At 40.7% G+C, this 1,153,433-nt stretch overlaps 21 protein-coding genes, 1 long non-coding RNA gene and 2 pseudogenes across 30 annotated transcripts; 17 read left to right on the top strand and 7 right to left on the bottom strand.

Annotated features, from left to right (window-relative positions):
• The first annotated feature begins 168,520 nt into the window (after positions 1-168,520).
• On the top strand, positions 168,521-192,620 carry LOC125897439 (uncharacterized). Its single transcript, XR_007450430.1, has 3 exons — positions 168,521-168,569; positions 178,595-178,764; positions 192,549-192,620. It is a non-coding gene; the product is annotated as an uncharacterized LOC125897439 (long non-coding RNA).
• Positions 192,621-315,970: 123,350 nt separating this feature from the next.
• On the top strand, positions 315,971-558,911 carry lrfn2b (leucine rich repeat and fibronectin type III domain containing 2b). The gene is made up of 6 exons (XM_049590668.1): positions 315,971-316,483; positions 395,253-395,313; positions 448,390-448,490; positions 473,657-473,756; positions 541,546-542,942; positions 557,681-558,911. The coding sequence occupies exons 5-6, from the start codon at positions 541,552-541,554 to the stop codon at positions 558,645-558,647; spliced, it is 2,358 nt and encodes a 785-aa protein (XP_049446625.1). The 5' UTR covers positions 315,971-316,483; positions 395,253-395,313; positions 448,390-448,490; positions 473,657-473,756; positions 541,546-541,551; the 3' UTR covers positions 558,648-558,911.
• LOC125897389 (xaa-Arg dipeptidase-like) lies at positions 373,110-1,022,680 on the bottom strand. 3 transcript variants are annotated; one of them, XR_007450417.1, is made up of 8 exons: positions 1,022,219-1,022,680; positions 1,019,327-1,019,475; positions 1,018,233-1,018,375; positions 1,017,998-1,018,152; positions 1,017,777-1,017,912; positions 1,017,501-1,017,608; positions 1,016,166-1,016,367; positions 373,110-373,192 (listed from the first exon to the last, which is right to left on the bottom strand). XR_007450417.1 is itself a non-coding variant. In XM_049590698.1 (7 exons), exons 1-7 carry the CDS (start codon positions 1,022,627-1,022,629, stop codon positions 1,016,228-1,016,230), a joined length of 1,242 nt encoding a protein of 413 aa, XP_049446655.1. In that variant the 5' UTR covers positions 1,022,630-1,022,680; the 3' UTR covers positions 1,014,454-1,016,227. The 3 variants fall into 3 exon arrangements, 1 of the variants encoding a protein (XP_049446655.1); XR_007450416.1 differs by lacking the exon at positions 373,110-373,192 and adding an exon at positions 502,635-503,182; XM_049590698.1 differs by lacking the exon at positions 373,110-373,192 and having other exon boundaries at positions 1,014,454-1,016,367.
• On the top strand, positions 593,772-598,879 carry zgc:112001 (uncharacterized protein LOC550384 homolog). Of its 2 annotated transcripts, none has more exons than XM_049590735.1 (2): positions 593,772-593,793; positions 597,361-598,879. In XM_049590735.1, exon 2 carries the CDS (start codon positions 597,448-597,450, stop codon positions 598,330-598,332), a length of 885 nt encoding a protein of 294 aa, XP_049446692.1. In that variant the 5' UTR covers positions 593,772-593,793; positions 597,361-597,447; the 3' UTR covers positions 598,333-598,879. The 2 variants fall into 2 exon arrangements, with proteins under 2 accessions (XP_049446692.1, XP_049446690.1); XM_049590733.1 differs by lacking the exon at positions 593,772-593,793 and adding an exon at positions 597,171-597,248.
• Positions 611,555-629,442, top strand: LOC125897358 (G-protein coupled receptor family C group 6 member A). Its single transcript, XM_049590658.1, has 6 exons — positions 611,555-611,782; positions 616,513-616,804; positions 619,908-620,750; positions 620,956-621,171; positions 624,090-624,207; positions 625,776-629,442. The coding sequence occupies exons 1-6, from the start codon at positions 611,595-611,597 to the stop codon at positions 626,906-626,908; spliced, it is 2,790 nt and encodes a 929-aa protein (XP_049446615.1). The 5' UTR covers positions 611,555-611,594; the 3' UTR covers positions 626,909-629,442.
• On the top strand, positions 638,132-644,200 carry pcare2 (photoreceptor cilium actin regulator 2). Its single transcript, XM_049591000.1, has 2 exons — positions 638,132-640,860; positions 644,131-644,200. Exons 1-2 carry the CDS (start codon positions 638,132-638,134, stop codon positions 644,198-644,200), a joined length of 2,799 nt encoding a protein of 932 aa, XP_049446957.1.
• LOC125897604 (proline-rich protein 2-like) lies at positions 692,365-693,117 on the top strand. The gene has a single exon (XM_049590999.1). It carries the CDS (start codon positions 692,365-692,367, stop codon positions 693,115-693,117), a length of 753 nt encoding a protein of 250 aa, XP_049446956.1.
• LOC125897603 (putative nuclease HARBI1) lies at positions 708,374-731,487 on the top strand (annotated as a pseudogene).
• Positions 749,988-802,842, top strand: LOC125897394 (5-hydroxytryptamine receptor 1E). The gene is made up of 2 exons (XM_049590704.1): positions 749,988-750,202; positions 801,408-802,842. The coding sequence occupies exon 2, from the start codon at positions 801,490-801,492 to the stop codon at positions 802,630-802,632; it is 1,143 nt and encodes a 380-aa protein (XP_049446661.1). The 5' UTR covers positions 749,988-750,202; positions 801,408-801,489; the 3' UTR covers positions 802,633-802,842.
• LOC125897414 (uncharacterized) lies at positions 788,843-791,664 on the top strand. Its single transcript, XM_049590747.1, has 8 exons — positions 788,843-788,888; positions 788,974-789,739; positions 789,827-790,323; positions 790,408-790,526; positions 790,600-790,707; positions 790,798-790,860; positions 790,949-791,037; positions 791,273-791,664. The coding sequence occupies exons 3-8, from the start codon at positions 790,029-790,031 to the stop codon at positions 791,388-791,390; spliced, it is 792 nt and encodes a 263-aa protein (XP_049446704.1). The 5' UTR covers positions 788,843-788,888; positions 788,974-789,739; positions 789,827-790,028; the 3' UTR covers positions 791,391-791,664.
• znf292b (zinc finger protein 292b) lies at positions 806,812-828,268 on the top strand. Its single transcript, XM_049590599.1, has 8 exons — positions 806,812-806,989; positions 811,622-811,776; positions 811,981-812,059; positions 812,484-812,619; positions 815,816-816,018; positions 817,149-817,285; positions 817,767-817,908; positions 821,035-828,268. The coding sequence occupies exons 1-8, from the start codon at positions 806,825-806,827 to the stop codon at positions 827,818-827,820; spliced, it is 7,803 nt and encodes a 2,600-aa protein (XP_049446556.1). The 5' UTR covers positions 806,812-806,824; the 3' UTR covers positions 827,821-828,268.
• gjb7 (gap junction protein beta 7) lies at positions 829,908-836,792 on the bottom strand. The gene is made up of 2 exons (XM_049590744.1): positions 836,556-836,792; positions 829,908-833,470 (listed from the first exon to the last, which is right to left on the bottom strand). Exon 2 carries the CDS (start codon positions 833,453-833,455, stop codon positions 832,661-832,663), a length of 795 nt encoding a protein of 264 aa, XP_049446701.1. The 5' UTR covers positions 833,456-833,470; positions 836,556-836,792; the 3' UTR covers positions 829,908-832,660.
• smim8 (small integral membrane protein 8) lies at positions 838,408-840,607 on the top strand. Its single transcript, XM_049590763.1, has 2 exons — positions 838,408-838,671; positions 840,361-840,607. Exons 1-2 carry the CDS (start codon positions 838,543-838,545, stop codon positions 840,517-840,519), a joined length of 288 nt encoding a protein of 95 aa, XP_049446720.1. The 5' UTR covers positions 838,408-838,542; the 3' UTR covers positions 840,520-840,607.
• ddx51 (DEAD (Asp-Glu-Ala-Asp) box polypeptide 51) lies at positions 840,923-852,738 on the bottom strand. Of its 2 annotated transcripts, none has more exons than XM_049590675.1 (16): positions 852,505-852,738; positions 851,792-852,132; positions 850,883-851,064; positions 849,359-849,509; positions 848,856-849,001; positions 848,655-848,726; positions 847,420-847,526; positions 846,670-846,778; positions 846,388-846,533; positions 845,209-845,407; positions 844,966-845,081; positions 844,743-844,859; positions 843,640-843,741; positions 843,454-843,517; positions 843,210-843,344; positions 840,923-841,235 (listed from the first exon to the last, which is right to left on the bottom strand). In XM_049590675.1, the coding sequence occupies exons 1-16, from the start codon at positions 852,525-852,527 to the stop codon at positions 841,218-841,220; spliced, it is 2,028 nt and encodes a 675-aa protein (XP_049446632.1). In that variant the 5' UTR covers positions 852,528-852,738; the 3' UTR covers positions 840,923-841,217. The 2 variants fall into 2 exon arrangements, with proteins under 2 accessions (XP_049446632.1, XP_049446633.1); XM_049590676.1 differs by having other exon boundaries at positions 850,883-851,019.
• cenpe (centromere protein E) lies at positions 853,002-884,668 on the top strand. 5 transcript variants are annotated; one of them, XM_049590594.1, is made up of 60 exons: positions 853,002-853,175; positions 855,632-855,744; positions 855,864-855,953; positions 856,050-856,168; positions 856,256-856,375; positions 856,925-857,006; positions 857,091-857,158; positions 857,241-857,315; positions 857,441-857,492; positions 857,607-857,694; positions 858,359-858,488; positions 859,167-859,286; positions 859,390-859,542; positions 859,624-859,774; positions 859,903-860,002; positions 860,234-860,429; positions 860,579-860,635; positions 861,155-861,322; positions 862,706-862,927; positions 863,044-863,136; positions 863,761-863,844; positions 863,992-864,108; positions 864,207-864,323; positions 864,417-864,638; positions 865,477-865,557; positions 865,842-865,922; positions 866,350-866,454; positions 866,709-866,930; positions 867,046-867,138; positions 867,776-867,859; positions 868,459-868,575; positions 868,685-868,801; positions 869,050-869,133; positions 869,350-869,466; positions 869,568-869,789; positions 870,352-870,432; positions 870,576-870,659; positions 871,111-871,272; positions 871,492-871,725; positions 871,889-872,122; positions 872,272-872,355; positions 872,580-872,696; positions 872,798-873,031; positions 873,656-873,739; positions 873,947-874,063; positions 874,165-874,386; positions 874,503-874,598; positions 875,545-875,625; positions 876,171-876,296; positions 876,397-876,582; positions 876,674-876,883; positions 877,156-877,368; positions 877,598-877,801; positions 879,093-879,269; positions 879,381-879,481; positions 879,850-879,947; positions 881,329-881,464; positions 881,565-881,953; positions 882,038-882,076; positions 884,508-884,668. In XM_049590594.1, exons 1-60 carry the CDS (start codon positions 853,120-853,122, stop codon positions 884,582-884,584), a joined length of 7,902 nt encoding a protein of 2,633 aa, XP_049446551.1. In that variant the 5' UTR covers positions 853,002-853,119; the 3' UTR covers positions 884,585-884,668. The 5 variants fall into 5 exon arrangements, with proteins under 5 accessions (XP_049446551.1, XP_049446552.1, XP_049446553.1 ...); XM_049590595.1 differs by lacking the exon at positions 871,889-872,122; XM_049590596.1 differs by lacking the exons at positions 872,272-872,355; positions 872,580-872,696; positions 872,798-873,031.
• rad51 (RAD51 recombinase) lies at positions 886,240-893,005 on the top strand. The gene is made up of 10 exons (XM_049590721.1): positions 886,240-886,298; positions 886,981-887,067; positions 887,802-887,939; positions 889,194-889,311; positions 889,450-889,541; positions 889,731-889,825; positions 890,056-890,169; positions 890,528-890,657; positions 891,700-891,821; positions 891,972-893,005. The coding sequence occupies exons 2-10, from the start codon at positions 886,984-886,986 to the stop codon at positions 892,093-892,095; spliced, it is 1,017 nt and encodes a 338-aa protein (XP_049446678.1). The 5' UTR covers positions 886,240-886,298; positions 886,981-886,983; the 3' UTR covers positions 892,096-893,005.
• Positions 893,144-910,263, bottom strand: rmdn3 (regulator of microtubule dynamics 3). Its single transcript, XM_049590691.1, has 12 exons — positions 909,591-910,263; positions 906,663-906,852; positions 904,401-904,544; positions 903,433-903,772; positions 902,892-902,994; positions 901,032-901,092; positions 900,851-900,926; positions 900,477-900,554; positions 899,378-899,476; positions 897,806-897,859; positions 896,803-896,883; positions 893,144-894,869 (listed from the first exon to the last, which is right to left on the bottom strand). The coding sequence occupies exons 1-12, from the start codon at positions 909,790-909,792 to the stop codon at positions 894,813-894,815; spliced, it is 1,485 nt and encodes a 494-aa protein (XP_049446648.1). The 5' UTR covers positions 909,793-910,263; the 3' UTR covers positions 893,144-894,812.
• On the top strand, positions 915,726-954,273 carry LOC125897350 (uncharacterized). The gene is made up of 23 exons (XM_049590634.1): positions 915,726-916,135; positions 916,414-916,500; positions 918,013-918,136; positions 918,223-918,325; positions 923,304-923,417; positions 923,502-923,618; positions 927,952-928,112; positions 928,513-928,659; positions 929,155-929,257; positions 929,802-929,930; positions 930,268-930,450; positions 931,338-931,591; positions 933,642-934,601; positions 937,593-937,689; positions 937,860-937,967; positions 940,536-942,566; positions 944,467-944,589; positions 944,703-944,831; positions 948,419-948,611; positions 948,863-948,987; positions 949,318-949,508; positions 951,735-951,868; positions 952,046-954,273. The coding sequence occupies exons 1-23, from the start codon at positions 916,117-916,119 to the stop codon at positions 952,276-952,278; spliced, it is 5,865 nt and encodes a 1,954-aa protein (XP_049446591.1). The 5' UTR covers positions 915,726-916,116; the 3' UTR covers positions 952,279-954,273.
• cfap206 (cilia and flagella associated protein 206) lies at positions 955,964-964,300 on the top strand. Its single transcript, XM_049590681.1, has 12 exons — positions 955,964-956,141; positions 956,397-956,480; positions 956,799-956,889; positions 957,802-957,990; positions 958,307-958,474; positions 958,680-958,894; positions 959,246-959,365; positions 959,469-959,667; positions 959,833-959,973; positions 961,785-961,978; positions 962,305-962,448; positions 962,630-964,300. The coding sequence occupies exons 1-12, from the start codon at positions 956,034-956,036 to the stop codon at positions 962,852-962,854; spliced, it is 1,878 nt and encodes a 625-aa protein (XP_049446638.1). The 5' UTR covers positions 955,964-956,033; the 3' UTR covers positions 962,855-964,300.
• LOC125897387 (peptidase M20 domain-containing protein 2-like) lies at positions 964,492-974,388 on the top strand. The gene is made up of 7 exons (XM_049590697.1): positions 964,492-965,100; positions 970,952-971,100; positions 972,113-972,255; positions 972,336-972,490; positions 972,695-972,830; positions 973,421-973,528; positions 973,712-974,388. The coding sequence occupies exons 1-7, from the start codon at positions 964,690-964,692 to the stop codon at positions 973,852-973,854; spliced, it is 1,245 nt and encodes a 414-aa protein (XP_049446654.1). The 5' UTR covers positions 964,492-964,689; the 3' UTR covers positions 973,855-974,388.
• Positions 980,326-994,257, bottom strand: LOC125897385 (peptidase M20 domain-containing protein 2-like). The gene is made up of 7 exons (XM_049590695.1): positions 993,681-994,257; positions 991,316-991,464; positions 986,151-986,293; positions 985,916-986,070; positions 985,576-985,711; positions 981,108-981,215; positions 980,326-981,012 (listed from the first exon to the last, which is right to left on the bottom strand). Exons 1-7 carry the CDS (start codon positions 994,125-994,127, stop codon positions 980,870-980,872), a joined length of 1,281 nt encoding a protein of 426 aa, XP_049446652.1. The 5' UTR covers positions 994,128-994,257; the 3' UTR covers positions 980,326-980,869.
• Positions 1,006,402-1,007,661, bottom strand: LOC125897602 (histone H2A-beta, sperm-like). Its single transcript, XM_049590997.1, has 2 exons — positions 1,007,602-1,007,661; positions 1,006,402-1,006,805 (listed from the first exon to the last, which is right to left on the bottom strand). The coding sequence occupies exons 1-2, from the start codon at positions 1,007,659-1,007,661 to the stop codon at positions 1,006,440-1,006,442; spliced, it is 426 nt and encodes a 141-aa protein (XP_049446954.1). The 3' UTR covers positions 1,006,402-1,006,439.
• A 5,599-nt stretch (positions 1,022,681-1,028,279) lies between the features above and the next one.
• Positions 1,028,280-1,051,432, bottom strand: LOC125897013 (gamma-aminobutyric acid receptor subunit rho-1-like; annotated as a pseudogene).
• A 25,065-nt stretch (positions 1,051,433-1,076,497) lies between these two features.
• Positions 1,076,498-1,151,607, top strand: ube2j1 (ubiquitin-conjugating enzyme E2, J1). Its single transcript, XM_049589582.1, has 8 exons — positions 1,076,498-1,076,842; positions 1,110,584-1,110,657; positions 1,113,770-1,113,901; positions 1,114,463-1,114,547; positions 1,120,239-1,120,344; positions 1,135,239-1,135,368; positions 1,137,811-1,137,939; positions 1,150,919-1,151,607. Exons 1-8 carry the CDS (start codon positions 1,076,812-1,076,814, stop codon positions 1,151,210-1,151,212), a joined length of 981 nt encoding a protein of 326 aa, XP_049445539.1. The 5' UTR covers positions 1,076,498-1,076,811; the 3' UTR covers positions 1,151,213-1,151,607.
• The last annotated feature ends 1,826 nt before the right edge of the window (positions 1,151,608-1,153,433 follow it).

Genomic DNA, 1,153,433 nt, shown 5'->3' with positions numbered 1-1,153,433 from the left:
TATAAATAAGAAGAGTGATATCAGTGCATGATGACCATACATGAACTATGTAATGTTACATTAAGACAAGAGGCGTCACATAGTTAAGTTGTGTAACGTTACAAGAACATTTACTTTTGAGACATAGACCATGAAATTGCAGTCTGCTAGGTTAAAGTCATATTTTGTTTTGGGTGACCCATCCATCTCCGCTCCCCTCTGCCCTGTATAGAGTTAGCTCTTTATACTGTACCAGTTGCTCTCAGCGTCAGTTATTGCTAACAGGTGCCTTTGGCATCAATATCAAGTGCTAAGGGGCCTGACAAAGTGCCAGTACTTGACAACCTCGGAATGGGAACAGTCTGGATATTCATAGCGCATACATTACTTAATACTGGCAGAGGAATGAGTCTAATGCCTATGTCTAATGCCTGACGTGCACCTCCCCAGAGACTGTAACTGCACATTGCAGCGTCGCAGCCCTCCTGTCTATTTTTGTAAGCTGAAAACCATTTCCCTCAGTGGAAACAACTTGTGCTAATAACACTGGCATGTTGTATTTGTTTGGAAAACATGTTTCGTATAAGACAGTTGTTTTGTTGATGAACCTTGTGAGCTATAATGGAGCCGAATTTTGTAAGGTTACCTTTGTTAAATGTTGCTGTTGTTCCTGGCTTCATATGAGTAGAGGAAATATCTGCTAGCAGCAAAGTTAATCTCTACAATGTAAAATGCCGTGGCTTGTGCTAGTAACATTAGCATGTTGTAGTGAAGAAAATGTGTCCAGCACAAGACAAGTGCTTTTGTCGGTGAATCCTACGAGTTATAATAAAGCTAATTTGTGTACTTGTGTTTGAATCAACTCAACTTTACAGCACTTCACAGAAACCCCATTGTACGAGTATAAATGCTCACAAGGGCGAAGGCCACGTACATAGGCTACAGTGTAGGCTCTGCATAGTGCTAGTGCACAAGTATAAATCAGCCCTAACAGGTCCTGGGTAAAACAGTCATTACCTTCACCACTTGATACATAGGCTATATCAAGAACAGAGAAACAGCAATGCTATCGTCTTGCACATTGGACTATAATAAGAAAAAAATGTCATCCTAACATGGCTGTGTGTGGATGGTTACTCTAGAAAATGCAACACAAGGGCAAGATTTATGCATAATATTTCCAGTTATTACATTTCACAAGACAAAAGGGTTAGAGAACAATGACTTACCAATGCTTGGCAACCACTTGGGGTTGCTGGAGTGAAAAGCCAAAAGCAGAACAGAGGTGCATTTGTTTATCTGAACTCTGTAGCACTCTGGGCTAGCTTCCACACAGTTTGTTTCATCCTGAGTGGTCCCTTTTCTAATGTAACTAACAAAATTACTTAATGACATACTCCTGAATAGTAAGGTAATTAGGCAGTCATGCTAATGTTCCCTAAATTAGAAAACATAAACACTCTTTTATTCATTATTGACAATTTTGCCATTGTATTAAAGTATTGCAAAAGGTAAAATGGGACATAACCCTCAACCCCTTCTATTGCTCTTACTACAGGTCCATGCACACAGCTTCAACTTGTCCAAAGAACAAAGTTTCACTGAGCTGCTGTGCTGAAAAACAGTTGCCAAGCTATGATTTCCCCCAGGCAATCGCTGTTCAGGGGAGGAAATTTAGCAAATGGTCAATGAAGCCTCACATGATCAGTGACTCCGACACCACTAAAACTTGTTATAAAAAAACTGCAAGGATTTGTGTTAATGCAGCTACAATCTTCCAGGAAACTACTGTCTTCCTTCTGCTGAAAAAAGATCCTTGATCTCACCTGGACTCATGTCTTAGCTTAAATTTGAGTAATAACTCTGAAAATGACCTCTCTTGACAGCATTAAGCTGAACCATGGAACTCTACTGCATTCAATCAGAGGTATAGTGCTTAGGTGGGCTAAAGCGCTTACATGTGATGTACAAATTTGTGCTTAAAGACCATGAAATTGGACAATTTTCTTTGTTAGAGGTCACACAGTTTTGCACAGCAGTAGAGGTGACATCGACTTACGTACTCATAACAATCCTCAGCAACATGTGCTGGGCAGAATCCTAAACTTAAAGTAATCAGAGAGCTTGCACTGTGTATGCTGCTCAGAGGATGTCTAGACATACAGTTAACAAAGCTGTAGAAAGTTAAAAGCATACTACAGGGAGAGAATCTGTGGACAACAACTCGCTTTGTGCTCCCATACAGTTTATATCACTGAACTGAAATCACAATGGATGGATTTTTAAAACAACCTAAATGTCAGTATCATCAGTAAATATATTTAATGTGATTAGGCATACAATAAATGTCGAATCAGTGTTTCTCTAATGCATTTTTTGCTAAAAAAAAAAAAAAAACCCTGCACAGTCACAAACATTCCTATGTGTATTTCTTCAGGCTGTTTATGTAAGTATGTAACTTTATGTTAAATTGGTGAGGTGACAATGCCCAGCCATGTTAATTTGTCTACACCTAACCCCCGTAACTTAAGTTGCCTAAACCTAACCTACATCACTTTACATAAGAGTATTACTTCACATAAGTATGTAACTTCATATTAAATAGGTAATGTGTCAATAACCCATCATGTTTATTTCCTTAAACCTGACCCATGTAACTTATATAACTTTACATTACATGAAAAACGGGACAATGGGACAATGCCCCATCATTTATTTTCCAAAACCTAACCTCCGTAAATTGCCTAATCCAAAACTATGTCACTTTACATAAGAGTGTTTTACTTGTAACTTCATGTTAAATAGGTAATGCATCAATAACCCATCATGTTTATTTTCCTCAACCTAACCTACATAACTTTATGTAAGTATGCAACTTACCATTAAATAGGTAACCTGAAAATGCCCAGCCATGTTTATTTTCCTACACCTAACCTATGTAATTTAAGGTGCCTAAACCCAACCCAACCCATCCTAGTCTAAGGTTTGACAATATCATTATAATAGAGTTCTGAGACTCCTTCAATCTGCCACTAAAACTGAACATCAGACACCTCAATAAGGCATGGAAAGTGGAAACGCCCACACTGCAGAATAACTTACTTTAAATGAGAATGTTACTTCACGCAAGTGCGTAATAGGTAATGTGTCAATGACCAACCATGTTTATTTTCCTACACCTAACCTACGTAACTTGTGTACGTATGTAACAGTATGTAACTTTGTGTTAAATAGGTAACTTGACAATGACAATTATTTATTTCCTAAACCCAACCTATGTGGCTTTACATTAAGTACATAAATGTGTGTTTGGTAACGTGACGCCATCTGTGGGGCTGCTAATTTGTTAGCATATCATACAGTGTTTGTACATTTTCATATTATATAAACTGTTGTATGACATGTTGATTTATTCACAAAGGTAATGTCTATTACTGTGTAAAGCACTTTTGAATTTTTATAACTTGACATTTAATGTAGAAACAAGAGCAGGGACTGATAAAATATTTACAGCCGACCAGTAAAATCCTGCAAAAAAACAAACAAAAAAAACGTTGCACTTATAAAAATACAGTACTTGAATAGGATTCACTTTTATTATGAACTGAAATGCCACTGTTACTGTGCCAAATCATTGCCAATGCTATAGTTACTTTAGAAGAAAGGGCTTTTCTAACCAACCACACACAGACACATGCTCACACAGTCTTACTGAGCTTATTTCTTTGTGCTTGCTTTTTTGGCTCTGAGGATATCACTCACTGCTCTCTTGATATTTTTCACAATTATTTCTTGCTTGACAACCAAGAAGGAAAGACAAAATGAGCTGTAGTAACACGAGAACAGGTACAAGGAGTGCGAAAGGATGAGTCATAAACTTGGATATGTCTGTTGAGAGGACTGGGAAACCAGATTTAAGACACTGAGGGGAGACTGCAGGAACAGACGATCCTGAGGGAGTTATTAGCAGAGAGATAAGTTTTATTTGATCTACAGTTTTTCATGGAACTGTATGAACTGTTTTCAATGAGTTTTTCTTTGCACACCTGTTGATATGCAATAGAAACAGCTGAATTATGAACCAAAACAAGAAGTCTAATGTGCAAATAAGCACAGAAGTTTATGATGTTACTTTACAACAATCTGGTGCTTGTTGAACAAAATAGTGCATCTGTTGTGTGTAGTCTCGCTCTGGGCCGACTCTCACTTTAAGATTGGAGAAAAATAAGGGCAACTAGCTGCCATGACAAGAATCACTCATAAACTGGCTGGAAATGGTGCTGTAATCTGAATGAATTTTTCTGTGTAATCCCATCAGGTGATTAAAAAACACAGAATAAAAAGAACAAACAAAGACAAACAAAACATGACCAAATGGGTTTCAATCAATCAATCAATCAATCAATCAATCAATCAATCAATCAATCAATCAATTAACTTTATTTGCAGTAAAAAAAACATACAACATAATAAAATAAACAAAACAAAACAAAAACAATACATCACAGACCCCAATAAAATTACAAAAGATTACAAAAGACAGTCAAACCAGTGTTTCCACAGATTAGACCTATATCTAATGTCACTTAGTCTAGGGTTTGACAATATCATTATAATAGAGTTCTGAGAGTCCTTCAATCTGCCACTAAAACTGAACGTCGCCTCAATAAGGCATGAATAGACAGAATAAGTCACTAGCACTGCACCACTAGCACTGCACCAACCTGGAGCTTACTGATACTAACCCTCTTATACTTAACTCACAAGGGGCAGTGTAGAGGGGTTTACCTTAACATCATTTGTGGAATTTTCTCCACAGCATGTTGGCTTGCGCATACAATATTTTGCGCTGCCTATACAGATCATCATCATCAGTCATTTGGTCATTAATACAATGTCCCAGATATTTAGTCTTACTACAGACCGTGAGCTGTTGACCTGCCAGGAAGAACAAAGGAAAGGCCAGATCCTTATCCCCTCTTGTTCTACAGATCATAACAACACTCTTCTTAGCGTGTCAAATGCTACACCATACTCAGAGCATACTGTATATGCAGTTGTTGAAAGCCAGCACTGCTAGGAGAGAGTATAGTCAGGTCATCTGCATACATAAGATGATTTACTAAGGTGTCACCAATCATACAGCCAGTTTTACAGGAGCTTAGCTGTACAGATAAGTCATTCATATATAAATTAAACAGGGCTGGTGAAAGTATCCCTCCCTGTCGGACCCCATTTCCAACAGTAAATGGAGTAGAGATTCTATTTCCCCACCTGACCTGCATTCTCTGGTTAGCATACCAGTATGTCAGGGTTTTTATAATGCTGTCAGGCACAACCCTTTCTCTAGGTTTTAAAAGTAACTTCCGATGACTGACTCGGTCATATGCCTTTGAAGCATCAATAAAACCTACTAAAACCGAAAAGTTCTGACTTCTATATCTACCACTTCTTTCAAGGCAAGGTTTGTGTGATTTCAGAGATGTTTATATGGGTGTACCTCCACCAAATAAAATGACCACTATATTATGCATGCTGCAATTGAGGACAAACTAGAGAGGCTGGTGCAGGGTCAGACTCTCACTGCCACCTTTCAGAACTGAAAATATTCAGATGCTGCCAGGAAATGTTCATAAATTTGCCACCTCACTATGTACAAAGGGTCATATCAGAGGCACTTGCTGGTAGAGGAGGCTGCTAGTGCCATCTCCTGCAAGTATTAGAAGCTCGACAGGTGGCACTGCAGCATTTGCAAGATACTCTAACGTCAGAAAGTGATGATGGGGTGATTGAGGTATAGCAAACCCCTTTGTCCTGCTATTCTTGTATAAGGCACACACTGACAGCCATGGTAGTAGAAATGCTGTGCAGATTTCATATGTAAAGTTCAAATAGTGAAGTCCTTCTATTATCTCTTAGGAAGACTGGTTTAGCACAGCCCCCACATACAGTTAAGGTAATTTAAAGTACAATAGGTGGGTTGCTGTTTTATGACGCCATCTGTCATTTTGTTGAAATGTCATAACAACAACTATTGGTATATTTAGGGAAGCTGAAGATTAAATATATACCCATCATGCAACCTCTTGAACCACTGACTCTGAATTATTTTAATTGTGCTGCATACCAGCATTTCAACAACATAGTAATGAGAGTGCTAATGTTAGCTTGTAGCTAACGTTAGCGTTTGCTGACGATATAACGGAACAGAGGGAGAAGAGGAACACTCTTAGAAGAGATGTGTTAAAAAATGACACAAAAATGTGTTGCTACTTGTGTAACATATATTGTGTGGATTTCAACACAAGTTGTGTACAAAATGCACAGAAAGCTTAACACATTTAATGTGCTGGACAGTTTAACACAATGTGTGTGTTACTTTAATTGGCGGCAACCATTTTAACACAATGTGTGTGTTACTTTAAGAGGCGGGAAGGGGTTGCCCTTTACGCGTGCTTTACTCTGAGACAGACAAAGGGGAGGAAGATGGAGGCTGCAGTTTAATTTAAACTATCTCATCGAACTGTTTATCAGTCAGTTAAAAGTGACATGTGTAGAAACCACCAGCTAAATCATAACGTTATCTCTAAGAAAATCCAGATACAGTAAGCTTCCCATTTTGTTCAGCAGGGCTGTCAAACAGTTAGCTAACATTAACGTTAGCTGCTAATGTTAGCTTAAGTTCTACTGCGCTTGTTACCAAAATTACACCAAGTAAAATGCAGTTTAGGACAGTATAGCAAAACAGTCGCTCATTCCATAAAGTCCGCAGAAACCTCATCTAGTTTACTTTAACAGTTAACTGGGTTTGAAGTCAATGCCACAGTAATTCATTCATTTAGCAATTCAACACCACCATTTTGCTGGTTTCACTGCAGAGTTGGGGGGAGGGGGGCAACCGTTGAGACTTACGGTAACGTTAACTTAATTCATGTTTTCATTTGTATTTTTTCTTAAATTACATTTATTTAGTACATTCATTTAATGATACATGAATCGGGACCTGCAAGTAACGTCATTTGGGCATCTGCCAGTTGTGTTTTATGAGACATGTCTGCTTGTTATTTGAGTATTATCCGAGTAAAATAAAGGTGTATTCGGGCTGGAAACCTCTCGTTTAGTGCTGACACACTAGAGACGAAGATAAGCATTGTGTTCCACTCAGGATAGATTGTGCTTAGATTATTTCCACCAGACATTTTGACCATATAATATATATTTTTTTTAAATTTCAAAATATTGGACTTAGACAGATTTTACAAGCCAAAGACTTGTTAGTTTATTACAATATTAATGACACAATTATTAATGTGTGTTATGTAGTAAATGAGATAAAGAAATAATTACCTTAAATAAAACAGGAATGATTAATATTTAAGGCTTTTGACCATGTGCCTTTATTATTTTAACAGTGATGATTATATATAGAATAAAAACACATGCAGGTCCATAATATTACTCATTATTTTCTGCAATTACATGTCAAAATGGGAACTGCAAAAAGTGCCTATGCCCTGTATGCTCCAAATAAAATTATTTTGTAGATATCATTTGTAGAAAATTGAAGTTTGTCCTTAAATTTTGTATTGAAACGTTTCTTTTTCTTATGCAGCAGCTAAAATGGAACTCTCTGGAAATGACCCTGGACCACCACCATAGGTGTCATTTAGGTATGGCGAGGTATGGCAGCTGCTATACCTTGTAATCGGGAGAAAAAAAATGAGAGGTTCTGTAGTCATCTTACTTGTGAGTGTCCTTCATTGTTGCAAGTGATCAGATGTGATATGTTAGATAGTCCGAGGCGCACTGGCTGGTTGTTTTCATTGTATTGCACTTAAATAGGTCAATAATATGCTCATCAGTGAATACGAGTGTTAGTGAATCAAATTGTTCACCACTTTGCTCCACTATGAGTTATGTGAGTTATCTGTGTGTTGTAAAAGCATTTTGCTCTGCTGCTGTAGACAGCCTGTCTAAATGATGTCTTGAAGTCTGTCTGATTGTATGTGGGGTTTTTTTCTTCATGTCGGCATGTTAAGCTTGTATTTTCGGTCTCTGGAGACACTCCAATAAATTCGCCTATACAGTATTGTACCAAATTGGCCTTTGTTTTATTGTGTTTCATACACCGGACCCCTTGGTTATCTTCTAGAAATGAGCTTGTAATTAATTTATTTTCTTTATTTTCTGTGAAGTTAAAATGAAAATGAAATGAACTGTTGACCAAATGTCTTAATGCTAGGTAAAAGGTTTTTAAAGAAACTTTGAAGATTCATGAGTGAAACAAGACATGTTGACTAAACGTTTTAAAATGTTTAAAAAATATTTCTTGAAATAAATAATTTTTCAAAATGATTCCAAGTGGCATTTTCCTTTTTTATTCATTGTATTCTGCCATTTGTTTAGAGTAACACAAGCTTGTGTAATTTTGAATAACACATGAATGTGTTAATATAAGTTTTATGTATCAACACATGAATGCGTTAGTATTTACACATTATACACATCTCTGTGTTAATCTATGTGACACAGTCAGCTGATATATTAACACACTGAATGTGTCAAAATTAACACAACACGTGTTGTCCCAAATTCAAGTCATTGATGTGTAGAAATTCAACACATGTTGTGTTAATATTGACACATTCTTGTTAAGAGTGCAGTTAAAAAAAGCTGTTGTCGCTGCTGGTAAATGCAAAATGGCAGCACATGATTTGAGACAACACTACCCAGTGGAAATCAGTGCACCTTGCAAGAAGTAAAGTGAAAGTATGAGATTTGAGGCTCTTAGGCATAGCTCACTGTCCTGCAGCAGAAGTCTAATAAAAAACACAGAGAGACGGGCCAGGAGGTGCTGAGCGAATCAGTCTGCTGCTTGCAGCTCTAAAATCAAATGAGATTTTACAATTTTAAATACTCAAATTTGCAGTGAATTTGTGTTAATTGTTGTAATCACAACAACACAACATCCTGGAGGGACTGACTGCATATCACATATCAACATGTCCGTCTTAGATGTAACTCCACCTGAGTTATTTATTTTAGGAAAACAGTTTTTAATCATTGTTGCTTGTTACACAATTTCTATTATCCCATGCTTGACTGAGATGTGTGTACTCTGGGACTAAATTGGTGTTCTTTGAGATGAAGATGACCGGTGGGGATTGAAACAAGTGTTTTGCAATGCTGAGAGTCCTAGTGATAGCTTCTCCAGGGAGTAGTTACTCTGTCAGCACCTGTTTACTGCTTCTGTGCTTATTTTCAATCTGATCCTACCATGATTTAATGCTCACACGTGTTATTGTAAATAACAAGATAAAAAATGCAAACAGCCGTTAGAAGAAACATTAAATATAACCACATTTAAAATTCTGCAGTATTTTATGCCTAAATACAATAATACATTTGGCAATTCATGGTTGTGTTGTTTATTGAAATTGTCTTAAATTAAATTTGTTGAAATCATATTCATATACCTAAGGTGTACAGTAGCTCTTTAAAGTGAGATTAAATTGTGGCTATAAAGGCTGATGAGTTTGGTCTACTCTTTAATTTGCAATATCCGTTATTTCCCACAAATCCCTTTGGTAATTTACCAGGGACAAGCCTAGATTCTCTGAATCTGAGTGAAGAGAGCCATAGCAATAAAAACAGCAGAGAAAGTGTTCCAGTTGGGGGAAAAAAAACAGTGTCCTTAAGACTTCCACTAAACGTGGAAGTTAATTGTTTTTACATTCAGTGCTACTCACCAAAATGCACTTAATGCTGCTAGAAAACTTCACCAGCTTCAGAGTTAAAATATATGGTTTAGGTCCCTCTGCTGCATCATTGCTCTGTTGGAACAGTTGTCTACCAAGAGCCTGGTCTTTCAATGACGGGTGTGTCTTCAAAAAGTGGATATTGGGCTTACTTGACCTCAGCCAATCACATTCCACATTTTTGGGACATTGGCTCACCACCCCCTGGTATATGTGGAACCTGGATGCAACGTTGCCAGGTGTACGATAATTATCGTATTTGTATGATAATTTGGCCCTCTGTACGATGTACAATCAATAATCCCAAAAAAGGCCAAATGTACGATAATTTGACCATTTCCTGATTGTGTGGTTGTAATCAGTATACCAGAGTTTTGTTGTGAGCCCTGAAGGCATCTGTTCCCATGTGAGATGTTTCCAGCCAATCGCACTTGGTCAGCTGTACCTGCCCCATGAGGCACTTGGACCCGTCAGGAAGTGACATGACATGACAGCTGTCAGCGGCAGAATTACATTAGACTTTTAATAAATCGCAGTCGTTGTATTACCTTTTGAGTTATGTATTTCATAGTTTACAATTATAACTGTGAGCACTTGACTCTGCTCCACCATATCTGCTGTGATGTGCACCTAGGTGCCGCTGCTGAGAGTCTAGTAACGATAGCAAGCCCTCATTTCTCATCATGCCTGTGTTACAGGTACCGGTTGGCACCATATAAACAGTTTAATTCTTTCTGTAAACAGGAGAAATAAATCAGACAGGGCAACTTCACGTCTGTTCATTAGCCTCACTCAGCGGAAAGAGAAGAGAGGATTTATTAAACAAATACAATATAAACCCTCTTTACATGGTCAATACTTTCACCTGTACATCATCACTGTATATTCCATATGACAAAAACACAAACTGTGTTGGTTCAGTTACCCAAAATAAAATAGCCTAACATTTTCACCTCCAGTCTGTTTACTGAGTGATAAGTTGTGCTGATTCAATAAATAAAAACAAAGTAACCACTGTTACACTTGTGGGTTGTCTCCTAATCTTAAAATAAAATATAGCTTCTGCTACATATTTGCATATGGCTCTCAGTAGCTTTCTCCTTTAGCTTGTCTTTTGCTCTTTCGAAATGCCTGAGCTGACAGATTTGAACTAGTTTTCAACCCTTAGAAAGTATATGAAATGACAGTATTTAACTCTAGCTTTAAAGATTTTTATAGTACATGAAATTACAGTTTTTAACCTTGTTTTTAACTGTCTGCAAGGCTTCTACATTGACATTTTTATCTCATCTGAAACAATCTTACACATTTTAACAAGATTATAAACTATTCAGAAATGTTAGTGGAGCCAAAACTAAAACTCAGACTGACATGACTTTGAAAGCAACAGAGTGGCACCGTCACTCAAGATACACCAGCTAATCCTGCTACTATGTCAGCCTAACAAATACATCCATGTATCATTACAACAATGTCTTTTCTGGATACTCAGACATCCAGCAACGTTAAAATAGTGAACCTCAGTAAGTTATCTTAGATTACTGTTTCACCAACCTGTAAATAGAAGAAATACATCAGACAGGGCAACTCACATCTGTTCATTAGCCTCGCTCAGCAGAAAGAGGGAGACTGCGAAGCGACCTGTACTGTCGTGAAGACGGTCTTGGAGCCAAGTAAAGCACCACACTGCCCCCTGCTGAATGCAAACACATTACAGTTTTTCTCAATTGTTTACACACAAATACTGGTACTTGAGACACAATGACCACAACATGTAACTCATGCACCAGCCCCCTAAACCAATTCTGCTAAACTACAAGCACAATTCCTGCTTTACACTCAAATTGCAGTTCTAAAACACACTTTTTTCAAAACACTACACACAATCCTCTGCATTTGGCACAATTTTCATGAAGAAAATCTCTTGTTTTCACAAGGAACACACTGTCATTCAAAATTCTAAAGTTAATTGCCCTACTATGCACACTGACTCATCACATGGGCAAACACCTGTCACACAGTTTTACAATTAGCAATCAGAGCTTTAGCATAAAAGGGCAACAGGTGAGCTCTTCTGTTTTGGAGCAGTGGATGCCAACATTGGAAACAGAGCCAGAGCCAGAGCCAGAGGAGTGAGAGTAAGAGGAGGAGGATGGGGAGGACGAGGACGAGGAAGGCCAAGGACCGTAATCTCTGATGAGATCCGAGCCACTTTTTCTGCCTGGAGATGGAAAGTGTATGACCGAAATCCACAAACGCGTATACCCCTTCTCCAAGCTATGGAAGAGGCATGTGGAGATATAGCACTTGATGCTTTTCATGGCTGGATTCGCCATGCTAGGCGATATTTCCCCCGCTGCTTGGCCAGGGAAAACATTGCTTGTGATGTGGATGAGGTGCTGTGGCCAGACCGAAACAGAAGAGAGGATGCAGCATAGTTTTTTGTTTTTTTTACTGTAACTGTATACAGTAAATTCTTCTGTTGTTTTGTATGTAGACCACTGTATGTGCAACTTTGTGTTGGTTGGGATATACACTGTGTACATTGTTTTTGTGGGAAAAATAAAACATATTTGTTACCGTGTATTTGTGTGTTCTGAGTGTAAAAACAATATTCTAAAATATTTTACAACACACTTATGTATGTACTGTCTGTAGTGTAACACTGAACAAAAAAAGGCCTAAGTCATTATGATGAATGGAGAAGAAGTGTTTTCCATTCATCATAGTGTTTTACATTGAGCACATCAGTGTTCAACTGGTTCTTATAAATGTCTATTCATATGATGGTTTGTGTGTGTCATTTGAAAACAAAATACCATTTTGAGAAGAAATAACGTTTTGAATGTAAAGTTTCATTTTGCGGGAGAATTGAGGGGTTTTGCCCATTGTGTGTGTGTTTTTTGATTTGTGTGTAGAGTTCTGAGAGTATGAGGCATGCTTTCAGAAAATGTGTGTAAACAATCAAGAAAAACTGTAATTACTCCTGATGTGTAAACTACAATATTATTGTGTAGATATAGTGGAAACAGGTTGGTTACACATGGAAATAAAATTAAAACATGAAATATCAAATTCAAAAAGACCATCACAAATGTGATGACACTTTAGTGGGCATCACACCTGTCTAGTGCTGATCTAGTGTTTATGTATAAAGTTTTCTGTCAGGCTTATATGCTCCAGAATGCATATGTGACCTTGTATTAATACAAAGTCATGGTCCACATGATCCACAACATGAAAGGTATGTTAAAGGTACATTGTGTAGCATTTTCAGTTGTTCATTAGCAAAAATCGATGTCTGCATTCATGAATATGTCATTACCTCCACCAATAATCTGACTTATTCTCGTAAAAGGAGAATTTCGGATTTGTTTGTACATTGGGCAGGTAAGTTGTTTGGGGGGGTTCCATAACGTTTCGCCATCTTGAAAATACATCCGCCAGCAAGGGACATATAGCACTACCAGGGAATAGCCCCGCCTTCTGCGTTTTCGTTGAGAGGAGCAAGAGGCGCTTCGCTACTACCCAGGCAAATTTGTAAGCCTGCACTATTGCAGCATAACAAAGTCCCACTCTTTGAGCATAATGCAGGATCATGCATAGGCTACGCAGCATCACGGGAGACGGAATCCTCGTTGCCAAGAAAGCACAAAAGGGAGTCAAAAAGGCAGCGTGACCGGCGAATTCAAAAAACGAGGGTCAACATCAGGGTAGCCTTTCCCAGGATTTTTTCGTTCCATGCGTTGTGAAATCTCACAATATAAGACAAAATGAAAAGACACATTTCCTCCCTTGGTTCTCTCCAATGGAGTTATCAATCAATCAATTTTATTTATAAAGCCCAATATCACAAATCACAATTTGCCTCACAGGGCTTTACAGCATACGACATCCCTCTGTCCTTATGACCCTCGCAGCGGATAAGGAAAAACTCCCCAAAAAAAACCCTTTAACGGGGAAAAAAAAACGGTAGAAACCTCAGGAAGAGCAACTGAGGAGGGATCCCTCTTCCAGGACGGACAGACGTGCAATAGATGTCGTACAGAACAGATCAGCATAACAAATTAACAGTAATCCACATGACACAATGAGACAGAAAGAGAGAGAGAGAGAGAGAGAGAGAGAGAGAGAGAGAGAGAGAGAGATGCAGGTAATGACAGTAGCTTACAACAACATTAATGAAAGTAATAATATTATAGTTATAGTTCTGGTTACTGCGGTACAATATGTTGAAAGTATGTATTAATACCTGGCAGTATACAGTACATGTGTGATAATAGTCGTGTATAATAACAGTAGAAGTATGACTAATGACTAATGATGGCAGCAGCAGCAGGAGGCATCTGGCAGGACCACGGCAGCACTGTCCAGGCACCGCTGCGATATGAGTTAATCTGAGAGACAGTGGAGCACAAAGGCTCCGGAGAAGAAGCCGAGTTAGTGACATCCAGAATGGCCGAGTTAGCAAGATGCAGTAATAGAATACGAGAGAGAGAGAGAGAGAGAGAGAGAGAGAGAGAGAGAGAGAGAGAGAGAGAGAGAAGAAGAAGAAGAAGAAGAGAAGGTGCCCGGTGTATTATAGAGGGGTCCTCCGGCAGACTAGGCCTAAGTCAGCCTAACTAGGGGCTGGTACAGGGCAAGCCTGAGCCAGTCCTAACTATAAGCTTTATCAAAGAGGAAAGTCTTAAGTCTAGTCTTAAATGTGGAGACGGTGTCTGCCTCCCGGACCGTAACAGGAAGATGATTCCACAGGAGAGGAGCCTGATAGCTAAAGGCTCTGGCTCCTGATCTACTTTGGGAGACTTTAGGGACCACGAGTAACCCTGCGTTCTCAGAGCGCAGTGTTCTGGTGGGATAATATGGCACTATGAGCTCTCTAAGATATGACGGAGCTTGACCATTTAGAGCTTTATAAGTTAACAGTAGGATTTTAAATTCAATTCTGGATTTTACATGGAGCCAGTGCAGAGAAGCTAAAACAGGAGAAATATGATCTCGTTTCTTAGTTCCTGTTAGTACACGTGCTGCTGCATTCTGAATTAGCTGGAGAGTTTTTAAGGACTTACTAGAGCTACCAGATAACAGAGAGTTACAGTAATCCAGCCTAGAGGTAACAAAAGCGTGGACCAATTTTTCTGCATCTTTTCGGGTCAGGATAGGCCTAATTTTCGCAATATTACGCAGATGAAAAAATGCAGTCCGTGAGGTTTGTTTTAAATGAGAATTAAAAGACAAATCTTGATCAAATATTACTCCGAGGTTTCTTACGGTAGTGCTAGAGGCCAGAGCAATGCCATCAAGAGAAACTATGTCATCAGATAAAGAGTCTCTGAGTTGTTTGGGGCCAAGAACAATAACTTCAGTTTTGTCTGAATTTAACATCAGGAAATTGGTGCTCATCCAAGTTTTTATGTCCTTAAGGCAATTATGGAGTTTAGTTAATTGATTACTTTCTTCTGGCTTCATCGATAAATACAACTGAGTATCATCCGCATAACAATGGAAATTTATAGAGTGATTTCTAATGATGTTACCTAAAGGAAGCATATATAGAGTAAATAGGATTGGTCCGAGCACAGAACTTTGGTACGTAATGACGATTCATTATGAACGTGAACAAACTGAAAACGATCAGATAAATAAGATTTAAACCAGCTTAGTGCAGAACCTTTTAGGCCAATTAAGTGATCCAGTCTCTGCAGTAGAATTTGATGGTCAATTGTGTCAAACGCCGCACTAAGATCTAATAAAACAAGTACAGAGACAAGTCCTTTGTCTGAAGCAATCAGAAGGTCATTTGTAATTTTAACTAGTGCTGTCTCAGTGCTATGATGCACTCTAAATCCTGACTGAAATTCCTCAAATAAATTATTATCCTGGAGAAAATCACACAGCTGGTCTGCGACTCCTTTCTCAAGGATCTTTGACCTAAAGGGAAGATTAGATATTGGTCTATAATTGGCTAACACCTCTGGATCCAGGGTGGGCTTTTTTAGTAGAGGTTTAATTACAGCTACCTTAAAAGACTGTGGTACATAGCCTGTTAATAAGGATATATTGATCATATCTAATATATGAGTGTTAACTAAAGGAAAGACCTCCTTAAGTAGCCTAGTTGGGATGGGGTCTAAGAGACACGTTGATGATTTGGATGAAGAAATCACTACAGTCAATTCTTGAAGAGAAATTGGGGAGAAGCAATCTAAATATATATTAGGTTTTACAGCTGTGTTTGAGGTTAGATAGGTACTATCTGAGGACAGGAGGTCATGAATTTTGCCTCTAATAGTTAGAATTATCTCTCCCTATGTTTCATTTGGAGCCACAGCTGCATTATGGGTTGGAGCTGCCAGTGTCCCCTGTCTCTGTCTCCACACTGTCTCTGTCTGTGTGCGGTCCACATCCTCCTCGTCATCATCATCTACCTGAATATTACTGTCTGACCCACTGAACGTGTGCTATTATGAAAGGATACTGTGCCGCCCTTTTCTCTGTTCTGTCAAGGATGTGTCACGCTGTTACATGTTCTTTACTGATTCTTGGTCAATCAGCTCTCTGAAATGCATAAAAATGAAACCTGTTCCAAAAACTTAATTAACAGATGAATGTTTCGGAATCAGTGTGCAGATGTGATTGACACAATGTGAGGTCTTATTCATTTTTTGACATGCGACAATTTTGGACAAAAAAACGGACTTTGTGTGCAAAGGCCTCTGGGTTGTCTCTTAATGTATTTTTATATTAATGTATTCTGTTATATTTTTTGTTCCAGAGTCCGGGAGCCTACATCTCTGTGTGTTTTGTGTCTGCCTGGCTATGAGACAAATTTACCCTGGGAGACAAAACAGTTACTGGAAGTTATTGGCAATCGGTTGTTATTCACTTCTTCTGCAGTTGCACACAGGCAGACACACATCACAAATTTTTTTCCTTTGCAGATAAGCCACTCTGTAAGCTCTTTGGAGTTGGTCACATAATTTGAGAAGCTGGCCGAGGTTGTGCTGGCCATCAGTGTTACCCTTGTAACACCCCTGTGCCCCATCTTGCAAGATAACGTAACAACTCCAGGATCTTGAGCAGTGCAGTTTTGGCTTTTACACGTTCTTTGAGTACTTTATTTGGATTTTATGCAGCACAGTGGAGGACAAGTAAATGCTGAATTTCAACTCTGCCTCCCTGTGAGCATATCACTTCTCATGGGTTTTGAATTTCATGCTTGCCTAACTCCAGTAACCAAAACCTTAGGAAGTGAAGGCCTTTTCTCTTCATTTTGAAAATAAAAATAAGTTTAGTTCAGCCATTCTGCAGTTATGGCAGAAGGTTTTAACTTCTGAGTCTCACTCAAGCCATGGGTGGTTTTCATAAATATTAGAAGGACTGCGGATATGATCCAAGGGCTGACTTTGGGATCTGAATGTTGGGTTGATTTGGTGTTTACAGGAAATCAACATCTGACCACTCCTAAATGATAAACCAAATGAAAAACAAAACTCAGTTGGGAGTGAAGCTTTATCTTTCCAACTGGCCTTGAGTACATACATTGCAGACAGTTTTACTGTCTCTCCCTGTCTGTTTCTCTTTTTCTTCTTTGCTGTCTATCTCCAAGTTGCTTCTCTGTTTTAAGTCCAGGCACGGTTGATGCCACCTTTGCCTCAATAACTGATCTTTGGGTTTCAATGCAATATAATAGCCTGCAGTCTGGTCTACATATTTCACTCGCATTTGCAACTAAAAATCGGTGTGTGCGAACTGTGAAAAATATTTAGGGGCACATGTGCGCATAAAAAAAATCAGCCGAAGCAGCCTATATTTTTGTCAATAAAAAACATATGATAACCTAACCGCAAATGTTGAAGGAACTCCAGCCGCCTTCCCTCCTCCCCGTGTGACACGGTTATTGGTGGCTTTCCAAGCCACTGTCGACACAATGAATATAAGTCCCACTGTCGGCAGCGTGGAAATAAGTCAAAGTGTGGAGGAGACGGACCGGGTTAAGCGGCGGACCTCCGGGGAAGCCTGCTACGTTCTCCCCACAGTTAGGGACCGTTCTTCACGGCCAGGCTGTCAGCTGGGTGGGAATAAGTCAAACTGTGGTGGAGAAGAGGGACCGGGCAAAGCGATGGACCTCCAGGGAAGCCTGCTCCGTTCTCCCCGCAGTTAGGGACCGTTTGCCACGGTACCGCTGCTGGGCAGGGTGGAAATAAGTCCTGCAGAGTTTCAGAGGACCTGGAGAATGTTTTAGGATAGTAATAACATTATATAAGATAATCAAATTGCAAAGATAATATAAGATAATAACGTTAAAGACAAAATTAAATTGCAATACTTTTTCAAAACTTGATGATTTTACCTTTCTGTACATTTTGTATACAAATTCATTACATAATTTTGCTTCTAAATGTCTATTTGCATCACGTTTATTACGGAAAACACATTATTTGATCAATTTACATTGTGCCCCTAAAGTTCTTTGTGTGCTCCTTACTTTTTCAACTTAGGAGCACATGTGCTCCTTGGGAAAAAAAGTCAGCGTCAAGCCCTGGTTAAAGTTGTTGAAGGTGGGGATATTCTCAGTTCTTGCTCAAAGTTAGACATTTTTAAAATGTTTCAAATTTTTAAAAAAGTTTGCTGCTTTGTTGAGTTCTATACGAACTCTGAGTATTCATGGCATGAAAGACGAAAATGTGAAACTACACCAGGTAAAGGTTTAGATGATATTTTGGGGATACACTGACAACTGATGCTTCCCCAAGAATTGATGCCATAGGTTCATCAAAGAGAGAGAAGTCTGGTGTCCCTGAGCAGTGGCACTTTTTGGCATTGAATTTGAAGCTGGGCCATTTCTTCTTCACCTCCGGTATGATTTGGCTCTCAGAGCTGGTAGACTTTACAGTTACATGTGTCCACCTAATAAATTTCCTTTTGTTTGGAATGACAGAGTTATGGCCAACATACACAAAATGTGTTTTGTCTGGCCTCAATCTCCCCCAAAAGCATCTCAATCACACAGTCTGAGAAACTTCATTTTTTAGCATTGTGTGCTTAAATTACCTTTTCTGCACAAATATAGTTGGATTATCAAGGACATTTATATGTGTATCAATATGAGTCAAGGGCAGTTCTCCAACCATTCATAGTAGTGGGGCGGCATAGCTCAATATTTTTCTAGAATTCTTCAATTTTGTGATAAAAGCACCAACTTTGGCAGATGTGTTGACAAATATATTTAGAATCTGGATATTGGGGCATCAGAAACTCGCCCCCTGGTGGCCAGAGCAGGCAATCCTACCTGCCCGTGGACACACCCCCTGAGTTGGATCAACACCAAAATTTAATGTATTGTAAGTTGGCATGTGTTACATCCCTTCACTGAATTTTGTGAACATCAATCAGGCACTTTTTGTATAATTCTGCTAACAAACTAATAAATTGGGCGGCATAGCTAAAAAAAAAATGAATTTTTGTGATAAAAGTGCCAAATTTGGTACATTTATAGCTTAATCTACTGGAATAGAACACTTTGGTCACCCACTTTGGAGTGTAAATGCATGGTGGCAGTGATATAGAATATGTTCTTCAAGTAAACTTTGTGGACTTTTGGTCACTACCCAAAGTGCTGCCATTAAACAGCATCCTCTTCATTGAAATAAGACCTGTAGGCCTCTTACCCTGAGAGCCTCCCTGGTGGTGTGGCTGTTTGTGGTCCTACAAATATCATAAAGACCTTGATCCTGCGCTCCCAGGTGTTGTGTACCTGCACCTTGGTTGTTCCTCATAGTTATCACTCACAAAAGAAATTCTAAGACATGGGTGGCCTTCACAAAATTCTCCAGCTTTCCAGGGCTCACCATAATGACCCTTCTGTACATCCTCCTCCTCCTCCTCCTGAGAGGGGAGAATCCTGAAGCTGCCTGACATGGCTGAGGCGGTAGTTTAAAATGTGATCCTGCTTTTTTTGCTGGATAGTATCAGCATTCTGTGTTAAAGTACTTGTGACAGAAACAGCAGTTTGTAAAATATATGGATGTGCAAATGAAATGCACAAAAATAACACCTGAGGTGTGTAAACGCGTTAACAGTCAGGGTGCAGCTGCTACACTTGCGCCATTGCTCAGGTGCCTATGTTTACCTTCTGCCTCTATTGTTGTGAAAATCATTAAGTATAATCATGTACTTCAGAAGATAAGCTCTCTCCATTTCGGACTCTGCATGTCCATAGTAGACATGGTTAAGTACTTGTCTCAAAGGAGATTATAGCAGGCCGGCTCTCACCACTGTTTTGCACAAAACTGTATGTTTGGCTTATTTCCTTTAAGTAGAAATACATTATAACTGCTATGAAATGAATACATACAAGAGCCCAGGCTGATCCCACAGAGGACAGCACAGTACCATCAGTGGCAAAAGGCCAAGTGTGAGCAGATGAGAGGGGCTGAGAGCCCTTATGGCCAATTCATTCTAAACAGAGAAAGTGGAAACTTTAACAGATGCTGATAATGTATGTCTGGCAAGCTGGGCTGCACAGATGCTGAGCAAAATCAGAGGACCAAGAGCACTTTGAATCAATTTGATTTTAAGATGAATGTCCTACTGGCTCTGACCTCATATGCATGAAAGCTTCTTAGCAAGTGAGAAAGTGATTACAGGAATACTGTTTTATCACTTGCAAGAAGTGGAGTTATGAAATGAAATCAGCATTAGTGAATATGATAGTGACTTACATGAATATTAGCAGTTGTGGTCTACATTAGCAGTAACTGAGGACATAAACATGCAATAATCTGTTTAAGTTATTATAACTTGGTGATATTTACCCCAAAGGCAAATGGTAATTCATACCTCCGTCTATTTTTGAAGTGTTTAGGGGCATTTTTGACACCTGTTAATCACAGTCTCATGGAGCAGTTTCACTTCCACTTCTTCTGCTGTATGTTGATGTGGGTAAGGACTGAGGCTGAAATTTCAGATGAATTCCAACTCGCCAAAGGTTTGCAAGGCTGGGGTAGAGATGCATGCCCAAAAGAAAAGCTCACATTGCTAGTCGAAGGAGAACCACACCTACTTTTAAACATTATTAAATACGTTTATCAACCAGTTTTTGAGTATGCACAAGTATTACAACTCCAACCGTATGCGACTTTGAGAAGTGCTATTTTGATGCAAAGAAGCAAAAAGACTAGCATCTCCAGCTGTTTCATATTCTGATGTCATAAATGACGTTAGGGCACAATAATCAGAGTATGCACAGCTGCATGTAAACAGGAATATTACAGTGAAATATTCATTTTCATTAGACATGTAAAGCTAAGTAGGAATATTGTCTTTTTCAAAATGAGGGCAAAAACCTAAATATTTTGTGATAGAGACAACTGAAACCTTTTACCAAAGCATGAATAAAAACATCACGCTGCTGTCAAACTTCTGTCAAGCAGCACTCTTCAAAAGTGTTGCACCCCAATCTTAAATCGGGCTTAAGGCAGTCAATGACCAGCAGAGAGGAGGTGAGCCAGCAACACTCACCACTGTCTCAAAAACCTTTTGTCCCTTTTACTGAGACAATGAACTGCAGTTATTGCAGTGGAACCTGCTCAGTGGTTAATGCAGAAGTGTGGCGGTTGCACTAAAAAAGGACTTTTGCTCTGTCAGCATACGTAGGGCTACATAAATGCACAAAGGCAAAAAGTCCTGCTTCTGCAAACCATAGACTCAATATGTTTGCAATATTTTTAAAACATTTTGTGTGTATGTATGTGTGTATGTATGTATGTATGTATGTATGTATGCCTCATGCATATGGAGTTGTGCATCTGTGCGTTAATGTTTACTGCATATGGAGGAGCGGCTCTTTGTAATTTCTTCTTGTATTCTGCTGCATTGTTTAATCTGTGTTTGCATGCATGGTGTGTGTGTGTGTGTGTGTGTGTGTGTGTGTGTGTGTGTGTGTGTGTGTGTGTGTGATCACTTGTTGAAGAACTCAGGAGTGGCTCACTCTCCTGTGTGGTAGTGTTCTCCAAGGATGAACAACAATACAGGCAGCTGCTCCATGTGCATGGAAATGGATTGGCAGCCTTTCCTTGTCCATGCCTTCACATTGTACACTGCTCCATAGCATCCTTGTGTCACATGAAACCCCATGTGCAGTTCTCCCATTATTCTGTCCTACTCAGCGTTGCCAGGTGGGAAATGTAGGATGATCGTACCAGAGACTCAAAATTATGGTATTTTGAGGGACATTATCGTACATCTGTCTTAACCAAAATAACAATCCTACTGATGCGCTACAGGCAAATATAGTCACTCTAGTGTTTACTTTTTTGTTTTACTTTTTTTCCATTTTCTTTGCTTCTGTTTTTCCTCTTCTTCTTGCATTTTGAATCTCATTCTCACTCGACTTCCTGACGGGTCCTAGCGCCTCGTGGGGCGGGTACAGCTGACCATTCAGCCAATCATGCTCATTGTTCAGAGACAAACGTCACCTGTTTTTCACGCTAAGCAAAGTGCAATTGGCTGGAAACATGTCACATGGGAACAGATGCCTTCAGGGCTCACAAAAAAAAAACTCCGGCATACTGATTACAATCATGAAATGGTCAAATTATTGTACATTTGGCTTTTTTTGGGATTATTGATTGTACATCGTACAGACGGCCAAATTATCGTACAAATACGATAATTATCGTACACCTGGCAACGCTGGTCCTACTGTACATATGTTAAGCTCCTCCTCTCCTCTGCTGGGAGAAATGGTGTGAGAGATTAGAGTGAAAGGTCTTGAAGCAGTGGCTTCACAGTAACAATATTTTATGTTTTTTCATTAACTTTCATGCAATTTTGGACAACATCAATGTGTTTTCAGTTGTAATTTAAAATCTAAAAAACAAATGTTCAGGTTTTCTCTGCTGCAGCGCATTTGGCAGACATTGTGATCAGATTACAATTACCATACCATGGTGACGGCGGTATGCAGATGTGGCAGCCAATATCTCTCACAAGCTTTTTTTTTTATTTGTCTTTTTGCCTTTATTACTACGGCACATATGGTTTTTGATATGAGACACACTCATCAACTCCGGAAAAGGAAGAACCTATTCTGCCCGTGGTAACTTGCTGCCTCCTCTCAATCCCCACACACTTTACCTTACAAAGCCACAAAGCCTGTTATGCTAAAGTGCTAAAAGTGAACTTGTGTTATCCTCCAAAGCTGAGGAAGTGTCGACCAAAAAAAGTAAGATGACATCATATGGAATTATTATCTCAAAAGCAACAAAGCATGGACTAAGACTGTCTGCAAAGTATGCTGTCAGTCAGTGCCATCCAAGACTTTAAACACATATTTTCCATTACCTGAAAAGCCACAATCCCCAAAACCACATCATTATTTCAAGGCAAGCTGACTTGTGTTGTTTTATTAATACAGATAAAACATGTTTGCAAAGTGAAATGTTTACATTAAGGCAATTTAATATATTCCTTATCAGAAAATATATTCTAAACACTGTTAAATGTTGTTCTATTTTATATAATAATATTAAGTTTAACAATAACTCTTTTATTTAGGTGTCAATCATTATCTGGATACGCTTCAAACTAGCAGCATTAGCATAATACTGTACTGTGATAAAAATAGTATATCATGATCATACTTTTTTGACAAGATTGAGACTTTGTGTAATTATACGATTGGGGAGGCTGTATCATATATTATATATTATACTCTCTAAAAACTCTTACTAAAAGAATAGGTTATAGTTATTATTGTGTGCTTAATAACCTAATAACGTCACCAATACAACCCTTACCCTAACAGGGTCCGACGTTAAGGTTTTTTCCTACTTGCACTGCCGGGCAAGTACTTCTCAAATCTACTTGCCCCATCTAAATTCTTACTTGCCCTGCCTAAGAGGTTCTTTTTCTGGCTGTGTGGTGCATATTTTTGCTCATAACTTATATCTTACGTCAGCAGAGATGCTCAGCCAATGGAGGCAGCAGCACATAAAAAAGCAGCACACTGCAACTGGCCCCTCCGAGGACAGAAACAGGAGAGGAAATACACGATTACAGGCCTGGAGTTAAGATATTTTTAGGGCAAGGCCACTTTGGCCTTTGATAAATACAAATTTATTGGGGCATCACGGCCAAAATGTGGGTCCCCAAGGCCAAAACCAATGGCGCAATAACAATATGTGCTAACTACACTGAATGAAGACAAAACAATATATGTGTTGAAAAACAGCACTGAGTTTATTAAAACTGGGTGTGCATGACTGGGGATATATCTCGTTTCTTGTTGTTTTGATTCATGACCCTTATTTTTTAAGTCTTTGAAATCTCTTTATTCTTTTGTTATCTCCTAGTTATTAAGAAATTATTATTAGAAGAAGATTCTTTATTGTCCTTTCTCAGCACATTACCTACATTGAAACGAAATTTGACCTCTGCATTTGACCCATCCTACTGTATACACTGGGAGCAGTGGGCAGCCGCAGTGCAGCATCCGGGGACCAACTCCAGTTCTTTTGCCAATGCCAGTGGTCAGGGTCACTAACAGGAGTATTCACCTAACATAGCCTACATGTCTTTAATTATATAATTATTTATATGTCTCTATATATATTTTTACATATATCCCCAATATTTAATTTGTCCTTCCTTCATTTAATTTGACAATGTTTGTTGTATTGTATTATATGTATTAATTCTCTACAGAATCTTGTATGTTCTTTAATGTGTGTTCAATTTATTAAAAGAAAAAAAGAAAAAAAGAAAAAAACAAAAAAACGTTTTGGTGAACCCTGCAGCAAAGTGAACCCTCTTCCTCAGAGAGGATCTTTGCCTCCCAGTTTGTTCCTGGCGGCAGAGCAGAGTGAATCGTCTTTCTTCTCAGAGGATCTTTGTCCCATGAGAGCAGGCAGCGTGCTCTCCGTGTCCGCATTTTAAACAACTTTCGCTGGCGATTTGACAGTCACTAGAAACACATTATGAGCCTTTGTAAAAGTTTCTGTGTGGTACCTGTGTTGTACATGAGCTAACGTTAGTGGCTAAGGACTGAGAGGCTGTCCGATATGTGTGTGTGTGTGTGTCTGAGTGGTTGCTGCTTGCCCGATCGGGCATGTCTGCGCAGGGTCTGCTGGCCCGCCAGCTATTTTTACTTGCTCCGGGCATTCGAGCAACCGTTAATGTCGGACCCTGGCCTAAGCCCTAAGTAACATTAGTCTGTATCCTATGCTAATACTGTGTGATACCAGATAAATGAGTGATGATAATACAGTGTATATTTTGAATGTATACATAGCTATGCAGTGTTCCAAGCAGACAGGATGTCATGCAGCAGATGATAGCTCATTACATCTGTGAAAGACCTAAAGCCTGACTTGGACCTGCCTCTAATAGACATGAGATTTGACTTGGACTTAAAAAAAAAAAAAAAAAAAGACAAAAAAAATGAGAATCTCTGGAGTATGGATGTCCTCAACGTATCCTCATACAACAGTTCATATGATATCCTATGACTTAGCGTCACAGTGTGCAAGTGCTGGAGGTTCCTGTTTAATTCTATAGCAATTGCAAGATCAGCAGGTGGTTAAGGATAAAGGGAAGTCCGTCATTATATATGTAAGAGGAAACGAGAGAAACAGGGGGTCAGAGACAGGTCGGGGACAGTGTCATCCGGAGTACAGTGAGACAAGACGTCACACAAACTGACAACCATTGTTATCTATGAAGTGTGTACTTGATAGATTAGGGGAACTGAAACCCCCAAACTCCAATGCCTAATTGTACTGTATAAAAGCCTGTAGTAGATGCTCCTCAGGGAGCCTTTTCTCTGTAACCTCATCTTGTGTGTTGCATTGTGAAACGCTCCTCTTGTACAAGATAATAAATTCTGTTAAACTTTGATATTTCGGTTCTGGTCTCTATTTGCTTTAAAGGTCATTACAAACAAATTCTTATGACACATCCTTAATGTAAAGTTATGATTATCATAACTTAACATTAAGGATGTAATTACAGAGTGACCGAGGTTAGGTCTAGGCAAGTAAAGTAACTGCAATACGTTTTAGGAAAAGGTGAGGATGGACCTTAAAATGGCTCAAAGTTCACATGGTTCTGAACAATGGTGCCCCAGGGAAAGTCCTGTGTTCCAACCCACTTTACATCCTCACAGGCACTGCTCGAGACCTCTTCCTTCTTACTCCCATCTGCACGTTGTTCATGTGATAGCAGCCTTCCCAGATATGTGGGGTATGCATTGTTATTATTATTATATATTTATTTATATAAAACGGACCATGTACAGCAAAAAAAAACCCAACATAAATGTTAGCATTTGATGCACTGTAGCATAATGTAGCTTAGAGCCAATTTGCATTTGCACTCGCTCAGCAGGTCAGAGCAAAGACCCACCCAATTACATACTTACTGGCTCATGATTTTGTAGGATATGTATGAGTTTTCATGCATTATATATATATATATATATATATATATACAGTATATATATATTATAACCCTAACCCTTTTCATAAGGAAATGTTTGAACAGTGCATGAGAACAGCCTAAAATGCACACACAACATTTCGTATGATATCCTACAAATTAGCACCCCACGAATGACGTTCTGTCATTAACGTAATTAAGTTATAATTATGGAGGTTAGGTTTAGGCAAGTAAAATTACTATGCTTACGGTTTGGAAAAGAAACATGGTAAGGACACATCTTAAAATGACCCATTTGTGACCCATCCACTACCCCAACCTGCCTTATTCTCAAAAGTGCATTGGTCATGTGACCACAGCCCTCTAAAATATGTTGGTGATGCAGAAATTACTGGCTTATGACTACCTGGTATATGTACGAGTATGGGTGCATTACTGTTAGTAGGAAAACATACTAACACTTTATGAGAACAGCGTGCAGCCTGGTGTACTTTTTCACTTCTAGCACCTTTACTCCACCATGCTAAAGAATCTATTCAGCAGCACTGTATCTGTCATTAGTACCCCAGACCACGCAGAGATGTCATACTCCATGTTTTCTAACAACAAAACCCTTGACCTTGGAGAAAGTTTGAATTCCAGACAGGGAATAATCCAGCATTCCCTGCAACCGGGATGATGAGAGATGGATGAAAGTGGAGTGGAGAAAGGAGGGATATCATCGCTTGTCTGTAATTACAGCAGGCTGGCTTTACACGGGGCTTTGCTTTCCTGACCTCCGCTGATGAGCACATTTAATAGTCTGTGATCCTGCTGGTGACAGACAGCCGTCCCAAGTGCAACCTTTTTGTTAGCAATGCCCCTTCCTCCCCCCTACCCACAATGCTTCAGGGGAGGCTACAGGTATTACAACTGATTGTTTTAATCAGCCAGGGGGTCTTTTTTTAAACTTATTATGCAAATCCTTGTTTGACTTTGCATAATTTCATTTTGAGCGGGGAGACTGAAGCTGCTCTCTCCTGTGCTTGAGCAGGAAGACTTTGTTTGGAAACCTTGCAGGGGTCTGGGGAAATGGGCTGAAAGTCCAGTCATCCATCAAAACATGGCATGATGAATATGACCTCATTTAGTGGATAATCAGAAATGAAAACAGTTATTAAATCTGTTTGTCATCTCTCTGCCTCGCATACTGAGGTGAGAAGGCAACTATTTCTCCTACAGAGGATCCCTTTGCAGTTTGCTGTAATGGGGTTTCTGTGTTTACTTTGGGTCTGACTCAGTAAAACATATCCACATATCTTATGAAAATGCATGTGCAGCAGTTTGTGTAATATCTAATGAATTAGCATCTCACGAATACCGTTATGTACTTTAGTGTAAAATTAAGGACTTGGCGTAAAGTTATGAAGGTTAGGTTTAGGAAAAGAAACAACTTGTTCTCATACAAGTACATATGATATTCTACAAAAATGCACACACAGAGATCTGATATCCTGAATTTGCACCCCAAAAATGACATTACCTTCTTAACATAAAGTTACATAGGTTAGGTTTAGGCAAGTAAAGTTATTGTGGTAAGGTTTAGGAAAAGAAACATGGTGACAATGTACCTTAGAACAACTCAAAGCTCACTCAGTGTTTAAACAGTGGTCTCCTGGGGAAAGTCCAGAGAGAAGGTCCTATGTTTTGGGACCACCCCAACCTGCCACCATATGGGATGGCTTCCTTCTTTACTTAACGTCAGTGTCTCATGGTCACTTCGTTTCACATAGTTCCGAACACTGGTCACCTGGTGGAGTGTCCTGTGGTGTTTCCCAACCTGTGTCCTAACATGGACTTTAAGTTTTTACACTACCTTATTTACACCTGTCAGCATGTTGGTCCAGTAATCACAGCCTTCCTGATTACATGGGGTATACACAAATTAATGACTCATGATTATATGGGTTATACACTAATTGTGGTGCATTAGTTTTCGTAAGGAAACGTACGAACAGTGCATGACAACAGATTACTCTCTCGGCCCACAGAGTCATAGCGGCCACATTTATTGGAAATATGACAGGCTGAAATACGCCAGAATCCTTCTTCAGGTAAAAGCAAAATTACAGATTTTTGAAAATACTAAAGTACATAGAGACATACACACACACATAAAAAGCAATTTTGTTACAGTACCTTTAGATGAGAGTAAATGTAATTTGTTATTTCCATCCCCATGTACTGGCCCGTGTTGGAAAATTATATTCTTATAACATATGAATTAGTTTATTTCTGGACCTTTTTTTTTTTTTTAGATTAGTCCTCTCTTCCCCTAAAGATTTAACTGTAAGATTTTCTCTGTGGTTGAATGTGTTTTGTAAAGTTATACAGACATTTAAAAAATATTATAATACATTAACAGGATCCAATCTAAGGTATGTATCGCTTTTACTGTACAACATACCCTCAAACAACAGTTTGTTTGATGTGATCCATTGAACGATGTCACATTCTTAATGTAAAGTAATGTTATTAACATAAAGTAATGGAGGTTAGATGTAAGAAAAGAAACATGGTGAGGATGTGACCTAACACTCAGGGGAAAGTCCCTGGGTAAAGTCCTCCATAGTGACCCATACACCACCCCAACCTGCCTCCTTACTAAACCGCTCAGGACTGCTTCCTTCTTAACCTCCATCAGTACATTGCTGACATGATTGCAGCTTTCCAAAATACATGGGTTATGCACAAATTACTGGCTGATGATTACGTGAGATATGTTCAAAATACCAGTACCTTTACAGGTTTCGACCATTCCAGGGTTTCTGGCAACCAGCATGTTCCATAGGAAATTGGCAGACAGGTCAGGGATTTCACAACCCTTTTTGAGTCTCGTAAAGCCATCTGTGTGCAATGGAATAATTAGAATGACCCAGCAATACATGAATAAACAGGCCAACATCAAAGTTCAATTTGCAGTGACGTCCGCTTTCCCAAATGTAATCAGCGCAGTCGATACACTCATATTGCAATAAGGGCACCACACGAGAATTTGCTTTTTTGAATAAAAGACATTTTCATTCCATCAATTTTTAAGAAAATGCACACACAGCAGTTCTTCTTATATGTCCTTTAAATTGGTGGCCCATGAATTACATTATAGTTATGTATTTAATAAAGCTATGGAAATTAAAGGGGAACTAATGTTTTTTTCAACCTGGGCCCTATTTTCCGATCTACTTTTGTCTAAATGAGTGATAGGATGTTCAATATTTGACATTTCTCCAGTACGAAGCTAGGGCTGACCTGCCTGCAGCTCGCTTAAATAATAGGGAACTCAGATAGCCTCAAACAACGTCACAATACATCAACTAAAAGTGGATTTTTTTCCACACAGATAGGCTTGGATTGTTAGTATAATTATCTGACAACATAACGGAAAGGAGAAATGAACGTCTGTGTTTACCTTTAGCTGGATTCGGACATGTTCCTCTGCCTGTTGCAATTTTAGTGTATGTGCTAAATAGCTTTTGTGTTTCCACTGTGTTGCATCACTGTGTTTCTAACAGGCCCAGATAGCAGGAATATTTCAAACCTGTCATGGAATTAAAAGCCAGAATAAGAATGTTCCATTACAGAGCCTTTATGAGTGTCAGCTTTGAAGAGGAAATGGAACCTCCCCTCATACCCCAACATTAATCAAATACCTAGGCTATTAAAACAAATAGATAAATAAAATACGTGTTTGAGGGCGAGCTGTGAAAAAGCCCTATCACAGATCTAAAAAGTATGTACCTGTGAAGCTTTTAGCAGGTCACTGGTGTTTGAATCCAGTGTTATTTTCTGAATACTGTCATTTTCAACTTGGGTTATTACAAATAATATTGTTAAATAGTTTTAGTGATATAGTGAAATAAAGGAAGTCAATTAAGTATGACATGATTTTTGTAATAAATGACAGTCAAAAAGTGATTGAACTTTGACATTTTTACATTAACTACGATGTCTGAGTTACAAGTAACCACTATAATGGATTGTTTTTTGTTTGTTTGTTTTTCAGTGCAGTAAAAACAATCATTTCGCTGCAGCGATATATTTTCTTTCTACAATGTCGCGGGGTCACGGGGGGGCTGGAGCCTATCCCAGCTACATCAGGTGAGAGGCAGGGTACACCCTGGACAGGTCTTTCTACAATGTATAATGTCAAAAAGGAATCATTTTATTAAGGTCCTAACTTCCTGCTTAGCACTCAGCTAACTTAAATAGGGATAAAAATAATTTAATCATAAGGCTCGACTTTCAAAATGTTTGGACAGAATGGATCAAATACTAGAAGTGAAAGGAGTCATTTCACAGGGGATGTAATTCTCAAAAAAGGAATCCACTGTTTTACAGATGGCTCCTTTACAATGTAAGTTTATGGGAAAAAAATTGGGGGGGCCACACTGCATCATTTGACGAACCTGGAAGTTGTAATTCCATGTTTGGCCACTATCTCTGCATGGCTTCAAAGCCTGGTGCTGATCCTGGGGAGCTTTTAAGTTCCTATGGTAGTAGCTTGCAGTGTTGGTACAGGCGGTGTAAGGAGGAGAAGGGTCTGAAAAGGTCTGTTGTTGACCTTTAAATTGGATCAGTTTTTTTTTTGTTTTTTTTTTTTCAGATAAATGCATGCCATTTTACAATTAAAGCACATTTTAATGTGCCATCTGATACTGAAACATGACTACCTCTGCTTTCCAAAGTAAGAAAACAAGGTCTTAACAGTAGATAAAAGTACAAGTAGATATAAAATACATCTGGAAATATGATTAATAATTGGAGCCCTTCCTTGTAGAGTTTGCATGTTCTCCCCTGGTCAGAGTGAGTTTTCTCCGGATTCTCCGGCTTCCTCCCACAGTCAAAAGACATGCAGGTCAAGTTAATTGGTGACTCTAAATTGCCCGCAGGTGTGATTGTGAACGTGAATGGTTGTCTGTCTCTATGGGCTCTAGTTTCACAGACCAGGCGTGGCGGAGGCGCAGCGCACCTGTGCTTCGCCAGCTGGGTGTGGCCAGGCGGATTTTGTAAGTTTGGCACACCGCTCGCGCTGGCGCAGCTACTCCTCTATCCCACCTCTGTCCCTCCTACGGGCGCAAGTCGGAAAGAGGGAGGAGAGAAGGCGTGGAGTGGGTTTTACACACATCACACCAATCAAATGAGCCCCTCTCCTCGCCCTTAAATGCACCGCGCAAAGGCGTAATGAGAGTTTACTCAATTCACCATGGCAGAAGAGTGCTTTTTTGGGTATTTATTGCATTGTTAATGTGCCTGATATTCTGGAAACCTGCCTGTGAGGTTTTGGTGACGTGTGCGCACTGTCCACAGGTCAGCCAAACTTCGGCTTACACCAGCTGTGCTCCTCCTGTGCTGACAGTAGACCTGGTTTCAGCTGGCGAGCTTTTAGCGCACCTTCGGCGAAGCCTTTTGGCACGAAACTGTCACTGCGACAAGCTGGATCTCTTGACACCTCCCCCTGCTGCGCCGCCACACCCATCTCAGCGCACCTCAGTCTGCCAAACTAACAAACTCAGCACGCCTCGGGTTCGCCACGCTGCGCCACCTGCGCTGCGCCGGGAAACTAGAGCCCTAAGTGTTAATCCTGCAATAGTCTGGCTACCTGTCCAGGGTGTACCCCGCCTCTCGCCAGTGTCATTTAAGATAGGCTCCAGCCCCCACACAACTCCTAACCCCTGCCCACGTGTTGGGTGTAGATGAAGGGCCCACTTTTGAAAATACCCGTATTTCCTGGGAATGTAACCTGAAATGCAGGTCAGAGTGCTTTACATTAAACACCAAGTTTAAACAAATGGCTGTTTATTCAACAATTAAAATTTAAGGCAGAAGTAAGAGAACTTCAGCTAAGATGTGCTTTTTTTATGTCAGCATGTCCTGTATCTGCAACCAAATGGGAGTATAGCAAAATAAGGGTTGAGGGGTGTCCAGGGGTCATGTGCTATGGTAAGTGCCATGTGAGTGATGGCTTTGTTAGTGAGATCAGAGAGGTTGGTGGTTGGTAGGCCAATGATTTTGGAAGCAGTGTGTGTAATATGGGACAGCTTGTTCTTGTTGGAGACAGATAGCATGGTGAGAAAACGGGGGGAGCGGTAGAGTATTTTGGATTGAATCTTGTAAAGCAGTCACAGAAGGTGGGCGCAACAAAGGGTGCTTTGAGTTTGTGAATGGCAGAGAGTCTTTGCTGGCAGCATTTGTGGATGTCAGCAGTGTGCCGGCCAAAACTAAGTTTATTTTTCAAGTGTGATGACTTGAAACTATCAACCTGCTCGACTGTTGTACCATTGATTGAAATGGAATTCAGTGAAGTGTGTGTGGGGGTGCAGATAACCAGTTCCTTTGTCTTAGCTCAGCTGTGGATAGTTACTGTTTCACACTGAACGAAATGAGAGATGTGTTTTGGTAAGGTATCACAGAGTTATAGTCATTGAGATGCAATGTTGGGCAAGTTATGGCTAGTTACCCTCATTTGAAATGACCAAAATGAACTCAGAAGAACTAATGTTCATTATAAATGGATGAGGCTCATGTTGTTTCACAGCAGGTAATCACAGCACAGAAGCTCCAGGTTGTTACAGTTCATTTCAAATCCAGTGCTGTGCAGGTCTGACCCATTCATGCATTCACAAACAGTGGTTACCAGTTTGGATTATGCTTATATTAATAATAGCATGATGATATAGTGATACTATGTTCTACATAGTCATTTCACTTGTTTTTATATATTTTATTTGTTGTGTTATTTGTAATTTGCTTATGTGTTTTTATGTACAGCCCATTGAGACATTTTTTGTGATTTTGGGCTATAATAAATTTTGACTTGACTTGACTTGATTTGAACAATTAAATAGCCAAGACTTTTTTTTTTAATAAATAAATATCCTTAGACTCAGGGAGGGTCAGGCAGAGGATCAAAGTCTGCCTGACCCTCCCTGAGTCAGGCAGAGGATCAAAGTCTGATAATTATGAGATATGGATCAATATCTGTGGGCCTATGATATGAAACACAATAAACAAATAGTAAGGTTAGCATAACAAACAGGAATGCTGTGCGAGTCAGTCACTATGACAAGTGCTGGAGGACCCACCCGCCAGTTCCCAGTGTGACAGTCAGCTACAACAGCCCCAGAGAGAGAGTTATGCATAAGAATGGGACTGTGTGCCGGCGTTGCTCTGCAGTTGTAGGGGATGTGAATGTAAACACATCCAACATACACTAACTTCACTCAGGCCAGATGTACTGATCACTGGGACAAGGAAAAAACAAACTGGAGGCCAGCTCCTTATCCCCGCTGCTTTCAGGCATTCTTAGGACACAAAAGCAGAACAGGATACATTGTAGATGTTGCAGGTGTATTAATGAAAACACACTGAGCATGGTAATGCACAGTGAAGTATGACCCAGATGTGTTGATCACCGGCATTCTTCTATAATGTGGTGTGTAATGACATGACAACACACAACAACCTTCAGGGGATATTTTTTCTGGTGGCACACTGGCAGAAGTGGAGCGGTGTGGATCAGTGTGGATGAATGAAAAATTAAAATAACAGTTTTCAAGTTTGGGTGGTAACACGTTACATGACATTGTAAATGTTATAATATTACCCGAAATCTGTTATATTACCTTATATTACTTTGTTACTGCTTAAATGTAATGTATTGTGTGGTATCCATATTTCCCAGTCACAAGTATTTTTGCTAAAACCTTACAATTTAAAACAAAAGGCCCTGCAAAAGAGTCTCGTGCATGGAAAAGTGGCGTGCCTGGGCAAGTGTGTGCGTTTTTCGCTTGTGCATTTCAGTAGATCCCTTTTACTCAAATTCAAGTTTTTTCTCTGTTTTTTTTTTTTAATTCTTTGTTCACCTTGGAAACATGCAAGAAAAGATTGTTTTCATGAATTCAGTGTCACACACAATGAGTAATTGAAAAACAAATGTTAACTTTGTGGGTGAAGTATTCTTTTAATTAATGTGGAGATGGGCTAGTGCAGTCATTTGTGCATAGGGTGTAGAGCAGGGATACCCAAGGGCCACTTAACAAATAACAAAAAAAGGAGGCCAGGGGCCAGTCACAGCAGCCCTGAGAGGAACATTTTGCTGCTCAGCACAGTCTTTTCTTTGTCTTAACAGACATAAATCATCTTCTCATTTGGAGATTACTAAATTCTGGTCTGTTTCTCCAAAATCCCCCCTTAGGAGAAATAAGAACCAAAATACTAAATCATCAGGAGTTCTTTTGTTGTCTGAGCAGCTAAATTTTCCTCTGGGGAGACAAGAGGAAGGCTATTTCGCAGGAGCTGAATTTAAGAAGTATGAGAAAATGGTCAAGATCACCTATAGCCCTTTTCAACAGTCATGGGCTGGCTTGGCTTGGTTTGGTTTGGGCAATTAGCTCAGCGCAGCAGGGATTTGCATTTACATTACAGCAGGGCTACCTTTTTGAAGATGTGTCTTAAACTGATGACAGCTTGTCTTGAGTGATGATGTTTAAAGGCAGCAGGCTGATCAACGGCTAAAGTCCCCTGTAATTTTTTTGGAATGTGTTTTTCCTTAGCAGGGCAGGTAAAGGTAAAGATGTTTACCTGTTGGAGGTGAGCTGTCTGCAGAGGTGCAGGTCTACATCAACATCTCACTGTGGCTGTTGCTGCTTTTACGCTTCCTGTATTATTAAACCTGTCTTTATGGAAGAAAAGCAGCTAACAAAGTTCAGGTAAATCAGCCATAAACACATTTCATTTCCTACAGATTTTTCACAATAAAAGCCCCCCTTTTTTGTTATGTATAAACTTTTATTGTGAAGCAGCTAAATAAGTAAATGCTGAGTTTTCAACCAGCAACTTCACACAATTTCTAATACGGCTGATAGCGAACATGGAACACTAAAATAAAGCAGATATCTAAAGTAAAATCAACACACAGGAGAGAAACTAAACTCCAAACCACAGAGATTCAGTTAGAAACTACAGACATACTGAGAGCTGAACACACAGAGACTTTTTAAAAAGCCTTTCTCTCTGGTCTCCTGCAGACAGAGGTGAGTAGAGTCTGACAACACACGGCTTTTGGACCTACTCTGGAGAAGGTCCATTTATCTCTGGCACAGCGTGGCATGGCGCATCCAAACTGGTAATAGAAATGCACATCAGCATGGCATGGCTTGACTCGTCGTGGTCAAAAGTGACCGCAGAGACCCAAAATTGATCTTAAATTTAGCTCAGTTACATCAAGGAGACATACGCTGGACAAAGACCAGATCTTATTTTGAATTTTCATTTCCTCTGGGGTGAATCAGTTTATTTTCATTATGAATTAGAAAGTAGCAGGGGGGCCACCCAGCACCCTATCTGGCCCAGGGGCCACAAGTTGAGTATCACTGGCGCAAAGAAGGGGGCTAAGGACACACAGACTGAGGCTTTGGTGTTGGTGGTGATGGATGGAGATGTTGCAATGCCAACGCCTACAGTCTGTGTTCTATCACTGAGGAAATTGTGTGTCAGTGGTTGAAAAGTGGACTCATGTTGAGGTGCTGTACTGTCTATATCATCATCAGCACTTTTTCCAAGCCATTTGAGATTATAGAATACCATAAAATCTGTAAATTATTCAGGAAAAACATGATAGGTACCAAGGAAAGAAATCATCCTGTATAGCCTACATTCTGTTTTGTATCTAACTGTTCCTCAACTGTCTTCATCATTCTGAAACCATAAAACTGCAAACATCAAGGATGATTTTAATCCCTGCCATCTGAAGACAGACAGAAAATTGTCTGATGTTACCATTTTTAAGTTTGTGATAAACCCTCCCTCTTTGGTGGTTGCTCCTATGTTATCTTTTTTTTCTGCTCCTCTGCAGCAGGCGAGCCAGCATGCAGAGGTGTGAGCCACACCTGAATCCAGTTTTATGAATTAGCCACTGAGTCTATATAGGACTGGATGCCTCAGTTCCAGTCTCTCTCTGCTCCTGGCAAACAGGGTTTGTGGGTTGTTTTGTTATGTTAGTTTGATTTGCTGTCCCTCACACTCACCTACACCACACATTCATTCCACCCAAGCACTCCCTACATTACTGATAATACTGATTTACACTTTTCAACTTATTTTCCGTAATGTTTAATATTGGTTAAATAAATTTATTTTACTTTAACCAGAATTACTTGTGTGGTCTCCCTTGTTTGTCTGAACACTGAGCCAGTTCATGACAAAATGGGGGCTCATCCAAACAGACCAGTGCAGTGGCGATTGGCCTAGTTTGTAATGCTGGCACTTGTTTGTCTTTCCTGGTAAGTAACCCTTTGGAAAGTTTTGTTTTGTGCCACATGTGACTGTGAAATTTCACTGGTGTAAATTATTCTGGGAAATGCACACAGGTATTTGGTTTTAAAATGAATACTATTATTATGCCATGTGTATTAGCAAAGTACATGTATAAACCGCTTCAAATAAACACACTCTAGACTAACCTATAGTTGCAATATATAAAGAAACAAAATGAGAAAGCACATATGAAAACAGGTTGATTAATAAATCCAACTATATTTTAACTCCAAAAATATAATAGGGGGCTCCTTATAGGAACCCACTTTAACTCCGCCACAAGATGGCAGTATGGCTCCATGTCAGATGAGGGATTAAAATCTTATTTTCTTAATTCCCTTAATTTTTGCCTTATGGAAACAAGAAAAACAACAACAACAGCAACATTGTAACATGGATAAAATGTATAATTTCACTTTCAACAGACATTTCAATTTTGTCGCACAGAAACATTTGGTAAGAGAATGGAGGGCGTGATTTCCCTGGGGCAATGCAAATGGACAGGATGTGGTTGAGAAAAAAAGCATTGTCTCACGACAACTAGTGGGTCTTTTGGCCGATCGTTTACATGTTAGCGGCGTTTTGGGTGCCTGAAAATGTAACGATTCGAAAACGGGTGCAACTTTTTGGAAACAGCAGCGTCTCCGTTGTCATGTAAACTTGCAATATGCAGTTCCTCTGAAAACGGAGACTTTTCGCACACGTGCATTACGGTTCCAGTCACTAGGCAAGCCGACCATCACGACAACAATGCCAAGCTCTGTTTGTGCTGCTCACCCTGTTGATTTGAAGTGAAGTGTAGATCTGTTACTGTAGCAACTCCACCTCGTCATCCATCCAGACAAAGTTATCTGTGCAATGCTTTTGCCATTGTGTCTTCTTTGTTTTGGTTTGTAATCACCGTGTTGTAAAGGAAGACGCTTCAGCGCAGGCGCATGGCGTCATGCCGTGGTGTTGCTTTGCAAATTTACACTGCCACCCATTGGCCTGGCATGCATACTACAGCGTTTTGCGACGTTGTCATATAAACGCGCAAGTTTTTTAAAACGCAAAGGACAGACTTTTCCGTTTTTAGAGAAACCGTTGTCGTCTAAACAGGGCCTAAGATGGCATCTGAAACTTGAGGGATCTCAAGTGACTTTACCTCCTTTTGGCCTAAGGATGGCTGAAAGAAGTGGTTGTCCCATCTGGGGTAACACAAGGGTCGAGTCCTAAACATTTGACCCCCAGTGGTCTCGTGAGTCTTTTGGTCATTGATAATACTGGTTCAAGGGAAGTCCAGAGAGGCTGTTCCTCTACAGCCAAATAAGATATTATTTTATTGGCATATACTATACACAAACAAACCACATTAACAATATGGTGGTTTCTATTTCATTATGTGAATGACTAGATGCTCATAGCTTCTTTTTTAAGGATAAATGTTCACTAACCCACGGCATTAATTTTCAAATTCTGGACATCCTGTACTTCTTGCAGGAATGTCTCCATGTCTGTTTCGTGTTTGAAAACAAATTGGAATGGATCCAGATACTCCCCTCTTGCCTGTGTAGACATGGTTCTGTTATTTCATGAAGTTTTCAAAAGCCTGTCTTCTGTCAGCTGGGGAGAATCCAAGCACAGATGGTGACAGGACCTTTACCTGAAACAGCCGCTTGTTGTGATTGACCCATTCTACAGCTTTACTTCAGTCACTAATAATTTTTTGCAAACATGTATAAACATACACACACATAGCAATTAGTCCTGATATAAAGTTATTTGACTATTTGAAATTACTTGTATTCTTGAATTCATTTAACCAGTTATGTGATTGCTGCTAAATAGATGATGTAGATGTTGATGTAGCTGTTACTGCCATCACTAAAAATCATTCTGCCACTGTTGAGTCAAACCCTGTCAATAATGAACACACAAATGTTATATAAGCTTTGTGCATGCAGTCTCCATCCACATTAACTTCAGTAGATAAAACACAATTAGTCAGCTGTAAACTGTAGCATTAACAGTATGTATGTAAACTGAGTGTACATATTTTGGTTAAATGTTTAACATGATTCTTACCATAATACTCTTGGGTGTCTGCCTCATGCAGATGTGATTCAGATATTTTCTGAAATACAAGATGCGTGATATTATCGGCATGTCATCGGTATCAAAATCAAAATCAGCCAACATGCTGTTTCTTGTTTTGCACAATGAATGAATATAACATACATTTAAAAGTATTGTATTTCGTGTCTCCATCTTCTGGTGGGCCATGACGATAAGAGTATGCATGCATGCATAATATGATAATTTCACTACAGAAGAGACTTGATCATCGCTAAAATTAGGTAGAGAAAAAAGTGGATATATCAATACTGATTATCACTCAAATGAGTTGTTACATATTGTCATATCGGATATCAGCAAAAATCCAATATCTTGCATTCCTATCTGAAATGTATAAAAGGTCAACTTAGTAAATAATTGGTTAATTGTATTAACAAAGGGGCTAAACATTTTTATCTGGTAACTGCAGAATAGACTTTTATATGCATGCAATTGAAAACAAAGTTGTTATATCATAGATTAAACAGAGCCTTTTGTCTTTAGTCTTAAGTTATTTTTTTCTTTGTTATGGGACTGCAGAACACCAGATATATTTAAGTAAAAAAATTGCTGATGCATTAAGAGAAAGTTTTTGATAAGCTGAAAAGTTATTTGAATGAAATCAGCTGGCTTTTCTGACCATTGTGCACGGTCTCCAGAGCTCAGATGCTGCAATCTATTGCAAGTCCGAAATTGATAATTCTGTGTCTGTATACCCGACTTAATGCATCTCAGAGCATCTGCTCAGATAAACATGGTCATCTGCAGCAAACTGATGTTTGTATGACAAGTCTCTGAGCTTCATAACCATCTTCAGAGGAGTCTTCATCACTTGCCCCAGTGGAATTAGCAAAAAGAAACAGCTTATTAAGTATTATTCAGATTAGAGCAACTATCAGAAATAAAAGAGGAGATTGTGTTTTCTTTAAAACAACCCCAGCCAACTGGTCTTTGCTGAACATCATCTGTAGCCTTCTGTTTTTGTACATAATCCTGTTTCCTACATGCGAGCAGGTGCCTTGGTAACTCTATTTCTATAAACAGATATCTGCATATGTATGCAGAATCTTTGGGTAACGGGACAACATTTTGGTATAAGAGGTGTTCTTTGTTTCCATTTGTAGATCGTTTGTGGTCTAAGTAGAATTGGCCAATCACGTTTGAGTGGCAGGTAAATGGTCCTTGTGGAGAGGTGGAACACACTGACTGAAATTCAGTCCTTATATTAGCTTTAGCTTTGTTAGCTTTATTCATTCATTTTTCTAATCATTTGCATCTATATGCAGATATCTGATTTTAGAGATCAGCCAAATTGACTAGCGCACAGAAGAGGAAGCCTTGGCGCAGATATCCAGGGAAATATAGGTTATCGCACAAATTGGAAATGGAAGAAGACATTACCAGAAAAGCTTCAAATTGAGCGAAACAGGTATATACATTTATATATATGTTTACATACACTTACAGATTGTCTTCCTCCACTGGCACCACTCCCCACATCTTTTCTAGGTCCTCTTTCAGCTGTTGGTATTTTTCAAGCTTCTCGTGTTCTTCCTTCCTGATGTTGCTGTCGCTTGGGATTGCTACATCTATCACCACTGCCGCCTTCTGTTGTTTGTCAATCAACATGATGTCCGGTTGGTTAGCCACCACCAGTTTGTGGTTTCTGGAGCTGGAAGTCCCACAGGATCATAGCTCGGCCATTCTCAACCACTTAAGCAGATGTCTTCCATTCTGACCTTGGGACTCCCAGCCCATAGTCAGTGCAAATGTTCCTGTACACTATGTCAGCCACTTGTTTATGGCGCCCATGTACGCTGTTCCTGCCTGCATCTGACACCCTGCTATTATGCGCTGAACTGTCTCAGGAGCATCTTTGCTCAACCTGCACCTGGGGTCCTGTTTGATGTGGCAGAGCCCTGTTTCTATTGATATTGTATACTTGCTTATACACACACACACACACACACACACACACATATATATATATATATATATACACACACACACACACACACACACATATGTGTGTGTGTGTGTGTGTGTGTGTGTGTGTGTGTGTGTGTGTCTGTGTGTGCATAAGCAACAAAAGTCACTCCCACTGACCTCAGTTTCTATAATAACCTTATCTGAAAACCATGTTTTCCATGTAAACTCCAAATTTATTTTCAGTGTAGACTGAACTCTTGTGTGTTGTGTGAGTTTATTCAAAGCTTTACTGATTAGTCAACCTCTCCGCATAGAAAGGTTTGTCTGATGTCCTACGAAAATGCATACGCAACTGTTCATACAATATCCTACAAATTAGCACCCCATGAATGACTTTGCGTCCTTAAAGTAAAGTTATGTAATTAATGTAAAGTTATGAATCCGTGTGCATGACTTTTCAGAAGGAAAACATATGAATGGCTTATAAGAACAGCCTGGATTAGTACATGGCATATGGCTGCCTGCCTAGAAACCTCCACCACCATCCCCATCCCCAAATAACCAATATCATTGTAAATGCCTTGATATTTATTTATGATGTCAAAGCATGCATGCGTTCTGTGATGGGAAATTCAGAAATTGTCATGTCCTCCACCTCTGTATAACCTACAGTGGCTACGGTTACATGATGGCTTCTCATTCGGAATGAAATGAATCTGAATGAAATCATTCAGAATTAAAGTGTTTCCAGGTAGTTTGCATGGGAAATATTCATTCCGAATGAGGGTTTACACGGGAGATCAGTTCAATCGCCTTTATTCAGGTCTGCGCAAGGTTTGGGGCAGGGAAGGTTTCTGATTGGATAGGGGGCGGGGCGGATGTTACGTGTTTACGTTTACCGGAAGAAAACACTGTAGTCCTCGCTCCGGATAACAAGATGCTTGACGGCGCTGTTATTAGTGCCTTTTTCGGGCGTGTTTTGCTTATATTCTTAAAGCAGCAGTAAGACAACAACCTTGTTCTGCTAATCCTTCATCTGTTGAGCAGGAGAAGGGAGGCAGAAGACCGTGCTGTGGCGAATGGAAACCGGTGAGTGCAACGAGTCCGACTCATGCCCGTTGCTATGCAGCTCGTTGCTATGCGTGCTATATACGTCATCGCACCAGAAGGGCAAGGAAACGAGCATGCGCAGAAAGACCGGAATGAACTTAAAGAGGAATGAGTGTATAGATGCACACAAAATTCTTTCATTCGGAATGACAAACGAATAAACCACCCCCTTTAATCGGATTTAATTTTCAATCGGAATGACCATTTTTCAATCGGAATGACCGTTTACATGACCACATGGCCACATGGCCGTTCATTCCGATTAAAAGTGGAATTAAACTGTCCATGTAAACGTACTGAGTGTTTCTCTTTCTCTGTGTTTCTGTCTGTGATTGCCTAAATGGAAGCAGGTGTCCCAGAGCCATAGCTTCACCAGCTGCATCCCATCCTGCAATCAAGACTCCTACGAAGACCCTTCCACATCAACCTTGCCAGATTGTAGGTACCCACTTAGTCGGTCTGTATTTCAGCCTTTCTTGCTACGCATTAGCTTGTCGACTGTTGGCCCAGCCTAATTCTGCTCCTCCTCTCACTGCCGTTCTGTCTGCTCTGCTTCCCTCCCTGTTTCCATCCTGTCGGTCTTGCCTTCCTGCCCTGGATCCCCACTCGGTTCAGCTACTCTCTTGATTCCCTTTTGGACCAGCAGGCTCAGTATCCCCCTTCTCTGGACACCCTGCTCAGCTCAGCAGCGGCTACCCTCTGCTCAGCAAGATTCCTGGCTCATATCCATTCCCTTATTCCCTTAAATAAACAACCTTCACTTACTCAAACTCCAGTCTCCTGCCTCTCTGTGGCTCTCACTTGGGTACACTGGCTCAGCCCTAGCAGAAATAATAAGGTCAATACTGAATAACAGACTTTAACTTGTGGTAAATCCATCTGGGCACCATTCTTTTCACAGGGTAAGTTGATAGCCAATTAATTAATTAATTTTTAATTTTGAAGGTTACTATTGAGTTCTTGACTTGTGTACAGTCACTATAATACTTCAAACAAAACACAATCAGTTTCTTTATAAGTTAAATATTTATTAGCTATTATGGAATCTACACACTCAAAGTAAATAAGCAGTTAATGGAATTCCTATAAATCATTCCCATACAAATTCTGATGGAATACTGTGCTTCAGTAATCAAGAAGTCTGCTTGGATCTTTTCAACCATGATAACATGGAAACACAGTAATTACGGTAATCCTGATCTCTATGCTACAAAATGCTATACAATAATATACAGCTTACCATTCATTCTAGCAACACTGGCTGCCTTTTCTATCTTGCATCATTTAGACGTACCAAAATCATTGGTTCACTCTGAAGGCAATGCAGAATAACAGCTTTCCAAATGAATTCATGATAAAGTGGTGAAACACACCTAATTGCCATTCCTTGTGCTTTTCTCTGTAAACAAAAAGCACCATCTAGTGGGCTCAGAAAATTAAATTATTCATTCGGCTCAATTTGGCCATCACAACTAAAATCCTGCAATAATATTAAATAAACATGATTGATTTTGTTGAAACATAAAGAAGAGAAAAAAGACTGACTTAAGACAGGATTTTTTGACCACCTTATACCAAACAATCAAAATCACAGATCACAACCCTAGCAATATAATAATAAACTTTATTTATATAGCACTTTTCTTAACAGTGTTACAAAGTGCTTAACATGAAGAGATAAAACCAAATAAGGTAGTTAAAAAAAACCCAAAAACCATCAGTATCCTCCCATCGACTTTCTTTCTATCTAACTACATCCGTTGCTCTAAATGTCTAATAATGACCCAGATGGGTTTACATTGGAGTTGGTTAAAAGCTTGGTAAATGCAGATGCTAAAGGGTGCATTGTGAGTTGGAATCTGATGCCATGGGCTACTAACCAGGGTGCTTTTTTTTGATGCCTTTGGAGTGAGACCACGCTGTAATGGACGCTGTAGTGAAAGTGTTTTGTCATCCACATGGATTTTTAGCCACCCTGTGCGTGCATCCAGTGACTAAGGATTTGGATGTGAACTAAATGCCCAACTGTTTGACTGTTTGTATGATATTACTTTTCAGTTTTTTAATATAGTTTATTCCTTGTGAGCCAAAGTGGACTATATTTGTATTTGGTCGATAAATCTTTAATTCAGAGTATTGAAAACAGTGAGGTCATTGTTTTGAGTCTGGTAAATGATACTTTTGTCCCACAGGTGAAGGTTGTAGAATTGGATTGAGGATAGATAATCCCATAATTCTCAGAACAGAGTCTGAGATTATCTGACTACAACCAAACCAGATGAAATGATTTGGGCAGAAGATACAGTGAAGGAGTTTGTGGAACACACTGAGCATGCTGGATTTCGTTTTTTTGGAAGGTACAGGATTTCAGAGCCCATAACGCCAATGTGCAATTTAGAATTTTGTCCTTCATATCCATGTAAGATACACACGCATGTGATGGACTGAGGGATGTTCAAGGACACTCTATGGACAGTGTGTGTTGCTGCAGACATGAACTCTGTGACCTCCCAGTTGTGATAAATCAACTCTACCAAAACATCCTGTAGAGTCTCTGGCTGCTGGATTACTTTGAATATGTAACATATCCTGAGAGGCACAGAGAGAGATTACACTCAGTTATGTATGAGGATCCATTGGCAGGAAAACATAGCAGAGAACTGTATGTGCTGTAAATTCTGTATTAGGTTGAACCAACAGACCTGTATGCTGCCATAACATCCTCACAGCTGTTTTGTTTATAGGACTTGAGTTACATAACTGGAAAACTTTGCTCAGGACTGTCTCTAAGAGTATAAATATTATGTAAGTTAAAAGTAAAAATCCTTCTTATAAAGCATTTAACTGATTTTGTTTACATGGACTTCAAAAGGGACTCCTCCACTATACCCAATGCCCCGAAGGATGAATTCACTCAGCAAATTTTTGCTTGTCAGCTACAGTGGTAAACCAAGATAGCAACATGAGAGGAAGATCAAGCCTGATATTGGATAGTTTAGAGAGATTCATGAATTCATTAATTGTGGGAGGGCTCATCTAGAAGATTGTGACTGAAATACTTATTCTGTCAGCCATGGACCAATCAAGGGTTATTGTCATTTCCTAGTGGGTGTTGGGCTCTGCCGGGTTGTCCCTTGTCACAGATTCCATCTGGAGGGGATCTCCAAGTGTTCCAAGTGTGGCCAAGGGGAAAAGAGTGTTCAATTTGTGGGCCTCAGAATAGCCTCTTTGCAGATGATGTGGTTCCAAATGGCCCCATCTGACAGTGATTCTCAGCATGCACTACTGTGAAGCAAACTTTGTTTGCCCAAAGTGAACAGAGAATTCATAAAGGGTGAACGTTCTTCATAAATTGAAGTAAAGAGGGACTGAGTTTTACAACAGCAAAACACCTGTTTACCAACTCTCACACCACTTGTGCAGAATAATCCAATTCTGGTTTATCCAGTTGTATGCTTAGTACTTCCCGAACCCATGCATTTTTGCTAAAACCCAACAATATAAAACACCTCCGCCTATCAGTATTGTGCCCTGATCATGCCTGAACATGCACTTGCATATTAGGTCAGCCTCAGCAGAGTTCAAATTCTTATGCATGCCCAGAATGCTACTCTGCCATGCATGAAACATGTTTGTACTGACATTTTTTAAATTGTAATGTTTTAGCCAAAATGCTTGTCTTTAGAAAGTACTGCGCGTAGACTGGGTAAATGAGACTTGGATTAAAGCTCTGACATACTTTTCACACTGAACGTCCGTGGACACACGGACATGCATGTGGTTCTATTCATAGTAGAATTGATGGACTGTGTCAGCCCCCTTGCAGTAAACAGGAGGGCTGCAGGGTGATCTAACCATCCCCCTGATGTCGACATTGTGTGAAACTGAAACCAGAAAGCTGCTACTGGGTCTAGAGTGAATATCTGTGAACTATCCAAATTAAAACGAACTTCATCGCAGTGCAGTAGCTGCTGCTGGCTTGACAGCAGTGTTTTGGATTGTACTGAAGTGTGCAACAAGAGACTGGAGCCGTCGGTGCACTTGCTATTATTACAGTTGGCACAGTCACAAAAAATGCGCATGGACTTTCACATAGGGCCCATGTGAACCTTGCAGACATAGGTGGATGACGACATTTACATCCCACATACCAAAATGGACACTCGCAGACAAGCAAACTATGAATTGGTCTTTAGGGTACGGTCACACATGAGCAAAATTAACATTAGAAAATATTCATCTCCCTTTTACGTCTACTCATTGTGAGCAGAGCGGCAAATTAAAAGTTTGCTTCTGGTGGCAAAGCTAATACATATTTTAACATCTTGTAGAGTTCAAATTGTTGAACTTTGACCAGCAACATTGCAGCCCCAACTAATAGAAAAGTAGTATGTGTGAAGGAGACATTGACTGTTACTGTAACTAACCAGCTGCTAATGTATGATACTGTATGATATCAAGGCAACTCAGTTCACCCGTTCACCTGCCAGCATATATACTCCAACCCTCAGACTGGTTTCTTGTTGCTGACCTTGCTGACCTCTTGACTCTCCTGCTCTACCGGCCTCCTGGTAAACTCTTCAGCCTTCTGTCCCCAACCACAAGCTTTGGTTCTGCATTCTTGGTGTCTGGTTGCCTGTTCCCCTCGGCTGTGTGGACATTTTTCCTGTCAACTCTAAAAGTAGTTTTACCTGCTCAGCTACCTGTGTTTTCCTGTGCTGTGAATTTCCTTGCTGTGTAGCTGCATACTCCACCCTTGTGTATGCACTACGGGAATTGTTTGGTGTGAATGTGCGTCCAGCGGATGCCAGTGATTATCCTGCTCTCTGTTTTGAGTTCTGTAACCTGAGCCTTGGAAGGCCTCAGGCCGAAAAGTTGCATTTTTTCTGTTTCACCTGCCTGCTCATTTTGTGTTCTGCAAAGCGATGTATTGAAGTTTATCAAAAACTGTCCTTTTTGTCAGTGGTGCTGTTTTTCGGTCCTTACCGCAGCCGTTACAGTTAACGTGCTCCCCTATGACTTCAACAGAAAAACGTTGAAGAATGAAACCTTTTTTTTGGATCATTGGTTCACTGTGAAGGCAATGCAGAATAACAGCTTTCCAAATGAATTCATGATAAAACAGTGAATAATTGATATAGGCCTAAAAATGGTCATTATGCAGGTTCCTTTAAGTGTGTGAAGTACTCAGGATGAGAGTCAGCACCTCCAAGTCTAAAGCCATGGTTTCTCTGCCAGAAAACCATGTATTGTTCTCTCTGGGTTGGCGCTGCCCCAAGCTGGCCAACAAAGCTATATAGTATGAAATTAACTGCAAGAAATTCTGTTTTCTCTCCTAATGGGGGCCACCCCAGCCATGCAGCCAGACTGACTGAATAAGAAGAGGAAGGCATACTTTATCAATCCCTCTAGGGGACATTCGGTTTTCCACTTTGTTGTTCTACATACACACACACACACACACACACAGGCCTGAAATACACATGCAAAACAGGACCTGCATGCATTGTTGTACAGGGAGATGTCAGAGCGAGGGGGGCTGAATCACAAGATGATGCCCTGAGCAGCTGGGGGTTTGTTGCTCAATGGGCATCTCTATTGTGGCCAGGAGGGACCTGTCTGGCTGCCAGTCCACCCTCTTTACTTGATCCAGCCCTCAGGTTCCCAAGCCACCTCCTTCTTCCTGATTCTGCAGCAATCTACAGAATGAAGTCAGTGGATGTAGGATGGGAACAGAGGACAGCATCCTAAAAGCAATAAAACTATGGGTGCATGAGTGGCTTGATGCGTAGCCAATCAAATGCCCACTTAAAGCCCCTACAAGGAACTTTAATTTTGAGTTGATTTTGGCGACCCTATGGACAAAAGCGGGATTGTTTTGCCAGAATGAAGCCAACATTTCCTATGAGCTCTAGCGCGTATTGTCGTAAAGACGCTTACCTGGCTCATGTATGTGTTTGTTTTGGGGATGAATGAAACAACAAGACGGGAAAACTTTGCCCCCGCTCCTATCGGGGATCCCAGCTCACCTCTGCTGCACCCCAGTTCCACCTCTCTGGCGTAAGCGCCACCGCTGCCGGGGTAAACGCAGCGATCGGCTGGTAAGGCTGAAGGCCTGTTTGGCAAGCAACTTCCACGGCTTCTTGGACTGAGTATGGAGCGGTGCCTCGCCTTTTTATTTCTCGGCACTCGCTGGACCCTGTCGACACCTGGCTGGTACCTGTTGTCGGCCCGGATGAGGTGTTCCAGCCTCTCCTCGTCCCCGCTGGTGCGGGGTGAATCTGCGCAACCTGCGGCCTCTGTATGTGGCTCCTCCTGCCAGGATTGGGCTGGTAAATGCTAGATCGCTAGCGAACGAAACGTTTATCCTGAAGGATTTCCTGACTGAGTGCCGTAAATTGTTTCGTCCTGGAAGCGACCTGGGGTGGACCTGGTTACAGTTTCCTAAAGGTATGGATATACACTATATAGAAATAGCTTATCTTCACACCGATGGTCTCATTTGCTGTTGTAGGTCACACACAGACATCAGCAGAAATGAGAGACTTTTGCATATCCAGTTAAAAGTTCCTTGTAGCAGCTTTAAGGGAGGTTGTCCCTCTATTCCTTGTGTTATTAGTCATTGTAGACAACGTTAGAGAAGCAGGAATTTTAGCCATTCTACTCAATTCTTTTAAGAAATAAATTATTAAATAGGTCTAATTTCTACATTATCAAAGCAAGGGGGACACACTGCGGTACTTTAAGTTCTGCCTTAACTTCTTCCTGTTTGCATCTAGCCATACTACAGTCACCCTAGGGCACATCTTGAGGTGAAAGATAAATCAACAGAAATCAACAAAAACAATGTTTAGGGTTAAGATTAAGTTACTTTTTAAATAAAATAAAAATACTGAAGGCGGGCACATAAAAAATATTGCACACTTTAAGGATTTAAAAAAAAATGTCAAAGAAACAACCAAGAACTATGCTAACTCTACATTTACGTATTGTGATGTAAGCATGGGCGTTTCCAGCCACCTCTCTGTCAGCTCTGCTAAATTTGTTGTAAAGCTCTTATGTCCACTTTGCAAGTGCAAGTGATGCTTTTTGTGGTTGACTTTGGATGATGGTGGCTTGGGGCTATGAATCATTCCGCTGGATGAGGAAATCAACTCACCAGTCTATGGGCTCTCCTTCTGCCAACTTCTAGCTAAGTTAGGTAACTAGCCAGGTCAAGGTTTGCAAATGTACACATCAGTAAACCTTGAGGAAAAGATGGAGAAGATGGCACCAGCTGAACTAGCATCCTGCTACCCATTTTACCGGCTTTAAAAAAATAAACTGGACGATGTTTCACCCAAACTTGGCTAAATTCTGGACAGCATCATTCAACCAGGAGGCTATTTTTCTAAAAGCCAATCCGACAGAGCAGACGACTCTGGCGAGAGAGGAGAGGAGACTGGTGGGATGCTGGAAATGTGAAGTGCTGTCCTGTTCCTGCTGTGGATCACTGCATCATTTCAGAGGGGGATGTAGAGTCACTGCCCTTGTTAAGGAGGGGTGACCATACAGCCGTCTTGTTGGGGTCAGGATGTGTTGTCAATTAAATCATTCCACAACCAGAAACCATGGATTACTGGGACCATCCAGAAACATGAACAATTATAAAGCAGCAGCTAACAATGACGCAAAAGGGGTTGTACATTGTATAACTCCATGTGACAAATAAAATAAATGATTGATTGATGTTACCATGCCTACCATATCCACCATCTTGCTTAAGCGTGTTAGCATGCTAACATTTGTTAATCAGAACTAAACACAAAATACAGTTTTGGCTGCTAGGATAACTTAAAACAATTTTTTAAAAAAGGGTTAGATGAAAGAGGAAGATTTACTTTGCATTTACATAACACTCTTCAATAATAAACTGTAGGATGTGTCATTTATTAAGGAATCAAAAAAACTGAGAAAGCATTATTGAAAAAAGTCTGCTAAAAAAGTAAAATAGCTGTCAGATAGCACAGCCCTATTTAAAGGTGAGGAGTGTGTGCGTGTTATTGCAGTCGATAGTGAACAGCAGGGGAGGAAAGGCCTGTTAGTGGAAAAGGGGCAAAGATCAGTAAAAATCTATAAACTGATATGTCTACACATTCCAAGAGGTCAAAGTCTAATAGCACATTTGGCCTTGTCATAGTATTTGTGCGATGCAGGAAAATCAAAAGAAAATTGCCAACAACTCTGATATAGCTGAGATCTTGGAACACACTGACATCACTAAAAAGAAGGGAGACAGGTCAAAAACATGAGCATTCAGACAGACAGATCGTAAACAAACAGGTGAGATAAACTTATTAGATCGAGAAAACAGAGGCTTTGACACACTGTTTGCCTGTGCAGGAATGAAAATTGAAACAAGACTTCTGACTTTGACCCACCAGGGCAAAATTACCTATAGAGTCCATGTCACACACAGATATTTGATTTCATAAGTCCGCTATTATAATATGTAGAACAATGCATGAAATAGAAACCCCTGTACAATGTCATATAACTATAAAATAAACTGAACAAAAACTTTACAGCAAAACCTTTGTTTTAGCTCCCATTTTTCACAGGTAGGTTTAAGAGCTAAGACTTTTTATGCACACAGATATATTTCAAAATTTTGGTCGCAAATTTGTTAAAATCCATGTTAGTGAGCACTTGGCCTTTTCCAAGATAATCCATCCACCCAACAGGTGTGGCATATCAAGATGCTGATTAAACAGCATCTTTACCACACAGGTGTGCCTTGGGAGGGTCACAATAAAAGGCCACAATGTGCAGGTTGATCACACATAGCAATGCCACAGCTGTCACAAGTTTTGAGGAAGCTTGCCATTGGTATGCTGACTGCAGAAATGTCCACCAGTAGCTGTTGCTCATGAACTGTCATAACTGTTCATTTCACTACCATAAGCTGTCTCCAGTGTTGTTTCCATTCATTTTTTAGCACATCCAACTGGCGTATCAGTAAATGTTGGTTACAATGACAAACCACTGTAAGGTCAAGACCCTGGTGAGGGCAATAAGCATTCAGATGAGCTTTCTTTAGACGGTTTCTGCACAAATTCTTTGGTTGTGAAAACCTATTGCATCAGATGTTTGGTGGCTGGTCTTAGCCGATCCAGCAGGTGAACACACTGGATGTAGGGGTCCTGAGCTGGTGTGGTTTTAAGGTAGGTTGGATGTACTGCCAAATTCAGGGAAGAAATGGTAGTGAAACGTTCCGCTCCCTCAAAACTTAAGGCATCTGTGTCAGTGTTGTGTGATCAAACTGCACCTTTTAGAGTATCCTTTTATTGTGACTCCCCCCCAAGGCAGTAATGATGCTGTTTAATCCACATCTTGATATGCCACACCTGTCAGGTGGATGGATTATCTTGGAGAAGGAGCCGTGCTTACAAACACGGATTTTAACTAATTTGTGACTATGAGTCTATTGAGTACATAAAAAAATAACTTAAACCTGTGAAAAATGGGGGCATAACTGTATTGGTGAAGTTTTGAGATGGAGTGGATATCAGAAACTGTAACACAATCCCCAAACTACCATCATCATCCAAGGTAGTCTCAAGACACCTGATTAATAAAGGTAATTGGTTTGCTGCATTCTGATTTATTGTACCAGTATTTGTATTTTTCCTTTTAACTTTAATTTTCTCTATACAAGTGTAAGTTAACAGTACAGTAGAGCAATAAATACAGCAGCAATAAAATTAAGCTAATTCTAATAGCTTTTCTACATACACAGAATTCTTCTGTAATGAAGTTGTAAAGGTCTCAGCTAATCAAACAGAAACAATGCTTTGAATACTGATGAGTTAGCAAATTAGAATTTCTGATGACACCAGAGCAGAAAAAATAATACCCTGCAAACTGAAACCAGATTTTAAGCCTTTGGTCTTCTGCAGGACATTGATTGGTGTTTTCACTGGACTCAGTGGTCCTAAAACTGCTCCACCTCTCTGGCTCCACATGCAGAATTGAATGTATGGATACCTTGATCTGATCTCAAAGATCTGTACCAGGGCTAATCGGGGCATTTTTTGACTGATTGGGATCAGATTTATTGAGCTTATAGAGACAGATCTGATCCTTTGTTTTATGTCAGCTGTCACATAGGTGTTCACTTGAGAAGATTTCATGTACAGCAGTGCAGCAATGAGTGCAGTGTCTTCAGCTCTCCATCCAGTCCTCACCTCCTCACCTGCCTGCGAAACACCACACAGCCATAACTGACAGCTTACTTACCTGCTTGGCTTGCTTATGGTGTCTCACCACAGTCGCAGGAGAGACAGACATTAATGGAGAGCAGGACAACCACGCTCACTCACTACAAGTGCAACAAAAGCCCTGTGAGCAAAAAAATAAGGGTAATCAGTTATTAGGAGGACAAAAATGAGCACTCAGTGGAACACAGTTAATTCAGGTCACTCAGGAAGAGACTATACCAAAGCAACAAACACTGGAGAGTAAAGGGACAGAAATTCCCTCGAGACAATGATAAGGCCAAAAAGATTAAGAGGGTTCTTTATTTCACATTGTTATTTTGTAAAAAAAAAAAAAAAAAAAAAAAAAAAAAGGAACACCTTGGATGGAGTCTTGATACAAAATCTAAAACCACAAAATGTTAAGTCCTACACTGAGGAGTGCCCAGGGGTGCCACCACCTATTCATTCACTTCAGGTGCAACACAGCAATACTCACTGCAAAATGGTGCAATCTACTGGTGTCACAGTGCTCTTATTCATAAAGTGTAGGAACCTCACCATAGGTGCCTAGCCTTCCAACAAGATGGCACTCTGCTACACTGAAAGAAAGAACCTATACAAAAAAATTACAAACAAATAAACAACGCAATTGGTTTAATGATAACAGCAAAAGGTACAATTTCAGCAAATCAACTATAAGGCTCATTAAAACAAAGTCAGGTAAGGGCAATAAATAAAAATAAAACAGCACAAAACAGAACCAAACAGCAAAACAGCAGCAGATTAACCTACAAAAGGGAAAACAAAATTAACAGGGTTCACCATGCTCAATGTAAAATGCTGGTGTTGGAAGCCCACTCATCATCTCTGATAAGGGGCATTAACACAAGATCACTCATGGGCATGACAACAGGATTTCGCGTATTGTGCTCAGATAACTGACAAGATCAAAGCAAAAAGCAAGCAACTGAGTGTACACGGTTAAAAGAGCTGACTTGTCCATGGGAAGGTTAACTAGATATCTGTTACAAACCACCAGCCACCAAGGGCCTTATCTGGCACCAATCAGGGGTGCGGTTGGAGGAGAATGCAGGCCTGGGGCTGCATTCACTAGCACTATGCCTACACTGCATTGAAGAGCACCCCATCACAGATACATAATAGGCTCATTCGAGATGAGCACAATGCATGCCAGTTAGTTTTGTGTGCGACTTCATCCTGACTTGCTCTGACATTATACAAAAGTGGACAGCCTTAATTTTGTGAGAGTGAGGCGGCCACAGATTTTAGAACCAGGTGCTGCAGTTGCTCTTTTTTGTTTGTCTGATCTGAAAGCTTAACCTGCTTACAGAATAGATGTTGTGTTAATGATGGTGAACTTTATTAGTCAGAGACTAAATACATTCATCATAAAATATATAGTGTATTGTATATTAACACTGAACATTTTAATTATTGAAGTATTTAGCATTACAGAGATTTGTGTTCAGCGAGATGTGAGGATTATTAAAATAACAGCTGTACAAATAAGAAGAAATATTAACCAAATAGTCAGACACAATTTATTTAGCCTATGTAGCCTATGCAGTTCATCTAGAACAAGGCTAATATAAAATGACTCAGCTGAGATTGGAGCAAAACCCTTGATTGGGACATCCCTAACTGAACGTATTCATTTTGAAGCATGTGAATGCTTTTTTTCCCCTGCATGGTTATTCATTTAAACCATTCTGACTCTCAGCTTGTGTTTTTTGACCTGTTGGGGCAGCAGTAGCTTAGTCCATAGAGACTTGGGTTGGGAACCAGAGGGTTGCTTGCTCAAGTCCCTGTCTGAACCAAATATTGAGCATGGACTGGTAGCTGGAGAGGTGCCAGTTCACCTCCTGCACACTGCAGAGGTTCCACCTGAGCAAGGCACCAAATCCCCAACTGCTCGGGGCACTTGTCTATGGGCAGCCCCTTTCCTCTGACATGTCTCCATTTAATGCATATATGGGTCCTGTTTGTACACGTGTGTGTATTTTGGGCTTGTGTGTATATGACAACAGAATGAAAAAAATTTAATTTCCCTCAGGGATTAATAAAGTATATCCTCTTCTTAATCTTCTTCTGATAGAACTATTAAAAGTAATGTAGCATTCTCAGACCTTAGAAATGATCCATCTGAAGTTGTAGTTTTCTTTCAATGCCACAAAATACACAACCACAGAAATGCATATTGGGGTCAGCTTAGTGGAGAAAATGTATGCCCTAATGTTACTTCTATTGTCATCCACAACAGCTGTAGGAAACACTCTTAGGCATACAGTGCTGTACTGCATATTGCACACAGTGGTGTAATACACACGAGCTGGAAAAAAAAAAGGTGGAATTGTAGCAGCTAAATCTGGAAACAAATGATACAACTTTTCCTGACAGTATCAGTGCTATTCTGAAAGCATTGCCACTAAGAGTGCCAAATATGTAAAGTTCCCCTCAGGGTAACTCTACAGAAACGCTCCCTGAATTACCAAACTGAAAGGGAGAGCATTATCACACTATGAAATGTCACTGCACTGCAGCAACCCTATTATAGTATGAAATATTTTGTGTGCAGAGGAAAATAGTGGTGTCAAGGTGGTGAGGAAAGTTCCACAGTAAACTTCATGTCAGTCCAGCCATGAATTATCTTATGTACAAAGCATGATTTGACGTCGGGTTTGGTGTGAGAAGGCTCATGTAGTGTCTGTGGTGAGCAACATGGAAGCCATTTCTGTTCTCCTTCTACACCTCAGACTTCAGATACAAATCTAAGTTCTGACACCTGTAGAAGCTCTCCGACAACTCTGCCATGATGGGCCTCATCAGCAAAAGGAAGAAGGCTGAGTATAGGGGTGTAGGGCTGTGTGATGTGAGCTGATGTACTACTTACAGCTTTACACTGGCAAAACGAAGGAGTTGATGGTGGACTTCAGCAGGTGGAAAGCACCCCCCCAAACCATTTTCCAACCAGGGAGTGGATGTGGACACTGCGCAGGATTTCAAGTATGCCTACTTGAGTGCACCTGCAGCCTGTTTAGACCTGGTATTAACAAGCATTTTGCTGATCTGAACACAAGTGGACAGAGCAAGACATATTGCTGTTCACACCTATGCCTATCATGCATCTCCAGCTGACCACTTGTGCTTTGATTACGTCACTGCCCCGCAACACAGTTATTATATCCAGAATTTTGAAAGCTGCTCTGTGGCATACTTGCTACTCTTGATATTAGTTGTGTCAGTAAAGCTGGAGATATCGCTGTTAGCAAAACTCAACACATCACCTTCCACAGGGCAAAACAATGAACAACTATGACACAACTTTTACAATACATCCCAGACTAGATCTCTGTTCATCCAACAGACGTTTTCTCTTGTCCCCGGAACAGTGGACGCCATTACTCTTAAGCCCTGCTTTTTAACCTGCACAAAATTAGTATGACACAATAGTATAACATCTTCCACTGCTATTGCTGAATGTCATCTTATTTGCTGATAGGCCGATAGCAATGAACAGGGCAAACATTGGCCGATACCACTGTGAGGCCGATAAATTGCTGCATCCCTAGTCAGTGTTCACCAAAATCTTTTTTAGTCACACACTGCCTATACCAAATTCCAGCAGTTATGAAAGAACACTCTTTTCCTCATACTTCATTAGTCTGAGTCTCTTTCTCCTGGTTTGTTCTGGGTCCCTTGGTTTCAATAACAAGGTATCTAACTGTACAGTTACAGCCTAGAGTGATATTTCTAGATTCCCCTTCCTGTTTCAACAGGACAGTGCATCTGTGTGCAAAACCAGCTCCATGAAAATAATGTTTTCCCCAGTTTTTTCCCCAGATCTTGATTGCCTTGCACAGAGCCCTGACCTGACCCATCTGACAGACTGAAACCATGTGATTGGAGGCTGTTATAGCAGCAGATTAATACACATATGAGTGTATTGTTTGGGTGTCCAATGTAATTTTGACCATATAATGTATCTCACTCTGTCTGTTTAAGACAGAAAGCAGGATTTTACAGTATGATAACTTAATTGATACAGGTTTTCATAAAAGCCAGATGCATTAAGATGTGAACAAACATTTTTGTGCTTATTAAAGATGCTAATCAGGTAGGATGAGTCTCCATCTGTATTCTAACCATGACAACCAACCAGAAAAGAATCAGACTGGAAAACAGATGGAGTATTGTAGTTAGTATTTTCAGCTCCAGATGAGAGTGGTATGCTTTAAACACACAGTGCTTACACACGCTCTCCTCATGGTACAGTTCCTTCCATTGAGACAGTAGAATGGCCTTGGTGAAGTGTGGCTACACTGTGCAGACATGTGGAAACAGCGGCTCCACAGACACTGTACCCAGCAGCACACACACACACACACACACACACACACACACACACACATTCTTAAATGGCTGCCAGCTGATATAAATATCCTGCTGAAATATGTATGTGACCATTCTGAATAACATAAGCCTAATGTATTGTTAGTCCTAGTGTGCTGCTAAAAGTTTCATATAAAAAGGACCAAAGACGGATGAAGTGGCATCTGTCAAGGCAGCTTAAATCTTTCTGTGTTCCTGAGTGTGAACACAGCAGTTTACTGTGGTGATATGACACACGTTCTGTGTCAGGGCTTTTAAAAATGTGTTAACTCCTAAATTGCAAAGTGTTTACTGACCATTGTGTCTCTGTGTTCTGTGTGCAGAGAAAGACAGTTAAGACAAGAATATGACATTTCTTATCTCATTTTTTTAAAAACCAAATGCAGACGTGTTCTGGAAGCCTAGTGGTTCAGTAAGATGCACACCATATACGCCAAAGTCTCTTTCTTTTTCACCACATCTGCACCCCATCAAATATGTTGTAATGTGTTTTGTTAATGTTGAGGAAGTCACACTTACCTTAGTCTCGCTCACCAGACCTTTCTCAAGAAAAGAAAGGTCTGGCTGGGCCGACTCTCACTTTAAGATTGGAGAAAAAAACGCCCCGGCTGCTTGTACTTCTTTCAACCAATCACAATCGTTCTTGGTGGTGCCACAGCATAAGATCTAATGTTCATGTAAGGTAATTAAGTGACAACCTCTGGGGGTGGGAAATGAAGTCAGTTTGGCCATGCCAAAAACAGCAGCTCCTCTAATGGCCACTTGGGGCTGGCTCATGAAGCAAGTCAATCCTCATCAGTGTTTGGCAGTAACGCGCTACAGTAACAATTACTTTTTCCAGTAATAAGTAGTGCAACTAATTACTATTAAAATTCCTGTAGTAATTTAAAAAAAAAAAAAAACTCATTACAACATTACTTTTGTTATCACATCACTACTGACTTGAAATAGCCTACATCATCACATCAGCTGACTTATTTTAGTAATCGTTGCAGTTTGGAAGATGTTAAGTGGCTGGAAATATTCCAATTGCTTTGATTTTGTCGGGAGGAAAGATGACAAGAACACTGTTTCTGCAGATAGAGGTCCTAAAACTCTTTCAAATGTGAATAACATGTGCTCAAACCTTCAGTCTGAAACACCTACTATGACAGACAGCACAACAACGTGAAGCTGAAGGAAATACACCCCACCAAAAGTGAGCCCTCCTCTGCTGCAGAGGTTGGCTTTAGCTAGTGATGGCCTTGTGAAGCCTTATGAAGCCTCATGAAGCATTTTCTTTATTTCTGAACCCACTAGATGGCGCTTTATATATGTTCATTGTTTTACAGTGATAATGTTTTGGGTACTTGCGGATTGTCAGTCAGTTTGGTGACAGAAACTGTTTGAAATGTCCTGAGCTATAATTTTATTAGGCATCTGCTTCAAAATAAAAAATATTTTCTATCACCATGGTAGAACTGCTATTATCAGATGTCAGTAGGAGGATGGGAGCTGATTTAAATTCACTTACACTGACTAAAATGCTCCAGTGTACAGGCTCTGGCTGCTCTCTGAAGACTAAGGGCAGTCAATATCACCTATTCAAAGCACAGCACAAAAATAAGAGACAGGAAGTGGACCCTGTAAGGAGGACACTAATGTATTCTCTGCTGTCTCTCTCTTAAGTGTGTTTGTTAAAAGTCTGTATGAAGAGTGCAGTGTGAAGAGGAACAGAAAAATCTCTCAATTGGAGCAGTAAATGAAGTATGACCAGCGTGAAGATGGCTGTGTCGTTATCCTCAACATAAGGTCACAGCAGTCTCTCCGTCTTTCTTTGTGTGAGGAGTGTTGGTGTTCATTGAATAAACCCTGGAAGCAGAGCTGGCTCTTCAGCAGCTCAGGGTTAGACCAATGTTCAGCGGCATGTAACGAAATTCATTAGCTTTCTGCCATCCTTCAAATTAGGTCCATCACCTAGAGCTCACATATGGAGGTGTGTATAATACATGGCATATACACAGTATGTGCTGAGCATGCCAGAAGAGAGACTGGCGGCACTCTTCTGCAAATTCTATAACCCTGTTTCACTTAACATGATCTCACTGCTAACTCGTCAAATATGGCAGCCTTGTCAGTGGCCCTATACTTCAAACTACTAAACTCTTAGGTACCCCTCTAGCCCATGGGAACACATTGGTGCTGCATACTAAGTATGTGCATGAGCTTAGATGAGACGGCTGCCAACTGCAGACCACTGCAGACCCCTGTTTGAGACAAAGAAATGACAAAACTGGTTTTATTTTTTATGAGCACATCTGCAAAAAAACAGCTATCTTTTCCCAGCCATAACCAAGTGCTTTTTGTGCTTGAACATTACATCACATTAACCACAGCATTGCTGAAACTTAAAGAACATATCCACTACATAATAAGGTACAAATGTTATATCTGTGGTTTGCATTAACACAGGGCCGGCTTAAGGCATAGGCGATATAGGTGGTTGCCTAGGGTGCCACATTGTCTGGTGGGCGATGGGGAAAAAAAATGAAAATAAAATAAAAAATAATAATAATAAAAATTCGCCAGTGGGTGCCCATCCTATTTTTTTCCGGAGGTAACAAATAAACAGATACAGAAAAAAAAGATAGAAAGAGAGAAAGCAAGCAAGCAAGAAAGAAATACACTTTGCACCCCTGTTCCTCAAAATTTTTCATCTGACCTGCCCCTGCACCTGTACTGTGCGCACTGAGAGTGGGGTCTGTGTCAAAATCTGGTCAAGATGGGCAGATATTTACATTTTACCTGCATTTCATAATAATGAAAAGGTCCAAGCCTTCAGGTGTGGGAGAGGAGGAAAAGAAAGTCCAATATAGAGGTATGTCGTCTGTCTTATCTTATCTTTAACCCTATGGGCCCCAGCGACGCATAGTGCGTCCAAATTCACACCTGTTCTTCTCTATAGATTTTCTCCGTGACCGTGAGGGGAACCGTAGCTTTCCGACAAGACCAAGCACTTGTCGGTAGTCCAGTGTTTTCACAACGAAAAAAAGATAAAGTTACACTAAAATGATATATAACAGAGCTTTCATACAGCTTTGCACACACATTACTCTTGGATGGATTATTCGCGATTGCAGGCTCGCACAGAAATGCCACGCAAAGTGCAGGAGCAGAGCTTTCCAGTGATGCCACACACATTGTGCTGTCATCCCATCACGCTATAAATACAGATCAAATGTTTACAAAATCAAAACCTGACGAATTTCTTTACAATCCATTATACAGATCTTGTTATCAGTCACTTCATATAGTGAGGAATATCGTATCTTACCACATCTTAGGCTTGCGTGTGTTTCTCCCTGTCTATCCACATTTGTAGTCCGGCTTTCAAGATGCAAACATCTCCATATTGTCCAGTTGACACTCCATCAGACTTTGTATGACAAGACAAGTGCACTTCACCTTTTCGCACACAGACAACTGCAGCCTAATTATGCATGCTGACAGGGCAGTAGTCACCATATACATTGAGGGGGACATGTCCCCCCCCCCCAATTTTTTTTTTACTGCAAACAAAGTGGCAAATATTATCTTCATTGCACTTGGTTGACTATTTTTCTATTATCTTAGATGGAATTTCTTGCAATAATGAAAAAATACTGGCAATCATGTCCATCTGGCACAAACCACATGTGTTGGACAGCTGTGAAGTGACAGAATGTCCCAGCATCATGGTTCTTATATTGCCAGATTCTAGAGAGTCTCCCCTCTTCATATATGGCAGAATATGTCAACTTCCAACTTGCTATGGTGAGATACATGTAAAAATGTAAGAATTTAGTAACACAGATTTGTTTTTTTCATTAATATAAAAATTAATATAAAATACAGGCACATAGAAGGACATGTAATGATGGCAAATCTGGATTGTCCAGATTGTCCTGGAAAAAAACAAGATATAGCATGTGTATGTAGCCTTTATAATGACTGTAATATGAGCTTAAAAGTAAAGGCAGTACCCCAAATACCCCAAAAAAGGCCTAGGGCCCATAGGATTAAAATGCCATTCTGTGTGTAACGTCATTAGATGTTTCATTTGTTGCAGCTAGCTAAGTAGCAATAAAGCTAATGCTACATAATAATGCTACAATAGCTGGTTGTTACAGATTGAAGGATATGAGACTGAAATACAAGCCAATAGCTAGCTATCTGGATAACTGCTCCTTCTTGTGCTGAAATTTCGCTGACAAATATCAGTGATAATGGCTAACACGAACGTATCCACAAAAACAGATTTCTGCACTGGCTTGCACCAGAGATGTGAGCGCCACTTGGCATCGTAGCACATTGTAGTAAGCTCGATTGATATTGAAATATATCAGTGAATTAGGTCTACACTGGATTACTGGGTTGCAAATTGGCTAATAGCCTATTAGCAATTAGGCTAAATAAAAAATTCTGTTTTACTACTATTAGTGAGTTCTGTGACATTTTATGATTTACACCTACCCCAGCAGCACTTTTTGTCTTGAAACCATTGTGGTCCCTGATCTTTGTGTCCCCAGAACCGGTGGGGTAACGTGGTTCGGGGGGGGGGCACCAAATCTCAATCTCACCTAGGACACCAAAATGGCTAGGGCCAGCCCTGCATTAACATACAATTTCAACACTTATTCTGCCATTTTACCTGAGGAGCTACAGGAAAATTTCTCAGGCATACTCTGGACTCCGTTTGTCCAAAGAAAGTGCACACAGGTACAATTTCTGTCTGTACTGCATTTCTTAAAATTTCTTCCTTCAGGGTGGTGCTGGACATCCATTCAGAGGGGCGGCAGTTGCTCAGTCTATAGGGACTTGGTTTGAGAACCAAAGGGTTGCTGGTTAAAGTCCCCATCTGGACCAAATATGGAGCATGGAGTGGTAGCTGGTGAGGTGTCAGGTCACCTCCTGGGCACTGCTGAGGTGCCCTTGACCAAGGCACTGAACCACCAACTGCTCGGGGCACTCATCCGAAGCAGCCCAGTCACTCTGACATCTCTTCATTTAATGCATGTATGGGTCCTGTTTGTGCATGTGCATATATTTGCCATCAGAGTGAAAAATTTTAATTTTCCCTCAAGAATTAATAAAGCACATCTTCTTCTTAGTTATAGTAACATAGACAACTATTTACAGATTGTTTGTCCACCCTTTGTCAATAGAGGGTGCTGCAGCATCCTCAGCACCCACCGTCCTTATACTCTGACACATGAGCAAAGTGTTTTTCCAATCAAGTTTCACATCTGACATGATTGAGAACAACTGGTAATCAGGCCGTTGCATTTAAGGCCAGTGTTTTTCAGGTGAACAAAGCGTGCTAAATGATGCAATGTGTGTTTAGAGTTTTGCAAAAATGTGATTTAGAAAAATATTTGGGTGGGAACAATTGAATTGTGCTTGGAGTTTAGAAGTTTGGAGTCACGTTGTTGATACAAGCTTCAAGTTTTTAAAATTGTGTGCATAGTTTCAACTGTGTATGCAATGGAGAAAAACTGTCACCTATCGGGGTGCCTCCACATCCAGTGTGAACATAGCGTTAACTCTCACTGCTTTTGCAGTGCCTCTCTCTACTGTGTTGGCATCCATTGCTCCTTACAGTTTTTCACGATTGGTTAAACACATTTCCTGATTGACTACCTCACTTTCTCAAAACCCTAAACACAAATCACAAAACTCACACACAAAATGCAAAATCCTACACTTCTCTTGCAAAAACACACTTTGCCCTCAAAACAGTATTACTCTTCACTAAATGGCATTTTCTTTTCAAATGACAAACACATACAGCATATGAGTAGACATGTCTAAGCACCCATTGAACACTGATGTGCAGAATGGAAAACACTATAGTATGAATGGAAAACACTATATGGATGCTTTATCAGTAGAATCATGCCTTTGCATGTTCAGTGCTACATTCACCTGTTGGATGTAAAATACTGTATTATCATATCATGTTTTTGCGTATATTCAAATAGAAGACAACACAATTCTTGTATAACAAATAATATTTTATTTGTACTCAAAATGTTCAGTCTACTGTAAATCACAACAAATTGTGGATGAAAACTGGCTGAAATGAAAGAGGTAACAGATAACAAATAACAGAAAGAGATAACATAAAACAACTAGGCTGCATCCTGCCTACGGTCCCTGGCTGGCCACAGGACCTCATCTTCGTCGCAGGCAATGTCCTCCCTGGCCAAACAGCGGGGGAAGAATCGCCTACAATGGCACATGAAGCCTTGACAGGCCTCAGCAGTCACATCGCCACATGCGTCCTCCATGGCTTGCAGCAGTGGGATCCGTGTCTGTGGGTTCCTCTCATACACCTTCCATCTCCAGGCAGAGAAGAACTCCTCAATAGGATTGAGGAAGGGAGAGTATGGAGGAAGCAATTTGGAAATCCATCAGTAAAAAAAAAGAAAGAAAAAAATTTTTTTTTTCTTCCTTTACCTCTGGAGGCACAGCCCGGAGTTTTTCGATTAACGGAAATGCAGGGGCCTCGGCGATCGCTCACACCCTTCACTTCCGGCGGTGCCCCCAGGGAATCGCTGTGTTGTTTATAAATACTTTGGGTAGAAAACCAGCAGAGTTTAGCTATATATCACATTTTTCACGTCACTATATCACTTAACAAACATCAGACTAATCTGATGTTTGTTAAGTCTATAAACACAATGATTGAACAAACGTTACTATTTCTGTGTGCACGTTTTGTAATTCATAACATGGTTATCGTAGATTTGCTGGGCTAACCGTTAGCTGTTAACATTAGCCGTTAGCAGTGTCTGTAATAACCATAGACTGTATAAAAATAAGGTAATAACTCAATAAACTGTCCGTGAATAAAATATTTTTTCCAGCGGATATCTTAGATACATGATTGAGCTAGCAAAGCAGTTTTGTGTTGCTATGTGTGGTATTTATTCAGCTATGGGAAATCACGATGTCTAGAAAGCAGCAGTGGCTGCAGCTGACAGGGACAGTTAGCAAAGCTAACATCAGGACGTCATCTGATAAAAGCCTCCTGTTGAAACTACTCCAGTTAGCTCAATCATGTTGTAATTAAGACATCCGCTGGGAAAAAAAAAAAAATTCACATTGACGAGACAGCGTTTTGGGTGGAGCAGAGCTTGCTGTTTCTGTAGGTACACATTTCCTGGGGACACCTGACCGTCTCGGCCACGCCCCCTCCATTGTGATTGGCTTAAGCGCAGCATCGTTCAAACTCAAAGCCCTGCCCCCCCCCCTGTAGTCGTCTTTCACACAGAGCTGCCGACAGATTCTACAATGTAAATTGCAGAATCTGTCTTGAGAGATTATGGAGGAAGATGCAGGACAGAAACTTCAGGATGGCCCCTGAACCAGTCACGGACCAGAGCAACCCGGTGAAAACTGACATTGTCCCAGACAACAACAAACCTGATTACCTCTTGTAGAGTGTGTCCAGAAATGCTATGAGATGGGCAGTGTTGTACGGGCCAAGGGTGGCATGGTGATGGAGGACGCCGTGATGGTTGATGGCAGCACACATTGTTACGTTCCCTCCACGCTGGCCAGGGACCTCAATGACAGCATGCTGGCCGATTACATTTCTGCCCCGGCACCTTCTCTTTGCAAGATTGAACTCTGCTTCATCAATGAATATAAATTCATGCAGGTCTGCTGCTGCATCTAGGTCAAGATATCTCTGAAACAGACAACAGGACAATATTACAGTATATACCGTACACCAAGAGTGTTCAATAGAGTATAGGCTATTGTGAAACATTGTAAAAAAAAAAAAAAAAAAAAGGACATCATTGGAGTACAATACAGTAGTGTGTCAGTGCTGATAGGACACAGTTGTGGAATGTATAGGACTTACTTGCACATAGTCATAGCGAATCTCCTTGATTCTGGCAGTGTTCCTCTCAAAAGGAACCCTGTATACCTGCTTCATCCTCATGGAGTTGCGCTGGAGAACACGGTCCACTGTGGATAAACTCACTGTTGCTATATTTTGGAATATGTGTTGGTCTGCAATGACTGCATCTCGGATTTGTCGGAGGGTTATGACATTGTTTGCCAGCACCATGTTGACTACTGCAGTCTCCTGCTCATCTGTGAGGAGTCTTCCTCTCCCACCACGATATGGTAATCTTGCAGTTCTGCAAAATATACAAATAGATACAAATACAGCAAGGTCCTTGCAACACCCATTGAATACTGTATTAATATGCAGTACTACAGCAAGGCGAGTAGGTTTCTTACCTATGCTCCTTTCTGAAAGTCCGAATTATTGAGGCAACCGAGAAGCGACTCAAGTTGGGTTGGACTCTCTGGCCAGCCTCCCTCATGGGCAAACCATGGGTGACCACATGATCAATGATAGTGGCCCTAATCTCATCAGAGATTATGGTTCTCCTTTCTCCTCCTCGTCCTCTTCCTCCTTGTCGTCGTCCTCCTCCTCCACCTCCTCCTCCTTGTCCTCTTCCTCCACCTCCTCCTCCTCCTTGTCCTCTCCTGCCTCCTCTTACTCTCACTCCTCCTCGTCCTCTTCCTCCACCTCCTCCTCCTCTCACTCCTCCTCGTCCTCTTCCTCCACCTCCTCCTCCTTGTCCTCCTCCTCCTCCTCCACCTCCTCTTACTCTCACTCCTCCTTGTCCTCTTCTTCCACCTCCTCCTCCTCCTCCACCTCCTCTTACTCTCACTCCTCTGCCTTGCTGCTCACCTCTCTCTTCAATGTTGCCACCATCCATTGTTCTCCAAACAAACCAGGAGCCCATCTGTGACCCTTTTATAACAAATTGCTGATTGCTAATTGCACAACAGCCTTTGGAGTTTAGAAGTGTGATTGGCAGTGTGTTATGTGTGAACAGCAAGAGAGGGAATTCAGGAAGAGTGTGCAAGATATAGGGAATTGTGTGTAGTGTTGTGAAAAATGTGTGGTATGGAATGGGAACGTGTGTCTCAAGCAGAGATTGTGCTTGGAGTTCAGCAGGATTGTTTTGGGAGTTGGTACATGAGTTTCAGATTGTGCACATTGTGTCTGATGTTCCAATTAATGTGTTTAAGCAATCATGAAAAACTGTAAGAGAAGAGCTGACCTGTGGCCCTTGTAGTGCTAATTTCTGATTCCTATTCGAACAGTTGTGCAACATGTGTTTGCACATGGGAGGAGTCAGAGTGAAAAGTAGGAAATCTAAGTTTAGCATTTTGAATGGCTGGATGGTTCCAAGTGAACACAAAATATTTTATTCATGATGATTGTGCCAAATGTAGAGGACAGTGTGTAGTGTTTTGAAAAAATCTAGGTCAGGTTGTGTCAAGTATAAGGTGTTAGTGTGTACATAACTGAGAAACACTGTCATAAGATTGATAAATCCATTTTTAGCAGAAAAGGTCGCTCATCATTTTGGTCTCAGTGCTCATCTTATTTCCTGGATCAGGGATTTTCTAACATGTAGAAGACAGCAAGTGAAATTAGGCTGGGAATTGCTAGATCATTTGGTTCCAGGTCTGCTCAGGACTTCTTTTTACACCAAACGGTATCAGTCAGTATTCAAACAGATTTTTGATAAAGAATGCTGATGATGGTGCATTGACTAATTGAAGAATAAGCAGAACACACTCCTTTACTGCAAAAGGTTGTACTGTGGTGCAATGACACTGCTGATGTGGTAATGCACCTGTTGCCCAGAAATACTTGCAAACATCTAATAACTGCCAATAAAATAATAGGGACCAAGCAATTTATAGCACCCAATAATGTCATGATTTCCTGAAAATGTAATAAGGAAACGAGAACAAGAATTTGAAATTTAAAACAGACGTAGTGATGTTGTTATCAGGCAAAGATGCTAAAATACCTATCAATGGGAAATGAACCCACCTATATTTGTGCTGATTGGCCATGCAAGAATTGTCCATTAGACTAGATTGGATTTTAGATGAGACACCATCAAAAAATGACAAAAGCTGCAGATGATGATGAACGTTACACAAGTAACCAATAATGGCAGTCAGTTCAATCTCTATGAAATGTTCTTTTTCATCTGACAAAAGGTTGTTTTTTTGTTGTTTGTTTGATTTGTTGTTGTTGTTTTTTTTTTAATGAAGTGTTTCTTTTGCCTTGCCTGATCTTAAAAAATATCTGCATTAGCAGAGGGGAGTTTACAAATATATACACCCAAATATAAACCTAACACCAATAAATATCTCACACAAATTAAAACATTCAAATTGAACAACTAAGGTCCCGTTTATACGACAACAATTTCAACTGAAAACCTTAAACTGTAGTTGCGTTTTGGCCAATCGTTTACACGACAGCGGCTTTTTGTGTGCCTGAAAAAGCAATGCTTTGAAAATACGTTCCAGAGTGCAGTTTTTTGGTCTCCATTGTCATGCAAACTTGCAATATGCAGTCCCTCTGAAAACAGAGACTTTTCGCACATGCGCATTACGCTTCCAGTCACTAGGCATGCACGAGAAAGTCGACCATCACAACAACAATGGCGGACTCCCGAGCTCTGCTTGTGCTGCTCACCCTATTGAATTTATCAACGCTTCCCCATCACAGTGTAGATTTACTGCAGCAACTCCACCTCGTCATCCGTCCAGACAAACGTTTGCGCGGTTGCCATTTTGTTTGTTCTCTGTAGAAGGAAGCGTAAGCGTCACACCGCCAACTACTGGCCTGGCATGTATACTGCAGCGTTTTTGTTCATTTTTGCGGATCCGTGTGCACAGCGATTGTTATCAAAATGTTGTTGTCTAAACGCAGAACTTTTTTCAAAACGAAAATGAGAGACAATTCTGTTTTCAGTGGATCGTTTTCATGTAAACGTGGCCTAAACTTCCTCCCAAGAAACCCCAGTCTGCTCTGACTGGTCCATATCTCGACATCTCTACACCGTCATTGCAGCCGGGGAATGGCTGAAACTGAGAATAGTGACACTTCCTGTTGTGAAAAGTCATCAATAAAAGCTTCTAAACTAAAATATTCACAACACGACATGTTCCAGCAGGAATCTGGTACGAAACTGGGGAGAAATTACCAAAATCAGCATCCAAGATTAAATGTTTCCCTGACATTAGCATGTAGCCACATCTAGCAGTGTATGTATGAGCAGATGCCCATAGAAATCTGTCACAAGCTGACATCAGCTTGTCTTAAAGGTAGGAAAAAAATGTTGGAAAGAAAGTGTTCACAACATTCTGAAGGCTGAGGTTTCTGCTCACAGGAGCAGCTTCTACATACATTTACCTGATTATTCAAAATTTTAGCCATGTTTATTGTGAACATCCGACATCGTAGCATAATATATACAACAGGAAATACAGAACATGGCCTTTTGCCAGTTGTCATTGTGTAATATTTTACAGTGTAATATAATACTGTTGTTCTTTCTAATGTTCAGGAAAAGTGTTATGTCTATAGGACGGTAACATATCTATGTTTCCAGGGTTCTATGTTCCCCACTTAACCCTGCAAAAAAGGTTCTATGTTCCCCGCTTACACAAAAAAGGTTCTATGTTTCCCGCTTACACAAAAAAGGTTCTATGTTTCCCGGGTTCTGTGTTGCCCGCTCAACCAAGCGGGAAACATAGAACCCTTTTTGTGTAAGCGGGGAACATAGAAGCTTTTTTGCAGGGTAAGTGGGGAACATAGAACCCGGGAAACATAGGGATGACCCCTGTAGGACAATGTCAGATTTTTTTCTTCAAATGTAGCCAAGCCATCAGAATTGCTCAGAGGTCATTTGGTGTCCACTGACCAAGATTCCTAGCACCAAACAGCAGCTGTTCCTCTCCTTCCACAGTGGTCACAGCACTGTGACCTGTCAGTGTGTGGCAGAGACCGGGTTGTGATAGCCCCTGACAAGTGCTAAAGAGGATAAATGCTGGCTGGCCTCACTGCTGTCATCATGAGTCACGGCATGCAGTCAGTGATGACGCTGCTGCAGTGCCACCTCACTCTGCTCAGGCGTCAGCGCTCATCCCACTGCTCTGCCTCACTTTTCAAATGAGATAAAGAAAAGAGTCTATTCAGCCATCTTAATCACGCCAGGTCTTTTTTGTTTCCTCCACACAGCAATGATCCCAGGCAGACAAAGGATCTACAGTTCTGCTTCACGGCCTGAGAGGATAGATAGAAGGGGTGTCGGCTGTTCTAATGAGAATATGCTTTGAGATCAGTTAAATACTGAGCTTTTCTATGCCAGCGGAAGCAGATAATCCATTCTTTTCAGAGCTAATTAATTTGCACTTTGCCTGACCATATCACACACCTACTATGTTTTTTCTCTCACACTGAAAGGCTCGACACAAGGGAGAGAAAAGGATGAAAACTTTCAAATTACCTCAACTTTTAAGCCATTGGACAAAAGCTGAAGAACTACTTCAGGATGAAACACAAAACAAGCTTGATCAGCTCTTGTAAATCATAACTATCATACTCATACAACAATATGTTACCTTTACATTTAACACAAGATGTTCCAAATACTTTATTAGCTGTGAACAGCAGCTCTGTGGCTCGTTCTGTTGGTCTGTCAGTTGGTCCGAAAAAATTTGTCTACCCTTTGGTGGCCACAGTTTTTGCCTCTTGAGGCTGAAATTTGGCATGGAGGTCAAGTGCGTATGAGTGAAGGTTTGTGTTTGTGTTCATGCTAATTGGCTGAAAGGGGGTGTGACAATGAGGGTGGCATATTGCAAAAAGATGCATAACTCCCAAATTAATTTACAGGTTTCCCAAAGATTTTGTGGAAAGATCCTAACTGGCATCGGACATCATTTTGACAGACATTGGATTCTTAACATTGGACAGATGTTAAATTATGGTTGGAATGAAAATTAGTTGATGATATCAAAATGTCTAACATTAGAATTTCAAGTTGTGTGGATGCCGAATGAAGGGTCATGAAGCTTCATGAAGCATTTCCTTTATTTTCTGAGCCCACTAGATGGGACGGTTTGTATGGGGTGCCGTTTGTAAAGTTGCTCACGCTGAAAATAACATCAACATTTTGCCACATTTAGCTTCAAACAATGTTTAAAAAAAGTGTTGTGAACTTTATAATGTCACCTTTTACCACATTTACAGCAATATTTGTTAATTTAGAAATATATTAAATAGTTAAATCTAAATATTAAATGTGGCACCTAAATGTTAAATGTTAATTCTAAATCTAAATCTAAATCTAAATATTAAATCTAAATCTAAATGTTAAATGTTAAATCTAAATGTTAAATCTAAATGCTAAATCTAAATCTAAATGTTAAATCTAAATGCTAAATCTAAATCTAAATATTAAATCTAAATGCTAAATCTAAATCTAAATCTAAATGTTAAATCTAAATATTCTGGGTGAAACTAAATATTTAGCTAATATGCAAATTCACACTGCCGGTCACCCGAAGTACCAAAATAAAAGCTCGAGATGGTCAGACTGTGTTTGTAGAATCAAATAACGAATTAAAACCAACTTATCGGGGAACATACATTAGCGTGATAATAACTACCTAAAATAACAAGAAACATGTTTGGAGAAATTTTATTTGATGTGTACTTTGAGTTGTTAGTGTCCGTTCAGAGGGAATCGCCTTGTTGTTAACAAATACTTCCGGGTAGAAAACCAGCAGACTTTAGCTATATATATATATATATATATATATATGAATATCTCACATTTTTCACATCACTATATCACCGTTTAGACTAATCTGATGTTTATAAAGTCTATAAACACAATGATTGAACAAACATTACTATTTATGTGTGCACATTTTGTAAATAATAATATGGTTATCGTAGATTAGTGCGGCTAACCGTTAGCTGTTAGCCCCTCAAAGTACACGTCAAATAAAATTTCTCCGAACATGTTTTTTGTTATTTGAGGTAGTTATTATCACGCTAATGTATGTTCAAGTGTCTATTTCCCCCGATAAGTTGGTTTTAATTCATTATTTGATTCTATAAATAGAGCTCGAGCTTTTATTTTGGTACTTCCAGTGACCGGCAGTGTGAATATTGCATATTAGCTAAATATTTCATTTCACCCAGAACATTTAGATTTAACATTTAACATTTAGATTTAGCATTTAGATTTAGATTTAGATTTAGATTTAATATTTAGATTTAACATTTAGATTTAGATTTAACATTTAGATTTAGATTTAGATTTAGCATTTAGATTTAGATTTAGATTTAGATTTAGATTTAGCATTTAGATTTAGATTTAATATTTAGATTTAGACTTAACATTTAGATTTAGAGTTAATGTTTAGATTTAACATTTAGATTTAGATTTAATATTTAATATAAATGTTGATGTTATTTTCAGCATGAGCCACTTTACAAACAGCACCCCATAGTTTTGTTCAACAAATGGTTGAAAGCACACTGAATTGCTATTCTTTGAGCCTCTCTGTTTAAACCAAGAGCGCCATCTAGTGGGCTCTGAAAATAAAGAAAATGCTTCATGACGCTTCATGAGGCTTCATTCAGCCATCACTAGTGGACGTTAAAACTCTGTCATTTTGCTGATGTTCGTCTTTGGTTTCCATATCTTACAACAGAATGTTGTTGATATTGTTATTCTACATCAAGATGACTAATGATGCTGACAGGCTGTCCTATTTGTATTCGTTTTCTTACAAAAAATAATGCACCCAAATTTGTGCATATCCCACGTAATCATGAGCCAGTAATTTGTGCATAACCCACGTATTTGGAAAGGCTGCAATCACGTGACCAATTCGCTGATGGGAGTAAAGAAGTCAGCAGCCATGACAGGTTGGAGTGGTGGACGGGTCACAAAACACAGGACTTTCCACTGGGACTTTCCCTTGGACACCAGTGTTTGGAATCCTGTGAACATTGAGTAATTTTAAGGTACGTCCTCACCATGTTTCATTTCCCTTAACCTAACCACAGTAACTTTGTTTGCCTAACGTCCATAACTTTACCTTAATGTAATGTAACTGATGTGATGTCATTTTTGGGGTGCTAATTTGTAGGATATCATATAAACCACTGTATGAGGACATCTTAATGTTGATGGCCAGCTGGGATTGGTCATTAGCCAAAGGACAGCTGATTAATTGTTCATGGCAACTGAGAAAAAGGGGCAGCTATTGTGAATTGATTCTAGTCTGTGCAGGCATGCATAAATTATAAGTTCTCATTATTTTTCATTACATCAGTTTATTTTGAAAGGACCTTTTTGTTCATTCAGTGAGAGGAACTACATTAGCATTGTAGAGCTCCTTACGTTCAGCCTTTTCAGGGAAGCAAGTCTCCAGTTCAATAGACACACTTAAGATAATGCATGTAAGCAGCCTGGTCCTTCAACACATTAATTGCTTGTTTTTATGAGACGGTGAAAAGATGTAAATGATCTAATGGTGATTCAGTATTGATATGCATTAATATGCATGCTTGAGGTGCAAAACGAATTTGGTCTTTCATTCTGTTTTTCCAGTTACCAGACAGCCATGAGTGAGTATGTATGGTCCAGAGGATGATTCCTAATGAGTATATCATTAAGTGGTACCAAATTTTTACTTGAGTCTTACAGCCAGAAAACATGGGTGGCAATATTTCAGTCAGCAGAGTCAGAGTCAGTATTTGGTGTCCAAGCTGTAACCTCACCAATCCTTACAAGAAATACCGAGCTGACACCAGCAGGGAGTGTGGAGTGAGGGTCATAACTTTCCCCTAGCAGTGGCAGCAACTATCAGCATAGCTTTCAGGTGAGCAGTGTGGCAGAAGGCTTGGCAGCAAAAGAGTGAGCAAAGCACTGGCAGCTGAAGCACACCACCATAATGCCAAAGGTGCATTTGATACCACAGTGGCAGCTCAAGTTGGTTGCCTAAACTAGGTCTCAGGCTTCAAAATTTATTTTGGACTTTAGTAACAGAGGTTGACAAAACTACTATACTATACATATATATATATGTGTGTGTGCGTGTGTATGATATTGGCATACTTTGTCCCAAACACTCAGAGAGTGTCATTTGACTCTGCTCTAATAGCTTCAGAATGACTGTGTTTATGTCTATTACCAGTTCTGTTCTGGGATGTTTACTTCACAATGTCTGGGAAAGATCTCAGTTGATTGAAACATTGCTCTGTTCAATTTTTGGTTGCTCAGTGTTCTATATTTAAACCTGTGCGCACCAATTGTATTGGCAACCTGTGCTATAGCCACAGTACTAGACGGATGGACACACTTCTGTTTGCCAAGAAATGGTTCCAACATGGAACTACCCCCAAAACTACAAAGAGTTTTTTACACTTTGCTTTTTACCAACTTTCTGATTTGAGATCAAACACAAAAGTTGCAGTATGTTAATCAGTGAACCATAGAGGTGTATGTCTTAACTTTCATTCTCCTATGAAAAGTAATCCAACCAAATTGGGCAGCCCTCTCTTGGCAGGTTTGTTGTGGCACCGTGTATTTCCCATTTTGTAATAATGGATTCAGTGGGGCTCATCAGGATGTTCAGAGCTTCAGATATTTGTTTAAAACCCCACCCTAATCTGTACTTCTCTAGGACTTTGTGCCTGACCTGTCTAGAGAGATCCCTGGTTTTCATGGTGCCACTTTCTTGGTGGTAAACCTTGCTGAGTAGTGCTGAGTAGAGTTTTTTTTCTCTTCTACTACTGGTTCTTCTTCTTCTAGTACTAGTTCTTTTCCATCTATTGTAGTTGTACTAGTTCTTCTTCTTCGTCTCTTCTATTAGCTAGTTGTAGTGCTAGTTGTCTCTCTAGTTGTGCTAGTTCTTTTTTCCTCTTTTTCTATAGGAAGTAGTGCTAGTACTTTTTCTTTTAGTAATGCTAGTTTTTCATCTTCTAGTAGCATGTCATAAGACTGTTATAGTACTAGTTATTCTTCTAGTAGTACTAGTTCTTCCTCTTCATTTTCTATTAGTAGTACTAGTTCTTCTTCTAGTACTAGTTATTTTCCTTATAGTTTTACTAGTTCTTCTTTCTTAGTAGCAGTACTAGTTCTAAGAAAAACATGGTGGTCCACCATGTAAGGTGTTGTTAGGAGGTCATGTCGTGTAAAGATAAGCAGGCATATTTTGTTTTCAGAATGTCAGACATTGTTTTTGATTGTAAATCTGTCAAATTTTATTGAATCAAAGTTAAAAAAAAAAAAAAAAAAAAAAAAAAGTTTCAGAAAAACAATAAAAAAATGCAAAAATGCAAAAAAAGTAGACAGCATTTTTAACTTTTGAACTGCAGATATTTATTGTATGGATTAATGTGATGACAATTAAAAATGTGCACCTCCTTCCACTTGGCCAGGAAAGTGGAATCAAGTAATAAAAAAAGATTATCTGCTCTTGGCAGTGGAGTTGAATGGCTGTATTCATATTTGACACTGTGAGTAGTCCCAGACAATAACAAGTTTTCTCAGAGGAAAACTCCACAAACTGTCTCCCAAAATTTTGACCTATTCCTTTAAAGACTTGATTCTGTAGACAGTGTCTCTGTGGAGAAGAGATCAAACTGAGGCTTAGCACAGAAGAGACAGTGTTCTCAGGCGTCAGACAGCACAAAGCTAATAGTTGTGACGCTGGATGTCCTCACTGTCATGTAGAGCGTGTTCACCACACCAGCATCCATATCTGTGTACTCTGAATAAACATACCAACACTGGTGCTACTGTTTTCAGCTTCAGCTGGCTGTAGTTCACTGCAGATTTCAAAGTGTTCCTTTTCAAATAGCAGTGTGAGGGCAAGCACATTAAGTCACTCTCTAATAATTCAATTACTGGCTCTAGTTTGCTTCTTAATGGAATAAAGACACACCACTGCTTATGTGAGATTGGCACAGGATAATGTTTTCCAGTGTCATGCCACCATGTAACCTCTGACAGTATAACCACTTGTCACATTTTCACACAGAGTACGACAGGCTAACCCTGATATAATAAGTGCAGGGATATTGATACATAAACATTTAAATTAGTAACTGTCTGGTACTGTAAAAAAAGAGTAAGGACAGTTAACATCACAGTAGTCAGGCTGAAGATGAAACTTCACTCACAGTGATGGAAGCAGTATCATTGAATGAATATCTGGCTTTATGTAGCTGATGAGAGTCTAGTTAAAAAGAACTAGATTTGCCTTTGACGTTAATACAAGACTGTATTTTCTTCCTGAGTCAATGGGTTTACCCACAACGAGTTTGTGCATGTGGCGGAGGACAGTCCTCTGAGACTGAGATTCTCTCAGAATAGCAAAGAGGAACCAAAAAAAGCATGTCTATTTAAAGTGCTGCTCTCTAATTTAGTTTACTACCAAACCTGCATGAAATATTGAAGTTGTAAACTATAGTTAGACACGAAAACATTTCTTAGGACAAGGTTTTGATCCCTTGATGCATCAGGACTTGTACAAAGAAGTCTATTTTAGTTTGAAAATAAACTAATCAGTTCAGCTGGGCTAGGACACAATCTAACTAATAGGCTGTAGTTTCAGTGTACAGTGTACACTTATTTATTATTATAAATAATTATTATTTTTGAACAGCACACAAATGTTGCTGTTAAATGTATCTCAATAGAACAACAACACATATAACCCTGAACTGTCTTATCCACTTCCCGGGAGACATTTCCAGATGTTAACACAGCAGCATTTATGGAAACAGGTCTTTATTGTGGGTGATAAAATGAAATCAACATACTGTATATTTGCCAAACTCAGTGCTTGACATTTATTCTTGAAGAAAGGTTAACTGTATTGTCTGGACCAAAAAACAAAAACCATATCATGCTTACATTTGCAAACATCTACAGCTTATTAAAATACTGTATCTAATTTGTTGAGTTAGCCTGTTTGTTTCAGAGAGAAATTGAAAGTGGAACTATCTGAGGTTCCAAGGTTTGGTAAATTTGTGCCAAAACCTCTGTTCATTAACCATATTTTGGGACCAAGATGCTGCACAGAAATAAAAGGCAGTGGCAGCGGCTGTATCCCAGAAATTTTGGCTTCATTATTGTACAACCAAGGGAAGTGGAGACTTGTCGTCCATCTATACAGTATATAGTCACTGGCTGATATTGTGAACTTGTGAGCAAACAGTTACTTATTTACACGTCCCATAGTTAAGGAGCAACATTATCATTTACTTGGAGACATGTTCCAAGGCGAGGTATGTTGAGTCTAACACTACTTTTCTATCTCACAGAGGTGGCTCTCCTTTAACCTGGCTAACTCGCCATGATAACTTATACTGCACGGCTCACCTGGTCAGGACTAGTTTTTGTTTTGGCTTGAATTTGAGATTAAAAGTGCTTTTCACTCCTTTAGAAAATACAGCCAGAGATGGGACCAAGTCACACATGTGCAAGTCTCAAGTCTCAAGTCTTAACCTTCAAGTCTCAAGTAAGTCCCAAGTCATTTTTTCTTGGGCAAGTCAAGTCAAGTCAAGTCACAGGTTATGTCAAGTCAAGTCCTGTAATAGGTCAAGTCAAGTCCAAGTCAAGTCACCTTATTATTGTAATTTTACCTGCAGAATCTGATCTTAATAAAGTGAAAAGACAAGATATAAGTAACTGTCAGTAAACATTGACTTCATCGCTGCAATGTTTACTTTGCAGGGACGACCCCCATGCATGCGCGCGCACACACGCACACACACACACACACACACACACACACACACTAACCAAGGCAGCGGCCAAAATCACCCATTTAGCTCATTTAACCCTGTGTTGCTCGTTCATAAAACGTACAGCCGGTCTTGTGATGAACCGGTCGGAATTATCGCTCACGTTTTCTGGGGTTAATGTTAGCAAATAAATTAAAAAACAAGTTCCACCAAACCGACCCCACCCCCATATCGTATCAAGCTAACATTAGCTAACTACCGACTAACCAGATAATATTAGCTAATTGACAAGCACTTACTGGGCAGAATGGCTCTTCAAATGACGAACAAAGTTTGAAGTTGTCGCCTGGCTGTCCGAGATGTTTATGCTGCATGTCTTGCACTGTGCTGTTCCTCTTTTGTTGTAATAATGGTAATTCCGATAGCCGAAAACGATGACTCTCGGTACCCCTCCCACTTACATGTTGATGCTTATCTGATATAAGAGGGCCTATTTCTCCAATAAACACGTAAGGTACGTAGAGAGGGCATGACTGATTGACAGGGTAGTGATCCAATCATGACAATGCCATTCTCAGCCTGCGCTCCAACCGGGTAATCAACATTATTTTTTAAATAAATTTATTAATTTTATATTCTAACTGAAAACATGATGTGAATAACACTCAAGTCATTCAAGTCATCATGTCTCAAGTCAAGTCAAGTCTTTAACTTTAAAGACTTTAACTTCCAAGTCCGAGTCAAGTCTTAAGTCTTTTATTTTTTGTCAAGTCAAGTCACAAGTCATCAAAACAATGACTCAAATCGACTCGAGTCCAAGTCACAATGACTCGAGTCCCCATCTCTGAATGCAGCCACTGTGTATTCAATACTCAGTCTATGCGTGATACAGGTTCTCAGCTGAGGGAATACGTTATAAATGCAAATGTGTCGAGCTGTAACTCTGCATTAGTAATACCATCAAACAAAGCAGTGCAATTACAGTACAACAAACTATGCATCACGTTACTATGAGACCCCACATGCATTCAATTGGTGATGCAGAAAATCTGAAGAATACTGTTTATTTTATTGGCAAGGTCATTCTTGCTCTTATTGAACTACTGAGTATGTGTGCAGTGTAAAAGATGTCTTCTACAATTTTGTAAGTAACATTAACATGTCACTGTATTATTAATCAGTATGACCTGACCTTAATCTCTTACACCTGGAGGCACACTTAGGTCCCGCGTCAAGTGGTGATAATCTTGGAAGGAAGGAGAATTACCACTAATTCCACCAGAGATCCTTACAACCAATCTCAGGCCAGACCTGATCTTGTGGTCTACCTTGTAGAAGTACCTGTACATTGTTGGTGTTCCACCAGTCAGCGTTCTTCAGTACACAGCCCTGCCCCCCAAGAATTCCGGGTAATCTGAATCCTACCCCCCTACTAGGTACTTTTTTCAGGGAAAGTTTGGGGTTGAGGGAAAGTTTTTTACCTGGATAATTTCTGTGGAAATGCTCAGAGGTTTTTCAAAATCCCGGGTAGTTCCTGTGGTGGAAAAGGGGCTATTATCACGTACATGCATCTTGTGGTCACACTTGCAATGATACAAACCAACCAATCAAATCACTCAGCAAGCGGCAAAGGTCAAAGGGTTGTTACTACGTAAATAAAACATTATTTCATAGTCTAGTTTTGTTACATATGCAAGTCAGTCTGATGTCTTCATATGGGCACCCCTAGCCCCTCCCACCAGATCACACATTATCATCCACCTGAATATTACTACATAATCTGTTGAAAGTATGCTATCAGAGTAATGAAATGATACTGTGCACCCCACTCCTCTTACATTTTGTGGAAGTCCCACGGAGGTTGGGTCACATTTTTTTCACTGTTTCTTGGTCAGACAACTCTCTGAAGGCTTTAACGGATGTGAAAAAAAAATCAAAAAATCAAAGCTGTTCCAAAAACGTTGAAACTCTAAGAAATTCAATACAGACTTGGTGTGCAAAGGCCTTATTTTGTAGAATGTCAGATATCCCCCTTGCTGTCGACCTTCCATGTATCCAGTGGAATATGTTCAGTTGTTTTTCGGTTGAGCTCCATGACAGAGGCTTACACTCACACCTACCCAAAATTTTGCATACCTTAAACACAGATGGCACAGTGTGGATACCTTCATAAATTATTTAAATCTTCCAATGAGGACGCCTTGATTTAATGATAGCTGACCTTGTGCACATTGCTAAACACTGATGAGCAAATCTGCAAACCCCGTTTTGCATTTGTTTGTTTAAAAATTTAAGGGCAATTTCATGTTTATTTTTGAACGTTTTATAAATGTTTTAACTATGCAGAGAAGAACCATTAATTGTTTGATCAACCATAACCAGGTGTAGCGAAATTTCAGCAGCTGCTGCATACACCTGAGCAGTCTGCTCATTCTGCTGCTGACAGCATATTTGGGACAATGAATATTAATAACTGGAGTGCAACTTCTTCTAGTTAACCATGACACCATTTGAAGGCATTATATATCTATGTGGATCTGTCTGTGTCAAAAACTAACAGTTTTGATTCAGTCTTGTAGATACGTCAACAAGAGGTGGGGGGAAAAAATCGATACAGCATAGCATCTCGATATTGTATATTACAAGTATTGATCTTTTATTACACACATTATTAATATTTGCAAATACACATTTTAATACAACTTTCGGTACTAGAATAATAAAATCTATTGCTTTTTGGGTCCACTTGATGGTGCTGATGTTTTGGGTTTTTTTCTGGTCAGGTCAATGAGGTCTCAGTCAGTAGTGATGGCCAAATGAAGCTGAACAAAGCCTCATGAAGCATTTTCTTTATTTTCTGAGCCCACTAGATGGCACTCTTGGTTTTAAGAGAGAGGCTCTAAAAGAATAGCAATGCAGTGTGCTTTCAACCTTTTGTTGAACAAAAAGCGCCATTTAGTGGGCTCAGAAAATGCATAATGAGGCTTCATGAGGCTTCATTCTGCCATCACTATCAGTCAGCAGCATGTGGCAGGAAGTCCATCAGAAAGATGGAGGCCATGGAGAACAAAATCAGAAATGTGCCGTCTGTGTTTAAATCAATTGTCTGGACTTGTTTTGGATTTTTTAACACAGAAGGAAAGGAAGACTTGGATTTGAAACATGATTTGCAAGCAGTGTCATATGAGACTAAAATACTGGAATACTACGAACATGAGGGCTCACCTCACACGCCGCCATCCAGAGATAGCATTAACTGTTGACTGCCAAGCTAACACTAAACCTGCTCTGCTGAAAAATTCAACCAACACTGGACAGCTAAGAAATTAACACAGTCCATCACCTACTTCATGTGCAAAGATCTGCATCCATACAGCACTGTTACTAAAGAAAACTGGGAACCCAGGTTTGTGACTTCATCCCAACATTTTTTCACCGACACAGCCATACCCAAGCTCTACAGAGAAGTGAAGCATAAAGTTGAGGAATCTTTGAGTACAGGCAGCAGGAAGGGTGGCATTAACTTCTGACGCCCATGGACTTCAAGGTCAGTGGATTTATATGTGACTATAACAGCACATTATCTTACAGAGTACTAAAGCAGAAGACGAAAGTCACCACGGAGGGAACATTGCAGACCTCCTGCAAAATACAGCACAAGGATGGGGGTTTGTGGTTTTAACAGACAACACTTCTAACATGGGTGTTTTGCTCAGAGGCTTAATCTGGCCTAGCAGAGGGTGTTAAATCTGCCGTCAGTTCAGTTTGTCAGGTGCATGCAGAATTTCTGACAGGTTTTATGATGGTGTTGGTCAGTCTGTCTGCTCTGCATCAGCTTTTGCTGTAATAAAAAGGAATCAAAGTCAGATGAACAGACTGAAAACTTATCTTATGAGGTGTTGACAAAGTTTCCCTTTGGGGAAATAATTAGCAGTTGGAAAAAAAAGGTAATAAATAGCAATATATCGCAATATATTGTATCACAACACTCAGCATATCACAATATTGCAAAAATATCATATAGTGATCTGTATTGTGACAGTACTGTATCATGGTGATTCCTATCTCTAATGTCAAGTCACATGTTTACTACTGTCTTTCAGACACCCAAAAGAGCTCATTTGTGCTCAATGTTAAATACAGAGGCAGAAGGAGCCTTTTGTCTGTATGTTCAGTTCATCCACATTTGTGCATGTGTCCTGAAAGCTTGTGGATATGGATGACACAAAGCCATACCACCGGAGATAGTGGCAGCAGCGTAGCATAGTATTTGCGAGATGCGACCATAGGAGACAATGAAGATAATTAAATAATGGTGGAATAGAACGAAACAGTAATATTTTGAAAGAATGTTAATGTTTGAAAGTTATGTTACAACACCACACTGTCCACCACCTTCTACAACGCTGCCTCTGTTTAAAGTACAATATTACGACCATCTCCACTGCCGCCTTGTTTGTTGTTGTGCGAAACCTTGATTCTCCTTTTTGTTGTGATGTATTGGCTTATGCAAACATAAAGTACACGTGGAAGTATGAGGACACTGACATATGGACGTACCTATTTTCTTACGTTAAAGGGAGTATAAATGAGCCTTAAGAGACAAATCATCGTAAGAGTTAAAAAAGAAGCTCTGGAACCCAAAGTCTGGTTCAACACAATTACCATGTTGAGAAGGTTCATAGATAAAAACAGCAACATGCAAACATCTGCACCATAATGAAAAAAAAGAAAGAAATATAATAAAATCTCCTGTGACACTTGAATATGTGATCAGACCTTTGAAAATTGCCATGTGTGTCCAGTGGCTAGGGAATGCAATTCTCCACTTGACAGCATTTGCAAATGTCACATTGACACTTTTCAATTATGGACCTATTTGGACTTTAGACAGCGTGTGTTATCATCCTCAATAAATGGGTTTAATGTGAGTGTTTCTGTCGCAGGCTAAATCTGTGGCAATGTGGAGATGGTGGGAACGCTCCTCTTCTGACACTGGAGAAAATCAGTAAATATTCCACTGGTTCAACAATTCTTATGAAAAATTTCTTCAAGAAGTTGCTGCTGTCAAAAACAGTTTTCATCTGCTGTTCATGAATCTGCTGAACTGTCAGTAGGAAAATGAAACATTTGGATGGAAAAACACAGAACACAGAGGATAAAAGAGTTGAGGACAGAGATGTATTTAATCTGCTGTTTTCCGGATGTAGCTTTCATTCATCCATTCAACTTATTGTGGACACATTTTGAAATTTATTAATGAATGTGCTTTGTTTGTATTGAGATCCTTCACTAAAAATTCAATATTTTCCTTATCGTCAATCAATCCCATGAAACAATCAAAAATCCTACAACAATCCGTACACTATGAAAAGTCTGTGTATCCAAAAACTGATAATATATCTTCTTCCTCTGTGCCACAGAGTTCCATTTTGTCTAAAACTATTAAGATGAACCAAAGCACACCAAGTCTAACCATTCTTCCTGTAGGAGCTTCACACTGGATGAGTGGTTTGTAGGCCTGTTGATGCATTGTGTTAGCAGATAATCAAGCTGCTTATTGGTAGCTTCTTTTTGTTGGAGATTAAATAGGCCCATAGAGTTTACATTTTGATGGTGACACTTGTTTTTTGGGCTGGGGATGCTGCAATACCATGAGTGGCCACAGATAAAACTCAGAAGCAAGGCTGAGTGGTGCTCCTGGGGGCCTGGGTTCAATAAGTATGACCCAAATATAAAACTTGCACATAAAATCAACAATCGGTCAGTAAAAATGAGCATGTCTGCGTTCTTCATAGCTGATGTCAACAGCTATGAATAACACCCTGTCAGATGGGGTGTAGGGCCCCTGAACATACAAATAGGTTTGAGCGAGATCTGACAACAGGGGCAGTGCGTATCTCTCTTCTGCCACCACCAGAGAGCAGGGTCAGCAGATAGAGATATGGGATACAGGCCTCTTCTTGCTCCACTCTCTTACTGATGGACCTAGATGGTCTGCTGGATCGTCTGCCGCAGTCTGCGGTCCTTTATTGCTAACAGTTCCACTAAGTTCCCTTCCAGTTCCCTTCACCATGTCCTGCAACCCAGTCCACGTTGAATAGAACACTACCTGAGGATGCTTCTGTTTAAACTGAAAAGTCATGTTTGTCAGGAATGCCTGGTCTTGGGAATTCAAAACAACAGCTTGGTCACTTCCCATTGGAGACAATTCCTGCAAGCTTTTCCCCACTTCTCTGTTTCTTGTTACAGGAAGCAATGTCAAGCATCCTTAATCCAGCCAGGCAGGCAGCGTGAACACTGTGTCTTTGTTGCAGAACCTCCAGAGGAAGACCAGTTTGTCAGGGAACAAAACTGAATGCTGATGTTGATTTTCTGCTTTCAATTGCACAACTGTTTGCTTTCTGCTGACGCCAGGGTGGTGATATCCCTCTCTGAAATCTTCATTCGTCAGTTGAGCACACCATTCCCTCTCCATTGGCTGTCCAGGTGTTGATCCAAGCTGGCTGCCTAAAAAGCAGCATATTGTAGAAGAAGCTCTCAAGTTCTCACATAAAGATGTTGAGACAGATCTATAACACAAAGAGAAACACACATAGACCTAAAACAGATAATACAAAGGAATACAATTATTATTATTATTATTATTATTATTATTATTATTATCTTTAAAACATGTTAGATTTAACAGTTTTATTACAAAACCGTTAAAACGGATCATGTCTTTTTTCCACCATGTGAACAGAGAGTGGCTCAGAATGTTGTGTTTGCATTGTTGTGTTGTTGCCAAGCGGTAATCTCTGGGGCTGGAAAAAAAGAAGGCAACAAAACTCACTTTAAGTTTACATCATAAAATCTGTCATACTGTAGCGAGAAAGTAACTTATAAAAGGAACATTTAATTGAAGCCATTTTTCAACCACACTCATGCCATAGAACCACAGCAAAACACACCTCAAAGATTTTCAGATGGGTTTAAACACCTGAACTGTGTCTTCACCACCAGAACTGATTTTCTCTCAAAATGAGTTTCCCTGAAAGGAGCAGCACCTTAACACTGACACAGGTAACAAACAGTGCTATATAGCAACATTCTCTAAACAATCTCAAATATTATTGAAACACACATTACAAACTCAATAATGCGATGTTTATGTCTTTATTTACAATGTGTGTTGTGTGTGTACTGTACAAATGGTGAAAATGAGCTATAATGGCTTATGGAAATAAGGAACTCCGGACAGCACTCTGTCAGAAGACTCCACTCGCAAATATCCGGACGGGACTGAGCTCGAAATGCGAAGCGCTGTCAATCATAAAGGGGCCTTTTAGACAATTCCTCCAATCACCATGCATACAACAAGCGTCCTCTCCCGCCTACCACTCCATTAGGTCCCAGAGAAGCTGAGCCTCCCTGGAAGTGACAATTTTGTCACATTTATCCAATGACCATCTCGTTTTGCTGCATGAAAAAACCTGCTCAGCGCTGTGTCATAGGAATGCTTGGAGGCTCCGCATCCACCTGACATGAGAATGTATGACAGGGAGGTTGCGTTTGAAAACTGGTGATAAACAGCTAACGTTTGAACATCATAGTCATGATGTGAAATGCATCCTAGTGCATGTTTAATGCAATGTAAATTCTTATTTTAATGTAAATTCAATAGTGCATATTTGACCATTTCTTCTATAAAATTTTAGGGGAAGTTCAGCCTCCCTTGTTGTCTCAGAGTAATCGCCCCTGCACGTCTGCAGTCTTTCTGTCATCCAACAACAGTTTCTGCTGCAGTCAGGGGAGGCCCAAATGTTGCCAAATGGCCAAAACAAAGAGGATAAGGAGTAGTAGTAATAGACTAAACCACTGACCTGCCATTCATTGAATATGGTATACTGTATATACCAGTTATATATTTTTTTTCCCTAAACTCAGTCACAGTCTTACTGTGTCATTTCTGTGAGACACACTATTTTAACATTGCATTTATTAAGCTGGCACTTTTATAGACCCTTTTAGGGCCAACGTCACCATGATGTCTTTAGCTAAAGGCAAAACATGACTCGTAAGCTACATCGGAGTCTAACTCGTTGAGTTATTGGGAGCCAGAATAGAAGGAGTCCTGGCTCAAAACTTGAATTTTATCATATACCAGCCACCACTGCCTGTTAACAAAAACAAAGACAACTATGGTTAAATGTAAGAGGACAAAAGGACTGGATGGAGGCGATCATCAAAACTCTTCGCTTGTGCGGCGCACATTTCTTATCAGGTTGGCGAAAAGTATTAACGGTTGCAGGGATATAACGTGATGTGTATTAAGGGTTATCATGACCACCTAATCAGAAATTGGGGAGGTATTAAGAGGAATATTAGATTTCTCTGCAATGCTAACTTCTTAGCTTATTAACTGACGTTTGCTTCGATAGCAGAACAAACTGGAGGAAACCGATCAAGTGTTGTCCTCCTTTGTAAGAGTGGCGTAGTAATCAACCACAAAGCCGGCCATCCCAACTTCAGGAATTGTATCAAATCAACCATCCACTGAGTGAGAGCATACGGGTTGGCCAATGTGGTCCCGTTGGTGAGTGTTTAATTTGTTAAGTGGCACTTGCGGTCCCGGAGAATGAGTGACCTAACATGGTGTGTTCGTAAATTCAGTCTGATGCTCTACACTAAAATGCCACCACAACCCTGTTGGTCGCAGAGACAGAGCGTTATATTTCTATATAAATTAATGAACAGTTAAGTTAATCACACATTCACTCTGCTCTGCACTCCAAGAGTGTGGTGCGCTGGATAATCTAAATGCTGGACATTCAGCTGTTCAATGATTCAACAAAGACTTTGTTTAAATCAAACTAAGGCCATAAGTTTTTCCACAAGATTTTCCTTATCAAACACCCCCACATCGCTGCTACAATATATCACCCTGCTGCTGCCCACATCTTCAGCTGGATGAATAAAACTAAATTGGCCCAATGTTGCTGCACAATATGCACCACCAAGCTTATAACACAATTGTTTTGCACTCCAACTCAATAGAGATCTCAATAAAAGTAAAAGCTTCCCCTTACTTTTGTTGAACAGCTCCAACTATTATTTGATCTCCACAACACACATGAAAATGACAATAAAGGAGCCAATAAAGGTTCAATATGGCAGACTGGTATGGCTCATAACATCCCCACCAATCACGCCAGTCAACTGAGCCTTATCTTCCCAGATGGAGCGAAGGTGGACAGCAGTGAGGAGGTTTACAATGCTCTGACTTCGTTACTATCCTCAGTGGCCTTATCACTCCACCTGCTTGCAACCGCCAAGTAGTGTTTATGAGTCGACTGGGGTCTTATCAGTGTCTTCGCAGCATTGACATACGAGATCTGAATCAATAAATAGAGATGGTGCTAAGAGTTGAGGCGGCCATCAGCTTCCACTTGTTATGGTAGTGCATGAAAAGAATTGACAGGAAGAAAAGAGAAACAATTGATCCATTTTGAATGGCCGGGGTCATGGCTGATAAGGGCCATGCATCCATGATGGAGTGCGATTGGGATGGTGGATTACATGCATTAGCTTGTCAGGAAGCTTAGATTGGAAACTGATTGCCTGTGAGGATCATGTGCTGCACATGAATGGCTGTGCAGCAACTACATTGGTGTTGGCATCGTGTTTACACCTGACTGTACTTTGAGATAAGAAAGTTATTGTGAAGTGGGAATGGAAATCAGCGAGTAGGAATAACATTTTTCTGAACAGAAATGGAAAATGAGGACAGCAGAGCAAAGCCCATCAGTGTTTCCAAGGAGTGTGGGTCAGTACTGCTGGCAGGGTGAAAGTATCTGTTCCAAATGACATCCACTTTGTTTCCAAACAGAACTTACATGCAAAGCAGTTTCTCAAATATAATGTCTCTGCATTAATGGTGTGAAATGAGCACAGACTAATTCTAGATGTTCTCCCAGACTGGTATTCCCAGTGACTGATACATCCCATCACATGGGTAGGAACTCAGACAAAGTGTGGCTGCACAGTCAAAGCACTGACTCTGACATCTTCTGTCAGCAATGACTGAGAGTTCCATTTTGCTTGTGTCTGTCTCTTTTGTCTCACTCTATATTTCTGTGCCCTTAAAGTTGACTTTTATACTTATTTGAAAAGATGGAGTGTTACCTTCAGGGTATCCGTGAGTGTTGGGTTAAGGCAGTGTGCAAGTTCAGTTTAAGTAGCACAAAAATTTCTTGGATGCATTGGAGCAGGGACAAAATGAGCTTGTTCCCAATAGAAAAACCACAGCAACAGACCAATGGTAGCAATCCAGTCGTCTTCCTAACCACAGCTGTGGCAGATCAGTAAGGGGTCATGTGATCATAGACATAGCCACATTAACGTCACCCATTAATTTGTGGAATCCTGTTTTGACACCTCAAGTATCATTTTGGCCGATGCCATCTCAGGTTTGTGGAGCCAGAAGTGACCCAAGGTGACAAAATTTGGATGAGAGAGTGGAGCTAGGGGGGGGTTAAGAGGTGGATTTGACTCATAGCTCCTATCAGCCAGCCTATCACTCAAAGTGCACACTCCCTTGCATAACTTTAAGCGTTAATTAAATCAAACATTCTTATGGATGAGGATCCATCGATAATCAGTCTTTAATTCCATTGCTGCCTTCTGAATTGTTTTCAGATAGAATGGAATTGTGTGGTGCCTGGAGATTCCTTCCCCTACCAAAACCGTGTGTGGTCCGGGCTGTAAACATGTTTATTTCTGCTGTAAAACTGTGCATTTTAACATGGGGGTCTATGGGGATTGACTTGCTTTTGGAACCAGCCTTAAGTGGTCATTAGAGAAAGTGCAGTTTTATGCACTTCTGTGTTGGCTTCATTTTTCAGCCCCGAAGGGCGCTGCTTACCTCTGATCCATCCTTGTAATTTTATTGCATTTTATTCAGCAGTTAAAGTCCAGATAAAACAAAATTGGTGATGTCTTTTGAAACACATTTTATATATTAGAAAACATTCATTAAAAAAACGTGAAAAGACCAGTAATTTTGTAGTACTGAGTTGTAGAGACCATCCGTTGGTCTGTTAGTTTTGGAGAGGAAAAGACTTTAACAGATAATTTGGCTCCAGGTTAAAACCTCTTGAGCCTTTGAATCATAAGTTATCAGGGGAAAAAAAGGTGAGCACACATTAGCGTGTGGTGGGCGAGTCGCCCCTCTCCAACATGCCAAACAGCATCAGAGATACACTTATTTGTAACATGAAACTGCTTTATCCAGTGTTTTTACTGGTTTAATCACCAGTCTGTTTGTGGAAAGGAGCTCTGCGGATAATTCAGCCCCTGGTAAAAACTTCCTGGAAATCTGGATCAGAAAAAAGGTGAGCACACAATAGCTTGTGGTGGTTGAGCCACTCATTTTCGACATGCCACACAGGTTAGGAAATACACTGATTTGTAACTTAAACCTGCTTTATTCAGTGTTTTTATCAGTTAATCACCTGGTTTGTTTGTGTTGGAGAGGAAGAGACTCTCGCGTGTGAATATGACACACTAGGTACTCTGTAGCATCTGTTGTCGACTGTCTGTTCAGGCCAGTGTGTCAATATAAACTTGTTACATGCATTGTGTCTTTTTAAAATACACTTTTCACAGAAAATGTACAGTTTATGCTTATGAGATGCACACAGTCTTTTTCAAAATAAACCAATGTCGGTAAACTACCTTGTTTTTGTCAGAGTCTGCTTGTCTCCCTCACCTGCTCCTGGTAAATTTCCACTCACCTGCATTCTGACTGCCAGCCACACCCATCTCATCAAGGCAACTCTGCTCACCTGCTCACTCAGCCTGCCACCGAATCAGCCCAACTCCACTCACCTGCTTTCAATCACTGACTGGCTCAGTATAAAGACTCCTGCTCTCCATACGCTCTCTGTCAGATTGTTCTTCGCTTCTTCGCATGCAAGACTCTCCAGCACTACCCAGACTGATTTCCTGTTGCCAGCCTTGCCTGCCTTTGACCAGCCAACCCTGCCTGAACCCCGGTAATTACCTCAGCCTTCCGTTTCCTGCCTGCCCCATTCCTGGTTCCCGTCCGCTCGACTCTGTGGCTGCATGGTGCAACACCAGTCCTGCATCCCTTGCTCAGTTCTCAGCAATAAAAGTCATTACCAGCTGTCTGCCTGCCTCTCTGAGTGCTGCATTTGGGTACTATCACACCCCGTGACAGTACAGTCTGGCCAGAAATGTACCCAGTGCACTCTCCCTCATCATGGAGTCGCCGCAGAGGGATTCCATCATTCATGGACCCAGCCAGAGACCTTCATGAACTGACATTTAATCTTATGTGTTTAAAAAATGACTGGAGATATGCCACAGCTAACTATGACAGAGAGGCAGCCTTATCATCAGCATGCCAGGAGGTTTCACTGAGGCCTGGGCTTAAGAATTTGCTACCCAGTTGGATCAAGGACTTTGTGAGCACCCCTGATTCTCAGCCTGCACATGAGTCAGCTAGACTGGGGGTTGTTAGCATGCAGCCTTCACAACCTAAGAAGACCCCAGCTGTCAACCCTTTCTTGGGAACCGGCCTGTCCCTGGGAGGTCCTTGGAGCCTCAACCAGACTACCAGATGTGGGAAGAAATCCCGAGCCCGTCCTGCCAGCAACCAGGCCAAGCCTCAGTCCCAGTTACCCAGCATCCAGCAAGTCCCTCAATCTGTTGTCCTGGCTGACGCCACTCCTGTTCTGGCGTCAGGGGTCCCGGCAGATGTCACTCCTATTCAGGCGCTGGGGGTCCCGGCAGACGTCACTACTGTTCCGGCGTCAGGGGGTCCTGGCAGACGCAAATCCTGTTTCAGCTTTGGCAGGCTGGCCGCCACCTGCTCCTCGAGCCTACTAGGCGGTCCGGCCGACCCCTGCACCCAGAGTCCACTCGGCGGTCCAGAAGAAAACAATGGTAGAGGTTATTTTGAAATGCACTGACAAGTGACTCATTTTGTTGTTTAGCTTGGAGGACTTTTTGGCCGCCAAAGTGGCAGGCATAAGGAGAGGAAAAGACTTTAACAGATAGTTTGGCTCCAGGTTAAAACCTCTTGAGCCTTTGAATCATAAGTTATCAGGGAAAAAAAGGTGAGCACACATTAGCATGTGGTGGGCGAGTCGCCCCTCTCCAACATGCCAAACAGCATCAGAGATACACTTATTTGTAACATGAAACTGCTTTATCCAGTGTTTTTACTGGTTTAATCACCAGTCTGTTTGGACATATAGATCTAATATTCATAACTGCTGAGGAAGCTTTTTGTTGTGTAATGTTGTGTTCATACCAGGCACAAATAAAACAGTTTGCACAAATGCATTACGTGTAAAGTCAATGTAAAGACGCAATTAGATGCAAATTACCGCCGGGCAGAGCAATGGATGTGAATGATGCAAAATACACAACATAAGTGGCGCGAATGAAGCGAGTAGCGTGATTTTGTGTCATACGCTTATCCCTGAGTTTGAAAAATCTAAACTTCATTGACCAATTTGCACTGCAATAGCCAGTCAGCAGTTAGATCCTCCAGACATGTATGATGCCAAGGATGTACCAGCGGAAGTTCATCCAACGATTCTGTGATTTCTCGCGTGTATGACGCAAGTCTATTCTAGTGTTTAAATTAGTGCAAGTAATGCCACATGAAAATTTGCATTGCCTTTGGTGAGAACACAATACTTGTATTATGTGATACAACACATAATACTTGTATTGCATTTGTGTGCCTAAAAAAGGAATTATAGAAATGATTGATTTTAAAAAGAACAAACTTTAAGATTTATGACAATTTCCCTCTTCTTATTGAGGTATAGGCTTTATGTGTACTACACAAGTTTTTGTGGTGGGAAAGGGGATTTACTTGTATTTACATGTAGCTCTGTAAAATTCTCTGGTTTACAAGTGGATACACTGCAGACTAGAGTGTCTGTTAACAGAGTGACAGCTGTAAATGTGCATCAGTAGCACACTTGTCTCCTGTATGAAATGGTAGTAGTCTCAATATGCTGCATTTTTAGAAACTACAATAAACTGGTCATGAGTCACACACCCCCACCCCATGTATAGATGCCATCTCACCCCATCTTCCTGTCCTTGCAGTTTGAATCTAGTGGCTCACTGTTTCTGCCTGTGTAGCTGCTGTGGCTGCTTTGGCATACAGTGTGTTTGTGTTCAGGTTTGTAGTCTGTTGTACTGTTAAATGTTTTATAATTGTGAATTGACAGGGAGTCATGTTGTGACAAACATCACACGTGCCTCAGGAGTTGTGTGGCTCAATATGTTTGTAAAAATTGAAGCAGATCTGTTCCATTAGGATACAAGTGACAGACATCTGAAACGCTCTAGAAAAATTTGTGGTGGCTTGCCCTTTACCATGTTTGTGTTGTGTCTGTGATGGCAGCTATTTGCTGCTCTGTAGTTTTTATTTTACCCAGCAGCTGTGAAGGAATGAAAACAACCCTCTCAGTGGGTGGCAGGTTGATTTGGAATGACTCAGCAGAAAATAGAGACGACAATGTTCCTGTCATTTGCAGTGTTGAAAAGGTTACATTTGATCACCTCACATTTCTTTGGCGTTATGAAGCTTCCTCTTGTCAGGCCAGCTGTGATTGCCTCTTTATCTTCACAGTCGGAGGGTGAGAGTTTGGAGAATTGGGCTGTTAAAAGTTTGTTCAATTGACAGTGAACCCAGGTGAAACCAGCTGCCAGGCTGCAGAGCTCTGATAGTAAAGGTGCTGATTTCCAGAATAATACAAGGAATTCTATCAGCTGTCAAAGCCTAAACAAGGACATGGAGGGTTTACGCTATGCTTTAAAGTCAAGGTATGAGGGGAATTTCTGGTCTCTACATTTACAGGCCTAATATTTTCCAAAATGGATGCAGTCAGTGGACAAACACACACATGGAAATCTACACTGCATTGACTTTCTGATTACACATATTTGCAGGTGTGGACAGTCTACACATGGCACTCACAGACATGGGCACATCATGCAACATATCCTCAAAACAGTTCATAGGAAATCCTACAAAAATGCGGGTCCATGTCATTGGTCCGAGAGCCCATTGGTCCGGCATCCCATTAGTCCAACGGTCCGCGGTGCTGAATGGCTCCTGGCGGGCATATTTCTGCCTTGATGGTGCGCTGCGACCGGCTCTGGGTCAGCTAGGAAAGGCCTGAGGCGAAGCAGGCTCACGGCTTATGTGTTTGTCACTTTCTTTTTCATTTTAACCCACACCATGATCTTCTCCTGACCCTAACCAAGTGGTTTTTGTGCCTAAACCTAACCAGACCTTAACCACAGGGCATCATGATGGCCTGGTCGGAATATGGTCGGAACAATGGGATGTTGGAACAATGGGCTGTCGGACCAATGCGCAGTTCCCCAAAAATGCACACTCAACATTTCCTATGTTATCTGACAAATTAGCACCCCATGCATGACATTAACACACTTAACTTTAAGTTATGTACTTAAGGTGAAGTTACATAGGATAGGCTTAGACAAGTACAGTTACTTTCGTTAGGCTTAAGAAAAAAAATGGGTAAGCGTCTCTAGTTTTAGGAAAAAGTGAAATTAGGTATGTCAGGTTCATAAACATAATGATGACGTACCTTAAAATGACTGAATGTTTACTTGTTTTCACATGAACAGTCCAAGTCCTGTGTTTTGTTACATACTTCATGTAATGTTACCCAGGTTAAGTTTAGGCAAGTATGGTTACGCAATATGCATATAGTGGACACCGTGCAAAGGTTTTTTTTAGCAGTTATGTCTAATAACTGTAATCGTATGATCTGAAAAATATTTTCTTGCTCCCCTCTACAGTACTTTAAGTGATTTGGTGAAATAAAAAGTTGGTTCAGGCGGGAATATTGGTGAAATTAAAAAACTGATTGGCCAGAATAAAATAAATGATTGACAGTTACTCCGCCCTCTCAAAGACTCTGGTCTGCAGAACTCGTGAATATCGCCACTGCAGGCAATGGTCATTCGCATGCATTCACTCATATGTGACCGTGCCCTAACTGTTTTTCCTTTTCGTCCTTTGTTATATTTTCAGCAGACTCTAGGTGACAGTAGTGTCTGAGTTCAAAATAAAGGTATTTCAAAAGTAAAACTGCAGGATGTTTATTTAACATTGAACAATTAAAAACAAAATAAACTTCTCTCCATTTATAAAGTATACATAAAAGTATAGGAGAGGATAGGACAGGTTAGGATAAGGTTAGGTTTCATACCATGTGCATAACTTTCTTATGATAGGATAGAAACTGTTGTGTGCGCATCCATTTCCAGAGTAATTCTTGCCACTGCTGCAAGCAGTGTAAATTGGCATAAAATGAAAATACTCAATTAAAGTACAAGTACCACTAAATTGTGCTAAATGTATTCACTTTCTTTCCACTATTGTTTATAAGGCCATTACCATAAAATCAGTTAGTTATCCTGCTCAACTTACCAGAAAATTACATAGTATTGAGTCTTGCGATTTTACTAATTACTATCTGTGTATGTATGTATCTATCTATCTGTGGGGCAAATAGTGCATTACTGCTAATACTAATTCAGCAGCAGAGTATGTGAGTTTCAGGGAAGCTTGTAAACTGTTGGAGATTTTCCAATATTTCCAAGATTAGATTCAACATAGAAAATGAAATATAGTTTTATGGTCAAACTGCAGAACCAGTCATTCTCTGCTTCACTCTTTCCCAAACATGCATAATGCGGGATAATATTGCTGTGTGCTGACATCAGTCAAACAGATCAGGAGATACAGGTTATTGGCTTTTGCAGGTTGAGATACAGCAGGAGCAGAAAAAGCAGCTGACCTACGGAGTTTTTGGTAATTGAAAAGACTTTTTATTATCCTGTAAAGTTTTGTGAGTGCTTTGTAAAAATCTTACTTGTGGCCTTTGTCTTAGTTCAAGTTTCAGATGAGCCATGGATTATCTGTATTTCTCCTTTTTTTTTTTTTTTTTTTTTTTTTTTTAATTTGAGAAGATTAACTCTTTTTGCCATCTCCTTGATGCGTAGTCTAAAATCAAGGATGGAAACAATGTCAGTACATTGGCAGTGTGGTTTTAAATTACCATACAAATTAACTTGCATGCAGTAATATTGTGTATGCATTTTTTTTATGTTGTTTTGTTTTTCATGTGTTAATATGCAGCATAATGCTACAAATGCCAGTTGAATTCAGACTTTTAAGATTACTAATAAGCTTTCAATTGAAGGTAATAAATATAATTTGAGCTTTTTTTCTGTTGGGGAAAATTTCACAGCATCCATTTGTGCAGAAAATGGTTCTATAAAATGCCACAGAGGAGCAGAATTAACGCTAAGATATTTCACTCCTAAGATTCAAAACAGCCGTCGGTTGAAGGCAGTGTTGTAGCCTTTCTATTGTTACCACACTGGTGTAAAGCCATCATTACTGTGAGTGTTAGCATTTTCTTGTTACACCTTTGAAATTATTGCAGAATAATGACATGAGATTCATTTCATCTGACAATGACGTGGCACTGGGAAAAGTGTTTACTGAGTTCGTATAGAGTGTCATAATAGCCATCATTATATTATCTATAGAGTGCTGCAAAAGGTGAGACTGTGTGGCAGATCAGGTAGCAACTATTGTATTGAAAATAGAGAAGCAGCATGAATTTGATTTCATCATGTTGTTTAAGGGAAAGGTAAGGTGAAAAAAGAATGGCAAATTAAAGAGCTCCTAGACTCATCTTGTATGGAGAAATGGTAGATAGACTAATCCTGGGATCAGATAAAGGACAAAGCCACCCTCATATAGGTAGAAATGACTAACCCACTTAAAATGAATTACTCCTCAAACATCCAAACACTTCAAATACAAAATGATTAAATTAATGCAACTTAAAAACATTGTTAGGGTTAAGAAGAGTTTGTAATTTTTTGTATTATGCAGGATTTAAAAATAAATTAACAATGTATGGACTCATAAAAAAGTAATCCCTCTCAATCGTTTACGCCTTATTTCCACACAGTTTCATTTTGTGTCTTTATAGAAAGCTTCAGGAATGAGTCCTAAAACCTGATAATGAGTTAGCATTTTAGCACTTCCCTCTTCTTGGAGATAAGAGGTTTTTTAAATGTTTTTTGGTTAGATGCCTGAAATAATTTATGGTCAGTGTTTTTAACAAGCTTCAGAAACTTTCACATTTTGTTCTATGACATAAAATACATAATTTCATACCCCATTCATAATCTTGAAGCTTTTATGTGTCTTGTAAAGGCTGATTGCTAACAAGTGGCTAAATTAGACTAAAGAATGCCATCATGCCAAACATGGCTTTACAGTGGCATTGTAGTAGGGATGTTAAGTCATGCAACCATGGTGTAGTTTGTTTATAGGCAAAGGGTTACCTTTTAACTTCTGGCAATTGCATTTGCATTTAAAAAAAATCATAAAAGGGGTGCTCATTATGAAGATTATCTTGCTGAACTAAATGTGTAAGTATCTTTACATTAGTTTGCCATATAGCTTATGTTCTGTAACAATCCAGAATCCAATTAAATAATAGCAAAGCTAATTTACACGTCGGCTTACAGAATGTAATGTAATGTTATCCCTGGAGCACTGTATTTCTGTATAGTATACGGTAGTGAAGGCCAAATGAAGATTTATGAACCATTATCTTAATTTTCTAAGCTCACCAGATGGCAGTCTAGGTTTACAGAAAAATGTCCAAGGAATGGCAATTCACTTTACTTTCAACGCATTGTTGGACAGAGAGGCCATCTAGTGGGCTCACAAAATAAAGAGAATGCTTCACGAGGCTTCATTTGGTGATCACTAGTAAAGAGAGTATGCCCCTAGTGTTCAAAACAAGGAAATGTATCTCTTTATGGATGAAAAGTTCATGTTGAGTGTTTTTTGCCATCCTATCTTGTGGAATATATCAAATGCTTAGTTGAAAGTTATGATCCACAGCTAGTATGCTACTAATGTTAGCTAGCTAAACCTGCCATTGAACTTTTCACAAAGAAAAAAAATTCTAAATATTACATTCATCAGTCTGTTATCCAGTTTGTCTTGATGCCAATTTCTTGTAGCACAGTGCAGTCTCTCCAAAATCTGTCTCAAAGGTTTAATTTTTTCAAAGTACTCAAGGCAAATTCCAGACCGAAAAAAAAAAGGAATGAGGAGTTTTGTGCAAACACATCTGAGATTATGGAGGTTCTCATTCGGATGAATGGACTTCTGATTAACTCACATATATATATACACAGAGCTATATGAAAACGAGGCGTGATGACCTGCTAGAAGTGTGTAGTGGTGTGTTTATCTGCAGTGACCCTGCCCTAAGTCTGGGGTTTTTTTTATTCCTCTTGTTATACTGTGTTCAGGACATTGCTGGGCTGTAACCTTTGGGCACGGGTGTGTAGCCCCAAAGCCGATAACAGTGAATAGGTGAGGTTGTGACTTTATAGAAAGGTAGCAACCAGGTAGTAGTAGCAGCATGTATCCAAGAGGAAGCTACAAAAATCTTGGACACAGCACAGAAAAAAATAATAATAATAATAATGAGATGAAACACCATGCGGACAAAGCTTGTTTCAGAATTAGTGAATTTGTTTAAACTGGATTCATCCAGTGAAAAAAAAAGGTAGGCCAGTGATACAAACACAAAATAAGTTCACTTTAGATTAGACAATTAAAAAAAACATCCATGACCACAAATGAACTAAATGAACCATAATGGCCATCTAAAAAATAGATACACATACACAGGGTACATATATTCAGTCAAAGACAAGTTTCCTACGATACTGTAAAATGCGTAGTCATCACTGAGTAGAGGCCAGCATAGAGAAGTAGTGACCTGATGGTTGTTCATCACCAGATATCCCAAACTCTCCCAGCATGGAGCTAAGAGTATTCTTTCATATACAGTAAGTGTAGTTTCTTTAACCATCAGCATGTAGGCTGCAGTATTTCCATACAGTGGCGTCACTTGGAATTCTACATAACATTAAGCCTAATCGCTGTCCATGTGGTCTAGCTGATTGTACGTTGGCCAGACATCTAGGCCTCAAAGCAGTGGGAATCACAGCAACAGTAACAACTAGAGTCTGTTGCAATTTGCTTTAAACATGTGGGCCAGACCTTTTGGCTTTGATCTAGAGTTTAATAGTTAAGGGGCACTCTACTGATTTTACACATGAAGTTCAGTTCATTAGTCATAGAGAGTGCCACTCTGTAAAAGCAGTTGCACAATGTCTTCTGTGGCTCTGAAGGAGCTTTCGCAAGTCTTAAAAAAAAATAAAAAATTACGATATACCTATGATTCCCAACCATAACTGATCAACTCACGAATCAGCCCTCACCTACCTGACCGAGAAATAGAGGCTGACATTTTTCAGGAATCCTGGTCACAGGATTGCTGTGGGATTCCTGCAGGATTGGTGTCAATTTCAGCATTCCTCATGTCAAACAGGAACAGGAAAAGGGCAGGATGAGAATCATAGTCGGCTGACAGTACTGAGCTAACAATGTGACATTAGTTAGGAGGTAAGTTTGTTCGTCTCCACAGAGGATAGGAAGTATATGCCTGTAGGTATGAGCACACTTTTAACTGCAAAGTTAATTTGTTAATACAAAATAAAGACTTTTTATCCTTCAGTCACTTCACACATGGGGTCCACCATATAGGGGGCCCTTGATCTCTTGGGCCCCAGACTCTGAGCCCATTAGGCCATCCCAATAATCGAGCCATTAACAAGGTTCTCTACTAAAGCTCTGCCCCATCTCCCTACAACTGCAGTCATCCCTCCAGGCCTTTGCAGTAAATTAGAATGTATTTCTTGTCAGTTTGCCTAGTTTAACAAGAGTTAAAGTTTATTCCGACATGAACATGGCCCAGCATCTTTGATAAAAGTGTAGACGGGACAAGACGTAGAGCCTGATGAATTCATTACTTACAAAAACCTACTGCATAAATGCATGAACAGGCATGATTTATATTCATTACATGAGTTACAGTATTTGGCTGGCTGACAACATTGCATTTATATCTTTTCTCTGAAGTATTTTATCCCATTTACTCACAATGAATATGGATTGTTGTAATTAATTACATTTTCATGGAAATGAGGAGCGCTGTATAGCTTACTGCTAAGGTTCAGAGGTCTGATTCTAATTTGGACTGTCTATGCCTCAAATGTGTGCACATCTGACACAATAAGGTGTTTTCAACAAAAGCATCCATGGGATAGCTTATGAAGTATTCATGTCTTGAACCACACTTCTCTGTAAAGACACTGATGGGCAGATTCATGAAAGGACTGTGTCTTTTGTGGTAACTAAACCTGCACCAATAAGACAAAAAGAAACTGTGTGATCCTCAAAGCACCTGCAAAGGGTGAAAGGGCCCTTTTGTGAAATGCATCCTAAATATGGTTTCTCTCCGTCTTGTTTTAATTCCTTGCCTTAAGTTTTGAGGAATGCCTCTGCACCTTGTCAGTCTGGACCGGTTCTCAGTCTGAAAATGTTTAGTTTACTTTTTCTCTCTGCCATTGGTGCAAAGGCAACATTTATACTTTGCCACTGCAATTGCTATTAGACTCAAAAAGGGCAGATTGCACTCAGCTGTAAAATTTTATGGGTGTGTTTGCACTGAAATATCATTAGCACTTTTGTGAACTGAAAACTGAAACAAGGCAGACTGCAGTTGCAAGCAATGCGCAACTCATGGTTCAATTAGTGGCTGCAATTCACTCTTGGGGAATTCGTCCATGACTGTGTCCACACATTCACTGTGGGCTGCTTGGATTTCTTTTATCCATCTATTGATTACCAACAATTAAAGTCAAGATACCACAACAACCTACAACAATTAATTCTACTAACATGGGCAATATAGTTTCTTTTAAGCTGACTTTGTTTTCGCTGTTTGAAAAGTAGCTCTGTCAATAACCCCTATCGTTGTTTAAGGATGATATTTTTTGCCATTCACATCCTACACTAAGGGATATACAGTCTATCCCATATACAGCCACTTGTTATCACATATATTTCTGACACTTACCTCAAATGATGACAACTAAGATTTGGCACCCTAACAGTCAAGATGTGTACCATACACTCTAAGTGCTCAAAAAAAATAAGGAAACATTTAAATCAGCCATCAGATCTTGATGAATGAATTATTCAAGTTGAAAATCTTAACTGATGTACACTGTATAATGGAGAACACAGTGACATAACAACAGTCAGTGGAAACCAAAATCATCGACCCACTGAGGGCTGGATTCGAAATCACAATGAAATCAAAGCAAAACATTGAAATTATAGGCTGATCTAAATTGCATGAATTTTATCATGACAACTCATAATGTGACTCAGTAGCGTGTATGGCCCCCGTGTGCCTATATGTACTGTGACAAGAAGGGTGCACTAATGGTGGACCTGCCAGTTCTGGTGTTCTCTGTCAAATGCCAGTGGAGCTGCATGGTGCTGGGCTGTGAGCCCAGGTCCCACTAGAGAACATCGGGCCCTCATGGCACCCTCATGGAGTCTGTTTCTGACACTTTGGGCGGAAACACGTACACCATTAGCCTGCTGGAGGTCACTTTGTAGGGCTCTGGCAGTGCTTCTTCTGTTCCTCTTCTGTACAAAGGAGCTGATACCAGTCCTGCGGCTGGGCTGATGCCCTTCTACAGCCCTGTCCAGCTCTCCTCATGTAAAGGCCGGTCTCCTGGTATCTCCTACATGCTCGTGAGACTGTGTTGGGTGACGCAGCAACCCTCTCGTGACCGCACGTATGGATGTGCCATTCTGGAGGAGCTGGACTACCTGTGTAACCTGATTGGGCTGCCCATACCGCCTCATGCGACCAGTAGTGACGAGGACTCGTAACTGTCTGTTACCACCACATGTAAAACCATTCCCTTTTTGGGGTTGACTAATTCACATTTGTGCTTCCTAAATGCTTCCCTGAAGTTTAACTGACTTGGTGTTATACTGTGACCATTAAGTATTCCCTTAATTTTTTTGAGCAGTTCTAACAACCCTGGTTTCAGAGAGGGAGTCAAGATAAGCGCCAACTTACAGTTTTTTTGTTTTCTGCCAAAGTTACTTGTTAAGAGCCCTTGCAGAGAGAATCTAGTGGACAGTTGTTGTTTGGTGACAGAGCAAGGCAGATTTGTGTGTCATCTGCGTAGTTAATGTTTTTGTTTTTTATTATGTGGCCCAATGGAAGTATGTAAGTTTTTTCTTTGGTCCTCTTTTATTTTAAATTTACATGGTTCCATTCCACTCCACACATCATGTTAACCAGCTCAGATGCATAGTTACTGTGGCAACGCAGACCTCCTGTTTATTTTTGTAAGCTGAAAACCATTTACCTCAGTGGAAACAGCTGTTTTTTAAACTATTATTTCACAGATAAGAAACAACAAATTGTGAAGACAATAAAGACCGCATAAAATGACATTTTTAGTTCTGTGTCTGATTTATCCTGGCTTCATATGAGTGGAGAGAAACTCAGCTAGCCATGAGGCTAGTTTATGCAATGTAAAATTTCATAAACTTATGCTAATAAAATCTACACATTTTATTTGTGGGGAAAACATGTTTAAAATCAGACAACTGTTTTGTCAGTGAACTTTGTGAGTTGCCTTTGCTAAATGTTGCTGTTGTTCCTGGTTTCATATAAGAAGGGGAAAACTCTGGTAATTTATACTATGTAAAATGTTGTTTTTGCATGTTATTTTTGGGGGGAAAATGTGTCCAGCAAAAGATCCCAGTTTGTGTCTTTGAAAGTGTTGCTATTAAGCCATGTTTAATGTGTTTTAGGTGTGTTTTGAATCAGTCAAACTTTACAGCACTTCAACTCCATCGCCCTCTGGTGTTTTGGAGGTTTAACTACAGAGGGACACAGACACACCAACACACAAGTATAAATGCTCACAGTAGTCTAGGCTCTGCGTAGAGCCAACAAACAACAATAAATTGCCTTAACACTCTGGGTGCTCCTGTCTAACTAATCAGAGTAAGACAAAAATGGCAACTTCGTTTTGTGCTACTTAATATAAATTTCAGAGAACTAATTACTTAATTTTTGAACACAATTAAGTAATTCATGGCCTGGAGTAGCTATCAGAGTCTATGCAGAACTTTACATAATAGGATCATTATTATTAATTTATTGTTACTGTTGGTCTATTTGTATTCATTGAGACTGATCAAAAAGGTCTAATAACACCAGCTTTAGTCTCAAAGTAGAGCTGAGATGAATGAAAAATGAGTAATGATAGCGATGGTTAATGATAGAGATGGCCTGCTGATGTGCCTCAGCAGGCTGTGCTTCTGAACTAGAGAGGTTGGCTTTCAGCACTCTGAAGCACTCCCAGTTCATTATTAATAATACTTTGTTATTTTTCCATCACTGTCAAAGATATTATCTTTTTCATTCAGAGAAGGCTTTCTGAGGATAAACGTTGAAGCTCTCACTCATACTTCACACCTGAATGCTCTGCATGCCCTAAATGTCACTGTCTGTTCCAAACATCCGGGGACACATTGCTCAAGGGCACCTCACCATTAACTTTTAGGGAAAAGAGTGCACTGCATATCAATTTTTCCATCTCAGATACTTTTCTAATGGGATCTAACGAATAACAACCTCAAAATATAAATGGTAGGAGCTCAGCGAATAACATAACATGTTAACTTTCCGACTATGCATCAGTTATCCTTTTACGGTAGTTCACACACAACAAGGAACTAAACGGGGGCATTAGAGGACAACCAGTGCCAAAAAAGAAAACTTTCTCTCTGTTCCTCCTCTACAGCCAAATTTCTGTTTTCCCCAATCAAAACATTGCCATTTTCCATTCGTCCATCAGATGCCCTTGGATTTCCCTCCTTTCCCCATCACCTGACTGCCACACCCATCTACACACCTGTTCCCACTTTCCCTCATCAGCCCTGCAGTTTCTAAGAGGCCGTTTACACGTACACATTGATTTTGATAAACAGAGACATCTTCCTTCATTTGTGCCCTTCGTTTACACGCAAACGGAGATTTCTCCTTTGAAAATGAGTTTTTCTAAAAACTCCGGCCAGAGTGGAGATTTTGGAAAACTCCGGTTGCGTGTTTGCATGTAAACTGAGATAAACGGAGATAAACAGAGTTATAGGCAGCCGACGTCACAGTATGCGCCGGAACTTGCACCTGTGTCAAAAGTGCGACCTATGTTGCTATGGTAACAATGGATACATGGAAGGCTTGAGCTTCTCGTTACACTGCCACCTACAGGTTTGGCATGCTCTTGTGTATATATACACGGGTAAGTGTAAACGAAGATCTTTTTGAAAACGGAGATGGTGAAATGTCCGTTTATGAAAATAGCCGGCAACGTGTAAACGGCCTCTAAGCAGCCCTTTTCTACACACTCTTTACCAATTTGCTAAAGTTTCTCTGTTGTTTTCTTGTTGTGTCATTTTGCTTTCAAGTCTTGTGTTACCTAAACCTGTGTTTTAACCTGCACCTCTGTCTGACTGCCTGACCTGCCTGAATCACAGATTTTTGATCCTCTGCCTAACCCTCTGTTTGAATTCCCTTCCTGGTTTAAAGCTTCAGAGCTTGCCTGCTCATGTTCTCATTTAAGATATTGTACCTTTCTGATTTTCCAATAAAGCCCAGGAGTCTCAATTGTATCTGATGTGTATGCACAAAATGTAGGCCTGTAAGAGGCATACCCTGCTTCACACACAAAGGTGGTGATCTATAAAAACAAACTTGAGGGGAGAATGTTCCCACATGTACTGAAACTCTGACCCATGTGTATGAACATTTTGGACACAGAAGGTTAATAATAATAATAATAATAATAATAATAAAGATAATAATAGTAATAATAATAACTGCATTTGTAGAGCACTTTTCAAGCTGAAAGCATAAAGTGCTTTCCAAGGTGAAGAAAATACAAAAGTGGCATTAATAAAACATAACCATAGACATACGCCTACACCTACACATAAACACATATGTACCTGTAAGCATGTATACATACACATGGCTGCAAATACATACACACCCACACACACAATAAGTCTGTCAACTGTCAGGAAATGCCAATCTGTAAAAATAAGTTTTGAAATGAGATTTAAAGATGTGAGCAGAGTCAGCTGATCTGATGCTCAGTGGGAGACTGTTCCATGGCTGAGGAGAAAGAACTGTAAAGGCTCAATCACCCTTTGTCTTTAACCTGGACTCTGGAACAGTTAGAAGAGCCAGACCAGCAGACCTGAGGGGCCTGTTTGGGCACCACAGTGTGAGATGCTTAGTTATGTACTCGGTGCCAGATTATTGAGAGCCTTGCATGTGATTAAAAGCACTTTAAAATGGATTCTAAAAGAGACTGGAAGCCAGTGCAGGGAGCCACAATAGGTGTGATGTATGAGGATCATTTTGTTTTGGTCAAAAGCTGCTGAATTTTGAACGATTTGGAGTTGATGAGTAGCTCAATTGTTTAGGCAGGTGTAAAAGGCAGTAATCAAGGCAGGAGGATATGAGTGCATGTCTGATTGTTTCTGTGTTATTAAAGGACAACTAATCTTAATTTGGAGATATTCCTTCGTTTGGTAAAAAACAAGACTGGACTCTAGTCTTTACCAGGGGCAGACTGGCCATCTGGAGGTTCTGGAGAATCACAGAACAGCCGGTACTCCAGGACGGCCAGCGGCTGCCACGCAGTCATCACCATTTTTTATTTTTTTTTTCTCCCTGATAATCTACTGTTCCACATCCAGTCTGCTAGGTGGCAGCCTTTAAATTGGATGCCAGCCGGCCCATAGATATCTATGAGCTGGCCGGCCGCCAATCAAATTGAAGAAGAAGGAAGCGCATACCGTATGCGCACTGGTTGTTGTGGGCTGGGCCGAGTCAAAGTCCAGGACTGTTTTTTAGTCCCAGTCCGCTCCTGGTCTTTACATATTGCTCCAGCCTCAAATTACTGTCCAGAATAACACCTGATACACCTGATTTTTTGTTCAGTGAGGGGGCTGATGAGCAGCTGAATTTGTTTTGAAAAATGTTCAGGGACAATGATAAGAACCTGATAAGAAATTTGAATTTTAAAAAGTTTTGGGACATCCAGCTTTTTATGTCATACAGGAAACTATGAAGAGAAGCTAGTTTACTGGTGTTAAAGAGTTTAAAAGACGTGTATCAGCCACATAGCTATGGAAGGAGATATTTTGTCTCATGGGTAGCATGTACAGAGTTATTAGGCGATGGCTTGAAGTGACTCGTTTGTTTTAATTTATTTGCATTCTTCACATCTGCACAGACAAAATGGTTGGCAGACCATGAAATTGTCACATTCACATGAAACAAGGAAGATTAGCATGCTAGGTGTTGTATTAGCATGAATGTATTCGCCCCTATTCTTTCTCAGTATCAACTTACCGAGCAAACCAACTACTTGGGACCCGGCTTCCCACGCCTGCTCCTTTTAATTTCGGTCCCTCTATATAAACAGGCTCTAATCATAAGGGACTCTGTGTCCAGCTACAGCAGTGATTAGCTTCTCTCTGAATGTGTGGTTTCCGATGTTCTCTGGGTTCCACACAAGCGATGGACGACTCCCCAACTTTCATCTGACACTCTGGTCGCCAAAACGCGGACGCTTTGCAGCTTTGCAGCTTTGCAGCTGTGGTCACCAGTGCCCATTGAAAATAAATTAAATCGGTCGTCGTTGCAGCTTTTGCAGCTCTTGGTGTGCACATACAGTGAAGAGTGCAGTGTCTGTGCTACGCAGCATGCGAAAACCAGATTGAAATTACTCAAATACATTGTCATTTTGGTTAAGTGGTGAATTGAAGCCAGACTGTGCAAATTAAATGTGAAAGGAATCATTGTACATTAGGATGTTTCTCACACATTCAATTTCACTTCATATTTCACATTACTTACAAATCTACTTTATCAAATATTTAATCCAACAGTTGTTTGTAAGATATAAATCAATCTCAAAATCAAATTCTACTCAATATTTCATCAGCTCTGTCTCACCATTACATTCCCCACTATTAGAGACACACTGCTCATGGTCAGCTGTGGAACACACCATAGCTGTTGAAATGCACACTAAAATGTCATTAAATAATTGCAAAAAAGGTGTCAATAGTTTTCAGTAATGTCTCTTAATACTGTGCATATATCACTGATAGGACTTTAATGTAGTTTATGTGTGTAAAATTAGTGCAGTGAACATGATTATGCTGTCACTGGAGACACGATGGTGGCTGCACACACACATTTTGCCCTCTCCTGTCACCTTACATACATCTTCACCACCTGCACATATGGACATATGTAAATTAACAAAGTTTGTGGAAAAAAAGTGACAGTTCTCGCACAATCACAACATCCCGTATCTTCATTATGAGTCTTGATGATAATACAGGCTGACTTCACAATGTCAAACTGAAATAAATAAATTGACAAAAGAAGTTTAAGTTAGGTAAATGATATCTCAGGGTTGGGAATTCCACTGACATGATTATTTTTGTAAGGTGTGAAGCCATCACTCTAATGCTGTAAATGTATAAATACTGCGGTGACACACAGATGTTGCCATGGATAATCCATAAGACCCACTGATCAGCAGGCTCATTTCTACACATCAACATTCATGGGATGCTTTGCATTGACAGTTTGTGGTTGAAAAGATATTTGTGTAGAGCGTAGAAAATGAAGCTGATCCATGTGCAGACAATTCCAAGTTGATTTGTGATTAAGAGAATTGCGTACTAGCTAGCACATGCACAGTTTTTTACACTTTTGTCAGCATGTACACTTTTAGGAATGACCTGCACTGGTTCGCAGACAGAATTGTGTCTGTGTAGTGGTCTGCATTTGGGTTCAAGCCCTTGTTTACTCCAGACTTGACAGATGGCTCCCAGTACATCTTTTTAACTCAAGATAGTGAACACTGCTTCAGTGTAATCATTCTGATAGTATGATGTAAGGATCAATACATGACATGATGAGGTATGGAGCTGGAGCTGGGGTGAGGGGATTAGCCTAGTTTAGCATAGAACTGGAAGCAGGGGAAACACAAGTGCGCTTCTGTCCAAAGTTCAGACATACACACCTGTAAAGCTCACCTAAAAAAAAAGAAGAAAAAATTGCATTAAAGGAATTATGTGCTGGAATTGTTTCTTGGTAGACAACAGCCACACGCAGTGACTTCCTGATGTATTTAATCAATATATTTAATCAATCAGATCATCTGACTGTTCATCATCATGTCACTTGATTTGTTGGACTATGTTGTAAAAATGCTGCAATGGTGCCATATCTCAACCAAAGCTGAATTACAGGCAAGGCAAAGCATGAAACTTCCCTGGAGCCCCAGCCCCCAGGGGCCCCACATGCTCCATATGTGTCACTTGATTTGCAATAATTTTATATGGGAATATACACCAGTGTTTCCTCAACTAGAACACCCACCAGATCAAAACATTTCTTTAATTTTTTTAATAATGCCAACTATTCATTCCAGTAGCAGCGCACCACAGTGATCTGTGGCAGAGCAATGCTGTGAGTCCATGGATGAGGCAAGTGTTTGTTGTTAGGTCACATATGTAATAACAGCAGGACAGTCAAGTGTCTGTTATCTAAACTGCTGTGGTCAGCTGAAGAGGTGACGTGAAGATAATGTTGGTAGGCTACCGGTTACAAACAGGCTTGCAGTGACATGATGCTAACGTGTTGACTGATCTGATGGTTTTAGCTGAGCTTTCCCAGAGTATATTTGGTAAAAACAGAGCAGTGATAATGTTTTATCCTCTTTGGACTTTGTGACATTTACTTAATATAATGTAATGATGCACTGGTATTTATGTAAAGGGAACTCTGCACAAAGCTCTTTCTTAAAAAGTTGCATGTCAGCAACCGGTCAAATAGTAACTTTGGAGGCAGTTTGGCCTCGTGTGCTCTGATATATTTGTCAGTGGCAAACACACTGGTCATAATTTTGTTTTAATGAAAACTCAACTCCAAAGATTTGCGCCTAGTGTTCTTCACTGCTGTTTTGAAAGAAGGAAATAACAGGAGTAAAGCAGCTTTAAAAGTGATGCATTTACTTTTTAATTAAGCACTGTTTGTTGGATTTAATTTATGCTGATGTGAAGAGTGATTCATGGGGATTATGGACTGATAAATATTTGAAAAGTGACTAATAAATCTTTAAAGAAACTTCAAAGTGTTAAATTTGGGATAAGAATTTGGTTTGGCGATAGGTGGTAGAATGAGTGTTTGACTGAGTTTCTAGTACCCTCAGGGGAAATGTCATGCACCATGAAAGTACAAGGGCCTTAAGGTGAATCCTGCATAGTAAGTCAGTCCTGAAGTGTAGCCTTTCCTGTTTCAGTTCAGTAAGCCATCTCACATGAAAGTTATACCTTAACTTTGGAGATGTAGAGCACTGATGTTTGGCGTCCTGTCAGTCCCTAGAGGGAAACACCGTTCTGCACGGCGGGGAGTGGAGAATGATGATAGTTACTTCCCTCCTGGTGGAAGAGACAACATATTGGTCCATTAAAAACATAAAAAATAAAAATTCTCCATTCACATGTCGGGATATATTTCACGGCCTCATGGACGACCACCATCCACCATGCTGCTTCTGTTAAAAGGTACATCACTACTAGTAATGGCTCACTAATTCTGTCAGAAACTTTTTGATTCTGGCCTCTTGTGTCATCTAGTGGACCCATTCTAACATAATGGACGCATGGAAGAATGGGGGCAGTTACGGTCACAACATTTAAAATGAACAGATTTATTTCCGTACGTAAGGGAGTATGAATGAGGATGAAATCATGGCTAAAGCTTTTTGATTCCTCCCTCTGAGGAAGGAAAACCAGATGTGCAGAGCACTGTTTGTATGTTTAAGTAAGCTTCTTCCTCCTTAAATTGAAAGGGATCAGCGGTGATGAGATCTCTAGTAGGTGTTTTTCAAAAAGGCTAGCAAGTTTATAAGTTGTACATACACATTAAAGTATATCATAAGAGGATGTCTCCACAACTCTTAATCAATGATAATATCAAACAACAAGCCAAATTCATGCTTGACAAACATGAGTTTTTACAACTCTTATGATGAATTAGCTTCCACTGCATAAATAATTCACTTCAATAAGCCAAACACACACTCCTCTACTAAGCACTGAGCAGCACTGATTGGCCTAAATATCAAGATTCTAATTAACTGGGGAGAAAAACTTTTTTTTCTCTACAAGGAGAAGATCATAAACTCATAGATATAAAAACAACTCATTGCAATTGGTTGACATTATAGTGCTTTATATGTTTTATTTGGCACTCACACCAACACCACTACTGTCCCTTCTACTGCCACCAGTTCAGCTCCGCCGACAAAATACGTACATCATCGCCATTTGCAAACACAAAAAGAGTCTTTAGACAGGGCCTGTTAAAAAATGATGGCCAAAATGTTGTAATTCTGCTCTCTAGTGCCATCTGGTGGACTTATGTCAATAAAAAGGACTCATGGAGGTATGGGGACAGTGACAGTCACAGTATTTGAATTTGATGTATCTATGTTTTTTTGGTTTTTTGGAGAATGAATGAGCCCTTAGGGGAGAAAAGGTTGTGGTAATGGGTGGTCAAACAATGGCTAAATGATGGCCAGAACTATGAGAAAAGGGTCCAGGTCGTAAGTAAACAATAGCCACCTGACCTTTTCTCTTGCACCACAATCAGGAGTATTATAGCAGGTGTCAATAGTATTGCAGCTAGGTGCTCCTAGTGAGTTCCACTGTATCAAGCAGTGATATCCTTTTTATTTGTTTTCAGTTTGGCCAGCTGATGTGTACAGAATTACACTGCTGTTTTCAAATGTTGTGCTGTCATCAGAATGATGTAATGTTACTTGAGCTCTTGTGAACTGTCTGTTACTGCCGATGCTAATACCTATGCTTTGCATTTAAGCAGGAGAAAGAAGCTGACAGACCGCTCTGTGTTGTTTGTATCGCAGATCGACTCCAGATGTGAGGCGATTAAAGCTGCTCTAAATCAGCGTGGGGATGAATCAGACAGACAAACGCTGCTGTTTGCCGCTCCTCACAGACTGTTGGGCCCAGTTTGAAATCATCTATTCATAGTATGAGGAGGAGACGGCTTGCTGTGCGTCAAAGAAATGTCATTCCCACCTTCAACAGCTTCCCTCTGATGTAAGGAATGGAGCTTGTTTGTGCCTCACTAGGTACCGTGTGAAGACTGAGATCCTCCTCTGTACTAAGACTTTGATTTAAGCCTCAAAACACTACAGAGGAGTCTCGCTATCCAGGTAAATTCATATATTGTGTTGTGGTTTTTAGATTTATGTTGTATTCAAGTCTAGGAAACATGAAAAACCTATCAGGGCTTGAGTATAATATACTGTAACTACATCTCTCCTGCGTGAATTTTTTTTTTTTCACCAAAATCCCTCAAAGGTCTGTGATTCTGAAAAGTCAGCCTGAAGTCATTTCATATGCAAAACCATTTTCAAAATGATAAGCTTGAAAGCAGTGTGTCAGACTTGGCATGAGCAGTTGGAGATAAGGCTGCACTGACAGGGACTCCCCATATCTACAGCATGATATGCATGAGTTCTAAAACTCCTGATCACCTTGAGATGCAAGCCGATACCTGGGAAGTCATTTCATGACACATTTCAGCTCTGTCAACAATGAGCTGCTTATTGAATAAGCTTGTCTTGCCTTTTCAATGCAAAATCTCTCTTTTTCTGTGTGTATTTCACTATCTACACCCTTTTGTCAGTTTTCAACCTTGTCTGAACTCAGACTAGGATTTGTGCTCTGCTGTTGCTCAAGCTCTCATCCAGCATTCCTGCACATTACTGTACTGCTGCCAGTGATCCATGGCTCACCTAAGGCCATTGAACATTACCTTGTTCAGGCTGAAACATAACCTGAAAAGTCAGCGGCTGGACACGCTGTCATAAATATGTCACTGCTCATTTTTACCTCTGTTATACCTTTGGCTGGTATGTGGACCTTCATCCTGAATCAGAGCAATAGAGTCAGTATTCGTGTTGTGTTCAACAGGTGGAGCACCAAGTGCAACAGATCATCCAGCTGTTCCAACTAACTGTCCAAAAACATTGCTTTTACATGCAACAATGGCTACAAGCAATAGACCCCCAACCATCCCCGGCACCACAAATTGCTCCCTCTCTATGCAGAGCCTACACTGTAGCCCAAACAAGTTGCCTTCGCCATTGTGAGCATTTATAATTGTTAGATGGTGGAGTTTCTATGCCACTGTAAGTTTCTGTGAAGTGCAGCACAGTATGATTGATTCAGCTTACACACTTAAAACACACCAAAACATGGCTTGATAGTGAAAATATAATACAAAAGTACATGATATAACTTAAAAGGTTTAAAAATAAAGTTATTTTCTCTTGCTAGACATGTTTTCTCCAAATAAACAACATGCTAACATTATTAGCATAAGCCTATGGCATTTTAAATTGCATAAATTACCCTAGCAGCAAGCAGACGTTTCCTCTAGGCTACTCATATGAGGCTGGGAACAAGAGCAACATTAAAGAATTTAAAATTCAGTCCCTCACCTATAACTCACTAGGTTCACCAACAAAAATTGTCTCATTCTAGATGCGCTTTCACTACATAACATGCTAACATTATTAGCATGGGCCTATGACATTTTATATCACATAAACTGGGCTTTTCCTTTACTCATATGATACCGTTATTAGCATAAGCCTTTGACATTTCCCATTGCATAAATTAACTTATATTTTGTAGGGGCTCTATTATCTGCGTAATGTATTTTTACTTATTTGTGAAAAAAGTGTATTTAAGGGAAATGGTTTACAGTACAAAACTAAACAGTACGCAGAGTCTACACCATAGGTATTGTGTGGATTTGAGGCAGTACTATAAATCCAGCTAAAGTGTAACTGTAGTTTTCAACAATTTTATGAAGTTGGTAAAAGTTGTATCAGTAAAACACACATTTCATTGCAAATTTTTTTGTATGTATGTCATCACATTTTTTTAATTAGATAGATAGAAAACAATAGAAAAGAGCAAAATGTCACAATAGTTGTACATCATTTGCATAGACTATACCAACACTAAATGGAATCCTCTCATCACATCAGAGATAGAATTGCCTTTAATATGCTTTAATCTTACTTTATCAAAAATCTTAAACAAAGCCAATGATCCCAGTGGGACAGGAAACTATAGTATGTGACGTACAGGGATTATCATGTCGTAATGTCTCTAAAGCAAAATGCATCCAATGAATTCCAGGAAAAGAATCGCTGAGTTAATCTGCATTTTTGGACCTTTTATCTGCTCTGCGCTGACGTGGGTATAGAAAGGGTAAACATCTGTCAGACTCGGCAGCGATCACATCTGCGAGGCCCCACATGGACACATTTGTAGATCAGTTTACAGTACAGCAGAGTAGTGCTGGCCCTGGTTTCTTCTGCAGTGACAGATGGTGTGGTGATTGTGTTATGTGTTCGGCAACCTGCCCCTTCCCCCCCAACTAACACACACACACACACACACACACACATACACACACATGTCTCTCATCCTCAAGGGTCTACTACATTGCTGTTTAGATCTGGACAGGAGATAGTAAACATCAATATTTCAGCCATTTGCTGATTATTTCCATGTTTTAGCTTGAGTGCTCTTGATAATCTCATGGCTGGGATTGATAATGTGTATGAATATGTGCCAGCTCAAAGGCCATAGTCAATGATATGATTGCAATTGTGATATTGTACCATTTGGCAGAGGTTTGACAGTGAGACAATAACTGGCTTTGTCTGGCATTTATTGCCAAACCCACATACCATTTAATCCCAGATCTTGGCATCAGACCTGGCATGTCTGTGTTGGCCCAAAAGGCAAATTAATCTAGTGGTAATAGGTAGACAATAATACTCTGTTTGTGACATGAATCTAGTTATCCCCTTTCCAGGTTCCCCAGGTGCCATTGATGTTCATCACAAACTGGAGTTTGTGTTTTGTCCACTAGCAGTGGACCGTATGAATGGCGATGTTCAGCTATTGGTCCAACATTTTTGGTCCAGAGCAACATTTGTCAACAACTGGTGGCTAGATTTGTACGAAATCTGGTATGGCCACTTCTTGTCTCTAGAGGGTCAATCAATACATTTTATTTTAACTGATTATAAACCAAGTAATGTGAAGTAGAACTAAGTCCTCTGCTGGAGAATGTCGGATTGCCCCATGTGAAATTTAGGTATCTCGGGGTCATGTTCATGAGTAAGAGTAAGATGGAATGTAAAATTGGTGAGGGCCAGAAGTAATACAAGTGGTTAAAGAAAAGTCTTTAACCACTTAGGTCCAATCCCAATACCCCCCCTTGTCCACCACCCCTTAGCCCTTGGCCCTACCCCTAGCCTTGCCCACTACCCCATGGCCCTCAAAATGAAGCAACGAGGGGTAGGGGTAGAAATCTTTCCCTAGGAATTGGGACACCACTCACTACGTTCACGCATACATAACTATTTTAAACAGGAAGCTGCAAACCCTCTACATTTCCAACCGGCATCTACAATGGAGTCTCATTCATCCTACCGATCACGTTTGCTGCATTCATCATGCTTCGTTTGATGCATGACAGACGGCAGGGGACGTCTGCTACCTAGCTAACCAGCTAACATTACGAGGCAGCGTAGTTATACTAACTGGCGTGTTAGCATAATGTGAAAAGCCCGACAATTTTGCAGAACAGGACAGATGACAGACGCCAGCATCTGAAATCCCTCGCTCCAATGGGCTAGTTTCATACCCACTACCCCTTGTTATGCCCCCTACACGCAAAAAGGAATTGGGACACCACTACCCCTCGCGGGAATTCGCAAATGTAGGGGTAGGGCCAAGGGGTAGGGCTAAGGGGGGGTATTGGGACGGGCCCTTAGTCTCCTTCACAGGTTGTCTGGGCTTACCCTTAGGAGTATAGTAGAGCTTGGGGTAGAGCCACTACTTTTACTTAGCATTTAAAGGATTGATGTAGTTTAGGCATCTGATCAGGATGTGTCTTTGACCACTCCCAGTAGAGGTATTTCCAGCATGTCCAATTGGAAGGAGATCCTGGGGGATTATGTATCCCATGTGGCATGGAATCCATAGAGAGGTGTGGCAGGTGTAGGTGGGGAGAAGGATGTATGGGGTACCTTGCTTAGGCTGAGCTGGGGCTGGGTTAGTTTCCTGCTTCATGCCTACACACAGCACATACTAAAGACAACATGGGCAGTCGCCAAATCACTGGGTGGTAGAAGGCCCTTCTAAACTTTTTGTGGTGTTTCCCCAGAAGACACCTTAATCCACAAAGAATCAGACCAAGATTTCAAGACACAGGTTTTCCTGACATCAGCAGCTTGTAGACCTCTGAAGCATTGAACATGAACATGACCCGAGGGAGAGCCAGTAGAGTAGCATGGTATTTTTCACCATAGTAAATGTCAGAAAGTTGGCTGTCTGTTACTTTGGATCCTTCTTGTCAGGATGGCAGACATCCATCATATGATGACAGGATCCTCTACAGAATCATCCCTCCTCTATTCAGTACAGAAGGGGTGAGTAAAAGAGATAGGGTGGAATGGAAAAAGTCATTCTAGTCCACTTACTACCATCCCGAAGAAGCTCCAAATAAGTTGAAATGGCAGCTCTTTCTTGCTCTCTGGGAAAATAGTTGTTAATAGAACTGTTGTGTGAGAAGATTGTACTGTAAGCCACTGATTAAATCCGGATGCAATTGTCAAGGAGAGTCAATTTTATTATATAGCCAGATATAAATCTAAAATTTTCTGTACAACACAGACACCCTTTATCCTTAGACCCCTGATTTGGGTCAAAGGAAACTCAGCCAATGCTCATCACTGTGATGGGGATCATATTTCGAGGTTAGGCTCACCTGCCTGAACAATGCAAAGTTTGGATCCACAAAGATGACTGGTTAAAATCCATTGAGCCATAATCAAGGGCAAAGCTTGCTTAAACTGAACGGTGTCACCATCACGCCAGATGTTCCACTTACATGCCAGAATGATCAAAATCTAACTGGCTTGTTGTCATTTAGTTTACTGAGCACATTCATGTTCCTTAGAGGACAAATTACATCACTTGACAGGCTCTTAGAAAAGAAATCATCATTATGTTGGGGTTTTTGCAGCCTCTAGGGGCTGCAAAAAGGGGCTTTAGGCTTGTTGTTTATTTGTATATAATGCCTCAAGGGTCCACTGTTACAGTATTCTTTTTAAAACAAGACTGTGTATCTCCATATCTATGAGAGAAAAGAGCTAAAACAGTGGAGGTGTAGACAGTAAAAAACTGAATGAAGACTGAAAGCTTCATGGCTGAATACTGAATTGCTCCTCTCCAAACAGCTCACTGTGCTTCAGTGCTTCATTATGAGTGTTGTTTTCATTGAATGGAAACATTACTGTGAATTGGTTTAATTAGTTGCAAACGTTCTGACTCATCTGAGATTGTAGCATTAACTCATTTGCTCACATTGTGTGCTGGGACTGAGTGCACTATTTATGTACAAATGAAATAAATACAAATAGAGAGAAACTATGTAGCTACTAAATTCAGAGCCAATCAGGGCAAATTCAGTGGTATTTCAACAAGCATATCACGATGGGCCATCACTGAGCATCCCAAGCCCAGTCATTCTGTGGTCACATTTATTTACTGTTTCTTTAATGGATGAGACGGCATTTTTCAATTGTACATTTCTGAATTTGGGTCTGTGTTCATGCAGATTGGATATTCTTAATTAACATTAAAAGCTACAAACTATTTATTCAGTTCTAACAATAATAAGCTCCCCTGCTCTTCCTGTGTTTTTCCACTCCACCTGTGCCACGCCCCCCTCATCAAGACAACTCCACTCACCTGTGCACACTGCACACAGCTGCTTCTCATCAGCACCCCCAGCATATGAGCAGCTTTGACTTTATGCAAGACTTTCCAATATTCACTTTCGGCTTGATTCCCTGTTCCCAACCCTGCCTGCCTCTGACCTGTCTACGTCGTTTGTCGTCGTTTGTTTCCTGGTAAACTCACCAGACTTCTTTCCCCAACCATGATTTCTGTCTCAGCATCTCTGGTTTCTGTCTGCCTGTAGCTGTGTGGTGTTTTCCTGCCACAATGTTTGATTTTAGCGTGAGTGTTCCCACCTGCTTATTGCTGTGAGGTGCCACATGCTGCCTTGTGTGTGTCCTTCTGCTACTCATCCCTAGTGGGCTCTGCTGCTTTGCTGGACTGCTTTTCTGATTCCGGACCCCTCCTCTTCTCATCAACGCCATCAGTAAGCCCCTCTTTGTTATCTCTAACTGCTGTCAGATTGAACTGTTTGGATCCGAGGACCCGCATCCTCGTTCTCAGTCCCATTTCCGAGTCCAGCCCGGTCCATTCCCTGGACCCTGAACCCAGAGACTGTGTGTGGGCTCTGAGCCCTAAGAATGAACTGTCAGCTCATGTTCCTGTAACTTCTGTTTAAATAAAGGTCATTACCAACTGTCACTGAGTACTGCCTTTTGGTTCTATCACACCCAATATATTAACAGTATTTACGGTCACAACCAGCGGGGTTGGGAGTCAGTAGACCGTCAGAGAAAAATCAAAGAAGACATTCACATCAGAGACACGAGTTACAATCTCACCCCATGTATAACCAAACCACTCCTCATCTCTGGTGGGTGCTATCAGCATGTGTGACCTTGTAATTTCCATCTGTTGAAGACCATGAGATGTGGATGCAAACCCTAATAAAAGCTTACAAGTGGAGCTTGAGACAAAATGTTATTTTGTCAAAGAAAAATAATTAAACTTTAGAAAATTTGCACCACGACTGTTCTTTTGGAAATTATCAGCTGTAATGCCAGGTGAAAGGTAGAACCTAAAGATTGCTTTCCATTAGTTTGCACCTTTTTATAAACAGAATTAATTTCAGAGGATTTTAAAACTTATCTGTGATTATCTCTTATGCGCTCTTGTTGTGTTTGACCAGTGTGCTCATTGTATGTTGTCAAATCAACTCTGTGGTGAAAGGCTGTTATTTCCAACTAAGAAACATTGCTAATCTCAGTCTCACAATGACATGAAAATCTTAACCATTTGGTAAATCTCCCCAAGGCTCAAGGCATCTTTGCCTTGCCTGCAGCTGGTGCAGAATGCTGCAGTGAGACTCCTCACTGGTACCAGACAAAGAGACAGCATTACACCAGTGCTAGCATCCCTGCATTGGCTACCTGGCTACAAGGATTGATTGTAAGGTTCTTGTATTTGTTTTAAAAGCCATACATGGGCTGGCTACACAGTCCATTGCTGAACTTCTCTACCCTTACTCCAACTCTCGACCTCTTAGATCTTCAGAACAATGTATTTTAACTATCCCACAATTGAGGCTTGTGGGTAAGGGAGATTATGCCTTTTCTGTAGCGGCTCCAAAGCTTTGAAATAGCCTTCCACTCTCAAACACTCCCCTCCATAGACACTTAACCCTATGGGCCCGAACAACTGCGTCCAAATTCACACCTGTTCTTCTCTGTGGATTTTCTCCGCAAATGTTAGCGAAAAGCCACTCACATCATGTGAAACAGCGGAACCGTAGCTTTCCAACAAGCAAGCACTTAGTAGTCCAATGTTTTCACAGCGGAAAAAAAAAGGTAAAGTTACACTAAAATTATGTATAACAAAGCACGCACATATCACATGAAAGCGCAGGACCAGAGCTTTCCAGTGATACCACACACATCATTGTGCTATCATCCCATCTCGCTATAAATACAGATCAATTGTCTGCAAAATCAAAACCTGACAAATTTCTTTACAACCCATGATACAGATCTTGTTATCAGTCACTTCATATAGTGAGGAATATCGTATCTTACCATGTCTTAGGCTTGCGTGTGTTTCTCCCTGTCTATCCACATTTGTAGTCCGGCTTTCAAGATGCAAATATCTCCATATTGTCCAGTTGACACTCCATCAAACTTTGTATAACAAGACCAGCCACTTCACCTTTGCGCACCCACACAACTGAGACCTAATTATGCATGCTGACAGGGCCATAGTCACCATATACATTGAGGGGGACACAAAGGTGCCAAATATCTGGCTTTTAGATTTTGGCTTTCTCTCATTTGAATTTGTCAGAAACTCTTAATGATTAAATACTGCAGTTAGTGATTGTTTGCTGATAGTTTTTTTTTTGTGTAATTTGAAAGTCTCAAGCAAACTAACCTAGAGTCAAACGTTTTAAAATGACAAACTAGTACAAATGAAAACAGATTTAACCCTGCTAAAAGATCTGAGAATTTAAACTTTGGATAGTTTGATTAAATTAGCAAGCATTAAACTGATAAATGATGTATAATATAATGCTCCTCGAGCTCTCTATACAGCTCAGCTTTTTCTGTACAGAGGGTCAGTATGTGGAATAATTTAGGGAAATGCATTGTAATCTGGAACATTTCTAGGACTGGTTGGAACAGTGGCCCTAGCAAAGATCATTTGTGCATAATGTATATCAATTTAACACAAAGGAGGACAATGGCAATTATTTACATTCAGAGAAAAAAAAACAGGCATGAATCCAATGATCAAAAAGGATTTGGGTTTGAAACCTTTTGGTTATCCTTTTTTTTCCTATTATGCAATGCTTTTAACTTTCGTCCTGATAGGCATCATCTAATTGGTTGCATACATCCAAGACAGTGCTGCCATGAAGTTGTCGTCTCACCTGTCTTACTAGCAAAACACTTTGTTTCACTAGCACAAAGCGGTTCAGTTGCAGAGAGTCTAAGAATGGCTTTGGTCCAGAACAACATACTATACCTTTACAGCCACTGGCTTGATTGTCATGAAGTTGGCATGGATATTCATGGCCTCCAGAGTGTTTGTGATTTTAGTAAACAATGACAACCCCTTGATTAGCACTGGTGCATGACACAGTATATTGGAACAACTATTTGAATTCCAATGAGATTCACTGTTGATAGGAATAAATCCGATGCCAGGAATCAACACACCCGGGGCCCCGTTCTTGCCTGCCACCTGGCACCCAATGCACCTGACTCTGATTCCTGTCCCCCTCTCCAGGAGGGCTCCAGGAGGGGGGTCCTGGTGTCCCTATGTTGGGCAAAGTACTTGAGGTTTCGAATATGCAAAGTGACCACTTTTCCTTGGGAGACCCTAATATCCCCGCAGAATACAGTTGCCAGGATCACATGAACACACAACCCCCTCCATCACGTTAAGGTGATGATTCTCAGAGGAAAAGGGTGGACTGCCCCTTCTGGACTGGGAGAGAGTTACTGCCTCAAGTAAAGGAGTATCTTCGGGTCCTGTTCACAAGTGAGGGTAAACCTCACTTGTGAACAGGACCCGAAGATACTCCTTTGAAGCGTGAGATGGATAGGCGGTTTGGTGTAGCATCTGCAGTGAGGCAGATGCTGTGCCGGAAACCCATAGTATAGAGGGAACTAAGCTGGAAGGCAAAGCTTTCGATTTTCTGGTCCAGCTCAGACATCTGGAGTAGAGCCGCTGCTCCTTTGCTTTGAAAGGGGTCAGTTGAGGTGGTTCGGGCATCTGATTAGGATGTCTCCTGGGTGCCTCCTATTAGAGGTAGGGTGCTATGCTCAGCCTGCAGGCCCAGGTAAGTGGATGCAAATGGATGGATGGAGAATGAATCCTAATGTTTCCTTTCACATCATCAGGCTATGTTTTTTACTTTTTATTTGGGACAATTCTCTAACTTTCCTGGAGTACCTTCTTCACCTTCACCTGAAAATGACACCCACCAAGCTGGCCATCAATGTCATTTAAACTTTGATATTTGGTTGAATTTGGGTTGTGATGTCCAATGACCAAAATTCAACATCAGGACAACGTCAGATGCTAATGTGACATTGTTTGCAAAATGTCATAATGTTAACATCTAAACAAAGTAGAATTCCAATGTGGTAAGACATTTAAAATATCATCACACATTCATCATCACATTTTTCAATCCTACCAAAATGTAATGTCTGGCCAATGTATAGAGTCCAGTGTCATTATGACATCAAATTAAATGTTGACAGATGCAGGAATTTGCTCCGATTCAGCCGATTGATTGTTCATGAGTGCAACACTGATTAGCTGGCCCACAGTCAGCAGATCAGTCAATCCAAAGGTGTTGGTTAGGGTTGAGTTCAGGGCTCTGTGCAGACCAGTATGATTCTTCCACAACAAACTGGGAAAGCCAGTTCTTTATGGAGCTGGCTTTGTGCACAGGGGCACTGTGATATTATAACAAAAAACCTGAACTATCATCTTATGTCAATACATCCTGGAACATTAAGATTTCCCTTTATCGGAGCTATGAGTCTATCCATGGCTCTGTACAATGCAGTGATTCAACATACTGGTTTTCACTGTTGGTAGTGTGACTCTACCTCCAGTAGCGTGCCTAGTATGGTAGTTATGTACATCTGAGCTCAGCCATAGTTATTATTAAAGAACCCCTGACTCTTTAGTAACAGATTTTTTTTCTTACAAAGTTAGGCAAGGAGGCAGTAAATCTATCTATTACCTTTAGCCATGATAAACAGTTCTGCATTGTATTTACATTAGTTCTGTATGAGCATTGAAGGGTATAATGTGCTGCTTTATTCTGAGCAATTTGCAATTTCTCTCTCCAGGTCATGGAAGCACTAGACCATACCAATGATGCCATAATGATCTGTCCTATTACATTTCTTGGTAAAAATGTAGAACCAACTAAAATGTATTCTATTGTATACATACCCTTATAGTGTCTAACAGTGTCTTGCAGACAGGAATAATAGCAGCACATTAATATTTTAAGAGTAAGGGGAAAACGGCCTCTTGGTAGATGCTGTGTCAGAAACTGGCAGGTCTGAACTCTGATACTTTTTAGCCCCATAAAAGAAGGGAGAGAGATAAAAAAAAAAGGTAAGCAGGAGGAGAGAAGTAAAGAGGAATACTGTATCCTTTATTCCGTAATCTAATTGTGTATATTTCAGCAAGGGATGGTAGCTATTTTTATTGCAGTGAGTACCATTTTGTCTAGACATTTCCTGTCTTACTGACTGAGGTGCTGCTGAGGTGTCTCGATCTCCACACAATAAAATTGCATCATACCTTCCTTTGATATACAGTATAAAACCTTTTCAGCTGATTTAAAGTCTTTGCTACACTTTCTTAGCACGGTTGCAGTACTGACTATTCTCTGTGTGTGTGTGTGTGTACATACAGTACAGGCCAAAAGTTTGGACACACCTTCTCATTCAATGTGTTTTCTTTATTTTCATGACTATTTACATTGTAGATTCTCACTGAAGGCATCAAAACTATGAATGAACACATGTGGAGTTATGTACTTAACAAAAAAAGGTGAAATAACTGAAAACATGTTTTATATTCTAGTTTCTTCAAAATAGCCACCCTTTGCTCTGATTACTGCTTTGCACACTCTTGGCATTCTCTCCATGAGCTTCAAGAGGTAGTCACCTGAAATGGTTTTCCAACAGTCTTGAAGGAGTTCCCAGAGGTGTTTAGCACTTGTTGGCCCCTTTGCCGTCACTCTGCGGTCCAGCTCACCCCAAACCATCTCCATTGGGTTCAGGTCCGGTGACTGTGGAGGCCAGGTCATCTGCCGCAGCACTCCGTCACTCTCCTTCTTGGTCAAATAGCCCTTACACAGCCTGGAGGTGTGTTTGGGGTCATTGTCCTGTTGAAAATAAATGATCGTCCAACTAAACGCAAACCGGATGGGATGGCATGTCGCTGCAGGATGCTGTGGTAGCCATGCTGGTTCAGTGTGCCTTCAATTTTGAATAAATCCCCAACAGTGTCACCAGTAAAACACCCCCACACCATCACACCTCCTCCTCCATGCTTCACAGTGGGAACCAGGCATGTGGAATCCATCCGTTCACCTTTTCTGCGTCTCACGAAGACACGGCGGTTGGAACCAAAGATCTCAAATTTGGACTCATCAGACCAAAGCACAGATTTCCACTGGTCTAATGTCCATTCCTTGTGTTTCTTGGCCCAAACAAATCTCTTCTGCTTGTTGCCTCTCCTTAGCAGTGGTTTCCTAGCAGCTATTTGACCATGAAGGCCTGATTCGCGCGTCTCCTCTTAACAGTTGTTCTAGAGATGGGTCTGCTGCTAGAACTCTGTGTGGCATTCATCTGGTCTCTGATCTGAGCTGCTGTTAACTTGCGATTTCTGAGGCTGGTGACTCGGATGAACTTATCCTCAGAAGCAGAGGTGACTCTTGGTCTTCCTTTCCTGGTCGGTCCTCATGTGTGCCAGTTTCGTTTGTAGCGCTTGATGGTTTTTGCGACTCCACTTGGGGACACATTTAAAGTTTTTGCAATTTTCCGACTGACTGACCTTCATTTCTTAAAGTAATGATGGCCACTGCTTTTCTTTAGTTAGCTGATTGGTTCTTGCCATAATATGAATTTTAACAGTTGTCCAATAGGGCTGTCGGCTGTGTATTAACCTGACTTCTGCACAACACAACTGATGGTCCCAACCCCATTGATAAAGCAAGAAATTCCACTAATTAACCCTGATAAGGCACACCTGTGAAGTGGAAACCATTTCAGGTGGCTACCTCTTGAAGCTCATGGAGAGAATGCCAAGAGTGTGCAAAGCAGTAATCAGAGCAAAGGGTGGCTATTTTGAAGAAACTAGAATATAAAACATGTTTTCAGTTATTTCACCTTTATTTGTTAAGTACATAACTCCACATGTGTTCATTCATAGTTTTGATGCCTTCAGTGAGAATCTACAATGTAAATAGTCATGAAAATAAAGAAAACGCATTGAATGAGAAGGTGTGTCCAAACTTTTGGCCTGTACTGTATATATATGTGTGTGTGTGTGTATATATATATATATATATATATATATATATATATATATACATATATATATATATATATGTATATATATATATATATATATATACATAGTGTCATGGCAAATACAACCCTGGTTATTTGATACCATTGCTTAGGGCAAACACTCATCTAGGGCTTCAAGGATTTGGCTGCCATTTTTTACCACAGAGTAGCATTCAGCTGCTCACAGTAAGTGTTGCTGGCTCACCTGCTGCCTTTCTGCCCCAGTCCTGATCTGATGGCTCACTCAGTCAGCTTGCTGTCTGTGGTCCAACAGTCAGTACATTTCCATGCCCAGTTAACCTGAGCTACAGTAATAGCTTGACTTGGCCATTTCATTGGACTACTCTCCTTGTCCTAGTATGTCAGCATGGGAGAGGCACCAATTTATTGACTGAAGTATGCCCGACTCTGCTGCGATTACAGCTTGTTAGTATTGGACCTTTTTCCATTTGACCTATTACGTCACAGACCAAACAATAGATAAACAAGTTAGCTACAGTTAGCTAGCGGCAAACTGGTACCATGATGGACAACTTTACAGCTCTGCACATTTTGAATATTCTGTACACTTTACTTTTGTAGTGTAGATTTCACCCTGTTGTTACTGGCTTCTTCTTCTTCTGTTACGCATTTAGTGCTTTTCAACTTCCAGGTCAAAACCCAGGGCAGAAACTCTGAAGCATGCGCAGAGCGTCAAGGCCACTTTGAGTCTCATTGACTGTATACATGCAGGAGTAATTCGACTCCCACATTATCTCTTTTTAAAAATAAAACTTACAGTGTGGGTAACACACTTTATTTTTACGTTTATTTCCCTAAGTTCAGACAACAAAGCACGTGATTAGGTTTAGGCAACAAAAGAAGGTCCTATAATTCTGCAGATATTTCCCTGTAACGACATATCATTAACTAGTGATGTTACACTTGAGCCAGTTTGCTCGACACAGTGTCGATCTTTTGAAGCGCAAGTGTTCCGAGGCAGTGTTTTGATCCCTGCTTCGGCACGCCCACAATCACGTGAATACCGGGAGCGAGGCCTCGTTACAGGCAGTCTTGAGGCTTTTCCAGATGCAGTTCTGACACACAGCCAGCAGATGTCACTCTTCTGACTGTATGAAATGCTTCAAAGCAGTGTGTCATTCTTGAAGCAGGTATGTCAAAGTGGTTCAGTGCTTCGATTTTACCATCACTATCATTAACCATGTTAAAATGTGTGAGAGGACCCCCAAAAAAAATTGTATGGACACTACATTTATGCTATGCTATACTAACCCCTGCTTGGTGGCAGAGTGATGAGCCTCATCCTATTTCTACGGCCATGTCCATCACTCCACATGGAGAGGCTCCTGGGATATTTGTTCAGCTTAGGTTTTTTCCTCACAAGGACCTTTGCAAGGTCGAACCTCTCTTAGCAGAGAGGGTGGGTGGCTCGGGTCCACCACCACCTCTTCCTCCTGCTCCACAGGCTCCTGTCACATGGATTACACAACCTTCAAAACAGATACTCAAAGAGACAGAAAGGAAAAAAGAAAAAAGACAGACTCTTCTCATGCTCCTCCTCCTGCAACTGGCCACAAAACTCGACCCACTGGCTGCTGGACGTGTCCCTCCTGCTGCTGGACGAGCCCTTGCCTCACGTTCCGCACAGAACTGCACAATTGCTACGTCAGCTGCTTCACTTGCTAAACTACAACAAGGCAGAATCCATGAAAGGAGGTTTTTTGGGGGGATTTTTTTTACATATTTAAAAAAATAAGTGACCAAAAAGTAATTCCTGTGAGTAAGGTTATTTAGAATATTAAAAACATTTCAAAATGAAGAAAACAGTCATATTTGAATAATCTGAATAATCTTCTATTTTTGTCAAAATAGAACTAAAATGATAAAGAAAAAAAATGGCATGGGCTCCTCAAAAATGTCCAGAATAAAAGAATGAATTCTGTTCTACTCCTCTCGTCTTGAGGGGACCTGGAAGACCAGGGGCCTCATTTATAAATGTGGTGTACACACAGAAGGCGGTATTTGCCACTCTCGACGCAAATGGGAAAATGTGCAGTCTTCCACGGAAGCTCTGACCCACGCGTACACATAAAAACTGTAGACATGAGAAACTGTGACCCCCGTGGCAGAAAGATGGAAAGGAAGAAGTGTTGTGAATTTGATATCACTGTGTAAAATAAAGACAGATATGACCTCTCACGTTTTGTATATGAAGAGTGCACTTGCATAAACATGACTAAAGAACAAACATGTCTTTGACTGATAGTCCCTGGTGTGCACACATTAAAAAACCTGAGTTAGGATACTAAATACAAGCAGAAGTGCGAAGGCGTAATGAGAGTTTATTCAATTCGCCATGGCAGAAGAGAGCAGCAGCGTCAGACGGCCAAACTTCTCCCAGGAGGAAACTGATGTTTTGGTCCGGGAGGTCCAAGCTCACAGTGCCCGAATATACGGTACTGCAAGCAGACCTCCACGGGCTGATGATGCAAAGGTAGCCTGGAAGGAGGTCACCACAATTGTAAATCAATGTTGTGTTTCTCTTGTGCGTGCGTGCGTGCGTGCGTGCGTGCGTGCGCACTCTCTCTCTCGCAGTCTCACTCTTCTTTTCTTTTGACTTTTCTAAGATGACAGATGCTGAATATATACTCCCTATCTGATGCTGTGGCTGTTTGTGGTTGGCTGAGAGGGATGTGAACTCATTAGTTTGCAGCTGTGTTAATCAAATCAGGTTGGGTTTCCATTACGCGTGCCAACGTGCCAAACGGTGCCAATCTCCTTTGATCTGACATCAGATGTGACGGGACAGTCGATATAGAGATACATTTATGTGCTGATTGCAGATAGTTGCATTGAATAGTGGTTTTTGGGTATTTATTGCATTGTTAATGTGCCAGATATTCTGGAAACCTGCCTGTGAGGTTTTGGTGACGTGTGCGCACTGTCCGCCGGTCAGCCAAACTTCGGCTTACACCGGCTGTGCTCCGCCTGCGCTGACAGTAGACCTGGTTTCAGTTGGCGAGCTTTTAGCGCACCTTCGGCGAAGCCTTTTGGCACGAAACTGTCACTGCGCCAAGCTGGATCTGTCGACACCTCCCCCTGCTGCGCCGCCACACCCATCTCAGCGCACCTCGGTCTGCCAAACTACCAAACTGACCGCGCCTCAGGTTGCGCTGCTCGAAACTAGCTCTGCCCTGCGCCACCCTGCGCTGCGCCGGGAAACTAGAGCTCTATGTGTTAAATGTGCTGTTTGTCATAGAAAAGCTTTGTGTCAGTGCACACAAGCAACATGTATTAATATTTATCTCATGTGTTCATCGGCTAAAATTGCCCCTCAGTTAAAATTCAGGGAATTCCTTCTCACATGCAATCAATCAGTTGATGATTGGGTATAAAAAGCAGCGATCACAGTGCATAAAAACACACAATGGCTTTTTGGGCATTGTTAGAGGATGGGAGACTCCGGAGGGAGTAGATCTTCAGGGACTGACAAGACCTACTGGCCAACGATGAGAGAGGCTTATGAGCCGGTTCATACTGCCACGTGCAATACTGCTGGATCTCTGCACTGCGTCGGGCCCGACATTACAAAGAAGCATCAGCAGGGACCAAGCTGTGTTGGTGCTGTGCTGTACAATGTGGCACAGCTGAAAAACGTGCCATCTGCACTTGATGCCTCAACCCCGACCTCTATCCCCAGGCATTTCAGCGCCAGCGTCTGGATGTGATGCATCATTTATGAAAACAAGACGTATTTTAAGAAATAATTTGAGTTAAGACAATCAGACTGTTTGTCGAACAGCTATGGCAACTGTATCCCTCATTTTGAGTGTTCATTTCAGAGAGTCACTGAAACTGTCTGACAGTCAGCTCCAAACATCCCTGAGTTTACTGTCTAAATAAACCCCGCAAATAGCCTTAACACCTTCATATTGGACTTCTTCTTCTTGACTTCTCAAACAGTCTGAGGTGGCAGCATTTATACTCCGCTGTATTTTTAGCCTTAGTAATGCCCATATTGAGTCCACCAAACAGCATTGTCTTTGTGTCATTAACCTCCCCAACAAGAACTTTAACTTTACATTGTGTGAATTTAATTGTGATTTATAAAGGGAAACGAGCATGGGACATGCGTGCGCACTGTATTATAAATCAAGATATTTTTGTGCGTAAGCACTTTCTGTGCTTTGTTCGTACGTCACCTTTAGTCAGCTCTCCTGCACACAGTTTTATAAATGAGGCCCCTGGAGACTGGCATCAGTGACCGGAACATAGTCATTCTCTACGTCTGGAAAAAAAAAAAAAAAAAAAAAAGGTTGCTTTGAAAAGTGGGTGGGGAATGTAGCTCATTACACATACTGGGTGGATACAACTCCACTGACCTATGGTTTCACACAGGAAACAAACAGCAGGCTCCCGGGTGAGAGCCATGTGTTTGTTTGATCCAGATATATTCCCTCCTGTCTACCCTGTATGGACTTTCTCACTTTCTCACGTCAACATCCACTGACAAAGCAGTGGTATTTGACAGGCTCAATTGAGGCTGGTAGTGTGAGAAAAAGCTCACCTGGTGCATATTATACTGCTGCAAAAAGTGCCTCTGTATGTCAGTAACTGGCTGAAATCACAGACAAAGCAGCGGTATTTGACGAGTTGGGAGTGAGAACTGGCTGAATTCTATGTGGGTTCATCACATCTTTACAAAGTCATTTGATCCAATGTTAGAGGAAAAATATTGATCAGAGCAGCCTTAAATAATTCAGTGCATTTGTATTTCAAAGGTGAAGAAGTTGGGGTGTGTGTGTGTGTGTGTGTGTGTGTGTGTGTGTGTGTGTGCGTGTGCGTGTGACATTGAACACTGTTCATTTTATCAGATCCACTGCAACATGCTGTCTTGATTAAAACAAAGCATTTGTGCCCTTCACTTTCCCAAAGTAAACTTATTTCTCGATTATATTTGGCATCACCTTGCACAGTGCATCTGAAAATAATTTGTGTGCTCAGGGTCTGCAGGCAGGGGGATTATGGACGGTAGAAATACATTCCCAGATCCACTTGAAAAGACAAGACCAATCACATTTGTATTCAGGCTGGCAGACACGGGGACAATAGAGGGCCGTGGTGGGGAATCTGAAGTGCTACAGGCGGCCACACATCTGTGGTCAACAATGGAGCGGGAAGCAGCCGCTGTTGTTGTTGCATATGGAGAGTTGCATTTGGAAATCCACAACTTGAAAGAAATATTAAAACTCTCACAATGTGATTGACAACAGAAAATGAAAAATACTTATGCTATTTTTTCAAGGATGGCAGCCAACTTCATGGTTGGTAAGAGCGTATCAATCCTCCATATTCCTCAGATATAGAATGATGAATTCAGTTAATGTATGATGCTTTGAAACTTTTTGCTTTTCATTTCTCTTTTCATCAGCAAAGAGATATGTATATTCTAACGGTTCTCTCTGTTAATGCACTCAAGTGCTAACATTAGTCACCAAGACCCCGCTTTGGAGAAGTGAAGAGGAAGACAAACAGTCATCTGGAGTATGTGACAGCTGATAGAGCTTTATGTCTGTCCTCTGAGGTACAGTACAGACAGAGGGGGTGTAATTACAGTGTGAATATTTGATTGAAGCAGAGAGGCGGTTGTGGAGTGACAGTACTAACAGAATCATTAATGTGATGTTTAAGTGTGGGGAGGACTGTTTCACATGGTGGGCTGCTCAGAACAAAGCAGATGTCTCTTGTGTCTCTGTTACTCTGTTTCTCAGTTGTCTGCACTGAAGTCATTGTTCTTCACTCTGAAATTCTTATTGCCAAGAACAATTTAAGTGTGTTCACACTGCATTTATGTTAGGAATGCTTTACTGATATATTCTGGGGAATTCTCGCCAATTCCCCCGTTTTTCAGGAAATATACATTCAGGAACTCAGGATTTTTAGGATGTGTGTCTGTCACATATTTACTGAGCCAAGACACCTTCTCAAACCTTCTCAATAACCTTTGGTATATACAGTATAATGGTATATATGAATGAATGAAACTGAAGGCAGCGGAACAGATCTGTCTTACAAACACTATGCAAGGGATTTAACAAGTGGTCTGATTAGACATCATCATTTCGATCAATCCATTCAACAGGTGAGTGCGAAGGATCACCCTGGCTGTAACAGAAATCACACTTTTGTGACAGTGTGCACCTCTGACCTGCCATACATGCCACCTTCTCAGTTCACTCAGTAAATTTCCATTCACCGCGCCTCTCCACCACACCTACCTGTCAGCCTATCACCTGTCTACGCATCTCCCGCTCCTGCAGGTCCAACACACCCACCTCATCAAGCCAACTCCACTCACTTGTGGTTCACTAATCTCTGTCACTAGAAATACTCCAGCTTCACAGACTCTAGTTGCCAAAATGTTCTTTGCCATATCCATGCAAGACTTTTCAATGTTCAGTCCCGGACTGCTTCCTCGTTGCCGACCTTGCCTGCCTTTGACTCTCCTGCTTCGTCTGCTCCCTGGTAGGTGTGCTGGCTTCCCTTGTGTGTTCTCCTGGTTCCACATTCCTTGCTTGTCTGACATCGCCTTCAGCCTGCTCCCTCACGGTACCGTTGCACACTAGGAGGCCAGCTAGTCACTTTTTTTGGCTTTAGCAGTCCCATTCCCAGAGCCCCAGATTGAACCTGTATCTTAGAAGGCTTCGAGCCTGCGAACACCATCCTCCTAGGCGAAAGTCTGCGATTTTTTTGACCCATACACCACCCCTTCCACCTGTCCAATTCAAACTTTTTGCCCCCTTTATTTGCATTCTTGCCCACCCCTTTTTTCCCCTGTTGCCACCAGTCAGCATTACACATTGATGGTGCCTGGCCTTTTATCAGGCTGACCTGAAAAGACAGCTTGTTTCGTTGGTGTCTGATGCAGAAGTCACTGCCCAAGTATTCAATGACTTTGAAATATTATGTTGGTTTGGTGCTGAAGAGAGTGCAGCTATTGTTTGCTGACAATGTTCATGTCATTGAACTTCAGTATTTGCATGGACCAAGATTATAACCTTGAAAAAAAAAAATTAAACATGTTTGATTTTGTCGGAACGTCAAGATAACAAAAAGGCTGACTTAAGACAGCTCAGACTCAGTTTTATGACCATCTTACAAACAATCTAGGTCATGGAAGCGCATACTGACTGAGGTAAAACCCTAATGATTTTTTCACAACATTGGAAATTTGTCAGCAAAAGTGAAAATGCTTGAAAAGTCCTTTGGTGTAAGGCTGTTATTAGTCACTTTATAGTGCACTGTATTTACCCTTTGCCATTTCCTTAGTGTCCAAAATCTGAGTGTGAATTGTATGCATTACATAGTCTCAACAATTTCAGCAACTGAATAAAGTCTGGGATGCACTTTGTTTTTCTGCAAACAATCCCAAAATAATACAGAGGTTAAAATTAAAGTCATGTTACTATAGCTTTCAACGATGACTCAGACTGACAATGATTCATTGAAATCTCAATTGACTGTCCACCGTAATCTCTTGAGTGTCTGTTATATAGGCAGTGGCAAATTGCAACTGAGGAAAGCATTACAGACACAAAGTACACAGACAGCTGATGTTGCAGCAGGGCCGAGCTCATACTGTGGTCCACATGGTAAACGTGTGCAGTGAGGTGGCTGGATGTAACTCAGACACAAGTCTCGATCATTTCACATGATGTGACAATGACTAACGGGGGGGAAATTATTATGACTGGCTGCTGCTGACGCTGATTGTGGCATGCTGAGGCTGTAACTTGCTGTGATTAGACTATGATGATGGCTATAAATAAGGGCCTTGTTGTTGCTCTGATTGTGGCTATGGTTGTAGCTGTTACTGTGGTTGAATTAGCGAGCTTAGTGATGAGACTCTTCCTGATGTCCTGATATGTACTGTTAACATATCTGTCATATCTGATATAGGCACCAGGTTCAAAGTGTCTGCCTTTACAGTTTTATCATTGTTACTATCTTAAGAGTTATCATGCAGTCACAGTGACAGCCACACCCAATTTTATAGTTATGCCAACAACCACTAGCCACCACCACAGCTAGACATAGGTTACTACAGCCACAGCCTTAAACCTAATTTGTACTTGGCCCACGGCATTTTCTTATGTTGTGGACATCGTCATACTATCGTTGCCACAGAGACAGTAGTCTTAAATCCACACAGACTCAAACCTGCATTCAGCGCCTCTGTCCACAGAAACAGCTGTCTGTCAGCAGCAGCTCCTGCAGAGGCTGGCCCATTTTACATCTATGGGCTGGTTAAACTGCCTTCAGCACTGATAGAACAAAAATATTTCTCATTCTCAACAAAACATCTGACTTTCATTTTTGTCTTTTTTTTTGTCTTTAAAAAAGATCTCAATCATCCCCTAACCTTTACCATGTGTTTATAACAGTAACCATGACAATCAAAAAGTCCCTCAGCCTTAAGAAAATAGGAATTACAGCCCAAACCTGATAATTTAGATAATTTACCTGATAACTCTAGAAACACTGCTGCTTTGTCAGTGATTTCGGTGTCAGACACCTGATGCCAAAAGTCACTTTTTGCCATACGCTGCCAGGTAGCGCCATGATGTGTCCGGACTGAACCTTCCACATTGTTATAATACGCTGCTGGAGAGCTTCAGGTTCACATGACGCTAATAACAATGTAAAATAAGGATCCAGAAATTCTCTATGGGGTGGGAGATAGGGCTGGTGGATGGGTCCAACAAACCCCAAACTTTTACCTGGGAGGCCAGTGTTCACTTCCTGTATGAATGCAGAGCCAAACCATGATGTTTATTATTAAACCTAACCACATTCCTCTGTTGCCTAACCCTAATCATGAGCTTTTGTTGACATCCTAGTGATGTCCCAAAACATCCATAGCAGACACAAGAGGACACCCAGCATGTAATATGTAGACGTGAAAGGCCACTGACAAAGCAGCAGTATGTGACAACAGACAAAATGTTTTTCAAGGAAAATTTTGAAACTTTTATGGAACATTTTGACTAATGTTTCACTCTAGCGGACACGGACAAACAGCATCATTTCAGTTGGGGACTTGTTGAAAATAAAGTGCAGTGAGTGGAACCAAAATAACTCATATGAAGGAGATGAGACAGTGTGTGAAATAAAGATGCGATCACTGCTGTGAGTCAGTGACATCGATCTGACTGCAGCAGAGCAGGAGGGTCGAGGTGAGCTGTGGCTGTGGTGCTTTCAGATCGCTATCGGAACACATAAGTGTAATTACACACCTTCAGTATGAATTTCCCCTCTAATTACCTCCATTCGACCTTGTTAGCTGGCAAATGATAGCCCCAAAATTATTGCAGTTTAGCATTCATACAAATGATGGAGGAGCTACAGCTCCAACTGTTCGAGCAGAATGTAAACATGTGTATTCCTCCATCCTGGTGCCACATGATTAAAATGGTCTGTGATAAGACTGTGTGTTAGCTTAGACTGTTCACAGAGACCCAGAGTTCACTGTCTGCTGCAGTTTTTACAAACATTTGCTTTAAGAAAGAACCTGTCGTTAAGAGCCTGTCGTAAAGGGTTTCTTATTATACTGGTGTCAGAGTGATGACACTCTCTGCCAGGGGCTGATCCACCCCCTATTTCCGAGTAGATGTCATTTGAATAGTGTGGGTGGATGAATTGTTCCTTTAATGTCAGGCTGCTGAAGAGAGGATTTTATATGCCATAACAGTCAAGATGCTAATCAAAACAGAACTTGATATATATATATACTGGTGATGGTCAAAAATGAACAAACAAATCTTTTTGAACAACTCATTTAAGTATTTGATATGTGCCTGGTTGAACGTCCGAGGGCTCATGAATCCCTCCAACCACTCACAGTAATTGTAAACCAAAGGAAACAGATCAGGTGAGCCATGAAATATGATGGGGGACTAATTTTGCAGATTTTTCTGACATCACCTGAATGCAACACAGGAACAGCCCATTGGTCCGACAGCCCATTGTTCCAACCATATTAAACCCATTGTTCCGAAGTCCATTCCGAAATCATCATGATGCCCTGTGGTTAAGGTCTGGTTAGGTTTAGGCACAAAAACCACTTGGTTAGGGTCAGGAAAAGATCATGGTGTGGGTTAAAATGAAAAAGAAAGTAACCAACACATAAGCTGTGAGCCTACTCCGCCTCAAGCCTTTCCCAGCTGACCCAGAGCCGGTCGTGTCGCACCATCAAGGCAGAAATACGCCCGCCGGGAGCCATTCAGCACCGCGGACCGTCGGACTAATGGGATGTCGGACCAATGGGCTGTTGGACCAATGACATGGACCCATGCAACACAGGGGTGTGGCGGTTACTGAGACTTCTGCAGTGCTACTTACCCCCAAAGAAGCTTTCATGGCTGTTGTGGGATGCTGAAATGCATTGAAATGAATACAAGCTGTACTGATGTAAACTTATACATGACTAGGTCTGCACTGAAGAGAAATTTTGTGGGGTTGGCAGCGCTAGCTGTCGGATGTGCATGTACCACCAGAGTGTCACAGAAAATATGACCCCATATTTTGCAAAATGTATCAAAACTTAAAAGGTGATACATTTACATATCTCAACTCGCAGGAACCGCAACTGTAAGAAGAACTGGACCACCCATCACTAAAATTAACTGGTTTCACACAAAAACTGTCAATGGTTAACAGCACAAGGTTTTGACAAAGAAATAGAATGCGTGATATGAAAAGGGCCGCTAACTGCCCACCATCATACCTGTCAACACTCTCGATCATTAATCTTTTCTCCCACTGTGCTCCTGGATGGAAATGTCTCCCACTAATAACCTGATTTCATAGTGATATACTAATCAAATCAGTGTGTCCCACATGTTCCTGTGTGGGATGTATGTTGCCAGATTAGACTGGAGGAAAGTATAATCTCCTTCACACAGTACATTTAATTTGTAATGTGGTACCTGGCAACCCAGTCTGGAGCACGCGTTGTTGACCCTGCCTGATTGCACTCGCTTCAGCCTCTGCCCTCCACCCTCCACCCCGACTCTGAAAATCTTTCTCTCTCTGCCTGTGTGTGTAAAACAGAGCTGCTTGGTTGATTGAGGTGAGGGTTTTAGTGTTCGTGTGTGAGGTGAATCAATAGCACACTGCCATTCCATTTAGTAGTGTTAGCCCATTGTGCGCCATACCTGTTTTGTCATGCTGCCCAAAAATGCAATTTCTCATTTTGGGGGGAGGGGGGTGGTTAGACAGGGGATCTTTTGGGGGAGATAGAAGGTCAGCAATACTTGCTACATAGAAGTTGTCCATATCATCTGAAAGCTGGAAGCCTGATGATTAATTTGAGATGGAGCACTGTGTGTCAAGTTATTAGAGTAAAAAAATTTACATGCAAGAAAGTGCACAGTTTGTGCCCCAAACTGTATCGGGCTAATGTAAAGTGGAGGACATGTATGTTGTTATCCGATTTGTGAACAGAAAAGTTAAGATCGACCTGCTACGACAAGGAAAAAAACTAAGAGGTTTGGATGTTTATATCAACGAACATTTAACAAAGAGGAACGCGGACATTGCTTGGCAAGCCAGGGCTCTCAGGAAGCAAAACAAAATACAGGCAACCTGGACAAGAAACTGCAAAGTGTGGATCAAGTTAAATGGAACACCAGAGGAGGCCAAAGTCATCTGGGTAAGAGAACTCGTGGATCTGGACACGTTTAAAAGATAGAAGTGACAGAGATTTATCTTACCAACATGACTCATCATTACGAGTAAGTAGTGATCCTCATCTTTATGGACTTGTATGATAAAGGACCGACAAGTACAGAAACTGTGACGAGAACAAACTCTGTTCAGCCCTTCATTTCCACTAACGAACTCTGTTTAAAAACTTTTGACTTCACAGACCACAGATTTCACGATATTGAACATGATATCGACCCTGATAATCAATTTTATCACAACATCACTCGGTAATGTAACTATTTTACAGAGGAACAATTTAGAAATGATGTCATCATTGATCGGACTTTTTCAATAATACATTTCAATAGTAGGAGTCTCTGTATGAATATCGCCAAAATCCAGGACTGTCTGAAACAATACAACAAGAATTTCTCTGCCATAGCTGTCTCTGAGACTTGGTTAAATGATGAACATACCCCCATGGTGCAGATTGAAGGATATGATTTGTTTACTACGAATTGGCTGAATAAAAGGGGTGGGGGTGTTGCACTATATATTAAGTCATCTTACCACTGTGAAATTGTTAAAAATATGTCTTTTACAATAGAAAAGATATACAGATGGTGTAAATAGTGATATTATAAACAAAATTACTCATTCAATGTTCATCAGAGAAACTGATGAAAAAGAAATATTTGATATTGTACATAATTGTAAAAATAAAAAATCGACAGATTATAGTGGTTATGATATGTCTGTGATTAAGAAAATTATTGATTGTATTATAAAACCTTTCCATTATATCTGTAATCAATCCCTGATGGCTGGAAAATTTCCCAAACAAATGAAAGTAGCCAAAGTCATTCCACTTTACACATCTGGTGATAAACATCTGCTCTCTAATTATAGACCTATCTCATTGTTACCACAGTTCTCAAAAATTCTAGAAAAAATATTTGTTAGGAGGTTAAATGATTTTATTTCAAAACATGACATAGTTAATGAACAGCAATATGGATTCAGAAAAAAACGAACCACCTGACTAGCACTGGTAGATTTTGTTGAACAAATTCCAGAAGCCACTGAGAGAAAAGAATACACAATAGGGATATTTCTTGATTTGCAAAAAGCTTTTGATACTGTCGATCACAAAATATTACTATCAAAACTACAGAGGTATCAGAGGATTGGCCCATGATTGGCTAACTAGTTATTTGGAAGACAGGTATCAGTCTGTTCACGTCAATAATACAAATTCAAGCTACTTAAAGGTTAGGTGTGGGGTGCCACAGGGTTCGGTCTCTCCAAGAGACTGATTCTCGCCAAAATGTAGCCTAACTTTAGAGCGTTATTTAGCTCCCTTTGGTCCTCCAGTTTCACATGATACCAGGATAATCACTCTAACTTTATAAACACAGCCATCTATAGGCTCTGAAAGATAGGAGCCACAAAAAAGCGATTAACGCTATTAAAATCAGTGTTGGGCTTGTTACTCTAAAAATGTAATACATTACTCATTACTCGTTATACTACTTTTCAGTTACACCCAAAGAATTGGTAATTGCATATCTTCCCAAACTTCAAATGTGTGCTTTTGTGTGAATGCCAGAGTAATTGCTTCAAAGTGTATAAGGCTAGATAGCATGCAATAGCATGCAAATGATTTTTTCTTTTTTTTTTTTTTTAACCTGGGGATCTTCAGTTGCCTGTGACCAGTATTTTCTCAAAGATACGCCTGAAAGAGTCACTTGTGGAGCAACATTTTATCCACAACATATCCAGGCACTATCTTTATTACTTCTTTGTAGCTGCAGCTGTCCATGAGTTAAATCCAGTTTTGGTTGTTCAGCCAGTGTAGCGCGTTGCCAATCTCTGCAGCCAAGGAGGGCTTACCTTTGGTGGGGTGTATTTCCTGGAGCTTCAGGTTGTTGCGCTGTCAGACATAGTAGTCTGGAACAGGCCAAAAAGTTAAAAGAACTTTAAAACACACTTTTATTATAAATAATACTAATAAACAGGTATTCCAGTGTTTTTAGAATGCAAACGCACAACTAGAATTGTGTTAAAAATTAGATGGCACCTGGAGACCACAGACCTCAAGGCAAAATGCCCTATCTCGCAATGTAACAAAAGCAAAACATCTGTTCCACCAAGTTTGTTGAAAATAGGGCTTCTTATGTAATCCTGCTGACAAACAGACAGACAAACTTAACTGTAAACCTAACCTCCTTGGTGGATAACAATTGAGATTTTTGTCCCCATTAAACTTCACAACACTGATACACCAAAGGGCTAAAAGGCTAACAAAATGCCTGTAGCTAGCTATGTTATTATGGCAAAGGATTATTTCAGCTCTCTATGTCTCCCGGAGAGGAAAAGTTATATGACAAACTCAGTATTCCCGATCTACCTCAGTGTTCCGTCTCCTTACCTTGCTTATCTTAGAGAAATGATCCCACTGAATGGCCAGAAATTAAATACTATTTGATGAAATCACCAGGTAAGAACACCATTTAACCTAACAAAGATCACAACCAGGCCTTGTGTAGCTAAGTTAGCCTCAACCTCTACAGTTTGTCCAGTCAAACTAATGAAATGCTTGCTGCACATGTGGGCATACCAACATAATGAGCATCAGGATTGCAGTGTGCTACACAGTTGACAAGAAGGCACCCTCACGCAACACAAAGTCAATGGACAGCAATGAATTGCTATCTTTTCAACATACTCATACAAGGGTTGGTATGATATCTTGCGAAAATGCACTTTGTATGATCTCTAATGTATTAGCACCTCATGAATTACGATACCTACTTCATGTGAAGTTACGTAGGTTCAGTTAGGTTTTGGCAAGTTAAGTTACTTTGATTAGTTTAGGGTGACCATATTTTGATTTCCAAAAAAGAGGACACTCAGCCGGCCACGACATAGCCTACTTAAATGATACTCGCAGCTTACTCAAAGATGCCTTATAATTTTAATATATTTAAAATTTATATGTATGGATAGAAAATTCAGTTATATTACAAAATAATATCTCTCAAAGACAGAAATTCAGATAGGCCCCAATAGGGGACACATACACACACTAGAGTGTGGCGATCTGAACCCAATGGTACCCGACGGGTCGGCCGGGTTTGGTCAAAAATGTAGCTATAAATTCAGGCTCGGGTCGGATTCGGTCAGCTTTCAGTGAAAATGTAGTGTAAAAATAAATAAAATCCTATTGTCTGTGCTGTTTATTGCTTGGGCACTGTTATTTACGTGACAACACCTGAACATAACACACACAGACACACATTGGCTGTTTGTTTCTACCTCTCCCCTCTCTGGAAGTCTCGGACCCCCAGCCGCCCGCCTCCGCCTTGATTAAACGCTGAAAATAAAATAAAAGAGGGAGACAGGCTTTTCCTATTTTGTCTTATTTTGTTTTATTTCCCCCTCTTCTCTCACTGGAAGCGTCGGACCTCCCGCCTCCTGCTTCCGTCTCAAACACGGAGGTTTCCCTCTCCGCAGCTGAGCACCCGCACACCCGGCCTGTTAAATAGCCTGTAACCGTAACAACTGTGTGACACAAACTCAGTGCTTTGGTCATTAAATAATGTCGGGCTTGGTTCGGTTCGGACAGAAATATGCTGCCCGTGCCACACTGTAACACACACACAAACACACGGAAACCGGACATTATCATCAGTTTATGAAAAAAAAACCCGGACGCCCCGGACAGGATGTGAAAAGTGGACATGTCCGAGCAAAAGAGGACGAGTCAGGAAGGTTAAGTAAGGTTTAGGAAAAGAAACATGATGATAACATATCTTAAAATAACTCAAAGTTCGCTTTGGTTTCACACGGTACTGAACACCGGACTCCTGGGGCAATGTCCTCTGTTTTTTTGACACAACCACCACCCCAACCGTCCTGCTTAGTCAGACTTTTGGTCTGTTTACCACTTCCTTTTATACTCCTACCAGTGCAGTGGTCACTTGATCGCAGCCTTCCCAATTATGTTGGTTATACATGAGTGCCTCATGATTACTGCCACATGAGGCTTTTCGTAGGTATACCTACGAACTATGCATGAAAACAGCCTGTCTCCCTCAAGGGTGGGCGGGACTTAAACACACTCTGTCTCAATGCTTGTCCCTGCTCAGTTCCACCAGTTTTAACCATCTTTGATTGTCTGGTTCTAGTAACTTCTAAGACAATGGCAAGTAGTTAGAAGCTAGTTAGACTGGCAACAAAACTGTCCCTCAAATCCAGCCAGACCATCTGCACAGCATTATGGTGCTAATGCAGTTCATTAAAAAGGTTTATTCAGCGTAAAGGAGGATTACAGAGCAGTCTGTTGTAGGCAGAATCTCACTTGTCATCAGTGGGTGAGATATTTTTGGGCTGTGTTTCGTAACAATCCATCAGTCCCCAAGAGAAGCTTGTGTTCCTTTATTCATTTATAGACTTCACTATTGCATTTCTTTGTTTGATTTGAGGCTCCGTCTGGAGTCAAGATGATGGAAAGGTTATGGCAGGTCTTGCTTAAGGAACATTAAAACCCCTTACTCCCCCTCTTCTGCTGCGAAATGAATTATTTTCAGCGTGAGTGTAGAGAGAAGACAGCCTCCAGTAACCTGAATTTTTACTATTGTGGTATTTTTAGCCTTACCCTTTTTTATCCAACTCCCCTTTCAGCTACTACTTGTTTAAAAAAACGTAAGCAAGACAGCCGATACCAGCGCTAACAACATTTTCCCATCAGCTTAATCCTGTAGACATCATTAAAGGTAATGGAGGAGGTTGAAGTGATGATAGTAACACATTATTTTTTTAAGAGGAAGAAGACTAGTGCACTTGATTCAGTGGAGCTGCCCAGCAGGAGAGTTTAAACTGCAGTTGGACTAAAAGCTACAGGTACAGATCCTGTCATTAACTGTGCTTTTTATCAGCAGCTGCCTAAAGTGCGGGAGCCATTAACAAATGAAAGAGGAACAGAGGCTGCTCAATTTTCCATTATCACTGATCTGTTCAGAGGCTTCACTGTGGAAAGTCATGGCAGTATGACTGCTCTTTAGTGATTGACGTATTGATAGATTGAAAAAGACACTCTAAAGGATAGCAGTTAAACTAAAACATTATGATACCACTCCAGTGCTTGGAAGGAAACCTCAAGCATATTCCAGATTCCACTCGGCTAGTTTAAGTTGTAATGACTGCTTAGTTAATGTAAATTGATCATTTCATGCACACCACAAATTTACAGGTGACTCTGGACATTAACAGCGTCTAAGGGCCATGATGACAAGAAGATGACAAGAAGACCAGAGGACAATATCAGGCCAAAGGGAAGTAGGTGTAATTTCCTGCGGGAACTTTAACTGCCAGTCGAGGTCTGCTCTCATGCACCACTCACTGCCAGGAGAAAGGAGGGACCACTGCCTCGTGCTGCTGCTCTGGCTTTGTAAAGCATATCAAGAGGAAATATATTTTCTCTAAAAGTCATGAGACTCTGAAAATACTGCTTAACCTACATTTGTTTCAAATGTTCAACAACATTAGAGAGTGCCAAAATTATTACAGTAATCTCAAACCCCCAATCAGTGGGTTAATGACCACACCTGGGGGGCACTCGCTAGCCTGTTCTTATGTGTATACCAAATAAAGGCAGGGAGGTTGGAACCTAGAAGCTTCTTGCTTTGAGGCAACAGTGCTAACCACTGCAGCACTACGCCACCCATTTTACTCTGTCATTGAATTTAAATGTTGGGATTTCAAAGCAATAATCTTGCTAAACTAAGAAAAAAAGGTCTTTGAAAAGATTATTTTAGAAGTTTTTCTCTGCTCTTAACTAAAGCCACACTGTAAAATAAATTGTGGGTCTTTTTACTCAAAAGAATTCAGTGAAGTTTCAAGTGAAATATACATTCATAGACTGTAATTTTCAAGTGTAAAACTTATAGTCATGAATGTAAATGAAGCTGGTGAGAAGAGCTTCACTGAGAGAAATATTTTCCACTCTCAGAGTTACACAAATTCACACCAGCCCATTACAACCAGAGCCTGAGCAGCTTCACACCAGCAGTTTGGGTAAATGAGAGCAGCAAGCACTGCTTCTCCCCGCTCACACTTTTTCTGCTGGTCCACCCATGGGCCACCACTGCCTCATTAATATTAGAACAAAGATATTGATGTATAAGAAAATAAAATCATATTTAAGAAATAATGAGAAAGACAAAGTAGGCAACTAGTTAATTTCAAAGAGAGAGGAAGAGAATTTGTATTCAGATACTTAAAGTGGCAATACTGCAGTGTAGAATTACCAAGAGCACCACTAGATGGTGGAGTGTGCTTTCGATTTTTTGTTGAATAAAAAGCGCCATCTAGTGGGCTCATAAAATAGATAAAATGCTTCATGAGGCCATCACTACTGTGTACATATCTACCACTGAGCATAAATGAGCCCTGTTACTACCTTTATTCCTGTTTATTGTTTGTTCATTGTAATGGAAAATAGGAGGTAGTCAGGTGACAAAATATAAAGAATAAGAGAGTCTGCATAAAGAGGAGGTCGATTTGGGTGGATGGCTCAAACAAACACAGGACTTTCATCCAGGAGACAGCGGTTCATGTCCGATGTGAAACAAACAAGTCCACAGTCAGTATGTTTACATGCACATGTAACCCGTGTTACTCTGCGTTGTGTTCTGGGTTGTGTAAATTATCAGATGTGAGGCAGAAGTGGGTCTCCAGTTCTTTACTCTTGAACTGTGACACAACAGAAAGACAGGGTGAGTAGTGCGACCACCGTGCGCCTGCCGAACTCTGCTCTCCTCTAGCCATGTAAAGCAGGACTGTGTACAATGCAAATACATAAAATAATTTAAAATAAATAAAATTACAAAAAAAAGTGCTGCTCCTTTAAACTAGAACTTTTCACTCAGTTAAAACTTATAAAGTACAACAAATATATAAAAAACATATTTCCAAAAAAACAGTTAAAAGAATATTTCTTAAATAACCATATGTAAATGAACCATAAATTAACCAGAAAACCCTATTTTCTGTGCTGTTTTTAATATACAAAACATTATAAACACACAATGTTTAACTAAAATGTTGAACACTTGTCCCTTTAAACTGCTAGACTCCTATTCCAATGTGCAATTAATAAGTTTAACACTCGTCTTGTTAAACTGCTACATTCATACTACAATGTGAAAAATAATACATTGTCAAAATAAAAACTGTCTCCATACCTGTGATACAACAGAAAGACAGGGTGAGTAATGCGACCACCATGCGCCTGCTGAGCTCTGCTTTCCTGATCACACACACGAACACATTAGCCACAGTCAGTGATACATCAATACAAAGGCTAATTAGCATGCTAACATTAGCACGGCCGCTAACTTATTAAAGCCTAAAATTGGCGGACTCAAAAGTCAAAAGAACAATAACGTGACATGTTGGATGATACATAGAGTAGGTTACAGCAGTTAGACTCAGTTTATATAGTAAATAACAACTTTTTAATTTTTAACCGCAGAGCACGGCTCAAACGGACTCACCTCTAGCCACATAAAGCAGGACTGTGGCCAGAGCGCGTCCTCACTCTAACTCACATACACCAGACATACACACGCACAGGCAGGAGACTATAAACAAAATAAAAGTTCTTATAAAGAAAGAGAAAAGCTGATTTGGCGAAATTCACCCGACAACTATATTCACCCGTTATACACAGGTGATACTACGGTTATAGCTTGACTGGGCCATTTCATTGGGCTACTGTCCTTGTCACAGTATACAAGCACAGGAGGGGAATCAATTTATTGACTGAAGTACGTCCAACAGGGATGGGCAAATGATCAAAATTCATTATTCGATCATCAAAAAAAATTAACGATCAATTATCGATTGATTGATAAGCGAATATTTCAAAAGAGAGAAAACAAAAGAGTGCAGTGCAGACTGTCGCCGCAAGAGAGCGCAGCTGCCCCAGTTTTGAATTTCAACCCCCCAGGCCGAAGAGGAAGAATGGTGCGCATGCGCAGTTCACCCCGGGGTGTTTACAACCGTTGCCAGCCAGAGTTACAGGCTTCAGTTTTCAGCGAAACCTCCGTCTTTCAATGGCATAGTGTTTTCAGAGGCCTCAAGGGAAGCCGCTGAGGCTTTGGAGAGCGATGAGAGCCTCCGTCTGTTTATGATTTTTTGCCTGCCATAGGTCTGGTGGGGGGTCTCATAGGTCCAGCGGCTCGCTGGGCCTGTAGCATTGTAGGGGAAACACTGCAACTATCGAGCAAAATTATGTGATCGATCAAAATCCTTAACAATCAATCACTGATAATCGAAAATTGATGCCTATCCCTAATGCCCAACTCCGCTACAATAGGAGGTTATATGCTCCCTTTCCGCTTGATAAGTCAGGCTACCACAAAGAATCAATTTTCTAAGCTATGTAACAAACTGGCTTATTTGAACCCAAACCATGATCTTTTCCCATACCTGACCCAATAGTTTTGTTGCCTAAACCTAAACGTTAACCAAGTTTTTAAAACTGCAGCCATCTCTTGTTAAATAGAATCTGTCGCTGGTACTCTCCAACAGTCATATATGTTGTTTTGGAAGTCATGGGCAAATTATCTGTTCTGGCATTTAGATATGAAGACATGTTGATTTCATATTTTGGCATACTTTGTGTCTAAAATCCAACACATTCTCACTCTGACCTTGTCGCATATTGACATTTGATCATGGACTTTCCATGTTGTGCACTGCACGACATATGACATGCAAGGTACCCTGGGAGCGTTGGTTGTTGATGTTCTGGGATGCTGTGTCAACTTCAGCCTGTTACATGCATCATCTTTTTTCAAAACATCCATTTTCAAAGGAAATGTACAGTTTGCATACAGTCTCTTTCAAAATAAACGCACTACGTTGGTACAAAAAAAAACTCATGTGGTTACTTTAAGCCAGCAACACATGTGGTTGGGTTTAGGAAAACATAACAGGGTTTGAGTTTAGATTAATATGGAAAGTGAACACTGGCCTTCTGGGTGAAATCTGGTGGTTAAACCCATCCACCACTGCTGCCACCATGAAAATATTAAGTAAGTTTGTGTAGTTACTGTTCAGTGGCTGCTCTAGTGAGCTTGTCATGTCAGAGGAAGACAGAGGTAAATGGTTGCTTCCATGCCAATCAGTCACGTCCTTCATACCAGTGGGGAAAGTAACCCAATACATTCACTCTAGTACTATGCTTAATGACAGTTATAAGGTACTTGTAATAGAATAATTCCATTTGATCTAACTGTATATGTCTAATCCAGTGGCTAGAACAGGCTCATTTACATGTCTTTGCCTCAGACAGACACATCATAACTACTTTCACTGTTGCTTATGATGTGCTTCAGATCCACTTCATATCCTTCATAAAAGATTATTACTGTTAAATGGGGGATGTGATATTTTAAACTATGGAAGTTATTTGATCATAAAAGACTTAATATTGTATTGTCAGTTTCTAGGCTGTATTTAATTAAAGAAAGGCAAGCAAAAGGCCTGTCTTTCAGTAGAACTCATAATTTAGGTTTTACTACTGATAAAAATTTTCTGATGAAGATGAATCCTTTCATATAACTCATGTAGTTGAACAGTTTAAAATCATTTAAAGTGGCTCATGTCCATTATCTTTGCAGAGATTTTTTTTAGAAGCTGATGGTGTTCTGTCTAGCCAGGGGGTGGGAGTGAGCATACATTTAATATGAAGAATAATGGAATCTGCTGCAGAATATGAAGAATGCAATTGTGCGGTGCCTGAGAAGGCTTATGGATATGGAGCAGGCCAAATGCCACAGAAGCAGAGACAGGAGACGTCAGCTGTGTTTGTTCAGAAGGCTGTTCTCTCTCTTTATTGACAAAAGTTACTGCTCTTTTTTCTCTCAACTGTAATAAGGTGCACATGTCAAAAAGCTTTAGTGGCAAATTAGGACTGTATCGCAAATTCATTGTTTACAAGCTAGCAAAAACGCAATTGCAATGGACATAATTTTTTTTCAAGTTTTTGACTTGACCAACACTACTGTTTTCTACATCACACTTAATCAAAACAAAACAAGGAAGTCTTAAGGCACATTTTGTGATGAGATAACACACATTAATGCAAAGGGGGCTCTTATGTCTATGCGTTGGTTGGTTTTTTTTATGTTTTGTTTTTATGGTTGCCATTGGACGATGGTGGAGTGTGTCTGTGAGTTACTTTTTAGGATAAGGAAATTAAAGGCTCTCTAAGTCTTCCTAAGCTTGAAAAGTTTTTGTCACATACAGCAAACACCTCCTCATGATCCGCAAGCTACATGTCCTCTGAATATGCTGTGAAAAAGTCCGGTCTCTGTAGGCAGCCCAGGCTCTGCAAATGGCAACAAAAACATTTGGGTCCAGGCTGCATCAACCAGCCAGTGCGAGACCGGCAAAAGCAAGTACATACACATGAATGCAGTGCCCATGTCTCACAGTCTCGCACACACGTGAACGCAGTGCCCATGTCTCACGGTCTCGCACACACGTGAATGCGGTGCCCAGAGACGCAGTTAGAGCTACAGGCTACGATGAGGCTAAAAGGCGTGCTAGCTCCATTGTGTTTGATAACATTGTTGAATGTAAACAGAAGTGAAGTGTTTTTGTTGCCATTTGCGAAGCCTGGGCTGCCTACAGAGACTGGACTTTTCCACAGCATATTCAGAGGACATGTAGCTGGCGGATTGTGAGGAGATGTTTGCTATATGTGACAAAAACTTTTCAAGCTTAGGAAGACTTAGAGAGCCTTTCACTCACCAGTCTGTAAACTCTCCTCCCCTGCAAATTTCTGCTGGCTAGCTGCTAACTAGCCAGGTTGAAGTCAAATGTAAACATCAATAAACATTGAGGAAAAGATGGAGAAGAGGGGCATAGCTGAACTAGCATCCTGCTAGCCACTGTGTAAGCATTGGAAAACAAACTGGATGACATCCATGCCACATCAGTTTCCAACATAGAGCAGCTGTCCCGGGAAAAAAAAAAAATCTCTCCCGGGACACAATTTGTCCCGTTTTTTGGGGAAAATGCAGCAGCAGCAGGCCAAGGAGTCCATCCAGAATCAGTGCAACAGGCTCAAGAACATCTGTGTCAGAGAGACAGCAAAGAGGTAACAGGAGCTGTGGGAACTCCTAACAGTTCACTTAGTATATTTGCACATCCAATCATGTTTTAATTTGTATTTTTTCCATTTATATTTAACCCTACGGGCCCGAACGACGCATAGTGCGTCCAAATTCACACCTGTTCTTCTCTATGGTTTTTCTCCGCGACCGTGCGTCATAGCAAGAAGCCACGCATATCACGCGAAACAGCGGAATCGTAGCTTTCCGAATGTTTTCACAGCAAAAAAATGATAAAGTTACACTAAAATTATGTATAACAGAGCTTTCATACAGCTTTGCACACACATTACTCTTGGATGGATTACTCGCGAATGCAGGGTCGCACAGAAATGCCACACATATCACATGAAAGCGCAGGAGCAGAGCTTTCCAATGATGCCACACACATCATTGTGCTGTCATCCCATCACGCTATACATGTAGATTAATTGCCTCTAAAATAAAATCCTGACGAATTTCTTTACAACCCATGATACAGATCTTGTTATCAGTCACTTCATATAGTGAGGAATATCGTATCTTACCACGTCTTAGGCAGTGTTGGGGAAGTTACTTTTAAAAAAGTAGTGTTTGCTCGTTACTCGTTACTTCTTAAAAAAAGTAATCCCTTACTTTACTTAGTTACCCTCTGTGAAAAGTAACTTTTTACGTTACTTGTTACTTTTACGTTACTTTTATGGTGCTTGACTTTGGGTAGAACCCCATCTCATTTCCTAAATGTGAAAAAAATCCGAGTTTCCCACTGGTATTTACCACTTTGGTGATAAAATAAAGATTAAAGAGTGAGAGTTAATTTGTGTTAACTAGGCTACATGAATTTGTTACATCACAGATTACTACTACTAATAGCCTATTTGCCAGACCTGCTGCATCACTGAATGAGGAAAATATTAATATTCACAGACACTATCTTTGAACAAATAGTGTCATATTCATGAATAAATCATTTTCTGTTCTGTTATTACGTGTGTAACTGTGAGACTGTGTTTGTTTAACAGACTCATACTTTGCAGTAAGCTACAGACCTGCACGAATAAATTAATTCATTTTCTCTTCTGGTATGGTATGGTATGGTAGGTACTTTATTAACCCCTTGGGGGGAAATTTCAATGTCACAGCAGCAATTTAAAATACACAAAATAGGAGCTGCTGCAACAGGCTGCCATTCACACAGCGCCAGGAAGGTAGGAAGGTATATATCAATATCTTGGACATGACCGCAAAGTACAGCATTATACACATTAAGGGATTATATGCCTTGAGTTTTTCATGCGTATAAACGCTGGGTTTCTCCACAAGATATAAAAAATGTCCGGTCACTGTAGCTTAGGCCATTTCGTTGGGTCGGTGACCCACTGACCCGACAAGTACGGATCAGGAAACCACACTCCGTTGCTAATTGTTAGCTTATTACAATAAGCTAACCTGTCTTCGGTTGACAAACCATTAAAATAGTCCGAGGAGGCATGTGTATCTTCCATGTTCCTCATACGATTCTTGATTTTGGCGCTCCTGTCTGTACTGTTGACATGGCAACTGTCACAGTTCCTGCCTAGTGCGCAGCTAAGGCAGACAGGCAGTGTCACCGTCAAATCTGTCCCCGGGAAAAGTAACGTTGTGACCAACTGACAAAGTAACTACGTTCCGTTACCATATTTTCAGTAGTAACGCGTTACACTACTTTTTACCCAGTAAAAGTAGTTACGTTACTGTAACGCGTTACACACAACACTGGTCTTAGGCTTGCGTGTGTTTCTCCTTGTATATCCACATTTGTAGTCCGGCTTTCAAGATGCAAATATCTCCATATTGTCCAGTTGACACTCCATCAAACTTTGTATGACAAGACCAGCCACTTCACCTTTGCGCACCCAAACAACTGAGGCCTAATTATGCATGCTGACACGGCAGTAGTCACCATATACATTGAGGGGGACACGTGCCCCCCGCCACCATGCCCAATTTTTTTTTTTTTTTTTTTTTTTTACTGCAATCAAAGTGCCAAATATTATCTTGGAGGACATCATTGCACTCGGTTGACTATTTTTCTATTATCTTAGAAATAAATATTGCGTGTTTTTTTTTCAGATAAAACACATTTTTGACTTGTGAATGAGTCAATGGAATTTCTTGCAATAATGAAAAAATACTGGCAATCATGTCTGCCTGGCACAAATCACATGTTCTGGACAGCTGTGAAGTGACAGAATATCCCAGCATCATGGTTCTTATATTGCCAGATTCCAGAGAGCCTCCCCTCTTCATATATGGCAGAATATGTCAACTTCCAACTTGCTATGGTGAGATACATGTAAAAATGTAAGAATTTAGTAACACAGATTTGTTTTTTTCATTGATATAAAACTTAATAAAAAATACAGGCACATAGAAGGACATGGAATGATGGCAAATCTGGTCTCCTATGTCCAAATTTCATGTTCATTGGTCAGTCTGAACTGGTAATAATGGCCGAGCCCTCCGCCTCAAACATTTGGTCGAGTGTCCCTTTTTTTCACAAATCACAAAGGTGGCAACCCTATTCCAACAGGATATCAGTGTCAACATCAGACTTTGTCTTTCTTCGTCTTTGTGTTTCCCCCTTCCTCTTGTTCCAGGTTGGCACCCTGTCTTTGTATGTCTTCTCCCTCTGTGTTTGCGTGTCCTGTTGAGGCTCCGCCTGCCTGCTGCTGCCATTTACCCCGCACACCTGCAGCTCATCCATGAATTGAGACCCAGTAGTACATCTCCCCGGTTCCTCACTCCAGTCTTCGTAAGTTCATCTATGTGGTAGTGTTCAGACCAGCCTGTGCTCTCACTCAGTGTGTTTTCCAAACCTAACTTCCAGTTGTCTGATTAATTTTTGCTTTCATGTGCCACAGTTCCACTATTCATCTGCAGTCCTTGTCAGCCAATTTTAACCAGTCTCCTGCCAGCCAGCCTCCACACCTACCTGCTCTGCCACGATTTCCCCCCCATTCATCATCAAGATCCATTCTGCAACTAAACTAAACCAGATTTAGTTTCAGCAAGGGGTGAAGTTGCAGAACTGAAACTTCTCCTGTTTGCCATGCATGTAGGAAAATTACAGTGGCGCACATGATAACACGAATGGCCCTATCTAGAATCAGTAGGTGCATCTCAAGTCTCTTATTTGTCAATTCCTTGCTCCTCACTTGAACCACATGTTGTTCTGGTGAGGCATCTCTAACGCCGTCCCAAAGGTCTTATTTGTGCTGTTAGAAGCGAGGATCATGGAGGGATCTCTGTGGAGCGATAAGCGAGGATACAGGAGAGCAGCCTTCACTGAAGTCTTTTATTGGCCAACAAACCCCCATATTGGATTGATTGGACACTGCAGTGAATGTGACTGATTTCAACATCAGTGGAGTTTCATAGTGGAGTGAAAACGTATAAGAGATTGAACTCATGTGTATCATCACTAAGTTTTATATATAATTTGATTTCCGATTCATGATATAGTTAAAAAAAAAAAAAAAAACAGCTGTGGCAGTGTAAGACAGGCAACTTTCTTCCTTTATCAGAAAGATTTATTTTTACGATCTGTTATTTCCCTCATTTACATTTATTATGGAGTAATTTAAAGTCAAAGAGAGTGTGTCTGTCAGCAGGAAACACTTTTACATCAACAGTCATCATTTCCATTCAGTTACACGTGAGGCTGATCATTCCTGAGCATCATGTTGATGAGTTACAGAGCTTCAGTTTTCCCTGAAACGTGTAGCCTGATAAATCATGTTCAGTGTTTAAAATATGTCATAAAAATGAACTCACAATCAGAATATCAATAAATATAGATACAAATATCAGTGAATAACATAAATGCATTCTGTGCCTCTGAGCAGGACACAGTATAAACAGTTCAGAAAACAGGTTATTCATGTGCAGGTGTCTGTAAACAGAGAGAAAACTTCGGCCAAACCTCCACCTACAGTCTCTGTCAGAAACCTGCAGTTTTACCTCCACCTGCAGATTCTAGCAGTCAGCTAGGGCCAAACCTCCACCCACAGCCTACGTTTGAAACCTGCAGTCGTCAACTCCACCTGGAAATTCTGTCAAAAAGCTGAAGCCAAACCTCCACCTTCAACCTCTGTCAGAAACATTTAGTCTCTACCTCCACCTGCAGATTCTGGCAGTCAGCTAGGGCTAAACCTCCACCCACAGCCTGTCACGGGGTGTGATAGTACCCAAATGCAGCACTCACAGAGGCAGGCAGACAGTTAGTAATGACTTTTAATGAAGCTTGCAGCAGACACAGGGAAATACAGAGGAATAATCCAGCAGGTAAAAATCCACACAGCACACACAGGATCAAATGTTGGTCTGGGAACTGGTCAAGGGTGGAGCAGGAGACCTCTGGCAGAAGGCCCAGAGGGCTGGACAGGGGTGGAGCAGAGAACCTTGGATGGACAGACTGAGGGCCTGACATCTGAGCAGAACCACCCAGGAGGATGGAGTGATCTGAAGGGTGACCAAGATGCAGAGCAGACAGGAGGGGCAGATCATGAGGGCTGCCAGCAGGCCGACCAGACGGGCAAAGCAGATCTGGAGGGCGGGCAGGAGGTTGACCAGTGTAGGACAGACACTACCTTTTTGAACTTCCCTTGCACCAGGGTTATCAATGAACAGACCAACGAGAGACCACTTGAGGGTCAAATATTAAGGACTCAACCCCAGTCTTGACAAACGCTCCTTTCAGCCATCCTTATGCCAAAAAGAGGTAAAATGTTCACTTGAGATCCCTCAAGGTTCCAGATGTCATCTAATGACTCGCAAGACAGTGCTTCTTAAGTCCAAATACATCCTGTCCCTGCTTGTCACCCCGGGACATCCCCCCCTCTCTTACCAAGTGTTTCTGTGGTAACAAACTTGAAATGTCTGTTGAAAGTGAAATTATAAATGTTATCCATGTTATAACGTTGTAAATGTGCATAATCCTTGTTTGTTAGTTGAATGATGTTTTTTATAATCTTGTAGGACAAAATATAAGGAAATTATGAATTAAGGTTTTTAATCCCTCATTTAACATGGAACCATACTGCCATCTTGTGATGGTAGTTAAAGTGGGTTCCCTTAAGGAGCTCCATAGTATATTTAGAGTTAAAATATAGTTGGATTGATTAATCAAATTGTTTTCATGACCATGTGCCTTCTCATTCTGTTTTATTGCAACTGCAACTTAGTCTAATGTGTGTGTATACGAAACAGTTTATACTTGTGTTCCACTGATATATGCGGTATAATAATCATATTAAATTTAATTTGATGTTAAGAGCCAATTTTGACCATAATGGGAAGAGTATGTGTCTATTGTGCGTAACTTGCTAAAGTACATAATCTCACAAATTAAAGTTTCATTAAAAGTTCATTAAGTTTCCTCCAAAATAAAGTAATGTCTAGACTAAGAGGCCCGCCCCACTTTGGACACTCCCCCTCAAGGGTGGGATAAAACAAGTGAGCTCAGCATATCTCATCTCTCTTTTATTTTTTGACTCTTTCACTCTTTTCTGTCACGTCTCTTACACTTATTTCTTTTTTTATGTCTTCTTTCTTTTTGTCCACGCCTTCAGTAACATTATACCTAAAGCGACGAAGCCAGCTGATTGCAACATTTTTTTCTACGCGTTGATAATAACTTTGATAATAGTATCGAACGGCCGACGAGATTGTTTTCAACTTTATTAGTAGCCACAGCTAAAAAGATAAACTTTTCGATCTACAACTCCCCCCAAAGATTCATCAGATCCAGTGGCTGTCAACCACTTGTCACAGGGACTCTTTTGCCAAACCAACCTGCAGCCTTATATCACCGACGTGTGAGGACCACCTAAAGGACACCGCCACCAGGCTGTACTGCCCCTCACCGCTGCGTTCCAGTTGGTATCACCCTGCTGGAAGGTCCTGAAATGAAGCCGGGAGTCGCAAAGCGATAGTCCGGTGCTCTCAGGAGAAACGTCTGCCTGATTCGCTGTTAAGAAAGTAGGCAAAGAATTTCCCTCTCCTGATGTACAGAGGTAAGAGCTGATGTCGAATTGAAGATTTAATTATCTTGATCTCAATTTAGGTTTCCTTAGGTAAATGGCTTTGCGCATCCCTGCGTTCCCAATTTATTTATAGTCACATACTCTCTCACTATTGCCAAACTAAATAACTTACACAAGTGTTGCTTCTTGTTTTAATCCATTTATACATACTGTTGATTTTGTTATTTCCAGTGCTGTCAAGAGATTAAAAAAATGGAGAGATTAAAGCAACCCTTACCTTTCTGGAAATTTTACACTTTTCTTTGTTTAGGTTAAAATGCTATTAATACGCTGATGGCACACTAAAATGTAAGTGAATTCTACCAAAGATGAAAACTCAAAATTATACCATTCTCATATGGTTCTAAGAAAACTCCGACCAATCATTGCATTCAGACCGAATGCAATGATTGGAGGCCTACGACAGACGTAACCGCTCGCGTAACCACCCCCCACACCCTCCACCCCTGAGTCTGAGACAACAAACAGGTTAGTAACAGGGACGCTTGTGGATATAAACGAGTGACAGGGACCCTTGTGGATATAAACTTTTCTCCGTAACAAAAGCAAACAAATGCGGACCACTGCTTCCACCTCCAGCCGCTCCAACAGGGAAATCAGTTGGCAAAAGAAAGAAACAATGCAACAAGAAGTAAATTAATCAGTGCAATACAGTCGTGAGTTTCTGACAGACATTAGAAACTGCTGCAGAGATCTAACGCTACAACCAAGAGAGCTCAGGATGTGTAGCAAGCTTGGCCTGCTACGTCGAGCTAGCCCTGAGATGACAGTGGTTTCGCCTGGAGCTGTCCCGACGGGGAGACGCCGGCAGCGCTGTGACAGGATGCAGGAGCGAGGGAAGCGCAGAGGGGTAAGTTAGGCTAAGAGCTAACCCCATCAAACCAGCTGTTCCCAGTGTCCTTCTGGCGAATGTCTGCTCACTGGACACGAAAATGGATTACATCTGACTATGGAGATCCACTCACCAAGGAGTGAGGCACTGCTGCGTCCTTGTGTTCGCTGAGACATGGATGAATGGTAACATATCAGACTCTGGTGTTGAGCTAACGGGGCTAACACTCCACAGAGCAGACAGGACGGCTGCATCATCTGGTAAGCTCTGTGGTGTATACACAAACAATTCATGGTGCTGTGATGTGAAGAGGAGCTCCCAGTTCTGCTCTCAGGATGTGGAGTTTTTGACTGTGAAATGTCGACCCTTTTCTTCTTACTATTGCACTATATGTTCTTTCTTATATGTTGCACAAATATGTTTTGTTTCTTTTTGCTTGGGGTATGCAAAATGTCATTTCGTTTTTGTGCTGGTTCGGTTCAGTTCATAACATTATGACAACACAGCATCCATTTGCTAATGGCTAACGTTAGCCTACTGTAGCGTAGCCTCTGAAATATTAACGTTATCTTCCTTGTGCGTTTCCACTTACTAGTAACGTTAACACTACTATCTAACGTTAGCACTGTAACCCTATTCTAAAACTCATCAGTCATCACTGACTCTGGTTGGGTTTTAAAACTCCGGGGTTGCGTTTGACTGTCTTTGTTGTAACATTACACTTGCTCTCCTCTTCCGTGTATCTAACGTTACCTTGCCAACGGCTACGTCTATAATGAGGACATAATGGAGGGAGGTGGAGTTGCAGGAGGAGGAGGATGGGACTTTGGGGGAGGCGGGAGTTGTGGATGTTCAAATTTTTTCTAAGTGCTGTGTGAAATGCAAGAAAGGTAAGGGTTGCTTTAATTAATTATGATCTGTAATTAATTGATCTAATTCATCTCTTTTTTAATCTCATCTCAAAATTGCAGAGAAAAGCCCTCAACTTGAGGTATTTTCATTTAAATTCATTACATTATTGTGGCAGATGATCAAAAGATTGATATATATTACAAAAAGTGGTTTAATAAAGTCATAATTATTGTTTTCAACAATAACACACTTAAATACAGATGCAGTACACCTAGCCATTACATTCTATTGTTTTTGAGATTAGTCCCAATAAAGAGTGCTGCAACCTTTAGTCTCAACCACCAGGGGGGTATTTGACTGTCATGACATGTCAGCTTCATTAAAAGCATAGCTGCAGATTAACGCAACAATAGATGTAAAAAACACACAGAAACAATACATCTGTGATCAGTTCCCAAGCCGTTGCCCGCTACCAAAAATATGTGTGTTACGCTACAAAGAGGTCTATAGTCCATAAAATGACGTTAAACTAAGATAATGCAATGGTTATTATAATTTTAAAACAACTATTAACGAGGAAAATACTCACATTGATAACTTCGCTTCCTTACGCTTGTCGCTGCCATCTTGCATTGACTGAATCGTCTGTACTCGGTCGGGCTCGGCTGAGCTCGGCGGATGATACGCAAAGGATTCTGAGATAGCACTTATTGCCAAGGGTGGTCCTGGAAAATCTTAAAAGTGAGGGCCATACAGCCCTTATTCTTGACCCTCAACTCAGCATTCTGAGAATTGGGACAGCACTAGCACTTCGCGGGAGCGCGGATTTTGGGACTGGGGGTTAAGATTGAGGGTTGGGATGGGAACAGAGTGTGCCAGTAAACCCGGAACTCCGTTAGCGCTTTTAGCACTTCCGGTTCTCCCGTCTAAAAGTCAATACGTTTTTTGAATGGGATTTTGGTAAAATGCCTCAAATAAGGCCTGTGGTTAACAAAAACTTAAGCGAGTTTCAGGTTTTGTTCTACGACATAAAACACGTCAGTAAATACCCTACTTGTGAATTTTGAAGCTTTTACGTGTCGTAAAAAAGGAGGTTGCTAACAAGTTGCTCAATACGACTACAAACCCTGTCGGGGACATTAAACGTAATCACCCCCGAACAGGCGAGAGTGCTGGCAGTCCGCCATTACAGCTTCTTATTTAGTTTGTTTGTTTGTTTTTAAAATAAAGAGGCCGAAATCAGTTGAAAGCTTAGTGGCGGTGACGTCAAGAGTCATTCGACTGTGGAGTAGTCATGTAGTCCGTTAAAGCCTAACGTTAGCTTTTTACTTCTGGCGATCGCATTTAAGCTTTAAATGCAGTATGAAGGGTGTTCATATGTGAAGATTATCTCGCTGAACAAAACCTGTAAGTATCATAAACTTGTGTTAGCCACAGAGCTTATTTTGACATAATCCAAAAGGCAATGCAAAAATCACATTCACTTTCTCTTCCGGGAACCAGCGCGATGCTAAACTTCCGGGGCAGCCCTGGCACACTCTATTGGGATTGGGCCTAAGTCTCACTTAACCAGACTCTTTTGGGGGCTTCCTAACAGCACGGGCTCACCAGGACACGAGACGGAACCCCCACACTGAGTCTCTCCGCCCACATCTACACCTCACCCAGTCCGACCCTCCGATGACGTCATCTCCATCCCGTTCATTCATCTGCAAATCTGCACTCCCCCATTCATCACCACCCCATTCATAACCATTTCTCTGACAATTACATATTCATTAAATCTTTAAGCTGCATATCGTTGTGGTGTGGTCCTTGCTAGTGAAATGGAGTTAATTGTTTAACTTAGGTTCAGGAGCAGGACCACGCCTCAACCACTCCTCTAATCACCTGACTAACGTATATATACCAGCACAGCGCTACGACAGGCCTGTCAGATCTCTCAAACCCACCCTCCCTCCCCTTCTGTTCTTCCCTCTTGTCAATCTGCTGTGTACCTCTCCTCATCTCATTCTAGGCATCGACTGGGGGGCTTCCTAACAGCACAGGCTCACCAAGACACGAGACGGAACCCCCACACTGAGTCTCTCCGCCCACATCTACACCTCACCCAGCCTGACCCTCCGATGACATCATCTCCATCCCGTTCATTCATCTGCAAATCTGCACTCCCCCATTCATCACCACCCCATTCATAACCATTTCTCTGACAATTACATCTTCATTAAATCTTTAAACTGCATATCGTTGTGGTGTGGTCCTCTTTTCCAATTTCTCGTTTTATTTCATGGAAGTGATCAATGTAAGTGCACTTGTCCTTTAAACTTAATAAAAAATAAAAGCTAACAAAATAAAAGACACCTGGTACATTCGTTACAGCTGTATCAGTTTATAGAACAGTTTTGAACAGTTAGAACAAGAGGCTGCACTGCAATGTGCAAATCACTCCTTCTCATGGCTGCCTGCGCTTTCCCTGTCCTTGTGGCTACAATTTGCACTGTCTTCTCGTCTTCAAACTACAGCACCCATAATTCATGTAGGAACTGCTGCAGCCAATGTGCAGCCGGTGGGAGCTGCACGACAACTCAACCACCATGATCAGTTTTTAATGTTTTATCGGGCAATAACTGCTCCAGAATCTGCTCTAGTGTAATTTTCGGGACAATCAGGGCAGGATTCATGATTCAGGATTCAGGACAACTGCTTGGATTTCAGGACTGTCCTGAATTTTTCAGCACAGTCCCGAAATCCAAGCAGTTGTCCTGAATCCTGAATCCTGAATCCTGCCCTGATTGTCCCAAAAATTACACAGAGGTTGCCGGGGAGGTCAGATACTTGCGTGCTAGGGCAGACAGCTTTTCATACAATGCTGATGCTGGGCTCTGCTCTGTAGCGCTGCAGCTCTCCCACAACTCAAGCACAAAGAAGCCCAATCGTACGCCTACAGACGGATATAAAAGGCAACTCTGTGGCATACAGAAACAATAAAGTTAGAGATTAAAAATGAGATTAACGCGATCAAAAAACGCTTTAAATGTGGCTGTAATTAATAATTCGCAATTAATGCTATAATTTGACACCCCTAGTTATTTCATATCATCCTCATTCATTTACTCATTTGTTACACATTTAGCCTAAATAAATCTTCATTTATCACCAAGTCGTTGTCTGTGTATATCTCTTTTGAGCAGAAACTAAGATCACTGTATAGAGAATTCATAACCCAGATATTGAGATGGATTCATTATTGATAAGCATGCTGACGAATTAATAATTAGTTTACGGAGTTATTAATTTGATTAGTCGCTTCCCTCATTAGGAGGGTGGTGCCCCAAACTGTATTACGAGTGCAAATATTCTAGGTATTTCTCCTGCACCAAACAGGCAAAGCAGATCTGGGGGTTGGCCAGGAGGTCGACCAGGTGGACAGAACACCTCTGAAGCCTGACCAGAGGGGTGAAGCAGATCCGGAGGGTGGCCAGGAGGTTAACCAGACAGGCGGAGCAGGTCTGGAGGCCGGGAGGCCGGGAGGCCGACATGACAGGTGGAGCAGGTCTGGAGGCCAGGAGGCCGCCTTGAACTGCAGAGCAGAATTGGAGGCCAGCCGGGAGGCTGCCTTGACCTGCAGAGCAGAATTGGAGGTGGCCAGGAGGTTAACCAGACAGGCGGATCAGATCTGGAGGATGGCCGGGAGGCCAGTGTGACAGGCAGAACAGATGTGGAGGCCATTTGGGAGGCCAACGTGATAGGCAGAGCAGATCTGGAGGCCATCTGGGAGGCCGGCGTGACAGGCAGAGCAGATCTAGAGACCAGCTGGGAGGCTGCAGCGGCACAGCAGGAGCGAGGACTTGAGGCTGCTGCGGCCCAGCAGGAGCAGGGACTAGAGGCAGCTGCAGCATCACAGGAGCGGGGTCTTGAGGCTGCTGTGGCCCAACAGGGCAAGTGGGCTTGAGGAGCAAGTGGCGGCCAGCCTGCCAAAGCAGAAACAGGATTTACGTCTGCCGGGACCCCCAACGCCGGAAAGCAGTGATGTCTGCCAGGACCCCCAACGCCAGAACAGGAGTGACGTCAGCCAGGACCCCCGACGCCAGAACAGGAGCGACGTCTGCCGGGATCTCCGACGCCGGAACAGGAATGATGTCAGCCAGGATCCCCGATGCATGAACAGGAGTGACGTCTGCCAGGACCCCCGACGCCAGAACAGGAGCGACGTCTGCCGGGATCTCCGACACCAGAACAGGAGTGACGTCTGCCAGGACCCCCGACGCCAGAACAGGAGTGGCGTCAGCCACAGATTGAGGGACTTGCTGGATGCTTGGTAACTGGGACTGAGGCTTGGCCTGGTTCCTGGCAGGACGGGCTCGGGATTTCTTCCCACGTCTGGTAGTCTGGTTGAGGCTCCAAGGACCTCCCAGGGACAGGTGGGTTCCCATGAACGGGTTGACAGCTGGGGTCTGCTTAGGTTGTGAAGGCTACATGCTAACAACCCCCAGCCTAGCTGACTCATGTGCAGGCTGAGAATCAGTGGTGCTCACAAAGTCCTTGATCCAACTGGGTAGCAGACTCTTAAGCCCAGGCCTCAAGGAAACCTCCTGGCGTGCTGATGATAAGGCTGCTTCTCTGTCACAATTACTTCTGGCATATCTCCAGTCATTTTTTAACACATAAGATTAAATTTCAGTTCATGAAGGTCTCTGGCTGGGTCCATGAATGATGGAATCCCTCTGCGGCAACTCCATGATGAGGGAGAGTGCACTGGGTACATTTCTGGCCAGATTGTACTGTCACGGGGTGTGATAGTATCCAAATGCAGCACTCAGAGAGGCAGGCAGACAGTTGGTAATGACTTTAATGAAGCTTGCAGCAGACACAGGGAAATACAGAGGAATAATCCAGCAGGTAAATATCCACACAGCACACACACCGAGATCAGTGTGGCAACACAGCAAGAGTCTCTGCTTAACAGGGAGTCACAGGTTGTAAGGACGAAACTCACACTGTTGCGACAAGGCAGGCAATCTCCAAGCAGCCACAGGAACAGACAGACAGAAATGAGGAGGGCAAAAGCAGAACTTGTGGTCGGGGACAGAAGGCAAAGGCAATTACCAGGATTCAGGCAAGGTTGGCAACAGGAATTTAGTCCGGGAAGTAGTGCTGGAGAGTCTTGCATGCGAAGAGGGGAAGAACAATCTGGCAGTGAGTGTGTGGAGAGCAGGAGTCTTTGTACTGAGTCAGTCAGTGATAGAAAGCAGGTGAGTGGAGTTAGGCTGATTCGGTGGCAGGCTGAGTGAGCAGGTGAGCAGAGTTGCCTTGATGAGATGGGTGTGGCTGGCAGTCAGAGTGGAGCAGAGGTAAAGGGAAAAGTACTGCATGAGGTGAGCAGAGGAGCAGAACTGTGACACAGCCTCTGTCACTGTCTCCACCTACAGATTCTGGCAGTCAGCCATGGCCAAACCTCCACCCATAGCCTCTGTTTGAGACCTGCAGTCACTGCCTCCACCTGCAGTTTCTGGTAGTCAGCACTGGCTAAACCTTCACCTACAGCCTCTGCCAGAAACCTGCACCTCAGCCTACACCTGCAGATTCTGGCAAACAGCTGTGGCCAAACATATGCCAACAGCCTCTGTCAGAAACCTGCAGCTGCCGCCTCCAACTACAGATTCTAAAACCTCTGTCAACCTCCACCTCCAGCTTCTGCCAGCAACCAGCAATAGCAGCCCCCACCTGCAGATTCTGGCAGACAGCTGTGGCCACACCTTCATCTACAGCCTCTTCCAGCATCCTGCGTCTGTGACTCCTGTCCTGATGTTAGTGAAACAACAGGGATCAGAGATGTAAATATAACCTTTCAGATAACATATTTAAACACAGCTGTGTAATATTAGCTTGCCTGGGCTGATTAATTAAACCCTGTTAACATCATCATCTTCTTCTCACATGTATTTCTAGACCCTGTGTGAAAGAGGAGCACACACCCATCAGCATAAACCTGGCTGACTGCGATGCTGAACTTCACCAACCATAGAGAGCTCTTCTTCCCCAGGTCGTGTGGATCAGGCTGCTGTATAGCACTATGATACATTTGGTCATGTCTCATTGTATAGCCATCCACTTTCAGTTCATCTGAACTTTGAATGCATGTTAGAAATGATCAAGCCTGTAGAGGTTATCAAATGAAGCAGGAATGTTATTTATCTGTGTAATAGAACACCTTAGAATGATAGCTGAGGTGGAAACTCCTTGTGCTTTTCTTCAGGTCCTATTGGACTTTAGACACTCCACCCTCCCTCCCTCCATTCCCTCTCTCTCCCTTTCTAAACCCAGCCGGTCTAGGCAGACAACAGCCCACCAAAGAGCCTGGTTCTGCTCGAGATTTCAGCCTGTTAAAAGACAGTTTTTTCTCACAACCGTCGCCAAAGTGCTTGCTCATCATGGGAATCAGAGAAATTTTTTCTGTCTTTGTAAGTTAAATGTAAAGTGTCCTGACATTAGGTTTGTTATGACTGAGCTCTTTATAAATAAATTTGACTTAATTTGGCTTTAAGATGCTTGTGTGTCTCCCACTTTCTTTTAAGTCATCATATCTACAGTTAGAAATTGAGTTTTTATTGAAGGATTAATATATCAATCTATTAATGTTGCAGTTGTAAATGTTAATAAGATGCCCATAAATTGAAAAAACGCATGACTTATTAACCAAAAATAAAGCCATTAATTAATGTTTAAAAACCCTTAACAAAGGCTGACTCATTTGACTCATGACAAATTGATTCCTAAAAACTAAAGCCACCTGTATAATTTGAAAGATGCCACACAATATTAACCATTTCAAATTACAGAAAACCTGTTTAGGCAGAAGCAGTTGAAGCGGATTCATTATTAAGCAAAAAATCCGGGAAAAACAAATTTGATTTTAGATTTCATATTTAATGAGTTAACAGCAAAAATATACATATAATTGTAAGTATATAACCATAAGAAAAACGTACTGTATACATACAAAACAGTAAGTAAAAGTATACAAAAGGCAAAATGACATCTTAATATAATGGTAAAGTCTCATACACAATGTAAAAATCAGATTAGTTTTGTTTTAATGAGAATGTTTATGAGAAGAAATTACATAATAAGAGGTCAAACCATCTTAATAAATCAGCTCCAGTCATTGAAACATACTCTAAACTGGTTATGAAGTATTTCCTGAGCAATATTATCATGTATTTATTTTCTACAATCCATTTTCTTGTGGACACAGAGAACAGCGCTGAAGGTGTGACGATATAAACTATCATCATTATACATCTGATCTGTCTCTCCGGGCACCACCGCATTAAAGAAAATATGAGGATACCGTTGGTTTGATATTTAACTGCTGTTTATTAAAAGTCACACTCAAACACTGAATGTGAGGAGTGAAAGGGTAACTTTTTACCTCATGAGGACTGTAAGGTGGTAGCTTAACGTATGTAGCTTAAAGTCAGGATAGCTTTCTGGTCCCGCCCCAGTGTTGACTCCATGGCTACAGCCCTGCCTAGAAGGTTCTGAGAGGATGAATTATCAATTGAATGAAGTTGTCTTTATATGAGTTGAATATATAACTTAACACACAGGAGATTGGATATTTGAGTTTGGAAACTAATAAAGAAGTGCAGCATAAGGTATATAAGGTATGTTTTAAACCAACAGAGTCATGACAGATGGGCAGAAATAGGAGGCTGCACACACTCTGTGTGCATCTGCCGAGGTGTCGGTAGTTTCCTGATGACCTCTGCGACTCCGCCACCAGCTCCTGGGCCAGGAAGCCAAACCAACCTCACAAGCAGAAGGCAGACAGAGCAACAGCACAATGTTGGGGAAACACTTCTGAAAGAAAAAAAACAACACATCAACCTGCTTCTCTTCTGTGTACTGACAAAGATGTTGGTGAAATTCATTAAGAAAATGTCAGACTTTAAGGAGATTCAAACCCTGAACCTGTCATCCCCAGAGAAGGTGACTAACTCTCTGCACTACCAGGAAGACATGCTTTTCACACAACTCACAACCTGAGTCTTTAACCAGTGAGCACCAAGCAAGGATTTCAGCGTTTAATCCTACAAAGTATATTTGTGACACTGGGGCGCCAGACTATCACAGGGCTGACACACAGGTCTCTATAGACAACCGTTCACAATCACATTCACACCTATGGACAATTAGAGTCACCAGTTAACCTGCATGTCTTTGGGCTGTGGGGAGAAGCCGGAGTACCCAGAGAAAGCCCACGCTGACATGGGGAGAACATGCAAACTCCACACAGAAGGGCTCCCTCCTGGGATCCAACCAGGAACCATCTTGCTGTGAGGCGACAGTGCTAACCACCACACCACCATGCCGCCCTACACAGTATCACATATATCCATTAATGTGTTGCACCCTCACTCTTTTTCTTATTTTACTGTAGTCCACCCAATTTTAGTGTACAGTATTTTCAAAGGTATACAGTATATTTATATTGTGTAAATATTTATTTAATGTATAAGCATCTCAACATGTACTTAAAGCAACACTTAACTTTCTGGAAATTTTTTAGGTTAAAATGCTATTAATAACCTGATGGCACACTAAAATGTAAGTGAATTCCACCAGAGATCAAAACTCATAATAATACTATTCTCATATGGTTCTAAGAAAACTCTGACCAATCATTGCATTCAACCGAATGCAATGATTGGTCGAGCGTCCTGTCTGTCTTCTCCACGTGGAGGCCTCCGACTGACGTAACCACTCGCGTAACATGTCATACACAGGATGTGTAGCAAGTTTGGCCTGGGACATCGAGTTAGCCCTGAGATGACCGTGGTTTCGCCTGGAGCTGTCCCGACGGGAAGACGCTGGCAGCACCGTGACAGCGCCGTGACAGGACGCGGAAGTGGGGGAAGCGCGGAGGCTTCAGAGCTAACCCCATCAAACCAGCTATTCCCAGTGTCCTTCTGGTGAACGTCTGCTCTCTGGACACGAAAATGGATTACATCTGACTATGGAGATCCACTCACCGAGGAGTGAGGGACTGCTGCGTCCTCGTGTTCACTGAGACATGGATGAATGGTAACATATAAGACGCCGGTATTGAGCTAACGGGGCTAACACTCCACAGAGCAGACAGGGATGCTGCATCATCTGGTAAGCTCCGTGATGTATACACAAACAATGGTGCTGTGATGTGAAGAGGAGCTCCCAGTTCTGCTCTCAGGATGTGGAGTTATTGACTGTGAAATGTCGACCCTTTTCATTTTACTATTGCACTATATGTTCTTTCTTGTATGTTACAGAAATTGTTTTTAAATGTTTTGTTTCTTTTTGCTTGGAGTATGCGAAATGTCAGTTCGTTTTTGTACTGCCCATAAAAATGACAAATAAAGAAGTTCAGTTCAATTCATAATGTTATATATGACAACACAGCATCCAGTTGCTAATGGCTAACGTTAGCCTACTGTAGCGTAGCCTCTGAAACATTAACGTTATCTTCCTTCTGCGTTTCCACTTACTAGTAAAGTTAACTCTACCATCTAACGTTAGCACTGTAACCTTATTCTAAAACCCATCAGTCATCACTGACTCCTTTTGAGTTTTAAAACTCCAGGATTGTGTTTGACTGTCTTGGTTGTAACGTTACACTCACTCTCCTCTTCCATGTATCTAACGTTACCTTGCCAACGCCTATGTCTATCATAGACGTAATGAGGATGTAATGGAGGAGGGGGAGTAGGCCTTTGGAGGGAGGTGGAGTTGCAGAAGGAGGAGGATGGGACTTTGGAGGGAGGCAGGAGTTGTGAAATGCAAGAAAGGTAAGAGTAGCTTTAATGTTAAGTTATGGAAGTTAGGTTTAGGTAAGTAAAGTTACAGTGGTCAGGGTTAGGAGAAGACACACAGAGATGACGTACCCTTAAACGACTCAAAGTTCACATGGTCCTGAACACCACTTGGGAAAGTCTTGTGTTTTGTGACTAATCCACCACCCCAATATGCTTCCTTCATGACTTTGGTCAGCACATTTGTGTGATCACAATGTGATCACAGCTTTCCAGTATACATGGGATATATATATATGTATTACTGCCTTATCATTACATGGGATAAGCCCAACTTTTGGTGCATTACTTTCTATAGGAAAATGTACAGACATTCCTTCAGGATAAATGAAAGTCTTTGATATTATGACTTAAAACTCAAGTGTACTGACACAACCTGAAGTGTTTTTCTACTTTACTGCAGCAAGGTGAGAATTTAAAACCTCTGGAGGTCAGCAGGAACAAGAGTTTCAGCTGCATTTAAGTGGTAAAGATCGGACACTTTCTCAGTGAAAGAAATAAGCATTCAAGTCAGCAATAAACTCTGAAGTGACAAACAATCATCTAACAGAAGGTATTTCAACTGGGTTGTCAGCAGAAGTACACTGGAATTGTATCACTACTCCATAACTCTCAGCAGTAGGACTCCAGACAGATAAAAGTGGCCAAAGGTTCCATTTTTGGAAATCTATTTCTATCTTTGTTGTCTCTCTGTCTGCAAGCAGTGAGCGACTCCATCCATCTGAGGCTTGTTTTAAAGTACACTGAACAGTCCAGAGATATTCAGCTCTGTGCAGGTTATCTCTTTGTTTTGACTGTGTGCTGTACAGAATACTGATACCTCTGTAGAGTGTCAAACTACATATACTAAGGCCTCCATTTAAATGATCTATAGTGTATGGTCTAAAGCACATTGCGCAAGCACAATTAAGGCGTGCCCGACTCTGTTTTTGCTAGTTACATGGTGCGTAATCTGGGTGCAAAGTAAGGCTCAAGGAGCAAAGGGGTTGTATTTAGTCCCTTAATTAATCATAGGTGTGTTTTGGGCATAACAGGAAGGTTACGAGTGTCATTTCCCATTTCCTTTAAAAGCCAGCTGCACCTGCACTTGGCACTCTGCTATTTACATGGTGGATTTAGCAAAGTGGAGCAGCGAGTGGTTTCCTATGGAAAGTAATGCAGTAAGAGCAGTAATGTCACAGCAGCAAATATCATGGGACATTTATCAGCAACGGTAAAAACTGTAGTTATAAAGTTGACAGTGGAAACAAAGCTAAACTTTTAGCTTCTGAAATAATTCATCAAGTCACGCTGCTCCTCGTGTGTAAATGTGCACAGCGTTGCTCTTCGGACTTCAGCTCTGCTCTGATCTCTGTTACGTTCACATTTTAGAGAGTGTACTTAATATTTTCCTCATTAATGATGGATTATTTAACTCACCTGCAGCCCACTGTGTCTCCCTGCGTGCATAACAACCAGAGTGTACACGACTTGTGAACTCACCTATGTAGATGCATCTTACTGTGTAAATAATGTGCCCCTTAAAGGGATAGTTGGGGTTTTTGGACATGAAGTTGTGTGAAACGCTGACCATCTGTAGCTCTGATGTGACGGTGTCACTACTCTCAACGAGCCTCCTGCTCTGAGAAATGGCCCGTAGCTTACCGGAGAAAAAGTAGTTCTGAAGATATAAGGGGGACACGTAACCAAAAAGTTTTAAGCTACAAAAAAGTATGCATGTGTTTTGTTAGACTATTTCAATCATTTTAAAACATCCCCGCATTACATCAGACCTTGCTATCAATTGGGACTATTTTCTGGCCAGTATCACTCCGCCGTGCAGGCCCGCAAGACAGCACGCGAACTGAAATCAATTAGACAGTTCATCACCACGCCGTGCAAGTGCGCAGGATAGCAACGGCTAACGAAAACTTCACCGGCTGTTTCCAACAGAGAACCAGTAGGCTATTATTAGTGAGGAAAAAGATGTACTAGCCCTATACAAACCTACTACTACAGCGTGAACACCGGCTCAGGCTCACGACACACCCTCGTCAGCTGCTGTAGGTAAACAGAGGAATACCAAAATGGTGCGAACAGTTGTGGGAATAAAAACATCGCCGGCTCCCAGTTCCATCGGATTCCTGTTAAAGATGTAACCTGTAGGCACCAAAAATTGAGCATAGAGTTCTCAGCTCACATCCCAGCTACATCAAACAGCCAGTCAACTGATGGAACAGCTGAGCAATTGACTGGCTTCCGGAGCTAGCCTCAAGTGGCTGTTTAAAGAACTGCACTATTTTTGCACTTTTTGGGGTTGTTACAGTGCACCTTTTCAAATTCTTCTCCACATTCACAAACTTGGGTACACAGACTCAGATACAGTTTCACAACTTTCCACATACATTTGCAAACACCGTTTCTGAAATAATACACAGTGACGTCAAGACATGCTAAAAGTTGGCCATAGTGACAGGTGAGCACATATGGTACATTTACAACATCAGTTGTGTCTCATTTGTCTGGCCTCCCAGAAGGCGGAGGACAGGGATGGAAGGTTTAGTTAAATAAAGATAAGTGGCTATTACAAATGAAGAGGCAGATTGCAAATTGAGTCCTAAAGCAAAACACAGAAAGTTAGAACTAGAGACCATCTTGCAATGGGATCATTCCAGCCACATGTTAATGTTTTTAACTGTAAACATTTTTGCTTGGATACAGTTTTTAGTTTTGCAAATACTGACTTTTATATAGACAGGAAGCATTTCAACCCAAATGTCAATGGACTTAAAAACTGGGAGTTGAGAGATTATACATATTTTTATCAGCCTATCTGTAGCAAATTCTGTCCTGTGATTGAAAAAAACAAACTGAATCTCTCTCTTTTCATTCTTCATAGATACTGTAGATTCACAGCCCATTCTCATTCTGAAATCATCAAATTCGCCAGTTTGTCAGTGATTTCAGTGTCAGACACTGATACCAAAAGCCACCTTTCTTGGCAATAAGATTCACTGCTGGGCATTCCAGTTTGTAACACAGTCGGATGGAATCTTTCACGATGTTAAGATATACTGCTGGTTGGCTAGACTGCACCTGAACACATTGTCATGTCTAGTTGCAGTGGGTGAGCGCAAGGGATGCCGAAGACGCTTAAGCTCCTTGAGTAATTATAACTTGGAAATGAAGTGCATCATCCAAAATGTACTAAACTAAACTAGGAGTTTCCTTAAACCATTAACAGTGGAACCGGTGCTGGAATAATTCTGATGCCTAGAAAACTGCAAAAGAAAACACCAACTGGCCCAAGTGTTACACCTGGGAGAAACGAGATGGAGGCCAACAGAGCACAGTGGAGTAATCGAATTTGATCCAAATTTGCTGCATTAATCCACTCAATAATAAGAGAGGAAACAAATAAATGAAGCTATTGAAAAATTGCAGCCTCAGCTGAATTCCATAGAAGTCGGACTGAGGAAATGTATAGACACACTGGTTGAAGTCGAGCTGGAGCTTTCTGGCACACGATAAAGAATGAATGGGGGGTGGGGAAATCCTACTGTCTGCCTGAAGTAGAAATTGCGCACAGAGTGGGGCCGGTGTTAAAGGAAGAAGAATAATGATTGTCAGAATGCAAAGATACCTGGCCAAAGACGTTATTTTACAGATAGCAAAAAAAGAGAAAGTGCTGAATGACAGGGGGATGTTATCTCCGATAACAGCGACGTCCAAAAGAATGGCACAGTTCAAAGATCTCAGGATGAAATTACATCAGGCAGAGATAAAACACGGTCTAATCAACCCAGCAACACTCATCATAACTTTCAATGGAGAGACAGAATATTTCCAGGATCATAGAACAACGGAGACCTTCTTTAATCAAGCAATTAAACCAAAACCGTCAGTCCCTTAAAGAGAGGTGATGAACTGCGAAGAACCAGCAAGCAATCAGCTGTGGTAAGGAATAAATGGAAATACATATGAGTTAAAATGGCTGCGTGTAGTAAGCAATATGAACTGATCTGAACTGGACTAAAGAAGGTCTAAAAGCCAGAAGTGGTCGGAGGTGGTAAAAAATGAACATAAAAATGGAAATTAATGCATGCGGAAAATGAACTGAAAATGAACATCAAAAAGGAAAGAGACAATTAGGACATGGACATGATACATGGGAATTTGAAAAGTTTTAGTTGGTAATATTGGAGGATGCCTTGGGAAAATTAAAAGCTTTCAGTTATTCTGTACTGCATGCAATTTGAACTTTGACCTGCAATGTAAGAGCATGCTAACTACAGTGGCCACTTACTTAAGCACACCTGTACCATCTAATGCAATCCAGCATAACAACTCTTCCATAAATTCTACCTTAATGAAGCTTAATGTTCCAATTTTGTTGACACTGTCACTGAGGTGACTCCACTATATGTGTTTTAAAATCATAGTCAGTGAAAGTGTTCTGCACTGCTTTTTTGAGAGGTGCCTCTAAAATGCTGCACCCTGCATAGATATAAATGGGGTGGACAAATTATGAACCTAATATTAAATTATAACATCAACAAAAACAAACATTAGAAACTTCATGTTAGTAAAATGTATGTTTCTGTTGTATTTGATTGCACCAGATTGTACAAGTATACTGATTAAAGTGTATATTTAATTTCAACATAAAGTCATCCTCAGTGTTATCATTTATTCTTATTAAAAAAGAATCAGTTAAATAAATAATGTTTTCTGTAGGTGTTCTCATCAGAAATTGTTTTTGATGGAAAACTGGTAACCATATTGGGTTGTCTGTCCTGATCAACTTACTTGTTGGCTCTCCAACTAATAGTTAAAATTCATTTCATTTCGGTTGTAATGCCCTAAAGTTATTGAATTTTGTTTTTATTCTTATTTTCTACAGATCTCAACATGGACATGAAGACAGTGATACATGTTAGAAAGTATGTATCAGTTACTGACTGCTTTATTTTTTTGATAATATTAACATATAAATGTTCTGTTGCACAACATGGCTGTAGCTGGAAAAAGTTTTAATTTGTAGGGACTATATATATATATATATATATATATACACATATTTTCTTTATACATACAAAAATGGTCTTGGATTTTTGCACTATTCCAAACCAAATCTAGTTAGTTTGAGGTATTCTTAATTAAAAATTTACTTTGGACTTGTACTTGATTTTTGTCTGAACCCCCAGCACATATTTGTGATATAACATGTTTATTAGGATATGTCTACCACATGTTGAGTGATGCGCAGTGGAGACATGAGGTGCTGAGGTGGCCCCAGCCTCCTTCTCAGCTTTGTTCTGCTCTGATAGCTTAATCTTTCTTTTTCTGCCTGGATTACTGTCTTTCATGGATTAAATCATCTCAATGCTCTGATTTACAGGACATAATGTCCAACATCATAGACATAATCATGAACATTCTGAATTGACCATACACACTTACCACTGAGTTTATTTGCTTTTTATATTATAGTTGGCTTTCTGCTTTGTACTGTAATTGCTGTACAACAATTCAGGATAAACAGAGATCTATCTTACACCGTGTCCAACTGGATGCGACACAAGCAAGCGTCAGCAACTAAATCAGTCTGATTGCATTGCTTGTTTGTTTTCTGGACTGTCCTAACTGCCCACCAGTGGTGCGTCACAACACAGAGTGATTTAAGCTAAACTTTTGTCGGAAGCAGCTATTTCTATTTTGTCACTTGTTTTGGAAGAGCTGCTATGGATGAGGAACGGCAAATTAATGAGGTTTAAATCAGGAATTACCTACAGGATGCCTCCTTATGTCACTACAAAAACCTAAATAAACTGGCATCTGGTTGGAGAGAGGATAAACATTTCTGGTGAGAATTGTGTGGAATACTAGCTTGTTCTACAAAGTGGGGATGGAACATTATCTATAAGTTGGGTCCATGTCATTGGTCCGACAGCCCATTGGTCCGACCATATTAAACCCATTGTTCCAAAGTCCATTCTGAAAACATCATGATGTCCTGTGGTTATGGTCTGGTTAGATTTAGGCACAAAAACCACTTGGTTAGGGTCAGGAAAAGATCATGGTGTGGGTTAAAATGAAAAAGAAAGTGACAAACACATAAGCTGTGAGCCTGCTCCGCCTCAAGCCTTTCCAACTGACCCAGAGCCAGTCGCAGCGCACCATCAAGTCAGAAATACGCCCACCGGGAGCCGTTCAGCACCGCGGACCGTCGGACTAATGGGATGTCGGACCAATGGGCAGTTCCCCTATAAGTTACTCGTTAAGAATTCTTCAAGTTAGGCATTTATGTTAGGCTGACCAAACATCCTCTTTTGCCTGGACATGTCCACTTTTCACGTCCCGTCCGGGGCGTCTGGAGGGGTTTTATAAACTGATGACAATCTCCGGTTTTCGTGTGTGTGTTAGAGTGAGGCACGGGCCACATATTTCTGTCCGAACCCGAACCGAGCCCGACATTATTTAATGACCAAAGCACTGAGTTTGTGTCACACAGTTGTTACGGTTACAGGCTATTTAACAGGTCGGGCGTGCTCAGCGGAGAGGGAGACCTCCGTGTTTGAGATGGGAGCGGGAGGCGGGAGCGGGAGGCGGGAGGTCCAACGCTTCCAGCGAGAGGAGAGAGGAGCCCGAATACAATTTATAGCTACATTTTTGACCAAACCCGGCCCGACCCGTCGGGTACCGTTGGGCTCGGAACGTCACACTCTAGCGTGTGTATGTGTCCCCTGTTGGGGCCTATCTGAATTTCTGTCTTTGAGAGATATTATTTTGTAATATAACTGAATTTTCTATCCATACATATAAATTTTAAATATATTAAAATGATAAGGCATCTTTGAGTAAACTGCAAGTATCATTTAAGTAGGCTATGTCTTGGCCGGCCGAATGTCCTCTTTTTTGGAAATCAAAATATGTTCACCCTAATTTATGTTAATGGTGCTTTATTCTGAAGTCAATGTTTTAATTTGAAAAGGCTTCATGTTGTTTGCTCTTCCTGTTTCACGTTTTCAGTTCGTTGTGCAGTTGGCATCAAAACAGAAGTCACTGATGATGTGAGTTATCTTTATAATGCTGTAATACTGAGGTGGTTAGATTGGTAACTGTTTTTGTCTGTGTTCAGCAGCTTTAGATGTGTGTTTGCACTCTGAAAAGGTTCGTTTTTTACTGTTGTTCAACTCGGAAATTAGCATTAATATGAGCTAATTAGTTAGCCTGTGTTTTATATAGTATGCAATTAACATTGAGTTAACATGTTCAGGGTGATGAAGAGATGCAGTAGTTAATGGATACAACGGATATGGTATCAGTTATACCCCGTAAACTGAACTGATGACTCCTAGTGTTCTCTGACCGGAACCCTGTATTGGTCAATTACTCTCCCAGCCCAGCCTCAGAGGTCAAATCCGTCACAAAGCGATAGCATTGTTGTAAATTGAATAACAATAATAATAAATATGTAAATATGAATAACAACAATAATAATAATACATTTTATTTTTAAGCACTTTTAACAAATGCTCAAAGACACTTTACAGTTTTTAAAAAATCATAAAATAGAGCTAAGTCAGAATAAAAAACAGCAATAAAACAGTATAAAACACACAAACTTATACATTAATAGCTAATTTAAGAAGGTGAGTTTTGAGCGCGGTCTTGAATGTTGGGAGGTGTGTGCAGATACGGATGGGTTTGGGGAGTGAGTTCCAGAGGGATGGGGCAGCAATGGAGAAGGCCCTGTCCCCCCAGGTTCGGTGCTTGGTCCATGCAGGTAGTGAGAGGAGATTTCCTTCGGATAAGCGGAGGTTGCGAGAGGGGGTGTGGTGGTGGACTAGGTGTGTGAGGTAGCCTGGGGCCTGGTTGCTGAGTGCTTTGTGTGTGAGGAGGAGGATTTTGAACTGTATGCGATGTATGATGGGGAGCCAGTGTAGGTTTTGGAGGAGGGGGTGATGTGGTCTCAGGAGCGGGCGTGGGTGTCCAGGCGGGCAGCGTGCGGAATAACAAGGAAGTACGTACTCACCCATCTTTTCAGTGTTAACTCTGAGACTACAACTGCTGGGTAAGTGATTTGTTTACATGACGTGACAGAGTTCCATATTTAATGGATCCAGAGTGGACAGAGAGTGTCTGATTTAACGTAATGCAGCGCGATAGTCTAATGCTTGCATCCAGCTATGACACAGTGTCATTATAGCTTATCTCTACATTGTGGTATTGTTAGGCAGAGCAGTGCTACAGAATATGAGCTCACACCTGCATGCCAACATGCTCAAAATGTCAGTGCTAACATACTCAAGTTTAGCAGGTATATTGTTTACCATTTTCCATTACCATTTTATTGCACTAAAAAATTAAGGGCAGCTGAGGCTGATGGGATCGTCATTTGTTCTGCAGGTATTTGGTCATAAACCAAAGTATTGGACACATTAAAAGATTGATGGATCTAAATGAAAAGAGCATCACCAATGTTATAACAATTCATTCTAAAGGCAACAAACAAACCTCAAGGAAACTCATCTGACAGTTTTAAAGATGCATGACTAAAAACTGAAAATGTCAACGTGCCATTGGACAAGTCAGGGGATCATCAAAATAAGTAGGATTCATGCTATGGAGACAATGTATGTCTGAATCACATTTCATGACAATCTAATAGTTGAAGAGATAATTCAGTCAAATGGTGGACCAACAAATCAACATTACCACCTATAGAACTATATAAATGGCATGGCTAAAATTGATTGATGGTATACAAGGTAAGTGTTGTAAAACATACATGTATGAAAGAAATAGCAGCTTCAAAACACCCTCCTTTGTACGTTAGCCATTTATCTCATACAACAGTTATAACTGTTGGAAAGCTCATTTTTACCTGGACAGGCTAATTAGAACCAGTCTGAATAAAACCAGTCTTAATAATAAAGACACATTTGTATTGTGTGTCTGTGTAACTTCTTACACACACATCATCATTATATACATATCCAGTTAGTATGTCTATGGCTATGTCCACATGTTACACCTAAGGCCATGACCTTAAAGGGGTGGTGCACCCAAAAATGAAAATTCAGCCATTATCTACACACCCATATGCCGAGGGAGGCTCAGGTGAAGTTTTAGAGTCCTCACATCCCTTGCGGAGATCCAAAGGGAGAGTGGGTAGCAGCTCAACTCCACCTAATGGAGGCTGGTCGCTCCAGATTAAAACGTCCAAAAAACACATAATTGAAACCACAAAATATCTCCATACTGCTCGTCTGTAGTGATCCAAGTGGCTGAATTTTCAGTTTTGGGTGCACTATCCTTTTAACTGAGGAAAATTCAAAGATTTTCAGGGAAGAAAAAAGTTGTAATCCAGTATATTATTATGATAGAAGGGTTACTTAAGGCAAAATAATAAAACACTGATGCAGCCTGTGAGAGATCTCAGACCTCTCTTCTACACTGATTTTTTTCTTGACCATCAGTGACTCTACAAAGGGAGCCCTTTGTGTACCAGAGGCTAATTACCAAGTTAGCATTGTAGATCTATCATTAGTGGCCCTTTGTAAAACAGACCAACTCTACATTAATTTGGAAACAATAAAAAATAAAAAAAAAACTTAATGCTTACACATATGTTTCTCCATCCATCTTCATCCTCTTATCCAGGGCCAGGTTGCGGGGGCAGCAAATACTCTAGACATCCCTCTCCTCAGCAATGCTTTCCAGCTTGTCCTGGGGAATCCTGAGGCATTCCCAGGCCAGATGAGATATATAATCCTTCTAACATGTTCTGGGTCTGCCCCAGGGGCCTTCCACCAGTTGGATGCGCCCAGGAGGCATCCTAATCAGATACCCTAACCACCTCACCTGGCTACTTTTGATGCAAAGGAGGAGCGGGTTTACTTCGAGCTCCATCTGGATGTTTGAGCTCTTCACGCTATCTCTAAGGCTGAGCCCAGCCACCCTACAGAGGGAAACTCATTTCAACCACTTGTATCCACAGTCCCATTCTTTTTATCACTTCCTAAAGCTCATGACAATATGTAAGCGTCCAAACATATATGGACTGCTAAACAGAGATTCGCTCAGGTCCGTCTTCACCACAACAGCATGGTGCAACATTTGTATACTATCTTTTTCTCAACATGTACATTTAACAGTACAAAACTAAAGCTGTTTTGTTATCTTAGGGGCAGCTTAGTATACTTATCTCTCCAAATTAATACATGCACGTGTGTGCCCGTGTATCCACATGTAAGCAACGTAGATTAAAGGTAGTGTACTGGGACTCTATCAATGCTTTTTGTGAGAATGTGGGATTGAAATAAAATGCTGAAGATGGGGCATTATTTAATCCTCAAATACTGTCTTTCAATGGATTAATTTAACTCCTCCTGACCTGCAAGAAGGATTAACACAGGGCAGGCTGATAAGGTCAAACAGAGGGGAGGATCCATGGATGTCTCACAGTGGCCTGCGAGGAGACCACACAGTGCCGAATCTCACCTGTGAGCTCATTATCTGGATGTTCAGGACAGCTTTTGTCACTGCAGATAAAGTAACTGACAGGAGATGATGACCAGCAGCTGTTTAATGCTGTCTAATGCTAACCACTGTCTGGGTTTGTAGTCACAGTATGAATGTAGTGTATATGCAGTGTAGTCATCCCAGGAATTACATTCATTTTGAATAATTCTTCAGTACATAAATTGAATCCAATGGTAGGGCTAATACTTCTTTGCTGGTGCTGTTGCTGGTGCTGTTACTACACCTCGTCTGAGAGCATAAAGAGTTTCATTCTGAACTGAGTGTAAAAGTGAACCATTTATTTCTACACGCAGTGAGAATTATTTACAAAGAGTGAAGCAAACTTTTAGGGTGAAGCAAAAGCCAATGCAATAAATAAAACAAACTATCCTCCTAACAAAACTTTTGTAATATTTCGGTGAAGACAAAAAACGAACTAAAAGACCTCCACTAATTCAAACTCTCTAGGCTAAACCAAATGGGAGAAAACAGTGGCAAATAAAATGGCGATTCAACCTTTATACTTCTTACTATATACAACAAAGCTCAAGCTGGGGTCAAACAACAAGAGTTCTGGGCTGATTTATCCCCAATCTTACTCATTTGACTTTCTGCTTGTGTTTTTCCCAAAGCAAAGCATTATTAATATTACAGCAAGTTGACCCAGCACATCAACCTCCCTTTTATTTTCATCTGCTTTCACGTAAGTGAAATCACCTGTGGGCGTGCATCAATAATATTCTGTAGTGTATGCTGCGCCATAGAGTGCTGCAGGGATTATATATTTTGTTAGTTATTGTTGTCCTGGTTCTCTCGCCAAAGAACCAATGGGATTTTTCCATTGGATTTTGGGTTATTGGAAAAAATTAGCTCTGTGGCAAACAAAAGTGTATGACACTTTTCATTTTTGAAAACCCACACCTGTCAATACTCGCAAAGCTCAGAACCAGAACCGACCCATTACCCATCATTATGTCTAAGTCAAAGCCACACCCTGCAACCCGACCTGCACTCATAATTAAATGATTTGCCCATACACACGCATACATGCACACTTTATGTATATATAGATAGATAGATAGATAGATAGATAGATAGATATCTGTGAAGTTTCTTCGTATGTAAGTGATGCAACCCGATTTCAATATTGGTTAGGATTTTAAAACTCCTGTAGTCTGAGCTTGCCTTTAGGGTAAAAAAAAAAAAAAATCATAATAATAAAAAATATACTGAAACAAGTTACCAGCCACAAAGCATATAGTTACCAGTAAATCACTGGCTCAAGCAAATTATCTAGATCACACTGGTCATAGGCAACATATGTTCTTTTTTTTTTTTTATCATGTTTTTGTTTAATTGTTTTCAGAATTAAAAGCAGTTAGGCACCACAGTGATACACAGTTAAATCACAAATGTACAATAACTTAAATCCCTTCCCCATCCTTTCTCCTCTTAGGTTCTTATGCTCTACCTTGCAGTTCTCTTTCGTACTCTATTTATTCATTCCTCTACACTCACACACTCACATTGACCCCACCCACTCTTCATGCCCCCCTAGATCCCACTCTTTCATGGAGTAACTCCCTACCACAACTGTACATTAGAGAAATAAATAAATACAAAAAGAAACTAGAAATACTACTTTGTGGTTGTATGCCTCTGCGCACCCGTTAAGTTGCATTTTACAGGTTCTGTCCATATCTGTGAAAACATTAATGCTACACACACCTTCCCTTCGGTGGCACAGAAGCCCCATACAATCAAGACAGTATCAAGGTGGACACCGAAGAAGGTGTCACCAATTTAGTATCTTACCGAATTTCTCCCTCTCTTGTTCCTGAAATATAACACGGAGTACTGGCAAGACAAGTGTTTATGCATAACATTATGAAGTCAAAGTAAAGCTGACCTTTGACTTTTTGGATAGAAAATGTCTTCACTTCACCATTAAATCCTGTTAGACATTTGTGTGAAGTTTTTGTCATATTTAGCATATGAAGTCCTGAATTATTAGTTACAGTGACCGTGACCTTGACCTTTGACCTTCGACCACCAAAATCTAATCAGTTCAGTCTTGAGCCCCAAATGGACGTATGTGCCATATCTGACAAAATTCCTTCAAGGCCTCCTTGAGATATCTTGTTCACAAAATGAGATGGACCCAAGGTCACAGTGACTTTTGAACTCTGACCACCAAAGTCTGATCAGTTCATCCTATTTGTTTTACTAGTTCTGTTAGGTCCCTCCACTTCTCTGCAGTGGGACTTAATTTTGGAAGCCAATTTTTGCTCTAAGTTTGAGAGCAGTTATCCTTAATATTATAATTAGATACACATCTCAGCTTCCCCCATTCCCCTGGGGATTTTCCCAAGCAGAATAAATTCATCAGTGATACAAATTTCTAGTTTAATCACATAATTTCTCTGTTGATCTGTTGTGAATATACTTGTACCACAATACAGTTAAAAAACATATGACTTTAGTTAGAATTATTCTTTAGTGGCACAGGTTTAACAAGTTTGGAGGTTGAGGAGGACTGAGAGTTTGCTCACATGGTGTCACCCCATATATCACAATCAATCAATCAATCAATCAATCAGTCAATAATTTGATCAGTCCATCAACAAATCAATCATTCATCCAACCAATCAACCAACTAATCAATAATTAATCTGCTGGGGCGTCGGTGGCTTAGTGGATAGAGCAGGCGCCCCATGTACAAGGCTGTTGCCGCAGCGGCCCAGGTTCGAATCCAGCCTGTGGCCCTTTGCTGCATGTCATCCCCTCTCTCACACTTACCTGTCCTGTCCATTAAAGGCAAAAAATGCCCAAAAAATATCTTAAAAAAAAAAAAAAAAAAATCTGCTGGAATAATACAAGGTACAACTCTTGTGAAATGTAGTCTGGGGCTGTTTAGTGGCCATTTTGGTAAGGAGTCGGAACTAGGGCGAGAGAGAAAGCATCCGGAATTCGATGGATGCACCTTTCCGTCAAAATAAAAGCACCAAGCTAATAAAAATGCGGTGAAACTTTTTAATTTAAAGAATATAATTTACAAGAAAAGCCCCAAGCCATTAAGTTAATCTTTTTCTTTAATTGTAAATCAATAGTGTGCCAGAATTTAAAGTTTTACTTTGGTGAACACTCTTACTTTGGTGAATTTGGTGAATTCCGGATCCGCTCTCTAGACCGGAACCAGAATCCAGACAAAATTCAGAGTTAATGGAAACCAGGCACTTCCCCATACGTGAAGAGCCTGGTGACGCGAGGCTAAGTGAAATGTGATCCCATCAGTTCCTTTAACTTGTGAACTTTTTTCATGTCTTCTTACATTGTTGGCTGCTGCTTTATAATCGTCCGTGTTTCGGGATGGTTCTGGCATCCACGATTTCTCTCTCCTTTTCTCTCCAGAACCCTCTTCTCTGCCTGATTGGCTTGTAGAAAAAGAGCCCCCTGGTTGCATGGCGTTGACCAGGATTTGACCAAGTTTCGGTGAATCAAAGGTATTACAGTTCCTGATATCCTGTTGAAACACTGATGCGGCAAGGAGGTCAACCAGTTTTATTTTCCAATGCCTGTACAATGGCTAGCAGGATGTTAGTTCAGTTGATGCCCATCTTCTTTATCTTTTTCTCTATGTCTACTGATGTTTAGATTTGAAAAGCTCAACCTGCAACCAGCTAGAAGTAGGCAGAGGGACAGTTTACAAACTAGTGAGTTGATAAGAACGACTCGCAGCCAAATGCCACCGCCGTCAAAGCCAACCACAAAAAGAACCACCAACACTTGCAAAGTAGACACTTGAGTCTGAATTTTGCACACATTTATCAGGGCTGACAGAGAGCAAACTGGAAGGAAATGTCTATGCCTACATCAATTAATTATGTTGTCTGAAAGCACTGTAAGTCCCTATATACAGTGTATATATATATATATATATATATATATATATTGGGGGTTCGATTCCCAGTCAGGGTGGAACAACACATATCTAGTGTACAGTCTTACTAGGCAAGGTTTTTAATGCTGCTAGCCTACCTCAGGATGAGTAAAACTGCAAATGCAAGAGTCATACCGGCTCGGATCATCAAGGTCCGCGTCAGGTGTTGAGGGACCAGGGTAACCTGATCAGAAGTGGGTAACTGGAAGAAGACATAGTTGATCCAGTGGGACTTCAAGATCCAGACCGACAAACTGGTGATGGCTAACCAACCAGACATCGCAGTGATCGACAAACAACAGAAGAAGGCAGTGGTGATAGATGTAGCAATCCTGAAGGGTTAAAAGAGAAACGATGTGGGGAATAAAGGCAACAGTGGTGCAAGTGGTAATTGGAGTACTTGTGGCTTTGAAGACACACCACCCCCAAGGGGGGACGATTTTTAATATAAGGAATCTCAACATAACTGCAGAGCTACTGTAACTACGTCTTGGTTTTGCAAAACCTTTGAAAGTCTTGGATGTATCATCACACACTGTTTTTTCTCCTGGACACAGAGAATCAATCTGCCAGGTCTGCTCTGAGGAATCAATCATTATAATTTGAGCATGGACATTTTGCAACTGCAAAGCCTACCAGAGCATTAAATTGAGTCGTATTGGCCTCATGCATACAGTATGTGACACAGCTCGGACTGTGGGGCTATAACAAACCCTGCAATTAAATTCATGTCATTTCTCAGAGGATCTCACACAGGGAGATAGAAGCACAGTTGGACTGTCAGCATGAACACACAGGTATCACTGGCAATATGGAAACCTGGATGTCCTTCACTTGGAAATAATGAAATATGTCCTTTTTTGAAGGATTATTGGCGAGAAAGAAAAGCAGATTGTTCGCTTCTTTTTCAGTAATTGTTGCACTGGAAACATTAATGGATAATTAATTTTCTTTTTTCGAGTTCTGAAAAAAAGTAGCTATGGCCATAATTTATATCAGTTAAGCTGACTACTCACCAAAGTAATTCCAATCAGGAGAGGCTTAATTAAAAAGAGGTTTTAAAAGTAATTAAATTAATTTATTTGACAAAGTCCACAGTCGGAAAGTAGAAGAAATATGAGAGGAGCCTATAAAAATTAGACTAAATTATGCCATCATTATTTTCAGGGCGTAGTGATGCCATGAGCTGTACAGGAATATCCTCAATAGAGTCTAGACCCAGGTGGTTAAGTTAAAGGGATGAGGAGCAATGCTGAAGATCTGGATGGATGGAGCTGGACTTCTGATGAGCTCAGTGGAGGGATCCATGGGCGCTGGCTGTGATAAAAAACTGAGGGTGAATGGGGTGGAGGAGGATAGCTCAATCCCTTTGACCCCCCCTGAAGGCGGGTCTGACTGTACCTCTCTCAGCTCCATCACCTCTATTTCTTTCTCTCTCTCTCTCTCTCTCTCTCTCTCTCTTTTTTCTTGTCCTGTTACCTTCCCTAAGCTGAGCTTTGTTTCATGAAATTGTTTCTCTCTTTTCATTTTTGTCTCTGTGTCAATGAAGAAAGTAAACGAAGAGTTGACTGATATTTGATTATTCTAGTCAGCTAAGGGTTAATATACTGCACAAACACAACTGCAGCACAGGAGGAGCTGTAATGATTCTCATCAAATGATGTCTGACAGGGGATGAATAACACTGAATTACAAACAGTCCACTGGTAAAATTATCTAGTTTTGTCACCTATCTAGATAAGGTGACATCCATGTCTGTGAAAACATGGACGCTTCACACAGTCTTAACACCAATTCAGTATCTGACCAAATGTCTCCGCTTCTATTCCTGAGATATGATGGTGAGTTATGGCCAGAAGAGTGTTTTTGCAGAGTAGTATGATGTCAAAGTGAAGTTGACCTTTGACCTTTAGGATAGAAAATATCATCACTTCATCATTTAATCCTATTAGACTTTTTTTGGTCATAATTAGTGTATAAATTCTTGAGTCATGACCAAAAACATTTTTGTGAGATCACAGTGAACTTCGACCACCAAATTCTGAGCAGTTCACCCTTGAGTCCAAGTGGACGTTTGTGCCACATTTGAGGAAATTCTCTCAAGGCGTGCTTGAGATATCACATTCATGAGAGTGAGACGGACATAAGGGCAACCCAGTAACATAATGCAGCAGTGACCAGCACGGAGGCATAAAAATGTACTTTGTTGTTTAATTTGGAGGATTTGTTTGAACTGCACCATCTCCTTCACTCCTAGAAAGCTCCTGCATCATCATATTCTAAGTAAACCTGGCCCTGGTGTATGTTTTCCAATGAACGTATAACATTTGTGGTGTGTCTTTTTTTCAATATACTAAATACTCCAAACTTTCTTAGTATTGTGTCAGTATATAGTATGCAATTTAGACACAAGGAAGACTTGGCATCCCTTATTATTAAAATTAAATAAAATAAATAGAGAAGAGATTGCACATCATTAAAATGTATTGACTTCTTTTATTAATACATAAAGACTTGTTTTGAAGCCATGTTAACGTGTTTTCCTAGAAATCTGAAATCTGTTTTTTTTTTTTCATATTTTCAGTGATGTTGCTATGTGACATGTTCACCTCTTTAATGCCCCTGCAGAACTCCTGAAAGAGCAGACGGTCATTTCACACTGACCTCTGGGCTGGAAATAATCACCTTGTGAGGAGCAAATGCCATGCACAGTCTCAGGGATGAGGCCCTTATTAAACTCCAGTCAAGCAGCAAAGCACCTTGTGGTGTGAGACCAGAACAAATAGGACCTCTTGCAGGTAGGTATTATCTATTACACTTGGCCAGCAGTGAAAGGTGTAATAGAGCTGTCCTCTGTCATAGTCATTTGAGGAAAGTCATTAGCATTAGTGGTGCGTTGGTGTCAGGTCCCAAAAGATGCAGAGCTACATCGGAGCTGCGCACATCACAGTGCGGTCAAAAGAGAGAGTAATTAATGAGTGTTACATTAACAGTGGTGAAGTCACTGCTCCTAACACCTCAGGGGCAAAGTCTTTGACTGCACACAGGAGATCGATTCCATTTAGATTAAAAGTTGGACTAACAGGATTTGTGGCTGCGCTGATGAACCCTGCAGTATACTGTAGAAGCAGGTATGAAAGAGGAGTTTGTCTCCACAGCTGCTCTTCATTGGACTGGCAAAATCATTTCATGGTGGCAGAAATTATTATCCGTGTTCATCCTCTGTGATGAAATCAGGACCAGGTCACCTCCCGGTTGTGTTTGATGTCACACACTGCTGGGGAGAGAGATGTGGCCTGCAGAGAGATTAAACATGGTTATGTAGTGACATCATAAGAGGACCATACAGCTAAAAAGGTAGGCCTATTCTTTTTGCCCTGTTGAGACCACAGTTACATATAATTATGACAAAGTTTTACAATGCTAATATTTTAAAGGAGCTCAATGTGATAGGTAGAGCATCAATATAGCAGCAACCCACGATTTCTAATGTAAAAATGTAGTGGAGTAATGGCGTCCTGAGCAGAGAGTGAAATCACATTCCCTCTGTGTGTCTTATAACCCGAACTCTGCTGTTCTTTGTTGTAATAGATGGTCTGGCCACCAGTGCATGTAAGTCCCTGTTTATGTATCCCCTCTGGCTAGCTCATTGCCGCCAATTGCACTGCGCTCATACGACAGTTATTGCTGAAAACAGAAACAGTGTCGTTGCAGAAGTGAAACGCCCACTCTCAGGTTCCCCCCCAGGTTATCATTGTGAGGTCTGTCAGTGCTGTTTGTGCTGTTAGCATCATAAGCTGCCAGCTGCTGGCTCAGTTATTACCATGTTGAGAGCCGTGTGTAGATGATTCCAGTTCAGAATATAGAAATGCCGTGACTGTCTTAGGGGCTGTACACATGCGGTGTTGTTGACCGCCCGGAAAAAGGGAGGTACGTCCGTTTGGCACTGTGTGCCTACCTTCTCGTGCGAGCAAAAGAAAGTTGCAGCTGACGTTGCTAAGAGACTGCAATCAGCACCGTATCACTGACATCTGAAATCTCCATCTAACAGCTTTGCTATACTTTCTTTTATATTGTTGCACAAGTATTTGCATTTCTCTCTGCAATCCTCATCTGAGTAAACACAAGTTAATAAAGACATAAGGTTACCATTTGGCAACGATAGCTAGCTGGCTAACATTTCCTTAAAGTACAGAAAACACACCTCGAGACAGCATAAATGAAAAAAATAGCATATCCTACTCACCACAAATCTGATGAGAATCTGATCTTCTTCCAGGCATTGTTGTTCAAGTTCAAACTGAAATATTGTGCGTGGGACAAATCATAAAGTTCTGGGTAGCCCTGCACTAAAATGATAAGTTTCTCCTCCATAGTTACGGTTGACAGTTATCTACGGCAGAGAGGAAAGATATCTGCCGACTGCGATTGGTCATTCCTTGTCACATGACATGCGGTGGGTGCCACTGCATTGAACTCAGTTCTCAGAGTGCAGCCGTTGCACCCTGAAAAATAGACGCTCAGAAGGTGTGCACGCTGCAAAGGCAGCACGCACCGCATGTCATGTGATGAGGAATGACCAATCACAGTGGCGTTTAAGCATGCTTGCCACCATGCTTGCCGTGCAGACAGTCCCAGCTTGGAGTCACTTATATGCTGTAAAAGCCCAATACAGCTCTTTCAGTGTTACGACAAAAATATGGAAGAAGTGAACCAGGCTGAAGTTTGTGACTTATTAGGCTAACTCCCTCTGATGTTACTATAGATAAGCTAGCAAGTTAGCTGCTAGCCATCAGCTCACCCACCCCAATCTTGACACCCATGTACAGACAAAATCCCGCCTCAGAATCACTGATATGCTCTAATTGTGGTGTACAGCTCCTTCAGTGTTACCACTAAATGAAGGAAGAAGCATACCTGGCTGAAGTTGGTGATCTGATCCCTTTACATTAGCCAGCTAGTATGCTGTTAGCTGCCATTGCAAACACCTCCATGTTGAGAGGCATGTGCAGACAATCCCAGCTCAGAATCAGTTACAATCAGTTACAGCTCCTTTAATTTTAACACAGAAAAATAATGAAGAGACAAACCTAGCTGAAGTTGGTGATTGGAGTCTAACTCCTCTTGATATAGCTTTGGGGTCATCCCTATGTTCCCAGGGTTCTATGTTTCCTGGGTTCTATGTTCCCCACTTAACGCTGCAAAAAAGCTTCTATGTTCCCCGCTTACACAAAAAGGGTTCTATGTTTCCCGCTTGGTTGAGCAGGCAACATAGAACCTGGGAAACATAGAACCTTTTTTGTGTAAGCGGGGAACATAGAAACTTTTTTGCAGGGTTAAGTGGGGAACATAGAACCCGGGAAACATAGAACCCTGGGAACATAGATAGGCTCCCCTTTAGCCTAGTCATTGTGAGCATTTATACTTGTGCAGTGGTCTGTGTCACTCTACAGTTACACTTCCAAAACACTAGTTGGCGGTGGGGATTCCATAGGGTGCTGTAACGTTTAAGCCATAGGCGTCATTTAGGTATGGTGAGGTATGGCAGCTGCCATACCTTGGAATTGGGAGAAAAAAAAGAGAGAGAGGTTCTGTAGCCATCTTACTCGAGGCGCACTGGCTTCTTGTATTGCATTTAAATAGGTCAAAAATACGCTCATCAGTGAATATGAGTGTTAGTGAATACGAGTGTTATTGAATCAAATTGTTCGCCACTTCGCTCCTCCGCGAGTTATGAGTTATGTGAGTTATCTGTGTGTTGTAAAAGCATTTTGCTCTGCTGCTGTAGACAGCCTGTCTAAATGATGTCTTGAAGCCTGTCTGATTGTATGAGGGTTTTTTTTTCTTCATGTCGGCATGTTAAGCTTGTATTTTTGGTCTCTGGAGACATTGGCCTTTGTTTTACTGTGTTTCATACACCAGACCCCTTGGTTATCTTCTAGAAATGAGCTTGTAATTAATTTATTTTCTTTATTTTCTTTGAAGTTAAACACATGACTAATGATAATTAAATGTCCGCTCGCTGTCCGTGGTGCTGAAATATGCGCCGAAATAGGTCCGATGTTTTCACTGCTCTCACCAAGTCGTGCATTACATGCAGACATGAGGTATTATGAATGTGAGAAACAGCTTCATGTCCTTTGAAACAGTTTTCAATAGCATAGTATGTACTTCTGACAGGTCAAAGACCAAAGTGAAGTTTTATATAAGTTCATATTTTTGAAACTCCATCATCAGTAGCTCTGTGACGTTATCTCATATTGCCATACGTTAGCTTTTGTTGAGACGACGCCCCTGGTTTAAGCCCTGTACATCCTCCGCAAGAACAGAGAAATTTGTTCTTTTTCTCGAGGTGGCGAGAACAAGAACAAAGTTCTCTCTGGCCAGGACATTTCATACTTAATGAGAAACTCAAGTGCAGAACTCCTCCTGGGAGGTCCTCATAGGCCCCCCCCACTGCAGCATATGTCCCACGAGCTTTTCTGCATTAACCACGCCCACTTAAAATTTCTGACCAATCACACAATAGTTATCATACACCACACAAGAAAAAAGTTCTGCCCTGGTCTGTCAAGCTTGTCGAGAACAAGCTGCAAGAACTCCCAAACCAGGGCTGCAAGAAAAGAATGACGTCATTCTTTTCTTGCCGTTGATTTGACGCAGAAGTATGAATTCTGCTAAACAGATAGGCCCCTGCGCTCTGAATGTTGTATACAGCTTGTTTAATGTTGCCACAAAAATATGGAAGAAGCAAACCTGACTGAAGTTTGCGACCTGACCTGAATATCATATAGAGCTCTCTTAAATAGAAAACCCTCTTACTATCATATTGAACTTCATAAAGCTATGAATTAAACTTGCTTCAAATATTCAAATATATATTCTGCAATTACAACTGTTTTTTGAAAGTGTTATTTACCTCACTGTTATAATACACTATCACCTGAAAAAACCCTGCATTGGAATGGTTTCTTAAGTAAGAGCAGAGAAGTTTTAGCAGTAAAATAATTGTACATGCAGTATCAAAAGTGAATGTGCTCATTATACAGAATGAAATGTCTGACCTCATTGTGTCTTACCCACCACAGAAACCATAAAAACTTCCTTCACCCATGGCATAACTGATATAATTGACATTAATGACATCATTGCATCAAGCAACAGACAATTAAATAAGCACGCAATGCTCATGTTAATCTCACTGACCTCTGTGGTTTGCACACATGCCCTCATTTTACTGCCTGCACACACCAATATACATACAGTGCACAATACGCACTCAACATTTCCCCTAGTCTCCACTAAAAATAGTTTTAATAAAACAGGTTATTTTTACCTGCGACACCTGTGTGATATGCAGATGTGCACACACACACTACGACAGAGACAGTCACACATAATATTATCCACAGCGTTATTACAGACAGTATAGTTTATTATAGCTCAGATAACAATCAACCTGACTCACAGCAGGCTTATACTGTAGTATATGCTAATGCATTATCGAGGGGATTAGATTAAAGGCTGGGTATTATATAATCTATGAGCCGAGCCCATGCCGCTGATGGTACCTCGCCCAGTTTACAGGAAACAATAATTCTGAAGGTACTATCCTGTCAGCTGACAGTCCCCGTCCCCCCGTACACACACTTAGACTCCTGCAGGGAGAAATGCAGATCAAACTCAATACCTGATTCTTTGTTGCAAGTGAAAGAGGATTAAATGACTAAATATATGATGATGACTCTGTGTCCCTTAACATGGTGGATTAGTTAAAACAGATAATAGCTTGTAGCTGGTCTGCATAGCTGTAACATAGTCTGTATTGTTAGATTTTAGATGTACAGACAGATTTGAATTTGTTATGTAATGAAAATAAACTGTTGGATATGGCAAGTGATGATTATCAGCAGCATCACAATCTGCATCAAATCATCCATACACCTGTAGCTGATTCTTCCATTTAGGTACAAATCAGCGACCCTGTCATATGAATCCTGTCTGCAGTTCTACTCTACAACTATAATAATGTTATAGCATCAAAGCATTATAGCATAATGTTCCTAGCATTTTGTTTGACACAAACAAAAGACCTGGGTATTTAGCATTGGCAGCGACAGTCATTATGGCTGGACAAATCTAAGCAGCTGTGGAACGAGAGGCAATAATAATTATGTCCAAAAAATGAATGTAAAAGTGCAAAAGAAATGCTTCAAAGTCTTAGTTATAGATATAATGATAAGTATTTCAGATCCTGCAGCAACAATAAAGAAATAATTCATCCCCCAAATAACCATTGTATATCACTTACTCACCCTGTATTACGTTGAATTTGTGAAGAAAACTTTGTTAATGTTGCATGCCTCCCTGGTCAACACATTCGACACATTTCATGTAGGATGCACAAGGCACCCTGGGTGCCTTGGTTGTTGACATTCTGGGACACTGCGTCAAGTTCTGCCTGGAAATTTAACATTTAAATACAGTCTCTTTCAAAATAAATGCACTGTGAAATTGACGGGTTTTTTTTCCTTCAACAACAAAAACACATGGTTAGGTTTAGGCAACAAAAGCATGTGATTAGTTTTCAAAAAAAAGAACAGGGTTTGAAATGCTCTAATTGTGGGAAATGAACACCTCTCTCCCTGGTGTAAGTCAGTGTTTGTTGGACCCGCCCACCCCACTCGGACATTTGGCGCCTTAACTTTTGGCATTGTACTTTCCAGTTGTCCTTTCCCTTTAATGCCGATGGGTGCCATAAACTATAAGGCATCCTTTAATGTCGCATATCATGCCGACATTAAAGGATGCCTTTGTTCGTTGGTTTCTGACGCCCTAAGTCATTGCCCAAGTGCTGGATTTCGACGACTTCCAAGTGAAAGCGGGCTCCCACGGATAATGAAGAATCCAAAAACAGAGAAAATTCTTGATGAAATGAAGTCATGGGCGTTCCAAGTTTAATAACAGTAAAACTGTCACACAACTTGTGCAGTATAATCCAAGTCTCATTTATGCAGTTGTATATGTACAGTACTTCCCAAACACATGCAATTTCACTAGAACCTACTGAACTTAAGTGAAACGTATCTTTGCTCTCTTTAAAGCCAGACTACACTAACAAAAACAGAAATTTTAACTAGCTGAGCACAGGAGCTGCTGGTCTATCACTGCCTCGATCAGTTTATTTATGTTAATATGTGACTTTAGTGAATCTAACCCTTAAAACACTAGGCCAGTAGCTCCCATGTTCAGCGAGGTAAAATTACCCTGTCAGTGGAGTCTGGCTTTGAAGGGAGCATAGAAAGTTTCACTTTCAGTTGAGTTTGAAATAGTAAGGGTTCAGCAAATATGCATGTGTTTGGGAAGTACTGAACATACAACTGGATAAATGAGACTTAATGATACTGCACAAGTTGTATGAGAGTTTGTAGACGCATATTTATAGTTTTGCTGTTAAACATGGAGCCCAATGTCTTTTGGATCTTTTGTTCACGGGATGGATGCAAGACAACATGAACTCAGTGCAACATGAGGTGAGGAATTGATGTACAAATTGTCATTTGGGGGGTGAGGTATTCCTTTAAAACATCCTGTCGTCAACGGGGCAATAAGATGATAATTTTTTTAATCATTTTAAAAAAAATTCAGCTGTTGGTGGCTAATGGATTTTGAGGCTGCATTCAGCCAATACATTCTGCCTGTTTTGCTCTCCACTGTGACTGTTTATTCCTCAAATGTGACTGGTCAATACTACTATGATTTAGAACAGAAACCAGAATGCCTCCATTAGGGCTGGCCCTATACTTTTGGAGGCCCTCATCAAAGTAACTTTTTGCCACCTCCCATGGCACTACACCAGCTTATGTGTATTGTATATTGTTGTGCTTTCCGCTTCCAAAGTAAGCTAGACTACTCCATCTGAATGGGGGTGGAAATCACTTCACACGACAAGGACTCTTCCATGTCTGCACTCTACTTAACTTAGGCAGGTGATCACTGAACATACAGGTACAGCCATTTACATCAGTGAAAGCAACCACGCTGGGTTGTGGTCTCTAGCTCAGGCACACAACAGCAAGCTAGCAATGTCCATGCAATGAGCCACGATCACCATTCCAGGGGGTTCAAACTTAACTTTTGTGAACCGCCTCACAATATATGACTTTAAGCACTCATAATGTACAAATAAACATCTAAAGCCGAAAGTGAGACCTCTTAGCAGGAACATCATTTTTAAATAGACTACAGGAAATACAGTGTCTATTACCCACTTACCCTATGAGTGGTCCTTCTCAGGGCCTTTTGCTCAATCTGGTTAAAGTTTGATGCATATTTTAGTGTTGTGCTCTCATTCTAGAGGGCTTAATTTTACCTGTCTGATAAAAAGATATAATGTGACCGAAAAGATATGATGCACAAAGCAACCATATGGGGAAGAACATTCCATTTTTACAAATATGTAATATATTGTGTAAGGCCATTTTTTGTCCCAGTCCAGCCCTGCTTTATACCTCCAGGGTTTCCGCAAATTATCGCGTGACATTATGATCTCGCGATCCGACAATTCCAGCCGCTCGCGTGCGTGACGCTACAGTTCCAGTGGACATTGACGCTCGGCACAGAACGGAGCGAGTCTGCGCCGCAGCTGAATCGCGCACGCGACGGATCCAGTGGACATCCAGTATGCGGTCCGGTCAAGCAACACAATGGGCTGGAGTGAAATTTCTTAAACGGGCGTGAGAGTCACGTCAGATGCATGAGAGTTGGCAACCCTGCCGTAGTCGGCTGACTGTGAGACTAGAGCTACCCAATCAAAGTGCAAATATGGATTGCGCACTAATCAGAGTGTAGCTTTCCACAGAAACATTTGGCTGCACTCCATTTCCCTCAACCCTTACGCTCATAGACATATATATGTGGACGCTGCATGGAGCGCTGAGCCGTCAACGTCACCGCCATATTGGATGTGGCAAGGCTGCGCTGTAAACTAATACAAGCAAATGGACTTAATTTCATAAAGCACCTTTCTACAAAGAAATTTACATTAATGCCTCTCGTTTATTCATTCACACACGCACTAATATACTTGGGAAACAGTTAGGCACCAAAAACAATGTATTTGATCTTCTCAGATGGCGAGAACAAGGTAGTGCCGAAAAACAATACACAGTATATATATACATCATACATATATATATATACATATATATGTATATATATATATATATATATATATATATATATATGTATATATATATATATATATATATATATATATATATATATATATATACAGTACAGGCCAAAAGTTTGGACACACCTTCTCATTCAATGCGTTTTCTTTATTTTCATGACTATTTACATTGTAGATTCTCACTGAAGGCATCAAAACTATGAATGAACACATGTGGAGTTATGTACTTAACAAAAAAAGGTGAAATAACTGAAAACATGTTTTATAGTCTAGTTTCTTCAAAATAGCCACCCTTTGCTCTGATTACTGCTTTGCACACTCTTGGCATTCTCTCCATGAGCTTCAAGAGGTAGTCACCTGAAATGGTTTTCCAACAGTCTTGAAGGAGTTCCCAGAGGTGTTTAGCACTTGTTGGCCCCTTTGCCTTCACTCTGCGGTCCAGCTCACCCCAAACCATCTCGATTGGGTTCAGCTCTGGTGACTGTGGAGGCCAGGTCATCTGCCGCAGCACTCCATCACTCTCCTTCTTGGTCAAATAGCCCTTACACAGCCTGGAGGTGTGTTTGGGGTCATTGTCCTGTTGAAAAATAAATGATCGTCCAACTAAACGCAAACCGGATGGGATGGCATGTCGCTGCAGGATGCTGTGGTAGCCATGCTGGTTCAGTGTGCCTTCAATTTTGAATAAATCCCCAACAGTGTCACCAGCAAAACACCCCCACCCACCATCACACCTCCTCCTCCATGCTTCACAGTGGGAACCAGGCATATGGGAATCCATCCATTCACCTTTTCTGCGTCTCACAAAGACACGGCGGTTGGAACCAAAGATCTCAAATTTGGACTCATCAGACCAAAGCACAGATTTCCACTGGTCTAATGTCCATTCCTTGTGTTTCTTGGCCCAAACAAATCTCTTCTGCTTGTTGCCTCTCCTTAGCAGTGGTTTCCTAGCAGCTATTTGACCATGAAGGCCTGATTCGTGCAGTCTCCTCTTAACAGTTGTTCTAGAGATGGGTCTGCTGCTAGAACTCTGTGTGGCATTCATCTGGTCTCTCATCTGAGCTGCTGTTAACTTGCCATTTCTGAGGCTGGTGACTCGAATGAACTTATCCTCAGAAGCAGAGGTGACTCTTGGTCTTCCTTTCCTGGGTCGGTCCTCATGTGTGCCAGTTTCGTTGTAGCGCTTGATGGTTTTTGCGACTCCACTTGGGGACACATTTAAAGTTTTTGCAATTTTTCGGACTGACTGACCTTCATTTCTTAAAGTAATGATGGCCACTCGTTTTTCTTTAGTTAGCTGATTGGTTCTTGCCATAATATGAATTTTAACAGTTGTCCAATAGGGCTGTCGGCTGTGTATTAACCTGACTTCTGCACAACACAACTGATGGTCCCAACCCCATTGATAAAGCAAGAAATTCCACTAATTAACCCTGATAAGGCACACCTGTGAAGTGGAAACCATTTCAGGTGACTACCTCTTGAAGCTCATGGAGAGAATGCCAAGAGTGTGCAAAGCAGTAATCAGAGCAAAGGGTGGCTATTTTGAAGAAACTAGAATATAAAACATGTTTTCAGTTATTTCACCTTTTTTTGTTAAGTACATAACTCCACGTGTTCATTCATAGTTTTGATGCCTTCAGTGAGAATCTACAATGTAAATAGTCATGAAAATAAAGAAAATGCATTGAATGAGAAGGTGTGTCCAAACTTTTGGCCTGTACTGTATATATATATATATATATATATACATGTATTGTAGCGACCCTGCAGTAAATGTTCTGTTATAATGTCAGTGTTCTGTGAGTTAATGGCATGTTTGGGATTGAATGAGTATAGGTAGGGGGGCGAGTGTGACGGGAATGAGGACTGTGTGAGTGCGCGTGCTGGTGTGTGTAGGAGCAAGCTGGAGGAGAAAGCAGGAGTGCACAGTTGGAGTTACAGTTCTTGTTTGTTTTACAGCCAACAGTAACCTGTACTGTTCAGTAATAAATGGTAGTTTGCCGAATAACTGCATCATCCTTTCTACACGTCCTGGCGGACGCTACAGTATATAAATATATACATGCTCTTTCAGCATGTGTGGCACCTTGGTGAAGAGCACCAAGACAACTGTCCCTTGCCTACAGTCAAGTGTAGTGGTGGCAGCATCATGGTTTGGGGCTGCATGAGTGCTGTCGGCTCTGGGGAGCTTGGTTCATTTAGGTAAACACGAATTCCAAGCACAGCATGATCGCTCCTCTTCAGAAACTGAGCCGCAATGCAGTTTTCCAACATGATAATGACCCAAAACACACCTAGTAGATGACAACTGACTTGCTGAGGAAGCTGAAAGTAAAGGTGATGGACTGGCCAAGTATGTATCCAGCCCTAAACTCACCTGTGCACCTGTGGGCCATCCTCAAGCTGAGGGTGGGGTAGCGCAAGGTGTCTTCACATCCATCTGCTCTATGATGTCATCATGGAGGAGTGGGAGAGGATTCCTGAAGCAACCTGTGAGCTCTGGTGAATTCCATGCCCAAAAGGGTTAAGGCAGAGCTAGATAATAATGGTTGGCACACAAAATATTGACACTTTAGGCACAATTTGGACATGTTCACTGTGGAGTGTACTCACTTATGTTGCCAGCTGTTTAGATGTTGATGGCTGTGTTTTGAGTAATTTTCAGAGGAAGGTAAATCTATACTACTATACAAGCTGTACACTGACTACTTTAAGTTATATCAAAGTGTCATTTCTATAGTGTTGTCCCATGAAAAGATATAATGAAATATTTGCAAAAATGGGAGGGGTGAACTCACTTATGTGAGATACTGTATATATACATATATGTATATGTATGTGGGTGTGTATATATATATATATATATATACAGTACAGGCCAAAAGTTTGGACACACCTTCTCATTCAATGCGTTTTCTTTATTTTCATGACTATTTACATTGTAGATTCTCACTGAAGGCATCAAAACTATGAATGAACACATGTGGAGTTATGTACTTAACAAAAAAAGGTGAAATAACTGAAAACATGTTTTATATTCTAGTTTCTTCAAAATAGCCACCCTTTGCTCTGATTACTGCTTTGCACACTCTTGGCATTCTCTCCATGAGCTTCAAGAGGTAGTCACCTGAAATGGTTTCCACTTCACAGGTGTGCCTTATCAGGGTTAATTAGTGGAATTTCTTGCTTTATCAATGGGGTTGGGACCATCAGTTGTGTTGTGCAGAAGTCAGGTTAATACACAGCCGACAGCCCTATTGGACAACTGTTAAAATTCATATTATGGCAAGAACCAATCAGCTAACTAAAGAAAAACGAGTGGCCATCATTACTTTAAGAAATGAAGGTCAGTCAGTCCGGAAAATTGCAAAAACTTTAAATGTGTCCCCAAGTGGAGTCGCAAAAACCATCAAGCGCTACAACGAAACTGGCACATATGAGGACCGACCCAGGAAAGGAAGACCAAGAGTCACCTCTGCTTCTGAGGATAAGTTCATCCGAGTCACCAGCCTCAGAAATGGCAAGTTAACAGCAGCTCAGATCAGAGACCAGATGAATGCCACACAGAGTTCTAGCAGCAGACCCATCTCTAGAACAACTGTTAAGAGGAGACTGCGCGAATCAGGCCTTCATGGTCAAATAGCTGCTAGGAAACCACTGCTAAGGAGAGGCAACAAGCAGAAGAGATTTGTTTGGGCCAAGAAACACAAGGAATGGACATTAGACCAGTGGAAATCTGTGCTTTGGTCTGATGAGTCCAAATTTGAGATCTTTGGTTCCAACTGCCGTGTCTTTGTGAGGCAGAAAAGGTGACGGATGGATTCCACATGCCTGGTTCCCACTGTGAAGCATGGAGGAGGAGGTGTGATGGTGTGGGGGTGTTTTGCTGGTGACACTGTTGGGGATTTATTCAAAATTGAAGGCACACTGAACCAGCATGGCTACCACAGCATCCTGCAGCGACATGCCATTGCGTTTAGTTGGACGATCATTTATTTTTCAACAGGACAATGACCCCAAACACACCTCCAGGCTGTGTAAGGGCTATTTGACCAAGAAGGAGAGTGATGGAGTGCTGCGGCAGATGACCTGGCCTCCACAGTCACCGGAGCTGAACCCAATCGAGATGGTTTGGGGTGAGCTGGACCGCAGAGTGAAGGCAAAGGGGCCAACAAGTGCTAAACACCTCTGGGAACTCCTTCAAGACTGTTGGAAAACCATTTCAGGTGACTACCTCTTGAAGTTCATCGAGAGAATGCCAAGAGTGTGCAAAGCAGTAATCAGAGCAAAGCGTGGCTATTTTGAAGAAACTAGAATATAAAACATGTTTTCAGTTATTTCACCTTTTTTTGTTAAGTACATAACTCCACATGTGTTCATTCATAGTTTTGATGCCTTCAGTGAGAATCTACAATGTAAATAGTCATGAAAATAAAGAAAACGCATTGAATGAGAAGGTGTGTCCAAACTTTTGGCCTGTACTGTATATATATATACACAGTATATATGTATGTATGTATGTATATGCATATGTGTAAGCTATATACTGTGTATTGTTTTTCGGCACAACCTTGTTCTCTATAGCTGATGTAAGGTGAATTACTCCTGTGTGGGACCAATAAAGTTCTTATCTTAGCCATCTGAGAAGATCAAATACATTGTTTTTGGTGCCTAACTGTTTCTGAGTAAGCTACGGCGTAGGCTATAAACATTTACATCAGCTTTGATATGAGAGGGAGGTGGGGGTCAAGCATCGTTTGCAGAGCCTATGCAAGTTGCGCAATGAATGCACAGGAAATTTTAAGTACTCTTGGGGGCACTGTGCCGCCCACAGGCCCTAAGCAGTGTTGCCAACTTAGCGACTTTGTCGCTATATTTAGCAACTTTTCAGACCCCTCTAGTGACTCTTTTTCAAAAAAGCAACTAGCGACAAAACTAGCGACTTTTTCTGAAGTTACTGAAGACTTCTGGAGACTCTGTTGTGAGAGCACGTATCATTCTTACCGCCGCTGACTGATCCCGACCTGGTTTACAGTCAGGACGGGATGTAAATGTAAAATTGTCTTTGTCTAATATAAATTACTGAAAGAAGGTTCATTTGTAGTTCTAAACATATTCAGGGTGTTTTTTTTACTTAGTTTTTGTCTCTCCCATGATGTTTTTCCTCTCTCCTACACCAGCCATTACAATTACATGCATATGGACAATTATGCAAATTAGGCGATGACGTCATTTAGCGACTTCTAGCGACTTTTAGGACAGCCAATAGCTACTTTTCTCACTGAGGAGTTGGTAACAGTGGCCCTAAGCAGCAACTTAGTTTGCTTATGCATCGGGTCAGCTCTAGATTCCAATACCAAAATCTTCTCCCATTACCTACAGATTCTGCCTCCATATGCAGTTGACAGGAGCGCCCGGAGTAGAAGGCACTGTCCCTTCACACAGGAGGAGAAGGTACAGTGAGCGCTAGTCCATGGCAGCGGGAAGTGGTGAGGTCCAGGCAGAGGGCTAACATCATATTAGTGCTGATTAAAATACAATTCCTGCTAAAAGAAGGACATGAAACTCATGTTACATATCTTGCTAACTCTCAATAAATGTACCTTGCTTTTAGAGTTCGTAGAGAAATTTAAACTCACCTGTAACAAAACATAAATGCTTTTTATTTTACATGTTTTTACAGATAAAAAAAGCACAGTAGAAAGATGATCCTCTACCTGTTTTCATACTTGTAATTAAGAAAAAAAAAATCCTGAAAACATTCACCTTTTTTCACAGATGGGGGGTAGAAAGACTTGAAAATGATCCTGGCTTACCTCTCAGGGCATCCGTTCAATGACTTACAATGATCAGCCTTTTTTTTTTTTTTTTTTTTTTAGCACCACCAGTAGCTGGTGAACTATGGCTATGACAAGGATCAGCAGAACACGCCCCATCAGTCTCCCTTGACAGGGAATCCAGCCCACTTACACAACATCATTACTCAGTCTGCTGAACCCAACTCCTCCATTTTCATTATTGGTGCTCTGATGACAAGTTCGCACATGGAGACCCTGCCAGCAGTCGCTGTCAAGAGTCAAGAGTGCAGCAGTCAGAGTATGATTTAGTTATTAGTGTGTTCCTCAGAACAACTCGACATAAGCTGTTGTGTAATTTTGCTGTCAGTGCAGTCTTATCTTTTTTTTTCTTCACTTGGCAGCCACCCTCATGTCTGCTTTTGGCGGGTTGCCTGCCTGGGATATTGATGTTTTGTGTGTATTAGTGTGACTGGGTCCAGACAGAAATATATGCAGTGGTTAAGGCAACACATTTGGACTATAATATTTTTGCATTGCTAGTGGGTTACCCAGATTAACCTGTTAAGGAAAACTAGGCCAAAAAAAGTACTGTTGGAGATTGCATTTTTCTTTTAAACATCTCTAGACTAGAGCAAGATATCTGAATAACTTCTGCCCAGATCATCCTCTTTATGGAAATGGATAGCACATTCATGTTCGACATAAGATGAACCATTCCACCCTCGAGCCTCTCCGTGGAATTTTTCCTTACTCTAACAACAGGCCAAGCTGTCAGCTTTTCAAGCAAGATATGTAATGGCCAGCTATGATATTTATTGTGGATATTCATGATCCCCCAAGACATACAGACCCCCATCCAGCTGGCCATCATTGTTAGATGTTGATTTTTGGGTGAATTTAGGTTGTGAGGTCTGGTGACCAAAATTCAATGTCAGGACATCTAATTCCAACATCTATTTCAAACATAATGCTGCCAACAGATGATGTTGATATTTTGTTGGTTTTAGTTGTGTTGTTGAGTAACAAAAATCCAATGTCTTCCAAACATTTCATGCCAACATAATATTGATGTAGAATAACAACATTTAGTCATAAGGTATGGTGAACAAGGGTACAAAACCCAACATCTGCAAAACATCAAAATGTTCATGTCCACGTTAACATGAAATTCTACATGCCTATTAGAGGTGGGATACCCAACCGAAGCCCGACGGGTCCCGACAGATCGGGCCGGGTTCGGGTAGTATTCTAGAAATGGTGGTCGGGTCGGATCGGGTTCGGCGGCCTATTTTATATTTTTCACTTCTGTTTTCCATTCAGAGCTGGGATTTCCGTTTTTACGATTCGCTTGAGGGCACCTGAATGCACCGAAAAGGGCTGCTTTTGACTTTGAAGACTGGGAAAATCTACCCTTGGATAACAGTATGGATGAAGTGGAACTGTATGCAACACAGAATCACGTCATGACGAACGAGAGGGATCTTTTGGGCTGGTGGCGAGAACACCAGAACACCTACCCCAAGTTAAGTGTCCTGGCTGGCGGCATATTGGCTATCCCGGCTAGCAGCAGCGCAAGTGAGTGCAATTTCAGTGCTGGTGGAAGAACCGTCGAACAGAGGAGGACATCGCTGGACCCATCCACAGTGGACGCTATCCTCTTCCTTCATAGCTCCAAGTAAACCATGATGGTTGGATGTAAATAGTTCAGTTAAACGGCTAAGTTACAGCTTCAAGTTCAAGACTGGGTTCGAGTTAACAGCGGTTGTCTTCAGGCTGGTTTCTTCAAAATGAGTTCATCAAGAAACAATGGACTTCAATCATTAATGGTAAGACATATTTTTTTTAATATTTATCACTTCTGAATGCTGATAATGTGTAATGTGTTAGGTGTAGGCTACACCCACTGTGGTGTTATACAGCAAACACCTGCTGTTGTCCTGTTTTGTTTCGCCTTCACCCACCGTGGTGATTGTTTTAATTATTATGATGACATGATTAGGCCTACGAACGTTACAGTATGAACACCCGCAGTGGTGATATTGGCTTAATATTTGGCATCTGCCGTGGTGCTTTGTACATTCTTATCCCTGGCATTTACATTCTTTTTTTTTTTTTTGTTCTTTACTTATGGAAGGACTGTTCTTTACTTATGGAGGGACTGTTCTTTATTTGTCAGGGGCGGAGGGTGGCTGGTTGATTTTTATTTTATTTACTTATTTTATTTCGATCCCCCCTATGTTAATCACTTATTGATGCTGTTTTTGAAGTATGAATAAGTCAATAAGTAATTTATTCCACTGAAATATCATTGATGTATTACAGAAAAGTGATTTATCTTTTTATAAATGACAAAAGGCACATCTGCCTCATTTTCGCTGTGGTATCCTGATACTACTCAGAACTGTGATACTTTCACTGGTATCGTACTGTGGGTCCCAATTTTGGTACTGTGACAACACTAATCTGGAGGGGGTTTATCTGCAAAAACTAATGAAAACTAAACAGCGGTATTGGGAATTCGGCCAAGCGTTTAATTTTATTCGGCTTCGGCTTCGGCCACAAATTTTCATTTCAGTGCATCCCTAAAACCTATACATTTTAAATACCACCAACCTGTCATCATTGTCATCGATCAGGATCAATGTAAAAAGATGAAGATGAAAAAAAGGGGTCAAAAAAAGGGGTCAACAGACAGAGCACATGCCAAATGTAAACAATGCTGTTATGAGATAGATAAAACAAGACGTAACTTTACCTGCCTGAACGAGCATCTCAGTCTAACTTCTCACTACAGCAACATTAGCAACTTTGTTTTAACAATTTTAGGCTGAAATTCAACTGTGATGTTCTGTCAGGAGATGTAGTGACTTAAACCAATAGTGAGTAAGAAAAAGTATAAATAACACATGTAATTAGCTATGAATGGAGGAAAGTCTGCTAGCCACTAGGCTAATTTATACAATGTAAACATGTTTCAGCTAATAATGGGTGACTAGCAAAAAACAGCTGACATGTCTATGAACCTTGACAATTATTACTGAGCTGAGTTTGGCTGACCGGCGGACAGTGCGCACACGTCACCAAAACCTCACAGGCAGGTTTCCAGAATGTCAGGCACATTAACGATGCAATAAATACCCACAAAAACCACTATTCAATGCAACTATCTGCAATCAGCACATAAATGTATCTCTATATCGACTGTCCCGTCACATCTGATGTCAGATCAAAGGAGATTGGCACCGTTTGGCATGCGTAATGGAAACCCAACCTGATTTGATTAACACAGCTGCAAACTAATGAGTTCACATCCCTCTCAGCCAACCACAAACAGCCACAGCATCAGATAGGGAGTATATACTCAGCATCTGTCATCTTAGAAAAGTCAAAAGAAAAGAAACAGAGTGAGACTGCGAGAGAAAAAGAGAGAGCGAGCGCGCAGGAGAGAAACGCAACATTGATTTACAATTGTGGTGACCTCCTCCCAGGCTACCTTTGCATCATCAGCCCGTGGAGGTCTGCTTGCAGTTCCGTATATTCGGACACTGTGAGTTTGGACCTCCCGGACCAAAACATCAGTTTCCTCCTGGGAGAAGTTTGGCCGTCTGACGCTGCTGCTCTCTTCTGCCATGGCGAATTGAGTCAACTCTCATTACGCCTTCACGCGGCGCATTTAAGGGCGAGGAGAGGGGCTCATTTGATTGGTGTGATGTGTGTAAAACCCACTCCACGCCTTCTCTCCTCCCTCTTTCCGACTTGCGCAGGTAGGAGGGACGGAGGTGGGAAAGAGGAGTAGCTGCGCCAGCGCGCACGGTGTGCCAAACTTGCAAAATCCGCCTGGCCACACCCAGTTGGTGAAGCGCAGGTGCACTGTGCCTCTGCCTTGCCCGGTCTGCGAAACTAGAGGCCTTAAAGACGGGGGACCAGAAGTATTAGGAAAAAGATGATGGTTTGGGTTAAAATGAAAAGTTTTCCTCCTGAAAGAGTTTACTTATCCCATGTGCTGTTTAATGTAAAGGTTTCATTTTCTACTGTGTGCATAATACAGCAACATATTTTAAAAGGACACTAGTACTGACAAAATTGAATTCTCACCCTTCACCTACAGTATAACTACAGTGTTCCAGAACAAAGACCTAGACTGGGTTCTCTCACCATTGTAAAGAAGAGTGCTGTCCAGAAAATGTATGATATACAATACACAATTTATAGATGTGAAACAGCATAACTTTGCCATCAAACTCATCATTCAAAGCCTCGGGCTGCAGAGTATCAAGAGAATAAATCAAGATCATTTCTTGTTGCCAAAGTTTTTTGTCAACACTTCTCCCTCCAAGCTGTTGAAAATGCAGAACAGAGGGTTTGTGAGCGTTCATTAAAATCATACGCTACAGGCTAGTTTCCATCCCTGAATCTCATTGTTTTACCAATAATTAATCTTGTCACATATGCACTCCAAAATATAGTCCACTTTCTGTTTTACCATTACCAAAGGCTTTTAACTGGGGCATTTTTACAGTTGTCACAGGGGTAATTAATCCTTGCTCAGGGCTGCATCAGTCCATCTGAAGCTGGAAGAGATGTCGGCTTGTAGTGGCAGATTTCTGAGGATGTAAACAATAGAGGTTCGGCAACTTACACAGTAAGGGAGAAAACTCCCATGAGGCCTTTTATCATTGTAGATGGCATCTTGACATGAATTGGGAAGCTACTGTCTCTCTTGCCTTGGATTTGATCAAACCTAAAGAATGCTGAGCAGTGGATAGTATGTATAAAGTCTACACTTTGTTGCAATCAAAGGCATTAACATGAAAAACACAGGCATAACTTTTGTAAATTGCCACAGAGCGTAACACTAATGGACCATGGCACAGTTACATCAGGCTCTTAGGAACCAATCTACATCTGCCCCTCTGCACAATGCCAGCAAACTACTCAAAAGCAAATGCAAACAAATATGAATTTTTCTCCAGTGGTCATTTGAGCGATGTGTCCCAAAAAGGTGAAATGAAGTAACATAGAAACATTATTTAAGGTTAGGCAGAAAAATCTATTGTTAATGGCACCTACACACTTTCAAGGTAGTCAGGTTGCTGTACTGATCACGTAACATGACTGTCTGTCTTATAATGGGGTATCTTGAAGTTGCTGTGATTTGCGAATGACCCTGATCATTCTGAGACACACTGATAAAAACGCATCACAGGCAATACCATTGTTTTTCTATGGTACAGCATGCCTGAAGTGCGATCCTATCTTGCGCTGCATTTTACTAGTGGTTTTTAGAAACACATAAAAGTTAAAGCATTCTCAATTTCTCAGTGTAAGGCGTTGAGTTGCACCACTTGTAAATGTCACACCTTGCCCAGGCAACCAATCAAATCAAGCAAGAGGTGGGATTTACTACATTTTTGATGCTGGTAGATGTTGTAGGAACAGTGGGACTATGACAAATGCAGACAAAATGTTGATATTAGCAGTGTTTAATTAAAATGAAGGTAGGTCACCCCATTGTTCAAATACTAATCTGTAAACACATGCATGGAGTTGCATGAGCAGCCAGGTAAATCTCTCTGAGTGTAATGCTGTTTAACGTTACTATGCCAATAATTAGGCTAGCTAGCTAGTTAGACTTTGAGAGAGCTATGTAAGAGGGAATTACTATGATTTTGTGATAGTTTCATGTAGGCTACTGCCTGAGAGAGAAAGAAAGAGAAACTGCAGGTAAAAAGGGGCATGGGGAAGACTGACGTGCTTTGTCGAGGTGTTTCTGAAGCGGCTGCACCTGTAGCAACACATATCACTGTGATTGGAGCCTTAAACAAGTGATTCACTAACAGAAATCCCCCAAAAGTTTGTCCAGTCTCCCCACTGTTTTAAGTCAAAAGAAACATGCATGAGAAGTGATACTGGAAAAGACGCAAGACTGTGCATGAGACAGGCTTTCTTTGCTCCACCTGAGATGTCCCTCACCCAGTATTGTGCACCCTTGTTGGCTTTAGGTTGTCACTGCCACAAAACAAATTTAGCACAACAGGATTTGGACCCACAGACAAATCTATATGTTTAACCCGCAAGATATCTCTGGGGCGTCTGTGACGCATCAGCACATCTCTCAGAACGGAGCTTTGAAAATTTGCACACAGCTATTGTTGCTCATGTAAGTGCCAATTTGCCTCAGATCTGGGCTTTTGTTGGCAGTCTCCAAAAACTGTGAGTGGAGAATCAGGGCTAAATTTGCAGCAGTATAATCTCACTATAAAGTGTTTATATGATTAGACAGCTATGGGTAGCGAAAGATTCTGGTTATGAGTAAAAGAATGAACATCAACCGCAAGTCTGGGATACAAACTCTGGTCTCCTGCATGAAAGTTGCTACACGCCCATCCATTACCTCAGTCTGCATACTTTTCATTCTTATGTTGTGTTCACAATTTTCACAATTTTCGCGTTGCGTTACTCGCATGAGTTTGAACGCTAGAATATTTTGTGTTGACTTGACTCATACGCATTTGTAACATGGGTCATACATGTGTGGCTATCACGGTGTGAATTAATCGCTTAAGTTCAGATTTTAATCATCTAATCACATCTTTACATTGACATTACATGTAATTCAATTGAATTGTTTTATTTGTGCCTAGTGTGAACAACATTAGTCTCTCCCTTGCTATATTAAGGACATCCCACTTACCGCACTGGAACTGAACGCTGGTACTGGATGTACTTGTGAGCTTCAGAACTGTCTAATATGATTGCAGTTTTTAGGATACTGCCCTTCAGCTGCCTGTAAAAAAGGGTTAGTGTAGTAATGGCAATAATTTCACCTTAGACGACTGATACATGAGCACGGACCTTTAAGGCCCGAACATACTCGGGCGTACTATAAGCGGAGCGGACTCCGCGAGGAATGTCCGCAGTCATTCGGGCTTAGTCGAGCGCACTTCCGCGTTGTAGTTTCCTGTAAAAATATCTGTGAAACACACTACATTACCCACAATTCTTGCGCGTCGATGTGAAAAATACATGCCGAGCAGTCACTGGTCCGTGGAGCGGAGTCCGTGCGGTCGTAAAATCTGAGCTTTGTGCGCACAGGGCTTGCGGACGTTCGCTTTTGGTCCGCTCCGCGTACGTTCCGCCCGAGTATGTTCGGGCCTTTAGACTTAACCTGTCCACTAGAGGTGGGATACCCGACCGAAGCCCGACAGATCGGGCTGGGTTCGGGTAGTATTGTAGAAGTGGTGGTCGGGTCGGGTGGGGTTCGGCGGCCTATTTTCTATATGTTTTTCCCTTCTGTTTTCCATTCAGAGCTGGGATTTCCATTTTTACAATTCTCTTGAGGGCACCTGAATGCACTGAAAAGGGCTGCTTTTGACTTTGAAGACTGGGAAAATCTACCTTTGGATAACAGTATGGATGAAGTGGAACTGTATGCAACACAGAATCACGTCATGACGAACGAGAGGGATCTTTTGGGCTGGTGGCGAGAACACCAGAACACCTACCCCAAGCTAAGTGTCCTGGCTCGTGGCATATTGGCTATCCCGGCTAGCAGCAGCGCAAGTGAGTGCAATTTCAGTGCTGGTGGAAGAACCGTCGAACAGAGGAGGACATCGCTGGACCCATCCACAGTGGACGCTATCCTCTTCCTTCATAGCTCCAAGTAAACCATGATGGTTGGATGTAAATAGTTCAGTTAAAGGGCTAAGTTACAGCTTCAAGTTCAAGACTGGGTTCGAGTTAACAGCGGTTGTCTTCAGGCTGGTTTCTTCAAAATGAGTTCATCAAGAGACAATGGACTTCAATCATTAATGGTAAGACATATTTTTTTAATATTTATCACTTCTGAATGCTGATAATGTGTAATGTGTTAGGTGTAGGCTACACCCACTGTGGTGTTATACAGCAAACACCTGCTGTTGTCCTGTTTTGTTTCACCTTCACCCGCCGTGGTGATTGTTTTAATTATTATGATGACATGATTAGGCCTACGAACGTTACAGTATGAACACCCGCAGTGGTGATATTGGCTTAATATTTGGCATCTGCCGTGGTGCTTTGTACATTCTTATCCCTGGCATTTACATTCTTTTTTTTATTTTATTTTTTTATAAAACCTTGTTAGAGCGCCTGATTGGTGCCACGTATGTGTGCGGAATCATGTCATATTTTCATGTCGGAAATGACTCGTTTTTTGGCTTTATGGCAAGCGTGGCAGTATTATTATATTATGTGTATGTTGTTCATCTGCTTATAAATCGGGCTCGGTGGGGTCGGTAATAATTTTGGTAATGACTGTCGGTCGTCGGGTCGGGTCGGTTAGTACCAAGTCGGGTTTGCTCTACTGTCCACCACCTTGACTTTGCACATGCAGTATAGTGTTAATGTCTCATTTGTAATTATGTTTTCTACGAAGGGTGATTGCTCAGGAGGGAGAATAATTTTCTCACTATGTATGAAGCACAGAATTCCATTAAATGAAGCTGGTTGCACACACACGCATACACACACACACACACACACACACACACACACACACACAAACAACACATCATATGCTCAGGCCCTACTGGGTACCTTTAAAGGTCGTGAGAGACTTTGGGGGCAGATGTCCACCGGGCGTCTTTTTTTTATGGAGTGAAAAGCACTTGCGGGCTGCTGAGATGAAGTGCTTTCATGCTGTGAAAAGAGCGCTGCATGTGGGTTTTTATGTCTATGACAGCATCATCCTAACAAGAAAAGTGCAGCCTTTCCTGAAAAGTCCAAAATATTTTCAGCTTGAAGTGCCTGAAGTGGCTACACAAAAAAGCCAGAGCAGGCTTAAAAAAAGACACGGTGCATACACTTGCACATCCACTGGAGCTTATTTGCACTACAAAGGCTCAAGGATTTTTCTGGTCTAAGAAAAAGCCAAATAGTTTATTACTGGGAAAAAAAGTTTTATAGCACTGATTTTTACAAAGGCTAAAATGGCTACAAACGGGCGTAGAGATGTGCAGAATAGTGGGGATGGGTGATCCATGGCATAATTCTCAATAGTGGTCAGGTGATCACAGGTCTAAGAGGAAGTTCGAAGATGAGTCAAAGTCTGAGATGCCCACAAAGACTGCACAAACACTCACCATGCATACAAATGAGCGTCGACAGGGAGTCACACATCACAAGAGATTTCACCAAGAGAAATCCCTCAAAGTCTGTCTGGTCTCCCCACTATGTTAAGTCAACAAAACACACATTAGAAGTGACATGGAAAAAGACACAAAACCATGCGTGAAACAGGTTTTCTGTCCTCCACCTCATATGAGCCTTGCCCAGTATCTTGTAAGAAGTTCTAAGATCAGTCCAAGTCTGAGCTGCCCACAAAGAATCACTCATCATGGATGGTCAGTGACTAAAGTTGGGATTCACGTGGCCACAGGTGATTTGTCATTCGTTAAAATCTAAACTGGACATGTAAAGGCTTTTCTTCTCTGCAAATTCTATGTTCTTCAAACAAAGACATCCATTTGGCCCTTATCTCCACAGGATGCCATTCTCAGACCTCAGTGAGAGACCAGTCTCCAAATTTAATTGGACAGTATTTTTGCAGGGTCATGTGACCTGTGATGTCACCAGGCAAACCGTAGGAAAAGTTTTCTCTCTCATACAGTCTCTCTCTTTCTCCTGAGCTGTCGACTAGTTCAAATAAACACAAGAAGTTTGTGCTCTAGAGAAAGGATCAGCACTCAGTGAATAACCTCCTAAGCCCTATGATGAGCTATTATGGCAATGCTTAACTATACAGACCAGTGAGCAGTGATAACTAACATGTCTTTTGGGTCATCGGGTGGGAACCTCCTTTCACCAGTGTTTCGTCTAGTTGGTCCCACAACACCTCCAGGAGGCTAGACAGTGATCTCTGGCGTCCCAGAGACACTCCCCTAATGCCAGGTCTCACTGCTCCCCGCACCAACCCAATAACCTCCTTTACCTTACTTACACATGGCTTTCTCAGCCCAAACAGCACTGCCACCTTCAACCAAACCCAGGCTCCGTACATGCGAGCTCCAGGTAGAAGCAGTGTTGATACTACCTCAGACACGTTCTTTTTCCTGGGCCCTTGACTGGCCCAGATGTCTTTTCCTCCTGGGCACTGACCAGCCCGGATGCCCTTTTCCCCGTGGGCCGCCCACCAGCTCAGACCCTGCAATTGCTTTACAGACTTTTGTTGTCTTTCTCCTGGACCATGACTTGTATGCCCACAGCAGGGCCAGAACCAGCGAAGTTCGTGTGCCAAACACAAGGTTTGCAACTAACTTTCCAGCAGCAAGGGAATCATACAGTAGCCACTTTTATACTTAAATTGGAGATCTATTAGAGGTCAGGCCAGTGTTAAGGCATAGTCCCAACAGTTGGTGTCCCCATGTGATGCCTAGTTTCCTAGATTTCAACACTAAGTCACTTGAGTTTGTTAATTGTGTATTTTGTGTTGCCATTAATTCTTAGAAAGGTCACCGATAGCTTTACCTAAATGTTATTATCTTTAGGGGACTGCCCACTGTTCCAGTGGTTCACACTGTAATTTTGAAGCCTCAAAAATGTCCCATTGGACTGAGAGGTCATTTGTCCGACATCCAGGTATCTTGAAATCAAATGTGCATTAGTAACTCTCAGAAGCGCATGGCTAATTATTATGCAGAATGAGGTCACTAGGCAGTAGGCTTATGTGCAGCAAACATTTTGTCAATTTTGTTACGGCCTTGAGCCATTGGCATTGTTTCTCCCCTCTGCTGTGTGTGTGTGTGTGTGCTCTATCCTGCTGTGTTGCGGCGGAGCATCTCCAGCGGGCGTGTCCTTCCAGTCCCTAAGTGGATTCCCCGGCGGCTGATTGGTGCGGCGGGTTGGTGCGGGGCTCCGCCAATCAGAGAGCGACAGCGTGGGGAAAGAATATAAAAGGCCGGTGTGCCCTGCAGTCGCTGGCAAACACCTTAGGAGATCGATTTGTGTGTTTCAGTCTTTCTGTGTAGAGTGAGCTCTTGATTTGTGTGTTACCCAGATTTGGGCCAGGGGTAAGTTCCAATACTGATTTTGGTCACCTGCACTCACTGTTAGGATTTTGTCACATTGTTTAGCAACACCAGGTTTAGGGGTGCTGATCATTTGTATTTCTGTTTTCAACACGTACTAGAGCAGTTAGTTAGGTTTTTGTTTTAGAATTACTTGATTTGTTGTCATTCACTATTCACTATTCACATTCGTCATTAGACAGTTTGCTCCATTTAATTTTTTAGGAGTCCTCTTTTTGTTATAGTTGTTTATTGATTTAACACCACCTGGAGGCCCTTTTCTGTTGGTTTTGTTATTAATATCCACTTGTCTTTAAAAATAAATACCACTTTAATTTGCAATCCTTCCATCGGGTTGTGTGTGTTACTTTACCCTTTTCCCTCAACGAGCTGGGTTCGTAACATACGTGGGGGCTCGTCTGGGAGATTTACCTGTTAAAGGGGTCCTGGGATTGTGTATTTACCCTTTTTTGACATTGTGGTTATCGTTCGGGAGAATGGCGACGGGGTTTGATCTAAATTTTTTTTTCTGGCCAATCCGTCTTTTGAGAGCTTCATTCGCTGTAGAAAGGATGAGCTGGTCCAAATTGCTGCCCATTTTGGCCTAAAACATTCAAAACAGATCCTTTAAAAGAGATCTTAAAGTGTTGGTACTTGGTGAGTTGGTGGAACAAAAGCTTGTCATGCTGCCGGCGCAATCAGAGCCGTCTGAGCTGTTGGGCACCCTTGGTGTAGAGGGCAGCCGCGAGCAGGAGGGGGCTCCACCTGCCCGAGAGAGAGAGAGAGAAAGGTGTACTGGCAGAGCAGTCACCAAACACTCCATTCACTCTGCCTAAGTACGATCCTCTCTCATCGGCGAGCGTAGACTCAATGCACGAGGCCAGACTGAAGGTCCGCCTCGCCTGTCTCAAGATTGAGGCGGAAGAAAAAGCTCAGACCCGAGAGGCTCAGCTCACGCTTGAAATAAAGCGGCTTGAAATAGAGGCGGAGAAGGTTGTGCGCCTCCGCGAGCTTGAGCTGGCGTCTCAGAAGGAGACGCATGGGCGCTTTGTGACAGATGCAGTTCCTTCCACCTCCTTACCATCCGTACCCTCTCCAACTACGTTTGATATTAGTAAACATATTGCACTTGTTCCATTATTCAGAGAAACAGAGGTCGATTCATATTTTGCAGCATTTGAACGCATCACCTCTGCTCTGCAGTGGCCCAGCAAAGTTTGGCCATTACTATTACAGTGCAAAATACATGTTATAGAGAACAGGTCCAAATAGGGAACACTGCTCCACCTGCTCGTCTCTTTTGATGTGTGATTGACAGTCATTAGTCTGATTCATGTTAGCAGGAGGGGAGTTCTGACCTTTCGGACATGCAGAGCTAACACAGGTGAAAAGCGTACATCTTTTCACCATGATACCACACTTATTACAGGAAAAGAAGATTTGCGCACAGCTCACATTTAAACCAGAACTAAACACAAAACAAAGTGAACTGTACAGTTTAGTTAAGGACGCGGTGGGTGCAGCTGGTGAGTTTGGTGAGTAATTGGTGAGTTTGTCTAATTAATAGTGCAATGGCAGCAATACACATATTTGTTATGCACATTTTACTGTTGAAGCTGTAGCAATTTGATTTGGTTTGATAAAATCACAAAAAGGCCTTTAATGGGCTTTATTGCTGAAGGGTGAAGTATACATTTATCGTACTGTGTATTTGGTTTGTAAGAACAAAAACAATACAAGAAATAAAAAATGCGAATTAACCCAAAAAGCAAAACAATAGCACTATTTCAACCACTTTAGAATTACTGGACCAATCTACTTCTCATCACCCAGTTTGGAGAAATAACAGTATGACTCTACAGTTAGCCTCTGACAGTGTTAATGAGCTAAGTTATCCAACACAATGTGAAGATCTCAGTGATAAACCGTTTCCATTATACTGCCACAAATACTGCTAAAGAAATTTAAAAAAAAAAAAAACACTGATCCCACTGAGATATGCCCTGAGTGCAAGTCACATTACAATGGAAAACATGTGAAAGAGGTTTAAGGCTACAACAGTTACAACACAATAATTACCTATCACTGAGACCAGTTGAGAGGGATCATGTTTCTTTCAATGAACTGCCGTCTGTGAGCATCAGTGGAATGCAACAAGTGTCTTTCCTTTTCTTAGAGATTTTTAAGGCTATAAATGATGTGAGAACACAGCCTGTCTCACCTTAGTGTGGTCATACCTCTGCCTTCTAATACTGACAGATGGGAGAGCCACCTGAAGAAGTGGCCTTGGATAAGGAACAGTAAAATATGGTATCACAGGGCTGTCAACTTTTCAAAAAACCTTGGAGTGAGATTCAGCGGGGCTGACCACAATTTTGTCGTTTAGGCCTACACATTAATACCTATTAATTATATTCATATCACAGACAATTATGTTTTAATACTTGTACTTTAATACAAATACAACAGCCAACCACAAAACCTTCATTTATCATAATATGGCCTATTACATGGACATAAATTTATATTAAAAAATAAATGCTGTGTTGATATTAATATAATTTTTTTCCTTGTATTTGTCATGAATCATGTTTCTAATTTGTCTTGTTTTACATCATTGTAGTGTGGTGACTACCAAATGAACTCATAAGTGCAATTCCAATCACATAATTTCAATCACATAAACAAACAATGGCTCAATTCTGCTTAATATGTCCATCAATGAGCATATGCTTAGTTAGTGCCCAAAATTTATGACAGCTGCTTGAAAGGATGGCTGCTGCAGCAATAGGCTACTATTTTAATTTAGCTGTTAACATAAAGTACTCTTTGCTGCTAATTTAGCATTTTTATTATTACTATTATTTTATTATTTTTTGGGGCTTTTTCGCCTTTAATGGATAGAACAGAGTGAAGTGGGGAGAGAGAGAGTGGGGAAATATTTGCAAGCTGGAATTGAACCTGTGACCACTGCAGTGAGGCATCATCTCTGTATATATAGCGCTGGCACTATCCACTCCGCTACCGACGCCCCTTAAGTTTTAAAGCCAATGCCAGAATTCCACTGGATGCGTGCCCGTTGCGTAACAGCACCGCTGGTTATCCACTGCGTGCTCCGCCGTCTGTCAACACCCACCGGCTGCGTTTGTTGTGCGGACCGGTGCAGCTCCGCCGGAAGACATCTCGGTGCACCTCCATGATTAATATCTCCTCGTCCATGGTGTCAACAGGGTGAAATGACGTCTGAGAATCTCTGACCTGTTGACTTCAGGCCTGCCTCTACCCATTTTGTAGTTTTCAAGGTGTAGTGCAGGGAAATATGATCCGTCGTGAACACTGTGTATTTTATTTTGAAAACTAACCAGATGTTTTGTTTTGTTTCTGTGCACGACTTCCTGCCCCGCACGATCTGCTCTGTGCTGAATTGCTGCGTTGTGCTCCGGCGTACGGCAAAAATAGAAGTCCTGCATATCTGTTGCGGAGGGCTCCGGAGTGCCGCAGCTGAGACGGAGCCGGAACGCAGCACAGCCGCAGCCGGTGGAAGCACACACATTGACTAGACCTACACTGTTCCCTCTAAGCTGTTTTACTGCGCAATTGCACACTGCTCCCCAACTCTTTGTGCAGATGACAAAAAAGTTGCGTGCTCACATATCCCCAACCAGTTTTTACTGTTTTTATTTTTTTATTTTTTTTCTCGTATGCACTGTCTTTTGTGACTTGAACAGTAAATATGTACTTCACTATGGGCGTTTGTCTGTGCAATGAGTGACAGATGACAGTGAACTGTCAGTCAGTGATGATTAAAAGAACACGCCCACCAGGCGCTGCCCAGCCAATACCTGCAACGGTTGTTTAGCTTGACAGCCAATCAATGGCATTATGTTAGGTATTCACTGCTGTCGTATTTTTTGTTAGCCTTTAGCCATAGCATCGTAGGTATGGCTAAATGTGTGGGCTGTGGCGCTTCGTCCTCTGGAAATCTTAAGAAAAAACGCATGTCATTTAAGGTGGAGTAGATACAAACAGACGAGCGAATGCCACTGGTGAAACTCGGCGATATTTTTTCTTTTTCAAGCGAGAATGGATGTGATACAATGTATGTTTACATGCACTGATTGCACTGCCTGGCCACTAATATTTTTTGCCAGGAAAATGTTTTCACCCAGTACAGTGGCACTGTCTGTAGTAGTACAACTACAATTTAAGTTTACATTTAGTTTTTGATCTAGCATATTATATTTGTTGCAGTTTAGAGGCCTAAAGTAGTATTATTTTGTATTCCAAAGAGTTGTTTGCTCTTTGTGTTGCCATCACTCTTAAATGTTTGTGTATTGTCTCCAAGTGACTTTTATGGAGCACATTTTTCTCTTAATTGGTCACATTATGGCAATAAATGCAAAATCTATTTTGCATTTTGTTAATTGTAACTGACTTAGATATTCAATAGTCCATGTTGTTAAAATAATCTTATTATTAATCTTTATAGTAATATTCACTTGTAATGATTTTTGGGGTCGGAGAGGTGATGCCATGGCACCGCTATGTGGATGTAGTGTGTACCCGTCAGATGTCGCCCACAGTCGCTCAAGTAGGTGATCAGAGGAGTTGAATGTCTGCTCAGGAGTTTTCAAAATTAGAGGGAACATTGCCTACGTAGCCCTACTTTCCTAAACCTAATACGTAACTTTTCGTTGAGTGCATGTTGACATACAAACATAATTCTTTTCCTAAACCTAACCTACAAAGCTTTAATTACTTAACCTAACCTACGTAACCTTAAGTTAAGTATGCAACTTAGATTACGTACGTAACGTGAAAACGTCCAATCAAGTTTCTTTTCCTGAACCCATTCTATGTACCTTTATGTTAAGTATGTAACTTTACGTTAAGTATGTGTCGACACCCAAACACGTTTCTTTTTCCAAACCTAACCTACATACCTTTACTTGTCCACACCTAACCTATGTAACTTTACATTAAGTCCATAACTTGTTGAAGCCCAACAATAATTCCTTTCTTTAATTTAACCAAACTGTTAGGGATGCTAATGGTGTGCTAAATCGTTAACATATACGAATTGCTCTATGAGAACACATAGCGTGACGTGATGTGATGTGACATGCATATGACATATTTTACTCACAACTGGCTTTTAGTTTTGCATCGAACATGAACACTGGTCTCCTCCTGGGACAAAGTCCTGTGTTTGTCGGTCTTTATGTGACCTAAGTTTCACCTTTGCTCCTGTCATAAGACAGACAGCAGCCTGCAGTGCGTAGGTCATTTGATCACAGCCTCCTGACTCATGATTGCATGTAATGTACAAATTATAGTGCCTTACTTTTCATAGATATAAGTACAAACAGTAAATGAAAACAGCCTGAATAGGTAAAAAAAAAAGATAACTGGTTGCTCTGTGTTGTAGAGTGTAGATCAAAAAATGTATTGGGTGTTCTTGGAAAAAAGGGAGGGAACTCCAAAATACTGCAAACAGGAAAAGAATCCAGGCATTATATTAAAGGCTTTTTAATCTAATCTTTCCTTCCTCATTCTCATTTTTGTTTGGAGTGCCTGGATTCTTTTCCTGTTTGCAGCCTGAATAGGTAAATTGAGTCCAGGGACTTCATGTCATTCCAGCAGACTGTCATCTAACTTCAACCTGAGCAGAGGTCTAATCAGCCAGAATAAGTGTATGGCTGTGCAGAACCTTTAAACCACAGCCTCAATCCTTAAGTCCTGTTCATTCACAGTGCCAGACCAGGCGAGACAGTGATGTGGTTGTGCCAACAATGCTGTCAGTTGATGGTCCAAAAGAACAATAAGGAATGTGTGAAATGAAATGAAACAAAGTAAAAGGGCCAGTCTTACCTATGAAGAAGCGGCTTAGAGTTATAAAGTTTTGATGACATTCCCAGCGCTTCATTGGATTTGTTGTTCATTCCCTCAAAAGATATTACATTCATAGTTTGGGCCTTTTTGTACATTTTTTGCCGGGGAACCAGTTATTGGAAGGTCATCATTCATCTGGAAACTGGCTGCTTCAGTCTGAAGCTTAAAACTGTCTGCAAAGGGCTTTTTCTGAAATGTGCAAAGAGAAAATAAATGGGACATTTACTCCTGGAATCCGGGCCGGTCACTTTTCAGCTCTGTGCTGTCTCCGGTCCTGTGCTCCCACAGAGACTCAGCCACCTCAGAATAATTACTCACCTGCACCTGAAGGGTTCTCCACATGCATCAGCTGAGAGCTCTCATGGTTCTCTGTCCTTAGGGGACAACGCCACATCCAGCACAGCCCTGGAGCTTGGATAATGACCCACTTCAGACTGTATAACTTTATGTAGCTCTCTGCCGAGTTTCCTGCTCTGAATCTGGTTATTAAACCCAAGACTGGACCTGGGGACACACACTGCCACTGACTTCCCCGGACTCTCTCTCCCGCCTCTCCATGGGACTGAAGTGTTGACAGCTTTGCTCCTGCTTGGATGCACTCACCCCCTCATTAATGCTGATGGACTTTTAATCAGAGAGCTAATTGCTTCTCTACACTCAGTGTGCTGGAGCCGTGTTGAACAACTGAAGTTGGTAAACATTTACCTCAGAAATCACCAGAGCACACAACAGTTGTTCTTTATCAAACATAATTCATTAGGCTGAGAGCGCAGAGAACCTGTGAGCCCAAATTAAAGAGCAGCAGAAGTAGTAAAACTGGTTGGTAACTCAATTCCCAGCTGCATGTCCTCAGAGGAAGGAAACAGGTTTTATCAGTGTTTGTTAGTTATAATTTCATATGGTAAATCAATGTGATCACTATTTAGGGAGTCAGATTAAAGAGTATTTTAATCTGCGCTCATGCTATTAACTATAAAATGTGTAAATTACAGCTGTACCCGGGACATTAAGTGTGACAGTGACAATCACAAAATATAGTAAACAAGCAACTGTGCTAACAATGGACCGGAGATGTGCCACATTTTTCCAACACTAGATACCAAACAAAAGCCAGAGACTGTATCATATTAATCTGCTGATTTGAAGCAATCTCAGTCAACTGAGGTGCAGCCTTAGTCTAAATTGACTTAAATCCTCAACTGCTGCATGGGGTGCCAAAACATCTAAGGTCTGTTAATGAAGCCACTAAAAGTTTTCATTTAACAGCACTAAAAGGTTTCCTATTAAAGACAGTCAGTTAAAGGCATTTTGGGAAGAATGCTAAGTTGCTTTCTTAGATAAGCGTAAGCTAAGAAGATGGATATTTAAAGCCCTGTTGCCAGTAGAAAATGTTGGCATATATATTTCTGCAAACAATGAATATTTTCTATTTGCACGTTTCACATGTATTTTATCAACATTTCTAAAATGACATATAAGTTGTCTTTGTCATTGGGAGGTGAAGGGGATGGTGGACGGTGTGTCACTTCAGTTAAACATCTGACAAGATGCAGACCGACAAACAATGACACTGGTTGAACATGGCGACACAATCCTAGTGTTTCCCGGAGGCGTTTGTGCTAAACCTGGGTGCTTTTCACGAACACACCGTGGCATTTCCAGGCGGCATTTGTGGTTCTGAACCTGGGTGTTTTTCACCAACACAACCTGGCATTTCCAGGTGGTGTTTGTGGTACAGAACCTGGGTGTTTTACACTGCAGCATTTAACAGCAGTGTTTATGGCACCAAACATAATTGTTTTTTACAAAACCTGGGTGTTTTAGTGGCACATCGCAGCGTGCATGCAAATACTTTCTCAGCAGATTGGGTTGATGTTATTATCATGTCCACGTGTACAGAGGCATGCTACAAGTTCTAAGCTGGAGTCAGGTTGTAGTTAGTTTAGCATAACATAAAGACTGGAAGCAGGATGAAACAGCTAGCCTTCCAACACCTTTGAAGATCATTAAATAACAAGCTGTATTTTGTTTGATCAACCTGTAAAACTGTGCTAAAATATACTGACATTTACATGGACTAAATTATGTCCAGAGCACGGCCGTTGTGCCCTGAAATAAACCAAATTCATCTTTCGAATGCAGCAGAGCGCACTGCATGTCATGTGACAGGGAACAACCAGTCACAGCCGGCAGATATCTTTCCCTTCTTAAATATCTGTCTGTGATGAATATGGAAAAGTTGATCATTTTTGTGCAGAGCTGCCAGAGCTTTACATCTGTCCCATGGACAATAGGTCCACAAGCTTGTAAACAGTGCCTGGAAGAAGATCAGCTCTGCACTCAGGATTTCAGGTAACTACTGTAGCAACTTCAGACGCAACCTGCCGCCACACTCTTGAAAGCTGGCACAAAAAAGGCACAAGAGTATCACCCTGCACCCGACCTCTCATTTTTCAGTGTGTGTAAGGCCCCTACAAGGCAGACTATTAGTTTCCATGTATACAGGTGTGAGAACAAATATACTAATTCTAGGAAAACATGAACAGTATATTCTGTAGGCCTTCACACTTGTAGTGTGTATTATTCCATATTATTATTATAGTATTATTATTAGTTTGACACTCTCTGTCTAACTTCTAATTTTTATCAAACCAAATTAATTCAGTAGTTATCATGTAATGTATGAATGTGCACTTAGAGCACGGGTTTAGATGATCACGGAGCTTGCAGTAGCATGCCTATCAGGGTGAAATACAATGTGAGTCCAATCAGATGTGGTTGGTAAGAACAGATTTTGTCTGCGTACAGGCATGGTGGTACAAAACCTGGAAACCTCCCTGTAAAGATTTCAGGAGGTTGCATACAGTCACTGCTCCCAGCTGTTGTTCACCAAAAATTGTTCCAGCACATTTCCTGCATGTAACTCCCCCTAAAACCACAAACTGTCATTTCTGTTTGTGTACTGATAAAACAAACATGGTGCACTTTGAACAAAGCTTTAGATGTGCTGTTGTATTAACCACTCTGAACAGAGACAGGCTTCCTGTTTCCCATTGTTCCAGTCTGTAAGCCAGGTTAGGTCACAAAAATCTTAAAGTAAAAAAAAAAGAAAAAGGTTGAGTTAAAATCCTCACACATATTTACACACAGTGGTGGTTTCTGTGACCTCCTTTGTGAGCTTACATGTTGCATTAATGTAACTGAAGAATGGCTGTGGGTGGATGTAATGTGTGAAGAGATGCAGCCTGCAGGGACAGACAAGGTCACCCACCATGTGACCTCCAGTCTCAACACTTGGACACAGAGGCAAGTGTATTGTAGCTGTTGTGCTGTGATATAAAACTGAAATAAAACAGCTAGAAAATGTCAAATATATATTTCAGTTGTCTTCATGGTTGAATAGTGCTATAATTTGGGTGTTTAGTTGGTGCATTTAATTGCTATTATTATCCCAATGTACTGGGCTTATTTGTTTTTCAGTTGGTGAAGACTGTACACATCATTTGGAAAAGTAATTTTGCTTATAATAAAAGGCATGGTTGAATAGATTAGATTTTGATAACAAATGTGATTTCATTTGAGAATTGTTTTGATGCATCTGAGATCATATTATTCGACATAAAGGAGGCTGTGATTTGGTCTTTGTCAACTGAAAGTCCTCTGACAAATCTCTGGGTTGCTGTCATATTTTCTTGTTTTATTTATTATGGTATTCTGTGTGTAAAATGTTGTTCTGTGTATTTTGATGTGCAGCAATCTAGGTTAACTTGTAATGAAAGTGCTTTTAGAATAAAAGTTCCTTCCCTTGGTAAAAGGCTTTGTAAAGTATGTTTAGTGCAAAGCCTAAATGTGGATTAACATGGCTATTGCTTTAGCATTTTTGGAGCTTCTTGACACCTTAGGACTCTGACACACCAAGCTGATGGTTGGCTGTCGGTCAGTGTTGGTCAGCCCTTGTTAACTTCTTTTCAGCCGAGCACACTTAATCAGTGCCAGAAACTGCGGAGTCAACTGGTGAGTGAAATCGTTCTGATTGGCAGTTCAGCTCTGTTTATGAGAAGGGAAATGGAAGTGAGGGAAATAAAAAGTTAAAATCAAGAGATGCATGAGATTGAAACAAACTTGTTATGTTAGACAAGATTATTTTTTAAGCCACTGAGCTATTACGCAAAAATGGTTTGTGTAGTTGTGCGCTCCTGTGCTTACTGGCAAACTAGTGCCATTTTCTCTCATGCAGGCCAAGAACACACATGCTACTGTAGTTGGCCATTGGCTGTAGTTGTAGTGGTGTGTTCAAGTACAGCTTTCTAGCCAAGACCCAGACAACGGCACCAGTCGGCTGTCATCGCCACTTATTCTTTGATTCTTTGCTGGCCTTTAAATAACAATGTAGCCAAGGAAGACATCAAAGCCTGGATTAACAAAGCTAGTTAAGCTTTCAGTCGACTTCGTCCTATCTAGAAGTGTTAACGCAGTGGCGCTAAACCCAAACAGACAGATGGGTAGCAGCTCATCATGGAGGCAAAACACACCAAAAGAAATCCGTGGGATTTCAGCAAAGAGCCTTGCCTGTATGATTTCCTCCAGTACTTACCATGATCGCGTAAAGAAGGATGAAGCATAGAAGGAAATAGCGTCGCAGTTGCAGCTGCCAGGTGAGCAACCTAGCAGCTAGCAAACACTCACAAAAAGACACTGCAGTATATAGTGTCCACAAAACTTACGTTATTTATTAATGTGATCCTCTATGTTGTGCTTCACAGCTGGAGAAGTAATAACCCATGCAGCATCCTTGTGCATTCAGTATGGTAAGCTGTTGCATCGTACGTTGTAGCCTGTGATTCAGTAGGCGTTGTCATCGTAGAGTCTGCACTTGATGTCGCACCCAAGTTATAAGATCCATGTCGCACAGTGCAGCTGCGCTAAACTTATAAGATTGCTAAAATCTCACAGTCTGTAGGAGGCTTACAAGAGCAACATCACGGCCTATTGCTGTATGACTCAGATTCCTGGAAGGTCATCAGAAACTAGCAACACAAGGTTGATGGTTTCCAGAACACCAAGAGCCTGTTTCATGAGCAGGAACATCCCAGAACACAGGGAAACTGTGGGCAGGTATAAGTAGGCAAAACTGATGTAGGAGGAGGAGGTGAGAACAGGTTAACTGACTGCAGGACTACTGAGGGCCTAATCAGGGCAGGGCAGACAATCAAAACTGGAGTGACAAAATTTAACAGTAAACACTAAGCATGAATGACGAACAGAAGTAAACAAAGGACAACAATTGGACCTCAAGATGCATTAAGGGCGCTCTGGGTTTGTTCACACCTGTACTCAAAGCGGCCCACATGTTATCAAATCACCTATGACACACATCATTATCAGGTGTAAAAGAGGGCCTAATATTTTATCATTATGACAGGTTTTGCTCAGTTTGTAGGATTCATTTGAATATTCATGTGTTGAGGCAAAAATTAATTTGGCGTCTATAATACCTGGTCCTGAGGGATGGCTCAAACTCAACTGCAAACAAGCTTGATTTTCATTGCCAGCTTTATTGGTACCAGTGTACATTGTCAAGGTCTACAGTATGTATTCCATGTCCAGCCTTCAGTACATAATAGTCCACGGGTAAACAATGTATGCCTTGTTGGGAAGTGGTTGCCTTGTTTTTCTTTGTTCCATTTTGCTCTCATTTCCTGCTGCTCTGAAAGCGCTGCTTGTTTTCATGCCCAGAATGATGCCTGTTTTCAGTCCTCTAATTTGGCTCGAACACTCTCATTTTAAATTCAAATGTTCTCTTACTCTCGGAAACTTTTTTCTGTCTCTCCCTCTTTCTGTCTGTCTGTCTGCCTCTTCAAAGCCCAGATGCAGAAGCACTTAATCAGCTGGCTGTGGCTGAGCAGTAATCTGAAACAGCGCTATGCTGCCCTAGAAGAACAAGCTAGGGTCTGCTATTTTTACCGTGCCTCTCTGTGCCTTGAAAATTGGGTGACGAAGAAAAACAGGAGCTTCATCTCTGTGCCGCCCCATTCTAAAGTCCCCAGATGCTTTATTTGACACAGTCTCTCTTCACTCTCACAGCGCTGGCTTGGCCTTGACCTGTTTGGGTATTCAGTGCAACGCTGCTGCTTCCGATATCCTCCGCTCCCAATAAATGCCAATTGGCTTGGCTTGTTTCCCAGAGGGATTTCAGGCAATACAATCCACCATTCAGACAGCTGCATAAATTCACCTTAGCAGTTGATTTTTTGCCACTGTTTTCAAAATGTTTCATCTGCTGGTCCAGGTAATCTGATCTTGTCCCCCCTTTTCTAATAAGACCAACCCTATTTTACCTTACTCTGCACTGAGATCTTACAGCCTTGTGTCCCCTAAACAGCTCTATCATTTACACAGTATGTGTAGCAGGTTAGACAGCGAGAAAGGAGAGACTGAATGCCATAAAAAGCCCTAGATAGTTTCACTGGAAAGCCAGTAACTGAATTCTCTGCTGGGACAATCTTTTTTTTTTTTTTAGATCTTTTTCAATCAATAACCAGGAAACTCTACAGTAGATGTGTGCTGTAACATGATGTAGAAAATACTGAGCACTAAAGCTGAAGTCTGCATACTGTATACTGCTCAAGGGAAGTCTTTTTCTTTTTAACCTTTTAAATTACAGACAGATATTAACTAATTATTCAGTAATTAATCCATAAGCTAAATGAAATGTATACTAATTTAAAAAAACTAATAGAGGTTGAGAAGACATTTTCTGAAAAAGAAGTAACTCCCAAGTTGTGTATTCCACAACAACCTGTAATGCCACAGTTTGTAATTGCTCTCATCAAGATGAAGAGAAAGTCAGTTAATGCTTAAGTCCCACAGTTTTTGAACATCTGTATTAGTTTTCCAATTACTGTATAATTGTGAGGGTAAAGCTGCTGCATTTTTCAAGGCCATGCTTTGGACATTCATTCACTTTCTGTAACTGCTTATCCTGTTAGGGGCTGTGCGGGACTGGAGCCTATCCAAGCTGACATTAGGCAAGGGGTGGTTTCACCCTGGACAGGTCGCCAGACTATCACAGGACTAACACATAGAGACAGACATCATTCATGAGCACGTTCACACCTACAGAGCTGGAGCACGCGGAGAAAACCTACGCTGACAGAAAGAGAACATGCAAACTCCACACATAAGGGACAGCCTCAGCCTACAAGAATATTTTCAATTCATAGTATTGCAACTTGTCCAATTTATAATGGCCCATACCATAATAACTCACAATCCACAGATGGGAAAGGGCAGGTGAGGGATGGCATTAGTTAATAAACATTAATGCAACTGTCACAGCAACAGCCATGCTCCTGTATTTTTACCTGGTGTTTTCCACTTCCCCTGTGCTCCCTGTGTGTGTGTGTGTGTGTGTGTGTGTGTGTGTGTGTGTGCGTGTGTGTGTGTGCTTGTGGTGTGTCTGAGGCTTTCTTTTCCTCTCCTGTCTTCCTGGCTCCCTGCTCAGCCAACACACCTGCCATCAATCAGCTCATCACCTCTCCTGTATATCAACCCCGGCTCTTCTCACACTTCACAAAATCGTTATCTCAGCTACCATAGTAGTCACACTCTTCAGGCCTCTAGTTTAGTGAATTCGAAGAACTGTTCTTCGTGTTGATTTCTAGCCTGGAGTTAACTGCCTTTTCCTGTGTACCTGTGGCCTGTAACGCTTGCAAGAACGCAGGACGAGGAGTAGTTTGGTCCACGGAAGATACTGCACATATCCAGATGTGGAATGTAGAATACATCAAATGGCAACAGTCTACAGCACACAGAAACACTAAGGTTTTCCTCCAGTTGTATGTTCATGTGAAAGCGAGGGGCTTCATAACCGCACTGCAGTGCCACGTCAAAGTAAAAACAAAACTATATCAATTTTTATTATATATAGGCAATAGTGTGAACAGAAAAATGATTGAGGTCCCATCAGAGCTGAAGCTGACCCGAATGCGAACTGAGTCATCTTTCAAATGAACTGACAATGTGTCCCTTTTCTGTTGGTCCACTTTAAGAGGACTGAGTTCGGTTCATTTAACAATGACTCAATGTGAAAACACCGATTCAGTGAATAGAGTGTTATAAGCCATACAATTGTTCTGGTCTTTGTTTTGTGAACATACAATTTCCTCTCAGTTCATACTGACATTCTCTTATTTGAAACAACCTCTGCATACAGTCTGGTAACATGCTATTGTATGCTTTGCACATCAGTGATGCTATTTTAAAATCTACAAGTTTGCTACATCAATTTGACTTAGAACGCTGACAACAAATGGTGTTGATATCTTGTTGGTTTTTAGTTGTTAAGTAACCAAAAAAAACATCTCATGCAAACTAGGGTTGCAGCAGTGTACCAGTTTCAAGGTATACCGTGATATGAAAATTGATGTCTACTGTGTACATACTGTGTACATTTGCTTATGTGTGGTATAGAAAAAAACCCCATTGGGTGGAGAATTTCATCATTGTTTTTGTTATTTTGATTTTATACCTCAATTTAAAAATTGGTTTCAATCGTAGTAATAATTTAGGGTTTTACGATCCATCACTCTGAGTCGATACATCAATTCAATGATCAAAGATCCAGTGTCATTGATGCAAAGTGAAGACATCAACCTATACCATCATACACTTTTATTTTGAAAGTTTGTGTTACCGTCAAACAGCAGCAGGCAAATGGCAAGCAGCCAAGAGGAATAAGATGAGGATAATGTTATTTATTTGGGAATAAATCAGCAGTGTGGAATTATATTTGATTTCAGAGAAAATGGGGGTCAACAGACAAAGCACATGCCATATGTAAGCAATGCCATTATGAGATAAAATAAGAGGTAACTTTACCTCCCTGAATGGGCATCTCATCCTGCGAACTTCTCACAACAGCAACACTAGCTAGATGGATCTGAAGTTTTAAGGTGATGGTTTGGGTTAAAATGAAAAGATTTCTTCCAGAAAGGGCTTTCTGACTTATTCCTGTGTAGTGTGTGTTAGTGGAATCAGTATAAACTAAATTTTACTGCCCTTGAGCAGTTACATTTATTTATATCATTTAAGTGTTGTTTTTATCTTTTATGGCCAAAAGCAAAAAAGAAAGGGGTGGCAGCTTCTTCTGTAATTGATTGTTATATGGGCGATGATATTGTTTCATATCGATCGCAGGCCCCTGAATCACATTGAATCGAAATCGGATTGCAGCAATATCAGAAAATATTGTATCATTGTCCATATACAATACAATACAATATCATATCATGATTAAACCAGTGGTTTCTACCCCTAGTAATAATACAGACACAATAAACCTTCCTTTGAGGATCACTATGACTGATAATAATAATGATTCTAACATACCCTGATACAGTGAAATCGCGGTATTTTCTGAGACCTACCATAAAAAATCTCACACCATTGCTATCCTAATGACAACTTCATCTTAACTTATCTAACTCATAATGTTAACATCCACACAAAGTGAAATTATGACACAGATAGATGTGTAAAATATTGTCAACCCGATTTTCATTCCAACCAACACTTAACATCTGTCCAGTGTAAGAGTCCAACGTCTTTCTGACCTCCGGTGCTGGTTGGGTTCAGACTGAGATTTTCCAGATGTATTAGATTAGGTATCCCCCATACTTAACTCAACTGTCCATCAAAGTAAACACACACACACACAAACCTGGCAACCATACATAGGCTTTGCCTCAGCACAGTATTGGCAAGGACGCATTCCTACTGTCCAAACTAGTATTTAAGTAGTCTTAAACTGTTCATAAGAAATACACTTTGGAGACAAAGTTTTTTCTCATGGGGCTCTAGTTTCCCGGCGCAGTGCAGGATGGCGCAGGGTGGCAAACCCCTCGCAGAGCTAGTTTCGAGCAGCGCACCCCGAGGCGCGCTCAGTTTGGTAGTTTGGCAGACCGAGGTGTGCTGAGATGGGTGTGGCGGCGCAGCAGGGGGAGGTGTCGACAGATCCAGCTTGGCGCAGTGACAGTTTCGTGCCAAAAGGCTTCGCCGAAGGTGCACTAAAAGCTCGCCAGCTGAAACCAGGTCTACTGTCAGTGCAGGCGGAGCGCAGCCGGTGTAAGCCGAAGTTTGGCTGACCGGCGGACAGTGCACACACGTCACCAAAACCTCACAGGCAGGTTTCCAGAATATCAGGCACATTAACGATGCAATAAATAGCCACAAAACCACTATTCAATGCAACTATCTGCAATCAGCACATAAATGTATCTCTATATCGACTGTCCGGTCACATCTGATGTCAGATCAAAGGGGATTGGCACCGTTTGGCACGTTGGCACGCGTAATGGAAACCCAACCTGATTTGATTAACACAGCTGCAAACTAATGAGTTCACATCCCTCTCAGCCAACCACAAACAGCCACAGCATCAGATAGGGAGTATATATTCAGCATCTGTCATCTTAGAAAAGTCAAAAGAAAAGAAACAGAGTGAGACTGTGAGAGAGAAAGAGAGAGAGCGCAGGCGCGCACGAGAGAAACACAACATTGATTTACAATTGTGGTGACCTCCTCCCAGGCTACCTTTGCATCATCAGCCCGTGGAGGTCTGCTCGCAGTTCCGTATATTCAGACACAGCGAGCTTGGACCTCCTGGACCAAAACATCAGTTTCCTCCTGGGAAGAAGTTTGGCCGTCTGACACTGCTGCTCTCTTCTGCCATGACGAATTGAGTAAACTCTCATTACGCCTTCGCGCAGTGCATTTAAGGACAAGGAGAGGGGCTCATTTGATTGGTGTGATGTGTGTAAAACCCACTCCACGTCTTCTCTCCTCCCTCTTTCCGACTTGCGCAGGTAGGAGGGACGGAGGTGGGATAGAGGAGTAGCTGCGCCAGGCGCACGGTGTGCCAAACTTACAAAATCCGCCTGGCCACACCCAGTTGGTGAAGCGCAGGTGCGCTGCGCCCCCGCCTCGCCCGGTCTGCGAAACTAGAGCCCATGATGTTAAACAATACCCTGGTTTTTATCCTTTATGCTCCCCAGTCAGCCTCCGACTCAGTGAACATTAACAGTGCTGACTCCTAATGTCAAGATTTAAACATAAAAGCCTTTTGTAGATGAAGTGCTTTCCTCTATAAAACATTCATATTGCACATAAAAATGTACGCACGCATGAAGAAGTTTATAACAGCCAACAAAACTCCCAACTGTCGAATGCCTCAGGGATCAAAATGAGTTAATCTGTGAATAATTCTGCTTTGAGCCCAGTGCTTATCTCTTCCAAGTACTCCTGTATCTAATAAGGTTATACATCCTCTGCAGGCTTCCCGAGCTGAGCGCTGTGCAGCCCAGGCCGAGCTCAGCAAAGCGGTCCTGTCATTAAACCACAGGGCTTCTATGTGCTGTTAAAGCTTCTTCTTGACTATCTCTCCTCATCCAAACTTCTTCTTCAGCATGTGTTTGGATGATGAAAGATACTCACACAGTTTCAATTAAAGTAAGAGCCTGTATCACAGCAGCTTCAGGTGCCATTGTAAATCACCTGCCATGAAGAAGAACAAAGAACAATGCATGAAACGTTTTTCAATCAATCTATACCCGAGCCTCCACCTTACCTGCAGTGAGGCTTTTAGAAAGCAAGACATCCATTATCTTATTAGTCTCTTCTCAGAGCTCCCTGTTGTGCCCGCTGGTATGGTGACCAGCTGGCCTCATTCAGTCACTGCAGGCCTGGAAAAAAAAAGCTTTATTCCCAGTCAGGGGGTTCTCACGGTATATTTACTGAAAAGTTTCTAAATATAGATCAGTATAAGAGAGCCACTGAATGAATAGTTTATCATATTTTGGGGAATACGTGTCTTTTTATTAAGTACAGAGCTGGAGTCAGGATGTGATTAGCTTGGCTTATACAGGGTTCAGACTGCATGATATCAGTCCTATTATAGCCTGACGTGGTGCCCTACCGTGTCGGCTCAGATCATGAACGAGTGCTGACCATGTTAATCCGTCATTTTATCCTGTGCAGCGTGTCATAGTAGACAACAACCAAGCCACATCTGGGACACCTTGCGCCATCCTGACAGAAAGTGTAGCATATTTGACTTTCTTTTGTTTTCCACGACTTCTTCTGTCACAGCCGTCACTTTGACCATTAGACACACAGAGCCATTTGCTGCCGTGGACAATTGTATGTCAACAACACCCCGGCCTTTTTAATATTTCCTCTAGGGATGTTAACACACTACCCTGGAAATCCAGAGTTCTCGCGAGAGCACAATTTGAATTTGCTCAGCGAGTCACTCTGGCAGTCAGTAATGATGCTCATTACCCATGCCCTTGTAGCCGAGCTGCACCAATCACATCGGTGTATCTGATATAGGCGAGCCAGAGGCGAGCTAAACAGATGATGACAGCACTGCGACGACGAAGTCGGGATTCAGTCAGTAAATATTGCAAGATGGCTACGGATGAACACCAGTTGTTTGAAACGGCTTCGGCCGCTACAGTGAACGAGTTAGACTTGGCTTTTTCTCTAAAAGAGGAACAGAAGATAGCACTTGAATCTTTCCTTTGCAAGAAGGACGTTTTTGCTGTTTTGCCGACCGGATATGGCAAGAGTCTAATCTACCAGTTAGCTCCGCTGGTAGCGCTCTGGATGTCACCCCATGTATTGTTCTGATTGGTCGTAGTGTTATCCAATTGCGTGCAGTGATATTTTCAAATGCATGCTTGGTGCCGCCCCTCAAGTTGGGCCATTTGCATTACTCTTAGCCAGACCCTAAATCTTTCTAGATTTGGGTCTGGATTTCCAGGCTATTACCACACAGTAAAAAGGAAAAATGATGGTGTGAAACAGCAGAGGCGCTTTAGCGACTCGGTGAGTACTAGTGATGACTGAATGAAGCGTCATGAAGCCTCATGAAGCCTCATAAAGCCTCATGAAGCATTTTCTTTATTTTCTGAGCCCACTAGATGGCACTCTTGATTTAAAGAGAGAGGCTCAAAAAATAGCAATTCAGTGTGCTTTCAACCTATTTTTGAACAGAAAGCGCCACCTAGTGGGTTCAGAAAAAAAGGAAATGCTTATGAGGCCATCACTAGTGAGTACTGCCATTACCATCAGGCTAGCAAAGAATGTTGTTTCTTCATAATAGAGGATATAAAAGGAATACAATTCAGTAGTTGTAGTCAGTAGTGGTGGGGCTTTTACTTACCTCAACTGCAGAGGGTCCCAACTTCATCTCAAACAGACTGCATTACAAACAGGCCTTTATTTATTATTCCCTCTATAATTTTCTATTTTTACTTTTTATCTGCTCCCGTTTGCCCTGTTAAAGTTAGTGCATCATGCTGTCATTTCAAGTCCAACACTTCCTTTATCCATTTAAAATTAAAAGCCCCTTATAATTTCGGCAGAGAAAATCCCTTCACTTTATTTAACAGGCTTTTATTGTGAAATATTTGCAGGAACTTGTTGTTGAGGATTCAGTGACCTGTATAGTTTGCATGTGGTACTTCAAATGTAGCTCCTGCCATCTGGTGGTGCTTTTTACATTCTTACAGTAACATTTCAGCTGGGACATGAACAGCTGTAGTGACTGAAATACTAGTAATAATAATAAAAATAGGACAAGAATAATTCCATGACATCACACGTGAAAACTGACCAGGGTTGTGGACTAACGTGTGGTCTGTCACGTCTGTCGGCCAAGTCAAGGCACGATTTTATGACATCACAATCACCTAATCTGACATAGTGACTGTCAGAACAGACAAAAATGTAGTCTGAAACCGGCATTAGCATAAAGGGAAACAGGGAAAAAGAGCTAGCCTGGCTCTATACAAACTGAAAAAAGCTCACAGGCCAGCATAAAGTTTGGGGTTTTTTTGGTTCTGTGGTTTGACGGGGTGGTTTTGTTGGGGCTATATCTTGTGTAACTAGTCATTTGCAAACATTATATACATCCACTCAGTACTTATGTTTGGCATCTTAAGTGTAGGCTGAATACTTTTGAACACAGGGCTTGACATGAACTTCTTTGCTCAACAGTCGCTGTGGCTGGTGGTTTTCCAAAGTTATTAGCCACTCAGCATTTTCATGAGCCACATTACTGTTGTTGGGAAATAACAAGGACTGTCAAAAATGTGGTAATTTTGATTAATTAGAAAATTAAAATTAAAATTAAAAATGATTGTGTCCCGTGGTGCCCTTTGACTTGGTGCATCACTGAACGTCACAGTGGCTTTTTCACTGCTTGGCCCCATGAATATGAACATTTACATTTAAAAAACGTCCAGATGGGACTGTTCATAGGAGCACTATTCTCTGCAATTTCTGAAGTAATGAGCAGCCAGCCTCATCAAGCCACACTCGACCAGGCATTCAGATGCAAACTAAGTAAGTCTACCTGTCACCGACTAACTAACTTCTTTGTAAAAAATGGATTGCAGTGGACTGCAGACTAGTTGCGGTTGTGGAGGACAGGAGGACAATCATGTCCAAAATCCAGCAGCTTTATGACACTTTTCAAATCAAAATCAAATCAACTTTATTTATATGGCACTTTTCATACAGCAGTAACACAAAGTGCCTCACAGAGGTTAAAAACAACAAAGATCCAAAACAGAAAACAAAAAGAAAAGAGAAAACCCAACCCTCCCACCCCACATAGAGATACATAAATATACATATACGCACGCATACACACACACACACACACACACAAGCTATCACTAAAGAGATATGGCCTAGCACCGAGACCCGAGGCAAGGAAAAAGCCACCTCTGGGGGCCGTCCACACCGGGAGGGCCCATGGTCCATGGTCCACAGGGAGCGCCGCCATAGAGACACCCCGACCCGGGCAGACATGAGGCCCCACACCGAGGTGCAGTGCCCTACAGCCACCCAGGTCAGAGTGGTCTCCTGACGGCACCCCCATCGGGAGACCAGGAACAACCCTCAGTGTGGTATGCCCCCTTTTGCCAAAATTCATTTGAACTGAATTCATTTGAATTGAATTTTTTAAAATACCTTCACAGCCAAAAATGATGTTTGTGATTAATTAATCACAAATCAGATTTAATGTGGAGGACCCGCGCTTGAGGAAGACAGAAAGACACATGGGTGGTACACACACACACACACACACACAGTGTGTGTGTGTGTGTGTGTGTGTGTGTGTGTGAATAAAAATATATATAAAAAAGGTACGCAATGTTTGCAGTGTGGCATGGTGCATTATCCTGCTGGGGGGCCACTGCCATTGGGGAGTACTGCTGCTATAAGGGGGGGGGTACTTGAGTGGGTGTTTGAGTGGATGGAACATGTCAGGTGGTATCCACATGAATGCAGAAAGGTTTCCCAGCAGAACAATGCACTGAAATGAAATAATCAAAGTTATGCACTTCACCTGTCAGTTTTTCTGAACTCCTAAAGAGTCAACCCGATGAAGATACATGTTTTCCATGTGACAGCAGTGTTACAGTGTCCTGTAGCTGCATCAATATATCCACCAGACCCCACTCATAAATCCTGCCAGGGGCCGACGGCTCATGTTTCCACATGAAGGAGAGGCTGAACGAACCTATTACTCACCAGTGTGTGCTCGGCCCTGTATCCAGACACCCTGCCTTTTATTTTGGGCTTTTTCCAGCACTTTGGATGAAACTTGTTCAAGATTGCAGTGATGTTGGTTCACACACTACAATGTACAGAGGGGGGGAGCTCGAGGAAGTACAGTAGACAACCCTGATACTGCAGTCTAACTGTGAGACAAATTACTGCAGAGTCATTATTATCTGAATTGTAGGAAAATGTGCGAATAGATTCTAGGTAGGGTAAAGCTAAAAGTGGTAATTGAAATTATTAATTTAATCATTCAATGCAATCATTAAATTAAACGGAGACTCCATATACGAGAAGTAAATATAATCTAAATTATGACTTCTGTATCCATAAAGATCTCATAAAACATCTGGATCTCATACCAACAAGAAGATATCTCATGATTATGAGACAACAGACACTGCAAACTTTAAAAATAGAAATAAAAATACACGTAGGGAAATAAAAGAAAGACCTGATGGCTGCGGCCCACTCGATGCTGGAACAGTCCGTGTGATTAGAGGTTAAACAGTCCAAAAATGTTCAATGCAACACCTATGCTGTAAGGTAGATGCAGTGGTACTGGCTGTTACACCTCCTCCCACCCCGTCAAGTGGCCATCATGTACTGTCAGAGGTCAAATAAATGAAATCAAGACAAAAAGAGTGGAGTAAGTGGAAGGTTAATACAAACCAGATGGATAAGGGTGCTTGAGGCTGGTGCTGCAAAGAGTTTCTCACGTTAGCAGCAGTGATAACAATAACAACAGTCTGCCAGTGGCACCAAAGAAGATGTTGTTGCCCGGTGCTGAGGACGACAACATGACAACTTCTCAATAGGTGATGCCGCTAGTGCTTGGCTAGCTCATGTAGTGACAGTTAACGGAGCGAACCAGTTACGGGAGTCCTGTCAGTGGCAATGCTAGACCACTCAGATGGCTTAGACTATCTCTTATTGGGCTTTGACTGAGTGTATATGTGCTGTAAATCCTGTTTTCAATACGTTCTTTGGTATGTCTGAATAGCAAACTGCTGCTATAAATACAGACCACTGCTGTGTTTACAGTGCTGATCACAGATGTTTAGTGCAAGCAAGAAAATAATATTTACATCAATATGGGATGATGCAGGATCCTTTTGTGCGTCATCCTCTCAGAGTTCACTTGCATTATCTCTTGGTTTTTGTGCCGTTGGCGTCAAGTGTTCCTGTGAATCCTGTTGAGATGAGGGTGAATATATAGCTTAGCTGATATGCTATGTAACCATTAATTTGTTAGTTGAGTGTAGCTGCATCCTGTGCTGTAAACCATGTCTTAATAGGATACAGGTGAATTTATGTAGCTATTGTGCTGTTGCCGTTGAGTGTTACTGACAGCGGCTGAATTTTGTTCCCAGTCTGCCCCTGAAACAGTGGTTGCAGCTTTAAAATGTTCAAAATTCATAAATGCAACTATACAAATGTATTAGTCTGAAGTAGAGGCAGGCAGCAACTGCAGCTTGAGTGTTCATCAGTTCATCCAAGAGCTGCATTATGGTGATAGTGTTGCCAGTTTCCACCATTTAGCAAAATGTTGGTACCAAGTACCAATGGAAATGCAATTATAGAAACTAATAGCCTTGGACACAAAGACGGGCAGACGGAGGATCAAAATCTGATCAGTCACGAGATAGGGATCAATATTTTTGGCCTATCATATGAGACACAATGGACAAATACTTAGCGTATTAATACACCGTAGCAGGAGGACCCACCTGCCAGTTCTCTGTGTGCCAGTCAGCTACAAAAGTTATGCATGAGAACAGGATGGTGTGCCGGTGTTGCTCCACCATTGTAGTGGGTGTGGATGGAAACACATTCAGCATACTAACCAATATATGATGTCATAACGCAAAGGTGCTGATCACTGGGACGAGGAAAAAACATGCTGGAGGCCAGCTCCTTGTCCTTGCTGCTTTCAGGCAGCCTTAGGACGCAAAGTAGAACAGGATGCGTTTTAGGTATATGAATGAAAACACACTGAATATGATAACACACAATGCAGCATCCCCCCAGATGTGTAATTACTGGCGCCAACCTTCTGTAATGTAGTCTGTAATATGACACAACAACCTTTAGGGGATATTTTTCTGGTGCCGCACGGGTGGAAGTACAGCGGTGTGGATCAGTGTGGATGAACGAAAAATTTATAACAGTTAACAGTTTTCAGGTGATAGCGCATTACGTGACATGTCACCCAAGATCTTGTTTGTGACGCATTATATTATTTCGGTACTGCTAAAATGTACATTAATGTCACCCCCAACACCGGTTGTACACACTTTGTCACTTTTTATACCTTGTTACCCGACTTTCCAGTCTTAATCTGTGACTTTTTTTTTCTCTTAATATTGTGAGTTTTACACCTTAATTCTCATAGATCTATGACTTTATTCTAATAGATTTATGACTTCATTCTCATTGATTTACAACATTGTTCTCAGAGATTTCCAACTTATTTCTCACAGATTTATGACTTAATTCTTGTAGATTTACAACTTTATTCTTGTAGATTTACAACTTTTTCTCAAAATCTACATTTTTTTTTCCTAATCCTCCACTGTGTACTTTTTTCATTGTGCTTAACCTGAATGAAGAAAAACAATTTTTTTTTCTTTTTCACAATTTCTCTTTCTCTTTCTTCACTTCTCTCATTTAGTGAAATTAGTTTTTGACTTCCCTTCTATTATTTTGAACCTTGCGAGGAATGGAGTCAATGCCATTCCCAAACAGGCATGTAGGTACTCTTTGGTCATTCTTGAACATTTTGTTATGATGATTTCCATTTTGTTGAGGATTTTTATTCACAACTGTGCGTGGAGCTAAACATGGTCATGGTGTGTACTAGGGATGGGCAAACGATCAAAATTCACTATTCGATCATCAAAAAAATTAACGATCAATTATCGATTAATTGATAAGCGAGTATTTCAAAAGAGAGAAAACGAAAGAGTGTAGTGCAGACTGTCGCCGCAAGAGAGCGCAGCTGCCCCAGTTTTGAGCTTCAACTCCCCAGGCCAAAGAGGAAGAATGGCACGCATGCGCAGTTCATCCCGGGGTGTTTACAACCATTGCCAGCCAGAGTTACAGGCTTCAGTTTTCAGCAAAACCTCCGTCTTTCAATGGCGTAGTGTAATGTCGAGCCGCCGTGCTCGCCGGGCGGAAGGGTCTCGTTGGCACAGCGACTCGCCGGGCAGGGGGTCTCGTTGGCACGGTGGCTCGCCGGACCTATGTCAGGCATTGTATGGGAAACACTGCGACTATCGATCAAAATTATTTGTGATCGATCAAAAGCCTTAACAATCAGTCATCGATAATCGAAAATTGATGCCCATCCCTAGTGTGTACTGCCACTTCAGGTGAGGTAAGTCCAGGAAACACAGCCTGAGGTACTGCCTGTGGACAAAAAGACATGGTCACTGGGACGTCGGTGGCTTAGTGGTAGAGCGGGCGCCCCATGTACAAGGCTGTTGCCGCAGTGGCCCGGGTTCGACTCCAGCCTGTGGCCCTTTGCTGCATGTCACTCCCTCTCTCTCTCCCCCTTTCACACTTGTCTGTCCTATCAAGTAAAGTTAAAAAATGGCCCCAAAAATATCTTTAAAAAAAAAAAAAACAAGACATGGTCACAACGTCTCTCTCAGTGCAGCACTGGCGTGCATATCAGTCAGTTCAATCTGTAGAAATCAGGTATACTTCCAAATGAAGGTCTGTTAAGCGTCTGAGAAGGTGTTAACATTTCTTACGAGGCCTTGAAGGCTGCCCTCCCATTCTATAGATGCCACAATGATCACTAACATTTCCTTTGACTTTCTTTATAAACCCAACATGAGAAGAAACTCTGTCTTTCCCTGAATATGTTGTTTCACTGTTGGGAAGTGAGCACAGTCTGTCTGGAAATCAACCTTGAAAATGTCCAGTTTTCTCCAGAAAGACTAGACAGCTGCTATTAAATCACACAGGGAGATGTTCCTTCCCTACAGCTTTAAGTTGAAGAGAAATTTTGGTATTTCTCAACCTGGATCCTATTTTCCCATGTTTTGTGTCGAAGTGACTGTTGAGAACAACTTTTTTTCCCCCCAAAGATAGTGCCTGTCATTATACATAGTTTTCTATTACACTGATGTATGTTCATGCATGTGTTTAAAGGGGTTTGACGTCATGTTTGTACGTGCTGAGTGATTGGATTGGGTTGGATGACTGGACGTTGATGCCACAGAGACTGCTACTGTCCAGGCTCTAGCTTCAAATGATATAACCAGTATGGCAACAGCCATATCCAAGATGTTTTAGCTTCATTTTCGTACAGTGGGAGAAAGTGAAGACACGTGGTTCATTTTCATATACAGTTACTGGTTCCAACACCCTGCCTTTGCTCAGCCAGCATATGTTGCAGTGCAGCAGTGGGTCATTTGCATCAACTTTTATAGGAATTCCTTAAGCAGGTGATGTTGATGGGATAAAGATGCCCAGAGAAAGATGACAAGTTTTATCACCAATTGTAATGTTAGCACTAGGGTTGAGTATCAAATTTGGTACTTTTAACAGTACCAACACTGGTAAAACTTACTCCATCAGTGCCAACTGCTGTACAAGGAGCAATTGGGTGAGAACGGAGAACGAGTTTTGGCCCCGATCACGCAGAAAGCGCTTTAGCAGCTGGAGGCAGCTTTTTGTAATTGTTCTTAATGACAATTAAGCTTTTTGCTCACTGTTTTTATGTTGCTACGTGCCTGGAGTTTCTCTGTTGTTTTTGCCGGAGAACTCTGAACTCCTCAACTTCAACTCAGAGTGAGAAAGCGCCCCACGTCATTGCCACTTTTTTCCCATCATCCAATGGGATGATTTGAAAGGCGAGCCTTCTGTGGTGGACCAACTGGTGGACCTCCCCGTGATCCACCCTCTTTTTTAGGGTCTCATGTACCCGCACAGATCTCTGTTTCCCTCAGGCAGAGCTACAGCGAGTACCCTCTGCCTGTTCATTTTAGTAACTTGCCACAGATTAATGTGAAAATAAGTGGGTAGTTTCAGCTAGCCAAAATAAATGGTAGATTACATGGTAAGGTTAGGGTAAGACGGTGACGGGGTGGTTGCCTGGCGACAATAAAAAGGTGCAGCAAGTGTTTTTTTTTTTACTAGTGGCATTCAATTAAAAAAGAAAAAAGAAGGCAGTGCGGTGCACCTCGCGTTATGCAAGCTGCAAAAAGGCTTCTAGTGTGATCAGGGCCTTAGAGAGGAGGTAGAAGTGCCACAAAGCCTGGAAGCCATCCCAGAGCTCCAAGGCCACTCTGTCAGCCTCCCAGTAAGCTAAAACTATTATCGAAGCACATCAGTGCTTTAATGTTATGTCATCTCTGCAGCTTTGCTGTTACAGAGAAGGTAATGTACTTAAAAAAAGGTACTGTTTGGTATCAGTACCAAATTCCGAGTTCCGGCACCGGTACTGGCAGTGGGTAAAATATGAATATATATAGAGCACAAAACAGTGGTATGAGGACAGGTTTGGTTTGTCAGCTCCTCCTCTTTTGCTTTCATTGAGGGCACCTCATGGGTGGTGACAGCAACCACAGATTTTAGACTTATCCATCTCTTAACATCTCATTTATAGCCAGGTACATGTGCTCTCCTCTTGTGTGTATTGTCAGCATAATCATACCTGCCAGGTTCTCACAGAGATCCTTCCTCTCTGCATGGTAAAATGCTCACAAACATCAAAAACTGGCCATTATCACTTATATCAGTCAATTCATATCCTGCTAAGCCTTTGCATGGTGCACTGTTAATGGCAGCATTCAGCTGTGACTGCACATGTTCTGCCAAAATGTCAGCTCTTCTGTAGCTGTTGTAGCTGACAGTGGGATTTGCTTGATTTTTCCCTGCAGTTCATCTCTTTGTTTACTGTCTAGCAATGTTTCAGCAACTGCATTCATGCGCTCTTTCACACATCCCCCTTCTGTAAGCAGCTTTTCATTTTTCTCAAAAATTAATTGTATAATCGGCAAACAATGCTTGCACAAGAGCTGTGACAGAGTGGGAGAGGACTCTTGTAGACTGATATTTCTGCCCTCTGAGCTCATTTATATTGTATGTTTTTACCTCAGACATTTGTGGATAATTCTCTTCAAAGTATCTGTGTTTTGTTTCGTAACTGCGTTTAATTCTGCCACTGCCACAGACTCAGCACACATCAGGCATACTGGCTTTGATGCATTTATTGTTGGGAGAATAAAGGCTTATTTGTGTGTCCACTCATCTTTTTACTCTTTATGTTCAGTGTCAACATCTCTAAGTTTTGAACAAGCCATCTGTTTGTTCCTGTCACTACCCTGCATGATTTGCCTGCTTGCTTGTATGCTGAACTGCTCTCACGCGATTGGATAAGGCGCATTAACAGAGGACCCACACAGATCTGCCGAGCTGGCCACTCTTCACCTGTAAAAAAACTCTCAATTTAATGCTCTTAAGTATTTTAATGTGAAACACTTTGCAGGAAGGAAAGACGTCTGACAGTTGGTTACAGCTGATGCAGAGCTATAGTCTTGTTTGTAGTATATTTTATGGTCAATAATGAACATAAGACAAAAGTATTGTCCATCAGTCTTGATGGTGACTGCACACTCAGCACATGATAGAAAACCCTGAAGTCAGGCTGGCAGAATCTGATTGGTGAGGGGTGGACTTTACCATTAGCTTGCAACTAAAAGGGCCCCAAACAGTCATAGATCTTTTATGAGTTTTTTCTATTTAGATATGAAAAATACTGAACTATGTTACTATTCTAATAATTGTACCCCTAAAGCACTTTTTAAATAAGCAATTGTATACTTGTATAAATTGTAGTATTTTACATTACATTGTAGCATTTACTTTACAGATAAATGTTACTGGTTATACTGCAGATTCAGATTTTTACTCACAAAAAAACTATCCAGCATTATATAAGAATTAAAAGCTCCACCTAAAACAGACTTTAGGTAAATTTGAATACATTGTGCTAATAATACCTCTCCTGAATGGAGGAATTTAACAAAATTGCCGTGTGCCATTAATAGTTTTATTAAAGAAAAACAAGTTTTGAGTACTTCCTCCACTGCTGCCAATAACCTACCAACATTCCCAATTAGAGGAAGAGTGAAGATATAGCTAGTTTGCCTGGCCCCTAGGCCCCCAGATCACTGAATCTTAGTCATGGCTGAATGAAGCCTCATGAAGCCACGTGAAGCATTTTCTTCATTTTTTTTAGCCCACTAGATGGCGCTCTTGGTTTAAAGAGAGAGGCTCAAAGAATAGCAATTCAGTGTGCTTTCAACCTTTTGTTGAACAAAAAGTGCCATCTAGTGGGCTCAGAAAGTAAAGAAGATGCTTCTTGAGGCTTCATTTGGCCATCACTACTAAATCTGCCAATGACAATAATGAAAGCACAAATACAAATTCTTACTCCCAACAAATCAAATACCGATGCTTGGTCAGTGGCCCTACACATCAAGCTACGATGCTTTAAGTAATGGCTCATTTATGCTCAGTGTTAGAAACCGAAACAGATGGAGCCTTCTGTCAATACTCTCAGTTCATTTTATCCATATTTGTGCACCAGTTGGAAGATCAGCGGTTCCCGGCTTCTCCAGTCCTCACATCGAAGTATCCTTGAGCAAGATACTGAACCCCAAATTGCTCCCGATGATGCTTCCATCAGTGTGTGAGTGTGACAAAAACTGAGTGGCAGGTGGCACCTTGTATGGTAGCCAACAGTGTATGAATGTGTGTGTGAATGGGTGAACGTGACTTGTAGTGTAGCGCTTTCAGTGGTCAAATAATTAGAAAGGCACTATACAAATGCAGGTCCATTTACCATTCATTACAGTTCCTGCTTATTACATGCACATGCCCTTTTTTCAAAATAAACTTACGATGGTGATTAAACACCTCATTTTTATGTTTATTTCCTGGTGCAACAAAAGCAAGTTGTTAGGTTTAGAAATAAACAACATGGTTTGGCTCAACATTCACATGGGAAGTGAACAGCAGTCTCCCTGGTAATAGTTCAAGGTCGCCTGCCCTTCCACCTGCCCTAGAAGGACTGTCCAGCCACTTAATAGATGTTACTGGCAGTGTTTCTAACTGACATCTCCCAGCGGCGTATCGTACTGCCACCTGACTACATAACACTCCACCACAAAAGGTGTCTGACACTGAAATCACCGACAAAGTGGCGGAATTTGAGGAGTTTGAAATGAGAATGGGCTGGCTTTTTTTTACTACTGCAGTTGCTTGGAGTGTCAAACTGGTGGTCTTATACCACTGTTTAATGGTGCCTCAGTGTGTTGGTATCTGACACTAAGGGCCACTGATCAAGTGTGAGTATTTGACAAGTTTGGAGAGAGACCGGATTGATAGCACAGTGCATAGCAGCTGGATGAAAGGATGAAACGATACGTCCTCTTGTATTTATGAATAATTCCATCCAAAGTCTGTCTAAAACTGAAACTAAAACAAAGTAGCCTGTAAAGTCTAAATAAGTCACTTTCCACCACTAAATAACTGATGGTTTGTTAATTCAGACACTGTGAGGAAAAACTCCACTCTGTTTGGCTGTTCTGATTGATCGATCGATTAGCTGAATCAGGACTGAACGAACTCAAAGAGTGGTCCAAAAAGAAAAGTTTTTTTTTTTTTATTTCTTATTGTTTTTGTCAGTTGCTAAAATATACTGTCACAGATTATTGCTGGAGAGTTTGATCTGAGAACTGCAAATCAAAGGTCATTTTAAGATCCAGGTTTTCATGTTTCAATTTAGGCTACAATACGTAACAGTATGTAAGAGTTTCAAGAATGTACTTGTGCTCTCTTAGCACTCACCGTAGAGTCTATAAGGGTGGGATTAGGGGTAGTAGGAAAGTATATATCCCATTATCCATAAAACTGTGTCAGACATCAAGCTGCATGTACTAACTTCAGCATCACTGCAAGTCCATGGGAGCAGCAGTGCACAATTTTGCCTTTGTATCAACATTAAATAAATGACTGAACAATGTCTCACCACAGTGACAGATGATGAGCAGGGAACAGAGGAGTGAGACTAGATCGCCAAATGCCTCCAAATCGATATTCTCCTCATTCCTGACCTTCACAGAGATGTGTTCTGAGAGCCTCGGCGTCTGACCGCTGTCCAGTTGACAGTTTGATCAAGCCTAATGAATTGAGTGTTCAACTAAGAAGAGAACCTGCAGGCTCACATGCCTTTTGGGGGACACTGCCACACTTTGACATGAGGACTGTGGGGAACACTTCAGACTATTGCACCAACCTGAGTAACATTTGTTATTGTATTCTGTTAGAAAGAGTGATCAAGCGTTCATTTCAACAAGTGGATCCAAAACACAGTGATGAAATAATTACCCTCTGTGACAGCTGATGAGTATGAAGTGACATGAGTTTCTATACCGTGTTTACCTTTACCACCTTTACTATATCTGAATAGTATAGCTAGGTAGAGTATTATTATATATTGTGCTGTTGGAGACAATATTTAAACACAGGGAAACATAATTGAATATACTACAAAATGTGTATTGATCAAGTAATATTCTCTCATCAGTATGTGACCTAAGGTAGTGGTTCCCAGCCTTGCACAATGTGATTTTGCTAAGTAAAACATCCCATATTGTGCTCCGGGTTCATCATAGCCATGTTGGTTCTAATTTGAAGTTTATGATAGGCCATAAAAAAGGAGGGAAATGTTTTAATCACAGGTATTTACAACTGAAAAATAATGTTAGCATAGCCTACCTACTTAGCAGGCTAACTTGCTAATATTGTAGTCTATTGGTGAGCTTACACAGTAGCATAGCCTACTTAGACAGCAAGCTAACTCGCTTATATTCCAGCCTATTGGCAAGCTCACTTGTTAGCATAGCCTACCCACTTACCAAGCTAACTCACTCACATGGCAGTAGCTCATAAGGAAAGAAAGAAGCACAGGAGAAGCACACTGATGATGTCAGAGATGTGATTGGTTGATTGCAATGTTGGTCCAGGAACACAATGTGGAATGTTGATCTAGGAACATGTCCGAATCACATCGTGCTCCCAACCCTCTGCCTTCAGGGACCCCTTTTTCTTTTATTGAGTGCGTATTTTAAGGCAATTTCGTAGTATATTCAATGCATAGCAATAACAATACAGAACAACTCATAAAGAGTACAACAAACCCAAACAGTAAACATAGTAACTCCAGGAAGTGCAAAACAAGAAATTTGGATGAGTTTTGAGCAGATTAATCCAGAGTTTTCATATTATTTTTAGGAAACCTTTTATATGATTTTCTCTCTGTATGATTTTTTAATTTTTTTTTTTTATTTCAACAATCATACACACGTTATAAGCTTATAAGCTTTTTAACAAATTGAGTGTTTTTTTTATCCCTAACGCTTGGCCATTGTTCTTTTAACTCTTTGTTTTATTTGACCGCAGAGCAAGGGTGTTTAGCAGAGAGTAAAGACTCTGTAATAAGAGCTTCTGCTCAGGTCCCTTATCCTGTAAGGTTTTTTTTGTTTTTGGTTTATACCTTTGATAACAAAGAATGAAATAACAAACTGAATGAAACACTAAGATGAGGCCCTACTTTATAATTATTTTAATTTATTTTAAATTTTTTCACGCCCCAGGACTCCTGAACCACTCACTGACCTTGGGCTTCCAAAAAAAACCCACAAACAAAAAAACAACAACTCAAGACTCATGGCACATTTATTATTATTATTATTCATTATTCAAAAATAATGTTATCCCAGTGCCATGCAAAATCCCACTAGCTGCATGGTTAATGTATTAACAGTCCGCCAGCGCCAAATGAAAAGGAGAGGGAAAGCGCCTGTACAGCTGTGCAGCGGCTGGCTGACTACAGTGGAAAACAGGAACAGGGGGAAAAAATAAACACATACAAATACAACAGGTAAGAAACAGAGAAAAATTTCCAAAGGTAAAATTTATTCATAGTCTGCCCCTGGCACCAGAAGTGTGTAAAATGTATCTAAGTCATCCAGTAACATTCAGTAGTTCTGAATTTATGTTAATTTCTAAGAACGTATTTATTGAAAAGGTGTTCTTTTTTCACTTCAGTAACTTTGTCTACATCATCATTTCGATTGAACCTGGAGTATATTGCTGTATTTGAGGGGGGAAAAAAACTTTAAAAAAAAAAAAAAAAAGCTTAACGTAAAAGCGCAACTAATGGTAATAGAAGTCATTGTAATGTATGCCATTGTCTAGCCTACAATGCTGTGTGTCTAGCTGACTGAGGTAAGTCCTGCTGGGCTAAATTACTTCTGAGCCATAGAATTGACAGGAACTTAACACCTGCCTTGCTGGAGAACCCGCTGACACTTGCCATGGCAGATACCAACACATCAGGGGGCTGAACAGAGATGATGTGTTGAATTAAAATCTTGTTGCTAATTAACTGCTTTTGTAGTCAGAACAAGTCATCACAAGATAAAGCTATATATGGCACTACTATATGCTATATACTCCCAAGCGTCTTTAACACAGCCTGGATATTGTTGTGAAAGAGGGTTAAAGAACTATTTCATATATTTGGCCATGTGGTATGATTTTAAACCACAGTCACTTACAGTAGGTCTTCCTTCTGGTATTTTATGTAGAACTGTCCATGCATTTAGGTGTTTGTGAATTTTTGGTAATGAGTAGCCTAGAACAATGTGGAATTTGAGGGCAAAAAAGATAGAGTTTAGTAATGATATTTCTAATGATTATTTGTGTTTCAGTTTGAAGTCGTTTGGGTGAGGGGATATAATAGATTGTATTACTGAGTTGGCTCTCAGCTTGAAATAGATAGTTCTGTCCTGTAGTACTATCTGTCCTCCCTTATTCACTGGTTTGATGATTCTGTTTTTATTTGTACTTAGGCTTAATAAAGGCTGCCTTTGTGCCCTGGGTATGTTATATTTAGTTATCCATGTAGGTATAAAGGTGGATAGAGTGGCACTGTCTTCCCTGATTAATTCCAAAATTTCATTTGTCATTGAATCTAGTGGAGATTCCCAGTGGGAAGGATAGGTAAATGGCTCCTGATTGTAGTTATGTTTACCTTGAAAATAATCTATCAGTTTGCTATGGTAAGGATAAAGATCATATTTCAGTTGTAATAAGTCTGGTGGCTTTGGCATCAGGATGAGGGTTAAGTCCTCTTTCTAATAGATTTTCTTTCATTTCAAGTGAGCGTGAAACCAGAACAAAAACTGGTGATATTGTATGTATTGAGAGTATCCCGCTGGTGTTGTTCCCCCTCTTCATGTTTAACTGGTCAAACAAATATTTAATGGTCAAGTCTGCCTTGCTTTCAGTCCAGTGAATAGGATCCCAAGGCTGTCATTCATTTCAGGGAGAAAATTCTCATAGGCTTTAAAGTCTTTAACCCGTCAACGCATCAGCCACGTAATTGCAGCTTTCCAAATTACATACGTAGGTTATGCATAAATTACTAGGTCATCATTACATGGGACATTACATGAAAATGAATGCACCAAATATTGGTGCATTCATTTTCATAAGATACAGTAGAAACAGTGCATGAGAACAGTCTAAATGATGAATCAAAGCTTTCAATCCAAGCAACAGTGTAATGAAAAGCATCGAGGGAACACGTGGTTCACAGTTGACGGGTGAACCTCTTCAACACCTCCACCCTCATTAGCTTCGGAGAGGCTTTCTGCCTCACCTGTGTCATGTTGTTTCTCTATGACATTGCCTGTACTGCAGCTTCATGATAGATCATGTTAGATTCAGACCACTTTACAAATCTAAACTGTGATCGATATCCTTCTGCATAAGCATGAATGAGACACCGAACCAGTCCTCCTGAATTCTACTCCGCCCTGTTGTTGTAAACCTTCACAACTACCATAAGTCAGCAACAGCTATGTTTCCATCCAAAAGTGATTCGAATCATTGGGAAACGTGCATTAAAAGAAATACGAATCCTGTGTGTTTCCATTAAATGTATGGACTTTGGTGAAAACTACGAACTTGTGCGAGTTTTCCGCAGAACCGGAAACAAAACAAGTCTCACATTCTTCTTCTTCTACGTTTTCTGGCAGTTGGCAACCAGCTTGTAAATGCATTACTGCCTTCCCAACCCGGAGTGTGGATATCACCATGGAGAGAGGTGCGCTACATCAGACTTAATTCAAACACAACTGTTTCCATCCAACGTTTTGCGAATCAACATTTTTTCAAATCAACCAAAACCTGGCTAAAGCGAGCGTATTTTAGTTTGTGCGAATCAGGGGATTTTAATTCAAATTTTGGCGTTTCCATCATAATTTTCCGATGCAATACTTCTAGATGCGCATCTAAACAGGCTGATGGAAACATGACTAATCACATGATAATCACCATCACATCACATGTGTGGTAGGCTTCTGGACGACTTGACTGTCAGAATTTTAAAGAGGTTCTTGAACCAAGAACAAAAACTAATTTGTCATGCAGGTAATCTCACACATATCCTCAAAGTCTCATTCAGAGTCATTTGCTGTGAGAGCTATTGGCAGATAATAAGGCAGAATTTCTTCTCCAAGTAATGTTATCTGGAGGACATCTATTCCACGTAGTGTTAAACAGCGCTCAGTGGAAAGGGGAAAATGAAATTAGCACAGACACACAGTGACATGTTGCTGGGGAAAGTGTAGTTCATAAATTATGGTTAATAAAACCTTGGAAGCATACAGTATATTTGGGTCCATGACAGCCCATTGGTCCGACATCCCATTAGTCCGATGGTCCACGGTGCTGAACGGCTCCCGGCGGGTGTATTTCTGCCTTGATGGTGCGCCGCGACCGGCTCTGGGTCAGCTGGGAAAGGCTTGAGGCAGAGCAGGCTCACGGCTTATGTGTTTGTCACTTTCTTTTTCATTTTAACCCACACCATGATCTTTTCCTGACCCTAACCAAGTGGTTTTTGTGCCTAAACCTAACTAGACCTTAACCACAGGGCATCATAATAATTTCGGAATGGACTTCGGAACAATGGGTTTAATATGGTCCGAACAACGGGATATCGGACCAATGGGCAGTTCCCGTATATTCAAACCCTGACATAACCTCTGGTATTACATAAGTACACAGAAGGAAGTAATTTTGTACCTGTAACACAAACTGATAAGGTAACATCACAGCAGCAGGTTTGTTATTATGTCTCTTAATGTAACCGTTCCCCTGTAGAGAAGCACAGTGTTGCATTATTTATATTTATGATGGAAGATTCCCTAAACATTATCCAGGCAGTTAAAAAAAGGGTTGTCCTGAGCCAATCTTAGGGATTGGTACGTGCCATTTATTTTACATGGTAACTAAAAAAATATCAGTCATGCTTAATTTCTGAAATAATTAACTTCTCAAAAAGAAACAGTACAGTGCAACAACAATGTCTGTTTCAGGTTATTGCATGATGAATCTATGAATCTGGAAATTATTCTAAACATTTGAAATTTAGTATTTCATTGTTTTTCAGTGACAAGATTGTTGTTTAATAAACCGGACATGGACAGAATAGTGCTGTATCTTACCTTCTTATACAGGTTTTTTTTCCCCCTATCAAACATGTTTTGTGCTGCTCAGGAGGTATTTGGCTCAAAATATATTTCATTGAAAAAAAATGTGTGAACCACTGCTTCAGTGAATCTGTAATGGCGAAAATAAACCAGATGAAACATGACTCTTTTGTTTACTGAACTGGACTGTGTCCAACTTATCCTGCTCTCTTTTATGGCAGTGCAGCAATTAACTGTATATAAGTCAGGACTTGACGCTAACTTTTTCCCCAAGGAGCACATGTGCTCCTAAGTTGAAAAAGTAAGGAGCGCACAAAGAACTTTAGGGGCACAATGTAAACTGATCAAATAATGTGTTTTCCATAATAAATGTGATGCAAATAGACATTTACAAGCAGAATTATTTAATTAATTTGTATACAAAATGTACAGAAAGGTAAAATCATCAAGTTTTGAAAAAGTATTACAATTTAATTTTGTTTTTAAAGTTATTATCTTATATATATTATCTTTGCAATTTGATTAGCTTATATAATGTTATTACTATCCTAAAACATTCTCCAGGTCCTCTGAAACTCTGCAGGACTTATTCCCACCCAGCCGACAGCCTGGCCGTGGAGAACGGTCCCTAACTGCGGGGAGAACGGAGCAGGCTTCCCTGGAGGTCCGCCACTTAACCCGGTCCGTCCCTCCACACTTTGACTTATTTCCACGCTGCCCAGCAGCGGTAGCTTAGAGAACAGTCCCTCACTGTGGGGAGAGGGGAGAGGGCTTTCCCGGAGGTCCGCCGCTTTAACTGGTATGTCTCCTCTGCCCAGAGGCGGTCCTAGCTAGTTTTACACCCTGAGCGAACCATCCCTCTCTTACTTATTGACTTATTCATACTTCAAAAACAGCATCAATAAGTGATCAACATAGGGGGGATCAAAATAAAATAAAAAAATAAAATAAAAATCAACCAGCCACCCTCCTCCCCTGACAAGTAAAGAACAGTCCCTCCATAAGTAGAGAACAGTCCCTAAAGTGCGGTGAGGTTTGTGGGCCGTAACCTGACACAAAGACAGAAATGTGAACGGCTCATTTCTCCTCTGACACGCCACATACATACATTTTTTTTGGAGGGCACTCGTGCGCCCTCACATAGATTGGGCCCTGGGCGGTCGCCCACATTGCCCATAGCAAAAACCGTCCCTGCCTCCTCCACACTTCGACTTATTTCCACCCTGCCGACAGTGGGACTTATATTCATTGTGCCGACAGTGGCTTGGAAAACCGCCCATAACCGTGTCACACGGGGAAGAGGGAAGGCAGCTGGAGTTCCTCCAACATTTGCAGTTAGGTTATCATATGTTTTTTATTGACAAAAATATAGGCTGCTTCGGCTGAGTTTTTTTATGCGCGCATGTGCCCCTAAATATTTTTTGCAAGTGAAACGCTCGCACTGTCGAGCACTGTAAGTGAAAATCACAGTGTGAACTGTGTTTCTAACTATAGTGTTCAGTTGCCTCCTTATTCAAACTCTGGATTTTCACCTGGGAGCCCACTGTTTGTGTCCCGTGTGAAACCAGATGTCAGTAGAGTTATTTTAATCACTGTATAGTCTGTTAGTATGTGTGGCACGCAGTGGTAGTGATGTATGTGACATAACATATGTCACATGATGTTTCATGACGTAAGTAAGAAACTTAGCTTGAGCCAAACTTTGATGTTTTTTTTTAACCCTAACCACATGCTTTTTGTTGCCTAAACTTAAGGAATACTGGCACTGGGTCAGTGACTTCTGGCATCAGACACCAGCGATACAAGCCGTTCTTTGACGTTGGCATGATGCACGGCTGGTTGCTGTTATTTTTTAACAGCACCTGACCAGGGGGAAATGTGGCGAGACAGCAACAAAAGGGTGGTGGATAGGTCCAACAATCACCGACTTTCACCCTGGAGGCCAGTGTTCACTTCTGGTATGAAAGTAAAGCCAAACCCTGTTCTTTTTTTCATAAACCCAACCACATGCGTTTGTTATTGAAGGAAAGAAATGTCGATTTGTGGTATTGTACTGACGTAGTGTATTTATTTTAAAAGAGACTGTATGCAGACTGTACATTTCCTGTGAAAATTAACGTGTATTTGAAAACAGACACCAAGGGTACGTTGCACACCATATCTCGACATGGCATCATGTGAGTGACGTCAGTGTGTGACGCCTGTACAGAAATTGCCTAACATTACATTAAAACAACACTGACCTTTGGTTTCACAAGAAAAACAAACTGCAGACTCCCCGGTGAAAGTCCAAACCCCCCTACTTCCCACCCTAATACTCTTAATAATACTAATTAATAATAATACTCTTAATACTACATCAGTTGCTATCAGCATCAAATATTGCTGCAGATGGGTTTACACTGGAGTTGGTTGAAATACCGTGTGTCACATTAAGGTGCTAAAGGCTACCTTCTGGGTCGAAATCACACTCTGATGGGCATGACTAAGTGACGGTATTGTTGTTCTTGTAGTGAGAACAGACTCTATTCTCTGCCTTTATACTTGGTGTCAGCACATACTCAGTTATACAGGACTCAGATTGCAATCAAAGTCAAAACACTTAATCTGGACATCGGTAATTCAGTATATTAGTTCTCACTTGTTAGCACAATGTTGTCTAGACATGAAAATGTATTCATGACATTGACAACTTAATTGGATCTCTTGGTCAGTCAGTTGTTATAGTGTTGCTTCAGTTATCATAACATGACCTATAACGAACTTGTCTCATAAAAACAGGTGGTAATCACATTCTCCGCTCAAAGAGGATCTCTGGTGTTGGATGTAAATGTCCTCTTTGATCTTGTTCTGTACTGACCGTGACCTTTTCTAGCCTTACGAATTCCATTCATGTTGGATGAATGCTTACTACACAGATTACGTTAAAGGCCAACATTCGAGAGTCTGCTCCTGAGCCAAATGACAAAATTCTTCTTCTTTTCTGCCCTACAGCTCAGCATCAAGGTCTGGATTATTAAAGGCTGCAGACTACAAACAGCTGATGTTTCCAAGCCTACATGCACATTGTTACCATTAAAGAGACCTCATATGACCACTGCAAAAGACTCAACAGTACATTTCATAATTGTGTGGATGATCTTTGTGGTTTCTTTTTATAATTCATTCAGCGTCATGTCTCTGATTAATTTTTAAAGCTATAAGGGACTGTTTGCAACATCTGCAGCCACAATGGAAATGTCAGTGTTTGAAATATTTAGATGACGAAATCAGGTTGATGTGAATTTTCTGTTGTAATATGACTAGAAACTTTCCTATAGATCATTCATAAATGATATTTAATTGAAACAGCATGACTGTAGAACACAGTGTATACCATAAATGTTGTGTTCTGTGATTGCACTCTGCACTATACACCTTATACTGGTACCTGCATAACCTACCATCTTCATACTGTATTGATAGTGTATTATTGTATTTATACACACTGTTAATACTTTTCATACCTCCTAATGTTTATTACACTTTCTGTTTATGCCATACACCATTTGGTGATGCAGTGATTAGCCCTGTGGCCCCACAGCAAGAGGGTCCTGGGCTGGAACCTGCTGGTCGGATGGGGCCCTTCTTTGTGGAGTTTGCATGTCTCCATAGGTCAGCCTTGTGATGGTCTGGCAACCCTCAACAGGATAAACAGTTACAGATAATGAATAAATTAATATTATTCTCTACATTACTCTGAACGACCCCTCGGTGTGTTCCATTGTTGTGGTTAGTAGTGATGGCCTCATGAAGCCTCCTGAAGCATATTCTGTATTTTCTGAGCCCACTAGATGGCGCTCTTGGTTTAAAGAGAGAGGCTCAAAGAATAGCAATTCAGTGTGCTTTCAAACTTTTGCTCAACAAAAAGTAGTGATGGCCAAATGAAGCCTTATGAATCATTTTCTTTATTTTCTGAGCCCACTAGAAGGCGCTTTTTCTTCAACAAAAGTTTCAAATACACTGAATAGCCTCTTTCTTTAAACCAAGAGTGCCATCTAGTGGGCTCAGAAAATAAAGAAAATGCTTCATGAGGCTTCATGAGGCCATCACTAGTGGTTAGCTACAGAGATGCTGACAGACAAAGCCTTCTATCTGTATTCTGTGTTCAGTTCGTCCATATTTGTGCAAGTTTTCTGAGAGCTCATGGATACAAATGTAAAGTCGAAATGGAGCAGTACCACCAGAGATCATGGAGGCAGTGTAGCGTAGTTCAAACGAGATACAATTGTAGGAGATGATGAAGAAATTTAAACAATGATGGAACAGAATCAATCTGTAATATATAACTATATGTAGTAATATATAGTGAGATTAGTGGATAGAATTCTCTGTCCACACGTTGGGATGTATAATATGGCTGTGCAGATCCCTTCACCATCGCCTTGTTTGTTGTTGTATGAAACTTTTGCCTTCTAGTGCCATCTATTGGCTGTATTTATGCCATCATAAAGGAAGTGTGAGGGCGGCATTTACAAAGTTTGAAACAGACTAGTCTATTTCCAAATGTAAAGGGAGTATAAATAAGCCTTAACCCTGTTTCTTTTAAGCTAAAAGACATTTTTCTCACAAAAGTAAATCTTTTTTTTTTTTTTTTTTTTTTTTTAACCATGTGATTTTTTGTCCCTTCGTGCCCCTTCCTGGGCTCTGTAGAAAGCTGCATTGTGTGAGAGAAGAAATACGATCATTTAAAGCTATTAAATGTGTCTGAAGAGCTTAATAGCTGTGAGCACTGAAGTTTTCCCCTGCCCTGTTTTCAAAGCTAAAGAGCTGAAAAGTAAAAAAAATAAAAATAAAAAAAATAAAAACATCTAAAAAAAAAAAAAAAAACTGGAAAGGGGTATTTTGCCTCTCAGAGTTCCACATAAAAAGTAGGAGGATATGATAAATATTTTAAACACAACTAGTGATTTTAAAAAGTCGAATTACAGCACACAGCAGATGGTAAACGGAACACGGACAACACCTTCTGGATGGCACGAGAAAAACACACCATAAACTTACGGTGCCCTGATGACACTATATTGTTTACATAGAATGGAATAAAACATGTTAAATGAATTTATAAATTATAATTATTCTAGTAATATCCAGTAATTGTCCAGCTCACACATGTTGTCTCTTTGTGTGAAGCAGCTGCTTAACATCTGATTGTAAATTCCATTTCAGAGGATGGCAAAAAGTTAATATAATTTAACTTTGAAGAGCGGTGCCGTTTACCATTACTGTCGCTGGTATTCTCTGCTGGCCTCACCTAGTTTTACCATCCTGCTCTCATCCACTAAAATGATATTCAGTTTTACATCTACCATGTGCCTGATTCCATGTTTACGTAGCATACATAGTGTCTTCAATAGGTCCTGTTTGTCTACCAGTTTTCCTTGCCTGCTAGTATGAGGAATCATTTCCTCTCAGGCAGGCACAGAACGCACATGTTTGTTGGCTGGCTGTTCTTTTGACTGAGACACAGGCAACATGAGGCAACGACCTTCATCTTCATTAGTGCTTTCATGTCAGTTTGGTGTAACCACCTGTTAAGCCCGAAAGTCCCCCAGTTGGGGGCGACCCCAATTGAGAGCGACTTTGCAAGCACAGTGTGAAACAATACACTGATTACGAAGAATATAGTGATGTTGCACATCAAAATAAACAGCAGAACCTGGGCTACAAGGCCGTGAAAAACATTTTTACATGCCCCAAACACAGCTCAAACAACAACTAAATAAACAGCAACAAACTCTATACAGCACCGATATCCTGACCCACTCGGTATATTTCGGGCTCTAACTCGACCATGCGTTATTCAAAACACACGCCTTTCATCTCAAATGAAAGCTGAGACTCTGCTGTTTCCACACATATGTGCCAAAGCACGTTAGAGAGCGCCCATCAGAGAGCTACAGGCCAAAGAACAACAGAAATCTTTTCGCCAAAATATATTTGTAATATCTTTTGCATGAAAAGCTCATTCTGCCGTTAAATCATGCTTCATTCCTGCTGACCAACATGTTATCCGTCATTCAAATGAATCCGGGCGGAAAACTTGACGGCCGGAGGTTCCGGGTGAAGCATAACAGTGATCACTCACAGCAGCCGACATCTCCCCACGACATGTTCTGCTGACTCTGATTGGCTTACAGTGCTGTCAATCTCGTTTTGGTGGGTATAGCGTCATGGAGATACCAGCCTCCAAAGCTCAGAATAGAAAATCAGTTTCAAATGTAGTAGGTGTGTATTGGTCAGTCTGGAGTGGGAAATACAGGAAAAAACGAAACGGACAGTTCTATGTGTATACCTTAAACATCATTAGGACAACACGTAGGATTGTACATGACAAAAATCACATGCAAACATGGTACAATTTTGGAGAGCTCGCCTGAATTTTCTGTACTAAAACCTCTCATGCTCTCTGCTCCATGTTGTTCCATGCTGCTCCATATGTTCTCCTCTCTGCTTCACTTTATCAGAATCAACCTTTGCAGAGTTAATGTTCACATAATGTACTATGATTTAGAGGTTTAGAGCTGCAGTTGCATCATTCCAAAGGGATACTCATCCTGAAATGTTTTTTTTTGTTTTTGTTTTTTTTAGGCGAACCTCAAAATGTTTCATTTGTACTGTGTGCCATCTTCATTTACTTTTCACATATAACACATATACTGATATTTACACATCTTAACAAATCTCACAAGTGTTCCCTTGTAGGACTTTGTGGTTGCAGATATATATTCATTTCATTATGGATATGCAATTTTCGTGCAGAGGCCTAATAGGCTTAGCTTTGAAAAGGTTAAGGCGGATTTGTAGTCTTTCGTCAGCTCTATGCGCAGAGCCTACACCATAGCATACGCACTTGGTCTGGAGTTTCATCTGTAAAATGCCAGTCAGCAGTGGGATTTTTGTGAAGTGCTGTAAAGTTTGATTAATTCAAAACACACCAAAAACACACATTAAACATGGCTTAAATGTAGTGCTGCTACCGACAAAGAATTTTCCTAGTCGACCAATACTGTTCATTTAGGGCTATTAGGCAACTAGTCCCCTGCATGTTTATGTATAAATTTTATTATTGAATTATATATTTTAGGCAGGGCAACATAATGGTTTGAGTTAAGGTCTGAGAAAGAATATGATAAGTAACATTGTTAACACTTTGCTACATTACAGAGGAATACAAAACTTGACTAATGAACCTTAATTAATATAGCTAGCTACAGCTAATATACCTATATTTTATCTAAAAGTGCATGTCACACACTGAGAGAGCCGCCTGAGAGTTTGCAGTTGACAAATGATAGACAGATATTTGCCTGCAGAGTTTATATATCACTGTTTGCCCTTCCCCTTTTCAAAATTATCCCACAATTTTGATTTTTCCTGCCTGACATGTTATTAACTTGCCTGAGAAATAACTGCAGGTACAAGCCCTGTAAATTAGGGGCCGTACAAACACCACATCCTTAATCGCCTGGAAAACACGAGATCGGGCACTGGTGCTACTTTAGTAACTTTTTTATGCCAGCTTTCAAGAACACGGTGGAAGATCTGAGGTTGCGGAGCGACCTTAACAAGCATCGTATAGCCTATTTACCTGAAATCCTGAGTGCGGAGCTGATTTTCTTCCAGGCGCTGTTTGTAAGTGTGTAGGCCTATCGTCCATAGCACAGATGTAAAGCTCTGGCAGCTCTTTACTAAAATGATCAACTCTGCCGTGCTTATCTCAGACTGAATATTTTCAGAAGAGGAGAAAGATATCTGTTGGCTGTGATTGGTTGGTAACATGACTCCTGTCTGACTGCTGAGGGTGTCCTGCTTCTCTGTCTGCCTTTTCAAATTAACTTCCCACATGGGCCATTCATATAGGTTTTGATTTATTTTGACAAGGCACAGTTTCACTTTTTTTCTTTCCAGTGAAATCTTGCTGACTAATGACCAGTTGCACACAATCAGAATCAGAGATACTGTATTGATCCCTGGGGGGAAATTGTTGAATGAAAGTAGTAATTTCAGAGTGAAGTAACAGACCAGAACTCTTTTGATCAGCATGTCTGGAGAGGGCACAGCTTCAAAATGTCAGTCATAAAAATACAAAATACAAGTACGTACGTAATAAATCAAAAAAGTTGGAAACATTTAACAATGATAACGTTATAAAATTTGGCTCAGTCATAATTCATGAGGTTCACTGACAGTCCAATAATCTTATACTAGACATATATTTCCCACAGATTCAACATGCTTATTATTATTGTGCTTTTTAGCACAAGCCTATGGCATTTTACATTGTATAAATTAGCCTAGTGGCTAGCAGGCTTCTCTACTCATATGATGCCAGGATAAATCACATAAGACTTAAAATGCCATTTTGTGGGGGCTTTATTGTCTTCACAATGAAAGATTAAAGAAATATGTTGCTTTGACTGAGGAGAATGGTTTCAGCTTATAAAAATACTGATGTTTATAAATTACTGAAACTGATGTTTTGGTCCGGGAGGTCTGCTCGCAGTGTCCGAATATACGGAACTGCGAGCAGACCTCCACGGGCTGTGATGCAAAGGTAGCCTGGGAGGAGGTCACCACAATTGTAAATCAATGTTGCGTTTCTCTCGTGCGCTCGCACTCTCTCTTTCTCTCTCGCAGTCTCACTGTTTCTTTTTCTTTTGACTTTTCTAAGATGACAGGTGCTGAATATATACTCCCTATCTGATGTTGTGGCTGTGGGATTTATGTGCTGATTGCAGATAGTTGCATTGAATAGTGGTTTTGTGGCTATTTATTGCATTGTTAATGTGCCTGATATTCTGGAAACCTGCCTGTGAGGTTTTGGTGACGTGTACGTACTGTCCGGCGGTCAGCCAAACTTCGGCTTACACCGGCTGCGCTCCGCCTGTGCTGACAGTAGACCTGGTTTCAGCTGGCGAGCTTTTAGCGCACCTTCGGCGAAGCCTTTTGGCACGAAACTGTCACTGCGCCAAGATCTGTCGACACCTCCCCCTGCTGCGCCGCCACACCCATCTCAGCGCACCTGCCAAACTACCAAACTGAGCGCGCCTCAGGTTGCGCTGCTCGAAACCAGCTCTGTGCGGGGTTCGCCACCCTGCACCACCCTGCGCCGTGCCGGGAAACTAGAGGCATACGTCTGTGATGCCTCGACACTTAGGAAAGGTGGGGAGGTGCACACTGGGCTACAGCGTAGGGTGTGCATCTACACACAGCCCATCAGTACAGTCTTGATTTGATGCAAAGGTAGAAATCTGCGGGGTGTCGGTGGCTTAGTGGTACAGCAGGCGCCCGATGTACAAGGCTGTTGCCGCAGCGACCCAGGTTCCAGTCCAGCCTGTGGCCCTTTGCTGCATGTCTCTGCCTCTTTCTCTCCCCCTTCATGCTTCACTGTCCTGGCAAAAAATGCCCTAAAAAATATATTAAAAAAAAAATAGAAATCTGGCTTATCATGTCTAAACCTGACCAACCCAGTAAGGATAGACCAATACATCGGCTGGCCGATATATCGGGCCGATATTTGAGTTTTTTACTTGTATCGGCATCAGCCGATATGCGCGTGGGTTTGCGGATTTATTTTTCCCTGGCACTTTTTTTCATTTGAAAGTATGTGGTTAAGTTGAACAAAGCTGTTGAATCCTACTGTGTACAGTAGTTGTTGTTTTATTTATGCTTCAGCTTAAATATTTGTTTATTTTATAAAGACATTACTGGAAGATTTAAGAGCACTGAACTCTTTTTTTTATTTGTATGTATGTATTATAATAATAATAATAATAATATTCTACCTGTTGTACCTCAACTTTCCATCTTGTTTTAGTATTTTTTACTGTTCAATAAATGTTTCTTATTTTAAACTTGAGAGCTGTAATATTTGTTATCATTGTGTCATTTTTTTTATGTAAATTGAGGGAGCAAAAGCAGTATCGGCCCCAAATATAGGCTCAAGAAAATTGGCAGTCCATAATCGGTCATCGGCTAAGGGTGATGGAAAAAAAATCGGTATTGGCATCGGCCCTAAAAAATACATATCGGTCTATCCCTACAACCCAGCCAATGAAGGAAACGAGAATTGGCCAGTCAGAGGCAGTGTAGGGCGGGTCATACTTTCTCATTCCGCATAATAATTAGCTATGTGCTACCGTTTGAGAGAGGGCCATTGGAGAAATGTCCCTTTGCAGCATTGTCTGTTTGTTTTTGGGATAACATGCTGTCAGACAAATGGGCTTTTCTTCCAGTGGGGCATTTTTTGGACTATTGGGGCTTCGGCATCATGAGCTGTCAAAACAATAGGCAGTCCCCCTTCATGCTTGGAGGCTGGATACTGAACATGTGAGTCACAAATCAGTATCAGCAAGTCTGTAGTGTGCCCGTTGATACATTCATCAATATGAATGGATTTCATATGCATGCCCTATTTTGGGTTTCCCTCCCCTCCCTGTAGAAAGCATGTTTTTTGCATGACTGAGCTCTCAGTGAAGCCTGAATAGTGCATCACCTCTCAGTTATAGGCTGGTAAGAGGCGAGACAGCATTTACACAGAGGTTATCTTTTACAGAGAGGAAATTGAAATTGATGTGTAATGATGTTCCCGCTGACTGTGAACTTTTAACCTGTGATGGCTGCTTATGACAGCAGGGCTGAGTGTAATAATAACAACAAGGAAAAGGAGGAGAACAGTGTTAGGTGACTCAAGAAACTGAGTACATTTGTGTAAACACACTTACAAGCACAGTCTGCAATTTTACAGATGTACATTTATTCATTTATTCATCATTTTACAAGACAGGGTTTCACATTAAATTGCAAGTTGTAGTCACTGAACGCCACACACACATAGAACATATACACAAATATCTAAATGGGAACAGAATAAAATGAAATAATATGAACAATATATACATGTACTTATACAAATCCTTACATGCATAAAGAGAGAGAGAGAGAGAGAGAGACTTTGGTTTATAATATACCCAAAATTATGTTTTGATATATAAACATGGCTGTGATAGATTCATCTGGCTGCAAACAATGTATTGCCTCATACACATATTAGTAAAATTTACTTAAATATCACTAACCAAGTGCATTTTTCAAAAGAATTCCATACATACAATGTTATGTCAGCTTTAGTTATGACTTACAGGTTTTATTTTCAAAATGTATAGCTCATGAATAATGAGAACTTACACCAGTCAGCCAAAACATTAAAAACACTGGCAGATGACATGAACAATACTGACCATCTTGTTACAATGCCATGCTCCGCTGGGAAACCTTCGGTTCTGGCATTAATATGGATGCCACTTGAAGCACTTTACTCATCCAAACACTGCAATGCTCAGAGACAGCCTGAGGAACATGACAAAAAGTGCAAGGCATCAACCTGGCCTCCAAATTCCTCAGATCCCAATCTGATCGAGCATCAGTGGGATGGGCCAGCACCCCATCTCACAACCAACAGGTATCAAAGGATCTATCACCAACACCCCAGTGCCAGACTCCAAAGCACAAACCCTGAGGTCCCGTGTCCATGCCTTGACATGTCAGAGCCAAGTCTGATCCAAAAAAGGCCCCACTGTGGATCGGGAGTATCTCTGGGGTACCAGCACATCGCACGAATACTCAGTCAGATTGGGATCTGGGGAATCCAGGTCGATGCGTTGAGTTGTCCGTCACATACTTTGGGCTAATCCTGTGAGGCATGGCGCATTGTTCTGGGTGCTGTGTGTCAAGTGGTATCCACATGAATGCCAGGAGCCAAAAGTTTCACAGCAGAACTTTGCATTGTAACAAGATGATCAATGTTAATCACTTCACCTGCCAGTAGTATTATCACCATTCCAAATGTGTGCTCCACATACACTCACTGGCCACTTTATTAGGTACACCTGTTCAACTGCTCATTTACAAAAATAGGTAAATAGCCAATCACGTGGCATTTAAGGCATGTAGACATGGTCAAGCCGACCTGCTGAAGTTCAAACTAAGCATTAGAATGGGGAAGAAAGGTGATTTAAGTGACTTTGAATGTAGCATGGTTGTTGGTACCAGACGGGCTGGTCTGAGTATTTCAGAAGCTGCTGATCTACTGGAATTTTCATCCACAACCATCTTAAGGGTTTACAGAGGATGGTCCGAAAAAGAGCAAATATCCAGTGAGCAGCAGTTCTCTGGGTGAAAATACCTTGTTGATGTCAGAGGTCAGAGGAGAATGGCCAGACTGGTTCAAGATGAGAGAAAGGCAACAGTAACTTGTTACAACCAAGGTATGCAGAAGACCATTTGTGAACCAACAACACGAAACTGAGGCTACAATTTACATGGGCTCACCAAGATGGGACAGTGGAAGATTGGAAAAATGTTGCCTGGTCTGATGAGTCTGGATTTCTTCTGTAACATTCAGATGGTAGGGGCAAAATTTGGCGTTAACATAATGAAAGCATTCACACACTTCAAACACTTTGGGCCCCTTAGTACCAGTACCAACTGAGCATTAATTAAATGCCTCAGCCCACCTGAGAACTGTTGCTGATCGTGTCCATCCCTTTATGACCACAGTGTGCCCATCTTCTGATGGTTACAATGGCCTCCACAGTCACCAGATCTCAATCGAATAGAGCACTTTCGGTATGTAGTGGAATGGGAGATTTGTATCATGGATGTGCAGCTGACAAATCTGCTGCAACTGTGTGATGCTGTCATGTCAGTATAGAGCAACATCTCTGAGGAATTTTTCCAGCACCTTGTTGAATCTGTGCCACAAAGAATTAAGGCAGTTCTGAAGGCAAAACGGGGTCCAACCCGGTACTAGTAAGGTGCAGCCTACCTAATAAAGCGGCCGGTGAGTGTAAACTTTAAACACTAATGAAAGAAACTATTATAATGCTTAATACATTATCACAAATTAGCTTATTTGTGAAATGACATTAACAGTTGCAAAACTGAATATAAAACATTAAAAGTACAATAATGCACAATGCTGTCCTGTATCCAGTTTCCACCAAAATTAGCGTGTGTACATGGATTTTAAATCATGCTAAAAAAATAGGCTGTAGACTCCTTTTCCATTGCCAGTACAGATCTACTCATCTCCTGCAGAGCCTTGTACAAGGCTCTGCAGGAGATGAGTACATAACTTTCTGTGTCTGTCTTTTTGTTTTTTTATGGTGTGTCACATCGACATCACGGACAGGCTGGAGAACAGGCGAACAGTAAAGAGCACCATGAGACAGCAGCACAGACGGAATAAAACTTCACAATGGTTACTTCTTTTTATCTCTTACTTATTCAGTCTCTCTCCAACTGGGTGCAAAATAATTGACCTATGGCTAGCCATACCCCCCTCCACTCACTCGGACAAAATATCAACATTCAGTGACCGGGCACTGTGGCAGGTGTTGCAGTACACGGAATTTCACAGGAGGGAATTGATGATTTTTGGGGACATAACAATCAGATGTCATTGAAAGTAACCAAAAGGGCCTAAACTAAGCATTGGAGGGATATATTCATCATTTTATTGTTGAGAAGCTCAATGAAAAGCTTAAATTACAAGCCAAAATTTACAGGTCACAGTGTACGCTTGTGAACCGCATCTCGTTGCCGTCACCAAGAAAACAAGATAAAGTGCCTTTGAAGTTAAGGTTTTTGGCTCCGAATAGGAGAAAAGGATAACAGCCTTTTTACCATCTTTACCAAGAGTATCTCTCCGTTAGTTTGGTGCTACAGTATTCACATTGAATCATTCAGCGTAACGTTTGCCAACCTTTGTTATCTCTGCGATTACAGATAAATTAATGAAGCTAAGATCCAGAAGTTAACGTTAGCTTAACTAGAGCCCTTTGGACAACAGCTAACAATGATGTACGATCACCAAAGTACAAAACTAGAACAAAATAGGCTAATGAACTCCCAGCAAACAAGGTGACATGATGAACGATGCAGCTAGGAGCTAACGTTAGGCTAACATTAGCTAGACGTTAAAAATAACTTTATATTTCTTTCCAGGAAAGTGACAATGTGTTGCCTCAAACACGATGTTGACTTACCTTAGAACAGATGTAGACATTCTTGTTAATCTTATTCACGTTGAGTTAATGTTGTGGTCTACCGCACAACTTTATCCAAAGGAGACACTTTTCTCGGTTGAGATGTGGTTTAAAGTGTAAAAAATACACCTCGTCGCCCAGCCTCTCAGGATACCTTGTGTGGGAGTTGCATGTACCCCATGCACATCGTTTGACCATTTTTAAACTTCAAATCTCTGAAAAAGCTCATAAAACCGAACAAAACTGACTTTCTGTAATGTATTTCAATGGATATCCAAGCAGAGAATGTCCGAGTGTATGGGAATAGCTATACGCACTGTGATTGGCTCAGGGCAGGACTTAATCATAGGTAAATTTAGATCAATGTTTAAAGGGCCCTATTTTCCGATCTACTTTTGTCTAAATGAGTGATAGGATGTTCAATATTTGACATTTCTCAAGTATGAAACTAGGGCTGACCTGCCTGCAGCCTGTGAGTGCTTGCGCTAACGGAAAGGAGAAATGAACGTCTGTGTTTACCTTTAGCTGGATTCGGACATGTTCCTCTGCCTGTTGCAATTGTGCTACAGAAGTAACACTGCTCCCACTCTCCTCGTCCGCTCTTCAATTTCAGTGAGTTCTTTTCAAATAAATACGGGCGGTCATCAAATTCAAATGGCTTATCCAGATCCAGTTGGTCAAAATCAGTTAAAAATTCAGACATGTTTGTTGTTGCATGTCAAAACACTCACTCAGAGAGTGAAAGTCTGGCTCTGAAATCTCAAGTCTAACGAGAGTTGAGTTGTTGCAGGAAGTTACCGCAGGAGTGACCTTACCAAACGTGAGGAGATACTCTGTTTGGAGTAGTCATGGCTGAATTTTTACCCGACTTTGACCAACTGGATCTGGATAAGCCATTTGAATTTGATGACCACCCGTATTAATTTGAATTTATTTGAGTACATGGACGCAGAGCTCGTTGAAACTGAAGAGCAGAATCCAGCTAAAGGTAAACACAGACATTCATTTCTCTTTTCTGTTATGTTGTCAGATAATTATACTAACAATCCAAGCCTATCTGTGCGAAAAAAAATGTACATTTAGTGGTCGTATTTTGACGTTGTTTGATGCTGTCTGAGTGTCTTATTATTTAATATAGGGAACACTCATGGGCTGCAGGCAGGTCAGCCCGAGCGTTGTACTGGAGAAATGTCTGCGCTGATGCCAATTAAAACCTTTCCCCCTGCATCAAAAAACCAGATGTTGGCCGGTGTTGGTGGATTTTTTTGCAGTAAGAAAGGGCTTGCAGACACTATTGGACATCACCTTTGGAAAATAAAAACAGACGGACTGACTTGCTTCCAAGAAAATTTCAGTTTCACACCATAGTCAGTGATGCATTATTATGAAAATTAAATGTTGACTTGTTCTTGATTTTGCTGTGATTTATTGCTTGATTTTGGTTGGTAATTTCCTTGACCAAACGTAAAAGTCTTTCTCACTAAATATGTTTAAGAGTTAAAGACACACTGGGCTTTTTTGTTTAACTTTAATAATAGAAAATACACACAAACAAAATACAATTATAAAATAAGTTGAAAACAATTTTAAAATGTGTAACCCAATTACAACTTTTTTTGCTGCTGTCTTCTTGCAACAGGAATTCAAGCAAGTTTTGGATGCCTAGAAAGGTAAAGGATTAATTTACTTTTGTTATCATTTATTTATGGATATTTTCCAGTAAATCTGATCACATTTGGAGTCAATCATCAATTGACATTTACTCAAAGTGGCTACAGCAACTGTTCAACAAAAGGTTGAAAGCACACTGAATTGCTATTTTTGAGCCTCTCTCTTTAAACAAAGAGCGCCATCTTGTGGGCTCAGAAAATAAAGGAAATGCTTTATAAGGCTTCATTCAGCCATCAAAAGTTTCAATCCATCCCTAAAGAAATGCACTTCCTTGCGTTGGACACTAGAGGCAAACATAGCCTGGAAATCCAGATGCCGCGCCCCTAGCAAATTCGAATTTGCACTGCACGGGAATCTGGCCCCAGCGAGCAGAGCCCGCTGGATCGCCAATCAGACCAATCAGATCAGTCTATCTGACAGAGGCAGGCTCTTGGCGGGCGTAACATGATGACGAACGGGCTGTGCCATAGGAGTCTAAAAGTAAACAGCCAAGATGTCAGCTGCCGAAGGACCGCGTCCGTTCAGTTTAGCTTTGGATGAAACGCTAAGCCAACTACACTTACATTTTTCCTTGAGAGAGGAACAGAAGACTGCCTTAGAAACCTTTGCTTTTTTGTTCTGATTGGCCATTGTGCTATCCAATTGCATGCAGCAGCATTTGAAATGCCTCAGTTAATGCCGCCACTTGGGTAGGAAGGGTGTATCGGTGAGGGTCGGACTCTAAATCTTTCTAGATTTGAGTCTGAATTTCCAGGCTAACAAAAACAGGTATTTTAAGCCAAAACAAGATAACCAATCTGCTTTTGTGCCTAAACCTCGTCACATGTTAACCACTGCCTTGTTCAAGACACAGAAAAAAGTTTTAATCTAGCTGTAAGTTTCCAATGAATATAGCGTCAGCTTGACGCTCGAACAATCCCCCTTATTATAATCCACTCCAAAAAATTTGCAGGACCATTTGGTAAAGTTTAACTGTTTATTTTGGTACAAAAAATCAATTGGTACAGTACAACTGTACATTCCAAAAGTGCAAAGTTATCAAACAAGATTTGAGAGGTCAAAAAACAGTGTGACTCCACTTTCCACTTATCTGATTGCCCTCTCATTACCACATCTGAGAACTCCCTACTGGCAAGCATATAAAAAGGGCAATTAAAGGAGCGCAGTTACCAAGGCTATTCAAAGAAGGCTGGATCACACTCTCTGACCCCATGGGAGCTATGGGGTGTGACACATGTGTAATATAACTGGAGCTGCGATGTTGGAGGGTGTAGACGGCGCTAGAAATAAAAGGACGGTGTTCACTCGGGTGCTCATTGGGTGTGCTCTTTTTAGCCTCCTTTGGGTGCCAGAACAGAACTTTTGGATACCCTTAATTGGATGCTGGCCAATATACATTACAGAATTGTATTCTCACCCACATGTTTATTTTTTGTACAACAATATTCTAACTCAAGGTTGACTGTGGACACCTCAGTGTAACAAATCCATCGTTCCCCATGCTCTGTTACAGTTTGCCAGCCATTGAGCATTTCAGCAAGTACAACCCAGATTTCACTGTGCATGTGTTGTACCCCAATGATGTAAAATTACACGATGCTGTGACTTCTCCTTTTTTAATCCTCCTTGGCAGCACTAGGAAGCAACAATCATAATCTTCTATTCCCAAATGTTACAAATGTAATTATAAATAAGTGTTATGCATTTTAAATTCTCCACAGTCATTATTCTAAATATGAGCTGTAACTACATCAACCTGTAAATATTTCTTCTAGATCGATGAACCATTTAAATTATTGTTTAAATTATTATTTAAATTATGCACTGTTGGTTAGCCATAGGTAACCAACAGTGCTTGGGGGTAACACATGTTACAGTAATGTATTACTTTTTAGCAATAATGACGTAATATAGGTATGGGTATGGGTAATATTGTAACATTTACAATGTCACATGACACATTACCACCTGAAATAAACTTTTATTGTTTTCATATTTCATTCATTCACACTGATCCACACCGCTCCACTTCTGCCAGAGTGCCACCACAAAAATCATCCCCCAAAGGCTATTGTGTGTTGTCATGTCATTATAGGCTACAAGAGAATGCTGGTGATCGGCACATCTGGTACTGTGCGTCACCATGTTCAGTGTGTTTTCATTAAAACACCTGAAACATCTACAATGTATCCTGTTCTGCTTTTGTGTTCTAAGAATGCCTGAAAGCAGCGGGGATAAGGAGCTGGCCTCCAGTTTGTTTTTTCCTTGTCCCAGTGATCAGTACATCTGGCCTGAGTGAAGTTAGTGTATGTTGGATGTGTTTACATTCACATCCCCTACAACTGCAGAGCAAGGCCGGCACACAGTCCCGTTCTTATGCATAACTCTCTCCCCGGGGCTGTTGTAGCTGACTGTCACACCAGGAACCGGCAGGTGGGTCTTCCAGCTCTGGCATATTAATTTGCACTTGTCACACACCATTCTGTTTGTTGTGCTAACCTCAGTGTTTGTTTATTGTGTGTTATATCATAGGCCCACATATATTTATCTATGTCTCTTAAAGTTACAATGTGTAATGTACGTGGTTGTTTATTAGCAAATATCAACTATTGCTTTCATAAATATATATTTACTAAAGTGTAATGCAATTCACATACAAATGGAGGCTTTCTCATAGGCTTAGAATGATTTCTCTATATATACACAGGCAGGGCACGGTCTGCTGGAGGCTGCCCTCTTGCGTCGCCATATTTGAATACAGTGGCTGAAAGGGATACACACGCTTCGCCTTTCACGTTTACCCAGAACTTGCCGTCACTGGAGACGCTTAAGGTGAAGATCAATCCGGAGCGCTTCTGCATGAACCTGCTTTGTACTTTTATGATTCTGTCGCACTTTAAATGGAGGAGCACACATATGTTTTGCCCCGTAAGAGGGAAACCACGCCACCAAATAAAAGAAAAAGATCAGATAAGCGAGGATGGGACAAAACGCGAGTGAATATCGGCGTTGCTTATTCCAGGTGGAAAGAACTCCTGAAGGAGAAGGATTTCACAAGGGATGCGGAGGTTGCCTGCTTTCTGCTAGACAGGTAATTCATGTTTGCAACTACTTTTCCCTCTCGTCTAAGTTCAAGTGACGGCTACGTTTATGTGCTAACGTTATCCTAGCCATGGCTAAAGTTATCCCAGAGCTACAGCTAAATGGTTAGCCTAGCCTACAGGCTAATCTGTTGATTCCTCTCGCGCTGCTGTGAAGGCTGTCACCCTCTCCTCCTCCTCTTCCCTCTGGGTAGCCGAGACACATCTCTTTGCCTGGCCGTTCCTGCACCGCCTCTACTCCCTCGCCCCCTTCCTCTCCCTGGTCTTCCTCCTCTCCCTCTCCCTCTTCCTCATCTCCCTGTGTCCTGTGGAAGAACACTCTGGAAATGCATATATTATAATTGTACCAACCTATATTTGCCGCTCTGTGCCGTGACTATCACATAAAACGTGTTATTTTAGCATTACTGTGCTAATGTTTGCTCGTGTTACCAAAACAATTAGAAATAAAACACTCCTAACATATATCTCACAGATAACCTATATCTCACTGGTAGACTATAACATTTCGTAACATGGTTTAGATTCCTAAATAAATATTCACCTCATCGCTAGATACTCCTGAAAAACTCGAAAAAGTGAGCGCTGCAATCTAGAATTTGACCGCTGATGTCACTGTTACTCACCATTTTTACACACTGAGGCTTTTATTAGACTTTGATCCTCTGCCTGACCCTCCCTGTGTCTGAGGCTATTCATTTATTTTAAAAGGTCTAAGCTATTTAACCATTCCTTATCATGTTTTTCACCACTGTATGTGAGTACATGAATGGGTCAGATCTGGATTTGAAATGAACTGTCATGAACTGGAGCCTCTGTGCTTTGATTACCTGCTGGTGAACAACATGACCCTTTATAATGCCTGTTAGTCCTACTGAGGGCATTTTGGTGAAAGCAACACAAAAGTAGTGTAGTGAGTAAGTTATTACTCTACACAGAGAGTAATATTGTAAAATAATTTATTTCCTTTAAATTAAGGTAACTAGTAATATGTAATATTTTACATTTTGAGAGTAACTCGCCCAACACTTGTAACCAACCATCAATAAATTGCATTTAGGCTCCTGCAGTACCTACCTACAAAATAAACTGCAAACTACTGAGCTGTGGGTACACCTCTGAAGGAGCTTATTGGTCACCTATGGGATTGTATGATTACAATTAATTTCAAATGTTGTGTCTGTTCAAATGCTAGTTTTTATGATAATGTTTTCTTATTGTGGTCTTAGACAAAATAAAGAATATTTCTGTATTTTCTAGTGATGTCAATAGTGTTCCAGAAGAAGAGGTGATTTCACAAACCAGCCCATCAGGGTTGTCACCCAATCGGTTAATGTCTACCTTCTATCTGTCAGCCTGTCAGCCTTTGTGCCCTGTGCACCACCACCCAGCCACATACACTCTCATACACTGACTCATTCACTGCACAATATCAGCACCCCTCTAACAATTTATCAAGTCTCAGACAGTTGACAAAGTCCAGCTTGCCCAGGCAGGCAGTGGAGCTGATGAAAAACGAGGTGATGAAAAGCTCTGTCAGGAAAGTGGGTCAGCCTGCTCCCCAACACAGAGGTTAGTGGATCTGATGGTCCGCGCTGCTGATCGGCCTCATAATTAATGAACCTGTCGACTTAATGCTGTGTGAGAGATTTATGCAGCACGCCGATCCCTCTATAAATGATGCAGCACTTTACCTAAACCTTACACATCACAGCACTCAAACTGCTGTACTGTTTTCCCTAACCGGTCAACTCAGCTTCAATAAAATTACCTATTCATTTGATTTGCCTTTGTAGAGGCATATTGGTGTGAGATAAAAATTCATCAGGGTTTCCCAGTGCATACATAATTTGTTTAATCATCTGTAAAAGGCAGCACCATATAAAACATAACCTGTAGAAACAGTGTAAACAACAGGTGCCTTTCTGTGGGCAGTAATGTGTACTGCTCACACAGAGGAGCATATTTATGTTAATATATAGTATATTGCTAAGTTTGGGTTGTCATGGATTGATATGCAGTCAATTTGTGAATAGATGTTTGCTCTGTCATCAAAGTGCCAAAGGTGTAGCCAGTAATTTGTTGCAAAAATGACGTAAACAAACAAACAAACCTGTCAACATTAATTCATCCAAATGACAAGGTTGATGTGCACGAAAGTTTCTGTGGTAATTTCAAAACAGTGAAGGCTTGTTGCACAAAGTTTGCCAGCAGATGTGCTGATTGTAATTGTGGCTTGAGAGGCAATATCACGGCAGTCACACGGCAGAGAGCAAATGGAACGAATGTCTGCTGTCTTCACATGGCCATAAAGAGAGTCACTAGACTGAATGAAAGGCCTTAAGTATAGGCTACTAGCTGTTGTGGCTTACAGAACTGTAAGAATCACTTGTTGATTTTTATTCTGTCTAGCTTTTTTTTCTGTGTGATCACATGGCAGCGTGGTGAAAAAGGGGTATCATGAAATGTGAAAAATGAGCAAAACACGATGTAAACGATTGAGGACCATTTAAATCAAATGCATTTAGTGTGCCTCAGACGGTTGTCCGTCCGAGTTATATGTGTTAATGAGGTTAAAGTTGTGATGTGGACACAACAGGGACATTACAAACATGATATGTTGTATTTTATTGCTCAGAGCATTTAAACAACACATTGATAATGAGGAGCAAATGAAACAGATCAGGTGAGCAATGAAATATGATGGGGGATTCATTTTTCAGATTTTTCTGACAGTGCTTGAATGCAGCACAAAACTGCAGCGGTAACTGAGATGTCTGCAGTGCTACTTGCCCTCAAGAGCGCTTAAAGGGATAGTGCACCCAAAAATGAAAATTCAGCCATTATCTACTCACCCATATGCCGATGGAGGCCCTGGTGAAGTTTTAGAGTCCTCACATCCCTTGCGGAGATCGGCTGGTGGAGCAGCTAGCACACCTAATGGTAGACGGCGCCCCAGACTAACGTCCAAGAACACAAAATTGAATCCACAAAGTATCTCCATACTGCTCATCCATAGTGATCCAAGTGTGCTGCAGCCGCGACATAAAAAGTTCTTTCAAAAAACATCATCTGAACTCTGTTTTTAGCCTTACCTTAGCCTGTAGCTCTGACTGCTTCTCTGTGCTCCGCGCTCACGTGTGTGCGCTCAGGGTGATCGGTGATCTCTGAAGAGCAGCAGTCTCATCAGTACTGATGTCCTGATTCTCAAGTGCAGGCATCGCCAATTCCCAGTCTGAGCAGCAAAGACTTCCCTCATCCGTTGGCATTGCTTTGCATTTGAAACAACTACACCACCAGATTTCCAGTGCTTGACTCCGGTATTCTGCGGCTGGCTGAGGGTTAGGCTCATGAGCTGCGGTGGCTGCTTCGTCCAGGAGCCTGAGTTCCGTGCGTCTACTCAGGCTCAAACAAATACGGCTCAACAAAGAAATGCTGTTCCTCCTCAGTCTTCAGACATGTTGGGCTGTCCTTTGCTAAAAGACCGTAGTGCAAATTATCTTTTAGCTCTGTGGTTACGTTGTCTCTCCCTGCGGTGCACTTGTCACGTGATGTAAACATGGGTGAGCAAAGCTCATGCTTTCGCTGGTCTTGCGCAGGCGCGCACACTTGAGCGCGGAGCACAGAGAAGCAGTCAGAGCTACAGGCTACAGTGAGGCTAAAAACAGGGTTCATATGACGTTTTTCGAAACAACTTTTTATGTCGCAGCTGCAGCACACTTGGATCACTACGGATGAGCAGTATGGAGATACTTTGTGGATTCAATGTTGTGTTCTTGGACGTTAGTCTGGGGCGCCATCTACCATTAGGTGTGCTAGCCGCTCCACCCGCCAATCTCTGCAAGGGATGTGACCACTCTAAAACTTCACCAGAGCCTCCGTCGGCATGTGGGTGAGTAGATAATGGCTGAATTTTCATTTTTGGGTGCACTATCCCTTTAAGTGGCCTATTGGGATACTGAAATGCATTAAAATGAATATTAGCTCTATCGATGTAAACTTTCACATGACTGGTACTGCACTGAAGAGAAGTTTTGTGGGGCAGGCAGCACTAACTGTTGAACGTGCATGTACTATTGTACTAATGGAGTGTCACAGAGAGATCAACTTGAAGGAACTGGAACTGTAAAATGAATCAGACCACCCTTCACTAATTTAGCCTCTGGGGCCAACAGTCAATAGACCAAATCACAATATTTGTTTACAGTAACTTCCAGGTTGAAAGCCACATGTCACATACAGAAAATGAAATGGTGCATTGCCTCAGTTGTTTTTTTTTAACTATACAAAAAAGGCTCACCTCAAAAAATCAACATCACTTTAAATGTATACTAAATTTTTTTTTTTTAAGCCAGCAGAATACATTTTGCTGCAGCACCGTCCACAGTAGTACATTGCTTAGCTTCTGTGCCATTAGATTTGGTTATCAAAAATGATAGCAAAGCAACACAGTACACAAAATAAGCACAGCAGAAATATCAGATAGGTTGGACCACTGTTTTTGCGAGGGCATAAAATCCAAACCGTTCGAGTAATGACAAAGTTGTTCAGAGAAATTGTTTAGCAGGGCTTGGCCTGTCATGTGTGCATGTTTGGAGTCAATACCATAAACTGTGTAGGAGTAGATATTTTTTGAGAAAGAATTTTTGAAAAATGACATCTTACTTTGAAAGGGCAAATAGCTCACTTTCTGTTGGATTTAGGTCAGGGGTGTCAGCACATGATTTGTAGGTCTTGGTGAGACGAACAAGCCAGTTTTGGTTTTGTCTTCTATGACATTCCTATCGGCGGCAGCAGCTATTTTAGTGTTTCTAGGTGGCAAGAAGATCATCAGGAGGTTTTGTGGGATGTCACCTTGAAGAGGCCATAAAATCCAAACCTGAGTAATTACAAAGTTATGAGTAAAATCTGTTTAGCAGGCGTTGGCCTGGCATGTGTGTGTGTTTGAAGCCGATATGATAAACGGTCTAGGAGAAGATAATTTTTGAACAAAGAGCATTTTGAGGCAAAATCTTACTTTGAAAAGACAAATAGCTCACTTCCTGTTGGGTTTAGGTCAGGGGTGTCAGTGCGTGATTTGTAGGCCTCGATGAGAAGAATAAACCAGTTTTGGTTTGATCGACATTCCTACGGCCGAGGTCCCTAATAAAAGCAGAAATCAGAGCACTTTAAGTATCAAAATCTTGTCCTGTTGCCTACTTTGATTCTGCATATGCAGATATCTTTTTACAGAGATTAATATGGGTGTACATTCACAAAAAGAAGTGGCCAGAATGTTATGGAAATAACCTCAATGTACCCTGTTAAAAATGCACAGCAGAAATTCACAACAGAGCCTACATGCAGACTCAAACCAGCAACAAAGTGATCCTACAAGCGCCACCCTGCTGCCATAAAGACTCACTTGAACAGCCTTGTTTATTAATTTGCTGAGATAGTTCCCAATAAATGCACTTGTTTGAGTTAAGTTTTCCAAAGGCAAGGGATCAGAGTACCTTGGTAGCCCAATGGTAACAGACTACACCACATAATTGCAACATCTAATATTCAATTCCAGCCAGGGACCTTTGTTGTCTCACCTCCTACCACCGACCCCCTTAAAAAACTGATGCTTTTTTAAAATGAAACAATATATTCATGAGCTGTTATTACAGACTTGTGTCTTCAGCAGGAACAGTAGGGCCTGCAGGGAAGTCAGAATGTATTGAGAGACAGACTAACACATTGTTGCTTTTGGTCTTTTCATTTATTCATTTTTTTGTTGACAGTAAGAAAAATACATAGCAAAGGCAGCAAACACCCCCGAAGTACTGCTCTGTGACGAATACAACTGAAGAACAACAACAGTGTTGTCTGGCATGGCAACACTGAACTTAATGTTTTTGTCATCATCTGAAATGTTTGTGAATGCAAGACATTTTCCTTCTGCATTGTATGCAGCATGTTAATGCATGATTTACTGTGAAGTTGGAATAAAATGACATAGCGGCAATTGCCTTATATAACAACACAGTCTCACATAACTACATATAATAGACACAACATCTCAACAGTGCAATGCCAATGTCTAGTCTAATACAATTGGTTGCAGTTTGGTTAGGTTTAGGAAAAGACTGTGGTTTCCATTAAAATAACTACTTACAGGACGTAAGTGACAAACGCACATACTTTGTGTTGTTACGTGAAGTCCATTAAGTCACATAACTACGTTGGTTTTTAGTTTCACATAGTACACAAACAGCAGTCTCCTTAACTTAACACTTAACTTAGCACTTGATTCGTGTGTCCACCACATAGACTTTATTTAGAGATGGATGACATGACAACTTCCCAAAAGTGAAGCAAAAACTCATCGATCGCCCCCTGCTGGCTGGCTTATGTACAGACCCTGCCCCTTCCATGTTAGCAGATAGGACATAGGCAAAAGTAAAAACTCAAAGTACCCATCAAATATGTTTTTCCCAAAGGATGATTTCTGTCATTTTAGATAGTTCTAATCATGCTAATGTTCGTTTAAGTGTTCGTTTTTCTTTTAAGTTTAATTTTAACTAGTTAGTTGATGCTATACAAAGGGTCTTTGATGTCATGATTGACAGCTATGTGTGCCAGTTAGTGTGCTCGCCATCAGTGGCATTGCTCATGACTGGTTGGATGGGTGTAAGGGCGAAAACTTTATACTGCAGCGATTGCTACTGCATTAACTCTGGCTTCAAATGATGTCACCTGCACAAGATGGCTATATCAGGGATATTTTGGCTTCTTTTTATACAGTGGGCGGAAGCGGAGACGATTCATCCATCTATATATACAGTCTATTACTCCTTTCTGATGGTCATGGGTTGGCTTGGCTTGGCATGTTTTGGTTTGGGCCATCAGCCCAGCACAGCATGGATTTGCATTAAAAAAGGGCTACCTGCTTGAAGGTGTGTCTTTAACTGATGGTGGCTTGTCTTAAGTGATGATGTTCAAAAGCAGCATGTTGATCCATGGCTAACGTTCCCCGTTATTTTTGCTGTATGTGTTTTTCCATCGCACAGCAACAGAAGTTAACCAGTGGAGGTGAGCTGTTTGCAGAGGTGCAGTAAGAGCCTGTTGACTGCAGCTCTTCATCAACATCTCACTGTGGCTGTTTCTGCTTTTACTCTTCCTCCTTGTTGACTTGACTTGTTTTTATTGAAGAAAAGCTGCTGTGACAGTGGACAAGGCCTATATGGTCCACCATGGCAAAATGTTCTCATTGACTTTACATTGGCATTGTTTATGTGTTGCCAGCACATACTTTTAACACATTTTGCGCCCACCATCACACAATGCGTTGTTAAGACTTCATTTCCAGGCTATACGTGAATACACTATATTTAAAACAAAAGCAGACCATAAATAATATCAAAAGCTGGGTGTGGTATAACAGTAATCTTTTTTTTTTTTTTGAACTTTTACAGCTTTAGAAAACAACAATAAAAAGATCTGTCAGTCAGTTGGTGAAGAATTTCTTAGTGGGCCTTTAATCACTATTCCAGCTGAAACGTTTTGCTTGGCAGACAAGGATATCCAGCAGCTCTGTCAGGCTGCCGTGGTCAGCTAATGACCTGATTTGGTTGTAATTACAGCTGGGACAAATTAGCTAAGTGCAAATCCGGTGTCAAACGCTAGAATTTGTGTCTGTCCACCCCATTAGCTTCTCATCCCTTGTAGTCATTGATCTGGCACTTCCCAGAACCGCAGACTCTGATAGATCAGCTTAAGTGACTGAATTCAAGATAAGTGGGATAACCTGTTTACAGTCCCTGCTAAGTCATCTTAGCCTTTTAAACACACACACACACACAAAAAGAAAGAACGTGCGTGTCAAACAGAAGGAAGGAGGTGGAGGCCTCTGTGATGGCCTTTGTTAGCTTTAGACAGTAAGCACAAACAGAGGAGGCAGCCCGATAGTGTTCCTTCAAGACTTATTTGAAATCTCCCGTGTAAAATAACACTGGGAGACAGCAATAAAGAAAATCCCCAAAGCTGTCTTCTCTAAGGACTGTGTTTCCTCTCACCTTTGCTGTCACTGGACTTGTTTATTGCACCGGTTTCTCTGGAGTCCGAGGCCGTAAACTGCCAGGGGAGAAAGAGAGGCTGTGGGAGCCAAATTATCAAGGATAAAGCCCAATCCAGAGCAGGGCTGGCAGGGTTATTGGTGCGCTCTCTGCAGGTCAGCTCCAGTCTCCCAGTGATTGTGTGTGATTATTTGTTTGTGCCAGAGGATGGATTTACTGTCAGATACACAAGCACAGGTAAGTAAATGCTGAAGCAGGCACAGGCAGCTGCCCGAACCAGATCATTTAAGGCAATAATCAATGACCTTTGTTTATATGAATACATGCCTGCTTTGCTCTATCACTGACTGATGTGTCGTAAGAGCAATTCAACTTATATCTTCTGTCGGGAAGCTTTCACATGCGCTGTTCTCAACACTGTGCTGGTGGAAAAAGACAAAAAATTGCAGTGGAGATTGGAAGTGATTTTTTTTTTATAGCAGCAACAAAGGTGCTTTGATTGAAATAAACAGAAGAACAAGGGAGGCTGAACATGCAAAGAAAAGAGCTGCACCTACAGAAACCACAGCACTGTCTATAATAATACACCTTTTTTATAAAGCTCTTTAGTTTAAAAAGTGTTTATATGGGAAAATCAAGATAAAATGATTCAGTACAATTAAAATTCAATTAAATGAGGCACTTAGTACAGACAATGAAACAGAATGAATAACCAGTGATAAAATAATAGAAGAAACATGAAATGGGGTGAAATAAACAAATAGAACAAATAATATTGGGCCTTATTTTACACGTGACGCAAAGCACCTGGCGCAAGAGCAGCAACTTAACACAACTTCTAATACAGCTGATTGTGAACATATATATATATATATATATATATACATATATAGCTTGATCTCTACAAACATCGCTGGAAATGTCCCTTCTTGTCATCAAATACACTAGGTTTTGTCACCAAAGGGCTGAAAAGGTTCCGACATCTCGTCAAAAAATACGTGGTCTTATCATTACGAGCACGTCTAGAAATGTCCCAACCTCTTGGTAAAAATACCTGCTTTTGTTGTTTGATGATGATGAACGAATGAATGATGAACAGTAGTCTGATGGGTAGCCGCTGTCTCGCCTATTTGTCACGCCATCCACCATTTTCTCCACCTTGTGATGAGACACTCATATAGGATGCATGTAGTCTGGATTATGTCACTTGAGAAATGTTAATATGATACATATGAAATGTACAAATGTAAGATCTGTAATTTGCATAATGTGCAATGCCAACATTTTATTCTGGTGTTTGGGTTGCACCAGCAGAACAAACAATCTCACAAATAAGCGCTAAAATAAAACAGCAAACAAAAACAGCAACTCACCTACAGTGTATCTGTTGGTTAAAATGTGCAGTACATTTGACATAAAGTGCAAATGGACAGTGCCAGACATGATAGAGAGAGCAGTAAAAGCTCCATCAGTGTATGTATATGCATGTTGACAAGAAGGCACAACACTCTCTGAAGTTTGAATAATGATCACCTGCACATCACCTCAAACAGCTCCTGAACCTTTCATATGTGTCTTTTTGTAGCAGATGAGTGACACCTGCCACATCTGTTCCAGCGCTCATTAAAACCATCAATGGAAGCAGCCATCTGCTCTGTCAGTGAATGAAGGTGCAGCTCACAGAAACACTGAGGCAGACTGAAAAGAGCTCTCCCACCTGCCAGGGAGTCATTTTCCCTCCGTTCTAAGTGCAGTGCATCGGTTTGTGGTTTATAGAAGTCAGTGGAGGAACAAAAGGTCAGAGCAAATGTGATGGGAGCTTTAATGATCCTCATTAACAGAATAATTGCTGCTTAGACGTCCTGATTCACTATTTGAAACATCCAAATGTATCCAACATTGAATGTGTTCCTGAATGAGATTATGTGTTTTCAAGATACATTCTCAAAGTAAATTCTACCTCTCGTTGATGAAAAGGGAGAAAACTGTATTTCTACTTAAGTAGGAAATCTTGTATTTAGATTAAAGATCTAGTCTGAGTGAACCTAAAGTCTCTCCTCTCTGCAATTTTGTCTCATTCTGGGTTCACTACAAGGACGTGTGTTATAGGTCCTCCAGTATGCTGTAACACTAGTCTTTTGTCTTGTATGAGGGTGTATTCTCAACTTGCTCTGAGGACAAAATATCTATTCAAATATCATATCTATTTTCAAGCTTTAGTCTTGTCAGCCTCTGACATTACTTTGATGTGTGCCAGATTGTTTATATCCTGTTCAGTTTAACAAAAAACAAAACTCATGAGATCTAACAGCCTTTTCTGACAATGACATTGAGATCAACCAGGATAGCACATACTATACGACAGCGACAGTTAAATCTGTGCCAGATATAACTGATGTTTTGAGCACAGACAAAACAAAATGCACAACCTTCAAAGTACAGTGACTGTACTGATATGTTTATGTATAATGTTTACCAGAGGTGGGACCAAGTCATTGTTTTGCAAGTCACAAATTAGTTCCAAAGGCTTTGCCATCAAGCTGCAAGTCAAGACTGACAAGTTACAAGTCAACTCCAGTGTCTTGAACATTTTTGAGCGCCAAACAAGTCATAATGTTCTTCTCACCTAATGTATTGCTAATATTAAATTAACAAAAACAATAAATGCTGAAATAAAGAAAATTTTAGAAAGTTACTTAGTGGTTAAGCTAACGTTAGCTTAGCATTAGCTCACTACTGTAACTATGTTAATATCAGAATCAGAATCACAATCAGAAATACTTTATTGATCCCCGAGGGGAAATTATTTATTTTACAGTTATGTTATTATTTATGTTATATTAGTCTGGACCTGCTGTTGTTTGTGTGACTTCAAATGTTAAACAAAGTTGACAGTCTCTGTCTGTGATTTTTGACGTTCATGTTTTTCGAATACTGCAATTTGTTTTTTGTTGACCACTACATAGTTTTTTAACACAAATAAAATTATCTTTGGTATCGGTTTTTCCAACTTGTGCTAAGTAATGTAATGGTTCTCTCTTGCATCTTGATTGGATGTGTTAGATTGGTTTAGTGTTAACATTTGTTAATTTAGGAAATGAATTAATTCATTCATTCATTCTTATTTTCTTTTCATTTCTTTTCATTTGTGGTTCAAAAACAACAGATACAAAGTAAATAGTAAAATGGAATGAAATAAATAAATGTACTAAGATTAAGAATTGCTTGTGTGATGCAGAGTTAGCACAGTTTAAAGAATAGCGGCATTTCCCTTTTCCCCTACTTTCAGGTGTTTCTCTCATTGTTTTTTGTTAAAAGAAAAGGTACATAATATGCCCAAATAAACATATACTCACAGCTTAACAGCTTACACATATACATATGTACACATAAGCATATACATGCAAACTTGCCCACCCCAAGCTCTGTAATAAAAATGAATTATAAACACTGGAGCTATGGGAGCTTACATTTCTACTGGTCCTATAGAGAAGAGAGGAAGGTTAAACATTCGTGGAGCCATACAAAGTCTGCTCGTAATGAGGTTATAAATTTGATCAATTTGTTCAAGATTTGATAGAATTTGTTCTTTCTGAATCCTTAAAGTGAAGGCCAGCCTTTTCATTTTAAATACCAATGGAATTATTTAGTACCAGACTTCTATCATAGGTGGTACTGGGTTTAGCTACCTTCTAGTGATTAATTTCTTTGCCTGCCATTTAACATAATGTGACCCAGATAAAGAGTCTGGTATCAAGGTTTTTTAAGTTAAATTCTCACATCTAAGTCAAGCTGCAAGTCTTTTTGATTCTGATGTCTGCTATGTTCACTATGTACTTAGTTTGGCATGTTAGCATGCAAACATTTGCTAATTAGCACTAAACACAAAGTACAGTGGTAAAGAGACTGCAAAGAATGTTATTAGATTTGCAGGTGTAATCAATCAATCAATCAAACTGTATTTATATAGCGCCTTTCATAAATCAAAAATGCAACCCCAAAGCGCTTTACAAACTAAAAACATACAAAAAAAAAAAAAAAAAAATATTACAAATAGTGAAAACCCGCCCCTCCCACCCCCACATAACAGAACACGGGAGGACAGGAGCGGGAGAACTGTGGGTCGCCACACGAGCAGCGCCCCGTTTACTTAGATGAAAAAAGGAGAACAAGAGGGAGGAAGAGGGGAAAAAAAGCAACTCCCAAACTAGGCTCCTGTAGGGGGGCACAGTGTGGGAAAAGGAAAAAAAAACACCTCAGCACATAAGCAACATAATAAGACATTACAACAAAGAAGACTTGCACATATGGGAGAGGGGGAGGGTGTTGGAGAGGGGAGGTGTCGCAGTGCAGACACTGGGGGGCGCGCACGCAGCCACATTTGGGCGCGTTGCATCACCCTCCCATGCTACATTGCGACGAAGGGAGGGAGGGGGGGGGGGGGGGGGAGAAGGCGTTGAGTTGGAGGGGGTGTGCGTGTTATATGTGTCTTCATGTGTGTGTATGTGTAAGTCCATGTACTTCATCTCCTCTCAGTCCCAACCCACTGTCTCTGCCGTCTGATAACTGATGATGAAGACACGGCTGTTGCCGTGGAGACGACCTCGGAGAGTTCTGATCCAGAAACAAAGTTCACAGTGTAAGGCAAATTATAATTTTGATGTAATGAGAGTGCTCACTGAAAAAAAAAAAACAACAGTGTCAGAGGATCACAAAACTTACAATTATTTTTGTAATCATGAAATCATGACCCCACTACTCAAGATAATCCACAGACCTTGTTGTGAGCAGTTTCATGTAGGAATTATTTTCTTTCTACTGAACTACACCCACCAACCACATCACCATGCAGAAGAAAATGCCCATCTACTGCTAGCTCACCTAGCACCACTGAGCTAACTAATGTTACAGCTCAGCCATCACAAGCACAAGCCTTTTGTCCATGAGTAGATGCACACTTCCTTCTGCGCAATGATATGGTTGGCAGGTGTAGTTTGGTAGAAGGAAAATAGTTCCTACACAAAAATGCTCACAATAAGGTCTGTGGATTATCTTGAGTAACAGGTCAAGATTTCTGGAGAGAGACATTGCTGTTGAGTTTTTTAGATCTCTTTTTTTTTTTTGGCACTTTGAGCACCACAAGTGCCATCTAGTTCCATTATATTGGAGAGACAGCAGACATCTCTACAGCTGATATCTCCAAACTCTGCAACACCCACCAAAACAATCTAGATTGTTGAAGAGGGCTCCAGGTAAGAGGGAAATATGTATTTTTGATTTTGGGCTGAACTATCCCTTTAATTCAAGAACATACCCTACAGACTATATAATGTCACAAAGCATTGTAGCTCAGTGGTTGGTAAACGTCTCCCAACAAGGTCACAGGTTCAAAACTGGCATTATTTGTCTGCATTATTTGTCAGCATCAACAACATTATGCAAACCACAGCTAGATGATGTGATGAGTACTGTTGTTCAAGCTGTTCATCTCATCCAATCAAGAGGGCTTAATTAATGAGTGTCAGGCTTTCTTGTCAAAAATTGATGCAAAATATGTGCATAAGCTGCCACTCAGATGTGCGTCCGTTTCATCATGGGACAATTCTGAAGTGGTTCTACGCTCTGAGGTGTGAAATTGATCATGCTTTGAAAGAAAAGCCTCTCTGATGTACTTTGAATCTCCACTACAAGACGAACACCTGACCTGACAGTTCAAGGCCCCGCATTACTGTTTCCATTAGGAGGGATATTTACTGGTGTGTGAAATTTAACAATGCTCAAATCATCTTACTGCAGATTGAAGTGTACAGCACAAAGAGCCTTGAACTCACTCATTAAGATAGCCTCTTAGATATACAATCCTATGTGTCATAAACATTCTTTGTCACCCTCTCAGACGGATGGGATGTTTGATGTCTGGCGGTACAGGGACTTAGGACCCTTGGTGACCTATATCTAGGTCACCAAGGGATTCTGCATAATTTAATCAGTTGAAAATTAAATTCTACACTCCCAATTCACATTTTTTTCCAAATTAGGCACTATGTCAAAGATAACAGTCCAAATATTTGAGACAGATTTGCCCATTTTTTTGAGCTCCTGCAGCTTCCCCCATACTCCAAACACCTGATACCCTATTCGCAACCTCATCATTCACTAACTATGTGACAGAAGGGAAGACTTTTCTAGAATTCCAACTTGCTCGATTAATGTCAGGTACAAACTGATTCAATACAAAGTCATCCATAGACTCAATTATTCAAAGACCAAGGTAAACCAGATTTATCTGCCTGTCTCCTCATTATGTGACAGATGCAAAGGTGCAGAGGGCCCTCTAACACAGCCTTCCTGGCTCTGTCCTCAATTCCACAATTACTGGTGTGAAATATTTCAGTGGTTCCATGGAAAGGGATATTCCCCAGGTCCCAGAGCTGGCACTCCTCTGATGCTCAAAGTCTGTTTTGAACTATACATCTGAGGAACGATTGACGTTGATGCTCGGAATGGTAGCTGCTGTGAAGATGATTATAAACAGCTGGAAATCTCCTTTAGCCCCCTGCTTTCAGAAACGACACAAAATGATCATAATCATACAAATGGAGAGAATATGGTCCTTCAACATTAAAGCATCCAATTGATTTTAGAGCTTGTGCAGTCTATTCATCAACTTTCTCAGAGAAAAAGTATTGTTAAATATGTATGTCTATCCTTCACTCATACTCTTGTAATACTTGACTATAAGATCTTGAAAATAAAATGGTTTACAAATGAGTTGCATTGCACATACATTTGGCAGCCTTTTTTTATTTTAAGTTTTGATTACTATAAACTTTTTTCTAGTTTGTTGTTGATTTGCCTTAGTCTCTTTAAATGTTTCATGTATATACCACTGAAAATGTACAAAAATAAAATATAGTAAATACAAAAAAAGAAAGACAGTCTCTTAAAATAAAAGGTGGATATACCTTTTTTTCTACTCCCCTGATCTAAAGCCTTATTACAGGGTACTACAGTGTGAGGCAAGTTAGATACAAGACATTTTAAGACTTGAAAAAATGAATGGCACTCGCAATAAAATCCAGACCAGTTTTACAAAAAAAGAAATGTAAAAAATAAAGAAATAAACAAACGGTTATCAGTCATAAAATGGTTATCAATTACAATTTGTTGTCACAAAACATGACTTGGTGAGCTTGTGCCCCTTACTTTGCACAAGGCATGCCATTGTCTTGATTCCCATCTTGCTGGGTTTAACCCGTTCAGGTCCAATTATTTTCCAAACGCTGATAAAAAATCAATAAATAATGTAATGGTGGATCTTTACTCTAAATGCACTCATAAATAATTTCAAAAAAATCTTTTGATGAGGATACTTTTTTTTTTAATAAAAGGAATAAAGTCTGCACACCAGAGATAGCTCCAAAAGCCAGTTTATAATGAAGTATCACCACATGTGACATGTCGGGTCACTGCCCTTCTTCAGATAAAAAAACAGATACTTTTGTTTGTCAATTCCAATGGATGAAGAATTCTAACACAACACCCACCTAATAGGAAAAATGACAATGAATGGTCTTTACAGACCTTTTATGAACATAAAACATAAGTTTATTTATTTTTACTCATATTTGATGAACAAAGTGATGCTTCAAAAGACATAGCATACAGAATTTACATTGTATTTGTCATTATGATGCACAATATTCTCAATTTCTGTAGTATGTCCAGAAAACAGTATTTTGCCTCCTGTGATTAATATCATTTCAGTCAAGAGAGGCTCATTCAGAGAGAAAAAAATATTTATTTACATGTGCATATAAGTACGAAAAATGTGAAAAGTTTTTGGCAAATAGACCCCATCGTGATGTCATATATTTCAGGAGGGTAGTAAGGACGTAGTAGATCAAGGTACCTCCTCTATTAATTCTAGACGCTACTGGTAGTGATGGTAGTGATAAGATGAGACAAAGAGTGAGGATATGGATGAAGAAGAGTGGGCTTTTGATGAGCTTGTCCTGGGCTCTGGATAAGGTGACTGGAGGTGAATGGGGTGGAGGAGGCCGCGACAATTTTGCCTAACAGCTGACATGAGCAGAGAGGAGAACAGATTAATAGTTTGGCAGTATGAATACCTAGAGGCGAATATGGCAAAGTTAGATTGGCTAACCGGGATAGGAAACACCCCTAGTCAGCTGATTGGTAGAAGTCGTGGGAGGGGGATAGAGAAAGACATGTGAATAAATATAGCATAAAGAAAGTGTTCCTGGTTGAATTTACGCTGAGCTTCATGTTTACATAATTAGTAGAATGTATTGTAAGCTGACTGATTCATTAGAAACAAGATCAGACCAGTAATTCCCCTTTTCATTTTCTGGAGACACTCAGATCCTTCTTCCATTGTAATCAATGGACATATTTGAAAAAAATCCTGAGTTAAAGCTATAAATCCTTCATATAATGTTTTGACACGTATAAGTAATATACTAATAATCTCATGTTTACTTTAAACACAGTTTAAACACAAATAACGTACTTACACAAAATGATTTACAAACTGAAACATGCCTTTTGCTTCCTTCTTGCCTCACAATCAGGCACACTTGTTAAAAAAGGGGGTGCGGTTCCTGATCTGTGTGATGTTAATGCAAGAGGCATTGGGAATTTTTATTTTTAATGTATGTTACCAATTATTTTGAGATTTCATAATATAACATAAAAAGAAGAAGGGATGCATCGATATGGATTTTCTCAACTGATACCGATAACTGATAATTATCTGCTTCTCATGGCCGATAACCGGAATGATAATCACTAATTTCACATTTTTGTATTTTCAAAATAAGTGTATAACCTGTAATTTATGTACACCTGAGCGTAATAAAGACTAAGATGTAATGCAAAAACACGGCTGATTTAATATTCCATAGCTCTGACCTAACCAAATCAAACTGACATCACTGCTGTTAACAACAACAACAACAAAGAACAGTTGTGACTCTTCCATACCTACCACCATTAGACTGTGAAAAAAGGATGATATTCTGGGGTACTGTCAAATGGTCTACAATCAGCGCCTCTGTCCCCATATTACGCTACCCCTACACTACGGATGAACATATTATGTACAAGTAAAATTACTTCTAATCAGTATTAAATACCCCTTGGTAGCTTTGTCACCTTCTACCTATGCCAATCCTCAATGCCTATGTGCAGTTTCACATAGATTGACCACGTCAGTGAGTAGAAAAACGTGGGACAGACAGAATGACTGACTGACAGAATGACACACTGACAGTTTCCGTGATTATGTACAGCATACCATACCATGACATAGTCATACCAGAAGTTAGAAAAAACAAACAACATTCGGCCACAGGGTGGGCCACAGCGATCGGTTGCATTTTAGCCATTTGTAAACATTTTTCTGTTGTTATAGCGCCACCCAGTTGCCAATTAGAGTTAAATTTCTCCAGTCACCTTGAGGCGTCTTGTTCTACATATCTACCAAGTTTAGTAAAAATCGATACCTCAGATTATGTGTGGTCATATGCCTACAAAGTTGCGTGGTGATCAGTGAAACCCTTGAGATGTTATACACCTTTATGTGATGAGCCACGCCCTCCGCAATATTCATTGCCTTATAGAAGCTCAGTTTTAGTAAGTTTTCCAACTTTTGCCAAGAGGGAACTTTAGATATTGGTCCCTAGATTATGTTCACCGAGTTTCATGCAGATCGGTCAAACTTCCTAGGAAGAGATCGATTTTAAGTGTTTTTCAAAAAATTCAAAATGGCGGAAAATCTATATAACCAGAAGTTATGGGTTCTTGAGGCAAATTTGTTCCTCATGAGGAGAGGCATCTCTGTGCAAAGTTTCATGTCTCTACGACATACGGGGCATGAGATATGCCCAGTCAAAGTTTGCAATTTCAGTCAGTTGCTATAGCGCCCCCCTTTGGCCAATTGATGTAATATTGCTTCATTCGCATCCTCCCATGACCCTCTACCACTGTGCCAAATTTCACATGGTTTGACCAAGTCAGTAAGGAGAAAAACATGGCACAGACACAACCACAGACAGAGTTTTCATCCTTGTAACTCTTCTGTATCAGAAGAGTGTATAAGCTACACTGCAGAATGGAGTCTCTACTAACGGAGACAAACACTGACAGCTGACTCGTATGAGCGGGTTGGATGTGCATCAGCAGGTCTGCATTACATCTGGTGTACGAAATGTTTATATCGTCACACTGCATTTTTATAAACACACCAAGGTGCCGTCTCACCGTTCCACGATAGACTAGCCTAGAGCTATCAAGCAGAATAGCAATGCACTATCAATTCACCTCACACATCAGCACTCAACTGTGTCTCACACACATGCAGCCAGAGAGAGATACATGCTCCAGACTGGTTTACCAGGTAAGGATACAAATAACTGCTAACTGTAGCATCACATGGCTAGCAGTTAAAAGCTTGGTGTTGGATGTAAGCTGCTGCTGCTAATTAGCTCGTGCTAACAGTCTGGAGAAGGTCCTTCAGCGCTGTGTCTAACCTGTTTTCCAGCTGCAGGAAGTTTGTTGATCTGGTGACCTTGGTGCCATCCTGTTTTAAATGGTACATGGTAAGACTAACTACCATGGTAAAACTACGTCACATTCACCCATTCGTGCACACATTCATACAAGGTGCCCTCCGCTACCTAACCATTCACTTGCAGTCACACGCCGATGGAACAGCCATCAGGAGCAATTTGGGGTTCAGCATCTTGTCTAAGGTTACTTTGGCATGCAGGGTGGAGGAGCCGGGGATCGAACCATCAATCTTGCGATTAGTGGATGTTTAGATTGATGCATTTAATGCCTTTTAAGACTTTTTAAAACTAGAAGGAACCCGTTATTAGTATTCTCCATGGGCTGTCCATTACAGCTTATCACTCTTCAATACATCTAAAAATGCTGAAAATAGCTGAAAATGTCAGTATTGGAAAGAAAAACAACATGCAGGCTATTATTAGATGTTTTTTTGTGTGTGTTATCCTTCATCTCACAGTGAGAAGCTTATTATATGTCATGAAAATCTGCCCATCATTTTTTAATATGCCTTGTCACAGACCAAACTGTTGGCAGCTGTATCTGAGCCCAGTTCTCTCTGTGTATTTCAGCACCATGGATAGAGTCTGAGTGAACCCTCTTCAGCTCGCAGCGTTCTGCACCAAGGACAGCAGCACACTGAAACACACTTTAAGCATCACGTTAAGTATTTGGCAGATATAATGTTGTTAGTATTTTACACCCCTCCTCGGTGGATTTAAGGCGGTGATGAAAGAGTCCGTGCCCTGTGCTGTGTGCTGCTCTGCTGGGCCGTTGAACTGCCAACCCCCCCTGCAGAGCTTTGGAATCAGTGGGCGGGCTGAATCTCAAGAGTCCCCTGCTGTTCTTTCACAGACCCGCCGTCTCATTCCAAGAGGCACGACACAGTTATTACTTGCTTAAAATGGCTTAGGACGCACTCCCTGTCCCCACCCAGCTCAATCCTCCCATCATGTTAACTTCCTATTGTTTGCCACCAATGGAGCTCATGCTCTCTCACAGTTACAACAGCTGAAGAATGCTGGATGCCTGTGCAGCTACACCAGTGACATTCACGACAAGGAGACATAAAGTAGACTAATGCTCCCTATTAGTGCTTGGTCAGCCAACCTCAGCCTCAGCGTCAGTCTAGACCTGACATCGGTCAGAGTACAGCTGTCGCATAATAAAAAAGGGCATATTCCTGCCTTGTATTTTAATGAGGGTGACTCCATAATTGACAGAGTGCAAGAAAATGTTCATCATGACATGTTATTTAATTGCATTTTACCTCTAAAGTAAATTTGAAATAATGAATCTGTCTTGACCTACAGTTAAATTCAGTTCGGTTCATATTGGCTTCATTAAATTTCACTCAGTGACACTGAGTCCAATCAGAAAGTTTTAGAGTATTATCCACTTTTTGGTACTTCGGAAATTCAGTAACCCTAAGGTGCAGTGTGGAGGACCTAACTATTAACCACTGTTTTTAACTGGTGTATAATCACCTGAAACTAAAGCCCCGTTTCAACCAAAGACTTTCGATATAGTACCATTGGAACCTAAATTAACCCTTCAGACATGGTACCTAGACTCTTGGTCTGCAAGGTACGCAAACAGTACCCATAAATGTAAGTGGGGTTGTCACTCACTGCTCCATCCAGCACTTGCTGTATTTACTCATCACCTGTGACACAGATGGAAGAGTGTACCTTCTTCATCATTCATTCATCATCTCATTCATGTTTTAACAAAATAAAACAGGCTGCAATGAGAATCTCTCTCCGTGGGATATTTAAAAATTGTGGGTTTGTGCATTTAGTCCTTCTCAGGCAAGCTCAGGGGTTTAGTGTTGCTGTAGTCCATGAACAATGCTCCACAATCCTTTTTTTTTGTTCTTTTTGCAATTCACCTAATCCCGTCGAAATTAATAAAATATATATATATATATATATTAAACACTTTAAGGTCCACTCATCATTAAAAGTATCCAAGAGACAATAAAAATGAATGTTCACAGATGTCATATTGAAATTTAAGGTGTGTTGATGGATTCATGTCGTCATCTCATGCACTGAGTAACATAAGTAAACATTCCACCTTAAAAGTTGCCATCAGTTGGCCCAGTGAATTAAGTTGTTTTTATTTTTCTCAGACTCCAGCTGCTGTGAGAGGCAGTAATACATCATTTCATTTTATAGTCATAGTTTACTAATGTATCTAAGACTAAGTATGAGGAGTGGTTACATAAGCTTCAAAACTTGCCACAACTCAGCCCTGAGCAAGAGTGACCGCCTGCTATTGACCAATCAACAGACTGCAGAGTTTCTAGCTCCACCTATTAGTACCAGATCTGTGTGCTAGGTACGCCAACAGAGGAGTAACTAAGAATATGGCATGGTAAGGAACAGTTCCATTAGTAAAATCCACAACTTTTCAAAGTGGAGAAGGAAAAATGCGTACCGGACTGCATGGTGGAAATAGAGCTTAAGAATCATTGTGTTTTCGTTACCTTAGAATGAGCCAATTATATCTTTGTATGAGTGGGTCCTTTTCCACTGGAGTTCACTGTGTTGTTCTGCACACTCTCAGAGCAGACAAGCCAAACTTTGTAGTTCTCCTACAGGCTTGGCACATGGGAGATGTTTCAGTTGGTTGAAATCTGAAACCTCTCCGCAAGATGCCACTCAATCCTACACAGTGGATCTTTAAATGTTACCCTATAAAAACATCAACTGAAAGTATTTGGCATGAATAAGGACTACAAGTTATTTGGAATTTTAAGTTATTCTATATTACCTTGTTCAGCAGCTGGATGCTAGTGATATTATACAATCACATGAGACCACATGAAAATCCATCTTGTCTGGCTTCAAGATAAGAGATTATGATAAAACTTTATCCTGAGACAATTTGCTGTGCAGCACTTGCAATAAAAAGTTGAAGGGGTGCAGATACAACCAATACAATATACAAGGACTAAAGTAAAGAAGAGCAAAGAACTAAAGACTCTTCTTGATAGTAAAGATGTTTTCACTCTTCTCCCCTCCGGTCCATGATAGACGTTGATAGACAGATGGTTGAGCCAATCACCTGCCAAGTATTTTTTGAAAGTTCCTGGCCTTTTCTAAACGATGATGGCTTCTCAGATGGTTCTGTGTAACAAACCATCTGGTGCATCAGGTCATAAATAAACTGCACTCAAAGAAACAGCTGAAGTTGTGCCAACAAATCAGTCTAGTGTCTGGCTTAAAATCTGTGGGCAATTCTTGATAATATATTATCTTTGGCTGTGACTCATCACAAAGTGAGGATGTTCTCTTACCTGGTGTTCTTTGGTTGTGAAATGCAGGGAAATCAACCTAAAAGGTCAACTTATCCTGTTTAGAACGACCCTGACTATGGACAAGCCAAAACTCAGATTATTTCACGATACAGGTTTTGAAAATATTAAAGGGAAAGTCACCTGAAATTACACATTGGGAATTCCTCATCCTTGACGTCTCATAAAAGCTTCTCTGTGGCAGGCTTGCATGAAATTTCCAGTGGTGTTGTTTTTGCATCTTTGTGCCAGCTTTCCTCCCAGAGCTAACCACATAATTATTAAAACATATACAGTGTTAACTATCAGTCAGGAAAGAAGACTTGCAGTAAAGTCTGTGAACAAGTCAAACTTGGTGCCATTAGGAATGTCTGGAAAAAGTGGGTTCAGCACCTTAGCTATGTACGATCCAAAGATTCAAGAAATGTATTGTCTTATGCATCAAAACTGCTACCAGAGCATTTTCATACAATTAAAGACTCATGCCCTGGCTGCTCTTTAGTCAGCATGTACACTGTTTACACACACAGTAAACAGGTCCTGAAGTTAGAGTGGATGAACGTCTGATACCTCTCAGAGTCTACTGTCACTTTAATCCATATATGCCTCCTAAGCTGAGGAAATATGAGGCATGAAAATCTGCACTGGCAAACTGTGATGCTAGAAGCAGCTATGCCTGTAATATGCAAGTAAACACTGACAAACCAGCTGGTTGGGGACCACAGACAGCTGTTCTCCAAGGGCAAAAAAAAAAAAAAAAAAAAACATTTAAACTTCCTCACTACAAGGTATATAGGCAATAAGCCAGGAACTGAGACAGAAAATAATGATCCCTGAGCCCTGTCTTCTAGACATTACACTTATAAACTGCTAACTTGAAACAAATACATTTGAGAGAAACATATTCCAGGGCAAATTATGTTTTCTATGAGCATAATGAGAAAGAGTTGCTTATTAACTGACAAGTTAAAAAAATGTTGATACTGAACATATCAGCAAAACCTTCACTGATGTGTTTTATTTGTTTTCTGCCAAAATAGGCCACCTTGCAATACACTGTCCACTTCCAACCACTATCCACAACCAAAGTGCTTTTGTTGCCTAAACTGAACCGCAGACAGGAGTACGGACACAGACAGGTTCTGGTGGAACAGTCCTACATTTTGTAGGTCCGCCAAAGACTCCTGACCACCTCCCTCTGAATCCAGCACTGTACATGAATGAAGAGTTTCATTGACTGCACAGTTATGATTTTCAGGACCCATACCTGACCTCGAATGTACAATACTGCACCCGCTGACAACAGTGTTATCATGAATGCGATATACAAACATAATTTCTAGGACATGTCACGTGCCATGTTGTTAACAGCCCAAAGAAACAAAGCTGAACCTTGGATACGATAAGTTGTTTTTGTGATTCCTGTGAGTAAAATTTGTTACATAACAGATGTAGTCATAAATGTGAATGAAGTTGGTGAACTAGTGTTACAGTATTTGATTAGAATAAATCTTTATTTCAGTTAAGTACCTTTTAAAATTAAACCACCAATTTTTGGATGACAACGCAAGCAACGAAACCATGATACAAGCACAAACAAAAAAACTTAGGTAACCCTTTACCTCCACTATTTGCAAGCTATAACTACATTTTGGTCTGTGTGTCTCCATATGAGGGCTTTTGACTCTGCCTCCATTAGGATGCAGGGAGAGTTCTGGGTTTCTGTGTTCCTGGAAATGTGCTCGAGCAATGAGCTGGTTCCACTGGCATTACTTCAAACTTATTTTGAGGGGGAGTTTGAAATCCTCTCAGACTCTTACTGTAGATGTTTTCACTGCTGCAAGTCAATGTAATTTCACAGATGACTGTGAACTCCAGACTTCTCACACTTTGAACTTTTTGAGATGCCCTTGTGATTAATGAACAGAGAGTAAAACAGTTGGAGATACTGCATTGATCTTTAGTACTCCTTAAAATCAAGATCATTGCAGTATGTCCAACTGTTTATGTCCATAGACTTTCATTTAAATTTTCTATGTCAAAGATTTTTTTAAAAGCCCAAAGAACAGCCTGAAGTACATTTAAAATCCCGAAGAGGACAGTTTGAACTTTGAAAATTTGGACTTGGTTTTCTTTGCCAATGAACATCAGCATGACCTCAAGGGTTAATGCTAATACTGTGTAATTTATGCAGAAAAAACATTTGTATTAAAATTCAACACCAGACCAAGAAAAACAGTTTCATTGCTATTTTTTCCCATTTTATAACACCCCACACTTTTTGCTTTGAGCAAAAGCAGCAGTAAGAGTGGGCTAGCAGCTCTCCAGTCAGAGCATGTTAACACTACCTAATGGAGAATAACAGCTTGTAAACCTCAAACCGGACATGTTTGATCCACACACTCCCTTGCTGGATTTCTAAAGTTTTTTATTTTTTGATATTTGTTTTATCCACAGGGTTCTGATATTCATGCAGAAATTACTTTAAGTTCTGTGGTACTCGGTACAAAAAAAATCACATTCTAAATCATAAATTAGGTCTTACACCACCAAGAATTTTGAAACTGCATGGTATCAGCTTTCCTCTTATTCATTAATGGATTATTTTAAAATTTGGTATTCCTATTTTACTCAGGCAAATATTTCTTCCAGCACTGCTGCAGGTTAGGTTCAGGAGACGGGCCCACACAGGCCATGAAAATGTTGATTTAGGCCAAACCAGCCATGTGTTTCATATTCCTTGACTGTGTTGTGTATCTCCTGACTGTTTTACATCTGCTGATATGTGTCTCTTAGTCCTCAGGGACCAGACAGCAGGAATGCAGCAGAGCTGTCACTGTGATGATTACATAACACTTTCAATTGTAGGCCACTCTGTTTTAGTAACACAGTGTAATCAGGCTAAAATGCATGTTGTCACGATGCTCCGGCTTTTCATATCTGTTTAGTCTTTATTCCAGTGTGTATGTGGGGTAATTATTTATTTCTGGCCAGATTGCTTTTCTACCCTAAAGACAATGTCCATTGTGTGTAAATCTCAGAATGCTGGACAGGTATTTTGGTGTGTAAAAGAGAAACAGAGCTTTTGCAAATCAGTGACATAAACCGCCCAGTGGCGGTCAGATGCTGTCTGACAGTAAAGTTAAGAAGATTTTTTTCCTGGACAATGTCACACAATACGTAGTATAAAGAGCCAGAAAGTCCACAAAGGGAGGAGGTCAAGGTGGTGGATGGGTTAATCAAACTTAGGACCTTCAACCAGAAAACTGCTGTCCGTGTCCTGTGTAAAGCCAAAAGTCAGTGCTGGGTACTTTTAACTTTACATATTTACATAACAGCATCATGTTGTGTCATTTAATAATTTGTTTACTATTGTACAGTGACACTGAGTATTTTGAAAAGTGCTTTTCAAATAAAATGTATTGTTATTATTATTATTATGTGACGTAGTACTGTATGTAGTTATGAATTCATCAAGGTTAAAATTTGCATGATTGCAAAGGCTGGAGCTACTAATGCATTAGTTCATTGTTAACTTACCTGTATTTCTGTGGCGGACCTAATGTTCATTGTGAGGTGTGCCACTACAGCAGAATTTGCTGTGGGACTGTGTACACCGTAGTGTTGAGAATGTCTTGCAAGGCTTGACTTTTTGTTTTTTTAATGTTTGAGGTCAAAGTAGGATGGTTGGAGAGACGTCATGTTCACACATTTTGCTTTTTGTTTTTTTCATGTTACTTTTGTAAGATGTATTAATGCATTCTCTGTTATATTTATTCTTAAAAATAGTTTACATAGTGTGCCAAGAAGCAGATGCTTGACAGAGACAGAGATGCCTGAATAATTGTCTATTTGAGACATTGTTTTCTGTGGTGCAAACACATTACATGCCACTACCATGTAAGGTGTTAATAGGTACTGGTCAATTCACATATTTCTGTGAGATCAGGTTGGGCAGTAGAGTCAAGGACAACATTTGTCGCCCCCAACTTCCTCTGTGATCCTCTGTGAGTTTAAATATCAGTCCTAACAATCACACAGCAGAGCTGTTGTCATTAACCTGGATTTTGTATAACAACATCACAACCAGGATATGAAGCTCTAGCAAAAGTTCAGTCAGGAAGACAACACTTTTTATGCTCAGGCTGTAAGTTTTCTTACCCTCCCTGCCATTCACTCCTTGCATGCATGCTCACTCTCTGTCTCTAGCTGTCATTGTCTGGGGCTAGCACAGCAACACACCTTCTCTGTCAGCCTAATATCTTACTGCTCTTAATTTTAAATATGATTCTTTCTCTACCGTACGTCTTTCTTACTCCTCCCCATCACCACCTAGTCTTTATGGATTCATCAGCCCCATCAGCCTCATCAGCCTCAGCAGTCAGCAGCCTCAGAGTCAGCAGCCACCACCAGTGACTGGACTCCATGAGGGGATTCACCTTGCTGCCACTCAGATGTTCCTCAAACACAAAATATCTCCCTCTGATGTCAAAGAGCCAAAGACTTCTGTCAAATCTTAATCAGTACAAATCATCTGGTAATTTGTACACTCATTACTTAATTTCTGTGTCCATCCTGACTGAAATAAGGATTAGATAGTCTGGGCTGTCTGTCTCGCTTCTCACCAGATGTTGTTTTGGATGGCAGCCAGTTATAATCCCCAATCCCCAATGGGGTTACCTTGCACATCAAACCCAGTCTCACTCCAAAGTCGTCGTTAGCCAGCGCTTGGTCAGTGACTCCCTGCATTAGCCACTGATGAAAAAAGCTGTCCTTTCACGTCGGCATGATACACAGTCAGTTGCTATTACTGTTTGACTGCACCCAGTGGGTTCAGTGGAAAACGCGGTAACCACATGTGTTTGTTATTGAAGGAAAAAATATGCCATATGTTGGTGATGGGTGAGGGTCTTAAGGACAGAGGGATGTCGTATGCTGTAAAGCCCTGTGAGGCAAATTGTGATTTGTGATATTGGGCTTTATAAATAAAATTGATTGATTGATTGATTGATTGATGCACTTTTGTTTGCCAACTGATATTAGGGCAAAGAAGAAATTTAGCTGTTTTTATGCTGTACAGGTGTCTCTCTGTTGACAGAGGTAATCACATAATTGTTGACATAACGATGTCACATGCCTGAATTTTGAATAACTGACCCATTCAAGAACAACTGTCACTGCTTAATGTGTGCATAAAGGCAAAATCTACATTAACTAAATCATGACAGATTTTTTTTCTTAAAGTTTTTTTTTCTTAAATTTGTGTCCATCCATTTTCAGGCTGTTTTTAGGGGCCTAATAGTCAAATTGGAATTGCAGCGTCTCCCCAACAATTTGTGCTGGTGTTAGAGGGCACAAAATACGAGAGGAGGCTGTGAAATTTACATGATAGTGAGAGAAATTCCATATGAAATGAAACTTTATAGAGTGTTCGGAAAAAAAAAAAAAAAAAAAAAAAAAAAAAGAAATCCCAATGACACAACCTGTTGTTCCCCTGCACAGTCAAAGTCACAGGATTAATTCTTTAGGGATCATAAATGTATATGCACAAACTTTAATGGCAAAAATGTAATAATTGAGATACTTCAGTCTGGACAACAGACACTGCTATCACTAAAATTCTAGTAGTTATTTCTAAACAACTGTAAGGTTTTTACTACAGTCTCATCTCAGCATGTTATACATGTCATCTGATGACACCGCTAACAATCCTGTCCTTTTATTTGTCCTTTGGTTTTGCATTAGTTTGAATGCTGTGACTGTAATGAAGTGAAAATAGTTCATTTACTCTATATCCTAAATAACCTGAGCACAGACCAGCTACATGGAAAATAGCGGCATATTACTTTCAGCTTTCATATTCCTCAGTTCCTAATTGTGTTGTTATGAGTAAGCAGTGGTGGAGACATTTAGGTTTCCCTGATGAAAACATCAGTGTTCTCATCAACTGTTTGTTCTGCTTGGGGGGAGACTGCATCCCGCAGCAGGAGCTGTCAGCTATTAACAAACACCTGCCTTCCAATCAAATTATTTAACGGATGGCCTCGGCTCCTCTCGCCTCCAGGCAACTGTGATTTCTTGCATGCTTTCCTGCAGACTTCACAGCTTCAGGTTGCAACTATTCATTAGCTTTCGGCAGTTATTACTAAAAGGAGACATTGCTCCTGTCTGCAGCTTATCTATTTTGGTGACTGAAATTAAAGTGATAAAATGTGTGTGTATATATTACTTAGACATGATTTTAATTACTCATTACAGTAACAGGCACTGGCTGGGATCATTTATGCATTTAGACTTAGGTTTAGGTTTCAGGAATGGTAATGGTTTGTGTTTAAATGAAAAATTGTCATGGTTACAGTAACAGGAAGATGATTTAGGTTGTTGAGCAATGTGGCAATGCTTTAAAATTGTTTACAATAGGCAGACTTTGTGACTTTGTCACTCTGTAACAACGTTCATCTCAAAAAACAGACATATCTGCATATCATTGCAGAATCTGTTGGCTACCGGACAAGATTTTGGTATCAGGATGGTTCTGGTTTCTGGTGGTCTTAGCAGTTGAGCAATCACTTTGAGCTGGCTTTGGTAACCTTAAGGTAAAGAGTCTGTACGCAATCTCAAAACCCATCAACTATCATCTAATGATGATTAAGCCGTTTAATAGCTTATGTCTAATTTATCTGCACCCACAGGCTTATATCTGTTTACACACATTAGCCAAAATGTTGCCTGGACCTGTCTCAAGATGCTAATCAAACTGTAAACAATGAGTGCCGCACAAAAGAGGATGTCTGCTGGCTACTACGGATCTCCCAAAATATTGGCCATTGCCCAAAAGGGTTATTGTCATCAGACGATAGCAGATGGTTTCAGAACATCAACTGACTTTCCCCTCTGCTCCCGTCAATAATTGCTACATAGGCTACAGGGTGCTGTCATTTTGACTGCTGCTGTCATTCTGTTTGGGAGCACAGTCTTTTTCTGCACACTGTTAAAGTAAGGCCTGAAGTGCCTGATGAATTGTGCTATCAATGCAAAAACCTGGGCCATACTTACAAAACATTTAAGGCCTTGAAAACAGATTTTCTTAATTGGTTTCTTACTTTGAGTGACAGGATCATCCTAACCACTATGTACTGCCAAAGCTACAAAAGTACTTTTTTTCACATAAGAAATTAAGTTCTCTCTCTCTCTTTCTCTTTATTCTCTCAAGGTTCAGGGTTTGAGCTTTCTTTATAAGGACCCAAGGGTAAAATTGTTGAGCATAGAGGAGATTCAGAATTCCGAAAAAATTCACAGTGAAACCAATTTAATGGTCATGAAAACAGAATACATCAAAACAAGTATCATCATTATATCAAAAATGTAAGAACTCCTGAGAAGGTCATGGCAAACGTTTCCTCACAGATAATTAGGAATGACTCATAAGGACAGTCATGAACTAATCATTACTCACTGACTCATAAATACAGTACCTCACAGTCTGTTCTCTAGTAACTCATTATTATCTCCTGTAAAGTCATTGATTAAGTAAGTCAGGAACTGCTTTATTATGATTAATTCTTGTCAGGTATTCTAATTTTTCACTCCTTGGTACAATACCTATTGTCTTTTGAATGCAATTCTATTGTTTTCTTCGTATACAGTACAGGCCAAAAGTTTGGACACACCTTCTCATTCAATGCGTTTTCTTTATTTTCATGACTATTTACATTGTAGATTCTCACTGAAGGCATCAAAACTATGAATGAACACATGTGGAGTTATGTACTTAACAAAAAAGGTGAAATAACTGAAAACATGTTTTATATTCTAGTTTCTTCAAAATAGCCACCCTTTGCTCTGATTACTGCTTTGCACACTCTTGGCATTCTCTCCATGAGCTTCAAGAGGTAGTCACCTGAAATGGTTTTCCAACAGTCTTGAAGGAGTTCCCAGAGGTGTTTAGCACTTGTTGGCCCCTTTGCCTTCACTCTGCGGTCCAGCTCACCCCAAACCATCTCCATTGGGTTCAGGTCCGGTGACTGTGGAGGCCAGGTCATCTGCCGCAGCACTCCATCACTCTCCTTCTTGGTCAAATAGCCCTTACACAGCCTGGAGGTGTGTTTGGGGTCATTGTCCTGTTGAAAAATAAATGATCGTCCAACTAAACGCAAAGCGGATGGGATGGCATGTCGCTGCAGGATGCTGTGGTAGCCATGCTGGTTCAGTGTGCCTTCAATTTTGAATAAATCCCCAACAGTGTCACCAGCAAAACACCCCCACACCATCACACCTCCTCCTCCATGCTTCACAGTGGGAACCAGGCATGTGGAATCCATCCGTTCACCTTTTCTGCGTCTCACAAAGACACGGCGGTTGGAACCAAAGATCTCAAATTTGGACTCATCAGACCAAAGCACAGATTTCCACTGGTCTAATGTCCATTCCTTGTGTTTCTTGGCCCAAACAAATCTCTTCTGCTTGTTGCCTCTCCTTAGCAGTGGTTTCCTAGCAGCTATTTGACCATGAAGGCCTGATTGGCGCAGTCTCCTCTTAACAGTTGTTCTAGAGATGGGTCTGCTGCTAGAACTCTGTGTGGCATTCATCTGGTCTCTGATCTGAGCTGCTGTTAACTTGCCATTTCTGAGGCTGGTGACTCGGATGAACTTATCCTCAGAAGCAGAGGTGACTCTTGGTCTTCCTTTCCTGGGTCGGTCCTCATGTGTGCCAGTTTCGTTGTAGCGCTTGATGGTTTTTGCGACTCCACTTGGGGACACATTTAAAGTTTTTGCAATTTTTCGGACTGACTGACCTTCATTTCTTAAAGTAATGATGGCCACTCGTTTTTCTTTAGTTAGCTGATTGGTTCTTGCCATAATATGAATTTTAACAGTTGTCCAATAGGGCTGTCGGCTGTGTATTAACCTGACTTCTGCACAACACAACTGATGGTCCCAACCCCATTGATAAAGCAAGAAATTCCACTAATTAACCCTGATAAGGCACACCTGTGAAGTGGAAACCATTTCAGGTGACTACCTCTTGAAGCTCATGGAGAGAATGCCAAGAGTGTGCAAAGCAGTAATCAGAGCAAAGGGTGGCTATTTTGAAGAAACTAGAATATAAAACATGTTTTCAGTTATTTCACCTTTTTGTTAAGTACATAACTCCACATGTGTTCATTCATAGTTTTGATGCCTTCAGTGAGAATCTACAATGTAAATAGTCATGAAAATAAAGAAAACGCATTGAATGAGAAGGTGTGTCCAAACTTTTGGCCTGTACTGTATATATATATATATATATATATATATATGTATATATATATATATATTTTATATATTTCTTTGCTCCTGTAAAGCACTTTGAATTGCTTCGTCAGAATGGTGCTACATATATATATTCACCCACCTTGCCTTACTCACAACTTCATGTACTGTATTGTAAAGTGTCAGCCATACTTCGGAGCATTAATCAGAATTTGGCACCATTTGAATCATAATGTGATAAGAGTTAGGGAATTGTTTGGTCACTGTCAGTCAGATCTGATCAAACCACATCCACACAATCCTGACGCAAAGCAAATGTTTGGCAAAGTCAATGCAAAGTCATAAATAGACACAAATTCGTGCCAAGCAATAGGGTTGAAGGTAGTGATGCAACCATAGACTGTATAAAATATGCAACACATTTCGCACAGGGAATTTCCCCTTGCGTTAAGTGTTAAAACACCATTAAAAAGTGGCAACAATCTAAAAGTCACCAACAACCTTTGAAGTTTTTTTTTTTTTTTTCACTTTAATTGTTACTTTGTCAGTCATGAATATTTAATGGTATATAAAGGAATGATTTGTAAACCTTGGACCTTGTTATCTTTTGAAGCTGAAGCCAGGAGTTGATTAGTGTAACATCAAGACTGGAGGCAGGGACAAATGTTAAAAAATTCACCTATCAACACCTTGAAAAAAATCTTTATTTTACACGTTGTATCTCTTCTTGGATGAAAATATAAAAGCACCTGTTTGTGCTTTTTGGTGGAGTTATGTGCTGGAACTATTTCTTGGTGAATAACAGTCAGGTGCAGGGCCTGTGTGTAGGAGTCTTGCTGAGAGAATGAGGTTGCTAGATTTTGTTCCTCACAGAGACAAAAACACAAAGCCTGGGATCATCAACAAACCTGCCAACCTTCACTGTAGCCTGAGATGCACATCTGTTTATTCATTGTTCAACTTTGTTGCCACTTTGGACTTCCATTAGCTGTATTGAAGTACATAACAGGACAGAACCACATAAACCAGTTTTCCTTTAAACCATCATCAACAAGACATTTTACTATTTTGATAAAAAAAAAAAAAAAAAAAGTACCTGTAAATGCAGTTATTCTCTTTTTCTAAAACTTTTTCCCATAATTAGGGTCCGGGCAGCTAAGCTGCCAGGACACTGTTGTAATCCTAGGTATTCTTCTTCTTCTTCTTCTTCTTCTTCCAAGGAAATCATACTTCCCATGGGTGAAAACTCACCAAACTTTGCACAAAGGTCCAGTCTCATGCCAGATATCCTCAGCTGTAAACTCGAGCCAGTTTTCCTCATGGTGGCGCTACAAAGCATCTAAAGTTCAAAACTTTGAAACAAATCAACCATACGTGCTACAACTTCACAACTTTCATCAAACTGTAGCCCCAATACTGAAGAAACTTTTGGACACTTAAACCTATTAAAAATTATGAAGTTGATCACTCTGTTTTTTTCAAAAACTGTAAAACTTCTCAAACCTATCTCCTCCCACAATTTTTGCTCAATTGACACCAAACTTGCTACAGAGCATCTTCAGACTGTCCTACAAAAACAACGTTTCTCAGATTTTTGATTTATCAAAAATTGAGCCGACAGTGCATCAAAATGTTTGACTGTAAATGGTACTGTAAACATATACATGCAAATTCTTGCTTCAATGTTCAGTCTTCAATGTTCATGAAAAAATGACAGAATTCTAGAGTCATGGTAGATGATGTGTGGCAAATTTCAGAATTTTATCTCAAAAACTGAATTTTTGACAGCATTTTGAATTTTGCTCTAATGTGAACAACTGGAGTCAATGTAAAAATGGCAATTTTAAACATCAGTTTTTCACTTATGGAGCAAATCAATCATTGTTAAAAACAAATTACCAAAATCCCCATGCTGTCTAGATGCAATATGTGTATTTTCAGATTTTTGTTTCAATAACTGAATTTTTTACAGTGGTTTGAAATCTGCTTTTCCATGGATGGACGGCTGCTAAACCTGCACGTCTGGCTTAGTCAATTTGTGAAGCTACACATGAGTTGTCACTGACTAATTAGCTCAGTGAGATAGAAATTGATTCTTAGTCTCAGAGGTTGTGAGTTCAAGCCTCAGCTGATGCAAAAGGCAGATTGTGTTGCTAAATTCCTAAATGTCTTCCAATTCTTCTGCTTGTTGCTCAGAATTGCCTAAAAATGCCCGGACCCGACCCATCGCTGCGCAGCAGCTATAATTGTCATAGAACCAACTGTTATATCAATTAAACATTCCTATTTTAAATTAACCACTTAACACCCATCCCCCAATAACAATTTCTAACTGTTTGGGGGCCATCACCTCACAGTTATTGCTGATTTATAGTTGAGTATAAGTGTGTCTGCAATATGTGCACCTACCAGAGGTAGTGAGGTTGCTGTCCTTTCAGTGGATGTGAATGGTGTATGGCGGAGAGAAGGCAGGGGACAGCAGACACCATCATCGACCTCAGGCTTATCATCACAGCAGTCATAAGCTCCGTGGTTGAATGGAACCTGCAAACGCTACAGTTAAAATAAAAGGATTCTGAAATCACTGCATCATGTTATGTTCTTTTGCAATAAATTATAAACTGCAGTGACCGCTGAACACTCTCTTGGATCATTATTGGGAGGAAGCCTTGAGTCTGACACACACTGCACCTGCACTCTCCCTGTCGTTAGAACAGAAGAAACTGAAATGGGTCAAAGTATAACCTAGTCCTGAAGTGTTTGCCACTACAATAAGCCTAGGATATTTTGTACTGCATAAATTAGTCTAGCAGCTAGCAGATTCCCTCTACTCATATGAAGCTGGGAATAACAGCACCATTTTACAAAAATAATGTTACAAAATTCAGCTCCATTATAACTCACAAGGTTCACTGACGAAACAATTGTCCTATATTAGACACATTGTCCCCACCTATTCAACATGCTAACCTTATTAGATTAAGCCTATGACATTTTACGTTGCATAAATTAGCTTACTGGCTAGTGGTTTTTCTCTCATTTAAGCCAGGATGAACCACACACAGGACTTAAAATGCTATTTTGTGGGGGCTGCAATTTCTTGGGAGGCACACGTCAGACTAAGGAGTAAGCTACACATCTATGCAGAGCCGACACAGTACATTTGGCATTGATTCAGTTCAGAGGTATAAATCCTGCTTTGTTGTGCCCTTTGTCCAGCCAAAGGATTGGGCAATACACATAGACATTCTTTGGATGGCATTTATCCTCAGGTTTTTACATATTTATGAACTGAAGAAAGTTAATATCAACAGTGTTTTTTGGCAAAAGATAGCAATTTAGCGCAGTGTTCTTAGAAGCTAAGTATTTTTATAAAACAAAATGCCTGTAGAGACACCAATGACTGTGCAGACACTGATGGAAATGAACTGCGTATTTCATCCAACAAGCAGCTTATTTAACGCATCCTGTATTGACACAGTGTGACACCATCAGAACTATAAAAAAAAAAAAATACATTTTGTGCTTGGATTTATTTATGTAAACTGGAAATCCACACTTCTATTATGTACAATAAACCATAAAACGTTTATTCATTTTCATCAAAGTCCTGGTGATTAGAGTTAAGATGACACTTTGAGAGACAGATAACCCAATTTTTGTCTAATGTAGTGTTACTGCCTTGGTGTGTTTCAATCATTTTAATTGTAAATTGTCAGTCTCACCAAGCTCTACAGTACTATGCTCATCTATCTGTTAACCATTATGTGTCTGGGTGCTAATGGATCTGAAAGCTGATCTGGTTCTCAGCTTTGTGGTATCACACAAAGCAGATGGTGGATTTATCTGACTAAGGCGGCATGGTACAGTAGTGTATTGTCAATGCCACAGAGAGGGCTTATGTTCTAATGCACATAGAAAGGGAATGAGATCCGGATGGTGCATAAACCGGCCAAAAGCATGACTGTCTGGTGTCTCGACCTGACCTCTGAGCTGCACAGGGAACATGAAATCGTGTGCTCTTACGTGACCTCTGATTAATCCTCAGCTCTGAAAGGCCTGGGCATCTCTTGACAAGCGTCCTCCCTTCTGTCATGGCTTCCATTTATGGCAGGTGCCAGGAAAAACAGCCTCCTGCAAACACTGCAGCCCTCCCTCCTGGTGTCATAGGAGCTCTGTTCCAAAAGCAAACCTCACTTTGATGCAACTTGGATGGAAATGAGAGCCCCGCTGCCAGCCTGCTACCTGACTGCTTATGCAAAGTGGGGAGATGTCCGTCCCACAGGCCATCTGCGGACATCCCTGTGTTTTGCATATGGCTCTGCATAAGAGTCTTCAGAGAATAGGGAAAGGGGATTAAAATCCATTCAGCGTCCAGCGTTTTGTTAATGGATAGATGGAAGTGCAATGCTATCTAGACTGAATTACATAGACTCAGAACCCACCACAGTCTGAGCCTCTGTTGCAGGAAATACCCACATCTACAGGTGATTTCATCCTCTATCCAGTCCTAATGGAAAGTTCGGTCTATATGATATGTACAGTCAGCAAAGCATTAAGCAAAGATGTCCATTAAAAGGCATTTATGAGCAACTTTCTCAGCAAAAAATACACTGCAATTTTTGCATCAAGTCAAGCACACATGCCTACTTCAGTGCCTTCTGGCTCAAGACTTCCAGTCGAGCCAAGAGTTAAATCAAAAGTTGGTTGAGCAGAGTGTGGTTTTTTGGTCCCAGCTAACACTTTATCAGATTGTAGTTGATGAGCTCCAACTTTAACATAGTTTAAAATTAGCCTGAAAATGTTCCTTTTCTCCTGTGCATTCTGTCAGCCTCATAGCCTGAAGAAAAGGTACATTTCTGCAAACCATGGATATGGCACATTAGTTTCATACACATCATAGCAACATTTTTAAAGTGACGTTGCTGACTTTGTCTTTGAGGGTGGAGGGCGGTAATGGATGGCGTGACACCTATGCGAAATAGCTGTTAAGCTGCAGACCACAGTTCGAGAACAACAAACAACAAAACTGGTTGTTTGTTAGTGAGTCATTATTGTGTTTCCAGAGGCTTTGTAGCCACTGAACATGGGTGTTTTTTTTAACAAAACATCACTGCATTTCCACTGGGGATCGTGGCACCAAAAGCAGTTGTTTTTCTTCCCCAAGACATCGCTACATTTCCTGTCAGGATAATGCCATGAAACACAGTGGGGTTTTTTTTAACAAAACACAGCTGCATATCCAGCCACGACAGTGCCAACAAAACTTGTTTTTTGATGATTCATCTTTGTGTTTCCAGAGGCCTTGTAGACACTAAACATGGGTGTGTTTTTACCCATCACTGCATTTCCACTGGGGATGGTGCCACGAATAACTGTGTTTTGAATAGTGCCACAAAAAGTGGTTGTCTTTACCAAAACATCTCTGTGTGTGTTTCCAGTGGGGATGGTCCCACCAAAAGCAGTTGTTTTTTTACCAAGACATTGCTGCGTTTACAGCCTGGATAGTAAAATGAAAAACTGCGTTGTTGTTTTTCCAAGACACCACTGCATTGCTAGCCACGATAGTGCCACCAAAACTGGTTTTGTTGGGGTTGTTTTTTATTAAGACATCGCTACATTTTTCGCCTGAATAGTGCCACAAAAAGTGACTGTCTTTACCAAAAAAAAATCACTGCATTTCCAGCGTGCATAGTGACATGAAAAGTGATTGTTTTTTACCAAGACATTGTTTTGTTTCCTGCTGTGATTGTGCTACAAAAACCAGGCATTTTAACCAAAAACAGGATCTTTTCCTAATCATAACCAAAGGATTTTTGTGCCTAAACCTGACCACACATTAAACACACACATTGTTGAAACATAAAGAAATGTTAAGTTTCAACATATCTGCAACATGATAATAATAATACCTAATAATAACTATAATAATAATGTACAAATGTTAGCTATCTGTGGTTTGCAGAAACGTACAATGCCAACATTTATTTTAGCGATTGGGTTGTTTCTATTATGGTGTCCAATTGGTATGGGATTGTTGTAGTTGTTTGTTTATATGTGTACATAACATAAATACTGTTTTTACATGTGTTTTTATGTGAAGCACATTGAATCCCCTCTGAAATTAAATGTGCTATATTAAAGCTATAGTGCGTAACTTCTGTCACCTCCCAGCGGATAATGCGTTATTATAACTAATAAGCCGGCAGCACTTCCATGTACACAGAGTAACACTTGCCAGTCGCCACACACCGTGTAAACAGAGCAACACTCGCCACACACCGTGTACACAGAGTAACACTTGCCAGTCGCCACACACCGTGTAAACAGAGCAACACTCGCCACACACCATGTACACAGAGTAACACTTGCTTCACACTGTGTACACAATGCTACACAACGTGGCGAACACCAGGCTGCTAACATTACATTACGTTCATAGCACCATTTCCAGGAAAATAATAAAGTACTAGGTCCAGTACATGTAACAGCAACACATACTACTCATAATATAATTATAAACCAAGTCACTTATCCAACAGCAGCAAGGCAACATCCGTGTCTGCCCTCAGCCCAATTTCTTCCTTCAGGGCTCTCCACTGAGGAAAAGCGACGCCAGTACAAATCCTTGTTTGCCTTCTCCGTCGGTCACTTTCCTTCTTTGCTAATAGACCTTCAGCCGAACGTCCAGGCTTTTTCTTTGTGGTAGGATCCACTTCTGAACCGTGTCTCAGCCGCTTCTCCGCCATGTTGCTTTCTCTTTCTACCTGCACTCTACCTCTTGCTGTGACACTCTCCGCTCTTCCTCCCCCTGCCTTCTTGTTGTGAGGAAGCATTTCCTGTGCGCCAGCGCGGGAATGTCACCGGTCGACACGCATACTAAAAATGATATTGAAAAATACCGCGAGATGTGAGAGGAGCCGATCGGCTTAATCAGCATTGTGTCATCTCCTCTAGTAGTGGCTTGGGTGAAACGGACATTTACGGACCTGTAGAAGTTACGCACTATAGCTTTAAAGAGGCAACAGATAGCATCTTTTCTTAATCATTATGTAAATAATGTGGGTTGCACAGGGTAGTATACACAGTAAAATCAGACTATCAGTGTTTACATAAGTTACTTAGTGGCTGTGCAAACTTTGTAATAAGCTTCTGCCATCAGGGGCAAAATTTCACAGAAAAAATCTGCTTTACGGCAGGAAACGCGTCATGAATTGTGAAACTGGTCGGTCAGCCAATCAGGGACTGGAGCAGGTCCTTATGAGGAGTTGGGCATGAGATAGTTGAGTCACAAGCACAATGGCAGACGGACAAAGTTTGGAAACAAGTGAAAAACAGCCTAGCAAAAGATAACAAGCTCCTCTGTGTGAGGAGGCAAAGAAGGGCAAAAAGGAGAGTGATAAAAGAAGAGGAAAAACAAGAGTAAACCTCAGTCAGGCGTTCAAGAGATGGAGGGAGCTCCGTGACCAAAGAGGCTCAACACCGGTGTCCAGCTGGCTTTCTTTCTAATGGCTCAGTAAGTAACACAGCTAAATGTTAGTTAAACGAGAGAGGACTGTACTGTACTGGCTGCTACTTAATTCCTAGCTGGCCAGCATCGCAAATCGCTGCGACCAGGGACTGGGTAGCGAGTGTTGGTCAGCTGACATCCTCGTTGCCATTCTACGGCAGCCCTCGGACAGTGTTGCCTCTTTAATAAGGCCAGCTTTGCTCAGCATTGCTTCTGCCATCCCTGTGCACCTCCTATGACTAACTGTAATGCTAGATGGGTCTGCTATAAACAGTGGTTAAAAAGATATGGACAGCAATTTCAAATCTTTTTTTATTATTATTTTGAATGACACAACAAGAAAAAGGAAGGGTTAACAAATCCCACCAATGACGGAAAGTGTGCTTACCCATACAGGGAGATTCTCGGGTGAAAAATGATAGTCCTCTTCTCTGTATCGTCCTATATAGAATATAGAGTATACTGGACTCACAGGCATAGAATTGATATCAATCACATCCCCAAACTGTTCCTTTAACTGCTGAAAATTACAGCAGCTGATAATTTATCTTGAATGACCCTCAGGGAAAGTGAGGAGACACTGAAATGCCATATGACAGGCATGCATGAATTAATGAATTACTATACACGATCCTATACATGACTGAGTCAGGTTGACAGATAGCCTACGTCATTTTGGACTGTGGCATGGAGATTTTACAGTGTGTTTCTTCTCTATCCACTGTGTTGGAGGAATTCACAGAGAATATGGACTGGCAGTAATCACTCAATATATGAGGTTTGATGGTGACAAACTATGACAACTACACCCCAGTCAAGCCTGCTCAGGCAGGAGTAGTGAGCCTATGTGAATGTGGAGAGTTCAATTCCCTCAAGGCTCCTGCAGGATTTCTGAGTGCCTGGACCATTTCTGTTTGTGTAAGAGCTTTTATATTTTTGTGGCACTGCATTCAAAGACTTCTGACTCCACAGCGGGAGAGCCTGGGAATTCACTGATTCCTCCCTTCCTATGTGGTTTATTGTAAAATGAAAGTGCATTAGAGATTAGCTTTCACATTCAGTCAGTGCTGCTGGGACCTCCATACATCCTCTCACAGTACAAGACAAAGCTCTTCTCTTTGCACCATTCAGAACCTTCAGTTTTTCTTGCAGTTTTTTTGGGAGGCAGACAGTGCTCTATAAGCCATGTGCAAACAACTGATGTTTCAAATAATCCACCTTTCAATGGAAACGGAAATGCCACCTATCACATTTCATAATGTATTTAAATAACTAAAAACAGCTGTCTGCTTTGCTGCTTGAACAACTGTGTGAATAACGCTGTGTCTAGCAGTGCATTTTTGCATGTTCTTTGTCATTTTCACAATGTTTCAGGTTGCCAGCTACACTACTAGCAATACATTTGTCTATTATTAACAATGAATCATGTGTTTCATGAAAGGAGTTATTGCACTGAGGAATTACCACACACTGAGTAGCTTGATGACATTGGTTTACTAATGTTTAAAGACATCCAAGCTGATTTGGATCCTTTGTGGTCCAATGGGCTTGTGGCCAGAATGTCTTTTGTTATGATCAAGGCTTGCTGTAGGCCTTTCTCATCTGTAAATCAAATCAAGAGTTTATACAATCAACCTATTATATGTTATCATTCTCATAAGAACAAGAGCTTCCCCAGAGCAAATGCTGGCACTGTATATTTGTGCAAACAATGGATACTTTAAATGTGTACATTTCTTATGTGACATATCAACGTTTCTAAAGATCTGCAGGATACAGGGGTTAAAGCAAGAAAAAATTCTGTGCCTGAAATATGGAGCACAGAAGATTTGTGTGCCTGAAATCTGAAATCTTTTCCGGAGTGGGGGGCTTGGTGTTGCGGTCACAAAATGAAGAAATAGAAATGTATGTGTTGCAAAGGAACGTGTTTATTATCAAAACAAACAAAAAGATTATGGCTTTAGTCAATATTTTTCAGATTAAACTTTTATAGCATAAGGAGTTTATAAATAAAGATTAAACTTTCAGTGGTTACCAGACTTTTTGACTTATAGCTCCTACATCTCTTTTTTTGCCTTGGTGCTATTTATTTTTAGAAGCTGAATCATTTAGGCTGTTTGCAAAATTGTATCGCACTTGATGTGAATTAAACAGGCAGTTACGTCGAAATTTCACCACTGGGCAAGCATGTCATCATTGAAATGGATCATATAACGTTGTGGTGGTGACTTTAAAACTTCAGCATAGAGGACTTTTATTGCAACTTTCGTTTCTGTCTGGTTTCTGTTACCTTACCTTCGGCAGGCAGGCATGGAGGGAGACGCTGTATCAGAGCCAAAGGAGCGAGTTTTAAAATACATTTATTTGATCGGTTATCGATGAAAAAACGTCCGATGATGATTACGGTAAACAGTAGGTTGTGTTTACTCGCACACTGTGCGCCTAAATCATTTTCCCGGTTCACACATATATAGATTTTTAGGGGTGAATGCGAGTGAAATGCTCGCAATGCAAAGCACTTCCGCCCGTGCCGGACAGAAACTTCGCCACACCGGAAATCCGGCACTGTTCCGGAGAACTTTAACCCCTGAGGATATGAGCCGACTTTGTCATCGGCAGGTCGAGGGGATAGTTGATGATATGTCACCTGGGTGAGACGCCTGCCAAGCTGTAGATCACTGTTCAAGACCAATAAACAATAAAAGTGGTTGTGATTTAGCAAGGCACTGCTGTGTTTCCAGTGCTTTATTAGCCCCCAAATGTGGCAGTTTTTCCAGCAGGGATAGTGCCATGAAGAGAGTAGTGGCTGTTTTTACAGTCGCTTTAAAGCCCCAAACATGGCTGTTTTTAAGTGAACCATTCCTGTTTTCCCAGTGGGAATTATACCACAAGACAACTGCTTATTAATGACATGGGTGTGTTTTAGCAGTCTGACACTGTTTTTCCAGTGGGGAAAAGCGTCAGTGTTTTTTTTTTTAAGAACCTAAGGCTGTTTGTCCAATTGCTTTTAATCCCTTAAATGTGGGTGTTTTTAGTGACCCATTGCTGTTTATTCAGCAGGGATAAGACAATGTTGCTGTTCTTTTTAGCGGGAATGGTGCTACAAAAAGTGTGGGTGGTTTTCAGCAACCTGTGGCTGTATTTACAGCAGCTTTTTAGCCCTTAAACGTAGGTGTTTTTTAAGCAACCCTTTGCTGTTTTACCAGCTAGTATAGTGCAACAAAAGCTGCTTTTCAGCCCCCAAACATGGGTGTGTTTTAATGATGTGATGCTGTTTTTCCAGCGGGAATGGTATTGTGAAAAGTCTTTTTGCTACCTAAGGCTGTTTATCCAACTGCTTTTAAAGGGAGAGTTCGACATTTTGGCAAATTCGCCTATTGCCGTAATCCCTATAGTCATATGGGTAGGTACATTACCTTTAATTGTCAGTGCGTGCTGTTCTGAGATTGGTGGAGCAGAGCTGCCTGCTGCTTAGCGCACAGAATGGAGGTGAACGGTACAGGTCCCTCTCTCCCTCAAAACTAATCAAATACACCATCAAATGACTCCAAAACGCTCTTGTGGACAACTTGTAGCTTACACATTCGCCACGCTATGCAATAATAATGTAATATTACAAGACAGAGTTGTTTTGAAGCCGAATGCACAGCCGGAACTACATTCCAGACATACAGTACTTGCTGGGCGGAGTGATTTCAAACAGCGTATGTTTAGTGCAATTACTCACGTCATCAAAACAACAAGTTTGTTGAGAAGAAGCCAGAATATACAGAGGAAGAGTTACAGGTTTTGGAAAAAGAGAGAGCAAGAAGAGAGGCTGAGGCTGCCAAGCAACCAACCAGGGGCTGAGGGGAGACCCAGAGCCAGTGGTGTAAATGTGGGGCTTACTGGCCACTTTATTAGGTACACCTGTGCAATATAAATATAGAGTACGCCTCAAAATAATCACCGGAACACGGGGAGAACATGCTAACTCCACACTCATAAATCACCACAACTCCTGAGGGAACAACAAGATAAAATGTTCCCTAGCAGTCTGTTTATTCCCAACAATGAGAAGTAAAGCCAGTCCCTTCACTATATGCTCTGGGCAAGCACTTATCCATAACATAACCACAACAACATTTGCATTTTAGCCTTATTAACCATGCTTGGGTTGTAGGCTAATGTTACTCAACATGGAGGTAACGTTACAGCAGAGAGATTGCTGAGCAAAATACACAACGATCACTTAATACGTCTGCTCGTTTTGTGATGCCGACAGATGGTATGGCAGTGTCTCTAAGAAAGGAGTCTGAACCATTCCTGAGCTTCTGCGCTCCATCCTTTCAGCGTAGTCCTCCGGTAAAAAATGGCAGGAGCACACAAGCATTTTCCAGACCGTTTCCACAGGCGTGTTGGGGTCGATGCCCAGCACAAATAGCCATTGTTTCATCCTGTCCGTATTACTGGTTGGAACTACGTGAAACTTCACTTTGCTCCATGTCTTCGGCTTGTTACTGCAACCTTTTACAATGCGTATGTGCATGTGTAAACCATGATTTATAAAAACACTTGTAAACTTTCCTCAAACCTTCTGGTGCATCCAGCTGACAATACCGCAAATGGCTACAAGCAATAACAACGGCACTGTCTTAGCTGCGCACTGTGTCACTCCGCCCAGTGGTTTACTCAAGAAAGTAGTTCCGAGTATTTGCTTCATGTGTCGTAATGTTACTTAATTATACATTATTATTTCATAGCGTGGGGAATGCGCAAGCGATGTGTTGTCCACAAGAGCGTTTTGGAGTCATTTGATGGTGTATTTGATTAGTTTTGAGGGAGAGAAGGGGCTGTACCGTTCACCTCCATTTCAGCAGGCAGCTCTGCTCCACCGATCTCAGAACAGCACGCACTGACAATTAAAGGTAATGTACCTACCCATATGACCATAGGGATTATAGGCAATAGGCGAATTTGCCAAAATGTCGAACTATCCCTTTAAGCCCCCAAATGTGCGTGTTTTTTAGAGACTAATTGCTGATTTTGTATCGCAGATACTACCACCAAAAGTGTGGGTGTTTTTCAGGGACCTGTGTCTGTTTTTAACCTCTTGTACTCCACCCCCATTTTGTAGCAGAAACGCCTAAAATGACATACCCAAATTAAAATGACTGTAGCTTCTGAACCACTCTAACTACATGCATGCATGATGTCTTGCCAGAAAGAAAACTCTTTGAAGCTTCTTGTGAAAGTATTAGAAACACTCTAGATAATACAGAGACAGAGTAATGGGCCTCTGAAGTCAGTAAAAAATTGAAGATTTTGCCAAAAATAAAATAAAAAATGTTTTTCAGGATGAATAACTGTCTGTGGGCACAGTGTCAGTGAACATACACTTCAGATTTGAAGAAGATTGCTCAAAGTATGACCATTCTACGGTGTTTTTTCTATGAAAAGATCCAGGCAGAGCTCCAAATGACAAGTTGGTCACTCGGCTTCATAAAATATCACCAAATAAAGCAGAAGCAGTTTTAAAGCATCATTTTGGCCCCCAAATGTGGCTGCAACCCTTTGTTGTTTTTCCAGCAAGGATAGTGCCACAAAAAGGGTGGGTGTTCTTCAGCAACCTGTAGCTGTTTTTCCCAGCTTTTTTTTAAGTAACCCATCACTGTGCCATAAGAAGCATGGGTACTGTGGCTGTTTTTTTACTGTGGAATTTTAGCCCTCAAATGTGGGTGTTTTTAGCAACCCATCACTTTTTATCCAGTGGGTATAGTGCCATAAAAAGTAGTTGCTTCTTCCAAAGATAGCTCTAAGTTTCCTGCTTGGATAGTGGCATAAAATGCATCACTGCTTTTCCAGTGGGGGTTGTGCTCCCAACATGATCATTTCCCAAACATAACCAAGTGATTTTTGTAAAAATAACCACATAGTAACCATATCTTTGCTGAAACGTAAAGTTTAAACCTAACTACTACATAATAACAGGCAAATGTTAAGATATCCATAGTTTGGCAGAATCTGCATGTTTTTTCTGGGTTGCCATAGAGTGCTCTTTTAGTCACCTACCTACCTGACTATAGAAACTACTGAAGATTAATTTAAGATGTGAGCAAACAAACTATGGCTAATAAATGGCTGAAATTAGGGAGAGAAATGGCGACATTTTTAAGTGACGCCTATTTGGAGATCTGTGATATGTCACACACCCAACACATAGGGACAGTTATACTGAGCTGACATAAATTAAGCCATTGCCCTGAAGTGCATCCCCTAGGGAGGAAGTTTCAACATTCTAAACAACCGTCTTACAAAAACTATTACATGCTAACAGCTGATTTTACTTCTTGGTAACACTTCTTTGCTTAAAGGTGAACTCCACGGATTTTACACATCAAAGTCTGTTTCTGGTTGTTGGAGAGACTACATTTGTGACAAAAGTTCTACACAGCCTTTTGTGTCTCCAGAGGGAGCTGTGTGAAGTCTGATAAATGTCCTCAAGGGATGTGACTTGAGTCAGTGTTGGTTGGGTCTGTTTGAAAATGAAAAGAATCTGGAGGCATAGAAAAAAGTGAGCTTAACTCATGTCTGTAGCCTGCTGCTCACTGTTGCAGCTCCAAGCTACATTAGACTCTACCAGCATAACTAACTGAATCGCCGAAAGTCAGCGGTTCAGTTGCATTGTGGGTAATGTAGGCACCAGGTTTTGACAATATAGAAGACAATAGAGAAAACAATATTTCTTCTTTATGGCATTAGTTTTGCACCTTTTGACCATCATGAGTCGAATAATCTCTTAATATATTTATAATTGGAAAACATTAATGGGTACAAGGGCAGCTTAAAGAATGACTGTGTGATGATGAAACCCCTTTATTCCACTTCTAAACAAAACTCGGTAGACAGATATGAATAAACTTTGTCTTGAAACCCTCTTTTTAACCCATCTCTTCATACATAGGAAATATTATTTCTTTGTTATCTATTTTTTTTTCTTTTCTTTGTGTTCACTGGACTGTGAAGTGTCTGGAACAATGTCTGTTTAATTGTCTTTTGCATGTAACTTCCTGAAGAATCACAAATTGTCATTTGTACATTCCTGGTTGCACACAGATTACACAAATGAAATGCAACATGTTAATCAGTGAGCTTCAGGGGTGTTGGAAGATGTACTTTTGCACTTTGGACAGAGCCAGGCTAGCTACCTCTCTCGTGCTGTGTTTACATGGTAACTTGTGCGAGACTCGAGAACTAGCACCACCACTAGCCATCAGCTAGTCTCGCGCAAGTTGCCATGTAAACACAGCACACCTGCAGGGCAGGCTAACTGACCACGGTGAGAAATTATGCTGTAAAAGTGGAATAAATTACATCTTTTCAAGTCAATTTTGCATGCCGTGGCTTCAGGGCACTTGGATTACGACAGACGAGCCGTTCTGACGTTTTTGAAATGCATTAGCAGTTTTATTACGTTTTCAAAATGTGGGTTTCATGTACTTCAAGTGTAGCTGGTGGATACCCCAAACGAGTTTTGTGGATTAAAAAACTACACTGTACTTCTTGTCGGCATGAGGGTCAGTAAGTACTGTCTGTATTTTCATTCTAAAGTGGCCATTTCCTTTAAAGCAACACAATGGAGGATTGCCCTTTTTACCTCACGGGGTCCCCCTGCAGACAAAAACGGTATTGTCTGTTACAACTGTCACAAAAATCTTTCTTGCGCTTTTACGTACGTGTCGGTGGTGAAGACATGTCATGTCTTTTAATAAAATTACCAGAAGAGTTCACTGAAAAACAGGTAATGTCAGCCTGAATTACTCACGTGCGTCCCCGGTGAAAATCGCTGACATGCATGGGGAATACAGCTTCTACAGGCTCGCCATAGCTTACTGTCAGGACTCAGGGACCAGAATTCAGGATGGCAGGCCGTCGGAATGGCGATATTTTGGTGTGGCGGCCTGTAACTGTTGGTTAAATGGCCCATTCGGTTGGTATTCGGATAACTGGGGCTTTACTGGTATAATGCAATAGCACCACCCAGTGGTGAAACCTGTGTACACGAAAAAAATGACCCACTCTAAACATTTAGAGATTTTTGTACATGAACTCACCCATACAGTATTTTTGCACTAAAAACATACTGGACAGGAACTGTAACCAAATAACGGCCTGGTGCAGGTGAAATAAATGCCCGGGCTACTATTTGGAAAAATTCGTTACATGATTAGGCCGAATGCTTTATTTATTTATTCATTTTCGAAACTCACAAATGAGTTGTTCTCTGCATGTCAGGGCCGACCTCCTCCTCCACACACACACACACAAACTCAACAGAGTGAAGTCAGACAACAGCAGTGAGGCCGCAGTGCAGATGAAGGGAATATAACTTCAAGATCACTCTAGTTGATGACAACTACGCTTGTTATTGTAAGTAAGTGCGATAAAACCTCTGCCAGCCAAGCCAATACTTTGTGATCAATACATGTGATCAGCATGTAGAAAGCCATATTTCAATCTGCTCTGTCCGCAGTCTCTCATTCACTGCTATTATGATTTACGATCGCGGTCGACACAAGCACATCGGGAACTGCCCATTGGTTCGACATCCCATTGTTCCGAACATATCAAACTCATTGTTCCTAAGTCCGTTCCGAAATCATCATGATGCCCTGTGGTTAAGGTCTGGTTAGGTTTAGGCACAAAAACCACTTGGTTAGGGTCAGGAAAAGATCATGGTGTGGGTTAAAATGAAAAAGAAAGTGACAAACACATAAGCCGTGAGCCTGCTCCACCTCAAGCCGGTCGCAGCGCACCATACGCCCGCCGCGAGCCGTTCAGCACCGCAGACAGTCGGACTAATGGGATGTTGAACCAGTGGGTTGTCGAACCAGTGACATGGACCCAGCACATCGCACTTGCAGTGCTAACAGCAAAGTGTTAAAGACAAACTAAAATGAAAGCTGTCTGTTTGTAGGCTAACACTTTATCTGAAGATGTACCTGAGGCAGCCGACCTGCAGACAGTGAGTCTCCTCAGTAGAGGGTAACAGCAGTAACAGCGCCAGGTCACCATCGGTCGGGCATCCCTCCTCCTCTTTCAGCTCTCACCTGTGAAAGCCAGGCCAATATTAATCCTTGTTCGAGCTCTTGTTTTATCACTCTCCTGTTTTCTTTTCTTTGTCTCCTCGGACAACACCTTCACCTTCTTCCTTTTCTTTATCGCTTCAGCCATGACAACCGCGTGTAACTTCGTTCACCTCGGTTCAGCTACGCTACTCTAAAGAGAGGAGGGGGATATGACGTATGCCGTAAGGCAGCCAAATTTTGTAGTCCTGTTTTGTGTCCGGGTTCCTACCCGAACCCCGAAACTGCATAGTGCCAGTGCAAGTGAAACACTCTCACTCAATGACGGAGGTGTCATCCAACCTATTGTGAGCTGATGTATCATTACAAGGATCTTGGATATATATTTTGAGGGCTCAAAAACTCCATTGTGTTGCTTTAAGGTTAATTAAACAATACGTCATACATCAGTTCTTGAAATCTTTTTGGGTGCCAGGTTGTGAAAAAACAATTTTATTTTGATCTTTAAGTGAAAACGAGTGATAATTAGCAAAAAATAAAACAAGTAATTTTAAACAGAGATTCTCAAACAGCCAAAAAATGATTAATAATAATGCCAGTGTTGACACATTAGCTACTTGCGATGCAAATGCAGTTTTTACATAATGCATTATTCCTTTTTTTTAATTACGTTAATCGCATCCTGTTATTATGTCTCTTTGACACACGCTCACCTATAGTCGAGCTGCCGCAGCAAGTTCCTTCTGACGCAGTGATGGAAAATAAGACACCACCGTGCTTTTGAATGGCTCCTTTCACTTTAAAAAAACTCCTAGATGGCTCAGTTAACAAGTCAAAAGTAAAATGCACCTTGTGTCAAAAATAATTAAAATATCACCAAAGTACTTTAACTTTAAGCTACCACCTACGAGCTGAGCACACAGGTGCAGCTAATCAGACTGATGTCAGTGGGCAACCCCATCACCCAAGCTGGGAAAGCACTATTTTGAAGTGTGTGAATCAACACAGACCTGTGGATTAAACAAATCAAGGAAGTTAACTACAGCGCTTGCGAAATGGATGGGACTGACTACAGACCAGCATTTAAAGTCCTGTGTGTGATTTGTCCGAGCTTCATGTGAGAAGCCGCTGGGCTGTGCTATGCAATGTAAATGTCATAGCATTATGCTAAGAATGTTAACAAGTTGTATTTCGTGTGAAAACGTGTCTCGTGTAAGACAATTAATTTGTCACTGAACCTTGTGAATTGTAATGGAGACAAATTTTGTAATGTTACCTTTGTTAAATGTTGCTGTTGTTTTCAACTTCGTAAGGGTAGAGGAGAACTCCGCTAGCTGCTAGGCTAATTTATGCAATGTAAAATGCCATAGGCTTGCGCTAATAATGTTAGCATGTTGTATTAGTCGGGAAAATATGTCCAGCAACAGACAAGTGTTTTGTCTGTGAATCTTGTGAGTTATAATGAAGTTGATTAGTATACTTGTGTTTGAAATTGTGGCTATTAAACCATGTTTAATGTGTGTTACAAGTGTGTTTTGAATCAGTCAAACTTTACAGCACTTCACAGAAACCCCAACTAGTGTTTTGGAGGTGTAACTGCAGAGCCACACAGACAACACCACTGCACAAGTACATTACGTATTAATGGGACATCCTCAGATTGGCATTTTGTGACTCAACACATCTCACTCCAACCTGGTCACATATTGACATGTGGTTGTGGACTTTCCACATTGACATATGACATGCAAGGTACCATAGGTGCATCTGTTTTTGACATTCTGGGATGCGGTGTTAATTCAGCCTGTTACATGCATTGTACACTTTCAAAATACACTTTTTGTAAACAGGAAATGTACAGTTTGCATACAGCAACAACAATCGCACATGGTTTCATTTAGGCAACAAAAGCATGTGGTTTGGTGTACAAAAAAATAACAGGCTTTTATTTTTGCATTCAAACATGGACTTTAATCTACGTTGTTGTCCGGCCAAGTAGTTTCATCTAGGAACTACTGTCTTTCTACCGCACTACACCTGCCAGCCATATCACCATGCAGAAGGAAGCATGCATCTACTGTTACCTCAGGTAGCACCACTGAGCTAGCTCATGTTACAGCTCAACCGAGGAGGACACCATTTATGTTAACATCTCGCACTGCCACAAGCATGAACCTTTAATCCATGAGTGGATGCACGCTTCCTTCTGCGCAATGATACAATTGGAAAGTGTAGTTTGGCAGAAAGAATATAGTTCCTGAAACTGCTCACAACATGGTCTGTGGATTATCTTAAGCAGGGGTGATTACTCTGAGACAACAAGGGAGGCTGAACTTTCCCTAAAATTTCATAGAAGTGGTCAAATATGCACTATTGAATTTTCATTAACATAAGAATTTACATTGCATTAAACATGCGCTACAATGCGTTTGATGTTCAAACATCAGTTGTTTATCACCAGTTTTCAAACGTAACCTCCCTGTCATACATTCTCGTGTCAGAATGGTGGACGCAGAGCCTCCAAGCATTCCTATGTGACAGCGCTGACCTGATCTTCAGCTTTCCCAGCAATCATGGTGACTCCCTTGAACATGTCACCTGTAGCTGCCCTCATCATCGGACTCTCTCTAATTAAATAAATCTTACATCAGTAACCTTAACAATCACTTTTCTGATCTGTAAAACATTTAATTGAAATTTCTTTCAGATCAATAATACCTTGTTTTGTATTTCATCAAGACAGCTTGGGTGGAGCACAGGCAACTGTGTGCCTCGGCAATGGTGATGTTGGATCTCTGGAGTGACTGTGACAGGCTGCCCAGATGAGAGACGAGGTCGCATAAGAAGCCACAAAACCGCAGAATCCCAGAGTCTTTTGCGATCTGAGCAAACTTCTTAGTCTTACACTGCTGCACAGACATTGCCCCAGAATCACAGGATCTCAACTAGAATAATGCAAGATTGCAATGGCAAATCACAAAACCATTCACACTAAACACAACTTTATATTAATGTTAATATTTGATATTTTTATTTAATTCAGGCTAACATGGCATTTTAAATAAAAATGACAATAGCTATGAGATCAGCTTTAAACACATAAGCTAACAGGTAGCATGAAAATAACATAATTAAATCTGTGTGATTTTATCAGAATACTTTTTCAAATGAGGGTCTAACCTGATCTAGATGTTGAACAATGGCTTTGTATCCTTGCAGGAAATGATCAACTGCTCTGGAGAGGTGGGCCAGCCATCTGGTGCCTCCAACCCTTGTTGGCATGAGAGGGGTCATTCCTAAATCCTTGTAACTCTTGACCAGGTTAGCACGATTAAGAGGACTCACATGATAGAACGTGTACAGCCCTGACAGCAGTTCCTCAACTTGTTGGAAAAGGCTAATGCTCTTGATCGCATCTTTGAAACTGAGCTCAAGTCTGTGTGCCATACAATGGACTCCAATAATATAGGGTGTCTTTTCCTTGAGGCGTGAGACGACACCACTCCTGGCTCCTACCATCACTGCTGCACCGTCTGTGGAGATGGCAACCACCTTGTCCTCCCAGTCTCAGCACACAGACTCCATTATGCCCTTGATTGCAGCGGTGATGTTCTCTGCATCAGCCTTCTCTACTGCGGTTATGCCTACGAACGATGTCTCCACTGTGCCTGCCACACATGTTCTGACATAGACCATCTCCTCCTCTTTAACAGAGCTGTCGGTTGATCCATCCGTCATTATACCAATGTGGCTGGCTGCTTTGAGCCTATCTCGTATCTTCTCTCTTTCCATTTGTGCAATGTAATGAAGAAACACCCTTGCCTCTACACGATTCCTATATGACCCACCCACTTGAATACCCTTTTGGTCATCCAATCTGAGAAATAAAGATAACAAGGATGATGATCAGTAAGTTGCAATCACATCTACTGAAATTGAAAGAAAAAAAGCAGAGACTATGATATCTTCTCCTCCGAGAACCATCACCTTATCGTGGTGGAGGAGTTTGAGTGCCCTAATGACCCTAGGAGCTATGCTGTAGGGGGCATTTTGCCCCTGGTAGGGTTTCCCATGGCAGATTGGTTCTGGGCGAAGGGTCAGACGAAGAACGGTTCAGAAGACCCTTCATGATGGATACGAACAAGGTCATGTGTACCCGGCCCGGAGGGTTACCAGGGCCCCGCCCTGGAGCCAGGCCTGGGGTTGGGGCCCGTGGGTGAGCGCCTGGTGGTCGGGCCTTCGCCCATGGGGTCCGGCCGGGCCCAGCCCGATCCGGCTACATGGGCTAGTCCCCCTGTAGGCCCACCACCCGCAGAGGCATCCAGAAGGGTTCGGTGCAATGTGGATTGGGCAGCAGACCGAGGCGGGGGCCTTGGCGGTCCGATCCTCGGTTACAGAAGTTGGCTCTTGGGACATGGAATGTCACCTCTCTGGCGGGGAAGGAACCGGAGCTTGTGGAAGAGGTGGAGCTCACCTCGACACATGGTTCCGGGTCTGGAACCCTAGTCCTTTAGAGGGGTTGGACTCTCTCCTTCGCTGGAGTTGCTCCGGGTGAGAGGCGGAGGGCCGGGGTGGGCTTCCTGATAGCCCCCAGACTCTCTGCCTGTACGTTGGGGTTTACCCCGGTAGACGAAAGGGTTGCTTCCCTGCGCCTTTGGGTCGGGGAACGGGTCCTGACTGTTGTCTGTGCTTATGCACCGAACAACAGTTCAGAGTACCCACCCTTTTTGGAGTCCCTGGGACGGGTGCTGGACAGTTCCCTGACTGGGGACTCCATTGTTCTGCTGGGGGACTTCAACGCTCACGTGGGCAATGACAGCGGGACTTGGAGGGGCGTGACTGGGAGGAACAGCCTGCCCGATCTGAACCCGAGTGGTGTTCAGTTATTGGACTTCTGTGCGGGTCGCGGTTTGGCCATAACTAAAACAATGTTCAAACATAAGGATGTCCATCGGTACACGTGGCACCAGGACAGCCTAGGTCGCAGGTCAATGATCGACTTTGTAGTCGTATCATTTGACCTGCGGCCATATGTTCTGGACACTCGGGTGAAGAGAGGAGCAGAGCTGTCAACTGATCACCACCTGGTGGTAAGTTGGATCAGATGGTGGGGGAAGACGCCGCGCAGACCTGGCAGGCCCAAACGAACAGTGAGGGTCTGCTGGGAACGCCTGGTGGAAGAACCTGTCCAGATGATCTTCAACTCCCACCTCCGGGAGAGCTTCGACCGCGTCCCGAGGCCAGAGGGGGACATTGAGTCCGAATGGGCCTTGTTCCGCTCTGCCATTGTCGAGGCGGTGGTTGTGAGCTGTGGCCGCAAAGCCGCTGGGTCCAGTCACGGCGGTAATCGTCAGCTGTCAGGCTGAAGAAGGAGGCCTACAGGGCATGGTTGGTCTGTGGGTCTCCGGAAGCAGCTGACGGGTACCGGCGGGCCAAGCGGAGCGCAGCGGCGGCAGTCATTGAGGCAAAAACTCGGGCATGGGAGGAGTTTGGTGAGGCCATGGAGGAAGACTATCGATCGGCTCCAAAGAGGTTCTGGTAAACCGTCCGGCGCCTCGGGGGGGGAAGGCGGCAACTTGCTCACACTGTTTACAGTGGGGGCGGGGAGCTGCTGACGTCAACTGGGGACATTGTCGGGCGGTGGAAGGAATACTTTGAGGAGCTCCTCAATCCCACCAACACGTATTCCAGTGAGGAAACAGAGACGGGGTCTTGGGGGTGGGTTGTCCAATTTCTGGGGCAGAAGTTGCTGAGGTAGTGAAACAACTCCGAGGCGGCGGAGCCCCGGGGGTGGATGAGATTCGTCCTGGATATCTCAAGGCTCTGGATGTTGTAGGGCTGTCCTGGCTGACACACCTCTGCAACATTGCGTGGACATCGGGGGCAGTGCCTCTGGAGACAGACCGGGGTGGTGGTCCCCATTTTCAAGAAAGGGGACCAGAGGGTGTGTTCCAACTACAGGGGGATCACACTCCTCAGCCTACCCGGTAAGGTTTACTCCAGGGTGATGGAGAAGAGGGTCCGGTCGATAGTTGAACCTCGGATTGAGGAGGAGCATGTGGTTTTCGTCCCGGACGCGGAACCGTGGACCAGCTCTTTACCCTCGCCAGGGTGCTGGAGGGGGCATGGGAGTTTGCCCAACCAGTCCACATGTGTTTTGTGGATTTGGAGAAGGCTTATGACCGTGTCCCCAGGGACATCCTGTGGGGGGTGCTCCAGGAGTATGGGGTTGGTGGCCCCTTGCTAAGGGCCATCCAGTCCCTGTACCAAAGGAGCATGAGTCTGGTTCGCGTGGCTGGCAGTAAGTTGAGGTGGTTCAGGCATCTGGTAAGGATGCCTTCCGGACGCCTCCCTTGGGAGGTGTTTCGGGCATGTCCAACCGGGAGGAGACCTCGGGGCCGCCCCAGAACACGCTGGAGGGATTACATAATCCGGCTGGCCTGAGAAAGCCTCGGGGTTCCCGCGGAAGAGCTGACGGAAGTGGCTGGGGAGAGGACTGTCTGGGCTTCTTTGCTGAGGCTGCTGCCCCCGCGACCCGGACCTGGATAAGCGGAGGACGACGAGTACGAGTACTATGATATCTTGTGCAGATCTACTGCTAAGAGCTTAGCGCTATAGCACATTTTTACAATCAGTTTGTCTCAAATGGCTTTACATGGCATCATAACAACATCCACTGCCTTTAGACCAAGTGTGTCAAAGTACTGTAATTCATCCCACGGGCCTGATTAGACCGTATGGCGGGCCCGCGGGCCGTACATTTGACACCCCTATTTTAGATGCTCACATCATCTGAGGAAAAACTCCCAAGAAAAGCCGTAACAAGGAAAAACACGTGAACACGAATCATCTAAAATGGACATGAGTAAACTGACACATCCACATGATGTCTGACAGCGGTCTTGATCGTTTAGTCAATGCATGAACGTTGCGAAAGAGGTTCTTCATCTTCGTGGCGGTGGGGTCGGTCATCGTTGTGAGTGCCTGCACCGTTGCTGTAGTCGCGATGGACCCTGCCACTGCCGTGGAAATCCTTGCTGCATTTATGTGAGCGTTTGATTTCTCGTGGTCTTTCACAGATTCCAGTTTCATTGTGCTCGTTCCAACCACGAACAAGCAGGAACGGTTGGTCGAGTACCACTGACAGATGTTGCACGTCATTGTTTTCACACTGCTGTTGTTGTACACTAACCACTCTCTTCTCACCCCCATTTCATTGAACCGCCACTTTTCAATAAATTTTCTTTTGGGTTGTACTTGTATTCCTCCACAGCTCTCCTCCTGCCGTCTCTTTTCGGGTGGTTTCACACCCGCAATGTGTCGCCACATCTTTAATTTCTTCGTTTTTTTTAACTTCTTCTTCGTCGTCGTCTTCTTCTTCGTCTCCTTTTTTCTTCTTCTCTTGACTGAGCGTAGGTATCCAAGACAGCATGATACATTTTTAAATATTGAATGACGGTGGACAGCGAGGGACAAATTTGAAATTCGAAACGCAATCAATAGATCTGCTGTAGCTGTAAATTGTGTCTGTCTTACTGTTTGGCATTTATGTTGAAAGTTATATAGCAAAGTCGGCATATTTCAGCAGCCTGCCAATGGCGTGTGACCTATTTATTTTACTCGCCAAAACATATTTTTACCCACATTTGGCGAGTGGCGGGTACCAATTTTAAACCCTGCGTCCAGATATTTGGAGTGGAGTGGAGTCTGAGTGCCGTCCGGAGTTCCTTATTTCCATAAGCCATTATAGCTCATTTTCACCGTTTGTACAGTACACACACAACACACACTGTAAATAAAGACATAAACGTTGCGTTATTGAATTTGTAATGTGTGTTTCAATAATATTTGAGATTGTTTAGAGAATGTTGCTATATAGCACTGTTTGTTACCTGTGTCAGTGTTAAGGTGCTGCTCCTTTCAGGGAAACTTATTTTGAGATAAAATCAGTTCTGGTGGTGAAGACACAGTTCAGGTGTTTAAACCCATCTGAAAATCTTTGAGGTGTGTTTTGCTGTGGTTCTATGGCATGAGTGTGGTTGAAAAATGGCTTCAATTAAATGTTCCTTTTATAAGTTACTGTCTCGCCACAGTATGACAGATTTTATGATGTAAACTTAAAGTAAGCTTCCTCTGTTTGAAAGACCAGCAGCTGCCACTGATCTTTATCTATCTATCTATCTATCTATCTATCTATATTGCCATCCATCTATTCTTAGCAGGAAAATGTTTCAATCTACTGCCCCCCCCTCACCTTCACAGTACATACAGGAGCCTCTCTCCATATTGCTCTGCATGCACACACATTGTCCATTAGTGTAGCCATAGTCACAACAGCTTCAGTATTCTACAAAAGTAAGCAGTGATACATCAAGCGGAGTTAAAACATTAAAATATGACAATATTTAAGAACCACAGTACAAGAGAAAACACTTATGATTTATCCTGGTGGACGTGGCCATTGTAGGGAAAACTGGCCCCTCATCACTAGCCAAGTCAAATCCTCAGGTAGGTAGTTAAGCAGAGGAGCCCACATTTCATTGAAAGACCTCTCATTGCCACCACTGATCTTAAGTAACCAGGTCATGGCCTCTGGAAAGAGACATTGCTGCTGTTTTTCAAATGTTTTTTGGCGCTTTGAGCACCAAAAGCTGAGTGCCACCTACTTCCATTTTATTTGAGAGAGGGCAGACATCTCTACAGCCTATTTCTCCAACACTCTGCAACTCACACCAAAACTACCTAGACTGATAAATAGCACTACAGGTAAGAGGAAAAATATGTTTTTAATTTTGGGGTGAACTGTCCCTTTAAGTATTGACTAACATGTAGGCTACACCGCTGTCTTTAAAAATTGAAGTCCACACAGCATTAGTTAAGGATTTATTAACCATTAATAAGCTTTATTAGAGAGTGAAAGGGCACTCCACCATGAAACAGCATTAAGTGATTCATTAACCATTAATGAAGCCATTAGTTAGGCTGCCACTTAGAAACCAGGGTGTCTTTTGAGAAAGTTGTAGCGCGTTTAGCCAAAAAAAAAAAAGGAATAGCTTTTTCGTCATGAATGTTCTCATCATCATCATCATCATCATCACGATCATTTCTTTCACAAGTGCTGCTGCTGCTATTAATGAGCTATCTGAGTGCGATCTGAAACGCCCAGTGTTTGCATTTTAAATGTGTCACATGCCCAATGAATTTCCAGTCCATCTGCCGTCTCTCTCTGCCGTCAACACAGGGCGCAGTCAGTGCATGGAGAGGACTACAGGCTGCGGGGATTTGCAGTCAGATCAAAACGCAGACAACAGCACAGAGCGCGGAGGAAAAAATATATTTGTATCCGCTGCGCGAGGATATTATCTCCTTCCTTCTCATCAGCGCAGAGTGGATTTTTATTTAAACGCGCGTCAGAACAGAATTATCTGACTCCTTGAAAGTTTATTCAGACTGTTCCAATTTCTCAAACTTAAAACACCTCACATTGGGAGCTGATCGATGCGAGGAGCCAGCGAAGTGGTTTGCTCGCCAGTAGTGTGGTCAGAGCGGGCTGTGAGCGGCGGAGCGGTGCGCGCCTCGCTCGCTCTTTACGCGCAAAGGGAAAAGAGTGATCAGGCAACACCGGGAATCCATGACGAGAAATGGAAATTACAAATTGGAATTAAATGTTGAAATGACAATGCCTTGATCATCGACTGCATCTCCTGGACTGAGAAGCCGCTGGAAAACGCCTGATACAAGAGGTAAGAAGTCGCAGTGAGCCGCACGGTGACTCCTTTCATAATCTGATGTGGACGCGGCAACTTAACTATACCTTTTCAACTGTCTGACACATTGCTGTGTTGTCTATGCATACAATCTAGTGACTAGTCAGATGTTACTGCTGGGAATCTTTGAATGTAATACTTTCCGCTAAGTGTTAATTGGACCAAACTGTGGTCTGATTCCGATGCTTCTCCACTATCTGTCGCCGCGTCTGCTCCGCCTTTATCACACTGCCCTATTTAGCTGAAATGGATCCGCGGCTTGCTCATCAAACGGAGTGGAATATCATCCCCCCTCTTGCAGGATCCCTGGTCGATCGTAATGTGCTGTAAGATAAAATATTCTCCAGTTAAAATACACTACGCCCCTGCGCTCCATCACAGCTCTCATCCAGCCCAACTTATTGTTGCCTGACAAATGAAATATAGCTGTATGTTCAGTCAACATCATCTGTCAATACTCATATAGCCTCTGAGAGTGTTTTCACATTTGCAGAGCTCATACAGTAGCAGCATACAGTCCTAATGGGCTGGAAAGACACATGAAACTTCAGTGTGTCCCTGCAGTGATCAAATCAGCTGATTAAAGCCCAGCAAAGAGCCTGAGGTGAGACTGCAGCAGGTGAATCAGCCTGAGGACATCTTCTTGATCATATTTGCAGCTTGATTATTGAACACTGTGCACATTTGGAATTCAATTTCTTTTCTTGTTTTGGCCTTGAGGGCAAAGAATTGTGAATGTGCGTGGCCCTTATCGACACTTCACGGTTCACGACCTTGACTTTTCCCATGCTTCATGATCGGGTAACCATGTGGGTGGGGTGGTACTGTAGGAGCTGAATAATTCATGGCCTTGTTCATCCCTCTCAGCACTGAGGTAGCCACAGATGGGGGCTGGAAGTTGTTTACTGGGCTGCAGGTTTTTCATGCACAGGATTGGGATGTATAGGGAGTGTGGATTCAGGTGAAGCAGCACGCCAAGCGAGGGAACCTCCCGGCCCCAATCCCACTGTCTACTAAGAGACGACCTTTGCCTCGCGCAGATTAGAGCCACGCTCTAATTGACTTACCTTTAACCCCTTCCAACACATATTTGGTGTCATGCTAGAGGCAGCTGAGCTGCAGGAGCCGGAGCAGCACCGTGTCCAGATTGTTGTGTGTGTGGAGAGGGGGAGAGGAGGAGGAGGGGGAGGGGGCATTAATCTACCTCGTCGTCCATCACTGAGTTCCCAGGCTGGGCGCCACAGTGAAACTGCTAATCCCTCAGTAAGCATAGCTTAAATCTGTCAGAGCTATGACTTGCTTTACCTCACTGGTGCACTAAATGTGAGCGGGAAGACTGCAAAGCGTGAAATATATCACGAGAGTTATTTAGTTTGAAATATTCCGGTGTTGCAGAAAGTGTCATGTCAGGATGAGAAGCGGGTTTCCTGTTGTCTAATATCCGTGCTACCATTCCAGATGATCACTTGGGATCTGGTTAACACCGGTCTCAGCACACACTTGATTATCTTTGTTGTAATTCGGTTCTGATGACTGTGTTAGCAGCTCTCCTGAGAGGAAATGTGTTTGCTGCTAAATGTCCTGTGAGCTTGATGGTAGCCAGGTTGGTCTTTGTGCTCTCAAATAATACCTTCTCTAAGCAGCCCCTGGGCCTCTCAGCGGATCTGCTGGCTATAAATAATGGCACATATGTCACCATGCTCTTGGCTGACGTACACTAAGCCCCATCCTGAGCTCCATAGGGACAAGCACAGCACTGCGTTTCAGTCTGGACACAGACTATAGCACACCTAATGCTCCGTTGACATCCTCCTTTCTCAATTTGTCCCCTCATCTCTGCTCATCATCCCTCTCTCTGCTCATTCCCTGAATCAGCCTCCAGCTCCAGCTCCACCTACACCTCCTCTCCCCGCGCAGCCTGTGTAGAGATGGAAGAGCAGCATTAGTAACAGCTTGTTTGTTTAACAGTATCGCATGTGCTGTGAGGAGTCCAATCACTGTGAGCAGCAGGAGACAGGAGCGGCACTCTGGGACACACTGAGACCAGTCGTTGAGTCATCATCTCATAGAAACAGCAGCAGCAGGGCTTTAAACAGCAGTACAGCACAGTCATACGCACACATGAATCATGGTTTGTATGGCTGACCCTGTGTTCACCATCAAGACGATTAACAGCTTGTTTGTTCCAGCAATAGAACAATATAATGGGCTGAGGGCCAATTCATGGTCTCTGCATGTGCACGGCTGCAAGGGTCTGTGTGACGTAAATTTTGTTACCTGCCCAAGTCGTCGTGCTGCACTCTGTGAACACGTACCAACTGCACATGACAAGAAAAAAAAGTGAATGCTTGTTTCTTGTTAAGTGAATGCTAGGGCTTGTGTATCATCAGTTAATATCAGTTCCAATATCAGTGACCTTACAGTGACACCAATACCAGTGGAGTTCTTCATTTGATACCTCTTGTTTTCTACTCCAGGCATGTAGTATAGTCATACTTTTAAATGTTTTGGTGACATCTCGGCATGCTGAACTGCCAATTCTGTTAAGTACACAGCGCTCACCTTCCCCACACCACAGACTGTTAGCGATACCGATATTGATATATCCACTTTTTACCCCACCTAATTTTAGTGATCATCAAGTCTCTCCTATAGTGGAATTAACATCATATAATGCATGCATACTCTTATTGTGATGGCCCACCCGCAAATGGAGACATGAAATACAACAGTTTTCAATGTATGTAATATTCATTCATTGTGCAAAATAAGAAAAAGCATGTTGGCTGATACCAAGGCCAATTCTGATATTTCATTTTACAGCCAATATCGGCAGATACCGATGAGGTTTTATTGTGCATCCCTAGTTGTATCTGCTGTGGTATCGGACCAGTAATGTTGTATAACACTGAAGAACTCTTGTAGTGATTGGTCACAAGAAAAAAAGAAAGAAAAAAAACAAAAAAAAGTCTTTTTTTTTTTTTTCTAGATCTGATTTAGGCTTGAGAGTATCAAGGTATACTAGGGTTTTTAGAAATCCTGAAGGTATGATTTTGAATACCATCAAGAGTACAGATGCTTCTTTTAATATCAAACTGATATGGAGATGCTGTTTTAGGGTGATGTAGTGCACAGCACACATCATCTGAGGTCAGTCTCTACTGATGGAATGGGCAGCTGAGCTGAGAAAGATGCAAGTGGTGGGGATAATGTTACAGGACAAGTAAAAGAAAAATGCCTCCTTCCCATGTTTACGAGTATTGCCACATGTAACTTTATCTTAAGAGTACTTCTTCCAATTATGAAAGCAGTTTATTAGCCTCATGATTTTATCCAACACATCATTTCCATTGACTCATGGCAACAAGTACCACTGGGTCCTGTAAAAAGTGTGCTTATTTCCTATCTATGCACTATGTTATGGGTATTTAAACCCAGAAAGACTTGTCTAAGTAGGCTAGCAGTGTACGTAAGACAAGAACATACATGGTACAATGAAAAACAAATACCATCAAACATAGATACCATCCATGTACAATCAGAGTACAAAAAGCATCCAATGCAGGTATTGTTTGACTGGAGGAGTTTCAGTACTGTTTGGTACTGGGTTATGGTTGGGTTGTGGTTGCAAACACCGTTTTTCCTTTTTGATTTTTTAGAAATATTATTAAAATGAAACCAACAAATAAACGAGCTCTTGTAGCCAACAGGTTTTTGTAAAGTTTTGCATGTTCATTGCACAAAGTAAAATCAATATGCCAGACACTGATAGACTGAAGTTAAAGTTTTCTGGAGAGACATTTACAACCTTGGATTTGGGTATAACACTCACGGCCATCTTTGGCAGTTACTGGAGTGAGAGACACCAACACTGTCTCCTTGAAATTGTTTTATAGTCTACTAATTTGCAAGATAAAAGAAATGGACTGCAGCCCGCGTCAAATTTCTTATCAACATGATAAAATCTTTTAATCTTCCAAGTATTTTCAAAGTCACAAAATATTTATACCTCATATCTTTATAAATGTTCACTGACAAAATATTTTATTCCTTTTCTGCAATCTTCTGCTTCTGCCAGCTAAAGCATGATTAAATTTTAAACCCTTGGTTAAGGTTAGAGAAACCTTGGTTAAGGTTAGAGAAAGATGTTGGTCTATATTGAAATATTGAAATAGTCAACACCAACAGAAACCTCAGGTCCCTGTGTCAAAATCTTGAGCATTGGATGAATGCGCCACTTCTTGGACTGAAAAAAACAAAAAAAACATTGTGGTGTACAAACTTTTTTTTTTTTTTTTAATCCTAGTGTAGGATTTGAATTTGGGACAAATACAAAGTATCCACCATGGTTAAGTGTGAGGTTGAATCAGTCAAACAAACACAAAATGTAAGACTTTAAACTGTGGAGTTATATTCTAAACAAACACACTGTGAAATTGAGCTGTTCTAGAACTTGTGATCATATCACGTGATCCTCCACCAGCATGGAGTTGCCCAACTGTCATGGCCACTCCATTCCTGTGAGTAATTTTTGTCCATGTCGCTTAAAAGTTGAGAGTGAAAATTAAATCCCAGCCAAGGAAACCGTATAGGTAGGCATACCTGTCAACATTTAGGTTTCAACACTGTCAGTATACTGACAATCTAGGCAACCACACAATCGGACTGAAAAGTTACATTAGCTTGATAAAATAGAATGCCATCCTGCCCTGCCATTTTGACAACAGCTAAGCTGACAGCTACGTTAAATTAGCTGGCCTGTCTGCCTGCTGAAATCAACTGTGCACACGTACCTTGAACTAGGTCTTGGGTTTCCAGGTTGTGGTGACAGATAGGTTGAAATTGCATGTAGTGTGTGAATGGTGTATACGTAGATTGTGTTTCATATGTGATCTGGCAACTAGGACGTCATCAGACAAACATAACACATTATACATAAAAAAAAAACAACAACAACAACAAACCTACGGTTTCCCAGGAGAAACAACAGAATGCAAAGGTACTTCGAGATGGCCTTGACATACAGAGGAAACACAGAAAAAAACTGCAGTGTTGACAGGTATGATTTATAAGTTATGTTATGGTTCACAAAATTCATGGTTCACTTTGATTTGATACAGTGGTGTCACAGTTTGGTACGTATTTGATACAGTGAAAAAGTATTAATGCCAAGGAAATTTCCTTGATTGTGAACATTTTTGATTTATTTATACTACTTTTTGACTTTGAACAATGATGGAGCTACACCTGAGTGACCCAGTCCTGGTCGTCTTCTAAGTGGCATTGCTCAAAGAAAGAATTCTGTCTCTGAAATGCCAGAGAAATGTCTTTATTTTTTACCTTTTTAAATGTTTAAAAAAATCTTGGTAGGACGGGTCCTTCCAAGTCCGGTCCTACCAAGGTAAACACACATTGGAACAGGCAGAATTGTGGGTACGTCATGCCTGCTGAGGATACACACATGCTTCATGAGGCTTCATTTGGCCATCACTAGTCTTAGCCTCCTTGAACTTCAGCTGTTTAAGGATCCCTCCTTGACTTTGAGAAGCACCAAAAGATTTGAAGTGACAGTACATTTATATATGTCATGTATATTTTGTCATTTTAGTAGTTACAAAATTAGTATAAGGATTCTTGACTTTGAGAAGCACCAACTGTCTAAATGCTGCAGGGATAACGTTAGTTTGTAGTGTGTGTTGCTCCTTGTTTACATCTCATTCCACTAATTGACACACTGGGGTGATGTTGGCGTAAATAAGCTGACATGTTTGAAATTGAAAACATAAAAGGCATTTTATGGTTATTTTGAGGTAGAATGAGATGAGTTCAATATATTGTCTTACTAACTTTTGACTTTTGGTTTTGACTCACATAAAGGTGATGACATTTTGAATGAATTAATTCATCCATTTTTAGATTAACTTCTTAAGAGGTTAGCACAACAGCAGTTATATGTAGGAAGATAGTGAAAAATGGGAATGTCCTCAACTAACAGTCAGAGGACTGACTGTTAAATGAGTTGATGTCATTAAAACATTTGTCAGATTGTTTCTCCAGACTCATTGGCTTCCCACAAATGAATGCAAATTTTGCCTTTCATTAGCAGAAAGAAGACAGGTGACAGGAAATAAGGGTGAGAAGTCAAACAACAAAGAGCCCCAGCTGGATTTGAACCTGGTTACTGACTTAGACCCTTGCCTACCAGGATGCCTCAATCTGAGGCTCTCTGCTTGTCATAATTAATGTGTCAGAGATGTGACTTTCAGCAGTAGCCAGTGACTAATAAAAAGAGCATAAAGAGCAACAAATTACCAAAAAGTTCAGTATTAACAAAGAGCCTAACAAACAATGATTCACAGGGCTGGAACAATATGCTTATCTCCTGATTTGATACAGTCTGGATACCCGGATGTCAATTTGTTATGTATTGTGATGGTTGAGTACTGATTTGTTAACATGGAACTGCTTTAGTCAGTGTTTCTGCTGGTTTGAATTACTGGGTACATTTATTTTGAAGGGGAAAAGACCTCTGTGGATAATTTTGCTCCCTGTAAAAAACCCCTGAACGTCTGGATCAAAAAAACAGGTGAGCACACATTAGCAGATAGTTGTTATGGACAGGCTGAACAGCATTGGAGGAAAACTGATTTGTAATGTGAAACAGCTTTATTCAGTGTTTATACTGGTTTTAATCCTCTGGTCTGTTTGTTTTTTAGAGGAAGAGACCTCTTTTGATAATTTGGCTCCCGGTAAAACCCTCCTGAACAATGAATATTGAAGTAATTCGAACCAGAAGAAATTCCGCAACCCTCACCACTAGATTCCACTAAATCCCCATAAATCTTGCAACGTATTCTCATACAACTGTTGGTAAAATATGCTACTAATGTGTTAGTAGCATATTTTGTTTGTATGATATTCTGTGAATTAGGTAATCTGAATCTAAAGTTACGAAGGCTAGGTCTAGGCAAGTAAAGTTACTGTGGTTAGGTTTAGGAAAAGAAACATGGTGAGGATGTACCTTAAAATGACTCAAAATTCACTCACCAAGTTCCATACACCTGTCTCCAAGGGAAAGTCCTGTGTTTTGTGACCCATTCACCACCACAACCTGCCTTCTTACTGGACCGCTTGAAACACTTCCTTCATTACTCCTGTCAGTGCATTGGTCATGCGATCGCAGCCTTCCAAAATATGTGGGTTATGCAGGAATTACTGGCTCCTCATCATGTGGGATATGTACGAATTTCGGTGTATTACATTTTGTTGGAAAATGTACGAACAGTTCATGAGAACAGCCTGCTCCCCACCACCAGAAGACTGTTCACAAGGGGTAGAGCAAGTGTGAGCTCTGGAGACAGAGCTTTAGTAGCAACTGTAGCAACTTGAATTCAGCTGGTGCAAACCTCACTACCAGTGTTCACAGCAAGCTGAGTTTAATCTGTGTAATGGCAGGTACAGAGAGTTTACTGATCTGGCTGTCTGGCTGGGAGTTAGTGCTTGGCTGGCTGAATTTGAGTTGGTATTCAAGCAGCGAAAGGTCCGTGTTCTCAGGCCGTCTGCCATCTTTTGTTCTCTGGCTTTGGCTTTCTTGAAACAGATGTGACGTCACGTCATAGACTACCACAATATGAGCAACTTTTTTCTAGCTCTGCATTTGAAATTTAATGATTCCGACATTAGAAAATGGATTATAAATCTCAAATCTTAATTCTGAGTATTAATGTGAACACTTATGTAAATTGATTTTTCACCATCCCTAATGACTTAGTTAATTGATTAGGAGGAGGATGCCCTAGATGTCATGTTTGTGTCGACTGCTGATGATCAGTAATCCAGAGACAAACCTTTGCTTCGACCACACGTAGCCTTGCTGCCAGAGTGAGCAGTGCCTGCCTCTGTGGTGCCCCGCGGCCCAGTGTTGCTTTAATGTCACATTTAGCCTGACCTACTGTTGTGACGGTCAGTAAAGGAGCAGCCACTGAGTCAGTTACAGCAGCCTAGCACTGGGCTGGAAGGAATAAAAAAGGCTGGAGGTAGAAAGAGCGATTCACAGCGGGACTCCGCTCCGTTTACTCCCCCCTCCTCCCTGTGTGAGTCCTGATGTCAGACTCTCATCTGTTGCTATGGACGGCTGCACTGTCCCCTCATTTGCCATCGATTCTGCCTCTCCCTGAACATCCCTAAAGCTGGGATTATATAGTCATGCCTGCCAGTTCTTCAGCCTCAATTTTCTCCAAGAAGAGCTGTACGAGTGGATATGTATGAGAGTCTAGTGTTCGTACTCCTGAGTGATCAGCCTTGGACAGTGTAAGTGTGAGTGTGTGTGTGTGTGTGTGTGTCCTTGGCAGGCTGGGAGGAAATAACGCGCAGCATGCCAGGCCTTCTGAGCCTTCTCATAGGTGGCGGAAGCAGCATTTGGGTCAGTGGTCTGTTGTCCATATGCCCTCCACCTGCCTGAACTAACACATGACCATCTGGGTGAGATTAGCATTTCCTGCTCCAGTGTGCACAAAGGATTACACAGTTTTCTTTCCAATGGAACACCAAAACATGCATATATTAGAAAAGTTCCTAACTGAGTGCTCAGCCCTGTGGGGATTCTGCATGACATCCATCTAAACAAGAAAAAACAGTTGTACTGGTGAGTCTCCAGCAGGGCTCCAAATTAACTTTTTGCCTCAGTGTCCCACAGCTGTCCCGAATTCTACTTTCAGCTGTCCCAGACTCAAAACTGTCCCAAATTGAAGTCTTTTTCTTTCATTCTACATAATAACTATAATTTCATTCAGAGGTAGAGCAGGTCATCTAACTCAGAAGATCAGCGGTTTGATCCCCGGCTCCTCCAGTCTGCATGTCGAAGTATCCTTGAGCAAGATACTGAACCCCACGTTCCTCCCGATGGCTGTTCCATCGGTGTGTGTGTTAAAAACTGAGAAGCAGATGGCACCTTGTATTATAGCCTCGGCCACCAGTGTATGAATGTGTGTGTGAATTGGTGTATGTGACTTGTAGTGTAAAAAGTGCTTTCTGTGGTAGTATGACTAAAAATGCACTATACAAGTGAAAGTCCATTTACCATTTTACCATTACAAACTATGCAAGTTAACTGGCATCACTTCATTGACCCATTCTGGTCACCAAGGAAGTTCTGCTAGTTGTTCCCTGCAATTATTTCGGAATAATACATTGAAGTCATCCTAGATGTTTGGCAACCCAATTGCCACGATAAATGTTGCCATTGTACATTTCTGCTAAACATACATACATACATTAATTTAGTAAGTTATTTCATATGAAGTGTCAGCTGTGGTTGACTTGGTTAGGTTTGGGGACAAAACCCACTTTGTTATGGTTAGGAAAATATCATGCTATGGCTTAGTTGACATATTCTGCCATATATGAAGGGGTCCATGTCATTGGTTCGACAGCTCATTGGTTCGACATCCCATTAGTCTGACTGTCCGCGGTGCTGAACAGCTCGCGGCGGGCGTATGGTGCGCCGCGACCGGCTTGAGGCGGAGCAGGCTCACGGCTTATGTGTTTGTCATTTTCTTTTTCATTTTAACCCACACCATGATCTTTTCCTGACCCTAACCAAGTGGTTTTTGTGCCTAAACCTAACCAGACCTTAACCACAGGGCATCATGATGATTTCGGAACGGACTTTGGAACACTGAGTTTAATATGTTCGGAACAATGGGATGTCGAACCAATGGGCTGTCGAACTAATGGGCAGTTCCCTATATGAAGAGGGGAGAGTCTCCGGAATCTGGCAATATAAGAACCATGATGGTGGGACATTCTGTCACTTCACAGTTGTCCAAAACATGTGTTTTGTGCCAGGCGGACATGAATGCCAGTATTTTGTCATTCATTCATTCATTCATTCATTCATCTTCTAACCGCTTCATCCTCTTGAGGGTCGCGGGGGGGCTGGAGCCTATCCCAGCTACATCGGGCAAGAGGCAGGGTACACCCTGGACAGGTCGCCAGACTATCACAGGGCTGACACATAGAGACAAACAACCATTCACGCTCACATTCACACCTACGGACAATTTAGAGTTATCAATTAACCTAGTCCCCAGTCTGCATGTCTTTGGACTGTGGGAGGAAGCCGGAGTGCCCGGAAAGAACCCACACTGACACGGGGAGAACATGCAAACTCCGCACAGAAGGGCTCCCACGCCCGGGATCGAACCGGCAACCCTCTTGCTGTGAGGCGAGAGTGCTAACCACCGCACCACCGTGCCGCCCGTATTTTGTCATTATTGCAAGAAATTCCATTGACCCATTCACAAGTCAAAAATGTGTTTTATCTGAAAGAAACATGCAATATTTACATTTAAGATCATAGAAAAATAATAATAATATTATTCAACACCATATGAAGTGACTGATAACAAGATCTGTATAACGGGTTGTAAAGAAATTTGTCAGCTTTTTATTTTGTAGACAACTGATCTGTATTTACAGCATGATGGGATGACAGCACAATGATGTGTTTGGTATCATCGGAAAGCTCCAGCCCTGCGCATTCATATGATATGTGTGGATTCTCGCTATGACGCACGGTCATGGAGAAAATCAATAGAGAAGAATGGGTGTGAATTTGGATGCACTTTGCGTCGATGTCTCTGTAAAAAGCAACAGCTTTTCGTGTCACTATCCCACTAGACATGCAGCACTGTCTTGGAAAATAAGCACTTTTGGTGGCACTTTCTCTGGCAGAAAAACAGTGATGTATCTGTAAAAAGCAGCTGCTTATTGTGTCACTATCCTTACTAGAAATGCAGCAATGTAAAATACAATAAAATACAACTGCGTTAGCTAGCAAAATCCCAATTGGAAATGCAACAATGTCTCTGTAAAAACAAATGCTTTTTGTGGCATTATCCCTGATGGAAACACAGTGATGTCTCTGAAAAAAAAACAGCCGCTTTTCATGTCATTATCCTGACTGTAAATGCAGCAATGCCTTGGTAAAAAACAATCACTTTTCGTGGCACTATCTCTGGTGGAAACACAGTGATGTTTCGCACACACACACACACACACACACACACACACACACATATATATATATACATATATATATATATGTGTGTGTGTGTACATGTACACACACATATATATGTGTTCATGTACACACACATATGGCACTAGGTAGGATGAGCGATGTGTGATACTGTGTGAGGTGAAAGGGACAGGTGCATGCTGGGGTTCTAAGAACAACGTGAAATTAGTTATTGCAGTTTGGCATGATTGTCAACACAGCAGCAGCAGTGGCTGATACACACAGCTTAGGGAGGCAATTAAGGAAGCTACTTTAAAACCCTTAGCACCCAATTACAGCAATTTAAGTCAATAATCACATTCTTCCCTTTCTGACTCATACCGCTGTTTAAAGTGACACAGACATGCTACACATATTTGTGGAAAGCTGTAAGTAGGCCTACAGGTGTGAATGCATCCAAAATGTTCCCAATGCATCTTGAGATATGATCGCTCAGCCCATAGTTGGAGGTGGTCTGGGACACATGTGGCAACAGTGCTCATGTTGGTGATGAGCAGTACTTTACAAACATTCTTTAAAACTTAAGTCATCAATTCAAATCCAGTTTGTTGTTGGGAGTTTTTCAAGATTCCTTGGGCTGGTAAAAGTGGAATTGCAGTATTTGTGCATCCCCATTACACCTGTCCCATTCGAGCAGGTGTTTTCAGCAGCTGGACCATCTATAGCCAGCAGCTTGCCCTTACTTGTAGCTAGGATATGATAATTACTTTAAATAAAATGAATAGGACAGACATCTGTTGACTGGAGATCAGTGTTCTATATTTAATTAGCAGTAGCTATTGAAAACTACAGGCCTTTTTATGTAGAAAAATGGTGGTTACACTCTCTGTGCTTGATCTGTGCTGATTCATGCTTTCCAGTGAAATAAAGCTGTGAAGCATTATTTGCTGTATTGAACCCTTTGAACTCTGCAATAGAAATAGTCTGCAAGGGCCTACATTGGTATTAATGCTCATTGTGATGTTATTTCTTGGTGTATCTTTACATGCTTCATATCTCTAAAATCTGTACAATTTTAGCTAAAAGGTTATGTCAATACACCATAAACATTGATAAAAGCATTGAAATTCAGGGTTCCCACACAGTTTCATAGACAGTTCAACAACTTTCTTTCCCAACTTGCCCAGCGTTTTTCAAACATATCAGACTCAAACTCTATTCAAACAATTTTTTGCTAGCTGGCATACATAAAGGCAGAAAAGGAAGGCAGAGAGAAAATTAAGAAATGTACGTGATGGTAAACAAAGCGTTTTTTGTCGAGAGCTACAGATCATAAATTTACTGTAACAGTTTCATTACACACAACAAAATGTACAAGACTTTCCAAAACGTTCAATACTTTTTACTAATTCCATGAATTTTCCAGGTTTTCCATGACTGTGGGAACTCTGGACATGTTTTTTTAATCAGATTTTATATAATAAAAACACAAAACATATTGATACAAAATGTTTTTAAATGTAGAAACATAAACAAAGTATTTCTTAACACTCCATAAGTAATTTCAACTATGCAAGTTGTTTAGTTGAGCAAAGTGTAAATGCATTCATTCATTCCAATGGCACCACTGTGCTTTTTCGCATGGATTCCACCACATGAATGTTGTAGCTATTATGGTTTTTATTTTAGATTAATTATGTATATATTAGGTCTGTAGTCAACAACAGAAAATTATCTTCAACTAATCGATTAGCTGTGGGGAAAAAAAAATCTGCACGTTATTTTTACTTCTGTGGTAGTGTGTCTGTGTCTCTGTTAAGTGCTGTAAAGTTTAGTTCAAATTAAACTTTATTTATACAGTTGATTCAAAACACACGTTAAATATGGCTTAATAGAGACAATTTCAAACACAAGTACGCAAACTGGCTTCACTATAAATCACAGAACTGACAGACAAACACTTGTCTTTATCTGGACACATTTCCCCCACCAATACAACATGCTAACATTATTAGCACAAGTCTATGGCATTTTACATGGTATAAATTAGCCTTGCGTCTAGCGATCTTTTCCTCCTCTCATATGAAGCCAGGGACAACAGCAACATTCACCAGAGGTAACGGCACACAGTTTGGCTTCATTACAACTCACAAGATTCACCGACAAAACAGCTGTCTTATACTAAACACGTTTTCCAAGCAAATACAACATGCTAACGTTATTAGCACCGGCCCAGGGCATTTTACATTGTATACATTAGCCTAGTGACGAGTGGAGATTTCCTCTGCTCATATGAAGCCAGAATAAATCCCGAAGTATAAATCCCTGAAAGATAAATCACACACAAGACTTAAAATGCTATTTTAGTGGAGGCTTTACTGTCTTCACAATTTATTGTTTCTTATCTGTGAAATAAAAGTAAATACAATCTCTGTTTCCACTGAGGGAAATGGTGTCAGTATACAGAAACTGACAGGAGGTCTGCGTCACCGCGACGCTGAGCGTTTTGAAAACACCCCCATTTTCACAGGTAACTTAGCCTGTCCCCCCGCCGCAGGAAATAATGGATTAATCCTGGAAAGCTATTGATGTAGCACTTTTCTCCTTATGAAAGTAACACGGCGATTATTCAACTAATCAGAATGAATTTGGTCGGGGAGCGTATCTATGTTTCCAAGGTTCTATGTTTCCCGGGTTCTATGTTCCCCACTTAACCCTGCAAACAAAGTTCTATGTTCCCCGCTTACACAAAAAAAGGTTCTATGTTCCCCGCTTACACTAAAAAGGTTCTGTGTTTCCCAGGTTTTGTGTTGCCCGCTCAACCAAGCGGGAAACATAGAACCTTTTTTGTGTAAGCAGGGAACATAGAAGCTTTTTTTTTGCAGTGTTAAGTGGGGAACATAGAACCCTGGAAACATAGGGATGACCCTATGAAATTCTAGGGGAAAGTACAGCGAAATATTAAGGTTGCACCACAGATACGGTAATGATGTGGAGACAGGAAATACAAAAAAGAAAAGAATGAATGCTGCAGCTATTATGGTTCTTATTTTAGATCTGTTGAAAAAGGATCATGCAAACAACATTCTGTGGCCGTCCATAGGCTGTAGCTGTTTTTAAAGGGTTAATATTTTGCCATTCACTAAATAGCAACAAAATGGAGTTGATGCACAGTAACTTTTATGTGAAGGCATAATTTTGTTATTATGATTTAAAATATGTTTAATTTAATTTATTCAAACACTTAAGTTACCTGGGGACCACACTAGTCATGGTGGTAATGGGTCGCTGATTACCCAGCCAAGGAAGAAATTTCTCAAAATCTGCACCTCTATGCACAAATATTCACAATTTGCCCACTGTGGGGACAGCTCCAAAAAAAGTGTCCTATTGTGTTGCGACAAATGAGAATGCACACGCTAGCATCAACAAAACCCAAACAGAAGCTAAAATGATCCTCCCAACTGACTGAGTAGAAGCTGAACTGACCTCAGTCTTTGTAAACACAATGAAACAGGCCCGTACGAAGCCACCGCACAGTTCTGGCACAGAGAGGAGAGAGGGCAGGAAATGAGGCTCTGGCCTGTTGTTGAGCTCAGTCTTGAGGGACTGGTGTCTGGCTCTGTGAGTGCTGACCTGTCAGAGCCAGGATTGGGCTGGCCATATGAGAGGGGATCAGAAATCATGAATAAATGAGCAGGGCCTTGGCGTCAGGCCCACTGGCGTCGTTAAGGCTGGGTGTCCAAGGCTGCAGCCCAAAATATATATTTTTTGGACAGCCCTGGACTTTTCAGACCCTTTTAGCAACTAACTGCTCAGAGAAATATCAGTAACAGGCTCTTGGACAGGATGGGGGTCTGATGGTCAGCGCTGAGTGACACAAGGGAAGAGTAGAGGAGAAAATTAAGCGTACAGGACCAGGTGGAGAAAAAAAAATCAATCTTTTTTTTTTTCCCTTAGTATAGATATACATAGATGCAACAATGCTTCAGATGGCAGCAACAAACCTCCAAAGCAACACTTGCAATCTGCTATAAAACACAAAGAAGATGATGCAACTATTCACGGTTAAATCAGAGAGTACTCTGACATTTCCACCATAAATTGGTGCAGAAAAATTAATCAGAAAGCAGGAAGTCAAGGGTGTCTTCATAAATCCAGTCTGATGCTCTCAGGCCCTCAGGAAGTGTGCCAGCCTTTAAAGCCAATTTTCGTTGTGGTCAGACAGTGGAATTATAACTTCTGGGTCCTTGCGTGATGCCATTGGGCCCAAAGAGACTTTTTTTCCCATAGACTTACATTGGAAAAAATCTATCTATAAATCAGTGGATAATTTTGTTTGAGCGTCACTGCCCCGCGAAATTACTCATTCCACTGTTAAGAGTTCATCAGTTTAATCCGATAACATTTGAAAAGTCAAAACAACTTGCAAATTATTTTATCCTCATTCAAGGTAGCAGAGGGCTAAACTAGGAGTCAGCGACTTGGTCATGCTCAGTCATGCTCAGGGGCTGTAAGTACTATGTATTGCCCCCACTCTATGGGCCCAGTGATGTGGAAGCAGTGCTGATCACGGGGGTAATTTCATACTATGGAAATAACGTGATTGTGGCATCATACAGCCCTGAGCAACCTCCATAGTAATGAAGAGTAACACTGCCAATGCTGCATCCAGGTCTCTTGATACGTCCATGGATGCTCTACACCAAATGAGAGGGCGGTTGTTGGAAGAAATACAGCATTCTATTTCTACATGAATTAACAAACACTTAAGTTCATCACACATTCACTCCACTTGGCACACTGTTGCTCCATCTCCCCAAACAGAGTGCCCAGACTACGCTCTGCCACTCGGAAAGTGTGGTGCTCTGGATAACCAAATGGTACACTTCAGTAGAGCTCCAAATTTACGAATGGTCCAGTTTGTGCCAGACTGTGCTTTGGCACTCAGAATGACTATTTCCAAACATGCCACGAGTCTTTGATGCTCAAAATTTCTTGCAGGGGGGACACCCAGACCCCACACCTAATATATGCCCTACACCCTTGTATAGAACAATATATCTATGACTTACATTTCTCCTCATTATGATTGTGGGTGCCCTTGTTTAGCTAACGTTCCATACTCGTGTGATCCTACAGAACGTTATCTTACCTTAGCAGGGTTTGTCCTGTAGATACATCAAAATTCTATAAAAAAAAAAAAAAAAGGTTTCCAAATTATTATGCAAACCTCACTGAACATAACATTATGTTACAATGTGGCTTCAAACTTTCTTAAAGTCACAGTGGAGAGACAGACAGACAGCAGCAGATGATGGAGAGGTGAACAATTAATATACTACACTGCATGGATTAATTCATTTTAACATCACAAATCATAAATACTCTGGAAAGTAGTAGTTTTAGAGGTACACATTTACATTTTCAATAATTAAGACATACTTTGAATGTAAGAAAGATGCCAGAGTTCATAAAAAAACCCCAACTTGTTTATTTATTTGTTTTTTAATTACCATATCGGATACCCCTAGCTCCCCTACAGAAGTCTGGGCTGAGCCACCAATTTCCTGAAAACCTAGAAACATCCCTGAGTGATACCACAGACACTCTTCAATCTCAAACTTCATCCTAAATAGGGCTCCAACTACAATAATTGATTTGAATCATTATTGATTTATCTGTTAATATTTTTTTGATTATTGATTATTTGATCATCTATAAATGTAAAAAAAATTGTGACATTTCTAAAGGAACACCTCATACAAGACCACCTGACTAGAAAGAAAGCCCCAAGTTTTGGATTGTTCGACAAAATCTCAACTCAGAATTGACCAAAAAACTACATTTTTTTGTATTGGTTTATTCTCTTTGTTTGTTTTATCAACTTATGTATTTTGTTATATAGCACTAAAGATATTTTTATGAAGCGTTCTCTCTGTATGATTTTTTTTGTTTAGTTTAATCTGTTGTAATAATTTAAATTAAAATGTTAAAAAAAAGATCCAAATAACACTACAAAACAATACATTATAATGAACAACCAACCATCAATAGAAACGAGTTGATAATTTTCTTGATCACTTACTTAATAGAAATCATAATCAACTAATTAATTGAGACAATTTTTTAATTATATATTATTTTTAAAAAATCTTTGAAAAACAAAATTCATAAAAGTCAATATGTGTATTGTTATTCAAATATAATAATATGTGAGAGCAAAACTAGCACCACCTTAATAACTGAAATAGAAACGACACTTAACACCACGTACTATACTGAATGTATGGGACCAAAGTAGGTCGGTAGAAATGGGGTTCTTGGTGTTTACCCTCTGCAGCCTCTCTGTCCTCTACTCTGCAGTCTTTGTCATTTTATCTTTCCTTCACCACATCGTATCCGTAACATAAGGATCCTCTCCAATCAGATTATCCGGGCTGACAAGAAACCCTCTTTGTTTCTGAAATGAGGTCACACAACTGCGGCGGAAAAATCGGTCAACAGAAAAGCTTTTGAGATGTCATCTTTTAATCACAATATACTTTTCTCATTGGAAATACGGCTGTGCTCCGGCTCTAAATAGATCACGAGGCTGTGCCTGCACACTGTGTGAACATTCAGCATAAGCAGCTTATTCCCTGGCTGCAATTGCTATTTCTTAAATTTCTAATATCTAGTTAATAACCTGCAGTATTTGTCTCGGTGGGTAGCCCCTGTAAAGAGATATGAAAATAGAGACATGGAGCTGTGTGAGTCACAGAAGCCCTGTGTCAGCTCATTCCCACATGGCCATGAAACGTTACATCTAAACCATCAGTTTTACAACTGCTCCAGTTGGTGTTCGTATAATTTTTTATATTCACTTTGAATTGGTTGCCAGAAATTCACTGCCATTCTTCAGCCATGTAGAGATGAATGGCAACAAATTTCAAGGAAAAAGAAAATGATACAAGAGAAGAACAACCATAAACTAATAATGAACTAGTCCATACCCATTGGTAGCTTTGTCACTTTCTACCTATGCCAATCCTCAATGCCTATGTGCAGTTTCACATACACTGACCACGCCAGTGAGTAGAAAAACGTGGGACAGACAGAATGACTGACTGACAGAATGACACAGTGACAGTTTCCATGATTATGTACAGCATACCATACCATGACTTAGTCATACCAAAAATCAGAAAAAAACCTAAAACATTCAGCCACAGGGGGAGCCACAGCGATCGGTCGCATTTTAGCCATTTTTAAGCATTTTTCTGTTGTTATAGCGCCACCTAGTTGCCAATTACAGTTAAATTTCTGTAATTTGAGGCGTCTTGTTCTACATATCTACCAAGTTTAGTAAAAATCGATACCTCAGATAACATGTGGTCATATGCCTACAAAGTTGCGTGGTGATCGGTGAAACCCTTGAGATGTTATACACCTTTATGTGATGAGCCACGCCCTCTGCAATATTCATTGCCTTATAGAAGCTCAGTTTTATTGAGTTTTCCAACTTTTGCCAAGAGGGAACTTTAGATATTGGTCCCTAGATGAAGTTCACTGAGTTTCATGCAGATCGGTCAAACTTCCTAGGAAGAGATCGATTTTAAGTGTTTTTCAAAAAATTCAAAATGGCGGAAAATCTATATAACCAGAAGTTATGTGTTCTTTAGGCAAACTTGTTCCTCATGAGGAGAGGCATCGCTGTGCAAAGATTCATGTCTCTACGACATACGGGGCGTGAGATATGCCCAGTCAAAGTTTGCAATTTCAGTCGGTTGCTATAGCACCCCCCTTTGGCCAATTGATGTAATATTATTTCATTCGCATCCTCCCATGACCCTCTACCACTGTGCCAAATTTCACATGGTTTGACCAAGTCAGTCAGGAGAAAAATGTGGAACAGACACACAGACACACACACAGACAGACAGAGTTTCCGTAATTATATAGTAAGATAAGATAAATATTAATACTGAACTCCAAGGATACTGTACAAAATTTATTGTACAGATTCCCCAAAAACTGAACATTTCCGTATAATATCTAGGCATGTCACAACAACAGAAATTTAGTAGTCAATTCCAATACCAGTAAAATTAAATTATTCTCCACACCCAGTTTGGTACCATGTTAAAAAACAAAAACAAAACAATTCCCATGTACTTGAAAATACAATACACTCCGTCATTAAAAACATTTAATTCTAATTTAATTTTAATGTTAGTACTAGTCTATGAAGAACTGCATTCGTGGTACTTACAGTAGTGGAGGACTACAGTTACGTTTTCAGAATTTTGGCATTGACTTATTATCAAATTATCGATTCTCTTGACATCCCTAATCGTATCTGACAGGAAGTGATTGCCCTGACTCATCTATTTACTTTGGTTGTGGTCTTATACTTTAGGTCAAAGTTCCCCTCAGCACAAATTTAGAGTTTTTCTGAGGAAATCAGGATTTCTCACCACAGTTTGAACAAATAAAATCCCATATTCAGTTTGTCATTCACTCTATCTTTAATACGTCCAAGTTGTTTCCTGATAGCTTCTGACTATCTTTTTTTTCAGTGATGAGATGAGTTGGTGCAAGAAAGTGAAATGGATCACACAACTATTTCCGCTTCTCATTTTGATGGTTTGAGACATGGGGACATTGTTTCTGGGGTGTTTAGTTGGAATTTTCGGTTTATATTCATGAATGTAATGCTCCACTTGAAGAATGGCACTTTGGACTGAGGAGAGAGAAAAAAGAAATAGAATGTGACCGAACAGTGATGAAAACTATTACTTATTTTTACTTCATTAACTGATTTTCATGTAGGGCTGGGGAAAAAATATGACTAACCTTCAGTGGAATCATATTCTGATGATAAGATCATATTGTGTCCATGTTTTACAAAATTATGTTGGTAAAATTAATGATTCCAAGCAGTATATTAAATATATTATATTAAATCCAATGTTCAAATAATGGTATCAAATAATAGCTGGGGATGTTGCCAGCACATACAAATAAAGAATGGGTGAAAAAAGACATTGAGGGCATTGAATTACCTGGAGCCTATTACAACAGCTCACATGGTGAATTCAGTATTATGTCCATTTCCAAAGCATTGATACCATTAGTACAACAACAGAGTCATGTCGTAATCACCGCTCTGATACTGTCACTTTCTCTTTTTTGGCAGAAATAATGTTTATATACTCTAAATGCAGTCCCTTGGCATACTCCTGATCTAGGGATGCACGATAATATTGGCACATCATTGGTGTTGGCTTATACTGGTTTTAAAGTGAAATATTGGAATCAGCCAACATGCTTTCTATTAATTTAAACAATTCATAAATATTAGATACATTGAAAAGCACTGTATTTCACATCTCCATCTGCTGGTGGGCCATCACGATAAGAGTATGCATGCATAGTGTGATGTTAATTTCTTGACAGAAAAGGCTTGATGATCACTAAAATTAGGTGGGGTAAAAAGTGAATATATCAGTATCAGTTACGAGTCAAAGGAGTTGTTAAATATGGGCATATCAGATATCGGTAAAAAAAATCCAATATCATACATCCCTATTCTGATCACTGGTAAGCCACAATATACAAAGCTCACTTCCTCATGTTTCTACATGCTGGGACAGTTGTGGCTGGGGGTGTTATGTTTTTGGGTTTTCCATTCATCTGTTTCTCTGTTCATTGCGTTCTCCTACATGTAATATCTTAAAATTGCCTTAAGGGAAGTTTCTCAAATTTGGCACAAACGTCCACTTGGACTAAGAATGAACTGATTAGAATTTGGCGGCCAAAGATTACTGTGACCCCACAAAGGATGTTTTGGGCCATAACTCAAGAATTCATACACTAATTCTGACAATATTTCACACAAATGTCTACTAGGATCAAATTAAGAAGTGATGACATTTTATATCCAAAAGGTCAGAGGTCAGCTTCACTGTGACATCATAATGTTCTGCATAAAATACTTTTCTGGCCATTAATCAACATCATATCTCAGGAAGGGGAGACATTTGGTCAGATACTGAATTGGTGACACTAATCTTGGGTGTCCACCTTGAAAATGTGCTGACTGCATAGATCTTCTGTGCTGCCAGGTTAAAGATGTGTGTGAAGCATCTGCATTTCACCAAAACAAAATGCACTTAATACCTTTTATTAGAGTCTTTATAACATATATATGAGTCTGGACTCATGTAGATGTAAAGTCAAACTTGACTGGTTTGCGGAGGCAAAAGACCATGAGGTGATAATTATAGTTTCACATTAAAAGTGTACCTATAAATGGAAGACTGCAAAGCTGAGTTATTGAGTGTTGTCAATGGTAGTTTAACATCATCTGGAAAAAAAGGCTTAGTGGAACGGGACTGGTATGAGTTAATGCTGTGGAAATAGACATTACACTGAATTTATCAAGACAACAGGTTAAGATGGAATTGTGAGTCTGCATTAACTGGGGAACGGGAAGAATAAAATAACGGAGTGACTCAATATAAGCCCAAATAAAGGATTGTTCATCTCTGCCACTGAGGTACATACATTTTTTCAAGAATTAACAGTAAATGTTTGGTTAACAAATGTGAAGAGTTTAGTCTGGTGTTAAGAATAACAATGCGTTGAATGCATTTTATCATTTCAGATGTCATTTTGCATACAGTATATTTACAATATTGTGATATATTATCCAAATTTGAAAAACATTCAAAATCAGTGTTTTGTTAATAAGTTCACAGGCTGCTGCTGACCCCTGCACCCCACACCTACTGCCCACTGTGCATTGTGTGTTTACCTTGTCACCTCAGAGTTCCCATTAAGCACAGTGCACACACAGGAATATACATGACAGCTTAATTACGCTGTACGCCCAGAGAGCCACTAATACTCCTCAGCTGATATTGTACTTAAGTGGTGTAAATTCCCAAACAAATTTGCAATGAATTAAATTACCAAACAGCCTACTGACAAACAAAGCACCCTGGGGGTCTGAGCTGGGTAATCCCACCTCATTCACTCAGGAAAGAATCTGATATGTCTGTGATACCTGCAAACAATTAGCAGAACATATGAAATAAGTGACAACACACCTGCTTCAGTACCTCTCAGAGGTGGAGTGTGTGTATTTGAGGCAGATAATGAGTTCCCAATACAAACATGTTAACCTCAGAATGGTTCTGTACAGTCTGTGGTGTGTGTGAAAAAGCAAGATGTGAGAATAATAACAGCGAGAGGTAAAAAGCTAAGAGAAGTGGAGGGAGGTTGATGCATGCAGAGAGCAGGAAGAGAGGAGGAAGAAGAAAGGGTGAAGTGTTGTTTCTGGCATTGCACAAACAAGCCCGCCCCCCTTCTCTCTTTGTTAGCAGGCCTATCAGAGGGTTACTGTGTCAGCGCTGGTGAGCCGCAGCTGACACACTGCCACTCACTGCACCGTGGCCCTTGAGCCAATTAGAGGCTCCAACTAGCCCAGTCTTGGTTCCTTCACTTCCCCTCTGCCTCCACTGCATGCTGAGGGCCTGAACCTGAAAGGGAGGATGCTTTTACTTTTGTTTGTCTCTCTAGTTCCGCGCACCTTAATTGACTTAATGGAAAACAGGTAGATTGAATCAAAAGCCGATCCTATTTGCTTTGGCAGAGCAGGCACCTCCTGGGGTCTCTGTTGTTGTGTTGTTCCTGCTCCCTAATGAATGGAGCTCTGTCCCGCCACTGCCCAATCAGCCAGCTGATTCCCTGTTCCCTCTCATTATGCACACACACACACACACACACACACACACAGGCTTGTTTTATAGAACCTGGCGCTGGGGTTTCTTGGTATTTTTAGCCACTACTTCTATGAAGTGTCCTTTGTTAAATCAGTGTGTCTTGGGAGGATTGGTGAGTGAACACTGATGTCCCTCAGGAGCCAGAGTGTCCGCCCTGGAATTATTTACATCTTTATATTTCTCTAAAGCGTTTGACAGCCTTGCCCTGTTTTCCACTAACATTTAAGTTTTATCAGTGACAAATTTGCTGTCATGCTCCTGAAATGTCCAGCCTCCTTTGTTGTTAGACATAATTAATGCCTCCCTCTCCAGAGATTTATGCCACCCAACCAGGCACTCGAGGGGAAACAGATAACAGTGCCAGCTGTGTTACCACTTTTAATGTATTTGTTCACACAGTTTTGGGCTTCAGCAGGGAAAAGAGTCAAATATGTAGGGATGTCATTCACAGATGTTAAATTCACTGAGTATTTTACTCAAATAGTAGCTGGGGCCTTATTTACTTCTAACCAGAACCAGATCTTAATTCCTAAATTTCAGTGTTTTATCATTGTCTATTAAAATGTAGTCTCTATATACAGACTCTACATTCAGTGAATGTAGAGTCTGTAGGCAAACCCCAGAGATCTTGCCTCCGGAAGAAGAGCAGAAGAGCCCTGGTTTCCGGTTGTAGGCTGTTTGTAGTCCGTGTGATATCGACCAATCACGTTTGAGCCGGCTGCAGTTGTTGCCAAGTTAAACGGTCCTTGCGGTGAACTAACGAGGCGGAACATAATTGCCGTCACTGCAAACTCTGAATCCATCGCAGTGGTTCAGCATATTTACTTATATATAAATGGAAATTGGAAACGGAAATTCGCCTCCTCCGCCCAAATCAAACCGGAATGCCAAAAAATTGGGGGTCTGCCCCCAGAGGCTGTATCGCCCCCTTTTGTTCTGATCTGTTACTGTCAGGCCTGTCACAATAAATGCTCTTGTCGGACAATATGTTTTCCCAAAAAAATTGCAATAAACAATATGATTGTCATTTTAAAACCATTTTATGCTACTGATATAATGATAATATTATAGCTTTATAAAGCAAGTGCGTTCCTTTAAAAAAGCAATGAACTTTTATTAATATTCAGACATTGGAATGTGAAAAAAATGTTCAACATGTTTTTAAAAGTGTAATTAACATTGTTAATATATGCAAGAAAGTTTATATATACACATTGATGGTATTTTTATAGGAGAAGTCCAAAATTACTTAGTTTAAGACTTAATACAAAGTTTGGCCAACAAAAACAAAACCAAGTGATGCATCCTGCGACTAATAACTAAGCTTAGCGAAGCTTCAGGAACACTACAGTAACCTCTGTAATCTGACTGGTGAGCTTTAGTCAGCTCCAGTGCCAGGGGTTTGCAAACTATAATCACTATTAGGACTTTGCTCTACTAAAGTAAAGCTGTAGGCTACCAGTATGCTACACTGTGTTGTCCTTAAAGTGTTGTTTTATTTCTGCACCATGTTATCTTGGTGTATTGATTTTATCTGCATGGTATTGTCTTTGAAGTGTTGTTTTACTACGGTGCCATGTCGTCTTCAACGTGTTGTTTTATTTCTGCACTTTGTCATATTTGATTTATTGTTTTATATCTATGGTGTGTCGTCTTTAAAGTGCTGTTTAATTTTTCTATGGACTTGTGCGTGTGAAGAGAAAAAAAAAGGAGTATAGCTGCGCCCAAGACTGATAATGATCAGAAACACTGTCGTGTATTCTGGCATCATGGTTGCTAAAATTTTGGTGACATTTCTAACGGGCAATATCAAGGTCAGTAAAATGATCAAGGTCATGTCTATACATTGTACGTAATTATCCTGTCTTGTTAAAGAAAGTTGAGTCTATTCAAATTAAGGATTAAAGAACATTTTTAGCATGATGATGTCATAAAACGTGACAACAGACATTCGAAGGTCATTTGAAAAAATTCAATACAAGCTTTGAATGTAAAAGAAAAAAAAAAATCCAAGAGGTGACCATGACATGCACATTATGGTGAAGTTTTCATGCGAGCCATTATAGTACAGGTAATAAAAACCTGATTGTCGTTAAACTTTGTTTCTGCTGGCCATGCCGTGGTTATTATTTGAGACTGGCATTCAGCTCTTATTTTTGTCCCCGTGTAGCAAATGACTGTCTATGGGAGCTGCCCATTGGTCCGACATTCCATTGTTCCAACCATATTAAACCCATTGTTCCGAAGTCCTGTTGTTCCGAAATCATCATGATGCCCTGTGGTTAAGGTCTGGTTAGGTTTAGGCACAAAAACCACTTGGTTAGGGTCAGGAAAAGATCATGGTGTGGGTTAAAATGAAAAAGAAAGTGACAAACACATAAGCCGTGAGCCTGCTCCGCCTCAAGCCTTTCCCAGCTGACCCAGAGCCGGTCGTGGCGCACCATCAACGTAGAAATACGCCCGCCGGGAGCCGTTCAGCACCACGGACCGTCGGACTAATGGGATGTCGGACCAATGGGCAGTCGGAACAATGACATGGACCCCTGTCTATGACTGATATCTTGATAAATGGCCCATGATGTGCTTTCCTTTAGTTCTTGCTATCATTGTGTCTGTGTCAGTTCTTTTTAAGTGGAAGATACAACCAAACAAAGAGTCAGACTGTCTTTAATTAGGCCAACATCATTTTTGATGTTGTTGGGCTGCTTCTTATCTCCTTTTTTATAGTTGCTCATTACAAACTTGACTGAAGCAGGCAGACCCTCAAAAGTGCAAGTTCAGTTTACAGACTCATGAATTTTCACAAAGAATCTGAGACTCCTTCCACTTAAGCGCTGCATCACATTTCATGTTGCTAATGGTGTAGTGGCAAAACTGCCCACAGTTTTCTGTTTGAAAGGCTGTGGTATAACATGAGCCTAATGACCGAGTGCTATGTGGGAGTGCTAACTCCAAGTCAGAGCTTGTTTATAGTCATTTTGCTCACACACATACATGTGTAATTGATCTTCCTGCATAGCTATAGACGTGAGACAAACCCTGTAAAGAGGACGGAGGAGCCTAGGGGACTGGAGCAGCAAAAAAAAAAAAGCTTTGAAGTGAAGCTAATGGTGGAGGAAGAAATCAACCTACATACTGTACAGTACAGCACAGCAAGGAACACGTGCAACTGCTATTCATGGCACGCTGCGGTGTGTGGGCCTGTGTTCTGCATCTGCTGTTCTCACTATCACATGAGCACAAAATGTTGAAAGCTATATTTGTGTTTCATGCACTCATTTACTTGTCATTGAATCAGGGGTGGTTTTGGTTGTTGTTTTGGTCACTACTTTTAAGCTCAATGGGATAATTAGAGTTCATTACAGTGTAATTCTCACCACTAACACTACAAATTAGCAATAGTGGACTGTATAATTAATACTGAATGATTTTGGACGCAGCCCCCGGCAGGCTCTCAACACAATACCATAAATTTTCAAATGGTAATCAGGGCCTGTAGTTACCTCAGCGTAGGGACAACCTGGCTTTTATTCAGAGCTAATGTATATGAGACAGACCTTGTATTAATTTCTCCTGTTTCTAGGTTTATGCAAACTCAAGACCTTTCTTAAGCAGAATGTTCTCATGCACTGTTCAATATATTTCCCTAAAAATTGCAATATACCAAAATTTAGAATCTTGTGAACTAATTTAAAGGTATGTTGTCACCATGTTCCTTTTACGTAAACCTAACCACAGTAGCTTTACTTGCCTTTACGTTAAAGATGTAGCGTCATTTGTTGGACTCTAATTTATAGGATTTCATATGAATTGTTGTGTGTGCATTTTCATAGGATTTCGTACGAACTGTTGTACACCCTGTTTATTTGCCTTAACATAACCACAGTAACTTTTTTTTTTTTTTTTTTTTTTTTTTTGCCTAAACCTAACCACTGTAACTTTTTATTAAGGACGCAACGGCATTTGTGGGGTGCTTATTTGTTGGATATCATATAAACCATTGTATGAGGAATCGTTGCCAGTGACAATGTCTTTCATCAGAATTACAGAATTTTTGGGGTTTCAACATTGTGAACAATGTTCTGGATAATTTAAGTACACAACTCAACAAAACATATAACATTGGTCAAGTCATTTTGACATTTAGTGTGGAAAAGTTACATATCACATCTTGAATGTTAAAAATCTGCTGTAAGAGGTTCACTGAGGGTAGAGTGAAAATAATGAGTGAACAAAAGCAGGGTTTCTGCAAGTGTCAGTGTAATGAGGTTCGTCTGGGATGCACAAACATACGCGAAGAGACTGTCCTCAGAAGCAGAACGACAGTTTGAGCCAGTGCCCCAAAACGACTTATGTTTATGTTCAAATGACTTCCAGACTGAAGCGTAACAAATGTGCCCAAAGCACAGACGGATATGAGTGATGACAATAAGAGGACGCTGCCTGGTGAGCACATCCACACTGCTCTGTCATTCTGCTGCAGGCACTCACTTTCCCCAATGCTGAATCTACACCTGCTGTTATTGTACAGTTTGTGTGTGTGTGTGTGTGTGTGTGTGTGTGTGTGTGTGTGTCCACCAGTGTATGTGAGAGTGTTAAGTATGTGAATGGTTAAGAATGTGAAGTAGGTGTAATCATCAGGGCTGTAGTCAACCAAAGAAAATCTTGGTCGACTAAAGTCACACATAATCTTCAACTAATCGATTAGTCATGGGGAAAAAAAAAATCTGCACGTTATTTTTACTTCTGTGGTGGTGTGTCTGTGTCACTCTGCAGTTACACCTGCAAAACGCTAGTCGGCGGTGGAGGATGGTGTTAAGTGCCGCAAAGTTTAGTTGATTCAAAACACACATTTAATATGGCTTAATAGATTTCAAACACAAGTACACAAATTGGCTTCACTATAAATCGTAGAATTGACAGACAAACACTTGTCTTTATCTGGAAACATTTCCCTCACCAATACAACATGCTAACATTATTAGCACAAATCTATGGCATTTTACATTGTATAAATTAGCCTAGCAACTAGCGATCTTTCCCTTGTCTCATATAAAACCAGGGACAACAGCAGCATTTAACAAAGGTAACGCCACTCAATTTGGCTCCGTGACAACTCACAACATTCACCGACAAAACAGCTGTCTTATACTAAACACGTTTTCCAAACAAATACAATATGCTAACGTTATTAGCACCAGCCTATGGCATTTTACATTGAATACATTAGCCTAGCGATGAGTGGAGATTTCCTCTGCTCATATGAAGCCAGCATAAATCCCAAATTATAAATCCCTGAAAGATAAATCACACACACTATGCTATTTTAGTGGAGACTTTACTGTCTTCACAATTTATTGTTTCTTATCTGTGAAATACAAGTAAATACAAGCTTTGTTTCCACTGAGGGAAATGGTGTCAGTTTACAGAAACTGACAGGATCACCGCGATGCTGAGCATCAGGGTTCAACTTTCTGTCAACAACGGGGGTGTTTTGAAAACACCCCCATTTTCACAGGTAATTTAGCATGCCTATACCTTGCATTAAAAGTCAATCCATCCAGATTGTAGATTTATCCCAAAAATATTTCCAGTTCAAACAACTAGATGGTTGGTTGTTCTCCACCATTTGCATAGCCATTGCTTCATAAATGGCTTGGTTGCAATACACATTGCTAGATTTTGCTTGTATACTTTTGTCAGGCCAAACTGAAAGCTTGTGGTGCTGTCTTGACTTCCTCCATGACTGTCTTGAATTCCCACAAGCTTTCTTGCTCCTTTCTTGCTTGTAGCTTAGCTTTCTAACAGGCTAATTGTTGCTATCTTGGAACAGACCAATGCAATTGCATATTTCCACCCATGTAGTTGTTGTATGTGGATTGAAAACACAGTTGCATTTACACTTATGTTCAATGTGGTCCAATTTGTCCCTGACCACCTCCAGAGGTGGTTTGGCCAGTTGGATCACAATCTGTCCCCAGTATATTTTGGGTGGATATACACCTGTACTGTCATGTGGTCAAGCACTATGAGCTTGCAATCAGATCATCTGAAAAGCATTTTCAGTGTAAAGTGAGTTGGAGTCAAGCACAGTCCATATATGATCCAAGATTTTTTTGCCTCTGAAAACAACACTTGATAAAACAGTCTTACAAGATCCATTTTGTTCTGGAGTTTCTGAATGACACTGGCTGTTCTCATGCACTGTTTGTACATTTTCCTATGAAAAATAACACCAAAATTCATACATATTCCACATAATGACGATCCAGTAATTAGGACATAACCCATGGATTTTGGAAGGCTACCATCATGTGACCAACATGCTGACTGTAGTAGAGAATAAAACAGTCCTGAAGCAGTTCAGTTAGGAAACAGGCTGGGGAAATGGATGGGTCACTAAACACAGGACTTAACCCCAGAAGACCAGTGTTTGGAACCATGTGAACTTTAAGTCATTTTAAGTTACATCATCACCATGTTTATTTTCTTTCACTTAACCACAGTAACTTTACTTGCCTATACTAAACCTCTGTAACCATATGTTAATTATTTAATTCATGACAGGGGTGTAACATCATTTGCAGTACGCTAATTTTGTAGGATATAATACGAACTATTGTGTGTGCATTTTTATAGGATATCACACAAACCATCATATGAGGCTACGGTGAATGACATCAGATGTATTAATGCATTCTCACTCCCAACTCACTCCCAGTGTAGTAGCTTTGTTAGTGGCTCCATGTTTCAAACAATGACACTCTAAGTACCCCTCTAGAATCGAGTTTGGATGCTCAGGGATGGCATGTCAATTTGCACTTGTCGTATGCATAGGGTCTTTTTGAAAACAAACTTCCCTGTTTGCAGGAGACTTACGTTTCATCACCAAAACTACTTTAGATTCAGGCAACAAAACCACTTGGTTAAGTTTAGAAAAAAGATCATGGTTTCTGGTTAAAATAACTAAGTTTGTTATGTAAGTCGTTAATGATTCACATCTGACGTATGTCACGTGACTCGTTAACTACATAATGTATTTTTGTTGGTTTTATGTATTTTAATCACACTTTTCAATTCAAATGATTGTTGTTTAATACTATAAAACCTCTATGATCAGAATCTTCTTGTCCTCTGAGGAGCCAAAGATCCATTTCTAAAATGTGATTACCAACCACTCACTTATACTCTAATAGTGTCTCAGATTATGGCATTCCATCATTACTCAGGCACATTAGGCCAGCTCACTGTCTGCTGAAAGTAGGGCCATGCAAGTCATGCGTAGAAAAAAGAGCTTTCATATGCAGTTCTGAATCGTGTCTCATCAGATTTTCATGGTTGATGGTTTATATCTATTTTAGCAACTCATATCTGATGCCAAAATGAACTGAGAGCAATGTTGAACAAGGCCTTTACTTTGAACAGGTGCATAGCAAAGATAGGTCTTTATACCTAACACCCCCTGGTCATGAATTTTTTTTTCCTGGGATAATGAAGGCATGACCCGTCCTGCTCTGCCTAACTTGGCCTCTGATTGGCCAAGTCAATTCACCTCCTGTCCTTGGGGTACCTTCCATTTTTACCGGTAGCCTTGATACATTAATAATAATATGTTCCACCAGTGCAACAACAGTTATTTCATAGTCACTGCTCTGTTTTAGTTCATTAACAATTTCCACTTGCTTCTACTTTGCTGTTTTTTTTTTCTTTCTTTTTTTATAACTTGCTGTTAAGCTACTGTCAGTGAGTGGGTTTACATGTGCACGGGTATTCTAATTATTATGTGCTGTAGCAACTGTGTTGCTACAGAAAAAAGGGCTGAGATGCAAATGTCATATCCAGAACATGATCAAAACCAGGGTGAGGCTTTAAACCAGAATACTAATGTGCATGTAAATGCACTCAATGAAATTCAACACTTACTGCAGGTGATTTAAATTAAAAGTTTACCGAGCCTTACCTTTAAATCTGAGTAAAGTGTTGAGTTTCACTGATTTTTTTATTGATCCAAAAAACTGCAAAGTTGAAGTGACTAGAATTAATATGTGTGTGAAAAGACAAATTCAGAAAGACAGAGTGGTAAATATGACAGAGGCTTTTTGAGAACCCTTTTGGGAGAAAGGGCTCTTTTTATTTCTATATATATATATATATATATATTTCTTGCCGTACAATACCACATGGTCTGCTGATTTTTTTTCTTTTTTTTTCTTTTACAAAATGCTGTTACTTGGTATTTTGTATTCAGTTCTGAGATGGAACCATGTTTAGGTTCTCAACCCTACTAAACCATTGAAATAGTAACAGCTGTAGTAGTGGTGATTTTATGAAATCTACTTATATGAAGTCAGGATAAATCACGCACAAGGCTTAAAATTCTATTTTGAGGGACTTTATTGTCTTCACAGTTTGTTGTGTCTTATCTGTGATATAAAAGTAAACAGAAGCTTTCTGTCCACTGAGGGAAATGGTTTCAGCTTACAAAAATAAACAGGCGGTCTGCATCGCTGCCACATGTATTTACATTTCTGGGGAGGTGAACGTCAGGCTACAGCGTAGGCTCTGTGTTGACGTAGGTACGGTGTCAGTTTGAAGCAGAAGTATAAATCCAGCTTTAGTGGGAGAGAGATCTATGGGTAGTGTATCAGTTACTGTTTTGAGAGCCTCCCCTGGGTGGGTTCTAGATGAAACCCTTGGAACATAAAAGGGTTCTCCGTAGAAGCCTCTGGGTGGATGGGTGGGTTTGCACCGAAAGAAGATGGAACCTCTCATTTGGCACTCTGGGTGGAACCTTTCACAGATTGTTCTAGGTACAACCTTTTATGTTATATCCATAAGGGTTCTCATACGGGGCCAGGCCAAAGAAGCCTTTATGGCTCTAGTTAGCACCTTTATTTCTAAGAGTGTGTGACTCAGCTATTACTTGAATAACAGTGTTTTTGTTGGGGTTTTTTTTTTTTAAATTTTTATTGTATGTCACTTGTGATCCATCCAGCATCATTGCTGAGCAAGGATTGTCCTGCATGCCTTTATTGTATGTAATTAAAATACTCTGGACAGTGGTGACTGTCAGGTCACTGTTGCTCACTTCAGGTTCCAGTGTTTACTGTCGAGCAGACCGCAGTGTTTCCTTCAGGATGTGTCTGGCAGGGCTGATGTTGTACCTTTGGCCGACATTCAGTGTCCAGCAGCGTTTCATTTTCGCTGACATATCACTATGGATGGTCCCAGGGATTAGTCCCTTTCCCCCTCATTGCGTGGCCTGCCATCCAGCCCTGGGCCGGCTGCCAGCCTCCTGGTCTGTCCCAGATCAGTACGGTGTCTCTAATTCTGTAAATGAAGGATCAGAGGGGCAGAATTACAGGCTGCATGTTGATATCTGATATAGTTTAGGTCAGGATGCCTACAGATTCACAGAGAACACACAGCCATAGCGAGGTGATTGTGTCCTACATTATGTAAGAATGGTTTAATGTGTGATGTGATTTCAGTTTTGATGTTCAGTACTCAAAATGTAATTGTATTAGAATGTTTTTTGAAAGGACAACTTGTAAGAACCAGAAGTAAATGGACATGAGTCACCAGTCACAGTTTGCCTAACACACATCCAGCAGCATGTGCATAGATTCTTTGTCAGTGTCCTGTATGAACAAACAACCTCGTGAGGAAGAATGGAAGAATGTGGTTTGCGTTTCAGTGATAATAAATGAAGTGTTGACTGCTCACAGCCAGATCGTCCATCAGACAAGCCTTTATTTACTATGTTTGTAGCATCTTACAGACAAGACATGCAGCTCAAAGTGTTTTACAACTAATAGAACAGACAAAACAATGACTCGTAAGGTGTCGCATTAAATAATCATTTGGATGGGTCTAATTTTTGTTGTTTTTGCATTTATTTTTGTTTTGTTAATAACACTGTACTCTCCAGTTTAATAGCTAAGTTCAAGGAGTATAGTACAAGTAAGTTAATAACCTGTCTGATCGTCTAACTGCTCTTGATTCTTGCCACATCTGACTTCTTTTTAGTGATGACGGTATGTTCCCAGATCTCCCGATGGTTGATAGTCATCAACTGCTAAGCCCACAAACACCAGGGCATGAGTTTACGGTGATGCTAATGGCATTCATTGTGTGCTTAAAAAGTAACACTTCTGATGTATCAATAATGCGTGGATTGATTTTGCAAGTGCAATTAAAGGATTCAAACATGTCGTACTTGAGATGCGTTATCTGCCAGATGGGCAACGTGGTACCTTTTTGGTGACAAAGTTTGTTGCCTCCATTGTGAAGATTTGCCAGCATCATTTATCAATATCTGCTCACATCTGCTGGGCTGACTGCCTTTTTTAATTTAAATTCACTGGAACATATTGCAGTTACATCACTATGACCAGTATTTAGAATACTTTTTATAATCAGAAGACTCAGATGAGGTGGCTTTTAGGGTACAGGGAGGAAAAGTAAGGAAAGACCAGGGGTGTAGGTGAGGATGAGATGTAAGTGGGCTCAAATGTGCAAAAAGTAGTGAATAATATCCAACATACATACATATAAAAGCATTAAAGAAAGTCCATACAAATATTTATAGTAACATTGCAGGAGTAGTCCATAAGATGACCTCCCCATCCCAATAATATCATTGTCTGTCGCTGTTTCATTGTCATTGACATTGTCACAACCTTTAAGGTGCCCTGTCAGTTTTGCTTTTCTTGTGCATGGGTGCATGCAGGTGACACAATTTACATTCCTGCCAGTGGTTTCACAGTATTCCACTGGTCAATAGGCAGAGATGATTTACCAAAAAATTTAGCAATACTACAAGAAAAGCAGGGAAGAAAAACACTGATGGCCAGTGAACATGGATGCAAACAAATCATCTTTGCAAATGTTTTTGGAGGAAGGAAATGCATTCAACACATTTATTAAAATTTAAAGGATAACTTCGGTATTTTTCAACCTAGGCCCTATTTCCCCATGTGTATGTGTGCGTATGAATCCCGAAACACCTCTTCCTCAAGAAAACGGCTGTCCCACGAGTAGAGAGAGCTACAGACACAGTCGAGCAAAGCTCTCGCAAGATGATGTCACACAGCCCAGAGGTAAGGGAAAGGTTTACTATGCTATTTACAGAGATAACACTGGCGATCTGAACCGGTCACTGGCAAGAAAAACAGCACTTTTAATGCGCAAACTTATATGGGACGCATTTGCCCCCGTTACCGTTTTAGCTCCCGGCTGCATCCGCCTCCCTCAATACTGAACCAATTTTAAAACGAGTTGTACCTATGAATCATACGCACACATACACATGGGGAAATAGGGCCCAGGTTGAAAAATACTGAAGTTATCCTTTAAGGACACACACAATGTGTTTTGGTGAGTAACAGTTCATGGAAAAAAAAACACTGACATATGATCACCTTTTAAATTAGTATAGCTTTTTGAAAGCAAACTGTTGCTTATATACATTCTAAGAGTTACAAAATAACATAATCATTTTTGTTTCATTAGATGCTTGACTAAGTTTATCGGCTAGTCTAAGTGGCTTTTTACTCTCTGAAAGCAACTGCCTGCTGCAGCAGAAAGAAAAAAAAAACGCTATAAGAGCAGAGAGAATCAACCAAAACAGTAAAGTTGTGGGTCAGTCATTAGCTGTAACTCATTATAAAGCTCTTTAAAGCCAAGGGGAGTTGCAATTGATAATTGTCTACACTGTAAAACATTATACAGGAACTCGGTGAAATCAGCTATCCATGTCTCATCAACTTAAACATAACCATATATGTTTTAATAATTTCAAGTTAATTCAACTTCAAATTTCTGTTATTTATTTTCTGACCAGAACTTACAAACATGAGTTGTTCTAATGTGGAAAAAAATAATGCTGAGAGTTAACTTAACTAATTAAATTAAGTCTCTAAAGACACTTGATCACCATATAAGCAGACTTCCCAGCATGCATTGTTTGAGAGTTAAAATTCTTCAGGGACCCTCCTTAGTGACGAAAACTTGGTTGATGGAAACACTCTCTTTAATACATGTTAAGTAATGTCATGTCATAAGTCATGGTTGTTTCTTTTCACAATAAGGAAAACAATGTTATAGCTTGTCCCCATGCTGTTGTTTCTTTGTGTTCCTTCTAATGAAAACATACATAAAAATACAGCTGAAGAACTTAAGAACATTTTCATGCTACCAGCATACAAGATAGAAACTCTGAGCCATCAGTTCATCCTTTAGATCTCAGCACAAGAACACTTTGATCTTTCTTCAACTTCATTTTTCATCTTAATGTAAGTCTGCTCGTCGCATTTTCCTTCTCCTGGTTAAAATGAGTCTTGTAGTCTCTGTAGGGGCCCGGCTCTCAGGGTGACAAGGGAAGTAAATGATGTCAGAAGGACACAGAGCACTAATGCAGCCCGATGCATTAAACATGGCCCAGCGGGCTTCCATTAGAGGCACGCAAACTGCACCACCAGGGCAAAGATGCAGTCCTTCTCCTCTAGCACTTCCTGTCTGTTCAGCTGGGGGCAGTGGGTGGGTGACACAGTCACAGGTACACTGCAAGGTGATACTGTAGACCCCTGACTGGGGTGGGGAAAAGAGGATGCAGCTTTAACAACAAAACGTAACCTCTAACAGTTTTATTCTCTTCGTGTTGAGATTGTGATGTTTTTTTATGCCTCTCAGATGACATAAGGCAGACTTTGGTGGCCATTTTGTTAAGTAACCAAACTCAACAGTGATGCTAGGATGTTCATAAATACACCGGCAGGCATGGGTGGATTATGAAGCCATGGGCCCCTGGGCACATACATGCAAAGGGCCCCACCACCTCTCCTAGGTAGACACACAAACTCTGGTGGTTTTGTGTCTCTTTGTACACATTATGCATCTATTTGTGTGTTTGTGTTTCTTTGTGGTCATTTTGTGTCTCCTTGTGGCTGTTTTGTGGGTCTTTGAGATAGATTTGTGTCTTTTTTATCTTTTTATATCTCTTTGTATTTATTCTGTCTCCTTGAAGTTGTTTTGTTTGTCCTACTGTGGATTTTTTTTGTCTTTATTTCATTTGTGTCTCCTTGTGGTTGTTTATATTGTCTTTGAGGTATAATTTTGTTTTTGTTGTTTTGTGTCTCTTAGTAGTCACTTTGTGTCTCCTTAGTGTTTTTGGGTCTTTGAGGTATAGTTGTGTCTTTTTTGTTGTTATGCATCTCTTTGTAGTCACTTTGTGTCCCCTGTGGTTGTTTTAGGTATCTTTCAGGTATATTTATGTATTTTTTTTCTCCTTTTATCTCTGTTTTGGTCTCCACCAACTCCTGAGAAAAATATCTGACTCTTTAGCTACTAAATGCTTTGCTGTGTTCACTAGTTAGTTGCTAACTGTGTCTGCTGTTTGGTGTTAAGCAGATGATAGTGATGGCCTCATGAAGCCTCATGAAGCCTCATAAAGCATTTTCTGAGCCCAGTACATGGCGCTTTTTGTTCAAAAAAAAGTTGAAAGCACAGTGAATTGCTATTCTTTGAGCCTCCCTCTTAAAACCAAGAGTGCCATCTAGTGGGCTCAGAAAATGAAGAAAATGCTTCATGAGGTGTCATGAGACTTCATTCGGTTTCATTCGGCCATCACTAGCAGATAGCGTACAGTGCCATCAGAACTTAATTAGTGAAAACCTACTGTTGATAAGGGTGGGTAAACTAAATACAAAACAATGAGCTAAAGTAGGCTATAAAGCTCAGTACAGCTGAGTGTAACATCACTAAGAGCAACTCTTATTACATAATTATTTGAACTATTGTCTATTTTTAAAGATTGAGCTTTTACTCTTTTCCAGTTGCTAGAACAATGCAATAAGACTCATCCAATCAGAGAGCTTAAATTCTGTAGTGGTACTGCTGGCAGAACGAAAATAGAGGTTGGCATTATAGACCTTGTCAAATCAATTCTGATCTGGGGAATCAATTTACTTTAAGATTTTGGATTAATTCAGCAAGTGAGCACTGTGGTATTTAGATTTATTTAACAAGGTGAGGAAAAAATATTTCCAACTGATAACCACATAAATGAGACTCTGTGAAATTCTTTATCCATAAAAGATAATTTTCTCATCCAGATTTACAGCAAGGGGGAAAAACAAAGATTAAAAGCACACAACAAGTACAGCATGAAGGGGTGAGAGAAGTGTGTAGCTGCTACGAACTCTCTGTAATTCTTGTTGAGATCAAAGACAGGTGTTGCTATCAGATACATGTGTAAAGGGAGCATTTATAATTAAGAAATGCTTAGGTTAATGTACATGCTATTCATATTAGGAGAGCTGTCATTGATAAGGAGTTGAGACAAGCTATTAGCTTAATTGCCACTCAAGTTACATCTGTGTAAGGTGGAAAAATATTTGTGTGAATGCAGGAGACAAATGTTGCTTCTCAAAGTCAAGGATGCTTCCTTGGTAGAATGGGACCTTCCAAGTCAAGTCCTACAGAGGCCAGGCAAGACTCCGTCCTAGCATTGGAACAACTTAGCGAGTGCCCAGGTGTGCATCATTGAAGAGGCCCCGCCAGGGGCGATTCTAGGATCAGAGGTTTAGGGGTGCTGAGCACCCAGAGAGCTGCCTGGCCAGGCAAGATATTTTTCACTGTTTTGTACATTTTAACTCAATTTCATTCCCACATTTGTGAAAGAAAAGCACAACACTTTTTGGGAAAGTCTGTGACTAAACCATCATATCTGATAAAGGTTATTTAAATGCTGAGCCACAGCAAAAGAGGAATGGATTGGAATCATATAAGAAACATATCGTAACCCTAATTTCTGGGGGAAGACAACTCATTTTGATACAGCAGCTCCTCAACATACACATAAACAGTATGTATGTTTCTGGAGTAAACCAGCCCCCTATAGTGAGTACCAAAAATACCAAAAATGGACCTTGGACTTTTTTTTGGACTTTTATTTGAAATGCAATGCACAACATGTAACATTAACAGTAATTGACTTTTTCAGTGTTTGTCTCTGCCTTTTTCCTTCTTGTCTGTATTATATAATGCAAATACATAGATAAAAATACACTTCAAAAAAAGAAAAGTGCTTGAAATCTACAAAATAATAATATTAATAAATACACACAATAGGAGTTATAATGTTAATGGGCATCCAGTCAGTTAGCTAGTCAAGAGCACCTTGGCTTTAATATTAACACATGCACGTGACACAACAGCTAGCTTCCCTCATTCCAATTCAAACAGAGGACAGTGGTACTGACCACCTGTAACATTTCCTAGCTAGAAAAAATGTCAGCTAACTCCTACCTAACGCCATAAACAGTGACCTACGATTAAATGCAGCAAAAATGAGGACTGGTAATGATAATAATGTGTTGGTATTGAGTGGTAGAAGTTAAGAAATGTTCCACATACCCTGGTTTAAGCCAGGTACTTACATCACTACTGCATATCACCCACTCTGGAAGGCAGCGCATTGCTCTGTGCAGACAGAGCGCCCAGAGCCCGAGTCGGGGAAAGGTGGGAGGGATGGGGTGGATCAAACCATATTTTACCGTATATACCGTATTTTTGTTGTTAAAATATTACGTTGCAACCAAGTACTGTATGGTTTTGACACTTTTCTAGCTTGTTAACCCTATGGGCCCTAGGTGTTTCTGGGGTATTTTTACTGTCTTTACTTTTAAGCTCATATCATAGTCATTATAAAGGCTACATACACAGCCTATTTCTTGTTGTTGTTGTTGTTTTCTTTTCAGGACAATCTGGGCTATCTTTTCATGTCCTTCTATGTGCCTGTATTTTATATTATTTTTTATATCAATGAAAAAAATAAATCCATGTTATTAAATTCTTACATTTTTACATGTATCTCAGCATAGCAAGTTGGAAGACATATTCTGCCATATATGAAGAGGGGAGACTCTCTGGAATCTGGCAATATAAGAACCACGATGCTGGGACATTCTGTCACTTCACAGTTGTCCAAAACATGTGGTTTGTGCCAGGCGGACATGTTTGCCAGTATTTTATTGCAAGAAATTCCATTGACTCATTCACAAGTCAAAAATGTGTTTTATCTGAAAGAAACATGCAATATTTACATCTAAGATAACAGAAAATTAGTCAACCAAGTACAATGATGTCCTCCAAGATAATATTTGCCACTTTGTTTGCAGTAAACAAAGTTTGTTGTTGTTTTTCAGTTTCAGTTATATATTGGGGGGGGGGGGCATTTTGGGCATTGGTGGGGGGGCATGTCCCCCTCAATGTATATGGTGACTACGGCCCTGTCAGCATGCATAATTAGGCTACAGTTGTCTGGGTGCTCAAAGGTGTAGTGGCTGGTCTTCACGTGATATGCGTGACTTCTCACTATGAGGCATGGTCACGGAGAAAATCAATAGATAAGAACAGGTGTGAATTTGGACGCACTATGCGTCGTTCGGGCCCATAAAAGGGACATACAGTAAAAATGAATTTAAAAAAAATCTCTCAAATTTTAGGGGTGCTGGGATTCAATTTAGGGGTGCTTCAGCACCCCCAAAAATGGGCTGGAAACGCCTTACAGCAAATCATACACAAAGAAATTTTGGGTACTTTTTGCCTGCTGAAAATGCACACATGCCTCATTGAAAATTCTCTGAAGGAAGGACTGGATCCTCTGTAGAATTTGAAGTATCCTTGACACTGATCAGTATCTGATGAGGTAGCCGTCTTGAAATTCAGCCATTTAAGGATCTGTCTTTGACTTTGAGAGGCATCAAAAGATATTAAGTGACAGTACATTATGTACTGATTATATGGATGCCTGTCACAGCCAGGAGGAAAAGAAAAATGAAATTCTAGGAATAATGCCAGAAAAATCCCTCATAGTGACCCAAATTTATGACTCAACATTCTACTAATAATATTAACTTAAAGAGTCAAAGTCAGTCATTTTACTCATGCAGTTAACTAAGAATTTAGAGTTACTTAGAATTTTGCTTAAAATTATAACTTTGTTTCTTCATTCATTCATTCATTCATCTTCTAACCGCTTCATCCTCTTGAGGGTTGTGGGGGGGCTGGAGCCTATCCCAGCTGACATCGGGCGAGAGGCAGGGTACACCCTGGACAGGTCGCCAGACTATCGCAGGGCTGACACATAGAGTCAGACAACCATTCATGCTCACATTCACACCTACGGACAATTTAGAGTTATCAATTAACCTAGTCCCCAATCTGCATGTCTTTGGACTGTGGGAGGAAGCCGGAGTGCCCGGAGAGAACCCACGCTGACACGGGGAGAACATGCAAATTCCGCACAGAAGGGCCCACGCCCGGGATCAAACCAGCAACCCTCTTGCTGTGAGGCGAGAGTGCTAACCACCACACCACCGTGCCGCCCCAACTTTGTTTCTTACCAAAGCATATTGTTGCGATGCCAAAAACAAAAAAGATAACAAAATTTAAGTATCAGGTAATAACATGAAAAGTTTCTCTTTATAACAGGATGTTTTTCATGTTTTTACAAATGTTCTTGTTATAAAAAGATATTTTCACCTTATAACTAGAAACTTTTCTTGTTATAACAATATACTTATTTATCTTGTTATGACACTAAAACATTTTATTTAATGTGGTCATCACTTATCATGTGGTGATATGAAATATTTCGTGTCATTACGTTATAATATATTATGTTTTACTTAAGGTAATGTGAAACTCGTGTTTAAATGAGGAAACAGTGTTGGAGAACAGCTAAATTAAGGAATATGGCTCGTTTACACAACTTGATTAAGTTCTACTTCATGCTTGATTTGAGACATTGGCAAGATGTTATTGAGTGCAGTTGATGATATTGTGTTAAGTATGCATACTGGAGTTAGGGTCCTATGCACAGCCACCCAATGATCTATGTTCTGTTTGCCTGTTTATCGATCCGCTCCCTCTCTGTTTCAGGACATTGCGGTCATAACAGACAGCTGTACAAATACAAAAGCATAGAATTATTTTGGCACACTGATTCTCTGACACGCCAAACCAGCAGAATTCTTACAAAACGCATAAATTGTTGTTTATAGCTGTCCGAACCGATGCGCGGTAACTAGCCTACACCACATTACTAGGCTTTTGATTGAAGTTTTGCAGTGTTTTCTATTTAATAAAGTCATATGTGATCATTTTGTAGTACCTCATTATATTTGACTCAAAATCTTGACTTAGTGTCTCATAATTTTGGCTGAGAAATTTTAAAGTTTGGTATTATATCCTATAATTGTGTCTTAGACATTCAGACTTTTGATATCTCAGAAGACTGACGTTCTATAAGTGTTCTTTTTTTTTTCTTTTGACAGTCCTTTTTCTTGTTATTGTTTTTTTGTTTTGTTTTTCTGGCAGAAATGGGCTTCCATATCATTCTTCGTTTGGTAAAGGCAGTCTTCATGCTGTCAGTCATTTTCTCCTTTCAAACCTACTGCCGCGATTTCCTGTTGTGTGTCATTATATTTTAAGCTTGTTTGCTCTATTGTACAGTTGGTGAGATTCAGTATATTTGCTCTCATCCTGTGTGTGTGTTTTGTTGCTGTGTTAACATGTTATCAGCTCCCCTGCTCTTTGTGGAACAAAAGAGGAACAGAAATATCCAGCATGGTTTTAGAGGCAGATTAACATATCAGATTGTGGTATTTTCCAACTGACTGCAATTAAATTAGTCCTCACTGATTAAATCTCACTGCATTACAGTCATCCCAGGGAGAAAAACACACACACACACACACACACACACACACACACACACACACAACCTAATGAATAATTGTGTCATATATATCCCGTGGCTATGTTGATTACAAATTACTTAAGTGCTCCTGAAGACATGCAGTGTGTTTTATTAATGACTAACATACTCACTGAGGACCAGTCACTGGTAATGTGCTTTAGCAGGCCTTTCGAATTGATCGAGAATCATGAGAAGTGATGACATGCAGGAAATTCAGCTCAGCATTTCCAGGCCTCTTCCGATATTAAATATTTATAATTTTTATTTGTACCAATGATCCCTGTGAGCGGCTAAGCACTTTCAGCCCTGTTCATATACTCCTCCGATGGAATATTTATGACTTTTATTTGCTTGAAAATTAAGTGGAGCTTTCCCTGAATTGAACCCAAATTTAACAAAAATGCCAGGACTGGAGGGAGACAGCAGGGGAATACAAATCACCTCCCTGTTCCTCTTGGTTTAAAATTGCCAGCATTCCCATTGGATCGTTTTTTCCCACTGTGCTGCTATTTTTGTCTTATTAACATTAATAAGCACTTATGAGTCTCTCTGTGCTGCCAAAGTGCCACTGGTCATAATATTTTTCAAAATGCCACCAATTTTCTTTGAGCATAACAAATTGCTGCAGTCTCCCAGCTTGATTACAGGCTTTCACTGATTTGTCTCTCGTATGGAACAGCATGTACTATATAAGTGTGTGTAGCGTTATTACCAATTTAATCTGACTGCTACTTCATTGTGTCACAGGTTGGGTACACACTATCACTTCAAGTGCCTAAAATACATAAAGAGACACCAAAATAACTTGGAAGAAACAGATATATTTATAACTCTTCTATGACTTCCTCACTAGTCATCTGTTGTTGTGTTCTCACTTTGAGCAGCTAGGTAAGGCAAAATACACATTTTCATGCATTGTTATACTCAGCAATGTGCTTGCTTGTAATGGGCCTATTGAAGCAATAATTTCCTCACTGTGTGCTCTGAGAGAGCTGAGCTCTACTGCTCACAGAGTCGTTCGAGCAGTGCCTACATGTACCAGGATGCACTGCAGGCAAGCTTCTGATGCCCAGCTAAAACACAGTGTAGCCTGCCTTTGCAGGTGGTAAATTTAAAAAACACGGAGTGTCCGTAGTCCAAACTGGCGTGAACCCAGATAGCAACACTCTATTACTTTCAACACTGTCAACAGCAGCGCATTGCAGCTTCACACCTATTTCACAGTGAAAGCCCAAATTAAATTCACTAAACCTTTCGTAAAGACGCAACTCAACAAAGTTACAATAGTGTTAAGCCCAGTTCAGACCAAAGATTTGTGACAAGACTAAACCATTTTAGAACACTGCAGAGAAAAGTTGTGGTGGTGGTGTTAGCTGGCCGGTCTGAGCTCGACTCAAGCTGGCTGATGGTGTCACCTGCACTACCACTATCCTCACTATGAAGCTACAAATTATATTCAGCCACTAAATAAGCCTGAAAAGCTGGAAATCATAACGGAAGTACAGAGAATTGTTGCATAGAGATAATAGATCGTCTCATCTAGTTGCATTGGTGTAAACCACCATGTTTTTAGAGCATTGCAGAACAGCGCATTGCAAGTAGTTGCCTGTTTCAACTTGTCTTGTCACAAATCATTAGGTGACAAAAATACTAACTCAGTGGTCATCTGCTCTCTCTAGTTAATCTTCAGTATCCCGAAAAAGGTCTCCAGAGCACCTCTGTCTGAGTGAGGATTAAAACTTTCATGCATAGTAACACGCACACGGGCTCTCTCCAACGCATTCTCATACAGTGGTTCATATGATGTCCTTCACACTGACGTTAAATACTTACAGGGCTGATTGTTCTGAGACAACAAGCGAGGCTGAACTTCACCTAAAATTCATGGATGAAATGGTCAAATATGCACATTTGAATTTAGATTAAAATTAGAATTTACATTGTATTAAACGTCAGCTGATTATCACCAGTTTTCAAACACGACCTCCCTGTCATACATTCTCGTGTCAGCACGGTGGACGCGGAGCCTCCAAGCATTCCTATGAGACATTGGATAAATATGGCAAAATCGTCACTTCCAGGGAGGCACAGCTTCTCTGGGACCTAATGGAGTGGTAGACGGGAGAGGACGCTCGGTGTCTGCATGGTGATTGGAGGAATTGTCTAAAAGGCTGAACCCCTTTGTGATTGGCAGCGCTTTGAAAATACACACCGGCATCGGCGAGTGGAGTCTTCTGACAGAGTGCCATCCGGAATGCCTTATTTCCATAAGCGATATAGCTCATTTTCACCGTTAAACCCATCTGAAAGTCTTTGAGGTGTGTTTTGCTGTGATTCTATGGCATGAGTGTGTTTTTAAAACAGCTTCAATTAAATGTTGCTTAAATAAGTTACTGTCTCGCTAGAATATGACAGATTTTATGATGTAAACTTAAAGTGAGCTTCCCCTGTTTGAAAGACCAGCAGCTGCCACTGCATACTTTATGTAAATTTACATTGAAGTTACTGTGGTTAGGTTTAGAAAAAGAAACATGGTGAGGAGGTACTGAGGAGTTCACTCATAGTTCCCAACACCGGTCTCCTGGGGAAAGTCCTGTGTTTTGTGACCCGTCCACCATCCTGACCTGCCTCCTTAAGGTAACCCCCCAGGACCGCTTCCATCTTTACTCCCATAAGTGCATTAGTCACGTGATTGCAGCCTTCCAGAGTATGTGGGTTATGCCAAATTACTGGCTCATGATTACATGTGATACATATGAATTTTGGTGCATTACTTAACAGGAAAATGTACAGATAGTGCATAAGAGCAGCCTGCTTTCTCGGAGCTCTCCAGGCATCTGAGAGCATCAGACAAAACAAAAACTGCCTCAGTTAAAAGTCAGTGCAGCAGAATGATTCCGTTTTGTTGGCATTGGAGGGCAAGACACCACCAGTCAGTGTTTGCTCTCGGCAGCTCAGATTCCAGAGGGTCCCTGCCAGCCACATCCTCAGCATGGCAGCTGCCGTATCCGAGCTATATATCTGAGTCAGCCAAACCACTCTAAAATGTATCCTTATCTATAACATCCTCCGCACCCATATTTTGGAATTGCTGTTGGAAACATAGCCAGCTCACCAAAAGAACAAGGAAGTTCTGTTTAAGAGCGGCATCTAGGGCATGACCCCTATCAATGCTAGAGCAGCCTATAGATCTTCCTCCTTCCAGCAATGACACTGCTGTGTCAAATGACAGTGCTGGAAGGAGAAAGAACAATAGATTTTGCACCTGAATGAGTCCTGTTTCATGGTCAGTACATCACACACAGAGGTTTTCATTACTTCATTTGATTACATTTTCCATCAACACTGATTGGACACCCACACAAAAGCTTGTGAATTTGCCTTTTACTTTTTCTTGCTTTTATGAAATAAAAGCAATTCAGCCACAGAAACTGTTGTTTTAGTTGCTTTTGTTGATACTGTGATACACTTTGTAGCTTTGAAGATTTTTGTATTATAAGATATTGTGCAACTATACATCATCCTGTCTCTTAAAACTTATATTGCATGTTCAAATTATTTGTGGGGTTTGAACTTGCGTTACATGTGAACAAACCACACCATGAATGTCTTTGGTGTCAAGACTGCAAAGACAGAGTTGTTGAAGTGAGATCACAGAGGCAAGGGGTCGCAGCCAGGAGGATGTGATGGCGTTCACTCCTCCAAGTGTTGCCATTCATAAGAAACAGAAACACTTTACACATTGTTGGACAATACGACCTACTAATTAGTTTGTTTGAAGTGCACTGAGACCCTTAAAATCTGGATACCCCAGCCTCTTCTGCCTCGATTTTGATCTTATTTTTTCTGTCTCTTGTTACTTCCCCAAATTAGGATTTGTAAATTAACTGTGGTAAACTTCCCTCCATCATCCAGCACCCAGATCTCCCTGCTCATCTGACAAATTCTCGTTAGCTGTCTAGATTGTAGCTCTTTGTTTTTGTAAACCTGCTGCCACCACAGACAGAAAGAGTATAGGAGCAGATCAAGTAACAGAGATGTCTCTCTCTCTCTCTCTTAAAACTCATTTGACCAGACTCAGATCAAACACTAACACTAGGCTGCGCTGATAAAATACTAACCAAGAATTTGTTACTGCATTGTCTTTTTCTCACATCAAATGATTTCAAGAACATCTTTAGCTCACAAAGAGAATAGAAGCGGATTGAGAGAGAGGGGGGCAGCTTTGTCTTTCTGTCAATCTTAGACCAAACTCAGATCAAACGGTAAAACTCAGCAGTGTTGATCAAATAATAATCAAGCTTCTGTTACTGTGTTGTACGGAGACCGGGAAGTGACATGCGTATGTTTTTTAAAAAAACAACAACGCACGCGCGCTTTCTAGTTCGCACGCACGTTTTATTACTAAAACGCACACGCATTTTATAAAAGCAATAGTTCAAAAGGCTGTGCATGCAATATTGGTCCATTTGGAAGAGGGGAAAGCTACGGAGCAGAAGGAAGTGTTTGTTTTAAATGCTCAGGTGGACCTGATTAATTTGAATGATGAGGGAAGAGTGAAGAAATAAAGAAACATCAATATGTCATATGAAAGTTTTTTTTCAACGTTTCTCAAATCCAGGTTACAAAACCTGTACAGATGCTTCTGCCAGAACCACAGTATAAGAACGTACATGTCAAACATGTAAAACAATGGACTACACAATGAATTAATGCATCTGTCTGTGCACAGGCATAGACAGATGGTATCCGTCCTCTTGATGTCCATCCTCCTGCTGCAGTTGGTGGGAGTATGATGCATTTTAAAAAAAAAAATAACATATGCATGTCACCTCCCGGTCTCCATAGTGTTGCCTATATCTCATCTAAAATATTTTCAGGAAACATATTTTAGCTTACAAAGAGTACAAAAGTGGATCGAGAGAAAAAGCCATCCCAGTCTCTTTCTGTTACACTCGGACCAAATTCAGATCAACTGTAAATCTAGGCGGCACTGATCAAACATGAACCAAGATTCTTTTACTCCATTATCTATTCTCACCTAAAATATTTTCAGAAACATGTTTTAGCTTACAAAGAGTATAGAAGCAGATGGAGAGAAAAAGAGAATGCTCTCTGAGGTCAGTTTTAAAGTGTATGCATCTTCCTACTGCATAAACAGCAAAGTCAATGCACTTGTTGCAAGCTCAGCCTTTGCAAAAAAAAAAAAGAAGTAATTTTGGCAAATATCGAGTGAAAATGGATTGAACCCAGCAGCTGGAAGTCTTTAGATGATGACATGACTTACCATCTCCTGAAACCTCAAACATTATGAACAACTGCCTAATGTAAGCATCCCAGCAAGCATTTTTTGGCTTAAAAAACGTATAATAGCCATGTACATGAAGACCTGACATCTAAGCTAAATCACGGCTGAATTTGGGCTGTCAGTGAAAATTTGGTAGACGTCTAACCATAGCCAAAGTGTAGACGTCATCAATTATACGGCTATGTAGAGACCATGTCCAAAAAATGGAGATAAACATATTTTAATTACTGTTGACTCTCCATACGTGATTGAATATCATACTGCACGCCATCTGCAATGGCGAAAATTACATTTAATCAATTTCAAAATTAAATCGGCTAGATTTGGGTTACGTGTAGCTAGACTAAATCAGAGCTAAATATAGCCAATACGTTTAAATCACGACTATTGCTTGCTGGGATGGTTGTGTGACTGCTTGGTCTATTTCTCACCTTAAAACCTGGTGAGATGGACACCGTGTGAAACAGCTAGTATGTTTTTGTAGCAGAGACCAATGACAGCACTGTGACTGGTGTGTTTGTCCATCCAGGTGTTCATGTTGATGTCTGAGCGAGGCACAAATCTGTCAGTCATGCACAGCCTACTTTAAATGACATCTGCCTCACGCACATCCCCACTGAGCCATAGCCAGACTACAGTGTGAAAAAAATGTGGGTTCAAGTTGTCAGGCTATATGATACTGCAGATGTGATGGTAAACAGGTGAAGGCTGTTGGGTTGGGATGTGGGGTTTGGGGTAAGGTTTGGGGTTAGGGGTGTGGGATGTGGTGGATATTAGAATGCAGAAAGAGGCTTATTTTGGTCTCCTAATCTCAGAAGCCTACTCTAAAATTACAAATTTTGAGTTTTTATATTGATATATATATATGATTTATTTATGTTTTAAGTGTTGTAGTTTCTGCACTGCATTAGCCTTTGAAATACAGATCTCTTTTTAATTGTATCCTTTTTTGTGATAGCATTCTGTTACACTGTGATAATTTTTTCTGTTTATGTAACATTAGAATTTGAGGAATCAATGATCACCTATCACAAAACTCAAGGGTGTAGGTTTGGTTTTAAAGGGCATTTGGTTCCTTGATACTTTTCTGATAGATGATGTTGTACTGTATTTTCATCTTTACCAAAAAGACAATTTTCTTTTACTATTAAAAAAAAAATCTTTACTAGTTTTTATTTATTTATTTATTTTATGTTCAAATTTTTAGGACAGTTTTAACTGTGAACAAAAAAAGATTAAATAATTTATTTTTAACCTGATAAAGTTAGTTGGCAGAACCTTAGTTCATGACTGCATGAGCATAAACATGCAGAAACATTTGTGTGGTTCTAAAGAAAACCAGTTTAATTATGTCCTCAGAGTCCCTCTTAATGTGTTTCTTCACAGTGTAATTAATGTGTCATGTACAGAGCTCATTAACATCACCTATAGATGTATGTGCCATCTCAGACAAATTGGTTAAACAGATCAATGTACCTCCTCTGTCCCTCTTATTGTGAAAGTTCTGCCTGCAGAAAGCAGGTCACATTATAAATAGCTTTTAATACCATCCTCTGTACTCTTATGTGTTTAAAATTAGCAGCATGCGTGTGTGTGTGTGTGTGTGTGTGTGTGTGTGTGTGTGTGTGTGTGTTCACGCGAGCGCATGTGTGTTTACTGTGGCTCCACGCTGTATCCATTCTTAGGCCTGTCCGACTAGCCAGAAAGAATACACAATTTAGAGAAAATCTCATACTGCCTGCTTATTTATGTGGATCTCACATAGTGATTAACTGTTGCCTTCTATTATTATTTGTTCATTTTTAAAAATGTATTCTATTTTTTTTTATGAAGTGTAACCATGGTTGCCATGCGCAAAAATTGGAGAAAGTCATATTTTTTAGAAATGTTTACTATGTTTGTTTGGGACTATTTTCAGAGGTGGATTATTCCACATTTGGTGCTCTAGTGATTATTTGGGGCAGCAGGACAGTGTGTGTGTGGGATTGAGTCAAAATAGACTTCAGTGTGTATGTTCATGGTAATGAAGGAACATGTCACGCAGAGCAACAGTGTGACTCATTAATGTGTTTTTAATAGTTTCTGGACAATAATCAAGCTCTATGGCATGGAGAAAGAATTTATTTCAGGCTTTGGATAACAAGCAGATATTTTTTGGCTCTGCACACTGGATTTGTTGTTCCAAAAAAAAAAGAACAAAAATGGTGTGTAGGGAGCATTTATTAGGGGCGGGGAAAAAAGACGATACCGCATAGTATCATGATATTTCAGCAATATTGTGTCAATACAGGGACGGCAAGTATCAGTTTAGTCCACTAGATGCTGCTTGCTCCAATGAAAATGACTGAAGTGAGATGAATGGACTAAAAAACTAAAAATGCAGTTTTTTAAAACATGGGTAAACCCAATAAAATAGGCGATAAGCTCCTTTCTCATTGCCAGTGGACCAGGGCTGTGTACATGGCTCTGCAGCAGAGGATGCTTTCTGTGTGTGTGGTTGTTTTTTGGTGTGTCGCATTTGATGTCATGGACAGGCTGGAAAACAGGTTAGTAAACAGTAGAGAGCAGCATGGAGGCCTGTAAAAACTTTACCGAGGTTGCTTCTTTTTACATCTCTCCATTATTCAGTGTCTCTTTCAAACTCAGTGTAGACTAATTCAGAACAATATTTGAGCACTGCTTGGACGGAGATGGATGATAAATTGTGTTGGCACATCATTGCAAATTAGCGTGTTTACCCAGGTGTTGTGTTTCCATCACTGCTGACTGGAGCTGACAAATACCCATTACTCCTGCAGAGTCATTTGACCTGGGTGTGAATGGTAATTGTGAGCTTTCCCATTACATTAATAGCCAGATGTTAATGGTTTTTTTGTGCAGTGTGAAAGGGGCTATAATTTGCAGATGAAATAGGTAATAAATTGCATTATATAGCAGTGAATTTATGTTAATACTCAGCATATAGCAACATGTTTGAAATTGCAAAAATATTGTATCGTAACTTGAGCATCATGACGATATTGTATCATGGGTTATTCTCACCCCTAGCATAGCAGATAAGGTATATAACAGCAGACTTGGCTGAAAAACAGACGGAGCAGGGACCCCTACCACATATACTGTCTAAAATGCAGTTGTACATTAAACTAGGTGGATGGAGGTTGGTGGGTAGAGGGCTATATCAGCCTCAGGCTACAGTCTTTATCTGTCTTTACTTTTCAGGTAGGTGAGGCAGGATTTTTCACTTTCAGAAGGATAAGTTGTTGCAATATGTTGGATTCACGTTAATGCATATTTTCAGACATTTTTTAAAAAAGAATTTTAAAAAAAAGTTAAAAAATTGTCAAACAATGATTGATAGCCTACCTGCAGTAACTCTGAAGACCCCTAGGTCTCGTGGACCCCTGTTGAAAACCCAGGGCATATAATATATTAATGTGTTTTTATTAGTGTATAATCACCTGAAAATGAGAATTAGGTTCTTGTTACCTAAGACCAAGCTACATATGGAGTGGGTCCTGTACCATGAGTCTACCGTGTTGGGCTACAGTAGCCCAGAGTGGACAAACCAAACACTGTGTTACACCCCGCCCTTAGGTGGCGCTATTGGGCGAACAAAATTGCAACACTGACCCAAAATAATCACATGAACACCTTTAAAACATTTAAATCCATGGGATTTATTAGAATTAAAACAAGAAACAAAACAACAAAAATCCCAAGTTGAGAGGCAGCAGGTCCAGCAGTCCCCACACCAGAGGCCTCTCTCCTCTGCTGCTGCACAGGAGCTCTTAACCACCAACTCCTCCATGCCAAGTGCACTGCACCTCGTTAACTAATGCAGCACACCTGGGCAGATCTACAATGGAGGGAAAAGAGACAGCAGCACAGAACACACACAGCTGTAACAACTCTAGATAGGGCCATTCATGTTTTTTGCATTTTCACATTTTCATGTTTTTGCATTTTCGCGTTTCTGCCTCAGCCACCACAGTTCTCCTACACATGCTTGGCACACAGGAGAAGTTTCAGTTCTGCAACCTCACTGCTAGATGCCACTTATCCTACACAATTAACCTTTAAGTCTATTTTACATCTACTTTATCAAATATGTTTTTTGTATTTTTATGAATGGATTGCATGTTTACAAACTATAATTTACACATTTTTTCAAGTAAATATGTCACATCAAATCCAAAGGGAAACCATGACGTTAGGATGTGGACTCACTTAACAGCCAATATGGTACTGGTCAGTTATCCAATAAATAAATCAGTATTCAAAGAAACTGCACTTCATCATATGTAAACCACACTGACTCACTGAGCGCCAGTAAAAGGCCAACAGTGGCTTGGCAACAGGCCACAATGCAACATACTGTATCTGATCAAATGTTACTTGGAATATAACTTCCCTTTTGATGACTTTTTTACTCTACAAATAGTTAAAGGAATCATGACAGCATTAACACCTTTGTTTCAGTTTGAGACTGACTGAAGACACTGCTCTTAGTGAAGGTAGAGTAAATGAAGCTCCTTGCAGACAAAGTCCTAGGGCTGATTTAATCACTGCCTTAACACTCTCCTATAAGCCCCTTTTCCATCTAAAATTAGAACCTTAAGATGAGACCCTCACCTGTTGGAGACTGGCTCTCAGAGTCAGGAGGGAGGGAACAAAGCGTTAGGAGGTGTAGGTATGGCTACTTATGCTAGTAGTAGGGAACCAGTGGTCGCTTTTACAGTTAATGTCAGTTTATAACTGTGTCCATGTGCTATATTATCCCTTATCCCACTTTTAATTAAACATTTTAACATTTACACAGGACAGTGTCATGGCAAAATGTATTTGAAAAATCAGGCTGGGATGAAGGCTGATTTCCATTGGGCAATTGATTTCTTGTTAATAAAGTGAGTATAAGTGAGCAACAGTGTGCAGAATTCTTTGGTTTCCTCACAGTCAGATTAAATAGAATCTAAAGGGAAAGGGGGGATGAAATCGGAGCAAAAATTTACACACTGATGACTCGATGAGTAGTTTAATGGCAGGCAGTTGAAAGAATATCAATTTCCCGAGCTTAAAGGTATCAGGGAAAATTAAGGGATTTTTTTTATTGATCAGCCATAAAAGCCTCTGTGTTTTTCTGGTCTTTGGTCTAATGTTATCCATTGCATTCTGGGCACAGCAGCTATTTCGTTGTGTTCAATTAAACCACTGGGGATAGAAAGAGACTGTCCAAATCCTGTCCAAACCTCTCTGTGACAACAGATACCAATACCACCATTTCAAAAAGCTGTGTTGCAGGTTATCCTTTCTTTATACAATAGGCCACGCCTGCACTGTACAGCTTTATTCTGTTGAGATGGATCTAGCTGCAAAGCTTCAGGCTGCTGTTCACCTCCTCCGTCGGACCCTTCTGGTCTGGAGCTTGCAGAGGGAAGTGAATTGTGTATGCCAGAGTCGATCATCAGGACACAATAGCATTCCTTCATTAATTTGAATAAGCCACATGACTCCACAAATAGAATAGTGCAGGAATGAGTTAGCATTTTAGCACTCCAGGTTGCCTTGTCATGAAGTCAATGGCTTTTTGAATGGGTTTTTTGTTATATGCCTGAAATAAGGTCTGTAGTTAGCATAATCTCAAGAGAATTTCATGGGTTTTTTTTCTACGACATAAAATTTGTAAGAACTCTGAGGCCTTGGTATGACTTAAAACAAGACATTTGCTAACGTGGCTAAATGAGACTACAGATCATCTTCAAGCCGCACACGGCTTTACAGCCACTTGGTGGTGGCAGTGTTGAAATCATGTGACCATGGTTTAGTTTGTATATAGACAATCATTAGCTTTTTATTTCTGGCAAAAATCATAAAAGTGATGTCCATTTGTGAAGATTATCTTGCTGAACAAAACCTGTAAACATCAAACTTTTCTTTGCCGCAGAGCTTATTTTCTGCAGTGATCCAAAATCAAATTGAAGAATCCCGATGGCTTTTTGTTGAAGGAACAAGAGTGGTGCTAACTACTGTGCTAGGCTACAAATAAATTTCATCGCTGCAGCACTCTATACCACCAAGGTGGACAATGCAACCTTAATATTTTGATAAAACTGTAACTTAAATAAGAAGAAAAAAGAAGAAAGTCAGGTTAGGTAACATAACTGTGAGCAGCAAATAACTTTTGCTAACATAAGCTAATATAAACTCACATTAGCTAGCTATGCTACTGTCATGTAACTTAACGTTAGTATATGTTAGCAAACTCGTAAGGTTAGTAAGTAAGTAATCTGCTGCTTAACCCCATGTTACTTAACTTTGTAAGTAACAGCTATATCGAAAAATATTAAGGCTGCATTGTTAACCTGGTGATTATTGTTGGAGGTTGTGTGGCAGAGATTAGCCTACATGGCTCTATAGCCTGTAATACAGTGGCATCTAAACATATAATGCACTTATTTATTAATGATAACAATAGAACTACAGCCTAAACATGAAAGCATGTGACCAGTCAGCTTCTAATAAGCCTTGTAACATACATGTATAGGCTACATCATCTTGTGATGCATGCTAGTTACACAGTGGCATGGATGTCATACAATGTACTTAATAGTATTTTTAGGCAACTTATTATTGTGATGAAACATTTATTGATAAAGAAGCATGATAAACACACACAATTTTACAGTTTACAGTACACACATGGAACATGCTCTGTTTTGAGATGGACCCCAGTGCCGAAGATGGGCCTGGAGCTCTGCAGTAGGATGCTTTTGATACTGCTGGAGAATATCCATGCTGGGTTGGATTTATTTCCTTAGTGCATTTCCATCCATCTGTTTATATGTGCATTTTGTAGTTCCTGAATTAAAAGACTCGAGTTAAAGAACCAGAAATTCCCCCAAAAATATTGCAAAAAAGTTTTATGCTTCTCTGAGGCTGCTGTCTTGAAAAAACAAAAACAAACAAACAAACAAACAAAAAAAAAATTCAACAAATTGCACTGGAAACAGACTTTATGAATTAATAGTGCACCACTCAAGCTTCCAGTGAAGAGACAAAACAATAGATCTGTGTGAAGCAATGAGGAGACTGTAACCTTCCTCAAATGATTACATGAAACAAACAGAGATGCCATGTTTCATCACATTTTCCACATTGTTTTTCCTCCATCTGAGATTTGGCTGGAACACTTTAATTACATCATCTATTTGTACCCTCTACTTCTGCAATGGTTTAATTAGCGCCAAAATAATTAGCACTACTAACTGTATGTCTTGATGAGCCCAACTACTAAAATTTCCATAATGGCAGTGGATGGAATTATCATGAATTTGCATTTCCTTTGCCGATTACTCAAAATCCTACAGAGCTACACTTGGATGGAACCTTGACTTTATAGATTTGTGTTGGCTTAAAAATAACAAAGTTTAAACAATAAAGTTTGATTGGAGCTCTAATTATGTTTTGGTGTGATATACTGAACGCAACATAGTTTGTGTCAAGGTTGTAGCATTCATTCCATTATTCATGCTCTGCTTCTTTTATGGAGTCATTTATTGACCCATATTCATCTACGGGAGCTGTTTTGTCTTTAAGGATGCTTTCACACCTGCAGTTGGGTTCATTTGGTCGCAACAGATGGAAAGAATGATACATTGTTACATTTTAGTTTTGGTTTGGTTCCTGTTCACACTGACTTTTTGCTAATGAACCAAGGGGAGTAAACATCAAGTTCTATCGACTGACCTGTAACTCAAGGATTGGATTGTTCTGGTGTTTGTCACCCTGCATCATCAGGACCCACATGGGGAAATCAAATTCCAGTGACTGACAGATGTTTATACAGCAGCACTTTAATGCCTCTTAAGTGTTTACATTTATATTTTTGGTTTCACAAAGAGCTCATAGAGAAATAACTGATTTTAAGCATTATTAGTGGGTTAGATTGTAAATCAATCTCATGTTATGAATGATGACTAACGTAGAGACAGAATGAAAAGAGGGTACAATAATGATTCGGGGCTTAATACTGTGGGATCACTGTCACAAACTTTTTAATGAGCTTAATGAACAGACAAAGTACACAGAGTTGGCTACGGTAATGGCAGTTTGAACAGTATTTTAATCAGGGAAAATACCCTCACTGACATGCATACGTTGCCATGGTTACATGTATGCATTAGCATAGATAGGTTATGGGATATACGTGAGATCAGACAGATTTCACTATCAGCAGATGGATTTATTATTGGTTTGGCTGTTGCTAAAATCACATATCTGCTGTTCGTTTTCTTTCATACCACAAACTGCACCAGAGTCAGTTTGGAAGCGGACTGAGACTCATCTTCATGAGCGGCCTAGGTTCTGTTGTTTGGTCCACGCCAGGGTTCGATTGACAGCTTTCACAACCACCCAAACGAACTGTACTAACTGCGCAAACGGACCTGAGTTCGTTTTAACTGAACCAAACAGCACCCTAGGATACAATGTTGGTGGCATTGGTGGGTATATGTTATTAGTATAAAGCACTATGACTATACCACCATGAGATAAAAATCTTGACTTGAAATTGGCAGAAAAGAGGGGCAATATCCTTATAATTTGCTGTGAATAATAATACCTCTCTTCTATTAAAAACCCACAGTGGCTTCCCTGTAGCAGTGACCATTTTGAGAACCACATTGTGAAATTGTCTGTTCTTTAATATTCAAACTGTGGGGAACACTTTTCGTCTTGTCAGATACAGAGTTTGTGTCCCAGTGGGAAAAAAAAGTCCTCAAGGACAACAGTATCATCATCAGATCAATAGTAAAGATGTTATCAACATCACTGTCAAGAAGCAGTAGATACAAGAGAGCTGACTTTAAGCCCTGGGGCCACAGACATACTGGAGGCCCTTCCCTCCCTTCACAATATGCCCAAGCAACATTGATTCAGAACCTCCTGTCATAGCACAGATACAAATGCGAAACTCATCAACATAAGAAAATCCATCAGGCAAGACAAAGGTAGGTTATCAGCAAAGTAGGCCTGTGTGCACAGCGGCAACATGGCAAGATCAGTCTTTTCAATTGAAAACTCTATACAACAGTATAAAAACAAGTATGAAACTGGCTATTTTACCTTCAGAAGTGCTTTCTCCTGGTCAGTCAGTGGTTTCCATGCATGTTTGTCAGTACTGAGTAATAGATTTGTGAGGGAGTAGAATAAAATGTCCCCTGAGCTGCACACTGGCATACTCTTGCTTGTTTGCTGTGTAGTGCTGTCCACAGTGCTGAACTGTCACAATCAGTACGTTTACATGGACAGTTTAATTTAAAAGTGGTCATGTAAACGGTCATTCCGATTGAAAAATGGTCATTCCGATTGAAAATTAAATCCGATTAAAGGGGGTGGTTTATTCCGTTTGTCATTCCGAATGAAAGAATTTTGTGTGCATGTATACACCCATTCCTCTTTAAGTTCATTCCAGTCTTTCTGCGCATGCTCGTTTCCTTGCCCTTCTGGTGCAATGACGTATATAGCGCGGCTGAGGTAGAGCAGTCGGACTCGTTGCACTCACCGGTTTCTATTCGCCACAGCACGGTCTTCTGTCTCACCCGAAAAAGGCACTAATAACGGCGCCGTCAAGCATCTTGTTATCCAGAGCGAGGACTACAGTGTTTTCTTCCGGTAAACGTAAACACGTAACATCCGCCCCGCCCCCTATCCAATCAGAAACCTTTGCTGCCCCAAACCTTGCGCAGACCTGAATAAAGGCGATTGAACTGATCTCTCATGTAAACCCTCATTCGGAATGAATATTTCCCATGCAAACTACCTGGAAACACTTTAATTCTGAATGATTTCATTCAGATTCATTTCATTCCGAATGAGAAGCCATCATGTAACCGTAGCCAACGTAACTGTTTTAGTAACATTGTTTTGCACTAATAACTGGCTTAGGCCTCAGACTGCTTGTGTGGGAATTGTAAGGTTTAATAGTGGGTTGAGAATACACAACTTTAGCATTCTTTACCATACTTAGAAATAATAGGCTGCACTGTCAGGTCACAATTCATTAATATTGACTGAACCGCATTTCATAAAATAAATATACAGTAAATAAGCATGTTGTGAATATTTTGTAAAAGCCCCAATAGTCAACCCTACAATATAGTTCTAGTACCAATATGGAGGTACTTGCTCAAAAATATCATGATATGTGATTTTCCCTGTATTGCCCAGCTCTACTTCTTACGATTACAAATAGCGTGTTAACATCATATACTATGGATCGTAGAGCTAGGAAATAATCCTGTGAGAATCTCATGAGCCTTAATGTTATTGACCAACTCAAGATGGTTTCATGGTTGAGGAGTTGGTCAAGTGATGGTTAAAAATACTGTGCATTGAAAGCAGAACATTATGTCCATTTTTGAGTACTCTGCGCAATGAAATTTGGCTGATGGAAACATCTATGCTTGTCTTGTTCTCGAGCACTTTCTTTTAACCCCAAGATATTTTTGAGTTTTTGGAAAAATCAGTCATAGTTATAACTTTGATTCTGACATGTCAATGGTATATTGAGAAACGTTTTGTGATAACTCTGCCACTGTTGCTTTTCTAACCAGTAATACAGCAATCGCCGAGGACACTGACAAAAATAGAGATCTGGGCAATGATTTAGAGGCCTGGCACCAAGCTAGGAAGCAAATTATTTTCAGAAACATTACACTTGCTGGGATCTAAGGGTCAAGCCCAAACTCAGTTCAGTCATTTTCATGGTGGAACTGAACTTTATCCATTTCCAATCCACATCTGCTCCAAGGGTGAAGACATAAAAGCTCACTCCCTCTGAGTTTGTGTCTGTTCTCTAAAGACAGAAATTAATTCTCAATGCAATGGACTGTGTGCATAAAGTTGTATTTGTATGTGAAGCAGTCCATGAATAGAAACTAGTTAGCATGCAATGGCGCCTTAATGCACAGGCTTACCGAAGATTAAATTCCGAGTACAAGCTTAAAAAGGGTTAAATGTATGTGTTATACATTCTGCTGCCTTAAACAATAATGGGCCAGGGAAGTCACAGAGGTTTCCCTGTGCATAGCTATGATGATCTGTACCATCAGTGCGGTTCAGAGAACTGGAGGAAAGTAACCGACCAGGCATTCGGTCTTTATGAGCAGGCCCTGACAATCAGTCTTTTTTCAGAATTTTTGGAATACTATGTAGGTTTATATGTTTAAAATGGGTAAGGCAAATAATAGAATAACTAAAACAGTCTGTTAAGTTCAGAAAATTACATCACTTCACTGTTACACTTACAATATTATGATATCCAAAATCCAACACAATATCAAGTCTCGCATGAGGATATTGATGTATTGCTCAACCCTAGTAAGAAGGAGGGTCTCATATTCCTGCACAGCTAGCAAGATGCCTAACTGCATGCAGCAGAAATAGCAACAGGAATATTGCAATTGGCATGTATGAGATAGTTGACTCAAGCTGACTTGAAGAAATATCAACTCTGTGATCTGAATATATCCTCCGTTGTTATAGAAAAACATAATGTTAACGGCATATGAATATCACTACTGCAACCTCTGTGTCAACAACAAAGGATCACTGTGGGAAGAAAATGTCACTCACTACTGATAGGGTAGGGCAAATCACACAAAATAATAACTGAAATGTACCTTTTTTTTCATACCTTAAGCATATTTCCTAAAAGAACTACTGATTTTACATGAGAGCAGCTCTGTGTTGAACATGTTTGAAGTTTGTAGTCAACCAGCCCATTTCATTTAAACACTGATGATAAAAACATTTGATTTATTATTTATTGACAAAATTGACACCTGGGCGGCACGGTGCTGTGGTGGTTAGCACTCTCGCCTCATAGCAAGAGGGTTGCCGGTTCGATCCCGGGCGTGGGAGCCCTTCTGTGCGGAGTTTGCATGTTCTCCCTGTGTCAGCGTGGGTTCTCTCCGGGCACTCCGGCTTCCTCCCACAGTCCAAAGACATGCAGATTGGGGACTAGGTTAATTGGTAACTCTAAATTGTCTGTAGGCGTGAATGGTTGTCTGTCTCTATGTGTCAGCCCTGCGATAGACTGGCAACCTGTCCAGGGTGTACCCTGCCTCTCGCCCAATGTCAGCTGGGATAGGCTCCAGCCCCCCCACGACCCTCAAGAGGATGAAGCGGTTAGAAGATGAATGAATGAAAATTGACACCTCAAGTTGTATTTTAAAAGTATTTTAGTAATCAGTATTTTAAAGTATTTTAAAATCAAAGTCTCCAAATCCAGAGCTGGATTTCTCCATCTTGCAAACTGATGTATAAAACATAAGACAGTGTACAGCATGTTACAACATTTTTGATGTTCTACTTGCCTCAACAGACCACACAGGCCTCCACTCAGAGAAACGAGCAGTGTGGAGTGGCAGGTGAGAATCTAACCCACAGAGACGTGCCATCTCTGATGATGAGCGCTTCTGCGGGCGGATTGGGAGACAAGAGGGGATTGATGCAGAGAGAAAGAAGCTTTAAGCTGCTGTTAAATCAGCAGTTAGGAGGGTGTGAGAGTGATTGCTGGGAATGTGTATGCATGCATGTGCGTGCTTAGTAGACATGTATGTTGTAACATGTGTGGGCGATGCCACCTCACCACTTTCGACATGTATCTACATATTACTTCTATAGTTAAGTTTCACTTCTTACCATCCACATTTTTGCAGCAAGAGGAGTGTGATGACTCATTCTCATAGCTGGCGGAAATGATTAAAACATAAATACACAGCTTGGGTGCTCTGTGACTCAGGGGACTAAAATGCATTAACTTGTGAGGATGAAAAAAAACTTGCAGTTACAGGTTTTTAGCTGGGCTGATTGTGAGAGAGGGAGCCGGATAAAATAAAGAGGCATTTTAAACTTAAATACAATGTGGAGTGGTTAATGAAAGCAGGGACATGGCTCACTATTAGCAAGGGTTACTGATATACTGTTTGGTAAAATGGTTTAAGAATATGTATTTTTATATCCACATGAAGTCAAATCATTATATTCCTATATATTACAACTTAGGTCTTATTTTCTTACTGTAATCTATCATGACTAAAAGAAGTTAGCCTGACATCACCAGACCAAACTGCAAATGTGAATTACTCTTTCGTTTTCCAGGGGCCATTATCAGCAGCTGTAGACCAGATCTACAACCAATCAGAGAAACATGATAAAGTTTACATGCACAGTTAATTGGAGCTACAGTTAAAGCTAGGCCATTTGATCGGACTATCCTTGTCCCAGTATGCAAGCACAGGAGGGGAATCAATTTATTGACAGAAGTATGTCCCACTCCGCTACCATAGATTGCAATATGCCCCCTTTCAGCTTGTAAGTGTTGGACCTTTTTTCCTAAGCTATTTCATTACAGACTAAACAATCGACAAACAAGTTAGCTTCAGTTAGCTAGCAGCAAACTGGTACCATGGTGGACAACTTTAGAGTTTGTACATTTTGTACGTACTGTTAAATATGTAACTCTTTCAGCTGATACAGCATAAACTGTGTCTCCTCGTCTGTCCAAATATGCACAGCTCCAAAGATGTCATCAATGACATATGGCGCGATGGCTCCGCATGTTGTCAGTTATCATCTGAAGTCCAGTCCAGACCCCAAAGATACGCCATGAGACAATTTGAAACAAGCAACAACTTGCAAGGAGCCGTTCTGCAAGGTTCACACCAATGCATAGAGATGAGATGGTGTCTCATCTCTATGCATTACCTGCCACAGCCAGCAAAAATGCCATCGACAGTCATTTTGACTTGATCAGCTGACTTCACTACAAGCCGGCTGGCTGCAGAAACAGGTGACGAGCTTTATGATCTAAAACCAGCTGCAGGGGATTTGACCAGCTGAGTTGTAGGTGACACTATCAGCCAGCTTGAGTCGAGCTCAGAGCGGCCAGTTTACATCGCTGCAGCTTTTCTCTGCAACTTTCTAAAATGGTTTAATTTCATCCTGTATCTTTGGTCTGAACTGGGCCTTAAAAATGCCAAATATTAAATAAATGGTTGTGATTCACCCAGAGTTGACCAGGCCGGCTGTAAAGCTGTCCAAACAGGAGGGGAACCAGACGCATCTGTCAGAGCAAATAAAAGATGAGCTCACAGATGTGGTGCCATGCCATTGTTCGAATGCTCCAAAATTCTAAAGACTCATAAGTCTAAAAAATGTCCTGTTGGACCAAAAGCACATTTCTTTGACAGCCCATCATTCCATAAACAAACGCCCATGCTCTGAACTCCCCTTTTTCCAAAAATACACACTCCCTGCAGTTACTTTCAGTTTCCTGGTGGCGTTTGAGCCACCAAACCCAGGTGTTTTTAAGCCAAAACATCTTTTTCTGAACCATAATGAAGTGCCTAAACCTAACCACATATTTGTAACAGCATTTCACCACAGTGTTACTGACGTATGGTTTACAGCAACATACAATGGGCACATTTTTGGGTGTTAGGGATGTATAACTGCAGAGAGTGTGTATTTTTTTGAGAAACAGCACTTCAGAGCAATGTTGTGGGAATAATGGGCTGTAAGTGAAATGCGTAGGCTTTTGGTCCAATTGGACATTTTTGTGGACCATGGGGCTTCTGAATTTTGTGCCATCAGAACAATGGGAAGTCCCCGCAAATTTGTCTGGTTCCTCGGCTAAAAAGGAGTCACACAAGACAAAAAACACAAGCAGTTAGATGTTTAAAATATAAATAAGTAAAAAACAAACAAACAAACAAAAAAAAGAGTGTTGTGACTCCATCAAATATAATAATAGTACTTTATATGACCTTATTATAGCTGTATATATTATTTAACTTTATTATAACAATACTTCATTAACGTTATTATAATAGTGCTTTATTTCACCATATAATAGCTGTATATATTATTTAACCTTATCATAAATGTTTTTTTATTTAACTTTACTATGACAGCACTTTTCGAACTTTATTATAACAATAGCTCCTTTATATAACTTTATTGTAAATATCGCTTAAAAATATTGTGATATTATTTTAAGGCATATTGCCTAGCCCTACAAGATATGTGTGATTAATAGGGATCTTTGAGTACCAGGTGGACATTTTCACAAATAGCATCACCTATTCACAGTATGAGTAGAGTAAACATGTTGCAACATTAAGAATCCGACGGCTGACAGTTAGTAGTGGAGGTCTTTTTCCCTGACTGCCCATGAAGACGCAGCTGAGGAAGCAGTGCATGAAATGTATGCAGCTGGATTCTCCCATGAGCCTCCGCCATATAGTCTCTGCCAGGGGACATAAACACGTTCAGGTCTATGTAGCACAGTGTTGCTCTTAGGGTGCCTGCGAGGATGCAGATCAGTATGTGTTTGTGTGTGGTTGTGTGTATATGTGTGTGTAGAGGACCCTGGATTTAGCCCAGCTAATCAGATCAACTTGGCATGAAAGACAAATGGGCCTCAGGCATTAGCGTGCTCAACCTATTTAATTGTAGCATTCTCACTCTAACAGGTCACTGCTTAGTGAAGAATCTGGACATACTTTTGGAAGCTCCACGTGCTAAACTGAGAACAGCCACATTGCTCTGTATTCATTGGTTTGGTGTAGATGTTACTGCTCCGTGATGAGCCATAAAGCTTTCTGTAGTTTCCACACAGCAGTAATAATACCACACAGTCACTTCCTTACTCTTATTACAGTTATGATAGTGTTGTGGCTGCCAAGTACCACAGAAGTCACTGAAGTGCCTCTAATCAAACACACTCTGTAGTACAATGGCTTTGTACAACAGTTAAAGGGTTGATTCACCCAAATTACAAAACAACACAAAAACAGATTCTCCCACTACCCTCTGATGGCATCTAGTCATGCAGATTGTATTAGGTTTTTTATGTGTCCAGCTTTTAGATGTCGGTCTCTGGAAGGTTCAACTCAACCACAGTACAACTGAGATGAATAAAAATTTTACTTGTGGTCCTGCGAGTATTAAGAATTTAGATTTAGGAATTTCAGCAGCAACTTCTCTCTCCAGAAACCATTTGTTGTCTTACTGTGGTTAATCCACACATTATACTGTCAACATTTTACATTGATACTTTCCCGTGGAGGCAGGTATCTCGAAACTATAGGAAAATGAAACCAAAGCCCTCTGCATAGGTTTCTTCCGCTCAAAGGTCTGTGTGCTAAAAGGTCCACATAGCATTTTTTTTCTGGGCACTTTGTGGCAGCATGCGGTCACCTATAGAAAAGACGTTGTGCCCAGTGTCTTTTTCGGGGCACTCTGGGTTTTTTTGTACAGCCACTCAGATCGCCTTTAGTTGAAAATCTCTGACATCACTGTTGTTTCTTTAGATAGGCTACTGTCTACTATGGACGATATTGGATTTTTTTGCTGATATCCGATGTGCTGACATCTAACAACTCATTTGACCAATAACTGATAACGATATTGATATATCCACTTTTTTTCCCTACCTAATTTTAGTGATCATCAAGTCTCTTCTTTAGCGGAATTAACATCATATTATGCATCCATACTCTTATCATGATGGCCAACCAGTAGATAGAGACATGAAACACAATACTTTTCAATGTATTTACAGTAATAATCATTCATTGTGCAAATTAAGAAAAAGAAAATGTTGGCCGATTCTGATGATTCATTTTAAAGCCAGCATCTGCCGATACTGATGATGTGCTGATATTATTGTGCGTCCCTACTGTCTACTGTCACGAAAAAGACAGAAAAACCCATTTGTAGGAGCAGATCAGCCAGACACTGAGTGCTGTTGGTGAGTGTTGTGTTTTTATTTATGTACACACTGTAAGTTTGTTGTTAACTGTGTAGTCAACGCTCGGTTAACGTAGTGTCACTGTAGCTACCTAGCTAACATTAGTGTCAAGATATTGTTGTCATAGAAACAAAAATCACCTGTAGCATATCATTTAAGAAGCACTGGAAGCACTTTTTTATGAAGCGCTGGGAAGAAGCGCACTAATTAAACACATTCTGTAGTACGATGCCTTTATTCAACAGTTAAAGGGTTGATTCACCCAAGTTACAAAACAAGTGTTTCCACTGCCTTTTTTCCCATTGTGCTGAATTTGATTTTTTTTTTTTTGTTTGTTTATCATAAAATACCTGTGTGTGCGGTAGAAGTGAACTTTGAACCCCATCCAATAGGATTGTGGCTTTAGGCAGAAAATAGCAAAAGTTCAACAGCAGAGAAAAATGGGAGAAAGTGACGTGGAAGTGATGACATTCTTACCCTAACCAATCCCACTCCTCTCTCCCGCAATGGGGAATGAGTCTTAAGGCTATTTTTAGTGGGTTTACCCTTGTAGAAAAGGGGTAAGAGAGAAAGTAGGGTGGACCATACCTTTGCTATCTAGGGAAATACAAAGGGATTACTTTTTTTATGAGTCTATACTTTGTTTTTTAGAAAATACCTTTAAGAATGTCAATCACAAATGGCTGACATCAGGTCAAACTACAACGGTCAACAGACATTATGAAGTTAAGACAAAAAGAAGAAAAGCGCCATCTCACTTGGAAAGCCGTCCTTATATAGTGTACAGTTCTTTTGACTTGCTGCATCTCATTCTGATGCATCTCATGGGACACTGCTGGCTGTGTGTTTTAGGATTTGCAAATCTGTGTTCTCTGCAGACCTGCACATGAAAAGCCTGAGAAAACAGGTAAAGTTCCAAGCATCTGCATGTTTCACTCAGTGTTGCAGAGGGATACTATTATTATGGAAACTGACAGTTCCAGTATCTTGCACAGTAATACTCTTTACACACCAAACTTAACAAAACCTTTTGGCAGTATTTTGCCAATAGACTTTTTTTTTCTTTCCCTGTGGTGTCACGTACGGTGAAATGGACTGGCTGTAAAACAGGTTAGTAAACAGTAGAAAGCAGCATGGAGCAGTGAAAATGTTATGGTGGTTGCTTCTTTTTATATCTCTTGATATTACTTATTCAGTCTCTTTCTCAAACTCAGTGCTGACTAATACAATATTCAGGTGCTGCTTTAATGGAGACGTATAGTATGGTGGCACGTCACTGTATCATGTAGGAAAAGGGGTTAAATTTAGCACGTCTGGCTGGATTTCGTATTCCCATCACTGCTGATCGGAGCCAATAGGAGCTGAAGTTGATGAATACTAAGTAATCAATACCAAAGCCTGATGCTAGTGGGTATAAGGTTTTTTTTTTTTTGTCCAGTGGCAGAGGGGCTCAACAGTAGAGTGCAACTTTGTATTTCAGAGTCAGCTTAAAGACATGTCCTGGTGTTTTTTTATGGCATCTGCCAGTGCCCACAAATCCCAAATTGTCCTTCCATCTTAACACTCAATTGTGACTATTATAATGATGATAAATAAGATGTTGATGATGGTGGATCAAGCAGGGTCACCAGCTGCAGACATTCTCCCCCGACAATACCACCAAGTAACAATAAAATGAATAATCCATGTAGGGGTGGGCGATATATGTCGTTAACGAGAATATCGTCATTGTTGTTTTAACAATGTGCAAATTTACGTTATCGAGTATGTAAATGACTTCACAAAAACAACTGAAAACACGCGTTGAAACCAGGTTGAAACCCCACACATTCACCGAACGAGAGTTACGTAACTTGCGTGCAGCAGCACGCCGCAGTACGCCTAGGTGGTCACATGATCTCTCCCTGGCACCTTCCCAGCAGGTTAGCCTGCTGCTAAACAAACATTCGCGAGACAACATGGCAACACTGCCCACGGATGCTCCAGCAGCTTCGGAAGACGTGGGTCAACCAGTGATAGATCCCAGCCTGTAAGGTGGGAACTCATGCTGTATTGTGTTGCAGGGGAACAATTAACGGGTTGCTCAAGTACCCGAAGCCTGCGTGGTTCATGAGTGGTTTGCGGTTATACCAATAAATAACTGAACATGGTGTCAGAAGTAAAGTCAGACGCGAGTGACAGTGCTAGTGACTTAGTCTGCATATAGCGACACGCAAAAATGTCTAGTTGTAGGTCGGGAAAGTTCGCAGTACCCGAAGACCGTCTACGGAGCTACCTAGCCTAGCCACAGTTAGCTAAACGAAGCGGCAACACGGCACAGTTTCAAGTCTCCCCGCCGGAAAGTTCACCTTCAAGGCTGAAGACTGGCCTAAATGGATTAAACGCTTAGACAGATTCCGCATTACTTCTGGATTGGAGACGCAAGCAGAAGAGAATCGCAGGAATGTGATCTTTGAGAGAGCAAAGTTTAATCAGCGGCATCAAGAAACGGGCGAGACGGCAGTTTGATTAACGTTACGGCGCTGCACTGCCTGGCGGAGCACTGCGGTTACGGGGCTCTACATGATGAGATGGTGAGGGACAGGCTTGTGGTGAGTCTGCGGGACAAACACCTATCTGAACAGTTGCAAATGGACCCGGAATTGACGCTACAAAAGGCCGTCACCAGAGTCAAACAGAGAGAGCAGGTAAAAAAAAGCAGCAATAAATGTTAAGAACATTTTTCCTTTAAAACATTGTGTCCATTAATATCATCCATGAGAAACAATGAATGAGCTATAACTCGGGCTGGTCCAAACACATATTTAAAAGTAAATAAATAAATAAATATCGTCTAATTATCGTTATGGTCAAAATCCCCCAAAATATCGAGATATTATTTTTTGTCCATATCGCACACCCCTAAATCCATGATGACGTAACATATTTGTTACAAATGCACTTAGTTTATGCTGTCATTATATTGCAAATGAATAACCTTCCAAACTGACACACTTGGAAAATCATTAGTTATTATCAGATAATTTCCATGACTTTGAAAATCACTCTGCACTTTTGATTAAATATGAAAGCAAATAATTCAAACATAACTAGTTCAACAATAATAAAATTAAATGACAGATATGAAGAGGTTCTCAAGCACCTCATAAGCAATTATGACAGCAGTAATGATGTGGGTGCATGAGAGAGAGCGAGAGAGAGAAAAAAAACAATGAAATTGAAATGATATCTATTTCTTGTAATTCTTACACATTTTGTGAAATTCTGCTCTGCATATGTAGTCAGGTCAACAGCACAAACGTAAAGTTGACAGAGGTAGAGGCAGATAGTGATTTTGCAAAACGAAAACTTTTTAAAAAACATTTTCCTCCTGAATGTGACCTTAAGTACATTTTAATCCACAGCACTGTGAGCACACAAAAAAGGAAAACACAATGAGCCTGTTTAGTGTCAACAGAAACAGAGACATATGTAAATGAGAACAACTAAATTCTAAGTTTGGCTGTATAAAATACACAACAGATGTTGCTAAAGAGGACAGAATAGAGGTTTATTAATGGGCTTAGATCCGGCAGAGTACCACACTGTCCATCTTCTCACCAGAAGTTGATTGTAGTTGTTTGCTGAAAAAGGATGAAGAAGAGATTTGGCCCTTTTGAAAACAATTTAGTGAAAATGGACATGGTTTTCTAGTGCAAAATGCTGCATTTTGCACCATTTGCCAGGTTCTTGCTCACAGCATAGGTGGGATGCTCTAAGCCTTGCTGGCAAGGGGAGCGCCTTTACACTGTTTACCTGCACACACTCCCCCCACTGTGAATGAATCACCCAAATGTGATTCAGTGCCATCTTAGTGGGGTGATGATGTCAGTCCTTAGTATTGGTCAAGCTCCAAAAGCACTAAAGGGATACTTTGCAGATTTTCAACCAGATCTGTGTCATTACATTACTATGCTGTGAGCAAAAACCTGCCAAATAGCGCAAAATGCAGAATTTTGCACTAGTGATGATGAATCTTGCATCATCTGGTACATTTATGCTCCTGGACGGGCACCATGCATCCTCACACTATAGTGACACAGACCTGTGTTACTCGCACAGGTATGACCACTGGAGTGTTTTAAAGATTAAAGATTAAAGTTCCACTGATTGTCACACACCTGAGTGTGTGAAATGTGTTCTCTGCATTTGACCCATCCCCTGAGGGAGCGGTGAGCAGCAGCGGTGCCGCACTCGGGAATCATGTGGTGATCTAATCCCCCAATTCCAACCCCTGATGCTGAGTGCCAAGCAGGAGTTTTGGGGTATTTCACAACACACAAATTTTAACTTTATCTTATCAGCTGTGCTAATGGTTGGGCTAAAAAACTGGGGAGGTGGGGGTAGCTAAGTGTTTAGCGCTTAGAGCCTAGTGCTAACTTGGTTTGTAATAAAGTACAGCTCTTTCTGGCAGAATACAAAGGCTCTGCAGTCTGGAACAGCTTAAACCAACACAGCAAATGTTTTTTTTTTTCAAATTGTCACATTGCAACTTATGTTTTTTTTCCCTTCAGTATAAAAGCCCAACTTTAATTACACAGAGGATTTTGCTGAGAGGCAACTCAACAAAATAGCTTACAAAAGTAACAAATACATATTTTCAGAACTTTCCATGTAGACCCAAAGCATTCTCATTCTAAAGTTGTCGAATACCACCACTTGGTCAGCGATTTCGGTGTCAGACACCTGAAGCGGTATGCAGTGGCACCAGGGAGATGTAACCTTTCACGCTGTGTTGATATGCCACTTGTTGGCTGGATGACACCTGTCGAAGCACTATGATACGCCACTGGACAGTGTCAGGTTAAAACACTCTTGGTAACGACGTAATATAAGGAGCTTGAAAGTTCCTATAGGGTGGGAGTGAGGGGTGGTGAATGGGATCAATAAACCCCGGACTGTCACCCAGGAGCCTGGTGTTTCCTTCCTGTATGCATGTAGAGCCAAACCATGATGTTTGTTTTTCTAAACCTAACCACATGCTTTTCTTGACGTCCTTGAGTTGGTAGCGGTGTCCAGGAATGTCAACAGCAGATGCAGGAGGATACCTAGCACATAATATGTAGCATGAAAAGCCACTGACAAAACGGCGATATGTGATGGCTTGAAATGAGACATGTTGGTAGACCTAATGCTTCATTCACTTTTCTCCAAGCCCTCTCCTTTTTTGTTCTTCCTCTGTACAGTACTGACATTAAGTGGTGGAGCTGCAGGTGCTCACAGACAGGGACAATAACTTTGTACTCCATTTCTAATTCAGTCAGTCAGAAGAATCTCAATGCTTTAAGACTTGCAAACGTGTCATGCAACTCTTTCACTCCAAGTTATATTCTTCACCTTGAACTGTTGTGTCTTTGCGTTTATCTGTGTCACCTTGTGCAAATTTTCTCCACACATCTTCCTGCCTGATAAACATCCAAGTTTTTCAAACTCAAAACCTTCATTTTGTAGCACAATGGCCTTCTGTTATAAATGTGTAACCTCCATGCCCAAGCCGAGAAACCCTTGTGACATCACTATGACATTATCATTGTTCCTCAGACTTCAAACATTATACAGTTGTTGTCTCCAGGTGATGAGTATTTTTACCTTTTATAAGTAAAATCATCTCCGATCCCCTCACATTTCAAACTGGACCTGGAGGCTTAGGTGCTCCAAGGGATCCCAAGGACTTAAAAGGTTATAGAAGACCTATTTTGTCACTTAGGTATAATTCTCCTTCCTTCAGTAATTACTGTAAAGTGCCCCTGAGCAAGGCATTTAAACATGTATGACTCCTCTGAAGCTCCTCAATAATCAGAAGGAGTAGATTGTGTTTGTATGTTGCAGCTGTTACGTTAAAATGTTCTTTTCTTGATGGATGAATCATGCATACACAACCATTATCATCTAGCTCATATTTCAGTGAGAACATATATTACATCAATAATACTCCACAGATTCCTGCTTAACACACTGTGTAGTAAAACTGTCATAAATTATTATCTAAAGCTACATTCTGCAGGATTTCCCTTTACTTTAATGTATTACTGTTTATTGCTGTGACCTAATTTCCCTGCAGCAATGACCAAACTTTCATCTCATTTTATCTCCAACGAACATATGTTAAAGAACAAATTTTACATGCAGTGACAATTAGCAGCATTTAATGTGTTTTTATGGAATGGGATCATCAGACTTTGTTTGTGTGCCCGATTGTACTTTCCCTCCTCTCCAATGTAATTATAGCCATTAGGTCTCCGTCAGGGTATACCATTGCCAATAGAAGTTGACAGCTTAGGCACACTTGCACAAGTTGTTAATCACTTCCCATTTTCTTCATAGACCAGACAAAGACAGAGCTGGCTGCTGGCACGGTCGCTGTAACTTTTAAAGCCTTTAAGGCAAAGCTTGTGGGTGAGCTTAATGGCTGATTCTTAATAATAATATTACTCACAACTGTTTGTAGAAAGAGTTAAAGTCCCTTTTCAACTTCATGCAGCAGCAGCAGGATTTTATGTGTCTCATCTGGAGTGATGTAAGCAGAGCTTCTACATCGTGGGTACCTTCTGAGTAATTATTTTAATACGACACAGCACCTGAATCTAACAGTAACTGACCTGCTCCACTTACGAGCTGTTGTAGGGAGTTGTGATTACAGTTCTAAAAGGAGATGCGGTAAATATAATGTGCCATGAATCTTAGACCATATTAAGTCATTTTTTGGGGCTAGCATAATATAAAACACTTACCTTTAACTAACTTAAAGACGCAGTGACATTTCCCTTATTTATCTATGCTGAAGTACAAACAGCAAAACAATTTTCTTTTTAGTTACTTCAGTCAGGAACATTCTGAATAGATTATCCATTCATAGATCATCATAGATTTAACCATTTATTGCAACAAATGGAAATACAGTTATGCTTGGCACTGATAGCTACTCTCCAAAGATGCCCCCTAGATTGGACAAGCAGCATGCTAAATGCTATGTAGAAGCCCCCCCTGGGTATACAAGAGTGGGCCCAAGGCAAGACATATAATACCTTTTTAACCTCTGAGCCATGCTAAGACCTGAGTTAGAAAGGTGGGGGCTGGTGCAGAGGAGGTAAAGCTTTGCTAGCAGCAGCAGCAGTGTGTGGCAGCATTGGTGTAGCAGGGATCAATGAGAGGGAGGCCATATTTAAATGGGCCACCTGTGGTTGGTGTGTGACTGAATCTGAATAGAAGCAATGATCCAACAGCTGGCTGTCGGCTGATTACGGCTGGGGTGTATGACTTCTGTGTCCTGCATGAACTGACACAAAGCTTCATTTGGGAGTAGTGCAATAGGCTGTAAATACAACACTAGCTGTGATTCCATTAAATTGTCAAGCAAATGTTCAGCCAAGTTTTATAATTTCATTCAAAGGAAATTCGAATTAGATGCATTGACATTAAGCAGCAACTGCTGGGCAGAAGTGCCAAAACCTACAGTTCCTCTAATGGCCACTTGAGGCTGGCTCCAAAAGCAAGTCAATCCTTATAGACACCCTGTGTTAAAATACCCAACTTTTCAGCAGAAAGAAACATGTTTGCAGTCTAAAAAAGCTATTGGTCGCAAGGCAGTTTATTTACATAGCACATGCTGGCGATGAGGCAATTCAAAGACCTTTGCATAAAACCTCAAAAGTGAGACAAAGTGCAAAAGAAACACAATATAAGAGGATATTTAAATACAATATGTAAACAAGAAATCCCACCAGTAAAGAGCTGGAAATAAAATAGCAAATGTCTCTATTATTCAAACACCTCCAAATCTCCACCCTCTTTTCCAATTATGGTCACTTTTGGCTCCAGAAATCCAGGATGGCAACAGTCAAAATCCCAAACTCGAGGCTTCAAAATGGGAGTCTACAAACCAGTCACTGTTTTCATGTTGTTGTTTTTTTACAGGCTATGGTTTCCATCAACTCCTTTAGAGTGAATAAACAAAGTTCCGCAAAGCGTAGTTTGGTCAGAAATTGATAGGCCTCACTTTACAAATGGCTGCCAGTAAGAAGAGTAGAAGTTGAAGTTGCAAACTGGAAACAGAACAAGTCACCTGGGCTATCCTCATACAACAGTGTATGATATCACTAGCTATGTTTCCATCCCAAAGTGATTCGAATCATTGGGAAACGTGCATTCAAAGAAATACGAATCCTATGTGTTTCCATTAAATGTACGGACTTTGGTGAAAACTACGAACTTGCACGAGTTTTCCGCAGAACTGGAAACAAAACAAGTCTCGCATTCTTCTTTGTCTACATTTTCTGGCGGTTGGCAACCAGCATGTACATGCATTACCGCCTTCCCGACCCGGAGTGTGGGTATCACCATGGAGAGAGGTGCGCTACATCAGACTTAATTCGAACATAACTGTTTCCATCCCCCGTTTTGCGAATCAACATTTTTTTCAAATCAACCAAAACCCGGCTAAAGCGAGCGTATTTTAGTTTGTGCGAATCAGGAGATTTTAATTCGAATTTTTGCGTTTCCATCATAATTTTCCGATGCGATACTTCTAGATGCGCATCTAAACAGGCTGATGGAAACATGGCTACTGTGTATGTCACTGTTTCCTTGCATCAGTCTCTTTCTCATAAACACAATATTTCAAGAAGGCCTTGAGGTACTTTTCTCAAATGTTCACTTGGACTCAAGAATGAAGTGATCAGAATTTGGTGGTTGAAGGTCAAAGGTCAAGGTCACTGTAACCTCACAAAACATGTTTTGGCCATAACTCAGGAATTCATAAGCTAATTACGACAAAATTTCAAACAAATGCCTCATGGGATAAAATTATAAAATGATGACATTTTATATCCAAAGGGTCAAAGGTCAACTTCACTGTGACATCATAATGAACACTTTTCTGGCCATTATGGGATGTCATATCTCCAAAACAGAGGGGGCAACATTTAGTCGGACAGTGAGTTAATGTGTGTGAAGCATCTATGTATCCACAGACAAAGGATGTAAATTGCAAGTGCAACTTAATTGGTTCTAAGAGGCATATAACTGCGAGGCAGTAATTCTAGTTATCTCATTATCTGCATAAAAAGGCACAACTACAATTCTTAAGCACGGGAAGAAGCCAACAGTGGAGACAGCTGATCATCACTCATGTAAGTGAAATGTTAGCGACGTCAAAACTATTTATTGGAGGCATTTCAGTATCCCATTTATCGCATTAGCTCTTTATTGACAAAGGCATACACCACTTTAAGCAAGTGTAAAGGCTTTTTTGCGCAATTGAGGAAGTATTAGTGAATTTCCATGCAGCTTTTCTAATGTGCTACTTCAAAAATAAGCATAAAAAGACATTTTGGAAACATGGCTACTGACTTATTATCACTTTATAAAGTTGTTATGGTGAACATGGCAGCAATAGAATTCATTTGCAGTCATGGTATTGATACTTGATAAACGCCTTTAGATGGACCGTACATTTGTACATGTCATAGACACAATTTCAGGACACTTTCAGTGTCTTCCTAAATGTAAATTCAAACACAGTCATCTGGCCCTGAAAGTATATTTTGGATGCTGTGTAATAAACGCTGTATATTAATATTTGAGGTGTTTATTTAGAGCTTTCCACCTATGCTAGAGCTGGCACTGGTGAAACAGCACAGTAGCAGCCATAATATCACTTCAAATACACTGTGATCTGAGAATGTAAATGAGAGTGAAGACTTGTAACATCACTCAGTGCACACTGCACTGCTCCTCCCTTGTTTTTGCTTTGTTTCACTCAGACAGTGACAAAAGTTCATTTGGGCCCGTCAGGAATGATAAGCATGCATCACGCTCAGATTAAAATTTAATGTGCTCTTGCCGGCTGGCTGCTTGTCAATTGAATGGCCAAAGCAATAGGAGGCAGTGCAGTGGAAAGCTAAGTGGATCTGCTCCCTCCAGTCTGAAGCCCAGAAAAACCTTGGAGCTTTTCCCTGAGTCAGCCACAGATACTTGTTTGCCCTGCAGCCAGTGATACATCATAACAGCAAACAACCTATCAGCTACTTCAACCAGTTACCAAATCATTGCTCTTCATTCTCCTTCTCTTGTGCGCATGCAAATTTGCTCCAGTTAAATTCTTAGTTGCAAATGGATTCATTAATCATACACGAGTGTATCAGTCACTTTCAGAGTGAGAATGGGCAAGCGTGTACACAGGTATTCGTCTTAGTGGCACTCCTGCACAGAAAGTTAAGTTGTTACTTCATCATCAGCCTTAATGGCTCCTTCTTGTTATGCAAATCTTTCATCCGATATTTTCATCACCAACTCATATGTGAACCCCAGTCACTGGGCACACAATAAAAGCACAAATCAAATGCTTCTCCCCTTACTTTTCAAAGAAAGCTCTGAACTTATAAAAAGATGCCAAGGTTGTCATGAATTATTACTTTGCATTCATAGCAATAACATCTATAAGCAGCAGCCAGTACCTCAACTATTTTGCCTCTGTTGGCTTATAGACTGCCCTAACCTTCTCATTGGTGGAGGTTTTTGGAGATATACGTCCTGATGTGAAACAAACTAGGTTTATACCATGATATTACAGTACACCATAAGTGGCTCCTCAGCACTTCTCCAGTGTCTCCCTGTGGCTTTGACAAAAAATTATATGGAAATGAATAATTTTTTAACATTTCAATCTAAAGTGATTCTTACATTTTCCAATTATATCAATATGTAGCCTTTTCACCAAATTAAAAAAAATGTTTTAACATCTCATTAGCAATGTGCATCATACATTGAAATAGTGATGGCTAGTCTTGAGTCTCCATAGTGAGGTTGTCTATTGATTCCAAATCCAAAAAAGAAAATGTCTCTGAGAAAAAAACCTCATACGGAGTGGACAGATTTGTTTGCTTTCACCACTAACGCTGCAAAGTTGAAGTACCAAATAATCATAAAATGCCCACTGCAGAGTAGCTGCTTTGTTGTACAACATGTTACCAATGCTCATTTAGACCTTTTAGGAATGTTTATAGGCAACTTTAGATTAAATAAGCTGTGTTGCCATCACTGTAAGGCAGAAATATGTATTGCGGCTCTAGACAGATTTTTAAGCAAAGGTTGCTGACCCCTGATCTTAACAGACAGCAAGATGGTCGAGCTAAGTCCCTGAGCTAGACACACTCACATTCACACACATGCAGTCTCACACACACAGAAAGATGCAGCGCTCTACATCTGATTTAAACAGAGCAGAGAACAGAATCAGTTGCTGATCAGCGCGGAGAAATGGTGCTTTTGGTGTGAAGGGGTAGGCGACCGCTGACAGGCAGCTGTGTGACAATTAACAAATCAAGGTAATTCCGTATCCAGTGTGAACCTGACGTAAAACTCAGAATTTGAATTTACAGCTCACAGCAGCTTAATAAGACAGTCTCTGGCTTTTGCGTGGTATCTAGTGTCAGAAAAAAAATGTTGTTGCAGATTTCTGATCCAACATTAATGCATGTGTTTGCTGTATTGTGTGAATGCGGCTGTCACTCTGAACATCCCACTGAGCCTGTTCAAATATTCTATGAAATAAAAAAAAAAGAAATTGTCGAGTATTCGTATTGAACAGCCAAATCTGATTTGACTGACAGGTACAACCCTCGTAAATGGAGACAATACCAAAAAAAATTGAGTTTGAGAATTGATTTGGAATTGAATACTTGACAGCAAAAATCTAAAGGCTGGGGTTTAAACCTGGTGATGTTCTTTGAGAGCAAAACAAACAAATGACATGCAAGCATCCAAAGACCCGAAAGACTTGCAGGTAACTTGCAATTTTAATTAAAAAAAACCCTATTTAGTCAAGGTTATATTACTTGCTTTTTCCAGAGCATTCAACATGATCTCCTGGTCTTGAAGAACCTTTCACACTCAACAGACTTGGCAGCACATCAGACTTGACTTGACTCGGATTGCTCAAGAAGAGATTTACTCCTCTTCTGCGGCAGTAAACACAACACAATGGCCCATCCATAACTGTGCCATATTCAGAGCTCAATAAGACACATAGGGCTGGCAAACAGTAATGCAGTCTAAAGCAGCCTATCATCAAGAAGCCGATTTGCACAGGACTTATATCATCACGTGACGTGTGTGTTTGGTGAAATATGGTTGGTAATTTGCGGTGGAACAAATTATGGACACGCTAGATTCTCACGGGATTAAGATCACAGACAACCTCCGCAAGTATTACAAATGACTAGAGGTCCCCAGGTAATATTGGTTCCGTACGAATAGGGCTTAAGATTACTGTTTAAGATTCAGCAGATCAGTTGATAAGACTATAGCATGACTGTTCCGTGACTGTGATTGTGACTAAAGTCATGTTTGCAGGATTTATTCATTCATGTGATTTGTGAAAGTACTTAACGATTAACAGACTGTAAACTATTTATTTAATAGAGCAGCAAACTGGCCACTAACCATTATATCTCATCTTCTCTATGTGTGTGATGCATGTTATAAGAAGATATTTAATTTAATTGTCTCTATATAAATGCCTGAGCCAGACTGGCGGCTCTTTCTAAGCATCTTCAGAGGTTGACAGGCAGAATAGAGATGCTGTCGCTGTGGCAGCAGTGTCAACCCACCTGAGTGACTGGGGACGGCCCCATCGGCAGGCAGACGCGCAGATCACGCTGATGTTTATTCATTTCCCAGCTGATGGCCTATATATAGACCCTGACAGGGACAGATACATCACAGGCACAATGGCATTTTTAGGCAGAGGCGAAGCATTCCCAGGATCAGCTGTCGTATGTCGACCTTTTATGCTTCAATATCCAGGGGAAATTGAAGTACAAAGAACAAGCTGGCTCTAGTGTTGTGCTGGATGGTTATGCATATTTAATTAGTTACAATAAAAGTCTGTTCTAAAGCACACAGCACTGGTAAAACAAGGGGCAAATATGGATGACTGGAATTATCAAGATTTGTTAAGTAAAAAATGTCACATACATTTTGACCACATTGTACTTCAAGGATAAATAAGATGAGGCTACACTGACAAAGAAAGATGCTTTTGTGCTTGGAGGAAAATGGCACTGCTTTACATTCAGTATGTTATTGCTTAGTCATTGCATAATTACCTTGTCTGTTTTCCCAGCCAGTCCAGAAATTCAAACTCACCTCATTACCATTGAATCTACTTTGTAGCCTCAACTTGACTTAGCAGGGCTGTGGGGAAAGAGTCCACACAGCGTCACAAGCTGATTGAATGATTAGTCAGTTGACATAAAATGAATTGGTTTTTGACAATTGTTTAATTGACCCTTCCTAAATCTCACTCCTTTTCACTCTTTGCTCCAGTAAAAGTTGAGCAAGCTTCAACAGAACCTCAGTCAAGTTTCCCCTTCCCTGTAATACTTCGATATGCTATTTGGTTGTCTGACACACAGATGTTGAAATTAGTTATTAGTTAAGATGGAGGCTGGAGGACTGTTATCTTCAAGAACCCAAATCATTGTAAATAGTCACATCTTATATTAGTTAATGTTAGCAAAATGCTTGCTAAGTAGCCAGCCAGTTTATAGCTACATCATCAGATGAACAATGTCAGCCAGGCTTACTTCTTCCTTAATTTCTGTAGTAATGTTTTAAGAGATTTGGAGAAGGACAGATAGGTTGGTTGCTGACCCATTTTTAAGATGACTTGAATTATTGTTAGCCAGAAAAACATGGTCTCTAAGTAACTTTCTACAGTAAAGAGAGACTAACTTGGTCTGTAGTCAGAAGTAATTACATGAGAGTACTTTAATGATCCCCAGAAGAAGTAAAGAAGAAATGTAGCCAGCAGTGCAGGGGCCATGTTGTCCTCCTCTGTGTTTTTGCAGAGAATATGCATCTTCACCCTTTTTGTTGATGCCATAATGAATTTAGCCTTGATTCCAAACTCACCCGTCAAACCGCTGTTTGTGCCCCCTGTGAAACCAAAAGACAACTGTAGAGTTGCCACATTTCATTTGTGAAAGACCAGGACAATTGATGCGTGACGCAGGGCGTCACACCATATTTGCAAATATACCATGTTAATAGTTGTAGCACTCCCTATTGCCTCTCTTACTTCTAGTTGTCATGACGTAGAGCCAAGCTGATTAGGGGATACACAAAAATATTGGGAAATTATCGGTATCTGCCGATATTGGCTTTAAAATGAACCATCGGAATCAGCCAACATGTTGATGATATCAGTACATTGTCGGCATCGGTCAATATGGGCTTTGAAATGAACTATGAGAATCGCCCAACATTCTTTTTCTTATTCTACACAATGAACAACTATTGCATACATTTAAAAGCATTGTGTTTCATGTGTCCATCTGCTGGTGGGCCATCACAATAAGAGTATGCACGCATAATATGATGGTAATTCCACTATAGAAGAGACTTGATGAGCACCAAAAGTATCTGGGGAAAAAAGTGGATTGGCTAAATTAGTTGTTACATATCGACATATTGGATATCAGCAAAAAATCTGTGTCTGAAAACTGGTAAAACACAAGAACACAGCAACTGCTGGCCATATGCCTGTACTTCCTTTTAATTGGTAGCAGAAATATGACCTTATGGGACAGGCCTGTCATTCACTTCACACAAAACTGGGAATGGGAAGTACATTAAAATTGTTTATTTAAACCAGCATGAATATTACTCATATGAATGTAAGGCTTCAGATAAGTATATCAGTTATGAACCATTCGTTTGATTTAGCTCTGACAGACAGCGCATCAGAGAGAGAGAGTGTGCTACGGCACTCTAGGATTTTGGCACCAGACATACCGACACAACACCGCTTTAAGCCTGTCCCAAATATAGGTCTGTTCATTCCAGTGAGTTAAGCAAATAATAGCACCGGCTACTAATTGAAGTTTACAGTATTTTACTCGTGTGTTACTTGTAATGTGTCACTGACAACCACTGCTATCTTCAAAATGTGCATCTGTTTATGTGAAACTGGACTATTTTAAATATTGATCACTATGTTTGTTGTGTTTTTTTTTTACAGAGATGGCCTTGAATTCTGTTGTTAAGCTGAGTCCCTGCAACCACATCTCCACAATTAACAGGTGAGTCAAAAGTTGTTACAGCTGAGAAAACTTTGTAAAAAAACGAAATTCGTCTCAACAGTAACCTGCTTATCACTAGATAACATGGACCAAAAAAAACTTAAGTAGAAGTTTGAACATTCTAAGCAGCTCATTACTATCCTGGATGAGATTTAGGTTGCATGTTGTATGCAGAACTTCAAAGTAAACTTGCCTTTAATTCTGTTAACACTTGCAGACTTATAAGCTACACCATGACTAGATAATGCTCCACAGAGTGCTGGATTTGAGGGCTTATGTTTTAAGGAGGATAAGTTCTACCAAAAACTCTTGACTTAAGGGTTTTCAGGTAATGTTTTGGGTCTGGGAAGAACTGCTGCAGCCTCTCATGACTCAGTGAGAGCAGACAGCTTCAGACATGTGCAAGCAGTAGCCCTCTAATCCATGCCAGTGATGGGCAGTGTGTGTGAGGCTTTAGCCGGACCTGATGAAGGAGAAGCTCTTACAGGCCGAGACGACCATGATCTGAGTAGGCAGCCAGTGAGGCAGCGGATTGAGGTCACGTCAGCGCATCCAGAGCCAACAAAACTTAATGCAATCGGCTGGGCTTGTTTTATGGACTTGTGGTGACTGAAAATTTTTGGTGCTTGGGCGAGAAAGCATAGAGGAAAATCTCACTTTCACCTGCTTGACAGTTCAAGCATTTGTTCCTGGAAACATGTCAAATAGTAACTAACTCAGGGTTTGACTTTCCAACTATCTTTAGACAGTCTCCAGATTTCCGCAAAATGTGTAGCTATAATTTGTATACCATGAGGAAAGTGATACAGAGGAGAGGATCATTTGCATCTGTGACAGTGATATTACATTTGGTTGATTGCCAGAGGCCCACCAGGACTCATTGAGCTGCTTTGTGTTGTTGTTTATCTCTGCCAAAGAGTCACTGTGAAGCTCCCTGATCATCTGACAGCTTTCAGAGACAAGTGCAGGAGGATCCGCTGAGATCACTGTGTCTCAGCAGAGCCCCCATAACCCATTCTGTGACGCACCACAAGTCACCAATCCATTATTTACATCCTCTGCAAACATCAAAAAGGTTTTCTTGGCCAGGTGTCATGGGGTGTTGATTGTGTTTGTGAGTGCAATGACATGGAGAACTTTATGTGCTATGCAATCTGAGGGGTAACAGTACCCATTCAGCCTTTACAGTGCCATTATACAGATCAGAGAAGTAATTCATGATTAGTGTTGTCACGATACCAAAATCTTTGTTTCGGTACCCATACCAATATGAATTTCGATACTTTTCGATACTCTTCTCGTCCTTTTGGATACAAACCTTTAGAACAATAAATAGTAGGGGTGTAACGGTACCAAAAAAAATCATGGTTCGGTAAGTACCTCGGTACGGACGTCACGGTTTGGTTGCTCAAATGTTTCACTAAGTTGGTGTTGTCTCGTGTTGTCTCCCTTTGCGAGGCAGACTTTCTCTTGTCTTTTTTCACGTGTGCCAGCTGCGAATGTTGATACAGGTGTTGTCATACATACCACTTGTGCAATCTGTGCTCCAATAGGAACAAGAAAGGCGTTTGTGTGCATAAATGAGTAAAATAAATTAACTAAATTAATGAATTGAATCAATTTCAAAGTACCGGTATTTTCCAAATGCAGTATAGTACCGTTTGCAATACTCTAGTACCGCGGTATTATTTTAGTACTGGTACACCGTGCAACACTATTCATGATACACCTCACTATGTGGAAACTTTGACTGCTAAATGTGTCATATTTATGACTTAAAGCTACAGTTGGTAACTTTAATAGAATAACTTTTTGTCATATTGATTAGGCTGCTTCATTAACTGTATATATGTTTTTCTACAAAAAGTAATGCACCCAAATACCCCCCCTCATTATCATGAGCGAGTAATACGTGCATAACCCATATATTTTGGAAGGCTGCGATCATGTGACCAAAACGCTGAAGGGAGTAATGATGGAAGCGTTCCCGAGTAGTTTTGTAAGGAGGTAGGCTGGGGTGGTGGATGGGTTACCAAATCACTGATCCTCTACAGGACACGTGTTTTCGGAACTGAGTGAACTCTGAGTTAGGGCTGGGTGATATGGACTAAATTCATATCCCAATATTTTCAGTCTTAGTGGCGACACACATTAATATCTCGGTATTTTCTACGAAATTCTCAGTTCAAGTCAAAGCCACATTGAGATGTCACAAGCACTTATAGACTGTGATCAAAATAAAATGCAAAGACAGGGATTTTTTTTAACTTGTTTGAAAATAAACAGCTGCACAACATGTAAATGAAAAAATATATAAAAGGAATAGCAGGGTTGTACGTTAACATTTTTGCAAATAGCACTGGAGCTGCAGCGGTTTAAAGGTTTGCACAGGACACAAAACTATAACATGAGTTTAAAAGTATCAAGTAGGTCTGAAACAACTGAATATCTACGTGGTTTTCTGTTGCCCTTCAGATGACCATTAATCTTATTTATGCACATAGCATCAACAGAGAGGCTGAGGGAGGAAAGGAGCAAGAGACACATTGTAAACATCTTGTATATGAAATGCCTGTGTTGTCGCTGTGTTTTTTAAAACATTCAGGCGCTGTCTCAGTGAGTGCCTGTCTAAATGCACGCTCACCTGACCGAATCAAGCAGCTCTGTCTCCCCCACATGCATGTGCTACTGCAGTCATTTTATTCATCTCACATACTGATTCAGCGTATAATGTGCAACATACAGTATAGACCGATGTGGCACTGTTGATTAATTAACCAACAGATTAAACAGAGGAGCAGCTCTGTGTCGCTGTCAGTGTTGCTAGATCTTGTGTGTGAGTGGAGCAGAGTTATGCAGTGAGTGTGAGAGAGGAGAGGTGCACACTGGCATAGCTACCTAGAAGAACTGTGTTTGATAATGCAACTTGATCCTACATTGATATAAACGGTACTGTCTAAATCGGTATCTTGCTTGAAAATATATTGACGTATCGTACATAGTTGTTATACGCCTAGCTATGCTCTGAGTTGTATTACGCGATCACCATGTTTCTTTTCCTAAATCTAACCACAGTAACTTTACCTGCCTACACATAAAAACACCAAACCTAACCACAGTAACTTTACCTGCCTACACATAAAAACACCAAACCACGACTTTCCTAAACCTAACCTCTGTAACTTTACATAAATTACGTAACTTTACGTCAAGGATGTAACATCATTTTTGGGGTACTAATTTGTAGGATATCATACAAACTATGAGGATATACTGATTTGATTAAACTCACTACTGTATATCCACGGTAATGCAAGACAGATAATCTGTAAAAAAAAAAAAAAAAAAAAATCATGTTTCTTTGCCTCCTTGTAGGGCCTCTAATAGCATTTGCAAGAATCCACTGCACCTGAACAAAAACAACCAATAAGAGCCAAGAAGTCTGTGCCAAAGCCGTCTATCAGTGCTTGTGGGCTGCGGTCAAACTGTCAAACTAGGCAGCGCTTGCTTCAGCTGGTGGGCAGTGTTTGGTTTTTCACTTGACTTGATCGACATGATTAACAGCTGTGATAGAGACTCCTCAGCTCTGTGAGATTTTGCACATGACATTTGGTTGATTTTGCAAATGCCATTAGAAGCACTATGAGGAGGCAGAGGAATATGACGTTTTCACAGACTGTCTGATATACTACTGTTTGAAGTGAAATTCCAGTAAATATGAGAGTTATTTTTATAAGTTACTGTAGCTTTAATATTTTACATTCATTTGACTGAATTGTTTCTTCAATGAGTAGTCATTCTAAAGTACTTTCCCAGAAGTCAGAGAAACTCAACATGTCCTTCAGACAGTTCACACTAAAAGCCTTTCAGCAGCTCAAAAGGCATAATCTCTTCTTTTCCAAGTTGGCTTTTAATGTCAAACACCAGCAAGTGTTGAGTTTGAATGATAAAAAAAAAAACATCAAAGCAGAAGTGGAATGGAAACAGTATTTATTTTACAGAGAAAGAATGAGTGACATGACTTGCAATGGCCCGCCCGCCTGGCTTCCTGTGCTGCTCTGCTTAGCCTGGGTTGGTCGTCAGAGCAACTGTCAGCAATTGAAAGGGGAGAGTGACAAAAGGACTGTTCTCCCAGGCTAAGCTCTCTCTTGCTGGGCAGCCTGAAAATCTCTTCATGGCACTCCCGTAGTTTAGTTTAGGTTTACATAGATTACAGCACTCACATACACTTACTTTTATTCATCCATTTCTCCCTTACAACACGTTCTTACTCCAACCTCATCACATTGCAGTAAGCCCCATTGGTTTGCCGACCAGTGGGGCTAACTGATAAATTATGCTTTTGCTGTATCCCGTCGACAAAACTGTAAAAACGTCTTTTCTGGAAACGAAGGCTTCTAGGGCAGTCTTCTGTTCCTCTCTCAAGGAAAAAGATAAGTGTAGTTGGCTTAGCGTTTCTTCCAAAGCTACATTGAATGGATGCAGCAGCTGCCATTTGGGCTGTTTACTTTTCGACCCCTACGGCACAGCGCTGTCCTCATCATGTTACGCCCGCCCAGAGCCCGCCTCTGTCAGATAGACTGATCTGATTGGTCCGATGGCTCTGCTCGTCAGGGCCAGATCCCTTTGCAGAGCAAATTTGAATTTGCTAGGGGCAGGGCATCTGGATTTCCAGGTTACCACGTTGTGATATGACATGGAAAAACTTGAGTGAGTTGGTTGTTGACATTCTGGGACATTGCTTCAGCTTCTTCCTCTTACATACATTTTCTGTTTTTACTTTAATTTTCACATGAAATGTACAGTTTGCATATAGCCTCTTTCAAAAAAAAAAAATCCACTACGTTGGCACAACACTGCGAATTCACTTTCTTTTTCCTTCAACAACAAATGCACATGGTTAGGTTTTGCCAACACACACATGTGGTTGGGTTTAGGTAACAGAAGTATGTGGTTGGATTTGAGAAAAAACAACAGGGTTTGGCTTTACAATCATACGACAAGTGAACACTGGCTTCCCAGGGGAAAGCTGGTGGTTGCTTGGCCACCACCACTCCCATCCGCCCTACGCGGACTTCTGCCACCTCACCTTTTGTTGTTGTCCTGATGCGCTTCCCCCTGATCCCACGGGGTGCTGTGAAACCAACCGGCTGCATATCACGCCAATGTAAAAAGATGGCCTTTTTTTGTCGCTGATGCCGGAAGTCACTGACCAAGTGCTGGTTTTTGACAACTTCAGAATGAGACTGGGTAGTCCCGTACAACACCCACTCCTTCCACACCCCATCTTATTTTTCTATCAAATTAATAACTAGTTTTTGAAAACTGTGTGGAGTCCCTCTTGTTACAAGCATGAGTCAAGTTGTAAACTGGGTAACATTCTGCTATTGTACTGATGGAGATTAAAGGGCCAGTGTGTAATATTTGGCATGGTTTATTGTCAAATCTGAATCTGAATATTCTACCCATTAATATGTTTATAAGTGTATAATCGCTATAAAATAAAATTCGTTTGGTTTTCGTAGCCTTATAATTATGCTTTTATATATATACATATATATATAGCAAGGGCCTTGCTTTAGAGAGGTCGCCATCTTGCGCCGCCATGTATGTACAGCAGACCGAGCGCACAATCCAGCCAGCCAGAGAATGCGTTTCGCGTGTATAAATAAACCAACGAAGACAGCGGAAGGAAGGAAGAAAGAGGAGGAAACAGCAGAGTGTTCGTAGTTCGTCGATAGAGAGTAGTGAAAGGTTTTATTAGTTATAAAGTTTGCGAATGGACCACACTTATCACGCAACAGGAGAGAATGAACCCGAACCGTCATCTGCGAGGAAAAGAAGACGCAACTTCACTCCTTGTGATGCACTCTGTGCGGTGCTTTTCCTCCTGATGATATATCTCCCCAGCGATGGTAGGACCGAATCCCATTCTGTGCAGCAAAATGGGAGCGGAGGATTCAGCCTCTCTTCTCGCCCGCTCAGCATCCAACACATGGAGTTCCTCATCTGTATGCTCTGGCTCAAACAGGTATGGCTCTGGATCTGTGTCCACTACAAGAAACTCTTCAAAATCGTCTAAATAAACAGCTGAGCTCTGTTTACAGGCTACGCTGTCAGTCAGTGTGCAGGCTGGAGATTGGTGGAGCAGAGAGAGGAGGGGGTACCCGCTAGGTACTGTAAGTGAGTATGTGTGTATGGAGTGTGTGTGTGTGTTACGCTAGAAGAGTCAGAGTTTGGGACGGAGTCTTTTCCCCCCTGGAGTGTGGAGTTTTTGGAGTGCTCAAATAAATGGGCCTTTTTCCCGAACGCTCCTCTGGTCTCCTGCTCGTGAGTGATTCATTACAATATTGTAACATGGTTTAGATTTCTAAATAAACATTCACCTCGTCGCTAGATAGACCTACTCCTGAAAAACTCGTGTCTGCGCAAGGCTTTTTGTCCCTACGAGGCCACCATCATTTACCCGACGGGAGGGGTGAGCGAGTGAGCCCTGCAATCTAGAATTTGACCACTGATGTCACTGTTTTCAACGGTTTTCAACCCATTTTACACAGTGGCCCTTTAATATCAGTGCTGTGGAAATTAGCTACAGTCAGAATTCAGCAATTATAGTACAGGTAGTCTCAATCTTTTTTTTCTTTTTTTAATCCAGCCTTTATTAGCATCCGGCCAGTTTATTATCTTAGACTAAGCCATAAATTTAATTCTGGCTGTAATTTGAGAATTTGTGGTAGATCAAATGTTCTCAGGTAACATTAACATTCCCAAACCCCAAACTGTGGGTCCGTAGTTGATGACAATAAATTTCAAATCATTACAATGGAAATTTGAAAATAATGTTTGCCAATTTCAACAAGCTCTGTTTCATTGTAGTGTGTGCAAATAAGTGGTGTTTGGCTTTTACCTGTGCTGTCAGCGCTCAGAGCTCCTATCCACTGGGTGATGCATTTCATGTTATCAGTAATCTCTATAAACAGATATTTGCATGTGTGTATAGAATCAATTATACAAGATTTTGATGTTGGAAGTGCTCTGGTTTCCATTTATAATGCGGTTAGTATTGAACAATTGTGTTCGAGCCGGCTTTTGTTGCCCGCAGGTAAACAGTCTGTGTGGAGATCAAAAGAGGCAGAGCACACTGGCCAAAATGCAACGTCACCACTTATCATATCGTCTGATGACCATTTAGCTTTTTACTAGCTTTTTAAAACTGATCTGCGTCTGCATAAATATGTGTATTAGGGCTGTACATCACTAGTTTAATCACAAGATCATATTACATTGACTCTTTGGACAACAATATGATATTTGCTTCTACTAATTAACAAAGTCTGCCATGCTAATAATGTATTTTTTAATGATGAAACAATATCAGTAAATATCCTCATTGTCTTTTTCTTGGCTGCTCACCATTATCTGCATTGTGTTCAGCTGGTAGCACTGATTGACTGTTTAGGAAGGAGGTCTGCTTGGACAGAAATGGTGACACATGTGCCATGGGAATTTCAAAATAAAGGCATGTCTTATTGTAACAGGGTTTTTTAAATATTGGCAGTTGTCTCCAGAGGACCATAGTCTTCAGACAACAGCCAGTGGGTTCCATGATGGTGTTATCAATGACGCATCACATGGGGGAAACTAACACCATTCATTTGCACACACTTCCCACACTGTGATGACAGAGCTGGTTGGAAATGGGCAAAGTCCCCCCTTAATGTTTGTGCTGTCCACAGCTTCAGTCTGCTTTCTCAAGGAGTCATCTGTGATAATGCACACTAAGCTTCTTATATTTACTCAAATGTTTTTGCCTCTGTAAACAAAATTAAGAATTCAGAGAGCAGCAAATTGCATCTGGTTATCTAAAAACAAGCTGCAGATTATGACTTTAAAAGGATGAAATAAAAATCTTTCCGTAGAGAAGGGCTTCACTTTGATCAGGATTCCAGCCTTGGTCAATATTTAATGTGCACTTCACTGTGTACAAACCAAGCTTCTCAGTTGACTTCCTCTGATTGTTGCTGGTGTTTGTGGCTCTGTTGCATCTCTGCTGAAGGTCAGTTCTCACTCGGAGAGAGCTAGCAGCACCATGAATAGTCTCTGTAGCCTATGGCAGAGGAAGTGTCACTCTGACAGAGGACCTCATTTAGAACACGTTCCCTGTAGAACCACTTCCCCCCACTGTGAGAGAACAGATATCTGGCTACTGTGTCTTTAAGCTGAATCGATTTCTGTTCTAGGCGACCCACAATCCAACAGCACAGCATGCTGACTGCTTCCAGTCAGGGTGCTGCATAGAAGCAAACGGGCTCAACATCCCCACTGTTACATTGTACTCGTACTGTTGGTTTTTATTGCCTCATATTACAAAATGACCATAATATATCAAGGAGGGGAAGAGAGGGTGGTAATAGGATTATTGATCAATACTAATGATTCAATTACTTTAGCAAGTTGTAAATTGTCTGACTTTCTAATGACAAGGCCAAAAAGACTGAAACATGAGTGAGACAAATGACAAAATGAAACTAATTTTACAGTATTTTTCACGGTGATATACCTGCTTATTAAACATTCCAGTTTCTATGACCGGCCTCTGTTGGGAAAAAGTGGCATGCAGTTATTTATGTTAACTACAGGTCAATGCAATACAAAAGGGCAAAAGAGGTGAGCTGATGGGTGCCACAAAGGTATCCTCCTGATTGTTGTTCGGGGTCAATATAGTTTGCAGATTTAGTGTGTTTGTTACAGTTTCTTGTATTGAAGCAATAAAGCCTCAACTACAGGACAAGGTTACATTGAATGTGAGTTTATGGAGCGTGAGCAGAAGCAAGACAAAATGAATATGTCTCCTGTTTGGGTGCAGTTTGTTTTATTCTTGTTTAAAGAGGCAACAGATAGGATTCAGGTGTTTTTTTAGCTTGGTGCCACCTAGCGTCAGCAGTGTTGCTCGCACTGTCGCAAAGACCAAATTGACTGTGGGGATCAGAGATAATCAATAAAATGTAGGCTGTAAAGCCACCAGTATACCTCTATGTATATGTAGGATGAGAAGGTGTGTGGACACTCTACTAAATAAATGAGTAAAGAGACCGAGCAACAGTTATTAGATTTATCTGAAGAAAAAACAAGTAGAAATGCAAATAATTATACCAGAATGCACAGTACCAGTACAAACAACTCACAGTAAATGATACCAATATGTACAGTATCAGTACAAACAACAGTAGACACGTAAGGGATGATGTATAGTGAGCCAGTGACTGTTGAAAAATAACTCGCGACAGGGGAATGGAACCCCGTAATTCATTTATCACTGTCCAAGGGCTGCCGTAGAATGGCAACGAGGATGTCAGCTGACCAACACTCGCTACCCGGTCCGTGGTCGCAGCGATTTGCGATGCTGGCCAGCTAGGAATTAAGTAGCAGCCAGTACAGTACAGTCCTCTCTCGGCTAACGTTAGCTAACATTTAGCCGTGTTACTTACTGAGCCATTAGAAAGAAAGCTAGCAGGACACCGGTGTTGAGCCTCTTTGGTCACGGAGCTCCCTCCATCTCTTGAACGCCTGACTGAGGTTTACTCTTGTTTTTCCTCTTCTTTTATCACTCTCCTTTTTGCTCTTCTTTGCCTCCTCAGACAGAGGAGCTTGTATTCTTTTGCTAGGCTGTTTTTCACTTGTTTCCAAACTTTGTCCGTCTGCCATTGTGCTCATGACTCAACTATCTCATGCCCTGTTCCTCATAAGGACCAGCTCCAGTCCCTGATTGGCTGACCGACCAGTTTGGCAATACATAACGTATTTCCTGCCGTAAAGCAGACTTTTTCCGCGAAAATTCGTCCCCGGTGTCAGAAGCATATTGCAAAGATTGCAAAGCCATTAAGTAACCTATGTAAACGCTGATAGTCTGATTTTACTGTGTATACTACCCTGTGCAACCCACATTATTTACATAATGGTATATATAGGGAAAAATGCTATCTGTTGCTTCTTTAATTTTTTAAATAAAACCATAGAAATGTTTGCCAGAGACATGAAGTGTAACAGCAGCACAGGAAAAATGTGTCATTTCTCTTGCCATAAGTTACATATAATTCTGCTTTAAAAACCAAACAGGAATGGACATGGTTAAGTGGTAAGGCCAGTGCTGAAGCATCCTAAGTTGCAGTTTTTTAATAGTCACCAGGTGCTAGCTCAGGAATTCTAGGAAGGTATTCCAGCTTTCAAAGGCCTACATTGTTTTTATACTGTAATACAGGTTGGCACTTTATTTTTGTTTTTGTTTATTTGTTTTTCCGCAAGAATTTAGTGCAGACAGCTTTGTATCTGTTAAAATCCTTAATTTTATTAAAAAGATATTTACGCTTACACGGATCACCTGGATGAATGTGTACAGACAAATCTCCTATTAATCCAGCACCTTCTGACTCCCAACTCCTCAAATACTGTACGTCAGCCTGGTCAGTGGCCCTACACATCAGTTTTGGATGGGATAGTGTTTCAGTTTCCACTCTTTACATGTGTTGTGTGTTTTCAAAATAAACTTACGCATTCATTAAAAAAAAAAAAAAGAAAAAAAAGTTGGTTAGGGTTTTTTAAAAAAACAACATTTTGATTCAAATAAATGTGTTTGTCATAACTTATGTAAGTGTTAACGAATTTGTCACGTAAGGTGTGTTACATATGTTACGTGACGTTAACTACATTACGTAGGTTAAACATGACACAGGACATGAGCAGCGATCTCCTGGGTGAAAGTCCTGTGTTTAAGTTTGGAACAATGGACAGCCCCCAAAAGATTAAGCTAGCTCAGTGTCAATTACTTTGGTTAGGTCTAGTAAAAGAAACATGGTTAGATATCCTTAGGTTTAGGTAAGTAAAGTGACTGTGGTTAGGTTTTGGAGAAAAAAAAAAAGGATATACCTTAAAATGACTCTAAGTTCACACAGTTCTGAACACTGCTCTCCTTAACTTACAACTTACAACAATGTACAAATGTATTTACAATTAAAGTACAATTGTGTCCACGGCCATTTTTGTGGCTGTTTTGTGGCCATGTTTCTGGGTCTGGTACAGTAAAATGATGCCACCATTCCTTATCCCACCTACAAAGCTCTGATTGTCTCAGTTGTTTTTTCCAAACCGAAGAACATAGCCATCAGTCAGCACAACACCAGAATGATGTGGATTATGAGGTGTAGTTGAGAGACCAGAGGTCTGAAACCAGGCTGGCTGAAAGCTCTGTCAGACAGAGAAAAGCTTTGTGTATCTCTCAGCTTTCTTTTGTATTTCTTGTTGCTGTTGCTGTGCAGATAATGTACTCCAATTCTGACTCTACACCACTGATTAGGACTGGCAGTACTACAGTGTTCACAGACTGTGAACAGGGGGAAAACCATTCAAGGGCAGCTAATGCATTTGTTTGCCGTACATATTCCTGAGAGGGCAAGTAATGTGTTTAGCATATGAACACAACGGGGAACACAGAGTCTTGTTATGTGCTGTAGCAGCATAGAGCATTGAGCCTGATGACCCTACAGAGAGATGTGAAGGTTCTCCATGCTGCTGTGGGAGTGTCTGCTCCTTAGACTGCAGCTGTGCACTGATGCGTAACCAGTTTTCCTCTGCTGCATACTGTACCTGCTGGGCGCCTCCAGTCGCAGCTCTCATATAAAAGAGGATGTGGAAAGTATTAGCAGTGTGTAGGTCAGCACCTTTCAGTTCAGTCTTTGATCAAAGGCACCACTGTGGACTTTAAAACCCCAGCTCCTATCCCCTCATGTCCACAGATAGTTATGATTACAAAGGCACTCTTTTCCCCACAAGAACTTATTAATAATTTACAGGATATTTGCATGCACTGACTAATCGAAGCCCCCCCACCTGGGCCTTTGCTGCATCCACTGTGTCCTGCATTAGTGCCTGCAGTCTGCCCAGTGTCTGCAGTCTGTTTGGGACTATATGTAAAGAAGTGGATGTGCATTTTCCCTTTCCTTCTTGAGTGTTTTTAACTTTACTCTCAGAGTTTGGGAGAAATGCTACAGTAAACAAGTAACCTCCCTTCCAGTGTATTTTTAAAAATGCAGTGGGGGGGGGGGTATCTGTATAAAGCATGGTCCTTTGGCTACATATGCACCAGGGTACGGAGGTTGGTGGCTAGTTTTGGGTTGATCTCTGGTTTTGCTGGTCTGGCCTGATGTAAATCAGTTTGGTTTTATGCAAACAGCATAGGCAGCATTTGTCATTATCACATGGTGAATTTAAAAGTAGCCTACATCAGCAACTGACGGCACCACAGCACTAAATCAAACTTGTACTGCATTAGTAATAAGCAAAATGAAAATGTGATTAACAAAATATTATATATGTTTATAAATGGACTAATGGAGCCACTAGTGTCTGATTGGCCATGTGCAATTTGCTGCCGAGGTGAGCATCAGCATGAAGGAGATCCAATTTCAGTGGCGGTGCATGTTGTGTTTGTTTACTTGAACATTCATGTCTTTTTTGGGGTGACGATACAAAGTATGGCAGAGTTAGTCTCTCTAGAAAAACTGATAATGTGGTAATATGGCAGTATTATGGGTCTGAAGCCGATGAAACAGGGGTCCCTAACTGGCCATGAGCAACATGGTGCCATTTTGAACTGAACTTTTGTTAAACATCCTGTTTCAATTTATTCCTTTCACTGGTTGCAGTGGACAAGAAACGGCTGATTCATGTAGTCAAATACTGCAAGGGAGGAATTATCTACATGATACTTCCTTATGTAACCACAAAAATCAAAGTACGGTTGCAGCTGGCTGGAGGGGGATCACCAGGAAGCTGAAAGTTACTAGTAAATCTCCATCACTAATAACAACCGAGTTTGATGTTGAATGTCATTTCTAGTACATAACACAATATAAAACATGTGTTTTCTGTTTAAGAAGTACAAATGTAGGACAACAGTAAGTTGGTTACTCACCCTTCTTTTAAATGGTTATGTCTCTAGTCTGACCTTGAGTGCACAGCTCATTGCTATGTGGTTTGTTTACATGACGTAAGAAAAAGTGCATATTTAGTGGAATCAATATGGACAGAGGAGGAAGGTGTAAGTTGGACACTCAATTTCTGTTGGGACACAGTGTCGTTATGTTCCACTCAGAAGCATCTGCTGAGTCAAGTGCAATACTTAGTGGTAAAATTTCAAATACTGGTCCAGTCCAGTGTTGGCTCATAAAACTAGTTCGAAAATGTTTAAAGCGGTCTAAATCTAGGGAGGGCAGTGAGGGCACTGAGGGCAGTGAGGGCGTTGTAGGTGCGGGGATTCTGTTCTGTAAAAGATTCTGTTCAACCAAGCAGATTCAAAGTGGCAGGCATGTAATTTATGTACTCGGATTAGACAGCTATTTTCTTCCATTGCTGGTATTCTGGTGCATTATGAAATAAGTTATTCCCTGGGTGGTGTGTGTGTATATCATTCTTCTTGTTCTGTAGAGGATATGGAAACTGTTAAGGTGAATCAGGTTTTCCTCCTTTTGTCTTAAGTTATTTTGCATAATTAAGTAGAGAAGACAACAAAGACCTTCCATTTTATGTGAGAATCAAAGCCAGTGCAGTTGGTTGTCTCCAGATTTTCTCTCCTCTTCCCTTTCAGGTTTGATCTTTTAGTTTGGCCCATGCCACTCTGAAGGACTGTTTGTCTGAAAATAGGTTACATACTCTCCCAAACAGCACACAGCTCATTATGCAGAATGACGCTGCTATGGCAAAGGCATGACCTACCCTACTCTGCCTCTGATTTGCTTACCCTGCCAGTCGTACCCTTACCCTGACCACTCCCACTGCTTAAACCTAACCAACCCAACCAATGACGGCAATGAGTACGACCCAATCAGAGACAGAGTAGGGATGGGGATGCTTTTACAATAGTAGGACGGTCTGATGACTCTATTCTGCATAGTAATTAGCCATGTTCTTCGGAGCAACTCACATTTGTTTTCAGGATACCTGGCTGTTGAACAAATGGGCTTTTGGTCCAATGATTAATTTTTCTGACTGTTGGGGCTACTGTATGTTATGACCCATAGTAACAATGGACATCCCCCAAAAATGCTAGCACATTAGTCAGTCACAATAAGGTAGCTCACTTGCTAAGTGTCAGTTAACCAATAAGCAAGGTAGCTTGATGGCTAAAAGAACACAGGGTTAACAGTTTATTCAGGAGATATATTTGTACAAATCCTGTCTAATAACTAGGGCCGTAACAGTACATGTATTTGTGTCGAACTTTTCGGTACGCGACTTTTGGTTCGGCACGACCCTGTACCGAATTATTGGGCGCAGGATATTATTTTATTTTATTTTGTTTTATTTTAATTCCGTTTTTGCGAGCCGAACCATTTAAAATATCTAGTTCCCCGACAGACATAATTGAGTGACGGACCGAGTCCGACCGTAAATCTCCGCTTTCACTTTGTGCAGCGCATTCTCGCATTTTGACAACATGGCAAGTGAGCCTGACGAACCTGAAGACCCACCCGCAAACCTTAAGTCCTCCGTTCGGGAACACTTTGGTTTCAGGGTAAAATATGAAGATGGAAATAAACAAGTTGACAAGACAAAAGCAGTGTGCCGACACTGCAGAACAGCGGTCGGGTATGTACTTGGAAACACGTCTAACATGCTAACGCATCTAAAGCGACACCACCTGAGTTTGAACATTAACTGGCACGACTAGAAAAAGCAATCTGGTGCAAACTACAATATCGTCGTCGTTTAAAAAGAAAGAGCGTTTTCCTGACCATTGTGCTAAAGAAATAACCAACGCCATTGGAGTTGAGTAAAATTGTTGAAGCTGCACTTTAGATATAAGCATGTTTTGTTTACTGCACTTTAACAAAGTGGGAAAGCTAAGCAAGTTCCTAGTAAAACTGAATCTGAGCAGGCTTTAAAGCTGACCAGCTGCACTATACTTTTTATTTTAATTGAGTAAAACTGTTAAAACAGAAATGTATATTTATATTTTTCATTCAAAAAATGTGTTTAAAAAACAGCAGGATTTTATTTTTCACTTTTATATTTCTATTTTCATTCAAACAATGTGAAAAAGCAGGATTTTATATATATTTGTTTCATTCAAAAATTGTGTAAAAAGAGCTAACTGCCGTGGTGGTATGTTTTAATAAGGTTACCAATAAGTAAAAGATATTTAATAGTTGTCTATTTTTTTTCATTACTGTACCAAAAAAAAACGAACCGTGACTTGTGTACCGAGGTACGTACCGAACCGAGATTTTTGTGTACCGTTACACCCCTACTAATAACTGATGACAGACCATGTCTCTGTTGTGGAACAGTTTACAGTCTGCCACAGGAGATTAAATAAAAGTGGCTGATGCAAGGCAGGTAATAAGCTGTGATATTTTCAGAGGTTGGATTGCTATTGGTCAACAAACTTGTGTCAGAATTTACTAAAGTTGACATCAAAGATTTCCATAGATTTAGTACACTGATTGTGGTGCACTTCAATGAAAGAAATTGATTTTCCTGCAAAATTCTGCTGATTGAAATGCTGACATATGACCTAACAATTATATTGACCACAGCCCTTTTCTCTAATAATGTAGGTCAGCAGAATTGCTCTTGTACAACTCAGCCGATTGATGATTAGAGGTGAACACTTTCACCTGTACATAGCCTATTAGCTTGACCTTTGACAGAATGACTAGCACACAGCAAAATCACCTTATCTACTCATTTATATCTGTAGGCATAGATCTTGACATCTTACTGTCTTCAAACAAGTGAAAAGGGTCAGGGTCTTGTATTATATTTGTGATGGATCCTAAATAGAAGTTTACTACTCAAAAAAATGATTTGATGAAGTTTATTTACAAAGTCTTGGCAATGATGTTAAGGTTTTGAACCTTGCTCACTCTGTCTAGTCTAGCCTGCTGAGAACTTTACTGAACATCATGTATCTTCAGTGATGCCACTAACTTGTTCAGTGATGAATATGAATTAGTGTAGTTCATGTTTCAGTGGATCTAAAAGAACTTTTAACTTGGTCAAAAGGCATTAAAAGTAACCCTGGTCATGACTCCCATGGCCCTGACTCTTATTTAAGATAGAGGATGTTGAACCCTATAGTCTGCAAGGTAATCAAAAAACAGATGTACCGAATACAATATATATATGGTGCACATTGTTTTCTTGCAAGGCCATCAGAATGTTTTAGTGCTTGGCCTGTATTTCAGTGACAGTGATTAAGATTCAGCAGGAGACAGAAAAAAAAAGCTGTTGCAGAGTCATTGCTTAGAAAAGATTGTGCTGCCTGAGCAGGTGGATCCCAGGGGATACTAACCCATACATCTTCATAAGCATCAGTGCACCAGGGCCTCCAATCTCTATGTGCCGCTGCAAATTTAACTGAATAAACAACGCTGTCCAAGTTATTCATTGCAGGCCAATCCCTGAATTTTTCTCCATTGCAGCTGTGGATTTGACTCACAAATCTCATTGTATAACTCTTTTGTTTTGCTTGCACTCACTGCAGCCAAACAGCAATCAGTAACAAGAGGTTAGTAAATCTAGTGTTTTAGCCAATGTAACATCACAACTTTATAAAAAACACAATGAGAGTGTCAAGAGGACACACCGAAGATCAGATTGTCCGACCATGGGCATGCTAAATTTGTAAACAGTCATTCTAAATGGTGGAACTCAAATATCACGGCCAAGTAACAATGACTAACACATTATGAATGGAGGGATGATTTCTAAGAAAACACGCAGATTGCCATTCAGGTAATTTGATAAAGGCTTCTTTTCCTAAAAAGACCAACACATTCTCAGTCCCAACTCATCAAATTCTGACATTTAGTTAGTGGCCCTCTGCGCCAAATACCAATGCCTGAAACATCCTTTAATGGCTGTATGAGACATGCCGGGCTGTGTGTCAGTATATGTTTTGGCAACAAAAGCACATGGTAGGAAAAAATATCATGGTCTGGCTTAAAATAAGTATGTTTGTTAATGTGACGTAATGTCATGTGACATATATCACGTACGTCACGTGACATATGTCACTTGCATATGCTACACATATTAGCACACTACCTTGTTATTAAAATAACTTGATTGACTTTTTGATCAATTGATTGGCGGCATGGTGGGGCAGTGGTAAGCATTATTGCCTCAGAGCAAGACGGTTCCTGGTTCAAACTCGGGATGAGGGGTTTGAACCCCAGAATGGGACCCTTCTGTGCGGAGTTTGCATGTTCTCCCCATGTCAGCATGGGTTTTCTCTGGGTACTTTCGGCCTCCTCCCACAATCCAAAGACATACAGGTTAATTGGTGACTCTAAATTGGCCATAGTTGTAAATGTGAATGGTTGTCTGTTTCTATGTGTCAGCCCTGTGATAGTATAGCATCCTGTCCAGGGTGTACCCCCGCTTCTTACCCAGCGTCCCCAGCATTCCAGCCCACCGCAAACCCCAACAGGATAAGCGGTTACGGGAAATGAATGAATTAATGAATGACTTTTGGTTTCACATGGGATATGAACAGAGGTCTCTTGGGTAAGACTTCGGAGATTGTTAGATCCACCCATCTCTCCTCACATCCAGATTTTGTGGACTTTCTTGGATTTTATACTAGGGCAGTTGCATGGAATGTGATAAAATGTTGCGCCCAGTGCGTCTTATACTGCCGCTAAAGGGTGTCTCACAGTATAAGTATTTGATGTAGAGGGCCACTGACTAAGCATTGGTAGTTTGATAGTAGTAGTAGTAGTAGTAGTTGATAATTTGGAAGTGAGGTTGAAAAGACCTATAAAACATCAATCGGTCAAAAGATTAATAAAAGAGCTAAGGCAGATATTCATGATGAATATGATTCTTACTTTTCCAACACACATAATTAGAGTGCTTCATCAGCATCTATATTATAAGCCCACTGTCTAAATGTCAAAGACCTAACAAACAAACATCATATTAATGAGGACAGAAGACAGCCCAGTCACCAGATGAAAATGTACATTTCTGCAAACATTTCTGCAAATTTCTGATGTAGTACATGAGCTGACGTTGTCACTGGCAGGTAAGGGGCATGTTGGATGGTGTGACACTTGCAAGATGGCTGCAAAGCTGCAGAAATCCACAGACCACTGTTGGAGACCAACAAGCAACAAAACCATTTTTTTGTTTGTTTGTTTTTACAGAGACAGTGCTGTGTTTCCAAAAGCAGGTATTTTAAGCTAAAACACGATCGTTTCCTTACCATAACCAAGTAGTTGTTGTGCCTACACCTAACCACATGTTAACCACAGAGTTGTTGAAATCCAGAGAAACCTGTTCCAACTCACAATAAAATACAAATGTAAAATATCTGTGGATTACAGAAACGTTCAATGCCAGAAATTAGTCTGATGATTGGGTTACAAAAGACCACTAGTCATCATTAAATAAATGCATATATTCCTATATATGTGAATATATATATATATATATATTATCCCTTCTATCAGTGATGTAACCACAAATTCCCTGAGAATGAGAAATTCAATTGTTACATACATATTTTTCTGGTTGAAAAAAGATTTCTTGAATATCTGACTGCAAAAATGCTAAACCTGGAGTCAGTAATGCTGTAACCAGACAATTACACTAAGCACCTGGACATTAGACCAGTCACATTGAGCAGGGGCTCATCATTCAGTCCCTTAAATGCTAAGGGCCTCTGACTGTTAGATATGTAGCTGAATGGTAATTGACCTTCAGTAATCTTGTCGTCCACTGACTGGACAATTTAGCAAGCACCTATACACATATGTGGAACTTTGTGATGCCCAGTAACAAATATTATGAGTACAGTGAAATGACTAGGAGAGGCAAATGAGGCCATGATGAGGTGAGAATGCGTCATCTAGCGTGTGTGCTACAGTATTTGCTTGAGGGCTGCATATGTCCACATGACGGCGGTGTTCTTGGAGGGGGTCTGGATAAGAAGTGCAAGTATGACATCGGTGTAATATGAGCTTATCAGTGAAGGAGGAGGGCACGTGTGAAAGACCGCCAGCTCTCCTTGAGTTTCACAGATTGTGATATCAGCAGTAGGAGCCAGATACGGTGTGTGTCCAGGGTAATAGTGTTGGCTCTGCCCCAAGGGAAGGATTGCGTATCGCAGTAATGAATTGCAAGGGAGACAACCCTGTGGGGTCGGCTGCCTCATGTGAGCACACATAATGGATATATATTGTGTTTCCTTTAGGCATGTGGACTGGCTAATTGGCAGATGGATAGCTGATTCCAGCTCTTCATTTGAGATCGAGCAAACAGAACTGCACAGTGTTCTATACTAGTCTGTCCCAGTCTGGTTCCTCCTGGCCTCGTTTTGTCTTTAACTGTTTTGCCAATGTCACATGAGTTTATTTTATCTATTTGTTTTCCCTACTGGGGACAGCATGACCCTAAAAAGTAAGATACCCTTATGTAAAAGAAAGAAAAGTTCCAAAGTTTTAGGCAAGCTGCATGGGAGAAGATAACAAAGGACCGAGCTCATGTGTCAAAAGAATGCAGATACATCTCATGAGGCCTTTTTCACCAAACAAAATAACTTTCTGCAGTAGTTCCCTCTAATAAGTGGGGCTGGTTACATTGGGCCTCATGTAAGAGCCATTTATATGAACAGATATGAATAGCATGTAAGAGTGAGACCAGTTTTCTCATACAAAGAATTTATCCTCGATTAAGGCCTGCCAAGATAATTACATTATTGACTTATTAGACTATACGGACACGACCTTGATCATTTTGTTGACCTTAATATTGTCCATTGTGTTGAGGCTACATGCCCATTTGTTACTTAAGAATGTCACTAACTCTTTAGCCAATATGATGCCAGAATAAACAGCAGGGTTTCTGGAGCATTGTTAGACTTGGGGTGCAGCAATTTTTTTTATCCCCACCCTGCCTTGTGTGAGGTGAAGAAAAATGAAACAATTCAAAGACAACACAGTGCAGACATAAAACTCTTCAAAGATGACACAGTGGAAAATAAAACGGCACCTCAAGACGACACAGCTTAGAATAAAGCAACACCTCCAAGACAATACAGCACAGAAATAAAACAACACTTCAAAGATGACACAGTGTTGCTTACCGGTGGCCTGCTGCTGTGCGTGGAGTGGATGAGGCACCGTCCTGATAGTCATTAGCTTGCCAAACCCTGGCAACCAACCAAAATGTCTGTTGTTTGTAGTTTTACCCTCCGACAACTTTATCCCCCACTCTGTAAATCCATCAGCACACCACCCTGCTCACAGTCCGTCCATCCTCAGGAGCCAACTGCAGCAAACCAGTTGGATTATGGAGGTAACTGCAATGTTCCTGGAGCTTCACTTGGTTTTGTTTTTGTTGGCCAAATATCGTACTAAGTCTCAAACGGAATCATTTTGGGCTACTTCTGTAAAGGTACTATAATTTTGTGTATACTTCCTTGTATATATTAAAAGGTGTGAATTCCTTTTAAAAAAACTAATTACACTGTCTGAATATTTTTATATCAGTGGCATAAAATGGTCTCAAAATGACTGTTATCACAATAACTTCTTATATATCTTATCGGAAGCTATGGTCAATTAAAACACTTGGTTATGCAAACTTTTGTGTCTGTGGTAGTTTGTTATAAGTTAAGTACAGTACAGGCCAAAAGTTTGGACGCACCTTCTCATTCAATGCGTTTTCTTTATTTTCATGACTATTTACATTGTAGATTCTCACTGAAGGCATCAAAACTATGAATGAACACGTGGAGTTATGTACTTAACAAAAAAAGGTGAAATAACTGAAAAGATGTTTTATATTCTAGTTTCTTCAAAATAGCCACCCTTTGCTCTGATTACTGCTTTGCACACTCTTGGCATTCTCTCCATGAGCTTCAAGAGGTAGTCACCTGAAATGGTTTTCCAACAGTCTTGAAGGAGTTCCCAGAGGTGTTTAGCACTTGTTGGCCCCTTTGCCTTCGCTCTGCGGTCCAGCTCACCCCAAACCATCTCGATTGGTTTCAGGTCCGGTGACTGTGGAGGCCAGGTCATCTGCCGCAGCACTCCATCACTCTCCTTCTTGGTCAAATAGCCCTTACACAGCCTGGAGGTGTGTTTGGGGTCATTGTCCTGTTGAAAAATAAATGATCGTCCAACTAAACGCAAACCGGATGGGATGGCATGTCGCTGCAGGATGCTGTGGTAGCCATGCTGGTTCAGTGTGCCTTCAATTTTGAAAAAATCCCCAACAGTGTCACCAGCAAAACACCCCCACACCATCACACCTCCTCCTCCATGCTTCACAGTGGGAACCAGGCATGTGGAATCCATCTGTTCACCTTTTCTGCGTCTCACAAAGACACGGCGGTTGGAAGCAAAGATCTCAAATTTGGACTCATCAGACCAAAGCACAGATTTCCACTGGTCTAATGTCCATTCCTTGTGTTTCTTGGCCCAAACAAATCTCTTCTGCTTGTTGCCTCTCCTTAGCAGTGGTTTCCTAGCAGCTATTTGACCATGAAGGCCTGATTGGCGCAGTCTCCTCTTAACAGTTGTTCTAGAGATGGGTCTGCTGCTAGAACTCTGTGTGGCATTCATCTGGTCTCTGATCTGAGCTGCTGTTAACTTGCGATTTCTGAGGCTGGTGACTCGGATGAACTTATCCTCAGAAGCAGAGGTGACTCTTGGTCTTCCTTTCCTGGGTCGGTCCTCATGTGTGCCAGTTTCGTTGTAGCGCTTGATGGTTTTTGCGACTCCACTTGGGGACACATTTAAAGTTTTTGCAATTTTCCGGGCTGACTGACCTTCATTTCTTAAAGTAATGATGGCCACTCGTTTTTCTTTAGTTAGCTGATTGGTTCTTGCCATAATATGAATTTTAACAGTTGTCCAATAGGGCTGTCAGCTGTGTATTAACCTGACTTCTGCACAACACAACTGATGGTCCCAACCCCATTGATAAAGCAAGAAATTCCACTAATTAACCCTGATAAGGCACACCTGTGAAGTGGAAACCATTTCAGGTGACTACCTGAATCTACAATGTAAATAGTCATGAAAATAAAGAAAATGCATTGAATGAGAAGGTGCGTCCAAACTTTTGGCCTGTACTGTACATCAACCCCTATGGCTGCTGTTATATGATAACAGCGGTTTAGCAATGCATAAAGATGTTTTTAAATCATATGAAATAATGTATTTCCTTTCAATCTTGTATCTTTGACCTGCCACTTGATCTCACAAATTTTATGACTCAACCCATGAGTTAACCTCAAGGCCCTCAAATTACTAAACAAGTCAAACACCACATTGTCACTTAAAAGGTCATACGGGCAGCAATAGCCAAGGCAGGGGACTTGATGGAGCACATGCATGGAGTGAACAAACTGCTTAAAGTGCCTTTTTTATGTATATAATGTGTCTGTGGAGCAGTGGTTCTGACCTTTTTTATTGAGTATTGAACCTTTATGATGAGTTGACATGCCTCATTGACCCCCTACCTGAGGGAAATCCCCAGCTGCACATTTGTGACTCCACCTGTAAATGACAAATACACGTACAAGCCACATTCACGTCATTTAGTCTGTTGAGAACTCAAGCAAAAATGAGCAAAGTGACACAAGATATGACTGCTAGGCTACAGGCTGCAGGGAAGATGTAGCAGAACGACAGCACAGCCAATATTGCCGCATGCAGTAGATATTAGCCAGTGCATTTCAGTTATTTGTCTCACATGGATCTGACACAAGACATGTGCTTCTTTTTTAATCAATACACCAGGAGCCCTTTCACAAGGTTTGCAACATGTAAGCAATAGTTTGAAACATGAGATAATATCCTCACTCTCATTTCAGCATGTTTCAATAATCGAAACAGACATAATACATGTAACCCAGGCATCAATATGAAGAGCACTGTGGGGCTCTTGTTTGGGAATTAGTTCCACTGAAGTAGGATATCACCTCGGTCATGCATTTTCACATAATCTCTACAGTACTAGGGCCCTGTGTCAAAATTTAGTAATGTGTCTGATATATATATATATGTGTATATATTTATATATCACATATGGGCGGATGAGCAAGACACACGCACAGCCACACACAGCCACAGTTTTTGTCCTATGAGGCTGAAATTTGGCGTGAAGGTCAAGTCTCTCTCTCTCTCTCTCTCTCTCTCTCTCTCTCTCTCTCTCTCTCTCTCTCTCTCTCCCTCCCTCTCTCTCCCCCTCTCTGTGTCTGTGTGTGTGATGGTTGTGGCAGTGGGAGTGGCTTAAAGTGAAAAAGGCACAGCAATTCCAAATGGATTCACAAATTTGCCAAGATTTTGTGGAATGATTGGGTGTGAGCCAAAGAACAAGCGATGAACTGTTCATGCCATCTGGCAAAAAGAGGCTAGGTATGTAGACCTATATGGTTGCAGCTATTGCAAATTCATGCTTGTTAATTTCAAAAGGCCTGGTATTACAACAAACACAGATTGCATGTTTCCTGCATGTGAATCTGTGTCGCTTTGCCCTTTCTAGTTTGAACCAAAGAGAACAAGCTCTTAAAACACAAGGGCGTCTCTGGATTTAGTTTCTCAAGTGTTTGGCATCATGGTGTTCAAACACTTTAAAGTCAGTTACTGTAAAGCATTTCTCGAGGACATACACAACTGTGAGTCAGCATGGACCCTCATATCAAATTTAAAACCGCATGATATGTAGAAACGCCACAGTACACTTTACAGCTGCAATGAGAACAATAAAGAAAACAAACAGCCAGGTCATCAAAGTAATAACTATCACATCCCACAGTACAACTCACATTTGCAACTTGGTGAGGCTATTCACTAAAGTATCGTAAAGTGTTAGGGGAAGCGCATATATGTTTTAGCATGTCTGGAATCAGTGGACAACAGATATGTGATCATGGCAGAGTTTGGTCAATGCCTCAAAGCTCAATAACACATCTTCTCTACAAGTTTGAATGAGAAACAAGGTAGTGCATTACTCACATGTATCTAAGTGTAGTTCATTTCCATATTCCCAAACAGTGGGTGAAGACAGTTACTCTCAATCTTACTTTGTTTTTTTTTTTTTTTTAGATTTTTTGCTGTCCATACTACGTGAGTTTCTTCTAATGCCAGAGTAACGTGAAAACAGCAGTTTAAGGTGGATTAGTCTAATCTCACTAACTGGGTGACCTGTAACGGGCCAGGATTAACCTAGAACTAGGAACTAGAAGTATAGGCTCATTAAATGTTCAGGTTGTGGTGGTCAGTCAGTAGCTCAGTAAAGCACCAATTGCATTTGCTACCACATTTATTTTAAAAAGGGAATTCAAAATATTAGACCTACCTCCCACTATTACTCAGTACAACCCAACAGCACATCAGTTTTCAGCCCAGTCACCAGAAGGTAATGCTGTCAGTTTACATTTCTGATGTTTGTAATGTCATGGTGTTTGCAAGTTTTATCATATCAATGTTTCTAAAGTGATGTAGTATACGAGCTGACTATCATCTGCACATGGAGGAGATGGTGGATGGCTTGTCACCAAGGCATGATGGCTGCCAAGCTGCAAACCACTGCAGGCCACTCAAGACCAACAAACAACAGAACCTGTTGTGTTTTCCAAGCAGCTTTTCGGGCACCAAGTGTGAGTGTGTTTTAGAGACATGTTGATAAATTTTCAACAGTTTTTAGGCAACAACGTGGATGTATTTTAGCAACCCATCACTGTGTTTCCAGGGACGCTTTAGGCACCAAATGTGGGTGCTTTTTAGCAACCCATCACTGTTTTTCTACCAGGGATGGTGTCTGAAAAAGCAGTTGTTTTTTACAAAGACATTGCTATATTTCTTGCTGAGATAACGCCACAAAGTTTTTTCAGTCAAAATGATCTTTTCATTCCTACAACCAAGTGATTTTCATGCCTAAACCTAACCACATGGTAACCACAGCATTGTTAAAAACAAAGTTTCAACATGTCCACTACATGATAATATAAAAATGTAACACATCAGTGGTTTGCAGAAATGCAAAAACATTAAAATGCTACTTGCACATTATTGCATTATTGTTTTTTTCATTGCTTTTTATTTTCCTTTTTTTGTAATTGCTGTTTAGCTGCTGTCCATGACACTGAAAACTTCCTCCATTATTTTGAATTAAAAGCCAACCAGGAAAGCGAGGGATTTTGCTTTAGTTTAATAGCCTTCAAAAAATGGAAAAGTGGAAGTGACTGGAAATAATTAGAGAATGACAGAGTGAACATGACATGACTGTGGTTGCACTCATGGAATTAGTGTTAAATCATCTAACAGCATCAGTGAAACAGGAGCCCATCAGAAAACAGGCAGGCTTCTTACCTAATTATGATCATTTTGACTAGAAATTGGCTTGTCCCTAATATAAATCATTAAAGGACAGGTCTCTGCATTCTTTGTTAGGGCTTTTCAAATGACAGTGCCCCCTCAGCATTATCAAGAAGCAGCCCAGTTGTCAGTCCAAAAGGATGTGGTTGTTGTGACATTTTGGTGAAGCTCCTACCAAACTGCAGGCTGCTTTTCAAGACCAACAAAAGATAAAACTTCTTCTTCTTTTTTTTTTTTTTAAACGAAGACACCACTGCGTTTCCAGCTGGGATTATGATCTAAACCTGTGTATTTTTAGCCAAAGCCTGATCTTCTCCTTACCATAACCAAATTGTATATGTGCCTAATCTTTACCACATATTAACCACAGCGTTATTGAAACCTGTGTACCTGCTACGCAATCATGTACATATATATAGTTTCCATGGTTTGCATAAACATACAATGCCAACATTTATTCTGGTGACTTGGTTGTTGAAAGCAGTAATGTATGTAAAAGCAGAGGTCTCAGATAATGCCAATAACAATAACTGAAATGGTTAATTTAGATATTTTTAAGTGAGGTTGTATGAGGAACTTAAACATAGTCAGTGTAATATTTTCAGCACTTTACCTTGCTGTCAGACAGCCCTCTCTGCAAGGAAATGAAGCTGTTATATTTCTCATTGTATCACTATCTTCAAAGCCACCTTTGACAAAAACAGTAATTTTACTTCAAAGAACACAGGAGTTGATCGTCAATCGCTACCCTGATTGGTTAGTTTGTTTGTGTTATTGCTGGACATTCGATTAGAGGAATATAGCTAATTTGGAAGATCAATAACACATAACAGACTGATATAGAAACCTCAAAAAATATAAATAAATAAAACAACAACAACAAAACAAATAATAAACAAATAATGTACGTTCCCTTTAATACAGAAACTCTGTATGGCACCTTTAAGGTAAGGCTACTTGAGCATTCAAAACCCATACTGTAGAGTATGCAACACTCATTAAAGGAACTCCGATGAATATAACTTCATCATGTCACATCACACATCACCAAGTTTATTGGAACCACAGTGACATCACCACAACAAAGTCTGTGATGGATATAGTCACCTGACCAAATTTCAATATCAGGACAATGTTTAACACCAACATCAATTTGATGTACAATGCTGAGGACAAATGACGTTCAAAAGTCACCTGCCAACTTCTTAATGTGGAAAAACAACATGTAGCTGTGAGGTATGGAGAACAAAACCCAATATCCGTAAAAATGTCATAATGTTAAAATCTGTCTGACGTAAGAGTCCAACTTCCGAATTCATATTGACATCTGCTGCCAGCTGGGTTAGAATTATACAATTCACTTCCATTTAGAGGTTTTCGTCCAATTTGTCTGATCATCTGACAGCCCATGTTTCTCAGTGACAATGTCTGTCCAGGTGTACCTGGCCAAAATTGGCCGTTTCCAGGGTGGAAAACATCCTTTTATGTATAAAGCAACAATACAGAACTAATGTCTTGAGCATGGTTTCCTGTTCGTTTTTTTTTTTCCCCAAAAATACGATCCTGTATGTTGCTCGCTCTGAGAAGCCCAACAGGGCAGGATCAAGTGAAAACGGGAGGCAGTGTGTATAGCCTCATCAGAGTTGTGAGGATCAAGGCGAGCAGCGCTGGCCAAATATTTCCCCCGCAGTGCTGTCACTCATTACAGCTCCACACCTGTCCTGAGGCTCAAAGAATCCCATTAGCGGGAGCAGAGAGGATGGGGTCGGGCACAGACATAGTCTCATCTTTGTTTTAATCATTGGACAGAGTGTGTGATTGCTTTTGGCCTGCGTAGACGTGTCCAACATCCTGAATGGGTGCGGCCAGTCGTTCACCAGCTCGTGCTACAACAAAGCAAATGGGCCCCTCGCCTTTATCTCTGCTTTATTCCTGTTCCCAAGGTTGACAAGTCCCTGCGGTTTGATCTTCTGTCTCCACAGACATGTAGATTTATTTAATAACACAGCTAAGGTGTTGCTGTTGCCGTCTGCTATGAATAACAATTGGCGGATTGCAGATGCCCCATGCCACCCGTATGAGTGTGTGGCAATGCTGGTTAATGTGTTTGTCAGATGAAGCTGGAGGGTGTTCGCTCCTGAACCGACCACAGCTGTTTTATGGCCCTTCTTTTCCTCCCAGAGACAGAGAGGTGCTCCTGTTTACAAAGCAAAGAAGGAAAGCTCCAGTCCCCTATGCAGGAGCTCTACCTCAGTCATCTACTCCCTGGGGCCTTACCTTAAATCCTTATCTGCTTTTACCCTCACCTCCATCTTCTCATCATTCTCCTTTTGAAAATTAAAAGAAAGGGCCACACTGGGGTAAATTACAGATGTGAGTCTAATGTAGACAGGACATGTGCCTAGGGAAATTAAGGCCTGCTGATAGTTTCTACATTGCTTTATCAAAGCACTTTATCACTCTTTAAATCATTACCTCCCCATTTGTTACTGTTATCACTGTTTGCAAAGTAAAGCACCTCAGCAGCACACAATAGCCGGCAGAAGTGTGCAGTATGAAGATATATACTGTGAGATTATATACTTTCATCACCGACATGTGAGGCATGTTTATTTTACTGAGGTAGCTAGTCTTTTAAAATGTCTGGAAATGTTGCAAAATCAATCAGGAGGTCTACTCATGGCAAATTAACAGGATTTCTGTGCAGTAATTTAAAGAGGTACTTTGTAGGCCTGTCATATTAATTATGATATTGACTTATTGTATGGTATATGGAGATGACCATGATCATTATGCTGACCTTGTTATTGCCCTTTGTGTTTACATGTGTTTTTGTTTATAGAGGACTGTCACCAACATTTTAGCCGACATGATGCCAGAATAATCAGCAGGTTTATTTCCCAGTCATTATAAGACTTGAGCGCAGTGATTCTCCTTTAAATTCTCTCATACATGCCTACTGGCTCAAGTCCAAAGAAAAGTAAAACATTTTAATGACGACACAGCATAGAAATAAAACGACTCTCCAAAGACAGCTCAGCACAAAAATAAAACAACACCTCAAAGACAACGCAGCGCAGAAATAAAGCAACACTTCAAAGATGACACAGTGTAGCTTACCGGTAGCCTGCTGCTGTGCTTTTTGAGTGGAAGAGGCACCATCCTGATAGTCATTAGCCTGCCAACCCCTGGCAGCCAGCCAAAAAGTCTGTCATTTGTAGTTTTACCCTCCAACAACTTTATCCTTCACTCTGTAAATCCTCCAGCAAACCAGGCCGTCCATCCCCCGAAGCCAACTGCGGCACACAGGCTGGAATATGGATGTAACTGTAGTGTTCCCAGTGTTCCCAGAGCATTTCCAGAGTTTTGCTAAGCTTTTCTATTAGTCACAAGCGGCATCACTTGGTTTGTTTTTGTTGGCCAAATTTTGTATTAAGTCTCAAACAGAGTAATTTTGGGCTATTACTGTAAAGGTCCTGTAGTTCTATATTTTTATGTACTTCTTGTATATATTTACATGTGTTAATAAACACTTTTTTTTAAAATAAATTTTAAATATAGCAATTGTTTCTGAGAAAATATATTGTCCAACAAGAGTAATTATTGTGACAGGCCTAGAATTTTGATTTTCAGCTATGTAATTTACTAGATTACAAAAAACAGATACTCCTATCTGGTTACATTTTTAAAATTCTGATATATTGCTACATCATGGTACTTTATACATCAGTACTGTGATATAACATTATTTCTACCATTGTAAAATATTGTTTCCTTATCATCCTCAAGCCAGTGTTTTAAAATGTTGACATCCAAGCCAGTAAAGCAGCTTCCGGCGATATGGAGATAATCAAATCTAACAGTATTTTGGCTCAAATACTTCTATATCTATATTGCAACAATATAGTAGGTTTGACTATTGGAACTTTCACAACATATTTTACACAATGACATTTTTGCTAAATGATCATTAGTGATATGGATATAATAACTAATTGGGTAAAAGTAAATAATAGAGGAGAAAGAACAGTCTGGTAAGATAGAAAATTACATTGCTTTACCGTAATTCAGCATTTAAAACTGTGAAAACACAACACCTACAATACTGCGATATCCAATATATCATTACGATATCATTATAATGTCAATAAATTGCTCAGCCTCAACTGGCATCTAAAGTGTCAAGCAGACTTCTTTTCTTTTCTTTTTTTTTTTTTTTTTGCTTTTCATGTACTTTCATGTTCTTTGTCATGTACTATATTTATGAACATGTAACCAGCAGTTTTTCTTTTTCTTAGCAAGGTCATTCTGGAACCCAGGGGTTATATTAACTTTCTAAAGAAACTGAAAGAAACTTTGCGAAGAATGACAGAACAATTTTGTTGTTCATTTTGTAGCTTTTTAAATACAATAAACTGTTTTTAATTATTATGACACCACAAATTCTGTCCTACTTTCATGATGGTATTATTATAATAGTATGGCAAGTTTAATGTAGCGTGTAATTCTTAGATGTTCACTTGAAGCCTGAAGTCATTTTCTGTTATTCTGAGGTTGACCACCTACTCTCTGTGTCTAGGTGTTGTTGAATAATTGACAAAGATTCTTGTAGTGTGCATATGGTGTTTATCAAATGTGTAAATCACAGTGATGGAAGCCTGGCACTGAAACGCCTTGGTTTAGTGAAGAGATGACTTTTTCAATAAGGCAGTTTTTTGTTGTACTTCAGCAGCAGTTGGTATCTTCCTTTTGTACAGTTGATACACAAGCGCAAAATACAGACACATGCACTAACTAGACCTATATACATGCAATATTATATGGACAGATGTCAGAGCGAGGGAGTTACCTTGCAGGATGACGCCCTGAGCAGCTGGGGGTCAGCATCTTGCTCAAGGGCACCTCTGTAGTGCCTGGGAGGCAGTCTGGCACCTCTCCAGCTGCCATACAACACGGACTTGGTCCAAGCTGGACCTGAGCCGATAAATCCAAGCCACGTCCCCACGGACTGAGCTACTGCTGCCCACCTCTGACAGATGACACTGAAGCCTCACATTAATACCTCTCACGGCTGATGTTGTGTTTTAGTTTAGATGTCTGTATCAGTTAACATTTAAAGCCATCCAAATATGTAAACATGATGTCAAAATACGATGTCACACTGCTTACATTAGGTCACTTTTGTTTGGGAATAACAAAACTATGCTATTTACCACCACTTTAAGAAACCACTATTATGGCAGCCAGATGTTCTCTTTTGAATCATTAATTTGCTGGGTTAACGACCCGCCACACTGCAGTGATTCTCACTGTACAGCTGATCCACATTATAGCTGTTTCTCCCAATGCCAAGAAGTTGGAGCTCAGTGCAACTGTCCCTCAGTTTGAGGACCTATTGTGTTGGATTCTCTCAGTTCTCTGACATGGTGGAATTCTTTATATGTCGCTTGAATAAGTCAGGCTAATGTGATGTAGCCAGAGTTTAATTAGTCTTAGTTTCCCAGCAAAGTTATAGTTCGGCCCTGATCCAGTGATCACAGAGCTGATTCACTCTGTCATTGGTTTGCCAACAGACTATCACCCACCCACTGACAGCATGGCAGCAGCGAGCTGGCCCAAGATCTGCAGAGAACCTGGGTGTGGATATCAGTCGGCTGCTGAAAGAGTACAGCCATCTGCCACTGCATATGGAGCTGTGCAGCTTGTTCTTGTTTATACAGGCACAATGTGAAGGAACATTATAGCAAGGTTCAGTCTCTGTAATAAATGCCTAGATACTATAGCAACACTGTCTTATAGAACTAACGCTTGTATATTACTAAACTGTTTTCATAATTATGTTTTGGTGACAGCGTAATCACTGCCTGGACTACACTCAGATATGTTGCTTTGAGATGATTTAACGCAATATTCATGTATTAAGCTGGATTTGCAGGTAAGGGTGGATTACACACTCCTGCCTGTTGTTAGGTGTAGGCAACAAAAGCACTTTGGTCAAGGTTAGGGAAAGATCATGGTATCATTTTCATGTTAATAAAAAAGGTAATGAAAAAATAATGCTGTAGTCACAAGGATGATTTGTGTTTTGCAAGTTAGCTATTGTGGCAACAAACGAATGCATTACATTTTCAGTGGACATTTTGCTAATTTGTTCAGTATCAATATTTTTGTGACTTGATAGAGACGTTAATTAGCAACATTTCCTCAGTATGTAAATAAAAAACAGTATTGACTTGGCATTATGTTTCCTTTTAAAAACTTATTTGCTATTCCAAATAAGTTGTATGTAAAAGTAGTTTGTAAGAAACATGGCTGGCTATAGATGCTGTGACAAAATGTGATTGGTCGACTAATCAATGAGCTAATCGACTATTAAAATAATCGGTGACTATTTTAGTAGTCGACTAATCGGTTTGAGTCATTTTTCATAGAAAAGTACTATAAAAGTACCCCAAAATACTCTTACTGCAGCTTCTTACGTTCAGATATTGGCAGCTTTACACACTCTCTCGTGACAGTGAACTAAAACCCTTTGGCGTGAGTACGAAACAAGACATTAGATGATGTAATTTTGGGGTTTGAGCAAGACAGACCAACATTTTTCAACATTTTAACACATTTTTCGATGAGCCAGTAATTTTCACGTAATCAACGTTATCAGCAAGGCTGTGATCATGTGATCAATGCACTGACCGCAGTAAAGAAGGAGGTAATATAAAAAGTTAAAGTCTGCATAAAGAATAGCAATTCAGTGTGCTTTCAACTTTTTGTTGAACAAAAAGTGCCATCTAGTGGGTTTAGAAAATAAAGACAATGCTTCATGAGGCTTCATGAGGCCATCACTAGTCACATGTACAACCAAGTGAATTTTGAATTATTTTAAGGTACATCGTCACCATGTTTCTTTTCCTAACCTCAGCCTACGTAACTTTACTTGCCTAAAACTAACCTATGTCATTTAATGTTAAGTACATAATTTCACGTTAAGAACGTAACTTGACAACGCCCATCCATGCTTCTTTTCCGAAACCTAACCTTTGTAACTTTATTTGCCTAAACCTAAGCTTTATAACTGAACATTAAGAACTTAACAAGATATGCTACAAACTGTTGTATCAACACAATCTCACTCCGACATTGTCACACTGATGTTTGGTCACGGACTTTTCACGTCGAGGTACAATGTGCAAGATATTCTGATATTGACATTCTGGGATGCTGTGGCAAATTCTGCATGCATGTTACATGCATTGTCTGTTTTCAAAATACACTTCTTTTTTTACAGTAAATATACAGTTTGTGTACAACAAACGCACATGGTTACGTTTTGCCAACACACGTACATGATTGGGATTAGGAAAAAAAGACCAGGGTTTGGCTTTGCAGTCTTACAGGAAGTGAACAGTGGCCTCCCGGGTGAAATTTGGTGATTATTGGACCCATCAACCACCCCTCCCGCCAGACCTACTTGGACCTCCGGCGCCTTAATTTTCTTTGCTGTCCTATTACGTTTCCCCCGGATGCTGCTGGACACCGTTAAACAATAATGGAAACCAGTAGCATATCATGCTCATGTGAAAGGACAGCTTTTTTGTCAGTGTCTGCTGACTGTTATGTGCATTTTTGTAAGATATCATATGTCTGCCTAACCTTACCCAAGTGTTTAGTTGTCTAACCTTAACCATACTTAAATCATACTATATTTGCCATAACTTATAATAATTTGGTTAATAATGCATTTATAAGGCGTGCCAAACCAAGTCACTTGTCCAACTAAACATTCTGTACCAAAGAGTTAAGGATGAATGCGCAAACTGTTACACCCCTAATTTTAAACTGCTTGGGATTGGCAGCTGATGGTCACCCTTGGCCCTTGTGTTCCTGGATTTCAAACTAGACCAACATGTTCTCAACAACTTGCTCTCATAGAAAAGTGAAATAAACCATGCTGTCACTGAATCTGTCTTCATTTTGAATCAACAACAGTTAGTTTAAAAATCTTTTGGGAGTTTCAAGAGGCGGCAAGATGTGCTAGATGCCCCTAATTTGCTTGTCTAGACCTCAGCTACAAGCAAGTGAGGAGCCAATGTGACACCCCATATCTCAAAACGCAGCCTGGCATTACCAGAATGGATTACACGGCTGCTTACATAGACAATGAATGGGAAATGTCAAAGTGATGGATCCTGCAGACATCCACGTATATGTGACAGACAAAGTCCTGGCCTCAGTGAAACACAGAGGACAGAAACTAGCATGATGACAGCAAAACACAGTAAAGACTTTGAAAACATTGATCTGTAAATGAATGGATATTTGCTGTTATTTTTGGTCTTTAAAAAAAAGGAGTCCTTGTAGGATCTGTGAGTAGCGAGGTAAAACTTTTTTTTGTAAGGCATTTACTTGAGATGGCATCTCTGAGACTGCTAGACTAATGTCTTTATAAAGTTAGGGGAGACACAGACAAAAAAGGATATACATAAATAAATAAATAAGTACTTTTTCCAGTTGGTGCATAATATTAACACATTAAATGAAGTGTTGAAGTGTCCCACCTGCTCTGTGACACATTTTGCAGGGGAGAAGTCTTAATTGCTCCTCGAGGGGGGAGTTGAAGTTGTCTTGGACATGCATGGCTGTGCACGTTCTCACCCGCGTGAGGATGCGAAAGGATTTAAGCTTTGTTTCTTGTGATTTGTTTGTTTGTCTCCTGTTGTGTCACTCATTACTCTGCAAAGCCCCTTATGACAGATTTGTTTTGTTAAAACCGCTTCATAAATAAATTGGAATTGACACGCATTTTGTTCTAAGAAGGGTTCTTACACCGTAATTGTCAAAGTATTTGCTGGAATAAATTACAGCTTTATCTTTATTCCCACTTGGCGGAGTAAGAGCTTTTCCTCCAACCCATATGAGAAAAAAGGGTGTCGTGCTGTAGTAGCAAAGATAATGCTATACTGTGTGACAGTATAGCTTTGTAATGGAGAAGCATATGTAACAGATTAGAAGGCAGGATAATATACAGTTCATTCTCACACACACACACACATCTGTATTCTGTGGAATTATGTAGAAGCCCATTAATACCAGGAATGGGGAAAAAAGGGAAGAAAGTTAGCAAAGACGATAAATATGTATGATGTATGGATCCCTAGATACAAAGCCATTTTTTAAATTTTAAATGTTACAATGTGAGGACAAAATTTTCACGAGATAATTACACACAAAAAAAAAAAAACTAAAAGGAGTGTGTAAAATTCAGGGGGATTTAGTGGCATCCAAAAGATGATTGGCAACTTTAACCAGCTGAAACCTCTCCTGGTTAGAATTCCCTCAGTGTTCATTGGAGGTTTTCACTGGGAGCTGAATTATCTCTTTCTAGGCTTTACTATGAATTTATGTTGTTGTTGTGTGGTCTTACGTGATATTTCAAAATAATAGTAGTAATAGTATTAGTTAAAAATAGTAAAAAGTAAACATTTTGATTTTAGCATTTGCCTATAGTAGACCCTTTTACTGTTAGTAAACAGTATGATGTTGTTTGGTGGGCAGGGTTTAGCTGGAGGCAAAGCAATTCTCCACAGACATTAGCTAGTGCTAGCTAGCAGGTTCTGTTGGCTTGTTTTTGACAGTGGAAGAAGATGATGCCAGTGGTGCATTCAAAAATATTCATTCAGAGTCCCAGAGCGCACTCTGGCACAAACTGGACCGTCTGTAAATTCAGAGCGCTGTCGCAACATACTGTTCAGTTATCCAGAGCACTGCACTCTTGGAACAGCAGAGCACATGTGTGATTAACTCAACCATATGTTAATTTATATAGAAATATAGAGCTCTGTCTCTGCGACCAACAGGGCTCTCAATTTAGTGTAGAGTGTCAGACTGACTTGAATGCATGTCAGGTCACTCACTCTCGGGGACCACAAGTGTTACTTGAAAAAGTAAACACTGATCAACGGGACCAGACTGGCTGACCTGTATGCTCTCACTCAGTGGATGGATGATTTGACAGGATTGCTGAAGATGGAATGGCCGGCTTTGTGGTTGATTAGTATGCGCTGTTTTGTTGATCGCCTCTGTACAGTCCTTTTAACCATAGTTGCCTCCATTTTTGTTGACGGGCAGTGTTGGCTGGTATATGATAAAATTTAAGTTTTGAGCCATGACTCCTTCTATTCTGACACCTAATAACACAACAAGATGACATTTTAAGACTCCTATGTAGCCTACAGCCCTGTGGTGGAGAGTCTTGTTTTGCCTCCAGCTAACTTAACACACACATAACTTAAGATCCAGACATTCAGGAGGTTCTTATTAGGAGCTGAATTATCCGCAGGGGTCTCTTCCTCTCCAAAACAAACTGACCTGGTGATTTAAACCAGTAAAAACAGGGAATAAAGCAGTTTCACATTACAAATCAGTGTTTCTCCTATGCTGTTTGGCACGTTACAAACGGGCCGTTTGCCCAGCACCTGCTAATTTGTGCCCACCTTTTCTCTGACATTTAATGTGTGTTCACCAGTGTTAATTTTAAAAGCTATTTTAGATTTAGTCTCAGACTTGAGACAAAAATGCTTATTTTCGTCACATTTTATATATTTTAATCCTTCATAGTTTTAGTAAACAAATATTAACAAACTTCGATGAAAATTCATGATATTTTAGTCAACTTGAAGTAAATGTGTTTACTCTTACCTGCCTGTCAAACACCATCAACCCATAAACCTTCTCCAGACGGTCCGAATCCGAGTGGAGTCCTGCACTGTAACTAACAAACTCCACAAATCCATTTTAACAGCTCCACCATCCACAGTCAGACACACACAGCTGATTATTTATTGCTGAATTAAAGCTCACAACTCGCACCAATGGCTCACATTGTGCCTGTGTGAGTGTTTTTGCTGGCTAGTGAAACATCTTGGTACAGACTATTTACTGGAGTTTACCAGCCTGTTGCTCATGCAGCATTTGAAGATAATTTCGGGTACGGTATGAGATCACTGCTTGTTCTTGCCATATTTCGGCCGCGCTTTGGAAAGGAGAGCTAAATGGTAAACAAATATGGCAGCACACCGGTAAGGTAAGACAACACGTTTACATGTCGTTTTCTATATGTTCTCTGACATTTATCCTAACGATATGAGGCGGTCTTAGTGGACTAACTTTGCACTTGAAGGTTGCTCTTTCTCTTACGTCTTAACATGTCTGACGCCACTATGCGCCCCGGCTATATCTACGCTAACGGCTAACATGCGAACTATTATTTTTATGTCACTAGTCACTTGAAACAAATTTAGAACGATAGGAGACAGGTTGAAATAAACCGAAATTTCCCTTTAAAAAGATTCGTTCAAAAGATCCGTTCACTGAATCGTTCAGTGCTTGGCGGGAGGAGCCCTGACTGTGTACTGCCTAGTCCAACTCACTGAACTGATACACGGCTGAGCTGCTGCTGCGTCTGCCCTGCATTTTAAGTTTGTTTATCTGGAAACTAAGTCTGTTAAAACAATGGGGAGGTGTGTGATTGTGTTCCTGTGGCTTGACTCCTGGCTACATTAGCCTTTAGCTTGGAGAAAACGGTCCCTATGAAAGTGTATCGCTGAGAAGAAATGATGTGAATCACTTAGGGATCAGGGTTACGTAATTCACCGAGTGATTCGTTCACCAAGTGATTCATCACGCAGTAGGCAGTTCCTCCCTGCACCCTGGTTGACTCGCAACTCGTGAGTGATTCATCGTTCGCATGGACCAAATCGGCAGTTCCACTCCCAGCCTGCACGCACGCTGCTGAGCTCAACTGAACTGGGAAATGAACGAATCAGTTCCAGAAGTGATTCAGTTCAGTACGTTTACTCAACAGATTCGTTCTTTTGAACGATTCGTTCACGAATGACACAACACTAGCCTGGCTGCGAACTACAGTGGCTGACATGAAAGAGCGAATGGCTCTATCTAAAGCCAGTGTTTGGTTTGTCCATTCTTGGCTACTCTAAAAACATGGCAGTGCAACATGGTGATCTCTGTCTACAAATACTGGCTTCTTATATAGATAGAAACAGCTCATTCTAAGGTAACGGAAACACAATTATTCATATTTTCATGTGATTATACACTATTTTTTTGTCTTCAATTTTTAACTTTTAACTTAAACGTTTTAAATGTTAAGTTTTAAAAATCTAATAACTAATATATAGTGGTGTGAGGGTCATGCGTTTTTCCGCCACTCACTCAGGGAGGCTTAAGGAAATATATTTGTAGCTTTTGGGAGGGTCTAAATAAAACAAAAAAACCCCGCCACCCCACTCCTCTGATAAGTAAAGAACAGTCCCAAAACAATAGAAAGCAGCATGAAGGCCGGTTAAAATGTTACGGTGTTCACTTATTTTTTATATCTGATACTTATCAAGTCTCTCTTTCAAACTCAATGCCGACTAATTTGGACAGAGCCCGACAGAATTTGTGGCTGAGCTGACAAAGAAAGTGGCAAAGAGGCAACAGTTACAGATGGAGGCACAGGAAAAGGGACGAAAGTTAACGTGTCCACCCGGAGTGTCATGTTCCCATCACTGCCTATCAGAGCTGGAATAGATAAAAGCCTGTGACTATCGCAGAGTAGAATGAATGAATCCCTTTTTAATGCAGATTTCAACCTTTCCCACTAAAGTCAAAGCCAGATGTTGTGGGTCTAAGTGTTTTTTGTCCAGTGGGAAATAGGTTTTAATCCCTGAAGTACTGCCTCATTGTATGTTTCTCATTCATTTACCTATAAAATGTTTTCTGTCTGTCTTCAAACCATAAGCTGCTTTGCATGCAGCACAGCGCTCTCACGTCTCCTGCCAAGGCCCTGATTTTTTGTTTCCTATCTTTTTAACCTGTCATTGCGCTGTTGTTCAAACAGAAGCATACAGACATGAAAAGGTTCCTCTTTACGTAGCTGAAAGTCAGCTGAGGCGAGGTGGCACAGCGACTAGGGAGATGCTCTTTGAATTGGACAAGTTTGTGTTCAAGCTTCTGCGTCTGCACACTGAGGCCATGATGAAGACACTAAGATCCTTCCAGCGCCAACTGGGTCAGCAGCTGACCCTGACCTCTGTGTGCAAGAGGAAATAAAAAATTGAATATTAGGGATCTGGTATCTTGTTAGTGCTATTATTAAACTGGAGCTGCTCAGCTCATGGACCAGCACACACTGCTCGGTTCAGCTGCATTGCTTAGAGTGTCCTTCCGCTCCACTGGTATTTAGAGCAGTCTGGACTTATAATGTTTTCCATTTTTATCTGGGGAAATGAGAGCCATTCCAATATGCTTTGTTGCTCTACATCTGTGAATTGGAATAGAAACAAAGCCTCATGATGTCTCTAAAAATAACTTTCCTGTCTTTGGTTCCTCAGCTTGCTTTACAGCAATATTACTGTATGAGTGAATGTTAAAACTAGTATGTGTTTATTAGAGAGACATAATGTAGGACTGCAGAGAGTAATCAGGTAGACATGGACAGATCTCTGATTATACTGATGACACACATTTACCTGGGTGACATTGGTGCAGACTGTTCCTTCCAGTGAAGGACAACAGTAATGTTCAGTTCATTAAACCCATCAGTCTACATGCTGACGCGGTATCACAGTGTGGGTTTACTCTGTGTGCTCAGGGGTCGTATTAAAATGAAGCCCCCTGACTCAGGAGCCACACTCCCCCCTGCTGGTTTAGAATTACATCCCTTGAGTCATTCCTTCTGGGTCTGCCTTTGTGTTTTGAATCATACATGTAAAATACAAAGAAGACAATGAGTGATATCAGCTCATTTACTGTTAGAATAGGTTAGAATAAAAATGTTTGCCCATACTGTGAACACAGCAGGACACATGGCTGCAGGCCTTTCACTGATACTGTTACTGCCACTACCAGTCCTACTGCAATTACGTTCACTGTCCACTGCTATAACAACTACTAGTATAAATACTACTACTGGTACTACTATTACTACTGTGCTGCTATTTGTACCGATAGGGATTCAACCATTAGTATTGCTACTACTACCATTACTACTACTACTACTATAATACCACTCTAAATATCATCACTACTATTGCTATTATACTTCCGCCACTACAATCAGTATTCCAATACTACTAGTACCACTTTTATCTCCACACCACTTAAAAGAATAGTGCACCCAAAAATGAAAATTCGTGAGACCAGGGAAAGCACGTGAACACACATGAAGGCGGTGCCCATGTCTCACGGTCTCGTGTAAGTGCACACACGTGAGCGCGGTCTACAGAGAGGCAGTTAGAGCTACAGGCTACAATGACGCTAAAAACTGAGTTTAAATGACATTTTTCCAAACAACTTTTTATGTCGGGGCTTCAGGACACTTGGATCACTACGGACGAGCAGTATGGAGATACTCTGTGGTTTCAATTATGTGTTTTTTGGACATTTTAATCTGGGGCGCCCAGCCTCCATTAGATGGAGTTTTGTTGCTGGCCCCTCTCCCCTGGGATCTCTGCAAGGGATGTGAGGACTCTAAAACTTCACCAGAGCCTCCCTCGGCATATGGGTGAGTAGATAATGGCTGAATTTTCATTTTTGGGTGCACTATCCCTTTAAGCCCCATTTCCTCCAAATACTTTTGGTGTAGTACCTTCAGAACCCAAATTAAGCTTTCATACATAATACCTAGACCCAAGGTCCATTCAGCATTTACACCGCAAACAATACTCTTAAATGTGGGCAGGGTTGTTGTCACTCACTGTTCAGTCCAGCATTTGCTGTGTTTCCACATCAATGGTGACACAGAGGTAAGTCAGCAGCACCTTGTTTATCATCCACAGAACGAGGTTGCAAGCCAACATTTTCAGAACAAAATAGAACAGGTAAGAATGAGAGTCTCTCTTGGTGCATTTAGTCCCCTTCGGGCAAGCACAGCCAGCCAGAGCCCGCAGAAACATCACTCTGCAATGTTTTTTTTTTCACCAAGTGAGGATTAGCATATACGTAGTTCACTTAATGTATATTTTTAAATGCTGGAAGATCTACTAATTACTCAAAGTGTATGTATTACATAACGCTGCTTCAAAACCAGCCACAAATTGGCCCTGAGCAGAGTGACTGTCCTCTATTAACCAATCAACTGCATTGCACAGCACTGCAATCAACTGCATGGTTCTAGCTCCACCCTCTAGTTACCAGACCTGTGTGCTAGGTACCCCAACAGAGGGGTGACCAAAAATGGGGACAATAAGAAACAGTTCTATCCACAGTTATTCACAGTGGAAACAAATAAAACACATACAGAACTTAACTGAACTGTACTGGACTTCTTGTTGAAAACAGGACTTAAGACCAGTGGTTCCCAACTGGTTCAGCCACAGATTTCACCTTAGTCATTAGTTCAAGGTCTACACAGTTTAATATAATCAACGTCATATCGCCCTTGGCCATGTCATCAAGCTAGTTTGCTGTCTCTGTTAAGTAGCTGTCCACCCATTGTTTACTAGTACTAGTACTGGTACTACTCCTCATCTGGGTGTGTGGGTGTGTCTGTGTGTCTGTTCCATGTTTTTCTCCTCACTGACTTGGTCAATCCGTGTGAAATTTGGCACAGTGGTAGAGGGTCATGGGAGGATGTGAATGAAACAATATTACATCAATTGGCCAAAGGGGGGCGCTATAGCAACCGACTGAAATTGCAAACTTTGAATGGGCACATCTCATGCGACATGAGACATGAAATTTTGCACAGAGATGCCTCTCCTCATGAGGAACAAATTTGTCTCAAGAACCCATAACTTCCGGTTATATAGATTTTCCGCCATTTTGAATTTTTTGAAAAACACTTAAAATCGATCTCTTCCTAGGAAGTTTGACCGATCTGCATGAAACTCTGTGAACATAATCTAGGGACCAATATCCAAAGTCCCCTCTTGGCAAACATTGAAAAACTTCTATAAGGCAATGAATATTGCGGAGGGCATGGCTCATCACATAAAGATGTATAACATCTCAAGGGTTTCACCGATCACCACGCAACTTTGTAGGCATATGACCACACATAATCTGAGGGGACCCCTCCATTATTGACCCCATCAAACAAAATGAGGGTGCTAGAGAGCTAATTTTTTATCTAGGCCTAACGACCATATCGATTTTTACTAAACTTGGTTGATATGTAGAACGGGACCCCTCAAGGTGACTGGAGAAATTTAAGTCTAATTGGCAACTGAAAACAACAGAAAAATGCTTAAAAATGGCTAAAATGCGACAGATTGCTGTGGCTCTAACTTCTGGTATGACTATGTCATGGTATGGTATGCTGTACATAATCATGGAAACTGTCAGTGTGTCATTCTGTCAGTCAGTCATTCTGTCTGTCCCACGTTTTTCTACTCACTGATGTGGTCAATCTATGTGAAACTGCACATAGGCATTGAGGATTGGCATAGGTAGAAGGTGACAAAGCTACCAATGGGTATGGACTACTACTATTAATATTACAATAAGTACATGTGCAGTACCATTACTACTGCAAGTGCTTCTTTAGCATATATACCAATGCTAGTACTACACCGAATTGAACACCAAATGAAACAGCACTACTGCACCATGACTACTACTCCCACAACTACCACTGGAATAACTACTATTAGTATGACTTTTTCTACATTACTGCTTTTCTAACTGTTAGTCTTAGTACCACTCATGCTAATATTGGTAGTACTAGCACTACTGCTACAGTTCCTCTTACTGCTATCATCACTACTACCACAAGTGTTTCTTTACCATATTCTTACCAGAGCTACTACACTACAACAATACATCTACCATTACTGCTACTGTTACCTGTACAAGCATTACATTCACCACCAGTGCCAATACTACTGTACTATTCTACCAAAACAGCAACAACAACAACTACCACTACAGCTACTACTACTCCTTCTACTACTACAGCTGCAGCTACTGAATAATACAGCTGGTGGATAATGATTAAAATATCAATAATGTTTTTTTTCTATCCCTTCAGGTTTAATTTAATGCATTTGGTCATTTATGTGCGTATGTTTGTGTGCATCTGTCTGTCTGCAGCTAACAAAACTAACGAACTACTGGACCAATTAACCTAATATTTTGTGTGCACATGTATGACTGTATGCTCAAGATCCTCTTATGGTTGCAGTGATTCATAATTGTTGACAAACCTGTTTTATTGACTGTTTTATACTGTGATTAACTGCTGACCCCTCACTCCTATTAACCTGTTGGAAGGGGCCACAAGTATTCAACAAAATCACATAGTAAAATACATTTCTGGCAATCAGCTCGGGTATAAACAGTGCACCTCTCTGTCTGTTGCAAGCCACATTTTTGTCTTTGTCCTGTCTCAAAAACTAACATCCATAGAAAGGTTTGGTCTAATGTTGAACCAGAGCCCCTACTAATTGATTCATACCTAATATGTTATGATCCACTAAAGTTAAGCATGATGCAAGATGAATAAATCCCCATTTTTGTTATCTTCACTGAATGTAACCCCTGAATTCCACTGAGCGCATTTGTGCCAAAGTGCGGCTGCAACATGCCCATCGGAGCTGAGCTTGGCCACTCTACTACTCCTCTTTTTTGGGAGGGGAGAAGGGGGTAGGGGGGGATTTTATTGGACATTGCATCGGAGGTTTGTCTCCATATAGCTTGTCTGCTCTGGTTTACCTTAATAGTGTAACCTGTATTGTCTCCAATTTATTCCAGTACTGTCATGCATGCTCACTGGAGACACAGCCTGCCCTGCACTCACTCATTACACAGATACAATGTAAACCTGTATTCACTATATGTACTGTTGACTGACCATGCATGCCTGCTATCCTACAGGCACACTGTGCTTCTAATTGATACAGACAGACACAGTGACATCTGCCCAGTCCTACCACAGCCTCCCTTGAGCAGCTGGAGGTTAAGTGCACTGCTGGAGGTGTTGATGGTTGTTAGATGGCAAGGGGAGAGTGTCACATACACACACACTGGCAACCTTGCAGTCATTAGCCCAGGGCTCTGACCTTTAGGCTGCTGCCACAGCATGTCTGTGTGGAGTGATGGGAAAAAAAGATTCCTTAATTGTTCAAAGAGGTTCTTCCCCAACCAACATGTGCATGCACATGCATTAAAGGAAGTCATTTCCTGTTGTTGTTTTCACTTTGCATTTTCTCACCGAATGTTTTATTCATTTCCTGACATGTTGATTAAGTTAATGAAAGGAGAGACAGGAATTGAATCATGTTTTATGGATCAAAGACACAATGAGGTCTGTGCCTCTTCGCCCGTGTGTTTTTCTCCCAATTAGCCTAGTGGCTGACACTGCCTGGCCGGGCCGCCGCAGCTGATGGAGATCGATACAACTCATGAGAGAGACACCCGTGGGAGTTTTGTTCGGCAGCTTGGCTGAGCCGTCTCTCTGCATCACACAGCCATCTTAACGTATTTATTATCCGCTCGCATGTTGTCTTATTTTTTTCCCATGGTTCAATCAAAACATTCTTTCACTTGTGCCGTTCCCCGCAGAGGCCTTGGATTACATCAAAGTTGCCGTGTTGTTAGTACAAGCTTCAAACAAACTAATGAGCCGATGTTGTCGGCTAATTAACGTCAGCTGACTCGTTTTTTGTCTGCATGCAGAAAAAGTTGCTCCATATCTTCCTGTCTTCCAGTCTTAAAATAACCAGGAGTTTATTATTAGAGGGCAGGATCCCAGATAGTGTTCAGTCTGACTGCAGTTGTAAACCCTTTATTTCATTCAGTGCAGTGGATTTGTATTTGGCTCATTTGACTTAATTGGAGAGCTGCACCACTCATGAGCCCCCTCCTCATGGGGAAGGTCAAATGTTGATAGAATGGGCTATCAGTGAACTGTGTTGACAAAGTGTGAAGTCCTGCAGGTCTCCTCTAAACTCAACGGGCAAACTGTCTGTTTGTTACACTGCTCATTGTGAAACATATTACCTTGCATCCATCACTTTCATGTTAATCCTGCTGCAGAAATGCAGTTACAGTTTGTCTGCAGAGATTAATGTGCTGAAGTCTACAGCTTATCTTGTACATGTTGAGAGCTCCTCCGGTCCTTGTATCATTACTGCTCCATTCATCATGTGGTAAATGAACAAATCTTTGTTGGCAGGATCAGACTACATGATCTTTTTGTCATTTGAGGTCTCTGTGTCAAATCAGGCAATCAGAGAGTCATAAATTGTTGCAGTGACTTGGCCAAAAGACAGCACAGCCCAATTTTGTTAAGAATTACATCCATAGGAGATGATTTTTGGACCTCAAAACATACACAGACACAACAGAGGATATGGAGTTAACAGCACTTGTTACCTCTTTCCAGGCCTTTGATATACCTGACCCTGTCACACCATTACTTACAGAAGAAAATAAAATGTTCTAAACATGTTCTAACCATTTTACCTAAAATAACTTTAATCTAAGCACTGGAAAAGTATTTCTTTCTCTCTCACTGTCTTTGTTTGCCCCATGTTTGCAAGGGGACAGGACCTTTTCATAAAGCACCTATCCATAGTAATTGTCACCTCCATATATAGTGGTCATTGGCTATTCATGGATATGGATGTATGCTGATTGCTGACTGGCAGGAGCGCGCTGTCAGTTTGCAGTCGATTGGCATTTGTGAACTTGTACACATGCCTATGGTCAAATCTGAGTTTTGCGCGGAGTTCATGAATCCAGTGTAGGTTTTCCACAACCAAGGTTTTGTATGTGCAAATCTACTCACACATTTGCTAACATTTCATGAATAAGACCCCTTGAATGTAACCAGGGGTTTTGCTATCATACCAACACTATTGCCACACAAAAACATATATATTGTGTTTATATTTAGTGCCAGGGTTTAGATTTTGCTGTCTTTGTGAGGTTTTAAAGCAGCTGTGCGGAACTTTTCATTTTCGTTGATTATAGCGCTCCTTTGGTCGAAGCGGTATGACACCCACAGCCTGGTGTCGTAAAATCTCGACTGCAACCGGCAATTACCGCATGCGTTTGTTTTGGAGAGCGAAAGGATTAACTAACGTCAGGTCAGTCCAAATAATTAGTGGAAACAGCAAAATTACTCAGTAAATTCTCCTGTCGTCTTTCTGTTCTGATCTAATCTGTTGTGTATTTTGAGCTACTAAGGCTACTGTAGTAGTGTGAGCCTCAAGTTATTCTGGGTAATGTAGTAACCGTTGTTGTGCTACTGGAAACAATGAGAAGCAGCCATGTATGTTCGGTGTAAGGAGGAATAAACAGTTAACAAGTCATCTGCTGAGTCTTTTTGTGCCTAAACCTAACCAGACCTTAACCACAGGGCATCATGATGATTTTGGAACGGACTTAGGAACAAAGAGTTTAATATGGTCGAACCAATGGGCTGTCGAACAAATGGGCAGTTCCCCTGCAGGCCTGGGGCGTTTGTTCCAGTTCATCTTAGGAACATGAAAAAAAGTTTCAGTCACGCCAGGATTAGTGATTGCTGCAAAGTTTTCTCTCCTTGTGGTGCACTCTCTGCGGCGCTTTTCCTCCTGATGATAAATGTCCCCAACGATGGTAGACGATCCCATTCTGTGCAGCAAAATGGGAGCGGAGGATTAGATCAGGAGCCAGAGCCTTCAGCTATCAGGCTCCTCTCCTGTGGAATCATCTTCCTGTTACGGTCCGGGAGGCAGACACCGTCTCCACATTTAAGACTAGACTTAAGACTTTCCTCTTTGATAAAGCTTATAGTTAGGGCTGGCTCAGGCTTGTCCTGTACCAGCCCCTAGTTAGGCTGACTTAGGCCTAGTCTGCCGGAGGACCCTTCTATAATACACCGGGCCCCTTCTCTCCTTCTCTCTCTCTCTCTCTCTCTCTCTCTCTCTCTCTCTCTCTCGTATCCTATTACTGCGTCTAGCTAACCCGGCCATTCTGGATGTCACTAACTCGGCTTCTTCTCCGGAGCCTTTGTGCTCCACTGTCTCTCAGATTAACTCATATCACAGCGGTGCCTGGACAGCGTGACGTGTGTGGTTGTGCTGCTGCCGTGGTCCTGCCAGATGCCTCCTGCTGCTGCCATCATTAGTCATTAGTCATACTTCTTCTGTTATTATACACATATGATTATTGTCACACATGTATACTGCCAGATATTAATACATACTTTCAACATATTGTACCACAGTAGCCAGAACTATAACTATAATATTATTACTTCCATTAATGTTGTTGTAAGCTACTGTCATTCCCTGCATCTCTCTCTCTCTCTCTCTCTCTCTCTCTCTCTCTCTCTCTCTGTGTCATATGGATTACTGTTAATTTATTATGCTGATCTGTTCTGTACGACATCTATTGCACGTCTGTCCGTCCTGGAAGAGGGATCCCTCCTCAGTTGCTCTTCCTGAGGTTTCTACCGTTTTTTTTCCCCGTTAAAGGGGTTTTTTTGGGGAGTTTTTCCTTATCCGCTGTGAGGGTCTTCAGGACAGAGGGATGTCGTATGCTGTAAAGCCCTGTGAGGCAAATTGTGATTTGTGATATTGGGCTTTATAAATAAAATTGATTGATTGATTGATTGATTGATTGATTCAGCCTCTCTTCTCGCCCGCTCAGCATCAAACACATGGAGTTCCTCATCTGTGTACTCCGGCTCAAACAGGTATGGCTCTGGATCTGTGTCTGCTACAAGAAACTCGTCGCGTTCAAAGTCGTCCATTGCAGCTACTATAGTCCGGAGATATCGCTAGGCTAAATAAACAGCTGAGTTTTGTTTACAAGCTACGTCTGCGCCTGCTCACCGGTGTATCCCTCCGCGGATCACAGCGCAGGACATACTGACCCCCTTTAAGCGCCATGCTAACCGCTGAGACCCAGCCACTGGACGTACAGACACAAAAAAGATAGCATGTTGTCTCAATATGAAAATGATACAGAAAGGACATACCTCCCAAATCGTCGGAGTATTCTTTTATGTGAAGATACACAGTGAAGACATAACATAATCCTAACACAGCAAAGCTGTCACCTGCAGCCAGGTATTTTGTGTTCAGCAATGCTCGTTGCGTACTGCTTACTCAAAGAACACTGTAAACACGGCTCCTTCTAATATCAAAAAACATTAAAAGACTCACTTTCTACAAGATGGCAGCCTCCCCATGGTGAAGGTTAGGGGAAAATGGTTATGGTTATTAAAATCTGTGACAGGACACAAACTCTCTAACCTTACCCTTCACCAATCTTTGTAGTGAAATAAATAACATGACTTGAATTAGCAAAGTGATGTGTAATTTCCACCTCCACTGCTCTCTTGTGTGTAATAAGATCAGACTCCAAGAAAAGACTTTTTTTTTTTTTGCTCGCTCTGCACCTCACTGCAATAGATATTTGCATTCAGACTATCATTCTGTCTCACGGTTGTGTTTGCATGTAATTACAGAGCACATCACACCACACCGCTGGGTGCCTTCCTATTTTAAAGTGGGAACTGTTACCAATATAGTTGCCTGGGTGTGAGTGCACCGTCAGCTGGAAGCAGCCAGCTGAGACTCACTGTGGCTCTCAACTGGGTCATGGAGGGAAAAAGCTGGAGGTGAAATGCCATGTTTTAATAAAGAAATAATTATAAAAGCAAAGCACACAGTAATTCATGGCACCAAGATATTTTTACTGCGCTGCACTGTTTGTACACAAGTGCCTGTGCCAGCAAGTTTTCTCATTTAACACAGCGGATCATTACATAACTGCCACCGTATCATTTGCTGACACAGGGTTCCTTAAGCATCATATCCCAAACAGACCTGTGTCATAGTTTGGTAACATTTTCAAGTTATTTGTGCAAAACCAGATAAAGGGGGCAATTATGATTAAAAAAAATGCCTGTGAAGCATGATTACTGATATATCAGTGTGAGACACATGTATAATGGTAAAAGCAGTAGCAGGACTTACACTGCAGTTATTTACTCTGCAACTTCTGCACACCTGTGTACCACAAGTATATATTATCAGAGCCCAAGCACCAACTGGTGCACCCCTTTGTATTGCATGGAATTATTATTACCCATGCACAGACACATAATGATAAAATAATAATAAAGGGGCTAAAGATTGACAGGTCTGTCACTAACGTCAGTACATTGTGTCCGTATCTTTCCCTGTTTGACTTCATGTTGAATACTGTAACAAAGCCCTCCTATGAATGAATCAGATTGATTTCAAACCTGGGCAGTACAATCTGAACACGTTATTGAAAAGAGTTTTCATGGAACAGCGTGACTTAGCCATAAAATTGGAAGTTGTTGTAACTTGAGAATATATTGTCCAATCTGCCCCAGATTGTGCAGGTTGGATAAGACTCCAGGCCTGAAGCTATCTACTTGCCAATATTGAGTCAAAAAAAGTGTGCCACGTACTGGCGACAGGAAGGAGGTCTTATTGGAGAAACATCATTTGGTTTACATGTATTTTACATTGTGTGGTCCACACTTGAAAGGCAGCAATGTAACGCATTTTTAGCTTGTTTTCTCAAGTGCTACATGGCGGATACAGGGAGTGGTAAAAAAAATTTGCGATGCCCCATCCAACCCCGTCTATTAGTGGGCAGAGTGTGTGATGGTTACAGAAATGTAACCGTCAGACACAAGCATGGGGTGGAGTGCGGGCAGGACACCAGCAACCCCAACATGCAGGAAGGTGCAAGAGCCTGTTTACCGGCTGCTTGCAGCTTTTTTTTCTAAATTTTAACTTCTGCGCTATTTTTGGTCTCATTTTTACTTACATGACTTTCTCTTTATACATATTTGTTTGAGCACTGTTGTAGGGAGCCTGAGAACTAAGAATTCCATTGCCAATGACTGCTTCTCTGTAATTGTTGTGCATGACAATAATGAGCCTGAACTTGTGTGCATGGTTGGGTGGATGTGAGAGGAAAGAAGAAAACAAAAGGAGAGGGAGGAATATATAATATTAATAGGGAGAGAAAGCAACTGGGAGTGAAATACTTGGAAGGAAGCTCCGAGCGAGACAGAGTGAGAAAGGTATGCAGAGACCGAAAAGTAGAGCAGAGAATCAGACATCAATGTTTGCAGTCCCATGACAGAGGCTGCTGCTAAAGCCAGTTTAACAGCTCTGCACCAAAGACTTAATTCTGATTGTCAGCATTAAATAGGTTTGAAATGAAAGCTGACTAAATGTCTTGGTGACCGATTAATTGTATTGAGTCAGTCTGAATGCATGGTAAGGATGAACATGGCCTCTGTGCTCAGAACAGTAATTAGAGAACTGACTGCTCTCTGGAACAGAGAGAATAATGTGATCAGAAATCATAATCCATTTTGAGCAACGGCTGCAGCGGGCATTAAACTAGTGGGAACTGAGCAGCTTGTGGGACCTAATGAGCAGGGCTCACTTCACTGTGACTGATAGCTTCCTGGTCACTAATGACTGAAAGAGGGATTTGTGTCATTGCGGTTCTCCTGCTCACAGTTTGGTGCTTCTGGTGGAGCTGTTGTAAGTGGACAGTTTGCTTCACAGCCTGTACTGTCCTCTGATGAATAGCACGGCCTCCTGTGAAGACCCTCTGTCCGCTAACAGAGCCAGTATGAGTCTAGCACAGGATGCGTGCCTCATGCTCTGAGAAAGTATCTCACCATTCTGTCCTGTTTGTACCATCACTCCAGTCAATGCTGAACAGAGATTTGCAAATGTTACAGTGCTTTGATTGATCATATTCCAATTATTAGTTTGGTTGCAAAGATGGTACCTTATGCCAGGTTTTTAAAGAAGCTATAATGTTATATTGACATAAATATTGATTTCAGTACTTTTTTTTTTTTTTTACTAGGGCTGGGCTAAGACTTCTGTCGGCACAAGGCTTACATATTCAGCTACGTAACAGGACTGGCACTCATGGTACTCTCAAGAAACATGATTTAGTTTGCTAGTTTAGTTTAGTTGTAAGGTTGCAACATGAACTCATCCCTACTTGTATTGTAGTTATTATTCCTGTTCAGCTACAAGGATCATTCTTGACCTTGGAGGAAGCAGTCGACAAAACAGTCTTCCCCACAAGTAAATGGGGCACTCTGGATTCCGAGCTTCTGTATGAAATCCTCATCTGTGGATTACACCCATGAAATGAATTCACAGAAAAGCTATAGTTTAGCACAACTTCAGTTTTATTTTCAAACTCTGGCCTTTGGTCCTATTAGTTTTGATAACATTAGACTCACCAAAGCAAATGCTGAGATCTGGAAACATTGTGACATTGCTGAAAACATTTCCAGTGAGGCAAGAAACATGTGCAGTAAGATGTGATAAATGAACCACAATGACAGACAATTATATTTTAAAGAGAAAATGAAAAGAAAAATACAATTATAACCTAATGACTGTGTTACTGCTAGCATTACTTACCAAATTGGATCTATTTTAAGAGATGCCACACACATTGTGATTATGACTGATATAACCAATTAGCCCACCAGAGCTATAAACATAAAACCCAAATTGTAACAAACTGCAGCTTTCCTTTAAAAGGACAGTTCACCCCATAATAAAAAAACCCACATTTTTTTCCCTCTTGCTTGTAGCGCTATTTATTAATCCAGATTGTGAGAGATGTCTGCCCTCTCTTGAATATAGTGAGATGGCACTCCCAACTGTATCACAATGCAGAGGGAAGAATGCATCTACTGAGGCTGAGGAGGCAAAATCAGTTGATGAAACAGGAAGCAGAACATTACGGATGAGGTAATGTTGCTCCCAACACCAAACCAGCTGGAGAAAGTTTGTGAATGACCTATGCTCCCCAAGGAGCTCTTGTGATATAACAGTTATACACTAGTGACAGCAGAGGTGCACTGTAGAAATGCCTGAAAGCATAATCATCATGACATATAGAACAAACAGGAAAGATAAGCAGCTACTTGAGCGTAAGAATCTACCAAGTATAATTCATCCAGATAGATGGAGCTGCCCTTTAGTGGAACAACAGTCCTCCAAGTGTGTAATAAGCTCTCTGCATTGTTTCCACACTTTTCACCTCCACCTATATCACAAACAGCTGGGCTCTTTGCTGATCAGGAGCTTTTCTATATTTATGCTCATTGCACTACCTTTGCAGATGAAGGGCTTCATCAGGTATAGATGAATAAACCTTGCGTCACAATGCATTAAATGTACGTTTTGATGTACTAGTCAAACTTACAGGTAGATCTTAAAAAAAACTTACAATCAAGTGCACACACCAATTTGTAGAGAACATGTCAAAGGATAGGTTTGTCTAAATTCAGTGCTTACATGCTATAGGTGCTTCCAAAGAGTTATGGGTTACTGCAATCAGGAAGAGCTGGAGGAGAAAATACAGGGCTCTTAGTTCTGCGCAGAGTTGTATTCTCAAGTTCAGCTGAAGCTAATATTAGGCTCAAGCAGATAGAGTTAGACAAATCGAGCTGGTATATTCGTCCTAGCCTGATGTAGGTTTGCTTTTTGTGTTTTCTTCCTGCAACGCAATTAATAGGACGTATCCCTCCAGCATGCAAACACTGTCTGAGGAAATGCAAATGGAGAATTCTGTGCTGAAAAGACTCGGTTCAGCTAAATCAGATTGATGAAGACTACCTTTGGCTGAAACTGGGACAACGAAAAAGGTTCTACTTTTTGCGCAGACTGAGCACTGTGGAGTTTGTCTCTTTAAAGATGGTGACAATTATGGTGGCCAGCACTCTTGATACATAGATATGGTGTCAGTGACGTATTAAGATGGACAATCCTTTAACCAGACTAGAGCCAAGTTTAATTTTGACCTCTGATCACTGATCCTTGTCTAACAGTTCATATGAATATCCTACAAATTAGCACCCACACTAATTATCTTAGGCTCAGGAAAAGAGTTATTGTTGGGCATCATCACATTAGTCCTTAATGATACATGACAGTGTGACGTGATGCAAACTCAGCGTTGACTTTTAGTTTCACCGAAATACGAACGGCGGTCTTCTGGGTCAAAGTCCTATGTTTGTTTGACCCATCCATCCACCCCAACCGCCTCTCTATGCAGACTTTGTTGCTTTTTGGGGTACGGTCACAGATGTGCAAAATTAACATTGGCAAATATTTGCCTTCTGTTCAGTTCTATTCAATGCAAGTAAAGGGGCAAATAAAAAAATCACCGCTGTTTTGTACCAACTAAAATTAGAGGATTGCTAACGTAACCTTCAAGCTAATGTTAAAGTTTTGTACATTGTTCTATGTTAATGAAAGTCAAGGAGAAAACAAAAGGTTTCATAAGATTTTCATCAGCACTGAAGTTGCCAAGAAAGGGATCCCAAATGCGAATGAATCTGGATACAGCTAAAGTCTCTGATCAAAGCAGATGTTTTAAAGAGTAGTATGTACACATTTCCAGGCCTACACACTATGCACAAATGTGTTTTTAGCTTGTCATTTCAGTCTGTGGCTGAAGGCTCTGGAATAGTTGATACTAAAAGCAGAATAGAGGAGATTTGCTCTTAGATCGATGTACAGTGTCATCAGACAGACAGAGGTCCATGGTATGCTCTGAAAAGTGATGCAACCATGGCTTCAATACACTTTGGAGTCTGCCAGATGAGTGTGTAGACAGTGATTGATTGCTTAAGTGTACCACTCTGTCTGTCTTCCCACAGGAGGTTGTGACGATGAGGATGTGTTCGGAGCCCCAGGCACTGCAAAGGTGTGAAGATGGAGTCCTGACCTCAGGTGGTTCTTCCACCTCATAATCCTCACTGTGAGTATTTCATCCAGTTACTGATGTGCTTTCCGCAAAGACATCTATGTGACTGTTAAGACCACATAAAGTCATAGAGGAATTCACAAAATGTCAGAGCGGCAGATGAAGAAAGGGCAGGCTGTTAGGATTTTTAAACAAGGGCTGGCAGATATGGATTAATCTTCTGGAACTAAAAGGTTGTTTTTTTAAAAAGTCTGATTTTAAGAAGCATCTTTAAAAAAAACTCTCAGGTATTACTGCGTCCCTGAAACCAGCTCAAAATATTGATATTCGAGTCTTAATGTAGGGGAGGTTTGCCAAGTGCACAGTATCCTCACTGTATCACCAGGCCCAAAGATACTGGAGGATTCTTGGTTTCAAACCATGGAATTCCTCATTTTTAAGGCTCAGTACCAACATTTTAATTTGTTTTTTTTTTTTTTTTTTTGGATATCCATGCATGTTGTTTACCACTTTCTTAAAGTGTAAGAAGAGCAAAGAAAGCATGAAGTGTTCTTATAGGACACAGACTAATGTCTCTTGCATGAGTGTCTGACTCACTGCATGCCCATCCACCCATGTGACTCCAAAGCTTTGCTCTCCTCTTAGCTACATAAAGGGCACGCTACTTTCTGCACTGACACTGAACATTGGTGCTAGACATAAATTGCGGGCTGCAAAATTGTCCAAGTTTCCAAGGACATGGAGATGAATATCTTCCTTTATAACTGTAAGGCCTTCCTCTATATTCATACAGTTAAATATTTTCATCCAACCCAAAATAAATATTGGCATTGTACATCTCAGCCAACCATGGAATGAATGTTTTTTATGTTGTCAATTTTATGTTGTGACAACTTGTGAGAACTTAGCCAGGACAACAAGCAGGAAATAACAATAAACACAATTAGAACAGACCAAAAAGGAAACCATTTAACCACACAGCCTACTCACAATGGTAGAAGCACATACATCAAGGAAAATAACCACATCAACAAAAGCTGTACGTCCACAATATCAGGCAGGCAAAACTGGCAATTGGCTCTTGGTGCTAGGTATTTTAAGGGGGTCCATGTCATTGGTCCGACTGCCCATTGGTCCGACAACCCATTAGTCTGAATGTCCGCGGTGCTGAATTGCTCCCAGCGGGCGTATTTCTACCTTGATGGTGCGCCGCGGCCGGCTCTGGGTCAGCTGGGAAAGGCTTGAGGTGGAGCAGGCTCACAGCTTATGTGTTTGTCACTTTCTTTTTCATTTTAATCCACACCATGATCTTTTCCTGACTCTAACCAAGTGGGTTTTGTGCCTAAACCTAACCAGACCTTAACCACAGGGCATCATGATGATTTCGGAACGGACTTTGGAACAATGGGTTTAATATAGTCGGAACAATGGGCTGTCGAACCAATGGGCAGTTCCCTTTTAAGGCGGTCCCCTTCAAAGAGATGTGAAGGAGCTAGATTGTTAAGGGATTGTCCCTGGAACAGTAGAACAGGAGACAGTGGAGGTGAAGGATCTGTCCAAGGAGTAGCATGCAAAGGATGAAGAGAAGAGGTCCAAGTACCGAACCTCAGGGCACGTCATGGATGACAGGAACTATGGAGGAATTGCAGTTGTTGATGTCTGTCAGAGAGGTAGGACTGGAACCAGGAGGAGTTAAGAAGAGTGAGGAATTAATAGCCAATGACTGTATAAAACAGTCAATAAAACAGGGTTTTTTTGATCATTGTGAATCACCACAACCACCACAGGTCCTTAAGAATATAGTCAAAAATGTGCACACAAAAAATTTGACTGATTGGTTCAGTTGTATGTGAGATTAGCTTCAGGCAGATGGATGCACACACACTCACACGCAGGCACACTCACAACCAAATGCATGATCCCCTCCAGGCTTGTGTCTGGCAGATACAATAAATAAGTACACAGTAAAGAGGAAGATATAAGCAGAAAGACTGAATGGTTGAATTCACATTATTGCACATAGGAAATATTGATACTGTACAGTTTAGTTTAAATTGATATTGCACATGATTGATGATTGTCAGTTTTGGTGTGTGACCACTGCTACAGTGTTGGTTGGAAAAACTCTGACAGCAGCAGGAAGGAAGGAGCTGCGGTATCTCTTCCTCACACACCATAGATGAAGCAGCCTGTCACTGAAGGAGCTGCCCAGTGCTGTCAGAGTGTCCTGCATGGGATGGGACATGTTCTTCATCAGGGATGATTGCTCAGCTATCCTTCTCCTTTCTCCCACCACTTTCACTGGATCGAGGGGGCATCCCAGGACAGAGCGGTTAAATCTCTTCCTGTCGGCCCTTGAGGTGCTGCTGCACCAGCAGACCACTCCATAGAAGAGGGCTGGTGCCACCACAGAGTCAAAAAAGTTCTTCTCTGGCTCAAGTACTTTTTGTCCTCACCAGGCATAAGCCTGGGGGGTATCATGGGTTGAGTCGTGTGTGTGTGTGTGTGTGTGTGTGTGTGTGTGTGTGTGTGTGTGTGTGTGTCTGTCTGTCTGTCTGTCTGTCTGTCTGTCCATTGCAAATCTCACATACTACTGGACTAATCAGCCTAATACATTTATAACTGTATGCTCAAAGACCTCTTGTGGTGATTCGATATTGTTGAAAAACCTGATTTACTGATTGTTTTATACGGTCAGTGACTGCTGATTCCTCACTCCTCTTAACCAGCTTGTAGGGGGTGCATGTTTTCTGGAAATCAGCTCAGCTAAAAACGAGAAGCCTTGCTGTTGCAGGACATATTTTAGCCTTCATCTTGGCTCAAAAACTGACATCCATAGAAAAGTTTGGTCTCATTTTGAACCGAAGTGTCTTCAGATTACTTCCATACCTGATACGTTATGATCCACTAAATTAAGACACAATTATTTTTGCCACCATCTTGACTGTAATGGAACCAGGACTTTTGGTCCTTCCCGGGACAAATCCACTGGAGGCAGTTGCATCCCGTTCCGGTTGCCATGGCTGTGACCCGGTTTTGTTCCGTCTGCCACACATCAAACACTGGATCGAATCTTTTTTTCTCTTGATATATGCCTTCAATTATTAACACATTACTAAAGTGGTTAACAATTTATATCAGTTGACTAATAATTAGTTTATTTTAGCACTATGCCGAACATATACAGACCAAGTTCACGAATACTCTGAGAAATATTCATTATCTGCTAAATTTCAACCATGAATCCTTCTTTAATATCCAGGCACATACACAGGATTCTGCCATTTTAAGTCAAATACCACTGTGTTGAAGCCAAATGGCTGAGAATAGCTGGCAGTGTTGTTATAATGAAGCACCAAGCTCATCCAGTGAGGTTGGTGGTCCGGGGCATGACAGAGCAGGGGCCTGCTATAAAAAGCATCTGCAACCAATGATGTGGACCCTAACAGTACTGCCGCTTTTAATTTAGCTTCTGTTTCTGCTATTTATGCTGGCTTTCCAGGAAGAGTGTGTGTAATGTGCCTGGATGTGAGCAGATCACCAGGGATTGGATTAATATTTCAGCAGTGGGCAGACCACAGACAGCACACTGTGCTCCCTGACAATCGACTTTTCAGGGCTCTGTTTTTCAGGAAATTTGCACGCTGACCCCAAAATGTCAGCTCTGAATTGTCTCCTCGGGCTGACATGTTGGGGACATGTAGCACTAAACAAAACAGGAATGTCCCCTTACAATGACTGTGTGCACAGAGGAAAAACATCATCTTAGAAGTCATTGTTAGAAATTTGGTATTGCATCGAAAAAGACCTCATCTATGTTGTGCTAAGTGAAAAGTGATCGTAGTGCGAGGCCGTTTTTTCTCGAGATGAGCTTTTCTGGCTTTCCTAATCGTTTATATTGCTTTTTGGTACATGAAATGTGAGAGCCATGCTGGAACTCTGTTTCTTGTAAAACCTATTGTATGAGTCAGCTTTACTGTACTGTAAGAAACATCTTGTTAACAATGTCATTCTTTCCAGCACAGAGCCGTCTATCTCAGAGACAAAAAGGAAAGTGTCAACTAAAGTTTCTGACATTTCCGGCACACTGGTATGGTGATGAGCAAATCTAAATCTCTTTTCATGTTGTGTTTTGCCATGGTACATCAGAATGTCCTCAAACCTTACTGACAAAAACAAGTTGTAGTCCTATATCCCTAGGAATCTTATCCATATCGGACTGTTATACACCTCACAATTTATGCTCAGTGCCAACGCATGAAGTAGTTTGCTGAAGTGTCAAAAAGTAAAGCTGGGCATTTACTGTATGATTTGAACTGGTTTTAGAAATGCTGTTGTTTAATTCCAAAGCTTACTGTAGGAGTAAATACTCTATAGCCCCTTTTCCACCAACATTTCCAGGAACTTTTATTACCAGGAATTTATTTACCTGGATAAAATAATTCCAGGTAATCTGTGTGATTTGCGTTTCCACCGCACCTCAAAGTTCCGGAAAAGTTATTCAAATTAGCGCGATGACGTAGATGATTCGGCGTGTGTCCTGTATTTGGCTCCACCAGCTTGTTTACTGGTAACATGGTGCTGGTAGAGAGAGGAGGGGCTGTTTGTCTCAACCAGCAGCTAAGTTTAAAAGTATTTTAAGGTAAGTGTCAAACTAAGTTAGTCTACATACAGACAGCTGTTATTTGAGCTTATTAGTAACAATTCACTATCAGCTGAACTAGCGTGCTGTCCTTGTGTAAGACATAACATTAGTGACGGGGGATGAGAGACTGTGGACGGAGCATATTGAATATCGCTGTCTACATGTTTACATGTTCATGCTTGCTGAACACATGTATTGATAAAGTATTGGCTTCTTACTCGCTAAGGGTTAATGTCACTTACAGTAACGAGTGTAGCTGCTGTTAACTTGTCATTTTCGAGTTATCTTCACTTCGTTTCCACCGCGGCTGCTTGGCTGTTCACCAGTTACCGTGTGGCGTCGGTGTGTGTGTCTGTTTGTATGTGGAGGAGTTCAGTGCCGGCACAAAAGAACCGATACCGTTAGCGCTTATCAATACTACAGTCTTTGATGATTTAGCCCCGGGGCTGATTTAGTACCGGATTTCAGTACACATCCTTCATCAAAACAGAAACGAAATGGAGCTTGTAGAAATGAAATAAAGTTTGCAGCCACAGTGACAGGGAAGTACGGAACGCTGCGTGTGTGCTCCACCAGTCAGCGTTCTTCAGCACACAGCCCCACCCCTCAAGGATTCTGGGTAATCTGAATAGTCCTACCCCCTTACTACGTACTTTTTTCAGGGAAAGTTTGGGGGTGAGGGAAAGTTTTTTACCTGGGTAATTTCGGTGGAAACACGCAGGGGTTTTTCAAAATCTCAGGTAAATGAGAAAAGTTCCTGCAGTTGAAAAGGGGCTTATGATGTTAAGCCAAAGCTCATGATTTAGCAATCAATCAATTGATTCTATTTATAAAGCCCAATATCACAAATCACGATTTGCCTCACAGGGCTTTACAGCATACGACATCCCTCTGTCCTTTGGACCCTCACAGCGGATAAGGAAAAACTCCCCCCAAAAAAAAACCTTACAACCTGTTGGCCCCTGTGGACCATTCTTGCTTTTGATGACTGTCAATTAAGATTTGTTTGAAAACTCAGAAGTTCATAGAAGTTTGTTTGCAAGTGGATGTCTGTAACACTACATTAGTGCAAGACATCAAAGAGATAGGTATACTGTTGCCATGGATATGTTATGTTTGTACTTTATAATATGTTCAGATTAGCAATAATCTAGTGCACCATCATCTGTATCTGCATCTGTTCATCTAACAAAATTATCTGTATCCGTGTCTGTACTCAGAATGCTTAAACTGGCTTAAACTGGATAGATAGATAGATAGATAGATAGATAGATAGATAGATAGATATAGAATAGCCTCAGAATTGAACTTCAAAACAAAGATCAATGGCACTCATTTCATCAGAGTACCCAGCTTAACAACCCTAGTTCAAACTTTACATTTCTTTATGTTTCAATAATGCTTTGGTTAAGGTGTGGTTAGGTTAAGGTACAAAAACCACTTGGTTATGGTAAGGAAAATATCATGTTTTGGCTTAAAATACCTGTAACCATTAGGGTTTCGGTTGTATTTCGGCTCAATATTTTGAAATATCCCATCAACTACAACAGAAACTCTAACAATCCAGCCTTTTTTTTTGTTCTGAAAATGTCCACGTGCAACCCTGTTCCGTGGATGATTAACAACATGCAGATGTTAATCTGCATCGTCGGTAAAGAGGAAATACAGCAAGAGTGGTAAAAACCCTGCCTACATTTGAGAGTACTGTTTGTAGTGGAAACACAAAAGGTTTAGCTACATGTCCGTACAAGTTACGTGCAGGTTCTAAGAGTGCTTTAACAAAAGTGTTTGGTGGAAATGCGGCTATAGTCCTTGCAAACTTACATTCCTACTTCTATTTGTGCTGGACCCTGCAGACAGACAGGCCAGTTAATAGGAAGCATGTCTTGCTTTAAGGAGTGTCTTCAAGAATAATGCTTCCATTAGTTTACCATTAGTTGAAAAATTATGCAAAGGAAATGAGCATAAATATCCAGACAGAGTATAAATGTGAGGTGTGAGTGTGGAATGTGTATTAGAGGAGACGATAATTCAAGTGGGGAGAAAAACAAGAGCCTCTTACCTCTTGCTGAATTTTTCATTGTTATGTGGTGCATTCAAGGACCAAATGTGGGGAGAGGTTTGTTTTTTTTTTAAGGAGAGGAAGATGCTTTGTCCTCCCTCTCAGAGTGGGATGAATGTGAGGTGAAACAATAAAGAGGGTAATTGATGCTGTGCTGCCGAACAAATAAATCAACCAACATAATCAGAGTATTTATTCTGAATATTAAAGAGGACACCTTAACTCTTCTTTATTATTATTCATCACAGATTTAAAATTAAATAAAAAAAACAGAGAGATGAGCAGGAAGCGTTTTATAAAGCTATGTCATTTGTGGGGAAGTATATGTGGTCAGAATGAAAGTAGATTGGTAAATGTGTGGACAGGGAACCAAGTGTGGCTCTCTATGCAGTAAGCCATAATGGCTTTTACAGGCAGCTTCTTTCTGTGTTAACTTTGGGTCTGACAAGCGTTTGAAATGATTCAGGTAAAAATCCTTTTTATTTGTAAAGCAGCAGCAGAGCTTGCCCTGATACACGCTCTTTTGTGTGAAACCCAGTTTCTCTGATTCTCTACAACAGAGATGGCAAGAGCAAAGTTAGCCGGCCCAGGAGCCAGAAGAAAATGTTGGCACTGTATGTTCCTTCAAACCACAGATACCTTACATTCACATTTTTCATCATATCAATATTTTTTGAGTAATGTAGTATATGAGCTGACCTTGTCATTTGGGTGTGGAGGTGATGGTGGATGGAATGTCACTTAGGTGAGATGACTGCCAGGCTGCAGATCACTGATGACCATCGTTTAAGACCAACAAATGACAAAACCTTCCAGCGGCTTTGAGCCACCAAACATGGGTGTATTTTAGTGACCCTTCACTGTGTTTCCACTGAGGATAGCACCACGAAAAAGCAGTTATTCTTTGTCAAGACATTACTGCATTTCCTGTTGAGAGAGCACCAAGAAAGTGTTTTTTTTTGTTTTTGTTTTGTTTTGGGGGTTTTGTTTGTTTTGACAGAGACATAGCTGAGTTTCGTTCCGAGATAGTGCCCTGAAAAGTGGTTGTTCTTGATAAAGACATCACTGCATTTCTTGCTTGGATAGTGCCACAGAAACAGTTGTTCTTTACTAAGACATTGCTGCATTTCCAGCCAGGATAGTGCCATGAAAAGTGGATGTTTCTTTACCGAGACATCTCTGCATTTCCAGCTGGATAGTGCCAAGAAAGTGTTTTGTTTTTTTTCTTTTTACAGAGACATAGCTGAGTTGCCTGCTGAGATAGTGCCCTGAAAAGTGGTTGTTCTTTATGAAAACATCACTGCATTTCTTGCAGGGACAACACATTGCTGCTTTTCCAGCAAGGATAGTGCCACAAAAAGCAGCTGTTCTTTCCCATCACATCACTGCATTTCTAGCCAGCATAGTGCCATAATGCCATAAAAAGGCAAATACACCAGGTAGAAATATACTGGAAATTTACACTTTTAAGTAGTGATAACCAAATGAAGCCTCATGAATCATTTTCTCAGTAGTCTTAGCCCACTAGATGGCGCTGTCTGTTCAACAAAGGCACACTGAATTGCAATTCCTCGAGCTTTTTCTTCAAACTGAGAGCGCCATCTAGTGGGATCAACAAATACAACTAAGAGCTTATAAAGCTTCATCTGGCCGTCCCTACTATTGTGCACTTCAATTCTTTGATGCCTGTGACTTTAAAATCTGGGATGATCATCAGTTTAAACTAAACAAAATCTTTAAATCCCCCCCCACCCCTACCCCAAGACCCAAACAATAAGCCATAATTTAAAAAAAAAAGATGCCCCTCTATCTCCGCCCTTGTATTGGGAGCTGAACCCTTTGAAAATGCGTTCTCCTATCCAACAAGACATATAACAGAAAAGCCTATTAAAGCTTTCCATCAAACTCATTATCTTTCATCTCTGTTAATTGACTTATAAAAAGCCTTTGAATCTTTCATCTCGATAACCTAAAGCTAATGAGCTTTGCAGGTGTACCATGGTGTAATCATGGAAAGTAGGTTATTAAACATTTTGGTGCAGCAGTGATTTTCTGTCAGAACGGATTAGCCTCATTTCTGGGAGAAGCTCCCTCACACAAAGGCCTCCCACTGTGCAGAAAGCATTAACACACATACATAGATGTACATACGTAGAGTGTTGCCTGCTCCTGTGTCTGATCACATACTCCATTAGTGCAGGATATAACACTGTGTCCCTGCACTTTGACTCCACACAGTGATTTGTGGGATTATAGGTCTGTTATGCTATGAAATGGACTCCCTGAACCTTTAATACCACAAGTGAAAGTTTAACACCAGTGAAACGGTGTTTATGGCCCAATTTGTTCTAAAAACTGCAAATCACAGTGAGACCTAAATGGTTGTCATATTTTTATTTGAAGAATTGAATGGGGTGCATTTTATATAAAGCATGCTCAGACATGTTTGACAGATAAACTGTACAATTACTTTCAGATTTTCTATATAACACAAACTCTGTAATTATTCACACATTTTTCTTTTGATTTAGGGCCCATACAACAACAAACCTGCTCCTCAGCTTTTGCAGTGTTTCCCATACATTCATTTATCTGTGGCGGTGCACCACGAATAAATTATCTCCGCCACATATAGATTTTTCTGCTTTTGGCGCTACCTGTTCGACCTCGCTCATAAACACATTATAATGGGACTCAGTGTCTGTGAATGTAGCTTGTCGTTACAATTCCAGTGCAACAGGTGGCGGTATGCATCGTAAAGACGCACTTAACGCACGTGGTCCACCAGAAGAAGAAGAAGAAGCAGATGAAGTAGCAGAACGGATCCAAAGACCTCTCGGTACAAATATGTGGGCAAACAAGTCCAAAAGTGGTCCGAACAACTCTAACTCATCATGTTATATTAGCTGTTTTATTAGCCTGTGTCTGTATTAACATAGGTGAAAGCTCAACATGTGCAGAGACATTAACTCACGCTGTTAGTAGTGTTAACTGCAGCGCGAGTCCCGTAGCAGCTTGCCACCCTGTTAATCAATTACAGCGGCTCCACTGGCAACGGGAGTGGCATGACAACCCCCGTCTGTCGCATGTCAACTCTCTATTTTACGCGGCTCTTCTATTTTTGTCGCGCTACGCTCCCCTACGTGACCCTCCAGCAGATAAAAACTATATGAAATAGTGTGCTAAACGAGCACAATGTGTTTTTAAATGAATAAACCATTATCAGAGGTGATATGTGATGATTTTTTCCATGCATTTACCCATGTTTATCCGTGACATTGTGTAAATGTCTGTGGCAGACATTTGAAAGCGAGTAGATGACAAACAGTACAGTAAACTTGTCGATAACTCAAATATATGTAATAATTTAGGTGGAAAATGCTTTAACATTTCATGCAGCCTACATGCAGCCTCTCGGCTCGGCAAACAGTAAACAACCCCACTGGCGTCTCTACGTGTCGCTTCTGTACGCAGTCAGTGGAGCCCAAATGAATACGCCGCGACGCTACGCTGACGTGACGCTTTGCAGCCGGTGGAGCCCGGCTGTGTGGTTCTGCTCGTTAGTAATTAACTCTGACGTTGGATGTTCACTTCTTCACACAGATGAGTATTGAAAAATATTTTTAATACCTCTCTCTTTCGTTCCTCCCTCCTCCCTTCCTTCTGTCCTTCCTTCCTCCCTCCCTCCCTCCCTCCTTCTCTCTTTCTTTCTTTCCTCCCTCCTTCCTTCCTTCTTTCCTTCCTTTTTCCCTCTTTCTCTTTTTTCCTTCATTCTTCCCCTCCTTCCCTCTTTCTTTCCTCCCTCCTTCCTTCTTTCCTTCCTTCCTCCCTTTTTCTTTTTTCCTCCCTTCTTCCCCTCCCTCCCTGTCTTTCCTCCCTTACTTCCTTCCTCCTTTCCTTTCCTTCCTCCCTTCCTTCCTTCTTTCCTTTCTTCCTTCCTTCCTTCCTTCCTTCCTTCCTTCCTTCCTCTATCTCTCCCTCCCTCCTTCCTTCCTTCTTTCCTTCCTCCATCCTCCTTCCCTTCCTTCTTTCCTTCCTTCCTCCCTCTCTCTTTTTTCCTTCCTGATGATGCTTCCTCTCGAGGTGACGATAAAAGTTTGATGTCGTTCCAGTGGTTTCAGTGAGCTGCGCATTGCAGAATTTGCACACTGCCGAGTGTTTTCGCTTAGTGTTACAAATAAACTCCTTGTGTTGTGTGAAACCAAACTTAATAATTGCCGAGTTGGCAGACATCTTTCACGATGACGAATTCACACAGCCTCTCCTCCTGCCATCTCCATCCTCTGTGTGCAGGAGGCGTGTCAGTCACTCACACTGACACCGCAGGTAGCAGCTGCAGCTGGGGAAAATCATTATGCTACCAATGATTTGAAGTTATTAACTGTTTTTGAGATGGTCTTTTTCACTCTTATCAGTAAAGCACGGACAAAAAGCATCAGTGGTGGTCTCATTCAAAAAATCCAAGTCCGCCCAGTCCAAGACCGAGACAAGACCGAGTAAAAATGCCCTTGATTCCGAGACGAGACCAAGACCCTCAAAAAATGGTCTTGAGACCGGTCTCGAGACCAAGACCGATCTCGGGTACTACAACACTAGTCAAAGGTCATGGTCACTGTAGCCCTTAGTCTGTCTTATTCTTTTGAATGTGATATCTCGAGAAGGCCTTCAGGGAATCTCCTCAAATTTGGCACAAATGTACAGTTGGATTAAAAAAAATCAACTGATTAGATTTTGGTGGTCAAAGGTCAAGGTCACTGTGACCCTGAGTCTGTCTCATTCTCGTGATCGCGATATCTCAAGAAGGCCTTGAAGGAAAAAATGGGAAAAATGTCCACTTTGATTCAAGAATAAACAAAATTTCACACAAATGTCTAATAGGTATTAATAGGTATTTTATGAGCCCTTTAGATGGCGCTCTTGGATAAAGAGAGAGGCTCAAAGAATAGCAATTCAGTGTGCTTTCAACCATTTGTTGAACAAAAAGTGCCATCTAGTGGGCTCAGAAAATAAAGGAAATGCTTCATGAGACTTCATTTGTCCATTACTACTAATAGGATAAAGTGATGAAGTGATGACATTTTATAAACAAAAAGTCAAAGTCAAATTCACTGTTGACATTGTAATGTTTGGCAAAAACTTTTCTGGCCATTATTCATGTCTGAGGAACAGAAGGTTAGACATTTGGTCAAGTAGAGAACTGGTGACACTTGTCTTGGGTGTCTACTTTTAAACTTGGCTGACTGTGTAAATCTGCTGTGCTGTCCAGTTGAAGATTTGTGTGAAGCATCCATGTTTTAGAATATGCAGCCCCTTTGCAGCAACATCCATATTTGAAGCATTATCAACTGTAATGGCTTCACATGAGTCTGGAGAGACATGGATGTAGACTGTGACTTGACTGGTTCCCAGAGGCATACAAACAAGAGACCGTAAATCTATTTTAAGTGGATGTTGAATGGAGTGTGGACGGAGAATCCAGTCAGTCAGTGGACCCGTATAGTAACCCACATAAAGCACAGCAAAACCACAACATCATGCTCATATTTGTTTTATAATGGATGTTATATAATGATATGATCGCTGAGCAGAATGAGTGTGTCAGACAGCAGGTGTGCTGATGCATCATGGATGAGAGATTAAAAGCCCCTTGATTTTAATGTAACGTACATACTATGTGTGTTATGGCTAAAATACACTTTAAGATGGTTTGTGCAGCATCCATCTCTGAATTAAACTGGGTACACACAGAGAGGAACTGGATCCCTGTCAGTCATTCATCTCTCATTTATTGAGTGCACATGGGCTCATGATGTGCCAACCACTTCACAGTCCAGAAGCTCATATTGCAACAGTTAGTGAGCAAACTAATAAAAGCCATGGCAAAATCCCCTACAGAGATTTACTATCGTACTAAGCTCTCTCTGAGGAAAACCAGACGGATGATTTGATGATATTGGCAGCATGAATGCTGGCCTCATGCGCACAGTTTACTGAGACTTTTTCCATGTGACTTTATTTCTTACTTTGCAGTGGATGTGAATCAAAATGTAGCAAAATACAATAATAAACCAAAATAGGAATGCTTATGTTGGAAACTGTAGCACACTATTGTCTACAACGGGGTATACACAACAACCAAATGTATACAGTCTCAGCCCAGAAAGAGTGGCTCAATAGCATGAATGTTATAGACCAAATCACTGTTACACCCAGCCAACAACAGCCACCATTTCCAGGTAGACAACTGGCAGTTGATTTCAGTTCCGAAGATATGTAAAATCGGTAGATTTGTTTACTTTTGTTGTCATTTTTGCTAATTTTATGTACTGTGTTGCTTTGCTATTATCTTTGATAAACCAAATCTACTGGCATAAAAGCTGCAATGTGCTGTTGTGGAGGAGGGATGCAGCAAAATGAATTTAAGTCACCTTAAAATTCTGTATCAGTTTACATGCACTCTATATTTAGAATATTTTCACCACTTTACCTTACACACTAACTGATGGAGGCAGTGGTAGGCTCTTGATGGCTTTGAGATAATGACTTCAATTCAAAGCCACACACATGAAGCGATGAAAATATTCTAAATATAGCATAGGCCTAATCATAACCTGATATTGATTGACCAATTGAGGCAACATTTGCTTAGCAACTTCTTACTTGACGTGACACAGGGGTTTTCTACCCAGAAGTTGTGAACAAACATTGTGATTGGGTGACCACTGATGATTCTGGGTCTGATTGGTTAAATGGATTAAAGTTTAGTATCTGACAGGATAACTAGACACCTATGAGGTACATGTTTGATTGTTTAATAGGTTGATTAATAGTATTAAACTGTGGGTAAAGGTAGAAAGTGAAGCTTGGCGAAAGAGCTTAGTGCTAGGGTTATATGAGTAACCAACCACCACCAACAGCCCCCCCCAGCATAACGCATATAAACAGAAAAAAACAAGCTCAATTAATTTTAAATGTTTTTGATATTTGTGTTAATCTGCACATCCAGATCAACTAACAGTTTAAAATACCATTACCTGTGGTGAACCTGGCAGACTGACAGAGTCTGAGTGATTGTTTCCAGTCTGGATTCAGTTGTATTTGAGGCTGGATTAACAGGAGTCAGCCTACCTTGCTGTGTCTAAAACAGTGGTGGAAACTAAGTAAGTACATTTACTCGAGTACTGCACCCGTAGGAATACTTCACCCACAAAATGACTTTTTGTTAATCAATTATTCATGCTACCCTGAATTCATGAAGAAAACTTTGTTTCTCTCCCATGCCTCCATGGAAAACGGAACATATCGATTTATTGATTGATTGAACTCTAACACAACTGGTGCAGTATAATCCAAGTCTCTGTATCCAGTCATATGCTCAGTACTTCCCACACATGTGCATTTTTGCAAAAAACTTTTTTTCAAACTGAACTAAAAGTAAAACTTATCTGTGCTCTCTTCAAAGCCAGACTCAATGCTGAGGATTTTTTTTTTTTTTTTTTTTTTTCAAGCAAAAATGAATGTGTTTGGGAAGTACTGAGCATACAAGTGGATAAATGAGACTTGGATTATACTGCATTAGTTGTGTGAGAGTTTGTAAACAGATGTGTTGATATAGTTTTGCTCTTGTTAAACATGGACCCCATCCATTCAATAAATAAGTGTGTTTCACATTTCTTGTGGAGGCATACAATAAAAAGTTTTTATTCCATACATTCAAGGTAATGACATGGCATAACTAAGTGATATGCAAATGATCATTTTGTGGGTGAGGTACTCCTTTAAGTTAAATTTTGATGTACTTGGGTATTTACAATTCATGCAAATGAACTTGCTATACTCCACTACATTTTAGAGGGAGGTACTGGGCTTATTACTCCATTACATTTATTGGACAGCTATCGTTTAGGATAAGGTTAGGATTTTACAATTTAAAAAAAACAAACAAACATAGGAGTCTATACAATAAAATTTATTTTTGAATATTAAATTGGTGCCTCCAAAACTGTAATGCTTGTTACCCTCACAGAAAGCATTGTTTAAGTCAACCAAGTCAAACCTGGCCCAAGTAGTCGAAAGCCGGCACTTGGTCAGTGACTTATGGCGACGGACAACTTTCATGTTGACGTGATATACGGTTGGTTGCTGTTATTGTTTAACGGCGCCCGATGGCTTTAGGGGAAATGTGGCGGGACAACAACAAAGGCAACAGGCAACAGAAGTCCGAGAGGAGCAGGCGGGCAGGGTAGTCTATGGGTCCAACAAGCACTGACTTTCACTCGGGAGGCTGGGTTCCACTTACCATAATATTATAAAGCCAAACCCTTTTCTTTTTTCCTAAACCCAACAATGTTGGCAAAACCTAACCATGTGAGTTTGTCATTGAAGGAATAAAAAAATCAATTTGCAGTGTGGTACTGAGGTAATGCTTTTATCTTGAAAAAGACTGTATACAAACTGGGGGGCGGATCCATCTATAGCAGGGGTGCACACACTTTTTCAGCCTGAGAGCTACTTATGACATGACCGAGTCAAAAGATCTACCACCTACTAAAAATGCAAAACACATTATTTATAAATATATTGAGAATTATTTTTATATGTACAGTATATGCTGGTGTACCTTGCATTACTGCATCAACCTATATTGCACAATACAACTCTGTACATTTTTTTTGTCATTACCTTACTCTGATGACTTGCACTGAATGGAATCAGCCAGGGATGCATAGTCCGGACAGTAGCTGCTGATAGCCAGCCTCAAGCAGACTTCCAGATGCTCATCAGTCATGGTGGAACGGTACTTGGACTTAATGATCTTCATGTGGGAAAAGGCTGACTCACATAAATAAGTGGAGCCAAATAATGCAGTCAAGAAGGTAGCACATTTCCTGATGTTGGGGTACTTGTCCTCTGTGAGTAAGTTCCAGAATTGTCCATGAGCTCTGGCCTTCAGCTGAATGTCGGCTTGAAGTGTCAGAATCTCATCCTCCACTCCAGAAGAGTTCAGGTGAAACAGTGTTGCAACTTTTGATGCCAGTGAAACAACCTCAGCATCTTCCTGGAAAGGGTAGCACATGAATGTAGCGACTGGCTCGAGTAAAGCAAAGTCTTGAAAGCGTCTGTCGAACTCTGACAGACAATTGTCAATTTGCTTTATGTAGCGTGCACTGTCAAGCACATGACTGCTCTTGTGTCTCCAGCTCTGCCGCAAGGTTCTGGAAGTTTGCCAAATCATGGCGGTGGAGCTTTGAGGAGAGATGTTGCATTTTTCGTTTGAAAGCATTAACTGAGCTGATCATATTGATCACAGTTTTGTCTTTTCCTTGCAGCTCTAGATTAAGGTCATTCAACATGTTGGTCAGATCAGTTAAAAATGCCAAGTCCAGCAGCCACTGATGGTCATTTAGTTGGTTATAATCTGCATGTTTACCTTCACGGAAAAACTCCTTAATCTCCGGCAAGAGCTCTCGAAATCTTTGCAGGAATTTCCCTCGACTTAGCCATCTCACGTCGGTGTGCAACAACAACTCAGAGTGGTCGCACTCAGCCTTCTCCAGGTGTGCACGGAACAGCCGTCTTTGAAGAGATCTGGCCCGAATAGAACAGGCGATCTTTGTTGCCACATCCATTATCTCTTTCATGTTGAGCATTTTTGCACATAATGCTTGTTGGTGTATAATACAGTGGTAATTGAGGAAGTCCGGAAAATCATCGTCCTCCCTGCACTTGGCGATAAATCCATTCGAGCGGCCAACCATGGCGGGTGTGCCATCCGTGGTGATGGACACCAATTTGCAGACTGGGAGCTGGGTTTTCTCGATAAAGTTTTTGAAAGACTGAAATATGTCCTCTCCTCGCGTGTGTTCTTTCATGGGCAGTACTGTTAACAGCTCCTCTTTTGCAGTCATGTCAGTAAACACCATCCGAATAAAAATGCACAATTGTGCTGTGTCACTCACGTCTGTAGACTCGTCCAACTGCAGTGAGAAACACTCATAATCTGCGATGTCCTTCCAAAGTTGCTGGGTCAAATCTCAGCCATGGCTTCACTGCGCCGTGTTACTGTACTTCTTGATAGCTGGAGAGCTTTGATCGAAGCTAGTATTTCTGGTTTGTTTTTAAAGTCTCGGAACAACGAGTCGGCTGCTTCAACAAATGCTTCTTTTACCATCTCTCCATCTTGGAAGGATTTCTTGTTTTTAATGATGAAGTGACTCACCCGGAACGATGCTTCAGTGGCTGCCCTTGCCTTTGAAGTTAGCTGTGAGGAAAAATGACTGCTGTCCGGACAGCTGGGATTTTAGTTCCTTCACCTTTCTCCTTCTCAGCTCGCTTTTCGGAGGGAACTCGGTGTCGTAATTTTTATGAACAGTCCGAAAATGGCGCTCCACATTTCCCTTCTTCGGTAAAGCAATTGTAGACTGACAGATGAGGCAAACGCACTTCGAAAATGACATTGTGAAAAAGAAGTCCTCCTCCCACTCCGTATGGTAGTGGTAGGTCTTCGGCTTTTTACTTGGTCCAGCTTTTCCACTCATTTTTATCCCCTTTCTTACTTGCTAGCTTGCTAGAGTTTTGCAGCACTTAGCGCAGTTGTATGCGCATGCGCAGTGACGCGTGTGTCAGAGAAAGGTCAGGTCAGATGTCATTGTGAGGACGGATGATAGGCTGGCGCCAACTTTTTTTTTCAATGCCATGCGATCTACCCACAATGCCTTTGCGATCGACCGGTCGATCGCGTAATGGGCACCCCTGATCTATAGTATCAATACCAACGTTGGTATTGGTATTGATCGATACTTGCGTGATGAGATCGATACTTAAGTTTCAGTTTCTCTTCTCTACATTCAGTACACAACTCCGTTATACCATAGTGGTTGTGCAAACACCGCTCCTCTCACTTTGTTCAGGCTCACTTTGCCCCTCCCCCTCCTCTACTACTATGCTGTGAGTTGTTGTCGGTGTGCAGTTACATGACTCAACAGCGCTCTGCTGGCTGCATGATAGCAGAGAGGAAGAGGAGTGCCATTTGGAGCTATTTTACAGCTGCAGACAAAAACACTGCAAGCTGCGATGTCTGTGGGAAAACAAATCTGCTCCTGCTGCAACACCACAAATTTATACAAACATATTAAAACACAGGTTTTATTTGCACTATTGACGTTATTGTTATTTTGTTATATTGTTGTATTCATATATTGCTATATTGTTTCTGAACAAAAACCTGAACCCAAATCTTAACGGTAAAAGTAAAATTTAGATTTAAAACATTTCAAGTTACTTAATAAAACGTATTTTTTATTTGCCTAAAATCCTTGCCCTGTGTTTTATCATGATCATAATCATGATCAACTAATTAAAGGGAAAAAAAAATCATTCAATGATCATGAAAATTCAAATTTTCATTCGAATTTGCATATTGCATTCACTTCATAAATTATGATGCATGGCTCTGCCCTACACAAAAGCAGATAAGCTGCTTTTCTTCAGCAATACTGGCCCTGTATTTACTTGGTATCAGAGCAATATCAAATTTTGCAGTATTACACAGCCTTACAAACTGTACATTTCCTGTGAAAACTGAAGTGTATTTTAAAAACCGAAAGCGTAACAGGCAGAAGTTGACACAGCATCCCAGAACATCCCCAGGGTACATTGCAAGTCATATCTTGACGTGGAATATCCATGACCAAACGTCAATATGTGACGAGGTCGAAATGAGAATGTTTTGGTTTAGCTTGGGATCCCTGTCTACGAGTTGTTAGCAGTTCTACAAACAATCAAATATTTCACAAGCAAACATTAGAGAAACATCAAAAACATAAAAATAGCATCAAATCCCTGTTAACCCAATTGAGCTGACAGTTCTAAATTAAACAGAGGAAAATCTGCCTTGTTGGTTAAACCAAGTAAATGAAAGCCCAACACTGGCTCCCTCCTCACTCACTCAGCATTCATAAGTGGTTAGCCTATTTTCGTGTCATGGTGATGCTTGAGCTATCCACAGCAAGGATCAACAAGGCAGAGTCCTCAACCCACAGCCTTTGGAGAGATTCAGCATAACAGATTTCCAGCCTGATAATCAGAGTTCCTCGGGAATCAGTGCTCCAGCAGGAAAGCGTGGTGTGTTTAGTTTGAATAGAGACTGTGTGGGGTTGAAGGGGTGTTAAGAAGGGCATTATGTAGGTGGCTGTGGGTGGGTATATGTGTGGGGAGTGGGATAAGGACTGTTCACACCATTAGTGCTGTACTACTGATGTGTCTGTATTGAATGAATGGTGCCAATATAAAATTGATCACAAAAAAACATGAATATAGATGTGTGTAGCAGAACGTTTTTCCTCTTGTCTTCTTCCATTAACTAAACCTGCTTGATGTGGAAAAACTTGTACTCTCATCAATCATCATTTTGATGAATAATAAAACAGACGTGATCAGCATATGTGCATAGACAGAGCCATACCAAAAATGTAAAGTACAGAACAAGCCTTTCAGCCTCACACAGTGTCTGTTCTTCATCATTCAGATGCTCATTCATCACCTCATCAGACAAGTTTTAGACAAAGAGTGTGTATTACTTTGGAGCATAAACAAAGGTCAGGCTGAAGCCTCTTAATATAAGACATGGTGAGTGCGAAGGACACTGATGCTTTTCAGGTCAACTGCATGTCATGGCAGAAACAAAGCTGGCTACTTTTTCCCACTTCCTGGCTACTTCATTTCCTGAAGAAAAGCCCTGCATCTTATTTCGCCACAAAGTGGTTTATCTCTGCCATCTTCCATCTGTGTGTTGATTGTAAGCATAAGTAGCAGTGTTAATTTCATTGACCAAAATTTATGATGAAAATTTTTCATCAACAACCCTTTTTCTGTGATGAAAATGAGACGATGACGAGCTGGGAAAAAAATGTTCGTGGTGGGCTGAGTACTTACAGTTAACTTCAAACGTCACACAAGTGTCCAGGAAAAAGTCTGCTCCAGGAAAAAGTCTGCACCAGGATGTTTTGCTAACCAGCAAAAAAACACTCATACCAGAGCAGTGTCAGCTATTGGTGCGAGTTGTTAGCTGTAATTCAGCAGTAAATAATCAGCCGTATGTGTCTGACTGTGGATGGTGGAGCTGCTGAATGGATTTGTGGAGTTTGTTTAGTTGCAGCTTTGGCTGTTAGCAGCTAGCTCTGCTTGTTAGCTGCTGAACGGCAGCAGAGCAAGCAGCCACCGGCCGCCACACCTTACAGCAGGACTCCACTCAGTCCGGACTGGAGACGCTTTATAAGTTTATGCTGTTTGACAGGCAGGTAGGAGGCTCAGTGAGTGTAGCTGTGCTGTAAGTAAACAGTCTGAACTCAGCGCAGTTTTCTCAGACAGCTGAAAGTCCAGTTTTAATCACAGACTCTGTGAGAGGATGACTTTAAACCAACATACTAAAGGTGAATTACTATGTGTGTGAAGCTCTATGCAGAGCCTATGCCGTAGCTTACGCACATGGCCTACACCGTTTTGGGCATTCATACTTGTGCTGTGCTGTATCTGTGTCACTCTGCAATTACACCTCCAAAGCACTAGTTGGTAGTGGGGTTTCTTTAAGGTGCTGTGGAGTTGAGTCAATTCAAAACACACCCAAAACAACAAAACAAGAATTAATAGTGACAATTAAAAAAAAAAAAAAAAGTACACAAATCAGCTTCAAAATAACTCACTGGATTCACAGACAAAGCAATTGTCCTTTGCTGGACATAATTTCTCCACAAATACAACATGCTTGTGTTATTAGCATAAAACTATGGCATTTTACATTGTACACATTAGCTTAGGGGCTAGCAGACACTCTCTACTCATGTAAAGTCAGGGACAACAACAACATTTAATAAAGATAATGTTACAAAATTTGGCTCCATTGCAACTCACAAGGTTCACCCTCAAAACAACTGTCTTATACTTAACTTGTTTTCTAAACAAATACAACATGCTAACATTTTTAGCAAGGCCTATGGCATTTTACGTTGTAACGTAGTAAGTACGTTGTAAGCCATGATAAGCCATGATAAATCACACACAAGACGTAAATGCTATTTTTCGAGGCTTTATTGTCTTCACACGTAGGCTCTATGTCAACACAGATCCTATGTCGTAATTCCTGCTTAACATGTCACAGCTTCTCAACAGTGAGATCGATATGTCACAGTTCACAATTCAACTGGGTACAAATCCTAGTTGTCTAAATGAAATTCTATACAACCTGTCACCTTGATTCTAATTTCTGGTACATGAATTACCTTCAGTTGATTAAGATAAAAACAAAAAAACATAGAAAACAAAATAACTAATAGTTGAATGTGGCTTTACGATGAATGTCATGAATTTTCACTGACTAAAATGTTTTGAATTTTCATAGACTAAAACCATGAAAAATAAAAATGACTAAAATGTGACTCAAACTAATAAGCATTTTAAGACTAAATCTGAAATAGCTGTCAACTGAACATTGGTAAGTGGGAATTCCTCCTTCTCATGATCCTCTCTTTCCTTCCATTCTTTCTCCTAACCCCAGAACATATTTCAGGCACAGAAATGTTCCTTGCTTTAAGCCCTGTATACTGTAGCTTGAAGTGTGTGATTATCATGCTTCAGTGAAGACAACACTGGGCTTAGATCACATTCCGCACAGAAACTGATCTGATTTTGCATGTGCTCAGTTTCTCTCATGTATGTTTAACACAGGTGTGGTTGGATAACAGCAGGCCTGTGTGCACTGCTTAAGTGACTCTCTTTACTTATTGTGGACTGCTCTTGTTTTTTTCCATCTGAGTGCCTTTTCTCAGGATCACCGTTCCAAAACTATAAATGGGTCAAGTATTACCTGAAAGCAGTTTCCCACACTTTTCTGTTTTTAACCCTATCATAAAATATCACAGGTTTTGATCTCTGTATTTTGAAGCTGACAGAAACTAATACCACATAAAAAAGGAAGGACGTGATCGCTCAGCTGTTACAAGTCGGATGAATATGCAGATGCAGGTGTGATGAGGCTGGTCCCTGACAGGTCGACTAGATGATCGCGTCCTATTTACATTCTGTAAATGATTGTGGGATCAGGCTGCCGTGTCAGTGCATCTCATCGGCTTATTCTGTCAGACAGGATTTGCAGATATTGATACGAGGTCTGCCTGTGGTGCTGTTCTGCTCTGCGCTGTGTGAACTCACCAAAGACAGAGAGACCCACCCCATGCCAACACATCACTCTCTTCTGTTTCCCAAGTCAGAGCACTGCCAGAGGAAATATTATGAGTAGCAAATCCCCTCCGAGGGCATCCATCGGTCAAATTCACATTCCGTGAACTCAGACGGCACAGGGGTTGCACTAGAAACAGATCAGACATCACAATTACCAACAACAGGAAAGGAAGTACATTCGTCCTTTTGGAACTGAAGCTAAATCTAGCATTGTAATTCCCTCTGAATAGGAACATGAGCTAAATATCTCAAATATAAAATGTGTAAATTAGCTGCAAATGTCAGCGCAGCAAGAAGCAAAGGTCATTACCATTCATCTCCGTCCCAGCAGAGCATCCATTGAGACTTGTTACAGTGACACTGGAGTTACAGGAACTGATCTCAGGGCGGTTTTCCGGTACTGGGCTGGCTGTTACTCTATTAATCATAGCTGGACAGGAAGCTATTTGAGCTGAACATCTAATTCCACTTTCACTTCATTTCCTCAAGTGTATAGTAAAGCAGAGTGATGTATGTGTGTGTATGTAATGAGTGCTTGCTTGTTGTGTGTGTCAGTCACTGCTGTATGCGTGTCTCACTAAAGTCTCTCTAATCTTGTTCTTTTCGCTGTACAGCCACCAGAGTGTGTTCTCTTTTGCCTTGGGCTTCACATGAGCTGCTCCACATTATTTCCTAAAAGGAATATCTGCAGACCATTCTCAGGGGTATGAGGTTATATATGAGGGTTGGAAATCAGCAGAGGCCCCATGATATGATATTATGTATGTAGACAGGGAGGGAGTCCGCTGCGTTGCACTGCCATGTTTCTACAGTAGCCAAGAATGGACAAACCAAACACTGACTCTACATAGGGCCATTTGCATTTTGGCACCAGCCAACGTAATGAGCAGTCCTCCCGCAACAAACAGCATCAAATAAACACTGTTATTTTTAAAAAAATTTTTTTGCAAAATGGCTTTTTTTAGTGGTCAAGGTCACTTTGACCTTGCATTAGTCTCATGTGTGAACACATTATCTCAAGAAGATCTTAAGATAGTTTCCTCTAATTTGGCACAAAGCCCCACTCTGACTCAAAAATGAAATGACGAGAATTCGCGGGTCAAGGTCACTGTGCCCTCACAAAACATGTTTTTGGCTCAAGAATTCATACACTAATTATGACACTCACTCGGACAAACGATCAACATTGGCAGGCTATGGCAGGTGTCACAGTACACGGCATTTTGCGTGAGGCAGTTCATGATTTTTGGGGACATAATGATCAGATGTCATTGAGAAGTAACCAAAAGGGCCTAAACTACACATTGGAGGGATATATTCATCATTTTATTGGTGAAAATTGGCTTTTTATTGTTAGACTTTGTTGACCTATTATTTTCAGGTTTTTAGGATGTAAAATGCTGCTGAATCAACCTGATCTCATCAAATACTGGCACTTGGTTAGTGACTTATGGTGTCAGACAACAACGAGGAAAACTGTCCTTTCATGCCAGCATGATACACATCCAGTCACTCTTATTGTTTAATAGCGCCCAGCGGCATTAATGTGAAGGTGTTCATGTCATTGGTCCGACATCCCATTGGTTCGACATCCCATTAGTCCGACGGTCCGCGGTGTTGAATGGCTCCCAGCGGGCGTATTTCTGCCTTGATGGTGTGCCGCGACTGTCTCTGGGCGAGCAGGGAAAGGCTTGAGGCGGAGCAGGCTCACGGCTTATGTGTTTGCCACTTTCTTTTTCATTTTAACCCACACCATGATCTTTTCCTGACCCTAACCAAGTGGTTTTTGTGCCTAAACCTAACCAGACCTTAACCACAGGGCATCATGATGATTTCAGAACGGACTTCGGAACAATGGGTTTAATATGGTTGGACCGATGGGCTGTCGGACCAATGGGCAGTTCCCGTGTGAAGCACAGTGGGATAACAATGTAAGTTAAGGGGGGAAAGTCTAAGTAGGGTGGTTGGGAGGGGTGGAGGATGAGTCCAACAACCACCCACTTTCCCGCTGGAGGCCAGTGTTCACTTCCTGTAAGACTGTAAAGCCAAACCTTATTCTTTTCCCCTAAACCCAACCATGTGCTTCTGTTGCCTAATATAAATTCAACCACATACATGTGTTGGCAAAATGTAACCACATGTGTTTGTTGTTGAAGGAAAAAAAGGTCAATTCATGGTTTTGTACCAACATTGTGCATTTATTTTGAAAGAGACTGTATGCAAACTGTACATTTCCTGTGAGAACAGAAGTGTATTTTGAAATCAGACAATACATGTAACAGGCAGATGTTGACATAGCATCCCAGGACTTCAACAACCAATGCACCCAGGATACCTAGCACATCACATGTTGATGTGGAAAGTCCATGACCAGACATAAACATGTGATGAGGTTGGAGTGAGAATGTGTTGGCTGAAAGCACACTGTGTAGTCCACATAAACTTTAGCAGAATAGCCCTCAAACAGCAGAATGGCTGTTCATGCTAACATAATTTTTTAATGTTGCTAGAATGCCCAGGAATATTAACACCCCGGGCACAAATAGCATTATAGCATTGTTCGCAATAGACACCAAATGCTGGACACACAGGTGCTAATAGCACCTGCCTAAATAAATGCTATGCCACTATGAACATGTGGAACTCCTGAATCCATTACACTTCTATTGTATCGCCCCCAAGAGAAAAAACTTAAAGGCTGCGCAAGCTCTTTGGGGCTGCACGTAGTTGGATGTGTATATGTACTGTGGAGGTACTTTCAGAATAAAGCAGTGTTTGAGTGTACACATACACACAGTAGGTCAAGATTTGAAAGGTGTGCCTTAGTAGTCAATCTGCACAATGCATTGTCCCTTTGACAATAATAAAAGCAGACATGTGGTATTGATAGATTATCTAACTTGAGAAAACACACAGAAAGAAATAGATCAACATTTTTGGAAAAATATGCTGATCTGCTTTCTTTACGAGAGTGAGGTAAGAAGATCAATATCAATGTCAATATCATGTCTGTGTTATGAGAGCTGGAGTCAGGAGTTAGGTATGAACTATTCCTTTATTCGTTCTTAATAACTTTGGTGTACTTTTAAAAGAGATCAGCAGTTTTGTAAATCAATAGCTATAAAATAAATGTGCTAAACCATGTGAAAACACTGGTTTGGTGCTTTGAGTGTACTGCAGGGTACTTGTCATAACCTGCATGTCTGACTGTGTGACTCCTGTTTTTGTGGGACAGAGCATGTCTGAGCTGAAGGTGTGCTGTCATCCTGTGTTCTCCAGGTCGTCTCTTTCTGTTGGTGTGGGAGTGGGAGACGTGGAGGCTGTGATTAGCGGGCTGAGCCCGTGAGTGAACCTATGGCAGAGAGACAGCACAGTGCAGGTAAGAACTGCTCACACAGACACACCGAGACAAACAGACAGTATGTATCCAGCTGTAATACAACAAAACAACACAATCTGTATGAGGATGTACCTGGGGAGGGAGCCTTCTGTTGCAGATGGTAGTCCAACATGACTAACTATCTCAAACCTGCCTACATGTAGCAGCCCTTAGTGACTGTGATCTATTACACCCAAAAATGCAAGAGTGGTACAGTGAACAACACACAGAGGATTATACTGTGATGTTTGTAGCAGAGCCAAGCTGATAGTGATAACTGTATTTGAGAATTTACACAAGATTATGTGTTTACCACCACACTAGCAGCTCTGTGAGGCTGTACATAGGCATAGTGGCGCTGTAACTAAATGCTAATGTCAGCATGCTAACATGCTCACTGTGAAAATGCTAACATGCAGATGTTTAGCAGGTGTAATAGTAACCATTGGTGTCAATGGTCAAATCACATACTTCCGTTAGTACACTTCCATGTAGTATACTGTGTGCACTATGTACTCATTGGCGTAGTGCGCAAATTTCGACAGGGTAGTGTTGTCTCAAACCAAACACGGCCGTTGTGCACTCACCAGAAATGATGACCGCAAATTAGCTAGTTAGCAAACTAGCATTAGCATTCGTGTTATCGTTCGTGGTACCAAATCATTACAGACTGCTAAATTAATCCAACAAACACACTTCTGGCTTATATCCGACAACAGTAGAGTGGTGCTTAGAGCAAAAAACACGTGAATTTGTACAGTGCAGCAATGTTCAAGGTCGCACAGTCCTCGGCTGCTATTTCCAGTTTGAGAAGTGGTCCCTCCCCTTCCGCTACGTAGCCAAGATGGCGACCATTGAGTGCGAGAAGTGTCCATAGTTCCACACTCAACTTTTTGACCGTTTTGAGTGCACCATCCGGGTACTCAAAGTGCACTGCATTTTTCCATACTTCTCAGTGTGAACGCACCTCTGCAGTCAAAATAGTAAGTGTAAGTACAAAAGTACACGATTTGAGACACAGCACATGTTTACCATCTTAGTTTAGTATGTTAGCATGCTAACATTTAGCATTAGACACAAAGTATAGCTGAGGCTGAAGGGGATGTCATTAATTTCACAGATCAATATTCATAAAAACGTTGACCTGATTATGTTGCTTGATAAGAAGTCAGGGGGTCACCAAAGTTAATGTAATTCAGGGGAATGTGAATCTGTGCACCAAAGTCAGAAGGATTCATCCTCTGGGGACCATGAATAGGCCTACATGTACAAAATTTTAGGGCATTCCAATCAAAGGTATTTCAGTCTGGGCCCAAGTGATCAACAAACCAGCACAGCCACACACAAAGCCACACCATGAGCTTGGCTAATAATTTGACGTAAGCTTTTATTTGTTCCTTTATATAGAACTACAAACACAAAATTTTGTTTATTAAAGAACTGTGACCAAGATATGGCGTAAGGGTTACATTTTACAGTTGAAAAAATAAAACATGTCAGTGTTATCTGGAAAGAGTAGGCTATGTAAAAAAGAAAACCTGTCCTCAGACCAAAATAACAGAAAAAGGTTATCACTTCCAAAATGACCATTAGAGAGCATCAGCAACAGACACACATACTCACTAACACATGGTTGAGTTTGTGAAACAGCACCAAAACTAATTGGTTAGGTTTAGGAAAAACATCATGGTTTGGGTTAAAATAAGTATATTGCCTATGTCAGTTAAATATGTTACGTACATTAAGTAAGCTACTTATGTATGCAAGTTAAAATAAGTCAACATTGACTTACACAGGACAAGAACAGCAGTCTATGAGTCAAAGTCCTATTTTTGTTTAATGGATGTATAAAGAGAACCGGATATACCATTTGAGGTGGGGCCTGGTTCATTCCTATAAAAGTTGCTAGTGATGCATACAGAGATTCACAGATGTCCCTTTCAGATGAATTTTTCCCACAGGCTTATATCCACAATGTAACAGACATCCTATGAATACCTACCTATTAATATGTAAACTGTCAACAGTCTATGTGATAAGCTGAAATCATTTGACAATTTCAGCTCTGCTGTCACGCCTGAGTTTGATCATCCAACAAATTCCAAAATGTGTGGTAGTTCTGATGTTTTTACTAGAGAAAGGGTTGTGGAGGACCCAGAATGGATGAATGTGCTCAGTAAACCCCATGCTGACTTGCATGTTGGAATATTTGTTTTGTATAGATTTAAATTTTGGCTTGATGATGGCTCTAGAGGAAAGACCAAGAGGGCAGCAGTAAGACAATTGAGTGCACATAATCCAAATCTAATGCCAGTGAAAGCTGAAATCACTGAGATGATTTCTTAAAATTGCCTGAACTTTATTGATTTTATCCTATTTAGAATTGTATGTTTTGTTATCTGACTTATCATGGCTGCCAATCAGACAGTAGACATTAATCCACTTTTTTTTTTCCTGGCACACTACCGTGCTGGAGCGAGTCCGCTGAGCTGGGATTGACCCTCAGTGCACTCCTTTTGATTGGCAGAGCTGACCACAGGATGGATGTCACAGATACATTATGTCTGATTGCTAAGGCTGACTATAGCCTTTTTGGGATTCACATATCCTGAAAGCTGCAGTAAAAAGACTGTGAGGAGAAGAGGAAGTAGTAACTAAAACTGTCCACAAGCTCATGCAGAGCAGTAGACCAAACACCACAGGCTGCTGCTTTTGTAGTTTATATAAATCAATGTTTGCAACAAGCTTCCTGCCCATGTTAGAGGCTGGAAAACTTTCTCAATACCATCAAGCAGTTCTCCTGAAATATTGAGCTACAACATCAGTCTTATTTTTCATCCAAATACGCCATGAGTTTGCTCTTGTTGCCTCGTCTGCCAACTAAATTTACTCATCTTCAATGTTTAAAATGCACACTGCTGTTGTTTTTCTTAAAAAAGCTCACATGCATGCAGAAAGAGAAAAAAAAATTCATTTAAGAATGCATTTGAGCAGTGAACGTGGAGTAGGTTTAGGAGAGCAGCTGATACACACGTTACATAAGAGCCAGGGTCTATCAGTGCAGTGGGAGCTCCGTGGAGTTCATCATTCTTCCAGCTAATCCAGAGATGTCTTTAGGATTGACGGATGCTGGACTTTAGAGGCTTTGACAGCAGATGCCTCTTTCATCCACAGAGGGCAGCCATGCGTCACCTTCCAGCCCTCAAACAGCAAATCAATCTGTAGCAACCAGGTAGGACAGCAGGCTTCCACGAGCAACACAGTCAAATAAAGGAGTCAATGTGGTGCATTCAGCTCCAGTGAATGCACTAGTGTACATTGGAGGTGTCTGACTGGAGGTGTCTTTTTATAAATCACAAAGCATGAATGGCTTTATCTGTGGATATGTCTGATTTCTGTGGTGCTCTTGGTCTGGAGATGTAGGAGGAGTGGTGAAAATATTTTCTTGTGTTTTTTTTTTTTTTTTCTTCTTCTTCCCAATATTATAGTTGAATAGTGAATAGTTTTGAAAAAATATATATATGCTTCATATCAGACGTTGCGCTACACTTTTTTGTCGCCGGTCATTTTGACCGACAGGGTCATAAAAATCCGGTCATAATCTATTTTTACTGGTCATTTTAATTTTCGTTTTTAAATGATAATAAAGATATTCAAAGACATTTAGTTTTCATTCGTTCGTTTTTAATGAATCCAACAAGCAAGTTATAAAGTGTGCATTAATAAGGACATGAATGAAAAGATGAACAGACATCCACACACCGCAGTGCTTCAGTTTGGTGTCTGGTCTACACACAAGCCGCGAGCGCTTCTGTCAAGCTGGATAGAGCGGATCGTACCAAACAGGAAGTCGGACACAGAAAAGACGAGAGAATCCGGCCAATTTTCAAAATAAAATAACAACAGCATGCTAGGAACGTGAGGAGAAAATACCGTGTTTATAATTTAAAATAACACAACAGTACATAACCAAACACATTTTTCAATACCCTAATCACTTCATTACAATTTTAATTTTGTGTCACCAAGCCTACAGCCGTAACTACATGAATTAAATGGTCAGAACAATATGCCCTATTCATTCAGTGTTAATCCAGCATGCTCAATACATGGACATGCAATGACAAATTGTCATTAACTTATTACTTTATAAAAAACAATTAAAATATGGCCTTACCCATGTTTAAAATGACCTGTTGATGTGAAAAAACGAGTACTGACGGGAACAGACGAGTGGAGTCGATGTCGATGTTTAACCGGCGTGGAGAGCGCAGGAGAAATGCACTGCCTGTGTGGACAGTCAAGTATACTCGCAAGACTTCTGCGGCACTACTGCATCTGGTGTGTCCAGGCCGTTATGTCAACAACGCTACATGAAGCAGATGAATGACTTTTTCTCTGCAGTGTGAAAACGGCAGCCACTTACTGACTGTGCACTCCACCGCCAAGTGGGCAGGGGTGGTAATTGCAACCGGTCAAAATGACCGACGGCCTTCAGATTTTCCGGTCATTGTTGTAAAAAAATGGTCAGTGTCTGAGAATATCCAGTTAATGCGACCCCTGCTTCATATATATATACATACATATATACAGTACAGGCCAAAAGTTTGGACACACCTTCTCATTCAATGCATTTTCTTTATTTTCATGACTATTTACATTGTAGATTCTCACTGAAGGCATCAAAACTATGAATGAACACGTGGAGTTATGTACTTAACAAAAAAAGGTGAAATAACTGAAAACATGTTTTATATTCTAGTTTCTTCAAAATAGCCACCCTTTGCTCTGATTACTGCTTTGCACACTCTTGGCATTCTCTCCATGAGCTTCAAGAGTTAGTCACCTGAAATGGTTTCCACTTCACAGGTGTGCCTTATCAGGGTTAATTAGTGGAATTTCTTGCTTTATCAATGGGGTTGGGACCATCAGTTGTGTTGTGCAGAAGTCAGGTTAATACACAGCCGACAGCCCGATTGGACAACTGTTAAAATTCATATTATGGCAAGAACCAATCAGCTAACTAAAGAAAAACCAATGGCTATCATTACTTTAAGAAATGAAGGTCAGTCAGTCCGGAAAATTGCAAAAACTTTAAATGCGTCCCCAAGTGGAGTCGCAAAAACCATCAAGCGCTACAACGAAACTGGCACACATGAGGACCGACCCAGGAAAGGAAGACCAAGAGTCACCTCTGCTTCTGAGGATAAGTTCATCCGAGTCACCAGCCTCAGAAATCGCAAGTTAACAGCAGCTCAGATCAGAGACCAGATGAATGCCACACAGAGTTCTAGCAGCAGACCCATCTCTAGAACAACTGTTAAGAGGAGACTGCGCCAATCAGGCCTTCATGGTCAAATAGCTGCTAGGAAACCACTGCTAAGGAGAGGCAACAAGCAGAAGAGATTTGTTTGGGCCAAGAAACACAAGGAATGGACATTAGACCAGTGGAAATCTGTGCTTTGGTCTGATGAGTCCAAATTAGAGATCTTTGGTTCCAACCGCCGTGTCTTTGTGAGACGCAGAAAAGGTGAACGGATGGATTCCACATGCCTGGTTCCCACTGTGAAGCATGGAGGAGGAGGTGTGATGGTGTGGGGGTGTTTTGCTGGTGACACTGTTGGGGATTTATTCAAAATTGAAGGCACACTGAACCAGCATGGCTACCACAGCATCCTGCAGCGACATGCCATCCCATCTGGTTTGCGTTTAGTTGGACGATCATTTATTTTTCAACAGGACAATGACCCCAAACACACCTCCAGGCTGTGTAAGGGCTATTTGACCAAGAAGGAGAGTGATGGAGTGCTGCGGCAGATGACCTGGCCTCCACAGTCACCGGACCTGAACCCAGTCGAGATGGTTTGGGGTGAGCTGGACCGCAGAGTGAAGGCAAAGGGGCCAACAAGTGCTAAACACCTCTGGGAACTCCTTCAAGACTGTTGGAAAACCATTTCAGGTGACTACCTCTTGAAGCTCATGGAGAGAATGCCAAGAGTGTGCAAAGCAGTAATCAGAGCAAAGGGTGGCTATTTTGAAGAAACTAGAATATAAAACATGTTTTCAGTTATTTCACCTTTTTTTGTTAAGTACATAACTCCACATGTGTTCATTCATAGTTTTGATGCCTTCAGTGAGAATCTACAATGTAAATAGTTATGAAAATAAAGAAAACGCATTGAATGAGAAGGTGTGTCCAAACTTTTGGCCTGTACTGTATATCTATATATATATATATATATATATATATATATATATATATATATATATATATATATATCCAAAGTATTAATGGAGACTTATTTATACATGAGGGAAAAAAAATTCTAACCAGATGATTTTTCATTGTATGTTCTGAAAGCGCTGTGGTTAACGTGTGGTTAGGTTTTGGCACAAAAACAACTTGGTTGGGGTCAGGAAAAGATCATGTTTTGACTTAAAATATCCAGTTTGGATGCTACAAATATGGCTAGAGATGTTCCAATGTCTCATCAAAGTATTCTTTGGTCAAGGTTAGGGAAAGATTGTGACTTTGGTCAAATGTTAAAAAAAACAGGCAAGAAAAAAATATAATGCTGTAGTCACTACAAGTGGATATTGTATTGCAGCATTGCCTATTTCGGCAGAAAACAAAAGAAATTTGTTTTGCTGACGTTCATTTTTAACATTTTTATGACTTGATGGGTATGCTAATTATCAACATTCCTCATTATGTTAATAAAAGCACAATTCACTCAGCATTATGTTTCCTTAGAAAACCTATTTGTTGTTACAAGTCAAACTGTAAAAAATAATGGAGGTAGCTATGGTGACATCGTCTGTTGGTTTGTGGTATCCTGTTTTAAAGCCTCAGGTTTGGCATTTTGGCTGTCGCCATCTTGGATTTTTGAAAACAGACATGATGAGAGGGTGGATCTGACTCATAGACTGTGGCGACGCCTCGCAGACAGCCTGTCACTCAAACAACCCGCCTTTAAACTATGTAATTTTGAGCCCTTAAATTTTGACCAGGTGACTTCTATGAAAAGACAGTTGTCAAGAATAGTGATATTATCTATAGAGACTAATACTGGTTTTTTTTAGCTAGGCTGTAAACATGTTTATCTCTGCTGTAAAGTTTGCCATTTTAACATGGAGGCCTATGGGGACTGACTGGCTTTTGGCAAATGGCCATTTAAAGAACTGCAGTTTTTGGCACTTCTGGGTTGGCTTTATTTTTCAGCCCCTGAGATTGCTACTTGTTTTAAATTAGTTGAATGTAAATATAGGCTAATTTTCAAGAGACAGGGCTGCAGCTAAATTGTGAAGGCTTTATAGGTCTGTGATGGCAACTTGAGCTCCTGGTTAAAGTTAGAGAAAGATCACAAAACTGTAGATTGAACACATTGATTTTTTTCAACATTGAACCAAATGCAACTTCGTATCTGCTTTAAAAGAATAATAATGAGAACCACTGAATCAGTCCTTACTGAAAAGTATATATGGCGCTCAGGCTCACCTGACAGGTATTATTTTAAAGGTTAAAGCTCTTTTGTCTTACTACACTGCTCTTTCAGACCTATAAAATTGGTATTCCTTTCAAGTTTTAAAAGCCACTGGAGAGGGCTCAGAGCAGAGTTGTGCATTTTTTCTCTCAGGGCAATGAAATTTCCTACAGACAGGATTTCATGTATTTCTTCAGTCACATTCTTTCTGTCGGGTCCTCTTATCCCTAAAGAGCCTGAGCAGCAATTGCAGCTGAGTGGATCAATCTGAGAAATGCCCGTGAAATTCAGAGCGTTCCCAGGCTGAAATCCCTCTGATTACGTTTCACGGATAATGTGAGGATTTTAACGCACCACGCCGAGTGTACACAATCTCTGGCACACCTTCCAAGTATTGAGTTGCATCCTCTTATGAACAACTCCACTGGCTGGAGGCTTTAAAAGTCTTTTCAAATTACCTTTCAGTTCATCTGCATCTCCCACTCAGGACTGATGCAAATGGGATGCTGAAATCCATGAAGGATCAGAGTTTTCTTCCCCACTCACTCCCTCAGTCAGTCTCATCTACAGTCCGACTTTCTTCACATTGTGCTGTCTTTTTTCTAAAGTTACACTACAATTTATCGGGCCGATATCAACATTTTATTGTATATAATGCCACTTACATGACTGTTAGAAGTGTTCAAAACACTATAATCACTAACAAAAGGATTCTTTAAATGGATTACTTTTCATATTAAAAGCTTTGTATTGTTTACACTCAGATCACAAATGCTGGTAGTCATGCTTCACCAATCATCTCTTACAAACTGTAGATATATTCTGAAATCCTACAGGGAGCTTGCATTCTCATATAACGGATGCGCACTGAAAAAAAAATATACTTTTGATAAAAGTGAAAAAAGGCATTCAGAGATTTAAAATGCTTCAAATCAACAATTCCGTAAACAAACAATAGAATGTCATTTTTACAATTTCCTTTTGGTTTGAGGTAGGTTTAGGTGCAAATAAAAACACAGGTATGGCTTTTGTTTTGATGAAAGAGACTCAAAATTAAGAAGAAAGTCATCTCTGTTAAAAATCACAGCTTGCATGTTTTTAAAACAGGTCACTGTACCTTATTTTGCATGCTGTGTACAAACTCTGTCAAACTAATCAAAGTATATGTACAAATACCAAATAGTACTACTTCGCATTCATTTGAACTCCCTTTATGTATGGAAATAGATACATCCGTTTGAAACATGATGGCATAGATAAAGCCAATAGATAGCAAGAGAGGACAGACTCCCAAGTTTCACACAACAACAAACATAGCTTTGTTGAATTTCATTAAATTTCAATTGTTAATTTTATGTTTTGACAGCTGTGGTTGGGCACAAAAACCACGTGTTTATGGTTAGGAAAAGATCACATTTTGGCTTAAAATGTCCAGTTTGGACACTACAAATACAAAAGGAAATGCCCCAATGTCTCGTTGAAGAAATTTCTCCTTTTGTTGGATCTCGAACAGTGGTCCACTGCTGTCTGCTGCTCGACCATCCATCATCCCCTCCCCTGATGAGAAACTCAGCTCAGATGTAATCGAAACTAAGCCATGCATACGAAATGTACAGATGTAACATACCAGTAGCTGTGCTTTGCAGAAACGTGCAATGCCAACATTGTATTCCAATGTGATCTCACAGAAATACATAAAATGACCATAGTAACTCGACACTAGTGGTGTAGTGGAGGGTATACGCAGGTAGATGGAGTATACCCACTTCTTTTTGACGGTTAGTATACCCACGTATCAGCCAAAAAGCCATTTTATTACATGTGAGAGTATACCCACTTCCTCCTCGGTAACCTACCCATCTGCCTAGTACTCACCTCATCAACTACCACTACAAGGCTGCCTAAACCCAACCGTGGTGGCATAGTTGAGTTGAGGCACCAAAACTACTTAGTTCAGAAAAAGATTGCATCGTCAGTTAAAATTACTATGTTTGTTACATATGGGACATAGGTAGGCCATACACTACATAACATGATGAGACTATGTAAAGTATGTCATTACATTGAGTTAAAAGAAGGCAACATTGACTTTTAGTTTCAAACAACACATGAGCAGAAATCTCCTGGGTGAAAGTCCAGTGTTTGTGTGACCAATCCATCACCCCGACCTCCTCCCTATTGGGACTTTCTCACTCTTTAAACTACCTATGGGGTCATACCATTAACCACTTCCCACTGCGTGATGTTTTTTTAATCATGGAATTCATGTGTCCGTCATGACAAAAGATCCTAACTGACTTTCCGTTGTTTCTACAGTGCCTGTACGAAAGTGTTAAGAGGTTGTGGTCATTTAATTTCTTTCTGTGAGATTGTTTTCTTCCAGCGCCTGGGCTGGTAAATATTCAGTAGGCACACGAAATACATGACAGCTTCAGTAGAATAATATTGACTGTGCTATCAGCCTTCAAAAACCCATGTAGTGTTCACCACTACTGCTCTCTATGACCTGCTTTATATTAAGCTGGCTTGTCACCCTGCATACCTGTTCAAGAGCAAGATGAGTGACAAGGAAATCTCGGCAACATGGACTCCCGCTGCTTAGTCTGATGCAGAGTCTGCTTCACTGATAAGCTGATTCAGTTTGGCAGGTGGAATTACGGCTGTCGGCCTTCATGCTGCCGACTATCATCCTTCAGAACCAGAGGGGCTGCAGCAATCTTGGCTCTCGCAGATCAAAGTCACCCCTTCCACCCACTAGGGTGGAGCAAACCTCACTCACGCCCAAAAGGCAGAGCACCACAGGCATCACGGGAGCCAGAGGGCAGGGAGATAGCCCTCTTAGTCATCAGGCAGCTCGAGTAGTGCTCAGGCAGGACAGTGACTTACAGCAGAGTTATGGGAAGACTATCAATGTTACCAGATAAGATATCCGATTTTTTTCATTTTTAAATTAATACTTTAAAAAGACTTTAAACACACATTAAATTGCCATCAAATATACCCCAACGTTTAAAGTTTCTCAATTCAAAAATGTGTTCTTCTTCTGTTTATGTCCCCTAAAATGTCTGACCTTGACTATATTGACTTGTTTCTGTGCAAAGTGTGTCACTGGAGAAACGTTTTTCCATTCCTCTACTGAAGTGGGTGATGTCTGAGTACTTCCCTCGATCTGAGATTCAAACGTATGCCGGCAAACTAAATAAGGTAACTCACCTACACAAAAGCCAATCGCTATCTAATATGGGAAGCACATACATTATTGATGGAAGAAGGACACAACACCACCAAAGAAACCTGAAACCTCCTGCACAGAACAGACTTTGCCATTACAGAGATCAGAGTTGGCATTAGCATAGGAAAAGTTTGATAGCTAACACGGTAGAGTGTGTAGTTTTTGGATGGAAACCAGATCCTGGAGCCTTCTTCCACTATCTGCCAAAAACCTCAGCGTAGCTTATGTTACTGTTTGTTTAAAAATCACCAACACTGTGTCAGCCACTGCCAGTTAGCCACAAGCTAACAAGCTAATAAACAATATTAACAAATATAAGATGCATACTGCGCTTACCATTCTAATTCGTCTGCTAGTCACTAATTTTGATGCACAACGGGCTTCTCATCTGAGTCTGACTGAGGCCCAAATATGTATGCCTGATGTTTCCTGTAACCATATGAATGTATTGAACTGGATACAGTGTGAGAGGAGGGGCCCTGTTCATGTCTACAGAGGTTGCTCAGTACTGCATGAAGCCAAACTGGTTTAACTGCCATGTATGAAATTACCTGAATGATCGGCACTGCTTCACTGTGGTCCGTAGAGCAGATGCCCTAGAGACCTCCGCCAGCTGAGCCGGCCCCTTCCTGTTTAGTGCTCTGCTACCTTGAAGACTTTTCAATTTGTATGGACCTTTTGAATTAAAAATTGCAATATTTCACGAGGTTTGTGACGCTCAGAGAAATGTAGAATTTACAGATGTCTCTTGCATAAGTCCATGTATAAGTCAATAGGAAAAAGTCTATTGGGGCCGCAGGGCATTACGAGACGGTGTAATTACACTGTTCGACCATTACAAAAATTGGCTTCAAAGGGTGGCACACTTCTTGGGGGCATCGGTCAACCTAGTGCTAGGTTTGCATAACCAGGCCTTTGTTTTAGCATTAGAGAACAAATAATTACTTGTTTAAGTTTAAGACTTTGTGCCTGTTTCATGAATATCTATGAGATCAGGCAGACTATGGGCAAGTCAGTGGAGGCTATCTCTGTTACCAGACAAGAAAACTAATGTTTGAAATATGAAATTATTTGATTAATTTACAGGAACACCTCACTGCAAATACAATAAAATGTTTTGTTTTTGCTACATTCTACTGTCAGGTGTTTCTGTAATTTTGTCCACCCCCATGGATAATACAAAGAAAAGTAGTATAAAGCCTATTCATGTTACCAGAAAGGAAATCTAAACTTTTATCTTATAAATTATTTTCTTCAATAAACCGGAACGCTCCACTGCAATCAAATACAGTATCTGCTTTTTGTTTCCCTCCACTGTGTCCATGTTAATTTGTCTGACCCTGCATACTAAACATTCTCATACCAGACATGTACTTCTAATTTTCAGCAGATATTAAGTGTTTAAAGTCTAATTAAATCCAATAAATTGGTCAAAATTGCACAGTATGAGTTAATTAAAATAACTTAATGTCTCTGTAATAGCCTTCCCTCCAAAAATATCACCTCAACATCCACTGATAAGACTGTGAACTATGTCTAATAGCATCGGCTCCTACACTCCCCACTGAATCATCCTGTACACTCCCACATCCTTCTCCTGCTCTCACTCTAATTTGCTCTCATCAGAAAAAAGCTCCTTCTCTGCCTCAGTCCCCTGCTGGTATTTTTTACCTTGTTTCTGAGTCTATCTGTAACATGTCTTTTCTGGGGCCAAACAAATAAGTTTGTTGCGTCTATTCTCAGAATGGTACTCCGGCTAACTACCTTTTTTTGCTTTTAATCTAGCTGATGTCTGTGGTGAAACTATGCTTTCTCAAAAATAGCACTCGATACAAACACTTGCTTTTCATGGTAACTAACGAATGCCAGGTTGTGGATGCAAAAGAAAGACAAAGCTGTGTGCAGCATGCACTCTCACTCTATTGACCAGCAGGGGTTAAATTAGGATTTGCTATGTTAGGGGGCTGGCTGACCATGAAGGACACCCTTTAGTTCCATCATCTCACTCTTACACTTTACGTAGAAGATAATCATAGAGGCCACTGTTTGAAGTGTGCCGTTAGGTGCCGATGTATTTTGGCAGCTCATGGACTGCGGCTGTAACAACTCTAGCAACTCCCTGCCAGATCAGCAAACTTTCTGTTGCTGCTGATCCATAGCTTAGACCCAGCACAGCCCACTGTGAAAATTGGAAATACTTAATCCTCCAAATAATAATTTGTTTATCAGTTCCTCAACCTGTTATGTTGAATTTATGAAGAAAACTTTGTTTTTGTGCCATGCCTCCACAGTAAATGAAGAATCTGAAAATGGAGACAATTATGATCATTTGAAGTCATAAGCAACAGCATTAAACAGCTGCAAAACTATAACAAAACATCAGTTTAAAAGCCAACCCGAGTCTCATTTAACAACGTATGCTCAATACCTGCCAAACAGACAGCCCTTTCTGACAGGAAACTGAACTAAATGTGAAACTTATGTCTCTTCAAAGCCAGACTCCATTGACAAAAAAAGTAATTTTACCTTGCTGAACATGGGAGCTGCCGACCACTGTCTCGATCAGTAGTTTGATTGTGGTATTGTGTGATTTTGATGAATCTCAACAAACACTTTAAAACTGAGATTTGTGTAGATCCAATGAGTTTTTGAAAGGGTGGGGTCAGTGACGACAGGATTTTAGGGAGTTAAATGATATGAGTTTTAGTCTGCTCGTATGCCCTAAGGTAAGAATCTCTTATGATAACCTTACTTGGCTTATATGACTGTGTCAAGCTGGGACTGTTATTGAGCCTGACTGGGCTGAGTTGTTTTGATTTAGCAGATGCTAGCCAGTGTTTCTCCTGGTGCTGCTGCTATAATATCTCTCCATATATAACTATCAAGATATCTCCACTTTAAGCAGCCAGAGTCGGGGACGAGCACGGATTACAAGTAGAACACACAATAGTTTGAAGGCTGATTTTAAAAAAAAGCCAATCAGTAACTCTCTCTGATAATGCCACACTGTGAACAACAAATCACTCTTGATATCAGCAAGAGCAGAGTTAGTGATCCGCTCTTAGCAGTCTGCCGGATTTTTTTGTTTCCTTGGCACAAGAGACAAAATAAACAACAAACCATCTGTATTTGGATTGGCCCAGAATTACACAAGCAGTGCATCCCTAATATAAATAAAAGATTACTGAGATTTAGGTAAATTGACCTATGTTACTTGTGATTTGGTAAAACAGAAAAACAGAAGGCTAATTAAGTTAGCCAAATTATGTTGCCGAAGAAAGGGGCAAATGTCAAGCTCACTGAAAACAACTGGAGCTGAATTGAAATTACCTTGAGACAGTTTTTCTTTTAGTTGTAGTGGTTGAAAAATTAGTTTATAAACCTCATATCTAAGCTCTGTCTTCAAGCTGTAAAGAGCAAAAAACACTTACATCTTTATTAGCTGCAATGTTATACAATGTACTTTAATACAGTTTTGGACCAGGCTCTGCACTCTCTCGTACCATCAACTGATGTCGTCCTCACATTACTTTTGGAGCAGTAGGATTACATTAATTGTAGGGATTTTCCCTATATCCTAATGCTCATATTGACTGGAAATATGGATTTTTAAAGCTGATATTTAAAAAAATGTAAGAGAGGGGACCAGTGTTGATCAGTGTGACTGAGAGGCAGATAACTCCTGCATCATGGGAGTCGGCACCTTGACCAGTGAAGATGATGAAGATATGCATAATGAAGATGTGCATAATGAAATAAAAAAAATAACTTTTAAAGAGTTGGCAGACTAAACTGTTAGCAGTGACATTTTCATTTCATTGTATCTTTGTAATTCAGAAGCCTCTGGGCAGATCAACAGATTTCAGATAGGTGGGCTTGTATCAAAACTCCATCCATTTGAAATCAGTCTGTCTATCAAGTCTGGTAAATTTAATTTTGCGTTAGAAAAGGTTAAATCGTTTTATACTGGTGTGGTGCAGCAGTGCATGCAGGTCTGTGAAACGTATAGTCCAGTCTGCTACCTGTGAGTGCTGCTGCTAATGGAAAAGATGTTTGATAGAGTAACATATCATTTATAAGCAGCAAATTTTGATTCAAATTTTGACACTAAAGTGATGCGTGTAAGGGACGCCCATAGTGTTTTGTTACAATTTGGCAAACTGTTAAAGAACATTGTAACTGTAAACAGCCACAGTCACCATGTTTCATTTCACTGTGTGATGCTAAACATACATTCACATTATACTCTGACTTTACACAACACATTTAACTCTGCTGCAATTCAGCTGAAAAAAAACCAAGCATCTGTGTAAGTCTTCAGTGTGTTCCTCAGTTAGAGATTGCAGAACTGTACTGTGTGGAGGAGGGAGAGAAGAGCATATTAATATCAGTGTTAGCATCAGGAGCTCTGTCAAGGTTAATTGGTACCACTTCTGAGGCTAGGAACACAAATGGCTCTCCTCTTCCACACCAGCATCATCCATTCCAACACTTAAATTACAGGGAAAAGAGAAGGTGTGTATATCATTACTTCAAATGCCTCTCCACCAACAGCCTGTTACAAGAGACCAGCATTTGTCAGCTTGTTGACTTCCCGATTTTATTGGATTGCTCTTTTTGCATTTGACAAAATGCAGAATAACCACTTGTATCCTGGTCAATGGGAATGTGAGAGTAGTCCAATAGGTTCCATCTCATACTTGTGTCAATGCCAAATGCAGAGTCTTCAATAAGTTTTGGCAAATTTAAAAGTCAAGTGGAAACATTTTCAATTCACATTGTCACATTTTTCCTTCCTCAGTCTGTATCCACTTAAGAACTTTCCACTGAGTCATCTCATATCACAGCTTGGTCAGTGGACTTTCACGTCTATAATTTACATGCTAGGTACCCTGTCTCTTGTTGACGTCCTTTTCAAAATATAGTTCAGTTTTCACAGGAAATATACAGTTTCTGCTCATTTGATGCATTCAGTCTTTTTAAAAATTAATTTACATCAGTAAAACATTGTGTATTTAGGTTTATTAACACATGTGGATATGTTTAGAAATAAACATCATTGATCGGCTTAACATTCACACAGGAAGTGAACAGCGAGCTCCTGGGTGAAAGTCCGGTATTGTTGGACCCAACACTTCTGCCCGCCCTATAGAGACTTTTCACATTCTTAAATTACATTGTTGTCCAGTGGCGTTATTAACTGATGCTATCCAATGACGTAAAGTAACCAATGCCGTTTTTTCCATCGCTGTCTACCACAGGAATCAATGACCAAGTGGTGGTATTTGTTGACTTTCATTCACACACCCTGGCACAGTGTAAGCAGAGTAGGTGCAATGACATGATTTAGCTGTCAGTTTTGACCCGAGGATGGCAGTTAGTCAGGTGACTAGTTTGTCTGTCTATTTGTCTGAACAAGATTACCACAACCACAGGCCAGATTGCCATGCCATTTAATATCGATAATCAAGGACCTCAATGGATCATTCCAATGATTTTGAAAACTTACCACTTGCTAATTATTGCAATGAAATTGCCTGTGGTTTGGTTGCTAAAAACCCTTATGTTTTCATTGACCTACTATTGTTGCACGGTATACTGGTTCTAAAATAGTACCGCGGTACTAGATTATTGCAAACGGTACTATACTGCATTTGGAATATACCGGTACTTTAAAACTGATTCAATTCATTAATTTAGTTAATTTATTTTACTCATTTATGCACACAAACGCCTTTTTTGTTCCTACTGGAGCACAGATTGCGCAAGTGGTGTGTATGACGGCACCTGTATCAACATTCGCAGCTGGTGCACGTGAAAAAAGACAAGAGAAAGTCTGCCTCACAAACTTGGTGAAACATTTGAGTTACCAAACCGTGACGTCCATACCGAGGTACTTACCGAGCCATGATTTTTTTGGTACCGTTACACCCCTACTATTTATTGTTCTAAAGGTTTGTATCCAAAAGGACTTTTCCTTAGGAAAACTATCGAAGAGTATCGAAATTCATATTGGTATTGGTACCGAAACAAAGATTTTGGTATCGTGACAACACTATGACCCACTCACCTTCCCATTTGCATGGCCATCAGTCAAAATTTTCCACCTGTGCATAAGAAATATCATAACCCATAGCCAGGGTATTGCAACTGGCCTGTCATGATAGCGTCTTTTGTTGGACAATATATTGTCCCAGAAATGATTGGGATAAAGAATATTGTTGTCATGTTGAGACCATTTTATGCTACTGATATAATGATAATGTAGTAGCATAATAATGCAAGTACAACCAATATTTTAGAAAGTATATATGAAATTATGACATCTCTGTGGGAGCAGTCCAAAATTACTCAGCTTGAGCCTTAATACAAAATTTGGCCAACAAAACCAAAACCAAATGATAACTCGATTGATAGACAAGCTTAGCAATGCATCTGGAATACCACAGTTAGCTCCATAACCCAGCTGTTGTGCCACAGTCAGCTCCCGGGGATGAATGGCCTGGGAGCCAGGCAGTTTGCTGATGGATATATGGAGTGGAGGATAAAGTGGTTAGAGCAGGAGCCGGCAACCCCACGATCAAAAGAGTTGCTTTTGGCCAAAATAATAGATATAAAATCTGTCTTGAGCCGAAAACATATTTGAGCCTAGAAATGTAAGTAACACAGCCTATTACATCTTAATCAGCCTATAAACATTACTAATAGGTCTAAATGGGCATTCATTGACATGTTTTACTACAAAGTGGCTACTCTGCAGTGAGCTATTTGTAACACATTTTTACTTTAACTTTGTAGCATTAGCAGTGAAAGCAAACAAAGCTGTCCATACATTAATAAATTCTATATTTTCCTCTGAGATTTTCCATTTTTTGGATTTGGAATCCATGGCTAGTTTAGCAAGGAAAACTTAAGACAAGCTACTGCTGTTTAGGTTGAAGCAAATTTATTGGAAAAGGTGTCAGGCCATAGAATTTGAAAATTGAATTGTGGCTTTGAATTGAGCCACCGGAAAGGGGCCAGAAAGCAGCATGTGGCCCCGGAGCCTCAGGTTGACTACCCAGAGTTGGAGGGTAAAACTACAAATGAAGGACCTTTTGTCTCATTTACAGGGGTTGACAAGATATCGACTATCAGGACTGTGTCCCCTAAACTCACACAGGCTTAAAAAAGGAGAATCACTGCACCCAAGTAATAGTCAAGAAATCATGCTGGCTAAAATTTGGAAAAATGCATGAAAACACAACGGGCAATATTGAGGTAAGAAAAATTATCAAGGTTATGTCCATATATCATATGATAAGTCAATAACATATATATCATTACAGGCATAAAAGAAATCTCCCTTCCCAACCAGTGGTGGTTTTCTAAGCATTTATTTCCGCATTACTGGTGAAGAAATGGATGTTGCCATGGAAACGTGGTGATAATGGGCAGATAAAATAGCATTACACTTTGGTTAAAGATAGGCAGCTAAAACATGGAAGTCAGATGTGTCAAATCCACCTCTGCATCCTCCTGTGTTTTTCTTCACTACATTGGAACTTGAGTAACTTCTTGAAAAACTGACTAAAGTTATTGAAATGAAATGTACTAAACCCATAAAAAGGATTTAGTGGATGAACTCTTTCCATTTTGGATGCTTCATCCACGTTCTTCTAACACTACCTAAGGACAAAATATCCACATATTAGCCTCTAGGTGACAATTCCAGTGATCGATTTATAGTCTTATCTTACACTGTAGTTTAAAATATTTTTGTACAGTTTTATAGTCGGTAGAGAAACAGCTGTGAGGTGGTTGTGTATTCCCCACCAGCAGCAGAAGACACGTAAAGGGGATAAAAGCAGTACACGCTGAAGTCGACTCAGTTAAATGTCAGCTTTGTTTTGGTTTCATCCTATGCTGGATCTAACTAGATTATAAATCACCTGTGCATTTTGTCATTAAAATGTCTTACACTGTGCAGTGCCTCAAATTACTGAAGATTAGGATAAATGTAATAGGCGTAAGCAAAACAATCAGCGTGGGGATTTTCACCTGATCAGTGAGTTTCACACAGTCCCTTAGAATTAATCTAAACTACCCACACTAATGCTCTAATCTTATTTTGAGTGTCTTTTACCCAGTCCCTTCCAATCTCCAATCAATCTCACACTGTAAACTCTCAAATTAAAGATGGCATTCAAACAGTGTGTGAGTGCTGAAGAATAGATGGGCTCCAGTTTGAGTAAAGAAAGGCTGGTTGCTAAGATAAGAGATTAGATAGAACAGTATTCACAGTGAAGGATGAGTGGAGGCCATTACTCATCACTCTATCACTCTTCTGCTCTGAGTTTCACTGGTTAAAAAAAACACTATTTTCATTCATTCTACTTTGCAGTTTTATAAAAAAACACTTCTTCCTACAAGTAGCATGCCTGAGCGTGTGTGTGTGTGTGTGTGTGTGTGTATGAGCTCCTCTTCGGTAGAGTTGAAACGCACACACAGGCGTGCCACTCGGCCGTCTCATACTCGACTGTATGAGACTGTTTGACGTGTTTAAATTGTAACATTTTAGTGAAAATGCATGTGTTTGGGAAGTCATGAGAATACGACTGGATAATGAGACTTGGATTGTCCTGCAGGAGTTGTGTGAGAGTTTGTAAACCAGTGTTTTGGTAAAATTTTGCTGTTAAATGTGGTCCCCAATGACTTCAATTTATGATGAATGTTCCCCTTGTTTGGATTCTTCGCTCACCATGGAGGCATGTGAGAAAAGCAAAGATTTCTTCATAAATTTATGGTAACACATAGTGACTAACTGATATGCCATGGTCATTGTGCAGAAGTCTTCTTTTCAGTGACTATCAATGAAACCAAAACACTGTACATTAAAAACCTCTCAGTAGGTCAAAGGTCATGATCCCTCCCTGTCCTGACAGGCTTTTGTTTGGCAATATTACAGTGAGACACTTGGATTTAATCTGCAGACACACCTGCTGGACCATTATTTGGGACAAGTTTAGCTTAGTGAAGATACTATATGTCAGTCATGGAGTATTTGTTGGTCAATACATAACAAGAAATATAAAAATGCCAGAGATATGTCTGAAATAATTTACCTGGAAATATTGTCTCCATTACCTAATTCAGTTGTTCCAGAAACTGGAGGACAAGGTGAAGAGTTTAGGGAAATAATAACGTTTGATACTACAGCAAAGCATGGAGAAGTTTCAAGTCTTCCAGCAACCACCGAGTTTGATCCAGGAGGCCAGTGTTTGCTTCCTGTATGAATGTAAAGCCAATCCCTCCTCTCTTTTTGAAAACCCAACCACATGCGAGTGTTGGCAAAATGTTACCATGTGCGTTTGTTGTTGAAGGAAAAAACATCGATTCCCTGTGTTGTATCGACGTAGTGCATTTATTTTGAAAGACACTGTATGCAAATTGTATATTTCCAGTGAAAAATGGAAGTGTATTTTGAAATCAGACAATGCATGTAACAGGCTGAAGTTAACACGGCATCCCAGGGTACCTTGTCATATCTTGTCATATACTGACATGCAAAGTCCATGACCAAACATCGATATATGACGAGGTTGGAGTGAGACTGTGTTAAGAATGAGGGGGGTTGTGGGTACCCATAGCACCCGCTTTAACTTATATATCTTGAGGTGACAGTTCAAGGAATCCTTTTGAAAATGGCCATGCCAGCAGTTACCTCACCAAAATTTAGCCTAAATTTGGAATGTTATTCAGCCCCCTATCTTACAAGCTATGCTGATATTGATGGTAACCTATGGATACCGTAGCTTCTCTAGTATCACAGGATACCACCACCTTTGCATAAGCTGCCACAGCTTCATGTAGGCAGTAATGTCAGCCTCCAATTATTTTCTCCAGGGGGGAACAGTATGGGGGCCAGCAATAGTATTAGAGGGGCCATGGCCCCCCTGGCCCCCTTGGGGCCACCACTGTCACAAGCAGCCAAAAAACGAATTAAATCTGGGAGGAGATCCAAACCCATAAATGCTTTTAACTATATTATGACACAAAAAATATGAGAATTTGCAGTAGGCCATAAAAAACTTGCTCCAACTTGCTGTTGCAGCAAAGGACCTCACATGAATGTGAATGCACAAAACATGGTATAATGTGCTGATGTGTGCAGCAGCTCAGTACCCAGCGGACCAGATCACAGAGGCAGTCTGGCATAGCAGCAGATATGTTCTCCCTTGTAGGGAATCGCCATATGGAAACACTGTGTGTGTCTGCCTGGCGCACTACCAGCCCCTGTCTTTACACTGCCATGAGTACACACAGGCCACGTGGGCATTGTCAGGCCACGGCTAAATCGCTAACACTACACTCTTCATGGCTGTTAGCTTTGAAAAGTTAATAAGTCAGACCATTTTACAGTCTGCTGACTTCAGAGGCAGTGAGACGTCAAATTTAGCATGGTGAGGACAGCATTTACAAAATACAGAATGGAGGCTACATAGTGCCCTGAACTATATTCATAATTTGCATGTGACTCAGTGTGTGTGTGTGTGTGTGTGTGTGTTCCTTCTTTCCAGGTCCAAATAAAATCACAGTACTGCTTGCTTTCAGAAAAATGTATGAATAATTGTATTGTAAACATATTCTGAATATTTTTATTGCAGGAAGAAAAAACAGGGCATCTAGAAAGGCTAGATCAGAAATGCTCCTTTACTCTCTGCTTCATGAACAGCAGGGTCACAGAGACACTGGGTAAACAAACTGATAACTCGCTTACAAGTCAAGGACACGCAATGCTTTGTTAGCAGTGGTGCTGAGGAGTGAGGACCATGCCAGTAAGTCCCTGAAGTGACTGATGTTGACATTTGCATGTACATTTTTAAGCTGTTCACTGTGCTACAGCTGACTAGCTGATTAGCCAAGTTGCTGTCAGAGTGGGTTTGGTGAACAAAGCTGTGTTTGTCTTGTAGAAAACAATAAGTTTGACTTCATTACATTTACACACGCTCATTTTAACTAGTTAGAATTACTGTATTATTTAATATACCCCCAAAGATAATTAGTAACAAATCCTCCAAATTAAAAAAAACAAAATTCATTTTTTACAACCACCCTTTAACATGACACATAGAAGCCCTCTCTGATGTGACACCCCTATCAGCAGGACAACATAATTTGTGACAGTGATTTTGGTTTCAGTTAAAAGTGCTGCTATTTTAAATTTCCTGTGTGTAGGATTTATATCTCATTCCGTTAGCAGAAAAGAAATATAATCTAATAAATATGTTTTCTTTAGTGTATAATCACCAGGACAAAAAGAATCTTAGTCTTTTCTTTACCTTAGAATAAGCCTTTGATATCATCATAGGGAGCAGGTCCTTGTATACAGAGATCACCATGTTGCACTGCAATGTTTTTACAGTAGCCCAGAACAGACAAACCAAACACTGGCTCTAGTATGATACGCTGCTGTAAGGCACCAGTTTGAAATGCTGCAGGTACCCCTTAGATATATGCCTGTGCTAAAAAAAAAAAAAAAAAGCTCACATGAAATAAAATGGTGACATTTGCTAGGCTATATGCCTTTGAAAAGGCTAACCCATCCCCATCATGGTTTTCCTCTATTTTTTTTAATAAAACAGTCAGTAGCAATCTATAACAAAATATGTTATAAAACTAGTCCATACCCATTGAGTGCACAGTTGCCCATGTACAGTTTCACATGGTGTGTGTTTGGAATACAGGTCATAGGACATTGCAGATTGAATAGTCAACTGAACCCATTAAGAAGAGCAATGTATTCAGACAGTTTTTGTGAATTTGATGGTACGATCGCTTTATTGAAAGTACAGTAGTACCATTGCCAATAGTGGGATAGTTAGTGGGCTAAAACATTAGCAGTTGAGGTAGCATGTTGAAAGGCAGATAGTGAAAGTGTTTATATGTTGTACTGTCTTAAAAGTGGGACACACTGGTAGTTCACATGGGAAAGGTGCAGCTAGCCATTGTTGCACCGGTGTGGGTTGGAATCTGGGCTTTGTTCTTTCCAGCGTGTCTTCCTTGCTCAGCTCAGTTTTAGTACGTTTTCCAACTTTTGCCAAGAGGGAACTTTAGATATTGGTCCCTAGGTTATGTTCACCAAGTTTCATGCAGATCGGTCAAATTTCCTAGGAAGAGATTGATTTTAAGTGTTTTTCAAAAACTTCAAAATGGCGGAAAATCTATATAACCGGAAGTTATGGGTTCTTAAGGGAAATTTGTTCCTCATGAGGAGAGGCATCTCTGTGCAAAGTTTCATGTCTCTACGACATACAGGGCATGAGATATGCCCATTCAAAGTTTGCAATTTCAATCGGTTGCTATAGCGCCCCCCATTGGCCCAATTGATGTAATATTGCTTCATACGCAACCTCCCATGACCCTCTACCACTGTGCCAAATTTCACATGGATTGACCAAGTCAGTGAGGAGAAAAACGTGGAACAGAGACACAGACAGACACACCCACAGACAGAAAGACAGAGTTTTCGTCATTATAAGTCATTATATAGTAAGATAAGATATATGCTAATGCTACATAAACTATACATAAGCTATAAAGAACTTCCTTATTTTCTTAGTATTGTCATGCGATGATTATTTCTGGGTAATATGTATGTTGGTGTTATACAGTGTCAAGTCTCCATTTTATCATGTGATGAGGTAAGATTATACAGAACTAGTTTAGGCACAAAAATAGTAACAAGCTTGCACTGGTGCCCGTTGTAACTACCTTACACCACTGAATGAAGGTATCTGGAAATCGCATATCACACAGTCAAAACTTAAAGATATCTTTTTTGAGTATCCATGCAACTCAATGGGTCAATCTTACTTGTCATATTCTAGTTAGAGATATCTCAGTTTGAATTTTTGCGAGTCAAAATGTTATTAGATTGAATCTAAATGAGAGTTTATTCACAAATCCATTGCAGATATAAATTTCTACCTTTAGAGTACCGAATTCTATTTCAAAAGAGAGCACAGAACAAGAAGACTTTGCACTTTATTTTCAGTTAGCCTTCGGTGTTTGTACACTGCAGGAGCACATATGCTCTTTTTATGAAGGAACTGGTATATTACCAGTTCTTGTCTGCTGAGAACCTTCCTGTGTTTCAGGAACTAAAAATAATGGCTTGCCCTCAATACATCTTTCGGTTTATCTGCTTTGTTTTAAAGTGTTTTTTATAGAGACACACACACACACACACACACACACACACATGTGCATCCATCTCTAATCATCTAAGTGAATCAGCGAATGTGGTGGCTTCAGTTGTTTTCACCCTGGGAAATACTCCCATATCACATTTCGCTCTCATTTTCCGATGGGAGCGATACATAAATCAGAGTTGCTTTAATCAGCGTTATCATTACTGTCCAAAACAGACACATCATTACTGCAGGTATCCTTGGGATATTCTCATCTTTTTCTCCAAACCAAACCTACAACAACAGAGAGTGTTATCAGGATTAACAAACCTCAGTCTCCCTCCTCATTGTCTCTGGGGCTGGACCAAACTGTTAGTTCAAAATGTTTGTTTACTTGGACAGGATTTGAATTTGGCATTCAAGGTGCTGTTCAGAGTTTATTGTTCTACAGTAAAAATTGATTAACTACAGTGGAATAAGTACATCCTTTTGTGCATTATTTAGGCTAGAAATGTTGACCCTATCTAAAATACAAACCAGAAAGGCAAGGTGGGCTAAGTGTAAAAAGGAAAAAAAAAAAAAAAAAAAGCGCACAATCAAATGTTCATGAAGGCTAATGAAGGCTTTGAAAGGTCTTTGTCTTCCTGTGCAAATAGCTTATTTGAAGCATGACACTGTGCCTTTATCTGTGTAGTTGTGTCTCTGGAAACAGCTGTATACACCCCACTGTTTCCTGTCTGAACTGCCTCTCCTGTCACATGGGATTAGTTTTGATGCCAGCAGCGCTGTGTAGCTACAGGATTCTTAGCTCTGCTGTTCATCCAAAAAGTGTTTGAACAGCAAAAACATCCTTCACCTGATCATGCTGTCGGCTTAAAGGAAAATTAACGTTTGCGTCTTTGGTGTGAAAAGTCTTGGTTAACCTTGAAAATAGTAGTTTGACAAAAAGTATTGATCGTTACCTGTGTCTCTGTTGGTGTTTGGCATCAGATGTGGATGCTGTTGGAGGATCTGAAAAAATTGTGTGCATGCACACAGTAATCAGGCTGTTCTTGTGCACTGTTGGTTTGTTTAGCTACAAAAAGTAATGCACCAAAATTCATACATATCCCGCGTAATCATGACACAGCAATTTGTGCATTACCTATGTATTTTGGAATGCTGCAATCATGTGACCAATGCCCTGACAGCAGTTAAGAAGGAAGTGCTTTCATCTTGTTAGGAGGCAGGTTGGGGTGTGGATGAGTCACAAAACATGGGACTTTCCCCCAGGACATCAGTGTTTGGAACCGTGTGAACTCTGAGTCATTTTAAGTTATGTCCTCCCCATCATCACCGTCCTTTTCCTAATCCTAACCACAGTAACATTACTTGCCTAAACCTAACCTCTGTAATGTTATCTTAATTACATAACTTTATGTTAAGGGTGTAATGTCATTCATAGGGCGCTAATTTGTAGGACATCATACAAACTATTGTGAGGATACTTTGCAGTAACTATTAGTAACATTTGAGGTGTGCTCACTTTAAGTGTTACAACCAAATAAAGTGGTTTACATAACTGTCCACGTTTCTTGCCTTTTGTTTTGGTCTCACCATGTTCACAGGCTTTATCTGATTTTATCACAGATGTAGTGAATCTTACTGTAACTGATAGAAATGGTGGACAAAATGACAAAAATAAGACAGGATAGTTTCTTTAACCCTATGACCCCATGGCTCCGTCTTGCTACGTGCTTTTTGGATAGTCACAATATGTCTTATCTGTGGCATGTAATGTATTTGTTATCAATTTTAGATACATTTGGCTTCTCAAAAAATGCCATAATTTGGCATATCAGTGCTAGTAAACATGTCCCAGAGCACCGCACCACACCATACATTTACATATAAATAGATAAAGGAAAATGTCAATGTACTGGGGCAATATGACTAATAGCCCTTTTCTATACACATACTGGCTTTGCTTTACTCAGTTTGACTCTGTGTGTCAGCCCAGTGCAGCTGGGATTTGTATATCCATACTACTATGATTCATCTTGTTACTTTACTTGCCTAAACCTAATTTATTTAACTTTACATTAAGTACCCAAAGTGACAATGCCCAACCATGTTTCTTTTCCTAAACCTAACCTATGCAACTTTACTTTCCTAAACCTAACACACGACCTCACTCGATTAAACTAACCTACATAACTTTACATGATGTACGGAACTTGATGATGATGATCAACCACATTCTTTTCCTAACCCTAGCCCTCATACCTTAACTTTCCTAAATCTTACCTATGTAATTTTATGTTAAGTACATAATGTGACGGCACCATTTGTGGAGCACTAATTGATTAGCTATCATGTACAGTTGTATGTGCATTTTTGTAAAACGTCAAACCATTGTATGAGGAAACATTATCCTGAATGATGACAAAGCCCATTTCACATCACCACAACCCCCTTGGAGGTGGCTGGGTGTACTTTGACCTGACTCCAGAATGGTCCAGCTCAGCGCATGACTCGGTACAACTGGGTGCGTTGAAACTGATAATGGAAACGCAAATTAACGCAGCATGGTTTGACATGCTGTCAATATATATATTCTGAGCCATAGTACAAAAAAAATTAGTGTAAACACAAGAATTAGTTTAAAATAATTTTGTAACTCTTACTGTTAAGGGATGAATCTATTTTTGAGATTTTTCCATCAGGGTCCCCATCATGCTTCGGGTGATGTAAACAGGATGACAGTAAGTTAGCTGCAAGCTTCATTTCATGCTATATTTCTTTACAGTTTGGCAAATCTGCACCATGAAAAAGCATGCTGAATTAGCTATTAGTTCCTTGTTGCAGCGTACTCATGGCTGTACAAACTACAATCACTGGATTATTGTTGATACTGAAAGAATTATCAAAACATGAAGACTATGACACAAAAGTCAAGTGAAGTTACAAGGAGTCTGTTTTTGATGCTCTTTTGGCAGATTAATGGATGTTTATTAGTGCCCACTGACCATGGAATAGATATGTTATGTAGTAGCGTGTGTCTATGACATCTGTGTGTTCTGGTTTGACTGGATACTATATATGATGTATTTCACAAAACTACAAAGCATTTAAGAAGCATTGTACTATCATAGGTGAAGGATATGCATGTAAACAAGGCAGATACATGATACAGTTGCATGACAGGACCCTGAAATACTGCAGAATGCTTCACTTGTTTTCAGACAATTGAATGTCTTCAGCTAAGGTCCCCAGGTGAGATTGAACTGCACTGAAAACAAGTAAGATTATCACACTTGACTGATAGTATGTTTCAACATTTTTATATCAAGCTCGAGCTGAAGCTGTCAAAAAAGATAAATAAATAAACCTTTGAAGGACTTGTTGAGTTGAAGGTTTGTCTGTTATGTACAGAGAGGCAGAAATGTAATCCCCCCATCTTAATGCAAGCTACGTGTCCAAGCAGAGACAGAGGACGAGTGGGAGAGCAACGGGATAAACGTTTGCTGCGCTGGAGGAGGCATTCAGACAGAACAAAGGACAGACCCACCCGCTCTCCCACGCCATCTCTGTCTCTGCCTTTTCTCTCTGTCTCTCTCATAAGAGTACACAGACACAGCTCCTGTGTATTTTTATAAGGGTTGTCTCTCACACACCGCCTCCATGTAGGCATGAAAACAAAATGTAGTTGTAACACTGTTAAAGGGACTTTCCCATTGGCAATGCCCAATGAGAATTCAGATTCAGAGGGACGAAAATGATTAGGGAGGAGGAAGAAAAGTCAACATCAACAGCGATTCATGCAGATACTTTTCATCAGCAAAATTCTCAAGTTCCAGTTCATGTACTTGTAAGTGCAATGTACACACTGGCCATGGCACACACATCAAAGCAAGTCATTTGATGCCCATAGCACACACCAGAGACATTATACAGGCAAAAGTATTATTCAGGGTACAGTAGCCAGGATGTGTCTGGGAAGCACAAGTGATCAAATTGCTGATGCAACAAGGCGTGTCAACCACTAATTACACACATCAAGACACTGCTGATGTGTAGACTGTAGACTTACCCAAGTCTACAGCTGTGCTTTGTGACTCTATGGGTCACTGTAGCTGTGTCTTCACCTCCATCATTTCCAACCCATCCATCCATCCATCCATCCATCCATCCATCCAACTGTCCATCCAACTGTCCATCCATCCATCCATTTATCCGTCCATCCATTTTCATCCGCTTAGTCAGGGCAGCAGGCCAAGCAAAGCACCCCACATGTCCCTCTCCCCAGCAACTCTTTTGAGCTCCTACTGGGGAACCCTATGATGATGGCCATGTAATCCTTCCAGCATGTTCTGGGTCTGCCTCAGGGCCTCCTACCAGCCAGGACCTGCCTGCTCGGGAGGCATCCTGATCAGATGCCCCAATTACCTCAACTGACCCCTTTTGATGTGAAGGAGCAGTGGCTCTACTCCGAGCTCCCTACAGATGTCTGAGCTGAGCTGAGGAAATGTGCTAACATCGCCATGAAAAAATACCCAGTTATTGTCACCACAAACACCATTGGAAATGTGCTCACATCGCCTAAAAGATACCAGGTTGTTGTCGCCATAAACACTGGAAATGGAAATGTGCCGAAGTTGCTTTCAAGGTATATGGCTGTTTTCACCACAATTATCGCTGGAAATGTGCAGACGTCACTTTAGAAATACCCATTTTTTGTCACCACAAACTCAGCTAAAAATATGTCGATGTTGCCCTAAAGAATACCCAGTTGTTGCCCCCACCACCACAGGACATGTGCTGATGTGGCCGTAAAGTACCCAATTGTTGTTGTCAAAAACACTGCTGAAAAGCTGCTAAAATCAGCTCAAAAATTCCCGGTTGTTCTCACCACAACAATCATTACGTTTACATGGACAGTTTAATTCCACTTTTAAGCGGAATGAACGGCCATTCCGATTAAAAGTGGTCATTCCGATTGAAAATTAAATCCGATTAAAGGGGGTGGTTTATTCCGTTTGTCATTCCGAATGAAAGAATTTTGTGTGCATGTATACACTCATTCCTCTTTAAGTTCATTCCGGTCTTTCTGCGCATGCTCGTTTCCTTGCCCTTCTGGTGCGATGACGTATATAGCGTGCATAGCAAAGGGCTGCATAGCAACGGGCTGAGCTAGAGCAGTCGGACTCGTTGCACTCACCGGTTTCCATTCACCACAGCACGGTCTTCTGCCTCCCTTCTCCTGCTCAACAGATGAAGCATTAGCAGAACAAGGTTGTTGTCTTACTGCTGCTTTAAGAATATAAGCAAAACACGCCCGAAAAAGGCACTAATAACGGCGCCGTCAAGCATCTTGTTATCCGGAGCGAGGACTACAGTGTTTTCTTCCGGTAAACGTAAACACGTAACATCCGCCCCGCCCCCTATCCAATCAGAAACCTTCCCTGCCCCAAACCTTGCGCAGACCTGAATAAAGGCGATTGAACTGATCTCCCGTGTAAACCCTCATTCGGAATGAATATTTCCCATGCAAACTACCTGGAAACACTTTAATTCTGAATGATTTCATTCAGATTCATTTCATTCCGAATGAGAAGCCATCATGTAACCGTAGCCAATCACTGAAAATACTTGGTTGTTGTTGTTGCCACGACCACCACTGGAAATGTGCCAATGTAACCTTAAAAATACCCAGCTGTTGTAGTCACAACCATTACTGGAAGTGTGCACACATCACAATAAAAAATGCCCAGTTTTTGTCACAACAAACATAGATGGAAATGCCATGTGTCATGCATTGTAATCTGAATCATGTTTGCATTTATGTACAATGCAAACATTTTCTTCTGGCGACTGGGCAGGAGTTTCCAAATAAAGATGTTTTTTTACATAAATAATTTCAAAGTCCAACCAGAAGTAAACACAAGCAGTAAGCCCCTGGAACAGCTTTCACAGCTAACTGCAACGCAATCCACATCTGGGTCAACTTGCTGGCTTTTTGTCTTAGCTACCATTGACATGTTAGATCATAGTGGGTCAAGGACAATGTATAACAGCATGCTAGTGTTTATTGTTGGTGGGTCATACATCTTGTAATTGCTCACACATAATTGCTTTTACATGTTTTGCACAAGTCCGCATTTTCCCAAACCTGACAACAGGAGTGACAAGTGCACAGTAAGCATGACCCATGGACTCACAATAGCCACTTAGAGCATATGTGAAACAGCTTTAAATATACAGGAATTTTCCTTTAAGCAAGTACAGTTTTCATGATCACCATCTTAGTTTAGCATGGTGGCATGCAAATATTATCCAGTTACCACAAACCATAGAGTGCCGCTGAGGCTGATCATTAGTTTTCATGTATTTGTATTGGACAATTTAAAGCTTTGACCTGATGATGGCATATGAGGAAAAATTAGAGGATTACCAAAGTCATTAGAATACATTGTCTAGAAACAGTATGTGTCTGTTAAACATTTTGCAAGGGTTAGTACAAACTTTAACCTTCCTGTGGTGCAAGAGGAGATGTCAGGGAATCAAGGAAGTCATCAATCATAAGGAAGTTGTGGTAAACTGGAATAATTTTTTTACATTAATGCAGACAATGCAAAGCTCAACTTGTCTGTAGATGAAAAATGAGCAGATTAGCATTCGGGGATATGTGAGCAGGGACTGTAATCACAATCACAACCCCTTTCATTTTTTTCTGTCTCAGCTTCTTATTTTGTTACGTCTGTCAGTTTATCACATAAAATAATTCCAGAGGCTTAGCATTATTGATGCTGTAGTCCCTACTGGTTGCGATAATGCTGCACTAAGAATTTAAGCTTCTTCTACGTGTTTGCAAGTCAGAGAGTCACGCTGGATAAAAGCATCAGCAAAATGCCTGTGATGTAAATGAAAGTATAACTAATGAACAGGAATTTGTCTTGTCTGAAGGCTCGGCAATCGCAGCGGTACAGGAGATATTAATGCCAGCCACACTCTGTTGAGATGAAGCTGTCTGTGTGTCCAAGAAGCTGATGCTGAAAGAAGTGGGTGTGAATATAGAAGGGGAGAAGAGAAACAGGAGATAAAAAAAAGGCATCTGTTTGGCATAGACACAAATAGTTTACATGTGAGAAAAACAGAGTGTCACTGTGAGCCTGGTTTTTAGTTTTCGCTTTAGAGGTTAATTTAATTAAAAATACTGAGTTTAACTGGATGGGACTAATAATAACACTCCTATTAAAGTTAGACGAATATAAAATATGTTGCATGGATTTAATTGTAATATTCTCCACCCATGGAATGACTATAAACCAGAAATGATAAATCTATATGTTCCCCACAAGATAGGGCTGCCCGTATCCCCCCTCCTCTTTGCCATATCTACTGAACTCCTTGCAATTAAGCTCCAATCTCAGGCTCATTTCAAGGGACTGCTACTGAGACCTTGAGAAGAGCATAATTGTTAAGAAATGCAGATAATCTACTAATTTACTATATTTCTGATCCTGATTTTGAGTAATTTTAGGCCATAAATGATATCCTCATAAACTGAGCTCCTCTTGTAAATTATGTAGCATAGACTTTTAATTTTCAAACCTTTAATTTTGGCACCAGTATCAAAGACTATCACTCGGTTTTCTGCTCGCATTGCCATTTTGAGTACTGATATTGGTATGTAGCTTGCACTGTGCTAGTGCAGAATGTACAGAAGTACCTAAGTCAGGGCAACCCGGTCTCACTCCAAAATAGTCGAAATCCGGCTTGGTTAGTGACTTCTGGCATCAGACACCATTGACAAAATCCTTTTTATGTCTGCATGATACGCCACTATTACTTAACTTAATCAGGGGAAACCCTGCGATAGTCTGGCGACCTGTCCAGCTGATCTAGTGCATTTATTTGTAAAAGACTGTATGCAAACAGTAATTTCCTGTGAAAACAGAAGTGTATTTTGAAAACAGAGAATGCATGTAACAGGCAGAAGTTGACATGTCATCCCAGAATGTAAACAACCAACACACCTAGGCTATCTTGCATGACCAAACGTCCACATGTGACGAGGTCAGAGTGAGAATGTGTTCGTCAGCAGCTGACCAGCCATCAGAGAATTGAAGAAGACACCACATCAGCTGGTAGGCCAACCAAGCTGGTGGTCATAGAGTTTTTATTTATTTAATTTTTGATGTTAGTAGTTACCGTATGGTCTTCGATCATGGCATGAGTCAACCTGGCCCTCTCAACCACAGACAGCAAAGAGCAGAATGCTGCCTGTGTGTCTGGGCCAGTCTGCGAGGCTACTTTAAGTATTGACGGAGGGCAAGGTGGCCCTTCCAATTTGGACTGATCCTCATTTTATTTTTGTTGAAATCTGATTGGCTCAGTCATTTTCATTGTGAAGTGTTTCCATTTGTTTTTGTGGTAAACATAATTCATGAAAATGGTGAAAAGAAAGAAGACAGGAGATAAAGAAATTGCTGCAAGATCAAGGTCAAGGTTCCAAGCGAACTGAACCAATTCTAGAAGTTAGAGTTAAAACACTGCAAAACACTGACTAGTCAGAGAGAATCATAACTTGGGCAACACGAGACACTGTGCCCAAATGTGCCATTTTTAAGTAGCACAGCTACCATCAATAGTGGCCACAATATACATATATATATATGTCTATGTTTTCAGGACGTCCATCCCTTTCTCATGAATGCAATATTTCAAGAACACCTTGAAGGAATTTCTTTAAATTTGGTACTATATCCACTTAGACTCAACAATGAACTGATTAGAAGGTCAGGGTCACCGTAGTCTCGCTCACCAGACCTTTCTCAAGAAAAGAAAGGTCTGGCTGGGCCGACTCTCACTTTGAGATTGGAGAAAAAAACGCCCCGGCTGCTTGTACTTCTTTCAACCAATCACAATCGTTCTGGGCGGTGCCACAGCAACGGTGCGCTTGCAAAAATATTGCCGGGGGGAAACAGGTTTTGGTGTAACACGCCCACAAAAATATCGCCTACGGGACGCGAACCATGGCAGAAAAATGGCTACATCCCCGCAAGATCAAACACCACCAAAGTTAGTAAAGGACGTGTTGAAAACTGCAACCGGAGGTGGTAGGGCGGGACTTCAGCGGGTGGCTCGTCTGCCCAATGAGAGTCTGATCTCTGCAGCGAACTTCCGCCCACTCAAACTAGGGTCACCGTGACCTCACAAGACACCCACTGAGCAAGCAACGTCTGTGGACGTCCAAGTCTAGTTGATATCATGTCCACAGACGTGATATCAACTAGACTTGGACGTCCACAGACGTTGCTTGCTCAGTGGGCATGTTTTGGCCATAATTCATATGATAATTATGACCAAATTTTACACAAATCTCTAATATGATAAAATGAGGAAGTGACAATATTTTATATCCAAAAGGTCAAAGGTCAGCTTTATTGTGACATCATAATGTTCTGCAAAAACACTTTTCTGGCCATTACTCAGCGTCATATCTCAGGAACAGAAGGAGAGACATTTGGTCAGATACTGAATTGGTGACACTAATCTTGGGTGTTCACCTTGAAACTGTGCTGACTGTATAGATCTTCTGTGCTGCCAGGAGGAAGATGTGTGTGAAGCATCCAATGTTTCACAGACATTAATGTAAACTGTAACTGCAACTTGTCAGGTTCATGGAGACATACAAACGCAAGGCGGTAACTTTAGTTATTTTGAATTACCATCAGTGAAACTCAGCACTTTCTGAAGATGTTACAAATCCAGGAGTTGCTGGAAAACTTTTTATATGAAACGTCTTTGCAGGAAGTGATTTTGTTGAGTATTATTATTACTAATAGAAATGATGGTCGGCTACTAAAATAAGACGTTAAAAAAGTTGTAATAAATCTTTATGATCCTTTAAGATGTTCCTTGAGTGTGAAGGTGTACCTGTAGTATTTTTAAGCTCTCTCTGCTGTTCTCCAGCTCATTTGATCCACTTCACTACATGTGTGAGTTCCTGTTGTGTTTTGTCCTGTTAGTCCTGCACCATGTAACTGTCTTGTAGTGTTAGCACCAATTGACCAGGTCACACTGTCCTACAGTAATCAATGTATTAAAATCTTTCACATTTTTGGCTCTCCGTCTATCTTCTATTCTGAATCTATGCAAGCACAGTGCAGGCTGAGCAGCAGAGACCTGACTGATCCCAGTGGCAGCTGTCTCCACCAGCACACATACACGCTGAAGATAATTGTTGATAATTGCAGAGGGAGCCATTATTTTTCAGCATTTGGCCCTAAGGCATCGCACTATGAGTCACTTTGTGCCAGGGAGAGGCGGGGGGTTGGTGTCACTGAGACACCTGGAGAAAACAAACAGGGATTTGGTGCCTGTGTGCAGGCTGCCATGTCACCAGAAATCTGTCACCTTCAGAACTGATGGATGGATCTGCACAGGCGAGACGGGGTAAAGCCTAACAGCGACTGGGGAAACCGAGCGCACTTATTTGGCCATCGTCTTTGCTCCTCGTCTGTGCTACACTGTAATCAGCATTTAGTTGCAGCCAAGTTTGTGTGCGCCAAGTGTTGAGTATTATTGTCTCAGGCCACATCAGTATGTCCCTGAATGTTTCACAGTCTGAATTTCCCACCTTACCCCTTTAAATATATTCATCTTATTGCACTTTAATGTTTAGTATGTTTATTATTAATATAAGGGCAGTAATAATGCATATTAAACCAATTCCACTGCTTCACCGCTGCCCCTGTTGAATAAGTGCTGGAGATCAACCTGCCTCAGGCTGCTGTGCTGTTGGCTGGATTTTACTGAAGAGTGTCCCATGGGGTGTAGGTGAAATAGAATATTTGATTTTTTTTAAGGCAGATGTAAAACTTGAAGGCCAGCTCAAACAACATAGTGGTGTCTTTCCATACAGCTGGTCCAGGTTTGTGAATTGAGTTTTCTGAAAGTACAGACAGTTAATTTTTAAAAAGTCAACTCCATCAGTGATTAGGGTGAGGTGATATGGCAAAAGTCTTCTATCACAGCATATGTAATTTTATATCACTGTAACAGTATGTACTGTATAGCAATACAATATTTTTTCTATAAATTTAAATTAAGAAATGGTTTACAGCACTTCATCACATTAAAAAAAACAAAAAAAAAAACAGCCTCACATGAGACAAAAATTGAGTTTAAAACAAAAGACTCAAAACAGTAAGCATGACCCGCCCTTCTAACCCTAGTGTGGTGACAGCAGCAGAAGTGTTTTTATTAGTTTTAATAAACATACTAACTGCACCTGTATGGACATAAATTCATACATTTTCCATGAGCAAGTTAGCATTAGTACACCCCACTGGACTGGGATTGCTGACCCTCCAGTGGGTGTGGAATTTTTTGTGTACACTATTTAGCCTTGACTACTGCAGTAGCAACTGTGACAAAACAACTCACAGACAAATCTACTTCCCATCATCTGAAAAAACTTTAGGCATAACTGTTACGTGAAAGAAATATCATTGCTGAGTCCGACAGATGGGGGTGCATGGGTACAATCAGGAATGTCCCAAACAAGTTTTTTTGCCCTTGATCCCAGTCAGTCTTTTAATATTGAGTATCTGCCAATACCGAGTCCCAGTCCTATACTTTTATTTTTACAAGGAAATATGGCTGTATAGTGCACACTACTTTTAAGTTATTAAAATCAATCCAGTGTATGTGCGACTGAATAGCTGCAATGTAATGCATTAAGGAAAAAATAAGCTATTTCTTTTATTGTTTATATTTATATTTTTATATTTATATATATATATATATATATGTGTATATGTGTATGTATATATATATATATATATATATGTGTGTATATATTTACATACTGTGCATGAAACTGTGACTGAAAACACCTGTGTGACTATGACACTAAACAAAGGATCGGATAGGGTTCTATACAGCTTAGTATATTGGATCCTGGTGAGTTAAAAAAGGCCTTGATTAGCACTGATCCCAATCCTTGGGATAAGATTGGGACATCCCTATGTTACTATATGATACAATGCATGATATTAAAACTGACTGTCCACTTACTATCTTTTTAAAAAAAATCTTGACATATGATTGAAATCTGGTTGTGGTGTCATGGAGATGCATCACAAGGGACAAGCTCCTAATTGTGTTTGAAAGCTCCAGGAAAAAGCAACTAGAGGCTCGACATTCCCCTAAGACTATTTATAAAACTATTGTTTCCATGATCAAGAATGAACATCCATGTATGTACCACTAAGTATGTTATGTTGAAGGGAAACTTTGATGATTTTCAACCAGCTCTGTGTCACCACAGTGTGTGCAGAGAAGTAGTGTCTAGGGACTTAGAACATATCTGGTAAGTTTGGTTAAAAGGAGCTTAAAGGGAAGCTTTGCCTATTTTTAACTAGCTCTGTGTCACCACAGTGTGTGCAGATGAGCTGTGTTTGGCTTCCCCCTGGGCCTTAAGCATCCTGCCCAAATATCTACAAGGTGATGTAAAACAAACACCATTCTTCAGGAGTTGGATTGAGCCACCACAAGGTCTCTATTTTAGAATATCATTTAAACCTCCATCACACTTCTGTTCCTTTAGATCACTACATGTAATAAAAGGGTCAGAAAGCCAAGCTCAGAGGGAGAATCCATCTCAGTGTATTTGAGACAGGTAGCTTAATAAAAATCATCACTGAAAATAACCTCATCTCCCAGTTGTCCACACATCACTGCATTTTTTGCTTTTACTTTTTTCTGTTTGTGTGTGTCTATCTTAATGTTCCTCTTACAAGCACACATACTCTGTGCTTTTATGAGTCAGCAAACACTACTGAATTTCATAAAGATTTAATAGCTTCATTTATTATTCTGCCAGTTAAGATTCCATATGAATGTCAATAAAAAAAATAGTGTAACACACGTTACAGGCAGAGCTGTTGACTCTGATGTTGTTGCTATCTTCTCAGCTGTTAGACATTTTCTGCAGTCTAGCATCAAAATCTTGTGAACCGGATCCCAGTCCACCTCAACTGTCTGACACAACTGGTGCCAGGGGCTATTCAGCTGATTAAGTCCGGCAGCCAGCCAGCAGCTCATCGCCTGAGTATTAACAGGCTGTCCAAGCTAACACATCTCACTCTGTTTACACATCATCACTATGAGGTTTTTTTGTTTATGCTCTCGATCTTGATTTATAAAACAATTTTACAGGTAACTGAGATGTTAAGTTAGCATTTTCAGCATGCTTACATTCTCACAATAACAATGCTAATGATAAGTAGGTATGTTAGCAGGCCTACATTTTCTAATTAGCACCAAACTCAAAGTATAGCTGAGGCTGATCTAAGTGTTAAACCAACTTTTCCTCATCAGCCAAGTGTGGAAAAAACATTTTTTATGCAATACTCTACTCACAAGGCAAATTAAAAATGCACATAAAACCAGGTCAAAAGAAATGCTGCTCAACACCAGCTAAATGAAGAATTCCAATACGTTATTTACATGGCCTAGGAAAGTTCAGTCAACATTTGTAAACATGAGCTACTCTCTTGCAAAGCCAGAAACCAGAGGAGGAAATGTCAAAGTCTGGGGCTGCTCCATAGACAATGCATGGGAGCCTGATTTTGTGAACCCAAGCAATGTTTGTTTTTTATACCCCAAAATAAGCTTTAATCTATTGTAGTGTTCTCAGTTCTGAAACAGAAAATGGCCCGATATGGACTGAATTACTGTGACATTGCACAAACAACAGCTGTCACTTCCGGGTAGACAACTGGCTGTCAGTTTTTATTGTGGAGCTATACAAAATTTGTAAACTTGTTGATTTTTGTCATCATTATTAGCTGTTATTTAAACATTCAAAAGACAAAAGTTACAAATGTGGTCCGACCTTTTATGACATTTCTGCTGTGCTTATGTTCTCTATTTTACTATCATCTTTGATAATCCAAATCTATTGGCACAGAAGTTAAGAAATGTACTGCCCTGGCATTGGGTGTGCAGGAAAAAAATGTATTTTAGCCACCAGGAAATACACTGCCAGTGTAAGTGTATGCTATATTTGAATATTTGCTCCGCTTTACCTTACACACTAAACAATAGAGGCCAGCAAGTCAGCATTCTGCTAAATTAAATCACAGTTTTTGTCAGTGGAGTCTGGTGGCTTAGATTGCAAGATTAAACAGTTAAGATATTTTCAATAGTGTACTCTTAAACTGATATTGATTTTTTTTTTTCTTTTTTTAAGGTGGTAAAAGCTTATGAATTGAGGCGTTTGCTCAATACCATTTGATTTCACGTACTTGAGACAAGGGTTTTCTACTCTGATGTTATTGTCAACAAACATTGTGATTTGGTCTATACTCAGAACATTGCCATCGAGTGCCATCTGAAACATCTTTCTTATTTCATTGTTTATGGAGCGGCTCCAGACTTTATACCCTATGACATCAGAAATTTGAGATTTATCACTGTAGAAATAACATATAAAAAAAAAAAAATAGGAGTAGTTCCCCTTTAGTGGTAGTAAAAAAAAATAGCACGCTGCTCACATAGTTTGCCGATTAGCCCTTTGAGTTGTCACTACTAGGGATGGGTATCGTAAACAATACACACAATATCGTAACAATTTGCCTCAGAGGGCTTTACAGGAGACATCCCTCTGTCTTTGAACCCTCACAGCGGATAAGGAAAAATTCCCTAAAAAAACCATTAACAAGGAAACATATGCTAGAAAACTGAATGAATTACTATTATAGACCATAACATACCTGAAGTGGAAGGGGTAACAGGAGATTAAGTACGAGCTAGGTGGTCGAAAATGGTTCACTGGATATTTGGAAAGATTGCTCGTGTTTCTGCTCTTACATGCACAGTAGTTGTTGAACTTGTAGCAACAAGCACTGTCAGCATCAGCCTTTGACATTAGCACAATTTGACCTAACTGGGTTGGGATAAGCCAGTGAACCCACGCGCTCCAATGTGCAATCCATATGACAGGCACACAGAGAGCTGGTAAACAGACAGACTTTTAACACACTGATCTGGAGTAGTACTCCTAATTTTGTTGTTTTCCAACAAATCCTGAGACCCACTGTTTAGTTTTTGACCACATGCTCCCACCTGCAGCAAAGTTAAAACTGCCAACTCTGCGAGATTTGTGTTAGGTGCTGGAACCCAGGGAGTTAAAACCAAAATCCACATTCCAGTAGTGTGACAAGACTAAATGATAAAGACTCATCTTTCCATCATTTTTTCTGTTGAGGCCAAGAAAAATACAAAATGGTTTTCTTTCACTGCTGATTTTGAATAAAGGTTTTGGGTGGGAATGTGAGTATGTGGAGGCAGCGAGTGTTTTTCTGCTTCACTGTGTACATCCACAGCGCTTCACTTTGAGGCTGTGCTTTGTACTACTGAGCTCGGCCCTGAACATGTCTTCATCATTACAAATGGAGGTTTGAAATGAACAATATCATGGCATTTTATCCCCATGCAGTTGACGCTTCCATGGCTAACTATCCCCACCGGCCACACACACACAGCTTTTCATTACACCAATGACTTATTTGACATTGGAGAGCGGCACATAAATTATCTACAGAGTGTTTATGGAGGAACTGTGTATGCTCCAGACAATTTATGCCTCTTTGAATTTCTCTCTCGCCTCCGCCACAGATGCAAACAGCATTCAGAGAGGCCGTGGTTCCCCCTCAGGAGAAAGAGCAATTTATGGGACTTGTATTGACTGGGAAAAGTACAGAGCAGAAATACACACCCTTCTTAATATTTCATTGTGCTTTAATTGCTCTCATTACTTCAAGATTACCCTGTGTTCTGTCGATACGTTTTTATAAGGTAATTAATCCCTTTCTTTTTCACTAAGCAGCCACAATCCAGGCCCGCGATACCCTCCTTTGAACGTCCCGTGAAGCATCTTAACAAAAGTGAAGTCAACAAACAGTAAACAGTGTAAAAGTGGGTCAGCTGCTCTGCACGGTTCATGGTCCAAAAAAGACTGCATCCCTGTGGATGATTGCATTCATCTCAGAATCATCTAGAAAAACCTCCCCGTTGGTTCACTGACAGCACAGAGAGAGCTGCAGGAAACCAGTTAACAACACTTCCTGTCATGTCTCATTGTAGTTTAATGCTGCAGTATGTGGGGTTGTGGGGAGTGCTGTCAGCGGCTGCTAAGTATTAAGCTCAGGCTGTGATATATGGATGAAATAAGTTATATAAGCCTTAAATTAGAATGCTAAAAATAACAATGTTGGCTCTTTCGTTAGTTGAAAGGCTCACAACAGAAAAGGCCGGCTTTTATTTACCTCAACTGTTGATCTTTCTCATTTCTGAACTAATGAATATCTGCAAGTTACTGTGATAATAATGTATCCCAAGAGGGGTTAGCCTTAATGTTTCAAAGCCACACATCGACACTTTGATCCAAACTGTAGGCTTTTTTCCCCCTTCCTGTTTCCGTGCTGAGATTGCCATGTTTCTACAATTTGGGCTCTGGAATAGAGCAGCAGTGTGTGAGAGCCACGCAGTATGAATGGATATCTCAGCAGCAGTAAGACTGCAATCATCATCATCATCATCATCATCATCATCTTCACAAGCGTGACTTCCATACCAACCTCTGCCCACCGTGCTGTAATACTTTTATTCAAAGGTGGTGAAACGTCTGTTTTGTCTTTCTCTGCACATCTTCCTGTGCATCTCTGTGCCCGTAGATGGTAAAGAGGCTCATGGTTAGAGGAGGGAGAGTGGAGAGTTACTGGTTCAAATCCCAAGTCACCCAGTTAGGGCAGCAAACCTTCATGGCCTCCAAGAGAAGTTCACTGTATAAGGTTCATTTATTGTTATTGTATAACACAGAATACGAAATGCAGTTGTGGCAAAAATGATCGATAACAAAAGATGATACATGACAAGCCATGCCATCAGTTTGAATTGGCATACACTTCCTGCTTCCCCCCTGCATCCCCCAACCTCATTTTGAATTGTTGTGAACATGGTGTGGACACTATACACAGTATAAATTTGCTCCTTATTTTGCTGCTTGTTTTTAAACTGATAGCTTAATATCCGATATTAACCAAGTACAAGACATAGACTGTAAAAATAGTGGACCTAGCTACCATGATATCACCCAGTGGTTTGTGGATTCCTGTTTTGAAGCTTTGAGTTTGTCATTTTGGCTGTCCTCATCTTGGATTTTTGGAGCCCGAGGTTACCATATTTTGATGGTTACCATATTTTGATGATAGGGTGGAGCTGCGTAGGAGGGAGGGGTGGACCTGACTAATTAGCACCATTTACACTGCCTCTTCACGGTGGGAATTTCACACAGTTATACTGCCTTGCCATTATGTTAAAAGGGACAGGATGGGGGGACAGAGTTGATGTTGTTTATAACACCAAAACGATGTCTGTCTCAACAGGACAGCTGGCAGGACTGGTTCATGGGTGGCACAGGTGTGATGTTTTGATGATATATTATGTATGCTAACCACTGCAGGAGATATTACAAGTAGCTGATAGCAGTTAGCAGCTAACACAAAGAAGAAGAATAATTGGGAAAACAATGAGGTCCAGGACAGTAAATGACTGCCACTGTTACTGTGCCTTTGCATTTGGTGGCATAAAGAAGGGACTTTGTAGTGGCCCTATAGCACAATCTCCTTATAAAAAGGGCTATATACTGTAGCAAGGCCTCACGGATGGCCAGTCCCTCAAAGCGGCCTACGCTTAGTTATGTGTGACTTTATACCTTAATAAGATGTATACAGGTGAGTTATATAATAATTCGGCCTCTGTACAGTTGTCATGAACATTGAAATTACCTGTAGAGAACAAAACAGTTTTTTTGTACAAGACTGTTAATTCTGCTGTAAAGTTGGGCATTTTAACACGGGGCTCTATGGGGACTGACTCGCTTTTGGAGCCAGTTGGCCAGCCAATGAACTGCCGTTTTTGGCACTTCTGTATTGGCTTCATTTTCAACCTCAGAGGCTGCAACTTGGTACAAGATCATCAGCCGTTGCCAGATCTTGTGAGAGTGTACTGCTGAGACAGAGACCTCCAACAAAGTTCAGTTTCTCCTGATTTGTCCATCTGAAAAATGTCATTTTAGTGTTCGAATGTTGGCAAGACGTGGCTAGTGAAAAAAAAGGTCCAATCCTTACTTCAGTGACTATGGGGCAAAATAATCGGTCATAATCTGCGCTCATGTCCACAGCTCCCAGTGGAGTGAAAGGATGCAGGATTTGCCACAAGTCACCTAAAGGGGCCAGGCAACAGCGAAACCCATGAGACACAGATAGAGGAAATTACTTTAAAGTGTACCTTCTTGTCTTTAAACCATCCCTGGTTGTAGTCCCTTTATGCTACACAAGATAAACAAAAACAGTAGTGCATTTGTGTAGTGTGTTTTTTGAATCTGCATCAGGAGGAATGTAGACAGCAGCAACAAAACACTGGTGAATCCTCTGGGGCAATAATATGTCCATCATCTTAACATTAAAAATTGAACATTGGGGAAACATCCAAACTGAGAGAGATTACTGGTTGTTCTGTATAATCACATGTAAATCAAAACCGTGTGTCTCATGGAAAACAGGAAACAACAGGATACACAGGAAGGCAATCCAGGCCCTTCAAAAACATATAAACCAGTAATGAACTATTAAAAGGCCTTTACTGTAGTGGCTAAATCATTAAAAGAGTTAACATGTTTCGACTACTGCAGGTCTTTGTCAGGGCTTTTTTTCATAAGGTCAATGTGACCTTGCACCCATCTCATTCTCTTGAATGTGATAACACAAGAACATCTTAAGCGAATTTTTGCAAATCTGACATAAACATCCACTTGGACTCAAGAATGAACTGATTCAAATTTGGTGGTGGAAGGTCAAAGGTCACTATGACCTTGTTTGTCTCATTCTCATGAACACAATATCAGAAGAAGGCCTTGAGGGAATTTCCCTATATTTGGCACAAATGACAAACTGATTAGAGATTGGCATTGGGGTCCAATCCTGTTCCCTGTTCTCCAAAATACAATATTAAACATTAAATATATCTTAGGTTCAAGATGCTTTGCAACATTTGGTCAGGGGTTATTTACACTACTTGATTTATGTGAGGTAGAGCTCCATTTTTCACATTAGGCCCTCTCTGTTTTCAGTTGTTTCAGAGGTTGTCATGTTTTTAGTTGTGACTCCTTAAGCAGTGTTTATTTATGACTATTGTTGGATTGATCTATTTGCAAAAATGTGTTGTTCGGCCCCTTTTGACCCCTTTCTTCATCCCAGTGTCTGGCAATTGTGTGTGCAGTATGTTTCTTTTCTTTTTTTGCCAAAATTTGCAGTTGATCAAATGACCAAAGCCCAATTTACTTTTTGGCTTTTGGAGCCTGTGACAGTCAGGGGCAGTTGCATGGTCAGTTATCCGGCCTTGCTTGTGACCCCTCGTCTGTCTATTTTCCCTTCTTAGACTGTTTTTCCTCAACACATTCTCACTCTGACCTCATCATATATCGACGTTTGGTCATGAATTTTCTACTACCAGATATGACGTGCAAGGTACCCTGGGTGCGCTGGTTGTTGATATTCTGGGACGTGGTGTCAACTTAAGCCTGTTACGTACATTATCTTTTTCCAAAATATACTTCTGTTTTCACAGGAAATGCACAGTTTGCAAACAGTCTCTTTCAAATGAAGGCATTATGTTGGGACAACACCGCAAAATGAGGTTTGGGTTTAGGCAACACAAGCATTTGATTGGGTTTAGGAAAAAAGAACAGGTAGATGAAAGTCGGTGGTTGTTAGACGCATCCACCACTACTTCTACCCTCCCCACTTGGAATTCCGCCAGCTTGACTTTCGTTCTTGTCTCACCATGTTTCCCCCTGACACTGCCGGGTGTCATTAAACTATTAGGGCAACTGGCTGCATAGCATGCTGAAGTAAAGGGACAGCTTTTTTCACTGGTATCTGATGCTAGAAGTCACTGACCAAGCTTTGGATTTTGATGACTTCGGAGTGAGACCAGGCTCGTTTTTTTAGTGGCATAAACAGGTAAAACGATATAATACTGTATGATTCATTACAAACAATATTGTTATGTTGTTAGAAAACTAAAGCAATATTAAATACAGAAGGGGGGGTGTTGAAATCTGGGCCTACATTACCAACAATGCAACTGGACCACCCACAGCTCAGTAGGAGATCCAGGTGTTATGCCATTAGCAGCTAATATACTGGGCTACAGAAGTCTGGTAAACTCACTTTTTTCAAACTCCACACCTCCAGATTTTTTTCATTCTCATTTTTTCTTACTCATACTTTGATGTTCAGGAAGCATTTTACTTTATTGGAACAAACGCCAGATGCTGTATTTTATTTCTGGTGCGATTCCTCTTGGTATGATGTATTTCGTTTTGAAATGACACTAAACACAGTGATTATAAAAATGTAAAACATGTTTTTATTTTCTCTCCTACCTTGGCCTAACACTGGTAAAGCTGCTAAAGACTAGTCCCATTTCCAACATGGGGTCACTGCAGTTTGCACCGTAGCCAACAGCAGCTTCCATATGGACATTGTAGTCATCAGCCTGCCAGCTAAGCCAATGTGTTCCCTCCGCATCCTGCTTCTTGGCTTGAATATGTGTGAAACAGGGTGTTGTCATTTGCACTCAGCAAATCATCCCGCAATAAAAAAAGGAATGTGATCCTCTCCAACTGTGCTCAGTGTAAGTGAGAATACTGTGTGCTCGTGCGTGCCTGCCAGGCCTTTGTGTGGGAGGATGTGGGACGTGTCTGACGCGCACAGATAAGAGCAAAGTTGGAAATCCAGAAAGGCTCTGTGAGATAGAGAGCACACGACTGGGCAGTTATTTTTGAAGTTCCGTGTCCTGTGAAAGTGCAGAAGGCAACGGCAGCTCACTGAGTGGATGAGGAACAATGGGCTGACCTATAACACAGTAATAGAGTGCGTGGGATGATCCACGCTTGACATGTGCTACTCAGTGTTTCTATATTCAGTGGCAGAGTGGAGTGGAAGTGATAGTGGAGTAGCAGTGATTTGAAGTTGGGAGACAAACAACAGGTTGAAAGAGGGATCTGCAGGTCCTCTGGTGATTACATCACAGTGGCATACAGTAACTGTGGACAACTCAAGTGGTCGTTCAAGGAACTGCAGTTTTTGGGACTTCGATTTTGGCTTTATTTTTGAGCCCCAGGGGTTGCAGCCTCATCGATCCTGATGTGGGTGAGAACAAGAGAACAGAACAAGTTTATCAAAATAACAATAGCAACATTAATTTGTAATCCTAAGCTTTACATGATTTTTTTTTTTTAATAAAAAATTAAACTTTCTCCAAGCTGCCAAAGACCCTAGACCAAAATGAGCTTTGTCATATTTTATTGATGTCAGTTTTGATTGACACCTTTCCTTTTTGCGGCTTTACCTGTCTTTCTTCAACGCATGATTTAGTTGTCTGAATAAATCTTAAAGTGGAACTACACCCGTTTTCAAAATCTATACATGTTATTCCATGGTGGAGCACAGTCTGAAAATGTTAATAAACACGGGGCTCAGAAGCAGAGCTAGTCGTCCACTAATCAGAGGATCGCGGTTTGCTTTCTGGTTCCTCCGGAAGTATCCTTGGGCAAGATACTGAGCCCCAAATTGCTCCTGATGGCTGTTCCATCAGTGTGTGAGAGTGTGTGAATGGTTACTTAGGAGCAAGTTGCACCATGTATAACCTCGGCCACCAGTGTGTGAATGTGTGTGTAAATGGGTGAATGTGACATGTAGCATAAAAGTGCTTTGAGTGGTCAGAAGACCTCTCTTTACTAACCATAACCACAGGCTTTGCCTAAACATATCCATTCAATATTATATTGCGCAGATGTTGAAAGTGAGAACTTTTGTTGGACTTGATTTGGGATTCTTGTCTGGTGACAATCTTGTTGGGGCTTATAGAAATAGCCAATAAACTGATAAAACAAGTAAACTAGTAAAATGATTTGTATTGTTACAAGGTGCAATGGCTGTATTGTTTTGAGTCTGTGTGTGTCTGTGTGTCATCATGGCAAAATGTTGTCACAAATGTTGACGCCTACTGTAGTGGGAACTACCACAGAGGAGTATTTTGCCAGGTGTTTAAATGTTGGTCTGTGATAGAGTGATGCTGGAAAGCAGATGGGTTATTGCTTACTCTCTGTATCTGTGGACAGATTATGACAGCACAATAGCATCACAACTGTGCAAGATGCAATCACGAAATTTTGCAGGTGTATAGTTGAGATCAAAATGAAAGCCGAGTTTGAAGTCGGGTGTGGTCCAAGCGAGGGAGCTGGAAGTACAGGGATAGCAAGTAGGGAAATAGTCATCGGCCCCCTAGTCTCTATATACAGACTCTACATTCAGTGAATGTAGACTCTGTAGGCAAACCTCGGAGATCTTGCCTCCGGAAGAAGAGCAGAAGAGCCCTGGTTTCCGGTTGTAGGCTGTTTGTAGTCCGCGTGATATTGACCAATCACGTTTGAGCCGGCTGCAGTTGTTGCCAGGTTAAACGGTCCGTGCGGTGAACTACCGAGGCGGAACATAATTGGCGTCACTGCAAACTCTGAATCCATCGCAATGGTTCAGCATATTTACTTTTATATAAACGGACGTCGGAAACGGGAATTCGCCTCCTCCGCCCAAATCAAACCGGAATGCCAGAAAATCTGCTGGAAGTCAGACGCCGAATACAGCCGATGGGTTCCAAGAATGTTGGCCACCTTATTTATGCACCTGGCCCACATTTGTTTTAGGTCACAGATTGCTGTATCACAGCTGTAGTGATCCCATTGCAACATGGTTTCTAGTTTTCATCTTGTATGTGTGTGCCATCATGGCAAAATGCAATTCAGTTCAATTCAATTCAGCTCAACAGAACTGTATTTATCCAAAAGGAAATTATTGTGCCAGAGACTACTTCAATCACAGTAACACAAAATACAGTAACAATTAACATTCACAAACCAGTAACAACCAAAACAACCAGTGGGTTCCAGTGGTCAGGGTCACACACTGAGCCCAGTTTTAAAAACAAGAGTGTTAGATATATGGCAAAATATTCAAAATATACAATATATACAGCTTTTAAGGAGCATAAAGCAAATGTGTTGCCTAATAATGTAACTATAGAAGTAAGATAAGTATTGTACAAGAGTTATTAAAAATTAACTAAAATGGTGGAAAAATGCAGATTGAGCCTGATAATCATGTTATATTGTATATGATATGACAATGAGAAGTAGTATTGCAAATACAAAGGGCTGCATGTTGGAATCAAACCTGTGGCCACTCCTGGAAGGACATTGCCTTTGTGCATGGACACCTACTCTACCCACTGAGCTACTGGGTGGCCAAGAATATTGTCCTGGTGACACCAGCTGTATGGGGAACTACTACAGAAGCAGTTCTGAGTATTTTGTCTGGTGTGTTATATGTCTGTCTGTGGAACTGTCAATGCAATAGCATCAAAAACTGTGCCAGATGCAGTTACAAAACACAATCAAAATGTAGCCAGAGTTTGAGGATGGACATGCTCTAAGCAAATGCACCACATTTGCTTGATTGGCCACTTGAGGCTGTATCACAGCTGGAGTGATCAGATCTGATTGATCTGATAGTTACTAGTTTTTCCACCCCACATACTGCTTTATCACAATCCTGCTGAGTAATATGACTCATCTTAGGATACTTTAATGAAATATATTTGGCATAACTGCATGTTTAGAGTTGTTATTTTTATGGACACACAATTGGAATTGGTTCAATAAACCATATTAGAGAAATTAGACTTTTAAGAGAGCAGAGCGGACACATCTCTTTTTAGTTGCAACTAATAGTGCAGGGGTTTCTCCTCAGATTTGTGTCAGCAGCAGGAGGTAAATCTGAGTTTGTCTGAGGCTGGTGGATCCCAGTGGTGAACTGAAACTTGACGGATGAAGCTCTGTTAACTGTGATGAGGGTCAAGATATCAGTAGATGATAAATAATGTCTGGGGGTTTGTTTTAAACTTTAAGAAAAAGTCAAAAGAAGGGTTGAGAGCTCTTTTTTCATCCTTTGATTAAAAGCTTTTATTGTGTGACTGTGTGGACGGCGTAGGAGAGGAGTGAGAGAGTAACGCTGGCAGGCAGATGGGTTAACTGTAGCTTACTGCCTCATGTTTGGAAGATAATTTCACAAACACAGCACTCTGCACTCTCTCTGGCTCCTCATGTGATGAACCTCGGAGTCCGGGAGCTAAGATGTATGAGCTGAGCTGCATGCATAATGTATGTGTGTTATGACTCGCTTATAGGTTGAAAAGCAAGCAAGTCCCCTCTCGACAGCAGAGCAATACAGGCCACATCATAAATAATCAGAAGCAGGTGAGAGTACAGAATATCAAAGTAAGATGCTGCGCAGTGTTGAGCTGAAGTTTGTGTTTTGTGTGTGTGTGTGTGTGTGTGTGTGTGTGTGTGTGTGTGTGTGTGTGTTTGTGGCTTCAACACTGCACTCCGTTCTTAAATTCAGAAACTGGAGAGTGCAGTGTGTACAATAATACGTATTCGGGCCATGCCGGGGAGACAAAGCTTGTTGTGTCCTTGAATGTCCTGAAGCCTTATTGAACTTGTAATTTACATTTTACCGTTTTGACATTTAGCTGATGTTCTTATCCACAGTTACTCACAATGAATGAGCAATAGCAGTGGGAGTGGGAGTGTTGCTCAAGGACAGCTTTCAGACAGCTGGGTGTTCTGGCTGGTCCTGGGATCAAACCTGACTTTTGAGTTCAAGAATGGTATTTTTCTTCTTTAACCAACGCTGTTTTCTACTATATTTCTGATGCTAACAGCCACATTTTAATGTGAAATGGTAATGCATGCAAAACAGGCTATTAGAACAGTTAACACTACCGTTGAGTTTATATGCCACTGCATTGGCAATATGGCGATATTTTCGGATTGTCCATCCATCCCATTCTCTTGAATGTGATATCTCAAACACACCTTGAGAACGTTTCTTCGGATTTGGCACAAACGTCCACCTGGACTCAACAATGAACTGATTAGATTTTGGTGGTCGAAGTTCAAAGTGTCAAGATCACTTTGACCTTGTGTCTGTCTCATTCTAATGAATGCAATATATCAAAAAGACCTTGAAGGAATTTCTTCAAATTTGGCACAAACGACCCACGACTGAACTGATTAGAATTTATTGGTCAAAGGTCAAGGTCACTGTGACAATATGACAAAATTCCATGCAGTGTCCTATCAGATATAATGATACAGTGATGACATTTTACATCCAAAAGGTCAAAGGTCAACTTCACTGTGACATCATAATGTTCTGCATAAAACACTTTTCTGGCCGTTACTCAACATCATAACTCAGGAACAGAGGAGGAGACATTTGGTCAGATACTGAATTACTGTGTGAAGAATCCATGTTTTAGAATATGTAGCTTCTGAACAGCAACATCCATATTTGAAGCATTGTCTCCTGTCATGGCTACATTATGAATCTTGACAGACATGGATGTAAACTGCAACTTGATTAGTTGGTGCTGGCCTACAGCTGTGAGGTGGTTCTATTTTGCTGTTGACCTTTCAGTGTTTTGTGCCTAAGAATATTTGGCATCCTCCTCCATTATGAGGCCACTTTTTACAAAGGGGGCAAGCAAGCAGAACCTTACACAGCACATTTAATTGTAGGAGTGATGCAAAGTGCTTCACAGAAAACATCATTCAGAGTGTTCGGTTGCACAGGAGAGGTATTCCAAGACGATAAGCCTTCACCAACCCTTAGAGCTACCAAAAGGCTAGAACCAGAAGACCTTCGAGTAATGATATTTTATCCACCATATTCCTAGCCCCCATGATTCCTTGCATGAATTATAGGCACGTCTTTGTTACCGAACCGGAACCAACGTTTTCCAATGGTATGCTAATCCTCTTTCCTAGAGCAACTGGGAAATAAAACATGTGGAGCACACCACCTGTTACACCTCAGATGGGATAATGTAATCATACCTCTGACAGCAGTTACACCCATAATTATTTCTGCAGCAGCCCACCCAGTTTCCCTCAAGAACTCTTACTTGTTGCCTCTCAAAAATATCTTTGCTTGCACATGTTCCTATGCACGTCAGCTGAGCTCACGTGCAACACAATCAAAGAGGGAACGGCCATGCCACTGAGCAGTCCATGGTGTTTGTTACCCTTCACTCAGCTGCCCTGGCATTTGAGGAGACTCCTTTCATTGGAGCCTGTTATCTCTCTCAGGATTTTCCCTGGAGAGGCTGAACCGTGAAGGTCAGTTATGTGATCTATAGTGCAGAGAAGGAGGTTACAGGCTGCTGCTACACTACAGGAGCAGGGGATTTTCAGATATGATCCAAATGCTGCTCGCTGAAAAGTTTGGGTTTTTTTTTAACTTTTGTCATCTTATCAGTATTTGATACCACATTTGCACATGTGATAACTTTATCAATATAATATGAAAGTGTATGGAGATGCAGACTTGTGCCTTGCTTTGGAAAGCCTCAAAATCATGTCTTGAATAGAGAGTCAATACATGTTTGACCAAATATGTTATTCTCTCAACAGACCATTTAAAATCTTCTATGTCTTTGTGATGAAATTTTCATTAATAGATTTTTAGACTGAAACATGATTTATGCTTGAATGACATTAGTTTCAGCTTATCATGGTCAGGTGGTAGTTATTGGCTGCTCTTTCCTTGTCCTTAAGGCCTTTACACAATGGAGCAGTTCTTTAATTTGCTCATCAGTATCTTTTTTCATAGAATTTAAATATGCAGCAATAAAACAAAGTTTTTTTGGAACGATGTGTCTAACATTTGCACCACAAATCAAGGCACCACATTGTGCCTACACTTTTAAAACAACATCAGACGCTCCATACTATGAACCAAGGGGAACTGCCCATTGGTCCGACGTCCCATTGTTCCGATCATATTAAACCCATTGTTCCAAAGTCCCGTTGTTCTGAAATCATCATGATGCCCTGTGGTTAAGGTCTGGTTAGGTTTAGACACAAAAACCCCTTGGTTAGGGTTAGGAAAAGATCATGGCGTGGGTTAAAACGTAAAAGAAAGTGACAAACACATAAGCCGTGAGCCTGCTTCGCCTCAAGCCTTTCCCAGCTGACCCAGAGCCTGTCGCGGCGCACCATCAAGGCAGAAATACACCCACTGGGAGCTGTTCAGCACCGCGGAGAGCTCCCCACACAACCCCGACCCCAGAGTTAATAACAGGAGGTTATGGTGTTTCATTCTCTCCTCTCTATGACACTTGTAGCTCAACCAGTAGCCTACTTTTGTTGCGTTTGCTGATCCTCTATGGTACACAAATACAGTATAGCCTAGGATAATCACATATCAGAACAACGGGACGTCGGACTAATGGGATGTCGGACCAATGGGCTGTTGGACCAATGACATGGACCCGAACCAAGATGGCAAACTTAATTTCTATTCCCTCCATTCTTACCTTTCAGAATAAAAATCCTTGGCATAAACACCGCTCAAGTGATTACTAGAGGAAACTTGAATTACTGTGAGCATTTCACTAAAAGGAAACTCAATAGAATAGCTTCCAGTAGTTTAGGCTATACAACAACTTACCTCTAGCAGACCCTGTTTTGGGTCAATATTACTCTGGTAGTTGTCACAAATCAGCATTAAAGGCTAGCATGTTTTCGGGAATCATGTGGGTCACATGATTCCTGTGGGATTTCCCTTGGATGGAAGTCAGTTTCCCTACTCATGATGTGACTGGGATGGGACAGGAAAAAAAAAAGTCACAGAAGTGGGTGGGACGGTAACTATAACTAGCTAGCAATATGAAGTTAGTCAGCAGCTATGATTTCATTTCTACAGACGACATGAAATAGAGTGCTCCAGAGATAGACTCACAAGTCAGTGTTTAGACGCTTTGCTTAACTAAAGACTGATGACTTTCTCCCTGATTTTGTGTTTAGATGGGCGGATACAATTTCAGAGTTTCAAAAAACTCCCTACATTGCAGAACCAATAGTAAATCCGCAGGGCGGTCCTTTGGTGGCTCGCTTGTAAACATAGTCCCACTGGAAACACGTGTAGCGGTACAAAATGGCTCAAGTCGCTGTAAGTCCTTCTCCACAATCTTGTGGACTGAGCACACGTTTGATAAAACGGAGTTAAATCTCTCGGCATCCATTTTCAAGCTCTCTGTGTTTTTGTTGCCTTGCGGACGAGAAAAGGGGGAGCGCACATTTCTGGGAGGGCGTGTCCTTTTCAAAAATGCAAGAGGCATTGCTTTGTTGCCAGCTGTTTTCTCCAGTGTGTTAAACACACTTTAGAAAGGAGTGTCCCTAGACTATCAGAAGGCGGAGATCTTTGATTGTCTGGTGGCGAGACTACTCCAGAGATTACTTTTTTATGTAGGCCAATGAGGAAGTTAGCATCGCATTGGTTCCCTTGTCGAAAAGCCTATGGGATTTTTCCACTGGATTTTAATGCTATGATTTCAGTATTTCTAAAACCCTGGCTGACCTCCTCCTAATGCAGACTTTCTCGCTTTTTACACTACGTCAGTTGCTCGGAGTGTCTAATAATAACACAGCACAGTGTTTCTTATACGGACAGTAAAGGGTGTCTCGGGGTGTAGGTATCCGACCCCAAGGGCTAATGACCAAGCATCACTATTTAATAAGTTAAAAGAGACAACAGGTTGGATAGAGAACAGGAACAGACCTTTGGTCAGATTCTGAATAGGTGACACTAATCTTGGATTATCCCCCTTGAAACTGTGCTGATTGTACAGACCCTCTGTGCTGCCTGGTTGAAGATGTATGTGAAGCATCCACATTTAAAATATGTAGATTATATGCAACAACATTATGTGAATCATTGTCTATTGTCATTTGAGTCTGGACAAACATGCATGTACACTGACTGGTAACTTGACTGGTTGGTGCATGCATATAACCACGAGGCCGTAATCCTAGTTTACCATAACATTCTATTGATGCTGCCAGTCCAGGCTTTAAAGTTTCTTTGACAGCCATACTTGCTGAAGTTTCTTTGTTTGATTGAAAGCAGAATGTCTAAAATGTAAAATGCCATTGCTCAGCATCCCTCTCGAATTTGTATCTGAGGAGAATTTTGACCCAAAAGGGCGCCTTACAGCACTGTCGCTCTGTCGAGGGGAAAGTATCTTTGTTCCAGTATTGGTGTCTGTTCTTTGGAAGCGACGCGAAGCAGGCCCATAGTACTGCTGTCACACCAAAGAGGAATCTGAGAGACTATTCAGGGCACTGAGCAAGAAGGTTAATTAGCCAGACAATAGAAAAGCAATTTCATGATGTCACTTCTGCTTCCAACTGAAATTATTAATCTTTTGAACAGAGCCTCCTGGAAGCGGGGTTGAGACTTGTCTAAGAGAGAGAGACAGAGAGAGAGAGAGAGGCAGGCGTTAAGTGGAGCTGGGCTGACGCTGAGCCACGTCTGAACTATTAACCAGAGAGCGACAGGGCTGTGGGATGACTGCCAGGCTGGTTTCTTTATGTGTTCTTTCTGTTAGTTAGCTGAATAAGCTGATCTTTACCCTGAGTGGCTCTTATGAAAACGCCTCCCTGTCACTTTTGATAAATGAGATCGGTGTAACTAGAAAAATACTTGCAGCCATTCGGGAGAACTTGAAGTGGCACTGCAGCAAAAAAAGACACATTCTAAAGTATACTGCTTATGTCTCAAAAACATGTGGGGGATGGGTGTGTGTGTGTGTGTGTGTGTGTGTGTGTGTTAGATTGTGATTGACACAATAATGTGTGGAAACACAGACATCAGCAATTAGATAAGCAATCGGAAATCACTAATAAGATGCATTAACCACAACATAGAGTCACCAAGTGGGGGATATGCAGGGTAAGGAAGTGTTTTTCCCCAATGTATATATCTATTTCAAAGTTCTGTTCTAGTGATCCTCAGTGTTCCTCAACATAGAAACCCAAGTGTCTGCTTGATAATTAAACTGTGTTATGCAGTAGCTTTCTGTCATGTCTGTTGCTATGGTGAAAAAGCCAGGTGCAGCTGGGAACAAAGAGACAAGAGACCACAGTTACTGAATTCTTCCAAGGGCTCAAGACTCCAGCGACAGTAGAACAATTTTATTGTGAGACCAAGGCATTTTGGCTTCATCAGGGCCACCCAATTCATTGCTCTCACGATAAAATGATTCTTTATGCTATGTGTGTTGGTGTACCTTTTCCCTTCTCTATGTACCTCAGAGTTAGGTGAAGTTGTACCAGAAATCCCAACTCTGTCTCAGATAACATTGTCCCAGAATGTGAGAGTGAACTGAAATCTGAACTGTTGATATATTTTTTTATCAAGTGTAATTGTTATCTCCACTGTGCCCTCAATGTAACACATAGAAGAATTTTAAGCTTTGGACATTTGTCACTGAAATGCTCCCTGAGCGTCACAATTTCATGTCCACAGGCCTGAGATTTTCAAACATACTTGTCTTGCTGATAATTTAGGTGGGACACTTTCATGTCCATCTAAGCCTTTTAAGTCTCAAGGCCCAGACACACCAAAGCGACATCAAAGAATGAGTGGGGATGAAGGCCGACTGTTCACCCCACCTCATGTCACCTGTGTCTCCACCAAAAAGTTGCACTTGAACACACCGCAAAGACTACAGTCAACGGCCAACTAGCACAAATGTTCTGCACCTGCATGAGAGGTAATAACTCTCCATACCAGCAGGTGGCGGTAGTCTGTATACATAATTTAAAAAGGAAAACCAGAAGACTGTCAAGACACATTCAAGATGCTAGTTAGCCGGTTAGCACATTAACACACACCTTATGTTGAAAGAACAAATTATATTTACTGTGCGCTAGTGAACAATAACACAAACAATTAAAAACCATTTCTGCCATTTTGATGTTACACCCTTTCGACTTTACTAGTTTGTTTGCTTTCCTCTCTTCTGTTTCTGTCCTCATGCACTGAGCTGAACTGCCCATTAGAGTGATTTCATTCACCAACAGGCTAGTCTGGCACAGATGTCCATTCAACATGCTGAATCAGCTGAAAAAAAGCCGACAAAGGCAGACTAATGCCAAGGGTGTGGGACACACTGCAAAAAGTAGAAGCATGGATGCTCACCAACAGCCTGATATGGACTGATGGCTGTCTATGGGCCTGGTGTACCAGGGCATTTCAGCCCTTAACTTACATCATGCTCACACTGGGTGCAGAAGCACTCGCTATGTCAGTTGTCACACAGTCACCCACGTGCTTTGTGGTGCTCCTGCCTACATAGTGAACCCAGCATTATAGTAACGATGTCTATCCAGACAATGAACAAGATTTCCATTTCCACTCTATTGCTATAGTCACATTTCTGGAAGCACTTGTATAAGGTATTTGAAGTAACCAAAATTAATAGAAATAGAAATTGTTTGTGGTTTGCTTTTTCTGTAGTTTTTCTCCAATTATATGATCAATGCTCGATGGATTTTTTTTCTTATTTCTTATAATAATTAGAAGTCATTTTTCTATAGATATTTTATGAATTTCAGAGCATCACATCACTCTTTTGTAATTTTTTTCCCATTGTATTCCATAACATCTGTCTAATGCATGTAAGATTTGTCGTCAGTGCAGAACGATGTTTCTCTTACCAGGCTTGAAATCAGCTGAATCGCCAGAGTAAATGTTCGCATAGTACATTTTTGTATGTTATTTTGTTGCGGATATGTTGAAACTTTACATTTTTTTTCTGTTTCAATGTGTGTTTATGTTTAGGCACAAATATCACTCTGTTATGGTCTGGTCATGTTTTTGCTTAAAATGCACAGTTTTGGTGGCACAGTCATGGTTGGAAATGCTGTGATGTCTTACTAAAAAAACTTTAAAAACACCCAGTTTTGTTTTTTGTTGGTCTCAGACAGTGGTCAGCAACCAGGCAGCCATTTTGCTTAGGTCTCACGCCATCTACCATCCCCTTCGCTGGGTAGTGACAAAGTCAGCTCACAGACAGTATTTAGAATTACATCACTTTTGAAACATTGATAAGATACGTTTAAAACATACAAATGTAACATGAACGCACAATGAATTTGTTCTTCTGGTGACTGGGCTGCCTTAAACATCTTGCCCAGCATTATCCCTTGCCTAATTTGTAAATATTCCATGTAATCATGAGACAGTAATTCATGCATAACCCACATATTGTGGAAGGCTGTGATCATGTGTGAGACGTGTGTTTGAAAATATGTGAAATTTGGGTGATTTTAAGGTATGTCCTCACCATGTCTCACCCAGTACCTAACCACAATAATTTTACTTGCCTTAAAACTAACCTTGATAACTTTACATTTCTATAAAACTTTACTTTGAGAATGTAACATCATTTGTGGGGTTTGTATTTTGTATGATACCTGTAACATAAACAATTTCCCCTCGGGGATCAATAAAGTATTTCTGATTCTGATTCTGATTCTTTCCTCATCTAGTCTCTTCTCTAAACCTTGCTTTGCAGCCACCTAAACTATAGCTCCTTTCTAAAGGTCACACCCTCCCAGTCTAACACTTTAACTGTCTCCATTAAGCTCTGCACTCTGCATTCATCCGCTAAAGTGCAAACTCAATGTATCATCTTGCAGAGTCAGCAGCCTTCTGAAGACGAGGCAGATTTCTGCCCAAAAGCTACTTAGAGCTGTTCACAAAACCCAGCCGTGGCAGAATGCTAATAGGAGCTAGTCTGCCATGTCTCGGAGATTAGATTAAATATCAAGGCCCTGATCCTGCTTCTCTAGCTGCTCTCCTGCAGACAAATGTTTCAACACGCATACTTACACCCAAATCTCATGTCTGTGGATGTGATAAGTCTGATTGTCACATCTGAGCTGAAGCCTCCCCAGCCAAATCCTCATTGCAGCAGAATATACAGCAGAAACGCAAAGTATAGTATATAAAAGGGTCATATACCCTCTCTAATACAGTAGCATTTATATTCTTCACTGCTGAATATAAGGAGATATTAAGTGCAGTGTTTAAGGTGTAATGAGTGTTATTATGCCATATGGTGCAGTGTTTTAATCTTCATTAGTGTGGAAAAGGACCTGAAACAGCATTAGTTATGTGACACTTCAACTCCTTTATTCAGTGGCAGTGGAAACTCCAGGATAGATCTGATCATTAGGATAGAAGAGGGTAACATAGTGGCTGGGTAAAGCAAACCACCGTGCCCAGGGCAAGTTGAGTCATTAACCCAACATGCACTCTTATATGTGACATATGCATCGCATTAGTTCTATACAGCTACACAGTTTTCCCCTGTGATCTGATGCCTTTCAGTGTTGAAAGGAGAAATCTGCTCTGTTTGGTCAGATGAAACAGGCTTAATTGCTTATGACAACTTTACTGACAGCTGTCATAAGCAAAGAACTTAAATGCATACAATCCTTTGTCTGAGACCTTCCTCAGAAAAACAGTGAAAGGACACAGCATTTTATCTGAATCCATCTGAATCCATTTATCAAACTGAATCCTCTAAACATTTTATACATTTGTAAGAAATGTAAGTGATAAATAATTGAAATACAAAAATTCATGTGGATGTGTGATCACCTTGTGTTGGCTGAGCAAGCAGAGATTCAATTGTAACTTTTTCCATGAATATGTAAATATAGAGAACAAAATCACTGTATTAACTGTGCTACAGCTGAGGATGTCAACTTTTAACCTTTAATGAGTTAACCATTAATGGATTAACCACCAAGAACATTTTGACAGGTTACACATGTTGGTCTAATTTTGCTTCTCTTCAGTGTACTGCACTGTGCTCCACCTGGGTCGGGTGCACGCTAGCTAGAAGCACTGTACATTCAGTAATTATTGCTGGTAAAATATTGTGAAAACATTGTGGTCCTCCCTGGTCACCCTGGTGTGTAAGCGGCTTAATTTTGAGCCACAAACCCCCTTTTACATTGTTAGCTATTGAAAGCGCTGTTAGCACCATTAGCAGTGTCGGTGCAGCTGGTGGTAATAACATAGTTTACTGTGCTAAAGGAGCTTTTTCTGGCTTAAAATTAAGCTGCTTACTAGGTCCACTAATAACAGGGAGACTGGAGGATGGACACCATGTTTCCGCCGGCCCACTACAACAAGTCTGGATGGGACCACCAGCAGTAGTTAGTGCACCTAGCTAGCCCCTACTGGACCTGGGTAGTGCTAAGGCTAGCTAACCAGTTGAGACTGGAGGGTGGGTGCTATGTTTCTGTATGTGAGCGCAATTTGCTGGCTAGAAAATAAAATAAAAGGCATACAGCACAAAACATTATTATTTCACCAACTTTAAATGGATAGCACTTCCAAATAGGGTGTGAAAGCTCAAGAGTCAATGAAGCACTGGACTAAGAGGAAAGGCCTTTTGTATTTCGCGTCATTTTGTGATTCTACTTGAAAATTTATGGTTAGTGACAGGTTCACAGATGGTGGGGCTACCAAAGCCAAAATGAACCAAAACTGACATCACCAGTCACAGCACAAGCAGCACTGGGAAAATGTGTGACTTGGTCTTAGGGATTAGTTACCACTAAGCGTTTTGGTTGTGCCTGCGATACTAACAGGCCGCAACATAAATGTTATGCCTTGGTTTTAATTCGACAAGGAAAGAATGCATGCCTTACCTAAACTACAATGAAGTTGACCAACTTTCCACCTTTGCTTCACTCGTTCCAAGCAGTGTTGCTTAGGCCTGTCGCGATATGCCATAAGTTGGTTAATTGCACGGTAAATTAAAAGGGGGACGGTAACACTCCCTGCCGCGATTAATTGCCATATTCATGCGTGTTTGTTTTCCTCGTCTCTCTCCACCAAAGAGACTAGACGACAAGAGCGTTCACTGCCGTGCATCGTCTGGCAACCAGGTGAGTTGGTTCATTAGCGTAATGAACGGAGGGAAAGCTCTTGTCACCGAGTGTCTTTGTCTCTGTGGGGGAGGCAGGGCTATGGGCTACACACACACAGTGCGATCTTCGTGAAGGGGAGACGAGGGGGAGACGTAAGAAAAAGACAGCTTGTTCCTAAACCAAATGCCACGGCCCCTGTGTGGGAGTGTTTTGGATTTAAACCAAATGACAGAGGGGACCCCAGTAATTAGGACAAGCCGGTGTGCCGGGTTTGTTCTAAAACCATCTCAACAAAAAGAGTGAATATGACCAACTTAACTGCACACCTGAGAGTGAGAGACTGAGAGTCTATTTTTTTGTATTTATTTATTTGTTTCGATATTTTTACGTGTTATTTCGGATATTTAAATTGTCTTTTTTTCATTCCTAAATATTCTTGTTAAATAAGTGTTTATTTCTCTTTAAAAGGGTGTACTTGCATCACTATGCCTTTATTATCATTATATTAGTTTAAAAAAATGTTCTAAAAACAGCAAAATTACAACAATAATAAAAATGGTCTTAAAAGCACAATATTATCGCTTATCGCAATAATTTCTGACGCAATTAATCGCCTAGCAAAATTTGTTATTGTGACAGGCCTAGTGTTGCTCACTCGACTGTTGGGCCAGCCCGCTTCAGTCCTCTTGTTTTAACAGCTGTGCACTGAGCTCAGTTGGTTTAAGTTATTTAGTTTAACAGTAAGACACAGATAGAAATTAGACCAAAATACTTGGTGAGGATGATTGTCTTGCTTAAGCACCATTCAACCACCCACAAAGTAACTGTCCTGGAATTCTGTTTCTTACATGCGTGATCGTATCACATTCACAGGCCAATGAACATGCTACATGTAGCAACAAGCAACACATTTTTGTAGGGGTAGGGAGAGGGGGCAAGCTTGCCTCTTGCCTTACAGTGTTTTAGACTTGCCTACGAAGGGCAGCCTGCAATTTGTGTTCTGGAACATTCATTGTACACATTTGAGTTTGCCCTTCAAAATGCCCAGCAGCTTTACAGTCTCGACAAATGTTCAGACCTCCGTCCCTGTGATTATGCCTCTTACGAAAGGCGAGGGCCCGTGTCGCCTGCAAGAGGGTTCATATTGTTGTTGTCGCTGAGTGTACATTGCCTTATATCATCCATTATTTAATTTTTGGAGTTGATTTAAAGATATATTCTTAAGAAGACTTGTAGACACCAATTACCAAGGTGTGAATGAGTCAGAGAAAAGGCGACATGCTATCTGGGATATGGAAGAGAAATAATAAACCAACAGAGAAACCTCCCACCACCAGCTGTTTACTAATGAGAAGGCTTCTTGTTCTGGAAATGTAAGGACAGAGAGGCACATTATTCACCATGTCTGAATCATCATTTATCATTAGTGGATTGCATACAATGTAGAACAGCAAAATGTACCACCTAAACACACGCTGGCCCTGTCATATGGACAAAAAGGGGAAACTAATGTGAAGGAGCCTGAAAGCCTGAAGGGTTTTTATCTTCATTGGGTTTCGGATGAATACGTAAGTGTTTGCTCAAACTGAATGAACAACTCTATGGTGCAGATTCATTTTGGAGGCTAGTACTCATCAGGCTTACAGAGGTACGTAAATACATCCTCCCACCACCTCCGCCTACCCATGGCCGCTGAGCGAGCTAACTACAGCAGTCTACAAACATTGATGTTAACAAGGCAGGATTTATGAAATCCCCCTCCCAAAATTGGCTTTACAAGAAAACTCTATAGAGTCCCTTTACAGAGTAACTGAAAATCTCATTCCAGGTTGTCAAATACAGAAGCTTTGATTCACACCCCTCTGTGTCTTATACCGACACACAGGGCACCCTTCAGCACCTGTTTGTGAGGCACAGCAGTTTCTTGGGTGAAAAATGTGGCACATGGTTAACATTGTGAAACAGCTGTGGTTAGAATTATGCAACAAAAATACTTGGATATGTTTAGAAAAAAAAAGATCACATTTGGATACAATTTGTACGGTTGTTACAGGGTTACGTTGCGATGCATGGGCGGACTATGAGACAATGGTTCCCTGGACAGACATGTGGGCGGCCCCACCACCTCACCTGTGCACAACTCACATAGACTTTGTGGTGTTTGTACTGCTTTTTTGTCACTGATTTGTGTCTTTTTGGGGGCATCTGTTTTCTCTGAAAAGTAATTTTGGCTTTGTGGTTATTTTGTGTCTTCCTGTAGTCATTTTGTTCACTTTTTGTAGTCATATTGTGTCTCTATGAGGGCATTTCGTCTGTTTGATGGCAGTTTGTATCTGTTTGTAGACATTTTATGTCTCTTTGATGGCAGGTTGTGTCTTACTGAGGGCATGTTATGTCTGTTTAAGAGCATTTGATGTCTCTTTGAGGGCATTTGGTATCTTTTTTGTCATTTTGTGTCTTCTTGTGTCTGTTTTGTATGTCTTTGTAGTTTTGTGTATCTTCAAAGTAATTTTGTCTTTATGGTTATTTCGTGTCCCCTTATCATCATTTTGTGTCTTTTTGTAGCCATTCAATGTCTCTGTAATGACATTTTTGTGTCTCTAATGGCATTTTATATCTCTTTGATGCCTTTTTGCCTCTTCAAGGCAATTTCGTGTTATCTCAGACACTTGAATCTCTCGAACGTTTTATATATTGTTGTGCCCTTTTGTGGTTGTTTTGTGTTCTTTGTAGTCATTATGTGTCTCTTTGAGGTAATTTTGTCTCTGTTTTGGTTGTTTTTTGTCTGTGGTTATTTGGCCCTTTTTGTAGTTATTTTGCGTATCTTTGCAGCTCCTTTGCATCTTTTTGGACTTCTTGTGTCTCTTTTTGGTTGTATTGTGTTTCTTTGTGATCTGTTTGTGTCTCTTTGAAGTAATTTTAACACTTGCTGGCCAGTACATGTTAATTTGAGGGACATTTTTGCATTTGAAGGCCAGGGAAGCCTGTTTAGTAATCCATCCATTGTTAGACATAACGTAACGTAAATACATCACTTGAATGACGTAACTACTTGATGCCCATACGTAAGGTACACTTAAACAACGCTGACTTCTGGTTTCCCATGGGACACAAACAGTGGCCTCCTGGGTGAACGTCCCGTTTAGAGTGCTAAAACTCAAACTTATGATGTTGTCAAGTAAAAAGTCTTCCAAATGCAAGTCATGCATCTCCAGCTGACCACTTGTGGTCAGATTTTCTTGTTGCCTACATCACTTATGCTGGGAGGTACTACTTCCACACTTTCACTGTCTGCTTGCTAATCGCATAAGCAGTGGTGTTGTTACAGCTGTACTGTAAGTAAAATTCAACAAGTCTCCTTCGACTAAAAAAATGAGCATTCACGCAATATGTCGTCCAACCAGTCTTAAGTGGGCAAGTTATAGAGCATTAGCACACAATCACCAAAACCACCTACATGTTCTGCATTGATTGTTTATGGAGCAGCTCCAGACTTCACACTTGATGACATCACAAGCTTAACATGTACTTCTCTGGTTTCTGGCTTTGAGAAAGTAGCTCATGTTCACAAATATTGACTGAACTCTCCAAGGCCATGGAAATAACATATTGGAATTCTTATTCTTTCAGTGCTCTCCAGTGTCATGATACTACAAGAGACAATGGAAGCAGTGAGACAGAAACTTGCACAGAGTTTTCTTATGTAGTTGTAGTGTCTGTATTCATCTGCTGGATACAGTTTAATCAGCCGCTGTAGGTGAACTGGGATCCAGTTTTGTGAACTACACTGATGCTGTTCCCATTTTCCACCCATTTGACTTTTTTTTTTTTTTTTGGATGAATTTTGCATCAACTGCAGCAGTGTGCTGTCAGGAGACAGACTGCGGCTCTGTACATTTCAGTTCTGCCACTTTTTCTTCTCCTCTTTACCATTCAAACTCAGGTGCTGTCTGTGCAGACTCTATACCCTCTGGAGCTCATGCTGAAATGAAATTTCACCTTGCACAACACAGTCGGTGAACGCTGTGAATGTTCCGGAAATTCAATATTGACTTCAGTCTTTCACAACAGTATGGAAGTAGTATTGAAATTGTGGATCTCACGACAACACTGAGACCCACATTTCCAAGTCTATCTCCAGTGACAGTATGAGCCTGCCTGCACTGAGATAAGTGTTGCTGTGAAATGATTCTGCAGCTGGTCGCTCTCCGTTCACCTCTGGGCCAGACAGGGCACGGACGCTGGAGCCTGGTGGGCCCTGAGGTCTGGCGGCGTCTGTCAGGAGCTGTGATGAGTGTTCGCATCAAGGCCTCCAGTGATTACTGCTGTCCTGGCTCCATTCAACATACAAGAGAGTCACCTGCACTGCTGCCATGCTTGACTTGTCAGGAGAGATCTCGTTTTGCTAACTCCCTGACCTCCACACCATCCATCCTCCGCAGAGCGCCCTTGACTTTGACCGGATGATTTACTAAACACTTCTCGTCAGTGCACTGCTCTGCTCTCTGTGATGGAACGCTTCTATTTGTGTTCCCTTGGCCCTGTGAGCACATTCTAAAGGACTTTGCAGGTCATTTGCAATCTACGGTTTTCGAAGCTGAAGTTTGGGAAAAAATAACCCATCAACTGTACATTACGTATATAAATAACAGTTTCAGGGTCATTGAGGTCCTTGGGTACAGCATTAATCGGAGCCATTTTTCCGCTATACTGTTTATCACTTGGTTGATCTTCATTTATACAACAACAGCAGGTAGGAAAAACTGAAAACTAGAAAACTGTGTAAATAGCATGAAAACCAGTTGCCACCTTATCTGAATTTTTAAAAAACTGAGGTACATTTTTACATATAGACTGTATAAAAACCACGGACCGAGGCATTATGTTTTCGTGTTGTCCATCCATACCATTCTTATGAATGCGATGTCTCAAGAACACCTCACAAGAATTTCTTCAAATTTAGCACAAACGTTCGCTGACTGTATAGACCCTCTTTGCTAGGGCAAAATGTGTGTGAAGCATCCATGTTTTCACAAACAGAGAGATAAACTGTAACTGCAATTTGACTGGTGCACTGAGCCATAAAACTGCAAGGCGGTAATTCTATTTTGGGGCTGGACGTGACCATATTTGGATGATGTCACTCAAAGAGGCCACACTCTTAAAAATGCAAAACTTAAAGCCTTAATAAGATGTAAATGGGTGAGTAACATAAAAATTCAGCCCTTGTACAGTTGTCATGATAGCACTATGGAGAGTGACTCGCTCTTAGAGTTAGCCTCAAGTGGCCAATAGAGGAAATGCAATTTTTGGCACTTTACATGTTGGACTCATTGCACATAAGAGCACATATTCTGCCAAAGATTAGACAATCATTAATATGAAGTGATATTAACCTGGGATTTTCAATTTATTTTTGATGAGCAAACCTTAAAGCTAGGATAGACAGCTCTCCCTCTTATGTCCTAAGCCCCTCCCACCAATCAGCATATATACAAGCTTACGTCCCAACCCTCACCTATGGTCATGAGCTCTGAGTAGTGACCAAAAGAATGAGATCAGTAGCTATGTTTCCATCCAAAAGTGATTTGAATCATTGGGAAATGCTCATTAAAAGAAATACGAATCCTGCGTGTTTCCATTAAATGTACAGACTGGAGTGTGGATATCACCATGGAGAGAGGTGCGCTCTCAGACTTAATTGGAACATAACTGTTTCCATCCAACGTTTTGCGAATCAACATTTTTTCGAATCAACCAAAACGCGGCTAAAGCAAGCGTATTTTAGTTTGTGCGGATCAGGGGATTTTAGTTTGAATTTTCGCGTGTCCATCATAATTTTCTGATGCGATACTTCTAGATGCGCATCTAAACAGGCTGATGGAAACATGACTACAAATACAAGCGGCAGAAATGAGTTTCCTTCGTGGAGTGGCTGGGCTCAGCCTTAGAGAAAGGGTGAGGAACTCGGACATCCGGAGGGAGCTCGAATAGAGCTGCTGCTCCTTCGCGTCGAAAGGGGTCAGTTGAGGTGGTTCGGGCATGTCCCACTGGTAGGAGGCCTCGGGACAGACCCAGAACACGCTGGAGGGAGTACGTATCTCATCTGGCCTGGGAATGCCTTGGGGAGCCCCCAGGAGGAGCTGGAAAGCGTTGCTGGGGAGAGGGATGTCTGGGGTGCTTTTCTCTGCCTGCTGTTCCCACAGCCCGGCGACGGATGCGGGTGAAAATGGATGGAAACAGTTACCCAGTGTTTCCCCACTGTTTTATTTGATCTCATTTCATTCAAGAGTTGTGCGCAGCGCACTCACTCAGCCCCTCCTTACGCTGATGGTTATAGCACATTTTGCCAGCACAACCCCCTCAGTGCCAGGTGTCACAGCAGGCTGGTGACCAGCAGTAGCGATGGGTCTAACCTGTACAACAGCAGCAATAGAAAGTTTGCTAATCCAGTCAGGGTCGACGCTACCTGGTCCCACCTGAGCTGGGGTTTGTGCTGGCTGGATTTGGGTTGCTGTGGCCACTGCCTGGGGTCTGTTTTCAGAGCTGCTGCCCACTTTCCATCTGGGGAGGTGGAGGACACACTGTGATTTAAGGCTGTAGCTAACATTAGGTACATAAATAGGAACTTGAATTAGCTGCAGCGGTTAGCAGAGGGCTAAACTAGTAACAACGTTTTCTCTCCATCTCTGAAACACTTCCTTGATACTGACACGTTTTATTTAGTTTATTGTCAGACTGTCTTTTAGACTCTCTTTTTGATAAGTCTGTCTTCCTTTTTTGGGTTGTGTTGCAGTGTAGGCAGTTGATGGAATAGTAGCTTTCTCTGCAGGATTTTCCACAGTTGAATCAGGCTTTCAGTAAAGTGCACATGCATCTGCATTTGCAGAACAGCTGACAGGAACATCCTCACTCCGAAATCTTCTATAATTGGCCAAAGTCTCCCATTACGGTCTAGATTGATTAAAACCTTAAACAGAGCCAAGAGGAGGTGCAGAAGTCTAGTTGTCTTGAATTACACTATGCCCAAAGTTTATAAAAAGATTTTTTTCAATGACACCAAAATGACACCAAAATACACACAGCCCTCCATCAAATTGACATTATTTTTTGAGTGAGTTTTGAGTTAGCCATTGACTTAACCTTGTCCTTATGCTTTCCTCCAACTGTTTCACTCAACTATTAGCACCTCTATTATATTAAGCAAGTGATGCTTTGTGTGGCAAAAAAACCCTTGTGTTCAATTGAAGTGCATAGGAATAAAGATAATTCTGCTCAATACAAAGATAGGATTCATCACAGACAATATTTGGTAATGCAATGGTGTGTACTTAGGTGTTTGAACATGTGAGTGTGGGTGTGTGCCACCATCTGCGAGTGTATACGTGTGCTGTACAGATGTAGATGTGTGGGTGTGAGCCAGCAAGGAAAAAAAGGATAATCTCAGTTTATATTGGAAGGCATGCTGTTTTTTTATTTCATGCTGTTTATCTGCATGTTTGTTCTGAATAATAATATTGAATAATGACACTGCATGAAATGATGTGTAAATGTGCACAGTGGTATGCTGAATTCATTTGGAATCCTTTCTATTTTAGACTGTTGACTGTCTTTGTCTGAGTTATTACACTCCATGACGGAAAGATTATCACATGTGAAACAATGCATACATAAAATTGCAGGTGTGCCGTTTTCTCTACAGTAATGTTGGGACAACAAGGGAGAAGACTGTGTCATATGTAGCAGGATGGAATGATTCTATTTTATTCGATGACTGAGATATGCTCATTTATGATCGTCACATAAAAATACCGTTTATCACCACAGTCCCTCTGGTGGCCCGCTGTTACAGCTCACACCTCGTCTCTGAGCACCTGCTGTCTAATGCTCTGCACTTGAGTTATTGCACTGTATTCCCTGATCACAGGAAGACATTATGATTGCAGAATTATCTACACCTGAGTGTTCTATCCACCTAGAGAAATGGATCTGAATCATATGACGTCCCAGACAGAGGCCGCTCTTGTCTTCCTGAGGGCCGATAACTGACAGGCTCCATTATGGAGCAAATTGTACAAGACAAACACAAGATGAATGCCACTGACGATGGAGTGTATATTGCTTTGAATAAAATGTCAATATTCAGATGCTTTATATATCCCTTGGAAACACAGTTATTGTAACCTGATTGCCTTTGAATAGGTAATTTCTTGGATTTTTGTCTCCTAAGCCACCTTTCTAACTTGTAATAATAAAGTTGTCGGAGGTAGGACTAGTCATTGTTTTACTAATCCCAAGTTTCAAGTCCTTGCACTCAGGTTCCAAGTCAAGTCCAGAGTCAAGACTGAGAAGTCCCACAACAAGTCTTACCTTTGAGTTCCAAGTCTTAAACAAGTCATAATATGCTCTTTACCAAAGTTCCATTTAAAGTAACAAAAGTCATGAATGCTTTTAAAATCTGTATTTATCTGTTAAACAAGTGAGACTGAAGTTGCTGACGTTGCACTTTCATCACGATTAACTACTACCACAATTAGCACAATACAATAGCACCCGCATTAGCTCAATAACTATGTTAATTTGCCTCAACTACTTCCATCGTTCTTTGTGAAACTTTAGATGTAGACTTAAGTTGGAAAATGTTGTGGCTCTGCCTGTAATTTTCCATTCACCTGTTTTGCATACTTTTGCATATTGTTTGTTGACAACTACAGAGTTTTTGTGTGTGAGCAGAGTGAAAACTCATCCGTTAACACTGCATAGTTGGGATTGTAGCTCCCCAACAGATTGTTTAATCTGTTTTGCACCTGATTCTATGGTCTTTCAGAGGGGTCTGTTGAATTAATGATAACGTTTGAAAAATAATTAAGCTTATGAATATTACCTTACCTCATCTGTCTTTATTTTTCTGTTTCTCACTCAGGTTCCTATGTATGACTCTACCATGGACCACATCATCTGCTACCTGCTGGTCCTGGGATCCACAGTGATGATCACCCATGCATGCCCCAAGTACTGTGTATGCCAGAATCTGTCCGAATCCCTGGGGACATTGTGTCCCTCCAAAGGCCTTCTTTTTGTGCCTCCAGACATTGACCGCAGCACGGTGGAGCTCCGTCTGGGAGGCAACTACATCCTCCGCATTACGCAGCAGGACTTTGCCAATATGACCGACCTGGTGGACCTGACCCTCTCCAGGAACACCATCAGCTACATTCAGCCTTTCTCTTTTGGTGACTTGGAAACACTACGCTCGCTTCATCTGGACAACAACCGCTTGGTGGAGCTAGGCCCTGATGACTTGCGAGGCTTGGTCAACCTGCAGCACCTCATCGTTAACAATAACCAACTGGGACGCGTCCATGACAAGGCCTTTGAGGACCTGGCACCTGCCTTGGAGGATCTGGATCTCTCCTACAACAACTTGATGTCTTTGCCCTGGGACTCAGTCCGCCAGATGATTAACCTGCACCAGCTTAGTCTGGACCACAACCTTCTGGACTTTATTCCAGAGGGGACTTTTACTGACCTAGAAAGGCTGGCAAGATTGGACCTGACCTCAAATCGCTTGCAAAAGCTACCCCCAGACCCCATCTTTGCCCGCGCCCAGGACTCAATGATTCTGACTACACCTTATGCTCCCCAGCTGTCTCTAAGTCTAGGTGGGAACCCACTGCATTGCAACTGTGAGATGCTGTGGCTGCGCAGGCTTGAAAGAGACGACGACCTGGAAACTTGTGCCTCCCCTCCTGCTGTGAAGGGTCGTTACTTTTGGAATGTGAAGGAGGAGGAGTTTTTGTGTCAGCCGCCTCTTATTACCCAGCACACCCACAGAATGCTGGTACTGGAGGGCCAAACGGCCAGCTTAAGGTGCGAAGCAACTGGAGACCCTTCTCCTACCATCCATTGGATCTCCCCTGATGATCGGCTGCTTGGCAACTCCTCCCGAACCGCAGTGTACAGCAATGGAACCCTGAGCATCACAATCACCACCTCGAAGGACTACGGCACCTTCACCTGCATCGCTGCTAATGTGGCTGGGGAGTCTACTGCCTCTGTGGAGGTGTCCATCGTTCAGCTTCCACACCTCAGCAATGGCACTGGTCAGCCAGCACCACCGAAGTCACGCCTCTCTGATATCACAGGGACCACCAGGATCAGCAAGGGCGCTCCCAAGAGCCAACCAGAGAGGACTGTGTCTGTCTCTGAGGTGACAGCTGTTTCAGCGCTGGTCAAGTGGACAGTCAGCAAGTCATCTCCCAAAGTGAAGATGTACCAGCTCCAGTATAACTGCTCTGATGATGAGGTTCTCATCTACAGGTAAATATCTGCATATTCTTTTAGGAATCTTGAAGTGTAGCAGTAAGCTATGACAGTGAACTACAATACCATGATCCTGAAACTGATGCAGCGAAGTGGAATTCTGCCATCATTGTTACTATTTAGACCTGTGCTTTTCCTGCTATCACTTCTCAAAATATCCTCTTTGAAAAAGGCTTGTAAATAGACTGTCAAATGAATGAAGTGGGAGGCCTGATTAGGGGAAATTAGGTGCAGATGTGCAGGCAGATATTGATCAGGGACAACTTCTATACAGGATTGGTTGAGCAGGATCTGGAATGGAAAATGCAGAAAAGAAAGAAAAACTTAATCACGCTCTCACTCTTACACTCACCATGCACTACAGACCCAGTACCAAACCATAGGCAAAGTTAGGAAGGCCTAACTAAAGGTGAACATAGTGAAATGTCTCAGCCCAGTCGGCTGAAGAAAATATTGGCATTGTATGTTTCTGTAAATTATACAGTGGTGGAAAAAAGTTTTCGGACACCCTTAAAAAATTTACACAATCTCAATTATTATCATGAAATATTCGTGTAATAATCTTTTTTGTGTTTCAAAAGGTGTGGCTGCATTAGACAGATACAAACAAATACAAATTATATTTTTTTTTTATTGTTTACAAGAAAAACTAACAAAACTAAATTCTTGACAGTTTCAATATGTCAGTTCTCAACATTGTCGCTATCAAAGTCAACAAATAACAGAGAATGTGTTCAAAACTGAACAAAAAATAAATAAACCATCACATCATCAAATTAATATTTAGTAGTCCTGCCATTGGCACGTAGTAGAGCTCTAATCCTGGCTGGCATGTTCCCCATGAGCCTTTCACACTGTTGAGGGGTAATCTTGTCCCATTCTTCTTGAATTACTGCTTTTAATTCTTCTAAATTCTTTGGTTTATGCTTTGAAACAGACCTTTTGATAATCCACCACAGATTTTCAATGGGGCTCATGTCCGGGGATTGAGCTGGCCACTCTAAGACCTGGATACTGTGCTCCTGCAGCCAAGTTCTACTGGCCTTGGATGTGTGGCAAGGGGCATTATCTTGTTGAAACATCCAGTTTTTACCTCGACGGAACAGTGCACGCGCAGAAGGGAGCATGTGGGTTTGGTACAATACTTGGTAGAGTTCAATGTGCCATCACAGACAGTGAGATGACCAACACCAGCAGCACTCATGCATCCCCAAACCATGATACTGCCTCCACCATGCTTGACAGCAGGTACTGTACATGCTGGAGATAATGCTTCACCTGGCCTTCTGCGTACCCTCACATTAGTAGGAGGAAGATAAAGCTGGAAACTGGACTCATCTGACCACAAAATCTTCTTCCAATTCCTGGCTTGTAGCCTTGTAGGACCTTAAGCCATGATCTAAAAGTCGGCCACGTACAGTGCGGGTGGAACACTGGACACCAGTTTGGTTTGACCACTGCTGCTGAAGCTCCTGTGATGTCATTCGGCGGTTTTGCCTGCACATGCGGATCAGGATCACGGTCATTTCTTGCTGAAGAAACCCTTGGACGCCCAGATCTTGGTTTGTCTTCCAAGCTGTTGGTTCGTCTGTATTTCTGCAGAGTGTATCCAACTGCTGAAGGACTGCATCTGCACTTCCTGGCTATCTGGTGGCAGCTGTACCCTTCCTGGCTGAGAATCTTTATCTTCAGGCGTGTTTCCTGCATTAGGTTCCTTGTTTTAGCCATTTTTGTGTCTGAAGAACTTTCAAATGTGCTGGCTTTATGTAGACACGAAGCTTGGCAACAAAAATTGTGTCTTTTAATAAAAAGAACGACCTTCATCACTGGTACCAAAATGACCCAGTACTCAAAATTTCTTATGTATTTTTATGGAACCAATCAATTTTAAGTTTGTAATGGCTTTTTTAGGATTTATTTAGTATTTTGGCTGTGACTGTACTAAAAGAAATTGCACTTGAAGACCTAAGAGTGATTCTTAATGCAATATTTCACAAATGCATGGGGTGTCCGAAAACTTTTTTCCACCACTGTAAATACTTCATTGCGTGTTTCATATATATACGCATTTCTAAAGTAAGGTAGTATATAAACAACATATACTGAAGAAACATATAATGCCAGCATTTTCTCTTGCAACTGGGTTGAACATCTAGTCTCTTAGAAATTGGTGGAGAACAAATCAGACCTAAACAGAGCGTGATTGTTTAACACTTCATAAGGTGGCCATAAAAAACAACTCCAGATGAAGGCTGATTTGTGTCTGCTAGATGAATTAATTAGTAATAGTTTGGTAAGACATTTGGCATAATAACTAGATGATAAGATGATCATATAGTCAAGTCAGTTTATTTATATAACACATGTAAAAACAGGAAGTGCTGACCCAAAATGCTTTCCAGTGGAGGCAGACAGGTTAGGACTTGCCTCGATAAAGGTGTCTATGAAGAAATATTGAAGAAATAAAGGTGCATAAAATACAATATTACACTAAAACAATAATAGAGAAAAAACACAATACTAGAAACTGAATAAAACCAAAAACAGTTTATAGAACACTTAGAGGGCATCAAAGAAAAAAAAATTAAAAGGGGACATGACAAATGCCACTCGACAGCCTCAAACCGAACTAAAAGCAAGTGAAAAAGTTGCGTCTTTAAATCAGATAATTAGATAATTAACTAATATAATTATAATTGGATTAGATATATCAGATAATGTGTTCTCTGCTTGGTCCACTGCCCCCCAAGTGGTCAAAAAATAGTTTAATCAGTTTGATACTGTTAATCCATTCAGTTTCACCAGAAACACATTGGGAAGCTGTCTGGAAGAGCTTTCTATCTCATTTAAAATGGCAGCAGCCTTATGCATTTTGGAAATTACATTTGTCATTATGGCAGTGGCAATATTGTTTCAATATTTGTTCAGCACTGAGTACATCATCATTACTGGTAGATGAGGAGAGAATGGCATGGAGGGAAGAAGTCACGGCATCTGAATGAGAGGCTCAGAACAAAGCTAAATACACAGAATGTTGAGTTTTGGAGAGGAATCTGGTCTCAGATAAAGATGGATGCATTTTGCTTAAACATGAATGATGTCTATTTACAGGATGCAGTGTTTACAGAACAAAACAGCCAGACCTCCCTGTAGAATCAGTGTATTCAGAGCTTTCTATAATGTGTAACAATGATGTTGCACATCCAAAGAGATTCATCCAACGTCCAATATATTGTCTACATTGTCCATCAAATTGTTTGACAGCAATGAAAACAGCTCTTTCTTCTTCTTCATCACCTTTTCATCATGTGATGAAGCACAGTTCTGGGCTGTACTGGGCTCCATTATGCTCAACAGTCCAGAACCGGAGCAATTTCTAAGCTGAGGAGGCAGGGCTTTCTGTCAATCCAGCAGCATTTGATGGGGATGAAACTGTATTAGATGAGGCTTGTATTCCACCGCCACCGCCTCTAAAACGAATGTGAAACCAGCCAGAAAAAAATCCAATTACTTAATGCCATTTAAATCTCATCTCAGAACTGTGGAAAGCAAGATATTTAGAGCTGTACCCTCAGGGCCGTGGTGGCCACCCTTTTGTTGCAATATTTCCCTTCATTATGAAGCATATTTTCTTTCTTGTTTCACCCAGTGTGTGTTCTATTCAGCATTCATATTTTTGATGTTTTTTTGCACAAAACATTTTCATTTGAAAATCAACATTTTGAATCTAAATATGTGTAAAGGTTATATTATATAATTGACAGTATTCATGTTATGTAAATATTGAAATGACGTATGCACCAAGCCACACAGGAGTTAGAGAAATGACAGCTGTTGTAAAGTCAAATCCTAATTTCATTTTAATTATGTATAAGGGCAACACACATTAATCATTAATCACATCAACATTTCTGTAAATGTGCCAGTGTGCCAGCTGGTTCAGTTTTTAACTGAAGTCCTTGTGTGAGATGCATTAAAACCAATGAAGTGATGGACAACAAGATGCCAAATAAGGGCAACAGAATACAAATCTCAAGAGCTAGAACTGTTTTCTAACACATGCAGCCATGAAGAGCAGCCATGCTTGACAATTATAATGTTGGTCTCGATGTTACAATATACTGTTACAAGGTAGTAAAATGATGATATCATACATCTAATACATAAGCCATGCATCACAGTTTTAAGGCCCGATCTTCCACCTGGCACAAAGGAGGCCTTAAATGCAAGACTGTACACACAAAGGCCGGTTAAGTCAAAAAGGTTAACTTAACAGACTGGGTTTGGTACTACGGAATAAGTCCACTAACAAGCAGAGGTATCCAAAAATGCTTGGCTAAGATATTGTCAAAAATACAACACAAGATAAAAAACCAAAATATGTTCCAAAAAGAGATAAACGCTGGAACACAGACACAGTGGAACTAAGACAAACTGGCACAGGGAACAGGGAAAAATGCATGCTCCTTCTCAAAGCCATGAATGCTTCCTTGGTAGGACAGGTCCTACGAAGTCAGGCTCTACAGAGGCTAAGCAAGACTTCTTCCTTGCATTTGATTTGATACTGGTTTCAAGATATACCATGACATATAAGTTCGCGGTTATCACACCATGTAAATTTGCTTATCTCTGATATTAAAACACTGATTAAACTGGACGTTGAATCTCCTCTTTATTTTAGTTATTTTCTAAGGGCAGACTTTTTACACATACTTCCATTAACATAATGGTTTCTAGTTTGAATTATAGAAATAAAACGTTTGTTCAACCAACAACAACCCATGATACCATGAAACCGCAATATTTTCTGCGACGATTATTGCACTGTGAAAATCTCGTACCGTTGCAACCCTAGTGGACATTGGAGGCTAGCAAGTGCCCAGCTGTGCGTCATTAAAGAGGCCCCACCTTCAGTTCAATCAGACAAATTGTGCACTAAAAGGTGTGGGTACTTCATGCCCACTGAGGACATACACATGCATTCTTGAAAATTCTCTTAAGGAAGGACACAGTCCTTGGTAGGAGTCAAACAATGATGATGTAGCCTCCTTGAAATTCAACCGTTTAAGGACCCTTCTTTGACTTTTAGAAGCACCACAGACTAAATACACAAGGGAGGAAGGGTAATGAATGACAGGTGAAACTAATGACACAATCACACAGGCAAGAAGTACAGAAGGGCAGGAAATGAAGTTATCTGAAATGAGACAAGAGGTGAGTATACAAAACAAACAGGATGTGATAACTGATAAATACAAACAGGAAAAACAATGTAATCCACACAGTGGGATGTGACAAACTGCCACTGCTTGTTTCAGTTTGACGCAGTTGTCAGTTTCATGGCCAGTGTCCAAGTTGCATAAGTAGCACCCATCTATACGCATGGGGCTGTGGACCTTCAAGTGAGGTGTAGTCAGGTGCATTGTTCATGTGTTGCTATTTTGAGGCAGCAGAAAGTGATTGTGCCATTGGCCAACAAAAAGCTGGCCTAAAGTCAGAATGGTAGACTATTTTCCTGTTATTTAAAGGGCGCATTATTCAGATAGTAAAATGCGCAGGTGGGTAAAATAATACGTTATAAATGAGAAAGTCACTAAAATGTGGACGTAGCAGAGATCAGAGCAGAGCTGCAGAGCTGCTGTCCGACTTCCCATAAAGAGAGACGCTGTGCACATTTATGCAATAAGAGCAGCATAACTTCATTGGTTATTTCAGAAGCTAAAAGTTCAGTTCTATTTCCTCTGCCAAGCTCATAACTATAGCTTTTAGTTTTGTTGCTTAAATGTCCCACAGTGTGCCAGGTGAATTCAACACCTATGATTAATTAAGGGACTAAATACAATCCCTTTACCCCTTGAGCCTTACTTTGCACCCAGATTATACGCCACTTAACTGTCAAAAGTGAAGCTGGACATGCCTTAAATGCTCTTGCACAATCCACTTACTTACCATGCAACATATATTGTTTAAATAGGGTCCACAGACACAACTATAGAAACTCATACCACACTGTCAGATTAAATACTAGTAAATATGTCATACATACCCACGCAAATCCGTTAATCTGGGAGTGCAAAAAGGAAAGGGGATAAGTCAGCTGAAAGTCAGACAGTCTTGACAATAATAATCATAATTAGCAATGTACTTTGTAGATTCAAAATGTTCACGTCTGTCTTTTCAAAAGCTAGGCATTGAGACTTAGTGTGACGGTATGGTAGCCGGCTAAGTTTCATAGTTCAGTGCACCCGGTGTTCCACAGGGTGAGAACCTCTTACAGTGGCTGAATAAGCTGTAGGGTGTACACAGTCCCCTCTCACAGCAGAACTTATGGATGCACATGTTAAAAACAGTATTTAAACTATAAATATATAATTCACAGGTACAATGGATGTTAGTGTTACAGGGTCGTTGCACAGGAATTGTCCCTGATAAAATGAGACTGATGTTACTGTAAGTGTTTATCAGAAAAACAGCCCGTGGAAAGAAACTGTTTTTGTGTGAGGTTGTTTTAGCATACAGTGTTCTGTAGCTACCAGAGGAGAGAATTTCAAACCATTAGAATAATCATTACATTGTCCAGGAGACCCTGTGCTTCTGTGTAACACTGAGGGGACTGTTGAAAGAAAGATTTAAATGCAAAATGGGGGAAAAAAATCCTCTGGAAGCAGCAGCTCTCAGACGCTTTGTATTTTAAGCTTAGTTGTAGCTGCATATGATCAGTGGAAAAGTGAAATAAGTTGTGTGTATGATGTTGTGGCTCACTGTACGAGTAAAAGCAGGGACCTTAAACTGAACCTTGCTGAGCCCCATTGATGATGTCTGCTGAAGATGTCTCAAATTTGAATACGAGACAGATAAGAACTGAACCAACAAGCCCTTAATGCTAACCCAGGCTGATCAATTAAGATGTTAGCAGAAGCTGCAGCAAATCTAATGGGATTAAAATAGAGCTTTCATGCTGCCATGAGAATGTGACTGTCTACCTTAATAAGGGCAGTCTCTGCCTGTTCTGAAAGCAGCTGGAAATATTTCACAGATTGATTCATAAAAGCCAAAGTGAATTCAGGAAAGTTGAGTGGAAACAACTCTCAGTGAAAGTTGAGATAAGGGTGGAAGTTGGAAATAGGTCTGTAGCTGCTGGGATCCAGACAGCTTAATCATTTCAGCTGTGTTCCACAAGAGGTAAGAGTTGTCAGCTGTTTCCTCTTCAAACACTGGAGCTGGAGGACAATGTTATCACTGCTCCAGTTTGCATGATTGGCACATTGTTACTTGAACTAAAGGTTTTACGTGATCCTTTATATAGGATGGTGGAATGTGAAGGCCCAAGGGCCCAGAGAACTTATTCAAAACAGGACTTTCAAAAAAAAAAAAAAAAGTGCCATTGCCAGGTTCTTTTAAATTCCTGAAAAGTGTACTATTCTGGGATGTTCCAAAGTTTGTGATTGCAGTATGATCTGAGGTGGGTAGAGCTGCCAAAACGTCCAAAATATATATTTAATTTAGATTTCAAAAAAATGCATAATCATATTTATATATCTAAACATGACATTTAAGAAAACTTGCATTACAAAAAATTATTGTCTAAATGTAAGTAATCAACTAGGGAAGTTTCATGGTGAATCTGTCAATTAAAATTTTTTACCATAGTCTTATGTTTTGTCTAAAAATTTATGGAATTTTACAATATATAAAGGCTGTTTTCTTAAAGGTTTTTTTTTCCCATACCCAAATATCTCGATTTCAGTAGCTTTCCAGTTTCCGGCACTGGTGATAGCCGTGGCCGGAGGCATTATGCTTTTTTAGGTTGTCATCTGTCCAGCTGTCCATCTGCCTGTCCATCCATCATCATTCTCGTGAACACAATATCTGAAGAAGGCCTTGAGGGAATTTCTCTGAATTTGTCACAGATGTCCACTTGGGGTCATCAATACACTGATTAGAATTTGGTGGTCAAAGGTGAAAGTCACCATGACCTTGCATCTGTGTCATTCTTGTGATTGTAGTATCTCAAAAACTCGTTGAGGGATTTTTTTCAAATTTGGTAAAAAAAAACAAAAAACAAAACATCCACTTGGACAAAATGATGAACTTTTCAGATTTTGGAAGTCATATGTCAAAGGTCAAGGTCATTGTGACCGAATCTGTTTCATTCTGGTGAATGCAATATCTCAAGAACGCCATGATGGGATTTCTTCAAATTTGGCACAATTGTCCACTGGGATTCAACAATGAACTGATTAGATTTTGGTGGTCAGAAGTCAAGGTTACGGTGACCTCGCATCTGTCTGATTGTCGTGAAAGTGATTTCTCAAGAGCACTTTGAGGGAATTAAGTCAGATTTGGCACAAACATCCACTTTGAGTCAAGGATGAACTGATTACTATTTAGCAGTCATAGATCTCTGTGACGTCGTGTCTATGTCATTTTGTGAATGAGACATCCCAAGAAGGTCAGGAGGGAATTTCCTCAAATTTGGCACATATGTCCACTTGCACTCAAGAATGAACTAATTTAAATTTGGTGGTGAAAAGGTCAAACCTCAAGGTCACTCTCTCCTCACAAAATATGTTTTTGGCCATAACATAGGAATTCATGTGCAAATTTTGACAAAATTTCACACAAATGTCTAATAGGATAAAATGATGAAGTGATGACATTTTTTATCCAAAAGATCAAAGGTCACTTTCACTGTGACATCATATGTAGTGCAAAAATAACTCAGCATCATATCCCAGGAACCGAAGGAGAGACATTTAGTCAGATACTGAAATGGTGACACTAATCTTGGGTGTCCACCTTGAAACTGTGCTGATTGTAGAGATCTTCTGTGCTGCTGTGGGGGGATGTATTAAAGCATCCATGATTTCACAGACATGGATGTAAACTGTGACTGCAGTTTGGTGAGTGTGTGGCGTTATACAACGGTGAGGTGTTAATTCATGGTTGCTGATAGTATTTTCTGTTATACGAAATGTCAAAAAGAGATCTGAAATTCATTCTTTAAAACCTCTGACTCTAATATGCCAACAAAATGACACAAGAATTTTAAACCTAGCATTATGCAATGTTCAGATTTTATACTCAACTTGAGTAAGAGTATAAAACTAGGTGAGAAGTGACAAACTTCTAAAGTATGTATGAATTTGTTTAATTGTATGGGTATATGATATTGTTTTAACCACAAGAACACACACTGTCCATGGCCATAATGTGCTAAGATGTGTGAACAGCATGACGGTACTGTGTGTGGCTGTCCTAATGGAAGGTACAGGTCAGCTGCAGCCTGTCAGTGATATTTCAGTCAAATTGCAATACGCAGAGCAATACTTAACCACATAATGGCTGCAGTGTCAAATGTCATGGGATTTAATGCCTATGCTCTTTTGTTACAGAGATGTACTGTATGTCAGGAGTGAAAGCAAGCTCTCAAGGCTACCATTACTGGCTATTAGCTGTGCCTAAAGGCCTGTTGGATTCATGACTTCTGTGCTGAAAAACATACTGTAGTGTTCTGATCACAGCTCAGACAACACAAGGATCATACCAAGTCATTTTGAAATGTCAAGCTTCCACGGGGAGCTTGAAATTCCACCAGGAGCAAGGCAGTGTTCCAGAAAAATATCATGTATGCAGAGAAATGTAAAAGAATGTGTTACAGCAGGAATTTTGTATGTCTTAGTAGTGTCAGCAGCAGAGAAATGCACGTGTGGATTTAAAGCTGAGGACATTAGAAATCTGAAAAAGGCAAAAAAAACAACAACAACCACACAAACAAATAAACAAACCAAGAACAAAAGAAAAAAAATCTTATTTCATTGCTCTCTCTGCTGGTTCTCAGGCCACAAATGAGACAAGAATTAGCTAGCCAGCCCACGGTACCTCCAGACTTTCACCCAGGAGCCAAACCATAAACTAGCCTACTTGTGTTGCCTAAACTTAACCTTGTGTTTGGTTGACATCCTGGTGTTGGTAGAGGCATCCTGGAACATCAACAGCAAATGCAGGAGGATACCTAGTGTGTAATATGTAGACGTGAAAGGCCACTGACAAAGCAGCAGTATGTGATGACGTGGGATGAGAACATGTTGCAGTATCACACGCTGGGCATGTGAAAGCAGCAGTATTTTAGGACCTGGGATGAGAACACGTTCACCTATGCTAATGTTACGGTAGGTTTGAGTATGTGGCATTATCCTATCATTTTCATTTGTGCAACATTACATAGTCTCACCTATAGATCCTTAATTCTGTTTCATGTCTACATACTCAACACTTATGTTAAGACAATTGCATGAGGTCTCATTTCTTCAGCTTGTTCTGAGTTGCATAAAAAACTCAGTTAATGCAGCTTTAGTTGTTCAGTTTATTGTGAAGTTTTGAATTTCAAGCTGCTTGATTTTTATGGCACAGACGGCGAGAATTTCCCTTTATGTTGGCTGTTGTGTACTCATATCTATGCCATGATTGTCTTTAATGAGCGCTTATTGCCAGATACATGAAGGCTCCCTGCAGTGCTGGCTTCATGTTTCCATGAGCTGTGCTGTTATCAGAGTTCTACCAAGCGGAGACTGTCACACAAACCACAGGCCTGAGGTGGCACCATTTTCAGCACAACTTCCTCTTCCTAATGCATTCATCCATTACAGTTAGACGGAGGGGATGTTTTATTGCGACCAGGAGATATTCAAGGGTATAGACACAGACACAGAAGAATGTCACGGCCCATTTAATGCTCGACAATACAGCTGTGGAGTCTAAGAGTGAGGAGCAGCCAGGGAGAGGCCATTAGGGATTTTGCTTATATAAGCATAATCAAATTTCCCAGCAGCACCCCGATGTTTAGGCTGAATCAATGGGGCAGGAGACCATTTGGCACGACCTTGTCTGTATTTGTCCAGAGGAAAAAAGGCCTTGAGAACTCAGTATTGGTAATGAATAATGATTCAGCGATTCTTTGCAGCTGGAAAAAAGAATCCAGAAGAGGAAATAGTGTAATGGAGGTGGAGAGGGAAGTTGCAGCCTGGAGTGATGATGTATTTGTTTTGTCAGCTCTTTCTTTGAACTGAGAAAATATGTAGAATATAAAAAGTGTAACTGACAAATCTCTCACAAAAGCTTAAAGAAGCCTAAGCCAAGAGCCCATCTCCTCCTATGTCTCCTCTCCCACTCTTTTCTCTCTCCTCTGCTTTCACTCTGATTAATGCTATGGCCTCACGCCATCATGGCGAGCTAAGCAGGCCACTCCACAAATTGCCTTTTGCAGCCTGAAGGGGCGGGAAAAACTTTTATCTCACTGTGATAAGCGTGGGCATAGGTTTCTCTGGACTTGGGCTTTATTCCTATGAATTAAAATGAATTAGCCAGTCTATGCAGACAACCTGAAATCAATTAGACCCAGGCACAGGAGCGAGCAGCGAAAGCATCACTAGGCTAAAGAATTTCGCTCCCAAACCCAGGCAGCCAATTATAATAGTGTAATGAACTGTAGCACACATTGTTGGAGAAGTAGAACTTTTTTATTGGAAAACAGCTTCTTTTGTCTGAGCTGTGGCGACTAATTGGGAAAAGGCTGAGGTCAGACTGATCCTTGTTGCATGTCAGATAAATGTCCTACTGGTGAAGGATGTGAGATAAATTGGAAAGTCTCAAGGAGCAAACAAAAGTAGGGTCCAAACCCGGTGATCATACTTGTATCACATCAAGGATGTTTCTACATGCCTAACCTTAAAGGGACCGTTCACACCAAACACTATTTTTACTACTGTTTTAAGTGTTCCCAAAAGGAATGCTTGAGTGAATTAAAATCACATATATGCTAAGTAAAGCCTGGACATCGCGGTCGGTCCATATGTCCTTGTTTTCTTCCTTTTTTTTTGGTTACAAGCTGTTGTTTGTTTTTTTGTGTTGTCTGTTGTTTACACAGCTACTAGGTTTTTTAAATGCATTGGCTGTGTTTGACCAATCAACCTACGTTTGCATTACTCATGGTTTCTCTTTTGGGAGAGTTCCAACTCTGAAAAAGGAGACACAACAAAAAGGGGGGTTCTTACAACTATGAAACAGTTTCTCCCGTCCACAAAGCCTCTTGTTGTGAGCATAAATTCTGTCTACTGAACACCACTAACCATAACCCACTAACCATATCACCACACAGAAGAACTCATGGACAAGAAGCTTGCGCTTGTGACAGAGCGAGATAAAAACAGTAATGGCGTCCTCCTAAACTGAGTTGTAAAGTTAGCTAGCTCAGTGGTGCTAGCTGAGCCAGCAGTAGATGCATGCTAACTTCTGTGTGGTGATATGGTTGGCAGGTGTGGTTCGGTAGAAAGATAACAGTTCCTACAGGAAACTGCTCACAACAAAGTCTGTTGATTATCTTGAGTAACTGGGTCATGATTTCTGGAAAGAGACATTGCTGCTGAGTTTTTCAAATGTGTCTTTTGGGCACTTTCAGCATCACAAACTGAGTGCCATCTAGTTCCATTAGGCAGACATCTCTACAGCCGATATCTCAAATACTCAGCTCACACCAAAACTATCTAGACTGATTAATAGCAATACAGGAGAAAAAATATGTATTTTTGATTAAGGATGAATTATCCCTTTAATGAAGAAAGTCCTCTGAACTAAATGACAAATACAGTGGTTCTGGTTGCCTTTACAATGACCTGTATTTGTGTTTTGTAACCTGATCAATAGGTTCAGCTTCTTTTAATTTTTGGCCCCTGGGCCTATAAGTGGGTTAATGTGGCCTTGTCCTAGTTTAAAAAGATCAATGTAATACAGAAAACAGAAAATGATAAATAATAATGAGCTCTATTATATGCCAGTATGAAACTGACATCACATCACAAACAGTTTTTATTGAGGGTAGATTTTCAGATGTAAAGCTAGAAAAATAGACAAAGCTGGCAGAATTCTGGCAGAGAAATAAAAGCTGGCATGATTTACTCAGCCTTACAGACACAAACATTTCTATCATCCAAATACTCAGAGATAACAGACTTGTTACCTTTGTGGCATGTTACTTTCATATCAGATCTACCGTGCAGCTTTACCCAGAGTCGAATTAAGGTTAGACCATCAGATTCATGACTCATGTGAATTTACTCTGCGGGAGAAACTGGGTCTGGAAATGAATGAGTAATATCATGTAAACAGCAGGTGTGAGTGTTACTGCAGCAGTACAACCTCCAGCCCTCTGCTGTCGGGCGCTGAGCAGCTCGCCTCAGGCAGTTGGTGGTTTGCTGTCTTTCTCTGAGGCACCTCAGCATCTTGATGGTAGCTGTTAAAGCAGGAAGTAGCATTTCTTCCTCAGCACACACACACACACACACACACACACACACAGAGATACATACCTGTGCATACAGCATTGCAGCTCACCAGAGCTTAATATCCCAGCATTGGACATGCTCCAGTCGCCAGAAACACATACAACCAGTTTTGGTGCCATAATTGCTACCAGAAATGTTGTTGATGTCTCACTTAAAAACAGTTTTGGTGGCACAATTGCCACCAGAAATGTCGCAAATGTCTTGCTGAAAAACAACCATTTTCTGTGGCACGATCACCCGTTGAAATACCGCAGATGTCCTGCTAAAAAATCAGTTTTGGTGGCACATTCACAGGGGGAAAAGGTGCCGATTTCTTGCTTAAAACAACCAGTTTTGGTGACATGATCCCCACCGTAAATGCCATTGATCTCTCACTAAGAAACCGCCGGTTTCAGCAGATGCAGGAAAAGCCCCAGATGTTGCACTGAAAAACACCCAGTTTTCATGGCACAGTTGCTGCCAGGAATGCGGCCGCTATCTCACTAAAAAGAGTGTCCAGTTTGGTGGCACAATCATTGCTAGACATGCTGTCAATGTCTCACCAAAAAACAACCAATTTTGGCAGCAACCAGAAATGCCACCGCAACCAACCAGTGTTGCTGTTTGTTGGTCTAGAACAGTGGTCTGCAGCTTTGTAGCGATTTTGCCCAGGTGTTACATCATTTAGCTTCCCCTCAACCTTTCCCCAAAGTCAGCCATATACATGTAACAGAATGATGTCACTTTAGAAATGTTGATATGTTGATAATGTATGAAACATACTAATGAAACATTTCCATAGTTTGCAGAAACATACAATGCCAACATTGTCATCTGATGACTTGGCTGGTTGTTTTCTCGTTGTCTCTACCACAAGGTCTCCTGACGATTCCCACAGGTTCAAATCTATCTTGGATTGGCACACAGAAAATACGCCTCACTCTCCAGTCTTTCTGCCTTTCCTGTTTTTTAACTTACTTATTTATTACTGCTCCAGAGCTCCAATATCAAATGGACCCTCTGTTCACTGCAGCAAGACAGATGGCTCTGAGAGATAAAGCCAATTACTGTTGGCTGTCTGTTAAAGCAGCCACCGCAGAGACTTAGCAATGGAGAGAACCTCCAGGGAATGCAAATGGAAATCCTGGCTCTCCTTTAATGAAAAATTGCATAGTGAATAGAGCTCTCGCTACCTCCTGCAGCAGTTAGTTAAGTCTCCATGTGCTGAAATTACATGTGTACCCTGTTCAGATGCTGATGGCTCAATCATTTGCTGTATCACTCCTCTAGGTTTTTACAGCTGCCTCTGTGTCTTTAAAGGAGATATCAGCCCAGGTTATTAGTGGAGGAGCACCTCTTTATCTTAATAGTGTAATTAACCTGCAGGTGTTAATTGTTTTCTCTGTCTTTGTTAAGGATGATCCCGGCCTCCAGCAAAGCATTCCTGGTGACGAATCTGGTGTCGGGAACGCGTTACGATCTGTGTGTGCTGGCCGCCTGGGATGACACCGCCACTACGCTCACGGCCACAAACGTGGTGGGCTGCACCCATTTCTTCACCCAGGATGACTACCCTCAGTGCCAGTCTCTGCCCAGCCAGCTGCTTGGAGGCACCATGATCCTGGTGGTGGGGGGCATCATTGTGGCTACTCTGCTCGTGTTCATCGTCATCCTCATGGTGCGCTACAAAGCTGCAGATACTGAGCCCCCAGTGGGTAAACTGACCAACGTCAGCGACACACACTCTCAGACCAACGGGGGTCGACTCGGGCAAAATGGACTTCTCATGCCCCAGTCTCAGCCTCAGCCTGAGCTGGTCAAGGCCAAAGTGACTCTGCAGGATGAGGTGGTGGAGTTCAAGTGCGGCTCCCTCCAAAGCAGCCTCACCTCTTCTTCCTCGTCCTCAGGCTCCATGGCGGCGGGATCTTACAGCCCCAACAGCACACTTGCCAGCATTTGGAGGTCAGCTCCCTCCAAGCCCCGGCCCAACCTGGACCACCTGCTCGGGGCCTTCACCTCGCTGGAGCTGCGGGGGGCGCAGGGCCGTGACCCGGGAGCCTCCAGTAGCGCCACAATGGCGACAGGGAAACCCCACACAGACAGGGAGCCGCTTCTGGGCCGGACGCTGGACTCCAGCCTCAGCCGGCTCCTCATGCTACCTTTGGACTCCAAGCCAAAAAGGAGCCAGTCCTTCGACATGGGAGACGTATCAAGCGCCGGGGCCGCACAGTTGTGCAACAAACCACGCAGGATCAGCAGTATCTGGACTAAGAGGAGCCTCTCTGTAAATGGCATGCTGCTGCAGTGCGAGGAGGAGGGGGACACGGGAGGGAGCAAGGGTACGATAGACAGCGCTGACTGGGTGATGGAGAGTACTGTCTAGGAAAGATGGAGGACCGTCACACTGTCAAACACTGCCTAATTGGACGGCCAACAGCCATGCCAAGACAGACCCACTGTTCTCAGAGCCTTTGTCCTGCATGAAGCACACACATTTTCATCCCTTCCACTCCACCGCTCAGACTCAAGTGGGACAGGACGAGGGGTTTTCACAGTCATAGCCAAATACAAACTTCAGGAATAAGACCTTTGGATTGTTTTGCCTCACACTTTGTACAGAGATGGATTAACACAGCACCAAGAGCTGAAGGGACCCTCTGCTATAGTGATCATGCCCATGGACTGTTATTATACTGTATAAATTTAAAGTATGTAATGAAATTAAAGTTTTATATTTTTTATTTTGCTGGTCAAACACAAATGATCCATTACTGGCCTTTGCCTTGACATAAGAGCAAGGTCATTACACTATAAAAACTTCTACTGTAAATTCATCCTCATTTCAGTTACCTACCGACGCTGTTTAACCTTCTTTGACGGAATGGTGAAGTATATATACGTAGATGTGATGCTATGATTCATGAAGATTTAAGAAAAAGATTTATTGACAAAGCTGTATGTGAATATATTTACTTTCTATACAGAGTATATATTTGAGGGGTCACTCAATGATTCTGTATGCTTATCATATCAAAATTTATGTGACTGCATAGATTATGAAACCCATCATTTCCTAAACTATGGCTGTACTGTATGTGAAGACTCAGTTCATTGTTTTAAAAATGCCAAATTATCGAGGAGGAAAGTGGTGCAATGGGCAGGATGTCCCAAGACAATTAGGCCTGTTTAGTTCATGTACATTTGGTAGGTCCAGTAGCAAAATAGGTGTTTTTTATGGGTTTTGTTGTTATTAATTGAAGTTTTTTTCTTTTTTTAAAAATGAAATCCCTGTTTTGTTACATCACATTATAATGCCCTGAAACCAAACATTTCCAAGTTCAGTGAAATTAACTGCACATTCAGGGCAATGTTGGATACTACAACAAAACCAGGATGTATATTTTTGAACATATATACATAGATATACTGAACAAGAATAAAACGCTTTTGTTTTTGCTCCAGTTTTTCAGGAGTCGAAAAAAAAAAGATCTAAGGCTTTTTCTCTAAAATGTTGTTCACATAATTAAAATCTGTGTAAATGAGCATTTTGCTAACATAATCCATAATCTATCCACCTGACAGATACCTTAAAATTTGAGGGAGCATGCCATTGGCATGCTGACTGCAGGAATGTCCACCAAAACTGTTGAACTGAATGTTTATTTCACTAGCATAAGCTGTCTCCACTGTAATTTCTGAGACTTTGCAACAAACCTCACAATGGCAGACCTTGTGAAACCAACTCAGTACCTCCACCTTCACTTGCAAGCTACTAACATGAACATCCAGATGGTTTGTGAATGTTTGTGCAGAAATTCTTCAGTAGTGCAGACCAATCAACTGAAGATGCTGGATGCAGAGGTTCTGAGCTGGTGTGGTTTAACATAGTTGTAAAGACAGTTGGATGTACTGCCAAATCCTCATAAAACGCCATTCATTTCAGTTCGACAATCAGCATACCAGTGATACACTACCTCAAAACTTGCAACATTGGTGGTAGTGGGTAAGTGGCTACTAATCAGCATCTTGTTACTCCAAAATCATTGAAAACCAGCACTTGGTCAATGACTTCTGGCATCAGGCACCAACTAAATAAGCCATCCTTTCACGTCTGTACAATACTTGGCCAGTCACCATAGCGTATGGCAGCGTCAGGGGAGAAACGCAGGAGGACAGCAACAAAAGTTGTTGTCCTGCTGCAGAAATCCGAGGTGGCGGAAATGTGAGTAAGCGGGCAGGAGGGGTGGTGTATGGGTCCAACAACGAGTGATGGCCAAATGAAGCCTCATGAAGCATTTTCTTTATTTTCTGAGCCCACTAGATGGCGATCTTGGTTTAAAGAGAAAGGCTCAAAGAAAAGCAATTCAGTGTGCTTACAACCTTTTGTTGAACAAAGAGTGCCATATAGTGGGCTCAGAAAATAATCAAAATGCTTCAAGAGGCTTGATTTGGCCATCACTACCAACAACCAGCGACTTTCACCTGGAAGGCTGATGCCCGCTTCCCAAATGAATGTAAAGTCAAACCCTGTTCTTTTTTTCGAAACCTAACTACATGCTTTTGTTGGCAAAACGTAACCACTCGCATTTGTTGTTGAAAGAAAATATTATGTGTGTTTATTTTGAAAGTGCAAACAGTACATTTCCTGTTAAAAGGGAAGTGTATTTTGAAAACAGACAGTGCATGTAGTAGGCTGAAGTTGACAACAACCAACACACCCAGGGTACACTACACACCATACAGTTTCTCGACGTGGAAAGTCCATGACCAAAGTCAGTATGTGATGAATGTGTTGGCCACACCTGTCAGGTGGATGGATTATCTTGGAAAAGGAGAAGTGCTCATTAAGAATACAGATTTTAACCAATTTGTGAACAGAATTTAAGACAAATATGTTTATTGTGTGCATAGAAAAAGTATTGGATATTTTTTTAACTTGTGAAAGATGGGAGTAAAAACAAAAGTATTATCTTTGCTCAGTGTACATACTTACAGACATACATACATAGTTCTGGTTTTATACAACTTGAGTCTTATTTTTGTACTTTTAAACATTAGTTCTATCAGTAATAATAATGTTACACTTGTCAAAGGCATTGTTGAAATCTGGAAACACAGCATCACCATAACAAAGCCCAGCAGGGCAAGAAACACAAGTAGTCAGACCATAATACCTATAATTTATCCATATTATTTTCACCAAAAGTTCCAAGCAATCTGGGTAATGATGATGATGATGATGATGATGATGATGATAATAATAATAATAATAGTGATAATGATCACTTCACAGGCATGGTAGTTTCGCCCCAAGCACCCCATGTACTAATGGCAGGTCCAGACTACATGATATCACCCCAGTGATAGCCTTGTACAGTGTTGTACGGTGTCGGCTCGGATTGTGAACAACAATAAGTGTCATACGTGATAATCCATTGTTTTCTCATGTAGTGTGTCATAGTAGATGACAACCGACGCCACATCTGGGATGCCTCACAACATCTGGACAGAAAGCATGTTTGATTTTCTGTTTTGTCATTCACGACAAAAGCCATCACTTTGACCAATAGAAACACAGAGCGATCTGCTGCTGTGTCCAACGGTACGGCAACAGCTTTTTTGATATTTCCTCTAGGGATGTTACCACAGAGTAAAAATGGAAAAATGATGGCGTGAGGCAGAGGCACTTTAGCAACCCAGTAGTCACTGCCATTAGCGTAAGGCTAGCAAAGAATGTTGTTTCTTCATAATGGAGGATATAAAGTTATAAAAGTAAAAATAGTAGCAGGGCTTTTACTTACCACAACTGCAGAGGGTACTGCCTTCATTTAAAACAGACTGCATTAGAAACGGACTTTTATTTATTATTCCCTCTGTATTTTTATATTTTGACTTATTATCTGCTCCCATTTGCCTTGATTAGTTTTAGGCAATGTGCTGTGACTTCAAACTCAACACTTCCTGTATCCAATTAAAATTAAAATTAATTAACTTCAGCTGAAAGAGTCCCTTTATTTTATAAAAGGGCTTTTATTGTGAAACATTTGCAGGCACTTGTTATGGAAAATTCAAAAACCTGCATAGTTTGCATGCAGTACTTCAAATGTAGCTCCTGCCATCTGGTGGTGCTTTTTTTTTTTTTTTTACTTTATTACAATAACAGTTCAGCTGGGACATGAACAACCATAGTGACTGAAATAGTAATAATTATAATAACAATAGGACAAGATCTGATGACATCATGCATGTCATAAAAGATGACCAGGGATGGTTGGTTGTGGACTAACATGTAGTCTGTCTGTCGGCCAAGTGACGGCAAGATTTTATGACTCCACTCCACTCTAATCTGACATAGTGACGGCTGGAACAGACAAATATGTCATGTAGTCCTTTGCTGCATGTCGACCCCTCTCTCTAATCTTTCCTAGCTACCTTCAGCTCTCCTAAATAAAGCCCAACAAATAATTATTAAAAACTTTACTTTTCCTTTAGCCTATCATGGGCTATTTTAATTAACTTGAACTTGGACAAGTCGATACTGTGATTTTCCTCATCACTTCCTGTCATGCCACCAGCAACAATATATTGATTCTTTACCAAAATAGGTCATCTGTATGTGAGGTCCATTAGTGTGATAATGGTCCATTGGTGTGATAATGGTCCATTATCACAGCAGGACATGAAATCTGTGTGAGTGTTGCTGAGAGGCGTACAGTTTTAATTTAGTAACAAACCACAATGAAATCCAAAGTGGGGCATTGTACTTGATTATTGTACAGGTTAAAACTACAGAACCAGTGTCAACAAGCACAACATAGCATTCTCTCTTGCCATGTTTCCTTTGGGACCCAAGTTGTATAAACCAGACACTCCCTTTCCCCTTTACTCATTTGATCAGTAGGCTATCTTTAAAATATACAGGTCCAGTCAGTAAGTCTTTCATGACCACCATGGTTGTAAATTACTAACATCATTCAAAAAGTCCTGGAATTTGTTTTGAGATTGTGCTTTAAGTTATTTTATACAAATACACCTTTTCCAATTGATTGACATCACATTTTGGAAACTAAATTTCTCCATTTCCTCCTTATACACCAGTCAGTGTTCATAGAATTCCTACAGATGGTATTAAACCACCCACAGGAGATATGGGTTTAATAAGGGTTTAATAAGTAAAAGTAATAATGAACATATTTAATGAAAGTTCATTGTCCAGAACATTTCTATTAAACAATATGAAGTTGTTTGCTTTTACTGTCTGGTGATGCATGTTTCTGCTGAACTGACCCCATGAGACAGTTTGGTTCGGTGTATACACCCATGCTGTCATTCCTCACATGCTGTCTGAATGACTTTTTTGTGATATTTCTGATATGATTGCGTGTGTACAGTGTCTCTATATATTGGATTTTTTTTTTGATTTTTTTTTTTTTTTTACACCATACTCCAGTTGAAATATGTGTGGCAGTTGAACTGTACAGTACGAGAGGAGGGGAGGAGCAGTGGAGCAACTTAGCTGCACATTTCTTACCTGGAGCTGTAAAAGATGTTTGTGTGGTCAAATTTGTTGTTTTTGCTACTAAGATAAAACTAAAAAACTCCTGAGACAGCTGTGTGATGTCCGCATTTTCTCTGCAGCACTTGGGTTATATGGGAACTGAAAATCACAGAAACTATATAATGAAAATGAATGCTATATATCAAAACAAAAGTGATCGTCAACATGAGACCCACAAGGTTGAAGCACATGGTAGAAAAAAGGTGATGAAAGTGGATTGGATTTACAGAATGGCAGTGAATATCTATATGAGTTAAAACATTATGGTTTATTGTATCTATTCATTTGATCAATTCATGGTTATTGGATAAAATTATGTTTACATTTGGTGGTTGAACAACAAAACCTACACTCGCTGGCCACCTTATTAGGTACAGCTTGCTAGTACTGGGTTGGACCCCCTTTTGCCTTCAGAACTTTTGAGAGATTTTACTCCATATTGGCTCCATTGTGACATGGTGCGTTATCCTGCTGGAAGTAGCCATCAGAAGATGGGTACACTGTGGTGATAATGGTCAATGATATGGTCAGCAACAGTTCTCAGAACTCATCGGATATTTTCTCTTTTTCAGACCATCCTCTGTAAACCTAAGAGATGGTTGCATGTGAAAGTCCCAGTAGATCAGTGATTAGCTGATTAGCTATTTGCGCTAACAAGCAGTTGAATAGGTGTACCTAATAAAGTGGCCAGTGAGTGGAAATGCTCACTCTAGTTTACGGGCCGTTCTTTATTCTTTAGTCAGAAACCCCATTAGTTGTTACCACAGTAACAACCACCCTTCCTGGGGTCCACATAAAATGCAAAAAACAAGACATTAAATTATCACATCACAGATAATGTACATTAACAACATTGAATAAAACAAAAACAAGAGACAGCAGTAGTGATCTTCCATTTACAGTGTCACCACATCAGTAGATCATCAAGGCAAACCAATAGAGTGTGCCAGTAAACCCTGAGTTTAGCCGTTAGCACTTTTAGCACTTCCAGTTCTCTCGTCTAAAAGTCAATACGTTTTTTGAATGGGATTTTGGTAAAATGCCTTAAATAAGGTCTGTGGTTAACAAAAGTTTAAGCGAGTTTCAGGTTTTGTTCTACGACATAAAACACGTCAGTAAATACCCTTGTGAATTTTGAGTGAGTTTTTACGTGTCATAAAAAAGGCGGTTGCTAACAATTTGCTCAATACGACTACAAACTCTGTTGGGGACATTAAACGTCATCACCCCCAAACAGGCGAGAGTGCTGGCAGTCCGCCATTACAGCTTCGTATTTAGCTTAAACACTCCGATTTCCCCATTATACAATGTTTTTAAAATAAAGCGGCCGAAATCAGTTGAAAGCTTAGTGGCGGTGACGTCAAGAGTCATGCGACTGTGGAGTAGTCACGTAGTCCGTTAAAGCCTAAAGTTAGCTTTTTCTGGCGATCGCATTTAAGCTTCAAATGCGGTATGAAAGGTGTTCATATGTGAAGATTATCTCGCTGAACAAAACCTGTAAGTATCATAAACTTGTGTTAGCCACAGAACTTATTTTCTGAAAAATGCAAAAATCACATTCATTTTCTCTTCCGGGAACCAGCGCGATGCTAAACTTCCGGGTTTTGACGTCAGCCCTGGCACACTCTATAGAGCCCATAAACTAGGCACAAAGAATTATATGCAACTGCATGAACTAAATGTGACTACAGGGTGGATGTACTGTGAGGCATCACCCTAGTGAGTGCCACTCATACAATTAACATTCACAAACATTACATCGTATGTTGGTAAAACAGATTTCTATTTTAATAATTGCTGTTCTTGGTTTCTTTCTAAAACTAATCCTACTGATAACCTGGGTTAAATATAGTGGTGGTGTATTCCAATTTGACATAGCTCCTTACATTACAGTTTTCTTTAAAGCACTGGTCTTTGGTAAGTATAGTGGCCATTTCAACATACCAAAGTTCCTAGCCCACTTAGCCTGCAAGTTGCCTCAGTTTTGACTTGTGTTCCTGTTCCTTTTCTGAAGATCAACAGTACTCACACGAGGCAGGGAAAAAATTTAATGAGGTTTATTGAGAATTCAAAAAATAAAAAACGGCAGGCCAAGTCTCATACGATCCACCACCGACTGTCCTGTTTCTATATATTCACAGTGTATTACTTGTAACACTGCAAAACAGTTAAAACTTGTTAAGATCCAAACCAACACAAATGTCATGTCGTCATTATGCACGACGTTGTCAACAATCTCCTTTTGTCATGCACACTAAACTGCCTTATGGCACCATACCTGTCGTGAATAATTTATGCCTGTATTCTTACGCAGAAATAAAGTAAATATAAACACAAACTTAGCGTAGTCCGTGACTATACACTATTCAAAATATACAAACTATGCAAACTTAAATGATATCAAAACTAACATGACATGTCATATCAGCACAGACAAATATATGTGCTTAAGTGGCTCTTACAGTAAAGCTTCCAAAGCAGGCATGTCTGGTGTCATGAAGGTGTCTATCAATAGTAGCTATGTTTCCATCCAAAAGTGATTCGAATCATTGGGAAATGTGCAGTAAAAGAAATACGAATCCTGTGTGTTTCCATTAAATGTATGGACTTTGGTGAAAACTACAAACTCGCACGAGTTTTCTGCAGAACCGGAAACAAAACAAGTCTTGCATTCTTCTTCTACATTTTCTGGCAGTTGGCAACCAGCTTGTAAAAGCATTGCCACCTTCCCGACCCAGAGTGTGGATATCACCATGGAGAGAGGTGCGCTACATCAGACTTAATTCAAACACAACTGTTTCCATCCCCCATTTTGCAAATCAACATTTTTTCGAATCAACCAAAACTTGGCTAAAGCGAGCGTATTTTAGTTTGTGCGAATCAGGGGATTTTAATTCAAATTTTGGCGTTTCCATCATAATTTTCCGATGCAATACTTCTAGATGCGCATCTAAACAGGCTGATGGAAACATGGCTAGTGAGTGTTAGCTGTGAATACAGGTGTGTAGGTTTTCTTAAGGCACAGATATTTTTATGTACTGGATCAGGCTGTATGCCAGTCTGTCTTCCGCTCTCATCCATGACAGGCTGACATGTATCCCCTCCACACAGAGCACTGTTGTTTTGAACAAGCTGAATGTTATTAAGCTCTTGTTTTCGGGCCCTAGACCATATTGCTTGGCAGTAGTCCAAGTGTGATCAGACTATAGACTATACTACTTGTTTAATTGTCATCTCTGTTAAAAACAAGCACACTTTCTGATAACTGAAATGCCTCTACTCATTTTGGCAGCCATGTTATTAATGTAAGCTGACTCAGATAGTGTTCCCTCAATTGTGACCCAACAATTTGGTCTCTGCTCAATAGTCATCCCATGCAAAGAGATGCACAGCTCAATGTGAGCATCACTTGAGCATCAGTGGCCGTATGTGCTACCTCTTGTATTCTTGTCCACAAATAGCTGCCATTGGACTCAATGCTGTAGTTTGCGCTATTGACCAATCATCATAAGCAGGTGCCAGGTGCTAAATACAGATCACTTAAATTAGAAAATGTCTTTAGAATGTAGACTTCACGTGTCCCAAGCTGCACTCGCATTACCTTAGTACTGTGATCTTGTCTCATCACATATCAGCATTTGGTCATGGACTTTCCACATCGAGATATGACGTGCAAGGTACTCAGGGTGCATTGGTTGTTGAAGTTCTGGGACGCTGTGTCAAGTTCTGCCTTTTACATGCGTTATCTGTTGTTCAAAATACACCTCCGTTTTCACAGGAAATGTACAGTTTGCATACAGTCTATTTTAAAAATAAACACACTACGTCGATACAACACCATCTTTGTTGTTTTGCCGTGTCTCCCCATGATGCTGCAGGCGCCATTAAACAACAACAGTGACCGGGCGTGTATCGTGCTGACGTGAAAGGATAGCTTTTTTGTCAGTGTGTGACATCAGAAGTCTCCGACCAAGCGCCGGATTCCGACGACTTCAGAGTGAGACCAGGTTGCAATGTTAAACAAAACTGCGACACTTAAGGGTCACGTACAAGCTATTCTGTCATCCACTGGTAGGGACGCTAATTTAGGAATCGTTACTGTGGGTTGTATTTAGAGGTAGGAATATACAACCTATGTGGTCATATGGTTTGAAGGAGCACTCACCACAGTCTGCACTCTCTATCACAGTAAATAGAAGAACATGAATATGGAAACTGCACTGAATAGTCTCATTCAGTAATGACACAAGACGACCTGACCACCATGACCTGAATCACTGACTCAAAGAGTCATGTTCAACACATTGATCTGATGTTGTGGTTTTATCAACAAGGGAAATTCTGCTCCTAACTATACATCCAAACAATGTGGGTATCTATGGCAGAACATGCTGTTAAGCCCATGCTTCAGGTATAAACCCAGCTTTAGCAGGCTGCAAATATTCGTCTGTCTAAAATTGACGTTTTCACAGTTAAGCTGTTTTATATTCATTTTGATAACCCCAGCTTTTGTCAGTTTATATTTCGTCGAGCTTTCTCAGAGCTTACCTGAAATGATAAATTGGATTTGGTTGTTGAATAATACTGAATGATAAAATGTTGTGCCTGAGGAAGAAATGATTTCATTTTATTTAATGGTTTTATTTTGATGACATCAGCACTGCTTTCATCAAATCTTCCAATTTCTTGATTAAATGATGATCTTTAGATTTCTCGGCACCTCAGAGCTGATCAGCACCACCAGAGCTGCGTGTTGTTACCACTCAAACAAATGGTGTTAAAGCCACAAACTGCAGCTCTGGCCCCGAGGCTATTAGTGTATTGTTCATAGTGTCTTCCTTCCACTCCGTCGGTCAAGCTCCTGCCCTGACACCTGTCAGTCATACTGATGAGCTGTCACCTTGCCTGAGGCTGAGGTACAGTACTCACTCATCTGTAAAGCCACCAGTGGCACAAAGGAAAACCAATCTGCAATTTAAAAGAAACCCTTCAGAGGTTTGTGATTGTTGCTGACTTTAGAAGCCAGAGGATGTGGACAGAAAAATAAATTATGAAATATCCAATTTATTTGTTTTAATCTTTTCAGGGTGCCTTGTCTCTTGAATTAAATCATAGGGATACTAACCTGACAACAACAGGGTACTGACCAAAACCACAGAAAGGAAATCAAGTATGTTTTCAACAGTTTTATTTTCAAAATATTTTTAGAAGGGTTTTCAAAAAGATAAAACACCAGGATTGGCCAGACATATTCCACAACACTACACAGTAAATATCAGTGTGCAGAGCAAACAGAAGTAAACATAACCCTGAGGGTTACAGTGATACCTTATATGATACAACAACCCTTCCCTCCCACTCCCCACCTCTCCACCTGTCCCCTGTTTTTATCCTTCCTTTAAATATTTCTTAGGCACAATGTCTGGATTTAATGTGCAGAGTAGCAACCTCCATGGAGTCCGATTTTACTTTTTTGTATCAAGAGCTGAAATAGAACGCATTGAGAGCTGATTTTGTTTGGGTGTTATGAAAATGAGACAAAAGGGGTCCCCAGGTCTTATAAATGGTTTTCTCTGAGCCACTGGCATAGAAGCGTAGCATCTATAATTTTAGGCAGGACATTACATCTCGGATATGGGTGGGGCAGCCTCCTTCCATTTAAATGAGATGGCGCGTCTGGCCAGGAGCAAAGCAAAAATCACCATATGGTGCTCTGCAGGTATCAAATGGGGGTCATCTCCAGCAGCAGTGCCAAACAGGGCAACAGTAGGGTCTTGTTCTGGATATTTTTAAGGATTTTAGACAGGGTATGGAGGATATCTTTTCCAAATGTTTGTAAGTGAGGGCACAGCCTGTAGATAAGATTCAGAGGCATCATCGTTTTTGAATTTGTCACAGGTGGCAGTTATGTCAGGGCAAATGCTAGATAGCATAACCTTAGACATGTGGGCCCTATAGACCACCTTGAATTGTAATAAGCAAGGTCTTGCACAAAGTGCAGATCTATGTACTGTATTGTTGAAAGAATAGACCCATTGGTCCTCAGATCTGGGGCCCAGATCTTGTTCCCAGGCTGCCTCAATTCCATATAGCGGTGGACATATCAGTATTAAATTTCCCAAAACTTTAAACTATTCATTTTACATTGAGTACAATGTTTATGATGACTGATCACAGTGATAGCCAAAACTATAAAAATAAAACCAAAGTTTTACTTAACTGAAAGTAGGGAATAACTGACAGCCTACAACCAGAGGTGGGACCAAGTCATTGTTTTGCAAGTCACAGGTAAGTTTCTAGTCTTTGCACTCAAGTCCCAAGTCAAGCTAGGCAAGTCTCAAGTCCTAAACTTTGATTTTCAAGTCCTAAACAAGTAAAAGGTGCTCAATAAAAAGATACCAATGTTTAATTTATGAAAATCACATAAAATTGCTTAATTCACAAGGTCAAAGTAATGTGACTCAAGTCTACACTCCTGCCTGTGACCATTACACTTTGGTGTAAGAACTTCTTCCCACTTATTTAGCCTAACCCTTTAAGGAGCTTGTGAAGAAAACATTGTTTTGCCCATGTCATCCTGAGGTCAAGATCATTAAACTGCTCATGCTCCAATGCTGTAGAAAAACTGGATTAGAAGTCATCAGAGGACTCGACCAGGTCACCCAACTTAATCTCAAGTGCGATACTGGGCTCAGCAGTTCAGAACAGGCCGTCACAGGATTTAGCTTTTGTTTTAGAGGAACTGCACGGCGTGGAATGATTTGATGAGTGGAGCAGCTGAGCCGGTGAACTCTGAGAGTCCTCAAGCTGCTTCTCACAGCTTCTTTAGTGTAAGGCAAAGGTAAAACGGCATTTTAAGGCCAGTTTGTGACCCTGCAGCCTGCCTCTGCATGTCCCTGCTGTTAAACAAAGTAAGTTATCAGATAAGTGCAGTGATATTCTCTTATTGTTAACAAAACTGAACCAGCATTACTGACAAGTATTGTGTGTACCAAAGCCTGATGTATCTTCCTCCGCTTTGCCATAGAGCTCCACTGTTGTCTAAAAACTATTAACAATCCATCAGCCAAGGCTGGAGTTAGTCACATATGCGCAAGTCTCAAATCTTAATCTTCAAGTCTTAGTTACTGTGGTGAATATTAAACAAGACAAGTCAAGTCATTACTCATGTCAAGCAAGTGACAAGTCATTCATATGAAATTTTAAAGATCTAGTCAAACATTAGGTAGAACGCTAACATCTGACCAGCCAATAAGCTAATACATTAGCTACAAAGACACATCTAGGTGCCTTGCTTTGTGAGTGACAGATGAATTTGGATAGTGTGGTGGTCGTTTCACTGATTGGTAAGATGCTTGGATTACATCTGCCTATAAACAACACCCCAATTCTCTGCCTGAGAAAATACAGTCAACTGAAAAGCAGGAAGTAACACTGGCTGGAGTGGGGCTTTAAAGCTATGGGGAAATTAAAAGGAACATTGATTTTAAGGGGACACTCACTGTGGCACACCAAGGCAAAAAACACTTCCTTTAGATAGACATTGAGAGAGAATCAAAACAGTGTTTTACATCTTGTTCTGATTCCTCTGTCTGACTAACCACCTCACTGTGTTTACTGATATCCAGCCAGCAAGTCTCACTGCTGCAGCAAGTAAAAGAGCCAAAGGTGTGTCTCTGTGGGACTGTGCTGGGAGTGCTTAGAGGGAGATAGGCCAGAGGCTTAGAGCTTCTTTCAAGGCAGAATCCACCTTCAAACACCTGAACAATGGTCAAAACAAAACTAAAGTGTCAGGCACAACAAACAACAGACTGATGATTTTGCTGCTTTTAGTCTTACGAATAGAGGGACAGAAATGTAAGCTTTTACCTCAGGCCAGCGCTGTAGCTCAGGTCATGGAGACACCACATTTAATTTTCTCTTTCTCTGAGAAGTATAAATATCCACAGCTACTTCCGTGACAGCCCAGCCAGTGGTTATTTTAATTGGATATCATCTTAACAAGGTTCATAATTACTACAGATCATTTGCATGGTGCAAGACAAAAGATCATGTAGCAACCAAATGAGCATTAAGGGCCTACAGCAGTGGTTTTGCATGTTCAAACCTAATAACTACTATCTGCTTATACAGTACATTAAAGGTGTTCCACAGAGCAAATCTATGATGTAGAGGTTGTCTCCATATGGCTCTCAGCACGAAGGTGTCTGAGCTGGTGGCTGGCAGCTAACAGCTAATGGTGCTAAACAATGCTAACAACTGAAATCAAATCAAATCAAACTTTATTTATATAGCACTTATCATACATTAAAAATGCAACACAAAGTGCTTTACAAAATAAAAACATACAACAAAAATACCACAAATATTGAAAACCCGCCCCTCCCACATATAAACATACACACACACACACACACACACACACACACACACAGTCAATATAGTAACATGGCAGGGCACTGAGAGCTGATGGAGCTAATGATGTAAACCTGGGGAGCGGTGGAGAGTGGGCGCTACACTCAGTGGTAAGCACTGTATAAGCACAGTGGTAAGAGGCAGCAATTAGCTAGCCGATGTCAGACACACACAGGAATTAATATGCACATGCGGCTGGACCGGCTATGACAATGAACAGAGAAGTTCAAATTACAAAATACACGGAGGTAGCGTGACTTCATTCACTAGTCAGGCAGCCCAGTCTCACTCCGAAGTCATCATAAACCAGCTCTTGGTCAGTGACTTCCAGCATCAGACGCCAGTAAAAAAAAGCCATCCTTTCACATAGGCGTGATACTGAGGCTGAGTTTCACCCAGGAGGCTGGTGTTCACTTCCTGTTTGCATGTAAAGCCAAACTCTGTTCTTTTTTCTAAACCCAACAGCGTCCTTTTGTTGCCTACAACTAACCATGTGTGTTTTAGCTAAACATACCAAGTGCGTTTGTTGTTGAAGGAAAAACGTCAATTCGCATTGTTGTACTGACATAGTGTGTTTATTTTGAAATAGACTGTATGCAAACTGTACATTTCCTGTGAAAACAGAATTGTATTTTAAAAAAAGAACAATGCATGTAACAGGCTTAAGATGACATGGCGTCCATATTAAGTAATATCAGCTTGTCAGATTTTTTTTTCCACATTTTGGCATTTTGTCTCCATGCAAATTTGAAAAATTTTATGTTTACAAAAAATATACAGTTACTTTTTCACTATATTGAGGCACAGAATCATCAGAAAGTGCTACAGATGTCACTGCTAGCTGAGCTTTTTTACTAGCTTTTGTTTGGCCAACATCTTTTTTGCATGGCTTTAGGGTTAGGGTTTTATCACCACCTGTTGGTTTGGCATGCTCTTGAATATGCCTAACCCCTGAAAGTCAAAGATCCACATTACCACTTGGAGACCCTTTAGGCAACTTTAGAGCTCACTCTGTTTCAAGCAGTCCTTTTTTGTCACTCAGTGTGCAGTAGTGATGACCAAATGAAGCCGCATGAAGCATTTTCATTGTTTTCTGAGCCCACTAGATGGCGCTTTTTGTTCAACAAAAGGTTGAAAGCACACCGAATTGTAATTCTTTAAGCTTCACTCTTTAAACCAAGAGCACCATCTAGTGGGCTCATAAAATAAAGAAAATGCTTCATGAGGCTTCATTTGGCCATCACTAGTGTGCAATGTGGCCTACTTCTGGGAATATTTTGGTCCACAGATTTTGCTGCAGCATGAGCACTCTTCACGTTCAAGCTGCTCTTCAGTACAGGCAGCTGTGGACACCGAGGCAGCTGCCCAGAGGAAGAGAGGCTTCTCCCTGTAAGGCCTCACAGTGAGGTTATCTTTTGCCTTCTGCTTAGAAGCGGTAAGGTTAGAGCTCCCAGCAACTTGATACGATACAGTCTTTGGCTTTTGTTTTATATCTAGTGTCTGCAAAAAAAGGTGATTTCAAATTTCGGATCTGTCGTTAGTGTAGTTAGCTTGTTTACAACATTACATGTCAAATCTGATTTGACTGGCATTATTTTGAGTTGAGTATAGCGGACAGACTTTGCTCCATCATGCAAATGTTTCTGACCAAATCCTCAGCTAGGAGGGATAGACAACTTTGTCAATTTTACATTGTACTTACAAGACTCCCCTCAGGTCGGGATGGCTTGTCACACACATAGCTTCCTCCATTGCATCACTGCATTGCTCTGACTCCTCCAACAGCACTTTCAAAATGTTCCATTCATGGCAGCAAAAACATTCAGTTGTTTGTCATGTGTTGCAGCTCTACCAGCAGCTGTCGCCTGTTGGTTTTGAGCAGCTGGTGTTCCGTTTGATCCGATGATGTAGCAGCAGTGTCCTCTCTTCTTGCTCTTTCTCTGTCTCGCTCTGCTCTCAGCATGATTTCCTCCTCGATATACTCTGACTCAAAGTGATACTCTACGCCCATGACAGTCGATCTGTAGAAAGTGTAATCACCTTCTTGTCAGAGCTCCTCATCGTGATGATCATCGTCCCACATATTCTTGTGAAAGCATCTCTACTTTACAGACTTATTCCTTTGCTAACTACCTGTTTACTACTTGGCTGATGAAAAGGTCCATGGTTGCCCCTTAAATAGGATCAAGAACAATAATTTCCCTACTTACTTAAATCACTGACAATACAAGTTATATGTATTTACATGATAAATAAATGTATTTTTATTATTAAAACGTACCATCTGATACTCCCACCCCCCACAGGTATTATGAAATGGTTCAGTCCATCTAACAGAAGGGTTCAGATGCGCAGAACACACAGGCTCCGCCAATGTAAACATGTGAGACTGACTGCAGCCTGACTAACTTAGTCAGAATGCCTCACCAAAAATCAGGGACTCCTAAAAGAAAAGTCAGGGTACAGACAGAACAAGAAAATGAAAGGAACAGAGAAGCAGTGGCCAGATGTCTGGCGGAAAAAAATGTGAAGAAGCAGCAGGTATGACAGGCGGAGCTGAAGGTGAGGAGTGAGGTAGAGTCATTTTTAGTGAATAAAACCTGTTGTATTAGGCTCAGTTTTACAGTAAAGACACATATCATATTAAACTAAACTACAGGACCTAAGGCATCCATTGGTTCCAACCATGTTGTCGGAAAAGGGGGCCAAATAACGCTCCAAAGTTACGCCAAACTTTGGTGAGGTAAAAAGGAACATTGCCATTTTTATCAAATCTTGGAATTACATAAATTAGATATAACTGGAAAAGTCAGAGTTGACAACCATGTACTCTTTACGCTATGTCAGTTCTGTACACAGTTTGACCAATATACAGTATGATTCAAGCAGCTCTCAAGATTGAATTAATAATTGAAGAAAAACAAATTGTTCACACATGATTTGATCTTATAATTTGATAATACTTTGCAGTTATTTCTTTAGTCAATGTTTGATTTGACTTTTGTCTAACTGTAGCCAGGTAGTCTGAGCAGCTATTATGAGAATAGTCATCAGAAATACTATTCTAGTATTAGAAGTTATTTCCTCAGTTTGGTGGTCTTTGGCGCCGCCTAGTGGTGTAACTGAGCGAGAGAAATGAGAGTGCACTTGACGGGTAATTTTCCATTCAGACACAGACACGAGCCGAGCGTTGAGCACTGAGCAACAGCGTCAGCAGAAACTCGTAGTTAGAAAGATAAAACAAACTTTGAACTTTGAATAAAGTAAAAGAGCAGCAAGGCAACATCCGAAGAGGTTTTGACCATTGGAAGAGAAGTTACATGATCGCCACGGAGCTGCCGACAGTCCAAACGGCGTATTGAATACCCTGGTGAGTTAGCTGCTAGCTAAAACCGTGAACTAGCATTGGTTGTTGATAGCTTTGAAATGTGTTAACTTTGAGATTTGTGACTTATTTGTGCTAAAAAAACAAACAAAAAAAAAACAGTCGGGATAAGCTTATAACCTGATGATATTACCAGATGTAACGTTAAGTTTATGTGTATGTGAAATGCTTGAATACTGTGTATTAGAGACATGTTAGTTGGTTAGTTGATTCAGCTAACTTAGGCGGGGTCATGTTTTATGTAATTGCTGCAATGTTATATGTTCTTAGTAAGCTATGTCATTAAGCTGTATGAATTTTGTTAGGTACAAGCATAAATGTGTGAGTGAAATATTATGTGTAGTATGTGGGGATATTGTGTGTTGGTGTAACATTGATGAAGGGGAAAAACACAAAGTGGACTATTGAAAAGGACAATTAATGATTTCCCTGCACATTTGGTGCAGGCTGTTTTTTTTTTTGCTGAGCCTGATCTACAGACTGGATTGAGCTGCTCAAGTTGCCTTCATCTTGCTGCGTCCTGGTTTCCACCTCATTGTCTCCTTCCATCATCGTTCACTGGATCATTGCTGCCTCCCACCATCTTCACCCCTCATCTTCCCTACTCCTCCCATTAGCAGTCTTCATCTTTTTCATCTTCTGAGGAGCCAGGATGGACAGTTTTCCTCATTAACGGTGGTAGGAACTTGAGTGCACTCAAACAAACAGGAACAATTCACAAACTTGGGTTGAGTAACCAAAGACTAATTCATACTCACCTTGCTGTCTCTATATATGTATACATTTTGGTTTATGAGATCTCATTTTGTTTTGTTTGTTTTTGGTTGGGTCCCAACAATTTAAACTTTGTGGTTTTTTCTTGCACAACAGCACTTTGAAATAGTAATCCATGCCTTCACGTCCTGGCTGGATTATTGTAACGCACTTTATTTTGGAGTCAAGTCAGTCTTTCCTCGCACGTCTTCAGTTGGTTCAGAACGCCGCTGCTTGGCTCTTAACTGGAGCATGTAAGAGGGAACACGTTACACCCATTCTGGCCTCCCTCCACTGGCTGCCCCTGCACTTTGGAGTTCATTTTAAGATTCTTTTATTTGTTTTTAAATCGCTAAATGTCCTCGCCCCACCTTACGTCTCTGAGCTGCTTCATCCCTACGCTCCTGCTCGGTGCCTCAGGTCAGCTGATCTCCTGGATGTACCGAGGTCTAAGTGGAAGCTCAGAAGGGATAGAGCCTTTTCTGTAGCGGCTCCCAGATTGTGGAATGATTTACCTCTCCACATTAGACTGGCCCCCTCACTGTCCATTTTTAAAACCAGTCTTAAAACCCATTTTTACTCCTTTGCTTTTAACCCAGCGTGAGACTCTGCTCTTCTTTTATTGTTTTTATTGTTTTCATTGTTTGTCTTATGTTTTTATTTTTGTACAGCACTTTGTTTCAGCTGTGGTTGTTTTTAAAGTGCTCTATAAATAAAGTTGAGTTGAGCTTAAGTACACTGGGTTTGAACATAATTGCTCTAGCTAAATTTAGTTGCAAATTTTGAATAATTTAGTTAGTTATATTAAGTTTCGTTTAAAAGTGACTATAAAGGAGTCAGTAATAGTAACTGTTCTTAGTTGAAGTGAAATTTGTTCCAGTTGTGGATGTAATTTTGTTCATGCCCAAACAGTGTACGAGGTTAAATGTTCCAGTAACAACAAAAAAAAAAAAAACGTAAATTGTACTACTGTAAATGAAAGAAAGAAAGATCTAAATCTGGTTAGCCCAGATTGTCCTGAAAAAAACCCAAGATATAGCATATGTATGTAGCCTTTACAATGACTGTGATATGAGCTTAAAAGTAAAGGCAGTAAAAATACCCAAAAATGCCTAGGGCCCAAAGGGTTAAAGTGATTTTGCCCCCTCCCCCGTGATGGGTGCAGATAAGGGACCCACTTTTGAAAATGTTGTTCCCCTGCCCATATTTCCTAACATCTGGCTTGTAGGAGAGGATACTTCCTCCTCAGTAACCTTCACATCTATCTAGTAAAACACCCACCTCATCAACTACAACTACACAAGTGGGCCAAACAAAAGGTCAAGAGGTCACCTGAATCATTTTGAGCAATCTTCTCCAAACTATGAATAGCCAAATTAATGACAACCTGGTCAATAGTTGTTACGAAATCATGCAATGGACCAAAGTGTGGCTAAGATGCATGGACAACACTCAGTGATAATCCCCTCATGTCCTTTTTTGAAGCAAAAAATTGTGATATACCCTGTATGTCCATTCTGCCGTTTGGTGTTAAGATTTGTTGTTCCTCTTAAATCAGTGACAAAGCGTTGCAACAGTTTGCCAAGACATTTGTTTCCAGCAGCTTAAGGTGAGGGGTTTTTTTATGTTTCTCCACTTGTCCACACTGACAAAAGCACAACTGAATATCTCCACTGCTGACTTTTTCTAAAGTGGAAAAACCATCATCTGATGTAGACATGGACATTGTCAGTAAATATCCCCTGGTACTTTCTCCCTTTGTGAGGACTATGACAGTTTTTGATAGAGTGTTTAGTTTATTCACAAACATTTGCCAGGGGCAGCTCAAAACTGTTGTAACTGTATTAACAAAAGGTAAACCATTTTAGTAATGGAAACAGTTAATTCTGCTATTACAATTGCTGCTGCAGTGGAAGATGCCATCATCATCATTGTTATGAGCACATATATTTTGACTCCGACATGAAATACAACATATAGCCTATGACGCAGCAGATCATCAGTTCAGCAAGCAATACCAGCAGATCTGATTGTCAGTGAAATACAGGAATAGAAAGAAAGAAATAAAAAGTAAACGCACATAGCTGTTTAGTTCAGATTTGTGCCATTGACTGACAGTACTTTCACAGGGGTCCAAAGACACAGTGGTGGATATCGTATACTGTACATATTCAGGCTATATTAATTGAAATAGTCTTAAATTACCTTTAAAGATTGTGTATGCAACATTCAAAACATTAAAGTAGTAGCAAATCACTATTTGCAATGTAAAGATATAGTAGAGTATCAGCGTGTACATTGTTAGCTATCCCAGCTGACGTCTGTGTAGCTGGTTAACTGGATGTTTGCTGTGAACAAACACACTTCAGAAACAGTCCTGCAAGATAGTGGGGCTGGCTAAGAAGAGGGCCATCAAGGATATCATCAGTACCACAGAGAGAGGCACTAGGTGGCTCTGGCTGAGGAAGGAGGCCCCGTGGTCTGCTGCTGCTGGGATGCAAGCTGGGGACTGATCACCCCCAGCTGGGTGGCCTGGGTGAGGATGTCTCTGAAAAGTTTGAAAAGACCCGAAACACCCAGTGACCCCAGGATACATCACTGATGATGTATCCCAGTGCATCCACAGAATGTATTCTATAAGGCATGCAAACATTTGGGCACTCCTGGTAAAAATTTCATTGACTGTGATTAGTAAGATAAGTAGGAGATAAACTGTTTCCAAAAGGTATGAAGTTAAAATGAAACATTTATTTAATATTTTAATCTTTTACTGTGCGTTCACACCGGGTGCAAGTGAAGCGAATTACTCGCGTGTAACGCATGAGTTTGGACGCCGAACCATTTTGTTAATTCGCATTATCGCGTCAGTCGCGAGCCCGCCCATTTTCACTAGATAATAACATCTGGCCCACCATTCTCTCCTCAACCATGACTGAGATAACCACCATCGCTGCTTTGTACCTGCTCTGGAAGTCCCAGATGCGTCGGGGGGCCAAACGCTGACGTTTTTGGGTTCACCCTATCCTGCAGAAGCGCATCCAGCTCGGCAAGTTTCACCACCTCCTCCAGGAACTCCGTCTGGATGATAGCCACTTTCAGCGGTACTTCAGGCTGACTGGGGCCCAGTTTGAGGACCTGTTGGCGAGGGTTGGCGCCAGGATCTCCAGGCAGGACACCAACTACAGGCGCTCCATTTCAGCTGCGGAGCGCCTCTCCACCTGTCTCCGGTGAGTAGCAGTTTATTGTGTCAAAATCAGTAAATATTCACTGTATCTAGCAAGTCATACGTCGGCTTATCTGACACTATAGTGGTATGAACCTACATTTTGCTGTGATTCAGTTTCAATAAACGGATCAAAAGTATAATGTAATAACGGCATAATATAATGATAATCTTGATTTGTATAGCACCTGTCATACACGAAATGCAGCTCAAAGTGCTTTACAACAAAGAAATGACATGCACTGTGTGCTTCACTTTAAAAATAGACATAAAATGAACAAAAAAACGTTAAACGTAATGTTGCATAAGATTACACACACACACACACAGTATATAAGATAACAGCATGTAAAAGGCTGATGAAATTACTAGTCAGTAGTCAAGCATAAATACTTTCACCTGTTCAGCCATATCAATAGAATAGTAAAAGTAATAACAGATTTGATATAGGCTGCCACCTACATTCACTTCACCTCAGCTACATTTAATGTTTTCTTCTATGCTGCAGATACCTGGCCACTGGTGACTCCATCAGGACCATTGCAAACAGCTTCCGCGTTGGGGTCTCCACTGTTTCCCTGATTGTTCCAGCTGTAGTCACAGCTATTTGGGATTGCCTCGTGGAGGAGTTCATGGCTGTGCCCACCACAGAGGAGTGGTGGTCCATCGCAGAGGAGTTTGAGGAGCGGTGGAATTTTCCTCTCTGCTGTGGCACTGTGGATGGGAAGCATGTGGTCCTGAAAGCCCCTGCACATTCGGGATCCCAGTACTACAACTACAAGGGGACATTCTCGATAGTCCTCCTTCCCAGTATTGCTTAAGGGTGATCGATGTCGGGGGCTACGGCAGGACCAGTGGTGGCGGTATCCTGGCCAACTCAGCCTTTGGTCGGGCGCTTTGCTCCGGCACCCTCCAGCTGCCTGCTGACCGGCTGTTACCAGGAGCTGACCACAGGGGACCCCAGCCACATGTGTCTGTCGCGGATTAGGCTTTTGCATGCCAGAGAAACCTCATGAGGCCATTTCCCGGGCACACACTTAGAGACCGGCGGATCTACAACTGCCATCTGTCCCAGGCACGGCTGGTGGTGGAGAACGCCTTTGGGATCTTTGCATCCCAGTGGCGGATGTATCGGCGTGCCATGGAGCTCCAGCCTGATATTGCAGAGAAGTGTGTGAAGGCAGCCTGTGTCCTGCACAACTTCATGCGGAAGACGACCCCAGCGCCTGCAATGAGGGGGAGCATCGCCGATGGTGTGGTGGAGCCTCTGCCAGGTCTGGGAAGACTGGCTGCGAACAACTCGACAAGAGAGGCCATCAGGGTTCGGGAGACCTTCGCAGCTTACTTCTCAGCAGAGGGAACGGTCCCGTGGCAGGCCAACGTCTAGTGTGCAAGCACTCACAAGACGGCTCTTTTAAGAGCCACCTACACATTACTACTGAGCAAACATCCTGCAATATTTATTTACTTTTGTGTACTTTATGTTAAAAGCTTCTGCACAGCTGGAACCAACAGAATACAGTACACAGTGCTCTGTGTGCGCAATAAATATATGAAATCAGATGAGAATTGTTTTTGTAGGAAAGAGAAGCCGAAAGACAGCTGAGGTAGATTATTTTTTTCTTTTATATATAAATCTTGAAATATAAAACATATATACAGAGAAACACAAATATAAAAATCTTATAAAAATATACAGTACAGGCCAAAAGTTTGGACACACCTTCTCATTCAATGCGTTTTCTTTATTTTCATGACTATTTACATTGTAGATTCTCACTGAAGGCATCAAAACTATGAATGAACACATGTGGAGTTATGTACTTAACAAAAAAGGTGAAATAACTGAAAACATGTTTTATATTCTAGTTTCTTCAAAATAGCCACCCTTTGCTCTGATTACTGCTTTGCACACTCTTGGCATTCTCTCCATGAGCTTCAAGAGGTAGTCACCTGAAATGGTTTTCCAACAGTCTTGAAGGAGTTCCCAGAGGTGTTTAGCACTTGTTGGCCCCTTTGCCTTCACTCTGCGGTCCAGCTCACCCCAAACCATCTCGATTGAGTTCAGGTCCGGTGACTGTGGAGGCCAGGTCATCTGCCGCAGCGCTCCATCACTCTCCTTCTTGGTCAAATAGCCCTTACACAGCCTGGAGGTGTGTTTGGGGTCATTGTCCTGTTGAAAAATAAATGATCGTCCAACTAAACGCAAACCGGATGGGATGGCATGTCGCTGCAGGATGCTGTGGTAGCCATGCTGGTTCAGTGTGCCTTCAATTTTGAATAAATCCCCAACAGTGTCACCAGCAAAACACCCCACACCATCACACCTCCTCCTCCATGCTTCACAGTGGGAACCAGGCATGTGGAATCCATCCGTTCACCTTTTCATGCGTCTCACAAAGACACGGCGGTTGGAACCAAAGATCTCAAATTTGGACTCATCAGACCAAAGCACAGATTTCCACTGGTCTAATGTCCATTCCTTGTGTTTCTTGGCCCAAACAAATCTCTTCTGCTTGTTGCCTCTCCTTAGCAGTGGTTTCCTAGCAGCTATTTGACCATGAAGGCCTGATTGCAGTCTCCTCTTAACAGTTGTTCTAGAGATGGGTCTGCTGCTAGAACTCTGTGTGGCATTCATCTGGTCTCTGATCTGAGCTGCTGTTAACTTGCCATTTCTGAGGCTGGTGACTCGGATGAACTTATCCTCAGAAGCAGAGGTGACTCCTGGTCTTCCTTTCCTGGGTCGGTCCTCATGTGTGCCAGTTTCGTTGTAGCGCTTGATGGTTTTTGCGACTCCACTTGGGGACACATTTAAAGTTTTTGCAATTTTCCGGACTGACTGACCTTCATTTCTTAAAGTAATGATGGCCACTTGTTTTTCTTTAGTTAGCTGATTGGTTCTTGCCATAATATGAATTTTAACAGTTGTCCAATAGGGCTGTCGGCTGTGTATTAACCTGACTTCTGCACAACACAACTGATGGTCCCAACCCCATTGATAAAGCAAGAAATTCCACTAATTAACCCTGATAAGGCACACCTGTGAAGTGGAAACCATTTCAGGTGACTACCTCTTGAAGCTCATGGAGAGAATGCCAAGAGTGTGCAAAGCAGTAATCAGAGCAAAGGGTGGCTATTTTGAAGAAACTAGAATATAAAACATGTTTTCAGTTATTTCACCTTTTTTTGTGAAGTACATAACTCCACATGTGTTCATTCATAGTTTTGATGCCTTCAGTGAGAATCTACAATGTAAATAGTCATGAAAATAAAGAAAACACATTGAATGAGAAGGTGTGTCCAAACTTTTGGCCTGTACTGTACATAGATATAAACACAAAAAAAAGTTATAAAAATATACATAGATATAAACACAAACAAAAAAGTGATGAACATATACAAATAACGTGTCTACTCTGCAGAGAACAAAAAGGAGTAGTCTTGGGTGATTAACAATCTGAAATGGAGGCCTCAGGGACACCTGTTTTTAAAAAACTGAAAAGCCTGGTTCGTTCCCTGCAGAGATTGTTGCACCATTAGCTAAAAAGCTACTCACTTTGTTCAAAATTTAGCATAACAGGGCTGGCTTCAAAAATTAATTTGTGTATGTTAAATTTCATATACTCTTTCCGCCGGGGCGACAATCTCTGCAGGGAAAGAACCAGGCTGAGGAGGAACATTTCATCCTCTGAGGGAGGTTGACGAGGAGGATCAGGTGGAGCAGGTGGACCTGGTTGCGCTTGCCTCTTGAGGGCCTCCAGGAGCAGCTCCTCAATTTGGCTCTGCCTGGGCATCTCTCCGTCCTCCCTCCCTCTCTTCCTGGCCCTCTTTGTCACTGTGTGAAATGGAAACATATTTTTTGGAAACATAAACTGCTGCGTCCAATCATTTCAGTAGGTCTGACTTACACAATATCTAAGTGAATATTTGTTAGAATATTGAAATCAGGCAACAGTCAAAAAGATATGAGTCAAACTGAAAGTAACTTTGAAAGGTACTTTTCATAGTGAAAAACACTATGCAAAAATTATAATCATACCGTTGGGTGCTCTCCCTTGTGCAGCAGCAGCAGCAGCAGGGGCAGTGGCAGGGCCAGAAGAAGAGCCAGAAGCAGGGCCATCAGCGGGAGAGGCAGCAGGAGCAGCTTCAGTGTCACTGCCGCTTGGAGAGTCTTGTGCTGGGTGGTCTGTAGTAGTGACAAAGGTGTCTTTAGTTTTTTGTTTACATTTTAATTGTCTCAGTCATTCTAGTTTTCACTGTCAATTACAGCACATAAAGCATTTTACAAATGCACCCATATTAATATGACATACAGTTCCAGCCATGGTAATATCTAGCCTCCACAACCTTTAATGCAGTGAACCCTTCATGTAAAGAAAGAAATGATCCCTGACTTACTTTAATTTCCCTTTTGTATTGTTCATTCTAGCTACTGAGGATTCAAAGGAAGCAGTTTCTCCCATTCAGTGACTTCGGGTGTTTTTGTGTTCTTCCATGGGCTTGTTCCATTCAATATCCAAGTGTTTTAATTTCAGGTTTTGTAGGTGAGAATACATACAGGGCTCAACAGTGCGAGCGTTTCACTCACATTTGCGACTAAAAATAGATGTGTGCAAACTGTAAAAAATATTTCGGGGCACATGTGCGCATAAAAAAAATCAGCCGAAGCAGCCTATATTTTTGTCAATAAAAAAATATGATAATCTAACCACAAATGTTGGAGGAACTCCAGCCGCCTTCCCTCTTCCACGGTTATGGGCGGTTTTCCAAGCCACTGTCTGCACAATGCGCTCTTGCGCCGCGGTAGCACATACACAATGAATGGGTTGGTCGGCGGAGGTCTGCACTTTGTGCGCTCTGTGTGAAAAGGGCTTAAGTCCCACTGTCGACAGCGTGGAAATAAGTCAAAGTATGGAGGAGATTGACTAGGTTAAGCGGTGGATCTCCGGGGAAGCCTGCTCCGTACTCCCCGTAGTTCAAATAATTTCAACTCTGAGCGCAGCGCTCGGGCGGAAAATCAGAGCAGTGCGCGACGCCAAGGGTAGCGGTGCCTTTGTCAGGCGTTGCTGCCCTCTCCATGGGACAGCCAGCGCAAAGTGGTTTTACAGCTGATCATGTGTAGAGGCCTTTAGGGACCGTTCGTGACGGTACCGCTGCTGGGCAGGGTGGAAATAAAGCCTTTTTCACACAGAGCGCGCAAAGCGCAGACCTCCGCCAACGAACCCATTCATTGTGTATGTGCTACCGCGGCGCAAGTGCACACCGCTCTGCCGCCGAGCTGAGCGGCGCGCGAGAGGGTGCATGTTGCGGCGTCTGCGCGCTGTGACAACACCTCGGCGCTGCGCGTCACATAGCAGAGAAGAGCCTGAAGTAGACCCGGAAGCAGTAACCATGGAGCTGTAGCTCCTGAACGAGCCTGTACTCCCCCAAATCCTGTCCTCTGCGCCCTACCCCGCGGTGGGCACCGCAAAAGCTCTGTGTGAAAGAGGCTTAAGTCCTGCAGAGTTTCAGAGGACCTGGAGAATGTTTTAGGATAGTAATAACATTATATAAGATAATCATATTGCAAAGATAATATATATAAGATAATAACATTAAAGACAAAATTAAATTGCAATAGGCCTACTTTTTCAAAACTGGATGATTTTACCTTTCTGTATATTTTGTATACAAATTCATTACATAATTTTGCTTGTAAATGTCTATTTGCATCATGTTTATTACGGAAAACACATTATTTGATCAATTTACGTTGTGCCCCTAAAGTTCTTTGTGCGCTCCCTACTTTTTCAACTTAGGAGCACATGTGCTCCTTGGGAAAAAAGTTAGCGTCAAGCCCTGACATATTAGTTTAGGGTATTTTCAAATTTTCTTTGTCAGTTTTTATAGTACAGGCTGTGAAAAAATCTCTATAGACATCTGAGACATCTATACAAGTCAGTTATCTATCGATACAGAAATCTCTTCTATAAGTTTGCAATGCTTTATGTGTGTTCATCTTCATCTGTCAACAAACCTCCAGACTCAGTCAGTGAGGGGCTTGCTGCGTCTCCCTGGTCCTCGACTGGCCCTGCTTCCGACTCTCTGTACCCTGCGGCCCTATCCTCGACCCCCGACCCATGTTCCTGCTGGTCTCCCTTGGGGTTATGAAGGGGTCGAGGAAAGAAAGGACCGCAGAGTACTTCCACCTCTTCACTGGCCCTGCCGCTGCCCTGCTTTTTTTTTTTTCTGTCTCCTTCCACCTTTCCTTTAAATAAGTGTCCCTGAGGCTCTTCCACTTCTTTCGACATTCTTCCACTGACAAAAAACACAATCGTAACAGACAAGTACGTTATGGCGTGGAAGCCGGCTGTGCTAAGTGGAGCTAAGCAAGTGCTAACGTTCAAAGTACAACCATTCTGCAAACTAATAAAAGACACATATTTACAGAACTTACCAGGTAGACCAGTCTCCTTGGCGACTTTCACCCAAGCCTGCTCCTTTTTGTTGCGGTCTCTGTAGAGTAGACACGTAGTGTCATATAGCTCCGGGTAGCCGCACACCGCAATTATAAGTTTCTCCTCCATCTTGACATCAACAACTGGACGTCAGGGCGTCAAGACGTCACTGACGTCATGACGCCAGTGACGTCGGGAGAATCTCAATGCTGATTGGCTTTCGCGGCACAGCATCATGCAAATTCGCCTCAAAAGTTCAATATTTTCAACTCGAGCGATGAGGCGATGGACGCGAATTTTGCGGCTATCGCACCGCGCCTACGCGTCTATCCCATCCATCGTGTCGCGCTAGACGCATCCATCACGCCACCCGGCACGAATTCGCGTCTAACCACGTCTTTGCATTGACTTTGTATGTAATCTTTTCTTTAGTTTCCCTGCATGGACAGTACTTAGCAGCACCCCCTTTGGCAAGTATCATAGCTTCTAAACGCTTTTTGTAAGAGTCTTTCAGTTCATGTTTGGAGGAATTTCACCTATTCTTCCTGCAAATGGCTTCTAGTTCTGTGAGGTTCTTAGGCCGTCTTGCATGCACTGCTCTTTTGAGGTCTGTCCACAGATTTTCGATGAGTAAGTCGGCTGTGAGGGCCATAGCAAAACCTTCAGCTTGTGCCTCTGGAGGTCGTCTATTGTGGATTTCGAGGTGTGTTTAGGATCATTGTCCTGTTGTAGAAGCCATCCTCTCTTCACCTTCAGCTTTTTTACAGATTGTGTGATGTTTGCTTCCAGAATTTGTTGGAATGTAACTGATTACAATCTTCCCTCTACTTGTGAGATGTTGCCCATGTCACTGGCTGCAATACAAGCCCAAAGCAGGATCGGTCCACCTCCGCGTTTCACAGTTGGACAGGTGTTCTTTTCATTAAATTCTCCGAACACACCTTTCCCCACTGCTTCCAAAAAGTTCTATTCTGCCTTCATCAGTCCACAGGATTATTTCCGAAAAGCATCAGGCTTGTTTAGCTGTTGGATTTTTTTGGTGAGGAGTCAGGAAAGGTTTTCTTCTGAGGATTCTTCCATGAAGGTCACATTTGTACAGGTGTCGCTGCACAGTAGAACAGTACACCGCCACTCCAGAGTCTGATCAATCTTCCTGCAGGTCTTTTGCAGTCAAATGGGGGTTTTGATTTGCCTTTCTAACAATCCTACGAGCAGCTCTCTCGAAAGTTTTCTTGGTCTTCCAGACCTCAACTTGACCTCCACAGTTCCTGTTAACTGCCATTTCTTAATTACATTAAGGAAACAGCTATCTGAAAACACTTTGCTTATAGCCTTCTCCTGCTTTGTGGCCATCAATTATTTTAGTTTTCAGAGTGCTAGGCAGCTGTTTAGACTAGCCCATGGCTGCTGATTGTTGGAACAAGGTTTCAGGAATCAGACTATTTACGTATAAAGCTTTTAAATTTGTTTAACCTGGCCTTCCCAAATAATGATTGTGAACAAGCCAGAGCCCTAACACGTTAATCAAGGTCTGAGACCCTGGTAAAAGTTGTCTGAGAGCTTAAATGTCTTGGGGTGCCCAAACGTTTGCATGGTAAATGAAATTTTGATGAGGGGTACCCAAACTTGTGCATGCCACTGTGTATAAATTCCTGTATGAATGCATTCAGATTGAGGTTTTATTGTTGAGTAAAACATAATAACAGCTTATATGTTGCTGATCAACAAATTTTTTTTTTTTTTCAGTCAGAGCCTAACAATTTGAATATTTCTACAAAATATTGTTCTTGTCTGAGTGAGTAAAAACTATATTTAGAGCATTATGAGACAGTGAAGCTCTCCACTGAAACCCAGACTAATAAAATATTTTTTCTGTACTGCAGGAGAGGAAGTAGTTGTTCCAGGCAGGCTGAAGCAGGATTCACAGCAGTTTTTACACAATGACACGCCTGAAGGTGTTGAGTCAAGTCACATCTTCAACACAGCTATTGAACATGGCTAACCCTCTGATTCTTTTAAAAAAAGCATCTACCATCTAATCTTCCTGCACTGGTTGATATCAATTTGTGATGTGACTATGTGGCCATTTGTGTCAGATATTTATTTTTATTCAGGTCTGTCATAATACTCTTTAATGATGTTATCCTGTTACCAGATCTCAACAACTAACTTGGTGAGTAAGAAGTTATTTTTATTATTATAAAACAATGTCCTAGCTACAGAAATGAGAAGAATTAATAAACTATTGTTGCATATTTTTGTGTCAACAATTTTTGACATTGGTCCAGTATTGAGCTGCAGTGGCAGAACAGGCTGCAGTGTAATCACTTGGGGTATTGGTGCACCCTCAATGTACATCCACTAAAAGTGTTTGTTTTTGCCACTGACAGGCTCAGATTGTTTTTATAAGTGTCCAACAACATTGTGGAAAGAAACCTGCAGAGATACACTTTTTTTGTTTAACCACAAACAGCTCAGAAATTGCAATGGCCAAACCAACAGACTGTATTTAAATATCACTCATTCTTGAAAACTGTTTTTTTTTCTTTACTCTTAAAATAGGCTGCAAATATATTTAAAAAGATAATTGTCTTGACTATTAAACCTTGTAAAGGGCCAGCCTCCCAGTGATTTCATTTTTTTCTTGAGTAGCATTCTTAATGAATGTCGGAGGTAAGATCTGATGGAGTTGATGTCTTATGTAGTTGACAAAAAGTGAGATATTTATTAATTTCATAGCAGTTGTAATGAGTATTTTTCAGACTTGCTAAGAATTCTCTCAATGGTAATCAGCATGTTGTTTTTGTGGAAATCTGACGGAGCTGATAAAAATTTGGGGCACATCCTTAAAGGGCCAACATTTTCATAAAAATATATTTTTAAAAACAAAGATGATGATGACAGCAGTACATTTTTACACCAATGTTATCAGTGCGTACTCTTAGTTTTAGATTTTTTTAAGGCTTTTTAATTGATTCAAGTTGTAAATTCTTCTCCCCGGGACAAGGCTGTTTTCTAACACACAGATTTAAAGGTTAAAAAAAACGTCAAAGGAGATCAAAATATTTAATAGGACAGCTATGCGGTAGTTGTGATGGCCGAATGAAGCATTTTCTTTATTTTCTGAGTCCACTAGGTGGTGCTCTTGGTTTAAAGAGAGAGGCTCAAAGAATAGCAATTCAGTGTGCTGTTAACCTTTTGTTGAGCATTTAGTGGGCTCAGCATTTTTTAGGTGGGACTTTTTTGGGTGCCTGAAATACATTTTGTTGCTGACCCTCCACAGCAATATATTGCTAAGATTCAACGTTGGACTGCAGCCTGCTTCTCCTCCTTGTTCTTAGGTCTGCTTTTCCTCATTTTAGGGACTTTAGATTCTTGTTATGTGTCTCTGCAGGGATGGCTTTCTAGCTAACCAGCCAGTGCTCTAAAATGAACATTAAAATGTTGTCTGATCTGATGTATATGGTATATGTATACATGTGTATAAGCATTGCAAATTAGTGCTGCAAAAATTATACATACAACTGTTTCTTAATCTGCCAACTCTGTGGTTAAGGTTTGGTTCTGTTATGACTCGGCTGAGGTCAAGATGGTGGTCATAGTTAAAGACACTGATGTTGCCTGTTCGTAGGAGACAGGAAACTAACAATGATCAGATATCAGTGTCACACCTTTGCTCCTGACACGGAACAGTCATAAGTCACACAACCCCTGGAGGTCCCAATCAGGTCAGCACAACAGATGCATTTAAGGCCTTTGAATAAACCAGAGTGTGTTGTTTTAGTGAGGACTAACACTGCATCCTACAAGGATTCACCTCAGCCTCCCAGGCAACACAAGGACTTCTGTCAACAGCAGAGGAATGCACTTTTAATATATCTACTCTTTTGGAATGGATCTTTGAAATTTTTTGTGGTGAGTGTTTGCTTTAAAATCCAAATATCACGCCGTTATATTTGCAGGCTAATATAAAGGTCTAACCCTGGTAAACAGACTCACAGAGTGCTTATGGCATCAGAGACGCTGCTCCCAGATCAGTATCTCACAAACAGATCTTCACACACGCTGATGATCAGAGGCCACCAGACACTACATTAATTGCTGGGGGAATTAAACGAACGCTTTGCATAGAAATCAGGGCCTCATACAGATCTGCAGTGCTCACATTATATTTCAAAGTGTGCCAAAGTGCTTGTTGAGCCAGCTCATTCTGACATTTAATTCAATTGGTCGGAATAGAAGAGTGTAATTACTGAGGATAAAAGGGACGTGGTCACAGCTGAAATGCGTTGCTGACCACCCACCAAATGCAAATTCAATCAAAGGCTTAGCCAGAGGTGATGAGAGGCTGCAGCTCTAATCAAAAGAATCTTTGATTAGAGCACACTATTAGTCGTGGCAATTTGATCAGTCACAGTGAAATATGAAATATGCACAGCCATATTCTGCTGTAGTGTGCGATCCAGGGGGAAACAAATAAACAGTGAGAGCTGCAGACAATAAGGCAGATGTCCTATGTGTTGAGAGCTGTGACTCAGCAGGGCTGCACTGTACTGTGTTACATGAGATCAGACCACAGGATGACAAAACAAGAAGGTAAGTAAAAAAAGAAAAAAAAGAAAAAGGTAACAATTTGACAGCATCATTTTAAGCAGTTCCAACTCATCATTGAGCCAATCCCACGAGTCTTTTATAGTCTGACAAACCAAAGTAATTTAGTACAACCAACATGATTTGCTTTGACCTCAAAAAACTTCATTAAGTTGAACTGACTAAATATTTATCTCAAAGTTGTGTGGAGATCTAGTGGTCAAGCTATTTTATTCAAGATTACTTATTTATCTTAATTCCACCGACTCAAAAAAATGTCAAAATGTTTTTGATTTTGACCAACTCCTTAAAATAAGTTGTCAGCTGAACTTGGCCTTCCTTTTGATCTCTATAACTACACACCTCACATGTTTCACCTAGTGATGGCCGAATGCAGCCTCATGAAGCCTCATGAGGGATTTTCTTAATTTTGTGAGCCCACTAGATGGCACTCTTGGTTTTAAGAAGGAGGCTCAAAGAATAGCAATTCAGTGTGCTTTCAACCTTTTGTTGAACAAAAAGCGCCATCTAGTGGACTCAGAAAATGCTTCATGAGGCTTCATTTGGACATCACTAGTTTCACCAGTTTCGTGACTGCATCTTGCACAGTTGTGACACTATTGTTTTCAGCTTCTATGGTCGTTGCCACTACAATACACACACACACACACACACACACACACACACACACACACATGGGATGAAAATAATACCAGCAACATCAGTGCTAGTAACAGCCATCACTGGTAAAATAAGTCAACGTTGACTTTTGGTTTTCAGTGGGACACAAACCCCAACCCCTCTCTCCGAAGTGAAATTGCCATGTATGTTTGACCAATCCGTCACCACTCCCGCTTGCCCAATGTGGACTTTATCGCTCTTTGTACTACATCACCTAACTTCCTTGAGGCCCCTTCTAACTCATATTTATGATGTTTAAAACCACTGACAATGACCATTAAGTGGCCTGATAACAGTCAAACCAGCATGGACTTGCAGCAATCAAAGTAATGTTTCTTTTAGCTTTATATATGGTGGCCAAATTAACAAAGCATCTCAGTACTATATTCTTAGAAAAGCCATATTGTTCATTCATTCATCTTCTAACCGCTTCATCCTCTTGAGGGTCGCGGGGGGCTGACATCTGGCGAGAGGCAGGGAATGAGAAACATCACAGGAGCACAGGGCTGTTTAGTGCCATGGTCAAGGGAACAATATTGTACACTGCCCCCAGAAATGTTTTTAATATGATGATTTCATTTTTTAACTTCATCTCTTGTATGCAGAGTGAGACAACAAAGCCAATTCCACCTGCTGAAGAAGATGTGCTTGAAAGTTCTTGAAAAGCTAGTAAGTAGACGTTGATTTAAGGTTTTTCTGTCAAAATAGACCTACATATATGTCTTTATAGTCCTTCTGGCAAAAAAAAATTCAACATAAGGGCCAACTTACTTGTTGTTTCCACAGCATATGCTGCTTTTTTGGTTATAATAAATGATTAATCACATGACCTGAGTATGAACCCTCAGTCATTTGATAACAGTTGCTTGTATATGGGGGGAGATGGCAACCCTGGTCTTTATTCAAAGATCCCTGGTGTCAGGAGGGAATGCTGTCCTTGATCTTTGACAGCCTTTGACCTCTCCCCAGTGGTAATCAATAGTGATGGCCTCATGAAGCCTCATGAGGGATTTTTTTTTTATTTTCTGAGCCCACTAGATGGCGCCCTTGGTTTAAAGAGAGGCTCACAGAATAGCAATTCAGTGTGCTTTTAACCTTTTGTTGAACAAAAAGTGCCATCTAGTGGGCTCAGAAAATAAAGAAAATCCTTCATGAGGCTTCATGAGGTCATCACTAGTTATCAACTCTAACAGAGGAAGACCAAGAGTTGCGATTGAAAGCTTTCCAAACCAGAAGTAAGAAGGAAATTGCATTGAGAATTGTTTTTGTCAAACTGTTATTTTTAAGGTCAGGAATGAACCTTCAAGCTCAATTTTAAAGTCATGCTGTTAGTTGATGCTATTTTTTCCATGTCTGTCCTCAATTCATTGTCTCTGCTTTATAATTTATGTCGTGAGTAGTGCAGCCACTTAACTCCACGTCAGTCTCCTGCATGCACATCGTTACTCCAGATCTGGAGATTCATTTCAATCTTCTCATCTCACTCTTGGAAAGCAAGAAAGTAAGTGTAATCTCCATAATGTTAAACAATTTTAAGCATTCAAACTGTACAGATATGATTTATGCCTGGCTGAGATCTGATCACAGTGCAAGTAAGCCCGACCCCCTCCAGCTGTGACAGAAGTGTCTGCATTTAGACCTGCATTAACATGTGTTTTTCCTTATTAAGATCAGATCACCAGATACAGATCACATATTAAAGGGCCAGTGTGTAAAATGGGTTGAAAACAGTGACATCAGTGGCCAAATTCTAGATTGCAGGGCTCACTTGCTCACCCCTCCCGTCAGGTAAATGACGGCGGCCTCGTAGGGACAAAAAGCCTTGCGCACAAGTTTTTCAGGAGTAGGTCTATCTAGCGACGAAGTGAATGTTTATTTAGAAATCTAAACCATGTTACGATATTGTAATGAATCCGTTACGAGCAGGAGACCAGAGGAGCGTTCGGGACAAAGGCCAGTTTATTTGAGCACTCCAAAAACTCTGGTAACACCCCAGGGGGTAAAAGACCCCGTCCCAAACTCTGACTCTTCTAGCGTAACGCACACACTCCATAACTTTGCACACATACTCGTTTACCATGCCGACCCCCCTCCCCTTTCTGCTCAATGTCCAGCCCGCACACTGACTGACAGCGTGGCCGGTAAACAGAGCTCAGCTGTTTATTTAGCCTAGCGATATCTCCGGACTATAGTAGCTGCAATGGACGACTTTGAACGCCCTTTTGAAGAGTTTCTTGTGGCAGACACAGACCCAGAGCCATACCTGTTTGAGCCGGAGCATACAGATGAGGAACTCCATGTGTTTGATGCTGAGCGGGCGAGAAGAGAGGCTGAATGCACAGAATGGGATTCGGTGCTACTGCTACCATCGTTGGGGAGATATATCATCAGGAGGAAAAGCGCCGCAGAGAGTGCATCACAAGGAGTGAAGTTGCGTCTTCTTTTCCTCGCAGATGACGGTTTGGGTTCATTCTCTCCTGTTGTGTGGTAAGTGTGGTCCATTCGCAAACTTTATAACTAAAAAAAACCTTTCACTACTCTCTATCTACGAACTACTAACACTCTCTGCTGTTTCCTCCTCCTTCCTTCCTTCCTTCCTTCCTTCCGCTGTCTTCGTTGGTTCATTTATACATGCGAAACGCGTTCTCTGGCTGGCTGGATTGTTCGCTCGGTCTGCCGTACATACATGGCGGCGCAAGATGGCGACCTCTTTAAAGCAAGGCCCTTGCTATATATACATATATATATATATATATATATATATATATATATATAAAAGCATAATTATAAGGCTACGAAAACCAAACAAATTTTATTTTATAGCGATTATACACTTTTATAAACATAATAATGGGTAGAATATTCAGATTCAGATTCAGATTGACAATAAACCATGCCAAATATTACACACTGGCCCTTTAATACCAGGTGGAAACGGGGTCATTATATCAACATTTGACTCATAACCTTATGATTGGACTCATATTTAGTTATCTTATCCCCTTTGGTTGATATTTGTTTTTGTTTTGGTTTTTTTGTCTGAATCTCCACGACTGTTTTGTCCCAGTTTTCCTTTTTTTAACATGTTACAGGAGGTTGTCTTCTTCAGGAGCTTGTCAGAGCTTGACTCTGTTTTTGTAATGGGCCTGTAAGGCCATTTGCACTTTAACATAGTCTGTCATCTTCCTCTGTAACTGATCCCTTACATTATTCTGTCTTTACTATCCTGTGCTGCAAGTACCCCTAAAGACATTCAGACATGTTATGATGTGTAAAACTGCAACAGAATGATGAAGCTGTTTGATTTTGTTCCAACTCAGAACATTTATTATTGTGTGTTTCCTGTAGTTTAGGGGACATTTCTGCATCTACAACACAGAGTAAGTCCACATTTAGTAGATCAATACTGCCACAGTGTGATTAAAGGTGATTACTACACAACACTAAGGCTTCACGCACACTGCACTGGGAAGAGCGCACTGAAGCTATGTACTCTCATGTTTGTGCTGACACACATAATAATAGAAGACGATATATACTATCTTTAATAGATAGTCTGGGAATTTGGAATTTCATTACCAATAACTTTTAGGATATCTACACAGAAAAGCAGTGTTTTGTTTTGTTTTGTTTTTTGTTTTTTGCAGTGACTGCTGAAAATGGAGTCACCAAAAAGTGATTTTACCTTGTCATGCTTTTTTAATTTGAAGGGTTTTATGGAACAGAAGCGATAAAGGTACCAGTATTTTTCAAGACAAAAAAGGAAAATTGAGAAAAGTCTCAGCAATATTCTTTGTTTTTGCTTTTCTTCCTTAATAAATCATCTTGACACCCCTCAGACTTAACTTGGGGCCAAACCCTCAGTAAAAAAGGAGGCTAATCTTACAAAGTCAAAACTTGTTTGTAGTAGCTTATTTTCTGGAGGTGAAACAAAAATAATCCTTTGTCATGTATTAAAATTAATCACAGATTCTGCTTCACAGTAGGATTGATTCTTGCATATTTGGATAAAATATCTACACATATATAGCACTCCTATCATTTCACAGTATGTTCCTCTGCTTCATTTGTTCCAAAATATGTTCCATCGGCTGAGAAATAATATGGATTTGAAGAAGGCCTGGTTTCAGTGTAAGTTTAGGTTTTTGTAGAATATTTTTTCTGTCACACACCCTGAAGCCACAGCTGGATAGAATGCCTTTGCTAAATATAGCTGTCTCCCTTATCAGTGTGTAGCTGATAATGTGCAAGTTAGCCAGTGTAAAAGCTGTTGGTAATGACTTACACCCAGTGACAGATAACTGAAAAACACAGTATTATAATATGCAGCTAGAGTTGGTGGTATGGAATCACATCACCTGGAATAACACTTGAGTTATGAGTAGAATAAACTCAATAAAATGAAGAAAATGGAATTAAATAGAAATGAATGTGGTACCAAATTAAAGGGGTACTTTTTGAATAGGCTCATTGAGGAATGTAAAGGAAGCTCAATTTGAAAATGCTCAAGTAACAATCTACATTAGCTCACAGTAACAAGTTTTATACAACTGTTTACCATAGTATTACACCACTGTTATGTAGCATAACCATTTGTAACGTATTCCTACATTTTCTTTTTCAAAAGAATTGAACATAAGGGAGTGTATGTGAAGTATAGAGTATGGGAAACTGTAAAGGCCTCTCTCTTGCACCAGTCCAGGCCTGCTCTTCATCACTGTATAGTTTCAAACTTTATTACAGTAGTGCTTATTATATTGTAATGTATTATTTGTAATTATGAGTATTACATTATTATCATATCACTTGATTTTATAACTTAATCCATATATTATTATTTAAATAATATTGCTATTACATTAGATATATTTAATGTCACTTTAACATCAACACAGCCTGTATTTCTCTCCCACCCTGCCACACATCCCATAGCCTACTCCTTACCCCACAAACAAACCTTTCTCGAATCAATAACAACATACACACAGCTGCTTCACACACAAACATCAAAACATGAACACACACACATTACCCACACACGCCCTCAATCTAATCTCTAGTCCTGGACTCTTAACATGTCACCACATACATCATCATAACTGCTTTATGTTATTGCCCTATTCGCCTTCTATGTACATGTACCACCCTTTATTTACAATATTTCATCAATAAAAAAAAGTGAGAGGGAGAGAGAGAGAGAGAGAGAAAGAATGTAAAGAATGTAAAGGCAAAAGCTATTTAGGGTGCAGTACAAATAAAAAACAAACAAAAACAAACAAACCATTTGTAACATACATTTTCATGTATACAACACAGTGGCAGATTTTCCAAAAACCAAATTTGCGCCCATTGTTTGTTTTTTAGTATTATTGTATGTTAGCTACTTTGTTTATTTTTGATTTCTCATTCACTCTTGTTCATGTTTGTAATAAAAACAATAAATATAAAAGATAACAACAATAACAATAATAATAATGATAAGAGAAGAAGACGAATTTGCACTTTTGCTATTTTTAAAGGTAATTTTTTTTTATGTAAATCATAGAGTAATTAATTTTGCCTTTTATATTTTCTCTCTTTATTCTTTTATTGTAAATCTGTAGCCTTTAACATGTTTTAAATTGTTTAGGGCTCCAAATGTGGTCGATCAGGCACTGATGTAACAGTGTTGGTGAAGTTTATACTTCTCATGATTGTACTCACCTCTGTGCTTTCTTAAAAGATATTATCGAAGCATCTCATTTTTTAAAAAGAAACACATATATATTAATAATGACTAAATGTGAGTGTGTTGTAGTATTCGGTTCTAATTCTGACCATAATAATTTACTACGTTGTCAATAAAGTTTCAAAGACTGTTTTGACGTTATTATATGCTGCGCATGCGCACTAGCTGAGTACTGCAGAGAGGAATCCCGCAGCTGTCAGGAGCGTTCAGGAATGTGAGTGTGTCACTTTATAAATGGCTTTAAAGACAAAGCTGCAGTCACATCTTTAGCCTCTGTTATCTTAGCTAACATAACGTGTTTGTGTTGTGTTCATGTAACTCCGCAGCTGTCTGAGTAATGGCTCCAGAGCGATGAAGGACGCTGTGTAACCCGCTGAGGACAGAAGTTTACCCGGGCAGCTTCGCTTGTCGCCATGGCCTCTCTAACCGTCAGCTCGGCGGCTCAGAGCATCGACAAGCATCGCAAGTCCTTTTCGCTGCTCTTCTACCGGGCTGTGCGGGACTTGAAGCCGGTCTGGATGCTGGAGGATGTGCGGACCATGGAGACCTTTTACCAGGAGGAGGACTCCAGCCAGAGGATTTATACCCCGTCGGAGGCTTTGCTATACGCTATAGTTCACGATCACCAGGCGTACGCGCAGTACCTACTCAACCGGTTCACGGACGAAGCGCTGGCGAAGCCCGGGGAGCGCTTCTGCTGCTGCCCGTCCTCCGCTCCACACCTGGCCATGGCTGTCCGCTACGACAGGCGCTACATTCTGGGCCTCATCTTACAGGAGACCCACCGGTCACCCAGGTCGCCCTCCTACACGGACCGAGCCGGGTGTTTTCACATGGAGGACGGCAGGACGCCTCTACATCTGGCCTGCGAGCTCCTGCGGCCCGAGGCGGTCATCATGCTGCTGGGGAGCGGGGCGTCCCCGCACGCCCTGGATCACAACGGCTTGACGCCGCTGGATGTCATTCTGGAGAAACTCAGGGACCCCAAGGAGGCGAACGGCGGGGCGAGGAGGCAGTGTCTGGACAACCTGCTCATGTTCATGCCAAATGTTCACTTTAAAATGAAAGCGGCTCTGAGAAGAGAGCCGGAGCGGTGGAGCAAGGTGCTGGGCGAGGAGACGTACATGTACCTAACAGGAAGGAGCCCGGCGCCGCTGGTCCTCACTGCCATGCAGAATATTCTAAAGCAGCTGAGCCCTGCGACCTTCCAGGACAGTCTGCATGAGCTGCCCATCCCCTCCTCTCTGAAACCGCCCGGCCTGCCTGTGACCCCCCGGGACAGGAGGAGGGTGGTGTAGCATCAGTATGACATGATGCATGCTCCACTGTGTTCTGTTTTAGCATGATGTGTGTTTGGGAGTGTGTGTTTGAAGAGCTTATCTGTCTGTAAAGCGGTAACACTTCATTATAGGGCTGCACAAATAAACACTAACAGTCAGGGAACGAATGAATCTTACCTAAAGATGTGACTTTTATCACACAGTTAGTCCACTGATTGGATTTACTGGGAGCTGGAGGCTGATGGGACCGTGGAGGCAGTTTGCAGGGCAGCCATCAGTGGGAACACCAAGGAATATACAGCCATATTCTTAAACTTTTTTACACTAATACAGGAATTCATAAGCAGTTTATTTGTCTAACCTCATTCTAAAGTGTTACCTACTAATACTACTGCTATTTAAGCCACTGTATCATATCATAGTAGACAGATACTGATGAGTACAGTCTACATGACCTGTGTTACTGGTGATTTTAATTTATTCTGGGTTTTATTTAACATTAATGATGAAGAAAGTGATCTTATAGATCATTGGAGAATATCAGGTGACTTGAAAACTCTTTGGATGACTGATTATTTTAAATAAACAGGAATCCAAGAGATAATGTCATTGTGCCTTTCTTGACTCCATGAACGCCACTGAACATCGGTTTCATCACCTCACTACAATTTACCCACAAAGAATGGTGAAAAAATAATCCAACTCCAATTGTTGAGTGTCAGAGTTTATTCTCGAATTCGGAGTTTGACCAAAAATGTCTTAACTCAAGGTCCAGGGGCCGGTTGCATAAAACACTTTAAGTGTTTAACACTTTCATATTTAAGTTTTCTCCTTAAATATGACACTTAAGGCCTCCTTAGCTGAGGGGCTTACACAGTTGCAAAGAATCCCTTAAAAGGTTTCCTTAATTAAAGAAAAACATCAGCTCACTTACTGTGTTGAAAGGGATTTCCCAGTGGTAAAAGTTTCCATGGAGATTGTTTGTTTGCTTGGTCTCACGGTTGTGATGCCTGTTATCATCTCACAGTGTTGGCTCATAGTTAGCTAGTAAAAAAAATGTCAGTAGAAAAGAAGACAAGAAAACCAAATTGGTCAGGGAGGAAAATATGTATACTTCTGGAGGAATACAATCATAGAAAGCACAAAGTACAAAGTAAATTTGATCCCCAAATACCAGAAAACAGAAAATGATTGCAGGAAGAAATTGCAACAAAAATTAATTCAGTAAAATCTATAGTGTAATATTAAAAGCATATCCATTGGGTTCTCCTAGGCACAAAACACTCTACCCGGGGTGTTTTAGTTTCTTTAATTTATCACCATAAACTCAGTCATGATGCAGTTAAGGTAGAGTCAGATGTACCCTACGTTTTTTGTTTTGTTTTTTTCTTTTTACCTTGCTTTGGTTGCTAAGGTCTTTTGCACAGCGGTCTAGGGATTCCTTAAGTATAAGACCAAGACACATTTTTTAAGGAAACCTTAATGAGAAGACTTAAGGGTGTTTTGTGCAACAGATTTTATTTTGAGGAAACCTTAAGTAGGAGTTAAAGGAAAATCTTAACTTAAGATGCTTTGTGCAACCAGCCCCAGCTTTTTTCTGGAGCTCTCTACCACACTGGCAACTTCATCAGCCGAGGAAACTCATACAAGAGTCTTAAGAGGGTTTTATTTTCAATGTGTAGTCCATCATATCCAGTAATAATTAAATCATGTCTTAAAACCTTCTTAGAAAGAGCTATGTAATTAGATAATAGATAAAGGAAAAATGGAGACACATTTTTGCAACAGTTATTAGATTTAGATTAGTTGTATTAAGTAGAGAATCTTTTCAATCTCCAGAGGAATTTCCTTAAAAGAACTGCTTCACATAAACGCAAGTAAATGGTTTTAATAATTTATTCCTTATTAGAAACTGTAGTATCTATGTATGTTGAATTATGCCACCCTGTAGACAGGGCTGGACTAACCCACCAGGGGGGCCCTGGGGCAAAAATGAATAGTGACCTCCCCATTGCTCCCAATCTCCATGCACAGTGTATGTAGTAGTCATGCATTAGGAATAACTTTATAGTAACTAACACGTTTTCACTCTGACCTCACCACATATGGACATTTGGTCGTGGTCTTTCCACAGAGACATATGATTTGCAAGGTACCCTGGGTGCGTTGGTTGTCAATGTTCTGGGGCGCCGTGTCAACTTCAGCCTGTTACATGCAGTGTCTGTTTTCAAAATCCACTCCTGGTTTCACAGGAAATGTACAGTTTGTATACAGTCTCTTTCAATGTAAACTCTCTTAATTGGCACCACAAATTGACCTTTTTTTTCCTTAAAGTGCAAACATGTGGTAACATGTTGGCAACAATCACACATTGCTGGATTTAGGAAAAAAGGACAGGGTTTGGCCTTACAATCTTACAGGAAGCGAACACCAACCTATTATTGGGCCCATCCACCACCCCTGCTGCCAAATAAGCGAAATCATTTCACCGCTAGGTTCGCTGTTGTGCACTGCCTGTAGAGCAAAACAAAGTTTGTCATGAGCCACTCCTCCCTCTACCTCTGCTCTCCAACAGCCACTCGCCTCGTCTGTGCTGGCGAGATGAGTACCGCAGCACGGACTATCACACCCAGACGGTCCCGGTGTTTCTTCCGCAGGCTCCGCTTCACTCAGCTTCACTCAGCTGCCCGATATACTCGCTGCTTCTTCCCACATTAGCCTGAATAACAAACCAGGGCTCGGTGCTCTGGTTGGATCCAAATGGAGAGCCGGGGCTAATGTTAGCTGGGAAGCTAGCGGAGGCTAACTGGCTGTGTTAGCAGCTGAGTGAAGTGGAGCATGAGGAGGAAGCACCGGTTAGCCCCCGCTTTCACTGAAGGCAGATTCACTCACCACAGGGGCGAGGAAATAAAACCTAAACAGTCAATTTAGTTTAGCAGTTAGCAATGTCTTTCACTAACGTGCTAACGTCCCCATGCTTCTCCGCCGGGCTCAGTGAGTCGGAGCCGAGAAGCATGGGGACATTAGCATTAGCACCAGTCGGCTGCCATGCTAACGTTCCAGGAGCCTGCTTCTTGGCTCCGGCGAGCTCTAGCGTGGAGCCTGGCAGGCTCACGGAGAAGAGAGGAATGTTAGCGTTAGCTCCCAGAGTTAGCACTAGAGCTACTATGGTTATTGGAGTAGCTTGCAGCTATGGAGCGCTTCTACCAGCTCTTCTAGTCACTGAGCCTCACCTCCATTTCAGCAAATATATTGCATTTATTACAGGTACCATCATCATTGAAGTAGGCAGGGGAATAGCTAAACACAGCCGCCAGGCTGCTCGCCGGGCTACATTTTACAATGCTAATTGCAAATGTTAGCTGAGCTGCCGGGCTACTCACCTAACACAACCGCAGCCGGACCAGCTTGTAAACAATGGGCTGGAGATCAACACAGAGAGAGGGTGTGTGAGGTCATGCTATACTCCACATGAAATTACACCTCTAGTTCTTCACATAGCAATTTTTTAATTCCTTCAATCTAGAAATGATGAATTTTGCTTATTGCTCCTTTAATTTTGGTGTTGTCCCGCCTCGTTTCCGTCTGATGCTGGCAGTGTATCACGCCGATGTAAAAGGACAACTTTTTTCATTGGTGACGCTGGAGGGCACCCCTTAGCATCTCTATGAAGCACACCTGAAACACATTGTAACACATGGTTAATATTGTGAAACTGTCGCAGTTAGGTTTAGGCAACACAACAACTTGGTTAGGTTAAGAAAACATCATGTTATGGGTTAAAATAGATACATTTGTCACGTAACATTGCACTGAAACAACTGTGACCTTTGGTTCCAAATGTGACACCAACAGCAGTGTCCTGAGTAGAAGTCTGGCTTTTTTTGACCAGCCCAGCTATGCAAACTTTTTCACTCTTTATACCACATCAGTTGCTCTCAGCGTCCAGTATTGCCTGGGATTGGGTTTACATTGGAGATGAAAGCTCATTGCATCTCCTAAAGAAGCTAAAGGGTGCTTTTGGCATTGATATCACTTGCCAGGGTGTGTGACAAAGTCTCAGTATTTGACTACCTCAAAATGAGACTGGGCTGTTTATTCTACTTCACCATATGAAAATAACTTAACGACTTAACGGCAGGTGTTGGCTCCTGTCATTTCCCTTTATAATGCACCATGGTGGATAGGATTAACAGACACATTCTCAATTCATAAAATTACCACAAACTAATTGCTACACCATGAGCTCTCAGGCTTCCATGGGTCTTCGACCTGAGCCAGTTGCCCATTTTGCCCATTTGGTGATCCAGCCCTGCGGTATTAAATAGGAATGACTCAATTGGAGGTGTAACAATTGTATTAGTGCCAACTCCTTCCTATAGAAGAGGAATGCTGCCTCACTTGAATACTTAAAGGCTCTCTAAGTCTTCCTAAGCTTGAAAAGTTTTTGTCACATACAGCAAACACCTCCTCATGATCCGCCAGCTACATGTCCTCTGAATATGCTGTGGAAAAAGTCCGGTCTCTGCAGGCAGCCCAGGCTCCGCAAATGGCAACAAAAACATTTGGGTCCAGGCTGCATCAACCAGCCAGTGCGAGACCGGTGAAAGCAAGCACATACACATGAACGCGGTGCCCATGTCTCACGGTCTTTGCGAACACGTGAATGCAGTGCCCAGAGACGCAGTTAGAGCTACAGGCTACAATGAGGCTAAAAGGCGTGCTAGCTCCGTTGTGTTTGATAACATTGTTGAACGTAAACAGAAGTGAAGTATTTTTGTTGCCATTTGCAGAGCCTGGGCTGCCTACAGAGACTGGACTTTTCCACAGCATATTCAGAGGACATGTAGCTGGCGGATTGTGAGGAGATGTTTGCTATATGTGACAAAAGCTTTTCAAGCTTAGGAAGACTTAGAGAGCCTTTAAATACCAAGTTTATCACACATCCTTAAAACTGAAACTGTAAGGATAGATACAACTTGAGGGAAGTCAGCAAAATATGTGCTTTGTAATTTGGGTGATCTGACCCTTCAACTCACCATATTTACTCTGTTTGCTGGATATGTTTGCTACATACTCAAAGCTGCACTGAGATTGAAGTTAAAGGATCTGGTATGGTTTTTATTGAGTCAGTAAACCCACACTTGGTGACATGCATGACCTGTAATGTATTCATTCTGGGATGAAATCTTCCATATGAGAGCCGCCAACATAAACATTCCTATGCTGGCCTTTTCTTTGCTTTGCTGTTGTTTGTCTCAAATCTATACTCATGTGTGACATTTGAAATGTAAGGAAAATGAGACAAACAGATAAAGCAACAAGCTCTTGAAGCTATTCACAACAGTTAATACAACAGTTTGTTACACACAGTCCTACATCAAGTGAAGGATCTATTATTAGTGAGAATACAAAGGTGCCACCCATCTTCCTTGGGTTTAGTTTTAAGGCTATGTTTGGTCAGGTTTTGGTTGCATGTTTACTGTAGCGATAAAGAAACACTGATGAGTCCCCACTGTCTGTATTTTTTTATGTAGGCAACGATAAGAAGATGACAGAACTTTCCGTGGGCTCACTTTCAATAAGTAAACAGAGGACTGGTGTGACTAATACAGTGTAAACAGTGTATTTATAGTAGCAAATACAGAAATCTTGAGAAAAACCCAACTTGAAGTTTAACAGGAAGCTTGCCAAATGTCAAAAACAGATCAGTGATGATTAGATAATGTAAAGTGATCATGCAGCTCAACTTTTTAACAATAAACATGGACTATTAAAGAATATTAATGATCATCACGTGTGATGATTCACTTTGGGACAGCAGAAGTACTCTCCAATCTTTTTGCAGAAACTGCAGACTGTGATGACAAAAACAAGACTTTGAAGGTTTGCAGTGACACAAGCAGGACAACAGAGCATGTAGTGCAAAGTACAGCACAAGTTCTTTATTGGATCTTTGCATAATGATTTGCTGAGAGTCAGAGAGGCTGTCTGAATTGACCTGCCTGTCTCATGGTCTCATCGTCTGTTTTTTATTTAAGTAAAACATCTGCATTGTCGGCCAGAAACCTCTGAACTTTGAAAGCAAGTCAACTAGAACAATCCCTGCATGGTAAAAATCAAACAACACTAAGCTGCACTAATTGTGAAACACCAAACTACATGGTGGCTTAAAGACATCTAATTTTATATATATGTATGTTGTAACATGCATGTTGCATGTTTTGTAAGATCATTTTTGAGGCCAGATCATTTTTTTTTTGGCTTTTAATTAATATGACAGTGATAGAATGAAAGGGGGAGAGAGAGAGATGCCATGCACTACAGGGCTGCATGTAGGAATTAAACCTGCCGCTGCTGGAGCAAGGACGTAGCCCTTGTGCATGGGGCGCCTGTTCTACCAGGTGAGCTACTCGGCACCCCCCAGTTGTATGTTTACAGTTAAACTAGTCCATACCCACTGAGTGCACAGTTGCCCATGTACAGTTTCACATGGTGTGTGTTTGGGATACAGGTCATAGGAAATTGCAGATTGAATAGTCAACTGAACCCATTAAGAAGAGCAATGTATTCAGACAGAGTTTTTGTGAATTTGATGGTACGATCGCTTTATTGAAAGTACAGTAGTACTGTTGCCAATAGTGGGATAGTTAGTGGGCTAAAACATTAGTAGTTGAGGTAGCACGTTGAAAGGCAGATAGTTAAAGTGTTTATATGTTGTATTGACTTAAAAGTGGGGCACACTGGTAGAATGACTGACTGACAGAATGACACACTGACAGTTTCCTTGATTATGTACAGCATACCATACCATGACTTAGTCATACCAAAAATTAGAAAAAAGAAAACCCCAAAAACATTCGGCCACAGGGGGAGCCACAGTGATCGGTCGCATTTTAGCCATTTTTAAGCATTTTTCTGTTGTTATAGCGCCACCTAGTTGCCAATTAGAATGAGGCATCTTGTTCTACATATCTACTAAGTTTAGTAAAAATCAATATGGCGGTTAGGCCTAGATAAGAAATTAGCTCTCTAGCACCCCCAATTTGTTTGATCAAGTCAATAATGGAGGGGTCCCCTCAGATAATGTGTGGTCATATGCCTACAAAGTTGCGTGGTGATCGGTGAAACCCTTGAGATGTTATACACCTTTATGTGATGAACCACGCCCTCCGCAATATTCATTGCCTTATAGAAGCTCAGTTTTAGTAAGTTTTCCAACTTTTGCCAAGAGGGAACTTTAGATATTGGTCCCTAGGTTATGTTCACCAAGTTTCATGCAGATCGGTCAAACTTCCTAGGAAGAGATCGATTTTAAGTGTTTTTCAAAAAAATTCAAAATGGTGGAAAATCTATATAACCAGAAGTTATGGGTTCTTGAGGCAAATTTGTTCCTCATGAGGAGAGGCATCTCTGTGCAAAGTTTCATGTCTCTACGACATACAGGGCATGAGATATGCCCATTCAAAGTTTGCAATTTCAATCAATTGCTATAGCGCCCCCCTTTGGCCAATTGATGTAATACTGCTTCATTTGCATCCTCCCATGACCCTCTACCAAAGTTGTGAGGAGAAAAACATGGAACAGACACACACACAGACACACCCACAGACAGACAGACAGAGTTTTTGTCATTATATAGTGAGATATAGTAAGATAAGCTTAGTACTGGTTGGTTTCCTTCTTCATTTGGGGTGAAGCAGTGACATGTGCTCTCCCCCCTTTATTTACCCCTTATGTAAAGGATTTAGCTCAACAAATGAAGCAGGCTGGTCTAATTACATTGATTGATAATATGAACATACAGTACAATGTTAGCTGATGATACTGTGTTGGTTGCAGAGACAGAGATGCCATGTACAAAAAAATGATGCATATTATGAGTTTATGGTGTAGTAAATGCAGACTTGCTATTACCAGTGAAAATATAGTTTTTACATTTCGGAAACCAATGTGAGCAGCAGAGCAACCATATATTTCAGTTTGGGTCAATGTCATTTAAAGTACACTAGTTCATATAAATACCATCACTTAGTCCCTAATGAATATATGAGCTTTGCAGAGAGAGGAAAAGCATTGACAGAGTGAGCAGAAAACATCAGGGTATATGAAAAACACAATAAAACTGTTTTTGGTTTCTCAACAGTTCAAAAACTTTATGAATTAGGGGTAAGATCAGTTTTATTTTATAATGCAAGAGTATGGGGTTTTAAAGATGTCCCTGACAGTAATTTCTTGGAGTACATAAATATACTGTTAAGTGGGCCATGGATGGGCTTATGGGATGGATCCCATGTCTATTGATGGCCTGATGAAGCCTCATGAAAGCCTCATGAAACATTTGCTTTATTTTCTGAGCCCACTAGATGGCGCTTTTTTTATTTGTTTTTTTTTTTTAAAGTTTTTTTTGGGGCATTTTGCCTTTAATGGACAGGACAGTGTGAGAAATGGGGGAGGGAGAGAGAGAGAGAAAGAGAGTGGGGGGACGACATGCAGCAAAGGGTTGCAAGCCAAAGTCGAACTCGTAACCGTTGCATCGAGGCATCACCTCTATACATGGGGTGCTGGCACTATCCACTACGCTACCGATGGTCCCTAGATGGTGCTTTTTGTTGGATGCCAAGCAGTTATAAGTTAAGTTAAGCATTATTATTATTTTTAGTAGAAGTCTTCGGATGTATAAAACCGTGTTGTTGACTACCTAAAATTATATGTCCATTCCTGGATTACGCTGTAAGTTACTCATATTCCTTTAGTCCGTTTTTATTAGTGATGACTTCATGAAGCCTCATGAAGGATTTTCTTTATTTTCTGAGCCCACTAGATGGCGCTCTTGGTTTTAAGAGGGAGCCTCAAAGGATAGCAATTCAGTGTGCTTTCAACCTTTTGTTGAACAAAAAGCGCCATCTAGTGAGCTCAGAAAAGGCTTTATGAGGCTTCATGAGGCTTCATGAGGCCATCACTACATATGGCTTCATGAGGCTTCATGAGGCCATCACTACCCATGTCCTAAAGCAGGCGAGTGAAAAAGTTCAGTTTTGGAGCCTCCAGGTCCAGTTGCCAGAGGAAAGGCTGACCAAAAAGATCTTTAAATGGGAGAGAGCACACCATTATCTTTAGTCAAGAAAGGTCCCTGCAATGTTTTCTCTTTCTGATTTACATTTTATCTTTTAGCAATCATTTGCAGTGTAATATAGTAAATAGATAAATAAACTACTGAAGATCCATAAGGAACGGTGGAAGGATAAGATCTGGAATAAGCCAAAGCTCATATGTTTAAATCAAAGAGGATTACTACACTGAACCCTTACGTCAAATGTAATTAGAAAGGGCAGAGGTCCCTTTGTGCTCAGTTAAGAACTGACACCTTACAACTGGTAACTGAGGTGGACAGATACAGAGGCAATGTTTTATATGTTTTTTGTGATCTTGGTGTTATTAAAGATGAATTTCATTTTATGTTCCTTTGTCCCATGAATAGGGACTTGCGGAATTATCTGTCTGAAATAATAAAGTTGGAGGCAGGACACTCAAACACGACGGTCTTTTTTTAGGAGTTGAAAGCTCTGGAAAAGTAAGTGGACCTTGAGTTAAAATTTTCTCATCAAACTACTTTTTCCATGCTAAAAAGTGTCCTTTCTTCCAAAAAGGGGGATGTTCCCCACACTGTGAAGACAATATCAGCTTGTTTTAATGCCTTGCTGAAATTATATGATGAATAGTTAAAATTCTTATCTAGATTTGTTTATTTTCATTTAATGCTGGCATACTATTTGTAATCACACACTGTGGAAGCAAGATTCCAGCGTTGTTTGGTGCAGTGTAACAAAGCAAAGCTGGAGTAATGGGGGATCTTCTTTACAGCAGTACTACATAATCTCTGTGTCAAAGGGGCTAGAGTCAGAAAGACGGGAAGCAACCAGGCCCAGATAGCATGCCAGCTTCCTGTCTGAAAGTCTTTGCTGACCAGCTAGACCTATCTTCACACAGATCACTGGAGTTGTGTGAAGTCCTGTGCATGTCCAACATGTTTGGTTGTAAAATTGCCAGCAGAGGGCAGCATTGTCCAAGGTTTTTCATTATTAACCTCCTGAAATACACAGCTATTCACTGTAACTCTAGTTTCAGTCCTAGGCACTGAACCTATACCAACCACTGGTTTCATTAAATCACATTTTTTTCACCCATCCACTCAATAAATTTAAATATTGCAAGTATTATGTGTAACCTGATAAATAGAGTCAAATAAACTAGAATACCAACTGAAGTGAACACTAACACATTTTGCTCTCAATAAAATGTAGATTTAACACACGTAGACCACTGTTGTCTCTCAGCAATGATGTAGTTTCCTGCAGCTTCATCATGCAGTCAGGTGTCCATGTTGAACTTTATTTGACCTGCCAGCTGGAGCCCTTGTCCCGGCCATACTCCACCTGAGAGGCCAGTGCTACTGTCAATCAAACTGTCAGCTGGTCAGGTGATCCTAACTGGAGAAAAAGTCTGATGTAGACTATGTGTACTGCCACCATTACTTTTTACATTTTTTTTTTTAACATTTCTCTACATCAAGTTCACTTTTTCAAAACTGTTCTGACAGTTTTCTGTTCATTGCTTGGAGTCCACCGATCTTCCGATTAGTGGATGACCTGCTCTACCTCCTGAGCTACAGCCACCAAATATCATTCCGTGCATATACAGGGACATGAATAACCAGTTTATGAGGCTTATCCTGGTTATGATCATATTCGGGATATGGTGTTTACATGAGCACAGACACCGGGTTATTTATATTCCCCATACACATGCTGGTTTCTTTCAGAGAACTACAGCTAGCATATTCAGTTTTCTCACAAATGGAATATGGTGTTTACACGCTCAAACACATAAGCAGGATACTCCAAAAACCTGGTCCAGGTTATTTATGTTCATGTAATCACACTCATTGTATCATAACATTAAAACATTACCATTAAAGGGGCTTGTTGGCCAGTTAGCACACTGACAACACAAACTAATGTTGACAAATGGTAACTAATGGTTACCTAATGGTAACAAAAAAATCTTATCTAACAAGTTTGTTTTGATGTCATGCCCTCTATTCATTTGCTTTCATCACTTCCAGTTTTCTTCTCAAGTACTTTTTCTCTTTGAGGTAGCGTTCATGTAATCACACTCATTGTATCATAATATTAAAACATTACCATTAAAGGGGCTTGTTAGCCAGTTGGCACATTGACAACACAACCTAATGTTGACAACTGGTAACTAATGGTTACCTAATGGTAACAAAAAAATCTTATCTAACAAGTTTGTTTTGATGTCACACCCTCTATTCATTTGCTTTCATCACTTCCAGTTTTCTTCTCAAGCACTTTTTCTCTTTGAGGTAGTGTTGTGGTTTTGCATCTGTTTGCAGCTGTTACACATCTTTTTGGTCATTTTATGTCACTTTGTAGTCTTTTTGTGTCACGTTGTTGTTGTTTAAATGTCTCTTTTTTGCTGCTTTGCCCATTTAATGTCTCTTTGCAGTTCTTTTGCATCTCTTTGTGGTCGGTTTGTGTCTTTTTGAGGTCATTTTGTATCTTTTTGTCGTTGTTTTGTGTCTACTTGTGGTTGTTTCCTGGTTTTTTTTTAGTTGTTTGGGTCTCTTAGAGCTAATGTGTCTCTTTGAGGCAACTTTGTAGTTTTGCGTCGTTTTGTGTAGCTGTCATGCATCTTTTTGATTTTTTTATGTCGCTTTGTGGTCAGTTTATGTCTTCTTGTGGTTGTTTTGTGCCTCTTTGTATCGGCTTGGTGTTTCTTTGTAGGCATTTTGTGTCTCTTCTATGCTGCTTTGCCAATTTTGTAGGGGTTTTTTTGTGTCTTTGTAGTTCCTTTGCATCTCTTTGTGGTTGTTTTTTTTTGTAGTTGTTTGGGTCTCTTAAAGCTAATTTTGTATCTCTGGGGTAACTTTGTGGTTTTGCATCTCTTTGTAGCTATTATGCATCTTTTTGGCTTTTTTATGAAACTTTGTAGTCATTTTATGTCACCTTGTGGTTGTTTTGTGTCTGTTTGTGGTTGATTTGCCCATTTTTGTGGTCATTTTGTGTCTCTTTGCATCTCTTTGTGTTCTTTTTGTGTCTGTTTGTGGTCTTTTCGAGTGACTTCCTGGTCTGTACGTATTAATTTGAGTGACATTTTTCAAGTAAAGGCCAGGGGAGCCCCCTAACACCTTGGGCCCCTAGGCCTGTGCCTGGTAGGCCCACTCAGTTATCATACCATAACTAGAGCCAGTGATGCAGGACATGCTGCAAAAACTAGGGCAGCAGGCGTTCACTGACGGCTCGACACTGACCAATGGTCGACTGTCAACTTGGTTTATCTGGGTGCTAACATGGTAAATTGTATTAGCTTCCGGCCTCTGTGACTCTGAACAGGAATAACAGATTGACTTAGATTGCATGAATGGATAGATTAAGAGTTGAGAAATAGCATTCAACTAACCTGGAATGACATGCAGGTCCCAAAACAACCTGTTTCAAAACTGGGTCAACAGTGTGTCTGCAGTGAACAGAATCACATTAGTGAAGGGGAATGTCAAAGATCCATTTGTTTAGAAAGGCAAGTAGTCCCACAGCAGTTTGTGGAATGCTGTCTTTAGCCTGCCAGTGTTTACTGGCTCCAGCATCTTATGCCTGCCGCCCTACTGACATGTTTTCTTGTCCTGCCAGATTTTTTGGCATGGTTAATTCAGGTCTGACAACAAATTATTCATTATTCTAATAGAAGCTAGGCACTCCACCCTCAGACTTCAGTGGAAAAAAAGAGAGAGCCCAGCCAAGTTGAAGGCATAAACACCAACACAGTTGTTGCAGAGCTGTCACATGAAACAAAGAGCATACCAGTTCAAAAAGCTAACAGTTATGAGAATGACATTGCTTTTATCAGAATATGGGGCAAATAAACAACCAGCATTTTTTGACTGGTTGATCCAATCACTCATTTACTGAGACACCCACTCCCAAGTGCCTTGACCCTACTTCAGCAACCACAGAAACGATCATCTTCATTATTCTATCCGACAATTGTGTTAATTAAAGTTTTTATTTGATACTTCCCTGCAGGCACTTCCTTGAGCATGCACACAAGGAAGTGCCTGCAGGGCAACATTTCTCACATAAAACATTCTTTTCAGTTCCACTTTAAAACAGGTTTGCAGAACACTCTATGTTTAGTACCTTCCAGATTCCACGTGAGAGACACGTCCTAGATGTGCCTCTTCACCTGCACCATTCAAGATGCAGATACTGTGCAGCCTTTTCTTGGCCCTGATGATACTGAGCAGTGTGGATGGATGTGACTTTGCTGAGCCCATCTGCGGGGCTGAAGCCCCCGGGGACGTTATAATAGGTATGATGCTGCCTTCTCATCGAAAAGTGACCGGTCTCCAAGAACGGATTAGACCTGAAAGCTTCCACTGCTCAGAGTGAGTACGAGAACAGATACATTAGATTCTATTTATGTATGTGTCAGGAAGTATGTCTTGCATTTGAACTATGTGGGTTGTACTGTTATTAGTAATTGTGAGAAAAAATATTTTCAGTAATTTTAAGAAATGGCTGATATTTGGAATGAAATTATTTTTGGAAACCCCCATTTCATACAGCCATATTCATTAACACTTGATAAAGAAAATCAACAATGTGAACTGTGGCTCATACATTTTTAAAAACATAACAAAATAACATAACACAATATGAGTGATATACTTTATGCTACATGAATTACAAAAAAAGAAACACAAGGGGCAAATTTGTGTACATGGATAACTTGATGATGTATATTTTCACAAGTCTTATCATGTAGCCTATGTATTTTGAGAGGGGTAGGTGTCATAACCTCTTGGTTCAGTCTACATGTTTCTGTCATATGATCTCTTTTTGACTTAATTTGTTCTGTTTTTGTATTTGAGAGCACTTGGGTACATTTCTGTTGTCAGTTTTTTACTATTAATTTTAACTTGATTGATTGATCAATCAATGTACGAAAAGAAGTCATTCCTCAATAAATTAAAACTATACGTCATAAATAACACATAGCCTAATGTGCCTTTATCAGAGGCCCTCTTTACAAAGTAGGCTCACTGAATTATTAATAAATACCACTTTAATGAGTAAAACTAACAACAGGTCCTTTCACCTCAGCCCATGTTCCAGATTTCACAGGGTTTGCAAACCCATCCAGCTAACAGAGGAAACATGTTTTGCTTTACGCGAGCAGTTAGGTCAGTCAGAGGCCTCCACATGGGGAAGACAGACAGGACGCTCGGCCAACCATAGCATTCAGTCCAAATGCAATATTAATGGTTGGTCAGAATTTTCTTAGAACCATATGAGAATGGTAAAATTATGAGTATTTATCTCTGGTGGAATTCACGTACATTTTAGTGTGCCATCAGCTTATTTAGGCTATAGCATTTTAACCTAAACAAAGAGAAGCTTAAAATTTCCAGAAAGATAACTGTCGGGTTAAATGAAAAACACATGTTGACTCTTCCCTCCAGTGGTAGCTATCTCTGCAGTCAGAGAGTTTGAAATATCTGTCTCTACCCCAACCACCACAGTTCGACGGAGGTGAAAGGAGTTTGTGATGTTCACAGATACCTCACCATTCCTTTGGTAGAAAGTAGTTATAATACTTAGCCAGATTATTCAGCATATCTACACACAAACACACACACACACACACACACACACACACACATATTTAAGCAATAGCCTATCACACGAGAGGGAGTGATGTTGTACTGTGATATCGTCACGGCTGTGACGGCAGCCCCCCACCCCCCACCCACGCTACTTCCTATTGACAAACCGGTTGCACCAACTAGTCTTAAACCTGGTCTTGAGCTAAGTCGGTCGTAACTTGGCGTTCTAAGTCCAACCTGTAGTTACGCCGGTTGCACCAACAGGGCGTAAGCCTTCTTCTCACTAAATCTCACGCCTAGTCAAGAGCAGGCGTAAGGTCATTATCAAGCTGCTCTCATGTGCTCTAGAGCGCAGAGAGCGCAACTTGGTTATGGCACGTCTCATCCACCGTCTGTATACGAGCGGGCATTTAGACGGGAGAGGGTAATTAGGGACAGACGCAATTGGACATAGCCTATATAATGACAAGGAGCTGATTGAGAGGTTTCACTTCGGTAGGAGAGATCAGTTTGAATTTATTGAAGAGCTGTCACCGGATTTACAGTTTGTGTTGGGCTGCAACGCAGCACTACCACCGGCCTTCCCATCAGGCAGGGGAATCCTTCCCAAATAGGCTACGTCAACAATGATGTCACTGTAAATTGAGGTTTTCGGGGAGGACCCCCGCCAGTTGGATGATTTTTTTTGGAGATGTATTTTTTGCCTTGCTGAGAAGATCTTTCCACTTCTTCCTCATGTCAGCCTCTGTTTGAGGGCAGTCAGAGTGTGAACACGTATTGATGTGCCCCGTTATCTCTGCCCATACCGACTGTTTTTTCTTAATTGTGATAGGCTACGTCTCTGTGCTGGCTGTACAACTTGATTCATTTTCTAATTTCAGTGTCGGTAAAGTTTTTCCTTGATCCTTAATGTTTTCTTCAAATCTTAAACTGTAAATAAACTGTCAACACAGATGAGAGGGGCTGTCAACTGTCAATTGTCATCTGTCAAGCACACTGGGTGATTCAGCGGCGCGTCATTTAACGTCACCGCGCTCCTCTAGGCAGGCCGCGTGGGGCATTCCGGGGGCATTCACATGGACGCGCACAGCTAAAACCAGCGTAGCTAAGACCAGGCGTAAGCCCTGTTGGTGCAACCGGCGTAACTATTAGGTCGGATTTAGAACTCCAAGTTACGACCGACTTAGTTTAAGACCAGGCTTAAGACCAGTTGGTGCAACCGGCCCCTGATGACCACTCGTAATTCAGTTCAAAACTGATATTTTTAAGAAATCCATGTTTTCTCTGAAGTAGGCCAGACTCGTAAATGTTACTTGAGCGCAGCGGTAGTTAGAATGTTGCCATGGCAACGCGTCAGCATTGATCAGCTGTTTGATGCGGAGTAATAGCCTACATTCAGAGAGTAAACAAACCATGATGTTGTACTCCAATATCGTCATGTTTTGAATGTCTCCTGGCCAATCAAATTGTTTGGCCGGAACTAACTGTTGTATATATATATATATATATATATATATATATATATATATATATATATATATATATATATAAGTGATTAATGCCATGAGTCAAAGAGCTTTTAGTCACAGGAGCAGATTTTGCAAAGACTGGGCATCTTGTAGACCCACTATTTGCAAGACTGTTAGCTTCAAAAAGGTAAAAAACGTGGAGAGAAATTGTCGCAGCCCTTGAAAATCCCCAGTGAGTGTCACAGAGCTAGCTAACCACCAGCCCCATCCCAAACAAGGTTAACCTACTTGCACATTAATGCTTCTTGAATGTTTACTGTATATTTCAGCTGAAGATTTCTAGCTTTACTTATTTAAGTGGTTACATGATGTGATTTTTGAGGCTAGTAATCTGTAGTTGAAACATACAGTTAGCTCATAGGCTAACATTCCAGTAGCTAATGTTAGCTTGCAACTAGCCTATACGGTGGTTAGCTAGCTCGCTATAGCATACAGCATACTTGCAGGGGATTTTTTTGGGCTACAACAAATTCTATCCACTTTTTCTTTCCCTTCTCTATTGTAGCACAAATGCGAGGACATGTCAAAGAGGCACTCCTGTTCACTCCACAACTCCATTTTCTCCTCCTTTTCCTCATTCTAAGAGAAACGACACGGTCGCTTTAGTGGCATTAACCAGTCCATATTACTTAAGCTAGAAGCTAGCTAGCTAGAAAGAAGAAATCCTCAGCTGAAATGTACAGTTAGTTTGTGGGCTATTGCAAACATTCCAGTAGCTTAGCTTACCTAGCAGCCTTGTTTGAAATGGGGAAAGTTGTTAGCTTGCTAACTAGCTATAGTAAAGTATATCCCTTGGGGATTTTAAAAAGCTGCAACAATTTCTATTTTTTTTTTCCTTTTTGAAGCTAACAATCTTGCAAATAGTGACTTTGCAAGATGCCCAGTTTTTGAAAAATCTGCTTCTGTGTCTTAAAGCTCTCTGACTAATGTCCTTTAGATGTGAGAGGGTGTCAGGCTTCAGTCTTTTTTAAAGTATTCTAGTGTATGGTAGGCATTAATCACTTATGAAGCAGAATAGATTCGTTTGAAAATGCATCACACTTTACTTAACATCAACAATGAAACGCTGTGATGAAGAAAGCATCATTATGTGCATCAATATACTTCACTTTAACTGGTGATACTGCATCAACTATGATCACATACTGAGTCCTTACTACAGTTGATGGTTGAGGTGTATACAGGTGAGTATAGATATTATAAGCCCCATCAGTCATCCTCTCATTTACAACTAGTCACGAGCATCCATAAGACACTTGACACTTAATTCATTGTTAGTCGCATCTATTTTGTGATTGTTGATATAGTTCATCAGGGAGCATTATGTGTGTTTGTGAGTGTAGTTGTAGAGCATTTTAAATGCATTATAATTCACTATGAATGACCTTATAAAATAGATGTGGTCTTCATATAGGGTGTTACCTTTTTAGGTCTCAATGTAATTAATCAATACTGTGAGCACCATAAATTAAATTCTATTCACCTCTATTGTCTTGAGACTGAGAAAAAAACAAAGAGGACACAGTCTTAGTGCTATTACATTGAAAAAAAAGTTTATTTGGCAACAATTTTACGATTTATGAGAGGGAAAGATGATTTGTAACCATTTTTTTCCATGATGTATCATTCTAATTTTCAATTGACTACATAGCCTACCTCTTTTCCACTTTTTTCCGCTTGGAGTACATGTGTCTGTAAATTGTACTTCTGGAATTTTACTTTTTCACTTATTCGAGGTCTGAGGATGTGGTCTTTTCCCACCTTTTTTCAGTGCTTTGATCTTGATGACTTCTAAACAAAGATTTCTGATCTTCAGAAAGTTCAGCTGGAGGTTTCCCCATCATGGTCTTTTGAAGACTTCCTCTATAAACTAAAACACCTCGAATCAAAATGTCTTAAAAGATGTACATGTGTATACAGCTTGCTTCTTTTGCCTCTAGCACAGAGAAATCAATGTTTTTCTACATTGTCCATTTTCAGCTTTGATCTGCAGTCATTTATGAGATCCTTGGCTGCAATCCATGAAATTGAGAAGATAAATGCAGCTGGCTTCCTCCCAGGAGTGCATCTTGGATATTTGTTGTGTGACACATGCTCCTCTGCAAGCAAGGCATTACAGAATGTGGGACCCATGCTCGCAGTCAACAGCTCTCTAGATGTGGAATGCGACTACACCGACTACAGGCCCAGAGTCAAGATTATTTTGGGAGCTGTATACTCTGAGGTGACCATTGCTGTGGCCAGACTGCTCAATGTGTACATGGTCCCTCTAGTAAGTCACAAATACTGTCTCTTTAGCAAGTACATTCAACATGTTCTCATCACAGGTCGTCAAATACTGACATTTTCTCATGTCCGTCGGTGTGATACTGACGCCGAAGGCACCCTTTGCATCTCCTTAAGAATGACCCTTTCGCATCCGTATGTGACGCACAGTTGTCTCCTGGGTGAAATGTCGTAATGTGTGGTTAATGTTGTGAAATGGTTATGGTTAGGTTAAGGCAACAAGGTTTACAGGGGTGTGACAAAGCGTCTACATTTGACGACCTAGTAATGAGAACAGGCTGATACATTTTACTGCCACTGTCATTCATGATCACTCATTCAGCTATCATAAGAATTTCTGGGTGATTAATGCACTGGTGTTAGCTGTGGAGGCTTTAATGTTTAAGCTGCAACATACTACAACAAATTAGGGAAAAATCTGTGGCTTCTTATAGGGAGTTGGATGATCAATTTGAGGCTATTAAGGCAGTTTTTAGGGATGATAAGGGTCATACATATGGATTAGTAGAGGCCTGCCATACCTACTGCTTAGTTGAGAAGGCCATTATTGAGCCAGGAAATTAAACTTTCTGCTAGAGGGGCTTTCTGCAGGAAAGTACTTTCACATATGGTGAAAGAGAGTGGTGGCAGATGGGTCACACATAGTTGCTTCACCAGGATTTGAGTCATGATCTTTTTCTAAACCTAACCATATTGGTTCTGGTGAATAACACTAAGGAAAGTGAAAGTGGAATCTAATGAACTGGTAATAAACATTGAATAGGCTGATAACAGCCTTCTGAACCTATCAGTGGGTGGAGCAGGGCCGTCTTCACCATATCTATGAGGCTTATTACCACTAATAACAGAAGCAATGAACAGATAATGTTTATCACTGAATAGCACATATAATGAAAGCAGAGGGAAATGGTCAGCCCAGCTTCATCAAAGACACCTTCCAGAGACTCCAAAGCTGTCATATTTACATGTGTAGATTTTTTTACAGTACAACAGCGCCATCAGTGCCTGATCTGTGCTGGCGACTTCCATCATTAGCTCCAGAAAAACGATGTTTAATTCAAAATGTTACTGATTAAGACTTCTTTTTGTGATGTATGAAAGTGGGCTGTTGATGTCCATTCCTCAATTACCATGTAACTTATTCGTATTGTTTTAGTCTGTAAGGTTCCTCAGAGCAAAAGAACCAAAAGGTTGTTGTTTTTTTAATTCATATTCATTACAATAAATCAGAAACCGCAGCCATAGTGTATTTACTCCAAGATTCTGAAATGCATAGCATAAAGAAGTCAGCCACTTCCTCGTCACGCTGATCGAAAAACTATCACAGTTGAGGGTTGCACGTGCAAAGTATCGAACAGCCAGCCGTGACAGATCAGGTACTGATAGGCCCATGCAACACCTGAGAAGTCCTATTCCCATAATGAATTGGCAGGATTTTTCCAATTATATAACACAAGTGTTTTTTTTTTAATATAGCTGCCTAGCTTGCTATAGCATTAAAATAAGACAAATTTGGAACAGCTGAAAGGGATATCTTCGGCATTTTGTCAGAAGCTAGCTGTTTACGCTAGCTTCCTGTGTTTGTATTACAGTCAAGCATATCCTGGAACAATCTGAAGTCAGAGATTAAATTGGTATGATTTCCTTGTCTAACTCTTGGTAAGGCCCAAAACAAGCAAATTTAGGGGTTCAAGCCCAAATGGCTGAGGTCCACCTGACAAAATTTTCCTGCATTTAAATTTTTTTTGAAAAACACATTTTTGACATCTCCTCCCAAACCATGGGTCAGATTTTTACCAATAGATCATTATTGATTCAAGTTTATCAAAAGCTCCAGTTTATTTTATCGCGTTTTGAAGATATTGACCAGTGACGTTTAAAGGGGCGTGGCTCCTTTAAGTACCTAAAGTACCTGTACCAAAATCAGCCTCTAACGAATAACACAAGTCAGACAATAAATCAGAAATAATTTGTCCAGTCATTACAAAACTCCCAGAATATGTTTTTATGAAAATGTTAGACCATGTGTGTAAAACTATTTTGAAATTGCTCACTAGGTGGTGCCAACATGGCATTTTAAAATTTTTTTAAAAACATCTTTGATATCTCCACCTAACTGTGGGTCTGAATCCTATCAAATTTTCTCTGGATCATTACTGGACCACGCTTATCAGAAGTTGCATAAAGCCTATTGATATCATATTTAGTTTTCCCAGATATTTACCAATAAACTTTAAAAGGGACGTGGCAACTGTTGGGCCAATCATCACGAAACTGCCATGATTTCTCCACATCTGTACCAGAAACATACCCTGAAAGTATAAATGCAAAAAAATGGGCATGGCTTAATACAAATCAGACTATAAATCAAAAATTGAAACAATATGTTACATAACAATGTTAAAACACATGTGTAAAACTATTTAAAATCACTCATGTGGGGGCACCATCAGTTCCAAACGTACGCACCTTAAATCTGAACAGTTTGTCCAAAACTCACCAAATTATATTTTTAACCCTATGGGCCCGAATGACACATAGTGCATCCAAATTCACACCTGTTCTTCTCTATGGATTTTTTTTGGAAAGTTTTTGAAATTGGCTGATAGGGGGTATTGGCGTTGCTGAAGGAAAGCACACCCCAGCGCAGGATTGGTCGTAAATGAATGAGCGTCTGTCCAGTTGTCATAATACATGTTATCTTTAATGCAGATGTCAAAAACCGTCAAAACTTTTGATCATTCATGGTGGCCTGAACGCCAGAATCACTGCTTGTGATTGTATTTTTAAATTTGATTCAGAAGTTTGTAGTGGGCTGTTGGTAACATTTGTACTATTTTAGTACTATGTTAGATATAGTAATATTACTAATACCACTAAGATATAAAGATGTACTCCTTAATTTTGTCATTTAAAAATAAAACAAAATGTGTTGGTTGGAAATTTGGGGATTTGGGAGGATTTTTGGGTGCCATTACACATTCTAGGAATGTGATTGACAAATGTAAACCATGCTTACAGTTTATATTTATTTTTTTATTTTGTGTGTATTTTAAATAATTTCTGTATAAATTATATCTCCTTTTCAGCTGAGCAGCACATCATCCTCACCAGAGCTGAGTGATAAGACACGCTACCCAGTTTTTATGCGCACTGTTCCTAGTGATAAGCATCAGACCGAAGCATTGGCCAAAATTATGCATTACTATCGCTGGAACTGGGTTGGGGTTGTGTATGGTGACGACGAATATGGCAGAGCAGCTTTCCAGAGCTTCCTTGGGGCTGCTGAGGAAAATAGTGTATGTTTGGCCTTCCAAGAGATGCTGCCTCATTACCTCGATCATTCAGAAAGCAATCAACGTATGAAGCAAGTTGCCCAGCAGATCCGCTCCTCCACTGCCCACGTGGTACTGCTGATCATTAGGGAAGAGCTGGTGAAGGCCCTCTTTAAGGAAATGATCAGTACCAACACATCAAGGATCTGGATTGCCAGTGATGCCTGGTCCAGGAGCATGTCCCTTGCCCACATGGTTGGCATCAACAAGGTTGGGGACATCTTGGGCTTTACTTTTGTTTCACACAAGAGTGAATCATTTGATAATTATCTCAAGAATCTCACAGCAACCCCAGGAGGGTATAACCTCTTCATTGAAAAATACAAGAACCTGAGATTCAACTGTACCCCAGAATGTTTTTCAAACAAGCCTCCATCCTATTGTCCCCCACCTGATCTCCTGGAAATGAAATCTGGCAATGCATGTAATTTCATGGATCCCCAAGAGCAAACTGATGACTATCTTGTAAAGGCTGTGGATACCAGTGAAGCCTTCCTTCACAAAGTAGCTGTGCAGGCTGTAGCACATGCTCTCAAAAAGTTACTAAAGTGCAACAGTTCTTCATGCTCGGGAGAAACTGACTTCCAACCATGGAAGGTGAGTACTGATATCATCCACAGAAGAAAACAGATTTAAATTTGTAAGTGTAGCTTCCTTATAATGTAGGAATTACAGTGTTGTGTGTGTTTCTGTCCCTTAGAATTCTTGTGAATTATAGTTAGATAGTGGGAAATTGTATACTACGGTTACCAACCACTGCAAAAGGACCATTTTAATTGCCATTCTCCCCTTTGCTTTGCAGCTTCTTCAAGAACTGAAGAATGTTAACTTTGAGTATGACAACCACAATTTCTACTTTGATGAATATGGTGATTTTGTAAATTTTTATGATTTGATCACATGGGAAAAAGATGGAGACCACAGAAGCTTTCTCAGGATTGGGAATTATAGTGTCCTTAAAAAAGAAATTAAACTCAATATTAAAAATTTCACCTGGCTTTCAACAGGCAATACCACGGTAAGACATCACCATACTTACAGCATCCATTCATAGGTTTGACTGCTGCAGTAGTCAGTGTAGTCACTATCCTTAGGCAAGGCAGTACCTGAGTCAAGAGATGAGGGCAAGTGGTAATCAGCTCATTACGGCCCTCGTGCTTTAAACTGCTTGTTAGATCATAAAACACTCTGAGAACCCCTCTGTGATGGTGGAATAATCATAGCTCTCCAAAACAGACAATCCCTCAGTCATACCAGTGTTACAGAGTGCAACACTTTGAGGCCTTTGAGAGGAGACTGTGCTTAAAGTGATAGTTGGGGTTTTTGGACATGAAGTTGTGTGAAACGCTGACCATCTGTAGCTCTGATGTGACGGTGTCACTACTCTCAACGAGCCTCCTGCTCTGAGAAATGGCCCGTAGCTTACCGGAGAAAAAGTAGTTCTGAAGATATAAGGGGGACACGTAACCAAAAAGTTTTAAGCTACAAAAAAGTATGCATGTGTTTTGTTAGACTATTTCAATAATTTTACAACATCCCCGCATTACATCAGACCTTGCTATCAATTGGGACTATTTTCTGGCCAGTATCACTCCGCCGTGCAGGCCCGCAAGGCAGCACGCGAACAGAAATCAATAAGACAGTTCATCGCCACGCCGTGCAGGTGCGCAGGATAGCAACGGCTAACGAAAACTTCACCGGCTGTTTCCAACAGAGAACCAGTAGGCTATTATTAGTGAGGAAAAAGATGTACTAGCCCTATACAAACCTACTACTACAGCGTGAACACCGGCTCAGGCTCACGACACACCCTCGTCAGCTGCTGTAGGTAAACAGAGGAATACCAAAATGGTGCGAACAGTTGTGGGAATAAAAACATCGCCAGCTCCCAGTTCCATCGGTTTCCTGTTACAGATGTAACCCGTAGGCAACTTCCCTCCGGTCATGCTGCGGCTAACACTCCGCTAGCCGCTCCCAGCTAGCCCCAGCCCTCTGTTTGAATCTAAACGGAAAGCCGAGGCTAGCTGGGAGGCTAGCAGAGTCTAACTGCCTGTGCTTCCCTCCAGTCATGCTGCGGCTAACGCTCCGCTAGCCGCTCCTAGCTAGCTCCGGTTTGTTATTCAGGTTAAAGTGGGAAAAAGCAGCAAGTCTGTGGGCAGCTGAGTGAAGTGGAGCCTGAGGAGGAAGCCTCGGTTTCACAACAGGAAGATTCACTCGCTACAGGAGCGAGGAAATAAAACCTGAACAGCCAATCAGAGTGATCTCTCTCACTGACGAGCTCCGCCGGCGATTCAACATACTCAATCGGCTGAAAAGCCGCCGCCGACCCCGAAGTGCCGACGGTGCAAAAACTAGCCCGACTTTGGTCGACGGCCGACCGTCGATTTGGTGTGTTAGGGCCTTAAGACACAGGGAAGCTGTAGCTGTTGAATGCAAACAATATAGTCTCTATAGCCCCTTTATACTGGCTTTTCACGGCAGGAATTTTACACCATTATGCCGCCTCTCTGTTCTGTATGAAAGGTAAAATCACGGAATAGGGGGACAGAGTTGTCTCGCCTTTAGGGCAGCACTGGGGGCAGTAACAGATGTCTGTATGAACAGGGCAGCTGGCAGGACGGATCATGGGCGGCACAGGTGTGATGTTTTTACAATGTGTTATGCCTGCAACCCTCATGGGAGATTTTAAAAGTAGCTGTTAGCAGTTAGCAGCTAACTCAAATAAGAACAGCTGCCAACGCATATGTTCTATGTCATGCCTGTCACTGTCACAGGCCTGCCTCTTTTCCTTCCGTGATGCCAGCTTGCTGTATAAAATTATACACTGGAGCAGCATGATGCTGCCGTTGTTTGGCTCTGTGTAAAACTGCAAAGGTAGCATAAAGAAGGGACTTCGTAGCAGCACTATAGCGCGACCTCTGACAAGAAAGGGCTCATTTTTCATTAACAGATACTCTTATATTTTTTACAATGGTGAGGCCAGAGACAGACGTTAATTGGGATGGTTATGACACCTGGAATTCCTCAAATCAGAAACAAGTTAAAGTAACTGCACTAACTGTGCACATGCTCAGTTTGATTGTCTTCTTGCTTTCAAAAAAGGAACCACATTTTAAACTCCTAGAGGTAGTTTCATAGAAAAGTGCTTTTTTTGAGGTAGAAATTTAACTTTTCTATCACGTGTTTTTTGGATACTGTCCAAAGATCAAATGCCTGGAATCACTGTTTTGTGAGCTCAGATGAGAAATGGCTAACATGTCAAACTAAAACATAGCTGGTGATACTAAGGCCATTGTAATGCCTTGCTACAACCGTCCCTGAGCCAATTTCATTTATATTTTAAAATTCTGAAGGTCTCAATACACTAGATGCTAAGTCAATGATAATCAACTGCATGCTAATAGTGAGTGAAAAAGCAGGTCTAAAGCTCAGAAAATTTTAATTTTAAGGACAAAAAAACCCCAATACAGGTAGAGACAGTAAATTCAGGACTCATCTGATGAAGATGGATTCTGCATTACACATTCTGCCTAGAATGGATGAGTTTCAGGTTGTCCTCAAACTCATCCATTCTAATGTCATGCTGAAACTTATTGGAGTATACTGTTTTTGTTCTACCCATAAATGATATCCTTGCATTATAATTTTACAGCTTCCAATCGTTTTTTTAATCATGTGGCCTAAAGATAAAAGGTTATTGTTGTTTAAAAACAAAAAAAGAATGAATAGTCACAATCTTTTTCATTTGAGTATTTGATTGATTAATGTTTTTTTATTTACTGGGAAAATTCTACAACTGTCCCTGGTCTCCCCTATAAACCTCAGTGTGTTTCAGCTTTTTAGAAAGACAATCTTTAGTGGAAGAAAGAATTACTTAAAAATGTACAGGCCATCTCTCCTCAGACTGATCACTCTTGTTCTGTCTTGCTTTCTCAGATCCCTCAGTGTAGATGCTCAGCGCCCTGCGCCCCTGGCTGGGTAAAGAAGATCTTGAATGTATCCTGCTGTTACAACTGCACCCTGTGTGCAGAAGGGACCTATTCAGATGACTATGGTATGCCTGAATGACTAACTGACTTCAATGTTAAAGTTTAGCTTCAAGTATCCTCATAAAATGGGGACCTATTCAGATGCCTATGGTATCAAGTCAAGTCAAGTCAAAATTTATTTATATAGCACATTTAAAAACAACCTCGGTTGACCAAAGTGCTGTACAGTTCATCCAAAGAGTATGCTTGTCTGACCAATTGATTTTAATGTTACAATTTACCTTCAAAATCAAAGTATCCTCATAGAATGGTTTGTAGGATATCCTACGAATAAGTGTGAGTGCATTATTTTATGTAGGAAAATGTACAAATAGCCTATCAAAATATAAACCGACTTGAGACAACAGGTCTCTGAGAGGTGAAATTTTGGCTGTGCCTGTACGCTTGGCATACATTTGAATAATGCTGTCTATATGAGGTCTGTTTTCAAATAAAAAGAGAGTGCTGATGTCTGCCAGACGGCTGCCAGGGCTGACCACAGCCACTCTAGACAATTCTTGTAATAATTCCATCTTACATGGTGCAGCATGTTTTCAGAAACACCCAAAAAGCAAAGAAAAATATGGCTCTCATCTGTTTTTGACAGAGCCATGGTGGGTTGCAAAAGCAGATCCAGTTTTCCTGCTCATTGTTTATAGCTGGACTTTTAACTCTGCCTGTAGGCTACAGCATAACAAAGTAGGAAATAATAATTGTGGCTGAGGAGGTAGAGCGGGTCATCGACTTATCAGAAGATCCCCATCTCTTCCACTCTGCATGTTGAAGTATCCTTGGGCATGACACTGAGCCCCGCGTGAGTGCATGTGAACTGGTTCACTGAGTAGCAAGTGGCACCTTATGGTAGCCTCAGCCACCAGTGTATGAATGGGTGAATGTCATGTAGTGTAAAAGTGCCCTGAGTGGTCACACGACTAGAAAGGCCCAATACAAGTGCAAGTCCATTTACCATAAAAAAAGACATGATTTATTTACATGGCGACCTACTAGAGTAGAGGCACAAATATTAAGGAAAAAAGTAACCAAATCAACAAAATCTGCAAGTCTGCAAAATTGGGCAGGCAAAACACTCCACTTCTTAAATGTTACCAGGTGTGGTATGACACCATGTGGCAGAAGGAACAAAACTGGGTTGCAGCGATGGTGGCCGGAATGTGGTACAGCTATGGCTGGTGGAATTGTTACCTTGCAGTCAAGATAGTGGTGAAGATAACAAAAGCAATTGACTTACTCACTGTGTATTGACCAAACCATTTTATGGATGGCAGTTTTTGAACCATGACAAAGACCAAAATGTGGCTTGCAACAGTAAAGCTTGTTGTTTTTAGCTGATTTCCAGAAAACTACCAACCATTAAGAAGAGCCAGGAGTGATGGTACAAACAGTTAACCGGCCATAATTGTGAATCAACGTAACCACAATGGAGCTTTGACCATACAGTCATAAATGCATACACAAACATAAGGCTACTTGGTCCAGTAGTTTGCAAGATTAGCTGTGGACAGATAGATGCATACACTCATACACGCAATGGCCTTATTTTGGCTAATATGTTCATCACCATTTTCTCTAACAGATCTCCATATCTGCAAAAAGTGTCCGAATGGAACCTGGTCTCTCAAGGGTTGGACTCAGTGCAAGCCAAGATTGGAGTCCTACATGCGATGGAGCGATCCTCATCCCATCGCCATAATGGCTGCTGCAGGCTTTGGCAACTTGCTCTTGATAGTTATCTTCATTATCTTTTTGGTGTACAGAAAGTCCTCACCCATGAAAAGAGCGGAGGTGAGATTGTCCTGTGTGATGATGGCTGGTCTGTCAGTGAGCTTCGCAAGTGTGATATGTTTCATGGGCAAGCCCAATGTACATCTCTGCCGGGCCCGCCAGGTAATGTATGCCATGGGCTTCACCCTGTGTGTCTCCTGCATCATAGTCAAGGCCTTTCGTACCATTCTGGCTTTCCTTCCGTTTGGTCAGCTGACGAACCAAGGACTACACAAACTTTACCGACCACCTGTAATTGTCATCGTCATAACCTCTCTCCAGGGGATCATCTGTCTTCTCTGGCTGATCTTTGATTCTCCTGGTATTGATGACACACCTCCATCCCCACAAAGCATGACGAAACTAATACAGTGTAGTGAAGGTGCCACATACATAGGTTTTGGCATTATGCTGAGCTACATAGCTCTCCTAGCATTTGTTGGCTTCCTGCTGGCCGTCAAAGGCAGGAAGGTTCCTCAGGAGTTTAGCGAAACAGGCTACATCATTTTTAGCATGCTGATGTACTTGTTTGTATGGGTATGTTTTGTCCCAGTCTATATCACCAACAGTGAACAAGGCACTGCTGTGCAGGCTTCAGCCATTCTAGTGTCTAGCTATGGCATCATCTTCTGCCATTTCTTACCCAAGTGCTACGAAGCACTTTGGGGGTCAACCACAGATACACTGGAGAAGATTCTGAGGAGATGGCAAGTCTTCTCCAGCCCAAATGTCGATTTGGAGACAGATATAGATATCTGTGGAAATGCTACACACCCAAAAAAGAATGAGAGGTTTTTCATATCAAGTACAACAACTACACTAGGCGAGGACAGCCCCGTTTCGGTGCCGGTTGACATGCCTATATCCAAGCCTATTCATGCCTACCATCTGCCTGATAGGTTAGGAACAAAACTAATACAGAGATGTAGGAGTGTGTCCTACTAAAACTGGTTCCAGGAAAATCTGATATGTACTGCACTGACATTTTTTTTTATACCTTTTCCCTTTTTTAGAGCCAATGTTTTTTTTAAGATTGTTTATACTGTAAATCCATGTAAAGTTGAAATTTGTTTTCTGCTGAAAACTGTTGTATTCTTTATTGTACAGAGAACCAAATATGACTCATTTATATTGTATACAACTACAAGAGATATTATAGTCAGACATAAAGCATGTGCACCATTTTTCCTTCATTACAACCCATAAGTCAGCTGTTTAACAGATCAACAATGTAATTACTGTAGGTGAGCTGTATAACTTGTTGCTTCCTAGCTGGCCACAAACATGGAGAAAAAAACAACATCTGCAGAACATCATAATGTCCACACAACATAAAACTCTAACGTCATTAAACATTTAAGTATCGTGAACCTAATTTTCATTCCAACAAACATTTAACATCTGTTCAACATAAGAGTCTAAAGTCTATTTGACATCACATCGACATCTAGTGCCAACTGGGTTAACATGGTCTTCTTTGTGGCAAGGTGATGTGAATTTGCTAAGAATCTCAAAAGCGTGCACTCTTTGTGGCTAGGCCACATAGAATGATACAAGCTGAGTGGATGTTCAGATCTAAAACAACCATGTGTTAAAACAATGCACATTGGTCGGGGAGTATTACTTAACGTACTGGTGAGACAAATACACGCAGGAAGTCCAGTTAGAGTAACAGATTAATGCATTTAAAGGATTTTAGAGGCCCTTTGGTAAGCTGTTTTAACCAGTGCTGTAGTGGTAGTTGATAAGGTGGGTGTACCACCAGGTAGATGGGTAGGTTTGCATTTAATTTGCATTTCAGATATCTACAGTTCAGTTGTTAGTAGTCATAATTTTAATTTCAGATATCCAGAATGAAAAACCATTCCAGATATCCATAATGTCATTTTGAACATCCAAAATACATTTTAACAAGTAAACATGTCATTATCCATATCCAGAATTGGCATTCCGACTATAAATTGCAGATTTCCAAAAATGTATTGTGGTTATCTGCTAAATTAACATTATGGATATCTGGAAAGGTTTTCACTTTGGATATCTGAGATTACATTTATAACTAGTAACAATATGGGAAGCCATTTTAACATTTGATTTGTAGCAGTGACAGGAATTGTACATATTACCAGTTGCTTTTTGACTAGTTAGAATTCCAAGCCAACATATCCATAATGTAATTTTGACTAGTAAGAATTGAACTTTAGATATTTAGATTTCCATTTTTGTTATCTGTAATGTAAGAACAATTGAAGATATTTATAATGAACATTGCCACTAATAACAATTCAATTGTTGGTAACAGTGTATATTTCCACTACAGAGAATTTAATTGTTGAAATAAAGAATTCACATTTTGACTAGTGAATACTGAGTTGTAGCATTTATTTGCAACTCATCAAAATTTCAAAATGGATATGTTAACATGTAATTATAACCCATCAAAATTAAATTTTAGGTATCTGAGACTAATAACGCATGGACCTATATTCAAAAAACCCTGCTCCACATTGCTGCTAGGGGTCAGAAACCCTACAGCCAATCTTTAACAGACACCAAAGACTGCACAACAGTTTGTAATTCAAAGACACTTGTTCATGTCGCAAAGTAATTCCACCAGGAATGTGGGCTTGCATGTATGTGACTAGCCAACTCAACATTTTGGCAGCACTGACTCATAAAAGTAGGAAGGGTGTCATCTAAATGACAAAACTAGAATTACTTCCTTGTGGTTGTATGCCTCCACCAACCAGTCAAGTTTCAGTTTACAGTCACATCTGTCCAGACCAGGGGTAGGCAACCTGTGGCTCCGGAGCCACATGTGGCTCTTTAGCCCCTGTCCAAAAAAGTAAATTGAATAAAATAGAGAATGTAGTAGTGCGTGGACAGATTTGTTTGCTCTCACTGCCAGCTCTGCAAAATTTAAGTACCAGATAATTATTAATAGTGCCCTGCACTGTGTCCACCTTGTGGTAAAACATATTAACAAATGCTTATTTAGACCATAAGTATATGCTAATTTAGACTTAATAGGCTATTTACCTTGATTATAAGGCTCAAACATGTTTTGTGGCTCCATGCAGATTTTTTCAAATTATTTTTGGTCAAAAATGGCTCTTTTAATGGCAAAGGTTGCAGACCCTTGGTCCAGACTCATAAAGAGAAAAGGAAGGAAGGAATTAAATAAAATGTTTTAAGTGAAATTTTGGTGAAATGGAAATCACTGTATTGCCATGTATGATTCCAGTGAATGATTTCCAGTCAGAAACATGCTGTCTTCACTAAAGGATATTTTTACACAGAAGACTGAGAGAGAGCATCATCACATGGTGATTTGACTAATCTGAAAAGCCCTTTGGTTGCCTTTGGGTATGAAATGTGCTACATTAATACATTTGATCTTGCCTTGCCTTGAAATGACAGAGGATGCCATGTGCTGTACAGATTGCAAAGCACCTTGAGGCAATTTTTTGATTTGTGAAACAGGGATACTCATGAATAAAACTGATGTGAATTGACTTTGTCGAGCTTTGTTGTTGTTGTTCTTGTTCTGCTGTATGTCTGTTAGTAACTGTAAGTTCACTGAGGGAAACACTAAAAAAAAAAACCCTTCAGTGCGTTCACAAACAAAATTTTAATCTGTATGATCTGAACTTCAGAGTGTGAACTTGCACAACACTTTCATTTAACCAAAAAGCTGAATGAAGATAAAGCTGAACTTAACCAAAATATCATTCTATTATTACCATAACAATATTAATATAATTATAAAATATAACAATGAAAAGTCAATCCCTGCAGGGGTGCCTTCTGTACATTGTGCTGACCATACTATAGATTCATACAAAGATGCTGATGCCTCTACACAATAAATAGCTCCTGATATCCCTGACGTGACCTCTGTCCTCAGGGGGGAAGTCAGCTTCAGACTTCACTGTTACACAACTGTTAGTCAGTAGACACTACTGATCTCTTCAGAGGTATTAAGGCGGCTTGTCCTGCCAACACACAGACACACTGCCCATGCTCGACTGCAACTGGTGGCATGTCCTCACTGTTAAGACTACATGAGAAAGCCCCTATTGTCCAACATCCAAATCTGATCTTTTCAAAAACAGTGACGTGTGATTGTCAGCCTTCACAGAAATGGTTGAAGACTTCCTTGTAGATATTGCAACATCCACCCCTCCACCTGACTTAATCTTTGCAAGGTGCTGGAAACATAGATGAGTCTAAAGTGGTAGAAAAGATTCCCACACACTTACATCTATGCAGTGCTTCACTTTACTCCGAGCATTATTGCCCTAAACTATTAGTTATAGTTAACAACCCTCTCCAATCCAGCATTTTTCCAAAAGCACACTGCAGTAATAAAGTCTCTTTAAAAAACAGTCTTTATGCTAATGTATTAAATAACTATCGATATACAGTACAGGCCAAAAGTTTGGACACACCTTCTCATTCAATGTGTTTTCTTTATTTTCATGACTATTTACATTGTAGATTCTCACTGAAGGCATCAAAACTATGAATGAACACATGTGGAGTTATGTACTTAACAAAAAAAGGTGAAATAACTGAAAACATGTTTTATATTCTAGTTTCTTCAAAATAGCCACCCTTTGCTCTGATTACTGCTTTGCACACTCTTGGCATTCTCTCCATGAGCTTCAAGAGGTAGTCACCTGAAATGGTTTCCACTTCACAGGTGTGCCTTATCAGGGTTAATTAGTGGAATTTCTTGCTTTATCAATGGGGTTGGGACCATCAGTTGTGTTGTGCAGAAGTCAGGTTAATACACAGCCGACAGCCCTATTGGACAACTGTTAAAATTCATATTATGGCAAGAACCAATCAGCTAACTAAAGAAAAACGAGTGGCCATCATTACTTTAAGAAATGAAGGTCAGTCAGTCCGGAAAATTGCAAAAACTTTAAATGTGTCCCCAAGTGGAGTCGCAAAAACCATCAAGCGCTACAACGAAACTGGCACACATGAGGACCGACCCAGGAAAGGAAGACCAAGAGTCACCTCTGCTTCTGAGGATAAGTTCATCCGAGTCACCAGCCTCAGAAATGGCAAGTTAACAGCAGCTCAGATCAGAGACCAGATGAATGCCACACAGAGTTCTAGCAGCAGACCCATCTCTAGAACAACTGTTAAGAGGAGACTGCGAATCAGGCCTTCATGGTCAAATAGCTGCTAGGAAACCACTGCTAAGGAGAGGCAACAAGCAGAAGAGATTTGTTTGGGCCAAGAAACACAAGGAATGGACATTAGACCAGTGGAAATCTGTGCTTTGGTCTGATGAGTCCAAATTTGAGATCTTTGGTTCCAACCGCCATGTCTTTGTGAGACGCAGAAAAGGTGAACGGATGGATTCCACATGCCTGGTTCCAACTGTGAAGCATGGAGGAGGAGGTGTGATGGTGTGGGGGTGTTTTGCTGGTGACACTGTTGGGGATTTATTCAAAATTGAAGGCACACTGAACCAGCATGGCTACCACAGCATCCTGCAGCGACATGCCATCCCATCCAGTTTGCGTTTAGTTGGACGATCATTTATTTTTCAACAGGACAATGACCCCAAACACACCTCCAGGCTGTGTAAGGGCTATTTGACCAAGAAGGAGAGTGATGGAGTGCTGCGGCAGATGACCTGGCTTCCACAGTCACCGGACCTGAACCCAATCGAGATGGTTTGGGGTGAGCTGGACCGCAGAGTGAAGGCAAAGGGGCCAACAAGTGCTAAACACCTCTGGGAACTCCTTCAAGACTGTTGGAAAACCATTTCAGGTGACTACCTCTTGAAGCTCATGGAGAGAATGCCAAGAGTGTGCAAAGCAGTAATCAGAGCAAAGGGTGGCTATTTTGAAGAAACTAGAATATAAAACATGTTTTCAGTTATTTCACCTTTTTTTGTTAAGTACATAACTCCACATGTGTTCATTCATAGTTTTGATGCCTTCAGTGAGAATCTACAATGTAAATAGTCATGAAAATAAAGAAAACGCATTGAATGAGAAGGTGTGTCCAAACTTTTGGCCTGTACTGTATGTAAAAAGATACCATTTTTAGCTGAGGTTATTAAAAATGTTGGTCACCATCAACCTGTAACTGTTTAACATTGCTTTGATAAGTTAAAATCAGGATTTAGTCCCCATCATGGCACCGAGACTGCCCTCATAAAGGTACTTAAAGGTCACAAAGGTCTTAGAGATTGTATCTTAGTGCCACTTTCGACACTATGGACAACATATCCTCATACCATGCTTCGTATGATATCCTATGAAAATGCACACACAAAAGTCGGTATGTTGTCTTTCGACTTAGCAGCCCATTAACGATGTTACATCTTTAATGTAAAGTTATATAATTGTAGTAGTTACAGAGGTTAGGTTTAGGGAAGTTCCTCGACAACTACAACTTATTCAGAATGCTGCTGCCAGGGTCATGACAAAAACTGAAAATATATTGTAGCTCTGGGCCTAAATACATACTATCTGATATGCTTGTGCCAAATGAACCTCCAAGAATCCTAAGGTACACCTAGGGCTGGCCCACTGGTCGCTCCAAGATTTAAAGCAAAACATGGTAAAGCAGCTTTTTGTTATCATGCAACACAGACCACTTTCAAGTCAAAGCTAAAAAAAAATAGAAATAATCCTATTTTAATCCTAATAAATTTTAAACTGCATAATCTGCCTATTAATTGTTTTCCATTTAATTTATCTGTACATCTAAATATGGGAGAACTTAATGTGCTTTTTTATTTATGCAATTATCTTATTTTAATTAAACTTGACTTAAATTGCACAGGCTTACTTCTAAAATGTTGTTCCTCTTGTATCGCTTGCAAGCACATCTTTCACCTTTGTTGTATTACTATTATCCTGTCAAGCACACTGAATTGCCGTGGTGTATAAATGTGCTGTACAAATATATTTTTCTTGCCTTGCTTTTGGTCTATCAATTCAATTTCAATTTCAATTCAATTTTATTTATAAAGCCCAATATCACAAATCACAATTTGCCTCACAGGGCTTTACAGCATACGACATCCCTCTGTCCTTATGACCCTCGCAGCGGATAAGGAAAAACTCCCCAAAAAAACCCCTTTAACGGGGAAAAAAAACGGTAGAAACCTCAGGAAGAGCAACTGAGGAGGAATCCCTCTTCCAGGACGGACAGACGTGCAATAGATGTCGTACAGAACAGATCAGCATAACAAATTAACAGTAATCCGTATGACACAATATCAGACCTTCATCTGAATTTATATCCTATATAAGTAAAGATGTATACTCTGATGAAGGTCTGATAGACTGAAAGCTCAGAATAAAGTAAAATACTGCATACATGTAAGCATGCAGAAATCTTTCCTCCCAGTTTGAATACTTCCTTGTATCAGCGATGATAGGAAGCCAACATGCTGTACCTTCCAACTCTCTGTGAATGCCCATTCTGTAATTCAACAGTCAAAGTCACAATGCAGCTATTGTGACAGTGCCTCTCTGTTTGTGTTACTGGGAGGATGTGCCAGTATAAACTAAAGATTTACCGTAATCAAGTGTTGCAGTGCAAGAATGCAGAAGTTATCTTTTATCCAATCAGAAGATAGCAAATCTAATCTCAATCAGATCACTTTTTTTTACACCTGTACATGTGTCTAAGAATGCAAGATACAGTATGTCAGTTACAATACCTGGATTATGTGTGATTATATTGGGAGCTCTAAAATTTTGTCGTTTTTGGTACCACTGGGTTTTTTTTCCTGTATAAATTTATATTTTCCTGTATATGTGTTTCAAACATGTGATGTTTCAGTCCTATCTTTGTAGGGTGTTGACAGGGTTTGATGCATATGTTATAAAAGTAGCTTTTTCAAAATGTGAAACTGTGAAAATAAAAATTTTTGTTACTTCCGTTGCATATGGGCTTTTTAATATGCTACAAGACATACTGAGAGCAAAATAAGCAGTGAACACCCTGGCTGAGCTATTTTGGCTTGGAACTGCAGTGTACCAATAACAACCTAAAAAACATGCATTCAGACTTCCAGGGTTCTTTACATCACAACCTTATTACAACACAAGTCCTGCAAGCTAGTTTTAACTTGAGCAGGCAGTTGTCATGCACTGTTTGTACATTTTCCCATGAAAAGTAATGCACCACAATTCTTACATATCCCATGTAGTTATGAACCAGCGATATGTACATAATGTTTTGGAAGTCTGTGATCACTTGACTAATGCACTGATAAGAGTAAAGAAGGAAGCAGTCCGTTAATTAGGAAGGTTTGGGTGGTGGAAGGGTCACAAAACACAAGACTTTCCCCCAGAAACGTAACGATTTGAACTTTAAGTAAACTTTGACTTATTTTAAGGTGCGTCATCACCATGTTTATTTTCCTGTTTCTAACAATGTCAACATTTACCTTCCTAAACCTAACCTACATAACTTTATGTTAATTAGGTATATTTCCATTGAGTGTGTAACGTCATATGTGGGACATCAATTCCTAGGTTATCAAACAAACCATTGTTTGCAAATACATTGACTTAAGTAATTAAGTATACCGAGATTATTATTATGCTATATTGGTGTGTTGGGAAGCTTCATTAAAAACCATTCATATGTTATGATTATAAATCTTAAGTAAAAGTAACAAGTAACTATACATGTCAAATAAATATAGTGGAGTTTGACAAGTCAAATCAAGTCAAGTCAATTTTATTTAAGTAGCCTTATATCACAAATCACAATTTTCCCTCAAGGGGCCTTTGATCTGTACAGCATATGTTACCCTCTGTGCTTAGGTCCTTGATTTTTAAAAAGCACTTAGTGGGTAAAAAAATGGAATAAATGTCAGTTAAAACAACAAAGGAAGGATCCCTCTTCCTCTTCTTCCAGTTATGTAAAAGATGTCATGTACACAGAACAAGAAGACAGACTACATAAACACACAAGAGCAAAGTTCAAGCACACCTTTTACAGACAATAATAAGTGGGAGTATATGAGAGAGTATATGAAACTTAAATGTACAAGATTTCCCTCTGAATTTAAGTGGATTAAAAGTATAATGTCGCATCTACTAAAATATTATCATTAGCAAAGTACTTCAAAATTGCCTACAAGTCTTGTAAATAACAGACAGCCCTTTGAGCAGATGGTAGACCTCCAGCAGCTTAAGCTCCTTCTGCCCTGTTGGCCAACAGCGTGCCAATTCCTGTAAATGTGATACACCTGGGCGTGGGTGGCAAGGATTACAGAGATGTTTAGAGACAGATAGCTGGGCTCAGGCTCACTGGCATTCTGTGATACTGTGATTACCCCCTATCTGAGGGCACAGTTTTTTATAAACTCTGTTAATCCGGGGAAGAGTCAATGAGCCTGCTTGTTTTCAGAGAAGGCCTGTTCACACAGTCACAATCAGTGTCTGAAATCTGTGAAAATGAAGTCACTGCCAAGAATAAGTAGCACAGCCTTACAATATATGTTTAGTCGTGAGCCTACAATGGGGATCATGTTCTTGGAATTCTTTTATGGAATTTGGGCATTTGCACAGTGTTGCATGACAGGGGAAAGTACTGTTGTAACATTTTCCCCCCAAATACCCTTTGATTTTGAATTTGTTTTTCAGTACAGAAAAGCATAAGTGTCCCTCGATCATTCTCACATTCTCACTCCGACTTCATCACATATATGGAAGGTACACAGAGTGCGTTGGTTGTTGACGTTCTGGGATGCCGAGTCAAGTTCTGCAAGCTACATGCATTGTCTGTTTTCAGAATGCACTTATCTTTTTTACAGGAAATGTACAGTTTGCATGCAGTCTCTTTCAAAATAAACACACTAAGTCGGTACATCACTGCAAATTACCTTTTTTTTAGCGTCAACAACAAACGCATATGGTTAAGTTTAGCCAACAGAAACACATGGCTGGGTTTAGACAACAAAAGCACATGGCTTGGTATGGCTTTACAATCTTACAGGAAGTTAACACTGGCCTCCCAAGTGAAAGTCAGTGGCTGTTTGACCCATCCATCACCCCTCCCGCCTACCCTACCTGGACTTCAGCCGCAATTTTTTTGATGCCACCAGGCGCCGTTAAACAATAATGGCTACTGGCAGCATACAATGCTGAGGTGAAAGAATGGCCTTTTTTTTTATCTGCGTCTGATGCCGGAAGTCACTGACCAAGTGCCAGATTTCGATGATTTTGAAGTGAGACCAGGTTGATCATTATTAAGCCACAACGGTGCAATTCTCTAAATATTTTAGAAACTGTTTTTCTTTGGGCCCTCTGCAGTCTACTCAGTGGTTAGACCAAATAGGGTTAAAGTGTAGTTTGTCAGTCCATAGTATGTTCAGCTGATATTCCATGATCCAAGCCCAATAGGCCAAATCACAATGTTTGTTTACAGAAACTTCCAAGTAGAAAACCCCTATGTCACATACATCAAATGAAACGGCACTGAGCTCAGATGGTTAGTTTTTAGCCACGTAAAAAACAACAATATCTGTTTAGGTGCACTATATTTAGAATATTTTCACTGCTTTCAATGCGGCTGTTATCTTAAAGCCATACACAAAAACAGTCATTTTAGAAAACGGGAGTTGCTGCCTCAATCAGTAAGTGTGTAAGGTAAAGTGGTGAATGTATTCCCAATGTATAGTAGAGTATATTCAAAATGATATTGATTTCTTTTTTTTTTTCTTAAAGTGGGTCTTTCTAGGTGGCTAAAATATGTTTTGCTGCTACCTCTGCTGCCGGCAATACATTGCTTACCTTCCATGCTGGTAGAGTTGGTTTATCAAAGACTGTCAAAGCAACACAGTACATAAAATAAGCACAGCAGAAACATCAGACAGGTCAGACCACCTAGATTAACTACACATTTTTAAATGTTGCAGTTATGGCTGAAAATAACAACAGGAATACACAAGTTTGCCAATTTTCCAAATCTCCACAATTCAAAACAATTGCCAGTTGTCAGCCTGGTGCAAAAGCACCACACTTGTTAATTTCAGCTTTTTATAGGTATTATTGTGCATGTGACACTGAAACAGGAACCATTTCCTATTGCACACATTATGATGTTAAGTGTCCAGTTTCTTTTGCAAATGACTGGTGATTTCTTCTGCTCTTATTCAGCTGTTGCTCTGAGGGATCTTCTACATAGCAAGCAGGTGCAGTTCATTTTAGGGGCTGGATTAGTGCCAGGTGGTAAAAATGTTTTTGTTGATGATGTTGAGGTTAGTCAAGTTTGAATGGGGATTATAACTGAATCAAGGGTGATAATAATGGTTATTCCAAGAGAGAGCTTTTACTAAGAGATAAAGTTACGAATGCCAAACGGTCACTTTGGCATGAAGGTATGACAGTGAAACCTGCTAAGTGCCTCGTGTGACTGGAACTGGCACCCTTACCCCAGCATTTACAGGAAAAGCTACATGTGTGTGTGTGTGTGTGTGTGTGTGTGTGTGAATAGTTAGAAAACCATGACGCAACATCAAAAAATAGTAGTAGATTTCTTTATTTAGAATAAAGTAAATAGTTTCTATATCAACGTAAACTAGACATGTCTGGCAATCAGCCTGCAGAAAACAGAGTTGTTTATCTCTCAAGTGAACCCAACAGTTGCATGTAAATTACCAACAGCATGCTGGATGAGGCTAAAAACACCACCTGACAAACTTGGATCTGATTAACCTGATGAGCTTAAAGTCTTACATGCAAATGCCTGTTTGTGTATGTGTGTGCGAGCGTGTGCGTGTTGATGCACTTAACGTGACCATCTGTGCGTGCTGAAGAAGAGAGAGGGAAGAAACCCCCCAATCCGTCTTATCCTCTCAGCTCCTTACCATCGCAAGTCTTGGTAGGTAGTCAGTTCACTCAACAGGTTGCAGATGACTTTCCTGCACTGTTTGACTACAACAATTCTGAGGAGAAAGCATACATTGATTGAAGAGATATATGGAGACTTGCACGTGGAGGCTTGACAGACAAAAGGACAGAGTTGGAGGATTCTAGAGGACCTTGTCAAAGCAACTACAGACATCCTTACCTATGGATTTACACTTCGGCTTTCACCTGTTTTCCTGAATCATTTTTCTTCAAAGAAGAGATTTTTCAATGTTTTCTTGAATAACCTCTGAATGTAAACATGGGCTGTTCTCCATCCAAAGGAAAGTTATTTTCAAAGCCAGAAGGCCCTAGTCCTCAAAAGGCTCTGCTGGCTGAAGCGCCACAAGATGGTGTTGATTCAAGACCTGAAGAGGAGAGGGATAAATGTTTCGAGACTGATGAGAAAGAAAATGAACTTCCTCGACCCACTGAAGAACATTCTACAAAAGACACTGCATGGTCTCAGATGGACTGCGACACAACAGATGCCCAAAACACAGAGGACATTAAAGAAACAGAGGTGAATGTGATGCCCCAAGAAATAGTCCATGAGGTTCTACAAACAGATAAGATTAAAAAGACAGAGAAAAGAAAGAAAAATAAAGGGAAGAGAAGGTCTACTGACAAGCACAGAAAATCCTCTATCATCCAGAAAAAGGTTGACTTCCCACCACACATGGTGAAGGCTCACCAGGCAGCCTATGCCTATTTAAACCCAAACATCTCTAAATATGAGACCCTGTTGGGCCTGCTAGACCAGGCCGCCCAGACACAGCTTGCTCTCCAGCCTGCAATGTCTGCTTTGGTGTTCCGGTTCGAGGAGATCAACCAAGCTTTAGAAGAGATGGCTGAGGAGGGGGAGCTCATGTTGAAGGAGCATGGGGACTACATGGCCTTGCCTTCTGGGATGCTGGGCCCAGTCGTTATGCCAGCTAAATCTATGACTGATACAGCCAACCCTGCAAATCCACCTCCAGATCTGTTACAGCAACTGCTCAAGCATTCAACAGAGAAAATGAGACTTGTGGGGGGCTCGGTCCAGGCACTGGGTGACACCACGCTTGAAGAGGCGGTGGAGTATTTTTCTTCCGTCTCTAAACTGCTGATTGACAAGCTGCAGGCCAAGCAGGCAGCGGAGCAAAGGCTGACTCAAGTGCTGGCGCGGGTGGAGGGGGCTTCCATGAGGAAGTCTAACCCAGAGGATTCTGCACTGCACAGTGAGGACAGCGGTATCGGGGGAGAAAATGAGAGTCTGACAGGGTCTGAGAGGCACCGCCGCCACCGCGGGAGTGCCGGATCTGGAAGTTGTGGATCTGGAAACAACATTCGAGGTGCATCTGATATTCTGCACAGTAATTTACCCAACCTGGAAGGTTATAATGAAGATGATGAAGAGGACGAGGAGGACGATGATGATGATGATGATGATGATGAAGAGTATGAGGATGATGAAAGGGACAGGCCTGAAAGGAAGAGGTCTAACTCTTCCCCACCAGATCCCAGCCAACCTCTTCTTTTCATGTGTGCAAGTTACATACAGGATCGGCAGCCTACAGTCAAACGACCCCTGACTGCTATCTCTGTAAACAAACCTGAACACTCTACATCCACCAGGTGTGTAAACACAATGATTGAGCTACAAAAGAGCCAGAGGGACTTGGATCAACGAATGAAGAAGATGGCTGAAATCCGAGGAGAGAAAGAGATAGCAGGGCCTCATTATAACCTGTATAGAGCTGGACTAAGACGGCATTCAGTAAGTGGATCAGCTCAAAAAGGCCCCCTCAGAATAAATCAGTCACCTGGTTCCTTACCAATGTTAACACCTCAACCACCCAAGCACCAATCAGTCAGAAGGCTGATAAATACCTTTAGCCAAGGGGTTGATGGTAGACCAGGGCAGAGCCTTGCTAATATTCCACCTCATATCAGGAGGCCCAGGAAAAGTGGGATCCTTCAGTCATCTGCCACAGTGAATAGTAATGAGGGGGGGTTAGTCATCAATGGCAACAATAATAACAACAGCTGGCCTGAAGGGAGGGATGACCTAGATGTAGACAACCTACCACCTCCGCCGCCAGAGGTCCTCATGGACAATTCCTTTCAGAGTACTGAGGGCATACCAGGAAATAAGGAAGGGTCACAGGAAGATTCAGTTGTACATCTTCCAATAATAAACCAAAAGAGTGGCGTCTCCCAACGCCTAAAGTCATCTGTGCAGAATGTTGAACTGCTGCCAAACAGAGCCAGCATGAAGCCAAGATCGATCAGTATCTCTTCTGCCCGTCCTGTCAGACAGGATGCTGTTACAGGAGCACAAGATACAGAGCAGCAACCAGAAACTGATCTGGATCCAGAAATGGAGAAGGTTAACTGTCACTATCAACAGGCACGTAAGATGAATCACCCGCACAATGCAGGGGAACCTCCTGATAACAGAGATATTACAGAACTAAGCGGAAGAGGAACTTCACCTATTCAAATTAGAATGAGCCAGAGATCTGGAAGCAATGACTTCACTGAGGGGGAGATGTCCACTTACAGCCTACCTATAACAGCACCCCCTGTTTCTAGAGTCCGCCTACCACCATCTTGTCCTTCTGTGTGCCACAGATTCCCAAGCCCTCCTGTGTTCAGACCTCAGTCTGCCTCAAAGCCCTCATCCCGCCCAAGTTCTCCAAGAACGGTTACACGTGCCACAGATAACAACATTGAAGAGATCATTCCATCTGTGTCCTTTCGAGATGCCCGCTCAGTTTTCTGTCGAAAGGACTCTAAGACCTGCATCCCTCCTGGAAGTTCTGTACTTCCCAAACCATGGGGTGAGGCCTCCCGGGGCAGACTTCCCACGAGAGGGATAGACAACAATGCCCGTCGCACCCAATCAGAACAGAGGCCTAGTGTGACTTCCTATTCAGAGTTTACTAAAGATGGCTGTTCAGCCTCCACACAGTCCAAGGGGAATGAGCCTGTTACCACAAAATATAGGTAAGTAATATCACAAAGTTGTGGGTCCAGGTGAATTTCACTGGGTTTTGTAGCTGTTTCATTGCTATGAAAGAAAACCTGACTAGTTAACAATACAAGTGTTACTTGGCAAAACTGAGCATCAGTGTCCATTGTTTAATTTGTGCACTTGTCGAGTCTTAACTTGGGTTTTGAAGCAGCAATTAGATACTATTAAAAATCTGGTATTTTGTATATTCTTCTAAAACATGACAGTTCCATGGTGTCCATGTAGCTAAAGTTCTGATAGTCTACAAAATATTGCAAGAGATTGAAACTGGAAAGGGTTAGATCCTTGTGATTAGGGTTTTATTAGCGTAATTAAGCAGTAAGTAAGGTTAGTTTGACCTTTGGTGGTTGTTTACTTTTAATCAGGAGCCACCTGTGTGGATTCCACCAGCTGTCTGCATTATTGTTTAAGTGAATGACATTAGCACGTCTGACCATCTGCATTCCCAGCAGACAAAACCAATCTGGTGCCACACCTGGTTTATCTACTTGTATGTGCTACAATAGGTCCCCTACTTTATTTGTAAAATAGCCCTCAAGTTTTTCAATAGCTTGTCTTTCCTGATCAAGTTTTACGGGAGTTGTAAAACAGGACATCATGTTATTGAAACATAAATCAATTGATGTCAGCTGCATATTTGAAATATAACTGGCCTGACTTATACCTTCAACTTAAGTTGTGGGAAAAGTTCAACTATTCTGTAATGAAAGCAATTAAAGAATGAAAGACAACATGTACTCGCCTACTGTAACAATGCTCTGATGGCAACAAAAAGAATTCTTGTCAGGATAACAAGGCCTTTGATGTAGCATTTCTGCCCTTTCAAGTTCTCTGGAACTGAAAGCATTCAGCAGCTCTCCAAGGCATAGTGACAAACTGAATCCACTGAATAAAGTGTATGAAGACAATGAAACTCCGAGACAGGATTGCACTTAAATTCCGATTAGTTATATGTAACAAGATTTTCAAAAGTCTTTGTTTAATGGAAGGTGGCCTTTTACAGAATTAAGACAAAAAAAAGGGATGAGACATACTATATATGCTGCAGTTGATAGGAGAATGGAGTGGGGTAGGGATTGTGGGTGGAAACAGCTAATATACAAATACAGAAAAAATAACAAAAAAAAACAGACTCACTGACAATATAATTACAGTAGTAGTGTCAGTGGTGTAGTGGTAGTTAATAAGGTGGGTGTACTACTAGGTAGATGCAAAGGTTACTGAGGAGGAAGTGGGTATACTTTTCCATAAATTCCAATTTTTTCAACTTTTTTTGGCTGATAGGTGGGTATACTGTAAACAGCGGAGGTGTGTATACCATGTTTACCTGCTTGTCCCCTCCACTTCACTACTAAGTATATTATAGTTCAAAGAAGTGCTGAGTGTGAGTGAGTGAGCTTTGTATATGTTTTAGTTAGATGGACATGTCAGTGTATCTACATGTATGTGCTGTATACTGTATGTATATGAATGTATGTCTGTATGAAAATGTGATAAAGAACAAGGGGCATGGGGACAGAAAAATATTTAATTAAATTAAATATGCCATAAAATTTAAATTAAAAGCCTGATCCCAGTTAATGCCCAGTCCCTTTAACTAGCCCAGTGTGGCTTCACACTTTGACAAATACACACCTGTCTCAATTAGGCACCTGGTCTGGTTGCCAAGTTGTTCATTTTTTCATAGAAGTTCTTCTGATGTATAAAACCGGGTTTTTGGCTACCTCAAATTATGTGTCCATTCCTCAATTATCCTGTAAGTTATTCATATGTCTTTACTCTTAAGGGCCCTCAGATCAAAAGAATCAAAAGGGTTTTTCATTCAAATTAATCCAAGTTGTGATTATTGTTTTAACAGGTTAAAGTGGTGTGTCGATATGCTGGGTGCCATAATCCTCAAATACTGTAACTCTCTGTATCTGATGTGCTGTCTGTCAGAGCTAGATCAAATGGATGATTCATAATTGATATATAATCTGAAGCCTAATCATTAAAATAATATTCATACTGGTTTAAATCAACAATTCAGTTGTATTTCCCATCTTTGCTGCGCAACAGTTTTGTGTGAAAGGAATTAAAGGCCTGTCCCATATAGGCGCCTGTCTCAGATATAGGCCCTTTGATTTCAGTTATTTAAACTAATTATAGGGAAGCAAATAAACTTAAAGGAAAGAAAGAAAGAAAGAAAGAAAGTAAAGTTGGTAGGTGGGGTAAGGTTGACGAGGTAGAAAAACACATCACGTGGTCGTGGGCACAAAATTTGCGAGAATTACATGCTGGCAACACGAAAACAATGTCAATGCAAAGTCTTTCATGAGCACTTTCATCAGGAAATGGTTACAGTTTGGTTAGGTTTAGGGAAGTAAAACACTTAGGTTTAAAAAAAAAAATACTTGGTTAGGTTTAGAAAAACACTGTGGTTTAGCTACGTAAGGGACGTCAGTTATGTAAATTTTGCGTAGTTACATAAAGTCCATAAAGCTACTTTATTACATTAACTTTTGGTTTCACATGGGACACATACAGTGGTCTTCTGGTTGAAAGTCCATATTTGTTTGACCTATCCATCATAACCTCCCACCCACCCTAGGAGGACTTCCTCACTCTTTATTCTAAATTCATCTGTCCACCATAACAAAGGATCCTCACTGAGTTTGCATTGGCATTGTTTTCTTGTTGCCAGCATGTAATTTTAACAGAATATGTGCCCACCACAACGTAACGATTGGTTAAGACTTTGTGTCCATGTCACGTATTTCTATGAGACCAGGTTGGAGACAAATATATCCCGACTTTTAGTCCCTAGTATGGGTCAAAGCATCAAAAACAATGCATTCTGTACTTAAACACACATTCTGTGGCCCTGTGAAGTGGAGATAAGGAGTCTATTTTATTTTAGCCTTCAATTCTCATCCGTTAGTTTTTAACAGTTTACCATCTATGATTTACATCTCTGTAGAGCTTCTGAAGAAATTAACGGTAGAGATTTAGTCACTACATTTATTTCAAAGTGTTTGGACACCTGCAGCACAAGCTACAGTTGCTCTTCAAACTTAGTCACAGTGCCCAGTTGTGTGTTACCAGCTTATCTCATCTCTCCAGAGAAACCACCTGGCCTAATCCAGAAAGGATTAGCCCTCCTACCCCACTGTCCTCCCCTGCTGAGCTCCTAGGCCTGCTACCCCACATAATCCACTCATGCACTAAAACTCCTTTTACCCTCCTCTCTTGCTCTCCTATAGGTCGGGCAGCCCTCTGATGACAGCAGACGATGCCCAGTTGGATCCAAGTGCCACTGTGACTACAGCCTAAAGGCCAGCTGTGATTGGCCAGGGTTGTTTAAGTGAAATATGATGTGGGTGAGGTAATGAAGAAAGGGATTATGGATTAGCAGGAGGTTTAGTCCCTTTCACTTTTCTTCCCTCTCTTGATAAAAGTGGTTTGTTCAGAGGCAGATTTTAGATACATGTATATTAAATCAGGCAGTTGTGAAGGGCCTGAACATTTCTTTCTGATTGACTTCTGAAAACATTGTCAGAATTTGTCTGTATCAACTTTTAGAAGAGCATATTTAATCTATACTAAATGTTGAATCTATAATCTACCTTGAATTTGTTTGAAGTTGAAGATACATGTATACATTTTGTTATTCCAGCCACTGGCACCCCAAATCCCAAATGTCTCCTTGGCTCACTGTTGAACCTCAGAGCTGGGAGAAAACTTTGGGATTCAGGGGTGCTCTTAGCTGCTCTACCAAAATCAAAGAGAGTACGCCTTTTACTTACATAATCAGTTGAACTCAAATGTTTTTGTATGTATCATATTTTGTGTTTGGACCGTTTGTACTAGCTTCCCATTTGTGTTAACCATGTTTTCTACCTCGACTGTGTCCCAATAAAAGAAAGAAATCTGACCAAAGTCATGCTTACCATGTCTTTTCTTGAACATGCTGTTTGTGGGAATGTTCAGCTGTTATTCCCACCCAGTGCATCATTAGAAACATGGTATGCTACAACAAAATCATTGAAGGTGCATTGTAGAGTTTTTGTAAATGACCACCGGTGTGTCACGGTGTTCTGCATACTGAGGACTGCATTAATATAGTGCTATCTTAAATATATCCTAGTCTTAGCGACCACTAAAAGTGCTTTACAACCATAGACTATCAAAATGGACGTAGCCACTACAATGTCACCAATTGGTTTGTGGGCTCTCATTTTGAAGCCTCGCGTTTGACATTATGGCTGTCGCCACTTTAGATTTTTGGAGCCAGAAGTGACCATATTTGGACAAAAAGTCCTAATACTAGCTGCTAGCTTCGCTGGCATGATACAGTATGTGGATAACTGTTATAATGCTAATGCTCATTTTTTCCTAGTGAAAAACAGGCTTAAAAACATTAAAACAAAAAATACTTTCCAATGAACGTCTGACTCATGAAACATTTTCTTTATTTTCTGAGCCCACTAGATAGATAGATACATTCAAACACATCAGTGGTGTAGTGGTAGTTGATGAGGTGGTGTTTAGCTGATTGGTGGGTATACTGTCACTGGATAGAAAAAGAAGTGGGTATACCCTGAGTATATACCTGAGTATACCCTCCACTACAACTAAAAACATACTGAAATAGTGAAGGCTACAGCTACACTTACACAGCGTGAATCTGGGGTTATGCCATGGCCTACTTATGCTTAACCAACATTGCCATGGTAACATTATGCCATTATGTGTAACTTTAAACCTTAATATCATTTAAACAGGTTGTTATATGGGCAAAATATTTAACCCTCTTGCAGCTGTCACAAATGTTAACTATGGAGAGCAAAACTTTTTTTTCCCCTACCAGGTTATAAACCTGTTTATTTCCGCTGTGAAGCTGAGCATTTTAACATGGTTGTCTATGGGAATTAGCTCGCTTCTGGAGCCCTCCTCGAGTGGCCATTTGAGAAACTGCAGTTTTCAGCACTTCTGCACTGGCTTCATTTTTCAGCCCAGAGGTTACCGCTTCTTCACAACACATGCCAACAGTGTTAACATCTTTAAAATTCCACAGACACGCCCTTTAAGTCAGGCTTCCTGTTATACACTTTAAAGGTAGGGTCTGGAGGATTTTCCAGTTGCTGTTTGTAAACACAGATTCAAATTTGGCCCCTCCTATCAGGCTCAACTGCGCGCTGCTCCTACCCCTCCCGGCAGTTGTGTGTTACACAAAATGATTCAAAGCTCAATCCTGACACTACATCAAGCCATATATTAGCTAAACGTAAAGTTATTTGCATCGGTTGATAGTCGGAATTAGCCTCCACAACAAACTACGTAGGAATTACAGTTGTTGTAATGGAAAAGTTGATAAATTAGCAAACTAGCACAAGCTAACTGGCCTGTATTTGGGATTTACCTGTCCAACAGAAAGCAGGCCAATTCTGCATCGCTGTACATCCCGAGCCTCTCCTTCAATGCTCGAAACCGGGTGAAAGCCACCCCAATATTCACACGACTTTTGGCCCGTGCTTTATCGGCTCAGCGTTTTGCCTCACTCACATTGAATTTCCTTTTCTTCGTGGGTACGTCGTATGGAGCCCGGAGGTACGGAAGAAGGCTTCACAGAAGAGGTTCAGGCAAGGCTCGTGCTGGTGCACGCTCGGACACGCTCGGGCACAGCACCTGCGCTCTCTCATTGGCTGGGGAAATCTCCGCCCAGAAGCGGTCCGAGCTCACAAAAACATCAAAATACAGTTAAAGGGCAGGAGCTCTGCAAACAGAGTCACCACCACACATGAGTAGAAGCCCATAGGTGATGATTAAGAAGGATTTCATGTATGTCTATATTTTGTTTTGTTTGAAAATCCTACAGATCCTACCTTTAAGTCTCCAGCCTATCATCAGCATTACTGTCTCAATTTAGGCAAAGCTCCACAAGGGCCACAGGATTATTCCACAGTACTTTTAAATTTACTTGTCATGTGTTACATATCAGTACAGTGCATCCTTAAAGGTACCCTGTGGAGTTACATGTCAACGAACACGTCGCACATGTGATATAAATGAAACACGGACATCAAAACATTGTTCCATAGCACCACCAGTGGTCAGAAACTCCACAGGGTGCCTTTAAACAACAACCTTTTGCACTATAACACAGGTCTGTCTAGATATTATTGCTACACATCGCAAACAGGGCCCTGTTCTCCAGTCATCATTAACTCAAATCACTTTACAGCAGCCTGCAGCTACCATGTACCTTGATGACTGTATAGCTTATAGAAACTGACCTCCTCTATAGGAGTTTAAGTGACTCACTTATATGGTTATGTTTACAAAAGACTGTAGTGGAATGTTTCAGTTTAGTTAGGTGAAAAAAATCAATGATAATCACATGCCACCACAGCATGTTGTGTGCAAGCATCAATGAATAGGAGCAGGGACTCTTGAACTGAGTTGAACACTGAACATTGTTACAGATCTTGGTGAAGAAATGCTGCCATCTATTGTCTTGCATTGCCAAGAGGAATGTCCATTTACATTCCCTGCTTATAGCCTCAGATGATATCACTTATTTCATCTTTGTTTTTGTTTTTTTTTTGGGGGGGGGGGGGGGGGGGATGTCCAAAAATTTTGCTTTATTTCTAGGAATTATTTTTCTTTTCTCCCTTTATTTTGATCACTGCCAAGATTTAAACTACTGATTACCTAGAGTTTTGCACTTTTCAACATGAGCATGTCCACTAATGGGACTGCATTTTATAGTGCTGTTCACCCTGCCGTTCAAGATAGGGGCAGTTTCTTGCTCAAGGACACTTTGCATTTAGACAGGAGAAGGTAGGGATCAAACTACTGACCCTGTAATAATAAAAGACCCCCGACTGCACCATTTAAGATGACCTGTAATAAATGTCCTGAATGTGCTCCAGGGGCTTCTTAACAAAATGAGGAATCACTGATACCAATCACAGGAAATTATCACTGCCATATCATTTGCCATAAAAATGACATTCTATTTCCTTTTTAATAGTCAATATTCAATATCACCGTCCCACAATTAACACTGAAGATCGAATCCAGCCCAGAGTCTCCAATTTATTAGTCACCTTTCAGGTAAAATCTTATCAGACGAAAGTTTTAGGCCCTTGTGTACGTGCTCACAGAAAGCAATTTCAACACATGCATTTTTTCAGTTTGTATGCCTGTCAAAAGATAGAATAATTCATTAGGTGTTAAGAAATAATTAAAATAGTAAATTATGGCCAGCACTGAGTCCCACACATTCTCTGTCTTCAAATAAAATCATAGTATGCATATTTTCAGAAAAGGACATGTTTATATAAATTACACTAAGCTGCATTTATTTGAGTTGGCCTCAAATAAATGAGTTTTTCTTTGAAGTGGCTGTATACAAATGATCTTGACTTCTTCATGGCCGTTTTGTCATAATGCAGCATTATTAGAAATAATAGAATATATATTTATTCAGTGGCATATATACTGAATATGAAAGAGTTATCCTCTATTACCGTTAAAACCCCAAATCATACCTTTTGTATTGGAGCAGCTTTATATCTAACTTCTACAGTAAGTTACTACTTTATATGCAGCATCTTACTGTCAAAACAAGCACACCGCAGATATTAGAGTCTGTGTTGGCTGTGCACAGCAAGAGTGCAAATGGCTGTGGGCACAGTAACAGTGACACATTGGATGAGATGTCTGAACCCTGGTACTGCTTGTGTACTGTAAATAAGTGCTGGCATTTTCTTGCCATAGACTTGCCCTAGATGGGGGTGTTTATGATCCATTCTTTGTCCAACAATTTATTCATTTATTCCTTGACTGCAATCTAATGATACTGTAAGTCAGAAACTGGTAAATACAATAACTTCCATAAGACATGAATATAGTTTTGTTTTTTTTATGCCTCCACGCCGTGTCCAGAGGTATAATGTTTGTCAGTTGTCCATCCCATTCTCATGATAACTCAAGAACGACTTGAGAGAATTCCTTGAAATTTGTTAAAGACATCCACTTGGGCTAAAGGATGAACAGATTAGATTTTGGTGGTCAAGGTAACTGTGACCTTGCATTCATCTCATTCTTGTGAATGTAATATCTCAAGAACACCTTGAGGGTTTTTTTTTTTTTTTTTTAATTTGCCAAAAATTCCACTTGGACTCAACAGTGACCTGATTAGAAGTCACTGTGACTTTACAAAACATGTTTGTGGCCATAACTCAACAATTCTTTTGCTTAAAGGGATAGTGCACCCAAAAATGAAAATTCAGCCATTATCTACTCACCCATATGCCGACGGAGGCCCTGGTGAAGTTTTAGAGTCCTCACATCCCTTGCAGAGATCAGCGGGTGGAGCGGCTAGCACACCTAATGGTAGAAGCGCCCCAGACTAACGTCCAAGAACACAAAATTGAATCCACAGAGTATCTCCATACTGCTCATCCGTAGTGATCCAAGTGTGCTGCCGCTCCCTCCGCCGCTCTCCGCAAGGGATGTGAGGACTCTAAAACTTCACCAGGGCCTCCTTCAGCATATGGGTGAGTAGATAATGGATGAATTTTCATTTTTGGGTGCACTATCCCTTTAATATGGCAAAATATGTGTCTAATGGCATAAAATGATGACATTTTCTATCCAAGAGGTCAAAGGTCAGCCTCACTGTGACCTCATAATATTCTTCAAAAATATTTTTCTTGCCATTATTCAGCATCATATCTCAGGAACAGAAGAAGAGACACTTGGTCTGATACTGAATTGGTAACAGTAATCTTGGGCAGCCACTTTAAAACTGTGCTGATTGTCTAGATCTACTGTTCTTCTGGGGAGGGAGATGTGTGTGAAGCAATCATGTATTGACAGATATAGATGTAAACTGTGACTGCAGCTTGACTGGTTCATGGATGTTTACCTGTGTTGTATTAATAAATACAATTGTGAAACAAGCTTAAAGCTGCTCTGGTTTGGTCTTCATCAACTCTTGTGACAAATGTCCGACTCAGGTAGTGTACAGTGGACATATAATATAGATAATAATATATTGTAGCATTGGTTATAGCTCCCTGTGGGTTTATTACTACAACAAACACCTTTGGCATTACACTCAGCCATTTGATCAAATGTATAAAATAATATAATATCAGTGTTGCATGGGCTTTACATAACTTTTCTAGGTTAAGAAATGCAAGTGTGAAGAGCTCTCTTACATGCACTACCATTCCTCTGCATTCTATTCAGTGAGGCTATAGTACAGATCAGTGAATAAAATATATAGTTTAATGTCAGCATGAAGGTGGTGTGTTGCTACTTGGCCCTCACTCCTCATCTCCTACTAAAAAGACTCCCATTCCTGTGATTCTCCCCATCCTCCTTCTAAATGATTAATGAGCTCCTTTGTTGTTCGTAGCGCTGTCAGTCTCAATACCTGATCAGGCTGTGAGATGAAAAGGACAGAGAAGCGCAGGGACATGCAGCTGTTAGTGCTGCTGTAATCAGCTGCGAACAGCGAACTGAGATGCTTAAGGCAGAGAATACTGTGTGGTCAGGGGCTACAGCTAGTTTCAGGATGGAGTCTATTAAAACTGTCTCCATGTGCTCCTTTATACAGGAGGGAACCACTATGTGAATGGTAGGTGATGTAAATTCAGTGGATAATTGGAAACAATGTCATACATATTCAGGGATTAACTGCAAATTTCATGAACAGTGTCCTACATGAAATAACGGTCAGTTATTGAGTGGCTCCAAATCTTCTGTGTTTCCTCGTTTGTCTAATGAGATTTTGTTCTTTGGTCTACTATAAGTTCATCAACATCTACCCAAACTTTGTATGCCTTGTGTATGTTTGTTTTCAATACATCTACACTGTTGGTCTTTAGATAATTAACCATTTGTGCACACATGAACCTCAAAGGATGTTCCACTTTTTTATTTAAGTACTGCTATTAATCAATACTTAAAGGAGCAATAAGCGAAATTCATCATTTCTAGATTGAAGGAATTAAAAAATTGCTATGTGACGAACTAGAGGTGTAATTTCATCTGGAGTATATCATGACCTCACACACCCTCTCTCTGTGTTGATCTCCAGCCCCTTGTTTACAAGCCGGTCCGGCTGCGCGTTTATGTACGTTCATGTGAATTCCCTGCCCCCCTCTCGGAGCCCTTGGCCCTCCCTCCCTATAAAAGGCTACAGCCAGTGAGCAATGGCAGCGCATATTTTCGAAGTGAAATGGCAGAGAGCGGAACAAAACGTCCACCTGAAGAAGACCATGATCTGAAATTACCTCTTAAGAAACATCGGTTGTTGGCAAAGAAGTTGTCGGATAAAGAAAGGGACAGAACTCGGATTAACATTGGCCTTGCATTTCTCTCTACGTTTAGGTCCAACCGGAGCACCGAGCCCTGGTTTGTTATTCAGGTTAATGTGGGAAGAAGCAGCAGGTATATCGGGCAGCTGAGTGAAGCTGAGTGAAGTGGAGCCTGCGGAAGAAACACCGGGACCGTCTGGATGTAATAGTCCGTGGAGATGCTGTAGTTCTCGGCTGCACAGACGAGGCGAGTGGGGCGGGGTGTTGGAGAGCAGAGGTAGAGGGAGGTGTGGCTCATGACATACTTTGTTTTGGTCTACAGGCAGTGCACAATAGCGAACCTAGCGGTGAAAAGATTTCGCTTTTTGCCCCTTTAATTTGATTTGTATATTCACTTTGTTCTTTTATAATTCTTAACTGATCAAAATGTTATTTACTAAATGGAGTAGATCCTGCAATCCAAGGAAGCTGCGTTTTAAATGGATTGCACCTCATAAATTCAGAAAATCAGTGTTAGACTTTACTTTTCTTTCTTTGCCAAAACTTACACTAAAGTACTCTGTCTTCCATGTTCTTCAATATGACAGGGGACTTTATATAGCTCCATCTCTTTTGCATAGTACTTTACATCTGGCAGCAGTGGAGCAGCAAGATTTATTTCGTTGACAAGAAGGTAGCCGCCCAAGGACAAGCGTGTGATAGATCATTTGAAAGGCATTCAAAATATAGAGGAAAGATAGTTCATCACCACAATCCCCTGACTGACACGCTGTGATGAGAAAAGTAAATACAGAGGATTTACACTGATGTGAACATCATCATCTAATGTATTCATCACGTCAGTGGTGATTTGATTTCACTGCAGGGAGGTGAAAGCCGATTAGTTTGGTGTCAGTTGGTCAATGAAGACATGAGGATCCTTTTCAACCCTTGTGACTCCTCAGTTTTTCTGCTAGGAGACAAAGTTGTTCTCGGTCTGCAGGATATTCATGTGGAACAGAGTGTTCCTGGTTATGCTGCTGCCTGAGGATGCAAAACACCATGCCTGTCTGCAACAGGATGTATTTATTATTTCAACAGTGAGTCAGAGAGTGACATTAATATCAATCAGGTCGGCCCTGTTATCAGTCTGATCTCAGTTTGTGCTGGCTGTAGTTTTCTTTTCATTTCGGGTTGACAGTTGACTAAATCACTATCAGCATGCTCACTGCTGTCTGCTGGCACAGAGGTGAAACGCTAAAAAAAACCCCACTATTTTGTTGTCCAATTTACACACTCAGACACACTAACAATCATGTATTTTTGACTCAGACAGAAATTGATAGTCTACTACTGAAAGGACAGGTGTGTAGGATTTAGGAAGATCTATCAAGCTGCAACCTTGAGCCATATCTTAATCTAACTGCCCATTTAATCAGTCCACATTTAGCTCACATTTTTAACCAGACCTTTTTAACTGCCATTATTCCACCTTCTTGGAAAAGCGCATTTGTAACTCCCCTACATAAAAATGGTGACATCTCTGACCTCAATAATTACCGTCCAATATCCAAACTTCCCCTCTCAGCAAAAATCCTGGAATCATTGGTCAATTATCAATTACGCTATTTTATCGACTCATCAAACTTACTTCAGCCACAACAGTCTAGATTTCGCCTGGGTCGCAGCACAATTACAGCTGCAGTTTCAGTCATAGATAACATTGTCTCCTTCCTGGATAATAAACAGTTTTGTGCTGCTCTTTTCATTGACCTCTCATAAGCATTCGATACTGTTGATCATAATATTCTACTTCATAAATTACAGTCCATAGGCTTAGATATTTCGTCACTTAAATGGTTCCACTCTTACCTCACTGACAGAACTCAGACTGTTGTCACTGACAGCGCTCAATCAAGTCCACTCACTATCAGAAACGGGGTGCCGCAGGGGTCTATCCTTGGACCATTGCTATTTACATTATACATTAATAACATAATTCTCCCAAATCAATATTTTAATGTCCACTTTTTTGCTGATGATTGTATCTTATATGCCCCCAGTTCTAACCCATCCCAAGCCCTGACTCATCTACAGACTGCATTTGATGCCCTACAATTATCCCTCCATAACCACAGACTAGTTTTAAATGCAGAAAAAACTAACTACTTGGTATTCTCCACTTCCACCACTAGTGACTCCAACTATCCTGCCATCAAGACCTTAAATGGCACCCACATTATGCTCAATGACTCATACAAATACTTATGAATTTGGCTTGACAGCAATTTATCATTCAAGATTCACATTCAACAGTTAACGCAAAAACTAAAAAACAAATTATTGTACAGGATCAAAGGCTGTCTGTCTCCCTCCAACCAAAAAAATCATTGTACTGTCAACCTTCATGTCTGTCCTTGATTATGGGGACTTCTTGTATTGTATTAAATCTTATATTAAATCCTGTGTATCACAGTGCATTACACTTCATTATGAATGGCAATTTTCACACTCATCATTGTACTCTGTATCAAAAGGTTGGTTGGACTTTGTTACAGTCCAGAAGAAATATCCATCACATGTTATTCATCTACAAAGCTCTACTGCTGAAACTTCCCAATTACCTCACATCTCTTCTCTCATTTAAATCCAGTAACTACAGAACACAATCCAGTAACTATCTAACCTTAGATATTCCATATACACGCACTAATGTTGGCAGAACTGGTTTCAGATATGCTCCCTTTAAATGGAATGAACTGCAATCTGCCCTTAAACTTGAGACATTCATTCATCTTGGAGATTTTAAATCTCTGTTGTCTGATGTTTACTATCATTGTTGTAACTGTTTCTGCTAATTCCTTCTATATCATGTTGTTTTCGTTTGTTTGTTGTGTGTTGTTTTGTCTGCTGATTGTGAATGTTCCTTGTTCTCAGGTCTCTCTTGTAAAAGAGATCTTGATCTCAATGAGACTGCCTGATAAAATAAAGATTAAATAAAAAAAATTAAAAAAAACTCCAAACCTCCAAACAATGGGTTGGTTGCGCTCGTCTGTGAGGTGGTACACAACGCGCCGTGTCTGGGCGCGTTGTGTACGCAGCACTATGCAGCCAAATACACAATACTGGCGGTCACCACTTGGGGCAGACAACAGAAATATAACCCGGAAATCATGAAGAATCTCATGAGAAGAAGAAGAAGGATCTGGTCTGATCATCCGGTTGGGTCACTGTGTGCATTCGCACCAGCGCCTCTAGTGGTTATACGAATATTGCATCTCGCACACACATCGCGGTACCTTGTGTGGAGATGTGCGTTCGACGCATCAAACGAACGCAGATCACACGTGGCAGCCATGATGCAGTCGCGTTTGTGTTGTTTGCAGTAAGTATATTACGGCCATGGGTGCAGATCCCAGGGGGGGCGGGGGGGACATGTCCCCCCCAAATTCTGAAAAACACAAATTGTCCCCCTCAGTTCTAAATAGCTTAAAAGATTGAAATTGAACAAATGTATACAGTAGTCCTATATACTGGGAGAAAGGGAAGCTGATGAGGAGAAATGGGAATCCGTGAGAGGCAAGAGATGAGAACGTGAGTGGACATAACATGCCTGAGACCCTGAAACCAGAAGTAGCATTAACTAACAGCGAAGCAGTGAAAAGGAGAGTGATGGCTGGTTCCGTGTACTACTGGCTGTTTAAGAGAAATAAACAGTAAAGGTAAGCATATGATTCTCTTTGTAGTGCTTTTTGAATGACTTGGTGATGGTGATGAGCGTCTATGATATCGTGAAATATGCTGGCAATCTCAAGCACTCTGTGGGCATGATTTGCATGCGTGCATTTAAAAAAAAATCACAACTGATTGTGTCCCCCCCAAACTTGTCATCAGATCTGCACCCATGATTACGGCCCTTACACATACACAAATAAACAGTAACTGGAGTTATGAAATATCTGAACATTAGAGAGCGCTTCAATAAAATCTTTGTTTTAGTGACCTAAAATCCATTTACATGTGGAGGAGAGGCCAAAACATGGAGGGAAATATAAGTTTCTAAAAATATCTGAATACATGTAGACAGGTCCTTATACTCAATTTTAAATCATATATGAATTATGAATTTTACTATCCTTTTCATTTGCATTTGAGTCATTATCTGTTAGTGACCCTTTCATTTGATCCTAAATGAAGAAGCCCTTTGTAAAGTCTCATTCAGTATGAGCTCCATTATTGATCACCCCTTTGACATTTAATAATGATGACTGAGCTATTAGCACACCAAGGAACAGGTACATGTGATGAATCAGTGATATGGCTGCTATAAATAGCACCACCATGCATAATGACAGCTGCCCTGGTGCTGTTGGAGGACCTCATCTGTGAAATTGCAGTTTCTTTGCCTTTCTTCTCACTGACAGGACTAGAGATTGGTGGGGGAAGGCACAAGGATCATTGTGCAAACGGATGTTTGAGAGCATCTCTATAATCAGTTATGGCTGACTGTGGGAGTGGAAATGAGGCTCAAGCAGGTTTTTGAAATAACTTCACTCTTATATATCCTTGTGTCCTTGTGATGCCACGTTGGACGTTGTTTCAGAAATACCGGTCATCTTAAGCTGCTTGCAGTTCCAGTTGCTGCACGCTTCCTGATGAAAAATATACAGCAAAGTTGTCAAACCACAGACAATCAAATCTCGATGAGCAGCTTCAGTTCAGTGCAGTTTTGATTTGATCTTGATCAGAGATACATAGATATACTTCAGATTTTGAATGTTAAATACAATGCTGCCTTCAAGTATGGTGTGCCTCAGGGGTGAGTCCTTGGGCCAGTTATGTTCTCCCTATACATGCCCCCTTTGGGTGATGTCATTTGTAGATATGGTATTTCTTTTTACTATTATGGGGATGACTCACAGCTGCACCTCCCTATTATGCTAACTGACCTCAGTATGCTGAGTTTAAGTCTTTCCTAAAAGGTTACTTTATCTGAGCTGTCCATCTATTTTATTACTATGTTATTTATTTTCAATGTTAATAATAATGCATTTTATTTATAGAACGCTTTTTAAGGTACTCAAAGACGCTTCATAGCTTCATATTAGTTAAAAACAATCACAAAATGGACTACAATAAAATACACACAATATCATTCACAATTTAAAAGCTGTTTTGAAAAGATGTGTTTTGAGTAATGATTTGAACTGGGACAGGTCAGTGCAGTCTCGAATGTGTTTGGGGAGAGAATTCCAGAGTGCTTTTAATTTCTTGTTTATTTTCTTGCATTAAGTTTTTTCTTTTATCTTGGTGACATTTTATGACATTTTAGTTTGTTCCATTCCTTGTGTTTTAAACATGTTTAGTTCAATTTTAAAGGACTTTGTAACTGTGTTTAAAAGGTGTTATGTAAATAAAGTATAGTACCATTTATTATTATCTTTAACATATGTTAAATTGTTAACACTGTTGTTTAATGGTGTGTTAATTCTTGAGCACAAGTTAATAATTCAGGAGAATGAATTATTTGTGTGCAGGAGTTAAGAGCCAGTTAGGACTTGTCACTTGATGGCTGAGCGGGAAAAAATTCTACTGTGCGGGTGTTGCTCTTTCTGGGCCAACACAGCAGCAGCAAGTCTGCCCATTCTGTGGGCTGTGGTCAGTGTCAACTCTTTACTGATGGTCACTATGACACATGCTAATGAATCATCAGAGACATGTGGAGCAGCTTTTATGAAGATGAGACACACACCACAGGTTGCAGAAGCATGAGGTTGTGTTCTGTTTACTACCGATTGTCATTTCAAGGAGAAAAGTGGTTTGAATTGAGAGGATGTAGTTTTTCCTGGTAAATGTAACTGCAAAAGCTGTAATTCATTTCATTATGTGATTTGGCCAAACAGAACCAAGAAATCTCCTTTGTCCACAGATAAGATCTTTCAACAGTAGAACAGGAGGTGTGTGATGAAAAAATGACTCAAAACTTGAGATAGGCTTCTAGTTTCGTAACGAACATAAACGTGCATTGTTACTCTTATCACGTTTAGAAGCTACAGTGCGGCTCTGTATTTGCTCAGGCTTAAGTGAATTATGTGAGAGTGATTGTCCATGGTATGCGAGAGTTTGCTGCAAATGAAGTTTGATTACCTTCCACCTGTAACAGCACAGTAGCCACCGCCTTACACACAACGCAACACAAATAACACTGCAGACTATTTAAAACCACCTTCCTATTGGCAGTAAATTTCTCAGGGTTACATTAAATCACTCTTCCTTTCTTGTCCTTGTGTTGCACTCTCAGAGCCCTAGACCGGGGCGCAAAAATGAAAATAATGAGGACAAACCAGTTTAATGGCTTATAATAAACATGGTGTCCCCGGTGAGTTTACTGGCATAGAAGGAAGTTCTACATATGCTCTATCTATCTCACAGTAGAGCAGCAACAAAGTCCCACACAGCCCCTGCAAATATAGAGAGTTTGAACTATAGTCTAGTGGATGTCTGGCCTTTGTGAGCTTTAAAATGATTACAAACAAGAGATGTCAATACAAAGATATACACAAAGAAAGCAAAGGGCAAGCTTGTGTTACGCCCAGACAGAATGTGCTCAAGTGAAGCTATGCCTGAACATAAAGGCCATGATGGGTCCTCATTTACTTTTTTCAGAATTATGTAGTCTTGTCCCATAATTTTGTGATAAAATGTCAGAAAAAAAATTCTTTTGTGAATGCAATGTGCTTCCATAGACTATAAATCAACAACTAACACCAAATGCCTCTGTGCTGAATACAGCAGCTTTTCTTAGAGTGCAGACAGATGTTGTTGAAAGGACACTCATATTTGTATCTGATGCAAATTTAATAACATATCCTATGTAATATTCATGCTTATCGTCTGCATCGTTGGTCTGGGGGCAGGGATTCAAAACTGGAATAATATCAAGCACATTAATTGAGTTGGCATGATGACTAAGAGGCTGCGCTACAAAACATATTCAACATCAAATAAACTTTCTCAGGGTTAGGGTCATTGTTATCATGCATTTGATGCACTACAAAGGACTAAGCTAGTAACAGGATGGCTCTTCAAATCTGACCATGCTAATTACAAGCTGAATATGCTCAGGCTATGTTAATTTTTGTCCTCTTTTATACCCCACACTGCATAGCTGTTGGCAGTGATTCAACTGAAATACTGATAACGCAGCCCGACTTCTGCCTGCATTGATCAATTTACAGCATACTTGAGCAAACATCACCAATTATAGACTTGACATTTTAAAATGCATAATGTTGCAAACCGCTGAACAGCTTTGGGTGTTAATAAGCTCTAGTTTGTCACAAGGTATTTACATTAGGGATGGACACGAACTGGGGACATAAGGCAAATACAGATATGCTGCTTATATCCTCTGTTCTCACAAACAGGTATCACAATTAGTCCTTAGAATTATACAAGATCTTTTCACAGAGCCCTGTATTGCTGATGAGTTGCTGCAGAGGTTTTCAATATGTATTGAATATGTTATTTTTGAAAACAGACATATATAGTCAGTAAATGTACAGGATGTTCTCATGCACTATTCATACGTTTTCCCATGTAAATAGGATCCCATGTTATCATGAGCCAGTAATTCGTGCATAGACCACATATTTTGTAGGACTGTGATCACGTGACCAATGGGCTGATGGGAGTTAAGAAGGAAGCAGGGTGCAGGTTGGTGCGAGTGATAGGTTACTAAACACTGCACCGCAGGAGAACAGTGTTCTGTACCATGTGGGAACTGAGTCAATTTAATGTACGTCTTCACCATTTGTTTTTCCTAAACCTAATCACAGTAACTTTACATTTATTAGGTTAAGAACGTAATTTTATTCACAAGGCATCCGTACGTTGGATATCATTCAAACTATTATATGAGTAACCCTAACCACAGTAACTTTACGTTAATTACATTAAGAACATAACGTTTTTCACAAGGCATTCATACATAGGATATCATACAAACTATTGTATGAAGATAAGTAACTACAGTACCTTTACATTAATTATGTTAATATTATTTGTGGGGCGCTCATACATAGCATATCATACCAACCATTGTATGAGGAAACCTAACCACAGAAACTTTAAGTTAATTAAGTTAAGAACGTAGCATTATTCGTGGGGCGCTCATATGTAGGATATCACATGAACCATTGTGTGATTATTTTTGTAGGATGAACCATTGTAAAAGGACCTAACTACAGTAACTTTATGTTAATTATGTTCTCTTTTCTCTTTCTTATTTTATTTATTCCGCATCATGGAAACAATATTGCAAGATCGAAAAGGGGCAGGAAGAAGAAAGTCTTATATTACCAGCCCCTTTCTTAAAACAATAAAGCAATGAAATACATAGATGGTCTGTCAGTCAGTCATTTCACAGTCACTACTTGTAGAAAGCACAAAAGAGTCAAAGAAGAACCATACACAACAACTTACCGTCTACCAAAAAAAAAAAAAAAAAAAAAAATTGGACAACAACAACAACAACAACAAAAAAAAAACGGCAAAAAAACCCAAACAAACAAGAAAACAGCAACAACAAAACAAAACAAAAAAAATCAAACGTCAGCAGATCTTTTATCTGGCAATTTCAAATTCTCAATTTTTTTTTTCTTTATACATACATCCCACTATTAAATGGAGAAACCTCTATCCCTCCCTCCGTCTGTCATCATCCGTTTTCCTCCTCACTGCTTTGACCTATTTCTCTGAAGTTGCACATAGGCTTTCATCTTGGTCATGTGCAGACAGCCACGACGCCGTTTTTGCATTTTTCCCACAATTCTACTGTTTATATTTGCGTTTTTGTCCACTACCCATTCATACTGTGAGCACCATTAGCAGCGCGAGACCACCTGTGCTCGGACCACAGTTTATGGCTGGGACATGCAAGCACCAACACTTGCTGAAGAGTAAGGTAATTATTTTACTGAATGAACGTGCATCTGTGTCTGTGTGCGCGAGCCAGTCATTACGTATTTTCACTGACATTAGCCTACAAACATTACAAACTAAACATTGCGCTGTGCACTTTGCACTGTTTCTTTCATTCTTCTCCGTATTGCGTGTGTATGTGTGTACCTGTGTGCCCACACAAAATTCAGTGATAACTTATTTTCATCAAACCATTTTTTCAATTTAACCATTTCTTTTTCAATACTATCTGTCAAAACTTTCAAATCATCACAAAAATTGTGTCATCTGCAAACAACACAAACTGCAATATCTTTGATACCTCACATATATCATTAATATATAAAATAAAAAGTTTAGGCCCCAAGACCGAGCCTTGGGGAACTCCACACTCAATCTTCCTGCACTCAGATATATTACCGGCAAATTGCCCATACTGTTGTCTGTTCTCTAAATAACTGCTCAACCAATTTGAAACTACACCTCTCATCCCATACATTTGTAATTTAGAAATTAATGTTATGATCTATAGTATCGAATGCTTTTTTCAAATCAATAAATATCCCTATTGTGTATGTTTAAGATTCAATTGCTGTTGTGATACCTTCTACAATTTTCATTAATGCTAAAGCTGTTGATCGATTTGTTCGAAAACCGTACTGACTCTCACTCAGCAGATTGTTCTTTTCAAAAAATTGTCAAGTTTTTCCACAAACATTTTTTCAAGTATCTTTAAAAATTGTGAGAGGAGAGACACTGATCTATAGTTATTTAAGCTGTGTTTAAAAAGTGGAATAACTTTTGCAGTTTTCATTCTGTCAGGAAAATACCTGTGCGAAAAGAAAGATTGAAAATATAACTTAGAGGCTTGAGTATATAAGCCTCTAAGTTATAGGTGTTGAGTACATACACCTTATTCATGTGGCGCTCATGTGTAGGACATCATAAAAACCATTGTGTTTATTTTCATAGGATATCATACAAACCATTGAATGAGAATACGTTGAAATGTAACATAATCAAAAATCCACTGTAGACTCCCAATCACGATTGAAAATGCATGTTGCAGGTTGTAGAAAGGTATCTATGGTGTTGCAGCTAGAACAAGCGAAAGTGAAACGTTGTTATGCTGTTCTTATTGAAATCATATTATGTGTTTTAATGGAGTTCAGTTTTTATTTATTTATATGATTCTTATTTCGAAATCCCCCTTTTCGAAGTCTGTTTTTATGATTTGCCAATATTTAGTTATATTGCCAGTAGCACCCTTATGTTACCTAGAATCTGTGGTTGTAGCACCAACTGTGGTATTCGAAGGTGCACTATGACCAGATCTCCAGAGGTGTACCATTCTTCCATGCTGAAGTATGATTAGAAGAAGCTGCACTACAGAAATGATGCCATTAGGGCTTGAACCCAGCTGGCAATCATGGATCATAACGCCAACATTAGCAGACCACAGGCAACAAAGAAAGGTCAAGATGTGATTAATTACTGGGAATGTCTTGTCTCTGTTCTTAATTATGTTATGGCGTTTATCACAAGGCCTTCCTGCAAGGCTACTGTGAACCTTTGCCCTGTCATAAAACACATCAAAGAAAATTACTTCACAACATCACTTCTGTTCCGAGCCCTGATTTACTAACTTGACATTCTTCAAGGTTCAAACAACAGTGAAGGGGAACTTAACAGACAACAGTTTTATTTTCTTGTGAAGATTTTTTTATTCTCCTTAACAGTAGGGGAGAATTGCTTTTAATGTAACACATTACAGTTTTCACACACATTTTCTCTTGCTTTGAAAATGTCGTGGTAATATCATCAGTGACCAGTAGCTTAAGTAGTAAACATCTCTAAAAAATATCAACAGTATTGGTCCACTCGGCAGGGGATGAGCTGCAAAACCAGTTTTACACAAACTAAATATCAGATTCAGGGGTTTTATATAGTTGTAGCTGCCTAACTGCCTAGATTTGCAAGTACAGTTTGATTACTTAACGCTGAGGTACAGCGTAATAATGTGAAACTGCTCTAGGCTACCACTCTGCTGTAATGAAATACAAGCCACTGTCTGTGCCTCACGGGAGTGATGTGAAGACAGTGTTCAGCTTGAAATCCTAAACCTCAGAGATTGCAATATTGTCAAGCTTTACCCAGTCTTATCAAATTAGATTGTTTAGCAAAGAATTTGATTTGTGATAAAACAGTAATTTTCTCTGCAGTAAATCCCAGTTGAGGCCATGTGAAAGTCCTTTTGTAGACTAAACTTAAACGCACTAACACCCGCTTGCATCTGGTTCTTCAATATAATGGGAAACGGGACAATCAGCATTCACACCTGGGTCAAATGACTGCATGGGTATTCATCAGCTCCTCCTCAAACAGTATGGCTTCAGTTTTACTCCAGCCAGACAATTAGAAGGCAGACATTTTTTTTAATGGCATGTTTTCAAAGATCGCACTTGTTACATGTGGGATACTTAAAGGCAGCTGTCTCGGGCCCCTATTGTTTTCTGTCGACACTAATGAGTTTCTGTTATTTGTGGAAAGGCTCGAACTGCTATGTACAGTATGTGCATGATTCTAATACATATGCTGCTGCGTTATCCATGATAGACCTGAATAATATTTTAAATAACAAGTTACAGTTAGTGGTTGAATGGGTAACAAACTGGTACTTAATATTGGTAAAACAAAGCCTATTGTATTAGGATCAATGTATCAGTTAAAGGCTAAACCAACACTAAAATTAAGTATAAACTTAATTTTTATGTTAATTTACCCATTGAATTAGTACGTGACATAAAACTGTTGGGTATAACCTTAGACAATAAATTGTCATGGTCTAAACAAATTTTTATTATTGTGAATAAAATGGGAAGGGGTGTGTCAGCTGTTAGAAGAGTTGTATGTTATGCAACAAGATGTCATTAGACAAGCTCTGAATGCTCGATCACTGTTCTGTGATTTGGTCAAATGCTTTAATAATGAGATACATACATTACAGGTGTTCAAAACAAAGTGGCATGCTGTGCATTACAGTGCTTTTACAGAACTAATGTAAAAGACATGCATGTCAGACTTAGATTTAGCATTTAGATTTAGATTTAACATTTAACATTTAGGTGCCACATTTAATATTTAGATTTAGATTTAGATTTAATATTTAGATTTAACATTTAACATTTAGGTGCCACATTTAATATTTAGATTTAACTATTTAATATATTTCTAAGTTAACAAATATTAGTAATTGTGGTAAAAGGTGACGTTAAAAATTTCACAACACTTTTTTAAACATTGTTTGAAGCTAAATGTGGCAAAATGTTGATGTTATTTTCAGCGTGAGCCACTTTACAAATGGCACCCCATAGAAACGGAGGATGGATTTATGCTTATTATAAATTACTATGCATTTTTATGAAGATCCAAGTCAGGTCTGCTATTGATGACAATTTTGTTTCTTTTCTGTACTCAATGTTAAACCAACAAGATGAGCTGTTTAGTTTGTTGTGTTTATATGTAGTATTGTTGTAAGTGTGTATGTATGTGTGTGGACCCCAGGAAGAATAGCCAGTGCTTATGCTGGTGCAAATGGGGTCCAAAGAAAGAAAGAAAGAAAGAAAGAATTATGAGCATACTTACCAGGCCAACTGTCGACTCCAGGAGGAGGGGTTACAGGAGACAAGGCAAAGCAGGGTGGTCTCCAAATCTTGGTTTGCCCACTCAGTCTAACTGTTTGTCTGTGGGTGGAAACCTAAAGAAAGGCTGCTTGCTCTTTGGAACAAGCTTCCTGCTCACCTGAGGTCCAGCACAACATAACTTTTTTTTATGAAATGATACAATAAAACCAATATTCTGAGCTTGAAAAAATGTTGTAATCAACTTCACTGAAGGCTTTCTTGAAGCAAATTAGCAGACATGGTGAACTGCATATAGGCATGGATTTGTGCCCTCTAGTTTCATCATGATTTGTGTTTTTTTTATTTTATCCAGTCACCATTGTTTCACAAGAAGCTCTCAGAGTGTGGGACTTACAACCACACCCGACACTTCATGTGAAATTGATTTATTTCACATCCTAGTCAGTGGAACTCTATGCCGTTGTGATTTCATATTAAAAAACTGCACTTGGAGAAACAATTTTTCACATCATTTATTTTTGCAAGGAACAAAATTTGAAGACAACTTCCAACTGCCATCCAACTTAGATTAACTTGCTGCATGAGGCCTTTCTGACATTTGTCCAGCAAAGACAGAATCATTTCTCATCAAAAGTCCATTTCTATCATATTAGCAGCTGTACAACTATAACTTAAAGCAGCTGTGCGGAACTTTTCATTTTCGTTGATTATAGCGCCCCTTTGGTCGAAGCGGTATGACACCCACAGCCTGGTGTCGTAAAATTCCGACTGCAGCCGGCAATTACAGCATGCATTTGTTTTGGAGAGCGAGAGGATTAACTAACGTCAGGTCAGTCCAAGTAATTAGTGGAAACAGCAAAATTACTCAGTAAATTCTCCTGTCGTGTTTCGGTTCTGATCTAAATGTAAGCTGTTGTGTATTTTGAGCTACTAAGGCTACCGTAGTAGTGTGAGCCTCAAGTTATTCTGGGTAATGTAGTAACCGTTGTTGTGCTACTGGAAACAATGAGAAGCAACCGTGTATGTTCGGTGTAAGGAGAAATAAACAGTTAACAAGTCATCTGCTGAGTCCGCATTATTATGTGAAAAGAATACTCCGACGATTTGGGAGTTATGCCCTTTCTCTATCATTTTCATATTGAGACAGCGGTTAGCATGGCACTTGTCAGTACATCTTGCGCGGAGGGATACACCGGTGAGCAACAGCTGCAGCTGGCTCTGGGACAGGTACGCTAGGTCACTCGGTAAAAGCAAACAAAGAGACGACACGGACGATATTACTCACCCGACTGAAAGCTGTCCATCAGCTCCTGCAGGCCTGGGTGTTTTTTCCAGTTCATCTTAGGAACATGAAAAAAAAATTCAATCACGCCAGGATTTGTGATTGCTGCAAAGTTTTCTTTCCTTGTGATGCACTCTCTGCGGCGCTTTTCCTCCTGATGATATATGTCCCCAACGATGGTAGCACCAAATCCCATTCTGTGCAGCAAAATGGGAGCGGAGGATTCAGCCTCTCTTCTCACCCGCTCAGCATCAAACACATGGAGTTCCTCATCTGTGTACTCCGGCTCAAACAGGTATGGCTCTGGATCTGTGTCCGCTTCAAGAAACTCGTCAAAATTTCGTTCAAAGTCGTCCATTGCAGCTACTATAGTCCGGAGATATCGCTAGGCTAAATAAACAGCTGAGTTTTGTTTACAAGCTACGTCTGTGCCTGCCTGCTCACCGGTGTATCCCTCCGCGGATCACAGCGCAGGACGTACTGACCCCCTTTAAGTGCAATGCTAACCGCTGAGACCCAGCCACTGGACATACAGACACAAAAAAGATAGCGATCATGTTGTCTCAATATGAAAATGACAGAGAAAGGACATACCTCCCAAATCGTCGGAGTATTCTTTTATGTGAAGATACACAGTGAAGACATAACATAATCCTAACACAGCAAAGCTGTTATCTGCAGCCTTCGCTTGCAGAGCTAACGCTACTAACGTTAGGTCAGTCCAAGTAATTAGTGGAAACATGCTCACATGCTAACGTTATACACAAATTAGTAGTAAAGTAAGACCTGTTCATAAATGTTCTGGTGTAGCTCTGAATTTCTTATAAACTGAGGACAACTGCCTGCTGTATATTTGTGTACATGGTCACAGTCACAGATAATTTTACATGATGCTCCTTCGTTATCCGCCATGACATCAAAAGTACAACCAAGTCCTCATAGATACATCTCTGGTAAAACTGTTAGGTGTTATGTGTTCAGCAATGCCCGTTGCGTACTGCTTACTCGAAGAACACTGTAAACACGGCTCCTTCTTCTGTGGTTTAATCGCTGCGGGCCGCTGCGGGCGAGCAGAATCACTTCCGCCTCGGGTACTGTAGTCTGATTTGCTGACTTCCGCTGTGTGTCCGGCCCGAGTGAGGCTACGCTAAATAGCCATATAGAAAAAGGCTTTTTTGTCGCTGTTGGGTTCAAATAAATATGCGGAACTTCAAGGGGTGTGATACGAACTAGGGGCAGTTTTATTAATGGTAAAAAGTTCCGCACAGCTGCTATAAGGTTAATGCTCTTAAATGTCATTGTGTTTCAGAGCAGAGGCATTAACTTAATAATCAGTAAGGGTGCACACGGAGTAAAAGGAAGCCCTGATTGAGAACCGCTTTCAGTTTAAAGCATCATCACCCTGGACTGTAGGTATTGCTGTGGCTGCACTAAGCTGCTGTCTGAAATTGTTACATTTTCTGCAAGTATGAGGCCAGCCTAAAGCTGGCGTTTACCAGGATTTACAACAGTAATGGAACACACAATGAGCCATGGGGTGCCTGATGGTTGAAGCCCAAAGGTAAAAAAAAAGAAATGGGGAAAAAAAGACGGCACTGCGAAAAGGTCATTTGGTCCAAGGTCTTTGGTTTGATAAGCGCAGAGTGCGCCTGCATTTGCATAATGCTAAAAATAGACATCACATGCAGAGAGTGAAGAGGTCACTGAGCTCTCCAAGGACTGGTTACTCAAGAGAAAAGGAGAATGGCTGTCTCTCTTTCCCTTTTTTAATAAAATGGGAGTATATGCAGCCCACAGAATTGGTCATACCATAATAAATTTGGAAACAAAATAATCTCCCTATCAGTCTTAACCCTTGTGTAGTTGTAGTATCTCTTATACACGTTATTCCTACCTTGTGTGAATTATGGGCATGACTTCCAGCTTTGAAGCAGAACTGTCATTTTCCAATATCAGCAGTATGCTTATCCTCTTTTCTAGAGTGATTGGAAACTGAAACAAATGGAATAAATCACCTGTTACACCTCAGGCTCTATGACATGATCATACCTCTGTCATCTCTGACAGCCATCTCAGAGCATTGGGTGTTTTCATTTTCAACCAAGCAAGTTGGCGTTCAACTTGCATTGCTACTTTACATCATATTTAAAGGGAAATTTCGGTTTATTTCAACCTGTCTCCTATCGTCCTAAATTTGTTTCAAGTGACTAGTGACACAAAAATAATAGTTAGCATGTTAGCCGTTAGCCTAGATACAGCCGGGGCGCATAGTAGTGTCAGACCTGTTAAAACGTAAGTGAACGGGCATACCTTCAAGTACAAAGTTAGTCCACTAAACAAGCTTTTTTTTCCACAAAGACTGCCTCATATCATTAGGATAAATGTCAGAGAACATATAGAAAACGACATGTAAACGTGTTGTCTTACCTTACCAGTATGCTGCCATGTTTGTTTACCATTTAGCTCTGCTTTCCAAATAATCGTGAGAACAAGCAGCGATCTCATAGCATGCCTGAACAAGCAGCAACAGCTGGAAGGCAGAACCGGACAGTAGCCTGAAAAGTTCATTCATTTATTTTATGAAAGATTTATAGAATAATGGCTGACTTTTGCCAGACTTCGACTTTGTGGAGGAGGAATTTGATTTTGCAGAGTTTGATGGCCGCCCTTATTTATTTGAGCCAGAATACACTGACGAAGAGCTTCGTGAAATTGAAGAACGGAGGAGGAGAGAGAGAGATGCGCAACAGGTAATATTAGAGGACGACAGAGAAGGAATGGCTGCTGCAAGGCTGCGTAGCTCTGGAGATTGGTGGTGTATCTGTGAATGCTGTACCCCAGTGCCCACAGAAGAGGAATTCCTCTGTTGCAAGGAATGGGACCGGTTGCAGCCTTATTTTCAAGGTCTGGATGTGACCGAGGACGAGACACCTCCACCTGGAGTAACGTTAGTATCCAGCTGGGCTTTATCTAGAGCTCGCGAGATATATTTCGGCCGCGCTTTGGAAAGCAGAGCTAAAGGGGTAAACAAACATGGCAGCACACCGGTAAGGTAAGACAACACGTTTACATGTCGTTTTCTATATGTTCTCTGACATTTATCCTAACGATATGAGGAGGTCTTTGTGGGAAAAAAAGCTTGTTTAGTGGACTAATTTTGCACTTGAAGGTTGCCCGTTCACTTACGTTTTAACAGGTCTGACGCTACTATGTGCAGCGGCTGTATCTAGGCTAATGGCTAACATGCTAAATATTATTTTTATGTCACTAGTCACTAGTCACGGAAAACAAACTCTATTTATTAATTGTACATTATAAATTAATTTTGTTTTGTTTTGTTTTTAAAAAAATGCTTATTTATACCACAAGTAACAAATTAGGAAAGCCAGATGCAGTATAGATAATTGCCACGTTCCTGCCAGTAGGAGGCACTGTGAGCCTGTGGTTTGCCTGCATCCCGCTGTATTCCCTCATAACTGAGGAAGATTCAGCAAAGACAAGCCACGTCTCCCGTGTCATCCTCTGTTTTCTTTTGTTTCAGGTATGTGGTATGTGAAAACGTAACAAAAGTAGCTGTAACTGGTGGATAAATGTTTGAGGATAGTTTTGCATTAGGCACGGGTTTGTTTGTAAGCCATGAGGTAGTATTTGAGTGTTTTAGGAGTCGACGCCCGCCGAGGAAGTGGTGGTGCCGGCGCCTTGCTCTGTCGTTGCTAGCAAGTAGCTAGATGTGGAGGGCTAGTGTGAGCTGCACAACTCTTTTATTTTGATTTAATACATGCCATGGTAAACTCCTTGATTTATTTTGTTATGTTTAAGTTTATAAGTTTTAAGTTTATTTACTTTATTAATCCCCCTGAGGGGAAATTCAGTGTTTTCAGTGTTGCTTGTCAATTACACACAGGCCTGAAAGACACACACATGCAGGTGTGGTTTAAAAACTAGTTGATAAGAAATATTGAAAATTCATATGTCAAAAGTTATTGAGTAAAAGTATACAAATTCATTAGAAATATGTTTGTTAAATGGATTGATATAGTAGTTAGTTAAAAAAAGGTTAAAAGCCATAGCTGTCAAGTCTCCCTTTTTGGCCGGGAAACTACCATATTTTACCCCTCTTTCCCGCCGTCCTCTCGTATTAGTATTTTCCCGTAAATCTCCCGTATTATAATATAATTTAAAAATTAAAAAAAAAAAACATTCCTCTGCCTCTCCAAACTGAACTCTGTCACTAGCCTCGCGAGAACTGCCACCTGCAGTAGCCTGGGTGGCAGTTGTCGCAAGGTTAGTGTCGATAGCGGGAACAAATCCGGAACAACAAACGAGAGAGAGATGGATGGATGTAAAATCAACCACTCTGGCACAGCCCACAAATACACTCCTTCCAAAAAAGTGTTAAAGGATGCAAAGTCTGCAACAAATCTGTATAAGTCATTAGTGAATGCCAGAGAGCCACGAGTGAACATGAGAAATTAAAAGAAAATGTGTAATGAAAATAAAATGTCAATGTTTAACTTAAAGACAAGCAATGTGAAATGAACAGTAAATATGTAATGTGTTGACTTGTATATTAACTGAAAATACGTAAAGTAAAATAAATAAATGTGCTTCATATACCCTTTTGTGTTTCATTTAGGCTGTATTATAATGTAGGAATGTTCACAGCATTTCAATACCAACAAAGGTAGGCCTATCAGATTCTGATCACCTAATTGTAGTTAGTAAGTGGTTGACAAGTGGTTATTTTAGATTTCCTGTACACCTGTCTTAAAATGTAAGGGATACTGGAGCTTGGTTCGGGTGGTGGGACAGCTCACGGCGGGTGCCGGAAAATTTCCCTTATTTTCAAATCCAAAACTTGACAGGTATGTTAAAAGCTCATGTCTATTGACATGCTACTGTGTAACATGTAAGTCCAGGAAATACTACAGTAATCTCTTTAAGGTACATTTAAAGTGCAATTATGACCAGTGTTGAGCTGGGACATTGAAAGATGACATAAAGATGATATTGTGACGAAAGGTGGTTATTTTTGGTTTGATAGTGTGTTTTGCGGAAAATGTGTGTTTTATGAACACTGAAATATGTCTGAAAAGACAATACATATACAGTATGATGCTGAGTGAATATTAAAATGGACAAGTCAAGTCAACTTTATTTATAAAGCACATTTAAAAAACAACTCACGTTGACCAAAGTGCTGTACATATAAAAAATAAAAATGAAAAAATATAGAAGAAACACAATAACACAAAAACCAGAGCCATAGCAGCAACATACATAAATACATAAATCAAGGCACAAATAAGCACAGAGTGGGAGATTAAAGTATCATGTCAGGGGGACACAAATGCCTTTGAGAAGAGGTATGTTTTGAGCCTAGATTTAAACAAGTCAATGTAAGGGGCAAATCTGATAGAAGGGGGCATGCTGTTCCAGAGTCTGGGGGCTGCGACCGCAAAGGTACGGTCACCCCTGCGTTTAAAATTGGAGCGTCGTACCGCTAGGAGCCCCAGGTCAGCCGACCTGAGGGATCTGGAGGTAGTATAGGGGGTTAAAAGTTCTGTGAGGTAGGTGGGGGCCAGACCATTCAGGGATTTATATGCAAACAGAAGCAGTTTAAAATCAATTCTGAATTGAACAGGTAGCCAGTGGAGAGAGGCCAGGATGGGGGTAATGTGGTCTCTGCGGGTTCCTGTTAGAAGTCTGGCTGCAGCATTTTGTACCATCTGTAAGCGGGAGAGAGATGATTGATTGATTCCGGTGTAAAGACAAACCACGTCTCCCGTGTCATCCTCTGTTGTTTCAGTTATTCATACAGGTGTATACTGGTGCTGCAACCCGGTACCTGTAACATAAACATCTGCTCCTTTTAAAAGATGATTCATGATTTCTTGAATTGATAGTACTCCCCATGATCCACCCTCTTGTTTAGGTTCTCATGTACCCACACAGATCTCACAGAGCAGGTATCCTCTGCCTGTCCTTTTTTGTTACTAGCTACTGATTACTGTAAAATGAATAAATTAAAACTGTAGATTGATTACATGGGAAGGTTAGGGTAAGGAAGTGATGGGGTGTTTGCATAGCAACAATAAAAAGATGCAACAAGCGGGGTTTTTTTTACTAATAGCATTACATTTAAAAAAAAAAAAAAAAAAAGACAGTGCAGTGCAGTGCGATAAATACAGGTTGAAGGCAGAACTTCACATGTAACACTGATGTATGGAAAGGACTCTAAAGCCACAAGACTTTGATCTGCCTCTGATTCACAATGCAAGAAAACATGAATCGCAAGTTTCATGATTTGTATAAAACCCAACATAAATAAGTGCGATATTTGTTTGCTGCAAGGAAACGCTGGATGGAGCCAGGTTAGCTGTTTCACCCAGCTTCCAGTCTTTATGCTAAGCTACGCTAACAATATTCTAACATGAGACTGATATCAGTCCTCTTATGTCACTTGCTGAAAGAAAGCAAATAAGCATATTTTCCTAAATGTTGGATTGTTCCTTGTGTTTCTGTGTGTGTGTGTGTGTGTGTGTGTGTGTGTGTGTGTGAGCTTCAAGGCATGTTTTGTTTGGAAATTTTGTTAGCAGCTTTGTTTCAGTTAAGCTTTTGCAATTACACATCTTTTTCCACTTCATCCAGATTGTCTGAGTTATGGAAAAATGTCATAATCCTCTTAAAAACCCTACAAAGGTTTGCTTAGTTGTGATTTTAAATGACTTTGTTTCATAAGACTCTACATGCAGCAGTATAGGAGCCAGGCGTAGTTCATTTAAAATAACTGTGGGCATGTTGCCACCTGTTCCATGACCCAGCAGAGCTCATTAGCTGCGGACAGACATGAGAAGCAGGAGGCAGGAGTTCAGCTTGTGCAGTGAGGTAATGCAGCTTGCCAGTCACACAGTACTGTGGGTCGATAGGTGGCCTTTAATCTAATGACTTTATAAAGACAAGGAGCTGCTCTGTCCAGCTGTCACAGTACAGAACAGCCTAACGATGTGTTCTGACTTAAACTGTTAGGGTTATTACTTGTAGGTGTTCAAACTGTCTCTGGGACAAGTCAGAACCACTCCTTGATGAAATGTAAGTTAGGTATCCCGTGAAGAAGAGAAAGTGGTTTGAGTTTATGAGCTGACTGAACACTGATACTGACGATCGGTTATCTGATTCAGGTGTAAATTTGCCGGAAACCAGTGGGAGAGGACTTTGGATCTTTTGGCTGTGCAGATGAATCATTCTGCTGTATGTCAGAAAATGTAAAGCAAAGGGTGTGATTCTGTGCATCAGGGGCGATTCTAGGATCAGAGGTTTAGGGGTGCTGAGCACCCAGAGAGCTGCCCGGCCAGGCAAGATAAATTTCACTGTTTTGTACATTTTAACGCAATTTCATTCCCACATTTGTGAAAGAAAAGCACAACACTTTAGTCTGTGACTAAACCATCAAATCTGATAAAGGTTATTTAAATGCTGAGCCACAGCAAAAGAGGAATGGATTGGAATCATAAAAGAAACATATTGTAACCCTAATTTCTGGGGGAAGCTGCTGCTGCTGTATTTTTGTTGTTAAAATATTACGTTTCAACCAAGTACTGTATGGTTTTCACACTTTTCTAGCTTGTTAAAAAAGGACATGCAGTAAAAAATAATTTAAAAAATCTCTCAAACTTTAGGGGTGCTGGGATTCAATTTAGGGGTGCTTCAGCACCCCCCAAAATGGGCTCGAAACACCTATGCTGTGCATAAAACAGCTTCAGATATATACATTGCATACTTTCTTCACCAGTCTCCACAGTTCCACAGTTATGTAAGTGAATATAAGCATGTAAGCACAAACCTGCTTGAAATTTGAAAGTTTGTGGACTGCAGTTTTGCCAACAGCATACATAGATCAAAATCCATATTTCATGTAATATATATAAAGGAATGGTTTAAGATTTTGGAAAATACTCTTATTTGCTTTCTTTCCGAGTGTGAGATGGGGTGGATATCAACCTCATGTCTGTGTGTTAGCATAGAGCTGGGGGCAAGATGTGGTTGTAGCTTAGCATAAAGACAACCAGCTAACACCTCTTAAAGGTCCAGTGTGTAGGATTTAGGGAGATATATTGGCAGAAATGGAATATAAAATAATGAGTATATTTTTTTCAGTGTATAATCACCTGAAAAAGAATTGATTTTGTTTCCTTAGAATGAGTCATTTCTATCTATACAGGGATTGGGTTCTTGTTTATAGAGATCACCATGTGGCACCGCCATGTTTCTACAGTAGCCCAGAACAGACAAACCAAACACCGGTTCTAGACAGAGCCATTTCTGTTTTCGTGTCAGCCACTAAGGATAGAAGCCCATCTGCAACTAGCATCATCAAAAAAACACTAATTTGTAATATGAAAACAACGACTTAGGTACATCGTAGGTACGCCGCAGGACCATAAATCAGGCTTTATGCTTATGAACATTTTGGAGATGGGATATTGGTGATTCAGATGGTGAGGTGGAGGCCTGATTGTAAAAAAATATTTTTTGACGCACACTTTTTTGGGGTTTTGTCAATATGTACATTTTTAGTATGGATCCTATGCATCGTTTTATAAATGAGACCCCTGGTCTGTTTGTTTTGGAGTGGAAGAGACCTCTGTGGATGATTCTGCTCATGCTAATCTAGTCTTCACTGTTAGTTGCCACTAAATCCCCCGAAATCTTACCTTATGTTCAGTAACTACACAAAGAGAAATGCAGAAAAAGACAGTTTGAGGTTTTAGGGGGAATTATATGCTGTATTTCTGGTTAACAATAGGGTGCAGTGACAGTGTGCTTCCTGAAAAAAAGTGAAGTGAAGTGCTGTCTTCACAGTAAAGCTACCAGGTTTGGTACCATCGTCCCTGTACAGAGACCAAAGCCAAACCTTTTAAAAGATAAGAGAGAGACATAAAGTAAAACTTTATTCATCCTGAGGGAATTATTGTGCAGCAGTTGCAGTACAAAGTGGGAAAGAATGCAAATATTCAGAGTGCAAATAAAACTAGAAAAGCACTTGGAGAGCGCAGACAAGCAGCTTGGATTTCCCACCATTTTATTATTTTATCCACTTCGCTTCAACCGATCACCACCAACATTTTTTTCATGTGTTCCTTGTCCCATTATCAACCTTTCCTGAAAATTTCATCAAAATCCGTTCAGAACTTTTTGAGTTATTTTGCAGACAAATAAACAGACCAACGCCAGCGAAAACATAACTGCCTTGGCGGAGGTAACAATCCATAAGGTGCAAAAATGAAGCTAATTAAATCCACTAGCATTGACTGTCCTCACCCTGCTGCCCTAGCACACTAGCACAGGCTACCACAGACTGCTAGAACATCCTCAGCATGGTACTTGGTCATTGAACATGCAGAGCCTCTGCAAGAAGTAGAGTCGGCTCTGGCCCTTCTTGTGCACAGCCTCTGAGTTCTCAGCCCAGTCCAGCTTGTTGTCCAGGTGTGCTCCAAGGTACTTGTAATCCTGCAAGGTGTCAGCATGACCCCCTTAGATGGAAAGGGGCGTGCAGGGTGCGTTCAGCCTGTAGAAGTCCACCACGAACTCATTGATATTACCAGGTGGTTCAGCCCACACAACTCAGCACCACGCCCTTGTTCTCAGTCTCTTTCTGCTCCCCGATGTAGCCCACCATTGCAGTCGTCGGGGAGCTTCGCATTGTATTTGAAGTCCGAGGTGTAAAGAATGAACAGAAATGGTGACAGGAACATTTTCTTGTGAGGCCTATGTGTTGCACATTATAGTGTCAGATAGCAGCCTTGCAGTCTAACATTGTGTGATGGACCAGTCCCAAAGACCACAATCCAGGACATCAGGGGAGCATCTATCCGCATCACTGTCAGCTTGCACCTCAGCAGGCCAAATCGTGTTCAACACACTGAGGAAATCAAAGAATATGACTTGTCCAATAGTGGTTTAACTAGGGGCCGAAGGTGCAACAGGACTTGTCTCTCCAGAGACCTCATAAGATAAGAAGTAAGTGCCATCGGTCTGTAGCCGTTAGAAGTGTTAGGGCACGCCTTCTAAGGTAAAGGAACCAGGCAGGATGTCTTCCACAGCACAGGACCCTCTCCAGACACATTCTCAGATTAAAGATGTGCTGGACTCCATGCAGCTGGGGAGCACACAGTCTGAATACCCTTGGGATGATGTTGGGAGCCCCACCCTCTGGCAGGGTGAAAGTTGTTGTGCAGGATGTGATGGGCCCAAGCAGCAACCAGCAGTGCTGAAAAATGAAGCCAAAAAACGCAGCTCTTTGAATAACCACTTGAGGCTGGCTCCAGAAGCCAGTCAGTCCCCTTAAGCCGTTTCCACCCCACACTTTCGGTAGGGTACATTTGGAACCAAAAGTAACCCTTCAGACGTGCTACCTAGACCCTAGTGTTTCATCAGCAAACAGCACCCTTAAGTGTGGGCATTACTAACTGCTCCATCCAGCACTCACTGTATTGAGGCTGCACGCTGACATTTTCAGAACAAAATATAACAGGCTGCAGTGAGAGTCTCTCCGTGGGATATTTAAAAATAGCGGCTTTGTGCATTCACTCCTTCTCAGGTAAGCACAGGGGTTAAGTGTTGCTGTAGTCCGACGCTCCACAGCGCTTGTTTTTTTCTTTGAGTGAGGATCAGACTATATGCAGTTCACATAATCCAGCCAAAATTAGTATATATAAACACTCGAGGATCTACTCATCACTAAAAGTGTATGTCATATGAAAACAACAGTTGTCAATGCAAGTGTGCTGATGGATTTATGTTGTCAACTCATGCATTAAATAACATTACAAGTTAATGCCTCACCTTAAAAGTTGTCGGCAGATGGCCCAGTGAATTAAGTTTCAAGTTTAAAATGCCCAACTCAACAGCAATAAACATGTTTACAGCCTGGTGCAAAAATGGTTTGAGTCTCTATAGCTAATTTCCCTGTTCGTGACAACTGTATGGGGGTGAGTTTTCATATAACTCACCCTTTTACATTTCATAACAGCTTAAAGTTGTGCATATTTAAAGGCGGGCCGCTTGAGTGACCGGCTGTCTGCAGATAGATTCCCCGACTTCTTGGTCAGATCCAACTTGCTCCTCCACAGCACCAGCCTCTCGTCCAAATATGGTAACTTCTGGCTCTAAAAAGCCAAGATGGCCAAAAAAACAAACTTGAGGATTCAATACAGGAGTCCACAAACCAATGAGTGATGTCACAGTAGCTACAGAAATTATTTTTACACTCAGTGGATAGGCCATGCAGTGTTGTTGAGAGAAGCTGGTGTGGAGGAGGAGGAGAAAGCCAGTAAAGTGTTGTTGGGTGGACCATATCTGGTAACCCACACTAGCCAGAGAGGTTGCACAGATGTGATGGGTGAATGAATAAGCTGTTCTTCATTGTTTGTCTTGTTTCCAGTCTTTACGCTAAGCTAAGCTAAGCTAACCACATCCTGACTCCAGCTTTGTACAGAACACACAGACATGGCACTGATATTGATCTTCTCATTTCACTCAAGAAGGGAAAGCAAAAAAAGGGTGTTACACAAAATATTGAACTATTCCTGCAAATCCTAAATGTCTACATGACGTGTAGAGATATAATCTATGGTATACCATATCAATAAGTCCAAAAGAAAAGTAATGAATAAATGAACAATTTTATAAGACAGTATTACAATAAGTGACTCACTGTCTTTAAACATAGCATGCAGGATCTGTCCTTTCAATCACATAAAGTTGAAACTAGAAATTAGGCGGCTTCACAAAGGTCAAGGTCTAAAAAAGGACAGCATTTGTCCTTGTTTGGAAGAACAAATGCAGTTGCTGTAAACGATGTAATTACAGTGCAGGAGATTCTTTTGGGTAATTGCTTCATCTAACAACCAAGCTGTTCTCCCACGCAGTGAGGCTCAGCCAGCCCTCTCAACTGAATCCATTCAATATTATGTAAGTAAGGTTTGATAATGAACACAACATTGTTAGCAGTGCAATTTGAATTTTAAAATAATTTTATGCTCAGTTACTGTTAATATATAATTCACTAACAAGACCACACCAATAGTTTTTTCAGAATGATTTATTACATGTTATGGATGATGAGATGGAAACTGAGTCAAAGGGGCAGGAAACGGATGAGGTGTGCTTAAATACTAATTCAGTGGAAATGGGATGTGTTCAAGGCGTGGTCTTGTTCCCAAATTTAGTTATAAAACTTCATTTCACTAACAAGACCACAACAATAGTATTTTCAGAATGATATATTACATGTTATGAATGATGAGTAGTCATGACTGAGGAGGAGAGGGTTGAGGGATGAAGGGATGAGGGTCAAGGGATGGAGGGATGAGGGAAGAAGGGGTGAAGATATGAAAGGAGGAAAGAGGGTTATGGGTGGATGGACGGATGGATGGATGGATGCTTGGTAGAACAAGGAAGTTGAGACTCTGGGTGGGGGAGCTGTCTCTTGGATCTCTAGGGTACGATCAGAGCCCCCAAGAGAACTTCAAGAGCAAACGTTGGCATGGGCATTTCTGAGGTCGCCCAGATTGTTATGAATGTACGTGAGGTAGGCAGGAGATGACCAACGACAGAGAATTTTAAAGAGATGGTCGGAGATTCCCCATCTTGAGGCGGAAGAGGTGGCTCGAATGTGAAACGAATGCCCCGCGTATAGCTCTGGGGATATTCTGGATCTGGACAGGATTTGGCTGAGGTGGTGATGAAACGAAAAGCAAGTGGCTACCCCGCCTGTCTCTGAAATGAAAAGAGGGTCCTGAGGGGAAGCTCGTCCAGCTAGTCTCAAGTTAGTGTAGTTGTGGATGGGTTCGTAAGGATTTAAATATGAATCTAGTTGAAAGAGGTGAATGGGTTGAGGTAGGCCGGATTGGCTGGTCTTGCTGGAAGATGAGAGTGGTGGGAGAATGAAAGGTGATGTCAGATATAGTCGCATGTCTGGAAGGTTGGAAGTTGAGAGAAGAAGCCGTGAACTCTGAGCACGGAAGAATGCCCACAGAAACATGGATTCTAGGACTTTGTCTATAGGTGGAGACAGATAGTGTATGAAAGCAGAAGGTGAGGAGGTCGGAAGTGAGGGGCAAATGTTTCTGTATAGGTTGTGGTTCAGTCTTTCGTAGACCTTTGATGAGCATGCTAATGTGGGAGTGGGTCAAGGCTGGACATGGAGCCCCGGAGGACAATTTTGCCATGAAATTGATTCTGCTGATGTAGACTTGTATGGAGGAGGATTTGATCTTGAGGATGGAATGGGTTTACGTAACGAAGTGGGAGAGGGTAAGGACGTCGAATGAAGGGAATAGAAGGCTAAGGGAGGCTTGGAAAGCTTTAAAGCAATTCCAGCTGGTGAGATAGGAGGAGAGAGTGCGGGAAGCAATGCTATTTAGGATAGCTTCTTGGGAGATGGTGACCAGGTGTTCTTGCTGCGAAGTCAGTTGAAGATGGTGGCTGAAAACGGTGGGACTGGAGTTGGATGAGGGTCTGAGGATGGCGCCAATTGTCTGAATCTCTGAAACGAGAGACAAGAAAGTGAGTCAGCCATGGAATTTTTTTTAGGGCTGTACCCAAATATTCGGATATTCGAATATTCGTTTCTATGGGTAGGTATTCGTTATGAAAATTTGGTATTCGATATTCGTTTTTTATTTACTTTTTTTTTTTTTTTTTTACATATTTTTTGGTGCTAAATGTAGTCTTTTTGTTGTTGGTTGTAGGTTATCAATAAAAATCAAAACTTTTAAATTGCATTGTTAAAAATGTGAAAATATAGTATGGCCTATCATCGGAGCTTGTGGCACGCTTGAGTGCATCCATCTGAGGCTGTAGATCAATGCCAAGTTTTACCACTTTATCACTATTCCCTCTAAATGGTAGCTGTTTTTTCGTTATCTTTTGAATTTAATATGAATTATGGAACCGTTTTTGTCAAGGTTTGTTTCCCCCATTTTGTACAATAAATTATTGTTTAAAGTTTCAACAAGTTTCTTTTGGAGTGCGTGACACAAGTGTGTTTTGACCCGCAGATCCTTTTGCGGGTCCCGCGGGTTACGCGTCGACCACGGGCATCACTACTCAGCTCAGTCTATAAAGGCTATACACACAACAGTAAGGCTATAGACAGAGGGCAAGATGGCGGCAGTGTGTCAGGTGGGCCGTCAGCTGCTCCGACTGTTGTGTGTGTTTCTGCTGCTTGTAACACTTGTTGCATGTACCGTCAACACACTGCTGGTGTATGATCGCCAAACGTTGCTACATCTGAGAATCTCCGCCAAAAATCTTGTCAACTTTGATTGTTATGGACAAAAAACTGAGTCTCATTTCCTATCGGATATCCTGACATACCTCTGTCGCACTCCAGCACCACCCCCCGCGACGAAAATGGCATCGCCGCCGGAAAAGCGTAGCGGCTGTTTGGTGAGGCTGAGGGCCAGGTTGATACATCCTGATCGAGGTGGATATGGAACTGGGCCTCGCCTGTGTGTCTCTCGATGTTCGCTGGACCCTGTCGCTGCCTGGTTGGTACTGGTGGCAGGCTCGGATGTCGTGTTCCAGCCCCACGGACCCTGCTCTCCTTGTCTCCGCTGGCGCGGAGTGAATCTGGGGAACCTGCGGCCTCTGTGCCGGGCCTCCTCGTCAGCTGTTCGCCCTGACCCACCAGCTCCTGCCAGGTTTGGCCTGGTTAACGCCAGATCACTTGTGAACACATCATTAATCCTTAAGGATTTCTTCATATCCCGGGAACTGGATTTCCTCTTTATCTCCGAGACTTGGCTGAGTGCTGGTGAGTCCAGTGTCTTCACAGAACTTTTATCTGACGAGTGCTGCTATTTTAACTCACCCTCGGACATCTGGCCGAGGAGGAGGAATTGAGACTGTTTTTAAGAGTGACTTTAAATGTAAACAGATATCGCTGTCATCCTCCTTCACCAGCTTTGAACTGAGTTTGTTTGAGCTGGGGCATTCTCACACGGTGTTGTGTGCTGTGGTTTATGGACCTCCCAAACATAACAGAGAGAGACTTTTTAACAGATTTTTCTGTGTTCTTGGCTGATATTATGCCCAAATATGACCGGGTCCTTATTGTTGGTGATTGTAATATTCATGTGTGTGGCCCTGAAACCCTTTGGCATGAGACTTTTTAAACATCACTGACTCTTTTAATCTTGTGCAGTCTGTACTTGGGCCTACACATTAACGTGGTCACACACTTGATCTTGTTTTATCTTATGGTTTGCCTGTTTTTAACCTGGAGATCTGTGACGGTTTTTTCTCTGATCATATGCCTGTACTTTTTGAAGCTGCTGTTTGCTGTCACACAGTTAAAGCTCGCGCTGCTGCTCACAGATGTCGAATCATTAACCCCTCCACTGCTGCTCACTTTTCAGTTTTCAGTCAGAACTGCATCATTCCCGAATCGGTGTGTGAGGATACAGCGGCTCTTAACTCATAGTTTCTCGACACCTGTCAAACTGCCACATACATTACAGCTCCATTAAAGGCCAGGCAGCATAAACCTAAACCGGAGCCATGGCTGAATGAAATGACCCGTGCTGCCAGACAGGAGTGTCAAAGTGGAAAAATGACAAATTGCAACTGTCTTTTCAAATGTTGAGGGATTGTTGGCGTCATTACCAATCCACTGTGAAAGAGGCTAAAAGAAAATATTTTTCTGATATTGTTCTGTTAAACTGCCAAAAGCCTCGTGTGTTGTTTAAAGTTATTAACTCTGCTCTGAATGCACCACAGACTGTTGGAATTGAGGCCTCCCCTGCTGTGTGTGAAAATTTTATTCACTTCGTCATTGATAAAGTCACTTCTACCAGAGCGCTTATTTCACCTCCTGCCATTGATCCTTCTGTTTCTGTCCCCTGCTCTGCTGTGTTGGACACATTTGAACCTGTGACCCTGCCCTTTGTTCAGGAGATTGTTGATCATTTGAAGCCCACAGGTTCTCCAGATCATACTGTCCCTCCCCGATTTTTTAAGGAGGTTTTCCCCACTATTGGACCATTTTTTCTTGCAGTTATTAATAGCAGTCTGTCCTCTGGAGTGGTCCCTGTTCATTTTAAACATCCCGTTGTGCAACCTTTGTTTAAAAAACCTGGGCTGGATCCTACTGTTGTGACAAATTTCAGGCCTATCTCTAAATTGCCTTTGTTTTCTAAAATCTTAGTCTATTCTCAGCTCATGGACTTTTTAAAGGAACAGAATACTCTTGAGATTTTCCAATCTGGTTTTAAAACATTGCACAGCACTGAATCAGCGCTTTTAAGAGTTTTTTCTTTTTAGCTACTGACTCTGGTCACTGTGTTGTCCTTGTACTTTTAGATTTGACTGATTGCTCGTTTGGAGCAGTGGGTGGGCATCAGTGGCACCGCACTTGAATGGTTCAGGTCCTACCTGTCACATCAAACCTTCTGTGTCAGCCTTGATGACTCCATGTCCTCCACTGCTCCCCTCTCATGTGGGGTACCACAGGGCTCTGTGCTTGGCCCTCTTTTATTTTCAATTCTCAGGAAACATGGCATTTCTTTTCATTGCTATGCGGATGACAGTCAGATCTCTGTCCCCCTTAAAAAGTCAGACTCCTACTGTGTTAAGCCATTGCTAAAGTGTTTACATGACATCAAAGCCTGGATGTCTTTAAATTTTCTGATTTTTCTGATCTGGGGGTAAAAGTGGACACAGACCTTAAATTTGACAGCCAGATTAAAGCTGTGGTGAAGTCAAGCTTTTTCCAGTTGAGGCAGCTGGCAAAAATTAAACCAGTCCTTCAGAGACGACACTTTGAAACGGTAATCCACGCCTTTGTGACCACTCGGCTGGGTCCTCCATTGCTCGACTTCAACTGGTATAAAATGCTGCTGCACGTCTTTTAACTGGCACAAGCAAGTATGAGCACATTTCACCTATTTTAGTTTCACTCCACTGGCTGCCTGTCCATTTTAGGATTCATTTTAAATTCTTTTATTTGCTTTTAAAGCCTTGAATGGCCTTGCCCCACCCTACCTCTCTGAGCTGCTGCACCCCTACACTCCCAGCCGCTCTCTCAGGTCAGCTGACCAGCTGCTCCTGACAGTGCCTAAAGCGAGGCTTAAGCTCAGAGGAGAGCGAGCATTTGCCGTTGCAGCTCCAAAACTGTGGAATGAATTGCCACTGCTCATTAGACAGGCCTCCTCACTGTCTCATTTTAAAGCTCTCCTTAAAACCCACCTCTTTTCTTTGGCTTCTGACACCATGTAGCGTGTTGATTTTATGATTTTATGTGTATGTGCATATTTCTTATCTTGTGCGGGCAGTGCATTTTATTTTATTTTATTTTATTTATCTTATTTTATTACTTTTATCCTATTGTGTACTTAATTGTTTTATTGTGCTTCTATTATTGTGTTTTTATTTTGCTGTGCAGCACTTTGGAAACCTTGTGTTTGTTAAAATCGTGCTATATAAATAAAGTGGATTGGATTGGATTATATTCTATTCAGGCCAGCAGAACCAGCAACGCATCAGCTCTACAGTGCACGGCAACCATCCCAGCAAGAGTCACTGTTTGATGGGGCTAGGAGGACCACGTCATCCGCAAAAAGCAGGGACGAGATCCTCCCATCACCACACCTGACATCCTCCACCACTCGGCTGCACCTAGAAATTCTGTCCATGAAAGTTATGAACAGAACCGGTGACAAAGGGCAGCCCTGGCGGAGTCCAACTCTCACCGGGAACAGGTCCGACTTACTGCCGGACACACGCTCCTACGGTACAGGGACTGGATGGCCCTTAGCAAGGGGCCACCAACCCCATACTCCCGGAGCGCCCCTCACAGGATGCCCCTGGGGACACGGTCATAAGCCTTCTCCAAATCCACAAAACACATGTGGACTGGTTGGGTGAACTCCCATGCCCCCTCCAGCACCCTGGCGAGGGTAAAGAGCTGGTCCATGGTTCCACATCCAGGACGAAAACCACATTGCTCCTCCTCAATCTGAGGTTCAACTACCGACCGAACCCTCTTCTCCAGCACCTTGGAGTAGACCTTACCGGGTAGGCTGAGGAGTGTGATCCCACTGTAGTTGGAGGACACCCTCTGGTCCCCTTTCTTGAAGATGGGGACCACCACCCCGGTCTGCCACTCCAGAGGCACTGCCCCCGATGTCCACGCAATGTTGCAGAGGCGTGTCAACCAGGACAGCCCTACAACATCCAGAGCCTTGAGATATCCAAGGCGAATCTCATCCACCCCCGGGGCTCCGCTGCTGCGGAGTTGCTTCACTACCTCGGCAATTTTTGCCCCAGAAATTGGACGACTCACCCCCGAAACCCCCGGCTTTGTTTCCTCACAGGAATACGTGTTGGTGGGATTGAGGACCTCCTCAAAGTATTCCTTTCACCGCCCGACAATGTCCCCAGTTGATGTCAGCAGCTCCCCACCCCCACTGTAAACAGTGTGAGCAAGTTGCCGCCTTCCCCCCCGAGGCACCGGATAGTTTGCCAGAACCTCTTTGGAGCCGATCGATAGTCTTTCTCCATAGCCTCACCAGACTCCTCCCACGCCTGAGTCTTTGCCTCCGTGACTGCCACTGCTGCGCTCCGCTTGGCCCGCTGGTACCCACCAGCTGCTTCCAGAGACCCACAGGCCAACCATGCCCTGTAGGCCTCCTTCTTCAGCCTGATGACTCCCCTCACCTCTGGTGTCCACCAGCGGGTTCGGGGATAACCGCCGCGACTGGCCCCAGCGGCCTTGCGGCCACAGCTCACAGCCACCGCCTCGACAATGGCAGAGCGGAACAAGACCCATTCGGACTCAATGTCCCCCCCCTGCCCTCGGGATGCGGTCGAAGCTCTCCTGGAGTCAGGTGTTGAAGATCATCTTGACAGGTTCTTCCACCAGACATTCCCAGCAGACCCTCACTGCTCGTTTGGGCCTGCCCGGTCTGCGCAGCGTCCTCCCCTGCCACCTGATCCAACTCACCACCAGGTGGTGATCAGTTGACAGCTCTGCTCTTCTCTTCACCACGTGCACCGATGGACATCGTTATGTTCGAACATGGTGTTAGTTATGGCCAAATTGCAACCCGTACAGAAGTCCAATAACTGAACACCACTCAAGTTCAGATCAGGCAGGCCGTTCCTCCCAGTCACACCCCTCCAGGTCCTGCTGTCATTGCCCACGTGAGCATTGAAGTCCCCCAGCAGAACAATGGAGTCCTCGGATGGGGCACCGTCCAGCACCCGTCCCAGGGACTCCAAAAAGGGCGGGTACTCTGAACTGCTGTTCGGCGCATGAGCACAGACAATAGTCAGGACCTGTTCCCCAACCCAAAGGCGCAGGGAAGCAACCCTTCTGCTACCGTCTACTGGGGTGAACCCCAACGTACGGGCAGAGAGTCCGGGGGCTATCAGAAAGCCCACCCCGGCCCTCCGCCTCTCACTCGGAGCAACTCCAGCAAAGGAGAGAGTCCAACCCCTCTCAAGGACTTGGGTTCCAGAGCCGGAGCTATGTGTCAAGGTGAGGCCGACTATATCTAGCCAATAACGCTCAACCTCTTCCACAAGCATTCGGCTCCTTCCCCGCCAGAGAGGTGACATTCCATGTCCCAAGAGCCAACTTCCGTAGCTGAGGATCAGATCACCAAGGCACCCGCCTTAATCTGCTGCCCAATCCACAATGCACCACTCCCTTCTGGATCCCTCTGCGGGTGGTGGGCCTGCAGGGGGACGAGCCCATGTAGCCAGTTTGGGCTGGGCCCTGCCGGACCCCACGGGCAAAGGCCTAGCCACCAGGTGCTCGCTCACGGGTCCCAACCCCAGGCCCAGGGTCCCAACCCCAGGCCCAGGGTCCCAACCCCAGGCCTGGCTCCAGGGCGGGGCCCCGGTAACCCTCCGGGCCAGGTACACAATCTCTTATTGTTTTCCATCATGAAGGGTCTTTTGAATTGTTTTTCGTCTGACCCTTTGCCCAGAACCAATCTGCCATGGGAAACCCTACCAGGGGCAAAATGCCCCCGACAGCATAGCTCTTAGGGTCATTAGGGCACTCAAACTCCTCCACCACGATAAGGTGACAGTTCTCGGAGGAGGAGGTGGTATTAATATTTACTTTCAACATATTGTACCACAATAGCCAGAATCATAATTATAATATTATTACTTTCAGTAATGTTGTAAGCTACTGTCATTACCGTCTGTCCTGCATCTCTCTCTGTCTCTGTCTCTCTCTCTGTCTCATTGTGTCATACGGATTACTGTTAATTTATTCTGTTGATCTGTTCTGTACGACATCTATTGCACGTCTGTCCGTCCTGGAAGAGGGATCTCTCCTCAGTTGCTCTTCCTTAGGTTTCTACTGTTTTTGTTTTTTCACTATTAAAGAGGTTTTTTTGGGGAGTTTTTCCTTATCCGCTGCGAGGGTCCAAAGGACAGAGGGATGTTGTATGCTGTAAAGTCCTGTGAGGCAAATTGTGATTTGTGATATTGGGCTTTATAAATAAATTTGATTGATTGATTGATTGATTGATTGATTGATTGATAAGGCCTGCCACAGGTTCACTCCTGTTTTAGCATAAGGGTTAAAATGGGGGAAGATGAATAAAACCAATTGCCGGGCCTCGAAGCGCCTCCCCAGTCCGTGTTTCTCTATTTAAGTTAGACCCCCGCCCTAACATTCCTGAGGAAGCGTTTCAAGTAACCCCTAGGCCTCAGCGCACTAAAAACGGTGCTTGTAGCCTCCTCCACATGTTCCGGTTAGGTGCCGATCCTGTGGAAGCCTATCAGCTGGGATTTTATCAGACCTCTGTACGTGTGCCTGGGGAGGTAACTGGATTTATGGAGGAGTGAATGGCGGTCTGTGTCCTTGAAAAAAACTTTTGTGGCCAGTACCTTATTCTGGTCGCTGGAGTCACAGAAGAAAACACATGTATCCAAAAATACGACCGTTAAAGGTTGCAGATTGTGTTTGGGTTTTATTTTGGGTTTATGTGAGTTGAGTGTGTTGATGAATGTGATGAATTCTTCTGGTGTGTTGTCCCAGGGGCCAAAGATGTCGTCCAGGTACTGGAAATACAGGAGGTTTTATGGAAAGTTTGGTGAAAGCCGTTTCCTCCCAATGGGCCAGATAAATGTCTGCAGGTGCATATTTATGGCCCATAGCGCAGCCGCACAGTTGGAGATTGTGTTGGCTGTTGAACATAAAGTCATTACGGGTGAGGGTGATTTCCGGCAACTGTAAAATTTGCCTGTCAGGTCTGGATGGGTTGGGGTGTTTATTGAAAATGTTTTGTATGGCAGCTAGGCTGAGTGGAGTTTCAATATTGGTGTAAAGAGAATCTATATCTATGGAAAAAAGAGAAGTGTGACTGGATACCTGAAGGTTCTTTATTTTATTAACAAATTCATGTGTCCTTGATATAGCTGGGGTGAAGTTTGACAAGTGGATTGATAAAATGATCTATGTATTCTGTTACGGAGTAGGTTTCTGATCCGCAGTTGCTGACTGTGGGTCGGCCAACCGGAACAACAGAAGGGACAGTCCACGTTCCAGGGAGCTTGCGGATCTTAGGAAGCAAATAAAAGAGGCGGGGCCTGGGCTCATCGGGACCGTCCAGATATTGTTTTTGTTTCGCGCTGATGAATTTTTGTCTCTATAATGTGTCTGTAATGTCCCTTACCAGTGTCTGTGTTTCTGACTGTAATGAGGATTGTAATGGTTTATAGTGTGTGCCGTTATTTAACTGTCTGTGTGCCTCTAATATGTAGTTATCTCTATCCTGTATGACGATTTGGCCCCCCTTATCAGCAGGTTTGATAACTGTGTGTTTACAGTTACCTAGTGTGCTGAGAATGTGTTTATGTTCATGACTAATGTTGGGTGCTCTGTGTGGAAGGGGGTGCCAATGTGTGAGTGTGCGGTTGTTTTTATGGATAAGCTGTAATATAGTAGGTGAGATGGTGTCAATGTGTGGTTCCCAGTGGGACGGCCCCTTGAAGAGCACAGGCTCCCACCCCTGTTCCCCCTGGAAGTGGTCAGTTATTTTCAGCCTTCTGTGAAAGGTATGGAGGTCCCTCCTGAGTTCCGGTCGGGTAGGAGGTTTGGGTGTTGGGATGAAAGAGAGAGGTTAGTGATGTTGGATACGTCAGAGGGAGGTGTAATGGAACAGTTGTCTCCCGTCATAAGTTTAATTGCTGTTTCCAGTACCTGAACAACATCTCGGCTAACTGGGCAGTCCAATGTATGTTATCGTTACCAGTCTGAAACAGTAGTGGATTGATCTCAGGGATGAAATTGTAATTGGAGGATATGGTGTCACTGAGTCTTGTGAGTAGTGCTTTTTTTCCGGGGGTCCAGTCTGTTAAAAAAGTTTATGATCGGTATGTAAAAAGAGGAAGTAGGCGGAAGTGATGGATTTTGGCTAGTGCTGCCATAACCACCTTGGATTGTGGTCAAGGGAGCGGTCTGTGCAGCTGTGGTGGTTGGTACTGACCTGGGAGGAGCTGAAATGCCCGAAGAAGGAGGGACAGGAACGGCTGAAGTAAGAGAAGAAGAAAGGATGTGGGGATGGAGGGATGCATGTGCATGGGAATTGTGTGAAACCTGAGGAAAATTGGAGAAATGGACTGCTCGAAGACAGCCTGGACGGGGTTCGATACGACCTGGCCCTCAGAGAGGGCTGATGTGGAAGGCTGATGTTGCTCGGATGAGGGATGTGTCGTGATGTCATCGACTTTGCCGCAGACGCAACGCTGGGAACCCGGAAGTTGTCTGGAGGCTTGGTGAGGGAGAGTGGAGCGTGTGGAGTTTGGCTGTGACTCCGTGAGCAGTTTGAAAAGTTTCACTTCCTTCTCGGAGCGGTGGAAAGGGATGTTTCGCTGACTGAGAGCGTGCTTTAGACAAGCGACTGTCCAGTCAGATATGTTTGGAGGTGAGGAACGGGCAGAGTGACCAGGCTGTGAGTCACGGTGACTATGCCGGTCGGTGCGGCTGGATCTCAAGTGCGTTGGAGAGCGACGCCTGGAAGGGAGTTCATCAAACAACTTTTTATGTCGGGACTTCAGGACACTTGGATCACTACGGACGAGTAGTATGGAGATCTTTTGTGGTTTCAATTATGTGTTTTTTGGACGTTTTAATCTGGGGCGCCCAGCCGACATTAGGTGAAGTAGTGCTGCTAGCCACTCTCCCCTTGGATCTCCGCAAGGGATGTGAGGACTCTAAAACTTCACCTGAGCCTCCCTTGGCATATGGGTGAGAAGATAATGGCTGAATTTTCATTTTTGGGTGCACTATCCCTTTAAGAGCAGTGAGAAAATGAGAAGCATTACCCTATCAGTCGGATTATAGAAGTAACGTTAGTTGTACAGTACGGTAACGTTAGTACAAAAAATTAGTCAGTGTTTCTTGATATAAGAATTATTGTCATTCAGATTAGAAATTGTTTGTAGCCTATCTGAGCAAGAGACACCACTTGTTATCTGATAATATTTCTTCCATGTTCGCTTTGGTGTGTTCAGAATAAAGAGAGTGAAGCAGAGGGAGAGAGAGAACATTTGGAGGATGAAAGCACAGGGAGAGTGTTTTAATCTGCTGGTGACATAGAGGTGAGTAGCGTAGCCTAAAAGAGGGGCAAGTATTAATGGTTAAGACCGAATAATGACATCACAGCAGACTCCCGTTGGTCCCCATGTGTATAGTGTGTATCAGTAGTCTTCCTAGTAAATAGTTTACTGATATCACTGATATTTCTTCCATGGTCCCTTTGGTGTGTTCAGAGTAGAGTGAGAGAAGCAGAGGGAGAACATGTTGAGGGCAGGAGGACAGAATCTGGTGACATGGAGGTGAGTGAGAATTGAGAAAGAAGCAAATATTGATGGTTAAGATCTAATAAAGACATTACAGCAGTCTTATGTTAATGCCAGACTCCTGTTGGCCCCCATGTGTACGATGTGTATCAATACTCTTTCTAGTCAGTAGTTTGCTGATAAGATTTTAATCCATGTTTTTCATTCAGAAAAAAGAAACGTATCTCATGTGTTAGTGAATAAGTAAGTAAGGGTGTGTGTTTGGGGGGGTGGGGGGTGGGGGGGTGCAGATTTCACGACAATTTAATTGATATGCAGATATCTGTTTATAGAGATAAGCTGAAATGACTGATGCACAGAAGGGAAATTATTGGCGGGGATATCTGCTACCGACACCAGATCTGCCAAAATATTGCCCGTTGCCCCCAGAGGCTTATCATCATCAGACCAAAAGCAGTCAGGTCCACAATGGGTTGAATGTTGATTTTCAAAACATTCGAAACAGTGAGGTGGGAGGAAACTTGGAGTTTTGAGGGAGTTCATGCCAGATAAAGTCAAGTAAATGCTTGTTTGTTAATTAGACAAACATTAACATAAACATTAACTGCCCATGATGTTGATATTAATCAATCAATCCAGTAAATATGTCATGTAGATCAAAACTGTCATTACAAGAAGCTAACTGTACTGTGTGACCGTGAGATTCTACTGGAGTGTCTCAGATATTATTCACTGTTACAGTAGTTCCATTACTTAGATTTTTCCCTGGGGAAATCTTGTTATTTAAAAAGCTTATTAATGGACCTTGAGTTGATAGTAAAGAATAAACTTTAATGGCCAAAAAGTCCTGCAAGTGCTATGGCACTTTCACTGAGACCTGCTGTCAGACTGCTATTTCCAAGGTCAAGAATGGGCTGCTTATTTGTGAGCTGGCTACAACTGTTGTATATGACCTGTATGTTGTTGCATTCATCTGCTCTGCCAAGGGGACTAAACTCATGGATTGGTGTAATGTGCCAAAGCAAGGCAGAGTTATCTAAACTCTAATGTCCAAACTGCATCTATCAGCGGCTCTGGCTCCTGTGATGCAGCTGCACTAATTATGTCTCCCACGTTGACCTGTTTACCTGTCTTGGAGAGCAAAGGATTGAAGGTAATGCCTGCAAGTGAGTGTTGATTGGGGAGCAGCTGTGAAGCCCAGAGGACGCTGGGAAGCCTAATGAAATCTTTATCAAGGACATTCACTGTGAGAGGCCGCCGGGGGCTAATTAGCCACAACCCTGAGCTCGAGGAAGAGAGCAAAGAGAAGAGAGCCTGTATAGATTAATAAATCATACAAGCCAAATGTCCATAGAAGTTTAAGAGTTCAAAAGGAGCTCATTTAAAAATAATGAATGATATGTGCTGGGTCTGTGCAGAACAATAACCTGGAGGGCAGGACTGCACATCACAAGATGTTGATGAAAATAATAGAAATACTGAGTGTGTGATGCAGATCTCAATGCAAATATTCAAATTACCCAGGTTTATCCATGTTCAAGTGTGTAGATGTTTGTAATCCCCTTAATCAATTCATTTTACTTGTGTTCTGCCAAGGTCTTTTCCATCATTTCATGCCATACAATAGTTAATTGTGTACTGTTATTGAACAAACACTGTAGTGTGTTGGGGGTAGGTGGGTGAAGATTCTGGATGGAACCCCCAGTAAGGGTTCTTTGTGGAACCTCTCACAGATGGTTCTACTGTAGGTATAACCCTTTATGTTGAGTTCTAGATGGAACCCTCCAAAAGGGTGGAACCTTTACAAACGGTTCTACCAGGCACCAAAAAAGGGTTCTCCTATGAGGACAAGCCGAAGAACCTTATATGGTTCTACTTAGCACTTCTATTTCTAAGAGTGTAGCCTCGTAGGAATTCTGTCTACATTCTGCATCTCTCTGCATCTCCAGGGCCAACATTCTGTGCCAATGCAGGAGCACTCTGCTCTATTTGTAGAGATGTGGAAGGTAAGGGTAAATGGTAGGCAGACATGTATTTGCAAAGTGCCTTTCTAGTTTTGCGATCAATTTTTTTTTCTAAGATATTTTTCTGGGCAGTTTTTGCCTTTAATTGATAGGGAAGTCAAGTGTGAATGGGGGAGAGAGAGGGAATGACATGCAGCAAACGGCCACAGGCTCGAGTCGAACCCAGACTGCTGCAGCAACGGCCTTGTACATGGGGCGCCTGCTCTATCCACTAAACCACCGACACCCTGTTTTGTGATCATTTAAAGCACTTTTTCACTAAAAAACACCAATTTTTATTGTTTGTTGGTCTTTTTTTTTTTTTTTCTTTTCTGTACTTGTCTGCATTGGTCTTCATAGCTTAGCGCCACAAAAGGGTGTAAGCTTCTTGTGAAGATTGATGCACTGTTAATCTTGCAGTCAAGTATTTTATACCCATAATGCGTGGTTGTGACCGTCACCCACCCTCCCTGGAGACTAGCCTAACAGCCTTTATTGGAAAAACTTCCTAATATGAGCCAGAGAGGGCCGTGATACACCAAAGTGTGTCAAGGGGAAAGTAAGGAAACAAGCAAGGGGGAGGGGGCAGGTGCTTAAGTCCTGAGTTATATAGTGACAGTGCATGCGGAGAAGAAGGAGGAAAAACAAACAAACAAATAAACAAACAAACAACAACAAAAAAAACGGGAGAAACAGGCAGTGTAGCTGATGTATTGTGGCCTTGAGGTGGTTGTGCTCCATGCAGATTATCAAAAATAAACATATACATGTCTACTATACTGTACTGAAAAACAAAAACAAAAGAGAAGTCTATACTGAACACCAAAGATGTGAGAGTCTTGGTGGAGGGGGAAAGCCCGATTGTAGAGAAGAGTTGCCAGCGCGGTGTGGTAGGTTTGAGAAGCAAGTGGGCCCCTTTGGAGTGATCCCATCGGTTCTTTGCGATGCGTCACGGAGCTGAAGTATCGAACATGCATGCGTGTATTTGAACCCTCCCAATGTGTTTATGAAAACCATCACCAGGGTCCAGGGCCAGCCCTGCGGGGGAAGGGGGGCGGTATGGCACCCCAAGACCACAGGAGCGCCCAGACCCCAAGACCAGGGAGCCGCAGAGGCCGCAGGACACCACGCAGGCCCAAGGACCCGGGGCAGCAATGGCCGGCACCCCCAGAGAGCCAAAGACACACCCCAGACAGGCGGGGCAGGAGGGCCCGCCCACCCACCACCCGACGCGGACCAGAGAACAGATAAGGATGGGCCGGGGGGCAGCATGGAGGGCTACCGGACACCACTGTCCCATAGCCTGCCCCATCATGAAGCCCCCCAATCCATCAGTGGTCTGCACCTCGAAGAGTGAGTGTATGTGGTGCATTAAAACTGTGGAATGTGTGGTGGGTGAACTAAATGTGGTTTAGGAGGCCAGGCCAGTGTAGGCCCAGCCCGAGGGCTGGAGGCATGGATGGGAGGGGCTAGAAGGTGGCGCCAACCAGACCCCGGCGCCGCGAGGCCCCCAGCGCCCATGGACAGCAGGCCAGGCGGGCCCGAAGGAAACCCAACGGGCCACCACCCAACCCCGCCCCCCAAGCAACTGCAGCGTCAGGCCCCCGCAATGGTCCCGACCTGGGCCACACCGCCCGCAGCAAATCGACCCCCAGCAGAAGGACGAGGCGCGCCACCAGGGCGCACGGACGACAGGCCCCACCCAGCCCCCCCCGAACCCCGACGCGCAGGAGCACAGGCCAACCCGCAACCCCGCCAGTACCCCCCCAGACCGCCACAGACCCAAAGCCGGACCCCCAGCCCATCCGACCCGCCCCCCACCGCCGGCCGCACACAAACGGGCAGGCCCACACTGCACAGCACCAGAACACCCCCCGCGGGCAGCACCCAGCCCCCACACCAGGCCCCCCAGCCCAGGGGAGGACCCCGGGCCCGCCCGAGGGCGGGAGAGAGGAGCCGGGAGGGACGGGGAGGGACGGGGAGAGGGGGGAGGGAGCCCACCTACCCCGTACCACCAGGGGCGGAAACAGCCCCCCAGGGGGGACCGGCCATGCCGCCCCAGGCCCAGGGAGCACGAGGAGACCCCGCCACCCCCAGGCACACAGGGCGAGCAGTCCAGACGCACCCGCTCCCAAGGGAAACTGCCCGGCCCCGCAATCCCCCACAGAGCCAGGGAGCAGGCCCGGATTCAAGGGGGAGAAGGTGCACCTAACACATGCTTAAGACCTTGAGTTCTGATGAACCGCTGTGGTATATTGTGGTGAGAGAGATAAAGGGATTAGGGGTTACATCATTAACAGAAACACAACAGTCTTTCTTGAGTTGTAATATTTATATGTACAGGTGGCATATGCTCACAGGCTGAGTGGCACTATACAGACATGTTTAGTGAGTGAATAAATGGTGACCATTTTTCTGTAAAGTATGTTAATTGGTTTCTGTGGCTAGCAGATATTTTCTCCAGCGAAATATGTTCTACAAGGAGATTGTTTGTTGGTCTTGAATGGTGGTCTGTAGCATTGCAGCCATATTGCTTAGGTTTCATGCCATCCACCATTTGCTCCACTTCCTGATGACAAGTCAGGTCTACATAACAGGAGAAATTTTGATATGATAACTTATGAAATGTCGAAATTGGGGTTTTTTTGTCTACAGAATTCTGCAATGCTGACATTTTCCTCTGATGAATGGGCTGCCATTTCAATACACTAACAATCAGTGGCTTCTTTCTTCTCTTTAAAATTGGTATACAGTATGTTTCGATGCTACACTGAGCTCTCAACAGGCTCTGACTTCATACATACAAGGCTATGCTATATATAAAGACTATATATCAAAATCATGTAATTATTTCTATCCACTTTTCCTATTAAGAATTTCACATGAAAAACAAACAGGCTATTCTTATAAAACGTATTTTTCCAACAAAAAGTAATGCATCCCACTCATTCTGAAAGGCTGTGATCACTTGACCAACTTTGTAAGTTTGCTTGCCTAAACTTTACCTCTGTAACTTTACATTAATTACCTAACTGTACGTTAAGGATGTAACATTAAGGTATCACAACCTTATTTCCTAATTTTTCTGTTTAACTCCACTCTAGCTGTAAAATGTCTTGCTTTTACTTTCCATAGCTCACTGTCCAGAACTACTTGATGTCACAAGTACATGAAAGTGTAATGATTCTTGATATGTATCTGGTTGCTAAATATCTTAAGGCTAGGAAATAAAGAAGTGATGCCACAGAGTGGTGAGACAGGGCAATTAAAAGAATCAGCACTGTGACTATCTGCGCTCACTCAAGTCTTCTGCAGTTTAAAGGCCCTGCACACCCCTATGCGTGCTTTCAGTTATTTTGGCTGGTTAGACCTCTGCTCAGGTTGCAGGTGGGCAACACTACTGCAACAAAGCTAACAAGAGAGAGACGGAGATGTAAATCAAACAGTCTTTACACTCCCACACAGACCTGAGAAGAGCTTTAACTATCCAAAATATGTGAAATTGTCTGTGTGGGTGTGCAATACATGTGCAGACTTTACACAGGGTAAAATATTCTCCTCTACAGGCCTTTTTCACAGATCACATTTTGACGTGTCAGTAGGAAAAGCACAGGTGTAAAGTTCCTGGTATCCTTCATGCTCGCTCACTGTCATGCTGTCATGGCTTATTGGGACACTTGAAAAGGCCAGAGCCATCATTAATGTCATTAGTAACGCCTGTGTTTTTCCTGCTGTGACAAATCAAAACGTCCGTTGTGAAAAAGGTCTATGGATGACAAATGTGACAGAGACCATAACTTGTCTTGCAAATATGTTTTCATCTTGTCCACAACAGAAGATATATTACAAGTCCGTCTTTAAAACTTTGTCCAGTATTCTTTGATTTGATAAAACCGTGTTCATTAACTGCAATTATTGGTGTTCCACAAAGTCTGTTCTAACAAAGTGATATAAAGGTTTATACATGGTGTGATCGTATTTTGTTGGAACTTCCTGGCTTGAGGATTTTTACCATTAAATTGAGGAACACTGTCTCTTAAAGGGTCATCAGATTTTTTTTTTAATCAAAATGTCAGCTTTTTGTACTTTAACAACTTGTGAACCCTACTTTATACCATGTTCAATCAATAAAATGTCCCCATGATTAAATATGATTACCACATGACCCAATATGATTAAACTCCACATATTACTGATAAGGTCAGGACTGCAATGTCTTTGCAATATTTGTGCAAAATGTGGGTTACTATGGTGAAGTGCAAGAAATCAACCCAATCGCCAGAAAAACTGTTGGCATTGTACATTTCTGCAAACCACACATTTGTATGTTATTATGTGGCAGATACATGGAAACTTTCAGCAACGCTGTGGTTAATGTGTGGTGATGTTCAAGCAAAACAACCACTTGGTTTGGAAAAGTTCATGTTTGGCTTAAAATACCTGCTTTTCATGGCACTATACCCGTGCGCTACATTTTGGAGTTAACAAGCTGCTGAAAAAAAAATGATTTGCTAAAATACAACCTGTTTGTTGTTTGTTGGTCCCAAACAGTGGTCTGCAGCTTAGCAGGCATCTTGCAGAGGTGTCGCACTATCCACCATTTCCCCACCTCTTGATGACAAAGTCAGCTCATGAACCAAGTCACTTTAGAAAGGTTGCTAAATATAAAATGTACAAATGTAATCTATTCTTGGTTTAAAGAAACACACAATGCCAAGATTGTCTTTTGGCAACTGGGCTGAAGGGATAAGAGATAGAGAGTGTATTTTATTCTATTTTGAGCCGGAGTGCAGTCTGAACAGATGAGTTTAAGTCTGCAATGTAAGATGTATACGGTTTCTGTTACGGCATTGCCATAACTTGTGTTTCCTAGTGTTTCCTTGCGTTTCCTTCTCCCTGTGTTCCTGTCTGCCCCACACTTTTCTCCCTGATTCCCGGCTGGTTTCCTGCTCATCATACTCACCTGCCTCATCAGCTCAACATGCAGTATTTCTACTTTGACTCTCCAACCACTCACTGCCAGATCGTTGTTCAACCATGTGGTAAATAAACCTCATGGCTAACTAAGACATTCTTAGTAACCATTTTCCTCGTGTGTTTTTAAAAATCAAATGTATCCACAACTTTTGAACCATATATTGTACAGAGACAAATAAACCATCTTTTTTGCATAGATTAAGCATGAGGAATCAATTAAAATGGTTATTTTAATTATTTATAATGTATGTCTATGCGTAATTGGCTTTTCTTTGCAAAATTTAGCAGAAAAAATATGAAAAAAGCTATGACCTATAGGAAATCTTCCCAATTTGTCGGTATTTGGTGAGAAACATCAGGTTTTTAATAGCTATAGAAAACTGCCCAGCACTCTAAGCTTTCATTTGACTGGTTACATGTTGCGGTAACTAAAAAAATAAAGTCTAGTAGACTGTTAGAGCTATGTATACTCCCACATTTGTGATAGACAGGTCAAAATGAGGGATAACCATAACTCTTGAATCCTACATCATACATATATAAATGAACCAATTTTTTAATGTAATTTTTTATTTTACAAATTGATTATGGTGTTCTCTTGATGACTGAAGTAGTTTTTATGTATTTAGTCCAAATAGCATTTCTATGGGCTGAAATATGTGCCACCAGAAACAGAATTTGAATCATTTATATTTGAATTTGAATTTCTAAACTTGAATAATTGCATTGAAAAACTGAATTTGAATTACATAATTTGAAATTGTATTGTTAATTTGAATCATTGCATTGAAAAACTGAATCTGAATAGTATAATTTGAAATTGAATTTATTTCTATATATCTTCACATTCAGTTCTCACAATTCAAATTCAATTTACTGTGACAGACATCCGGGTAGTTTAAGGATGAAAGAAGAGCAATTGAGCAAGAAAAGCCAATTATGCATAGATATACATTTTAAATCATTAAAATAACCATTTTAATTGATTTCTCATGCTTAATCTATGCAAAAAAGATGGTTTATTTGTCTCTGTACAATATATGGTTCAAAAGTTGAGGATACATTTGATTTTTAATTTTTTCCATATATTCCAACTCCAACTTATTAGTTGTTTGTGCCTGTCAGGCATCATTTTATAATCACTTCTACCTTAATTAGTATTTCCAACACAGGACATAATGTATTTGTTTTCTGTGATATACTACAAAGCAAGATGTTATCAACATATATCTTTGTCTTTTCTGATGTTGTTGTCTTTTCTTCTTCACGTTTGTCTGTTACTATTGAGGACAATCTTTAGATCAGAAAGACACCCTTTAGATTCATAGCCTATTTTTAAAACGATCTTGGTGGGGTTTTTAGAGGGGAAAATGGAAGAAAAAGATTTTTGTAAGAAAAGAGAAACTGTTCTTAATGTACTGAACTATCTTTAAATGAAATATATAACAAAAAAAGTGAGTGTTACATTTCAGTACATGAAAACCTTGAATTAACAGGCTTTCAGGTATTATATTAATCTTTTCATCTGTGAATATGAGACTGTCGCATTCATGCTGTACATGCATGCGTACCATTAGATTTGTGTCATTTTGCACATGGAAAGGGTAATAATTTGACCCAGCTCTTTGCAATGCTGCTGCCACTGATAGTAGGTTCTGATTGTTTCTGCACGGACGTGTTGTGGGTTTGAATATCCATGGAAACACACTGGACAGCAGCAGTGGCCTGCTGATAATTAATGTTTGAATCTGTTTGCTGAAAACATATCAGATATCTGAATCCAAATTTCAATAGCCACTGTTACATATTTTTGTTTAAAGAAACAGTATATATATATATATATATATATATATATGTGTGTGTGTGTATATATATGTGTGTGTGTGTGTGTGTGTGTTTCATAGGGAACAGAATATATATATATATATATATATATATATATATATATATTCTGTTCCCTATGAAACACACACACACACACACACACACACACTTTGTTGTTAGACTGCTATAGGTCTATATTGATTCTTTAAGATATTGTCTTTTATGTTCATGGTATGGGACAATTAAAGGAACAGAAAGAATTTCATATGTAGAACCATAAAAAAGTCATAAATCAAACTTTGGCAAGCTTCAGAGGGGTGACGTCATGTAGGAGCTCCCTCTTCACAAATATCCATCATGGCATATGCACATAAAGGTGAAATAAAAATCAGGGACCTGGATATTTAAAGCATGCACAAAAACATGCATAGGCTATGCCATAGCCCAAATAAGCTGCTAACTAATAAAGAGAACTTGCAGTGGGAATATGCGAACCACACACAGAGTCCGACTTCAGACCAGTGTAGACGTGGTTAAAGCTTAGATAGCTGTGGGTGAAAAACAAGGTGGGCATGAAACATACGGTGAGAGATGTAGCCTTAGAGTTAAACCTTGTTTGCCAGTATCTCTGGCTGTTACTTGAAGGATTATTAATAAACTTAATTAGGCTAGTCTAATTAATTATTTACCCTCTGTGTGATTAATCTTATTATCATTCCTTTAACTTACCTTCGAGTAATTATCTCCCTGTTTATGATCTTTTGATTTTACCTGAAACTGTAAAGCAATTTTTAAAGTCTGTTGCAATGTGAGTGCTCTAAATTACTCGTTGATTATCTGACATTTTATAATGATGATGATTTACTGGTGCATGTGATGAATTAGTAGTACAGGCACTTTGTATAGCCACAGCCGTGCATAATGGACACGCATAGTAACAGCTGTTCTGCTGAAGAACCTCACTGATGACTGAAGACAGCCTGTAAAATTACATTTCTTCTTGGTCGTATTTCTTATTGACAAGTCTAATAAGTGATGAATTGGGCAGAAATAACAATGATGCAGACAGATTTCGGGGTGTTTCTATAAATTTATGGTGCACTGTGAGAGTGGAAACAAGCCTTGTGCATGTGCGCCCAGCTCCACAGTGACTGAAATATCTAAAACAGAATCAGGAAGAAAGTGTAGTGTTATAAATCCATTAGCTCATTAGTTAGTAACATGCGGGCGTAAAGCCACCTTCTCATAACTTTATCAAGCAACAGTCAGTCAGTCAGCAGGTTAGTGAGTGCACACAAGGTGATGCTGTTAAGTCAGATGATGTCGATGATGTCAAGCTTTCTTAAATAAACTACACAGAATCCCACTATTTGCCAACACAATGAAATTCAAAAATTCATGCAAAGCATAGCATATACCTCTTTGGACAAATATACATGTTAGAAACAAGCTACAAAATGTATTACCTCAGAAAATTTACCTTTAAGACTTTTTAATTCTTTTCAATAGTCTTAATTTGAGCAAAATTGATTCATTCATCTTTTTATTCATTTTAAGTTGGGCTGGGTATCTGTGCTCGATATCTTTAAGGTATTGACTGAAATAACACAGTGCCAACAATATCTGAATGCAATCCTTTTTTTGTACCGAAATCTAGAAAAACATGACTATTTTCATGGTGTGTCTCGCAGCTAATCACGGCAAGCACTCTTCAATTTGACACGACGTGTGATTGGTTCACTACAGCAGCAGCTACAACAAAAAGTTGTAAAACACAAAATTGTGCATGGTTTATTTGACAGTTGGTAGTTCAGCGTCCTAAGATGCTACACTACATGACTGTGGCATCTGGTGGCATTTTATGCAGCTGGATGCTTCTATTCACATGAATCTATTCACATCAAGTGAAGTAGAAAAAAGGCATCAAATGAAGTACTCTATTGGTATTAGCATCGCTATAAGGGTACTGGTGTTGGTACTGGTTTTAAAAAATGTTTTAAATGATACCCAGCACTATTTTATTAGACCCTCCGCACACCCTGCAAGAACTCATTGATTATCTCGGAAATAGCAAATGACCAAAAAGATCACTATGGTGGATGATTAAATTAAAGATTTATTAGTAAAAAAAATAAATGAAGAAACTTTTTTAATTATTATCTGTCAAACTGATCAGACCAGAACAACAAAAGATCAACCTGTTCCAGAGTAAGGGAAATGCAAAGAAACAAAGTCGTTCTTAATTTATGTGAACTTAACCCCCCACCTCTCAATTTTTTCTTCCATGTGTACATTTTTGGAGAGCATATGGTGAGTATATTTGGCAGATCACTTACATGAAATACAGCCTTTCCAGTTGGCTGCCACCATGTTTTTGTTCCACTGATCCTCCCAATGGAGCTTCTCCAGTGCGATGTTCAGTGTGGTGTACTCATCATAGAGGTCTTTAGTGTTCGCCTTGGCCATGAGGTAAAACTTCTCACAAATCTTTTCCAGGTCATTGAAGGTGAGATTGTCCTGACAATACAGAGAAAGAAGACAGTGAAGCCAAATGTTTTCAGAGAAGTTGAACCATTTCTCAACATACTTGAGGGCAGTGTTGATGAATGCAGTGAACTCTTTCTTGCCTTGTCTGCATCGACTGGAGAGATACGTTGCAGCTTTGCTTTTGTGAGGTAACCGCAGAACTGGTCATCTCACCTCTGTTTTAGTTTGACACTGAAGGAATGTATGATGGGTTACAGCTCTACACTGGAAGGAGCACTGACCTCAAGCTTCTCAACAGTCTCTTCATCCAAAGCTGATGAAGATGTTGATTGTGGCCCGTTGGCCCACTTCTCTTTAATGGCTGTGCAAAGGTGCTGGATATTGGTAGGAACTGCGATGTTTTTTCCAGGAATTGTGCAACTCGTTCTAATCAGTTGCAGTTACTGGGATGTGTTCCTGATCTGTTGTGACAGTTGATATAGTAACTGCTCCTAAAATCAAAAGGAGAGTTTGTCGTGTGCCGACACGGCCCCTCTCAGCTTGTTAGTATTGGAACTTTTTCCATTTGACCTATTCTGTCACAGACCAAACACTCGACAAACAAGTTAGCTACGGCAAACTGGTACCATATATTACAGCTCAAGTTTATGTTAAGGTTATGTTTTTTATTTCAATCATTCATGCTGTTTCTTGTTTTACTTTGGAACTCACTCTCCTCTCATTTCAGATCACTTCCTGCTGTTTGTCTTTTACCTCCCTTTTGATAACTTCATCTGTGTCTGATTATCTGTCCCGTCCTGATTAGCCTCACCTGTGTCTCGTTAGCCTTCCCCTCACCACAGTATTTAGTGTGTGGGTGTTACTCAAAGTCAAGAATCCTTGACCCGTCCTCCAAAGGAAGGATCCTGGCAAGGCAGGAGTCCTCCCTAGCATTTGGTGAACACACATTGGAATAGTCTTACGAGTGCGCAGCTGTGTGTCATTGAGGAGGCCCCACTCCCAACAGACAATTTCACACACGTCCAAACATATGTGGAAGACGATGGATGCTACAGTAGCAGTTGCCCTCTACAACAGTTTTGTTGGAATGGAGGATGAAAATGTGTGGAGATATCGACGTGAGTCAGCACAGAGGAGAAGGAGAGTGTACTGTTGGAGTCTTTGCCAACTAAGTGGAGAGGTAGGTAAAAAAAATTGAGGGTAAACAGGTACACTAATAGTCAAAGGTTAGTTCCCCCGTGTTAATAAATTATGTCAAGCGCCCATAATCAGTCCGTGAAAGGTCACGTTCCAAGTTATCATACCAATTGAAAAAATAATATTTCCCCATCAAGGTTAGAGAGTCACCTAACTGTAGCTTGCAGTTGACTGCATACAGCCTATGGTAGCTCCTCAGTTGGTAGCTCCCAGCGTTCACACAAAATGCTGAGCTTATGACCTCACAATGTGTGATTAGCAAGTGAAAGACATACCTAAACGCCACTATATAATAACCTAATGTAATAAACAGCAAGAGAAAATGGCACACTGAAATGACAATAGGCTTGAAGTGGCATCTGTAAAATGTTTAGTTGTAAAATATCAAATAATATATGTAAACACACAAATTAAACAAATGATACAATGACTAGTAATAAGTAATAGATGAAAGTCAAATTTTGGGGGTGAGGACACCCACCCTGACTTCTGGCTGGGCAGGGAGGCCATAGAGCAGCTCCTGGTGGCCTTGAGGACAGAGCAGCAGCATGGATGGGGCCCAGCTTTGGAGATGCTGGTGTTCCTGTTCTGGCTGGCCACTGGCTCTGCCTACAGGGTGGTCTCCATGGTCTTTGACATGCCACTCCCAGCAGTTCATAGGATCATCCACAGGATGGCAGATAAGTTGGTGGCTGTCCTGCCCCAATTTGTTTACCTACCCCGCACACAGGAAGAGGTCCAGGCAGTCGGGGATGGATTCGCCACGTTGGCTCGGTACCGTGCCTTTGCTGAGGCAGCAGGGGCAATGGACAGCTACCACATCAGTATTAAATGTCCTGGGGGCCCTGATGGTCACGACTACCAAAACAGGAAGCTCTTTCCGTCAATACTGCTCCAAGCAGTCTGTAACCACCAAGGTCGTTTCATTGAAATACCCTCCACCTGGGTATTTCATCCTAGCAGATGAAAGTTACCCATGTCTATAGGAACCCCTGGCCCTTATCACACCATAAAAGAGGCCAGTGAGAGGCATGGCCATGGGTGCAGATCCGGGGGGGGGGGGGGGGGGCGGGACATGGCCCCCCCAAATTCTGAAAAACACAAATTGTCCCCCCCAATTCTAAATAACTTAAATGATTGAAATTGAACAAATGTATACAGTAGTCCTATATACTGGGAGAAAGGGAAGATGATGAGGAGAAATGAGAATCCGTGAGAGGCGAGAGATGAGAACGTGAGTGGACATAACATGCCTGAGACCTTGAAACTAGAAGTAGCATTAACTAACAGCGAAGCAGTGAGAAGGAGGTGATGGCTGGCTCCATGTACTACTGGCTGTTTAAGAGAAATAAACAGTAAAGGTAAGCATATGATTCTCTTTGTAGTGCTTTTTGAATGACTTGGTGATGGTGATGAGCCTCTATGAAATCGTGAAATATGCCGGCAATCTCAAGCGCTCTGTGGGCATGATTTGCACGCATGCAATTAAAAAAAAATCACAACTGATTGTGTCCCCCCCAAACTTGTCATCAGATCTGCACCCATGGGCATGGCAGAACAATGGTTCAGTTATCATCATTCCAAGGGTCGCTCAGTCATTGAGCGTGCCTTTGGAATGATGAAAACCCGCTTCAGGTGCATCTTTTTGGAAGCACTTGAAGTACATCCACAGTTTGTTTCCCAATTTCCAATTACCGTTTGTTCCTTGGCCCCTGTCACAGACAAGACACACCTGTAATACATTAGCTACTGTAATAAACTGACTGATGTGTAACAGCGCTAACAGCTCTGTTACGCTAACAGCTAACAGCGCTAACAGCTAACAGCACCGCTGTTAGCTGTTAGCGCTGTTAGTGCCACTGTTAACTGTTAACTGTTAGCTGTTAGCGCTGTTAGCGCTGTTAGCGCCGTTGTTAGCTGTTAGCCGTGATTTCATTATCTTTCTCCTTCAGTAGCTCTGTCTTCCTGGGAAAGGCTACCCCAGCGCTGGTCAGCGGTGCAGTGATGCCAGGAGAGGGATGAGGTGTGTGTGGTTGAGCCACTTGTCAGTTTTCAAAAGACAATCAATCAATCAAATTTATAAAGCCCAATATCACAAATCACAACTTGCCTCACAGGGCTTTACAGCATACGACATCCCTCTGTCCTTAGGACCCTCGCAGCAGATAAGGAAAAACTCCCCCCAAAAAAACCCTTTAAATACTCCGTCAGACAAGATGTGATTGCTTTGTTTCGATTTACACCTGCCCCAACAGTCCTACGTTGTAAACACAGCCAGCATGGTGAGGAGGGGGTTTGTCAACTTGTGTCGTGTGTGTCTGTGTAGGAGCCTGAATGAATACTCCATGAAGTATCGGATGACATGGTTTCAGCAATGTTATCATAGCTTTTTGGTACACAGCAGCTATCGTTGCAATACGCGTTTGAAACAGTGAGGCGCTAGAGTGCGCTATCCGTTTGAATGCAATATATGATTTCATCGTTAGATGGGAGAAATTCCTACGGGTGATACACAACACAGGGTATCTGGACCATACACACAGATTGTTTCTGGAATCACATATTTTGAAGTTCACTGATTTGGTTATGTTTAAAGTTTTGCAAGTTATGTACAAAGCAAGATACAATCAACTACCTGGTAATGTACAAAATAAATTTATGGAACAGGAGGGGGGGTACAACCTCAGGGGACCATTGAACTTTAAAAAACCTGTAATGCATACAACCCTTAAAATAATGAGTATCTCCTTATGGAATGGGCTACAGGAAGAACTGAAACAGAGCAAAAACATCATTCAGTTCAAAAACAGACTTAAACAATCAATTCTTAACAGGTACAGAGATGAAGCAGAAGGGGAAATGATCTAATTAATTACTATGCCATATCATGCTACACTGCATACACCAAACTGTAGAATTTGATATTGTTATGTATCATATTAAAGCATCTATATAGATGCATTACTAATGTTCTTTGCCACCTAAGCTCAAATCTAAAGTCAGTATGCTGCTTATTTAACTTTAAATATTAACTGGTCAGGGGTATAAACTAGGGGTAGGGCACGACAAGCTTAGTGCTTCTCTCTATCCCCCTTTTTCGGACATATGGACTCAAAAATTATTAAAAAAAAATACAAAAATTGTAGAGTTTTCTAAAAAGGGCGTCATGATAGGATTTGTATTTCCTTTTGCATTTTTTTTATTTCTATCTTTTCTCTTTTCATTTATATTTTCAATGAATGTATTCTATTTGAATGTATTCTATTTTCTTTGCTCAACATCTGAAAAAAATAAATAAATAAACTAAACTAAACTAAACTAAACTAAACTGTGGCTTTAAGTGGAAAAGAAATTCCCAGTACTTCCCTTATTTACATATTGACGTGTATATTGGCTAGTGTCAGCAAATCATTCTTATATTCTGAATTTCAACAGTGAATTAAAAAAACAAGTAGATATTGCTGATGTTCCCAATATAAATTTGTTTATTAATGGACAACCATTTCAATTATAAGGATAAAAATAACTGAATATGTACACTTACTGTAGCGTGTGGTGCAATGGAGTTACTTGGCCAGGATGCCCTTAAAATGCCTGAAGTCGTCTCTCCAGTTTTAGTGTATCACACAAACTAAGTACCTCTTCATCACCATGCTCTTTTTTCAGTTGTGCTTCAGGGTATCTACACCAGTTATGGTGTGTGGTGTGGTGTGATAAAGTCATCAGACCTGCAATGGAGAACTCCACTGGGGGGCAAAGATAATGTGACTCCACATCTATCAGGGAATCTATGTAGTAGTCTCTTCCCATCAAACTGGCACTCCATGTTTCCTATGAACAGACACAACAGAGACAGACAGGAATAGAAGAGGAAGTTAAGCAGAAAGAAAATTAGAGAGTAGTTAACTATGCAGGTGGCAACAAATTCGGTCAATATATCCATACTGTGTTAGATTAAGCTAATTGGCTGTAATAAGGAAACAGCAGAAAAATAGCTTTTCCTATCTGATTGAATATTTGGTGGTACCACAAATTCAGCAAGCACTAGAATTTTTAAGGACAAACAACACTTTTATTCATAATGAATAAATGAGCTTCAAATACTTACAGAGATGTCACCAGAATGTTCTAAGATAAGATAAGATATACTTTATTGATCCCCCAGGGGGGGAATTCAAGTATCACAGCAGCACAAGACAAAATCAAATAAAAAATTAAATAGAATAAGATTAAAGAGAAAAAATAAAATTTAAAAAATTAAAGATAATAATAGATAAATAAAAGATAAAATAAAATTGCTACACCAGATGAATAAAATGACTAAAAAATGGCAGACAAAGTGTTGAATGAAATAAAGTGACAGGTGGCAGATAAAGTGTCATATTGGACAGATGCAAGATAAGTCCGTTCAGAGCTGGATGTAGCCAAACCGCTGTTTGGCTTAAGCTACACACAAAAGAGCGTCTGAATCATTCAGTTCTGCTCCTGGGTGGGATAATCCACCGGCTGAATGAGCGGAATGTTCTGGAGTTAAAGTGAATAGGAAGGTTTTTTGACTGCTGTTTCATCAGCATCTCTACTTGCCATTGCCAGGCAGAGGCTAAAAAGAAACAGAGAGACAAAGGTAGAAATAGGTTCGCTGTGTATTTGGTGATGAATCTATTGTACTTTGGAATAATGAATAGCGTTGAGACGAATACTGTCCCGAAGTATCATCCGAGTAAAATGAGTCAATATTCATACTCATGATGAAGAAAAAATCTCATTTTGGTAGCTGTGATAAATCTCTGACTCTTGTGACAATGTGGTTCACTGCATCATGAAGCTTCGATTTCACCATCACTACGCAGAAGCAACACCAGAAAAGCGTACACTTGGCATACCAACACAGACGGAATTATCTAGCACAGTAGTGGAGTGAAGACCAGGTATATGCAGGCAGGTTAATGAGCTGAGTGGAAACAGGTGCACCTCATCAGCTGCAGTGGAAAGAGCCAGCCACGCCCCCTGCCACACACAAGCCTGGCAGGAACAGAAACAGAAAGGGAAGGGGGAAGGGAGAACACACAGAATAAAACAAAAACATCACAAGAGGGCTCAAATTTTTCTTAGGGTTTTACTCATGTTGCTGAAAATAGAATAAAAAAAGTAAAAGTTGAATGAAAACTCAGATGGCACTCATGTTGTTTATTTTGTTTTCATGTTGTGAAATCCAGTCTTTGCACCAGAGGGGTATTGCACAAAACTAAGATAAGGGATTAAGCTGGGATTTTCCAGTTATTCTGGCTGAATTTAGCCTTAACTCAGTTGCATGAAAGCAGCTCAAATTAAACCTGGTCAAGTTACTATGGAGATTTTTATGGAGATTCTGCTCCAGAGCAGGCTAACAACCAGGCTAAAGATTAATCCTAGTGATTCATCTGTTAGTTTGACTGTCAGTCCTGTGAGAAATTCTGTTTTACAGCATTTCTATGTAGCATCATTGTAATCATTCTGCATTAAACTATTATTGTCATTCATCATTTAATTTAAAGGGCCAGTGTGTAATATTTGGCATGGTTTATTGTCAGTCTGAATCTGAATCTGAATATTCTACCTATTAATATGTTTATACAAGTGTATAATCGCTATAAAATAAAATTTGTTTGGTTTTCGTAGCCTTATAATTATGCTTTATATATATATATATATATATATATATATATATATATAGCAAGGGCCTTGCTTTAGAGAGGTCGCCATCTTGCGCCACCATGTATGTACGGCAGACTGAGCGGACAATCCAGCCAGCCAGAGAACGCGTTTCGCGTGTATAAATGAACCAACGAAGACAGCGGAAGGAAGGAAGAAGGAGGAGGAAACAGCAGAGAGTGTTAGTAGTTTGTCGATAGAGAGTAGTGAAAAGTTTTTTTAGTTATAAAGTTTGCGAATGGACCACACTTACCACGCAACAGGAGAGAATGAACCCGAACTGTCATCTGTGAGGAAAAGAAGATGCAACTTCACTCCTTGTGATGCACTCTCTGCGGCGCTTTTCCTCCTGATGATATATCTCCCCAACGATGGTAGCAGTAGCACCGAATCCCATTCTGTGCATTCAGCCTCTCTTCTCGCCCGCTCAGCATCAAACACATGGAGTTCCTCATCTGTATGCTCCGGCTCAAACAGGTATGGCTCTGGGTCTGTGTCCGCCACAAGAAACTCTTCAAAATCGCGTTCAAAGTCGCCCATTGCAGCTACTATAGTCTGGAGATATTGCTAGGCTAAATAAACAGCTGAGCTCTGTTTACCGGCTACGCTGTCAGTCAGTGTGCGGGCTGGAGATTGAGCAGAGAGGGGAGTGGGGTCCCCACTTGGTATGGTAAACAAGTATGTGTGTAAAGTTATGAAGTGTGTCTGTTACGCTAGAAGAGTCAGAGTTTGGGACAGAGTCTTTTACCCCCTGGAGTGTTACCAGAGTTTTTGGAGTGCTCAAATAAACGGGCCTTTTTCCCGAACGCTCCTCTGATCTCCTGCTCGTGAGGGATTCATTACAATATCGTAACATGGTTAGATTTCTAAATAAACATTCACCTCGTCGTCGCTAGATAGACCTACTCCTAAAAAACTTGTGCACAAGGCTTTTTGTCCTTACGAGGCCACCGTCATTTACCCGACGGGAGGGGTGAGCGAGTGAGCCCTGCAATCTAGAATTTGACCACTGTGTCACTGTTTTCAACCCATTTTACACACTGGCCCTTTAAGGATGTTTACTGTTACTAGTGTTAAATGGCTAGTATTTGTGTAAGTTGCTACTTATTTATGCTTGTTAAATTGCTGTTGGAGGTTTGATTAATATGTATATTAAAGCAATTATTGAGATTCTAATAAATAGCTGATGAAGTCACAAAGGTGGTTTCAATTAATTCTGTGATGAGGGCAACATAGTAGGCCTACTAGGTCTATATAAGGCTCAAGTCCAATTTATCTGTTTCCTCTTCACAATGGCATGCCCTTTTCTAGATGATGTTCGAGATGAAGAAGCATTAATAATCAGATGAGCTTTCAGGCGTGAAAGAGTCTTTTGAGACAGGTCAGACCCATTGACCTTTGAGGATGACCATCTCACTGAGAGATATAGATTCTCAGGTGATGGTATCAGGTATTTATGTAGGCTGCTGGGCCCAAAAATCAAACATCAGACAGGGCGAAGCCATGCCCTCACTGTACCACAAATGGTCTGTGTGACGCTGAGGTTCTTGGCAAGTGGCACCTTCCTTATATTTTATCGGAGATGCAGAGAATCTCAATAAAGGAACTATTTGCCGCACAATAAGACATGTTAGTCTGGCACTGAAGTCACTAGCACACATTTTCATCACCTTTCCTGGACACAGAAGACCCCTCTACATCAAGGAGGAGTTTTACAAGATTGCATGTAACATGAATTTAAAATTACAACAAAAAAGTTTTACATTTTAACAGTCACAGTAGGATACTCTGCAGCTGTTACAGCTTTCCCTAATGTCATTGGTGTAGTGGATTGCACCCAAATCCGGATCAAACTCCCCTCAGGGGAACACGAGGGAGATTATGTCAACAGGAAATCCTTCCACAGCATCAGTGTTCAGATAAGAATGAATTATGGTTACTGTCAGCTACATAGATTTGGTGCATTCAGTGGTCTTAATAGATTACATCTTATTGTGTCAGATGATCTGTGATGCTGACTGCCTTGTCAGCAATTTAGAGGCAAAGTGGCCTGGCTCATTTCATGATTCCAGAATCTTTTGGGTCAGTGCAATTTACCAGAGACTCTGACAAGGTAAGCCACACGGTTTATTTTTAAGCACCTTGGACATCATGAGTGTTTTACTCCTCTATTTATAGTTTTAAGAATTATATCTTGTATTCTCAGGTGAATTCTCTGGTAGGCTGCTAGGAGACAAAGGCTATGCCTGTGAAGCATTTCTGATGACTCCCCTTGCAGAACCCCAAACCCCAGCACAGCAGGCCTACAATGATGCCCATGCCAGAACAAGGGCTCGAATTGAGATGACATTTGGTCTTCTGAAATCTCAATTTCAGTGCCTGCACCACCTGAGGGTCTCCCCAGACAGGGCCTGTGATGTGATTGCTGCATGCACAGTGCTCCATAACATTGCCAGCCTGAGAAAGGAAAGGGCTCCCAGGGTGGCTTTGGATATTGACTGGGACAATCCTCCCATCTTCGCAGACAACATGAATGGCAGACTAGTCAGAGAACAATATATAGCAAATTATTTCAGTTAATTTGAGTTTGATTTAGGCCATCCTTTTTTATCTCCAGCTCTAGCTCCATGTCCTGGACCTTTCTCTTGTTCACCTCCATCTTCATTTCCACCAGCTCTATGTGTCTCTTCAAATGTGTTGCATAGAGATGTCTGACAGTTTGTGAATTCTGTAAAACACCTGTCAATTAGCACAGCAGGAGTTGTGCATAATGTTGATTTACTTCAGGTGATACTCACTAAGTTACCAGGCAGCTGATGATGCTGTGCAGTGTTTGGGTCCTGTTACAAATATATTTTCTATTAGCACCACATCACTGACTTCTTATCCATTATGGACTAAATAAGCAGGATATTTCCACAAACCTGACATGAACCAAACCTTCTGGAGTCCAGTCTCCTCATCATCTTCTGGAGTGTGCTCCACAGCTGCAGATGAGCCTTCACCCTGCCATATACACGCATACATAGAGCTTGTATTAGTATTTTTGACAGGACATGCCAAACCTGGGATTTTAATAAAGAGCACTCACCGGATCATCTTGTGGTGGCTCCAGGAGCATATGTGTTACCGGATACTGCAAAGAAAGCAAAACTCAGACACAACACATAATTATTTGATTGTGTAGTATGTGCAGTAATGCTACAATAATGTATCTTGTATGAAGAGGCCAGTTTCTGTTGCTGGGACAGTGTCTGTGGATGTCCCTCCCTAGATCCCCTCCATCACTGGCCTTCCTTTATTAATGTCCAGTGCCAGTTCCTCTGCTGGAGTGAAGTCCTGAGTCGGTGGCGGATCTATGAGCCTTTTTTTAAACTGCTACAACAGATGATAAAATGTCAGCAGACACATCTATTTACTCACTTGTATATAGCTAAACAATCAAGCCACTTACCAGCCTGCAAAATGTTCTTGTATTTAATTTTGACTTGCTGCCAGGTCCAGATAGATAGATAGATAGATCAACAGATCGACAGATCGATAGATCGATAGATCGATAGATAGATAGATAGATAGTTAGATAGATAGATTTCTATTTAAGAGTGCCGTGAGAGTGCACTTATCCCAACTGTCTATACCTGGCTCGACATAGCTGCGCCTTTTCATCTTGGCTTGGCAAATGTGCAACTGATTAAGCCAGGATGCGCTGATTGAACTAGGTCAAGCCGCACTTTCTCAGTTATCCTGGATTTCTTTATTCTACTTTTGTGCAATGCCCCTCCGAACAGAACCTAATGTTAAAGCATAGTGTTTCACATCTTATATTCATTTTACTCTGAAATATCTTGAAAATGGTGCAGTCATTGGGTGAAGATTTTAAGATTTCTGGGCTGGGCTAACAACTAGTCCCTCATAATTTTACTAGAGAGGGGAATTCACAGATTTTCAACCAGCTTTGCATCACAACAAGGTGGATATTTTGTGTAAATGAACCGTGGTAAACTTCCCTCCATCTAGCCACTGCTTAGATCTCCTTGCCCTCCACTGAGCTGATGGGAAAACGAAACAAAGACACAAAGACACAAAGAGCATAGATGTGGATCAAGAGACAGACCTGCCCTCGTCCCCCTGTCAAGCTCAGCCCAAACTGCGATCAAATGTGAAAACTAAGCACTGCTGGTCAAATATAAATGAAGAGTATGTGTATGTACTTGCCCATTTCTCACCTTAAATGTTCTTCAAAAACATATTTTAATGCCTTAAGTGGGCACCATACTGTTCCTTAAAAACTGAGATCAGACTGTAAAACTAGGCAGCGCTGATCAAATATAAACCAAGATTCTGTTACTGAGTTGTATATTTCTCACCTCAAATGTTTTCCGAATGTGTTTTTAGCTTAGCATTTAACTTTAATAACTTGTAACTCTTTTGTTACAAGCTGGCTGACATTGTGTCAAATGGTCAAGTTCGCATTACATCACCTACAAGTGGGAGCATTTACTGGTCTTGTGCTACACTGTGCATTCTGGTAGTTGTGGGTTTTCTACCTCTACCTTCTACCTCCATAGGCCTTTTTCTGTGATCATCAGTTTCAAAAGTATTTGCGTCTTTCTACTGCAGCCTGCTTTTATGAAAAGACTATCTTTACAGTGGTGAAATACTTCTTTAAGCAAAGTATTTGAGTGAATAAACTTATTTACACTGAAAAACTGTGAACATAAATACATTTAACTGCTTCTCCAACCCAATGAAGTATTATGTTCCTACTCAATATGTATGCTAATTATTAACAGCTACTAACATTTTTAACATCACATTTCACAATTAATCTGATAGTAAAGGAAACTTTTTGAGGTAAACATTTAATGTTTCTAATGATTAAGACATGTACTTTGAATGTAGATATATTGCCAGAGTACATTAAAAATAGAAGTAGAGCTAGCTTATCATAGAAACATTCCCAGACCCCAACAGAGGTCCAGGCTGAGCCCCAAATTTCCACAAACCCTAGAAACGCCCTGACAAAGGTCACAAAACACTCACCCAAAAGGTGTTCATTGAAGCCATATTTTTGTGTGGAATTATTTGAAGTGGTCCCATGCAACTCAAGCAGCTCAAAAAGTTTCATATCTGGCTCTGTCTTTGCAATAGCTGCCCACAAACACTGCCAGCACAGACTTGCCACTGATTTGGAGGATTAGTCAATTACCACACATACTTTTCTTCTGTTTATGATGATTTCATTAGCCAATTTTTCCTTTATCTCTCTTGAAATATGATAGTCGATATCACCCCACATCTTTCCTGAGTGCAAAACTCGAACCAAGTTCACTCCATTTAACTCTTGCAAGTGCACATCAGTTGGCATATCTGTAATCGATGCCCATGCTTACTGATTTTGTAGAGTGTTCAAAACTCTCTGCAGCTTGTGTCGTATTTAGCCTTGGGCAAGTCTTGGATTTAGTCTTGAATGGTTTCTTTTCAATCTCTTCTGCTTTAAAGCGGAATCTGAAATCTCGGTGTTCTGATGGCCAAAGAGAGAACTGAGATTACTTTTAAAAAAACAACTAGACTTAAAGCACTAAGTACTCTGTGACTGAAACCAACACCAGGCTCTCAATGTCTCTGTCACAATGACCCTGAATTCCCTTTCATCTTCTCACAGTCAATTTGACCACCCATCTGCAGCCACGGTAGTGCAATCAACAGAGGATGACTTGTTTCAACTGTGTGTGTGTGTGTGTGTGTGTGTGTGTGTGTGTGTGTGTGTGTGTGTGTGTGTGTGTCTCTGTCTGTCTGTCGAGGTGGGTGGGGGCTTTTCAACAATGACAGAGAGAAGAACCTCATTGATTTCACACTGACTTCAATTCCTTTTTTTTTGACTTCCTGTTGCCAGGCTGCACATACAGTACTCACTGTCTGGCATAGCCATGTGTGGACAGTCTGTCGCGTGTCGTGTTTAACTGTCCCTGAGAGTCTCTTTGTTGTTTCTTCAAAGTTTTTGCAGCAGAAACTCATGGCGTAGCTATAGCTCATGCATCATCAGTCTAGACTTTGTTCTAAGTCCTTGTTCTTTTTGTTCACTGCAGCCCGGCCTCATTGAATGTGATGAAAAGACACCCACATACTATATGTTTTCAAGTGGTGTCCTTTTGTTTAACTCAACTGCAGAGAACACTAAGCCTTTATTCCTGAGTTTCCTTGCTTTGTAAGTATATTTGAGACCCCTGCATGTTTTCTGATCTGCTCGTGTTCTTATCAGTCAATCATTGTTTGCTGTTGTTACCATGTTTAAGTTACCTGTTGTGCTAAATTCAGGATGATGTACATCTCCACAGCACTGATTCCATCAGTACAACAAGAAGCATGCCATCTGTTGAGAACACCTTCTCGTTTCAATCAGATAACGTCTTTCTAACTTATTAGTTCTTTTCTTTTTCTTTTTTTTGTTAAACTACCATCACAGTGGCTTAGGAGGCACTATTCTTCCCTTTACTGTGGGCTTTGAATGTGAAAACCTGCAGAAAGTGTCAAGTCTTAAGACCAAAAAAAAAACCAAAAACCTGCTACCAAGTGATATAATACACATGCCAAAGCAGTAGGTGGTGATGTAACTTCTAACGGAAAGGCCATTTTAACCAATCAGAAGTCAGAGTCAATACCGGAATAGAGAAGTGCAGAAAATAAAAACAATCCGATCCACAAACTAGCAACATCTTCTACAGATAAAAGTTGGACCGGGCTGTATGTGTGACTGTTTTAATGGGACACAAATAAGAAAGTGCCATGAAAAAGTATATCACTACAGCTTTCACTATAGTGTTGATGCATAGAACAGCCGGCTTGGATTTTGAGGTTTAGGTTCGTGAGGTTCCTCAGAATTTTGGAGTTGGAAATCTGACATCAGGGGTCATTCCTGTTGAAATTTACAACTGGGAACTCAAAAATTCTGACTTCAAAGTGCAAATGGAATGCACCATTAATGGATAGTGAAAAGGCAACTAAATGGCATTAAGGGAGGGAGAACAATATTGGAGGAGAGTGACAACGGAAAGAAATGGAAATGATTTCATAAATGCTGGATTATTTATACAATACTATCATATCATCAACACTGGTTCCACTCCCACCAAAAAAAGAAATAGAGATTATAATCATGAATATTCTGACACTAAAGAAAAGATCAGGAGGCTGCCAAAATAAAAAGATCCACCATTTTATATGAGTATCTAAACTATGAGAAGTGGATGGGTCAAACAAACTCTGGACTTTTACCCAGGAGCTATTCATGTCCAGTGTGAAACCAAATGTCAGATGACTAAGACCTAAGACCTTTCTTTTTTATAACGTGTTGTGTTGGTATGTGTAGTACTATGCTGGGGACATAGGTCAAGTGACGTCACATTATGTTATTTCTTGTTTGTACTTATTTTAAGCTAAACCATATGTTTTCCTCGAAATCTAACGTCATGTTTTTGTTGCCTAAACCTCAGGAAGTTTTTTAATTAAGTTTAAAAAAAAAAAAAAAAGAGAGACTGCATGCATATAATGAGCAGAAACTGTACATTTCCTGTGAAAATGGAAGTTTATTTTGAAAAGACACAATGCATATAACAAGCGTAAATTGACATGCCATCCCTGAGCTTCTAAAACTGCTTTAGGAATAACTAAATTGTTCTAGTTTGATGTAAAGGATCACTGATGAAGTATTTGAAGAATTGATGTGAAAATGTGTTGGTTTTATAAAGTACCCTCAAAATGTTTCACTGTGGAATAGAAAAAGCTTTTTTTTTTCCCCCGCAAAAGTTAGTGTCCAAAGTTTCAATTTATTGCTCGCTACATTGTTTACTACTGAGCATCTATTGGGAGTAGTGCACTGGAAAGATTTCTGATACATACACATGTAACACGAAACATTTTTTATCATGAACAGCATTAAAGCCTTCAAACCACCTATAAACAGTTGGGCTTCCTAGATCCACCACACTCTTCATGGGTCTCCTTTTCTTTATCTTACAGGTGATGTGTTTGATGAGCTTCCATAACTTTCAGGCTGTTGAAACCTTCCTGGAGCTTGATTAAAAACACAGAGACCTTTAGGGGATTGGGTACAGAGTTTTAATCCAGCAGTGCTGATGTTGTTTGTCTCTTCAGCAGCACTGTCCTTTGGAGCAGGGACAGATGGGAAGACTGCAAGCAGCTGACGCACTTTATGTCTCCAATTATCCTGCCACTCTGCTTTCCATGCGGTAAACTGGTTTCATACTCCAGTAACATTCCAGATAGCTTCATTAATGTGGAGGCAGCCTCATTTGGGCTCCTGCCAGACAAGCTGGAATAAAACTGCAGAGGCTCTGCTGCTGTCATGAGTTGGTGCCTTCCTGGATTGTAAATTAGCAGTGTTTTTGACAGATAGTGTATATGGTGTCATTTCGAAACATCATGCATGTTTGACAACAAACCCTAATTCAAGTGCCACTAACAGCATACTATTTCCAAGGTCAAGAACAAACCTTTATGATCGTTGGGTATCTTACACATCAGCCAAAAGAAATTCACTTAAGCAATCTATAATATTAGTTTACATAACACTGTTCACCTATTCGACATATGATGTTTACTGTTCCCCTGAACTTTAAGATCCACATTTATTATCTCTGCCAGGCATGAGACAGGAAGGGATCATGTGTTTGGCCCTGCGTGTGTGTACATCTGTCTGTTCTCAGAGGTAGAAGTCATGGTCGGGGACAGAAGGCTAGTGAGTGTCCCAGGAAACAGATGATGCAGGCAGGTAAGGAGTTCTGGAAAGTCTTGCATGTGGGCGCAGAACAATCTGGCCAAGGGTGAGTGAACTGGAGAGGCAGAGAGGCCGTTTACACGTTGCCGGCTATTTTCATAAACGGACATTTCACCGTCTCCGTTTTCAAAAAGATCTTCGTTCACACTTACCCGTGTATATATATACAAGAGCACGCCAAACCTGTAGGTGGCAGTGTAACGACAAGCTCAAGCCTTCCATGTATCCATTGTTACCATAGCAACATAGGTCGCACTTTTGACACAGGCGCAAGTTCCGGCGCATACTGTGACGTCGGCTGCCTATAACTCCGTTTATCTCCGTTTATCTCAGTTTACATGCAAACGCGCAACCGGAGTTTTCCAAAATCTCCACTCTGGCCGGAGTTTTTAGAAAGACTCGTTTTCAGAGGAGAAATCTCTGTTTGCGTGTAAACGAAGGGCACAAACGAAGGAAGATGTCTCCGTTTATCAAAATCACCGTGTACGTGTAAACAGCCTCTTATACTGGGCTGAGTGGAGATGAGCTGCAGCTGTGCTTGCAGGTGAGTGGAGTTGGACTGATGAGGTGGGAGTGGCTGGCAGGGAGAGTGGAGCAGAGGCGGGAAAAGTGGAATATTACAAGGGAGCGGGAAAGCAGGGAAACTAGGAGAGTGAAGGTGTGACAGGCTCGGCTAAAAACAACAAGCCTTACTGTCTGTCACAGGACACATTTTGACCTTTGTTTTGATAGGCTACAGCTGGCTCTTTCTCTCTCTTTTTTAAAGCATTTTATTAAATTTCAACAACAATTATAAACAGTATACAATACCAAGACAAAACCAAAAGGGGTAACATACAATAAAAGTGCAAGGCAGTATAATATACTTTGTATGTAATGTATTATAAATTATTTAGAAAGAAATGTCATTTAGTCTGTATCCAGTATCTGAGTTCTCCTCTGGAGATCTGTAAGTATATGTTTAATAACCATATTGGTGTCTATGACAGTCTGTTGTATAATCATAGCACATCTGGTCTTCCACAGTTTGAAGCATACAGTACTGATTATGAGTTGGAACAGTTCTTTATGTTTCAGGGGCATCCTATCTTCATACGGTCCATACATAAAAAAGTTGTAACATATCTTAAAACGTATGCCCAGACCATTTAAAGTGAGCCAGACCTATTGTGTTTTATCAACTGGTGTTCTTGTGTCTCAGCCTTGTTACAATGAATCATTGGACAGTCTTTAGTAGTACTATCTGACATTTCTAATGCTCTCTGGAATTATTTAATTCTTTAGTATATTTATCTAAAATTCATTCATTCATTCATTCATCTTCTAACCGCTTCATCCTCTTGAGGGTCGTGGGGGGGGTTGGAGCCTATCCCAGCTGACACTGGGCGAGAGGCAGGGTACACCCTGGACAGGTCGCCAGACTATCACAGGGCTGACACATAGAGACAAACAACCATTCACGCTCACATTCACACCTACGGACAATTTAGAGTTATCAATTAACCTAGTCCCCAATCTGCATGTCTTTGGACTGTGGGAGGAAGCCGGAGTGCCCGGAGAGAACCCACGCTGACACGGGGAGAACATGCAAACTCCGCACAGAAGGGCTCCCACGCCCGGGATCGAACCGGCAACCCTCTTGCTGTGAGGCGAGAGTGCTAACCACCACACCACCGTGCCGCCCTTATCTAAAATTATTTAGTATTTTTATCCAAAATGATCAATTGTATTGTATATATTCAAATGTTGGTGTCCTGTAAAAAAGTCAGTGTATATCAGTTTAATAATAAGCTTCTTTTTCTATGTGTGGATCTGACAGAGCAGTGTGCATTATAGTGAATAAGTACTGGTGTGACAGTGGGAATGTGAGACACTGTCCTGTTCCTGCTCTCCAATCGCTACAGGGGGAATAAACACTCTGGATCACTGTTTTGCACCATTGCAAGGAAGCTGCTGAGCAAAGTTGCTGCCAATGTTCGCGGGCAGCAACCACACAGCCAACTTGTTAAGGTCAAGATATGTAAACAAACCATGAGGCACACCCCCAGTGATATGAGAGATAGAGCCAATAAGGGTCTGGAGCACATTCCAGGACACCACTGTTGACGTCACTGATGACATCAATGGATTCACTGAGTCTGTGGTGGATTTAGTTTGTAAGCCAACAGAAGCAAGTGTTCCCAAAACTGTGGTTAAATGATTCCACAACCAGAAAACATGGATAACCAGAACCATACAGGATGCCAATAATACACACACACTGCAGCTGGTCTGGAAACATGGGGAATTGTTGTATAAAGCAGCAGCCTGCCATTTAATAAGAGGCAAGGAAAAGGACGAGATTACAATGTACAAGCTGAAGGAGCTGATATGATCGCATTTGATGAAAGGTAGTATGAAGGTAAAGTGTACAGTGTGGTGGTTTTTCACCTTAAAAGTCCTCTAGCTGTCCTGTTATTAGCTTTACATTGGAAAAAAGTACAGGAAGTATTCAGGCAGGTTGGTGTTGGCTATATAACTTCATTCCCCTCAAAGTTTTTCCTTTATTTGCCCAGCCTTTATTAGCATATTATTAGTATTATTTCAGACTCCACTATTATTCATATTCAGGCTTTTATATGAGAAATTACAACAGCTGTATCTGTGTATAAATAAGTAGTAGCCAGTGATAATTAATAAGAAACTAAGAATCCTTGTAATGTCTCCTTTTGATTATAATAAGGTTGTAAAAAAAAAAAGAGGTATACTGCTTAAACTGTGTTGCTACTGATGTTTATCATTAAATGTAGAAAGGATTGAAATCCTCTGTATAAACTTCAGCAGCAGGAGTCCCTCTGCCACTCAGCTCAATCAGTGCACCTGCTTCCAATTAATGGACTCACTCACTCTGTGCAGGAAGGAAATCTAATTTATCTGCAGTAGTAAGTTCTGTTTATGGAAACATGCTATATATGTGGTAAAAGACGCAATAAGGAAGGTTTTACTGCAGCAGCACAAAGTGCCCATGATAATATACTGTGTCTGTGGGTGGCTGATGGGGTTGTTGATCAATAGCGTTCAGCGGCAATTGCTTGGCCAGAAGCCAGTCACACATTTGTTGGCTTAACTCTGGCATTTCTGTTTCTCTACAGTGGTTCATTTTAAGCAGGTACGTCACCATGGTAACTCAGGCTGCACACCTAACCTGCCCCAAAAGAGATGACACTCTGTTCAGGCTATAGGGACAGTAACTACAGGAAGGATTCAAAGCCATTGTTCTGCTTGGGTCTTTCTGTGTGGAGTCTGCATGATCACCTAGAATCAGAGAGGGTTTTCTGCAGGTGCTCCGGCCTCCTCCAACAATCCAAAGATGCACAGGTCAGTTTAACTTGTGACTAAGTCCCAGTCCACACTATGGACAATAAAAATAATGGGTCTCATTCATGAAATGTTAGTGTCTCTGTGAGTACATTTGCACATAAAAAACCTTGGTACTAAAAACCTACGCTGAATTCATGAATGATGCGGAAAACTTGGATTTGATCGTAGGCAAGTGTGCATGTTCATGACTGCCAATCAATCGTAAACTGACAGCGAGCTCCCATTAGTCAGCAATTAGCATACATCCACGCCCATGAATAGCCAGTAACCACCATATATGGAGGTGATAACTACTATGGATATGTGCATCCTGTCAACCCACGAACATGGTGCAAAAAATGAAAGAGAGAGAGAGACACTGAGATTGAAGTTATTTTAGATGAAGTGGAGTTGAGACATACATTTTATTTTCTTCTGTTAGTAGTGCCGTGATTATTTCTTTTCGAGAATTTTATATTTTAGTTTTTAAATTTGGCTCGGGGCATCAATTCTTAATTTAAAGTGTGTTGTTAGCCCCACAACAGCATTTGAATTGAGCCCTTGCCCCTCCCTCTTCAGGTTTCCTTGTGGCAGCTGCACGCAAATCAAGCGCCTTGCAGAGCAGCATGACGTCTCCCTCATCTGCCATCATCGACAGCCACGCAACAATAGTGTTTGTATTTAGTCTCAACATTGTTTGTCTCTGTTGTGAAATTAAGCCACCATTAAAACATCTCAATACAGGTTCACCAGCCGCCCAGTGTAAGCAGAGTCAGATGCCAAATTGCTTTCCCGTGTCCACCAGTCTTTTTAAACCAAAACTTAATTTCATATAGTGTTTACGTCTGCCATGTTGCTTCCGCAATTAACAAAAATGATATGCAGTTTGGGGCTGCGCTGCATAAAGAGGGCAGAGGAGGAGAGTGCTGGTTTATTTCATGGAGAAAAAAAAGTGGAAAAAAGGTCCATCCCTTCAACATTTTTCTTTCTTATTTTTTTTTATTTTTTATTTTTTTTGAACATGCTGGTGAAAGAAAAAAAATGTGTGCACGCAAATTGCACCCTGCTGGGAGGTTTCTATCTGCCAGCACCAAAGGGTTTCTTGAGGCCTGAGCACATACAGTACATTTGTGCACAGTAATGAGGAGGGAAAATGTCTAGCTTACTGTTACGGCTGTGTGTGTTCTGTACTGCTGTTCCTTTTCCCTCCATTGTAGATCTGCCCAGGTGTGCTGCATTAGTTAATGAGGTGCAGTGCACCTGGCATGGAGGAGGTGCTGAAGAGGGGAGAGGCCTCTGGTGTGGGGACTGCTGGTCCTGCTGCCTCTCAACTTGGGATATTTTTGTTGTCTTGTTTTCTTTTTTTCTTCTCTTTTTTTTTTAAATGTGTTTTCTGCACACATACTTTCACTGTCTACATTTATCATTTATAACAGATAACGAAGACAACAATGCTACACTGTGCACACTTTAGTTGTCTATTTAATAAACAACCATTCACAATCAACAAATATATTCTCTCAATAAATAAAATATTAAGCCAACCAATATACCCTCCTAACCACAAAGGAGGCCTGTATTCAATAGCAACAATCAGAAAAATGCATTCTGTTCTACTCTTCTCTAAATAGTCACATGCTAATTCTTATAATTATGTCCTAAATAAGTGTTAAATATTCTTAAAGAATCCCTAGGGAGCAGAGACATGGAGCACAGCGCTCCTTCACTCCTCCTCTGTGCTCTTTACACACCGCAGCCCCAAACTGCGTGTCAGTTTTGTTTAGAATAATTATCAAAGACAGGAGGTGGGATATGTAAACATTATTTTGGTTTTAAAAGACATGTGAAAGTGGAAGAGCAATTTGGCGTTTGTCTCTGCTCACACAGAGTTGGAGGGAGACGGTATGGTTTTACGCCAGACTAGCTTACTTGTTGTTAAGCTTCGTGGCGGGTTGCCTATGTCAGGCTAGCTGTAATATGTTTTAATAGTAGTTCAATTTCACAACCGTGACAAACAATGCCAAAGTTTAGGGCAAACACTATCATTACCTGCCAAAAGCTGCTAAAAGTGAGGTTGAAGAGGGAGGGGCAGGGGCCTGACTCATATGCAATTGTCGGACATACAACACATCTTTAATTTAGAATTGATGCCAGGGCCCAAATTTAAAAATATAAAAATATTAAAAATACCTGTCTTGCAAAGGCCTTAATGTGTTTACACACATTTACAAACATTAGGTACAATAACAAAACAATGGCATACAGTGTGGCTAAAGTGCAACAAATGTTAGCTAAATGAAGGAAGGACATTCTTCAAAAAAACACCTAATTTAGAAATTACTTTTGTTTATCTGATTGTAATAACAAAATACTTTAGACATAGCTGGAAGGTTTAAATAATACTTGGCGAATTCCTTTCTCTGTAAGTCATTCAGCTGACATTCTGACAAAATATGATACTTATCTCCCACACGATTATCATCATATCAAGCACAACTGGAGATGGACTCACTAAGCAGACTCACAGACTCAGTTAAAAGTTCAGGGTTTTTAATCAGGCAAAGGTCAATTCAATTCAATTCAATTCAAAAAACTTTTTGTCCCCAGGGGGCAATTTAAGGTACATAGAGCAGCAGCATTACAAAAAGACAAAGGTTAGATACAAAAACAAAAACAAAGTGTTAGCTGACAGAATAATATACACAAGACACAGGCATGTACAAATCTACCAAATATAAAATATATAAAAAGTGTATGTTTAAGAATGAGAAGTGTCTCTTAAAGTGTCTCTTAAAATGTTATCTGTGGTGTGTGTGTATGTCTATATATACGTTCAAATTTACAGTTTTTATATATTCACCAATGACAGTGTATAGTTATGTGAACAGGACTGTATAATTAGAATAAGAAATGAATAACAGAGTGGTTATAGTGCAAGAGAACAATGATTACGCGGGAAATGAATATATAAATATCTAAACAGGGCTAAATGAGGTGGATCAGTACTGAATGAACAGAAAGGATGAATGGTTGTAGTGTGATAAGCACCAAAAAAGTAAATGCACTGGAGATAAATCGATAAATAAATAAACAGAGCTGACTGGGATAGACAGAGTAAAAAGTGTAGTAGTGCAAAAGGATGGAGGATAGAAGTTACAGCAGTGAATAAATATCAGACAGAGCTAAATGATGTGGACTAATACTGGACCAATGGTTGGTATAGTGCAAAAAAAAAAACAAGTGTACCACTGGGAATAAATATGTCAACAGAGCTATTTGTGAGTGAGCCAGTACTGAGTCAGACATAAGGTGCAGTCAAGTAAATAATTACCATGGAGCAAGAAAAGATAGTTACATGAAAATAATGATGATGATAATACAACACAGATTATAAGGTACAATACATAGGTAGTGAGTCACACAGGAAAAAGTATTCAAAAATGACAGGCAGAAAGGGTGGTCACAGGTAAAAACAGTCAAGCACACTCACAGAGGGAACACTAGAAAGGCTAGAACTCATACACAAGGATAAGGACGATCTGGCAACAAACAAAGGGAAGACAGGGACATAAATAAACTAAAAGAAGGGAGACAATTAGACACAGGTGAAAGACATTGAGACACAGGTATAACACATTAGGCAGAGGCAAGTAATCACAAAGGAGGGAAACTTGACAGGACATGGGATCTGAAATGAGATGAGACAATGGCTATCAAAATAAAACAGGAAACACAGGGATGACAAATAAACATGAATCTAGGTAACTTGACGGGTCATGACACATCACAGATCCTGCGGTTTCTGCCCAACTTTTTATAAATTCCAATGACTTTAGGTAGTTTGTGTTATTTACACTAAAATTACAAATAGCCTGTTTGTACTTTTGGTTTTCATAAAACAGATACTTCTCCAGTTAAAACTCTCGTTTAATTTTGACATATATTTCATGATGTCATACCTTTTGAGCTCACTTAGCCACTTTTGTATAAACCGATCTTTCAGCCTCTGTTCAACAGTTAGTTTTAACCAGTTGGTGTTCTTACACTTTTGTGACGTGAGACAAACTACATTCATGCAGTATCTGCTTAACCTGCAAGACCCATGGTGATATATGCACCCATATTATGCAGGTATTTTGGCAGGGACTGACGGTATTATTTTTTCCCTCCTTTGCTGAAAACATCTCCATCCAAATGAAATGACCTTTTTTTTGCCCCCCCTCATAATTTCTTAACTCCCCCTTATCCCCCCTTTTCTGTTGTATGTGTTTCACCCCCACTTTGTTGCCTAGGAACAGTCCTCCCTCCCCTCTTCAAAAACAAAAAACACCGGCAGCCGAACTCTGCTCCACACAGCAAGCCCTCCTCACCTACCTCCTTTCCAGCTCACCCACCTGAAGGACACTGGCATGGCTGTATGCTTATTAAACCGTCTTAGCGTGCTGTCGGAGCAACCGGAAGCCAGTACATGTAAATCTCCATCTGATCCTCCTCCATTACAAACACAAGCCGCTGTAAATAACCAGAAACAAACACACTTGGCAAACAATCTTGACCATACAAAAAAATATTTCAGAATCCTGCAGGCGCTTCACCAAGCTGAAATCTTGTCTGAAACCACACGTAGAGATGCTTTTCCACAGGGATTGTTAAAGCAAGCCAACAGGTTGAGCTCCTCCATAATTCCTTCATCTCCCAACCCTTCTATGTTGGAGAAGATTAATTCAAAATCAGTTAGATTCCATCCTGGTCTCTAAACTTGACAAACTGAACAAGTTTGATGAAAAAAGCTGACAAAGCTATTGTAACCCAGGTTGTTAGGCATGAGATGTTACACAGTGATGAAGAACAAGTCAGTTAAAAACAAGCTATTATGTAAAAATTCATGTTTCCCATACAAAAATTAATACATTGATTAAAAAAAAACAAAAGTCCATTAATAGATAAATACATTTTAAAAAGAATGTAAAACTCTAATCTAAAAAGTTTTATTTCATTTAAAGTGAGGTGAAAGTGTTTAAAATGCTCATTTTTGTAACATTTGTAAAGATTCAGGGTACATAGGAGGAGGATAGTGCTGAACTTGATGTGTTCATGTGATGTGCGCATGATACAGGGCTGATTGCCTCATCAGCTAATCAGAGCCCTGCTTGCTCTGTGCCAATTAAGCTTAGCCCTTGCCAATTACTACTCTCTCCTGGCTGAACGGGATCAGAGTTAGACACACCCTGGATTGCTCCAAAGTTTAACTCGTTGTTATGCTGGTGAAGTTGATTTTTCAGTTTCCCTTTTTTTGTCAGTTTGTTGATTTAAGTAGAGACATCATGCTGCAAATGAGCTGAAGGAGAAAACGCGAGTAGTCAAATTAGCAACATTAGCTGCATTAAATCCAAGTGTGTTGTTTTGTGAAGTTTGATATTCAAAGCGCCATTTACTCTGTTCCCATGTCACCTGTCTCTGTAAAGTGGTGAAATGCCTGGAGTTTGTGAGCCTTACGCCTTAACAAGTTGGACCAGTGCCAAATTTAACACCCTCAGAGTTAAAATTAACACTCACCCAGGGTTTATATGGGAACCACTAGTACAGTGTTAAATTAACACTTTTGAAAGAGTTAACATTATTAACACTAAGACTGTGTTAATAAACAAACTTCTATAGTGTAAAATATTGACACCATAATGGAAAAGTTAACATTATTTACCTCATAATGTCTAAATTGCATCCAATAGCCTACCCTTATGTCTATCAAATAAATCAACACCGTATATTTCATATCATTTCAACAATATTTATTTTCAATTTTCAAAGTAGGATATTTCTAGCAAGGAAAACAAATTGTTGTCTGTATCATAAATAAAATTTTACTGGCAGCTGGAAGAATGGACATATTGGTCTGTCCATTCACTTTTGAACATTCTGTTTACTAAATCACCTTTCTCTCTTTCAAGCAAGCCATGTCTTCTCATCCCTGTAGCTCTCTTCTCATAACCGATTTGAGTGACACTATGATCACAGTAAACTAGTGATGGGTCGTACCATGCAGATGCTTCGGAGTGAATGTCAAGAAATCCCGGAAGTGTTATTTTTATTATCAACTATTGTATAATAATGACATTGACAGAACTAATACTATATTAAAAGACTTGTCTTTTTTCTCACAGTGAAAAAAGTGACCAGGTATGCGTTGCATATATGATGCTGGTGTTGGTGTTACAATTAAGTAACACCAACACCAGCATCATATATGCAAGTAATTTAGCAGTGGTAGTATTATACCACTACTGCTAAATTAGATATTGCTATACTACTAGTATATAGACTATCATGCTCCTTCGTTTTCTTTTCCAGGCTCTAAAGGCTATGGTAGAAGAAAAATATACTACAGCAAAGGAAAAGGCAAAGGAAGAGGTTCAGAGGGTTGCAGCTGTGAGTTTGACAGCAGACATGTCATCTTCCATGACTACTGAGACCTATCTTTGCTTAACATACCACTATATCACAGAGGAGGACACCCTAAATACCATCTTGCTAGACGTGGAATATTCTCCACACAGTCACACAGCTGACAACTTAGCCCAGGTAAAGGATAAACTCATGGAAGAGTGGGGGATCAAGGGTAAGGTGAGGTGCTTGGTCACAGATGCTGCATCCAACATGATAGCCTGTGCAAGGTCACTGCAGGTCAGGCACAGCATCTGTGTCGCCCATTCTCCCAGTTTAATAGTGCGCAAGTCGTTTGAGCAGGTCGCCATTCTTGCAGACGTAGGGGCAAAATCAAGGAAGACTGTGACGTACTTCTGGACCAGCACTACAGCAAAGGAACGTTTATGCCAGATACAGGAGTCAATGGACAGGCCATTGAATATGAATTACTAATAGAAGTAGAAACCAGATGGAATAATGGCCTATTTATGTAACTGTCATGATCCTCGGTTTTGGTTTCATATTCTATTATCTTGTGGACTTTGTGTCTGAGCTTTTCTGTTTGTGTTTCATGTTTCATGTTCTTTAGCTCATATTTAATCTGCTTTCAGTTTTATTTTGTAGGTTCTCTCCTCATGTGTCATGTCTGGTTTTACTTCCTGTCTTTGTGTGTTTTCCCGCCTGTTTTCTGCCACACCTGTCTCGTTGAGTCTTGCCTGTTCCCTGATTCTTTCTTTCACACCTGTTCTGTATTAGTCTTGTCTGCTTCACCCTTGTTGTCAGCCAATCCCCATCTCACTCCTTTTGCCCATGTCCTCCTTCTCCAGCTGTGTCTCATCCTTGTGATTAGTCTTCTGTATATATATACCTGTGTTTCCCTTTGTCAGTCCGTCTGCGTACTTCTGCATATCTTCTGCATCCGTCTGTGTACCTGCTGTGTACCTTCTGTGTTCATCATTCCTGCCATCATTCTGCATCCATCCCTGGTCGTAATGTCTTTTCCTGGTTGGTTTTTTGTTGTTTGGATTTTGTTTCTGCTCCCTGGATTTTGAGTTGCCTGCCTTTTGGAAAACCTGGAACAGCTACATGAAAGCTCACCTTTTGTTGAGAACTGCAAACTTTCATCTGCATTTGGGTCCTCTTCTGAACTGAAACTGTAACAGTTACAGCGCCTCTTTGAACAGCGTGAAGCTATGGGTGCAGTCCTGGCATCTCTTTCCACAGACCTTCGCCCACTCAGTTCACGTGAATATAACACAATTGAGGAAACGTTAAAAGTGTTAGGCCCTTTCCACCAGACCACAGTGGAACTATCTGAGGAGATGTGTGTGTCAGCCTCAAAAGTAATACCCATCATGAAGATGCTCCACCACACAGTTCAGTGTGAGGCCTCAAATTTACAGATTGACTCTGTCAAACTGTTAGCTGACAGCCTAATTCGTTGACTCAGAACATCTGGCCAGTTTAGAGACTCCGAGTGTTACGACGCTGTCAACATTGCTGGACCCCAGGTTTAAAGTCCTGGGGTTTCACAGCCGGCTGAAAGCAAATGAGGCAGTGAAATGACTGCCGATGGAGTGTGCCAATGTACTCACACTGCAAGATATTCCTCCACAGATGCCTCCATCAGCCACCCGTGATGCTGCTGCACCAGGGCTTCAAAAGCATCAACATCCAGCTCAGGTAAGTGTTCATATGATGTCATCTATATTTGTGAGTGTTTGCTGCAATACTGTTATGCAGTCTTTTGTAGGTGGTAGTAGCCTGTGGCACCTGCTTGACAGAACTGTGACTCAGAGGCTTGGACCAATGCCGAAGCAGAGGTCATTGTGGAAATGCAGCGATACCTGGCAGAACAGAACATTCAATGACAACAGGACCCACTATTACACTGGCACACTCAGAAGCATTTGTACCCTCACCTGTACAAATTGGCACTTCAGTTTCTGTGTGTGCCTGCTTCTTCAGTCCACTGTGAGAGGGTGTTCTCTAAGGCTGGGGAAGTTATATCAAAGAAAAGTAATCACCTGAGCCCCACCACTGTCAAAACACTTTTATTCCTGAATAAGAATCAATAAAGCACACCCCTCCCACTTTCCCAATCTCAAATATGCCTGACACACAAGCACTTCCTGTAAATATTTGTGTGTGTGTGTGTGTGTGTGTGTGTGTGTGTGTGTGTGTGTGTGTGTGTGTGTGTGTATGCATACACCCTCAAGGGGATGAGCGGTTATAAAAATGGATGGATGGCATGAAGCCCACATGTAATATCACAGTAGGACTGCTGTACATCAAATGACCAGCAGATATCAGTACTCCCAAATGAGCTGTTAAACAGAGCTTTGTGTAATCTGCCGTTTAGCGAAGCAATAGGCCGGAAAGATTCGACTCATTCACAAGTCTTCATCAGACCATCACTACTTGGCAGTCATTCATATGGTTGCACTGTTGCAGGACAGTCTTGAGTGTATTAGAAATTGATAAAATTACTGACTGATAAAATTACCTATATCTGGCTATTTAACAGTCTTTAGCCCTATTCGGACGGGATTAGTTTTACATAGGGACGTGGGGTAAAGTAATAATTACCAGAGATTTTAGTCCCGTCCGAATGTGCCATGTCAGTAATCATTACCGCACGATGTCAGTAAAGATTACTGCGACTTTTACCTTCTGTAAAAGGGTCCCGGACAATTACCTCAGGTAATACCAATCCCGTGCAAATAGACCAGCAGTAAACATGTGTGTTAGGGCTGTCAAAAAAAATAAAAGTTAGAAATATATTCAAATATATATATATTTTTTATAAGTTCAAACCTAAATTTGATAATTCGAATATCATTAATAATTAATTAATACTATCAATGATGTTGTATATCACGGCGAATCCCGTTCACAAGCCGGGCCAGAGAGGGACGCAGCGGGAGGGAGAGGCGCCGACGGAGAAGCCCGCTGCGCCAACACCACCCACGGCGCTGTCCACGATGTGTGACCTGTTCGGGGAGACATACAGGGAGAGTGCTGCACCTGCTGCCTCCCTGCCTACCCTTTTTGAAGAAGAGATGAAACGTTACCAGAATGAAACACCACTACGAGCCGAACAGGATCCACTCTTGTGGTGGAAAACTACGCACTGAAGTATCCAAACATTGCTCAGATAGCAAAGCAGAAGTTGGTCATACCTGGCACTTCAGTGAGGTCAGAACGGGTGTTTTCATCCGAGTGTCACGTTCATATATATATATATATATATATCTATATATATATATATATATAGATAAATATATATATATAATTCGACAATATTTGAACTCAATTTCATGGTGCTTTTGACAGTCCTGTCATACGCACATGATGGCAGGAGGGGACGGCAGTGCGTGAATGGATTTACCCCTCCCACTTGTGGTAGTTTTACTGATATTTCTTGTCTCATGTGAATCGGCCATTAATATTACTGACGTCCTGTGGTAAAGTGACATTACCCCACATGCCCATGTAAAACTAATCCTGTCCGAATAGTGCTTTAGACCAGTAGGGGGGTTTGTGTGCACATGAAGCCTCAAGAAATGATCCTTTTTGTGAACCATTTGGCTGGACTTCAGGGCTTCAAGAAGCATCATCTTGCCATCACTACATTAAACAATTGGATTAGCTGCACCTGTTAAATATCAGTTCAAGGAGGACCCAAATGCAGACCATCAGGCAGGTTGACTTTTTAACGAAAACAGAGCAGGGAATGACACAAAGAACACAGGGGTGAGCACAGGAACCAACACAGTAATGAATGCAAGGATGAATGCAGGGATGAACACAGACAAACTGACGAAGAATGAAGGAAAATACAGGTATATATACACAGAAATCTAATCACAAGAACGAGACAGCTGGGGTCTGTATCACGAAATGGGATCAACGTTTCCTGGGTTACTCAGCCCTACCCAGGGTTGACTAACCCTAACAATGGCAATCAGGATAATCGGTATCACGACGCAGGTTATCAACTCGGTAACTCGACCCAAGTTTGTCTTATCAAGAGCCGTGAACGCGCACGTATAAATGGGTAGGATCCAAGGCAGCCGACCAATGGCAATCATGAGCGCTAAACACACCCCCACTGCAGACAGAGTGCCATACTTCTCCTGTGAGGAGCAAAGATTACCTATTGGACAGTCACCTCTCTAATCCCACATGGGAGCAGCTTCAGTGTCACCACATTTCCCCTTCTGATTTACAGTGCTACAGCCAACAGGAAGAAAAATGTGTGCAAGCAGACAGGGCTGGGGCGGTCCCTCACAAGAATACACCCCTGCTGAGGAGCTGGCCCTGTCCAAGAATGAAGGTCGCCCCATAATGGACGGGGTGGAAGGGGGGTGTCCTCTGTCCCTGGTTCCACCTCGGACTTCAAATACGTCCAAAGTACAGTCAGTGTCAGTGTCAAACCTTGGGCAATTTACATCATATCATTGTGACCTTACTAACACAGGCCCATCTACCTTCCCCTCAGTTGATGGAGATACATTGGTGCTGGTGGTGCCAGAGGTGCCACCATCAGACACTGTGTCTCAGGCAGAGGTAGGCCTACAGTATGTCACACACCAGTCACACATCAGCATATGATCAGCACATGGCTAACAGACCACTTCTATACTGTCTCTACAGCCGATGGACCATGGGGATGCAGAGATGCTCTCAGTTTCCTCTGAAGGGGCTGTGGAAGTACAGTATCACCTTATAGTTCCTAACCAGCTATTGCAGAGTAGAACCTACCCACATCAACACAGATTGTAGGAGTGTATAGATTTGGTTGTGACTGAATGGTGGTGGTCTGCACATGGGGCTTAACAACAACCACTTCAAAATATTGGTGGTTAAAATATTAACCACAACTGAAACTGGGAGGTTTGAAGTTAACGTTGTTATTATTTATAAAGGGACAATGCATATTAATGAACATAGACATGTAAATATGCAAGATTATAGCCAAAACTAATTTCCATCTTCAGTCCCTTGGCAAGCCAAAGGCCAATGCCAGCCACACAATACAATACAATACAATAACAGTGACGGCAGATATTAAAGTGCAAGATATAGGAGACAATGTGACATTTCCACCCCTGCAATAGGACAATGCTATAATGATATAGCAGCACAGACATGAAAGACAGCACAGAGCAGTGTTCCTCCATTGCATTATAAATAAGATTTCCTAGCTCAAACACTTTCCATGCTTTAACCCATGTGCTCCATATTTTACTTGTTTCAGGGAACAACTGATGCTGTGAGGGCCCTCTACAAGAGGAGTCTGGAGCAGGATATCAAGTACAAGGCCTTGAAAATAAAAAAAAAAACAGAGCTCCAGATTGAGTACTTGAAATTAAAAATCAAGAAGTTAAAGAGGGAAGGTAAGTGAGTAATGACATTTATTGCACTGTAAGTAGGAGTTGGTCCTCAAATAAATGTTAACTGGCTAAATAAACGTCACATTAATTTAAATAATTAAGTGAAACTTGTTTTGTGTTCGGCTCTCAAATGCACAGTGCATGGGGTCACTGTTGGGTGTATGTTAGTTAACAAACTAGACATCACAACTACATTATCAGTAGTCACAGGGATAAGTACATTAGCTCACTACAACCCCCAGTACTGCTACTGTGACCCTGACAACATTATTCCACACCATGTAAGCCATTAACATAAGCTGATACATTCATACTGTACCATTCAATACAAAGAGCTTTTCAGGGTGTCAGCACTTCCTTAAAGTCAAAATTCAAACACCTTCATTAAGATGCAAGCATCACTAATGTGCTTATGTTCTTCTTTCTTACAGGATGGATGAATGACTAAATGTGTCTCTGAGGGGCGGGGGGCAGTCTCTGTGTCTGAGGGGGTAACAAAAAACAGCCTCTATCTCTAAGGGGGGAAAGAAAACCAGCCTCTATCTTTGAGGGGAAACAAAAACGGCCTCTATCAATGAGGGGATCCACGTAAACTGCCGAGTAATGGCCTCCCTGACTGCCTGGCCTGTAGGAAACTCTAGGTGGATGGGGTCCACCACATCAGGGGGCTGAAGGTCAAAGTGCGGCTCTCTCTCCCTCCTAATTGTCGCAATGTTGTGCAGCACACAACAGGCAGCAATTATCTTGCATGCCCTGTCTGGGGCCACTCTCAGCTGGCGCAGACAGGCAAAGCGGGCCTTCAGGACTCCAAAAGTCTGCTCAGTCCTGGCCCTTGTGGTATTGTGGGCCCTGTTGTACAGGGCCTGTGGTCCCGGGTCAGGCTCAGGGTAGGGGGTCATTAAAAATGGCTGGAGAGCATACCCCCTATCTCCAAGCAGCATCCCACTGAAGTCTCCTGTAGATGAGAGGAAAATTGGCAGGATCAGTATTACAATTTGCAGTTTGTATCTTATCCTATTATTTATGAAATTACTTCTGCAGTACTTTTTGTTCCTATTTTTCAACTTGTATATAAGCACCAAAATGACCAAGTCAGATTCCTTGTATGTGTAAAGTTTATTTACTTTATTAATCCCCCTGAGGGGAAATTCAATGTTTTCACTCTTGCTTGTCAATTACACACAGGTCTGAAAGACACACACATGCACAAACAGGACCTATACATGCACAAAGTGGAGAGATGTGAGAGTGAGGGGGCTGCCCTTGGTGAGGCGCAATAAACTCAATAATCTCTCAATCTCTCAATAAACTCGCAATAAATTGGCAATAAACTCGATTCTGATTGAAGCACATATTGTAACACACAATAGCATGCAATGTACAGTTGCTGTACCTTGCTGCAGTCTGCGGCAGAGTGTGCTCTCATTGAACACATGAGAGTCATGTACAGACCCGGGCCACCTAGTATCAACGCTGGTGATTATGCAGTTGGGGTCACAGGTCATCTGCATAGAGATTTGGTAACAGTTCCACAGCATCAGTCACTGCGGCATCAATGTATATTTGATACCCTGTATATTTATTTATATTAAAGTTTAACATTTAACAGGGACAATACATACAACATTGCCATATAGAATGGGAAAATGTGATGCATATAAGATGTCTAGGCTGTGACGGTTGTGACGGTCAACATAATCCCCCTCATCCTCACCCAGAGGCGCGGAGATGGGGATGAGTGTGCCGTCACTACAGCCAAGCATTCTGGGGAAGCCTGTGATAATAGTAGGTTGCATTTAATGCGCTGCATTACAACAGTAAAAGTATAGTGGGGTCTGCACAGTAGGCTATATTGAGTGGTCAGATGGGTTACGTTACCTGAAATCTCATAAAGCTGCTGCTTGATAACGTGTGTTTGCAGGTGGCCTGGAAACACAATGAGCTCATCAATCAAGTGGTTCAGGGCTGAGGCTTAGGCTACTCAGCCGCTCCGCATCCCCGACACTGTAAAGGAAACTGCCCGTGGCTTAAAACCGCAGGGCGATGCAGACTGACTGCGGGACAGTGAGGGCAGCACTCCTGCGGGTCGCACGGGCAACGTGGGTCTCCAAGATCTGGCAAATGTAGGCTAATCCAGCCTGGGCCGCGAAAAGCGGTACCGCTCATACAAGTGCCGATCCGGGTGTTGTAAGGGATCTGCCTGGTCCTGGAAGATCCTTTCCCGCCGTAGCGCTCTCCTCACAATTTACGCTCTCCTGTCAACGGGGTTTGGGAAAAACGGGCAGGCCATTTTTTTCCGAACAGCTGATTGGCCAGTGGGTGGTGCTTTTTATAGGATCAGATTCAAACCTGAACTTACCCTGCTCCGGAGCAGGATAGCCGTTCAGAGTAAGTTACCATGGTGATCTACCCCGATAAGAACTGAACCGGCTTCGTGAGACTGAAAACCCAGGGTTAACCCTGAAGTTACCTTGCTAAGACATTAACCCTGCTTCGTGATACAGGCCCCTGGAGTAGGAGGACATGGGCAAAAAGAGGGAAATGGAGATTGACTAACAACAAGGGTGTGGAGGGGAACACTTGGGTGGAGCAAACAAGACTAATACAGAACAGGTGTGAAGTAAAGACTCTGGGAACAGGGAAGGACTAACGAGACAGGTGTGACAGAGAACAGGCGGCAAAACACACAAAGACAGGAAGTAAAACCAAACACGACATATGAGGAGAGGATCTACAAAATAAAACAGGAAGCAGATTAAACATGAATAAATAACACGAAACAAGGAACACAAACAGAAAACTCCAAAACAATGTCCATAGGATAACAGAATATAAACAAACCCAGGAGCATGACAGAGCCTGCAGTCTGTAGGGAGGTAAAACCGTCACTTTTTCCGTGCCCAGGTCACGGTCTGCCGGCTCTAAAGAATAAGTGGGTATAACGAATGGAATAGATTAATGGATATCAGGCCTTAACATTATGATGTCAAGACATCTTAGTGTTGGTATACATGATTGAATTGAACTGTTTTAATACAACAATGGTGCATGACTGGGCTGATTGATAAGTGCTGTGGTTCTGTATTTGTGCTGGAGGTGATCCCCACTTCACTATTAGAGTGTAGTAGTAAATACTTACAGTTACTAAAGAGATAAACGTAAAGTGCAGGTCTGAAACAGGAAAACCTCCATTCTCCTGCATAAAAGCAAGGACACTGGAGACAAAAAAAAAACTTGTTAACACCCAATCCCCACCCCCTGACCTCCACACCCTTACTTTCCGCCTCAGGGCACGTAATATCCTGCATCGGCACTGAACATTGGCATTGGTTGTAAATCAGGAGATGCAGAATCATCCAATATGGACATAATTCCTAAGGATACTTGACTAGGTGACAACAGGTCCACAGTCCATATTACTTATTTTAATGGGTACTGTTCTAACACACAGATGCTCTTTAAACTTGTGAACTGCAGATACAGAGCCCTAGCATTTTGTTCCACTGAGGCACATTACCCCAAATTTAATTTTATAATAAATTTGCATGTTGTGGCCTCTGGCATTGCTGGTTAAAACAAAGCTTCTAAAAAACAACACTAGTTACAGTAGATGATTAGAAATGACACCAATTAATAAAATTTGCAGTTGCATATTTAGTGCACTGAAAATGGTCTCTTGTGACTGAGATAACTGAGCCATATTTCATTGTGCAGCTTGAGGCTGACATTGTGAATTAAAATCTTTGGAAATTTATCACAGACTCAAGAGACAAGATGGAAAGTACGCTCTGTGTGACAGAGCAGTGTTAACACATTTTTCCTCGAACAGTCCTCTGTGGCCTTGGCAGTAGAAAGTGTTAGTTTCCTCTGGTATATTTTTTTAGATTTCTTGGTATAATGGTTTGCTCTTTGTGAGAGAAGATTAAGAACATCTTTTATCCCACGCTTCCCACTTACACAGTCTGCATAATACTGCCAGCCACGTGTCACAGATCGCTTCATACCTGCTGGTCTGCAAAGGTCATTACTGCATTTGTATTATTCCAAAGCCAGACTAGGTTTTTCTTGACCTGTGGTGCAGTCCCTGACTGACTGATGAGAAAAAAGCCCTGTCTCTATATATTTTCTCAGCAGTCAGATTTCTGACAAAGTTCAATGCCATCACCCATGCACATATTAGTACTGTGCTACTTGAAGTATAGCCATCATTCTTTTACACATTTTCACCCCAGACAGTGGTGCCATAAGATATATTCATTTGTTTGTTTTTCTATTTTTTCTTTACGTAAGTATAATAGCCAGTTCAAGGGAGTGCTCCATACAGCCCCTTACTGAGCAGCTCTTCTGCCAGTTGGCCAGTCCATCATCCACTGCTGTTTGTGCTGTTCACCTGCGCCTTGTCTCGAATTTCACCACAATGGAGTGTCTTGACGTTCTTTTAATTCGTCTGAAGATTTCGGCATCCTCGCCGTGAAAACTTCCTAAACCTTGTTGTCTTTCCAGAGGGACATTTTTGTTACTTTTAAAACAATTTTCCACTCAAACCAGAAAACTACCACATGTAACAACAGCTTACGAACAGCAACAACTGGAACATCAGACAATAAAGACAGGTACATCGTACATTTACAGTACCAATCACAGTTGGTACCACAATGTTACTGCTCTTGTTTATAATGTTTCATAGTGTCATGTAAGCCCATGTGAGTTGGACATCTTTTGGTGTATGACACATGAATAAAAGACCTCAATCTGAAATCATGGTGGCTTTTACTTTTTTAAGATTCAGGGTTAGATGGAAAATAATAACTAAGACAGGTCTGAGAGCAAAAGTTTTTAACTGTGCCGAACAGCCATAGTCAAAGATGTAGTAAAAAGCCCATCGTCATAGAGAGGGTAAAGAGTTTAAGAGTATGGGGTGCCATTTGTAAAGTGGCTCACGCTGAAAATAACATCAACATTTTGCCACATTTAGCTTCAAACAATGTTTAAAAAAGTGTTGTGAATTTTTTAAGGTCACCTTTTACCACATTTACAGCAATATTTGTTAACTTAGAAATATATTAAATGTTAAATCTAAATATTAAATCTAAATCTAAATGTTAAATCTAAATCTAAATGCTAAATCTAAATATTAAATGTTAAATCTAAATGTTCTGGGTGAAACTAAATATTTAGCTAATATGCAAATTCACACTGCCGTTCACCGGAAGTACCAAAAGAAAAAGCTCGAGATGGTCAGACTGTGTTTATAGAATCAAATAATGAATTAAAACCAACTTATCGGGGGAAATGAACACTTGAACATACATTAGCGTGATAATAACTACCTAAAATAACAAGAAACATGTTTGGAGAAATTTTATTTGACGTGTACTTTGAGTTGTTAGTGTCCCTTCAGAGGGAATCGCCTTGTTGTTGACAAATACTTCCGGGTAGAAAACCAGCGGAGTTTAGTCGAGGCACAATTGAACAAACACTGGTGCCAGACACCGCAGGACACTCCCAGAGATCCTGTGTCAGTGCCTCGACAGGTTAGAGCCAAGTCCGATCCAAGGAGGCCCCACCTTGGGTTAGAGGTACATCTGGGGTACTGGCACATCACAAGAATCCTTGAGCAGACTGGGACCTGGGAAATTTAGAAGCCAGATAGACATCTTGAGCTTTTGGGGAGTCATTGGGGAGTAGCCTACTGTTGCCATGAGGGGGGTACTTGGTCTGCAACATTGTTTGAGTGGGCGGAACATGTCAGGTGGTCTCCTCATGAATGCCAGAACTAAAGGTTTCTCAGCAGAACAATGCACTGGAACAAAATAATCAAAGTTATTCACCTCACCTGTCAGTGGTTTTAATGCTTTGGCTTATCGGTGTATTTGCACCAGAGAAACATTCTCATGAGTCTCATGAATATCCACAGCAAATTTATTTTCAAGCTGTCCAGTAGCATTAGAAATCCTCTCAGGGATTTTGCGGAGCCTTTAGTAATGCTAAGTTTCAATTTAGTGTTGGCTTTGTTGCTGCATGAGACATCAGGAACATTTGCTAGATGCTGGCTATCTGTGTTTGGAAAGACATCAATTCGTCTTTGTGCTGCAGAGCGTCCTGCTGGGTTTCTACACTGAGGGTGTTGATGAGTTTCTTCAGCCTCCTACTGTACATTGGCTGCAAGTTCATTATAGCTCATCAAGCTTATTAAAATAACTACAGACTCAGCTTGCCAATGTGTAAGCTGTTTATATTACAGAGCTTCTGGAAATAATGGTTTTGAGACAGAGTGACATGCTATAGATCAAATACTGGATGGTGTACCAATCATACAGAAGCAGAGGCTTCTGATATGGAGACTATCCTCACCAGAAACACTGCTGTTGCATAAAACTAGTCATGTTCATGTTTTCCTGCCAAGCAGCCTCTCTTAGGCTATGTTCACACAGCAAGACTTTTTGTGTTTGGTTGTTAAATGTGGCCAATATCAGATTCCAATGTGAACCACTCACAGTCACATGGCAAGCTGTAGTATGAAAGTGCCACTGAGGTCAGTGTTCACAGTTTCAGTGTTTCTTACAGATTTAGATTCTATTTGGTGGTAGCTGACTGGGGGCTGCCCCAACTCCCTGCTGGATCATTAAACACTGTTGCTTCTGTTACACAGGGTAGATGCAGCGCTGAAGGACCGTCTCCCAGGGACGCTCTCCTCCTGAACTAACAAAGCAGCAGCGGCTAAGATCCAACACCGAGCTGTTAAACAGGGTTGCCAACTCTCACATATCTGGCGTGTGACACACGCATTCACCTTCCATCTCATGGTCTCACTCTGCCCAACCAATTCTCATGCCAGTGACGAACGTTGGAAAAAAGGCTGGCAGCTGAGTATTTTAAATTCATTTCAAACAGCCAGTGCGCCGGGTGGGCGGAGTTGAAGTTTGCAGCCAGACTTCAGAGAGGGGAGAGGAGAAGAGAGGGGCAGACTCCACCTGACCGGCGTACCGGTTGAGTGAAATTCAGTGCAGCCAAATGATTCTGTGGAACTCTCTGATTGGTGCGCAATCCATATTTGCGCTTTGATTGGGCAGCTCTCATCTCACAGTCAGCCGACTACAGGCAGTTTCACGTCCCGGGGAGGACGTGACTTTTCAAGTGAACTGAGAGACGCTTGACTGAACTTGAAGACAGGTAAGTCAGCTCCCTGGTAGTTTGATGTCTTCGGTAGCCTGCCTATCACATAAATACCAAAAGTAGGCTCAGGCTGCAAATGTATCTTGCTCTCAGGCAATTGAATAGCAAAAGAAAAAATAAATCAAATTATAATGTTATAGAGATGACGTTAACAGCTAACAGTTAGCTAGCTAGCCAACTACTAGCTAACATTGGCTAGCGAACATCCAACAGGAGTTTAAGCAAGCGAGGTAGCTAGCTACATCCTCTAAGCGTAACAGGCTGAAACTGTAATTACTTGGAATTTATATCTTGTCTTATATGAATGGATGTGATTGAATAATATTGAATTGGGAAATATAATGAATACTGTTTAATTATTGTAAATACTTGGAATTTATATCTTGTCTTATATGAATGGATATGAATAATACTGAGTTGGAAAATAATATTGAGTTGGGAAATATAAGGAATACTGTTTAATTATCACAATTTGAGCCATATCAATAAAACAATTTTGATATTGGAAAACAGGTCTTTGACTTTATTAGTTAATGGACCTGTTTGTCCTTTTTTGGGTTAGTGTACTGTAGGCTATGTCTAATATTGTGAAATTGTATCTCCCTGGGTGTAAGTCTCGGAGTGGCGTCGGGCTTTATCTTAGGTGTAAATCTTAGACCTAAGCCCCTGCCGCAGGTTCTGCATTTTTTTAATCTTTAATGGTAAATTGAGTATGTGCAGGTGATTAACTGTGCGTGGTTAAATGGCCATGTGCATGATTAAATGTGTGTGTGCGTGATTAAGCCCAAAATATCAAAATCTCACTCCACCCAAGTTCCCCAAGTTGGCAATCCTGCGTTATGATCCCAACAAAGTCACACCAACAACGTAATGGCTTTACTCTGTCATTAGCCACGTGATGCTAATACTTAGTCTTGTCTCTGTGTGTACGTGGCCGGGTGGACTCACACTCCTGCAGCGGTAGTATCCTAGCAGTGGTCAGTGTTGATATACGGTCTGCCACAAGTACGGGAAACAGTGGGTTTCATTTTTAAGTTGATTTGCAATGGAAGCCAGGGTTCAATACTCATTACATGCATTGTGTCTTTTCAAACACCTCCATTTTCACAGAAAATGTTCCGTTTCTGCTCATGCATGCAGTCTTTTTCAAAATAAACTGAGAAAGTAGATAAAACAACTTGTTTTTCCATTTATTGCCTTAGGTTTAGACACTTAAGCAAGTGATTAAAACATGGTTTGGCTTTGTTTTTAGGCTCATTTCGTCTGCTTTAAACATGCAATATGTAATTTTCTGCCGCTAGGGGTCTCAAACCAAAACAATAACAGAAGACGGAGTTGGATGACGTCACCAAGTAGCGTGGGATCATGGGAGTTGTAGTCATATAACAGATACAGATCTGACATTCCTCCGCTCCGCAGCGGAGGCCGCTGGCCGGAGCGCCGGTGCCGCGGCGGGCAGCAGTGCTTGCAGTACACTGGTGGAAATGATTAATATTTCGATAACATCAGCCAGATGTTTGCTTACCTGTCTAGTAGAACACACGCGAGGTCGGTGTCGAATTGTAGTCCTAGATTTTCATGAAGCTCTCTCCATCTTGGAAAGGCCACACCAATATTTATCCTTGATTTAGCTCTCTTCTTATCCCATATTCTTCTGGGATCGCTTGGTTGATCCGTACGTTTCCATTTTACCGGCTTGTTTACCGGGACAGCTTCAGTGTCAGAAGGTGCAGCAACCATCAATGCATAATCATGATCCATGACAAGTTAGCTTAGCCTAGCAACAGTAACGTTCATTCTCTGACGTCTCATCCGGTCTGCTTCTTCTTCTTCTCCTTCATTTAATGGCTATGGTAACTGGAGTTACGTCGCCACTGACATGCGATCTAATGACACGGTCCGTAACTTTTATTAATATTTCATATTTATCTGGGTTTGAAAAATTGTTGGAAACACTTCTGATAATCAGAGTACACAACTAAACAAAATATATAATATTGGTTTCGTCATTTTTAGACATTTTTATGTGCAAAAACTACATATTATACCTTTAACTCAGAAGCTTTAGGCAACAAGACTCAGTGGTTAGCTTTAGATAACAAAACTCTGTGATTAGCATAAGGTAACAAAACTCTGTAGTTAGCTCTAGGCAACAAAACTCGGTGGTTGGCGTTGGTAACAAAACTCAGTGGTTAGCTTCAACAAAACTTGATGGTTAGTTTTAGGTAAGAAAACTCAGTGGTTAGCTTTCGGTAACAAATTTAGTGGTTAGCTTTAGGTAACAAATTTAGTGGTTAGCTTTAGGTAACAAAACTCGGTGATTAGCTTTCGGTAACAAATTTAGTGGTTAGCTTTAGGTAACAAAACTCGGTGGTTAGCTTTAAGCAACAAAACTTGTGGTTTCTTTTAAAAGAAAACATCATGATTTGACTTAAAATAAGTACAGTTGTTACTAGCCATGTTTCCATCAGCCTGTTTAGATGCGCATCTAGAAGTATCGCATCGGAAAATTATGATGGAAACACCAAAATTCAAATTAAAATCCCCTGATTCACACAAACTAAAATACGCTCACTTTAGCCGGGATTTGGTTGATTCGAAAAAATGTTGATTCGTAAAACGGAGGATGGAAACAGTTATGTTCGAATTAAGTCTGATGTAGCGCACCTCTCTCCATGGTGATACCCACACTCCGGGTCAGGAAGGCGGTAATGCATTTACAAGTTGGTTGCCAACTGCCAGAAAACGTAGAAGAAGAACAAGAATGCGAGACTTGTTTTGTTTCTGGTTCTGCAGAAAACTTGCACGAGTTCATAGTTTTCACCAAAGTCCGTACATTTTTTATTTATTTATTTTTTAAAGATTATTTTTGTAGGCTTTTGCCTTTAATGACAGAACAGAGAGTGAAATGGGGAGACAGAGAGAGAGTGGGGACTGACATGCAGCAAAGGGCCATGAGTTGGATTCGAACCCGCAGCCGCTGCAGCAAGGCAATGCCTCTGTACATGGGGCGCCAGCACTATCCACTACTCTCCCGACACCCCCAACAAACTGAAGTTTGTTTAACTTATCTATCCTTGACTTTTTGCCCTTTATATCACAGTTGTTGCCAGTGGCGTTGCAAACTGTAGCTGCCTGGTGTGTACTCTACTGCCTCAAACTGTGCCTCTATGCGACAGCATATTACAGTGCATTCCCACCAAAAGCTTCATGGTCGCCTGCAGCGGCCAAAGGGTCCGGGCCGGGCGCTGCAGATGTGTCCATCTAGGCTTGAGAATCCCAGTCTGCAATTGGCTGCTGCTTTGGTGGCAGTGCTGCTCATTTGCATAAAGTTCAGCTTCTCTCAACTTCAACTTGACGCTCTGGTGGCTGGCATTGCACCACTTGCTGCAGCCAACACCCCTGAAGCCCTTCGTCGCCAACTGGAATTGAAAATGAATGGCAGTCGGCTGCTTATAATCCTCATGAAGCTTTTGGTGGGAATGCACAGTTACACTTCACTGACAAAGCAGCAGTATTTGAGGAGTTGGGTTGTTGCCCGTTGTGTCAGCAACTGCTGCTGCCCAGTGTGTATCAAACCACTGCAAAGGGTGTCCTTATACATTGGTGTACAGAGGGAGAACAGGCTGATACTGTACTTCTATGCCAGCAGCCGGCTCTGTTGGCAACAACAACAAAAATATAGAATAACACCAGCCCTATCCTGTAAAGGTATAGCCTACTATGCTGTAGTTGTCATGTTTGTTGTCACTGTTTGTAAACTGTATCACCAGTGAAAGAAAAAGTGAAAGTCAACCCCAGTTTCACTCTTGTCTTAGAATGAGCTTCGTACGCTTGGCATTTCACCTTGTTGTATTTGCATTTTTTTGGCACTGTGTCTGTAATTTTTGCAGCTTCCTCTTGGATACATGCTGCTTGCAGTCTGGCACCTGGTCGATATTTTATAAAGTCCAGACCACACCTGCCTGCTGGGCCTATAGGAACATCTGAAATACAGCAAAATAAGAGGAAAATAAGAAAACCCGGGCAGAGGGCAGAGTCTCTGCAGAAATATACTGCCACACACTGAGATTGGGTCATAAGCATGAATGAGTCTATGCATTATTTTTTAGGAAAATAATACATAGTATACCTTTAACACTTGAGACAGATGTTCACATCTTGTCTACTAGCAGTAAGGGTTGTTTCCCTTTTATCATGGTCATTGTCTAACCATAACCAAGTAGTTTCATTAGCTAAATATAACTTATTCTTAAAGGTGACAGATCAGAACACACTCATATAAATGGTTTTTGTAGCAGTTTTATGGGTCATTTGAAAGGAAATGACAAATCGCCTATTTTAAAATGTGAATGTAAAGGAAATTTATTAATCTTACCAGGCTGGAAAATGTATATAAAGATTCATTACAATAGAAGAGTAGATCAGCCACTATACAACAATCTGATGAACCTGAGGTTTAATATGTCATTATAACATATTATGAGAAGAACATTATAGTCTGCAGTATGTTTTCCTCTCCATGTTTCTCTAAGCAAGGTTGGTCATTATTTTCAGTTATTTGTTGTTTGTGCCTGTGCTGCAGTGGAATGAAACCACTCAGGGAGAGATGACAAATGGCTGCTATAAAAAGGAAGTGAAGGGTAACTGTGATGTTAAGTGAGATCAAATGATTATTATATATTCAATACTAATACAATAATAATACAAAGGGATTAGAGAAAAAAACAACTTTAGAGAAGCAGGGAGCGGAGTGAGCACATTAATCCAGTAGTCCACTCTGGGATTTAAATCACAGGCTGAAGTCACAAGTCTACTGCTCAATGTGAAGCTCTAAGAAACCCTCAAATTAAAACTGAGAGCAGTCTGAGACCTCAGACACTGAGATAGTTAACATCCACACTAATAACAGTGCTCATCCAAACCACAGAAAACAATTGAGGCTTTTAATTATTCATTTTTGCTGTTTTTATTCTGCACACTTTGTTCCTTGTTAGAGGGTTCTGCACAACCCGCAAAAACAAGTTGTATAACAAGTGATAGCCTATTAGGGCTGTCAGCATTAACGTGTCAATTGCAGTGCCATTAAGATCCAAACATATTGTGGGTTTTTTTGTTCTTTTTGTTTTTTTGTTTTTTGTGTTAATGGTGTGCTGCTATTTTGTCCCTTCAAAACACTTACTTGTATTAAAACTGTTTCCTGTCCCTGCAATGATGAAAAATAAGACACTTTGGCTCCTTTCACTTTAAAGGACCCCCAGACTGTTTGGTTGACAAGTCAAAAATAATATGCATCTTGTGTCAAACAGAATTGAAAAATTCATGTTAGAGCTACAGTACATCCTACGAGCTAAGCACACAGGTTCAGCTAATCAGAGTGATGTCAGCGGGTAACCATATCGCTGAACCTGCCATATTTAGGAGTGTGCAAATCGCCACAGACCCGTGGATGAAACTAAATAGAGGAAGTTTACTACAGCACTTGCTAAATACGACTAAATCCGGTGGCGACTGACTGCAGACCAGTCAGTCAACATTGTGGAAGACACAGGTCTATGGGCCGTCCTCAGATTGGCATGTTGTGACCAGTCATATGTCTTACAGTCATGGGGAACAATAAATTCATGCATGCAGAATCTGTATGAATCAGAGAAAGCAGCTTAACTGGAACTCTGTGCTTCTGTCAGAATAACTGGGGATCGTTGGTGGCCAGTTAGTGATCAATAACCAGGACTTCTGTCTTATTTGTGTTAAGCTGTAGGAAGTTGGAAGCTATCCAGTCCTTAATGGCAGCAAGACTGCAGTGCAGAGAGTCCATGTTGCTATTTTCAGGGCTTAATTAGATGTACAATGGAGAATCATCAGCGTAACAATGGTAGGACACAGAGGTGAAATTGCGGATAACATGGCCAAGGGGTAAAAGAGACAAGTTGAATAAAATAGGGCCAAGGACTGAACCCTGTGAGACACCAAGTGACATTAGAGCAGTTGAGGAATTGAAGTTATCAACAATGACTCTGAGCTCTCCATTTGACAAATAGGGTGCAAACCAGTTAAGAGCAGTTACACTTAGACCAACCCAGTTCCTGAATCTGCTGAGTAACATCGCGTGACCAACTGTATCAAAGGCTGCAGTAAAGTTCAGTAAAATGAGAATGGTATGGTTTCCTGAGGCTGCACTCATCAAAATCTAATTTGTTAATCTAAGTAGGGCAGTTTCTGTTCTGTGATTCTTTCTAAAGCCAGATTGGAATTTATCAAATGTGTTGTTTTCCTCTGTCTTTCTAGAAGCTGCTGGTTACTGGGCAGTGTGGGATCTAAACCAGGTTTCTTAAGGTAAGGCTGGACACAGGCTTGTTTGAAGTAATATGAGACCTGACCAGACAAAAGATTCATTAACAACTTTTAGAAGCCATGGGGCGATGACTTCAGAAACCTCTTTGAAAAACGTGGAAGGCAGAATATCCAATTACAGGTACAGAGATTTGTATTGGACACAATGTTAACCAAATCCCTCTGGTTAATGGGGGTAAACTCATCCAACACTGATGGAGAGCGAAGGCTGCGGTGACAGAGGAAGTAAGCTAGTGGAAGTAATTGATGATTTGATGTTTTCAATCTTTTCAACAAAGTACTTTAAAAACTTCTCGCAATTATCTACAGATGTGGCAGAAACAATAGCTGGAGCAGGGCTCACCTACCTGTTGATGGTGTTAAACAGAGATCTTGCATTATACTTTTTTGAGGCGATTAGATTGGAGAAGTAAGAAAGTCTCTCAGTCTTCATCAGGGAGGTAAATGATGAGATTAACTCTCACTTGAAGTTTGGTGTTTTTCCATTGCTATTCAGCTCTTCTGCATTCTCTTTTTGGTTTTCTAATATTGTCATTTATCCCGGGCCTTGGGTTGGAGGGACGACATGGCCTAGCTTTCGACGAGGCTATTTGGTCTAGAGTTCTTAAACAAATACTGTTAAAATGAATAACCATATCATTTATACTGTTGCAGTGGGTTTGCAAAACTCGACTGGTTGTGTGAAATGTCACTATAAACCTTCTTTTGATGAGTTCAATAGATGTGATGATGCAGTGAGTAGGACGTATTTAACATGGACAGGCTCAGTTCATATCATTTTGTGTCAAGAACATGAACTGAATGAAACCTGAAAGGCAAAGATGACACAACTTATCCTTGATGATGAAAGATTAACTGCAAACAATGGAAGTAAATATGCATACATACATTTTATTTTTATTTTTTTTTATTTTTATTTTTTAAATTTTGAAGCAGCCAGGGTCTTCATTTGGATTCTTGTGCCCTGAGAGTGGAAGCCTGGCGTGGTGTAACCAATACCTTCTTCCCAACCTTAACAGGGAGACAAGGCCATCATCTGGGTGGTTGTCACATTGAGTATGAAAAATCTGAAATGGGTTTTTTGTTTTGTCTTTACAGGCTGAGTTATTAGAACAATGATAGTTTGTTTGTCTTATTTCCAGAATTTCAAATTTTATGATACAGATTCTGTATCAAATTGTTGCAGACTAGTCTGGTGTAGAGGGAGATCATGGATACAAATTGATAAAATAACGTTCCTCCGTAGGGTGGCTGGGTTGCCCTTAGAGAAAGGGTGAGGAGCACAGACATCCAGAGAGAGACTGGAGTAGTGCTGCTGCTCCTTCACATCAAAAGGAGGCATTTCTGCTGATTTGGCCATCTAATCAGGATGGCACCCAAGTCAGGACCTGGATGCCATCCTGATTAGATGGCACCCAGGATGGATGATTAGTTTCTTCATATATTGTGAGGCATGCTGCAAAACTCTCTCAAACGTTCTGGTAATTTTTGACAATTTTTTAAAGTTTACAGTGCAGTGTCATTAAACTTTTTGTTGTTTGATTTAAAACGGCAAACTCTGAACACATCTGGATTTCAGGTGTAAGCTGAGATATGACCCTTGATCATGTCCATGCAAAGTTTTGCAGTCACTTAGGTATCAACTGGTTTGAACTATTTTACTTAATCCTCCTGTCTTGTAAAGGTTATTTGTCAAAATCTTTTTATAAGGCCATAATAATTCAATATGTGGTATATTCCAATGTGTCCTCATGCGCTGTACAAATCCTACAAACTGGCACTCCACAAATGACATTACATACTTTGCATAAAGTTGCGTAATTAATGTAAAGTTACAGAGGTTAAGTTTAGGAAAAGAAATATGGTGAGGTCTTAAAGTGATTCAGAGTTCACACGGCTCCAAACACTGGTCTCTTGAGAAAGTCAAGGGGGAAAGTCTTGTGTTTTGTGACCCATCCAGTGCCCAAACCTGCCTCCTTACTGGAACACTCCGGGCCACTTCCTTCTTTACTTCCAGCAGTGCTGCTCACATGATCACAGCCTCACAAAAAAGTAAGTGTGGGTGGGTTATGCACCAATTACTGGTTCACAATTACGATATGTATGAATTTTGGGGCATTACTTTTTCCAGGAAATGTACAAACAGTGCATGAAAAGAGCCTGCATATTCATGTTTAATCAAAGACCACACAGCAAATCTTGGTGGGAGGTATTCCAGCACTGAAAAACTGCACATGGTGCACAAAGTGTAATGAATGGGGTGTTAATAGGCCCAGCAGCTAAGTTTATCCCTAGCACCCCCACAGGTTGACCTGGCCATGCGCCATGACATCTTACATGAAGTGACAGACGGCGGTAGGAAGGCATGCGTGTGTCTGCTCTGAAATATCCCAGCTGTCACACTTGGTTCAGTAGTGTTAGAGATGCTCTGGTAAAAGCATAGGTAGCACCCACTGTTGGCTTACACTTTCACCATAATTGAGGAAACTGAGGTCATGTCCTCTGTTTTTGTTTTGTTTTTTTCATAAGATTTGAGAGGTTTTAATGGCTTTAAGTGCAGCTTCCATTGTAGAGGTGAATGTTTTACACAGTGGGTTTTTAAACTCAAATACTATTTATATTACACCAGAATTGTATCCCTGCAGTGGAGGCTCCTCTGATGCAGAATTTTACACCACACATGAAGCGAAACTCACCGGTGTGCAACTGAGCTGAAATGTGAATATTTGTTGCCTTTTTATATGAAACTAAATATGTTTGGTTTTTGGGAAATTTCAACCGGGGCTTTAAGAAAGTGGCTGCCAGCCACTGACTCACCTGACAGATTTCAGTCCTGAAATAACCTGGCAACAGCAACATTTCACGATGTGTGTGGGCTACATAGTGTGTAAAAACTGTGCAGATCTCATTGTACTTTAATGTGTGTTTGTGGGCAGAGGTGCCCCCAGAAATTTTTCATAGGAGTGGCCAGATGGGATCACTGAAAGATTTTTAGAATTTTGATAATGCTGTTATGCTGCTGCTGAAATATAGGGTAGTTTAAAAACTGCCAGTATGAGAGTTAGGAAATTGCATACTGATATACTTAGGTATGCCAATTAAGTACAAACCTGTTGTCCTTTTCCTTAAAAAGACAAATGTAAAGTTTTAATTTGAAGGAGTACGTTAAATGTAAGGAACAAAACATTTACGGGCAACAGGCCTGCTCAAGTTTAGGGGAGATTTGCTAGTACCCATAGAATTGTTTTCATTCAAATATCTTGAGGGGAGAGTTCAAGGGACCCCTTTGAAAAGGGCCATGCCGGTTGTTCCCTCACCAAAATTTTGCCTAACTATGGAGCATATTTAGCCCCTTAGCTTACAAAGCTGGTTTACATAATGAACATGCCGTCAGCCATTGGTTTGTGTTGAGTCAAGAGGAGTGAGACCAAAACAAACTTTGTTACATAAGGTTACTTTTCTTTAGCCAATGAGCTCTTTAGCAGAAATGTTTCCTGATGGTTTGTGTTATTGTTAACTGGCGCATGTTAAATATGCTCTATTCTTTCAACATTGGATTGTATTGGTAATGTGCTAACTGGCTATAACTAGCATCAAGACAGTCTTATGGTTTCCCTTTTCGAATGATGAATACAGACGATCCGTCGTCTGCTGATGTGGAAAGTTATGCTAGATGGCTGTCAGCTGCAGTCTTTGCGTTGTGTTCATGTGCAACTTTTTGGCCATGACACAGGCGAGAATTACGCTGTTGTAGTATAGTCAAATTGAAAACTGTGTCAATATGAAGGGTTAAGGAATCACATGCTGATTTTACAGTTAATATTATTAACTGGGGGCAGCACGGTGGTGTGGTGGTTAGCACTCTCGCCTCACAGCAAGAGGGTTGCCGGTTCGATCCCGGGTGTGGGAGCCCTTCTGTGCGGAGTTTGCGTGTTCTCTCCGGGCACTTCCTCCCACAGTCCAAAGACATGCAGATTGGGGACTAGGTTAATTGATAACTCTAAATTGTCCATAGGTGTGAATGTGAGCGTGAATGGTTGTTTGTCTCTATGTGTCAGCCCTGCGATAGTCTGGCGACCTGTCCAGGGTGTACCCTGCCTCTCGCCCGATGTCAGCTGGGATAGGCTCCAGCCCCCCCGCGACCCTCAAGAGGATGAAGCGGTTAGAAGATGAATGAATGAATTATTAACTGGGACATTTAATGTTTTAATTTATGTATCTATACATATTAGGCAATTTGTTGTAAATGTTGTAAATTTGTTGTTTGTTGTTGTCTATAAATAGGCTGGTTGTCATTTTCCTTAAAAAACAAAAAACAAACAAAAAAAAAAACATAGACCAATTATACAGCTTTAATTTGAAAGATTACATTGACTGTAAGAAGTAAAACTTTTACGGTACAAAAGTCTTCTCAAGTTTAGGGGAGACTTGCTGGTACCCATCAAACCCATTTTCATTCAGATATCTCGAGGTGAGAGTTCCCTCTTTGAAAATGGCCACGCCAGCTGTTACCTTGCCAACATTTAGCCTAAATTTGTAGTGTTATTTAGCCCCCCAGCTAAATAAAACAAACTCAAAAAACAACTGTGCTACAGCGTCTTAAAAACAGTAATGTCAGCCTCCAATTATTTTCGCTGTGGGAGGATATCAGTTATAGGAGGGTGACAATGCCCCCCCACCCCACCCTTGGGGACGCCACTGTTTGTGGGCTGTAGCTGTTTTTGAGTTTCTATAGTTAATACAGTAGGCCTACATCTGTGTTGTCTGCTTTGTGGTGTTTTCTTCTACCAGTAATTGTGTAAGTGTCAGGCTACTTAATTTGTGCAGCTCAATATTGCTTGTTGTACCTACTTATTTTTTTTATTGTTGGCCATTTCTGTATCATTTCTCCTTTTCGTCTGCACATTTAACAAACTGGGTTTGAAAATTAAGTCTTGGTGGCATGGTGTTGACCAGTAAGCAGGCTATATAAGTTGACAATGCGCTTTATCTTACATCCAACAAGTGTGCACCCTCACCATCACAACATGTGCTGCTACAGTACAGTATGATTTCAGCATATTCCGTATTCGTGGTCAGGGAACCGCGGAGCTTTAAAAAAATCGTGGCCCCGGCCACGACCTGTTTGCACCGCTAATGAAAAAGAAATTGTACGCGTGACTGTGTGCTTGTTGACTATAAAATATTACACAATGGAAAGTGGTGTATTTAGATGAAAATGTCAGCCGTAGGCTACATTGTCGAGTCAGTCAGCCGAGCGGATCAGTCATAATTACTACCTTTCCGACATCACTTGAAGGCAGCAGCAGCAGCAGTGCAGCGACAGCCTCGGCAGGAGAGCAGGCAAACAGCAGCCAGTGAGCGACGCAGGAGACTGCCTCATGAAGTTCTCCTGGTTTCTCTCCTCAGACACATGAATAACAGATGACTCTTTCCGCGGATTAGCGCACGCGGGCATCATAAGTTTATTTTTTGTTTGTACATCATGTGAAGAGAGCCGAGAAAACGCTGCAGCTTTGTGCAACAGGAGCGCAAGACAAACATCACATCTTTTTTTTTTTTTATTATTCTTATTTAAAAGATGCGGGATTAAAGAACAAGATGAAAGAAGGCTCGGTGACAAACCATCAATGGTAAGTGCACTAAACTTCGAGCTGTGGCTTTGTGTGAATGGGTAGATACAGTGTAGTAGGATGTGTTTGTGTTGCCACAGGTGCCCTCCCTGTCTGACAGCATATTCACTTACACTGTAATTCATAAAGCCTGATACTGGCAGTCCCTCAGCAGCTGCCTCTCACCGACTCCCTGCTTTGTTCCGTTGATGCAACAGTCAGTCAGGTGATATTCTCTGTGTTTAAGGAAAAATAATCACCTGCTAGCCTTATTGTAATGAGATATGAGATACAAACAAACAAACAAACAAAAAACACCATAGTACCATAAAATCATAATTTCACATACAGCCATACAGCCTAACCTGTGAGTAGCATTTACTGCAGTTAAGTAGGCTATTTGATGGATTAGTCAGTTGTGGTTGTTTTATGACAGATTAGGTTTATAAAAATGATGCATACTGTTTGTGAGGAAATTATTCAAAGGTGACACTTTACAGTTCAGGTAACTTGTCATGGGCTTTTTGAAATTAATAATAAAATTAATCAATACACCACCTGCTCAAAGTGGGTAATTGGTAAGCTCAAAATTAATCAAATTTAAATATATTGAGTTGTAGCATAAACATAAACTTCCCCCATGTTGCTAAAACTCCCAAATTGCCCAAAAAGAAAAGAAGTATTGACATGATCTCAGTCAGCATAAGAATATGGATTTATTTTTGTTAATACGACTAAAACCGGACTTTTAAAGTACACATCAACATGTTAGTCTGACATCATACCGAGTCATTTTTCTTAAAGTCGGACTAACACCCACGCTTTGACCCAGACGTCAGAAGAAATGCGTAACAGAAGAAGAATCCAGTGACAACATGGTGAAATCTACATCCAGAACTACTTTTGGATGGACGAAATGTACAGAGCCGTAAAGTTTGTCCACCATGGTACCAGTTTGCTGCTAGCTAACTTTAGCTAACTTGTTTGTCAATTGTTTGGTCTATGAGGTAATAGATCACCCGGAAAAAGGTCCAATACTAACAGTATGAAATGGAGTATATCACCACCTTCTGTAGTGGAGTCAGACATGCCTCTGTCAATAAATTGATTCCCCTCCCGTGCTGTATACTGGAACAAGGACAGTAGTCCAATTAAATGGCACAGTCTATAGTTAGCTATAACTGTAGCTCGACTTACCTGTGCATGTAAACGTACTGTGTCCTCAGTGACTATGTGTACATGCAGAACTTATACTGTTTTTACCCTAATAAGACAATATTCCTATTAAGCTATTTAGATTTAGGTCTCAAAATGTTGTTTATCATGTCAAAATATAGAAAAGTGGAACGGCTGGAGTCTCTTGTGCCATTTTGCTTCTTTGCAAAATGGGAAAAATAGGAAAACCTTTTCAAAGTTTCCTATTGTTGGCAGACTTGTTGGACCATGCAAACACAGCCTCTCTCTTTCATTCCTTCAACCGCCTTCTTGAAAAGATTTGTGCTGTGATATTTGTGCATATCAAAAAGCCTGTTGATATCCAAGTCTGTCGTAATGGTTAATGGTCTTTTGCATACCCAAAAGAAAAATAGGCTTTTCTTTTGGGCATGCATCTCTACACTAGCTTTGCGAACCATTGGCGAGTTGATTTCTGTACATCGTATCCATGATAATGCACAACACTGATCTTAAGCAGATAAGACGCCATATGTCACAAACTGTGGTAAAAACCCCATTCTGAAATGTGCTGTATACGTGTCTAAAGAATGCTCCCCAAAACCCAAATAATATCAGCATATCCTATGTGTCTTACTTAGAAAATGCTACATTTAGAAAAAGGCCATTGTTTACATGACCAGTATCAAATTTACAATAACAGTGGAATATTAGCATGCATCTAAACATAGCCAATGTTAGATACAGCCCTGGTTAAAGCACAGCCTGTCCTCCTGTTCACTGCACACTGCCATTTCTTGGGAGCCATAGTTATTTCTTTTAGAACAATGTCTAATGTTTAATATCTCTACAGCTGACATTTCTAATGTGTGCTCTATTAAAAGAAGAAGAATATCTGTTGGATTAAAAAGTATGTAGGAACATCTTGTTGTCCAGCCAAGCAGTGATAAACCACAAGCCGTTATAGCAGTAATGTGTCAGTTTGAAGCTACTCCGAAGTTGTGTTTAGCTGAGTCAGTTCTCTGTCAGTGTGTTTACTGATCATGTCAGACTGAGGTCAGAAGGTAAGAAGTAAAGCTGAATGGTCATTCTCGTGACGTGAGAGATTCAGTAGTGCTGCATGAATTGGTTCAAGTGGAGAGTGGGTGCTCTGACTCATTATGTGTGAGCCTGTGTGTGTGTGTGTGTGTGTGTGTGTGTGTGTGTGAGAGAGAGAGAGAGAGAGAGAGAGAGATAGAAATAGAGAGAATGAGTGGGTAGATAAGGTTGTGAATTTCTTTCAACCTTTACTTGTTTACTATTTACCCTTATTTGATAGGGGTCTGAAAAAAATGATTCACACAAGTATCCCATGTTATCTTTTTAAGATTTTTAAAAGCTTTTTTAATACCTGAATGGATATAACTGAATTGCGTAAAGTTACCACTTTAATTGTGGAAATCTAGGAATAAAATGACATCATATCTGTTTCAAGAACAACAATGCCAAAGCCAGAAAGAAGAAAAAAACTGCAAACAGTACGAGGACAAGGACCTTCAGTTGCACTAATAATAGGAACACAAATTCAGTCAGCAAACTTTCTGTTGCTGCCATTACACAGATCAGACCCAGCCCAATACAAACCCTGGCATTGGAGTTTGCACAGGCTGAATTGGAGTTGCTAAAACTGTTACCATGTCCGTCTCCAGAGCTTCCACCCACTCTCCTCCATTCAAATAGTCTCCTAGCAGCAGGGTGAGGTGGAGGGCTGTTGGGTGGCTAGCTAGCTAATTCTTGTCTCATTTGTTTTCTGATAAATAGAGAGAGCAAGAGCAGGGAGAGGGGCTGAACAAATCAATATGCTGTGTCCAGCTCCACCATGGAATACAATGTTGCCCATTTTAAATACTAAAAATGTATAAATATAGAAATATTGTGCAAATTTCTATGCACGTGATTGACATGATGTGCATTGTTTTTGAAAATATGTATACATTCTCCAGAAGTGTATGATTTAACTTTTTACCCAGGGCTTAGTGTTAAAAAAATAAACAAAAATCTCAACAAATCACAAGATTGGATTTTAATACTTGAAAAATCCCAATATTTAACAATCACACATATACACATCATAATATCTGCACCCAAGATACTGATAGTTTTGAATTGGGAGATGATCACTACTGTCCCAGCCCTATTATTTAACCTGTCAAGTGAATGAAACTACCAGTTAATTTGTTTTTCAGTCATCGGTGCCATAGACACATAGACGCCGCATTGACTACTGCTGCCGATTAGAGCGACGTGCCTACACGGCGGCCATCTTGGTACAGTGCCACTCGCTCCTACAGCGCATTACGTCTATAGAGGAATGACGCGTTTGAACTATTAAAGTGATCATAAATTGTTCAATTGTTAACATATATTCACGCGGGTTGTTTGTTACACACGTCAGACATGGAGGACAGACAGACAGATACAGACATAAACTCCAGGTCTTTATTTAGAAAATTGCTTGTAGGGTATATATTGCATTTGATTCTTTTTATTATTATTATTGCTTTTATCATTATCATTTTATTATTATTATCGTTATTATTATTACCACTATTATTATAACTGTATTGCTATTATCATTATATTATTATTATCGTTATTATTAGTATTATCATCACTCTCATCATATATATATATATTATTATTATTATTGCTTTTATCATTATCATTTTATTATCATTATCGTTATTAGTATTATTATTATTTTTATTATCACTCTCATTATTATCATTATTATAGTGGCAATCTAGCTACAAAAAAATGCCACTTGAGAGAATTTGAATACATTTCCAACTTGCGATGGTGTGTAAAAATGAGGTCCGCCATGGATGTGTGTTTAACACTTTATTAACATGTGAGTCTTAAAAATACCTACAAAAGGCCGGGTGCCGAATGACTTAAAAGGAGCTCGTATACAAAAGGACAAAAATACTAATATGACAAACCCATTTAGACGGTCACACACACAGGCACGGTTGAAAAACTGTGTGGCTTCCCCAGATCCTAATCACCTGTGTCCCCCTTATCTAACCTCTGCCTGGCTGATTACTACCTATGCCCAGATGTGCAGGTCACCATAGCAACCATAGTGCCTCACCAAAGACACACACCCACATTCACACATACAAACACACACACTCTGCACAAATCTAAATTGGCTACAACAATATCATTATTATTATTGTAGGTATAAAATATACATATACATCCAATATCTATCATTAATCTTCTAACTGGTCAATCACTGCAGTCTAAGGTCTGGTTTTTTTCAGACCAGAGGCAGTTTATAGATGAAATAACATTGCATTTTAACCAAAATTATGTCTCATATTAGTTATTTCACTAGTAAGCAGCTGTGTAATACGTGGGATAACGTAAAGTGAGCTGGTTATATTATGGATATTATGGACGCGGAGCGGAGGGCTTCTATCCGTCCTGTCGGTGTTTATTTCACTATTTAACAGCCTGCTCACTCGATATTATCCCTTACGTACACCTTACGTGTGAAAAGTGATTCCACGGGATCTGGTTTGTATATTCCACTCATTTGAACATCCATAAGCGGTACAAAAGTCAGTCTTCTGACTTTTGTACCGAAGATGCCGGTCTGCTGAAAACATTAAGTAGAATTTGTATGTGGGTAGTAAAACCAGCATTTTTAAAATGCCCAAGCATCCTGTGTCATAGCTACATGTGTGACGTTTTTAACAAATCAAACCGTTTGGAAATCGGTCGAAAATTCAGTGAATAATTCTACTTTCAAATTGTGGAGTACCTCTTTCCTCCATCGATGTGCGTGCACTACCGCCTCTGCTAGCCCTGTACCAAGACGGCCGTGCTTTAGGCACGCCCTTCCACAGTCAATGCGGCGTCTATGTATATATGTCTGTGATCGGTGCATATGGGAGACTGTCATTTTCAAGAAAAACGACAGCATCATTCTTTCCAGCAAAACTCTTAAACAACTACTGTTTACATTAAAGTGACAAAGCCCTTTAGTTTTTATAATTATATTGACAGGAGCAAAAGAAGAAGTCAGGTGATGCTGTTAAAGGTATACTTTGAAGGATTTTTCTGAAAAACAGTTTATGGAGTGATACAAAAATAATCCCTCTCAATCATCACTGACCATCACTGAGACTCTGCCCTCTGCCTGTATATTCCTATTTTATTTTTATTTTGTTGTTCAGGAAGTTACCAGGTGTGCAGGTGGGTCGGGTTTATATTGAAAGGTAGCCAGCAGGTGCCAGACCGTAAGTAGCACACATCCAAGAGGAAGCTACAAAAATCGTGGACACAATGTCAAAAGAAATGTAAATAAAGCAAGGCAAAACGCCAACAGGACAAAGCTGGGGCTGGCTAACACTTTCGCTGTAGATACTGTTTAGTCACACTAGCAGACAATGTCTGCAAAGGAAGTAGGAAGTAGTATGACATAAGGAGACAGGTTGGGGTGGTGGGTAAGACACAAAACACGGGACTTTCCGCCATGGTGGCCGATGTCCGGAATCGTATGAAACCAAATGAACTTTGACATATTTTAAGGTACACTGTCACAATGTTTCTTTGCCTAAACCTAACCTACGTAACTTTACATTAGTACATAACTTTACATTACGTATGTAATGTGACAACGCCATTTGTGGGGTGATAATTTGGTAGATGTTCTACACTTGCAGTTTTCATTTTTCTTCCCTTTCAGTCTGATATGATGAGAGGCTGGGTTTGCCTTTTTTTTTGTCAGTTTCTTTCTAGAAATGCAGAGCAGCAGCAGGAAAGAGTGTTTTCTGTTATTGGTTATTTAAAACATTTGCCTATTTTAGTGTATGAATGTTTTTTAGTGTATGAATGAATGTAGTGTATGATGGTTTTTTATGGATGTGTATGAATATGAAGTAAGATGCATGGAAGCATGGTGTTACGCTTAAATTGGCTTTCAGTCATTTTTACTTTGCAGAAAATGAAAGACAGGGTGAGACAGGTTGAGAGGAGGATGATGAATAAAAGTCAGGCGAAAATTATACCTGCAGAGATAAAAGCTGAGCAAGGGTACAAAATCAACTTTGTTGCCCAGCGGTCAAATGGCTGGTAAATGTTCAGATGTTACCAGATTTTATCATTAGATTACCTTTTTTTGTCTTTTTCTGGCAAGTGAAGCAAATCTGCTTGCCACTTGCATATTTTACCAGCATTTGGTGAATGGATGGTGCTAATTGACCCTTTGCTAAGCCCCACGCCTTTGTGATGATCATTCCCTTAAACCATATTGTCAAATTTTATGGAAAAAATGAAAAAGTGACTTCAAGAGATGTAGACAGAAGGGTCTGCAGTATGTGTTTTAAGGATATATCCATGATGTCAGACTCATGCAGCGGCAAAAAAAAAAAAAAGGTTAAAAAGATAATGAAAGTTAAAAGCTAAAGCCTAAATATAGGCTACAGATCACATCGTAAAAGTGAACCACCACATTACTGAAGACCGAGAGAAGACAATGAATATAAAGGGAAACTTAGCGATATTCAACCAGCTGTGTTTTCGCAGTGTGCGCGGATAAACAGTGTTTTGCTTCCCTCCATGCTGCTAGCACCTAGATCTGCCAGGCACAGAGCTCTGGGGTAAGCTAAACAACGTTCTTCTACACATTATATGATGACACACAGTTTCCCTGTTTCCCTTCGCTGGATCCTGTAGAGCAGGGTAGGTCTTTATTCACTATTATAATCACTAAAAAGCAAAAGTAGTATTTGTATGTATTCAGTAAGCTGTACCTTTAGTAGCTACACTTTTCTGGGTTTGTTTCTGGTTTTGGAACAGGGAAGAAATTGTATCTCCCTCCAACTTCTCCAGGTAATGACTTTCAGGCACAACATTTAGCTCAAAATCCTCAAAACCAGCCTGCAAATGAAGGAAATCTCAAGGGATTGCATGAGAGTGTATAGAGCACAGTCGTGTTGTTGTCATACCCTTGTTGGAGCTGGCTGATGCTGCGCTGTGATTGGCTAGTCTATGTTTGAGGGGCGGGACTCAGTGAAAGGTCAATTTTGTATCCTGAGTTGATCCGATATTTCTAAAATCTGATGTGCAGTCAGACCTGTACAAAGATGACACCTCTCATGACAGCATGTGAATGGTTGTACATTATAGAGGAGGCAAGGGTATGCCCGTCCTGTTGTCCTTGTGCTTGTGCTATCAGGACTTACTCAAGCACCGCAGCACATTATATGCAAGGTTGTTGGGCAGAGTGGAATACAAATCAGAGAATGTGGTAATCAGTCATTATCGACTCAGTCTGTCACATAATTCCTTTTAAAAGCTTTATTCAGACATTCAAAACACGGCAATGTTTCAGGAAAAATGACTTGGCAAATTGAGAGCAAAGTGCAGACAGTTTGTTTTTTTGTGTGTCTGGTGGGAAAGTAATGTTGTCTGGGAGGTTCAGTATGAATATCCAACTTATCTATTACCTAGACAAAGACAAATATAGTGTGGCCTTTAAAGTCAAATTTACATTACATTTATGTAGCTGATGGTTTATTCAAAGCGACTTGGCATTCAGCCATGTGGATACAACCCAAAAAGTGATGACAAGAACCTGGACCAGAATCTGTGTAGCCTCCTGGGTGAAGAATAGAGGTATCCTCTTGATGTTGTGGAGAATGATTCTGCAGGAGTTGGTTGTTATAGAGATGCTACCAGCAAAAGACAGCTGGTCATGCAGTGTCACACCCAGATTCTTGGTAGACAGGGACACCACAAAGTTCTCAATGGTGATGGAGAGGTCACAGGTGGAAAATGCCTTTCTTGAAGGAAAGGGCAGCTCAGTCTTGTCAAGGTTTAGCCTCAGGTGCACACAACAGAGTTTCTCACATTGATTTGTGGTGGGCCACCCTGATTAAAACAAGGACACACTATGGATGTATTAAGTGACCTGGATACAGCATTGGCAGCAGGCCCTTGTTTATTCCTATGAAAGTCAAGTGGCTGACTTCCGGTTTAGTGCTCCACTTACTTGAATAGGTATAAAATGATTTAATCTTGCAGCTCTTTTAGACTTTCCAAATGTTATTGTACCCCAGAAATTGCAGTACCACTGTCTGGCCACCATGAAATTTGGCTTCAAGTGCACCTCCTGGGGACCTGGGACACACAGGCAAGACGAAGCAAGGCAAGCCTTTATCTAGCTCTGACTGGCATGATAAAGGCTTTAAACTCTTCATTTACACTTTGCTTTGCACTCATGCGCTTTTTAAAAATGTTGTATGTTACCTGATTTTATGATTTACCGTTTTATAGTTTTATGATTTATTATGATTGTATTGTTTTGCTGGTTTTAACTTATAATGCATTACATTTGATTTGATTTTTTCTATTATTATCATTTGGAAAAAGAGGTTTATCCTACCCTGTGGTGTGTGTTTGTTAGCCCCCAAAGCACCACAACTGGGTGTTTTTTTCCCAGAACAGCTTCAAGTTGCGCCTAATACAGATGAAACCCACAGTAAGGTTAAACCCATGGTAAGATGGTGTATGGTAACCCAAAAAAGGCTTATTTCAGTTGATCAAGAGTGGTGGTGAATCTGTGTCCACTGGGAAATGTTTTTTTTTTTTTTTCTCTTGGCTTTTTAATGAAGGTTTTTAATTGTATTTAAATGCCCTTTTATAACAAATTGCCCATTTGCCCTGTTTTATGTTCATTCTTTGTAATATCAATCACTCTTTGCATGTAACAGTACTATTATTAGAAAGTGGATTTTATTTTTTCATCTTTTTGTAATCAATTATTGTATTCTGTCCTTCTTTTTCTATTCATTCTGTCTATTTTCTTGTGAAGCACACTCCTTATCGTAAGGTGATTTGTGCTGCATTTCTTGAATCAAAGGTGCTGTACAAATAACGTTTATCATTTTTCATATATAACAGCAGAACAAAGAGGGGAAACCCATACTTGTTTTCAAATCAGTGGTGTCATCCAGCATGTTGGAGTTATTCAGCTTCCTTTTCCACTCCATTATATAGTCCACTGTTCCTGGACTCTCAAGACTGAATTTCAGTGGTCGCAAAGGAATCCTTTGAAAAGTGTTGTGTACTGCCTCCTGTTATACAGACCCTGTCTGCGAGTCCCTTTGCTGGCTGTATAAGACACTGAGAGAGGCTTCTGGATGAACTACAATGGTTGAGCAAATTATTCATCTCCTTGTGTAAGGTCTCAAAGCACTGACAGGGTTTAGCTGCATTTGCAAAAAGCTGATTCAAGTGGCCTTCAGGAGTAACACTTTGGTAAATGCTATGTAAAGGCTGATTTATAGTTGTGTGTTGGCTCTAAACACAGCCCACACTGTAGCCTACACACACGGCTATGGCACTGTCTGCTTGTGCAGTGGTGTGCAGTGGTGTGTCTGTGTTGCTCTGCAATTACACATCAAAAATGCTAGTTGGCAGTGGGGTTTCTGTGAAGTGCTGTTAAGTTTGATTGATTCAAACCACACCTTAAACTCACATTAACATGGGTCAATAGAGATGATTTCAAACATTGAACAAATTAGTTTAATGGCTAGCAGAGTTTTTCTCTAATAATACCAAGCCAGGAACCACAGCAACATTTAGGTAACGTTACAAAATTCAGCTCCATAACAACTTATAAAGTTCATCAACAAAATGACTGGCTTACACTAGACACGTTTTTCCCACAAATACAACATGCTAATATTAGTAGCACAAGCCAGTGGTTTACCTCTAATTATATAAAGCATTATAGCTCAGGAGGTTTACTGACAAAATAACTGCCTGGTACGAGACACATTTTCCCTACAAATACAATATGCTAATGTTACTACATTGCGTAAATTAGCTAAGCAGCTAGCAGAGTTTTTCTTTTTGCATATGAAGCCAGGATAAATCACACACAGGATTTAAAATGCTGTTGTGTGGAGACTTTATTGTCTTCACACTTTATTGTGAAGCATTGTTTCTACTGAGGGAAATAGTTTTCAGCTTGCAAAAATTAATAGGAGGTCTGAGTCTCCGGGACATAAAGTTATATTTCTGGAGAGGTGCACGTCAGGATACAGCATAGGGTATGCGTCTACTGTGGGTACAGCTGTTTGACGCACAATATCCCAATTAGGGATGATATGGTCTTTCTTTGTTATTTGTCATGGTTTTTTGAGACAGTCATGACAAGACCACCAACTTTATCAAAAACCAGACTAGATATTTGTTGAACTTCAAAGCTGACCGTAGATAAGTTTATAGATGATTTTGCCCTCAGCTCTGCTAAAAACAAGGCCACTCTGTGACAGTGTCCTGTTCTTACTCATCCCATCCCATGTCATCATAGCAGCATTGTCTTCATCCTTGTATTGCTGTCAGAAGTCTGAGGTCTGTTGTCAGTCAATGTCTCACACAGGTTCATTGGCTGGATGGATTCTTCTGCCACAGCGTCTACATGGTGCTGGAATAGGTGTCACATAAATGATTTGCTGTACTTACATGTCATGTGACACCCAACCAAACCCATATTATGCATTCTCCTTAGGTGAGAAAATAAAAAGCAAACATCGACCCCAACATTGTTTTTGCACCTAATGCAGATGTATCCCATCTTTAAAGGGCCAGTGTGTAATATTTGGCATGGTTTATTGTCAAATCTGAATCTGAATATTCTACCCATTAATATGTTTATATAAGTGTATAATCACTATAAAATAAAATTCGTTTGGTTTTCGTAGCCTTATAATTATGCTTTTATATATATATATATATATAGCAAGGGCCTTGCTTTAGAGAGGTCGCCATCTTGCGCCGCAATGTATGTACGGCAGACCGAGCGGACAATCCAGCCAGCCAGAGAACGCGTTTTGCGTGTATAAATAAACCAATGAAGACAGCGGAAGGAAGGAAGAAGGAGGAGGAAACAGCAGAGAGTGTTAGTAGTTTGTCGATAGAGAGTAGTGAAAGTTTTTTTTTAGTTATAAAGTTTGCCAACGGACCACACTTACCATGCAACAGGAGAGAATGAACCTGAACCGTCATCTGCGAGGAAAAGAAGACGCAACTTCACTCCTTGTGATGCACTCTCTGCGGCGCTTTTCCTCCTGATGATATATCTCCCCAACGATGGCAGCAGTAGCACCGAATCCCATTCTGTGCATTCAGCCTCTCTTCTCGCCCGCTCAGCATCAAACACATGGAGTTCCTCATCTGTATGCTCCGGCTCAAACAGGTATGGCTCTGGGTCTGTGTCCGCTACAAGAAACTCTTCAAAACGCGTTCAAAGTCGTCCATTGCAGCTACTATAGTCCGGAGATATTCCTAGGCTAAATAAACAGCTGAGCTCTGTTTACAGGCTACGCTGTCAGTCAGTGTGCGGGCTGGAGCAGAGAGGGGAGGGCTGCCCCGCTGGGTACTGTAAACGAGTATGTGTGTATGGAGTGTGTGTGTGTTACACCAGAAGAGTCAGAGTTTGGGATGGAGTCTTTTACCCCCTGGAGTGTTACCGGAGTTTCTGGAGTGCTCAAATAAACGGGCCTTTTTCCCGAACGCTCCTCTGGTCTCCTGCTCGTGAGGGATTCATTACAATATCGTAACATGGTTTAGATTTCTAAATAAATATTCACCTCATCACTAGATAGACCTACTTCTGAAAAACTTGTGTCTGCGCAAGGCTTTTTGTCCCTACGAGGCCACCGTCATTTACCCGACGGGAGGAGTGAGCAAGTGAGCCCTACAATCTAGAATTTGACCACTGATGTCACTGTTTTCAACAGTTTTCAACCCATTTTACACAGTGGCCCTTTAAAGTAAATTTCTTGTTTACGTTTCTCTCAGGGGCTTTTTTAATTTCAGGCGTAGGCCTATCTTTGGTTCTTTTGTTTCAATTGAGACATCATCAAGCAACAGGAGGGTTTCTTCTTTATAGATGTCTTTATCAAAGAAGAGAAGAGAACAAAGTGATGTATGTCAGGAAAGCATAACATACCATCTATTGTACATACTGCCATTTGGTTTTGTGTGTATATGCAGTGCTATTTTATTTTGAGCCACATCTATCTCAGTGTTAATGAATGCAAACACATGTATTCCGGGATTTATATAGAAATGACTTTCCCCACATATACAAAAATATAAACGCACCACTTTTGTTTTTGCTCCCATTTTTCATGAGCTGAACTCAAAGATCTAAAACATTTTCTATCCACACTAAAGACCATTTCCTCACAAATATTGTTCACAAATCTGTCTAAATCTGTGTTAGTGAGCACTTCTCCTTTGCCGAGATAATCCATCCCACCTCACAGGTGTGGCATATCAAGATGCCGATTAGACAGCATGAATATTGCACAGGTGTGCCTTAGGCTGGCCGCAATAAAAGGCCACTCTGAAATGTGCAGTTTTATCACACAGCACAATGCCACAGATGTCGCAAGTTTTGAGGGAGCGTGCAATTGGCATGCTGACTGCAGGAATGTCCACCAGAGCTGTTGCCTGTGAAATGAATGTTCATTTCTCTACCATAAGCCATCTCCAAAGGCGTTTCAGACAGTTTGGCAGTACATCCAACCGGCCTCACAACCGCAGACCACGTGTAACCACACCAGCCCAGGACCTCCACATCCAGCATGTTCACCTCCAAGATTGTCTGAGACCAGCCACCCGGACAGCTGCTGCAACAATCGGTTTGCATAACCAAAGAATTTCTGCACAAACTTTCAGAAAACGTCTCAGGGAAGCTCATCTGCATGCTCGTCGTCCTCATCGTGGTCTCGACCTGACTGCAGTTCGTTGTCGTAACCAACTTGAGTGGGCAAATGCTCACATTCGATGGCGTCTGGCACGTTGGAGAGGTGTTCTCTTCATGGATGAATCCCAGTTTTCACTGTTCAGGGCAGATGGCAGACAGCATGTGAGGTGTCGTGTGGGGGGGCGGTTTGCTGATGTCAACGCTGTGGATCGAGTGGCCCATGGTGGCGGTGGGGTTATGGTATGGGCAGGCGTATGTTATGGACAACGAACACAGGTGCATTTTATTGATGGCATTTTGAATGCACAGAGATATCGTGGAGATCCTGAGGCCCATTGTTGTGCCATTCATCCACGACCATCACCTCATGTTGCAGCATGATAATGCACGGCCCGATGTTGCAAGGATCTGTACACAATTCCTGGAAGCTGAAAACATCCCAGTTCTTGCATGGCCAGCATACTCACCGGACATGTCACCCATTGAGCATGTTTGGGATGCTCTGGATCGGCGTATCGACAGCATGTTCCAGTTCCTGCCAATATCCAGCAACTCGCGCAGCCATTGAAGAGGAGTGGACCAACATTCCACAGGCCACAATCAACAACCTGATCAACTCTATGCGAAGGAGATGCGTTGCACTGCGTGAGGCAAATGGTGGTCACACCAGATACTGACTGGTTTTCTGACCCCCCCCCCACACACACACACAATAAAGCAAAACTGAACATTTCAGAGTGGCCTTTTATCGTGGCCAGCCTAAGGCACACCTGTGCAATATTCATGCTGTCTAATCAGCATCTTGATATGCCACACCTGTGAGGTGGGATGGATTATCTCGGCAAAGGAGAAGTGCTCACTAACACAGATTTAGACAGATTTGTGAACAATATTTGTGAGGAAATGGTCTTTAGTGTGGATAGAAAATGTTTTAGATCTTTGAGTTCAGCTCATGAAAAATGGGAGCAAAAACAAAAGTGGTGCGTTTATATTTTTGTTCAGTGTATATTTTTCAAACCACACAAAACTAGTTATCGTTGTATATCAGCATATCCTCATAAAACCGTTTGTATATCCTACAAATTAGCACCCCAAAAATGGGGTTACATACTTAACATAAGTAACGAAGTTAGGTCTACGCAAGTAAGGTTACTGTGGTTAGGTTTAGGAAAAGAAACATGCTGAGGACGTACCTTAAAATAACTCGAAGTTCACTCAAGGTTATCACGGGTCCAAACACCAGTCTCCTTGCCAATTCTAGGACAGCTTCTTTCTTTTTTTCCCCATCAGTGCATTGGTCCCATGATGGCAGCCTTCTCAAATATGTGAGTTGTACATGAATTACTGGCTCATGATTATGTGGGATATGGACATATTTTGGTGCTTTACTTTTCCTAGCAAAACATAAAAACTACACATGACAACAGCATGTATCCTTGCAAAAAAAAAAATCCACACATTCAAAAACGTTTCACAAATGTAATTCTGATGCACGCAGTTTTTTGTTTTAAACAGATGTAGTAAAAATCCACAAATATATAGTATGTATTTAAAAGTATTTACATAGTCATCAAAAAACCATAGCAGTCATGCACTTCCAAAAAAACATGTCAATCAGGTGCTGGACCAATAAAAGACAGGAATAATTAACATGAACATTTTCAATGTGATCTTGTAGCATCCATCCATACATGATACACAGTACTGTCAAACAGCTTTTCAGCTGTGAAATGTATTCCCTGTTGCTTAGTTTTTGCACTTTGCACTATTTTCACTGCATGAGTTATTCATCTTTTTTTTCTGGCTAGACATGCAGTGTGCAGTTGTATTTTGAAGGAAAAATTTCTTAAGTGTGAACTCTCAATATAAAAATGGCAAAGGAGCTTCAGTTTGGCATTATTGTCACAAGAGGGTTTGTACAGGATTTCTACAGCCTGCAGTCATCACAGTTATATTTAAATTAAAGTTCTGTGTTCAATCAGCAGCAGTACTACTGCTGTGCTTACACAACAGAAATAATACAGACAGACTTTTTTATACAGTATCAGCCGTGCTCTGTCAGAGCGAATATGTGTCTTGAAACAGTCTGCTTTGTAATTCATGCTGTTTTGTGGTTCATTCATGGTCAGCACTGTGCATTAGGACATTTCCTGTGTTTTTAAGGCTAAGATCAAAGCACAATGTGGTACTTTTGAAAACTGGAGGAAAATAAATGCCTTGATTGTCTCAGCATGGATCTCACATATAACTCTGGACATTACAAGATGGATAAACTGAAGTGCATTTTTATTTTATCAAGATAAAGTTTAGCTTTAAAGCTTGGTAATTTCCACTCTTTCTGCTTTTCCTGGAGAAAATCATCCATTTGCTGTATTCTCCACCCTGTCTGTGGGAAGATGGGCAAATAGGATTAGCTGTGAGTTTTAAGTGGGCATCACATGAAGGAAAAAGCATTCAAAATGAGCAAAAGAGTCTGTATATCAAATTACAGAACACATATTTTTATTAACCATGACTGACAAAACTGCTTTATGCATCAATGCACCTTCTTCACAGAAACTCACTCATATGCTTTACATAAAGCCATGTAGCCACATCTTAACAGGACAGCAATATTAGACCTTTGACTCAGACAGGAACAACTTTATACTCCATAAACCTGAATGTTATTTGGTAACAAGTGACCTTCATCCTCATCCAGCTATTTATAAGTAATCATAGTGATTTAAAGGTTAACATAGTGGGTCTCACCTTGCTGCCATTTTTATGTGCTGTCCGTGTTCTGCAAACAGCTAGCTTTAATTATTTTATATGTTGGCTGGTTGTTTACCGATCTCTCAGTGAATAAACAAGAGCACAGTGTTCCTGTGCAGTTGTTAGTGAGTGATGTAATGTTATCCACAGGCAGGGCTTGGCCACTGAGCCAGGACTACCTATCTCCCTGTCTTTGCAATCAAGGACAACAAATCAATAGTGGACTCTTTGCAAGGCACCATTGAACACTGCACTGTAGACAGACAGTCGATGGCCTTGCGTGCTGCCTGTCATCCTTCACAACAGCAACGTAACTCTTTGATTCCTGCTCACTTCCCGTGAGTCACTCTTCTTCCCGAACGTACGGTTTCCTTTGCTGATTTAATTGTGTAAGAAGTCAAAAACAGCAGTTATCAAGCCGTCACACAGAGAGGCTCACTCGTTAACAAATCAACAATGTGAATGAAACAGCAGGGACACTGTTTTGTGTCATGTGTCCTGCGCCACACTAAATCTCATTATTGTATTGATGGGGCTGATTACAGTCTGTAAAACCAGGGATTGAAGACACAATTCACAGATGAAACATATTTTTGCTCCATCATTGAATTTGTATGTGTTGTGATTTACTTAATCCAAGCCAGGAAATATGTTTGTATCTTCTAGATTGCATTTAATTTGGATTGTTTCAGACACTATACAACAAATCTAACCCTGCTGGCAAGAGAGCTAGTCTGAATTTGCTGTTTGGGCTAATGTCAGTCAGGTGGACACTGGTCCACCTAACAGTTTTTAGCAACACTTTGGCAAGATGAAGATACAGAGACAATGTGGCTATGGTCTGGACAGGCAGGTGTGCTGTCTGTTGAAGTGGAGGTTAGCATTTGTGCTATTTGTACTTTTTTCTAATGACCACATTCAAGGCAGGGCGCAAACAGACCTGGGTGTTAAGTAAGCTGATTGCTGATTGGTCAATCCAACATGGCCAGGTTCAAACAGAAAAAGAAAAATCTTACAAACGTTAAATTATTATAAATTTGTAAAAACATAAAATGCTAAGCCACATCTGGCATGCATGCGTGTGTGTGTGTGTGTGTGTGTGTGTGTGTGTGAGAGAGTGTGAGTGAGAGTGAGGGAGTACAATAGTTGCTTTTGCCTCATGTTTATGTATGTTTAGGCCAACTGATTATGTCAGGTGTTTGGAGGATAATTTAACCTTGTATTAAAATTGAAGGGGAAAATTCAAATATAGAACACAACATATTCTTCCTGGTGATGGGGAGTGACTACAAGTCATTAGTTACAGCAATGAAGTATTCCAAAATTTGTGTCCATAAAGTATATACTGCAAAGAGGCTGCTGTGAAACTGCACCTACTTAGGGCCACAAAAAAGTTTGTCTTGGGTACGTCAGCACAACAGATGAACAAAAAAGGACGGCAGAGGAGATATCAGCACAACAATGTAACTGGCTAGAAAGCCACAAATAGGTCCACACACTGAGATAAATGCAAAAATAGTACATTCATTTAAGACAAAAAAAATTCTCTAAGTGCAAATGATGAAACAGCAGCAAAAGTTTCAGTCTTTGATTATCATCAGTGCTACTGACATGAGTGCTTCACAGAACAGATATAGACACAGATTCTTACCAGGTGTGATGAATCAGTCAGCTGGTGCCACTAATTAGATACCAAATCACATTGACCTGTCATATGATTACTACACTATCCACAACATCGTCAAACACCAATACATCATAGCAGATGATCTGTCTGTGTCTATATCTGTTCTGTAAAGCACTCATGTCAGTCGCACTGATGATAGTCATGGACTGAAACTTATGGTGCTGTTTTCATTCACTGTCATTATTTGCAATTGACTATTTTTTCATTGATCTCAGCCTGTGGACCTCTTTGTGGCTTTCTAGCCCACCTACACTGGTGTGTAGGTATCTTCACTGCCATCAATTAAGTATATACAATTCTACATTTTGTTATATATAATACTGTAAATTTATTATTTTAATCTTTTCTGTATGACATCTATTGCACGTCTGTACGTCCTGGAAGAGGGATCCCTACTCAGTTGCTGAGGTTTCTACCATTTTTTCCCCTGTGAAAGGTTTTTTTGGGGGGAGTTTTTCCTTATCTGCTGCGAGGGTCCAAAGGACAGAGGGATGTCGTATGCTGTAAAGCCCTCTGAGGCAAAGGATTTGTGATATTGGGCTTTATAAATAAAATTGATTGATTGATTGACAACATTGACTGCATATAAAATGGATGATGCATTACTGTTATCTCCCACTATAAAGTGAAGCTGGTTAGCATCAACCTCGGCCCTGGAGGTAAAACAAGCTGTGGTGCTCCCAGAATTTTTTCATATGGCTGTCCAAATGGGGCCACAGAAAGTCTTGGGGTGGCACACAGACACTGCAAGCCAAAACTAAATTTTTAGGAATTCTATCATGCTGTCTTAGCAGTCTATATAGGCTAGTTAGAGACTATGCCAGTATGAAAGCACAGAGATAGCACTGCCGATTGGAACCGGTCAGTGGCCAAAAAAAGCAGTTTTGATGCGCAAACTTATACGGGACGCATTTGCCCCATATCTACCTCGCAGCTGCCGGCTGCATCTGCCTCCCTCAATACTGAACCATTTTTAAAACGAGTTGTACCTATGAATCATACGCACACATACACATGGGGAAATAGGGCCCAGGTTGAAAAATACCTAAGTTATCCTTTAACATTTTGAGTTCCAAAACAATCCTGTTGTAATGTGTCAGTATCTGTATAAATTGGTGCGGGGATAATTACTTTTAGGCCAAAATGGAAATTAGCATTGCCCTGATTGCCTCTACAAAAAACTGATTAGATTTTTCTCCTGGATTTTGTGTTATTGTACAAATTAAGCTCTGTGAGTTTATGATGCTTAGTGATTGTATCATGGTGGCAATCACAGTAAGCCTACTGCAATAAATTAGACTACACCAGTGCGCTGTAGCTATAAAGTGAAGTCAGCGCTTGCTTGACACACTGCTGTATGCCCATTAAACTGCTGCTGTTGTTAGCTTCAAAATGAAAATAAGTACATAACTAGCTAAGGCCATTTAGCCACTTTTAACACCAAAGCAACATTTTCAGCAGTTTACTCACAGTCACACATGGAATTATTTTATCCGAGGGCAAAAGTTTGGATATTTTGCCTGAGTGTGCAACGCTGACTAGCTAATACCTGCTGCAAACTGCACTTAATATTCAAAGTGGATTCACTCAGTAAACAAGTACATACAGTACAAGAACATGGTTCAGCCCTACACTGACTGCCTCTGTCTGTATGACACTCTCTATGTGTTCTTGAGGGAATTTCTTCAAATTCTTAACAAACCCAAAAAAATCCACTTGCACTCATTAATTAGAGTCCAAGATTTTGGTGATGAAAGGGCAGGGTTACTGTGACCTTGCATCTGTCTCATTCTTGAGAACACAATTTCTTAAGAACACCTTGAGGGAATTACATCAAATTTGGCAAAAACATCCACTTATAATTTTGGTAGTCAAAGGTTTAGGTCAATGTGACCTTGCGTCTGTCTCATTCTCATAAACACGATATCACAAGTAGGCCTTGAGGGAAAGGTCAATGTCACTGTGACCTCAAAAAGATGTTCTTCGGTCCATCTGTGACAAGCCGAACAGTGTCTGAGAAACACTCATATTTTTAACATGAAACTGCAATCCTCACCGCTAGATGCCAAATCCTACAGACTGCTCTTTTAATGCAGATAGGAGTATATGAATGAATGAATGAATGAATGAATAAAGGATGTTGATCTGCACATCTCTTAAAGAAAGCATAAGCATATTTCTCAAAATACCTTCCTATATCTTGAAAACATGTAATCTGATTTTAAGGTTTGAATGTATGCATTTCTCATCATTAATTATTATTCACATAAACCCGTTTTTAGAACTGCATACTTCACAACTGCATGCTGGGCCAAAACAAGAGATGACTAAAATGATCCCCATAAGCACCACAGCCACATCAAACATCTGAGGAAACACTGCAACAGCAAATGAGTGAAGCAGTGCTGTTGATTCTCCACATGATAGATGTTGCAGTCTTCTTAGGGCTCATGCTAATGCCAATTCATTTTGTAGAGCGACAGTTGAGGACAGCAGGTAGGAGAGATTTAAAACCTTTTACTGCCATGTCACACATGCTGTCTCTCGCTCAGTGTTATATGTTCATTTGCACTGTTATTGATTGTGCCGATGTGTCCTGTCTGTCTGTGTGAGGTACATTGTTCAAAACAGAACTGCAGCCAAACACAAATCAAACTTGGAAAGATAATTCTCTGTTAACACCACATGAAGGGAGACAGCAAAAAATTCAAAATGAAAGCATGTCCCAATTACTCCCCCACTGTCAGACTGACCGGCAGTAGGAAAAAAACACATCGATGAGTGCTTAACATGAAGCAAAAATGAAAATAAAAAGAAGGGATCTCTTGCAGCTCCTGACTCAGTGAAAACAAAAGGTGGATTTGTGGGCTTTACAGCTGTTTGTACTCAGGGGTATCCATGTGCTCACCCCTCCATCACAGTGCGAATTACATCCTTAAAGCAACTGTCAGTCAATGTCTGAGTGACAAATTGAATGAGATAGACAAATGATAAACTGGGGAGCCAAGTTTAGAAGTACACCATATAAAAAACAGAGTTTTGTGATGTTGTCTACACAAAACAGTTGATGTTACCTTTTAAACTAAGGCAGAGAATTTGAGAGTCAATCTATACTCAGTGTAAGAAATTTTTCAATCTGGATTGTTAATACTTCAGAGATGTTGAATCATTAGTAGTTTTTATTTCCATGAGCACAGCTCTGATGGAACTTTTCATGAGTTGATTTTTCTCTCAGCAGCAGTTTGTGGAATTTGTGAATTGACCTATGGCTAAGCCACGCCCATCTCCACTTACTCGGACAAAATATCAACATTCAGTGACCGGTGCTATGGCAGGTGTCACAGCACACGGCATTTCGCAGGAGGCAATTGATGATTTTTGGAGACATAACCATCAGATATCATTAAGAAGGTCCCAGTGTAAGCGTGATAAACCGCATCTCATTGCCGTCAAAGACAACAAGATAGAGGATGAGCATTGTTCCACTGAAGTTATGGGTTTTGGCTCAGAATATGAGAAAAGGATAACAGCCTTTTTACCATCTTTACCAAGAGTGTCTCTCCGTTAGTTTGGTGCTACAGTATTTACACTGAATCATTCAGCATAACGTTTGCCAACCTTTGTTATCTCTGCGATTACAGATAAATTAATGAAGCTAAGATCCAGAAGTTAACGTTAGCTTAACTAGAGCCCTATGGACAGCAGCTAACAATGATGTACGATCACCAAAGTACAAAACTAGAACAAAATAGGCTAATGAACTCCCAGCAAAAAAGGTGACATGATGAACAACGCAGCTAGGAGCTAACGTTAGGCTAACTTTAGCTAGACGTTAAAAATAACTTTATATTTCTTTCCAGGAAAGTGACAATATGTTGCCTCAAACACGATGTTGACTTACCTTAGAACAGATGTAGACATTCTTGTTGAGTTGATATTGTGGTCTACCGCATAACTTTATCCAAAGGAGACACTTTTCTCGGTTGAGATGTGGTTTAAAGTGTAAAAAATACACCATCGCCCAGCCTCTCAGGATACCTTGTGTGGGAGTTGCATGTACTCCATGCACATCGTTTGACCATTTTTAAACTTCAAATCTCTGAAAAAGCTCATAAAACCGAACAAAACTGACTTTCTGTAATGTATTTCAATGGATATCCAAGCAGAGAATGTCCGAGTGTATGGGAACGGCTATACACACTGTGATTGGCTCATCGCGTTTGAGGGCGGGGCTAAGCCCTAGGTCAATTGCAGGGGGGATAATTGATCAGTGGATCCAGTCAGAGCTGATCAGATCAGATCAGTGGATGAGAGGAGCAGCTGTTTGTGAGTAAAAGTAGACCCAGCAAAACAAAAGGTTAAGTTTCACTTTCACTGCGCCCGGCATTTTGCTGCTCCACCTGCGCAGAGTATGCTAAGTACTGCGAGAATGTGGGTGAAACGATGATGGCTTCATGTATTAAGTGAGAGTATAATGTTACAGTGGTAAAAATGTTTCTGCATTTTAATTTTGCATAAATTTAAGCCCTAATAACATTTGAATAAGTAAGTTCTATGAATATCCATCCCCTGTACAGTTGTTATGAATGGGGAAGTTGGCCATAGAGACAAAAACCCATTTTTGTACAAGGCTGTAAACAGATAGTTTGAGACAGCCCCAAGTGGGCATTTGGGGAACTGCAGTCTTGAGCAGTTCCACATTGGCATAATTTTTTAGCCTTTGAGAGTTTCCACTTGCATGTAATGAGCGGAAACTGACACCTCCAAAACTGACACTAGAGGGGTCCCTAGAGCATCACAGAAGAAGCATAGGACCACTGACCAAGCTGCTGTATTTGCCAAGCTGGGAGTGAGAACATGTTGGACTATTGGATTTGCATTTGCCAGGTGACCAGAAACACAACTCCAAATATATTTATATATATATATATATATATATATATATATATATATATGCTGGTAACCAGGGTGATGAGAGTAGAGATGGTAGGTTAGAAAACAAAACAAAAAGAAGACGGAGGAGGCTAAAACAACAACTGCATAGTTGGTGAGAATTCTCTGTGGCTACCTTCATATAGGTACAGACTTTAAAACTTACTTTCATGAAAGGCAGATCACTGTGCTACAGTACTATAAAGAAAAATGACACTTTATCCTAGTCAAATCTTGAAATATATTTCAAATGATTGCAGCTTGCATGTAATAGATTTTTTTAAGGTAACCGTTAAGTGCAGCTGTGGCTCAGGGGCAACTGCCACCTCCACAGTTGAGTGATTGATGAGGGGGTGGAATAGAGTGTGAACATCTGTGTATGTTAAAACCTGTCAACAATTTTTATGTCTCATAAATCTGATTAAAATAAATTTTGTGATCTGGTGTAATGAGAAAGAAGAATTACTAACTGCTAAATCAAAAATCAGGGACTGATTCCATCAAGTCTGTTTGGTATTGCTTTATTTTAAAGGCTCATAGTTTGTTGGTAATGTAATTGTTTTCTAAAAGGAGCTCTATACTTTGTTACTAATTAAAGGGAAAATGGGGTCTTCCTTTAAAGGTTTGCTGTGGAAGGTGGAATCGTCATGGGAGGACACGAATGAAATATTACATCAATTGGCTAAAGGGGGCACTATAGCAACCGACTGAAATTGCAAACTTTGAATGGGCATATCTCATGCCCCGTATGTCGTAGAGACATGAAACTTTGCACGGAGATGCCTCTCCTCATGAGGAACAAATTTGCCTCAAGAACCCATAACTTCCGGTTATATAGATTTTCCACCATTTTCAATTTTTTGAAAAACACTGTTCACTAATTCACAATTCTATTTGTTGCTGTCTTTGCTTTTTGATTCCATGTTTTTATATTTGTTTGTCCGTTTTTTGCTATGGACTTATTAATATATGTTCTTAATGCTGATATGGTGAGATTCCCTCTATAAGCCTCTCAGGGTTTTTTAAATCTCACCTGCACAATCTGCTTACTGTATTCTGTCGGTTTTGTTTGCTTGTTTTTCTTTTTTACTGTGCAAATAAACAGGAAACACAGAGGCAAAACAGAACGCAGCCAGCTTCTGTCTTTTTTGTGCAACACTTCCGGTCCAGCAGTCTTGACCACTGTGTAAATGGGAATCACCTTGTTGTTTACCTTGTTGAGTTTAGCTATATATCTATATATATATATCTATATATATGTCACATTTCTCACATCACTATATCACCATTTAGACTAATCTGATGTTTGTAAAGTCTATAAACACAATGGTTATCGTAGATTAGCTGGGCTAACTGTTAGCTGTTAGCCATTAGCGGTGTCTGTATTAACTCAATAAACGGTCCGTGAAAAAAATATTTCTTCCAGTGGATGTCTTAGTTACAACATGATTGAGCTAACTGGAGTTGTTTCATGTCGTGTCCGACAACGGGAGGCTTTTAACAGATGACGTCCTGATGTTAGCTTTGCTGCTAGTGTTAGCTGTCCCTGTCAGCTGCAGTCACTGACGCTTTCTAGACATCGTGATTTCCCAAAACTGAATACCACACATAGCACACATAACACAAAACTGCTTTGCTAGCTCAATCATGTTTTAACGGCTGGATGGTTGATGCGTACATGCTGATTCGGGTGCTATCAGAGCCGATCCACGCATCACTATGGCTTAATAATCAACTCAGTCAATAAAAACAACCCGTCCTGTGTTATGAGTGTATGTCGCTGACAGAAAGAAAGAAAGAAAATGAAAAAAGATAGAAAAGCAGCGTACACCTCACATATTTATACATCTCACAGTTACACACACGTTTGGCTGGCATGCAGAAGCACCGTCTGTGTGTCGAGGGTGTGAGCTGCAGCTTCAGCTGCTCAGGTAGAGAGGCTGTGTAGCCCGGTGTGTGTTTTTCGCTGATTCAGTTCTGCAGATTCTCTGCTGGTACACTGGAGACGGGGATCAAGCAGTTTGTCTCACTCGGGAAAGATTGTGCTTTTTTGGTTCATAGTTTTTGATTGACGTGCGATTTATTCGCGTTTAGGGGGAATTATTTTTACCGGCAATTACCGGATAATGGAAACATGAGCACAGTTATCTATATAAAATACTCAGACTAACTAACTAACTGACTGACTAACATAAACAATTGAAAATTGAAAAAAAATAGCTTGCACTGTTAGCTCCGGTAAGGGAAAGCATGAGGGAAAGCGGCTGACCGGAAGTCACGCACAAAAACACGGAAGTTGATCACTATTTACTTCCGTGATCGAAAATAAGGTGGATAAGGCAATGAATATTGTGGAGGGCGTGGCTCATCACATAAAGGTGTATAACATCTCAAGGGTTTCACCGATCACCACTCAACTTTGTAGGCATATGACCACACATAATCTGCGGGGACCCCTCCGTTATTGACCTGATCAAACACAATGAGGGCGCTAGAGAGCTATTTTTTTATCTAGGCCTAACCGCCATATCGATTTTTACTAAACTTAGGTTGCTATGTAGAACAGGACACTCCAAGGTGACTGAAGAAATTTAACTCTAATTAGCAACTGGGTGGCGCTATAACAACAGAAAAATGCTCAAAAATGGCTAAAATGCGACCGATCGCTGTGGCTCCCCCTGTGGCCGAATGTTTTTTTCAGCCACTTTTAAATTCACAAAAACTCTGTCTGAATACATTGCTCTTCTTAATGGGTTCAGTTGACTACTCAATCTGTAATTTCCTATGACCTGTATCCCAAACACACACCATGTGTAACTGTACGTGGGCAACTGTGCACTCAATGGGTCTCATTCATGAAATGTGAGCAGGAGGAATTTGTGTGTAAACTGTTCGCAGACGGAAATTTACGTGCATGTCCGCATTCATCAATATTTTAGTAGCTCTGATCTTTTCGTAGCTACTAACAAAATCTACTCCTGCTCCTGACCACTCGTAGTGCTTGTGTAAATTTAGTAAAGCACATAAATATTGCTTGTCACTATTTGAAATTACAATTTTAGCTCGTATTGCGCTCTGTTATGTACACAATACACAGATGCCTTTGAAACACGTAATCTAAACATGACAAAAATATTAAAAATTTAACACATTTAGTTAAATTAGTTGGCAGTTAGCAGGTTTAAGATCCAGATTAGGTTCATGATTGTGAATTATCTATGTAAATCCACTCAATAGATTACACGTTCTTTCTACATGTTGAATGATGATAATGAAAATATCCATAAGGACAGCTGGATCAAAGCCTCTTCGGCCTCGGTGCCTGGGTTCAGCAGGAGCAGCAGGGTGGTGGAAACACGAAGGAGCACGCGCCAGCTGAAAGAATTTTTTTTTTTTTTTTTTTTTTGGCTTTTTGATCATTTGAATCAATAGATCTGATTTGAAAACTGTTTAATTTACGTTGTATAAAACAGAGCTTTAGGCTATTAAGATTCAAATAATTTGAAGACAATGCATACAAACTGCTGTAGGCTATATGTTATCCGTATCATTTGTTAAAATAAATGTTAAATAGCTCTACATTCCGACAGCCATCACTGATTTAGAGTTTATCCATTACGCACAAAACATCTCTGGTTTCCTGTTCCCACTTCATTCAAAACCCCACAAATGAATCTTCTGTTTGTTTGGTGACCACTGTATTTTTTGTGTGTGTGCTTATGCGTTTCTTTGCCTCCAGTTTCATATCAAACCATTTGCGCTTCACCTCTGACATGGTTCTTTGTACCACGGAGACAACATTAACAGCCTCTGTTACCTCCCTCCAGGCCTTCGCTTTGCCTGTCCCTGGCACACCACTACTAACTGAAGAAAATAAAATGTTTTTTTCTTAAGTCCACTTCACCCAAAATTATTTCAGTCTCCGCTTCGGAAAAATTCATTTTTCTTTCTCTCTCTTTCTTTCTTTGCGCCATGACTGACAGGTCGACTGGATGCACCTACACCTCCTTATATGGTGGTCATTGGCTATTCATGGGCGGGGATTTATACTAATTGCTGATAACCGGGAGCGCGCTGTCACTTTACGATGGATTGACATTCATGACCATACACACGTGTTTACAATCAAATTTGAGTTTCCTGCGGCGTTCCTGAATCCGGAGTAGGTTTTTAGTAGCAACGGCTTTTATGTGCAAATCTACACCCAGATTTACTCACTTTTCATGAATGAGACCCAGTGGGTATTGACTAGTCATAAAATAAACATACAGCAGTAAAGGCAGGGGGATTGATGGATGGATTACTGAACAGGTCTCCTGGGCACAGGCACAGGGGCCCAACGTCTCAAGGGACTCCCCAGCCTTCACCTGCCAAATGCCACTCAAACTAATGTGTGCCAACCAGGAGCAGACAGCGAAAACACAAAAATTTGCATTTGCACATATTTTTCTGAGGATATTGCGGGCTGTTTATCATTTGTTTGTAAATGGATGAACATTTTCATAATGTACTTCTTTACATTTAAAAAAGGGGGAAAAAGGGGATTTTGAAGGGGTTGTTATTTATAGGTTTTAATACAATGGTTTTACTGGCACAGCCCACTTGAGATCAAACTGGGCCGTATGTGGCCCATGAACTAAAATGAGTTTGACACCCCCGGTCTAATGCCAGCTTCAGTTTTAAATAGAATACTGGTTACCGATGACGTTTATACTTTGGTTTTAAGTTGTGTTGTTAAATAGCCAAAATCCAATGACTTTCTAACGTTTAATTTTAGTGTCATTTGACGTAGAATGACGACATTTAGTTGTAAGATATAAAGAACAAAACACAATGTCTGCAAAATGTCATGGTAACACAACGTGAAATTCTTGGCATTTTAAATGTCATTAGACATTTGAAACATTGTCAACTCAATTTTCTCTCCAAAATTAAAATTTAGTGTCTGTCCAGTGCAAGAGTCCAGTGTCTTTCTGATGTCACATTGATAACCACTCCCATCTGGCCAGTAATAACAGGTACTTTTGCTGCTCAAATGTAAATCCGTATAGGCTCTCTTTGTTTTTTTGTGCATCCATTGAATGAAAGCGATGCATATTTCTGATCATTCTCATCCTGGTGAAAGATACGTGATTCAAGCTGCAGTTAGTGGTTGCCCTCTGTAGCTCTGCTTCCCATGTAAAAATAGGTGACAAATTAGCACAGTAATACTGGAACTGTAATGTGGTCACAGCTGTGTGTTTATAGAGTATTTTACAGCTTGGGCTCAGCCAATCATAATCAAGGACTGGAACTATCTGTTTTACAATGAGGATTTTGCTATCCTCAGAACCAGCATTTGAAATATAAACAATGTAAAAAATATTGAGTTTGGCCTGAGGGTGGGGTGGAGACAGGGCTATGGGGTCATTCAAAACTGGTTCATCCTACTGGGAGCATGAATGAGTGCCCAGAATGGAAAGGTTTCATGGTCTGGAGAGCAGCACCCATTTGATTTTGATATCTATCTGTTTTTGACTCCATAGTGGCAGCAGAGCAAAGGGTCATCAAAACTTTTACAGCCTTTCACTTTTACATCAGTTACACAAGAACTTTAAGATACTGGTATAGTGCATTATAAAGGAGTCCCCTCCCTGCCAGTTTGCCAGGTGATTTCTCACCTGTCCATTTGTATTGAGCAGAATCATTTCTTCTTATGATCCATTGTGCCTAGAGCTTGCTCTTTTTATGATAAAGATGGAGTGTCAGTTCTACCTGCTTGTCAAAACAGATAATTGGATGTTAAATTAAATAAAGCAAAATGTGACCCATCTTTTCATCTGTCCAGGTCTATCAGTCCACTTTCTCTTGCCTGTCATTTCAACACTCCTTCATGCTGTTTGTCCTAATTTGACCACATTAAGTGACAGCACCCTCTCTGACTTCATTCTCTTGTCAATTTACTATCTTGCTCTGCATTCATGTCTCCTCTTACCTTCAGTAATGTGTTTAGCATGGTCACTTTGCCACAGAGTGCTGTGAAATTCAGTTATTACTGAGTTTCAGAGATGGAATCTGACCGTTTAAAGGTCAGGATGGACTGTCTGCATACGGAGCTGAACAGTGCCCCGATGCTTAAATTGCAGACGTGCCAGGAGGTTGGCAGTTTTATGATGATGCAAAATCACCCCTGCAATCTCCACTTTGGAAAGGTCATCCATTTTCCAGGTGATATGACAGCTGAGTAATGGCCCTCACTGGCAGGCTCCCCAGGCGAGACTGGCTGCTCTGCGAATGATTTAGGGCTGAAATCTTTCAAGTATCGCTCTGAATTTGCCATTGTTGTACAAGTCAGTGTCTTATCAGAGCTTGAATTACAGACATCTGCTGCGTCCCCTGTAGAGATGATTCTATTTTACTCTGGCAGCATCTTTTTGTTTGCAGAACTGTGGAAATATTGTCAGATTGAGGAGAGATATTGGGGGTTATCCAGACACTTTGCTCATGTATTAAGTGTTCTAAATATTCTCCATTCTTGTAGAAATACAGCACGTGTGTAATGTGTTGTGATAGGAAGATTTGTGTTGAACTGATGAAATGTGTCTTAACTGATATAAATGAACCTTAGGATATGGTTTATTAACAGTGTCAGTGCTGATTAGTGGTGTGTCTGCTGTGATTTATGTGTGGATTGATTAGAGTGACAAGCAGCTATTTCTGTAACTAACAGGCAGGGAAAATACAAGAGCCATACTCGTATTGCTCTCTGCAGAACAACAGTGTGAATGTACTTGGCGAAAGATCAGGGAGTCAGAAAAAGACATCGTTAATCATCCTGCATGGATCTTAAATATCCATGACCAATGTATTTAGTCTCAATTTGAAATGAAGTTTCTCATTCTGCTTTGTGCTTTTGGTTGCTTAAAAAGAGAAACCACTCAACAACAAGACCGGTTGATTCGTAAAACACTAAAATTATCATTTCTTTCCAAAACTATCCCATCAACATAATATAGCATTTCACAAACAAAGTGTTGAAAAGACGATGGTGCACTGTGCAACACTGAGATTTATGGTAAGCCTAAAAGTTATAACAGAGTTTGGTTGTAAACTGTCTGCGTTGTCATTGGTGAACTGAAACAGAAGCTGGAGGATGAAAGGGGAGTCGGATATTTGGACTCAGTAACCTTCGAAGACTGATCATGCTTTCAAGCGCACTTCTGATGCTGACAGAATGACTCACTCAAAAGTTCTGTTCATATTAACTGTCACAACTTTGAAACTCAGAAATGTTCAACATCTGACTCACATAAAAAGCAAATTAACACCAGCTGAAAGTCTTATTGCTGGAGTGTAGCAGCCTACGTTGCTGATACTACCGCTGACAGCACCAGTCAGATGTCAGGAAATATCAAATTTTACACATAGTAGGCTAAAGTTACTCTTAAAGGGATAGTGCACCCAAAAATGAAAATTCAGCCATTATCTACTCACCCATATGCAGAGGGAGGCTCAGGTGAAGTTTTAGAGTCCTCACATCCCTTGCAGAGATCCCAGGGGAGAGGGGCTAGCAACAAACTCCACCTAATGGAGGCTGGACACCCTCGATTAAAACGTCCAAAATACACATAATTGAAACCACAGAGTATCTCCATACTGCTTGTCCGTAGTGATCCAAGTGTCCTGAAGCCCTGACATAAAAGGTTGTTTGGAAAAACGCTATTTAAACTCTGTTTTTAGCCTCATTGTAGCCTGTAGCTCTAACTGCTTCTGTGTACACCAAGCTCACATGTACACGCTTGCACGCAAACCCAGCGAAAGCACATGAACTGTCTCACGGTCTCGCGCAAGGGCACACACGTGAGCGCGGTCTACAGAGAGGCAGTTAGAGCTACAGGCTACAATGAGACTAAAAACTGAGTTTAAATGACATTTTTCCAAACAACTTTTTATGTCGGGGCTTCAGGACACTTGGATCACTATGGACGAGCAGTATGGAGATATTTTGTTGTTTCAATTATGTGTTTTTTGGACGTTTTAATCTGGAGCGACCAGCCTCCATTAGGTGGAGTTTAGTTGCTAGCCCCTCTCCCCTGGGATCTCTGCATCAGAGTTAGTTGAAAGCCTGGTGCGTCTGATAGAGACACCAAAGGGTGCCTTCTGTATCACACACCAAGGGGCGTAACAAAGCGTTGGTATTTGACAGCCTGGGAGTGGGAACGGGCTGGGTCCTTCCACTGTCTTGCAATATCTTCTGTCAAGGTCAGTAGGTCAAGGTCAGGTCAGTTCTCCTCCCCTGCTGAAAACAGCCTGGGTTTAGCTGTGCCTTCTTTTACTAAATCTCTGGACTAGGGTTGTCATGAGAACCGATACTTTAGTACCAAGTCGATGCCAACACCAAAAAATACATCGGTACCTGTTTGTTTTTTTTGTTTTGTTTTGTTTTTTTTGGTACCATAAGTATCGGATACAACTTTGCCCTCAGTGTGCTGTGTCGATTCCTGTCGTAACTGACGGGGGCAGTATACGCACGTCAATCGGTGCCGAGCACGAGTGCCGAAGAAGAGTACCTGTTCTCCATCATCTTTGCTAGAAACAATGGCTTTTACAAGTGCTGCTGGAGCCAGGTAGTAGGAGTCGTGTGTGGAGAGGGTTAGGCCTCATTTACACCACAAGCGATGCGTTCACATAGCGCTTGTGAATGGTCATTGTTTATTCGCGTTTTCATTTCGGTGAGCATGTTAACAGGTTAGAGCTTTCACACCGCATCCGTTCTATGCGCTGCTTGAGCTGTGCTGCTTTCACGAGCAAGCTCAAAAATAGAAGAGACGCCGATTTTTTTGCGCAGGTTGCGAGCGAATGATCGTGATATTCAACAAAAAACACAAGTGTGCGTGTGTTGTGACCTCTCTCGGCCACCATAGACATCTCCCCCTTAACCAAGCGAGACTTGACAGGCACATGTTTCATGTACTTACCCATGTGTAGTGCTAAATATTAATTCTCCAAGCGTTGGAATAATCACTGGCGCGCGAACCTGTCCACCCTGGGCTTTGGGTCCAAACTCACTTCTTCTTTATTGGACATTTGCAAACACATTGCACTACCACCACCAACTGTTCGGGTGTGGTTTGCATTTTGATGGGACAGCAGCACAACACGTCTGTTCGGTTGTGGTGTGAATACACGTGTGTTGCTGCACCGCTTGTGGATCGTTTGTGGTGTAAATGGGGCCTTTGAGTTAAAGATAAAGTTTGAAACAGTTTTAATAAAGTAGTGAATTTAGAAATACATGAGTTCTGTTTTTTGATTTTTATCGTGGTATCGAATGAGTATTGAGAATCATGGAAATTCACTGGTATTGGTATCGACTACTGAAATTCTGGTATCGTGACAAGCCTACTCTGGACAGTTGGACAGCCAAAGTGTCTGTGGCGCCAAGTCCTTCTCCTCCCTGAACTTTTGCCATGCCCAACTTTATGCTTTGATGTCCACCAAACCTGGCCTCCCAGTTCCTGGGATAACTAAGCTTGAAAGGCCTTCTTCAATTTGATGGCTTCCTTCCCAACCGATCTAACATTACGTTATCAGGTGACGCCACAACAGGCATCAGTAACTTTCTGACCACAACTCCAAGCCTCTACAATGGAGGATTTTATAATGCCCCATTCAGAATGACTTTTCCCAACCTGTTCAGGAAATATTCCTCTAGAGGTTGTAGATGAAGACCTTATAAACAGCACTGCAGGGGTAGTAGGTTGCATATTCCATTGCATATTTATTTAATTTTTATTTTAAATGACATTGCCAAATGTAATCCAGATCTTATCTGTGAACAATAATGCTATCACTACTGCCCTGAAGGCTGATGATTCAGCATTTGGTTTGTATTTGTTGCTATGGAAAACACTATTAACTATCAGAGGGAAAGGGTCATGATCCAGAATATTATTTCTCCACGTTTAGTTTCCACTGCCTCAGGCTGATGCTGTGGTTTTTACTTTTAAATGATTTAATTAGGCTTATTTTCAGTTTGTTTATTGACATATTTAGCCCACACAGCCCGCTGAAAAAGTGGTGGAAAAGGGATGGATGGATAGGTGGAATGGATATTTGAATTATAGATTATTAAACATCGAGTGGCTGTAATTGCCACCTGTACTCCATATCTGTTCAGCACATTTGTATCCAGCTCAGCTCTGCCTTGTTCTCTCCAACAAAGTTTGCATTGTGGGCATTCTGGGCATTGTGATTGATGACCAACTAACCTTCACCGAGACTGTTCTGTCACTCGGTCATGCCGCTTTGCATCATATGACATCAGAAAGATTAGGTCTCATCTGGCTGAATATGCCATGCCACTCCTTGTCAGGTTCTGGTCATCGCTTGCCTTGACTACTGTAACACCATTCTGGCAACACTCTTGATCTGCTCTGGTCTGGATTGTACCTTATTTGTATGTTGCTTTGGACAAAGGCGTCGAATAGATATGAATAGATAAATGTAAATGTAATGGCATTGTGTTACATTAAAAAATCCAGCTGCTGGTAGGTAGTGATCAGAATCTTAGTGAATGGGTTGGAGTGGGATGGTGCATTTGTTGGAGCAGACAGTATTGGTTGGAAATCCTGTGGGACCCTGTGTGGGTGTCCTTGAAGGCATCATGAGCCTTTATTTGTGCACATCTCTTGTCACCTCAAACACTGCCTTTAGATGAGAGTCTGACCTTCATAGTGTTTCTTCCTGAATGCTGTGCCAAAAGGAGAGTTACTAGCCTTGAACGAGTCGGTCGATCCAGTGATGAATATTAATACTTACTGATCATCTTCCAGCTGAAAATGTGGACATGTATGATGTATTTTTTTTTAATCTCTAGTGTATTACATCACATCTATTCAATTACATGTTACATGTATGAAATGGGTCTAATACATTCTAATCTATTTTTGCTATTTTTGTTTTACTGACTGATCCAAAGTCCCACCTCCATCAGTTACTGTTGCCAGGTTGGACAAGCTTGACAAAAAGCAACATGGCAACACCATTTCTGTTGAGTAGGGTGCGAGAGTGTTTAATTTCTGGGTGTCAGGCAATATAGCTTCAAGAAGCCGACAGCAAGGACATACACTATGTGACAGAAGGACATATTCATGATAGGATGCTCGATGTTGTGTAGCATATATTCAATTTTTACACCGCTCTATTAAATGCTGTATTCTGATTGGTCAGTCACAGCATTCAGAGGTCTGATATTACTGTGTAATGACCATTGCTATGTAGCCAACCGTTGCTAGGGACGCTGCCCTGACAACAGTTACTTTTTTATCGGGCTAACGTAGCCATTACCGCTTCAAAATAATCATTTACAAGATACAAAGACAGAGTATTTTCATGATATTTCAGGATTTTCATTTTCTCTTGATTCCCTGTAGCTATTGTAGCGCAGATTCTGTCTCAAATAATTTATAATATTTATATTAGCCATGTAATAAGCAGCGCGTAGGGGTTCTATTCCCCTGTCGGGAGTTATTTTCCCAGTATTCACCGGCTAATTATACATTACATTACAACAACTGCAGCCGGCTCAAATGTGATTGGTCAATATCACGCAGACTACAAACAGCCTACAACCAGAAACCAGGGCTCTTCCGCTCTTCTTCCAGAGGCAAGATCTCCGGGGTTTGCCTACAGAATGCAGAGTCTGTACATAGAGACTAAACGTCACCACCTTAACAAGACTGTTGAGCCATATTCAACACAGCTCAGCACGATGATGTTCTGTAGCCTCATTTAGCCACTTGTTAGCAACAGCCTTTTTTAAGATACATAGAAACTTCAAGGTTCTCGAGCAGGGTATTTTGCTGATGTATTTTATGTTGGAGAAAAAAATGTAAAAGTCTCTAAAGCTTGTGTTAACCACAGACCATATTTCAGGTAACCAAAAACCCCTTAAAAAAACTATTGATTTCAAGACAAGGGAACCATGAGTGGTAAAATGCTAATTCATGTCCGGGTTTTAGGACTTACTGACTTAGAGTCAATTTTGTTATGAGTGCCTAGAGAATTACCACTTGTATATGGTGCTCTTAAGATACTACAGCCCTAGTAGTGGCTCTGAGAAGGCTGTGCTTAGGCCCAGCTGTTCTTTGAGCTAGATGCTAAAATGAGCATGCTAACATGGTCATGATACAGAAACCCAGACATGAGTCCTAAAACCCAGAAATTAGTTAGTTAGGAGTTTTGCACTCCTGATTCCCTTGTCTTGAAGTCAGTTGTTTGTTTGGTTTGATTGTTTGGTCAGTTGTGGTTAACACAAGCTTAAGAGACTTTCATGTTTTGTTCTACCACTTAAAATACATCAGTTAATACTCCACTCATTAATGTTGAAGCTTTTGTATATCTTCAAAAAAAGCAGTTGCTAACAAGTGACTAAATGAGACTTATGAGCATCATCACGCCGAACGCGACTTGACAGCCTTGTTGTGGAGGCGACGTTGGAGTCTTGTGACCATGGTGTAGTACTTTTATAGCCCAACAATAGGTTTTTACTTCTGGCAGTTGCATTTATGCTTCAAAAATCATAAAACAAAACAAAACATGCAAGTATCATAAACTTTTGTTTGACACAGAGCTTATTTTCTGCAGTAATCCATTGGAAAATTACCGTAGGCTTTTTAACGTGGGAACCGGAACAAGGCTAGTATCCGCCTCAGCCTAAAGAATATTAGTATTCCATGTCAGTACTGATCTGAAGATTTTTAGCAGGTGTTGTGTTTATGATGTTAACCATCTTAGTTTTGTTAGCTTGCTATCATTTATCTTTTATAGCACCACAGCTGAGGCTGATGGGAATGTCACTACTTTTGAGGGCGTTTGCTCCTAAATTTTGGCTTGTGCGCTATAATTTATCATGAGGGAGCTGTGGCTGTCTACGCTGAAATTCATGGCAGCTTTTTCAGTCTGGACCAAAATGGTGGACTGCCCAACCCAATGTCATTACCACCCTAGAGTGATGAGGCCAACCCTAAACGTAACCCTGGCCTGTCTCAAAATGCATTAGCCTTTTTATCAGTCTCATGTCACTTGAATCAGATTTGGCTGTTGAATACGAATATTCATTGATTCTTTTTTTTCTCCATATAAATATTGAATGGGGCTCAGCAGGACGTTCAGTGTGACAGCGGCATTCATTTAACATAGTAAACAAGCTAACGCTATTAATGATGGAATCACAATGTGCAACAACATATTTTGCCAATACTATGTGACAAAACAAAAGCCAAAGACTGTGTCATATTAAGTATCTGAGCTGTAAATTTACCAATTCCAAGCAAAAGACAGAAGATAATGTTATTTTGGAGTCTTGCGATGAAACGTTTCTCCCTCTCTGTGCCACTGCATCACATCTGCAGCTCTCTGTACTAAGAAGTAGCATGAAAGTCAAGAGCGCTGACTCCACAGCAAAAACAGGGACCAAAACCTTCCCAGAAGTACACTGCACAGCACAGTGACCTGCAAAACAAAAAAGGGTGCTGCATCATTTCATGATGTGGGCCTGCCGCGATCAATCTAAATCACTAGTTGATGGACGTGTCTTACAGTGTGATCAAGCACTACTGCTTTTGATTGATGACCAAAAATTTCACCATATCTCTCACAAACGTCAGCTTTCATCTTGGACTGTCCAAAATTGCAATGTGTTGCAGCCACTTTAAGAAGTACAAGAAGGTCTCAGTAATAACTAAACTAATTCTATGCTCAGCAAGAGCCTTGTGGCACAAAAACATTTAGTTTATCCTGTGCCAGGGGAAAACAAGACAATGGCTGGCAATCTGCTTTAAAGGAGCTATATGTAAGAAATCTAAAGCAGATAGTCATAAAATCCTCCTAATATGTCACAGAGACTAAGGAATAATGCTAATATAACATACTGATCTCACCGACAACAATAGTACAGCCAGAATATTCGCATTTAAAAAAAAATATTACGGCCCGCAAAATCATGTTTATATTTTGAATTTGTGTTTTGGCCTGTTGCGCCACCCACCGCCGTCTACCAGTCACACAGTCAGTAGAGTCTCAGCATCAGTTACAGTTACGACTGAGCTACAGCAGCACGGCAAGCAGCATTAGCAGTGTCCCGGTACATAACATTAGCAGCCAGCTCCTCCTCAGCCGGATCCCTGGCAGCAGTGTTAGCAGTGTCCCAGTACATAGCATAAGCAGCCGGTGTGCCGGATTAACTGGTGTGTGAATTAACTGGTGAGACAGATGTGTTGTGGGTGTGGCCTTTGAGAAACCCACAGTGGAATAACGAGGAAATAAACACTGAACTCCTAACCTGTCGATCGCATTCATTTATGTTCACAGCCAGTCATTCTTTTACTTATTCCGCTATGTGACGGTGCCCTTTCAAACACCACGATAGAAATGGTTTGCTGGACATCCCAAAGTTACATCCACGGAGAATTTGAAGCCAAGCTAGCACGATCCGCAGTTGTCTTGTTGCATACACGTCTATGAACGCTTCACAATAATAAAATCTAAATGCATCTAAAATACCAGCAAAGTGAGGCGTCACACATCGTAGCCACATGATAAACTGCCAGCAATACCAACGTTATGTTATGTCCCTAATCATGTCTGTCCACCTACCTGTGTGTATCATAAGTTTATCTGAGCGCGTCACACATTACCACTCTGTATGTGCGAACACTTGAGTATGGCATTTAACACTCCAGTCTCTGTCTGTGTGTCACTCCCAGGCTGTATAAAAGCATCATCAGTCCTCAGAAATACTTGACATCAGATAAATAATGATATGGCGCACACGTAGTTCCATCAACAGGAAAACTCTGCAAACGCTGTTTGCGGTATTGTGAACAGCAGGCATTAACACAGTCACTTACGTTGTCAGTCCCAATTCATGAACACAGCAAAACTAAGATACAGATCACCACAAATGTCAATGAATCCTGTAGAAAATGTTCAGTTGTCAGTCCTGTAGTTTGTATCATCTGATGTCAAGTCGATGTGCAGTCTGGAAATGAAAGTCTTGAGTTATTTACATCCAACTCGAGCGCAGTGTGGCGATTGCCATGAGCTGTGGCAAATTGTGATCCACTCAGATTAACTGGTGATGTAACATGTGTAGGCTACATACCAACAATCATGCTGTATAATAACGGCCGCAGACAATTCACTCAGTCATCACAACGATAGTCTACACTATTCAGTGCAGACATGATAACCCAATATGCAACAAGAATGAAATTAAAAAGTAAATAAATAACAAAAGTCAATGGGATAATCACACACAGGTGTAGGTAACTGTACTCAGGTGTAGATAACTCAAATCATCAGGGGGTAGTCTTTATAAGGGTGGTTAACAGGTCACAACTTTGTGGGTTTGTTCGTGAGGAGTTTGAACAGTGAGCAGAAAGAGAGAAAAATACAGAGTGCAAGAAAGAGTGAGTAGTGATTGTAAGTGGTGATTGTGAGTGGTGATTGAGTGGTGATTGTGACAGTGAAGTGTGCTTATTTGTGATCTAAAGAGAGTGGAATTGTAGGTTTGTGTGTGTTGTGTGCTAGTGTGTTGTGTCTGTGAGGGTAGGAGTAGTGACGGTAGGTAGGAGTAGTGAGGGTAGGAGTAACAAGGGTAGGTAGGAGGCGCGAGGAGTAGGTAGGGAGGAGCAGGAAATATAGGGACAGAAACATGGATACAAAAATAATGAAAGAGGTGCTGGAGTTGAAACTCCACAATCGGTATCCTGAGGGGTCAACCAGCCGAGACAGATTTGTCATCAGGAGGAGAGCTTACACCTTCAGGATAAAGGGTAAGGATGCATGTCACATGGACTTAAGAACACAATAATTATCTGCTATGATAAAACTCCAAGTAATCTAATATGATGACATTTAAACACCAGATGGAGACCTCTACTACATCTGTCGGCGAAAGCAGAACAAGGCCGAGCACCTTGCCAAAGTGGTCTCCACGGCTGAGGAAGCTAGCAACCTCTTCGTGGAGTTTCACCAGCGACTTGGGTGGGCACTGTGGGGAAAAAACCCACAGTGCCATCATTGCCCGCTATTATTGGCCTGGCATGGAGGATGACATTCGCAAGTGGGTGAGTTGGTATTGTCATAAAATTGAAGTGGAATACACATTCAGGTTCAAAAGTAGAACAGAGGAGTGTAAGGTAGTTATGTGTGTACGCCTTATATTGTGATACTGTATGTGTATGTGCAAAGGCCAACCATGTCAGTCTAAATCATTAACAGTTATTTAAAAAAAAAAATTTATCTCAATGTTACAATCTTTGTCTGTTTAGATTGCTTAGTGTCCCCAGTGCCAGGCCAGGAGGGCTACCATCAAGGAAAAGCGGGAGTACAATCCAGTAGAGGTAAATTACATATGACATGCAGTCAAATCTTTCAATCACATCAGTAGTGATACTGCAGTACTCATGATTGTTTCTTCCTCCCCAGGTAACCAAGCCTCTCGAGCTGGTTGGAATGGACTTGGTGGGTAAACTCAATGTAACAGATGGTGGCAACCAGTACATATGTGTCATGGTTGATTATTTCACCAAATGGGCAGAGGCATACCCACTAAAAAGCAAAACAGCAGACAAGGTGACAAATTGTATTCTTGATTTCTTTTACAAATTTGGTGCACCCAAAAGGCTGCTAACAGACCAAGGCTCAGAATTTCGCAACAAGGTATAGTGATTATGCAATATGGATCACCAACATGTAACTTTTGCTGTGCTGGCTCAGCTCATGTTCATTTGAATGGTCATTTCAAGGTCAACTATGGTTTGTGTGAGAGGCTGGGCATTAAGAGGAGCCTGTGCTCCCCTTACCATCCACAGACCAATGGCCTTGTGGAAAAGCTGAATGGCACGACACAGAGGTATAGTTACTTGAACTTGAGCCCTTAATAGCCTAACACACTTATGTCCTGTTTCAGTCTGAACAGGTAATCATTAATGGCACTCTCTGGAAAAGGGTTGCATTATCATACACGACAACCCAAATTATCTTTTGCCTCCTCATGCGTGTACCTGAATTCTGCATTTTAAGGTCCCTAAACAAACTGGTGGCTAAGCACCCCAACCGTTGGGACCAGTATCTCCAGCCAACTATGTTTGCCTTGAGGATCAAGAAGCAGCTGACTACACAATACAGCCCGTACTACCTGATGTTTGGGAGGGAGGCCAGGTATCCCTCAGAGGTCCCAAATGAGTATGACGTAAGACTGCCAATTGTTCTCATCTGTTTGGAGTTTGAATTTGGCTCATCTGTGTCCCCTGCAATGTCACTGATTTCTTCCTGGCAGGTGACCGAAGAGAAGGTCTGCAACCTCATAAAGACAGAGGAGATCTGCAAGGGACTACGAGATCAGGCCACAATCTACAAAGAGGTAAAAGCCAATATTGAGGCCAAACAGCAAAAGGTCCGCAAGAGGAAGGAGGACAGAGGTCAAGCAGACAATTTTAAAGTGGGGGACCTTGTTCTGAAAAAAAAATGCGTGGCAGGCCATGAGAAAAGGGGACAAACTGGAGGCCAGTTTGGTGGGACCTTTCAAAATATCAAAGCTGGAGGAGAAGACTGCTCACATGGTGTCAGAGAGGGGGAAACAATCAAGAGTAAACATTGACCACTTGACTCATTACTTCCAGCCAGAGGAGAGGACCCCTGCCAAAATCAAAAAATTGTCTGATCCTACTCCTCTGGCTGGTCCCCGCATTGACCCACCCACCACATCAGTCATACCCCCAGCAAGGCAAACCATGAGCTGCGAAGCCCAAGGACCTCCACTCAGTGCAGATATTTGTAAGTACACTGATAGAGTACACCCCAAATTATGCAATTCATGAATAACTGCCATAACAATGTTTTTTTATTTTTATTTTACAGTAATGAGAGACATATGGGCAGGAAGGCGAAGAACCACACTCTGGTCAAGGCTGGGGCCATATAAATTATATATGGAGGACCTCTTGTACCTGGCCCCGGGAAAGGAGATGGAAAGTCAGGTAGCCTACCTTAAAGAAAAATTATTTGACTGATGTGCGTCTTGACAGATTAATCACATTGTTGTTTTCATAGATCATTAATGCATACCTAACAATGGTTGGGAGGAAGAGTGGTGCTGTCATTATAGACAGCTATGGAATGACAGCAGTGTGGCAGGGCAAACAGACAGGCTTGAAACAGGTGAGTAGGATTCATTTTTATGCCTTTGCAATCCAGTGAGTTTTTCTCAGTTAGATATATATTGTATATCTTATTTGATTTCTGTTGTAGTTGGCCCTTGATCGTGATGTGGCTGCAGGAGCAGTCTGTCATGAAGGACACTGGACACTCATTGTGAGTATTCCTCAATGTTAACAGATGTGGACACAACAATGACACTTATGTTTGAGGGGTTGCTAATATTTGTTTTGCATTTCCATAGATCATGTACCTGAAGGAGATGAGGTCCTTATACCTTGATCCATGTGGGGCCACTCAGCAACAGATTGAGAGATGTAAACATGTAACAAGGTGAATCAGCTGTAATTTGTGCATTAGACATGTGCATTCATGCATTTTGGATAACCTTGGGGGAGCAACAGGCGAATTACATCATTTTCCTGATGACTATACTGTTTCACTAGACTGGCATAAGCTTGTCCTTTTGAGGGCCTTTAACATGATTCAAGTGGTCTTAAATTTAAAATCCTCTTACCTGGGCTTATGTTACAATTTCCTGACTGTGGTCAATCTGTGTTCTGTGTAGAGCACTGGTTCGCCAGAAGTGTCCTGCTATTGGTAGGTGGACATGTTCTACAGTGGCCCATCCAAAACAGCAGGACACATCATGTGGGGTGTTTGTGTGCAAGGTGATGACTCAGTGATCTCTGTGCCTGTCATTAAAGAGTCATTCAAATTACACTCATCAGACTTTTAGCTTGCAGAGCAGATTTTGCTGGCCCAGCAGATCCACTATGCAGTGGACCAGGAGGGTGTGACCATGCTAAGGATGGACATGGCTAAAGCTCTGCTGGCAAATACAGGTACAAAGGACTCTTCCAGGTTTACTTGTTTGTGTCTGTAATGGCAACTGTTGCCCCAGCTGTGTTGGGCTTGTGGGGAGGAGAGCTCCGGGGCTGAGATGGACGAGTGGGTAAGGAGACTAATTCACGTCCCGGCCAATGTCGGTTGCCTTGGATGCACCTTGATGGGTTACCTCACGGTCACTGGGTGAACACTCACAGTCACACAGCTATTGTTAACGTGTAGTTTAATTTACTTAACCTGCATGTCTTGCACTTCAGCGGTCACTGGAGCAGCTGAGGGAACATGAGAACACAGACGACCACAGCTAAGATTTAAATCTAGTATCTGATAGACATTGCCATACAATTCTAAGCATTATCATGATTTCTCATTAACTGTTTAATTGTACAACCTCCTGGGATGAATGATTACCTGACACACTGCTTGGATAGTTTCAGAGGTCTCTTTTCTCTCTTTTTTTTTAGATTGAGTGCACCACCTGCTGTCTGTGGTACCATTCACAGTGTGTTGGACAGCCCTCACCAGGGCAGGACTGGCTTTGCACTGCTTGCTCCACATGAATCGGCACTGCAACAGTCCGGTCTGTTGCTCTTCTTGAGGTTTCTACCATTTTTTTTCTCCCCCCATTAAAGGTTTTGTTTTTTTGTGTGTGTGTGTGTGGGGTCCTTATCTGCTGCGAGGGTCCTAAGGACAGAGGGATGTCGTATGCTGTAAAGCCCTGTGAGGCAAACTATGATTTGTATTATTGGGCTTTATATGTAAAATTGATTATTCTGTACACAGCAAATGTGTTACATGTGTATACTTTTGCATTTAAAATTGTTTTATGTTTTCCAAGTTATTTATACTTCTAATATCAATAATTCCATTTTTTCTACATTCATTTTATAGCCTGATAATTTTGAAAACGTTTTTGTATTCTTATCGTAAACCTATCTTCTGTGAGGTTTGGTCATTCGAGTATTGTTTAAGTCTGTTGAATGCCACCTGTTCATGAGCAGGTAAGCATTTGTGACATCTGATCAGTTGCATCCACAAATTGCCACACGAGGCTGCCATAGGTGTTTCTAGCCCATTTTTGGTGGTGCTGAAGCACCCCTAAATTGAATCCAAGCACCCCTAAAATTTGAGAGTTTTTTATTTTTTTACTGTATGTCCTTTTTTAACAAGCTAGAAAAGTGTCAAAACCATACAGTACTTGGTTGAAACATAATATTTTAACAACAAAAATACGGTATATACGGTAAAATATGGTTTGATCCACCCCATCCCTCCCACCTTTCCCCGACTCGGGCTCTGGGCGCTCTATCCGCACAGAGCAATGCGCTGCCTTCCAGATTGGGTGATATGCAGTAGTGGTGTAAGTACCTGGCTTAAACCAGGGTATGTGGAACATTTCTTAACTTCTACCACTCAATACCAACACATTATTATCATTACCAGTCCTCATTTTTGCTGCATTTAATCGTAGGTCACTGTTTATGGTGTTAGGTAGGAGTTAGCTGACATTTTTTCTAGCTAGGAAACGTTACAGGTGGTCAGTACCACTGTCCTCTGTTTGAATTGGAATGAGAGAAGCTAGCCGTTGTGTCATGTGCATGTGTTAATATTAAAGCCAAGGTGCTCCTGACTAGCTAACTGACTGGATGCCCATCAATTACTGTTAATGTGTTAATGTTACATGTTGTGCATTGCATTTCAAATAAAAGTCCAAAAAAAAGTCCAAGGTCCATTTTTGGTATTTTGGTACTCACTGTAGGGGGCTGGTTTACTCCAGAAACATACATACTGTTTATGTGTATGTTGTGTGTATGTTGAGGAGCTGCTGTATCAAAATGAGTTGTCTTCCCCCAGAAATTAGGGTTACGATATGTTTCTTTTATGATTCCAATCCATTCCTCTTTTGCTGTGGCTCAGCATTTAAATAACCTTTATCAGATTTGATGGTTTAGTCACAGACTTTCCCAAAAAGTGTTGTGCTTTCCTTTCACAAATGTGGGAATGAAATTGCGTACAAAACAGTGAAAAATATCTTGCCTGGCCGGGCAGCTCTCTGGGTGCTCAGCACCCCTAAACCTCTGATCCTAGAATCGCCCCTGGAGGCTGCCTTTTCTGCTGTGTTTGTGGGCAAGTTTCATTTAAATCAGGTGCAAATAGCCATATATAAGCACCACAAAAACTTCCTCAGTGAAAACAGAAGTCATGCTGGCAGATCCAGCATGAGCATTGTAGCATGTTAGTCTGACTTAGCCATTCACAACATTATAGGTGTGTTTGATTTGAGTCACTGAGCACACTCACTGGGTGGAGCATTCAGTAAGTGATTAATTAAAAAAAGATGCAACCTTTTTTAACCATGCCGGGGTTCAGTAGTGCTAATTATAACCCATAAGGATGTGATCCTAAATTGCGTTGTCATGCATTTGTACTGTTAACTAAATACTAGACCCAGCTTGGGTGGGACCACCATACTGCACCCCTTCCAGTGGCAAGAGTAAATGTAATCAGCTGGCTGACATCAGCCCTGAAATATTGGCCATTGCCACCAGAGGCTAAATTGTCATCAGGCCAACAGCAGATGGATTCTGAGATTGTAACATTACTAATTGATAGCAGCAACTTGAACACTGGTGCATGTAAACTTGAGTTGGTTTTGATGAGTCATATCGTGGGCTCAAACTGCTTCACTTAATGACAGTGCTACTTCATCAGTAACAGATGTCCACTTTTGATTATGGACAACCAAATAGTCACTCACCCTCACTCCATTCAGTCTCTCGCCCCTCAAAACTGAAGGAGGAGGAGGAGGAGTGAAAGAGCTTTGGGATACAGCCTGTGTCTTAAACTGTAATAATGAGAGTCCTCATAGCAGTGAGACAGCAGGAACCAAACAGCTCTCCTGCTGGATTGTACTTTGAGACCTGCTGTACTGATGACTCATCTTGGATTCAGCAGAGAAGTGTCTCTTTCATATCTTTCTCTCAACTCTGCAAAGCAATGAAACTTACCATAACACAAATAAATGATTTTGTTTGGAGTGCAACATCAAGCTTTCTTGTTCAGTCATCAAAAGCCTTTCTTGCTGAGTAGTACTTTTCATTGTACCATTGTCATTGTACCTTTGTGTTTACAAAAGTACAATGACTGCAAAATGGAATCATTTTCTTTATCATTTGAAAACTAAAGGCCTGTAAAGTGATGTCAAGCTGAGTCAGTTACCAAGAGAGGATGACACCAGGATAAAAGCTGTAGCTGGTAACTTGTAAGAATTTTACTGAAATTATCACTGCATCAGCACAGCAATACAGCAGACAGAGTCTCCCTCCTCCTCCTCTTCTTAGTGCTCCAATGGCATTACTGCATGTGAAGAAAAACAACCAATCAGAGCCAAGGACTCTCTAACACAGCTGTCACTCATGTCAGTCACTGCTTATGAACTGTCAAACAGTCAAACTAGGCAGCGCTGACTGCACTTTCACCATGTTCCAGCAGGAATAGAGGAGAAAATAACATAAGCAACCAAGATGACATGTTTTACCGATGTTAGCATGTGGCTTCATGTAGCAGTGTAGGCTATGTAGTATAAACACTTACAGTAGTGTGCTTGGAGAAGTTGACCATATAAACACCTTGCTTTCAGAACTGCCTTTATTCTGCATGGCATAGATTCAACAAAGTGATGGAAAATTCCCCAGAGATTTTGGTCTGTATTGTATCACGCAGTTGCTGCAGATTTGTCAGCTGCACATCCATTATGGGAATCTCCTGTTCCACCACATCCTGAAGGTGCTTTGTTGGATTGTGAACTTGTGATTATAGAGGCCAACAAACATGGATTTTCACTCGAGAGAGCGGAGTTCGCGTCCCGTAAGAGTCTAAGCCAAACCGCCTTTTTTCCTAAATCTAACCATTTCCTTTTGTTGCCTAAACCTGACCATGTGTTTTTGTTGCCTTAACCCAACCTTGTGTGTTTGTTGTTGAAGGTAAAAAAATGTCAATTTGTGGTGTTTACATAGTGTGTTTATTTTGAAAGAGACTAAATTATACACTAAATTCCCTGTGAAAACAGAGGTGCATCTTGAAAGAAGAGAAGTTGACACAGTGTCCCAGAACATCAACAACCAATGCACCCAGGGTACCTTGCACGTTGTATGTGGACGTGGAAAGACCAAAACGTCAATATGTGACAAGAATGTGTTGCATGTTCAGGTAGGCTGGGGTGTTAAAACAATGCTCTGTTGGTACTAAGGGGCTCAATGTGCCAAGAAAATATCCCCCACACCATCACACCACCACCAGCCTTAACTGTTGATACAATGCAGGATGGATCCACGCTTTCATGTTGTTTATACCAAATTCTGACCCATCTGAATGTCACAGCATAGACTCATCAGACCAGGCAACCACCCTCTGTAAACCCTAGAGATGGTTGTGCATGAAAATCTCAGTAGAGCAGCTGTTTCTAAAAGCAGTCTTTAAGTCCCTTGTATCACCTTTCTTCCCCATTCTGATGCTCGGTTTACACTTCAGCAGGTCATCTTGACCATGTCTACATGCCTACCCAATAAAGTGGCCGATGTAACATACAACATAACAGGTCCTCTTGAAAGATTTGACAGTGTGAGATCAAAGTTGAAGAAGGTTTAAGATAAAAAACTCAATTAAGATTGGTGCCTCTATGTAATAGGGCCCTCTGTATAAGCGTTTTATAAAATGTAATTAATGACTACATAAACAGTTAATAAATCATTTACTAATGCCTTATAGATCAGTTAATAGACATCAATAAGAACAAATGTTGGGTTGCCAGGTTATGAAAACTATCTGTGGATTGTGGATTGTATTTATCCCTCTTCAGTAGGGCACTTGCTTTCTCTTTTAGCTCTATAGCTCACCAATTACCACTTTAATGGATAATTTGACCTTCTGGAAAAGTCTGGACCAAAATCCATTTATTAACAATTTATTAAAGATTTGATGGATGTTAGAGAAAAAACTATTTTGCTGAAAGCTGATTAGAGAGTGAGACACTTGTCCCACTTTATCAATGACTCGACTACTAATGACTCACCAGCCATAGATATTTCACAACCTGGCAAACCTCTTATTAATGGCCTATAACTCATCTTAAAAACATCAGCAAATGATTTACTAACCATTCAGGAAGTCATTAGTTACAACAACCTTTATAAAGGGGGACTTATTAGACAGTGTACTCTGAGATATTGGATTTAGAGGGTGTAACTCAGTTAGAGTTCATTCCAGGTATCTGTGCCTAAATCAGTCTTTGAGCTGTCAGTGTGTTTTTCCCTGGGGATCTGGCTGTATGTACAGCATGCCACTGCTGCGGACCACCTGCCTGTGATTATTGGTTCAGCTGATGTGTGTTGAGAGCTTGTACAGGAAAAGCAGTCAACCATGTCCACAGTGACAGCTGCCACTGAGCTGTTGTTGTAAGTGACAGTCTCCACTTAACGGCTCCAACACACCCTATAAGCTTCTCCGCCTCACAGTGGTTCAGCAGTAACTCAAGGCTCCACGAGCTGTACAACATCAGCATGCTGTGTGCTGCTGGATTTACCATTTGGGAGATGTGTGTGTCATAGAACAACAAGAAAACATTTTCAGCTGAAATCGGTTTATGTTTCACAGTAAATAGCTTGTATCAATACAATGAAGGAGAATGGGTCCATCATTTAAGATCCACCTTTTTGTTGTTGCAGGGAAAGAAAGCACTTGTGGTTAAACATCTCTTTCAGTAACATTCTGCAGGTTAATGTGCTGCTGTTGGTTGAAAACTGCAAATGAATTTCAGTGTTTTGTTAATACTGGAGATGAATAGAGGCTTCCACTCCAAAGCTTCTTAACACAGATCCACACTGACACTCATTTGTATGACTATTATACAAATTACTAAAAGGCACAATACAAACTATTATAGAATATCATGAAAGGAACCGTGTGGTGGAGGAGGTTATATTTTCTCAGAGCAGCTATTCTGCTGTCAAACATGTTTAGATTGAGCATGAATGGTCATTCCTGATCTTGAAAATAATAGATTGATTAAAAAAATCTTCTCTGGGGTGTCGGTGGCTTAGTGGTAGAGCATGTACAAGGCTGCCGCAGGGGCCCAGGTTCAACTCCAGCCTGTGGCCATTTCCTGCATGTCACTCCCCCTCTCTCTCCCTCTGTCACACTTGTCTGTCCTGTCGATTAAAGGCTAAAATGCCCCAAAAAATATCTTTAAAAAAAAAATAAAATCTTCTCTCATAGTTGACTTAACTTCTCCACATCTCATGGTCTTAAAGGAATACTTAACCCTCCATCAAATACTTCCCCCTATGTTACGTTGAATTTGTGAAGAAAATTGTTTTTCCCCACATGCCTCCTCAAATGGATGGATTGCTGAACAGGAGTATCAGGCACAGGTCCAGGGGCATAAAATAAATACAAAATTGACATAAAATGACTTAAAAAGACACCAAATTACTATAAAAGAGGGCAGCCTCAAAGAGACGCCAGAATGACTACTACATGAATTAAAATGACTACAAAGAGACACAAAATGTCCACAGAGACACAAATGAACTCTTTGTGCCCAAGGGCCCATTGTCTCATAAACTGTTGATGCCTTCACCATAAAGTCATTAGGGTCCACCCTTAACAACAACAAAACTATATCCAATCTCTCACACAACTCATGCAGTATAATCCCAGTCTCGTTTATCCAGCCATATGCTCAGTACTTCTCAAACACATGCATTTTTGCTAAAACCCTATTTATAACACCTCCACATAAACAGCGCTACTCAACACAACATGTCATATGTGTTTTAAATAGAAATGGGTTTTTTTTTTGTTTTTTTTTTTACAAAAATGCATGTGTTTGGGAAGCACTGGGCATTTGACTGGGCAAATGAGAATCGGATTACTGCTTGAGTTGTGTGAGAGTTTGTAAACAGATGTGGATCCCTTTAGCTTCAATTCAATGACTTCGGTTCATTTTAAAAGGACTAAATGTGAAAACACCCTGAGGTTGTCTTAGCAATCAAGAGAAACTGTAATTTGACCACAAGTTGTGTTGATTGATGGAAATATTTGCTTTTGTTGCATGTTTTAATGTTTTGTGAGTGTTGGAGCATTTTGCAAACAAAATGTGTCCTTTTGTTCAGAGCCTGTCAGTTCATGCCTGTGTGTGGACTGTTTTAAAAATGTAACTTCTGAATGGACAATTGTGCTCAGCTAATGAGGGAAAACTGTAATATAAAGTAACACTGTACTGGTAAGATGTATTGCTCATTACATTTTGTTCCATAATGACTTTAATGAATTTCTGAGGGACTGAAAAACTTGAATGACCCAGCAATAACAGGCGTCTCATTCATCAAATCTTTCAGTTAATCAGAGAACAAGGATTCGCACGCTTGTTCTTTGAACTCCCATGGAACTTATGTGGCTGAGGTTGTGTGTTTTATTCTGAAACAAAGTGTCTCATGGACACACAATGCAGCACTAACTGTAAGGACTGCTTCATCACGCCCAATCACTGACGACTGTTGTTTTTGAGCACAGTCCTGCTAGCAGCCCCTAGAGGATAAAGCATTAATTACACCTCACATTATCAGAGGGACTCACAAACTGTACTGACAGTTTACAGTTGTTCTCGATTACTAAGTCACGCTTAAAGAAACTAGAATTCATCTGATCATCAGCACCTTCTGAGTATAGCAGGTCTGTTCTTGCAAATGTGGTAACACATTTTCATTGGTTTCACACGTTTTTACACCCTTTTTCAAAACAGTTAACACACATCTTATAGAAAGACCCAGAGTTCTATTGGATTAACTGTGTAAACACAAAATGAAAACATAGATTCATAGCTGATACAAATAATTTGCATAATTATGGATCTCTAATGTACCTGTAAAAAAAATTGCACAGCTCTTCAACCAGCCATCAGTCCTGATCCATCTTTAAAAGATGCCACCTATGTGTGACTATTTGCAAGCATGGATTAAAGAGGCCAAAGACACATACAAATAAAAAATAAATATAATAAAATTAACTTTCCTAATTAAAAATCAATTTTTACAGTATTTCAAAGGGGAACCCCAAAACATGTTAATAAATAAATAAACATATAGAAAGGTGCAGGTGCAAAGTGCAGCAGGGTTTATTACATCTAATAAAACCATCTTTGGAGAAAGGAATACAGTTCATGCTGTGATCACATGAGAAAAACTAACATGAGTAAAGTCCTGCTAGCAGCCCCTAGAGGATATAGCTGTAATTACACCCTACAATATGGGAGTTGGACAGACTGGTGAACTAAAAAAAGACTCACAGTTTAGAGTTTTTCTCATTTGCTTGAACACATTTGTCCATTCAGATGCTATATTTTCAAACAGCTGACACACGGGCCTGTGCTGAAAGTCATAATGACACATTTTTGTTTGCATAATGCTCCAACACTCACAAAACATTGAAAACATGTATTTCCATGAATCAACACAGCATGTGGTCAAATTAATATATTCTTTAAATCAATAATTACACCAGTGGTTTCAAAGACACACCAAAGAGCGAGCCAAAATCTCAAGGCAAACCAGTATTTATATCCGTGTACAATACCTTCTGTAATGTGTGTTGTCACTCTTGTCACGACATAAGAGAGTTATAATAAGAAAAAAATAAGGCTGGTAGCTTTTGTGATACTGAGCACTGACAGTTTTTTCTCTTCTCTTTCAGTGGTAGGTCGTCTTCACTGGTGCTTTGTTGTAATTTGTTCTGTACAACAAAGCCCATTGTCCAACTCACGGCTTTCTCCTTTTAATTGTTATCATCCCTCATAATGACTGCCAATCAGAGCTTTTGATGTGTCACACACTCATAATTCCCACGTTTCCACAAATAGGTTCCTTGTGAAGGTTTTTTTAAATTAAATGAATTTAAATAAAATTTTTCGGCTGGAGTTTGCACCTTTATTGGTTAATGGATGTGCATGATATACTGTAAAAAAAAATCACTCCTAACTTTTTCTGTAGGCCCAGTTGAATATTGTAATACTAATGTGTGCTTCTTACAAAATCCCATGGCATACTTGGATTGGCATCATGGCACACCATTTGAGAACCACTGCATTACACAATAGACAACAAAATACAACATAGAGCTGTCAATATGAGCCGGTTCGACCTTAATTTGTGCTGTATGCCTGTGCCATTTATTGATACTATACGTAGTTATATGTGCCAAAAGAGGAAAGAAGGCATATCACAGTATGAACTTTTTTTTTTTTTTTTTACACCATGTGAAGATGCTGCATTGAAATACAGTAAACAAAAGACAAGAGAGAAAGTCTTCTTTATTAATTTTATTATATTCATTATTCATTTGTATGTGCCTTTGGCGTCTTTGATCCATGCTTGCAAATTACAACACAGATGCGGCATCTTTTATAGTTGCATAAGGGCTGATGGCTGATCAAAGAGTTTGCAAGGCAGTTTAAGACACGTGTGTTAGTCACTTCTAGCAGCTGTGAATCTATGTTTTCCTTTTTTAACACAGTCTATCAAATAGAACTTTGGGTATTTCTATGAGATCTATGTTAACTGTTTTGAAACGGTGTGAAAAATATGTGAAACCAATGAAAACATGTTAACACATTTGCAAGAGAAGACCGTAAAGTAAATGGAGTAAACTCTAATAAAATGTATCTTTTTGTCCCCACAGTGTTTTAACACACAAAATTGTGAAAAGTCCTGCTAGCAGCCTCTAGAGGATATAACCTTCATTACACCCCACATCATGGGAGAATTGGACTCATGTACATTTTGCCTCTTTTTTTGTTTCAGAATGACCTTTGACCCTTGAGGGAGCACTGTCTCCCTGGGAGTGGTTCCAGGAAGGGAGGAAGGGGCCAACCAGAGTCCAGGGATGGACATGGAAAGCTACCCAGGCCCAGGGGGGAATGCGTCGGGACCCAATAACACAAACTGCACTGTCCCACCTGCCACCAGCCTGCAGGTGGTCCAATTCACAGACGGGATGGCGGCGGTGGTAGTCGTACTCATCATCCTCACCCTCCTTACTGGCCTTGTCAACGCTGCTGTCATCATCGCCATCTGCACCACCAAGAAGCTTCACCTGCCCGCCAACTATCTCATCTGCTCTCTGGCCGTCACCGACTTCCTGGTGGCGCTTCTAGTGATGCCCATCAGCATCCTCTACATCACCATGGAGACATGGTCCCTGGGTCAGGTGGTGTGCGAGCTGTGGTTGAGCATGGATATGACCTGCTGCACCTGCTCCATCCTGCACCTGTGCGTCATCGCTTTGGATCGGTACTGGGCCATCACCAAAGCTATTGAGTACGCTCGCAAGAGGTCAGCCCGCCGTGCCGCCATCATGGTGGGAATAGTCTGGGTCATCTCAGTTTTAATATCCATGCCACCCTTGTTCTGGAGGCAGAGGCCTATCAACGGCAGCCTCCGACAGTGCATCATAGAGCATGATCACCTGGGATACACTATTTACTCTACTTTTGGGGCATTTTACATTCCCATGATCGTCATTCTTATCTTATACTACAGGATTTACAATGCCGCAAAAACTCTGTACCAGAAGCGGGGCTCCTCTCGACATCTCAGCACCCGCAGCATGGGCAGTCAGAACTCTGTAGACCATTGCCGTGTCTCCCACACATTTTGCGTGTCAGACTTGTCCAACTCAGATCCCGCACTGGCTACTGACAAACTTAACGCCACCATCCGCATCCCATCCTTTGAGAAGGACATGGATGGGCAGGATGAGAAGAACCAGATATGTACGTCACGAGAGAGGAAAGCAGCTCGAATCCTCGGCCTCATCCTCGGGGCCTTCATTATCTGCTGGCTGCCTTTCTTTTTAAAGGAGGTCCTGGTGGGGCTGCGAATAGTACAGCCTTCTCAGCTTATCACAGACCTCCTGACTTGGCTGGGTTATATCAACTCTCTCATCAACCCCCTGCTGTACACCAGCTTTAATGACGATTTCAAGCTGGCTTTTAAAAAGCTACTGAAGAGAAAAGAGCATGCATAATTCTGAGATTAGAAACATCAAAGGGAATGAATACACCTTTACAGTTTTTTCTGAGTGCTTTGGCACTATCTTTGAAACTAAAGGCTCTTTTTGCAGAATTCTACACATTAACGTCCGACCATACTTCTGTCTGATTCTCATGAATACAATATCTCAAGAATGCCTGATAGGAATTTCTTCAAATTTGATACAAATCTCCACTTGGACTTAAGGATGAAATGATTCGATTTTGGTGGTTAAAGGTCAAGGTTAATGTGACCTCATAGGTCTCATTCTCATAAATGTGATGTCTCAAGAGCGCCCTTGGGGAATTTCTTCAAATTTAGCACAAACATCCATTTGGACTCAGCGATGAACTGATTAGAATTTGGTGGTAAAAGATCAAAGGTTGACGTCACTTTGACCTTACAGTTATTTTGCCTTAACTCAAGAATTCATACGCTAATTATGACAACATTTTGCACAAATGTCTAATAGAATAGAATTGATTATAAATAAATAAAAGTGATGACACTTTATATCCAAACAGTCAAAGGTCAACTTCTCTGTGACATCATAATTTTCCACATGAACACTTTTCTGGCCATTACTAAATGTCATATCTCAGGAGGAGAAGGAGAGACATTTGATTAGAATCTCAAATGGTGACACTTATCTTGGATGTCCACCTTGAAACTGTGCTGAATGTTTAGATCTTCTATGCTGCCGGGGGAAGGTGTGTGTGAAGCATCCATGATTTCACACAAATGGATGTCAACTTTAACTGCAACTTGAGTGGTTTGCAGAGGCATACAACGTGGTAAAGTGGTAATTCTAGTTGTGTTAATACAGTATACATAAATCAACATTTGAAAAAGCACACAAAGCACTAACTACACACTGATAGCATAAATACAAGCAAAAATACTTGTGGCTTTGGCTTTTTCTTCGTTAAAGGTATAGCAGTTTGCTATAAAGTTGTTGTACATGTACAGTAGTAAATACACATACACACAAGTATCCAAATATGTAACATATGGATGTATATCATATACAAATAATATAATCAATAAAAATCAGGAGGAAAGGTTTTTTCTCTGTTCTAGCACTCCTCAAAGAACAAAGGCTCAGCAGAATCAAAGAAAAACGTTTGTTAGAAAACCTCATGGTTGTATGTCTCCGCCAGTCAGTTAAGTTGCAGTTTACAGCCATGTCTGTCCGAATTTACATATATGTAGCCATGACAGGAGACGATGTTTCAAATATGGATGTTGCTGCAAAGAAGCTACAAATTCTAAATGGTGAGGCTTCACGGACATATTTAACCCAGCAGCACAGAAGATCTATACAATCAGCACAGTTTTGAGATGTACACTCAAGATTACTGTCACCAATTCAGCATCTGACCAACTGTCTCCCCTTCTGTTCCTGAGTGATGACATTAAATAAGGGCCATTATGATGTCACAGTGAAGTTGACCTTTTGGATATAAAATGTCATCACTTCGTTTGTCTGAAGTTTTTTCATAATTAGAAGAAGAATTCTTGAGTCACAGTGACCTTGACCTTTGACCACCAAATTCTAATCGATTCATTGTTGAGTCCAAGTGCACGTTTGTGTCAAATTTAAAGAAATTCCCTCAAGGAGTTCCTGTGATATCTCATTATCAAGAGTGGGATGGAGACAAGGACAAAGGGGCCTTGACCTTTGACCATCAAAATCTAATCAGTTCATCCATGAGTGGAAATTTGTGCCAAATTTGAAAAATCACTCAAGGAGTTCTAGAGGTATTGGATTCATGCAAATGGGACATACATACTGAAAACCCAAAAACATAATTCCTCTGGCCACAGCTGTTGCTGGCGCAGAGGCATAAAAACTAAATCTCACCTTTTTTCATGGGTCTGGCCATAAGACTTCATTCACATGTTGTCCTCGGCTAGGCAGCACATGTAAATGTGGACAGACAATTAGACAAATAGTGCAACAATGTATCATTTTTTATAGTTTTGCTAGAAGTGTGTTATAAAATTACAAACTGAGTGTAGAGCAGAGAAGGTGCATTCAGTTTGGCATGCTTGGTAAATGCAGTGGCTTTAAGTGTTAATGGTTTCAGAGATAGTGCTTTAGGAATCACTGTCAGTGTTTACAATAACAATTCAGACAAAACTGTAATGTAGTTGGAGTCTGTCCAGCGGCTGTATGGAGTGTGATGTTGTGCTTCTCAAGTAAAAAAGAATACTTCTCAACAAACTATGTATTCCCTGGTTTTCTCAATAAAATAATTCTTTATTACTACTATTTGTTCGTTATGGAGATTTCATTCCTACATCATCTCCCTCCAAGCTGTGCTGCAGACCCGCCCTTGTTTGCTCATATAGCCACACCCTATTTATGCATATAGGGGTGAGTGGGGAGGTGCACATAGAAACAAAGTATTTGGAAATGTGATGTATGGTTTGTGGCTTATAAACCAAAGTGCATTTGCCTTATTCCATGTTATGGTGGACAGGGATTATTTTGTCCTGCGCACACATGACCTGTGCAAGGCTGCTACGACGAGTTAGTAATAAGTTGATTTTTAACTCAGTTAATTTGAAAATAAAGACTTTTATACAAAGATATGGAGCTTTTAGTGCTTATTGTCTGTTTTCAGGTGAGACTAAATAGCCCTGACCTAATGTCTTTTCGACTGTGGGAGTATCACATTTGAACAGTTCTAGCAGCTCATGCTAACACACCACAGCTCAGATTACAGCTAGCTCCAGGTGTGAATGCTGGTCTGAGGTCAGAGCATCTGCTGACAAGGCATGCAGGCAGCAGCAAGCCTGTGTGTTTACTCTGTGATTAGATCATAAGTTTAAACATATATACAATAGATACTGTCTCTAATGATATAATACTGGTGTGTAGTACAACAGGCAAAGTTTCAAACACAGATAATCTTCATAAGAGAAAGGTGGAAAAGGGCACATGCACCTACTTAAGAGACAACAGACAATGATGAAATCATATCATTATTATTATCAGGTGGACACAAACATGATTCCAATGACTGCTTATGTTGCTCTGCATCTGCTGGGTGTGTAATAGGCAACTGTTTGCTATTTGCCATATCAGTTTTATGAGGTGATAACATCAGATGTGTGTTCAGCTGCTGCAGTGGCCAAAATGTACATTAACATAGCTCTAAGGAGAGCAGAAACATTAAAAAAAAACAGACAAAAATAACTCATAACACAGCACAAACAGAGATCTTTTACACAAGTGAAAAGAAAAAGAAAAACAAACATACAACTGAACATAGAATTATAGGCTAATAATTAGATTAGATGGTATGCTTATATGTATACACAAAATTTGGTCTGAAAAAGTAAAGTTATATGAAAGAGTCAAGAATAATTTTTAAACTGGGTTATGTGATGTTTTTGTTTGTTTCTTGCACAAGGGAATTACAGCCTGACACATGAACTGACAAAACATAGTACAGTTCAACTGTAAATATATATATATATTTTTTTTTTTAAAAAGAAGAGAGGCAGTGCATTGGTGTAGAAGTAAGAAAAATGACATTATTTTTCATAATAACACCTTTTCATTAGTCATTAGTAGAGCAGTCATACCTTTTTTAAATGCATGTAGCCCCCTAATACTCTTTTGTAAAAATGATTACCATACCCATAGTATTAACTCTGAAAGAAAGTTTATAGTAATTAATGCACTCAAGAAATTCTAAAAATCCTGGTTTTGTCACAGTAGTGCATAAGACCAAAATGTTGTAAATGCATATAAGGCCAAATTCAAAATGAATCCAGCTTATTGAAGTAGGCCCCAAGCTGTATAATGCCTTGTGCACATCTTTTCAATTAATTCTTCTCATTCTATATATGTATGTATCTATGTTTCCTTTATTTAAAACAAACAGGGCACATGTTAACAAACAAGAAGAGGAAGCACGATGAAAAATCATATTACACAGTACATAACAGCAGAGCACGAGGAGCTGTTTACATTCAGTCGAAAAATAAATACGCAGGAGAACGAAAAAAAAGCACATTCAAGTAATTTCATTCATCAGCCTGCTAACTAATCCTGATATAACCTCTGGGGTGGATCACTACGTAAACATTGCCTGCAAACGTATCGAACGTCCCATACATACGTACGTACGTAGGTTACGTCGTAGTGGTACGCGCTGGAGCTGGGTGTGAAGATGGCGGACGAGGAGGCCGAGCAGGACCGTAGTCCTGAGAACGGTATCAGTGAAACGATTGGGGAACTTAAACAACGGTTGCAAGAACTGCAAAAAGTCTTGGTTAACGAAAGCTGCGACTCTCCAACCCAGTCCTCTTCTGAGTATTGTCAAGAGTTTTGTAGGGTAAGTTATCACCACTCACATATTTAACGCTAGCCAACAAGATAGCCAGCTAGCATTCCTAATAAAGGTAACGTTACACCCTGGCTCCAGGATAATCCATGGAGGGGTTTAATTGTCGAGCTATGTAACGTGTAACAGTTGCAGAATATAATAAGGTGCAGTGGCTAATCTTTGGTCCATCTGTAAAGCAGAACAAATAGAATATGTTACAATCTGTGGCTAGCTCAGATAGCTGCTAGCACACGCTAGCTCCTGTGTCTGCAGGAGGTAACGTTAGTGTTTGTGCACCGTCTTGTTTATTGCGTTAAAAACCAGTTAACTGTACGGATTTGCATGTATGTATCGGCCACAGAATCGTTAAAGACGAACACCAGTTCGTTTCCACGTTTAGTTCAGCATGGTAACGTTACCTATTCCATGTTGACAGCCAAAATGGCTATACCTGCAGTTAGCCAATGTTAGCTTTTAGCCTGGTATGTTTGGTTACATGCGCGTGCACGTGAGTATAATTTTGCTGATTGTCCATGGTGGAAATGAAGCTCTCGCGTTAGCAAATCGAATTGGTCTTGCTTTGTGGTGGTTTTATTTTTAGCTATTGCCCCATATTTTGTTTTCAATAACAACAACAACGTAACCTTCACTACTACCTTACGTAAAACGTAGTGTATTTGATGAGACTTCACAGGAGAACTCAGCATTTGTGGGTTTTCCCGCGATGGATTTCGTGTGTGTACGTGCCAAATGGAACGCACGCTTTTGCAGAAGGGGCACGCCGTTTTTCCACCAAAGTTGCGTTACTAAAACAATAGACCCTGCATATCAGCTAGGCTCCCTTGAGTCCTGCACGTTTCCCATCAGTGGGCCATTGCACAATTCAGTTGCTGCAGATATGTGTTTAGCCTAGGGTGTTGTGTGAGCATATGGGAGTACGAGGAGGGCGGATCTGCACCATGCATTTCGACTCCCATGTTTTTTTCTAGTTAGCGGATTTGGTGAAAGGAAATATGTCGACTGTCTTCAGAAACAGAGCTCAAAGTGAGACATAGAGTTGTGACGGAAAAATAAAGATGTATGATCTAATCTTCAGAACAGAGGTGTAAAAAAAAAAAGTAAATTAGCAGGAAGGTCAGGTGGAGTAACACTGTTAGAATAAGAATAGAAAGAGATGAATGTATTTACAAATGCTCTTATTGGCACGAGTTGATAATAGATGGTAGATTCTAAAACAAGATTTGGTTGAAACCTAGTATGTGGCTGGACAGTGTATGGTCAATGTGATAAATTGTGTCCATATTATTACAGATAGCCAGTGGTAGAGTCTAATGTGAATTTTGAATTCCTGGATATTAAAGTTCATTAGCAAATTTCACAAGTAATCCCAGGAATGTATTTATTTATTTTTTTAATTAAACAGCATGGTATGAGTATGACACAAAGTATATCAAGTTAATTAGTCAGTATATTATACAGTTTTCAAGGTGGGAAATGTGGGTATGATGTACAGCATGTTTTATTGAAAGCATTTTTCTTTTTTTGTTTGTTTGTTTGTTTGAAGCATGTGTTTAGAAAGATCACATGATATAATTGGAAGGTCTGGATCCAAATGTTCCACTTTTTGTTAATTTGGTTATTGTCCAGGTATTCAGTTTTTAATTTTGGAATTCAGGTTTGTTTTGTTTGTTTGTTTTATTGAGAAATGGCAAATAAATTCTAATTTAATATTTGCTTTTTGTAGGGTTTCCCATACATTGATTTATTTCACAATAACAGCATTGATAGGTACATACTGATTTTTCTGGGGGGTGGGGTTGTTGTTATTGTTGTTGCTTTTCCTATTTAAAATAGATCAAATCTCATTTCATGGTAGAGTAGTGCCCAGTGTATTGATTTGCTCAGCCCCTCTTTGGCCCTCTCTCTTTCTCTTTCTCCCTTCCTTCCTTCTCTCTCTCTATCATGAGAGCTACCCCGACCAGCCCGCGGTCTGTCCGCTTCTCCGCCCCTATGAGACTACTACTGCGGGAGTTTGAGCTCCATGCCAGGGGCACTTGATGAGATTTGGCCTGCTCATACACAGTAGCAGGGCTAACAGTTAGCATCACAGGGCTAAGTTTATGCTTAGTGTTGGATGTCAGCTGCTGCTGCTGTGTTAGCTTATGCTTATCAGTTAGACGCTGAACTGATTTTTTTGCTGGGAGTAGAGCTGTTCTGGGTTTCCTGTGCAACAGGGAGTTGGAGTGGTCTGGGATCAAACCCCCTGTGCTGTCCGCCGTAGAATCGAATTCTATTGAGCTAGTAGCTGTTTTCGTGTCCCTGTTTCTGCACACTAGCACTTCGACAGGTGATGTCTATGATTCGTAGCTTATTATAATCAGCATTTATGTAGGTTTATGTGCTTTAATGTAGGTCTAGGTCTAAAATTTATCTATGCTGAAAAAAATGTCATAAGCTGTTATTATGTCACAAAAAGTGCATAGATCGGGCCTTGTTGAACCAAATCCCCTGGGATAACAAACATGCAGGATCCAAGATATTCTGGCTCCATTTTTGTACAGTGGGAGGAAGTGGAGACACCTTTTCCATCTTAAAATTCAATTTATGGGCTACACCAAATACAGCACGTTTGGGACTAACAACTCCTCAAGGTCTCTTGAAACCCTGTTAGATAACTTGCATACACTGGGCAAAGATAATGTAACACACAATATTTTACACTTTCTACAAGTATTTCTGGTAATTATCTTCAAGTGAAGCATTTCACTTGCTTTTGACAGACATACAAAATGGTCTGGTCTGTGAACTCAGAAGTCTTTAGTCTTCAGATGGTAGTATCCAAGACCAGCAGAATAATCCCCTCTTAGTGTGTAATAGATTTGGAATGAGCCGCAGTGGAAACGCTGTAAAAGCCCCCAGAGGGCATAAGTTGAGGATTGCTTGCACCCATTTCTTTTGAAAGCCAAATGGCCAATGGGAAAACTCCAACACACAACCAACCAGTGGTGTTACTTCATCACTCACTCACTGCTTTGCTACAGTCCAACCAAAAGTCCAGTTTTTCAAAGGTATTTATTGTCACATGCGTAATTACAGAGAAGTGGTTGTTGACCATGGAAATGTTAACAGTAATTGCCTACTGTTTTGTTAACTGATTATTCATTTTAGTCACTTTTCAAGCAAAAAGGTTAACACATTTGCTGGTTCTAGCTTCTAAATGTGAGAATTTGCTTTGTGTGTTTGTTTGTTTTTTGTTTTTGTTTTTTTACAGAAAATGCATAGTCTTTGGGTTTTGGACTGTTAGTTGGACAATAAAAAGCAAATTAAAGTAGTCACATATGGCTCTGGGAAATTGTAATAAGCATTTTTGACTTTTTATAGACTAAACAATTCATTAATCATGAAAATAATCAGCAGATTAATCGATAATGAAAATAATTGTTAGCTGCAGTCCTTAACCAGATGGTTGTAACAAGTCACCAGTAGATATGGCAGGTTAAATTCGAACCTGGATATAGTCCTGTCAGGCCTGAAAGATGCTACAAAAGAGTTATTTGGGTTATGATGTATAAGATCTTGAATTGTTTTTTTTTCTTTTTCTTTGTTTTCTTCTAATGTAACAAAAAAGTAAAAGTGATAATTCATAGATGATAAAATTTTGAAATACGTATGACCAAAATGATTAAACACCACAAAGAACATAACATAAAAATGGGTTCTTTTAGATACTACTGTAATGTTTCTGTATTTTATTCTGTCAAGGAAATCATCTCATAATTAGTGCCCTCCAGTGTTTGCTGCAGTTACAGCAAAGTTTGAACTCACTATTGGCCATTGGCCCTTTTTACCCAGAGATTGCACTATAATGCCGCTACAATGTCCCTTTTTATGCCTCCTTCAAATTTTTACACAGAACCAAACAACGGCAGCATCACAGAAGCAAAAGAGGCGTTGTGGGAGTAACATGTAACACAACAGCATCAGCACTTTATAAGCAGTAACAATGGCATAACATGGCAATAGCAAACATTTACGATCTCTGATCTTGCTGATCTCGTCCTCATTGTTTTCCCAATTTGTGAACATTTAGGCCACTGTTGTTCTTCTTTGAGTTAGCTGTTAACTGCTATCATCTACTTTTTGGATTGCATGCATAACACGTCATTAAAACTTGCCTTCAGTGCAGGCTTAATGACAAGATAACTCTGTCCCCCCATTCTGGAATTGTACCTATTACACAGAACGACGGGACGGATTTACAGCGTTAAATTCCTGCTTTGAAGAGGCAGTGTAAAAAGGGGTAATGGAACAGAGTAGGGCAATTTCAATGCCTGTATGACCGCTGCCATGTGGCAAATGGTTAATATTCGTTAAAAAAAAAAAAAAAAGATCAGATTTTGGTTGGTCTTTCAATAGCCAGTAGATCAAAGAAACCAACGTCCTTGGTCAATCAGTGTTAAGCTGTCTTGTAAGATTTTCTGTTGAACTTTTTGTTTCTATAGGTGGCACTTATTTGTCTTTTTAGCCCTACTTGTGCAAAAAACTCAACCTTACTCAACTGCTTGTAACAGTTGTTAGTGCAAACAGGATCTCTCTAAATTGTTGATAAGTAAGTGACTGACTGTGGTTCCCTTACTGTAGACACTGCTGGAGTATGCAGGCCGTTGGAGGATAGAGGAAGAACCTTTGCCATTGGTGGAAGTGTACATAGTGGCACTGCTGAGTTATGCCGAGGCCTCTCCGCACCTCTCACTGCAGTGTGAAAATGTTCCTCTTGTGGTTGAGAGGCTCTCACTGTAAGTACTGCTATTAAAGATATAATTTTCTGCAGATAAGATAAAGGGGTTAGCCCCATAATCAGTAATCATTGTGCTGAATGCAACCCAGCTACAAAGCTAGATTTTAGGTTTCTTTGTTAATTCAATCTAAGTTTCTGTGCTCTTGTTTAAATTGCAGGCGAAGGTCAATGTGTTTTTGTTGACCGCCCATTTGTTTTGCAGGAGTTTTGTGGAGCTTTTGCTCTCACTGAAGACGGATGTTCCAGATGGCTTATGGAAAGAATTCAAGTCATCTGTTCAGGTAAAGCTAAGATTCCCATTTTTAGAAAGAAGATTTTTTTTTTTAAATGCAAGGCCAAAACTGAAACCCAAGTTTTGCACAGAATGACAAAACACTGTCACCCTGCAACTTCCTTTGTTTTTACAGTATGAAAGTGACTGACACTTAAAAGTTTAAGTTGAAATATCTTAGCTTTTAAAATGTCCACAACTTGTATTAAATACTGTTATTAGGTCCTCAAATCCAAGTAAGGAAATTGGACTTCAAACTTTATTTACTCCATCATATGCAGTATTCATTGCCTTTAGTCTAACTAATTAAGTTTCCATAAATTTATCCATCTGTAATTCCAAGTCTACCAAAACCTTAACTAAATAAACCTCAGATTTTCACATACCCTCTGCCTTTTGTCCCTGAAGTCATGGAGTTTTCCTGTTGTGTACAGTTTGCCTACAGTCAGCTGCAGGTGAATGGAATCACTCAGCTGTCCCTGCTCTCTGCTTTGGGCCAGTATGATGGTGTTTGGACCAACAGCATCCTACAAGGCCTTCTGTCCAACGAAAGCCTACAGACTGAACAGGGTGAGCTCCTGAGCTGGTTCTTTAAGTTCCTACACTAACTGAAAAATTCAAAAAAATGAAGGGAGAGGCATATATATATGTTTGTTTTTGTTTTTGTTAATATCTCCAGTAATAGAGTGGTATGTTATTATCAGCTGTCAGATTGTTAAGATCTGGGATGATGTGTAATTTCAAAAATCAATATGTTGTGCTAAAATATTGTTAAAGTGCAATCTGGAATTTAATTTAATTTCTTTTTTTTCTGCTACAGCATACACACTTGCTCTGTAAATCACTTGTCTTGTATTCTCTTTAGAGAAAAGATCAGAAACAACAATCACATTAGCTTTCCTGCTAAAGTCTTGATTTCTGTCTAACTTGCAAACATGAACAAACGTATGATCCTGCACCTCAGCTTGTTGAACGAGCAACCAAACCCACATTTACTGGGGAAAAGTGCACTGCTAATGCAAAAAGCATGTAAACGTGCTTGCAAATGTCTCTTGGGGCAGGTTAGATGCTGGTGTGGTTCTCACTCTCTAATTACCACTAACAACATGTTGTCTGCACATGACACACTTTGTGAGACAAAAATGAGGTTTCAGATATTTACAGAAAGACCTCTTTTGTTATTTAAACAACAAAACAACTATTAACAATACATTTTAAAAACACATTTACATTATTTTAGACTTCATTAAGGAATAAGTAAAATGTGATTTCAGTCGGACTGGAATTTTCACTTTGGAAACAGGAAATCTTCTGCCAAAAGATACTTGGGGAACTGAAACAATATAAAAGAACCAAAACCCTTAACCCTTTTGGCCATAATACCAAATGGGATGTTAGGCACAAGTCAAACATTATACATTGCAAGAAAAAACATCCAAACCACCATGAAGCATGGTGATGTTAGCATCGTGTTGCAGGGATTCTTCTCTGCAGAAGGCCTTGAAAACCCTGTGAAAATAGAGTATACTGTGTACAGAGAAATACAGAGGGCATTCCATAATTACAGATATATTAGTCCTCAAATTGTTAATCACATTCATTATATTGTTAATGATAAGAAAATGCCATAATGAAAACTAATTTCTGTTCTTGACTGAGCAATAAGATCATTTTTGAACAAGTCTCACTGTTGCTTTTAGAAACAGTGAGACACTGTCCTTATTTAGGAAATTTAAATCTATTTTTTAAGTCCTAAGAATGAATTACATGTACTCAAGATAACAGCAAGAAAGTTAATTGACTTAAAACAACCATCACACCACACACACACACACACACACACACACACACACACACACACAACCACAACCACACTAATAAAACCACTCACAAATAATACAAGAAATATAAGCTGATTAAGCTTTTAAGTCTCTCCAAGTGACACTAACTAAAAACAGTGCTGCCGTTCATTTCAGTAGTAATGTACATAGTACTGGTACACCGCTTCACGGTTGGTATAAGAAAATTTTATTCAATTCAATTTATTCAATTTTATTTATAAAGTCCAATATCACAAATCACAATTTGCCTCACAGGGCTTTACAGCATACGACATCCCTCTGTCCTTATGACCCTCGCAGCGGATAAGGAAAAACTCCCCAAAAAAACCCCTTTAACGGGGAAAAAAAACCGGTAGAAACCTCAGGAAGAGCAACTGAGGAGGGATCCCTCTTCCAGGACGGACAGACGTGCAATAGATGTCGTACAGAACAGATCAGCATAACAAATTAACAGTAATCCACATGACACAATGAGAGAGAGAGAGAGATGCAGGTAATGACAGTAGCTTACAACAACATTATTGAAAGTAATAATATTATAGTTATAGTTCTGGCTACTGCGGTACAATATGTTGAAAGTATGTATTAATATTTGGCAGTATACAAGTGTGACAATAGTCATATGTATATAATAACGGTAGAAGTATGACTAATGACTAATGATGGCAGCAGCAGCAGGAGGCATCTGGCAGGACCACGGCAGCAGCACAACCACACACGTCACGCTGTCCAGGCACCGCTGCGATACGAGTTAATCTGAGAGACAGTGGAGCACAAAGGCTCCAGAGAAGAAGCCGAGTTAGTGACATCCAGAATGGCCGAGTTAGCAAGATTCAGTAATAGAAAGCTCACATGTTTTGTGAGGTGCATTGATTATCACCAGTAAGACTAAAAATATTAGAAAAACAATTTAATTTTGGGCCTTAAATACAACATGTTATTTTTATGCATTTAAGTTTTTGAAATTTCTCTTACTAATACATTTTTATTGGGTTTCAGAACCACAGTAATTATGGGTTGGTTTGTTGAAATGACATCAGTTAATGTAGAATTAGTGAAATTTTTCAGCTGAGATAGACCAAAGATCTGCTAGCAACCTAACTGCTGAACAACCCATCGAGGTTTTGGTCACCTATAATGAGAAAGCTCAGTGGCTGCATTGGATGACCAAAAGTCCTTAATTTCCTCCAGAGTTTCACTCACTGCAGAGGGGGATGGTAAAATGCCCATGACAGGAAGTTCAGCCCCTATTTGTGGTAGACAGGGAAACACAGTAATGGCAAAATGAATTAACTGTAATATAAACAGAAATGTCATAAATGTATGTGCATAATAAGATGTAATAAATGTATACACACAGAAAATACAGAGATGTAAACAAATAGTAAAACATTGAGTAAAGTACATGAAGGGAAAGTGAAGGGCAGTAAGGCACATGTTCAGAGAGAGTAGTTTGAGTGAGTATCTGCCAAAGACGTCACCAGGACCCAGAAAAGCTGCAAAGTTGTCCACAAAGGTCAGGTCCGCTGCATAGCAGTTGTGTTTGAACCACAGGTCAAACTGGCAGATTCTGTTGAATTGATGTCTCCCTCACAGGGAGCAGGTAAAAGGCCAGAAATAATACGTCTGCCTGTCTAGGACTGTGCTCATCTGAGACATATTTCTTTTTTAGTTTATCTGATTTTTGCGGTGAAATGTCATTTGGTCCCACATGCAGGATAACAGATGATGTACTGGGGTGGATGTGTAAAAGAAAACATGATGGTGTCAAGCATTTTTGCATTTACTTAAAGAAATGGGTGTACGCTTGTTGCATGTTTAGAAAAAAATAATAATAAATAAAATTTGAATGAACAGAAAATCAATTTTAATAATCAGTACATTCAAATTATAAAGGCATTATCAATATATCATCTGCTTTTCAGTTGAGGAGTTCCTGGTGCAGGAGGGGCCGGTGCTGTTGGAGATGAGAGTGAAGCAGCTGATGAAGGACTATGAGCCAGGGAAGGCATCACTGCTGGCAAAGGCATGCAACGAGTGTCCTGCCTTCCAAGGGAAGGGAACTTTCAAGCAGATGTACCTTGTCTGCCTCTGTGCTACCTCAGAACAGGACCCGCTTATGGACGAGGTAAGTGGAGCTTGATAGTTGAGTTTACCAACTTGCTTTTGTATATGCGGGAAAAAAAAGAAAAAGACTAAGCTTAGCACAGTGTCACTTGCACATAAAGGATGTAATCACTAGTTGAGCATTCCATCATAGTAGTTAGGAGTGTAACAGCACACCAAATTCTTGAACCACAGCTTTGGGGTCAGAGTTCGGTATGTTTTTCGGTACAGTAAAAAAAGTAAAAATGCCAGAGAAATTTCCTCCATTTTTATCATTTTAAATGTCTAAAAACTAACATAATTTGGTTTTTGTACAAAGGAGCAATACAGACCTTCTAGATTGGCTTGTTAAAGTCTGGGTAATGCAAAATCAGTGATTTCTTTCTAAACCCATCATACATGTTAGAAAATACTTGTTGAAAATGTGATAAGACCGGGAGCTGTGTAGTATTGAATTGTGGAGTGAGACCATTCAACTGCTTTTCAGCATTTCTGTGTCCTGCTATAGAAAAACTTACTACTAACATTAGAGCCAATAGTATCGGTGTTGTTTCTACCACCCACTGTGTGTGAGCGGTGAGTTTGCTAGGTCCCACGGGCTCTCTGAGCTTATTTGGTCCAATAAATACATGACTGTTCTGATGTTCTGCTTATCAAAACATTTGGGTGATGCCTTCATTAATGAAATTTTGAAGTGTATCCACAAGCAAACCCAACTTAAGTTGAACAATATCAGCAAACATTTAGAAACACACTGTCCATTTGGCTTTACTAACCTGGCTAACAGGGCTAAGCTTAACTAAAACGAAACGAAACATTCTGCACTGAACAGTTTGGGACAAATACAGGTACCATTACACCACTAATATTTGAATCAAGCCGACCACATAAACAGTACAGCATTGCTATGTGTTGTCAGACAGTTCAGCTCTTTACAATATACACAGGACTTTCCTGTAATAACTTACTCATCCACAAGATGGCACAGTCAACTAAAAAGCAGTTTGTGACACTGTTTACCTCAGAGGCATTTATGATGCCTCCTATTACTTTAGAATCATTGTATGATAAAGTTTTTTTGGGTGTTTTCGTAAGTGGATATTTTTTTCCAGAGAAACCTACTGACCGTATACATGATATCTATCTGTCCAGCTTTCAAAGGTGGATTGCCGTGATGCATTAGAGATGATCTGCAATTTGGAGTCGGATGGAGACGAGAGAGCGGCTTTCAGCTTATGCTCAGCTTTCCTGACCCGACAGCTCCTCCAAGGGGATACATACTGTGCTTGGTAAGAAGACTCAAGCTCTACTTGATGCTCTTCTAAATATGGGACCAAATTCGACCAAATAACATAGTGATTCTTTAAGTCCTTATATTAATATGAAATTATTAAGGCTGTGTTTTTATCCCACAAACAAATATATTTGCAGATGTACTTTAACTGCTTTTAATAGTTAAAAATTGTTGGCAGCGTTTGTCAGAATTATTTTAGCTTTTAGCTAAACTAATCAGTTTTTCAAGTAGAATGTGATATGCAGCGGGTGTGAAGAAACATCACAAAGCATCATACTGAAGAAAGATGATGTTTAAATTAATTTCAGAATTAGTCTGCATATGTTTGTTCGAACCAACTAAATATATTGACTGACTTGTGCATTCGTATCTAGTATTGTTAATCTACAGTGTTGAGAGACTGGTGGTCAGTATGAGCTTCGTTATGTCAATATGTTCAATAAATTGGCATTTAAATTCCTTTTTCTTCTAACCAGGGAGCTCACTCTGTTTTGGAGCAAGCTACTGAAGCGATTGGAGCCATCAGAGCAGGGCTTCCTCGATAGATGTCGCCAGATGTCCTTACTTTCCAAAACCGTGTACCACATCCTGTTTCTCATAAAGGTCATCCAATCAGAGGTGAGAAAATAGTGAGCTGTTGTGGTATTGTTTCAGTATGAGCCCACTAAAAAATTAGGAGTTATCATCACTAGGGATGTAACGATACCAGAAGCTCACAATGCGATAGTATCACGATAAGAATCCACGATACAATATATATCACAATATTTATACAAGGGGAAAAAAGAGAAAAATTATTGTTAAAAATAGCTATTTTATTCAAAATTATTGTATGTACGCTGTACAGCATGTTATTTTTAACTTGGAAGCAGATTATAAACAAATCAACACACCGTTGAACATATGCTCCCCCCCCACTGCTGGTTCTGCCGGCCTGAATAGAACATAATGTCTATAGCCTTACTGTTGTGTACAGCCTTATAGACTGAGCTGAGTAGTGATCCGCAGGTCGACCCGTAAAAAGTACACTGCTAATGCAAAAAGCATGTAAACGTGCTTGCAAATGTCTCTTGGGGCAGGTTAGATGCTGGTGTGGTTCTCACTCTCTAATTACCACTAACAACATGTTGTCTGCACATGATACACTTTGTGAGACAAAAATGAGGTTTCAGATATTTACAGAAAGACCTCTTTTGTTATTTAAACAACAAAACAACTATTAACAATACATTTTAAAAACACATTTACATTATTTTAGACTTCATTAAGGAATAAGTAAAATGTGATTTCAGTCGGACTGGAATTTTCACTTTGGAAACAGGAAATCTTCTGCCAAAAGATACTTGGGGAACTGAAACAATATAAAAGAACCAAAACCCTTAACCCTTTTGGCCATAATACCAAATGGGATGTTAGGCACAAGTCAAACATTATACATTGCAAGAAAAAACACCCAAACCACCATGAAGCATGGTGATGTTAGCATCGTGTTGCAGGGATTCTTCTCTGCAGAAGGCCTTGAAAACCCTGTGAAAATAGAGTATACTGTGTACAGAGAAATACAGAGGGCATTCCATAATTACAGATATATTAGTCCTCAAATTGTTAATCACATTCATTATATTGTTAATGATAAGAAAATGCCATAATGAAAACTAATTTCTATTCTTGACTGAGCAATAAGATCATTTTTGAACAAGTCTGTTGCTTTTAGAAACAGTGAGACACTTTCCTTATTTAGGAAATTTAAATCTATTTTTTAAGTCCTAAGAATGAATTACATGTACTCAAGATAACAGCAAGAAAGTTAATTGACTTAAAACAACCATCACACCACACACACACACACACACACACACACACACACTAATAAAACCACTCACAAACTCACAAGGAGACCCTAACACTTTGTCAGAACAGGAGATGAGGAGAGGAAAGCTCTGGTCCTGCACTTTAATGTGATATGCGTGGCATTTCTGTGCGAGCCTGCATTCGCGAGTAATCCATCCAAGAGTAATGTGTGTGCAAAGCTGTATGAAAGCTTTGTTATACATTATTTTAGTGTAACTTTATCATTTTTTTGCTGTGAAAACATTGGACTACCGACAAGTACTTGGTCTTGTCGGAAAGCCACGGTTCCGCTGTTTCATGTGATATGCATGGCTTCTCGTTATGACGAATGGTCGCAGAGAAAATCCATAGAGAAGAACAGGTGTGAATTTGGACGCACTATGCATTGTTCGGGCCCATAGGGTTAATCTCAGTCTCCTTACTTTTATTCACCATTCTAGCATTTCTGTTTACTTGTCTCGTTTCCTCTGGTCATGCATGAGTCGGAGGCTGAGAGGCTGAGCTGCACGAGTCTGCTCTCACCTGCGCGCTCAATTGCCTGCAAAGGATTATGAGCAATGTAGTCGCACAGTCATATTACCAGCTCTGTAGGAGAGCTATATAACTACCATGGCATTCCCACAACGGTATCGAGAATTTATTTTATCGCTACACCGCATAATTCAATGTATCGTTACATGCCTAATCATCACCCTTAAACTCTAAATAATCATGTAATATTACACTCCCCCATAGTTTTCCAATACACATTTTAGCCTGTTTGCCTTTTAAGTTTAAAGGATTTTTTTTTTTTTTGAATATCAAATATTCACAGCCTGTAAGCCTTTTAAACGTGATTCTGTTTGCATAGATAAAAATGGTCAGATTTAACTCCTGTGATTTACAATGGATTTGTAAGGAGACTGTTTCAAAGTGAAAAAAGTGTCAAAGCATGCAAGGAAATTTGTCTTAACTTCCTCGGCATCATAATTGACTTTTTCACTGTTTTGTCATTGTGTTTGAAGCCAGACTTGGTTAGCAATCTATATTTTTCCATACAGTTATGTTTGCTAAGCGACAACCCTTAAAAGCTCATGGCATGGAAAAGACAAATCAAAGTGCATTTAGGCATATTTTTGGCAATGACATGATAACCTGACAAGTGCTATTGATGCAAGTTGGATGATGCAGACTACTATTTTCAGTGCCACCTTTCAGATCTACAGGGTGTGTTTTTGATACTGAAAAGACTCTGGGTGAAGTCCTTTAAAGGGGAGCTATGCCCATTTCCAAAATTCATACATTTTCTTCCAATAACTTAAGACAGTCCACAGAATATTAGTAAACATGAACAAAATTCTCTTCCAAATCCAAAAACAAGAGTGCTACAGCAAAATAAAGCTCATTTGGGTATTAAAAAAAGAAAACTCACTCTTTGGGCCGACAAAATTAGGCTTCCATTTATTGTCTCAGCTCAGCTTTAGATTTTATACTTGATGACATCACAAATTTGAGACTTACTTCTCTGGTTTCTGGTTTTAAGAGAGAGTAGCTCATGTTCACAAATATAGTTTGGATCCTGGGCCATAGAAATAACATATTGGAATTCTTAATTTAGGTGGTGCTCCTCTTTAATGTCCTCAAGACGAAGGTGTGTTGGTTCATGTAAAATCCATGAGAGAATAATTCTGATTTAGTATTTTTTCATTTTGTTATTGATATGAGAAGCTATCTATCAGCAGCCATATGTTGGTAATTTTGTGTTGTTGTTGGTAACTTTGCTTTGTCAAACAGAGGATAACCCTGGATTATTTTAAGTGTTTCTTCTTTTCTACAAATAAATTAGCTTCATTATCTATGGAAATGCTCCATGTCTTTGGCAGTTTGAAATTATTCTGCTTCCCTTTCTCACAGATTGACAGCGTTGGATTGCCGGTGTGTATCGAAATGTGCATAAGGGCTCTGCGAATGGAATCAAATGATGGAAACACCAAGGCCACTGTGTGTAAGACCATATCCTGCTTGCTTCCCACTGACCTGGAAGTCAAGCGAGCCTGCCAGCTGACTGAGTTCCTCTTGGAACCCACGGTGGATTCATACTACGCTGTGGAGACTCTTTACAATGAACCAGATCAAAAGTTAGAGGAGGAGAATATGCCTGTTCCCAACTCTCTACGCTGCGAGCTCCTGCTGGTTTTTAAAACCCAGTGGCCTTTTGACCCGGAGTTTTGGGACTGGAAAACACTTAAGCGTCATTGTCTAGCATTAATGGGTGAAGAAGCTTCAATAGTGTCATCCATTGACTTGCTGAATGATGCTGAGGACCCCGAAGAAGAGGAAGACTTCCTCAGTCAGGAGGGGTATAACAATATTCCAGACCACATAGTCAGTGGCACCTATGAACTAAAAGATATAACAGACAAAAAACAGAAAAACAGAGAGATGAAGAAACTGAGAGAAAAAGGTTTCATATCTGCAAGGTTTAGAAACTGGCAAGTGTATATGCAGTACTGTGTGCTGTGTGACAAAGAGTTCCTTGGCCACAGGATTGTACGCCATGCACAGACTCATCTGAGTGGTGGAGTGTACAGCTGCCCAATATGTGCTCAAACCTTTACCTCAAAAGACACATTGATTCCTCATGTAACATCGCACGTTAAACAGTCATGCAAGGAAAGGCTGACTGCAATGAAAACAAACAAGAAATTGGCCAATCCTAAAACAACCGCTCCTGTAATGGTGGCATTAAAATCCAAGACAGAAAACAGACCTTATGAAAATGGAGATTCCATGGTGCAAAATGGGGGGGTGAGTCTGGCTTTTCAGACAAGAGTTGCTAAGTCTAACACAGAGAGCAGCGAGGACAATGTGTGTCCTGTTGGAAAATGCAGAAGGAGCTTCAAATATTTCAAAAATCTCATTGCTCATATTAAAGATCACGGGGACAACGAGGAAGCTAAGACTTTCCTCGAAATGCAGAGCAAAAAGGTTGTGTGCCAGTACTGCCGCCGCCAATTTGTTAACGTCACCCATCTTAATGATCATTTACAGGTCCACTGTGGCGTGAAGCCTTACATCTGTATACAGTTAAACTGCAAGGCAAGTTTTCTTTCCAACACTGAGCTCCTTATGCACAGGAAAACACATTCTGTTTTTAAGGCCCGATGCATGTTTCCAAATTGTGGAAAGATTTTCAACCAGGCCTTCAAACTTTATGACCATGAGGCACAGCATTATAAAACGTTCACTTGTAAAGTTGTGGACTGTGGAAAGGTGTTCCATTCACAACAGCAGCTGGATTTGCACCAGGAGGGGCATGCCACTAAAAAAGAAAGCCCATCTTCTGAACAGATCTCTCAAAATGTGAAGCCCGGCCCTTCACTCATTGAACAAATGCTTTCCAGTAACGCTCCCATTAAACAGGAGAATTCCCAACAACACTGGAACCCAGAGAGTAATTCAAGCAATGGAAGACTGCCAGTGTCCATTGAGAGTTTGCTGAAATCTTCACAAGCACCTGTGGAAAACTTGGGACAATACAGAGTCAAACAAGAGCCACAAAATTCCTGTTTGTCAACCACCAGTCAGACACAGAGTTTGAATAATTCTGTGATTCAGCCTCTGAATTCCCATGTGTCTGATCCTAATAGACACAATCATGTTTCAGGTGGTCATTCTTTAGATATTGTGAGACCACCACAACAGAATCAAACAGTACCTCAATTCGAAGCAAATTATGCATCCCATACACAAATGTTCCCCAGGAATGTAAATACTGGATCAACGAGTTACAACCCTGACTGCAACTTACCATTGTCAGGGCAGCAAGGGCCAATGTGTAGTAGCAACATGCTACCATTACCACTGCCCCAGAACTCCTTAGAGCCAGCAATGTCTCAGCCACTCCCTCCATCAGTAAACTCTCAGCCACTAACTGGGAACAGATCAGAGAACTCTGTGACATCCTCAACTAGCACAGGCCCCCCTCCAGGACAGAGAGAGCGATTTCACTGCGCATTCGAAACATGTACAAGGCACTACAGCTCCTACAGAAGTGTTAGCAAGCACATGAAAACAGTTCACCCAGAGTTCTACGAGCAATGGAAAGTCGCTCGAACTAGAATTAAGATAACCTACGCTCCAGCACCAAGCACGTCATCTGTTGGACATCTCAGTTCAGCCGCCTCAGTTAAGAACCAACAGGGCAACCGAGCATCAGTTCATGGGGTACGGAGGCAGAACGTTATTCAGTCAGTTCCTTACATTAATATGGGTACAAGATCAGATTGTACAGCTCTACATTCCCATTCCTCATCGGCCCACAACCAGAGTGCTTCACTCCTGATGGAAAACGTTTTAAATCCCATCGTTCTCTCTCAGCTAGGAACTGATACAAATCCAATACCTACGCAGTCCCAAGTTTCAGGTTGTCAAAATTGGAACTCAGTCACTGGTAGTCAGCAAGTTCAAAACTGTGGCTCTTCCCAAGTCTATCCATCTATCATGCAAGTGATGCCGCAAGTCAATTCTACCAGTGCTGCTCTGCCACTTAGTGTCCCATCTTGCTCTGTGATTGGGTCAACAATGAACAGACCAGCAGAGTCCTTGCCATCGCCACTTACAGGAAATGGATCCCAGTCAGTTATGCCCTTGTACATGGATGGGGCTAAGGAAGTGTCACAACACACTGCAGACCTTATTGCACCACATACATCACAGATGCAACGCGGTTTAGTCTCCGGTTCTAGGGCATCAGAAAAAAATGAATCGGTGCAAAATCACGTGCAGTCAGATTTTCGCTCTCCAAACAGGAGAGCCAAAAAAGCTAAGAAAAGCCAAAAAGACAGTAACATCCAACCTCAAAATGGTCCAGTCATCTCTGAAAACACTCCTGAAAATCAAAAGCGATCAAGAAGAAGCAAAAGGACCAAATGGCCAGCTATTCTCAAGGATGGCAAATTTGTTTGCTGCAGGTGTTATAGGCAATTTGATAGTCCCAAATCCCTCGGGGGCCATTTGTCCAAGCGTGTAATCTGTAAACCCTACGAAGAGTCAGAACTGAACACAGACCTGCCAGCATCATTTCTTGACCTTCTCAATTCAGAGCAAACAGTAAGCAATGCTCAGCCACAGATGTCTTATAATCCTCCTGCTGTTTATCAAGAGAAGCCTCATCAGTCAGTAACAACTAGTTCAACAGCCACAAAAGATTACCCCACCCCTAATTATCCACAAGATAATTTGCCAGTATATGAGAACGAGTCAAGTGAGTCAAATGATGACATTCTTAAACAAATCATGGCTGAATCTAACATGTCTGATCTTTTCGTGAACACACCTGCTCCCCAACCAATGTTCCAAAACCCCTGTGTTCCCTATTTAGCTGGTGAGCGTTTGCCAGGGAGCTCGGTCATACAGCATACAGAAAATATCCAGCTGAAGCGAGAGGACAGCTCATATAGTTCAGCCCATTATCCTCAGCCTGGTGTAGATAGTTTTGCTGGAGGTGAGTTCCCTGACCCACTTCTTTCTCAAATTCTCACAGAAAACCCTTCGTCTGCTGTTTCTGGCAGTGTTCCTACAAACCCCAGTGAAGGTTATCACTCCGATACAACAGTTCAGACACCAGATTCAAACCCAGTAACGCAAACACTGTTACCTGGCGGTCAGCTTAGTCCAGCAACAACAAGTGGCAAGCTGACTGAAATGCAGTGGAAGACAACTGAGCAAGATATTAAAAAGAGACTGCGAGAGCAGATTTTGGCTGGCGACTTTCAACGCAGACACAGCGTATGCCTTTCAACTAACACTGACCCTAACGTCAGTTCAAAGAGTCCCATGTCTTTTGGCCCAGTGTGCAGTCCTTCCAGTAATTATGGACTTAATCAAATGTCTCATGATGCAAAGAGCAACCCAGCTAGTCAAGAACAAGTCATGCAAGAAAACTCGACAATCATCCCAGAAACTGCTGGGGAAATTGAAGGACTACTGAACACAGAGAGCTTTACTTGTTTCAGAGAGAACTCCAGCCTGCAGCAGGAGGTACTGAGCCCCACAGGCGTCCTGGCAAATGATGTAGATCTCGAGCCCTCTCAGTTATCTGCCAGCCAGCAACAGTGGATGACAGAAATTCAAAGTGCATTCGAAAGACTCAACTTGGTCAGAGAAATATCTGATCAGATGTCAGCTCCTGTGGAACAAAATAGTACCCACAGTGCCCAAAATAGTACCCACAGTACCCAAAACAGTACCCACAGTACCCAAAATAGTACCCACAATAATACCTACAGCAAGACAGGATCTACAAAGGACTATATCAAGCCATTTGCTTGTGAGAATGAGAACTGCACATATAGTTCAATGTCAGGAGAAGCACTTTGGAAACACCTCTCCAAATCTCACAATTACACACTTGACATGGTGAATGTGGTTAAGAAAAGGTATGGACTATATGCACCTTTCAAGTGTCAAAAATGCAGTAAAAGATTTACTCGCAACTCTAACCTTCGTGCACACTACCAGTCAGTTCACAAATTATCAGCAAAAGAAATTGCCGATCTAGACATGAAGCGCAGAGAGGCAAATGCTGCTGCATCTGCTGCTATTCGAAATCGTCCTTCTCCAGCAGCTAAAGCCACAGCAGCTTCTCCTTCATCAGTGGAGAAAGAAACACATCTGTATTCACTCCAAGATGCAGTAAAATGTAATTATCCATCTAGTAACATAGCTAATCAGAAATTTCAAGATGACAATCGCTCCACAGTCATTCATCCCTTGCAAGCAGCTCCCATGTGCAAGCAAGAGGTTGCTCCAGCAGTGCAGGCCCATACCTCTACAACAACCTTTCAGTCAGTACAAGCAGGGATGGCAGCACAACAGTGGTCACGTGGGCCACAAAGAATCTTGCCCAGGGTGCCCATTCAACAAGTTGGAGCCCATTTGCCCAAGATGTCAGCTGCTCTCACCAAGGCTATGTCTGCCACACCCAAAGCTAATGCGCCTCCATCTCTGGAAAAACAATCTGCAATCAACAGGCAGGCATTAGACATTACTAAGAAGACTAAAGAGAAGAAGCCTAACTCAGATGATGCCATGAGTCCGTACAGACCATATCGCTGCGTTCATCAAGGTTGTGTGGCAGCCTTTACCATCCAGCACAATCTGATTCTCCACTACAGAGCTGTTCACCAGTCTGCTTTGTCAGCTTTGGAAGTGAACAAAGAGCAGGACCAGAGTGAGGGACTGGATGAAACAATGGACCACGATGAGGAGGAGCCAGAGGCAGACATCCCCCAGATTTCTGAATTCAGATGCCAAGTCAAAGACTGCTCTCGAGTTTTCCAAGAAGTTCCCAACCTTCTGCAGCACTATCTTCAGCTGCACGAGTTCAGTCTCGATAAGGTCGGCAGTATCTTGTCCAGCATCAAGCTCGGAAAGTTTGCCTGTAGCCACCAAGGATGCACAGCAACCTTCACTGCTTTCTGGAAGTACATAGGGCACGTCAAGGAACAGCATAAAGATCTGAAGTTGGCCAAACCTGAACCAATAAACGTGTTGTTTGAGTGTGAAATTGAAGGCTGTGACCGTTCATATGCCACAAAGTCAAACTTGCTCAGACATGTTATGAAAAAGCATCAGGATCTCTACCAGCCTAAATTAAAGAATCAACAGATAAAAGAAGATGGGACGAAACAGAACTCAAAGACTTTGCATTACCAAATTACCAAGACAAGTAACGGAAAGGAAAACATTGAGAGCAATAAAAAGATCATACAGAAGGGAAGTGACACAAAAAGAGTTAGCAAGGCAAGTAAGAGCAATCACTGGACTAAATATGGAAAACCCTCCTTGAAATCGAAAGTTGAAGCATCTGCAATGTGCACAAAGAAGTTTCCTCTACAATATCCCTGTATGATAAAAGGTTGTGAGTCAGTCATGAAATCAGAGCGGAGCATTTTAAAACATTATGTGGGACATGGACTGTCAGAAAAGTACCTGGAACAGCAAAGGAGTCACTTCATATTCTGCAAAAAGGTCCCCAGGCAGAAGTGCCGCCCCATCAGGAGTGATGATTCCAAATCAGACAACACCTCTGAACAGTCAGACAATGAGGTGACAGTAGAACCTGTGCCTGAAGGAGGGGAATATGAATATTCAAAGCCTGTCCTACGGAAAAGAGCCACAGCAGGGTCCCCTGCTACAGTATTTGACAGCAAATTATCAAATGATGAAAGTTCAGATGGCTCTGTGGTGCTCAAACGTAAACGAGGACGTCCACGAAAACTGATCGAAAAAATAGTGAAACGTAAGAAAATTCCACAGGTGACCAAGGCCGAAGTAGTTTTCAGCAAGGAGGAGCATTCGGACCCCCCTTGCCCTGCAATAATCCAACAGGAGATGAGTGAGCAGAGTGCTTCATTGGCCTCCTTTAAACCAATGGGATTTGAAATGTCTTTCTTAAAATTTCTGGAACAGTCAAATAAATGTGAGCATCCCTTGACGAGGAAGGTTGATGTAGTAGAAGCACCAGTGAGAAAAACATCCAGTCTGATCACCAAAGACACCTGTGTGAGGTTCAGCAACCGTCAGAAACTGAAATCACTTAGTAAGGTCAAAATCTATATAGATGGGGCCTTTTCAGGTGTCACTGACCTTATGTTGAAACAGCTGCAGGACATGCAGCCCAAGGTCGTATTGTAAGAAACAACAACAACAAAAAAAAGTTGTCCTTTGTTGTTTTTGTAAAGCAGAATCTCAGGACTAGAATGAGTAAACTCTGCTGCAGACTGGTGCCCTACATTTGAAATATTTTTTACACATCCAGTTATAAAAAAAGAGAGAATAAAGGAGTCGTTTTGAATTATACTGTAATACCTGTACAATTTTTGTCTTTTTTATAGAAAAGTATATAGCATGTTTTTATTTTATGGACTATTGAGTCAAAAGGTAACCTGAAACTTGTGACATCAACCTTTGGTGTCTTAATTATCCCTGTGGGACTTAAAGACAAACAGACTTTGAAAACTGATTGTATTGTTGTGTGTAGTTTGTGATTTGAAGATGTTGATTATTGTGCGTTGGTTATATAGTCTGAATCACCCACTGCCACCAGCAGTCTTACTATTAAATGAACAGTTTTTTACAACCAGTTTGACTTGTTTTTTCATCATTTGCCATTTGGTTAGATACACTGCAGTTTAGGAATTCTTTTTATGGTGTGAAGTTTGGATCTGCTGCATGCACAGTGAATGGAAAATGATTTTGTGGAAGTTCTGGAATTATTAAAAAACAAATGGGCTATATGATGTAGTTACATGATTTCTGAACTTGAAAATGGGTTTCTTTGTATTTTGAAGTAATTCAGAATGTTGACTAATTTGTCCTGTGTTCACTCATTTTTGTAATCTTTTTTTTGTGCTTAGCTTAGCATAAAAACTGGAAGTTAGGGCTGCACAATACATCAGTGTAGTATTGATATCATGATATGAGACAAGTTATTGTCTTAAATCTTAGGGAGAGATCGTAAGTGTTGGTTGCTGATCTTCGGGGCTGCATTACAGTAAAGTAATGTTATTTTCAGAACTTACCTGACCTTAGCCATTTATCCACATTACTGATGATTACTCATTAAAAAACTCATTCTATAGACGTTTTGTGAAAGAACCAATAGTCAACCCTAAATATATCAACATCAGTATTGAGGTATTTGATAAAAAAATACACTGATCAAAAGAAGTCAACTTCAGATCCACTGATTGTTCTCAACCATCTAAATCTGCTCTTACCCAGCTGTACTGAATGATGAATCCTACTTGGGTGTAAGTAGCCTATTAGCATAGGCAACACCTCATAAACACTATATAAGGGTAGGTGTGTCATTGTATGCAAAGACTCTGGCACATGGTCAAGAATTGGAGAGAAGCCACCAAAAAAGCTGTAGAAGATGCTCTACAGTTGTGACAAGACATGCTGTGAGATAAAGTTAATAATGTTTCAGACTGTCAGTACTGGTGTTAGAGGAAAATTGAAAACCAAGCAATGAAAAAACAACCTGTGGCAGCAGCAGTGGTGGAGGAAGTATTCAGATCTTTTACTTAATTAAAAGCACTAATCCCACACTGTAAAAGTACTGTTACTAGTAAAAGTCCTGCATTGAAAATATTACTGAAGTTAAAATATACAAGTACAATAAGGGAAATGTATTTAAGTATTAAAGTACCAATGCATTTAGTTAGATTATATGATATTAATGCATTTTTCAGTGTTCCTCAAATGTAAAACTTGTGTTTCCTCATGATGGACAACAGTTTGTGGACTGTGAAAGCAATGTTTTCCCCGTCTTTTTAAGAGTGCTCTCGACCATGCATAAGATTTTCTCTCACCTAAGAGAAGAGCAAAAATAAGAAAACTGGTGAATTCCAGAAGAAAAAAAAAAGAACAAGTTGTGGCTACAAACAAAAATAAGAGAACTTCTTTTCATTTATAGATTCCTGCATGAGGCTCAATAAGTTTTATTTGTTCAGTCTACACAAAAAATTCTAGAACTAATCATGTTTTTTGATTTTTATACCTACAGACCGTTTCAAACTGGACAACATAAACATTCTAAATGGGTCCCTTTGTATTTTCTGTTTGAAAGTATATTAATGCAGAAGCTGACAGGAAGTAAACAGGGACCAAAGTTGTTGCCCTGTAATGACAGAGGGACAAAGTGCTCATAGGAGTCATTTCACAATCTATTACATTGTGTGTTCACTTTGTGGTTCAGAAAGAAAAACACATTTAGTTAAAGGTGTATAAATAATTTATTATTGCACTTAACATGTTCAGAAGCAATAATATACAATTAGCATTTGAATAGTATACATGTTAAACAGACACTGCACCTTTACAAAATCTATACAAAGGATAACTAATAGGCTGGCTAATCTTAAATTTGATGCTTCTCATTTTAAATAAAAATATATACCTTGTCATGCATCATACACACATACCGATTGTTGCAAAATATTGCTTTTGATGATATAAGTCAGTCACTTCATCCTCTCAAAGAAACCAATCAGTGTTGCCAAATGATAGATCAATGTGTCTGAAACCATGAAACATTTTCAGAATACACACAACCTGTGGTCCTGTTAGATATTATCAATTTGCTTCTTACTACAGCTTAAAGGAGGCTAACAGATCTTTAATGAGCAAAGAGTTTTAATCTTGTTAGTTTCTCATTTTCCTTTCTGGCTGGCACTTATACACAAAATATTTTAATTTCACTTTCTACGTTAGCAATTACTTTGAATGCATACATAAGTCATAATTTGTTATCAATCAAAATTAGAATTGATAGTGGAGAGAGGTCAAGTAATTTGTGATGATCAGTTGATTGACAGATTCTCAGATGATCAGCTGAGAAATCAGACATCAATATTTATCTTATGTTTATTATTAAAATGATATTTTAAATCAGATAAAGGAATACAGGCACAATATATTATATAAAAATGAAATTGTGAGTGAATCCATGACATGATGCATAATATTAGAATATTTAATTCCAGCAATTTGTTTTTCAAGTGCCCTTTTTCTTTGTCAATCAAGACAAAGTGCAGAACTAATTCTGTAATTGGCTGTCCACTCATTCAGGCCAAAGCAACAGCCAATCACATCCACCCTGTTTCACCCACATATTGCTGGGGGAAAAACAAAAACAAAACAACAAATACAGACTGATTCTTCGTGATTTTTGTGTTACATTGAACATTTTGGGCCTCATATTAATCAGAAGGTAACTGGAGATATAGTTTATTTCTATGGTCAGAGTTTTGTAGCTATTGTATCTCCCATGAACTTTCAACAAGTAATAACCACTCATAACTCCACCTCTGCAGCTGCAGTATAACTAGTAACTAGTATTACTAGTTATAGAAACCAAAAAAACTGTCATTCTTGTCAGTCTGTTGATTGGTCAATAGAGAATGGTCACTCTGCTCAGGGCTGTGAGTTGTCCCTGTGGACTATGGCAACCCTTAACTCCTGCGCTTGCCTGAGAAGGACTAAATGCACAAATCCACTATTTTTTCAATATCCCATGGAGAGAGATTCTCACTACAGCCTGTTCTGTTTTGTTCTGAAAACGTTGGCGCACAACCCCTTTCTGTGAAATTAAATGAGTGGCAGACTTCCATCTGTGTCACCAGTGAAGAGCCAGGAAATACAGCAAGTACTGGATAGATAGATAGCTAGAGCAGTTAGTGACAACAACCCCGCCCACATGTAAGGGTACTGTTTGCAGTGGAAATGCTAAACAGACCTAGGGTCTACTATGTACCATGTCTTAAGTTACTTTTGGTTCCAGAGGTGCTATACCAAAAGTGTTTGGAGGAAACAGGGCTATATTGTGCATGATTTCAGTCTGTATGAGGCAGTCCATGATGCAACTTGTGTCTTTGATTGCGTCTCTCTGCTCAGTAAATAGTGATGGCCTCATGAAGCCTCATGAAGCATTTTCTTTTTTTTTTGAGCCCACTACATGGCACCTTTTGTTCAACAAAAGGTTGAAAGCACACTGAATTGCTAGTCTTTGAGCCTCTCTCTTTAAACCAAGAGCGCCATCTAGTGGGCTCAGAAAATAAAGAAACTGCTTCATGAGGCTTCATTCTGCCATCATACCCAGTAAACATGCCAAGAAATAGCATTTTTGTAGTTTTTAAGCCCTACCTGAGATTATCATAATTGTTAGTATTATGATTATTATTATTATTATTATTACTGTCATTATTATTATTATTATCACAATAGACCATATCACTGCGCAGAAGGAAATGTGCATCTACTCATGGATGAGATGCTCAAGATGTAAACATTAATGGCGTCCTCCTTTGCTGAGTTGTAACGTTAGCTAGCTCAGTGGTGCTAGGTGGGCTAGCAGTGGCTATACACTTGGTAGGTGTATTTCAGAAGACAGAAAAATAGTTCCTACATGAAACTACTCACAAAAGGGTTTTCAAACACTTTGTGCCATCTAGTTAGCCATTATATTTGAGAGAAGGCAGAAGTCTCTGTGGTCAATATCTCCAACACTCAGCAACTCACACCAAAACTGTCTAGACTAATAAATAGCCCTACAGGTAAGAGGAAAAATATGTAGGCCTATTTCTGATTCAGGGGTGAACTGTCCCTTTAACAAAAAAGGAAAGCTGTTGAATTTGAGTTAAAATCATGTCTTCACCAAAACGGAATCTTTAGAGATTGGGTCCAGTGTAGAGTTAGACAAAATTTGATATTGACATAACATTCATCAGTATTTTGACTGTTCATCAATATCTGTAATTAGTCTGTTCACACTAATGAATGATACAGTTGGCCATAACTTTTCTCTGTTTAGGCCCAGTTATGTCAATAAATCTTTTACAGCTCTTTTCTACAGCACAGATTGTAAAAATTGACACGTCAGCAGTTTTCATGTTAATTTGTCAGGTACAAAAGGTTTCACTGTAGTTTCACTTTGACAAGGGAACATGAGCTTCCAGTCATTCCCAGCCCTTTAAGACTTGACAGGCAGGTTTTCAGCAGTGGATGCAGGCTGTGTGCTGCTGTCCTCTCTGTTTACTATAGGCTCACACTCAGCAGAGACAAACCTGTTGACAATGGATACAGGTGGCTGGCAGTCGCTGACAGCCCTCTCCTTCACAGGGACGTACCGCCTGGTGAAACATTTCCACAGCTGCTTCCATACAATGTACAGGAGCTCCACAAAATTCAAAATGATACACAGAATGGATGTGCATCCCATGATGTACAGGAAGATCTTCTTTTCTGTGGCTCTGGAGATATAACAATCCACTGTGTTGGGACAGGGACTCTGGCTGCAGCGGAGCAGCATGGGCACCTCAAAGCCATTGTACACAAAGTAGAAAGCGAGCAGGGAGCCTGCCTCAAAGCTTATCTTGAAGACCAGGCTGATGATGTAGGTGCAGAACAGACCTCCATCAATGCTCCCTTTGTCCTTGTACAGTTTCCGCTTGTGTTTGGCCTCCCGGTGCTCCCTGTAGGCCACATGCAGGGCCACCAGCAGGGATGGGGTGGAGACCATGATAAGCTGCAGGGCCCAGAGCCGCACCTGGGAGATGGGGAAAAACTGGTCGAAGCAGGCATTCTCACAGCCGGGCTGCCGGGTGTTGCACACGAAATCCTTCTGCTCATCCTTCCACACCTGCTCGGCTGCCGCCACGTACACCAGGATCCTGAAGAGAAAGACCACAGAGAGCCAGATGCGCCCGATCACAGTAGAGTATTTGTTCACCCCACTGAGGACGTTCTCCAGAAAGCCCCAGTTCATCTTCCTCTGAGTCTCCTGTCAGGAAATAAACCAACAGTTGGAACTGAATAAAACACAGCAGGGGCTGTTAAATGTTTGTTTACAGAAATATACCAGTGTTTTTGCATTTTTTGACGAATTTACCACAGGTGACATACTTGTATATACACAGTACTGATGACCACATTCCTGGCAGCCATTTATTTCCATTCATTGCATACAAAATATAGCGCAGCAGAAGTGTGGGATATTTGTGTACATAAATCTACTAGTATTTTTGCTTTTTTTCCCTTTAATTTACAAAAAAGTAACAGACCTAATATAAGCCATTGATTTCCATTCATTCCATACAAAATATAGCATAGCAGGAGCTGTTGGTTATTATTTATAGAAACATACCAGAGTTATTGCTTTTCTTTTTTCAAATTACAAATTAACACAAATTACATACTTAATATAAACAAAACTGACGACCCTGTTCCTGAAAGCCATTGATTTCCATGCATCGCATACAAAATATAGCACAGCAGGTACTGTAGGATATTTGTGTACAGAAATATACCAGTATTTTTGCATTTTTAAAAAATATTTCATAAATGACATACTTTATAAACACAGTACTGATGGCTACAATCCTAGAAGCCACTGATTTCCATTCATTTAAAGATAAAGCAAAGCAGAAGGATATTTGTGTACAGAAATATACTAGTGTTTTTCATTTTCTGTTTTTTTAATTACAAATGAACACAAATGACATACTTTTATATATTCAGTACTGATGACCATGTTCCTGGAAGCCACTGATTTTAATTCATTACACTACATTATGAAAATAATTTGACACTTCCCAAAAACACTGGCACAGTCCCGCAAGGCTATAGTTTAGAGGACAGTGTAGCGTGAACAGAAAATCTGCTCAACACATTCATGATAATCTACAATAGGAACTCATGTCTCTGTTCAAATTAAGGCAGCATAGTGTGGCCTCCTATCTTGTCTTTATTTCATAAATATTTTGCCACCTGTCTTCTTCCCTATTCCACTGTTAGGATGGCAGTTGGAATCTTGTAGCTGATAATGTGCGTCAGTGGAGCAAATAAATTTGCAAATATTCAAATGACCACAAACCAACAGCTGGGCGTGGGTTATCCACCCCCGATGATTGGTTCACACAAGTATGGCGTAGTTACACATATTGCTCAGGGCTATGTAAAGACTAGAGCTAGTGTTACACCAAGTTCTGTGACCCATTAGATTCAGTGACATGACCAGGATTTTCAATGTTTTGTATCATATGTTGTCGTACTTTATGCACATAGCTTTTAAACATCTTGTAGATATGTTTCCAGTGGCAACACAGCTGAAATTCTTTATCAGATTACAGAATTTGAACTATGGTTCCCCACCAGGGGTTCAGGGACCTCCAGGGATCCTTGAAAGAGTTTAAGGGGGACCCCAGAAATAGTTTATTTTCACTATTAAATTCATTATAGAAGTGAGCCCAATGTGAGTATGAGTCAGACAAATGATTACTCTGATCATAGGTTTCGCTTTCTCCACAGTTATCTCCTCATCTGTTGTTGACAGTGGCAGAATTCTGGTTTAGATCATATCTAACTACCAAGGGGTTGTTGTTGGGTTTTTTTTCCAGATCAAAATGTCACCGAAAATTTACTTTGCCAGAAAATTTTGAGCATCAGACACTTAATTACCTGCATTCTGGGGATTTGTATGCACCAATTTGTGCAGTTTTGCCTCAATTTATGGTGTAAATGTCTTCGCTTTTGTCAAAATAAAAGTCCTCTGCTACTTTCATGTTTGTATTCAGGCTGTTCCCATGCAATGTTTGTACGTTTTCTTATGAAAAGTAATGCACCAAAATTGGTACATATCCTGCGTAAAGATGAGCCAGAAATTATGTGTAAAACCTGTGTATTTGGGAGGGCTGTGATCATGTGACCAATGCGCTGACCAAAACGAAGAATAAAGTAAGATGGATGGTTGAGATGGTGGAAGGGTAACAAAACACAGGACTTTCACCGAGGAGACCTGTTCAGAACTGTATGAACTTCCTTTAAGTCATTTTAGGGTCGGTCGTCATCATGTTTCTTTTCCTAAACCTAACCACAGTACCTTTACTTACATAAACCTAAACTACGTAACTTTATGTCAAGTACATAACATCAACTGTGGGGCGCTAATTCATAGGATTTCACACAAACTGTTGCATGAGATAACATTGTTTTACTGGGGGAGACAAAAAGGTGCTTCCAAACCGCGATCACACCTATTCTTGGAATTCACAGTAAAGTTTTTGTGTTCAAAACAAAACAGAAAGTGTGTGATACAGCTGATATCGCACGGTAGGCTACAGTTTGTTATGAGTGTGGCTGGATAGGGTGTCACCAAAATCAAAAATAATTGTTGAATTTTCAAATTTTAGATGGTCCTTGGATACATCATGTTAGATGAACACTTTCCTCATAAAAAAAATCAAAATTAATTTATTCTACATGTCATTTAAAATTTTGCCAAAATAAACTGTTTGCATGAAGTAACCAGCATGCAGGACAAGAGTATAAAAAAAAGAAGAGACCTTTTTTTTTTTACCTCCACGATGTCATGTGATTTCTACCAGTCACTCAGGGAGACTCAAGGCAAAATATTTGTAGCTTTTGGGAGGGTAACAAAAATGAACAAAACAAAAAAACAAAAAACGAAGACACACAGCAGCCATCCCCTTCCTCTCTCAATTGAAGAACAGTCCCTTAAAAATGTCTGTGCCCAATAGAGCTTTTTATGCTGACTGATAGGCTACTACAGTATTATTACTGTAGGGACTGTTAGTGTAATTTATTAATCTTCTGAATATAGGCTAATCATAAGAATTTTTTCAAAGCATCCGACATTTAACACAGTTTGATTGATGTTATGTGGGTCACTGTATGTTTGTAACAGGTAGGTAGCCGTAAGGACAGAGCTCATCACACACTGTAGGCCTAATGCTATAATTTTTACTTTTCATTTAATAGACACTGATATGTCATCTTAGTAAAACATCAAATAATTCATATAAAGCTGAGCAGATTTTATTCAAAGAGAGATGTTTGCAGAAACTTACCGATGGTGCCCAGGGGATCTGTCCTCTGTGATAGCAGGTACCTGTGCCGTGTGTCCTCTGCTGTGTGCACACCTGCAGGGGACAGCTCTGTGCCACACCCTATCCAACCACACTCATAACATACTATAGCCTACTGTGATATCAGCTATATTACACACTTTCTGTTTTGTTTTTAACGCACAGACTTTACTATGAATTCCAAGAAGAGCCTTCTTCCACATCACCTGTTGAGCATGTACGAAGTGAGGCGTGTGTGTGTGTGTGTGTGTGTGTGTGTGTACACAGACATCACCATGGAGCTGTCTAATGCAAATAATACCCACTGTCTGTCCTGTTCAGGCTCAGTGTGGGGGAGGAGAAATGACCTTAAAATACACACAGCATCAAATGTGTTTTATTTGCTTATTCTGTCACCTGGACTGACTCATGTAACTTTGATGAGAGTGAGATCGCATGACACTGCTGGTGAATAATACATGTAACCTCAGGTCTGTGTCTCCCTGGTGTCTGTGTGTCTTATTTGACAGGTTCAGTACACTCTTAAAAAACATCCCAAAGCCTTTAATAGGTCTACTTTGATTGTGGTTCCCATTTTCTTCATGTGTGTCTGTGGTAGTTATATTATATTATATATTACATTATATTTGTAGATTGCCCACAAAGCTGGAATTTATCCAACAACTAAGAGAATCCGGAGGATATTTTCAGTGAGCTGTTCCAATAACTGGGGGCGCTGTTCCCATGTAAATAGTCTATTTGAGTAAAGTGAGGTAAACTGGGATACCTGTCATATCATCGTGAAAACCGTCAGTACTTCCCTACTGCAGTATTACATGTAAGAAAGTACGATCTCCTTTTTAATTCTATGTATGTTTTATTCTGTGTTACTAATGCAAATTAAACTTTTACACACTCAGCTTATAAAATATCATGACTTGTTAAAGTTTACCTACATTTTTATGAAGTATTTAAAAGCACCCACAACGGAAAAATACTGTTTACATGTTTATACATCAGCAGTGGTGGAGCCACACATGAAACATTCAGGGCTCAGTGCCAAGTATAGGAAGATGTGCCTCACTTAGGTGATGACAACAGGACATAAGTATGAATAGTTCTTTAGTGCACTCGCATAGTTACAATGTGAAACTAACAGTAAACAGCTTAAATGTACACAATGTAACAAAAATGCAATGTTTGGGTTGGACTTTCAGGTGTGGAAAGGTCCTCAGTTTCACTCCTGCAACCTTAAAGGGTGCAAAAAAGTGTCGGATGTTACCATTTTTAAGTTACATATCATAGATAGGGTAGGAATTTAGTGTGAATAATATTACTAATCTTACAATGGATTTTTGTGACACTAAGCTGAAGTGGAATTCGCAGGATGAATGTTTATCTGACAAATATGTATCCGTACCATAATAATCTGGGCTGGTCAAACTACAAATTAAGGATCCTCAACAATGCTAATGTGGTCTGTAATTCTCTGAGTAAAATATTAGGCCAGTGGATGAACAATCACTCAGTTCCTGATATTTCTTTAGAATATGGCACAGATTTTGGGGCTTTGGAAATGGCTGAAGCCCCAAACGCCACCCTCTTGCTCCACCTCTGTGCATAATAATAATGATCCAGTATCTCAGTAGCCTACATAATAGGCCTAATATTAATAAAGCCATTTTTGTCTGCATTAAGAACTTTAAATTAGTCTATTATCTCCGGGTCCTCCAACTTCCTCCCACAGTAGGGTGGCCCTGCCATTCGATAGTTGGTATCACCCGCTCATAACCACTGGGGGCGCTGTGGCCTTTGACGCCGTATATTCACCACTCTCCTCTTCTTCTTCTAACTCCTCACAGTCGTCTTTGACTTTGCGACATGGCTGCGTCCAGGGAAGTAGCGTAGTCCACAAGTCTGCAATGTTTATCTACCAAGTTTCTCTATCGTATATGTCTCCATAGAGCTGCCGTTCACAGTTCTGACGGACATGTCGGATAAAGAGGTCGGTAAAGGGAAGGAGAGTCCCGCCGAAAAGGGCTTCAGGACCCCCGGGCTGAGAGGCGTACAGACCACCACTCTGTTCCGAGCTTTCAACCCTGAACTCTTCATTAAACCTGTAAGACACAAACACACGCTCAGTTAGCTGGTCTTTGAGTCAAATAACGCCGACACTTGTTTCTACTACTTAAAATTGAGCATAACCTCTGTATAGCTAGTAATTTATAACATGGTGTCTGGAGTGTGCATAAATGTTTCAATAAATCATTTTGTTACTCTGTCTTTAAATTCTAACATTTTAATTAACCTACAAAATAATTTGTTTTTTGTTTGTTTGTTTGTTTGTTTGTTTTTCTATATTGTCCCCGCTCGTGTGTCGTCCTTTTAATGTTTACAGTTTGGAGATAGATTAAAAGACATGCAGGCAGTGCATAACACCAAAACAGGGACTCTTACACACAAACATAATATTACAAAATCTAGTTCCGGTTTGACTTTTCAAAGTAAAGCAATATACAGTAACAGACGTGGATGTATCTCTATTGTCTGGAAAGGTAAAAGACTGTCGAATTGTCTGTTGTCTGTGCATAAAAGTTCATTATTTACCCATAAATTATTATAAAAGTCTTCAGTCAAGGACCACTTACTTGCCTTTTTGGCAAGGCAACCTAAACTGGGACCAAGTCATGACCAAGACCTGAGTGTATCAAGACCGAGACAAGACCAAGTCCTGATTATTGCAAGTCCCACACTGCAAGATACACTTACAATAAAATGTAGAAATGCAGACCATAAGTACTTCTCAAACTGATCTGAAAGATCCACATTCCTACAAAACACCTACAGAAAACAAAGATTCCTCTTTATTCACCTCTTTTAGGGATTCACGATATTGTTTTGTTTTTGTTTTTGGTTTTTTTTTGTGAGAGAGCAGATACTAACCTGTCCACTTTTTTCCCTACCTAATTTTAGTGATCATCAAGTCTCTTCTGTAGTGGAATTAACATCATATTATGCATGAATTCTCTTATTGTGATGGCCCACCAGCAGATGGAGACATAAAATAAAATATTTTCAATGTATATAATATTCATTCATTATGCAAAATAATCCATAGTAACCAAGAAGCATTGCGGAGGGGACTTTTATATATATTGGAATTTTCTGAGGAGCTGAAATATCCAGAGTTCTCTTTGTGTGAGACGAAGACAAGACAGAGTAAAAATACAGTGGAGTATGAGACAAGACCTTCAAAAAATGTTTGAGAGCAAGACTGATCTCAAGTATTACAACACTGTTTTCTGGAGCTTTCAACCACATCTCAAAGTTTTCACCAGCAAACAAGGCTATAAGTAGCTTTGAATTGAGGTTATTTTCTCAGATGTCAATGGAGCTTGAATCCTGACTGTTTTAAGAGGGTTCACAAGGAAACAGTGGCACTGCCCTTTTTAAAATTTAAATAAATCTAAAAATGAGTCTAAAACAATCCGTAGACATCTTGAAATGATGTTTAGTGCACCTTTTTATGAATTGAAAATGTGTAATAATGCAGAATAAGCTGAGAAACATCTTTCCCCTTAACTAATTTGGGGCTTTAAGCTCAACATCAGCCTCATAAAATATCAGGCAACTATTTTGAGTGACAGAAGTACTATGAAATATATCTCCCAACTGGAAATACCTATCTGTTATTAATGGGTGAGTCATTACTGATTATTTCACTGACGCAAAATGAGATAGTTCATCTGGCTACAGGATAAATCTCCTCCAGACATTCACTGTGACACAACACTGTGTTGTTTTGCAGAATAAACCAGTGATGGCGTTTGGACTGGTGACCATCACCTTGTGTGTGGGCTACCTGGGCTATATGCACGCCATGAAAGAAAACGACCAGCAGCTGTACGAGGCCATCGACAGCGAAGGAGAGAGATACATGAAGAGGAAGACCTCCAAATGGGACTGATGGCACAACATATTGTTTAACACTGTGTGTGTATGTGTGTTTATATTTTGTTATAACAGAGGGAAATTAAAACCTGAGTGGACTGAAACCTTTTAAGTCTGCTCAAATGCTTGAAACCACAGCTGGGAGAAAAAAATCCAAGACAAAATCAGATTGTTTTCAAATTTAGTGCAATAAAAATATGTGATATGTAAATAATATTCAAAATGAAAATAGAAGTCATGTATGATATCACTTCATATTAATTTGTTTCTATCTGTGTTACAATTTCTGGATTACTGTTTATGAATTCATCATTTGATTATTCACTTCATAGTGCATTCACTGGTGTAGCCCCCCCACATACCCTTTATGTATGAATTATATTATTCTCATTACTGTGCACTGCTTTTTTCCCCACAGTCATACAGACTGATGGGAAGAATAGCAACCACATTTCTTAATACTGCCATTATCCACATAAATCTGTCATGGCCTCAATGAAAAGTAACAAGCCCATGTCACAGGCTGCATGTAATGCATGTGTTGGGTTATGCACACAATAACAGGCACCATGGGGCTGAATTCACCAGCTCCACCAAACAGACATTTTATGTTTTATTAAACAACATAATTAATTCCAAGTACAGCTGGAAAAAAAGCCATGTGGTCTTTGTCTTGCACAGATGTCAGCTCAGAGGAGAATGTCTGCTGCTCCATTATTTGGCTTTCTCTTCCTGTAGAGACAAACAGAAGGTGGTGTATGTGTAGGCAAACATTAATTACAGTAGTCTTTTATATCACAGCTCTCAGGTGAAAGTTGCCTTGTTGTAGGTTGAGATATTTAGCATACAAGTCAGTGCATAAAAATGACTAAAACTGGCACTTTCATGAGGTGGAACATAGTAACTACTTAAGTAGAAAATTGAAACCGACAAATCCATTTCTATCAATTGAGTTAATAATTAAAGGAGAGTTGGCTTCATCCAGTCATACTAATAAGGGATCATTTGAATTTATCCATAGTCAGTGTATTACCTACACTAAGTGTCTGTCAGCAAGCCCCTAGTTTGGAGAGGCAGGCAGGAGTACCACCATGGTTAAGCAATGTACTGGTTCGATCGGGGACCAGAACAAAATGTATTACAGCTACCAACAAAAAAATCAGTATCAGTTAAAAGCTTTCGTTAGTAATTTTTACAAAAATAAGTTTCTGTCATATTTAATGAAACTTCAACTTCATGCAGACAGTAGTACATGAGACAGTATGTGGGGAAAAAATCGTGTCCTCCTGCTTCTCATAGTGCTTTTATTGGCATTTGTAAGACTCCACTGCAGCTGAATGAGAACAACCAGCCAGAGCTGAGGAGGCTCTGATGCAACTGTCAATCATGTCAATCACTGCTCGTGAACTGCAGTCAAACTGTCAAATAAGGCAGTACTGATCAAATATGAGTCAAGAGTCTGTAACTGCATTGCCTATTTCTCACCTCAGATGTCTTCAGAAACAAATTTTAGTGTACTCTTTAGCTGTAATATGAGAAAGTTTGCTTCTACCTGTGGGTGGTTCTCAGTTTTGGCTTAACTGTTTCCAACATGGCAGCTGGGTAACAAACTTTTCTTGTGTTACAACTAAACAGTACACTAAAATGTTTTTCTGAAAACATTGCAGGCAATGCAGTAAAAGAATCTTGATTCATATTTCGTCAGCGCTGGCTAGTTTGACAGTTAAATCGCAGTTCACGAGCAGTGACTGACATGAGTGACAGCTGCATTAGAGACTCCTCAGCACTGATTGGTTGTTTCCATTCAGCCACGGTAGATTTCAGGCATTGCCATTACAAGCACAAGGAGTGGGAGGAGGAGCATGATCTCTTTTCACAGTCTTATGGACTTAGGTCAGGATGTAGTGACAGTTTCATTAAATATTGCAAAAAAAAAAAAAAAATCTATAAAACTTAAATGTAGGTTTAAGTGTACGCTATATTTAAAATATTTTCACCACTTTACCTTGCTGTCAGACAGCCCATCTGATGGGGAACTGTTATTTGTTATATCCATCTTTGTTCTCTTCATAGCCACCAGACTCCTTTGACAAAAACTGTCATTCTACCCTGCAGAACGTGAGTTGGTGGTCTACTGCTGCCTCAATCTGTTGGTTAGTTTGTGTTGTTTGACTTTGGCAATTTAAAGGCTTAGCTTTGATTCAACAAAGTCACACGGAAACAAACTAACTGACCATGGCAGTGGTAAACCAGCAAATCTCCTGCTCTGCGAGGTAAAATTACAGTTTTTGTCAAAGGAGTCTGGTGGCTTTGAAGAGAGCACAGATAATGGCTTTAGTTCCTTGTGAGAAAAGGCTATCTGATGGCAAGGCAAAGAGGTGAAACTATTATGAATATAGTATACGCTTAAACTGATATTGATTTTTTTAGGTGGCAACAATGTTTTGTCGCTGACCCATCCAAAGCAGTACATTGCTTAGCTTCCATGGTGGTACTCTTGTCCGCTTAGCCAAACTGGGAACATGCCACACCATCTACTGCAGGTAATACACTGACTGTGGTTAAGTCCTCATACAACCCCACCTCAAAAAATTCTAACTTTCCACTTCAGATTTAATAACAAAATAGCCAGATATGCAGAAAAGCATTTTTAAACAAGGATAGTCAGACTATTTCAACATTTAGTGGATGTGTAGGAGAAGATACCTTGATAACATTAGCCAGCTCCTGCAGCGTTTGTTCATATCGGGCTTCCATACCCTTCAGGTTCTCTGGTTTGACGATCTGTTTCTGAATCCCGGGGCTCCCTGCTTCCACCACCATCTGAAGGAAGTTCTTCTCCTGAGAGGGAAAACAAAAACACTTGGTTTAACACATCTGTCTTAACATCATGTTTCTGCCTCTCTCATCCATATTTGAGGATGTATATATAGTTATATTAGTGTTGAACCTGAACTCCTAGGAGAAAGGTGAAGGCCAGGCCTGTTTTCCCTGCCCTCGCTGTTCTGCCAATCCTGAACAAAGACAGAGAAGACAAAGTTTCAGCCTGATCACAATATGATGAAGCTAAACTGGACAATATGGAGGATTACCTATAATCCTGTTTCTTGAGCAGTAGTATACATCAACAGCTCACCTGTGAATGTACGTCCTGATGTACTGCGGTGCGTCGTAATTTACAACAGATTTGACCCCGTTGATGTCGATGCCTCTTGCAGCTGCATCCGTGCTGATCAACCTTCAGGATGACATGTTAGTGTAAATCATTGCTCATTAAAGCTCTATTCCTCACTACAGGAATTTATGAATAGCTAAGTTAATAAACACAAACAGACATATAATTCCCTATGAATAATAATTAAAGGGACAGTTCACCCCAGAATCAAAAATACATATGTTTCCTCTCACCTGTAGTGCTATTTATCAATATAGATTGTTTTGGTTTGAGTTGCTGGGTGTTGGAGATATCAGTAGTAGAGATGCCTGCCTTCTCTACAAAATAATGGAACTATATGGCACTCAGCTTGTGGTGCTCAAAGTGACCAAAAATACATAGAAAAAACTCAATAGCAAAGTCTTTTTCTAGAAATCATGACCTATTACTCAAGATAATCCACAGACCTTGTTGAGAGCAGTGTCTTGTAGAATCAACACAGAAGGAACCATGCATCTGCTGCTAGCTCACATCGGACCACTGAGCTAGCTAACATTACAGCTAAGCTGAGGAATGCCATTAAAGGCATTCTCATGCCAACACGGTCAGCGAAGAATCCAAAAACAAACAAAATTCTTGATGAACTGAACTCACAGGGGTCTGCTTTTAACAACAGCAAACCCATATCAAAATATCCATTTACAAACTCTCACACAACTCTCTTGGTGTACTCCAAGTCTCATTTATCCAGTCATATGCTCAGTTCTTCACAAACACATGCATTTCCACAAAGAACTTCGCATAAACAGCACAGGAGCGCTACTCATCCACGCCTGACACCGTACAAAACTTTTTTATCCACCTAAAAAAATCATAATCAGTTAAGTGTATACTATATTAAAGCGCCAAAGCTCAACAGGCATTTTCTCAATATTTGAGATCTTAGTTCACTGGAGGCATGCAAGAATTTTTTTCCCCCACAAATTCAATGTAACACGGGGTGAGAAAAATTAGCTGATTTTTGTTACTTTGGACCGTCACCTATTCTCTCACACAACCGTCATTCTACAGACACATGGACTCACAGTTGGATCTTTCCTTGCTCAAACTCCTTCAGTGTCTTCTTTCTCTCAGCAGGAGAGAGTCGGGAGGAGAACTCTGCAGCCTGAACTCCACCAAACAGCTGCACCAGCAGGTAAAGTCTGAGGAGGAAAACACAGTAAGGGCCACGCTGAAAGAGTCCACAGCACTTGACGGTTGAACATATGTACAAAAATAAATGGTTTCAACAGTGTTACTTGTTCCAACCTGTGTGCAGTCTCTCTGGAGTTGGTGAAGCAGAGGATGGGGCTGAGCTTCATGCGCAGGATGAAGTGGAGGATGAGAAGGGGCTTTTTGCTTAATGTACAAGGCACATAGTACTCCTAAAAACACAAAGGTGCAGTCAATAACAAAGTGACACAAGTATTTTATTATCATTATCTGACACCACTGCTCTGCACTTCCATGTGTGCCTGTGCTTCTTCCTAAAGGTCAAAGGTCATCTCTTACCGTCAGACCCTGGGGGAAGTTAAAGCGGCCTTGTTCCTGGGTGGGTGCTGCTGCTGTGGTGTTGTTGCTGCCGCTGATGCTGTGGATGGAGCTGAAGAGTCGGGGCTGGTGGAGGCCCAGCTGCTGCAGCTTCTCTGGGTTCTGTGTGAGTGTGGCAGAAAACAGCAGCTTCTGCAGCGGCATCTGAGGTGGAGACAGACTGAAACGGGAAACAGATGGTTTCTTACAGCACTGCAATTTTAAAGCTCTGTCAAGTTCTACAGCTACACAACCCCCTAACACCCAGGCCACACCAGAACACCTCAGGCGTGGCTCAGATGCGGCACATCTAGGGATTCAGAGTCTCACCTTATTTTTTCTAAGTGGCGTGCTTGGTTTGCAGCAGAAATAAACACTGTAAATGATCTGCTGATATTTACATCATACCAGCAACATTACACCTTTCACTTCTGTTTCAGTGTGTATGTCTTTAGAATATGTCAAAGACATTTTTTCAACGTAACACTTCCTGTTTCCATTTCAAATTAAAACCCCTCTTTTGTGCACAGAATCTGTCTACCACAAGGCTTTTATTGTGAAATATAATCAGGACTGTGTTGTGGGAGATTGAGTGACTTGCAGGGCTCCATACATGCAGCAGCAACACTGTCTGTGTGAACACCATATGTGTGCTAGCCACAGCAGTTCAGCAAGGTCATGCACAGGCAGAGGTACACAGCAAGGGCCCAGGTCAGATGAACTTCACAACAATGAGAGGGATGCAAGGTCACAGTGACCTTGACCATTGACCTATGACCACCAAAATCTAATCAGTTCATCATTATTGGGTCCAAGTGGAAGTTTGTGTCAAATTTGCCTCAAGGTGCCCTTGAGATATCATGTTCACAAGAATGGGACAGTATGTACAGGACGTACAGACAGATGGATGGACATTACGAAAACATAATGCACAGCTATACAAATAACCATTTATGAATTAATGGTCCTGACTCTACTGTCAAAAAGCAGATAAGCATATTTCTTGAAATGTTGAACTATTCCTTTAATAAAAATGTTGACTCTTTTAACATTAGTGCCATTCTATTAAAAATAAAACTGCATAAATGAAGAAAAACACATGCCTGAGTCTCTGTCCACTGTACAGAGACTCTGTCGCTTCAGGGTTGAACTCACACTCACCTGGCTGCTGTGACATGTGCCGGCTCCGTTCTCCTGAAGATGGACATGGCTTCTGTTCCACTTCCTGATCTGTACACCGCCTTCACCACCTGGCTGAGCCACGACTGGTGCATGCTGTCAATCATCCTATCAGCCTCGTCAATAATCTGAGAGAATGAAAGTCCTCCACTTTAAAATAAATGACACTAGTGGCAGATGGCGAACAATGGAATTCAATGTCGGTTATATCTGCTGTGCTTTGTCAATATATTGGTTTAAGTTCTACGGGTTTTAAGGACTCACAAGAAACCTGAGGTGTTCCAGACTGAAGCCTGAATTCTTGTTGATGTGATCGACCAGTCGACCTGGAGTGGCCACAACAATGTCTGCTAAACTGCGCCTCATGCCGCCTCTGGAGGAACAATCAGAACACACAGAAAAGACACAGTATAGTGAGTTTTTTCCCCACGTATTGTGCAAATATCAAAATCCGATCTGATATTTATATTTCCCTCCTTAACAGCTGCAAATGTAAAGCCTGTATGTGTAGGATCTATCATCTTCATTGGTGTACCCAGTGGTAATATAGAAAAAGACACTACCTGCGATCATCAAAACATACCTCCAAGTTTAAATGCACCTTTAAATCAAGAGCAGCACTAGAGAGTAAGACAGTTTCACTTTTGGGAGAGTCTGTAACAAATCCTCTCTCTCACTGATGAGTAGCTGAAGTCATAAGGAATAAAACAGACCCTTGCTCACTTCAGTACACTCTAGGAGTTTCGTTGCTACAGCCATACTTGGTCTGGTATGACCAGTAGCTTATAATGGCTTTTGTGTAATTTTGTCATAAGTAGTTTATGAATTCTTGAGCTATGGCCAGAAACATTTTTTATGAAGTCACAGTGACCTTTGACCACCAAATTCTAATCAGTTCATCGTTGAGTCCAACTAGATGTTTGAGCCAAATTTGAAGAAATTCCCTCAAGGTGAACAAACGTATGGACAAATGCAGCTGCTGAAGCCCCCCCATTATAATGAAGCTGAACTCACCTGTGTTCTGACAGTGACGCCTGCTCTGCAGCAAAAGACTTCTGACCAGCCAGCATCACCACTTTCAGAGAGGTTCCCTCTGCATATGTTGTGAACACTTTGCAAACCTGGACAGGTGAATATCTCAGCTGAGCTTTTTCAATATACAGAATAAATGCTTTGACAGTTTGCAAACAATCATGATGTGCATGCAGTATGGCAATGGCAGTATGGTGGGGCGCAATAGCTTGTCAAACTATGCAAGGGAAGTACCCTCCAAAGATCACAAATACTTCCTAAACAAACTGACTTGATAAATAGTGATTGAATTCCAGATCTGTGTACTGTTAGTGAGTTGATAGAAGACCAGTGGCCAGATGTATTTGGTGTGGAAACCTATAATGTACACCAACAAGAATATATGAGCATACAAGTCACTCGATGCTTAGTGTCAAATACCATGACATAGACTCAAGAGTTTTGTGTCTTGAAACAGAAACCCTGCCAAGCCAAAGACAAGGACACAAGACCAATATGTATAAGGTTTGGGTTATAATTAGCAAACCAGGAAACTACGTCCTAACAGGAATTTTTACTTGCATTATTATTGTGTATTGTTGGATAGCTCAGAGCTCGATTACATAGTGTATAGTGTTATGTTTTACTGTAACACAAGAATCTTTGTGTCATCGGTCAAGTGGTAATCAAAATGTTGCAGCCATAGACGCTGCAGGGGCTTCAGTTTATTGAGAAACTATGTTAACTAAAGGGGTTGGATTTATCAGAGGCATATACAATATTATTATAATAGGTTGAATATTGCGATAAAATATATTGTGATTTATTACCGTTTTTCAACTGTAAATTATGTCCCAAAAGGAAACTTTGTAACCATCTGTTTTATCTCATAAGATAACGTTTTCAGTGTGTTCACCTCATTTCAATCATTTTATTTGGACTGAAAAAGCAACTGATTTGGATATTTGTGTGTAACTATAGGATATCTGCACACAAAAATACTGCGATACCATGCTGTCGTGATCCTGTCAGAATTCAGTGGAATTTGAGTCCGCTATTGGAATATTAATTCTAACAACTGAACACGCAACAACAGGACTTTTAAAAAACGTTTTAAGCTTGCACACTTCCATTGCCAATATGCACACACATGTTTTTGAAGACACCTGCTGTAATACAGTCCATATAGCAAACATCATTGATTATGTTTTTCAAACTTTGTTGTGAAAGATTCTGACCTGCTGAGTGAGCTCTTTGGTCGGCAACACGGCCAGAGCCCGGACTTCACACACCACCCGCTCCATCAGCACCTGATGGTAGAGATCATCTTTAGTTAGTATGGAGAGTTTCTGCATGTTTGCTCTTCACACATACACCATGCAGCAGTGCCTTTGCGTACTGTATGAATCTCTACTCAAAGGTGGTGGTGGGAAGCTCACCTGTATGACAGGTATGACAAATGCAAGAGTCTTGCCACTGCCTGTTGGTGCAGACACACAGATGTCTCTGGGCTTGTAGCCACCTCGTCCAATCAGCAGCCCCTGCTGTGCACTCTCCAAAATGGCCGGGATGACCTCTGCTTGCACTGTCAAAAGGTCACAGTATTATTCACAACTTTGTTTCTCAGGCACCTATTCAATGCACTAATGGTTCCCTAACCTTTTCAAATCACAACATCCCTTCACAGTGACATTTTTCTACCCTCACTCCCAATGCCTACACCCACCCACACACCACATGCACCCTTTTCAGCTACAGAGACTACGTGGATTATTATAACTAATAACTAATAACTAATAAAGCAGATAACACTGATATAACAGGTGTGATGTATATAAATTAACATTAGTGTTAAGTGAAATAATACTGGCCTATTCTCGATCACTTAGAGCTTTGGAAACCTGCTGCTGAATACACACATAGATAAGCTCCGTCTCTTTACCTGGAAAAAGATGCTGAATTCCATTATTGTGTAGTTTTTTCACAAGCACAGCAGACATTTCTGGGATGTCACTGATGGGAACCAGGTTGCTTTTAATGTCTCTGTGAATGACATCAGGCTGAGCAAGCCACTGAGGCAGGACTCTGTGTACCTGTGTAAAGAAGAATACACACACTAATATTTACTGTCTAACACAGACTGTATAAAAAACACGTGGATGTAGCCTCTGGGCCTGAAAAGTGAAGCCAATGTATAAGTGCCTTAACCCTGCATTCTTGCTAATGTCCAGCAGGGGGGCGACTCCACTGATTGCCAAAAGAAGTCCATCTGTTAAAGTCTCTGGGGAAATGACCCTACTTCTTACTTGATTTATTTTCTCAATAAACATTTTCCTGATGAGTCCATGGCCTCAGTCACTAGTTTCAAGCTGTCTTCAATACAGCATGATGTTCAATTTGTAAATTATAATCCCATTTAAAGTACAATCTATAGTAAAGCAGTGTATGCTTTAAAGCCTGGTCACCTTGTGACTGACAGTCACCACCACAGTCACCTGTCAATCAGTTAAGAGGCGTTACAATGTGCTCTTGCCTTCAAATTCTTTTTGGGTGTTGTCCATGTTTTTTATTCTTAAAACTTTGACCCTTTGACACTGTGTTGTCAATTAATGACAGTTAAGTGTTACATTCTGGTTGTCTTGTTCAGTGTTTGGTTGTACTGTAGGACACTCTAAGGGCTCGGCTGTTCATTTTTTCAGTGAGTAAATTTTTCTAAGCCTGTTTTCTTCGCTAGCCAAAACTAGCATCGCATTTAAAGGTCCAGTGTGGAGGATTTAGGGGGATGGTTTTGCAGAAATTGAATAGAATAATAACTAATAATAACTACTAATAACTATGTTTTCATTAGTCTATAATCACCTGAAACTAAGATTCATTGTTTTTTTTATAACCTTTGAAAGAGCCATTTATATTCCCTCGCTCTAGATGGGGCCTTTTGTGTTTTTTTCGCATTGGCCACCCTAGTTCTCGTACATGCTTAGCACACAGGAGAAGTTTCAGTTGGTTGCAATCTGCAACCTCACTGCTAGATCCTACATACTACCTTTAATGTCACAATTAATGTGAATTCAGCAGGCACACTGATAACCTTGATAGCTCGCTATCTACTAGCTATATACTTCCAGTTTAGTGCTCCACTAACTTGAGTGGGAGTTTCAAAATGTTAATGGACCAAATAGATCAAATTCACATAGTAAAACGAGTCATTTTGAGGAAGTTGTGATGCTCAAAAAAAAAAAAAAAAAAATACTGATTCACAGGCATCTCTTGACAGTGTAAATCTATGGGAAAAAGTCTTCTTGGGCCACATAGCATCATGTGATGGAGGCTTACACAAACCAATGGGTGACAACACAGTGGCTATGTCCACTCTTTCTATACAGTCTATGATGCCCACAGAGGATGAATACTAATGATACTGGCAACCCCTGAGTTTATATTAAGCACTACCAACAAGTCACTGTACCTTCTGGACAGGTTTGTTCTCAAATCCTCCCAGAACTGTGAATCCAGCAGGAGCAGAAGTCTTCTCTGTGGTTTGTTTTATTGTGATATTTTCTGTCTCTACTTTCTCTTCTTCTTCTACTGTGTCCTCCTGTCCATCTGTTCCAGTCACAAAAGTGTCAGAAAGACCTTTAACAGAACTGCCTAAAATAAAAAATAAACAAAACAACAAGAAAATCATCCCATGTGAGGCATTTTTTTCTTGTGCACATAGCATTCACATGACAGGTCAACATCATAATTCTGAACAGGCCATAACTAAACTACTGCAGTGTATGTCACTGCTGCCATATGCCATGAGGGGTTATGCTGCAGCCTGTTTTGCTGGTGCCAGCTGCAGCCCTCTCTCGATACTGGACCAATTTTTAAAAAATTGTTGTTCCCATTACTAACTTCGACACAAAAACATGGGAAAACAGGGTCCAGGTTGAAAAATAATAAAGTTACCCTTTAAAAGTTCCATGGGGCTATAGGGAACTGCAGAGCTGGTAATAATTCTCTGCCCCTATGAGTGACTGCTCTCTGGTGCGCATAGTGATTTGATCCATTGCTTATTTAAAAAACTCAATTAGTGCAGCTTTAAATGATGCAGTTAGGGATGCGGGTAAGCCTACATATTTGGCATTTTTGTACCACAATTTTTTGCTACATATTAGCAGACATTTCAAAACGCACCCAACTCTCTACATTAAAGTAAAATCAGCTGATAATACTGGCCATGCCAATGTGTCAGCCAGACTCTAAAAGGCACAAGGCACAATATAAATGACAAAATGTCACGATATCCTAACACTGATCATGTGAATGATATGATAGTTATATTGCCCAGTTTTGTGCCAACATGTGAATATATAGAAGAGCAAGCACACACCTGACTGATCCTTTTTCTTCTTCTTCTGTTTCTTATCTGCAGCTGTCTTGTTCTTCTTTTCCTTTTTGACAGGCTCATCGTGGTCATCAGAGTCTGTAACAAATGAAGGCACCGCCTCCGATTTCCTTTTTTTGTGCTGTTGAGACTCCTCACTGCTGTCCTTGTCAACTTTTCTTTTCTTTTTGACCTCCTGCTTTTCTGTCAGTCCTTTAGGTGGTTGTTGTCTCTGATCTGTTAAACTCTGTTTCTGCTTCTCTTTTGCCTTCTGCTGCAGTTTAGCCAGCAATGCCTGAGACCGAGACTCCTTTGAGACGGTCCCATTTTCCTCCTCTCCCAGATACCTGTGAGCAACATGACAGAATTTAATGTTACAGATTCTTCAGTCCACTTCTTCAGCATAAGCACAGAACAGCAGCTTTTGGTCAGTTTAGCAGCTTGTGACCTTAGAATTACACTGCTATATCTTCATTTGTGTCAAAAAATAGTTATTCACAAAACTCTATTGTTTTCATCTGTTTTTTTTATATTGTGTTTATGTTTATCAATTAATGTCTATATAACTTGAAAAAAGAAAATCAGTTTTGCTATCTGATGTGAAAAAAATCTGTCATTGTTATCTTAGAGGCAAGATACATCCATGTCACTCCAAGGTCATGTACTAATGACAAAAAAAAAGCAGAGACCAACGATGCTGATACAGAAACTAAACCTACCTGTTAACAAGAAACAGAGACATCTCAACAGCAAGATGAAACGCTCCAATAAAGTTTTGTATAAATTCAGCTCTCCCGCATTTGAAAATTAATAACACTAATATCAGTTAACCACGTCCTGATTCGCACTGCTTCTATAAAGCACTGTAAACGTTTAACTTTTACTGAACTACAAAAATCTCCACTTTCTCGTGTGTTTTGCACATTGTTGTAGATGCGTTTTGATGACGACACACAACGATGTCGCGTTTTTATTCGTCACCAGCCTGACGCTACCATAATTAACTTGATTTTTCGGGGGGAAAATTCAAGTAAAAAAAAAATTGCTTGAAGAGCTATTTGCCCATACACGGGATATTAAACGTTGTTTTAAATACATTTTAAAAAGCACAAAATGAGCTAAAACGTAAGCCAACTTCCTTTTTATCCACCACCGTCCCACATGGATCTGTCCACCCGATGACGTTATCCAATCAGAACAAAGTGGTAAATTTTAAACCAGAGCCGGATCCCCATTTGAAAACCTAGGAAAGGGAGTAACGTTATTTCTGTGCTCGTGTTAGTTACGTTGCCAATTTAATGTTAGGTGGATGACTAACGTTATTGAAAAGAAAAATGGCCGAAGAGTCGGCTGTTAAAGTGTGCATTCGAATCCGTCCGCTTATTGCGAGGTAAGTTTTCTGCCAACAGCTAACGTTAGCGTCAGAGAGTTACAAGTTAGGAGCAACCGCAAAGTTGCCTAACGTCAATGCTAATGCTAACTGTTAACGTTACTAAAGTAATGATAGGAATGTGTTGTTAGCTAAAGTTCAGACGCGTATAACTGCATTTTTGGCTAGTAATAATAAACGGTAACGTAACGTTATGTTTCTAACATTAACGTTCAGCAGTAAGTTCAAAACGTTTTCTATGACGTTGGCAAGTACCGTACAAATAAATAAATAATAGACGTTGTTTTCGTTAACTAACTTATGCTAAGCTAATTAGTGCTGTGTAGACAGTTATAAAAACAAGAATAGTAAGGTTACTAATTGTACTTCCCCCTGAATGATATCTGCTATCGAAATAGTTTTGCTTCCTTGCTAACATGAAGTGTTTTATGCCAACTAACGTTAGTTACACTGTTGGAATGATCGTTAGGGCGTAACGTTACTACGCTGAAGCAATAATAGCTAACTTATAAAGGGACTAGAGATGGCGCCGTTTGGTCGAGCTTATCAATTATCAGACACAAACTGGAGCAAAGCGCCATTATTACTTATTTTATCACTTCACAAAGTCGGCCTGAAGTTGTTGTTGATTCCTACAGTGTCCTTTATGGTCACATCTGAAGTGCAAAACATCTATAACTGTTTCATTAGATTGTATTATTGTTTTTTAGTTGTCAATCAATCAATCAATCAATTTTATTTATAAAGCCCAATATCACAAATCACAATTTGCCTCACAGGGCTTTACAGCATACGACATCCCTCTGTCCTTAAGACCCTCACAGCGGATAAGGAAAAACTCCCCAAAAAAACCCCTTTAACGGGGAAAAAAAACGGTAGAAACCTCAGGAAGAGCAACTGAGGAGGGATCCCTCTTCCAGGACGGACAGACGTGCAATAGATGTCGTACAGAACAGATCAGCATAATAAATTAACAGTAATCCACATGACACAATGAGACAGAGAGAGAGAGATGCAGGTAATGACAGTAGCTTACAACAACATTATTGAAAGTAATAATATTATAGTTATAGTTCTGGCTACTGTGGTACAATATGTTGAAAGTATGTATTAATATCTGGCAGTATACATGTGTGACAATAGTCATATGTGTATAATAACAGTAGAAGTATGACTAATGACTAATGATGGCAGCAGCAGCAGGAGGCATCTGGCAGGACCACGGCAGCAGCACAACCACACGTCACGCTGTCCAGGCACCGCTGTGATATGAGTTAACCTGAGAGACACTGTAACTTATTCCATGCATATAAGATAGCTACTTGGTAATACACTGATGATGGATAAGTGACTCATACAACCCCTCTTAAAGAAATGTGAATTGTCCCTTTAATGTTGAACGATAACATTGCCCTCTGGATTCCCAAGGGAAATTGCTATGCAGCAGTTGCAATACAAAGGTAGGTGAGTGCAGATACAAAGCATGAGATATACAGGTATTAAAACAAAGTAGAAAAGTAATGTATAGAAAATATAAAAATCAATATATAGGAAATATAAATTAAAAATAAACTAGCCACCAGTAAGGTGCAAATATATGCAATCAATGAATACTACTAAATATATGAAAACAGGTTCTCCCATCAGGAAGAAGATTCCCCATGCCTAAGACTAACCACCACAAACCACCTCAAATTATCCTTTGTTCCAGCCTCCATTAAGCTGTTGAACAATGTTAAAAACTAGTGCAATAGAGCAATATGCAACAGAGCAGTGTGCAATGAACACACAGCACCCATGCACTCAGCACTTTTTTTTGCACTTTAGACGTCTCTGTATGTCTGTGTTGTGATTGTTAAATGTAGTCCATGTCTGTTTTATGTAACAGAACTGTCCTTGTGATGATGTTTCCCTGTGATGATGTTTTTATCTTGTGTTGTGAAGCAATGAAATGTAGCACTGTGCCCAAGACGAATTTCCCTTGGGGGGCAATAAACTTTACTTTACTTGACTTTACTTAGGTTACCAGTATGAGTGACAAATAAAGTATGTTTGCTTCTCAATATATTTGTTTGTGTGAAAGTGCCAGAGTGCATGATTAATACATACATGTGTCTATGATATATCCTTAATGCCACAGTATATTATATTCTGCAAGTCAGCTGTGAGGAGTTGAGTGTAAGATGCGGTGTTACACCTTGATATATTTGGGACTGTCCCATACACTGTGAGGGAGACGATCCCAAATATTTTATCACAGCGTATATATAGTGACATAAATGGTGCCCCTTGTCTACTGATACTGTATATTTATTTTTGCCCTCTTATGGAACTTTTTTTTTTTATTATTTATTCTGCTTTCATAGCAGCTATTTTGATTTAGTTAGTTTTAGTTCTTTCCATAAAGTATGCTGATGTTTTCACACATATATCCTGATTGTGTATCCTTGTTACAGGGAAGAAAGTGCTGAGTCGGAGGATGCAGAGCCCGTCCACCTGTTTTGGAAAGCTGATAAGAAATCAGTTCATCAGATCGATGATGGGAATTCCACTAAGAGCTTTAGTTTCGGTATGTTTTGCAGCATGTACAGGATTAAGAATTGTGTTTGCTAGATTTTGTGGCTTTAACATAGAGTAGTAGTAATAGAAGTCTACTTTACATTCACTGTCGCCCTCTGTTGTCCCCAGACCGAGTGTTCACTGCAGAAGAAACAACCAATCAGCTGTACCACAACATTGCAAAGCCTCTGGTTGTTTCCACTGTTGAGGGATACAATGGTATGTAATGGAAACTGAATGCAGTGAGACCTGTCTTGTGGAGGTACTCATTACTCACTGTAGCCGCATGGTGTTTATTTTGTGTTTGCTCCACAGGAACCATATTTGCTTACGGACAGACTTCTTCTGGAAAGACTTTTACGATGATGGGGTCTGACCGATCACCTGGAGTGATACCATTGGCTGTGGAGGATGTCTTCCAAACAATTAAAAATGTGAGAATTGTATCACCTGTTTCAAACACGCCCTATAACTGTTTGTAATCAGTTTATTCTAACCAATGACTTGTCTTTTGCCCAAAGTGTCCAAAGAAGGAGTTCCTTCTCAGGGTTTCGTACATGGAGATCTACAATGAAACAGTCACTGACCTGCTTGTGGACAGCTGGAAGAGGAAACCCCTGGAAGTCAGGGAGACAATCAATGTTAGTGGGCTTTTTAGAAGTTTGAATGGCTTTTTGTCAAATTGAAACCCTTATCAAATCTTTTGTGTCCTAGTTTACAACATTTGCAGTAACTCAACGAAGTCTCAAACATTACATTTAATCACTTTTTGTTGGCTGAGAGGGCATAAACTGTTTTAGTGTCAGCTTGATTACTGTTCACGTCCTGTAGAAACAAGCTGAAAATGAAATGAGCAGCATTGGATTTGAAATTTCCATTAAAATAATAGGTGCAGTCCCTCTGTCTTTTACACCTTATTTTTCAAAAATCAGAACTAGTATGTTGATCAGCTTAAAATATTTATGACATGCATAAACGTTTAACTGGAATATTTCTTCTGAAATCATTTTGCTGCGATCAGAAAAATCATTTTAGTCAGGATCATTCATGACTCTGCAGGTCTGCTGAACTGCAAAAAGTCTAACATTACAGACCGATGGAACATATTTCAAAGTCTAGGAGCACTAAATGACAGAAACCCTGCAAAGATGTACTTTTCTATTTTACATGATTTTTGTATCTGTGTACAGAAAAACATCTATGTGGCTGACCTAACCGAGGAACTCGTTACGTCTCCTGCACAAGCCCTGGCCTGGATTCGGAAAGGAGAAAGTAAGATCTGAGATTACAGAACATCGGAATGATGACGTGCTCTGCAGACTGTGTGTAATTACCAATGTGTTTTCTCCTCTGTAGAGAACCGCCACTATGGAAAGACAAAAATGAACCAGCGAAGCAGTCGCTCCCACACCATATTCCGAATGGTAAGCAACACCACATCTTCATTGCATAGTGACATATCAGATTCTGGGGAAAGCTGGATTTTTCACAATATTGTTCTCTTAGATCCTGGAAAGTCGAGAAAGAAGCGACCCAGCATCAGGAGAAAATGCAGATGGAGCCATTATTGTGTCTCATTTGGTAAGCTAGCTCCATTTATTGGCTTGTTGTCCATCTTTATATTACATTTGCTGTCTGTCTTGTCTGTGTCATTGCTTGTGTTGTTGTAATTATTTGTTCACCAGCAGTTTGGCTTCATCTTTTAGAATTTAGTTGATTTGGCTGGATCAGAGAGAGCAAGTCAAACAGGAGCTGAAGGTAAGCCGGAGTTAAATTTAAGGTTGCTGATTGAATCCGCACACTATGATACTATCTTAGAGTTCATTGATTGCACACTACAGTGTATAATGAGTTTCTGCTTTCATATCCTAGGCACACGTTTCAAAGAAGGTTGCAATATCAATCGCAGTCTCTTCACACTCGGCCAAGTGATCAAGAAATTGACAGATGAAAGCCAGAAGTGAGTAAAGGATGAACATGCAACGTACTTACTACAGAGATCTTTCTACTTGTGCTAACATAAGGAACAATTTTTACTCTTGTTTTACACCATACATACAGCCAATAACAGTTAGGGTTGTTTTATGTACCATGAGCGTATCCTCAGCATCAGTCAGCGTTGAACTGTTCCTTCTTTCTGGGCAGTCTAACTGCTTACAGATACATCCTCACTAGTCAAGCAGGCAGGGGATCATGACCACTTTCTTAAATATCTCAAGTCATGTCAGTTTTATTTATATAGCACCAAATCATAACAGGCTGAAAAATTTCCATCATGAGCAAGCAAATTAAATTAAATAGGCCACATTTAAAGAACAGGGCCCTGCTCTGTATTATACATCTCATCTAACTGTCATAAAGAAAATGATTTAGTACATTTGGCCAAATTTTGAGCTGTATATTTAGTATACTCATTAGTGGTGTAAGTGATGGAACAAAAATATTTCAAACTCCAGTGTGATTATTTAGTAGTAAACAATTCATGTTTACTAAAAGTAAATTGAGGAGAGGAAAAAGGAACCTATTTTTTAAATGGTTATTACTAACTGATTTATATGATTTTAAACATTAATTCGAGGTGCTGGTATTTTGCCAAATTTCACTCTCTCTCTCTCTCTGTTCAGGGGTTTCACCAACTACAGAGACAGTAAGCTCACCCGCATCCTGCAGAATTCCTTGGGTGGGAACGCGAAAACAGTCATCATTGGTACCATCACACCTGTTGCTCTGGATGAGACCCTCAGCACTCTGCAGGTAGATGAAATATGTAGATTCCTGTCCTGCACACCTAACATCTCTACAGTACCATGACCTGTTAATACTCAGTTCAGGGCTCAAAATACTTTTTTCTCTGTACATGAACTGGTGCATGCACCTTTACTGTGCCATTTGGTGTAATTGTTATTTTAAATTTGTACTTATCCGCTGCAAGGTTCGACCTAAATTGCAATACTGCACAGTAAAACTGCTTCAAATTTTAGATGGTCATAGGAACATTTTGAGCAGCTTTTCATCAAATCTATTATGAAAAAAAAAAGTTTTTGAGTCATATTGGGACTTCTTTGGTGACTTCTTTGATTTTATATGAATATGAATTCATCTAAATAAATAAATATTACAGACTGAATATTGACCTCTACAAATTAGTTCCCAACTTCTCCTGATACCAGTAGCTTTCATTGCTGTTTGTGAATATGAATGAAACAAAATGTGCTACTGGAAGTCAGTGCTTGTGCACATGGTATTTCAAGCCCTGCAACTGTTATATTGTAATACTAAATAGTATGGTACATTTTACTTTGTTAGCTCATTCCCCCAGTACATTTATGCACGATTACACAGCGCACCATTGCAGATGGATGTCGTCCGTCTGGAAAGTTCTGTTTTGTGACAAAGGCAGATGATGTTTCACAAAGCGTTTCTTTATGTTAGTTTGCCAGCACTGCAAAGAAAATGAAGAATGATCCTCATGTGACAGAGGTGTCTGATGACGGGGCTCTGCTCAAAAGATACCGCAATGAAATTGTAGATCTCAAGCGACGCCTTCATGAGGCAAGTGGCATCGTTCCTCAGTCATGTTCTCTTTGGACCATCACTGCATGTTCCATTATTGCAGCACTTTCTACCCACTAACCTGTGGATGACCTCCCAACAGGTTTCTTCAGTCACACAGACCACAGCCACAGAGAAGGAGGTTCTCTCCCAGCTGCTCCAAGAAAAGGATCAGCTCCAGAGAGAACAAGAAGACAGGATCAAAAACCTGACTAAACTGCTGGTCACCAGCACAAACCAGGTTCCTGCTCAAAAGGTAGATATGACACAAAATAATGTCAGAGTACAGCTTTCTCTTTCGTATCATAGTCATAACAACTCATGTCCTGTTTTTAAGATGCCAAAACGCAGGGTTACGTGGGGAGGAAAGATGCTCAGACTTGCCCGTCCGTCTGCATGTGATGGTGGTTCATCTGACCTTAGCTTTGCAGACCCTTTCACTCGGAAGAGGAAAGCCTCTAATGTCTCTCTGATGGAGCTGGTTGAAGGTACAGAGGAGCGCATAAAATAAAGTATATGCACTCTGAAAATCACAATTCACCTTATAATTACCATGTCATATATGAACTGCACTGTCGGGTAATGAGTGGAATGCATACATGACATGTTTGAACAGATGATGAGGACTTCGACTCTCACTGGGAGATTCCTGATGAGCCTTCAGATGATATGGAGATAAGTCAGAGCTCTGTGACTGTCAGGAGCTTTGGAGACAGGTAAATGTCTTGATAATTACAGTTCAAGTAGTTTTCACTTGAAAGACAGCAAATGTCCAGGCCTCCAGACCAACCTTAGTAATCTGGGCAAATCTGGGCGCTTCTGTGTCCATTGTGAACCTGGCATGAGGCTACTGTATGTGGGGGAAAAAAACCCTGTCTTTTCAGTGTTTGTAAGTAATTCACAGTTGTTGAACACATTAGTCATCTGTATGTTTTATCTTTTTCCAGTCCCAAAGACTTTGTGTCTCCAGACCGTATGCATGAGCTTTCAGGGAAAGTGTCCAGCCTGCAGCTGCAGCTGCAAACAGAGGTCCAACAAAAACAAGAGGCCTTGGAGAAGGTGGCAATGTTGGACCTCCGAGTTGCAGACCTGGAGAGACGGCTTGAGGAACAGAACAACACTCCAAGTAAAACTGATGAACAGGTATGATTTATACCTGCTCCCTGGCCTCCAAGTAAAAGGAGAAATCCTTAATTACACGAGAATAGCATCTTTGGCATGTTCATTGTTTTTTGTTCTGTCCTGGTTGTGTTAGCTGGTTTTAGTATTAATCTTCATACCTCATTTTGCAGATGGGTAAACAGTTTGCAGAGGCCATCCAGCTGTGTGAGACACTGGCTTCAGAGAAGGTAAGGCTTGATGGGGCACCTCTGTGGCACATATCCTACTACTCAACTTGTTGTGCCTCTGATAGCAGAGAAAATCCTCTTAACTTGTTTTCCTCTGGATGTATGCATGTAATATATTTTCTGTTTTATAACACAGAGGTTGTGTGTCCCTTACAAGATATTAAATAAACCACAAGCATGTTTAATCTAGAGTCACTGAGTTGTGGTTTTTCCACAGATAAAACTCAGAAAGCCATTTGAAGATAATCTGGCTTTATAGGCCAAAAATGGTCTTAATTGTTTAATGCATTTGTTGCACAACACACAGTTACTAAAGCTTTGTTTTTATGTTATCCACATGGATAATTCCTTTATTTGTATTAGAAAAAAATATTCTACAGAGACACTATTGCAACATGTTGCTAAAAATATAATAGCATTTATTTCTTCTACTAGTAATGAAAAGAAGCAACATTAGGGCAATGCATTTCAATTGGAAATACCGAAAGCTTTTAAACTGATTAAATTGTATGTTTACAGGACGTGGTGGAAGTCGAGCGAGACTACCTGAAGCAGGAGCTTGGGATGTTCCTAGAGCAGATTGAAACTCTGGAGAAAGAGAAAGCTGCTCTGTCAAAAGAGATGGAGGAGAAGAGAGAGATGGATGAGTTCAAGTCTCTGGAGGAGGAGTTCAGAAAAGAGCAAGAGGTAATTGATTTGATGCTATTCATAGTACAATTTAGGGTCCATGTTCACTCCTAGTGGCAAATGGGAGGGGCAGGAGGTGAGTTTACAGTAGTGATGGCCAAATGAACCCTCGCGAAGCATTTTCTTTATTTTCTGAGCCCACTAGATGGCACTCATGGTTTAAAGAGAAAGGCTCAAAGAATGGTAATTCAGTGTGCTTTCAACCTTTACCTGAACAAAAAGCACCATCTAGGTGGGCTCAGAAAATAAAGAAAATGCTTCATGAGGCTTCATTAGGCCATCAGTAGTTTACAGTCCTCCTACTGCCAACAGTGGGTGAAACTGAAACTAGGAGTTAATGTCTGTCAAATATCCAACTTTAAACTAACTTCACTGTGCTGGTGCAGCTGGCTTGACCGCAGTGTTTTGGACTGGGCTAGACCGTGGAACAAGAGGTTGGAGCATGTCCAGTCAGCATACTTGCTAAGTGTCCAGTCCACATGGTCACAAAAAATGGGTTGCACGTGGGACCCTGTAAACCCTCGCTGACGTGGGTGGATGATGACATTTATGTCAAGGGGACCACAGCAGACACTTGCATGAACCATGAATTGGCACCTACTGTAAGGAAGTAAATAGAGCATTATACTGTATATGCCATCCATCCATTTTCTACCACTTATTGGGCACTGGGTTGCATTAGCTATGGAAATCAAGAACTGTTCTTCTAGTTGAGAACCAGTTCCAAATCATCCAGTCAATGCAATGTGAGCTTAAATTCCACGAATGCCATTTGACATTGCACACGAGTGTCACTGCTTCCCAACCAAGCAGCACGGCTGTTACCGAAGTTAAATAGCCAATATTTTAATAACATTAGCGCCACATAGGCAGGCTTAGCAGATTTTTTTAATTCACTAAGAAACCCTAAATGAAAATGTGCGCTGTACAAATATTTTGTCATTTCATCTACACTGTGTTCAGCCTCAGAGATAATAAAACAGTTGTATTGATCTAGCATTCTGTGCAGTCGGTGTGCTTCACACTTGATTGCAAACCACCCCAGTGCATGCAGAAGGTCACAGTCTGAAGCCAACAGAGCCACATCATCTGAAGAGAACTGAAACGCAATTCTGGGGTCCACAACAGATTTAGTACCCCTACAGAACTCCCATAGGGATAAGGATGTAAAGATTCCCAAGTCCACCCAAAGCGTACAGACTGTATGGGCAAACTCCCATAACCCACCTAACAACCCTTCAAGGGTATAAAAGCCAGTCCACTGTTTCATGACCAGGATGGAATCCACATAACACCTCCGGAATCTGACACTTTGACAGAAATTCTTCCTTTTCTTTTGATATGTATTAATAATTACAATTATGTTTCTGCTCCTCTTGACAGATTCAGAGACTGACTGAGGAGCTCGAGAGCATGCGAGCAGAGAGAGATGGTCTGCTCTCTGGGAAGGAACCCAGCTGTCAGACCTCCACAGAGGAGATGGAGAAGCTGCTGTGCAGAGTGACGTCTCTCACTGAGGAGAGAGATCAGCTGCAGGAGATACTGGAGGGACTGAGACAGGAGAAGCAGCAGCTCAAAGCAGAACTGGAGGACAGGATGGAGATGGTATGTTGTTACTGATGCTTCTAAAGTGTTTTTCATTTATAAGTGATTATTTCATATCTTTTGAATCATCACAGTTTATGCAGAAAAAGAAAAAGTGATGGGTTTGCCTGTTGCAGGTTGCACAAGTCCAGTGTGGGTTTAACCAGCCAGAAGGACTGGCCTCAGAACTGCACCAACAGGATGCCCAAGTAACCCACCTTCAGCAAGAGGTAACAGCAGTTAAGTTAATGAAGTCTGACATTTTAGAATTTTCTTATTGTTGACAAATCCCATGAAAAGACCCAAATCTATTTACAAGTATAGTATTTATGTATCAAAGCCTGATATCTTTCTCTTTGCCACAGAGCTCCATTGTTGTGAACAACTGTTGAAACATCAGTGAGCTCCACTGTTGCACTGAGTGACATGTTGTTCTTTTATTACCATGAACACACTATTTTGACTCAAATACACCATCCCTCTGTCACAAATACTCACTAATACACCAAATGTGTATTAATCCGCTACTGAAAATAGTCCCCAACAAAGGCACCGTTTGCTCCTGTCTGAGTAACATTTGCTAAAAACTACTGTGTCCAATTGTTTTAGGAGATCACTGAGGCTTTTTAAAAATTCTGGAGCAAAAGAAATAAAACTAAACTCGCAAACTCTCCGGTAGGAACCAGTGGGAAGGGAAGTGAACGTTATGAGAAACGGATTTACACACTTGGTTTTGGTCTCTTCACAGGATTTGTTGACAAAAAGCAAAACATGGATTAAAGGCAAGCTTATTCTTCAAAACTTTGCTTCTTGACTGAAAATACTTTAATTGATTTGTCTATTTTCCTCCACAGATAGAGCAACTACAGACAACTTTACAGGCCGTCAGTGAGCAGAAGAGCCAGCTGGAAGCTGATCTGCAGCATAATACAGAGATGGTGAGGGGGAGTTGTTTGTGGTCAAATTGAGATCTAATTTTTCGGGGTTAAGTGTGCTCACAATGCCAGTGATGTCTTTGCTTCAAAATCTTCATATATTTTCCTCGTGTGTATGAATGGGAAATATGCAACTTTTTCTCTTTGCAGGCTGCAGAGACGCAGAGCCTTCTGCATTCACTTCAACAAGAACTCCAAGAGCAGAATCAAAGAAACACTGACCTAGAAAGACTCAGCCAAGAGAGGCAAGCTCAACTACAACAAGAGGTTAGTTCCTTACAACACATTTCACCAAAGTTATGTTTTCAGAAGTACTCTATGCTCTGTAATTCAGATCAGATCAAGAAGTGCTCACTAATTTTTAGGTTGCAGAGACTCTGAGTCTTCTACATTCTCGTCAAGAGGAGCTTCAAGAGCAGAAGCAAAATAACTCTGATCAAATGAAACTCTGTGAGCAGAAGGAATCTGACTTAGAACAACGGGTGAGTTAAATTGTTAATGAAGGATATTTTTTTAAACTGCTCCTTCACTGTCAGTGTTCTGACTGCTAGTATGAAATCTTCCCATTTACACAGACCAAGACTCTAAGTGAGCAGCTTGAGAGTGTACAAGCAGAAAGGGATGCCCTGTTGTCTGAGAAGGAAGCCAGCTGTCAGACCTCCACAGAGGAGATGGAGAAGCTGCTGTGCAGAGTGACGTCTCTCACTGAGGAGAGAGATCAGCTGCAGGAGATACTGGAGGGACTGAGACAGGAGAAGCAGCACCTCAAAGCAGAGCTGGAGGACAGGATGGAGATGGTAAAAGCTTTGGCTGAAAACTGTAAATTGAGAGCTGCTGATTGCTGTTTCTTGGGGAAAATACCTGCATGGGACCTGTGATTTTTTTAACGTATGTGTGGTCACAGCCTATCATGTACTGACATTAAGTTATTTCTCCAAATCACCATGACAATTATGCACAACGGTCATTACAGCAAGATAACTGGAATAAATTTGTTTCTTTTGTTGTTTCGCCGGTCACACATTATATTAACGTGCTGTTTACAGTCGAGCAGTTTGGTAAAATATTTTTTAGGTAGAGTGAACTGAATCAAATGCACAATCTTTTTGGTAATTATTTAAATATGTTTAATAAGTGGCTTCACCAGATTTGCAGATGTTTATCCTGAGTGAGAGCAGGAGGGCCTATTGTAAAGTAGCGTTCAACAGCACAAGTGCAGAAATCATGCGAAAAGAATATTTCACCCACAAAATGACCATTTGAATACCAATTGAAAGCTTGGATTTCTCCACGGTGGAGAATCCTAAAACAGAGAAAATCCTTAATGAATTTAAGTCATAGGGGTCCACATTTAATTTCTTTTTTTTGTCATAAAAGGCTGTCTGTGTGGGAAGCACTGAGCATAAGACTGTATAAATAAGACTTGGATTATACTGCACAAGTTGTGTGAGAGTTTGTAAATGGATGTTTTGATAAAGTTTTGCTGTTGTTAAATGCAGAGCCCTATGACTTTAGTTCATCAAGGATTTTCTCCATTCTTCATGCACTGTGGAGACGTGAGAAAAATAAACTTTTCTTCTTCTTTCTTCAAACTGAGGTCATATTGTTCTTTCATGTGTTCTCTCTGTTGTACAGATGCAGTGTGAGTTACAGCAGCAGCTCAGCTCTGAGCCTCAGTCTCTGAAAGAAGAACAGGAGGCTCAACGACTTCTGCAGGTTAGATTATGTCATTCAGTCTTACACTACAGTTACATTTCTACATTTTTATTTTGATCCACTTCATTGAGCATTTGTCCCTGATACTGAGTAAGACTTCTGAATAAAGCACGAAACAGCTTGCTGCACTGAGCTCCATACGACATTCACTCACTTCGGAACTTAATGGTTTTTATTTTATATTGTTGCTCATGCATTGAGGTATGTTCGAGAGCACATAAAGGTCTTGTGAGAAAATGTGAGTAATACTGAAAATGTTAAAGTTTGCCTACATTGTGCTTCAGAACCAACAGCTAGAGGAGCATCTGGAGAAAACTGAGGAGGTGAGCCAGCTGAAGTCTGACCTTCAGGAAAATGTAGAACTGGTGAGTTCTTTCCTTCCCAAGCAGTGATGGTGAGCTCTGGTTTTAGCCCAATGTCAAGATACATTTAAGGGTTCTGATGAAATACACAAAGAAACTTCCTATTCTAAATGTTAAGACAATAAATTTGCTCTTACATATGATGAAGAAAAACTGCACATTGCTGAATATGAGAATCTGGAATCGGATTAATTTTTATCATTTTTTCTTGGAAAAAGGACTGTAATGATTAATCAATTATCAGATTAGTTGCTCATTTTATTTTGATGGATTAATCAACTCGTCGTTGCAGCTCTAGTAATGAGTCAGCCCAAGACTTCCCTGGTGGTGGATGGGAGACATTGACCCTGTTATTGTCCACTCCTTTTCAGTGATTATTGTATGGAAAAGATCTTCACTTCTCCACTCATGTGGTTGCAATGTCTTTCAGATGATTGAGGTCCAGGAGGAGCTGAGAGAGTCTCAGGAGAAGATCAGAGTTCTAAATGATGAGATCAACGTGCTGAAGAGTCAAAAGGCAGAGCTGGAGGGCAAAGTAAGTGATGTGAGCGATGCAGATATTTCCCTCTAGATGCAAGAGCTCCAAACTCAGGCAGGACTACATTTTATACATAAAGAACACTCAGAGGGAACCTGTCACCTCTTGAATAGATTTTGAAATAATTTTATAACCATCTAAACTCCATTTACGTGGGCCAGATTTGTTAAATTTCTTTTAAGGAAACTTATTTAGTTCATGTCACTCTCAATATCTGAATTTACAATTAGGTCTCTATTCTTTCCTGACAGATTCAGAGGCTGACTGAGGAGCTCGAGAGCATGCGAGCAGAGAGAGACAGTCTGCTCTCTGGGAAGGAACCCAGCTGTCAGACCTCCACAGAGGAGATGGAGAAGCTGCTGTGCAGAGTGACATCTCTCACTGAGGAGAGAGATCAGCTGCAGGAGATACTGGAGGGACTGAGACAGGAGAAGCAGCAGCTCAGAGCAGAGCTGGAGGACAGGATGGAGATGGTAGGTTTTTACTGGTTCTTGTAAATTGTTGCTTTTGACTGATTTTTTTCATATCTTTTAAATCACAGTCTGCCTAGACAGACAAAGAAAAAATTTATTTTTCTATCTTTCGCAGGTTGCACAAGTCCAATGTGGGTTTAACCAGCCAGAAGGACTGGCCTCAGAACTGCACCAACAGGATGCCCAAGTAACCCACCTTCAGCAAGAGGTAACAGCAGTTAAGTTAATTAAATCTGATATTTTAGAATTTTCTTATTGTTGACAAATCCCATGGAAAGACCCAAACCAGCAATTAGTGTTTCCTACATACAAATACTGTCTATCTGTCTTCCTTCCTCTGTGCCACAGAGCTCCAATGTTGTCCAGAACTATTAAACACATCAGTTGGCCACACTGTTGTACTGGGTGACATGTTGCTCTTTTATTACCATGAACTCACACACTCACACACACACACTATAGTTTATTTTGACTCACATACACTGTCCTTCTGTCACAAATACTCACTAAAGCACCAAATGTGAATTAATCCACTCCTGCAAATAATCCCAACAAAGGCACTGTTTGTGCCAGTCAGAGTTCGTTTGCTATAAACTACTGTGTCCAATTGTTTCAGAAAAACACTCAGCCTTTAAAAATTGTTAAAAAAAAAAAAAAAAACCTCGCACACTCCTCAGTAAGAACCAATGGGTGGGGAAGGCAAAGTTATGAGAAACAGACTCACATACTTGGTTTTGGTCTCTTCATGGGATTTTTTGACAATAAGAAAAATAGCCTTATCTTCAAAACTCTGTTTCTTGACTGAAAATACTTAAATTATGGAATGTCTCCATTTTCTTACACAGATAGAGCAACTACAGGCAACTTTGCAGGCCATCAGTGAGCAGAAGAGCCAGCTGGAAGCTGATCTGCAGCATAATATGGAGATGGTGAGGGGGAGTTGTTTGTGGTCAAACTGAGATTTAATGTTTAAAAGAACTATATATGACATTTAGAGCATACCTTTGATCCAGAGTCTGATTCCGGTTGTCTGCACACGGTTCTCAACATGGAGACGGCTGAGCCAGCAGCCAGCAGCTTTTGGTGCTAACAGCAGCAGCAGCTCTGACAGAGTTTACAGTGTTAACCTGGGAGGGAAGCAGAGGGTGGGCACTACGCTTCCCCTATGACGCTATAGATCAGGATGGTGTTATTAGCAGTAACTGACATATGAGCGCAGTGCAGAGTAGTGGGGATTAGCTAACCAGTGGGATACACATATTGGGCCTCACATGCAGTAACAGGCATGCGAGGCAGACCTTCTGCCTCAGCAATAAACAGAGAAGCTTCTATTACAAAAACAGGAAGCATGGCTTTATTCTCTGCTCAGGATGCCATTACTTCACTATATCTTTACATAGCAAATAGTTGTTTGCTGCCATATTAATGCTTTGAATGATGTATACAGCTCCTTTATGTGTGGTCACACTGTGAAAAAGCTTTCAGTTTTTGTGTAGATGAAAAGAAATGCAACTTTTTCTCTTTGCAGGCTGCAGAGACTCAGAGCCTTTTGCATTCACTTCAACAAGAACTCCAAGAGCAGAATCAAAGAAACGCTGACCTAGAAAGACTCAGCCAAGAGAGGCAAGTTCAGCTAGAACAAGAGGTTAGTTCCTTACAACACATTTCACCAAAGCTATGTTTAAAGTCCCTTTTCAGAAGTACTGTGTGCTCTGTAATTCAGATCAGATCAAGAAGTGCTCTCTTATTTTTAGGTTGCCAGGACTCAGAGTCTTCTACATTCTCTTGAAGATGAGCACCAGGAGCTAAAGCAAAATAACTCTGATCATATGAAACTCTGTGAGCAGAAGGAATCTGACTTAGAACAACAGGTGAGTTAAATTGTTAATGAGGGATAATTTATAAACTCATCCTTCACTGTTGGTATGTTAGTTGAAAAGCCTCCCGTTTAAACAGACCAAAAATCTAACATAGCAACTTGAGAGTGTAATGTTGTGGTAAAATTTGCTAGTAATTTCCAGTTTTTCTTTAATGTGTTCTGTTTGAAAAAGTATTTTGCGTTTGGGTTGTTTTGCAAATAATTGGAAGATGAATAATCAGCCCATATCTGCTTCAACAGATAGCACAGCTGAACATGTCTCTCCAGACTGTGACTGAGCAGAAGAGGCAGGTGGAATATGATCTACAGCAGAACATGAATATGGTGAGACAACTGGTCTTCATAACGGAGTCTAACTGCAATCATACTTTTTTTGACAGTTTTGTAACTTGTTGATTGTAAGAATAATTTAATTTGTGCCTTTCCTTAAAGGATATTTTAGTTTTTAATACATTTCAACGGTTCTCGTTTTGCTAATTTTTCTGCTCCTGTTGACACATGTGCATATTTGATTGACTAAACTTAAGATTTTGTTTTAAGGCTTCCACAACACAAGAACTTCTGAAGTCAGTCCAAGAGGAGCTGTGTGAACAGAAGCAGATGAACTCTGATCTGGAAAAACTGTGTCAGGAGAAGGAAATCTCCTACGATCAACAGGTTGGTGTTTAATACCTCACTCTCTTATAAATAGCAAGGATTTGCTTTTATGAAGCTTGTTTTCAGAGCAGTGGCCCTTCTAATTGTTCCCTTCCTCACAGGTGAGGACTCTGACAGAGAAACTGGAGAGCATTGAGGCAGAGCGAGACAGTCTGCTCTCTGAGAAGGAAGCCAGCTGTCAGACCTCCACAGAGGAGATGGAGAAGCTGCTGTGCAGAGTGACGTCTCTCACTGAGGAGAGAGATCAGCTGCAGGAGGCACTGGAGGGACTGAGACAGGAGAAGCAGCAGCTCAGAGCAGAGCTGGAGGACAGGATGGAGACGGTTAGCTTTGGCTGAATACTATAAATTGAGATTGCAGTATATCCCAGGCATCATCTCTGAAATCTGGTTGTGTTGCTCGGGAAATACCTATGAAGAAACCTGTGTGTGTGTGTGTGTGTGTGTGTGTGTGTGTGTGTGTGTGTGTGTGTGTGTGTGTGTGTGTGTGTTCACAGACTGAAGACTATCATGGACTGAAACAAAACTAGTATTTCAAAACCACACTGTCAGTTCTACACAGCTGTTCGAACTTAATACTAATATTGTTGCAGTCATTACAGTAACATGACTGAATTAAATTAGCAAATTTAATTTTTTCTGCTCATGTGCCGCTTTCATTCCAGCAGTGTGGTAAAATATTTTCTAGGTAAGGTGAACTGATAAGTTTGCTCCCCCCCCCCCCCCCAAGTTCAATAAGTGGTTTTGCCAGATTTGCAGATGTCTATTCTGTTTTTGAAATCAAACTTCATTTATGCCAAGGAATCCAGTGAATCTAATGATATGTTCCCTGAAAATCATCATTTCCAGCACATACTGAAGTCCTACTGTTCTCTCTGTTGTTCAGATGCAGTGTGAGTTACAGCAGCAGCTCAGCTCTGAGCCTCAGTCGCTGAAAGAAGAACAGGAGGCTCAAACACTTCTGCAGGTTAGATTATGTCACTCATTTATTCTCATTCTTAAACATATTAATATTGTTGCTCATACGTTCAGGTATGTTCTAGAGCAGATATTTGTGAGAAAATATGGGTAATACTGAAAATGTTAAAGTTTGCCTACATTGTGCTTCAGATCCAACAGCTGGAGGAGCATCTGGAGAAAACTAAGGAGGAGGTGAGCCAGCTGAAGTCTGACCTTCAGGAAAATGTAGAACTGGTGAGTTCTTTCCTTCCCATCAGCAAGATACAGTTTGGGGCTCTGATAAAATACACTGATGATTTCCACTTCTTCTTACATTTCTGTCCTATGTTTTGTTTTTGTTTTTTTAAATGTTGTCTACATTTGGATTTTTGCAGATATTTACAGTATGAATAATCAGCCCGTATTTGCTTCAGCAGATAGCACAGCTAAATATGTTTGTACAGTTACTTCTGTTTGTTTTGTCCAACTCACAGCTTCAAACCTTAAGATATTCAATTTAATGTTGTATATGATGAAGGAAATTGCCACAATCGACTAATCGTTGCAGCTCTAGTAATGAGTCAGCCCAAGACTTCCCTGGTGGTGGATGGGAGACGTTGACCCTGTTATTGTCCACTCCTTTTCAGTGATTATTGTATGGAAAAAATCTTCACTTCTCCACTCATGTGGTTGCAATGTCTTTCAGATGATTGAGAACCAGGAGGAGCTGAGAGAGTCTCAGGAGAAGATCAGAGTTCTAAAAGATGAGATCAACGTGCTGAAGAGTCAAAAGGCAGAGCTGGAGGGCAAAGCAAGCAATGGGAGCGATGCAGATATTTCCCTCCAGATGCAAGAACTCCAAACTCAGGCAGGACTACATTTTATACATAAAGAACACTCAGAGGGGACCTGATGTGTGATGCTGGCTGTTAACGCATTTTGAAATTATTTGATCGTTATCTGAACTCCATGAATCTTTTACGGATTTATGATATTTCTTTTAAGAAGCTTATTTAAATCCAAATCTTATATAAATGTCACTTTAAATCTTTAAATTTACAGTTAGGTCTCTGTTCTTTCCTGACAGATTCAGAGGCTGACTGAGGAGCTTGAGAGCATGCGAGCAGAGAGAGACAGTCTGCTCTCTGGGAAGGAACCCAGCTGTCAGACCTCCACAGAGGAGATGGAGAAGCTGCTGTGCAGAGTGACGTCTCTCACTGAGGAGAGAGATCAGCTGCAGGAGATACTGGAGGGACTGAGACAGGAGAAGCAGCAGCTCAGAGCAGAGCTGGAGGACAGGATGGAGACAATGCAGACTGAGGTTTCTATCTGATAACTTTACTTCCATCCATTATAGGTTTGCACACATTTTCTGTATTGACAGTAGTAGTTGTAATAGAAAGTTTAGATTAAAAATGGTTTAAACTGCAGCTAGACTTAAAGAGACACTTGAATGACCCTTCTTACTGTTTCCTTCCTCACAGGTGAGGACTCTGACAGAGAAACTGGAGAGCATTAAGGCAGAGAGAGACAGTCTGCTCTCTGAGAAGGAAGCCAGCTGTCAGACCTCCACAGAGGAGATGGAGAAGCTGCTGTGCAGAGTGACGTCTCTCACTGAGGAGAGAGATCAGCTGCAGGAGACACTGGAGGGACTGAGACAGGAGAAGCAGCAGCTCAAAGCAGAGCTGGAGGACAGGATGGAGACAATGCAGACTGAGGTTTGTGACAAGTTGTGTTGTCCTCTGTTTCCATCACACTTAGTTTTGTAGTAAGGTAATGTTGAGACAAAACTCACTTGGTAAAGTTTTTAGCCCACCATTCTGTCATTTAACGTAGATAAATAACCAGCCAATATCTGCTTCAACAGATAGCACAGCTGAACATGTCTCTCCAGACTGTGACTGAGCAGAAGAGGCAGGTGGAAAATGATCTACAGCAGAACATGAATATGGTGAGGCAACTAGTCTTCATAATGGAGTCTGACTTAGCTAAAATCATATGGCTGGGCACAGTTTTGTACTCTTTGGGTTTTGTGAATAATTTTTTGTGCCTTTTCATTATTGGATATTAAAGTAGTTTTTAATTAATTTCTAAGGTTTACATTTCCCTATTTTTTTCTGCTCCTGTTGACACACATGCATATTTGATTGACTAAATTTAAGATTGTGTTTCAAGGCTTCCACAACTCAAGAACTTCTGAAGTCAGTCCAAGAGGAGCTGTGTGAACAGAAGCAGATGAGCTCTGATCTGGAAAAACTGTGTCAGGAGAAGGAAAGCTCCTTCGATCAACAGGTTGGTGTTTAATACCTCACTCTCTTATAAATGGCAAGGATTTGCTTTTATGAAGCTTCTTATTAGCAAGATTATTCCTCTAACTGTTCCCTTCCTCACAGATGAGGACTCTTACTGAAACACTGAAGAGTATTGAGGCAGACAGAGATGGTCTGCTCTCTGAGAAGAAATCCAGCTGTCAGACCTCCACAGAGGAGATGGAGAAGCTGCTGTGCAGAGTGATGTCTCTCAGTGAGGAGAGAGATCAGCTGCAGGAGGCACTGGAGGGACTGAGACAGGAGAAGCAGCAGCTCAGAGCGGAGCTGGAGAACAGGATGGAGACCATGCAGACTGAGGTTTGTCACAAGTTGCGCTGTCCTGTGTTTCCACCACAGTTAGCTTTGTAGTAAGGTAGTTTTGAGACAAAACTCAATTTGTAAAGTTTTTAGCCCACCATACTGTCATCTAACATAGCTCTGATACAGTATAATGACACAGCTTGAAAAAAAAATTAAAGGCAGAAATGGAGCTCAAAAAATGCAAGTAAAATTTGGGGGCTTCTTGACTGATGATTTAGACCATGCCTGCTTGGGGGGGGCAGCGGTAGAGTATTACAGTTGTATTAGGAAGAAAAAAAATCAGTGCATCCTTAATCTCTAGTTTTTAGCAAAGATATTTTGGTATCTGGCGTTTGGCGTCTGCAGTTTTCTTTTTACTTGTTGAAAATGTACGGAGATATGTGTGAGGTCATGTAGAAACTGTCTCCATTACAGCATTCATCTGCCAGAGATCACTGACAAGTTTATGTTTTTACTGTAAAATGTTCTGCTTCATACAAATCTTAGTCACATGTTGTTAAGAACAAAACCACTAAGATACAAGTTTTTCTTACATTTCTTTCCTATGTTCCATTAGAAGTGTCGTCTGTGTTTGGGATGTTTTACAAATATTTGGAATATATATAATCTCTGCTTCAACAGATAGCACAGCTGAACATGTCTCTCCAGACTGTGACTGAGCAGAAGAGGCAGGTGGAATATGATCTACAGCAGAACATGAATATGGTGAGACAACTGGTCTTCATAAGAGAGTCTGACTCAGCTAAAATCATATGGCTGTGCGCAGTTCTGTACGAATAATTTTTTGTGCCTTTCATTGTTGGATATTTAAGTAGTTTTTAATTCATTTCTAAGGTTCTCATTTTTCTATTTTTCTGCTCCTGTTGACACATATGCATATTTGATTGACTAAACTTAAGATTTTGTTTTAAGGCTTCCACAACTCAACAACTTCTGAAGTCAGTCCAAGAGGAGCTGTGTGAACAGAAGCAGATGAACTCTGATCTGGAAAAACTGTGTCAGGAGAAGGAAAGCTCCTTCGATCAACAAGTTGGTGTTTAATACCTCACTCTCTTATAAATAGCAAGGATTTGCTTTTATGAAGCTTGTTTTCAGAGCAGTGACCCTTCTAATTGTTCCCTTCCTCACAGGTGAGGACTCTGACAGAGAAACTGGAGAGCATTGAGGCAGAGCGAGACAGTCTGCTCTCTGAGAAGGAAGCCAGCTGTCAGACCTCCACAGAGGAGATGGAGAAGCTGCTGTGCAGAGTGACGTCTCTCACTGAGGAGAGAGATCAGCTGCAGGAGACACTGGAGGGACTGAGACAGGAGAAGCAGCAGCTCAGAGCAGAGCTGGAGGACAGGATGGAGATGGTACATTTTTGTACCTATAAAGTCATTTGCAACTTAAGAACATTAACTTGGACAAACCGACAGCTTCAAAGACACTTGTATGATGTCAGTTAATTTATGTTCTCTTCCAACTGCAGATTTCAGGCATCCAGGAGAGGCTGAGCGAGCAGGAAAATTTGAATTCACAGCAGCAGCCAGAGAGAGGAGAACAAGAGACCAAGCTGCAACGAAGAGTAGGTCCAAATTATTTACTGTCATAGTTTTCAAGGTATCATTTAATGTTTTGGAGAATCAATTTGTTCACGTTCTTCCCAAGAGGAATTGGTGAGGATTGATGCCACTGTTACATCTGTGTAAATATAAAACTACAGCTAGCAGCCGCTTAGCTTAGCTTAGCTTAGCATAAAGACTGAAAACAGGTGGTAACAAGTAGACTGGCTCCTGGACTGGAAACAATCTGCCTACCAGCACCTCTAAAACTCACTAATTAGCATGTTACATCTCTCTGTTATATCTATTAGCTGCCAGACTATTTCTTGGCTGGGTGCAGATACCTCCTGGAGTCTCCACTGATTGCCTGGCAACCTCAGGATGACCACAAGACTCCAGGAAGTTGCCGTGCCTATATTTGTAATTTCCTGTGCAGTGAGGGAATTATATCTCCTTTTATAGTTTGTAAACAAAGATGACACGCTTAAGTGTGTGATCGAAATATGGCAATGGAAGTGTGGCACAGTGCAGTAGCTTGATGAGCTATACAAGGGCATTACCCACCAAAGATGTGGTCAGATATATACATGTATTTGATGTAGAAACATCTCCAAACTCAACCGAGAAATTAGGAGCATACAAGTCACTCAGTATTTATGTAATCTTATCAAATATAACAAGCTATTTCGATCTCATGCCCTCTTGAGTTCTTGAGCCCTCTTGGCTCTGCTGGCTCTGAGGTAGATTTAACATGCTGAATCAGCGGGTACAAAGCTGACAAGGGCCGACAATTGCTAACAGTGCAGGGCACACTGCAAAAACTATGGCGACAGACACTCACCAAAGGCCCAGAGTGTCCGGTTGGTGTGTCAGGGCCCTTAGTTTCAGCAAGTGTCCCCATGTATCTGTTTCCGTTAGCTGTGATGCCTGTTTTTAATGACGTGTTACTGCCCCTGTTGTTGTTCTCAGGTGCAGCAGCTTGAGGAGCAGCTTCAAACATACAGGGAGAGACACAGTCATGCTGAAGCTGAAGCTGAAACCTCACAGCAGGTTTGTCACCAGTTCTACTTGAGTCATTAGTTGTTTTGTTTTTGTTTGTTTCATTTTGTATCATCTTCATTTAATTTGATTTCATTTGTTGAAATTATCAAGATCTCTTGTCACCTGAGAAACCTGAGCACAGCAGAGAAATAGAACAAAGATAAAATGCACAACAAAACACACAAGCACATACAAACAGCATCAGAACCGGTCACACACATCTCTAAAAAGGTCCACAATTTATTTTAAATTCATCCAGTGGGAAGAGTCTTTCAAGTTTTAGGTAATAATTTCATTTATATGGTATAAAGCACTGGAAGGCAGGCTTCCCAAGGGAAGAAATAAAAAGAGTTAACAAGTCCAGGGATCTGCTCTGATGAACAGCAGAGAACAGCATTCAGAACAGGTTTGAGGTTCTGCAGAGGTGTCTGACAAGGCAGATTGTAATCTAGATATAGTTTGAGATGGAAACGAGCCATATGCATACAAGATTGTATCATTATATATTATATTATTATGTTTTAGAGGTTTTATTTTGTCTCTTGTCCTTTCAGTTGCTCAGTGAAGCGAAGACAACCATCTCTGCCCTTAAAGAGCAGCTGAGCAGTTTGGAGCAGAGCACCAGTAGAGTCAAGGAGACAGCATCATCACGACTGCAGGACTCTACAGGGCAGCTTCAGGTAATGTCTCCTGTTATTTTGATTAATCAGCAGCTAAAAAGCAAAGATATTCTAGCATAAGAGGTTAATATAAATGATACCACTCAACTCATCATTGCAGGAGTCCTTCAGAAAATTCCAGCACCTTATAGACACTTGTTCCAAGTATAACTCCACAGCACTGGACAAGATGCAGTGTTCCCTGAAGCATCCTTATCTGGCCTCTCTACCAAAACCCACCATGAATGCCTACAGCACTGTGTGTCAGTTGCAGCTGCAGACAACTCAGAGTCTGGGAAACATTATGGTAAATACCAGTATTTTTTCCATTTTAAATTTCAAGGGTCTAACTGTTGATCAGGTGATAACCTGGAAACCTCTGCTCTCTTTTTCCCCAGGAGCACCTCCAGGTGCGAGCACAGGGCTACAGGAATCTGTTTGAGGAGTTGGTGAAGAAAGATCTGGCTGTTTTTGAGGAGAGGCGTCTGCAAGATGTGCTGCTGTGCAGAGCACAGGCACCCTGCTACTCTGTCAGAGACGAAGACTTTCACGCACTTTGGCACCACAGACTGACGGAGCTGCTGAACAAGAGGCAGCTCTACCTGCAGGTAGGATCGTGGGGCTGTGTAAGCAAACAAGTTAAAATGGGGCTTTACAGTTGAGTCATTCAGCAAGTAAATTTATCCAGAGTAGTTTCAAGTATAAAAATATTTTAAAAAATACACTGTAGGAGAATTCAGTGACACATATCTCACCAACGTTGTGGTTTTTCTAATCCGTGACTTCTGGATAACATGTGATTGTGTCCTATTCTTCTATATGTTTTCATTCTCTAACATTTCTGCATTGAAACTTTCTCATGACTCTTTTGGTTTTGTAGAAAATGGCCAGCATTTCAAGTACGCTGTGTGCCAACATGGCGTCTTATCCCAGTGAGCTGTCCGCTGAGATCAGACACAGGGAGAGATTCAAGGAGCAGCTGCAGACCTTGCTTAACAAGCAGCCATTTAGCCTCAGTGGGCTGGACAGCATCCTGAGCAGTGAGCTGGACCACAGATCTGCAGTGGCACACAACCGGAAGATGATTCTGCAGGTAGGGTTTAACATTCACTTGGTTTCAGGCTACTGTTCACTAATGAGAATGTTATTATGACTGTTATACTCATTTTATGGTAATATAACTCCCTAATTCCTCCACACTGGTTCTTAAATCTTCATCATAATTGTCTTTACTAGCAAGTGAGTTGCTAGGTTTATTTGCCTGTTGTGGCATTTCACTTGCTCGTCTTAATAATGTCATATTATGCACCTGACTCCTGCAGGGCATCATCGATGAACAGAATGGTCTGTTTGAAGAGCTGAAGCTGCTTGAGGCTCAGGCTGATTTACAACTCAGAGAGGAGAGAAGTAAGAGTTCCACTCTGCTGCAGGCACTGGAGGGAGCTCCTCTGAAAACTGAGCTCTCCCTACTCAAGGACAACCAGCAACTTGTGCTTCAGCTCCAGCAAACAGAGGAGCAAGTTGAGGTATGTCTAACGTATCTGTTCAATGTCTGATTTATATTTGCTTAAGACTACTGCCATCATGTAGTAACAGTGATCTTAAACTAGGCTGTTTTTTTACTCACTAGTTTATCCACTATATTATTAAAATCCAAAGCTCTGAGCAGATTAGAATCATTTGAGATGAGACACCTTTGAATCATCTTATTAAGTCACTTAAATAAGTGCCTTCTCGTACAGTTTGTTATGGGCCAAGACAGTTTAAACTCACTTGGTTGCAAATAATAAGTAGTTAATATTCAAAGATTTATTTATTTTTTGGTCAATAAATCTGCAGACACAAAGTGTGTGTGCGCGTGTCAAAACCTTAGATGTCTTCTACCTCTGTCCCATACAGCTTCACTGTTGTCTTAAAACATATAAGTGAGCCACACTGTTGCACTGGGTGACAGGCTCCCTCATCACCATGAACACATTCCTTTTTTTTTTTTTTTTTTGACTCAATCACACACACATACACACACACGCTGCACCCAAAGACTCACTAGAGCACCAAATGTGGATTAATCCATCACCAAAATAGTCCCCAGCAGGTGCACTATTTCTTTCTTTTTAAGTCATGTTTGATTACAGTGGGTTTCCTGTAGCTCCTTAAAAAGTCTTAGAATGCATTGAATTCATCTAAAAATAAGGCCCTGATTGGTATTAAAATGTCTTTCAAAAGTCTTAATTCTAATACATGGGTTTTATCAACTTTCTGACTTTGTATTGTAAAATAACGCTCAACGGCACAAACGTCCACTTGGACTCAGCGATGAACTGATTAGATGTTGGTGGTCAAAGTCAAGGTCACTGTGACCTTGTGTCCCTCTCATTCTTGTGAACGCAATATCTCAAGAAGAATAGAGAGTGAACTAATTAGAATTTGGTGGTCAAAGGTCAAGATCACTGTGACCTCACAAAATATGTTTTTGGCCATGTTTTTAAGTTGGAGAAACCCTGAAAAACTAGGTTGACAAGCTGTTTTTAGGAAATCACTGAGCCTTTAAAAATGTTTTTGTTTGTTTTTTTTGTTTTGTTTTGTTTTGTTTTTTTCCCCGCTGTTTATAAATATTTATATCTGCAGTAGGAACCACTGTGCTCAGGGGTCAGAGGTCTCCTCATGGGACAAAAATATATAGCTTGTATGGGTCAGCTGATTTCTTCTCTTCCTCACTCTATGCGTAGCAGTTGCATCCAACCTCTCATCTCAACATGGCACGACTGGGAAACTTGTCTATATGCAGGTGGTGACTGACATGTTTCTGTGTCCCAGGCTCTGCGTGTACATAATAAGCAGTTGGAGGAAGCTCAGATCAAAGCCAACAACAGGGTGTCCAACCACAAACAGGCTACCCAGCTGCTGCAGACAGAGCTGCAGGACACCCGTGCACAAGTTGAGGATAAAGACAATGCAATCCAAGCCCTTAGGAGCAAACTGCGAGAGTCTGAGGTTTGTCTTATGATTGCATTTTCAGGCCCATTGTTACAAACTTTATAGTCTTTTGTTAAAGCAGTTTATGTTTTGGTTTGGTTTTTGTAAATATTTGTCTTTCTGCTTTAGAAAAATGCATCACCCAGTGCTGTTGAGCTGGAAAAACTCCGCACTAAACTGTTCAAAATGGAGGTGGAGCTGAGTTCAGCATCTGATAACCACAAAAAAGAGTAAGATCCCTTTGGTTGCTTTCTTACCCTTTGCTTTGTTTCTTCTCCTGTTTTTTGTCTCATTTATTGACTGTTCTTAGTGGGTTGTTGTAATGTCAGGATTTCTTTGGTTCCATTTCTTTAGTTCTTTTTCAAAATGTGTTGGCAAATGGTGAAAGAGGCTTCCTTGTCATGTTAGAAATGGTTGATCAGTAATGGTTGTGTGGCAATTAAAGTTCTATTCTGTTCTATATTTTGTACTTCTGATACATAAAGGTCATAATCTGACCTCAGCTGTCCTCCTTTTCCCAGTTACGAGAAAATATAAAGGGGATTGATTCTATTCATTCCATGAGTGACTGTTCTGACCAGAGGTTTTTCCTTCTCAGGATCCAACAGATGACCACACTGATGAATCAAAAGGAAGAATCACTGAGGAAGCTGAAGGAGACCTTGAGGAAATCCCAGCAGGAGGGAGAGGAGTCATGTAAGTGTAGTTGTTGTTTTCTTTTATCTTATGAAAATGGCGTTATACGTTCCTTCAACTGTCAGCGTCAGGGGGTAACACTGAGTTTGATTTTCAAAACTCTAAATCTCACAAATATCTGAAACAATTGACTTTAAACTGAGTCCTTTAGTGTAATTATTCATGAAAACAAAATAAATCTGTACTCTTTCTCAATCTGCTGCTGATTACTAAAACCTGTTTTACACAGAGATTGCATTATAGGGCTGCTACAAAGTCCCTTCTTTATTTCGTCTTTGCATTTTTACACTAGAGTGTTTTTTTTAGACTGCATGCAAGCATCATTGAACAAAAGTGCCGTGACATGTAACACAACAGTGTCTAGTGTAAAATATAACATATACATCGGCAGCGCTTTATAAACTATAACAGTGGCAAAAAATGGAAATAACAATTATTTACCACCCCTGATTAATGGCAGCTGATTTCCAATTTGTGAACATTTTCGGCTGCTGTTGTCCGTGTTCGAGTTAGCTGCTAACTGCTATCAGCTACGTTTTACATCTCCTGCGGTGGGTCAAACCATAACATCTTGTCAATATGTCCCACCCATGATCCCATCCAGCTGACTGTCCCTTTTATACAGACGTCCATTCGGTGATGTTACTGCCACCACTGCTGGGTTAGAGGCGACAGGCAGTGTAACAAGGGCTTAAAAGAAAGGGGATAAAAACATATGTGGTTTTGCAATATTTTGATTGGTTTTATAGTGCAAACTAGATGAGATCATGTTTTTTGTTCTTGGGAGTATATATTAGCTTTGCCCACAGAGCCACTATGAACTCTTGAATAGCAATCCTACAGCGACACATTTTGCAAGAGCACCTTCTCTGCATCCTGGGCTTAGCACGGCCCCTGTACGATTGTAATTGGTTTAAAGAAATACAAACAACTCAGAGAGGTTTTTTTCCCTTTGTGCAGAATGACTGTGGGTTCAGCCAGATCTTTCTCCATCATTGGCACAGCGTGAAATAGGTCTAGCTGTGTAAAACTACAGCACATGCCACACAACTGCTACATCGCGATTTGATTCCAATCGGGGACATTTGTTGCGAGTCATATACCTCTCTCTCCCTGTTTCCAGTATACCATTCACTGTTAAACTGTCCATTAAAGACAAAAATGCCAAAAAAAAAAAAAAAAAAAATACAAAAGGTGCTCTTTCCTACTTGACTGGACTAGACACAACAGCCTGTAAGCTGATACTAGTTCAAGAACATGTGCCAGGTGTCAAGCTGCTATTTTTTATGTCTTTTGCCTTGGCTGTAATGTGTATTTGTTACCAATTTAAAGGGGAAAACTGATTTAATGCAGTTTGACACTAATGACATGTTGAATTCAGTCTTGCAAGGTGAGGACCTTCATGCCAGACTGACCAACCCCCGAGGTCTGGTGATCAAATCCAGTGTTGTACTGGAGAAGACTAAACTGGAGGAGGAAGTCAAACAGCTTCAACTGAAAATAACTGAGCTTGAAAGGTGAGATTAACCAGTTATATTATACTACTGCTTGGCCAGTTCATGTGATTCATAGCATCCCTTAGTCCTTTTCTAATACCTGTCCCTCTGTCACCATCAGCTTGGTGTCCAGTCAGCAGGTAGAGATCAACAAGTGGAAGAGCAGAGCCTTCAAGCTGAAGGTGAAGAGCAAGGCTGAGGTGGACAGGCCTCCATCACCCTGCACTCCCACCAAAAGAGGCCTTCCCTTGACCTCAGACCCTTCCAACTTCCTCAGCTCACCCAAGAAGTTTCTGGTTACTCCCAGGAAGGTTCTTGACTCTCCCAGGAAGGTTCTTGACTCTCCCAGGAAGGTCCTGGACTCTCCCAGGAAGCTGCTGGACTCCCCAAAGGTCTCTGTGCTCGACTCCCCCAAAAGCAGATTCTTTGATGTGGGCGGAAGCTCCGAGGTGCTGTCCAGAACCTGTCCTAAGCAGTTCTTTGATAACTCCAGCCTGGGAACCATTCCAGGTAAGCTACATTTTAAGTTTACTCCCTGCACTGTTTGTCACATAGTTTTAACATCATACAGACATTTGCTGTTTGTTTTGCCAGAGGTTTTCGACGTTCCTGATGAACCAGACACAGACATGGGTAACTGCTGTAATGTCACTGTGTGTTTGGGCATGGAGGGTTTACTAACAGAAGCATGAGGTGTTGGGACTTCACCAGGGTCACACTGAGCCTTGATGACTTTCTAATTTGGTTGTAGCTGAGAAATCCATTCATTGAGCTTTCATTTAAATAATGAGTTTTTGTCCAGGACTATGTCAGCAGACCAGACATTATATTTTAAAGAAAACAATCAATATGGAAGATGGAATATATGGAAGCCCATTTATATTCACATAGGGTTATTAAAAAACACATGAAAAGTAGGATTTTTTTTTTTAAGTAAACAAGCCAGAATTTTGTCTCCCAGTCAAAAACATTAGAATACATGAATACAAGGTGATTAAAAAGTTTGAGATAATACACTCAGTTTCCAGTAGGACCTGGTCCCTCAGGAACAGCACCAGGCTTTGAAGCCACATGTGGAATTACAATTTCTATATTCATCTCATGATGCCATGTTTTTTCCCCATAGACTTGCATTGTAAAAGAGACGTCTGTAAATCAGTGGATGGATTTTTTTCTAGCATCACAGCCCCTGCAAACTGACTCATATCACTTTCAGAATTTGATCCATTCAGTCTGATAATATGTCTAAAGTCTAGAAGAGCTGCACGATTAAATCATTTTATTCCCATTTGAGTTTGCAGAAGACTTCAAAATGATGTCAGAAAGACATTGGACAGAGGTTGAATTTTGGTTGGAGTGAAAATCGGGTTGACGATATTTCAGATATCTAATGACATTCACATTTCACGTTGTGTGGACATTAACATTATGACATTTTGTAGATATTGGATTTTGTTCCTCATACCTTACAACTGAATGTTGTTGTTGTACGTCAAAAGACATTGGAGTCCTGCAAAAAAATCCTCTCCTCATAATGGTTCTTTATCGTAGACTGTTTATAAAGATGGACGTATTTCCACTTCCTCCTACTGTACAGAAATGAAGCCAAAATATTCCACATACAACTGCTGCCATTTGCACTGGTGACATCATTTGTGTCATTTCTGCTGTATCGGGTTCCTGACCATACACCCATTCGACCAATCGTGAGCAGCATTATGGATTGCATGCACACCAGTCGGCACACAGTTGTCAATCATGACTCCAGACCACCTTTTTATAGCATCAAATGACAAGTTAGAACCAAACTTGCTAGCAAAACAAACTCTTGAACATAAATCAGCATTTTACAAACGACCTACAAAGACAGAAACCTTTTTTTGGGAAAATGATTTGACGTGTAAACTATTTAGTTTGGCCATTGCCCTATCCACTAAATGATGAGGGCGGGGTATATGGCCTATGCTGCAGCCAGCCACCAGGATCCGATCAAACTTCTAAGATACAGTCTATTAATCATGATTTATTAAATCAAATAATTTTTATTAATCTCGTAAACTTTTATTATTTTGACTTGGCTTAAGGGTTAAGATATGGTCTGGAGGCAGGAAATTTTACAGTTCAACAATAAATATTATTGTTAAAAATGACATCAGTGCACTGAAATAGTAAACTTAATTGGGAACTTAATAATTATGAATTACTCCAAGCATCTTTCCTGCATTATGTTCTGTTCAAAATAAACTTTATGATATCCGTCCATATTGGACAACATAGAAGCCAATACCAGTATATCTGTGATAGGCCAATATCGTCTCACCAATGTATCAGTCCAGCTCTATTTGTCAAAATCCATCTATACTTTTTTCCTGGTGAAAATAAGCTTCCATATTACAATAGCTACTCTACCTGGTTTTAAATTTGAACATTATTTTTGGCAGTACATAGAAATACTTGGCTTCTGAAATCTCAACCAAATTTCAGTCGCTATGAGAGGATCTTGATTTCAAAATGTCAACCATGGCAACTTAAGTATCATTAAAGAGCAAAGCTGGAGTATGATGCTGGTGATTAAATTCATAGACTGCCCTCAGTCTTTGAGATGCGTCCTACACAGGGAACTTTCAGGATGTCCTACTTTAAATGACTGCTTATTCAGTCCTGTTTGCAAACTTTCTATCAGCCTGCAATCCTGCACTTTTTTCAAGTGGAAAAACGCACAATTCATAGTTGTCATGTTTAAAAAGGGAAAATGAATATGGTACAGGTTAGACAGGAAGTGTAGTACTTTGTGCTGTGATAGCATAATACTGTATATTTAATGAACTGGCTTGAAATCAATATTGTTTGACTTATTTACTGATGCAAACAACAGATATACCAATCAGGTAAAAGACACAATGAATACAGACACCTGTTTAATTAGAACAATCATGGATAACTAATTTTACATGTGCAACAGTGTGGGTTTAATCCCTTTATGGACATCTCAGTGAGCAGTGAGGTGGATTTTATTATAGTACCTGGGATTTCTGTGTAGTAATAAAAGTCTTTTGTGTTGCAGATGCAGCTGCAGGTGCAGGCAGAAAGGATTGGTGGCCTCAGTCTCCAAAGCAAGAGGAAATGTGTAAAACCCAGTAAAAAAAAATCCATGTGCAATATATTTAAATGTCTTTTGTCTTTTCAATGTTTCGGACTTTTCTGTTTTGTTTTTATTCCGTCATTCTGTAGCTCTAATAATAAAACATCTTTTAATTAAGTAAAGGAATCTGTTGTCTCTTTTACTCTCAGTCCAGTGACTTAGTTTCTATAAAATGTGTGCACACAAGTCAGTCATTAAGTTTTTGTTGCACTGAATTACAGATGCATGGCTCTGTTTTGGTGACCAAATGATTCGCTGCAGGATATTATGTTGATTTGTGGCACATATACAGGACAGTACACATTTGATAATCCGGAATACTCAAGAATGATATTCTGATAATTTCTTCATATACTACATGCTGTACATGCTTAAGGAATTCAAAATGGAGAGGGTGGATCTGAACCAAAGGTCTGTGTTAATATGCGTCCAATTCCTCCAAAAGAGAATAGAGACCATATTCTTTCTTCAGTATGTCAAACAATGTAGGTGCGCCTCTTTTACACAGGTGCCTCCCATCTATGGTGTACAGTAAAGCCTCAGCGGGTAGAACTGAACCTGAGTGTTGTACTTGTCTTTCTCCAGAAGTCTTGCAAATGTGGAATTATATGGTGTTAAGGGGGTACTTATCCATAATCCGTGTATAACACACAGTAGATGACGGTCGGCATGCCCTTAGATTGGAGAAGCAGGTGGGCAGGAGTGCCATCACAGAAGCTAAGCCCTCCCTGGAGTCAATATATTTTCCTTGAGACCACCACCACCATAAATAACCATTTGTGTATTCACACCAAATATATGTATTGGAGCCAAAGCAATGAGCAAACAGCTCAAAGGGAGTGTGACTTATCACCAGTTGGCTTCTTAAGCTATGGGGGCAGGGCCTTCTCAATAGCTGCCCCAAAGCTGTGGACTTCCCTTCCTCCCCCTATCCATTTCTCCCCCACTATAGACACTTTCAGGAGTAACCTTAAAACATATTTCTTTTCTGTAGCTTTTAACTGCATATAATGTTTGCTTGTTTGTTTGTTTGTTTGTTTAGTAAAATAAATAAAGTTGAACTTGAACTTAAGCAAAATGCAAATCCTCTTCCCACACACAAAACCAGCAAAATTTAATAAGCCCACACATCATACACACATAAACGTGCACACCTTTTTTTTTTTTTTTTTTTTTTTCAAAGAAAAAACCCACTTGAGGGTTATGGTGTTATAAGGGTATTTTAAATAAATAGTAAATACAGTCTCTCCCTTAAGCCAGATCAAAAAACATAACTCCCTCCTTAGTGCTTAAAAAAGTGTTTGTGCCTCCCCCGTTTAGCACCACCCCCCTCTCATAAGTAAGGAACAGTCCTTTAGCAGTAGGCAGATGTAAACCGTCATTTAAAAAGTACAATTCACCAACACAGTAATAGGTTTTTGTGGGTGTCGGAAAATAAACTTAAGAGGGGGTAGGGTTATTCAGCAGAAGAGATGAATGTTAGATTTAAACTTCCTGTAATTATCAAAATAAATCCTGAGCTTTTACTTTGAAGAATAGATCGGCTGAGATCCTGTATTGCTGCTACCTTTGTTTGGCTGGTAATGGGACCAATCAGAAAACTTGTCAGAGGTGACGTCCGAACGTACAACGTCATTACGTTGTGTTAGTACGTCCCGCGCGGGAGCTTTGGTTAGGAAACAGTCGACTTTGAGGGAAACAAGAAGGCAGAAGGTAAGTTAATACTGCAGCTAAGTTATCAAAAGAAATATTCACATTTATAGCACATGATTGGAAAACATCGGTAAGACACAAGTAATATTATTGTAATGAACTTGTCGCTTCGCTGTGACGCTGTCATCGATCGAGCAACGTTGCTAGCTTACTTACTCCAACTCCATTAGTTACTGAAATGCAGCAAACTGATGGGAAAACAGCGCTAAATTAATGCTAAACAGGCTAGCCGCTTAAGTAAAAGTGTAAAAATGATGGTGGGGCTTAAAGCTGGTTCATAACACGAGTTAAGTATACTAACGTTACTGTGAAACTAACGGTTGGGCTTTTTTTTAATTGTTTTCACCGTTTTCACCGGGTTACGTCACATGTAGTTATTGGTAATTGTGTAAAATTAGCGCTACGCATTCGCTAACGTTAGTCTGCTAACTCACTGGGGTGTCGCCAAACGTTGCTTAATTTTGGAAACCAAATAAAGACATTCACTGCTCATTACATTAAGTTAAACGTTAGAAAAACATTTCTCTCAACTGCTACCTTGTCTTTAAGACCAGGGAAGCAAAGTCACGGAGCTAGAACGGCCAAAATCTCAGACTCTTGCTCGCTGTAGTCAGGACAGCATTGCTATTACCTGTCAGTCAGCCTTCTGCCTCCTCCATGTTAACCCTGTTCTCACACTCAGATCATGGCTATGAGGAGCGAGGCCAGGGTGGAGACAGAGGTGGAGGAGGAAGAAAACTTCGGGCCACAGCCTCTGAGCAGACTGGAGGTATGTATCCTCAACACACTTTGTTCCCTCTGAGAAACACTGAATTTACTGCACCCACTGTATACAAGTCGTGTCCCTCATTTGTCTGAGTGGGGCCTTGGTTTGGGGGAGGAAGTTTGCTGTTGGGGAAGTTGGCTGGGTTAACATCTTCATACAGTATTTGCAATTCAACGCTTCATGCACCTCATTATGTAAATGTGTTGTGTGCACTTTCAAATGTCAGCCTTATGTTTAAATAAGCGCCTGTGTCCCATAACAATGGCAATCTAATTAGGTCGCATTTAGACAGGTTAATAATCCATCACTGAGAACAGAAAGCCAGTCTTTTTCCTGGTCTTCTTTATTCCAACTGACTGTCGTTCTGCAGCCGTGGCATGGCCATGTCTCCTGAACCAGGTGCCGAATATTGTGTGAGCATTGCATCTCTAACTGTAATGATGCTCTGGTGTTTGAAAAAGCAGTTAAAAACCATTCATGTAAAGCTCCAAAGCCATTACTTCAGCAGGTAGATGAAGCCAGCAGGTTCCAGGTCTGACAAGGGCAGACCTTTGTTAATCTTGCACATTGTGTAGTGTAGTGAATAAGTGGACCACCCTGGCTTCACCTTACTTGAATTTACCCACTGTCCTTGGTTTAGGCCATAACAAAACTGTTCCTATTTCCCAACAACATTTGCAGTTTTCTCACTCCCAGTGAATTTCTGCTGTCTCTTGTTCCAATGTCTCTGCATTCAGCAATGTGGAATTAGTGCCAGTGACATCAAGAAACTGGGAGAAGCAGGTTTCCACACCATCGAGGCCGTGGCCTATGCGCCCAAGAAGGAGCTGCTCAACATCAAAGGCATCAGTGAGGCCAAAGCTGACAAAATTCTAGTAAGTAACATTAATCTTATTATTCAGTGCCCCAGTCTGTCTGGACAGTCCTGGTGTAGCATTTAACCTGCTTGTGTTCTTGTGGAAAGGAAAGTGGACGTGGGTATGGATATCTGTAGGGTTTTTATTTTAGACACACATGCATTTGTTGATTTGGTTGCTGTAATCACTGAAAGGCTAACGCCAACAGCAGCATTACTTATTATATCCTCCATAGAATGTGTAAATATAAATATGTAGCTGTCATTTCTCCATGATCATCCAGGAAAATGATTTTCTTAACAGAAATGTCAGGCCATGTTGTTGCAGAATAATGCTTCATGATCCAATGCTTAGTTGGAAAAGTTGTTTTTGATGTTTCCAGCTGATACAGCATCGTTTAAACACTCACCATTTGTGCTGTTTTCTACTCACTTCTTTTGGTTAGATGATTAGGGAAGTCCCTATGTCAGTTTAGGTTGTCACACTAGTAGGGCTGGGTATTGGTGATATAAGACAGTACCAAGTGGAATCAAATGTTCTCCAGTCAAGCAATACCTGCATTTGATCCTTTTTGTTCCCAAATTTAGACAAAAATACTACTTTTATGGTTTTGCTTGCAGCCAATCACTGCAAGCGTACTTTAATTTGATGTGATGTGTGATTGGCCCACTACTGTAGCAGCTACAGCCCATTCAGTTCAGCATGCTGAGATGCCACCAAATGGTAGAAAGTATGGATATACTATTCATATATATGTTCAAGTGTTCTTATTTTTCTATAAGTATAAATTTAATTAGTTTTTTGATGCTATAAAAGGGGGTGTGCCATCGTGACTGACAGCTGTGTTTGTCAATCGGTGTAATTGCAATTTATGACGCTGCTCGCAGTTGAGTTGGGTGGGTTTATGTACAGAACCTCATCTCAACCCTGGATCACTTCTGTACAGATTCTAGCCCAAAATGACATCGCCAGCACAAGATGACAGCAGCTGTATCCAGGATATCTTGGCTTCATTTTTGTACAGTGGGAGGAAGTGGAGACAAATAATTCTGGCATCTTTGTTTCCAAATGACCTCAAACAGATTAAGTATTTCTGTGCTGACATTAGCTGTTACTCAACAGCCAGTGAATACAACAATAATAAGGGCCAATATATCAACCCGACCAGTTTTTCTCTCTGTTTTTACTTATGCTTTGTTAGGTTTTTGTCAGGCATGTAAAAAGTACTGTATTTAGTAATTCTGTTATGTTTTATTGTTCCTTCCCTCTCAGACTGAAGCTGCCAAACTTGTGCCCATGGGTTTCACCACAGCTACTGAGTTCCACCAGAGGAGAGCAGAGATCATCCAGATTTCTACAGGCTCCAAGGAGCTCGACAAACTGCTGCAGGGTTTGTACACTGTGCATATCGTACAGTAATTCACCTTGATTGTCAGTCGGTAGCCCACGACAGACAGGCTCTGTGGTCACAATGTGAACTCAGTCATTACAGATGGGAGGAACGATTAACGTGTTGTGTCTCCTGCAGGTGGGATTGAGACAGGCTCCATCACAGAGATGTTTGGAGAGTTTCGGACGGGGAAGACCCAGCTGTGCCACACACTCGCTGTCACCTGCCAGGTAGAGTCCAGACTGACTGCAGAGAGAGACAGCATCAGTGCTATTCAGTAGTGGAAGAATGCACTTCCTGAGGAGACTGATAATATACAGGATATAGTGACGTGTGTTGGTTCTGCATCATTAAGTCGTGCAGGTTCTAAATGACTTATTACTTCACTCAGTGGATTGTTCTGTCCTTTGTGTCCACAGCTGCCCATCGATCAGGGGGGTGGAGAAGGTAAAGCCATGTACATCGACACAGAGGGAACCTTCAGACCAGAGAGACTCCTCGCCGTAGCGGAGAGGTGAGTCAGCACATTTCCTCTTCAGATCTGATAGATTAGCACCTAACTGGAACCACACTCTGTTGTAACGTGATTGTTTTTGTCCTTTGAAGGGAAAGGGCTGGAACTACATGAGAAACAAAGTCAAATTTCTGCACACCTTTTTGCATCAGAAGTGGACAATAGAAAGAACACATGGAGTTGACTTTCATGTGACCTCTCCCTCTTTCTCTCTCTCTCTCTGCTGTCAGGTATGGGCTGGTAGGCAGTGATGTTCTCGACAACGTGGCCTACGCCCGAGCCTTCAATACAGACCATCAAACCCAGCTGCTGTACCAAGCCTCCGCCATGATGGCTGAGTCCAGGTCAGTCAGCACCGAATGCTTGTGCTTGCAGAGTATTGTGTAAAAATGTACTGCATCAAAACTGCAAATGGATATAAACAGTACATGTAGACCAATCATGAAGTTTCCAACAGTTACAGCCAATACTACATTTGCTCCTTAAATCCTTAAAATATAACCACCGCATCCCTGACTGAACACCTACTGTGGTATGAACCCTCTGTACCTTTCTTTGTATTCCTGTATCAGCATCTTGATGGTGTCCAGTGACAGCAGTTATTTGTAATGACATTTCAGGATGAATAGGCAGGATAATTGTTCAGACAGTAATGTGTATCCCTGCAGCTAACACACACACACTCTTCTCTCCTTGTGTCAGGTACGCTCTGCTGATAGTGGACAGTGCCACAGCTCTGTACAGAACAGACTACTCAGGCAGAGGAGAGCTGTCAGCCAGACAGGGGCACCTGGGACGCTTCCTCCGCATGCTGCTCCGGCTGGCAGACGAGGTAAGCAGCTGGACTGTGCATGTGTACTCTCAGGGGACACATGAGACATTTCAATGTGGTAATCCATCAGCTATCGGTCTGACAGCAATTTAGCCCCTGGGGACAGCAACCAATATCACAGGATCTGTGCCAAGACCACCTTCTTCTGTGCGCTGGTCATTGTTTACAGTTCGATTAGCAAGTTAAAATGCTACATAGAGTCATGATGCTCTATAATAAGACATCTGCACATGAATGCAAATGAATACATTTTAAATAAGGTAATAAAAAGTTAAGTCATCATCAAATGATAGCTGGTGGGTATGAGCTTAAACCAGTTAAATTTAATGCAAACCAGCTGAACTGGTATTTGTGATTGTGACATGCCCTGGCAAAAGTAGCCTACATTAGCAACCTGTGCTGACGGCTTAACAGCGCTAAATCTAACTTGTATTTGATATAAGCAATATGAGAATGTGATTAGTATAAACTAATGGAGCCACTGGTGTCTGACAGTCTGTGAGCCAAGCATGGCAACATGAGGGAGATCAAATTTCACTAGAGGTGGGAAGGAGGAAGGACAGCACATGTTGTGTTTGTGTACTACAAAATTCAGATGTTTTTTGGGAGACCAGATGAGAGGGCTCGCTCAAGCCCCCTTAATGGCCTTTTTAGGTTAGGAATGTGTTCCTGTTATTTTGCCTCATCATTCTGTAAAAAAAAAATGTGTAAGCATAGAATAGGTGGGCATTGTTGTTAGGCCAGTTATGCCAAAATTGGCATGCTGGTCTAATCTTTTTTTTTTCTTTTTTTTTTTCTTTTGGACTTAATATAAAACCAGTGTAACAAGTTTCTACACCAACCCTAGGCCCAAGATTGTATTTCAGTCAGTGAGTCATAGAGATGAAAGACCCATTCAGATTTAAATTTCATTCTGTTTTAGTCACGCTCACTGTCGAATGTCTGTAACACACACTGAATGTACACTGTCCAGAGACATGATGCTTTTTAACCCAGGGGGTTTCACAAGTCTTTTGGCTGCCTCACTCCTATGTTGTGACAGTTTGGCGTTGCTGTGGTGATAACCAACCAGGTGGTAGCACAGGTGGATGGGGCAGCCATGTTTTCTGCAGATCCTAAGAAACCAATCGGAGGCAACATTCTGGCTCACGCCTCCACCACACGGTGAGTGACGCTGTTTGTATTCAGTCTCACAGCATGGTTAGATACTTTCAGTGTGTCTGTTCATAGAGCTTGATAGCAGGGAACAGGAGAGTGGGTACACCAAAAGGTCACCATGGTTTCATTGTTCTAACAGTGGTCTTGTCTTTGCAGTCTGTACCTGAGGAAAGGCAGAGGAGAGACGAGGATCTGTAAAATCTACGACTCGCCCTGCCTGCCGGAGGCTGAAGCCATGTTTGCCATTAACGCTGATGGAGTGGGTGATGCCAAGGACTGAGCTGGCAGAGAGGCAGAAAGCCGTGGGGTGGTGTTACATGTGACTGTCGCACCTGCCCATTCATTCTTGGACTAAAATGTGTGTGCAATCCTCACCCATATACCACTGCCTTCACACAAAGCCTCAGACTGACGGGTCCTCGAGATGAAAGTTGTATGATTTGGTTTGATGCTGGCTGACACAAAGTGGATAAGATGGTCCCAGCTGCAGATGTGGACATGGAACATTTAGGTTTTTTTCATAACGAAGCACATTTCACTCAATAAAGGGGAAAAAAAGCACTTCCCTGCAATTACGACACAGTATCTCATAATTACAAGATCTGCTTTGTTATTATGAGATACTGCTTCATAATTACAAGAGTTAGTTTCTCCTCAATTACACAAACATCTCATGAGAATGAGGTCTTTATCATCTAATTAAAAAATCAGTTGTCTCATAATTACAAAAAAATATAAATCCTGACATAATTGAGATACCTATTATTGATTACTTATTAGATCTTTATTGCATAATTACCAAATATCTAATAATTAATAATGAGACACTGAGTCGTTACTAAAAGTAACATCTCCATTTTTTTTCCTTTATTGAATGCAGTGCACCTCTGTAGTTTCATCCATGGAGTGAGTCAAAAAATTGTAAAAACTATATTTAATAGTTTGCGAGATCTCTTTTTATTTGTGTTTACGGTGTATCTGTTGAGTGGTGTCCTTTTTCAGTGTCTGAAATGTTTTCTGAGAACACTGTTGAAACATTATTTTGCGATCAAAGCATTCCTATACAGCTATACTTTTATATCATTTCTCAAATTTCAAAGTCTACACCATTAGTTATGTCCCTCCTTTGTTTGTCTTTACTAGAACCTTCTGTATATAAGCTTCTAAATTAAATTTGTTTTACTATTAAAGCGACTTGTCTCATCTGTTAGCATCGTCATCATGGAAGGATTTCATGAATTCATTGCTGGTCTTAAAGATGATTACACATGACTTGGGAAGGGTACGGTCTGCCTGTTAAACACACCTACAAGTTTAGAAGACATCAATACAAAAAAGAATTTTATTCAACGTTATCCATGAAGTGCATATTAATTTTTCATTGCAGGATCAGAATATTGAGGAAATTTAACATGTCCACTGTTATTTCACAGCAAATTAACCTCAACAAGAATAAATCTTAAAAAAAAAGAAAAAGTGCCATTAAAGTGATGTCAATCACAAAATAAATAGCCTGCTGATGTAGTGCAGCTTCACTGTCACTTAGAAAAATAACAGGAATGTAAAAACACTCAGAGTTAAAAGGCAGCAAATATACTCCAGAGAAAATGAAGTTACAAAAACAATAGGATACTTTTCACAGTCACAACCAAACAGAACACTCCATGCACTTTAACCAGGAGGATGCATGTGGTCCAGTACAGTCAATTCACTACATTATCCTTAGGGGGTGCTGGAACTTAAAATACTTTACCCATAAAATTGTGATTTGGATATCAATTACTCACCCTGTGTTAACATTAAATTCTTAAAAAAAAAACAACTTTGTTTTTTCTCATGCCTCCACAGTGAATGGAGAATCCAAAAACCAAAAATTCTTGAAGACAAGAGGTCTCTTTGTAAACTGATATTTTGGTATAATTTTGCTCTTACTAAAAGCGGCCCTCAATTACATTGAGAATTTAACACAGGGTAAGCAATTGATATACAAATGGTCATATAGTGGGTGAAGTATTCATTAAACTGAGAAAAAATTTTTAGACTGATATTCTGATCAAAATACTACAGTGTTAATACTATATCTACATTATGAGGGGTAATTTATCTCCACAAAACAAACACATCTGTCAAAGAGTAACTGAGATGTGACCCACCAGAACAGTATTAGAAAAAAGGGTGTATAATAAAAATAATGTTTCATCCATAAAGATAAAAGCTCATTAGATGTATTTGTTACAGTGATTCCCAAAGTCCCTCTTTACCTTAAAGCTCTTAAAACATCCCTGATCAAACTGGATCACCAGCTCTGTTTCCACATAAATTTCACTATCACATATCACTTAGAAATGCTGTGGTGTGGCGGTAGATTTCCAGACCACTGTAAGGGGAATTTCTCTAAACTCCCGAAATCCTTTGTCAAATGTGGCATCCTGACCCTGTGTGAACAGCTTTGGTCCCACTGCTCTGAGGTACCTTCTTTCAAAAATCTAGCTAAAAGAAGATGGAACCACCCAAATTACAGAAAAAAAACATGGTTTTAAGATATCTGTCTCAACATATAAAACCAAAACCACTTGCATGACTGGACACCAATTGCAGAAAGTGACTGTTATTTTTTGTAATTTGGTGAACTGATCCTTTAAATGTTTATGTTGAATAAAGAATGTGGTTCTAAAAAAAACCCTACTTGTGTTTAATCACTGATTATCAGTTAAAAAGGCAAACAAATTGTTAAAAAAAAAAAAAGCATTAAAGATACCATATACATTACAATATATATTACCTATAGCGATATTGACTCAGTTAAGTCATATTAAAGAAAATAAATATACATCAATAAACTCCATATCATTTTACAGTGACAATATGACTAAGGTATCCACCAACGAAGGGAAAATAATTAGTTGATTGGATGACCACGGATTGGCGGCCTGACTAGCCAATCGGTGCCATCGGCTGAGTGGCTCCATCTGCTGGATCCCAGTAGAAAATAAGCGTTCAGATTTTTCTGTCAGTTAAGACTCGAAGCTGAGCTTCCAGTTTAGATGTTTCATCCTTGGAAATAAAGAAAAGGCAACAATAAAGAATTCACATAATTAAACGCTGTAACACTTTGGGCCCTTTTCAACTCCCTAATTTGGTTCAAACTTTTGGATTTTTCAGTTTGATCCAAACCAAAATGAAACATCCCTCAAATCACCGAATGAGCCAAACAGTTGAACCTTGGTCAGATGAAAAGAGGTGGTCTCATTCCACATCAATCTGAATCATGGTTCAGTTTGTTTCTGGTGTGAAATTTTTGGATGGGTCAAACTTTTGGACCAATTGCAGGAGGTTCAGTAGACTATTGTTGAGTGATAAAAGTAGCATAGCCCCTCAGTGCGTAGTGTGTGTCTGTGTGTGGTTTAGCAACAGAGAGTGACCAAATGCTTTTCAGCTCATCCTTGAGACCAAGTGGATGTGTGAACCAAATTTGAAGAAATTACCTCAAGGCGTTCTTAAGATAATGCGTTCTAGAGAATGAGATGGACGCAAGGTCATAGTGACCTTAACATTTGACTGGTGATGGCAAAATGAAGCCTCATGAAGCATTTTCTTTATTTTCTGAGCCCACTAGATGGTGCTTTTTGTTCAACAAAAGGTTGATAGCACACTGAATTGGTTTTCTTTGAGCCTCTCTCTTTAAACCACGAGCACCATCTAGTGGGCTCAGAAAATAAAGAAAATGCTTCATGAGGCTTCATTTGGCCATTACTACCTTTAACCACAAAAATCTTACCAGTTCATCGATGAGTCCAAGTGAACATTTGTGCCAAATTTGAGATATCACGTTCATGAGAATGAGACAGATGCAAAGTCACAGTGACCTTGACATTTGACCACCAAATCAAATTAGTTCATTGTTAAGTCCAAGTGGACATTTGTGCCAAATTCCCATAAGAATGCTGTCAAGGCGTTCTTGAGTTATTGCATTAACGAGAATGGTACGTACGGACAAATGGACAATCTGAAACATAATGCCTCTGGCCACTGCTACTGCTGGTGTGGAGGCATAAACATTCACAAAATCTCCTACGCTTTTTAATTATTTTCCAAGAATATGAGAGAGAGGGGATACGAGAGGACAGGAAAACTTGTGTACAAAACAATCAATGTCAAGTGTAGGGAGACAGCTGAAGTTGGTGATGACAACAGGACATATGTATGTATAGTTCTTGAGTATGCTTGCATAATTGGCAATGTGAGACCAAAACTAACTAGATCAAATGTATACAATGCAATCTGCATAAATCTGTATAAAAATAATCTGTATAAAATGCAAATCTTGGTTTGGATTTTCAGGTGTGAAAAGGCTCTAAGTCTTGAGTCTAACTTCAGACTAAAGGACATATCCAGGACACATCTGAGAAATTCATCATTTGTTTGCTTTTCATTGTAATCTGCAACACTGAGCTCTGTACAAAAGTGTCAACCCTCAAAGCTATATACAGAAATACTGAAATATAATGATGGCCAAATGAAGCCTCATGAAGCATTTTCTTTATTTTCTGAGCATGTGAAATTTGTTCTCCGCATTTTGACCCATCTACTGAGGGAGCGGTGAGCAGCAGCGGTGCCGTGCTCAGGAATCACGTGGTGATCTAACCCCCCAATTCCAACCCCTGATGCTGAGTGCCAAGCAGGTAGGCAATGTGTTCCATTTTTATAGTCTTTGGTATGACCCGGCTGGGGATCGAATCCACAGCCTCCTGGTCTCAGGGCGGACACTCTACCACTAGGCCACTGAGCTGGTAATGGTGCTTTTTGTCCAACAAAAGGTTAAAAGCATACTGAATTGCTATTCTTAGAGCCTCTCTCTTTAAACCAAGAGCGCCATCTAGTGGGCTCAGAAAATAAGGCTTCATTTGGTCATCACTACTGAAATACATGTTTGGTGAATACCGTGGCTGCTGCAGAGTTCTAATGGGGTGAGTGTGCGTGCTCTTACATCATTAGAGTTTGTGGGCATCTTCAGAGCCAGCTCGGTCCAGTTTGTTGCCTCAGAGATGTTTCCCAGCTCCTTGTGACACTAACAGTCAAACCACAAGATGATCAGTGTTTATAGTGTTATCACAACACACTGGTGCTGTGACAGTGAGGAAAGAGCTAAAACATACACACTGCTATGTTAGCCTTGGAAAGGATTCCAACCCCAGGTAATAATCATTAATTATTGCTGTTTTTGTCTGGATTTAACTCTTTTACATAATTTGTAATCATTGGAGTTTTTGCTTGTGTGTCCCAGGGACGTCCCACAGTTGTAGGAAACATGTTTTGGCATGGTCAAGGTGAACTGATATGTCGCCACAAATGAAGTCTCATTCATATTTATACCATTTGGAGCCCTTTCAGCCTCTCACACCAAAAGGGTTTACCTTGTGATGTCAGTTAAGTCCGCAAGGGTTCAGGGCTTAAAGCTTACGGGTGGAGACTGAGATTGAACCAGTGTGCTCCCTGTTAATGGGACATTCTGAGCCTTTGTAAAGTCAAAAATCTAACCGTAACTAACAGTATAAAACATAACAAGCTAATATACACAGATTTCTTCCCTCCCATTGTTTTCCTTTTTCTCCCATCATGCTTTGATCCATACAAGTGAGAAACTGGAGTCAGTGATTTAGGTGTGGGCTTCACCCTAGCCCTGACTTTTTAAGCCTACACTTGGAAACAGTCACAAAATTAAATCATGGAAAGTCGTGCTGTATTAGCAGCTAGCAGGTCCCATGCAGCTTTGCACAGTAACCATGGATACAGACAATAATCACCTGGATTACTTTTGACATGCATGATTGATACTGAAGGAATCTGAATCTGATGATTATTGTGCCACTATTACTCAAAGGGTAAGTCACGCTGATTCCAACAGTGTGCGTGTAATTTCTACATGTACATAGTCATTCTACTGATCATCTATACAAAGACAGTATGGAATCAGAGATGTGATTGTTTACCTGTGCGATGTACAGTCTCACTGTCTTGGAGAAACCTGGACTGAGCTCCTCTGCCTGGAAGACAGCAAACAAGACAAACATTTAATAAATGAAATATTTGGTCTGATTGATTTAAATGAATACAAAATGAAAAGCCCACTCAAAGGTGGGCAGAAAACCAAACCAAGTTCATCCTCCCCATTTCTCTCAAAGCACTGTTGGTAAGGGACTCCAACATTATTGTGCGTTTAATAACGTGCTACGTTACTGCAATGTTCCTGATTTGAGTCCAACCAAGAAGCTTTGTTTCATGTCAACAACCCTGCTCTCTCCCTGTGTTTCATGTGTCTCTGTACTGTCATACAATCAATAAAGACTTAAATACCATACAAAATACTTTAAAAGTAAATAAAGCACAATTTTATTCTTAGTATCCCATAAAAATGTGCTGTAGGATGGCAAGGGACACCAACACTGTTTTAACCTGAATTTTAAAAGCCTAACCAGCAAATTAGCTTCATCTAGACACCTTGGATACATTACTGTGCATCTGTTGCATTGCTCCTCCTTATGCAACAATGTTTATATGTATGGTCCCTGTTAAATAATCTAAAAAAACAAATAAATACTGTAAGTAAAATGAGGGCAAAATTTAGGGCTGTAGCCAACTTAAATCAAGTCAATTGAATCAGGTGTTCAATACGAATATTCAACTTTTCGAATTTAAGAGTTTAAAAAGTGTTCAGCTGGATGCTCAGTGTGACAGTGACATTCACACAATATAGTAAACGAGCTATCTACACTAATTACAGATCAGATTGTGCAACAACTTTTGCTGGCACTAAATATCAAACAACAACCAGAAACTGTATCATATTGAGTTGCTATGAGCTGTAAATTCACCGCAGAGGGCAGAAGATGGTATTATCTCTGAGCCTTACAGTGTAGAGCTTTTCCTCCTCCAGGCAGCTGCCTTCATCAAAGAGCAGCATGAAAGTGAGGAGCACTCTGCAGCTATACCTGGGGATCAAAATGTCCCCAGAAGTACACTGCACACTGACTGGGGAAAAAAAAGGAAGAAAAAAACAACTGCTGGACTTAAAGGACTCTCAGTCGACTGGAGGTTCTCTGACTGATGATTTGAATCTCTGACTTTCAGGGGGCAGCCTTAGAAAAATTAGCCTGGAGGCTTTGTAGTGATTTGCCAAAAAAGTAACAAAGAGATGCAGTGGTTGGATAAGAAGTTTGGTGTTTACCAGCTGTGGATGAATGTCTCTACAGGAGACAATCATTATTGCAGTTTGTACGCCTCTTGCCTCCAAGATTACAGACACAAACAGAAACAAAGAGCTGTTTGGCACAAAGTCACAGAAACCGTTGAGAGTCGTAGGTTGCTTATTTACACAATACTTGCTAATTAGACAGCTTGATACTCCCACAGCAAGACACAAGAAGTTGCAGAGATGATTTGGTTACTTCCCCTGAGTGTTCTTCACAGGACCCATGGGACAGAGTATATGTGGAGTAGATTTTTAATATTCAAAATCAGAATGAAACAGCAGAAATATTTTGGGATCTACAGTACTCTGCTACCTTGAGGAAGTTCTCAAGGGCGTCATGCAGTGTGGAAGTGGGGGGGCTCTGGTAGAGGGCAGCAGCTGCCTTCTTCTCCAACCAGTCTAGAGTGGCTACCTGCAGAGACACAGACACACGGATATCAAAAATACCTTTTAATTTCCATAATCATGTCTTGAATAAGGTACAAGCGTGGGAAGTCAGAATGGGTGTAAACACTTGGACTTCAGATGTGGTTGCCTGAAAGGGTAAAGGGGTGACGGACATGTTTTGACACTGGTCCAGTATTAAGCTAGAGCGCTGCAGCCAGCAGCCACAAAACAGGCTGCAATGTACCACTCGGGGTGTGTTTGCACTGTCAATTTATATCCAATAGTGCCAGTTTTTGTTATTGACTGACTCAGATCATTATCTATTATAATTATTATCATTAAGTATCTCATAACATTATGGAAAGGATCCCTACATAGATAAATATTTTGATTTAAGTGCAAAATTCTCTTTGGTAACAGAAACAGCCCCGAAATCCCTATCACCGAACCTTCCAGACTTCAGACCTCATTCAAGGTCAACAGAAACTAAATAAAACTCAAAAGCTGTCTTTGTGTGTCTTTCCACTGTTCCAACAATTGCCACATTTGTTTCAGTTGAAATAAACCCTTAACTCACTCAGTTAGGTGTGAAAATATGCGGCCTCTCTAGTATAGAGTGTACAGAGTCTATACACGCTTAGATTACCGTTTATTTAAATGGAGTCTGGTGGCTTTGATGATTGTGATTTCAGGGTTGTTTCTGGTTAAACAAAAGGATCTCAGTCTTCAAAAAGGTCTGCCTCTATAAGGATCCTTTCCATAATGTTGTCAGACACCTACAATAATAATCTGAGCCTGTCAGCAGCATAAACAAGCCCCCATCAGCTCAGCCCTCTCACTCAATTCAGGACTGATTTTAATGTTCCCATTAGTCACTTAGACACAAAAGCATAGGAAAATAGGGTCCAGGTTAAAAAATACCAGAGTAACCCTTAAATTCACAGTGTTGACATTTGAATGTTTGGATGAAACATTCTGCACCTGACAAGACCAGAGTTACAGCAACATACAGCCCCTTCTCTCACCTCATAGCACCATCTGCCGAGCAGATAGAAACACATGGGGTCATCATCTCTGAGGGCGATCGCACGGTCCAGATGCTCCTGAGTTTAAGAAAAAAACAACAACTTAGTATTATGTTGAACAAAACTCTACTTAAAACAGCCAAATACTAGTGATGGCCAAATGAAGCCTCATGAAGCATTTTCTTTATTTTCTGAGCCCACTAGATGGCACTCTTGGTTTAAAGAGAGAGGCTAAAAGAATAGCAATTCAGTGTGCTTTCAAGCTTTTGTTGAACAAAGAGCGCCATATAGTTGTCTCAGAAAATAAAGAAAATGCATCATGAGGCTTCATTTGGCCATCACTACTAAGTACCCAAACTGTGTGCCTGTGTTACCTTCAATATGTGGCTGCTCTTCAGTTTGCTATGCATGCTCTCATGCTTGGAGGTCAGACCTGTCAGCACAGCAAACCTGGAGACAAAAACAGCATGACTGTGACTTCATAATACAACCAGTAGCACTATTATCTATGCAAAGTTAAACCCTGGTGTGTTAGGTATAATTTTACTATCTTACCATTTATGACACTCAGCATTCAGGCCGTTCTTCTTCAGGGCCAACTCTGCCTCCTCTCGACCTGCAACACCAGCTCTCAGTTCAATGACAAAGGCTATAATTGTCTTGGAGGTAGAAACAGTCACATGCTACTGTCCATTTGCACAAACTGACCAGATTATTTGGTGCGCATGAGTGAGGCGGTAGCTTCATAAGCAGAAGCAGCCTTGATGTGTTTTTGCTACGTATATTCCACACTCCCAGGTTCCATTATTATTAGTAGTATTTTATTTGGGGTTTTTTTTGTTTGTTTTTTTAATAATTTTTGAGGTTATTATATCTCTCTGTAGCTTCCCAGTTGTATCCCTCATGTCTTGAAATCAGAAAATACAACTTTTGGTCAAAGTATGTATGTTTTAGTGTCAAATGCTATTTTCCCAGGTCCTTCTAAAATCTTTTTCCCACTTGACCTGACACAGGTTTCTGCCCCATGTCAAGATTCAAGATTCAAAGTGTTTATTGTCATATGCACTGTGAGGAAACATGTTTCCCTGTACAATGAAATTCTTCCTTTGCTGACTGCAACAAATACCAGAAAAAATATCAACTACATTCACACTCGATTATAAATAGATAAAAAAGTAAACAATATAGATTAAAAAATATGAAGGGAATATATACACAAAAGGGAATATAATTAAGGCAGCAAGAAACTGTAGTGCAAACACTGTATGCGCAAAAGTCACGTGCAGACTGTATTTGTAAACATGGTCTGAGGTAGTGATGACTATGACTCCTGTTGGCTGTTTAGTAGTCTGATGGCAGTGGGAAAGAAAGAGTTTTTAAGTCTAGTGGTCGTAGTAGTTTTAACTTTTCCATTTTGTCTTTTCTGTTATGTATGCATATCTTCAAACTCAATTAAAAAATTGATTAAAAAAAAAAAAAAAAAACAGTCTAGTGGTCCTGCATTTCACACTTCTGTACCTCCGGCCTGAGGGTAGAAGTGTGAACAGTCCATGCTGGGGGTGGGTGCTACATATAAACCTACGTGCTGCTGTGAACACAACATTAGTTTGGATCCAGAAGTCACACAATGACACAAATAAATTAAACGATGAAGTCAGCAGTGGACCAACTCCCCTGTGCTGTGGGGTAAAATTACTTTTGATGGAAACAGGTTGCTTTAAAGAGGGTGATATAACAGCTTCAGTTCCCCATTTATTGCCTTATTATCATTAGTGTTTTTTTTTTTTTTTTTGCTTTTTGAAAATTTCTTTCATCCATCTTTAACAACTGTCCTCTACAGCACCAGGTGATTACATTAAATTAAGTGACAGTAGCTAAACAAGGTTACTATAACAATGATATGTTTTATACATATAAAACATATTATTGACATAGCAACCATGTCAAAATCTGTTCGTCACCTGTGTGTGTGTGTGTGTGTGTGTGTGTGTGTGTGTATAAACATTTTTTGTACCTATAAAGTCCCCACTGTTTTATTTTGCACCAAAAAAAGAAAGAAAACAACTTTTCCACAACCTGACTGGACACATTGGGGTTTGAGAGGCGGAGAATCTTCAAACACTTAAAAAGTTACATTGATGGCACTTAACTTTGGGTAAACACTGTTATGATATGCAGTCTTAACTAAAGTATTTAACCACACCAGAGACTTTGTTTTTAAGAAGTGGACAGAAGTAGCCCGACAACATCAGTTTTAATAATTCTTTAAGTAAGTGCAACTTATTTTTAATTTAGACCTCTCAGCCTGCCGTATTGTTCCTTTGTTTTATTTTGATTGAAAACTCTGAGTCAAGATCTAATATGATAATCTTTACATCGTGTGTGTGTGTGTGTGTGTGTGTGTGTACACATTACCTTGTTGTGCATAAGTCTTCTTCTCCTGTTTGTCCTCAGTGGACTCGTACACATCACTGTAAGCCCGAGCCAGTCGCCATAGAAACTCCCTGCTGTCTCCATACTGCAGACACAGAGTCAGACAAACACCGGTCAGTGTCGCTGTACATAACAACTGTTTAATTTTTACTTTGTAAGTGATTTCAATTGTTACTGATCAATGGATTTTTGAGAAGCTCAGACCTGCATAATCAATACTTCTTTTGAGTTGCTCTTAAACTCCCTCATGCTCTTTTCTTAAAATCAGTTTTTATAAGCTTGTGTGTGTGTGTGTGTGTGTGTGTGTGTGTGTGTGTGTGTGTGTGCTTATCTCCCTATGCATGTTTACAAGAACAGTAGATAAACTAACATACACAAAATCTGAAAATTGTTCAAGGGGGTGTATTCATTACTTATCCACAGTATATGTGTATTTGGTGCTACAAATTATTCTTTGCTCTATCATTATTATTACACACTGCTTCAGCCCCTAGTTTGCAATCTTGTGAGTCCTGTCCCTTACCTCTGCTCTGCTGTCTAGCAGCAGGCGAAAGCCCTCTGCCTTTAAGCTGGCGTCTCCTGTGTGAAGGATGTCACTCTGAGCCAGGAGGAGAGCCAGCTCCCCACTGGGAACTTCAGTTGCCAGCTGCAGCCTCTCCTCATCGTCCTCCTCTTCCTCTGCTTCCTCCCCCAGCTCTCTCTCTTCCGCTTCTTCTTCCTGAGAGTCTTCCTGGCGGAGGGTGAGGACAGTGGCACAACTCTTGTCCTCCTCTTCCTCAGACTCCTGTTCAGGCTCCCGCTCCCCCTCCTCTCTGTCCGTGTCACGATCAGTGTAATCTGACTCAGCGTAGGCCGTCGAGTACCTACGGGAGGGACCATCTGGTTTTAATTCGGGGAAATGAATTGTTAGAAATGTGTACAAGTACCCACATTTGGGACTCCACATTACACTGATTCATAAATACTTCAGCTTTCAGTTCTGTACATTTAATGGCTCGATATCAGAAGAGGAAGTCAGTCAGTCAGTAAGTTAGTGTTAGCCACAGTGTGCACTATTTAACAGTCTGTAATTGTCTTAGAGATTAACAGGAAAAGCTGATAAAGCTTGTTAAGAAGCCTTTTCAAAAGCGCCAACAGTTGTATTAAACTTGGATCTCAGCCTGACCTGCTCCTGCACAGTGTTACTACCACTTCACTGAGAGGCTATTAGTCCAGGCTTCTTTATGGCTATCCAGGAGACAAATGATTTTTGCCACTATCTGCCCCACAAACTTAAGACGTGAACCCAAAACAAGATCAAAACTTTCAAGATGCACTGATCAATATTTTAAAGTGAAATTGGATTGTAGAAAATCTTACTGCTCATCGATCGTATATATTTTGTAATATAATAATGAGATGGAGCCATCAGAAATGGACTAGAAAGACTACGCTGAATCACAAAGAATAAGTGAGTGTACTGCTTTCTAACACCACCAGTCTGTGACATACCCTCCTTCGCTGGTCTCTTCAAATGTGCTGGCCATGCCCTGGCTGGCAGTGAAGTAGATGGAGCTGGAGCCAGTGGAGTCAGTGCGCTCCCTGTGGACGATATGACGCCGCCGACGTACCCGCTGACTGTCCTCCACTCCCTTTCTGCATGTGGAACACATGGTCACATCAATCAAACAACACCCACAACCTTGGCCCCACCTAAAAGGTTCACTCTGGTGTTTAACCCCATTATAACATCCCAATGATTGTAACATTCTGCTCTCTTAAGAAGCAGAATGCAGCTAGAGCCAAATCCCCATTGTGCGGCTTTCAGTTAAAGAATTTAAGATACTCCTGTAGACATATGGAATATGACACTGATATTTGTCAGCTCTTATTGTGCTGTCATTGCAGTATCCTTACACTGCAACTTAGTGAGAGTGGTTGCACCATACAGTTTAATAGCTGACATGCATGCCCTATATCAGGCAAGTCTAAAGTCCAGCCCCAGGGGCCAGTTGAGGCCTGCAAACTGATTTGAAACAGCCTGCAGCTTGTCTTTCAAAATACACTATCAGGCTTAGGCAGCGTCATACTGGCTGATTTTCATGAAACTTGGTAGAAGGGTGGCATGGGTCAAGGAAGAAACAAATAAAATTTGGAGCAGGTCCAAACCACAGGGCAGATACACAAATAATTTTTCACCTTCTTTAACACTGCCAGTTAGGGCATTTGTACATTGGCGGAGGTCTGTGCTCTCCAAGTGCCGCTCTACTTAAGTATCTTTTTATGCTGCAATCTAGCCTTGAAATCAGATCTATCTGTGAGCTCATGTTTTATGTGCTCTGGCAGACGTTTAGTTTAGTTTATTTTAGTTTATGTGGCAAAACTTAAATACAGTAGTAAATACAAGTGTACAAGTCATTGTCAGGGATAACACAACAAAGTCCATCATCGTGATCTCTGATGTTCCATTAGTCCTTCCTTCTCACAGTAAGATGGAGACAGCTGTTCAATGTCAAAAGCAGGAGACATACAACATCTGCGGACATGACGGCAAGTATAAACCTAGCTTAGTAAAGAGCACAACTGTTGATGCATTTTGGAAAGATGGCTGCAGCTGATGTGGAACTTCATGTTGAAGATCTGTTTTCAAATTCTGATGGCAAAAACGTCATGACTCATCTGTATACACTGAGGTCTGTTTAAACTTGTCCGTCGCTGAGCGTTACATCACATTTCATTGCTCTGATTGGTTGTAGGTCCATCATTTTGATCTACAGCTGATGATAATTTCCCTTAAATATTGACAATGAACTCAGAGGTTCAAGAACAATGTAACAGAAATGTCTGCAAAGTATTGTTGTTAAAATGGAAATTTTCAAGAAACTTTGTCGAACTCATTAACATTTCTGAACATGCTGTCATGCTTGATTTAGCCTGCCTCATCAGAGTATAACAGTGACCAAAAATAAATTACATTCTAATTATTAATGACATGATGTTAGACAGATAAAGCTGTGTTATATCCAAGTTAGTGTACATGTGAAAGCATACTGTACTTCATATTTTTAAACAAAAATGTCTCTATACCTGTCTTACTTTCTGTCATTAGAAAGTAGCAACTCTCTCCCCTTTTTAAGCTTTATTTTACATAAATTTCTGTTCACTTTTAAAACATAAAGTTGATGTTTTTTTTATTTCTACCTTCATAACTGTGTGTTTCTATTTTCTTTTTGACAATGCTACCTTTTTTCAATTAGATATCTGTGGAGTAAAATCAGCAACAAAAAAAACCTCTGCTGAATATACTTAACACAACTTTCTGGGGCTCAGTGTTCCCCTAAAATGTTCCTGTTTCAAATAAAATAAAATAAAATAAAATAAAATAAAATAAAATAAAAAAATAAATAAATAAATAAAACAAACAAACAAAAAAAAACACAAAGTTTGACCAAGTCACCCTGTATGTGGGTCTGTTTCAGGCCTGTATTAAAGATACACCATCATGCCTATATTGATTGAAATACAAGAAAAAAAATCATTAAGTAAATAAATTTAGCCAGATACATTCTAAAATTTGCACAGTGTTTGTCCACACCATATGATCCAGTTACAATGGTCCTGCCAAAAAAATTATTACTATTCTTGCCTGGGTTTAGACCTAAGAATCTGCCCACTCACTAACAATTCTGTCTGATATCAGTGAAATACTATTCAGTACCATACTCAGAAACATTTAGTAGTGCAGATGCTGTACATTTCACCACTGTGACTCACTTGACATCCTGGATAATCTGCAGGGCGATGTCCTGCAGGCCGCCCCTCAGCTCAGCCACCTCTGAGCGCAATGATGACACGCAGTTCAGAACTTGGTCCAACTGGTTCCTGAGCTCCAGCTGCTGCTCCGGGGACAGGCCCTGCACCACGGCCTCCACCGCTGCCAGAGCCTGCTGCTGGGCCTCCACCTCTGGAAGAGGCGACCAGGACACAGAACATGTTAGATGTCAGTTTAGACTTGCAATTTAGCCATTTAGCCTGATCCTTAACCCTTCTTCATTGCAGTCAGTATGCTGGGACTACCTTTACAGGAGGCATCCAGGACCAGGAGAAACCTAAAGGATAACTTCAGTATTTTTCAACCTGGGCTCTATTTCCCCATGTGTATGTGTGTGTATGATTCATGGGTACCACTCGTTCTAAAATTGGTTCAGTATTGAGGCGCGAAACGAGCTAAAACGGTAACTGGTGCAAATGCGTCCCGTATAAAAGTGCTTTTTTTTGCCGCTGACCGGTTCAGATCGCCAGTGCTACCTCTGTAGATAGCATATTGTAGCGGCCCTGCAGCAGTGGTGACTGTGTGAATGAGTGGAGTCAGCTGTCAGTCAGTGTTGGAGCAGAGAGGGGGAGGGCTGCCCTGCTGGGTACTGTAAGTGAGTATGTGTGTATGAAGTGTGTGTGTTATGCTAGAAGAGTCTGAGGACGAAGTCTTTCATGTGCTACCGCCTGGAGTGTTACCAGAGTTTTTGGAGTGCTCAAATAAACGGGCCTTTTTCCCGAACGCAAGAACAGGATGTCGCGCAACACCCCGTACAGCTTTCATAGGCTGCCTTTGTCGGGCGGCGAGATGCTGAAGTTGTGGCTAGTTGTGCTCCAAATGGATGCTAACACTTCCTCTCCAGACAATGCGCCTTGCAGACCATCGGGTCTGCAGTGCTCACTTCTCCCAAGATGACTACTGCCAGCCGAAGAAGAGAAGATATCCAATCCTGAAACATTTCTTCCTCAAGAAAATGGCTGTCCCACTAGTAGCAACAGCTACAGACACAGTGGAGCAAAGCAGCCCAGAGGTAAGGGAAAGGCTAAGTTAGTATGCTCTTTACAGAGATAGCACTGGCGATCTGAACCGGTCAGTGGCGAAAAACACAACACACACGTCATACACACATACTCACTTACAGTACCCAGCGGGGCAGCCCTCCCCCTCTCTGCTCCAACACTGACTGACAGCTGACTCCACTCATAGCACTCATAGCACTGGCGATCTGAACCGGTCAGTGGCGGAAAAATAGCACTTTTAATGCACAAACTTGCTCCTGTTACCGTTTTAGCTCATTTCGTGGCTCCGGTTGCATCCACCTCCCTCAATACTGTTAATTTTAGAACGAGTTGTACCCATGAATCATAGGCACACATACACATGGGGAAACAGGGCCCAGGTTGAAAAATACCGAAGTTGTCCTTTAATGATACCCCTTTTCCACCAACATAGAACTGGTTCTGTTTCAGTTCCCACACCTAACTTTGAACCATTTAGAACATTTTGACCAAAAATAAATTGGTTCAGAACCCCAAAAAGTTGGTTCTCAGCTGGAACCAAAAATTAGCAGGTTTTCCTTGACCTGAAGTGCAAACCATGATGACATCAGTGGGCATGTCATATTCTAATGACTTGAAAGACATGATTGAGAAAGCAAGCAAGAGATTGGTGGAAAACAGCTTAAGCAGTGGTTTCATTGAGAGCTGGTCCGTACTTGTTTTCCTTGGGGTAAAAACAAATATCTGTAATAACAGAACCAAAGTTAGCAGGTAATCAATGTAATACATGTTTTTTCTACTACTGTTGTGCTTTGTGAAACGCCCTCCATTGATCCCCTATCCTTAGTTACAATGGTTCCATGTGAACTAGTGGAAATGCGGACTGGTTCCTTAGATAGAACTAAGGTTCTAGTTCTGGTTCAAGAACCAAAGCTAATTTGTTGGAAATAGGGTATGAGAGGCCTCAAGCGGCTCCTTTCAAAACTCCTGTCTGAGTTCCTCACCAAATCTTTCAACTCCTCATCTGTAGCCTCATAAAATTTTCACTTTAACATGGTAGTGAGGTAGGCAGTGGGGAGTGGGGGGTGGCTGTTCTCCTGAGGCAATAGTTTTTAGAAGGGTCACCCAAGGCAAGCTAGTCCCAGGTGAGGAGTCAAAGGTGGGTAGTCAGCCCACTGATCACTGCCTGGTGGCTAGGCCCAGCCTGCAGGAGTGACATGGGGCAGCAGCCTCAAAGTCCAACTACCTGCAACTTTGAAGGCTAAGAGTAAGGTCATACGCATGGCAGGGAAAGGCAGAGGCAGTGGCATACTGACCTCAGGCTCATTTCTCTCATTTAATTGTAGCATTTTAGGAAACCTCACCCACAAAACGACCATTTGTAATCAGTTTATCCCGCTGTACTACCTTGAGTTTGTGCAGAAAACTTCGTTTTTCTTGCACATCTCTATAGAAAATTGAGAACATATCAATTTACAGATTAATTGGGGACCACGTTTAACAACAAAACTTTTTCAGAACATCTGTTTACAAACTCTCACACAACTTGTGCAGTATAAGTGTCATTAATTCAGTTGAATGCTCAATAACACATGCAGTTTCACTAAAAAAAAAAAAAAAAAAAAAAAAAAAACAAGTATTGGAGTCTGGCTTGTGGGCATACATAGGTTTCACTTTCAGTTCAGTTTTAAATAAAGAGTTTATTGAAAACAAGTATTTTGGTGGTACCATGTGGTAAATTTGATTCATCATCATAATTTAACTTGATTTTTCCTACATCCCATAAAACAGTACTTATACAGCCTATTTCGCAGTTGGATCAAGCACCCGTCCCTCACCACACAAACATGTGTTTGCCATGCTGGAGTCTGTGCCAAGTAGTCAACCCACCCTGCGCATCCAGCGGCTCCCGCAGCAGCGCTGCTTCATCCGCCTCGTCAAACAGCCGGGGAGCTGGCCGGGCCTCCTGCATCAGTCTCTGGGATCTTCTCCTACAGATCTCCTTGTAGATTATGAAGGCAATCAAGCCACAACCGGCTGTAGCTCCGATAGCAAGCCCGATTAACCCGTTCCTCCCGAGCGGCATGCTCATCTCGCCACACGGCGTTTCTAACTACGTCAGTTACGTTACTCACAAGTGCCTCTTTCACATGTCATCAACCATTACTGCCTGTAATTAATCTCAGGATAACATGACTTCCTCTTGACGCATAACGTTATTATTTTAGCTCCGAAAAAGGGTGGACGGCGACACGAGTAACAGTTACTGTTAGCACGTTAGCCGACTGTCATTAGCCGTCCACCGGCATTACAGCGTTCCACTGGCTAATAAAACGCTGACGTCTTGTAATAAGCTTGACGGAAACGCTACAATTTTCCTTTGAAAACCTCCCCTGGCTTATATATTTTGACGACACGTCTTAAAGTTTAACGTTAAAAACTAAACGGTCTGTTTGTCGTTGCATCATATCAAGGTGTGCGAATGCTGGTCAGCTAGCGGAGCGATGCTACGAAAATATGTAACGTAACTACATCACATCAGCAGCACCGTAGTCAACAGTGATGTCACCGAGGCGAGCGCGTGGAAAATAACTTCCGGTTCCAACTTACAAAATAAAAGGTGTCGTTGACAAACTGCAACGTTGAGAAGCCCATTTCCGCCAGCAATGTTAAAATATATTTAAAGAAAGTTGGCATCATAGAAATAATAATACTATTGAAAGCTTAATTGTGAGATACTTGTGGTTTTATTAGATAATTTGTCAAAAAGTAGCAAAGTAGCAGGGCCACTCATAAGGAGGTAAAAAGGGCAGAGCAAGCTTGGGTCAAGGAGGCCAGCAATGACCATGTTCATCTTAGATATATTTTATTTTAAGCCAAAATATTCACAATTACTTATTAATAAAAAAAACTTACCATTGTAGGGGAGACCGGGATTGGTTGGCACACAGCTATTTTCTGGTCATTTGAAGGTCACAGAAATAAAAATGTAACACCAAAATGTTTGCATGTTTTCTTCTTCCCCCACACTCTTAGATTTAATATTTAGATTTCATATTCAACATTTAGTTGTAGATTACATATTTGGATTAACATTGGCTTTATACTGTATATGTTTTTAAAGATTTTTTTTTTGGTATTTTTAAGCCTGATAGGACAGATGAGTGTGAGGGGGAAGAGAGAGAGGGAGTGACATGCAGCAGAGGGCCACAGGCTGTAGTCGAACCCGGGCCACTGCGTCAACAGCCTTATACATGGGTTGCCTGCTCTACCACTAAGCCACCAACGCCCCCTGTATATGTTTTTAAAAGCAAAGTAAATATAACAAAGATCACAAATATTGCTGTAAATCCGTTGAAAAAGTGACATTAAAAAATGTACATCACTATTTTAAACATTGTTTGGAGCTAAATGTGGTGAAATGTTGCTGTTAATTTCAGGGTGTCCCTTTATAATTGGTGCCCAACCACAAATCAGGCTTCAATATTGCTGCATCAGCGTCACCTTGCGAAACTTCAGCCAGCCCTGTTCGATAGCTGTGCTCGCATTCCATAGTGTTCACTCAGTTCACCTCTGTTGAGTCATTCTGTTCCAGTTCTCGGCAAGAAAGGTCAGTGCTCTGTTGCCCCAAGGAGTTTTAGTCCAAATTAAGCAACGCTGCATGTTGACAGCCTACCAGTCATCTGTTAGTAAACATGAACCAGTCTGTTAGAGCAGGTGGGAGAGAACAGCTGTAGTAAATGTGCTCCCAATCAAGACATTTCCTCTGTCAGGTTTTTCAGTAAGTAATAATTTCAGTAAAGTTAAAACATCTAAAAGTGACCAACATCTTTGGTGAGGGTAACATTTCAGTTGTATAGTACTGAAAGTAAAAAAAGTGGTCTGTGTACTAAGTGTAACTGTGTTAAGAGATACATAGCCTTTGTTTGTAGTTAATTGACATATGAATCAGCTACATTTTGATGTAATATTTAAAAGTCTGTGATGAGTGATGGTAGCTGGCTAACATAATTTCATCACAAAGTTGGGTCAAATAACTATAGATGCTGGTGATGGCAGCATCACCAGCATCTATGTATGTATGTCACAATTGCAGGGGAAAAAAGCTGGCAGCTGGTCTGAAATGGTATGGGCTGCATATAAGGTGGCTCCTGCATTCTTGTCCAGTCTTGAGGGACTGTCTTATAATTCAAGTAAATGTTTTTCCTTCTTTTCCTTTGTTTAATCCTATTCCTCAGTCATACTAAGATTTCCTGTTGTTCAGACCACCTCAATCCCTGCCCTTGTGTTTCCATGCCAGGTTTGGTCGTCTGCCCCACCCTGATTAGTTTCACCTGTCCCTCACTAGTCCTGCAGTCTACTCACCTGTTCTCACTTCCCAAATTAGTGCCTCCCTATACCTGCCCAGTTCCTTTGTTCTTTGTTATTTCATCCTCATTTTCTGTTGGAGCTCTGTTACCTGCTTTCCTGTGCCTACCAGCCTTCACCTGTCTTATTTTTGGACTGTAAGCTTTTTGTTTGTTTGTTTGTTTGTTTTAAATAAATATTTGAATTTGTCCAGCTGTGTTTTTTGTTGTCTGCACCTGGGCCCATAGCTAATTTGTCCTCTATGGCCCCCTAGTGGTGTAATCCATTCCTGGGAGTGATTTTACCACCATTTGTCCCTGTCTATATATTTATTAGAAATCCACGTGCTGATCACATGGTGTCTAAGATTCTTTGCTTTAGATGGGCATGTAATAGGTAAAGGGATCCATGTTAGCTGATTAAATTTTAAAATGATATACCTCCTGTTTGTGTCAAGCTGTGATGATCAGATAAAAGATGTCCTTTTTGGTTAAACTGATTATCAAGTACGTTAGCTGTTCTTTTAACTGTGTGGAACTACATGTCTGACTTTTAAAAATGTCTGCACTTCAATGAGCTTGCACATAAAAAGATAATGGTCCTTCATATTTTGAGAAGGTGAGGAAACCTGTAAAACATGCTAGGAAGACTACATCCCCCATAATGCCTGGGAGTGGCTGGGAACCTTTTTCTTCTGTAAACCTGACCCAGATATGTAACATAGACAATGGATGAAACTGTTTGTTTGTCTATGCTGCAACTGAAGCGTGCCAAGAATGTGTCCAATGGAAAGAAGAATGTCATTCACGAAGAGGTGAAATGAGCGTGACAGAAGAGGGAAGAAAGTCAATTAAGTGCAACTGGGCTGATCTGTTGGCCCCAAACACTCCAAATGAGAGGTCAGCAGGTTAAGGTGTTGATTAACAGACTAAAGACCAAATTATTCGCATGACGGTATGTGATGACACAAGACATGACAGTTTAGGTTAAAATAATCTGTTGTTTTTAACCCAAAGACAATCTGGTTATGTTATCAAGTTGGAGAAAATAATCAGTTGAATTAATAAGATGACATTTTGAAAGCAACTTCTTTGTTTAAAACCAGAGAAGCCAAGTGTTCATAAATGAGTCTGTTGGATGATCACTGAGAAAATGGGGAAGCTCTCTTAGTCTTCAAGGAACCAGCAGTCTCAATAACATGTCAGCTGTATGACTCATAAGATTAAAAGTCCCATAAGTTCCCATGAAACTCAGACCACAGATTTTAGATTCACTGTTCATTCTCAAGAACAGCTATCTCTCCATATCAACTGAAACAATCTATACCATCATTTTCCTCATTCTCTTTAGATTCACGATGAATGAGCAGAAACAAATAAAGCATTGATTCTCTTTTTTACACCTGCATTTGAAGTTGTCTGTGGTCTAATAGGAGCACATTACAATTAATGCTTAGTCGGAGAACTTACATTAGGTCAAAGTTAATTAATAATGACTCAAGTTAAACAAAGGTTCTGGGTGAGAATGTTACCTATCAGGTATGCAGCCAGACCAGTTCAGTGTATTAACAGAAATGTAGGGCTTGGCTGTTCTTACACAGGAAATGCTAGCAGGTACAACTGACCTGCTTAGAGCCCTGCAGCAACTATAGGTGCACTATAAGGCCCCCAGATAAGACACATGAACTATTTCTTTGTCTTTACGTTTTACAGTTTTAATACTGTTTAGTATTTGTAGCTACACGAGAATACTCACTAAATACAAAGGACTGTTTCAAGGTGTAGGTCTGCTTTAGAGATTTAGTATTGAACAGGTTGGGGGACTTGTGAAAGACAGACTAAAAGATAAACCTCAAAACTGAATCAGCAAAAACTGAGATTATATCCTGACTTTGAGTCCCTAGTATGGGTCAAACTGGATCCTACACTTCCCATAATGCATCTCAAGTAGCATCTTTTATTAGACTCTCCCTGCCTCCTGAAGGGAAATGTATTTCAAACCCCACATCTACTGGTAACAAGTCATAAACTCAAGCAACATAAGACCTACAACGCAGACTTAGGACTCTTTCTGATGAGTATACTGAACTTTGTGGACACCAGTTCATGTCTTTTAGAAAATGCACAGTCTGATGGTGGAACCACAGCCTATAGTTCATGTTGTCAACTGTAAAGTTTTTTGAAACTGAGTTTGTTCAAACTTCAACAAATGTTTGACTTTTAACAACCAAAAATTCTTATTTTTATATATATTATTATATATTATATTATATTCTAATTTTTATTCCTGTGTTTACGTGGTCTTATTATGTGTGGTTGTGTATGTATGATTTTTATTTTGTGTGTCAAGCCCTTGTTTTTTATTGCTACTGCAAAACCAATAGCCCTTGAGGACATATAAAGGTCTTGAATCTTGAATCTTTTTTCTTTCTTTCTTTCTTTCTTTCTTTTACTCACAATTTATTAATTCCCAAAGTCATGTGATTATTGGGAATTTTAGCCAGTTTATCATAAACATGAAGCCAGAATTTATTTGTAGATTATATTTTTTTACCTTATGTTCACAAGTCATGGAGGAAATATTGTTTGTACACTCTCTTGTGCACACAAGATATAATTTACTGTCTGTAAATACAGTCTATGGTTTAAAAATTAAATAGCTGCAGGGAGTTTAGGCACCTGCACAGAGCACTGGAAGCCTGAGAGATGATATATTTTTATCTATACAAGATTCTTGTGTGCACAATGGGCCTACATGAGGCTATGTATTGTTAACAAAATTCATATCTTGTGCACACAAGTTCATATCTTTTGCACACAAGATAAAAAAACATAAATCATCTGTCAGAATGTGGAGGGCTCCTTAATCCTAGTAGTGTAGCATAAACGCTTTAAGAAAGTGAGACAGCAGTATACCTCCATGTGGAAGAATAAAATTTGAGGAAATACATTGGTTTAGATCCTGGGTCCTAAAATATGGGGACCTCAGAGTTACTGCCAAATAATTGTTTGGTAATTTAAGTTCCTTTTTTTTTAAACATGTCTGAAAATACACATTAGCATGAATCCAACATATTATTAGCAAGACAAGTTGGCCTATTTCAAAATAGAATAAAATAAAGTTACAGTATACAACACTGATGAAAGGCTAACTGTCACCAATAAATCGCAATCATGTTAACTTGCAAACGCTAAATCACTCTACAGCGGCTGTCCATATCAGTGAGGTAATCTAGTTAGCTAACAGTTACATACCATTGAAACATATTAGCCAATCAGTTGTATTATTTTTCCATGAGTACGGACATTCTCGTTAGCCACAATGGATTGTTTTATAACTTTTTGAACGAGAGACACTGAAATATGGTCCACCTCAATGTATAAATAGGCTATAAGAATCTGCCAATAGTTTTATTTTAATAGCTTAGTATTGTATGCAACACAAAGGGGTATGTTTATACATGGCACTTTAACCCACCTTACATGTTACTGTTGGCCCAGTTAAATATGCAGCTCAGTTTCATACAATATGTAGGGGGTCTTTGCTCAATCTCTTTGTTTTAACTAAGGTCATTGGCTTGAAAAATGTTGAAGACCCCTGGTTTAGATGACTGTTTATCTAGATTAATAAAATATGAGCAATTCATATATGACCAAAAAATATGAGGCTTTACTGGGCCAATAACTGGGGGGGGGGGGCTTACTTCTGGGGGACCAGGGAGCACCACAGTACCCTAAAGATCCTGGCTCCGGCCCAGCTCTGTGGTGGCGGTGGTCAACAGTTGGTGTCCGTCCTCCTCTGTGTTTTCTCCGCCCTCTGTAGTATATAATGAGCCGAGCAGCATCCAGTCTGCGGGGTTAGCTCAGCCTGGCGCTGCTCAGTACGCGCAACATGGCGGAGAGAGACAGCGAGCAGCTGCGGTCCACACGGTCGTGTCCTCCGCCACCGCAGTAGAAGTGTTCGATGTTGGGTCACGTCTCTGGACTCTCAGGTGAAACAGTGAGGAGACAAGTTTGACACTACCGGAGAAAAAAACTCGTGGAAATGAGTCGCGAGTGAGGAATTGGAGATGAACCGACACGCAACAGGTAGGAGAGACAAGTGCAAAAGTGCACGCGACACCTTCTTCATCCACAGTGACTAAAGTGGAGCTGAATTGTGTATTTGACTGATAAACTTCTATTACATGAACAGTTTAGTGGCGCCGTCGTCTACATCACTTTACACTGTGCTGCCAACTTTTCTCAGAGGCGGTGAGGAATTTGCTGGACCAGTTCCCCCAGCAGCGGTCATATTGCAGACACTGTTGGAAATTCTTGTCTGGCGTGTTTTCAATAAAAATAATCATTTCCCACAAACCTTTCAGACGTCCAGGAGTTGGCGCAGGACAGCGTCCCCTCCCCACCGCTGCCTGCTGATCATGTGCTCAACTCTGCAGCCGTGTTGTTCCCTGGTAGCTATTAATCCACTCTGCTCTCACTGTTACACATGCTTTTATATGTACAGTACAGTAATGTGGCTGATGCTGCATTCAGTGGCAAAGTTGGTCCGGAATGAGAAGTGCCAATCAAGACATATATTGAGTCATTGTATTGATGTGACAGATGCTGATAATGGCCCTGCATTACATGTTGAGAGAGTGACAACAATCACTTAGGGACTGTTCATTACTTGTAAGAAGGGGGGGGGGGTGCAAAAAAGGGGAGGCATGTCAGATCATTTTTAAGCACTTGAGAGGGACTTATATTTTTTCATTTTGGCTTTGCGCAGGGGCATACAACTTAAAATGTCTGTATTTTGTATTTTACTGCAGAATTTTTCCCTTAAAATCGTAAAAAGTACACCATTTCTTATAGCTGGAAACTGTAAAAACACAAGTTATCATTGGATTATCAAAATTCCAATAGACCTTGGACACATCATGTACCAAAATGCTTCCTTCAGGAAAAAAAACCCCAAACAAGTCTAAGCTTAAAGTAGTGATATTTCATCAAATCACTCTTGTCTTCAAGTCTTACCATAAAACTTTAATTAGTAACCCAGGCTATTATTTGCTTAAATCACTGAACTCAACTGGCTTATATTTGGGACAGGCGTCTATGTGGGACAGACCTTTAATTCCTTTCACACAATACTGTTGCTCAGCAAAGATGGGAAATATGATGAAATTGTTAATTCAAACCAGTGGCAATATTACTGATATAAAACGTAAGCTTGACTGACTTAGGGTCTTCTCTGATGCTCCATGGTTTCAGTAGAATGAAATCAAGCTAACAATGTGTAGCATCTCCATATTGATAAAAGTTAAACATTTATATTTGTATGTGCGATCTAAACAGCTAACTAATGTTAGCTTAGGTGGGTAGTCAACAATCTGGTCCTCTACATCTAAACTAATAATATAAAAATGAACTGCTTGGCAGCCAGACCAGGCTTCTAATTGAGATAGGCCTTTATTTGTCAAAATGTGTAGCCACATCGGGCTAGTAAAAGGGACTTGGCATTTAATTGGGACTAGGCTTTTAATGGAAGTTCTACGGTATTTAAAAATTTGCCAGAAGTAAACCATTTGCACAGACTAACCAGCATGTACGACAAGAGTGAAAAAACAAGGCTTTTTTTTCAATTCCAGGATTTCGTCTTCAACTTTTTACTACAATCTGACGACAAATTTATGGTGGAGGGAGGGTCCTGCATTTTCCCCCAGGCACTCAGGGAAGCTCAGAGAAAAATATCTGTAGCTTCAAGTAGGGTCAAAAACAAAACAAAATAAACAAACAAACAAAAAAAGTTACATGCCAGTCACCTCCCCCCCTTCCTCTGTTAAATAAAGAACAGCCCCACCTTAGTAGCACTTGCACAAACCAAACTTTCAAACTTGGTATGAACGCCAGATAGAATAGTTTGACTGCCTTTTCTTTTCTTCCTACAAATTTGAGATAATTTATGTTATCTCTCTGTACAGGTGCTTTTGATCAACAAGGCTGCCCTCTGATCGTGTTCCCAGCAGATGAACAAGCCAAACTCTCCTCAGAACTCAGCAAAGCAGAAGTGGTGGACTTCATAAAGTACTTTCTGTGTCTGCACAAGTACGTTGAGTCAGATAGGCTGATTGTGTGTGAAAGGGGGTGTACAAGATGTGGCTACTGATGGTTGGGGTGTTCTCTCTCAACAGTAAGAAGCAGGAGAAGGAGAGCTTGGTGTCAGTGGTGGCTGATCTGAGACATGCCTCGCTCCCTACGACCAGGTTTATCGCTGAGACTCTGCTCCTGCTTGAGGTATAGTGATGGCAGAGTGCTCTGTGTGATGCTGCTGCTGATGATGCTGACCTACAGCATGTTTCCAGTGATTGATCTGATACTAGATATCCACTACATTAATAGCATGACCTCTAGATCTCCATGGTTATCGCTCAAAAAATGGATGGTACTTCTATGAGGGATTGTAGTCTGACCATAGATGTATTTGGACAACTTGATACTGAAGTCAAAGATGGAGCCTGTTCAGTCTGATCAAAGTTGCTCATACGTGTAAGCCAAAAATGTCCTCTCCATGTTGTGCAGCTCACTGCACTGCCACAAAAATGACAATAATTGACCTTGTTTGCAGTTGTAGGCGTCTAGTCCACAGTTTTACAGACGTCTCTTGTACAGTGGAGGCCTACGGGAAAAAATGCTTTTCATGGTTTGCAGCAAGGCCGAATGTCTGCATTGTATCCAGCTGTCTTAATACATATACATCCAACTGCCTCTTGATCATCTATGCACCAAACACAGCATAGCATGAACTAAGACACCCGTCATCTTTCAGCTTTATTGTCTGCGCTGCTGTTACAAACTATAGGTGAACTTTAAAGATGGTTAAAATATGTGCTTAGTGGATATACCGGAGCCACAGTCTGTAAAAACCCTGAGGCAGCAGTAAAACCTGTGTGCCTCACAATGCAGTAAACAAAGCAGAGAGCTTTTGAAAAATGAACTGACAGATGCAGCATTAAAAAACATACAGCAACATCATATCAATTATAATAAGCCACTATTGGTCAATATCAGAGCACCTCTGTTAGTAACACTGTGTTCACACTATGAGCGACGCAGCAACAGGCTTTTCAAATGGAAGCCAGTGGCATGAAGCTACAAACTGACTTGGAACATGTCATGTCTGGCAGCGTTGGGCGTCAAAGTTGACCAAGCTTCAACATTTTTTCAGCTCTCCCGTGACGCGGTAAAGTGTCAATCATATGTTTCGGTTTCTAGTTGCGGTACTTTGTTGTTTAGCTTAATTAGATGACGCTATGCTAGCTTTATGTGTTAATGTTGCACAAATGGATGCAGTGTGGTGGGGAAATGTGATGTTGAAGTGGGGCTCAGATTTGATCAAAACAATGATATTTTTGACCAAATACAAACTTTAGATGATGTTCAGTTGAGGTACTTTGTGGCAGGTAGCAGAAACCCATAAATCCACCATGACATAACTAATTAACTTAACTTAATGAGCGTTGGAGCAACACTTCAGTGGCGAGTTGGCATTAATGTAGCTGGTCACGCTGCTGCTGTGTTGCTCGTAGTGTGAACACAGCATGTGGCTTAAAAGATCCCTGTGGAGTTTTAACCTCTTGTATTGCTATGGAACTGTTTATGCATAAGTGGGTCCAGATTTTCTCGTGCACACCAGACTGTATATAAAGATTGAGCCCATGACAGCTCCCCAAAAGTGAAGCCAAAACAATGTGATTGCCCCCTGGTGGATGGCTGCAGTATAGGTCATACACTGCCCCCTCCATATTAGAGGGTAGTCATGGGCCCAACTAAAACATCAAAGTACACGTCAAATAAATTTTTCTAAAACATGGTTTCCGTAATTTTGGGTAGTTCTTATCATGCTGATGTTTGTTCAGGTCTTAATTTATCTGATAACTATGGTTTTATTTAGTTATTTGACGCTGTAAAAAGCTGTGCTGTGCTCAGGATTGATGGAGCTGCTTGCACTTGGGTTGGGCAGGTATATGGGCAGAAATATGATACCGCAGCTCATCCCAATCACTACTGTGAAGAGTCTGGCTTCATATGATGTCAAATGCGCAAGATGGCGATGGAGGAAGTAAAGACATGTTGTCCATCTTTACATACAGTCTATGGTGCACACACGAGGAAGCATGTGCATGTATACTCGGGTGATTCCAATGTTTTCGCACTATTTCACTAATTTGCAGGTGGTGGTAACATGAGGCAATTTGTTGTTGAGGTAGAGTACAGTAGAGAACTGACCGGAGGGTGGAGGGCAGCGAGATGGGTAGGCCATGGTTAGCAGGACGTCCCATTACAGTTTAAATTCTGATCATGAAAAATAATTGTTAGTTTTGTCACCCATCAGAACTGCACATCACTGCTTTTGAAATATCTCTCCTTGAATCTGCATTGGGCACTGTAACCTTACATACTGACAGGTATGGCTCACTCACGCTGGATTTAGCTCATTTTTTGATTTTGTCATTTCCTGTTGGCAGAGAAAAGTCCAACTCTAACGGCAGGACTGAGAAGAATGTTCCATCCTGAAGAGGGCATTCTTCTCTGCTGCCTGTACTAATATTTTTATTTAGTCTTTCATTTTGCAAGTGAAAGTCTTTGTACATGTTCAGTCCAGAAACATGTACACACACAGCTTTTGTGAAACAGCGGCTTGGTGTTTCTCCTGTTGGTTCTATCTGAATTATGCATGAGCAAGACTTGGAGTGGGTCCTCTGCACACAGTACAGTGACGTGCTCAACTTGTGATTGCCCTCTTGACTAGCAGAGCTCTTTCTTGCAGCATAATGTTATGCAACGTTTGTTTTATTGACTCAAAGAAGTGTAGCCTGAGCTGATCTTCAAAGTACAATACCAAGTGTGTCATGTCTGTGGCGGTCAGAGTGGAAATCGTGTGTGTGTGTGTGTGTCTGTGTGTTACTGTGTGTCTGTGTGTTACTGTGTGTTACTGTGTGTCTGTGTGTTACTGTGTGTCACTGTGTGTGTCTATGTGTGTGGAGAAGGGGGCCAGGGTCACATGCATAGCTGGTCACATGCTTGGTTATTTAATAGGAAAGCCTCAGTGAAATTACATTGAATGAGCACAATTATGTGGGGGATGCTGCATTTCTGCACCCAGAGCGGATATATATATTTTTTTTTTATCGTTTCTGTGGTCTGAGTTGCTGGCCTGATGTCAACATGCATACTGACATGTTTGGAACATCTTATTTTGTAATTACAAACTGCTGGGATAGGGACAGAAACTGACTTTTTCTTTTTTCTCGCTCTCCAAGACTGATTTATTTTAAAGATGCTTCAACTGATAAACAAAGAGTGACAGCAAGCGAACAGATACGCATCCATTATTATATCACTGGTCATTTAATGTACTGTAAATTTGTACATACCACTAATGTCAACAAATGCAGGTCCTGTATTATTAGCTAGTCATGGGTGATGTCTTGTAGAGGAGCCCTGTGTCAAAATGTACTTGCAACCTTTTAACGTTTCCCACAAGTACATAAAATGTCCAAGTGCATACAAGTTGTTGAAACTGCAGTTCCCATTACATCACGTCTACATACTGTAATTAGCAGTACAGCAAGAGGTGCTTTCTTTCCTTGAAAATGTTAGATCAGACTGAATTTAAGACTACATAGTGCATGGATAATTCTGAGTGCATCTTTAAATGGTTCAAGGCGATATTTCCTGTGTACTTTTGTGCTAATGAATCACAAGCATTCATAGTTAGAACACCTGTTTTGGCAATCAAATGTACATCAAACTCTGGAGTGCTATACTTCGTTCAGAAAAAGGAGGACCTTCCTGTTAATATAATCTCACAAGCAAAAAGACTTATCTGAGCGCATGACAGGTGAGATAAAAATACATGGGCTTTACCGGTTTATGAGGCTTCAATGCACAATGTAATTTTATGCTGCTAGGGCTCTCTTAGTCAGCAATAACCAAAGACGGAGTTTAATGACGTGGTGAAGTAGCGTGGGATCATGGTAGCTACGTTGTTGTCTTTATTGTACAACATCCACCACTGCCATTTTATTTTAAGTTAGGATTCTCTCAGTATTTATTGTCCAGGAAATTTTTACCAGGAACAAACTTCCACAGAAGCGTCTTCCCTGAATAGAGCCTTTTCACGCAAAGGTCAGTGTTTCTCTGATGCTGTTCGGTGGCCAGGGGTCTGCACAACACGAGGCCACTTCCACGCAAAAGTTGTGATCTATAAAAACGGACTCGATGGGAGAAACTTTGGCCCATGCTTAAGAACATTTTGGAAAGGGGAAATTGGAGACGCAGGTAGTGAGGTGGAATCCCAATTATAGAAATTGTCAAGTATTTTTTGGGGCACGCCATTTTTGGCTTTTGTCCGTACGTACATTATGTATTAGCCATTATGTAGTATGGATCCTATACACTGTTTTATAAATGACACCCCCGACCCCAGGGGGTTGCTTGCTGAGGTACCACAAATGTTAGCTCAGTTTGTTTCTAGATTGGGATTCCTTCAGTGTTCATCAATAACAAGGTTTTTATGGGGAACCGAATAATCTGCAGAGGACTCCTCCTCTCCAAAAACAAACACACACAGCTATTTAGAGCAGTAAAACTCTAAATAAAGCAGTGTCACGTGAAACATCTGTCCCTCCAAAACACGTCGGCTAGCACAGGATGTCCTTAAGTGTCAGGGGGACCAATGACTGCAAGCCAAGCTGCTGCTAACATATGCTCATCTTGTTTCTGTGATAACTTAAAATCCAGATGTCTGATGACTAAAATCCTTCATCCAGCTGAAAGACATAGTTAAAATGACCAAGATCGTGATCCAACAAGTGAAAGTGATGTGACTTAAAACAATGGGACAGTAGTTGACTGGAAATATTTTAATGTCTGCTTTCAATTTTGCTTATGGCCTTTTTATTATTACTGTAGTTTACATCGTGCACATTAGTGAGTAAAAACACCACAAACTGACATACACAAAGCTTAGGAGTATTGATGGGTTACATATAATGTACACAGGGCAGTAGATGTGGCCTCAATAGGGATCCTAAAGCAAATTTTTGCAGGTCTATTTGGTCGTGTGTAGTGGCCATATTTGAAATTGCAAGTCACATGGTGCCCACGGGCCAACAATTATCTCTTTCTCAAATAAAATCATCACAGAAGAAATGGTTAATACATTTTTTTTCAAGCTTGACAAACTGTGCTATTTTTGTTTCTTTTCCAGCTGCACAAGCGAACAGTCCACAGTGTGTACATAATTCAGCCCAAAAAGAAGGAAAATATCAAGCTGTTGCTGAAACTCCTGGCTCCGTCAAAGTCTTATACTGTCTCTTTCAAGGTGAATGAAATGACACATACTTTATTCCTGGGTTTGTTTTAGATTTGACTTCAGTAGGTAACCCTGATCCCATCACTTTTGCAGAAAGTCCTGTTGAAAGAAATCTCTGAGCTCTCCAACTACATTGATCGGAGCCAGCTAACGGCATCACTGGGCGGCTACTTTATTTACTGTCATCAGAGTTGGGTTGCCTTCGTCAAGGTAATGTCTCTTGGAAAATATCAAACTTTATGTCAATACCTTTACCTTTGACTGCCTCCAAGAAAACAATATGCACTGGGAAATTGTCTAGCAGCTAAGGCTAGTTGTAGCCTGAAAGTCTGAGCTGGCCGAACATTAATAAGTACATTCATGACAACTATTAGATGGTTTATCTCATAAATATTGTTGTGCTAGTGAAAATGGTTCATCAACATAAAAAAATATTGTCTGTCTACAAATGTGAGCTGTTGTAAAACCGTACTGCACATTATCCCAGTTTACATGAATAGGCATTTTCAGCTAGCTAGCTTAGGTGGCCAGTAGCTGATGTAAAAAGGCAGCAGGTGAAGGGGGTGTCTGCATGGGTGTAAGTAAAATAATTACAATTACTATATTTTTGTTATTAATTTTTGGGCTATCAGTTAATTTAAAAGGTACATTTTTAATGAGTTACCTACTTACCTTTTAACTTTAATGTATAACTTTAAACTAGCTACTGTTTTGGGAAGGGCTAGCTGACCAGATGGTTGTTTAACAAAGAGGATGATATTAGCCTTTCTACATAGTAAACACTGGTAAAGTTATCAGGCCCAGCACAAAATTGACCTTTTTTGTATTGTGCACAAATTCCAAACAGCATACTACTACTATAATGTATACATGTTGACTGTGCAATGTGTTCTAAGTATGAAATGGTAAAGTAGTAGAAACTGGAAATGATGCAAGGTATTTGGCCATATTGAACACTCTACAATTGTCCTCATGCAAGAAACCTGTATGAACAGATTTGTTCCGAATTGGGAGGTACATGCCTCTGAACTTACATTCACCAATTTCTCTTGGAACAAATCAAATTCAGGAATGATCCAGACTTCTTGTACAAAATCACCCTTAATTTAAGAGCTTTCGAGTTTAAAGAAGCTGTATGCAAAATTCAGAGCATATCTATGATTCAGAATCTGGGGCAGGATTGTCTGCACATGGTCTGCACAGCAGCTAATGGTGCTAACTCAATAAACAGCACTAACAATGGCAACAGTGCTAACAGAGCTAACAGTGTTAACTTGGGGGCAAGTGGTGGGTGGGTGCTATGCTTCCACAGTGACGCTGTCCAGATATCAGTAACTGCTGTATGAACACAGTGCACAGTGGCGTTGATTGGCTAGCCAATGGGACACACTCACAGGGACTCGCATGCACGCACGGCCAGACCATTTTCAATACGTCTATCAGAGAAGCTCTTATTACAACACACACACACACGGAGGGAGCATGATTTCATTCTCTGCCCAGGAAGTCATTACTCTGCTGTATCTTTACATAGCAAAGAGTTGTTTGCAGTAATATTAATGTTCTTAATATTGCACACAGCTCCTTTTTTAAATATGTTACAGTTATCAACTAAAATAAAACAATCTTCTGAAGTTCTTTTTACCCTTGGGTGACAATTTTGTGAATTTAACTTGGCTGCAAAGAGAGCCGAACAAGTCGTCTCATACACTGTAGCAATTTGTGGGCATCACATCTCATGACCACACACAGCCTCAAACAGGAATTCATCATGGTGAAACATGCCATTCAAGATAAGCTTTTGCACTCAAGGTTTGCTGAATCTGACTTGGAACACTTGTGTGAGTTAACCTGAAAATTGAAAAGTGTAGAATAAAAATAGAAAAATGTTTCTACTTGTGTAGATCAAATCAGTAAAGATCAAATCAGTGGTATCTGCATCAGCAGCCTCTATTCACCAGGCAAAACACCCTGTAATTATTTGAAAAATATACTACTGTGAGCGCACATATAATATAAATGTTGAGTAATAATATGCAAAAAGTGAGCATAAGTCCACAAGTTAACCATTCCGCACAGTTGTGTTTGTAAAACACATGGGCATCTGAGTGATTCAAAACAAATCTTATGAATCTGTCTTATGATCAGTCAGAGGGCTAAACACAAAGTATCATTGTCCTGCTGTCCTCAGCAGCAGTTACTGTGTACACACACAAATACACGCTCAGTTCTTCTGCTTACGTCTAAACTAACACACAAATACGCTCTGTTTATCTGACATACAATACTACAGCCAAAATATTTATTCCAACTAAATATTGCTTCTTTGTAACAGACAGTGCGCTCAGCTCACTAAGTCAGGAGATTTTTTCCATGTGTGGATCCATTCATGAGATGCGTCCAAGCGGCCTGCGTCTATTGTTTGTTACCTTGGTGAAGCTTGTGCAAATGCCTCGCGTAATCAGCTGACCCTATTAGCAAGTGAAAGGAGCCCCTCTTCTCATTACATTATACATTCAGTCATGTTCATCTGGGGCATTTGGCCACGATCACAGTATTCATTAACCATGGCAGTTCTCTGCCTATAGGAGACCTATTTAGGATGAAACCACATAAGCTCCACTAGACATAAATTCAAGTTGTTGGTGTTGAGCAAAAATCAGAGCAGCCTTACTACTGGTCCATCAGCAGCTTGATGTATTGTAAAAACCAGACTCTGAAAGTGAGTGTAAATCAAAATACTAGGGCTGTGTATTGGCACAAATCTGGCGATACTATATGTACCACGATATAGAGGTTCCCATTGAATGTATTATGATACTGTAAGCAAGGCGGTATATTGTGTTCTTTTTTAAAAATATATAATTATAGGAGCTAGCAGTGTGCCCTTTATCACTGTCATGGCTGAATGTTCTTTGTGTTTTGGCTAGCGATATGTTGTTAGTGGTGTTCTGGTATCGGACTTCTGTGCCAGTCATGGATTGGCCATAACAAACACCATGTTTGAGCACAGGGAGGTTCATAAGTGTACCTGGTACCAGAACACCCAAAGGCAAAAACAGATGATCGACTTTGTGGTCGTATCATCGATCTGCAGCCATGTGTCCTGGACACCCAGGTGAAGAGAGGAGCAGAGCTGTCAAGTGATCACCACCTGGTGGTGAGTTGGATCAGATGGCGAGGGAGGCTGCTGCACAGACGTGTGGTGGGGTGAACTGGAAACGTCTGGCTGAGGCCCCTGTCCGTGAAGTCTTAAACTGCCACATCCGGAGGAATTTCTCATGCATCGCAGGGGAGGTTGGGGACATAGAATCCAAGTGGTCAGTGTTCAAAGCCTCCATTGTGGAGGCAACTGTGAGGAGCTGTGGTCAGAAGGTTGTTGGTGCCTGTAGTGTCGGCAACCTAAGAACCTGCTGCTGGACACCAGCAGTAAGGGAGGCCATCAGGCTGAAGAAGGAGGCCTTTTGAGTCTGACCCAGGGGTCACCTGAAGCAGCAGAGAGGTACCAGTTAGCCAGAAGGGCTGCAGCTGTGGCGGTTGCTGAAGCAAAAACCCGGGTGTGGGAGGAGTTCGGGGAGACTATGGAGAACGACTTTCAGTTGGTCTCAAGGAAGTTCTGGCAGACCGTTAGACGCCTCAGGAAGGGGAAGCAGGGCATGTCTCGGCTGTGCTCAGCAGAGAAGGAGACCTGCTGACCCAAACTGGGATTATTGTTGAGCAGTGGAAGGAGTATTTTGAGGAACTCCTGAACTCGACCGTCATGTCGGTCATGGGCCATTGTTTGGAAGTATTTCATAATGCGTGAGATGTGTCTGCGCCACAAAGCAACACAACTAACTTGTTCAAAATGATAATAATAATAACAATAAAAATAATAATAAAATATGATTGCATGAAGGCCGAGAAGAATGATGTCCGTACTATTCGTTAACTCGGACATCCAGTACTGCTGTACTTAACTCCACCATATTCAGCTCTTAAAGACAGACTGAAATAAACAATGCAATCTCATTCCATTTGGCCGAAGATGTGTGTCCAAAAAACATGTTCGTTTATATTTTGCTTTTGGGAGATGCACTGATTTCAGGGAAAGAAGAACCTTATTTTATGATTTAATTTTGATAGTTCTATTTATGTTTTAATAAGGACCAGTCTTATTTTAATGCAAAGATTTGTACATTAGCAGGAATGTAGTACAACATGGAAGTGAAGTAATGCTCTGTTTATGTTAGTGTTAAAGTGCAATATATTATTTAGTCCTTAAAATCAATGAATCATAATAACAAACAGGGTTTCCTCAATCATGGAAAACTTGAAAAATTTGTCCATGAAAATGTGTGGGAACCCTGGATAAAATGATAGTGATCTTAATATTAATTGAAATAATCATGATCATCATTTTGGCCATAATTGTACAGCCCTAAATCAACCATTAAAAACTTCATACATTTAAAAAAAGGTTACCAGTGAAATGTGACTTGTTTACAACCCAACAGCATCTTGGTATTTTAAACTGACTCTGGTTCTGTGCTGCTTTTTGCAGGAGATTGATGAGTTTGTTAAGGAGTTCCTGTGTGTGGTCCAGCGGCTGCCCTCCTGTATCTCCACCCTGCAGGCTCTGTCCAGGCTGCCGCTGCCCTCCACCTTTGCCGAGCTCCAGCACTTCTGCTCCACCAATGAAGCAAAGTTTCAGCAGCTCAGGAGGTCAGGCTCAAACCTACTCCCAGCCCTGCAGCAGATAGTCTGACTTATTGATTTGTAATGCTTTGAGAATTGAACAATCAAGTGAAATTAGGCTTATGCTATTTTTATCCTCTAGAACATTGTCATTACTTCCACGATGTCCTTGTAAAGATGAAAAACTGTAAAATACAAATAATTTTCAGTGACTAGCAACAATAAAGAGTTGTTTTATTTTGTAGCAACAGTGTTCTTAGTGTAGCCAGTTTTCCACACTGGTAACAAGTACACCAGTAGTGCAGCTTACACAACCAAGAAACAAAACACCGAATTGTGTCAGATAATATTTTCCTTGACCCGCTACACCATCTTCAAACTGCCCTGTATCAATATATATATGTATGAATATGTATTTGGTATGTAGGGAGCTGGGGCTGGATGAACTGCAAAGGCATTGTGAGAGTGTTATGCAGAAGCTGCGTTACCCCGAGCAGGAGCCGTGCTACCAGGCGATGGCTGGCACTGCTCTCTTCACCCACACTGCCTTCGACATGCTGCAGAACTACAGCAGGTACTGCAGGCAGCTCACAGTGCTCAGTCACAGGAGAGAGTGCTGCTCTCAAATGCCTTTATCATAATCCTCTGTAAGAACACTTCCCACGCATACCATACAGTGTTGCAACGGTCCTGTGTTTCACAACAGCTAAGCACAATACCAACAGGAGTTTGACTGGTAAGGTGTTTGTACTCTGTAAAATGTTTTGTTAATCTAAGCACCTATAGCTGTGATTTTATTACACATTAAATTTGACCTTTTTTATGGCCCAAGATCACAATGGTTTGCTCTGAAATTGTGTGCATGTACAGCTTGAAAAGCATGAAAAGTGGACAGTTGCATATCTTATTTATTTAACAGAAAACTCTCTAAAGCATCTTTGAGCTTAATAACAGCTTTTCAGGGTCCATTCCTTCTGGTATTTTAAGGTGTTTTAGCAACCACTATCTGGTAATAAATACGTATTTATGATTACATCTGTTAGTTAAAGGTCTTTTCTTTATTTTACAGGATCACTGCAGCTGTGGAAAAAGTGGAGCTGCTGTGGCAGCAGGCCTTTTCTAAGGCCCGTCTCCAGCTGCGGATGTTCCAGCTGCGAGAGGATGCTCTGCAGGTGAGTCTGTGAACAGTTGTTTGCATCTGACGGTGCTTTCACACCTTACCTGTTTTTGGTTCACTGTGTAAACAAGCTGTGGTGGTTTGGGTTCATGTGGACTGGTGTGAAAGCTATCAGTCAAACTCTGCTCGGGATTTAAACAAGACCAAGAGCACCTGAAAAGCAGGATCAAGGTCTGCTCTCAGGTGGACTCTAGCGTGGTTTGTTTGTTGTTTAAAAGCAAAATGGACCAACCATAGTGGATATTTGATTTAAGCATGACTTAATGAGCCCAACTTTCAGTTTTCTGTCTGTGAATTGTCCAGAATGTGATTTTAGAAGGGAACTGTATAAGCAACTTATGTATTTATGCAAATTATTAACTACGGTAACTATGGTAACATGAAATGGCGTCAGCACAAGTGTGGGCATTTTTCCAACCCAATTGCCAGAATATAATGTTGGCATTGTACGTTTCTGCAAACCATGGTTATGTTACATTTGTACGTATCATATAAGCGGTTTTAGTGATGCAACTGAATGTGTTTACCTCTGCTTACAGATCACAGAGCAGATCAAAACTCTTCTTCAGGAGAAACTCCAGCCTTACAAAATAGAGATCGCCAAGGATGCTGACAAGGCAGTGAAGCTGGTGTCTGAATTTGAGACATCCATTTACACTCCTGCTATGGTACTGGTTTAGTTGATGCGTTGTTTCATTACCAACATGTGGCCTCTTTCAGTGTTTTTGAGAGATACACTGAATGCAATCCCAGTTGTGTTGTAGTGCAATTCAGTCAGACTGTGCTGTGGTTCAGATTTTTGCAGGTAAAATCCTTAAAGTCCTGGAATTGTCTTTTTCTTGATCAGATATCTAATCAATCACACATCTACGGTCATTCATTCTGTCTTCCTTTCAGGAGTAGGAATCTTAAGAGTGATTTCACATCACACTGACATATTTTCTATTATTTAATGTTATGCTAATTATTTTTGTTAACTAATCGTCCCCTCCTCTTACCCACCAGGCACTGGTTCACTGTGCTGAGGATGTGATCCACACAGTAGCAGAAATCCTACTGTTTGATGGTCAGACCAGGGAGCGCTGGGTTCTGGATGTGGAGAGGCTCAAGGAGAAACTCAGCTCTGCTGTGCACTTCATTCTCCAAACCCTCAGAGCAGTTTCCAACTACCATCATTACTACAACAAGGCAAGTCGTTAGTATTTGAGGACATGTATTATTGCTCATTGCTGTGGTACTTTGCTATGGTCTACAGATCCCCCATCAACTGTGGTGTGTAGTACTGTAACACAGCTTGGTTTATTAGTTAGCTGTCAGAAAATTAATCAACCATTTAAGTAATTTCTCAAATAGAAATGATATTTGTTACAGTCTTCTTTAACATGAAGATTTTCAACTTTTCTCTACCTCATAAACTGTACGCCTTCGGTGAACCATACATGTCTGTCAGCTCATGTTTTATTTGCTATGGCAGATGTGTCTGGTCCCTCTCCCGCTCAGACAGATTTACAGCCAACCAAGTCAGGCCAGACATAACCGTTATCTATTATGGGGCGGGTTTCAAATGAGGACTGACAATGGAAGAAATCATGCTTTACACAAAACATGTGATGACATCATGTTTGGCTCACACCAGCATAAAGCTAGCTTAATAAAGATGAGTGCTGAAGAATTTTACAAAGTATCTGCGATGGCTGCCGCTGATGGGGAAACTCTGTGAAATTACTATTTTCAAATTCTGATAGCAAAAATGGCAACACTCACACAGATATATTAATGCTGCACCATCACAGTCCATTTCTCACTCAGCGCTACATTCATGTTTCATCTGTGATTGGTTGCAATTGCGTTCAGAGGCATTTTTTGGTCTGCGTTTGCTGAGAACGCCCCTTGGAAATCGAAAATGAACTAAGAGGTTGCAGACTAATTTGCATTTGCGAATTGATCTGGCGATGCAAGGCTAAGGGTTTTTAGCAGTCTCTTTGTAGCAGTCTCTAGTTGGTATGTTAGCAGTGACAGCAGGCTCAAACTTCCCAAAATACAAAAGCTGAACCTATTTCCTGTTCCCTGTGCAGGCCAGCAGCTGGTACAGTCTGGTCCTCTGTGAGAACGTCCTCCAGGTGCTGCTGTCAGGGGTTAATGGAGACAGTGGTTCCACACAGAGGCAGAGGAGGCACTGGGGGTCGATCCCTGCATGGAGGTACAAAATGTCCACTTTCCTGAAGAAGAATCCCCCTCCAGATATGGAGGAGCTGGTTTATCTGGCTCATCTGTCTAATGCCATCCCAGATGATGACATCAAGAAGGCCGGCAAGCAGATGTCTCAGCGGTGAGTCAGCTCTGAGTTTCATTTCACAAAGAGGTTATAAAGGGAAGGGATTTTTTTTTAACATTTGACATTGGTCACATCATTTACAACAGTTCTCACTTTGTTTAGCGGTGTGGTAAACCTACAAACTTCTCTTTATGAAATAAGAACACTGGTCTAGTTGTACTGTTTCCCATGTCATTGGAATTGTAACCAGAGAAGTGCTGCATTCAAATTTATAAATATTCATTTTCTTCATGCAAGGTTTGAGGATCAGTTTTGCATTGAAAATTCTGTCTCAACAGAAAATGTCAGGATTTGTTCAAGTACAGTGTGAGCAGTGTGAATGTCTTGTATCCAAAGAAATCTCAGTATCTGCAGAGTAAGTTTGAGGTGGGTTGGTCTACAACTTCATTTCTCTTTTATCCCCCTAACTAGGAGTCAGGACCCCACATGGGGTCACACAGACAAATCTCAAGGGTCACAAGATGGGTAAAGGGATACTGAAGAAAAGTATATATTGGTTAATTTCAAGGGGTCACAAGCCAAATAGATTGGAAGCCACTAGTCTTCAATTTACTGGCTGAATAACTCTCTGAGAATGAAATCGGTCCTTTTTGGGTTGAGCGATATGATAATGTATAATATTCCGGTGTGGTTATATTATCTTTACATAGTGTCTCTGTTAATTTGGCAAAATGTGCTCATCACGTGGTCCTTTTTTTACTTTTTCTCTTGGATCTTTCAACCATATCACTCGGGCTTCCTTAGCACGTAGTTTGTTCTGTTTTAATGGAAATGGATTTGTCACCGCCATTGCTGGGAATCGCCAGAGAACCCATGATATGATATTGTCCTGATACTTGGGTCACAATACGATTTTATTGCGATATGTTGAGCATTGCAATGGAATATACTGTGATATATTGTGATTTATTACCTTTTTTTCCAAACTGCAAATTATTTCCTCCTTTCGTTCTCTGTTCCAAATAAAGTCCAGACAATTGATTTTAACACAGATGGCGCGTTTCTGGTTTCTTTGTCCAGTGCCTCCCATCTTTGTTTTGATGAGCTTCCTGCCAAATTGTACTGACTGAGACATCTGCTGACCTCACTAGGAAAAAAAACATCAGCACCATCTAATGGACCAAAATGCTGTTAATTTTATTAATATAGTACCAAAAGATGTATTAAAATGTGTATTCAGAATAAAAGATCGATACTTGACGTCCTTGTATCAATACAGTATCACCACTCAAAGTATTGCGATACTATGCTCTATCTATTTTTTCCACCCACAGTCACCATCCTAGTTAAATTGCTATTATGGTCTCATCCAGAGCTCTTTTGTAACTTCTCGTCCATGTTGGCTATGACTACCTTGTTACCTGATTGAAACCTCCAGATACTGCAAGTTTGTGTCAGATTCTAATTCCAGAAAATGGATTATATCATGGAATGCAATATCACAAGACAAAGTGACATTAGAGTAGGGATTCACCTATTGTGAAATTTTAGCCTGCATAACATTGATGTGACACAACAGAAAAATATTGGCCACTGGTATCAGTGAATGTCATCTTATTTGCTGATAGGCCGATGGCAATCAACAAGTGAATGTTGGCTGATAAATCAGTGCATCCCTGCATAAAGACTATAGTTATACACAATTTAATGTTTAATGCCCACTCCTAACATGTTCTCTTACACCAACTGCAACAATTGCAGGCATGGAACATTTAGCTGTGTGGGCGAAGTCTTAGTCACTCCACACCATATTAGATTGTTGACAGATTTTTATTTTTTTTTTTTAAGATTTTTTTGGGCATTTTCCTTTAATGGACAGGACAGGTAAGTTTGAAGGGGTGGGAGAGAGAGAGGGGGGATGACATGCAGCAAAGGGCCACAGACTGGACTCGAACCCGGGCCGCTGCAGCAACAGCATTGTATATGGAGCGCCTGCTCTACCCACTAAGCCACCGACACCCCAACAGAGATTTTTTTGTCTTGTATTGTCTCACCAGTTTTATAGCAGTAATGTGTGGGTTTTTTTTTTTTTTTTACCCATCAGGTGCATGACCCTGAGGAAACTCCTAATGTCTTCTCGACCTGTGGCTGTCAGTGACCTCCAGCTGGCCTTACAGTGGCAGTATGATTTGTTGCGGAGTAGCCGTGTAAATAAGTCCTCTGCCGACGGTACTACAGACAGAACAAAACGGAAGGATGTTCAAGACCTCACCAAATGCGAAAGTAGCAAGGAAGCAGTCCATCTTCTAAGAACACCTCCTTTGACCACGGCATCTGGGATGGTGTCAGCTGAGGGCAAACCCTCCTCCCTCAGCTCATTCGACTCAGGCTTCGATGGAGCTGGGAGCAGCCAGCTGGAGGCCTGTGGGGGGAGGGAAGGAGTGGAAGGTCTGTCCAGATTGGCTGGGACCAGGGACTTTGCGAGACCTGCTATGAGTCAGCCTCAAATCCATACAGAGAATCTCTCAAGTGTTTCAGACTCTGAAGATCACAGAGAGGAGTTTGACCTTGGCTCTGTGGGAAACTCCTCTAGGGCCAGCATCCAGATCATCCCTAAAGTAACCGTGGATTCCCTCAACTTGGAGATCAAGGTCAAGCGCTCAGCTGCACTACCCAGTAATCCTTGGCTTAGCTTGCCGGTAGACGATCTGGAAAACTCTTACACAGTTACCATCACGCCAAACCCAACACAACAGAGGGACCTGCAGTTCCATGATCCCTCTGACCCCCACACTAATGCCAACCAGGCCAGCAGGTCTCGAGATCAGCCCACACAGACAGAGGTTTTGATCAGCACACAGCCCAGAGAGCCACAGAACAGGGACTGGACACTGCAGTCACAAAGCAGTTTAGAGGATCCTGAACTAAGTCCCATTCGCAACATCCTCTCCAGCACTATCACAGAAACAGGAGGAGACAAGTCCATGTGCACCACACAGGGGATTCCTACTCTTCTCTGGGATTCTTATGACCTCCATGACCAGAATCGGGATGCTGTTGATGGGTAATGCATCTGTTTCAGAATTCAGTTTGGCCTAAAGAAGTTCAAGCATGTTTGCACTAACATGTTATTTGATCAAATTAATTTGAATACAACCCACGTGCTTTGACCAGCTTGCAGAATGGTAGGGTTTATTAGCAATGCTGCCTCTGCTCCACTTGAATGATCAGCTGACTGTCACTGTTAAGGTAGTTCAATTTTGCAATGTTTGCAAAGAATCTTACCTTTATTTGCAAATTTTAATGTATGTAATATTCATTCATTGTACAAAGTAAGAAAAAGCATGCTGGCTGATTTGTATTGGTTAATTTTAAAGCCAATCTCAGCCGATAGGATGATGTGCCGATATTATCGTGCATCCTTACTAGAAATGGGTCCTGTTTACAAGTCATGTCTAAGGTTTGTGTAAGGTACTAGTGAGTAGTGAACATTTCTATTGCATACTTATGTGATAGTAATGATTGTCCCAGGTATTAGTCAAACCCTTTTTTTTTTCTTTTTTTTTTTTTTCTCTTCTTTGATGTGACCATGGTATAAGTGAGATAATGCTCTTTGAGGAGTCCATTATCTGGAATGTTGGGGCACTGTGATGGACCCCATGTTCATTAATTCCAGAAAATGGACACATCAAAGGACATTATCCCTTATATATCTGAAGTTTGGCTGGTGTTGTTTGAGGGTAAACTTGTCCAAATCCAGTGAAGTGGATAAAGTCAGTCCTGATAGCATCCGGACCCAGCTCCCACATTGTGGATGACATGGCAGTCCCCACAAAATAACATGGCTGGCTAATAATAAACTCCCCATGACCTTACTAGTTACTATTACTGTAGTTAGTAAGCTAGTTAGGCAAGCATGCTAAAGTTAGCAGCTAATATTAAAGCAGATTGACACAGTTAAATCCATTTCGTACAGTGCTGGTCTTGGGATTTTGGCTTTGGAAAAGCTGTAAAATGACTCGGATTACAGTTTCTATTAGGACAACATGCAAATCCCTTTCAACATTTGTCTAAATCCGAAGCTCATGTGTCTAAATCCAAGGCTTGAAAGATCTGCTGTTTGCCAATATTTTTTTTTTTGCATGTCTTAGCAGGAAAAGTACAGGTGTAACTGATAAGAAAAACAAACTTTTAGGTAAGCTAGTTCCAGGGTCCTGGGATTATGTGGTTTGTCTCCTAAAATGATTTACTGGGACACTTGAGGGAATAGAACCATTGTTAATGAAATTTGTTTCACCTGTGCACTTCCTGTTATGACAAGTCAGAATGTCTGTTGTGAAAAGTTCTTTTCTATTTGCTAAGGTATGATGGATAGTCACTATTTAACCGAGAAGTTTAGCAAATTGTCAAATATGAGTTGTGGTAAACGTTAAAATGTACATTAACAGCAGCACAAATAGAGGAGAACAATGTCTTCAGGGAGCAGAGCCTGTAATGTCAGTTACACAACAATATCTTAAGTATGACATTAGCAACCATAAGCTTATATTCATACCAGAACAAGTGCTGTAAGGCTACAGCAACAACCTCCCTGAGTGAATTGTGTAAGAGTGTGTTTTATTATCCGGCGACAGCTGTGGCTGGAGGCATTACGTTTTCAGGTTTATATACCATAAACTTTATATAAAGATGGACGACATGACAGCTCCCCAAAAAAGAAGCGAAAACATCTCGATCATCCCCTGGTTGCTGGCTGCAGTACAGGTCATAAACCCTGCCCCCCTCCGTGTTAGCAGATGGGACATGGGCCAAACTAAAAGAAAGTACACCTCAAATGAATTTTTCCCAAAGATGTTTTTTGTCATTTTAGGTAGTTGTTATCATGCTGCTGTATGTTCAAATATTTGCTTCGCTGATGAGCTTGGTTTTAATTAGTTATTTAATACTTTGGAGATTTGATGTCATTATTGACAGTCAGTGCCAATCAGCGTGCTTGCGATCAATGGTGCTGCTTGTAATTGGGTTGGACGGGTGTGTGGGAACTTGCCACCTGAGAGTTTGTTACTGCGCAGACTTTGGCTCTAAATTATGTCACCAGCGCAAGATGGCAGCAAGCATATCTGGGATTTTTTGGCTTCATTTTTGTAAAGTGCAAGTGGTGAAAGTCATCCATCTTTGTATACAGTCTATGGTATGTATATCCCATTCTCATGAAGGCGATATCTAAAGATCAGATTGAGGGAATTTCTTCAAATTTGGCACAAACGTCCAGTTGGACTCAATGTTGAACTGATAAGATTTTGGTGGTCAAAGGTCATGGTCACTGCGTTCTTGCGTCTGTATCAGTCTCGTAAATGCAATATGTCAATAAGGCCTTCATGGGGTTTCCTCAAATATGATCCAAAGTCCACGTGGACTCAAGAATGAACTAATTTTTTCACGCATTGTCTATTTGGATGAAATGAACTGGTGACACTAGTCTTGGGTGTTCATTTTGTATTTGTGCTGATTGTACAGATCTTCTGTGCTGCTAGGTTGAAGATGTTTGTGAAGTGTCCATGTTTTTAGAATATGCAGTTTCTTTGCAACAGCATCCATATTTGAAGTACTGTCAACTGTTATGGCTGCATATAAGTCTGGACAGACAGGGATACAAACTGTAAGGTGGTAATTCTAGCTGCTTTTAAGAGATTTTTATGAGCTGTCAACATTAAGGGTCTTTCATTGTTTTGGTCATTTTTGAAATACTATTTGGTTAGCTGCCAGAAATAGCAGAAATGTACTAAAACTCTGCAGGTGATGTTGTCATGCATCAATCATTTGTACTTTACAGGAACAATTACTTTAAAAAAACACAAAGTGTTGAAAGCATCTAAAAGCTGCACAATGGGCAGTTAGTGCTCAGAGGAACTGACTGTAGTCAGCAGCAATTTGACAGAATTGGGAGACATTTGTTGAATGTGGATGTCACAACTACTTGCAGAATTTGGTTAATGTATGTGCTAGAAGATTGGATTGGCTAAAGAAATTACCATATTGCACTTTTTTTTCCCAGTGTGATAGATCTTTCCCTTAATGACTGGGATGTGAAGGAGCAGGAGGATTTGCGAGAGGTGGAAAAGATCCTGGACAGGACTGATGAAATACTAGAGGTAAGAGATGCACCATTTGAGTAAAGGGGTGGATGGTTGCTCCCATTAAGGGCTACAACTAGTGATGATTTTCACTGTTGTGAAATGTCAAATATAAAATCAGATGCCTGTTGATGTATTAACTTCTTACTTTATGTGATCAACAGTCTAATAAACGTCTTACTCTACAGAGAGAAGAAAATGTTCTGGCTCAGGAGGCTGTGCTGGAGGCCCTGCTGAGGTCTGAGAAGAGGCGGAATCAGTGGCCGCTGTGGGACAGTGAGGACCAGCTTGGTGCGGTATGTTAAGCAGACTTGAGATCAAATCAGTGACGTAAACTATGATGTTTGAAGACCACTCATCAGTGACACTGGGTTACAAATTATAAATTGATTTCTGTAATTGGGTTCAGCATTTTCCTTTACCAAATCTCCAGGATGCTTTGTTCTTGTATGATTTTTGTGCTATATTTTCTAGAGATCAAAGTCATCTCATTTTTGTTGTGGAGAAAGAAAGCTTCTGGACAGTTTTTTTTGTCAGGTTTCCCTGAAAATAATAACCAGTGGTTGCTTGAATGATTTAGGTAAAAACATGTACTGTTAGTTAAAGTGGACCTATTATGCTCATTTTTTAGGTTCATACCACAACCCTGGTTCCAAAAAAGGTGTTACACGCTATGTAACTTGTGAATAAAAACAGAATGCAATGATTTGCAAATCCTTTTGGTGCTACATTCAATTGAATAGAGAGATAAAATACTTAATGTTCATACTGATAAACTTTATTTTCATTTGTAAATTTACACAAATTCTGTATTTATGTCTGCAACATATTCCAAAAATGTTGGGACAGGAGCAACAAAAGACTGGGGAAGTTGGGAAATGTTCAAGAAACACCTGTCACGAACATTCCACAGGTTAACTGGTAACAGATTAAAGCATCATGACTGGGTTTGAAAGAGGTGTCTTCAAAAGACTTTACAAGCAAGGACGGTCACTTTGTGAAAAACTGCATAGGCAAACAATCAAACACTTTGAGAGCAACGTTTCTTAATGAACGATTGCAAAGAATTTAGGATTTCATCATTTGCAATCCATAATATCATTAGAAAATTCTGAGAATTGGGAGAAATGTCTGGACATTAGGGGCAAGGCTAAAAACCAACATTGAATGCTGGTGACCTGTGACCCCTAAGATGGCATGATTGTATAAAGGATATTACTACATGGTCTCAGGAACACTTTGGAAAATCTTTGTCAGTAGACACGGTTCACTGCTGCATCTACAAATGCAAGTTAAGACTCTACCATTCAAAGTGAAACAACAAGGACTGACACAAAGGAAAAGAGTGCTGTGGTCTGACCAGTCTGCACTGAAGATTGTTTTTGGGACTTCATGTTGTTGTTACCAGCTCAAAGTTCAAAAGTCAGAATCTGTGATGGTACGTATAGGGGCATGTTAGTGCTCACGGCATTGTGGCTAACTTGCACATCTGTAATGGCACCATAATTGCTGAAAGGTATGTACAGGTTTTGGAGCAACATATGTTGCCATCCAGACAACATCTTTTTCAGGGATGTCGTTGCTTATTCCAGCAAGACGATGAGACACATTCTGCATGCGCCCCAACAGTGTGGCTTCATAGTGAAAGAGTGCAGGTACTAGACTGGCCTGCCTGCAGTCCAGACCTGTCTCCCATTGAAAATGTTCGGTGCAGTATGAAGCACAAAATATGACAATGGAGACCCTGCACTGTTGAGCAACTGAAGTGGTATATTGAGCAAAAATAGGGAGGAATTTCACTTTCAAAACTTCAGGTATTAGTGTCCTCCACTCCCAAACACTTACTGAGTGTCGTTAAAAGAAAAGGTGATGACAAACAGTGGTAAACATGCCTCAGTCTCAACTTGATTGTAATGTGATGCAGGTATCAAATTCAGAATGAGTGTATATTTATAAAAACAATGTTTTCAGTTTGAGCATTAAATATCTTGTCTTTGTATTATATTCAAGTGATTATAGGTCAAAAAGGATTTTCAAGTCTTTGCATGCTGTTTTTATTTACGTTTTACACAGCGTCCCAACTTTTTTGGAATTGGGCTTGTACTTTGGGTTTCTACTAGAACATATTTACATGCTTTAATGTTCAAAAAACACTATTTTCCACACGCTGTCTGTGCTGGAACACCTATATTCAGCCTCAGTGTGAGACTGCCTAAGCTCCCCTCTTGAAGAAGCCCAGTCTGCTCCGATTTGTTAGTGTTTGTGGGGCATTCCGTATCTCTACATCTCTGCACTGTCATTGCAGTCTGTGGAATGACTGCAACAGAGAAGACTGTCAATTTCTACCATTAAAAATCACACACATCATAAATTACTTGTACTCCTCTCCCTTTGTGTGTGTGTGTGTGTGTGTGTGTGTGTGTGTGTGTGTGTGTGTGTGTGTGTTTTGTTATATAAGAACTAAAAAAAAGCAATTAAAAAAATAAATAAATAAAATAAAATCACACATTGAAGCTTCTAAACCAAAATCTTCACAACCGGATATGTTCCAGCAGAAATATGATCAGACTTGGAAAACGGTTTGTATTTGTACATGATTTGTATATGTGCAGTACCTGGACATACCTGTTTTCAACACTGTGCACTTACATTTACCTTGTGTAAGTGCTTGTTTAAGACTGGTCAAATGTTAGTCATTATTGTTGACTAAGGTGAAGGTGATGTCTACTCTGCCAGACTCGGATTGCTATTGGTTTCTATCCAATTTTCATTTGTGTATGTTGTCTGCCACTGTAACTACAGAACTATGCACAGTGTAAACCTATAGTGTTTGTTCATTCTGCTTTTCCTGCTCATTTTCATAGATGTCATCCAGCGAGCTGGCTGAAGCTGGTGTTCTTGGCTTTGAGGATTACCTCAACCCTGCAGAATCCGACAACCTCAGTGAACCCGGATCAACTGGATCAGCAAGTGAAATTAAGGCCTCTGAAGATGATAGGCACTGCTCCGAAGATGCTACAGGAGCAGATACACTAGCATTTTACAGCAGACCGGACCTGCTGCAGGAGCTGAAGAAAGTCCACGTCCTGGATGAGCTGATCATGGAGGAGAACCTGAAGATCCATGAGTTCCGAAGCCGCAAAGAAAACCTCAAAGAGGAACTCTCTGTTAGCAATCCTGCGGATACAAACGGACTGTCAAGTGTGAACAAAGACAGGGAGGCTTTTCGGTTACAACTGGAAAAGGAGAAAAAGGAGGTGGAGAAGCTTGAGAAGAGTTTGGACAAAGACAGTAAAGTGAAGAAGCCCAAGGACAGAGCTAGCAAGGTTATAAAATGTTCTATAATGGAATGGGCTACAAGTGAGAATAAGGAAGACCAAGCACTCTGTGATGAACTTTTATCAGGTAGCTATAACCGATCACAGAGAACACATTCACCATCTTTGGTCCAGAATGATTCTCAGGCTCAAGATACGTATAAAACTGAAAATGTTGAAGCAGTATTGGGTCCTGATGTTGCCAAAGAGACTACAACACAAGACTTGGTTCAACTTCCACATTCCAAATGTCTGGATCATTGCTCTGCAGCTGAGCCATCAGTATATATTGGAGCTACCTTAGATAGTATATCTGTTTTGAAGGAACTTCCTGAAGAGTCGGTAATCCAACCTCAAGGATGTATCAATGGGAAAATATTAGATAAATCTGGTGAAAATGCTTCTTTAACCTCTGAAACAAGACCAGATGATGGAGTGTTTGACCCAGGTGGAGAATCACACCTTCTTCCTGTGCCTAAGCCAAGACGGGCTTTGCTCCTTGTGAGCACCCAGCTCACTGAACACGAACCTCCTCATTCCACCAAGCTGCAGAAGCCAGCTGGCTCCTCAGTCACTCAAGATCAAGGCTTTGTGCAATTTGATCTGCAAGATAAACCGATTGATGCGCTGCCAGAGAATGTGACTCCAGCAATCAGCCACAACTTGGTTCCCAGTCCAAATGTAAAGGAACACAGCTACAACAACAAAGACAACCATGCACTCACAGAGGAATGCAAAGTGTCATTAGACCAGTTGTCTGAAATAAGCACTAAAGATGAAGAGGATGCATCAGCGGTACCTGAATGTTTGCTGCAGGTAGACTCACACCCAACAGAGGAGGTCAACTCTTTAACTGAAATAAGCAGCAAAGATGAAAATCAAGTTGCTCAAGATGAAGTCTTTGTGCAGTTTGATCTGCAAGAGAAACAACTTGATGAGCCGCCAGAGAATGTGACTCCAGCCATCAGTCACGACTTGGTTCTCAATCCAAATGTGAAGGAGCACAGCAACAACAACAATAACAACTATGCGCTCGCAGAGAAATGCAAAGTGTCATTAGACCAGTTGTGTGAAATAACCAATAAAGATGAAGACGATCAAGTCGCTCAAGATCAAGGTTTCATGCAATTTGATCTGCAAGATAAATCACTTGATGCGCTGCCAGAGAATGTGACGCCAGCCATCAGTCACGACTTGGTTCTCAATCCAAATGTGAAGGAGCACAGCAACAACAACAATAACAACTATGCGCTCGCAGAGAAATGCAAAGTGTCATTAGACCAGTTGTCTGAAATGAGTACTGAAGATGAAGAGGATACATCAGCAGCACCTGAATGTTTGCTGCAGACAGATTCACAATCATCAGAGGAAGATCAGACTTCATCTCCTGCAGATGTGCTCCCACATCAGCCATCAGCACCCCAGCTGCATCCTGACCAGCCTGTGGAGTTTGATCCCAGTGGAAGAGATGAGCAGAGTGAAGACTTTGCTGATGGTGTTCAGAGCTCTGAGGCCATGAGGGTATCAGGCTCTGGGTCACCTGGGATTCAGACCCATCTTAACATCAGCACAAGAAAGGTACACTTCCTACTGTAATATGTTTGGTGGCCTCTTTTAAGTTGTGTTGTGTTTCTCAATTGAGCGCCTTCATATAGACCTTTCAATGTGTCTCACATGTGTAAAATTAAATTTAACCACAGTCAATGGGTAGATGCCATTTTTGGCTACATTGTGGAACCTGCTATGGCCAGAGATATACTTGCTTTTTACCCATGTGTTCACATAGACACCGGTCTCCATTGTGAATGCTAATGCACTATGGATGTCACTGGAGGATTCCATGAGAGGGCACACCAGGGAACTTGCGCTGAATAGAACAGATTTACATCTTGTAAACAACAATTATGGCAATATTTGAGGAGGTTACTACAGCTATCTATTTACTACTACACAATCACATATCAATCAATCATCAATCAATTTTATTTATAAAGCCCAATATCACAAATCATTATTTGCCTCACAGGGCTTATTTGCCTCACATATTAACATACTGTTCATATTATGCTTGATGTAAAAACTGAGTATGTAGAGTGTTCACACTGCACGGTTTGTGGATTTTGTGTGCTTAAGAAATGCCCGGTTATATACTACAGTAGCAAGAATTTCTGGGTATGAGATGTGAGAGCTGCTGGCTGGGTCAGACTGGTGTTGTGTCCAAGACCATTTCCTCGTCTGTGTTTTCCCCTGCCTAAATCTGAACAGAACCTTCATCATCAAGTGAGGTGCTTTACATTAACCGGAGGGAAACAATATTTACATGTCTGTTGGTAATGGCATACATAATTGTTCATTTAGTTAGCAGTAGGCCTATGCAGTACATACAGATTGAGTATGTAGTGGGCAGTATGTCACAGTGTGATTTGGAACACAACCTGTATTTAATTGTAAGATCATGGCAGAAAAAGCAACAGCAGCACCATCTTAGTTGGTTCGTAGGGGTGGGGGGGAAAAATTAGCATAGTCCGGGTATTTTTGTGGGGCAATATTGTATCGTCACAAAATGCCAAGTATGGTAGTCTTTAGGTAGCCCACTAGAATAATATAATCAATTGCTTTTTCAGTCTACAAGATACATTTTGCTGCTGCAAAAATATGGCTCAAGTGAGGTTATCTTATTGGATAAAGCAGAAGTTGAAGTTTTCCTTTGGGGGCAGTTGAAAAAAGGTAATAAATCGCAATAATGTTGAATTGTGACTTAAGTTTTGTGATTATATCATATTGCAGATCGTCTAGTGATTCCCACCACTCATGGTTTGTAAGGCCCCTAAATCAAGCGCGTCATGACGATGCCGAGTAGGTTTCTCACATTTACCCTACCTTTCATGTGCGTATAGCATCTTGTGGACACATAGCATTGAGCAACACTCCAAATGCAGGCAGCTGTCATGCATACTCGAAAGTGTAGTTAAAAGCTAGTATATCTCTGGCTTTAGTAACACAGGGTTTTTTTATGTAGCGTATAAGATACATGCATGGCGCAATGATCTAGTTCAATATAGCAGTTAAATATACTTATTTACTTTCTTATGGACAGTCAGATGAGAAAATGAAAACCAGATGCTTATCCAGGGTTAACCTAGTTAGATGCATGTTAATTAGACGTATGTCACCTTAAACAGAACTAGGCTAGCTGTTTACTGCTCTCAGTCTTTATGCTAAGCTAGGCTAACCACATCCTGAATCCCGCTCTGCACTTAACACTCAGACATTAGATTAATACCAATCTTCTCTTCTCACTGTCTGAACAAAAGCAAATGCGTGTTTCCCGCAATGTTGGAACGAAGTGAAATGTGACTAAAAATAATTTTAGTATCATTTAACATTTCAGGAGAGTTAATCAAACCTGGTGAGCATCCCTAGCATTATTTTTATTCATTTGATTGAAATGAATTTATTTTTCTTAATGTGATTGCAGATGACGGATTATAACACCCCCATAGTGCTGGATACGGGTTCTGGTTTGATGAAAGCAGGATTTGCAGATCAAGACCTCCCAAGTGTTACATTTCCAACAATTATTGGGATGCCAAAATATGAGGTAAGGGTATATCCTTAATTTATTACTCCTTGTTCTCTACAAAAAATGCATTCTAACAGTGAAGTGGCTTCGCCTCTGTCCAGCCTTTGTGATCAGAAGTTTTGTCTCTACAGGAAATAATGAATGGTAGCGTGGACAGGGAGACCTACATTGGACACGAGGCTCAACACATGAGAGGAGTCCTGGCTCTGAAACATCCCATAAAGAACGGGATCATTCGTAACTGGGATGAAATGGAAAAGGCAAGTAGGACTATGTATACCATATATGAGATGTGATGTCATTGGGTGTTGCTGCTAGAACTACTGAGTGTTTCTATGAAAAAGCATGCTGGGATTTTTGTGCCTCTGCCCTGGCGATAGACGTGGCCGGAGGCATTATGTTTTCAGGTTGTCCGTTCATCTGCAACATCTCAAAAATGTCTTCTTCACATTTCGCACACATGTCCACTTGGACTTCACAATGAAGTGATTAGTTTTTAGTGGTCACAGGTCAAGGTTACTTTGACCTTGTGTGTGTCATTCTTGTAAACGCAATATTTTAAGAATGCATTGAATTTTTATTTTATTTTTTTCCAAATTTGGCACAAACGTCCACCTGGAATCAAGGATGAACTGACTAGAACTTGGTGGTCAAAGGTCAAGGTCATGGTGACCTTTTGTCCGTTTAATTTTGTGAGCGCAATATCTCAAAGAGGTCTTAAGCGAATATCCTCAAATTTGGCACAAACGTCCACTTTGACTCAAGAATGAAATGATGAATGAACTCCCAATCCCTAATAAACCAGTCCCTTACTTAGGGTGTGGGAGCAGTTTTTTGGGGATCAAGTTCACAATGGGCCAACTCACTCCTATGGTCTTGGGCGACCCAGTACTGGACAGACTAGTCAAAATAAAGAAACACCTAATTTTATAGATATATATATATATATTCTTAAACACACACACTAATATTATGCCATGGTGGCAACAACACAAAATTAAAATTTCATATGAATAACTACAAGACACAAACTGGCCCCCCGATGGTACCCAATAACGCTTCGCTGCTGGTGAATGGGGTGTCACACTCCCTGGTTTTCTCTTTTCTTTTTCCTTTTCCTTTAGTCCACCACACCAGACTGTTTTAATGTACAACACACTTACACACACACACACACACACACACACACACACACATATACACATAACCATCATACACAAAAATCAAATTAACACCCTTAGCCCTTGTTGAAATTTTGATAACTGACTTGCATTCACTGTTCTTGTCTCATGTTGTTTGTTTTGTCAATGTTATGTCTTTTGTCTTGTTATTTCAAAAAAAAAAAGTGAACCGATTGTTTGGTGAATTTGGTGGTCAAAGGTCACTGTGACCTCACAGAACATGTTTTAGGCCATAATTCAAGAATGTCTGCGCTAATTATGACAAAATTTCATACAAATGTCTAATGGGATAAAATGATGAATTGCTGACATTTTGTATTAAAATTGTCATCTTCACTGTGACATCATAATGTTCTGCAAAAACAGAACACTTCTGGCCATTACTCAACATCATAACTCAGGAACAGAATGGGAGACATTTGGTCAGACACTGAATTGGTGACACTAATCTTGGGTGTCCACCTTGAAACTCTGCTGATTGTATAGATCTTCTGTGCCGCATTAAAGATGTGTGTGTGAAGCATCCATGTTTTCACAGACATTAATGTAAATTGTAACCACAGCTTGATGGGTTTGCTAAGGCATGCAACAGTGAGGGGATAGTTCTAGTTTTTCCAAGACATTGGTGAAGCTTTAAAACAGCCAGACCCACCCACTCTGTTTTAATATTTGTATTGTATGAGTGGATAAGTTCCAGTGGAGTTGCTATATGCATTTGATATCAGCATATTGTGGTGATTAATGTCATTCTACTGGATTATTATTTAATAGGATAATGCTGCTTGTTATACAGTAATAGTACTAATCATTTCCATAAAGTATTAACTTATGCTGTGTCCTAATTCCATCCTTTCACTAATTCTAAGCAGGATTTCAGTATGTAGTGTGTTCACACAGGAAAAATGACAAAATTAAGTATAGACACCAACGCTCTTAATTGTGAATGGTGGGATAGTTCCAGAAAGGACAAAGCATTAAACTGTTAGACAGAGTTAACTTTACTTTAATTGCATTAACTTTAATTGGCAATTCAGTGTTGCAACTTGTCATACATCAGTGCATGCACAATATAATTTCATCTTGGCGCAAAGAGGGTTAACTACATTGACAATATGTTTTATGATACATTATACTATAGGATGATTATATAATGTGCCCTTGCATCGAGACATCAGACCTACAGGTTGGCCCAAGTGGTAGCAACGTATTGTTCCCAAACTATTCCAGCCCTCCTCACTGCACTGTAAACCTCAATCCCTCCATGACACAAAATTTTAATGTTAAGTCTACACAAACACCCAGGATTGTCAAAGTGACCTAAAAACTTTATGTTCACTTGACACAAAAACTCATCCCTTGTGCGCTTGACCTAATATTTTGAAATTAAGTCAACAATTTTTTTGTCAATTTGATTAAGATTTATAAAGCCAATTTTGCCTAATTAGTTTAAGGCCAAAAATCAACACTATCATTGTGCTCTTAACATATTGTGGCGTGTTGGGGCTAAACGGGCGCATTTCCCAGCATGCTGTGAGACAATGTGTTTGAAGCCATAAATCAAAGAAAACTGTTTAAATGTGTTCTAAATCACTCACGTTACCCCTCACACAGTGATTAATGTTTATGTATTTCACACTGGTTCTGATTGGTTACCGTTAATGTTGTGGTAAAAGACATTTTGCACCATGAGTTAAGTCGTATATACAGTTGGTGACCTCCCGCCTGTGTGGATATTAGAGTGTAACATAACGTTGTAAATAGTGGAATAAAGAGCTCTTCCTGGTTCAGAGTTCTTCTCTTTGCCTATTTTTGCAATCAAGAAACCCAAGCTTGCCACAATATATTTTCATAGTTCAATTAAATAAAAAAATGTTGTTCAATTTGTACTTAATTTTATGTTCAGATGACGTAGAATTAAATCCTCAAACAACAAAAAGTTAAATCGACATGAAATTCCTTACAGTCAAGGGTTGACACATTTATTTTTGTGTCTGGTGTACTCAAAACTTTTATGTTACTGTATTGTACTAAATTAAACGTTTTGAGTGCAAGCTGTTTGCAACACCATTTGACACTATTACATTGCTGTGACAGTCATCATTAGTCCAGTACTGACATAGGAGAACTACAAACACCTTTAGTAGGTTACCATGGACAGGAGAGCTACCCTGTGTGTCAGCAGTAGCACTCCATACAGCTATACACTGAAAATTGTTGTAACCTGCAAAGTATTATGATAACTTTCATTCTCTGTATTAGAGATTACTTGTTATAACCATTACTTGTTATATAGCCATCCAGCATCTCCCACATTTACCTGCAGTCAGCTATCACATAGCAGATGTTTTTATGAGGTGTCTTGCATTCTGCACAATCCATTGCACTTCTTTTTAAAGCTTTTACTGCTTTTCAGGTAGCTGGAGATAAGGCTTCCCCGTGAGATCCAAACATTGCATTGCGTACTGCACACAAAGGGAGATATGCATACATATATTTATAAAGGAAGTTGATTTGATAAAAAAGACTCAGTTAATCTCATTAATCACTTTAATCAAATGACGACAGACAAAAAACTTCAATAGAGGTTTCAAATGTTAAAAAACAATTTTTGATACAGCTCTACGTGTTACCTTGACTTCATTATAAAGTGACTGTTTTGGTTTTAGATCTGGCATCACACGTTCCAGCAGCTGCGTGTGGAACCAGATGATCACCCTGTTATGCTGACCGAGGCAGCCATGAATCCGTTGGAGAACCGCCAGCGCATGGTGGAGATCATGTTCGAGTGTTTCAATGTTCCCTTCACATACGTGGCCATGCAGGCAGTGCTGGCTCTTTATGCAGCAGGGAGATCCACTGGTAATTTGGCCAAATTATTTTTTGTTATACATTTTATATATGCATTGTGTTGGATTGATGGGCATCGGTGAATACATAATTAAGTCAAGTTGATCATATGTTGTTTAATTATAAGGCTTAATAGCACTTTATAACATCTTTGAATTGCATCAGTCTCATCTTGACATGTTTAAACTTATTTTAAAGACTTATTTTCCTTCTTGGATCAAACAGAAAATGTGATGATATTTCTTATGCTTTTGTTGTTGTAGGTGTGGTGTTTGATTCTGGAGATGGAGTGAGCCACAGTGTGCCTGTGTTTGAGGGATACTGTCTACCTCATGCAGTGCAGCGCTTCCCTCTGGCTGGTTTGGATGTTACAATGCATCTTAAAAAGGTATTCTCTTGCTTTTTTGTTGTTACACAGTTTATGAGCAGTGATGTTGATGGATAACACTTCCAGTTGGCAATTTGGCTGAAGACATGGGGTCTGAAAAAATCTGGTGAGAAGAGGGATCATTCAGAGAATATTTAGCTGCTGTTACACAGCAGTAGTCTAAGGGTTAGAGGACATCTGGACCTTAGACTGAACATTTTTGAGACTATCTGGGATCATGCTTCGATCACTAAATGTTGCAATAATAATGACAATGACAACAATAACATCAACTATATGAAATAACAACAAATTTGTCAATTAACAATTCTGCTATGCCTGTGATTAAAGCTCCTGCAGGAACAAGGGGTGAGCATGCGCACCTCAGCAGAGATGGAGATAGTGAGGGAGATAAAGGAGAAGTGCTGCTGTGTGGCTCTCAACTATGAAGCTGAGCTGAGTCAGGGGGGGCCATCCTGCAGAGAGATGTATTACACCATGCCAGACGGACAAATTGTCACTCTCACCACGGAGAGGTTCAGGTAACTGCCTGTCTGCACACCATGTCCTGCTTTAGATGGACACTCAGTTCACTAGATGGGGTTCCTAAAGGAAATCAATAGTGCCACTAGAAAACTTAAACTTTCATGTTTTGTATGTTTTAGTAATAATTATCATCAGCTGTTAGGATGGGAAATGACAGGCTTAATGAAAAACATACTAACAACAAGATCTATGATAAACACGAGTCCTCCAGGAACAGTACAGTTCACATTCATGCTTGAAGTGATCCATATCTGATATCAGTGTGACATCACTGTGAATGGATCTCTGTCCTGAAACACTTGGAGAAAAATGAACAATGTAGCAGTACAAGTGTTCATCTACCGAATGATCGCAATGGTCTGAAGTTCCAATGACGGCATTCTGCATAATAATTAGCCATGTGCTTCTTTTGTGGAGAGTGTGTAGAGTATCATCAGAAAAATGGCCTTCGGAGCAAGGAGCATTTGTTTTTCGGGATATCGGGCTGTCATACAAATGGGCTTTCAACCACTAGCTGTGTTAGCAGCTAATGCTGGTAGTTCTATAGAGAGAGAAGTGTGGCCAGATGAGGAGTCAGGTGTGGTGCAGTGGTGGAGACGCAATGTGGAGAGTCTTACGGAGGAACAGTTCCTCTAAAACTTAAGGATGTCCAGGGCTACATTCCAGTATTTCTGATGGTGCGTCACGACAAATCTGTCATGCCATGTAGGCAAGCTGTCCCTGTAAGACAGCGTTTGGTAGTCGGGCTCTATTGGCCGGTGGCTGAGGCAGGTACCGGTATGGCTACAGCAACCTTCCGTAGTTTCAACAGACCTCTCAGACACTGTATGGTGATCTGCTCCTTTGCAGTGAGGTTTGACGTGGAAAAACCAATGGTTGTTTGGGAAAAACACATGAATTACGATATGACCGTTCTCACAGAGGTCACATGACCAGTGATCAGGTATGTATCGGATTTATGACCACATATGATAGTGGCCCACATCTGATTGGAAAAAATCTGATTTCTGTATCCACACTCCTCTGAAAAAAAATTAGATTTGTGTCACATGACAGCAAAAAAATCTGTTTTAAGACACATTTGCTTGTAATGTGAATGTGGCCTTAGGAAGTAAAGTAAACATTATACCTGCTTAACATCAACAAGTTAACTTTGTCATTCATTGCTGATGTTAGGCACAGTGGTGCTGTGAGCTAAATGCTGAGACCAGCCTCACAGAGTAGTTAGCATGGCTGTGTGCGTTTTTGGTCATTATGTTTTTGTCCGTCTGTCCATCCCATTCCCGTGAATGTGACATCTCAAGAAGAGCCTCAAGGTAATTTCTTTAAATTTGGCACAAACATCACTCAATGATGGACTGATTAGATTTTGGTGGTTAAAGTCAACTTCACAGTGACATTGTAATGTTCTGCAAAAACACTTTTCTGGCCATTATTAACACCATAATTTAGGAGCAGAAGGGGAGACATTTGGTCAGACACGGAATTGGTGAAATTAATCTTGAAACTGTGTTTGTTGTATAGCTCTTCTGCGCTGCCAGGTTGAAGATGAGTCTGAAGCATCCATGTTTTAGAATTTTTAGCCTTTTAGCCATCCCTATGAAACATTGTCAACTGTCAACAGCTACATATGACTCTGGACAGATATGGATGTAAACTGCAACCTTAACTTGACTGGTACACGTAGGCCTACAACCACAAAGCAATAATTCTAGTTATTAATCTTGTGTGTTGCATTAACTCGCACTACATTTGGACTATGTTTAGATCGACCTTTGACAACAGTCATATGGAATATTGAACCTGGAATTTCTCGAACTGGAAGACAGCCGGTAAAAAATTCCTGACCTGGAAATTCTGGCCAGTAATCCACCAGCTGTCCTGTTGGCCAGAATGTTGATCATTCAGGCAATGAATCAGACAGAGTGGTCGCTCTCAAACTGAATGTCATACCACAATGGATCTGGCTGAAAATGATTCTAAAATGAGTCAGGGGCAACCAGTTTGGGGCTGTGAGGTGTCTATCTGGCTTCATTCTTGTTGAATGATGTCACATGCCATCTTTATATCTAGAGTGGCAGAGAACCTTTTCCTTCAGGTGCTGCACACATGTCAGACTGTTGAGACAGATCAGCTGCCTCTGTTTTCAGACTCCTCAGACAGGAAAGCTATGTCTTATAACCGCCTACTCAAATAACTCTACTACTTCCTCGTTCATCCAGGGCCCCTGAGATTCTTTTTAAACCTGAGCTGATTGGACGGGACCATTATGGCATGCACGAGAGCATCTTCAAGTCAATCCTCAGCTCAGACATTGACCTGCGGCGCTGCTTCCTGGGAAATATCGTCCTGTCAGGTAACAGTTGGTTTCTGTTATGGTGTTACACAACAATGTGAGGGCTCAAAGATGCACTCCAGCTGTGCAACTAAATCAGAAACATAGCGTCCTAGTTTTGTGCTCTGACCTTGATTTGATTTGGCCCAGGTAATTTGATCTTTTCTTGGTGATTGTTATAAAAATCTCTTGCTGTAGGTGGGAACACTCTGCTGGCTGGCCTGCCTGAGCGGCTCCAGGCTGAAATCAGAGGACTAGTTCCAACCGACATGGCAGAGAGCGTCCGAGTCAGCAGCCCCAAGGACAGAGTGTTCTCAGTGTGGAGCGGAGGAGCGGTGCTGGCCAACCTGCCCTCGTTCAGCTCTGCTTGGATCAGTCAGGAAGAATACGAGGAGTACGGGCCACTGATCGTCTTCAGGAAATGCTTCTGAGGCGGACCACTATGAGGAGTGCACGCTGGCTGGACTCCTGTGTAATATACCACTTAATCTGATTTCACCAAGTGCAATATACATACAGCTCTAACACAGTGCCATGGATAAGTCTGAGCCATTATAAGCCCTTTTAAATGTTTGTCTTTTTTTATGTATGAATGAGCTGTGTGTGTGGAGTCAGTCTCACCCTCGTCGTCAGCGTGATCGTGACCTGTGAGCTCTCACTCGACACCAGTGGGATCCTTTTGACCTGCTGAGTGCTTAATGCGTCATCTAATGAGCTCCACCAGGACATGGATGAAATTGGTGTCATAAAATTCCTGTCATTCAACGTTCGTGTCCCTCAAGGACTGTTTACTCTGTCTTAAGTTTTCCGTTTCGGGAATGTATTTCTGTGTCTCAAGAATTTAAGCGCACGTCTGTTAATGTCTGTGGTGAAGGGACGAGAATTGAAGCTGGCCTTTGATTAATGTCTGCCAACTTTGTTTCTGTAATAAGCAATCGAGGGACATGAAGTGAACTCAGTGTGCTGACTCAAATATATATTAATCTAATATCAAATTATGGCGTGTATGTATGCAGCAATTTAAATTAAAATGGGATTATACAACAGTTTAAAGTAAAATTCAATTATACAACAATTTAATGTAAATTTGGGTCTAACAAATTATTTTTATGTTTTAGACATGGTGAAAGTTGCTTTAATTTAAATTTGGATCAGTGCAGCTGTGCAGTCTTCACTATGACTTTATTTTTAGCAGGATTAAATTATCTGTACGATGGGTTATTAGGGCCACTTCTAGAAAAAAAATAGTCCTTATAATATTATAACATAATCCTCAAAGGTTTGTCTTTTTTCATGTACCATTTCAACTCTTTTCAAAATATGACTAACTTTTTCTTGAAATGTTCATTTTTGTCATAGCATATCTTTTTTCTCAATAAATAAGTTTTTACTTGTAATGTAACGACTTTTTCCCCTCATAATTACGTCCTTTTTTCATAACATTCCTTTTTTTTTTTTCCTTGAAAAATTCAACTTTATTCTCAATGTATGAGTTTTTTCCCTAGCAGTGGCCCTGATAATCATCAGCTCTCCCAAATCGAAGCAAAAGATAACTGTACATGAATGCTTCCTGTTGCTGCAGTAATGTGAACTGGAGAGAAGATATGGATTTGCAGGATGTTAAGTTTACATTGTAGCAAACCGTTAGCAGAATCACATGTCATATTTTCCCACTTGATCCTCCACTTGAGTCAACTTTTGGTCAGTGAAGGTTTATGTGTAGCCGTAACCCTAAGTGCAAGTCCATGGAGAAAGATGTAAAGTGCAGTATTGGTTGTGAAATGCCTTTCACTTGGTTTCAGTCTGTTGAATAAGCAGTTGATGTTAAATGCTACAGCTGCAGGTGCAGTGTTTGTTGTAAAAGTTTAAATTCTCTTGAATATTTTCTATTTGAGTGCAGTGTCTTTATAAGAAGTTGTGTGGATTTTGAACTCTTGCTCAGTAGTGTTGATGTGTGTGAAAGGTGTTCCAATGGTGCCAAAACTGCTGCATTTATATCAGTACCATGGATTCTGAAAACCCCTTTGCCAACCTTGTATATTTATACTTCATCTACTTTTTTCGAATGTTTTATCTTTTGCATGCAGTTATTTTGTCGTGCGTCATTTAGTTGCACCTTTTTTTGCATGTACTTCTTTGTCTGCATGTTTTTCTTGGGATTTTTGTGAAGTGCCTCTCCTAAAGGCATGGGGTTTGTCATGTGACCTAAAGTTCAGCTTTTAGTGGAATCACCATGAAATGTGACTGGGGACTGTATTTCTGCCCTTATGTAAGACTCAGTCTGCCTCGTTTACTCGCTGTAGTTTGAACAGGCTCTTTTGTATCCTCCTCCTCTACATGTACTGTAACAGTCTGGACTGAGTCTAGCAATTTTTCAAACCATGCTATTTATGTCATGTCTGTTTTTATAATAAATCTTTAAATCATCCTTTTGTGTTGTCTGTTTTCGTTAATCAGACACAGACAGTTCTTCAGAGTGTGTTCCACTGTAGCACCTGAACTAAATACATTCCTTAGGCTGCCTAAGCAGGAAATAAATGGGAAATACTCCAGTTAGAGTGGAATCTCTATTTGGCCCATCATATGCATCTACTGTCAAACACTGTACATCACTTTAAGTAGGTTGTTGCTCTCCACATTTAACCCTTTGAAACCTGGAGTGACATCACTTTTCTTGTGCTGCTTTCACAAGCCTTTGGCAAGTATTCAGACCTTTGAACCCTGAGCAAATTGGTGCGATTTCTTTCAAAAAATACTAACAAAAAAGGCAATGAGCAACTTGGCAGGAAATTTTCAACTAATTGCAAAAAAAATAATAGAATAGAAGACAACGATTTTTAAAAAGCTAGGGAAAAATACAAAAGCCAGGGTATTTCAATATAATTATCATTATTACATATATAAAAATACTTAAATATTAATATATTTAAAATACAGCTTTTAAAAAATATATATATATATTTTTTACAGATTTTCTTGTTTTTAATTTTCTCTTCTTACTAATTTCACTAAAACTGCATTAAGTTAAAACTGTTCAATTCAAATATCTCCTTAATGTCATCTGACTTAAAAATGCTTCTGTGCAACTAAAAGTTTTTTTTATGTCTAAATGATATACAGCAGAGGTGTGCACTCGAGTCACAAATTTGATCATTTCATGATTCAGCATCAGAAGTTTGCAAAGTCCTGATGACTGATGAAGTTAAAACAGAACTTTCTGGACGCAATGAGAAAGGGGTGCAGAGTTGCATGAAGAGAACACCTGTCCAACTGTTAAACACAGGGATGGATTGATCATGCTTTGGGCTTGTGTTGCAGCTAGTGGCATGCATGGGGAACATTTCACATTTCAGTTAAATTCCAGCAAATTCTGGAAGCAAACATCACAGCATCTGTAAAAAAAAAAAAAAAAAAAAGCTGAAGAGAGGATGGTTTCTTCAACAGGACAATGATTCTAAACACACCTCAAAATCCACAATGGACTACCTCAAGAGGTGCAAGCTGGAGGTTTTGCCATGGCCCTCACAGTCCCCTGACCTAAACATCATTAAAAATCTGTGGATAAACCTCTAAAGAGCAGTGCATGCAAGATGGCTCAATAATCTCACAGAGCTAATCTGTGAGATCAGCCTTTTGCAGGAAGAATGGGTGAAACTCCCCCAAATAGAATTAAAAGATTCTTAGCTGGTTACAAAGTGTTTAGAAGCTGTGATACTTGCCAAAGGGGGGGCTCTACTAAATATTGACCATGTAAGGTGCCCACACTTCTGCTTCGGGACTTTTCCATTTTTGTTATTTTAAACTGTGAAAGGTTGAGAAAAAAGTAATCTTTAACTTTTGGCCTTTTGGAAATCAGGTCATCTTTTACTTACTCAGCTATATAGGCTACAGTACCAGGGGTGCCCAAACTTTTGCATGCAACTGTATGTATCCTTGTATGTTCATGTGAATTGTATTTAATTTTGTCTTTAGTAAAACTCATTACTCTGATGCCATTCACGCCCCTTTTGCAACAACGACAGACACATAGTGCCCTCTAGTGGACACTGTCACGTAATACTTCCCTCAGAGCTGCGCACACAGTGAATGTTACCATGGCAACCAGTTTATCAACAGGCTGTTGGTAAAGTAGTTGTATCAGTACCAGTTAACTGTCTTCAAGTTAAATTACCCTCTGTTGTAAGAAATGTCTCGAGTTCACGCAGAAAGCGTGATTAAAAGCATTATCCGTCGGATAGTGCAGGAGTGCGCAGAGAGAGGACAGGCGGTGTCCGACACTTTGGTGGCGTTCATGGTCAGTAACGTTGAGCCTTATGTTACAGAGCTGTCTGTCAAGCTAACGTTAGCTCACTGAGTAGTTAGCGGCAGCTAACGTTAGCTGGGTATTAATACTTAATAGTTCCTGTCGTACACATGCTGTGAGGCTGTTATGAATTCTTAAACTTTCTTCATGTCAAACTCCATTTTGGAAAAACTATCTAACGCTACTGCTTTATATGTATTATATTTATGTATTTTATATGTATTTTGTCTTTTAAAATATTCTCAGGCGAAAGCTGTTGTGCTGGACCCAAGAAATGGCTTTCATGTTGATCGAACATTGACCAAACAAGACATCCAGAACCTTGAAGAGGTGAGTCACTATATGAGACTTTATAAAACAGGCTACAACTAATATTTGTGAATGTAATGAGTTTGTTACCTGAATACCAGTAAGGAAAATATAATTTTATATTTCCATTGAATGCCAGGGTTGTAGCAGGGATTTAGAAACAATAACACATGATGTGCAGTATTTTAATTGTAATTGTAATTGTATTTTAATTGTATAATAATATACAGATTTAATTTATTTAAAATATTGCACAGTTGGAAATTGCACAGGAATGTTTTTTAATACTGACCCTCAAATAACACTTCCTCTAATGTCTGTCTGCAATGTTTCTTACAGCTGTGCCTGGATAAACTGATGGCAAAGTGCAGCCCATCCCTTGACACAATCAAAATGCAAGTGTATTTTGACATGAATTACACCTCCAGACGTAAGTGTTGCTGTAGGAAATGACATATTATTTCCCCTTGTTTCTAAAATGAGGAATGCACAGAATTCTTTTTAGCATGCAATCCTAAGTGATTAATGTTTTGTCATTACAAATGTAGTTTTTGGTGCATATGTTAGCCACTCTGAGGGCTGCAGCAAAACATAATTTTCATTATCAATAATCATTACCACTCGAAGTGTCTGTTATTTGTTTGATTAATCTACTATGTATAAAATGTCAGAAAATAGTGAGAGATAATCGTGAATTATCAAAGCCCAATCTGTAAATTCCTTCATTTGTCCAGTCAACCTTTTGAAATCCACTATTCCATTTTAGTGCAGAAAAAAAAACAGTAAATCCTTACTTTGTAGAAACTATCAGACAATATTTGATGTTGTCCTTGACAATTAACCAGGACATATGATTGGTTATCAAAATTGTTGATTAATCTTCTGTCCATAAATGCCTTATATCTTCTTAGAGAGGATTATTATTCCTTGTCTACGTGCCTTTAAAGGGAGGGTGAGCAATGTTGAAAGTATCAAATATCACAATGTTTTTTACCAAATACCTTGACTTTGATCATGATGCTGCACTTTCCAGTAAAGCATATTGACTTTGGTATGCTACAGGAATGTCTGGCAGATGTCAAAAACAAGGTTGAAAACATTTTTATTTTATTTGAAATGAGGCTCTGACAAAAAGGATATTTTTAGTATTGAACAGGTACTGCTAAATCTTGGATTTATGGCATTTCACATCAACTACAATGTAATCCTTACTTAAATGATGAGGTCATAGAGCTGGTTCAGTTTATTTAATATTTTCGGAGTATTGTTAAGATTTTACTTATGCTCAGTTTGCAGGCACTAAACCTCTCATGCTTGCCTTCATTTGGTTATGTTTGTGCAGGTGAGTTTCTTGAGGAAATCCACCAGGTGGTGGAGTCCAGGCTGAGTGCAGTGAGCAGAGAGATCACTGACAGCAGAGTGAAGACACGGGAGGAATTAGACGCTCTGTACCATAAAATCATCACCTATATCCAGCTGCGCTCTGGCATGGGCTCACCGACAGATGTCACCAGTGTGCAAGAGGCTGCAGGTAAAGGGCAATGCCGCCCATTTTAACAACTAACAAATGATGTTTCAGTGCCTCAGGCAGCACAAGCTACGTCCGTGAACTGTACTAGCCTCAAGTGAATCAATCAACCAGTGAACTTAACACTTTGAGCTGCCTCTGAAAATAAATGAGGTTCTTTGTGTTAAAATGTGTAGTTTTCACTTTCTTACATGCTAGCTTTTCTAACAAGCATGAACCCAACTGCAGACTACACACTACACAAAAAACATGTGGTTAATGATCCTGAGTGAACTGTAGAATTGTAGTCTAGATTTCTAATCTTCTTCTCTTGTCCCAGCTGCTCTGCAAAGCGTCTTCCCTCAGACTGAACTGGGAACCTTCATGGTGCTCTTAAAGAGGGACAAAGAGCAGCAGCTTAGAGAGCTCACCATGACCGTCACAGGGATCCAACTCTTCAACAAAGCCAGCAAGAAGGGAGGCAAGGAGACTGACATCCAAGAACTAAGTACAGTACACCAGGCAAATGATTAAAAAAAAAAAGGAAAAAAAGCATGTTACATTACAGACAATAATGTGCTGTTTTTAAAGATAAGGCACATTAGTTTGACACATAAGGCAGAATATTACTTTTTATATGATATTATATAATATGATCATGCACTGCGATTCATTTGGTTAACATGCCACTTCCTTTTACATTCTCTCCACAGTGCCTGCAATTCTTAGTGAAACTCTTCCAGTCACCAGTAAGAGGTTAGAAAAAGAGCTGAGCGTGTCACAGACTTTGGTGTGGAAATACACAGCAGTGCTGGAGAAGCTAACAAAGCCTGACAGTCAGCCTGGAGACCATGATGTGCCCATTGTCCTGCTCAGGCAGGCTCTGTACAATGTCAGGCAGCATGAAGTGTTCCTGAAAATGTTACTGGTGAGGTAACGCTAAATTACACTTTGTGTCAATATGGTATTCTCATCTAACTTACATCTGACACTATTATAATGTGAAGTCATTTCCTTTATTTTCTGAGCCCAATAGATGGCGCTTTTTGTTCAACAAAAGGCTGAAAGCACACTGAATTGCTATTCTTTGAGCCTCTCTCTTTAAATAAAGAGCACCATCCAGTGGGCTCGAAAATGAAGAAAATGCTTCATGAGGCTTCATGAGGCTTCCATGAGGTCATCACTAGTATTTTGTAAAAGAAGACAGGTGAATTAATCTATTATGTCTATGAGTGACATGTATGGTAAAAATGAATATGTGTTTTCCCTTCACCTCCAGGCTGATGCATGTTTATGTGCCAAGCATGTTGAAATCCTGCAGGATGAGTTCTCATCTCAGATAAAGCTGCTGAAACAAACTGTGCAGTCAAAGACAGCTGTGCACACTGCACAAGTTTTTGTAAGTGTCACTGCTGTTATGTCGCTACTGTTATTATGTCTTGGAGGAAAACTTTATGTTAATTCTACAGCTTGATATTATCATTTTTCATATTGTCTTTCAGCCACTGTTCAAGTCCCTGTCAAAGGTGTGGTGTGGACTTCAGGATGAGGCTGAGCTGCTCAACATCCTCAGTAACATCATGCACAACCTGCAGCCTTTCATTGCCTCTCAGGCCGAGCTTTTTTCGGAGGCTTATTTGGACGGTCTGCTGGATATGTCTGAGGTGAAGACAGACCAACAGAGAATGACTGAGTCGTCAGGTATATCTGATGTCAACAACAGTGAAAGTACATCTTCCACAAATACAAATACATTTTGTATACAAATACAAAACTGGACTCCAATGAGAAAACATCCCTGTACCAAGTTTACATACTGTAGGTGCTCATCTTAAATGCGTTTGTTCTTCTTATTATGCCTTATAGATGAGCGTATTATTCCAGCTGAGATGAAGAGGCAGGAATGGCTCCTGCCTGAAACAACAGCCAGTTTTAATGAGCTGCCACTACAGTATGATGGAGTCTGTGGCTACACGCTTGTGAACAGAGACGGGCTTCTACTTCCAGGTACCGTTCTCATTACACACCATTGTGTTATTAGTATTTTGATGTTACTTCTTTGTCAAATAGGGGCATATGGGTAAAAGCCTTAGCATGCTTCAAATAAACGTGGGTACATGGAGTATCTATTCTGGGTTACTCTGACATGGCACAAAAGTCATAGCCCCCTCCTGACTGCATTCCATTACCTTTCCACTCTCCATCTATCCGTCCATCTATCCAAATTTGATAGCCAAATGAAGCCTCATGAAGCATTTTCTTTATTTTCTGAGCCCACTAGATGGTGCTTTTTGTTCACCAAAAGGTTGAAAGCACACTGAATTGCTGTTCTTTGAGCTTCTCTCTTTAAACCAAGTGCATCTTGTGGGCTCATAAAATGAAGAAAATGCTTCATTAGATTTCATTTGGCCATCACTGGATTTCAGGGCGCAAAATCGTGGCGTACGTACCCGGCCTAAGAGAGCCAACATGTCCATATCCCCTGCCATGTCCTCAGGTTCATTTTGAGATTTCCAGGCCAGATAAGATATATAATACTTCCAGTGTCTTCTGGGTCACCCCTGGTGTCTCCTCCTGGTCCACACTTTCTTGGCATGGAAAAGGAAATCCAGATTAGGAGGCACATGAGTCAGATGCCTGAACCATAACAACTGTTTCATTTCAGTGTGAAGCAGCGGAAGTTCTGTTTACACACAAGGGGTGTCATTGTCATGACCATAGCGGAGCTGTTAAAACCATGGATGTATTAATGTGTTTAAAAAACGTCACGATATGAACAGTGGTTTCTGCCCCAAAACAAGCCAGAACTCAGCCTTGAACAGAGTGGCCTAGTGACCTTTTGACTAGTAACCGGACTGCAGTGTTTCCAGCCCCACTTTTTAGTACCAGATCTGTGCCCTAGGTACCCCAACAGAGGGGTGACCAAATATGGTCATGGTAAGGAACAGTTCCATTCATATCATCCACAACTTTTCACAGTGGAACTGAACTATACCGTACCATACTGCTCGGTGGAAATGGGGCTATATTAATACCAGGTCTAAATGTATTCTGGTCAAACGTAACCTCATAAAACACCCCAAGATAAAAGGCCGTGTGTACACTGGATGGGTAGACTCTCATATTAACCCCTTCTTTCCAGTGCCCTGGCATGGGCTTTCCTAGGAGGGCTGAGTAGTGTGACCCAGGTCATTTGAGTACACCCCTCAGACACTTTTTAAAAAACAGGAACCACCACCCTGGCTGCTATACCCTGATTTTTCCTCAAGAATTCTATATCTTTATAGTCGTGACGTGTCTTTTTCGTCTCAACACAGTAAATCCTACAAATCTGGATGACGCATTTTACACACATTTTAATCTCTACTTGAAGGCGTTCATGGTGGTGCATTTGATTGAACACACAAAAAGGGAAGTCGTGACTGTAGCGGTAGAGAGTTTCATATCCCCACACATCTGGCCACTCGCCTGCATAAACGGGGCCTGATTGTTGGATTGTCTGTTTTGGTATGTTGTCACAGTTGACAAACACAGTCCTGCAGAATTCTGTTGTCAGAAAGAACATGTCAGACGCTGTAAGATGATCCAGCAAGCACTTCATTTGGAGCATACTGACGCCTTACAAATATCAAATATGTTTGGGACACATTAACCAATTCTTTTCCATGTATATGTAAGATGTCATAATAATATCATTTATTTCCTTCAATCTTATTCACAATATGAAAATTCTGATTTAAAGGACACTCCATGATTAGCATTCTTAATCCAGTGTCTTAAGTCTATGCAGTTTGGAATATTAGGCATTTTTGTTGCAGGTAATCCACACATTGGAGTCCTCAAACATAAGGAGAAGCTCTATGTTTTTAGTTCCAAAGAAGCTGCGCTAAAATTTGCCTCCAGTCCAGACAACTTCATTGCAGAGGTGGCAGAGAAAGCCAAGCATTCCCCTGAACTCATCCAGCTCCTCAAACTCCACCAGCAGTTTTCCTGTGTCAGTCCTTACCCAGAGGTTAGCAGCTTCATCCATGCTGAGTATTGTCAAAGCACATCCTTCAGTTACACAGCTTCACCACACAGGTCTCAAAGTCTGGACACCTTTAATAAATCTGTATATAGCTGTGAGCACTCACTTAGAATACTTTCTATTATGGCAATCACATGTAAGATTCATCATTTTTATTAATGCATTTATATAGTTTATTACTACATCTAGTGGTAGTATTGAGAATGATACTGTGGGTGACAACACTGCTTGACACTACCTGCCCATTAACTCACACTCTGACTTCAATGGGAGCTTGATCCAGACTCACTTGTTGCCTTGTGGTCTTGCAGATGCAGCCAGGAGAGAGTTTATTGGTAAAACCCATCACCAAGTGTGAGGGCGGCACACAGACAGACCTTCACCCAGTGGAGACAAATATCGTCAAGTCATATGAGTGGAATGAGTGGGAGCTGCGGAGAAAAGCCATCAAACTGGTGAGCCACAATTCACTAGATACAGGTCTGTGTGATGTGAATGAATCATTGTCACTGTGCATTATTGGGAAGAAAACCTTTTCAACTTGTCTAACATCAAACATCACATCAGGAATTGTATTTATGGCACTATATTAAGTGTAAAAGAGAAGAGAAATGTTTTTAAATGTGATAATTCCAGGCAGATCTGCGGACCAAAGTGACACACTCAGTGCAGACTGACCTCAGCCACATGAGACGGGAAAATGTCACACAGACCTGGCTGCCCAAGAACGCTGCCTGTCAAAGCAAAAGAGACAGTGAGAGCAACGTGCCCAAACCTCAGACCTACCTGGCTGGTCTGAGGGGACAAAGAGATGGACACGTGGTCAAAACAAACCTGACCAGGTCTGTGGATGAAAAATGAAGGTGCCCAAACAACAGTCAATGCAAGTACATTATTGTCTTTATTCATCTTGGTCCTGTGTTACTTGATGAGGACAGGAGGAGTCTGCACACAAGGATAAAAGCAGAGCCAGATAAAGTAGCAGTTTCAAGTGTTCCTCACATGCATTTATTGAATTGTATGCATTATGTATGTAAAGCTATGGCTTTCAGAGCTTTTCAAAATGGCTGATTTAAATGCAAGCACATTAATAGGTTAGTAAGCTGTTCAGGCTGGAACGTAAGACAAGCACAACCCCCATAACCTAGTCAAAAATCCTGTACAAGTTTGGCCCAATGCATTATGGTTAGAAACACTGAATGTAAACATTGTTTACAAGAAAACTTCAAGGTAACATTAGGAAGACCACTGCATGTTGTGATGAATTCATGAAGAAAACTGTTTTTCATGCCTCCATGGTGAACAGAGAATCCGAAAATAGCAATGAACAGTGGTTACCGGGGATCACATTTAGCCTAATAACAGCAAAACTATATCAAAACATCTGTTTCCAAACTCTCACACAACTCGTGTAGAATAATCCATGTCACATTTATCAAGTCATAGCTCAGTACTTCCCAAACACATGTCTTTTCACTAAAATGCCTGAGAGTAGCGCACCCTGGGCGTACCTGAGCACTAGCATGCATATGAGTTGTTGTGAAAAGTTGTGAAAATGCACAAGTTTGGGAAGTCCCAAGTCTGAGTTTACGACTGAATAAATGAGACTTGGATTATACTGCACAAGTTGTGTGAGGGTTTGTAAACAGACATGGCCTCCATTTACTTAAATCCATGAAGAATGTTTGCCTTTTTTGGATTCTCTGTCAACATGGAGGCATGCGAGAAAAACAATATCTTCATGAATCATTCCCTAAATAAATTATTGTTTCCAAATGGACATTCTCACTATTTTCACTGAAAATGAGTGGTGCTAACAAGGCTCAGAGCTAACAAGCAACAGCCTGGTCATTCTGTTTCCATTTGGCAAGTAGAGATACAGAGGTATCTGCTGATGTACCACCAGACTAGACAGTAGCATCTTTCCTCAAGCTGTAAGACTCCTCAACTCCTCCCCTGTACTCCATCGTAAAACATAGTTTTAACATCCAACATGTTCTGTTTATTTCTTGTGTAGCATAAAGGGACTACAACTCCAATATCCGTGCGCAACCCTGCGATATAGAATGACAGAAAATGAACCTTGTAAATTAGCCTCTAAGGTCTTGATGACGCCATCAGGGTTATTTTGTCAGAATTCACAAAGCTCCATTTCACAAAGTTTTAGGGTTTTTTTCTTTTTTAATTAATCTTTTTTTCCCTAATTTCTCCTTGAGTGTTGTATAGTTGTATGGTTTTATCTCCTTGCTGTCTTTGTATCTGCTCCTGAATTGTAAAGCACTTGCACTGCATTCTGCAGCTATATAAATAAAAATTCATTCATTCATTACTCCAGGGCGACATTAAAGACCCTATACAGTCCACATCATGAGGACTGAACTGCAGGTTATCATATTTAAATGTCATTTCTCAGGGAGAAATCATGTTTGAACTGTATGTTGTGTGTGTGTGTGTGTGTGTGTGTGTGTGTGTGTGTGTGTGTGTGAGAGAGAGAGAGAGAGAGAGTGAGAGTGTGTGAGTGAGAGAGAGAGAAGGCTGTTTTAATATTAGACTGTACAAATTTACCCCTTGTGCTGGGGGCGCTGTTTTCTGTAACGTGATAGCGAGACTGCTGGAAGCTGACTTTGACAGGAGACATACACTGGTTACCAGAGTCAGTGACTAATAAACAGTTACGTTCCTATAAAGTGAGCAAGATGAGTGAGGGAGCAGAGCTGCTGCTGCAGCTGAAACACAGAGCTGGCTGCTGTATAGATGAAGCTGAAGCAAAGCTCCACAGCCTCAGTAAGGACATATGGAGCTGTCCGGAGCTGGCTTATGAGGAAAGCAAGTCTCATGACAGACTGGTAGCGTTTTTCAGTCAGGAAGAAGGCTGGAAGGTGGACGCTCACTTCAAACTGCACACTGCATTTCGAGCCACTTGGAGAAGTGGAGGCAGCGAACGGGGCGACGTGGTCAACGTGGGTTTCCTGTGTGAGTACGACGCCCTGCCTGGTATTGGACACGCGTGTGGACACAACCTGATAGCTGAGGTTGGAGCTGCTGCGGCTCTGGGGCTCAAAGCTGTGCTGGAAAACACGCACAGTGAGCTTCCTGTGCAGGTGCAGGTAGGACCACTGCACAATATGTTATAATGAAGTAGGTACATACTTTTATGAAGTTCATATTAAGTTTGGAAAAGTTTTCTTTTTTATGAATGAAGTCTAGCCTGTGTGTCAGACTGAAGCTCCCAGAACCTTCAGTCTGACATGGCTTCCATTGAAGGCGATTTACAAGGGGGAGGGAATTTGATTTTTCCCTAACCAATCTAGATCAACGACTCACCCAGAATTTGACATTAGTATCCATGCCTCGGGGGTGCCGAAAACAAACGAGCATTGCCCGTTTGTAGGCCCAATTCCAATCCGGCCCCTAAAGACTCAAGCCCTGAACCCTCACTGACTTAACTGACATCAGCTGTAAGTGATTGAGTGTGAGAGTCTGAAAGGGCTCCGGATGCTACAAATAGGAATGGGACAGCACTTATCCCCCTCTCTACAAAATGTTGTTGACACTGGCGGCTCTGGGCGTGATCATTTATCGGTTATTGTCAGCATATATTCCACACACAAAGAATATATACCTATATATATCTATAGATAGATAGATAGATAGATAGATAGATAGATAGATATAGATATATATTCTTTGTGCGTGGAATATAACCACTGGTATTCCTTTGACTTCGTGTGTGTTTATGTATCATCTTAAATCCTTGTTAATGTAATGTTTCATTGTTTATCTATCAGTTTTTTCGCTTTCCTTCCTTAATGTTACCATTTGCATATCTGCCGACCGTGTTTTCGGTTTTTTTTATAACACTTCCGGTGTTCAGAGGGCAACCCCTGTATTTGACGTCACAACGCTATGAACTGTTGGTAATTTCCTTACCGTAACTCCGCATCGATGGGTACGTCCCAAGTCCCTTAAATTTACTGCTAACCACCTAACCTAGCCACCTTACCTAACTGTTTAGTCCCTCCCACTTAGGAAAACATTTAAGGATTCAGGAGTTAGGAGTGAGGAGCGATGATTGCTGATTAAGAGACATGAGACGGCCTTACTCTGAAGCGTCACGTAAAGCGACGTCCTTTTCTGATGACCAGTGATGGGAATAACGGCGTTATAAATAACGGCGTTACTAACGGCACTACTTTTTTCAGTAACGACTAATCAAAAAAGTTACTGTCTCCCCCGTTATAACGCCGTTATGGTTACTCACAATAAAATGCGCCGTTACTCGGCTTTACTTCAGTTCACTGAAGGGGCTTTCACTCAGACCAGCTCCTTCTCAGCGGAGCTTTAAAGTGTTTCTTCTTTGGTGAGGGCAGGTGAGGGGGAAGCATAAGTGATGATGATTGGCTTAGGGAGAGGAAAATTTCATCATAAACCAATCAGAGGCAGAGTAGGGCGGGTATTCACAAGCAGGTTTGTCAGGTCCGCGACTTTAGGCTTGTGTTTTTGTAAAGTCGCTTACAAATATTGGAAGTCACAGGTTGTGTTTTTTTGGACTTGTTTCCAAAGTGGAGTTGCTTATCTGGGCTTGCTCTCTAAACGTCGCTTTTCTCTCTATATATCCGTCTAATAACTTATTCAAACGCATGATAGTATCTCGGACTGCAGGATGTTTCCACAGCCGCACTCCCTCTCTCTCACACACACGCACGCACAACAATGGAGTGTAGTGTAGATAAGTGTACAATGTTTAATAATAATGAATTATTCTATTAAGTGTCAGTTTCATTCATTTAACATATTAAATGTTGAGTTTCATTACAGTTCCATTAAGGGGGCTGTCCAAGCAATTTGACATATTTGAGCATTTAATAAAAAATAGTAACGCTATAGTTAGTTTTCCCGGTAATTAATTACTTTTACAGTGCAGTAACCCAGTTACTAACTCAGTTACTTTTTGGGGAATAACTAGTAACTATAACTAATTACTTTTTTAAAGTAACGTTCCCAACACTGCTGATGAGGGCGGCACAGCTGGATCTGCTGCATAACGGAGCCAGCGTTTGGCGTACATCCCAAGTCACATTATATTCGCTGATCAAAGCCGTAGCCATAATATTAATTAATATTAATATTAATATTAATAGGCTAATTAATATTACCTACAAGCTATTAAACATTCCACTCACATGACATGCAGGACAATTAATGATGGGCAAATGTGTGTGTGTGTGTGTGTGTGTGTGTGTGTGTGTGTGTGTGTGTGTGTGTGCGTGGTGTTATATCAACACGTGTGGTTCTGGACATGAGCAGCTGCACATTTAACAGCCACACATCACCGACAGTCCGCTGAACAACGCAACGGGTTGTGAATGAAATAAACTTAATTACAACATGACAGTCTTGCAGGAAATATCATTAACGTTACTCTTCGTAGTCACGTAGACATGTGAATTACAGCGTTTCATTGCAAAGAATGCATGTAAAGGGTACAATTGCGCTGTTTCTCCACCATCTCGTTCAAATGAGCCAGATGTAGGGGGCGGGTATTTATACATCATGGCCTCAAGCTGAAAAAGACTTTCTGTTAGGAACCTTTCGTGTTACCTTAGTCATCGCACCTATAACAGATCCCTCCTAACTCCTAACGCTAACTCCTTACTGGCAGGAATAAGAGACATGAGACGGCCTTAAAGATGGCGGAGCTCGAACGACTTCCGGTTCAAGTAAGGATTTAGGAGTTAGCAGTATAAAATAAGAGACTTGGGACGCACCCGATGCTGACCTATGGCAAGGGGGCATAAAGGGCTCACTCACTGACTCACTGACTTGACGATTTGCCAATGGGACAGCCCTCACACACTCACGCACTTCACATGAACGCGCCTCTAAGTCTATTCACTCTGAATTTTGTCTGGATTCTGGTTCCGGTCTGGGAGCGGATGCAGTATTCACCAAATTCACCAAACTAAAAGTGTTCACCATAGTAAAACTTTAAATTCTGGCGCACCATCGATTTGGGGTGATGAGGGGTGTAAGAAAATCGATTAACTTAATGGCTTGGGGCTTTTCTTGTAAATTATATTCTTTAAATTAAAAGTTTCACCGCATTTTTATTAGCTTGGTGCTTTTATTTTTACGGAAAGGCACATCCATCGAATTCCGGATCCTGTCTCACTCGCCCTGGTTCCGTTTCCTTAACAAAACGGCCACTAACGGCCCCAGACTACTATAAGTCAGTGAGTCTGTAAGGGATCAGATTGGAATTGGGCCAAAATGTCTCCGTAGTCGTGCACGCCCAGCTGCATCGCCGTTAAATCCAGTTTAGCAGCTTCCTTAATTTGGTCCTCCATTAACGCGAGTAGTGGCGAAATACCTCGATAGCATCGTTAATGTGGTCTGTAGGATCTGTAGCGGTCGCCATTGTTGCTCTCCTCACCAGTTACCCACCGGCGTACAGCTTGACATCAGCGTGGCGCTGATTGGCTCACTAGACCCCCGGTGTTCATTGGTCCGTCCATCGTTTGGACGAGATAAATCGCAAATTCATTGAAGTATGCCAGACCAGAGATGCAAGCCGACTAATTTGAGTGGGCGGGGTCTATGGTCTGGAACCAGGCTAAATGAAGTCTTGTAGTTTGATTTGTTTGGACAGGTCAATTTAACATCCACCTGAAGATATTAGTCTCTTCTGAAGAAGCAGGGCAGGGAGACAAAACAGAGAACTGAGACAAAACAGTAATTACAGTGCAGTCCACGTTGTTAAACTTGGGCTGTCGCTATTAAAAGAGTTGACAGCTTTAATTTGAGGCTGTTTCCATCAGATGAACAGCCATTTTAGTACATAGTTCCCCCATTTTAGGGCACCAGAAGGAGTTGGGAAAATTAAAATAACCTGAAAATTAAGTAACCACTTTTAATATTTGGTGTTAAAGGGTCAATTCAGATTGTTTTTGAAGGGGGGTTGTTTGAGGTACCTACTGTATCTATAGTCTGTATTACCTACAGTAGATGTCAGTCAGCACACCCCCAGATTGAAGAAGCAGACAGGAGTACCGACATGTAAACTCAGCAATGAACTGCTGTGGATGGGGGCAACAGGATTTTTTGTCACTCAGTTTAGCTATATTAAAAATATTTTCACCCCTTTACCTTGCTGTCAGACAGCCCTTTCCTTTGGCACTACATTTCTTAACAGTAGAACCTACACACTTCTCTGTATTTTTTGCCATTTAGTCTCTGTCTTCAAAAATTCTTCTTTTGTATACTCTGGTTAATGAAGGTATCTGATTGTCTCCGCAGTGAATGGCATTTTGTTGTTGTCATAATCAAGCAGTATTACTGTGTGCAGCACAGTTCAGCTTATGTGTAGGAATATGGAAGTTCTACAGCTGAGAAAATGAAGTGCCAAAAGAAAGAGGCCATCTGACAGCAATAGGGTTTGGACCTTTCACATTTGAACCACTACCATGAATACAGTACCAGTACCCAACAGTACCTTTGTACCTTTACCCTACCTTTACTCTTTCTGTTATAACAAAAATGTCATTTCTGTAGTCTGAACAAGCTACAGTTATCAAGTGATTCTGCTTCTCTGCTTTTTTTTCTAATCACAGAGAAAGCTAAGTCTCTGTCTGTCTGCTTGCTTGTGTGTATGTATGTGTGTGTGTGTGTGTGTGTGTGTGTGTGTGTGTATGTGTGTGTGTGTGTGTGCATGTGTCCGCTCGCCTCTCTCACTCTCTGTTTAGACACAACTGACAAATAGCCAATGTGGAATAAGAAAGTTATTTAAAAAACACAATCACAAACAGCAGTGATACTTTGCTATTTCCAGAGAAAATAGGACAGAAAACAGACTAGATAGACTGAAACCATCAGCGCTGCAGCAAAAGTTTCAGCTTGCTCCTTGGTCGGCCAGCTTCCCTGCTTTTAGCATTTTCCTGTCTAATCCTGTCTGAACCTGGGGGCTCCGCAGAGCTCCATAGTCTACGCCGCTAAGTGCCCAGATGCTAGCCACAGAGTTTCCCATAAATTGGTAGTACCCCTAAAACTACAGAGTTTGTAACCCCACAGACAGCAAGGTAAAGCAGTAAAAATATACACTTAAATATGCACTATGCACTTTTAAATTGATAGTTGTTTTTTTTAGGTGGCTGGAATACGTTTGGTTGCCGCCATCCACAGCAGTACATTACTTCGCCTCTGTGGCAGTACTCCTCCCTGCTTCTCCAAATGGAGATACACTGGCTATGGATAAGCCTCCTTCATACAACTCCACTTTCAAGAATCTAAACTATCTAAACTATCCCTTTGTTCCTACAAACCATTGCTTTGCAGCCAGTAACTGTCCGAAATTTCTCATCAGCAGACATCAGCAGACACTTGGTATGTTCCCTGACAGGGTTCTGCCAGCTTTTCGTCTTGCTTGTTTTTGGGGGAGGTTTGCTTTATGTCTGGTTCTCAGAAAGTGGATTGAGCTCTCAGGTAACTGACAGTTAGGAACATCCAACAGGCCATGAAAACTCCTGGGTTGTTGTCTCTTTATGTTTAAGCCTGCTGTTTTGCTGCGCTGGGAGACTGTGTTAAAAGAAGGAACTACTGTATGAATCCTACACTATTTACCCAGTATTAATGACACCTTCAGTACGTAAAGAAAAAAGTTCCAAGACAGATTTCCTGTTGTATAGGCAGCAATTGATATCCATATACTGTACATTATTATGCAGTATTAAAAACAAATGGTGACTTGAAACTTGTTTGAGTCAGAGCACTGATGTGAAGAGTTTACCTTTTTGTGACAGTCATCTGGTACTATTCCAACATATTCACTGCTGACTGCTGGAAAACATACATGGTGTGTTCTAAACCAGGCCCAAGATATACATCCAGCAAACATAAACATTCTGCAGTGGTGTGAACTTTCTGTGCTACATGTCTCTTGCTGAACTCACAGTATCTCCACAGGTGACGGTGCTGGGAACACCAGCCGAGGAGGATGGTGGAGGTAAAATTGACATGATAAGGGAGGGAGCATTTGATGGCCTGGATGTGGTGTTTATGGCTCACCCATCAAAAGAGGATTCCCCGTACCTGCCATGTGTGGCTGTGCAAGAGTAAGTTTTATTAAAGTACACATTTCCTGTATGAATATGTTTCAGCTTTCTGTTTGTTGTGTATGCTGCATGCAGTGTTCTTTACTGGAGGCCTGGTAATGTGATATGGTATGTTGTGCTTTATGTAAATTCTTTGTTATATATGCCATTAGTATGGTGGCCCACAGTGGTGTAGTGGTAGATAATGAGGTGGGTGCAGGGGCGTAAATATAGAAAGTGCAGGCAGTGCGGTAGCACTGGGGCTGGTGTTTAAGGAAGAACTCACATTGAATCAAAAATGGTGTGATTTTCTACATACGCCCTCAAAAAGGCCAACCTATCTCCATCATGGTTTTCTGTCTTTGTAAAATAGTATCAGTCTATAACAAAATTATATTCTTATTCAACATAAACCACAAAAAACTATATATATACTACAGACAAGCTGGGCACGTCTGCAAGCTGATATAAAGCAGCAGTAAGACACACTGTTGGTAAAATGTATATATGCCTAAAACCTTGTGTGTAGACAAGCAGTCTGAGAAAAAGACCCCACTTGTCTCTTATTTCAGTCACTGTAAGGCATCCTGTGGAGATTTCTTGCAAACAAACAAGAGTTATGTTCTCATTAATTGTTTCTCACTTAAAGGAAAACTTTGGCATTTTTCAATCTGGACCCCATTTTCCTGTGTAAATTGGTCAAAGACAGTGATGTGAACAACAATCTTTGACACTAGTCCATTATTGAGCAAGTGGGCAGCGGCCGGCTGCTGCGGAACGAGCTGCAATGGAGGCACATGGGACAATTGAACATCGTCACTGTATATCCATTAAAAGAGGTTATTTTTGCCACAGAGCAGCTCAGATTGTTATTATAAGTGTCTGAAGTGTCTCTTTACCTTTCACCTGATCCGGTCTCTTATTTCCTCATAAAGCAGAAGTCTTGTTTTCAGATGTCACAAGACGTCATGCAGGAACACAGAACCAACCAGAAGCAGAGAGACTGAAGTGTGTTTTGTCTTGTGTTTTCCAGAGTAACTGTGAAGTATCGAGGTAAGGCGTCTCATGCCTCAGCCTACCCCTGGGAGGGAATCAATGCGTTGGATGCAGCGGTGCTGTGCTACAACAACCTGTCTGTGCTCAGACAGCAGATGAAGCCAGACTGGAGAGTTCATGGTAAACAACTGATGAACCTCTACACTCATGTGTTGTGAGGAGTTTAGTTAGCTCTGATTAAATCATGTTGTGTTGTGCAGGTATCATAAAGCATGGTGGAGAGAAACCAAACATCATCCCTGCCTACACTGAGCTGGAGTACTACCTGAGAACCCCCTCACGTGCTGAGCTTTCTGTCCTGAAGGCAAAAGCTGAGATGTGTTTTAGATCAGCTGCTGTGGCCACTGGCTGTGAGGTAAACAAACAAACAAACCCACAATATGATGATTTTCCAGAACCGCATTCCTAAACTGTGTTCTAATAATAAATGTTTAAACCTGCCTTAAACTTCAAACTGCAGCTAAGCTAATGACTGATAATAATGTTGAAAACAACATTTCATTGAAAGGATTTATAGATCAGTCCTACTGAAAGTCATGGAGCTTTATCTCTCTTTCAGGCTGAAGTAGAGTTTGCAAGAAATACATATGACAACATACTGCGTAATGCTACACTGGAGGATCTGTACGAGAGAAACGGCAAAGCTCTGGGAGCGGACTTCACTGTGGATGAAGATGTTCTCAAGAATGAATCTGGTACGTGTATGTCTTCTGTGTCCCAGAACAGCTCTGTAACAGACACACAGTGCTCACAGAAAAGTCATGTTTCATGACCTTCTTATACACTTTACAGTGTACTTACTTCCCGTATAAAGGTAGTTATTTTAACTGAAAACAGGATCTTTTTTTGCATATAATCAAGTAGTTTTGGTGATTAAACCCAACCATGCCACCAACATGTAATTTAACACATTATGGATCACAAATACGTAATGTCATTTCACATATTCCTGTGAACTCATGTCAGAGTTGACCGTGAAGAGGCAAGAGGCTGTGTGTCACAAACTGCCCTAAAAAACCCAGTTAAGACGCATATTCTGAATGCGCAGAATACATGTCCAAAAAATGTTCCTAAAACTCAAATAATTTCAGCACACACCACGTCTAAATCAGAAAATGCTACAGTCAGAATGAGGCCTAATTTGGAATATCAGAATAACAGAATCTGCTGTTGACATGACCTCTATCAAATTCGGAATAATAGTGGAATATTAGCGTGCATGTAAACATAGTTACTGATGTCCCTGTTGACCCCCTCTGCCTTCTCTCCTCTCTGTTATCTACAGGCTCCACAGACTTTGGCAATGTGTCATATGTAGTTCCAGGCATCCATCCATACTTTTACATTGGTTCTAATGCTTTGAACCACACAGAGGAATACACTGTTGCTGCTGGTATGTGACCTACTCTGCCTCACAAACACATAATACTTTAGTCTTTGAATGGTTAATTCCTCCAACTTGACATTTGAGATCAAAGATATTGAAATATTGCCATATTGCCTTTTGCTAGTTTGTTGTTGACTAATGCTGATATGTGTTTGTATGGCTGACAGTGTGTTTGTGACTCTGTTTCAGGTGATGACAGAGCTCAGTTCTACACCCTGAGGACTGCCAAGGCTCTGGCCATGACGGCCCTGGATGTGCTGCTGCATCCAGAGCTGCTGCAGAGGGTGAAGCAGGAGTTCACTGAGGCCACACTGAAGGAGGACGGACGCTGACAGGGGAGCACACAGAGCAGTCCGCAAAACACTGATGATCTCCCCTGCAGTCTCAGGAGGACTTATTCCTGTTGTTAAATGGAGCATCCAGGGTTGAAGAATACTCTGCTGCAGCTGAGCCTTTTTTATCACAATTCTTTAATTTTGACCAGGTGAATCTGAATACTGCAGGGTGGAGGCGTGCAGCTACTGTGGACTCTGCTTTTACGCAAAATGAAAATTTGTTTTACTCTGTGTTTTGATGTGTTGATATTGTTGCTCTGACATAAATGTACTTTCACTAACAAGTTAAAACACAGAACACAGTCATGGTGAATCATGAGAAAACCATATTGTTCAGCTATTGTTGTTATGGGTTCTGGGTTGGGTTTAAAATAGTAATGCACATTAAGACAAAAATAAGTGTACAGTACCTTAAATGCATTCTTAACCTGAAACATGCCAGTCATGTGACACTGTGCTATGTCCATTTATATACAGTCTAGGAGCTGCACACAAGGTAATAATATAATGGTAATAATATGATAACAATAAACAAAAGTGAATACCTAACTACCCCATTATATGCAAGTGGCCTTACACATATGAACAATACCAAGGAGTAAAGATGACAGCCAGGGATCAGAGGTCATACTGTAAGTTCACATGAGGCCAAGCCAGGCCCCCTGGACAGGGTACTGGGTTTTGAAGCCAATTTTTGTAGTGACCAAACAGTGGAATTACTATTTCTGGTTCCATCACTTGATGCCATTGGGCCCAAAACGCCTCTCTCCCATATTTACCTTTTGAATGGTATGCCTGTAAATCAGTGGATGCATTTTTTATAAGCATCATAACCCCAGTGAAATGACTCTTTCCCCATCAGAATTGGATCCATTGGGTCCGATTACATTTAGAAAGTCTAGGAGAGCTGCACAAGTAATGTTACATTGTTAAGTCCCCATTCCAATAAGCAGAGCGCTTAAGCGGAAGTAAGCTACCAGGCCAGTAGAGGTCTCTAGTGTACCTGCTCTATGGGCCCAATGATGAGCAAGCAGTGCCAAAAATCTGGGTAATTTTCATAGATTGAAAAAATTAACTAAAGAATGGATCCCAAGATGGTGCCTATTCATCTCAGTGATAGAAAGTTGAGTTTACAAGAACTTATCTTGAAATTATAAGATAAGGTGTCTTTGTTTTTTTAATTCTGTGCCCTGGCATACAGACCCTTTCCAAAAAATTAGAATATCATGGCAAAGTTGTTTCATTTCCATAATTCCATTCAAAAAGTTAAACTTTCATAGATTATAGATTCAGGGCCCACAATTTAAACGATTTCAAGTATTTATTTGTTTATTTTTACATAATTTGGGCTTCCAGCTCATGAAGAAATCAGCCCAAATTTTGCAGGGGCTTTGATTTGCTTTCAAACTGAGGTGTCACACACTAAATCATCCATAAACTCAGAGAGTTGCTCGCTCAGAAATGTGCATATCAGTTTGGTTCAATTGTCAGTTCAGGGATGTGGAAGAGTTTTATAGAGAAAAAAGAAGAAGAAAAAAGAAAGAAATTAGGATCACATCAAATCAATCAAAATATGGTACTTTCAAAACAATATGTCAATCTTCAATACTTGGTTGGGAATCCCTTTGCCTTAATCACTGCCTCGATGCACCGTGGCATTGAGGCAATCAGCCTGTGGCATTGCCTGGGAGTTATGGAAGCCCAGATTTCCTTGATGCTTGCTGTCAGCCCTTCTTTGTTTTTGGGTCTGGTGTCCCTCATTTTCCTCTTGATAATACCCCATAGATTCTCAATGGGGTTTAGGTCCGGCAAGTTGGCTGGCCAGTTAAGCACTGTGATGGCATGGGCATCAAACCAGGTTTTGGTGCTTCTGGCGGTATGGGCAGGGGCCAGGTCCTGCTGGAAGATGAAATCTGCATCTCCATACAGATCCTCAGCAGAAGGATTTTACCAACACCTGCACCGGACATTGCACCCCAAATCATGACTGACTGTGGATATTTCACACTGGACCTCAAGCAGCTTGGGTTCTGTTCCTCACCCATCTTCCTCCAAACCCTTGGACCTTGATTCCCGAATGAAAGGCACACTTTACTTTCATCGGAAAAGAGGACCTTGGACCACTGGCCAACAGTCCAGTCCTTCTTCTCTTTGGCCCAGTTGAGACGCTTCAGGCTCAGAAGTGGCTTGACCTGAGGAACCCGACAGTTGTAGCCCATCTCCTGGATGCGTCTGAATGTGGTGGTTTTTGAAGCTGTGACTCCCGCCTCATTCCACTCTTTCTGGATCTCTGCCAGATTCTTGAATCTTCTCTGTTTGATAATCCGCTGAAGCCCACGGTCATCTCTTTTGCTGGTGCATCTTCTCCTGCCACATTTTGCCCTTCCACTAGACTTTCCGTTGATATGCTTGGACACAGCACTCTGTGAACAGCCAGCCTCCTTAGCTATGAACTTTTGTGGCTTACCCATCCTATGGAGGGTATCAATGATGGTCTTCTGGCCAGTTGTCAAGTCTGCAGTCTTCCCCATATTGAACCGAACTGAGACAATTGAACCAAACTGAAGCAATTTAATGACACCTGGGGAAACCTGTGCAGGTGCTCTGAGTTTAGTAGATGATTAGTGTGTGACACTCAGTTTAAAACATTCATGCCCTGCAAAATTTGGGCTGATTTCTTCACAGTATTCTAATTTTTTGAATTCTTGTTTTCATGGGTTTTATGAGCTGGAAGCCCAAATTATGTAAAAATAAACAAATAAATACTTGAAATCGTTTAAATTGTGGGCCCTGAATCTATAATCTATGAAAGTTTAACTTTTTGAATGGAATTATGGAAATGAAACAACTTTTCCATGATATTCTAATTTTTTGGAAAGGGTCTGTAGGCTATCCCCAGGAGGGCTGAGTAGTGCGATACCCAGGTCATCTGAGTATGCCCTTTGGGCCCTTTTTAGATGAACTGGAACCACCACCCTGTCTTACCAGACCCCAGTCTCTCTTCAAGAATTTATTGTAGTCTTGGTGTGTCTTTTTATTCACAACACAATGAATCCTACAAATCTGGATAATGGTGTACACACTTTTAGTCTCTCCTTTAAGGTAGTCATGGTGGTGGTTGTGCACACGAAAAGAGACGTTGTTGACTGTATTGGTAGAGAGAAGAGTTCAAATGGTGCCTATTTACACCTCTGCAATTCTGGCCGCACGTTTGCCTCAATTGGACCTGATTGTTGGATTGTCTCTTCTGGTATGTTACAAGACACAGCCCTTCCCAATTCTGCCGTCAGAAAGAGCATCAAAATGGTGGGAAAAAGCCAAGCATTCCCCTGAACTCATCCAGCTCCTAAAACTCCACCAGCAGTTTTCCTGCATCAGTCCTAACCCAGAGGTTAGCAGCCTCTTCCATGCTGAGTACTCTCAAAGCACATCCTGCAGTTACACAGCCACAGCTTCACCACACAAGTCCCAAAGTTTGGACACGTTTAATATATGTATAGATAGCTGTGAGCATTCACTTAGAATACATTCTATTATAGCAGTCACTAAGATTCATTATTCTTATTTATGCATTTATATAGTTTATTACTACATCTAGTATTGGTAAAAAGAAAAAGAACATCACCAAGTGTGAGGGCGGCACACAGACAGACCTTCACCCAGTGTGGAGACAAACATTGTCAAGTCATATGAGTGGAATGAGAGGGAGAAAAGCCATCAAACTGGTGAGCCAGAATTCACTAGATGCAGGTCTGTGTGATGTGAATGAATCATTGTCACTGTGTAGTTTGGGGAAGAAAAACTTTTCAACTTGTCTAACATCAAACAACAATTTATTGGCACTATATTAAGTGTAAAAGAGAAGAAAAATGTTTTTAAATGTGGTAATTCCAGGCTGATCTGCGGACCAAAGTGACACACTCAGTGCAGGCTGACCTCAGCCACATGAGACGGGAAAACGTCACTCAGACCTGGCTGCCCAAGAACACTGCCTGTCAAAGCAAAAGAGACAGTGAGAGCAACATGCCCAAACTTCAGACCTACCTGGTTGATCTGAGGGGACAAAGAGACGGACACGTGGTCAAAACAAACCTGACCAGGTCTGTGGATGAATAAATCATTTTATGTTGCTTAAAATAAAAATTAATGTAAGCATGTTATTGTTTCATTCATCTTGGTCCTGTGTTACTTGATGAGGACTGGAGGAGTCTGTACACAACTGTATAAAGGACAAAGCAGGACCAGATAATACTCACGCATTTCTTTAATTGTATACAATATGTTTGCACAGCTTTGGCCTTCCGAGCTTTTTAAAATTGGTTGTTTCAAATGTATGCACATTAAAGGTCCATTATTAAGGATTTAGTGGATAAATTGGCAGAAATGGAACATCAAAAATAATACGGGGTGAGTTCAGGGTGAGTGGAACAGTTTTCAGTTTTCTGCATTGTGTGCGATTTCTGGCTATGGATTTCAAAAAATAACCCAACATATGATACATTTCTGTAATGCTGAAGATGTTACCTATCCATTTGAGGAGGAAAGATCTGATTATATTCCATGGATGCATGGCATACCCTTTTTTGTGAACTGACCAAAAATCGTTTTTGTGTGTGAAATTTGGGTGAGTGGGACACCACATCTGATCACTGATTTAGCCTGTTACCTTTATTGAACATGCCTAAAAACAAAAATTCATGGATGCATTTAACAGAATTCTGGTCAAAATTTCATACAACATGGTATGTGTGTGTGTGTGTGTGTGTGTGTGTGTGTGTGTGTGTGTGTGTGTGTGTGGTCGGTGACTGGAGGAGGGTGGTGGCTTCACTTTTCATGGAGACCTCCGCCACTTCGTCGTGGCCAGCAACAAGGTTGACGTCGCTGCAGAGGAGAAGCTGTACCAGCTTAGATAAGGGCTCACAAGCCAAAAAGATTGGAAACCACTGGTTTAATTTTTAATGCACTGTATTTAGTAACCACAGCTGTTAAATAAATGTATTGCAGTTAAACTATTTTCTGTACAATATTTTTAAGTAGAGTTATTATATGCATAACATGCAGGTTATGAAACAACAGTCTACATGAAGAAAAAAGTAACACCTGCGCACTTACTCTACGTCAGTTCCATCGACATGTTTCAATGCTAAAAACACTGACTTAATGTACATTGGGTTTAAACACCCTTCTAATGATAAAGACTTCTTTTTGTTTTGCCTCTAACATAGGTGATGTTGACTGATATATTGGCTGATGAATTAAATATGTTGTATCAATTTAGTTATATATCTAATAATTTATAGTATAGCCTTTGTATCACTGTTTTTCCTCTATATACTTTTTTGTTTGTACTTTATTAAATTGTTTACTGTAGTTTTGGTTTAGCTGGGTAACCACACCTGTGGGTGTGTGTTTCAGTAGCTCTAAATAATACATCTCGAATTATTTTAAGTCCCTATAGGGTTAAACATTTCCAACAGTAGCAAATCCTTTCTTGGCTATGAGCTCCTGTAGTTGTTACTTTAGCATTCCTTTCACTCCCTTGTCTGGACAATTAAGAGTTTATTTGCTGCACACCTTTTTTTGGGGGCATAACCATTGGGCCTGGGGAGAATATAAAGTCCTCCTAAGTAAAAAAGAAAAGTCTAAGCAAAGTCACCAGTCATCTGTGTTAAGATGAGTTCTAAGTCTTTTTTCATTTTGTCAAGTTAAGTCTCAAGTATGACAACATAGTAGGGCTATTAAGTATAAGTGTAGTATAATGTAAGTATAGGTGCAATGTACTTTTAAGTATATGCAAAGTATAATTTGAGTGTATGAATAGTGCAATTCAAGTATAATGTAAGTGTATGAGTAGTGTACTGTAAGTATAGGCAAAGTATAATTTGAGTATGTATTAAGTATAAAAATAGTGCAATAGGGCGCCTGACCAAGGCAGCCCCCTCACTCTCACATCTCCCCACTTTGTGCATGTATAGGTCCTGTTTGTGCATGTGCGTGTCTTTTGGACCTGTGTGTCAATGACTAATAAAATTGAATTTCCCCTCAGGGGGATTAATAAAATATATAAAATTAAAAATTAAAACAATTAGGAATAGTGCAATTGAAGTATAATGTAGGTGTAGGAGTAGTGTACTTTAAGTTTACACAAAGAATAATTTGAGTAAATGAATGGTATACTTTTAAGTATACGAATAGTATACCGCAGCCACAGAGCAGACGAGAGAGACGGCTGGTCACTCTCTAGTCATGACCTTGTCCTGCTGTTGGCTGGTGGCTAAACACACTACCCAAAGGTTGGAACCCAAGAACGTCCAGAACAAACAAAAATAAGAAGAAAATAAGGAAACACAGGCAGAGGGCAGATTCTCTGCAGATACAGACACCACCATACACTGCTCATGGGTCATATGTAATGACTGAGAGGCATTACTTCGAATCTATTTATTGTTTTGTTTTTTTAAATCCTGCATAGTCTACCTTTAAGTAAATGATTTTTATACTTCTTCCATCACTGGATAAAGCACTTAAAAAGGCACGTTACATCACATTTTCTTCCAAGCATCATTGTAATGATAATATACCTGCTTGCAACACACAAGCAGTGTGAGCACCAATCCACTGTTTTTCTTTACATAGGTTTACCTGCCAGTGAAAAAACTGAAACACAGCAACAAAATGTATACATTTTCTGAAACAAAAAAACAAGCAAAACAAAACAAAAAAAAAACACATTCCTGCATTTTGAGTCATCCACGTGCCTCCACAATACCTCACAATCAAATATATGTTCAATATTAAAACAAATCAACTTGTAAACATTTCTTTGCTTTGGATTAATTTTATTTGGTAAGAAAAGAGTTCAAAGGTAGCAGATTATTCTTCGTTCCTGGACGCTGCATGTAACAACAAGTACAAGTTTCTCTGAGCCTGCTGTGCAGTCAGTGAGCGGGAAGCTCAGAGATGGTCAGCCTGCATCATCAGTGTTTTGCAGTCTGCTCTGTGTGCTCCCCCATCAGCGTCCGTCCTCCTTCAGTGTGGCCTCAGTGAACTCCTGCTTCACCCTCTGCAGCAGCTCTGGACGCAGCAGCACATCCAGGGCCGTCATGGCCAGAGCCTTGGCAGTCCTCAGGGTGTAGAACTGAGCTTTGTCATCACCTGAAACAGAGTCACAAACATGCTGTCAGTCGTATATTCTAGCATAAGTCAACAACAAACTAGCAAGAGGCAGTCTTTGAGCATTGGTCACATACCAGCAGCAACAGTGTATTCCTCTGTGTGGTTCAAAGCATTAGAGCCAATGTAAAAGCTTGGATGGATGCCTGGAACTACATATGACACATTGCCAAAGTCTGTGGAGCCTGTAGATAACAGAGAGGAGAGAAGGCAGAGGGGGTCAACAGGGACATCAGTAACTATGTTTACATGCACGCTAATATTCCACTATTATTCCAAATTTGATAGAGGTCATGTCAACAGCAGATTCCGTTTGGATATTCCAAATAAGGCCTTATTTTGACTAGCATTTTTGTAGGATATGCCGAAATTACTTGAGTTTTAGGAGCATTTTTTGGACATATATACTACGCATTCAGAATATGCGTCTTGATTGGGGTTTTTTAGCGCAGTTTGTGACACACAGCCTCTTGTCTCTTAATGGTCAACTCCAATGAGAGCTCGCAGGAATATGTGAAATGACTCTTAACACCGCATTACATATTTGTGTTGGTGGCACAGTTGGGTTTAGGCACCAAAACTACTTGATTATATGTAGAAAAACATCCTGTTTTCAGTTGAAATAACTACCCTTATTTATATACAGAAAGTAAGTACACTGTAAAGTGCATAACAACATTATGTAACATGACGTCACTACATAAAGGAGGTAAGTAGATAAAGTTAAAAAAGGTCAACACTGATTTACGGTTTCACACGGGACACACACAGCAACCTCCTGGGTGAAAGTCTGGTGTTTGTTGAACAGATTTTCTCACTCTTTACACTACCTCTGTTATGGTAATATTAACCACCACCCATTGCATGAGGACTTTGAACCAGGGAGTTTGTGTGTCCACCACCACCACCACCACAGAGGATCCAATTTGTCTCTCCACTAGCATTGTTTCTGTGGCAAGTAATTTTAACACATTACATACCCCCACCACATAATGTGCTGCTAAGAAGGTTGTGGTCGTGTCACGGAATATCTGTGAGACCAGATTGATTGGCTCTGTCCACTGGAAACAAACCAACTCACCAACAGTTTGTAAGGCTGGTGTAGAGATACATGGTCAAAACAAAAGCCCACATTTCTGGTCACAAGGTGAAACACACTTTCTTTTAAACAATATGAAAGACTTAGACATCAACAGGTTTTTGGATATGTGCAAGTATCGAAACACCAACCTTTATGAGAGGGTGGTTGAATTGAATTCGTGTAAACAGCTGACAGGGTTCCCACTCTTTTCTAGAAATTATTTTCCAGGACTTTTCCAGGATGTTTTCAGCTGCTACAGTATGAGTCAAGTTATCGCACCGTACACTAATACATCCCTTGCCCCCCCCATGCTTTGGAGGAGTGTTCTTTTCTACAGTTGTACCTTACATTTTGTACATTTACCCAGATTGCTATGTTTATTCCTCTCCCGCCCCCATAATAATTTCAAATCTGGACTGTCTTCCTGACACTGTCACTCACTCCTGTAATTAGAGGACAACAACACACATTTGAAACCATTTATTACTGCTCATACTGGTCGCTTTATGTATGAAAGATGCTAAACAAAGTAAGACTGGCTTCATACCAGTCATTTAGAAGTGAAGAAGCTTCTTGGATGAGAGGCAAAACATCTTGAAGAAACGCAAGCAAGTACAGTTGCCTAGGATATAGCACTTATGATTACTGCTCATACTGACTGTATACACAGTAAATTACTGTTCATACCTTAGCTTTTTCATATCTTTCATATCCTATGTATTATACATACTGTACACACCACATGGCATTTTACTGCTTCTTTCACACTTTTGGTTAGATGCTAAACTGCATTTTGTTGTTCCAGTACAGTCATTTTAGGTTACTCTAGTCCTCTAAAGAAACAAGATTAAGGGTTGATGACCAATATCTCTAGCTAGCACCACCGTATCATATTAAACCTAAAATATATTTATTTCTAACTCTCAGACATAAACATTGTTTGCTAGCTATCTTTTTAGTCTGGCTTTTGTGTAGTTTATACTTATTCTATTTATTAACTTTTATCTTTATTTGCTCTGCTTTATCTATATTTTATTGTTTATATTTAAATTAATGATATTTTTATAATTAGATTTTATTGATTTACTGTTTAAGTAGCCTAAATTTTATTTTGTCATATTTTATTATTTCGTTTTATCACCATTGTATTGAGTTTTTATCTTTTATTCCTTATCTTGCATTATTTTATCTACTCATTTTTTATTGCTCAGTGTGTATTAGTTACCAGGTACACTTTCACTTTATTTCCTATGTTGTTTTTGTTCTTTAATCAACCTGCCAAGCCCTTTGAATTACATTTGTTTAGTTTAAAAGTTGCAAAATATTGACTGATTGATAGCTGTAATGCTAATTTAGCCATGTTGAATCCCATTCATTTATGCTAACAACATTGGCCACGTTTCCCAGAGCTTCTTAAGAACGCTCTTAAGCCTCCCGTGAAAGAAAAGCGTGTTTCAAGGGGCGAACCGAGCGACAGCGAAAAAAAAAACCAGGTCCGGTGTGAACACACCTTTAAGCGACCAAACGCTCACAGCTCCAGCCGCGGCAGGCACATTAATACTACACTAAGCAAGGAGATATTAAAACAGTTCACGCTGTATATATTTTGATCTATTTTATACTTCAGATTTATATTGTTTAGCATTAATTGGTGACAGAACTGAACGAATTTCATTCTGCAGTTTGAATCTTGAATCTATGTTTTATGAAGTCCCTGTGTACGCTCAAAGCTGTGGCACAAGTTACGCACCGAAATCTGGCGGAAGAAAAATAAGAAGAAGAAGAAAAATAAGTATGAGGAATAACAAGTGTGTTCCTGTATGTGCTGTGCACATCAGGCACACAAATAAAATGAAATATCATGACTATCATTTATCATAATTTGTCCGCACATATCCCACATCTGACAGAAACACATCCACCCTCCAAACCTGCGACATTTCACAGATATCAGGCAACTGACAGGTGCAACTGAGCTCAGCTGGAACCTCATCAAGGGCGCTCCACCGGCTACTCTCTATAAAGGCGTTGCCACATCACACGTGTGAGATACCATGGCTGCTTTGCAGCATATTCTCGCTGCTAACCAACTCCATGTGCGAAGCCACACCGTATATGTAAATGCATTTGTGCATCAGCACTTCGGCCCACTTGACGTGCTGTCAGACCGGGCTGTCCAAATGAAGTACCGGCTGAGATACAATGCCTCATCAACTAGTGTCTCCACACATCCGGTGCAATTTCGCCCTCAGCCCGGAGGTGCAGTTCCTGGCTGCGCTGCGTTTTTACGCAGTGGGGAGCTTCCTGGAGGTGGTGGGAGACAGCACCGGCCTCAGCAAAGCTAAGACTACTTCTTATTTAGATGTAGTCTTGTTTTCATCATGAAAATAGGTCATTAACAAATATTTATCGTCTTAGTTTTTCATTAGAATTATTAGAACACACATACACACGAGCAGCAGGGAATTAGTGCGTTAGGTAGCAGCGCTGTGTGTGACTTATGCACTGATTAAGTGGTGGGTGATCGATGTGCCTGACATCAATTGATTTAGTTTCAGCACCGCGGTAGTGGACAGCTCCTGTTAAGAGCGTCTTAAAGAGTGATCGTGAGAGCGATCCTAAGAAGGGCATTAAGAACACATCTGGCAAACACTCGTATCTTGTCGCTCTCATGGTTGCTGTGGCTCTACTGAAGTCAGAGATGTTTCATCTCACAGTGCACAGAAAAGAATATTAAACGGCTCGCCCACTACAGCTCTCTGCTGCTCCTCTGTCTGTCACTCAACAGAGGAGACAGACAGAGGAGAGAAAAACATTACACTCGATAAACAGCAATACAGCAATAATCCTGAACTGAAAGTCGCTAGTTTTTGGCGCTTCTTTGGAAAAAAAACTCTGGTTAGTGGGACTGCTCTGAGGGAACATGCAAATTTGATTGGCTGGTAGTCACCTGCAGCTCAAATTTGACAGCTGAGAACAGACATGTATGGGCAAAATTTTTAACCCGTTTGCGCTCACTCATAAGGTAGAGAGAAGCAGAGGGAGGAGAAATAATTTTCCAGGACAACTCAAGCTTTTCCAGCACAGTTTACTTTTTTCCCCCTCATTTTCCATATGTTTTTCCATGACTGGAAAATTGGTCAATTATTTTCCAGGTTTTCCAGGACGCGTGGGAACCCTGCTGAGTAGGGAATATTGTGTTTTTCATAAAAAAAGGCAAAACCTGGAATATTTTGTGCATCTAAACGTAGTGAGTGATCCATCCCTGTATTTAAAGCAATAGTTAAACATTTTGAGAAATATACACTTTATTTAAAAAAATTTGTAAGTAGAAAGAACCCACAACTACCAACTGGGACACTGCTCACTCCTGCACATTTCAGTCTCCTCTGCACACCTTCCCTCTCTGAGCACTGATGTGTCTGTTACAGAGCTGTTCTGGGACACAGAGGATGTACACCTACCAGCTATATTCTTAAGATCATCTTCATCCACAGTGAAGTCCGCTCCCAGAGCTTTGCCGTTTCTCTCATACAGATCCTCCAGTGTAGCATTACGCAGTATGTTGTCATATGTATTTCTTGCAAACTCTACTTCAGCCTGAAAGAGAGATAAAGCTCCATGACTTTCAGTAGGACTGATCTATAAATCCTTTCAATGAAATGTTGTTTTCAACATTATTATCAGTCATTAGCTTAGCTGCAGTTTGAAGTTTAAGGCAGGTTTAAACATTTATTATTAGAACACAGTTTAGGAATGCGGTTCTGGAAAATCATCATATTGTGGGTTTGTTTGTTTGTTTACCTCACAGCCAGTGGCCACAGCAGCTGATCTAAAACACATCTCAGCTTTTGCCTTCAGGACAGAAAGCTCAGCACGTGAGGGGGTTCTCAGGTAGTACTCCAGCTCAGTGTAGGCAGGGATGATGTTTGGTTTCTCTCCACCATGCTTTATGATACCTGCACAACACAACATGATTTAATCAGAGCTAACTAAACTCCTCACAACACATGAGTGTAGAGGTTCATCAGTTGTTTACCATGAACTCTCCAGTCTGGCTTCATCTGCTGTCTGAGCACAGACAGGTTGTTGTAGCACAGCACCGCTGCATCCAACGCATTGATTCCCTCCCAGGGGTAGGCTGAGGCATGAGACGCCTTACCTCGATACTTCACAGTTACTCTGGAAAACACAAGACAAAACACACTTCAGTCTCTCTGCTTCTTTACAGAGTGCAGTTCAAGTTCCTGAGGAGTTTTGGACCTATAGTAGCCCTGGAGCTGTTTTTCTATAAGTGGGTCCTGGTTTGTCTTGTGCAATTATGCTCACCAACGCACATGCATACATGCTAAATCACATAAATGCATAAATGTGCGAAAAGAATGTGCTCATTGAAGGTGCTCATGTTTTTGGTGAACGGTAAACTGAATATATCCCTTTGCAACTAATGATTGTGAGCATCGTTCACTCTCACAACTGTTAACAACACTCATGCACTTTATTTTACGGCACCCAGCATACCAGTAGTCTCCCTGTCTATGTGTGTCCTCCTACCTAAATTTGAATCAAACTTTTTCCATAATCCAGCCATTGGAGGGGGTGCTATGCATCTTAACAGGAAGGAAACTCTATTCGACTGGGGAACAGGCTTTAACACAACACCTGCATGGCTAGTTCAACTGGCAATTCAGGCAATGCAGCTACAGGTACTGTTGAAGCCAGTTGATATGAGTATTTGAAGGATTTTTAAGAATAAATTGGTACAAAAAAAACAAACAAAAAAAACTATTTTTTTGAACAATACTACAACAAAACAGAACAAAACCCAAAAACAAACAAACAAAAAAAACACCAACTACAAACTGGATGAATGGGCCACATAATGAGATATACATATACAGACCCTTTCCAAAAAATTAGAATATCATGGAAAAGTTGTTTCATTTCCATAATTCCATTCAAAAAGTTAAACTTTCATAGATTATAGATTCAGGGCCCACAATTTAAACGATTTCAAGTATTTATTTGTTTATTTTTACATAATTTGGGCTTCCAGCTCATAAAACCCACGAAAACAGGAATTCAAAAAATTAGAATACTGTGAAGAAATCAGCCCAAATTTTGCAGGGCATGAATGTTTTAAACTGAGTGTCACACACTAATCATCTACTAAACTCAGAGCACCTGCACAGGTTTCCCCAGGTGTCATTAAATTGCTTCAGTTTGGTTCAATTGTCTCAGTTCGGTTCAATATGGGGAAGTCTGCAGACTTGACAACTGGCCAGAAGACCATCATTGATACCTTCCATAGGATGGGTAAGCCACAAAAGTTCATAGCTAAGGAGGCTGGCTGTTCACAGAGTGCTGTGTCCAAGCATATCAACGGAAAGTCTAGTGGAAGGGCAAAATGTGGCAGGAGAAGATGCACCAGCAAAAGAGATGACCGTGGGCTTCAGCGGATTATCAAACAGAGAAGATTCAAGAATCTGGCAGAGATCCAGAAAGAGTGGAATGAGGCGGGAGTCACAGCTTCAAAAACCACCACATTCAGACGCATCCAGGAGATGGGCTACAACTGTCGGGTTCCTTGGGTCAAGCCACTTCTGAGCCTGAGCCAACGTAGGAAGCGTCTCAACTGAGCCAAGGAGAAGAAGGACTGGACTGTTGGCCAGTGGTCCAAGGTCCTCTTTTCCGATGAAAGTAAAGTGTGCCTTTCATTTGGGAATCAAGGTCCAAGGGTTTGGAGGAAGACGGGTGAGGAACAGAACCCAAGCTGCTTGAGGTCCAGTGTGAAATATCCACAGTCAGTCATGATTTGGGGTGCAATGTCCAGTGCAGGTGTCGGTAAACTCTGCTTTCTTAAATCCAAGGTCACCGCAACAGTCTACCAGAATGTTTTAGAGGACTTCATGATTCCTTCTGCTGAGGATCTGTATGGAGATGCAGATTTCATCTTCCAGCAGGACCTGGCCCCTGCCCATACCGCCAGAAGCACCAAAACCTGGTTTGATGCCCATGCCATCACAGTGCTTAACTGGCCAGCCAACTTGCCGGACCTAAACCCCATTGAGAATCTATGGGGTATTATCAAGAGGAAAATGAGGGACACCAGACCCAAAAACAAAGAAGGGCTGACAGCAAGCATCAAGGAAGTCTGGGCTTCCATAACTCCCAGGCAATGCCACAGGCTGATTGCCTCAATGCCACGGTGCATCGAGGCAGTGATTAAGGCAAAGGGATTCCCAACCAAGTATTGAAGATTGACATATCGTTTTGAAAGTACCATATTTTGATTGATTTGATGTGATCCTAATTTCTTTCTTTTTTTTCTGCAAAAACTGAGAAGTAAATGGTGATTTCTTCACAGTATTCTAATTTTTTGAATTCCTGTTTTCGTGGGTTTTATGAGCTGGAAGCCCAAATTATGTAAAAATAAACAAATAAATACTTGAAATCGTTTAAACTGTGGGCCCTGAATCTATAATCTATGAAAGTTTAACTTTTTGAATGGAATTATGGAAATGAAACAACTTTTCCATGATATTCTAATTTTTTGGAAAGGGTCTGTACATATAGTACAAGTGCACTCATGTTAAATGTGCAGACAAATATGAACAAAGGCTTTCGGCCATTCTTGATAAATAAGGCATAATTGTTTTAGCTTTGCCTCTCCCTTGTTTTTCCTGTTTCCCCTCCCTAGTGTTTCATGCATAGGCTCGTTCGAGATGAGCCAGACCTGTGCAGAATCGATCACCCATGATTGGCGAACAATGCATGCCGGTTAGTTTTGTGTCAAACGTCATCCTGACTTGCTCTGACATATTACAAAAGTGGATGGTGATAACTTCGCAAGAGTGAGGCGGCCGCAGTTTTTAGAGCCAGGCGCTGCAGTTGCTCTCCACCGACTGCACCGCCTGGCTCTCACCTGATCTAACAGCTGATTGGTTTAGATGTTGACTCAACAATATGATGTTTTAGATAAACTTCATTTTTGTTGAATTTCAGATATTTAAATTTTATTGGTCTGATTTGAAGGTTTATTCTGTGAACAGAAAACATGTTGTGTGACTGATGGTGAAGTTTAGTCATCACAGACTGAATACATTCATTATAAATTATATGTAGTCTACTGTATATTTACATTGGTCTGTTTCAGTTATTGAAGTATTTAACAACACAGAGACTTGTGGTCAGTGGGATGTGAGGATTCCTAAAATAACATCTGTACAGATGTGAAGCCCTGACTGTATCTGACTGATCTTAAATGAAAACGGTTGTCTTGTATTTTTTTCCTCTGAAAATATTAACCTTATAGTCAGACACTAATTATTTAGCCTGTATAGTTGAGGGGATAGGTCTGCTCTGCAGCAGCAAACTGATATGATGCTGATTTACATGAGAATTCATGTCAAATGGAGGTTAAACCATGAATTTAAATCACAGATCACCTGTAAAGCATTTTAATATATTAATCTGTCATAATTAAAACAATTGGAGACTGAGAACAAACTGACATATGGGTCTGACAATATTTGAATAAACTGACATTGTATCAGACATGATGTAAGTGTTTCTGTGACTTCCTGTACGGACTGAAGGCTGCAGAAAACTGTCTGAAAACTGTCCAACCTGACAGCAGCTTTTTGTCACCACCTCCTGCTGTAGCCACCTGCTCTCGTCTACTTTCCAGCCGAGGCGCAGTTCATCTTGAACGAGCCTATTGTTTTCAGTCTGACTCTGTGTGTTTGCTAGACGTGGCCTTCTGGTTCCCTCCTCCTGCCAATCCTCCTGAGTGCCAGCAGCTGCTGAACCTGCAGCATAAAACCCCGGCTCAGACATTCAGACTCTGCCGGGTCGTTCAGTCACCTCTGCGGTACAGATGTCAACACCACCTTCTAAGTTTTTTGACACTTTGTCTATTTGAAATTTTTGGACCTCAGTTCATACTTTATGTGTCTCCGGTTCACCACGCCAGTCTCTATAATAACCAGCCAGTGTAGGCTCGTTCATCACTGCTGCGTCCTGATTTTGACTGCCCTGTCTTCTGCCCCTCAGCCTGCTCTGCTTCGCCATTCCCTGCCCACCTAAGCCATCGTTTCACTTCAGCCTTCAGCCCCACCTTCAAACTAAAATAAACTACCTTTAACCATTTCCCAGTTCCCTGGTTGTGTTTGCATTTGAGTCCTAATTTGAACTGCCACAACACAATGTGCCAGTATAAGGATGGGGAAGAGGACACTAGCTGGTAAACATGGATGTAGACAATGCTAGAATTAAAAATGCTTTAAAAAATGCCTTTAAAAATGTTTTATGAGGAGGAAATGCTTACACATAATATATTTTAGCCAGAAACAATTAATGTAAACTCTTGTTTGTTTGCAAGAAAACTCCACAGGGTGCCTTTCAGTGACTGAAAGAAAAGACAAGTGTTTGTTTTTCAAACTGCTTGTCTATGTAGGTCTGAATAGTGATGGCTGAATGAAGCCTCGTGAAGCTTCATAGAGCGTCATGAAACATTTTCTTTATTTTCTGAGCCCACTAGATGGCGCTCTTGGTTTAAACAGAGAGGCTCAAAGAATAGCAATTCATTGTGCTTTCAACCTTTTGTTGAACAAAATGCGCCATCTAGTGGGCTCAGAAAATAAATAAAATGCTTCATGAGGCTTCATGAGGCTTCATGAGGCCATCACTAGTTCTGAAGTTACAACACTGTAGGATCCACAATGGCTGCTAACAGCATCCATGCAACGCCATAAAGTAGAAAATTTAGTTATGATCAAATTATCAATATTGTACTCTTGGAAATGAGATTGTTGCATTCAGGATCTTTCCACTCCATTCAGGGACTGGGCCACCATCACGGTAGTAGAAGCTATACGCAGGTATACAGGGTATGTCCATCTCATTTTTTGGCCATTTACAGTATACACACATACATGTATCAGCCAAAAAGCCATTGGAAAATAGAGGACAGTATACCTCTTTGGTAACCTACCTATCAACTAGGTAGTACACCCACCCCATTTACTACCACTACACCACTGTGGGCCACCATACTAATGGCATATATAACAAAGAATTTACATAAAGCACAACATACCATATCACATTACCAGGCCTCCAGTAAAGAACACTGCATGCAGCATACACAACAGAAAGCTGAAACATATTCATACAGGAAATGTGTACTTTAATAAAACTTACTCTTGCACAGCCACACGGCGCAGGTATATGGCATTCTTCTGTGATGGGTGAGCCATAAACACCACATCCAGGCCATCAAATGCTCCCTCCCTTATCATGTCAATTTTACCTCCACCATCCTCCTCGGCTGGTGTTCCCAGCACCGTCACCTGTGGAGATACTGTGAGTTCAGCAAGAGACATAGCTGCTGTACAGCAACCTTTGTAGCACAGAAAGTTCACACCACTGCAGAGTGTTCATGTTTGCTGGATGTATATCTTGGGCCTGGTTTAGAACACACCATGTATGTTTTCCAGCAGTCAGCAGTGAATGTGTTGGAATAGTACCAGATGACAACAACATTACTGTCACAAAAAGGTAAACTCTTCACATCAGTGCTCTGACTCAAACAAGTTTCAATGAATAGATATCATTGTCATTAATACTGGGTAAATAGTGTAGGATTCACACTGCAGTTCCTTTTTTTTAACACAGTCTCCCAACACAGCAAAACAGAAGGCTTAAACACAAAGAGACAACAACCCAGGAGTTTTTATGGCCTGTTGGATGTTCCTAACTGTCAGTTACCTGAGCTCAGTCCTGAAAACCAGACGTATGGCAAACCTCCCCCAAAAACAAGCAAGACAAAAGGCTGGCAGAGCCCCGTCAGGGAACATACTAAGTGTCTGCTGATGTCTGTTGATCAGAGACTTCAGACAGTCACTGATCAATGATTTGTAGGAGCAAAGAAATAGTTTATATAGTTCAGATTCTTTATAGTGGGGTTGTATGAGGTACGCTTATCCATAGCCAGTGTATTGCTGACAGTAGATAGTGGTCAGCATGACCCCACTTTGGAGAAGCAGGCGGGAGTACTGCCACAGAGGTAAAGCAATGAACTGCTGTGGACAGGGGCAACAAAATGCATTTTAGCCACCTTAACAAAAAAACCCCCAATGAACTCTGTAGTTTTAGAGGTATCGAGGGAATGTTGGTACTACAAGCGATTCATGCGAAACGCCTTGGCCAGCTTCAGGGCGCTTTGCGGCATGGACTATGGAGCTCAACGGAGCCCCCAGGTTCAGACAGGAGGAGACAGGAAAATGCTAAAAGCCGACCAAGGAGCAAGCCGAAACTTTTGCTGCAGCGCTGATGGTTTCAGTCTTTCTGGTCTGTTTTCTTTTCTATTTTAATTTGGAAATAGGTGAGTATTATCATGGTTTATGACTGTGTTTTTGTGACTTACATACTTGTTCCACATTGGCTATTTGTCAGTTGTGTCTAAACAGAGAGCGAGAGAGGTGAGCGGACACATGCACACACACACACACACACACACATACAAGCAGACAGACAGAGACTTAGCTTTCAGAAAAATTACAGAAAGACTAAAGTACCCAAAAAAGGTACCGCTGGGTACTGGTACTGAATTCCAGGTATCGGTTCAAATGTGAAAGGTCCGAACCCTATTGCTGTCAGATGGCCTCTTTCTTTTGGCACTTCATTTTCTCAGCTGTAGAACTTCCATATTCCTACACATAAGCTGAACTGTGCTGCACACAGTATTACTGCTTGATTATGACAACAACAACAAAATGCCATTCACTGTGGAGACAAGACGATACCTTCGTTACCCATATATAAAAAATATATGTATATACAAAAAAATCTTTTGCAGACGGAGACTAAATGGGCCAAAATAGAGAGTTACATACAAGTATATAAGTTCTACTGCTAGGAAAATGTAGTGCCAAAGGAAAAGGCTGTCTGACGACAAGGTTTTTTTTTTTTTTTTTAGGTGGGGCTTTTTTAAGTGACTAAAACATTTTCCTGCTGCCCCCATCCACAGCAGTACACTGCTGAACTAATGTGTTGGTACTCCTGTCTGCTTCTCTTAACTGGGGGCAACAAACACAAACTATAGATAAGTATTTCATACGACCCCATTTCATAAACAATCTGAACTGTCTCTTTAACACCAAATATTAAAAGTATTAAAATTTTTAGGTTATCTTGATTTTCCCAACTACTTCTGGTGCCCTAAAATGGGGGGACTATGTAGCCTACAACAACTTTAAAATTAAAAACAAAAATTAAAGCTGTCAACTCTTTTAACAGCGACAGCCAGAGTTTTACAACATGGGCTGCACTGTAATTACCCATGATGCTTTGAGTTTTGTCTCAGTTCCCTGTTTTCATTTTGTTTTGGACCTGCCCTGCTTCTTCAGAAAAGACTAATATCTTCAGGTGGATGTTAAATTGACCTGTCCAGACAAATCAAACTACAAGACTTCATTCATAAAAAAAGAAAACTTTTCCAAACTTAACATCAACTTCATAAAAGTATGTACCTACTTCATTATAACATATTGTGCAGTGGTCCTACCTGCACCTGCACAGGAAGCTCACTGTGCGTGTTTTCCAGCACAGCTTTGAGCCCCAGAGCCGCAGCAGCTCCAACCTCAGCTATCAGGTTGTGTCCACACGCGTGTCCAATACCAGGCAGGGCGTCGTACTCACACAGGAAACCCACGTTGACCACGTCGCCCCGTTCGCTGCCTCCACTTCTCCAAGTGGCTCGAAATGCAGTGTGCAGTTTGAAGTGAGCGTCCACCTTCCAGCCTTCTTCCTGACTGAAAAACGCTACCAGTCTGTCATGAGACTTGCTTTCCTCATAAGCCAGCTCCGGACAGCTCCATATGTCCTTACTGAGGCTGTGGAGCTTTGCTTCAGCTTCATCTATACAGCAGCCAGCTCTGTGTTTCAGCTGCAGCAGCAGCTCTGCTCCCTCACTCATCTTGCTCACTTTATGCTTATATTGTTTATTAGTCATTAACTGTGGTACTCATGGTGTAAGTCTCCTTTCGAGGTCAGCTTCCCGTAGTCTTACTGTGGAAGTTCCTCAAACTCTGCGTGTCTGCATCTATTTTCATGGGAATCCCAACCAATCCTACCTGCCTCCCTCTTCCTGAGTGGGCGGAACCCAGAATCTATGGGCTCATCCCAATACCTAAACCCACGCCCACTGGTAAATCTAAAAGTCAAGGATCCTTCTGTGACAGGACGAGTCCTTCCAAAATAGGATCCTGCAGAGACAAGGCAAGAGTCCTTCCTAGGAACAGTGAACACACTTTCTAATGTTGTACAGTTTGAACAAATGTAAGCAGTATTTTCAGAGTCATGTGACTTTTAGGGAAAATATATTTCTGGATTACATTTTAAAAAACAAACAAACAAACAAACAAACAGGTAGGCTAAATGAAACCTTTGCTGCACTTAGCGCTCTGTCACTGTTTTAATGATGAATTTAAAAACTTTAATGTTTTATCTTAATCACAGTATTTTAAAATGTCATTGTTTGGCAGTGGATGCAATGGAAAGCGTAAATGATGAGGTTTTTGTCAATATTTTTTTATGCTTGTATGATAAAACCTGCAGCACGGTGGTGTAGTAGTTAGCACTGTCATCTCACAGCAAGAGGGTTCCTGGTTCAATCCCAGGAGGGAGCCCTTCTGTGCAGAGTTTGCATGTTCTCCCTGTGGGTTTTCTCTGGGTGCTCCGGCTTCCTCCCACAGTCCAAAGACATGCAGGTTGGGGACAGGTTAACTGGTGACTCTAAATTGGCCATAGGTTGCAATAGTCTGGTGACCTGTCCAGGGTGTACCCTGCCTCTTGCCCAGTGTCAGTCGGGATAGGCTCCAGCCCCTCTGCGATCCTCAAGAGGATAGGCATTTACGAAATTGGATGGATGGATGATAAAACCTCCTGGAGATATTAATCCATATACGGCAAGTGACATACCTATCTAAATAGTCAATGAATCCGAGCTCCAGATTAAAAAGCCCGGCCTTCACTTCCAGCAAATCGTGTACATATAATTGTTGGTGCTTGATACCTTCTGGGGATAGCACACATGCATCCTTGAAAATTCTCTGAATGGAGGACTCTGCCCCCAGGCGGGATTTGATGATTTGATGCTGTAGCATCCTTGAAATTCAGCCATTTAAGGATCCTTCCTTCACTTGCATCTCTTATCTCTATAAGACACAGGGGAGAGATGCGAGAATGAGATTCGAGGAGAGAGGAATCCTCACTTGGGAAATGGGATATCCTTATCAGTCGTGCGTCACTCTTAAACAACGTCTCTCAGTTGTGACATATGCACAGCTGCAATGCCTGTCACTGCGCTGAATTGCAAAAGAAATCCTACATAGGTTCTCTACATTGCGGCCCTACGCCAAACTGTGATTCAACTGCCTTCTGGCCAGGAACTTAAGGAGGTCAGCCATGGCTTCAAGCGGCTGGCAAACAGTCCTGTCTTCTCTAAGTGTGTGGGTGCAATAAATGGATGCGGGGGGAAATTCCTGTGTGTCTTTGTGGGATATCCTGTGCTCCGTGCTTGATACAAGAGTCCTGAGAAGCTGCAATATTTACAAGGAGGCTCTGTATCCTCCTCAAGGCTACTTCATTGTGGCGGATGGTGGCTACCATTGTATCAAGCAACCTTCAACCATCATCACTCTGTATGGAGAGCCACTACAGGGGAGGCTCCAAGGCTCGCACCATCATCGAACAAGCCTTTGGCATGATGAAGATGCGCTGAAGGTGCCTGCTCTTCAAGGCTCTGGAGGTGAGCCACACTTTTGCACCCACTGTCATCACCACTTGTGCAAGATCTGCTTGACAGAGGGGGACATCCTGGAACCCTGGAACCAAGATGGTGATGACATCATTGTATCCTACATAAAGGAACTTTTCTTGGGGCAGGTGGAAGTGGCTCTGAGTCCCTCTCGTCTGCTTCATCGGATGATGCCTCTTGCTCAGCCCCAGTCGTCTTGCCCTTCTCCATCTCTGGCTCCATTATGCCTTGGTCACCCTCATCTGGACACTCATCTCTCTTGCCGACTTGCTCCACTCCTCTTCCAGCTGCTTGTGGTTGGAATACCTCTGATTCAACTCTCAGCTGGCCTCTGACCTGGTCTGAAGGCTTTGCGGGTTGTGTGGTCATGGATCTCCAGTCACTTTCATCCTCAGAACTGCCGTCAGAGTCTCTGTCTTTCTGCTCTACCTGCTTTCTACTTCTCCTGTTAGCGTGTGGTTTCTTCTTTTTTGTTGTCTTTCTTTCTTGCTCTTCTTCTTCCACAAGCAGGAAGTCACAGGGCAGTAAAAGGTTCCTGTGCAAGACTCTAGTCTTTCCTGGGCCTCTCTCAGGTCGCACAACATAGACCTCCTCAGGTCTCCCACAGCGGTCTTGTGGTCTTTGAGTGCTTGTACTGGTGCTATCTCAGCAGGATCCATGCAGTAGCCATCCTTGGATACAATCCTTCCCAGAAACTTCACCTTGTCTTCACACTTTTTAGTTGTTAGGTTTATTCCATGTGCCTGACAGCGATGCAATACCTCTCTCATATTACGGAAATGGTCCTCAAAAGACTTGTTGTGGACCGGATTGTCATCCAAATACGGCTGTGATGTTTCATCTCTCAGACCTGCGAAACATTCCTCCATACTTCGCTGAAACTCTGCAGGAGCCAAGGACAGGCTGAAGGGGATCCGTACCCACTCATACAAACCCCATGGTGTTATAAAGGCTGTAAGTGGTCTGCTACTTTCCTCCAGGAAACCCTGATGGTACACCTTGCCCTGGTCCAGTACCAAGAACCATGCACTCCCACTGAGGCTGTTCAGTATGTCTTGCACTTGGGGGAAAGGGTGACGGTCTGGAATGGATTTAGACACAGAAATGACATGCCAATGTGTAAACAATATAAGTCATCACGTTATAAAGTGAAACGTTTCACCGTATAACACAGTAAATAGTATATCGTTATGTTATTATATGAAGCGTCTGTCGCTCAAAATAATATAACTTTAGTTTATGAAGAGATAAGACGGAGCCCTCTCCTCTCCTCTTATACGCTTTACTCACATGTGTGTGAATTGACCTGGATATGAAGCGTCCATAGCACCAAATAATATAGGCTAACGTAGTTTCTAAAGAACTAAGACGAAAAAAATAAAAATAAATCAGCAGCAGCGGTCATATTTAAGCAGTGGAGCACCACTGCTGCTAGTTGCATATAGGGGAAACACTTGCTCAATGGATTTGTTGTTTTGGAATACACAGTATTCTTCCAAATTAGTGTTAGTGTCTTTTAATATTGAGAATTTCGCTTCAACAAGCTCTCTCTTTTTTGACCATACACCTGTTTGCATCCCTGAGAATAATGCCCAACAACATTGCTCAAAAAGTTGCTCTGTGTATCATCAGTATAACAGTTGTGTTGGTGAGTCAAAATGAATGAGGGCTGCGCAATATTAGACAAAACTGACAATGCGACGACGATTTTGTATACTGCGACATGAAAGGCTGTATTTGCATGAAATATACATTTTACAATCAAACTGTCATGGAAATTGAGAACTTCACAACCTAAAGTATTAACCAACAAAATAAGTATGGCATATTGCCTTTGACTAATATTATACTGATATGATGAACTTATACTGTGAGTCTCACAATGTGACTATTGCACAAGAACACATTGCGATGGCGATGCTCTAATGATACTGTGCAGCCCTAAACTGAATTGAATTCTATGGTTCATCATAGAAGACTAACCAGTTTTTGGATTGGATTTATGACCCCTGGACCATTTTTGCACTGCATAGGAGTGACCCCCATCAAGTTGTTGCAAGTAACTAAGGAACTTCTACTTTAAGTACTTTTTAAACAAACTACTTTTTAATTTAACTTGAGTAGATTTTTAGAAGGGTAGCTTTACTTGTACTTAAGTAGAATTTCATCAGAGTAAAGGTACTTTTCCTTGAGTAGAATTTTTCAGTATTTTTCCACCTCTGGTTGAGCTGAGGTGTGATTGCGCTAACTGGGAACACCTTTCCAGTGTTCCTGAGCTACTTAAACCTCCCTACCCAGATGCTGCTGGTCCCTCATTAAGCTGGTACTCTGTTATTTTTGTTTTATACTGACAACATGCGCCTCATATTAAATTTGCCACATTTTAAGTGTTAATGGTAAATGCAGTCAATTGAAGCAATAAATTCCTCAGTGCATGCTGTATGGACAGAGAAGCTTAGTTTTTCCAAGTTTTCCTTTTTGCACAGCTGATATTACAATGCCTACATGCAAAAGGATGCATTGTTCCGGAGCTCAAGATGCTCAACTCTCAAATACTTGTTCATGAACAGAGAGGTAGACGAGACCTCAGCAAATAAAAATCTACATAGATGGAGACTGTGATGGGTAAATGGTACTCTGTTCCTTTTTCATCAGTGTGAACTTACACTTATATAGTAGACAACAGTCGATCTGTTCCTTTGTTGAATGTGAGAGATCTTTTTGCTGCAGTGTGAGAGACTGCACTGCCATCTGCTGGCAGTGGATGTGCCCCCTGCAGTGCCTGTTGATCACAGTGAGGAAAAAGCCAAATTCATTCATTCATTCATTCATTCATTCATCTTCTAACCGCTTCATCCTCTTGAGGGTCGCGGGGGGGCTGGAGCCTATCCCAGCTGACATCGGGCGAGAGGCAGGGTACACCCTGGACAGGTCGCCAGACTATCGCAGGGCTGACACATAGAGACAAACAACCATTCACGGTCACATTCACACCTATGGACAATTTAGAGTTACCAATTAACCTAGTCCCCAATCTGCATGTCTTTGGACTGTGGGAGGAAGCCGGAGTGCCCGGAGAGAACCCACGCTGACACGGGAGAACATGCAAACTCCACACAGAAGGGCTCCCATGCCCGGGATCGAACTGGCAACCCTCTTGCTGTGAGGCGAGAGTGCTAACCACCACACCACCATGCCGCAAAGCCAAATTAGTGTGCTCAAGTTGTCTGTCCTCTGGAGCATGGAAAACATGGACCTAAAATGACTTAGTTTTCCAGTGAATTAAAATACATTTATCATGAACCCACACCAGGACCTTTGTTTGACTGGTCACAAAGATGCAGAAAGCCCCTCATTGTCATTCCACAGTTGATGGGAAGTGTCTGTCCCCAGACAAACTGGATGAAGGGAGGACACAGACTTCACAGCACAAAAAAGAGACACTTTTGTAGTTCTAAAGTGAAGCCTTTGACATGAAGGAAAACAAGGAAGATGAGAAGAAATAGTGATAAAATAAAGTTGGAAACTGTAGACTTGACAAGACATTTGTGACATCAGTAAGGTTTCCCACCTTCTCACTGGTACCAAGTAATGTCAGTGGTTCAGTCTAATGATGCTTCTACATCTACAGAGATTATTTCTATGACATGTTTGAAACAATTCATTAAATGAAGCAAAGGTCAAAGGTCAGGTGCTGTTACATATTTTATTTATTCTTTATTTATTTACATTTTTCAGGCTTGCCTTTATTCACTCTGACTTTTTTCATGTTTTATAAGTTTTACAACTTTGAATCACGGTGGATTCATTATGCTGTTTTGATTGTAATGTGAACTGCATCATGTATATATCATGCAGGTTTGAGGTTTGTTTCTGGCCTGAGTTTTCGAACCCATCATTGTGTCTTGTATGAGAGTGTTGGATGGCCTTCCTTACACAACAGAAGAATGGAACACTGGCTTATCTTTCTTTATAAGGCCATTTTGCATGACTTACCGGCTTATGTATGCTCATTACTGACTCCAAAGATTGCAGGTTATCGTAATCTGCGCTCTCATGGTCAGATCGCATATGAAATCCCTCGGACTCGCTCTGTTTTTGGCGAAAGAGCATTCAGCGTCTGCGCTCCAAAATCCTGGGCTGAGATTCAGACCCATCTTAGACTTGACCGTTGTATTAGTCTAGAAAATTTTAAAGTTAAAATTAAGGAGCATCTGCCCACCATTTGTACATGTTTTATGGATTAATCATGAGGATTTGATACTGGATATAATCCTTTTTATTTATTTATTTATGTATTTTATTTTTTTATCTGATGTTTATTAGTATGTCACTCTTTGTGTAACTTCTTGTGCTGCCTTCTATGGGGTGCCGTTTGTAAAGTGTCTCACGCTGAAAATAACATCAACATTTTGCCACATTTAGCTTCAAACAATGTTTAAAAAAGTATTGTGATTTTTTTTAACGTCACCTTTTACCACATTTACAGCAATATTTGTTAACTTAGAAATATATTAAATAGTTAAATCTAAATATTAAATGTGGCACCTAGATGTTAAATGTTAAATCTAAATATTAAATCTAAATCTAAATCTAAATGTTAAATCTAAATATTAAATCTAAATCTAAATGCTAAATCTAAATCTAAATATTAAATCTAAATCTAAATCTAAATGTTAAATCTAAATGCTAAATATAAATATAAATATAAATATAAATGTTAAATCTAAATGTTTTGGGTGAAACTAAATATTTAGCTAATATGCAAATTCACACTGCCGGTCACCGGAAGTACCAAAATAAAAGCTCGAGATGGTCAGACTGTTTATAGAATCAAATAACGAATTAAAACCAACTTATCGGGGGAAATGGACACTTGAACATACATTAGCGTGATAATAACTACCTAAAATAACAAGAAACGTGTTTGGAGAAATTTTATTTGATGTGTATTTTGAGCTGTTAGTGTCCCTTCTGAGGGAATCACCTTGTTGTTTACAAATACTTCCGGGTAGAAAACCAGCGGAGTTTAGCAACATATATATATGCACATCTCACGTTTTTCACGTCACTGTATCACCGTTTAGACTAATCTGGTGTTTGTAAAGCCTATAAACACTATGACTGAACAAACATTACTATCACGGTCTGAAATTAATAACATGGTTATCGTAGATTAGCGGGCTAACTGTTAGCTATTAGCCCGTTAGCGTTGTCTGTAATGACTCACTAACTCTAAACGGTCCGTGAAGAAAATATTTTTTCCAGCGGATGTCTTAGTTACAACATGATTGAGCTAACTGGAGTAGTTTAATGTCGTATCCGACAATGGGAGACATTTAACAGATGACGTCCTGACAGCTTTGCTGCTGCTGCAGCCGCTGATGCTTTCTAGACATCGTGATTTCCCAAAACTGAATAAATACCACACATCGCAACACAAAACTGCTTTGCTAGCTCAATCATGTTGTAACTAAGACATCTGCTGGAAAAAAATATTTTTTTCACGGACCGTTTAAGAGTTAATGAGTCATTACAGACACTGCTAACGGGGCTAAGAACTGACGGTTGTTAGCTTAGCTTAGATTGTTAATCCCTCCGAAGGGACACTAACAACTCAAAGTACACGTCAAATAAAATTTCTCCAAACACGTTTCTTGTTATTTTAGGTAGTTATTATCACGCTAATGTATGTTCAAGTGTCCATTTCCCCCGATAAGTTGGTTTTAATTCGTTATTTGATTCTATAAACAGTCTGACCATCTCGAACTTTTATTTTGGTACTTCCGGTGACCGGCAGTGTGAATTTGCATATTAGCTAAATATTTAGTTTCATCCAGAACATTTAGATTTAACATTTAGATTTAGATTTAGATTTAATATTTAGATTTAACATTTATATTTATATTTAGCATTTAGATTTAACATTTAGATTTAGATTTAGATTTAATATTTAGATTTAATATTTAGATTTAACATTTAGATTTAGATTTAGCATTTAGATTTAACATTTAACATTTAGGTGCCACATTTAATATTTAGATTTAACTATTTAATATATTTCTAAGTTAACAAATATTGCTGTAAATGTGGTAAAAGGTGACGTTAAAAAAATCACAATACTTTTTTAAACATTGTTTGAAGCTAAATGTGGCAAAATGTTGATGTTATTTTCAGCGTGAGACACTTTACAAACGGCACCCCATAGCCTTCTTGGCCAGGATCCTCTTGAAAAAGAGATTATTATCTCAATGAGAATTCCCTGGTTAAATAAAGGAAATATATATATATATATATATATATATATATATATATATATGTGTGTATATATATATATATATATATATATATATATATATATATATATATATGTCTCAACCCTTTTTGAACTTTTAGCTTTCATCAAGCTGAAGTTTCTCTTCAGGCAATGTAATATAATATAATATAATATAATATAATATAATATAATATAATATAATATGATATGATATGATATGTTAAGATATGATATAAACACATGCAGATCAGCCATATATTCAGAAATATTCAGATCTCCAATCTGTAGGCTAATATTTGTGAGCAAGAGATGTGAAAACACCACATGCACAGTAGTGATGATGTACCAGGATGCACTGTGAAGCAACGTTTTGTAAATAAAGTTTTGTCAAACTGATGAATATAGACAGCAAGACCTTATTTATACAGTCTATGAGCAAGACTCCAGTGGTAACCGCTGCTGAACAGAGAGCCTTAATTGTCGGGACTTTTTATATGTTTAAACCTCCTAGGAAGCTAAATTATGAGTTACATGTCAGGTAAGTGACGTAGGCTACTTTATTTAAATAACGCAATTACTGACATTAATGACGAAAGGACGATAGGATTCTATGGTTGCTATGAGTTGTATATATAAGCAGGTGGCTCTGCTGTCAGTCACCATTTCACTCCTGAACCCAGAGAGAGAGAGTTTTGAATTTAAGCCAGCTAAAACCAACAACCAAAACAGTCCCAATGGACTACTGACTGACCTCACTTCCACCATTTCTACATGGAGAGGATAATAAAACGAACCGTTTTAAACAACTTTAAAGCTTTTTAGGGTGTTTTGAATTAAATTAGCCTGCGGGAGTGATTAATTAGCTTGTTGTTAGCTAAATTGACGTTAGCTTGAAGCTCTAACTTAGTTCATGAATTCACTTACGTTATGTTGTTAACAAATATCAGTGTGGGCTTAACTTTGAATAATTGAAATGACACTAAAAAGTTAAAAGAAGTTACTTTAAACTGTTTGAAAGTGTTTTGAAGCGTTTATCAAGTCTCCACTCATGGTACTTTGACGGTGGAAAGCTGGAATTCACATCTGAAGTTCAAGGACAAACAAGCTAAAGTTAACATCAAATAAGTTTACTTGGCTCTTTCGTCCTCCAGTTCCATTTAAAGCTGTGTTTATGTTATTATAATGACTTAGAAACAGGACAAGAAATAGTCTTACAAAATCATTATTAATAGTATTTTTTTTTTCTTTAAATTTACATCTCAGTTAATGAACTGACAACAAGGTCAAAGCAATTGTCAGAGTTTACAGAGCAGTTTTAGATAGTTGTTGGTTTGTTATATTTGGATGGAACATTTCCAAAGGGTTAGGGTGGGTGGACCCTCCTAAAGCCCTTTGCTTCTTTTACTCTTGTTACTGTGACTGAGTAATGACAAGTTTAGGATATTGATAAATATTGGTATTTTTGGGATATAGATAAGTGTTAAATTTAGGTTATAGATAAATAATGTTAAGTTTATGTTTTAACTAAGTTATGATAAGTTAAGATATTGATAAGTATTGATAAGTTGAGGATATAGAAAAGTGTTAAGGTCATAAATAAGTAATGGTAAGTTTAAGATATAGATAAGTATTTATAAGGCTTTAAACTCTTCCCCTCTCATCTTCTAAAAAGCAAAACAAACAACAGAAAACTTTTTGTAGATAGTAAAGGTCATGATTTTTCTTTGCTCTCCACTTTTCTTTTTTTTTTTTTTTTTAAAAGCTTCATCAAAATGAATTTAAATAGTGTAAAAGAAGGAAAGGCTTTAGGAGGGTCTCCAGGAAATGTTCCATTCATTTGTTCCATTTTAAAGCTGTGTTTAGGTTATTATAATGACTTAGAAACTAGTGTTGTCACGGTACCAGAATTGGGACCCACAGTACGATACCAGTGAAAGTATCATGGTTCTGAGTAGTATCAGGATACCACAGCAAAAATGAGGCAGATGTGCCTTTTGTCATTTATAAAAAGATAAATCACTTTTCTATAATACATCAATGATATTTCAGTGGAATAAATTACTTAATGACTTATTCATACTTCAAAAACAGCATCAATAAGTGATTAACATAGGGAGGATCGAAATAAAATAAGTAAATAAAATAAAAATCAACCAGCCACCCTCCTCCTCTGATAAGTAAAGAACAGTCCCTTAAGTGCAATGAGTTATGTGGACCGTTACCTGCCACTAAGAGAGAAATATGAACGGCTGGTTTTAGGAGGCTTTAGGAGGGTCTACTGACAATATTCCAACTGATAATGCATTGTGTGAAGGAAATAACTTGACAGAAACAGTTTCCCATGCTTTAACAACTTTGATCTGTATTTGATAAGATTTTACTCATTTCAGCCACAAGAGGTCAGGAGTTGACAGGTCTCATATATTAATATCACAGCCTGCACTCTTTTGTTAAAGTATAAGCACATGTATCATTTCCAGGTGTTGAGTGTGAATGTCAGCCGAATATTTAGCCTACATTGGTAGATAGATATAGATGAAAAGATGTAATGAGGTAATTAATAATAGATTGCAGTTCATTTGTATTTTTTAGACCCATGTTTACACAACAGGTCAGTAATAATAATTGCTATGTTTTTTGGTTGATAGGAATGTGTATTGTGCCACTCGCATGCTCATACATGCACACGTGTCCTCGCACACATGCTAATCAATCACAAGACACAAGCGAAACAGGAACCCAGTCATCAAAATATTGCTCCATAGTTCCACAGGTGATCAAAAAGTATGGAGCAGTATGGACAGTATGGAGCTCATACTGTGCACTCCTGACCTCCTGTGGCTAAAACTGAAACGCTCTTTCAAGTAGCTGCGTTGTTCCTGGCATTTTCTTCACTGGTTCATGTCAAGTATGAGACATAAACAGTTTAATGAAATCAACTTTGAGGCCTATACTTGTTTACATTGCATTTAATGAAAATATACATTTGGATGGAACACTGTCAAAGCCCTTCGCTTCAGTCACTGAGTCATTAGAGTGAGTTCAACAGCAGAGCAAAAAGTTTAGATGCAACTTAGGAAAAGAAAAAGAAATACATGCATAAAAGTTATATCAATAAGTACTTAAAATTAAGAAGTCATCAATTTTTGAAACATAATAATAAACTTTATTTATTTAGCGCCTTTCATACAGGGAGTGGAGCTCAAAGTGCTTCTCAAAACAGTGAAGAAACGAGAAAAATTAAAAGGTGCAAATACTGTCCGATAAAACCAACAGTCAGATAAAAAACAAAAGAGGCAGCAAATAGCAAGAACAGGTACGCTATAACCAAAAGTCAACATCACTGTCACATCACTTAGTTAAAATAAATTGGAGGGCACAATGATGGACCTCTATTTCTCAGAGCTCACCTGAGAGCCTGTAGCTTACCTATGTGTGTGTCTCTGTGCTGGTCGGCTGATGCTGCTACCACCAGGACTGATAAAATGATTCATGGTGTTTACAAACAAAGTGATCAGTTAGTTAAGCTGTAGCTGATTTACCCTACATGAAATAATAATAATAATAATAATAATAATATATTGACCCATACAAATAAGATAAGACCAGATAAGCGTCTGATGATCCTCAGAGGGGACATTCAGGTGTTGCAGCAGCACAAGGAAATAAATAAGTAAAGATATAAAGAGAATTTAAAAAAAACAAAACAAAACACAATAAAATAAAGACGAGATAGTACTTTATTTATCCAGAGGAAAATTGTTGTACAGCACAAGAAAATAGTACAAATATAGAGCATGCAAATCCAGCAAAATATAAACAATAAAGATTATCCTTAAGGTGCAAAAATAGTACACAGTGGCAGAAATGTAAACAGGTTAATGGTAAGGCTTGTAAACAGGTTATAGTATGGTGCATATCCAACATATACAGGTATGTAAAATAAAAAATAAGAATAGAAATACAATAGATGCAAAGTTAAAATTACAAAGCAGTAGGCATGTGCCGGTATGAGATTTTGACGGTATGGTAACCGTGGGCACAAATACCATGGTAACCGGTATTACCACGGTAATAATAATAATAATAATAATAATGATAAAACAGGCGTCGTCCTATTTTCGCACTCTGCACTTTAAAACAGTAGGCTAGTATTTGTTTGACCGTTCATGAGCGACAGCACATACCAGGCATCTCCTGTCAGTGCAACGCATCATCACACCAGTTGTTTAAATGTGTAGGCTAATATACTGTAGACCCGTTAAAAGTTTGATAACTTTTCTTAAGTTTCTTAACTTCACAATGGTGACTCCGCCCAGCAGTTTGTTGAGCTCCTTGTTGTTGCGGACAGCCAGTTGCCGGTGACGGGGGATGATACAGGTCTTCTTGTTGTCGCGGGCAGCGTTCCCAGCCAACTCCAGAATCTCAGTGGTCAGATACTCCAGCACAGCGGCCTGGTAGACGGGGGCACCGGCATTGACACGCTTTGCATAGTTTCCTTTGCGCAGCACCCTGTGAACACGGCTGACTGGGAACTGGAGCCCAGCATGGGAGGAGCGGGTCTTTGCCTTGGCTCTGGGGGTTCTTCTGATAGCCTAAATGGTCCCACACCACTGACTTCATCCTTTTTGCTGGTGGGAAAAGTTCAGCTTTGCCTCCTCCAGCCATGTTTGCACGAGTGGATTTACACTGATTACTGACGTACTGACTGACTGAGGCTGCCCCCCCCCTCAGAGTGTGTGCCAGTTAAAATGTACGACTGGCACAGAGTTATTTCTGAGTTTTGAGTTTGTTAAGTTCCCACTTATGAAACGTAGCGTAGGTTACACCGTCGGCCTTTACCATCAGAACGAAAAATGGGTGGTTAGTAACACCGTGACATTCTTTTACCGTGGTAAACCGTGACACTGGTAACCGGCACATGCCTACAAAGCAGCATTGTCATGATGGTGTGATTTGTATCAGTAAAGTGAAGTGCATGAAAACAAAGTACACCATAATGATGTGTGAACAACAGGAATCATATTTTTCCAAAGGGTCAGTGTTAGGAAGGGTTACTGTGCGTTCACACCAAAAGCTGCCAGAGCTGCAAAGGCGTCAAGTCTAATTCATTTTCAATGGATAGTGGTGACCAGAGGCGTTTTGAGCTGCAAAACTGATGAACAGCAGAGTTCGGCGAATTGAGCTGCAAATTAAAGGTGAAAACTGGTTAACTTTATGTAAATTAGCTATGACGCGTTTGAGCTGCAAATGACCAGGCACCAATCGAAAAGTTTCGAAAAGTACTGTAGATGCCCATCGCTTGTGTGGAACCCAGAGAACATCCTCAGAAACTTTTAGTTCCTACTACACATTCATTCCTACTTCAAAACAAGCAGCAAGCTGTCAAACGGATATGCTCAGCCTGAAGTAGCGCTGGAACCTCTCTCCATCCAGCTGCAGCTCCCGCATCAGTCGATGATATTCCCCGTACTGTTCACGGCTCAGGAGGATATCGTGAACCCAGACCCGACGGCGGTGCAGGTACCACCGGCAGCACAAATTACAAGAGTGTCTTCTTCCATGTTGAATCGATACACAAGTGTGGACAAGCACACGTACTTATACAATTTCTTTGTGTTCTGGAACACTTGCTATTAGTGGGAATGCAATTCATTTGCTTTCCTTACCATCAGTTTAACTAATCGCACTGTAGGCACTCAAACCCAATCCACTGACAGTGTTTCCCCTAGGTTTACAGCTTTGGGGGGGAATAACATCTAAAATGTTGCCCGTATTCGGTTTGGGTTCGGCCCACTTGACGTGCTGCTGTGTTGTGCTACAGCAGATTCAAGTACTGGAATTTGTTATTTACGTGACAACGCCTGAATGCGGCACAGGCTGTGTGTGTTTAATGTTTAATGCCAAACCTATTTAGAATTTTATCCTGTTTTCATTGTCCAAACGTTAAAGTTTCTGTATTCAGGCAAATGCACGAAGTCACATTTCTGTGCTCCAGCCAGTAACCTGCTTTGCGGCTCCTTTAAATTGAGAAGCTTAATCGAACATTCAGAATTTGACATCATGAGCGACTTGAGCTGCTTTCACTGCCACAGATATTTTACTAGCAGCGCTGCTAGAGCGAATTCAGCTATTTTGCAGCTCTGGCAGCTTTTGGTGTGAACGCACAGTTAGACCGCCCTGAAGCCCTTTCTGTCTCTTACTGAGTCATTAGAGTGAGTTCACCATAAATACAGTTTAGATGGTTTAGCATTTAGCAGGTCCACCATATGGCCGAAATTACGTGGACACCCATTCTAATTATTTGGTTAAGTCACCTAAGTCTTAGTTTAGCCATCTAATGCTTGCATTCTAGCAGCAATAATACTCGTGGCAGTTTTTGTTGTATTAGCAGTAAAAGTACTACCTGATGTTCTTATAAGTATCAGAGCCAATGACACTGGTATCAGTACAGAGTTAACAGTAGTTAACAGTTAGCAGTTAGTACTAGTAATGCATGACAAAACCCTCCTGGAATTGTTGCAACAAAAACAGGACAGCATTTACAGCAAGGTCACAGTAAATACTATCTAATGATAGTTGTGATGATAAGTGGATCTAGATCTAGGGTATCTGGACCGGTCCATGTGATACATGTGATTTTAGACGGCATCATTTGCATTAGATATTCAGGTGACATTCACTTTGCCCACTCTAATTATAATATTTTTCTGTTGTTATCTTTTTAGGCTGGATGAGATGAAAGAGCTGCCAGTAGGGGAAACCTATAGGAATAAAGTAGAGGCAAGAGTGTTCCTCCATTACATAGCAGACATGGAAAGAAAAAAAAATGAAGACAGATTGGGGAGGGTGAAATTTATTAGTATAATGAGTGATGGTTCACCAGATAGTGCTGTGAAGGAACAGGAGATGGTCTATGTTTGAAGCAGTGTGGGGGGAAAAATTGAGTCCAAATTTGATGGGATTGATGCAGTTGACAAGGCAGATGCAGAAAACATAACAAAGGCCATCAAAGATGTCATGGATAAGGTCAGTCAACAGTGGGAAGTTAAGCTTGTGGCAGTAGCCACTGATGGAGCTGCAGTGATGGTTGGAGCGAGGACAGGGGTGGTCCAGTGTCTGAGGAGAGACAGACCATATGTAGTTGGAGTACACTGTATGGCGCACAGGTTGGAGCTAAGCTTTAAAGATTCGGTAAAAAACATAGTCCTTTTCATAAAAGTAGAAGAGCTCCTCACAGGCCTGTACACTTTCAACCATGTTAGTCCCTTAAATCGCTCTCACCTCAAGAAAAGCTTTGCAGCACTGGAATTGGCACCTATCATGCCCACAAGAGTCGGTGGCACAAGGTGGTTGGCCCACCTCCTACGTGCCATTGACCACTTCCTGAGAGGCTACCCAGCCATAATGCATCACTTAAACCGGGTAAGGCTCATATTTCAAAATGCTGATGAAAACCTCTCTCTGTCACACACGCTCTCTCTCTCTCTTTCTCACACACTCACTCACTCACTCACACTGACATATTAACATTTACACAAAGTATTGGATAACTAGTTACTCTGTAGTTGTGTGATATTTTCATTAGCAACAAAACAACAAAGATAAATAAACAAATCACATTTTGCCATGGTATTTGAACTCATTAGACTGACCATTTGTGTGTGTGCCTGCACATCTGCAATTTCAGATCACATTCCCTGACGTTCAAGGTGTAAGTGCTGTGCAGCAGTGCAAAGCGAAGAGCTTCAGTGCAACTACCAAGGAAGCTGTTGTGCTTAGATTCAGTGGGTTCCTACATGACACACTGAGCCATCTCAGCAGAGTATCAGAGACTCTGCAGAAGTCGGACATCTCCATCGCTGACGCCCACAGTTGTCTGAGCTCCACACATGCTGTATTGGAGAGTTACAAGACCAGGTATGATTTTTTTATGATAATGTTTTGTTCAGTGTGCAAATAAATACTAGATACATTTGTGTAGTGTAGTAAGGGAAAAGTGTAGTATAGTGAAGTGGGATTTTGAATCATCAGAGCAGGACCAATGATGAAAGCCACCCAGGATGGAGTGTTCAAGGGAGTTTCCCTGACAAGTGGAAGGGCCAGGTCCAGGGGTCAGGAAGGTGAAGATAGGGTCCTTATCTCATGTCAGGAGCAGCTACTGGACAGGCTTACTGAGAGCATCAGGGACAGGTTCAAGGATGGCAGCTCAGATGTTTTGATGGCAACAAAGCTGGTCAATTTCAGGAACTGGCCACAGTCGAGAGGGTGAAGTAGGTGGGTTCATCAGATCAAGTTCAGTGGACAGAACAACTAAGTCTATTAAGACATCACTGCCAGTATGTAACAAAGTTCTAAAACATTACCTTTTCATATCTTTCAGATTTTGGTGATGGACAAATTGATGTGCTCGCTGACCACTTCTCCCCTGTTCTATCGTCTCCTGAACACATCCCTGATGAGTGGACCCTGCTCAAAGCCAGACTTTACCTTGAGCCCCAGACAACCCTGACCTGGGAGGATGTCAACCGGCTTCATAGGGACACCTGTCCTAACGTCCTGGAACTGATAGACCTCATCCTCACCATCCCTGCATCAACCGCTGACTGCGAGAGGGGCTTTAACATCATGAAAGTGGTGAAATCCGACTGGTGGTCAAGCTTAAATGCAGACACACTGTCTGACCTTCTGCTTATGCAGCTCTCATCTCAACCCATTTCTGAGTTTGCTGCTGTCGAGCTGTGGCACACCGACTGCATAAGAGGTTGGAGGCCTAATTTTAAGGATCGTTCTAAGCAGGTTGCTGACACAGACTCAGACATGTCTGACTCTGAGGCTGATGATGTGGTGATTACCTGAGCCACAAGGACAGTAGAGTTGAGGAGGCCTACCTTTAAAAAAAGGCAGATGCAAATGCACGTGTATTCATATAGCATTCTAGAAAAATATCTATAGTCTGTGGAGTTCATTTAATTTAGACTCAGTCCCAGTTGTTGTTTTTTATTCTTTTCCCTTTTCCTGCGGGTTAAATGGAACGTTCCTCTTAAAGCTGTGAGACAGACATTTGGCTCACTTAGTCAATGTAAAAGGTTGCACTTTTGAATATTTTTGATACATGATGATGCAGCAGTCACCTTGAAATGAAGTATAACCTAATAAAATAGCAATAATCTAATTTTATCTGGACGTAACTGTATTCTTTAAGTGATGCTTAAGTTGGACTTTCATAATAAAAACGTATGGTAATTATTTAAATCAAATAAGATTTTTTTATTTGGCCGGTGAAAAATATTTTTGGCCGGTAAATTTTTGGAGGTCACTAGACAATGGCAGATGAGGTAAAAAGTTAATTTTACGCCCTGCATGAGGTCTTTGACCGTCAGGGATGTCAGTGTGTGTTTTCCGATACTCACTTTGTAGTGTTTTCATGTGGACCTCAAGGGATGTTGAATCCTCCCAATAGCCAGTTCCTTTGGCAAAAGGAGACAAATAACGCTCAATTAGTTGAAAAGACAGATACATGCCAAAAGTTAGCACACTTATTGTACAATGCTGCACTTTGGATTAAAATATCCACTGAAGAATTTGAGGCCTAGTGTACAGTCAATGGAAGGATGGGAGTGGAGTTTATGCAAGTTTGTGTTGCTCTGAGTGAGCAAGTAAAACTGATTCTAACATTAGAATAAATTATATGTAGCAATGAACTAGCAAATGTTAGATTAGCTGGTTTTGGGCACAAACTTGCAGATGCACTGGTGGCTTTGGACTGCTGGACTGTAGCCAAATGCTGACAAGTGGTGCATGTGGTGCACGTTCCGCTTTAAATGTTTGCTTTAAGGACGTGCCAGGTGTGCTAGTAAAGATGAAACACAATGGTGTATTTGGCATACTTCAGAAAGTAAGAATGAGTTCCAGTACATTTTGCAAATTTATACATACATACTGTAAAAAAAAAAAAATCAGTTATTTAAAAACAACTTACATAGCCATTTCCCTCCATGTCCCTCAGGAAAGGGTATTTCACTATCAGTGCCTTGGCAACTTGAACATACTCTGCGTTGGTTGGATACCTAGATCAAAGACAGTAACAAATTTGTAATCACCCTTTGTTTTGTCTTAATATAATTTCACAATCTATGGAGGCTAAAAGTCGTTCAGTTTTATGAGCAGAGGTTGTATTAACAGTTACACTTACAATGTGCATTCTGCCATCATTTCATACAGCACTCTGACTATTTTGTTGCATAGTTTTGGAACTTTGTGACATGGTTCTTTCGCATCAAGCTTCATCTGGACATCTTTGGGAAAGGTTGGAGTGACAGTCACAACGGGTAGTGTCTTTCGAGCTGGTTCACCACTGCAGTGCAACAAGGTGACATCAGTGTTTCTCTACTGTGGGTTGTTAAAGAGCATACAGCCACAATATATGCAAATTATATGCAGCAATAAACTAGGGCTGCCCCCGACAAAGAATTGTCTTAGTCTACCAGTGGTTGTCATTTAAAGGGATAGTGCACCCAAAAATGAAAATTTAGCCATTATCTACTCACCCATATGCCGAGGGAGGCTCTGGTGAAGTTTTAGAGTCCTCACAACACTTACAGAGATCCGAGGGGAGAGGGGGTAGCAACACAACTGCACACCTAATGGCTGACAGCGACCCAGATTAAGACGTCCAAGAACACATTATTGAAACCACAAAATATCTCCATACTGCTCATCCGTAGTGATCCAAGTGTCCTGTAGCCTCGACATAAAAAGTTGTTTGGAAAAACGGGAACTGCCCATTGGTTCGACATCTCATTGTTCTGAAGTCCGTTCCAAAATCATCATGATGCCCTGTGGTTAAGGTCTGGTTAGGTTTAGGCACAAAAACCACTTGGTTAGGGTCAGGAAAAGATCATGGTGTGGGTTAAAATGAAAAAGAAAGTGACAAATACATAAGCCGTGAGCCTGCTTCGCCTCAAGCTGGTCGTGGCGCACCATACGCCCGCCGCAAGCCGTTCAGCACCGCGGACAGTCGGACTAATGGGATGTCGAACCAATGGGCTGTTGAACCAATGACATGGACCCGGAAAAACGTCATTTGAACTAGCTCTAACTGCCTCTCTGTAGACTGTGCTCATGTGTGCTCACTTGCGCGCGAGACCAGTGAAAGCACGTGAACACACATGAAGGCGGTGCCCATGTCTCACGGTCTCGCGCAAGGAACAGTGAACACACATTGGAACAGGCTAACAAGTGTACAGGTTTGCATCATAAACCCTCAGCAGACTGAGGGGTTCTCAGGATACTGTGATAATTTTGGCACTCTCTAATATTGTACAATTTGAACAAATGTAAGCAGTATTTTCAGAGTCATGTGACTTTTAGGGAAAATATATTTCTGGATTACTTTTTTTTTTTTTTTTTTTTTAAACAAAAAGGTAGGCTAAATGAAACCTTTACACATACACATATGCATCCTTGAAAATTCTCTGAATGGAGGACTCTGTCCCCAGCAGAATTTCAAGGATGCTTAAGACTGAAACAGTCCCCAGGCGGGATTTGATGATTTGATGCTGTAGCATCCTTGAAGTTCAGCCATTTAAAGATCCTTCCTTAACTTGCATCTCTTATCTCTATAAGACACAGGGGAGAGATGCGAGAATGAGATGCGAGGAGAGAGGAATCCTCACTTGGGAAATGGGATATCCTTATCAGTCGTGCATCACTCTTAAACGTCTCTCAGTTGTGACATATGCACAGCTGTAATGCCTGTCACTGCGCTGAACTGCTAAAGAAATCCTACTTAAGTTCTCTAAATTGCGACCCTAAATTGTTGGGGGTATCCTCCTCTAGGGGAGACTCCAAGGCTTGCACCATCATCGAACAAGCCTTTGGCATGATGAAGATGCCCTGAAGGTGCCTGCCCTTCAAGGCTCTGGACGTGAGTCACACTTTTGCACCCACTGTCATCACCACTTGTGCTGTGCTTCATAAGATCTGCTTGATAGCGGGGGACATCTGGGAACCCTGGAACCAAGATGGTGATGACATTGGTGTGCCTCCACCACATCCTGATAACAGCATTCAACAAGATAGCTGCACATCTTTATATGTGTGCATTAAACTAGATCTGGTAAAGACATGCAGCTGTCATTGAATTTCAATTTGCATAGCACATCTATACTAAACTACATAAATGCAAGTAAATTTGATACAATTATTTATTTACAAGCTTTTCAAGTAAGTCAAGGAATTTATTTTTGATTTCCTCATCAACCCTCTGAGAGGCCTGAAAACATACAGGGTATCTTTTGCTACATCACAGATACTAATTAAAACATTAAACATAAAGTACCCAATAGACAGCATGTGAAGCACTTTAAGTGGGAGATATATTTCTAAAAACTTCCTTTTTAAAGGCACACTATGCAGAATTTGTTGCTTATTCTTTTCAAACACAACATTCAAACTCAATGAGACAGTGGTAAAGCAAGCTAGACGGTGAATTACGAGAGAGGCAGTCATTAACGAGAACAAAGCAGTGAATGAAATAAAACATTGTATCTGATTGTTTCACAGAGGTTACATTCTAAAGAACAGATAAACACCTCCCCGTGTCAGACACACAGACCTGCAGCCCGCATCCACAGTGCCGACGAGAGACATGGCTAGTAACACTCTTTATGGAGAAAATAAGGAAACACAGACAGAGGGCAGATTCTCTGCAGATACAGACACCACCATACACTGCTCATGGGTCATACGTAATGACTGAGAGGCATTACTTAGAGTCTATTTATTGTTTGTTTGTTTTTTAAATCCTGCATAGTTTACCTTTAGGTAAATGATTTTTATACTTCTTATACTTTTATACTTCTTCTATTATCATTGTAATGATAATATACCTGCTTGCAACACACAAGCAGTGTGAGCACCAATCCACTGTTTTTCTTTACATAGGTTTACCTGCCAGTGAAAAAATTCAAACACAGCAACAAAATGTATACATTTTCTGAAAAAACACATTCCTGCATTTTGAGTCATCCACGTGCTTCCACAATACCTCACAATCAAATATATGTTCAATATTAAAACAAATCAACTTGTAAACATTTCTTTGCTTTGGATTAATTTTATTTGGTAAGAAAAGAGTTCAAAGGTAGCAGATTATTCTTCGTTCCTGGACGCTGCATGTAACAAGTACAAGTTTCTCTGAGCCTGCTGTGCAGTCAGTGAGCGGGAAGCTCAGAGATGGTCAGCCTGCATCATCAGTGTTTTGCAGTCTGCTCTGTGTGCTCCCCCGTCAGCGTCCTGTCCTCCTTCAGTCAGTACGTTTACATGGACAGTTTAATTCCACTTTTAATCAGAATGAACGGCCATTCCGATTAAAAGTGGTCATGTAAATGGTCATTCCGATTGAAAATTAAATCTGATTAAAGGGGGTGGTTTATTCGTTTGTCATTCCGAATGAAAGAATTTTGTGTGCATCTATACACTCATTCCTCTTTAAGTTCATTCCGGTCTTTCTGCGCATGCTCGTTTCCATGCCCTTCTGGTGCGATGACGTGTATAGCGCGCATAGCAACGGGCTGCATAGCAACGGGCATTAGTCGGACTCGTTGCACTCACCGGTTTCCATTCGCCACAGCACGGTCTTCTGCCTCCCTTCTCCTGCTCAACAGATGAAGCATTAGCAGAACAAGGTTGTTGTCTTACTGCTGCTTTAAGAATATAAGCAAAACACGCCCGAAAAAGGCACTAATAACAGCGCCGTCAAGCATCTTGTTATCCGGAGCGAGGACTACAGTGTTTTCTTCCGGTAAACGTAAACACGTAACATCCGCCCCGCCCCCTATCCAATCAGAAACCTTCCCTGCCCCAAACCTTGCGCAGACCTGAATAAAGGCGATTGAACTGATCTCCCATGTAAACCCTCATTTGGAATTAATATTTCCCATGCAAACTACCTGGAAACACTTTAATTCTGAATGATTTCATTCAGATTCATTTCATTCTGAATGAGAAGCCATCATGTAACCGTAGCCATTGTGGCCTCAGTGAACTCCTGCTTCACCCTCTGCAGCAGCTCTGGACGCAGCAGCACATCCAGGGCTGTCATGGCCAGAGCCTTGGCAGTCCTCAGGGTGTAGAACTGAGCTTTGTCATCACCTGAAACAGAGTCAGGAAACACACATATTATGTAATGCTTGTATAAGACTAGCACAGCTGTTCAAGTGCAGTTGGGGGAAAAAAGCTACAAAGCTCTTTGTAGACCCACACAACACAAGGATAAGAAACTTTTCAGCTCTACTCACCAATTTGGTGTCAGCCTGCTCTCTTCCGAATAATCCAGCTACGTAATTATCCATTGATTAAATTCAATATGATCCTCCTAAAGCTCCTCCTTAAACCAGCTTGGTGCTATAGGCATCCATTCTGTGCTTTGGGGCCCGAGCAGCCACAGAGAAGTCCGAGCACTCATGTGCGCCAGTGTATACTCAGGGCCAATTGAAAGCAATGTCAGATTAACTGCCAATGTGTAGGCTTTGTTTCGCTTTTTCCCGACCCACTGACAAGCCAATTACACCACTGGACCAAGTAGCAACACTTTCCTCTATAGGAAGTGACAGCAACGATGAGTGAAAAACAAATCCAATTTATTTAGTAGCTGTGTGGGTCTAAGTGTTGATGGTTAATTGATTGTATTTTACTGTGTGTGCTTGTGTGGATTCTGTGCATGTGTAACGACTGTAGGTAGCCTCTTATAACTTGTTAATTTGTGCACTTGGCCTATAATTTGTGTTCAAGTGAGCCTTTTTACTGAATAATTTCAATATTATTGATTATCACTTTTCAGTGCATTTCATGGTGTGTATTGTTAGTGATAAATATCTTGTTTGTGTCGGGCCAGGAGAGGTGTTGTTGTTTCAGTGTATGGATGGCAGTCACTAAAGTTTCAGCACCATGGACAGAGCTGTTTATTGGTCGCCCTCTAATAATTATACTGTCTGTTGGTGCCCTTCAGTGAAAACTTCATTTACAAAGCACTGCTTGAACAAATGCATTGTGATTAGTGGCTACTTTATATTTAAAAGGTCATTCCAGTTTGTTACATTTTGGGTATTATTTTGGTAGTTTTCTCAAAATGTTAACTATTACTTGTCTGAAAAGGGCTGCTGAAAGGTGTCAGGTTATAATGGCTGCAGCTGCATGAATACCGCTGGGGGTTACTACGCTGGACAAAACTACAAGACCCAAGTTGTAATAAACCCAAACAATAAAATTTTATCTGCTTGACATACCAGAGGCCACAGTGTATTCCGCTGTGTGGCACAAGGCCTTGGAACCAATGTAGAAGTATGGATGGATACCAGGAACTACAAACGACACGTTGCCAAAGTCTGTGGAGCCTGTAGGCATAAAGAAATGAATCACAAATATGGGGTTGTATTACACAGCAGCAGCAGAGAGTGTACAGATAGGAAACAGCCTCAAAATTGCTATTGCTAAACCCACCAGACTCCACTTAATTAAAGTAGTACTTTTATTGTCATAAACACCCTTATCTGTCCTCTCACCAGAAGCATTGTTGAGAACTTCTTCATCTGTGGTGAATTCCATCCCCAGAGCTTTCCCATTGTTCTCATACAAATCTTCCAGTGTTGTATTTCGCAATAAGTTGTCAAAAGCATTTCTTGCATACTCCACTTCAACCTGAGGAGGAAAGTAAGGCGACACATTGATGGCAGGACTTCAAGAGAAACTCACTTTGCAATTAAAATATCACGTGTTATCTTACCTCACAGCCGGTGGCCACAGCAGCTGATCTAAAACACATCTCAGCTTTTGCCTTCAGGACAGAAAGCTCAGCACGTGAGGGGGTTCTCAGGTAGTACTCCAGCTCAGTGTAGGCAGGGATGATGTTTGGTTTCTCTCCACCATGCTTTATGATACCTGCACAACACAACATGATTTAATCAGAGCTAACTAAACTCCTCACAACACATGAGTGTAGAGGTTCATCAGTTGTTTACCATGAACTCTCCAGTCTGGCCTCATCTGCTGTCTGAGCACAGACAGGTTGTTGTAGCACAGCACCGCTGCATCCAACGCATTGATTCCCTCCCAGGGGTAGGCTGAGGCATGAGATGCCTTACCTCGATACTTCACAGTTACTCTGGAAAACACAAGACAAAACACACTTCAGTCTCTCTGCCTCTCTGGTCCAATCAGGAAGTTCAACACTGTGAGAAAGGGTATTTGGCTTTGGTAAAGTAAGGTCTACTCTCTCCGAGTGCCCTTCTAGAGTCAATGCTAAAATTCTTCGAACGGTGACAGTATACAGATACCAGAGATTGCAATGCCAAGTATTCTGGACCAGATGATGTAGCATATACAGCTATAAGTGTTCTAGCCTGCTGTTAAATACCAAAGGAAAAAGAAGAACGTCTACCAGCACAGAAGAACAACAACATGTAGAAGATAGCACCAAGTGCAGCAGCAGCATCAGCTCTACCTCAACTCAACATAAAGAAAGTTGTTTTTGTTCATTTTTTTGCAGTTGGAGCACCTCATATTTACACTATTCTACAAAGAACAGAGTGACAAGGTGCTGAGCATTCATTTTGCACTACCATTTGGCTTTTTTTTTGGTCACCAAGATTGAAAATTGTTCAACTTTAGGTGAAAGACTGCACTTGTCACTGTCACTCTTTACCCAGCCACACAATCACAGTGGAGGAGGGGTGGGACAAATGGCCTACAACAAAAATCAACCATCACATGTACAAGTGCTGAACAACAAGAATGGAGAAGAAATATGTTAATACACTTTAGACTGTATTCATTCCTCACCAACAAAATCTCATGAACCCGCCCAGACCTGTACTTTGTGTTCAAGACAGATCATCAGGGATTAATACAATTTACATAAAACGTAATTTAAATGTTTTTTATAAAGAAGCATATGTTTAAGTCCATGTGATTTATTGTTTTGGCTTTTGGTGGAATTTTAACTACTTCTGATTTCGACTGCTACTTGTAAATCTCTGGTATTGTGACAGGCCTAAGCCCCACATAAGACAGCAGTTACTAATAAGGTAGCAACAGTTGTTCCTTGAAAACTTACTTATGTTCAGTCACATGTGGCAGATATGGAGCGTCATCCCCCAGGGGGTGGGCCATGAACACCACATCCATGTTTTCAAAGGCTCCCTCCCTTATCAAGTCTATTTTACCTCCACCATCCTCCTCGGCTGGAGTCCCCAACACTGTCACCTGTGGAGAGATTTATCATTGCTACCAAGAAGGACTGCATCTTTAACATAATGTATCTCTGTAAGGCAATGTATGAAATGTACATAAAACTCAAAATCATTAAATTTGTGACTAAAAAAGTGTTAATTATACTGTATATGTTGTCATGCATCAGCTCTTAGAAATATCATCAAGAGTTGATCCTCAAGTATGTTCTTTCTTAACCTACATATACTTTTCTTTATCTTTTTGTATTTAAAACAGAAAGACTTCAAACACCTTTTGACATAAATTATTTGAATTCATGAAACAAATCAAATCAAACATATATCCGTGTCAACACTTTTTTAATCCTCATTTTTATCTTTTGACCATTCAAGAAGCATCAACATCATTCATTTGAGATAAATCAGAGTGAGTTTCCAGTGTGCACCTGTAGTTTCACAAATATGACAGGTGGGGAGGAAATTGTGACGGGATGCTCTGGTGTGGGGAAGGGCATCTGTCAGCAAAATGCTATTTTCCGGGTGATTTTCATCATGATAAGGCTCAATAAATACAAAAAAATCTTAAATTGTCACACAGTGTTTAAGGTCCTCACCAAATATCAAGTTATTCCACCTAAAGTTAGAAACTTTACAAGTTCAGAAGTCATGTTACTCTGCCACATATGACAGATTGCTGTCAAAATATGGAGAAGTGCATTAAAAGTGTCTGCTGTTCAGGATACCATAAGTTCAAAAAAGCATCTGTACATGTCTCTTGGTGGTTAGTTCATGATTTCTCTTAGATGATTGGTCAAAAAAGGCATCAATCAAACTAAACAGCCAATCGAACACAAACCAGCCGAGGCGCTCTGTACATGCTCCACAGTTTCAACCCCAGGCTTTGATCCAGAAGTTAAATCGCATTAAATGGGTGAGAGAAGAATAAGCCCGTAGAACAAACATGATGAAATCTACATCCAGAGCTGTGCATTTTTGGACAGACAAGGAGACACAGTTCATGTCAGTACCAGTTTGCCACAAGGTAACTGTAGCTACCTTGTTTGACAGTTCGTTCTGTGACGTAATAGGTCAACCGGAAAAACGTCCAGTACTAACAAGCTGAGGGGGGGTGTATTGCCATGTATGGTGGCGGAGTAGGACATAGTCAATAAATCGATTCCCCGCCTGTGCTTATATACTGAGATAAGGACAGTAGTTAGTGAGGGCCTCGTGAAGCATTTTCTTTATTTTCTGAGCCCACCAGATCGTGCTTTTTGGTCAACAAAAGGTTGAAAGCACACTGAATTGCTATTCTTTGAGCCTCTCTCTTTAAAGGGCCAGTATGTAAAATGGGTTGAAAACAGTGACATCAGTGGCCAAATTCTAGATTGCAGGGCTCACTCGCTCACCCCTCCGTCGGGTAAATGATGGTGGCCTCGTAGGGACAAAAAGCCTTGAGCACGAGTTTTTGAGGAGTAGGTCTATCTAGCGACGAGGTGAATGTTTATTTAGAAATCTAAGCCATGTTACGATATTGTAATGAATCCCTCACGAGCAGGAGACCAGAGGAGCGTTCGGGACAAAGGCCAGTTTATTTGAGCACTCCAAAAACTCTGGTAACACTCCAGGGGGTAAAAGACTCCGTCCCAAACTCTGACTCTTCTAACGTAACAGACACACTCCATAACTTTACACACATACTCGTTTACCATACCAAGTGGGGACTCCCCTCCCCTCTCTGCTCAATCTCCTGACTGACAGCGTAGCCAGTAAACAGAGCTCAGCTGTTTATTTAGCCTAGCGATATCTCTGGACTATAGTAGCTGCAATGGACGACTTTGAACGTGATTTTGAAGAGTTTCTTGTAGCGGACACAGAGCCAGAGCCATACCTGTTTGAGCCGGAGCATACAGATGAGGAACTCCATGTGTTTGATGCCGAGCGGGTGAGAAGAGAGGCTGAATGCACAGAATGGGATTCGGTGCTACTGCTACCATTGTTGGGGAGATATATCATCAGGAGGAAAAGCGCAGCAGAGAGTGCATCACAAGGAGTGAAGTTGCGTCTTCTTTTCCTCGCAGATGACGGTTTGGGTTCATTCTCTCCTGTTGCGTGGTTAAGTGTGGTGCATTGGCAAACTTTATAACTAAAAAAAACTTTTCACTACTCTCTATCGACGAACTACTAACACTCTCTGCTGTTTCCTCCTCCTTCTTCCTTCCTTCCGCTGTCTTCATTGGTTCATTTATACACGCAAAACGCGTTCTCTGGCTGGCTGGATTGTCCGCTCGGTCTGCCGTACATACATGGCGGCGCAAGATGGCAACCTCTCTAAATAAAGCAAGGCCCTTGCTATATATATATATATATATATATATATATATATATATATAAAAGCATAATTATAAGGCTACAAAAACCAAACGAATTTTATTTTATAGTGATTATACACTTATATAAACATAATAATGGATAGAAGATTCAGATTCAGATTCAGATTGACAACAAACCATGCCAAATATTACACACTGGCCCTTTAAACCAAGAGCAGTGGGCTCAGAAAATAAAGACATTGCTTCATGAGGCTTTATTTGGCCATCACTACTACTATTTGGCCATTTAATTGGACTACTGTAAGTAGTCCAATTAAATGGCCTAGTACTTAACTGTGCATGTAAACCTACTGAGTGAGTTTACATTAGGACTGAGCTGTGCTGAGCGTGACAACCGGCCCCGTCCTCCCGTACTGCACCGGTCACACATGTAGCTAGTCCTACCTGCACCTGCACAGGAAGCTCACTGTGCGTGTTTTCCAGCACAGCTTTGAGCCCCAGAGCCGCAGCAGCTCCAACCTCAGCTATCAGGTTGTGTCCACACGCGTGTCCAATACAAGGCAGGGCGTCGTACTCACACAGGAAACCCACGTTGACCACGTCGCCCCGTTCGCTGCCTCCACTTCTCCAAGTGGCTCGAAATGCAGTGTGCAGTTTGAAGTGAGCGTCCACCTTCCAGCCTTCTTCCTGACTGAAAAACGCTACCAGTCTGTCATGAGACTTGCTTTCCTCATAAGCCAGCTCCGGACAGCTCCATATGTCCTTACTGAGGCTGTGGAGCTTTGCTTCAGCTTCATCTATACAGCAGCCAGCTCTGTGTTTCAGCTGCAGCAGCAGCTCTGCTCCCTCACTCATCTTGCTCACTTTTTAAGAACATGCAGTAATTATTAGCTGTGGTACTTTCTTTCTTGTTTGCGTTTTAATGGCGGTTGGCAAACCAGCAGTCAAGTGCATTATCGCCGCCTACTGGACTGGAGTGAGCAGCAGTAGATGGTTAGAGACAAACAAAAAAAAAAGACAGAGGCTAAATTCTCTCTTTTATTCCTGTCTTACAGAAGCTTATGTGTATTCCTTGATGTCTGTCCAGGTATATTCCCAAATATAATACTGCACTTTTAGTCCTGTTTTTAACTGCCTTCTTTCTTCTTCATACATGTTGCAATCTATTAGTACAAGTTTGACTGTTTACAGTTCGTTACAATTTGAATATAGTCCCGTAGGATGCCTCCCTATTCTATGCAGAGTGTCATTCAATCCAGTATGTCCTATCCTCAGACGAGTAATGATCATATATTCCCTTAGGCTCCCACTCTGTAATCTACCAGTATCTACATGTTTTTGAATACTGTAAAGATGTCTCCCTGTGTCACTGAAGTCCCAATATTTCTGCCAAAATAATACCCAAAATGTAACAAATTGGAATTACCCTTTAAATATAAAGTAGCCACGACTTACAATGCATTTGTTCAAGCAGTGTTTTGTAAATAAAGTTTTCACTGAAGGGCACCAGCAGACAGTATACTTGTTAGAGGTCGACCAATAGTGAATTTTGAATGGCCGATATAATAAAGATAATTTGGAGCAGGAAAAAAACGATAGCCGATTAATCAGTCAATAACATTTCAGAGTTCAGGGTTAGAGTTTGTTAAACCTGCTTTCTGGAATGGACCCCAGCAGGCCATATAAACATGACTTTGTACACACAACAAACAGCTCTGTCCATGGTCCTAAAACAGGCTGTCCTATAACCAGCAGCCTTATTATGCCCCTGATAAAGATGTAAAGCCGTCCTACATTAGTTAACTTTCATTTAAATCATACAAATGATCTAAAGCACACATTACCTTGACTTTGCGTGTGGGGTACTCTGTGCAAAAGCTTTCCAGCCGTACCTACATGACCAGTGAAGGATACAGCCATCAGCCACTATGAGACCCCATTCTGCCAATAACTATAGTTTATATAAAGTTCTACCAGCGCAGATTCATCGGCCAAAGCAATGAATTGGTCAACCTCAAATACTTGTACAGTATGTACACAGGAGGTGTAGTGTGAGCAGCATGTTATTCATATGCTTGCACTCAAAAATGTCTTCTTCTCCCACCTACTCTGCTTCTGTTAATTTTAATTGTTTAATTTAATTGTAATTTTTGTTTCAGAAAAATGTTTAAATTTTGTTGCCGTGTTTCAATTTTTTTTCACTGGCAGGTAGAACACTGTAAAGAAAAACACAGTGGATCGGTGCTCACACTGCTTGTGTGTTGCAGGCAGGTATATTATTTTTCCATGTTGGCGCAGTATTGGTGATTTGGTCTATAGTTGTCAGCTACGGTGCAGGAGATAACCATGGAGGAAGTGAAACCTAGGATCAGAATAGTCACTTTTATGACTCTTACTGACACTGTACTCACTTTTATGACTCTTACTGACACTGTACTCACTTTTATGTGAATTGAATAGTGAAAATATCCCTCATTTCACTGGGAACTCCCTTAAGGACCTCCTAGTTGAGAACCACTGCACCAGGTGACCCTATTATAATATTACAATCGACTGTGGGTATCAAAAAAAAAAGCTTAAGAGGAAGAAAATACGGAGGAGGCTGACAACAGCAGCTCTGAACAGGCATGGACTCAGGCTGTCTGACGAGCAGGGGCAAACAAAATAACATGGAATGGCCACAACTCCAATAATAAGACCGAAGGTATAATAAACCAAAAAATGATCTATTAAGAAGAACACTTAAGACGTTCAAATGTAACCACTAAGATAGCAATCGGCACACAGCAAACAGTAGATGCTGAATAATTACACTTCAGTTACCAAATGATGATCTCTCCCATAACAACTGTATCTTCACAGACTTTTTATATCATGGCCCCATCATTAATCCTCTTTTTCCATCAGCGGATAGAGGATGTTGTTTTTGTTATTTACAATAAAAATGATTTTACTAAGCTCTCAGTTTTGTCCACCATGTGTGCTGCTTTGGCTTTGTCTAAAATTTGACATAAGCCACAACAGATGTCACAGCAGACATTACATAAGATAAAAGCAACAGATGATGCATTTCAAAACCAAACTTCAAAGCCTGTTGATCCATCAGACTTCGTCTGACTCAAACATATCCAGTGTTCTGCTGACCTGCATCACAGTGATGGTATTTGTCATTTTTAGTAAGACATTGTGTTTTTGCAGTAAACAGGCTGGGAAGAACTACTGTAAGAAAAACATTTTAATCAAGAATTCTGTACACTGACTTAGCACAGAGTCAATACATGATTTAATATGTCACTATGTTGATGAGAGGAGTTAGAGGAGATGGAGATGTGAAAGTAGAAAAAGCTCCAGTTCCATATGAGAATGACACTGATGTCCATGACTGCTACCGAGTGTAACTCAGAGCACATCTAGAAAAAAGGTCAACTGATCAAACAGTGACGTTAAACCACGACACCCTGAAGATTTAACTTAAAAAAAAATAAACAAAAAAACAGGATTTACAGCACAAACTGCTGCTGTTTAAACACAAACTCACCTTGATTCTGTTAATTAATAATTACCAAACTTTTCACTATAACCAACACAATATCTGAGCCACATAAAAGAACTTTTGATAAAAACAGATGCTACAGGTTTGTCCATCTGATACCTTGTGTCAAATGAAGAGCCGTGCAACACACTAAACCTTAGTTATAAATCATCTACAGAACATGTTTTTTCATAACAGATTACAGCCCAATCGCCAGAAAAAATATTCCCATTGTCTGCAAACCACAGAAATGTGACATTGCACGTTATTACGTAGAAGATACGTTTTAACAGTGCTGTGGTTAACATGTGGTAGGTTTAGGCACAAAAGCCACTTGGTAATGGATAGCAAATGTGGATAGTTTTGGCTTAAAATACTCTCTTTTGGGGACACAATCCCCAGCAATGTCTCTTTAAAGACAAACTGCTTTTTGCGCCACTATCCCCGCTGGAAAAACAGCGGTCACAACAGAAAATCTAAGCCTAAAAATCCAAAAACACAGTGTGAAAACACAGTGATAATTCACTAAATTACAGCTGGTTTTGGTTTGGTGTCTAAAAAGCCGCTGGAAAAACAATTACAGGTTGCTAAAAAACATCCATGTTTGGTGACTGAAAAGCTGCTGGAAGAACAATGACACATTGCTAAAAAAAACCCACCCATGTTTGGAGGCTAAAGAAGCCTCTGGAAAAACAGTGACAGGTTGCTAAAACCAGCCATCCTTGGTGGCTTAAAAGCCTCTGGGAAAACAAGAGCAAGTTGCTAAAAACATACACGCTTTGTGGCCAAAAAGCCTTGGAAAAACAGTGACAGGTTGCTGAAAACATCCATAATGGGTGGCTTAAAAGCCTCTGGAAAAACAAGAACAAGTTGCTAAAGACACCCACGTTTGATGGCTTAAACGACTCTGGAAAAACAACAAGTTACTTAAAAAGAAGACATTTGGTAGCCAAAAAGCTGCTAGAAAAACAATGACAGATTCCTAAAAAAAAACCCCACGTTCGGTGGCTAAAAAAACAGTTTGGTTGTTTGTTAGTCTCAAACAGTGCTCTGCAGCTTGGCAGGCATCTTGCCCAGGTGTCACACCATCTATCATCCCCTCCACCTCCCAGTGACAGAGTAATGTTATATACTATGTCACTTTAAAAATGCTCATATGATAACATATTCACGGTTTGCAGAATTGTACAATGGCACCATTATCTTCTGGCGACTGGGCTGCAGTTTGTCCTTGTAAAACTGTATGTTTTTGAAATGAAATACTTTATGCTTTCAAGTTTCACCATAGGTGTCAATTCAGCTTAACTGTTTAATAATTTAGTGTTCTGCACACATTACAAATATTTATAAATATAAATCACACTGGAAATCTCCTTAAAATGAATGAAGTGACTTTCTGAGACTGCAGCTTTCTTTAGTCCTGTCCCTGCACACTAGAGGTCCTCTCTAGTTCAAAAGCATGCAATACACTGTAGTTCTGTTCAGTTGGCCCAGACCAAAGAATATCAATGACACATTGTTGCCTCTTAGTTTTGGTCCGCAAACATGAACTCACTTGGACTGACAGGTAAGTCACTGACTACAGTCACACAACAAGCTTTAGTGCTCAATTCAGATTCATTGCTCAGATACAGTTTTCTTGTTTGGCTGTTGTACTAATGCATCAAGATGCATCAAGATGTCCAACGTGTGCTTTCCCATCATTTAATGATGGGAAAGCACACGTTGGAGCTGTTTCACATCTTGATGCATTGCACCATCCAGTAAAGTTGTTCCCACATTGATACCGGCATCGGACATGCCTCTAATACTGCTTAAAATGCGAGGATTGCAATGCACCGATCCAATACCACGTAATTTATTAAAATTTAAGTGAAATAAAGTGACAGTTTTTCCAAAAATCAGTTGTTCTTCACCGCTTTGAAACAGTAGCCTACACAAGTTGCGCTGTGCTGCTAATGGCAAGTACTGTTTTTGAGCGACGACAAATTGATTTACAGTAAATAGTTTGTTAGCCAGAAGCAAAATGTCAAATTCAATAATAAAAGAAAGGTCTATGGTATTCATTCTATGTTTGTATTTGTTCATGTTTTACAAAGGCCATGCCATTCAACAATAATAGCAATTATTTACACCCATACAGGGTTAGCGGTATACAGCAGTTATTTTTATTTTTTATTCTTTTTTAACTCACCGTTATCGAAATGGTATTTGGTATCATCCCATACACAAGTTCAGGTATAGGTTCAGGTATAGTAGTCAGTATTCAGAAGAAAATAATGGTATCATAGCATCTCTGCCATACAGGCAACAATATGATTTCCTGAAAAAGCATCTCTCCATTTGTTGAGCTGCTGCTGTTGTCATGTGTCTTGGAAATGCTCGCACAGTCCTTGCACACTAGACCTACTGCTTTGCGCTTGCCAGTGCGCTTGTTCATTATAACAGGGCCCTGCGAAAGTGAACCTGTCCTTTCATATATAAGAAAACTGCACATAAACCAATACCAAAAAAGTTCCCCCTCAGAATTTACTGACGCATTGCCTTCTATTTGTCTCAAGCCCTTGATTGAAGAATTTATTGAGCTCTGAACCAGTTGAGAAACCTCTAACCAATAACTGGTAACAACCTCTTAAATTCAAACTTTTCAGACAAAGTGGCACTGTGACAAAACATTTGACGCCCCAAAAGTACACATCATGGTAAACAATATGTATCAAGATGAAGCCACATTGGATAATATTGTGCTTTATTTGGCAGACTAAAGTTTTAGCTGTATGTGGTCCTGTAAGACTGTTCCAGGTCCCTGAGGTTCTGTCCTGTCAAAAGTTTGCAGAGACCTGAGGACAGAGGGGAAGTTGAATGTGCTTGGGGGTTCAGGTCTGCCTGAAGACCTCTACTGTACACTGGTCTTTCTTTGGATTGGACTGTTCCATCTTCCATGTTTCAAATTTGAAGACACAAAAGCCCGAATCTGCAAGCTGAGTGCCCAAGTCTCCACTCAAGTACATCAGTTACTCACTTTGACAAACAGGGAGGCAGATATTTCACACTTCTGCCAAAAGTGTTCACACCTCTGGTTTGAGTCCCATCTGTGTTAGGAGTAGATAGACCAGTAGATGATGTTGAAGAGGATGTAAGATCCAGGAAAGATGACCCGGGAGTATTTGTCTATGGCATGCGTGTCGATCCAGACGTTGTTGTAGGCGCCAGAGCCAACATGGCCAGTGACCTGGTCGGTCTCCATCGCCAGCTGCACCAGCATCCTCTCCCGCTTTACCCCATTCTCTTCTGGCATGCCGTAGTTCCCTGTTGTGTTGGCATCCACCTCACTGTAGCTGGCTGACATCATGCCAGGATGGGCCATACCACAGGTACACGGCAGCTGCAAGTAGACAAAGAGTACTTTATGGCTGTACAAAACACTATGGGCTCCTGTTTTGCAGACTGGGCGCGGCGGAGGCGCAGCGCACCTGCACTTCGCCAACTGGGTGTGGCCAGGCGGATTTTGTAAGTTTGGCACACTGTGCGCGCTGGCGCAGCTACTCCTCTATCCTACCTCCATCCCTCCTACCGGCGCAAGTCGGAAAGAGGGAGGAGAGAAGGCGTGGAGTGGGTTTTACACACATCACACCAATCAAATGAGCCCCTCTCCTCTCCCTTAAATGCACTGCACAAAGGCGTAATGAGAGTTTACTCAATTCGCCATGGCAGAAGAGAGCAGCAGCGTCAGACGGCCAAACTTCTCCCAGGAGGAAACTGATGTTTTGGTCCGGGAGGTCCAAGCTCGCTGTGTCCGAATATACGGAACTGCGAGACCTCCACGGGCTGATGATGCAAAGGTAGCCTGGGAGGAGGTCACCACAATTGTAAATCAATGTTGCGTTTCTCTCGTGCACGCGCGCGCTATCTCTTTCTCTCTTGCAGTCTCACTCTGTTTCTTTTCTTTTGACTTTTCTAAGATGACAGATGCTGAATATATACTCCCTATCTGATGCTGTGGCTGTTTGTGGTTGGCTGAGAGGGATGTGAACTCATCAGTTTGCAGCTGTGTTAATCAAATCAGGTTGGGTTTCCATTACGCGTGCCAACGTGCCAACGTGCCAAACGGTGCCAATCTCCTTTGATCTGACATCAGATGTGACGGGACAGTCGATATAGAGATAGATTTATGTGCTGATTGCAGATAGTTGCATTGAATAGTGGTTTTTGGGTATTTATTGCATTGTTAATGTGCCTGATATTCTGGAAGGTTTTGGTGACGTGTGCGCACTGTCCGCCGGTCAGCCAAACTTCGGCTTACACCGGCTGTGCTCCCCCTGTGCTGACAGTAGACGTGGTTTCAGTTGGCGAAGCCTTTTGGCACGAAACTGTCACTGCGCCAAGCTGGATCTGTCGACACCTCCCCCTGCTGCGCCGCCACACCCATCTCAGCATACCTCGGTCTGCCAAACTACCAAACTGAGCGCGCCTCGGGTTGCGCTGCTCGAAACTAGCTCTGCGCGGGGTTTGCCACCCTGCGCCACCCTGTGCCGCGCCGGGAAACTAGAGCCCTATATGTTTACAAAAAAAAAACCTTGTTTGTTATGCTCATCAACTTTTAAATCCAGAAACTTACTGAAACTAGAATTACCGCCCTGTGGTTGTATGCCTCTGAGCACAAGTCAAGTTTTTCTTACAGTTTACATCCATGTCTGTGAAAACATGGATGCTTTGCACCCATTTTCCAGCTGGCAGCACAGTCGATCTATACAATCAGCACAGTTTCAAGGTGGACACCCACGATTAGTGTCATCAATTCAGTATCTAACCAAATATTTTCCCCTCTGTTCCTGACATATGACTAATGGCCAGAAAAGTGTTTTTTCAGAACGTGATGATGTCACAGTGAAGCTGACCTTTGACCTTTTGGATATAAAAAGTCATCACTTCATTATTTTATCCTATTCGATATTTATGTGAAGTTTTGTCATGATTTGCATGTGTAATTCTTGAACTATGGCCAGAAACATATTTGTGTGGTCAGACTGACCTTGACCTTTGACCACCAAATTCTAATCAGCTTGTTCTTCAGTTCAAGTGGACGTTCGTATTGAACTTGGAAAAATTCCCTCAGGGGTGCCCTTGAAACATTGTGTTCACAAGAATGAGACAGATGAGGTCACATACTAGTCCTTGACCTTTGACTACAAAAATCAAGTTGGCTCATCATTGAGTCCAAGTGAAAGTTTGTGCCAAATTTAAAAAAAAAATCCCTCAAGCTGTTCTTGAGAGTTTATGTTCATGAAAATGAGATAGATGCAAGGTCACAGTGACCTTGATCTTTGACCACCAAAATCTGAACAGTTCATCCTTGAATTCAAGTCAACCTTTGTGCCAAATTTGAAAATTCCCTCAAGGCATTCTTGAGATAACGAGTTCATGAGTACAAGAGAATAAGAAAGACAACGTCACAGTGACCTTGACCTTTGACCATTAAAAACTAATTAGTTCATTGTTGAGTCCACGTTCACAAGGATGGGATGTATGTACATACGCCCGGAGAACCCGAAAACATAATACCTCTGGCGACAGCTATTGCCGGCACAGAAGCATAAAAATATATAGTAAATGCAGATGTACCTCTTGGCATCTGTAGCATGGAGATGAGTGACTGGTACTAACCCTCTCCCGGAGTGCCCTTTCCTTGCGTTCTTGTAGAGTAGACAGGTAGTTGACTGCAGCATACTCTAACACGGACAGGAACACAAAGACAAAACTGACCCACAGGTAAATGTCCACAGCTTTGATGTAGGAGACCCTGGGCATGGAGGCATTGACTCCCGTGATGATGGTGGACATGGTGAGCACCGTAGTTATACCTAAAGAAGGACAACAGCTTCAGAGCAAGTGAAACCAGTCTAATATATTATGTTGCAGTTATAGTGATAAACATAAAGGGAATTTGTCTGAGAAAATTATTAGTATTTTCCCCTGTTTAAGACCATGCTGCTTCCACTTATTTGCTCAAAATACAATCATGATGTCAGGTATGTGCCAATATTGACTCACACAAAGTGCTGAAGAAAAATATATGTTCAGAACTTGACTCAACAAAATATCAAGTTTAAATAGTCACCTATAACTGCCATTTGATTATGGAAGCTGTGGGCTGCCAACATTAAAGTCACAATGAAGGAGTTGAAGTGTGTTTAAAGGAGCTTTACTTGATATTCAGAGCACCACCCTTTAGCATCCGTATGAGACACACTGGGCTGTATCATTAGTAGATGCTCTAAGCAACTGATGGGTCAAACCAGCACAGGACTTTCACCCAGGAGACTGGTGGTCATGTCTCGTGTGAAACCAAAAGTCAACGTTGACTTATATTAACTTTGTAACGTAATATGTGTAATATGACGTTATGTCAACAAATGTGCTTATATTAATCCAAATCCTAATCTTTTTTTTTTTTTTAAACCTAACCAGGTATTTTTGTTGCCTAAACTTAACGAAGTAAGCCAAAAACAAGGTAAACATATGCTAGTTGAAGTTTATTTTGAAAAGACACTATGTAAATAACATGCGAAAACTGTACATTTCCTGTGAAAATGGCAGTGTATTTAGTGTATTTTGTATTTTGCACATAACAGCACAAACTGATCACTGTTCCTCTTAAAAACTCATGCTAGAGGGGTACCTAGAGTATAACATTTTAATATGTAGGATTTTTTATTTTTATTTTGATGCAAAATGTCTTTTGAGACATATTTGGCATTTAACAAAAGATAAATGAACAATCAACACAGGGACACAGGATTAGAACCTAGAAAATGTGTTGTGCTATAATGCTGTAATGATAATAAATTCCATGTGAAATGCATTTGGCAACATTCTGATGGTAATTCTTATTTTTAAACACATTTTTAAATTTTACTTTAGAAATAACCATTCTTCATTCAGTACCAGCCTGGGGACGAGATGATGTTAGACGTCATATAGACCTCAGATATTAGATATGTAGATCTAAATCAACAGACAGCTCTGCACTTTCTGTCAGTACCTGTGCTGCTGTAGAAGGCCAGCTTGGTGGTGGTGTGGAATTCCTGGATGAGGAACTGTGAGAGAGAAATTCTTTCATCTGTGTTTAACGACCTGTTCCCTTCCTTCCAGTACAGCATCAGGTCATCATCTGTATAAGCATCTGGAGAGATAAAGAGCATAAACTAAGTATCTGTGGCACAAATTCTGTTTTCCCCAATAAAACAATAACAACCGAGTGAAGACTGTAAAGTGCAATAAGAACATCCTCCACAGTCTCTGGTCTTATATAATAAGTATCATTTTAAGGTTCTGTATGTAACTTTCAGAAAATCCCTAGTGACACCTATCTCTGAGGCCATTAAGTGAACAAAAAAATACAACGCTGGCCTTGTTATTAAGCCATACTGTGTCCCTGCACTAGAGAATTTTATTTCTGGTATACTTAACCTACTGTATTAGTGATGATGAATCAATCTAACGAAGCAAGGTCAGCTGCATTTGAGTGAACGTTATTTACTGATACAGAAGTGCAATAAATACGTGATATCCACTCCGGGCAATGGACATAGGCCCCCGTGCTAGAGATGGGGCCTGAGGCTGGAGCTCTGCAGCCGCACACTATTGTGCAGTAGCGGAGCTGAGAAGACATGCAGCACGCTGTTGGGAGAAGGGTGCCTTTAAGACTCTCTGCCAGGAAGGGATCCTCCACAGGGTTAATGTCTCTGGTCCCCATTAATAAGTATCATTTTTGTTTTGGGGGCTTTACTTTATCCCTCACAAGGGTTGTTGTAAAGCCCTCTGAGGCAAATTGTGTTTTTGACATTGGGCTTTAAAAATAAGATTAAGATTGAATTGAACTGAATTTAATTGTGGGCTGCACGGTGGTGTAGCGGTTAGCATTGTCGCCTCACAGCAAGAGGGTTGCGGAGTTTGCATGTTCTCCCTGTGTCAGCGTGGGTTTTCACCGGGTGCTCGGCTACAGTCCAAAGACATGCAGGTTAATTGGTGACTCTAAATTGTCTGTTGGTGTGAATGTGAGTGTGAATGGTTGGCTGTGTCTATGTGTTAGCCTTGTGATAGTCTGGCAACCTGTCCAATGTGTACCCTGCTTCTCGCCCAATGTCAGCTGGGATAGGCTCCAGCCCCCCCGTGACCCCCACGGGGGGGCTGGAGCAGTTATGGAAAATGGATGGATGAATTGAATTTCTTTGGATTTTCACAGAAATCTTGGTCCTAGTCCTTTACACTAGCTGTTTTAGACAACCAAGGAAGTTCTCAGTTTTTAAGTTACTTTACAATCTAGTTCTCCATGGGCAATAAAAATGATTTATACATGTACAAAGTTGCATACAGTACCTGTAATCTAGCATGTTGACATAGTAATATAGAAAACATGACAGAGGGAGAAAGATCTTAATGCTTCTGCTGCTACAAGATTTTCTACAGAAGTCACATAAATGATCTGAATGCAGTTGGTGGAAACTGTAACAGCAGAGAAGAAGAAAAACCACATCAAGTTTGATCTCATCCGTCACTTACAGCTCTCTATCTCCAAAGAGCAAGTCTGTGTATCGAGAGGGAAGCGACTCAGGTCCATGCTGCACATGGCTGTGACTGTCACCCTGCAATGACAAAACAATATTACCAGATGAATAATTATTTCAGTTACACTCTTGGCATGTGAGCACAGCTAGTTATGCTTGTTTGTGTCTGGTGATAAACACTGTAAATAGTGGCCACTGACTTTTCATTATAGTTCCATAATGCATGTGTAACCTTTAGCAGAGCATTAACCTTCCATATTCACAGACAAATACTGAGTGGGTCAGGGGTTTCAGCAGAGATTTGGTTTCCAGCACAGAGATGATAAATGAAAATACATAATCCAGCTCATAGGACGAGAGGAGGCTACACGGTCTGCAGGCGAGGTCTACAAACTGTCATCCTCACTCGCCAATCTGCCTTAGTTTGGAAAATCTCCAACCAGCACCAACCCCACACAGATTAAGCCAGGCCATGTGATGAGTATGCTTATATCGCCCACTTACCATCAACTACTCTTCCCTCATTCACACAGAAGACATTCACCAGGTAAGAAAATATCATTATGCTCCTAGTATCAGTCACATATATTTTAAATCACCCTTTAGCGCTAACATTCAGATATTTCCAAATAAATAGTGAATGCTGGTGAATAACGTCACCAGCATTGGTTTGTTCCAGTCTGTCAGGAAGGCCGTACTATGCTTGTGTGGGCACAGGAGGCAGATGACCAGCTGTTAATCTCTGCCCCGCTCTGTAATGTGGATTACAAAATCAGCTATCTTGGCTCTGAGCCTCCTCTCGCTCGCCAAAATTACAAGGTCTTGCTCAGCAGTATTAGCGGTCCTAATTGGCAGAACGTTATCCCCTTAAATACACATCTTGTAGTGCGGCAGCTGGTGCCACTTTGTCTTGGCAGGACAGCCGACGGCAATCACATCCCTGAACACCCACTAACATCATAACCTGCCCCACTTAATAAGTATTACATGTACTCTACGTATCTAGTACTACAGAATACAGTGGAATAAAATTTAAAATGTGAAACTGTTTCGTTAATGTTTGTATCAAGTTTTTTTTCAGGTAACACTTGATAATGTCGTACACACAGTTTTGAGTAGAGATCATGGAAGACTCATTCTAATAGCAGAAATGTTGGCTTGTCACACTAGGAAAAGCACAGATGTACTAAGTGACAACATAAATGGCTTTTGAAGTGTCCCAGTAAGACATGACAGCGTGACTGACATGAACAACGTAGGACCCTGGAGCTGAAGCAGCTAAGTGGAATTCAGCTATCATTCGATTATTTACACTTGTGATTTTCCTACTGTGACATTTTAAAAATGTCTTCTGTGAAAATGGCTTAGGAATAAAGACCATGTGTCTACAGCTCCATTTCGACTGGATTTATTTCTCAGGTTGGATGATTTCAGTATAACCTGCAGTTCAGTGATTTTAATCCCATTTGGAGCACATATGTCGGATTTTTTTTTTTTTTTACCCCAGATATAACCTCAGCCCTGCAGCACTGCTCAGTTCAGTCCAGAGATACACTTTGTGTTTAAAAAAAAGTATATCTCTGAGTTTTAATAAAGAAAGCACATAATGTTGATTTTTATCAGCTAAGTGCATGACAGTTGAAGTAGAAAAGGATTTTACTAAACAAAGACATGCAGGTTAGGTTAAATGGTGACTCCAAATTGTCCGTAGGTGTGACTGTGAGTGTGAATAGTTTTCTGTCTCTATGTGTCAGCCCTGTGATAGTCTGGTGACCTGTCCAGGGTGAACCCTGCCTCTCGTCCAATTTCAGCTATGATAGGCTTCATGGTTCCAGTAGTAATAGTCACACATCACTTTTGGAGACAGCAAATAATTGTATTTCCCAAAATGGTGAACTATTCCTTCAAACTGCTGCTGAGTTAAAGGAACACTTTACACACACAAAATGATTATTTGCATATCAATTACTCACCCTGTGTTACACAGAATTTGTGAAGAAATCTTTGTTTTTTATGCACACCTCCATGGTGAACAAAGTATCTAAAAACTGAGAAAATTTGTGATGAATTGCATTAAAAAGTTAAAATCAGAGCCTGAGGACACTGATGTGCCCAAAAATCAACCCAGTTCTTCTCAGTCTGCATAAGAGTGGTAATTTTAATTTATTTTGTTCCAACAACAACAAAACGCAACGCCACTATTTCTTATATAGTTTAGGGGCGGGGCTTATGCTAAGGGTCGCTGCGTTGCATCATCACACACACATGTTACACAAGAGTGAATGATTCTGCCAACATCTGCTGATATCCAGAATCCTTAAGTCTTGACCACTGATACGGTCGTTTTGGTTATAGTTATTATCTCAATTATTCATCCAAGTTCTAAATTGACAGTTAATGAGACTGAGTTAATTAAATGGCTATCACTGTCCTTTTTCAGAGGGTGTTGCCCCACAAGGTGATTTAATATAAATTAAATAACTGTATAATAATAAGGGTTCAGCAAAAATAAATGTGTTTGGGAAGCACTGAGTGTACGAATGTATTAAAAAAACTTGGATTATACTGTATGATTTGTGTGAGAGTTTGTAAACAGACGTTTTGATACAGTTTTGCTGTTGTTAAACACAGTCTGCCTTTAACTCCAATTCATCAAGAGTTTTTGGATTCTCTGTTCACTGTGGATGCATGCAAGAAAAACAAACCAACTCAACGTAACATGGGGTGAGTAACTAATATACAAATAATAATTTTGTGGGTGAAGTATTCCTTTAACCATTGCTAGTTGTTTCATACATGTCAAGTGTTGGGGGGGAATTACCGGAGGCTGTAGAGGACTTTGCCATCTGGGTAAACTCGCAGCATGACGTTTTCAGTGGTGGTGTCATGGGTGAAGGACCTCTTAGAGTGGACAAAAAACATGTCAGGTACCCAGATTTTCTTCACCAGGCGGCCATCGAAGGTCATGCTTAGGTTGTTGTTGCTTTTGAAGGACAGACGTTCGTCCTTCCAATAGTGCCGCAGATACAGGGTCATAGTAAAGTCCTTAAACAAGAAGATACGTGTCTGTTACATTATTATTTCAACTAACAACATACATGCATTTTCTTACTTATAGTTTGGTCCAGACATACCATATCGACCTCTGAAATAGCATCCAAACTTTCAACCTGAACATCCACTCCGACAGGGACTGCAGGCCCTAAAGAAATATGCAGCAGTTTACAAAGATGTGTTAACCTGTAAGTTACTGTAGGCTTAACATGTTAAAATACATCAGAGGACAGTAGGAGTGCAGATGTAGCCCAGGTGCCTTATTCTGAACTGTCTGGATTATCTTGTTTATTTGAAGGGTTGTGACTCCTTTTTAGGCTAACCCTTTTGCTTCAAACAATGACTTCTGCTCTCTTTCATCCAAATCCCCATCAAAGCAGTTGGGTGCAGATTTCCAAAACAATGGCACAGAGCCAATGGAGTGAGCAAGTGAGTACTCTAATCCTAATTGACATTATAGTGCATGCTGGGTTTTTCCATCTTTTTCCTTTTTTTAACAGGGCTTCAGATTTTAAAAATAGAAAAATCAAAATTCCAGATGCATTCTTTGAAATCTCCTGATGAATTAGCTTAGGACTATTGTTAGTGCGACCTATTTCCTTATTCAAAGTCAAGTTCTTACCTTTCTCAGGACTTGACTCATGGAATTACATCATTGCATTTTTTTTTAAAAGATTATTTACACACAGGGTCAAAATCCTGCTTGTGCTTCCATCTAGTGCAACAAGTCCATTAACCCACATGACCAAATAGGTCCACAGGAGCATTTCCTAAGTTAGCGCACGTACCAGTGGATAAAAGGATAGCTTGTTAAGTTTAAGTTTTAAATAAATGGTTAATAATGTTCTACAGTAGCAGCTGCACCGAAACTCCTTGGTTAGGTTTAGAAAAAAGACAATGGTTTGATTTAAGGGGTTAGGGTTAGGGATTTGACATGCAGTTAGACTCTCTGAGAGGCATTTTATTTGGAGCATACTGAAGCCTTAATCCTAAGTCATTTTTGTGTCCAAACCTAACCAAACCTTAACTATTGATGCAGCATAGAGGTTTGTGTTTGCTGTTAACTTACTCTGCACACACCTGTGTCATGAAGCGTTGATGTACATCAGGGTAAGGGAACAACTCTCCTAGTCATGTATAATGTACTGTATATCTTATCACTAGAGTGCAGAAAGACATAGCTTTTTTTTTATCAGCATCTTGTTAAATTTTCACCTCTGCTTTTTTATTCTGGGTAGGTAGCGTGCACATGGCTCATCTGTGCTGGACATGGCCACTTAGGGTTTTATGTGGGGGGCTGGTGAGAGCAGTGAGATTCATACAGCCTAAGAAACCTCCTGAGACTAATAAGACTCAATCTAGTAACAGTGAAGACCAATCAAAGTCTGCCATTAAGTGAATAAATGCTTTCCAAGCACTCCATGTGAGATTTCAGACCTCTGGGGGAAATGGTAGTGTGAGGCTTTAAAAAGCACACAGATTCTGGCTCTGAGCACTGCGGATGTGGCAGATTGAGATTGGAGTTGAAACCTAAAGCTACATATTATAGCTGCTTGGTAATTAATCACTGGCCCACAGCAGCAAGGCTCAGACATACAGTAATCCTACTCTGTTATGTCATCACTACAAGCCAGGGCTGGATGCTCCCACCGCACACATTTAGATGAGTGTATAGATAAGATGATGGTACCATGTCATTGTTCCGATGGCCCATAATGCTGAAGCCCCAGAGGTCAGAAAAATGTCCCACTGGATTGAACGCCAATGTGCCCAATAGGCTGGTGTCCCCAAAACAACTAGCAAATCAGAGGCCAACTAGGGCGGGGCATGCCTTTGCCTAAGACAGTGCAGCGAAGGAGAAAATAAGTCATCGCTCTCCATTGACTTTGTATCGCATGAAGGGGCCTCCTTTTCATTTACGTCTGCTAGCAAACAGCACAGACAAGCCTAAAAGCTGCTTTGTGGTGGGATGCACTATCAACATGCTAAAGAACTCATTACTAAGAGCTTTTAGGGTATAAGATGCGAGGCATCGGCAGGAATGTTTTGGAAAACCGCAGGATCCTGACACTCAGCATGTTTATGTGCAGCAAGCATTTTGCTAATATTGGCCATCCAAACTGTAGAGGTTGCAGCTAACTAAGCTTTGTAATGCCTGTTATGCCAGCTTGGTTTTCAGAGTATGAGGTGTTGCGCTCTGTCTCTATAGTGGAAAGGTCCAATGATGTCATTCTCTATTATACTTAGGCATTTGCTCCTGTTTGGGACAGTGTGTAGTGTATTTTTGGAGAAAAGGCCTTTACTTCAGAACAATGCACGTTTGTTTTCAGAATTTGCTGTTGGACAAATGGGCATTTGTTCCAATCCCAGCTATTTATGAAATTAAAAGTATCTTTTGACTCTTACGTTGGATAGCCGTTACGTTTTGGTTGGAACGAAAATCGGGTTGGGTTAGTTTTAAATGCCTAACGACATTAAAACTTCAGCTTGTATAGATGTTAACATTATGACATTTTGCAGATGTTGGGTTTTGCTCTCTATACCTCGTGACTTAATGTCTTTATTCTACGTCAAGATGACGTTGGCATGAGACATTTGAAAGAGGTTGGATTTTGGTTGCTAAAGATCACAACTAAAAGCCAATAAAATATCATTGTCATCTGTTTTAGATATTCTTTGTCAAATTTACATTGCCATTAGACATCCTGACATTGAATTTAGGTCACCCAATGTCACAGCCTAAATTCAACCAAATATTAATGTCTAACAACGTTTGTGGCCAACTGGGAATGGGACATTTTTTGGCTACTGGGGCTTCAAAGTCATGAGCCGTCAGAACAATGGGCAGCCGCCCACATGATGTGGGTTGGGGTTTAGAATAAAGTCTAAAAGAACACTTGATGTGGCTAATGAGTCAATCAAAACTGAAGCATATTTGGAAAGAGATCCCAGTCTACTGGCTGAGTGCATGACAAGTGATTAACTCTGCTCCGTTTAGTTCAGAAAGATGAACCTCCTTACCTCCAAATCCTGGTCGCATTGTAAAGTCGTGGTCGTCTATCCTCAGCAGTTGCTCTGACTTTGTATTCCAGGCTTTAGTTATATCTGGACTTCTTTTAATCAAGGGGCTGAAGGAAATGTTTTGGAAAACAACAATTAGTTAACCCCTTAACCAGTGCACCAGAAGTTTTAGGCCAATAAGAAAGATGAACAATTCAAGCATGTTATTCTGTTCACATTTTGCACTTAACATTTGCCATGACATTCCGATAATGTGCACCAAGTTTGTTCTATCAATCCTTTTGTAGAGTACAGAAGAAAATATTTCATGCTATTTCTCTCAAATTGATCCAGTCTTTACAAAATATTGCACATACTGTATGCTTATCGATGTACCCTCATACAATGGTTTGTATGATATCCTATGAAAACAGACACACGTCTGATATCTAACAAATTAGTGCCCCACAAATAGCATTACATTATTATATTAAAGTTAGGTATTTAAGGTAAAGTTACTTACTTAATGTAAAGTTATAGAGGTTAGATTGAGGCAAAGTAAAGCAACTGTGGTTAGGGTTAGGAAAATAAACATGTTGACCATGTTCTGACACCGGTCTCCTAGGGTCCCAAGTCCCAAGTGAAAGTCCTGTGTTTTGTGTCCCACCCATCACCCCAATTTGCTTGCTTCAGGGACCACGTCCTTGTTTAGTCCCATCAGTGCATTGGTCACATAAACACAGTCTTCCCCAGTACGTGGGTTATAAATGAATTACTGGCTAATGATTTCAAGGGACATGTATGAATTTTGATGTATTACTTTTCATAGGAAATCATATGACAGTGCATGAGGACAGTCTGTATTATGACTGCTACAACTACATTTGATCCCCTTTGATGACAAAGACATACCAACTGATTGCAAGAAAGAAAGATATTTGGTGCTAGGAGACGCAAACCCAGCTTCATCTTTGTACTAATATCTAATGTGTCATGCCCTACGTGGTAATTACCTTCCAGCAGCATGTGTGTTCTGCTACAAAGTTGCCTTTATCTAATTGTTATCACAAAAATGATCACTTGTACATCAATCACTCTGTGTTATGTTGAATTCGTGAAGAAAGTTTTTCTCACATGCCTAATAGTGAACAAAGAGATTGATTGCTTTGTCTATAAAACCAACCCAAACCTAAGCATAATAAGCTTTTCTAGGTTGTACTCCTAACTGTGTCCCACTACTCTGATTTTGTGCATTGTAGCTTCCTGACATCGTATTGAGTTTATGCAGCACAAACGAATAATCTTGTGAATTTCCTAATTCTCAGGGATAAGAATGGATTATATTGGGCTTAATAAAAGCAGCCCATCCTCCTCACTAGATACTGCAAACAATAGAGTGATTAAAATGTTGACCATGTGCCCCTAAGTCCATGCTGATTTAATCTCCACAATAAAATCCTTCTTTTGAGCTCCTGTTATCGTTCTAATTGGACTAAAAAAAAATACAAACCTAAAAAAAAAACAAAACAAAACAAAAAAAACACATGCGTCATACCTGCCAATCTTGCGACCGGAAGCTTCTGTTAGAGGTATTTCTCTTTTCGACCTGAAAGACGGAAAAACATTACGTGACTTTATGCAAGTATTATGCAATTTCTAGGAGCATAGCAGGCTCAGTAAACTTGAAAGTAACAGAATTAAGATTTTGGAAGTCTGTGACATCATGGTATCATTCTTATTCATTATATAAACAGCTGTAAAACATACTCACAATGAAAGAGGGAAAATCTAGTGCTATACCCAAAATCACGCAAGATATGGGTAAACATCTGAAGTTTAAAACAGGAAAGAAGATAATCTAGGCTCTCTTCCCAGATGTCTATAGGATATTAGATAACATAACGCCCCTCCAATGAGCAACCTCAGGCAGTTCCTGATCAGCATACAGTCTCCCAAAGAACAGACAGCAACTGCTGACTAAACTACTAAACTAATCTCCTCATCAATGTTGATTGAATTTACTGTTGAAAGAAGTATTTTGACCTTCTCACCTCCACTCCATGGCAAAAACACCCACAAAATTGCAACACAAAGGAAAAAATTGTATATATTTTTTTTAACCCAAAAGTAGTCCTGGCTGACTGAGGTTATTTCTGTCCCTCATATTTGCAGTGACAATTCACACCCAAGAAGCAACATCCGAGGCTGGAAAAAGAAGCCAATGCAGAAGTGCCAAAAACTGCAGTTCATCGACTGGCCACTTAAGGCTTGCTCCAAAACAGAGCCAATCCCATGGCCTCCCATGTTAACATGCCCAACTTTATGGCAGAATTGACTTTTGTTAAGCCCCGCCCCTTTGTGATGGTCCGTCAAGCTGTCAGAGCTAGCATGGAGCCCACACTGTCACTGACTTTAATCCTTTAAGAAAAGTTATGAAATTTTTAGAAAGTGATTCCAGAGAGAAGCAGGCAGAGAGGTCTACAATATGTGTTTGAAGGATATGTCAAACTCACTCAGCAGCAAAACAGGTAAAAAAGATGAAGACAGGTAGAAGCTAAAGCCTAACATACAGATGACAGTGTAAAAGTGAACCACCACATCAATGGTGATCAAGACTCAACACAATGAAAATAGAGGGACACAGTGTGTACAGATGAACGTTTTTTGGCTTCCCCCTGTAGTGCTGCCAGTATCAGTATCAGAATCTGCGGGAGAAGACAAATAACTTTCATCTGCACATACTGTGATGACACACAGCTGGTTGAATATTGGCAGTTTCCCTGCTTTCCCTTACTGGTCCCTGTAGGTCTTTATTCACTGTTATAATCATTAATAAGCAAAAGTAGCATGTGTTTAAATTCAGTAGGCTTTATCTTCAGTAGCTAGCTAACCCTACACAAACAAGGGTTTGATTTTGGATTTTTGGAACTGAGAAGAAATGTCTATTTCCTTCCAACCTCTACAGGTAATGAGTATTATCATTACATGACGTGCCCCAGGCACAACGTTTATCTTGAAATCTACAAAACCTGCCCTAAAACTTAGAAACTCTGAAACGATTCGATGAGAGTCTGTGGAGCACAGTCATGTAGCCTAGTTGTCGGACTCTGGTTGGTGCTGGTCGATGCTACGCTATGATAGGCCAGTCTGTGTTAAACAGGTAGTACTAAGCAAAGGGTCAGTTAAACATGTTAACAAACTGGTATAAAAAACTCTATAGCAAATTTTCCCAGGCTTAAACTTGTGCATAATTAAGGGCGTGGCCGATTGCAGTAACAGGTGGGTGCTTTCACTAGCTGCTAGCTGTTTGCTTGGCGTCATCTCAGCTAGTTTTTCATGCAAATATCAAACTAATAATATGGCTTGCTGTGTGGTAAGTTGTACTAACAAACCAACCAATAAAGTTTTCGTGAGTTAGCTCGTTAACTAGCTAATTAAAAAGCTCATGAGTAAGCTTAGGGTCAGCCCAGCAGTGCTAATGGGAGTGCATTCTAGCCACAGTTATTAAACCAGCATGCACCAAAGAATTTAGTGTGTTAATACAGTACTTTTGAACAAAGGGTTTCTCTATGGGGTTGGAAAATAATATTGACAAAATATTGACATTAAACTGGCCATAGTAATGCTAATGTTATGTTAATGTTAGACTTGGCTAAATACAAGGCAGAGCCGAGCACCCATTGGCTCTGTCTGGCGTGGTTGCGGTGGTCTTGTTCATGAATTCTAGTGTTGCCGATGGTGAAGACAGAAAGAGAGAGGGGAGCTGTTCCAGTGTTGGGACAGGAGGCCAGGTGTCTCCTAAAGGTGGCTTTTAACATTAGAGCCAGCCAGCCGGCACTGCTTCCCAGCCAGGCACAGCGGTCGGCCCATGGCTGACTGAGCTGCTTCACCTGTGCATTGGATGGTGTCTCCAGCTTAGTTTCATCCCTGACACCTGGTACTGCCTTGGTATAGCCAACCTCAACCCAAAACACGTTTTAAATTCATGAATTAGGAAATAAAGGTAGCTAATATTTTGGTACTCAGTGGTGTGATGTCATTCTTCAATCTAGTACCAGAGTTTAATGGGTTTAAAATTAAGTTACTTTCACTGCTACCCATGGTGAAAAAACTCCTGACCAAAATGTACTGCATAATGTTACACCTGCATTTCAGGTGCACCTGCATAGCATCTTAGCCTTAGTCAGTTTCGTAACGTCAAGCTAGGTGGCCGTATTTCAGCAACCAGGCTTCATTCTGCCTGCATTTTTGGAGTAGTCAGGAGTTAGGCGGAATCATCCACTCCCAATGATGATGGCCGGGAGACTCCCACTAAGTTTCAAAAAGGCTCTTCAGAACCTTAAGGGTATTTTTACAAAGACTACATCCATTATATTAAGTCTATGACTCCACCTACTGAAAGATGTTGCAGAAGAACCATGAAGGCCTAGTGCAGGGAAAGATTAAGTCTTTTGAACAAGGAAGTAATTTCACTCTTTTCTTAGCAGTGATGATACTTTAACCTCAACTCATCAGCATGGACACGGTGAAACTGAGGAATGATTAAGTGTGTGACTGAGGACAGAGCAGGGAGAGGTCAAAAAGCCAATGAGCTGTCAGGGCACCGTCTGGTCGCTTCCTGGCATTTGACCCTAAAATCAAGTTGACTTGAGGATACTGGGTGATCAGTCATGCATTTTCACTCAGTCACTTATTAAAGCTCAAGGAAAAATATTTGTAGTTCATGGGTCTGACCCCAGCGACCTCCCTCAACAGGTAAATAAGGAATAGTCCTTTACAAGTGTGTGGTTAAGGTCACAAGAAGGTCAAGCATAATAATCACAAATAACAGTTTACTGTTTGCGGTTGCTGTAACATGGCTATACACTCTGAACCCCGCTCTCTAGTGTTTTCATGGGAGTTCCATAACGCTCTGTTTCTGGACAAAAACGTAAGACTTGGGATCTGGGAGTTCCTTTTCTGTTCTTCAACCAGGCCAAAGCAGTTGGTTGGAAATTTGGCAAGGAAAACTACATACATGTTTAGAGCAGCATGGAAGAGGCATCAGAGGTAAGGTTCCCTCATCTGTCCAAGCTTCTCTTTAGACCACTGCTTCAACAGTTTCTTGACTGTTGTCTCATCCAGAGCTAATTTCATCTGAGCTAGCTTCATCATTCTCGTGCGCCAGTTCTGCTTTTAAATGTTCTGATTCATAAATGGCACAAACACAAATTCCTCATCATCAGGAGCCTCTGGTACATTTTGGCCCTTAAATATCAAAGAAACTGCTACTCTGCACTAAACCTGACACCAAGGTAGTGCACCATTATGTTACTGTGACCTGTTTAAAATACAATGCAACAGAAGCACAAGTAGAGAAGAGTCTCAAACAATCTGAATATAAATCAGTTAAACAGCTTAAAGGAGTGATTTTCTGTCTCTGGTGGATGGATGTAATGCAAACAACTTCAGTTTAAATGTTTTCAAAACCAAGGAATTAGTCGTAGTCTTTCACAGGAGCTGTGGGGATCACCCACCCTTGGCCATCAACAAAGTTCTACAAGTGGACAGCACGTCAAAGACAACACACCACATTCTTTTCTTTTTATAACAACTGAAAAATGTGCCATATCCAGGTAAAGTTTGGTGCAGTGGAGAGCATCCTTATGAATGCAATAGCTAAGTGGTTTGCCAACATGCCAGCTGAGGACAGGAAGACATCTGGACAAAGTGGTGCATACTGCATCCAGAATTACTTTATGTAATCTCCCACCGCCAGCGGAAATCTATAAGGCTAGACTATCAAACAAGGGCCTTAAAGTTTTAAAGGACCCTTATAACATTTTTAATTTCCTTCCATCTCACAAAAGATTAAGAAGCATTAGGACCACAACATCAAGGTTCCAAAACAATGCATATCCTGAGGCGGTTTGCCTCCTCCTCCTTCCTTACTACATGGCAGACAAGTCAGCAATAATTGTGCAGTAGTTTATTTAAGTTTATTTTACTTTATTATATATATACATACATACATATATATACATATACATATATATTATAGGGCTGCATTTAAAGCATCTTTTTTTAACCCAATCCCCAGAATAAATGTTGGTACTGTACATTTCTGCAAACCATCAATGTTACATTTATACATTATCATGTAGCAGAAACGTTAAAACTTTTCATTTCTTTACATTTAAACAATGCTGTAATTAGCGTGTGGTTAGGCTTAGACACAAAGAAAAAAACACTTGGTTATAGTTAGGAAAAGATCATATTTTGTCTTTTTTGTATTTTGTAATATTTGGTCTTGGAGGCACAATTACCACTGGAAAAAAAGCGATGTCTCTGCAAAAACCAACCGCTTTTCATGGCACTATCTCCAGTGGAAATATAGATACTGGTTACTAAAAAGCACCCATGTTTGGTAGCTAAAAAGCCGCTGGAAAAACAATGACAGGTCCCTAAAGACCACCCATGTCTGGTGACTAAAAAGCTGCTGGAAAAACAATTATAGGTCAATAAAAAACACCCACGTTTGGAGGCTAAAAAGCCGCTGGAAACACAGTGATGTCAACCGGTTCGGTTATTGGTCTTGAATAGTGGTCTGCAGCTTGGCTGGCAGTGTCACATCATCCACCATCCCTTCTTCCTACAATGACAATGTCAGCTCATATACTATACGTCACTTTAGTAGCGTTGATACGGTATGGTAAAAAACGTACAATGCTTACACATTCCTCTGGCGACTGGGCTGCTTTGTCTTTATGGGTTATTTGACGCTTCTGCTAATTTCAATACAGGTGCCAGTGTTCTACCTATGGAGCTTTCATGTGTTAGATGTTATTTTACCCACCTGTTTTTGTTTGAATGATTATTTTATGGATATGGATATCACCTATCTGTGTTTAAGTGGCTTCGCTATTTTTTTTTTTTTTTATATAGGTCCAGGAACATGACATGATTCTCATCCCACCACCTACATGATTGTAAACATGTAGTGAATCATTGGAATATTAGGCTTCTTGTGCATTTTAGTACAGTCTGTAAATAGCTATTACTATTTAACACCACACTTATTCTCGACTGACTACAATCAGTCAATAAATAAATCTTTCATTAAGCCCATAAATGTCTGTGTGAAAATTACAAAAATATATGTATATGGAAAATGTATGACTTTCAATGGACTTTTACTGCTTACTGCACAATAGTAAAGTTGCTGCCAGATGCTTAAAACATAGCCTAGCTAGCTATAGGCTACACATAACCTGTGTCAGAAAGACAATAAAACCAAATCTTATCATTTCTAAATGTGAATCCTCACATTAACTTGAAAGGTCCAGATAGTGGAAAAATGTCTTATTATCTGACATTACTCAACATTTCCTCAGTTGAAAATCATGTATGCAAGTGCAACTTTCAAAGCCATGTGTACATGGTTTTATTATATTTTATTATAAACCTACTTATTACTGAAAAATATAGGGTTCTCCTGGCTGTACACAAACTGTATATATACAGACATATTCTTGCTATGCGACAGTTAAAAAAATATGCAAGAACATTTTCCATAGACATATAAAAGACTGTAGCAGCATATTAAATTGGATAAGTGTATGTTTTTTGTTAACAAATTCTGTTTTTTCATTTGTAAGAGGGAGAAGTGTTATTTTCCCTCAAACATGAGAGCCATTGAAGCCAGGGGTTCATTTACACGAGATTAGAACAAGCCTTGCAATCTTTTACTGATGCTATTGACAACATGCAGATGAGCACCAGTGCCATTTTGTTCTCAGTACAGTTTTATTTTGAAGTATGACAACAGCTTGGCATCTCTGTGTTTTCTGACATGTAGGTCCGCTTGGATTTGGTAAAACTGATTTAAAGATATGGATTGGATTAAGTTGTTCCAAATTGCTGCATTTAAAAGACAGCACTCTGTGTAGGCTGCATCAGAGGATTTTTTCATGTGCCAGAGCATTAGATTGCTGCATAGAGCAGCAAGAGTAAAGGCTTTAGGTTGAGTCACTGTTGTGGTACATTATTGCAGTGACAGAAGGCGGTAACACAATTTATTATGGCTGGAAGGCAAAGTCAATTCCCAGTTATATCCACTCAACTAAGCTTCTCAAATCTCAAACTGTATTTTTTGACAGATGCACAGCATATAGACTGTATAACATGTTTTACATTTCTGCTTTACTAAAAATGACATTTAATTGCTGGCCCTTCTTCCGCCTGGCTGACCTTTCCCAAAGCCACAACAATAGCAATAATTCAGAAAGCACATTAACACACTCAGATTACAGGTTACGTAATCAGAGTAAGTGATTTTTCCAACCTGGCACACGTCACCTTTTGATGCTGTCAGCTAAAAACAGAGAGCTTTGATTAGCGAACATGTCGGAGGGCTCTGTCCTCACTCGACACCCCAGCGAATAAAAGAGACCAACACAAGCAGGTCAAGTCTGCCCTGTCACTAAAGTGGTGTCCAAAAACTAGTGATGGCCTCATGAAGCCTCATGAAGCAATTTCTTTATTTTCTGAGCCCACTAGATGGCGTTCTTGGTTTAAAGAGAGAGGCTCAAAGAATAGCAATTCAGTGTGCTTTCAACCTTTTGTTGAACAAAAAGCGCCAAGGGCCACTGACCAAGCATCAGTATTTGACGAGATGGGAGTGAGACCAGGTTGACTGGTGTTATTGTTCTTTTACTGAAAGCTGTTAGTGTATCTTTCATGTGGCACAGTTCTTTGCAAAAAGCAGAGATGTGTGATCTAAACAACAGCAGGATCCCTGAAATCATATTTTTTTGTTCATGTTTTTACATTTACAATTCAATAATAGATCAGAACTGGAATTTGGAGTGCAGAAGAGATAAATGCCTTGTTGTTATCAAGATCAGCATCAACTCCTCTGCAAGATCAACCCAATTGCCAAAGTAAAAGCTGGTATTGTATGTTCTGCAAACCACTGATATGTTGAACAAACACATTCTCACTTTGACCTCTTCACATATCGACGCTTGGTCATGGACTTTCCACATTGAGATATGACGTGCAAGGTACCCTGGGTGTGTTAGTTGTTGGGTTTTGGGTTGCGTTCTTAACTTCAATCTGTTACATGCATTTTATATTTTCAAAATACATTTCCGCTTTCACAGGTAATGTACAGTTTTCATACAGTCTCTTTCAAAATAAACACATTACGTCGGTACAAGACTGCAAATTGAACAAACGCATGTGGTTACATTTTGCCTACAAACACACGTGGTTGGGTTTAGGAAAAAAGAAAAGGGTTAAGCTTTACAATCATACGGGAAGTAAACACCAGCCTCTTTGGGTGAAAGTCATGGTTGTTTGATCCATCTACCAACCCTGCTGCCCGCCTGCCACAGTCAGATTCAGCACCTTAACGCCAGAAGTCACTTGCCAAGCGCTGGTTTTTGACAACTTCAGAATGAGACCAGGTTGAATTTGTATATTATTATGGAGCAGACACATTTACATGCAATGGGTAACGTGTGGTGTGGCTCAGGCTCAAAAAACACTTGGTTAGGGTTAGGGTAAGATCAGATTTTTGCTTTAAATACCTGGTTCGATCACCATGATCACAGCTGAAAGTGTCCCAAACTATAATTAAAAAAGACCTATTATTGGTCTGCTGCTTTCTTCTGCTTGGCAGCAGTTTCGTCTATATGTCTCATCATCCACCATCCCCCCTCCTGCTGATGAGAAACTTAGCTCATATACATATATTCTAAAATACATCTTATGTATGAAATTTACAAATCTAACATATCCGTTGTTTGCAATGCCAACATTTGATTGTGGCGACTAGGCTGATTCTGGCTTTCAAAGTAAATATTTTGCCAGTCATTACTTGCTGACAGAAGCTTTTTGGGACAATCAAATTGATGCTTTCCCTAAATCAGAAAGAATAATAACATTACATCATCATGACAAAAGCCAGAGCGACAGAAGAGGGAAAATCCTTTTTCTTCCTTACAACCAAATGCAACAGTGTCATGTGCTAATTTCATAACTGAGCTCCATGGTGAAAAAAGACTAATCTGAAATCTGACTGTTCAGTGACAAACAATCCTCCAAAAAACAATCAAGAGAGCTAACTTTTGTATAACAGACACATTTTTGACGAAATTAATCTCAACTCAAATGTCTCTATAGTTTTCATCTCATGGTCTATTTGTGTTAAGATTATTCTGTTAAACTATTATTTCCATTCGCTCCAACCTTTCACGCTCAAATGAAAACACTAAGGGATTTCAGGCTCCATAAGGACGTTTGTGCACAAACTCAAATTAGCAGTGACATGATAAAGGATATGAAATATGTGAGATGGTGTAAAGGCAGGCATTCATGAGAGGCTTACACAACAACAGACCTCAGACAGCTTCTCATATTGTTTTAATGAATGATAATAAGCATATCTAAGATAAGTTAGTAGAACCAAACAAAACTGGAGCATCTACAATTTGAACTCCACAGCAATTGAGCAATCTCAATCTGCTGATGAGGACCATGTGACGCAATAGAAAGATCCTGAACAAGCCTGTTAGTGGACCTTGAGTTGAGCTTTTTTATCACCTGCTGCTTACAGGGTTCAGAAATAACTGTCAAAGTCATCAATTTGATCTGGAATAGACTCATGTTTATTTTGTAGTTTTTCCGAACGCAGTTCTAAGGAAGAGGATTAGGGCCACACGGGAAAAATGAATTTGAGTTCAAAGTCAAAGTTGTGAAAACAAAGTAAAAATCTGAATTCTGACATTATAGCAAGACTTTGTCCACAAAATGATCATTTGTATATCAGTTAGTCACGCCATGTTACCTTGAATTTGTGAAAAAAAATTCTGTTTTTCTAACGTCTCTACAAAAAACAGTGAACATACAGTATTGAATTACTGATTGTTTGATTGGGTACGATGTTTAACAGCAAAACCGTTTACAAACTCTTAAACTTTCATGAAAACCTTACTTTTTAAAACTGAACTACAAGTGAAACTTACACTCTCTTCAAAGTCATAAGTGCAAAGAAATGTGTTTGGGAAGACGTGAGAAAAACACATTTTTCTTCACGAATTCAAGGTAACACAGAAAGACTAATTGATTTACACATGGTCATTTTGTAGGTGAAGAATTCCTTTAAAGTCAAGCTCATACATTTTTTTACATTTGGCCCCAATCCTCTTCCATACAAATCAGTGTCTTCAATGAAGATGTATTTTCTTGGAGCTGCTGGATTGATCTGCCACTTGACATGCATGCAGGATATTTAACTTGTTTCAACAAAAGTGTGAAATTTAAGTTTTTACACAGACTTTATTGAATTAAAATGACTAATTTCAGTCATCCAATCCTCTGCTGTATTTCCATCAGAATGATGAACTGATGAACTGACCTGACGAGTCGGTATGGCTGCAGCATTTGTCCTTTGGCACGCGTCTGCCCGGACACACCGACCATCCAGACCAGCAGGTTGAGCAGCACCACATCCGTGTGCATGGTGTCCAGCGGCCCGGCCCTCTCCAAAAGTCTCAAAACTGCAGGTTACTCCCGCAACTTTTCCCGCACAGGACGCGCATTCCGCACTCGCTTCGCGCCGTAAACATAGTGAGAATCTATACATGGATTCCACAGTATTAAACCTCACAGAGGAGGGGGGGGGGGGGGGGGGCATTCCCCCAAAACCTACAAATCCTCCGCGTGAGATAGCTCGGATTTGTTCTGTCGGTGGAGTCTGAGCAGGAGCGCACAGCACGGTTTTTCCGCCTGGTGAGAGCGGAGTGCTTCACCTTCACATGCACAGGTAAAATGTGACAGCTGTGCAGGTCACAGGTCTGCAGGATCTGATCTGCATAACCTATTTTCCACTCATGGAGACAAAAATGATGAATGAATAGAAGTGGATGAGGAAGGCAATCTCTAACGCAACATATGGGATTTTTTAAATTCGCCTTTTCCACATGTTTTTGGCTGATGGATCATTTTGAATCGTGACAGTGTTTATCATTTGGTTATTGAATTTTACAGACTTGATATAATTGCAGTGATGACATATAATCTGAAACATACCACAGTGCATTAGGGACATTGTAGGTATAGTGTATAGATTTGAAAAGCACGTTACCAATTACAAATATTGTATAGTAAGTTATGTAACAGTCTCATAATCCAGGGTGAGTCTCCATGTGCACTGTAAACCTTCCCTGGGTCATAAAGCCAGAGGATGACTGCAGGCATGTCACTGAGGTTTTCATATACTGTACAGGACAGGTGCTGAAGTGGAAAATAAGAGGGCATCTCCCTCATTATTATTTATATATAAATATAAATATAATATATACGTTGTTTTTTTTTTAAAGTAACCTACTGTAGCACATCTGTTACTTACATATTTCTTTATTTCAATACCCACACACTCGTACATACGTATAATACAGATTTCTACAAAATTATTAACACACAAAGATGACTTTCTTTAGCATTCATTATTTCTTCATGGCTTATATCACAAGAACAGGCAACAATAAACAAAGCACACATCGTGCATACTTTAGTGGTCTATAAAATAAATAACCATTCAGATCAACAAATCTTTACACAAAATAAGTTGCACAACTCTTTTTAACAGTTCATATGCTATCCTATGAATTGATGTCCCATGAATATGGTTATGTACTAAACGTGAAAAAAAAAAAGTTATGGAGTTTACGTTTAGGTTGGTAAACTTACTGTGGTTAGGTTTAGGAAGAAGAAACATGGTTGGGCCTCTTTAGGTTAAGGTGAGTAAAGTTACTGTGGTATGTTATGGAAAAGCCATCACACCATCACATGGAGCCGTCTGCCCCTGGCAACCCCGTCACCCTCCACTTTTATCATAACTTCTCGGAAATTACTCAAAAGTAGAACATGCTAAAAGTAAATACAATAATAGGCTAAATAGTATCTAAGCAATAATAAAGTGTCTAAACAATAATAAATATTATCTAAGTTATCTGTTAGGCTACCATTCCACTCTGTAAATAGCTTTTAAAATTTCAATATGATTTTAATATTATTTTTGCTTATTTCATTATTGTTATTATTGATTTTACTTTTTAGTAGTATTGTATTGTGTGAGGATGACTCATGTTAGTAACTATCTACAGTAAAAAAGAAAAAACAAGCAAAGAAACAAACAAAACTCATTTTATACACTGGGCCTTCACATTGCTCTCTGAAACTACACCTGGCATGGCTTGTGTCCAAAAAATGAAAAAATCTAAACTTTGTTGTAGAGCTAAACCAAATACATCATTGGAAAGGTCTCAACCTGGAGAGTAACGTATAGTATTAAGATTCTGCATGGCTCCTGCCTTCAGCCACTGACCTTTGAACCTTGACCTCAGTGCATGTTTGAGGGCTTATAACTCAGCAACTAAAGGGGGTACAGACATGGGACCAACTGTTATAGAGAGCTCTTGACCTCAACTATCATGTGAGTGTAGTCAACAACTGAGGGTGCTGTCAGATATGGATAAAATATGGATAAAATTAATTTTCACCCATTTAGAAATTAGATATTTAAAATCTGATTTCACAAATGTGTTTACCAGTGTACTCTCAATTCAGTATTTACAACTTCCAAATCTGGGAAAAACACTTAGATTTTTAAAAAACTACAATTCCCTGGGACCGCGCCATGCAGTTTGATACATATCAGCAACATAGTTGTAGTTCTTCTGATTTGCAAAGTAGGGCTCTAAATAGGGTTGTAAAAAGATATATCTACTGAATATATCTAATATCAAGTAAAGCCGAACTAGTTATTACACTCCACCTAGATGAAATATGGTAAGAAAAAGTAAAGATGTCGGCTAATTTTCGATATTTTAGCTAATACACTAGAAACGGCGTTTTTGGGACAGTAGGTTCGTTTGCGGCTTGTAAAATAGGGTTGTAAAAAGATAGATCTACTGAATAAATCTAATATCTAGTAAAGCCGAAGTAGTTATTACACTGCATCTAGATGAACTATGTTAAGAAAAAAAGCAAGGATGTTGGCTAATCGTAGTTATTTTAGATAGTACTCTAAAAACGGCGTTTTTGCGGCTTGTTGTAAAACAGGGTCGTGAAAAGATACATCTACTGAATATATCAAATGTCTAGTAAAGCTGAACTAGCAATGACACTGCACCTAGATGAAATATGTTAAGAAAAAGTAGGCATGATGGTTCATTTCAGATATTTTAGCAAGTTCTCTAGAAACGGCGTTTTTGTGATTGAATATTTGAATAGGCTATAACAAATATCTAGAACAGCCGAACTATCACGTTATTATCATTATTATTATTGTTGGTGGGAAATTATAACAGAGGAATGCATTTGCCGTTTTAATATCAAGAACACTTGCGCGTTTTTGTGTGTATACAGGAATGTTAAAGATATCATTGAGGAAAACGAGGTTGACGTGATTGAATCAGGGAATCCGTGTGTCCACCACGGGAGAGGACCCTAATTGACTTTACATTGGCATTGTTTTCGTGGTGGCAGCACGTAATTTCAACCCATTACGTGCTGCCACCACGGAATGCGGTGTTAAGAGGTCGTGGTCATTTCACGTATTTCTGTGAGATCAGGTTGATTGAAATCCTGGTTGATGCTCACTGGGTACTTTTTACTTTTACTTCACTGCATCTCAGGAGAAAACATCAAGCTCTAAAACACTGTGTGTCACAGTGTGCACTTCCAACCTGCCATGCATGCCATTCTCTCAGTCCACCCAGTTAATTCCCACTCATCTCGCTTCTCCACCACCTGCCAGCCTATGACCTGCCCACACATCTCTGGCAACCACCTCATCAAGCTAACCCCACTCAAAGTGGCTCATTACGTCCTGCCTCTCGTTGCCAGATTGTTCTTTGCCATATCCATGCAAGACTTTCCGATGTTTTTCCCCGGACTGCTTCCTTGCTGCTGACCTTGCCTGCCTTGCCTTGACTTTCTTGCTTCACTTGCTCCCTGGTAAACCACTCAGCCTTCTGTCCTCGACCAAGAGATCTGCTTCCGTGTTCCTGGTTTCTGCTGCATTTTGTTCCCTGCGGCTGTGTGGAGAGACTGCCAGTCAGCTCTGCTTGGTGAGTTTACCTGTTCTGCTGCCTGTGATTTCCTGTGCTGTGGATTACCTTGTCATGTGGCTGCACATTCTGCCTTTGTGTGTGTACTGCAGAATCCGCTGGTTACTGGACTCTTCACCAGTTCTGACCAATCTTCAGCCGGCTCCTCTCAGTTGTGTTGGCTTCCTCTGTGTGCTCATCTGGTTTCGAACCCTCTGGTCCTCTGACATTGCCACCAGTCTTCTACCTCACAGTACCGCTACATACTATAGAAATGTTTTGATGTTGTGTGTCAAGCAGATGCTAGTGACTCGCCTGCACTCAGCTTCGGCATTCCATGCTGAGAGTTTTGGATTGAACTTGTGCTTCGGGAGGCTCATTTACAAGCTATTGACTCTCCGTGTTTCACCTGCTTGCTCATTCTCTGTTTGATAGAACGGTCCATTAAAGGTCATTATACACCATCCTGCCTGCCTGAGGTGCTGCTTTAAAGTCCAATACCCACCCGTCACACTGTATCCCATATTTCCCATAATTCCCATAACTCTTTTAAACTCCACACACCCACTTTGTAAGGCAGATTTACTGTTACAGATGTGTCCTCTCAACCATGAGGATATCACTGGAGATTACACCTCAGACTCAAAACTCCCTGGATCTTGACGTGTAAAATTGGTGAAGTTTTCTTTTAACAGTAATAGCCAGGGCCTGCATGTAACATATGTGCTCATATTCAGTTTGTAATGTTTCATACTCACTGTTTTTTGCTGTTTGAACACCTTCAGTATGCTGTGTTTTCCATAGTGTGCCTGTGCATATTACGGAGCACTGTAGTGTTGACAGTATTAATGTCCACAGGGCAGCAGAAGTTGATGAGCCCTGCTGTGTTGCCAGATATTCTGTCTATAGGACTATCCAAAGGCACGCTTTCATTTTCCTTTGCTGTCCAAGATTATGTTTGATCCTTTTATATTGTTTTGATACATTGTTAAATAACAACATGGCAACAGGAAATGCACGACAGCAGGGCAGTCATCTGTGTGTGCAGACAGTCTGTCCAGTCAGAGCTCAGAAGGGAGCTTCTGTCTGTGACAACACAACACGGCCTGAATCCGTTTACACGTGTTGATCCATCACACGTCTAATGATGACAGTCCTGAGGGCTGTAGAAGTGTTGGACAGACTTGACAACATACAAAAGATTTTGTAATTATAAGCGATTTATCAGTAGCAGGGTAAAAAATTCAAAATTGGTTGGTACTAGGGTAACACTCGAGGGAAGGTGGTGAGGTCTTTCAAATAACAAAAAAAGGGCTTTTCCTCTTGGGAGCATGAGTCTTGTGAGATATACTGAACAGTATCTTGTGTGCAAAGGTCACATGTTGTCTTGAGAGTGGTTCTAGAGGAAGGGTCATGAATGTCAAACGCTTCATTCATCCATTCATTTTCCGTTACCACTTATCGTGTTAGGGGTGGCAGGTGTGCCGGACCCTATAGGGCTAACACATAGACAGACAACCATTCACGCTCACACCTACGGGCAGTTTAGGGTCACCAGTTAACCTGCATGTCTGTGGACTGTGGGAAGAAGCTGGAGCACCTGGAGAAAACCCACGCAGACACAGCAAGAACATGCAAACTCTGCAGAAAAGGGCTCCTCCACCCAGGAAGGGTTCCTTAACCAGGAACCCTCTTGCTGTGAGGAGACAATGCAAACCACTGCACTACCAGTCTGATGTTCATATAGCAAAGTAATATCACCTGAGGGTACTGAGACATAAACTCTGTACTCCACACTAAATCAACAAATTAGAGTGAAGGAGATCCTATCACTAAATAAAAAGTCCAAATGAAAGCTAAAGTGTCCTGATAGAGGACACTTTACAGGACAGAAACACAAACTTGTGGTCAGACTCCCTACTTTGTATGTATTTTTGGCAACAATTAAATCGTAGGCAACTGGACTTTGATTTTGTCTAGAAGACGTTTCGCCTCTTATCCAAGCGGCTTCATCAGTTCTCAACGCATCGGTCTGACTGGTCCTCACTAGTCTGACAAACAGTGGAGTAAGACTCAGGTTTTTAACCTCTGTAGAGGTGTACACCCCCCACCCTCATAAGACAATACTTCGTTAGTGGAGTTTCACTGGACCATTGTTTGGGTCAGGTGAGTCACACTAGTGAACGACAGTCGTTAGGAGTGAGTGGGGCCACTGGTGAGCCACAGTCGTTAGGCATAATGTGTGGTTACCAGTGAACGACTGTCGTTGTGTTTCTTTGAGCCACTTGAGGTTAGTTTCGGGCAGTCTTTGTTATTCAATCTCTTAGGTACAGCAGCAAGGGCCACATTGTAAATGGGGGATAGGTGGTGTCTCAGGCCACCTCCCCTATTTAGAGACGGCTTCTCTATTTTGACGTAGATGGATTCTTTCACCCCTCTTTGGAACCATCTGTCCTCTCTGTCCAAGTTTTTCACATTGCTGTCCTCAAAGGAGTGAGCCTTCTCCGTTAGATGTAAATAAACAGCAGAAACTGGACCTGAGGAGTTACGGTCCAGTGAAACTCCACTAACGAAGTCTTGTCTTATGAGGGTGGTGGGTGTACACCTCCACAGAGGTTAAAAACCTGAGTCTTACTCCACTGTTTGTCAGACTAGTGAGGACTAGTCAGACCGATGCGTTGAGAACTGATGAAGCCGCTTGGATAAGAGGCGAAACGTCTTCTAGACAAAATCAAAGTCCAGTTGCCTACGATTTAATTGTTGCCAAAATGGAATTGACCTGGATAAATGAGAATATCCACATACTTTGTATGTAAGATGTGCAACCCATGCCTCATCACAGGAAACCAGAGAGTCAAAATCAGAATCAGTTTACTACTTAATTAAATGTGTTACCTGTGTGGCAACTGAATCATTTTTCAGAGATCTACCCAAACAATTCAAACCAACAGACCGTGTTGAAAATCAAGATATTCACATGTTTTTGTCATTTATGAGGCAGTGGCATAAGGCAGTTAGCACAGCCCTGGGCGCATGCCATTGTGATGGGCCCTAGTGCAGACTAGTAAGTAATTATAAGGTGCACACACACCACTGGCAACTGTTTATAAAAAAAGAAAAAGGATAATTTAGGGAGCTTTGTTACCTTTTAAGTCCTGTTTTTTTCTTACTTGTCCTTTCTTACTGCCACTTTTACTTTTAAAAAATATAATTGCTCGCTGGACTTCCAGAGATGTAGGTCTTGACAGACTGTGCACCTAAACTTGTGACCGTATTGTATCGTCTTGTCACATGATCAAATAGAGACTTGACATGAGGCAACATCAACATACATGTTACGCAACAATAAACACTGCATACCTGTATATGACAAAAAAATCAAAGAAAATGAGAAATTGTTAACTATTCCTCAATCAAGGGAAGGAGTTTTCTCAACACAGTGCTGGAGGAATTACAAAACTAGATCTCATGTCCCTGTCACAGTCTCTGATGTCATGGACCTCACCTGTGATGACATCACAGCAGTCATGCAAAGATTTGGTTTGTCACACAAAGCTTCTCTATCCAAGGTGTCACATATTACAGTAAGCCTAATTGACCGCCAAATGATTTTGATAATTTGGTTGTTTATTTTGCTCCCTGTGATGAAGTGTTTTTAATTACAGTATTTTATTTGAAGCAGTGTGTAATGTTATTGGTTTCATGAACTGAAAACAATGCATATATTTGTCACCTACTCTCAAAGCCTGGCTTTTTGTTTAGAGCAATGAATCTGAACAAAGGAAAAGAAAAATTACAACACATCAGTGTATATAACTGGAGTTTGCTCTTGATCTACAAACTCACCAAGGGACTTGACTGCAGTGTGGTAGTATAGCACCACCTGCTGCTGACTACTCAGAAACATCATCACAAGTGAATAAAAGTCAACAATGAAAAGAATTTGAAGGCGAATAACAACAAAGCAGAAGAAGAGCTATAGGAAAGCAAAAAAGATTCATTTAAGTTTGTATACATTTTATTTCCCTCATTTTCTAATGATCTAGTTTGATCATATAATTCTATGTCATATGAACATAAAGAATAAATGACGACACATTTTACAACATTGTTTAAATTTTATTTAACTACAAAAATGAAAAATATGTTGAGGCAAGCTTAGATTACTCAATTGCTACAAAAAGGCAAAGAGAAGAATGCTGAATCAGGAAGTGCTCTTTATTTCACCTCAGCACAACTTATGTCAGACACTCATACAGACCCATACAGATTCAGCCCTGACACACCACAATATGTTACTGTAAGTGCACAATGATAGTGTTTATTGGCCTTTCACTAATTATGTGGGGTCGGCGTTATAAATTCTAACATAACTCAAAACTCAAAAATTGTTGACTTTACATAAAAAAATATGTCAAGCTCACAAGGGATGAGTTTTGTGTCATTTTGATAATCTGTGGCATTTGTGTGTAAATTTTGTGTCATGGATGGAGTGGGGTTTACAGTGATGGCAAGCACTGAATAAATGATAAGAATGGGCTGTAATCAGTGGCCCCACTCTGCCACTCATTAGATATTGCACAGATGTTATTTGTTAATTACATAACTACATGTTAAAAATGTACCCTCTTTGTTCCTTAAGTCACATAACTGTAACTGACCTATTTTGGGACTGTACCTACTAATCTCAGATTGGCTTGTTCTGGAGCATCTGCATATAGTCCTCCTCAGTAGATGTTAAATGACTCTGAGCACCTCTGTTTCTTCTCTGTGCAAGCTTAAAATCTTTTGAGACAATCAATCTACATCTCCCGATTAAGATGGTGTGATATGGCTGAGAGTTGAGTTGAGATATTTTTGTTGACAAACTTTTAGTTGGTCTTTATTCTGTTGTGGTGTCTGTTATGAAAATGTGTCTTAATGTGAATGCCTTAGTATGCTTTCTTTCCCATGATTCCCAACTTTTCTGTCTTCTGCACAGATGCTAAAGCTGTGTAGTGAATCAAATTTGTAATTTTTTATCCGTATGGAGACCGCGGCTGGTTGGCATCAGGGTTGGTTGGCTCACAAATATTTTCTGACCATTCGAAGGTCACAAAAACAAAAATGTAACGTTAAAATGTTTGCTTCCTTGACCTGCACTCATCTCTTATTTTAAAATGCTAATACTATAATGAAGTCACTATGTTTTTGATGAGGGTACTATTTCAATTTTATGGTATTGAAAGTTAAAAATACTTCTGGCTAACAGATCTGAAAGTCTGTGACAACATAGCTTCAATCCATAGTTGGGTCAAATGTGAGCGTGGCTGATTCTCACGTTGATTTGGGGCTTGCAACATTAACACTTGAGTAAGACATTAAAAACTATTTTGAACTATTAAAAACAGTTTATATTGTTGTTAAAAGCTTCAATAGGTGACTTTTTCGGCAAATATGACAAAAAGAAATTTTTTAAACTGTCACTGTATCCTGACAGCAGTACATGAGACACTTAGTGGCATTAACAAAAATCACAAAGACAACCAATCAGAGCTGAGGATTCTCTAACACAGCCGTCAATCATGTCAATCATGTCAATCATTGCTTGTGATATTTAGAATATTCTAACATAACGTAAAACTTAAATTATTAGCCTGGGCTATTAATTGCTTAAATCACTGAAATCAACAGGCTGATATTTTGGACAGGCGTCTAGATGGGACAGGCCTGTAATTCCTCAGCAAAGATCTGAAAACACAATCAAATTGTTTATTAAAACCACTATGGATGTTATTTGTTTACAAATATAGGCTTCAGTTAATATGTCAATTATGAGTCATTTATTTGATCTATCTCCAACATACAGCGCATCAGATAGTGAATTACAGCACTCAAGGATTATGGCACCTGACATACTGACACAACACCATTTTATCCTGTTAAAACAATAATCACAACTTGGATTAATCTTCATGAAAAACCCTTAGGGACTAAAGGAATAAGAATAACTTACAGGGTAATCGAATGGACACCCAACAACCCGCTTTTACACATTCGAAGAACTTCTATATGAAAATGAACTGCTTGGCATTCAGACCAGGCATCTAATAGAGACAGGCGTTCATTTGTCAAAATGTGAAGCCTCACTAGGCTAGAAAAAAGGGACAAGGCGTTTAATTGGAACTTAGCTTTTAATGGAAGTTTTACGGTAAATTAAGCCCTGAGAAATACAGTAAAAAGCTTAAAATGTCTCTAATCAACCCCAGTCTTCTTAAATTATATATTCTGCTCCTTTAATTACTGTTATTATTACTGCATGCAAATTGATAGAAAAAAATCAATCAATAAATCAATAAAAAAAATTATTTAAAAAAATCTGACCATGTTGGTTTAATGGGTCTTGGGGGGAAAAAAACCCCCTCTATAATCCATATAACCAGTAGAGGGCAGCAAATACTAAACCCTGATACGACCATACTAGAGTCATGATATTGAGAGTGGAAGTCTGCCATCTTTGGAAAAACAAACAAACAGATAAACAAGACAAAACAAACATACAAACAAACATACATATTAATAGCCCAAATCATGTGAGCCACACAAAGTGCCATTTTTAATACAATAAATAAATAAATAAATAAATGAATACTCATTTCTAAAAATGTTTGGCAGATATATGCTGCATTTGTTACCTTCAGGTCAAGACCTATTTACTGTAAATCCCATAGCACTGACTAATAATTATCATAAAGTGTGTGCCAGTTTCTCTTAGCAGCTGACAGATTTACCCGTGTCACTCACACACACACACACACACACACACACACACACACACAAACACGAGCAGAATTAATCTGGATTTGGTGGGTGGAAGATTGCTGAACTTGATGGAGAGCCAACCTCATGACATTACATAAAGCTTTTCCCCCCGTCTCTCTTCATTAGAGGTTAATCTACACACACACACACACACACACACACACACACACACACACCAACTGTCAGATGATCATATGGCCCAGACGCGTCAAAATCAAATACTATCATTTTTAAAGCAGTGTTGCAGTGTGCTAACTCATTATCACACACTATGAAAGGTGCTTTAAGTTGGCGTTCATACTTTGAATAGTTTGAGAGATGATGAAAGGAGCTGGCAGAGCTGCAGAGAGAGCGGAGTCTCCACTGTGAATGTGACGCATAAAACTGAAGGATAAGCCAATAAAAACAAGTTGGATTAAAAGTAGCATTTAAGGGAGTTTCACTTCTCTCCCTTTTATTTGGACCAAAAGCTGTGTTAAGTAATGTTGCTGCAGAGTGCTCTGATTATTATGGATTTTAAAAGACTGATATTTACACCAATATTTATAAATGTTTACAAAAACATTTGCAAAAAAACACAAGTATTAAGGATTTTAACTATAATTCCTATAAAAGGGGTTGCCAATGCCTCTGGATTCACTAACATATTCCATTAATCTATGATTAAAACCTGAATAAATAAAAAATCCTAAAAGAATGATAGTTCAACATTTTGGGAAATGTGCATATAGATACCTTCAGTGAGCACAGGTGAGCACCAAACCTGGCAACCTCACCAAAATGACGGGACTGTTCAGGTTGTAGGAAGCTGTGCACCTGGCTGTTATTTGTCAAGAAATAGTTCCACCTTGAAACTCCTAATACCACAAACTGTTGTTTTTACATTTCTGTTTGTGTACAGATTAAACATATGAGAAGATGTAAATTAATGAGCTTTAGAGGCATTGGTGTGAAAGATGTATATTTGAACTTGAACTTGAACTTGAAGACGGTCAGGGTAGCTGCTTCCCCCTGCTTCTAGCCTTTATGCTAAGCTAAGCTAACCACATCCTGACTCTGACTCTGCATTAAACACTTTATTTTTCTCAAAAAGACAGCCAAAAAAGCCAGCTGCATGCTTCTGTAATTACATAATTGAGGCTGCCACATGGACCTAGCATGTGCCTCTTGAAATTTTGAAAAATGAAGCCAACTCAGAAGTGTCAAAAACTGCAGTTCCTCCAATGACCACTTGAGGCTAGCCCCAAAAGCCAGTCAGTCCACAGACCCCTATGTTAAAATGCCCAGTGTTACAGCAGAAATAAACATGTTCAAAGCCTGGTACGAAAAACAGTTTGGTCTCTGTACCTAATTTCCCTGTTCATGACAACTATGCGAGTGTATGAATTTTTATATAACTCACCTGTTTACATTTTATGTAGGGCTTTAAGGGAAATTTTGGTTTATTTCAACCCGTCTCCTATCGTCCTAAATTTGTTTCAAGTGACTAGTGACATAGAAATAATAGTTAGCATGTTAGCTGTTAGCCTAGATACAGCCGGGGCGCATAGTAGCGTCAGACCTGTTAAAACGTAAGTGAACGGACATACCTTAAAGTACAAAGTTAGTCCACTAAACAAGCTTTTTTCCACAAAGACCGCCTCATATCGTTAGGATAAATGTCAGAGAACATATAGAAAACGACATGTAAACGTGTTGTCTTACCTTACCGGTGTGGTGCCATGTTTGTTTACCATTTAGCTCTATATTATTCTCTAGAAATATCGCGAGAACAAAGTAGCAACAGCTGGAAGGCAGAACCGGACAGTAGCCTGAAAAGTTGATTAATTTATTTTATGAAAGATTTATAGAATAATGGCTGACTTTTGCCAGACTTTGACTTTGTGGAGGAGGAATTTGATTTTGCAGAGTCTGATGGACGCCCTTATTTATTTGAGCCAGAATACACTGACGAAGAGCTTTGTGAAATTGAAGAACAGAGGAGGAGAGAGAGAGAGAGAGGCGCAACAGGTAATATTAGAGGACGAGAGAGGGGGAATGGCTGCTGCAAGGCTGCGTAGCTCTGGAGATTGGTGGTGTACCTGTGAATGCTGTACCCCAGTGCCCACAGAAGAGGAATTCCTCTGTTGCAAGGAATGGGAATGGGTTGCAGCCTTATTTTCAAGGTCTGGATGTGACCGAGGACGAGACACCTCCACCTGGAGTAACGTTAGTATCCAGCTGGGCTTTATCTAGAGCTCGCGAAATATATTTTGGCCGCGCTTTGGAAAGCAGAGCTAAAGGGGTAAACAAACATGGCAGCACACCGGTAAGGTAAGACAACACGTTTACATGTCGTTTTCTATATGTTCTCTGACATTTATCCTAACGATATGAGGAGGTCTTTGTGGAAAAAAAAAGCTTGTTTTAGTGGACTAACTTTGCACTTGAAGGTTGCCCGTTCACTTACGTTTTAACAGGTCTGACGCTACTGTGCGCCCCGGCTGTATCTGGGCTAACAGCTAACATGCTAACTATTATTTCTATGTCACTAGTCACTTGAAACAAATTTAGGACGATAGGAGACGGGTTGAAATAAACCAAAATTTCCCTTTAATGTTAATCCTAATTAGGGCGTGGCAGTGACAGACTGTCTGCTAGAAGTCACTCCAGTTTATGAGTCAGATTAACCTCTCACTCCTCCACAGCTCCACAGCTCCACCCTCCCATCTAAATATGGTCTCTTGTGGCTCCAAAAATCCAAGATGGTGACAGCCAAAATGCTAAAGTCGAGGCTTCAAAACTGAAGTCCTCAAACCAGTGGGCGACATCATGTTGGCTACATCCGTTATTTTGTACAGTCTGTGATTCATCCGCACCTCCACCGCACCCTCTGGAGACAACCAAAGTGAATACCATTTGATACCAATGGCGCAGTTTGTTATGTGTTTCTTTTGTCATAGAGTCTTATTTCCTGTGTGCTACTTCTTACCGATGATTGGCTCATTGGTCTGTGGGAACCCAACACAGTCACATCAAAGAAGGTAGAAAACAGTACGCGTGCTGTATAATGACAGCATGAAGCCACTCTACACTTTCTGCTTTCTTACCCTGCAGCAACCTTCACTACTGCGTAAATGGCAACTATCATATGGACAAGAGCTTGGCTCGTGCCAGTATGTACATATAAATAGCTGTAGATACTATGACATACCCGCAGGAGATTGCACACTGAGTACTTCTAAGCCTTTTAAGGCAGGATGATGCACTGTACATATTGATCAGGGAAACTCTAGAGCACACCAAGCTCTTAGATTAAGCTCTGTTAATCTGTATTGACAGTAACTCAAACAACTACATATAATGTGAATATCATCAATCAGTAGCTCCTCAAAGCTTTTAGCCTCTTTTAGCTTATTGTTTTGGTTTTATTATGCATGTACTGCTTTGGTTCGGTGTCGGCGTTTTCAACAATTTTGTTTCCAGCAGCAGCAGCTGCTTTCTATAGAAAGAAGCTTTGATGAACCCACTGTGCACTACCTGCTCAGCACCGAACAGCAAACCGACAGTTAGAGAGTAGCTGGTAGAGAAAGCAGAGAATTTATCAGCTAAAAGGCCAGATATTTTCCATACAAGTTGGTGGAGACCAAACCAAAGCTAAAGAAGAGTGAATATTGAACTGACATTCATCAGGTGGACATGATTCTAAGTGAATGCTAATGTTGCTCTGTGTCTGCTGGATGTAGAAATAACTGTTTGTCAGCCATATCAACTTTATGAGATGAAAGTAAGTCTGAGCTGTGTCACAACTGCAGATTTCTTCTGCCCTCATGTCGGCACAAATAATTACTCTAATGCATCTTCAAAGATAATATGTAAGCTCCTGAAAAAGCAAACAAAGACAGATGCTAGACACAGCGCACTGCCGCATTGACCATGCAAAATGTTTCATAACTCTCACATGATCAACCAAACATGGGAATTCTCTACTTCGGTACTTTCCATGCCACATAAAGAAACAGAACATACAGGGAAAGAGCTGTCACCTGATTTTTATGCTTCCGTGCTGATGATAGCCGTGGCCGGAGGCATTATGTTTCTGGGTTGTCCATCAGTCCTACTCTCATGAGCAGGATATCTTAAGAATGCCTTTGATCGAATTTCTTCAGATTTGGCGCAAACACCCACTCGGATTCCACGATGAACTAATTCGATTTTGGTGGTCAAAGATCAAAGGGTCAAGATCACTGTGATCTCGTCTGTCTCAATCTCGTGAACGAGACATCTCAAGAACACCGTCAGGAACTTTTAAAAATTTTTTGGCACAAACACCCACTTGGACTCAATGATAAACTGATTAAACTTTGGTGGTCACAGTTCTCCTTGACCTCATAAAACGCATATTTGGCCACAACTCAAGAATTCATACGGCAACTATGGCATAATCTCAAACAAAAGTCTAATAGAATAACATGAAGTGATGACAATATATATCCAAAAGGCCAAAAGTGGGCTTACTGCTTACTGTGTGACATCATAATGTTCTGAAATAACACTTTTCTGGCCATTATTCAACGTCATATCTCAGGAACAGAAGGGGAAACAGGGGGGAGATGCTGAATTGGTGACACTCATCTTGGAGGGGGGGTTCAATTTTAATCTACACCTTTTGTGACCCAACCCTTCAGGGGGATCTTCTTTCTCCCCTCATGAGAAATTTTTAGAAACTCAACAGCTGAACTGACCATTTTAAAGCATTCTTGAGGGGGAAAAAATCAGTGGCAGTGGTACTCTTAAGTTTTGATGACTGAGTGCCACTTAGGGGAGCCAGCATGTGGTTGAGGGCTGTACGGGACAAGTGCACGCACTGTGACTTTTTTTATGACCTTTTTTATGACATACTAACATTTCACAAAAACTATACAGTCGACAGTGAAATAGCCTACATAACACTCATATTACATTCTAGTTTTCCCCTTTTAATACATTTTAAAGTAATGAAATAGTGACAGTACAGTGTCATACACTGATAGTACCTGCACACAGCAATTGAGCAATGGCTTCTGCTGAGATACAGCAACACCACTTGCACAAAACACGTGATGAATTGCAGTACATCATAATACTACAACCAGTAGTAATAATAATGGCAATTTTTAAAATTTACTTATTATAATTACATTTGCTATGATTATTTCAGATGGTACTGTGTGTTTTTGAGTATATTTCAATATATATAATAATTACTGCCTTGGTGAATTGTATTGCATGTTCGCACCTTGCTGTGTGTGCTCCCTCTGAATTTGAAATTGAAACAGGCTGCTAAACTGTTGAATAATTCTCTCTGAGTCAAATCATTTCAGATCAATTTACCTTCCCTCCTTTGCTCAAGCGTCTAATCAGTTTGCTCACAACACTGATGAGATGCGTAAAGTCCTTTGGGTAATGTGTGTGTTTAGGCGGGTGTGTGAAAACATGCATGTTTGTCAGCACACTTCACACATTATAAAGGGAACTACAAGGTCAACATGGGGCCCTGCAGGCTAATGTGCATTTCTGCGGTTGTTTGCTGCCATTTTACATCCATATTTCCTTTCATTCCTCACTGTCTAGAAAAGTAGAAGTAAAAACAGTTGATGTTGGTGGTGGGTGCAAATTTCTCAGGATTTGGCACTTTACTTGTTTATGTTGTAACTTGTCAGCATTAATGTGACATTAATTTGATGATGCTCGACTAAGACTTTGCCATGACAGTTGAGTTCTTAGATCAGGACATTTCTTGTGAATGTGTCAGAGGCATTCACTCAAATTAGCAGCATGAGATGGATTCAGAGTGAGTGAGCGCTTTAACAGTACTTAACAGGCCTGCTGTTTGGTTGTGACATTGAGATGACTCATTTCCCTCTGTTGCACGGGCGAAGGCAGGTCCCCACAGAAATGGAGGTCAATTCAAATTCGAGGTTAGTAATCCTCTGCTGTACTGAAGTGTTCTTGAGCGAGACTGTTGTGTCTGTATTCATTATATATGACATACTAATAAACATTCATCCATCCATTTTCAACCGCCTATCCGAAGCTAGGTCATGGGGGTAGCAGGCTGAAGTATTTCAGATGCCCCTCTCCAGCAACACTTTCCAGCTCCTCCTGGGGGATCCCAAAGCGTTCCCAGGCCAGATAAAATATGTAATCCCTCCAGCATGTACTGGGTTTGCCCCCAGGCCTCCCACCAGTTGGACGTGCTTGTAACACCTTCAACGGGAGGCACCCAGGAGACATACTGATCAGATGCCACAACCATCTCAACTGACCCCTCCAAGGACGCATTCACACTGACGCCATTTGGTCCGCTTTAAACGAACTCTGGTCTGCTTCCACAGATAGTTTGGTTCATTTGGAGTGGTGTGAACGCTCATTCGAACTCTTGTGTGGACCAAACAAGTGAAACCTTGTCCACTTGAAAACTAGGGGTCTTGGTTCACTTGCAAGTGAACCCTGGTGCGATTTGTTTACAGTGGGAAATGCAAACGGACTATCCAGCGAACCAAAGAGAGGAAGTGAACCAAAGAGAGGAAGTGATGTAGAGCGCAGTGCATTTGGGGTAGAAAAAAAACAAAGCCAACAGCGCGAACCGGGAGAAGCAAAGGTTAAAAAAAAAAGCTCATACTGGGCAGCTTCTTGTGAAAAAACAATTAGTTTTGAACACCAAAGTAAAAACAGAAACCCGAAGACTGCATAAATTTGGTGTTGCTCCATTGTTTTTGTGGTGACCAAGCCAGCTGAAGGGGATGGATTTCCGTTTTCGGTCCTGGCCAACTGATGCGCTGGGTTTTCTTCTTCGTCATGCTTTTTTTCTTCCTGGTCAGTGGTTGTTTCGGGCAATACCGCCCCCAAATGAGCAGCTGTCGTAACTGCGTGACGTTGTCCAGGCGGTTTGGTCTGCTTTAAAAAATGCAGTGTGAAAGTGAACCGAACCAAATGAAGGTGTGAAATTTTTTGGCATTCTCCTCCCAATCGAACTGAGTCACCCGGACTATCCTGGTGGGAATGCGCCCTAAGGTTGAGCCCTTCCACCCTTCTGAGGAAACTCATTTGGCCGCTTGTATCTGCGACGTGATTCTTTTGGTAATTACCGCAAGCTCATGACCATAGGTAAGATGGTTTGCGGCATCTGATCAGTATGGCTCCCACAGAATGTGTTACAGGCACATCCAGCTGGTGGGAGGCTCGGGGCTGACCCACAAAATGCTGGAGGGATTACATATCTCATCTGGCCTGGGAATGCTTTGGGATCCCCCAGGAGGAGCTGGAAAGTGTTGCTGGGGAGAGGTGCCGTAACCTGGAAATGAGTTAGCATTTTAGTACTCCTGGTTCCCTCGTTTAAAAGTCAATGGATTATTGAATTGGTTTTTGGTTAGATGCCTGAAAGAAGGTCTGTGGTTAACACAAGCTTAAGAGATTTTGGAATGTCATCACACCAAACACGGCTTTACAGCCTTGATGTGGTGGCGACCTTAAGTCATGCAGCTGTGGTGTAGTTTGTTTATAGCCTAGCACTAGCTTTTTACTTCTGGCAATTGCATTTAGGCTTCACAAATCATAAAAGATGTGTTCATTTATGAAGATTATCCTGCTGAACAAAACTTATAAGTATCATGAACTTTTGTTCGCCACAGAGCTTACTTTTTGTAATTATCCAAAATCCAGCGGAAAAATCCTGTTGGCTTTTTGATGAGGGAACCAGGGTGACAGTAACTTCCACGTTGGCCTACAGAAAAGCATCATCCCTGGAGCACTCTGTGTGTGTTAATGTTGTTGTTGGGCTGGGTAAAGCACATAAGTTATGACCCCTTGCCCCCATACATGACCACATGTTATCAGTGGCAGATGATCCACACTTAGGTCATGTAGTGACAGCCGTGCCAGTTGTATCTGATGAAGACTGTAAGATGCAGCTGAAAGCTCTGTGGCCCTTAAGTTGACATCATTTTGTCATACATACCATTCCAAGGGCCAAGCATAAGCACCTATGCTCAGGACAAAAGAGATATATTTTTCAGAGATTTACTTTGTGTTTTTCCAAGATTGGCCTGAAGCTGTTGTTTACAGTTTTGAAGTTTTTAACAACTCCTTCATTTCCTCTGAGCATCACATCGTTGGATGACTTTTTTTTTAATCATAATATTGCAACATTTTTCTCTTCAGGTTATGATTTAATTTAATTTCGACTTTTTCTGCTAATGAAGTGACTTCTTAAATCCAACATTTTTCAGATCATCATAATTTTTTTTTCTCAAAACAATTTTGACTCACTTATCTCTGTTTTTTCCCTAAGACTCCATCAGAGAGAATAAAGGAATTGAATTTTACTGCTTTTATTGTTGACAATTGAAACCTATTTTGAACAATGTTAGAGAATGGGGAACCAATTCAGCTGCATTACACCTGCTTTATAATACAGGATGTATTGTGGCTGGCACACAGAGCACCAGAGGCTTTATGGATGCACATCATGCAGCAGAAGCAAAGTCATGCTGATAAGAGGACAAAGGTCACTGGTCTATATGGCATGTTCATGACTCCTGTGGGTTTTGACATTGCAGGAGTGTGTTTTTAATGCCCTTGGCATCTGTATATGACTAGAGCAATTGACTGTAAGGGTTGAAGTGCGTGGGCACACATGCAGAATAACTGGATTGCACTTGATGTGGTGCGACATGAGTCAGTGGTCAAGCATCCCTTTGTTGCTTTGCAATGTGATCTTGAGATTTGACGTTTATTTTGCACAGTGGTTGGTTGGAAATGATGATGTAGAGTGCTTTGCAGTCAAGGACTCGGCTATAGTGAGATGCTGTCCAGCTGTTTCAGCAATGTTGAATACAATAAAAATGTACTCATAGACAATGGACAAGTAGGCCTGTGCCAAAGGAATGTTTTTCTTTTCTATGCAACTCCTATGGAGAAGTAAAATTCTTTGCTTTTTGATATGCAGGTCCAATGTTCTTACCTTATACACAAAAAACCATGATGCCTATGTGCAGCCCCTCATCATACGATTCAGATATTCTTGTGTGAAAAATTCCTTATTTGGATGAGTGATGAAGCTCAACTCAATGGCCAGAAAATATGTTGGCTTTGTGCTTTTCTGCAAACCAAAGATATGTTACATTTGTACGTTATTCTTTTGCAGATATGTCAAAACTTCATGTTTCAATATAGAGACTGTGGTTGAGATGTGGTTAGGTTTTGGCACAAAAATTACTTAGTTACGATTAGGAAAAGATTATGTTTTACATTAAAATACCTGCTTTCTGATTTTTTGTGGCACTATCCCTGGTGGAAGAGGGATAGCAACAGGTGACAGGTCAGGTCACCAAAAAACAACCAACTTTGGTAGCTTAAAAAGCTGCTGGAAGAATAGCAAGGGGGTTGCCAAAACACAACTGGTTCTGTTTGTTTGTCTAGAACAATGGTGGCGTCTTGCCTTGATGACACACCATCCCCTCAAACTTCACATGACAAAGTCAGCTCATACTGTATACTGTGTCACTTAGAAACACTGATAGGGTACAGATGAAACGTACAAATGTAACATATTCGTGGTTTGCAGAAATGTAGAAGGCCAACATTTACTTCTGGCAACTGGAACATTAGGCTGCACCTCTGACCTGGTGAACATGCAGAGGACTTGGTTGCAACAGTATGGTGGTTCTTACATACTATTAATTGTTTTTATATTTTATGGGGACACTTTAGGGAAATGCACCTTAACAGGCTACAGTGTTTACAGTAGATAATACCGCCCAAGCCTACCATGGATGTATTGAGAGCTAGATACAAACCCTAACCCGGCAGCAAGTTCCAACTCAGCCCACAGACTTAACATTGGGATGATTCCACAAATTTTTAAATCCCTTTTCTCAGCTTGAGGAAAGTTGTACAAGCTAACAGGTATCAAAAATTCATAATTTTACATGATTTTACAGATGTCTCTTTCATCATTGTGGTCTATAGGAAAATTGGTTCTTGGGCTGCTGGGGAAATTTTTGCTGCAATACTGTGAGTGGCCACAGGGAAAAATTGGAAGCAAGGTTCCTGGTGACCTTGTCTAAACCTCATTGCCGACCCCTTTTTAGTCACGTGAGTTCAGGGGCGAAAATCCCATTTCAATAAACAGTAAAATTTTAGAGAATAATTCCAGGGGGGGACAAGGAAAAAAAGTTGTAGCCTGTCTTTTATACAGCATCTTTTACCGCAATTTGACGCTTTAATCTTCTCTCTATCTCTCCAACAGGCAGAGTGAATGTCTATACTAACTAAACTAAAACTAAAACTAAACATTTCCTGCAACTAAACTGGTAAAGTGGTTTATAAACAGTGTGCTGTGAGATCTGCCTCACAACAGTGCGTAATAATCGTATGTAATGACTGCTCCTTGTCTGCAGGTCTTTCATGTTTGTCTCACTGACAGGTGGAGAGCCTACAGACAGGTACCCATATGAGCCGCTCCACCACAACCGTGCGTAATAGTCGTGCGTAATGACTGCTCCTTGTCTGCAGGTCTTTAATGTTTGTCTCACTGACAGGTGGAGAGCCTACAGACAGGTACCCATACGAGCCGCTCCACCACAACCGTGCGTAATAGTCGTGCGTAATGACTGCTCCTTGTCAGTTAGACTGCACGTCATTCATGTTTGTCCCACTGACAGGTGGAGAGCCTACAGACAGATACCCATTAGCTACGAGCCGCTCTGCCACTGACTGCTCTTGTCCTGTCCTCTCCCTCTTCTTTCTCTCCTGTCCTTTCTGACTATCACTAAACTCTGAGCTTAATCATTAGCTTTTAGCTTAGCAACACTCGTAATTAAGTAGGCTTTTGAACAATGCAGGAGAAATGTTGCAGACAGTTTATATTATCAGCCTGGGCCTGGGGCTTGTTGTAACAGTAAATGGGATGTGTTGTAACTTGTGTAAGTTTAACTGTGTCTGTGTGAGTGAACATCTTACCCTGTGATGCACGATGTGGACAGTGAGTCCAGCCACACGCTGCTACTGCTGCCAAGCAGTCCCGCCTGTTGGAAAGAGTGTGGGATATACCACTACTAGAAATGGGAGGGGGGGACTAAATCTTTTAAGATTTAAATAGCACATTATTGCGTGATTATAATGAGCACCGCTTACATTGTGCTTTTAATAAATACTACTGCATTGTTCAAAAATTATTAATTGTGTCTCAAATGATTCTAGGGGGGTACAGCTTTACTGAAGGGGGAGTCATGTCCCCCCTGTCCCCCCCGGGATTTCCGCCCCTACGTGAGTCAACTCACATGACTAATGTCAACCAGGATCTTTCCCTAATCCTGTAGATTTGTTACCTAAACCTAAATGCTGACCCTTTTGTCACCAACACTTCTGCATCAAGACACCACACAAAAAGCATTAGTGAAGCCTGGAGCCTCTGCCCAAGCATCAAAAACTGACGATTGGGGATGAAATCACGTTAAGTCCGGCTATTCTCTGCACATTTGTCGCACCATGATTTAAATTTTTGTGTCATACAGTCGTATCTCACCTGAACTATGCTACACTGCCTCCACACTCTCAAGTGCTACTGCTCCGTTTGGTCCATATCCATAAGCTTTCAGAAAATGTGCACAAAGATGGACAAAATGAAGGTGAGAGGCTGGACAGAAGGTTCCATCTGTCTCCGTCTCTCATGTCTAATGTTGCACATAAATGGGCTCTTGTTCTGCTGTGCATCTTGTTGTAATACTCAAATTGTTGAAAGACATTGTGAACCCCTGAACATAACAACCCCTGAGATTTTTCTTGGCACCCCTAATGGGACCCAAAAGTAGATAGACTTAAATGCATTTAGTGTGAAAGTTCATTCTTATTCATAGAAATGATAGCAGTTTTACTACCATTATTTAATGCATTCCAAGAGCTACAGATATTAACAGGCCTTTGAATATTTGCCAAATAAAAAACCTCTTTCAGGTACGTTATGTACAATCTAATGAGAAAATAGTGGGGAACAGTACGAAACTACACCCAAAATTACATCTAAAATTGCAAAATTGGCTTTGCATTCAATCTGACCACAGTATTTCATTTGTAAGATACAAGATACTAATTTTATACCTGTGTGTTTGGTCCTGCCTGGAGGAATCCTGTGGAATTAGCTTCTGTCATGAACAGATCAAGATCAAAGTAACCCCCCATTAACCTCCAAAAAGCTTTCAAAGCATCTGAAAATCTCTGTGAAATCTCCGTAAAATAACCTGCCTCTGTGAGTCCTAGATTTCTGTGTATTGCTTCATCCCTGAAACTGACATTTACTCGACATTTCAGCCTTTGAATAACTTTTGCATTAATGTTAAGGGGCAAAAGAAAGTGAGAAAGAGACAGATATTTTTTGTATTATATTCAAATCTGTGGGACATTTGAAGGCAGGAAGAGGAGGACAGGATGATGGCAGTTAGGTCTAAACGTAAAGATGGATCAATAAAGGGAAAAGTCATATATGAGTTTTTACCTCTGATGGCATTGACAGTGGTGGAGAAAAGTGTCAGCAGTGTCTCATGGTGGAGCAGTTGAAAAAACAACCTGGGAGACGTCAAAGCTTTGTCAAAGTCACATGAAGCAGAGCAACCGTGACTGTCGGCACTTGACTCAGTAAAAATAACATGCAGGGAACATGAAACAATAGTTGGGGCATAGAATATTTTATTTTTTTCTCTCTTCAGCTGATGACACCTGGTTGTATACCAGCTTTTCTTGGTGCTCAGGAATATACGTTTTTTTTATGGACAAAAAAAAATGTGTGCAGAATATAGCACCAACTCTGCCATTTCGGCTGCTCGTGATCTGGAGACATGACATGTATATTTAGAATTTAAACATAATCCATACAGAGAGCTGGTTTGAGGTTTGAGAACAGTAACCTTGGAGATACATGGATACGTTATGATTTTAGAGAAAAACCATGTAAGCTACACACAATGCATGTTGGGAAGTTTGATGATACATTGACAGACAGTGTTTTTAATTTCATGAATGAGAGCCAAGGTATAAGCAGAAAAAAACCCTCCTGCAGCTCTTCCCTCTTTGCCCTAAGCCCCTCCCACCAGATGAGCATATGCACACACTTCATACGGTAACTGTTTGTCAAGGGACACAGGAAGTACTTCATCATGTAACTGCTGTCTTTTTAGATTTTGGTATAAAAAGCATGGCCAGATGTGGCCAGGGATTGCAGGGTGTCCCCCAGTAAAGTTGTTAAGCCAGGTGGCAAATATCTATTGAGGGGGCCGGTGACCCAGGGCAGCTTTGTGCTACCCAGCAGATGGGTGTATTTTCTTGACAAGGACAAGCAACAGCTCTTGCTTTGAATTTGATGTTAACAATGCAGCTCAGTTAAATTAAAATCTTTTTTCTTCTATTTAATAAGTAGCATTTACTCTTTTTGCATATTTTTTGCACAATTTATTTTATTTTATTTATTTTACCTTTATTTAACCAGGTGAGTCAGTTGAGAACAGTTTCTCATTTACAGTGACGACCTGGGCAAGAGGCAGCACAGAGTCAGACACATTCAATCACAGTGAAACAATCAATCGGACACAGTAACAAGGCACAGTAACAAGGTCCCCAAAAAGCTAGAAACAGCCCTGCTAGCTTGTGTGCTAACCCTCGTTCTCCTGCTTTTTGTTCCAGTGTCTCCCTCCGTGCCTCTCCGTAACCCACAGCTCAGCACTCTCACCCGGTTTCCTCACTCAGAACGTCGACTCCGGATCTCCTCAGTTCTCTGCACAATTTTGTACTCAATAAAACCTGTTCACCCTTTTTCCCTCTGAGTCTGCATTTTGGATCCTACACCTCACAGTCATCACAATCTCATTGCAGTCTTATGTCCCACAGGGGATGAAGATGAGTCAGTAAATTAGTAAGTGGTTAATGTTAGTTTTTTAAGAACAGTCACACCTGTTTTAACAAACTTGTTTGAACACATAAAAACAAAGTCTAAAAAACATTCATGATTTTAATTAATATATTATTACTCTATTGTTTAATGGCTACTTCATTTGAGTTATATTATTGACACAAACAAATAAAATATCTGAGTCCAAATAACATGCAAATAAAACCATATATAAGATAATCTCATTAGTATAGACATTAGAAGGTAAAACAGCTAACAACACAGAATCACATCATTCAGTAGAGGCCTGCTGGGGGTCAAGTACTGCAAGATATACTCAAAAATAAAAGTTTACTGCTTGGGACTAGACTTGGAACTTGTCAGTCTGGACTTGGGATTTGACTCGGGACTTCAGTGCAAACACTAGAGATTTACTTGTGACTTGCAAAACTGGGACTTGGTCCCACCTCTGTTTCATACAATATTTCTTTAGCCTATAAAGAAACATATGGTTTTAAATATTGGGTACTTGAACTGATCTGAATCTGAATTTGTGAAATGTAAAATGATTTTACCAAAATTGACACAGTTTCTTACAACATTCAAATCTGTAGGTTCATTTGCTGTCATAGAGAAACTGTCATGCCAAGTTATACCGGTAAAAATAAAGTTTATTGCAATAACACGCCTGCGCTGCCTCACGTGTCCACAGAGGAAGAAGGAATCCAGCCAATGGGAGGCCAGTAGCCATCCACTTCCTGTTTACGTTTCACAAATGACGTCACACGGATAACATTTAACAAACAGTTTCGAAACCGAAACAGCGGATAACTTGAGAAACAACTCTTCACTATTCGTGTGACGGCTGGATTCAAACATCTTCCATCTTACCTACACACGGGAGCACCGGGGAGAGTGGACGACCCACGGTTTCAGCTGTCCTGCTCGTATTTGTTGACCGCTCAGCTAGCCGGGCTGCTAAGTGTAGCTAGCGTTAAGTAGGTAGCTGGGAGCTAGCTTGCGAGTTAGCAAGAGAAACTCAACAACACTTCATCTCTAAAACAGAGTGCTCAGCGTCTGTCAGTATGGAGAATAAATATAACCTCAAGAGTCCAGGTAAGCTCACTTCATTTTGTTGCTTCTCTGTTCTGCAGCTGTTAGCGAGTTTGCTAATATCACCGACACAGTTTAAACCCTCCAATTCACTGCTGACATTTCTTAATTAACGTACAATAACTAGCTAATTGTGAACAAACTCCGTCAGAATAATTCACTATAATGATACGAGCCGAATAATAAATATAAGGAGTCTCTCTCAGTGTTTGTGTTCGCCGTTTTGTGTAAGTGTGAACTCCATATGGAGACACATTGTTTTTGCACTGTTAGTAATAAGAACAAAATCAGATTCATCCAGCTTCTGTATGAATTGCATTGTATTTGCATAACGTTAGCTCTCTTCCTGGGCTGACAGAGTACGTGGTGCTCAGTTGTGTAACGTTACTCTTAGTGTAGGACACGTCTGCATTTGAAGCTAGTCGTGATCATTTATAAACAGTGTTTTACTGGGTTGTATTGAAACACAATAGAAGCCAGGGTTTTGTACACAGAAGATGACCCAGGTGGGGTCAGTGGCGTGATTGTAGTGATTTGCAAGGATGTTTACAGGGAGATCTACAGCAGGTGGGATATTTGCCTCGCAACAAATGAGTCACAGGCAGAATGAAAACTCCATGATTCACAGAAACATCCTGTTTCTTGATTATTACATCAACAGTTATGAAGCCACTGTTGGCCCTTGGTAACGTAATGCATACAGCATGGCAAAAACACTGTTGTGACTTTGCAAGGATGTGGCATGTGGAAGATTTGGCCTAAAGATCAGACTTTATACAATAAAAGTAACTACTTTTGGTTTTATGCTGTTATGTGAGTACTTGGACATTGTTTCACAGCAGTGGGCTATCTCAAAAAGTCAACCTTTATTAATGTCATAAACACAACACATTGGCACCTATTAGGGCTGGGCTATATATCAATACTTGATTGCTATCCTGATAGGTGAATAAATATTATCATTGATTACGGATATCGTAATATCTTGAGTTTTGTCTTTTCCTCGTTGCAAGGGCTGCATTACAGCAAAGCAAGGTTGGATATTAGCACCAGCCACCAGCCAAATGCTGGTATAATATTTCAAGTGGCTGCTAGATTTGCTTCACTCACCAGCCAAAAATAACGGTAATCTTCTGACTGGTTGGTAGATTTTGGAAAACATAAAATAAAACAAATTATGTCACTATCTTATACTTTAAAGAATCCTGGATAATCCTGGTTTGAGAAACCCTATTATCTTACCTGGAGTACTGCAACAGAAACTGTGATACTACAGCATGTAAACACCCCTCTCAAGTTTCTAATGGCTGTATATTATGTGTTCAGGTGTTATGTCAGCATTTCCTTAAAACAAAAGTATTAAGATTAACGATATAATCATGATCTGGTAGTGCAGAAAATACATTTTATTGTCATTGTAGGTGATACAGAAATGACAGAGGGCAGCTGCTAAGAAATCAAAGACACACCTGAATCCACATGATACACTGCAAAATCTATTGTACTAATACTGCTAGAGTCATGTAAGGAGCTGAATAACCAGTTTTCTCAGTGTGAACATCATGTGCTGATATTAAAACCAGGATACCATTAGAGCTAAAAGTATAGGCACTTAATCAATTAAGTCCTATTTAAATGGGACTGCCATTACCTGAGGATGTTTAGTAATCTGTAGTAATTGCACAGGTCATCTGTGATCCTGTTCCCGTGTGAATCTGCCATGTTCGTACTTTGTGAACTAGAAATTCCCCCGCAAGTTATCAACCATGTATCACCAAACATGGAGGTCATGTAATAATATTAGTTCTGTGCGAATCAGCATCTCTGTGATGAGAGGTGGTATTTAGTTTTTTTGTTCCTTTTCTCCGGGCCCCGTTCCTGCCTCATCCCCTGTCAAGAACTGTGAACTATGAAGGCTTCATTGCAATTATAAACCAAGGTTTTGATAGCATTTTGGGTGCAGGAGGCTCATCTTGCTACACAGCTGAGCATCCATTCGCATTTCTAAATGACACGAGGTCCCCTGGTAATACTTGTCCCATGTGAATAGGGCTCAGGTTGATCAACAGAAAAATAATCAGCCACTATTTTGACAATAGATTAATCTTTTTGGCAAAAATAGTGAATCAGTGCTTCACATTCTTCCAGCTAATGGCAGGATCTGCTGCTTCTGTTTGTCAAATAAAATACTAAATGGAATACCTCTGGGTTTTGGACATTTGAAGGCGTCACACTGGGCTCTGTAAAGTTGTGATTAGCATTTTTCCAACTGTTTTTTGACATTTGATAGACCAAATTATTAAACTCATGAAAAAAATCGGCAGATTAAATGATTATGAAAATAATTGTTTGTCGCAATAGATACTAGTGCACAAGAAATCCTGTAATAAATATGCATACGACTTTGTTGTTGACATTTGGACATGTGAATGGTCCGTTTTCAGTGTGTGTGTGTGTGTGTGTGTGTGTGTGTGTGTATGTGTGTGTATGTAAATGTGTCTTTGCATTTGGCCAGCAAGTTGGTGACAAACATGGTGTGCCACACATGTTTGACTGTCCAATTAATTTGTTCTATAAGGTCGAGTGGAGTTTTACGCATGTAGGGTGAAATGTTCCACCAGCATACATGTGCAGGAGCTACCAGACTGTGTGTGTTTTATGACACAGACTGAAACTGAGAGGTTCAATGATCAGCTGACACAAAAATACAGAAAAAATGTCCAGATAACATAGTGAAAGCATTGAGTTCATGCCACGTATCACAAAGTCCTCACTATTTACTCTACGGGTGTACAGCTTTTGCTCCAAGGACAGGCACACTCATATACATGTACACAAACACACATCACACATGCAGGTGCTCAGTACTGAGAGGCATACACAATTTGCTTAGAGCCATTGAGTTGGAACTGTTGTGTTCAGTTTTAGTTTCAATACTCAGTTTCAGAATGACGGAGTTTCTGTTTAATGTACATGTTAAGCAACTGCGGAACAGTTCCTCACTGACCATAAAACAGTCAAATAATACTCAACAGAATGAGTGAAGTAGTAACACTTACATACACACACATATATAAGATGTAATATTAAATATTATGGCTGCAACTAATGATAGGACCCTTTTTGATCTGATATTTTATTTATATCAATGAATCACTTAGTCCATATAATGTCAAAAAAATGTGAAGAGTGGCCACCACAATAAACCAGAACCCCAAAGTGACATCTTCAGATAGATTGTTAATGTGTCTAAAATCTAAAGACAAAGAAAAGTGGCAGATACACACATTTCAAAACACTGAACCAGTGAATTTTAATCTTTTTTTAAAAACTATTTGAATAATTGATCAATCATCAAAAAAGTTGCTGATATCTTTTGAGTTGATTATTAATTTGTTTCAGCTCTATTAAATATCTCAGTGACTTAGATAGCCTCATAAATAAAAATACAGCCGTAATGATGCTGTAGTGAAGTGGCCTCAGTGGGTTTAGGGAAGTGGAAGTTTGAAGAGATCGTTCCTCTTCCTTTTTACTACTACCTGCTTCCCAACATTACCAGTGGTTTGTGTGTTGAATCATTACTTACAGTCCAGTGATTGGGTTAGTGTATTAATGTATTTGTCAAGTTACACAAATAACAACATGTTTAAGTTGAGTAGTTTGTATTTATAGTAGCAGTGTTTCCCACAGAAACAGAATCTATGTGTGGTGGTAGCTGATGTCACAGGGATGGGGGGTGTCAGCAAATTTTATGTTTTTTTTTTTTGTTTTTGTTTTTTTGTGCCCCGCTGTAACATTCTGCATCCCCTGCCTAAATTTGGAGGTTTTAGCTGGTCCATGAAGGCAGAACTCTTTGTTAGTTTATTTTATCGCAGCAGCACTTTGTGGAGTTTAAGTTGCAGGGTTGATATTTGAGTTGTAGATCTGATTATAGCTGATCAGATCAGATTGATGAACGGGAGGAGCAGCTGCTGCAGAGGTGAGTGAAAGCAAACGTTCAGAACCAGCACAAGAAACGGTTCATATTCACTTTCACTGCCCCTGATGTTCTGCTACTCCTTCTGTGCCCAGACTACGCTCTTAGTTTCCAGAGTGTGGTGCAATGAATAACCAAACAGTATCAACAGCACTAATGACATACTCCAGCTCCAAAAATAGAAAATAGGTAGCCCTTTTTATGCTGCCTGTTTATGGGTGGGATATTACGCCTTTGTTCTGCTTTGCTATTCTGTATAGAAGGTATGATTGTGGAATGGGGTGACAGAGTTGCCTTGCCTCTAAGCGGGGAGCGTAATGGCACCAAAACCAGGTCTATAAAGAAGGGACGGCCAGCAGGACTGGATCATGGGCAGCACAGGTGTGATGTTTTGATGCCTTGTTATGTGTGCGACGCACTGCGGGAGATTTTAAAAGTAGAAAGTGAGAAAGTAGAAAGTGACCAGACACTGTCAAGTTAAGTGAGGAAGGTTAAAACTGTTCTGTGGTAGAAGACATTCTGTTAAACTAAGCTGGCACCCTCATGGTTATGCATGTGTGCCTTTAGGTAAATTGTGATAGTCAGTAACAGAGTTATCTTATATAAATGTTTGTTTGTCGTTCTGTATGCCTTGAAAGCTTTGTATTTGTCCAGCTCATCCTATGGTAGCCTGAACAGATGGAAGGTTCCACTGAAGTGAGGCCAAGAAGGACCAGACACTGGTCTATTGGTAATAGGAGTGTCTGCCCCACTTTTCGTCAATATCAAGTGATCTTTTTTTCATTTTCCATGTTCATTTTTGCCTGTTTCACTTGTGTCAAGGCCACCTTCTTTTGCAAGTGCTCCTGCCGACCTATCTACTTCCTCAGCAGTGCTTTATATAGGGTGGAGGTGCTACATTGGATTGCAAATACTTTTTCTTTTTTGTTAAAAAAAGCTTATTTCTTTCTTTTATCTTAAATTTAAAGTTTTAGTGAGGTGTTCAAGGAGAGTTTGTAAGACTATCTGCTATCTGCTATGTTTTTCAGATGAGGGAATAGGATTAGAAATATCAAGGCTCAGTGCTCTTGTGAAATACATACATTTAGTCTTTTTGGAGGTAAGAACAAGTGTCAAATCAGTAAGAGAGGGAGGAGGTCAGCAAAAGCAGACTGTAACCTGGAGCCTGCCTGGGCCTGTATTTACCACACTTCTTAACAGTTACACTGAAGAGTGCTCTCAAGAGCCAATGTAACAGTAAAAAAAAAGAAAAAGAAAAAGAAAGAAAGAGTCAGAGCCTGGTTTTCCAAACGCATATAGATGCAAGTAAAATTCTGCTACCACTAAAACAATAATGATGAAGAATGGAAAAAGTGTTACAACATCCTATTACATTTGTGTTTGGAGATAACAGCGATCTGTTAACATAAGCTAAGTTCACACTACATGACTTTCAAAGTCACCAGATGGTTGTTATGTTCACATTAGGATTGGGTATGAGTACCTGAGTACTTAGACTTTTACTTAACTTTAGACATCACTATTTGTTCAACATATCCACCTTATTTTCAAACACGGAAGTAAATAGTGATCAACTTCCGTTTTTTTTTTGTGCGTGACTTCCGGTCAGCCGCTTTCCCTCATGCTTTCCCTTACCGGAGCTAACGGTGCAAGCTAATTTTTTTTCAATTTTCAGTTGTTTATGTTAGTCAATCAGTTAGTTAGTTAGTTAGTCTGTGTATTTTGTATAACGTTAGATAACTGTGCCCACGTTTACGTTATAACGGAAATTTATTCCCTCTAAATGCGAATAAATCGCACGTCAATCATAAACTATGAACCAAAAAAGCACAATCTATCCCGAGTGAGACAAACTGCTTGATCCCCGTCTCCAGTGTACCAGCAGAGAACCTGCAGAACCGAATCAGCGAAAAAACACACCTGGCTAAGCCTCTCTACCTGAGCAGCTGAAGCTGCGGCTCGCACCCTCGACACACAGACGGTGCTTCTGCATGCCAGCCAAACGTGTGTGCAACTGTGAGAAATAAATATGTGAGGTGTACGCTGCTTTTCTATCTTTTTTTACCCTTTCTTTCTTTCTTTCTTTCTTTCTTTCGGCGACATACACTCCTAACACAGGACGGGTTGTTTTAATTGACAGAGTTGATCATTAAGCCATAGTGTTGCGCGGATCGGCTCTGATAGCACCTGAATCAGCATGTACGCATCAACCATCCAGCCGTTACAACATGATTGAGCTAGCAAAGCAGTTTTGTGTTGCTATGTGTGGTATTTATTCAGTTTTGGGAAATCACGATGTCTAGAAAGCATCAGTGGCTGCAGCTGACAGGGACAGCTAATGTTAACACTAGCAGCAAAGCTAACATCAACATAACAGCTAACGTTAACACTAGCAGCAAAGCTAACATCAGGATCGTCATCCCTTAAAAGCCTCCCGTTGTCGGATACGACATGAAACTACTCCAGTTAGCTCAATCATGTTGTAACTAAGACATCCGCTAGAGAAAATATTTTTTTTCACAGGCCACTTTGTGAGTTTAGTGAGTTATTACACGGCTAACAGCTAACGGTTAGCCCAGCTAATCTACGATAACCATGTTATTAATTACACACAGAGAAAATACTAATGTTTGTTCAGTCATTGTGTTTATAAGTTAGACATTACAAACATCAGATTAGTCTAAACGGTGATATAGTGACGTGAAAAATGTGATATATACATATATATAGCTAAACTCAGCAAGGTAAACAACAAGGCGATTCCCATTTACACAGTAGTACGAGTGCTGGACCGGAAGTGTCGCACAAAAAAACGGAAGCTGGCAGCGTTCTGTTTTGCCTCCGTGTTTCCTTGAAAAATAAGGTGGATAGAGTACTCGCCGCTGCCCCTCCCACATGTGAACATGACTTTTGTATACATTTTATAGTGTTTAAAATGGGTGAAATCTTATTACATTGTAAAGCTGTACATCGTACATCACTTCGCTCAGCGCCAGAGTCGAACCCTTTAGGTATCAGTGAGAGTTTGTTGAGGCCATTTAACAGCTCGGTGTTGTGTGCCACTGCTGCTGTATTAGCTTGTGCTAACCAGGCAAATGTTTAACTGACCGGCAGGACATCTGTCAGAGACGGTTCTTAAGTCCTGTGTCTAGCCTAACAAAAAGTTTGCTGATTTTAACCTTTAATTTATGGTATAATTGAATTGAATCAAATTAATTGAAGCCTGGTTGTTCAAGAAATTAATTTCACAATACAGAAGTTGCTTAACACACTCCTTGGAAAGCACCACAGAGCCACCTGTCTCCATCCATCTGCAACTTGTGCCTTGTGCTCTCATTGGCTGCAGCTCACAGACAGAGTACCAACAGGTTCAGAAATTTAGCACGCTAGATATCTAGCTTGTGCAAGCCTCGATCGCTTGGTTCTTGTCTTTGAACAGTTCACACATAGTGCTCGAGCACTGATTTTTGAGTGCCAAGCCAACTCATTTTTGCCTCTGATCTGGGGTTTTTGTTGGCTTGCAGAAAATGAGGGCTAAACTCGTGTAGTGACACCTGGACAATAGGCTCAAATATACAAAGTGCTTCTGATAATGTATTTTTCATAAAGACCATTGCTAGTCCAGTCATTTCAGGATATGTCTTAGATGGTGCGCTCTTACCTCTGTGACCCTCAGATTGATCTACAAGTGTGTCGTACAACGTTGGTAATTTTGATCCCACTATAGCTTATGTGAAAATAAAAACTTGCAAAATAATAATTGCAACAGTACACCAGATGGCTTATATAACTCCTTTTTCACTGACCTCTTGTCACATTGTGGCAGAAAGGTTTCTGCCTGGACACCTTCAGTTAGCCTGCAGGGAAACACTTGTCAGCATTCCTTCCTTAAACCATGGATATGTGTAGCAGGAAATGTAGCTTGAAGCTGTTAGCACCTATGTGGTCCATTTAGCAATACTTGGAACGTTAACAGCCTAAAGTAAAAAAACAGACAAAACAAAAAAACAGACCGGAGTAGGAAATTTTCTTAATTATTGTACACTGATGCTGCACCCTTAGCAGAAAATCTTAAGTTTGCCAGCTGTTTGCATTTTGAGTTGTGGCTGGCCTTTTTTGTCTGTGCTGATCCCTGATGATCAAATCAAAACTTATATTTTTGATTTTAATGGCTGCTGTTAATGAACTGTGGAGTGTGTAAAATTTACTATATACCCCAGCCCTTTCTTACTGTACCTCATCGTATCGACCGTTTCCTCTAAATGCAGAAACTGACTGAAAGAGTGGGATTAGCTCTCTTCTGTACTCCTGGCTTTTTGTGGTGCGGTGGAAGCAGCAAGTAATAAACATGCTCAAAGTTTGGAGGAGTCTTTTCCCTCCCTTTCCTGCACTCTGTGCCTTTCACATCTTTGGAGTTGGCTTGTTATTATGCAATAGTGTCTCCTCTCTCCCCTCTGGCCCAACTCTGAATCATTCCCAGTGGCAAACACTCAAAATATATGTTACATAAGATGATTTGGCGTACAAGGATTATCAGCCTATCGCCTTGGGCCAGTGACCGGACCTCTGCGAACCCAACAGAGGCCAGAGGCAAAGGCCTGGGAAAGGGCTTTTCCTTGTCATCTCTGCTTACTGTTACCGGAAGGAAGAGCCAAAAATGGGCATGGGATATGGAGCACTGGAGTGCCTGTCACAGTGCATCCAGGCACTGGCAGGAACTGTGGTATTAAGAGGATGCTGTGCTAAGACCAGGAATGCCTCTCCCTTCCCTGCCCTCTTCCAGCACAGCATCCCTAGGAATTACAGTACAATCATAATGGACAAATGTGCAATGCACAATCTGCGTCTCATGCCAATACAGGAAGTACTGTGCTCTTTATATAAAGAAAGTAAGGATGTGGAGGTGTGGGGAGTGGATGGACTACAAGTTCTTTTAAGCACCAAGGGTTTGAAAGTTATGTTGGCCTTACACCACAAGGTTTTTCAAGTGATTTTACTGTTGCAGACAAATTTCAGTGTTGAGATAAAATCATTAGAACTTTATCTCAGTAGGTGTGCACTCCTGAGAAATTGATCTTTGTTGTAAGGTGATCATAAAACTCTGAACTGAACTGTCTAAAGTCAGTCTTTTTCTTGTCTTGACGTTTTTAATATTATCATAAGTTTTTAGTCTTGGTTCCTGCAGATACTAGAGTTCAATGACATAAACATTGTCAACAACCAATAGCTGCACTCTTCCAAAGCACCAAATAGGAAGCAGCATACAGGGCAGTCAGTTTGAAGGGGACTGCAGGGAAGCACAAGAATGTGAACAAGTCTTGGTTCTCCTGTAATGAGGAAAAGCAGAAGAAATTGGTGAAGATGTAGAGTGAACAAGGGTAGATGTTTAATTAATTTTATAAATGCTTCATCTCCTATTCCCATGGTCTCCTCCTGCTGAAATAGCACAGCTACTCAGCAGAGCAAATTCAGGCAAGAAAATCCAAATTGTAAGTGTACAAAAAAACATCAATATAATCATTATAGATTATACTGATGCCAAACTGACGAGGATACTGTTGACATGTGATGCCTTTCCTCTTGTGTTTCTAGAGTTAGGTGTTTTTGCAAATAGGTAAGGAATTTTTGATATGTCATATTTCTTAAAGGGAGTTTGGTGTAATATTTTCCACCAGGAGCAAGATGGGAAATAATCTTGAAAGGAATCTAGTTGTAGTCTTACAAATAGTGACCTTGCAAGAGCCCCAGTCTTTGTAAAAGTCTTTCTAACGTCTTCTTGTGTATGGTAGGCATTACTTGTGAGACGGGACGCAGCCACAAAAGGGCACAGCCACTCATGTAGGATTACTGCTCTGAACAGATTCTGTAAATATCTCACCTGAGCTGCTGTGGCTAGAGCCCTGCTGCAGAGACACTGCCCTCTGTTTTCTACAGGACAGGTTCGGGAGGATGGAGGCACTGCTTGTCCTCATCACATTACCAGTTGGAAGTTTGCCCAAATCATAAAAAACTGTGCCCTTATTCTGACCTCTTCTCCAGTGTATGGATACATGTTTTTCTTGTTTTTGCCGAGAAGCCCAAACTGAAATGCGTAACAATGTAGCACTGGTGGAGTCTGTTTTCTTACTTTTCACTACAGTGTTGCTTATGAGACATAATGTCAGACTTCTTGTAGTCATTTATCAAGGATATATTAATGATCCATATCATCCATGCACCGTTTAAAACATCCCCACAAGAAGTACTACAAAATGTCTATTTTTTAAAGATAAACTTAACTTATTGCTTTCAGGGTTTTTGTGTGTGTGTGTGTGTGTGTGTGTGTTTTTCGTCTGTTTCATATCTTGTTTCATCGTATATGCTCACCTCGATCAGCTTTGTTGTCCCTTTTTGAAGCTGTCCATTGTGTGCATGTACATTTAGAGAAACAAAAATTCCCAGCATATGCACACATACTTGGCCAGTAAAGCTGATTTCTGTCATGCCCTACTCCTGCCATTAAGTTATAATCATGTATTGTGAAAGACATGCAAGAAAAAATGCTATGTTAGTATCAGTGGTAACTTTACAAATTATCTTCTGCTGCAAATGTATACTGCAGAACAGAAAGTCATTTGTTTCCTGCTGTGACATGTAGTGATAATTAAGGCAGTATTTTGCATAGGAGTTGTTGTGGCGACTCATCTGAATTAACATAGCTCAAATTATATAAGTTAAGGCATTGTGTTTTGCACTATTGTTGTGACAGTACCATAATTCATAACTGTTGATACAATCCTAGTATTAAAAAATGATACTTAGTACCTCTTTCAATACCACGGCAAAAAAATCCCAGATTCAATGTTTGTTTTTTTTCTTTGATCAATGATCTGCACACAGTGCTGGTACAGAAAAAGACACTGAATACACACCAATATGTTTGTGACTTCAACACATGTAGTGTAGCAATTTGCATTTATTGTGCAAATTAAGAAAAAGCATGTTGGACGATTCTGATAGTTCATTTTAAAGCCAATGTTGGTCGATGCTGATGACGTACTGATATTCATCCCTGATTTTATGGGTTTAAATAAGTGGTATGGAAAAAGTATAAAAGTATCAATACTTTTTTCCCAGTCCTCTTTTACCCTCTGTGAAACAATCAAGGACAGCTTCATTATACATGCTAGAGCAAACCACAGGGCCAATCCATCTAAGAACAATGTCTTCAAAGCTGGACGATGCTGTAACAAGCCAGCATTGACAACAAAGGATGTGTCTACATGATTGATTATTCAATCAAGGGCTGCATAACCTTATTCCCTAACTATTAGGATGATACCAACTGCAACTACTTTATCAGATGCCAAGTACACTTCAGTGAAGGTAACTCTCCTGAGAGGCCTGAGTTCTTGACATGGTGGAAAGCACACATTTGTATTGTGCTCACACCTGTTTGATTAATATTCAGCTATTAAGTGAAAAATATGGTCATCAATATCCCCCCCTTCCCCGACCCTCACACACAAACAGGAGCAAAAGTTAAGACACTTTTTCTCTCTGGAGACGAACGAGTCACACAGCCAGACAGAAGCCTCACTGACACAGCAGCCATGCTGTGCTCTGACTAAAATAGGACACTTGTAAAATGGCCAGCTGAAACAAAGTTTTGAAAATGACACATTGTGGGGACTTCAAACTGAATTTGTTCTAAAAAGTCACTGTAGCAGATAATTGTAATTGATTTTTCTGGTATTTGATGATTGATGTCAGTTTTGGACCCAATATAATGCTTCTTCTTCCAAAGGATAATTCCAGTTTTTTTACAACTTGGGTCTTGTAGTCGTAGTTTTGGCTGTCGTTTCTATGGTTATGATAACATTGTGTGCAGACTAATTGTAAGAACCACTGGCAGGAAATAAATCAGCACCCCTGCTGTCCTCCAAGAATGAAAAATAATCACACTTTGCTTGATTTGGGAGTGATGAGTGCAGCTAACTCCCAGGACTGTGTAAGCAGTTGGTACGTGCTGATGACTACTGCAACATAATCACTGTGAAAATCCCATCAAGTTGTTGTCTGGCTGCTGTCTGGTTTAGCTTGATAAATGACAGTCCCCCTTCTTTGGGTGCAAATCTACAGTCAATGCCAAAGATGAGTTTGAGGTCATTTAGAAACAGTGTCTCCATTACATAGTTTGGTTTCTCAGAGAGCACTGACATGCACATATTTTTCAACAGTAAAATGTCCTACCTATTAAACTTGGTCACAGTTCTTTAAAGGTCCAGTGTTTTGAGTTTAGGGGGTTATATTAGGAGAAATGGAAATATAATATTCATAACTATGTTTTCATTAGTGTATTATCACCTGAAAATGAGAATCATTGTGTTTTGCCACCTTAGAATTTGATTTGATTTATACTTGATTTGATTTTGCTTTATTGTTAGAAAAAAATCTGAAATTTGGTCTCACGTCCCAGGACTTCAACTGTTTCACACAAATTCAAAACAACATTTCACCAAACAACAAAACCATACACCAAATGCCACAAATCACATCAGACAAAAAAGTGGATGCAGTGCAACATTTTAATCATTCCCTATTATCTTCAGTGTTTCACCCAGGTACATCAAGGCTACTTAGAAGTCATATGATGTGATAAGTTGACAGACTGAGGAAGAAACGTGTTCCTGCACCTGTTCAATAGAGCCAGGGACACTACATTTCTTGTGTGATGACAAAAGCCGATATTCTCCAAATAAAGTTTGAGAGGTGTCGGATACCTGCCAGAGACGACACACTTTTAAAGCTACTCTTACCTTTCTTGCATTTCACACAGCACTTAAAAAAATTTGAACATCCACAACTCTGCCTCCATCCAAAGTCCCATCCCCCTCCTCCTGCAACTCCACCTCCCTCCAAAGGCCTACTCCCCCCTCCTCCATTATGACCTCATTACGTCTATGATAGACATAGGCGTTGGCAAGGTAACTTTAGATACATGGAAGAGGAGAGCGAGTGTAACGTTAAAACCAAGACAGTCAAAAGCAACCCCAGAGTTTTAAAAGGGGGGAGAGATGTTACGGGAGCGGTTACGTCAGTTGGAGGCCTCCACATGGGAAAGACAGACAGGATGCTTGGCCAGTGATTGGTCAGAGTTTTCTTAGAACCATAAGAGAATGGTATAATTATGAGTTTGTATTGCTGGTGGAATTCACTTTCATTTTAGTGTGCCATCAGCTTTTTTATAGCATTTTAACATAAACAAAGAAAAGTGTAACATTTCCAGAAAGCTAAGTGTTGCTTTAATAAACGAATGACTGAACAAATGAATAAGAATGAGCCCTTTATATCTACTTACGGAGCGAGTCCTCTTTCACAGAGTTTGCCATGTTGTTTTTACAGTGGCTCAGAATGGACAAACCACCGTAAGCCACCATAATTCTACTACATGCTTGTTTGTTGTAATCCACAACATCACTGGTAGATGCCAGATTCACGTGTGGTCTGTCCTATCTAATAAAGGCATAAATAGACAATTTTTTAAAAACTTTTTTTAAACTCACAAATACCAATATCGGTATCTGTCTCAGAAATCCATATTCAACAGGGCTCTACTTTTGTGAACACACTATTCTCATAACTACCAAAACTACAGAAGTTAATAGTAATTGTCCTTCAGGATATGTTAATAAATATATAGTGTACTATGAAGATGAATGGCTGGGTGGAAAGACTGATGGACAGGTAACTTGCACATGGTTGGACATCAGATATTGAGTTTTGAGATTTGGTTTTGACACCAGGATATCTTGTCCATGACCCAAGGTGTCCCAGGCTGTGTGTGAGCTGCCACTGGCCCTGCCATCAAAGCTTAAACTGCCTGCAGCCATCCCAGAAGATACTGGTTGATGAGGCTCTGAGCAGACGCTTTAAAGTGGTTCATCTCTCATTCTGAAGTGCCTGTCCAGCCCTGATAGCCTATCACACCTCTGAGGGTTCCTGATTCCACTCTGCAGGGCATTGATGGATTCCCCAAGTGGAAAATCATGACTAACTAGTGGCCTGGAAGATTGAAAGTTTTAACCTGAATAGCTTTTAGCTATAGCTCTCTCAGTCTCACCATTCCTCCTCACTGCCCCACATAAAAGTTTCATTCTTTGTGACCTATGCCACCAGTATTTTCTAGAATGTTGGGTTTAGTAAAACTTTCTTAAAGAAAATATACCACTTACTTTTGTGTTAGCAAGTAATAAAAAAAATACAGTATTCAGTAGGGCTGTCCTCAAATATTCGGATATTCGAATATTCGTTTCTATGGGTAGGTATTCGTTATGAAAATTTGGTATTCGATATTCGTTTTTTATTTACTTTTTTTTTTTTTAATTTTTTAACATTTTTTTGGTGCTAAATGTAGTCTTAGACTGTTGTTGGTAAATGTAGGTTATCAATAAAAATCAAAACTTTTAAATGGCATTGTTAAAAATGTGAAAATATAGTATAGCCAACTGAGCTTGTGCGCACGGCATGCTTGAGCGCAAGCCAAGTTTTACCACTTTATGACTATTCTCTCTAACTTGTAGCTGTTTTTTCGTTATCTTTTGAATTTAATATGAATTATGGAACAATTTTTGTCAACGTTTGTTTCCCCCATTTTGTACAATAAATTATTTTTTCAAGTTTCAACAAGTTTATTTTGGAGTGCGTGGCACAAGTGTGTTTTGAAAACGACCACGGACTGTCACCTGCTCAACGCATCAGTACCTTCGGATGCCATGACAGTAATAGCCAATAATGTCAAATATCATTTACAGACCGATTTAACACACGATCACTGGTGCCCGAACCGCAGGTCCATTTGCGGGTCTGTCGACCCGCGCATCACTACTCAGCTCAGTCTATAAGGCTGTACACAACAGTAAGGCTATGGACATTGTATTGTATTCAGGCCAGCAGAACCAGCAGTGCATCGGCTCTACAGTGCACGGCACTGCTGATTAACCATTTTATTGCAGCACAGAGTGAAACTCAAAAGAAAGCATAGAATAATGTACTGAAGGAGACTGTTGTGCCTTCACATTTTTTTTGTGGTTTGAGAGCAAAGATCTGGTCACCGCTGTGCAAAACTCCGCAATACAATTAGGTCCGAAAAAACCCCGGAGTTCGCCTCCACCCTTTTGTTTAGACAAAAGGTGGAAGTCCTCCGAAGCACCCCGATGCTTGGAAGCCAGCTGGGGAACTCTGATGCTGTCAGTGGAGCTCCACAGAGCCTCTGGGTTCAACTTCAGACACAAGGTGGAAGCACTTCAAAGCCATGGAGCTCTGCGGCCACTCTGTCGGCTTCCCAGCAAGCGGAAATTATAGCTGATCTGTCGCGATAGTTTCGGCAACTGGTCTGTTTGTCTTTTCTGTATTATTTTGGTAATACCATAGTATCACACACACACACATGCACACACACATACAGATAGATGGACAGAGACAAAAGATTAGCTATATGTGTGATAAGAAAAGAGCAGAGAAACAGAAGCTTGTTAAAAAATGAAATTAGAGAAAGTAAAGTACTGTAAGAAAAAGGTACCGTTGGGTGCTGGTACCGAATTCCAGGTACTGAAATTGGCACCGGTATTGGTTTAATGTGAACGGCACCCAACCCTAGTAACATGCCAGCACCATATACTTGGGTGTTTGTAATTATTTCACATATTTCTGTGAGATTGGGTTTCACACAGGATCAGATAAACAGCATATGTTCATACAGTATGGAGAAAGAGAAATGTAGAAAGCAAGATGGTAGTTTAGAACTGCTCACAGTGAGGCTCTGGAGTCAGTCTTTTCCACTCTGTCAGTCCTCCTCCACACAGCTCTAATGTGCAGCTGCTGCTGCTGTGGAAATGAGGCCCAGCACTACTAACTTGCGCCAAGGCCTGCTGGGTAGTTGTTGAAGAGACTGCTACTTTCTGTGCTGTCAGGACAACTTAGGCCAGTCATTCGGCTTTTTATATCGACATCACAATTTCTGAGAGTGTGATCATCAAATTGCAAGAGCGGCAATTTAATCATACTTGATTAAGAATGTCTTAACAACTTGTAGGCAGAAGCTTGAGTTGGAAACTGTCAGCAGATTGTAGAGAAGGGAATTCTTTGAATTATTGGGATATTATGCCTTTCTGCTTGTGTCAGTACTATTTTGTGAAGAATACTAACAAAGTGCAGGGCTGTCCTCAAGAATTTGGTTGTAGTCACCTCTCTGTCTGATCACAACCGATGCCAACAACACTGATACAATCCCTGCTGGTCAGGATCTAATTTTAAACTTCCTCCAATCTGATTCTGTCAGGTAAAATGTGTGTCCATCTGATTATCAAACTTCAACCCGGTGTGTGACAGGCATGGTAGGGATTAGTTCTTTCTCCCACATGCTCACTTGGCTGTGACTGATGGAGCTGTTTGTTTCTGCTTCTTCCAACGTGTAAAACAATGCAACCTGCTGCTCTGATTAATTACCACAGAGTAAACGCACAGTGTGATTGATCAATCATTATCACCTACACAACTCAATCAGACACACCCGGACACCCCCAGGAGCGGTGTGTTCGCTATGTTCTGCAAGCTCTGTTAGCTTTTTTGTCTATTACACAGCATGTCAAGAAAGGTAATATTTCTACAGATATTTTAAAAAGAAAAATACAACTGTACACCTTCTGAAATCAAGTTTCTTTCACTGAACTAAGACTAGTTTAATTGCCTTGTTAAAGCTGGGGGTAGGCAGAAATCTGGAAAAGGCAAGGTAGAATTTGAAAAAAATTATACCCTCCTACTGCAGCTCTGCTCTCTTGACCATGGGCGTATGCTCGCATTTCATACAACCTGGTGTTTCCCATACATTGATTTTTTTAAATCCCATTTCATTGTAGAACTGCACACAGTGCATCCCCCAGTCCCACCTTGCCCTGCTCTCTTTTTCCTCTTGTTTGTCAGACCACAAATGAGACATTAATCAACTAGCTAGACATCCCACAGTCGCTCCTTATCGCTTCTCCAGGAGGAATGCTGGCTCTAGCTTGGGAGACCGACCTTTCCTAGGCGCATGTAGTGGCTCGCATTTTGCCAGCCTAAACCCTCCCAGCGCTGGTGTCACAGAGAGCTAGTGGCCAGTGGCAGCTCTTGGTCTAACCTGTGTAACTGCAGCAACAGAAAGTTTGCTGATCTGGCGATTAGTCTGTACTGTCTGGTCTCAGTGAGCTGGGGTTTGCACTGGCTCGAATCAGGCTGCTTTGGCCACTGACTGGGAGTTTGTCTCTGGAGCTGCTGCCTGCTCTCCTTCCAGTGGTTTGTAGCAGCGGGGAAGGAGGACACACCGAGACTAAAGACTCTATCCAGTGTTGGCTACATAAACCTGAACTTGAAGCCGCAGCAGCTGTGAGCCTCTGGTTACCACAACTCTAAACTGTTAGCAACATGTTCTCTCCATCTCTTAAACTCTTCGCTGATATTGACATGTTTTATTTCATTTATTGTCATTCTCTCTTTTAGACTCTGTGATAAGTCTGTCAGTCTGCAGTGTAGGCAGTTGTTAGCAATGCTGGAATAGTAACTTTTACATCAGGTATCTCCACCATTGAATTGGACTTTCAGAGAAGGAACGTGCATCTGCATTTATAAAACAGCCAATAGGAACATCTTCTGTCTGAATTCACCTGTGATTGGCCAAAGTCTTCCGCTATGAGCTAGAATCTCTAAAGCCTGAAAACAAATCTGGTTTTCTCTCAGTCCACCTGAATTACAACATGCACAAAGTTTATAATGGGATTTTTGCAGAATGATGGCAAAATGAAACTGCCTACCCCAGCTTTACGTTTACCTTTAATGGAAATTATATTACATACAGGGGAATTTGGTCAATTTGTAGCCATTCTGGCAGCATGGCTCTAGGAATGGAAATGTCAGTCTGTTGATTGGTCATTCAATCAAACACTTTGGTCTAGACTGAAATATCATATATAGTATATATCTAGTTTTTGAAGGATTGCCATGGTATTTGGTTCAGACATTCATTGCGCTGAGAGGATGAGTCCTACAGACTTTGGTGATCCTGTGACTTTTCCACTAACGCCACCTTGAGCTTGACATTTAGTATTTTTATTGATATATTTCAACCACTATTGGAGAGGGACTGAAAGAAGTTTTGATCCAATACAAAACTTTATTTGATCATGTAGCCTGATGTTACACTACAGTTCTCTGGTTTATCAATGAAGTGTATAAACTACATTGCAGATTAAAATCTCTGCCAACAGTGATAAACAGTGTTACAGCTGACTAATATGAACGGTCCAACAAGGGTTGAATGCACATTGCCAGGTCCGTGTTTTATTTGTTGGGTGTGTGAAATGTCTATCCTTCTCACTGCACTGCGTATTTTTAAACTATAATAATCTGGTCATTGGTCAAATTGGAAATGAGATAATAAAAAGAAGTCTTGTATTTAATGGCCACGCAGACCACCACCATCTCACATGCTTCCTCTGTTAAATGGTACATTATTACGACCTCCTCCAGTCACCTCATTTATAGTTATGTGAAACTTTTGACTCTGCCTTCTAGTCCCATCTATTGGCTATATCTATGCTAACATAAAGGATGCCTGGAAGTATGAGAGCAGTGGTGTTCACAATGTTTGAAATGGATGTATCCATTATTGTAAGTAAAGGGAGCATAAATGCACCCTTAATCTTGTTTTAAGAGCCATAAAACCACATTTACTTTGAAGTTGACTTTTCCGAGTGCTTTGAACCCTGGGAGGACCTCAACAACAAGCTCTATGTTATGTTATCTGATTCTGTTCATTTAAGAACAAGATATGTTTTAATTACAGAAATATTTTTTTCTCAGATCAACCTTGAACCGTGTGTTAGATTTCGGGAGATTTAGTGGCATATAGTGATGCAGATTGCAACTTGTAACTTGAAACTTCTGGTTAGAATTCCTTCAATGTTCATTATACAGGAGGTTTTTACCAAAGCTGAGTTATCCGCAGAGGATTTTTCCACTCCAAAACAAATAAGCCAGGTGATTAAAAACAAACAAACAAAAAAACAACTGACTGAAGCAGATTCACATTACAAATCGGTATTTCTCCAATGCTGTTTGGCATGGCAGGCTGCTAGCCCAGCACCTCCTAATGTGCGCTCACCTTTTTTCTCTGAGGAGCTCAATTATTGGCAGAGGTCTCTTCTCCAAAATAAATGGTTAAAAGTGGTAAAAACAATAAAAAAACAAGTTAAAAAATCTGTGTTTTTGCAGATGCTTTTGTCGCAGAGTGGCTGCCAACTACAGTAGCTGATGCAAAAACCCGAAAACACGATTGGCTCTACCTAGAGCCATTGTTTGGTTTGGTCGTTCTGGTCTACTGTAGAAACATGGCGGTACAACATGGTGATATACACAGATGAAGACCCACTCCCAATGTAGGTATATATGACTCATTCTAAGGTAACCAAAACACAACAATTCTTATTTTCAGGTGATTATACGCCAAAAAAACATACTTACTGTATTCCATTTCTGCTAATATTAGGGTTGGGTACCGAAACTCGGTAGTTTTTGTACTTGGTACTGATTCACGTCGGTACTACCGAGTACCAATCCACTTAATTGAATCTGTGCCAAATTCCGGTACCTGAAGTGGAGGCGGAGCGAGAGTGCATGACTCACACCTCAGACTCAGCAATAATGGCGACAAAAAAAATGTGCAGACAAAAGTTAACGTGCAGCACTGTTCCTAAATGTTCTCAATAAAATGTTGAAACTGAGAAGTTTAGACTATGGGACCGAACGACGCATAGTGCGTCCAAATTCACACCCGTTCTTTTCTGTGGATTTTCTCCGTGACCATGATAAAATGATGTATAACAGAGCTTTCATACAGCTTTGCACACACATTACTGTTGGATGGATTACTCGCGAACGCAGGGTCGCACAGAAATGCCACTCATATCACATGAAAGTGCAGCACCACACACATTGTGGTGTCATCCCATCACGTTATAAATCCAGATCAACTGTCTACAAAATAAAAACCTGATGAATTTCTTTACAATCCATTATACAGATCTTGTTATCAGTCACTTCATATAGTGAGGAATATCGTATCTTACCACGTCTTAGGCTTGCGTGTGTTTCTCCCTGTCTATCCACATTGTAGTCCGGCTTTCAAGATGCAAATATCTCCATATTGTCCAGTTGACACTCCATCAAACTTTGTATAACAAGACAAGCGCACTTCACCTTTGCACACCCAGACAACTGCAGCCTAATTATGCATGCATGACAGGGCAGTAGTCACCATATACATTGAGGGGGACACGTGCCCCCCCACCAATGCCCAAAATGTCTCCCCAATATATAACTGAAACTGAAAAACAAATATTAAAGGACATCAATGCACTTGGTTAACTATTTTTCTATGATCTTAGATGTAAATATTGCATGTTTCTTTCAGATAAAACACATTTTTGACTTGTGAATGAGTCAGTGGAATTTCTTGCAATAAAATACTGGCAATCATGTCTGCCTGGCACAAACCACATGTTTTGGACAACTGTGAAGTGACAGAATATCCCAGCATCATGGTTCTTATATTGTCAGATTCCAGAGAGTCTCCCCTCTTCATATATGGCAGAATATGTCAACTTCCAACTTGCTATGGTGAGATACATGTAAAAATGTAAGAATTTAGGCACACAGATTTGTTTTTTTCATTAGTATAAAAAAAAATTAATATAAAATACAGGCACATAGGAGGACATGGAATGATGGCAAATCTGGTTAGCCCAGATTGTCCTGAAAAAAAAAACAAACAAACAAAAAAAAAAAACCCCAAGATATAGCATGTGCATGTAGCCTTTATAATGACTGTGATATGAGCTTTAAAGTAAAGGCAGTAAAAATACCCCAAAAAGGCCTAGGGCCCATAGGGTTAAAAAGTACCGAAATAAGGTACCGTTTGGTACTGGTACCGAATTCCACATACCGGTACCGTATCGGTTCAATTATCAACGGTACCCAACCCTAGCTAATATATCCCCCGAAATCCTACAAACATGACCTTTAAAGGGGCAATAAGCGAAATTGTTCACCGCTAGGTTCGCTGTTGTGCACTGCCTGTAGAGCAAAACAAAGTGTGTCATGAGCCACTCCTCCCTCTGCCTCTGCTCTCCAACACCCCCCCCACACACTCGCCTCGTCTGTGTCAGCGGTTACCGCAGCACCTCCACGGACTATCACATCCAGACGGTCCTGGTGTTTCTTCCACAGGCTCCGCTTCACTCAGCTGCCTGATATACCCGCTGCTTCTTCCCACATTAACCTGAATAAAAATCCAGGGCTTGGTGCTCCGGATCCATACGGAGAGCCGCTAGCTGGGAAACTAGCGGAGGCTAACTGGGTGTGTTAGCAGCTGAGTGAAGTGGAGCATGAGGAGGAAGCACCAGTTAGCCCCCACTTTCACTGAAGGCAGATTCACTCACCACAGGGGCGAGGAAATAAAACCTAAACAGCCAACTTAGTTTAGCAGTTAGCAATGTCTTTCACTCACTCTCGGTCTCTGCTGTGTTTAGCTATTTACCTGCTTTCCTGTTAGCATTAGCACTTACTCGGCTGCCATCCTAATGCTCCAACTGAGCCGGGAGCTGGGCTCACGCTTCTCCACCAGGCTCAGTGAGTCGGAGCCGAGAAGCATGGGGATGTTAGCTGGCTGCTATGCTAACGTTACGGGAGCCTGCTTCTCGGCTCCGGCGAGCTCTGGCATGGGGACATTAGCCTGCACTAGTCGGCTGCTATGCTAACGTTCCGGGAGCCTGCTTCTCCGCCATCATCATTGAAGTAGGCAGGGGAATAGCTAAACACAGCCGCCAGACTGCCCGCCGGGCTACATTTTACAATGCTAATTGCAAATTAGCTGGGCTGCTGGGCTACACACCTAACACAACCGAAACGCCTGACCCATTGCTGGGACCGAAGCTCCGAACATTAACCCATGCTACGATTGTAACATTAAATTTAATTGAATCGACATAGCGACATGTGCCTAACATTACTGTAACACTAATTAAAACAGACATTTGACTTTATGTCGTACCTGTCCAGGAGAAGAAGAGCTAGCTCCGAGTCAGATTGTAGCCCCTTTAGCTCTCGCAGTGCTCTCCACCTTGGAAATGCAAGGCCAATGTTAATCTGAGTTCTGTCCCTTTCTTTATCCGACAACTTCTTCGCCAACAACCGTTGTTTCTTTAGAGGTAATGTCAGATCCTGGTCTTCTTCAGGTGGACGTTCTGTTCTGCTCTCTGCCATTTCATTTGGAAAATAACCGCTGCCATTGCTCACTGGCTGTAGCACATGAACGCACAGCCGGACTGGCTTGTAAACAATGGGCTGGAGATCAACACAGAGAGAGGGTGTGTGAGGTCATGCTATACTCCAAATGAAATTACACCTCTAGTTCTTCACATAGCAATTTTTTAATTCCTTCAATCTAGAAATGATGAATTTCGCGTATTGCCCCTTTAAGTTAGGGGAGTTATTTAGGAGTTAAGCTTGAAAAGTTGGGATGTTTTGCTAAGGTCTACAAAAATAAGCAAAATGCTGTTGAGACGTCCCGGACTCCCAGCAGACACACATTATTATGTATTAATTGTTTTTGTACAGCCAAAGCCCTTCACTAAATTGAAGCATTTGTTGTTCTGACGAAAAATCCGTAGAGTGCTGTGGCCTAGTTAGCATCCATAATACCACCTACTGTTGCATCAACATAGAACATTTAGTTAAGACGAAAATCTTTTCATGCAGGAAGGGATTTAAGGTCATAAATAAACTCTGGAAAACATGTAGGAACCCCACAAAAAAAGAAATACACCTACAATGACTAAGACAGAACACACAGACAGGGATTAGATCTCTACAGCTCTCACTTTCCTCTTCACACTCTCAGCAATGCAACACATGTCCTCCAGTCTTTGCTTCAGTCCTTCTCCATCTTGCTTTGCATTGACAGCGCAGTCACAACAGACATCAGACCAGCATATCAATCAGCATTTTCAAAGTTTCCCTCCTGGGTCCACAATTGTGGATTGACATTTTCCTCTCCAGTCACAACAGCAGTGCAGCTCTGCAGCTCTTGTCATAGGTTACAAACTCATTTCAAGAGATAGCTCACGTCACCTTCTCCCAGCTGATTCCTCCCCTCTCCTCTTTTCATTCTAATTGCTGTCAAAAATCTTCGCCTTCGCTCTTCCTCTCTCCTTGGTTATTATTTTTTTTACCAAGCACTGCTCTCCTCTTCTCTCTTGCATAACAATTCTGTGGTCTCAGGAACATCTTGAGGACACTTTGTTCTGATCCTTGCACTCCCAGGTACCAGCTGCTTGTACTTTTGGCATTACACGAACTGTAAGGATGACGCTGCTGTGTTTGTGCCAAACATTAAAGGTGCCCGTCTCTTCATCAATGCTCAAGGTTCGTCTGCACACAGCATAGTTGGTTGATGTCCTGGTTTATTGTCCAACCTTCAGAGAATTCTTCTTGCTTTTATCTTTCCTTTTTCTTCAGCATGAAAAACAGCATCACACAGAGTAGAGGCTGAGCTAGATAATCAAAAATGAAGCTTTTTTGGGGGATTTGGTATTTTGAGTTTCTGCTTTATTATTTCATTATACCAAGTTTTCAAAATAGCATGAACATTCAAAGACCTTTCAACAGACTGTAGAATAATTCAGGCCCTTAAAATTGGATTAGTGTGTGCGCCTCAATATAAACAATGTGGAGCTGGTTGCTGACTTTGATTTGATATTGATATTGTGATGCAAAATTAGATATCAGGAGAAGAAATGGATAATATGCAAATGTCTTAATCATATCTTTTGCTGACTTATAAACCTGAATAATAATGTGATGCAGTTGTCTGTTCTTATCAAACTGTTGTTGCAGGGTAAAGTAAAAACACGAGTCCCTCTGCAGGGCTTGACGCTAACCTTTTTCCCAAGGAGCACATGTGCTCCTAAGTTGAAAAAGTAAGGAGCGCACAAAGAACCTTAGGGGCACAATGTAAATTGATCAAATAATGTGTTTTCCGTAATAAATGTGATGCAAATAGACATTTAGAAGCAAAATTATTTAATTAATTTGTATACAAAATGTACAGAAAGGTAAAATCATCAAGTTTTGAAAAAGTATTGCAATTTAATTTTGTCTTTAATGTTATTATCTTATATATATTATCTTTGCAATATGATTATCTTATATAATGTTATTACTATCCTAAAACATTCTTGAGGTCCTCTGAAACTCTACAGGACTTAAGCCTCTTTCACACAGAGCTTTCGCAGCGCCCACCGCGGGGTAGGGCGCAGAGGACAGGATTTGGGGGAGTACAGGCTCGTTCAGGAGCTACAGCTCCATGGTGACCGCTTCTGGGTCTACTTCAGGCTCTTGCAGGATGAAAGCTGAAGTGTTTGGGGCACCATTATCTGCTCAGATTCAACTAAATGCTTCAAAACTCATTGGACGATGCTTCACAGTGCAGATGGACATTGACCTGAAGCATACTGCAAAAGCAACCAAAGACATTTTTAAGGCAAAGAAGTGGAATGTTCTGCAATGGCCAAGTCATATCATCTGACCTGAATCCAAGTGAGCATGCGTTTCTCTTGCTGAAGCCAAAACTGAGGGCAAAACACCCAAAACACAAGCAGGAAGTGCAGACGGCTACAGTAAAGGGCTGGCAGAGCATCACCAGGGAAGAAACCCAGCATCTGATGATGCCTATGTGTCCAACACTTCAGGCAGTCATTGACTGTAAAGGATTTGCAACCAAGTATTAAAACTGACTGTTTAATTGATGACTATGTTAGTTTGTCCAAATACTTATGAGCCCTTAAAGTTGGGGGACTGTGTGAAGAAATTGTTGTAATTCCTACACGGTTCATACTACATTTTTGAAAAAAGCCTTAAATGAAAGCTGAGAGTCTGCACTTTAAGCAGGTATTCATTGTTTCATTTAAAACCCATTGTGGTGGTGTACAGAGCCAAAATGATGACAACTGTATCATTGTCCAAATAATTATGGACCTGACTGTATCTCAGTCGGAGAAAACTGATCTGAGTTCAGACTGTTTACTTACAGCAAAGCTACACTCACAGATAACTTAGCCTCCTTCCTGCCTGTCAAACAGCATCAACTCATATCCGTCTCCAGTCCGGACTGAGAGGAGTCCTGCAGGAATCAGCTGTAAAGTCCAGCGGCCGGTGTCTGCTTGCTCTGCTTATGTTCAGTGACTAGCAAAACATCCTGGCCCGAATATTTACTGGAGTTTGCCAGCCTGTCCCTTAGGCAGCATTTGAAGATAATTGCAACCATGGCTGTTCTGGGCTTTCAATGTCCAACAGTCCACCCTTAACATTTTAATTATATGTCAACTCGTCAATGAAAATGAAACATCAATTTTGTCATAGTTTTTATTATCAAGATCTATTTTTAGTGTGTCATCATCTCGTTTCGTCATGGAAAAAAGGTTGTTGATGTAAATTTCCGTTGTAGTATTTGTTAATAAAATTAATAGTGTTCCATTAATTTTAAGGAACAGGTTATCTGACAAATGATTTGAGGATCTCCTCCCTATGAGGTATAACTGTGGCTTTATTTTTTTTTTCTTTTAAATTCTGTCATCATCCAATGGTGAAAGGATGGCTTTTCATCATTTTTTAGGCCTATTGGTGTATTATTTTGACACAATTAATATTTGTTTCTATGAGGGCCAAACTTTTATATATTGATGTACTTTTATCTGAAGGCAGTTATTGCCTAACGGGAATGTAATGTAACCAGTAGTGTAATGAATTACTTTCTACAGGGAGTAATCAAGTAAAGTTATGCATTATGCTTTTTTAAAAAAGTGACAAGTAATGTGTAATATAATGCTTTTTTTGAGTAATGACCCCAGCACTGCTCAGGACTGTTGTAAATACTCTCTGAAATAGGGTTGTGTTGTGATGGCTGGTTTTATGTTGATCTGGTTTATAACTGACAAAATACCCTATTATGCCAATGTGAACAAATCCATTATTTTTTGTCCTCTTTTATATTAGCAGAGCAACAGCAATATAGAAAACATTCACGAAGCAGGCCTCTCATTTTTAGCCATTGCTGACCATGTCCGTGAAGATTCTCAGTCATCCAGGTCATGATAATCATAAGTAGGCTACTATATCAACTAGACTTGCTTGCGTTTCTTGAAGATGTTTTGCCTCTCAACCAAGAAGCTTCTTCGGTTCTAAATGACTGGTACAGAGTTGCAGGCTTTAAACCCTGTGTGGGAGTGAACCCTTACAGAGTCGTTGGGAAACGACTTTCATCTTGCGGCACTACTAGACTGTGCAGTACACATTGAAGAGGACAGGAATCTAAACATTGAGGTGTACAGAAAACCCACATACAGACCAATACCTACTATTCGACTCTCACCACCCACTGGAGCACAAGTTGGGAGTCATCAGGACACTGAGTCATTGGGCCAGAAACGTTCCAACTTGGACAGAGGGGAAGGTGAAGGAACAGAGACACATCAGGGAAGCACTTAAAACCTGTGACTACCCCAACTGGGCTTTTGCCAAAACCTCTAAAAAGACCCAGAGCAGACAGAGAGGAAGAGACACAAAAACAAAACAGCATTGTCATTCCTTATGTCGCAGAAGTATCTGAGAAACTCAGGAGGATTTTCAACAAACATCACATCCCTGTGCACTTTAATCCCAGTAACCCCAACGACTCTGTAAAGCTTCACACCCACACACTGGTTAGTGAGCTCACTGCAGGCTGGTGTCTGAGCCTTTTTTTTTCCAAAAGAAACTTCATATTTCATGTCAAATAACACGCTACAATTGCTAAAGGACTGTTTTTGTGTCTGTGGTTCAGCAAGACCGATAGAGTGAATTCCTAGTTTAATTTTAAGCTTCTCAACTAGAGATGCACGATGATATCGGCCGCCGATATTAGCAAAAAACATGCATTGGCATCGGATCGGACTGCATGGAAAAACGCCGATCCAAGAACTCCAATCCAGTTTTTCACTGAGTCCGATCCAGGTTTTCCGGCCAGCCCAGCGCTCTGCGATTCAAGTAGTCCATTCCAGTGATCCGCTCCAGCTCTTACTATCAATCCACCAGGCCAGCATGCAGACGGCAGACACACACGAAGGGTAGGAAGAGTAGCTGTCAACTTAGTTAACTGACTATTTGTTTTCTGCTCTGGTTTTTTGAGAGTGATATTTTTATTTGGTTTACACTCTTACTGTTTAAGTAAAGAGCACTGATGGCATTGTTTTGAGCACAATTAGTGAAATTGGAGCCATGGATGGACTATTGCTTGTTTAAACAGTTGTACAGTATTGTGTGCCTGTGCACCAGGCTGGCACTGACACTACTAAAATAACTGAAAAGGAAAGGCTGCATTGTTTGTTAAATGTCAACAATGTCTTGTAGTGTTAATCTATTTTTTTTATTTATTAGGGGGGCAAAGCACAAGTGTGTGGAGTCTTGCTGCTATTTTAATTTCAGTGTTAGACATTTTAAAGATTTCTTGTGTTGATTTATTTTCTATGTATTAAGGGGCCAAAGCAGCCAAAGCAAACCAGCTGTATTTTTTATTTAATGTTAATGTTTAAGTTTAAAGTTTATCGGTATCAGATCGGAAGTGAAAAAGCTGGATCAGGACATCTCTAATGCACGATATTGGATTTTGAACTGATATGCCAATATTGTTCTGTTAATTTTGGCCTACTGCCAATGCGGATACTGACATATACCCATATTTTATAAAATCAAATTGCAGAGAACATCCAAGTCTCTCCTGTAATGGAATTTATATACTATTATGCCTGCTCTCATTGTTATTGCCCACTAGCAGATATAGACATAAAATATAATGTTTTTCAAAATGTACACATTCACTGGGAAAATAAAGAAAACTACCTCAGCTGGTCACATATAAAATGTGTTTATTTTTGGTAACATTTTCAAACAAAACTGGAAATGTATCCTACTTTAGCAGGGTTGGATGATTCTTTGTATCAGATAATGTTGACAATAGCGTAAACCTGGACAAATCTGACCAATCTCGACTAATTTAAGTTGCATAATTCAACAGACATCGCCTGTCATATCAGCAGAGATGTTCATTTTATGCTGATATTTTTTTAAAGCCTTTATCTGTCGATACCAATGACTAGTTGATACTATTCTGCATCCCTATTTTCAGCTTAATATGCATTGAGACAATTGAGTATTTGGAGCAACCAGCCAATCGATTCGATAAGGAATGTAAAAGGATCTGGATTTGATTAACATATTCAGTTCTCAGTTGGAATGAAATAAAATGCTATTTGACCCCAGATCTATTCTGATAGCACCAGCAATGATCCAGATATTGTTATTGGTATTTAGGTATTCAATCTAAACTATTGTGGTTTTTGATTCTCTTGAGTACCCTGCAGCTTGTAAAGAATTAGACAGCATCTTTAGGAGCTGCTGACTTCCTTTGAAGGGAGGGTGTATGCAGTTCTGATGACTGTTAGTAAATCTCAAAAAGTCTGCTGGTTTGAAGTTTAGGTTAGTACACACAGCAGCTGATGGACACAAGGGCTGATAACACTTACATAGATCACACTTGCAACCTTCTGGTTGTGGGTTAGTCTTTTCAACAAGTAGCCTCCCCCACCCTGGCCTACAGCTGGCTCAGCATTTGTGAATTGAAATGTTATGTTGGTACTCGTGATGGATGGAGCTCCCACTGTGGAGCACTGTAGCAGCATGTTCAGCTGTTCACAGATCACTGCACAGTTAAGCTTCCTGTCTGTTATTTAATTTGTTGGCTCTCATGTGCGGTGCCGCATGGGCAAACAGCTTTGTCGTATTTTGGGTTTCTGTTGAGGCTTAACATTTTCAGAAAACTCTACAGATTGTCATTGATGAAGGTGGAATTATGTATGCATCCATGAGAGCAGATGACATTAGAAGATGGATTCAAACCCACAACAATAAAGGCACATGCCATTATGTTCAAGCAGAGCATCCCCCAAACAGATTGTTTTATCATTCTGATGAAAATGTAGCTTAGCTCTGATCCCCTTTTGTTTTGTGGTTGTCTTTCAGTGAAATGGACATCTCTGTCAGCTGTTAGATGTATACGAATTTTGCATTTAAGACCGATGGCAGAAATCGTGGCTCCTTTCCTGTTATAAAACTCAGAAAACATTTTCAAGAGTGGTATACAGTTGTTTGAAAGGTTTATATAATGCAAAACTGTGAAAACATGAGGTGGATTTTGATCAGTTTTGGGCCAAGATGCTCAAGGCTGCTGCATGAAGATTGAATTTCTACTTATACAGGCTCATTTTCTCATCTGCCTCCACTTGTCTTAAAGTGAAAATCCAAGTTTTTGACCTTGATAACATCACCATATGGTGTTTTGATATGCTACAAGACATATCAAGAGTTAAATAAGCATTTTTCCACCTTGGAACTGCGGTGTACCAATGACAGTCTCAGGAACATGGATTAAAGCTTCCCGGGGGTTGTTACATCCACGTTGGGGATGAATAAAGTTATTCTTAACCTGAGGAACTAATCCTGTCAACTTGCAGGTTATCAGTGGAGAAGCCCGGTGTATCTACAAATCAGTATTTTGCAAGTTAAGTTTCATTTTCACCTCAACCTGTCAAAGCTGGCGATCAGGAACAAGGTTTATCTAACAACAGCAACACATTATTAGCTTATAGATAATGTTGTCAAGCTGAAGGCTCATGTTATCTTTTACTGTTTACAAGCAGATGTTTGTGTGTTTGATAAGCAGAGTCAAAGCTGAGCAGATACGCTGGAGTAGCAAGTGAGTGGCTAAGGGGTGGGCCTCAGTTGCATATTTATAGTTCTTAATGAAGTAATTAAGTACTTAATGAGGCAAAGTTGTAGTTATCTCTAAGCCCCCCAAATGACCATCAGTTACTCACCCCATGTTACGTCTTGCATGTTTCCACAGTGAGCAAAGAATCCAAAAACTAAGAACATTTTTGATGAACTGAGGTCATAGGGGTCCATATTTACCAACAGCAGAACTATATCAAAATATCTATCAACAAACTCCTGCACATTCTGTGCAATATAATCCAAGTCTCGCTTAGCCAGTCTAATGCTCAGTGCTTCCTTTTTTGACGGGGAGCTAAACATAAAGTGAAACTTATCGATGCTCTCTCCACAGCCAGACTCCACAGACAAAAACAGTAATTTTACCTTGTTGAACATGGGAGCTGCTGGTCCACCACTGCCTTGATCAGTTAATTTGTTTGTGTTATTGTGTGGCTTTGGTATTATAAAGGGTCAGGTGTGATTTACTAAAGTCACACAATAACACAAACTAAATACCGACTATGGCAGCGGTAGACCAGCAGCTCCAGTGTTCAGCAAGGTAAAATTATTGTTTTTGTTAGTGAAGTCTGGCTTTGAAAAGAGCATAGATAAGTTTCACTTCAGTTCAATGCCCCATCAGAAAGAGGTGTCTGTTTGGAAAGTATTCAGCACACAACTTGATAAATGAGACTTGGATTATGCTGCATGAGTTATCTAAGAATTTGTAAATGGATGTTTGACTGCTTTTATGCCAACCCATCAAGAATTTTCTGAGTTTTATGACGATCTTTGGAAGCATGCAAAGAAAAAAAAAAAAGTTTTCTGCACGAATTCAACGTAACATGCAGTGAGTAATTGATATTCAAATGGTCATTTGAAGAGTGTAGTATTCCTTAAAGGCATGAAGGGATGTTTTTTCTTGGAAAAACTTCTAAATATGTAATTTTGATGAACTGAGATGAGTCTTTAGGGGTTAAATAAATCCCAGGAGAGGGAGTTTAATAGTTTGAACTTGAGTAAGACTGCAAGCACTGCATGACCCCCTGCACTCTGGTGTAAACAAGACGAGGCAGGGGAAGCCTTGTAAACATACACACACACATACAGACTCTTCCCCCATTCTCCTTGTGTGTCCAATGTGAGATTACTGTGGTTGGTTCACATCTTCACTGAAGAGTGTCTGTCCTCGGGCAGAATCAGAAAGAACACGTGCCCTGAAAGCCGCGTGGTGTCAGGCCATCTCTCTGCTCCACTGCTTCACTCAGCCCTGCAGCCCGCACATCCTCTCAGCTCGCCTTGCCTTCATCCCTGTTATTTGCCCTCCCACCCATCCCCGCTGCTGCCCTTCGTCTTCTCCCGTGTTCATTTCACAGTCTCCATTTCCAGCTCAACACCCTAGCAGGATGCACTCGATTGGATTCCAAGCCAATTTTGCCTCCATGAATACCTCTTAGTTACGCTTTCCTTTTCACAATTACTTTCCGATTTTCAGCCCCATGCTGTTTCGTCTTGCAGCCGGCTGATAGTTGATAGCTGGAGCTTTTGTAGCGGCCCATGAGAGGGCAAAAGCAAGCAAATTGACCTTGCTGTCCAATAAGTCAAAAAAGCTTGAACTTGTGATGAGCACTTTGTTAACATGAGGCTGAGACTGTGACATCACTCCTGTTGTTGTGACTCATGACCTTGTGTTAAAACATGATTGGATGTTCAACCCAAGGCATTGCCTTAGACAGACTCTAACGTGCCCTCACTGTGAGGACTCACCTCCTGTACTCTGACTGGTGTAGCTGCAGCCTGGTAGTCAGCGTTACATCAAGGAGCATCTCTGTGTCCTTTACTGCCAGAGCAGTGATTAAACCCCCCCTACAATCATCATCACCATCATCATCATCTGGACTTGTGTAACCATCCTTCCTAGAGTGATGAGGTAGTTTGTATTCAGATTAACACAGCGGGCCTGAGTGTGTTGTTGGCTGGGTCATGTCACAAGGGTTAATGCCAGCAGATGTTTCTCCGCTGCCTCATTTTGAGAGCATGTTGTGTCTGCTCATAAACTCACAGAATGCTGCCATGGGTAGAGATTGACCCCTTAAACACAACTTTAAAAAAACAAACTTGTTTACTTTATTTCTGCCTTGAGTGAAAAGTTCAGCTGTGTTTGTAGCACGCAGCAGGATCATGACTCCCGCTGTCATCTGCTAGTCATCTGCTCATCCTCAATAAGCAACTCATAAGCAGTCTTTTAATTTGACTACCATGGGTTCAGCCCTGATATGTGTGCACATGTTCACAAAATGTACTTACACCATGAAAGGGGGATATTCATCCTGACCAAAATGATCACAGTTATCAGTATTATCACAGTATTGTTAAAGGATTGTTAGTTACTCTTTGTAAACATGTTAGTCAGCAAGAGTGAAAGGAAAAGCCAACCCCAGATTCACTCTTGTTTCACATTTGCCTCGCTATATTTGTGTTTTTTCTGCAATGCAAATCTCTCTTGGATACCTGCTGCTTATAGTCTGGCACCTGGTGCTACCTTTTAATAAAGCCCGGACCTCACCTGAGCGCTGTGGGGGTATACGCCCATAAACATCCCAATCACAGAAGTCTCTGCAGATAAATACACCACTGCACACTGACAGTGGGCCATAACTGACTCCATGACAAGCTTTTATTTAATGTGTGTTTTGCTACTCAGCTTATAGTGAAGATTGGCTTTTATTTTAGAAATAAGTCTTGTTTTGCTCTCCATGCGAAGAAAAAACTTGTGGAAGCTCCTTTTCTGTTTGATTGATGATGGTGACATATTGTATTATGCATTCAACCTCCTCCATTTTATGTAGCCTTGATTCAGTGTGTTATGCATCTCTAAGTTTTATTACAAATGTAAAGTCACTTATTCATCACTCCATTCTTTATGATTTGGTGGGTTGGACATCATTGACGTGTGTAGCCTTCTCTAGTAATTGGTTAGGAAATATTGAATCCCCCTCCCCAACAGGAATCAGTCAGAGTGGACGCACTGTCAGACTGAAGATTGAAATGTTGTGTAAAGTGTTGAAAATTCTGTCTGATATCAGGCAAGGATTTATCAGTACAACAACACAGTCATGTCCTAAATAATTCTAATAATTTCTGTGTAGCTGATCTTTAATTCTGAGTTATGTTACCATTAATGAAGCTCAGCACTTTGTTTAGACGCCTCACATTAAAAGCCCGAAGGAGTCTCTGTTGTTGTATTAATGGAATTAAAGCTGTGGATACATTATTCTGAATTAAATGAGACAACAGATAAATATGGAGTAAGTGTTGAGTTTGTATGAACAGCAAATTCAAACAAAAAATAAACCTGGGGAGGCTTCTCGCTAAAACAAACAGTAAAGGCGCAGTGGGAGACTGTCTTGTTGAATAGTTTTGGAGAAACAGAAGTGCCAAAGGTGGTTTTAAACCAAGATTTTTGGATTGCACATTTGAAGGAGCCTTTTTACCCTAGCTGTCTGAATGAGTGTGACAGTCAGTGTGATTTTTAGCAGAGACTTGCCAGTACATGGAGCCCTGTCCCTCTGCATATTCTTCTCATCTGTCTATCTGTGTTAACGTCCTGTTACACAGGGGAGCAGCACATTTTCAACCATCAGCTTCTGGAAATTAGGAATGTTGGCCAGTAAAACTGCTGCAGATTTTTGGGTGTAATTGTAGGGTTTCACACACAATACATTGCAGTGGACATTGAAAATGTATGCTGTAATGATCATAAAGAAGATGTGAGCCGTGTTTAACCTGAAGTGGCTAACCTCATTTTTCTTGTGTCTTTGTTTCCATTGAATGACCAGCGGTAAAGAGGCTGATGAAAGAGGCTGCTGAACTGAGGGACCCCACAGAGCATTACCACGCCCAGCCACTGGAAGTAAGTTCACCACAGGACAACACCGTGCTGTGCAACCTTTATAGTGTCAGCATTTATATTACCTTTGTTAAAAATCCCCACAGCAACCCTTTCTCATCCTGTAAAGTCCAACAGAGAATGCAAGAAGTACGCTTTTGTTAATTGGGGAAATTCTGGTTTCATACAACTTGGATCTTATATATGTATACAGTACAGTGTCCATAATTTCTGTCTGCAATAATTACACTGTATTCACCAAAGTAATTAGATGTGGGGCCTTGGTGGCATGACAAAATAAAATTCAGGTAGGTTAAGAAACATGAGCAATCCACTCAGTTTAACCTCCAAATAAAATGGTTTAGATAATTGTGCAGCGGACATGAAGCTCTGGTGCCAGTTGGTAATTGCACAGACTGTTTGATTCCAAGTTCCTACAAGCATCCTTGAGCTGAACCACATATGCTCCTGATGTGTGAAGGAAAAAATTCTGGCCCGTAAAGTTTACCCCCAGAGCCCACCTGCAGTCCAAACAGGCCCCGCCCCTACCTGTCAACAACTGTCAAAGGAATTTTCATCTAATGTTTCAGAATTATTTTTTAAAATGATAGGATGCACGTCACGATATAATTTATTTTCTAAGGCCAATTTTGGTGTAAAAATAAAACAGATATTTTTTTAAAAAAAACATCTTTGCTGGTCCATAATTAGGGTCCGGGCAGCTAAGCTGCCAGGACACTGTTGTAATCCTAGGTATTCTTCTTCTTCTTCTTCTTCTTCTTCTTCTTCTTCCGAGGAAATCATACTTCCCATGGGTGAAAACTCACCAAACTTTGCACAAAGGTCCAGTCTCATGCCAGATATCCTCAGCTGTAAACTCGAGCCAGTTTTCCTGATGGTCGCGCTACAAAGCATCTAAAGTTTAAAACTTTGAAACAAATCAACAATATGTGCTACAACTTCACAACTTTCATCAAACTGTAGCCCCAATACTGAAGAAACTTTTGGACACTTAAACTTATTAAAAATTATGAAGTTGATCACTCTGTTTTTTTCAAAAACTGTAAAACTTCTCAAACCTATCTCCTCCCACAATTTTTGCTCAATTGACACCAAACTTGCTACAGAGCATCTTCAGACTGTCCTACAAAAACAACGTTTCTCAGATTTTTGATTTATCAAAAATTGAGCCGACAGTGCATCAAAATGTTTGACTGTAAATGGTACTGTAAACATATACATGCAAATTCTTGCTTCAATGTTCAGTCTTCAATGTTCATGAAAAAATGACAGAATTCTAGAGTCATGGTAGATGATGTGTGGCAAATTTCAGAATTTTATCTCAAAAACTGAATTTTTGACAGCATTTTGAATTTTGCTCTAATGTGAACAACTGGAGTCAATGTAAAAATGGTAATTTTAAACATCAGTTTTTCACTTATGGAGCAAATCAATCATTGTTAAAAACAAACTACCAACATCTCCATGCTGTCTAGATGCACTAGATGTGCAGATGTGTATTTTCAGATTTTTGTCTTAATAACTACATTTTTTACAGTGGTTTCAAATCTGCCTTTCCATGCACAGATGGCTGCTTTCCTACACAACAGTGAATGGCTTACTCAATGTGTGAAGCCACTGTTGAGTTTCTGCTTGCCAATTAGCTCAGAGTGATAGATGACCATCTTAGGTTCCAGAGGTTGTGGATTCGAGCCTCAATTGGTGCAGAATCCACATTGTAATGTAAACATCTTCTTGTGCTCCAGCTTATTGCTTAAAATTGCCTGAGCGTGACTGATCACTGTGCAGCATCTTCAAGTCTTTTTTCTGCTAGAAAATCTGCCTTCTCATGCTTCAAAATAAACCAAACTTTGCACAAAGATCCAGTGTCAATACTTAAGTGTGAAACCATCTGAAGCTTCTCACTTTGCACATAGCTCAACTAGTTAAACATCAGTTTTTCACTTATGAAGCAAATCAATCATTGTTAAAATAAATGACCAACTTCTCCATGCTGTCTAGATGCAATATGTGTATTTTCAATTTGTTAATTTGTGAAGCTACACATGAATTGTCACTGACTAATTAGCTCAGTGAGATAGAAATTGATTATTAGTCTCAGAGGTTGTCAGTTCAAGCCTCAGCTGATGCAAAAGGCTGATTAGGTTGCTGAATTCCTAAATGTCTTCCAAATCTTTTGCTTGTTGCTCAGAATTGCCTAAAAATGCCCGTACCTGACCCATCGCTGCGCAGCAGCTATATTTTTCTTTTTTACGTCAGAGCAAGTCAGGAAGATTTAGAAGGCAACAGTGAGGTCCATGAGGATGAAACAGTCCTACTTTATTTTAAAGGCAGTGATTGACAGGAAGAATGGGTGACAGATGAGAGAGAGACCCCAGTAGTGTTAGCAACAGATGAGAGAGACCTATGTGCGCCTTGCAACTTCAGCGACAGGTAAGGTAGAGACCAACAGCCTCATCAGGTGAAGCAGAATCCGGGATCCCGACCCCAAACAGCTTCAAAATCAGGTGAGGGAGAGGCTGGTGTGCCTCCAACAGCTTAACAGTGGTTGTGACATTTATGGTATGTAATGTTAAAAAGCTCTAATAGTTACAATAATTTTGTGCGCAGCTTCTAAAGTGGTCTGTTAAATTTAGTTATGTGTTTAAAACGATGAGTATCCTCACTACAAAAGATGTTAGAATTCACCTGCTCTCTGCTGCAGTGACCCACTCAGGGTTAGCTCCGGGCAGGGCGGGATTGAAAGCCTAAGGACATTCAGTCAAAAAACGCTTTTTTCCAGTCATGTGCGTGTAGCATTTCTGAGTAGTGTCTTATCCTGAAAATAAGGATATAAAGTTGAGAAAACAGGGGGGTTAAAGTTCAGTTGTAGATATTCATAATTTAAGATTATAGTGAATTGTTCAAAGAAATAGAATTTTACTTTCTGTATTGGTTGGATACTGCCCAACTGGAATAACTGCTCACCATTATCACAACATGCAGCTGCAGGCTGTGTGGCTCCACTAGACTCATCACTGTCAGTGTTTTCACTTCAGACAGGCATTTGAAGTCACAGGTTTGGTGTCTCCTGTTGAACATGTTAGCTTTATGTGACATTTCTCTCTTTTTGCAGGATAACCTCTTTGAATGGCACTTCTCCGTACGTGGGCCACCAGATTCTGATTTCGACGGTGGGGTTTACCATGGCAGGATCGTGCTTCCCCCAGAGTACCCGATGAAGCCCCCCAGCATCATCCTCCTCACGGTAAGATGCAGACAAAGGCCACCTCTCTATCACATCCGATTATTCTCCCGCCGAAGCGGAACAGGAAGCCGTCAAATCAGATGATCAAAGAGTGGAAAATGGACAGCATGTCATTTAACCCTCAGCCATTCTGGTGGCAACACACGTAGTGACAGTTGTCAGATCAAAGCCTCAGCTGTCATCACACTGTCAGAGGGAATTGCTCTGGTTTTGTGAAAGTATGAGACTGTCTTATTATATTCAGACAGCTGTGTGACACCTGCACTAATATCAGGCTGATAAAAGCCAGAGTACTCTGAATTGTTTTGACAGACACTTTTTCATGGTGTCCAGCCACTTTTAGTCCCTTTTTTTTTTGTTACAATATTTCTATTTCAGTTTGCTTTCATTGTTTGAAAACTCATACTTTTGCCAAATAGCAGCCTACGTTTTCTGCTTCCAAACTCTGTGTCAAACTTCCATCTCTATCTCCTTGTCATAACTTTTGAGAATGCATGTTTTATTAATTTATCTCCACCCACATGCTCACCTCCACCTTCTTTTTATTGCCTTCCCTCCCAGCCGAATGGAAGATTTGAAGTTGGGAAGAAAATTTGCCTGAGCATCTCTGGCCACCATCCAGAGACCTGGCAGCCCTCTTGGAGCAGTAAGTAACCTCAAAGCTCATGCCCTGAGTTTGTCTAATTAGTTATTTCTCCAACTACGAGTCACTGTTTTGGTGTAGTCCAAAGAGTCTGGAAACCTATTAAGAATGAGTCATCATTTGTAAAGCTTGAAAATGTTATCAATCACAGGAATTTGCATCAGAATTATGGAAAAATATTGATGTTCTGTTCGTAGGTGTACATGCACAGTTATTCTTCTGAATGACAGGGACACTGCTGTCCATTATTATCATAAATTCCATTACCATAATTCTCTAATAACAGCTGGTATTCAGATAATGGCAGGGTTCTTCAATAATAGTGGGAGGTGTGGTCAGCACAGACAGTTGGGTGCAATTATCGGCACTCTAATGGCTCACATGGTACATTCAGCATAATGCACATTTTCACAGCACTACTTGCATCAGTACAACAACAGAGGCATGCTACAATGACCACTCTGCTGCAGACTGAAGTAAATGGAAGTGACTGAAGGGGGCTCCCTGAAAACATTTGGACTGAGCATCTGTTGAAGGAAGATACTACATCGGTATCAGAATACAGACCCCCCCCCCCCCAGATTTTTGTTGTTGCGCATGATTATTCCATCTAAATGTCAATATATTCTAACACTGCTAAGTTGAACATATTTCCCAGTATATGATGGTCAATTTGGGAATTTATCAGCAGTCAGAAAAAAGTCATTTGAAAATCTGCAGGAAGGTTTTGTCATGGTTTCAGCCAGCAGTACTAGGAGCAAAAATCTAAGGGGGTATCTTTGTGAATCATGATTAAAAAAACAGTCATGGTTTTGCGAGCAAATCCAAAAAAAACAGATGAGACTGCCCATAAAGAGGGTTGTATGCTTCTGCATAAATTCAACGCCATACCTACACTATGGCCTGACCTCATAGCACCTCCCTAGAAAAGTAACTACAAGTCACGGCAACACAGACCTCCTGTTTATTTTTGTAAACTGAAAACTAAGCTTTCATTTACCTTTATTTCACAAGTGAGAAACAATAAAGTGTGAAGACAATGAAGCCTTTGCATGAAGCATTTGGAGTCTTGTGTGTGATTTATCCCGGCTTCATATGAGTAGATGAAGTCCACTAGCTGCGTGACAAATTTATGCACTTTATGCAAATGTTACTGGCTTATGCTAATAACGTTAGCATGTTGTATATGTGGGGAAAACGTGTCTAGTACAAAACCATTGTTTTATCTGTGAACCTTGTGAGTTAAGGATAAGCTCAGAGTAGCAGAGTTGTCATACTGAGTGTATAAGTGCTGTTGAAATGTACATTATGATAGCTTTGTATTGAGATCAACCAGCACAAACAGCAAATTATAAAATATAAATATAAAATAATGATATTTTTTATAAAACAGGGGGAACTAAATAAAGCACGTTTCAAGTAAAGGCCTGTCTGCAGTTGAGGTAAACACAGGCCCTGCTCTCTGACAATTTGACAAGTATCACACCTTTAAACAGGGAGTTGGTTTTCTGTACTCCTTGGTTGGAATGAAAACCTTCAGACTTAAGGCCCACGTGACAGTCTGTAACTGTAGCACAACATGGATCAGCTAAAATCTTCAAATTCTGTTGATAAGTTGAAAATATGCGAAAACACCAAAAAACAGTCACTGAACCAATACAAATTATGTTGATTTTCTGAAACTTTTTGCTCTGATTTTAGCGTTGCATATTGTATATTGTATATGTATATATTGTATATATATGCAAAGCAATCAATACTTATTGAGTGCCTGATCAAGATAAACCTCTTCATCTGCAGCAGGGCAGATTCTCCTACCTCCCGGAGTCATAACTAATAATTTCTTTCTACTGAGAACTCATTTTAGTTCTCTGCTGTCCTTTTGCTGAGCTCTGCTTTCTTCTTTCTTCCCTAGCACTTTATCAGAGGAAACTCAGTAGGAGACAGTGCACTTTCCTCAAAGCATTTTCTCCTACTGGTTTCCTCCCATTACACATAAAGTTTTAAATCAATAACAGAATAAAGACAAAGGTTGCTCTTAACCGACTCATGCAGGTCACATGGCTGGCCATGCCTGAGAGATCTTGCTTCCCCTGCTGGGTTCTTAAAGTGTTGTGTAAAAGTTGCATCTCATCCTTTTTGGAATGACCGCAGGAAGCCTGGCTGGATAATTGCAGTGAGCTCTGCACGTCACAGGCAGGCCAGCTGCAGGGATTCGAGGGCTATGCTCACTATTGTTGGCTGCCGCTTTAGCTCATATGCTACGCCTAAATATTTAATAAAATGTGGCTAAGTAATTCAAACATTCCCTCTGATGTCACTTTGAAGAAGATTTTACATATTCCAGTTTATTTAGTTCCATTTATGAATGTATATATACTTATTTATGAATATGTTTTCACGGGCTGTTTTCCTGGTCTGTTTGTATCTGAAAATAAGAATTGCAGTATTTTAATGTTCAGTCCACAATGAGTTTTGCCTTGCATTTTTTTTAGTTACATTCACATAAATTGTCTAATAGGAGGAATGGCGAGTATACACACACATACACAGATCCATTTATCTTTTTCCGAACCGAAGAAGACTCGTCCTAACAGACTTACTGCTGTTATAAAAGTAAAATGTTCTGCAGCTTCTCACTGTCTTGATTGAGGAGTGCTCACTTAACTTCACTGATGGAAATTAGTTACTTTCTGCTCTCACTTTGATTTTTCTGGTTACTTAATTTAAATGACACTGAGTGAAGTCTCATTTATATAATGGGTTTTTCTATCAGACCACACTACCCCTACGTAACATGGCAAGGTGTGTAGAGCACTGATATTCACAGTCCATCAGCTCAGTTTTAAAAGGTGATATGTTGTTGAAAAACACCTGTCACGCCAAACAGAGGGTATTTGCAACAGATATAAATTGGTAGTGTAGATGCTTCAGTTGTATAAGTTATCAGTATTTTACTGTGAAAGATTTGTTAAAGGTAAAATACATTAAAAAGAATCAATTCAAATGCCCCATAGTTCATTTTAAATACTATCATATTATGTCTAATTTGGCACTGTAATGGTGATGTCAGTGTGTCCGTGCTTCTCATATGAATTCTAATAAGGTCATTCCATTATGATTGTAAGTTACCATAATGGAGAAGTGATGAGCTGGAACAACTAAAATGTGCTCATGCTAATGGCAAATGAGTGCTCTTACATGGACATAAAAGTCCTTACCAGGAGGTTATAATCAGGTTTTTGAGCATCCTGGTTATGTGTTTGTGCAAGTAAACATTATATGAATGAGCTCTTATCCCAGTCTTTATAACCCTGAATATGCTACCTGGGATATTCTGATTCTGTGGTATATAAAAACCTTCCTGTTAAAAGGTGCTTCCTTACATTGAGTCACATTGTCTCAATTTGTTACGTTAGAGTCAATACAGAAATGATAGGCTGAGATGTTAGGAAATCAAAGACACACCTGATCTAAACAGTGTACTCTGTGTCACTGACTGATAGGCTTGGGCAGTGTCTAATTCTAATTCTTTCATACCTTCCTGTAATGTCACTAGGGTACATGGTATATGACGGGGTTGTGTCACATTAGATGAGTTCAGTACTTTCCCCAAGTTCTCTCACCTTTTACAGTATAATAAATACGCCATTGAAACTCACAAATGTTAAGAGAGGTACATTTTACACCCTTTTTTCCTTACTGAACAGAGGAATACAACAGTACTTCTTTTGAATTCAAGTTTCTCTCCCTCACCAAACTACGACTGGCCTAATTGCCGTTTTAGCTCATGGTTAAACATACTTCATTCAGACTCGACAGAAACAAATTCACCAAAACTGTCTTAGTTAGTCTTGTTATTGGCTTAGTTAGTCCATTCTTCCAAAAATCACCTGCTCTGGTTTGGTCGAAATAAACCCCTAACTGACTGAGTTAGATGTGAAAATATGCTGTTTTTCCCATGGTATCTCTCTCTCTGCTGTTGCAGGCTGGCTTTGTACAGTCCTGTAACGTTATCCCCACCACCACCAGCTACCTGTTCTACCAGTAGAGACTGGAGATTGTCCTTTGGTGGCACATTCTGTGCACTATATACAGTTGGTTTAATATAAAGAGTAGAGTACCCAATATACTGTAATATTGTGATACCAGCCAAGCCTACCGACTTAATTAATTGATTACAAGTTCCATTCATAAAGCACAGACTCTCAGTCCATGTGCCCAATTAAAACAATTTGTAGTACATGGTGCAAGTGTATTTAGGGTGTGTCCAACTCCACCTTTGTTAAACTGCGATAATCTGAGTGCAAAGTAAAGCACAAGGAGCAAATGGGTTGTATTTAGTCTCTTAATTAAGCATTGGTGTTATTTGGGCGTAACATGAATTCAACCTATCAGAGTGTCATCTCCAACTCCCTTCAAAAGCCAGGTGCACCTGCAAATGACCCTCTGCTTTTCCATGGTGGATTCTGCAAGAGTGTGTGTGTGTGTGTGTGTGTGTGTGTGTGTGTGTGTGTGTGTGTGTGTGTGTGTGTGTGTGTGAGACAAGCAGAGTGTAGGCAAGTTATGAACCTGTCTATGTAGGTGCATCTTACTATCTGAATGATGCACACTTAAAATAGCAGGAAAATACTGCATCATTCTGACTTTAGACAAGGTTTTTTTTGTTGGTCAGTGGCGCGATCACTTTCTGCTGCCTCAACATAGCAATATGCCAACAATGTGAATGAAAATCAGCTGCGTTGGTCTGACAACCTAGCAATGACAGTTGCACCCCTTTGCACTGGGTATAAGATAGGGCCCCATTAGTGACAAGAACAGTTGAAACATGCAACAAAAAAAAACAAAAAAACAGAACTATCCGAAACCTGGATGTTGTTACAATCATATATACAGGAAGCCAACCAGTTCCATGTAAAAATAATGAAAAATAAAAATGCAAAAACAAATCAACTGTCATGCAGATGTAATACTAATTACTAACTGAGTGCAGGTTGTATTGATTTAATAAAAATGTGATCCACAGTTGCTTTTAGTGTATGTTGCCATGAAGCTGTTGCCATGTGGGACATCACTTCTGTGTGACTGAACCTGTCTCATTGCAGGCGGAAACAGGAAACAAAAATCAAACACAGAGCAAATAAAATAAAAGCTAAAAAGGGAATCTGAATAATTAACCCAAATGGTGCTGTGTCTAAAGGGCTGTGTCACTCAAACATGGAATAATAGTGTACATGTAATGTTATCAGTGTCAGTGTTTGGTAGTTATTATGATAAAATCCAATGTAGATAACCTTTAAAGTAGGCTTAGACAGCCACATATAATGGGCTTCCAGATGCTTCATTCAGTATATTGGATAGACTGGAGCACAGACGAACACAGCCAGTCATAACATAGACAAACAAACCCTTGACCCTGACCATATTGTAAAACGTGTCCTGTGCCAGCTGGAGAATGTGTGAGTACAGACACATGGTGGATGTCCTCACATAGGCCAGGGTAAATCCAGGCTTATGCCCGCAAAACAAAGCATCATTCCCACTTATGTAACATGGGCACTGAACATGACGACATGTGCAGCCTGTCGTGTAATTTAACCTTCTCCCTTTTACCCAGGAATGTTGAACGTGCTGTGATTTTAATTTTTCTCACCTCCTCTTTGTTTTCTCTCCTCTTGTCTGTTTCTTTTCCAGTCCGAACTGCTCTAATAGCCATAATCGGATTCATGCCAACAAAAGGAGAGGGAGCAATAGGATCTCTTGATTATACTCCAGAAGAGAGGAGGGCTCTTGCCAAAAAGTAAGATTTGGTGGATGAAAATCTTTCCAATGTTTACCCTCTGCAGAGCATGTGTTGTGTGTGTGCTGCTATGGATAGAGAATGATAATGAGGTGAGTGTGGAGAGTGGTGTGGAACAATGTGTATTGTATAGCTGATCTTCCATGTTGGATTAGCAATCACACAGATAGAGGATTTGTATAATGTTGTTATTCTATGTATAATTCTGTCACATGGATTGTCTGTGTTGTAATTTTATTATGTCGGTCTATTTAATACACACAACGTCAGTCTGTTGAGGGAGAGTGATCCCTGCTCAGTCGCTTGTTTCTTCCATTCTTCCTTGTTAAGGTTTTTTTGGGGGGGAGTTGTCGGAGTTTTTCCTTATCTAGAGCGAGGGTCTGAGGACAGACGGTTTTGTATGCTGCACAGATTGTTAGGCCTCGTGATGCAAATTTTTGATTCGTGATATACAAATAAAATTGACTTGACTTGATTAAGATCAGTGCTGACATACATACATGATTCTGGTTGGATGACATTAGAGAGTAACTGGTATTTTTAAAGCTGGACCCTATCGTGAAAGAGGCTGCTGTGTAACCACTTTGGGCAAAAAAAAATGCATCTTCAATTTACATCCACTAAGAATGCTTGTTTTTGCCAATGACAGGCTCAGATTGTTAGTGTAAGTCCCTGAAAACATTCTCAGGGACTACATAATCAGGGAAAGGATCCTGACAGAGACAGACCTTTTATTCTAAGATTTTTGGGGGGCTTTTTGACCTTTATTTGACAGGACAGTGGTAGCGTGAAAGGGGGAGAGAGACTTGTAGCAAAGGGCTACAGGTTGGAATGGAACCTGCGGCTGCTGAGGCAAGGACACAGCCCTTGTTCATGGGTCACCCGCTCTACCAGGTGAGCTACTCAGCACCCCAGAGACAAACCTTTTTGTTAAAGAGTAGGATTATTTTTGTTTAACCAGAAACAGCCCCAAATCCCTGTCGCCACAGTCACCAGACTTCATTGAAATAAACAGTAATCTTATCATCATAAAACACAATTCATTTAAAGTTGACAGAAATAAAATAAAACTAACAGAAGCCATCTTGGTTCGTCTTTCCACTGTTCCAACAACCACAAACTCAAGTTTGGTTGAAATAAACCCTTAATTCACCCAGTTAAGGCACATCTATACTCCCTTTAGGTATGAAATCCGAGATGTCCATTACAAATGTTAACGTCACTGCCGTCATACTTCCATGTGTCTTTTAAGATAACATAGGTACACCCAATAAACAGCACTAGAGGGCAGAGTCAGAAGTTTAACACAACAAACGAGGCAACTGTGGAGGAGGTTATAATATTATACCTTTAAATGGAGGCAGCGTTGTAGATGGCAGAGGTCTGTTTGGCCATTATACACACCCCGACAGCGTTCCATTCCACTATTATATAAATGACTTTGTCTTCTTCTCAAGTTGTATCTTGCTTGAACAAGGCTACACTATCTCGACAATCTCTGGTTGTACCGCTCTGTTTTGTCCGTATCCCTAAGCTTTCAGAAAAATTAACGCAGAGTATGGACAGAAGGCTCCATCCGTCCCCGTCTTCATATCTCACACTGAGCATACATGAGCCCTAATATGTGAAATTATGCTGGCTGTACACATTGTTTTCCCCTGCTGCTTCTCTGATGTTGGGTCTCCTTCTTGCTCCTCTTCCGATATTTTCACATCTAACTGGGTAAATTACAGGTCTCTTTCAACCAAACCAGAGCTGGGGATGGTTGGAATACTGAAAAGACAAACCAAGATGGTTTTTGTGAGTTTTATTTTGTTTCTGTCAACTTTGAATAAAGTGTGTTTTATGATGATAAAATTACTGATTATTTAAATGGATTCTGGTGGGTTTGGCGATAATGATTTCCGGGCTGTTTCTGGTTTAACAACAAGGATCTAACTCTTCAACAAAATGGTCTGTCTTAGTGGGGATTCTTTTCATAATGTTGTCAGACACTTAGAATAGTAATCTGAAAATGTTAGTGGCAAAAACAAACACTGGTAGTGGACGTAAATTGATGGAGCAAATACACCCCTAATTGTTAGATTAAAACCTGATGTGTGGCTGCTGGCTGCAGCCCTCTCGCTCAATACTTGACCAGTTTGAAGAAAGTGTTGTTCCCATTAGTCACTTAGACGCAAAAACATGGGAAAATAGGGTCCACGTGGGAAAAATCCCGCAATTAATCTTTAACACAGTAAACTCTGTACGTGCATGTAATGTAATCAGCACCTGAGCCCCGGTGGACATGCCTCCCACTAATAACTCCCGAGTCACAATGGGAGAGAAGCGTGCCCAAGCCAGTCCTGGTATTGCAAGATGACAAATCCATTATCACCAAAATACCCAGTCTCTGGAGGGAGCATGAGTGGGCATGTTGCTCTTCATTTCACACTGCATTTCCCTCGGAGGAAACGGTACAAAGCCAGGGAAGGAGAGGATCCAGCTTAAGTCGCTCTTCTATTAGCAGATGAGACGGGGGTCTTGATCAGCCGGCTGTTTCATTAGCACATGGAGATGAGATAGACAGGAAGACGCACTTTGCTATAAATACAAGGCTGCTTATCTCCCTGATGGAAACCTTTTTTTTTCACTCCAAGGCTGAGGCAGCGTTTTTCTTTTTGGTTTTTCATCTCCTGTTTCTGTGCCCATGGTGATTGTGAGAGCTGTCAGTCAGAAACGGGCCTCTGCACAGCAGGATATTTTTGTCGAAAATTTTCAGAGTATGCCGAGTTTGTGACTGACAGGTAAACTGCCAAAGATGTTGGCCAGTGTGTGACGTGGCAGGACAAACACAGGGGGACATGTGGACGTCTAGGGAGTTTCAGAAATGAATATGAAAAATGTCAGTCATTCCTGGCAACTGAGTGCACAGTTCATATATAGGAGACATGCTGTCATTGCATATGTTGTGCTTTTAAAAGTTATTCACAGTGTAAGGATATAGTGGCCTAACTGATGGTCATGTTGGGGAGGGGGCTTTAAATTCTTTGCTGGGGCGAAGTTGTCTAATTTACTGACAGATTACTTCTCTTCATTTCTTTCAATAAGAATAGTTTGAGTTGAATTAAATCAAACACATTTATACACTTGTTTTCAGCTGCTGATAACCGGTGACAGGCCTTGCAGAATAATATATTTCCTCCGTCTGTATAGTGATTTCATCCAGATTGCTCCAAATCTTCAGATCGATCCCACAGAGCAGTGCACATATAGTATATATTTCATGATAACATCTGCTCTTAATTAATTCAAAGTCAATGGTTGCATTGGTGTTTCTTAATGCTCAGATAAGCAGGGCTCCACTAAGTGTGTGTCAACTTGAAACTGTTATCCAACTGAAGTTGTGATAACACAGTAGGCCACGGCTGTTGGAAGGCAAACGAAAAAACAGCTGACACGACCACAGCGATGACTCCATTCATCCATCCATCCATTTCCATCCGCTCATCCAGCGCTGGGTCGTAGGGGCAGCAGGCTGAGCAAGGCAGTCTAGACGTCCCTTTCCCCAGCAATGCTTTCCAGCTCCTCCTGGGAGATCATGAAGTATTCCCAGGCCAGACGAGATAAATATTCCCTCCAGCGTGTTCTGGGTCTTCCCCCTGGGGCTTCATACCAGTTGGACATGCCTGTAAAATCTCAAAGGGGAGGTGCACAGGAGGCATCCTGATTAAATGCCTGAACCACCTCAACTGGCCCCTTTTGACACAAAGGAGTAGTAGCTCTTCTCCAAGTTCCCTCCAGATGTCTCGGCTCCTCACCCTATCTCTAAGGCTTAGCCCAGCCACTCTCTGGAGGAAACTCATTTCAGCTACTTGTATCTTTCGGTCACTACCCAAAGCTCATGACCATAGGTGAGGGTTAGTATGTAGATAGACCACTAAATCAAGAGCTTTGCCTTCCGGCTCAGCTTCTTCTTTACCATGATGGTCCGGTGCAACACTTGCATCACTGCTGATGCACACCACACCACCTTTCCATTTTGCACTCCATTTTACCCTCATATTTTACCCTGGGGAGGGGCAACACTAAGAGCGATTCAATAAACCCTAATGAACTTGGCAAAAGGAGCTGGAGTACTTTGCCCAGTTTGAGGAAACCGCTTCCCCACTTTGGAGTCAGACCAGTGAGAGAACTCAGTAGTGAGTATCTAGTGGCTGGTCCCACTCAGGCTCAGCCCAAATAAACAACATGGAGCTGGGGGGACCTCTAGCCCCATAGAGGCTGAGTCCCTGCAGAATACTGGCTTTGATTCCAACCCACAGCCTTTTGCTGCATGTCATTCCTCCTCTCTCTCACACCTTCCTTGTCTATCAACAGCTGTCCTATCAATAAAGGCAAAAAAAGCCCCAGAATAATCTATCAAAACAACAACATGGAGCAGCCACCCTGTAGGCCCACCACCCACAAGGACAGACATCAGCGTTGGGTGCATGGTGTGCCAGGCAGCAGAAAGAGGCAGGGACCCAGGTGTGCTGACCCCTGGCATTGCACAGCAATGGCTGATTTAATTAAACATTCCCCCTGGCTGGGCTAATCTCTCTGTAGTTAGCATGTGTACGTGCTAAAGCATTTCAATAATAAAAATCAAGTTCTTTCAGTCCCTTTTAGTATGAAGTGAATCTTCCTCTTCTTGGGGTGCAATCCATGGAATTTGAGAGCTGCAAGTTTGCAGGCCTCAATCACCAACCACCAGTCGCAGTCCACAGGTGTTTGTGCTGTTACACTCAGTAACAAAGGCTGCGTAGTGAATGCAGCAGCAGCTTCAATCCTCTTCCTTGACACATAAAAGTTATCATGATGTTGCGCTTCTGTGCATAAAGAGCAAGCGATTACACAGCCTGTGGAGCCATTGATAAAAATGGAAGAGCCAGATGTGTGATATGGGTGACTGAAAGACACTGCTGAAACACCTGTGTGTCGCAGAGAGGGGCAGGCTTTGAAGTCTCAGCGAAAATCAGATGACAGCAAACTGTGTCTTGTAAGGTTTATAATATTCACTTTAAATGGAAAGGTGTATATAATGCTTTTGTGTTCACCCCCACCCACACAGTTGTTGAATTATTTAAGGTACAATGCAGTAGGCATTTTCTTCTACCCCTGGGCCATGGTGCCAACATTTTCTCCTGTGCTATTTACACAGCATCAAATTGTGTAAATACTTCTCTGGTCATAGACTCCCATAAGCCGCCTTTGGTGAGCCGGGGGGGACAGTTGTCACAGCATGCATGAATATTTGACAACTCAACAAATAAGTTAGGCAAAATGTAAAAAAGCCTACTCCTAGCCACCGGGGCATGTTTTCCCCATTTATTTTTTAATTTCACAGGCTTTTTTAAAAGTTTGAAGGACGTGTTTTTCAAAGTTGTTCTGTTTTGGCTCGAGTAGAAAGTGTGTGATCTAGCATTTTGGAAAAATCCTGACAGCCCAGTATGTTTTCTGCATATTGCTAAATTTTAATTCTTAAACGTGTAGTAGAACATGCAACGGATCACTTTGGTGTGGGCAAATCCCCACAGGTATTGGTAAGATGTTGACATTCAATCCAGGAAGTCCAGTTTTCATAATCGCTGTATGAGTCGGATACGTTTTAGACGTCAGATACATTATCCACTTTGACCATTGTCAAGGAATGTGCATTTGCACGTAATTGAATGGCCAGTGCATTCTTTTGCAGCAAATGTTAAAGGGAAAGCTCAGCCGAAATCAAAAATACATATTTTTTCTCTTACCTGTTGTGCTATTTATCAATCTACACCATTGGTGTGAGTTACCGAGTGTTGGAGTTAGGGGTGGGCGATAATACTTAAAACACACTCTGTCCAGCCTGATCATTTCTCCTTAGCGATAGTGCATGCACAGCTCCACACTGCTATTATTTAGTTGCATTTTGCAACCACAGAGCACCAGTGCGACTTGCAAATATTATTAATCTATGAACTGGAGGCCTGTGAGTTTGTTTCCAGCTCACAGTGAATAAATCAGCACCTATAATGGCCCCATGGTAACAGTTTAACTTTATGAAATTAATGATAGTGTGAGCTAACAAAGCATGTTTTTGTACCTGTGGGACTTCAGATCATGACATTTTAGTTGCATTTTGCAACCATGGAGCACCAGTGTGAGTTGAAAATACTAATAATAAATGAACAGATGAACTGTTAGTGTGTTTCCAGCTCACAGTGGATAAATCCTCACGTTCAAAGGTGCAGCAGCTCTTGACTGGAAGCTTCAAGTTCCCAGCAAAAACATGAACACTTTCAGCCTTAGAGGAGCTGGGTGTTTCAAAATAAGAGCATCAGTGGTTCCGCTTTGATTTATTTAATTATGATAGTCCTTTGTTAAACTTTATAACTGTATTTACTTTACCTTCATTATGACATCAATTGTTTAAATTAACTTTATTGTAACTCTAGTTCATTTAATAATTTTGTGTTTTAGTACTTTACAGTAGTTTAGAGGTATAGAGGAGATAAATATTATATTGCAGTACAGCCTAAAGATATCTCAATCGTTATTTTAAGCCATATCACCCAGCCATGGTTTGAGATATCGGCCATAGAGATATCTGCCTTCTCTAAATATAATGGAACTAGATGGCAAACAGCTTGTGGAGCTTAAAGTGCCATATAAATATATTAAAAAAACTCAACAGTGCAGGAAGTCATGGATCTACTGCTAGCTTACAGAGCATTACTGAGCTAGCTAAAGCTACAGCTCAGCTGAGGAGGACGCCATTAATTTTTCCATCTCGTTCTGTCACAAGCTCAAGCTTTTTGTCTGTGAGAAGATGCACCCTTCTTTCTGCGCAATGATACCGTTAGTTGGTGTAGTTCAGCAGAGAGAAAATAGTTCTTCCATGAAACTGCTCACAAGAAGGTCTGTTGATTGTCTTGAGCAACCAGGTCATGGTTTCTAGAAAGAGACATTGCTGTCGAGTTTTTCAAATGTATTTTTGTGGCACATTGAACACCACAAGCCACGTGCCATCTAGCTGCATTATATTGGAGATAAGGCAGACATCTCTATGACCAATATTTTCAACACTCACAAGTAAGAGGAAAAATATGTGTTTTAGAGTTTTGCTTAAACTGTCCCTTTAAGCTGTCAGTACGCTTCAAATGAACTGTAGTGTATGTCATGTCATCCGACCATGTCCAAAGGCAGAGATGTTCTAAATTGCCCTTCTCAAAGGCTGGGCCAACAGCCGGCCATTATCACCTCCTTCTGGCTGTGTCTTACTGTCTCCCCAGTCTCTCTCCAAGAACTCTATGTTTTTCTGCGTATCATTGAAATTTTAATTTGATGGGTCACACAATAGCACACACTATTTGACAGCCTCTTCTCAAAAGTGTTAGTTGTACTGCACACACACAAAACGCAACAGAAGTAGTGAAAGATAAAAAAAAAAAAAAAAAAAACGAGAGAGAACACATGACTGTCTGCTTTTGAAATTTACAGAAATTGTAAGACATAACCCCCCACTTCCACCAGTGGAAAGGGAGTTTCAGATGCTTTCAGACCATAAGACAAGCTCTTTGTTTGAAGTATATGGTGGCTTAAAACCTTCCTTCCACTAAATGTTTCCTCCTATTGTGAAATGAAATTGCAAGGACAACATTTCTGGTCCAATGACTGACAAAAAATCTCAAATGTGCTGCTGTCCTCTCAGTATGTGTCTCAGACTTTACTAACCAAATCTCCAGTTCTGGCATTTCTCTTTAAGCTCAGATGTGTTCTTGATGATCAGCACTTATGCCTAAAAGGATTCAAACAGTCATTCATGTGAGCAACTATAAACCAACCACGGAGCCTGTCTGCATGGCGTCCGCATTTGCAGACATCAGGCTGCCTGTTTAAGCTGTCATAGTCCAGTGACATGATGACTGGAGGCGTAAGAGAACATTCGCTGTGCCTTGCAAAATGTATGATGCCTAATAAGCCCGGCTTCTTCTTCCCCAGCTAAATCTTAACTTCACTTGAATAGAATCCAATTTCCATTTAGCTCCAGAGGAAGACACTGATTTGGATCATTTAATACCATAATGTATCCAAATCTATCCATGTCACCTTTAGCCTGAGGTGCACCACGGTGATGATGTGGTGCTCCTCAGAGCATGATTCATCCCTCCTATTCACAGCTGTAACATCAGCCCATTAGCTGATGCAAGGGACGATTAGCTTTCCTAAGACAAATCCACAGAAACCTCCTTTGATGTGTTGCATTTTTATGTTTTTTTTCCACATCACTGCACTAAGCGGCTGTGTTGATCCTTCTCCTAGCAATATTGCGCTGAACCCCGCTGTCAGGCCTGAGATGAAGGCGTAAAGGTGCACGTAACAGTCTGAGCTCTTAGTAGAGACCTGGCATGTGAATGTGCCACAGGTGGTGAAAGCGAAAACAAACCTGTCAGCTGAGGATATACTGCAAGGCAGCCAACAATACAGACAGACAGCCAATGCCATAAACACATAGTGATACACACACATATGCACACAGCTTTTGAAGTTGGGTTTTCTGCCAGTTTGTTGACAGGATTCATACACAGCACTGAAAAGTATGGGCAGTTCAATCTAAAAATCTTTATAACTTCATAATCAAGGTGCCAAATTACTATTGGCCGAGCACCAGATGACAGTACATTTTTCTTTGGCAGACAAATCAATGTGCCACCCACTGGACAGGCTTCTAACTTTGTGAAATGTAACTTTGAAATGCCTCATTCAGAGTTCTTTGTCTGGCTTCTCTGTGTTCATGTTAAGAACGGCTCACTCTGACCATCAGCCAACACATCTGAACTGTGGCATCAAACACTCTGTTGATTGGTTACCTCATACACTACTCCACAATAATTCTCTGGTTGTTTATGTTTGCAGTGCTAGAGTGAGGACATTTTGGGCAGCCATCACCTCTTCACGGGGCTGTTTGACAACTAGGACTTGATATTAGGGTTAGAGGGAGGAGGGTTAGTGACCATTGATACCATTTTCAATACCACAGAAGAAATTGAGATTCAGGATGTACAATTTAAATTTTTATTTAAAAAATAAATAACATGACAACGACAGCTCTTCTTGATTAGTAGCAGAGACCAGCAGATTAACTGTAATAAAGATTAACAGTAAGCGAGAGCAAGAAAGCACAGCTGACAGTAGTGTATCGATACTGCAGAAATTGAGTATTAAAATAGTTTAAAATTTTCACTATCAATATGTATCAATAAATATTTTTGACAACACTAGAATTGGGTTTAGATTGAGGTGTAATTCAGGTTCATTACATTTTGAGTTCAGCCGTTTTAACTGTGATTTTTAAAAAAAAAAAAAAAAAAAAAGTATTTACAAAAATATTGAGATGTTAGCCTAGTTCGACATTTGTGGATCATTGCCCACACGTCTGAATTGTGCAGTGATTCAAATAGATCTGATGTTGTGCTCGCTTGCATCTTTTCCACCAGTTGGAGAAACCCTCGACCAATAAGAGCTTTGTATTGTAAATGAACTTGGGACGTCATCTTCCTACACAGCTACCTAGCTACATTGACCAAGCAGTTCAGGCTTTTTGTAAGTCAAGTCACAGAAATAACAACTCTTTCAATCTAAATCCCATTATTTCTTTGATTGCCATATTAGGTTAACTTCTCCTAGCAGCTAATACCACAGCTTTTATGTCAACTGAAAATTATGTCTGCAGAACAGACAGGGACTGAAAATACCACCCACCAAGGGCCAAATGCGTTTACATTTCCCGTTCGGCATGTAAATTTGAGAAAGCTATCCACCACACTAGAGAGTAAATGTCATGCCAAATGTCAAATGCCATCAGCTACTCTGCTGAAGTAACTTGCCACCAGTCTGCTGCTAGCCACTGCTGAGGTGTGTTTAGACCAAAAGCAAAACAAATTTTTCCCTAATGTGAATTCAGCCACTGGAATGCTGGCTGTGCTAACAATTGTGCTATCTAACTGGGGAAGGCAGCTAACACTAACGTCAGTGCTAACTTTGTCTAAAGTCAAGTACAACTGATAAATGGAGTCAAGTAACAAATACATATTTTCAGAACTTACCATGTGGTCCTATGACTTTGCTCACTTTTCTTAAAGTTCTTAAATGTTCTGTCCCTGGTGCTAATGTTGAGTCATAAAGCTTTGGGTGCCGACAAACAGCAGCAAAATGTTTGTCCCCCAGTTCTGATTCTCAATGATGTCAGAGGAATCTCAACGCTTGTAGGCTTTTAGGCACAGCATCACCCGCAATTTTTTTGCTCAAGTTGAAAGCAATTCATCTCGCATAGATGCTTTTTGACTTGTATTCGCATTGCCTGGCACAAATCCGTGTCTATTTGCATCTTAGAATTGATTTACCGTGTAACACTGTAGAGTGAAAAATTGAAAGCATCTTCAGGCTAGTCAGTCCCTTGAGGATGTTGAGATGTTGCAGTCACAACAGTTAACACAATCCCTGGGAATTGTACATAACCTTACTTTTTTGTTTCTAATCACCAAAACTTAACAGCAAATTTGACTATTTAAAACAGGTAAAATCTTATTTCATTGTAGAGCTGCATGCAGCCTATTGATTCGCTCAGCTCCTCCTTGCCCTGCTCTCTCTCTGATCATCATGAGACTACTGCTGTAGGAGTGTGAGCTGTCACACGCCCAGTGACAGGGCTAACAGTTAGCATCACACAGCTAATGTTACCCAAAATTAGCTGTTGATAGGTTTAAAGACAAAGTCAAGCTTTTTTAGTGACAGTGTGAGTTTGTTGGGATTGCTTAAGGGCTCAGTGTTGGATTTTAGTGGTTGCTGCTGACAGAGACAGTAGGAGGAGAGCATCTCACAGAGACAATGAAATCCCGGAGAGACTGGCTAATTGGCTACTATGTGGCAGTATTTACAAGAAGTAATCCAACCTGTAATACGAAAGCCTACCAATGACAAAGAGAACATATCACTTACAAAAGAAAGTGTTGTGATAAAATGGATGTTTGGAGATAAAGGAGTTGTAAGAGGCTGGCTGTAATATGATGCAGAGGTTGTGTAATTAGTTTAAGTTGGTAAAATGAGTTATCTGTCTCAATGAACTATTCTTAAACAAATGTAAATGTGACACAAAAAGGTCATTTATTATGTTCTCCAGTGAAAAAATATGCTTGAATGCATGGCCAATGGATTTTTTGTCTACCAGTTCCTTTGGCTGGTGAGTCAAATTGTTTCGAACACTTGAGACAGATACATAACTCACTACAGATTGGTTAGGGCAACAGCAAGAAATTGGCTAACAGGAGCACAATGTCAGGCTGAATAAATGGTGGTAAGCAAAATGTCAGTTTAGTGTGATAATTAGTCCATTGACATTTAAAAAATACAGCAGCAATGCTTAAAGGAAGTGTGACGGCGCAAGACACGAGCAGTCAGATGATCAGACAGGTTGTGAACGAACCCCGAAGTCAATTTTAGCCCAACTTATTTGGAAGAGAAAAGAAAGGCAAATGGGAAAATTATGATCCAACAGTCCAGTGCTGCTTTTTTTTGTCCTTCTGACATTAAGTCATGGTAATTTCACACTCACTGAGATGTGGGTAATGCAGACTCTGCTCAACAACATTGGGGCAAGCAAGAAACAGTGATGCCTACATTGCAGCTTTTTTGGTTAGTCAGCAAGTTGCCCTGAAAGTTGACTGTTCTGCTGTTAGCTGCAATAGCTAATTCAAAGGACTGATTTCTGTGTTTAAATTCAGTTGGACTCAGAAACAAGCATTTAAATTTGTTTGTGTATACTTCGATATATGTTTTGTCACTGGAATCACATTTCCCACATCTCTTTAACAGAGGTGGTGAGAGAAAAGGTAGCATGACAGGACACGTTCATGAGAATAAGACAATGGAAAAATAGCAGGATTTTCCTTTAAGCATCTAGCTGTGACATTATGTATTTAAGATAAGGCTTTGCAGCTAATGCATTGCGTCAGTTTTGATCTGTACTCTCGATGAATTTCAAACCTAATTCAACTTCATGATGAATTACAACCATGAGGCACCGTATAATTGCATACAGGTAGCGTGACATATATCAGTGAAAAATGTAATTATTGTACAAGCTGGCTGGTAAAAAAAAGTCTCGGCAGGTTAATTTTTCAGTTAACTTGGCAGTTTAATCTTATGTAGTGTGACAAGTGAGCCAGAACATTAATATTGGACCTGTTCATAATTAACAGGTCATTTATTTTGTTGCTGAAGCACTGCCATTGTATTCACAGTAATATTTTCATTTGTGAGGCAGGTTGTTCACGTATAGAGTGGAGGGACCGGGGTTATTTATCAAATGGCCTCATACTGTCACAAGCCCAAAAAAAGTCTTAATATCTTTAAAATGTCATGTACAGAGGATGGAGTATTCTTCACCCGCTGTATGTCTTATTTTAAGTGTACATCACTCCTACAAGCGGGTCAGGCTGGTTTTGTTGAGGTGCAAACAACTATGTACAAAAATGAAAATAAAAAAATATCTTTTAAAACCCCCCACAAAGAGCTCCATTATTGAAGTAAAGAAAAGTTAGGCTAGGCCCGTGGCTATTGGGCAGCTTGTAGGAAGCAAGCTTCCAGCAGGTCTGTACCAGAAGAGTGTATAAAAAGCAAGTTTGACAGACTCAGAGTTTCTTTGCCTTAGCTGGTATGACAAAGCCTAAAGCTCCAGTCAGTGATAACGGGTATCAACATCGTGGTTATCAACCCAGGCTTTCTTCCTCAGGCTCTGTGCACATTTCCTTAAAAAGGGTTTGATGCATCATTTGACTGCACTACCACATGAAAATGGACCAATCACATCCTGCCTTCCTGTCTTCTTCATCTACTGGGACTGACTGGTTCCTGGAGCCAGTTGGCCATCCCATGAACTGCAGTTTTTGGCACACCTGTGTTGGCTTCATTTTTCTGTCCCGGAGGTTGCTGCTTGGTAAATTCATATTTGAATATATTTATTTAACAAATCAATGCACTCTTAATGCCCACAGTTTATTCCTAAAATGCCAGCTGCTCACTTCACAGTTCTTACATGTGACCGTTAATGCAGCAGATTGAAACATCAATCTCAAGAACTGCATTACGTCTGACACTGTCCCATAATAAAGAATACTTGGAAATCACTTGTTTTTGGCCAAATCAAAGTGAAATGAATTGTATTAATTGAATACTATCTGTGATAGATGTCAACAGACTTTTCCAGTCAGTGTTCTATTAGTTGTAACATACCAGCTGTGTCAAAGACACTTCAGCAAGTCATCATGAAGCGTAACAGCACAATTCAAAGTAGTAATATTGTGGTTTAACTAAACCAACTTCAACTGTAACTGTGACATCCTATAAGCATCCAACCCTTGCGTTAAAAGAGGAAGTTCCTCCTACAGACAAACCAAGGTTAGTCTGCAACCAATTAAGACAATTAAATAATTTGATGAAAAACTATTTATAAAACATTATCCTAATTGGTCTAACATTTAAATATTAAAGGGAGCATTTGCTGATTTTCAACCATGTAAACCATGTTCAGGTGTAAATAAAATGATTTAAACTTCCCTCCATCTCCAGTGCCCAGATCTCCCTGCTCATTCATCACCTCGAATCCGCTGGATGACGGGTTTTGCTTTACCCAGCAGATTTTTATGACTCAAACTACAGATTGTATTTCCGCATTTTTTGTAAATGCCCACCACCACGGACACAAACAGTATAGAGAGAGTAGAGAGAGAGACCAGCCGGCTCCCCCCCAAAACTCTGACCAAACTCCAATCAAACAATAAGACTTAGCAGAACTGACACTAACTATACTAACTAATATTTTAGTGGCCTGTGTGGCTGTAGTACGAGAATTTGTGAACAGGAAGTGGGGTCCATTCTGTTTCCTGTTTTGTAAAAACATAGTCTATAAAACCAAGCAGTGTTGATCAAATATAAACTATAATTTGGTTACTCTGTCGCTTATTTCTCTCAAAATATTTTCAGAAATGTTTTTTAGTTTACTGTTTGATTTTAATTGGAGATCGTTTGTTACCAGCCACACTGTTTCTTGTTTCTTGTTGAGTGTTGATTGCTCCAGTGCCGCGCAGTGCGTTGTGGTAATTGTAGGTTGTTGGGTTTTTTTTTTACCTCTTGAGCAAATGCAAATTCTATAGCCCGTCTTCCTCTGTTCTCTTTGGTCATATAGCACCAATTTCTAAAGTATTTGCATCTTCCTACTGCATAGACAGCCCAGTTTTATGAAAAGACAGACATCTTTCCAGCAGTGAAATACTTTTTTAATGATATAAGGGTATTTAAAAAAGACTTTAAAACAATCAAAAGCCCACTATATGCTTTACTCAAAATGGTGCAGTCTAAGTTCCCTCTAATATGAAGCCCATTGGGAGCTTTCACTTCCTGTTGGCAGTTTGGACCAAGGACCAACAGGTAATATGAATGAGAGCTCATCCAACAAACATTTGGTTGATTGGAGTTGCATATGAATGAATTAAACTGAATGGAATGTAATAATAAAGTAATTAGGTAGTTATTTCATTAAGAATATTGATATTTTGCACACTGAGATGACCAAAAATTATTTATGTTGGAGCACCTTGATTGCCTTAAGGACATGCCACATAACTGTAACTTCCTATAACCCCTCTCTCTCCTCCCTGTTTCCAGTTTCCCTCTTCTCTGTCAACTATCCAAAAATGGTGATAATGCCAAAAACATAATCACTCACTACAGATCCATTGTGCCTACTGGATGGATTAAGTAAAAGCACCATGACTTGTACAATGAGAGGTACTCTTGCAGTGGGAGGACCTGACCCTGTATAATCTGTTCTCTGGCAGGTCTCAGGACTTCTGCTGTGAAGCGTGTGGCTGCTCCATGCGCTCTGCCCTCCTGGCTCTGACCCCAAACAGCAACCCCAGCGCAGAGGACTACAAGGCTAAAGAGCTGGCCCAGCAAATCAACTTCAAGGTAGAAACACTGGCGGCTACAAGAGTCCCGTTTGATGTTAGGGCTGGACATTAAACCATTTTGAATCTCTTACCCATTTTAATTTACTCATATCACAATTCCCGATAAATTCCTTTAATACTGTGCCATTATTTAAGAATACTTAAGTCTCAGATAGTGTCCAAGGCTTTTATTAACCCTTAGCAGCTCAGGTGATGGGAATTATGCACTATTAGTGTTTGTGCCAACTGCACAGTTTTCCCTTGATTCATTTAGGAGCTTGTCAGTCAGTAGCATGACTTGTGATTGCTCAGTATTTAGATTTCTCTCACATCAACTACAGCCACATGTGTTGACCATTAAATTGGCAGATACAGTCCAATAGTCCACTTATCTCAGTGCGCCCATCACAAAGTTTAGCTGCAAAACTTTTGAAGCTGTCAAACTCAATAAAGCGCTTTCTGAAACACCAGTCATGCTTGAAGCTTTGGACGTCAGCAGTCATGTTGTATGCTTCATTTGAGACAAGCTCCGACGCAATGTGTTGAAATGGTGCGCTTCACAGGAGTGAAAGAAGCTTCGGAGCTTCTGTATCATTGGTCCGTCTCTACTACCCTGTATCAAAAAACAGGGCTGCAGTGTGAGCATACAAACCAGTAGAAACCTGAAGAATATGAAAGAATGTGTTGCCATGTTTATTGTATTTAATGTGATTCTCTTCTAATGTGTAATTTTCCTTTTACAGCCATGGCAGTGTACATGCATGGGTTGCACTAAAAGGTCTTGCAGTTGCTTTTGTCTGAGATTAGTGGTCATAGGCAGGTGTGTCATGTTACATGCTACTTCTGTAAATTTAAATACCAAATATTACTCCACAGAATATTGCAGATTAACCCTAACCCTAACAATCAGGCATATTGACCGTACATGGTTCAGCCATATACTAGATGTTTTCCAAGGCAAGTCTGTGTTTTTGTCCACTCTAAAGATTCAGGTTAATGAAACTCAACACTTCCTCACATTAAAAGTTTTCCAGCAGCTCATAGCGAATAATCCTTCCCTTTGCTGATATGCTCTTACTGTGACACGGCAACAAGCCCTGTCATAATCACCACTGTGCTGCAGAGTGAGGCTCAAACCCGACCCAAGTGGCAGAGAGTAGTGACCGAGCCGGACTCAGCTACGACAGACGTTCTTTTTTTTTCCTTTCCTGAACCTGCCCGAGCCTGGCACAGATAATTAGGCCTAAGCACTGAATATTTACTGCCTGAAATAGGAAAAATGTGTTGAGTTCATGCGTTGTCACAACAAATCACGCCACTGAACAGGAAGTAGCCCAATACAGACAGAAGGTCTGTCTTTCTTTCTTTTTCTTTTTTCTTTTTTTTTTTTTTTTACACTGTATTTTCACTAAAAGAACTCAAAAGCATCATGTCCAGTAGGCTGAACCTGATCTGAACCTGGACATTGTTTGTAAATATTTGTCCAAACTTGACCTGTCCCATTGAGTAATGGGCTCGGGTCAGGTATCCACTCTCTACTGCTGCTCTCAATTTCTCTTAATATCAGGAATACTCAGCCTAAAGTTCATACTTCACTTTGGAAACAGCAGTCAAGAAAATAATCAGCCACAAGGTCCAGCTGTTCTGGGGATTTCCATCATATCACATGGTCTTCATCAGCAGATGGAGTTTACCCAGTTGTCATGGCAGAGTGATTGTTAATATTTCCTTTTTTTTTCTGAGTGCTCTGAGGACTTCTAGCCATGTTGGCTAAAAGTTAAGCCTTAAGTAAATTCTTAGAAACAGCAGTTGATAAAATGAACTTTGAGGTCCATTTAGTGGCAATTCCAAAATACTTATACAGAATATACTAGATAATAACATTAATAAATACTATTAATGCTAGTTCCATCCTCTAATTTATCCAGAAACATCTATTTAGCTGTTTTTTGATTGTTGTTAAGCCACTGTTAGTAAAACATTAACACTTCCTGTATAGATGTTTCAAATTAAGTCTTGTAGCAGCTCAGAAGGCATTATCCTGTTACACATTTCATATGCGAAACATATGTGGGAAGTGTAAAGCTGTTACAAGCCTTTTCTCTGTTGTTATTTGATATTTGGCAATTACTGTATTACTGACTTTTATTTATGATTGCAATAATAGCACTGACTGCTAATCAGTTAAATTAATCTATCAGCACACAGTCCAGTCCAGAGTGTTTAATTAAAAATTAATAAGCACAAACCCTGACAGAGTGAGCCACAAGTGAGCCACCAGGCAAGAGAAAATATCATGCACTGCTTTAGCTACAAAATAATTATTTGTTTATTAGTTATTGTTGAAGTAGATGTGACAGATTATGATAAAATACTGTACATTTGGGTCCACATTGTCCAGCCCTATAACATGTGCCAAAGAACAGTGTAGATAACTGCTGCTCCCTGTGTGTTACTGCAGGCAGAGTCCAGTTTATCCAGACAGGCAAGTGAGAGCGGAGGTGCAGAAAGCGAGCCTTCCATGCTCACCGAGGGAGACACCTCCACGTCTGCCAGCCAGGAAGCTTCTGAGGCGCCCCAGGCGGAGCAGGTAGGTGTTATACTGCCACACTGGGGTTACACAGGACAGCACACAACCTGCAGCCAGCCAACTACCTACAGAACTCACCATCCCCATGGTTTTACATGTTTTTGTGACATAACCTACAGATTAACAAAACAGGCAACCACTTCATAAGGCACACTGTGTTAAGATGGCTTTACTGTCCTTCAGTCAACCGCTGGTTTCAGTCAGTATTTTATGAAAATGCTAATTGCATATTCTAGGAAGATAGGGCATTCATCACAGTCATCACAACACTTAGTCACCTTTATGATTATTATTATTATTATTATTATTATTATTATTATACGTTTATGTTGTATAATGCAGCTGAGGACAGTTGAGTGTGTCCACTCTGTTGGATTAATCATCTCAAGCATGTCTCAAGCCTCCCTGGCATACAGTATAATGGTGTGCTGTATTGAGCCGGTCACTGCGCCGCACGAAGAGTAGTTGTTGCCAGGCTGACAAGTAATAGGGATCCAAATAAACAAAGAACTCTCCAGAATCCTGGAAAGGAGCCTAAAAACATATTTAATTCTGGTTCATTACTAATTGGGTCTTATGTTTGTAGTATTGTCCATCATGTCTAATTGTTAGGATGACATTGTATTTACTCAGTTAATTGCTGAGAACTGTGAGGTCAGCAAGGTCATTTTTACCACCAATTAAAATGTTTAGGTAATTGGGATTAACTGTTGGCTTGATTTTGACCTGTTTGATTATGATTCCTGACCCACTGGAAGTTTTATGCCTCCGCATCAGAGATAGCCATAGCTCAAGGCATTATGTTTTCAGGTTGTCCCTCCGTCCGTTCGTCTATCCGTCCCATTCTCAAGAACGCCTTGAGGGAATTTCTTAAAATTTGGCACAAACATCATATGGACTCAATGATGAACTGTTTAGATTTTGGTCTCTCTCATTCTCATGAATGCAATATCTCCAGAACACCTTCAGTGAATATCTCCAAATTTGATACAAATTTCCACTCGGACTGAAGAATAAACTGAATAGAAAGTTGTGGTCAAAGGTCAAGGTCACTGTGACCTCACAAAACATGTTTTTGGCCAGAACTCAAGGTATTTGTGCACAAATTATGACAAAATGTCACAGATGTCTAACTCAATGTAATGATGGAGTGATGACATTTTATATCCAAAAGGTCAAAGGTCAACTTCACTGTGACAGAATAATGTTCAGCAAATACACTATTTTGGCCATTACTCAGTGTCGTATCTCAGGAGCAGAAGGGGGGACATTTGGTCAGATACTGAATTGGTAACACTTGGCTGTTCACCTTGAAACTGTGCTGATAGTATAGATCTTCTGTGCTGCCGGGAGGAAGATGTGTGTGAAGCATCCATGTTTTCACAGACATGGTTGTAAACTGTAATAGAAAATGGTGCACGGAGGCATACAACTGCTGGGTGGTATTTTTACTTGATTTTGCATCTTTTCTCTATTTGCATGTTTCCTGTTATTGTGCTGGTTTTGGCTTTCTGCCACACATTTTTCATTTGCAGCACGTTTCTGTTCTTGTATTTGTTTTGGATTCTCATATGTGTTTTTGAGCTGGCATCGTTTCTGAAGGTGCAGCATGTTTCTCCTAATGGAAGTGTAATGCGTTTGCCTTTGTCAGGCATACTTTAGAACCGTAATGGAGCTGTGACTGAGCTGTAGCACAACCTGAATGAAATGAAGACAATGATATATAGAAGATTAGAATAGAAGATTCTCACATTTTGCTTTGATGAGTCAAAATCCCTCTGTATCCCCTGTTGCATTTATGCTCAGTAAAACCTGGACTTTAATGTTAGTCCATTTGACTGTGTTTTCTTCATTCGTTGTGTTTTATCGGTGCAGCATTGGCTCATGTGTTCGACCAACCACTGTACACTCCCATCTTCTCAAGTTTCTTTTAGTGCTGGGAAAATACCTATTCTGAAATAGGAGCTATAAAAACAGCATTCAGCAAAACAGCATTCTAAGAACTACCATTGTTCTGTGTTTTTGCAGTGCAGACACAATAAAAAGGGGGTTTGTAGAACAAAACAAAGTTCTTCCAGTCAGATCCAAAAAATGAAAATCCTACCACCTTCTTAAATTCCTTGTGTCATTTCATATTGCAACATCAATAAATATAGTGAATTTTCTATTCTGCTTTTCTAAAATACCTGTCAAGATGTTTTGTCACTTTGATGCAAACCCCATATAAAAATCCAATACTGCTATACATCCAGCCTGCTCACTGATTGGCAGCATTGCTAACAGTAGCCAATACAGCCTGAGATATTAAAGGGATAAAGTTTTTGTCATCTGATAGCACATTGTACCACCAATATACTGTATACTTAACAGCAGCATGGAGTTCAAGAACAACAAGAAAGTCTTACTCCCGCTGAATTTCAATATTTTACCTTCTCACCTTGCTGCAGTGATGTAGCAGTGTACTCCAGGTGTGTTATGACATTACTGTTGGGTGCAACACACTGTGAAATGCTGCTTTTCAGCCTGGGTTAAGTTACTCTTTAAGTTGCTTTTTTTTCACTCTCACTCATGAAAAACATGCATGAAAAAAAAAACCCTGCAGTTGATTGATGTTCTAGATCAGTGGGTTCCTAAAGTGGATTACATTTCCCCACATTAATTTAAAAAAACCCTCAGCAACATTTACATTTATTACATTTCATGTCATGTTTTCAAATATATCAAAACAGAAGAAAAAAAGCCAAAAATATCAAAGTCAGTGTATTAATAACTCTTTCTAATATGCAGTTTTGCTGCAGCTGAAGACATGAAAGTCTTTACAGTTGGTTGTCATAGTAACACAACAAGCTTTGTGGCTCAGGAGTCTAAACAGTCTGACAGGACTGAATCTGAGCTGACCAACAAAATGAAAAATATTGTCAGTAGAGTAACAGATGTCCATCATTGTCTGATAGTGAATTCACTGTGGTATTTCATATTCCCAACATCATGTTTATGATCTGGCTCTCTCATCCGTGGTATACATGACAAGACAGGAGAGCGCCTGTCAGTGGAGCCTGCAGGTTGTGCTCACACCCCAAACAGCAGGCTCACATGTCCCAATCAGATGCCTGCAATGTTTTTTTTTGTTCTGTTTGTTTGGCCTTGTCCTCCTGAAAGGAATACTTCACACATAAAGTGATCATTTGTATTTCAATTACTTCCTTAGTGCTACTTTGTATCATGAAGAAAACTTTGTTTTTCTCACATTTCTCCATGCTGAACAAAGAATCCAAAAACAAACAAGTTCTCAATTAATTAGTCATAGAGCTACATGTTCAACAACAGCAAAATTATATCCAGCGTCTGTTCACAAACTCTCACACATCTTGTGCAGTATAATCCAAGTGGAAAGTGAAATTCAACGTCTCGATGAAATGAAAAATGTGGTTTTAATCCTGTGTCCCTGTGTGATTTGATCATGTATTTCTTTTAATATGGCAAATATATGTCACTGTTTTTTATACTTTAAAATCCCTGTCTTTTTACTTTCTGTAAGACCAGATAAAACAGTTTCAAATGTTTGAAACGCTCGGGCATCTCCAAAAATTCATCCACTTGGTGAGACTTTTGTTGACTAGCAACCACACCGGTCATATAAAACCACACTTTGCAGTTTGTGGGTTGTAGCACAACAACAGTTGCAGTAGCTAGCTAGCAGAGCAATTTGGAGATAGATAGGGAAGAAATGTGTGTTTGGATATTAGTGGGCAAAACCTTTATTTTAATTTCCAAAACAATGTTGTGGAGGTCTAATTGCTTTTCAAATGCTTTTCAATGTATGTAATATTCATTCATTGTGCAAATTTAAAAAAAAAAAATCACGTTGGCCGAGTCTTATGGTTCATTTTAAAGCCAACATCTGCTGATGCTAATGGTGTGAAGATATATATGCATCCCTACACTTGGAAATACGTTGCAGTAGAGAAGCTATAATTATGCTGTATTCAACCCCAGACTCCATTGACAAAAACACTAATTTTACCTCACAGAACACTGGAGCTGCTGGTCTGCCAATGTCTCAGTCAGATAATTTGTTTGTGCTATTGTGTAACTTTGGTATTTTAAAAAGGGTTATTTTGAGTTCAGCAAAGTCACACAATGACACAACACACCGCCGATCGATGCAGCAGTAGACCAGAAAAATTACTGTTTTTGTCAATTTTGTCTGGCTTTGAAGAGAGCAAGGATAAGTGTCACTTTCTGTTCAGTTCCCTGTCAGAAAGGGCTGTCTGTTTGGGAAGTACTGAATATATGATTGTATTACTGAGAGTTAGATTATACTGCTCGAGCTGTCTGAGAGTTTGTAAAAGGATGTTTTGATATAATTGCGGTTATTAAACACAGACCCCTATGACTTCAATTCATTAAGAATTTTAATCTAGAAAAATAAAGTTTTTCATGACATTGGTGAGCAATAGCTTTACAAAGTTTTTTTTTGTTTGTTTGTGAAGTATTCCCCTAAATACAAGCTAATACAAATACAAGCTAATTTGAATCTAGATGAAAATGTAAGAAATCCATGTAAAATATTTGTGTGTTTAATTATAGTCGTTGTTTATTTCAAGTTAAATATTTATCTGTAAATCTGCAGAATACCTGTTTGCTTTTATTGATTGTATTGAATGATTTAGAATGGGCCAAAATAATGTAGTATAATATGGTACAATAATATTAACTATAAAATGGTTTAAAATGTCTTTTGTAGAGGTGCTATTCTAGGTAAATGTCAGTTTGGCTCATTGTTTATAGTTTCCTCAGTATTCAGTCAGTGTACATGTCAGTTGTGCCGGTGTGTGACATTTTTTTGGCTTCCAAAGGGCTATGTGACAGAAAAGTTGACTTCAAGGGAGTGTTGTGTGCATACTGGAAATATGGCATGTCTTGCATGTCTCCATTTTTCTCTAGTCTGTCAAGGATCGCACTTGTGGAGACGTTGTTGTGCTCTACCCCTACAATAGATCTCTACCTGTGTGACAGATAAACAGTTGCTGTAGAAAAAAGCTGCTGATTGACTCTGTGGGACCGACACGAAAGCCTGATGCTTACTTGTGATGTATTACATCACTAAAGACATGATGGACAAAGACAAATATACCACTACACTATAAATCTTATTCGCTGGCATGCAACAGTTAATACTAAGGATTATTTAGGCTTTGCTTTTTCCTTCTCCTGATGTTTGGTGTAATTAAAAACCCGACCTGTCTTCAGAATGCTGTGGTTTGTCTTTCAGTCCATTTAAGATCAAAGTATTGGACAGAGCAGTGGGTGTTCTGAAGCTCCACAGTGTGCAATCAATAGGATTATATGGTGCTGTCTGTATGCAGCCTATTACGGATCATTCACAGTGTCCCTTTTAATTGGTGGCACGCTTCATCACCTGCTGACATCCCATGAGCTCCAAATTATTTTGAATATGAATAGAAGGAAATGATTGTGCATGCTGACTTTGCAGCAGCTCCAGCAGCTGTATTGGTCGTATTGAGTAACTGTAGTGAAATCAAGCAGTTAGATATCAGTGCTTTCTCTTAACATCAGTATTCTATGGTAGCTTGAAGCCTGTGGTTGTGTGGCTTTTTTTCACCGGTTCAGATGATATGGACAAGCTTTGTTGCCTAAGAGGATTGATTTTGGCGCCAGCTGCTGCACACAGAACCAGTCTGAAGGAGCAGAGGAGGGTCAACTTAGATTACTGTTTCTGAGTTTGAACTGAGGAAGGCCGTGTCAAAAATAGGACTCGCCATCTGCCGCTGAAGTTGGTGGGACAAGAGTTAAAACTCGTCCGGCCCACCTGAATCCCACACTGCCATGCTGCTGCTCACAGTACAGAGAGATGTAGTAGAACAGTACAGCCTCTGCACAGTCTCTGCAGGCTCCCTCCAGACAGACTAATTGGGTGAAATGTACATTTTCTGTGTAAAAGCTGAATCTATCAGTGCTGCTGATTGGTTAGTCATCCCCAGCACAGCCTCCCATCCTCCAGAGAGGACTCTTTCTATCTGCACTGATCCCTTTAAAACTTTAAATGACCAGGAGCATCATAAAGTTATCTTTAACTAACTCTAAGATTAAGTATGCTGAAAATGGGGTTAGGTTTTGATGTGCTGATCCAGGCTGATGGATAACTTAGTATTACTGTGTGGTAGCATCAGGACCCGGACACATGCCACATTTATTGTGCCCTCAAATCCAGCGTTGTAAAATGTAGACACGAGACAGGCATGCCCAAAAGTGAGAGGACGGCTTCATGGCGAGCAAGCGTTGCCTGTTTTTCAGGGTGCAACAGCTGCACCCTGAGATATACATATTTCCACTTTTGGAGCGCAGCAGCACACTCCACATGTCATGTGACGAGGAACAACCCATAACAGCCTACAGGCATTTCTTCCTTTCATCCTTAAATATTAGTCAATGGCAAATATGGAGAAAATTTTGATTCTTTATTATCTGTCCAAAGGACAATATTTGAATACACACACCACTAAAAACATCGGCTCTGAACTCAGGATTTCTGGTCAGCAGACTATGATACGGTGCTGGTTATGGTTGCTTAGCAACGTCAGGCACAACCTGCCTCCGCGCCCTTGAAAGTTGGCACAGATTTGGCACGAGAGAAGAACTCAGCGTTCAACCCCTCAATTCCCTGGAGGTAAAGACAAAGCATGTGTCCCAGCCCTAAAAGGAGAGCATTTCAATGCTGGATTCATGATGTCAATATTGTCATGTGCATTTTCTTAACTCTTCTGTTTTCATTCTGCAGAAGGAATATGGATTGATGATGAGTGATTTTTTTTTTTTTTTTTTAAATAGTTGCTCATATACTAGCTTTTAGCCTGCAGTCATTTGCAAGCTGTTGGCTGTGCTGATGATCACATCATTATTTTATGAAGATGACATTGTCTGACAGAATCAGCATAAATACAGATTAATGACAGCAGCTGTACTGTGTGATTAGCTAGATTGACATTTAAAATGAGTGATCACAGGAGGCAACTAAAGGTTGTGTTGACCTTACTGCTACACAGCTCCCAACCCTCAGTGGACAGGTCTGTCATCATTTTGTGAAAGCTCTTGCTTTGGGGTGAGAAAATGTCAGCCTAATGAAGATAGAGGACAGGAACCAAGGGGAAAAAATACGCATTTATAGATTTTATTGGCTTAATTTAAACATGTGCTACTATCAGTCAGTAGGCTACAGATAAAAGAAGAGGTAGGATTAAACTAAGTAAATAACAGCCCTGTAGTGTTTGTTGCACACATCTAAATGAGCTGCAAATGTGTTTTTATGTCTGGCAAAACAACTCTATAAACTCTATGATGGAAAATGCACTTCATATACACTGTATGTGTCTGCTGGAAAACAGGTAAGAGAGACAGAGAGATTAGCCTTAATTGTCTCCCTTAGGAGGATTTTGTCTTGGACATTTGAGAGAGCACAGGCAACACACTGGCACACATGTACAATCAAACTACAATTAACATACAGTATCACTCCCAGATCCATACACCTCAAGAGCATTGCACAATGCCCGAGACCCAAGTGTTGCACAGATGTACCACCTAAAGTAATTGCACTAAAGTCCAATACAAAATGATTGCCATGCAAAGAGTGATTGCAGAGAGGCCTACACTAAAATATTGCACATCCCTTCCCCTCTCTGTCTCACACTAGAAGTAGTTTGATGGATAGTGGTACTGTTCAGTTTACAGTTTGGGAACCTGTAACTTCAACTTGAAGGCATCAGCTCATGCTCCTTATGAATGACTGGTTTTGGTCAGTGGTAACCGAAACCAGTCATTCTAAAATGTTTCTACACTGGCTGCAAAGGGCAAACAGGCTATGATAGCCCAAAACTTTTCCAGTAGGAGAAATGTGCTGCAGCTTCAGAAACTATGCCAATTCACATGTAAGAAAGTACTTGGGCAGCCCCTGAAAGTTGGGCATTTGAATCATCAGTCTGAGGCCCCTTAGTCACCCAAATTTGCTTCAAGTCAAGCAGTCGGTTTTATTGTTTTGTTTTGGTTTGGTTTTTGCTAATGAGTGTGCAGTCCCCAGATTTTGCTGCGGAGCGTGCTCTTGACTGTCACCTTACTCTTTGGTATATAGCTGCACTGTATGGCTCTGACATAACATTATCATCTCTCTTCTGCGTGGAACGCTGAATATGCAGCTTACAAATAATTAATACGACCCAGTCTCTGGCTTTTGTTTGATATCTGGTGTCGGCAAAAAATGTTGTTGCACATTCTGATCCATCTTTAGTGCTGTTATCTAGTGTACTATGTTACATCAATGCTGCAGTCACACTGAACGTCCCGCTGAACGTCCCGCTGAGCTTATAAACTCAATATGGAAACGATATAAAAGAAATGTCAAATATTCATAATTAACGGCCAAATCTGATTCGACTGACAAAACAAAGTCAGGCACAGCCCTTAGAAAATACATATACGAGAATAAAAACGTGCTACAAAAAAACTGTGCTGCAGAAAGCCAAGACAAATACATTAACAGCAAACGTGCTGCAAAAACACAAATGATGGAAAGTCAAAAAAACACACAAACCATGAAAACAAATTCTCCAGGCCTCTAGGGGCGGTATGTAATTTGGTTGCTCTTATATAATACTGTAAAAGACTCAGGCTAAATGTGAAAAAGATACATACCTTTTTATGTCACCTCTTTACTCCTCTTTTCCTTCTGCTTTAACAACAAACACACTCTCCTCTGGTCTCTCTTTCGGATCTACAATCAAACTGTTCCATCAAGCGCTCCACCTAGAGGCCTAGAGAACTTGCTTGTGTTGATCAAGGCTATTCATTGAAGGCTGGAACATGGTCTCTGACCCAATGGGAGCTATTGAGTATGACGCATGTGCAATGTCACTGACTGTGTTTACAAGGTTTTTAGTATCCCGGTTTTGAGGCTTATCCCGGTTTTGAGCATATCCGGGATATGATGTTTACATGGAACACAGAGAAACCCGGTTATTCATATCCCTGTATACATGATAAATACCAGTAACCCGTTTTCTGATCACTGCATCCTATCTGCGCAGGCGTGTGTTACATCTTTTACGTCTTTTGTTTACAACAGATTGAGCGGGAAATGTGATATATTTATTATATTTAGAAGTAAGACAAAAATGACACCTCTGTGGCTTCTAGCGGGCTTAGCATTAGTAAACACTCACGTTGCATTACAGCTATGGCTCATCCACTTCATCTTCAGCAATGGGAGGAGAGAGCGACAACAAATATTGAATACGTCACCAACTTTGATAGGTATTTGGTAGAGTTTAGATCGGGCCCAAAAAATCCAGCCCGTTATGCACGTTGTGCACGTTATGTCCGGGACCGGCCCGGCCTGTCCAATTAACTGTAATTATGGACCCGAGCCCGATGTAAACCCGACATTTTTCAATAAGTTGGCTGTTATAATTAAGAGTATTAAACCACAAGTCTTGTTATTTGAATGACAGAAACATAGGATCTTAATGAATGGCGCAACACGGAAGCATGATTATGTAATAAAACAGGTGTTTATTTTAGGATCCAGGTGGTGAAGGGCTGTGAATAAATATTGTAAAAAAAAATTGGACATTTCTATGCAAATGATTCTCACTGATAAACTCTGATAAAACCTCTGTGGAAGCCTCTTGCCCAGACTTTCCAGTGATCGTGGCAGCAGTGATCGTCTGTTAAATCAGTCTGTAAATAATATTTTGACATTATTAGGCCGGGTTTGGGCTCGCGCAGAGAATCTCAAGCTCTAGTATTCGGCTGTCACTGCCACCATGCAGTACAAGGCAACAGTGGATGAAAATACGTAGCTGTGACTGGTGGGATAGGATCGTTCTCATGGAGTTTACAGATTCAGAGTAGAGAGAAAACTTCAGAATGAGCAGGGCATCCTTCAGCCGGCTGTGTGACATAGTTGAACCATTCATGAAACTGGGATAAGGCGTATACATGCTCCAGTATCCCGGCTTCTATCGGAGTACTCCAGGTAGCAAAACCGGGTTTCTTGAAACCGGGAAAAGGGCATAACCCGGTTTCTGAATTGGGATATGGTGTTTACATGCACAAACACAAAAACGGGATACTTAAAAAACCCAATCAAAACCGGGATACTAAAGACCTTGTAAACACAGTCACTGATGTCACTGGAGCTGTGATGTTGGAGGGTTACAGCAGACGGCACCTGAAATAAAGGGAAGGCGTCTGCTCTGATGCTTTTTGGGTGTCCTCAGCCTGACAAAACTTTTTGGGTACACTCAAATGGATGTTGCCTGCTAAGTTTTTCAGACAGAAAGTATTTGTTTATGGTCTTTTATTAAGGACCTTTTCAATAGCTGCAGAATCATAATTCAACCCATATCTTTATTTTTTGTGTGGTATATATTTCAGCTCAAGGTCAACTGCGGAAGCCTCTGTAAAACGAATCAGTCATCCCCAAGTTCTATGTTAATGCATCAGCTTTTGAGCCTTTCAGCAGGTGCTGACCAGATACCATTGTGCACGTGCTGTACCTCAATGATATGACATCATATGATGCTGTTACTTCTCCTTTTACAGTCCTTCCAGAAAAATGCGAGTTTTTTTGTGATTGTTGTGGGCAAAAATCCTCGATTATGCGGCACGTTTTCTTAAAAAATGCGATGAAATATGTGGGATATTTATGCAGTTTCATGCGATGAAATTGCGGGAACTTGCAAAAATTGCGGTTTGATGAAAAAGAGGAAAAAAGTGATTCCCCCAACGCCCTGTTCTCACTAGGCTACTACCTTAATGTAGTCATTTCTAATTACTTCTATGATAAGCAAGCATACTACATCACAGAAAGTGCAGGGAATATTTAAGTTCTCATCTTGTTTTATTTCAGACCTTAAAAAACACATGGCTCAAACTTACAAAACATTGCTGAGTCAAACAAGTTCTGTAGCTAGAATATGCTACAACTTATGTAAAAATAAATAAATAAAATATATATTATGTCATGAAGGCTATGGAGAGAGATCCGTTTTTGCGCACCCGCTGGTTAAGCGCTTTTTGAAAGGAGTCAGGCGACAGAGACCTGTCACGCGCTCTTTGGCACCGCAGTGGGATTTACCCCTGGTGTTACGCGCTCTGGAAGAACATCCCTTCGAGCCTCTGTCACAAATCTCTCTCAAACTACTGTCATTAAAGACAGCACTTCTCTTAGCCCTGACTTCGTAAGTGAGTGAGTGATTTATGTGCGCTTTCAGTCTCCCCGTCTTGTCTCGTTATCAGAGATGACGGGAGCGCAGCTACTCTGAGGCCGAATCCCACATTCATGCCTAAAATCATAACCAGCTCTTTTAGATCGAGAGTTATTTCACTGGAAGGTTTATTCCCTCCTCCCCAAAGGAGGAGAAGAAACATCACACTGACTCTGCCTAGTGTGCGGTCTGTCTCATTACGTGACGTGCACAGCAAGCCTCAGAGAGACACAACAGTTGTTTGTACATTACAGAGAGCGTTCACAAGGAAAACCCCTCTTGCAATGAAAATGCGAGGATTATGAAATCATGCAAGCCCCGCATATTTCGCTCATTTTACGCGGAAATCGGCGATTTATGCGGCGAAAGCGCGGCGTCTTTGAAAAAATGCGGCCTCCGCATGAATATGCGGACTTTGGCTGATTATGCATTGAATTATGTGATAGCATAATCACGTATTTCTGGAGGGACAGGTTTTTAACCTCTTTGGTGTTGACTGGATATGCAGCATTTATTTTATGGATTAGTGTGTTTTTTATGGCTCCGCACTGGCTTTTTCAGGTTGTCCATCCATCATATTCTCATGAATGCCTTGAAGGGATTTCTCACACATCCCCTTGGACTTTGTGATGAGCTGAATTTGGTGGTCAAAGGTCAAGGTCACTGTGAGTTTGTCTGTCTCAATCTTGTGAATACTATATCTCAAGAACACTGTGAGGGAAAATCTTCAAATTTGGCAAAAAACGCCAAGGTGGATCGTCCACACTCAATAAAAACTGATGGGATTTTGGTGGTCAAAGGTCAAGGTCAGTGTGACCCTGCATCCGTCTTACGTTCATAAATGCAATATCTCAAGAATGCCTTGAGAGAATTTCTCCAAATTTGACACTAACGTCCACTTGTAATGAAGAATAAACTGATTAGAATTTGGTGGTTAAAGGTCAAAGGTCAAGGTCAGTGTCACCTCAGAAAACATGTTTTTGTCAAAAACTAAAGAGTTCTAGCTATTGTGACAAAACCTCACACAAATATCTAGTATAATAAAATTATGACATTTTATATCCAAAAGGTCACAGGTCAACTGCACCATGACGTCATTCTGTTCTGCAAAAACACTTTTCTGGTCATCACTCATTGTCATATCTCAGGAACGCAAGGGGAGACATTTGGTCAGATACTGAATTGGTGACACTAATATTGGGTGTTCACCTTGAAACTGTGCTGATAGTATAGATCTTCTGTGCTGCCAGGAGGAAGATGTGTGTGAAGCATCCATGTTTTCACAGACATGGTTGTAAACTGTAATAGAAAATGGTGCACGGAGGCATACAACTGCTGGGTGGTATTTTTACTTGACTTTGCATCTTTTCTGTAATTGCATGTTTCCTGTTATTGTGCTGGTTTTGGCTTTCTGCCACACATTTTTTCATTTGCAGCACATTTCTGTTCTTGTATTTGTTTTGGATTCTCATATGTGAGCTGACATCGTTTCTGAAGCTGCAGCATGTTTCTCCTAATGGAAATGTAACGTATTTGCCCTTGTCAGCCATACTTTAGAACTGTAATGGAGCTGTGACTGAGCTGTAGCACAACCTGAATGAAATGAAGCCAGATGGAGTTGGCATAATCGATTAATCAAGTAAATGTTTCACCTCTAATGACTTGTTTTGTCTCAATGCCATCTTTTACCGCAGGCTGAGGCATCTCCAGCCACAGGGATAGAGGGACCCCAACCCGCTGTGACCCCAAGCACTGGTCGCCCTCTCAGCCCCCGGCAGCGTCGCGCCCAGCAGCACAGCCAGCAGGGCCAGAGAGATGGCAGAGATCCAGCCAGCAGGCCAGCCTTCGCCCCGGCTCCTCGCCAGCCTCTGGATGAAAGCCACGCAGGCTCGGCGGTCCTCATTGTGGTGCTCACTCTGGCCCTGGCGGCGCTCATCTTCCGCAGGATCTACCTGGCTAATGAGTACAAGTTTGACTATGAGCTGTGACCACACACTTGGCTGCCCCCACTCCTTTCTCACCCTCAAGTCAACCCCTCCTGCTACCACCCTAACAGAACTATGGCCAGCTGACGTGGAGCCAGAACCCGTGGCGGTGGCTGATACTGACTTTCTGCCCTCCCTGCTCATCAGCAGAGGGCTCCGTCTCCGCTGAGGGGGAACTTTCATTCCTGCAGAGGAGAAGCTCCACTTACCACAACACCCCCAGGGTGTCTTTTAATCAATGTGAATTTTACTCTCAAGAGTGTCATGCATTTTTAAAAACGGGAAGCTTTGTTGTGTAGCCACACACACCACATGTACTCCTCCATATAATTGTTCTATCCTAGGGCTGCCGCTTGTTCCCTTTATTTAATTAAAACTGTATTATGATATGTTAAAAAGGTTTTGGTGGATTTTTGTCTCAAAGTAATGAATTAATCATCAATCAATCTATCAGTTTTGTTTGTCACATGTAGTCATATAAGGTACAAGTCCAGTGAAATGAAATCCCACCAGTTCCTCCAGTTGTGCATTAAAAAGATTTTACATAGAGTAGGAATCGTAATAAATATGTGTTTGATTGGGGGTGGGGTAATGACCACTCTTTGCAGGGCCTTGCGGTCCTGTCCAGTGCTGTTTCAGTACTGGGCAGCAATGTTCCCTGTTAGGACGCTTTCAATGGCGCAGGAGTAGAAACTCCTCAAATCCTGCAATTCCCTCAGGCGTCTGAGGTGAAACAGTCTCTGCTTTGCCTTTCTCACCACTGAGTCAGTATGCAGCACCCAGGTCAGGTAGAATGGAATCATGTGCATATAGTGTAAGTGCTATAATGACTTATTATTTATGAGCTTTACCCTTCCATTTGCTGAAGACAGTTGCACCATGCAGGGCTCGATTTTAATGGTGCAAGCTAACAGCTGCTGTGTGGGCATCATCGAGTGCACGAGCTGTTGTGGTTCCTTTTGGTGTGGTTGGTCAACACATTCTCACTCTCAACACGTCAATAACAGAGCTTGGTCAGTGGTTCTGTGTATCAAACTATGACACTCTACGTACCCCTATATCATCAGTTTTGGACATTCAGGGACAGCATGTCAGTTTCCGCAAAATAAACTTAAGCCAATGTAGGTTCATTTTGTTAGATCAAGACAGACGTCAGCAACCTTAACTATCAAATGAGCCATCGTTGACAAAAAAATAATAAAAAAATAAAATTAAAATCAAATCTGCTTGGAGCCTTCGGTAACACTGCATTTTAAGTCTAAATTACCCTATCAACAATAAAAATAGGTCGAAATGAGCACTTAAAAATATGGAAATGGCTCCTCTGCAGTGGCTATTTATGATTATTTGGTACTTTAACATTGCAGCATTGGTTGTGAAAGCAAACAAATCTGTCCACTCACGATTAAATTCTTTATTTTCCTCTGAAACCTTTATTTATATGGATTTGGAATCCAATGCTAGCCTGGCAAGAGAGACTCAAGACTAGCCACAGCTGATGAAGTTTGCCAAAATTTAGAAGAAAAGGTACTAGGCCGTAGACGTGTGACGCACATTTTAGTTGACGAAATGTTAACTTTTTTTTTTTTTTTTTAAATTCAGTGCATGGGCTACACATTTTTACAATTGGAGAATGTAAAATTTTCTTTAGGCCTACAACAATTATGAATAAAAATTGAAATGTTGAAAAAAAAAATCAATAACTGTTATTCATTTTCATGTGTGTGGGGTTTTTTTTTTTTGGTGTTTGTTTGTTATTTATTTTTTTATTTTTTATTTTTCAAAGCCATAGAGAGCCATTGGAGAGGGGCTAAAGAGCCGCATATGGCTCCGCAGCCGCAGGTTCTGTACCCCTGGGTTGAGGCAACATAAGCAAATGGTTAGATTTTGAAAAAAAGATGAAGTTTGGGTTAAAATAAATAGCCTAAATTTCTTACAATTGCAATGTCAGATACCGCATGACATGTCACGTGACATTTCACGCGGGTCACGAACAGTGGTCTCCAAGGTGACAGTCCTGTGTTTGATTGACCTATCCACCATCCTGACTTTCTTGCTCTGTACACTACAGCCATTGTTCAGAGCGTCAAATAATGACAAGATCCAGTGTATCTTATAAAAATGCTAAAGGGTGCCTGGGTGTCTTGGTATGTTACACTAAGAGCAACTGGCCAAGCATCAGTATTTTACGTGTTGAGAGTGAGAATGGGTTGGGTTGGTATTT

Source organism: Epinephelus fuscoguttatus, linkage group LG11 (assembly GCF_011397635.1).
Source record: "Epinephelus fuscoguttatus linkage group LG11, E.fuscoguttatus.final_Chr_v1".
Taxonomy (NCBI): Eukaryota; Metazoa; Chordata; class Actinopteri; order Perciformes; family Serranidae; genus Epinephelus; species Epinephelus fuscoguttatus.
This window is presented reverse-complemented; position numbering and strand designations above follow the sequence as displayed.

Coding starts and splice junctions, on each gene's coding strand:
- lrfn2b (XM_049590668.1), top strand. CDS start 541,552: ATGTATGACTCTACCATGGACCACATCATCTGCTACCTGCTGGTCCTG. Junction 542,943..557,680: donor GATGAGGTTCTCATCTACAG/GTAAATATCTGC, acceptor GTCTTTGTTAAG/GATGATCCCGGCCTCCAGCA.
- zgc:112001 (XM_049590735.1), top strand. CDS start 597,448: ATGGCCTCTCTAACCGTCAGCTCGGCGGCTCAGAGCATCGACAAGCAT.
- LOC125897358 (XM_049590658.1), top strand. CDS start 611,595: ATGCAGATACTGTGCAGCCTTTTCTTGGCCCTGATGATACTGAGCAGT. Junction 620,751..620,955: donor CTGACTTCCAACCATGGAAG/GTGAGTACTGAT, acceptor TTTGCTTTGCAG/CTTCTTCAAGAACTGAAGAA. Junction 624,208..625,775: donor GACCTATTCAGATGACTATG/GTATGCCTGAAT, acceptor TTTCTCTAACAG/ATCTCCATATCTGCAAAAAG.
- pcare2 (XM_049591000.1), top strand. CDS start 638,132: ATGGGCTGTTCTCCATCCAAAGGAAAGTTATTTTCAAAGCCAGAAGGC. Junction 640,861..644,130: donor CCTGTTACCACAAAATATAG/GTAAGTAATATC, acceptor GCTCTCCTATAG/GTCGGGCAGCCCTCTGATGA.
- LOC125897604 (XM_049590999.1), top strand. CDS start 692,365: ATGGGAGGGGCTAGAAGGTGGCGCCAACCAGACCCCGGCGCCGCGAGG.
- LOC125897414 (XM_049590747.1), top strand. CDS start 790,029: ATGAGAAAAGGGGACAAACTGGAGGCCAGTTTGGTGGGACCTTTCAAA. Junction 790,324..790,407: donor TCCACTCAGTGCAGATATTT/GTAAGTACACTG, acceptor TTTATTTTACAG/TAATGAGAGACATATGGGCA. Junction 791,038..791,272: donor AGATGTAAACATGTAACAAG/GTGAATCAGCTG, acceptor TGTTCTGTGTAG/AGCACTGGTTCGCCAGAAGT.
- LOC125897394 (XM_049590704.1), top strand. CDS start 801,490: ATGGACATGGAAAGCTACCCAGGCCCAGGGGGGAATGCGTCGGGACCC.
- znf292b (XM_049590599.1), top strand. CDS start 806,825: ATGGCGGACGAGGAGGCCGAGCAGGACCGTAGTCCTGAGAACGGTATC. Junction 806,990..811,621: donor ATTGTCAAGAGTTTTGTAGG/GTAAGTTATCAC, acceptor CCCTTACTGTAG/ACACTGCTGGAGTATGCAGG. Junction 812,060..812,483: donor AATTCAAGTCATCTGTTCAG/GTAAAGCTAAGA, acceptor TGTTGTGTACAG/TTTGCCTACAGTCAGCTGCA.
- gjb7 (XM_049590744.1), bottom strand. CDS start 833,455: ATGAACTGGGGCTTTCTGGAGAACGTCCTCAGTGGGGTGAACAAATAC.
- smim8 (XM_049590763.1), top strand. CDS start 838,543: ATGTCGGATAAAGAGGTCGGTAAAGGGAAGGAGAGTCCCGCCGAAAAG. Junction 838,672..840,360: donor CTGAACTCTTCATTAAACCT/GTAAGACACAAA, acceptor GTTGTTTTGCAG/AATAAACCAGTGATGGCGTT.
- ddx51 (XM_049590675.1), bottom strand. CDS start 852,527: ATGTCTCTGTTTCTTGTTAACAG. Junction 849,510..850,882: donor AGAACAAACCTGTCCAGAAG/GTACAGTGACTT, acceptor TTCTTTACACAG/GTACACAGAGTCCTGCCTCA. Junction 845,408..846,387: donor GCACATGTCACAGCAGCCAG/GTGAGTGTGAGT, acceptor TTCCCGTTTCAG/TCTGTCTCCACCTCAGATGC.
- cenpe (XM_049590594.1), top strand. CDS start 853,120: ATGGCCGAAGAGTCGGCTGTTAAAGTGTGCATTCGAATCCGTCCGCTT. Junction 857,316..857,440: donor CCATTATTGTGTCTCATTTG/GTAAGCTAGCTC, acceptor TTCATCTTTTAG/AATTTAGTTGATTTGGCTGG. Junction 858,489..859,166: donor AGACCCTCAGCACTCTGCAG/GTAGATGAAATA, acceptor TCTTTATGTTAG/TTTGCCAGCACTGCAAAGAA.
- rad51 (XM_049590721.1), top strand. CDS start 886,984: ATGGCTATGAGGAGCGAGGCCAGGGTGGAGACAGAGGTGGAGGAGGAA. Junction 887,940..889,193: donor CCAAAGCTGACAAAATTCTA/GTAAGTAACATT, acceptor CTTCCCTCTCAG/ACTGAAGCTGCCAAACTTGT. Junction 891,822..891,971: donor GCTCACGCCTCCACCACACG/GTGAGTGACGCT, acceptor TTGTCTTTGCAG/TCTGTACCTGAGGAAAGGCA.
- rmdn3 (XM_049590691.1), bottom strand. CDS start 909,792: ATGAGCATGCCGCTCGGGAGGAACGGGTTAATCGGGCTTGCTATCGGA. Junction 906,853..909,590: donor GGAGCCGCTGGATGCGCAGG/GTGGGTTGACTA, acceptor CGCCTCTTCCAG/AGGTGGAGGCCCAGCAGCAG. Junction 894,870..896,802: donor TGCCCACAAACTCTAATGAT/GTAAGAGCACGC, acceptor TTTATTTCCAAG/GATGAAACATCTAAACTGGA.
- LOC125897350 (XM_049590634.1), top strand. Junction 930,451..931,337: donor ACCATCATTACTACAACAAG/GCAAGTCGTTAG, acceptor TTCCCTGTGCAG/GCCAGCAGCTGGTACAGTCT. Junction 949,509..951,734: donor CTCACCACGGAGAGGTTCAG/GTAACTGCCTGT, acceptor TCGTTCATCCAG/GGCCCCTGAGATTCTTTTTA.
- cfap206 (XM_049590681.1), top strand. CDS start 956,034: ATGTCTCGAGTTCACGCAGAAAGCGTGATTAAAAGCATTATCCGTCGG. Junction 956,481..956,798: donor ACATCCAGAACCTTGAAGAG/GTGAGTCACTAT, acceptor TGTTTCTTACAG/CTGTGCCTGGATAAACTGAT. Junction 959,974..961,784: donor AGACGGGCTTCTACTTCCAG/GTACCGTTCTCA, acceptor TTTTTGTTGCAG/GTAATCCACACATTGGAGTC.
- LOC125897387 (XM_049590697.1), top strand. CDS start 964,690: ATGAGTGAGGGAGCAGAGCTGCTGCTGCAGCTGAAACACAGAGCTGGC. Junction 971,101..972,112: donor CCATGTGTGGCTGTGCAAGA/GTAAGTTTTATT, acceptor TGTGTTTTCCAG/AGTAACTGTGAAGTATCGAG. Junction 972,831..973,420: donor TGTTCTCAAGAATGAATCTG/GTACGTGTATGT, acceptor TGTTATCTACAG/GCTCCACAGACTTTGGCAAT.
- LOC125897385 (XM_049590695.1), bottom strand. CDS start 994,127: ATGACTAATAAACAATATAAGCATAAAGTGAGCAAGATGAGTGAGGGA. Junction 986,294..991,315: donor CGCCGTGTGGCTGTGCAAGA/GTAAGTTTTATT, acceptor TGTGTTTTCCAG/AGTAACTGTGAAGTATCGAG. Junction 981,013..981,107: donor GGAATACACTGTTGCTGCTG/GTATGTGACCAA, acceptor ACTCTGTTTCAG/GTGATGACAAAGCTCAGTTC.
- LOC125897602 (XM_049590997.1), bottom strand. CDS start 1,007,661: ATGCGGGAGCTGCAGCTGGATGGAGAGAGGTTCCAGCGCTACTTCAGG. Junction 1,006,806..1,007,601: donor ACTTCAGGCTGAGCATATCC/GTTTGACAGCTT, acceptor GGGACCATTTAG/GCTATCAGAAGAACCCCCAG.
- LOC125897389 (XM_049590698.1), bottom strand. CDS start 1,022,629: ATGAGTGAGGGAGCAGAGCTGCTGCTGCAGCTGAAACACAGAGCTGGC. Junction 1,018,153..1,018,232: donor GCCAGACTGGAGAGTTCATG/GTAAACAACTGA, acceptor TGTGTTGTGCAG/GTATCATAAAGCATGGTGGA. Junction 1,017,913..1,017,997: donor CTGTGGCCACCGGCTGTGAG/GTAAGATAACAC, acceptor TTTCCTCCTCAG/GTTGAAGTGGAGTATGCAAG.
- ube2j1 (XM_049589582.1), top strand. CDS start 1,076,812: ATGGAGAATAAATATAACCTCAAGAGTCCAG. Junction 1,120,345..1,135,238: donor AGGAGGGCTCTTGCCAAAAA/GTAAGATTTGGT, acceptor GTTCTCTGGCAG/GTCTCAGGACTTCTGCTGTG. Junction 1,135,369..1,137,810: donor CCCAGCAAATCAACTTCAAG/GTAGAAACACTG, acceptor GTGTTACTGCAG/GCAGAGTCCAGTTTATCCAG.